The following is a 1,131,261-nucleotide window of genomic DNA, read 5'->3' on the forward strand; positions in this document are numbered from 1 at the left end:
TAAGATTAACTTAATTTTCTGCCTCAAACAAACAGGCTCTTTTCATACAAAAAAAACTGAAGTAATCACCTTCTGAAAATAGCGTTGATCACAACGGCATTTCTCAATTTGCAGATAACACCCACAGCACAAGATAAATCTTACGGTATAGATGCTGATGGGAACATTAATAGATCAAAATCTAGTTCTAAATATGTTTTAATTCAGAATGTCACCTAATGTATTTCAAGTTTGAATGAGGTATTATTCAATACTAGATCTGGTTATTTTCTGCAAAATGCATATTTTGGGTAATGTGGTAAGCCAGATTGTAATAAACCTTAAAAATTCCCTTAAAACATAATAAAACTATTTTTAAAGTTTTTGTGACAAATTATTTTAATGATTCCTGAAAATTAAGTACTCAAACATAAATATAAAATTCATTTCATAATAATACAAAATACATCAGACTTTTACTAGGGCCGGCAGTTTACTGCAAAATATATATTTTAGGTTCTGCGGTGAGGCAGACTTTGAAAATTATCAAAACTGGCTATTTACCAGTGGTCAAATATAAAATTCAATTATTTTTTTAATATGAAAAAAAAAACGAACGTAAGCTTTATTTATCATTTGTCAAAGTAAAAGACTTTCCAACTGTTGTTTAGGTTTGATTATTGAGTATTATCACAAAAGTGCTCAGTTTTATTTTTCTATGGCTGGCTGCTTTCTGCATAACTACATTAAATTTGTCATTGCCGAACCTAGGTAAACTTGACATCTCTGTATAGAAGAAAATAATTTAGAAGTGCTCGTACCTAATGTGTACCGTACCTAATTCATTGGTTTAAAAAAAGGGAAAATAATTCTCTACTGAATGGTGATAAAAACCTTTTAAAATCAATAAATCAAATTGAGATCCACCAGATATGCATTTTTTTTTTCTTTATTTATTTGTTTATTCATTCATTTTATCATTTATACACTTTTTTGTACACTTTGCTCAGCTAACAAGGGTACATATTTCGTTTCAAGCTAGGTATTAGAACATACTTAGGTATGAAAGAGCCACGGATAGTAGCAAGAAGCTCCTTTGGAGAGTGGAAAGTACACAAGATCACAATATTGATTATATGATGGGAATTAACAGCACTTAAAACAAATAAAATAAAAAAATACTTTTAAAAACTGGGTCATGATAAGTTTGAGCAGTAATATTTAGTTGAAATTGTAAAAATATTTTTGATTTTGGCGCAAAGTCAAGCAGATACTAGATCATCTATTTGAAAGTATGAATTTTTTAAACATTCAAGTTTTCGAAATTCTTAGTGAAATTATTTCGTTGTAATGTTCTAGTAAAGAAAGAAATTACAATTCCAAAAACGACTGGTATCTTCATAATAAAAAATAATGCGTTGAATTGAAAATTCAAATTTACAAACCGTAAAGTTTTCTATCTATCTATCTAAAAAAAAAATATTTCAATATTTTATGTGTATACGAGTTAACGTATATTCTTTCAATTAGTGACATTTTTTTTCTCTTGTTTGAGTTATAGTCTTATCACCACGTTTTATTATAAACGAGTACAAATGTATTTACAAATGTTGGTTTATAATAAAACTGTTGATTATTTAAACAAATTTCGATTATGTTTCAGTAACATGTAATCCCACACCAAGTACAAGAGTGTGTCGATTTTTTGTTGTGGTGTTTCGAATGTTTTTTTTTTAATTTGAACTTTTTGCCAAACTAATAGGAATTAGTTCAATTTTTGAAAATATTCCTGCTTATAAAAAATTATCAAGAAAAAAATTAATTAATTAACAGTAAAATTATCAACACGTTAAAATAGGTTAAGATTTTTGATGACAAAGATATAAAAATACAATGAAGATTGTTTTTTTCAACAGTTGATGGGAATTGAGTCATTGGATAGCTAAAATGATTTTTTAAGTCACTGTGTAATATACTCGTATAATTATTAGACAGTTTTCTTCATTATGAAAACATCGATATTTATTTGATTTTTCCGACGTTGATGTAAGAAACTTGTATAATAAGCGCTTTGAAGGTGCGACGTTGGATCTGGCTTGGACACCGAATGCCAATTTTTCAAGAGATCCTTAATCCGAGTTGCCCCGTTTTTACCCCTGCTCCCGCCGCCACCGTCCATCAATAACTAAATAATAACGAATGTGTTTGGCGAAGGAGGCGAGAGTGCTGGCTGATAAAAAGGTCTCCTGAAAGCGTCTGAAGAAGACGTAGAACAGAAAAAGAAAGAATAGGGCTTTGAACAAAAATTTATAATTTCACTACCAAGAAACACGTAGTGTATGACAACTCAACACAGGACTTTGGTTCCATGGAGTTGGGGTCTGCGTTTCAATAAATGTTACATACATATTACAATGTTTAAGTATGTCCAAATGCTTGTATACTAGCTGGATTTCCTCCCTAGGGAGTAATTCATGTTCAAATTTATTTCAATAGAGAGGGAAAACATCTTTGAGAAGGGAATATGGAAGTCTAGGCATTTAATTTACAGGATTTTCAGGCGTTGTCGAGTAGGTGATTTGGTTCAGCTGGATGAATCTCACCCACGTGATAAAAGTTTCACTCTCGAAGCATTGAGGAAATGTGAATGTTCAAACATGGGCGGAATGGTGAAGGTTACACAGTGTGTAAAATTGCCACTTTGAGCAGCCCTGTAAATGCCTAGACTTCCATATTCCCTTTTCAAAAATGTTTTCCCTCCCTGTTGAAATAAAGTTGTATAAATATATTAAAAATAAAATAAACATTAAAAAAAGAGTTTGAAAATAGAGTTTTGATGTAAATTTCAAGAAGGCATTAACTTGAAATTTTCTTTGTTAGAAATTATGCTAACAGTTATCAGTTGTTGCTGGAGGCAAAAATGTGTCTTCAATTTCTAGAATCACGTAAAACTTTATGGCGCCTGTGATGCTAATCAAAGAACATTATTCGCTATACATACATCTAAACGAATGTAATAATTTCATTTTATGTTAATAATCAAAGCTCGTGGGATGACTGGCGCCCACAGACGGTCCGAAGCACAAAATCTTCTTCTCTGTATGAAACATTGCGCGGGATAACTCAACGCGAGGTTTGTTATGGCTTTAACCTCTTAAAACCCAAAACAAACTTCACTAGAGAAAAACATTTGGGTTGTAAGGTAGTAATAAAAAAACAGGGTTTAATGTCCGTGCCAAGTGAAATACAATTCTGCGGGTATGCGAAACAGAAGCTGAACGATAGTCGAGTATTTTTGTATCGATCGCTACTCTTAGGATATAGATATGGGTAGTAGAGATACGGAACGTTTTGTGTACCAATGGGTACCTACGCACTAATGGGTTCGGAAACTGTTGACTACTGCCAACAGACCGGCTTATCCTGAAGAGTTTTAAGTGGTTTTCTCTCCACGTGAGTAAATGCTGAGAAGTTCCTGATTAACTCACATTAGTATATCCCTCCTGATCCCAATATTGTTCTTATTGAACAAACCTTATAAACTTTTTCAAAGATGAGCAGTAATCATATTTAATGTAGTTACTTCATATATGATTTTCTGTTTTTTTTTTTTTTTTTTTATATATATTTTTATTATAAACCTTATTATGTTTAAAATTTGATTTACTTTTTATATTAATTTTTAAAGTTCTCGTATACTTTTTATTTCAAACTTTTGTTTTATTTAAACTTTTTAAATATTATGTTATATAATTTTTAGGCTTGATTATTGTTCCTTAGTTTTGAGTGCAAATATGTAGTTTAAAAAATATCAAACCTTATATGTTTATATTATAAATTTGTAAAAGGAAATTATGCCGTGTATGTTAATAAAATAAATAAAATAAAATAGTTCAGATTAATTTATAAGATTTATGTTTCAGAAAGTTGATTTTTCTGCAATTAATAAGCAAGGTAAATAAAAAAGCAACTCTCTTTTCTTTTTTTTTTTTTTGATGGGTCCGGAAAGGGGCATGATAATGATGATAGTTGATGGGTTAAATATTACCCGACATTGGTGTTAAAGGTGTTTCAGTTCAAGCGGTTGTGGTGTGCGTCCGATTTGTCGGTACGACGTGCGATGCCTGAAGCAGACATCAGCTCTGAATGAGTAATGTACCGAACTTTCTTGTAATTTGCTGGTGAAACCCCGTAATTGATGCTTGAAATACAACGTAATTTGCAAATGTCGGTATATATATTTAAGTGATTAATAACTGTGAATACTTTTTAAAAGTGTTAAAGTAAAAAAAATCAAATCCTAATATCATTTATACCTATACTACCGAAGCAGTCTACTGAATATTAAGTTATTGTTGCATATCATGCGTGTAATTTATCACTTCTGTTTATATTACAATAGTATTTTGATAAATATAATATCGTGGGGTAATTACGACAACAACGTAACTTTGAAATTAGCATTTATGAGTTACCCACTAAATACTTTTTTTTTCAAGCTTCTCCATGAATGCTTCAAATATTCAATTAATGTGTTCAAATCATCATAATAAATAATGATTTAAATTCATTAAAACTTGCCTTTTAATTTATAGCGTTGATGGAGGAATATACATATTTGTGTTTTTAGAGGGTAACTCAAAACTGCTGATTTGAAGTTACCTAGTTGGAGTAATTACCCTACGATATTATTTTATACATGAATATTTTTATAAATGGACAATATTATGCCTGTACTTTTTTATTAGAATCTTTATTAAAACGAATGTCTGACACCCAATGACAAACTGTTATTTAATAGTTTTTCGTTTTAATACCATATGTTTTTCTTTTTGTAATGTATTAATATTGTAAAAGCATGTTTATTTTATTTTAAATAAATGCCTTGACACGGGTTATGCCAAGTGAGGTGTTGATTTAGACATTTTTTTATTATTTTTTATTTATTTATTTGACGGACTTATGCAGTCCATTCTGACAATGGTAAATACAATTTCTTTTAATAAATACGGGCACTAATAAAATAAAATACAATTAAATAAAATTAAAGCTAGGACAAAAAAATAAAAATTACTACCTCAACACAAGATCCGGTCTACCTTAGTAAATTTTTAAATCTATAAAGACTTACACCAAAAAAGTCCAGACCTTGTCTCGAGTTTACAATACGACACAATCGAGACATTGGTGCATTCAAGCCATGGTTTGTGCTGTGTTGATTGAGAAAAGGTATTTTGTAAAATAAAATAATAGTAAGAATAGTAAAAATGACAGGAAATAAGCCGTGTAAATGCTTATACTTCTCAAATCCCTCTCTGTAGTAATAAATTTAGATTTTATCTTAGATGTAGCTTGTTTGGGAATAACGTGTCTATTTACTGTAAATCAGTGTGTAGCAATATATTATTTAAAATAATTTCATTAGTATTTCTGTCATAATAAAATACATTTGTTTGATTGCAAATGTTACAAATATGTACTTTGAAGTTGCAATATTTTGACAGCACAAATGGTCATAAACTAAACATACTCGCGAGATGTATTATTTACAATTTGAAAATTAAATAATATTTTCACTACGGCATATTATATTTTATAACCTAACAAACATTTTAGTTTGCTGCAGTAAAAATTTACTCCGAAACGTATCCATACTCTGGCTGCCAACGCTAATATTAAAGTATCTATTGTATAAAAAGATTATAAATAACATATTTTAATATTATACCCTAAGTTTAACATGTAAAGGAAGCTTGTTCAGTGTTCATAAACTACATTGTTAGACATACAGAACACTACTAAAAATTTCAATATGTTGTTATGTAGTAAAAAATATTAGCCTGCATGCTAAAGCGATTGTTCAAGGTAAGTTGTTTGCAGCATGTCTGGTTTTTAAAACTCCTGCCAATAAGCGGCTTTTTCAAAGGATTTTAAAAGGAAGCTGATGTGCTCACCTCACTGTGCTTTAGAGTATCCTGTTCTTTATCACAGAGAGAGGGCAATGGATTTACCGATGGCTGTCGATACGGTCATAACTACTCAACTTGAATTTCCTTCGAAATGTATTTGAACCAAACCTCTTTTTTCATATAGGTCCAAAGCATAAATTTCCCCCTTTTCTCAATACTATTTAGATAGAGATACCAAAAACGGTCAACCACTACATTAGTTAGACTTATTTCCAATCGATCCTTAATCAGGACTTCAAACTGAGGGTAGCTATCAAGTTGAAAGCACTCGTCTTGGATTCTGTTTTTATTTCATACGCATAACTGTATTCTCAATTTGCCCTAACACAAAGAAAATATTAGTGTTCCAGAACAGTGCTCTTTCCACCGTTGCATTAGCTGAATATATACAGTGATAAGGCCAGTTGCACCAAATAAAGTAAATTTGAATGAAGTTTTAAAATAAATACTTGTAGTGTTTTTGTCAAAACGGAAAAAAAAGAGTTTTCAAGAAAAAGTAAAATAAAACAACTAATAGGTACAACACGTTTTGACAAAAACACAGCAAATATTTAACTTTACACTTTATCTTGAATTTTTTTACGCAACTGGCCTTAACTGATGGTAAATCAGTCCCTTGAAATATGAGCGCCGTTAATTGCACGACTTTTGTATAAATGTGCTTTTGACTTGTATGAATTGCGTCGCGTTGTTAGAAAAATGAATTCCGATATTAATGATAGTAATACAAATCAAATTAACAATTTTTTGAGTGTGTTCAATTGTTTGCAGCTATGATAAAGGTTTCAGCTCTTTTATTTCACAAAAGTCAAACAAATGGAAGAGTCGAAGAAATAAGGATGTTTAAACATGGGCAGAATGGCAGCCAATGACTTTTATATTCCCTACTCAAAAATGTTTTGCTTCTCTGTTGCAACAAATTTAGATCAGAATCAAATTATGTTACATACACGCATATGCTAAATACCTTTTCCGCTTTGGCAGTACATATATATGCTAAAATTGGATAGAAAAAATAAGCATTGCCCCGTTCCGAAACTTCTAGATGTTGATTCTGTAGTGCAAATGATGAAACACCTGTACACATTATATCGCAAAATAAGTCCCATAATTGGGGATCACTAATTAAGCCTGATGATGTTAGAGGGCTCACCTCCTACTCAATTGCTCGAGACGTTAAGGGTTAGGCTTGGAGAGGAATATTTAGCAATATAAGAACACTTGCCCTCCACTCAGTTGCCAGGCTCTTTGAAGGCCTGGGCTTGAAGGGCGAAAACTAATATTCAGTGACCCGTCACAATAGATCTCCATAGGTCGCAGTGACGTCATGATCTTATGGAACACTGACCTCTATTCTTCAGAATATAACTACTAAATACTACAAGGTGCAAAAATATTGTTGTTATTAAAATGTTACACAAGAATCACTATTTTGTTACCAACTGTGTAGCTGAAATTATATTGGTATAGGCACAAAGTTTAAATAACAAAACGTGACACAATATTTTCATAGAAAACGCCAGACTCACAGTAAAATGAACAATGTAAAAATACATCAAACTAAAAATTAATTAAGGACATGAAATCAGATTACCAAACCAGTTTTTGTCAAAAACATATTGGAGAGTATAGAGAAAGCTTTTACTGGAGTACTGGTAATAATAATGTAACCGAAAACTTTTATCGTCTCATTGTTATACAGGTCCAGGTATTTCCATCCGCAAAACCTTAACATACGTAACCCCGTAGGAATTCACGGCTTGAACTTTTGTTCCCTACTCATTTTAATTTCCAGGGTAAAAATCAGTGATACATTTAAAAAACAAATACTGTACGCATAATATACCCGTATTTTGTTTAATTAATAAATATTTCAAAAAACACAAACATAATTTTAAGAAAAGCCATTTTTTTTTTTTAACAAACAACAAACAAACAAAACATTCAATTAATTAACAATACTTTTTTTTAGATGTAACTATATGATTGTAAATAGTCGTGCATAAAAAATTTAAAGTATTTTTTATTTTATTTTATTTATGTAATTCAATATATTATACAAATACATAGTTTGCAAAAAATGCTTATTCAATAGGTTCATTCAATTTAATTTCCTATTTATTTATGGATGTTGCCACTCCACTGGCCCGCAGGCACGTTCCGGAGTGTCAGTGTATTATTGATTTTATACATAATATTACATACTTTCTCATCAATTGTTGTGTAAAAAATTTAAAAAAAAGGAAAAATTCAAAGGAAATATAAAAACAGATTTTAAAACATACCTTCATTAATAAAATAATAATTTTAATTCAAAATTATATTCGGATATATAAAACATATTCCTAAGCTACCTGTCAAGTCATTTTAGTAATCCATTTATGGACTAGGGTTTAGAAAACATTGTTTTTTAATTTGCTTAACATATTTGTTTTGATTGTTATTTTTTTCATCACAAGATATATCAAACAGTGGTAAATAACAGCACATAACACCCAGGCTTTAAAAGCACTCTTTTTTTGAGATCTCACCGGGAATCGAACCCGAAACCCTGCATCCTCGAAGCAAATATCTTAGTCATTACACCAGGGGGGCTACCACTTGTATACATTTTATAATAAAAAATAATAAATGTTTATGAAATTTAATTATTTCCAACATTTTTTTCCACAAGCATTTTCAAAAGAGTTGACTCAAAAGGTATTTTCTAATCAATGTGAACACGGATATGAAACAAGAAATTGAAATGAAGTAAGACTACCATTTTGTAAGAAAACAAATACACAGAACTCGTTGATGCACCGAGCTGTACAGTTATATTATAAGGAAACACCATAAAAAAAAGAGAGCAAAAAAATATTGTTTCATTTAAATGTCAGTTAAAAAAACATGAGTTTAGCAGATAAGTTAGTTTTTAAAAAGTAATCTTATTCGTGTTAGCTTTATACAAGTTTTCTTTTTAAGTGTACGTATATTGTTAAGAAATGTTAATCACTAGTATATGTTTTCATGAAAATTAGATATAAGTTAATTAAGGACATTCATTAATTATGTTTGTACTATTTACAGACTAAATAAAAAAAAAATAAAAAAAAAATAAAAAAAAAAAAAGTATTTTTTTCTAGAAAACTAGATATAAGTTCTCTTAATGCAACAATATTTCGGTAATAACAGTAACATTCAATGCTCTAAGTATTATAACGTTCAAAAACAGGTAAAAATAATAATTTATTAACAAATTACAACAGGGATGGAGAATACTTTAAATAAGGGAATAGGGAAGGGAAGAATTGAAGATATATGGATGTTAAAATATGGGCAAAATGGTGAATGCTAAATAGTGTGTAAAGTGGCTACTTAAACCAGCCAATGACAGGTCATAAGCCCTTTAAATGCCTAGAGTTCCATATTCCCTAATTTAAGGTATTCTCCATCCCCGTTGTAATTTGTTAATCTTAATGACTCCCGAGGGGGTAAAATCCAGTCTTTTGCCTACGAACATTTGGACAAACTCAAATATTGTAATAATTTATTAGGTAATCATCATGTCCGCACTTTATGGTATAGGATACTGCGCTAAACAGCGCATCTCGATCATCAGTTGGTTGATCAACAAAATATCACCAAACAGTACTGGTGATATGTTCTTACAGCAAAGGCATGCATTCAAGAAGCAAGCGGTGTTATCACTTCTGACTTGAGATGAAACATTTTCCATGTCTTCGTAGGTCGAGAGGTGGCCTCCGTGGTGTAGTGGTTAAGACGCTTGACTCACGCACGGAAGGTTCCGGGTTCGATTCCCGGTGAGAACACGAAAAATAAAAATGTGATTTTTCTCAAGCCTGGGTGCTCTGTAATGTAATTCACCACTGTAATTAGGCCTCCTGGCCTGTTGTGGTGCAAAAAAATTTTTTTAAAAAATGTAAGATCATGCCACGACTATACCAATCGTGCATATAAATAAATTTTTAGATTGTTCAGGTTAAGTTCTTCTTTTCTTGGTGCGCTTTCAGGTATCCCCACAACGTTGGCAATCACTCTGGCAAAAGTCTATCTGTCCTGTGCTGCCCGGAAAATCTTCTCCACAGTCCTGAAGCCAGTCCAGTCTCGTATATTACGCAGCCAGGACATTTGTCTTCTTGTAACCTCGGCGACCCTCAATCTTGCCCTTCAAAATTAAATCGAGCAAGTGGTTCTTTTCTACACGCATTTTCTGCCCCAGGTACGGAATTTTAACAATAGGTTAGGTTAATCCATTTTATTGTATATCATCATTGCCAATCTATTCAAGCTCTCATAAACCTGTTGATTGGCTTAGAAAAAAATTTGATTCATAATTGTCATATAAAGTTTTGCAGCGCAATTTCCCTTGTAGACAAATTTATATTTCAAGAAGACTTTTCTAGAAATAATACATGAACGTGTCAGCCACGTTACAATGATGCCGACTAATTTTCCTTCGATTTTTTTAATATACGTAAGTAAGTAATTATACATTTTAAGATAAGCATACTCTTTTTTATATCTCAAGAAGATTATTTTAATAGTCATCTAGATACATCTAGGCAATTGTATGATAAAACAATAATAATTGATCATCATAAAAAAAATGACCACGTATTGACAAAACACAATGTATCAACTCGTAGCGTGACGTCACAGAAACAAATTGTACCGCGGACGAGAACTTCTTTCAGACAATGATCTTTTAGCTTTTATGGCCCTTTATAATTAATAATAAGGTTAAAGAAATTTTATTTATCCAACCCGATGTAATAACTCTACAAAAAATAAAATAACCCAATGGCTTTTCAAGGAAGAAAAAAAACTGAAAGCTTATTAAACTACATTGTAAGGTAAGTAATTTTAATATTTGTACAATCCAGGACAATTTAAATACTTATATTTATGTGTATGTAAGGGTGTGTATGTGTATGTTTGTGTGTGTATATATATGTACGTATGTATATGTGGGTATGTGTATATGTATATGCATCAGGCGCAATCCGTTCAACATTCAAAAATAATATGAATTTTACAAAGAAAACATTATAAATACGAAATAAAACCTTCAAATATGCATTCCTAAAATTCTCACTGAGAACATTCGTGTGCACGCAATTCAAACAATATCTTCAGTATACATACCTACCTACATATGCGTATTTTCTATATCAACGTACGATACGTACTGAATATCAAGGTATATTGTTCTTGATAGTATTTGTTGTATACGTGGGATGCTGCTTGTCGAGTTGCGTCTAGTTCCTATAGCAATTGTCCAATTTTTTCCGCATGCGCTTTGGGTGCATAAGGTTTAAGATTTCTCTTTTGAGACTAAGATAAGAAGCATTCAACTTGTATAATGCAAAGAAAAAACGACTCTTATAACATTCATCATAAAGTTTGAAGTAGCGCATTATTGACACTTAGCCCAAATTTAATAACGATTGTCTCGGGTCTTGTTTTAGATGTTTTGATGTTTATATTGTTAATCTCCTTTTCACACTTACGGAGACTACTGATGGCGATGACAAGACCATTGATGGCGATCTTTCAGCTTTGTCCGGCGGAACTAAGTGACGCGGAATTGACGTTGGAGCGAGAGTACTGGCTAACGATACGGTCTTCCGGAGGCATCTGGTGATGTCCACATACTCCACTTAGAAGTGGAAAAAGAAGAAGAAAATAAAAAAAAATACAGTTTTACCTCTAGACGCGCTTGTGCTCCGTTAATTTATTGATTGTCAACTATTAATTATTAATATATTACAACAGAGATGAAGAACATTTAAGAGAAGGTAATATAGAAGTCTAGGCATCTACAGGGCTTATGACATGTCAATGGCTAGTTTAAGTGGCCACTTTACACACTGTAACATTCACCATTCTGCTTATATTTGAACATCTATATTCCTTCAATTCTTTCATCTGTTGACTTTTGTGAAGTTAAAGAGCTGAAACTTTTATTTATGCGGGTGAGATTAATCTAATTAAATTATTTCACCTACATACTAGGCAACGCCTGAAAATGTTATTTTTTCAATTTCTATATTCTTCATGGACCAGGTAATTTATCAACATTATACTTCTTCATGGACCAGGTAATATATAAACAGCTCCCCAGGGAGTTGAATCCAGTCCTTGTCTACAAAAATTTGGACAAACTCAAAATATTGTTATTAATTATTATTTTTCTAATGTATAACTTATAATACGTTTTAAATAATTCTAAATAAACCTACTAAAAGCAAAAACAGGATGATGTTTTGTCAGCATCCTTACTGATAAAAGTCACCGCACTCGCCCTATATGCATGTTTATATGTATGTATATTTGCATGTACCGATATGTGCATGTATGTGTGTATGTATGTTTATATATGTGTATTTGTGTTGGAGTAAGGGCGCTCACATGTATGGGTATAAATATGGAAATATATAAATAAACTTTAATGATAGTCTGCCTTAGCGCGGGTCATCTCCTACTAGGCATTACTTTAAATATTATATTGAGAAGATGTATGAATGTGAAGGAAGCAAAGGAAGTGTGCCAGGACAGAGTGGTGTGGCGTTCTATCCTCTCTGCCTACCCCTCTGGGGAAATGGCGTGATGGTTAGCTAGTTAGTTAGTTAGATAAATAAAAGAAATAAAAAAAGTTTTTTTTTTTTAAATATGAATGTTTTGCTTTTTTGTCACCATTTTGTCGGCCTCGTAGTGTAGTGGTCAGTGCATTTGCTTACCATGCAAGAGCCTAGAGTTCGAGTCACAAAATGGTTGACTTTAAATATTTATTTAAAAAGCGTGGTTTTACACTAGAATATGTTATGCTCGTTGGACTGGTACGTAAAACGTAAGACTGATCATCTAACCTTTAAGTTACAAAAAAGATCAAGATACGCTGCGAATTGTATACCAGTACAGTGCTCTATGCACCATTAGGTGCAGAAAGGAAATGATGATGTAATTATATTTTCATTGTATTTTTTGTTAAAAAATAAAATAACGTGTTAATTCATTTTTTGTTAAAAAATAAATTAACGTGTTAATTCATAAACAACAAACAAAAAAAGCACTAAAATATCAAATCAAGCAAGTCGGATTATGAATATAAAAAAACGTAAATGTATGTACTCTACATAACAAAAAAATAAATAAAAAATGAAATAATGGCATACGTATTAAATTACTGTGAATATTACATTTAAAAAATATTTTTTATATAATTATCTTGGTGGGAAAATACTCCAAATTAGTCAAAGAACTGTTAATAGCTCGAGGCAGGCTTTTATCTTCAGTGTAAATTAGGAGTAGAAAGGTAATAGCCAAAGGGTATGAAATTTACAAAGAAAATTAAAAGAGAGTTCTTTTTCATGAAAAGCACTTTCATCGAATACTTTTAATGGGAATTAGGCAAATAATAAAACAATATTGTTTTTACACTTTTAACTAAGATGTATCAAAAATTTAACAAACAAGACATAAGTTCAACTAAATTTAATAATGACAATGCTTTTAAAGCGTTTTTTATAACCTTTTAAATTTATTTGTGTCAAATCGTTGTAATTTATAAAATAAATAAAAAATCGTCGTTACGTTGATTCATTAATTGTAATAGAAAATACTAAAAATAACAAACACGCTTGCACTTGTGAGTGTACTCATTAGTAAGCGCATTTTTAGTTTAGTTTAAAAGCAATGTTTGTGATTTTCAGTTATTTTTACTTGAACAATATTTAAAGTATTTCCAAATGTTTGCAAACTGGTTGGATTTTTTTCCTAGGGAGCTAATTAGATCTCAATTTCTTGCATCAGAGAAGGAAAAAAAATAAGAAGAAATCATTTACAGGGCTTATGCCCTGTCATTGGCTGGTTTAAGTGGCTACTTTACACACTGTAAAACATGAACCATTCTGCCTTTGTTTAAACATCTACATTTCCTCAAGTCTTCCATCTGTTAAATTTTGTAAAATAAAAGAGCTGAAACATTTATCATGCGGGTGAGATTCACTCAGCTTTATTCACCTACTAAGGCAACGACTGAAAACAATTGTTCAATTTTTATACTTCTTCTTTTACAAGTTAGTTAATTCAACAATGTTTTGAGTATATCCAAATGTTTGCAGACTGGCTGGATTTCCTTCTTAGTGAGTTATTTAGATCTTAATTTGTTGGAACAGGGAAAAACATTTTTGATAATGATATATAGAAGTCCTGGCATTTACAGGGCTGATGACCTGTCGTTTGCTGATGGAAGTGGCCTCTTTACACACTGTGTAACATTCACATGAATTTAAACGTAGGCAAAATAGTTGATTTTACACAGAACGTAAAATGGCCGTTGAAACCGGCCAATGACAGGTTAGCCCTGTTAATGCCTGGACTTCCATATTCCCTTCTCAAAAAAGTTTTTCCTCTCTGTAGCAACAAATAAGGATATTTTTACTTGTTGAGACATTACAACAGAGATGAATAACATTTTAGAGAACATAATATAGAATTTTAGGCATCTACAAAGCTTTTGACCTGTCATTGGCTGGTTTAAGTGGCCACTTTACACAATGTGTAACATTCACCATTCCGCCCATATTTAAACATCTTTATTCCTTCAAATCTTTGATGTGTTGATGTTTGTGAAGTTAAGGAGCTGAAGCTTTTATTTATTTGGGTGAGATTCGTGTAATTGAATTATTTCACCTACATACTAGGCAAGGCCTGAAAATTTTATTTTTCCAATTTCTATAGTTTTTCATGGACCAGGTGGATCTATCTTACTTACTTTTTATCTATCTATCGATCTAGTTTACCTTCTCTAAAAAGTTTTTCATCTCTCTTGTGATATGTTGATATAAACAGCTTTCCAGTTAGTTGAATTCAGTCCTTGTCTACAGTTATATTTTTACTCGTTTCATACAATTTTTTTTTTCTCTCAACGTTAACTTGATAATAATTATATTATTGACACATTTATGAATAAAATTATGATTGATTTTTGCACGCGACTGTCTTTTTTGCAGTTAAATGAAGCAGATTATTTGTATATACCCACGACAGTGCTTGCAATCTGACTTTTTACATATTTTATTTATAAATTTCAAAAGAGATTGCAAATACTTATTTAAGAAAGGGAAAGTCTAGGCATTTACAGTGTTTAAGACCCTGTGAGGTGATATCCAGTCCTTGTCTACAAACATTTGGAAAAATTCAAATTATTTTTAAAAAAGGCACTGAGTACCTACTTATGTTTGCATTTATTATTTAAATGTTTTAATCACGAGAAAGCTTGCTATAATTGAACTTAAATATTTAATTACGTAATAAGATTTCATGTAATTAATAACTCATGTCTGGTTGCTTTGCTAAGAGAAATAAATAATAAAAAACAAGTTATTTTAAGAAATCTGTTTTAAATAGTCGAAATAAAATGTAAGTCAAATATAAAACATAAATGTATAGAAACCGTTTACATATATAAAAATAAATTTAAAACGAACCCTATCTCTAGACACGAGATTTTAATTCATTCAATTCAATTGAAAATGAAAATGGCCCTCAAAATTAAATATTTGCGTAAATTATAAGAACGCAAATATTTCTTTTTACTAACAAAAAAAAAAAATCAGTTCATTTATTTATTTAAATATAACATATACATTACATACATACATTCAATACGTACATATTAAAAAAATAAAAAATACAAGAAAGAGATTCATGTCAAAACAGTAGGAGAATTCTACTAAAAATTTTGTAATTTTATACTAATTTTGTTATGAATTTTTTTCAATAAATATAAATTTAAAAAAATACTGATTGTGCATGCTCATCAAAATTATGAAATGGTGTTGGTTCAAATTCAATTTAATATTTTATTTGTTTAACCTTTTAGCTTCCTTTATCTAAGAATCATCAAAACCTCATAATACTCTAATTTACAAGCCCAAACATTTGACGGAGTTGATTTTTGTTTGTTTCAACGGACATGTTAATACGTTGGGACGTCATTTTTCATTTGCCCATCCAGTTAGCCCGCGGAGTTGTGTGGGTGGCGTGGTGGCGAAGTGTTAGTTTTTCCTTGTATTATTTGCGGTGCAACAGTAAACCTGTCTGTACATGCACGATACAAACACTGTTACGGCTAATTGGTCAGCCTATAAAGGTGCAACTGGCAGAAAGCTAATAGAAACTAATTTGGTGATCAGAACTGCAGCCCGACAGGGTATTTCTCACTTAGAAATCTAAATTAACTGTTTACACTATCTAACATAGGGAAATATCACTTTTTTTTACATTTTTAAAGTAATAAAAGTCTATGAAATACTGTCCAGTAAAAAGAAATATTTTTTGTTACTTATAATATAAAATATTTTTTTATAGTAGCATAAAAAAATATTTTTAAATTTGTAATTTATATTGTAATTTGACAGGCGCCGTGGCGCAGTTGGTTAAACGGCTATCTGTGAAACTGGCGTCGCGGGTTCGATTCCCGCCAGTTGCAAGAAAAAAATCCAAGAAAGATTTTTTTCTCTATTGGTCTGGGTGTTGTGGTGTATTTTTCATTACCTTCTTCCATATCCCCTCTATCCCACCTGTTGACAAGCCTCAAAATAGAGACTTAGCGGGTTATTCTTAAAAAAAAAAAAAAAATACCCCCAAAAACGGTTATTCCATTGGCCACGCCCCTAATACGTCACGATCCATGTTTATTTTTTCGTAACAATTCAAATTTGTTTAGAACATTGTTACAAACCATGACGTCACACCTATTAAGGCCAAATATCTCGCGTTTTTCCAGTGACGTATTAAAAAAAAAAATAGAATAAATAAGAAATATTGGCGTTCTTATTTACCCAAATATTTAATTTTGAGGGCCATTTTCAACGAGTTGTAAACAACTCACTATTAGAAAATGGGAATCAAGTTACGGTAAAGTGAAATTCGAACCATGGACCTGAGATCCGTGTGTCCGAGACACTAACCACAGAAAAATTGGAGATTTGAAAACATTCCGCAATATCCACATTGATTTTGAAAATACAATTAATTGTTATAAATCCATTTTATATATTTTTATCAGTATTCGTAGTATGTGATATTCTCCTATTGTCGGCAAATAAATTGAAACGGCTTATGAATTAATATATTACAACATAGATGAAGAACATTTAAGAGAAGGTAATATAGAAGTCCAGGCATCTACAGGGCTTATGACCTGTCAATGGCTGGTTTAAGTGGCCACTTTACACACTGTGTAACATTCACCATTCTGTCTATATTTGAACATCTAGATTCTTTCAATTCTTTCATCTGTTGATGTTTGTGAAGTTAAAGAGCTGAAACCTTTATTTGTGCAGGTGAGATTCAACTAATTGAATTATTTCACCTACATACTAGGCAACGCCTGAAAATATTATTTTTTCAATTTCTATACTTCTTCATGGACCAGGTAATTTATCAACAATATTTTGAGTTTGTCCAATTTGGACTTTGGTTTCAGCTCTTTAACTTCACAAACATCAACAGATGAAAGAATTGAAGGAATATAGTTGTTCAAATATAGGCAGAATAGTGAATGTTACACAGTGTGTAAAGTGGCCACTTAAACCAGCCATGGAGAGGTCATAAGCCCTGTAAATGCCTGGACTTCTATATTACCTTCTCTTAAATGTTCTTCATCTCTGTTGGATATGTTAATATAAACAGCTCCCCAGGGATTTGAATCCAATCCTTGTCTACAAAAATTTGGACAAACTCAAAATATTGTTGGCTTATGAATTTATCAACATATTACAACAGACGTGAAGAACATTTTTTGAAAGGAATATGAAGTCCAGGCATTCGCAGGGCTTATGACCTGTCATTGGCTGGTTTAAGTAGCAACTTTACATTTTTTACTTGTGTAACATTCACCATTCTGCCAATATTTCACCATCCATATTCCTTCGGCTCTTCTGTCTGCTGACGTTTGTGAATGTAAATAGCTAAAACCTTTATTTTTGTGGGTTGCTCAGACACAAAAGTTCGGATTTCATCCAATGGAAATTTTTAAGACTAACAAATTATAACTTAAATGGAAATCCAGGCATTTCCAAGGCGAATCATTGGCTGGTTTAAGTGGCCACTTTGAACCCTGCGTAAAATTCACCATTTTGCCTATGTTCAAACATTCAATTGTTTTTAATTTTTCAGTCTCTTGATGAGCTAATTAACAAATTGAAACGAGTATTGTTGTGAAAAGATTCATTTGATTGGATTTCACGTACTGTGCAAGGCTAGAAAATGATTTTCCAATTTTTATACTACTTTTTGAACATGTTGGTTTAATTTTAATTTTTTATTTTATTTATTAATAACAAATTAAAAGACAATATTTCAACTAAGTTCAATTTTTTACATTAATCAAATACATATATTTACATTTACGTTTCCCATTACGTAAAAGAAATAAACAATTCTTGTGTACATAATGGGGAGTGACGTCTAACAATAGATTATTTTATTTTAATCAATAATATTTTAAGAATAACATAAATAAATTACAAAAAAGATATAAACGATGTTTTCAATCAGTGTTACATAAAAAAGAATTATAGGTGTAATTTTTGACTTCTTTCTTTAATATATATTATTCCTGACTGTACTTTTTATTATCTTTGTTCATTTCATTAAAGAAAAATATTCCTCTGTAAGTATAATGATGTTAATATAATTGATTAACTTTTTCGTTGAAATGTTAGAAGTGTACAATATACGTTGAAAATAAGTATTTTTTATTGAAAACTATGTAAATAAATCATTATACAATATTTATCTACTTAGCTTAGCACTTAATCTTCTTAATCTGGCTTTTAGCAAGGCATCGTTTGTACCAAGTGATGCACGATAAACTGGGCCAAAGTACGTTTATACGAGAGTGTTTGGAAACAGCAACCAACACCGGTAGCACGCTCGGTGTAATTATAGTGCCAATCTCAGGCGGCACCTAATTATTAGCTTCCCATAAGAGAGGCGCCGAGTGACCACTCGATCATTACTCGAATGGGATAATAAATTCATTAACTATCCCCACAGAGGAAGAAAGTAGCAAATATGTATTTAATTTAAAACCAGTTTTGTTAATAAACATAACAAGAAAAATGTGTATCTCATAGAAAGTATTATTGTCTCCTTAATTTGAATAACCGCAAGTTTTTATATAATATCTTTATTTTTTATTTTTTTTATTTATTTACAATTTTAAAAAACCCGTTAGGGTTACATTAGAAATTTAATATTGTCTAGTCATTTTATTTCTCGTCTAGTCTAGTTAGTTCAGTCATCATGTGCTTTTTCAGATTGATTTTAAATTTGTCCCCAGTAAAAGTTTTCAAGTAGTTAGGTAAGTTGTTGTAGTGTTTAAGTCCACTATGTAGTATTTTTGACTGTCCTGTGTTTGTCTTTGCTTTTTCAATATGATAGTGTTGTTGTTGTCTGGTGTTATATTTGTGTATGTCAGCATTTTTGACTAATATTATGTCGTCGTCTTGTATGTTTCCCAGTGTTACAAGAGACAATACAAATATACAGAAAGACAATATAATACAATACAAATTCGACCAAATAACCGAAAATCGCACGCAACTACACTGGTTCAGTATCAGGCATAGAAGAAACATTCACATTCTATCACTTCTTCACAATATTTTAAATAATCCCACTTCGCCTGTTTAACTCAGAGAGCTATTCGAATATCTATCACAAAACGGGCTATCTCTTCGTTCTAGTGACGAGATGACAATGTTTCTTTTAGTTCACCCCTGTTTAGCTTAGAAAATATTCTTTTAAAATTACCACCCTTTCGGGGAAAAAATACTGGATTTATTGGCTCCACGTGTAGTATTTAGTAATCATGGAAAAATACAATCGGAAAGAATTCATAAGTTACGTAAACCTTGACGAAGAAGCTCATAAACTCAGTTTATCGTAAAGATGGCATTAGTAGCCGAAACGTCGGAACAAATCCAACATACACGGTATCACCCAAAAAATAAACATATTGATTTCATACTTATTATATGTTATAATATACAAAGAAGACTGTATATTATACAAAGAGAAATTACAAAATGCTATGAAAGTTTTAAACACTACGTATTTAGGTTGATATAAATTTAATTTCTGTATACCTATATTATTTATATTATAAAACGCACAATAAAAGAAAAAAAATATAACACCAACTATACGTTTGTGGAGCAGGTGATTCAATATTGGTTTGGGCGAATGAGACAATCCATTTTACTTCTACCCAGCCCCAACCTCCATTTTTTTATTGCGTTTCTGAATATTTACTGTACTTTTTAGCGCTAGCTTTTCAAGAAAATACATTGCTTATATTCAAAGCAGCGTGTCCCATCCCGTGGACCGGTGAAAATAGGAGGAAAATTTTGCGGACTGGTAACGCAGGTATAGAAACATTTATTTTTGTAGTATTTTGTCTATCGGTTTTCAATATTATATTATAATAGTTTAAAAAGTAACAAATGACGCTTTTTTTAGTTCATAAATTTTAAAATGGGCGACGAGTATTTTTGCGGACCGGCAAAAAATCTCAACGGACCGGTAGCGGTCCGCGGACCGGTGGTTGGGAAACGCTTAACTTAAAGCATTGAATTTGCTGCCAAAGATTCCAATAAATGTTGGTAAATATTTGTAAACTCATATAACCACTTCTTAACTTTCTGTGTTTTCCGGATTTGGAATTAACCTCTTCGTCATGACACTAATAACACTAACACGCGAATCCCATAAGAGAAGTAAAATAAATATTTATTAGATAAACTGTTGATAACCGAAATAGTCATTTTTGTGGCAACATGTTTATTTATTTATTTATTTACACGCCCTACGGGCTTTTACATATATTAGAAATCACATTCAAGTGCAGCAGTGAAACATAAGTATGTAAATTTAGTTAAAATTAAAGAAAACAAAAGAAAAACTAAAAGATACAATAATAAGTAAAAATAAGGAAATGTACCAACATAGGTATATGGGTACATAGAAAAATATTTAATAAATTTACATATGAAAACATACACACATACATAAACATGTATATGCATACATACACACACATATACATACATGCATGTACATATATATACTACACATACACGCACATACATGCACATACATATTAGTTTATACATTATTGTAGAGATACATGAGAAAAAAAATAGTAAATAAAGAACAACCTTAAGAAATTTTATACAAATTATTTTATAACCTTTTGAATACTTAACCTATATTTATATAAAGACAGACAAAATATATCAACTTCGCCATACTCGTTATCTAGCCAGTGTAGTCTAGGTATTGGTGAATTGTAATAATAATTGTGACTGCCAGGAGATTAAAAAAATAACGTTAGCTGCCGAGTATTTCGAACGGGTACTTTTAAGCTGACTAGTTAATTCCGGGACGTCCAATACGCCATTTGCTATTTTATATACATTTAATAAATCATTTATAATTCTTCTTTAACAAAGAGTTGACATATTTAGTGTACGTAATAAATTATCGTTATCAATATTTTCAGTGGGTATATTAAGTTTGTAATTGACGAATCTCATGAATTTACGTTGTACTCTTTCTAACTTTAAAATATGAACATTGTAATAAGGTGACCAAATTGTTGAATTGAATTCTAAATTACTTCTAACCAAGGCAGTAAATATCACTTTGAAAGTAGTGATGGAATTAAAATCCTTTACAGTTCGCTGCAAATATCCAAGACATTTCATCATTTTATTAGTGATGGTATCAATGTGAGGAATAAATGTCAATTTTACGGTAAAGTGGGGCTCGAACCTCAAACCTTCTGATCCAAAGTCCGCGACACTATCTACTGGACTAGAACCATATTTAAACAATGCTGGATATTAAACATGAATTATTGTCTGTTAGAAATCGCAAGACAGTGTTAGCGTATTTCAGAAGGTTGGAAGTAAATATTTGTAGAAACGGATGGAATAATTTCTGTGTAAAGACAAAAAGATGTGTCAATTCGTAGCCAGTGGATTGTTGGTAGAAATGTTTCAAATTATGTCTGTCTATCGTTGTTGTTCTGATAAAAACCGTTTAACTTCATTATTGCCTGCGCTGAGAATAATGTTTTTTTGAAATGTATTTTTTTCATTATTTATTAACGGCCGTAGCCGATTTGTTAACATTATATAACATTATTAAAAAGGCATAAAATGGATGATACATATTAAGTTCAAAAATTTTACATACGTATTATGATGTACTCATAAGCACATTATGTATTTTGTATACGTAAGTATATATATTTGGATTTTATATATTTATAAACAGAATATTTTTTATAATTAAATAAATAAAACAACTTTGTTTTTAACCACTAATTTTTATTTTTCACCGACCGGTTTCAAAGCAAACAAGTTTCTTTGTCAATGTTTATTTGATTTATTGGGTCCACGTGTAGTATTTAGTGAACATTATAGAAATAAAATAAAAAGGAATCAATTCATTAGTTACGTAAACCTTGACAAAGAAGCTTGTTTGCTTTGAAACCGGTCGGTGAAAAATAAAAATTAGTGGTTAAAAACAAAGTCTTTTTATTTATTTTATTATAATGAATAACCACAAAGTTAGCGCTTCAAATATAAACTTTATATTTATAGAATAGTTTTTGGTTCATTGGTTATTGTTGTAATGTCAGCAGAAACTTTTCCCGATATTTAACTAGTAAGTTAAATCAATATAGATATGTTTGTAAATAATGTTTCTCTCTAAACTAATCATATGTATTGTCTCTTTATAAAAAAATAAAAATAATTTATGTTTATCTAAATATGAGTTTACATATAAAACAAAATATTATGCATTAGCCAGAAATATTGCGATTTTAATGTTTTTATATTTGGGATTAAATAATAAAAAAAATATTTAAAAAATTATATTTGTGATCTTATAATTTACCCAAATAAATCAATTTCGTAGGTCATTTTCAACGAGTTGTAAATAACTCATTATAAGAAAACGGGGTGCAAACCTCGGACCTCTGATCTGTGAGTCCGTGACACAAACCACAGGACCACAACCCGGTTTAATAAAACAACTCAATCAAAGTCTTTTCCGGTCTGTCTTATTCATGTTTTGATTACTATACATACTCATTAAACCATCTAGTTCCATTAAATTGTTTCAGTATCTGAAGTAAAAAAAATATATCCGGGAATTGGAGCTGACGACAACCGCCAGAAAACGTTTTTAACTCTTAAAAGACTGTGGTAAATAATTCCCTTGCGTGGTGATGTAACATCGTGTTACCACAAACAATAGACGGAATATTCTTAAGTTCAGATATTTAAAATATATATGGAAACAAACTGTTTAATTTTAAAACTTTTCCATAATTCATAAAATAAAAAAATATTTAGCCCTGTTTTGGAAAAATAAATTTTAAATCATAAATATGCCGTTCATTTTACATGCGTGCGTCCCCCATCACTGCCAATGAATGACTGAATTTGTTTCACACAAACACTGGCCACATAATAACGTCTCTGTCTTCCTTGTTAGGAGTTTAATCTTTTTATTTTCTATTCGTGCTTTCTCCTCTACGGATGCGAATCGTGGCACCTTACTAGGACCCAAAACAGCAAAACTCTGATTTTTGAGAATAGGTTTCTCATAAAAATTTTGGGTGTGCAGTGGTTTAACTTTGTGAGGAATGAAGTAATATGAAAACGGACGCAGCAAACTCCGGTGACAACTGTCATCAAGCGGAGGCGATTCGGTTGGCTAGGCCATATACTGCGGATGCCTCCTGAGAGCCTTTACCACGCTTGCTTACTTTACAAGGCATCAGATTCTCGACGTCCTAGACATCCACTGCTGACTGTTTTTCGGCAGTTCATGTCAGAACTACGAGACGGGAACCTGACTTGTAAGGATGCACAGGGGCTGGCAGCCGTCAGAGATGCTCGGAGGATCTTCGTGGACTCCATATGCTCCAACTAGGGAGCGGACAAGGAATGATGATGATATTCCCTTCTGTAAAATGTTCTTCATGTATGTTGTAATATCTTAATATTAACAGCTCTGCATGAAGTTGAATCCAGTTGCTGTCTACAAAAATTTGGACAAATAAAAAAAAAAAGTATTTTTTTTATTTTCAGTATCAAAATTAATTACTAAATTGAGTTCTACAATTATTTGAGAAAAATAAATAAATTTGAGATACATGATCTTCACTATACGATACTTTATTACAATGGGAAGGTAACAGAGTTATTGTTCGGACCAAATCTATACCTACCTACCCATCCTTCCCATTTCCTAGCGCATTCCATGTAACAATAATAATATGTGTCAGTGCCGGTAGCAACATTAAACATCAGTACAAAATCTAACATTAACGAGTGAAGTGCATAAGTGAAGTACATAAGTGAGCTGTGCCTGCGTCATTTTAGACCACCAGATCCATCCAGACAAGTTGTGCCAGCGTCTTTCGATCGCCAGCTTTACCATCAACAGGTCAGTGGAGTTGTGCAACCTTCCTTCCCTAACAATACAGTTCATTTACTAAATTTTCCTCCTCCTAGGACGAGGTATTCTTCACAACTCGTCTACTCCTCAACAGTTATCTTCGACTGCCCAAAAAGTGAAATCGAAATTTATTTACGAAAATTTGTATATTTGTATGAAAATTTAAACTATCTTCGTTTGTAACCTGTAGTTGAACATGTTGAAAAATTTGTATGCATGCTCTATTTTTTATACACAAAACAATTGGTTTAGAAAAAAAAAAAAAAGAAAATTGTGTCAAATTTTACGTTTTTAAAAAAAAAACCGAAATGTTTTTTATGGAAAGCAGAGTAAATAGTTTTTGAGCAAAAATTTTTTAAAAGTGACACAAAAGTGGTAAACCTGACGCGCGCTCAGGATTGCTAAATTAGACAACTTGGATAATTAAAAAGGCTCTAGGTACATGTAACATAATATCCAATATCCAATATCCAAAACAGCATGACACAAACACTTTTTTTTCAAACTGGTCACTGGGCTATTATCTGACAGTGTGCATTTTAATTACAAGTACAATAATATTTGTAGTCATTAAAATTTAAAGGTCCTGGCACTTCTTATACCTACACAGTACCTAATGAAGTTTTATTACATATGTATACTTACTACCATTTACCCTACAGATAAGGTTACTCGTGCAATATAACCTACACATGTTCACACCAATACAGATATAGATATGGAAATAAATGTTAGTTTATCTCTTTTTAACATATTTGAAAGAAAGAACAGGAGGTTCCTGGCCAAAAACACCGGCAGTCATTTCCTAACATTCCATAATATATTATTACAATTAACTTGAACCGAGAATTTTACGTAGTATAATTTATTAGAGAAAAATAAATATGACTCAGCCAACTTGTAAATTTTACGTTTGACCGAACACTTGGAAGTTTACAAGACAGGGCGCGATTATTAAATTTGGCTGCATATTTGCTCTGAAGTAAAAGTTTTCTCTCAAAACTAGTGCATTCTGTTTTCCACAATGTAAACTAGAAAGTTTAGTGTCGCGGGAGCGGTACTTTGTCGTCTTGGCTCACTTTATTTCAATTTAAAATAATTCCTCGCTATAGCTCCGCCATTTTGAGTCCAGCTCTGTACGGCTCCATTTATTTCCAAAGAACATCAATTCAGGGATTACTTAAACAAAAGTGTGTTGTGCAGTTTCAAATCTGTCATACGATGTTATTAATGTGAGGTATTGTTTTATTAACGTGTGTAGGATGGATGTTCAAGGCGGTTGTGGTTCAGCAAATAACCGCTCATTGAAATCTTTTTAATATTACTCTTTATGCGTTGCATTACAAAAAAATAATGTAAACTAATGAATTTGTTTATTTATTTATTTAATTTTGTTAAAATATGGAAGCGAAAAAACTTTGTCTAATATAAAACAAACCGGCTAATTCTGGTAATTTGAATTTTTTTTTTCTTAGTCTTTTTTCAATAAAATATACAAATTATTACAATATTAATACATTATAAAGAAAACAAAGTATTAAAATATATTTTGTCCCGATAAACTATTAAAAAATAGTTTGTCATCGGGTGCTCAGACATTAGTTTCAATTAATAATCAGATAAAAAAGTACAGACATAATACTGTATACGTGTAAAATAATAAACATAAAAAATATTTTCAAGATTTTTTTTTAAAATTAGAAAATAGAGTAAAATAATACAATTAAAATAAAAGAATAAAAATTTACTTGAATAAATTTTAAATATAAAAAAAAAACTAAACACATATTTAAATAGTGTGTGCTCATAAATGTAATCAACACAAGAAAAAAAATAAAACAAAGTAAATCAAAAATTTCAATTCATATCTACAGAAAAAAAAAATAGTGAAAAAATGAAAAAAAAAAAAAAAAAGTACCTATCAAAATTAAAAACCTAAGACAGTGAATAAAAAAGCGAGACAGCAAAAAAGAAAATTCATAAAATTAACAGACAAGTAGAATAATTAATTAAGGGAATGTATATATTTAATCCACCCGTTCCTGTTATGTAACCGGCGTTGCAAATTGCACGTAATTAATTATTATATCATATTTTAAAAATAATATTACGAATTTTATGTAATTTTCGAGTAAACCTTAACACACAAGAAGAAAAATATATCACGTATTTATTTGTGTATATTTATTATTTTATTTTTATTCTGGAATTAGGGCGTACATAGACATATTCTTATGAGAGCTCTCATTTTTAAATTATTTTATATGTAGGTATTATATCTTAACTTTCAGTTTTAAAACCTATCAAAATGAATTAAAATGTTTTATTTAAATAAATTATTTCCTGCCTTAGAACTGGGAAGCTATTCCTAGTTGGGCAATTAAGATGACTCACAAGCAAAAACAAAAAATATGTATGTATACTTTTTAGTAAAAGTAAAAATTAATATATTGTATAAAAAATTAAATGTAATATAAATAAAATTAAAAAAATAAAATTACATTAAATAATTATAAATAGAATATTTTGTGCATTTGAATCTCCGAAAATGATAAAATATCGAGTCTTCTGAGACTAATAGATAAAATATTAATTTGAGAGAAAGATATGTAGTAAGAGTAAGAAACGTGACCAAGAAGAAAGTATGGGTTGTACGGAGGATGTATGGATCAAATATTTGCATTACGCAATATGACAGAAAAGTTTTTGGCGAAAAACCAGAAGCTTTTTTGCGCTTTTGTTGATTTGCAAAAAGCATTTGATCGAGTTGATAGGAAAAAAATATGGATGGTTCTATCGGAGTATATAGTGAGTGACAACCTTGTCCGCGCTATCGCTTCTTTGTACAAAGATAGTGTAGCGTGTGTAAGGGTAAATGGGTCATTAACTTCCTGGTTTGACATCCCTAAAGGAGTCAAACAGGGATGTGTAATGTCACCGTGGTTATTCAACATATACATGGATAAATGTATGAAAGAATTGAAAAGTATGGATGTGGGAGCAAAAATGAGTAATCTAATTGTCAGTTGCCTTCTGTACGCCAATGACGCAGTCCTCCTAGCTGACAGCGAAGAGGAACTGCAATCCTTGGTTACAAAGGTTTACGAAGTGTGCAAGGAGAGTGATTTGCTAATGAATGTGCAAAAGTCGAACGTCATGGTCTTTGAAAGAAATGTAACTATGACTGAATGTAAGATTGTAGTAAATGGAGATAGTTTGAAACAGGTCGAAGAATTTGTATATCTGGGTAGTATGTTTACTAGAGATGGAAATATGGACAAGGATATTGAAAGGAGGGTTAGTGCCGGTAACAGAGTTAATGGTGCCTTAAAGTCTGTCGTAGCAAATAAGTGTCTATCGCAAGAGGCTAAATTAGCAGTTCATAATGGAGTTCTGGTACCAACCCTAATGTATGGAAGCGAAGCATGGAGTTGGAAAAAAAGGGACGAAAGTAGACTGAATGCTGTTGAAATGCGATCCCTCATGCAAATGTGCGGAAAAACAATGTATGATAGGTGCCCTAATGTCGAAATTAGAGCAGAATGCAAGGCTGAGTTAAGCATTATCGACAAAATTAAGAAAGGTCTCTTGCGATGGTTCGGTCATGTGGAGCGAATGAATGATGAAAGAACGGCTAAAAGGATTTATGATGCGAATGTGTCTGGTTGTAGAAGTCGAGGAAGGCTGAGAAAGACATGGCATGATCAAGTACAAAAAATTCTTGAAAGTGGTCATGTGAAAAGTCGGAATAATCGACGTGCGTGCATGAGAAGATGTATGAATGTGAAGGAAGCAAAGGAAGTGTGCCAGGACAGAGTGGTGTGGCGTTCTATCCTCTCTGCCTACCCCTCCGGGGAAATGGCGTGATGGTTAGTTAGTTAGTTAGTTAGTTATATGTAGTATAGTTAGATCACAAAATATGACAGATAGATAATTATAATAAAATGAAAAGAAATTGTGATTATCAGGCAATTATTTCCGAGCCTCGAGTTACACAGTGACTCGAGGGAGTTTTTTCACACAGTATGTAAAAGGTTGTCCATACGACACTTTTGTGCGTGAAATAGAACAAGAATCTAAAATATATACATCATAAATAAGTGCTTTAGTTTTGATGGTTACTCTCAGGCAAAAATCTTGAATAAGGCAAGCAAGTAAATAAAAGTCCGCCTGGTAGTGTAGTGGTTGTGAGTTTTCCTCTCATTCTTGGGGTTCCGAGTTCGATTCCTAAGAAGGTCGATATGAGGTATAATTAGAATAATGGCTCTACACTGCAATATTTCATGTTCCTTAACTGGCACCTGAAGCGTAAATGTTTTCACTCTTTCATCCCTTAGATGATTGATATACGCTGCATTAAATGCAACAATGCAGTGCCCTTTATGTTTTAATAAGGGTACGATGATGATGTATTTACAGGTACTTCTTTTTTATTTTTTTTATTAAAAAAATAAATATTGGCGTTCTTATGATTTACCCGAATATTTAATTTTGAGGGCTATTTTCAACGAGTTGTTAAGAACCCACTATGAGAAAATGGGAATCAAGTTGGAGTATAGTGGGATTCAAATCACGGATTTTTGAACCGTGAGTCCGAGATACTAGCCACGGGACCACAACTCGATTCAAAACTAAATTTTATTATTTTAAATCTTAGTTTTGACTCTTGACCAAGTTTCAAGGCTTCTCTCAACTCAACCGTAGATAGATACGCGTTAAATAGTATAATTACAAAGTCATTCGTGGCTCATAATTATATATTTATTGGTCATTTTTTATATGCAGTACATATTGTGAGCATACAAGTAAAACTGGCCAAGTCAGAATTCTTGGTTGTAGGCAAATAAAGATTGAAGTTAGTCAGAAACTGTTTTGTTAGATGTTTGACTTTTTTCATTTATTCATTTTTGTTAAATTATAAACAATACTAAAAAGAATGTGTCCTAACTGGGGTTACCCGTGTTGAGGTTTGTATGTGAGAATATACAAAGAAGACTTAATATACTGAGAGAAATTACAAATGTGAAAACAGTCTTAAACACCACGTATGTATATTAATATCAAATTTCTGTAAACCTCTAATATTTGTATTACAAAACGCACAATAACTGAACAAAGACATAAGATAAACTCTACGTTTGTGGAGCAGGTGATTTGAAATTGGTTTAGGCGAATGAGAAAATCCATTTTATTTTTACGCACCCCATTATCCATTTTGAACATTATCTCGTTACTAATTAGTTTAATGGACAGTGGTAGTAGGTCGGTAGCATGAATTCTGTTACTATGGAAGTGTTTTGATTTTGAAAATATTTCCGGTAGCAAATGTTCGTATACTAACTCGATTAATATACAATTATGAATTTTATAAAAAAAACGTTAAAATATAATTGAATTTGGTTTTAGCGAAAGACAATATACTAAGACTTTGTGAAAAAATCTGCAAATTGCAAAAAAATACTTGGCTAGTTTTTCTTATTTGCTCAACAAATATAAACATTAATATGTGTATATATATTTTTTTAAAATAAATAAGCATAGTTTATATAGGTGCCTGACATCTATTAAGGTGTCTCTCATTTTCTTTTTATTTATATTTAACTAACTTCTTTCAATTTTTTATTGATTCTTTTCACAGAGATTAAGATGTTTTATTTCTGTTTTGGCTTACTGATCCACTAATTTATTAAATTACACACTATATTTGTTACTTTTATTGCTTCTTATTATTATTCATTAATTTATAATGTTTAATGCATAAGGGGCATAACTTCTGCTTGTACATTTTACTATATAAATGAATTATTATAAGTAATTTGTGTATTTGTAAAGGACCTCTGCGCGTTGAATGAAAAAAAAAATGAATAAGCGTAATTCACGAGTTTTGTTTTTCGATAACAATGTTTGTTTTTAAGGAATAACCCACTAAATATCTTTTTAATATGATTCTGAGCAGGTTGGAGAAAAAGGATCTCAAAGTTATGAAAATATACACCAAGACACCCAGACTAATTGAGAACAAAAAATATAGTCTATAAAACATTCGTTTACATGTTGAGCATTTTATAAACTAAACTATTAACACATTATTTAAATCGATAAAACGAACCGATTTTGTAATAAAAAAACTCCTTATAGGTACTTGTGAATATTTTGTAGTTAACTAATTTACAAACGTTATTTTTTAAGACACACTTTAACAATTAAATTGCTCGTACATATTCCTGACCTTTGAGAAAATTTGCATTCAGAAATAATAAAAATGTAAATAGAGAATTACAATAGCCTTACCATGCGGTAGGTATAAATTACATAACATTAATGGCGCCAACGATAAATTATCGCTCTTGAGTATTTAAATATCTTACCTTTATTCATTTTTTAAATAAAAAGAATAAGTGACAAATAATGTATTTTTCCCACTCGAATTATGTCACCTTCGTTCTGATGTCATTTTCGCACAATAATATTTGTAATAAATGTGGCGCCGTTTTGATGACTAAGAAATTGGTTTGAATGCTGATTTTTGTTATTCACTAAATTTAAGAGTAATAAAATAAATAATGTCTTGTAATAATTTAACCAAATTAATTTAAATAAAAATACTTCTTATTCGTTAATTTTGATGCTGAATATCATATGAACGTCAATAAGTAGGTATATTAAACGTATTTCCCATCTTCAATTCATTTTTCTAGTCTACTCTTACTCATAAGAGTTCATCCGGCTCGACTATGGAATCATCTCCCGTCTACTTTTAACCCCTTGATCCCGGAACATAGATTAAGTAGACTTATTGAAGTTTTTAATTTTGAATTTTTATGTTATTTATTACAGATTAGGTAATATGAATATATTTTTAAAAAACTCTTTGTAAATAAAAAAATAGTAACACAAATTTAAACCGTCCACGTTTGTCAGAAAATTTCAACGCAAAAGTAATTTTTTTTCCAATAATGTATTAACAAAAATAAATTGAAAACCGCTTTATGATTATACTACAAAAAATTATTGAAATAAATGGAGGCCTAATAAAAGTGATGAATTACAGCACCAAATACCCAGGCTTGCGAAAAATTACACAATTTTTTTGTGTTTTCACTGGGAATCGAACCCGGAACCTTTCTTGCATGAGTCAAGCGTCTTGACTACTATACCATGGAAACCACCAACCTGCCATCATAATTATCAGCAATTTTTTTTTTACCGCATTCGTTCTAAAAAAATAATTATTTATATAAAATCAACGAGTTAACTATAAATTCTTCTACGGAAGTCGGTGACTTTGGTGTTGTACTTGATGGTAAACTTATATTCAACAAACATATAGAAAATACTGTAGAAAAAGCTTACAAAATATTAGGGTTTGTCATACGATCAACCAAACCTTTCACAAGAACTGACGCATTAAGAAAACTTTTTTTTTCACGTGTACGCAGTGTCCTAGAGTTTGGTTCGCCGATTTGGAATGCTTAATACAATACTTACAAAAATCATATTAAACATATTCAAAACTATTTTTTCAGACAATTAGGATTCAAAAATAATGTTTCATTTTCAAGTAGGACTGAGTCCGCTAATTTTCACAAGGTTCAAAATCTCGCAACTCGGCGTACCATGTTGGATATGAGCGTTTTCTACAAAATTGTGAATAACCTAATTGATAGCCCAGAAATTGTTAGAAGCATTTTATAAATAAATTAAAATCTATCCCCTACTTCCACTATCTATTAAAATAATTAGTAATGGGAAAATGTTTAAAAGGGCTATAAAAAATGAACAGCGGAGCAGAAGTAAAATGGATTGTCTCATTCGCCCATACCAATATTGAACCAACTGCTCGACAAGTGTACAGCTTATGTTAGGTTTTTGTTTTTTTCAATTGTGTGTTTTGTAATATAAATAATATAGACGTATATAAATACCTTGTTTTCCAAACTGTCTGAATATTTGTTAATTATTTTCGTTTTTTTAAGTTAGTTTTCTTTGTTTATTCTCAAATGTTATTTAAAAAAAAGTATTTTGTTAGGTGTCCTCGGCACGGGAAACCCCAGTGAGGTCACATTATTTTTATTATTAACAAATAAAAAATATCGAGTCCCTGTCCATAGAACTCATCAATCTGTACTCTTCGACATTCCTAACTCAATGACTAATTAAATGAAAAATAACACTCTTCGAAGAATACAAATTAGGTACCTATAGTGACATTTTTAGTGACATCGACATATTACATTGTAAAAACCATATTTTTGTCAGATCTGTTGAATACATTTTAAATTTATCTCCTGCTTGACTTTTGACTTTTAACTTTTAATTTAACTTTTAATTTGACTTTTAATTTTATTTTTCAATTTTAACTTTTTAATTTGAACTCTTAATTTTAACCTATTCATAGTACATCTACTACATGCATCTAATTATTTTTTGTTGGTTGTGTATTTTTACTAAGAAATATAAATGTTCGTGGAAGCAGAGGGAGGAAAGTAAAGTTGGAGCTATACAATGTGTTATCCCTTTTATTTACTTTTTTTTTTTTTTTTCCTTTTTTAGAATTTAATTATTTTTTTACCTCTCCTCCTGCATTCATAATAAATTAGTGTGAAATCTGTAATTGGTTTAACCTTTTTGAATTGTTCTTTTGTACCATGTATTTATATAAAGACGTATGATATCCTTTATAAATAAAACAAAATATAAAATAAAATTATAATATTGAGGTGTGTGAAGAGCGGTTATTTTACACAACAAAACGGTTGACGGTTTTACGCAAACCTGATCCTCGGGACGAATTAAAAAAATCGATTAATAACGAATGGACAAAAGTACTAAAAAATGACGAATATAGTGAATAGTTACATCACATGCATTTTCATATAAGTTATTTTACAAAAGGACAAATTTGTATCGTCAGGGAGCAAATCGTTGAATATGTTTCTATAGTATCTCTGTTTAAATCGCGCCTGAAGAAGCATTTCTATTCCCTCCCTAATCTCTCTTCTTTTCTTCTTTCTATGTTCCCTTTTCGCATTGAAGACTATTGTTTACATGATTTATTTATACACACATATTGCAAGTGCTATTTTCGTATCTAGATATAATGTTTTATTTTATTCATCGTCGCACAATTTTTAAAACTATGATAAATATGATATAACACTTTTATTGCGGTGAAAGGTTAGAAAAAAATCATTTTGCAAAAAACCTTCTATCGTTTTATGAATCAGTAAAATAATGAAACTTATCACTGGAAAAACCAATCATTTAGTGCCGAGCTAAACATGCATTGAAATAATGAGATTTTTTAAAAATTACTCTATTTTATTTTACATTGGAAGGAAAAAAATTATAAGTTAATTTACAAATTAAATAATCCACAACAATTATAGTTTTGAATTGATATATTTCGTTTGTCTCTTATAGTTGCGCACATAAATTTGAGCCTTATTATTGTAGTATCAACGCTACATCGGAGTCAGTTTCGTCTGGTAAAACTTAATATTTGAGCGGAAGAATATTTATCTCTCTATATTTGTATTAATATTTACCTGAACTTATTATTTAACATAAACCATACGATTTTTTTCCACTGTTATTCTCACAAACCATTTACCTCTATGATTATTTTTTAAAAGCCATGAGAATATTTTTCTTTTCATTTAAATGTATTACGACTAAATTTCAATGAATTGGAGAACATCTATATTATTGATACTCTAGAATTTATTGAACGCGTCTGTCGCAAGTGTAAATTCGCGAACAGAAATTTGAGCCTTATTATCGTGGTATCAACGCCAAATCGGAGTTATTTTCGTCCGCCAAAATTGTATGCAACAATCGGCCACAGCTCTTATTTTTTTTAATTTCTTATCCTTTCCTTCTTAATTTAATAGCTAATTAATTAATATTTTTACGTAGGTATCAAATATTTGTCCAAATTTTATGTGGTTTCCGTGAAATTATTTCAAATAAGATATTATTCTTTATTTTACTACTACTACCATCACGCCATTTTCCCGTAGGGGTAGGCAGAGAATATGAACCGCCACACACGTCTATCCGGGCATACATTCCTAGCTTCTTCCACATTCATACATCTTGTCATACATGCCTTTCGGATGTGTCTACTTTTGACATGACCAGACTTAAGATTTTGGTTTATCTGATCGTGCCACGTCTTTCCTAGTCATCCTCGTCTCACGTTACCTTTCGTTTTCACCATATACACTTGTTTTACCATTCTTTTGTCGTTCATTCGTTCTACGTGACTAAATCATCTCAGAGAACCTTTTTTAATCTTATCAATTATACTTGACTCAGATTTACACTCGCCTGATTTCATCATTCGTAACCCTGTCCTACATTTATTTCCCACACATTCGTCTAAGGGATTGCATTTCAACCACGTTCACTCAGTTTTCATCCTTCCTCTGCCAGTTCCATGTTTTAGTTCCATACATGAGTGTTGGGACTAAAACTCCGTTGTGCACTGCCAGTTTAGCTTCGATTGACATATTCTTGTTAGCAATTACTGTGCTTAATGCTCGGTTCACTTTGTTGCCCGCATTCACTCTCCTTTTAACACTTTTTACTACTATAAATACATTTATATTACTCTGATCAGCAAAAAAAAGTGAGGCCCACAGAGACGATACTTCTAGGTGACCGAATTCCTACTCAACCGAGGCGCGAAGAGTAAAAAAATGAAACCAAAGATTTGATGAGGCCCGAAGGGGCTGAATTCTCTACCATGTAACATTCGGCGATAGGCGACTTTTGCTTGCGAGTTCATAATTAAATGTGTAAAAGTCCAATTACGGACTTTCTCATAATTAATACATTCTAATGATGTCAAATACGAAATCAGTATCATTTAACAAGCCTTAAATAAAGATTTTCAATAGAACAAATTATTGAAGCGTCTTGGATACATACAAATATTTGGATATGAATATTGATGTTTGCGCAGGACTAAGTTGTTCTGTGCAAACATTGACACTAATTTTATACACAAATATGTCAGTACGTTTATACATCATAATCTTAATACAAGTGTTAAGAAAAAAAGGAGCCTATCATTGAAAAAAAAAGCAGAGACCAAATATATTATTTTGAACAAAACAGCAAATGCATTTAGGTACTAAAAAATGTAGCATAGACGGAAGAATATAGTCTAGAGATTTAAAAATTAAGAAATATGGAAAGTCTTTGCATTTAAAGGGCTAACGACCTATTTTTGCCTACTTTACATGCTGCATATTATGTTCTGTCGTTGCTTAAAGATTATTGAATATTGAATTAATTTATCGGTCAATTTTTAATTTCCGCAAATTGATCGTATTCAATCAATTAATTCCAGTCAGTGAAAAATTCGCTATTCTCTTTTCCTCAAGCTAATAAAACACATAAATATACGTTGGAACAATCTTCGTTTTGCACATCTGCCAAGGTACATGACCACAAAGATCTCTCCTGAACGTAATAGGGTTTTGTGCTCAAGCGTTGATTTTTGTGGTTGAAATAAATTTTTTCCTAATATATATACAATGTAAGTCTGGTTAAATCTATAATAAAATAAAAAACCTCTAACAGTTTATTATAAAACGAACCCCTGACTATACTTAAATGATAATTTACAAGGTAGGCGGATTAGGATATATACTTGCGTATTCTTTGGTACCTCATGACTGAGGATCGCGACCGCCATGTCGCATTCTGGAGACTACGGCCCTCCATTTGTCTCAGTTTCCCGCATTTCTAAGAGTTGCCACAAGCAATGTAGGTACCACTTGCAGCTTTTACCTGGTCCGACCAGCGCATGTAAGACCTCCGTCGCTTTCTTCTTTTCCTTACACTTCCAACCACAACAAGAATTTCCAGGCAATCTTTCTTTCTCTTTGCAAGGAAACCAAAATATCGCAAAATTCGTTTGAGGCATATGGTCAGCTTTAGTTCCTGAAGAATTAAGCCGTTAGTGGGTTTGACTGTTCAGGGCAAATATGGCAATTTAAACAGGTATTTTATCTATAAGTTTCAACTGATTTTAATGCGTTTTTAACATCACGTTAACAGTTTCTAGGAAGTTTATGATAACGGAAATACCACAAACTTGAACTCTTTAAAACTTGTGCATTCTTAAACCAACCGAAAAACACACAATAAATTATATTTCGTTACAAAACAAACATTTTTAAGGTTTTTTCGGTATTCAACTCAAATAATAATAAAACCTTCCCATTTATTGTTCCGAAAAATAAATCTTTCAAATATGCCACACACCTTAATTTAAAATAGCCTCAGGTCAGATGAGAAAGGGTGAGATGGTGCATTCTCAGAATCTTTTCAGGATGTTTCGGTATTGTGCAGATTCTAATGTAGGATACCCACATTGTAAAAGAACGTTAAGACTATGTATTCTGTGCTTTTTAACTGTATTAACTCAAAACAAATTATATGATTTTGTAAAAGTGAGTATCATAGAAATTTGATTGGCATAGTAAATTCCGTAAGTTAGCATAGAATTGAATAGTAAAACGCCAATTATCCTGAATAATGAGTAACAGACGCTTTCCGTATTTGCAGAAATCGAGATTATTTATAATTTACGATTTCTCTTTTTTTTAAATTTATTTAATTGTAAAAGTACACATTAATAAAAATTAAGAAGCATAAAAAAGGAGTAGACATAATCAATAAAAAAAACGCCACCAAGTCATTTATATTTTAATAAATATTTGGGACAACTATTAAATCAAGGTAATGTTTTGAAATAAAATGAAAAATTTACTCAAGATCACTTTTTTATCGCTTTTAAAATAATACAGTGAATTAAAATCACTTTGAAAACATACTCAAACATGTCCAACAAAGTTAATTAATAAGACGAAAAAATTCATTTACAATCAGCGAGATCACGATGACGATCCGGACATTTGGCAATCCGGATGACTACAGTTCAGATAAATGGAGTTCTACTGTTTTAGTTTACTAAGTTTATCTTATTGAGTACACATCCGCTCCATAAGCATATGGTTTCTACAAAATCTCAACATCCATGTGTCCTCCCAAGTCAGATATGCGTCTCGTGTTAGCAGTGGACGCTTAAGAACGCGAGAACTCAGGTTTTATTTTTTAAAAAAAGGGTCAGCCCTTTTTTTAAAAAACGAAAATACTTTTGTTTTTTTATTGACTCCAAAATAAAAGTTTAAGGGCATTTTTCTAAAAACTGTTAATAACTATGTGAAAAAATGGGCATAATGTTATGGTAGAGGAGTGTTTGAATCTCAGACTACTGATCCGTGGGTACGCGCCACTTCCACGGGACCACAATTTGGTTTGAAATAGCGACGAATCCGAGATCATTTATAATACACATGAAGATAAAATGATCAGTACTGCGCGTCAGGCGCATGTCAAGGGACTATAAAACATTGGAGTGAAAAACCACCATTTAAATTAATGTTTCACTTTGAACTTACAGGAAATCAAACCTTAGACCTCAAGCACGGTAAACGCGCTATTTTATCTCTAACTTGTTGTTTCGCAGATTTTTTTCTGAGAGTACCCATCTAAGTGAAAATATTTGTCCAGAGTTTTGGTATTCAGTAAGTAAATTGCAGACTCAAAATTTAAATCACTATTCTATTCGGGCACTGTCAAAATGTATTTTTAAGATAATCGAAATTTGAAAAATAGGTTAACAAAGCAAGGATAAAAAAAAAGTGAACGCTTTCAAACCTAAATAAATTTCAAAAAAATATTTTTATACTTCAATTAAAGGAATAATTTAATGTGTTAGTTATAATTTAACATTAATTTTCATCGACCACTGGGTTTCAATCTGACAATCGAACAAATTCCTAAAACACTTACTTTTTTACAATATATAATTAAGGATATGAGTGGATGGCGTGGCGTTATGACGCTTTTCTTTTTAATGTAATTATTTACATAAATAAATATGGTTTGTACAGGCGTTTTACATCAAGCCAACTTCACGATAAAAAGAAATTGAAAATCAATTTTGCGAGCGAATGAAAGTGTTATATGATTTATTTATATATTTGTACAAAACTTCAACCCCAGATATCTCCGTTTTTTGTTTGTGTCACAAAACGCCTTTATCCACTAATGTCTTCAATTGTTCAACTAAGTTATTTTATTTTAGTAAAACATGTTTAAATCGTGCTTAAATTACTATTTGGAAGGACGTCAAGAATTTGCTACAAAATAAACGAACCTGCCAGAAGCCAGGTGTCACAACGAAAAAAAACTAACTTTACTATGTAATGCCGATTACTAACATAAGCATTTATAAAAAATTGAAACGTACATGCATAGGGATATTACTAAAATAAAAATAAACTCACCACTTTTTTTGGTAGGTACGTGAGTTATAAAATTTTATTTTTTTCGTACCATATATTTGAATAAACACCCAAGATAAAAGTGTTAATTGTGATGATAAATGAAAACACTTCGTTGCTAAGAAGGTTATTGATTATGTTTATTTATAAAGCGGGTACGTTCTTTATAAAATTTAATTAATTACTTGATTTTATAATTGTACCTACTTTTTTACAATATTACGTCTTAGAGATGGATTATGATACAATTATATTTTATATTCCACGATCGCGTCTTCGAGACGTTTCCATAGAAATCTATGTGGGCGTCACAAAACAAAGCCGCTTCAGTCGTCTTCTTTGCAAACTGCTTTATCTACATCTCAGTTATTTAATTTGATTATCATTATAAACAGAGAATATGATTTACGAAATGAAAATTACTGCGTATAATGGCGTTTGCAAGAACAAAATATTATGTTCTCATTAAAAATATTACTACCATTACGCCATTCTGCAGTAGGGGTAGACAGGGAGCACTGAACGCCACATGAATGACATATATTTAAATTACGGGTTATAGTCCTTTAACCTTTTCGAATCTTCTAGATGTAAGTTGTGCAGTGCAAATGAAGAGACGCATATACATATTTTATGTGAATGTGATGTTTTATATCATAAAAGGAACCTCATTCTCAGGGTATCACTGGTTATATCTGAGGATGTTAAAGAGCTCGCCCCCTATCTAATAGCCCGATACTTTACGGATTTGGACTTGAAGGAGGAGATTAAGCGGAAATTAAACTCACGCCTTCCACACAGTAGCCAGGATCTTTATTGACCTGGGCTTGAAGAGCGAGAACTATTCACGGGGACCCGTCACAATAGATCTTCACAGGTTCCAGTGATGTCAGGATCTTGCATAATAGCACTGACCCCCATAAATAAGAATAGAGTCCCGTAGTGGAATAATTAATTGAAATAAAAACAATATTTATGAAAAACAAATAACAAATAAGCCAAATACAGCTTTTTGCAAGTGAGATTATAATGTTATCAAGCATCCATACAATATTATAAATGGGAAAGTGTATTTGTTTGTATTTCGACTGATTGACATATTTTTCGAATAGGGTTAGCCGAATAGATGAAAAGTAAAATAAGATACTTATTTTTCATCCCAAATTAAAAAAGTTTAGAGAAAGAAAAAAAACTGTACATCAAAAACGAGCAGGCAGTAGGGTGGGATGTCAAAAATAATCAATCCAAAATGAAATCTTTAAATTTCTATAATTGACATGCTTTATCTATGGTGAGTTGAGTTTGCTTTTCGTTTTGGTTTTGTAGTAGAATTTGGAATTTGTGAACCGAATAATGATGTGATGTCGCCAAAGACTCGATGGTCATATTTTTTTCATGGCGGTAGTTAGATGGCGATATCGATACAAGCTACTTTCTGTCTTGAAAAAATATATCCTTCCATCGGGAAAGTTTTAATTGATAAATGACAAAATCAACTTATAACGTGACTATTTTCTCCAGAATACTACGTAAGCAAAGCTGCGTGTAAAAGCTAGAAAGTAATAAATATAAAATTAATTGTCCATGTTTTTATGAATGTAAGTATGTGTATGCGCATGGGTGTATGTATGTGTGTGTGTTTATATGTGTATGTGTGTATGTATATATATCAAAATGTGTATACAAATAAGTTCATATTTTATTTGTCTGTGCCCTCTATTAATTTGTTAACTATTTTCACATATAAGAATGTAATTGCCTAGCTTGGAACGGGGTATGTACCCTTGTTAACTGAGCAAAATGAACGTTAAGTTGTATTTTGATAAAATGTGTAACTAAATAAATAAAATAAATAAATATCCAAGCAAAATAAGGCATTATTTGGAAAGAAAACGACTCATGGTATTGTTTATTTATTTATTTTATTAACGGCCTCAGCCGATTACAATCGGTACGAGGATTACTAATTCAGTTTTGAGATATGGCAACACCAGTGTAAATATGTCAAATCTTACATTGTCATCTTAAAGTTTGCCGTTTTTAATGGTAAACGTACTCAAAACGTTTTGTCATACGAGTGATATTTTTGTTATTTACAGATACTTGAAAAATTAATTTTGTTAAAAAAATTAAACTAAATCATTTACATTTTTGTGCGATGATATTCTATTACTTTCAACGTGAATTCAACCAACAACAGTATGAAATCAACTCGTTGCGACTTTTGGTGACAAAACGCCATCTCGTACCGGCGTGTTTCACTGGTATTCTGAATTCAATCGTGGTCGCACTTCGTTAAAGGACAAATTTCGTGAAGATCGTCCAAAATCGGCTGTTGTGCCAGAAAAAAATAAATACTTTTCGTGAACTGATATTGCAAGATCGTCATGTGACATACCGTGAGATCGAAGCATGCTTGGACATTAGTTTCACTGGCACACATTCAACATTGCATAAATATTTGGTAGCCAAAAAGATTTTTTCGCGTTGGATACCGCATAATTTGACAATCGCTCAAAAAATGGGTCGTGTCGATTGGTGCTAAAAAATGTTTGAAAAATTCAGCCGCGGACTTCAAAAGTCGTCTTAAATATCATGACAGGCGATTAATCATGGATCTATGCACATGAACCCGAAACTAAAGAACAATCGACTGTATGGGTCTTTCAAGATGAGCCAAATCTAACAACAGTTGTTCGCGCATGAAGCACTTTGAAGCAAATGGTCAACTGTTTTTTCGTAATAACTGGACATGTCGCCACCGTTTCAATGAAACAACGTAGAGCGGTCAATTCTTAATGGTACATTACCATTTGTTTGCCAAAAGTGTTCGAAAAATTAAGGAAAACCGATTGCAGAAGACGAATCATTCTTCACCACGACAATGCAAGCTGTCACACATCAGCTCAAACAAGTGAACTTGTGAGCGTTCAAAACATCGAATTGATGGATCATCCGCCGTACAGTCCTGATTTGGCACCCAATATTTTTTTTTATTCCCGTATATCAAAAATAAATTGCGAGATCAACGTTTTTTGACGCCTAAAGAAGCGGTTGATACGTTCAAATCACAATCTTTTGAGGTATTTTGGAGAGAAAAAGTGGATTTTAAATATATATAAACAAGTACACTGGTTACATTCAACTTACAGTCACAATCGATCTTTAAAGGTAGTAGTGACCTTCCTTTCCAAAGAATATAATACTTTAAGGTTAAAGTTATAGTGTATTTTCTACATAAATAAATTTGTACAAAATATAATATGATTTAGGCCTGTCATAGCAAAATAAATTGAAAATCATAAATACGCCGGACATATAACTAGCGTGCATTCTCTCCTACTGCCAATAACCGACTGATTGAACGAATTTCTTATTTTTTTTGTCTCTTTCACACAAACAGTGAGACGCTGTTCTGTGGTCGTCTGTCTTCTTTATTAAAAGTAAAATTGTCGTGCTCTTTCTCAAAGAGTAAAACATATTTGTTGTGGTATTAGCATCACTTTCATTCAAATAGTTATTTTTCTCATAGAAATAATAAAAACTTTTGTATGGAAATTTAACATGTTATTAAAAATTTGACTTTCTGATTTTGATTTTAAAGTGTCATTGGAAGATCAGAAAAAATACAACTTCATCATTTAAATAAATAGGAGAGGTATATCAAGTCTTGTACCCTATATAGACTCGTGTTACATAGCCACACAAGAGTAATTCCTGGGTTATTTTATTTCCTTACTTGGGTACGACATTTTACCGTAATGTAATAACATTATTCAAAATATGCTAAGTAAAAAGAAAGAGAACTTTGTAATAGGCATTTTTATACAAGGCTTAACATTACATTGAAGTAAATAAGGATTGTTTTGATACTTTTTTCAAGTACCAGGTTCCACTTGGGAGTAATCTAGCTTAGCGTACGTGATACTATAAAATATAAAATATTTTACCTCAAAAAATAATGTTCACGAATTTACACTTAAGATTATTTTACATTTCGTAATTTTAGGGAATTTCTTGTGAAATGTGTACGTTTTGGGATCGTTATATTATTAAGATCAAAGGAGTTAGTTTATGTCAGTTGAGTCAGAGTTCAAACATTAAAGGGTTTAATCCTGATTTAACTATAGGAAGATTTGAGTACGTGGGTGGACGCGTAAATGTGTTTCGGTACTAGCTTTTAACATAGACTTTATAAATATATTGAGATTACTGAGTCCTTTGTTCGAAGTATTCTTCGAACTAAGATTTAACTTTCCATTTAAGAAATGATAAATTTTATTTATCGTACAGGAGGTATGTTATATGTTGAGAATTGTTGTCATTATTTCCAACCGACATATTAATAAAGATCTTCTCGTGTGTCACTGTAGATTTGTTTATTCAATTCAATAAAGACATTGAACAACATATGATTAGTAATTTGACAATATTGCAAAATGTGAAATGAATCATTTAGCAATTAAAATATTTAATAACATATTTATCTACTACTTTAACACTTTACTTTTATGCTTTTAGTAAAACTTTTTTCAAATATATGAAAAATTTCACTTATATTTTTTTTTCGAAGTTTATTATTGACTTAATTAATAATAACATAAGAAAAATACAATAAAATGGATGCCTACAATACTGGCTGAACCTAACCTACTAGTATGAATTTAATTTACGTTAAATATTGAAAGTCAAAAATAATGCTGTGTCGAAACAACCAAAAAGAGAGAAGGCGAAGAGAGTCTAAATTTATAATCGCTTTCCAAGTGTTGGTGAGTGTTGTTCTGCTGCGTTGGCAGGCCTGGCACCTGGTGTTGCAAGTTTCAAGTGCCGATGTTTTAATTTGTTTATTCAATCATACGAGTATACGCATAAAATTACAACCTAAATATCTTATTTCTTCTTCTTCAGCCTTGTTCTCTCCTCTGCTGGATAAAAGCCTCTTTCAAACGTCTCCATTCCTTCATATCACCCGTTTTTATCATCCATGTCATACCGGCTATCGAGACAATGTCATCGATCTGTATTTTTTGTGGCCTTTCAATGCTTTTTTTATTTGCCCATGGTCTCCACTTGATTAATCTGGGTGCCCACTTGCCATCATTTTGCCTTATCAAGTGTCTGACTCATTATATTTATATAAAGTTACTTAAATTTTCTAACTAGGGTAAGTAACCCAGTTCTGAGACACTACAGGATTGGCTAAAAAGACTACAAGATACTCAACAGTCACTAAAACTGCCTAAATTTTGATCGAATGTTCGAGCTTAAACAAAATGCTTGTCTTCGAAGCCAGTGTATCAGGCTGGAAAAATTTCAATTTTAGAGATTCAATTTTAATTCATGGAAGTATTTCTGGAGTAATAGGGTTGTTGATGGTTTGGATAATCTGCCACAAGAGATAATCTCAACGTGCAATTCCACTGGGTTCAAAAATTTAAAAGATTGGTTTCGGAAAAGTCAAAATGCGTCAACAACTAATGGTTGTTAAAATATGATTAAGCATTTCAGTTTTAAGCTGCTCGCTTAGAATTAGCATAATATAAAAAATGTATGATTATACTTGCCAAAAACATAATTTGTAATATGCGTAAAATACGAGTATAAGGAAAAAAATAATAACGACGTTTTCCGAAAAAATTGCGTACATAATAAAAATAATAAAGAACTTGTAGAATCATTAACAAAAAAAATAATGACCCAAAAACTAGCCATCTCTCAGCTATCATCAACCTCCCCACGACCCCACGACCAATATTTCAATAAGGCAAGAAGTCAGTAACTCCTTTACCTCTAACAATATCTCCACGGTTCTGGCATTACATTATTATAATTTTTTTACTATGTAATAGTATTGTCTCTGTCCCAAAGATGTTTTAACTATTTGTAGGGAAATAGGATCGCTATTGGAACTCTGAGTCTCATAATGATGAAAAGCTTAGTGGGTAATTTTTCCTGACCAGCTTAGTATCAAAGATAACCTTTCACCATCATCCATAATGAACATTTATTAAGAATCCTTCTATAAAATTTCATAAATTGAGTTTTTCTTCAGACATTTCTTGATGGAACCTCATTTGATTTATTATAATAAAAATTCGTATTTAGTTTAATTCCACTTGTTTTATATAACTTTCACCGGTGACCGGATTTCAACTCGACTGACACTAGTTTGTTGGCAGTGAGGTCATGACAAAATTCGGTAGTTGGTGAAAATTATAATGCATCTGAATTAATTAACTTATTTTTGCACATATTGATTAAAATGTAAGTTATAACTAGTCGCTTAACTTTTTTAATCTAAGTAAATACATTACATTACAATATGTAAATAAAAGTGAAATTAATCCAAATATGTATAAATATTATTACAATCAGTTGAAATGTATTATTAACATATTCCATCAGTGATGGAGAATATTTTATAGAAGGAAAAATGGAAACTAAGGTAAATGCTTAAGTAAATACATGTATTACGACCTGTCATTAGTTGCTTGAGTGGCCCCACCGTGAATTATTCACGATTCTGCATATATTTGAATATCCACATTTCTTCAATGTCTTTCCAACTGTTGATTTTTGTGTAGTTGAAACAATGAAACCCTCGCTAAGTGCATTCAATTCGCATGCAAAAAATGAGAAATTTAAATAAGCCAACAATGAATATACAGGAGGAATTGCTCCAAACAATTATTCTTATCTAATTGATAAAATCATGAATCAAAAATTGGCTGACGTTCGCAGCGAGAACAGAGACCGCACCTAATAAAAGACCAAAAGCAACTACTCAAAATTGGCGACTGGCTTCCTGTAGCAGTGGTAGTGGTCATTTCGATACTCGCATGATACGTGAATTTGTCTTACTCACTCGCAAATACACCTATAAAGCATCGAAAGTGAGATGTAAATAGTATTTTTTTTGACAACCGTATATTGGGTACTATTATATCGTACACCACATACGTCACATTGGTAAACATTGGATTGCGTTAGTGATTAATCTTTAATTTGATTAGGGTCAAAAAGAAAAAAACATCTACCCATCTCACTTTAAGAGCATGTAGGTATTATCCACCTGATTTTTAAAGTAAGAGATTTTCTTTAATTTGTTTTAAATAAATAACAAATTAGGTTACATAAAATCTAGTGTTATTATTTCTCAATAGAATTTTCATATAAAAAATGTAGATTAATAAGTAGAGAAGTTAAGAAGACTGTTTATTATTGCGTGATGTCAATATTCGCCGTAAGCAGTTACATATTTTAAAGCAGCACTTTAGAGATGCTCAGAAACAGTTTGCTATCCATTGTTGAGGAGAATTCACAGTAACAATTTAAAGTTTAGAAATCAAAGTCTTGATAAGGGCTTGCACAATTGAACGATTATTTGTAAAGAAAAAGCTATCTGTTATTTTATTAAACGTTTTTAAAATGTTATTTTTACTGACGAGACTTATTTAATGTTAACATTTTAGTGTGCTAATTTTGACTCGATAACTGCTCTGGCAGATATCTTAAAATAAGAAATCGATTTGAGGATAAGTCCGTCTTGTAGTGTAGTGTACGTTCGCCTACCATGCATGAGTTTCTAAAGTGGTTTTAAGAAATGTATTGTTGGAGTTTTTTTAAGCGTTGCTAAAGATTTCAGGGTCTTTGGCAAAAAAATTTACCTGTTTAGCTGTAAACATTTAGAAAATATTAGAGTAAAAAAGAAAATCGAAAAAAATATGTATTTTAATACTCTGATTTACATTTTAAACATATTTTTTAGCTTCCTTCCTAGTTCTTTTATCCAAAATTTCGAAAGCATTGTTTTACGCCATAATGTATAATCGACTTTGGACTGGGACTTGAAACGGTAAATTACCTTCATGTCACGCAAGATAGATATACGCGGTATTTGGTTTACTAATTCATCACTATATGCACCATCGGGTGCTGAAAGGAAGAAAATAATTATAATTCTTATTTTTTTAAATATTTTTTTTACTATCATTGTCACTGGGTTCCAAAATTAGCAAATGAATGCCCCTTCTAGGACCCGATTTAACTAAGCAAAAACTAAGTTAGTTTTTTTATTTATTTTTTTTATTGGGTAACTCAACAAAGATACATACTAGGAAACATACAATTTGAAAGCATTTGTCGATACAATTTTACATGCATATATATCTCCAATTATAGAATTACACAAAATAGATTTATGTATTAAGATGTAATATATATTTTTGTTTTTTTTTATAAAGGATAAAATGCAATAAAAAATAAGTTGTACGTGTGTAATTATTAAATAAGATTTATTCCTAAGAGGTTATTCGCAAAAGCTGAGAGAGTATCATAAAAAATGTCCATTATATTGTTTCGGTAGTATATATTATATTCCCGACACATGCGGGCCATAGGTGTATGGTATGTAGCATTATTTGAAAACAAATGCAGTTTAAATATTTCCCGATGTCTGAGTGTTCTCAATCCCGCATTTATTTGTATTTTATTTAAGAGGTTAGTATCTACTTTATAGTAAAATCTTTTATTTACTACACAACACCCTGCAACAAAACCTTCGTAAAATAATAATTCTATACGATTATCATAAGCACGCGAAATAAAATTCCACCACAATGTTAATTATATTTTGGCAAATAAATGCATAAAAATCAACATTTGAAATGTTACACTTTATTCGTGTCACCGGATTGTTAGAATCTTAGATAAAAAATGTATTTAAATGATGCTATCACTGTAGTTGGCTTCTTTTTTTCTAAACAAATGCACAAATTCAAACTTCTTCATTATTTTACATTCGTATTCTCAAATACTCTACTTGATGGTAGCTATTTGTTAGTTCATGTAAAACATATTATGATTGAATAGATTTAATGGATTTAACGGATTTAACATTAAGGAATAAATAAATAAAATAGTTTAAGTTACTAAAAATTTTTGGTTTATTAAACACGACTAACTAACTAACTAACTAACCATCACGCCATTTCCCCAGAGGGGTAGGCAGAGAGGATAGAACGCCACACCACTCTGTCCTGGCACACTTCCTTTGCTTCCTTCACATTCATACATCTTCTCATGCACGCACGTCGATTATTCCGACTTTTCACATGACCACTTTCAAGAATTTGTTGTACTTGATCATGCCATGTCTTTCTCGGCCTTCCTCGACTTCTACAACCAGACACATTCGCATCATAAATCTTTTTAGCCGTTCTTTCATCATTCATTCGCTCCACATGACCGAACCATCGCAAAAGACCTTTCTTAATTTTGTCGATAATGCTTAACTCAGCCTTGCATTCTGCTCTAATTTCGATATTAGGGCACCTATCATACATTGTTTTTCCGCACATTCGCCTGAGGGATCGCATTTCAACAGCATTCAGTCTACTTTCATCCCTTTTTTTCCAACTCCATGCTTCGCTTCCATACATTAGGGTTGGTACCAGAACTCCATTATGAACTGCTAATTTAGCCTCTTGCGATAGACACTTATTTGCTACGACAGACTTTAAGGCACCATTAACTCTGTTACCGGCACTAACCCTCCTTTCAATATCCTTGTCCATATTTCCATCTCTAGTAAACATACTACCCAGATATACAAATTCTTCGACCTGTTTCAAACTATCTCCATTTACTATAATCTTACATTCAGTCATAGTTACATTTCTTTCAAAGACCATGACGTTCGACTTTTGCACATTCATTAGCAAATCACTCTCCTTGCACACTTCGTAAACCTTTGTAACCAAGGATTGCAGTTCCTCTTCGCTGTCAGCTAGGAGGACTGCGTCATCGGCGTACAGAAGGCAACTGACAGTAAGATTACTCATTTTCGCTCCCACATCCATACTTTTCAATTCTCTCATACATTTATCCATGTATATGTTGAATAACCACGGTGACATTACACATCCCTGTTTGACTCCTTTAGGGATGTCAAACCAGGAAGTTAATGACCCATTTACCCTTACACACGCTACACTATCTTTGTACAAGGAAGCAATAGCGCGGACAAGGTTGTCACTCACTCCATACTCCGATAGAACCATCCATAATTTTTTCCTATCAACTCGATCAAATGCTTTTTGCAAATCAACAAAAGCGCAAAAAAGCTTCTGGTTTTTCGCCAAAAACTTTTCTGTCATATTGCGTAATGCAAATATTTGATCCATACATCCTCTTCCATTCATAAATCCACTTTGTACATCCCATACTTTCTCCTTGGTCACGTTTCTTACTCTTTCTATCAGTATTCTTCCATACATTTTGCCGACAGCGCTCAGAAGACTGATAGCTCTGTAATTCCCACACTCCACCTTAGAACCCTTTCCCTTGTATAACGGCATAACAACTGCCCTCCTCCAATCAGGTGGAGTCCTTTCCTCCTTGAGACACAAGTTAAAAAGTTTATGTAGCCATGTGAGAATTAATTTGCCACCCGACTTAATAAACTCTGCTGCAATACAGTCATACCCTTGCGCTTTACCATTCCGCATACATTTGACAACGCTGATAATTTCTTTCATACTAATCTGACTTACCTCATAATTTGCGTTCAGACACACCTCGGATAATGTCGATACATCGGCACCGCCCGAGTTACCAGTGTGCGATTCATAAACTTCCTCAAAGTATTCCTTCCATCTCTCTTTTATTCCACTCTCACTAGTCACCATTTTTCCATCCTTATCTTTAACAACTGTCATGCCTCCGCTTTCACTGCTACTCCTGGAGTTTTTCACAGCTTTCCAGAAAACTTTAATGTTTTCATGGAAATTGTGTGTCATTTTCATTCCTTCTTCATCCTTCAATTTTTTCTTCCGTTCACATACACCCTGCTTAACCTTTTTCTTACTTTCACCATACACGCGTTTAGCCGATTCATATTCAATTGTATTCATTTTTACAGCAAGCAAATTTATCCACGCATCCTTCTTTTCTTTAACGAGTTTTTTGACTTCGTCGTCCCACCACGCATCACCTTTCTTTCTCCCTAGCGTTGTCACACCGCACACTTCTTTCGCCGCCTCGCACATACTTATTTTCAAACACTCCCACATATCGTTTATACCCATACATTCTACATCTTTTTCGTTCAGCCTGTGACTCACAGATCTTTCAAAATTATCTTTTATGTCAGCATTTTGCAGTTTTTCAACTTTGACTCTAGAAGGAGCCTGAACTTTGTTTGTTTGGGACCGCCATCCCTTAAACAGAATCACCCTTGAGACCACTAAAAAATGGTCTGATTCCATCTCGGCCCCTCTGTACACACGTGTGTCGACAGTTACAGGCTTCAATCTAGAGTCAATGATGACATAATCGATAATCGACCTTTCATTTCCTCTCTCCCATGTGTATTGGTGGATTCCTTTATGTTCGAAAAATGTATTGAAAAATGTATACAAAAATTACACACAGAATATTTTAGAGTGAATTTGAATACTGGTGAAGACAGAAAAGGGCGAGTGACGTGTTACGCGCCCTTATATAGATCCATTGGGCACTGTGGCCATAGACAACAACACATCCTCGTCTCTTACTCTCTGGTCCCCACAACAGGTTGGTAAAATTATATATGTAAAAAGACAACAGTGTAATCTTACTCAAACTCAACATAGGTAATTCTTAGTCAAAGAAACCTTAGATGCTAGTTACGGTTCCAACAAGAGTTTCTTAAACGATTATTTTACTCGGGATCGGATATTTTTTCACATCCCTGATGTGTTTGTTTCTCACTTGGAGCCGGCCAAAATGCGTGGGGTGCTATAAAATTGAAGAGATGGCATTACATTGCTATAAAACATTAAGTGGAGTTGATAAAACTAGAATCAACCGTGAAAATAAACAAAACAAAAGGAAATATTTTAATCCAAAGATACCATTATTTGAATCAAATAAAATTCGATTTATTTGCCTTGTCAAGTGACGAAAAATATATTCCAAGATTAAAAAATAAATAAATATATCTATCTTTTTCGTCAACCTGCTAAAATGTTAACCTATTTTTAAGTAAATTATTCGTATAGTTCATATTAACTTCGATTTGAAAATCGGTTCATTTTCTCAACTAAAAAGTCAAGCTTTTGATCATACATCAACATCATACATCAACATCATACATCAACATCATACATCAACATCATACATCAACATTGTACATCATCATCATACATCAACATCTACATCACCATCATACATCAACATCATACATCAACATCATACATCAACATCATACATCAACATCATACATCAACATCATACATCAACATCATACATCACCATCATACATCAACATCATACATCAACATCATACATCAACATCATACATCAACACCATACATCAACATCATACATCAACATCATACATCAACATCATACATCAACACCATACATCAACACCATACATCAACATCATACATCAACATCATACATCAACAATGTTTTAAGTATGTACACTTCAAAAAAGTCAACAAATGGAAGAGTTAAGGAAGTGTGGATGTTCAAGCATAGGCAGAATGGTAAATGTTACAAATGACCGTTCATAAGCCCTGTAAATACCTGAACTTCCATATCCTTACTCAAAAATATTTTCTCTTTGTTTTGCAATAATTGTCGGCCTCGTGGGGTAATGGTCAGCGCGTTAGCCTGCCATGCAAGAGGTCTCGGGTTCGATTCCCGACATGGTTGATGTGAAATATTTATTTGAATGGGTGTTTTCACACAAGAATATTTCATTGTCCCTGGACTGGTAACTGAAGCGTAAGCCTGATCATTTTACCTTCATGTAACAAAAATGATCAATATATGCTGCGATTGGTGTACCAATGCAGTGCCGTATGCATTATTAGGTGCGGAAAATGAAATATGATGATTTTTTGCAATGAATTAAGCAGCATCTCGTACTTTTTTCTTTAATAAAAACAATTAAATTCAATCAAAAATATTCATTTACGTAGTGTTACGCACATGACTAATTACAAAAATATAATTTCAACTACATCAACATCAGTCTAGGCGTAGTTTTTTGAGTAGTTCAATATTAAAATATTGTGGTAAATAATTCCTTTGCGCGCGGAAATATAACATTGTGTTACCACAAGCAAAAGACAGAATATTCTTTCGAAAGTCAGACATTAAAAAAAAAAACATGGAGACAGACAGTTACATAATTCATTTTCCATAATTTATTTTAAAAAAATATTTAGCCCTGTTATAAGAAAATAAATTAATAATCATAAATACGATGGTCATCTTATATGCGTGTGTGCATCCCCCATCATTGTCAATAGCCGACTGAATTTCTATTCTAACAAACACCGGCCACAGAACAGCGTCTCTGACTTTCTTGCTAAGAATTCAATCTTCGTGCTCTCTCTGATAAAAATGTATTGCTTTTTTGGCTTCATATTCATACTTTATGTAGCAAGTATAAATATTTTTTGTATTGAATTCCAGCATAGTTATACAAATTTTACTTTCCGAATTGGATGTGAAAATGTACATTAGAAGATTACAAAAAATATAACTTAATTAATTATTTTTTTTAAAGATATCAAGTCTTGTATCGTATGTAGATATCACAGCCACACAAGAGTTAGTAAAGAATTAACAAATTTTATTTTTATTCTTTTTCAAAATTTTTATATTTCCATTTTAGTGAAGTTTGCCTTAAGAGCAATGTACAATTCCTTTAAAGTGGATATGAATCTAAATTATTATTGTGTAGTAGAATCACTTTTAAAACCATTATTTCACGTTCACCCAGTTAGGATCCTAGGATTTCAAGCGTGTGAGACAAACGTTCCGACCACTACACTACGAGGTGGACTTATTTTTACTTTATTTCCCTTTTCAGGATTAAGTCAGGTCAAAAATACTTATCGAAGGTCTTGAAATAAATTAAGTAAATTATAAACAAGGTAAATATTAATACAACTCCTGTATACATAAAAAACTGTTTCGATTTAAAGTAGTTTGAGAAAAATTAAATTTATGTTTTTGTGATGTCACCAAGAATTTAATCAGAACTTCCGTGTTTGAGGCAAACATCTTAGTCATTTAAATATGCGGGTCACTAATCGACTGTAAATTACCATTTTTTTTGAAGAAATCTAGCGAAAATAAGTTACAAAACTAAATAAATGAAAATGACATAATATATTTTCCCTCAAATGTTTTGGCTACGGAACGCGGTCGCAAGAATCGCTAAGAACCAAATCTTTCCGTATGTTTTGAAATACTTTCAGTTGGGTTTCCCATTAAAAGTTTGGCGTGGTTCCGTCAATGCGCGACCCCTGATATTGACAGTGCATAATAAGGTGCCCATCTCTCGCATTAGCATACTTCCAACTCTCCCTACACCCTCAACACTCCTACTTCACGTACCGGGAAAGTTGGCGTGGGATAAATAACACAAGTTTATGTTGTAGTACTTAACTGACTTCTCTTCTCCACCCTGTTTATATAAACAAATGAATATATTGTGGTGTTGGTAATTTAATATTTAAATATTACTAATGCGTTCAGTCAATTGTTTTACTGTTACCTGCTAAAACATTCGGCCCTTCGGGCCTCACTTTATCGGCCCTGCGGGCCTAAACTGTTCGGCCTTAAAGGCCTCAGTTGATTAATTGAAATCTCGGGCACTGTGGAATTTCACCCTTTTAAGCCTAAATTATTTTGCTGTTAGCAGCAATCTAAATATAATAATGAACCAGGGTGTGGTCCCGTCGCTAGTTTTGCGGACCCAAGGATCAGAGGTCCGAGCTTCGCAACCCACTCTACCACAACCTGGTTCTCATTTTCCATTAAATAAATAGTTTAGGTAAATCATAAGAACACAAATATTTTTTTTTTTTAAATAAATAATCTGTCACTCAAAATAATGCTTCCAAAACCACACAGTTATACCATATTAAATGTCCCGGCGGCCTTTTTAGTGTAGTGGTTAAGACCATTGACTCACGCATGGAAGGTTCCGGGTTTGATTTCTGGTGAGAAAACAAAAATTAAATGTGATTTTTCTCAAAAAACCGAACAATCGGTAGAGTGTCAATCCGATCCTACCAAGATCCACCGATTTTTGGTAAAATTTACTGATCATAAATGAATTAACCAAATACTCACTCTGTTTTCTCAGCAAGCTATTGTTTTTGCCTGTCTGTTTTTTACACCACAACAGGTCAGAAACCCCCATTAGGTACAGTAGAGAATTGTAGCGCAGAACAGTCAGGCTTAAGAAATGTCACATTTTGAATTTTTGTATTCTCACCGGCAATCGAACCCGGTACCTTTCGTTCGTGAGTCATGCGTCTTAACAACTACACAAGGGAAGATGCCTATTATGTTTTATATATTACGCTTATATATATATATATATATATATATATATATATCTGTACCTTAAATAAATAATAATATCAAAACAACTTCAAAGAAAACGCTAAAGCCTTAATTTAGCCTTTGCGAGGCCATGCCGATGTGAGGTTTTTGGTGTTCATAAACAAATAAACTTATAGGTACTTTATGTAATAAAAAAATGCATAAAATAAAACCAAAAAAAATGTTATAAAAATTAATTAATTTGAAATGATAGTTAAAATTTTATCTCGCCGTATTTAAGAAACTTTATATAATTATTACATTTTATTTTTGTTTTATAACGTACCTCAATACATTTAAAAAAATTAAATTATGCTATTTACTTACGATGCTATTTATTTGTGATGCTTATTTGTGATGATCAAAATATATATTTGAAAAGTTATTTACATAATTTGGAATTACAATTTAAGCTTTGTTAATCACTTGTAAACAAATACTTCGCAATGAGAAGTTGCATCATCTTTTTTGCGATGTTTATTTGAACACTTACACGCTTTCACAACACAAGCAGGCATTTTGGTTTCGATTTTAAAAGTCAAGCTCACGTCACACCTAGATGGTGCTCAAAGAATGACTAAATACGCACTTGGCATCACTGAGCGTTTGGGCATCAGTGTCATCATTTTTCAGGGCTCATAAAGCGTCAATGTGTATCAACAGGTTGGTGAAGTATCGTATGTCATATTTTTAAACTTAGTTTATACGTAAATCCCCGTTTTTTGACTAGCATATTTTTGTGTGTGCTTGAACAAATTTGATAAAAACAGTGGTTTTATTATTATTGAAAAACATTTTTCTCAGATTAAATATGGAATTTAGTAAGTTTTGATGGCGAGTAGTAGGCAATCATTAAAACAACATTCGTTTTAATAAATGTTGTAATATTGTTCAATTTATGTGACCCACTGCTAAATGACTTGAAAAAATACCCAAATATCTATTATATTTCAATAAATATATTTTAAAATCATAAATCAGCTAATCGATTTAAATATCCTTTTTCAGTTTGAAGTATCGAACAAGAGTAGAAATATGCAGTTTTATTTATATGAAGCGCCTTAGTTTTATTTTCACTTTGGTTGAAATTAACACTTAAATCGCCATGTAAGATTAAAAAGTAAGGCAGCGCGCAGAAGCGATAAAACCCCCCTCCAATAAATAACACATCTAGAGAAGGATCGATTTAAAATTTGTTTTCGAATCCTTTTGAAGAATAATAGCCTTTCGACGCTTAAAAATGACGTCAGCAGTCGTAAAATAAATTAGTTGTATGCACTCCCTGTCGTTCCTTTATAAATAGTGAACCCTTTAACTGTCATGATGTTAGCGTTGAGTTGATTTTTGCCGCCGAAAGGGTAGAAGCTTCTCAATACATATTAAAAAATTAGGGATTGACTAAAAAAACAAATTTACATACCTGTAGCAAAAATATAACGAATCTTCACATCTCACTCAAGGTCTTCAGTAAAAAATAAATTTATGTCACCTGTTTTTTAATTTTTAATTTTAAATAATTTTGTTTATTCAATACAAAAAAATATACACAAAATTATAAAAAAAAAACATAAAATAAAGCCAAATCAGTTTTCCACATAAATACAATTATAAAAATCCAGTTCGGTTAGATATAATTCATAGAAGTTCATGTGTGCGAGTTTTTTTTTTGTGTAAGGATGCGTGTGTAAAAAAGTGGAGTTTGATTTTGGTAGGTATGTGAATATGTGTGTGATTGTATATGGGTGTGAAGGTAGGTTTAGGGACAGGGTAAGTGTGTGTTTGATATGAGTGAATAGAAACAACTTAAATTTTTAATATAAAAATATATTTTTTTTTATAAAGAAACATTATTTTTTTTAAATAATAGTTTTTTTAATGCATTGTAAATGCATTCCGGCTGACAGACGTCTTACGCTTAGATCAGCAACATCTACGTCGAGAAGAAAAATTATTATACCTTTACGCAAACAGCGCACTAAATTCGGCGAACGCGCATTTGCGGTCGCAGGTCCTACGGCATGGAATGCTCTCCCAGCAGAGGTGCGAAACTGTAAGAGAGAAGTAATGCTTCGGAAAAGACTAACAACCCACTTGCTCTCTAAATCATTTGAATGAATCCTTAGCGTGTGATGACAAAGTACATTGTTTTTCTCAATTTCACCGGGTTGTGGTCCTGTGGCTAGTGTCTCGGACTCAAATCAAATCCCTTATTTAAATTATTTGTACTATTAAACACAAACTATTTATTTTAGGAGCATGTATTTTTTAAAATTCAACAATGTTTGAGTATGTCCAAATGCTTGCAGACTGGCTGAATTTCCTCCCCAGGGAAACATTTCTTCAACTCTTCCATCCGTTGACTTTTGTGAAGTAAAGGAGCTGATATCTTTTTTTATGTGGGTGAGACTCATCCGGCTGAACCAAATCACTTACTAGGCAACGCCTGAAAACAATTTTCCAATTTTTATACTTCTTCTTTTTTTTATAATTCAACAATGTTTCAACGATGTTTAAACTTGGGCAGAATGGTCAATGTTACACGGTGTGTAAAGTGGCGACTTAAACCAGCCAATGATAGATCATAAGTCCGGTAGATGCCTAGACTTCTATACTACCTTCTCTAAAATATTTTTTGAAACATGATTCTGAGCTTGCATATTTTATTTGTTGACAAGTGTTTTTGATAACGAACCAGTAATTAAAAATGTTTTTACTGACCCACACATTTAATGAAACTAGTTCTTAACTAAACCAGCCAATAACAGGTCACAAGCCTTGTAAATGCCTAGACTTCCATATTCCCTTCCCAATAATGTTTTCCCTCTCTGTTGCAATAAACTGAAATATTTAAAAATTGGTTGAGCCGAATTACATAATCTATTATACTTCTACCTACCCGGGCTATTTATTTTTGTATAAGCTTTTTAAACATTTTCTCTTAACTAATTGTGTTAGAATTTATTTAAATAATTTATCTGTGTTTTAAAAAGTGTTAAGCTATAACGCGTTTATACATATGTTGAAGATGTAATGATCGCTTAAATACGTAATACTGATAAAATAATTTCGTATAATAAAATATAACAAATACACTTATTCCACAAAGTTTTTTGTAAACAGATCCTTCCTTTGAAAACGACTCCAGTTTCTTGTCTTTATAATTTACAAATAACCATGTTCAAACCCGTTTTACATATTAATTTTGACATCGTCCACTAAGTGAGAGATATGTAAGAATTTGTGGTGATGTGATTGCTGCTGCTCTGAATGGCCGTCGCACACCCCTACGGGGATTAATTACCTCTAATCGACACTTATGTATATCACTGCGGCGGTGGACGGTAGCTTGTCTACAAAGCTTGGTATTCTATCCTCGGGCGACAGAATTCAAATTAAACGATCATAAATGAACATGAAATCCTGTTTAAAATAATTATTCTGATAACCTTAACATAAGGATTGAAATTAAGAGTTTGAGGATGCGTACAAAGAAACAATCTGATTTTTTAATCGGTTTTTAAATGTTTCTTCTGAATTAAATCTCTAGGCCCGTATAGCAACGAAGATTTAACATAGTTATCTTAGTTGTCTTAAATGTGAAATTTTATTTTATACAAGAAAAATTGAATACTTAAAATAAAATAAATATATTTTTAAGACATGTTCAAATATAGGTTGTGCCTTGAATCCATAGTCGATATACATGAATATGTGCCGTACTGTATGTAGGTAGTACATAATAAAGAGTACACTGTATAGTAAGCTTTATTTGTAATGTTATCTATGGATAATAAGCAATGCTCGTATGTGTGTCCTCGATAGACTAAATAACTACTGAACCGATTTACGTGCGGTTTTCAGCAAAATGATGAGCTTTGTCATTGGCATATTTACAGCTTTTAAAATCTTCGAAAAAAAATTGGGAGCGTAAGTGTTTTATCCATCGTTTACCAGGTCTGCATTCACTGAGAATACATTTACAAAAAAAATTGAAGGATGTTAATTTTTTGTGAATAAAAAAAGTTTGGTTTTGAATGCTTATAAACAACTTTCATTTTTTATGGATTCCAATCAGATTATTTCTTTTGTCTCCTTACAATTTCTACCCATTTAATTGTTTTTACTGGATTTTTGGCAATACTAAAATATTAATTACTCACATTTAATACATTTTTGAAAATCGCATTTCTACATAAAGTGCGCTCCGTCAGTGGAAGAGAAGTTAAAAACGAATTAATTGAAGATATGGAATTCAACCATCAACATGTACTTAAGTACCTTCTAAAATTCAATATTAGAAAGATAGTTATTTTAAGTTCTGGAATTCAATCATAAACAAACATTTAGGTACCTACTTACCAATAAAAAGTTAAACCATATTTTTTACGGTTATTTAAACAGTTTTTACATTATCAATTTAAATTATTATGAAAATAAAACTTTGTTATTAGTGTTACACAATTTGGATTATTTTACAAGAATACTACCAGAGTTTCGGGAGAGCACTCCTCCCATCGACGGGTGATATATATATAGTTCTCAACACAGACACAGAATATAGTTTTCAATGTCATAGAATTTAAACAAAAAATAAACAAATTAGTCAGTGAAACTTAGAGCAGGGGGGTTTTATTCCACTTATCTAAGCAGTTAGTATATAAATGGATCTTTATCTAAAGAACAGATATGAAAATATGATCAATGAGGAAAGGACGTTAAGTAAAATTTATTTATTGAAATTTTGCACATAAGTGGAAGTTATAACGATGAAGTCTAAGATTTAATAGGTGGGATGACATTTAGAACAATATTATGTGTTTACTATATTAGTTTTATATCACCCGTCGATGGGAGGAGTGCTCTCCCGAAACTGTAGTAGTGTTCTTGAAAAATAATTAAAATTGCGTAACACTAATAACAAAGTTTCATTTTCATTATAATTTATAATGAAGTGTTACGAAGTGAATGCCGATTCAATTAACAGTTTTGACATGCTTATTACGACACAAACAAGTATTTTGGTTTCGAATTAAGTGTCAAACTTACGTCAAAACCCGGCTGGCGGTTAGATAACGACTAAATACGCGTAAGGCTGAGCGTTTGGGCAAGAGTTAAGTGTCATTATTTTAGAGGGTTTCGGGTGTGTCTAGGTGTTATTAGGTTAATGATTTTATTAAAAAACACCAGACCTGTTTCTGTGGTTATATAAAAGCACTATGAAGTATATTTTCTAAGTTTGCCTAATATTGTTTGATCTTAAGAAAAAACGCGGTCCGAATTTTCTTAATACAAACGTATTCCCGTATTTTCTTTCTGAATTATAGCATCAGAGCAGTGGTATTTTTACACACGAAAGATATTTACCATTGGCGTGTCACTATTGTTTCGTTGTTATAAAAAAATGTTTATTATGGGACCTCGAACCAACCAAAAACCCGGAAAAAATAACAATTTTATCCGCTGTCTTTGGGCGCACGGTATAAAACTATAGCTGTTTTTGAAAAACGCAAAAAGCACCGATGCAAAAAAAAATATTTTGATAGTCTGTCTAAAAAAAATTACGAAATGGAAAGAAAACGGGACAACGAAAAATTGGTTTTGTCTATTTTAACAAAAGGACTGACTTGCAGTTGTCTTTTTTGGACAGGAAAACAATGTTCCAATACCTATTTATCAAAATTCTCTGTCCTCGATTTTTATGTAAACCGAAACACTAAAATAATCATGCATACCTACATATCCAATTTGGACTAGATACAATAATTTATATCAAACTTTCGATTATTTTCATTTAATCGAAATACGAGTATGTACTCGCATCTAGTAATGGCAAAGCATTGCATGATTTAGCACGTTATTTCATAAATGTTTGTTGGCTTTCCAATAAAACAAAACAAATAAATATATGAAAACAATTAGTAACGAGAAAATGTTTAAAAAAGCTATAAAAAAATGGATAGTGGAGCTGGGTAGAAATAAAATGGATTGTCGCATTTGCCCAAACCAATATTGAATCAAGCGCTTCACAAGTGTATAGCTTATGTCAAGTTTTTGTTATTTTCATTGTGCGTTTTGTAATATAAATAATACAGATGTACATATATCCCTAATTTTTAAAATTGTCAATATTGTGTTAATTGTCTCTGTTTATTAAGTTAGTCTTCTTCGTTTATTCTCTAATGTAAAAACATTTCTAAAAAGTATATTGTTAAGTGTCCTCGGCACGGGTAACCCCAGAGAAGACATATTATTTTTATTATTAATTATAGTTTGTAAGAGAAAAATATGAATAAATAAATAAAATATAACTTAAATAAAATTTATCCTTGAAGTACTTACTTTGTGGTTATTCATTTTGTGGCGCCTCCGTCATAAACAATCCTACAGGACCTACCGAGGAGCGAAACCACGCAAGCGAACCCAGCTCGTTAAGTTACCAGCCTGCGGTTCGATACCCAGCCGGAAGTAGAGGGCGACAAGAACTAAGGCTATAAAAGGCGCGAAGTTCAAGGCCCGTTCTTCTCTCCTTGTCCGAAATTTAACTGCAGTGCTTCCTCACATAAAATTAGTCTTCTATAAAACACGTGTTAGATATAAATTTGAAGTAAGTTAGATTTTATTGAATGTGTAATAAAATATCATTGTTTTACACGCCAGTTTTCTTATAAAATAAATAGTGTTATCCATGTAAGTAAGCCGTTCTTATTTTTTGTGTGATAATATATATGTGAATCCTTTTTCCCGTCACCTTCTGAAAAGAACGTAGTAGGGTGTTGAGCGAGAGGTCATAAGGTACCGACGGGACCGAATCCTACCTCACACACACGCCGTGAGTATAAAAGTTACACACAGCGTGTACAGAGAGACCCCGACAGGTAAGCCAAACGCCACCCACACCCACAATTTTGATAAAATAAATATAAAACAACTTTTTTTAACACTTATTAATTTTCTACCGACCGGTTTTAAAGCTACACAAGCTTCTTTATCAATGTGTACTTTACTTTTGATTTTTTTCCTATCTTATTTTCGCATAAATTACTAGGTTTCGGGTAGTACTTATTTAAAAAGTAGACAATAACAAAAAGTTTAATTGCCAATCTTAATTAACCTAAAAGTTCAGTTTATATGGATTATGTACCTGAGCTAGATTGTTATTTTATTGCCTTTTTTAAAAACTATTTTTAGTGGCAGGCAAACGAACAACCAAAACAACATAATTCCGAATAATTTCCACTCAATATCTGGTATCTGACTAACCATAATTGTATTGTGTTGAGTGGATCTAAGCTTCTTGTTTTACTTTTGCTAGATTAGTTATTTATACATCTATGAAAATGTTTGCGATTTAATCCTCATAATTTTATGTCTGTCGCATGGTGTTTACAAAGTCAGGTTTGCGTCCTGTAGTCCTAAAATAAACTGCTGACGAACAGTCAGCAGTGGACGTAACGGATGTCGAAAACCTGGTTCATTGTAAAGTAGGCAAGCGTTGTTAAGGTTCTCGGGAAGCATCTGCAGTATAGATAATAGCCCAGCAAACAGTATCGCCTCCACTTGATTACAGTTTTCACCGGATGTTGCTGCGTCCTTTCTTTTATTTTATAATTCCTCACAAAGTCAAATTATCTTTCAAATTTAAAAAAAAATCAACAGAAATGGAGAACATTTTACAGAGTTGAATATGGAAATCCAGGCATAACAGGGCTGCCATAGATTGGTCTAAGTGACCATATTACACACTGTGTAACATTTACCATTTTGCTTATGTTTGAAGATATATTTCTTCAATTCTTGCATCTGTTGATTTTAGGGAAATTAAAGAGTTGAAACATTTACTGCTGTGAAGAGATTCATCTGATTGTATTATTTTACATTCTAGGCAATGTCTGAAAACAATTTTCAAACTTCTTCTTCTTCTAGTTGGTTTTATTACAATATTTTGAGTTTGTCCAAATGTTAGTCAAGATTAACTCCCTGGGGGGTTATTACGATTAACAAATTTCAACAGAGATGGAGAACATTTTAGAGAATGAAATATGAATGTCCAGGTAATTAACAGGGCTTACGAGCAATTAACATACTGCGTGATAACATTTAAGTGGCCACATTACATACTGTGTAACATTTACCTTTTTGCTCATTGTTGAATATCCATATTTCTTCATTACAATATTTGAGTTTGTTTAAATGTTCGTAGACAAAAGACTGGATTTCACCCCCTAGGGAGTCATTAAGATTAACAAATTCCATCCATATTTCTTCAATTCTTCAATCCTTTGATTTAAGTGAAGTTAAAGAGGTAAAACCTCATATTCCCTTCTCTCACATGTTCTCCATCTCTTTTGAAATTAGTTGAAATTAATGACTCCATAGGGAGTAGAATCCAGTTTTTTGTTAACAAACATTTGAACAAACTCAATATATTTCTAATCCTCAATTTTATTTAATACTTTACGCTTTTCTACAGAAATATATGTTTATAGCTTCAAACACCTGAAGAACGCTTCGTACATTCATATGAAATAAATATATTCAGTATTACATTTAATATGTTGACTCTGCCTGTTCTCTGAGCATTAGTCTCAAAGTTTCCTTGTAAGAACATTAAGAGGTTAAGAGCCGAGCTTTGTACGTAATTTATCACAAGGCTAGACAAGAATAAGTATAACTATAAGAATATCACGCACTTGTCAGCTTGAAGATGAAGAATTGAAGATCTGAGATAGTAAAAATAATTGTTTGCGTCAGTATCTTAATGTTGGAGAAACAATCCCTATGAAAATATTGAGAATTACCTCATAAATTAATGCCCAAGCCCCCGATTGCAATAGAAAGGTTAAAAAATACCGATACTCGTCGATAAAAACTAAACAGATAGAAAAACTGAGTATGCCTTGTGTTTGCTTTGCAAGTATGGTATACTTTCGACGAATTCAACAGGTTACTAGATTTTTTTTAAAACTCAAAAAGTTAGCATACATAATCAAAGCAGCACTATCATGAAATGTTCATGAATGGTAATTGAGTGAACGCTTTATTTCGTTAGTCTATGGTTTCGTATTTGTTTCATTGTGAACGGTAATTTTAAGTAGAATAAGTCAAGTTTTTTTTAATGAAATACTTACGTTTTTGTGATTCAATATTAATATTTCAATTGAAACATTATTTTATTTTAGAAGTAAAAAACAGGAATATTGTATGGTTTGAACGTCAGACCCTCTAATCCAGAGCTTGACAAAAAGGAATAAAAAGAACTAATAATTACCCATTTTCACGAATACGCGACAATTATTTTACTTTGAACTGATCCTAAGTTTAATTAGAAAAGGTCCCACCAGAAGTTATTTTAAATCACGCAAATTATGCAAGAATATTGTAATTAAAAACATTAAAAAACACAAAATTTACAAAGCAAAATACACTGCATAAAATTTCTTTGGTTACATATTTTGTACTACGTTTATTTTTAGGAAAGCAAAATAAAAAAAATAAATTTGCAACTTTATCGACAAACATGAGTAAATATTTTACCTTCCTATTGTTAACAAAAGCCAGGTGATAAATTGATTACATTTTGAGTCTTCAAATTATAATTTTATTAAATTATTTTTAAATGATAAATTAAATTAAAAACTATGCAGTAGATGGAATAAAAGAAGCGTTAATTTGTTGAAATATTATAAGAGTGTTCTTACTAGTATTTCGTTTATTATTTATTCGATAAAAAACATAGTGTTAAGAATTTATTTCCCATTACATTTGTATACATATTCAAAAACATATTATGGCATTTTATGCTGTGCCCGTATTAAGCCATAATACTTTAAAACTACAAAATATGAACTCAATTTAAATTTTTTGATAGATTAACTGAAACAATAAAGAAATGGAAAAATAACAATCTAAATGCAAGAACCAATATTAATAACTTTGAATAATAATAACATATACCACAATTTTAAATATAGCAATTAATTTATCGTAACAACGCCAACAAAAGAAATAACATTAAATACTTATGAAACTAATACAAAATAAATCATATATATGAAGTTACAAACATCTTTTTCCTTTCCAGCCTTCTGTCTTCCACTGCTGTGTATAGGCCTCTTCCATATTCTTCCATTTTTTCGGTCAGTTGCTACTTGCAGCCAATTTTTACCTCTTACAGCAGCTATGTCGTCGGACCATATTTTTTTGGGTCTTCCGACGCTTCACTTATTTTCCCAAGGTCTCTATTTTTAAATTTTAGGGGTCCATCTTGTGGGGTCTTGTTTCGCAACATGTCCTGCCTATTCCCACTCTAGCACAAATATAAACCTTACAAAATAACAGTATTATCATTGATATATTATTACTCTAGAAATGATTGATTGTTGTCTGTCCTCTGTACGGGCCCATTCTGCCCGCAAAACTCAGGAGCCGGACCCCCGACCTCAGACCATCCGCCTTACCCGACCGCCAAATAGCCGGAATACAGAAGACGCCACGCTTCCAGTCGACGGAGACGAGAAAAATATTGTATTATATGAAACGCCTATCGATCGGATCCTCAAAGGTGTATTTTTTTTTTTTAATGTTTCAAATGGCAGATAAAGTATTTATATAAATTTTGGTAGAAGAGTTTCAATAAATAAAAAAATTTAATATACATAATAAAAACAAAATTTTAGATGATATATTTTATTGTTTCGCAGATCAGCCGCTAGATTGTAAATATGAAACGCCTATCGATCGCCGATTGTTACATGCTAGTTAAAATTAATACAAAAACATAACCGTTAAAATAATTTAAATATGAATCATAAATTGCAAATTAAAGTAATCAATAACTGCATTTAAATTATTTATTGACAATTCTTGATGGAATTCCATTGTAATGATGTAATAACTTATATTTATTATTTATATCACTACAGAGATGGGTAGAATTTTTGTTTCAAGATTGTGGATATTCGAGCGTTTACAGGGCTTATGACCTGTCATAGGTTGGGTTCAAGTGGCCACTTTCATGTAGAATTCTACAACATTCCCCATTCCGCTTATTAGCGAATATCCATATCGGAGACATTTTTGGTTTTTGTATATATGTCATGAAACAAGGAAAGCTTTCGCTAGCGCGTTTGGAGCGCCATCTATGTATTTGTTATTGAGATATACAAAAACCAAAATGTCTCCGATATGGATATTCGCTAATAAGCGGAATGGGGAATGTTGTAGAATTCTACATAAAAGTGGCCACTTGAACCCAACCTATGACAGGTCATAAGCCCTGTAAACGCTCGAATATCCATAATCTTGAAATAAAAATTCTACCCATCTCTGTAGTGATATAAATAATAATATACCTACTTCCCCCTTGGGATAAAACCCAGAATTGTGTGTGTATAAATATGTAAATATATATACACATACCAAAAATAATATTGTGTAAACTTATATTTACATATAAGCTATTAATTTTTAAATAATACTTGGTACACTTCCACTTATTTATTCTGAAGATGCCCATTAAAGGGTGAAAGCGCTAATTGGTCAAAATAAATAAGTGGAAGTGTACCAAGTATTTTTTAAATTAATAACTTATATGTAAATATAAGTTATTACATCGGTAATCAATAATGTTTAAAAAAAAAAATGGTTGTAGTGATGTTAAAACGTTAAACGAGAAATCAAAATATATAAAGCGGAAATAAGGACAAGTATAAGAAAGGAAAGCAAAAAGGGATACAAAGAAGGATAAATATGAAGCACAAAAAGGGATAAAATATTACTCATATTATTTTGTTGTAATAAAACTTTGTGTGAAACCCCATTTTGTGAAAATCTACTCTGTCATTTAAATATATTTCTGAATACTTCCCATCTGATCATATTATACCTACTAATTACATTTGTAAAATAATGTTTTCGATTATGGTAGAATACATCACAAATACTTGTATTTGATTTAGAATTACACAAGTAAAACAAAAGTAGACGCGGTTACCTTATTTTAGTTCCGATATTTTGAGCAAAAATAGCTAAGGTCATGATGAAAATAATAAACCGGCCAAAAAGCCTACAGCCGCGTCTGTTGCTGGGTGGTATTTTTTTTTCTTTCCAAATTCATTAAATGAATATTTAGAGCTCCCAGTATTATTTCTCAACCATCTAAGAGGAAAAAAAACATTACGTAGGAATAAAGTATAAACAAAATGCCGGCAGGTATCTCTCACTTAATTTGCTCTTTTCATTTATGACTAATTCTCCCACGATCAAAACGACTTTAAATGACTTGTAAATAGCTTCCAATTTACAAAAAAGTTAAAATCAATATTACCTCTTAAATACGTATGGCGATTTACTTAAACATCCTTTTGATCAAACTCTTATGCTGTTCCAAAGATTGGATGTTAAAAATTTCAAGCAATATTTTCTACCCACGCGCCTCTTCAAACTGCTTTGCAAGAAATTGTTCCATGGAAAACGCGGTTCGTATCAAGGCACCAAACATTGTTTATAGATCTTCAATTAATATAAGCATCCGTGTAAAAAAGCATAGTTATAATACACTTCAACTAATTCTCAGGTCTGTTTGGTTATAATACATTTTGCCGTGCTAGAAGTTTTGTATTCAAGAACCTTCGAATTTGCAGCCTAGAATTTGACGGGTAAAAATTTCTTTGAGGCCTTTTTTCTTGCATCAATGTTGACATTAATTTAATTTGAAAAATTATGATCTGGTTTTGAAAGACAGTACGAGTACAATTATCTCGGACGTAACCGATCAAGTTAACGGTGTTTTAATAAATTGTCAGCTAAATATTATGGCGCCTTGTTTTTTTCGACAAGTAGCGTTCAGTACTAAGACGGATCGTATGTTCCTGTCGAATAAATTAATTAGCGCAACCTTTTAAGCTGATAAAAAAGATAAATATGATTGCCTAATAAATTTAGAGCAAAATTTAATATAATATTCACAGCAAAAAAACTGTTCGATGAAACAAATATATGTTTTTTAATATACAACTCAACGGTACTTACCTACCTATTTTTTTAAATAGTGTTTCGTATCAATTGATGGCTTTCAAAGATAAGTTTTTCGTTTTATTTATTTATTGTTTATAATTAATTCATATTCAAGACTACTTAGATGACGTTAAAATAAGCTATCTACACAACATATAATTATATTTTATATATAAATACGTAGGCATTTAAAAAAATGATAAGTTTTCCTAAATTTTCAACACAGGCTTGTAATAGTGATAGTTAATCGGTATCACACACATCTCTGCTTGCATCTAATGGTGCATAGGACATTGCATACGTACACCAACCGCAGCGAGTAATTATCACTTTTGTTTTATAAAAGTAAAATGGTCAGTCTTACTCTTCAGCCAGGGTCTATGATATATAATTGTACAAAAACACTTTTGACAAATAAGTATTTCATGTTAACCATGTCGGGAATTAAACTCGAGACCTCTTGAATGGTCGCCAAATACACTTACCGTTAGACTACAAGACAGACAATATGTAGGCATACGTAGAGAAATGAAATATGCATGCATAGTATTTTTTTTAATTATCTCTGTTTATTAAGTCTCCTGTGTATATGTTCACATCTAAATTGTCCTCGTCACAGATAAATCCTCTGAGGATACATTATTTAATATTTTAATTCTACTAGTTTTTATCCGCGACTACGCTCACGTGGTATAAGAGAGAAACAATTGTCATATTTAATTAGTTGTGTTGTTTATCAATAAGAATTTTCTTAATGGAACGATACATTTGATCGGGATTGAAATTAGCATGCTAGAATCAACGATGTTGTCACATACTAGTTTGAGGTTACCACCGGAGTTCATCATGGTTGCATCTTTGCACCGTTTTTTTTATAATTCTCATGGACTCCATCCCAAGAAATTTCCACTATATCAAGAACTATCAATCTTCTCCTCCCAAAAACTCTGCGACCTAGAGTATGACGATGATGCGATTATATTTGACGATTCAGTCACGGGTCTTCAAGCCACTGTAGATAGCCTAAATAGGAACTTCGCGTGCATATGTTTAAAAATCTTAACTGAAAAAACTCATGATCTGTGTAAAATTTCATTCCTTGATGCCAAAAACCCCAAGGAGAAAGGGCCGAGAGTTTTAAATGCCTGGGAGTATATGTTACGGCAAATGGCAGCTTTCAAAAAGAACTAGGAGTGCGGCTAGGAAAAGCGGGCATCACGTTCAACAGTATGAGGCTGTTTAGAGATTGTGAAACTCAGTGAAAACCAAATGCCGCCTATATAAAGCCTGCAGAATCCCTATTTTCTTCTACGGATACGAATCGTGGCACCTCACTTAGGTCCAAAAGAGCGAATTACTGAGTTTTGAAAATAGGTGTCTCAGAAGAATCTTGGGTTCGCGGTGGTTTGAGTTTGTGCCGAATGAAGTAATAAGAGGATGGACGCAGCAGACAACTGTCAAGCAAAGGCGATACGGTTGGCTTAGCCATGTACTGCGGATGCCTCCTGAGAGCCTCAACCACGCTTGCCTACTTTACAAGGCATCAGGTTCTTGACGTCCTAGACGTCCACTGCTGACTACACGTCGGCAGTTCATGTCAGAACTACGGGACGCGAACCTAATTTTAGACGATGCGCGGGAGCTGACAGCCGACAAAAATGCCTAGAGAATCTTCTTGGATACCAAATGCTCCAACTAGAAAGCAGACATGGACATGGATGGAAAAAACAAGCTTAGTTAGTTATTTTGTTTCTGATTTATTTATGTGATTCATTTAGTAAACTTCAAGCCTAGTCGATTTTCTCATACTTTAGCGTTGTAGCCTAGCCGGTGGCAATTTATTTTTTGAATGGAGGGATCATGGGTTTGGAAATATAAATTCGGGTAAGCTTCAGTCTTCAACTAAAATTTTATTCGTCGATCTTCCTCGAACAGATCGTTGCAATCGCTATAAATGAAATACGATGATCCATTAATTAATGGTGACGTAGGACCGTTATTCTGTTCACAAATCTAAAATCTTAACTGCAAAACCCAAACGAAAAGCAAACCATAGTTAAAGCAAGTCAATTTTAGAAATAAAATAAATTAATTTCAAATCGATTATTTTTATTATTATTACAGCCTTCTTACTTTTAAATAATTTGCTCATTGTTGATACAATATTTTTAATTATTTTTTTAGTGCACTTTTTCAATTTACGAAATGAAAATTAAGTAGTTTCATCTTATTAAAGGTCCTTTTTTTTCAACTACGCATGCGTAAAAAATCAAGTCGATTGGTCGCTGCGTTGGCACGTGACACAAAAATCAAATAAGAAAATTTTCGCATGTATAAAATTAGTAATTGACATATGTTTTATATTTTATGCAATACAAAAATAAAAAAAAAAACTAAACATCATCATCATTCCCTTTCCATACCCGATGGTGCATAGCGCACTGCATTGGTACACCAATCGAGGCCAAAAAATAACCAAACACTGATTTATTGACAAAAACAAATAGTTTGACCTCCATCAGTCAATTTTAATGCGCAATATTTTTCATTCATAGTTAAATAAACAAAAACAATCAAATTTGGTTTTTCGGTACTATTCAAAAACTAAAATTAACCAAACATGGAAGCATAATTAAATAATCATTTCAAAACTTCATGTTTTTTCTTTTTAATTGAACTTATATGCTCATTACAAATAACATGTTTTTTTTTACAATATTATATATCAATACCTTAATATACTTGATTCAGTCTTATACGATTCTTGGAAGACAAAGTAATATGTAGGTTTTTCTAAGAATAAATAACTATCAACGTGATTTTATTACTACTCATAATATTATATTCCAAAATCTGATTTAGCAGAACGTTTTAGTTAGAATTTATGTTTCATCATTTCATTATTACAATACGTCTAAAAAATTTCATGTATTTGTGATAAAGCAATATCGTTAACAAACTGATCAGAGAGAAGTCCGAAATTAAATTGATTTTGTTTTTCTCAAAATTTGTTGTATCCAGGCTGGTGAAAAATACACCTATTTGTGTGAAATAGAACCAAAACTCTGAACGAATGTTTTCAAGTAGATGGCTGTTCTCAGTCGAAAACCCAGAATAAGGAAATCGAGATAATATAAGTCCACTTCGTTGTATAGGGTACGCCTAACATTCTTGAAGCCTTGGGTTCGATTCCTGAAATATTCATTTAAATTAAATTCTTTTATTGTTAAGATAAGTGGTTATGTACAAATATTTAGATACTTTAGAATCTTTTACAAAAGATTTTCTTTTCTCTTTATGTTACACAAAAATACAATAACTGTCTATTTATTATAAGAGCAAAAATTCATAAACATTTCTTTTTTACCCACGAACGAGCCATATCTTTGTGGGATTTTTTGTTTACTATTTTTACTGTTAATATGTATTTCATTTTTATGTAATTATCCTTAATTTTTTAAAATTCTTTTTTACCTCTTATAAAAAACACAAAAAAAAAATTGCTAAAATTTATTAGAATATTTGACCACTAAGTAAATATTAACACAATATAATAGAAATGTAAAACATTTTAGAGAAAGGAATATAAAAGTTAAGGCAAAACAAACTGATTATGATTTTCTTACGAATATAATTTCCAATTACAATGGGCACATATATAAACAACAAATTCAACACAAATTAAAAATATTAAGATTTATGCATCTGTACATATACTAGCGCTGTTTAAATACGTAAATTTTCTATTATCTCGGTAAAATGTAAAAATATAGATTACAATTCAAATATTTACTATTCTTCTAACGGTGAGTAGAAACCTACTGTCCCTTTGTAGTACCTACTTTTAAATTTAACATGAACTGGTTTACTTTTATAAATACCACAGGTTGCCAGCCTCTTACTTTGACATTAAATAGTCCAAGCGATTTCACATTGTGTGGGATACTTTAAGGGGTATGCAACCATTGAAAAATGTTACAATTTTTTTTACAAAATAACAGCATAATTTTAATACATTTTGATATTTATTTTAACAGAGAAGCAATGGTAAGTTATTACATCAATTAGCCAATGAAAGCTTCTGCGTTTCTGTTAAGATTTTTTTATTTATTTTTTTATTATATTCACTAGTTTAAATATAAATTAACTTATTAAGGCTTTTAAGGCTATGCCCGTGTCAAGGCACAATAAATAACAATAAAAATACAAAGTAAAATAATTGCATTAAATTATAATGACATGACTGTGATGTAATAGAATAACTATCTAGAAAAAAAGGTAAAAGTAAAAAATAATCAAATTCCAAAGAATAATGCAAAACAGATAATTAGAAATATTAGAAATTGTTAACAAACATTTGAACGTTAAGTATTGTGAATATCAAACAATAAATTTAGAAAACATATTTTTAAATGCAATTTCAACGAAAAATCAACTTGAAGTCAAAAAAATACAGTAGCCAGTTTTTTGGTAATCTTTTTTTAAAATTGGCTCACTCTGCGGCGGCGTTGCCAACCCTACCGATTTCTTCTTCTCTTTTTCGGTAGATCTTATTTTTTTAGGAACAATCTATTGATCTACCGAATTCAATGAAAATTCTCCCAATTTTAAAACATTTTCATACATAACCAAATTTCAATCTTAAAATTGTTTTGCTCATGAAATTTGGAACAATTGGCTTCCCTCCCTCCCCCATTTGCGGGTTATGGGTGACCAACAAAACTAGATAATAAATGTTTAAAACCCTGACTATCAATGACAATCGAGGCGTGAATCGGGTTGTGGTCCCGTGGCTAGCGTCAAAATGAAATATTTGCGTAAATTATAAGAACGCAAATATTTATTTAAAAAAAAAAAAAAGAATCTACCAAAATCTACAAAATTCAAGGGGTCCCTTGTTACTATAGCAATTTAATAATTTTCCAGAAGCCTGGATCTTCTGTGCTATAATTGACTTCGTAATTGAATAGTGATTTTTCTAAGCGTCTTAAATCAATAAAAATCATTCAGAGAAAAACCGTTATTTGTATTTTTTTAGTTTTTATAAGATCAAGTGATTTTTTAATATGACATGTCGAAATGATTTAAGACTTGAGTCCTACAATCAGATCAATTAATACCTTTTTGTAATTTGCCATAATCGAAATTCTGATAAATATTAAAACAGCGGTTTTTGGGGGCATTTTTAATTTTTTTTATTTATTTATTACATTTAGTTCTATGATAAACATAGTTGTCATATCGGATTAAGTGACATTTAGTAAAAGGTTTTGCTTGCTATTTATGCAGATTTTAACTTTGAATGAAATGGAATTCTTTCCTTGAAATTCATAAATATTAACTGAGGACTCAAAAAAGATTCACTGGGGCAAAAAAAATCATAGTGAAAGGAAAAAAACATTTAAAAATGTATGGAAAAATATAAATAATTTCTTCGACTTTTACCGTCGGATAGATGAAAATTGTGTTTTTCTGGGTTATTATACTGTTCGCACCCTTACAACTTTTTATTAGAGTTGACTTCGAATATAACTTAACATCACTTTAATACGCAATCAAAAACCGTCAGCACACTTAAAATAACTTAATTGACATTGATGAAGTTATTTTATTTGCCACATAGTCGTTCCATATTCAAACACTAGAGATCAAACCACAAAAACCTCAATTTCACTATGTTTCCTTCAACTAATCAATCGAAAATATTTAAAGGCAAAGTTCCATGAAAGCATGGTCAAAGTAGGATTTCTTGATATTTATCTTTATTTATTTGACCTCACAAGGCGAATTATATGGTGTCGTCACTCACCACTTCCGCTTGCGCACCTAAACGAATAACGTATTTGTCATAATCTGTTGATTTATGAACATACTATCGTGAATAAACTTAAAACAAACACACACAGTATTTTTGAATAAAATTGGTAAATGTTTCGAGAACCAATCAAAAGAAATATATTCTTTTTATATTTTCATAAATAAAGAGGTTTAATTTGAGAGTTTTTTTTGCTAATTTTGACAAAATAAGCAAAAATAACGACAAAATGCGCCATGTAACTGCTAGCCGCGACGGACATTATTGTAGAATATCATGGCCAAAAAGCAAACGCGAATTTTAATTCTTTCGAACAAAACAAAATAAACTCATTTCTACATATATTTATTAAATTAATTTTTATTCTAATTTAAACTTGTAACACCCTTAAATAAAAGAGATTTTCTCAGTTTTTTATCACCTAAATTTAATGCAAAAGAGGTGGAAAACCTTTTTGATCGAAAAGTATGGAAGTCTAGGCATTTACAGGATTTTTGAACTGTCATTGGCTAGTTTAAGTAGCTACTTTACATACTGTATTATAAGCCTTGTAAATTCCTGAGCTTCTGCATTCCCTTCTTAAAAATGATTTTTCTCTGTGTAGCCTTCAATTTAGAATTAAAAAATTCCCTAGGAAGTGAAACTCAGCTTTTCTACCTACATTTATACATACTCAAAATATGGTAGTTTTTTAAATTTAAGTTTATTTGTTTGAAGAAGCATATTAATAAATTAATTTGGCAATAAAATTTAATAATCCTTGCACCTTGTTCAAACTAAACGTTGTCTTAAAGAGAAACATATTTGCATGCATATTTTTTTTTGGAATAATTATGCCCCTGAGCAGAAGGCTGACGCTGTCTTGTTCAAATTAGTCTAATTAATACAGAAATCAATTCAATAGTGGATACTTTATTTTATCCTTGTATAATATCAACATTTAGTCGTTGTTTAAATATTACCTAAATAAGTCACGTATTTGTTTGGATATAATCGAGTTGACCATTGACTACAAAATACGACAATAGTCATCCACCAAATGTAATAAATTATTATAAAATGTCTCCTTTATATTGTGGGATGTCAGTATACAATACAACATGTATTCTCGTTAATATAAACAAGGACACACTATCAGATATGTCCATACATTATCGATCAAGATTAAGGGCAGTATTAAAGGATCTTGCCTTATAGGAGCTACATAGCTTTGGTATCCAACTCGCATCAATCTGGTATCATGTAATGTAAAATTTAAGACTACTTTACACTAGGGGCGAATCGTCCATAAAATCGATTACACGCACCTTACCATTAAACTATCAATAATAATGTTTTAGAGTAGTTTTCATTATGGGAGAATAAATAAAATAATTTAAATTTATTATAAATTAACGTCATTGTTTATATTTTCCTCAAAAAAAAATAATAAACATCTAAAAGCGCCTTGACTGCGACTGGCTGATTACTGCTGCTTATTTCGCAATACAAAATGTATATTGTGTTTGAATATCCAAAAACCCAGTAGGTATATTTTTAGAAAAGTTTCTCTATTTTGAGAGTAGTATTTCGAACATTATTTCCTAAAGATCATTTTTGTTTGATAGTATTCTATGTCAACACATATGAGGAAAGTTTTTTTGTCCACGCGTCTTAACTAGTGGCGCTGCGTTCGGTCAATTTTTGGCATTATTAATTTTTAGTTCAAAAGGAAATGAAGTTGACGGCTCGGCGGTCACGACGCGAACGCCGACAGTCACGTGACATTTTTGTCACTCGACCGACGTATTAATTGTTGTTTGTTTGTTGGATATTGGTAATAATTATTATCATTAAAAACAACTAGGTATTCCATCTTCTGTTGTCAGCAAGTGAAATTTGAGCTGGAGAGATGAAGTTGTTTTTACACAAAACCATAGAAAAAAAGCCGTGTACATGGGTATACTTTATTACTTATAATTATGTATGTACATGCAGGTACAAATTATTTTTAAAAAATATCGCTTACTTATAAAAAGAGCCATCGTTCGCCTTTTGCCATACACATAATAATACGAGTATAATGCGCATGTGGGTATATAACAAATATTACATGGAATAATTTCATATGCATGTATTATATTTTACATCCCTATGCATCAGTTTAATAAATTATGGCTGTTTTTCACTCAAATCAAACAAATATCCACGAGATGTTCAACAGGTATATTCATTTATAGTCAAATATTAAGCTTTGTTTGAATATTAAAAATGATAGATTAATTCAACATATAACAACAAAGAGAAGATAGTTTATATAAAAGAAACATTTAAAAGCTAGAAAATGTTCACTGTCATACCACAAATTTATAACAGTATTTTACGTCTACCATACCCGTATTGAACCTAGGACCTCAAGCATGGTAGACGAACGGTGTAACCAAAAAAATCCATACTAATATTATAAATGCGAAAGTGTGTTGGTCTGTTTGTTTGTAATTTATTCACGTCGCAATAGAGCAACTGATTGACTTGATTTTTTGCATAGAGATAGTCAAAAAGCTGACAAATGTTAAAAATTACTTTATTTTATTTATTTCTTTTTTATTTTATTTATTTATTAGTTTATACATACATTGTTACAAAAATGGCACAAAAAAACACTCTGGCAAATTCTGCTTGTACTAGGAGTAGGCTCAGTATATGAAGGTTCGGCAAGCCAGAAATATTAGTATGCCTAATGTTGCAATCGGTTCCTATATGGGCAAATGCCTGTTCTAAGAAACCGATTTGTTGCGGCAAATGTGGTTTTCTAATATGTTTCCTTACTTTTTATCTCGAAAAAATATTACTTTCTTTGAAAAATTCTAAGTGGAAAAACGAATTAATATAATAACAGATAACGATCCTACATCGCCAAACATAAACTGATGGTAGTGGTAGTATTCGCATAGCGATAGTTGGAAGACCGGCAATCGATATAGGTTACTTTTTATTCTTAAAAAAAAAACATCTCGAAAAAAAAATTATTTGACGACAAAACCAATTACTTAACTAATTTCTCCATAATTCCAAGCGAGTGAAGCCGCGGGTAAACGCTTCTTAACAAAAAATAAATTAACAAGACCCTTTCCCCCGTGGTGAAATGGATAAGATGCTTGCCTCACACACGGAGGGTTTTGGGTTTGATTCCCCATGAGATCACAAAAAAATCATATAATTTTCTGTGCTGTAATTCACCACTGTTTTTGGTTTCTTCAACCAGTTATGGAGGAAAAAAAACAATATATTTATGAACCACCGTTTTGCTACTTTTTAATAATTTAGTGAATTATTATAAGTTTTTATTGTGAGTTAGTTATAATGTATGCGTGTAGAGAAAGCGAGGTCTATATGCAAATGCAGAGAGAAATGACGTTCTATCTTATCTGCCTATCTCTGTGGGAAAACGGTGTGATGATTTAATTATTTTATTTTGTTTTATCAAAATAACCATTAAATATATTCAGCACATTGTTATAAATACCATATGTTAGTAAGGAACATATTATTTAGTCATAAAATACACATTTACTGAATCAACGGATTTATCATATGATTTTTATGGACTTTGGTTCGTAATAAAATAGGTTGAAATGAAGTAATATATTAGAGAGTATCTCGACACAACCAGAAATGAACATCTGTTTTGTGGAGCCATTGCCATATCGAGTGGGTGCAGTGCAGTTATGTGTTAAAGAGCAGAACTAAATAATTCCGTTGCACCGTACAAGTCTTAAAATGTGCCCCATTCCCCTTGAGAAACAAGTCGTATTCGTAAACTCAAATAACAAAATGCTAAAGAATTGTTATTATACTGCAAGTTGTTTCATTTTGTCCCTTTTATGAAATAATTTATGATATTTATTTTTTAGAATGTTTTCAGAATAAGTTGTATGATAAGCCTACCAAGAGAAAAAAATCTGCTCCGTGCTCGGATTACCAGTTTTAGAATCTACCTCTATAACAATACATAATAATGTGTATTAGTGACTTATTCGTCTATGTTTACGATTGTTTTTATGGGCTATATGTTGGACCATTAAAATCTTTTGTGTTTTTTAAAAATGTTTATGTAATGACCAAATAATATTTGTATACTGTATTAGGGAAATATAACTTTTTTACAAAATACTGTTGGAGTTAAAAAAAAAGTTGCTTCTTTTTAGCATAAGAGATATTTTAAAATTTGTAATTTTGAAATCCCGTGAAGACGGTAATTGATTCAGCCACGCATGTTAATTTTGAACTTTGTTCCCAACTTTTATTTTTGTTTATGGAACGTCGTCAAAAATCTTGTCACAATTATCAATGCCAAACATGTCGCGTTTTTCTAGTGACATATTTTTTTTACAATAATGTATGAGTATGTCCAAATGCTTGTATACTGGCTGGATTTTCTCCCTAGGGAGTTATTCATATTTAAATTGATTTCAACAGAGAGAGAAAACATTTTTGAAATAGGAATATGGAAGTCTAGGCATTTACAGGGCTTATGACCTGTCATTGGCTAGTTTAAAAGGCCGCTTTACACACTGTGTAACATTCACCATTTTGCCCATGTTTGAACATCCTCATTTAATCAACTCTTCCATCTGTTGACTTTTGTGAAGTAAAAGAGCTGAAACCTTTATCACATGGGTGAGATTCATCCGGCTGAACCAAATCACCTACTAGGCAATGCCTGAAAACAATTTTTAAATTTTTATGCTTCTTCTTTTACCAGGTAGTTAATTCAACAATGCTTGAGTATGTCAAAATGCTTGCAGACTGGCTGGATTTCCTCCCTGGGGAGTTATTAATGACAGGTCATAAGCCCTGTAGACTTCCATATTCTCTTCTCAAAAGATTTTTCCCTCTCTGTTGAAATAAATTTAAATATTTTTTTAAAGTTTATTTTTTTAAATTATCTATGAAAACATTTCTCCATAATATCCATATTGATTTTGAAAATACAATTAGTTATTTTAAATCCATTTGAGATATTTTTATTGGTATTCATACTACGAGATATTTCCCTTAAATAAATATACAGAATAATGAATCATTTCCTGTTTTTTCATCCCAGTCAGTGAAAAATTTACTACCCTCTATTCCTCAATCCAATTTTATTCTCTATTATGCACTTCTTTAATTGAATTACTTTCTTTCAGCATAATAAGCGCCAAGTCTACAAGATTACAGAAAGCTCCTTTGAGGAGCTTTTCTCGATCGGCATTTTTTTCCTTAAGAGATTTAAGTCCTCAGATGCGGTGAACAGTATGATGTGGGCTAGCTGTATTTTAAGATTAAGAACTTGGCATTGAGATGTTCTGCGGTTGGAGTAACAACGCCGTGCCCCATAGATTATAAGTATAGATACAGGAATGGTTATATTGTTTAAACTATAACCGTGTTGTTAATGAAAGAAAGTTATTAGCTCTTTAAAAACTGTTATTTTAATTTGATGACATTATTTTTAGAGATTTTAAAAGACTTAAACCATTAAAAAAACCCTATTTAAAATTTTTGTTTTTGTATCACCCAATAAGGCACATAAAATGCTTGTTTTTTTTAAAAATTAATCATAAATCATAACAACGTTTGCGTTTTTATTACAACAATCTGAGCTTCTATGATTGATGGTAGAGCTTACTTACCCCCCAAAAATCATTATAAGAACAAATGTTTAAGGATTATTAATTTTACAAGGGACTTTATCTGTTCGCCCATCGCTGGGTCCTCGAAGACTATTATCAAATGGGTTCAAAACAATAGTTCGGCCGTCATTTTTTACCATCTTACTTTTGTTTTTATCTGACAGTCGTCAGCGGGCAGCGAGCGGTGCCGAAGTGCGTGGGCCGCGCGTGTTCTCTCGTCAGAGACCAATCTACACAGCCTCTGGGTTCCTGTAACACACAACTCAGATGTGTTCTAGAGGCGGGATTGTGCGGTCTGCGCGTGCGCGTTCCTAGTAAACAAAACAATTGAACATCGTCGAAAAAATACTACGCCCGTACGCGGGAAAAGCGCCCGCACGCGATCGGTAGTACTCGTGTATTGTAAATTGTAACTTGTAACCCATAGCAACGTATTGATACAATATAGTTACATTATTGCAATTGTGAAGCTCCCGTATATATTATATATGGATTGAAATTAATTGTGAATACGATATTAATACATTTACGAACGGCTTTTAAAAGCAATTCGAACGAATTCTTTTCCTAACGGTGACGAACTCAAATTTTTCGAAGAAAACTAAGTGACACATTTTTAGTTTCGTGTGACATTTTGTGCGTAGGTACTTTAAAAATGAAATTTTATGTAAAGGATCACTTGTAGGTTTTTTAAATAAATTTACGATTGGTGATGTGTTAGTTCGTGTTCTTGCAACTGACACCTGCGGAATGTCTTATTGACACGTGAGTTTGATTATTTCTTAATATTTAATCAACCTACATAGTGCGTATGACTGTATCGAAAATGTGAACTTTCTTTAGTGTATTTTATATGTTAAGAAATGTAAATTTTGTAAGGTTTTTCAATAACTCACCTTAATGAAAATATTGTGCGTTTGGTTTAAATAAAAAAATAATGAAGTGCCTCGTTTAAATTAACACAGTTTTGTGGAAAGAAGCTATTTAAATCTAATCAAAAATGAGGTTGTCAATTGTTTGGAAGACGTGCTTCGTCTTATTTACAATATTATTTACAGTTGATTCCTATTCAAACGACAGGATGCACATGAAAGGGCGAGTGAGGAAAAGAAATTCCAGAAAATATCCTTCTTTTCGAAGTCACCGAAATACCCGGCCATTTTGCCAATTCAACTCGACAATAATCGACGATTCTGACATACTTCAATCAGCCATCGATAAATCGAAATACATTTTTACTGGAAAGGTTTTGAACATACGCCATGCCCCGAGAGTACCGAACATCGGTAGAAAACAAGACCAGCATGTATACAAGATTTTTATCAGAAGAGTAATCAAAGGCGATCTTAACGATATAAATGATGTTCAGTTTGAAGCCCCTCATAAGAAAAATTTCAATGGGGCAACAGTTTTGGCTACTAGAGATAGAAAACCGGGAGAAAATTGTGAGCCGTCCCCTCGAGTAAGGTTCTCCGCTATTTTCTTGGCTGATAAAGCTAATTATGAAGACGATGAAGACCTGGATAATAGTTATGATGATGAAGTTCTTCCAAGAAGAGAGTTGCGGCTCGTGGTGGATCCTGTACCTCTGTCCTTGTATCATCTGGATAGAATTAATTCGGCAGTTAAAGGTAGAAAAACATATTTTCTTTCGTAACAGTAATTAAGATCAGTAGTTTATCGAATTTAATATACACATATTTTGTTAATCAGCATTTTGTTTACGAAATCTTAATAATTTTTAATAAAAATTAACACCCAAAATGCATTAAGTAAAGGATAAATTTATGTTTAGGAAAGCGTATTAAAAAAGCAAATAAGACTCTTCAGAATTATTAAATTTAAAATATGATGATTAAATGCCACTCGACTCTTTTTCATATCATGCAGATCTTGTTTCTTTTAGATTTGCGCATCTTTTTATGTACGTACGACAATAACTATCTATGTGCCTATGTACGCTCGTAGAAAACATGTTAATTCTAGGTTAGAATCGGGTTGTGGTCCCGTGGCTAGTCACGAATTAGAAGTCCGAGGTTCGAACCCCACTCGGCCTCAACTTGATTTCCGTTTTCTAACCGTGAGTTATTTACAACTCGCTGAAAATGGTCACCAAAATTGAAATATTTGGGTAAATCATTAGAACGCCAATATTTTATTTCTCAAAAAATATACAAAAATATTTATTTAAACTTTGATGTTCAAAAAGGAAAGTCAGAAGGTTTTAAAAGATTTTGCTGAACTTTATCTTGGTAAACCAGTTTTTTATATAAATGAAATTTAGTAGTAAAACATAATTATTTGCATTTTTTTACTAGGGTCAAAGCACCAATGAATGACCGTTTGAGGTTCAGCTCGTAGGGAAATCCACATGAAAGGTATAAATTGTATTATTTAAGCGTACACAATAGAAGAAAACAATAAAAAACACATTAGTTTTTCTAGGTATTTTTACTTTTTTATTGAAATACGAATATCACAATTATAATTAATATTACTCCAAAAAAACAGAAGAATCACCAGTGAATGACCACTACTATTCCAGTAAAAATAATACTCAAATTTAGTTACATTATAACAATTTAAAACACCCTAACATATTAGAAAATGGATGTACTCAAATAATTGGATAAAAAGTAGCATCAAATAAAACACTTACCACACCTTTTCTTATAAAAACACTATCAATCTCAGAACAATAACGGGAAGACACACTATTACCTTTTGAAAACTCACAATTCAAAACTGATAGTTTTGTTTCTTACCAAAAGACGTGTCCGCCTACTGCTTTTGTCATAGTTTCTAGTGTTAAAAGTTTTTTGACTGGACACATGTAGCGATTCTTATTATATTGTGTTATATTAACCAATGGTCATTTACTGGGAGGTGGTTATTTACTGGTGCTTTGACCCTATTCTAGATAAGAATATATCATGGACAAGGTTAGGTTTGACATAATCATGCACTATTACTATGATTTTTAACTATATATTTTTAACCTGTTTTGTACAATATGTAGAATCAAAAAGTATTTTTTTAAATTTTATTAAATCTAATTGAATTTGCTAACAATTTTATACTCAACATATATTTAAGAGCCGGTTAAAAAACTGAATAATTTTAGTACATAAATACAATATGGAGATACTGACCAAAGGAAATATGTCCGATTAGCTGTTGACGTATTTCAAACATGTAATTTAATATTCTGATCATCATTGACAGTATATATTTGCTTACTTTAAGTTTAATTTTACTTGTACATAACATGTTTTGCCGAGGGAGTTTTTTGACCATCTGTTGATTGTTTATATAATAATAAATTATAGTATATAAAACCGTAAAAGAAAGAACACGCCAGCTACTACTGCGGTTTTTTTTCATCTTTCCGCAATGTTTAAATTAACTGCTCATAAAGAGTTGTGTGTACTGGTCTTGAGAGCTTTTTTAACATAAAGTTCACTACACCCGAGCTTACATCAGATAATTTTTCATGGAAATAGAGCTTTTTTCACATGCAAATGTTAAATAAATTATTGACTATTTATCGTGTCAACAACAAGAAATATCAAATATCGGGATATAGATGAATGTTCCTGAAGCCGAAGCGCTAAGGTTCGACCCCACTCGTCTTATGACAAATATGAACCATTCATGTTCGTTTTATTTGCTTAGAACACCTGGCTCTTGGAAGGAGTGTTTGCTCCAAAAGTTCATTCGGATGAAGCCAAAGAACAAAAATAACATATTAATTCATTTAACATTTGAACATCATGATTTTTTGTCATTTTTCCGCTTTATTTTGAAGACAGATTTTATTTCAATTAATGTTATTAAATATTTGAATAAAACCACTAATTTACTTTTCTACGTCTACCGGTTTAGAGACGTACCCGCCTCTTCGTCAGGACACTAATTATACCAACATGCAAAACCCACTTCCATTGTAATGGTCACTCTGAACCTATTACTTACTCACTCACGCTCCTCCCTTCATTTCTTTCCCTTTTTTCGACTATTTTTCAAACAATATAAAATATTTGCATAATCTAATCAGTGCATGTGCTTAATAAAATGCATGTCGTGTCGGTTTTATATTTTTGAGCAACAACTATGGTGAGGGTGTAGTGAGTTTTGCATATTAGTTTAGTTAGTGTCCTGACAAAGAAACGGGTACGTCTCGAAACCGGTAAACATAAATAAGTCAGTATGTGGTTATTTACAAATAAATAATAACATTTCGTAAACTGTTTGACCCCAAAGTTAATGCTTTCAACATTATTGATATGGATATTATTTCAATTATTTATGATGTCGCAACCACTTAAAAACTTTTTTTTTTTTTTTTAATGTATATTATGAAATACCCAAGAGTACATAACACGCATAAAAGTGATTTCGTATACTGGAATATTTGACAAAAATATCTTAATTTTAAGCTTTGTAAAATAAAATTGCGTTCTTATTATTTATTTATTTTTTATTAAAAACAATCTTAAATGTTTATTTTTTGCACCACAACAGGCCAGGAGGTCCAATTTCAGTAGTGATCTACATCACGGAACACCCAAACTTGAGAAAAATCACATTTTAATTATTTTTTTTGTGATCTCACCGGGAATCGAACCCGGAACCTTATATGCGTGAGTCAATCGTCTTGAACACTACACCACGGAGGCCGTTGGATTTACAAAATAAATAATTTTTAGGAGCCGTTTTTAATGAATTTTTAATAACTTACCTACTATTGAAAAATGGAAACATAATTGTGGTAGATTGGGATTCGAACTTGGGACCACTGATATAATAGTCTGCAATACTAGCCACGGCACCGCAACCTGGTTTAGTTTATAAAATGTAAAAAATATGATCCCTGCAAAGATCGCTAAAAATCTCGTGCATAATTAATTCGCTAGCAAAAAGACATTTCTATCGATGTATATTTAAATAAATAAAATCTTACATATAAATTTTGGTAAAATATTCCCCAACTTAAATTTGGTTCACAATAAAAACATGGATTGTATTCAACTTTTATTTTTCTCTCTTGAATAATAAATAAGTGGAAGTGTACCAAGTATTTTTAATTAGTAACTTAGATGTAAATAAAAGTTAAAACATCAATAATGACCACTTTGTCCCTTCCAGCATTTAAGATTTCCACTGAAGATATTTTGTATTCAATTTATTAAAAAAATGTTTTGAGTTTAAAAAAAACTTTTTTTTTGTCGTAAGGTCAAAAAAAAAAAATTAATAAGATTTGGCCAATAATAATAGTAAATAATGATGTTCTTTTTGATAGCAAAAACATGGATGATGAATAAAATGCTACTAACGTCCGATTAAACATATATTTATAATTACACAACGTTTTTTCGTAGGTACATTAAAAACTATAAACGCCACGATCACAATACGTAGCGGATGATCGAGGTGCTTTATTTTTGACGTTGCAATGTAGTGCCCTTTGCAACATTCCGGTTGCGGATAAGAGAACTATATTGGAAATATTATTTATCCCATATTTGTAAAATGATAGAACGAATGTATAATACATGAAGTGATAAAAGTGTACAATACACTTCCATTGTCCGCAAGGACAATTAGTAAATAATTTCACTGTAAAATTTATATCAAGAAGTGGATAATGTAGGTAGTTTACGTATGGATTGATGAGTGGAACAGGCCAAATAGGTAAAAATATTTTTCTTCATAAGTAATTATAGGACGTTAAAAGTAAACTTTTGTTTGATATTCATTAAGGGGAAATTTCAAAATAATTTAAAATGTTTTCTATAGGGCACCCAGGAAAAAATATTTTTAATTTTTTTTAATAAATAAAATCACTATAATAAATATTACTTGATAAATAATATATATATTTTTTCTTTTGATTTTTAAGAGTAGTTTTCTATGAAATTGGGAATTAAACTATTAGTCAGTTTCCTAGATCATCGTGAAATGAGTTACCTATACATTTAAAAACGTCGTTTTAAAATGAGCATCTATTTTATTCATAAATAAACAAAGGCGTTTGATAAATACATCGGTGACAGAAGACGAACTTACTTAAATAGCATATGATTTTATTTTTGATTGCGTAGGCGATTTAAAAATGATACAACAGTATGAGATAATAATAGGCTATGCAATGTACAATACATATATGTATTTTTTGTAATATTTTTTACACTTTTAACAATCAAAGCAATTAAAGGTTTCCTATTTTGGAATCATTATACAATGTTTATTTCTATGTCACACAATAAAATTAAATTTAAAAAACGGAAGATCCGAAATTACCTGCCAACTTTATATTACTATATATTTTACAGGAACATTATTTTAATCTAGGAAATAAGATGATTAAATATTTTTATTATAAAGTAAGTAATCGTATGGTTTTGTTATTGTAACATCAAGGCCAAACACTTGTTCCTTGTTCATCACAGAAACAATTTACCATAGAATTTAGTCATCTTTTCCCAGAATGATCAGGACAGCGAATGCTTTCACCATCTTGATTATTGTGGAAAGTTGTCACATTTTGTAAAATAACTAAGGATAAGTTTAACCAAAAACGGTAAAAAAAGTAAAAATGGTTGAGTTTTGTCAAAATGCATGAAATAGGTTGTTTCATCCTAACAAATTTCGACAAATTTGAAGAAAAAGCAATAAATTTAAAACTATACCAATTTTAATATGGGTGTGGAACAAATATTTGCTTTACAAAACATGACAATAAAATTTCTTGTTAAAAACCAAAATCCTTTCTGCGCATTTGCCGATCTGCAAAATGCGTTTAATAGAGTTGACAGAGAAAAATTATGCAAGGTGTTGCGGAGTATGGAGTGAGCGGAAATCTAATACGGGCTATTGCCTCTCTGTATAAAGGTAGCACAGCATGTGTCAAGGTAAATGAATCATACACATCGTGTTTTGACATTCATAGAGGAGTCAAACGGGGATTTGTGATGTCACCATGGCTGTTCAACTTATATTGATAACCGTATGAAAGAACTGAAAGGCTTAAGAATGGGAGCAAAAATGGGTGATTTAACTGTCAATTGTCTTTTGTATGCTGATAATGCCGTGCTTCTTGCTAACGACAAAGAAAAACTGTAATTCTTGGTGACAAAAGTCTACGATGCAAGCAGGGCAAGCGATTCGCTGATGAATGTCTATAAATCGAACGATGATTTTTTGAAAGAAACGAAAGTATGACTAAATGTAAAATCACCGTGAATAGGGTTATACTAAAACAGGTAGAACCATTTCTGTGTAGTGTATCTGGGAAGTATGTTTGCTAGGAATGGAATGACTGAGAAAGATATTGAAAGGAGGTTGAGTGCCGGGAACAGAGTAAACAGTGCACTTATATTCAACTTTGGCAAATAAATGTTTGTATCAAGAGGCAAAATTAGCAGTTCACAATGGAGTCCTGGTCCGGGCTCTAATGTATGGGAGCGAAGTATGGACTTGAAAAAATAGGGATGGGGTAGGCTGAGTTTCGTCAAAATGCGATATCTCAGGCAAACGTGTGGTAAAAATATGAACGATAGAGTCACAAATGTTGAAATCCGTTCATTATCTAAGGCTAAGAAAAGCATTATCGACAAAATCAAGAGAGGAGCTCTGCGTTGGTTTGAAAAGGTAGATCGAATGGAAAACGAAAGAACGGCTAAATATATTTACAATGAGAATGTTGATGGTGGTAGAAAGAGAGGAAAACCGAGAAAACCATGGTATGATCAAATTCAACAAATACTTGAAGATGAACATGTCAAATGTCGGAATAATCGGCGCGCGTGTATGAGAAGATGTATGAGTGTAGAGAAAGCAAAATCAGTATGCAAAGATAGTGCGACGTGGTGTTCTGTCTTCTTTGCCTACCCTTATGGGGAAACGGCGCGATGGTTTGTTTGCCATTCGTTCCTTGAGTGAAGGGCTTTAATTAGCTCGTTTAATTTAATTAGTTTTATAGGCACCCCAAATACTTCCAGTCAAAGTGTAGGTCTATGCGGACTACCAAACGCTTTTTCCTAATCTACGAAGCACATAGTCAAAAAACTATTAAGTTTTGTAAATTACGCTGTATTGTTTTTGTTTATTATTTCAACTTTTTGTCTTACGTCCATGTCTTTGTTAATTGATTTAATTTAAGTACTTATAATAAATTGTATTTTGAAAAAAAAATATATGAATTGAATTACGTCTGTTATAAAATAAATTAGGTTCATTTTTGAGGCTGCTGTATAAATAATTTACTACAGTATCTTCGTTGGTTTACGAAACAATGAAATTGTATTATCTGCAGAATATAACGTTTAAAATATACATTCATTAAATTAACCGTTAATCAATTGCGTACAATACAAACCGGCCAATTATTTCATGCAATTTGCTAATACGACATGTGCATGCCGATATCCATCGCAGTTCAGTAAATGAAATCAAAATACGCCATGAATCATACGGTCTGTCAGTCCGAGCGCTCTAACGATCCATTAATATGGGTATTGGGAGTCTTAAGCATCATTAGGGCGTAAAATTGTCATAGCGCATTCTGGACAAGCGGCCTACGTGCACCTGACGTGCGTCACCTTGCCAAGATGGCCGCCCGATGCAAATTACAAAATGTCGCCCGGCATGGTGCACCGTCAAAGGGTAAAAGAGATATTATGGTTGCTGTGGCGTGGCGACGTATTTCGAATTCATATTCAGGACATAACACCCCCCTATCATATCATTAAAATACTGTACGTGAAAAAGTAGCTTTGAGCTCTCCTTGCGTAATTAAAACCTCGCATCTCTAATTCTGATGACCTTAATAAAGAATCATAGTTACCATGGCAAAAATCATTAAGTATAATTTTGTAAAAGACATTTGAAATTTGTTATTTATTGATAATAAATTATTGATATGATTTTTCTATTCACTTATTGACGGACTTATATAGCCCATTGCAACAATGGTTAATACATTTTCTCATAATAAATACAGGTACAAATGAAATAATTTACAACTAAATAAAATTAATTCTAAGACAAAAAAAGTATAATTACTAATAATTACTTTTAGTAAGTGTTTAAAAATCATATTTTAATAGTATACTTTATTATTATTAAATGAAATATATAAATGGCCTTTTTCCTCAAGTAGTGCTACATACCACACACCTATGGCCCCGCATGTGTCGGGAATATAATATAAACTGCCGATATAACAAAACTGTCATTTTTCATGATACTCGTCCAACTTTTGCGAAAAATCTATAAGGAATCAATTTAAGTTAATAAGTATACACGTATAAACTTTTTTTACATTAAAAAAAATATATTTATAAGTTTATACATACATTTTTACAAAAATCAGCAAGTTGGCAAGCCAGAAATATGAGTATGCCTAATGTTGAAATCGGTTTCTATATGGGCAAATGCCTGTTCTAAAAAACTGTTTTTTTGCGGCAAATATGGTTTTATTTATTTATTTATTTATTTATTAACGGACATAGTCCATGTATACAATTTATAAGGTTTAAATATTACAATAAAAGAGTAGTTTAAAACATTTAAAGAAAAAAGAAAGAAGCATTGACAAACATAAGGGACATCGAGACAAGATCTGGACTATTTATTTAGTGCTCGTTTAAATCGTTTTAAACTTAAACCAAAAAAGTCCAGATCCTGTCTTTTCGAATATGTTTCCTATGAATAAAAATAATATTGAAGAAATAGAAAAAAGTTATAGCCCAAAAGAGAAGAAAAAAAGTACAGTTTACGTTAAATGTAAAAATAAAATAAAATATATAAATGCATACACATATATACATATATACACATATATATATATATATATATATATACATATATCGGTAGTCAGATGGCAGAAGGGACCATCTGTATTTTTTTCTGTTTTTTAGTTTTCAAAAGTTTTAATCAATATTTCAGTAAATACACATAGAAAAAAAAAACACCATAATTTAGAATGGTAATTCATTATTAAAAAGCAATACTAAAATATTTTAGTCTTGAAATTGAGTCGTATTCCAGCTCTCTTGAACATTTTTGAAAATTACAGATGGTCCCTTCTGCCATCCGACTACCGATATATACACACATACATACATAATATATATGCACTTACAAAAATACAATAAATTTATAAATGATTCAATGTTACAGCATAATATTTAAATTACTATCCTCAATAAATTCTCAAATTCCTTACTTTCAATGTCTGTAAACCAAATTGTTATTCTTTTTTTCAATGCTGATGGTTTATCAGATTTCCAAACATACGGTATCAGGTTGTATAGTTAAGGTCCGTTAAATAGAAATAAAAACTTCAATAATAGAAAATAGGGTCTAGATTTCTAACTGTCCATGCACTCTATAGATGCAGAGTATATCGTAATCAAGAATGTATGTATCTTTTATTTTGTTACAAACCCGCAAGCCACGCTATTCGTAAAATGTAAATAGAGGCTAGATTTCTAACCACCGGTGCGCTCTGTAGCTACAAGACGTGTTGCAATCTAGCTCCCGTATGTTACCGACTAAAATTTTATATAATTGAAAACGGAGAACTGAATCCTTACCACCTATGCGCTCTGTAGCTACAAGACGTGTTAGAAGGTTTATTGTGCAGTGCCCTTAAGGTTATTTTAATGAAAATGGCGCTATAGAATAAATCAATCAAATCTATGAGTTTTAAATTTAAAATACTTGGTAGACTTATTGATTTGACAAATTAGCCCTTTTAGACGAAATATTCTAAAGTACAGACATTTGAAAAAAAAACATGGAGTCATACTGTTTAATACTTCCTTTTTCATAATTTATGCGAATAAACACATAATTTAGCCCGTTAAAGAAAAAAAAAATTAAATCACAAATACGCCGCTCATGTTACGCGCGTGCATCCCCCATCACTGACATCAACCGACTGAAGATTCTGTTTTAGACAACACCCGCCGCAGAACAGCGTCTCTGTCTTCCTTGTTATGACTTCCATATTCGTGCTCTTTCTTATATAAGGTATCTGTATAGATGTGTTGCTGAATAAGCGGACATTCATTCTTCGCGTAGAAAGGATAAATATTTTTTGTATAAGCATTTAGCATAGTTATACAAATTTTACTTTCCAAATAAGGTATGAAAATGTCCATTTGAAGATCACAAATAAAACGATTTCATCATTTAAAAAATAAGAGAAATATATCAAGTATTGTGTCCTATGTCGACTAGTGACATCACTACAGCTAGTAAGCTACATTAAAAAAAAAAAAACGTAACTTATAATCAAATAAACATTGCATGTAATTTAATCACCATCACTTTCCTACTCCGCATCCAGTTGTGCATAGGCCACTGAATTGGCATTACAAATGACTGTGTATCTAGATCATTTTTGCTGCAAGGTTATCCGGCTAACGCTTCTGGTGCCAGTTCAGGAACCATGAAATATTGCAGTGACGAACAAATTAATATTTTACATCCAGGCAGGAATCGAGTCCAATCTCTCATGATTAGCAAACGCGTCCGCCACTACATTTCAAAGTGGAAATATCTTCCCTTGATTACTTTTATTAGGATTTTTGCCTGAGATGGGTCATTGAGTTTTTAAAATCTTTCACACTTTACTCCACGCTCAATATCAAATTAACATTGACCTATTTCTCTTTGTTATTTTAAATAGGTTTCTGTCATTAAATTTTACCTCAAAGTGATTAAGATTTTAAATAAATCACGCCGCAATGATAATGTGCTCGCTGGAACATGATTTTTGTCACCTTAAAACTAGAAGGTACAGGGTCGACAGTGTCTTCGTAATCGCGCGGGATATTTTTTCTTTCACTACAGTATTGTGCGAATTAATGAAATAAAATTCCTTGTAATCAAAAAACACGTTTTTTTATAAATATTTTGAGTCTTAGGTGACGTACAATCATTTTTTATTTGATAAGATTAATGTTCTCTTTTTGCTTTTATAACAGCCTGAACACGTTTTGGCATGGAATCAATTAAACTTCGGCAATTTTATTTTATTCTGTCATCTCTAAACCAAATCTGCATAATTGGGTCTATCATATTTATCTTGGTGGTGCAATCCAATTTTTTTATCCTAGATTTACAAATTGCCCACATATTTTCAATAGGGTAAGGTCAGGTAAATTTTTAGGCCAGTCTAAAAAAGTTATTTTTTTATCATTGAAATTCTTAAGCATAAACTTCGATGCGTGTCAAGGAGCTGAGTCCTGTTGGAATACAGCCCCCCCATTAGGACATTTACTCAGTGCTCTGCTGTACTGTTCCAGTAGAGCTCTATACTTTAGGCTATTTATCATTCTTTCTATTGGTATCAAAGATCCGATCCCTATATACGAAAAGTAGCCACAAAACATCTTCTTTACAGGATATTTCACCGTTTGGTCAATATGAGTCAAGTAAGTTTTTCGTCTCCACTTTTTCTAACAAATTTTTGTGCGACGTTCCTGCACAAGAATGCGGGTCTCATCTAAAAACAGCCCCTTTTTCCAGTCTTTTTCTGTCCATTTAATATATTTTCCATCCCAAATGAGCCTTTGTTTTATCATACTTTCCGTCAGGAGTTGTTTATTCTGTGGACGAATTGCTTTTTTTCCAGATTCAATGAGTCTTTTTCGTACTGTTAAGTCATGTATTATCACCCCAGTGGCTGCAAATCTCGTTGAAGTTTTTAATTGTTTTTCTTTGGGATTAATTTATTATTTCTGATCAAAGATATTTTATCTCGGACACCAGTTTTCCGGTTTCTTCTTCATTTCCCAATTCTCTTTGCTTCAACTGACCTTGTTTCTCTTTTCTGCTTAAGATTCTTGCTAACTGCTCCCTGACTCACAAAACAGTTTTATTTTCATAATAATTTATAATGAATTGTTACGAAGTGAATGCCGGTTCAATTTAAAATATTAAAAATATCACAAAATATTCATTTTCAATCTCTTTCTGAGTCATTGATGTATATTCACTTAAGGTTTTAATTTTTTTCCTTTTCCTTGGCGTGATATCCATGACTTAAACCACCTTAAAAACACTCTTTAATATGCAAGCAACTTATAAAATTAGTATTTTTTTGGAGAAAATGTAACAAAAAACAATAGATCGTCCACCAACAAATACCAATATGAGCTCTTAAAGGATTAATGAACTGTAAGTCATAACTTTTGACGCTAAACAACTGTCAAATTGACGTATGAGTGTAGCTATACGTAAAAAATGACAAGAATTACTCTTATTATTATTATCGCTTTTTTGCACCACAACAGGCCAGGAGGCCCGACTATAGTGGTGAATTACATTACAGAATAACCAGGCTTGAGAAAAATCACATTTTAATTTTTGTGTTCTCACCGGGAAACGAACCCGGAACCTTCCGTGCGCGAGTCAAGCGTCTTGACCACTACACCACGGAGGCCGCCTTATTCCATTAATTCGTACAATTCTGTATACCGTCATAGTGAAGATATGGTTTTCGTATTTTCTCACTGTAATCACCCACGTGATGCCTGTAGGGAACAATGATATTGATTAATTATATTAATATTGTATCTTTCTGTTGATTATAAGTTTAGGGTTTAATAAGATCCTTGAATCATTGTAATTTTGATCGTTAATCGATGCTGTAATGTCTCATTATCTCTTCTTTTGGTTATACCTTGCAACCCACGTATTTATGTCACAACGAATCGTCTTGCATTCATTTGCATTTTGGATTCAATACTCTTTTTATATATATACAGCACTGGCATGAATGACAGCCTCAACGTTACCAAGTATATTATTATCAATCTTGACGTATGGCATATACCGCTTCACGATAAAAGCATTCTGACGTTTGATTGTCAATTAATAATGAAGTGTATATTAAAATACACGTTAAACAAATGCAAATATTAAAATGCATTCACATACCTCTTCAAGGTACATGATCACTTTCTTATTATTTGTTTGTTTTGGTTATTATTCTTCTCGATTCTTTTTTATTTGTTGATGATTTTGATTAAATACCATTGATATTATATGCATACACTAGATGCGGTACTAAGCATCGGCCTTCTGTTCTATTCAACTAAACGTATTAATGCAGAAATCGGCCAGCCATAGAAAAGTGAAACTGAGATACTAGCAATTTTGTGAAAAGAGTGAATAATTAAACCTACACAACAGTTAAAATTATAAATAACGCAAATATTCGTTTTTTTCAACAATAAAAAGAAACATTAAATTGTCTATTTGACCACTGGTTAATGGCCAGTTTTGATGATTTTTAAAGTTTGGCTGACCACGTAACCTAAAATGTGCATTTTGCAAAAAGCCAGCTCTAATGTATTTTGTATCATTATGTAATGAGTTTTATATTAATATTAGGGTATTTTATTGTAAAGAATCAGCTATTTAGTTTGTTATAATAACTGTGAAAATAATTTTATTATGTCTTAAATTAATTTTAGTAATGTTTTAAGGTCTGGCTGACCACACAGCCTAAAAAATGCACTTTGCAGAAAACAGCTGGATCTAATATTGAATAATACATCATTTAAACTTTAAATATATTAGGTTACATTCTTAATTAAAACATATTTAGAACTAAATTTGGATGTATTAATGTTCCCATCAGCATCTGTACCGTAAGAGTTATCTAGTTCTGTAGGTGTTTTCTTCAAATTGAGAAATGCCGTTTTTGTGATACGAAGCACTATTTTCAGAAGGTGATTATTACAGTTTTTTTTACGAAAGTGGCCTGGCTGTTTTAAGCAAAACAAACAATTAACCTTACTGCACCCAAAAACACCAGAATCTTTTTTATTTTTTTTGTGAACTGGCCGTATTCTGCATAACCACGTTGAATTGAGGCTTATATTTTATTCGGTGGGAAATAGTGTTTTACGCGCAGCGGTCAGTAATACCACCCGCTGACTGTGACTTTTTGTCTCTGTCACGTTTTGTCACTGCTGGTGCGCTCACTACTCACTACTGGTGACAAAATGTTTATTTAGCAATGGATTCCGAAGAGGTCGCAGTGATTTGCGCTCTTGAAATACGCAGAAGGAAAATTAAACGAAAGAAACACTACTGGGTACATCCCATATATAACAAACGATTATTAAAAGGATTTTACTCCCTGTATTCTGAATTACGTCAAAATCCTCTCGAGTTTTTTAAATTATTTTTGTATGTCAATAAACAGTTTGAAATAATTGAATAGAAATCTCGTCCCAGAATTTCCTTTTCAAATGAATATCAGAGAATTCCTTAATTTTTTTGCATCTAATTTTGGTCTTTTGTCTATATCTTCTATTAACAATTTGTTGTCAATATCATCTCATTGCAGAGAAGCAGCCATCTTAAATCTCGCCCGCATAAATAAAGATTTTAGCTCTTTGACTTCACAAACATCAACAGATGAAAGGGTTGAAGGAATATAGATGTTCAAATATGGGTAGAATGGTGAATGTTCGACAGTGTGTAAAATGGCGACTTAAACCAGCCAATGACGGGTTATTAGTCCTGTTAATGCCTAGACTTCTATATTATCTTTTCTAAAATGTACTTTATTACTGTTGTAATAATATGTTAATCTTAAATATAACTGGGAAATTCACACCACACGTCCATTTGGTAGGCGTCTGCCGGCAGAGTGACAAAAAGTTTCCAGTGAGCGCACTCCCATAGCAATGTACAGGCCGGGTGACGGGGTGACAGTCACGTCACGCTAATGTCGCCAGCCGCTGGAACTTTTTGTCACCGTACTGGCATGTCGCCACAGTGAGCGCACTCTTGTATATCTCCATTGCACTGCTCTAAATGTAAAGCAGCGTAAAAAGGCGCAAACTACTGATTTGAATTCACAGTAAACTGGCATATACAGTTAGTTTTTTTTACTCTACTACGCGTTTTGCATTGCAATGTATATGCGGCATGACGCGACAAACGCTCATTTTTAGAACATAATTTGAACGCTTCGTTATATGAATAATTTAATTATACCTCAGTGTTAAATATTGGTATTTTTGACTTGCTGACTTACAATTTAAGCCTGGACAAAAGCAATATTTTAGTTGTATTTAAGTATCAGTAGCATAATACAGTCTGGACAAATAGCGAATACAGAGTGTAAAATTTTCAAATCTCTGAACGTTAGAATATTCCGTCTTTTGCTTGTGGTAACACGATGTTACATCAGCACTCGCAAAGGAATTATTTACCACAGTATTTTAAGAGTTTAATAAATCTCAGTCCCACCAAGATATTCCAGTATAAATTTTAATTTTTAAAATATTTTTATTTACCTATTTCTTGTTTTCATTTTTTTTAGATATTTCTTATATTGATTTTAGCCATGCTAAATAATTTTTATTTTTAATGAATTAAAAAAAAAATCTTTATTTTAATTTCATAATGATATGATTACTTATATTTACATATAAGTTATTAATTTTAAAATTACTTGGTACACTTCCACTTATTTATTTTGACCAATTAGCGCTTTTGCCCTCTAATGGGCATCTTCAGACTGGTGAATACTATACAGTGTATGGATAATTTATATCAAACCAAATATTATCTTTAGTGTAGGTACATTTAAAAATAAGTTGAAAAAGATACAATACGCAATATTGCAATGGAACAGAGTGAGACAAATGATTGAAACATGTGTTAGCGGTGTAGGTACTTTAAGAGAATATTCAATTATGTGAAAAATATTTTTTTTTATTACAATGTGCAGGGTCTAACTAAGAGGGCTAATAAGGGTGAGTTTTTAAATTCTATCTGCTGATTTATTAAAATTCTATCGCTATTATTTACTAGGGTGAAAGCGCTAATTGGTCAAAATAAATAAGGGGAAGTAAACCAAGTATTTTTTAAATTAATTACTTATATGTAAATATAAGTTATTACATCATTCTTTCTTTTGTTTTCTATAGTTATGTTAAAGTGTTTTGTTTTAGATAAATTCTGTAAATATGTATTTTTTGTAGAGTATCTTCAACAACAAGCCATTGAAATAAAAGCTTGCTGAGTAACAAATAAAATATTTGTAATTTTGTTCCTTCACTGTTCAACAATATGTTAGTTTTTATTAAATAAAACATACCAATATGACTTTTAAAAATTATTATGTGTCACATAAACTGCATTTTATTCATTTCCTGATATCGTGTGATTTATAATGTACGAAGTAAGTAGTCTGATAAAGCAGTCCGTTTTATAGATGTCTGCAAAGATAATCATAAAGTAATACCACTAATGTTTATTGCTCCAGTGTAGTCATTCTATCGTTTCGTAAATGACTGAATATGGTCGTCAATTTGTAAGTTAGCACAAGGCAAATCAACGACATTTTGAGTTGGTCAAAATTCTTGAATTTAACCACCTAGGGAGTTATCAACATAAACTTGTTGCAACAGAGATGGATTATCTGAGAGAAGGAAACATGGATGTCTAAGAAAGGTGGGTGAGTGTAACACATTGTAGAAAGTGGCCACTTAAACCAACCAATAAAAAAATAAAAAAAGTTTTATGTGAAACAAATAAAATGACAGACCATGACACCTGTAAACATCCAGACTTTCATATTTCCTTTTCAAAGTCATCTGCATCCATTATATTAATATTAATACCTCTATTTACATTGTATATTTTGTAAAAACCTATTTTTGGTTCTGAGCCAATGTATTTTTCATTATTTATTGAACTGGTAATATGCAAAAACGTTGGTTTTCAAAATAAAACAAAATAAAAATAAAATACTAGTTTAATAGTTTCTGGACTGGGATGTTAAGTGTAAGACGTATCTCTATGTCTCTACACAAATAATTATTTAGTGAGATTCAAATCAAGGTGTGTGCCAATACAGTACCCCGTCATCCAATAGATGGGAATAAAGGAATGCTGATTGAATATAATTATGAGGAAAGCAGCCAGTGAACAGTAGACACTCTGTTCGAAATAAATTATATTATACAAATTTATAAAGAAAAGAAAATAAAAGAATTTGAGATAAATAAGTCACTCAGATACCAAAATAATATTAAAATTCTTAAATTCCATACAAGTCATGGTCAAAATAGCTTTTCTTCAAAGGTGTACAAAATTATAATAATCTTCCCAATGAACTAAAAATTATTAAAAATAATATTTCAATAAATAAATTTAAAGTAAATCTGAAGAAATTTTTTGAACACGTGTAAAAACAACATTAAATTTCAAATATAATGAATGTATTATCGTTTTGTGTTTTTTCTTTGAAGTTCCTTTGTTTTTATTTATATATTTTATGCACTTTTTATGCAGTATTTGAAATTTTATAAACTCCTATAAATAAACAACTAAAACAGTGTAAGTCACTCTCCAAGCCCAAGAGTTAGTCTCGTTTTTTGGAGAGTTACAGTGATAACATTTACTAGATGTGTAAAAGTAGATATGTTTAGAATTTTACAAAAACATGTGCTTTTTATAAAATTTATCAATTAAAATATTTTTAAATTGAATGAGGTATTATTCAATATTAGATCAGGCTGATTTATGAAAAATGCATATATTAGGCTGTGTGGTCAGCTAGACTTCAAAAGTCATTAAAATTGGTCAAATACATAATGAATTTCTTTTTTGCAATTTTTTTTTTTTTTATGTGTGCATTATTTGTTGTTTGTCAAATTGAACAAATATTTAAACTGTTGTGTTTATTTGATTATTCAGTATTTTGCAAAAAAACTATCTCAAAAGTGCGATTATCTCAGTTTCACTTTTCTACGGCGGACTGCTTTCTGTATAAATACGTTTAATTATGATTTGAAGTTCGAAGGCGAAAAGTTTAATAAAAGTGCTTTCTATTAAATCACACCTATTTAACTCCCAATAAAAGTAAAATGGCTTCTCTCAATCTCGTTTTTTGAGCCTCGATACAGGTGCTAAGGGAGATAGAGTGCAGTTTGAGATTTATGGGTGTCCGTTGTGATGCTGTCAGGTAATCGCGAACAACCAATCTCAGAAGGTCATGCCCTACCTTTAAGGCTGCTGGATCAGAGTGAAGTCCAACTTATATTATCATTATATTAACGTAATAACCTCGCTAGCCGTAATTTTCAACGAGTTAAAAACTATTAAGTTTTCGTCGCAAACACAAAAAAAAATTAACATCAAACTGTTTTGATGAAAAAGATTTTGCACAATGCTAAAGTAGCATGTAATACAATATTTGAGTTTGTCCAAATGTTCGTACACAAAAGACTGGATTTCCCCCTCGGGAGTCATTAAGATTAACAAATTACAACAGGGATGGAGAATGCCTTAAATACGGGAATATGGAGGTCTAGGCATTTTCAGGGCTTATAACTTATCATTAGCTGGTTTGAGTGGCCACTTTTTACACTGTGTAACATTCACCATTTTGTCTATGTTTGAACATCATCTGGACAAACTCAAATATTGTAATGAAACCAACTGGTCCAAGAAGAAGTTTATAAATTGAAAAAGTATGTGAAATAATTCAGTCAGATGAATCTCTTCACAACAATAAAAGTTTCAGCTATTTAACTTCACTCAAATTAACAAATAGAAGAATTGAAGAAATATGGAAGTTCAAACATAGGCAAAATGGTGAATGTTACACAGTGTGTAAAGTGGCCACTTAAACCAGCCAATGACAGATCATAAGCCCTGTAAATGCCTAGATCTCCATATTCCTTTATTTAAGGTATTCCCCATCGCTGTTGTAATTTGTAAGCATGTAATAATTTTAAGAATATTGTATATTGTTTGAGCATGATTCAAGTATCATTAAAATGAGTTGTTTAACTCTAGTGTGGCTATGGTGTCACACGAGTCTACATAGAATTCAAGTCTTTATAAATATCTCTCATTTAAAAAAAAAATAATGAAATAGTACATGAATGTGTTAATTGTTTGTTTCTGTCAACTCAAATGGACCAATCATTTTAAAATAATAATTAATAACCTAATATATTTAATCTATGTGTTCAAACGACTTAACGAAGTATTTACGCCCAGCTAAATTAAATTATTAACATGGTATATTATGTACTTGTACAGTCATCGCTTTCCTATGGAATAATTGGATCGGGGGGAACTTACAATAACCATATTAAACCATCAGAAACTGTTCAAAAATTTGTATTAAAAATAATGCCGCACAAAAATCGCTCTTTCCCCCTTTTCCAATTGTTCCAAGAAGCTAAACTTTTAGACATTAGACAAATATATTGTTTTCAATGTTTAAAATATAGATTTAAGAACCATAATTTATTTACAAGTAATTCAAAGAAGGGGTCGTTTGTAAGAAATGCCACATTGTAAAACGAGGCTTGCACAGAAACATGCATATTTTATAGGGACAAAAATGTTTAATCTATTTTTACTGATAACATTTTATTGATTCCAAAATTTAAAAATTTTCCTTGTTCCATTGTTGTTAAATTACATTTAATAGTAGAAAAAAAAGTTTCTAAAACAGTTTATCTTTTAGCAAATAGTTGTATAAACTTAGTTCAGAAATCATTTAAGTAACTTCTAGTACACTTTTGTAACATGTGTAATTTGTAGTGTTAAAATTCAATTTAATTCAAAACAAATTTTAACTAACAAATTTCATCACATTATCGCTTAACTCGGCTACCTGCCTTTTAACTGTGCAAATTGTAACACGATAACACAAAATATTCCGTGGCAAAATATAAAGCGCTTATGTGTAGAAATCGTGATCGGTTGCATACGAATACCGCGCGATATAAGTACTCGTATTGTACGAGCCCATGTATAATTTTCTAGTTCGAATGCATTTTATTATATCGCTCAAGATCAGTGCTCGAAGAAAAGAACGTAAAGCGTTAGGTTTTACGAGTAACAAACGATCAGCTCGCCGTTGTAAGAATTTATTCCTACAATACTTTAAGGAATAAATTTGTTTTATATTATACATATGTGCATGTTAATATATGTTTTATTAAAAGCCAATGAAGAGGCTTATGTGATCCATAATGTATTGGCATTAATGGTATATAATATATTTATTAAACTTAAACAATCTAAACTAAGTCTACGAATCGTAGAGATTGTTAAAAAGTACAGTATGTATGGTCATGGGAAGATCTAGATAGACATTGCAAGTGTGTCATCTTTACTAGCTAGGAGTGATAACAACGTTATCATAAAATAGTTATCGTATTTGTATACAGTGCGCTCAAAGACAACAAATAAAATTAGACACTTTTATAAGTTATTGTATGGTTCTAGTTCTCATAATTAACCATTTAAAAAATAATAAAAAACAATACGGTCACTCCAATGGTAGATGTATATAGTATGTAAAAAATCAATGCTTTAGTTCCATAATCCAGGGACAAAATACGGGAATACATTTGTATAAAGAAACGAAATTAAGTATATATACAAAACGGGTTCGGTTTTCTTAAATAAAGCCCATATGATCAGTAATGCCCAAGGCGTATTTAGTTGTTTCGTATCCGCCAACTGGGTTTTTACCTGAGCTTGACGTTTCATTCGTAACCAAAATGCCTGGTTGTTTTTTGAAAGCGTGTAAAAACCGTTCGGATAAACGTGAAAAAGATTTCATTTGTGAGTACCTAGATATTTGTTTATGATTGAATTTCATTACTTAAAATAATAAATATTCAAAAAAAAATTCTATTTGCCAGTGTCAAGCTCTGCTCTTCTTACCAACATGGGTGCACTTTATGTAGGAATACGAGTTTCAAAAATGTGTTAAATGTCAGTTAATATTATAAAGCATTCAACTATAATTATTTTTTTATTTACGAAAAAATAACACCCTGCCAATTTATACTATGTGCATTTTTGTCGAATGCAACCCTGATGGATAATGATTAGATAAAAAAAATAGGAGTTATGAAAATGCCCATCGCAAATCTCAATATTTTGAAAAAATCCGCACGTAAATCGGTCCAGTAGTTATTTTGTCTATCAACGATACACCTTCTTATATTACCTTTTACAAATTTAGATAATAAAGAAGTTCAGTGCTACGGAAAATTGGATATAAAAAATGTGTTGCACGTTGTAAAAATAGAAGCATTTAATTGTTCAATGAAGTATCTCGAAAGCGTATGAAATAAAAAGGTTTTAATATAAATTAACAACGTCACAAGTTCTTCCGAATCAATCAATAATAGCATTGAGATGATACGATATTTGTTTTTTTTTTGCTTACTTTTATAGTCTATTGGAAAAACAAAAAAAAAACTGAACTTTCTCACTAACGTTGTATTAATAAAAAATAACGAGTATAGTGCGTGTGTCTGATATGACAGTGCTTACTTTATTTCATGCGTCACAAAACGTCATCTTAATAAAAAAGTAAATATGAAAATGTCATCAACCCTATGTGACACTCAGACAAAGTCTGCCTTCTGTCCGCCATCCTCCTCGTCAGAATTTCAAGTGTTTAAAGTGACGGACACTTCAAGATTTCTGGAATTTCTCGTCCTGAAGAATAATATATCAGAGTGCATTCCAAGAAGGCATTAAGATATCACACATGCACTATTAATAGGGAGAAGTTATTGTGATCTAAAGACCCATGACGCATTTTAATAAAAAATACATTTTAATTGGAGTTTAAAATATTTTAATGAGCTAATAAATCAATCGAATAGCAAGTAAACAAATATAGTTTTTTATTTATTTCAAATGACACATTTCAGATATAACAATAAAACATGCTATTTTTAATTTATTTATTAATATTTAAAGCATTAACTTTGTGGTCAAACATTTTAATAAATGTTAGTAAATATTTGTATATAACCACTTACCGACTTTTCTATGTCTACCGGTTTCGAGACGTACCCGTCTTTTCGTCAGGACACCAATGAAACCAACATGCAAACCAACATGCAAAGCCCACGATAAACCTTATTTGTTGCAAAAAAATATAAAACCATCATGACATGCATTTTAAAAAGCACATGCACTGATAAGGACAAACATGCACTGATTAAATTATGATAATATTCTGTTGTTTAAGAATTAATCAGTGCATGTGCGTATTAAAATGAATGTTGGTTTAATATTTTTGTGCAACAACTATGGTGAAGGTGTAAAGTGGGTTTTGCATGTTGGTTTGCATGTTGGTTTAATTGGTATCCTGGCAAAGAGACGGGTACGTCTCGAAACCAGTAGATATAAAAAAGTCGGTAAGTGGTTTTATACAAATTTTTAAAAGCATATGTTAAATTTATTTCTTTATTTATTCATTATATTATTATACCTATGTATATGTATCAAAGGAAATATTTGCTTGTGTGTCCTCGATGGGCTGCATAACTACTGGACCGATTTGCGTGCAGTTTTCAGCGAAATGTAGATCTTTGCCACGAGCGTAAATTTTATTTTTGTCCATCACCAGGATTGCATTCAACAAGAATGCATAAAATTAAAAAAATATGAAGATGTTATTTTATGGTGCATATTTTTTTTTTTGTTTTTGAATGTTTCCGAACAACATTAGTTTTTATGGATTTTTATCAGATTATTTCCTTAATTTCCTCATAGTTTCTACCCATTTATTTCTTTTAACTGGATTTTTGGTAATACTATAATTATATTAACTGACATTCAATACATTTTTGAAAATCGCATTCCCGAATAAAGTGGCCCCTGTTGCTGAACAGAGCAGAGTTTGACATTTGCCAAAAGAGTTCTTTATTTGAAAATTAATTATTTTATGTTTTGGGATTCGTACATAGGTTCCTACTTAAATTCAATATTTGAATATTATTTATTTTTAGATTTGGAATTCAATCAAACTTCCTACTTATCAATAAAAAGTTACAACATCTTTTTTACGTTTATCCGGACGGTTTTCAGTAAAGATTTTTAAGTAAAGTTTTGTAAGTATACCTAATAATGTTTAATCTTAAGCGAAAACGTATTCCTGTATTTTCTCTATGGATTATAACACTAGAGCAGTGATTTTTTACAAACTATGGATATTTACTATTGGCGTGTATACTTTGTTGTGTTTTGACAAAAATAGATAATTATGGGAACTAAAACATCCAAACCCGTGATAAAGCACAGCTTTATCTGCTGTTTTCAGGCGTTCGGTAAACATATATATATATTTTTTAATAACGCAAAAAGTTTTTATACAATTTTTTTTTCTCTTACACTCTGTCTAAAAAATAAAGAAATCGGTTCAGTTTTGAGGTGCAGATAACAAGAAAGCGAAGCGTCAATTTTGTATTTTTTAGTTAGGCATAACATTTCCGACATGCAGTTGTCTTTTTTGCACAGCATTGGGGAGGCATCTGCAAGACAGTGACAGGAAAGCAATGTTCAAATAACTATTTATCAAAAGTCCCGGTCACTGCATATCCTCACAATGTATGTAATCCGAAACACAAAAAATATTAGGTATAATGTACATATATAATTTGAATTAATTGGTTATTGATATTAAACTTTCAATTGTGTTCATTTTATAAATACAATTATGTATTTTAATCCAACAATAGCAAAGCTTTGCCGGATTTAAATACATACATGCCTTCACCTTATGGAGCCCATCTGGCTCCATTAAAAAAAAAAATCTGGCTTTCTGCTGATGATAACAAGATACTCAAATTTACTGAATCTACAAATGATTGTCTCCTTTTTAACAAGATATTAATTGTTTTAATGAACGGTGCGACATCAATTGTCTTCAACTTAACATTGACAATTCAATGTAAAAAATTATCTTTTCCGCGAGGAAAAAAACCTATACAATTTAATTACAAACTAAAAAGTACTTCCCTTTCAATCGTTTCGTCAATAAAGGATATTGGCATTACTTTAGAAGGTTAATAATCATATCCTGAACAAATTGATAATATTGAAATCAAATCTCTCAAACATTTTAAATGACATGTCCTAACAAAACGAAATGCGTCACAATACACGCTTTTGTTTATTTTAAAAAATAGGGTAAAATTAAAATCCAATAAACGTGTTTTATTTTGAATACAATACCAACTTTAATATGGAATTCTAACAATTGTTTGCATACACAATTTTTTTTTTCTTACAGTCTAGTAGCAGGCACAACTAGCTATCTTTATTTCTCGTGTTGAACCTATAAAAACTTCATTTCCTCTCAAAATCATGAGCATCTTTATGAACATAGATTAAGTTTTCATAAATATATTGACATGTGACTGTCAATATTTGATTTCCTTAATCTTATCTCTAAATGATTCTCTCGGATTCATATTGTAAATTGCTCAAACAGCTCTCTTCTGCAGCATAAAAACAGAATCAATATCTGCCGAACTTCCTCACAGCAGTATACCGTACGACATAATGCTGTGTAATCGGAACTATCATTGATAAATTGCCTATGGAACTGCATAAAACCGTTCTTAATGGAGGGAGACTGTTCACAGACGAGCCATGCCTGGAGTCGGGCGTGATCACCAGTTAGAAAGTTTTTTTTATTTTTTTTGTATTTTTACAATATACAAAAGAGGTAAAACACAGTATTCAAAAAACCAAGGATAGTTACATAGCAATGAAATACATATTAACAGTAAAAAAAGTAAACAAAAAAATCCCACAAAGGCATGGCCTCTTCGTGGGTATACAATAAATGATCATGAATTTTTGCTCCTATAATAAATAGACAGGTAAAGTATTTTTGTGTAATATAAAAAAGAGAAAATAAAATATTCTCTTAAATATTAAAACGTACTTTTTTATTTTGTAGTTATTAAAAAAGGAAATACAAAAAAAAGTGAAAGTAAATTTAAAAGTATTTTCAGTGTAAATAAAACATTTCCAGTGTTAAAACAAATAGTTATTTCCTAAAATGTGTGCAAGGTCACTTAAACATAAAAATTGTCTCAATAAACCTATGTCTATGTGGTGCATAAGGTATAACAATCAAAGTAAAAAAATAATGTTACTTAATAATATGATATAGCTACCATTTACTTAATACAAGTTTGATTGTATAAATATATAAACCAAAAAACTGGTTATATCTCGCCAGCAATATCTTTATTTAATAACTTATGTTATTTCATATGGTATTTTGTATTAAAATAAAACTGATTTGTTTACATGCTTAACACTGGTAAATAATATTGCGTCTATTATTACTTGTCAATATAAAAACAGGTAAACATAAAAGGCTGTTTTTTTTTAAATATCAAAGCCAACGAATATATTTTTTAAAATGTTAATTAAGGTTATATAATTTATGCAGAAAATATTCATATTAACACGAGCATTTATGAAAAAATTAGGAGCGTTGCAATATGTAAAGGTCGATGTAATTAACACATTCAGTTGTTTAACAAATAAAACATGTTAAAAACTCTCGGTCCAATTAAATTAATTAAGAAGTAGTTGGTAATTAAGTGTTATATTATTTCAAATAAATACTGATTTTATATGCATATTATCAGCATTCCCTTCCCGCACCTGATGGTGCACAGGGCACTGCATCGGCACACCAATAGCAGCATATATGTTTTTTTTTGTAACATTAATATAAGATGGTCAGTCTTACGCTTCAGGTACTAGTCTAGGGACTATGAAATATCCTGGTGTGAAAACGCCCTTTTAAATAAATTTTTCATATAGACCATGTCGGGAATAGAACCCGAGACCTTTTGCTTGGTAGGCAAACGCTCTTACCATTACACAACGAGGCCGACACATATACTTCTGTTTAATTACGGCAGCAAAAATATATTAAAAATAATTTCAATAAAGGTTTTTGTTCTAAAGTGGATATTTAACATTAGTATAATTTATAAATTACAACAGGGATTGAGAATACCTTCAAGAAAGGAATATGGAAGTCTAGGCATTTACAGGGCTAATGACATGCCATTGGCTGGTTTAAGTGCCACTTATCACACTGTGTAACATTCAACATTTTGCCTATGTTTGAGCATCCATATTTCTTCAATTCTTCCATTTATTGATTTTTAAGTGAAGTTAAAGAGCTGAAACCTTTATTGTTGCGAAGAGAAAGATTTATCTGACTGAATAATTTCACATACTAGGTAACGCCTAAAAACAATTTTCTAATTTGTATAATTCATTTTATAATCAGTGCAGGCAAGAGTTGAATAAATATGGTTGTTTAAACATAAGCAGCATGGTGGGAAAATGATTTACAGTTTGTTAAGTGGCCACTTGAGCCAGCTAATGACAGGCCATAAGCCCTGTAAATATCTGCAAATTCCCTTCTCGATTTTTTTTCCCTTACCCTCTCTATTTTAATAGGTTTTAATATTTATGACATGACGATGTTCATATATTTATTCCTGTACTTAATTATTCATTAGATACTTCTTTTGACAAACCAGTTTATTCGAGTAAAAATTTTAATCACCAATTTTTTCTTCCACAAATAATATTAACTGTACTTTTATAGTTCATTATATGACTAGCTAATTAAAAAACTCGAGAAAAATTTACTTATTTTGTATTATTTTTTTATTAATTTTTGTAATAGTTAATATTTTCTGGCGTCTACTGAATATTTGTTTTTGACGTACAACTGACAATCAACTAAATGGAAACGCAAGTAGATATTAATGAAGAGGCAATATTCTCGAACAACTATTGTCACTTTTAACACTTGTGTACACTTACAAACAAAACTAAGAATGCAATTCAATGAACGTCACTGGTGATGCGGATAATCGAATGTGATGATCATTTGATTCGGTTACGAATTTATCGTTAAGGTTATCGATTATAAAATTTTACAAACGTCGCCAATATCTTCATATTATAGAAAAGATGATTATTTTTGACAATCATTTTAAAGGAGAAAGAATAAATTTTTAAGAAAAGAATATGAAAGCGTCGAAACAGAGCTTTTGATCATATATATTATTTATTTGAACATCCATATTACTTTTACTATTCCATCTGTTTACATTTGTAAAGTACGGGAGCTGAAACTTTTATTGATGTCGGTAAGATTCATCTGGGTAAGTTATTTCACCTTCTAGATAACGCCTGTAAATACATTATAACTTTCATACATCTGCTTATATCAGTTATATTAATAAAAACTATTTTGATTATGTCCAGATGATTTTAGAAATGTTTGCATTTCATTTCCTACGTAATTGTTGAGATTGATATTTATTTGAAATATAGAGGTAACGCGTTTCTTAGAAATTCGATTTCTTCAACAGGAAGGATATGCAAATCTGTAAGTTATTTGAACGCAAATATATTTTTTTTGTTTTTTTTTTTATCAATAAATTGAAATGGAATATTAGGCCCTGTAAATGCCTCCACTTCCATATACTCCCTCGAAAATGTTTTTCTCTTTTGTGACAAATTTCAATCTAAATAAATCTTAATCTTGAATTTTTAAATCCAAAAACAAATACGACGTTTGCTCAGAGGAATTTCTCTTTTGTGGCCCCAAGAGTGTTCAATGTCCCGCTTTAACATATTAAGTTCTCCAAAACGAAAGTCATTTTCAGAAAGAGTGTACAAGTCTGAATTTTGTCTAAGGGAATAGACCATTGCAGGAGACTGCTGCGAGATATTGGAGTATACTATCAAGCTAAAATAATATTGAATTTATATTTTTGCTATTATTGAATTGTATACGTGCTTCCATTTTTCACTATGTTGTATCCCGAGTCAACACAGGGCCTTGGCTTCATAGAGTTTAGGATCCATTAGTTTTTTTTTTTTTGTAATATGTATGTATGTGTTTGAATAAATAAAAAAATAATTACTCCATGGATGATAAACATTTTAACATCTCCAAATATTCTCGATTATTATACTGATTTTTTTTTACATAACCCATCATTTGATCTCTATTTCTAAACACACACATACCTTCACACTTACAAACACATATTTATGTCTTGTGACTTACTTTACAATTCTCATTTTTAAGTTTTATTCTGCAGTGGTATTTTTTCAACTGTTTCAGAAATCGGAAAGTGTTGTTTTTATTTCATTTGTGTAGCAAGCCCTGTAATATTCATTAAAATAACATAAAATTACGCGTTTATCGATTATATCCATAAATGTGTTTGGCATGTTTATCACTCATATATAAATCGTACCTACTCAGTAACAAAACACAGTTTACTTCAAACTAACAAAACTGTATTGGCCACTGGAAGAGTTTTAAGGGGAACTTTACATAAATTATAACATCTTGGCATTTTACTTAATTATTTCAGTCATTGACGTTTTTTTATTTTTCTGACACATAACATATTGTTCTAATAAAAATAGTTAAAGAATTATCGGGTTTGACAATAAAAAAAAAAAAAAAATTTCAGAATTCAAACTGATTCCTAAGTACACTTACAAGAAAAATCACAGTTTTGCAATTCACACTTCGGTCATAAAGCTAGGGTTTCCTAGGACAGCGGTGCCCGTATTTTAACGGCCGTAGTGAACGGTGATGCAGTGGACAGCCGTCGTAAAGGTGACTATAGTGTGGTTTTCTAGGAAAACGGTGTTATCAACACCATTTAAGACCGTTTTCCTAGGAAACCACTCTCTAATCACATTTACGACGGCTGCCCACTGCATCACCGTTCACTACGGCCGTTAAAATACGGGCACCGCTGTCCTAGGAAACCCTAGCTTAACAGTGGCAAAACTTAAAATGCGCATTTTTAATTATTGCAATTACAAACACCCGCGCTGAAATAACCTGACATTACATAAAATATATATTATTACATTTAAATTTGAAGCACTGACTTTATGGTTATCCATTGTAATAAAATGAATATAAAACAACTCTAACATATTACAACAGAGATGAAGAACATTTAAAAGAAGGCAATATATGAGTCTAGGCATCTACGGGGCTTATGACCTGTCATTGGCTGGTTTAAGTGGCCACTTTGCACACTGTGTAACATTCACCACTCTGCCCAAATTTGAACATCTATATTACTTAAATTCTTTTATCTGTTGATGTTTGTGAAGTTGAAGGGCTGAAACTTTTATTGTTGTAAAGATATTCATCTGACTGAATTATTTCACATGCTTTTTCAATTTATAAACTTCTTCTTGGACCAGTTGGTTTCATTACAATATTTGAATTTGTCCAAATGATGTTCAAACATAGACAAAATAGTGAATGTTACACAGTGTAAAAAGTGGCCACTCAAACCAGCCAATGATAAGTTATAAGCCCTGTAAATGCCTAGACCTCCATATTCCCGTATTTAAGGCATTCTCCATCCCTGTTGTAATTTGTTAATCTTAATGACTCCCGAGGGGGTGAAATCCAGTCTTTTGTGTTTATTACATGCTACTTTAGCATTGTGCAAAATCTTTTTCATCAAAACAGTTTGACGTTAATTATTTCACATACTTTTTCAATTTATAAACTTCTTCTTGGACCAGTTGGTTTCATTACAATATTTGAGTTTGTTATAAAACCACGAATTAATATTTACTTCTGCTTTGTTTTCATAAAAGGTATATCCAAAATATTTTAATTTATTTATCGACGCGCGATAAAGCATTTTTTCATAAAATACCATCAAAAGTGTGTAGAATTTGTTAACAGTTATTTATATATTTTTTTAAATTTTTTTTTTTTTTATTAAATTCTATCATTGAACCACCAACGTAAAAAAAAAACAATTATTGTGTTCATCGCTTTAATATCAAACAAAGTTAAAATACTTTTAAAATCATATTTTATACTCGGATTCTACATCGTTGAATCTTTTAATATATTTTTTTGTATCGTGAAGATGAGTAAAAGCTGACTATAATTTACAATTAATACATTAAAAAGTTGATATTATCGTTCCCTAATTGTTTTGAGGAAATATTTCAATTAATTAGTTGATCAATCCATTCATATAATTTAACAAGGATTTTAAAAGTATTTAAAATAATTAATTAACAGCATATCAATACAAAACATAAACATCAAGAAAAAAGTTTTTCAAATACGTGATAAGATGCGCGGTTAATTTGTTATAAAATAGTAATAAATTGTTTTGTGTGGTAACTAAAACTAACTGCCCTCTTAAACGCTTTTCAAAAAAGACATCAGAATTTTGTGTGTTTAATACAGAAATACACAACATGTGTTGTGTTTTGATGTGTACCTAAAAACTATTTTAAAGTATTATTATGTTGGAAGGAATATCTGTAGTGAATTCAGCTAAGGGAAACCTCTTTATACGTCTGTTTTATTCAACCTAATGTATCCAATATTTTCTTTGGTGCGTTGGCATACATATTTAATTTTTATTGTACTCAACTGTTGTTTTGTTTCTGATGAGAAAGCATAACAAAAACGAACGTGTTTTTTAAATGTAATATGATTTTTTGTTACTTTAATTCATATATCTGTTATTAACTATGCATAAACACAAACAATTAGGGCAGTTAGAAAGAAAAACTGTTTACTTATCTAAATTATTTATAAAATATGCAATTTACGAAATGTTGGTAGGTGTAGGTCTAAATTAAAATATGTGACTCTAATAATTTAAATATTAATAGAATTTCCAAAACTGGAAGTTTCACTCACAAGCAAACAAAACAAACAAACTGTTACACCGTTTAACTGTAGAGATGGGCAGAGAGGCTAGAAAGCCATATCACTCTGTCTTTGCATGCAGACCTCGCTTCCTCTACATTCAAACATCTTCTCATGCACGCACGCCGATCATTCCTATTCTTGACATGTCCATCTTCGAGTATTTGATGGACTTGATCGTGCCGTGTCTTTCTCGGTCTTTCTCGTTTTCTGCATCCATCATCATTCGCATTGTAGATCCTTTTGGCCGTTCTTTCGCTGTCCACTCGCTCTACATGTCCAAACTAACCCGGCACCCCTTCCTTGATTCTGTCGATAATTCGTGTCTCAGCCTTACACAGTTCACGGATCTCGACATTAGTGCACCTATCATACATCGTTTTTCACCTGATTTCGTCATTTTCATCATTATTTTTCACTTAACTCACTTTGGCACTATACTCCTTTGTGAACTGCTAGTTTTGCCTCCTGTGATATACATTTGTTTGCCTAAGTTGATTCGCTCACGAGTAAAATAAAACATGTGGATTCATAAAACTCCGTTTTTATATTTAAGAGTACCGTGTTTAAACGAATAATTATTCACATGATTTAGGGATAAAATTATTTTTTCAACAAAGTTGTTTTGTATTTATTTTATGGCAATATTTATCCTATTATGAATATTTACAGCATTAATTTTGTGTTCACACATTTTACTAAATGTTATTTAATATTTGTTTATAATATTTTACCGAGACGTATTCGTTTCTTCGTCTATCTTATATATTATTATTCGAAAAATGATTGATTGTGTCTGTCATGTACGGGCCCGTTTCACACGCATCTTGCCAATCCACTCACCGGTGAAATAAGGGTGGGTAGATACTTATTTATTAATTAGCTTTATTTATTTCGTTTCTACTCGCGGGTGAAGATTTTGCAAAAAAAATGGAGTAAGGATTAGTCAGCTTCATGGTGTACTGTTTTGTGGGTTGATGCCTATTGATGAATAAAATAATTAAAAAAAATATTAGTAAATCCATCCTATGTTATTTCATGGTCCGTGCTATATTACACGAACTACTGAATTGGCGGATAGGCATTTGACCTACGTCGTTTATGTAAATTGGACTCATTTTCATATGCTACAATTCATCTTTTAAAGCTTGGGTTAAAACGATCTGAAACTATAGGAATATACATGTTAAGACTACCAGATTACAGAGAGTTCCTTCGGGCAGCTTCTTTTGTTCGGCAATAAGCAATTTTCCCGTGTATATGGGCAGTGCCTATTGAACTTATCTCCTCAGATGTATCGTGCTGTATGCGGTGGGCAAGCTGCGTCAAGTAATGCACACATTGGTTGAAACCTGTGGTTGAACTCAGAAAAAAAATAACGCGTACTATTTTCCAATAAATATTTCAACCAATATCTGCGCGCGCATCTCATACAAGTAATACTGTTAACTGTTGCTTTATTTTAAAAATAAATATTTGCGTTAGTATATTTTACTCAAGTATTAAATCTCTGGTAGCCATTCTTGACGGATTATAGAAAATAGAAATTAATTTCAGGAAGAGTTGAGTTTGAATCTCGGACCTCTAATCCGTGAGTCCACAACACTAGCCACGGGACCACAACCCAATTGCTTATGTCACTTAGTATAGCCTCGGTATTATTTGTTTCTATTTACTCTTGCCTCTCTTTTCTGAAAATATTGATTTTTAATCCAAGGTTCACAATCCATACTTCTTTAGAAACCAAATGTTGGTTGTTGATGGAAGAAAAATGAATTGCCAGTTTTTTGTAGCCGCGTTGTCACAAGATACGTCGTTTTGTCAACTGTAAAATTGCCCGTTATCTGTCATGGCGCCAAAAATATCTACACACTGTGCATGTTTACGAGCAATAATTTTCAATTCCAAAAACTGCCCGGTGTAAAAAAGCAAATAAAATACCCCAAGATTTTTCGCAAGAAACAAAATTCTTTTTCTGACTTATGTAACACGAGTTAAAGACTCATTAGCTTTGTAAAATTTACATATTTTCCTTTCATTTAAAAAAAAATAAATTGTTGAAAAACAAATACTATAAATCACTTATTTTTAAATTGTATCGTCTCTCTAATACAAAACTTTTCAAACTGGCATTACATTGTCTATTTATTTTTAATATTTTTTTTGCAATCAAATTAATGAAATAATGAATTGAAAAAAATATACATAAATACATATACTTTGAAGAGAGGAGACCACTGCATAAGATTGCCCCGGGAAAAAAATTATAGTATCGGTGTCGTCTTTATTATAACCCTTATATATTATGTATAAATAAATATATCGTTTTTTATAAACCTAATAGTGACGCATTGTAATTTGTAAATACTTGTTTTAATTATTGCCGATTAAAACATAAACTATCTTATAATCTGTTTAAAAAATTACTACAATTTATTATATTGTACCTTATTTATAATTATTTTATTAAATTATCATATTAGTATTTTTCGGTCTTTGATACTATATGTATCAAAATTTATTACTAAATTGAATTATGAAATTATTCAAAAAATAAATTAAAATTTCAGATACTTGATCATAACTTTGCTGCACTATTTATTATTAAATAATTTATCTCTATATTAATTATGTTTTGTTACGTATTTTGTACATTGATGTATCAAAATATTTATAAAGTTAAAAACAGTTTGTAACAAGCCGGGAAATGAAAAAATTACATTGCGTTTTGATGAAATTGTGTAAAATAGTTTAAAAAATAAAAATAAAAATATTTAAACAGTAAAAAAAATTGTTTTTTTATATTTTACATAGGTACTTTACGCTGTGACATCTTACATTTTGTGTTAAATCCCCTTATTAAAATTAATATTTCGACCCGACCAGGCACAAAAAATAATTTAAGTTATTAGGACAAAGCGTACGAATATTTTATTTACTTCTTTCAAACATGATTTTTTTATTTTTCGCATACATTTCAAATTTGAAATATGAACTAAAACGTTAAATTATTAAAACAACGAAAATAATATTTTTCCATTGCACGATTTCTGAGAATATTCAAAGCAAACATGAAATATTTTTCTTACTTCATTGACAAATACTTAAAACTAATTTTTCTCTTACTTTTTCATTTTATAAAAACATGTTTTTTCCATTTGTATTTCCATAACAAGCACTTACAAATCAACTGAGCCAGATTGTATAGTAAACCGCCGAAATCTTATTAAATGCATCTATGAACATTTTTATGAGTTGAAATTCACTTAAACTAGTCAAACTGGTGGGTACATGGCTTTAAGTGACTCTTTTAGTTATATCCAAGTGCATGTTTGAACTGTCAATATTGGCTGTCATCATCTCCATCATCATACCCTTATCCGAACCTGGTGGTGCATAGAGCACTGCACCACACAAGTGAATGCGGCATATTTCGATCATCTATCAAGGAATGTAAGGCGATCAGTCTTACGCTTGGTGCCAGTGGGCATTGAAATATTGCAGTGTAATACCACTTTTTTAAAAGATATATATATTTAATGCTTAAAATAAGGCACACATAAACATTTTAAAGTTTGCTCTAATTATAACAATGTGCATATATTTTATTTATAAGTTGTTTAACATTTTTCTTAATCTTCGCTTTAAATTTTGATATTTTTTTTCTTCACGGATGTTTTTTCTCATATCACAATGTTTTTTACTGCATTATAAGCAAATGTTTCATGTTACACCTCCCTGGGATTGAACCCGGGACCTCAAGCCCGGTAAGCAAACGCGTCAATAACAACACTACGAGGCGGACTTTTCTGCCTTATTCTGGATTTATAATTGAGAGTAGCGGTTCAGTTAAAAACACTCGTTTTGGGTTTAGGTTTTATTTAACAATGTAAACAGTATTTTTCATTCTTCTAGATACGGATTTAAAAGCTTTGCGCTTCGCATTTTTGTAAGCTTACTTAATAAAACATGTATTGATAAAATTTAAAAATGGATATGTTACAGAAATAATTCTTAATAATTCTTCTAGTCGAACAATAAGGAGAGGTCTCAGCAAAATGTCCGTACGAGGTTTTTCATGAATTATGTCATACCCAAAACCCGTACGACTTTTGCTCAGAGGCATCTCTCATTTATCGCACCGAGAGTGTTCAATATTTTGGAAGAGCGTATTAAGCTCTCTAGGAAAAAAAATATTTTCAAGCAAGTAGTCAAAGTCTGGATTTCCTCTAAATGGGAGGGATTTGAGTAGAAAACTCCTTCAAGATTTTCCGAATGTTTGAGTTTACTGTTTACCATATTGATGTGCCATATATATGTATATGTATTTTTTTTAAAATTATTTTTTATGTTTCTGATTCTATATTTGTGGTGATATAATACTCATGTGTCTGTGACAACTAATTGCTAGTCCCGTCTCAACACAGGACCTTTAATCCCATGGTGTTGGGACTAGTGTCTCAAATAATGTACAATAAACTGATGTATATAAGTAAATAAATGAAAACAAAAATAAAAATAAATAAACAATTATTAAAAAAGTGCTAATTACAATAAAAAATGGTAAAAAAAGTTTATATTTAACCATTGAATTCTTGGGTTTTCGTTGGAATATTTTGTTTTTTATTACTGTCTTCGTACAATTTTGTCAGCATGATAAAATAAATATGCATGTTTGAACATGCCTATTTATCATAGATAGTGAACCAGGATCAAAGTGTGATCCCATGGCTAGTATCTCGGACTCACGGATCTAAGGTCCGTGGTTCGAATTCCACTCTACCCCAACTTGAGTCCCATTTTCTAATAGTGAGTTATTTACAACTCGTTGAAAATGGCCCTACAAAATTAAATTACTTTCATATTAAAATTAAAAAAACTTGAAACTTTCTTAAAGAAAAAATTATAATTTCATAATTTTTTACATATTTGTCAAAATGGGAACAGCAGGTAGTTTTTTCATGCAACCTTTTTTGCTATTTTTGACGAAAACAAAACCATATATTTCCTTATTTTATTTAACCTTCTTTCTCTCATTGATATGATTTAACAAAATAAAACATAATAATGAAGTGAGTACGTATAAAATAAGTACATATCGCACCTTTACAATGAAAACGAATTAACCAAAAAAAACTTCAAAATGAGTTAAGATCATAAAACGACTTCAATTAACATTATCCATCTTTCTGCACTAAAAAAAATGCAACATTCGTGGGGGAATAGGACAAAACCGTTACATCGGTCTCTTTGTTACTCAGAGAATTTAGATTCCGTGTCGATACGGAAGCGACGCTATTAGTGTTGTGTTTATATTGCTGTGTGAAGGAGGCAACGTAGACAAACATATAGTGACCGAAAGCCGGTTGAGTTGATTTTTTCCGATTCAAATGGCAACTTAACTTCATTTTTTAAAAAATATTAAAACGACTAATAAAATTTTGTGATTGTTTCGTTCGGAATTATCAATAAGCTTAGTGACTTATTTAAGTTTATGTCATTTCGTGAATAAATAAGAACATGTGTTTGGTGATCTGATCTGACCTAATAAAAACTTTGTCATTATTCTATGTATCAAAGTGCATTCGTTTGTTTGTTTTTTTGTTCAATTTTATAATGACCTTAAATTAAATAAATATCTTGTTTAAACATATAATAATTTATTTTTATTACGCTTTTTTATAGATTCAAAGCTGAGTGCCTTTAGCATCAATTTTTATTAAAGTTTCAGTGCTTATTTCGAAAAATACGAAACAATCGACGAAAGAATACGAAAGTGTCACAATTTACATTCTTCTTTTGCAGTTTCCTAAAAAGTTGATTTTTTTAGTCTTTTAGGTCTTAAAGGTGCGATATTATATAAATGGGTCCACAAATTGATGACAACGTTTTCTTTGCTGCTCAGATATTGATTTAAGATAGTTATATACGTCACTTTTCTCTTTACGGTAAGTTACCAGGTTATCACGTACGGTGATAAATAAATAAGACATAAATAAACAAAACACATTGAACAAACGCACTCCGCTTCTTAGGTAAAATAACCGTAACGATCGCCATTCGTTCGTTATCTGTTCGTAACGAAATAAAACACGAGTAGACCGCATAACAACGCCTTTGTAAAGTAATGAACTTAGAACACATTATTTATTCAGTCTATCCCGCATTTTAGAAAGCACGTGCCTTAGCATAATATGATTTGAAAACATTCACACTATCGCGTTTGTAGTCGCACATGTTTGTTCTCATTTGTAATGGTATCCAAATACGATTATTTTAAGTTTTTTAAAAATAAAAATATTAAAATAAATTCCTTGTGATTTTAGCAGAGAAAAGCCAGCTAAAGGCTTGTTTAACATGTATCGTCCACATGAACATAGTACGGTAAAATTGGTGTCGACTGACATTTCTGATCTGATCGTAGAACAACGACAAATAAGATTTTTTTGACTTTACATATATGCAGGTTTTTTTTTTTAGATTTTATTGCATAACTCGATAAATTCAATTTTTGTCCTTTGAAATTTGGGTTAGTTATATGTATATATTATATTTTTTCACAAACCAGAAATATAAGCCCTTAAATATAACTTTTTTAAGATCAAATGTAAAAAAAGTCAATGTTGCGATAATTTTTTATGCTACTGGTTTTAACTCGTGGCTTTTCACGTGTGGTATTACAGAAAAATCAGTAAATCAGTTTTGTCGTTAAGCAGTAAAATATTTTCCGAAGGAGAGTTTAACTTTTTTGGGATAAAAAGTAGCATTTATTCATTTCTGGGCCTCCAACTATTGCTAAATAAAATACGACCACCCATTAGCCAATGGCGAAAGATAATCGTTATTCTGTTTTACTATATTAATTCACTTTACCACTTAGATTTTTCTCGTGGGAGAGACATTTTTTTCTAAATGAAAAGTAGCTCATAATATGAAATCTGTAAGTTTTTCGGCCACCCCTAAGCAAAAACCATGTAGATTTGTCACTCCGTTGCAACGCGAAAAAAACAAAAAACAATTAGAAAAACACTTGCATTTATATTTTTAGTACGGGTTTTGTATTTATTTATTTTCAACTTTAACTGCGAATACTCTCGTGTGGAGATTAGTCGGCCTGATGGTGTACTGGGTATAGTGATTGCCTGGCATTAATATAATTAATAAAAATAACATAATTATAATTCAATCCATCCCGTGTTTTTTTCCGTGCCATGTGGATCTTCACAATGGTGTAAAAAAAGCTCCAAAAACGTTGACGGATATTTAAGATGTCCGCACCATCTCTATCTGTCGACCTAAATGGAGCATTAAGTTGCTCTCGCATCGTTTCGGCCAGTTCAGTATAGTCTATCAAAATGTTAAAATTAGGAGATAAATTTAGGTCGACAGATGCAAGATCAGCACAGATCTCAATATCTATCAAAATCTTTATCTAAAATATCTTAAGTTGATGAATTGTAATAAATTTATTATGGAATAAATTGTTTAACACACTATTTTCCGTCCACTCACAAAACGCTTCATAATTTATTCATATCTTTCACCGAAACAATCTAACGTACTAATAAAAATCAACGAAATGGCAATAAAAATAGTGCATGGTCAATGGTCACCATACTAAATAGTACCCTTTTCGTATCCATATATGCTACAAAGTGTTAATTGGTTAACTGAGAAATAAATGTATAATAAATAAATGTCTTAATCGTTTTTAACCACTTGCTTTACATTGGCACACCAATTGCAGCGTATTTTGATCATTTTTGTTACAGGAAGGGGGGATGATCAGTCTCATGCTTCAGGTACCAGTCCAGGGACTATGAATATTTTTGGTGGTAAAACACATTTTTTTAAATAAATACTTTATTTCAACCATGCTGGGAATCGACCCCCAGACCTCTTGCATGGTAGGCACACGCGCTGAATATTACACCACGAGACTGACTGCGTTTCAGGATGAATATGATTTAAGAGTTATCACAAATGAACTATTTATCATTTTTGTAAAATAAAGAAGTCAAAAGGCTCAAACGCAGTGGCGAACAAAATTACTGCACAAAATACCCAGGCTTGTGAAAAAAAATTTTTTTTTGTAGTCACATTGGAATCGAACCAGGAACTCCCGTACATAAGGCATGTGTAAATTATGGCGGTGTACATAAGTAAAGCGAAACTCAAGTGAAAATTTAAGCTGTTACCTGATTGCAATGTCATTATAATAAATATTTATTCCGAGCCCTGAGGTGGTGAGTGCAGGCCTCTAGCCTCTAGGGTACATGTAAAATAAAAAGGAAATACATAGTATTAAAACAAAAATTTTCAAATAATAGTTAGAAGAAAATAAGACCAAATTAATTATATTGGATTGAGTTGCAATTATAAATATTAGTAATGCTACTTATAAATAATTGTGACAAAATTATTTAAATCGATACGCGTAAGTATTTGATTGAAAAGTCGCATTAAAATAATTCCGTATTTTAGTGGAAATAAAATGGCAAAAACGGTTGATTACATATTTGACACCATTTCCTTATTTCCGACCATACATTTTCTAAATTAAAAACGTTTTTAATAAATCATGAAAAACTAATATTTTAATAAATTATATATGATTCTATTTAAGTAGGATACGTGAATATTGTAAAAATTAAACTAGTTTTCAAATTCTATATTTGTATGATAAACATACATAGGTATAATGTTTAAAGAGTTTTCTCCTATACCTAAGCATAAGAAGCTTTAGCGTGTGTGCAAAATGTGTTTAGTAACACAATACACTCAGAAATCCACTTGTCTTTACTTGTGCCTTAAAAGCCTTTAATGGATTTCTTTGTTTTACAAGTGATGCGTACAATTGAATAATTAATAAATCCGAGTTAACCATTTTCTCCAAATATTACTGAAGACATTTCCCTATGAAACAGGAGTCTTACGCTTACGAGAAAGTGAGAGATCAAGTTGTTACGAATAATTCTATGTTGGTTCTAAATATGTAACGTCTACATTTTTGTATATTATGGATTTGATTTTTTTCGTACTGCGCCATTTTGTAAACATTTGCCATATAAATCTGAAGGTTAGAAGAATCATTTTTCTGAGAAATTATTCAGTCCCAAAAGCATCAGCGTTTATTATTAATTAAATTAGCACGCGTAGTTGGTTCGCATTAATACAAAACGAAATAAACTATATTGCGTGGGATATTTATACAACTAATTAGCAATTATCTTCCCTAACAAGGTATGTCAATGTAATTTTGCCTGCAGTCATTGCCAAATCAAGCATTGTAACATGCTATCATCTTTTTCTTGTACCCTATCATGTGTCCCGACGCCGACGTCAGAAATAACTACTTTATTTAGTTATTTTTATTTTTGTGCACACAGTGCTATTTTGGTAAAACACAATGATGTTATCACAAAAAAAACATAAAACTAACACAGCACCAATTACGTATAAAGCACAATATATAATACAATTTCTGAACAGGGCAAAAAAAAGTGACGAGAATAAGTATAACTCGGGATAACCATTTTTTGTATTGATATCTTCATCATTGTGAATAAAGAGTTTAGTTTATTTATTTATTTTATAAGGTAAACAAACAGTATGTACCCATATTTTGCCAATTTTTTTGTATATTAGTGTAAGACACTCATACACACACCAAAAAAATTTTTTACACATAATACAATAATTTAAATAATGTCGAATATAATAAATGTAAAACAATATTTTGAGTTTGTCCAAATTTTTGTAGACAAGGACTGGATTCAACTCCCTGGGTAGCTGTTTATATTAACATATTACAACAGAGATAAAGATCATTTAAGAAAAGGTAATATGGAAGTCTAGGCATCTACAGGGCTTATGACCTGTCAATGGCTGGTTTAAGTGTCCACTTTACACACTATTTAACATTCACCATTCTGCCTATATTTGAACATCTATATTCCTTCAATTCTTTAATCTGTTCATGTTTGTGAAGTTAAGGAGCTGAAACCTTTATTTATGCGGGTGAGATTCATCTAATTGAATTATTTCACCTACATACTAATGTTAATATAAACAGCTCCCCAGGAATTTGAATCCAGTCCTTGTCTACAAAAATTTGGATAAACTCAAAATATTGTTGATAAATTACCTAGTCCATGAAGAAGTATAGAAATTGAAAAAATAACATTTTCAGGCGTTGCCTAGTATGTAGGTGAAATATTTCAATTAGATGAATCTCACCCGCATAAATAGAGATTTCAGCTCTTTAACTTCACAAACATCAACAGATGAAAGAATTGAAGGAATATAGATGTTCAAATATAGGCAGAATGGTGAATGTTACACAGTGTGTAAAGTGGCCACTTAAACCAGCCAGTGACAGGTCATAAGCCCTGTAGATGCCTAGACATCTATATTACCTACTCTTAAATGTTCTTCATCTCTGTTGTAATATTTTAATATGTAAAATCCTTTTGCCTTTATGGGAATACATTATCGCCATTTCTACGCTAGGGGCTTAAAATTTACTATTCTGAAAGATAAATGCAAACAGTCTAACAATAAATGTTTTTTGTGTTAGTTTGTGAATGAAGAGATTTGAAGCATACAGCCTTTTTTTGTCTAAAGTATTTAAAAAAAACAACTGTTTCAAAGCGAGCAAGCAATACCTATGCAGTGCTTCAAAAATTATATATTTTTATGGGCAATGAGATAGATCGGGTGCAACAACATTAAGAAAAACTAATTATCGTTTACAACAATACAGTAAAACTCCGTTTATCCGAACTCCAGTAAGTGCCAAATATCCGGATCGTTATTGGGGAATAAAAATTAATTGGTTGTTAGAATAACAAATAAAAAAGGGCGCTGGCGACCGGTGGAACAGCCGGTCAAAGCAATTAACATGTTAAAATTAGTTTTTAATGTGATCGCAACTCGCTGTATTATTTCAAAAACAACAAAAAAATTATCTTAAAGTAATTTTGTGTTTGCTTTCAAAAAATTACTTCAATGTCATTCTCCACCCGACTATCTGAATTTCTGCATATCAATGTAACGTCTGGCACTCATTAATCTGGATAATTGCGGTTTTTCTCTACCTTTGTAATTTGTTTACAACCAATAAAAATTAAGTTTAATTCGATCCCAAAAATTTTAGGGATCGAGTTGACTGCAACTATTACTTATTTGTTTGATTATTAAATTCATTTACCAAAATACGTATTTTATTAGTATTTTCCATCAATTGACAGAATATATGAAAAAAAAAACAATTTTAAAAATCTATAAAGAGAATAAAAAAAATTTACATTAAGTTATTCACGTAGACGCTAATATTATATTAATGTGCCAAAATTTAATACCAAACATTTTTAAAAGAATTATGTATATCAGGGAATAAATTTCTAAAACAATTTGCCAAAATGATATAAAAATTATCAATGTCTTTACAAAATTCAAACTAAATGTAAAAATATTTGTTTTTCTGCCGCCTTAATTCAATGTTGCATTTTAACATCTAAATCATTTAAGTTTTTTATTTAAAAATTAAGGAAATAAGTTTTTTTTGTTTTTATTGAATGTATTTTTTGAAATTACTTAAAGTAACTTGAAAGCCTTATTTATAATTTTCTTCACCATGTTATAGTATGTATGAGGGTGAATGTGTATTTGCGTGTAAATGAGTTTGCGTGTGCGTGTATATGTGTGGATGTTTATACATGCGTGCATGTGTATATGCCCTTATTTATAAAAAAATGTTTTATACATCTTTATTTATTTTTTGAAATATATGGATATTTTGTATTTCAATTATTAATATTGCAATCCCACAGCAAGCACAAGAGGTTGCTTCTTTTTTGGTGTGGTATTTCGTTTCGTTTTTTTGTTTCTGTACTTTTGCTTTATGTATTTCTTTTTGTTAACATGTTGTTACATTTTTATTGTATTGAATAAAAAAAAGATTGTGGGGCAATAGATCTTTGCAATATTACAGGTTTATTTTTTGCCCCCACACCTGCGAAAATTTATCTACAAATTATATGTAATATTTGTTGTACTAAAGAATAATAATGATACTAATATGGGGATTCGAATTAAATGACGTCGATCGATTTATGATGGTAATGTGTAATTTATACGTAGAGTGAAATATGCAAAGCTTGCTCTATTGAGCTGGTTCAGCAATATCTGTCATAATGCATATACCTACATATCCAGTGCGTAATTTGGTCATGAATCATGTATTGCTTGTTGTGACGCTCTGGTTAAGTGATGCAATGGTTTTGGATTGGAAAAGGGGACGTATTTAGGGAAAAATAATAATTAATTATATTACTTTACAATATTTAGAACGAAGATATAAATTCTCTTAAAAATTCAAATAGGCAAATAGAAGTCTGTTAATCGGTGGCTTGAATCTATACGAACCAATGTCGTTAACCGCAGTATTACAGGAGAGTATTCTTATTTTTTGGCATTAAAATGAGCTGTTTGATACAATTTTAAAAAAATATTTTAAAAAAACTCAATTTTTCTCTGTATATAACTTAAGATAAATGTTAACTTTCCATTGTAATACGAACTCAAGTTACCTAAGTTTAACCTAAGGTAACCTTAGATTACATTACAGTGACTCAAGGGAGATTTTTACACAGTGTGTTAAAGATTTATATTAAATAATTTCCACAATTTAATTAGATACATATGAGTAACGTTTTAAATTCCTCTTTCTTCTCTTACTCATATATGGTCCATGTGGCTTGACTATGGAATCATCTCCCATCCACCATCAAAGATGTTAGTGCATTATCTCTGTTTAAATCACGTCTGATGAAACCTCTCCTTTCTCTTCCTTAATCTCTCCTCCTTTCCTCTTTCCTCTTTTTTTCCCTTTTTCCATTGAGTAATAGTTTTGATTTAACGTTATTTATAAAAAAATACGTTTATTTAAATTTATCTTCCGCTTTTAAATTTTTATTTTCTATTAATATGTTCTGTTACTTGAATTATAAAAATAAAACTATTATTTTATTGGTTAAAAAGTTAAATTAATAAATACATTTATTTATTTTTTGTAAATTTATGTCGAAACATTATGTTAATTTATATTTATTCTCACCTGTAAAAAAAGAAAAGAAAGAAAAGAAAGAAAAAAAAAACGCAAGAGTTACCCCCGTTAACAACAATCAATCGTATAAAATGCAAGAAAATAATAAATAAATAAAAAAATAAAACTTACATACTTAAATTATTTTTTGATTATAATAATTCTTTTTTTTTTTTTACTTAATTTTATAATACACCCAAAGAGCATTTACAAAAGTTAAGTACAAACGTAGTAATAATTTAAAAAAATAGTATCAAAACTTTTTTTTAAAGACGTGTAGAAACCAAAAAAGCAGACTGAAATGCAAAATCAAAAGCAAAAATTTGCGAATTAAAAAAGAGAAAAATATGACTTTGATAAAAAAATAATAGTTAGGTATAAACACATGCATCCAAAAATTAAAATAATTAAAAACAGCGGGTGTAGGTATATGTAAATAATTTTATTTTTTAATAGAAAAAAAATACGGTTAGTGAATAAGATAATATATTGCACCTATACGTGGTACTCAAATAAACAATATTTGAAAAAATAATAACACAAAGAGTATATTATACAAAAATACACATCAAAAACAGAGAAGAAATTTTAAAAAATTAACAAAAAGGTTCTAAATAGGGGACTGCACTCATTTGAACCGCTACCCTGCTATGGTATAGAAGCGCATATACGTTATACGGATAAAATATGGGATAAACCATGGAAATTCAATGGATATTATCCAAATTGTAATCAATCAGACTGGTTTGTGGTAATCTATTTCGGTTCTAGAATTAAGTAATGTTTTTCAACGTAGCATTGAAATGAAACACAAATATATTTATAGAAAATTTAATGAGCAACATAATTTATTTTTAAGCTCAAAAAAAATCTCAACTCATGGTTACGCGGTAAACATATTTTTACATCAATCATAGAACAGTTTAATAAAACAAATAAAACAACTTTATTTTTTAACCACAATTTTTTTTTATCGACCGGTTTCAACGCGAAAAAAACTTTTTTTTCAAGTTCTTTACAATTTTATCATTTGAAATGTGTCGACATAATTATAACGATTAAAAAGATAAAGATAGGAAAGAAGAAAAAAAAATATTTTCAGGGAGGCGTAGTAGCATAAAAATTGAAAACCGCTGCTCTAAAAAAATGTTTTACACAAATTCGAAAGAAATTGATTTCATTGATAGTTACCATTTAGAAATATTCCATTGTCAGTTACATGTATTGTTGTACTGAGACGTTTATGAGCAACAATGAGTTGGGTCTAATGAGTTCCATCAATATATCCACCAAGTTGGCACCATCGACAACGGTTCTAGTAACACCCGTGGTACTATGGTGGAGTACGGCACCCACGCCACTTTTCCGGCTGCGGTCACATCATCGCGAGAACACATTGTATGTTCGGTGAACACATCCATACCGTGACTTTTGTACTACGGGCTCAGAAGACAATTGAGATACGTCAAAAGAATTATTTATCATATTTAAGAAATTAACTTTGTGGGCAAATTTCTTACTAAATGTTATTAAATGTTTGCATAAAACCAATTATTGACTTTTAAAACGCATGTCGTGTTGGTTTTATATTTTTGTGTTTCATGTTGGTTTAATTGGTATCCTGGCGAAAAGATGGGTACGTCTCAAAACCGGTAGACATAGAAAAGTCAGTAAGTGGTTGTATACAAATATTTAATAACATTAAAGAAAATGTTTGACCAAAAAGTTAATACTTTAAATATTTACAATATTTCAACAGTTTTATTTAAAAAAAAAAACAATACTACCAAAATTTACATCTGTGAAACACTGATCTGTATTATTTTGTAAGTTTTAAAGTAAAAAAAATAATTATTTATAAAGCAAATTAATGTAAATTAAAGTACGTCGGGTACGTCTCGAAACCGATAGACATAGAAACATAAAAAAAGGCGGTAAGTGGTTATCAACGAATATTTAATAACATTTAGTTAAATGTTTGAGTTTTTTTTTTAAATGTACGTACCTACATAAAAAATATTTAAATTATACAGTTCATTAATAATTATTGTTTTTTGTATTAGTTTATGGACAGAGTCTATTTTAAAGTAATATTTATATGATGAAATTTTCACAATATATACGGTAACAAAGCTAGAAACGAAAAAAAAAAGAAAAAAACATAGACACACAGTAGAGTACAGGATATAAAGAATGGAACATACAAATAATACAGGGTTAAAAATAAATAATATGGAAATATTTCACATTAGGAAAGCTTTAAAAAATAATGTTTCTTTGAATAAAAATCAAACTACCTTTCAATATAGTCTATTATACAATGTTCCACTGTAATGGTCGCCTTATTAAACCTATTTAGCTCACCCCCTCCCCCCGACCCCTCTACTTTTTTAAACTATTTCTCAAACAACATAGAATGTTTTCATAATTTAATCAGTGCATATTAATCCTAATCAGTGCATGTGCTTATTGAAATGCATGTCGTGTTGGTTTTATATTTTTGAGCAACAACTATAAAGATATGAACAACTGTGAAGGTGTATAGTGGGTTTTGCGTGTTGGTTTAAATTATGTCCCGACGAAGAGACGGGTTCGTTTCAAAACCGGTAGACATAGAAAAGTCAGTTAGTTGTTTTATACAAATATTAAATAACATTAGTTTAAATGTTTGACCACAAAGTTAATACTTCAAATATTTACAATATTTCAACAATTTTATTTAAAAAAAAAAACAATACAACTAAAACATACAGCTGAGAAACACTTATCTGTTTAATTTAATAAATTTTAAAATAAAATAAGATTTATTTATCTACTAATGTAAATTGATGTATGGTTAAAAATGGGTACGTAGAAAAATGAGATATTCTATATTAAGTAAGTCCTGAATAAATCATTACATTCTTGAATGTTTCTCTGAATGTAATGCTTTGCCGATAACGATTACACTGGTAAACATTATTATTAATATTATGACTATGAAGCACGCTCGCGAGTCACGGAGCACGTTTTATAAAAATAAAAGTGAAAAGTTTGTTATGCTGCTATTCCCCTGAAGTATTAAACCATCACGGGATGACTAACACAGCAACCTACACGCAGATCGTGACATTACTAACTTCTACGAGTAATAACACTAAATGTTTCGATCCTCTATTATTTATCAAATTACGGGATTTTGAATCTATTTATCTTTGATTTACGTCATTGTTTGGTAAAAGTGTTTCCTTGCGTAAATTACATACGAAAATGAAATAAAATTTCAATTACATGGACGTAAATTTTTATAAATGAATTTTTGCATTTTTACGGTTGACAGGTTTACAAGAAAACGGAAATCAAGTTCTCGAAGAACGGGATTCTGGCTTTGATATCTAATTTTTGAGTCCGCGATACAATCACAAGATCAAAACGATTTTTTTATACACAGAAAACAAGTATATGCGTTCTTATGATTTATCTAAACATATAAATTTTTGAGGCTATTTTCTGACTGTGACTCATTTAACTCTTAACTAATTTAATAACTATTGTGTCAATTCTTCCAGACCGGGTGTTCATTCAAGTAAACACAATAAGAGCAGAGTTAATTTTTTTGATACTGGTATTTCTGCGTCTCCGTTTTTTTTTCTTTAGTTGGTGGACAGTTTCGTTTTTAGTTAGGTAGCTAACTTTGGACTGGTTTGTTTGTTTTGAAGAGAAAACTTATTTGATCAAATCTAATCATCCCTTTAAGGTTAGGTTACCCAAAAAAAAAACTTTTATTTTAGGATAATGACACAGATTTTACAAACTTTGTTAATTTACTATCAGTTTATTACTGATTGTTCACTCAAATGTATGTGAAATTCTTTTTTTTTTTTTTAAATATGCAAACAAAATGTTTTTAAAATATGTACATTTTTCTCATAATTTCTTCGCTATGCGTACACAAATTAGTAAAACAATAGTTTATTCTTTATAAACAATATATTTTTTTTAGTTCTGAAATGGTTAATTTTTTTTACCGTCACCCTCATTGACTTTTTTATTTTTAATGTTATTTTTGTTTTATATAATATTACTGTCATATGTTATTCGTTCCACCTCAATACAGAACTTTACCCCCATGGAATGAATATAAATTAAATTGTGAATAAATAAACAAACCGAATGTCCGTCCCCTAGCAGGAACAAATGAATCCTGCGAATTGTACATGTAAATTAGCAGTAGAATCGGGCTGTGGTCCCGTGGCTACTGTTGCGCACTCACGGATCAGAGGTGCGAGGTTCGAACCCCACTCTACCCCTACTTGATTTCCATTTTCTAACAGTGAGTTATTTACGACTCGTTAAAAATGGCCACCAAAATTAAAATATTTGGGTTAATTACAAGAACGCGAATATTTGTTTTTTTTTTCAAAGTTATTTTTGGCTGTGAATTTTGTAGTAATTTAATTGAAAAATTATAAAGAACTTACAAATTTGCTTTAATGATTTAAGTAAATACTTTGTACCTTGGTACTAATTATCGCAGAAAAACAGCGTAACTGGAAAAAATCAAATTTATAATATTCTAAGACCATAAAATTTATAAAACATGAAATAGGTACCTTCCTACCCATTTACAAATTACAAATATAATGGCGCCCACAAACTACATCCAGGCCTCCCTTTTAGCTATCAACTCCTGTGCTTTTTTCCAGGATAGGTTAGTCCACATCCCATTTTTCCAACGTTTGTTTCTTTATAGACTACTTAAATATGAAAACTTTATTATTAAGATAAACCTTCTCAAATAAATACCTTTTGCACTTATGATTTAAATCTCATGATGTCATAAATTATTGTACAGGTATACACAAACTTAGACTTAATTCAATATTATTATGATGCATGTTTAAAATGATATCTCATGCCTAAGTTGGTGTAGGAAGTTTGTAAGTATTCTTGTAATGATGATTCAAATCGATATTTCCTATCAGATCTTAGTAGAGAAGGCGTATCTCATGTAATAACTATTTTAAATGTTCAAATAATGGATTTATGCATGCATTTACAGCTTAATCTAATAATCATTAAATAACAATATTCAATTGTAATCACTTGCATTCGTATCAATCTAATTGATATTTTTTATTTAAATTTGATTACTCAATGTAATTTATTATCCTTAACATTTTTGCATCCTAACGAAAAATGCTTAGTGACATCGCATTGGTACTGCATTGTAACGTATCTTAATCGTTTGATACGCGCCCTTACGGGAACTTTTACGCAAATGGATATATTTAAACTATAATAATTATTATTATTTAGGAAATTGTGCATACTTTTATAAAATCTTCCCAGGGAGTATTGGGAAAAACTCATTTAGGGACAAGTAGAAAGGTAATATATATTTTTTTAGTTTCGGTAGTAGTATTCTATGAATCCGGTATAAATAATAATAATTGTAACAGCGTGCCAAAAAATTGGAAGAATTTTAATGAACATTTCGGGAAAATTATGTTAAACGTATTAGCTAATGGGTTTATGAGATAAATCATCAATCATTCAATTAGATTTAAAGGGGACATACATTTACATACAAAAATTCAGAACTATAAACGAAATAGTGTTAAGGAATACAAATTCTTTTCAGTTAAATTTCACACATGAAAAACTAATTTTAAAATAATGAATGTGAGTGGTGATTATCATGCTTCATATCCAGCCAAGGTATAAAAAACATATTTTTAAATATTTGCACGATAGATATTTATTTAAATTGACAAAAATCTGGAGTAGTGGAGGGGGAGGCCTGCGTTGTGCAGTGGACCAACATTGGCGAATTATAATATTGTGAATATAATGAATGCATGTCGATCCTGCCAGGAATTGAACCCAAAATCTCAGGCCAAGTAATCATGGCACACTCTTACAGCTTTTATTCCACCATTTCACCGCGAGGTGGACTAATCAGCATTCTATTTTGTATTTCTGGATTCTTACTAAGTCAGATTTTTTTACAAATCAACCAATGATAAAGTGTTGTAATAGATTTCTGATTTTCGGGAAGCTCACTTACTAATCAGTAAAGCTCACCGACAAGAACTTATAGCATCACAGACGGAGTAATTTCAAAATAACAAAAGTTCAAAAAATCATTGCGCTGATAACACGAAAAAGAGTAATTTTAGTAAGTATTTACATATTTATAAAACGAATTCTTCATGGCAAAAATTTGTCATCTGCTTTATAAATTAAACTTAAATATCCAAATACATTTAAATATCAAATAAATTCTAATCTGTAATAATATCCAATTTATTATTTTTTATTTTTTTAAGTGAAAAAATAAATATTTGCGTTATTATAATTTACCCAAATATTAAATTTTATGGGCCATTTTAAACAAGTTGTAAATAAACTCGCTATTAGAAAATGGGGATCAAGTTGGAATAGAGTGGGATCCGAACCACGGACCTTTGATCCGTGAGTCCGAGACACTAGTCATGGGACCACAACCCGGTTCCATATTTAATTTCCGTACTTAGTTGTCAAGACTAAGAACTAAAACTTCATTAAAGGAGATAATTTTTTATTAAAAAAATCCGTGTAGGTTTTTCACAGAACCTTTTGATGACGCGCGACTGATAATGAATTGCAAAGCGTGCGTTTAAACAGATGTTTATGACAAGACTTAAGTATTATTTAATGTGTGTGCTCACATTGCTTTATGAATATCAAGAGATTTATGAGGGAGGTCAGCATTTGACCTATTGCCTCATTTTGTAAGGATGTAATACTTCCGGTTGAAAAGTCAACACGAAACTCATTGATGGGCGGAAGTGGAAGTGTATATAGCGATAAAATTTAGACTTTATTACACATGTAATTAATAAACACATAATCAGAATATTTGAAGATAATATTCTAGAATATGGGGTAGAAAAATAACATCTAAAAAAATCAATGTCCCCTAGATTGTCGGGTACTAAATAAGTATCAAAAAATTAGGTTTTCGTCATTAAAACATCTCCATTCAAAAATATTGTATCTATCTATTTAGGCAAACAATATGTACATATAATGCATTCCAGATAAAAAAAATATTAAAAAAAATAAAATATTATAATTTAATTATAATAATGTGGTGACAAAAAAACACTGTTAAACTATTCTCTTTTATAAATCAAGTATGCACTCAGAATAAATTTGAATGTTTTTCATTTATATTTATCAAACTTAAGCTTTTAATTTTTATAAATTGAATTCGTGAGTTCTTCATCACTTTTCCCGTGGTTTTATTTTTTTTGCTATGTATTCTTTTATCATATCTTTTAGGATGTTTTTTTTTCCTATGTATTTTAGTATGTTTTCTAAAAACTTTTTTTTTGTTATTTATATGTCTTTTACTTTGTTTATTTCTAAGTATTTTGTTTATCTAAGTATTTTACTGAGTTCTTAAATATGTTTTTTAAAACGTCTTTTATTACATTTTTTTATGATCTGCTTTGTTTTTCACTCTACTTCCTTGATTTATTTGACTGTCTTAGAACGGCGTAAATAACCCTAGTTAGACAGTCAAAACAACTATTTTTAAATATTTTATTTTTGTAATACGATAATAAATAAATATAAAATAAAAATAAAAAAACCTAGATAAAGTATCACGAAATGATTAAACACATGTTGCAATATGTTTATTACTTTAGAGTCTTTTAAAAAAAAAAAAATATTAAGGCAATCCATCCTAAGAATGATGATTTTTGTAGTCTTGATTAGCTATGTATAAACAATTTATTTAAAAGCGTTAAAGAAAACAAAATAATAACCTCGTTTTTGTTTACAATTATTAAGTTAGGCTTATTAAAAATATTGTGTGTCTTTCGGTCAAATAATATTTGATGCCTGAAACTCTTTAAACAAATTTATTTTTAATGTAAAAAGACCGTTTACACTTGCGCAATACAATATTGTTCTCTCCAAGGACTCGACCATTGTCCACGCGTTAACAACAATTCGAAAGACAGAAATTGTTCCGAGTCATTGTCGTGGGAATATACGGGCAGTTTTAAATCTCCACGGAACAACGATTACTCCCACTGCTACGCGCGACCGCATTGTCCTCCCCGCAGTTTCTGCCGAAAAACGTAGCAGAAAAAAATCAGTTTAGAATTTAGTTTATCTTTAGCAATTACAATACATCCTTAAAAAATTAAATGAATCGTGAACCGCTCGTAATAAACGCCGTCATGTATTCATTTTCACAGCGCTTACAGCTGCCGAATTCTCGTACTGTCTCAGCATTCTGTCCTGCGCGGTCGAGGATGTTCACTGAGCTGGGACAAGACAATATCGTCTTATCTACTGTGTTGTCCACGTTTAAACGGCTTTTAATAACGTAAGCATAAATTTTGTAACCGATCATTATAATAAATGTGAACATATTTGTATATAACTACCTAAAGTCAGTTTTGAGACGTACCCGTCTCATCGACAGGACACTAAATACACTAACCTGCAAATTACACTATACGCCTTCACCATAGTATTTGCACAAAAATATGAAAGCAACGTTCTGATTAGACACATGCTGTTAGAAGCTAATACCAAATTTTGATATTTTTTTTTAAATTTTGAAATATTTTTTACTTTGTGGAATGGTTTTATACCCTTTTTTATTATGAAATATTTATTATAAAGTATGTTTTAACACTTAAATACTTTGTAGTCATTGATCTAGTACCTGAAACGTAAGACTGATTATCTGACCTTCATGTAACAAAGAAGTGAAGTGGCCTATGCACCATTAGGTGTGGAAAGGAAATGATTATGATGATGAAGTTTTGTACACCATTTGTTTAAATTACTTTTTAGTTATGTGTCGTACAGTTTTAAAGTTACTTCCTCTTTGTCAGGACATATAATTACAGTACGTACGAATGTTTAATATGCTCATGTTAATGTGTTAGTGCTTGTCGGTAAAAAAACGAACTACAAATTGCGTTGTGTTTGTAGGTAAACTAGAATATTTTATTCGTAAAGGTACTGTCATTCACACACATGAAAAGTTCATGAAAGATTTGAATTGACTAAATAATTAAAATTACAACGGTATGTTTAACTTTTTGACCAGATCATTAAAGCAATATTCAATGCATCGCTGTATTCTCTACATACTCCACATGACACAAGATCCTTGAATCATTATCAAAGTGATTAATTAATTTACGGCGCCTATTTATTAATCATCCGAAAACATACGATTCTGACATAATTATGAACAAGATATCCCGGCCATTAGCAAGCATTATCATTAAACTATCTCCTGGAATAGAGATAAGTTAGATTCCTATAAGAATATTTGCTAAGCCATCTTCACACCGTTTTAAACGGAGCATAATTTAAATTTCGCGGGATTTACTTGAAGTTATTAAATACATCTTATTTTATTCATTTTATATAAAACTAAAAATCTTTTGGGCAAATATTAATTAATAATAAAGATCAAGATTTTTTTTTTTTAAATGGAATATATGAATTGAAATGCAATTAAAAAATTACAACAGAGAAGGAGAACATTTTAATGAAGGTTATCTGGAAGTCACGGCATTAATAGGGCCAATGACCTGCCAATGGCTGATTGAAGTGGCCACTTTGCACACTATGTAACATTCACCATTTTTGTCTATGTTTGAACATCCATATTTCTTCAATGCTTCAATCTGTTGATTTTAGTGAAGTTAAAGAGCTGAAACCTTTATTAGGTAATTGTCCTTATTCATAATATAGGATAACGCGTTAGAGCAATTTTAGATAGACTGAAAGAATATTTAGATTTACATAGATTAAATAACGATATATCAAACTATGCACGTATCATTTACATGAATTTAAACATAATTTCTATGTATCAAATGACATTTAAATTTTACATATAGAACATAAAGATCCAAAGTCAGATAGTTTATAAATTTTAATTTATAGGATAAAAAGTAATAACGAAGGAATTTCAATAAATCAGCAGATAGAATTTAAAAATTCACCCTTATTAGCCCCCTTAATTTGAGGGAATGATAATGAAACTTAACATTTATGTATCATATCCGTGTATCCGATATGACACACATAAAGAATCCGTGTAGTTATAAAAATCACCCCAATGAACTATAAACAATTAAAAATAATATACTAATAAATAAATTTAAAGTAAATCTAAATATTTTTTTTGAACACGTGTAAAAACTGCATTAAATGGTAATTAGTATGAATGTATTATTATTTTATGTTTTTTTTTTTTTCATATATTCGTTTATTAAAAATCATGTAAACTCTTATAAATAAACAACTAAAACAGTGTAAGTCACTCTCCAAGCACAAGAGCTAGTCTCTTTTTTGGAGTGTTACAGTGATAACATTTACTAGATGTATACAAGTAGATTTGTGTAGAATTAAAATAAAAACATGTAATTTTTATGAAATTTATTAATAAAAAAAAAAGAATAAAAAAATATCCATACTAGACCAAGTTTTTGGTTATGGTTTAAAAACTTAAAATACACCATTTTATGTACTGAATGATTGGAGAATATCCAATAAGAGTTACAAATTCTAAGATGGTAAAAGAAGAGGTCTGTATAGACTAGACTTAATGAAGGGTTAATAATATATATTTGATATACGAGAACATGTTGTAATTAATATGTAGCGGAGTCTATCAGTAGTCTCTCACTGAAGATACTCGAATCAGCGACTAAAGCTTCAGCGGCAAGAACTAAGCGATGCAACTATCACTCAGTGGAATTACTTTGCTACAAGCAACAAGGTCTGCAATCTTCTCCTTGGGACTGGAATAAATTATTTCTGCGTATTTTGCATAATCTAACATACCTTACGTTTTATAACAAAGTTTTTTTATGTTCGTTTTTGTTACTGTACAGCAGTGGGAAAGGGTGATTTTATTTACAGGTAAGCCATAAAAAAAACATTTATTTGTACCTACATAGAAGATACATAATATAATGTTAGTAACACATTAATTAAATTGCTATTTTTTTTTTGGTTCTGTGTGACTCTTATCTGTGAAATAAACTCAAATGATGTATCTTCATGCTGTGTAGCTATCCATTTATTTGACACATAACTTTTACAAAAGTTTATAAAAAATAGCACTATGAATGAATAAATTCAGTCAGTATGAGGTATTCTCAATGAAATTTCAACTGGCCGAATTGTTTTAGAAATTAATAATGCCAAAAACGGCCGCGTCGAGCGCCACAAGTGTTGCGAGTCATATGTCAAAAGTATCATCTCAAAGAAAAATAGCCCTTAAGAAAAAATGTTTGAAACACTGTTTTTCAAATCGAGAATCTTCAAAGAATTTGTGTAATTTGCAAGTTTACTGATTGGGAAAAAACCCGCTACTGGATTTAGCATGTTCAAAATACAGTAAACTTATTTGTATGAAGGAATAAGCTGGAGTAATCGGCTAGTTCCTTGGCTCATTGCTGCCGCCGGGCGCGCTTTGTTAATGGTTTTATACGAACATACGAATAGTAACAATGATTTATAAGAAAGAGTAATTATTTGTTTGTTTTTCTGTAAATAAATTCACCGCAAAACATTATTATGGATAGTCAAATATAATGGTAAGCTGCGCATAATCGCTTCTATACACAATTCTCCCCTGCTGTACAGTATACTGCCTTCATAAGCAAAAAAATCTGTTATTTGCAAGAGGAGTATTTTGAAATATGATACATTATAGTATTTATCAATTTTATGCAGTTAAAAAAAAACCGAAATTAATTGTAAGTAAAAACACAGTATTTCAATTATTTCTGAAGTATGAAACCTGTGTGTCATACCTATAGAAAATTTAGTTTTTGCTTTTTGTGTTATGGCTTTAAAAACTTCAAACAAACAAAAAAAACAAACCGTCACGCCGTTTCGCCGTAAGGGTAGGCAGAGAGGATAGAACGCCACATCACATTACCTTTGCATACATATCTCGCTTTCTCTAGATTCATACATCTTCTCATGCACGCGCGCCGCTTAAAATAATTAATTAATTTGAAAAATAAAATATAAATAATAATAATTTGTCACACCGAAAAGTCTTTGGACTTAGTGGGTAACAATTTGTGATATATTGTATTTTTTTTAAATGTCAAATAAACGCGTTTCTGCAACTCTGAAAACTGATTCCAACTTTTAACATGTCCATCTTCAAGTATTTGTTGGATTTGGCGATGCCATGTCTTTCTCGGTCTTTCTCTATCTCTGCATCTATGAACATTTGCGTTGTTAATATTTTTTGCCATCCTTTCGCTGTCCATTCGATATACCAGTCCAAACAGACGCAGAACTCCTTTCTTGAATTTGTCGATAATGCTTATCTCATCTTTATATAATGCACAGATCTCAACGTTTGTGCCTAATCGCACATAGTTTAACCACACATTCACCCGAGAGATCGCATTTAGACAGCATTCAGCCTACTTATATCTCTGTTTTTCCAAGTCTATACTTCGCTCCCATACATCAGGGTCAGGACCAGGACTCCATTGTAAACTGCTAATTGTGTCTACTATGACTCACTGATTTGTCAAGGTTGATTTAAGTAACCATCAATAATTATACCTAAATAATTAAAATAAAAAAGAAAGAACCAACAATCTTTTCACTGTGACATGATTAAATTGAAGTAGTAAATAAACAAGAAATAATCTGTGTTAATTGCATGGTTAGGAATAATTCCTTTGGTGACTGGTATAAATGGCGTGACAGTCAAGTAATTTGATGAAATTTTGATAATAATGATCTTAATCCATGTTATTAAATTTATAAAAACACAACTTAGTGAAACAGATTTTTGAAACTGAATTTACTATAAGTTAATTTAATAAAAAACTTAAAATATGTTATATCATTTTTTTGTATTAAAATGATGTTTTTACTGCTCATTTCCATATATCAAATGGTTAGGAATTCATTGGAGAATTTACCTAATACCAACCTCATTTAATGATTTTCGACAAAAAGCTGCCTTTTTTACTTAAGTCACGACGGCAGCATAGTCTAAGCCCAGTTTGAGGGTAATATATATATTAATTACACAGGGGCAATGGGTCGTAGTTAATGCTTTTAATGGGTGGATATTTTTACTTGTATTTATTTAATTATATTCCTTAAAATATGTCTTATTCATCATTATTCCATGCTCGCTCCCTAGTTGGAGTATACTGGAGCATATACACATAGAGCCTCTAGGCATCTCTGTCAACTTCCAGCTTATGTGCATCCTCCCAAGCCAAGTTCGTGTTTCGTAGTACTGATACGAACTGCCGACTAACGGTTAGCAGTGGACGTCCAAGACGCCGAGAGCCCGATGCCTTGTAAAGTAGGCAAGCGTAGTTAAGGCTCTCAGGAGGCATCCTCGGTATATGGCACAGCCATCCATATCACCTCCGCTGGGTGACAATTTTTAGTTATTTTATTTCCTTATTCCTTACAAAGCAAACCACAGCACTCTCTCACAGAATTCTTCTAAAACAGGTTTTCTTACTGCGGTTACCAACTATTACAAAGTTATTAGCAAAACCCTAAAATGCTAATTAGTGAAAAAAGTCGTAGGTATATATTTTTCAAAACAATAATCTGAAAATAAAAATAAAAATTGCATTGCCGTGGCGCAGTTGGTTGGACGGCTAATTGTGAGACTGGCGTCGCGGGTTCGATTCCCGCCAGTTGCAAGAAAGACATCCAAGAAAGATTTTTTTCTCAATTAGTCTGGGTGTTGCGGTGTATTTTTCACTGCTTCCATCCATATCCTCTCTTTACTACCTGCTGATAAGCCTTTAAAATAGAAGCTTAGTGGGTTATTCCTTTAAAAAAATTAAATATTTTTAACATTTAACATAAAGATCTTTTGAGAATATACATATACAGCAAAAATATATATATTTTTTTATTTTGCAGTAGGTTTTGTGTTTTAATACATCATCATACATAGTTAAAATGGTATTTTGATAACTATTAAACAACTCAATTATATTATTATTTTTAAAACATGTACCAGCACACTCACCAAAATATTAATCGAAATATTCTAACATGAAAATAGGATATATAAGCAAAGAGTAAACAAATTTTGACCTCTTCTTAAAAAAACAAGCAACAAAACGTAAACAATGTTTTACTCGCAATGTTTTTACTTCAAATCTCGCACCCACTTTCACAATAAGTAAGTCAAAACCCACGCGATAATTTTTCCAAATGACATTCGTATGGCTTGCGGAACAATGCGAAACGAATTTAGATTATAATGCAGTTTATTCCATAGTTGGTCGTCGTGGGCGTCAGATAGAAGCTGCTGGCCATTTTCGTGCAATAGTGTTACTAATTTTAATCAAACGTTCCTTATTCAGCGTTAACTCGCCACAATTCACTCACGTAGATAACTATGCACGAATCTAGGTACCCGAACGAAAGTGTTTGCGATCGCCTATGCAAAATATTATATTTTTGTTGCTAGCATAAATTGTTCAAGTTTTGATTTCATGTAGCAAACAAAATTAAACGTTTTATTAAGGTTAATGAAGATATACTAGTATACACGTCAGCTTCAAATCAAAAACATTAAATTTTCAGTTGGAAAAGGACATGTATTTTACAATATTTCCACGAATATTTTTCTATTTATAATTTTAAATTTTGTCAAACGTGTGAGAAATGGTAATACAATAAAGTGTTAAAACGACGGAATTATTTATTTATTTATAATTCTTTTTGAGTATGTTTACATTTATTATATATTTATAATAATGATAAGTTTATAACACCGAACGCAAGTATATAATTTCCTACAAAATAGAGTCATGACTCAGAAAGCAAAATTCCAAGAGAGCCTAAAAACTCAAATAACGTGCTGTCTTAAAACCATGATTTCTTTATTTAGTTTTTTTTGAGATTCTATTCACCCTTTTAAGGAATGCGGATGTGTCATACATTCGTATATTTGGATTTGTCTCAAATATATTTAAGGCTTTGTTTGAAAATCTCGATTGTCATAATGAAAGTACCTTAACATATTACAACAGAGATGAAGAACATTTAAGAGAAGGTAATTTAGAAGTCTAGACATCTACAGGGCTTATGACCTGTCATTCTGTGGTTTAAATGGCCACTTTACACACTGTATAACATTCATCATTCTGCCCATATTTGAACATCTACATTCCTTCAATCCTTTCATTTGTTGATGTTTGTGAAGTAAAAGAGCTGAAACCTTTATTTAACTTCACAAAAATCAACAGATGAAAGAATTGAAGGAATGTAGATGTTCAAATATGGGCAGAATGGTGAATTTTACACAGTGTGTTAAGTAGTCACTTAAACCAGCCAATGACAGGTCATAAGCCCTGTAGATGCCTAGACTTATATATTTCCCTCTCTAAAATGTTCTTCATCTCTGTTGTAATATGTTAATGTTAACAGCTCCCCAGGGAGTTGAATCCAGTCCTTGTCTACAAAAATTTGGACAAACTCAAAATATTGATGAAAATATCTAATTAAAATATAATAACCGTGTTTGAGATTAGTTGAGCTCAAGTAAATGTAAATGCCCATACTATGTCAAAAGGCAATTAAGTGGTCAATAATTGTAAATGTACAAATAAGCGTATTTTTTAGTTTTTTTTAAAATTCATTTTGTATGTATTTAAATCGAAATCAAATTTGTTTGAGTTATGACTCTTATTTAGCATAGGTACGACATGTAGATGGTGAAAAGTGTTCTAATGAAGATTTCACAATTTGACATGGGCGAAATTTAATTAATTCTTAATTTGGCAGAGTGTTTATGAATAATATTAAATGTTCATTCATGAGGATTTTGCTTTTTTTTTTGTTAAGATTGACTGATTACTTCGACAAATGAAAGCAATGCTTAAATAACTTTATTACGACGCTACTGTCGCTTTTCGAATGGTCAATGGTCAATTTGACCATGCATGTTATGGATTTCAGTACAAATATTGTGAGGAATACGAACGAATTTTCGACCTTGCAGTCCCAACATGCTACGCAATTGACATTTTCATTCGCGCTCGTTTCGACTCTGTACAAATTATTTACGAACGAAAATTCTTGTTGATGCTTGTGCCGAGGCAACTTTTCTGTGCAATGTAACAGGAACAGCCGCGAACGCTCACATCTCACGATTACAAACAGCTAATAACTTAGAATAAATATGGCGGCGCGGCGTCTCGAACAGTTTATTAGTTAGTATAAATATCGCAACCATAAATCAAGTAGCCGTTGGTTAGGTTTTCAATGTCCGGCCACCGCGGCTCGCACGCCCCGCCCATCGCTACCTTATTCTGAACCGCTTTCAATATAACACTAGATTACTGCACTTTATTTAGATTATTTGGCGAGTAACGGTTAATGTGACAGAATAATACTAGGCTTAGATGAGAAAAAAAGTTACTCTTTTCATAGTCAATAACATTTTATTATATAAGATAAAAAAAACAGCATGGACAAAATTAATAAATGACAAATTAAAAATGCAAATTTTGAATTACAAAACAGAATACAGGCAACTCTCGTATAATACGTTCTCCAACACCACGGTTTCACTCTAACACTTTACAAATGTTGTGTAATCCCTCCTACAAAATGGCTTTAGACGTTCAATTTAATTTCGAGAAGATTAACAATTATGAAAATTGTGAAATATAAGAACTGATTTTAGAAAAAATTTCAAGAATGCTTATACCAAGTAAAAAAATACATTTTTTAAGCTGACCTACCCGCCAAAAGAAGACATACATTCAAAAGCGAGATTTAAAATCGCCTGTTTTGGTACCGGATAATCTACAACAAACTTGCAAACCATAGTCGAACTTTAATTGAGGGCGAAAACCTAAAACAACGTTTGGCAGCGATGAGAAAGAAAATCATAGATCAAATCCAAATTTAACAAACTGGAAAATTATACTTATCTGTTCGACAAACAAATACCAAATTGTTAGACTAAATTTTAATTAAAAAAAAAAAAATTTTTTTAACCTCACCCTTCTTTTTGTACTGGCTCTGAGTTTTATATTAAAATAAGGCATTTTATAGAAGCTTATCTGTGTTGTAGGAGGGTGAATTGTACCTTCTTTATTTTCATGACCAGTCGTATAAAAGTTTTATTGATCGACATGGAAAATATCGATCTTATAAAAGCTTACCAATATTAGTCAAGTTAGAACAATGCATTTGAATGTTTTATACGCCTATTTTAATGTATAAGTGCCTGTCACTGAACTAAGTAAACATACAACTTTTGTAGTAGCTCGCTCATTTGAATGATAAATATGAAAACTTATTTATTACTCACATAAGCATAAACATTTGAATGGACTAAACATATTTGTTTTTTTTTATACATATAATGGATACAAAACAGTGCAATTTTCTCTTTTTGTATATTTATTATTTTAACTAGATAGTACTTTAAATGCTTCCAAACTGGTTTGTGTTTTTTTGTTTTTTAGTTTATTTTGCATTCAATGTATTTTATTAAGACATTAGACAGATGTCCACAAAATGTTAGCCATTTATTTTGTTTTCGAGGTAGAGCATTAGATATTTATATGGAAAAATCGGTATTTTTTTAAAAATAAATTTTTTTGACAAATAATATCTCTATTAAATCATCACGCGTCGACGCCACAAAGTTAGTTCTAAGCTCAATAATTAACCTGTTTAGTTACTCACCCTTTACAAATAGGCGTTTCTATTAGAAACAAGACAAGATGATCGACTTACTTCAAAACATGATTGTTACTTGTCTACATAATGATTAATCAAGAGCTCTGGAGGTACCTACCATCCTTGTCAAAAAATGAATTGAATTATTACACCGTAATCTTCTTAAAATTTAGCCTAATATTTGGTATGGTAAACGCCTAATTCTATATTCTATAATGATCTCGAATTGTCCAAAAAATATTTCATTTTGGCTCTGGACCATTCGGCAACTTTACTGAAGCATGATTATTGTTAAAATAAAGCCCTTTAAAATCTTTTTAAATATTTTGAATATTATTTTTATATATTTTTTAACAGTACCTAAACCTATAAGCAATAATTTTATATGATGTATATTTAGTTTTTTTCCTGTATTCTCATACTTTTTTTTTAGATATGATGTGCTTATAAATAATTTATTTTGTCCTTAAACTAGTTAAAGTAGCTCATGGAAATAAGATACACATATTTATACTGATTTGTTCCCTATATTAATAGATAGCAAAAAATGTAATGATAAAGGGTTTTTTTTAAACGTTATATATTTTAATATTTAAAATAAACCACTTTTTATTTTCATAAAAAAAAACCCGTACGTATTCGATATTGCTTTTTAAATGATATTGCATTTTTATTATGTTTTTACTACATTTTTACTATGTTTTTACTACGATTTTACTATGTTTTTATTACATTTTACTATGTTTTTACTACATTTTATACCATGTTTTTACTCCATTTTTTACTTTGTTTTTCACTTTGTCCTGTATCTTTATAACTGTTTCTATAAATTAATTACTGATTTTTATATTTTTTTGACTGTCTTAGAACGGGGTAAATAACCCTAGTTAGACAGTCAAAGCAACTTTACATAAATTATAATTTTGTGTATGTAATATAATGATAATAAATAAATAATAATAAATAAATAAATAAACATTCAATTTTAGTCTTTGTAATTTTATGTTCGAGCAATTTTTTCCACTCAAAAACAACATAGCTTACATAATACAAGTTTTCTATCTACATTAAATTTAACATGACAGATAAACTAATTTTTAAATAATATTTTAGTTGGAAATGCTTTGAAATTTTCCCAGGTGTACGAGCACCTAATTACTATCGTGTAGAAAAATACACGGCTAAAAAAAATAATTTAAAGACGTTTTAAACTTCCCGTGTTAACTTGTATTCACTATATTTAATATCAATAAGAATCAATAATTTAATAATAACGGAGATCTAAAGCGCTTTAAGTGGATCTACTAACTTAGAATAATATGTGTACATATGAAGGCAATCTTTGACTTCAAATAATATCGGCGTTAGAGCATAAATCGACAAGTGAACAGCGATAATAATCTGAGGCAATGTCGCCTCTAGGCAAAAGTGCTCAGTGTTCAACTTTCACAGCATGGCTTCCACTTAGTAGGAAGTGCAAATGTTGCCACTTGTAAATCACAAAAATCAACCTGACTTCAGTACTGTGCAATAGCAAATGTATCAAAAAGGAACCTTTACACACTGAGATATGTCAAAATAATAATTTATGCGAAGTTCAAACACAAATAATCTCATTGACTAAAAAGCATTACGCACAATTCAGCGCTAAAGAGCAAGGTAAAATGAAAATATTCTAAATAGTAAAAAGGTTGTCTCAAATTTACATGATTTACAGGATTTTCGTGGTCTGTTAAGAAAATAAGCACCTAAATAATTAAATTATTTTATTTGATATTGGTTTAAAACGGATTTAATAGGTGTGATGAAAACAATAAAAAAATATACTTTTCCCCGTCGTAACAGCAAAAATAACTTAAATTATGATGTCACTAATAATTACTTTTTTGAATAAAATAAATATGAAACTTTTTAAAAAAAAAATTTTCACCACTTTTTATTATTTTTTTCTACGGACGAAAAAAAGTGGCTAAAACAACATTGTTTTGTTTTCATTTTATTTAAATGAAAAACCACAAAATTAGTGCTTCAAATACACATTTTAAATCAATATTTTTACGAAAATATGATATCGATACGAAAATACGTATGTAGAAAATAAAAAGTATAATGAAATGCTCCTCCCAAGTTAGACATAGAGATTGCAAATGAAGTCATTTTTATCCGGAATAAAAATAATTAATAAATTTATGAAACAGAAATGTACACATATGTGTAATTTTTTTTTAAATTTGTATTTTGTTGTAATATTTTATGCTTTTATTTTGTATATGTTTTTTTTTTAAATATTAAGAATGCTGAATTGAATTGCAGATAACATACATAACTATATTGCACTCGTATATTACAGAAACCATTCAAAGATATACTATTAAGAAAGCTAATTTTATACTTTTTTTATCAGGAAAACTAAATTTTTATGTGATTTCAGCCATTTAATCACGCCTTTTTTCACTATAATTTAATAAGTTTTTCTTGTTTTAGGTATGTCATTCAATTATATCTAATGGAAAAATCTCAACGTGGCACATCAGTGAGTATTAACAAGTATTTTTTGATAAAAACCTACCAAATGGATTGCTTAATTGATGATAAAAAGATCGATTTTTTTAATAATTTATTTTGTAAATTAAATCTAATTTTTCAATGATAGAAAAACACAGTGTTGCTTCTACATTTTTAATGTAATCAAGAAGAAATAATGATATATTCGCTACTATTAATCAGGCATTAGTTGGCACGCCTCCGACAACACAATTCATTGTTATGTATCTTCTACATTGTTGTATTTGTATGGCGAATATTAGCTAGGTGTGTCGTGAATAAATTAGCCCACTGCATACCACAACACGTGTCCAATCTAAGTTGTATCTATTGTTAACTATGATGGCTCTGTTTACCATTCTTGACGTCCTTTAGCTAAATTAACATGTTAATAATTCTACTCGTATTCAAACCTTATTATGCACAGAGACAACTCCCTTATACGTTCAACTGAATAACTGAAACAGATAATTACCTTGATTTTATTATTGTTTGCTTCGTAATGTGCTAGTAAGCTATCATGCATATAGCCTGCAAGATAGCCAAAATAACAAAAGCAAAATGAAGTGGTACGAGTTAAGGGCGTATTTTTCTGAAAATAATCTATCCAATTCAACCTTAGGTTTTTTCAGATTATAAAACTATCTTATATGTTCGTTTATTTGCACTAAATGAAACAAACATATAATTAATTACAATGGTGCGCTAGTACACTAATTTCAGTGTTTTTCGGTAATTCATCAGTTTAAAAAAATTTAAGTTTTTTTTGTATTTTGTTTTGTTTTTATGAATTTGACAAAATGGGAATTTTAAGTTACTAGTTGAGTCTTTTTACTTTTCTTTACACTGCCGTAAAACTTGTATGAAACGAGCTTTTGCTGTTCGAGTGTGAAATAATAATTACATTTTGTTCAAGTGCGGAATGTTTTATGTCGGCAAGGCAAAATTATGAATAACTACAGCCTTCAAAGGACCTTCAAGGTAAGACCCCACATGAAGGTTTACGTACGTCTACTTTAACAATGGAAGTATGTGTAAAAATGAAGATTTCATCACAAGACAAATCACTGCGCGGAACATTTATTTTCTCCTTTTTTTTAAAATGTATTTTTATTTGCAATAATTGAAAAGCAAAGCACCTAAGTTAGTTTTAGTAAATAACAATCGTCATAATAAAAAATGGCTTATACGCAACTAGTAGATCATTGGTAGTCTACTACAATTGCAGCGTATGTTACGTAATCATTTATGTTACGTATAACGTAAAGTGATCAATCTTACGCTTCGTATACCAGTCTAGAAATGATAAAACATTGCAGTGTGAAACCACATTTAAAACAAACATTTAACGTCTACTAGGAATCAAAACTTGGACCCCAAGCAGGGTAGTCAAACACACCAGCCACTACAATACAAGGCGGAATTATCTTCACACAATTTCTAGTTTCACAATTTTTGCCTCATTTTTACCTCAGGGCAGTCGAAAACACCAGTCCTAGGTAGAATTGTATTATTTATTTGTCCGGACACAGACTATCATGGTTAACATATAATAAAACAGAAAAAAACAACTTTACAAAAGAAAATTCAAAAGTTATGTCATTTTCAGAGCTTGTGATTTGTTATTTACTAGTTTAATAAATACTCTACCGCCATACATTTCCCATTTTGCAAATGTTTAAAAAATACACAATTAAAACATTTACATTTAAGTCTATGCATTACCAGGGTTTATTTTACATCAGTTTTTCATTTTGCTTTAAAAAAATCCAATTTAGAGCGAGTGTTTTGTTAAGCCATGCTAATATGTTTACATTGTAAGTATGAAATTATTTGTATAATAGAAGTAACATTAAGAGTAATTCATGTCCGAAATAAAAAAATTCAAAAAGGATCTCTCTTTCACTAAGCGCTAACAGTAAAGTATTGTTTACACGTGGACAATACAATATTGGAGTCCCAGGACTCGACCACGTGTGAACAGGAATTTGTATGATAGGACATTGTTACGGGCAGTCTATCTCTTCGGAAAAATGATTACTGTCATCACCGCGAGCGGCAACATTGTTCTCATGTAGACTCGCTTGGACAAGGCCGTGTTACAATAGCGATTTGCTCGACGCGTACGTGTCGCTCCCATGCATTTTGCCACAATTTTTAACAAAAAAATATTTTTTAAAGTTTAGTTCATAAAATTAAACAAATAGAAGGCGACTTAACTATTCTTAAAGGAGTAGTCTTACGTTTTGACCCATTAGTTTCTTTGTGAACGTCGCTCAGTACGCAACTTCTGATTTTAATTCAACTATGCCGTGTTGTGTCGTTTAAAGTGTAAAAATACTGCTGGGATTTAAAAGAAATAGAACGGGATCACATTTTAGTGTAAATAGCAAATGCATGTGTGAGTAGCTAATGCATTCCTTCAAATTTCAATTATTTTTCCATCTGTCAGATTGTCAAAGAAAACAAAATGGACATTTTGTTGGTGCTACCAGGGTAGTCAAATTTTTAACGATACTTTGCTCATCATATATTATTTAACATTACATAAAAATATCCACTAAATGTAAAAAAAAGTTTGTTAAATTTTTCAAGTTCAAACTTCATTAATTCAATTACTCTCGCTAAATTACCCTTTTTTTATCTACTTTGTTGTGTCAATCAATGTTTCCGCAAGTACAATAAAATTTTAGACAACTTTAAAAAATGTATGTAATCTTACATTTGTGTTATGGTTATATTTTTCGCGATCTGGCAACATTACGCGGCAACTTCACGCATGCGCGTGGCAAAAGTGGGGCAAACTGGGTGGTTTTTCAGACACAGTCCGATGTATTCAAATATGATTCTACGCTCCTTCTGGACTATTCTTCATTCTATGGTTTAGTTTATACTTTAACAATTTCAATATATCTTGGCATAGAATAAATAATGTTTTTCGTGAACTTGCTGGTTATAAACGCCATTGTGGATTCATTTTCGCAGCGGTCTCGTGTGAACTGCGGCCGAGTTTTCGTACTGTCCCAGCGTTCTGTTCTCCGCTGTCGAGGCTGTTCACGGAGCTGTCACAAGACAATATTGTCACATCTATTGTATTGTCTTCGTGTTAACAAAACTTGAAATAAGGCAATTGTGCAATATGCACTGTACGCAGTGCCCAGGTTAGTTAGTTGGGGTTTAAGGAAGAGCACATGCACCTACAGTTAGAAACAGTAGAATAAATCATTTTCACTTGCTTCATTCCAATGATGGCCAGATTTCTCAATTAGAAGTAAACCATGAAGAACTTCAGCCCTACGGGCAATTGTATAAAAGAAATATTTTCTTGCGCGCGGTAAAAATTCGAGCATTAAATTGTAAGGTAAAATTTCTCAAAAATGTACGAAAAATATAATCACAAATATTTTAATAAAAACGCACTAATTTAAATGACGTCACTGGTTTATATGAACCATCCAATGATATAAGAGCATTGAAGGATATCCGATTTGGTCACCGTAAACGAACCAATCGAAAGAACTGTCATAGAATAACCTCTGACGTCACACACGAGTTTTTTCAGAAATACAAAACTTTAAAAAGTCATAACCCTTATAATACGGTATAAAAAAAATATATAAAAATATTTGGCTTAGTTTAATATTCCATTGACAAATAAAAAAGAAAAAAAGACACTGAGCTTCTTCATTATGAAGAATTTAATAAATGTGAACAAAAATTAATTAAAAATATCTTTATTATAAATTATAAGTTTATGGCAAGCTCTCATATAGGCAGGTGTCCGTTCAAGGTAGTTTGTTTCACAAACTTACGAAACGCGTTTAGCTATATAATATTTTAAAAGCTATTATTTTTAACTTAATGCTGAACACTAAGCTCTAAGTGAGAAGCAAGTTTGTAATTTTCTGGGGGTGTTTTTTTTATATTTTACTATGTCTGTAAACAAACTTTCTTTACTCTGTATTTTTTCAACCTCAATTATTGAAATTAGAAATATACCAAAAATTTAATTTTAAGATGATCTAAACCGTTTAACTCATCAAAATTATTTTAATTTTTGTAACATGAAGATAAGATGATTAGTCTTACGCTACAGATGCCAGTCCAGGGACTGCGAACTATCCTTGTGTAAAAACACTTTTTAAATGAAATATTTTTTGTCAACCATGTCGGGAATCAAACCCGAGACCTCTTACGTGCTAGGCAAATGCGCTGAACCACGAGGTCGACGTTTAACTAAGCATCTAATAATTACACATGATCCAAAAGTGGGGACTAAACGAACCCAGCCCTGGTTTGTGTGTGGGTATACCCAATGTTTTTACTCGTCACAGGAGTAAAAACATTGGATTGGAAAAAAGAGTCCGGCGGTTAACCTACCGAATTTTTTTTTTTTATTGCGGATATCCTAACCAATCTTCTGAACACATCCTGTGGTCTTGTGTCTTTCTCCTTCTCTATGATTACTGAATGGAGCTTCTCGCTACTATCCGTGGCCCTGTTATAGGTCCTGTCGGATATACAGATCTGGTGGCTTCGAAAAAGAATATAAAAGATTTTAAAAAGTTTTGTAATAATTTCGGCGAATTGATCATGTCCAATCAATTTAATCCCAGTCAGTGAAGAATTCACTTTCCTCTCTTCTCAATCCAATGCAGTACATATTATGTACTTCTGGATTACTTTCTTTCAGCACAAAGATGCTAAGGCTACCAGATTTCAGAGAGCTCCTTTGGATAGCTTTTCTCGTTTGACAACGAGCAAATTTTCCGTGTATGAGGGCACCGCCAAGGAGACTTATGTCCTCAGATGCGGTGTGCGGTATGTGGTGGGCAAGCTGTTATATTTATGTACATCTTGGTTTTTTCTGCTAATTTTAGTAATTGGCTTAAAAATAGATCTGCTCGGGTTGTAGTGACTTCGGGACCTTATATCTATACTTTGGAACCCTATTTATTGACCCCCATCAACAAAAATACGAAGATAATAACAAGTGGTTAACGAACTTTGTCAATTTATGAGTTTGAGAATCTGTGTAAATTAAAAATGGAAGTTAAATAATTTTAAGAACATTCAAGTTTGTAAGTGTGAAATCTTGATAGAAGTTCATTTTAATTTATTATAGAAATAAAAGACGAGTGATACTTTCATCAACAAATTTAGAAAAACCAGTGATCGGTTTCATCGCTTTCGCGACATCTTCGAGAAACAGTAAAGATACAAAATTTAAAATTGTATAAGTCATTTTAATTCAGCTATTTTTGTGTAAAGAAACTTTTAATAAAGTGTTTCCAGGTAACAAACGAGTTGATATGATGATATTTTAATTAGTTTAAATATTGTTTTATATATTATTAGTGGGGTTACGGCTCTTTATAATGTCCTATCTCAGTAAGGCTGATTACAGTCATTAACGATGTCTGAAAATGATTAAAAAATATCTCTGTCCTTTCTGTTTTGTTCAACACATCGAATTTTACAATAAAGATACCTGTCTCGAATATGTCGCAAAGCAATGAAACCGGGCACAGATTTGTGGTCTAAAGTATTGCTCTTGTTTTATTTCAAAAATAAATTATTTTTAAGTAAAAACGATTGAAAAAAATGTTTTTAAACTTATTCCTTTACTGGGTATTTACGCACAAAATGCGAAGTATTTATATCTACATTAATTCATTAAGGTCTGAAAGGGTTAAACGTCAAGAAACCTGAAGTGAATTTGATCGTAAGTAATTAGTTTGATTGCCGATTATTTGTTTCCTACGGCTATTAATTTAATTGTCGGCCATTACGAGGTTTAACAACTGTCGGAAAGCTTCACAAAGAAAAGTCTGTTGAATACCGAAAGGACTTCACCTGTATCGCGGGTGGAGAGTTGCTTTTACAGCTATGAAAAAAATATTGTAGAAAAATAAAAAAATAAATATTTTTTTTGAAAATTTGTCCAGATCTTGTGGAAAACTATTGAATTAAAAACGACCAATTATTTTTATTTTTTTTAAATAGTGGGCTAACACCAAACAGTAACTCTCCACTTTTGGCAACTCCGCATTTTTAAGTACTGTATCTCATATCATGTAGGCTGTCTCTATACAATTAGGCTCTTAATAATACAAAACATTCTTAAATTCTTACTAATATAGTGTGATACTCTTATATACTTTAAAATACTCCTACGCCAAGGTATAAAACAATAAGGAGTTTATTTACTAAGTATCACAAGTTAAAGATGTATATACATTAAAATCTCTTAAAATCCTGTTTGATGAAAGTCTAACTTTTATTCTTCTTATAAATAAAATTACCAATAAAGTGAAAATATCACTTGATTTAAGATTTGAGAATAGTAAAAGATTTTATTTCGGTAATTTTAAGTTTTTTGCATTTATAAGTTAAAAAATATCTAGAATATACGGTATTTTTATACGGTTTGTTTTCTAAATTTTTTTATTCTTGCCAGCATAAATTAGTTCAGAATATTTTTTAAAATTTATTAACTTTAAATATTATCAAATGAATTATAATTCATTAATGTTGTACTGTGTAAGGAAATTTTGCCATTTTATAATGCCGCGCAGTATTGTTGTGTTAAATATGATAATTATTTTAAAAAAAAACAAATTATATATTACTTAACCAAAACGACATTTAAATTTACGTAAAAGTGTGTGTTTAAAGAGTAAAATGTTTAATTTTTTAGGTTGAATTTATACAAAACGTTATTTTGCACTAGCACAAACTTATCTTGATTCAATAAAGTTGTTAATGTAAAAAAACCCTGCGTGAAAATCGTGTACGTGGTCTCTTAAAAAAAATGATTTTTTAGTTAAGGTTTTAAAAAAGGAAAAAATAAATAAAACTGAAAATTAGTTGCTATTTATTACGTATTAAAAAAAAATATTTTTAAGTTTTTCGAGAAAAACTCTTTAAAAAATTAAAAACAAACAATAATTTATTACAGGTACAGTGCATGTTGTAACTAAGTAAACGCAAATAAGTATAATATGTATTTAGTATGCAATCATTAGTAAACACTTTAATTAGTCAGACCTATTAAACATGCATTTGTCGAGCCGATTATCCTGGAATCCTTTCATAACCTCTTCGTTCAAAAACTCTGAAGCGAATTTATATCTTAATTTTATATTTGAAGCACTAACTTTATGGTTATTCATTATAATAAAATAAATCATATTGAAAATAAAATATTGAAATAAGACAACTTAGAAATTTTAGAAATTAAAAAAGCCATTCATATTAAGAAAAAAAAAAAACATAATGTTGATGTTTTTTGTTGATATTTATTGATAAAACTCCTTAGTTAATGATTATGTTAAAATTATAAATAAACTTATCAATGAAACTTCTTGGTTTAGTTTATCTTTTTATAAGCCAGTTTTTTACCAGTCTTGAAGATGCCCACCAAGGCAAAAGCGCTCGTTGGTCAAAATAATAAAAAGTAAAACAAAACCACGAAGTTTCATTGATAAGTTTATTGGTAATTTTAAGATAATCAATAAATAACCAAATAAACAATATTTCTTTTAGTCGTAGAAATAAAGACTCGATTTATTGGGTCCATGTGTAGTATTTAGTTAACATGATAAAAATAAAAAAGGAATTAATTCATTAGTTACGTAAACCTTGACGAAGAACTTGTTTTCTTTAAAACCGGTTGGTGGAAAAAAAAATAGTGGTTAAAAACATTTTTTTTAAATTTATTTTATTTTATGTTTTTTTTTTTTTTGTTTTAAACGAAGCAGTGTGCGCCGTTCTTTTAAAATCTAGTCATTAAAATAAAAAAAGTACATTCAATATAAACAGTTTCTTAGGTATTTCGGGTAGTTAAGAATATACTTAAAAGTTGTGTTTAAATAAAATAGTACAATTATTTTTCGACCGGCAGGAAATTTAGACTGAACTAAGATACAATGGGACCAACTCATATAATGAGATTATATGAGTACTAATAAGCCTAAGTAAAATATATGATAAATTATAGTCTATTCAGAGAGAACGCGAACTTGGCAATTAATTTTAGCTCTTTTTATTTTTCTGGCTGTTCAATATCAACGTTTTAAGAAGGAATTTCATTAATAGTAGAATAATTTATTCTCTGTAATAATGGACAAAGGATTGAGAAAGTTGACAGCTTTAAATACTTGGGAGTACACATAACTGAGGATGGAAGCATGCATAAAGAGCTCGCAACCCGCCTAGGAATTGCTGGATCAACTTTTAATATGATGCGTGTTGTCTGGAACTCTAGTCTATATTCGGTCAAAACGAAATGCCGATTATTCAACGCTTGTATAATGCCAGTTCTTGTGCAAATCTTGGCATTTCAAGAAGTTGGCGAAACTTCTGAGTTTTGTGAGTAAGTGCTTGAGAAGAATATAAGGTAAAAGGTGGTTCGATTTTATAACGAACATTGAAGTCCGAGAACGGACGCAACCGCCTCCTATAACGAGCGTCTTGAGGATGCGGCGGTGGACCTGGCTTGAACAAGTGCTGCGCATGCCTCAGGAGAACCCAAAGACAATTTGCCTCTTCTTTAAACCTGCGAGATCACGCCGTCTTGGAAGGCCGTCAATGACGATCTTTAGACGGCGGAATTAAGGGGCGCTGGATTGACATGGGAAGAAGCGAGAGTGCTGGCTGGTGATAGGGTCTCTTGGAGGCAACTGGTGATGTTCACATGCTCCACTTAGGAGCGGATGTGGAAAAGAAGAAGAAGAAGGAGAATTTATTTTATCATTTAGCAATTTTGCGTTCGAGTCCTATTATTGTTTTTGTAATTTCATTATATTTGTATTTAATTTATCACATTGCAGTTTAAAAATATATGAACATATGTATTAGTGTTAATATTATATGTTTCAAATGTAAAAGCCCGTGAAAATAATTAAAAATACATTCATTATGATAAAAAAAAAATTGCACTTGTTTAACTTAACAACAGTACATAGATAGCAGAATAAGAAAAAAGATAACTACAAAGCTCCCTAACACATACTCAGAAATTCTGATGGATGTAGGTCTGTTCGTACCTGATCTTCGACAAAGACAGCATCGATTGTTTTACCTACCGCGATGCAGAACCAACCTGCCAATGGTTATGGCGGTTGGTAGAGCAATCTTGCTACTTAATCGCATCGCCTCGGATGTCGACATATTTCACGACAGTGGGCCTTCCCTTAGGAAAGCACTTTCTAACTTTTAATTTATCTTTTTACATTTTGTTATATTATTTTAATAACATAACTATCCACTGTAATTTGTGATCTATTATTGTATTAAGAATGAATCGGGTCTCTTTTCTGAAATGTTATAAATATCTGAATAAATAAAAAACTACATTATAATCGTTTTTCAGAAATGATATAACAAATAAGCATACTTATTTATGCCATAAATTTATAAAATAATAAATAAAATTATAATAAAACGTTGCTGATCTATTTCTTAGCCAGGTAATTATTTAGTTTGTAGGCGATCAATTACAGAAACGTCAAAGTTTTGCATAACTGAGTCCTACTTTAATCTGATACGTTGTTATAAACCATATCTCTACCGTATTATAGGATGACACAATTCAGTGAGCATTATAAAATATTGGCAGAAGTCGGGAATATGAAAAGGCATTTGTATTGGAGCCACCAACTAATCAGGTTCCTTTTGTAAGCAAATAGAATACTAAATTAAACTATTTAACATTATATTAAATGTTATAAAATATTTTTATATAACCACTAACCGACTTTTTTATGTCAACTGGTTTTAAGAAAATGAACGATTCCAAGATGTCCCCGTCTGTTCGTCCGGACACTAATGAAACCAACATGCCAAATCCACAATACACCTTCACCATAGTTGTTGCACTCAAATATAAAACCAACACGACATGCATTTTAATAAACACATAAAATATTTTATATTGTTTGAGAAATTGTTGAAAAAAGGGGGGAAGGAATGAAGGGAGTGGCGTGAGTTTAATAGGTTAAGGGTGTAAAGTAGGTTTACATGTTGGTTTAATTAGTGTCCTGACAAAACGACAGGAATGTCTTGAAACCGGTAGACATAGAAAAGTCGACATGTGGTAATTTATAAATATTTAATAACATTTTGTAAAATGTTTGACCACAAAGTTAATACTTTCAATATTAATAATAATATTTTAAAGATGTAAACCATAATTTTATTGCCCTTGTTCTACAACAGACAGGGAGGTCAAATAAAAGTGCTTAATTATAGCACAGGACACCCTGGTTTCAGAAATATGTAAATTAATTTGTGTGATCTCACCGGGAATATAATCATCTGGGCATGAGGTAAGCGTACGAGTATTAACCATAATACCACGGGACCACCGTGGTTTTGTGTCAGTCAACCTAATTTTCGTAAAAATAATGACTATGACTAAAATCGTAATTATATCTAAACGAAAATATCAGTCGGTCCGGTTTGATCGTTAGTAAGAGTTAAAAAAGAATTATTTTTAATACTCTAAAAATTTCAAACATATTTTTAATGTAATAGATTTAATAATGTCAGGAAAAATTATTAAAAAATTTATGAAATTGTAATACAATATGTATTAATTTTATACAAAGTTTGAAATTCACATGTGACTCAATTTCATTGAATTTTAAAGGGAAGTATTAAACAATTTGGCAGATAATTTTTTAGGCACCCTTGACCAAATGTTGTGTAAAAGGGAAGAACATTGTTAGTTATGTAATTTCTTATACTTGTTACATATTCATGTCCCTAAGCAAAAAGTACAAGTGACTTTTACTTAAATATATTTTTTTAAAATGCTTTTTGAAAATTTCGAATCGATTTTTAACTATTAATGATTATCAAATAACCAGTATTAAGAAACGCGACATTAATTTTTCAATCTGATTTGAGAAAATGCGTTTTAAAACAACATTTTTGTCTTTCAACTCAGACATCGGATTACTTATAAATAACAGTAATTATCGACCTGACAATATACTTTTTGTGATTCGTGAAAGCTTCCAGCTTTTATGTTTGTATATTCAAGGGCACCTTCAACCGGTTTTCCATCATTAAAAAAAGTTCTATATTTAGTTGAAAATGTAGATGATCTGTAGAAAATCGATCCTACAAATATTTTTTTAATGAATCGGTGCTTAATAAAAAGACCTCAAAATAAATATTCGTACGGTAGCATATTTAAAAAATCAAATTATAGCTTTTATTTTTGAAGTTAAGAATAAATATTTTATAATAGTTTTAAAACACTTTTTAAAATAATGTACATATTTCTTGTCATCCTTGCCAGGAATCTAGGGTAAAACTGCAAGTATTATGAGCATACGCACCAACCACTACATATCTCCACTCGATTTCCTATTTTTCTAGGATTTTTATCTGAGGGTAGTCATCGAGCCAAATAATCGTCTAAAACTATGATTCTATTTCACACCCAAAACTGTATTCTTTATCGGCCCGAAGATCAGTATATAATCACAATTAACATTTTTTGCAATATCTGGTATTATTAATAATTAATAAAATATGTACTATTATTAATCGTTTGTCTTGTGGTATAATAATCAACGCATTTGCCTACAATGCAGAAGATCTCAGGTTCGATTCCCGACATAGTTGACATGAAATATTTTAACGTATGTTTTAACACTAAAATATTTCATAGCTCCTAGACTGGCATCTGAAACGTGAGACTCACCATCTTACTTTTATGTAATAAAAATGATCGAGATAAGATGCAGTGCTCTATGCTCCAATGGGTACTGTAAGGAACTTTTTATGAATATAATTAATAATTTTTCAAAATAAAAATACAATTATTGCATTAAAAAATTTCAATTTAATTGATTTACGAGCTTTTAAGATTGGTTCACATGACTTCATAAAAAGCGTACTACTAATTATCTTAATGCCTGTGTTAATTTATTTTATTACCCAGTTCTATTTGTAAAAGACATAAGTAAGATATCACGAGCGCTCCTTAGAATACTTGCTTTTAAAGTCGTCTTTCAATATGTAGTATATAGCACCCTCTGAAGTACACTGTGGTACGTCTAAATTTGTCATTTTGCAGGAAAACAAAAAAAGTTTTTTTGAAATATATTAAAATAATTATTACATTAATAAAATTTGAAAAAAAAAACAAAAATAGCGTATCTGGGTTCACTGAGGTTTTTTGCATAAAAAAAAGAATTTTACATTTTTATTTCAACATAAAAACTAATTTTTACCATAAAAATAGGCTTCGGTGTTTTATCTACGTATGAAATAGCTTAACAAGATAATTTCGGCATTTTAAACTTTAAAACGGCAAAAAGTGTACTCTTGTGTTTTCCTCTAAGGTACAATTTTTGTGTTTTTTTTTTTCGTTGGCCAGCAGAATTTATATTTAAAACTAATATATTGACATTATAATGCCTAGTATTTTTTAAAATGTTTTATTATTTGAATTTTGAAATATATGAAGAACACTGTCGCATAATATTAGCTACAGTTTTTTTTCTAAATATTTTGTTGAATTCATTTCAAAGAATACGAAATTTCGTGATTAAAAAAAAAACGTAAGCAGAAAAATGTGCCTAAATGCACTCATAACAATAAATAGACAAATTTAGACTAACGAGTGTGTTCTTCGGGGAGTGCGACATAGTTGTTAGTAATGCACGTGATATAGGTAATGTGTACACACCGGTGACTAGTGACTGGTGACTGGCGACTCGCTCCGAGTAAAGAATCGTGATTTCCCAATAGCTCCTGATTGCTAGCACGCGGGGTTGTGTTCATCTATTTAACCCTTTGTATCGCACGTAAAGAAAACAATCCACGATAAAAAAAAAACGACAGTTGTCAAGTCAATTTTTTGCAAAATATAATTTTGGTATAAATTTAATAATAGTAAACAGATTGCTCAAAACTGTTTCGTTAATTCGTTTTTCGGACTCATTGGTGCACACTGCATTGGAACTTCAGCTTTTTTTTTCTCACCACAACAGGCCCGGCCCAATTACAGTGCTGAATTATAACACAGAAAATACAGTTATTTGTTTATTAAATATACATTATATGTGTAAACAATGAGAGAAATATCTTATAGGCGTTAGAAAAAAATATATTAAAGCCAATATGTCGAATTACTCAAATTCATAATTGAACTCCGACCTGACTAAAAAATATCAAGGGAAATCAATGCAATCCAATACAATTATTTTTCATATTATATTTGTTTAAATACTTCAGTAAATTAATTGCTAATTAAACAACTAGGTACCTATTGATCAATAAAAAAGATTTTTAATAAAGCGTGTTTTTAACAGCAAAAATTATTGATGGAAATGATGTAAAATAAAATTATATAAATGAAAAAGTCAAATATAACGTGTTTTTCCATGCATACATAGTGGTGCTGTTTTTTAAATAAAAATAGGTGGTTACGCCATATTTACTTTGTTGTATTTATTTGCTACGTACTGGGCCCTGATTAAAATTTTGCGTTTCTTATTGTGGGTAGGTACCACATTTTTGTCTCCGGTTCAACATGTTCAATATTCAAAATTACATAAATGCATTTAAAAAAAGAACAATTGTTAATATAACCTAACTGTCAGGATTCATGTGCTCAGATAACTTTTTCTCTTTTCACCGCGATCGCGAACCAGTTACTATATTCACCGTGTCGTGAAATAATAATAATCAAGAAACCATCTCAAGCGCCCCTCTCTTATGACCCCACAATCTGATCTGATTCTGACTGTCGCAATACAAGTTACAAACAAAAAGGTACCAGAACCCCAGTGTAAGGTAGGAAATGCATTCATTGTATTTAGGGTTTAGTGGCAAAGTAAATAAAGGATAACGCATCCCGCGAACCAGCAACTTCGAGCGTGCATCTGCTAACGGGCAAGTGGCGCAATCAATAGATCTAAAATAATTGTCAAATTTTGTGACAAAAAATCATAATACGCACGGGGGTTTTGAATCTACTTCCATTCAAAAGGTCCTGTAAAATGTCTAAAAACGATATTTTTAACAAGCCTATTTGATATGTAATTCACAACTGGATGGTGTTATGGGAAAATGCGTTAGGCCATACTTACTTCAAACTGAGATAATCGATGTTTAACATCAGGGGCATTTTTGGAAAATATGAATAATAATTTAGCTTGGCTTTTAAGATTAATATATACAAAGTAATCAATAGAACAAACGAGGTGATAAAATATTGACAAAAAAGTGGTTTAACAAATGTTTACAGAGCATCTTAAAAAAGATTAAATTTATGATAACAATAACGCAAAAATGTTTTAAATAATGTAACATCCAAAATAATTATATATGTACGTTTTTTTTAAATGTTGAATTGTTAATAGAATTATATTTTATTGTAATGAAAAATTGTGATTTAAAAATAAAAAAATCGATACAAAAGCTGAATGCTCTATACCAATCGTAAAATACTTTGGGAATCCCCAAAATTACAAATAGTTGGCTGCGCTGCCGTTTGTAAAAGACAATTCTGGCAAAGAAAGCGTCTTTTGTGGGGTTTTAAACATTGTTATCATGTTGGCCACATATTGATCTTAATTCGAAGCAATACCTTAAGAAACTTAAATCAGTGTTACGTTATTTTTAATCCAATTTCCGGTAAACACATCGCGGTATTACAAAAAATTGCGAGTTCAAACTCACCAAACTATTGTTTCCAAGTAAAGAAATTATTTTTAGATAATGATTCTGACACAAATTATTATTTATTTTTTTGGACTTGGCTTGACACATTTTTGCATAACACTTTCCAACTGTAATAAGGCTTCAGACCTCTTGTGGTAAATAAAACGTATCGGTAAAGTCCTGCATGAAAACGCTTCTCGTTTCATACTTCTGTAGGTAATTTTATTTTCTATTACAATTATGTAATGGAGATACATTTCATTGTCAGGCAAAGGGTAAAGCACTTTAGCATGAACTCTGTAACTATGAACCGTAAAGTCGATAATTGTCTCGAATTCTTCCCCCTTATCTGAATCCGTTCCATTTTCTACAGTGACAGTAATCCTTTACTTCGTTGTATACAGATATGCATTCTTGTTCTAAGCAAGAACTAATAGCCACCATAAAAACGGCGCGTTTTTCTTTAAACATGAAATAAACCAATTTGAAGTCGACAATAGTTTTCATTGATGTATAGTTAAAAGTTATGTTATTTTGTTTCTAAAAATACGAACAGAAGAATCGTGCCAAAACGTAACAAACGCCATCCATTTCGCACAAATTATTTAACTTTCACATTTTTTCCTTCCTACAGTAAGTCCGAAAATACAACTTTACGGAAGAGGCAAATTGGTGATTGTTTTTGCTTGAAACATTTTTTAATCAGAGGCCTTAAATTAAATTTGTTTCCAAGTATATGTAAGTTTTTATGTGTTCTCAATGCCATAACATTATTTTAAATTTAAGTTTTTTTTTGTCAAAAATGGAAGTACATTTGTTAACCCCTAAATACATTTATGGTACAAATTAAATGTTGTGTGGGAAATCAACAGTAAACCCAACGGATTTTTTTGCCAGGAAAGAAAAAAATCCTTCCTTTTGTTATTAGAAAAAATAAAGCATTCATTATTAATCTTATAAAATTTTTCGTAAAAATAATATTGTACATTTTAATGAATTTTTAAAGTAATACTATGTTAAAAGGGAGCTCATACATTGACAAATGGTTAAATTAAAGTTTATTGTCGTGCAAAATGAGTGGGAGTTAAACAGATGTATCGTCTCGTGTCTAGCGGCCTCGTGGTGTAATGGTCGGCGCGTTTGCCTACTATGCAAAAGGTATCGGGTTCGATTCCGGACATGGTTGATATGAAATATTTATTTAATGGAAGTTTTTACACAATAATATTTCATTGTAAATATTTATTACACTCAAAAAAAAATATATACAAAATTACACTCGTTTAAATATAAATGAACTTATTAAGGCTTTTAAGGCTGGGCCCGTGTCAAGCCATAATAATTAATAATAAAAAATACATAGTTAAATAAAGTCTTTAAAATTTTAATGACTCTGATGCAATAGAAACACAATCCAGAAAAACAAGGTATGAATAATAATATTCCAAAGAATATAATTTAAAAAAGATAATCAAATATAAATATTAAAACATAAATTATACAAATTTAGATTCTAGCAAAATCAAAGGATAGTATTATTAAAATCAACAAAACCCAACGGATTTTTTCTCCAGGAAAGAAAAAAATCCTTCTTTTGTTATTAGAAAAAATAAAGATCTTATAAAATTTTTCGTAAAAATAATATTGTACATTTTAATGTATTTTTAAAGTAATACTATGTTAATAGGGAGCTCATACATTGACAAATGGTTTAATTAAAGTTTATTGTCGTGCAAAATGAGTGGGAGTTAAACAGATGTATCGTCTCGTGTCTAGCGTCCTCGTGATGTAATGGTCGGCGCGTTTGCCTACTATGCAAGAGGTCTCGGGTTCGATTCCGGACATGGTTGATATGAAATATTTATTTAATGGAAGTTTTTACACAATAATATTTCATTGTAAATATTTATTACACTAAAAAAAAAAATATACAAAATTACACTCGTTTAAATATAAATGAACTTATTAAGGCTTTTAAGGCTGGGCCCGTGTCAAACCATAATAATTAATAATAAAAAATACATAGTTAAATAAAGTCTTTAAAATTTTAATGACTCTGATGCAATAGAATAACAATCCAAAAAAACAAGGTATGAATAATAATATTCCAAAGAATATAATTTAAAAAAGATAATCAGATAAAAAAAATAAAACATAAACTATACAAATTTAGATTCTAGCAAAATCAAAGGATAGTATTATTAAAATCAACATAATATAGTAGTATTGAAAAAAAACAAAATAAAAATCTGTATAAAAATCAAAATAAGAGATATGGTTTCTAGAAACTCACTATATACGGAAGAAAAGCAGATTTGTCAATTTTTGCTAATTGCCAATCTCGATTTAAAAAAAAATTGACAACCTCGTCCCTATCGATGTGATAACATTATATCACTGGACTTGTACCTGAAGCGTAGAACTGATCATCTTACCTTCATGCAACAAAAAATATCAAGAAACGCTACGATTGGTGTTCTAATGTATTGCCCTATGCACCATTAGGTGCGGTAAGGGAATAATATTAATGATGATAAAACAATTGCACAACGGATTTTCGGTTTTTTACATCTAATAAGGCGCGGAGTTACTATAAAAAATATATATATATCTTTTTTTCCAAAGAAATTATGATTTACGACGATTTACTAAGTTATAGAGGATGAAAAGTTTGATTTCGTCATAGAAAAAACACAATTTCATCATTTTTGGAGTCACCGTCGTTTATTTCTGGCAAACAGATTATGTGGTAAGCATTTGCCATATGGAAGAAATTTTACAATTTTGTAATTTATTTGCTGTAGGTATTCGTAACTTTCTTCATTATCGCCTTGCTCAATGCTGAACGTCGTGGTCTTTAATGGCATCAGGCACTAGGAGCATGATATTCTTCCATTTTTCCCTGTCCTTGGCCAATGAGGATCCGGTTTATTTGGTACCTATTCTTGTTTGCTTATCCTAACTGTCTCTGTTGTTACCAGTTTTTTTAAAACTCTTTTTGTCTTTTATTGCAATATGCCCGAAATGGGATAAAACACCTTTGCTGCGTGTCGATTTGGTAGAGAGTTTCAAGGTTATCGATAGTTCTGGAAAACTGGAGCCATTTGTGCGTTTTGCATTCCATAAAATGCCCAGTTATTTAATAGTATTAATTATATATCAATCAAGGGTTTTAATTTTTAAATAAAATCTAATAATCAAGAACCAATCAACGTGGAATTAATATCGTTTAAGAATGACCGCGTTGAATTTAGTTGCCCACACCGAAGAACAAATTTTAAATCAGATAATAAATTATTTAACAAACACCGTATCGATGATCCCGATCACACAAAAAACCGCAGGTAATCTGACGAACTTACATAAAAAAAAACCAACCATTCAGAACAGGTAGAACGCTGTCGACCATTTTTTTCACGTCGGCTCTTCGTTTCGTCGATAGTGTGATTAGTTTTATGTCAATACGAAGCTTATTACGTGATCAGTAAGATATTGTTACGAATTATTTTTTACTTCTAAGCCATTAGTTTGCTTCGGGCTGCTCGCGGTGGCCTCAAGTCTCAAAATGTTATCTCTTAGATGACATTTATTATTTTTCCCACGTGTCGTTTCTTATTTCAGAACTTTTCTAATTCTTTCTTGAAGGTGACATGAATACTGAGATACGCTTCGATATGAAATTTTCGGGTGAAAGTATTATGACGTGGAAAATGGCAATATATGTATTTTATTTATTCGTGACTTCAAAATGGCAACCTTTATTTACATGAAATTTAAAGTACATTTAATATCAGAGCATTCCGACATAATTTAATTAAAAAAACTGAATTTTTTTGGTGAAATTTATTCTTAGTAGTAAATAGTAATTTAATGTAATAATAAAACAAACGATACTTAAATCTGCAAATTCAGAGTCATTTTGAACCGGTTTTATCGTTCTCAAAATAAATTCTGACTGGTATTTATTTATTTAATTATTTAAACACTTTATATACATATACAGTTTGAATACATATTTCGTTAAGGCAGTTTTTTCCTACCTATCCAAATTATTTAATTTGAAAAAACCAGTGGTATATGAACAAATTGTTGGTTTATTAATAATTTTATTATGGATTTAAATATTAATAAACATATTTAATTAATATGAAGAGAGGAGGTGGTAAAGGGGGAAGGAAAAAGGAAAAAGGAAAAAGGGAGGATAAAGAAAAAACTTAAATATTTAGGAAGTGACATTTCATACTTGATTTGAATGTAAATAATGTCTTTGACATAAGCGGGTAGATTATTCCATAATTGAGCAGCTTTAGAGTTGGAATTAAAAATATATTTAAAAAAAAAGGTTTTTCCACGATAATATGTTTTTGTCCCTGGAATGACAATTGAAGCGTTAGACTGATCATTTTACCTTCATATAAGATATACAATAAAAAAACGCTGCGGTTGGTGTACCAGTGCAGTGTTTTGTGCTTCATTAGATACGAAATGAGAATGTTTTTGATGATGACAGTGTAGGATTTTAAGGTATTGATCCCAAAACTAGTTCACAACGGTCTAACACATGTTTGATTTATTTATTATTTTACGTTAAAAATCATGTGCCTCCACTCAGGTGTCCCCTGCCAAAAGTAATATTATACATTCCCTTAATACATATGAAACCAAATTTAACTTTGGACATTGAGAAAATTCAGTGGATTTTAAAAATTGTTAATAGACTATTAAACTGAGCTATAATATATATTTTTTTAAATTTATTGCTATGATTTTTTCAAGTTTTGTATTTCTGAAATAACTATGTGTGTGACGTTAGGGGTTCTCTTCTGCTGATTCTAGATCAGTTTTGCTCATTAGTCCATTGACGGCAAGCAAACCGGGGATCTTCTATAACTCTCTTATCTTTGGTTGATTCATATGAACTAGTGACGTTGTTCAAAGTATTTTGTTCTTAAACATTTTTTTTTGTACATTTTCAGGAAACTAAGCTGAACAATTGAATGCTACAATGTTTACTTCGCGCAAAAAAACATTTATTGAATACAATTTTCCGTAGGGCTGAAGTTCCTTATTATCTTACAAGTAATTCTACAAATAAAAATACCTTTTTACCTATTTGGCCTGATCCATTTATCAGTCCGAAGCGTTGAAGAAATAATAATTTTCAAACATAGGTAAAATTGTGAATGTTACACAGTGCATGAAGTGGTAATACAAATCAATAAATGACAGGTTATAAGGCCAGTAAATGCCTAGACTTCCATATTTTATTCTGTAAAGAATATCTTTACATACAGGATGCGTTTTATTTTCTAGGTCGACGTAGCCTGTACGCCATTTTGGTTTGTCACATATTTGACAGTTGTGGATATTAGTCGATAACATTTTTTTTGTATGGAGCATACAACGCCGCAACCACGCGTAAGAATTATGAAAAAATACATATTCGAATTATATTTTAATTGTGAATACTTTAAGTGTAAAACTTGTGAAAATTGCGCAATTTTTTCGGTTCCAAGAACGTCAGCGTGTTGTTAATATTTTTGAAAATTTTTATGCACTGCAAAATAAAACCAAGTTTGGACGACAACATACGCAATATGTACTGAAAATTGGTGATGCACATTGTTTGTGAACGTCACCTCTCATTGATGCCGTTGTTGAATTAGGATGCTGGAAAACTATCATGACATGTCTAAAATCATTTTTCAACCGAATTGGATCAATTGCGCCGCGTCACACACAGCTCATGCAACGTTGCAAATTTTCGCAGACTTCGGACTTTTCTTGACCGAATGATGTCCAAATATCGACTTGCCCCTAGGATCTTCGGATTCGACCACCCCGCTGCGCATTTGTCGATCTGCAAAAGGCATTTTATAGAGTTGATAGAGAGAAATTGTAGAAGGTTTTATCGGAGTATGCAGTAAATGGTAACCTGACAAGGGCTATTGCGTCACTGTATAAGAACAGCACAGCATGTGTGAAGGTGAATGGGTCATTCACATCGTGGTTTAATATTACGAAAGGAGTCAAACAGGGATGTGTTATGTCACCATGGTTGTTCAACATATACATCGATAACTGTATGAAAGAACTGAAAGATTTAAGAATGGGAGCAAACATGAGTGGTATAACTGTTAACTGTCTTCTGTATGCGGACGATGCCGTGTTTCTTGCTAGCAGCAAAGAAGACCTTCAATTCTTGGTAACAAAAGTCTACGATGTATGCAAGAAAAGCGATTTGCTTATGAATGTTGATAAATCGAAAGTGATGGTTTTTGAAAGGGATGAAAATATAACTAAATGTGAGATCAGCGTGAACGGACATATTCTAAATCAGGTAAAAGAATTTGTGTACCTGGAAAGTATGTTTACTAGGGACGGAAAGGAGAGTGAGTGCTAGGAATAAGATGAACGGTGCAATAAAATCTACTATGGCAAACAAACGTTTATCGCAGGAGGCCAAACTAGCAGTTCACAACGGAGTTCTAGTTCCAAGTCTAATGTATGGGAGCGAAGTATGGAATTGGAAAAATAATGATGAAAGTAGGTTGAATGCTGTCGAAATGCGATCTCTCAGACAAATGTGTGGTAAAACGATGTATGATAGGTGCACAAATGTCGAGATCCGTGAAGTGTATAAGGCTGAGACATGCATTATTGACAGAATCAAGAAAAGGGTGCTGCGTTGGTTTGGACATGTAGAGCGAATGGACAGCGAAAGATCGGCTAAAAGGATCTACGATGCAAGCATTGATGGATGCAAAAAACGAGGAAGACCGAGAAAGACATGGCGCGATCAAGTCCATCAAATACTTGAAATGAGAAGATGTATGAATGTAGAGAAAGCGAGGTCTGTATGCCAAGATAGAGTGTTATGGCGTTCTATCCTCTCTGCCTACCCTTACGGGGAAACGGCGTGATGGTTTGTTGTTGTTGTTGTTGTCTGATCTTTTCTATAATTAATCTTAATAAGAAAGGTAAACACCAGCAAACCAACGACAATTTTGTTGCTTAAAAAAAACATCCAAAAAGAAATTGCCGAAATGTTAACAAAAGTCTGCAAAATTGTTTTAAAAAATGTGCTTTAAAGAGATAGCATTTTAGCAACAAAAAAAAAGCGGCCATCTGACTGATATCATCATATTTGAAACAGATTGTTAAAACCATTCAATCAATCAGTAAAATATACATATTGTAACATAGACAAAGAACATTTTAGAAAGGGTAACCAAAAGTCTAGACATCTACAGGGCTAATGACCTGTCATTGGCTGGTTTAAGTGGCCGTTTTACACACTGTGTAACATTTTTGCCCATATTTGAACATCTGTATTCCTTCAATTCATTCATCTGTTGATGTTTGTGAAGTTAGAGAGCTGAATCCTTTATGCGAGTGAGATTTATCTAATCGAATTATTTCACCTATATACTAGGCAACGCCAGAAAATTTTATTTTTTTCAATTTCCATACTTTTTCATGGCCTAGGTGGATTTTTTCCATTTCCATACTCCTTCATGGACCATCAGTGAAAGTCAAATTATGTCACTGTGTTTTCATAAAAAGGTATTTAAAAAAAAACACCGTTCTAAAACGTAAAACGCAACCTGTTTTAACATTTTTTTTAATCAATTTCAGCAATAATGAAGCTTAATTGCGATGTGGGTCAATTTAAATGACTTTTGATAAATTAAGTAGATAATATTATGTTTATTGTTGAATTTCTTGTAACGACTCAATCAATCTTCTTAATGTATTCAGAATACTGACAAACATCTTACGAGAACTTTTTAATCTCCTCTCAGTTAACGCTACAGGTTAAAGCTTTAGTTAATCTCTCCAAACCGATTTGACTATAAGCAATAAACGTGTCTAATCAATCACCATTTAGTTAATTTTGTTACCGTTAAAAGTGTATGGTCAAAGCGCCGGTTATTAAACACACGTCAAAAAAGACGAGCAACGTTGAATGCAATCGTAAAGTATACAAAAATGTTCGTTATACTGTACGCTTCGGGCTAGAAATGAAAGCTTGCTGATATGTTGGGAAATTAATAATAATCATCGTTTATTATCAAAATAACAATTATTTTTTCTACTACATACACATTTAAGTAATAGATTTCTCTGGATCATTTCTAGTCTGCCTAACTAGGTACAACCTGTTTTAAGACAGACATTTTTATGCAAAAATAAACAAAAGCATTACTACCTGCTAGTTAATTTACTATACAGAAATGCAATATTAATTTCTACCATTTATTATTTAAGAATGTATTTTGAGTAAGTTTTTCCGATTTTTCTAGAACCTTACCCAGTAACATTTTTTTTTTTTATTATTGATTTTCGGTCATGGTTTTACAATGTTTGGGTAACATATTAAATATTTTGGGGCCCAGAAACCTGAAATTTCTTTGCCCGAAGTCAGAGTTTGTAATAGACTCCATGACCCATCCTCTAGATTGACTTCTGGTAGTGTGAGAGTGTATCTTTTGGGATTTGGTAGATTAAAAAATTAAATTAAATGATTGAATTGATTGTTGATTTCAAATTTTTATATAAAAAACACTTAAAATTTGACCTGATTTTTTATTAATTATTTCATATAATATGCATGTTTTTAAATATTTCGTTATACAATAAGAATAATAAGTACGCCATGAAAACGCGGAAACAAGCGTGGCAGCACAGCGGAGCAGAAAATTTCAAATTTAACGCTATCGGTTTTGAAAGGTCAAAACGCACTACGGCGTCGCTGGATTACTTTAGCGGTGCTGCGCGACAAAATTTCGTATGAAGTACTGCGAAGTGTAGCGCAGAAGTTGAATGGTTTGTTCCATCCAAAAAAGTTTAAATAATATTTTATGTTGCCGCGACGCCCAGCGCGGTGCCGCTCTAGTACTTTTTGACCTTAAATGGGTACATGTGGAACCGATCTGATGATGTCGATTTCATATGTTGATTTTTGTAAAATAAATGAGCTGAAACCTTTATTGACGTAGGTAAAATTAATCTGATTTTAATTATTTCACTTACTAGGTAACGCTTGAAATCATTTTACAATTTTCATGCTTCTTTGGCCAGTTGGTTCAATCAACAATATTTTTGGTTTATCAAAATGTTTGTAGAAGGAAGACTAGATTTTACTCCTGAGATTGTTGTCAGATTTATAAAAACCCATTTATGGATGAATTAAAGAAATATGGATGCGAAACATAGTAAAAATAGTGAATGTTACACAGTGTGTAAAGTGGCCTCTTAAATCAGCCAATTGTGAGTTGTAAGCCTTGTAAACGCCTAGACTTACAATTTTCTTTCATTAAAATGTTCTCTTTCTCTGTGTATAATGTGCAGCAAAAATGTTGCAAAAGTCTTTGTTTTTTTTTTTGCAAATTTATATAATTTTCAAAAAATATTTTTTTACTTGTCAGTAGTATTGCGGTTATGCGAAAACTAAGAAATCGCCTTTGGTTCAGGGTAATATTTTTTGCAATATTCCAGATTAAAAAATCACTATGATATTACATTATTTATGCAAAGTAACCGAAAGCCGAACTAGGAATCTATTGCAAGAGGATAAATATGTAATGTCATGAGTACCTCGTAAGAAACTTAAAAATCATCGTCATTGAAATTGGTTCATTAGTATTTATCAACGCATTCTGTTAATAAGATGACAGGTAAATATTTTAAATTTGATGATAATTCTTTGATCTAATTTAATACGCTCCGAGATTTAACTGATGAGATTTCAAAGGTAATACGGTCATTAATGTTTGATTTAATTACTCAAAACGGAAGCCGTCTGATTTCAAATAAAATCGTCTTATCGGGAATCAGAGTCCATTATCAATTTGTACATGGTTCTTCTCTAATACGAAGGATGTAATTAACGCCGTTGGCGGTAAAAAATCAATAAAAATACTTACGAACATCGGTTATTAATAAAGGATGTTTTTTTTGTCCTGATGGAACATTTTGATTGATAAAAGTCTATTTTTAAACTAATGATGTCGTTTTTTTATCATGCATAGGACACAAGACTCTATAATACTATTTTTTCATATTTTTTTTATTATTTATTAATAACAAATTAAAATACAATATTACAACTAAATACAATTTTTAACATCAATCAAATACATATATTTACATTAACGTTTCCCATTAGGTAAAAAAAATAAACAATTCTTGTGTACATAATGGGGAGTGACGTCTTACAATTGATTATTTTATTTTAATCAATAATATTTTTACAATAATATAAATAAATTACGAAAAAGATATTAACGATGTTTTCAATCAGTGTTACATAAAGAAGAATTACAGATGTAATTTTTTACTTTCTTCTTAAATATACTGTATTCCTGACTGTACTTTTTACTATCTTTGTTCATTTAATTTTAGAAAAATATTCCTCTGTAAGTATAATGATGTTGTCCAGTAGTTGTTTTTAATTTAGGAATTAAGATATTACCACATGTTGCAGCATATATCGATCATCTGTTATACGAAGAAAAGCTGATCAGCCTTACGCTTCAGATGCCAGTCCAGAAACATGGAATATTACAATGTAGAAACACCTTTTCAATCAATATTTCATGTCAACCTTCTTTGAATCAAACCCTCTATGCAATACTTAAATGAATAATGGAACGTCTTACGCCACACGTAAATGCTTGTCACAAGCTTCTTGCGCTTTCTTGCCAACTGTTTGCAAGCCAAATGGCAACACCTACAACAGTATTTCTCAAAGCGGGTAATAATACCTTGTGGGCGCTGAAGGCCTTCAGGGGGATGGTGGAAGACCCATAGAAAATTGGAGGGATAGGAATCAAACTACAAAATTGATACAACATAGAAATTCTTAGAGCTTTCATTGTACCCTTCACTGCAGTATTGTCAATTTTTAATCAATCAAATATCCATAGTAACTACCATCACCTTATCCTAATTCCTCAGTATGACAGTGAAGGTATACAGTGTTAGTTTTGAATTAAGACCGCGGTTATACGCTCCAGATCCCGTTTAAAAAAGAAAGAAGAACGTAGTTTTACAAACAAAAGAAACTACGACGTAAAACCCCTAGACATATAGGAAACATTTAAAGAATTCACCCAAAACAACACGCACTCAAACAATAGTAGAAAATAATTTGAATTCTAAAGTACATAAGATAAACGTAGTTGTGCAGAAAATAGCTAGTCCATAATTAAATACATATATATATTTATGTTGACGGATGCGGTAAAGTCGATTGTACGTTCTGTTTAAAACAGCCAGACCGCTTTTATACAAAAACTCTCACATTCTTAAATCTAGTTCCCGTTAAAAATAAATTGGATAAATACATTTTTTAATTATTTGAACACATTAATTTTAAAATACTTAAACCAAAAAATAATAAAAAAGAAAAATGCGTAATCAAAGGGGTAAGGTCAGACAGAGCCGTCACACAAAACAATCCCCAAAACTTCTATAATACATAATTAAATTATTTTCAAATTTGCATAACAAATAAACTATCTGGTCATTTACAAATAAGTACCCCTATATAAATAAAAAAACATACGTTCAATATAAAATAACACAGCATACATCACAGCGTTTAACTAGGGCTGGCTGTTTTTTGCAAAATGCACATCTTAGGTTGTGTGGTCATGCAGACTTTAAAATTAATTTAAATTGGTTAAATACATCATAAAATAAGTTTTGTGTTTTAATGTAAACAAATGTATTCGTTATTTATCATTTGTCAAAGTAAAAAACATCCAACTGTTGTGTAAATTTGATTATTTTATATTTCCACAAAAGTGCTATTATCTTAGTTTCTCTTTTCCATGGCTGGCTGTTTTCGACATAACAATGTTTATAATTATCTTTACCGAATCATCTGTATGAAATAGAACAAGAAACCTGGACGAGTGTTTTGACTCGATGGCTACTGAGTAGAGGCAAGGCGGCCTCTTAGTTTAGTGGTAACCTACCTGCATGAAGTCACTGGTTCGATCCAGGGATCTCCGAAATGAGAAATTCGCTGCTAAAGTGCAATATTGATAACTTTCACTACATGTAAAAGATAAAAATACGCTGCATTTTATGTACCAATGCAGTGCTATACACGCCATCGGGATAATGATGATTTGAGTTTATTTGTATTGAGAAGAAAGTCGTAGGTGTTTGAGAATAACGAAATTACGATTGAAAAAGGTCCCTCACCTCGAACCAATAAAATTAATCGGTGAATACATCATAATAGAGACCACACATATTAACTGATACAATATCTTCATAAGTTTCTCTCATAAACCACTCGTATCACCCTCTTGCCTATAAAAATGACGGTAATAGAAATGACGTTCAGTATATTTGAGGTAATGCATACTCATTCGAAAGTGAAGACTTTTATTTTACAACGCACACTTTATTATTTATTGTAGGTAAGTAGTGAACGGTAAAGTATAATATTGAATAGTATTTTATAAGACCCTGTTTTCTCTTTTTCCTTGAAAAAATATGTATCTGCCCGAGACCAACAAACCGTTTTTTTAATTATTTTTTTTACAAAATAAATTTCTATAGACTCCTTCTCTATTGCGGTAAATTAATATCTAAATTACTCCCTAGGGAAGAAATCTGGCATATTTTCAAACATTTGAACATACTCAAAACGTTTTTGATTAAACTAACTGGTGTAATAACAAGTATAAAAATTGGAAAATTATTTTCAGGCGTTGCCTAGTAGGCGCATTGGTTCAGCCAAATGAATTTCACCCACATGATAAAGGTTTCAGCTCTTTTACTTCACAAAAGTCAACAGATGGAAGAGTTAAGGAAATATAGTATTTATTTATTCCTTAATTTTTTTTTATTCTTCTAGTCAAATATTAAATAGTTTACTTGAAATCCTTTATCCAGAATTGGGCAAAGACACTCATTTTCTATGGCTCCAAAACTGTTCAATGCATTTCATAACGTTGATATGATAGATATTAATTATTTAAATTTGTTTCTATTTAAATTTTCGTTGAAATTATGGAAATACCGTCTTTTTTAAAAGATATCATATACTTTTATTATGATTTATATATGGAAATATTTCAAATAGGTTACCAATTTTTTATTTATACATGAGGTTTTTTTTATAAAATACAAAATCTGCCTAAAAAGTTATACCTTCTAAGCAGTGAAGGTTATTATGCATAGTTGAATAAGACGATTATATTTAAAATGACATATTAATAGTGATTTGAGTATGCAACTTATATTTTAGGTAAATTTTTTTAAAAAATTTCAAAACAGTTTTTTTTTTTTTTTTACATTTTTTTGCACCACAACAGGCCAGGAGGCCTAATTACAGTGGTGAATAACATCACAGAGCACCCAGGCTTGAGAAAAATCACATTTTTAATTTTTGTGTTCTCACCGGGAATCGAACCCGGAACCTTCCGTGCGTGAGTCAAGCGTCTTGACCACTACACCACGGAGGCCGTCATTAGGCCGAGTTATGTCAAGCAAGTCAGTAACAGTGCAAAGCAAATATGTAAGTGAATAGGTGTCTCTGTAACATAACTGTAGGAATTTATAATTTTACGAGTTTGCATATGTATGTTGAGAAGTGGACGAGGTGTGAAGAATACTTTGTCCTAGGAAGAGGAAGATTTACTGAGTGGACTGAATTGTTGGGGAAGGAAGGTTGCGCAACTCCACTAACCTGCTGATGATGAGGCGTGGTGAGTGCTGGAACCTGGCAGGTAAAGCTGGTGGTCGTGAGACGCTGGCACAGCTTGTATGGAGCCGGCGGTCTAAAAGGACGCAGGCACAGCTTGCTCGAGGAAAGATTAGTTGAGCACTTAACTTGTTTGGTGTTAGATAAGTACTGATAATTATACTGTTTATCCGGCACTCACGAGTAGGATTATTGTTACATGGAGTGCGCTAGGTAATTGGAAGGATTGGTAGGTTGATATGGATTAGGTTGAGAATTGGTCCGAACAATGTAAGATAAATTATAGATGAAAAATAAAGTATATGGAAACATATAATAATCGAGCAGTTTAGGAGTGACTAATTAAAACATATTATTTACAGGAAGTATAATTATGATGTAGGTATTTAACGTACCTAATAGTTTAGAAACTTTTAAAATAAAATCAGAAAGCCTGAAAGTGGTCCATATCAACAAGTGTGAAGATACGCATTAGAGTTTAAAAGTTCTAATTGGTCAAATTAAAGGTAAACAAGTGAAGGTGTACCAAAATGAATATTTTGTAAAATTCACATTTGAAGCAGTTGCCTTGTGATTATTAATTTTAATTCAAATAAAAATAAAAGAACTTCATTTATAACCACATTTTTTAGCGTCCGGTTTCGAAGCTATATACGTTTTTTTTAAAATATGCAATGCCAATAGGGTATTTTCATAAACTGGGGATATGATTTTTAATGTATTCAGTATTTAAAGAATATTTTTACGATTCCAACCATATAACTATCAAAATCTGAAACGAATGTTTTCATTTATAATTTCCTATTTAAAGTTTGATAGAAATAAAACGGCCCGTAACTGGCCAAAAGGGTTGATGACGTCACGCGTGACTTGTATATCCTACGTTCACTCAAATCCTATACTGAGATACTCCGACGCGGGCGGCTTGTGGCTTTTTATTTGTTTTTTCTAGTTAAATTTCGTCTTTTCCTTTGTTTTTTTTTTTTGTTTTCATTTATAAACATCCATAGCATTATGACTAAAATTGGTTTTTTACAAGGAAAGTCCGATAACTTGCTCAAAATAGATGTAATCATGATGGGTATTTTTTTCTCATCCAATGCAAACTTTTTAAGTTCGAGTATAGAAATGTAAAGGCCGTAAGGTAAGCAAATATATAATGTTTGCTTCCAGAATATATTCATTCAAATAGTTGTATTATTTGCATGTACTATAAATATATTGTTTAGCGTACATTTAATGCAAAAGGGAAGTAACGTGACTTTGACACAACATAATCCATAAAATACCATTGCTTGTAAGCATCTCTGTTGCTCGAGTGTGTGTTAATGCCTTTTTTTATTAAATGTGATCTACTTAATATATCAGCTATGGTAAATTACGGAGACAGTGCCATAGATTACATTCAAGTAAAAGGGACGGGTGATATTTGAATGGTAAAAGGTCGAGTCACCCCAGCAGAACTTAAAGTTAGAACCAAATCAAAATATGTATCCGAATAAGTTTAATTTTGTTTGTCTGTGTTCTATATTAATTTGTTAAGTATTATAATATATTAAAATGTAATTGCCTAGCTTGGAACGGGGTATGTACCCTTGTTAGCTGGGCAAAGTGAATATGGAATTGTATTTTGATAAAGAGTGTGAATAAATAAATAAAAATAAAAAATCGTACTCGGTGACGTTGATTTGCGATGAAGTCTAGGAAATAATAGATTCCTGCAAGTGTGAAGACTGTCCAGCATCTCAAGGTCAGTTGCCATTTTGTAAATGCAATAAATTTCACAAATAAATAAGGAAGGTTTTCATACAGCAATTTTATTGTAATTTTATTTTTTATTCATATAGAAAACCAACAGTTCCACAAATTAAACTAAGTAGCATAAGTACAGAAATATAATACAAATATAAACGATAACGTTCAAAGAATAAACTGTTTTGGTATTGTAGTACCTGTCAAGCTTTATAAGTGCTAATTTCAGTACCTACTGTTAGTAAATGTTTATAGTCTACAGTCTACATCATAAAATATAGTATTTTGTACTGAACAAGACCTATGGAAAAAAAAAATAGTGGTTTGTTTTTTTTTAAATCTCGTTTCATAACGTTCAAATGCGTTCAACCATTTTGTCTGCATTTTTTCATTGAGTACTAGGAATGGCGAAAAAAGCTTTATTTTGCGTCTTCACCGTAGTGTTTGTGCACATCGGAATTAAACAGTACTTGTATCTTATAACTAAAGACATTTTATGCGCGTTAATTAGTTAAAACAGTGTAAAACAACCGATTACAACAAAAACAACACGTAGGCTATACAAATTCGTATGAATTTGTTTGAACGGTCGGTCAAATTCGTAACGCGTGACGTCACAAGCCCATACGGCATCCGAATGTTCGTTTTGGCGCCAATTCAAAGTATGCGTTTTTAAACCGCTCTGAAAAATTAACGCGTGGACATAAAAAAATAAAAACTGTACAGTTACCATCGTAATTTTTTTTTCAATTTTTTTGCAAAATAAAAAAAAAACGTGAAAATACCCTATTCAAATTACGTTTTTTTTTTTATAACATTGCTTATTACTTGTAAATATTATATCAAGCCAAATGAAGATAATAAGTGAAATCTTTTGGTCATGTAGAGTTCCGTCTTTTTTTTATTCGTTATTTAAAACTATTTTTGTAAAGGAAGGACGTGCGGAATAAGAAAGGTACGAATTTTATGATTAAAACAAGAAAAATACGTATTTTTTAATTTTAGAAGACAGGCTTTTTTAAAGTAAGAGTAAAAACGTTTATCGTAAAATAATTGTGGTTTTCGTCAAAATGGGCTAAACGTGTCTTTTCATAAAACTTATTTTGATTAAAACGGCGCAATTTAATCTAATTTTTTTTAGTGCAATTGGGCCTAACTTTTTTTAGGGTAAAATAAAAAAGTATGCAAGGATCACGAATTCTAAATCATCGTTTGACTGGATTCTATTTTTTTGGACTGGATTCTGGACGAGTCCAGAATTACATGACATAATTTTATTGTTAAAAACTCTTAATTAAAAAAATGTTAAGTAGTAGAAAATGAATTTTTATCTACATTTTTATTTCTGTATTATGATGTGACAAATATTTACAGGGGAGGCTTGTCAATTTTAACCCATTACATTTCACATTTTAGTTAAACATAAAATACATTTTTAGATGCTCAGATAGTCTTGAAAAATGCGTTTAAATAAAAAATAAATAAACCTTCTTTGGCTCGACCAGTACAAAGATTATAATATACTTATAAACCATAATAAAAATAATAGTTCAAAAACACACATAAACAGATACAAACATAAAATTATTTTAGTCCCCGTCAATTTCATTGCACACTTACCTTTGAAAATCCATATAGAGGCATAATTTGCAACAAGTTTGAAATAATATAAACTTTATATCAGTTCTATACTAATAATTGATAACTGTAACTTTAGTACATAGTAATGTGACACCCACATCAAGAGAGATATGAGAATGCGATTCAAATATTGAATACAAATGTATATTTTTATTTATTTTTTAGAACGAGATATTCCGTTAGGAATATCTTAAAAGGAATTTCCAAACGCGGAATTTATATTGTGTTGTTGGTAAAAGAGTACATTTAAAAAAATGTAATTTCTATGAAGGTATGCATATAAATATTAAAGCTCTACAAGAACAACTGATATATTTCAAGGAATGTGTCTTACAACATTCAATATATTGAAAAAACAAAATACTGATGGGGTAGGTGTTCATTTTAGTAAACTTTGCAAATAATTATTAAGACAAATTAATTTCAGATTTTTTTCTTATCTCCTTACATTTATTAAACATTTCAATGGTATTATAAATAAAAAAAGCATGTTTTATAAACGTTAATTTACTGCTAGTGCAAATTTATTTCAGATTTAAAACAAAATAATTTCAGATACAATAATGCATTTTGGGTGCACCTAATACTAACAAGTAAAATTGTTTTTTGATTTTTTCACTTGTTTTTATAAAAAATGTAATGCTTTGATATTATATTACATCAACCTATGTGAATATTTCACATTTTATTATTTTTATTTAGAACTTATCCTTACGCATATACTATTGATTTTTACATGAAAATGTTCTGTTCGGTTTATATTAGTAACATATTATGGTACTAGTTAATTTTTTTTATCATTAAATAAAATTAATAATTAATTATGAGCCGCAATATATTTAATTGCTGAAAAAGATTATGTAATTACATCGTTTTACACTATACTCTTAGTTTTGTTAAAATTTACATTTTGAATATTGCTTCTTTTAAGAATATAACTTTAATCTCTCCATTTTACCGTTTCATAACCTTTAGATTTACAATAAGGGAAATGTTAGATCAAATCTAACGTAGGTGGAAAATCAAATGTTGAATACCAATAAACTTGATTCGACTTAAGACACGTTTCATAAACTGGAGTATATATGAAGATTTACTGAGACATAAAACATAATTTGTAGGTTTACTATCAGATATGTTGAAATATGACTCCCAAAGTAGTTTTTATACCAATAATACGGTGTGTAAATAGCTAAGAGACAAAGATACGTTATACTATACCAAAAATTTATGTTAATATGACAATGATCTTTATTTATTGACATATTTAATACAAATGTTTTTTCTATGTTCATTCAGGCAGGAATTTATGTCCCGCGTTTGTCCAGAACTCTTTTTCTTTGACAAAAGGGACACGTTTAAAAATTAATTTCCCATAAATCTGGACACCGAATAAGGAATAAATGCGGTCCATACAATAATTTGACATAATCTCGTTTCTTGTGACTGTGGCACATAAACATGGTTTTATTGTCATTGGGTTTGATTCAATCTCGCCGATCTACTCTACGTAGGATGTGGGCGCTGAGGAAAAAAAACGAGAAATATCTTAGACCAATCTGAATTTATGGTACCGCACGTGAACACTGAACACCTTTCGATCCAGGAGAAACCAATACTAGTTTTACATATTCTGCCGCCATAAGAAAAAAGGACGTATCTAACATTTTTTTCGAAAATGAGTTAAATACATATTCGGAATCAAAAAAAAAATACGCATCTTCTGATACTTCAATTATCTTCCTAAAATAACCACAACACTATTATTTTCACCAATAAATGTGACTTAACTGCAAAAAGTCTCGAAGATTAGTAACTCTAAAAGGCTGTTCTGACCAATATAATTATAAAAGACTGATTACAATACTTTTTTTTTTCTATTCCGTTTTTAAAAACATCTGAAATGAATGTACCTACTCGTATCTATTTAATTGAATTTAAGATCTGCTGGTAATTTCGAAGTTAATTGATTATAAGGTCGGCGTTACTAGTTTGAAAAGCAGTAAATGGCCAGTAACGTCAATTTTATTTAGTTTAGTAGAATCTATTGGCATATTAACATTAAGAAATAAAGACATTTACTTAGTTACTAAATAAAAAGGGCGTTTCTAGCCACAAACGTCTTTTCATTGCAGTATAACATATTTTCTAGTATTTTTATTTACTTAAAAAAAATTAAAATGATATTTTCATTCACATTTTCATATTTTAATTTAAAAAAAAGAAAACATTATTTTTTAAATATATAGCGTTAAAGTTTTTTAAACTTATATATATATTCCGTTACGGCAAATCATAATTAATACTGTCGCATAATAATATACTTAATTATTAAGGTATTATTCACACAGTGAATTTTTAAACTTCCTAGTTCCAAAATATTTATTTTCTTCGTTTTTTGTTTTATGTAGAAACGTCCTTCGTTCTTATGACTGCAGTATTGTTACCAGTTACCGTTTGGATGAATTAAATATAAAGATGATGTTTTTTTGTTTATCTAATAATTAATAACCATAAATCACCATACGAAATGAACGTATATTGTAGATATATATTTTTTAAATTAATTTATTTTTGTGGCGCTATATTATTGCTATAATACAACATAGCACTAATTAACAACACAACATAATATATAATACAATTTCTGAACATGACAACAAGATATGACGAAAATATGTATGACACGTCACTTAATTTGTGTTGGTATCTCCATTTTGGTGCATAAGGAGTTTGGCTTATGGAGTGATGTGTGTTTGTGAGTTTTTTTTATCATCTTCCGGCAGCCATAAAGAACTCCACAAATGCCAATGTAATTAAGAAAAATGTTTTCAATTGGCTGCTACACATTGATAGGGTTGTCAATCTTTTTAAAGTTCGAGACAAGTAAAAATTTACTAATCTGCTTTCCTTCCATACTTTCAATTGCTTATTATATTATATCTTGACATTTTGATGTTTTTTCACCATTGATTTTTGTATTATTTAATTTCGTACTCTCGTTATTTGGCATATTGTTTAATATTCTAATTTCCTCCTATAGTAAAGAGTGAGTTTATAGAAACAATATCTCAATTATCATTTCAATTACATTTTGGCATTATTTTCTATTGATTTTAATGATACTACTCTATTGCGTATTTGGTTATGTATGTAAGTATATTTGTATAATTTATATTTTAATATTTATACCTAATTACTTTTTTGTTTTATTTTCTTTAGAATTTTATCATTTAGGCTTTGTTTTTCATTGTTAATTATTATGACTTAACACTTATGTCTTAAAAGCCTTAATAAGTTCATGAATATGTAAACAAGTGTTATATTGAATGAATAAATAAATAAACTAAAACTTAAACTTATTTTGAGTGCACAATGTAATTTTATTGCGTGTTTTTGCATATTCAAACAAAAGCTTTAACAATGCACTAGCACTAAATTTCATAAAAGATATATTAAAAAATTGTACAAATAAGTTGTGGAGAAAGGTATATTATGAAAACCTATGATTAGCATATTTAACAGTCATAAAAAAAGATTTTGCAGAGTGCAAAACATTCACCATTTTAACAACAAAAAAAAAACTTTTAATGCATGAATAAACGCCTCATGAAAATTACATAACTAAAATATTTATTTCTTTATTTTATATTAAGTTAACTTTAATATATGGTAACAGTACTCGGATATTAGAAAATAGTGACTATTGACTTATTTCAACTGATTGGTATATTTTATTTGATTGATTTCTGTAGGGTAGCTATTACCCTTATGGGTCTAAAGGAGGTATCTATGGTTCCCTAGGTGACATATTTTTTAATAACTTTTTTTTAATCATCACATTGAATTCATTTTTCGCATAATCCTAACAAACAATGTCAAGAACATTTCAAAATAATTAAAACGTTTTTTTGTTTTATTCTTTCAATAACAATTAACACTTTTCTTTGCTTTCCCCCCTTGCAAACAGCAATCATTACAATTCATATCTTGAGAGTTTAATAATCTTTGATATTTTGGTCAGTTAGCACGTGTTTTTGTGGCAATTTTGGTCCAACTTTCCATCCACAAACACTAAAAAACCGAATTACTTGTTTTACATTTTACATGCATTCTCACTCTCAACTTTCCGCGTACCGCAAAACCAACATGTAGCGAGATTTTGGATCGCTGATGCTCAACATTTAGCAGAAAGAGAAGTGCGATACCATATATCATCCTCTCGCAATAGTACTTTATATAAAAAAATAATAGGAATTTTGCAGAAAACTCGAAATACTATAAAACAGTTTTATAAAGACTACCATGACAATTATATATACATTTTTAAAGTCGTATTTATAACATTTTAGCTGGTATATTTCTGGAAAAGTTTTAATGGTTGCATGGATGAAATAGGGAAATATTGACTTTTTTTTACACTTCAAAAGTGATGTCGGTCTATGAAATAATGTTCAGTAAAAATAAAATTTGCTTATTATTAGTAGCATAAAAAATATTTTTAAATTTGTGATTTTGAATTCTGGCAAAAAAAGGCCATTCCATATGCTACGCAACTAATACTTCACGATTCATGTTTATTTGTTCCTGCCCATTCAAATTTGTTTAGAATATTGTCACAAATCTTGACGCCACAACTACCAAGGCCAAATATGCTGCACTTTTCTAGCAACATATTTTTATTAAATTTATTTTGTACATTTATGTACGAAAACATTTTTAACAAAATCCATTTTGATTTAGAGAAATCCAATTAATTATTCTCAATCCGTTTTATATATTTTTATCGGTATTCGTAGAATGCAAAATTTCCCTATTGTTAAGTAAAACATTTTGGCAATTAAAAGTTACTAAAAAATTCATAAAGACAATCTCTTGAATTTTTCATTATTATATTAACACTTTGAGTACCGGCCGAATACACAAAGAATTTACCCTGTACCCGGCCCATTTTTGTGAAATTTAATGCTTTGGGAAGGGTATTTTAAAAGTGTCATAATTATGAAAATTCTCGATTAAATTAATTGAAACTTCTTATATTTATTTGAAATAACTAAATAAGTAATTTTTGAATGATAGTTTTGCCAACATTGGCCTTTATGGAGAGCCACATTGCGCATTGCAATGTTCGCACAAATACAGGGCCTCACTCCTTTTTCTGTGCTTTGTATCCCGGAGCCGTGTAAACACGTGATTATAATAACCATGCGTTGTGTCCCGTTTCCGTGTTTCTCGTGGTTTACCAGCTGCAAAAAAGTACTAATAAAAGTCACTAAATGTCAATAAAATGCACTTTTTTAGACAGCCGGTGAACCACGTGAAAACACGGGACCGGGACACAACGCATGGTTATATAATCACGTGTTTACACGGCTCCGGGATACAAAGTGTTAATCAGTCAACGAAATAAATAATTGAAAGTTTTTCACTAATTATGTCCACGTAAGAAATTTGTTTTTTAAATATTACACCTTCAATAAGAAATACGCATCTTAACTTTGGTTTTATATCCCTTTTCATCCCATATATATACGGAACACTGGTAAATTATGTTAAATCATTGTCTTGCGTTCAAGTGTCGCCACGTACAAAGATTGTAAAATAAACGTATGGACGCTTGTAAATATGAGGTACCTGTATAACATAGGTATGGTAAAGCGCGGGCGTATAATGGCTACAAATACTCTTTTCCATACAAGAAACAATGAAGACTTAAATGTTAGATATTACAAATGGACCACGTAACATACTATTGTTCACACGTGGAGAGTATTGTTATATTTTGGTCTATAAAATTGGGTGATTCAAAACACTTAGATAATGTTACATACATGCCTGAATAATTACTGTATATCAAAGATTGTTTAGAAAACACTCGCGGGACAAACTTAGTTTGATTTAACAATGTTTTAAGTATGTCCAAATGCTTGACTGGCTGGATTTTCTCCCTAGGGAGTTGTTCATATTTAAATTTGTTGCAACAGCTAAGGAAAACATTTTTGAAAAGATAATATGGAAGTTTAGGCATTTACAGAGCTTATGACCTGTCATTGGACATTCTACACACTGTGTAACATTCACCATTCTGCCGATGTTTGAACATCCACATTTCATCAACTCTTCCATCTGTTGACTTTTGTAAAGTGAAAGAGCTGAAACCATTTTCATGTAGGCGAGATCGACCTCAAGCATAGTAGGCAAACGCGCTAACCACTTCAAAACGAAGCGGGTTTATCTCCATCGATTTCCTTGTTCTGAATTTTTTTCTGAGAGCAGTAGTCCAGAATTTGGTTCTATTTCACAAAAAAACTGTTTTCTTAATCCGCTCGGACACAGTTATAATACCGAGTCAAAGAGCTGGATCTTCTATCGATGCAGGTAAGAGTACTTAGCGAAAAGCTCTATTCAATGTTTCTAAAGAGAGGGAAAGAAATAGGACCACAGGATGTGTTAAAAATATATGATATCTGCAGCAGGATAAAGGATTCACCAATATTACGATGTTTGTTAAATTTAGCATTTTAGTAAAACTCCCAATAATGGAATGAAAATGTGGCGTTCAACAATATGTATTTATGGCCTTGTTTTTTTAATTAAAAGTGACATGTTTCAATTAATTAAGTTCTTGAAATTTGCATTTGTTAGTGACATGTTTGAAAATTTGTTTCATTTTAATGAAATTCTTCCATACCATGTTTTTGTATTACAACGCAATTTTATAAATTGAATTCACTTTAAAGTAAAAGTATACTTACAACAATATGCATTAATTGTACATGTAACTATTTATGTTCAATTTTTATTTAATTTTAAAAAAAATATATGTTAAAATATTCAGTTACATATTTTTATATGACTAGTGACCGACCAAAACTCCGGTTAAGGTTTCGGCCAGTAAAACGAGTTTTGGTTTCGGCTGAAAATCCGTTTTTTTTCTCCTCTTATGGAAATAAAGAATACGATTAAAGATTAAACTAACTTATTGCATATAGGCAAAATTAATTTTTCAAAATCTATGTCTAATCTAATCGTATGTATGCATGTAGATAGTGATATTTTTTTACACAAGTTTATAATAACAAGTTGTTTTTTATAACTTAGGGAACAACTACCGTTAACAGGTTTTGTAAATGTTGATTTAAACAAATTGATATGCGATACCATTGATTTTATTGTAATATTTATTTATTTATTATATATACGGCCTAAGCCAATTACAACACTTACATGAAGAAACATAAATGCAAGAAACTGAACAAAAAGAACATAAAACTATTTAGCAAAGACAAACAAGGGCAAAACAATAATTGTATACAATATATTCCTAAAAACGAAAGACCTCAGACTTCGAGCTAAACCATGCCAATCCAACTTCATCCCATACTGTTTAGTCGCGAAGAGATCTACTAAAAGCCGGAAGATCTATCCCAAAGAATTCCAAGTCGTGTGATGAATTGACTAATCTACACATTCTGGAAATTGGGGCATAAAAACCAAAGTTGCTCTTAGAAGATTTTATAAATAGCAGATTTTGACTTCTGATGACACGGTTGGGAACATAAAAATAAATTGATTGCAACAGAGATGGGACATCACTTAAAGCATTAAGTATTTTGAAAATGCATATAAGGTCCATCTCAGTTCTACTTCTCTCCAATGAAGACAGATTAAGAGATTGCTCTATTTCAAAATAGAAATAATAACTCCTTTGTAATCCGAGCAACCATGCCACTTTTCTTAGAAAATGGTGTTGGACAGATTCGATATGGTCAATATGAGTCCTGTAGAATGGAGACCAAATAGGAGAAGGAATATGTAGTTTAATTTTGTTTCTGTATCATAATGTTATTTTTAAAAAAGCAACAATTTCAGATGATTTGTACAGCGTCATTTCCATGAAAATTACCTCCCAGATGTCCCTGAAATATACATAGTAAATTAAAATATGTGTTACTACTTTTGTAAAAACCAAATTTAAGCCAAATTGCTGTCTCGCGTATATTGTCGCGCCACGGATCAGAGATCCGAGGTCCAAACACCACTCTACCATAACTTGATTATTTTATTAAGTTTTTTACAGCTCTAATAAGCTGCAAAATTTAAAAAAATGGGTAAATTGTAAGAAATTTTTTTTTCTTCTTTTTTTCAAAACGAAAAAAACTTATATACATGCCGTACAAAAAAAAACATTCTTGGACAACGTTGAAATTGTAACATCATGAAAACACATACATATAATGCAAATTTAAGAAAGATTTAAAAAGCTTTATAAGTGTTGAGTTTATGTTTTAATCTTTTAAATACCAGAACTACATTTTAAAATATAAACATGTCGTCAATAAAAACAATCAATAATGAAATTACCGTTGACGTTTGCATGCTACATCGAAGAAAACTTATAGTTTTTGATGAAAATTTTCAGGAAATTTCACACTTCATGAGTAAAATTTTACTGTCAACGGTAGACATATTCATGATCGGTGGCTGGCGTTGGCATGATAAAAAACTTTTATGAGTAGTCATGCTAACTTTGAATAATTTTTGTATTTTTTCAACTCGATAAAATAACTTTCCATTCGTTTCACAATTACACGATATCATTAAGTTATTAAAATATTGTACACCAAAATTTTTAAAAAAGGCAGCAAACTAAAACACATTGAAGTTACGAAAATAAAACAAAGATTTTTTTTATAAAATGAATAATCATCAGTATTATTTTCAAAAATATTATTTTGTTTTTTACAACATTAATCCGTTTGTGGAAATTATATTCGGAAATCATATACTAAAATTATTCTGCTTGACTGCTTTGGAGATGAAAATCGTCATCCCCCTACTCAGTGACATGAATATATAATAAGAACAAGAAATAATATCCCCGTCCTTATTCTTCCCTTTAACACAACATTTATTCAAAGGTTGATTATTATTTATCTGCCAAATTGTTTCATATTTCTCGTAATAAAATAGTACAGATAACGAAAATCGTTTAAAAAAAGGAAATATTTAGCTTTGCATATTGGGATTATTTTTTTTTTCATGTATTTGAGTGACAGTATTAATTAAATTTTAAACCGATTATTATAGTAAGGAAAACTCACAAATTGATTTATACGTGTTTTTAAAATGTGTAGCACCAAAAATAAAAACTGATAACCTTATGATTTTAACTCCGCTAGAGAAGCAAGTGTATTTTTTTTCCTTTATAAATAAATGTTTTGATTGAGTGGACTAGTGAATCCTGTTAACTATTTGCTGAATGTTTGTTCTCTAAGCTATCTAAACAAATCAAGTGTTAGTTTCGCAGTAGCTAAAGAGAAGCGTTGTTAGTCTGAGCTTTTATTTAACGATTGACTTTGTGGCAGTACCAGTTGTTAAGCTCTCAACCCTTTTTTATGCTAGCTGAACTTGAGCAAATATGAAACAGTACGCTTATGTAGATTCTATGTAAAAACTGATTAAAGGTTCCAAAGCGGACAAAATATAATACTTGTATTACCTTGGCAAGGTGGTTTTTAATTTATGTTAAAATATTTTTTTAAGTGGCATTTAAACCAGCCAGTGACAGGTCATAAGTACTGTAACCGCCTACACTTCTATATTTCCTTCTCTCAATTTTTTTTCATCTCTGTTCTAATTTGTTCATTGTAATAGCTCCCTAGGGGTGAAATCCTTAGACATTTATATCTAGAGTATTGTAATTATCTTACCTTATGGAACACAAATAATCCTGATACGCTGCAATTTTAGTACAAATGCAGTACCCTATCCACCACTGGGTGCAAATAGAGAAATTATATCAATTATTAATTTTTACACACTTGACACCAAAATATTTTCAGTGCGATTATCAGGAGTGCCCAATTTTTCAATGTAGATGGGTGCGTTTGTAAAAACTATATTCGAAAGCCATGTGACAGATTTGGATGTTAAAATCATTATCCTACTGCTAAGATACATGAACATATACCAAAGGCAAGAAATTATAGATCATAATCAATATTCCTCCCTTATTTATTTATTTATTTATACAAAAAAATGATATGGTTGAAGCACTGTTAACTGATAAAAACCTTTGTTTTAAAATTAATTTACAAGCGAAGATGTAACACTGTGTTACCTCAAGCAAAAGGTAGAATATTCTGAAGTTCTGGGATTTAAAAAAAAAACAAACAAATATACTTTTAAATTAAAATATAGTATAATGTAGACCTAGCGTGCATTCCCGCTTACTGCTAATAACCGACTGATTGAACGAATTTATTTTTTTGTTTTGTCTCTTTCACACAAACACCGGCCTCAGAACCGCGTCTCTGTTTTCCTCGTTATAAGTTATATTCTCTCGCTCTTGCTTTTACTGTAAAACAGATTTATTACGGAATTGGCATTGCTTTAACTCGTATAATAAATTATTCGTAACTAAGTGAGGATAAATGCTTTTTGTATTTAAAACCAGCATATTTATATAAGTTTTAACATAACCATAAAACACACTTCACGTATAGTGATGGTTTGGTAGTACCAAAGATATGTAATAAGTATGGAAATAGAACTCTCAAATATTTAGTACCTAGCATTTTTAATTTATTGCCGAAAAAATTTAAATTTAACTCACATTGTAAAAAGAGCAAAATAAGAGAGTGGCTACTCGATCAAAATTTTATATTTGAATAGTAGCTTTTGTGTAAATATTTTAATTTTTCATATATTTTCTTGTATTTTAAAAATGAATTTATATATTATAACTGTACTATATACATGTATATTATGATCTTTCCGGATGTTTATTTTTATCTGTTATTCATCGTTTTTATAAATGTAAATAATATTATTAAGTTAGTAGAAATATAATCTTCACCAACAAGCTACAGAAAGTGGCTTGGTGGGATTTTAGGTTTAGTAAAAATATAACAAGTGATTTTTTTATTATTTTTTTTAAATTGTAAAAATTCATAATTATACTATTAAATAAATAAATAAATAAAAAAATACTTTCCAAATCCAATGTAAAAATGTGCACTTGAAGATTTCCAATAAAGTACTGCTTCATCATTTAAATAAATAAGATAGATATATCAAGTCTTGTATCCTACGTAGACTCGTGTTACACCGCAGCCACACGAGGGTTAAAAACATTTGCGTGTTTATATTCATACTAAAAATACATTTGTATTAAGTACAATTTATTAAACGTATATGGGAAACGTTGCAAATAAGGGTAAGTTAAGTTATTAGTGTTATAATAACTTCAGTATTAGCTGCTTGTATCGCGACATAAAAGTGAATGTCCATATTCTCGCGGTACTTTTCACAACACTTCTGCCATATTGCGAACATATTTTTTTGTATTAGCTCTACACTCATCTTCATAGTAAAGTGGTACGAAGTCTTGTAATAACGGAATAAACTGAAATGAGAACGCTCACCAGAAAAAAATATGTACTTCAGACCAACAATATTTTAAGTTTGTTCAAAGTTTTGCAGACAAAGACTGAATTTCACGCCCTAAGAATTTTTTTTTTTTTTAAAGGAATAACCCGCAGAACCTCTGTTTTGAAGCTTGCCAGCAGGCGGGATAGAGGAGATATGGAAGGAGGCAATGAAAAATACACAACAACACCCAGACTAATTAAGAAAAAATCTTTCTTTGATTTTTTTTTGCAGCTAGCGGGAATCTAACCCGCGACGCCAGTTTCACAGATAGCCGTCTAACCAACTGCGCCACGGTGTCTGTTAAACATAAGAGATTGAGAACAATAAAAGATTCACATCTTTAACCGTTAACATACTATGTGAGAAATCTCCCCTGATGTAACCTGATATACTTTTGGTTAACCTTAGATAACCCGAGATTAGGAATCAATCGCCTGATAATCACGTTCTTTTTCCATCTTATAAAAAAAATATATATTTCGATCAGTTATCTGTTAGTTAGTTATCCGTGGCACATCTGGTTAGACGGCCAACTGTGAAACTGGCGTCGCGGGGTTCGATTCTCGTCAGTTGTAAGAAATAAATCAAAGAAATATTTTTTTCTTAATTGGGCTGGGTGTTGTGGTGTATTTTTCATTACCTCCTTCCATATCTCCTCTATCCTGCCTGCCGAAAAGCCTCAAAATAGAGGTTTTGCGGGTTATTTCTTTTAAAAAAAGTGATACTTAGATTACACATCTTTCTCTGAAATAAAAATTTTGTATATACGTTTGTTTCAGGGTACTCGATATTTCATCATTTTCCCCGAGATACTGATGGACTTAATGTTTTATTTAATCTACCTGAATATGTGATGAATATTTTTTTATGCATTAACGTTTACTTGGAGAACACAAAAAGTGATAATATTCAAAGTAATTGCCGAGATATTAATTAAGTGCGATTTTCAACCCCGCGCTGGTTACATCACAGGAAAGGGCGGGTTAACGTCACAAACATTTTCGGAAGCATTGAAGCCTTCCCACCATTAATGATCTATGTCACATTAAGGCTGTATTGAGTTGTGAATGCAGTAACTATCTACACCACGTTATCCATATTTTTAGTTTAAAAAAATATATATTGAGCAGTCCTGAATAATAATAATTTGAATTTTTCTGTTGGCTTCCCTGCATTAGTGATGTTAATTCAAAATAGACGACACTCGAAGTTATTCAAGTCGTGACACAAATCATTAATGCATGGAATTTAAAATTTAAAATTCTTTAAAAATGTTAATGATTGTTCTGTTTTTTTTTTCTACTTTTATTTGATCGGGAGTATTTTTTTTTGTATATTATATCTAAATTTAATAAAGTATATTAAGTCTGAGATAATTTTTTTATTTGCTTATCTCAAAACACCAAATTGCAACATAGATTGCTAATGGCAGAAAGGATTCAATTGTAGAAACATGCATGTTTAAATAAAGGCAGATTGGTGAAAATTATTAATTGTGTAAAATGGTCACCCGAACCAACCAAAGACAGATCGTTAATAAGCCTTGTAAATGCGCAGACTTACAAATGTTCTTCCTCTTTGTTGTAATATGTAAAAGCAACTTTTACATGCTTGTCACAAGCCGCTCCGCGAAAAGCTTGGCGAACGTACGCAAGCCTGGCGTCCACACGCTTCCGCGTTCATTGGTTAAGCTGTGGGGCATCAAGTTTATCCTTTAAAACTATGCTCACGGTCGTCTAACTTACGATCAGAAAATGCAAATTCTCCTCCTATATGGGTGCATAACTTGACATCTTACGAAAGCTCAAAACACAAACTTCTGAGACTTGGGAGTACGTGCTTGAGAAGAATATTAGACATAAGGTGGTTTGATTTTATAACTAACATTAATGTCAGAGAACAGACGCAGCAGTCTCTTATAACAAGCGCCTAAAAATGTGGTGGTGAACCTGGCTTTGACTCGCGCTACGCATGCCTCAGGAGAACCTAAACCCAAGTTGCCTCTTCTTTACATCTACGGGCTCCCGTCGTCATGGAAGGCCGTGGATGACGATCTTTCGGCTTTATTCGGAGGTAATTAGGGAAGAAGGCAAGAGTGCTGGTTGGCGAAAGGATCTCCTGGAGGCGCCTCGTGATGTCCACATGCTCCATTTAGGAACTGATATGAAAAATAAGAAGTTTTTAATAAAAAACATAAAAAATAAGTCATATTTGTATTGTAACCATCTTTAATATTTGATGTTAAATAATAGATAAGTATTATTTTTTATCGTGGACGTAGACTATTCAGGGTCGGCTGTGAATATAATAAAGGCCAAACAACGCACATCATGTTGGTCGGTTTAAGTGAAAAAACTCACACTTCCTAAGGTAACTATTGTCTCTATTAAAGGCATTCTTTATTAAAACGGTTAAATTCCATTCTGGCATTCAGCTTACACTGATATTCATTGTGCTAGGCTTTTAAATATTACAAAACAAAATGAAATATTTCGACTTGTTTTAAATGGTCGTTATTTTATTAGCTTTGTTATTTTGTTTGTTTAAAATCAATGTTCTTTTGTTAACGCAAAATAAAATTTTGTTTTTTACGATAGAAGTTGAAAATTTCAGGTTTTACTTTTGTCAAATTTTAATAACCTAATTATTTTTTAAATAAACAAATCATACGAGATTTTTAATGAAAAGGGTAGCGATTAAAAAGGTATTGAAAAACAACTTATTTACAGGTAACCCTTGCTGATTGCGGGGGATACGTTTTGGACATGGCCGCGAAAAGTAAAATTTCGCTATCAACGGGGGGACTTTTTTTCGCTTGGAAACAGATCTCAAAACGTTATTTTCTTGTGATATACTGTGACAGCCTTTTTCTCAAACCTTTTCATCAATTGAATGTATACCATGTGCTTTTAACAGAGTCTGAATATCATCAACGTCATCACCTACGATGCTTCCTGAATATGCTATAAGACTAACAGTTTTGACGATATTTTGAATCATCATCATCCGATTTCTCTAAACAACCTTTTCCAAACGCCCTTCATACGTGGCTGGGTGACTTCTTTTCACGCTTGGTTGATGTTTTTGATATCTTTCATTAAAATAAATTGTTTCCGGCAAACCCGCATGGCATCTCTATCACCTTCATCAGATTCTTCAATGAGTTGACGGGTCGTATTTATTAAATATTAGGCTTTGAATGCTGCTTTTGAGCCTTGATCTATAGGCCACAAGATGCAAGTGGTATTTGGAGGTAGAATACCACTTCAACGAGAATATCAGTGCACTGAGTTTCAAGCTCCAGAGGAAAAAAATTTCGCGTTACAACGAATCAGCACTTGCCGGATTTGCAATGCATATATTTGCATGAGGTGGTTTACGCATGTACGTATGTTTTGATTTACGCTTTATTTACATAGTTTAACTGTCTATTTGTTTGTACAAAAACAATTGATGATCTGGTGGAGCATTTAATTTTAATTTTATCTTTTTAGTTGATTCAACAAAAATACATACTTAAAAAAAACAGAGGTACAACTTGTTGTACAAATTCTTAGTAACAATTCCACATGTATTTCATATCTTCAATAATAGAACTACACTGAAAAGAAAAAATTACATTTCACATTTATTTATTTATTTATTTTATTTTAACACTTTATATACATATATAGTTTATATACATATAAGGACGGGCATATTGCCTTAAGACAATTTCTTTCTACCTACTTAAACCGTTCAGTTTGAGAAAATTACAAGTACATGGACATATTGAATCTTACAATTTTAGACAAAAATTAAAAACAAAGATTATGTAAATAAAAATACATAAAAAATTAACACTTGATTATAAAGAAAGGAGAGGGGATAGGAAGGAAAAAAGAAGAAGAATGAAGGAATACCTTAAATATTTAGATAGTGACATTTCAATCTTGACTTAAATGTAAATAAAGAAGGGGCGTCTCTGACATTAGTGGGTAGATTATTCCACAATCGAGCAGCTACTACTGTGAAAGAGGAGGCAAGAAAATTACAGCTATGAAAGGGTACTAAAAGAGTTCTCTCGTCACTAGAACGAAGAGATAGTCAGTGTTGTGATAGAGGTTGGAAGAGCTATCTTAGATAAACAGGCGAAGTGGGATAATTTAAATATTGCGAAGAAGTGATTGAATGTGAATGTTTCTTCTATGCCTGATACTGTTAAAATCTTTTTTTATCCACATTTATTTTACTTAACTAGCTCTAAACGTGTACTTAAAGAATATTGTAAATTTTTATTTAAGATTATTGTTATTAATAATTTATAAAATTTCCTAAGAGGTTATTCGCAAAAGTTAAGAAAAGATCATAAAATATGTCTATCTTCAAATTTTACTAGTATTATATTTCCTGACACATTCGCGCCAAAGGTGTATTTTTTGTTACTTTGCTTGTAAATAAAGGTTTTGTTCAAGTTTTAATACTTTTCATTTCGTTAAAACTTCATCATATTATTTATAACTCACCAGTATACCATCGTCATCGAGCCCGTGGTAAAGTTAACTGCATTGGTAAAGTAAATTCATTCGTATTTTATTTATTTCATTTATTTATTCAGATATTTAGAACATTACAGAAAAAAGACCCAATTCATTCTTAATATATTAATAGATCACAAATTACAGTAGATAAATATGTTATTAAAATAATATAACAAAATGTAAAAAGAAAAATTAAAAGTTAGAATGTGCTTTCCTAAGGGAAGGCCCACTGTCGTGAAATATGTCGACATCCGAGGCGATGCGATTAAGTAACAAGATTGCTCTACCAACCGGCATAACCATTGACAGGTTGGTTCTGCATCGTGGTAGGTAAAACAATCGACGCTGTCTTTGTCAAAGATAGTTATCATGTACGAACAGACCTACATCCATCAGAATTTCTGAGTTATTATGAGAAAATAAACCGCATACATAACTCAGTCAAGTAACTCAGTAAATTAAATGTAGTTTATCTAGATCATATGTTATAGGAAGGGTATGTGATCAGTTTTTCGCTTCAAGTGCTAGTCCAGAGCCAAATAAATATTGCAGAATAAAATCACTTCACAAATCATATTTTTATATAGACCCTCGCAGGAATCGAGCCCGGGACCTCTAGTAATATGGGCAAACGTGCTAAATACTACAATACAAGATGGCCTTTCTCTACTCCAATCCATAGCTGTAATTATAATAACCGAATTCCGAATATTTAATTTATTTGTAAATCGTTGGACAGAGTAGATTCAATTAAATATTTGGGAATTCATATAGATAAGAATTTAAGATGGACTTATCAAATTGATCATATTAAAAATAAATTGAAAAAGCAAATTTACTTTATTTAAACTATAAAAAATATAATTAGCCTAAAAGAACTTTCAAAAATATATATCGCAATAACTCAATCATTTTTGGAATATGTGCAAATGACACACCGATCCAGCATTGCACAAAAAACTTTAATAAAAATTACATCAAATAGGTAAAAGGTGCGTACAGTTTGTGAAATTCGTTCTATTGGTCTATATAAATTGGTTATGTATTTTATGATTATTTAAGTTTTTTATTGTTTATTTTGTTAATGATAATTACATTAACTGGATAAATTACGTTTTTTTTATTGTTATTCGTATGTTAACTTTGTTAAATAGCTAATCTTAGGCATGTTTCACATTTTGTAAAATGTTTCCTTCGGCACGGGACACCCCAGTGAGGAAAAATTATGCTGTACAAAAAAAAGGAATACAAACAATGTTAAAGTAAAAATAAATTGAAGTTTTGTACGATTTTTACCTTAGAGTAGACGTCGAGTTGAATGCGCTTATTTAAGGCTCTGGTCTGGTGTTGCACTCACCAGTACAGCAAACATAATATATAATATGTATATTGAGGTTATTTAATGAAGTTGTTATTTAACACCGAGCGGTTTACAATAGCTTGTCTTACTACGCAAGCAAAATTATCGGGTATTTTGTCATAATAAAAATTAATTATTTAATTATACCCTTTGATAGCATAAAACGGTACAATTTTTAATTTTCATATCAATGAGCTTATTGCGCCTACGTACAATTTCTAAATTGCTGAAGGGATTCGCTTTGGCGGCTAATGGCAACGTGTGAGGCCCACGTGACCAGTCGTAGCCAAAGGGCCTTTAACGTACGTTATTAGATGTTATATTGTTATCACTGCTTTAACTCATTCCGCAAGCTGTAAGGCAAGTTAATTAATGCTAGTCTCTTAAATTATGTGAATTTGTTTATTGAATATGCCTCTAAGGCGCCAAAGAATTTGATGCCAGTTTTAAGAACTAGAAACCTAGAGGTAAATTGTTCCCACAATAAAATTTAAAAATAAGCTGAACTCGGTAGTTCTTTGCTATTGCTAGATTTGAGTTCTTGCTAAATTGATCAAATAAACACAATCGAAAGTTTGATATCAATTATTGTATTTAGTCCAAATTAGATAATATGTACGTAAACATTATTATTTTTGTGTTTCGATTTAGATAAATTGTGAGGACAGAGAATTTTGATAAATAGGTGTTCGAACATTGATTTCCTGACACTGTCTTGCAAATGTCTCCCTGATACTGTGCAAAAAAGACAACTGCATATCAGACCTAACGTTATAATAGACAAAATTCACTTTTTGCTCTACCGTTTTCCGCACCTCAAAACTGAATAGTTTTAGTTATTTTTTTAGACAAAGTACCAGAATAAAATTGCGTCGGGCGCCTGAAGACAGCAGATAAAACTGTGTTTTTCAAGTTTGGATGGTTTTAGTTCCCATAGTTAAACAATTTTTTTAAAAAAACGAAACAATACAGAGACACGCCAATTGTAAATATCTATAATGTGTAAAAAAGAGCTCTGCGCTGGTTTGTAGAGCGAATGGACAACGAAAGGACGGCTAAAAATATTAACAAAGCTAATGTTCATGGATGCAGAAATAGAGGAAACCGAGAAAGACATGGCATGACCAAATCCAACAAATACTTAAAGATAGATACTTTTGAATAATTGGCGCGCGTGCATGAGAAGATCTATGAATGTAGAGGAAGCGAGATCGAATTGCAAAGATAGAGTGATGTGACTTTCTATCCCCTCTCCCTACCATTGTGGAGAAACGGCGTGATAGTTTGTTGTTATTGAAAAAAAAAAATCTCTAGTGCCATAATTCAGAGAAAAAATACGTGAATACGTTTGTATGAAGAAAATCGGATCGCGTTTCCTCTTAATATTAAACATAACTAAGTGTACATACAAAACTTTACTTAAAAGTATTTAGTAAAAGCCGTTAGGATAAACGTAAAAAATATGTTTATTTGGTAATTAGGTACCTACGTATTTGTTTATGATTGAATTTTAAATCTAAAAATAGTAGATATTCAAATTAATATTGAATTTAAGTAGGTACCTTAGTACTTGTTTATGTTTGAATTTCAAAAGATATTCATTGTTTTTTTCAAATAAAGAATTCTTTTAGCAAATGTCAAACTCTGCTCAGAGATGCACTTGAGTCAGGAATGCGACTTTCAAAAATGTATAGAATATCAGTTGATATTGTTTTAGTATAACCAAAAGTCCAGTAAAAAGAAATAAATGGGTGGAAATTATTAGAATGAAATAATCTGACTGGGATCCATAAAAAAACGAATGCATTCAAAAGCCAGCTTTTTTATACACAAAAAAATTACCTCCGTCCGTTTTTTTCGTATCCGCATTCTCGGCAAATGCAACCCTGGTGATGGATAAAAAAAACATTTACGCTCCTAACTTTTTTTGTACCGTACTCAATAAATCGATGATTTTATGAGCTTTAAACCTTTCCGTGGCAAAGATGTACATTTATCTGAAAACCGCACTTAAATAACCGGTAGTTATCGAGTCCATCGGGGAGAACCGTTTAAACATTGCGTTTTATATATATATATAGATAAAGTTACATGATATGATACATGGTATTATTTTCGATTAGAATCTACTATTATGTATTAAATTAACCTTCAGAAACTTAAAAAAAATAAAAATATAACTCTTCTTTATTTAGTTTTTTTATGTATTGATTACTGTTTCATATAAATATATGAACATATATATATATATTTGACTTGCTTAGAACGGGGTAAATAACCCTAGTTAGATAGCCAAAGCAACGTTGTATAAATATATAATTTTATGTATATAATATGAAAATAAATAAATAAAATCGGGTTGTGGTCCCGTGGCTGGTATTGAGGACTCACGGGCCAGAGGTTCGAGGTTCGAACCCCACTCTACCCCAACTCGATCCCTATTTTCTAAAAGTGAGTTATTTACAACTCGTTGAAAATGGCCCAAAAATCTAAATATTTTGGTAAATAATAAGAACGAAAATATTTCATTTTTATTTTAATTATTTTCTGGCTTAAGAAACTAGATTTGAACCCAACTTAATTGCAATCTGGATTCTATTTTCTGAAATGATACACGAGTGATTATTTTCGTACCTGAGATTTCCTTCAGAATTGCAATTATTAAGATTATCATTTCGCGAGAGGTCGACCCATTTCTCTGGAGATGTCCTCATTAAAGCCAGGAGGCTTATTGCTTTTCATCCATAAAGATGTTATGTGGCGCCACCTGATGTCACCACTAACCAATTGCCGAGGAGGGAAATAAAAAATACATCTCGAAATACGTTTTTATATACGTGAGAAATATCTCTAATATTAAACGATATCGAATCGAACGACCTTGTTTAATGTTTACGTTTCCATAAAAAAGCGTTGGTTTTCTTAGCGTTATTGAAACAAGAAATATTTTACAAAATAATACCGCTTGTTTCATCAATATTTCAAATTAAATTTCGATATTTATAACTTAGAAAAGAAAATAAATCTTCTCCCCAATTTGTTTCTAATTGCTTGAGAAAAATATTTTGTCGGTAAGTTTCAAGTCTGTTAGCTTTTCAGCATAAAAAAGTCAAGTGAAAAAAATATTTAAAAAACAGTTAGGCGTCTTTTGTAAACTACTATAAGATAAACTGTTATAAGTTTATATTCATTTTTAGACAAAAATATTTTTTTTAAATTTAATTTAAAAATAACCACTACGCAATGTAAATGAAAATGATATATATTTTTATGTAAATAGAAGATTAAAGAATGATTAAATATTTTGTTTTTTTCCAATTGCGCATCCCGTTACGGTCAAAAACCGAAAACTATTGAGTTTTGAGAATGGGTGTCAGAAGAATTTGGTATGTGCGGTGGTTTAATTGTCATCAAGGAGAGGCAATACGGTTCTCTGGGGCATATACCGCGGATGTCTCCTTAGAGCCTTAACCACGCTTGCTTTTTTTACAAGGCACCAGGTTCTCGACGTCTTGAACGTCCACTGCTTACTGTTTGTAGGAACTTTATGTCAGAATTACGAGACAAAAACTTGACTTGGGAGGATGCACAAGAGCTGGTAGCTGACAGAGATGCCTCAAGGCTCATTGTGGACACCATATGCTCCAACCGGAGATTGGACATGAAATGATATTATGATGATGTTTTGAAAAACATTGGTTTTTCATTATTATATTTAAGCATATTTTATTTATTGGTTTGCCAATTCAACCGAAGACGTTAATTGTGATATAAACTTATAACTGTGTTCTGTAAAGAAAAAAATAATTTTATTAATAAATAAATGATTCGGTGACAGAACTATTACTGATTGAATCGGCATTAACTTTGTGGAATGAAATGACAAAATTATAAAAATAATCAATTTAATTAATTATAAGGCAGTACTTGTTTTGAAAAAAAAAGACAGATCCTCCCATCTACAGGTGTTATTATAAACTATTCATAAATACAGAAATTAAAAATCTAAGTTTTGAAAAGGAGTGGAAAGAGCTAATAAAGAAGTGAGAGGTTAACATAACTGGAACATTAGAAGTGAGGATTTTTTAAATATAAAATTATTAATTAATATTTTCAGTTTTTTTTTTATTTCTCGTTTTTCTAAGCTGTTCATTATTTGACCTTTACTCGTCGAAAAATGAAGGAGTTTGATTTCATAAGAATGGTTCGATTTTAACCATTTTCAATAAGAATATTTGTGCTTTCCGAAACTAACAGCGCTTTTAAATTAATTCTATATGGCGTTATACAACAGTTTTAAAATACTATATTTTTAAAATAATAACCTCCATATTAAATATAATAAAGCAGTTCTCCTCTAATATTTAGACGCAATAATTAAAATATTACATTTAAATAATGTATGTTGTTATTTTTGGATCATAAATATTATAGCTCTGATGTGATTTAAAATAAAGTCCATTTAAAATTATCTTTATTAAATCTGCAATGTTCATTACGCATTTTATTAATGACTTAAGATAATGGCTTTATTGATGAAATAATTCAATCAATTTTACGGTGAAATGTTTTATCTCTTTATTACGTCTTAATACTAACTAACAGACTTGATCATAATATTGAAAGTTTATATATTCTTAAATATTACATAATTTAAGAAGTTTATGTACAAATTTATGCAAAATAATCTTCATTAAATTAATAGTGTTATATAAGTATCCTAGAGTGTTATTTAATAAATTACTAATTAATTTGATGGTTCTTAAATGGTTATAAAAAAAAATAAAGAAGTGCTCTTGTCTAAGATAAAAATACATTTTATATTAAAAATGGTGTGTTTATTTTTTTGTTTAGACATTGTTAAAGGTTACAACAGAGAATAAACTAACCAATCTTTGTGGTTTTTTTTATCTGTGACGAACGCATTTACTGATGCGGTTCCTTTCTAAGCTTTCTTGTGTGACAGAAAGTAAATCGAGCAGTTGCGATTGCATGAGCGATCTTCAAAAAAGGGGCAAACTTAAGTTAAGTGCTTAAAATTACTTTTATTTATGCAGATATAGTATCTTTAGACATCGCATTAATCTTTGTTTGAAATTTACACAGTCCCTTTTTTTTTTTTGTCTACAAATAAACTAATTAAAAAACTGCCATGTGGCTGTTTTTTTAGAGCGTTCTGGGGGTGAGGTGATGGCTTCAAACTGGAGCATCAATAACAAGACCTGATGTCAAATGAAACACTTGAGATCATTGTAGACACTGGCTAAAATGTCATTTTTTCAAGACTACGTATTCTATGCTACGCACCATTGTTTATTGATTCCAGATTTCGGTCAAAAGCAACTTTGAATATTTGAACCAATAATAATTTATTATTTATGTTCAAAGCATTAACTTTCAGGTCAAATATTTTGATTTATTTAACCACTTACTGACTTTTTATGTCTACTGGTTTCGAGACATACCCGTGTCTTTGTCAGGACAACAGCTTCACTTACACGCAAATACTCAAATACACTTTCACCTTAAGCATCACATAGTTTTTACAAAAAAATAACATAAATAACATGCAGAGTTAAAGGGGATGCAAACACCACCGTGTCCAAACATGCACTAAAATTAAGTAAATAATTTTCAGCGATATGTTTATTTGGAATCTTGAAATAGGGCACACATCAAAATATTCTTATCAGTGCTCTGATCATTACAATGTACAAAATTTTTTTTTTTATGAGTTATTTAACCTTCTGCTTGAATTTCGTTTTTTATTCTTATTTTTTTTTCCGGTACCTACATAATACTTTTTTAATTTAATTTATTTTTTATTATAAACTCTTTATTTTATTATTATGAGTGCAAAGCCTGAACTCGATAATATTGTCTATGAATAAAAACAATTGTAGTAAACTATTGACAAAACATTGAATATTGCAATATTGAAATTGCTGCATTAAACTTTTAAATAAGTATAAAAATATAAAAAATCGTATTCTTTGACATTATTAAACTCTAAGAACTTATTTTTATGTTAAACAAGAATTCCATTAGAATATTTTAATAAATCTCTCTTTGAAACTTGTGTGGAACTGGATAAAAAGTGCTTACGTAGCTTAATATCATTTATCATGCGTAGGTACAACATAGGGTTCTGTCACCCAAGACGATGTCAAAAACGCCCCTAATGCACACCTGGACTTTAAAAACGAGGTTTACTTTTTGACTTTGCAGAACCTTTGTCAAAAGGACGAATCTATATTTGAATTCAAATACTATAACTATTTATAATCTTTTTAATAGCAGGCAGAAAGGATTGATTATCATATTATTCCGTTTTATTTTTATTTTTTTAAAGTTTACGGTACAAGTTTTTTTTACATTTTACATATTTTATACACGTACAAAGTTTTTTGCACAGAATCTATAGTGAAGTTTTAAACTTTAAAGAATCTTAACAAAATGAACTTAGATTTTAAAAATATAAAATAACCTTAAATTACAAAATATGGCTAACTTTGAGAAAAAAAAAAACAAAACAAAAAAATATGATATAGTTATGAATCAATCTTAAAATATGGTTTTTATATGGTAAAACAAATAATGTACAAAAAATGCATCACAAGTTATGAAGAAAGTCAGTAGAAAAGCAAGTCAAACAAATATCACAGATGCATATTTCTTGATATTCATAAATTCGCTTGTCTCTATAGTTTTGCATTTTTTACAAATAGTTTTTTATGGAAGCTAGGACCATCTGAAAACCCAAAAAACCGCCCAGTTTTTTCTGCCATCTTTGGACGTACAGTAAACAAATATGATAAATAATTTAAAAAAACAGAAAAGACACTGACCAAATTTTATACTAATACTCTTTCTTAAAAAAAAAACATTTAAATTGGTTCATTTTTGTGACGTGGAAAACGGGACAGCGAAACTTCGATTTTATCGATTTCAGTTGGCTAAAGTCAATTCGTCGTGCAGTTGTCATTTTTTGAGAAAATGTTTCCTATTCTTGAAAATTCTTACCTACCTCACTTCCTCTTAAATTATGCAAATAAAAGGTTTTTATTAATTTTATGCTAAGTTTTCTTGTCATCTTCATAATTACTTCCCTATTCTATGATGAAAAAGGCACTGCGTCGTTACAATAATTGCATTGTATCTGGATCGATATCGTCAATTCAAAAGTAAAGTCTTCAGTCTTACGCTTCAGTTACCAGTCCATGGACAGTGAATATTTGCAGTGAATAAATTACCGTGAATAGGTATGATCAATAACATAATATTTTAGACAAAAAAAACTTAGTTTTAACAGCTTTATTTATTAAAAAAACCGACTAGTTTCGGCAACAACACCGTACCCTGTTCAGGTTTATTAAATAACTAAACACGCACAAAATATATAAGAAACAGTGAACAAAATAGTAGGTGTCGATAAGAATTCACCACTAATCTGTTCACTGTTCCTTTAAAATATATCTCATTAGAGGGAATATGAAAGTCTAGACATTTTAAGTAAATCAATAAAGGTTTCAGCTCCTTTACTTCACGAAAATCAACAGATGGAAGAGTTGAGGAAATGTATATGTACAATTATTCATTTCATTATTCCCTTTCCGCACCTAATGGTGCATAGGGCACTTAATTGGTACAAAAATCTCAGCATATCTTGAACATTTTTGTTAGATAAAGGTAAGATGCTCAGTCTTTTGCTTCAGGTACCAGTCTCGGAACTTTAAAATATTCAAGTGTGAAAACACCCTTTTCAATAAATATTTCATGTCAACCATGTCGGGAATCGAACCCGAGACCTCTTGAATGGTAGGCAAACGCGCTGACCATTACATCACGAGGTCGACAAATATCGACGATATGTACAAACATGGGCAGAATGGTGAATGTTACACAGTGTGTAAAGTGGCCACTCAAACCAGCCAACGACAGGTCATAAGCCCTGTAAATGTCTAGACTTCCATATTCCTTTCCCAATTTTTTCTTCCTTTATTGCAACAAATTAAAATGTTTATAGGTCTGATACCTGTATTTGAAAGCTTTATCGATATATTTATCAATATACTTTTTAAAATGGTGACTGTATGTTTTTGTTAAATTAATAGGCCGATCGTTTCGAATTCTGGATGTTTTATTGAAACCTTATGTTATATTTACTGATAACTTCACTAGAATAATTATAATTAAATAAAATTGAAAACATCACGGGAGCCAATAATCAATTAAAATCAAGAAACTTTAAGCTTGAAAAGAGAATCGCAGATAGAGAGCGCGAGTTTTGTTACGCGCTTATTTGTTGACAGCTGATTCGGTCCGACGCGTATTCAGTGTGCTCAACACAAAAAAATATGCCGAATAATAAATACTTTTTTTTTGTTTTTTATTTTGGTGATGTGCCACTTGCTTGGTTCATTATTTGACATTTACAGCTAAACCGGCCATAGAACTTGTCGACAATGCGACCTGCCCTTAATATTAGCATACAATTACAAAGAGATTAGACATACACCCCACTGAAAGTTTTCAATCATAGAAGCAAATATCAAAATGCAAAGGAGACTCCATTTCCAAATGAGGTGCAATCCAAAAGGTTAAGAGCAACACTTCACGTAAAAGCGAATTTGAAAAGTTTGAATCTGCTTGTAGTCCTGTGGATAGTATCGTGAACTCACGGATCAATGGTCCGAGGATGTACCACAACTTGATTCCTATTTTTTTACAGTGAATTATTTACAACTGGTTGAAAATGTCCACCAAAATTGAAATATTTGGGTAAATTGTAATAGCCCAAATGTTTCTTTTTAAAAAAAAATGGTTATCAGAGAACGGCGTATCTATGATAAAAAAAATTATCCAAGGGATTAATCAAACTTCTTTCTTAGCGCTGTCAAGTGGTATAGTTGAAATCTGTTTTTGCAAGATTTAGAGACGGTTCTAAGTTTGCTTCTAAAACCCTCAATTTCAGGTTTAAATTTATGCATTAAAAAAAAAATCTTTCTCAAAAATGTCTTCTTGCCAATAAAATGAATAAAAACGTTTACACGTGGACAATACAATATAGTTTTGTTCTCGGATTTGACCATTGTCCACGCGTAAACAGCTATTTGTAGAAGAAAATATTTTCATGGAGATAGACGGACAGGCTATCGCCGCGTAACAATGATAACCCGTACTAACGCACGCGGCCGCATTGGCTTATTGTGATCGCGCACGGACAGAATCTTATGACAACAGAGATTTGCTAGACGCGTATGCGTCGCTCCCCCGTATTAATGGAAGCTAAAAAAATTGTTTTCATTAATATTTGGTTATGCAAAAATTCTAATATATCTTGGTTAAAATAAATAGTATTTTTCGTGAACTCACTCGTAATAAACATCGTCATGTATTTTTTTTTGCAGCGCGCACGTGTGAACTGTGGCCCAAATTGCGTATTGTCCCAGCGTTTTATCCTGCGCAGTAGTGGCTGTTTGAAACCGGGACAAGACAATATTGTCATGTCTATTTTATTGTCTACGTGTATTAAACCTTTAATTAATTAGTAAAAACATCAATATCACACAAACATACAAACAAACCACCACGCCGTTTCCTCGTAGGGGTAGGGAGAGAGGATAGAATCCCACACTACTCGGTCTCGTGAACGCACACCGATTATTACTAATTTCGACGTCCCCATCATCACGCACTTGTTAAGTTTGGTCTCTCCATACCTTTCCCGGTTTTCTTCGTTTACCATATTCGTAAAAAAAAAATCCACCACGCTGCCCTAGTTCTTGTATTCAATGTTTCGTTTTTTTTTAATTGAGTTATGAATGCCAATTTGTTCATTATTTTATAACGCGTCCATGTCGCTTTATAATTATTATTTTTCCCGTTATTAAATAGTATTTTCAGCATTTTTTAGTGACAATCACCACTTACCGATTAGACAAATTTGACTTTAAAAACTTATAAAATGTATTTTGTACAGTTTGCAAAATGGTCTATTGAACATACAAGGTCTAAGGCAGTGATGAGTCTTTAATAGTCCGTTTGCGCCACTCACCCAAAACAACACAGTACCATTTTTTAAAATTTTGTCGATAAAACTTATCTCGTATATACTTCTATAATATATCTTTATTTTTTGTACTGCATTTAATATTTGCTTACTTAGTGATATCGATTAATACAAATAGTGAATAATCTACTATAAACTGATTATTCCAAAATTGTTCTAGTAGTTAGCGTGTTTGTCTACTACGCAAGAGTTGTCGGAATCGATTTCCGACATGGTTGACATGAAACATTTATTTTAAAATATATTTTTCACTACAATATTCCATAGTCCCTGGACTGCCATAAAAGCATAAAACTGATCATCATACCTACCTGTAACAAAAAAATATTCAAATACGCTGCATCTGGTGTACCATCGTAGTGCCCTAAGCACCAGTACCTATGTTCGGTATGAGAATAATGAAAATGAATTATAATTTTTATTTGTTTGATCCATATTTCAAAAAATAAACCCGCCAATTTAACACCTTTCAACTAATTGTATTTTTGTTTTAAATCATTTGCTTTGCGTTTTCACAGCCATGTTTTATTTCAATGTAGACCCCTGTCTAATATTTAAAACAATAATAATGTTCTGCTGACAATCTGAGGCTCCATTGTTATTTGTTCATTGTTTATCTTCTTATGAATCGTCGCGCATCACAATTAATATGTCAGTCAAAGGGCTGTTGGGAAGTAAAAATGGTTTATATTATGCTTATAAAACACCTCCATGGTTTAGAAGTGACGGATTACTAAGATGATATGTACGAAGGCTTTGTTTTATGGCAGTTGAGAAGCGATAACATTCAAATTATACCCATGTACTGCCAGGATGGGGGAGTCTCAATCTGAGCCTAAAAGGTTTAACTTATAATACACTAATGCATGCATTCATGGACATAGTACTGGTATAAAACGAAAGGCGGTTTCTACTTTGATAATTATTTTTTTCTGTTGCCACATACAAAGACGCCCACTTCCTTTTTTATTTATTTATTCATCATCATAATTTATCTGTCCACACCCAGTTATACATTGGACACTGCTTTGGTGCTGCACCAACATTGCAGTGTAATTAGATCATTTTTGTGATCAGTCGTATTTTTCACTTGCCAAAGCCTTCATACAGTCGATCATGATGTTATATTAAACAAGCTGAGTGAGATCGGTTTCTCGGATGGAATGCTAAAATTAATGGTGAGCTACCTCTGAAACCGAAATCAATACGTTTCACATGGCTTGTTCGCATCAAAATTTCTAAATACTTACTCAGGTGTTCCCCAGGGATCCAACCTGGGTCTATTACTGTTCTCTATTTTTATCAATGATATTAAAAAAGTTGTAGTCAAATCGCGTTTTTTATTATTCGCGAATGACTTGAAGCTATTTTTGAGGGTTAAAACTTTGGATGATTTTCGTTCTCTCCAAACGGATATAATAAACGTATCTGAATGGGGAAGACAAAATAAATTATGGTTCAATATTTCAAATGCTCAGTTATGTCTTTCACTCAGTTATATTTTTCCGCTATAGAATGAATGACCAGAATCTTATGCGGATTGCGAAGGTTAAAGATCTAGGCATCACTTTTGTGAGTTCCCTGACATTTCATGATCAGATCGAAACAGTTTGTATTAGTTTATTAAGGATGTTAGGATTCGTCTTGCGTACTGCTAGGGTTTTTGGTAGTACACGAGTACTGAGAATTCTTTATAGCTCGTTGGTACGAAGTAGACTCGAGAGTGACTCGATGATTTGGGGACCGTGTGAGTTGAAGCACTATCTGATGGTGGAGAGGGTTCAGAAGAAATTTCTTCGGTTTCTCTACATGAGGGAGTGCGGATATTATCCATGGCTTTATCCCAATGAGTTCCTCCAGGGTACGCTTGGTTACAGCAGTTTGAAGACTAGAAGGAATGTATATTTAACAACGCACTTCTTTCGATTGTTGCGCGGTATTATTGACAACCCTGAAATTATGCGGAGCATTAGCTTTTATGTTCCTGATAATTACCTTAGACAGCGTCAACATAGACTGTTTCACATTCCAATATACATGACCAACCTGCCAATAGTTATGCCTGTTGGAAGGGCTATCTCTATGTTGAACAATATCACTTTGGACATTGACATTTTTCACGTCTCTAAGGGAGTTTTTCGTTACAAGATTCTCTTACTTTTTTAACAAATTATACTTTGGATATTATGTATACTAATGTGTTTTTTTATATATACTTAATTTAACCTAATTATTTCTATATGTATGAATTAAGATATTTTATTTTGTAATATACACATATATGAATAAATAAATTATAAATGTGCCAGCCCCAGAACAACTAAATGTTAAAGAGTAGAACCGCACTTAAAACTAATGTTTTACGTCCTTCCTGCAAGGAATAATTGAACACAGAATGTAAAAAATATGACATTAACGCACTAACCACAAAACATCGAGAAAAACTTGTCTCCATTCAACTTGAGTCGAAAACACTCGCCTCATATTTTGTTTTTATTTCACACATATAATATGCTTTTTTATCAATCCGCATTTTCTGAACATCAGAATCTTTTGCTTAAAGTAACACGCTTTTTTTAGCATGGTCTTTTAAGAGTTATGTACGTAAATAACAGATGAAGTCTTTCTATGGTTTTGCCTCTATTTTGGTTTTACCTTGCTATAGCAGGATTCGATCCTTAGCACTGCACAAACAATATTACAATCTCTATTTATACAAGCAAGTTATCAAAATAAATTTCGATTTTTAAAATCAATTAATTTTAAATAAATGAAAATAAGGAATTGAAATGGTTTTTTTTTTTTTTTAATTGGTTAATAGACTATCAAAGTTAGCCAACTTTTTTCAAATATTTCTATGTATCGTATTATCAGTGCCACGATTTTTTAAATTTTTCTAATTTTGAAATTACTCCGTCCGTAACTTTACAAGTTCTCGTCGGTGAGTTCTGCTGATTGGTGAGTTGTCTTCTCGGAAACTGTAAACCTATCACAATACCTTATTATTGGCTGATTCAGAAGAATTCGTAACGTAGTTCTAAGTAGTTCATAATTATTCAAATCCTTTTATTTTTTCATACAATTACGAAAAGTTTCGCTTTACAATGAAATGCTCTATTTTTTACTGCATGTAAAAAAACATTTTTTCTATCATATTTCCCATAGCACTGAATTTCTTCATAACAGGAAAATTACAAAATATATTGATTTTAAACATCTCGCTCAGTTTGAATTTATTATATTTCCATGTATCTATCTTAAAAAACTTTTTTTTTGTATTTGTCTAAATTTACCTAAAAAATATTTACAATACAAACTTTGTGTGCTTTTATGTTTATGTGCATTGAAAAAAAAACTGAACACGAAATTTTATTAAGGGTCAAGAACTGTGTTATTTTAATGCAATAAGTTAAGAGATATTAGAACTGAAAAATAAAACATTCTTATCTTAATTAAATTTCACCCAAAGTTTGATAATGGCGTAAGGGAAGGTGGAAATGACCATAAACCAAGTCGGAATGTTTTCCACCGTTATCAGAGAGCGATGTTATCAAGGTGTAGCTCTATCAAATGGCGATTTGGCAATAAAGCAGCCAAAACACAATGGGGGTCTCACCATAAACAAGTGAGGAGATCCTAAATTACTCACGTGTTTGGCGGTTTAGGCGAAAAATATCCACTTATTTCTTCCTAGCCTCATTTATAAAGCTGGATTCTACCAACTATCTAACTAATTCTAACTAAATCTCTATTTTTCTAACAATTAACTGTTGCTTGCTTAGTCACGGAAACAAAATAACCCTTTAAATGTTTTAAGGGGATATCGGTACAGTATACTCAATATATATATATATTAAAATTGAAATACCTAGAGTACCATCTTTACTGGAACCTGGCAGTCTTGTAAATCGAAATGTAGAAAACACCTTTGATTCAAAATTTTATTATTAATTTCATTATATAAAAGTACAACATTAACAAATAGGGCGTAGAGGTCGACTGCGAAGATAAGACGCATAAAAGTAGAGGAAGCGAGGTCCGTATGCAAAGACAGAGTTATACGGCATTCTATCCTCTCCACGTACCCCCGTAGGGGGAACGGCGCGATTAACACTCTCCTCTGATCTAACGAACTCAACTGTTTGACTGTCTCTTTAATCTTACTGAGATTTCAATGCGTTCCCCTTTTTGTATAGGAGAACAATTAGTTCGTTATAAAGCAAATGGAAAATGACGCGCCAGTTAAAAATTAAATTCGCCTCAACAATGGCATAGTTCCAAAACATGAAACAAGTAACATTTCCTTTATATGAAATATTACTGCGCAGCAGATTTAAATATTTAAGAGCTTTCTTTGTTTAAGAACCGCCTAAATACGAATCATGTTGTTCAAATCAAAAAAAGTTATCGTTATTTTTTTTTCTTAAACGCCCCATGCACTTTCATATTGTTACAAACATATTGTTTCTTATTTATTACACAACAGTCTAAAAATTATAATTAGTCAAAAGTTCATACATACAGCTACAAAACTGAAATACAAGTATAAAGAAAATGTTAGTATTAATTATATAATAGAAAATATATTAATATCCATACGCTATAAGACATAATCAGAATAATATTTTGAGTTTGTCCAAATTTTTGTAGACAAGGACTGGATTCAACTCCCTGGGGAGCTGTTTATATTAAAATATTACAACAGAGATGAAGAACATTTAAGAAAAGGTAATATGGAAGTCTAGGCATCTACAGGGCTTATGACCCATATTACCTTCTCTTAAATGTCCTTCATCTCTGTTGTAATATTTTAAAAAAAAACAGCTCCCCAGGGAGTTGAATCCAGTCCTTGTCTACAAAAATTTGGACAAACTCAAAATATTGTTGATAAATTACCTGGTCCATGAAGAAGTATAGAAATTGAAAACATAATATTTTCAGGCGTTGCCTAGTATGTAGGTGAAATAATTCAATTAGATGAATCTCACCCGCATAAATAAAAGTTTCAGCTCTTTGACTTCACAAACATTAACAGATGAAAGAATTGAAGGAATATGGATGTTCAAATATAGGCAGAATGGTGAATGTTACACTGTGTGTAAAGTGGCCACTTAAACCAGCCATTGACAGGTCATAAGCCCTGTAGATGCCTAGACTTCCATATTACCTTCTCTTAAATGTTCTTCATCTCTGTTGTAATATTTTAATAATCAAAATACTCTAGTAGGCCAAGTACAAAAATATCATATGTCTAGAAATCTACTCATAGATGGTATAAACACCTAGCTTTGTTTAAAATTGTAAACAACTTTGTTTCATTTCAAAGTTAGTTGACGTGCAAAAAAAATTTTTTTTTCTTGTGCCATATCAGGTGTCCTAAACTTAGGAAATCACTTCTAAATAGGCATCTGTCTTGCGCTGCCCGGAACAACTCTTCCACACATCTCAGTCCAGACGTTTGCCTTCTGCCAGATCCACGAAGTCCCTCAAACTAGCGTAAAAGTATAAGCTGGAAGATTTTGGACTCGTCTCCACGCAGGATGTGACCCAGATAGGAGATCTTACGGACCTTTATATATTTTAACAACTGTCTGTTGTAATTAATTCTCCTCGGGACCTCTACATTGCTGACCAAATCTGTCCACGTCATACGAAGCATTCATCTGTGGAGCCACATTTCAAATGCCTCCAACCGGTTCGCAGTGTGTGCTTTCAAAGCCCAGGTTTCTGAGCCATACAACAGAATACCAAACGTAACACTTCACCATTATATTTTAAAGTTTTAAATTGAATTTATCATCACCGAATATAGTTCTCATTTTGTTTAATGTGCTATGGGCCATTTTGATCCTGCATTTCACCTTCACATCTTGGTCTACAGACTTTGTAATAATACTGCCCAGGTATTTTGATTGATTCACAATTTCCAACAGTTCATTTCCTAGCCGTAAAGTAATGCTAGAATAGTCTGCTCTGCCAAATACCATCCACTCAATCATTTTTATGTTTTTTTAAGAAAATATGAATGTTAAATTATAAGTTTTTTTAAATTTTTATAATTATTATTTCCGCCCAACGGGCTTTCTCACACTAGGCAAATATTGTTGATATATATAAAAAAAAGGAAATGCATTGAAATATTAAGATAAATAATATGATCACCGTTGTTCCCTTTCCGGGCTTAATGATGTCTGTCTACAAACATTTAAACTTACTCAAAGCTTTGTTGAACAAATATTGTATTTAATTATTATATTTTATTCAATACGTTTCCTCTCAATACGGATTTCCGAAAGAGCTGAAATGCGTACAACTTAATAAAGTCGTTTTTTTTCAAACAAATTAACCTTAGCAAAAATGATTTCTTAAAAATAAACACTGGTGTAATTAATTTTACATTTATTTATGAAACATTTCAAAATGCAAAGAAAATAGATCTATGCTAATTGAAATTCTTCGAAATAATTTGAATCAGTTCATAATAGATAATATTAATAGTCATCTCTAAAGAACTTACTATCCTCGTTAAATCTTGTTAAGTTTTGAAATGTGTATAACATAAGTATATTATTTTGTGTAACTACGTAATTGGTGCTGTGTTAAAGGCCATTTACACATGGATAATACAGCACTATCCTACCCCAGGAATCGACCATTGTTTAAATGCATTGTCAAACAGCCATTTGTTCGACAAGACAATATCTCAAGACATTGTTCAAATAGACGAGCAGGCTATCTTCGCGGAACATCGAATAACCCCACCTCCGCGCGCGGCCGCATTGTCCTGGTGTGAACGCGCACGGACAGGACCAGCGATTTGCTCGAATTTTCGCATTGTCCGAGCGTTCCGCCCTGCGCGGTCGATGCTGTTCACGGAGCTGGGACAACAAAATATTGTCGGATCTGTTGTAGTTTCCACGTTTAAATGATACGGGTTTTCATTTTAATGTAGTATTTTTTATAAAATATACCAACATTGCAATGTGCACAAACGTTATTATTTTATTAAACTTTTTAAATTATATTTATTTTCTTTAGTATTTACACAATATTTCTCAAATTAAAATCAAAAAGATTTAATTTGTCAGCAGGTTTTGTTTATTTTTTTCAATGTTTTAAACTTAACCTATATAAATACCAATTATATCATATCTATTTAAAAATCAATGCATATTGTATTTATTTAACTTTTTGTACATAATGTTAAGTGTACATTAGCGGGCTTGTTACCAAATGGCAATATCTTCCAACCAACCAATAAAATATCAGTTTCATTTTTGTAATTCAAGTCGCAAAACATATTAAATAGAATATAAAAATGAAAATGCTGAAGTTCAACAAAAAAAGAAATTACTATGTTAATATATAAATTGCCTTAAATTAAAAATATTAATCAATGGGAAAGGAGATGTTTCTTCAGACGTGATTTAAACAGATATATTGTAAATGGATGGGAGATTATTCCACAGTCGAGCAGCATGGGCACTATATGAATTAGAGAAGAGGTATTGCGGATGGATATTAAGAGAGTGCTTTGAGAATTAGAACGAAGAGGTTAATCATGAACTGATAAGCGTTGAAAATTTTCACGAAGGTATAAAGGAGCATTATGACTATAAAGTATAGTAAACAGAAGTAAGAGGGAGTGATAGTGTCTCCGCTGTCTAATTTTGAGGCATTTCAGTTGCCTACGAAAATCAGAAATGTGGTTATATTTCCTAAGACGAAAAATATACCTTAAGCTTGTATTCTGAAGTCATTCAAGTTTATCGAGTTGCTTACAGCTTAAATCAGCCATGGATACATCAGCGTAATCTAAAATGGGCAGTAGTAATGGTAGTATTATACCATTTGTTATTAAAAATAAACACTATTTATTAGTATAAAAACTTTTTTTCATTAGCCGTAATTTGAGCATAAGTCTCAATCCTGTATTAACTTCATTATTCTTAAAATTTTCTGGTAATATGTAACATACTTTGGGTATACTATACTACAGTGTCTTTTGTCATATTTATTACAATATCTAGAAACAGCTAGCCCTTCTTTGTTAGTAAACTAAGGCCTAACTTATATAGTTGCACCTGGTTGATAAAAAGTAGTAGAATAATGATGAGAATATCATTTTCTTTCTACTACTATAATAAGGATGGTATTTCAATCCTTATTCTACTACTATGCCAAAGCGTAACTTTATACTAGGTTTAAAAGTAAGGCCTCAAGTATTTTTAATCATGTACGACGCATGCAGACAAATAAAGTTGTACCAAAGTAGAGCCCTAATTGATAATTAATTTACATGTTTGTACATTAATGATATTAAAATATTGTGTCTAGCGACTTTAAGGCCAAATACAAATTTTCTGACTCCATCAAACAAGATCATTATGTTTGTTTTCATATGAAAACAAAGTCATTTTGATGTTTGTTTGATTCCTAACTACTTGACCTTTTGAAGTAAATCAACGTAGCTTTGAAAATATTTTGTAACTAATCTTTTAAAAACACATTAAACCGTGTATTATTTTTACCCTGATACACCATAACATAATGATTTATATCTGATGATTGATCGCGTGAATACTTAGTGGAACTTTTTCCACCGAAAACTTGAGGTGACCTTTCATTGTAATGAAAATAGTGAGTGGAATAATAGAATCGAAAGCTCAGACCGACCAAACTGTTGAATAGTTCGTGCGAGCAAGACTTATAGGAGAGAACTAATGGGAGCTCTCTGTCAAGCTAGAAGATTTACTACGGCCGAGAGAAAATAGGTAATATTTTACTATTAGAAATGTGAATAGTCCTATATGAATCGAGTATATGTAGCGGGTTGGGATACATTTTAAAATACCTACGTTTTTTCCACAAGTAAAAGTTTAGCAAGAACTTAAAGGGATAATGTAATATTGATTATTAATAAAACTTGCAATTAACGTACAACAACAAGGATGAAGAAAATTTAAGAGAAGGTAGCATGGAAGTCTAGGCATCTACAGGGCTTATGACCTGTCAATGGCTGGTTTAAGTGGCCACTTTACACACAGTGTATCATTCACCATTCTGCCTATATTTGAACATCTATATTCCTTCAACTCTTTCATCTGTTGATGTTTGTGAAATTAAAGAGCTGGTCCACCTGGTCCATGAATAAGTATAAGAATTGAAAAAACAATTTTTTCAGGCGTTGCCTAGTATGTAGGTGAAATAATTCAATTAGATGAATCTCACCCGCATAAAGAAAAGTTTCAGCTCTTTAACTTCACAAACATCAACAGATGAAAAATTGAAGGGATAAATATGTTCAAACATGGGCAGAATGGTGAATGTTGAAATGACAGGTCATAAGCCCTGTAAATGCCTAGACTCACCTTTTTATACAATTTACTTAATTTGTGTTGTTATATATTTAATACATTAATTTCACGGGTATATTCTAAATATGTAAGGAGAAAAGGGTGTGTTGTTAACAAAAGTACAAAGAAAATAATCCAATCCGACTTTGCCTTGAGCTGCGTCTTCTCTCGTTATTCCCACATTATAATGAGACGGTAACACAGTTCTGGCACCAAATAAGAAGAGATTTATAGTACACTTTTACTCATCGCAGCTTATGTAACCCTGATACTGATACATTAAATCTGAATAATTAATCATGAACATTTTAATCACAATTAGAAGACACTTTTTTCTTGTTTCGTGCAACAGCATATTAAAATTTATGATGTGCCTGATTTTTTAGGTAATTATTGTAAAACTGGTTTTATTTCAACCATAAAAAAAGTTAATTATTTAAAAAAAAAATTGTCATTAACTCGTGAAAACATCTAATCATTTATAATATTTTAGCGGTTCTAACCTTAGATTAAAGTTTACTATACAAAAATAATATGAAATATAAACTTTTACCGTGTCCAGGCGGAGGAAGAATACAGTTATACGTGTAAAATAGATCCAAAACCTTAGACGAGTATTTTCGACTCGATAACTTCTCTCAGGTAAAAATCGGGAGAAGTCCGAGTAGTGTAATGGTCCGCGCATTTGCCTATCATGCTTGAGGTTCCAAGTTCGATTCCTGGTAGGGTCAACGTAAAATATAAGTTTTTATGGCGTAATTATACTGCAATATTTTATTGTCCCTGGACTGGCACCGGAAGCGTAAGACTGATCACCTTACATTCATGTTACAAATGTTTGATATACGCTGCATATGATGTTCTAGTGCAATAGCCTTTGCACCTTAGGGTGTGAATAGGGGTTTTTATAAAAAAAAAAAACAAAAAGCAATGACCTGCTAAGCCTTTGTTTTAGAGGCTTGTCAGCAGATGGGAAAGACAAGATATGGATGGAATTTATAAAAAAATACGCCACTACACCCAGACTTATAAATAAAAAAATCTTTCTTAAACTTGATTGATTTTGATGACTGTCAACCTAAAGTAAAACGGCTATTATTAATATTTTTACGTCAAGTGAAATAGAAAAATTTAGGTTACTTACATTAACAATTTATTTCACGCACTAATAATGCGGTGAGTTCACAATAAATTTAAAATAGAGACGCTAACCAGTTGTTGACAGGAATTTTAGTGTACGAAGAATAGGGCGAGTGACGTATTGCGCGCTCTTATATAGGTCCATTGGGTACCGCACCATAGACAATAAATCCCCGTCATCACTCTTCTCTGTGGTCCCCACAATATTGAGGAAAAGTATTATACGGAGGCGGCCTCCGTGGTGTAGTGGTCAAGACGCTTGACTCACACACGGAAGGTTCCGGGTTCGATTCCCGGTGAGAACACAAAAATTAAAATGTGATTTTTCTCAAGCCTGGGTGCTCTGTGATGTAATTCAACACTGTAATTAGGCCTCCTGGCCTGTTGTGGTGCAAAAAAAAAAAAACGTAAAAAAAAATTTTTTATTTAAAAGCTTTATTCAACCCTTTACTGACAATAATACGAAAAATGCTTTACAATAAAACACGTGTTTAAATTAATTAAGTTACATAATTAAAACTCAGTTTCAACCATGTTTTTATTATGTACAAATGCTTGCAGAATGGCTGGATTGCCTCCTTAGGAAGTTATTCATATTAAAATTTGTTGCAGGAAAAAGGGCAATATGTAATATGGAGTATATTTTTGAGAAGGGAATATGGAAGTTTAGGCATTTAAGAGCCTTATGATTTGTCATTGGCTGGTTTAAGTGGCCACTTTACACACTGTGTAACATCCACCATTCTGCCTCGGTTAAACATCCACATTTCCTTAACTCTTCGCTCTGTTGACTTTCGCGAAGTAAAAGAGTTGAAACCTAAATTATAGGGGTGGAATCCGACGGATGAATTTCACCAACATGATAAGGGTTTCAACTCTTTTACTTCACAAATGTCAATAGATGGAAGAGTTGAGAAAATGTGGATGTTTAAACATAGGCACAATGGAAGATGTTACAGTGTGTTAAGTGGCCACTTAAACCAGCCATTGACAGGTCATAAGCCCTGTAGATGCCTAGACTTCCATACTACCTTCTCTTAAATTTTCTTCATACTTATTGTGGTACGTTAATTATAAGTTTTATTAATAATCAATCTTACGTTTTCCCTTTAAGTTCTTGCTAAACTTTTACTCGTGGAAAAAACGTAGGGATTTTAAAATGTATCCCAACCCGCTACATATACTCGATTCATATAGGACTATTCACATTTCTAATAGTAAAATATTACCTATTTTCTCTCGGCCGTAGTAAATCTTCTAGCTTGACAGAGAGCAGAGAACCAGCCAATGACAGATCGTAAGTCTTGTAACTGCCTAGACCTCCATATTCCGTTCTTAAAAATGTATCTGTGTAACAAATTAAGATAAATATTTTGTTTTACTTTAAAACAAATAATTGATAAAAGCTCCATCAATAAGTATCTGCCAGCAATGTGTCTTTGTGAAAATGACGATGAGACATAAGATCATCTGTTTTTTGACTGTCTCCTCTACGAAAGAAGCGAATTCCTTCAAAATATTTGTGAAGAATATAATACGTTCCCTCTTAACGTAAAATTTTTACTAGCCCAGAATGATTTGGATACTTATTTACTTCTGACTAAATTCTTAAGGACAAATAATAAAAATGTTTGAATTTGTTAAATATTATTTGCAAAATTTAAACAATAAGACTAATTGAATGTCCCTCTTTACTTTTGGCCCAAAATTTCATTTTATGTTTACGTTTAATTTATACGGTAATAATATTTTATTGTCACATAACTCTTTCATACTGATTTTAACTACATTATATTATATTTTTTCGTGGGTATGGGTTTTTTTTTGTCGTTCACTGAAGCGTATATTCTTTAAAATTTTTATTCTTGTTTCTAAGAGCCAAAATCACTCGCAAACGAGTGGAGGCGTATAAAAAAAAAATTTAAAAAAGTATTTGCCAGTTAAAATTGGTTAAATTAAAAATATATATTTGAAACCATTTGGTACCTCATATGTGTTTTCTTGCAGTAATATATTCATTACTACAGTCTAATATTTACATACTTTAACACGCGCTTTACAAAAACTTGAAATCTTCCCTTTGTTATGGCACGCGCTTGTAGATGACAAGTCGAGTGTCTTTGCTTAATACTCCAAATTATTATGTTTTCAATGTGTTTTTAACATGTTTAACGCGTGCCTCAGGTAATAAAACACGAAACTTTAACGTCATAGTAATATGTCGCCTGGAGCGAGTTTTACAAGTTCCACTTAAATTTTAACTACAGGTAAACTTGCCAAATTTCTACGTCAGGTTGTTAATGTTTATTTTTTTTAGAATACTCATATATATCTTTACCCCCCAACGCATAATAATGTTCAGAAAAGTGGCTGCGGAATACGTCTTCTCGGTAACTGTTAGTATAAAAAAAGTTTTAAAACAATGCTAAAAATTTAATTAACCTTGAAAATAGCACTGTTAAAATAAAAGTGAAATACAAATAAACAATTTTAAACTTTATGTTGACTTTAATAGGAATTGAACTGGGGCAGGACCCATTTTACAATGGGAAGTTCACTACTGCAATTAGGTCTCCTGGTCTGTTGTAGTGCCAAAAGTACATCATTTTAAATCTTTTATACTTTTGCACATTCGAAAATGTATAGTTTTGTTACCCATTGAATACTTTCACCAATGTTTGATTATGTCCAAATGCTTTCAGACTGGCTGGATTATCATATAATATCACTGACACATTAATGCATAGACCCGCCCTATGAAGTAAAATATTTTTTTAAGTAGTGACACAAAAAGGGACCACTGGTTACTACGCTTGTTTGTTTATACCAGTGATGAATTCAACGATAATGCTCGTACTACAAAAAATGGAAGATACTCATTTTTGGTTTATAAAAAAGTTTGCATTTTAAAGTTAACAATAAACATTCATTTTTGGTTGATCACAATCAGTTTCTTTCCTTAAATTCCTTATAATTTCGACCCACTTCGGGGTATGCAAAAATAATATAAACTCATTTTTATTATATTTTAAAACGTATTCCTATCAGTGCAACCTGTAAGAAAGAAGAGATTCGCAATTGCACCGCTAGGCGTAGTTTAAAGTTTACATAAAATAATATTTATCTTTGAATATGAATTGTTTTAAGCTTTGTTAATCACTCATGAACAAATATTTACCAACGAAAAGATGCACAACCATTTTTAAAATGTTTTTCCGAATGGATTTTTACACGCTTTCATGACGCAATCAGGCATTTTGGTTCCGATTCTAAACTGCATGCCTGGCTGGCGGTCGAAGAACGACTAAATACGCGTTGGACATAACTGGGTTTTTGGGCATGAATTAAGTGTCATTATTTTCGAGGGCTCAGGGCATGTCTATGTGTATGAATATGTCAATGAGTTATATGGAAATGTTTAAATACACAATGACTTTTTACAGAAACTTCCTTCACGGAGTGAAAGTATTATTTGGGATTGTTGGTAAATGTACATATTGCGTGGTTTATATGACGTATGAAATAAATATAAAGTACAGTATTTAGTGTGTACATAAGTGTATGTTTTTATTGATGTTTGTATACACCCACATCGTGGTAAAGTGGTTGGGCCATTACCCTACCATGAAAGATGTCTCGGGTTTGATTTTGACCTGGTTGACATGAAATATTTATTTATCATGCTGTTTTTACACTTGAATATTTCATACTACCTGATCTGGCACCTAAAGCGGGAGACTAATCATCTTACCTTTATGTACCTAATAAACGATATGCTGCAATCGGTGTTTTGATACAGCGCCTTTTACACCATTAATTAATAAAAGGGGATTATGATAAATCATGTAAGTGTGCATATTTTTCTATGCGTTAATATTAGTTGTTATGCACCAAAACAAATCAGTACACCCAATTACAGTAGTGAATTACACCACAAAACTTCCAGGCTTGAGAAAAATCACATATTATTTTTGTTTTGTCACTAGGAAACGAATCTGGAACTTTCCGTGCGTGAGTTAAATGTCTTAACCATAACGCAACGGAGGCTTAATATACAGGGTGGCCGGAGAAGCAACGTCCAAAGAAAAAATGAGGGTGCCCCATATTGAAGAATATTCGAATCACACCCATGTGTGTTTCGCGATTTTGCGCTGTTATTGAGTTATGTTTTTTTTTATGGATCTTTGAAAATTTTTTGACCGGATCGGTTTTTTCAGAATTTGTTTTTTTCTCACTCATTTTTTTCAAATTGTACTTTGACGCATAAAACAATCAGCTTCGTAATATTAATGGAAACTACAGAAGTTTTGACCTAAAAGGGTAATTAAAGTTCGAGTGAGTCAGACTTGATATTCCAACATAAAAATTTACATCTGAAAAGGCAATTACTTGGTTATAAAATAACTTTTAAAACTGCGCTAAAACTAAATTTTCGTAATAATACAAAAAAATAGTACTTAAAAGGTTATTATTAGCTGAAACCAGCCTTCAAAGATACTGATATGAATAATTTATCAGTCGTTCTCACCTTGTGTTTACTGCTACTCGTTTCGCCATTTTATCTCTAAAAAGAGTGAATTATAAAAAAAATCCTGATAAAACCTTCCAGTTTTAAAAATTAGTAAGTTAAAAAGTTGAAAATTGTAAAAAACCCATTAAAAAATCATAACTCAAAAACAACGCAAACTTGCGGAAGTCACATAGGGGTGATTTAAATACCCCTCAATATGAGGCACCTACATTTTACCTTTGTACGTCACTTCTCCGGCCACCTTGTAAATATGTGAACGGAGGACACAGTGTGCATTTGGTTATTTTTAATACCTAGTGAGTGACCTCTTCAGATAGAAAATCGGATAATAAGTTAATATTTGTTTCGCATGTTTATAGTTGTTTTTTTCAATTTATAAAAAGTTAATTGGCTATTTAAAAAAAGTTTTTTTCTGTTTCGACGTATAAATTTTCGTATTGAATATTTTTTTTTATCTGGAAGGAGCATTATTTTTTACCTTGCTTATAATATACAAGTTTTATATTTCAAAAAGAGGATTTTCTTGCTATTGTATTACATTATTTTAGCTAAACTGTTGGAATCAGTAAGGATATTCTAAGTGGGCCCATCAGGTATTTCTCAGCATTTGCTCATGTGGAGAGGAAATCATTTAACACTCTTCAGGAGAAGCCGGCCTAGTGACAGTTGTCAACCGGCCTTCCGTTCCACTAGAAGAGTGTTCAGCATTTTGTTCCCTACTTTGGTTTATTTGACCAATTGCCTGCACTATATTTATCATGTATGATACTACCTCTCGTGTGAGTTCTTTATTACCTATCACCGATGGGATGTCGTAAAGATCTTCACCCAGGCTTCTGCATCGCGCCTCCAGCTGTTGTCTTTAAAATCTGAAAAAGGGGCAATGCATCAACAGGTGAGAAACACCTTGAGGAGTTTCATCGTCGCATGGGCAGCTGTCGATCTCGGAGAGCTTGAAGCGATGCAGGTAGCTCATGAACCCACCGTGACCCGTGAGTATCTGGGTGAGCTCGTAGCCAGCTTTCTGCATTCTCCTGAAATCATAGGCATGGAAAATTGTAGGGAAAAACATTTTAATATTACTTCCAGTAGGTTCACTCAAATAACGATCGTTCCAAAGTTGAATGGTCCTGCTTCTTATTTTCCTTTTGGCAAAGCTGAGCGGGAAATCGGAGAAATCGGGGGCTGTCTTCTTAAATCGGGGGCGGACGTATTAAATATTAATAACTGTATGGTTTTTTTAGTAAACAAAAAAAACTTGTCTATCAAAAATTATAATAACTGACTTATTACTTTCCCGGGTAGTGCTAACATAGCTTATGTAAATAGGTACGTCTAATAATTATGGGATAAATATTATTCAAAGCGATGTCACGAGTACCTTCTTAGCAAAGACGTCATGTATTTAAGTAAGTACTGGTAGAATGTGTACTGGATTATGTCAATCCTACCTGTGTAAGCTTAACCAATTAAGTCGATTGGTTTAACATATATACACATCTCAAAAATATCAACAATCTCTTGTGATACTGTAAGGTGTATTCAGATTATAGATAAAGTTTTACATATAAAATTGTTAGATAAAAGAATTGTTCGCTTCAAATAAATGAAGACTAAATAAATAGAAGTATTTCTAGGTCACAAAACATACGTACGCGACCTAGAACAGGTGGCAATATCTCAATTCCCACGTTAAAAACAACTACAGCATAACATCATTATACTTACAGAGGAATATTTTTCTTGAATGAAATGAACAAATTTAATCAAAAGTACAGTCAGGAATACAATATACTTAAGAAAGAAGTAAAAAGTTATATTTCAAATTATTATTTTTGTAGCACTGATTAAAAACACAGTTTATCTATGTATATTTTTTTTATGTTATCCTAAAAATATTAATAGTTAAAATATTATTAATTAAAATAAAATAAACTATTATAAGACGTCACTCCCTATTATGTACAAAATAATTGTTTATTTCTTTTACGTAATGGGAAACGTTAATGTAAATATATGTATTTGATAAATGTAAAAAATTGTATTTAGTTGTAATATTGTATTTTTATTTGTTATTAATAAATAAAAAAATAAAAAAAAAAAAATAAAAAAACTATGGTAAGGCGTCATTCCCCGTTATATACAAAAAATGTTTTTTTCTTTTACGTAATGGTAAACGTTAATGTAAGAAATTTATGTAAAAAATTGTATTTAGTAGTAATATTGTATTTTTATATGTTTTTTGAATAATAAAAAAAAATATAAACATGGTAATGTATTTTTATTTTAAGTAAAAATCCATTTGCATGATAATCAATTCAGTGAATAAAATATGAACGAGTTTAAACTTCATATTTCTTCTTCTTTTTTATTAAAATTTGCTATTTTAATGTCTGAACGAGTGAAGAACAGAGTTTTGTCTGTGAGAAAAGACGCAGCGCAGGTAGAAGGCGCATCTCTTGGCTAAAGAACTTGCGTGACTGGTTCCATTGCAGCACTCAGTCCTTGTTCAGGGCAGCTACCAACAAAGTGAGAATTGCTACGATGGTATCCAACCTCCATCAACAATTTTCTAATTTTAAAACTTCTTCTTAGACCAGTTGGTTTTATTGAAATATTTTGAGGATGTTCAAAAGTTTGTAGACAAAGAACTGGATTTTGATTAAGATTAACAAATAATACCAGGGATGGAGAGTGGCTACTTTAATCAGCCAATGACAGGTCGTAAGCCTTGTGAATTTCTAGACATCCATATTCCCTTCCCTTAAACGTTCTCCATCGCTGTTGCAATTTGTTAATCTATTTATTAGTGTAACAGACTTTTATTTGTCTGTGTTAATTTATTTGTAAGAAAGTAAAAATAAATAATAAATTCTGTAAACGTACACATGAAATTCATTTCAAACTTCACTTTTCTAGTAAACTTTTTAACTTAACATTTTTTCATTAATACTTAAATTCAGCAAACTAACGCTTTGCTATTCTGTTTGGACGACGGCCAAAGCTTTTAATGAGTTTTCTACCGTGCAGTGGTCATTCAATTTAGATTAAGGACATTTAAAATACCAAGGTTTTAGATTACGTATGAGAGTTTTAACAAAATGTAAAATGCTTTATAAGATTTTCGAAATAAATAACGGCAACGTTAGTAAAAATTTATTTACATTTACCTAGAAAAATATATAATATAAATAGGTACGACATAAAAAGCAAGCGTCCTTCATACCTGTTATATTGTAGCATTCTTATTTTATAATTTATCTTATAAACATTTATGGCCAGTCAAATAATTGTGTTGAAATATATTTGGTGTCGCAGAAAGGGGGCACAAGTCGGGTTATTTGCTATTTTGAGTTTTTACTGCCTTTTAAAAGCCCATTCAATGACACAAGGAAACGGGTACAAGTAAATGTTTTCCTCACTTTGAAAATAAAAAAAGTGATTTTACATTTGGACCTAAGTCGATATTTCTATAACAGTGTAAAAGAAAAAATATCTTTTTCTGGTTGTGCTTTCGAACGACTAATTTTTCATTAAATTTGAAACATGGTAAAGGAGCAAACGTCGACTTGCGCTAGCAATGCCATAGTTTAGCCATAAGGGTGCAATATAATAACATTAATTTCTGATATGGTAAAAGGGCAAATCTTTTGTTGAACTGCATTATTTTTTCACATGTTTTTAAGAAACCTCGCCGTAAAATTAAATGCTCTAATTTTTTGTACCCAATTTTTCGTAGCGCTGAACTTTCTCATTCCAAAGTAACGTAATTTTAAACGATAGTTTTTTGAAACAATGTTATGGAATTTCAAGATTTTTCTTATTTTTATCTGCGTTAACTTAATTTAACTGTTATATAATATTTTTTTCCAAGGGTAAGGAAACCTTTTTTTATTATAAAAAAGACCTTATAACCAACTATTGATCGGTTTTAGTGTCACTTTGTAATACACGATGTAGTAAATATTACTACTATGCGCATGTTTTTATATCCGTATACATTTTAATTTACCGTCTGTCAATTTTTATTATCGTTTGTTTAATTGAAACATGATCAACATGGTCATTCATCAGTAAGAATAACAGTAACCGACAAAAGCTTTTGATACAAAACTCCAAACATACAGCAAAAAAAATAATATTTATTATGGTATTTAATTTAAAAAAAGTTTACGATGTTTCAAGTTTACGATGAGGGATGTTTCACTGTTGTTTTGCGGTCTGGCCCTTAAACACCCTGTATATTAAATTATTTTTCATAGTGTTACAAATCATTTTATTTTAGCTTTCGGTGCATGCATGAAAAACCCTGTGTATTTTTCGGCGTTTATACGGAAATCGATAAATGATAAAAAACATAATTTTATTCTTACCTTGTAACCATAAATACTAATGAAACCGATTACCGTAGATATATACACTTGCTTAAGTGGTTCGATTAAGCAAAGCTTGAGTAAACACTTAAAAATACTATTACGAAGAAAGTAGCGTGCATTCGGAACATTATTAATAGCGCTAAAGCGATCGGAATAGTTAAAATTTTATTAACAAACGTGATCGTTTGAAATCTATTGGGTATAATGAGACAAGCGTAATATTGTGGTAAGAGGGGAGCTGCTAAGCATGCGACCTTTCGTTTGCTTATAATGAAATAAGTATTGTAATAATATGAAGCATTACAAACTCGTTGATTTTTATGTGGCTTACAAGAGTAAATCATAAAGAATACTTTTTGTTGTAAAAATCTAAATATCTAAGTAATTATTTATCATATGACAGGCACTCATAATAATTGACATAGAATAACGTTACCCTAACTTGTAAAACTCGGATATTTTGGCAGTTTCTATTGGGACTTCAAAGAATCTATACGCACTTTGAACTAGTATCTTCGTACAACGTTTATTTTGATTTTTTAAATATCGAAAAAAAACTTTACTTTAATTTGCTACTGAAGTAAGAATTGTTTTTACTCTCACCTGAGCAAAAGAAAGTTTAAGATTTACGAGATTTACAAGTTAGTTTAATGATATTAGTATTTTTATTAGAGGACAAAAACCCTGTTTAACATATAAGAATTGGTGAGGAATACAATATCATACTATTATTTTATTTAAATTATTGTTTCGTTTTTTGTCGGCTGCTTGTTGGCAGAAAATGTCGTCTTGGAACGGCTTCCTTTTCATTTTCTGAGTAACCAACTATTGTGCGTTCTCCTAAGTCAGGTCCTATGGTTCCGCAATCTTGAAATCAGCTGTTAAAAAAATTGTCAGTAAAGAAAGTTCAATACTTAATAAAATATAATTTGTGGTTAAAAACAAAGATTTAAAAAAAAAACATTTATAATGACGAATAATCACAAGTTAAGCGCTTCAAATAACAACTTTTAGTTCAAATTCAATTATAACCTTAAGGTTTTTTTAAATCAACAGCCAGGCCGCCTTCTATCTCTCTAATAACCTTTAATTAAGTTACTTAAAAGGTTTTTTTCTGTTATCAATATTGTAAGCAGAGCTTAGTGCTGTATTTTGCAAATAGAAAATCTACAGACAATCAGTGTTTGAGTCGTATTAAGCTCTGAGAACTTGGAAGTCTGGACTCTCCACTTAACTGGAAATTTCGGATAGATTTACTCAAGATAGTGGTAAGTCACGAACTGGATTCCTTTACTAACTCGAAGTATACTCGAGTTGTATGCAAATATCTAATCAAACTTTAATTGAGTTTACTAGACGATCTTATCCACTCACGACGCTCTCTGACAAATTATCAATGATATAAAAATATAATCGCTGATAGTAAGATCAAACGTACTTAATTATTGGTGTTATAAAACATTATTCAGATTCTGTAATAATTCATTAAAGCTAGCTGAAATATTATTTCTTATTATCATTAAAGTTGGTACCACGGTTAATAACGTAAGAATTATTTCTAAATAATAGATATAGAAGATGTTTTTATTAATTTTTTAAAAAATATGAAAAATCTGTGATTGGCTCTCCTGAAAAGTTGTTACATGTTACTCATTATCTTTTTCTTTTCCACCGTCAATATCATGCCAACAGACTGATTTTTTCTTTTCTTGTTTTTTATTTATTATTATATTTTCATTTTTTTATAACAAACATAGCAAAAAAACATAACATAAAAGAATAAAATAATAAGAAAAAAATCTCACATAGGCATAGCCTGTGATTATATCAGTTTTACGTTACAGCTCGTACACAATAAAAATACACTGTATAAATATTTTAATTTAAGGAACGAAAAATAAACCATAAAAAACAAATAAAAAATCAATGTTTCCCAAAAATCAATATCTCTAATAAATTCTTGTAATTTGTTTATGAAAGCTTAACTATCTAGAAAACAGTGGACGATTTTTATTAAAATTTGTATTTTATTTTACTAAAAATTATATGAACGGCATTAGTACAATAGTAACTTCTGTGTTAAGAAAAATGAGAATCAGTCATGTGAGGTATGTTTGGAAGGTTCTGTATGCATAATTTACCTCGGTAGATAGAAGGGGATGATTTTTTTTCGTTAATCATCTATAAGAACTATAATATTGTCCTGTTGTGTTTTTACTGAACTTAGTATAATACAAAACTCACAAAAAAATTGTTGTTTGTAATACAACTTGAAGTCGAGGCAAATCGTATTTCTTTTCATTTCTATTTGTAACATAACAATCAAATATGAAATATCTAGGGAAGTTTGAGATATAATTGGTGATAGTGATGTAAGTTCAGTTTTTTTTTTATTTCTTTTTTAGGAGCAATTTTTTAAAGTCAATTTATAAAACAAAAAAGTAATCATTTAGTTTTAACTATTTTAGTTTGATTTCGAAAAATTGACATCCACGGAATGCTTCTTAAAACTGTATGTAATATCGAGTCTTTATGTACTACCTACATCAAAAATGTCAAACATATTGTATTTGCAAATTGATAATTTAGATAATAAATAGAGGATATTTATTAAATCTTCTAAGAGAAACTTTTGTTTTTATGCTCCAATGTCCAGAATTTGTAGATTTGTCAATTTATCACACGACTTGGAATTCTTTGGGATAGATCTTCCGGCTTTTTGTAGATCTCTTCGCGACTCAACAGTGTGGGATGAAGTTGGATTGGCATGGTTTAGCTCGAAGTCTTATGTCTTTCGTTTTTATGAAAATGTTGTATACCATTATTTTTTGCCCATTTGTCTTTGCCACAAAGCTTTATGTTATTTTTGTTCAATTTCATGTATTAATGTTTCTTCATGTAACTGTTGTAATTAGTTAAGGTCGCATATATAATAAATAAAAAAAATATGAACTCTCAAAAAACATTATAAAATATCTCACTGTAATCGTTTTCATTTGCACATGATACACATATTTGGAGTTTTTTTATTAATCACTAAAATATTACATATGTTAGCATTATTTTCATTTTTAATGTAAATGTTTTGGAGCTGAAAAAAACACAGTGCGCGCTCACGAAAAGTTATTGTTACATACTGTATTTGTGGAAATTTCAAATAAATACCTCAATAATCAAGAAGATATGCAGTAAAGGGATTTTGAATGAATGAGTATTTTAACATTGTTTCTCTTTTACTCTCTCGCAGGTGCCTCCCCGGTACAATGCGAAAAAGATTGCACGTGAGACTGATTGAGCTAAAATAAAAAAGTCGTTTCGCTATCCCGTTTTCTGCACCTCAAAACTGAACCAATTTATTGTTTTTTTTTCTCAAGAGTATCAACAAAAAAAATCGTGAATGTCAAGAAATTTAGTGTTTTTCAAAAATAGGTATCATAATTGAATACTGTACGTCCAAAGACAGCTGATAAAACTGGACACTTTAAACGTTTTATGGTTCTACTTCCCACAATAAACTATTTATGTATATAAAAAAAACAACAGACACGCTAATGGTAAATGTCTATAGGATGTTACAAAATTTCATTCATCGCTCTTGTGCCATTATTCAGTGAGATACAGGAAAGTAAAACAATACGTAGGTACGTCTGTACAAAAAAAAAATAGACCACGTTTCCTTTTCAAAAGATTTGTTACATACTTTAGTCTAAAAAATCATCGTATTTTAAAGTTAAAATACGTACGTAAATAATTATTATACGGGCGTACTTTTGTCAAAAATAATATTTAATTTAATCACATTAGACAAAACTGTTAAAGAATATCACGTTAATTACGAAGGATAAAAATACAATAGATCTTCTCTAAAAAGTTGATTGATATACTATTACATATATAGTTTATCAATCAACTTTTTGTGATTTGAAAATTGAAGAAAGTACCATAGTTATAGATATCCTATCTTTATTGTGATATTGCTCTTAGATATCCAAATGGCACACACGAAGAAGATAAACAACTAATGCACTTATTGTTAATTTATTTATTTTTCTAAATTGATGTAAAGGGTACAATGAAAATGGATAAAAGGAAAGATAGTAATAAATGGTAATCGACCCGGCAAAATATCGGAAAATGCTATTTTGTACGTAACAATAATCAAATTTAAAGGCGTTCGTTTTGAGATATATTTGCTTATTTTTGATTAATATTTTTTTTATTCGGATATAAACTACTTTAAAGACCTGCATACTGCTCTTCTAGATATTTTTTTTGTTTTTAGGATACTGTACCATGCAAATTCTTCAGTTTTTGTTTCCCGAAACACCTTGGGATAGTAAAATGTTAACAAATAGCCACCCGTGGAGATAAAGGTTGTACGTTTACTACGTTTGTCCATCAAAAACCTTGGACTGTTCATGAATTATGTCACGTCCAAGAATAATGCCCCAACTCAACGCTGGACCAGTAATGATATCATATATAAAAAGAATGAGGGAAAAGTCAACAATGCCATAAATAAACATTCCACAAATTATTCAAAAATAATTTGACTTTTAAAGTTGCCTACTTAATATTTTAACGCATTTTTATTTTATCGCTAGGCAGAAACACAGTGAAAATGAAATGTTTTGTCGTGAATAAAAATATTCGTAAATATTATATGGATGTTCACTGACAAACTCAAAAATCGAAAACCACATTACGTTGGTTATAAATAACCCATCAATTATATTATCGATAACTTGAAACGTTATATAAAATCTGTACCCCAGGAGTCACATTGAACGAAATGTTCAGGAAACAAAATTTTGTTGTTGTGCGATTTTTTAAACATCATAACTTTGGAACCAAATGAGATAATTTCAACCTATAAAGAACTTCCAATGTAAAATGATAGTTTTTCGATAGTAACAGTACATATAAAAAAAAATTAAAAAATAAATAAATAAATCATTTAACATAGATTTATTTGCAAAAAATCTTAATAACGTGCGGCGTTTGCTTTCGAAATAACTCGTAGTATTTTTTTCTTTTCTTTTAAATTTACATTTAATTACTATTCATTTTATGTTCGAGTATCTTTTTTAACTTACTGTGATGCTACTTGTGAAAACCTGTAATTGGCTTATTTGTTATTTGTTTTGTTATATAAATATGAGATAATTATAGCTGTTGGTTATCCAAATAAATAAAATAAAATAAATAAATAAATATAATAATAAAGTGTCGGAAATGACTGATGTTTTAAGCGTTATAAAAAGTGGACTTCAGATTTTTATTTCAACTAAAAAATATTTTTTTATGATGGACATCAATGTTTTATTCACGAATAAATAGCTTATTGCGATAATTTCTGCATTTTTAACTGCAAAAATTAGACTACCGCGTTTTATTTTCTAAGGTACAGAACTTTGATTTATTCTGAATCACGTTTTTAATTACGGATAACCTCGTGGTGTAGTATTTCAAGTACGTAATGATTGAGATCCTGATACGCGTTCCTACATGTTAACACAAAATAATAGTTGGGGGATTAACATCAACCCAGACACCAAACGTCCAAACGCAGCGTTGCTGTTTGAAGCATCGCCCACCGGCGGTGCTAAAACAACACAGCATAGAAACCCAAAATAATACTTTGATTACCTGAAAGGCCAAGAAAATTTAAGAAATTTATTGATATTGGTTCTCTAATCACGGCGTATCTGGATCAAAATTTGTTTCATAAAAACACTCAAGTAAAAATAAAGCATTCAGTTTTTTTTTATTTTAATTTCCCGAACTGCAATTTTATTGAATTTATTTATCTCCACTGTTTCTTTGAATGTTTGTAAAATTATATAAAGAGCTTATGTCGAATTATATTACAATTTTTCCTCATGACTAAATTGCAATCATGGGAAAACAATAAAAAAATGTTAATAATATTTATTTTTTTAAATATTTCTTAAGTTAGCTCATATTATATCGTGTATAAACTAATACTAATTAACACACACTTTAATTATAAATCTATTTACATAATAATCTTACAATATACTTGTTTAATCTAGTTTGTTAGTTTGTCTTCTATAATTTTAGTTGGCTACAACAGTTTAGAGACTAGAAGGAATGTGTATTTGACTACACATTTTTATCGATTGTAGCGCGGTATGATCGATAATTCTGAAATTATGATGAGCATTGGTTTGTATGTTCCTGATAATTACCCAAGACAGCGTCGGCATAGATTGTTTTTTTTATATTCTGATAATCAGGACCAATCTGCCTATGGTTATGCCTGTTGGAAGGGCTACCGCTATGTTGAATAACACCGCTCGGGATATTGATCTGTTCCATGTATCCGAAGGGATTTTCCGGAGCAGGATTCTTCTACTACTTTGACATGAGTCTCTTTCTTGTATTTTTTTATATTTTTAATAATATGTACGTATTGAATATATTTTTGTATTGTATGTGTTATTTTTAAAATAAATAAATTGAATTGAATAATTGAATTGAATTTAAAAAAAAAATCATTCCCATTATGGTATGTATGTTTAAAATAAATTTCAAAAAATGAATATAGATTGTCATCATTACTTTAAAAGATTACTTGACTTGAAGACAATCTTATTCTTCAACTGCAGTTCGAAAACTATGGAATATTAGAATAATATAATAATATCACAATACCAATTCATATAATATTTAATTTTGAACTTGCTTAGAATTGAAACCGGGATATAAAGCATAGTAGGCAAACACGATTGTCACATAAATATGAGACCAAAAAAACTTTCTGTAAGGTCTTTCCACATTGGCTCTGGAAATATAGCGTTGTGATAGTAACGATGACGTCTCGATCATCACCTTTGATCGAAGTAACTCATACATTGTCTGTAGGGGCTGGCGAGGTGACGTTGAGGTTAAATCGTGACGCCGGGTCTCCATTGTTTGAACGGACAAATGAAGATGTCCGAGAGTTATCAAAACCCAAGGTGATGTAAACTCGAAACGATGTTGTAACTTATAAAGTTGTCCATGAGAAATAATAAAAAAACATTTTTGCCTGTGAATATAAGAAACTATATTTTAAACACAAACGCTAACTAAAATACATAGTTTTTTTTCCAACTTTGTAAGTTAGTAAAAAACCGAGGTGACTGTGCGATTCATATGAATAAAGATTTGTAAATTAATTGGTGTTTATTATTGAATTTTTACCATAAAAGAGCTAATTTAATTTTCTAACCACAATTTCAATAAAAACTTCTAGTCATAACTTACATTGAATTTTTGTTCCCAACATTTTTTTCAAATAAACGTTTTTTTTCTGAAATATTCCAATTAATTTTGTTTAAAATTTTTCACTTTGTTGAATTAATTAAGACTTACAAATTTATTAATATCACTACGTATCCCAATTTTTGATACCATTTTTTCATCATATTTGATATCATATCATTTGACTGCACAAAATGTTTAGATAGCTGTTTGACAGGTTTACTTTTAAGCAGATAATTAAAAGTTACGCAATTAATTTTCTAAAAAACACAGCTTGGATTGAATGTGCTATTAAGATAAATGCCTATTTGCATTTTATAAACAAATGCATAGTTTTTATATAACTAAGAAGGTCGTTATTTTTTTTTAAGCTATCGCACTAGTTTTTTACTATTTTACCGTCAAGTTAGTATTTGTATACTGTTATAACAATTTTCTTTCAAACAATTTAATTTCAAGTAAAAAAACAATGTGCAGATTATCAGAAACTCTCGAGCGTACAACTGCTGGGTGACGGGTGACCTGATATAGACTTGATACAAGATACTCACCATAGCTGCCCAAATTTGGATCCCATGATCAAGCTTAAACAAGACGCTCAAATGCAAGGTACAATGATTACAGTGGTGGTTGGAATAAGCTGCCACAAGAGCTGATCTCAACGTGTAGTCGCAAAAACTTTTAAGAAAGACTAGATTTGTTCTGAAAAAGTTTTCGATTTAAAGACTTTCGCTTAAATATATTTTAGCATATAAACTTAAAGCTGCTCGCTTTAAATTAAATAAATAATTACAAAAACAAAAGATAGTAATAACAATGATATTTATATTTTAATCCACAGAATAACTAAAAACATTAATATCGATCAATGTATTGAAAATATTATTTTTGTGTAAATATCACATTTTTATTCATGATTTTAGTGGATTTGTAATTCTTACTCTTAAATTTATTTAAAAATAAGAAAATTTATATAATAGAGCTAATAAATCTGTATTAATAAATGTTATTGAATATTTGTATATAACCACTTACAGACATTTTTATAACTACCGGTTTCGAGACGTACCCGTCTCTTCGTCGGGACACCAATTAAACCAACATGCAAAACCCACTATACGCCCACACCATAGTTGTTGCGCAAAAATATAAAACCAACACGACATGCATTTAAAAAAGCACTTGCACTGATTAGGACAAACATGCACAGATTAAATTATGAAAATATTATTTTGTTTGAGAATTAATTGAGAGTTTGCATGTTGGTTTAATTGGTGTCCCGACGAAGAGACGGGTACGTCTCGAAACCGGTAGACATAGAAAAGTCGGTAAGTGGTTATATACAAATATTTAATAACATTTATTAAAGTGTTTGACCACAGAGCTAATGCTTTAAATATTACAAATATGTATTAAGCTCTTGGTGCAATTCAACACGTTACATCGATATAAAGTTATATACTCCATAAATCAATAATACAATTTTCCTAACTTTATGATTTAATGACTGATTTTGATCTTAAAATCTCAACCCTTGAGTAGGTAAGAGCTTAAAATATTTATTGTTATAATAAACACATATTTAAGACGTATAAACGTAAGATTTCTAAAGGTGCATTGTGATTCTATAGCAACAATGAATCAGTTCAGGTATTTAGTACTTATTTACTGCACGTTCATACAAAATAATACATAATGTAAGCATATTCTTTAGCGCTGCATATTAGCTGATATTCAACGCCTCGGTAACTGGTCATCCGAAACTAACGTCGTAACGACTTGTTATGTCATTCTACTTAGAAAGGCGCCAAACTGCAACAAAAGAGTCCATTATGCTGAATGCGTAATTAATAACATTAAAGAGCAGGGCCTCGATTACGATGGGAAGTTATGGTGGTTTGTTTGTTACCTACTAAACGTCGAGTTGTGTCGACTGCCTAGTTGGTTCCACATAAATCGCTAAATATTTATTCGCGTTGATATCGTTCCGTGAAAATCGTCTCGCGAGAACGATTTTTACTCTACGATCGTTTTGGATAAATCTTCAGACTAACATGAATATATATGTTATGCACGGATAGAGTAAAAGGTTGTACTGACAGTTTTATTATCTTTTATTAATACAAAAGATCCAAAATATAAACTCAACTATACTTTATAAAATAGAAAATGGAAATACTTAAAAATAACTCAAGGAATCTAATTTGTAAAACGTAAAATAACGCAGTTAAGAAAAAGTATGAAATCGTAACGATTAAAATTAAATCAAGTTTTTGTCTAAAGAATGTGTGTCACCGAACACAGCCAAAACGCCTTTTTTGATGTCCGTCGCTCGGACCTGACGTCTATAGAGTTGCCACAAAGTTAACATTTATTTTCAATTTTATCTACAAAGTAAAATTGAGTTTTCTGTATGAAAAGCAGAATAAAAAATCATTTTTTTCTTCTAAACATTTTTAATTACAGGTTATCGACGAAGATACTTTCAATGTTCATGCAACTATACTTATTTTCGTACATAAATATCGATTTTTCTTTATAGACAGTCGAAAATAACTGTTAACTTTCCATTGTAATCGGGGCCCTGGTCACAATAGATCAGGCTTCGAAAATTTTAAATCAACTAAATTATAACGATTGGTTCTGTTGATTTCATAAATAAACGGTGTTTTGGAGAATGAGAGATGTTTAATTGAAAATATACCACATCTGATTGTTTTTATAGCAAAATTATTAATGGTTCCTCTGAGACACCAATTATGTTAAAACAGGACGACATTTTTAAACGAAAACATGCTTCGGAAATATCAGTGGTTGAGCTACTCTTTAAAGAAAGTGGCGTTGCTTTCAGTATGTCAAAATGCTCATAGACAGTCTGAATAACTCCCTCAGGAGACAATAAAGCCTGTCTTCAAGCATTTCGACGTACTCAAAACATTCTTGATGTTGTTAAATTCATAAAATCAGTATGATAGACATTACTGTGATACAAGGAAATATAGTTTTTGCTACTATTCGCGTTTGCAATATGATTATGAAGATAAATGACAGTATCTGAAAAAGGTCTTCTATATAAATTACCAAACACAGTGAAAGTAGTTTATACCAATTATAATCGCGATTCATAAAATTGAAAACTTTAAAAGAGTTACTCATTTATATACAAAAAAAAATGCTTTTTGTATGATTGGAACCGATAAGATGACTCAGGCCTTTAAAATAGTTTTGGGTATGTGAAATAAGTACTTTCACTGCTCTTACTCAAAACTTATTTAATGTGAGAAAAGATTCGCTCTCTTTTTTTAGTTGAACCAAACGCATACTTAAATAGCAAAGCCAATTTTTGTCAATTTGAAATATTTTATTGAAAAAAAAAGTGATTTTATGATGGTATCACTTAATTTACGGAACTTAAGCGGATCAATTAAAATCAAGAAATGGGTTTCTTGGTGACTCGCTCTCTTTTTTTAGTTGAACCAAACGCATACTTAAATAGCAAAGCCAATTTTTGTCAATTTGAAATATTTTATTGAAAAAAAAAGTGATTTTATGATGGTATCACTTAATTTACGGAACTTAAGCGGATCAATTAAAATCAAGAAATGGGTTTCTAGGTGACCCGCGAATCATAGGTTTCCAGCGCCTGCGCTTTAAAATTAGACTATCTTCATGTTTGCAGTTATGTATTATTTTGAATTAAATACGGTTTCAACCAATTTTTAATTTGATGTTGTATATTATGAATGGGAAAGTTAATAATGATTAGAATATTACTCGTATATTAAAATTCATTTAAAAATAAGTTATTGTAATGAATTCGTACCGGTTTTGCAGCACACGTGCCTCATAATAATATGGTTGAGTGATTAAGCCTCATTTGACACTGTAATGCTATCCGAAAAAATCGAAAAATAGTTCGAACGATTGACGACATAACCCTGAATAATTTATCGTGAATGCTAAGTATTATTTTATGTATAACTTATTTATTTATTGAAGGACGTATGCAATCTATTCCAACAATAGTAAATACATTTTTTAAAAGAAATAGAGGTTAAAAACAAGTAAAGTACAATTTTATAAAATTACAGCTAGGACAGAAAAAAATAACCACCTCAAGACAAGATCCGGTCCATCTTAGTGATTTTTTAAATCTAAAAAAACTAACACATTAATAAAGTCCAGATTCCGTCTCAAATTTACAATTCGACACAATCGGGACATTGGTACATGCAAGCCGTAGTTTGTACTGTGTTGATCAAAGAACAGCACATTATTTGGAATCGGGTTGTGGTCCTGTGGCTAGTGTTTCGGATTCACGGACCAATGGTTTGTGGTTCGAATCCCACTCTACTCCAACTTTATTTTCATTTTCTAATAGTGAGTTATTTACAACTCGTTGAAAATGGACCTAAATATTTGGGTAAATCATAGAAACGCAAATATTTCTTTTTTAAAATAAAAAAATATTTCACAAACGGCGGATCGGAACATTTTAACACAATATTACAAAGAATACTTAATATGGCAATATTATAATCATTTTACCGCCATAAGAGTGCACTATTTACATATTTATCCCTTTCTATCAAATATATATTTTAAAGATTAAGCGTGCATAAAAAAATGTATGAAAATAATATTAAAAAAACATGAAATTTGACCACTCTTTGGTTATTTTTATAAGAATGCTTTAAGATACTTAACCAAGGAATTTTGACTTTCATCGCAGTGTAGATGTCTTGCAACAGTAAACATCCCACTCATGAAGCAGTTTGTTGAATTTATGTGTTCCGGGTTCATTTATTAGTTCAAACAGGGGACAGATTTTTTTTTTATAAAAATTTACGATTTTAATTATTGGACCTTTATATTTATTAATGTTTGATTTTTTTAATGTTACGACTGACATAAATTATTTTAACAATACGGTCAAAGCTAATTAAAATCAAATAAAATGTTATATTTAAAACGTAATAAAATTTATATGACGACCATTTTTCAAAAGACAATAAAATCTGACTAACTAATCCGAATTGATTCATTACTAGATATTCAAAATAAACATGACACTAACTTATACGGTATATTAAATGACAGCCATGAACGAATATAATATGTGAAATTATTATTTAGATATTGAGTTATCACCCGAAATACAATCAACTATCTTACCCTTACAATAAAAAAATTCAATGCTACCAGATATTTTATATGAAAAAATGTTTTCTTCAATGCGGTAAAAATTAGGGCGCTTAATTTTAAGTAAAATTTCTTGAAAAATGTGTGAAAAAATGAATAAAAATGGTGTGAATATAAAAAAACTACTTTAAAACGTATTTTGTCCATGTGCACAATTACAAGCCATTACAACGTTAGTATGTGTTGCGATAGATGTCTGGTTTCCGTGTGGCAACTATTTTTAATGTTTAGTGTATTTTAAAAGCTACCGGGTCCTCCTTTTAAATGGCAGTATAAGTCGCCGATGACAACTCGTGACGTCACGAGCGGAGTCATTTTAAAATAAAAGATAATAGCGGTGATAATGCGATACACAAAAATATTTAAAAATAATTTTCGGCTTAGTTTGATTATCAAAAATATATTTTTTAAAAACCACTGAACTTCCTCATTGTGATCTAACAAACATATAATTGAGCACGAACCCGTCGAAGTACTCAGTTGCCATAAAAATATGTTCAACTTTTATTGATACATTTGAACCGTATTAATATCTTATAGGTATTTGGTCGTAAAAATTTAAACAGGCTATTTAAAACTTAATTAGTATGAGTTATAAAGGTGTTTGTTGGTTTTTGCCTTGTGATTGCTTTTGAATATCACAAAACCAGCGCTGGTATTTCCGACCGACTCCAGAATAAGGTAACCACATCGACATAAAATTTGACAGTTCGGATTTTAATGGCTTTGTCCGAAATATTCGGCACTCTGGCGCTGTCTGTCGTGGTATTTTAAATCCCAGTTGACTTTGTAGTGTTAAAATATAATATTATTGATTTGTAGTACTTTTACACTTGAAGATTACGCAGACTTGAAAAGTACACACATACATACATACATCACGCGCACTCAATCACAGGTATAATTGTTTTTTTATGTGTAAAACATAATAATATGCATATTACAACAGAGATGTAGAACATTTAAGAGAAGGTAATATAGGAGTCTGGGCATCTACAAGGCTTATGACCTTTCAATAGCTGGTTTAATATGAAGGTGAAATGATTCAATTAGATGAATCTCACCCTCATAAATAGAGATTTCAGCTCTTTAACTTCACAAACATCAACATATGAAATAATTGAAGGAATATAGATGTTCAAATATGGGCAGAATGTTGAATGTTACACAGTGTGTAAAGTGGCCACTTAAACCAGCCATTGACAGGTCGTAAGCCCTGTAGATGCCTAGACTTATATATTACCTTCTCTTAAATGTTCTTCATCTCTGTTGTAATATGTTAATATAAACAGCTCCCCGGGGAGTTGAATCCAGTTCTTGTCTACGAAAATTCGGACAAACTCAAAATATTGTTGATCTGCGTTTTTGTGATACTGACATTTCAATTTTAGGACCGTTTTTAACAAGCTGTAAATAAATTACTATTATAAAATTGAAAGTAAGTTCCCCCAGTCTACAACACAAGCCAATTGACCACAACTGGGATCATATAACTATAATTGTATAACTAGATATATATATATATAATGAAATATATTTATTTAGAAATTGCACAAAAGTGTGTTTTCAAGGCTCTACTCGGGGTCCCTATCAGGACACCTACAGCTGAGGTGTTTGAACGAGTAGGTGTTGCTGAACGTCAGGCAACTGTATGCTAAGGCACTTGTCGTTCACGCTCATAAACACGGTGGAATTTTTTTTTACAATACAAGCTATGAAACGCGTCTTAAAACCCAACAGCTATATATGGCACCTAAAATGACAACATCATCTGGTCAAAGAAGTCAAATATACCTTGCTCCAATAATATACAATTTGCCACAAAAGAAGATAAAAATCTTAAATAATTTTAATTATTTGTAAAAAAATGGCTACTTGATTTGGGCCTCGAGAACTGTCTCGAGATGGTCACTCCACCAAAGCAGTAGACTTGTTTATATTTTTTTAAAATGCATTTCATGTATCCACACAGTGTCTCGATGAATATATTATGTACTGTCATATACTCATATATTTGCCATTTATACAGATATTGGGCCACCGGGAACTGACAGTAGCTTGTTACTTGACCTCATGTCTGCACAGTAGTTAAGTATGTGAGCTGTACTAGACAAATGTTTTAACACAATGTCTACTCTCAAGTAAAAATGTAATGATTGATTGACACGTTTGCTAACCATGCTTGAGATATCAGGTTCAGTTACTGGAAGATAGAGTCGACACGGAAATGAAATAGGGAAGTCCGATACCAAGTGTTTGCGCATTTGACTACCAACTCGGCAGGGTCAACGTGAAATATTGATTTATAAGGGGGTGTTTCCATCAAAATATTTCAATATCCCTGTACTGGTACCTAAGGTATAAGATTAATCACTTTAACTTCCATTCAAATTAATACGCTATCCCGATACTTTGTACTTGGAGTACCAATGCAATACCCTGCAAATCAGCAAGACAGTCAGTGCTTGTTTTTCCCAGCTAAGGCAAATTAAGTGTATCCGAAAACATTTACTTTATGAGGTGGCCCGTCTTTTAGTGAACGCATTTGTGATATCAAGAGTCAATTATTGCAATGAAATATATGCTGGCCTACCTAAATATAAAATGGAGCGATTGCAGTCCATTCTGAACATTTAAAGTATTTTCTTTTGTAACCTATAATTGCACATTGATAGTAGAAAAAATGTTTGCATGTTCTGTTTTTTATACCGAAAACTTAATTCTACTTTGTAGATTATATTGAAAATAAATGTCAACTTCCCATTGTAATCGGGGCCCTGGGGGCATCTGGTAATGTCCACATGCTCCACCTAGGAGCTTTTGTGGAAAAAGAAGATAAAAAAGTCGAAGTAATTACCTCACGCTATTACAACAGAGATGGAGAACATTTTAGAAAGCAAAAGATGGTCGTGGCATTTATATGGCTGATGATCTGTCATTCGCTGGTTTAAGTGGCCACTTTACATACTGTGTTACATTCGGCATTTGGCATATATATATATATTTTTAATTTCATGTTTAAACTCAATCAAAAAAAAATTGAGCATTGAATTATAAGAAGTAAACTGGGTTTATGTGATTGTGGCAAGGTGAACTCTGTGTGGCGTAGCCGCTTTCTTTCTCACCGGTTTACCGCCCACGCAAAACCTTCGGGACTAACAAACACCTCTCGCGGCTGATATACTCCGAACGTTTTAGGCATACCAAGAGATAGCACGTGGACCAGAGTACCTCTCAATACATCCTACGTGTACTTACATACTTCCTTAAACTCACATTGTGCTCTGACCCTTGTCAAAAATATTGGGCTTGAAAAAAAACCCCAAAAAAAACTACCTAACAGATGAAATTAAATATTTGCATTTATAGATATATACAATACTAGCGGACCTGACAGACGTTGTCCTGTCTGAACGTTGGTTTTCCTGCTATTAGCTTGGAAAAATACTTTGCATTGATAAATAGGCACATCGGTACTTGTTCATGATTGAATTCTAAAATTAAAAATTATAAATATTCAAATATAGAATTTAAGTCGGTACTCGTTTACGGTTGAGTTCCAAATATTAAAAAAAAGATTTTTTTAAATATAGTATTCTTTTTGCAAACGTCAAGCTCGGCTCTTCTCACCAACATTTGCGATTTTCAAAAATGTATTGAATGTCAGTTAATATTATTTGAGTACTACCAAAAATGTATAGGAATAAATGAGAAAAAAATATAATTAATGTAACGGAAAAATCTGATTGGAATCCATAAAAAGCAAATTTTGTGTGTAAACATCAAAAGCAAACTTTTTTTTAACACAACAGTTAAACATCCTTCCATTTTTTATATATTCATTCTTGTCGAATGTAACCCTGGTAGGTCGATAAAAAAAAACATTTATGCTACCAACTTTTTTATAAAAATTAAAATTATTACAAACACGCGCAGCGCAAAGATCTACATTTCGCTGAAAACTTATTTTTGTTATTTTTGATACAAAAATTATTTTATTAAATAAGCAAACCGTACACGTAATAAATTATAAGTAAACAAATAAAACAAAATTCTAATGGACTTGTGAAGCTTTCATGTATTTATTATAATTGACAGGCGCCGTGCCGCAATTGGTTAAGAGGAAATGCAATGGCTGTGAATTTTTAGGAATAAGTGTTTAAACATGGTTTTTCTGTCACTTCCTTGCAAATTCTTCCCCGTTGAACTGATTGTACTTAACTGAACCAAATGACGTGAGAACTCTTTTCATACCCTTTCATCGCTCTAATTTTCTTGCGTTCTCTTTCACAGTAGTAGTCGCTCGATTGTGGAACAAGCTACCCACTAGACATTGAAGTCAGGATCAAAATGTCACCATTTAAATATTTCATTTGTTCGTTTATCATTCTTCTTTCCTTCCTATCCCCTCTCCTCTCTTCATAATATAGTTATTTTTTTTATTTTGGTAATCTTTGGTTTCAATTTAGTATAAAATTGCAAGATTCAATATGTCCATGTACTTGTAATTTTCTCAAACTGAACGGTTTGGGTAGGTAGGAAAAAATTGCTTATAGTGCCCGCCCTTATATGTATATAAAGTGTTAAATAAATAAACTAAAATTGAAGTTCCGTTGTCCCGTTTTTTGAACCTAAAACTGAGCCAATTTGGTTATTTTTTTAAGAAAACTTATATAATAATCTTCTTAAATTAAGGATTAGCGGGTTTTCCATTTTTTTTAAATGTATGGCAAAGTTTAGTTTAATATGTTACAGTTCTAAATAACAAAGTTATCTCTTGTTTGTTTTCGTTTTGTTATTATATTTTTAAATCAATAAAGTTAAAAATTATGACGTTAGCTAGTTTAAGTGACTAATTTACAAACTGTGAAACGTTTGCTGTCATGTTTATTTTTGAATATCTACATTTCTTCAATTCTTCTCAATATTTTTTTGTTTGAATTCACCTTTCTTTAACAATTCTTTTGGTATTGTAAATAGTAATTTTAACCCTTGACTTAGTCCGATCATATTTTTAATCCACCAGGGGTGATACTCCAAACGCTCTTGCGGCCGTATAAAACACTTTTATCTCACGTATTTTGAATAAAAATGTTTGCTACGGCCGTGAGAGCGGTTCAAAATAGCACCGCTGCGCTGGTAGTTGAGTAGTAAATGCGTTTTTTTTTTCATTTAGTCTTAAAATAGTTCAAACATAATACACAAATGTTGTTTTATTAACTTATATCGAACTATTATTAAAATATAGACCATTTTGTTTAAAGAATTATTATTTTGGAAACCCCACAAAAACAACTTAATTCTTCCCAAATACTATTACTATTTAAAACTAACTTGTCTGCTACACACATGTTTTTTTAACTTACTTTTAAATAATTTTTTTTTTGTTTGTTCTCTTATTTCTAATGGTATTTCCCTACCACGCATTAGGTCTCGGGATCATTCTCAAGTAAAATTAACACTATTTTTTTTTTGCAATGCGTTTATTTTCATAGCATTATTTAAAAACTCCTGGACTGGCATCTAAAGAATAAAATTAATGATTTTTCCTTAACTTGACGAATGATCGAAATGCGTTGCGATTGGAGTACCAATACACTGCTCATGTACCTACCATTAAATACCTGCGGATAACGGAATGATGATGATGATAAATATTGACTTTAACCCCAGATAATACTGAAATTTTTATACAGAAAAATGTAACATAATTTTTATTATAAAGAGAAATAATATTTCTTATTAAATTGAAGAAATAACTGAAAACATTTTGGAAACCGCTAGCTAATAAAATATTTTTTAAAAAAACATGGGCATATTGGCCACATTTTTTATACCCATGTAAAATTAATTAAATTTTTTACCCTTTTCTTACTCAGCAACAACCTTTTTTGCAATTCAAACAACCTCAGTACCTCCAACGTAACGCAACGCTTAAAATATTATTGAATAAAAATTGAGCTTTCAAAAGCTTTTGCTGTTCAATTTTTACCGCTCTCTAGTGGATTGCAATGTATTCAGGCAATAGCAATACCTATTTCTAGTCACGGTACACCATGAAAAGGTTTTAAGCTTATTAGACTCCTATTGAATGAGCCATACCAACAAGTGATCCTGATATAACACGTTATTCACATATTTAAAGAGTATTCAATAAACTATTAAATAATATTCATTTAATTTTGTAAACCTCTCCCACGTATTTGTATCCCAGAAGAATCAAACATTTTTTTTAGTGAGGAATATAAAAGCATCGTCATTTAAGGCTGTTGTTTGGTATAATGCACTCAAAATGAGGAAATCATACAATTTTGCAGTTTTAAAACCTTTTTTTAATCGCGCAATAATAAAAGTATTAAAAAACATTAATTAGATAAAAACAATATTTTTTTAAGGTATTTCTACTTCTAAAAAATATACTTAAAAGTTTTATATAACTAAAATGTAATTACTTTTAGACTGGCAGATTACGCCATTTTAAATTGAGACTTAACTTAGGTATCTGGGTTTTCATAAATTTAGAATTTAGAAATTAAAGTTTATTTACATTTCAATGTCGTAATTTCAGTGACATTATTTATTTACCTATACATATTATTATAAATACTATTTTATGATCACTTTGCCTAGCTAACAAGGGTACATACCCCATTCCAAGATAATCTAAGCAACTAAATATTACATAATTATGTAATATTTAGTCGCTTAGATACAGTACTTAAATATAATAGATACACACATACATAATGACAGATATAAATTGTAGTAACTTGTGTTTCTAAGCATCTAGTATTGTTTGCTTTGCCGATTTACGGATGCTATGCGTCATATATTATTTGACATTATAAATTGTTCAAATAAAACTGATTATGTTATGCGACTAGCAAACTTAATATCTTATAAGTAAACGTTTAGTGGATAAGTATGCCATGTTATCATTATCATAACCTGACAACACAATATTGGTTGCATGAAATAAATTACCTTTTGGCTATAAGTCCGCCAATATACAAACATTGATTGCGTCAAAGAAGATGAAAAAATTAAAAAATTCACCATCAATCTGGTCGTTTTTTTACTTATTTGTCCAAATAGAACAAATAAAAGAAAACAAAAAAAATAGCAAAATTTAAAAATATTTTTTTATTATAAATCACTTATTTATTTATAAAATTGTATGAACCAATTCTACTTTTGAGTTAAAAACCGATCGGTTTTGAGGTTACCACCTCATTATCAGGACTCAAACTAACTTTATTAACAACTTTTTTCGTATGTCCAAATGTCTGCAGATCGGCCGGATTTCCTCCCTAGGGAGTTATATAGATCAAGATTTGTTATAACAGGGCGATGAAACATTTTTGACAAGGTAATATGGAAGTTTAGGAATTTACAGGACTAATGATCCGTAATTGGCTGGTTTGAGTGCCAAATCATATGACTTCCGTATTCCCTTCTCAAAAATGTTTTCTCTCTGTTGCTAAAAATTTGGATTTAACTTAGAATTACTCACAAAAAAAAGAAAAAATAACACTTTAAAAAAAAACAAATCAGTCCACGAAAATTCTCTCTCCTCATCTGTTTTGCAACAAAAAAATCTTTATATTTTTCTTCTCTAATATTTTTTCACGAAGCATTATTTCAATATTGCTCATAAAAATAATTATTTTTATCGATATTTTTAATAATGTTAATAAGAAACACCATGTTTACCATAAAACATAATAGCTCATTTAGTATGTAAACCTGACAATGTGTATTTACATGTCATATTCACAGATCTACACCCTACACATAACTTATAAAGGCATCATTACATTGAAAACTGATTGTCCATTCTTTAAACACAATGACGTGACGTTGCAAATTTAGTTCAGGTTGTTTAACTTAATTTACAATCTAACCATAGAGCTCCAATCAATTTATCAACAATAACAGAACAGGCAGCATCTTAATTATTTATAAATTTTTACTTCTACTAATACTTCAAATGCGAAAGTGTGTTTGTTTGTGTCTTTTACGTCTCAACGGATTTTTGCACAGGGATAGCCGAAAAAACAAGAAGTTAAGTAAATTTCTTAATTTTTATCCCGAATATTAAAAAGGTACACTTAAAAAAAAATATCGTAAAAATGAACAACATTACTTAAAATGAGTAGGCAGTTAGGTTAGGATGTCAAAAATAATAATTTGAAATTAATTCAACAAATTTCTATAATTGATTTGCTCTATCTATGGCTCGGATATTCTTGTATTTGTATTTTTGTTGTCTATTGTTTGTGACTATATTGATATTCGTGTTGTTTTTATGCTAATGTAACTTTTTTATGGTAGATGTTATTATGTTTTGGTAGAAGACCCTAAAAAAGGAATAAAAAATCCATGGTTAGTTTGGTTTGATTTTCGTTTTAGTTTCGTTGTAGGATTTTGGATTTGTAAACAGAATAACGATGGTACGTCACCATAGACTAACCGATCATCGTATTTCTTTCATAGCGATAGTTGGAAGACCAAACTTCTTTCAATTTCGATAAAATGTATTTTCGGTACTTGTACCGTTAATTCTTGAATAAAAAAAAACTAAAAAAATGTATCATTCCTTCTGAAAAAATATTATTGACGAAAAAAACTCCTGTTGATGAACGACATAACGAATTAATTACTTACATAAATTTTCCTTAATACCACGTGAGCGTAGCCGCAGATAAAACCTAGTAAGTAAATAAATTAAAATAGTAAATAAATAAAATAAAAACTTCGCGTTGATATCTCTTGATAGCGGATATTTATCCATACCAATGTCAAAGTTATTATATCATTAAAAGTTGAGTACAACTCTCATATGTAAAAAAATATAAATTATAACTTTACAAATTGATAGCGGGCCATACGCATGTATTTTTTTTTCCATTAAGATGCCGATTTAAATTGATTTTCTGTTATCTTTACACCGTCAATTCCATACTAAAGTTCCCATCGCTATAATACCCAACGTGGGCAGTTGATGGCGCCGGTTGACTTTCGGCCAATCTTTAATACGGACGACGCAAAAAGTTAGCTGGTAAAGTAAAGCCTCCACAAAAGGGAAATAATGTTCACTTAAATTCAGATTCTAGAAGTCTGTTTGTTTTATATGTTTTTACTTGTTTTGTTTAGCTTCTACGGGCGTTTGAATGTTTCGAGTCTTACTTTCGCAGGCTTGAGATGTGAGTGGAAAATGTTGCACGCGAAGAAAACTGAAGATGATGTACTGAGAAACCTGCGGACAATACTTTGACTCGAGACTTGTGCGGTTTGGTTGTTATAAAATTACGTGGCTCGAATTGAATCTGTTGCATTATATGCTGTCCCAAAAACTGCATTACAACACTGGCGGCTCCTGACCGAAAACATTGGCAGTGCATTTCTTTACATTTGCAAATGCAACTAAAACACCAGTACAGTATTTTATGTATCACTGGGTGCAGATACTGAAATTATCATTATTATTTTTGTTTTCTTATTTTAAAATAAACTTAAAAATGCTTACTTCTAGCGGGCATCCCTTACTTTAAACTGGGGGGTCATTTATGCTCTTGACCGGCGACGCTGGTGAATGCGTTGATAAAAGTCATCCCTCTTAAACTTGATTAATTTAACAATGTTTGATTATGTCCAAATGCTTGCAGACTGGCTGGATTTCCTCCCTAGGGAGTTGTTCATATTTGAATTTATTTCAACAGAGAGGGAATTTTTTTTTGAGAAGGGAACATGCCACTTAAACCAGCCAATGACAGGTTATAAGCCCTGTAAATGCCTAGACTTCCATATTCCCTTCTCAAAATTTTTTCCCTCTCTGTTGAAATAAATTGGATTAATTTATTTGATTTATTTATCACTTCCAAATTGGTACTTGTATATTTTTTTATTTATTTACCTCTGCATAACTTTTTAGATCTAATAATCTGCTTGTGGACGATTTAAACACCGTCCAGGATTCACGATTATAATTATTTGTTTATTCTATAGTCCTTTTGGCTAGACAACATTTAAATTGTCTGGGACGGGTTTATATTCTATCTTGACCTGTTTGGAAGTGAGCAAAGTTTAAATGGTTGATTTTTGTTCAGTGTTTATCCATACCATGTAGGTGATGGCTTAGCTCAATTGAGCCTTAGATTTTAGTAAAATATTTTTTTAATAAAGTGACAAAAACGTTATCTTTAGCAGCATTATAACAGATATCATTTCTCAAAAATTATGGAAAAAATATAAAATGTAATAATATTAACGAAAAAAAATATCAGTAATCTCAATAAAATTGGCGGTAAAAATAGTTTATTGGATGAAAAATTTTCCGCTATAGCAAATTTTTACTTGCATTTGTTCTCAGTAAATTTCGTTTATTTTTTGCCCAACTTTTCAAGATCTACATAAAGAGGAATTTGAACGGAGCCTAAGGGAATGCTTTTGCAAAGGTATAATCAGATGCCCAGTATGCCTGAATATCTGGAATTAATTTTATTACGTGTATTTATACAACATTTAAAAAGCGGTGAAATAAGATGTATATTAATTACCTAGACCGAATTAAAATTCATAAATTGTAATATTCGCCGATAGGGATTTTTTAAAAATAATTATAAACTAATACGGGTCTATGAAATACTGTCGACTAAAAAAACAATTTTTTTGAACTTACTAGTAGCACATTTTTTTATATTATATTATTTTTAATTCCCGCGAAAACGGTTTTTTGCATTGGCCACGCCTCTTATACGTCACGATTACGTTCAGACCATTTGAATTTAATTAGAACGTCTTGACGTCACAATTTTCAAGGCCAAGGCAATCCAAAGGTTTGGTGGGTACAATTGTGGTCTTGGGATCCAGAGATCTAAGATTTGAACCTTACTCTACCATAACTTGTTCCCCATTTTTAAACATTAAAACATAATTTAAAATATTTAATAAATAAAAATTCATATTTAATAAAAAAAAAAAAGAAAGTTAGTATTTATGTTTTTAAATTGTAAAAAAAATCCATATTGGTATTCCTTTCATAATTCAAAACTCAAATGGATTTTTTATTGCAAACAATACAATCAAGGCACCGTTTTATTTTAATGGTAGTTAAATAGGATAGAACGCCACATCACTGTATTTGCATACATACCTTGCTTCTTCTGCGGTCATACATTTTCTAACGCATGCACACTGATCCCGACTTTTGATATGACCATCTTATATATTAGTTGAATTTCACTATGCCAAGCAATTCTCGGTCTTCAGTGTCCATTTCTAGATTAATTACATGGTGTTTTATTATAAATTATTTTTTATTTTATGTGCTAAAAAAATAAATATATATTTTGTGCTACTATCTAAATTAATACATCATACATGTCCACACCAACGCAGCACCCTTTATTAATTTTGCCGATACCCAATTCTTATCTTAGCCTTGCATAGCTTGACAAAAAATAAATAATTTAAAACACAGTGATCAATAATTTCTTTGCGCGCGGTGATAAAACACCGTGTTACCACGAGCAAAAGACGAAATATTCTACCAAAACCATGGAAACATTTTGAATTATAATTTATTTTTCATAATTTATAAAAATAAACATATTATCTGGCTATGTTACACCAAAATAAATTGAAAATCATTATTACGCCGCTCGTTTTACATGCGTGCGTCCCCCGTCACTGGCAATAACCGACTGAATCTGTAACACAAACACTGGCCACAGAACAGCGTCGCTGTCTCACTTGCTATGAGTTATATCTTCGTGCTCTCTCTTATTCAGATTCTTCTTCTTCTTGCGGTGCCTTGTCAGGTCCCCCTGACGTTGGCAATCATTTCAGCGAAAGCATATCAGTCCTGCGCTACTTTTATGTTCCGCAGCCAGGACAACTGCTTATTAGATGTACTCGCCATAGGGATTCCTGAGAAAAGATAACCAGAATGGTTTCCCGTTGCCTTCTCTGATGGATTTTTTTATTGAGGTTACCTTCCCTTAGCTAGTTGGTTCTGGTTTGGAGGCGCCAGAAACTCGCTTTACATTCTCTCGTTATCTGCTGTGATCCCACCGTTATGAGTGCGATCCCATTGCCCGGGGTTTGCGACGTGGACGATAACGAGTAGAAATATTTAGTGGTGTTGCCGGTGGAATGCAACTGGGCGTTCGCAGCATTTTATAGAATCACACCCTTCAGCAAAATGTGACTCACTGTGACCCTACAGACAGTTTAACCCATTATGCATATTAATATAATAAAAATCAATATTTGCGTAGCAAGTACAAATATTTTTTGAATTAAAATCTAGCATAACTAAACAAATTTTACTTTCCAAATCCGGTGTAAAAATGTAAATTTAAAGATAACAAAATATACAGCTTCATTGTTTGAAAACATTAGTCCTGTATTGTATGTTGACTAGTGTCATCATATCACAGCCACTCAAAAGATAATACACAGATCTTGATATTTTTGTACCCATCTGATCGAATGCAGATTTTGCCACTCATTTGCCCTATAGATCTCATTTCGATAGCATTAAGCTGACTAATATATTTTTTCAATTAATAAATATTACGTACCTACAAAAACCGATTTTTTTAATGGAATTAAAATTATTTGACGCAAAAAAATACATAAATACATATAAAAGCACTTTGAAATAGATTTAAAAATCAATCAAATGCTGAAAATACTGATAATTATAAATGATATTGAAAAATTAACATTTTCACGTAAAAACACCTTCGAAAATTTCGCTTAGAACAGGATAAAATAAATGTTTAACATAGGTGAATTAAATTTTTATCAGCTCTCAACTTTATAATTCCCCCTTTAAATACAAGCACCTACCTTTGCTAGAGATGTAGAAACTTAAAGTACTCACCGCTGTAAATTGCAAAACCTTAACACTTGTAGAGTTTATGTATTTGAAATATATATATGTATATATATATATTTAAGTCTTTTAAAACAGGCACGCTTGTTAAGTACTGATTTTGCATTTTCTATACTGGCAACTCATATAAAACTGAAAATATACCGTTCCTTCCCAAATCCTTCCTATTTTAAAATCTCTTGTTGCTTTTAAGCTTGGGTTTCCTAGGAAAACGGTGCCGATATCTTAACGGCCGTACGAACGGTGATGCGGTGAACGGCCGCCGAAACGGTGACTAGAGAGTGGTTTCCTAGGAAAACGTTGTCATATCTGGCGGCCACGGCAGCTTATCTGTCAAAAATATGCCCTAGAATGCGATCTGTCATATTTGTCGTTATTTATGAATAGTTTGTCACAGTTTTATTTAATTTTAAACATTTTCGAAGGCATGCGACCTTCTCGTGCACGAAAATTGTATTAAAAAAAGAGTCAACTCTTTTTAAGATTTTTAAGACAGTGAATTCAAGGAGAAATACTGTTTTTCGAAGGAAAATATGAGGCGCATAATTACTCTAGTAAAACTCGATTTGGAAGGACACAAACGAGATGAGAAAATACCAGTAGAACTCCAGGGCCTATTTGCTATTCGGTACTGGGGTAGTAATGAGGCATGTAATGAATAATAATTTTGGCAATATGTAAGTATCGTTTCTGTCAATTCATTTGACAATTTTAAATACGTAAATGTTTAATGCCTATAGATATTAACTTTTGATAAATCTTCCAGATTCAAGACGACTCTGCTGATATACACGAATTTAGTCACCAAACTATTTCAACATCAACATCAATTGGCATGAAAAACACCGGACTATATTATAATGAAGCCAGTGTCCAGAACAAATGTAGTTATATCCGGCTTATTTTGTATAAGAGGATTTCTTAAAGTTATAGGTGCAATAGATTTTTTTTTTTAAATTTATTAATAACAAATTTAAATACAATATTAAATACAATTTTTTACATTTTTCAATTACATATATTTACATTAACGTTTCCCATTACGTAAAAGAAATAAACAATTCTTGTGTACATAATGGGGAGTGACGTCTTATAATAGATTATTTTATTTTAATCAATATTATTTTTAGAATAACATAAATAAATTACAAAAAAGATATTAACGATGTTTTCAATCAGTGTTACATAAAGAAGAATTATAGATGTAATTTTTTACTTCTTTCTTAAATATATTGTATTCCTGACTGTACTTTTTATTATCTTTGTTCATTTCATTAAAGAAAAATATTCCTCTGTAAGTATAATGATGTTGTGCAGTAGTTGTTTTTAATTAATTTAATCCATCACAATAGATCTTCACAGGTTGCAGTGACGTCAGGAGTTTGTATACAAGGCCTACTTCACAATATCTTTGATATCCGATAATAATGCTATTAACAAAAAAGGCATTTGAATTGTTTCAAACAGATAAAATATTACTCCCTAGTTTACCTCACCCTTTAGATAAAAGTAGAACTTTATTTTTCAAATTTGATCCTGTACTTACATTTAATTAAGTGTGTTTGCAATAATTGGATCAATTCAAAATAATCATCATTTAAATGATTTCAGTATAATATTAGACGCTCAATTTCAACATTCGAAATTCATTAATGATCTTGAAAAAAAAACCTTGATCAAATTTGGGCACATGATATCATACAAAGTCCTATATCCAAGCAACATTCTAAAACAAAATGTATCCCTAGAGTTAAAAGTTTTTAATGAGAAAACAATTGGTGGGTTTAAAGTGCGTAGCGCTTAAAAATCCAGAACTGTTTGTAGAACCCGAGAGTACTCTAGATTTTAAAAGTATATTTTGTAGATGGTGGAAGATTGTAAATGGGTAAGGTGTATTTGAATTTCAGAGATTCAACAATCTTCACAAGGAACCCATTAGAGAAGATAGTGTAGATAATAACATTTTTCTAAGAAACATGTCCCTTTGGTTAAAAACTTGGAGACTCTCAATACCTGAGAGTTAGTCTCTAGGTGTACAAAAATTTAAATCCCCCATTACTACATTGGATGCGTTTTCAATGTTGATCCTATGTATATGTTCCATGCATAAAGTAGAATATTTACTCTTGAGTAAATTTCAAAACGATAACTTAGAAGCGAGGTTTGGCTGTTATTGTCAAACGAGTGGAGCTTATTATTGTATTATTTATTTGCAAGTCTTAGAGAGTGAGAGAAAGCTTTGATTTAAATGTGATGTAATATTGCTGGAGTGGAGTGAGGTTTTGGTAGGTATGTGAATATGAGAGTTAGTGTATATGAGTGTGAGAGTGGGTTTGTGGAAAGGGTGAGTGTGTGTTTGATACAAGTGGATAGAAACATCTTAAATTTATAACCTAAAAACAAATATATGATTTATAGTTTATATAATATATGTTTAGTCTCTCTGATTTGATGTTATATGTTAAACTTTTAAATAGTATTCCTTGAGTATGTTGGATTTATAAATAAATATTTGCAATTTGTAAAATATCATAATTACTTATAATCACATCTATATAATAACTAATTTTAGTTTATTTAATCCTGTAATTATTGTTATTAATATCATACTAAATGGGATATGATAAGGTTTGCTGACGATATTGCTATGGTTGCTGAAAGTGAAGAAGAACTGCAAGAGCCCTTACAACTATGGAAAGCATTCTTCAAAATAACTACAGTATGAAGATAAATAAAGACAAAACAAAGCTACTGACTGTAGGCCGAATGCAACACCAGATGAGAGTAGTGATGTCGGGAATACCACTAAAGAACACCAAGGAGTTTCTCTACCTCGGGAGCAAAATAACGTGGGACGGTTGGTCTAAGAGCGAGGTCGACAGCCGTATACATCAAGCTAGACTTGCATTTAATAAAAGGTCCAAAATAAAAGAATCAAATAATATAGACCTAAAACTAAGAATACTCCTAATCAAGACCTATTTATGGAGTATCTTGATGTATGGCTGCGAGACATGGTGCCTATCCGAAAGAGATAAACGGAGACTAGAGGCTTTTGAGATGTGGTCCTATAGAAGACTACTAGGAATTTCCTGGAGAGACCACATTACAAATGAGGAGGTTCTCCAAAGAATCGAAGGTGGAAGGCACCTGCTCAAGACCTTGTCCGAAAGGCGAGCGAGATGGATCGGTCATGTAATACGTCAAGAAGGCCTGCATGTGCAATGAAGGGGATGACCGAGGGAACAAATTCTAGGGGATGCCCACGCCGAGAGTACCTGGAGGACCTATTAGAGGACGTGCGCTGCTCATCATATGTTGACTTTAAATGAGCCGCACAAGACAGGGAGGAATGGAGGAGAAGAATGAAAGGAATTGCTGCCAGCCAATCCCAGGATTGAGACCAGAGAAGAAGAAGATCATACTCAAATAATTTTAAAAAATACATTACATAATAATTTATGAAATAAAAGGTGTATATTTTTGATTAAATAAAAATTATATATGCAATAACTACATTTTTATTTGTAACTGATCTTGGTGCGTTCTATTCCTTCACAGGGCCAATTTCTAGTGTTTTGGTGAACAAATCATGATATCCTGTAAACAGAAATAAGAGAAAGAAATATTTTTTTCTTTTATTTAGGAAACATTAAGTACTATTACATAGTTTTATAGTATGCAAAATTTTATGTAAATTATGTTTTTAATACCTCTTATGAATATACACATTATTGTTATTCCATTTTGTATTATAATGTTATATGTATTCTTCTCCTTTTTGTAAATCATGAGAAATGGAGTTTATACTCACATAATATATTCTCTATTTCATAATATTTATGTAAATTTAAGATCATAATGAAAAATTCTCAAACGATAACGATACTAAAACGATTTCTTGTTTAGCATTAGGTCTTATACCCATATATATGTAACTCATATAATATTTGTACTTTTATACAAATATGAACCAAACTTTTCTTCTTTAAATATCTCTTTGTAAAACAAAAGAACCAGAATTCACTTTACTTTATGTTTTCTTTAATATTCATTTATGAACTTGTAAATATTATAGTAACAATTTATACTGGAACATCAGAACTTAATATTGCTTACTTTATATAAACTGTACAGATTTCTTCTGAAAAATTACAATTATTATACACTTCTTACAGACACCATAATATATACTTATAACTTTCATATGTAATAATATACATTACTAATTATTCTTTTCTCACTTAAAATTCTTATCTATTTTTTATTTTTTTGTCACATTTAATGTTTATATCTTTTTAATTTATGAAAACTTAATTGGTCTTTTTATGTTAAAAAATTTTTGTTTTTAATACTTATTATTTATTTTTTTTAAAAAAAGAAATATTTGCCTTCTTATGATTAACCCAAATATTTAATTTTGAGGGCCATTTTCAACAAGTTGTAAATAACTCACTATTAGAAAATGGAATCGAGTTGGGGTAGAGTGGGATTCGAACCACGGACCTTTGGTCCGTGAGTCCAAGACACTAGCCACAGGACCACAACCCGATTTTTTGTATGACTGTATGTTTTCTGAATAAAATAAAATAAAATAAATAAATAAACTACAAACTGTAAGTTCGAAACCAAAATGTCTTCAGCGTTTAACTAATAATTTATGTACCTCACAACACAGTATTGTATAACTTTTAATTATTTAGGAATATCATCTGCTCCATATCATACAAGTATATGTCCAACCTCTTTGAATCATAATTAAATTCATTTTATTAGTCTGTCAAAATATAATATAGTACTTTACATAGTAACAACAAACATAAAGAATACACTTGTCATTACAAAGCAGACATTGTAATCAATTCATTATTACTCTATTATAGCTATGTAAGTACTCACCTAGAATTTGCATCCATAATTTGGAATCCACAATACACTACTTATATTGACAGGCTGGAGAAAGTACAAAATATTTTTTAAAACATTTGAATTTCTGATGCTTTCTTACATTTCGTGAGATTACTTAGCATTAGGTCTTATACGCATGTATTATATGTAACTCATATAATATTTGTACTTTTATACAAATATGAACCAAGCTTTTCTTCTTTAAATATCTCTTTGTAAAACAAAAGAACCAGAATTCACTTTACTTTATGTTTTCTTTAATATACATATATAAACTTGTAATAATTGTAGTAACAATTTATACTGGAACATCAGAACTTAATATTGCTTACTATATATAAACTGTACAGATTTCTTCTGAAAAATTACAATTATTATACACTTACTTCTTACAGACACCATAATATATACTTATAACTTTCATATGTAATAATATACATAACTGCAAACTGTAAGTTCGAAACCAAAATGTCTTCAGCGTTTAACTAATAATTTATGTACCCCACAACACAGTATTGTATAACTTTTAATTATTTAGGAATATCATCTGCTCCATATCATACAAGTATATGTCCAACCTCTTTAAATCATAATTAAATTCATTTTATTAGTCTGTCAAAATATAATATAGTATTTTACATGGTAACAACAAACATAAAGAATACATTTGTCATTACAAAGCAGACATTGTAATCAATTCATTATAACTCTATTATAGCTATGTAAGTACTCACCTAGAATTTGCATCCATAATTTGGAATCCACAATACATTACTTATATTGACAGGCTGGAGAAAGTACATTTTTTTTTTAATACGTTTGAATTTCTGATGCTCTTTTACATTTCACTTGAAAGACTTTTATTCTTTCTTTTTTCACTGCTGGTTTTATATTTTAAAACTTATTTGAATTACTTTTAGAATAGCATTTAAAAATAATATATTGCTTTTTTTACCATAATATGTTATTATTTTTTTAAGATGTTTTTTTAAATTAACTTAAATTTACCGTCTTTTTTTCTTTAAATATCTCTTTTTACAAAGAGATATTTAAAGAAGAAAAGTTTGGTTCATATTTGTATAAAGAACAAATATTATATGAGTTATATGTATATATATGAGTATAAAACCTAATGCTAAACACGAAATCATTTTAGTATAGCATACTTGAGGATTTTTCATTATGATCCTAAATTTACATAAATATTATGTAATAGAAAATATATTATGTGAGTATAAACTACATTTCTCATGATTTACAAAAAGGAGAAGAATACATATAAAATTATAATACAAAATGGAATTACAATAATGTGTGTATTCATAAGAGGTATTAAAAACATAATTTGCATCCAGGTAAAAATAGTTTGCTCATATTTATTAGTACATTTTTGTTTTTATGATCAGTATTATTCTGGGAAGTGTTCATTTCAGGGGAGTGTCTGCCTTCCTGGAGGTGGATCTGGTGAGTCCGATGGTGTCATTGGATTTTTCCATCACAATAGTGAAGGTAGATTTCAGAAAGTCTTGTCTCCCGTCTGTTCTACATTGTATGGCGTTCTGGAATGGTCTTCTGTGGCAGTCAGTACAAATAAATACGTTGCTCGTGTTGAGAAGTTCTTTGTGGATAAAGGTTTTCTTTGGACTGTGGTGGATGCCTGGTGTTTGTCTGATGTCTGCGAGTCTGAGTCGTAGGTCGTTGACGAATGTCCCCTTGTCCTTGCATGTTGAGGCAGTGAAGATATCGCTTGGGAGCCTGGTAATTTCTGCTGGCAAACATTTAAGTTCGACTCGCACAGCAAACCTAGCAGTACTATCGGGAGAGTATCTACCCTCTCACTACTCGTATCTTGATCTGCACTTGGGTGAAAATAATTTTGTAGTATGTACTTATTCTGAAAATAAAATTCACAATGAATATAGAGGAAAGTTATTGCAACCTACCTTATGTATCTAAATAAGAACTTATTACTGGTGTTTATGGAGTTGCTATAAAAGTAGTTTGAACTTGTCTCAAATATAAATGGGAGCACATTTACATACCATATTATTTAATTGAATTCGGCGATAAGAATCCTGGAACAAATGTATTAATAAGTCCCAAGTATGTCTACATTTAATCGTTTTTCTGTGCCATAAGTTTACTCATTAAAAACAATGTTTTGAGTATGTCCAAATGTTTGCAGACGGGCTGGATTTCCTCCCTAGGGAGTTATATAGTTCTAAATTTTATGCAACACAGAGGGAAAACATTTTCGAGAAGGGAATATGGAAGTCTAGGCACTTACAGGGCTTATGCTCTGTCATAGGCTGGTTTAAGTAGGCATTTTACACACTGTAACATTAACCATTCTGCCTATGTTTTAACATCACATTTCCTCAACTCTTCCATCTGTTTTCTTTTGTGAAGTAAAAGAGCTGAAACTTTTATCATTTGGGTGAGATTTATTCGCCTGAACCAATTCACCTACGATGCAAATTCAATATTCCCTTCTCAAAAATGTTTTCCCTCTCAGTTGTAACAAAAATTGTTTATATTGGTGACTACTCTTTGGTGTTTGTAGCTTTCTAGAATAAATAAATGTAATAATTAATGCAGAAAAAATAATATGGTAATGTTTATACAAGAATTACATTGGTATACTTATTTGTATCCATCGACAAATTTGTTGTATTCATTTCATGTTCAGAGGGCATATTTTATTTAAAATTCATCAAACTTACTCTGTTAAGATTATGTTCCAGGTATTTTTCTTGGCTTTTTAATATTCATGGAGAATTCCTTATTTTAAATCACACCCATGTGATTTTTAATCTGAAATGTTGTGTGTTATTTCATAAAATGTCAACTTCAAAATAGGTTAAGATTTGGTAAGGTAACCTAATAAAAAGTTTGATAATGTCCTTACAAGACAAAATGCGTCACATTTTACACCCTTGTAAATAAAAAAAATAAAAGGATAATTGAATCCAATAAAAGCATTTTACTTTGGATACCTTACGAAGTTTTAATATGGAATTCAACCAATTATCTGCAGACACAATAAATAGGTTAGGATTCCTTGGAATCTATTACCTATAAACAATGTTATAATAAATGTTTTAAATTAGAAAAATAATATTATAATAGATGCTTAGCTTTTTTCTTGTAGATTATAAACATTTGCTCTGTTATTTTTACATGATTCTATTGTTATTTACATTTTAGTACATACCTGATATTTCAAGCGTTGTCCCGATATTTCTTCACGAACTTTGTTTCAACTCGACTTTTTAATAGTCTTTGCCCTTCCATTACATAAATCGTCATGATTTTTACAAAATTAATCAATATTTCGTCATTTTCAACATTCCGCACCACGTTTGCACTCATTTTGACAGCTAAACGGTCACCGCTTCGCGACAAAAACCGTTCGAAAACAGTTCGCACCGCTGTGACGGCCGTCCTGCAAATGGCGGCACCGTTGCTTCGACGTTACGTTCACGGTCAACGCTCTCTAGGAAACCAGCGCCATTGATTTACATAGTCAACGTTTTAATAACGTCATCCGCCGTCCCGTGACGGCCGCTCTGTGACGGTACCGCTGTCTTAGGAAACCATAGCTTTACCGTTCTGTGAGAAAGTCACATGTGAAAATTCGCCTCTCTGATAAATCTTTATCATATACTGCGTCAGCATATTTGTACAAAGTGATGTTTAGTGTGTTATAAATATACTAAATTGTACAGTTCATCATCATCTACAACATCTACACGATAGCGGTATACGTGCTGCAGCAATAGTAAAGTGCTTCATATAAGAATCAATCGGAAAACATTTAAAGTGAGTAACAATTCCATACAGTCCACTAAAACTCTAAAATCCCTCGGTTATCAGTTACTCAATGCGTGAGAGAGGCACTGAACTGACCAAACAATGCTAAATAAACCTAAATTAAATTAAATTAAGTGTAGCAGGTGTTAAAAATATGAATTTGTTGCGTTATTGTGAATCAAATATAATTAGTAGTTTGATGTTTTAATTTCTTGTTGAATAGCAATATTTTTATTGAAACTTTTGTCAGTATTTACGCTCAAATTTAAAATCCAATTATCTGCAAAAAATGCATACCGAACTGATAAATAATAAATACTTAATTGAATATCCTTTCGCTTTTAAATGTTAGGTCCGTCTGTCCATAAATAATTATTATTAAGGGCTTCAAAGAACATTTAATAACTTACCTACAGCAAAGATAGCCATCTTCGTTGGTAAATATGCAAATGATGCAGCCATTAAAACAATTCATCATGGAAGTGATTATAACTTGTTTGATTTAACAACCTAGCCCTTAAAAATAATCGTGAATAGATTAAAAACATTTTGTATAAATCATTTTGATTGTCAAAGTCCTTTTGTTAAAAATGATATAAATATTGTTTCTTGGATAAATAATATACAAACTTAGTTCTATGTAAAATGGAACTTGAATCTTTGACAAATGTTTTCGATTCGAAGACTACTCTCAGGTAAAATTCCTATTCGAAGAAATCTAGTGGAAAAAATTACGTCTCTTCGTAAAGCATTTCATTATTTTTAATTTATGTGATTATATGTATATTACGTACATTACAAAACTTTCCATATACATTCAAACATGTAATAAAAATCATCATTATCATTTCATGTCCGCTCCTTAGTTGGAACATTATATAGTGTCCACGAAATTTCTCTAGGCATCTCTGTTGGCTGCTAGTTACTGTGCATCCTCAGAAGTCAGGTTCGCGTCTCGCAAATCTGACATGAACTGCTGACAAGCAGTCAGTGGACGTGCAGGAAGACGAGAATCTGATGAGATTAAGGTTTTCAGGAAGCATCCGCAGTAGATGGCCAAGCCAACCGTATCGCCTCCGCTTGATGACAATTGTTACCGGAGTTTATAGCGTCCGTTCTTTTATTTATTTATTCAGCACAAAATCGAAGTCAAATCACCACACACCCAAGATTTTTCTCAGACACATATTCTCAAACTTCGGTATTTTTTAGTTTTGGGCCCTAGTGAGGTGCCACGATTCGCATCCATAGAGAAGAAAAGGTGTTATGCGGGCTTTATATATGTGTTTTTCAGGCGTTTTAGAGGAGGCATTTGGTTTTTACTGAGTAAATATCTGATTTCAAGACAGCCTTCATACCGTTGAATGTGGCGCCTGAAATTTCTAGCCGCACCCCCACTTCTTTTTTAGGTTGCCATTTTTCGTAACATAGGTATACTCCCGGGTATTTGAAACTCTCGACCTTTTCGATGACTTGATTTGACAGAATCAGGGGGGGGGGGAATTAAAAAAGTCAATTAAATAAAATAAAAAACACAAGAAAATAATATGTTTAGAAAATGTTTAAAAAGCAAAAAATCTAGCAACAAATGTTTCAAAGTAAAATTATTAAAAATAAAGGTAGTCCTTTTAACAAGCATAACTATTGGTAGGTTGGTCTCGTATATTGGAACTTAAAACAGTCTATGTTAACGCTGTTTAAATACTCAAAAAGATAATGCGGAGCCTTATTTCAAGGTTTTTAATAATACCGTACATCAATGGAAAGAAATGCGTGGTCAGATACAAATCCTTTTTGTTGTGTACTGGTTGACGGCTTTAACTACCAAGCCTGAATACCCGGGTTAGATTTTGACGACGTTCAAATAATATATTGATTTGCAACGTGACCATAGCATTGCAATTTTTTGTTATTTCTGAATGGCAACTGAACCACAAAACTTTTATTTAACAGTTAATAAATATAAATAAACGTTTTTGTATCAATTTAGTACCCTAAACACCATCGGGTTTTGGATATGGGTATGATGTAAATATATATTTTTTATATAAAATAGAAACATTTGCGTTCTTATAATTTACGCAAACATTTAATTTTGAGGGCCATTTTCAACGAGTTGTAAATAACTCATCAGGGAATCAGGTTGGAGTAGAGTGGGATTCGAACCACGGACCTTTGATCCGTGAATCCAAAACACTAGCCACGGGACCACAACCCGATTTAAAAATAAAATAAGAACAACACCTAAAAGTTCTATTTTTAACTCTTGTGCGGCTGTGGTGTAACACGAGTCTTCATATAATACAAGGCTTGATATATATCTCTTATGTATTTAATTGATAAAGTTGTATTTCTTGTTGTCTTCAAATGAACATTTCCCCATCAAGTTTGGCAAGTAGATTTCATAAAAATATGCTGGATTTAATACAAAAAACATTGATCCTTGCTGTGCGAAGAATAAATGAAAGTAGTTGTGCAGAGAGCAGTCTGGGTGTTTTAAGCAGATTATAGAATTGACCTTACTGCGCCAGATAACATCAATATGTCATTTTTCAAAATTGTAAACTAGCTACTTTCTGCATAACTAAGTTAAATTTTATAACTTAAAGTGATGCCCATACCCTACAATAAATTTGTTCTACTGTATAAGAAAGAGCACGAGAAAAGAACTTATGACAAGGAAGACAGAGACGTTGTTTTGTGGCCAGTGTGAAAGAGACAAAAATAGAACAATAAATTCGTTCAATCAGTCGGTTATTGGCAGAGAGCAGGAGTGCATGCTAGTTAAATGATCCGTTCATTATTTTATGACAGGTCAAAATTAAATTTGAATTTTTAGATATTAACTCTTTTTTGCTATGATATATTTTGTTGCCCTTTAATAATTAGGAATATTTTCAGGTTTTTTTTTATATTTATATTTTTTTTAATTACTATAAAATATAAAAGTACCTTCTAATAGTTTACGGAATATTTTTTTTATCTTTTTTATATCACACGAAAATATAATACCTGTCTATTTTTTATAGGAGCAAAAAATTCATAAACATTTCTTGTAGACCCACGAACAGGCCATGCCTTTGTTGGATTTTTGTTTACTTTTTTTACTTTTAATATTTATTTTATTGCTACATAATTATTCTTCAATTTTTTTAACTCTGTTTTATCTCTTCTGTATATTGTAAAAAAAAGCAATTATTCAAAAGGACCTATGTTTCTTTTTTGTTTTTTTTTTCAAATCTCTGAACTTCAGAATATATTGTCTTTCGTTTTTGGTAACTTAATTTTACATCACCGCGTGTTATCAGATTATTTAGCGCAGTATTTTAATAGTTACCAAAATCGTTAATTAATAGTTATTAAGTACAGAATTTGGATTTACTACATAGAGACCTCCAGTTTTTAATTTATTCTGATAGAGTTAAGTTGAATAGCCATCCTAGTTTATTGACGTAAATAATCATTAATCTCTATCATTAAAACATGTGTTTTATCTTTCTTGCTCCGTAGGAGGCTTCCTCTAAGAATCGATATGTTTCGATATCATTATAAAGATAAAACTTGCTTCTCCTAAAAGAAAAACACAACCTTCTAATGATCTTAACGTATGTAGACAATTTGTTACGTCAAAAGAAAAAATGGGAAGAATAAATTCTCATTTGAGGAATAAAATTAATCATCAGTTTTAATAATAAAAATTCTGTCTGCTACTTCATAATATATTTTTTTGCAGGAAATTCCATTTTAAAACTATTTCTGAATTAATTTATCGATTTAACATAATTATAATTTAACAATGTTTGATTATGTCCAAATGCTGGCTGGATTTCCTCCCTAGGGAGTTGTTCGTATATAAATTTATTTCAACCGAGAGGGAAAAAAAATTGAGAAGGGAATATGGAAGTCTTGGCATTTACAGGGCTTATGACCTGTCATTGGCTGGTTTAAGCGGCCAATTTACACACTGTGTAACATTCACCATTCGGCCCATGTTTGAACATCCACATTTCCTCAACTCTTCCATCTGATGGAAGAGTTGAGGAAATGTGGATGTTCAAACATGGGCAGAAGGGTGAATGTTACACAGTGTGTAAAGTTGCCACTTAAACCAGCCAATGACAGGTCATAAGCCCTGTAAATGCCTAGACTTCCATATTCCCTTCTCAATTTTTTTTCCCTCTCGGTTGAAATCAATTTAATTATAATTTTCCTATCTGTACCCATTGGTGAATAAAACAGTGCATCAGCATTCTAAAGTAGCGTGTTTTGATCATTCACCACATGAGGATAATATGATCAATCCTACTCTTCAGATGACAATCTTGCGACAGTAAAATATTGTTCCGTAAAAAAATAGATTAGGGAAAAAGTAATTTCGTATTTTTCCCTTTATAAAAAGTATTATAACCATCCAACTTAAATTAATTTACATTACATTTACATTTTTTTTTGCACCACAACAGGCCAGGAGGCCTAATAACAGTGGTGAATTACATCACAGAGCACCCAGGCTTGAGAAAAATCACATTTTAATTTTTGTGTTCTCACCGGGAATTGAACCCGGAACCTTCCGTGCGTGAGTCAAGCGTCTTGACCACTACACCACAGAGGCCGCCGTTCTGTTTGATAACTTGTTGTCTACGAGAATTAGATCATGCTCCTTTCAAAGAAGCTCTTGTCCCTATTGGCAAAAAACTCGGACAACCAAGTTTCACAGGCCTCTATTGAGGCCGAATTTGTACCCCCAATTGCGTTGGCCATAGACAGGAACGGGTAATAGTCACTTGGTGCCAGGTCCGGACTTTAGGGTGAATGCATACGAACTTCCCATCCGAGCTCCCGGAGCTTTTGGCGCGTCATCAAAGATGTGTGCGGCCTGGCGTTGTCTTGATGAAACACGTTTCCTCTCCTATTCACCAATGCTGGCCGCTTCTGTTTGATCGCCAGCTTTAAACGGTCAAATCGTTTACGATAGAGGGCAGAATTAAGCGTTTGGCCAATCCCACCAAGCACACAGAAACACCTTCCTGACCGTCAACCCTGGATTGACCATGGTCTGGGCCGCTTTGTTAGCTTTCGGCCAAGATCACTGTAGCTTGAAATTGTCGTAAATTCACTCATGTTTCATCACCAGTCACCACCCGCTTCAGAAAAAGGTCGATTTTGTTGGAATTCAGCAGCGATTTGCATATGGGAATTCTTTCCATGAGGTTTTTTTGCGTCACTTCATGTGGCACTCAAACATCGAGCTTTTTAAACGTTTGTAGTATACACTCACACCATTACAACGCCGTATTGTATGATCCGATGTGACAAATAATGAATGAGATATACTTAGTTGATAAAAAGGGCGCAAAATACGAAATTATTTTTCCCCCAACCTAATATTATAGGCGGCCTTCGTGATGTAGTGGTCAAGACGCTTGACTCACGCCCGGAAGGTTCCCGATTCGGTTCCCGGAAAAAAAAGTGTTTTTTCTCAAGCTTAGGTGTTTTTTGTTGTGATTCGTCTCCTGGCGGCTTGTTGTTGGGCAAAAAAAAACACTTGTCAAATGAAAAATTTATGTCATCTTTTCCAGGAATCGAACCCAAAACCTAAAATATAGTATTTGATAATAGAGAATCGCTGCATTTAAAAAATAAACAGTGCCATATCTACCAACAGGTGCGGATATGGGTTTGATGACGATGATTTTATTATCAAATGTCAAATTGGTTAACAAATTTACACATATTATTTGTTGGTTTAAAAAAATGCCAATTATTACATAAATTGGATCTCCTTTAATTAAGCTCAATATGCATTTCCTAATTTTGAATTAATGTTTTTAATTCATTCATAGAAGTTCAATTTGCAATTGTATGAAATATGTATGAAATAACCTTTGAATAAATTACTGTAACAAATAAATTCTGTGTTTTTTTTTTGTTTAATTAATTATCCTTTGAATTAGTTTTGAATGTATTTTCTAATGATGATTTATATTTGTTACAGGTAAGAACCCAAATCACCAAATATTAAAGCAGATTTATTAGGTAAGATTATTCTCACTTTAAATTAGAACACATGCGTAATATTTATTTTATTTGTATCCCTTTTTTCATAATTTATAACGCAAAACATTATTTTTTAAATATTCACAAAAATAATTATGAATCGGGTTGTGGTTCCATAACTAGTGTCGCAGACTTGGGGAACAAAGATCGAAGGTAAACACCTAGCTCTACTACAACCTTATTCCCATTTTAGTACTTTAGAGATTTAGAACATGTTAAAAAAAGCTCTCACAATTGAAATATTTGGGTAAATTATAAAAACATAAATAAATGTCTGTGGCTGCCTAACAAGGTCTAATTTTCCCGTTCTATGATATTAAGAAGACAGGCAATAAAAATTACTTGAATATACTTTGATAAACAACACTAAATAAAACCATAAAAAAATATGACAACGTTGTTACTCCATTATCTGGACTGATCTCATTTTTAGTGCGTTGATTTTCTAATATCTATGACTTTTTATAGATAATTTCAACCGTACCGCAGACACCTTTTGCATATCCTCATAAAATAAAAACTTTTACTTTACAAATTTAAACAATAATAAAATAAAAATAAACGGGTAATACTTTTAGTTTTAGTTCTGCAGAACTGCGTTTATTTTGTATTTTTATTTACATTTAAGATTAATTACTACTTGCTAGAGCCATTCACATTTTCGTAGTAAATTTCAATGAACTTCAACCAATGATCTACGTTACCTAATTTAAATTTAACCGTTTAGTTGAAAGAAACCGCAATCTCACAAACAAAATAAAGGTTTATTATCAAATTATACCAACAGATAATAAATTAATACTGTTTTAAAATGACATCATTCTATCATATAATATAAAGTATTTGCCATTAAAAGTTCTCGTGGATAGGATAGGAGCGTTTTTTATTAAATACACAAGATAGTTTAAAAAAAATTAAGTGCTTATGTTATGCAAACATACAATATTGTAAGTATTAACTTTAATTTTGTACGCTGTACCATCTCCGTAGAATAGGTTTTCATAGTGTGTAGTTCAACAATTAAAAAAAATTAAACGTTATTTTTTATAGTTTTTTTTTAAATTAGGTAAAATATTTTTTCCGGTTTCACAACTGTCGGGTTTTAATATTTAAACACCAAAAGTATTCTGATGATCGTAAAAACAGATAAATAAATATGTTAGGTATATTTAGGAGAATTATTCTTAAAACTGATGCAATCCAATGCCGAATGACGCAATCAATTTTATTTAAACCCGCCTGCATTATTAATGTCTTATGCCTTGGAAAATTGTCATTTTCTGTGTCGGTATGTTTCGTTTTTTCTATATTAATTATTTATTTAATCATTTATACGTACATTGTTACAAAAATGGCACAAAAAGCACTCTGGCAAATTTTGCTTCTACTAGGAGTAGGCTCAGTATGAAGGGTCGGCAATCCAGAAATATCAGTATGCCTAATGTTGCAATCGGTTCCTATATGGGCAAATGCCTGTTCTAAGAAACCGATTTGTTGCGGCAAATATGGTTTTCGAATATGTTTCCCATAAATAAAAAGAATACTGAAAAAATAGAAAAACAGTTATAGCTCAAAAGAAAGTACAGTTGACATTAAATGTAAAAATAAAATTAAATATATACACATACACATATAAGAGTCATCATGTTTGTATACTGTTAGTCCGACGATAGCAGATAAAACTATGTGCTACTAAGGGTTTTTGGAATGTCCTAGCTAAATTTAAAAAAAAAAACAACAAACGACAAAATCATTGCTCTAGTGGCATAGTCTTGGGAGAAAATACGGGAATACGTATGTATTATGAATAGTCAGACCACGCATCCTCTAAATGTGCTTTAATTCAGTGCATTGCAGTCATGCAGTCGTATTCGTCAATGCCTTCTTGTCTCACGCCCCGCCCAGTATTAAATGTGTGGCGGACATTGTCCGGAATGTCCAATGTCCAATGTCCAGTCCGTCCATCCAAGAAGGATGTTCTCATTATGCAAACTCCAGGCGTTACGTTCAGGACAATCTGTTTCACAGCTGTCCTACCGTGCCGAGCGTTTGTTATTCATACAGAGAACAAACGGAATACTCGCAAACCCTCACGATTTACGGCAGCGAATCACCACGAGCGTAAAACGATTTTCAGCAAATCCTTAATATTTATTCTTATTTTTTTTATGATTGTACACGACACGAATGCCTTTTAAAAACATTCAACAAAACAGTGTTTTATTCCAAAATTATGAAATAATACAAGAACAATATATTTTTACATATTACACAGTTGTTTTATACATTGTACTGCATATATTTTGACTTTGCAATTTAATAAACTTGAGAATTGTTTTTTAAGTTTAATTTATTATACTAAAAAAATAAAGAAAACGCAGTAAATTAAAAATAGCAAGAATCATTAATTCTTGATTTGTTGGTATAGTTGCGATGTATATTGAATGCCCTTTGTATAATATAAACTGTCTTCTGCTCAGAGCTCAGAAGTTTTCAATAATTTAAAAATAAATGGAAATAAAAAACAAATTAATATATCCTTTTAACAAATTAAGGATAAAAAAATAAAAATTAAAAACCAATGGAAAAATCGAAAAATCTAGTCATACGCATACATAAATTTATATTGAACGTGGATTTTTTGTACATTTCATATTGTTGGCTTCTGACTGCTGTTTAAATATTTATGTCAATTTTCCGAAAACGTAACAGTTGAATTACATGCGAAACAAATTTTTGTGCGTTTTATAATTTTTTCAGTCTTTTTTTACCAAGCTCCGGTATTTAGGAGGCTTTGTAATAGCTAGACTTGATTACGTTAGAGCGGCGCATTGTGTTTTCCCATTGCAATGTCTGGTTGGCTTAGTCATGTGTAGTTTTATGTTGTCTATAGTTCCGAGTACACAGAGACACAAACGATTCGTGTAAACCCAAAGGTACACGTTTACTTTACACCCTACAAAGAACATGCCTTTGTGATAACTTACTTTCATATTGTATAACCATCACTACCACGCTTCTTAATGTACCCAAAGTATAAACATTCAATATCCCGAGTGAAAGTAGTATGTGACCGCTTAATATTTAAGGAGAAATATTTCATTTTCCTTTTGTTTATTGACGAATACTTTTACTTCTACTTTTTATGATCAATATTGAAATAAAGTACTTTAATCATATAAGGCTCGTAGAATAATAAGGCTCGCGCGATAGATTTTCTTTGCACGATCTCTAAACGAAATACCAAAAAAAAAAAACAATATATATATAAACCCGTAACACCGAAATAAAATTTCTACTATATTTATCAATTTGATTTATAATTAATTTTAAAAATAAAATAAAACTGTCCTTGTTCTCGTTTTTAAATTTCTGCAAGAAAATAAATAAACGCTTTATTTGAACAGGGTAAGTAATTTTTTATTTTATTAAAACAAGACACAATATTTAACTTTGTTACTTTACAGTTATTTTATGTTTACGTGCATGGTTTTAGAACCCATATTAAACTTTTTAATTAATTAATTTGTTTAACCGTAAACTGAAGCAGTTTATACAAATTAACAAACAAAAGTATACAATTTAAAACACAGCAATTTTTTATTTTTTAATTTTAGCACTCTTTTCATTAATTTTCTTATTTAGTACATCATTTATTTATTATTTTACCAAGTCCTGTTTGTGAACAAAAATATCTGATTGATTCATTTTTCTAAAAGTTGTAAATAAATATCGTAGAGAATATGCATCAAATTATGGTGGAGAGCGGTGTAAACCTCGGCTTTATGATTTGTGTGTCCTCAATATTTCCACGAGTCTAAACCTGGCTCTGCTTATTTAACCAAATCGATTTTTAATTTTTGGATTAATGAAAACCGCACCATAAGTTTGATTTTAAAATATGATGTGAACGGGTTGCACTATTAAAAAAAAATCCTTTCATATAATTCCTTAAATCTTACAGGTATTTATTCACTTTGTAAAGCGCCCTTGAGGTATTATATTACGAAAATGGCGCTATATAAGTTATCCATAATTATTATTATTATTATAGGTGTATAAATCGAAATATAAAAATACACAGAGACTCATTTTAGGCCACCGTGTTTATCAAATAATGTTACAAATGAAATATTTTAGCAAGGTAATAAAACTCAATTACTTTTCTTACTGTTATTTGTAATTATTTTTAACGTTATTTTTAAAATTAACTTCAATTTCTGTTTTAGGTTTTTTTAATTCCTTATAATATTTATTTTTAAAACATGTTTTTAATCTTTAAATCTTTCAATTATTTTCATTTTTCCTCTTCGCAATATGATTCTTGTACTTGAAATAATAAAAACAGTTCATTGATAATCTTAGCATGTAATATAAAATGGAAATTTCACTGGTCCATTAGCATTAAGTCTAATTTTGTAAACCCTAAAACTATGAAATTGTACTAAATGCTTCCTAAATATATATTTTTTAAATGTTCGTTCTTTTTATATATTTTTGTACAATAATTCTATTAAAATATATATACGTTGGCACTTAGGAAAGATAGAACGGGCGGAGCTCACCACAGAGCCGAATATTTACAATATTTGTGTGTTAACATTACGAGTACATATCGAGCCATGCTCGCCAAAACATCGTAACCGACAGCAGCAATATTTTACGGGGTAATGTTATGTGTTTCTAATTTTTAAAGAATATACTTCGACAGTCAAGTTTTTTTTTGAGCATTAATTTTTTTAATATACTGTAAAACAGAGTTTGATTCTCAAAGTGTATTCCTTCTTAATTAAGAGGAAGAAGTGTTTTCCTGTAAAATTTTGTCCTTGTTGATGAATATGTCTTGGCAATCATGGCTCGATTATGTATATATAAATCAACAAATCTTACATTTTTATAAGTCGTTATTTTATGTTTAATATAAACATAAATAAGCATTTATTATTTTGTTTTGTAATTTCGTCGATTGCGTGACGGAATAATTACTGTCTTCGTGAAATATCTCAATAGTACTATTGTATCGGATATGATGACCATCATTATTTCAGCGTCTCAATTTGGACGAGCCTTTATCGAATCGTGTGCGGGCCACAGAGAGGGAGGGGGCGGGTTGTGATTACAATGCCAAGAAACTAATAGCCATAATTATGATAATGTCTTAATACCCTAAAATCTATTTTCTCACGCCTTACAACGCCTGGTCAATTGGTTGATAAACCCCCCATCAAAGCGAACCCTCGATAAACTAAAATATTTTTGCTAAAATAATTGTTACGTACTGATTTTCTCATTGTTATTTTTTTCTAATAAGGATATATGTAAGAACCTAACACTTAAATGGAAACATTTAAGATAATATATTTATCCAGAGACTGACATACTGCTGTCTAAAAACACATGTTATAAACAATTCATGAACCCCAAACTTTTACTAAGTAAGAAAAAATATTAATATTCATATTGGCTATTTGACGGTTTATTAAAAACATGATGTAGAAATCAAATTTAAAATTATTCTTAATAAATATATATATATAAACCTTATTTCATAAAAGCGGTCTTCAATTCAATCAATTTTGAAAAGATTTTTTTTAAAACGATAAGCATAATTTAATCCGAAGCTTAAGTAAAATACCTTGATGGTTGTGTGCTTATAATGATAATATTTCTAAATTTATTTCAACAGAGAGGGAAAACATTTTTGAGAAGGGAATATGGAAGTCTAGGCATTTACAGGGCTTATGACCTGGCTGGTTTAAGTGGCCATTTTACACACTGTGTAACATTCACCATTCTGCCCATGTTTGAACATCCACATTTCCTCAACTGTTGACTTTTTTATTTCTATTCAATGACCAAAATTTAAGTTTTTTCTTTGATAACTTTTCTGCTCAATTTATTATCTTCAAATCATTGCAGCAAATTTTACTTAAATATTTTGTCTTTATATGAATATCAATGTTCCAAGTATATTAAATATTTCGATGGGCTTAATCTGCTAGTCAAAAAATAATATTAGATGAAATTAAAAAATATATTTGCATTAGAAATACCTTAGATAATAATTATTTTTATTTAATGCTTATTGTTTTGATGGCATCATTTTGAAAGAAACGCGTTTTGAAATGGCAAAATCGTATGACTTCCGTGTTTTTTATTTGAGTATAAAAATAAACCGACTACAATATTAAATTTCTCGTGATTTATGTTTAGAATTTTACTTTCAAGGACAAAGCAAATTTATTTTTTGAAGAAAAAGTTTTTACTCGAAATGGTAAATTACAGACTTTACTTTGGTAGAAAAAAATTCTCGATTACTTTGATGGAACGTATTTGTTTGCTTTTAAATAATTTACCGATGAAAGTTAGATTGTAAACTAATCTTTATATTCCGTGTATGTTCTATTGGCCTAAGGGCGGAGGCAATATAAACTCAACTAGTTTGTCGCACAGGTAAATGAGTCAATACCCGCAAATAATTTACGACCGTTAATAAAAAGCGATTTTTCTACACTCTGTTGCAAAGAAAAAAGTCTTTCCTTATTTTGTAAGTGTGGAGAAGTGCCACGTTATGGAAACGAATTGGTTATTTGTATCTTTATAAAGTCTCTGAACGCTGCAATTATACTATATGAAATTATACAAATTTGGTATAATTAATAGCACCGCTGAACTTCGAAATTACCCCACAATTTGGTTAAGTTTTAAAAGCATGTCAAAGCTCTTTGTAACAAAAACTGTGTGCTTTAAGTGCTTTTATTGTTTTGTACCCTTGAAACTTTATGAGTTTCACTAATCACTGACAAAAAGAGACTTAAATTTCTAGAACGCAATAATTAAACGTGCTAGGTATTTGCCATGAAAAGTGAAAAAAATCATTTGGATCCGAATAGTAATAAAATAAGTTTAGTGGAATTAGTTTTGCGGTTTTGTGAATTAGTATACGAGTACTTGTTTTTTAGTAAAAACTTTAGTTTTCAGTCATTAATTTGTCGCCAACAGAAAACAATCTTAATTTACGAAATTACACAAGATATCAAGCTCGTATGTACAAAAGCCACTTTTAAATACTTTTTCACTAAGACATACATTTTAAACTGTATTTGCTCATTGCCAAACAAGGGAAGTTGCCATAATGATATTTAATTTATTTAAAGGTATTCAAATTGTGATTTGAAAAAAAAAAAGAGTTTTTTCTGAACGCTTGGTGTATATGCTAAAAGGCATTTCCTATACACGGGGATTTTGCAATTTACTAATAATATTTTAAAAAATAACTGCATTTATCTCATGTCTGAGTATTTTGTGCAATGATTTTAAACGTGCAGTTTTTTTTAGATAGACAAGAGCAATTCTTAACTACTATTAGTATTTGTAGTTTTTTCAATAACAAACATACATGTCTGCTCAGATAATGTTACAAATTACACAAGTCGAAATACTTATGTTAAATTGAAAGGTGATATAAGTTGGATATTTTTTTTAAAAGGTTGTTGTTTGCATTGATATATATTATTTAAACGCAACACTCCATATAGCCCCGCCACACTATGCTCCTTGCGCTGCTCATGCTCATGCTTCTTGCGCTGCCGCCCTCTCGCCCGATGATGCCCTCTCCGCCCACACACTGCTCTACTCACGCAATAAATTGCACTTGTCATTTGTCTTTCTATATAATGGACGATGAAACAGTGACACCATGCGCGCTACTCATTTCTAGTACACCTAATTATATCAATGTATATAAGGAATATTTTTGTGTTTTTAAAAAATATTTTTTTTCCTTTTTTATTACTAAAAATAAAAAAGTACCTTTTAATCTTTGACAAAATATTTTCTTTTCTCTTTCTTATAAAACACAAAAATATTATACCTGTCTATTTATTATAGGTGCAAAAATTCATAAACATTTCTTGTTTACCCACGAACAGGCCATGCCTTCGTGGGATTTTTTGTTTACTATTTTTACTGTTAATATATGTATTTCATTGCTATGTAATTATCCTTTATTTTTTTAATGCTCTGTTCTTTTGTATTTTGTAAAAAAACAAACAAATTTAAAAAAAGTCAAGAAATATACATCATTCAAAAATGACGTATGCCTCTTGTGTGCGCGCTTTATGCGTACTGCGAGACTGCCACGCAATTATGTGGCCACTCACTCACGCTCATATTGCCGGTCCTTTGACTCGCGCTCAAAAAACCGACAAAATAGGGAGCGATGAGCCCGGTGAGGAGCATGACGTGCGGCATGACGAGTGATGTTGCCACACTACATCTTTGCCTTATTTCCTTACTACTTCCTATGCCACTCGTCGAGTGTATGGTAGGCCCAATACAAATCCGAGCAAAAAAATCGTCCTCAAATGAAATGGAATGGCCAGCGAGGGATGTAAGTGTCATCACGTCATATCATATTGACGTTGGCAAGCAAAACACGCAGTACAGTAAAAAACACGGACTGTTTATATCAGTCTACTGTGAGTTTTATTAAGTATGTTGCTTCCTTCCGCATACGCGTCACATTTGTTTACCGTTTTACAACGTGTACGGAAAAATACACTTGTGGACAAAAGAGTAGGGTAACTGGCAAAATTATTAGGATATTAGTACTAGTAACATAATTATAAAACATTTTTTAACTTTAAAATATCTATTTTGAACAAATATTGATTAGGATGAAAACATCAATTACCATTGTTTTTTATGGCTTTTCCAGAACGATTTGTGCAGTGTCTTAGCGTACATGTAGGCATTTTAGTAATTTCGAGGAGACACAAAAGTTCAAAAGTATCCGAGGACTGCTCGCAACAGACTAAAGACCGTTCAAACATATGCCATTTGGCCGCAGGTTGAGGGACCATATTTCGAACGCTTATGCTTACTCTAGTTATATACCTCAATGGTTGTTCGTCGGCTTCGTAGTACAGTGATCAACGCGTGTTCTTATCATACAAGGGGTCTCGGGTTCTATTTACGAGATGGTAGACATAAAATAAAATGGTTTGAAGAGTACCTTGGCGATAGATACCAAATAACGAAGGTGAATGATGAAATTTCCGAGCCCCTCAAAATTTCATTGGGAGTACCACAAGGATCGGTTCTCGGACCGGTTTTGTTTATTATATACATAAATGATATTGTCGAAACATTAAAATATTCAAAAATAAGACTCTTTGCAGACGATGCCTTAATATATATATCGGGAGAAAATTATAAAACAATTATGGACAGACTAAATCATGATCCTAATAGTGTATCACTGTGGCTAAAAATTAATAAATTAAAATTAAATGTTAACAAAACTAAATATATGAATATAGGAAACAAAAGAATAGAAATTACACCATCAATTGTAATAGAAAATGAAAAATTTAATGAAGTCACTGAAATTAAATATTTAGGTGTAATGTTGGATTCAAAACTTACATTTCACCAAAACGCTGAGATGGTAATAAATAAGATTGCAAAAAAAATATCAATTTTGGGAAGGATCAGAAGATTTATTGATAAGGACTCCTGCAAAACTATTTACAAAGCAATTATTGAACCACACGTTAACTACTATAGTAGCATTTTATTTTTATCAAACAAAGAAAACATAGATAAACTAACTGTATTACAAAATAAAGCCTTTAGAATCATTTTGAAAAATAACAGATATACGAGGGTAAAGTCGATGGCAAATGAAATGAAATTATTAACATATAAACAAAGAATATTTTACAATACAATGATATTTGTTCATAAAATTATAAACTCTAATAAAAAAACAGAATTTTGGAAAAAAATTGATCGGAACCAGCATGAACACAATCACAATACTAGAGAAAAGAACAAAATTAGACTTCCATTTAGGAAAAAGGCAAAGTCACAAAATTCAATTTTATTTAAAGCAATTAAAAAGTATTACGAAATGGAAAAAAATATTTATGAAGAAAAAAACATATCAAAATTTAAAATAATGGTCAAGACATATGTGATAAACAATTTATAAATTAAATATATTTGCAATGTTATTATTAGAACACACATAACAATATGTAAAATATGTGTGCCCTATTTTAAGATTTAAATATTTAAAAAAATATTTATTTAAAGGGTGTCTTTACACTAGACTATTTCAAACTTGTACCAGTAGCGCAAGATTGATTATCTTAAATACTTTACTTAAGCCAGCGATAAGTGTAACAATGCAGTGTCCTATGCTGTTTTAAGCACGGAAAGAGAATAGAGCATATTTTTTTTTAAATCTAAATATTCTACGAACAAAGCAAAACTTATGCCTTTAAAATACGTAGACAAAAAAATAACAATATTAGATTTTAGGTGATTATATCAATATTTACATTCTAATACATCCTTAGCTTGTAATTTGTAGAAATTTGTCAAGTAAACTAGACGATTGACAACCTCTTGGCCCGTTGAGGTGAAAAACCAAATATTTTTAAAAATGAGGTTATCAAACTGTTGACGAAAAGGTCCAAATAAAATTCATTTAAAATTTACAGGTTTTCGAAAGGTGGTTGTATATTTTTATTTAATTGTCTGCAAGAACAGGTGTACCTGCGTATGTAAGAACACTTAAAAAAAAACTGCCCAGTGCTAATTTGTCATATGTTATGGGATTAAGGATGTATTTTGACTTGCGAAACTTGTACTCTAAAACAAGAGATCGTAAATATACAATCTATGATTTCAAATATTGTCAGGTTGGAATTAATATCATAATTTTGCCCAGAGCTTTGATTCCATAATTTTAATTTTTTAATTTAATGGTTTCCATCTTATGAAAATGAAGTTCATTTTAAAATTATTTTTAACTGCATTTTTTACTGTAAACAGGGTCTAGATTTACAAACGCCCATGTGCTCTTCTATTATTAAAATTTACTATGATTGGAAAGGGAAAATATTATTCCAACCGTCTGTGCGCTCTGTAGCTTCTAGACGTGTAGGGATATTTATTGTACAGCATCCTTGAGATACTTATCACACTATGCAATCGCGCGTTATTAAATATACACGTCACAATCGCGTAAAAATGACATTAAAATTCGTGAGAAGTTAGTTGCCTTCCTCACATCTCTGTCTCACATAAAAATGCGTGTAGGAATTTCTTATATTTTTTTCAAATTAGGAAGTTTAAAAATTTGTTAATGGAATATTGAAATAATCCAATTATTTTAAATAATAATAATAATATGAAATTGTAAACACACTTGTGGTCAAGAATTCTCTTCGGCGAGGTCTGTTGAATAGTGAATTAGCTTCACGTTAACTGGAAATCTGTCACAACACTATTAATAGTTGATTTGAAAGATCTAGTTACATAATTTAATGTACCTGGTTCGATTTTATTAAAATTATTTTAATTTTTTTTTCATTCATTTTCCGCGCATCAAAAAATACTTTTTAATCCAATTTTTCAAGGTATTGAACTTCTTTATTGTTGAAAGCAACACAATATTTGCTGAAACCAATGTGCATTTAGTAGGGAAGTAATATTTTTATTTTAATATAATTATGTTACTTAGTACATATTTCGTTTTTGAAGGGTTAAATCGGACATTATATTTGTATCTACACCGATGTATAAAATATCCACTATTTAGATGACATTGCATTAAAGTATCCGTAAATTTAAAGTTTTGATCAATACCAACAAAAACGAACCATCAAAATGATCGGTTGTGCATTTAGACAGACGAGTGAGAGTACATTTCTTCATATACCCGAAACCGTTTGAAAGACCGAGGGTCTTCCTATCGGTTTCACACATACATAAAAGTGATGTTTTTTGTCATTCAACGAGTTACTCTTTGAAAATGCATAATTTTATCTAATCTAATTTAATTTAATTCTTACTTTCACTGCCCCTTTCACGCCGAGTTTAACAAATTATATGGAGGGCCTTTGTCGGATATTTTCATTTATCCTTATGTTACCAAGAACCATACTATAAACACTTATGGTAGCAAAAACTGTTTTTGCTTGTATCACAAGAGCCTATGTCTGTTATTGAATTTTTTAAATTTAGTAACTTCTGATTAGACTATTATAATCATTGTTTTTAAATTACATAACTCCGACGCCCTTCATATTAATCACCCAATGATAAATCTTACAATAATTCATAAAGCACTGCTTATTTAAAGGTTTTTAACTACTTTAATTTAATCAAGGCACAGTAAAAGAATTGTTTGACAATTTAAATACCAAGGGTTAGCAATTATACTCCTTTTTGATAAGAAAGGACGGCACAAAATATTTGTTCAGTTCGTACCCAGAGACATCGAACTGCTTTGAGAATACATACAATTTAATTTAAGTTTACCAATCAGAAGCAGTTTAAGTCCAAAGACAATGAAAGCACACCCTGTCCTAAAACTGGTAATTATATAACAATTTTGCATATTGATTTTTAACTTTCTAAAAGTAACTAAGTAAACATTTTTTTTAAATGCATTTACTTAACTTATTGTAAATAATGTAAATTGTACATTTGAAGCTGAATAAAAGGGAAAGAGGAAAGGAGGAGAGATTAAGGAAGAGGAAGAAGGGGTTTCTTCAGACGTGATAAACAGAGAAACTGTAGTAGTCTTTGATAGTGGATGGTAGACGATTCCACAGCTAAGCCTCATAAACACTATATGAGTTAGAGAAGAAGGAAAAATTGTGCATGGGTATATGTGAGAGGGTGCTTTGAGAATTTAAGAAGAAGAACGAAGAGGCAAACCATGAACCGGTGGAACATTTCACGGAGGTATTTAGGAGAGTTTGAACTATAAAATATAGTAAACAGAAGTGAGAGGGAATGAAAGTCTCTCCGTTGTTCGATTTCGAGCCATTTTAGTTGTCTACGATAATCGAAAATTTAATATTTCTTTACAAGCAAACCGCAAAATAAATAAACATAGAAACTTCAAAAGCTTTCGTTGTACCCCTCGTTGCAGTATTGTCAATTTGTGATCAATCAAATACATATGGCCCTAGCATGACAGTGAAGAAATACAGTGTTCATTTCAAATTGAGACCGTGGCCATACGCTACAGATCCCGCTTTGGAAAGGAAGAAAAATGTAGTAATACAAACAAAACAAAACGACACAAAATCCATATACACAGAGGAAACATTTTTAAAATTCTCTCAGAAGTCCAGAGACAGAGTAAAACGATAAATTTTGTATTTGAAGCACTAACTTTGTGGTTATTTATTATAATAAAATAAATAAAAACAACTTTGTTTTCAACCATTTTTTTTTTCTACTGATCAGTTTCAAAGCTATAAAAGCTTCTTTATCAAGGCTTACATAACTTATGAATCAATGTTTACGTTTACTTGATATTATGCTGAATAAATATTACTCAATATTATTCTGAATATTTTTTATTTGAAATTTATTTATTAACCCTTACGGATTATTTCATTTAATTTACAAAAATAATGAATATTTTTTTTTTATTACTCTGTTGTTGATTATTATATTTTTTACGCCATTAAAAAAGTTTGTCATATCTTTTGTTTAGTTTTGACTGGTAGTTTATTGTATAATTTCAGTCCCTGTTTTTTTAGTCTCGATTGTCCTTGTCTTGTTTTGGAATGTTGTATCTGGTATTGTTCTGATATTTCTGTATTATGTCCATGTTTATTAAAAAAAAATAAAGTTGGTGTTAGATAAGGGAGGTCATATGCTAGCTTCAATATTTTATTTTGCTGTTCTTGTAGTCTGTTTGTCATATTATGTGAACATAGATAAAATAAAATAAAATTAGTTAAGTATGCCTTGATTCTCTTTCGTTTGTCGAACCTTCTTTTATTCTTTTTTTTTTTTACTGTTTTTATGTTATAATATTCACCTCTATGAATTGTATAAATGGACAATATCCATAAATAAAGAGGCTTGTATAGCTTTGAAACCGGTTGGTAGGAAAAAAACGTGGTTAAAAACAAAATGGTTTTTATTTATTTTAGAGTAAAATATCTCGAAAACAAATATTTTACTTCTACACTGCCAGAAATCAAACCTTAATTAATTTTGTTGTTATTATATTTTTTGACTTTTTATTTATACATGTGTGTATATCTATGCATACATTTATGTGTATGCGCATATATGTATTATTATGGATACCAATTACTTTAACTAGAACATGATATAAAAATATTGTCAATGAATGTCTCGACACAGGTTATGCCCAGAGAGGTGTTGACATAGAAAAGAAAAAATAAAAGGTTTTATGTTTTATAAATAAATTTTAAAAACCTGGGTACATAAACGCACCTATCAATAAACTACAAGGCGGACTTATTCCCAACTGATTTCCTTTTCTAAATTTTTTACGTGAGAGTTGCAATCGAGTAGAATACACTCGTCTAGGGTTCCGGTTTTATTTTTCACAAAAAACTGTATTCTTCATCTACCTATACACGTGCCTATCTATCTAGATATATATTTCTTTCACTCAGTAAAATACGTACTCACCTACCACAAAAACATATTTGTGAAAAAACAGTGTTTTAAGGATTGGTGATATTAAGTGCTGAATAAAGATTTGAAGTAAAAATAATGTAAAACAAGAAATTGTCGTAATCGAGAGAATTATTGTCCGTAGTATATTTATAATATTATGGTTGGCAAATCATTCTCTTCTAAGATACGAGATGGCGCCAAGATTCTGACTTGATTTCATGCCCCCACTCTTCTTCTTGTGTCTACTGTACCTGTACCAATCCGCCCACATGACGCTTAAGGCTGCTAAGTCAGGTCGCTGAAGTACACTCAATCAAAATGAAATATCATAAATAAACGCACAACTATTTGCATTACGTACTATACAATACACATGCAATAAAATATATATTTAGATTAAGATTTGTAGCATGTTTCACATTACATTTATTCGATGTGGATACTAAATATGTAGGATTTATGGTGGTTAAGCATTGGAGTTCCTACACCAAATGGAGATTAACAGAAAACACGATGTTGGTGTATAAAGGTGTCTTTATGACGTGGCAAATTAATGCACGGAAGTTTTACGGAACACTAGAGTAATGGCGATGACGCATTAAACGGGCTGCACCTGCACTACATTCTAGAACTTGGTGACTGCGTTGAGCTGACTTGGTTGAGCTGACTCTTTGAGCTGACTTGTTTAGGCTGACTCTTTGAGCTGACTTGCTTGGGCTGACTGTAAAGGCCGCGTTCCTTTAGTGGCCTTGGCGGTCTTCATGGTGTTGTGGTTAAGACACTTGAGTCACGCATGAAAGGTTCCGGGTTCAATTACCGACGAGAACACAAAAATCAAATTATGATTTTCCCCAAACCTGGGTGTTCTGACCGGTAATTCACCACTACAATTGGGCATCCTGGCCTATTGTGGTACAAAAAAAAACAAAACAAAAACAGAATTTTTAATGATTTATTATTCCTTTGTTCTTAATGTCACCATAAATGTACTGAAGGACGTTGCTTTTATGAAGACGGACTTTTTATGTGCAACACTGTTAGTCTCACAGAATATGTTGTATTGTATTCAATTAAAAATGATGACTTACTTCATCCACTACGTTCACTTTTGACTGTCCAAAAAACCATATCTTAAATTATAGTAAAAAAAGCTTAAAACTCACCTTTCAAATTTAAACTTAAAATCTAGATGTATCCTCAATTGATGACGTTTGTAAAAAAACATCTGCTACACAAACTTAAAAAAAAAAAACCCTTACTTTTTTACAAAATTCTCAAAACCCTAGATTTCCAAATAATTAAACTCTACACAGACGCAATACAACTGCAGCTATAAAGCATTATTTATATTTACAAAATACAACAGAGATGGAGAATACCTAGAATAAAGCAATATGGAAGTCAAGGCATTTACAGGGCTTATGACCTGCCTGTTTAAGTGGCCACTTTACACAATGTGCTACATTCAACGTTTTGCCTATGTTTGAACATCCATATTTTTTGGATTCCTCTATCTATTGGTTTTAGCGAAGTTAAAGAGCTGAAACTTTTATTGTCGCGAAGAGATTCACCTGACTAAATTATTTCACATACTAAGCAACGCCTAAAAACAATTTTTCCTGTTTTTAAACTTCTTCTTGGACCAGTTGGTTTTATTATTTTATTCATATGTTGGAAATGACAGAGGAATGATAAGGAAGGAAAAGGAGAGAAATGAGGAAACATATTGAACCCACCGTATCCTTAAATCCATAGAGTAAAAAAATGTCTATCTTTTAGAATATAATATCTTATTTTAAGAAATCTGTTTGAGATAGTTAAATTGAAATGTAATACGAGGCCGTCAGCGCAAAAGTGGTCTAACCTTCAATTTTTTTTTATCCTGATTACTAAAAATTATTTAAAACGTGCTGAAATTTAATAAAAAATCGGCCTCTCCTTGTTTCATTTTTCTTGTTTAACAAGGATAAACGTACATACAAAAGCACGTATATTTGTAATTTTATGCTTACAATTTTTCAATAACTAAAAAAACTGGTAGTTGCTCTTTATTTCAGGTGAAATAATTTAGAACGTGTATGTTTCATTTATCATAAACTATGACCTTCACACATATACCAAACCATTGATATTGTCTAATATCAGCAACTAATTTTGCATGTGGCTCTGCTTTGATACTTGCTCAACTGTCAGCATATCTATATTAATTGTTGCATTACTAGTCTTACATTTAATATGCCATACTAGAGACTGAAGTGGCAAAACACGGACAAAACTGAACAAGAGCGTAATAATATGAGTCAAAGCTTAAGTCTCGTCAATCAAACAATTTAGCTATTTAAAAACGCGTTTTTTTAAAAATAAATTTGTTATTTAAAAAAATAAAATAAACATGCGTTCACTAAGAACAGTATTTTTTTAGGTATTTCTATTAAACAATGTACTTGAATATTACATAGAACTAAAATAAAATTTCTTTTCGGCCGGCCTGTAACCCTGGTACATTTATTCATTTGTATAGACATAGTATTCAAGTATTTTTTGAGGTTATTTATAGATTAAAAATTGAATAAGAGAACTGATATGGCAAAATCTTTAAATTTATAAAGAAATTTTAATAAGTATATGAATTAAATATTTTTTTGGTATTTTTAATTAATTCTACGTAAAATGATGCTTTCAATAATATATTTACTTATATTAGTTTAAAATTAAGTGTAAAACAAAATACATCTACCTAAAATGTTATGTAAATAATATTTATATTATTCCACATAACTCACAAAAGACGATTGAGAAGGTATTACTGATATAAAATACTTCTCTTTTTTGTCGATTATGAACTCCACATCATTTTAAGATTTCAAAGAAATAAATGTGATCTTTTCTGAAAGAGATCTTTTTTTGAAACCGTAAAATGAACGCAGTTGGATTTTTGTTAAGTAAATTAAAGTGTTTCGTCAGTCATCTCAATAAGACCAATCGAAAAAACTTATCCCATCTATTGAAACCTTTTTCCGAAAAGGTCCTTTGAATGAGGAGCGGATCCAAGGCGAGATATAAAATTGCTAAAGTCTGACAATATTTTAACATTCTCCCAGGATTTCGATTTCAAATATGGAGGCTTTCTTTTAAAAGGAAGGCCGTCTTTAGGCTATTCCGGCATTGGGCAGGTTTAAGCCATCTTTATGGCGTTTTATTGTTATGGCTTCTCTTAAGCAAGGATATTTTTCATTCTTATTCAACGGTTTTTGTATCAATTCGTCGAGTTTTAAGAGGAATTTCCCATTTTGTCCTGCAAAACTTGCGACCGTTAACAGTATTATTTTCTAAATTTGTTACAAAAGGGAAAAAAAACATTTTTGAGAAAGGAATAAGGAATTCAAGGCATTTACAGGGCTTATGACATGTCATTGGCGGCTACCCGTTTTAAAGCAACAATTTACGGACAGTGTACACTTGTAATGCCGTATTAAAGAACAGACTTCATGAATTCGCTAATAGTTATTCCCACGTATTATATATATTTTGTGTAGGGTATTATTCGTACAGAACAAACCTTTTGAACTTTTTCAAGGATAGTGAATAGTAACTAAAACAATTTATTCACTTTGCCCATCTGTATGAAACAGTACTTACGATCTTCTTGATATGTTGCTTTAAAATATTTTATTATTTAATTTGTTTTCTACATTTATTCCTGAATTGTTTAAACTTTCGACTGAATATATTGTTTAATTTTTGGGTTTAATTTTTTTTTATAAATCTTGGGTAAAAGGAAATTTATGTTTTAAAAAAATATATACGAGTATATTAAGCCAAATATGTTAATATTATACATATTTGTAAAAGGCAGATTTGCCGTTTATATTAATAAAATAAAATAAATAAATAAGTTGCCATTTTACACACTATGTAACATTTGACATTCTACTCATGTTTAAACATCTCAGTTTTTTACCTCCAACCATCAACAGATGAAATAATAAAAAGGGATATAGATGTTCAAATATGGGCAAAATGGTAAATGTTATACTGTGTGTTAAGTGGCCATTTAAATCAGCCAATGACAGATTATAAGCCCTATAGATGCCTAGACTTCTATATTACCTTCTTTAAAATGTTCTTTATATATGTTGTAATATACTAATTAAATATTGCTCTAAATGCACATTATATACCTACTTATTTGTTGTTAGAATAAAATAGTTTCAATAATTCAAACAATTAAAAACTCAGCCCGTTTGATTCAATGAATTTCCAAATCATTGGACTCATTAAAATCATTAACAAACTTTTTTTATATAGTTACCCTAACTTGTAAAACTCGTAAATCCACATATTATTAAAAAATATATTTTTGCGTTTTCTGTTAGGACTTTAAATAATCTATATCCTTACAATGTCGCATTTTATTTTTCGAATACATATATGGAAGATAAAAACTGTTTTTACTCTCTCCTGAGAAAAAAAAAGTTTGGGATTTACGAGTTTCAACGATATTGTTCATCAATAAGATGTTTTTTATTTAACGATAATGTATACACCATTTTATAAGGCATAGGGAAAATATAGGTTTGTGTTTTTTTTATTTTTTAGAGTCTTTATTCAATAAAATATACATATTATTACAATATTAATACATTATAAAAAAAAACAAAGTATTAAGATATATTTTGTCCCGATAAACTATTCAATAATAGTTTGTCATCGGGTGCTCAGACATTAGTTTTAATTAATAATCAAATAAGAAGAGTACAGACATAATCCTGTATACGTTTAAAATAATAAACATAAAAATAGTTTAAAGATTTTTTTATTTTTTTTTAAAGTAACAAAATAAAGTAAAATAATACAATTAAAATTAAAGAATTGTAATAAACTTAAATATATTTTAAATATAAGAAAAAAAAATAATAGACATATATATAAATAGTGTGTGCTCATAAATGTAATCAAAACAAGATAAAAAATAAATTAAACAAAGTAAAGTAAATCGAGAATTTCAATTCATATCTACAGAAAAAAAAAATTAATAATAAATTAATTATGTATTTAATAATAAACAAAAAAAAACAGGAATTGTTTTTTGACGAGCACCGATTCTGATATGCTTCATAGTGCAATTGACGCAAAATAATCTGACAGGATTCCTCATTGTTTTCGACTACTCACTCTAAACAAGTGTCAAAAATACGTCAGTTTTATTTATTTGTTTATTTTGTTTATTTGTTTATTTGTTTAAATTTAATGTTGTGCACACAGTGCTATGTTAATATAAATCTAGACAATATTACAAACAAAAACTAAACCTAACACAGCACCAATTACGTACACAACACAATATATGAAATAACTATCTAACAATACAACAAGATGTAAGAAGAATTTGTGTAACTTTAAACATTGAAGTAGGGCACACATAAGCAAATTCCCTTATGTGCTCCAATAATAACAATAATAATATTAGTGATACTATACATTAAAGTCTATAAGACTCAGTTTCCGTTTGTAGCAGAGAGCTGAGTCGTTAAAGATGTCTAAATTGTACATCTTCTCAATTTTAGAAAAATTACAAACTGCTCTTCCTAAGAGCGAATTTTGAGCTGCTCTGGTGTTACATTTGTTGTAGCTCAGTAATACAGTATGTCGAGTGCGACGAATAGGAGTATTAAAGTTTATTTCAGACAGCAAATCGGCACAATCAATCCGATTATTTAGCAAATTATAAATAAATAATTGATCCGCAATCATACGCCGTTTATGAAGACAAGGTAACTTTAAATTACTGACATTAGGGAATTTACATTGGATGTACTTATGAAATTTATTTTGTACTTTGTCTATTAAATTTATATAAATGTTGTATTGGGGATTCCAAATGCAGGAAGCGTATTCTAAGTGACTTCTGACTAATGAGGTGTATAGTACCAAGGTCGTGCTTGGATTTTTGAATGGTTTACAAACTCTCATTAGGAAGCCTAACATTTTATATGATTTAGATAGAATAGCCTCTATATGAGTATTAAAATTAAGTTTTGTGTCCAAAATTACTCCCAAATCCCTGCAGCTGTTTTTTTTTTGGATATTAATATTGTTAAAATTATAGGGAAAAGTTATTGTTTTTTTGTTTCTAGTAAATGTCCTTTTATGGCATTTCGAAACGTTTAAAGCTAGGTCGTTCTCTTGGCAGTAAGTTGAAAACCGGTTTAAATCGTTTTGCATGGCATCACAATCAGAAATAGAATTAATAGAACAGTATATTTTCATATCATCGGCATATACACTAAATTTACAGTGAAGAAAGCATTTGGAAATATCATTGATATAATAAATAAACAGTAAAGGGCCCAGATGGGATCCTTGTGGCACTCCTGAAATTACCTCGACAGGGTTAGACTTAACACCATTTACAATAGTAATTTGGTTGCGGTTACTTATGTAAGATTTTATCCATCTTTTCAAGTCACCGTGTATTCCCAACGAAGAAAGTTTATTGATCAGGATGTTATGATTAACGCGGTCAAATGCTTTTGAATAATCAGTGTAAATTGTGTCGATTTGCTGTCTTTTATCCATATTTTTATGCAGGAAGTCAGTAAATACTGCAAGATTTGATGTTGTTGATCTACAACGAACAAAACCGTGCTGGTAAGGGACAATTAGTGAACTTGTAACTGAGTATAATTGGTCGTAGACGATCCTTTCTAGAACTTTGCTTAATATTGGCAATTTAGCTATCGGTCGATAGTTAGTGACGTCGTGTTTATCTCCACTCTTAAAGATTGGAGAAATAAAGGCTGTCTTCCACCTATCTGGGAAACAACTTTGTTTTATAGATTTTTTAAATATTGCACAAACGGGTGGAGTCAAATTATGAGCACAGTTACGTATGAAAATACCCGGCAGACAATCTATACCAGGTCCCTTTTTTGGGTCTATGCTTAGTAGATATTTAAGCGTGTTATTTTTGTTAATATTGATTGTAGAGATTTCAATAGATGCAGAATCAATAAAATTGTTACGAAAATGTGTTGCCGTTGGATTTGAAAATACCGATCCGAAATAGTCCGAGAAAAGATTCGCTACCCCAGTGTTATCTTGTGCTGTTATAGAATTATATGTCATGTGATCGGGAATTGTTGGGGTTTTTCTTTTTGATTTCACGTAGGACCAGAATTTTTTAATATCCATTTGGATACCGAGTTCAATTGAATCAATATATTTTTTATAATCTGACTTTGATATTTTTTTCTGCCTATTTCGTAACAGAGAAAATGATTGATAATCTAATGGGTTACGGGAAAGCTTCCATTTTCTATGAAACTTTAGCTTTTCTTTTGTGACGTTTTTTAAGGCGGGAGAATACCAATCAGGAAATTTTCCTGTTAATATTTCTTTTGTTGGGATATAATTTTCTATGACATCCTCAATGATTTGGTAAAAATTATCGACAGCTGCGTTAACATTTGGGGCATTTATAACTAGTGACCAATCAGAATCTTTAAGAGACTGATTGATAGCTTGATAGTCTGCTTTGTGGTAAAGTTTTACAATTTTTTTTATTGGTTTTGGTTTGATTAGGTTTGGAAACTCGATGTTTATAAGGATGGCGCTATGATAAGCGTCTTCGGGAACGAGAGGAAAATCCGATGTTTCAATTGAGACAGGAAAGTTACTAATGACGAGATCGAGTATGTTTCCGTGTGAGTTCTTGATATCATGAAACTGTTTGAGGTTAGAGAAGGATAGACAATCAGTCAACGCTCTTGCGCATAGATCATTACGCGCGAGTGGTTGACTGAAAGAGTCGTCGGTATGACATGGGCCATCAGTAATTATATTCCATTGGATATGAGGTACATTATAGTCACCGACTATTAGGAATAAATCGTTTTGGAATTTAGAGGTAAGTTCGCAGATTTGGTTTGTGTGGCTTGAGAATATTGCAAGTCTTTCAGACGCAGTTAGTTTGGGGCCAGTACCCGGTAAGTAAACACAACACAAGTTTAGTCGAAAGTTAGATTGGTTGAGTTTTTTTAAGTTTATAGAAATCCATACATCCTCTGCATCCGAATTCCAGGATGAGTGTGATTGAACATTGAGATTTTTAAGGATCCCAATTAATGCTCCACCTCCTTTTTTTTTACCTTGTTTATTATTAATGTCACGATCAGTTCTATATACATGGTAACGGGAGTCAAATAGCTCTTCGTCGGCTATTCCTTCGACTAACCAAGTTTCTGTTATTAAAATAAAATCAAAGTTGTTGATTAGAACATTGGATAGGAACTCATGCGTTTTAGATCTGAGTCCCCTAGCGTTTTGGTAGTAGACTGTAAGTAACTCAGGCATAAGTAATATTTGGATACAATAAGATAAACAATGTCTGAAGTAAAAATACGAAAATGAGCAGTATTAAAATATTGAAATTCGAATGAGAAGTATTTAACTCAGATTCAAACACACATATAATATTAGAACGTATAACATATGTGTATCTAAATTCTGTAAAATAATGAAAATCAATGATATAAGTGGAATCAGTTGACGATAAAAATATTGGTAAGTAAAATTCCTTATGACTAAAACATATGAGCATGTAATACTGTAATAAAGTACTATAATATAGGCGGTGTATACTTATTAAAAGAAAATAAAAAATAACTAAGACAGGTAATATTATGCCCGTTAGAAAAAATGAGATCGAATTTATAAATCGACAAAGAATAAAGAAAATAAAAAAGAAAATAAAAACCTCAGCCATAAACATATTCAAGTTGGAAGAGTGTTTTATGTTACAGTAGAAAAAGAAATTGGTAGTGTAGTGTATAATAATGTGTATTTGAGTATCAAATGACAGTGAGTTACAATCGGTGACACAAGCGCCGGCTAAAACGCCAATAAGTTTATAAGTAAATTTGAGAAAGTTAAAAATAATTACAACCTTTCGGTGAGGTTTTTTAACACTGTTGTGCAGTAAACGTAAATCGCTTCTGAAGTCTCGTTTTTTCGTAAGTAAATTTTTGAGTTTTTCACCCACAAAAAATTGAATTTATGTTTAATTTTAATTTCTTTAGCGGACCTCAGAAGTGATTTACTTTTCCTTTATTTTTGTTACATACGTGAATTAATTAGGTAAGTACCTAAAATCTTGAGTTTTCACTTCAATATTTAAATAAACGTTTGTTCTATCTATAATAATGAAAATTCTATATTTATTTCAATTAAATTATTCATATTTATTTAAGCTGTTGACAATATCCGGACGGACCTTCTTTGTTAATGAACGTAACAGATTAACTTAATTGGATCCTTAAACCCCATCCAACGGCCAGGTTTGTGATGAAATGAGCCCTTTACGTATTAAAAATAACAACCAACCAGAAAATATAATCAACAGTTTGATATTTTTCCCAAACTTAAACTTCACAATAATTTACAAGTAAATGTTTCATTTATATAAACAATCTAAAAGCAAACAACAATGCTGTTAGTATTTCTAGAAGTACATCTTGATGATTTGTAAGGACTATTGAAAAATGATAATGCATTTTTATTTTATTTTATAAAATAATTTTAAAACTTGTATTTACTATTATTTCAATGTAAGTCCTTCTCCAAACACAGAAGTTTGTCTCTTTTTGGACAGAAATTAAATTATGGTATATTAAATAAAAAACACAAAAAAATATTTAGTTGTTTTTGTAATTTGATGTTTGCACTGTAGACGCTTTTTTATCGTAAACAATTGAAATCATCATTACAAAAACCCATTTATTGTATTAACTTGATATAAAAAAGCCAGTTACTCTGTCCTACTACGTCATCAAAAAGGCCAAAATTTTCAAGCACCTGGAAGAAATTTGTAAACAAAAATAGCAGCTTTTAAAAATATATGGCATTTGTTTTTAATAGCGCCATTCCATAATGATAATAAAAATAGAATACGAAAAAAAAATCAATTAAAAATGAGCACAAATCTATCGTACTGTCAAATATTTTAGTTGCGATTGTTGCTTTAGTAATCCCCTATGGAGGAATTTCATATTTTTAATGCGAGTTTCAGAAAGTTTAATTGTCATTTAATACACAAACAAAAACCATTTTGCTTAAAAATATTTCACATCAATAATTAAAAATTGACGTAGATATATAGTAGAGTTTGCTTTTGCAGGTTTGAGTGAATTTTGCCAGAGACACATTTATACCATATTTAGTAAACTAACGTAATATCGGAACTCATACTTCGCCATACAACATCCAATTATTGTTAACATTGTAATTAGGGTTCCAATTCGAAATTTGAGATGCTCAAAATGTTGGGAGTCTCGAGACATTTTCAATATCGAGACTCTTGAAATTTCGGGAGTCTCGAGATATTTTCAATATCAAGACTCTCGAGATACAAGTATCAAAATTTCAAGACCAGCAGTGCGACTCTGAACGATCTCAAAGGGATAGAGAACGTATCGCTTTCTCTACCCCCTTTAGAGCGTTCTGAGTTTCACTGCTGGTGTTAAAGGGATAGTCTATCATAAGCAAGAGATGTTGTTCGCTGGGTAATCTCATTTAGATACAGGTCGTATTTTGGTTCTTCTTCTTCCTTTCCACATCCGCTCCTAAGTGGAGCATGTAGACATCACCAGTTGTCTCCAGGAGACCCTATCGCCAGCCAGCATTTTTGCTTTTTCCCACGTCAATCCAGCGCCCCTTCATTCCGCCGAATAAAGTCTAAAGGTCGTCATTGATGGCCTACCAGGACGGCGTGAGCCCGCAGGTTTAAATAAGAGGCAACTCGGGTTTAGGTTCTTCTGAGGCATGCGCATAGCGTGCCCAAGCCAGGTCCACCACCGCAGCCTCGAAACGCTCGTTATAGGAGCTGCTGCGTCCGTTCTCGGGCTTCAATGTTAGTTAAACAATCGAACCACCTTATACCTAGTATTCTTCTCAAGCACTTCCTCTCGAAACTCAGAAGTTTGGTGTTTTGAACTTTGGTAAGCTGCCAAGATTCACACCCAAATAGGAGTACTGGCATTTTGCAAGAGTTGAATGATCGGCATTTCGTTTTGACCGAGTATAAACTTGAGTTCCATACAACACGCACCATGTCAAAAGTTTGGTTCCGTTCGAGTAAATAAAATACGTTCCGCGGACGCTTACCTCTGCTTATATAACTGTGTTACTGAATCTAGATTAATGAAATTGTGACTATAAAAATATAATCTTTTATCAATATTAAAAATAAATCTTATATCTATTTTTAATTTAACAGGTTGGTGGCGGACATCGCTATTTGGTAGAGATCGGCCTTTTAGTATTTTTTAAGATTATTTTTAAATGAGTATTAACTATTCTATAAAAACAACTATTTTTTATTCAACCCCTTAAATGTGTTTTTTTTTCTATATATTTAATATTTTTTTAATGAGTTATCGTTGGTATCGAATAGTCTCAAAATCTCGGAAAGTATCGAAATTTGAAGACTTGGTTTCCGAGTCGCGTCTCAGTTCCGAGACTCAAATCAGTGTCGAAACTGGAAGCTCGGATTGTAATGAAATTGATGCAAAATATGTAAAGTGAGCATATAAAAATATTAATTTGATTCGTTAATGAAACATTTTTCGCAATTTTTCAGTTGACAGTGCTTTCAAAAGTTAAATAAGCTCATTTCAATGTGTATGTGCCTGTCGGTGAAAGAAGTAAGCATACTGTTATATACTTGTGTGGTATTGAAGATGTAGAAATAATACTATGTTGCTCAATCACAGATATTTATCGACGTGGTTAAAAAGTCCTCGAACTTTGACCAATTTCGATAGATGATTTAATGAGATTATTCTTTGACACAGAATTTTCCAGTGCAGAAACTATAAATTACATTCATTTGCAAATACTAAATAAAATTTAAATAATTAAATATTTAATACGCGCCAGATGATAGAATTTATTTATGTGTGCGCAGTGCAGGGGCGAACCGTGTACTACCGTGCTTACCATTATATTTGACTAACTATAATAATGTTTTATTGTAACTTTATTTACAGAAAAACAAATAAATAATTAACGTTTATTTGAAATCATATTGTATTTTTATCCGAATATAAATATATATTTTAATAAAGCGCGCCCAGCGCGGTGAGCCAAGAAACTAGCCGATTATTCCAGCTTATTTTTTCATATGTAAAAGTATACCATATTTTGAATGTATTAACCCCAGTGCAGGTTTTTTCTCCTAGATTAAACTTGAAGATTACACAAATTATTTAAAGATTCTTGATTTGGAAATCAGTATTTCAAACAATGTTCCTTAAGGACTATTTTTCTTTAAGATGGTACTTTTGACATAAGACCATAATTACTTTCATGCGTCATATTACAGGACATATAGCGCTCCACGCGGCCATTTTTAGTACTATTCAATACTAGAACAATTAGGCCAGTTGACATTTCAATTGAATACCTAATATCGACTGAATTCATAGTGGTATTTTTTATTATATAATAAATTAATGGAAAAGAGTTTTTGTATCACACAGAACCACAGAAAAATATCCATTGATAGTATATATTAGTTACATTATATTATGTACCTTCTATGTAGGTACAAATACATGATTTTTTTAATAGCTTACCTGTAAATAAAATCACCATTCGCCACTGGCGCACTGTGACTACCTCAAACGAAATTTGTATGTTTACTTGGTTTACTTACAGGCACTAACACATTAACATATGATTACTAAACCTTCAAACTTATGCCCGTGTGCAGAGACAAACCTTAAGGTGAAGAGAGTACAATCTATTGTCTTCATTTTCGGGTTAATCTCTGCATTTGAAATTAGAATGTACTTTCCTCACCTTAAGTTCTGTCTCTGCATTAATGTAATTAATATTGACTGCTTAAAATTTGTGTCTTACGTATTTTTAAATGTTTAAATTTCGCATGTGCATATATATTGTGTATGAATGTGTGTATATATATGTATATGTATGTATATGTGTGTATATATGTATGTATGTGTATATGTAAGTGCGAAGTATGTATGCTCTTTATTTATGTATTTAATTGTATTTTTACATTTAATGTAAACTTTTTTTTTTTTCTTTTCTTCTCTTTTGGGCTAGAACTGTTTTTTTTTTATTTCTTCAATATTGTTTTTTATTTATAGGAAACATATTCGAAAACCATATTTGCCGCAACAAATCGGTTTCTTAGAACAGGCATTTGCCCATATAGGAACCGATTGCAACATTAGGCGTATTCATATTTCTGGCTTGCCGACTCTTCATATACTGAGCCTACTCTTAGTACTAGCAGAATTTTCAGAGTGTTTTTTGTGCCACTTTGTAACATTGTATGTATAAACTAATAAATGAATAAAAATGAATAAAATGAATTATATTTTCATTTACCCAATTATTCAATTGGAAATATAATAAAATTTACATTAGAAAATCAAACATTTCGACTTAACCTAATTTGCAAAAATACTCACCTGTTTTTGTATTTTTTTTCCATACATATATTATTTACATAGAAATATAATAACAAAAATACACTTTAGAAAACTACATCTTAAAATTAAGCTATAACATGAATTGGAAAAAATGCCCACCAAGACTACAGCGTCTGAGCGTCGGCCATTCTTTTTTTAAATGTTAAATAGTTTATAGCACATATATATGGTATGACATGATCATGAAATGATTATTATTATTATTAATTTATTGATGACAATACTGTCAACTTAAAACGAAAATCTTGCGAGTATTGCTCCCGGACATTTTCTAAGGGCCTTTTTTTTTTTTTTTTTTTTTTATTTATATGGGAGTTGCTTTATTATTTACCTTGCTTATAATAAACAAGGTTTATATTTCAAAAAGTGGATTTTTCTGCCAGTAAATATCTTAAAATTTATCTAAACTATTGGGATCAGGAGGGATATATTAATGTGGGCTAATCAGGAACTTCTCAGCATTTGCTCATGTGGAGAGGAAACCACATAAAACTCTTCAGAAGAAGCCGGCCTGTTGGCAGTAGTCAACAGGCCTTCCGTTCCACAAGAGTAGTGTTCGGCATTTTGTTCCCTACTTTGGTTTATTTTACCAATTTCCTGCGCTATATTTATCATGTATGATACTACCTCTCGTGTGAGTTCTTTATTACCTATCACCGACGGGATGTTGCATAGATCTTCACCCGGGCCTCTGCATCGCGCCTCCAGCTGTTGTCTTTGAAAGCTGAAAAAGGGGCAATGCATTAACAGGTGAGGGACATCTTGAGGAGTTTCATCGTCGCATGGGCAGCTGTCGATCTCTGAGAGCTTGAAGCGATGCAGGTAGCTCATGAAGCCACCATGACCCGTAAGCATCTGGGTGAGCTCGTAGCCAGCATTTTGCATTTTTCTGAAATCATAGGCATGAAAAATTGTAGGGAAAAACATTTTAGTTGCACTTCCGGTTGTCTCACTCAAATAGCGATCGTTCCAGAGTTGAAGGGTCCTGCTTCTTATTTTCCTAATAATTTTATATTAAGGCAGTTCAAAAAAAGACATTTCACGGTTTTGGTTTTTATCTTTTATAGTTATTTGTAGTATTACTAGCGTTTTAAAGTCCCTGGTCACGTGGTACTAGCTATCGCGCCAGCAGCGCCTCGAGCGGCGAAGAGAAGAACAACTGGTCACGTGGTAGACGGACTGACCGACAGCATGGTGAATATAGTATCGCGCAAGATCAAAGTAACACCGTTGAAATATTGAAGGTTTCTACTTTAATCAAATACTGAACTATTACTCCAACAGTAGATATGTTTTGATTGAAGTAAAACAATTTATATTTGAAACAGTTTATTCTCATGAAGGCATTCGTAAAAATACGAATGTTTGAAAAGTGTTCATGTTCAGGAAAACGTTCCATTTATCACCATTGTCTATGTTTCTAGACATGACGATTATACTAACTTGTGATAAAATAACAAGAGCAATCGTGTTTGTACTTTAGTTGCGTTATGCAAACGTCTGTCGAACCACAAACCTTGTGTGATTTCGGTTAATGCGCTAAAAAGTCTCAGCTTTTAGTAAATGTTCCTATGTACCTATGATACTGTCATGAAAATGAATTTCTTAACCAAATTCTAGCTGACTTTTTTCAAGGTTTCAGGGCCATAATAGTACGGTGCTCATTAACCCTTATCATTGCAACTAACTAAAAAATTGTAAATTTTTATTTTTTTATCCCTTTCTCTGATCAATGTGCATGACAAAAGATTTTTTTTCTATTTTTAATTTATGATTTTTCGTGGTTCCTTTTAAAAAAACATTGTTCTAAAACATTTTTTATTTAAATAACATAATATTTTATAGGTGTGTAAACAAAAACTATATTATTTGGGACAAATAAAAATATTTGTTTATTCACAGAAATCGGCATCATAAAATTCACATCAAAATGACATCCGATATTTTTTATTCTTATTTTAAGAAAAAAATTATAAACAGATAAAATAAACTACACACATGTAATACAAACTTAACTTTATTTCAAAATAATTTAATTTTATTACTAATTACTAAATTACTTAAGGCGGCTTTAATTTCTTATTTGTTAATATTCAAAATGACAGTCATGTACGGGCTACGCGACATCACTATGTTTTGTGTGTGAGTGAAAATTAGCACTGTCATCAAATCAAATCATGTCCTACTGATGTGTACTTATGTTTTTAAATAGATTTTCATAACATGAACTAAAAACTCTTTTTTTTTAAACTGCGATCATTTAATTTATTGTTACATTTAACGACATTGGTCGTAGGTAGTCAGAAAAGATGCATGCCGCGGATTGGAGATGCTAACTAGATGTCAAAAATAAAATATTTAAAATAAAATAATTTAAAAAAATATGTTTTATGAATTTATGTACAGTTAGCGACAATGAAAAATCCGCACTTAAAATTCAGGTAAAATTCAATAATTATACATTTTCCTGGAATTGACCATTGAACCCCCGGACACTTTCTATTTTTATAACGGTACTTTAGATCTTTGTCTTGCAGTAACATACCTTTTACCCTCAATTTCTTAATTATTTCAAGTTAAAACCTATGTCCGGGCTAAAACATATTTCGGTGGAAATTAAAAACATTATATTGACTCTTGTGAAAGAAAACATTTCTGTGCGCGAAATTGCTAGAAAAGTGGAGTTTAATGAAGCTGCTGCGAGTCGACTTTTAAAAAATATATCGTCAAACTGGTTACCTTACGAGAAAATCAGGCAGCGGAAGGAAGCTCAAGTTGTCTGATAGAGATGAGCGCGTAATAAAACGACTAGTTTTAAAAATCGTTTCGTATCTGCATCAAACATATACGCCAAACTGCAGGAAATAAATTCCACGCAAGTGAGTGTTTGTACAGTTCAAAGAAAAAATAAAGAAATGGAATTTAGTGCGTTAAAACCGGCAAAAAGGCGTCTTTTTAACTAAGAAAATGGAGAAAAACAGACCAGAGTGGCCCCTTAAGAGACGCGACTGGACTGTGAATGATTGGTGTAGGGTCGTATTTTCAGATGAATCTTGATTCAATTTAATCGGGTCGGATGGAAAGACTACAGTACGTCGTAGAAAAGGTAAACGATATAGTGATGAATGCATCCTCCCAACTGTTAAACATTCGTCGTATGTGATGATATGGGGCTGCATCATGGCTCATGGAGTAGGTTCTCTTGAGTTTGTTCAAGGTATGATGAACTCCAAAAAATACAAGGAAACTATAAAAAAAAGTGTTTTCCAACGATGGAGGCTCTAACAGAGCATATTTCAGAAATAAAATTTCAAGACAATTCTGCACCTTGCCATCGAGCGCGTGCTGTGAGTTGTATAATTTTATTCATCATAATAAAATGAATATAAAATAACCTTATTTTCAATCACTTATTTTAAATGTTTTTTACCAACCCGTTTCAAAGATTCTCTATTAAGATATACTTAACTAATAAATTAAATTGCATTTCATTTTTACATTTATAACTTATTGATACATATAATGGAGCTAATAAGTCAAGTGTTCTTTTAATGACGGGAAGTGTGAAGTGAGATGGATACGATCTTAAAAACTATACAGGAGTTGACTTAAGAAAATATTGTTTATTTGTTTTTTTTTTCTTCTTATAATGTATAAAGTTGTTTTAGATATTTGGTTTTGATAAAATGACGATAAATCGTTTTTGATTTTTTATTCAAGAAAACTTTTTACTTTTTTTATAGTTCACTTTTTTTACACGGTACTGCGTGAAATATATCAACCGTGTAAAAAGAGGTTTTGGTTATTTCAATTTTGATGGTAAAAAGTCATACTGTTATCGTTTTTTTAAGTTAAAAATCATGAATACTGTACGTTTTGTTTTTATTTAAGAGAAATAATAAACCTTCGCGAAACCATAATATGTGAATACCAAATACACACAAAAATGTGTTGGCAAATAAATGTTAATTTTTGTTTATATAAAACCAGCGTTGAAAAATTGTTAAAGCGCAAGGTCCATATTTAAAACAGCTGCTTGTCAAAAATTTTAACGCCGGAGGATAGTTTTTAATGCTTGACAATCAAGATAAAATTCTGAATCGTGTGCATATAAACTGTATGGATGAATTTAATTCAAATTGCAGTGCATGTATCATTTCCGAGGTCAGTATTATCACTTTATACCATACATGTGTTTAAAAAAACAATTATTTTAACCATAAGGTTGTTCTGACGTCCATACATTTTGTTTAAGTCAGATTGTGACCCAGGGGTATTATTGTAGGTTTTAAATCCCATCATGGGAAGATCGAGTCCCCACTTTATCGCTTTTAACATAAAAAAATATTTTTCCAAGCAATATTCTCACTATTTCTTAAATTATTTTATCATTTTTTGAATCAGTTATATTTTTGACCATCGACGAATTATATTATCATATTTTTGACGACGCGACGGGACAATACAAAAGTCAACGTAAAAGTTTACATTCGAAAATAACAACAAAAATATTATTTAATTACAATTAACTTATGCAATATCGTAGTCATTTATTGCAATGCAAATATTTGCAACAATTAAAATGCATAACAATAATTAAATTTGCTTGGGACAATAACAATTATTACGCTTACAATTACAATTATATTTACAATTGAATTAACTACTGCATTTTAATTTGTAAGAATTTATTAAAAAAAACTATTCTGTCTCAGGGAAATTCATTTTATTTACTTTTACGGAAAAATTCAATTTTACAATCCCAGTTTCATTTACAATTAAATTACCCCCATTTCCGATAAAAATTATGTTTACGATCATAATAACGATTACGGTAACAATTACAATGAACATTAATTACGTCACTTAATTACTATACCTATGTAATGAAAACAAACAAAAATCTCTTAAATAAATGTGACAAATTAAAAAAAAAAATTAAACCAATACTTACTTTTACGTAGAATTTTGCAATAGATTAAGACAATTATTGTGAAAATTGAAAAATTGTTTTCAGGCGTTGCCTAGTATGTGAAATAATTCAGTCAGATATACATTTCTCTCCTTTTCCTTCCTTGTCATTCCTCTGTCATTTCCAACATATGAATAAAATAATAAAACCAACCGGTCCAAGAAGAAGTTTAAAAACAGGAAAAATTGTTTTCAGGCGTTGTTTAGTATGTGAAATAATTCAGTCAGATAAATCTCTTCACAACAATAAAGGTTTCAGCTAAAGAGCTGAGTTAAGTAAAACTTAAGTTAAAGAACTTCACTAAAATCAACAGATGGAAGAGTTGAAGAAATATGTATATTCAAACAGGGGCAAAATAGTGAATGTTACACAGTGTTTAAAGTGGCCACTTAAACCAGCCAACGATAGGTCATAAGCCCTGTAAATGCCTAGACTTCCATATTCCCTTATTTAAGGTATCCTCCATCCCTCTCGTAATTTGTTTACAATTATTGTGCTTCAGAAATAAATTTAAACATTGTACATAGATAAATAAATTATAGATAACACAGATATAAGAAATCTGTCATTACATTTCTTATGTATTATTTGTAAAAAAAAACAGTTTTACATATTATTATTATTATTTTTTATTATTTTATTTTTGCACCACAACAGGCCAGGAGGCCCAATTACAGTGGTGAATCACATCACAGAACACCCAGGCTTGAGAAAAATCACATTTTAATTTTTGTGTTCTCACCGGGAATCGAACCCGGAACCTTCCGTCTGTGAGTCAAGCGTCTTGACCACTACACCACGGAGGCCGTATGCTCGTATATATATTTATCTACCTACAAAATGTTATATATTACATAACATGTAAACAATATATATTAAAATGAGACGTTTTTAATACCCACATACAATAAACGTTATTTTTTCAATTTTTCAGTGTTTGTGGCAACTCGTTATGGATTCTATGAACATATTTATTGTGAGTGCCTATAAGTTACATATCATTATTTTGGCAGTTTTAAATTATTTTTATTATTATGGATAACTTATATAGCGCCATTTTCGTAATAAAATACCTCAAGGGCGCTTTACATAGTGATTCTATTGTTAAATTAATTTAATTGAAGCTTTTAAATTTGTTATTTAATTAAAACAATTTATTTTGTTGTCACATGCTACGGATTTATTCAAATAAATTACCCCTACTTTTCATCAGGTATGGGTAAAACTATTTAGAGTAGCTACTTTACGTCCCTTGTCGTATCGTGCTTCATATCATGTTAGGCAATGTTGTATTCCTAGAGTTATAGCACACACACACACGCACAAACTCACATATTCGCATGTCTACGCGTTCGTATACAAGTATTCGTACTACATGTACGCACATATGTGACGTTATGATTAGACTTGATGTATTTTTAATAGTCAACATCACGTAAACTATTTATCATGGCACTGTGCAGTGAGAAAAATCCCCCATTCACACGCGTGGTATTATTTTTTTATATACCACCATTTACAGTACTGGACGATTAATTCATAATAGCATCTCAAACCTACGAGGTTTGATAAAAAAAAGTACTCAGAATATACATTTTTTTCAATTGTAAGAGTAAGAGCTCTTTTGTTTTAAATAGGTACATATATCTTTTATAAATCTGTCAATTTTCGACCATTTTTGAAGGGTAGTTGCTTTTTGACAGACAACCCAGTCAGACGCTTTTTGTTGTAATTTAAGAGTTTTAAAGTTTATTTCAGAGCAAAAATGATAGATGTCCGCTCTGCGTCGCGGCTTATTAGTGACTTTTTGACAACCTAAAACCTAATCGGATTAATGGCTATCCACCTTATTCACTGGACTTGGCCCCCTGCGACTATTGCCTGTTCTCTGATATTATGACTATGAAAGGACGATGTTTCGCGACCATAGAAGAGATTAAGAACGAATCAAGGATTGAAAAATACGCCGACATAATAATAAATTATAACCGATCGTGATTGTTTTGAAGGGAACAATATAAATAAAACGGAAAAAATTCATGTAGTTATGCAGAAAGCAGCGAGTCTACAATAAAAAAAAGAGATATTAGTGTAATCGGGTGCAGTTTCAATTTCAAATCAATTCTATGTTCTGCTAAGCAGCCAGGCCACTTTTTTAATTACACATTTTTTTAATAACAATCTCGAGACGATGTCTGTTTTTTTTTTAAAGGAATAACCTGCTAAGTCTCTATTTTTCAGGCTTGTCAATAGGTGAGAAAGAGGAGATATGGAAGAAGGTAATGAAAAATACACCACAAAACCCAGACTAATTGAGAAAAAATCTTTCTCCGTTTTTTTTTCTTGTAACTGGCGGGATTCGAACCCGCGACGCCAGTTTCACAGTTGGCCGTCTAAACAACTGCGCCACGGCACTTGTCTTAAAAAATCTGTAAAAATCACCTTGGGAAAATAGTGTTGCTCACAAAAACGGCTTTCTCAATTTGCAGATAACACCCATATTAGTAGAGAAATCTTAGATGAGCATTTTTATTTAATAAATTCATTAATTAAAAACACCCTTAATTGAAAAAAACATGTTTTAATACAAAATGTCACCTCATACCGTAAGAGTTTAAATAAGATATCATTCAATATAAGATCTGTCTGTTTTCTGCAAAATGCATATTTAAGGTTGTGTGGTCAGTCAAACTTAAAAAAATTACAAAAATCTAAATTCCCCCTTAAATATATATTTTTTTAAACTTACTACTTTCAACAAATGAATTCAGTGATTGATTGATTTGGTGTTTATTTTGTAGAACTCCATATTTAAACTTATAATTAGAAATCAAACACTGATTTGAGTCTACTGAATACTTTATTTTATTTTTACAAATATAAACATATAAAAATAAAACTTCGTGACAATTGTTAAAAATTGTTTAAAATTTAAATGAACAGCAACCTGTTATTATATTATTGATATTTTTTTCGACAACAATTATCTAAATTTACAAAACTATAAGGCTTCTTTAATTATCTCACAATACATACTTGTATGTCAATAAATACTTACTTTGTTATATTTTCCCCGAAATTCAAATATAAATACCTAAATTCCCCATTACCTATTAAACACTTAGCCTCACCCTTAACCATCGGTTTTTCCCTCAATTATGATTAATGTACATGCTATAGTTCATAAGATTATTTTTATTTTCTACTTAAGTACCTTGAATTGTATAACTATATAAGGACATTCAATCCAAACAATCTTCACATTCGTTTGAAAATGCCCTAATAAGGCGAAACAATTGTCACGAAGTTTTATTTTTATATGTTTATATTTGTAAAAATAAAATAAAGTATTCAGTAGACTCAAATCAGTGTTTGATTTCTAATTATAAGAATTCAGTGATTCTTTACAAGTAAGTACCCTAATATAAATGACACAACATAAATCGGAATTTCACTAGGGCTGGCTGTTTTCTGCAAAATGCACATCTTAGGTTGTGTGGTCAGCCAGACTTTAATCGTTAAAATTGGTCAAATGCATAGTAAAATTTTTCGCTGTATTTGAAAAAAAAAACAAATTGGTATATGCATTATTCATCATTTTTCAAAGCAAAAAACCTTCCAACCGTTGAAAAGGTTTGATTATTCATTCTTTCTCCAACACGAAGATAAGATGGCCAGTCTTACGCTTCAGGAACCAGTCCAGGACTGTGAAATATTTTACATTTAATAAATCGTTTAAAATAAGTATTTTATGTCAACCATATCGGGAATCAAACCCGAGGCCACAAGGCTGACTTCGTAATTTTTTTGAGTAATTAAATAAAAAAAAACATATTTGGAATAATTTGTAATTGAGTATAAGGTGAGAATTCAATCACTTAGTAGGTTAAAAATCAAATACATTTTGTAGGAATTTTAATAAAATTTTTAAGTAGTGTTCGTTTTAGGTTATAATTTATAAATTTATAACATTTGATGGGAAGAAAATGAATATTTTATGAATAATCGAATTAAAATTATTTTTGCAAGATAAAGGAACAAAAAATGTTATTTGATATCGCTCGCCAAAAGAGCTTTTTAATTGAAATTATAATTTTCATTAAATTATCTGTCTTATTAAGAGTCCCGACTAAACACGGAATTTTCTAACAAGTATAATTGTGCTCTATGATAAAATTGTGTATTTTGTGCATTAAATAAATTAATTAATTAAGACGTATTAAACTTGAAATTTACAGCAAAAGGAATATGGAAGTTTAGACACTTACAGGGCTTACAACCTGTCATTGGATGATTTAAGTGGTCCGTTTACACACTGTATAACATATATAATGCTGCCTACGTTTAAACATCGACATGTCATCCATTATTTTTTTAAGCAGAAAGATATATGTATGTCAAAAGACATTGTTATCAATATAAAAATCAATGTTAAAACCCTTTCGAATGTGCTCAAAAATCAATCGGTAAAATATTTTTTTTTAAAGCCCTTCAGGTACCCGAGCATCAAGTTTTTTGAGGAATTTGTGATCTTAGATATGAGGCAATTATCTATATTTTTAGAATAATAATGTTTGTGAAAGCAATTTATTCTTCCAAATGCCAAAAAGAACACTCCCACACTACTAAAAGTCAAACTAGAGGATGGGTCATGGGGTGTATCAAAAACTCTGAATTCGGGCAAAGAAATTTCAAGTTTCTGGGCCCCAAAATATTTAATATGATACCCGAACATTGTAAAACCATGGCCCGGATTCAATTTTTCAAAAATGTGAAAAATAGGTTACTCAGTTTCGGTCAAGAAAAATCGGAAAATTTACTGAAAATACATTCTTAAATAATAAATGGTATAAATCAATATTGTTTAATTGTATAGTAAATAAACTAGAAGGTAGAAATGTTATTGTTTATTTTTGTATAAAAATGTCTGCCTTAAAACAAGTTGTACCTAGTTAGGCAGACTAGACATGATTCAGAGATATTTATTACTTAAATGTGCATGTAGTAGATAAAGTAATTGTTATTTTGTTAATAAACTATGATTATTATTATTATTATTTGTATCACAGACAAAAATACGTATTTGAAAAACTGACTCTATATGAGCTGCACAAAGAGGAAAGTTATCAAAAATATACCCTAAGAATATAAACACTATGCAGATAAAAAGAGGGAGGAGGATGTATGGACAGAAGCCACCATGTCATCCTCACCTCTCAAGATACCCTCGATGCCTCGGTTTTTTTATTCACAAAAAAAGTACGTACAAAAAAACAAACAATTCACACAAATAATAGAGTACAAAAATATTGAAAATATTAAAAAGCATCAACACCATTCCCTTTCTGCACCTAATGGTGCATAGGGCACTGCATTGGTACCCCGATCGCAGCGCATCTTCACCATTTTTTTGTTGTATTAAGGTAAGATGATCAATCTTACGCTGCAGGTACTAGTCCAGGTATAATGAAATATTCTGGTGTGAAACACCCTTTTAAACAAATATTTTATATCAACCATCTCGGGAATCGAACTCGAGACCTCTTGAATGGTAGGCAAAGGCGCTGACCATTAATTACACCACGAGGCCGACAATAAAGACTATAGTATAAGACGGTATTTTTTTATTTTTTAAAATTAGGTATTTATATAATAAAACAAATGAGCATAATATACTGCACTGTTAAAAATTACAGAAAATAAAACCAATTTCAGGCTAACAAATAAAAATAACAAATTTTCGAGTACCTATTTACAAATTACAATAAACAAAATTTGAAACACGGTTATTTACAATGTGAGGACGACCTAAAATAAAGAAGAACTTCCTAGGAGAACAGAGACAGAGAATCCGAAGACCACACCCGTAAGCGGAGGACAAAACAAGAGAAAGTATGCGTTCCGTTTGGAAGGTACCACAGCATCTTACTGGAACAGTTGCTGGTTCCGGCATATTTAACCCACCTAGGCGTCCGCGCATCTGAGCTGCTCCCAACGCAATACCCAAGTCCAAACAAACCGACGAGAGTGCGAAATTCGTACTGCTAGTCACATGACCCCTGTCAAACCATTAAGCATCTTATCTCTGACATTGTCCAATAGCACCGATTGATAGTCATTTCCACAAGCACAGCTCGAGACAGACACAAGTCCAATTGATTGAAATATTGCAAGTTAAAACCTACATTTAATCAAATATTTCACATTGACTCTGTCAGGAATCAAACCGAGAACCTTTAGCATGGATGGAAAACTCGCCAAACACTTCACTACGAGGCAGTCTTTTCTCCACTAAATTTATTGTTTTACTCGAGGGTCGACGTCTGACAAGAATTTAGTTATTATTTACTTTATTTTTTCTCATAAAAACAAAATACATTCTAGAATTTATAAAATGGTTTCAATATGTGGGTAGTACTTGTTTTAGTGTATCAATGTTATTATTGTACATGTAAGTGAGGGTGAGTATATATTATGTGAGAGTGTGTGTTATGTATGTATGGAAGTGTGAGAATTGTATGTATTCGACAATGTGTAGTGAATATAAGTAGACTTATTGAACAATGATTATCAAAAATTATCTTTTTATTTTCAAACCTTAATGAGGAAACCTATAAACCCCTTATCAATATTTGTAAAATAATTGAAAAAAATGGTTAGGAAAGCCCCGGCCTAAAATATAAATTTAAAGATAAGTAAAAAAATTCAAAAAAGTAATAAAAAACAATGAAAATATAAGTACTCATGAATACACATACATGTATGTACCTATGTATATTATGTCAATATTCAGGATGATTTTTTTAGAACAAAAATAATGAAGTTATTTGTTGATATAAAAATAAAAAAAGTAAAGTTATATAAAAAATATGTATATAAATTGAAATATGAATAATATAACTGTACTCTTCGTCCGCCCGGATACAGACATTATATTGTTTTAATGCGTGTATCGTAAGGGTTTTTTTTTAAAATAATGTTTGTTACACCATAAATTTATTTATGATAAAGAAAAACATTCATTTTTATAACACATACATTACCTTTCAAGCATCGTCAGAAAATACAATATCAATAAAGTGATGTTAGTATTACGTTTATAACACACTAAAATCCATAATGGGGAATCCTTCCATTGTTGTCCTTAGGAATCAGACTATTCTGTAAAAAGGGTTGTATTTTCTAGGTGAGTCCGGACACGTTGTGGTTCACAATACAACGGGAGGAATGTGAAGGTATACATAATAAAATTACTCACACAGCGAGACCGCCATCTTCCATAACGCACGCGGTGGCGCAAAACTTGTGGGTACAAAAAAGGTTTTTATAAACTTAAATGTTTTTATTTTTATTTTAAGAAATATTTGCGTTCTTATAATTGTTCTCAAAAACTGCATGTTGGGGGCCATTTCAACGAGTTGTAAATAACTCACTATTAAAAAATGGGAATCATGGTGGGACACAGTGGGGTTCAAACCTCGGACGTCTGATCTGTGAGTGAATGACACTAGCGGCGGTACCACAACCTGATTTAATTAAAAAATGTATTTTAACACATTACAACAAAGATCGAGAACATTTTAGAGAAGCGAACATGGCTATCTTAAACATTTACAAAGGTTATGATCTGTCATTGGCTGGTTACGGTGCCAAAATTTCACGCTGTTTAACATTCAAACAACAACTGAATGTTTAGATTAAGCTGTAGTGTATGGAAAGACTTTTTTTGGCTGTTAAATTTAGCTCATTATTTGGTTGTGCTACCTACATTCACTACCGGTTCCTCTGCGGACCGATCTCTCATAAAGAATTCAATTAGAAAATTTAATTTATTTATTTTTATAAATAAGCACATACACACATATCTCAATTGATTTGTCACCGGTGAACTAAAAAAATAGAAATTAACACCGTCTTTAGAAGATTCGTTGGAATCTTACCTACATTTTCATTTTTTTCAAGTTCACGTGGAATAGTATTTGTTGTTTATCATTTTCATCATTCCTTTTCTGCATATTGTGGTGCAAAGGGCATTATTTTGGAACACTACCCGTAGCGTACCTTGATCAATACTTTGTTAGGGATATAAATATAAAATGTTCAGTTTTTCGCTTCAGGTGCTTTTTAAAATAAATATTTTATATCAACTAAGCGGAAGTTTAACCCGAGAGCCTTAAGATGATGGTAAACGCGCTGATAATTTGACCACAAGGCAGACACGGTGTTTTTTTAAGTGAATTTAAAACAGTTCAATATCTCAGTAAACGTCTAGACTTCCAAATTCTCTCATTATTTTTTTCTGTCCGATTAATGCTTTCACTAAAATTATTTTTTTTTTTTATCTATTTTTAAGCTTCACCGTATACTTCAAGTAATATTATGTACAGCCATAATCTACTCACCTACAAATATTTCAGGGACTCTGTGCATGTATTTTTGTATGATTAAAGTGTTATTTTATCGTCCATGTAAATACAGAGAAAAATACTACAAAAGGTAAATGTTCGTTAAATATTTATGTACTTATATTGTAAAAGACTAAGGTACAACAAAACGCCCTACGTAAATGTCCCATAGAAAAAATGTAACATGTGTCAGCTCTTTTGAATCAATAAATATAGTCAATAAAAAGAAATATTTTTATGGATAAATGTTTGTTTTCTGGTTAGAGATGAGCGTTTCAGTCATTTAAAAGGAGTAGCAGTAACTGTTATTGTCTCATTAATTAAACTGTTTTGTGAAATTGTTTCTAAATAATAGAGTAACGTAGGCAAACAATTTAGTACAAGTTATGGTTTTACACCACAAAAATAAGTACAATTCTTCTTGTTACGCCTTACACTGCTCTAAAGCCTGTTATAACCAAAAAAAAAATAGAAACAGTTCCACTTTTTTGTGTTCATGATAGAGGGGGGAAGGAGGGGGGGGAGGTTAACCACGGTTTGGCCATCGCACTTAAAAACGGTTTTTTTTTGGAAACTGATTAATTTAATATTCTGACTAGTTTTTATTTACAGTAACAGTTTAGCTGTTTACAAAGAATAATTGTTTTGAAATAATGTTTTTTTTATATGAAACCGTTTTCGCTGTTTTGGACGAACAAATGTTTTGATTTTGCTTGATTTTTATCATTTAACAATTATTTTCAATTGTTTTTATTCATTCAATGCCAGGCCTACGCAGTTAACTACTAACTAACTACTACTAACCAAACCTAACCTAACCTAACTAACCTCTATTTGATTTCATTTTGCTATATTTTCACCTATATGTAGCTGCTGAACAAATTGTAAATTAATATATTTAATCTCTATTCACTCTCATTTTACCGTACCGTGTGGATTTAGACAATACATGTGAAATGGGCCAACCACGGACCTCTGATCCGTGAGTTCGTGACCTAGCCACGGTACCACAACCCGGTAGATATGTTTTATCATTCTATTTTTTTATGAATAACAGCTACTATTTAAATCAATTCGTGTTCAGAACTTTTTTTTACATATTCAAAAAAGTGTTGCTGTCAACATGAAAATAAATACCTGGCCAAATTACAACCGAAAAAGTTAAACAAAAACATAAATTTGAAAGCTAAATTTTTCATCTAACTCGGTACTTTCATTTTAACGTGTGATTTCTAAAGAACATTAAAACAAATGTAAAAAGGCTGGCAAAAATGACAAATGTAATTACATTTACATTATTCATGTCGTTTCCCAGTAACTCAAGTAGTAATGGAAAACAAGGGCTTAAATCTTATTCTCTTGGAATAATAAACTTATAATTTATATTAGGTAAACATTTAAAGGGGACCGCAGAATTCTACTAGTTAAAAGTCTTACCTTTAGATTATGCGTTATTATTTTCTATAGTACCTTCTTTGTAAGTAAAAATATGATTAATTTCTCTACAGAAATTCATTACCTTTGATCTCATTTGTTGGCCAATTTAAACTTGTTGATTAAACGAGTGAAATAATGTTGAAAATTCTTCATTTCAGCTTTTGACAGACCTGTCAAAAAGTCGGGAATTTCAGTTTAATTAGGTAACCTCCCCGTTGTCAAGTCTGAAATCAAAATTTAGAGTTCAAAATCAATTTAATGAGAGACGGTTTAATTTTACTACTTCCGTTAGAATGAAAAATAGCTACATTGAAATCAAATGCTACTTTATCAAAGTAGCCGTGTGTTACTATGAATTTGAAACTAAAATTCTACCATCGTATGAACCTAGTACAGGTGAAGTACACTAACTGATATTTTGAAGGTGAAGTTAATTCATTTTTTGTATTATATTTTTGTAATCAATACAATCCAAAAACGCTTTTTCTCGGCTATTTACGTACAAATTATCCAAGTAAATTAAATTCATCAATGTAGTTTAGTTAAAAAGATAAGCAAAAAATTGTCAGCGTTGAAACACACTCTTATATATGCTGCTATGTTTTGCGTCCTTTCAAATCAGTTTCTCGTCGCGTAGTTTAAAAAACATTGTACTGATTTGCTCAGTAATCATTCATGTTACCAGCACCCTAATTTTTATAAACGCACCAAACAAGATTCCCTTTTAGGAGCCATTTTAATCGCCCGCGACATATTTAACTAAACTGCGATTGTTTGACGACCGCCATCAATTTTTCCAAAAAACGAAATGATGAGTAAATGAGATAATTTTGAGCTTTGTTAATTTAAATTTTTGTTTCACTTAAATACATGTAATTAACGCCATCTTTAATAACAAAGCAAATTTGTAGAGTTGTTAACACCTGCTTCAGTCTGCCGCCGCCGCGGGGCGTCCTGAGTATAGAAGGCGGTGTACCTTCCCCAGACACCCTGTTTACGTATTCATAAGTATTGTGCTCAAAAATTTATAAAACCTTAAATTAGTTTGACTATATTATAGACTTCCTTTCCGCTGAAAAACTGGTCTAGGGTCTAGGCTGACCGTACCGTAACTGTGTGAACAATGTTATTAAAGTATCATTAACAATACTACAAACGCTTGTTGATGTGATTTATTGATTCCAAAAGGTAAGGTCTTGTATTTGGTTTGTTGTGCTTAAAAAATGATGAAATTTATTAGGTGCTGGTCTATATATCAATCTCTAATTAACTTTGAACTTATTTATTTCAATTTTATGTTAAAATTCGTTCCGGTTTTGTAAAATCAAATAATTAAGATCCAATAGCAATGAGCCACATATTGTTTTCTTATCCCAATATTTTTTTATAATCCTAGATAATACATGTATTATGATAAAATTTTATCTATTTTTTTTACGATCTTTAGATCAATTTAAAAAACCTTCAAAAACAATAAAAGTTATTGACTAGTAACTGCACATAACATTTCATTTGTTTGAAATAAAAATAATTTTGGTTTCCCTAAACATAAATTAATATTTAAAAATTTTAAACGTTGTTACGTTACAAAAGTGTTTACATAACAAAATTAAATTTTCAAAGTAGTGGGAGGTGCTATCAAACAGATTTATTATCATTCGTGGTTCTATGTTTGAAATTAGGAAATTACTTCCCAGTGCGGATTATCCACGATGGACCCGTCAAACAAATTTGTTTAGGAAAGTAGAGAACCGTTATGAGGTTTTAGCCTTTATTAAAGGAATTTATGGGTGTTCCCATAATTAATTTCTTTGTTCATTCGCATAATCAGCTGGTCTGATCACGTAAACACAGAAGGGAGATTAGCGGCATTATAACAATCCTCATAAACAGGAGAAAAGTGACAGTCTCATTTTCATGCCTTTGTGTAACTTGAAAACCACCTGCATTTTGTAAACAGTACTTAAAACGTTCTGTTTTCCTTAGTAACATTTTGTAAATTATATTTTCTACACCTTTTTTCATAATTCAAAGTTTTGGAAACATGTATCCCATCCACATACTATCCTTTATACACAGCTTATGGTGAAAAGGGAAATATACTTATCACGTCACGTATAAAACGAAGCGTTATCTCAAATACGAGAGGTATGAAGTTACGATTGTTTTGTTTTAGGTTTTCGTTGATTTATAAAGAAATTGGTGACTAATCTGTCATTTAAAAATAATGTTCCGTATAAAAATACTACGTTTATTAATTTAACTGATAAATATCAACTATTTTTCTGTAAAATCACTACACATTTAAAAAATCCACATGGTGGTTTTATACAGAGTAAATTTTTGGTTTTTTTTTTTTAAGGAATATCCCGCTAAGCCTCTATTTTGAGGTTTGTCAGCAGGTAGGATAAAAAGGATTTGGAAGAAGGTAATGAAAAATACACCACAACACCCAGACCACTTAAGAAAAAAATCTTTCTTGGATTTTTTTCTTGCAACTGGCTGGAATCGAACCCGCGACGCCAGTTTTACGGTTGGCCGTTAAACCAACTGCGCCACGGCGCCTGTCATTTAACGTGAAAAAATTTACAAAGTTTACACTTCATATAATTTAGAAAATACAATAGTTTAAATTTCCAGAAATTTGGGATTGATTTCAAGATAATTTTATTCTTAAATGAAGTGTAAGTTGAAAATTTCCTTGTCAGACGAATTGTTTATAGTTTCAAAAAGTTCGAATCGTTTTGTGTTTTTTAAATAATATTATAACTATATTTGCACTTCTTTATATTTATTATTTATTATCGAAATTTTTTTTTAAATAACTTTGGATCTGTAAAATTTATATGGCAGAAGAGAAACCGTTCTGTAATTTTTTATTAAAATTCTGTTGTCATTTTTTTAAATATTGTTTTAAATATATTTTTATTTTAATGTACCTTAAAACTCTTTGATGATTTTTAATCAGTTTATTGATTTCTTAAATATGTACATTCTTTTTTAAACTAACAATATATTTAACACAATTCAAGTCATTTTTCCAAACTAATTAACTACTAATATCCCCTTGAAATGTTAAAACACATTACTTGTGTTTTATTCGATAGACATGTGTGATTCAATATTTGGAAAAAACCACATCACTTTTGCTCACACTGCATATCGCGTGCCTGAGCATAATATCAGTAGGGCTTTGTCACCATAGGGAGCAGGGATCCAGAAGAGAGAAGAGATGAGGAGGTAGCGGTTGACAGGGTTAATCTCATCCCCTCCTTTAACTCCTTACACTCTCCCCCTGTACCTACATGTATACGACAAATCGCACAGGGCGTACAGAGTAGTGCATTCAAAATCAAATTACAGAGTAGTACATTTAAAACCAAATTGAATAAAAATTGACATAACTCCCAAACTATAAAATTTTAGCTAAGGAAAAAAAGGTCCAATAGTTATCAAATAACCTCTTCTGTATGCAAATTTGCTAAGGCGGGTTCAATTCCAGTCACCTTGTTTATGTATTTTTATAATAAATAATATATTTATATATAAATAATATATTAATTATAATAAAAAGTGGGTAAAATTAAATTATATCGAAAATACTAGCAATAAAATAAAACAAGTTTTACATAAAAATAATCTTTTAGTTTTATTTTATAATAAAAAATCTTTGGGCCAAACATTAATTAATAGTAAAGATCAGGTCGACAAATTGGAAAATAGAGGAATATACGAACTAACATGTACTTGTCCTGGTTCATATATAGGACAAAGCGGGAGAGCTATTAAATACAGAGTGAAAGAACATTTAGCTTCACATAGATTAAATAACGACTTATCAAACTATGCATCACATTTAAATGAATTCAAACATACTTTTGATAAAACAAAAAACATTTACATGTAGGACATAAAGGTCCAAAATTAGATAGATTGGAAATTTTAGAAATAAATAGGATAAAAAATAAAAGCGATAGAATTTTAATAAATCAGCAGATAGAATTTAAAAACTCACCCTTATTAGCCCCCTTAGTTAGACCCTATACATTGTAATAAAACAGTAAATATATTTCATATAATAGAATATTTTCTTAAAGTATACCGCCACCACCACATGTTTCAATAATTTGTCTCACTCTGTTACCCTTACACTGTATAATATTCACCAGTCTGAAGATGCCCATTAGAGGGTGAAAGCGCTAATTGGTCAAAGTAAAATAAGTGGAAGTGTACCAAGTAGTTTTTAAATTAATAACTTATATGGAAATATAAGTTATTCTATCATTACAATGGAATTCCATCAAGAATTGTCAATAAATAATTTAAATGAAATTATAATATATTCGTCGAAAAACTCAATTTCGTTTCCATCTATTACGACATTACTATCTGACGGAATCTTCGTTTATTGCAAGTTTATATGTTCGGTTTTCTTAGATAGTTCATGTCATTCCTTAAATAAGTTATCTAGTTTATTCATCCCTTTACTTACATTGACTTTGTCATCTGCAAATCTGACATGATTCAATTGGGTGTCATTAATTGTCAATCCATTTTTACTCAGTTTTAACTATGTACATGTTAATAAATACACATCATGATAAACTTTCACCAGTCAGTTTTTGGGTAGCTGAAAACTATTGTTTAGCAATAAAGCAGGTACAAAAGTGGAAAACAAATAACTTTAATATCAATGGTTTATTGCAATCAATATACTTATTAAAATTTTTACTTTTTCTTTCGTTTATCCATGTTCAATTTTTTTCAAATATTTTAGAGTAATGTAAAACGTTTAACATAATTTGTCAGCACCTGGAAACTTGTGTTTATTTTATCTAGTCAACTAGATTAATATGTTATTTACAACGTGCTGTAAAGCGTCATAAATCAACGTCTAATATAACGTGTGCTTTTAAAACATAACACTATTTAACGAAACTTAGAAGGTAGTGGTAACAGAATTACCTGTAATAATTTTGGCTTGCTCTTAATATTCTACAAGTCACCCTTAGTAATTAATCTTTGGTTTTCTCTGGAAGGCGTGAGTGTATTCAGCCGGAAAATTTGACAAACAGCGTGTTATTAATTAAACTTTATATGGCCTCTTATGGCGCTGCTGTCTGTGGATATTTCTGCACTAAAATACTATATTATAATTACCGTAAGGTTTCTGCTAATTGCGCATATAACTACATTTATATTCAACGAGTAATACGTAATAATATAATATAATATAAATGGTTAGTTATAAGGAAGCCTAATTATAAGAACTTCGAATTTTGCTATTTAAAGATAATTTCAGAAAACAGAACGTTTTAAAAATGTTAAACTTTCAAATAGAAAAAAATTTGGTAAGATACAAACAGATTACAAAAACTATAAGTTATGAAGCAATATCCAAACAATTATATTTTTAAAGGAATTTAAAAAAAATCGTTTTCTTTTATCACTTTTTTCACTTTTTTTGAGAATTTTATAAGTTAATATTAATGCATTAATTCTGATTCGTACAATGAATAGTAAAAATTGTTTATTCTCATAAGAACTCGGGCGCTCTCAGAAATCTCTTTTACGATGTTTTAGAAAAAAAAACACCTAAGAGAATCGTATGAAAAACACAAATGCTTAAATAAATTCATTAAAACTGGTGAATGTTCTAGTACGATTATACAATCCTGGCAAAAAAGTAACGTTACAAAATGAGGCTTCTCTCGCGTGAGCCTTCCTAACATATTAAATTTTATTCCTCGATCAAAGAGTATGTTCCGTAGCAACTCGACTCCGAATGTGAGATGTTTAAATAATATACATCGTAATCTTGAAACCTTATATGTGTAGGTCAACGGTACACGCACAATTTGGCGGGAAACATTTCAAGATATATCGAGTAATATCTAAAATAATATTGTTTTCTTTATCTTTTTTCCATAAAAATATACCGAAGAAAGTACGTATATTTATATTGCATGCAAAACGATATGACGCTTTTACCCTCAATGTCAAATTTACTTGAATAAAATGCGGACACATGGGTCCAACCTTCGATTATTTGTTACTTTTAGAATATGCAAAACAGAAACACGAAATATTGTAATTACAAAGTTAAACAAACAGCCATAATTAGTATTTTTACCCGGGGAAAAAAAAAATAGCTTAACTAACGATTACAATTTATTTTACCCACTAAAAATGCAGTGGGTTTACAATAAAATATAAAACAGAAACGCTAATAAGTTGTAAATAATAATGCTTTTTTTATGAATGTGAATTAGCGTTTTTCTTTCCTCTTCCCTCTTTCCTTTCCTCTTTACCCTCTCTCACTTCATAGTATAGTGTAGATTTTTCATTAATATTTTTTCTAAAAATTTACTTTTTTTAGTAAAAAAAAATATTTGCTTTTTTATGATTAACCTAAATATTAAATTTTGAGGGCCGTTTTCAATGAGTTGTAAATAACTAACTATTAGAAAATAGGAATCAAATTGGGGTAGAGTGGGATTCAAAACACGAACCTTTAAACCGTGAGTACAACCCGATTCAAAATTAATTCGATGTTTATCCATATTTTGTTTTATAATGACAATATCACAATATCCCAACAATATGTTCATATACCACTGATTTTATCAAATTGAACGGTTTGGGAAGGTAGAAGGAAATTGCCATAAGCCAATATGCCCGCCCATATGCATATGTATGTAAACTGTATGTATGTATATAAAGTGTTTAAATAAACAAATAAAATGTAAGAGACGTTATACGCGCCCTTATAAAGGTGTATTAGGTACTTCGCGCATATACAATGATTTACTGCAGTCAGTCTTCTCTCTAGTCCTCACACAATCGTACATATATATTATAAAATTATATGTTTTTTCTATTTTTTTTCTACAATTCAAACTTTGTTATAGTACTGAATTTAGTTCCATTATCTCAGAGGTAAATTATTAAAAAACCTTCCTTCCCGTACAAGAGTAATGGTGTTTAGCAGTTATAGTTTTTACTTCCTGTATGGCGAGGCATCCAATTTTATATATTTTTTTGTTAATATAATATCAAGAGTCATAATCAGTATTTTTATCTTAGAGTAATTCAATTTCAAACAAATAGTAAATTGACATATTACTCAGTTCTATATCAGCTTTTTTATGGTATGTATTTTTGACGTGTCAGTATTTTTTTAAATGTACTTCCTAAAAAAATGACAATTAAAAAAAAAATACTTTTACGTTTAATCTAAATATAAAATTAAACTCCAAGCCATGCATGACTATTTAAGACAAAATAACTATCTTTGTCAAATAGATTCGAATATAATTTTCATTTCTTTGTACATCTATAATATGATCAGTTAGAGACCTATCCAGGCCATCTACCGTATCTGTCGCACGCGAATAATGCAAATCATGTTTTTTGTAAGGTTTCATCCAGCACAAACTTTATCTGCTTATACAGGCACAGGCATAATAAAATAAACCTTTCAATTCAACTGTCTTACACTTAAATTCAATATTTTAAATTTAATGCTTACCTTTTGAACTATCTTGCACTCAGTGTAACAATAAAAATGTTTGATATTTAATTCATGTTTATTTTTCGTCCAAAGAGCACTTGTTTTTTAATTTTTTTATAAATACAATGTTTTCAAATTATTTTACACATTACCTTAAAACGAATTTTATTGAAAATATTTTTTTTAACGTTTTGTTTTCGGACAAATTTTATTCGTAAAATAAGATGTTTATTATTTGCCGACAAAATTAGAACGACTAAGAAATATTTTTAGATTACCTTTAATTTAACTATTTATTCCATTATCATAATTTCCTTGCACCTAATGGTGCATAGGTTACTGCATCGATACATCAATCGCAGCGAATCTTATATATTATTTTGTTACATGTAGGTAAGACGATAAAAATAACGCTTAAAGTTCTAATCCAACGACTAAGTAATATTCCAGTGTAAAAATACTGTTTAGATAAATATTTCGTGTTAACTAGGTTAGGAAATGAACTCGAGACCTTTTTCATGGTAAGTAAACGCACTTACCATTACACTAGAAGCCAAATAAACATCTTTTAAATGCTAAAATAATTAAGTTGTATCTTAAAAAAGACAATATCGCCGTATGTGTAAGTGTACTATAAATAAAACATTTCTTTCAATCTATGCATATCCAACAATTTACCTTTGTTAATACACATAAATATTAATGTTGTTTAACTTTTGAGATGAAATTGCTTAATTTAACCTGAAATAAACATTAAAATATTAATATTTGACAAATGAAACAAATAAAGACCTCGCCGGAGGCTTCTCGGAGCTTAAAGGCTGTAATATTTTCACCCTTAGAGGAAGTTGCTCGCAATGTTATTGAATCAACGAACAAAACGCAAAGCCTTTGACTTCTATAAAGCTAAGAATCGCAAACGCGAGAGGATCACGTTTGCCTTTATAATGAGAATTTATCAAATCAACACATAAATTCCTCGGATCTATCGCGGAAATAAATATCATACGATATTCTTGTGACTATATTTACGGTACTTTATATCAGATGTCACAGTGCTCATGCTTGTCGTTTATGACATTTATGTAAGAAATAATTATAAGCTTTTTATCACATATATCGAGACATTACTGACAGAATACATTAAGTCATTTAAACAACCTCTGAGATAATCGCATTAAAAGATTTTTTATTCTTTCAACGCATTATTTCTTCCACAATTTTCTTTTATTTTTTTTAAGCTTTGAAAGTAACCTTTATTATAGACATAGCATAAAATTTGAAATAAACGTTTTGCACCCATATTAAAAAAAAATAAATTTATAAAGACTGTTGACTTAATGCATTATTTTAGTATAGCCTCGATTCTTTAGTTAACCGAGATTAATTTCTTTCTAAAAAAAATAATTCAAGATAGGATTTAATTTATTATGCCATACCATCAAAGTTTTCCATTTTTCTTGAAAATATTTGCAGTGGGTTAATTTTGGTTGCAGTTTGAATGTATTATAATTATTTACTAATAAATTTAAATTAAAATTGGTTTTTATCCACTCATTTCTTTAAATACGTATCGGTTTCTGAGTTACAACGTAGTCTTTTATTAAAGTTTAATCTGAAAATGAATGTTATCCTTTTCCATAATTTTAACAGTGTCTACTCAATACTAAATAAACAAAATGACATATGAAATCCTTGGTATTTGTGGAGGTATGAAGTTAGGGGTCAGGGGGTTGAAATTTGAACATTTAAAAAATATTAATTAATTTAATTTAAATCTTAAAGTAGGGCACACATATCATACATATTGTTATGTGTGTTCTCATAATAACATTGCAAATATATTTAATTTATAAATTGTTTATCACATATGTCTTGACCATTATTTTAAATTTTGATATGTTTTTTTAACAATAGAAAATATTCAAAACAAAATTATAAAGTACTTTAAATACAAAACCGGTATTTCTTATGTATCTACTCTCACTGCCTTCACCTTCCATGGAATCATTTCTCTACAATACCGCAGAGTGTGTGCGGACCAACTACTGATTTACAAAATAATGACAGGAATGGTTGACTGTACAGAGCTGCTTGGTTTAATAACAATACACGTGCCAGCCAGGATTTGTAGACGGTACCACCTATTTCATGTACCGATAAGTAAAACATCGTGTGTTAAAAATGCTTTTTTTCGTAGGACTTTTTCAATGTACAATACAAAATTTAAAAATATAGATTACACAAACATCACTCTGTCAGATTTAAAATTTACACTAAAAATGTATTACGTAACTTAACTTATTATGTAACTTAGTAGACATTATAATAATAAATATGTACATCTCCCCTCCCCTCCTTATCCTCTCTTCAAGCATTTTTGTCCTTTTCCCGCCCAATTTACAGTAACTTAATGTTCATAAAATAAATATTTAAAAAATCTTTGATTATTGAGTACATGAAAATAACATTTTTATATATATAAATTGTATGTATTTATTTGATATGTAATATTTTTTTTACTAACTTTGTATACTATGTGGAAATCTGTTATTAGTTCTGAGTTTATACACTATATCTGTTTGTTTACTAAAAATATGTATGTAGAACTGTTGATTTCCCAAATAAAATAAAATAAAATAAAATTTGCGCTTGTTTTAGCAAAAAAAAGAAGAGCGGACTAAAGAAAATATGATTTTTTTGTTTATTTCTATACTTAAAATGCATTTTTCTAGCAAGTTGGGACACGGAAATAAAATTTTTTTAACGATAAAATTGCATATTGTTATAAAATAATTTAAATACTTTTTTGTTATTATTTATCGCTTTTTCATTTCCAAAAATTTAAAAAGTTGACATTTTTATGTTTTACTCATTTTTTAATCATTTTATAATGAAGAATGACCACAAAGTTACGGCAAAAAAATTAAATTCAATATTGATTGAATGTTTGCATGGAATTAGCAAATATGAAATAAATTAAATTTCGTGTGTATTCCAGTAGAATCCTTTACATTTAAATAGTAGCATTTTAACAAATAAGTTTAATTAAACAACCATGTATTGTAAATAAAAATAAAACACGAATAGATTTTTTTCGTACCAAACATACATTATCACTATTATTGAAAAGTAGTTTTACGCTGTAACATTTCCTGGACTGGCACCTTGAGCGTAAGACCGATCACCTTACCTTCCTCCAACAGATGACTGAGATACGCAGCATTTATGTTATCAATGCAATTTCCTATGCACCATCTGTTGTGGATACGGTTTTGATAATGACGATGATGTATTTTTACAAAAACACGTAATTTTAATATTTCAATTAAGTAACGATAAAACCTTGGCATTTTGTTCTGATTTACACGGGTTTAGTAATAAAAATCGCTAATTTTGATGAGTTTTTTTGGAAAATTATGTGAATTTGAGGTAGGTTAATCCAATCTTGTTTACTTTATTTATTTTTTGGAATAAAGATTTATCTAAGAACTACAAAGATAAATAAGTAAATTGTGTGCACATTATGTCTTTATTTCTTGTCGCAATAGTTTGACAGCGTTGAACAGGCATTCGCCCATTATTAACTAACAGACAATCCATTTACAAATATGATTTATGAACAAATATTTTGTGATAGATAAAAGGTAATAACGTGTGATTTATTTGCGTGGGAGAGTCTTGTATTGTAGTAATAAGATCTATTCGTATAGGTGCGCAGATTTTTACGGTCACTTGTAAAAAAACGAGTGTGAACGGTATGTATGTTGGACTTGTTTCTATGCTGATGTTTCGGCTACTGTTACAGGAGCAGTGATAGAATGAAAACTATAATATAGAAAATAAAATGTTTATATACTTGTAGTTTGTACCGTGTCGCAGTGGGCAGTAGGTAAATTCAATGTTGAGTTATTTTCACCGGAGATTGTACCTAAACAAAAAAACACAGTGCAAAAATAGTAAAAGAGGCGGAAGAAATACGTAAACAGAGAAGACGAGCATAGACGAGTGGCCTTCGTGGTGTGGTGGTCGAGACGCTTGACTCACACACGAAAGGTTCCGGGTTCGATTCCCTCTGAGAACACAAAAATTAAATGTGATTTTTCTCAAGCCAGGGTGTTCTGTGATGTAATTCACCACTGTAATTGGACCTCCTGGCCTGTTGTGGTGCGAAAAAAAACTGTTAACTGTAACTATAAATTATTTAACAATATTTTGAGTTTGTACAAATTTTTGTAGACAAAAACTGGATTCAACTCCCTGGGGAGCTGTTTATATTAACATATTGTTGATAAATTACCTGGTCCATGAAGAAGTATAGAAATTGAAAAAATAACATTTTCAGGCGTTGCCTAGTATGCAGGTGAAATAGTTCAATTAGATGCATCTCACTCGCATAAATAAAGGTTTCAGCTTTTTAACTTCACAAACATCAACAGATGAAAGAATTGAAGGAATATAGATGTTCAAATATAGGCAGAATGGTGAATGTTTCACAGTGTGTAAAGTGGCCACTTAAACCAGCCATTGACAGGTCATAAGCCCTGTAGATGCCTAGACTTAAATATTAATAAAAGATAATATGGTATTTTTTTATGGTAATAAAAAAAGGAAATCAAAAATATTTAAAAAAACACAAAAATATTTCTTTTTATTATAAAGGGCAACAAAATAAATCATAGAAAAAAAGAGTTCATATCTTTAGTTTGAATCCAAGATAGTGCATATTTTTTAAAAGAAGAAAAATTATGAAAGTTTGGAATCGATGAAATATAATCAGTAAAAAGAGAATTGAAAATTTTTGGGCCCATAAAATATGCATGTCTCTGTGCGAGCCTTGTTTTATAAAGTGGTATTTCTAACACACGATTTCTTCTTTGACTTGATCTATTTGAATTACTTAAAATTTTGGTTGTTAAATGTATATTTTAAGCATTGGAAACAATATATTTGTCTTAGATTTAAAAGTTAAGCTTCTTGGAACCATTGGAAAGAGGGAAAAGTGCGATTTTCATGAAGCATTATTTTTAATAAAATTTTTTGAACAGTGTCTAATGGCTTAATTGTAAAGATTGTTGTACGTTCCCCCCCATCCAATTGTTCCATAGGAAAGCGATGACTGTACAAGTGCAAAATATACCATTTTTATCGTATTTAGCTGGGCGTAAATACTTAGTCTTTTGAACACATACGTTAAATATCTTAGTTTATTAACAATTACTTCAAGATGATTAGTTCATTTAAGTTTACAGTCAATGATTACTCCCAGGTATTTTATGCACCTTTCAGATTTCATGTTTTTGCAGTTATTATATATTTGGTCCGTGAGTCCGAGACACTAGCTACAGGACCACAACCCGAAAATAAAATGGTGAATGTTACACAAAGTGTAAGTTAGTTACTTAAACCAGAAAACGCATTTCCTAGACTTTCAAATTCCCGTCTCTAAGATGTTCTCAATCTCTTTTGTAATTTGTTCACCTTAAAAATTACTATTCAATTCAAATAACCATCAATTTTAAATTTCAAATGTTGTTTTGGTGCAACTGGCAATCATCTGCATTATGAATCTTTTAAGTCTACGTCTATAACACACTCGTAGCAAGTTGTCGGATCCTGCACCATTCTGACACTATCTTTATACTTATTTACGATCTTCTCTGCGTGATAAATCTGCCTGAACTAGTCCGTATCGCTCTTACCATATCTAAAGCCCAGGGATTCACTCTTTATACAATGGCATTAATTGCCAGCGACTCTGATGACGCCCACAACTCAATCGTGATGTATGCCCACTGCCTCTTGGGTGCACCAACTCGAGTATTAAGATATTGCTTTTTAATATAAAATTACCGACTTTGTTCTAAACCAATTTTTAACGAGGTGGCAAAAGTTTGATAAAGTCGTCAAAACCTAACTGCACCCTTTAGCCAAAAGGTTAGTACGCCAAATGCACCGTATCTCAACAATTTGTTATGCGATGGTAAGGTGATCAGTCTTGCACTTCATGCGTGATTCTAGTTACAGTGAAATATTGCAAAGTAAAAATATCTAAAACAAAAATTTAAACAAATGCTAGAAATCGAACCCTACATCCCAAGACTGTACATTTGCACTGAACTTATCAATATTTAAGAATAATAAAATCTTACTATTAATACTATTACTATTACCCATTCTAGATTACGCTGATGTTTCCATGACTGATTTAAACCGTGAGCAACTCGATAAACTTGAACGACTTCAGAAAACATGCATAAGGTATATTTTTGGTCTTAGGATATGACCACATTTCTGATTATCGTAGGCAACTGAAATGGCTCAACATTAGACAGCGGAGAGAATATCACTCCCTCACACTTCTGTTCAATGTATTTCATAGTCTTAACGCTCCTATATACCTGAGTGAAAAAATTCAACGCTTAGCAGTTTATGGTTTACCTCTTCGTTCTAATTCTCAAAAAACTCTCTTAATACCTATCCACAATTCCTCTTTCTTCTCTAACTCATGGTTCATGCCGCTCGACTGTGGAATCATCTCCCATCCACCATCAAAGATGTTACTACAGTATCCCTGTTTAAATCACGTCTGAAGAAATATTTCCTTTCTCTTCCTTAATCTCTCCTTTTTTTCTCTTGCCTCTTTTTTTGTTTTTCCCATTAAGTAATGGTATGGATTTTAAGAAATTAATACACAAATACGTTTATTTCTATTTTTGAATATCTTTAGCGTTTATCTTTATTTTCTATTGAATATGTTTTAACTTGAAATATATATATATATATATATTTTAATTGTTTAGTTGGAAGAAATTGCCATTTGGCAATAAGCCTGCCAATGTACAATTAACATTATAGATAAAAAGTGAAATAAAAAGAATAATTTCCACAAGGTTTTAATGATGTTCAAATGTTTGTAGACAGGCTGGATTTCGCTCGCTTTGGCATCCTCAAAACGTTAATGATAAAACTAATGCCGCTGCGCCGGTTAGTTTACTGAGTGCATCTCTGAAAATGGCCTTTGAGTGCGTATTAAAAAGAAACGCAGACAGAATACATCCTTGCTGAACTTGAAGACATACATATTTATGTCGTTATCCGATGTCAATTGATTTTTTACTATCAATTTAACTTTTTGACGCTTGTAGAGGTTACTTATTATTGTTATATTTCTAGAACCCAGGTTGTTTCTTCTTGAATTTCTATTAGTTCTTTGTGCCGTACCTACTTCAGCAAAGTCTATAAAACATGCGTCAACTTCCACATTCATGTAACTGCATTTTACAACAAGAAATTGAATACAACATACTTTTCTAGTACCATATCCATTTCTAAAACCAAACTGAGTTTCGCTAAAATTTTCCTCACATTTTTATACATTCGTCTTTGTATAAAAAATAACATTTTATTACAACAGACATGAATAATATTTATAGAAAGAAATTTAGAAGTCTAAGTCTTTAAGGCTGATGTCCTGTCATTAGCTGCTTTATGTAGCCACTCTAAACATTGTTTAACATTTGCCATTCAGCCTAAATTTAAACGTATATATTCCTTCATCTGTGATCGGTGATAAGCCTTGTAAATGGCTAGACTTTTATATTCCCTTCTGTAAAATATTCTTCATCTCTGTTGTAATATATTAATAATGAGGATGTTATTTCAAGTGCAAAGCAAAGCTGGAGAAATGCAGATGACGTAAGGGTTGTTATATTCTAAGCCTTTTTTCTTTCACCACCCCTAACTATCCTATTCTATGAGACTTTGTAGGCTTAGAAATAATTGTTTCTCTCCATTATAATGTACTCACTTGTCGCAGACAGAAGAGGGGATAAAAAATATTGTTCTGTTGAAAAATTTCCTCACTCACATTCTCCCCCGAAACGTGTAAACATATTTTCTTTTATGATATAAGTAGTACGTACTATTGTCCGCCTTGTGGTCTGATGGTTAGAGCATTTTCCTACCATGGGAAAGATCCGGGGTAAGATCGGCTGGAATTTAATAAATATGAACTGTTAATCTTCATCTTACCGTCGCGTCATGTAAAATAAATATCCAGTTCTACGATCGTAGTACCAATATAGCGCCCTATGCACCATTAGGTGTGGAGAGGAAATGATGATGGCTAGCAATTGTTAAAAATGAAAAAAAATTAAGGCCGATTGATTTAATAAGTTAATTTTGAAATGTCGAACACATTTTTCAATTGATTGAAATTCATGTAAAATATATTTTAAGCATGTCAAAATGGTGGGCAATATTACGCAAGGACTCAAATGTTTACATCACGCTAATTATGGAATCTTGGTGAGATCACTTTAATAATTAAAATTTGTGTTTTTTAGCCTGTGTTCTTTTCCGTAATTTATAAGTTAGGTAGTTTAATTTGTTATTCGAAATTTATAGGAAAATTTCTGTATCTAAAACTACGGGATCGAAATATTCAGGAAACAAGATTTTCGATTTTGTGATGATCAAAACATCATAACTGTTGAACCAAATGAGATTACTTTTTTTTTTTGAAACAGAGAAGGAAAATACTTTGAGAAAAAAATATGGAAGTCTGGGCATTTACAGGGCTCCTGACCTTATGAACTGGTGTAGGACGACGTACAAAAATCAAAAAAATGTTTTCAGGCGTTGCCAAGTACGCGAATTGTTTCAGCCGGATGAATCTCCCCCACATGATAAAGGTTTCAGCTCTTTTACTTCACAAAAGTCAACGCATGGAAGAGTTAAGGAAATATGGATGTTTAAAGATGGACAAAACGGTGAATGTCACACAATTTGTAAAGTGGCCACTTAAACTAGCCAATGACATGTCATAAGTCCTGTTACAACAAACCTAGACTTCCATATTCCCTTCTCAGAATATCTTTTCACTTTGTTACAATTTTTTTAGTTATTAACAACTCTCTAGGGAGAAAATCAAGCCTGTCTACAAACATTTGGACATATTAAAAACATTGTCAAATGAGATAATTTAAATATGTGAAACTTTCAACGTATGTCAATTGTTATTTTGGTAATAATAAACATTAAAATATCGTAGCTGAAAATACTGATGTTTTTGTATATTTTTTTTTTTTTAACTTTTTAAAGCATTTCTATGATGAAAGCGGACTTTGGTATTTTATTTTATTCACCTTCAAAATAGCTGATTGCGATCATATATTTACTTCAAATAGGCAAAAAAAGGACTCCCTTGTTTTGTTCTCTAAAGTTCAGATCTTAAAAACATTTTTTTTATTCCTTTATACACATAATGTTTATTTTGCGAAATATTTTTTTCAAGTTTTTTATCATTAAAAAAAAGCTTTTATATACAAGTAACAGTATTATCATTTTTTCTGTACGACGTCGGATAAATTTTAGAAACGCACTCGATGTGCATGACGTGTGATGTCAAAGTAACATGATGGCAACGGCGAACCGTTTTATACATACTCGTTTTTTATGCATTGATAGCTATAATATCACTAGAATCGTAAAAATCCGCTTAAAATATTTTCAACGTGTTTCTCCATTTATGCTTCAAATATTAAATCTGTTAGTAAATCAATAAGGAAACATTAATATTTGCAAATAAAAAATAATCATAAAGACTTCGAAATTCGATAAACGTGAATGTATTATGATAAAATCACGTTGAAGGTATTTTTTTTACAACCATTATTTTTTTTTTAAATTGTTCAGTTCAATAAATTTAGAATCAAACTCTTTGTTTCTGTTGGGTTCGTTTGATTGATTTAAGAAAAAATGTTTATTGAATAGAGTCCTTATTAAAAAAAAAACATATTTTAACAATATTTACACATTATAAGAATAAAAACATAAACTGTTAAAACATATGTTTTTAATAATTTGTCATAGGGCGCTCAGACATAAGTTTCAATTGAGATTCAAATAAAAAAAATCATATTTTTACTTTTATAAAATAATAAATATATGTTTATTTTGGTTTGGATAATTTAAAAAAATAAAAATACAACATTCAGAAGAAAGAAACAAAAAACTCAGCAAAACCAAATAAAATGGATTTAAATATTTGTTAAAGAGAAGATATGAAAAGTTCATACTTAAGCAAACAAAATTAAAAATAACGATCTAAAATATGTAAATAAAATAAGAAGGGAAAAGGTTCAAAAGAAAAAAATTTAGTTTTCATAAATAATAAATCAGTGTGTATAATAACTTGAACTGGTACCTGAAGCATAATAACTGATCATCTTACCTTCATGTAACAAAATAAAAGATCAAGATACGTGGCGATTGTTGTACCAATGCAGTGTTCTATGCACCATTAGGTTTGGAAATAATATTATGTTGATGTATAGTGGTGAATCAATCGTGAAAGTTACTCGAAAACTGACGTTATTAAGCGTTTTACAATTGTTTTGTTAAAACTGTATTTAAACGTGATGCATTGTGGATATTTACTTTATACTTTGAAATTGCCTCTCAGTTTACTTGAAAAAAAATCAAATCAAATCTTTATTTGTCAAAAAATTTTTGGGAAATAAAATAAATGTACATGAATTTTTATTTTCACATTTGCTACAAAACTACGTATAAGTATTATGTACAACTTAAATTAACTTTTGATTTTCGGATTCGTAAACCACAACCACCGACCCAAGGTAATTTTATCTCGGGAAATAAATAAATGGGAATTTAAGAATTTATAGCAGTGAGCACGAAGGAATTTATCATTATTGTTTTAAACATATTCAATTAACTCTTAAAAGACTGTGGTAAATAATTCCTTTGCGCGCGGTGATGTAACATCGTGTTACCACTAGTAAAAGACGGAATATTCTAAAGTTCAGACATTTGAAAAAAATGTAAAACATTTAGACTACTGTTTGATAATTTCTTTTCCATAATTTATGGGAAAAAACATATAATTTAGCCTTGTTATAGCAAAATAAATTAAAAATCACAAATACGCCGCTCATGTTACGTGCGTGCGTCCCCCATCATTGTCATCAACTGACTTAAGACTAAATCTGTTTTAGACGACACCCACCGCAAAACAGCGTCTCTGTCTTCCTTGTTATGACTTCTATCCTCGTGCTCTGTCTCGTATAAGGTATCTATATATATGTGTTGCTGAATTAGCGGACATTCATTCTTCGCGTAGCAAGGATAAATATTAGTTGTATTTATATATGGCATAGTTGTACTAATTTTACTTTACAAATCAGGTGTGAAAATGTTCATTTGAAGATAACAAAAAATACGAATTCATAATTTTTTTAAATAAGAGAGATATATCAAGTCTTGTGTCGTATGTCGACTAGAGTGACACAAGAGTCAAAAACGAAAAATTTCCCATAAAGTTTTTCCATCTTTGTTGAAATACCTGTCAATCAAGAGTAATAATCAAAATGTAACTTTTTTAACCATTACCATCCAACAAACTGTAAGATGCTTACTTAAACGTGGTTTTATATTTGAATGTTTATTTTAGCCTATTTTAAGGCGTTTTAAGAAAATTTGTATGTTTAAAAATGTCCCCCTTTAAAACTTGATGGTTTGGTATTTGACATCGTAAAGGTTAATGCGCACTTTCTAAGAACGATAAGAAGGAAAAGTTTTCGACGAAATTCTTCTGAATTTCGCTTTTCAGATTCCACATAATTCAGAGCACAAAAGTAATCCGCGGGTATACTAAGACAGCTTTTCAATGTACAGTTGGATGTTGAATACAGTTCTGAGTGTGAATTCAATCGTTTTTGACTCGATGGCCGGCCACCCTGAGATAGAAATCATTACAAATTTTTACTTTTCGTAACTGGTGTTTAACTATTAACAAATCACAACAGGGATAGAGAATACCTTAAATAAGGGCATATGGAAATTTAGGCATTTACAGGGCTTATTAACTTCACTAAAATAAACAAATGGAAGAATTGAAGAAATAAAGATGTTTAAACATAGGCAAAATTGTGAATTTTACACAGTGTGTAAAGTGGCCACTTAAACCAGCCAATGACAGGTCATAAGCCCTGTAAATGCCTCAACTTCCATATTCCCTTATTTAAGGTATTCTCCATCCCTGTTGTAATTTGTTAATCTTAATGACTCCCGAGGGGATGAAATCCAGTCTTTTGTCTATGAACATTTGCACAAACTCAAATATTGTATTGATGTTCAATTTATAAAAAAATGGAACCATTGAACGGCGTGTTTTCAATGATGTTTTCTCAAAACCTCAATGTTGTAAAATTTAAATATTGCTTGAATGAAAAAATATGGGCAGAATGGTGAATGTTACACAGTGTGCAAAGTGGCCACTTTTAAGTTTTTTTGACAGGCCATAAGCCATGTAGATGGCTAGACTTCTATATTACCTTTTGTTAAATGTTCTTTATATCTGTTGTAATATGTTTATATAAACAGCTCCCCAGGGAGTTGAATCCAGTTCTTGTCTACAAAAATTTGGACAAACTCAAAATAATGTTGCTTGAATGAACGTTTGTTCAAAACTGTTACTGGTTTATTCAAATATTCCCAAACAAGTATAGGATTTAACTCACTCTATCAAATAATTCATGTTAAGCTGTGTAAAGTGATCACTTAATCAGGCAAAAATAGGCCAAGAGCTCTGATTTTGCATAAACTTTTACATTTCTACCTCGAAGATGTTCTTCAACTTTTTTGGAATATCTAGTGTAACAAGTAACTTTTTGCAAATGAATAACTTAAATTATAATTTTCTCGACATTTTCTGATATCACTAACGAGTAGTGTCGTCCAGGACGTCGAGAATTCTTTGCCAAGTAAAATAACCAATCGAGGTTCTGACTTTCAGGAGGTATCCGCCGACTATGGCCTAGCCAACCGTATCACCACTGTTTGATAGCAGTTGTCACAGGAAGTTGCTGCGCCTATTATCTTGTATGATATTTCCTTACATAGTCTAACCACCGCAAACCAAAGCTTGATGGAAGTACATTGTATTTTTTTCAAATGTTTTAATTGAAACTAGGTGTCTTTAAATATTACCCGCTCGTCTTCTATTTCTTTGATAAATTTCCTTAACGTTATTACTGTTCTTATTTTCAATCTAAAATTTTGATTCAAATTAGTTGCAAGAGACAATGAAAACATTTTTGAGAAAGAAGTATGGAAGTCTAGGTATTTAGAAAGCTTATGACCTGTCATTGGCCGATTTTTGTCAGTTGCCACTGTCACTCCCTAGAGAGAAAATGCAGCCTGTCTACAAGCATTTTGACGTACTCAAAATATTTAAAAAAAAGCGAAATTCAACCTTCAAGGGATTTCATCGGGAAAGATCGATCTCGAAAATATTTGAAAAATTGTTTTGTTAATGGAAAGTGGAAGTCTAGTCTTTTTTATTGATAAAAATATGTCATTGACTAGTTAAAGTGATTGTTTTGCACAAAATTTCACATTCACCTTTCTTTTTACAATTAACCTTGCTTAGATGAATCTATTTTACGTCCACTACGTGATAAGTGAACTGCGTCTGAGACAATCATAACTAAAAATACATTATTTATTGTTTATGTTTTTATTTCTTGCATATATAAACTGCAAAGTACATTTAATTCCGAGAACGTTTTTTAAAATTTTGTATTTTTTTAAATATTAGATATTAATTAAATAAATAATTAAGCTATGTGAATAAGTAACAACAATTATTTTTCAAAGTAATGGAAAAAATCCAAGTTAACTCAGATTCAACCAAAAACATTGTTTTTCAGAATTGATAATCGAACACAAATAAAGTTAAAAATAAATAAAATATTAGGCTAAGCATAGAAAAAAAGTGCCAACAGATATCTTTCTGTATTATGTGCACGAAAATGTTTTACAAGTTATGAACCTGAGTGAGAGGCATCCGAGCGAACTTTGGAACCAACTTATCTCACGCTCAAGGCACTACTAAATCAAAGTAAGTTATTGATACGTCAGTCTTTTTACTCAGGCTATTGAATGGAAAAAGACGCGATGTTCTCTATTCTATAAGTAGTGATTGTTTTTAAATGTGCTAGATGTGTCACGCCCAAGTTCATTGACGCAGGGTTAAAAATTCACATCTTTTCAATTTGTTTAAATATTTGTGTTGGTAAGTTTGTTTATTTTTTTATTACTCTGAGGACGAGAGATAAACCTTTATGTAAATAATTACAAAATCCGACGCAGACCATTCTTAGCGAAATTCAAGAAAACAAGATATCACTACAACTTCACTCATTCTACGTTCTCTTTCATTTCTCATCTTCCTAAATCTTACTTGTCCAGGCCATTAATTATTTTCAACTGTTTATCTTAAACAAAATTGTATGCATAACTCAAAAACATAACATTTTAATTGATTTCCTACGAAAAATTCCCGAAACTCGTATTACGTAGGTCAAAAATACGGTCGAAGATCTTATGCAGAATATTGGGTGATTTTATTTACTGTTTTACATTGGGAAGTTCTTGAAATTAAATCGCCCGTGACCATGCCCGGTGTGTAGATGTTTACAGCGCCATGACAGATAACAAGCAGTTTCAAGAAAGGCAAGCGTGTAGTGAAAATGTGCAGTGAAACAAATAAGACCTAGCAAATGAGCAACAACAAATACGATTAGACAGTTAATATTATTACAGGCAAGAGATGCGTGCGCAGATCATCGTTTAAATAATTGTTGTAAAATAGAACGTCTCTTAATTTTTCTGAATTTGTCCACAAATTTCACTCAGTTTGTGTGTTACATGACGCAATAATCATTAAGTCAAATTAAGCACAAGATCTTGTACCACTTTTCAACCAAATTAATATGAGCTTTAGTAACCAAAATTTAGAGAAAATGTATCCAATACTTACAAACTTGGGTGGTTTTGAAGAGCGATTGTAAACAAAGCAAAAATTTCTGTGACTTTACAAAATTTCAACATATTTTTTAGACATTTTTTAACAAAACTTCTCAGTTAATAATTCAATAATAATATTGCTGCAATTTCCAAGGTCGGTTAATTTGTTATTTATTTTGTCCGACGAGAGCCTTTAATTAAGTCGTCATTTTCACTTAGTTCAAACATAAACAGAATATTCCACTGTGTTTATTTTAATTGACAAAGATTTTTTTTTTAAATTATGTAATGCTCTGCATTTAAGCAAATTGAATCACAAATTACTTTAAAGAATGAACATTAAATTGCGTTATCTGTTTCAAATTTTTTCGATTATCCCTCGAAATACATTATGTACACAAAAGACCTTTATAAAAAAAAAGAACTGAAAAAATACCTAATTAGCATATAAAAAGAAATGTTTAGTATAACTTGTATAATAATATAATGTAGGTATGCATATAAAACAAACCTGTTTATAAAATTGTGCCAGGTGAAAAAGTCTCTAGACATAATAGGGAGCTTAAATTATAATAACACGCTTTAGATATAATTAACGCTGTTCTGCAACACTTAAAGTAAACCAGCTAATGACAGTTCATATGCTCTTTAAATGCTAGACTTCTATATGACATGTTCTTCATCTCTGCTGTAATATGTTGATAAGTATGTAGGTACAGATAAAAGAAACAGTTTGCGAAGGCAGTTTACAATGCACAGAGATGTATTTTGTTATAATGTAAATACTAAAATATGACAATAAAAGATGTGGTTCGCTAGGCAAAAAATCTTTCAGCTCTAATGGAATTTCATAGAATATTTCTGTAATTCTAAAGCAAACAAATCGTTTTTTGGGCATATTTCAATACCTTGCTTTAAAAAAGTTCTACAAGCACATTCTTTGATTAATACTAAAAAAATATTCTTTAAAATACTGTTCGGAAAACTTAAAGATTATCATTAAGATACAAGGATGTAAAACAATGAGGGAAAAATGCATACCCACATACTTCACTTATACTGTGGTACAAAAACTTATTGTGTTAAATCAATAAAATATTGAGACATGATCGTAAAACACTGTAACCGACCAAAACTGTATTTTACAGAAGAACACTCTTCTCAATTAACAAGGAGTACGTTTTGAAAATCAAACTTTCTTTCAACAATTTATTTTACTTTTATCAATAAAATAAACATGAGAAACAAAACTTTGTTTTAATTAAGGATAACAAATACTTTCTCTCTCTTTCTTTCAATTTTCTGTCTCTTTCATACAATGTTTTATTATATAAATAGCAACGCGTGTAATTATAAGTTAGTTAAATTCCTGACGATGAGGTAGTAACCTCGAAACCGGTCGAAGTGTGATTAAAAAAATTAAGTGGTTTATACAAATTTATAAACAAATAAGTGTAAAATGTCATACCACAAAGTTAAAAATATTTTTGATAACAATAATATTCTTCGACAAAATATTGCTACTGTCGGTTACGATGTATTGGTGATCATGGCTCGATATCAAGGTCTACGAATTTCGAAAGGAAGATTAAACGCTACAGGTGAATTTTTACGCAAAGATGTTATTCAAAGGCGGTTGGGATTTGAGAATCCTTTTATAAAATTAGAATTTTATTTTATTTATTTGATAGTGGACAACTATCACAGATGGAAGGAAGATTACCAAACATCCTGCAACTCAAAGCGAATGAACGAATCAAGTTCTTGTTACAAAAATGATTTCAATAAGTTAACTAAAAATATCAAATTAGAAAGAATAGCAAGTTTACTAAGTTTTGACGTCGAAAATAAAGAAAAAGTAATAACATTAGTCAATATGATGATAATATGCATTTTATTTACCATTGAATGTACCCTGTAAGTATGTTTTAAGCGTACGGGTAAAAGCGGTAAACAAGAAATATAGCTGCAAAAAATATCAGGATTAGAGAACTTGCAGAAGTTTATGATGTAAAATACAGTTTCACTATTCAGGACCTGCCAATTGACAGATATTACCAAAGAACCAAGAACTTTTTCTTTTTACCGCATCCTGCTAAGCGCTACAGAATTGATCTTGGCTAAAATGACGAAATTTTATCGGAAATGGTGCAGAAAGAGTTAAAAATATTTACTGACGACAGTCTCATAAGCGGTAAGGTAGGTGTAGTATTTTTACCCATTGATGATAGAGCTGCCGGCAAGAAAGCTGAAACTTCACGATTTCTGCTCTGTTTTTCAGGCGGAAATATTTTCAATCTGAGTAGCTCAAGTTTAAACCTTAAACAAACCACTAAATCAACAAGGCAAAAAATAAGAATAAAAAAAAGGTACCCTGTACAGAAACGGATGCGAAAAGAGGTACGATGAAGATGATATAAAAATTGAATCATTTTGCGTCAGTGTTAAAAAGATACATGTTTTTTTTCCTACTAAATAGAAGTATCTTTTCGTTTTTATTCTCAAAGCACCCTCTTAATTCACATCCAAAAATTTTCTTTTTTCCTAACTCATAAATTGTCCATGTGGCGCAGCTATGAAATCATCTCTCAAAGACGTTTCTGCAATACCTCTAATTAAATTACGCCTGAAGAAACATCTCTTTTTCCCCCTTTCCCATAGAAAATGAGTATTGATTTTCATTAATTTATTATGTGTTAACATTAATTTTGTTTGTTTTTTTCCAAAATTAGAAAATGAGCACTAGAAAAAAATTTATATTGATAATACGTCATTCGAAAGAAAATTTTTGCTCTACTTCACATTGTGTTAACTTTAACGTTTTACATCGATGACTTAGTACAGATAACTAAAAAAGTTGAATGAATATTATTCATTATATTACATACTAAAAAACAGCCCTTTTTAATGCTTCAAAGGTATTAAATACTTACAAATTGTTGGTTGTCTTTTGTCAGACATTTATTTTCATATGGAAATAAATGAACGTAACAATCTCTCAGCTCTAAATTTAATTTTAATGTTGTGATAATTTTTACAAAAACATTGATCATAAAACAAAAAACTATTGTGTAGATATTTCACATAAATAATATCATGTAGTATAATATAATAGATGATATAATTTAAGTCAAGAATGTCAAGCAGACGTCGTTAAATAATGAACGAAAATACAGTATTGGCTAAATTTTAATAATATTTTCTCGTGTCCTCTTGTTCCTTTAGTTGGAAAAAAAATAACACAACTTTTTTTAACACCAACAAATTAGTACGAAATGTGTTTTCCTTTATTATTTTATAACAAATGAATCAATAATTTATAGTTTGCCCTACACTGCTCAAAACGCGAGAAACGTAGTAAAAGAGGTGTTGTAAGAATAGACATTCCATTGGCTTGTAATCAAATGACATATAATAACAAACAAAACACAGAATCTCGTATTAGAGAAAATATTATCTCGAATGAAGTATAAACATCATTAAAAAAAACAATTTTCGTGCTCATTTTAAATCTGGAAAAAACGAGCACAACGTTTGTTTTCTTTTCTCTCTTTTTTTCTCGCTTACCATTTGAAACTAACATTAAATTAAAACCCATTTTGTCGTATAAGATGATTGGAAAAAATTACTCAAAGCAAAATATCCACCAATGAACAAATACGCAAGTACAGAAAGTTAAAAAATAAATAAATAATCAATTGTTTTTCGTGAAAATCGTTAGAACTATTTCATAATAAGGTAATAGTTATATACGCCGCCCTTATTCTGTTACTACAGCGCCATGGGGAGAAATAAAACGAAACACAAGAAGCTGAGTAGCATCTTCTTGCTTTTCTCATAAATAAGTCAAACTTCCTTATATCCTTTATTTAGAAATCGCTTACTATCTAGAGACTGTGAAAACACCTCAACAAACTACGCACTCTTTGGAAGCCTCTTTGTTGAAGTAATAAAAATATCTTTATTTTTACAGCACTACAGTGCTCTTGAGGTACTAGGTATATCAAAAAAATGGCGTCATTTAAATTTTCCGTAACAATAAAATAAAAAAATCGTACATAGCAATTAGTCCTTTGATATGAGTTTATCCAAAAACGTAACACTTTCTTTATTTTGTTTGCGTACAAAAAAAATCGAATTTTCAATTTTTTTTAAAAACAAAGTTCTAACATTCATAAAACATGCATTTTTAAATAAACACAGTTTTTTTGTAATGACAAAAAATGTGTAAGTAAATCTTTATATTATTACTATAAATATGATTGATTGCATCTGTCCTCTCTCTGTACGGGCCCATTTAACCCGCTGGACGTCCGGTAAACGTGAGCAAATTCAGCCGTAGATCTCCCGACCTCAGACCATCCACCTCTCCCTACCACCTCACCCGACCACAGATTAGCTGGATTACAAAAGACGCTACGCTTTCAGTCAACGAGAACGTAAAAAGATATTCTTTATAACATACACCTAGCGATCGGATCCACACACACGAGTATTTTTTTTATTTTTTTATATTTTAAATGACAGATAAAATATTTATTTAAATTCTGGTAAAACAGTATTTTTTTCAATAAAAAAAAAATAATCACAAAAATCTTAGGTTATATATTTTAACGTTTCACAGATCGGCCGCAAGATGGCCAAAAATTCATCACGTTACTTTCAGTCAACAAGGACGACAAAAATATTATTTATATGACACGCCTAGTGATCGGATCCAAACACGTGATTTTTAAATATTTTTTTGATGTTTTTAATGGCAATAAAATATTTATATAAATTTCACCACACCCCCGGTTCATTACTATATTTAGATTGCTCCTAACATCAAAAAGTAAATTGTTAGGCTCAAAGGGGCAAAATTTCACAGGGCCTGAGATTCGAATAATTCAAATGAGGCCCGAAGGACAGATAAACTGAGACCCGATAAAGCAATTTCCAAAGAGCCGAATTTCCTAGCATGTAACAGGCCTGCTAGTATTTTTTTGAAAGTAATAGAAAGTTGTTTGGTTTTACCTATGAATCAAATTAACAATAAATATAAGTGTTTCATTATTTTTACTATACCTATCCCGATGAAAATGGATAGATGTAGGTTATCGGCTTAAAACTGGTGGATATTATTAAATTATGTTTGATATCAGTTTTCATAACAATATTATTCACAATTTACATAGCAAAAAAAAAAAGTTGCTAGTACCCGCTTCTTTGTAACCCTAATGTTTGTTTAAATGCAACTTAATGTCACTAAAGCCATGCGCAAGCCTTCACGAACAAATATTATTTTACAGAATACGTTTTTGAGTAATCCTGAGAATTTATTTAAGTAATAGAACGGTAGAAATGTAAACAACAAGGTCGTTTATTCAATTAACCCTTCCGGACCTAAGGGATGTATCTAGGGTCCCAAGATAGAATATTTTTCAATAACTTTTTTGTTAATCATAATGTAAATTTTATTTTCCACATAATCCTTCCCCGTGTTTTTAAAAATGTTTCCAAATTATTTAAATATTTTCCCAATGAATTCCTTGAATAATAATTTTGATTTATCTTTGCTTTTCCCCGCGCAAACAGTAAACATTACATTGTGGGGAGACCCTTAAGCCCACCATCCACCCGCAGCTGTTATAGAGTCCTGGAGGACTCTCTGTTTGTATATATATTTATAATAACTTTATAAATATATATACAAACAGAGATAATATTTATAATAATTATAATATTTATAATAATATTTATAATATTATAATATTTATAATAACTTTCCTCTAAGCTGCGCTTAGAGGAAAGTTATTATAAATATTCCTAAGGAATACAAACTCTATGCAGATTAAGGAGGGGGCAGGAGGACGTTTGGACAGAGGCCAACACGTCATCCCCACCCCTCAGGATCCCCTCAATACCTCTGCTTTTTTTTTATTCAAAAAAATATGTTCACATACAATTTACCTAAATAAACGTATCCAAATGTATAAAAACATTTTTTTTAAACTATAATAACATAACAAACATAACTTACACAAAACATAAGTAAAAACACGGATATTTACAATAAGAGAACAAGTTTGGATAAAGAAGGACTCCCTGAGTAGTCAGAGGCAGAGGATCCGAATACTACCCCCGTAAGGGGAGGACAAAACAAAAGAACGTGTGCGTTCCGCTCGGGAGGAAGCACAGTCCCAACTGAATGAGCATCCCACAGGAACAGTTGCTTGTCCCACCATATTTTACACATCTAGGCGTCTGCGCATCTGAGGAGCTCCCAACAGTAAACATTACAATAATTCATCGCCTTACAGTTTAATAATCTTTGATGTGCTGGTCAGTTTGAACGTATTCTATTTGCTATTTGGTCACCTTTGTCCAGCCATTACCATAAAAAATCTGGGTTTTCTGTTTTACATTTTATTTATTTATTTATTGGCGGACATTGTCCAATTATACAATATGTAGGGTATTGAAATTACAATAAAAGAATAGTTTAAAACATTTTTAAAACAGAAAAGAAGCATTGAAAAACATAAAGGACATCAAGACAAGATTAAGACTATTTATTTAGTGCTCGTTTAAATCGTTGTAAACTTCAACCAAAAAAGTCCAGATCTTGTCTTGAGTTAACAATACGGCAAAAATGTGTCATTGGAGAATTCAGGCCATTGTTTGTTCTATGTTGATCTATGAACAGTACTTCATTGTTTCTCAACCTACGAGTCGGAATATGGAACTTTACATGTCCCAGTAATTATGGCACATCAATTTTACCATTTTATATGCCAAACATACATATGAAGTCAATATTAATTCTACGTTTTTGTAGACTAGAAATATTTAACATTGACTCTATAGGAGCATAAAAATTATATCCTCTCTCTAGTCTAGGCATCCACGCTACTTTTTGAAGCAAGCAATGTTGGACTGATTCAACATGATTTAAGCGATTCACATAGAATGGAGACTAGACCACGTAGGCATATTTTAGAAGTGGACGAACGGTTGAGCAATAAAGGGTTTTGATAGTAGGGACATTGGTAAAATCAGAGGATATTCTGTTAATTAAACTAAGTCATTTCTAATTATTTACTATATTATGCTCGTTGTATGTCAGTTTATAATACAAAACAACTCCTTAATCTCTGATGGACTTAACAGCATCAATTTTGGAGTTTTCTATTAGGTATTCGAAGGAAATCGGTTTTGTTCCATGAAATGACATTATTTTGCATTTTTGGTGTTTGTTTTTAACCATGCATAAAGGAAATCACCATCTCACCAAACGATGCGATTGAACCAGCATCCCTAGTCTTTTACTGCAACTTATTCAATATCTTTAGTCCTTTATGGTAAAGATTGTAATGAGCTGCCTTGATTCTTGTTTTTGGGAGTCTGAAACATTTACCTCCTCGCGTAAGATAGCAATTTATTTAGTTACTACGCTGAATATAGCAAAATATGAATTTGGGTAATAATTTACTATTTAATTTGACAACTAACACATTTAAAATTATTTTTTGCTTGAACGAAAGCAAATCATCCCTGTCTGTGTATATTTGTCACATTTCTTTATTGTCATCATGCTTCTGTTTTGTAAAAAAGTTCCTGCCTCGTTAGATAATCCCAAATCCAGATAAAAAAGTATTTTTCTTAATTTAATAATATCCTCCGCCAATTGTTTCAAATGATTCATAATATATTGTTTTTTATTTCTTATATCCCTCAAGTTCTACAGCAAGCTGTTTAAATATTTTTATAAGTAAAACTATTGATATTAATGTGCTGAAAAAATAAAAAAAAAGTGGTTAAATGCATTATGCTTCCATTTACAAAATTGCGCCTAATTACGCAAACAATTGAACTCGTGTATGTTAAAAAATTACAAGAGGGATGGATAATATATTGACGAAGGAAATATGGAAGTCTAGGCATTTACAGGGTTTATGACCTGTAATTGATTGGTTTAAGTAGCCATTTTACCCACTGTGTAACATTTACAATTTTGCCTATGTTTGAACATGCATGTTTTTTCAATTCTTCCATTTGTTGATTTAATTGAAGTTAAAAAGCTGAAACTTTTATTGTTGTGAAGAGATTCATGTGACTGAGTTATTTCACATACTAGGCAACGCCTGAAAACATTTTTCCAATTTTTAAACTTCTTCTTGGATCAGTTGGTTTCATTACATTATTTGAATTAATCCAAATGCTTGCAGACAAAATACTGGATTTGATTTACACAAATATTTAAAATTTGGGTAAATAACGCAAGATTAAAATAGAATAAATATCGTATCTAGATAAGGGTAAGATTCTCGTAAATCTTCCGATTTTACGAGGTACAAAATTGTAATAATTTGCATCTCTTATATCACAATAAATCATTTATACCCAAACAACAAATGGTAAATCTAACTATGGTTATTTGATTACAAATACATCGAACATCGTAAATCACACTGTAACGTATACAATTTCCTCTAAACGAAACCACAGAGTGCGAATATAACCAGCCATTCAATGATATCAGTCGAAACCCTCAATAAATGTTGTTTATGGGATCCACAAACATGTGAGATACATTATTTTAGTAATAAAAATTTATTTGAAAGCACCTGTAAATCGAAAATATATTTCACACTACCAAAATTAGTTAAATTTCAAAGGGGTCTTTCACGTCAAAAAAATAAATGTATTTACTTTTTGTTGTGGGTATACATATATTTAAATATTTGCAAGTGATAATATTTTCATACCAAAAGAAAAGTAATATTCCGTGTACTGGCGTATAAAGAAAATTGTTCTGTCTGTTAAATTAATAATGTTAAAACTACCACCCACCTACCCCTCTCATACTTGATTTGAATCAACTAATTTGCTAACTGTCAGACAGTTTTCTATCAGGGGGGTTTTAACTAACTTTTAGTCTTCAATGAAAACATGAATTCTGGAAAATGTACCAAGTACTCGGGTTTCATTATTGACAGCCGACTCAAATGAGGGAAAAATGTATATAAGCTAAAATACTTAACTTATATATTTAAGAGCTTAAAAAATAAATAGAATAGTTTATTATTCGTTGCCCACTTAACACTTGTCAATTACAGATACACAGTTTAAAGATTACTTTAACATTTATTATTATTAATAAAAAATTCCTACGGTATATACATTTTTAACTTAAAATCAGTTATGAATTTTTAAATTTTGATTTTGTAAAACATTAAATTTGTTAAAACTTAACGATAGAAGAAAAATTATAGACCTTATAAATTGATTCCAAATCGTTAATTCAATATGGGATTGCCCTGAACTATTTTCTCTCATCAACTTCAGGGTGCCTGGAAGAATGACTAGACAGATGCCACCGTTTTGTAGCAACAATTCACGGACAGTGTATACTTGTAATGCCGTATTAAACAGACTTCATGAACTCGGCAATAGTTATTCCCACGTATCCGATATATTAAGTGTAGGGTATTGTTCCTATAGAACAAACCTTTTGAACTTTTTTAAAGATGGTGAATGGTAATTATACGAGTATTTATTTATTCGTGCATTTCATAATATACACAGTTTATTATTCACTTTGACCAGCTGTATGAAACAGTACTTATGATTTTCTTGTTGTATTACTGTAGAATGTTTTATTATTTAAATTTTCTACTGAATATGCTGTATAATTTTTAGGTTTATTTTATAAATATAAATCTTATATTATTTGCAATTTTTTATTTTGTTTCAATAATTGATTTTTTTGGTTTTTCTTTTTTAGCATAAAACATTGCGGAGAAATTGAATCTGCACTCTTCAGACATTTTTCTGGAATAAAAAATATTAGTTATTATTAACTTAATATAATTAATTTTGCTGTGTATTTTTTACTGTTTATCACTATTGCCTGACACGAGCAAAGCCTAAAAAACCTTAATAAGTTCATTAATATTTAAACGAGTGTAATTTTGAATAAATAAATATAAATAAATTAATATTACATATACTGTTGGATGCAAAAAGCCAAATAATTATGTGATGAAATGACATAATTATTTAGCTTTCCAAACCTAGTAGCACACGAAACATCACAAGGTTCTTTCAGAACTTAAAATTACGTCAATATTTTTATTTTATGGTTAATACCGTGGGTGTTGGATTTATTCCAACATTTGGCCTACCATTGCAGGAGTCATTTTCAGGGTAAATTGAGTTTTTTGTAGAAAAAAGTATGTGTTTAAGTACTAGAAATTTGTACCGTGTCGCAGTTGGCAGTAGGCACATTTCTATTCATTTTTGTAGTGTGTAGTTCTGGGAACAATGTTGAGTTTAATTAAAGCCCATCGTCTTTGTTTATGTTATATTTGGGTGTCTGTTTATTTCAATTGCCTCTTTTATTATTAGCGCACTGTAATTACTGGGTTTATGCAAAAATTTTGGTTCAAAGGCAAAAAAACGTCCGGTGTCTATAAAGTCGTAACAAATCTAACACACACGGTATCACCCAAACAATAAACATATCGATAACAGTGACCGTGAAAACCTTCGCATTGAATAAAAATTACATTTGCCGAATTAATTAATTCATTTGAAAATTTAATTTAATCAGATGTCGTTTTATCGCGTTTGAATTGATATATTTAGAAGGGTGAAATAATGCGATGCATAAAAATAAACAATTCGGCATTTGCCCTGATCTATTATTTGCCCCACGCCACCTTCCCGACTTGGCACTATTAATTTCGATAGCACGAGTCACCTCTAGCACGCGATACCGCAGCGGGGAGCGCGGGGTTACTCGGCTATTTTTTAATTTTAATTTGCAAAGCAATCTAAGCGAATATCTGCTAGACATGGCGAGGGAACTAATAAATCAAGGGGGCGCCTTTTGCATGATAAACATCGTAAATTGACGTATTTTCTTTAACCCAGGCATATTTGATTTTGCAGAAAAGTATAATTCCCTTCTTGAGTTGAATTTGAATGTGGATTCTTTGGTACGGAGAGGGTAATGATATTGATGATGTAGTACAAGTACAATGTAAGCAATTGTGATCATTTTAAACAATGAGGAACTTCAGGCCTACGGGAAATTGGATACAAAAAATGATTTTTTTGCGCGCGGTGAAAGTTAGAGCATTAAATTGTAGGGAAAAGTTTTTTGAAAATGTACGAAAAAAAAAATATTCGAATAAAAATGCACTTCTTCGAATGACGTCACTGGTTCATATAAACCAACCAATGGTACGAGAGCTGTAAAGGATATGCGGTTTGCTTACCGTAAACAAACCAATCGGAAGAACTGACAGAAAAGGTCCTCTTATGTCACACGCGGAGTTATTTCAGAAATACAAAACTTAAAAAAATCATAGCGATGATAATACAATATATAAATATTTTATTTTTTTTGTCTTTTTTTAATAGTTTTTTAACCAATATAAAAAGAATAAAAAAAAACATTGAATTTCCTTAATATGGATTCGTTCTTAAACCAATTGTTATTTTTTACTTGGTATATTTTTGTCCAGAATCTTGTGATTTAAAGAAAAATAAGAGTAAAATAATTTTGTGAATATTGTTATTTCTTCCTAACTAATAATATTTTAGTATTCGCATTCTGTTAGATAATTACAGCGTTAATCTTAGATTAATTTCACTTGAATATCTTTGGCAATGTAGCCCATTTAACTTAATTGAAGATTTCTAGAAGGCCTTTAAGAATCTTTGAAAATAAGCGCTTTCGTTTTCGTTTTAGTAGCGCGTTATTCGATTCTTATCAGATTCTGCTGTTGGGAATTCAACGGGCTGGCGTAATATGCCTTTAACGGCGACACAACTTTCTTGTTAAGCATTCAATTTTTTAATTTTTTATTGAAACGTCATTTACAAAAAAAACCTACTTTTGATTAACCGATTTCTTTATTAGTCCTACCGTTATCTAAAATTTTCTCTTGTTCTGGTGGATAAATATATATATTTTTTACAAACAATATTAGAGTTCTTAAAACTAATACAAATATATCAATGTTGTTGGCCATTTCCAACGAGTTGTAAATAACTCACTATAAGTTCTAACCAATCTCTTTTCTGTACACTTTTCAATATAATTACAAGTTTTGAATTATTAATATTTTTATACGTACGCACCCACACACACGCACCCTCTTTCCTTTATTTATTCACACACGCGCATGCACACTCTCCCCCATTCAATCACACACACACACATTCACATACACCCACATGAATACAAACGTCACACATATACAATTACATAAACACTTTCTCTTATATATTATGTTTTATTAGATTGAAAGTGTTTTTTTTTTAATTGGCTCTAGTATTGTTAGTGTATTTCTACTGAAAAAATCCCAAATAAAATAAAATAAATAAAAATAAAATAAAACAAAATAAGTGTGCTTACTTACTCACATGTATTGTGCCGAATTGTTTCACCAATTGCAGTTTTTTTCAAAATTGAATAAAATAATTTCAAGGGCCCTTTAAGACTTTCATATTACCTTCTTATAAAATAAAAAATATTACAGCATGAATTTTGTGGTCAAACATGTTAATAAATGTTATTAAATATTTGTACATAACCACTTTCTGACGTTCCTTTGTCTACCGGTTTCGAGACGTACCTGTCTCTTCGTCAGGACACCAATCAAACCAACATGCAAAATCCACTATACACATTCACCATAGTTGTTGCACTAAAATATAAAACCAACACGACATGCATTTTAATAAGCACATGCACTGATTAAGACAAACATGCACTGATTAAATTATGAAAATATTATTTTGTTTTATTTAAATGCAAGTCGTGTTAGTTTTATATTTTTGTGCAACAACTATGGTGAAGGTGTATAGTGGGTTTTGCATGTTGTTTTGCATGTTGGTTTAATTGGTGTCCTGATGAAGAGACGGGTACGTCTCGAAACCGGTAGACACAGAAAAGTTTGTAAGAGGTTATATTCAAATATTTGATAACATTCATTAGATCATTAATTTTTTTTTAAACTTTTGTGCTACATAAATACTCCTTGGCAGTCGTATACATTTTTTAGGTCAGCCTCCTTTGTTTGAACTCGAAAACTCTTGTTTATATTTCACAGAATTGTGGAAGTAAAGTTTAACTCTTCAAATACTTACCTTTAATGAATTTATAGCAAAAACTTTGCGCCTCTTGTCAACTTGGGACATTTTTACTTATCAACTTTCAGAAGCGACAATCTTGTTTGTTCTGGCCTTTCCAGAATGTTTTAAATAATTTTATTTGAGATGCAGAGTCGCGATTGCAACGCCTCGTCCAAAAGACAAATTATAAAGTAAAAGCAGGTTCGTGTTAGTGGATAAGTAACCAGCCGTGGTTTGGGCTATCTAGGATCTCGCGTTTACCTTAACTTGTACATCTTAACAACGGAAGAATGGTTTCATTCACAGTGCCAGGGACAAATATTAGTTCCCGGGTCTGCGGAAGGCACTTACTTAAGACATAGTGCCTCATATTTTGCCTTTACGCCGATTCTATGCTAATTTCGCTTGGAAGTTTTCTAATGAATCGGTGAAGCAATTTGCTGCGCGTTACACTGGGCTATATTGAGATTTACCATTTTCGGGTGCCACTTTGACTGCTTATTGTCTTTTGCGCGATGGAACGCTCCCCTTTCAGGGAGAGTTTCTTATCTTTTTTTCCTTTAATCCGTCAACGTTTAAAACCTTTTGGGTTATTCCCGATCACAGGATTACGCAGTCTTTGTCAGGTCATAGTAAATTTAAAAACAAATAATTTGTTTTTAAATTTACTATGACCTGACAAATTATTAATTCCCCTTCGTGCTGCCGTGGGTACATCCATGGTCTTGTCCCTTTCCCCCTCTCTATGATTACCAAATAAAGCTTCTCGATACTAATCGTGGCCTTTTTATAGGTCCTGTCGGATATACAGATCTGGTGGTTCCAAAAAGAATTTCAATGCTTTTAAAAAGTTTTGTGATCATTTTGGCGAATCGATCATGAAAATCAATTAAATCCCAGTCAGTAAATAAATCACGTCCCTCTTTTCTCAATCCAATGAAGTGGATATAATGCGTTTCTGGATAACCTTCTTTCAGCACAAAGATGCTAAGGCTACCTGATAACAGAGAGCTTTTTCAGGCAGCTTTTCTCGTTCGTAAGTGGGCACCGCTAAGGAGACTTTTAAATGCGGTGTGCGGTATGTGGTGGGCACACTGCTTATTGTCTTAACTTTAAGGGTTGTTACTTTAATGAAAAAAAAAATAACGGATAAAAAACCGTATTAGTCCAAATAAAACCCAGTGCTTCTAACTGAAAACATTGAAAAAAATATTTGCATTATTTTGTGGTTAAGATAAATAAACTTTTCCTATCGTTCCTGCTTGGTGACGTTTTATTTGAGGCTTCGTTATATTCGGCCTAATACGGAAATTAAAGGCAACGGTAACCTCAATATTCTTAATCCAAATATTTTCAAGAAATTTGTTAGATGTTGGTAGTTGTGGTGCAACAATACATTGTTTAGCGTGTGTTTATTAAAATCGTCCTAAAAATTGGCATTTTTAGAAAATTATTTGATATTGTTCTAATAAATACAAAATCAATATTTGAATGAAGTATAGGTAGACTGATGCTCGAATTTACAATTTAATGAATGCTACACAGTGTGCAAAATTATCACTTAAACCAAACAACGACAGTTCTGGCTAGACTTTTTTACAATAAAAAAAAATATAAAACAACTTTGTATTCAACCATTTTTATTTTTCTATCGACCGGTTTTGAAAATTACAAATATGAAATTTAGGTATATTTATTTAAGAAGTAATTGGTAAAAAATTAATTTTTATGATAATTATTTTATTAAATTGAATATCCACAAAAATAGTTCTTCAAATACTTTTTTTAATAAAGTTTTAAACTTTCTTATTTTATTCTCCAAAAAATTGTCCATCTCTGTTGAAATATATCATCATCCTTATCTTATGTAGTGAAATATGGTATCTTAAAAAAGCTTCCAAGCTGTTGCCTGCCAGCTCACGTGCATCCTCCCAAGACAGATGCGTCCCGTAGTTCTTACATTAAGTACCGACAATCAACAACGGACGTCTTGAGTCGGATTTTGACAGCATTTAGCCTATTTTAATGACATGTCAAACAAAAAAAACCATCACGCTGTTTCCTTTTGGGGTAATCAGAGTGGATGAGAATGCCGTATCACTTTGTTTTTCCATATAGACCAAGCTTCTTGTATGTTCATACATCTTCTCATGCAAGCACGATGATTATTTCGACTCTTTGTCCATCTTCCGATCAATTGTTAAATTTGGTCATTCCATGTCTTTTCGGGTCTTCCTCGTTTTCTGCGTCTATTAATATTTGCAACATCATTTTTTAACTGATCTTTTGCAGTCCATTTGCTATACATGTTCAAACCAATGTGTTTTTTTTTTGATTTTATATTGCCGTCGAAATTGGGAAAATTTTATTGAGGGTGATAGACAAATTGACTGATTATAATTAAGTTGCTCTGACAGCGATAGAAGAATTGAAAGCAGTAAATGAGACATTTTTTTTTAAATACGCAAATCTTTTGTAAACAAAGATTTTTTCAAAAATATAAATTAACTGTTCATCAGAGCTAAAAAAAATATTTTTGCAATGTGCGGATCTGCAAAGAGGCCACAAGACCTTTAAAACAAATCCGGATAAGTGGATCGATAATGCTTGTCAGAGCTTTGTTTTATCACTCATTTTTTAAATTAAAATATGTGTATAAATAAAGACGCAAGTTTAAAATACAAAACATGAATAACACAAAAATTCCGCCAAGACCCTTTTTCTGACTTTGAAATGGAGGTTTACCTACATAAAATTTCATTTAATAACTACAACATACCTTGAATTGGTAAATCGCCTGATAGATCAAATTTTGACCGAATTCAGTCTTCTTTCATGTGTATTGCATGTATTAATCTATATAAAAGGCAATGTTTGCATGTGTGTCCTCGATGGACTGAATAACTACTTGACCGATTTACGTGTGGTTTTCAACAAAATGTAGATCTTTGCCACGAACATATTTATAACTATTAAAATCTTCAAATTATCAAGTGGAAAAAAGTAAGGAGCGTAAATGTTTTTTTCATCCATTACAAGGGTTGTATTTGACGTGAATGCATATCATATAAAAATTGAAAGATGTTACTTTTTAGTGTATATAAAATATTGTTTTTTTATGTTTACAACATTCGTGTTTTATGGATCCCAATCATATAATTTCCTTAAAGTCTTTTCTACCCATTTATTTCATTTTACTAATTTTTTGGTAATATTAAAATAATATCAGCTGACATTTGATACATTTTTGAAAACCGCATTTCTTAATACAGTGCACCTTTGATGTTGAGAAGAGGTTTGACATTTGCAAAAGATTTCCGTATTTGAAAATTAATTATTTAAAGTTTTGGAATTCAACCATAAACAAGTACCTAGGTACCTACTTACCAAAGAAAAGTTATATCTTTTTTACGTTTATCCGAACGGTTTTAACTAATGATTTTTCGGTAACGTTTTGTAAATAGCTTTACTAAATATTGTTTAATCTTAAAAGAAAGCCGGTCCGACTTTACTTCATACAAACCTATACCCGTATTTTATCTCTGGATTATGGCACTAGAATAGTGTGTGGTGACACCATAAGTGGGTGCATGGTAAAAAAAAAACATTTTTAAAAAATCGACCGATACAGAAAATTTTGTTCTGATACTTTGTCTAAAAAAATTTAAAAAACGGTTTAGTTTTGAGGTGCGGAATACGGGACAGCAAAACGTCGACTTTGTCACTTCTAACAAAAGGTCTGACATGCAGCTATTTTTTCCACTCAGTATCGGGGAAGCATCTACAAGACAGAGACAGGAAAACAATGTTCGAATACCTATTTTTCAAAATTCTCTGTCGTTACCATTTATGTAAACCAAAACACAAAAAAAATGTATACCTATATATCTAATTTAGAGTAAATACAGTAATTGAAATCAGACTTTTGATTGTCTTCATTTAATCTCTGTACTATGTATATCTTGCAAAAGCAAAGCATTGCCGGCTTGAGCTCGTATTATATAAATAAAAAAATAATATTTATTTGAAATATCTCGTTAGACGAAAAACCTATAAATCAATCATTTCCGAGATTTATTAAACAATTAATAATGTGAAAAATAATTGATCCACGTGTGTTATGCCTGCCTTTATCCCTGCCCGTATTATTCTGTCAAATTTCTGACACGTTATTGTTCAAGCAACATGACATTATTCATACATTTATACTTTGTGATTTTATGACGTGGGTGGGTTTGCGTTACTTTATGAGGGAAATTTCGATTTTGTAATACAATTTACTAATATAATAATTATGTACCCACTAGACCTCCTGATATCACTCAAATTGGATTTAGTATATTAAATATACACATTTAAGGATATTTTTTATTATCGTATTCTCAAAATAAATATAACCTTGCTGATAAAATTAAATGAACGAGGGTTTTTAAGTGTAAAAATACAGGGAAAAATAATCATTTCAACCTTATTATTAAATGGAAGTCTAAAAATAATATTTAACGCACTTATTTTGTGATACTCCATATTAAATAAAATAACTCCGCATTAACATTGTGTAAAATCATTAAAATAAATTTAATATGCCGACCGGTTTTAAAACATGATTGTTCCTTTATCAAGGTTTAAAAATAAACTTCCATAAATATCTTAATTTTTTTATATGGGGAATAAATTTTCTGCTTATTTACTAAAACTAAAAATTAAATAAAACAACTTTGTTTTTAACCACTTTTTTAATTTTTTATTATTGACCGGTTTCCGTGTCAAAGTATTATTTGGTAACGATTACTAAATTATGCATTGATAAAATATATTAAACCAGCCACTGGTTATTTCAAATTTTTGATTTTATTATTTCTTGTATTTTATTTCTTTAAAAACATTTATTTTTTGTTTTTCTTTAGTAACACATAAAAACATTATTTGCACAAAAATACCCACAAAAACTTAAACATCTGAGCGTGGCCCATATTTTTTTATAGTTTTACGTAAATTTATAGCACATATTATATATTTAAGTATTTATGCGAACCTTTGTAAAAAAAAGCATTTATTTATTTATTTGGTTTATAACAATGAAAAATAATATTCGAAATTCAGAAATATTTCAATGCCAAAAAAATAAAATACTTATTTTTCATCAATTACATGTTAACACTTATGAAATATACAATGTGAAATAAATGAATAAATTAAACCAGATATCATTTATTGTAGTTAATAAACAAAAAAGAAAAAGAATGTAAGATTATAATATGTTTTTTATTTTTTTTTTTTTATTTTTTTTTTTTTTTATTTTCTTTTATTCAGGAAACATACAGTACAGTTACAAAGTTTGATATTTTACACAATTGGACTTAATTCTAATGGACCAGTGAAGTTTCCATATTAAAAAGCAATTAAATCTAATGTTAATTATGAAAGTATAAAAAAGAGAAGGAAAAAGAAAACATAAATGAAAGTTGTTTAAAAATTTAAATTTAAGTGAAAAAAAAAATATATTTTAAGGTTTGTAGTTTGTAGTGAGTATTTACAAATGGAAATAATATTAAAAATGGAGAAAACTTGTAAGAGTAATTAAGAATTAAGAATGGAAATAAAGAATGAAAAACATACTCAGATGTAAAAATAAAATAAAATAGTAATAACATTTTTTTTTAAAAAAGGAAAAACATAAACACATATTTATTTTAAGGGATTCAAAGAAACGATGAGAAGAATCTTTAAGTGAAATATAAGACAATAAATTTAAATTTAGGTCAATTTAAAAAACATCTTCAAAATTAATGACACATTATAGTAAGAGCAGCAATATATTGATTTTATTAACATATATAATATAAGTAATTAAAAGTAGTTTAAAAGTATAACAAGTATAAAAACATGCCAATGGCAGCAGAGAAAAAAGAAAAAATAAAGAAGGAATAACAAGTATGGCAAGTAATCATTTAAAATTTGAAAAAGCAATATAAGGAGAAGATTTTAAACCATAAAGATAAAACCTTAAAGATAGAAACACATGTTTCTTTTTTTTTTACAAAAAGAAAAAAATATTTTATTACGTTGTTATATACAGAAAGAAAAGAAAAACATTTTTTTTTACCAAGATTCTTTTCTATCAATTTTGGTTTTTTAGAATATTTTTTTGAATTGTAGGAAAAACTCTGGCGATTCCTATTTGATAAGTTAAAATAGTATTCTAGATGAAAAAAATATTAAATATCTAAAAAGCTTCTAGTTACCAGTAAAAAAGTTTCTGTGCAATATTCTAAAAAAAATGTTGACTTGCTGCATATTCGATATCACATTAGCCTGGCCTGTTAATATTTCCTTTGTGCTTTAAAATGGGGATCACGTTGAACACCAACCAATAAAACCAGCATGAAATGTCACATTATATGGTAAAAAGGCTCCGAGACTGGGCACAATGAAAAGTTTGCTTTTCATATTAACCCATGTACATACCTACAAGTGCTATGCAAAAATGTGTCAAGCCACAAAATCGAAAAAAAAATTGTTGTTTTATTTTTATTTTATTTTATTTTGGAAAGCCAACAGATTACAATATTTATTAATTACAGTGTAGGTTAAATTATATATTAAGATCCAATTACAGGCCTTCTCGTAAGCTAAAAGATAAATATTACTAATAAAAAGTTAAGAATAGATATTAAATTTAGATATGTATGTACATTTTACAGTGCGGATTACATAATAATAAGTATACATACATATGCAGCGAGTATAACATTTGCGATAATTATTGAGCCTTATAAGAAGAACAACTTAATTGAAGAAAATAATAATTATAAAAATAAAATAAAAAACTCAAAAACTAAAATAAAATAAAGTTTTTATAATAATTAACCAAATATCAAACTCACACATAATCCAAAACGGTATTCTTTCTTACTTTCTTACAGTTTGATTAATTTTAACTTACCAAGTCTCTGTATTTCCCTTTCTGTTGAAACAAGTTTAAAAAAATCATGCAATGAGAAAGTTCAGTGTCTTTTTTAAAAAAAAAATATTTGTTAAAAGACTATTAAAATAAGCCAATTTTTTTTAATTTTATTTATCGTATTATCAGCGCTATGATTTTTTTAAGTTTCGTATTTCTGAAACAACTCCGCGTGAGATGTCAGAAGTTTTTTTTTTTTTCAATTAAAATTTTTCTTTGATAAACCCTGACGGGTTACATACATTTAACAAAATATTTTTTCTTTTAGAATTCACATTTTACTGTTAATAATAGTATTTTAAACATTTTTCGTAAAGGTTGTCTGAGTCTTTTGTTAAGTTTTGTCTGGTAGTTTATTGTATAAGTTCAGTCCATGGTTTATTAGTCTCGATTGTCCTTTTCTCGTTTTAAAAGGTTGTATATGATATTTTTGTAATATTCTCGTATTGTGTTCATGTTTATTACAGGTTTTTTTAGTTTTAATTTTTCGTCTACAATTATATCAGTGGCTAATTTATGAATAAATTTTAAATATTCTTGTTTAAAGAGTTCAGTTACATTTAATTATTTTGTTAGCTTAAAAAGTTTTTAAGTTGCTGTTAGATAAAGTAGGTCATATACTTACTTTGATATTTTATTTTGCTGTCTTTGTAGTCTGTTTATGTCATTTTGATTCCCTGTTCTCCATAGTAGTTGCATATAACATATTTAAGTTTTTTACATGGGCTTCATACATTATTTTTATTTCCTTTTTTGGAACAATGTTTTTGATTTAATAAAAAAGACTCAATAATATCGCCACAATGCTAATTAAATTTTCGAAATGAATTATCCATGTCAATTATCTGTCTATTGTATTTAACATGTTGAATTTCAGCTAGTCGTTCATTTTTTATGTTAGCATCTATTTTATGACCTTTTTTTTCTAGATTTAAAATGTATAACATTGCTTTTTTTTCATTAAGTGTAAGTAAATTTGTGTTTGTCTATAAAGTCAACAGTTAAGGTCTTCGTTTATGTCATTTACAGGCCCTATTATAGTGGTGAATTACAAAGTACACCCAGGTTTGATAAAAATCACATTTAATTTTTGAACGTAAACTTTCCGAGTGTGAGTTGAGTGTCATAACCACTACCTAACGGGGGCCAATTGTTGGAAAATAAGATTAATATGTGGCTTACATGAAAACAATATTGCAAAAATGTGTAAACTCAACAATAGACGATTTCTTTGCTAGAACTACCTACAAGTTTTGTTTATTTTAAACGGCAGCTAACTTTTTTGTGATTTAATAAAAAATAATTAGAAAACAAAGTTTTTATTTAAATTTTATCAATTTTTTTACAAAAAATATTCCATCACGATATAATACATATATTTCATTGATATTTTTTCATTTACCAAAACGAAAAAACTGAGAAAAAAATGAAAGTAAGAATGTTTAAAATATTTTTGCTTGTTGTTAACAAAGGTAATATTTTTTATTGTGTTCTGTAAAAATGTGTTATCCCACTTTCTGTTATTTTTTAATATGAATAAATTATAAATTTAACAATTTTATAAATTTTTTTGTTTCTTTACGTTTATTTTATATATTTGACTAAATAGATAAGCTAATTTATTATGATTTTAAACATCAGTTAATACAGTTTAAGATTGGTGTGGCTTAACACATTTTCAAACAACATCCTCAAAGTTACTTGACAAAGCGCATTGTATAATAGTTGAAAATTTTATCTATTGTTGCATTACTACAAAATATTTTTTTCTATTTATGCAAACTTATTTTTTAAATACGATTTTTTTGACGGCCTCGTCGGCGTGTTTGTCTACCACGTAAGAGGTCTAGGGTTTGATTCTCGACATGGTTGACATGAAAAAAATATTAAAAAGGCTGTTTTTACACTGGAATATTTGTTAGTCCTTAGATTAAAAACCTGAAGCATAAGACTGATTATCTTACTTTCATGTAACAAAAATGATCATTAAAAAAAAAAACTTTATAATCAAATCTCTTACCAAGTTCTCTCCCGTACCATTTTCAATATAAATACACGTTTTATTTTTATTGATTATTTTTTAACTTGCTCACCTAAACATTAGCACCCTCCCTTATTCATTCACACACATGAATACAAACGTCGCACACATACAATTTATAAGTAATTTTCTCATATTTAATGTATCATTAGATAAACAGTTGATTTTTTTAAATTGGCTCTAGTATTGTTAATATATTTTTACTTATTTTTTACCCAACTGAAAATATCAAATAACTCAAATTAAACAAAATATAATAAATGAGAAACATGTGCATTTTGTAAAGCCTTGTATCAGTAGTTGATGTAATTTAAAATCAAGATAACGTTGTAATGTAGCTTTTATAGGACAGAATTAGGACAGGAAAATGACCCTTTTGTGATATTCAGTTTCTAAAAGTCTTTAAGAAAAAGCTTTTCTTCGGGTGAATTCAAATCGCGTAGGCGGGTGGATACGCTTTACAAGGGGGTGTTGTTGATAACAGCCGCACAATTAGCCCCACGAGACTTGTATGCGTAAAGTAAAATATTTCAAATTGCGTTGTCACCCACCCTGTGTTTGCATAAAAGCGGCTCATTAGGTTATGCAAAATCTTTGCGAAAAAACACGTAAAAAAATGTTTAGATTAGAAATAATGTATGCTTTTGTTTACTATGGTGTTTTACTCAAATTTTCATTTAAATTACTAAGAAAATAATATTTAAGCCTACGTGTGGTGCATGAGTATATAAACTAAGCATTAAATGAGAGCCGTTAATGTTTTGATATAGATTTTGCCTAAAATTTAATTTAGTATTTTTCAATTCGAATTTCTTCAGACCTATTTAAAAAAATCGAACAAGTGAAAAACATTTTAAATTATATGACATATGAATATCAAACTGTTATATTCTTTCTCTTTTTTCAAATTGGCTCCTAAGTGAAGCATGTGGACATCACCAGATGCCTCCAGAAGACCCTATCGCCTACCCACACCCACCTCATCCCACGTCAATCCTACGTCCCTAAATTTCACCGCATATAGCCGAAAAGTCGTCATCAAAGGTCTTCCAGCATAGCGAGAGCCCGCAGGTGTGAAAAAGGCAACCAGGTTAAGGGTCTCCCTAGTCATCTGCTGCATGTTACCAAGCCAGGTTCTCGGGCTTTGATGTTGGTTATAAAATCAAAGTACTTTGAATACATGAGGGTATTTGAAGCAAACTTTAAAATTTCCATTGAAGGATAAGACATTTGCGAAAAAAGAATCATAAAATTTCTAATTATGCTTCACCAACTCAATGGAAAATGCTTAGTTTGCGGTGTCAAGCATAACAATTGAAATATTTTGCAAAATTAAGAGATGGTTTTGAATTGGGCTATTATTTAGGTAAATTGGTTTTTATCAATAACTAATTTTCCGTTTTAGGAGAAAGTTTCTAAATTTGTTTCTAATACTCTCATTGTGTCAAATATTCCTCTTATGCCCTTATTTTCAAAACTAGGATATTAAGTGTTTTGAGGATAGAAAACTACGAACTGTTAATTAACATTAAAACTATAGATAACTGATGTCAGTAAGAATGTTTTTAGTTTCAATTGCACTAGTATCAATATTCTGTAGTATCAATATTCTGTTGTATCAATATGTTAAACCGGGTTTTAATACGGAATCAAACTCCGTAGTTAATGATTTTGATAAAAATATCAATAAAATTTCTCGATTCAGTTTTAATTGCAAAATAAAATCACAGATTAGAAAACTAAAATTTTTAAAAGGTTGCGAGATTTTTGACAAAAAACATGTTTTTTGTACGAGTGAAACTGAAAGGAAAACCCTCGATCTTAAACGGTTTTCACGTACATACATTTGTGGAAGGCGTGCTTTCGCTGGTTTAATTGTATTTTATCTTTTGTACAACAAGCACTTTTACATAAACAGTTTTCATTTGAATACCACTTTTTTTTTATTTTCATCTCATCTTCTTAAGTTCGTAAAAAATAAGATTCAGATTTTAAATAATGAAAACAGTTTACTAGTGCTGAAGAAACTTAGATGAAAGCGCTTGTTGTGTACCCAAAAATAACTAAGATTTTTTTGATATATTGTTGGCTTAAATGATCTTTATGCTTTGATGTACGGTTGTGTGACATGGTGCATTACCGAAAGAGATAAAAAAAAGACAATAGGCCTTTGAGATGTGGTGCTACAGAAAAATATTAGGAATTTCTATCAAAGACCACATCACTTAGACCGTGGTGTAGTGGTCAAGACGCTTGACTCACGCACGAAAGACTCCGGGTTCGATTCCCGGTGAGAACACAAAAAAATAAAAATGTGATTTTTCTCAAGTCTGGGTGCTCTGTGATGTAATTCACCACTGTAATTAGGCCTCCTGGCCTGTTGTGGTGCAAAAAAACAAAATGTAAAAAAAAAAAAAGAACTTATGACGAAGTTTTCAACAGAATCGTAGAAGGGAGGCACATAATTAAAGCTATCTCAGAGAGGCAAGCTCAATGGATCAGCCGCATTATACGCCATGAGAGTCTCCTGCATGACATTATAGAGGGATTTGCTGAAGGGGACAAATTACAGAGGGCGCCCCCGCCGGGAGCATTTGGAGCAAGTGTGCTAGGATTTAAACTGCGCCTCATTTACCGAGTTGAAGAGAATTGCAGAGAATTGAGATCAATGGAGGATGAGATGCTGGACTGGATTCAGTAAGGCCAGAAAGTGAAATATCAATAAACATAATAGTCACGTGGGGAAGTTCCATCCGCTAACTTCGATTTTTAGAAAAAAGAGATAAGGTTGATAAATGAAAAGATGCCCCGAATTTCAAACCACTTCAAAGATTTCATCAATACCTTAAATAGATAAATTAAAATGTGGTTGACGGATTGAACTGTATTTCGTTAGACAATTTTCTATTTGTTTATTTTTTTTATGAATTTTAACAAGGATACATAAAATACTTGCAATTTGGTAATAAACATAAGCACAATTCATCATGATAAATCATCATCATTCTATGTCCACTCCCTTGTTGGAGCATATGGTATCCACAAAGAGTCTCCATGAATCTCTATCGGCCATTAGTCACGATAAAGGGATTGATGACGATTAACAGACATATTTATTTTGCGTTGTAAGTAATAAGTGAAATTGTTAAGTAATTCGTAAGAATAAGTTATAATGATAACAAGTTATAATCGATTGTGGAATAATAAACTAACTAATGTTAGAGACGCCCTTTCTTTATTTACATTAAAATCAGGATTGAAATGTCACTATCTAAATGTTCGAGTAGTTTCTTTCTTTTTATTTATTTGAACATACATTTATATTTTAAGAAATAGCACAAAAAACACTCACAAATTTTGCTTGTACTAGGAGTAGGCTCAGTATATAAAGGGTCAGCATACAAGAAAAATTAGTATGCTTAATGTTGCAATCGGTTCCTACATGAGCAAATGAATGTTCTTAAAAACTGATTTGTTGCGGCAAATATGGTTATCGAATATATATTCCATAAATAAAAATAATACTTACTCTCTCCTTCCCATTATCTTGTCTCTCTTTTCTTCGTAGTAAAGTGATAATTATATAGTTAATTTTTGTTTTAAACTTTTGAAAAAAATTATAAAATTCTGGACAATAACCTAGAATATGTCTATGTATTCATGATTTTCTCAAGCTGAAGGATTTGAATAGGCAGGGAGAAATCGCCTTAAGGCAATATGCTCGTCTTTTTATGTAAAAGTGTGTAGTATAAATTATATAATGAATAAAAAACATTTTTAACTACTGAAATTCGAATATGGGATTTTTCTATTATTTTAGATTATTGTGATTAAATAATGGAAACAGTATCTTACAAATAAGTGAATCACATTTTCAAAGCGTGTTACACGGAGCACGGACGAGGAAAATAATTATCCCCATTGTTTGCAAGTTGGAAGTAGAATTAAAGACGGAAAATGCCAACATCCCTCTCTTATTCTCAGTCCTTACCAAAGGCTTCCCGCCAGAATTATTATGCACTTCCTGTCGGAATTACGCTAGTGCAACTCACTCCTTACACAAACTGCAACTAGAATACCCCCCACATACTCGCAGAATGAGTTCCTTTAATTAATATTTACATACAAAATATTATTTATAGTCTAATTAAACACGAATAGTTTATTACTGGCAGTTTAATACAGCTAGAGTATTTAGCCACCCGGGCCTAGATTACACAGTTGTTTATATTTTCATTTTATTTATTGGAGATATCAACAAAAATGTAAAAAAATATAACAAATAAAATATACAGAGAATAAAACCAATGACAGATATTCACAGAAATACATAAAATACTCGTAAAATACATGTTGGTGTGTTAGGGTGAGTGAGGTTTTGTGAGAGGGTGGGTGAATGGGTGTTTTAATGGAATGAGAGTCGACATGTGTGTTAATATTATTACACAAGTGTATAAAGTCCATAGTCTATAGTCGATGACACAAATGTGTTTAATTAGTTCACCTAAAATAGATTAATGACCGGCGATGCAATGTCATCATTTTTAACCGAATCCAATACATACGTATAATACAATCTATGAATATTGCACATGAAATCAGAAGGCATCGTTCTGAAGTACATTTACATCGTCCCTACCATGAAGAAATGAACTACAAAGGAACGTCGTCTATAAAGAGACCACAGGACGCAGCCAACGTCAGTCAGCTCGTTCAGTTGGCCCAACAAGTTCAGTTCAGTCAGTCAGACCAGCTCGACGACGTCACTCAATTCCAGCATGTGGTTTAAGTGAAGTCTCTTCAACCTATCATCGCCGCTACGCTCGTGCTACACAACCAAGTGCAGTATCTTATTTGCCATGTAATAAATACGCATTGAACAGCAATCTCGTGTCTTCTCTCTTAATCTCTAACTGGGGTAGGAGCTCCAACCATCCCCCAAACAACTAAATTTTAAAAGTGTCAAAAATGTATAAAATATGAAGAGTTTGTTATAAAATAAGATTTGATTATAGAAACTCCTAAATTTAAGAAGAAAATGTGTTTTTTTAAAATGCGTACTTCAATTGTTAATTTGTTACAACCAAACGGATCAATAAGAGGAAAGTTCAAATTATACTAACGAGCTAAACGCATAGGTGGAGAGTTCTGGGCATAGTTCGTACGAACTGCTGGCACATGAAATAGAAAGCTCAACGTGTGATGGGTGCGGTAGCCAGGGACATTTAATGATAACTCCGACATAAGAGCTCGGCTATCAAGGCGTCCACTAAGTATGTCACGAAGGACCCCCCCATCTCTAATAGTAGACGACGATCTTCTAAACTAAGCAGGTGGTTCGTTTTGCAGGAAGACATATAATTTAGATCGATTTACCTGCATCTCTAGTTAAGTTAGTCGAAGATATGTCCATTGAATTTTCTTGAACATTTCTTTATGTGTGACCTATTGTGGAGACCAAACAGAAGAAGCACGCTCGAGCAAACTGCGAACATATGCAAAGTAGACCATTTGAATATACGCGATATCTTTAAATACCTTTTATGATAATTATTAGTACATTTTTTTATTTATTATCTTTCGTGTACCTGAATGTTTGCTTTGGAAACAAGTCACTGAGCATGAACGGGGATAAAAACTCCTACCTTATAATATCTGCAGACGCATTTATATTTTCCACTAACCTGTGGTAATATACATAACCATAAAAAAGAAATTATAAAAAATTATGTCACTAAAAACGCGTCATGTTTGGCATAATTATGACGTCAAGATTTGTGACGATGTTCTATAAATTTTTTAACAGTTTCGAACAACGTTGAAAATTGACAAGAATTGTGACGTATTAAAGGCGTTACCAATGCAATGACCGTTTTCGTGGGAATTCAAATAAGTAAAAAATAAATTCGTTTGTAACTCGATATTATTTCATTTCACCCTTGATAATTTAAAATTTAAGAAAATAAATTAATTCCTTTTTTTTAAAATGCATTTTAATCATTTTACTCGACGAAGAAAGATATGCTATGCAACTTTACTTAAATAAATATGAAAATAGATTGTAATTGCAAAGAGAGAAATTTTTATTTTTATTTTAATGTAACTATATTTTTTTTAAATATGTACAAAAAAGGTGAAATCGGGTAAAAAGTTTAGAAAGAGACAGGAATAGTATGCATAAAATAAATTAAATGAAATAATTTTGAAATATTTTTATTTTGCATTTAATTTATGAAAAATATACTTCTTTGTGTGAATATTTATGTCATGAACTAATTTGTGTATATAACCAGTTACCGATTTTTAATGTCTACTGGTTTTGAGACATATCTGTCTCTTAGTCAGGATATTCACTACACTAACATGCAAATACTAAAATACACTTTCATCATCCCATCACCGTAGTGTACATATCATTTACGAAAAAAACACTTAAATTGTGTATGAGTTATAGGGTGGATGAAAAACCACCGCGTCTGAACATGCTTTAATAATTAGGTTATTAATATTGAGTGGTATTTTTTATTTTTTTTATTTTCTTTTATTCAAGAAACATACAGTACAGTTACAAAGTTTAAAATTTTACACAATTAGACTTAATTTTAATGGACCAGTGAAGTTTCCATATCAAAAAACAATTATATGTAAGGTTTATTAGGAAAGTATAAAAAAGAGAAGGAAAAAGAAAAACATAAATGAAAGTTGTTTAAAAATTAAAATTTAAGTGAAAAAAAGATATTTTAAAGTTTGTAGTTTGTAGTAAGTATTTACAAATGGAAATAATATTTAAAATGAAGAAAGTTTGAAGGAGTAATTAAAAATTAAGAATGGAAATAAAGAATGAAAAACATGCTCAGATGTAAAAATAAAATAAAATAGTAATAACATTTTTTTTTTAAAAAGGAAAAACATAAATATACACATATTTATTTATGTTGGAGAATTGGTTGGAAGTTGGGATGGGAGGGTGGTGGCTTGGGAAGGATAGAAATAAGAAGGTTGAATGTTAATCAATTGGATTATTTATAAATAAAAAGGTGAGCTTTATTGAAAACATATTTGATTATTTATAACCAAACCGGTAGACATAAAATTTCGGTATTTAGTTACATACTTATATTACCAATATTATTATTTTATTTATATATTTGGACTCTTGTATTAAATAGCTTTACGTGTCATGTACAAGGCTAAGGAACTCGGAAAAAATCGTTTGTCTTGGAAATGTAATGTTTGATCACTGATTTTGGTTTATTACCCAAATGAGTCCAATCACCATTGTTGCAAAGTTAAAAAACAATGGCGCGTGATAACTACTTTTAATTACCGTGTGGATATATGTTACGGATATTCCATATTTCTTGCATTCTGCTTCAAGATAATGGCATTGTTAACTGAAAAATGGGCACTGAAATAACAGATGTTCGATACTCTGTGAAGAAATATCATCGCATGGACAATAGTCATCATTCCTTAATTTGTACCCATATAGGTAACTTCTCATAGCTTCGTGTCCGGTAAAAATTTTAGTCGTTTCGAAAGTACTTTGGCAATGACGACGGAAGTTTGCTGCATCAGCCAGCGTTGGAAATTTATTTTAGTGATTTTACCTATAGAGGAAGCGCGGTAATGATCCTCCCAACGCTGCTGCGTATTTTGTTTTTTACAGCGTTTAGCAAAGCTAAGGGGAAATTCTGAGAAGAAAAGTGCCGTCCTTTTACAAGTTGCGGCTCTTGCTAATATTATTGCTAACATAGAAATTTGTTTAGTTTCTCACCAGTCTGATAATGTCAGTCACGACAAAACACGGTCACTGGTAAAACTTATAAATAAAAGTAAAATAAAACTACCAATGACAGGTCATAAGCCCAGTAAATGCCTAGACTTCCAGATTCCCTGTTTTAAGATATTCTCCATCTCTGTTGTAATTTGATAATCTTAATGACTCTCGAGGGGGTGAAATCCAGTCTTTTGTCTACGAACATTTGGACAAACTCAAATATTGTAATGAAACCAACTGGTGCTAGAAGAAGTTTAAAAATTGGAAAATTGTTTTCAGACGTTGCCTAGTATGTGAAATAATTCAGTCAGATGAATCTTTTTCCAACAATAAAAGTTTCAGCGCTTTAACTTCAATTAAATCAACAGATGGAAGAATTGAAGAAATATGGATGTTTAAACATAGGCAGAATGGTGAATGTTACACAGTGTGTAAAGTGGCCACTTAAACCAGCTAACATTCCCTTATTTAAGGTATTCTCCATCCCAGTTGTAATTTGATAAAACTACAAACGTATTTTTATTATTGTAATTAAAATAGAGTTCCTCAAAGAAATGTCAGTAGAAAAACTCAATATTTTATTTGTGTATATTTTATGCTCCTTTGATTTTGGAAATAATTTTAATAATAAGTCGTTTCTAACATAGCTGCTATTCAAATATTCAACTCGCCTTTTAGCTGTTGGCGAAATGAGAATCCCGCAAATGAGTGTTGTCTTCGAAAGTGTGAAGTTCAAGTGGGAAGTTTCCACCCATCTTCCCGCGCCGGAGTTTTGTTTGCCGCTGTATTTACTCTGTCACAATGTCCTTATAAAATACGAGGCTGGCTGCGAACTTCCATAATTCCTACACCTGCACTTAAACACGGAGACCGTACATAAATCAACCTGGCGAGATTAGAGTTACTATTAATATACACTGGATTCAAGTATTTTGTAGGGGAAATGAAAATGGAATGATTATCGGGTCGAAAGACATTGAAAAGTTACCTTCTTATGACTTACTAGCAAGCGAAAAACGCCCAATAGGTTAAAGGAAATCATTTTAAAACAATAAGATAAACCTAAGATAATCAAATAATATTTTATTGTTGTCTTTTGTTAATCTTAATGACTCCCGAGGGGGTGAAATACAGTCTTTTGTCTACGAACATTTAGACAAACTCAAATATTGTAATAAAATACTCTTTTTTTTTAAATGTTTTATTTATTTTAACAAATCAGTAACATACATAATTGTTTCGGATTCATTTTCTTTTATTCAAGTGTCAAGCCATTCCTTCCTTTGATTCCGGTGGTCCTTGTTTTGAATCCCAATATACCTACTTCTCCCTGACGGCGAGTCAAGAAAGCAACGCTTGACAACACAATAAAAAAACCGTACCGCGAACAACAACGAAAACCGTACCGCGAGCGTGACAGTGATTTCGAATCACCAACATATAAGAAAACGTGCAAAGTGACCAGTGCAAACGATAACGGTGTCTTTCTGGACCAGTGCCAAAGGGAGGAAACCGTAAGTCCTTACTCCTTTCATTAATTCCAGGATTGACACTCAAAACCATAACGTCAATTAGTTTACCTAAAATCAAACGTTCCCTGTTTTCTTCGAACACGCGTATCGCGAGAGGGCAGGCCTTGTTTTACAGTCCCGAGGTCGAAGGTATCGAGCATCCAACATTTGGTCTATCTTGCGAACCGGATAATTAATATATTCGGACATTTTGCCCTTTCGCGACACGTTGTCGATGAAAATAAACCTGCATTGGTTAACGATTAAATTCTCATCGTATCATAACATATCATTAATTTATATTTATATATAATATATTATTAACCTATAATCATCGTAAAAACATTAACAACATTCATTTACATAAATCTCTGTGAGCCTTTTCGTCATACTCTTTTTTTATTTGCATCAAAACTTTTAAACTACCTTCTTCGCGCGTCAATAATAAGCGCGTGTACTGTCCCGCAAAGCAAACAATAATTTTTAGCAGTAGCATTTAGCATTTAGCATTAGCAACTTATAAATCATTTTCACTTATTTTAACTTAGAATCATGAGTGTTAGCGTAAATGTTTATACAACTAGGCGAAATCACGCGCTAAAAAGATTGAAGGATGCTTTACGATCGGGAAAAAACGCTATGTCCGATCCAGAAAACATTCCACGTTTTTTATCGTGGTGCGAGCGGCTAGATCCTATAATGGATATGTTTAACGAAACGCAAATAAAAATTTTGTCCGAAATTTCTGAAGATGAAGCTGCCGTAAGGGAGAACAATGAGATTCAGGAACAAATGGATGAAATCGTGTGTGAGATTTTCAGCATCAAGCGACTGGTTTTACCGCCATTGAAGAAAGAAGTCCAGTCCGAAACGTGTGAAAAGAAGCACTACGCAAAATTGCCATTAATAAAATTACCTTTATTTACAGGTCAAATAAAAGAGTTTCCTGCGTTTTATGATTTATTTTTAAGTTTAGTGCACAGTAGGAACGACTTATCGAACGTGGAAAAGTTCCAATATTTAATATCGTCACTATCAGGGGAGCCTGTAAACATTATGCGAGCATATCCAATCACGGCTAATAATTATCGTGACGCATTTGATGCGTTAATAGCGCGATATAATAATAAACGACATCTTGCATTTTTATGTTGGGAAGAGATTTTATATCATAAACAAATTACTACTAATACTCCTCAGGCGTTAAGAAAAATTCTAGACATTTTTATGGAAAATATTTCTATCCTAAAGGGATTAGGACTTCCGACATCTGACTGGGATTTTATTCTCTTTCACACTCTTTTGACTAAACTCGATAAAAATTCACGCGAAGCATTTGAATTATCCATTAAAGGGGTAGATTTTCCAGTTTTTTCAACATTACAAGAGTTTCTTGTAGAAAGATGTCAGGCTTTGGAGAGATCACGTCTTTCCAGAGATCGTTCTCCTGACGTCATCGCCAAGAAGACTCCGTTTAACAAACCGAAATCCTCATCAACCTTATTGGCGAATACACAAACGTGTCCTTTGTGTTCGGAAAATCACTTTATATATTCATGCGAACGGTTGAAGGAGAAACCCACGAAAGAACGTTGGAATGTCGTTAAGCAACTAAAACTGTGCGTAAACTGCCTTAGATCAAATCATAACTTATCAAATTGCAAATCAACTTTCAATTGCAAAAAATGCAATTCTCGTCATAATACAAACTTGTGTTCTTCAAACGTCTCTGAAGTTCATAATTCACCAGAAGTTATCGCTTCCACTTCTAAAAATAATTATATCATTCCAGCTACTACTCTTAGCAATATGCATTCGGCATCACGCCCTACACCTTCTTTTGTCCTCTTAGCGACAGCTGAAGTTGAAGTAAGGGATTATTATGGCAACTATCAAGTCGTTCGTATTTTACTCGATCCTGGTAGTCAAATCAACATAATTTCAAATCGCTGCGTAAACAGATTAGGTTTAAAACGGTGTAAGGTAGATACCCCAATGTCAGGCATTGGTCAGGTACCTACTACATCTTCTCATAAAGTAAGCATTGAACTACGTCCAGTAGGTAAACCAGATCCAGTATATTTTACCGAAGCTGTCACACTAGAGCGTATTTGCGGTGACATGCCAACCCACCAAATCACTAGTCAATATCGTCACCTATCAAATATTGTGTTAGCTGATAATCGTTATAACCAACCTCGTCCCATTGATATTTTAATAGGCGGTGAGTTGTTTCCCAAGTTTCTTCTTTCAGGCAAATTAGAAGGAGATGAAGTGGTTCCGACAGCCGTAAATACCGTATTCGGTTGGATTTTAATGGGAAGAGTCTTGTCTGCTAACTCGAGCAATCAAATCAATTTACTGTCACATTCATTGTCTGTAATTGATGACACCCGACTGGATTGTGCTGTGCAACAACTTTGGGAGATTGAAAACATACCTAACATTGAGTCATCAAATTTCTCTGCGGACGATCAACGATGTGAAGAGATGTACCAGAACACTCACTCCAGAGAATCCGATGGGCGTTATGTAGTGAATTTACCTTTCCGTAATTCAGAGATACCATCATTCGTCAATTCTTATTCAATTGCCCTGCGGCGATTCTATCATCTTGAAAAGCGCCTGTTAAAAAATCATATTTTTTATAAGGAATACAATGATCATATCATGGAATATTTATCAAGCAATCATATGGAGCCCATTCCTCCCGGTGAATGTCAATCCTCATCTGCATATTATATTCCTCACCACGCAGTCGTGAAACCCGAAAGTCTTACGACAAAACTTCGCGTCGTTTTTGATGCTTCGGCCAAGGATGAGCGAGGTTCTTCATTAAACAACACCTTGTTGACAGGGTGTAAACTACAAACAGATATCGTAGAAATTCTTTTGAGATTTCGTCTTCATGCAATCGTCTTTACGGCGGACATACGTCAAATGTATCGCCAAATAAAAATGACTAAAGGTCATCAAGATTATCAACGTATTCTATTCCGTTGCTCTTCTAATGAACCCATTCGAGAATATCGACTCAACCGAATTGTTTTTGGAATTTCTTCGGCTCCTTTTCTTGCTATTAGAACTATGCATCAATTAGCACAAGATGAGAGAAATTCGTTTCCCCTTGCATCTAGCGTAATAATGAGAGACCTGTATGTTGATGACGTAGTATCGGGCTGTGATTCGCTAGAATCAGCTCGGAGTCTCCAGACACAATTAAACGGTATCATGTCTTCTGGAGGATTTGAGTTGAGAAAATGGTCAAGTAATGAACCACAGTTTCTGAATGCTATACCCGAAAAACACAGAGCTTCGTCACTACAATTCGATTCTAATCGTGATTTTATCAAAATTTTAGGACTTGAATGGAATTCTGCAGAAGATCAATTTATTTATCACATCAATCCGCTTAACCGATCATGCACAAAAAGAACTATGCTTTCAGAGCTAGCTCGTATATTCGACCCCTTAGGATTTTTATCGCCTCTAACATTCTTGGCCAAGTTATTAATACAACGACTTTGGCTGCTCGGGGTCTCTTGGGATAACCCCGTCCCGAGTGACATACATAACCTATGGGTAAGGTACACTACGCAATTACCTAATCTTACACAAATTAAAGTAAACCGACGTATAACTAACAACGGATCTCATGAATATCAAGTTCATGGATTCTGTGATGCCAGTGAATCTGGTTATGCCGCAGTTGTTTACTTACGCAGTTCGACAGCCAATCATCATCACCAGGTGGCACTTGTATGCGCCAAATCTCGAGTATCACCCGTAAAGCGCATGACGTTACCGCGTTTAGAACTCAGTGCAGCTTCATTATTAGCTGATCTCATGCATTACATTCTTAAAACACATTCAGAAATCAGCAATATAACAAAAGTATATGCATGGTCAGATTCAACTATCGTATTATCTTGGATTCAATCACAATCAACCCGATATAAGATTTTTGTTGGAAATCGAATTTCCAACATTCAACGTAAGCTGCCGTGTGCTGAATGGAGGCACGTGCCTACCAGTCAAAACCCAGCTGATTGTGCTAGTCGAGGCTTGTTGCCCGATGACCTGATACATCATCCACTTTGGTGGATGGGCCCCTCATGGCTGAAATTGGAACTTAACGACTGGCCGAATTTGATAATTGGTAAATCTAATGACGTAGCAAGAAATATTGAATTAGAAAAACGACCTAACGTACTTGTTAACGACTCATGTCAGCGTCCATTAGAAGTACTAATCACACGTTATTCTTCACTTAGAATAATACAACGTATCGTAGTATACATATTACGTTTCATAAATTCTTCTCTTATAAAAGATAAAGCACTTCGTCAACCTACAGATCAGGAAATGCATAAGGCTTTGATGTATCTTGTAAAATCTGTTCAAAACACCGCCTTCATTTGGGAAATTCAGAATCTGAAACTGGGAAAAGATTTACCGAAATCAATGAGAAAATTAAATCCCTTTGTTGACAGTGAAGGTATATTTTGGGTCGGTGGGAGAATAAAATCTTTAGATTTATCATACGACGCAAAACATCCAGCTTTATTGCCTCGAAAACATCTTATCGTATCAGTGCAAACAGCAAGTGGTTTGGTCAAAAGACCACTTGTAAAGTTATGCCCTATTCCGGGTGAATAAGTATCGAGTTCTCATTCATAATCATCCCTCATTAGACATTGTTTATAATCACCCATTATCACTTATTATCCATATTCACGCAGTCACAATCGTATTATTCAAACCTTCATCATATCATACATCACATCGGTCGGCATATTTCTTTAACCGTTAACCAAAACAGAACCATTTACTGGGAATATGCCGTCATATTCCGCAGCGCGGGGGAGTATGTTTCGGATTCATTTTCTTTTATTCAAGTGTCAAGCCATTCCTTCCTTTGATTCCGGTGGTCCTTGTTTTGAATCCCAATATACCTACTTCTCCCTGACGGCGAGTCAAGAAAGCAACGCTTGACAACACAATAAAAAAACCGTACCGCGAACAACAACGAAAACCGTACCGCGAGCGTGACAGTGATTTCGAATCACCAACATATAAGAAAACGTGCAAAGTGACCAGTGCAAACGATAACGGTGTCTTTCTGGACCAGTGTCAAAGGGAGGAAACCGTAAGTCCTTACTCCTTTCATTAATTCCAGGATTGACACTCAAAACCATAACGTCAATTAGTTTACCTAAAATCAAACGTTCCCTGTTTTCTTCGAACACGCGTATCGCGAGAGGGCAGGCCTTGTTTTACAGTCCCGAGGTCGAAGGTATCGAGCATCCAACATAATTGTATTTTTGCTACCACAAGCTTGTCTGCGGGTTACATTACATTATTTAAAAAAAAAAAAAAGTAATTACATAGTTTAATAATAAATGAAGAAAAAAAAAATATTTATTTGAAGTTTCACTTGCTGTTTTTAATAATTTTTTGACTACTTTTTTCCCCACGATTTTCAGCGGGTTTGAAACTATTCAGTTTTGGTATTACACTTCCAATTGTTCTATCTTCATAGTAGTTCTTCTGCCGTGGCACCATCAGCTGCTGTGCCGATACTTGTCGGGTCAAGATCTGGTGGGTAACTTTGGATTTACAATTGCAATCGAGGAAATGATCTGTCACTATCTTATACTGACACTGGTTGTTGATTGGCAAAACGTTAACATAATCAAATAATATTTTATTGTTGTCTTTTGCCTCAATCTTTTTTTAACAGGTATGATAGTTTTTAAAATTTGTACTTGTAAGTTCAAGACTCTGTCAGTACAAAATTTGAAACTTAGTCCCTATATTCTTAATCCAAATTGAATTATTGGGTCAACTATCCCCAAGTAAACTAGTCTCAGCACTGGGTATGGTATGTATGGTTTTAAATGGTACATGTAAAGTGGGCAAACTCTTAGCTTATTGCAAACTGTTTTTACCTGTTCTTCCCAATTAAAAGTGGAATCTATAATAATACCTAAATACTTTTATTTTGATACACGATCAATTTTTGTGCATTTGCAGTCTTGTAGATTTTTATGCAAACATTCGTGAGTGTGTGAATATATTAATAAATTTTCTTTTGGTCTATTACATAGGGACTTTTTCTTCTTTTTCTTATGGTTCCTCTCGCTGATGGAGGTTGGAAATCATCGTTGCGATTCTTACTTTGTTGGCAGCTGCCCTGAACAAGGACTGAGTGCTGCAATGTGCTGCATGAATGAACCAGTTGCGCAAGTTCTTAAGCCAAGAGATGCGCTTTCTACCTGCACTGCGTCTTCCTTCAATCCTTCCCTGTAGAATGACTTGTAAAATTATATATTTTTCGTCTCTCATCACATGCCCAAAGTACTCAAGATTTCTTTTCTTTATGGTCTTCAGTACCTCTTTATCTTTTTCCATCCGTCGAGGAACATTATTGTTTCGGACTCTATCCTCCCAGGAGATTTTTAATCTCCTGTAGCACCATATTTCAAAGGCTTTGATCTTTTTTGGAGTGTTTTGGGTGAGTGTCCACGTTTCGTCGCCGTAAAAAAGTACCGAGAAGACGTTACATCGAGCAATGCGCATTCGGAGGTCTAAATTAAAGTCCCTACTGCAAAGAAGGTTACGCATCCTGTAAAATCAGTCTCGCGCCATCTCTATTCTGACTTTGATCTCTTGTGACTGAACCCATTTATCATTCAGCTAGCATCCTAAATATTTATATTAATGAACTTGCCCAATAACCTGCGCTCCGAGTTTTAAAGTCATTATGAAAGTTTTGTGGCTTTTTCCGAATAACCATACATCCATCGAATAACCATCTTGGAAATATTCATCTCTAGCCCTTTATTCAATCTTGCCGTGTGAACTTTGTCTAATAAAAGTTGCAAGTTTTCCATGTTATCTGCTAGAAGGACAGTATCATCCGCGTATCGGATATTGTTTATAATTTGTCCATTTATGCTAATGCCGTTTGTTAGTTCATTTAGCGCATCTCTAAAAATAGCTTCCGAGTACATATTGAAAAGAAGAGGAGATAGAAAAGCCAATTAACATTGTCTAAAAATAACCGGTACATACTCAAAAAGAGCTTCAAAAATTCAAAAGATCGTAATGTAACGGTAGATTGTTAATTTTTTTTCCTATCTTTAATTAGTTGTATTTTATTTTTTAAACGAAAAAATTTCAGGTTTCGGGATGGTAAACTTTGGGCTTCGTCATTTTTTATCCTGAAAACAAAAAAAAATAAAAATTGGAAAAAAATTAAATTTACAATAGCGACACATGGTGTAAAATGAAATAATTTGATATTTGGCGTCAAAAATGTCACCAACACGAAAATCAGATAAACTAACTGTCGTGTAAAATCATTCGAAGTTTAACTAACGCGTAATGAAACGCAGTGTTAAACCGAAAAATTGAGTGAAAAGAGTTAATAACGCAAGAAAATTATAACAGCACCTCGGCAAACGTCTTGAAAAAAAGAGGTTAGAAGAAAAAACAATGCTGCCACTAAAAAAAATATTATCTAAGTTAACGCCAAAAATTTAAAAAATATATATATGACCAGTTATTACGATCGTTGGGTTGGGTAGCATAAAATAAATTAAACGTTAGTAGAGGCTTTTAGTGGGAAATGTTGAAACGTCTATTTAATCAACAAAAGGTGACAGAAAAATCAAAAGAGTTCAATATTAAGTTTATTTGAAAGTGATTTTTTAGATACCGTGTTTACTTTTTAGTTAATAATTTCAACATAAATTATAACAAAAAACCAATATATACAAAATTATTTATTTAGCTTGTGAGAGCCCCTTGGTAAAAAAAACTACAAAAAAAAGATTTCTATTACAAAATTAAATTATATTAAGCATTTCGGTGCCTCTTATACTATCGGAAATGATCCAAAATCTAACTCAAATTTAATATTATTTCAAAATGATTATCACAAGTTTTCATCTATTGAGTTCCATCTAGATGAGTTATTTAACATATTTACGTTTGTAATCAACTTAGTTCTAAGCTACACAAACGTAATATTGTTAATTTATTTTATTTTAACTAAATACATTTAATGAGACCGCAAATAAATAAATAATAATAAACTTCAAAATTAAACACAGTATGAATTAAATATTAAATTAATATTTGACTTACTATATAGTAATATTTACAAAATGTTTATTTGAAGTACTAACTTTGAGATTATTCATAACAATAAAATAGACTTAAAACAACGTTGTTTTTAAACACTATTTTTTTATTTTTCCATCTGCCGGTTTCAAAACTACAAAAGTTTCATTAACAAGGAAAACTAAAATAATGAATCTGATCTTATTTGACTTAACAGTCATTACTAAATATATAAAGTGAGATTAAGAAATTTAAATCTTGATAGGAGCAGACTAATAGAAATATTGTTAATTTGATTTTCTTTTCTTTTTATGAACTACTTATTTATGTACACTAATTTTCAAGTTGTCTTGTTTTAATATTTAATTTTCAACATGTTATCCAGTATCTTTATTAAAATTATACTTTTTTATGTCAGATGGTTTGCGAATTCAGAAAAAATGTTATTATTTTTGCAACTTAAGTGTTTTTTACAAATTCCACTGTTAAAATAAAATAAAATAAGATTCGTCAGTTAAGTATACTTTGATAAAGAAGCTTGTGTAGCATTTAAACCAGTCGGTATGAAAAAAAATTTAAAAAAAGGTCGCATGTTTATTTTATTTTATGCGTTTTTGATAATTTGATTTATAATATTCCGGTCAATATTTTTACATATTACACTTTGTGACATAGTAACTTACAGGTAGATTTAACAAAAAAACTAATTAGAAAAAAAAATGTTTTGGCTTTTACCTTGAAATGAGATCTTATTTTAATCCAAAAATACATGATTCTCCAGCGTTTCAATTTTCAATCTTTATTGATGTTAATTTTCCATATAATTATTTCATATTGTATCAGCAAACAAAGCTTAATTATAAATGTTAATCACGCGATCAATATCTTCAACGATTCTCATTTTATTCACCCACGTAAAAATGCAAAGTCATTATTTACGAAGCACACGAACGCTTTAAGCTCTGCACCGTGTAAGCTCAGACTGTTTATGTATCTCTCAGGAAAAATACAAAATTATTTACGCATTGTCCCCCGCGCTCTGTCGCAATATTGAATACGTATAAAATAATATAAAGCTCTTGATCTACTTATCACCATAAAACAGCCTTTTCATACCCTCTGCTGGTGTTTAAGCCCTCCCTCTGTTTTTGAGAAGGTACTTCCATTTCTGAGAGGTTACAAAAATGTGAAATATGCCTTAGTCCGTATTTACGAAAGATTTCTCTTTCTGGTGCACGTGTACTTGAGCGTTATTCTTCCACTGATAAGAAAATTATTTCGACGCCATTTCTATGGTAAACGGAAAGAGAAAGTAATCGCGATAATTTATCTCGCAAAATAAAAGTGGTGTATTAAAGTGGGAAAAGGGAAAATAAAATATGCAAAATTGTTTTTAAATGAATGTTTAATATTTTATGAGCTCGAAAATGAACGTATCCGCTCGACTTACTTAGAAAGGCTTAGCAATTAATATTTCAAGAGAGCGAATTTCTTTTATCCGAAATTTTCGCAAGAAAAAAACAAAATTTTGCGAAGATGTGCTTGTAAGAAAATTTTTAATATTTCTTTAAAACAAGGAATTTTGCATCTTATGTTTTAAAATTAATTTTGTGGTTTAAATTAAAAACAAACTTTATTTACGTTGCTTTATTTCATGAACTACCAGTTTTGGGTGAAATAACATATTTTTAGAACGAACGACAGTGACAAAAAAATATGAGAATAATTTCATCATTTTCCACGTCAGTTCACTATTTGGAGCATATGGTGTAAATAATGAGCCTCCAGTCCGTTCAGGTTCAATTGAGGTTTGCATCCTGTTGTTATGACATGAACTGCCAACAAACAGTCAGTAGCAGATGTCCAGGGTGTCGAGGTGGTTCGTCCGTTATTTTATATCTTCATTCCTCACATAAATCAAACCACCGCAGATCAACAACTCTTCTTCGACACATTTGTTCGAACTCATAATTTTGCTGTTTTAGGCCATAGTGAGGTGTTACGATTTGCATCCATAGATAAAAATAGATGCTATGCTCACGTAATAAAGACTGAATTTGTTTTTTACTGAGTAAGTATCTAATTTACAGACAGCTTACATACTGATAAATGCAAATAATTTAATAAAATAAATAAAACAACTTTGTTTTTAACCACTAATTTCCTATTGTGATTTTTTTTCCACCGACTGGTTTCAAAGCAAACAAGCTTCTTCGTCAAGGTTTACGTAACTAATTAATTGATTCCTATTTTATTTTGATCATGTTCACTAAATACTACACCTGGACCCAATAAATCAAGTCTTTTTTCCTTACAAGGGTGGTAATTTGATATCAATATTTTCGAAGCTAGACAGGAGAGGACTAAAAGAAACATTGTTTATTTGGTTATTAATTACTCTTTTCTTATTATGAATCGCTCTTTTAATTTCTTAGATTTCTAAGTTGTGTTATTTAAATATTTTATTTTTAACGTCAAGTACTTTCAATCCAGCGTCTTTATTTAAGTTATGATTATTTTCTATCAGATGATTTGCGTTTTCAGAAAAATTATTATTATCTAGGCATCTTAAGTGTTCTTTTACTCCAATATTAAAGTTTCTTGTAGTTTTTCCAATGTAGATTGAATCGCAATCATTACAATTTAATTGGTATATCCCAGATTTATTATATTATGGACTTTGTCGTTGTGATTTTTTAACAATGTTCCTATATTATTAGTTGTTTAGAAAGCCGGTTTAATGTTTGTTGGTAAGAGAAGGGAATAAGATAATTGTTTTGAAAAGATGTCATTTATAAAAAGAATCCGCCTCTATTGTTAAGGTGGGTTTGTTTTATTTACTGTGGGAGTAGAATATAAATATTTATTTATAAGTTTACGTTTTGGTTTTTGATTTAATATTTTATCAATTAAGTTTTCATTATATCCATTTTTATTAGAAATCTGTTTTATTGTAGTAAGTGTTTTTTTAAATTAGTATCATCTAGTGGAACGTTAATTAACCTATGTATCATTGAATGGAATGCGGAATGTTTATGGGCAATTGGATGATTTAATAATTATAAATAATTGAGTCTGTATATGTTGGTTTACGGTATGTTTCGAAATCATTTTTTTATTGTTAAAGACAAGTCAAGAAAGTTTAATTTTTTTTTTCGTTTTCTCAAGTAAATTTTATTTCTTTACGTAATGAATTTAGGAAATTAAGAAATGTCTGAAATTCTCGATCCGACCCTAAAACTTGTTTGCTTTGAAACCAGTCAGTGGAAAAAAAATAGACATAAAAAAATAGTGGTTAAAAACAAAGTTGTTTTATTTATTATACAATGAATAACCACAGAGTAAGTGCTTCAAATATAAAAAGCAAATAATTTAATTTTAAAAAATCTGTTTATTTTTATATTCACAAAGACCACAAAAACTTTATTTTTATAATCTAGTTAATGCACATACAGAAAATTTATTTAGTATATTGGCATTATATGAATATTTTTTTTAGTTTTTTAAAGCATTTTACATTCCGATTAATAAAGCAGCAGTTATTTGGTATTTTGATTTATCTAATACAATTTTAAATTCATCTGTTATAACAAGAAACTCGTTAAGACTCAATGTAACCTTAAGTCTTTTTTTTTTAAGTCCTTATTATAAAGGAGATCTTTCAACCTACAAGATAAACATTATTGTGTGCAATAGACAGACTATCAAATAGGAGTTCATAGTCCCACAATAGTAAACGTAAAATAAATTCTAACAAATCTCTAACACGCCTTTGTTAACGACGCTCCAGATACAAAATGACAACAAAAGTGATTTGAAAACGTTATCTAGATTACAAACTAACACCAGTACTTCGGACTTGGTTATGAAATGCTATCTGTCCAAAGTGCGTTTTCACGTTCATTCTTCCGCGCCCACCCAAAAGTTATTGGTCCCACACAAAAGAGGGCCGAAACATGTAATTAAGGTTTGTCCTCAGATTGGGCACTATTCTTACACGAGGAGGTGGGTCTACTGAGGCTCTGCTACCCACGTTTTAACCTCTTGCGACCTATAACAAAAAACAGCCGGGATTATTTTTATGTTTTGCTCCTGGGAGGATAACATTTTTCGTCCCTAACTGCCTCAGTAAAAATTAAAAGCTTGATTGGTTTCTTAATTTACCGACTTATTCATAATTTTAATAATTTCACCTTTGAATTCATAGCTAATATAAATTTATAAAATTAAGTGTACTTGCTAATAATCTAACCTTTCAGTTCATATTTTTTTTAAATATTTATATAAACTTTTAAAATATTTTACTTTTGGTTTTATTTTTAGTAATTTAGGATATAAATCTTAATTAAATTTATTGCAAATAAGTCTTGTTAAAATAAAAATTGTTTCCCTTCTTCTTATTCAACGTTTTAAAAACTTAAGAGTCTGTTTTAACAGAGTTATCGTCTTGTGATGCTGAACACTAGCTATCTATCCAAGGTTTTGAGGGTCTCCAGGTGGACGCTGTCTATATGGTATTCCATGCAGAGCTATGTACGAAATTCTAGTGGAAATAATTATCTGTATACCTTGGTACCAATGCCGTCGACGCTGTCACTCTTATCTGTCCACATCTCAAACTTCAAAGGCCCCTTCGATTGTGGAGTTCCTTACACGATCATGCAAAGTCTTCCCAAAAACAGTACGTAGAGTTCTCGTTTCTGTTTTCCTTGGTATACTTTTGGTATTGACAGTGTCCGCCCTTGCTTCAATGCCAAATGCAAGGATAAGTGGCAAAAAGGTCTTATAAGTGCAAATCTTGTTATCTGCTTCCATTTTTTTATGACTTTATATGGCACTTATTAAGCAGCTTGCCACAGCTACAGTTTTATCTGCCTAAAGACTTACTTTTTTGGGAGCACCTCACTGCCAAAATATCTGAACAGGGTTGTTTGTTCATTCCTCTTTGAGAATTATGATTCGATTTTACAATTTTAAAATTATTTTTTTTACATAAAACCTAATTAAAAATGTATCGTTAAAAAACAATTTAACGTTTTATTTCTTTTTTGCTGACATTTTCTTATCTTTTTTCTCCCCAATGGAGGTTAAAAATCATTGCAACAATTTTTACTTTGTTGGCAGCTGCACTAAACAAAGACTGAGCACTGCAATGGAACCAGTCACGCAACTTCTTTAGTCAAAAGATGCGCCTTCTACCTGTACCACGTCTTTCTTCAATCCTTCCTTGTAGAATGACTTCTTCTCATTACATCCCCAAAGTACTCAAGTTATCTTTTCTTTATGGTCTTCTGTGCCTTTTTTTTATCCGTCGGAGAACGTCATCGTTTAGGACTCTATCTACCTAGAGTATTTTCAATATTTTCCTGTAGCACCACATTTCAAATGCATAAAATCTTTTCTTTTTTTTTGCTGACGTCGATAAATAAAATAAACATTTGAAATTATCAAAGTTAATAATATATTTGTTTGATTTTCTCCGATTAGAAAAGAAAATTAAATACACGAAAACATTTTATTTTTAATTCACCAAGAATCGTTCGAAGTAATATTACGTTTGCTTTCTATACCAGCAAATTTAAAATATACAGGAAATAACTTATTTTCATTATATTTTCTTAAACAAGATTTGTTTGTTGTTTATCAAAACGAAAAAAACGCACCTAATGATTTATCCAGAATGTGAGAGTTTATCAATATTTATAATTTGTTTAAAGACTTTCAAACTAAGTCAATTTACAAAAAAAAAAATTGAAATATTGTATTATAAGCGTTATAATTTTTTTAAAGTTTGAAAAATTTGCAATGACTCCCCCTGTAAAGTCACAAGTTTTTTATGGTGAGTTCTGCTGATCAACTAATTTTCTTCCAGTAAACCGGAAATCTATCACAAAACTATATCATTGGTTGATTTACACGAATTCATGACATCAACCGAGATAGTTCATTTTATTACAACCATTTTGATTTTTTTTAAATACATTTTTTAAAGATTTGCCGTGCAATTAAATGTTTGAATTATAACCGCGTGTAAAAAAACTTTTTTTTTATCCTATTTTCCGTAGCACTGAATTTAAAGAACTTACAGAAGACATTATTCAAAACAACTATGTTTCTCTTCGACAAAATCGATACCCAATTTAAATTGTATAATTGGGAAAAAGTGTGATCCTGATGAAGTTTACAAACTTAGATTTCAAGGGGTTTTTTTAGGGTTTAATATTAAATAAACGTCTTTTTAAATTCATTACTCCACGCATTAAATAGAATTATTTTTTCTACACTAATATATATATAAGTAAAAAGGCTTAATTGATTTTGGAACAACAGTTCAAAGTTCATTATTTAGGAGGAATCTTTATAAGCGTTTATCTGTTTATTTATCACACCACGTTTAGTTATTATCAAAAAAATGAATATTGGTTAATAATCCGACAAAGTACAAAAAAAATCAATGTATGTAGGTGTATATTGTGTATTACGCACAATATATATAGGCTAGAGAACATATCAGTCTAGGCATATACAGGGCTTATAAACTGTCATTTGGTTGAAGTAGTCACTTTACACTCTGTGCAACATTCACCATACTGCCAACATTTTAATATCTATACTCTTTCAATTTTGTTTTCTTCAAGTCTGTTGGTGTTTGTAAAGTTAAGGGGTTGAATCGTTTGTTTATTGATGCGTGCAAAATTCATCTAATTGAATTTTTTCACCTTTGTACTAAGCAACTCAGTTGTTGTCGACAAAAATTACGACAAATTTAAAACATCGTTTATAAATCCACTTATTCTAAGAAGAAGTACGAAAATTAAAAAAAAAATACAGGCGTTGCCTGATATGAAGGTAAAATAAATCAATTAAATGAATTTCACCCGCATCAATAAAGGTATTTGCTTTTTAATTTCATAAGATTTGAAAAATTGAGGGAATATAGATGTTTAAATAGAAGCAGAATGGTGAATGTTACGCAGTGTGAAATGTGAACACTTTAACCAGCCAATGATAGATTTTAAGCCCTGTAGATGAAGAGACTTATACATTCCTTTCTCTAATTGTTCTTCTTCTTTGTTTTAATATCTCAATACGAAAAGCTCCCTAGGGAGTTGAATCAACAAACAAAACAAAAAATTGTATTTTAATTACTATGTTGATTTCAGATATAAACGAATATGTATTAACTTTAAATTTTACCGAATTTTAAATTATTTTGAGTTTTTCCAAATGTTTGTAGACAAAACGTTGGATTTTACCCCCTAAGAAAATATTATGATTTAAAAAAAAAGAAGAAAGAGAGAAAATTAGAAAATTATTTTCAGGCGTGCCCTAGTATGTTAAATAATTCAATCAGATGAAATCCTTCACAACAATAAAGGTTTCAGCTCTTATACTCAACTGAAATACACAGATGAAAAAGTTGAAGAAATATGGATCTTCAAACATTTACATTGCTTCAAAACTGTTCAATGCCTTTCATAAGGACAATTTGCAAGAGATTAATTATTTAAATTTGCTTCGATTTAATTTTTTGTTGAAATTATGATTCAAAGCGGCAGATTTAAATAGTTTCTTTTTCAATGAATAGTTTAAACTTTTACGATATTTTTTTTTATTATCATTGAAAAAAAAAATGTGTTCAAAGATGGGCATTTTTTTTTTATATCTATCGTATTCTTCCAGTTGCTTTCATTTAAATTTAAAACAAATGTATACCCACACACGGGCGGAAAGAAAGTGATGATGAAATCGTAACTCAAAAGCTTTTTTCATAAAAAAAAAAACTAGCATATGACAGGTGATAAGTCTTGTTAATGTCTAGACTTCCACATTCCCTTCTCTAAAGTGCAAATCATATCTGTAGTTATTGAGATTTAAAACTTAGATGAAGGTTATTACGTATTTAAAACAAAGCTGATTTAAAATTTAATAGTAAAATACATTGATTTAGGAATTCTGGAAATTTGTATTTTTATAAATACTTACGAGCAAAATATAGTGTGCAGATTTTATTCAAACAGATTTTAAAAATATGAAGTTTACAAATAAATAGATTAGATTAGATAGTCTAGATTTTTATTTTTACTACAAAAAAATAAGATGATTAGTCTTTCGCAGTAGGTACGAGTCAAGGAACTATAAAATATTCCGGTGTAAAATATAATATACGAGTTGTTTATGAGCTATTGCTTGCGGTCTCTAGCCGATTCCTGCTAAGATCGACAAAAAAAGAAATAATGGCTTTAAATTTTAATATTTCCCTCTCCCTGCATTGTCACCTAAAACCTTATACTGATCGCTTTATTTTCACATGGCAAATAATCGAAATATACAGCATTCAGTTTACCAATGTAGTGCCGTATGCACCATATTAATCAAACAGGGTATGACAATTTTGTAATAGCATAAAATATGGAATCATAGCTTTAGGTAATATAAATGTACAAAAAAAAACAAAACCACATTTAAGAATATTTTATAAAACCCAATCAGAAAAACCGGCCCATTTGCGTGGTAAAAGCATGTGGAACCTTTGTCCATATAAATTGAGGGGACGTGTTACAGAACAAATAACCATAAAGTCTAATATTGAAGAAGATAAAGGTCCGTTTCTGACTAAAGCCTCCTTTATACCATGGTAACTTACTGTTATAAACTTACCTCATGTCATGGTAAGGTTAAACAAAAATAAATTAAGGATAACAACAGTGGCCTTTACCGAGCACATTTTTAGTTCTTTTAGTTATTAGCTATCGGGAATAAAAATTAATGGTGTAACGTTAATCAAGGAATTCATTTATTATTTTTAATATTTCCTAAAATGTTTGCATTAGTTGTTAACATATTTAAAATAAAAGTTTTTATATTATATTTGGTCTTCAAAATTAAACATGATGTAATCCATATTAAATTAACATATGTATGTGTATGAGTTTAATATTATAAATACCGATTATAAAAAAACCATGGTTACGTAATGTAACCTAAATCAGTAATAAGTACACGTTAAAAATTATATGTTCACACACAAGTGTTGGTACTATTGGGTGATTTTTTAAGCGTAATTAAACATTTAAATAAAAAAATTAATTTCATGATGAAAGAATGAAAACGCACTTTTTTTAAGTCGCATAAGAAAACTTTTTTCAACTGATCCGACTTATTATACGTGCGTGTTAAATTGACTTTTTAAGCTTAAAGAGTTGTTGGTTTGTTTCTTTAGACGCCAGAGATAAATTGTATGTAGTCGTCAAATCACAGGATCAGGAGGCCAACAAACATGACTATTCCTGCTGACGCCATGTGACCATATGTCACGCATTAAATTCGTGATTTTACGAAGAACCCTATACGTTTGCCTAATTGAACACAGATTTTTAAAGAAATTTTTTAAATTCGCAAGCATCGTTCGATTGTAAAGAATTTCATTATTCATTTGAGTATTGTTACAAAACAGAAATGTAAAAAAAAAAAATTCATGATTTATTATCGTTTGACAAGAGACAGTATTACTAATCAAAAGTTCTATCACGACAAAAAAATACCCGTTATTGTATGGAAGATAAAGTTAACATACAATCATTTTATGTTTGTATTATACGAATAAAGTGATTTATTTATTTAAGTATAATATAATCCTATAAAAATATTATAAGTCTACGTTGAATAAATATTTGTAACGTTATAAGATTTTTGTCGTTTTTTTTGCTGTGAAATTGCGCATTTGCTTTTGTATTTTATATTTATTTAATATTTAATTTAGGCCGTACTTGACAAGAAAGTCTGATCCTGTAATAAATCCTGTTTATCCATTTTAATTAACTTTTTCAGTGTCTCATGCACTATTCATCACAAAGGTATGTACGTTAGTTATCCTTTCTAAATTGACACCTAGGATCATAAGAAATTAGTAGTTAGTTTTGTAATTAATGTGTATACATTATTAATAGTATTATTAATAAGCCTTTTGACCAGTTTTAGCATCAAACAATATTTTTTTATGAGAAAATAATAATCACAACATAAATAAATAATATTTTTCAAAACAAGTACCTGTCTCGATACAAGCTACCTAAAAATTCAAGTATTTAAATAATATTGATTTAAGCATTGAAGAGTATCGACTAAATACGAAATTTTCTAACAAGTTGGGGCATTAAAAAAACATAATTGTGCGTTAGTAAAACTGTGTAAATTAAATAAATAAAATAAAAGTTATAAAGAACATAATATTCAAATCTTAATATTCAACGAAAAATTGCCTTCAAATATTTTTTCTTATAAATTATAATTTGTGTTTTATCATTTTTCCATGTTGCAAAAATGCTGCGTTGTAGTTCCGTCAACTCGACGATATTTTAAAGTGAGCTTAATGGGGCAAACGATAAAAAAGCTTGGTTAACAAACTCGAATCCTTGGAAGAGCTTTCGCTAAATTGATTTTCGATTAACTGTCGAAGAGAGTGATCGTAATGTTACTCGTGTGTCGCTTTCCCCTTGAAAACTTTATTCCAAAAAGGATATTCGAATATTTATTTATTTGGCTCCAAGTCATTCCACTTTCACCGCTGTCAAAACTGACAACAGTAAAATGTCATTAAGTTTGTATGTTTATTTAGGAAAAAAATCAGCCATAAAAACATTGGCATTGAGTTTTTCAATTTTTGTACTCGTAAATTAATTATGGAGTAGGAAGCAATTAAAAGTTGTAGGCATGATGAAATAATTATCTCGTTTAAATGAAAGGTGAAATTAAATACTTTGTGGCAAACAGCTGATGTATTTTTTGGCAAGTGTGCAGATAACATCAATACCGTTATATAATGGGTTAGATGTATAAGAATAGCCTTTGTACGGAGTGTTCCGCATTTGTTAACCCTTAACTAATTCAGCAAAGAAGTGAGATCAATACTCTATTAAGTTTTAGAACACTGTTACATCTTCAGGATTCACGCAAAAGTTGTAAAAGTTGAGGCTTGCTATTTGCATTGGAATTTTAATTAAAAATTCCTTTTATTTAATAAATAATAATGTGATTGCTTATATTGTATATATCTTTCCCGCAGTGCCTTGTCTTGGAAGCATCTCGGTCCTGCGCCACTCTTACATTCCGCAGCCATGACAACTGCTTATTGGAAGAACTCGCCATAGTTATTCCTGGGAAAAGATGACCAGAGTCGTTTCCCGTTACCTTCTCTGGTGGATTTTTCTGTCGGGGTTACCTTTTTTAAGCTGATTGGTTCTAGTTTGGAGGTGCTAGAAACTCGCTTTTCATCCTCTCGTTATCTGCTGTGATCCCACCACTATGAGTGTAATTCCATTTCCCAGGATTCACGACGTGGACGCTAACGAGTGGGACTAGTCAAAAGTATTGTCGGTGGAATGCAACTGGGCGTTCGCAGTATTTTATAGAATCACACCTCACAGCAAGATGTCTCACTGCAACCCTACTGACAGTTCGAACAAATTTTATACATCATAAACTATAAAAATGTACCAGCGAGTATTACTTTCAATACCCTAGACCTTTTTTGCGTCGTCGTTGCATTAAAATTTCACTCACGTAAAAAAATATCATTTCAGAAAGGTTAGTCTCGGTCAGTTCCTTTAAGGTGTTCAACTTACCGCTTCCGAAATTTGTCGTACGATTTCCGTGAAACTATAAAAAAACTTTACGATATTACTGGCGTACGTGATTATCTATTCCTCAGTGATGGGGACGCGTTTCTATTCGAGGGGAGGATCCCATACTGTATCACCCTCTCGTAAAGTCAAAAACAAAATCTTAGCAAGCATTACTCCAAAGGCACTTGAGTTTCTAGATATACGGACTGTAATATTGCTCTTTGTGTATTCAAATACAAAATTTAAATGAATCATGTTTAAGACAAGTCTTCGCAACAAACCTATGTTTTGCATAAAAAATATTGAATTTACTCGTACATTGATAATATTATAAAACTTTGTAACCTTTAGTATCGAGAATATTAAAGAGTTGATCACATAACAATGAATAAATGGATGGTTTTAAAACAAAACGACATTTTAATTATTTATTTATATATACGCCCAATTGGCATTTTTATGGACACATTTATACATTGAAAATTATTATTAAAAAAGTAGAAATACTAAATGGTTTATAGTAGACTTTGTAGTAGTGGAAGCGGGAGATAGGTGTTTATAATTGAATTTGATTCTGTGACCGTTTGAAAAAAGACAACTTATTTTCAAAGAAATCAAGACTGGTACTTGTATGTTTGTTGGCAGACCTAAGAATTTTGGGCATAAGGGAATGAAAAACATAATTAATTCTATGGTTATCGGTAAGAAAGAGTGAGTTTTGTCTGAGGTTTCTAGGTGGGATATTAAATTTTATTAAGCTCAGTAGTTTAGGCGCATCAAAGAGTGAGTTAAAAATTTAAAATTGGACTATAAGGTCGGATATATTTCGACGGTCTTGAAGAAAATATAAATTCAAGGTAGTTTCTAACTCATTATACGTATATAGGTCTTTGGATAAACCCCACTCCAGCCTATCTTTTTCAAAAATCGACGTTGAACTGATTCAATATTCTTGATGTGAACATCATAATAAGGAGACCAGATAACAGAGGAATACTCTAGGTGCGGGCGAACTAGGGAACTGAAGAAAGTTTTAAGGGTATTGATATTTTTGAAGTCAGCTGTGCTTCTGTTAGTAAATCCAAGAAGTTTTAAGGATTTATTGATAACATGTTCAATATGAATTGTAAAAGAAAGTTAGGTGTCAAGTATAATACCTAAATCACGTATACTAGACACATATGATAATATTTCATCGTTCAGTGAGTAGTCGTATATGATTGGATTTTCCAGACGAAAAAATCTTAATTTTATTCATATAAGTATTTTCAAAATTCATGTTTTCATTATCAAAAAGCATTGATGATAAACGTGCTTTGAATATGATTTAATTTTAAGTTTTTTACTATTTTCACTGATTGGTTAAATAATTCATTCCAGTTTTCAATTAAAATCTTTAAAATAAAAGTTACTGGTTGTGATATAAATTATGATAAAACTTAATGAATCGGGCGCTTGTTTTTGTTGTATAATCGTTTATTTTTTTTTCTTAGTTACACATTTAGTATGTGGCCTTATATTATATTTATATTTATGAAAAACTACCGATATTTGTGTACCTACTACATTTTTAACGTATTTATTTATATTATAACTGTTGTTTATCCTATTAAAAATAAATAGTAGTTTAATGAACATTATATCATCTCCACATATCTCTAAAGTAAAAATATGCAAATTTCAATAGATTAAATAAAATTTTCTTTAAAACATTTTGCACATGGAGTATCAATAAAAAAAGAAAGATCTACTCAAGATTTTTTATTTTTTATTATTTCTACATAAAAATGAAAAATTATTATGCGTCTGAGGAAAACCGAACAATTAGGTAGAATTAAGTGCTCCACCGATAACTCGACGTAAAATTGTATGATGAATTGTGTCTACGTTTTTTCGTTTCTTACAACTGTATTATTTCATTGTTACCTTGTTAATATCTATACTGATAATTAAAATAGAGAGATTAATTTAATAAGTACGAGACATGCAAATATGCCGCCAAATTGGGGCTTAAGGCTGTAGTCTGGTAAAACGCACGCAAAATGAGGAAATCATACGATTATCTATTTTTAAACTAATATTTTTTTAATATGCGCTTTAATAAAAAATAAAAAAAACATAAGTTAGATAAAAACAATATTTTTTAAATATATTTCTGTAAAAAAATATACTTAAAAATTTTATGTAACTAAAATCTAATTACTTTTATACCCGTATGCAGAGACAAACCTTAAGGTGAGGAAAGTACAATGTATTGTCTTCACCTTCGGGTTATTTTTTGCATTTGAGATTAGACCGGCAGATTACGCCATTTCAAATTTAGACTAAACTTAGGTATCTAGGATCTCAATAAAGACTAAGTATCAAACTCAAATTTGTTGTAATCATTTGAAGAAAATAAATTGAACATGAAAGTAACCGAAGCAAAATTTTATATATTTTCCTAAAAGTATTTATTACTGAGGGCATAATTTTACGTAAAAATATAAGAAAATGTCACAAAAATGTATGTGATTTCAAATGCTTGTATTTCTTTTCGAAAACAAAAAATTGAAATTTTGCTCCAGCCACTTTCATGTTTGATTTATTATCTTCGAATTGTAACAACTAATTTACATTCAATACTTAGCCTTTATGAGAACCCAGATACCTGAGTTTAGTCTTAATTTAAAATGGCGGAATTTGCCGGTCTAAAAGTAATTGTATTTTAGTTACATAAAACTTTAAAGTATATTTTTTAATGGAAATACCTCAAAAAATATTGTTTTTATTAAATTTATGTTTTTTATTACTGTGCCATCAAAAAAATATGTTTTTAAATGGCAAAATCGTATAATTTCTTCATTTTGCGTGCGTTTTACCAGACTTAAGTTAACAATAAACTCATATAAGATAGGATGCAGTAGACATTTATATGAAAATAAATTTCACATTATGAAAACTGAAGAAGCACGTATTTAACCTACTTCATTATTCTTTTATGAAAGGATTGGCCAACAATCTGATTTTTTTAAAATTCAAAATAAGTTAAGTGGGGTTAAACTCGTATTTACAATATTCTGGTTGGTACCTTTGTCCAAAACCTTCGTACTAAGAAGAACTGGGTTAAACTAACATTCACATAATCAAATAAAATATGTAGCAGCAAATTTATAAGAGATTTATTATTTTTTTGAGAATGAAATATAAAAGTCAATGTATTAAAATGCAAGTTACTAGTAATTTGCTAAAAATACTGTTTATGTACATTTTATATTATGGTCGTTGCACCGGTAATATCTGTTTAGTGATATTAAAAACAATTATTAAGGAGATGATTTAGACAATGTAGTGGATTTTTAAAAAACATGTATTTGCATTGATTACAAAAAAGAAACATGTGTTATTTTATTTTGAAAAAAGATTTTTACAAAATTGTGAAATCTTAATGAGAAGTTAAAAATATTTTAACCTAGACGACCAAAAGGGGAATTCAAATCCCCCATAAATCGATTTTAATACGGTAACTCGAGTATTATTAAAGCTGTTTGCTTTTTTTTTGTAACTCGTTGAAAATGACCTTCAAAATTAAATATTTGATCAAATCATAAAAACGCAGATATTTCGTTTTTTTTTTTTTAATTTTTATTTTTATTACCTTGAAAATAACATAAGGAAGCATTTTTCTGTTTTTTTTCAAGTTTTCAAATTGTTTAGTATTAAAACAAAAAAAAGACGTAAATAATACAAGGGTCAATTTCACTTTATGTACATTGGCATTCGGAAAACTAACAAAAATTAATAAAATACACGAATCAGTAAAATATGAGTACGTGAAAACGTGAATTGCACGATCATTACCACTTGCAACTTTTTACTCTCGCGACACTATATACAGGTAGCCGCTGGGGTTGTTTGGTCCCCCCTTTCGGATCATGGGTAATTTTTGGATACTTAGTGACAAAATGGTTAAGTAAAACGTTTTAAAAAAACAAATATTGCCCGCGCAACGATGACTATGCCAAATCATCATCGTCAATCATAGAGCAATCGCAGCGCATCTTAATAATGTTTGTTTAAAAAGAGTAAGATGATCAATTTTTCGCTTCATGTACCAGCAGAGGGATTTCGAAACATTATAGTGTAAAAACATTAATTTAAAATGAAGATTTTATATAGGCAAAAGAGAGAATGTAATTGAAATCACACTTACATGTATAATAAATAAATAAAACGACGAACATATACGAATTGCATTTTTATTTTTAATATGCATCTTTGTAGAATTATCTTATCACTACACTATAAAATAAATGCATCTAGGTTTTAGCAGAGATTGCGTTGCTTTAAACCAGTTTTTTTTCAACCTGTAGGTCTGAACCCTCATGTTAATCGCAAAAACTTGCTTGGGAGGTCACGGTAAAAGTAAAATGCAAGGGTTTTAAGTATTTTACTACAACAATTTCAGTAAGAAGGCTGTGCCTGTCATTTTTAAAAGATGCAAAAATATATACTATTTTAGAAATGGAGCATATTTTTATTTTTGATTTTTTTCTATTCTCCTATTTACTTTTTCTTTATTTAGAAGATGTTAATATTATGCGAACTAATTTCCATTAGAATTTGGCAGTCCGCAGCAAAATCCATCAAATGAAGGGATCTGCTGATGGAAACGGCTCGTTGCGTTTGCTTTTACCTTCCATTTCATATTATATTTTATAATAAGTAATTTTGTCTCAATAGAAAGAAAACTAAATAAAAAAATATTTGAAATAACTAAAATACGTGCATTACAACAGAACAAGACTGCTGGAGGATGCCAGATTTTTTAAACTCATAAAAGGGTCGCGCATTCAAGAAGGTTGAAAATCACCACCCTAAACAATTTGAAAGAGATAGTAAAATATCATCGAGATCGTAGAACAACGACGCATGTGATTTTTTCAAATTTTCGTGAGAGCGATTAAATTTTTTTTGGTACTTTTTATGTCACTTCTTGATAATTTTAGAAGTACAATATATAGTTTGATACTTGAGTTAGATATAATTTTAATTTTTTTTTTCATAATAGGAATATAAAGCCATTATATAACCTTTTCAAGATCAAATATTATAGAAAGTCAATCCATCGTTGTTCTACGATCACGACGATATAATATATGCACACATTTTACATCAGAAAAAGATGCAAGGAAGATATTTAGATATTTATATTTAAATTCAATGCATTCTGCAAATTAATCATGTTTTCATAATATCAGCATAAATTAATTTAGTTTTTCTTTTCTTTTATTTCATGTTCATGTCATACCATTTATATATGCTCTTAACTTTTTAATACTTAAAAAATGAATGGGCCACGCTCAGACGCTGAAGTCTTTGTGGGTTTTTTTTTTCTAATTCATGTTATAGCTGAATTTTAAGATGTAGTTTTTTAAAGTGTATTTTTGTAATTATATATCTTTGTAAAAAATATGTGTATGGAAAAATAAACAAAAAATAAAAAATATATCCCTGATAAAAGATAACAAGAAATGGCGATGATAAATTATTATTTTTTTTTTCCTAAATAAACACAACTGGGTGTTTCCATGAAAATGCGATATAAATTTGGAAAAAAATATCATTTTATCATTAAAACTTCATGTTTACCGAAAGGTGCTTAAAACATAAAGTTGTATATTTTTTTATTATTTTTATTTTATTTTATTATTTTTTCACGCCCATAAGGCTTTTACATACATGAAAGTTTTACAAAATATAAGTATGTAAACAACATTAAATTTAAAAAATACAATATAAAGCAACAAAAGATAGAACAGTGTTAGGAAGTAAAGTTGGTCTAAAAAAAGAAGATGAGTATATAAACAACATAGATTTTAAAAAAAACACAATATAAAGAAATAAAATATAGGAACAGTGTTAAGAAGTATAGTTAGTATAAAAATAAAAAGATGAGTGTATTAACAACATAAATTTAAAAAAAATAGAATATAAAGTAATAAAATATAGAACTGTGTTTAAAAAATAAGTTGGTTTTAAAAAAAATTAAAGCAATATATATATATATATATATTTATATTTATTTTTTTAATAATGTTTAGTAGTAAAGACGCTTGAATTACGCCCAAAAGGTTCCGGGTTGGATTCCCGGTGAGAGCACACGTAATGAAATGTGATTTTTCTGTAATTGACTACTATAATTGAGCCTCCTAGCCTTGCAAACAAAAAATTATGTTTTTGGTTTTTTGTCTGATGTTTCCAAGAGCAATATTGCATTATTAATTCAAGGCTTAAATAAGTGAATCCCTGCCGTAAATATAATTTTAAAATGATGTAAAGTTAATTATGTTGCTATTTTGTAGCGTCCTTACATAAAATAATGTAACGTGAGTTAAATAATGTAACGTGAGTTAAATAATGTTACGTGAGTCAAATAATGTAACGTGAGTTAACAAAACCATGTAACGGTGTTACTTTTGTTTTATTTTTTTCAAGATATACGTTTCATAAAAACAGAGTTTTAGCATTATATGTATACTGCTGGATAGAACTTTATGTCGCATAATGCAATGTGTAATTAGTGTTTCAATTGAATATTTGTTTTTCTATAAAGGTTTACTTAATATTGAGTTCTAAGTTTCCTCCTAAGTCTCGAACAAGTAGAAGAATTTGGGTTTCTGGGAAACATGTTTTTAAGAGATGGAAGAGTAGAAAAATATGTTGAAAGGGGAGTGAATGCGGGCAATAAAATGAACGCAGCACTGAGAATAGTAATTTCTTATAAAAATATGTCAATCGAAGCGAAACTGGCAGTGCACAACGGAGTTTTAGTCTCAACACATATGTTGGAAGTGAAACATGGAACTGGCAGAGGAAGGATGAAAGCCGAATAAACGCGGTTGAAATGCAATCTCTTAAACAAATGTGTTGTAAATCAATGAACGACATAGTTAGGAATTATGAAATCATGTAGGAGCGTAAATCTGAGTAAAATATAATTTATAAGATTAAAAAAGGGTATCTGAGATGGTTTGGTCACGTAGAACAAATGAACAACGAAAGAATGGTAAAACAAGTATACTCGTTTATGTGAAAATGAACGGTAACGTGAGACGAGGACCACCAAAGAAGACGTGGCATGATCAGAGAAACCAAAATCTTAAGTTTGAACATGTCAAAAGTAGACAGAACCGAAGGGTATGTATGACAAGATGTGTGAATGTGGAAGAAGCTAGGAATATATGCCAGGATAGACGTGTGTGGCGGTCTATTCTCACAGCCTACTCCTACGTAGTAGTTATATTTAATCGGTGTTCAATGTACAGTGATATACCGACGAATAAATATGTTTTACATCATATGGATAACACACATTAAAAGATACTCAATTATGTTACCTTAGAATTACTTAAATTGACTTCGCATCGTTCGAGTATCACTTTCGTCTTGGAAAGATATGAAATCTTAGGTGACCACGCGTTTTCTTTATCCCGGTTCTTGTCAACGCGTATCCGGTGGAAATCAACAAGAAATACTTGTCAAATATTTGGTATTACACGCAACAAGAGTAAGGCCTTCGTAAAAGTAAATGGATACCGTTTAACACTTAAGTGCGTGACATGGCGAGGGAATATTTTCTGCCACCGGGAGAATTCTACTCTAGTTGTGTAACCGTCCAATTAAGACCAAAATAGACCCTGAACATATCAATAAAAACGCAAAAACATTTTTTTACATTTCCCAACACGCATTGTTTATGTTTTTGCTATATTGTAAACAAAAATATTTTAATAATTTTGCTCGAAACAATGTACAACGTGAATAATGTTTGTATTTTTAGCACTTCTGTTCATTCATATTATTTCATTATATTGAGACCTGAACCAAAACTAAAATAAACCAAAGCAATAAAAATGTATACTTTTTTTTATATCGGAACCCTCCGAGCGAGTCAAACGTCTTAACAACTACACTACAAAATTAGTACATACGTTATTTTTTTAATTTAATGTGTATCATATACCAGTAAAGTTAGTGAAATTAGGAACAGAACCATAATAGTGGATATCATGGATCGCGTAGAAAGACTGTTGTGGCAAAGGGCAGGACATGTTTTATTTTTCCCATTAAAACAAACACATTACAGAATGTATACAATGGTTTCAATATGTCTGTAGAAATATATATGTAAAATGTCTCTTAATTATATTATGGGGATAACTTTTATTGTAACATAAGTGCTTGTGTACTTGTGTAAGTGTATCAGTGTTATTATTGTACATGTTAGTGGGGCTGAGTAAATATATATATATTAAGTGAGGGTGTGTGTTATATGTGTATGGGTGTGTGAGTATTGTATGTATGTATGTGGCAATATGTAGTGAATATTAGCGGATTTATGGAACAATAATTATCAATATTATGTTAATAAAATTTGTATAAAACCACTCACCGACTTATCTGTCTACCGGTTTCGAGACGTAACCGTGTAGTGTTGTTGTCCTGACGAAGAGACGGGTTACGAAATCGGTAGATAGATAAGTCGGTGAGTGGTTTTATACAAATTTTATTAACATAACATTAAAATGTTGGACCACAAAGTTAATGCTTTGAATATTAATAATAATTATCAAAATTATTTTTAAAAAATTCAAACCTAAATGAGGAAACCTATTAACCACCTTATCGATCTATTTAAAATTATTTTTTAAAATGCTCAAAATGCTCCGGCTTTCAACCCGAATTGAAAAATATGTGAAAAATTCAAAAAAGTCATAAAAATCAAAAAAAATAAATACACATGAGGTTTAGATCAGAAAGATTCATGTTAAAATTCAATTATGAATAAAGTCCTTCGGGACTAATTCTTTTCCATCAAGTTTTCAAACAGCAAAACGTTGTCGGGTAAATAATTCAGCTTCATTGTGTTCTCTCTGTAGATCATGTACAGTGCTTTGTACGTTATATCCCAGATAATGGAGTAATGTTACATATAATGTATTAAGCATAACGTTGGTATTTCCATGAATACCAGTACTAAAATGATACTCTAATGCCGAGTCAGAGTTCCTACATTAGTGCAACAAGCATCGCGACCGATGCCGACGCCGACGCTCAATCTGTTCGCGAAATACAAGGCTGTAGCAAACAATAATTTCCCAGTAAAACCGCAACCGTTCTCGGGATTATGTAGAGAGGGATGAATTATACAATTCGCTCTCTGCTCCAACCCTTCGGCGCCAGTACGCGGCGAGTGGCACACTTTATGATTTATGCGAAATGTTTAAAACACCAGGATTTTTCGCGTCATTGCAGTATTTATAGTCCATACACACAAACCTGCGGCAAACTTTTTCGTGGAATCAAAAAATATCGCCGGAGATTTCTGTCAGATTTTCACAATTAAATTAAGTGCGACCTCCGTATGTTGACCTTTTGGTGTCGTATTGTAATTTATTCATGGTATTTTAAGTGAATTAGTATCTGGTATTTGTACGCGGAAAAAAAGCATCAACGATTTATATTGAATGACTACGGAATACATTTAGTACGTAATGGTTTTGTTTATTAAACCGTATGACGATTTGATGAGCGAAGCTTAAACGAGTTTTCATAAATGCGTTTATTTGTACATGAAACAACGCTTACAGAATGCTGGATTTTATTTTAAATGAATCCGAGTTCAGTGTTTTAACTAGGTTAATAGAATAATAGTCCACATGACTATCAACAATAATCCCTCGATACTTATCGAAAAACACGAGTATAGTCAAAAATACACAAATGATGCATGAGTTTAACGTTAGAAAATAAAGAAATATATATGTTTATTTAAACTTTAAAATTTATATGAAAAAGTATTGTTGTCCTTTAGAATATATTGAATATAATATTTTCAAATGCTACTTGAATTCTGAAATATCTATTTCATCTTATTATTCACTCAACACCAAATTATCAATAAAAGATCTGTACATAATGAAATAATATAAACTATTCAACTTTGTTCGATTAACACACCAAAACATTTAAGTGATGGAAATGTGGAAATCTAATCATTTACGGGGCTCATAACCTGTCATTTGCTTGCTCGAGTAGCTACTGTAAAACATTCACTATTCTACAATATTTTGAGTACGGCTTTTTTCCATTAAATTCTCTTATCAGTTTAAAGTTTCTTGATTTTAAACGATCATTGACTCACGCAAAGTAAGCCTTTAAATTTTACCAGTAAAGTAATTTAGTAAACCTTTGTTAAATTGCAGGTTGCGAAAAAAGAATTTCAAACACTACGTTCAGACTATTTATTTTAGCAAAATACATTCAGTCCACTTTCCAACAATGTTCAAATGTTCGGTAGGACAAAGCTAGACTTTACTTCCCTAAGGAGTTGTTAAGATTGAAATGTATTGCAACCTGGTGCAATATAACAAATCAGTAATGAAGTTTTTCTACTCTGTTTGGAAAAACTTTGCAAAGGTCAGCAGATGAAAGAGTAAAGAAAAAGCGGATGTTTTAACATTGGCGGAAATAGTAATTGCTACGCAGTGTGTAAAGTGGCCGATTTAATAAGCCAATGACATGTTATAATCTCCGTCGATGCCTAGGCTTTAATACTTCCATTTCTTTTCTGTTGCAATAAATTACGATTCCCCATTCTGCCCATGTTTGAACATTTTTATACCCCCAATTCTTCTCTTCGTTAATTTTTCTTTTGTTTTTTAAATAACTCTGTTTGTATTTTTGTGTGTGCGTATTTTCGTAATATTGCTCGTAGGTTTACTAGACTTTGACTGATAGGTAAGTAATTAAATGGAGAGTTAACAAGGTTAGAAAAATGAAATATTTTAAAACATCTGCAAATATAACATAGAATTTGTTGTTCATATATCAAATTTAATACAAAAAAAAAGAAAAAAAATGAAGACGTTTAACTCACGCACGGAAGTTTCCGGGTTCGATTCCCGGTGAACACAAAAATCAAAATGTTATTATCTCAAGCCTGGATATCATGTGTTCATCCCTGGAATTAGGCCTCTTGGCCTAATGTTGTGCAAAAATAACATAATACACAGTCTTTCAATTATTACAATTAGTCTTATTGTTTTTAGACTCCTTCCACATTTTTAAGGCATTTGCGAGGGCCTCATCTAGTTTCTTGCCTTCCTCTTCTTCTATGTTGTCGGCATCTATACTTTCTGTATCTGTTTCGGGAGCTGCGGATCCGAGAACTTTTTGTACTGCCATTCTCAGTTGATCCGTAACTGTGGTGTTATCATCCACATCTTCACTATCGGAGGACTCATCATCGTCCTCAACGTTACTTTCTTTGTCCTCATCTTCATTTTCATCTTCCTCAGAACCACTTTTATCATCATCTTCATCAGACTCTTCACCGTGATGAGATATTGGGTTAACGTCACAATCCGGGTCGAATACTGAAACTATTTGTCCAATTACAGTACAATTTACTTAAATTTTCAATTATATTATACAATACGTTCATCTACCAGTTTCCAATACCGAGAAAAAATAGAGTGTAAAAACACTCTTTAAATCAAAATTTTATTTTTACCTACCCAGAAATCGAATCCAGGACCACAAACATGGCAGGCAAATGCGCCAACCACTACACTACGAGGACTTGTCTCTTATCTATATCTTTTTTAGGATTTTTGCCCAAGCCGTCAAAAACGCTCGTCCAGGATTCTGGTTCTATTTCACAAGCAGAATTGTTTTCTTCATTCACCCGAACATAAAAATGACAATTTATGTTTACGAAGTAAAAAATACTTTTGATTTTTGTTTATTTATTAACGCCCAAAGTGCTTTTACATACACAGAGGCTGTAAACAATTTACGAATATTAAAAGACAATATTTTTTTCTTAAATCATACATAAAACACAAACAAAATTACAAGAAAGTTAATTATTTTTCAAAAATAATTGGCTCTTGAAGTTTGCAAAAATTATATCAAATACATTTTTGTTTTTACAATATAATTTTTTGATTGATAATATAAATTTGAGATCTTTTGCTTACCTCGATACAAATCCAAGCATTTCCATGCCTTTCTTCAATAATATGTGTATATATTTTTTTTAAATTCATACTGAAAGGCAACTATTTTTTTTTTTAACTTTTCTATTATAAAAAGTAAATAATGGTATAAGAGTGTTAAAAACCTGGCTAGACTATATTTTGGTTACCACGAATGTGGATGAAACCAAATACATTACGTTTAGTATTGGTAACAGATCATCACCTGAATCCCACCTGAAATAAAATCCGATTGTTAATGCCAGATTTTAAAACCAGTTAAGAACATTAAATATCTGGGAATAATTATTGACAATTATCGACGATGGGAGGTTCAGGTCCAATCGCTGGTTTCCAAATCAAGAAAACTGTGTTATATATTCTTCTCACTTAGATCTTGGACATTGGCACTCTCAGAACTGTGTATTTAGCTCTTTTCCAGTCAGTGGCAACCTATGATTTGGTGGGCTGGGGAAGGTGCACTGGAGAATGCTCGTACGAGGTTTTCCTGTAATTCTAATTATTAAATTCTAAAAAAACGTACGACGTTTGCTAAGAGAAATTTCTATTTTGTCTAAGGAAAGAGACTATTGCAGGAGACTGCTGCCATAAATTGCATAGAGTTATATACTATTAAGCGTATTGTCAAGATCACCTTTGAAATATATGTATGTTTATGTTATAATATATATTTTTTTATATTTGCTATTATTTAATTATGTACCTGCTTCCACTTTCGTATACAATAATCGAGCCGGTTTAGTGAAACACGACAAGTATAAATAATTTACGTGACAGAACTCCGTTTGTTTTAGTTTTTCATTCAATGATTTAAAATAACTATATGTTTTCTTGTATTTCACAATAATTAATTTTATTTCACATAATGCTTTCTCTGACTGAGCTGATAAATTGAATATCATTTTATTTATCCTCCTGGCGTATGTCCCATTTCCTTAAGTTCAGTCCCTCTATTCCACAATCTACACGTCGGACTAGGAGATTTGTTATTTGGATTAGTTTTACGGCTGCTTGCCACCTGATGCCAAGACATTTACCCCTCTTACTTTCTGGGGCTTAGGATGCCATCGTTGAATATTGTTTTTCCGCTGCCATCGTCAACACATCATCTTGTCTGACGTTGCTGTCTTCCAACAGCTCATAGCCCAAAGTTTGTTCGGGTGGCCAGAAAAAAAAATGCCCTTTACGCCTATTTTGCCGTAATGATGCAATGCATCTCCGCCATTGCAGCCCTGTGCCAGGAGTCGCGTTCGCAATACGGAATCCTCGTCCAAACTAGCCACCTAAACAAAGTGAAAATTGCCCACCCTCGTGACTTGGACGCGCTGAATAAGAATTACTCCTGTGAGAATTGAGAAGGTGACTCAGACCCCCAGAAACCAGGTTAATCGTCTCGTTTAGGTTTGACAGGCAAATATATTATGCCCACGAACTATCGCCCGAGACAAAGGGTAATTTTAAATCATTTTAAATTCAATAAAAATAGACTAAAAATCTATGCGATATAAACATGATTCATAACTAAATCCTTACTTCTAAATCACATAAAATAAACTTTTAATTCCGAAAGACAATTTATTTTAATTGAGTATTAAGGCTAACATATGAGAACACAAATACAGATTTCCAATAACAATGCGTGTATAGAGAATAAAGCTTTGGTTTGAAGGGTTATCGACTCTGTATATGGCTCACAATACAAATAATATTCCTTCTATGCCTTACTCGTATAAGCCCACAGATGAACCTTAAGTTTTCTCTAAAATATATGAGATCCAAAAGGGTTTTAGTATTGCGGTATGAGATCACTTATGCTTAAAGCATACGTATTTTATATTTCATTGAAAATTCACATTTCTTGGTTCGATAGAACCAAAAACCCCAGAATCGAGACCTCATTTGGTGTATCGGACGACTTATCAATAAATTATTTATTTAGATATAATATTACAACAGATATAAAGAACATTTCATAAAAGAGAATATAGAAGTCAAGGCATTTTCAGGGCCAATGTTCTGTCATTGGCTGGTTTAAGTGGCCACTTTACACTGTTTGACATTTACCATTCTGCCTGTTTAAACATTTTCATTCCTAAAATTAGTCCATCTGCTGATCTTCGTGAAGTCAACTCTTGTGCGGCTATGATATAATACGAGTCTACATATGATACAATATTTGACATATCTCTCTTATTTATTTAAATGATGAATTTGTATTTTTTTTCATCTTCATATGTACATTTTCACATCAGCTTTGGAAAGTAAAATTTACATGAATATGCTGGATTTTAATTATTTTTTTAATTGTCCTTACTTTACGAAGAATAATTATAAGAATGGAAGTGATGCCACTACTTGAACCTTAATGGTGAATGTTACACAATGTATAAAGTAGCCACTCAAACCAGCCAATGACAGATCACAAGCCTAGCCAAGCCCAATAATGCCTAGACTTCTATAATCCCTTATTTATAACATTCTTTATCTCTGTTGTTATGTATTAATATCAATAACTTGTAAAGAGATTGAATCCAGTTCTTGTCAACGAAAAATTGGATAGACTCAAAATATTGTTTTAAAATAACTGGGATAAATGCTTAAATACAGTTTTTCTTAACATTATTTTTTGGTATGTGTATTTTTGTACATACACAAATCTGGATTTCTCCCGAGGGGGAGTAGGTATATATATATTTTTTATCAATATTCTTAACTTCAATATCAATACATAGATGGTGCTCCAACACGCTAGTGAATGATTTCTCATTTAATAAGATATATATACAAGAATCAAAATGGTACCTGTGTCGATATTCGCTAATAAGCGGAATGGAGAATGTTGTAAAACGTAAAGTGGCCACTCAACCCAGCCAATGACAGGTCATAAGCCCTGTAAACGCTCGAATATCGATAATCCTGAATTTGAAAAAATTCTACCTCATCTCTGTAGGAATATTGATAAATAAAAAATAAAAAAAATAACAAAAAAAATATACAGTTTTTCTTTCTAAACACAAAGTTGTGTTTATGTATAAAATATTGACTTAAAATATTTATTGCACCGTGAAATGATAAATTTAATAGCAAATAAAATAGCATTGATTTAATACACACTTCATTCATTTTATAATGTATCGTCAGATTTAATATCTAAATTCTTACTTTTAAAATTTGTTCAAACGTAATTGGTATTTTTCATTTATATTTTAATATTAAGAAAAAATGACGGACGAAGAACACTTAAAAGAAGGTAATATGAAAGTGTGGATATTTACAGGATGTATGGTTTATCATTGTCTGGATTAAGTAGCCACTTTTCACACTGTGTTACATTTACCATTCTGCCTACTTTGAAACTTTAATATTTATTGAAGCTGTTTCCGTGAAACGAATAATTGGTGTTATGGAATTTTGGCTTACGTTTTTCATGATGTATAGGAATAAGCGTGTTTATAAAAAAAATTCGCTTATATATTTATGTTGAGTTTATTATTAACATTATCGACTTAAACAAAGGAAAAATACAAATAAATAGATGCGGACAATTCCAGCTGAACATTACCGTGATAAGTTAATATATTTCACTTTAAATTATGAAAGTCGCAAATAATGTCTTGTCAAAACAACTGATATCAAGGCCGGGCAAAAAGAAACTGAATTTAGTTTTTCCGTTGTTGGTGACGTGTTGCGTTGCTGCATTGACAGACCTGGCACCGGGTGTTGCAAGTGCTCATTCATATTCATATTGTGAAGTTGAAGAGCTTAAGACTTTATTGACGCAGGTGAAATCATCGGACTGAATTATTTCTACTACAAACTAGGTAACTCCTGAAAACATCTTTCAATTTTTACACTTACAGAAGCAGTAGGTAAAATCAACTAACTTTTGAGTTAATGTACTTTACTGTAAACTGTGTAGCATTCTAATTGGCTTTAATTATATTAAATGCGTCGCTTTATTTATCAATATCTATACAAAACTTCCATATTTAAGCATTTTAAAATAAAATTTCACATTTCCCCCCTTTTCTGAAAACGAATCTTTCATAAAGTAAATTGTTAACCCTTTATGCTCCCGCCCAAAGGTCCTCGAGGGTATATGGCCCTGCCCTATTCCATTAGTTATTAACGGTCCTCTATAAAATTTTGGCTAAGCCCCTTGAATATGAAAGGTTAAGCTCACGCGGGTCTACATAAAAATATAATCGTAAATTCCTGGTAGGTACCTACTCAACTTTTTTTGATTCGTTCCGTTTTACTCGGAAACATTCGGTAAAAATTGGTGGAAACTTAGTGGCCGGCATGAAATAAACATTGGCTGTTCTATTAGATTTGTTGAATTTATCATCACAGTTGAGAAATTTTACTTCGATTTTCAGATACTTGCTTTGTTTTTGCTCCCATAAATGACAAAAAAATATTTTGTGATTTAAGCCAAATGTTTGTAGACAAGACATAATTTCACTAATTAGGGAGTTTAGATTGAAATTTATTGCAACAGAGAGAAAAAACATGTTTAAGACAATACTGTCAAAGTTCAATCTTCAGAATTGCCTAAACTTCCATATTCCCTTCTCAAAAATGTTTTCCCTCTCTGTTGCAACAAACTTTGATCTGAATAAACTCCCTTGGGAGAAAATGCAGACTTTCTATACGTATATATATTGATAAATATATTTGTACCTATTTAAAACTTCAACCACAGATATCTCTGCCTTTTATTTTTGACACATAACATTTTTATCCACTCGTGTCTTTAATTCATAAAAGGGTCTAGAATTCCAACTGTTTATGCGCTATGTAGCTGCAAGACATCTTAGGATATTTATTGTACTGCGCTCTTGAGGTAATTTTCATAAATTAGCACTGTCTTAATTATTCACAAATATAATAATAAAAAGGGTGTATTTTTCATAACTTCATTCCATATCATCTCTTCCTACATGCCGACAATTTTCTAAAATTGATGTTTAGCGGTATATTTATTCTTAGTTTTTTTTTTTATATAAATATTCAAGAACGTAATAATATATTTGACTCTTCTTATTATAATTTACTAACTTTTTTTTTCAACATATTGCGTCTTATAAGCAAGGTCTGCGAATTTTCTCGAAGTGTTATTGATCTGAGCGCGGATATGCGTGCACGTGTGCAGCATACAAAATATCCCAATCATCCAAATTCTTTTGTTCCTCTCGCAATCCGCTTCAGGATCTTGTTAGTAATAAGGAAAGCGGGGACTTACATGTTGTTTGTAATTCTGTTTTCCATACAGTAGCATATTTTGCAATTTAAAACCGCAGCAAGAGGCTTTGAGAATGTGAATAATCCTCTCAAAGGGATCGTTAGAATCAGTGAAATATAACTCGATTGTTTTATATCGTTAAAATTTCTAAGAATACGTTTGTTGTTCGAGAAAATCTACTCCATGCGTTTTGTTAAAGAAATGATTTTTTGTGATTTTTTGTGTTTTTTTTGTAAAAAATAAGAAATATTTGCGCTCTTACGAACGTTACCCAAATATTCAATTTCGATGGCCATTTTCAAGGCATTGTAAATAACTCACTACTACAAAATAGGAATCAAGTTGAGGTAGAGTGGGATCCAAACCTTGAACCTTTGAGTCGTGAGTCCGAGACATAAGCCACGGAACCACAACCCGATTCCCCTTTAAACGTTAACTCTTAAAAGGCTGTGCTACTAAATTATTTTACGAGTGGTGATGCAACATCGTGTTACCTCAAGCAAAATGCAGAGTATTCTGAAGTTCTAATATTTAAAAAATAATTTAAAAATTGTAAATATGCCGGTCATATAACTCGTGTTCACTCCCGTTTACTGCCAATAACTGATTGATTGAAAGAAGAGCCACAGAACAGAGTCTCTGTCTTCCTTGTTATAAGTTCTATATTCGTGCTCTTTCTTTTACGGGAAAATTTATGTATTATGGTATAGGTATAACTTTCATTCGTATCATTATTCTTCACAAGTAAGGGTTAATATTTTTTGTATTAATATTCAGAATATAAATATAAATTTTACTTTCCAAATTCAATGTTTAAATCACAGGTTAAAATGCTCATTTGAAGATTACAAGAAATACAACTTCATAATTATAATAAATAAGATAGAAATATAAGGTGTTGTATCTTATGTAGACTCGTCTTGCACCACAGCCACACAAAAGTTTATAAAATATACGACTATGTTTTGTGCTAAATAAATATATCAGAAGGATAAGACGTCACATCAATGTTTAAAACAAGTTAAACTTGTCATCAATCATCAATAGGGAAATTATTTTTGACAAAATTTAATTTATGTTCGCAAAAAATAATAAAACAAACATTGTTTCTGAAGCAATTTCTTCCGTTCAGAAAACATGATTATAGACATATTTATTTATTTATTTAGTTATAAGTAGTTTACACCTTTTTTTCGATATTAGTACTAACCCCATGGGACTAAAAGTCCTGTGTTGAGTTGGGACGAGTAATAAGTTGACACAAACTGACACAAGGTATATCACCACAAATATTTTATTGGATCAGAAACATAATAATAATTTTAAAAAATAAATATGACACATTTATATGGTTAACAACAAACTCAAACATTCAGAATATAATCGTTTTTTTTTTTATTTTTCTAACAATTTTAATTACAAAAATACATCTTGAAATTAAACTATACCATAATTATTCCTTCCATGCTAATCCAAGACCTCAAACCTACTTAAAACGGTATCAGTGATTTAATGTTTTGTAATTGTTTAGGTAGAAGATTGAAAGATCATGGACCAACATGAATCGAGTGCCTCTGTGCGAACTTAGTTCTGCATCCTGGAACTGACAGTACACTATCGAATCTACTGTTTATCCAATTTAAATTGTTACGAAACAATTCCCTATTTAAGTTCACATATTTCAGGCACTGAAATAAGTATAATTTTCTAAAATTAAAGAGTCCACTCTCTACGTTTAGTGCATTACTAAGAAATATTTATGTTTCTTTTTCCACTCAAATACAGTCCTAAACTCCTCTCTTGAAAATAGTTTTTGTCCTTGAGAGCTTAATAATATATAATTTAGGTACACATTTATGAAGAATCTTTTTATTTTATAATAAAATTGAACAAACACATATATATGCACATTTTTAAAAAAAAAACAAAATTTTATTTTATTTTAACAAAGAGAAAAAACATTTTTGAGAGGAGATTATGAAATTTTAGGCCTTAACAGGGCTTATGATCTGTCATTGGCTGGTTTAAGTGAGCACTTTATACACTGTGTAACATTCAAACTGTTTAAATAAATTTAAATATGAATAACTCCCTAGGGAGAAAATCCAGCCAGTCTGCAAGCATTTAGACATACTCAAATATTGTTAAAGCAAAATTTACTAAGAATCTACACTAAACTATAAAGAGAGAAGGAGAATGGGAAGGAAAGAAGGAAGGTAAAGAAAACACTTAAATATTTAGATACTGACATTTAAATCTTGATTTGACTATAAAAAAAGCTACTTCTGTGAAATAGGAGGGAAAAAAAGGTGAATTGGTATTGAAAAGGTTATATCGCTACTTGATTCTGATTATTGATCTCGATTGGAAGTTGTTATTTAAATAACAACAAATATGCTATTTCTAACTGTCGGCCTCGTGGTGTAATAGTCAGCGCGTTTGCCTATCAAAGCAAGAGGTCTCGGGTTCGATTTCTGACAAGATTGATATGAAATATTTATTTTTTAGGCTGTTTTCAAACTAGAATATTTAACAGTCACTGGAATAGTACCTCGAGCGTAAGACTGATCATTTTACGTTCTTGCTACAATTTTTTTTATCAAGATACGCTGCAATCGGTGTATTAGATACGGAAAGTGAATGATGATGATAATATCTACCATTATCTCTCCCTTTCCGCACCTAATAGTAAAAAGGGCACTGCGTTGATGAAATAATCGCACCGTATCTTGATTATTTTTGTAAAATCAAAGTAAAATGATCCGTTTTACGCTTCAAGTTCAAGATCAGGGTTTATAAAATATCGAAGTGTAAAAAAAATTTTTGAATAAATACTTCACGTCAAACATGGCGACTAACGAACCCAAGACTTCTTGCATTGTAGACAAACGCGCTAAATATTACACCACAAAACTGAAAAATTTAAAATTTATGTAATATTAATGCAACGCAATTTTCAAAACGGCGTAAAATTATAGTAAAAATATCCTTATTTACCAAGAAAATACATAAAGAAATTAAACTTTCAAGCATGTTGTAAACATTTTTATTTTTTAATTAATTCCATATTGATCACTAAAGAGGATTGTAGAAACACAAATTCAGTCTTTGTTTTAAAAAAATCATTTGTATTAACATATTATTTAACATTGTAAAATGTGTGATATCAAACAATAAGTGTCCCGATAAACTATAAGATAATAGTTTGACATCCAGTGCCTTATTAAATATAGAAAATTAAAGAAAACATAAACAAAACTCCAGTCTTAAACAAAATAAAATAGTTTAAAACAATAAAAAAGTATAAATGAAAAAAAAAAAACATGGTTTTAAAAAATAAATCATGGTTATTATGCTTTTAGGAAGAAAAAGGGTGGGTGCTCATAAATGCAACAGAAATGAAAATGAAGATTTTGTTATTATTTAATTAGTCATGACTTAAATGTTAAAATTATTAAAGCTAAAGCTAATGTTACTCATTCATCCCATTTTAACGATATGGTAACAATATTACGTATACTAACAAAAATGATTTCTTTTTATAAATCGTCCCAAATTTTTTTTTTATAACTCCGGAGAGTAGAAATCTTATTTATGTAAATTATTTTATGTTTTTTAATAATAATAAAAAAAGGAAAGAAATCTGAAAACTTTATTTTTCATAGATTTTTTTTATTCGATTTTTACGTTGTTCGTTACATTAATGAAAAAAATTAACACGACCGTGTAACATCCTATTTTAAATATCTTAAGACGTAAGACTGTGAGAAATCTCCTCAGTAAATCTATGATTTTCTGGAATATCTTATCTCGAGCGATGTTTCATAACGCTATTACGTTCATAAACTGTCGCCGAGTATGCGCTTTGTTGGAAAATTTTCCCATGTTTCCGGTTCAAGAGAAGACGTTCTATGTAAGGAATGAGCATAAATCACAAATTGCTGTAAGCTATAAATTTATTTGATTGTCTTAATAGAACGCTAGACGCACAGAATAAGAAACTTGCTGCATATTCTAGCATCAGCAGTCTTTCACGATGTTATTTATTATTCATTTTTAAAGATCTCATTACTTTTATACCTATAAAAAGGCAATGTTTCAAATTTCCCTTGCTTACGATGATATAAAATCGTGTTCTTTCAAGCTTCAATTTATAAATATTGTTATCTTATTTAGTTCTGTTGAAGCAAAATAAATTTCAAATAGTAAATACGCCGGTCATACAACTAGCGTGCACTCCCGTTCATTGCCAATAACTGATCGATTGAAAGAATGCCTTCTTTCGTTTTATCTTTCACGCAATACCGGCTATGGAAAAGCGTATCCGTTTTTCTTGTTATTAGTTCGATTCTCGTGCTCTTTCTGATATGGGAAAACATATTTATTGTGATATTGGCATAACTTTCATTCGTATAATTATTCTTCGCATAGTAAGGATAAATGTTTTTTTTTAAATTCAGAATATTTGTACAATTATAATTTTTTTAAAAAAACAAAGAATATTAAGATTACAAAAATACAAATTCATAATTAAAATAAATAAGAGAGATATATCAAGTCTTGTCTTCTATATCATCTGGTGTTACTCAAAAGCCTCACGAGGGTTAACAAAATATAAGACAGTGTTTCGTGCTAAAACATTTAATTTAAAATAAAAACAGGTTTCATTATACTTAATAGAATAATGTTAACGAAACTAAGTTCACTGAATAGACGTGAAAATTTCATAATTATTTTGGATTTTAATTACGCAATATTTTTTCAGATATTTTTGCTTTCAATACGGAGCTTCTTGAAAATGGAACAAGTTAGGCAGTATTTACAGAGCTTATGTTTTCTCATTGGCTAAATAAAGTTCTTTTTAAATCCTTTTATACAACCTCTTTCTCAGGAACATACTCCATTTTAATTGAAAAAGAGGTTGTAATTTATTTATTTTCCAGAGGATTAAATCCGTCAATTTTCTGTCGAGATTGTGACATATTTGAAATAATCATTTTCATTAGACTTATTTATCACGTGTATTTTTTAATTTAATTAAATAATTCATTTTATCGTTTATATTATTATTTTACTTTTACGTTTCAGTGTTCAAGTATAAATTAATTTGAATAATATGTTTGATTTAATTATATTTAAAAAATAAAATTAAATAACCTATCGTTAATACCGTTAGGTTCTAAAAGAAAAACTACCAATTTGAGGTAAAAACAGATTTATACAAATACATTTATTTAATTTATATTTTGGCACATTATTTTATTTTATTTTATTAAAGGTGTTTTTCGAGACATATATATTATTAAAGATATGATACTGTTAAAAATTTCATTTTTCACATTAAAAATAATTGTCAAATTGCATTTGCTTACCCTCGAGACTATTATTTTTATGGAAATCATATAGATTGTTTTTATTTCTTTAGAAACGTACAAACTGTGAGCTTTTTTTTATTAATTAAGGTAAGTCAACCAAAAGTTTAAAAAAAATATTTTTTATTAAACAAAGAAAACAAATTTGTTTTAAAGACTTATTTCCAACAAAAAATTAGTGGTTAAAAAAATGTGTTTTTATTTGATTTATTTTTATAAATAACTACAAAGTTAGTGCTACAAATATAAAGTTTATAAAAAATAAATTTACCATCTATAAGTATTTAAATGGTGTATTTTTACAATTCCCTTTCAAATGACTATTTATTTATTAATATGCTTCATAATTAACTCAAATCAAATTTACAAATCTCAATGTTTGCTCGAATTTTTAAAATTTTATTTTAAGAAAATAACCGGCACTTAGTGCCTTTTACATATTAGTTACAAATTACATTAATACGTTTACATAGGTGAGAAGAGTTAAGTTATGATTAAAAAATAACATTTTATTATAAATTATTTACAAATTATAAAGTATGAAAAGTTAAACAGTTTTTTTTATTTCTATATTTTTATAGAAACAAACAGTCAACAATGATATAATTACATTGAGAGATACAGTTTAAAAATGGACTACTGAAGTGTCTAAATAAAAAAGCGTAAATATTAAATTGTGGTACAACAAAAAAGTGTGTTTGTGTGTATTTGTATGAGAGTAAGTAAGGAGGTGTGTAATTGTGTTCATAAATATATATTAAACATATGTTCATAGTTATAAATATGATAAATATAAATATTTTGATTAATCATATTTGTTATATTAATAAAAACGCTTATTTGATATCAATATTTTTTCAAAAAACTTCCAAATTAAGGAAAATACATTATTTATATTAAACTGAAACAAAATCAACAATAATGCATCACCATAATCAATTCTTTTCCGCGAATAATGGTGTATAGGGCACTTAATTGGCATACTCATCGCAGCGTATCTTGTTTATTTTTGTTACATGAAGGTAATTTGATCAGTTTTACGCTTCAGGTACCAGTCCAGAGACTATGAAATACTCTAGTGTAAGAACGACCTATTAAATAAATATTTCATATCAACCATGTCGGGAATCGAACCTGAGACCACTTGCATGGTAGACAAAAGCGCTGGCCATTATGCCACGAGGCCGACTTAATAATATAATGTATAGATATATCAAATTGTATTCATTAAAAAATATATTATGTATTAAAAAGTATTTTACTAATGATTTTTCTGCGAAAACGTGTTTTTAAAAATTTAATCTAAAGATTATGAATAACACCATTTGTAGATATTTATTAAATAGAAAATATTATTAAATGAAAAATATGAATCATCAACATAATTTCCTTATTTTCTGCTAATGATGTATATGGGACTGCATTAGTATGACAACCGCAGAGTATCTCTATCATTTTTGCTACATGAAGTTAAAATGATCATCCTCAGGCTTCAGGTACCAGTCCTAAGATTTAAACGCGTTTTTAAATAAATATTTTACTCCAGTCATCTAGACTTCTTGCATGGTAGGCAAATGCGCTGACGATTACATCACGGAGTATACTGTAGTAGTATTTTTCCATATTTAACTGCACGTTGAGTTAGTTAAATTCCTCTAGATTAAAAACAATCTCACCATGTTACCATTATAATTAATTTGTTTTGAATCTGTCAGTATAATTTGAGGTATAAAAGTTGGTTGAGCGAAGTTCAGGAAACTTGGGAAGCACCGAGTCTTTAATCACTGCCAGCCCGACAAATTTAAAATGCAAGAATGAGATAAGTCACGTCACCAGGCTGCAGACAAAACTACCCTATAGCTTTATATTTACGTACTTGGGTACACATTGTAAATTTTCAAAGTTAACGCAACCGTAAAAGCTTTTCCCCGAATTCGTTTAGCGTCTTCAAGTCTTAGATTAAATCATCACTTAAATATAGACAAAATTCAACAAAGATACAAAACATTGAGATTGAAAGACTAGGCATTCACAGGGCTTATGATTTGAAATCGGCAATTTTCGATAATTATATTACAATTCTTGTCCTAAGAGACAAAATCTGAATGGCTAAATTAAGCAACAATATTTTGAGTTTGTCAAAATTTTTGTACACAATGACTGGATTCAACTCCCGGGGGAGCTGTTAACAATAATGTGTAACAGGGAGTTGAATCCAGTCCTTGTCTACAAAAATTTGGACAAATTTAAAATATTGTTGATAAATCAACCTGGTCCATGAAGAAGTATAGAAATTGAAAATATAAAAATTTCAGGCGTTGCCTAGTACGTAGGTGAAATAATCCAATTAGATGAATCTCACTCGCATAAAAAAAGGTTTCAGCTCTTTAACTTCACAAACGTAATCAGATAAAAGAATTGAAGTAATATAGATCTTCAAATATGGGCAAAATGGTGAATGTTACTCAGTCTCTAAAGTGGCCACTCAAGCCAGCCGATGACAGGTCTTAAGCCCTGTAAATGCCTAGACTTCTATATTATCTTTTCTTCTATGTTGTAATATGTCAATATATAACCATTTACCGACTTTTTATGTCTACCGGTTTTAAGACGTACCCGTCTCTTCGTCAGGACACTCACGACACCAATATGTCTAAGAGAAAAGACCATTGCAGGAGACTGCTGCGAGATATTGCATAGATTTATATACTATTAAACCCTGTAAATGCCTAGACATCTATATTGCCTTCTTTAAAGTGTTCTTCATCACTGTTGTAATATGTTAAGGCTAAACTACATTTTTAATATGTTTTTACCACAACTTTACTATGTTTTTATTACATTTTACTATGTCTTTACTACATTTTTTACCATGTTTTTACTCCTTTTTTTACTTTGTTTTTCACTTTGTCTTGTATCTTTATAACTGTTATTACTAATTTAATTAGCTTGTTTTACCCTTTAATTAGACGTCATAAATAAAACCAGCGTTTTCTGTGAGTAAAGAAAAAAGCTCGCTTTGACGGTGGAGGTAATAAATTTGATAAGTAAATTACGACGAACCTTTTTATACACTATCAAATTTAAACACAAAGGGTTTTCTGAAAAGATTACTGAAAATCTTGTCGCTCTTGGCGGACCTTTTCATTTTCAGCTGGTTGGACTTCCCGGCTAGGGACGAGATAAAAACCCAATTTCTATGTAAAATAATCTCACCTTCCGTTTTCATGTCTCCGTATCGAAGGCTGCCATCAGACTGCACAAACTAATCGAAAATAGGTTCTATTAATCTAGGATTCTGAAGGCTGAATGAAAGTTGAACTACTAACCGTCTTTAGATGCTGTATCAACTCGTGTAAAAATGGATGATGCTTATCAAAAGCTCACATTTTTTTATTAAGGTGTTATTTAATTTAGATTAATAATACTTTTGAATTTTTCAAATTTTACTTTATTTATGTTTGTTATGTTTTTTGTTGACTTTTTTGAAGTAAAAGAACTGAAACCTTTCATGATAATTTCATTTACTACAACAGAGGAAAAACATTTTTGAGAAGAACATAAGGAAGCCTAGGCATTTACAAGATTTATGACCTGGCATTGGCTGGTTTAAGCGGCCATTTTATGCACTTCGACATTTACACACGGTGGCTATGACATTTTCAAAAATATTTTCCCCCTGTTGCTACAAATTTTAGATTAAAAAAAAAGAAATAATTTCAATTCAATTATGTTTTGTATTTTTGATTAATTGTTTTGTTTTCATTTCTTTTTTCAGGTGAGTTGAATGCGAAAATGAAAAAAAATATTGAATAAGAATACGGTAAGTGAACGCCCATTAAATAAAATAAAATAGTTTACTACGGTATAAACTAAAAAAGAAGTTCCAAAAATATTTAATATGTTGCCACTTGACATGAAAACATGTCATAATAAAAATAAAATAATGTTTTTATTACGTAAGTGGTTAGTAGACAGAACGTTAATTTAGGGATTTATTATTTATGTAAAACATTTTTTTATCTCTCATTGAATACATTTTTGTTATTTTTTTTAGGTTAACTTTTATTTTATTTTGTTCGTATTTTATTTACATTTTTTGGTCTTAATTTTAAGAGGTTCTTTTAATTTTCTTATAATTTTTTCGGTAGATATGAATGGAAATTTTTGATTTTCTTTGTTTTATTTATTATCTTGTTTTGATTACATTTATGAGCACTATTTTATAACTATTTTTAAATGTGTTGATTTTTTTTCCTATATTTAAAATATATTCAAGACAATTGCTTTTCTTTAATTTAAATTGTTTTATTTCACTGTATTTTCTTACTTTTAAAAAAATATGTATTTCTTTAAAACTATTTTTATCTGGTTTTGTTGATTAGTTTTCTTCATAATAATATTTTTCAAAGCATAAAAACAAAATTATGTGTTTTAATTATTTAAAACTTAACAAATATAATAATATAAAAAATTATTTTATTGTATTATGTCTGTACTCTTTTTACTTGATTATTAATTAAAACTTATGTCTGAGCACCCGATGACAAACTATTAATAAATAATTTATCGGGACAAAATATATGTTAATACTTTGTTTTCTTAATAACGTATTAATACTGTGATAATGTGTGGATTTTATTGAAAAAAGACTCTATGAAAAATATATACATATATATATTATTTACTTTACATATTTACTTTACTTTCTAAAACCGATTAGTTGTTTTTTTTATATTTTAAGCATATCTTTTTAGTGCTTCGTGCAATTCGGCATAGTAATCTGCTTACATAAAAATACAGCGTTTTCAATATTTCAATAATATTATCTATTAACCATACATTTTTATTGAATATATTTTGCCTCACGAAAATGTCGAGGCAGCCATTTACGCGTGCTCTTTGCGCAACGGTGTAAAAAGGAATTGATGCGAAAGGCATAAATATGAGACTCGCTAACCCGTAAAACCAATACCTTTGTAACAATGGATCCGGGACAAAAGGGACCGCACTGGCCTATGGCCTATATTGTACAGATTTACCATATAATATACGAGTAATATTATAGTTGGCTTTCAGGGCTTAGAATTTTATCTGTTATATTATTTTTATTGTATTTTACTCAAAACTTCAAAAGTTTTGCAGAAAACTAAGTAATTGCATAACACTAGCCAACGCGATTTTTAACTCACGAGCATCAATAAGTGTACTTAATGCAATTACTTGTCCTTTTTTCAAAAATGTATCCGGAATTTCTTCATCACCCACAGAATTTCATCAAAACCATAAACAAAACCCCCTGTTTCATGTACCTCAAACAGAAGTCTCCTTAAATTAGAACTACTGAATCCCCTGTTCCATTGTTCACAGTTTCTATGTAAGACAAAATGTAAGAATGCATAAAGTAATCAAATGTTTGACATTATTTTGAGTTACCCGTATTTTGAGTTTTTTTTTGTAATGGGAAAAATCTGATATATTTGAATTTCGGAGAAAAGATACTATCAGAATAAAAAAAAAAATTCCGAGAAAAAAACGTTTTTTTTGTTACCCTGTGTAATCAGTAAGAGAACATACAAAAATGAGTCCCAAAGGTAAAGGTATCTTTTTTTTATCAACTCGTTTCTCTCCTCTACTGGATATAGGCTTCTTCCAAATTTTTACATGTTTTTCTGTCCTCGTTTTCCAACCATGTCCCAGAAATTCGACACTGTCGTCATTGAAAGCCCCAACCATTTACCCGGAATCAGTTTTAAAGGTCTTGTGGCCTCTTTTCAGATATAAACAATTAGAACAATTATATTTTTAGCTACAATTAACGGTAAAAATTTTTTTTCGAAAAATTATTTGTTTTCAAAAGATTCAATTTTATGAATTTTATAAAATTTTACACTAAAAAAAACTGAAAATAATATAGATTTTATGGTTAACTAACTTCCTCTGTTTTTATAATTCGTAAAAAAAATCACAGTTATTTCAACACTATGCTTATGTCGTTTCGATTCACAACTAAATTTAAACGTGGGCATACATGTATTGAGACTTGAAATAACGATATATTGTCACAACTCAATATGACGACAACGCTTTTATGAGTTCTATGTGGAACTATGATCATAAATTAATTCAGTCCAAAATACTACCCAAATATGACCACAACTTGTCCCATTATACTTCAATCAAACATCAAAATATTCTTTTGAATAAAATACCACGGTCGAATTTCACTTTTTGATAAGAATATAAACATAAAAAATAACTCAGAAAATGACACGTCAACATTTCATGACGTATATTTAAAAATAACCGGATATTATACATTCTTTAAGGCTTATAACATATTCAAAACCTTTATTTAATTATGTAAATGTGTATTTTAATCCAAGTTTAAAAAAAGCCTTTCATAACTTTTTTCATTTGGAAATTAATACATAATTGATTTGAAATAGTTTTTTTGCCTTGTAATCTAAATGTAATTACACTTTGCTACGATGCGAGATATTACGGATTTAAATTTCAACACTTTTATCAATTAAACAATGTACCACAAAAGAAAAGTTGATTGTTTCCATAGTTTTTCATGTGAAAATGAATATTTATTTATTTACATACATAAGATTATTATATTTTTTTTTTTGACATAAGTCCCAACTCCATGGCACTAAAAGTCTTATGTTGAGATTGGGAATATTAATTGATCAACTTGCGTAAATGTTACAAATAATCGAGATACACTGCAATAACAGACTAACGAAATGTCTTTTGCTCTATTTGTTAGTGATAAGGATTAATAATTTATTTTAGATTTATTTTCAATTACCCTGAAACGTATTGTTTTACTCGTATTTAGATTTTATATAAAGCGTCAACATCAAACCCTTAGCCAAATCCGATGGTACATGGGGCACTATATTGCTAAAGAAAATGCATCAAACTGACAAATCTGCTTTCCTTCCATACTTTTACTTATGTTTGCTTTTTATATATCTTGATATTTTTATGTTTTTTCAATATTTATTTTATATTATTTTATTTGGTACTCAATCTTATTTTACATAATATTTTTCAATTCCCTTTTTTCTTACTTCAGTATTGTGCGAGTTTCTAGAAACCATATCTCAATTATCACTTCAATTATGTTTTCAAATATATATTATTTTTCTATATATATTATATTATATTGTAAAACATTTTTTTTAATACTACTGTATTTTACTATTATTTTGTTGATTTCAATGATACTGTTATTTTGTATATTTGATTATGTATAATTATACAAAATTTATAATTTAAATTTTAATATTTTTGTCTGTTTGTCTTTTTTGGATTTTTTTAAAATTATAACATTTACCTTGTTTTTCTGGATTGTTATTATATTGCATCACACGTCATTATATTTGAATCTAATTAATTTTACTAATTATTTTTTATTTTTAATTATTATGGCTTGACACGGGCACAGCCTCAACAGTCTTAATAGGTTCACTTATATGTAAACGAGTGTAATTTTTAATGAATAAAATAAATTAATCATATATTGGCCGAATGAAGAAAATAGTTATGTGTGTAAAATATAACCCTTACCCTGGAGAATTTTTGTCGACTCGATAGCTTCTCTTGAGTACAAATCATGAAAAGGGAAATCAAATGGGAATAAATTAGCCTCGTAGTATAGTGGATGATGCATTTGCTCACTAGTTTTGAAGTCCCGGTTTTGATTCCTAGTAAAGTCGAGTTTAATTATTCATTTTAATGAATTTACATTTTTTTTTTTACATTCTTTTTTTTTTTGCACCACAACAGGCCAGGAGGCCTAATTACAGTGGTGAATTACATCACAGAGCACCCAGGCTTGAGAAAAATCACATTTTTAATTTTTTGTGTTCTCACCGGGAATCGAACCCGGAACCTTCCGTGCGTGAGTCAAGCGTCTTGACCACTACATGTTTAACAATACAATATTACACAGTCCCTTGACTAATAGTTGATCAAGATGTGCTGCAATTGGATTGCCATTGCAGTGTCCAGTACACCAATATGTGTAGATAGGGAAATAGTTATGATAATGATAGAATACCTTTTTTTTGACGTATTACAAAAAATATAGTCATAGTTAAATTTATAAAGTTGTCCTGGCTTTAATAAATTTAAGAGATTGCCATACATTATGAAGCTGGCCATTTTGCGTATATTTGAGCTTGTGTTCATTTTTAAATTTGTTGCAACAGAGAGAAAAACCTTTTTAGAGAAGGGAATATGGGAGTTTAGGAATTTACATGGCTTATGACCTGTCATTGGCTGGCTTAAGTGGCCACTGTGCACATTATGTAACATTTATCATTTTGCCTGTTTGAACATTCACGTTTCCTCAACTCTTCCATTAGTTGACTTTTGTAAAGTAAAAGAGCTGAAACCTTTATCATGTGGGTGAGATTCATCTGGCTGAACCAATTCACCTACTAGGCATTGCCTGAAAACAATTTTCCAATTTTTTATGTTACTTTTTTTACCGGGTAGTTAATTTAACAATGTGTAAAGTGTGTAAAGTGGCCATTTAAACCAGCCAATGACAGGTCATTAGCCTTGATAATGCCTAAACTCTCATATTTCCTTCTCAAAAATGTTTTTCCTCTCTTTTGTAACAAATGAAAATATGAACAACTCCTTTGGGAGAAAATCCAGCCAGTCAGCAAGCATTTGGACATACTGAAAACATTGGGTTAATTTATTTATTAATTGGTTCTAAATTTTTTTCCTTGTATTACATGTGGTTTGACACCATTGACTTATCTAAATTCAAGAATCTGCAATCCATCACAGGTAATGTTCGTCCACAAGCCTATCATCTCATTACGCACTGAGTAAGTAAGCCTTAATGGGTTGCGTGACCTTGTTGACCCCATTGTGTTTCCATTAGCTCGGTTACCACCATGAGATGACAATCAATGAGATAAGATACCCAAGAGATGTTATCGTGTATTAATTACACTGTTCATTTTTGTTTGTTCCCATAATCTTCAAATCCTAAAAAAATAACTCTTCACTAACATTTAAAAAAAATCAAAAAATTTACTTTACTTAAATAAGACTGGATTGTAATATTGTAGTAGTTAAGCGGACTCATAGATCGGAGTTCCTTGGTTCAAACCCCCCATAACAACACGATTCCCATTTTGAAGCTCAATAAACTTTTCAAACATGTTGCAAATTATCCAAAAATTTCATATAAATAATTATTTGTGTTTGCACATTATTTTCACAATGTCGTATAATATGAAATGAATATAATTTACAGTTCTCATTGAAAAAATAGTCGTTTTAAGAGAGGAATAAAACTTATAATTTAAGCGTGTCAGAGTTCGTCCATAGGCACAGGACTTTTTATGTATACAGTAAACATTGAATTTTCAAAAAGGATATTGAATATTAATTTTTAAAAAATTTAATTTAAAATGACACGAATATTTGAATTTCTATTTTGTAAATAATATCTAGCAAAGTTTTCAATCCCCGTGTTCTAGATACACAGCCCCTTATATTCCACTAAGCCAGGTGACTGCGAATCAAATTGGCCGACATCGGTTGATTAGCGATAGTATCATGAAGCCATGCACATACGAGTATATATATATCTACACGTATAAAGCTGTAACAGAATACAGTGTGCTATACATACAAACGTAGGTAATAATAAACTAGAATCAGATATACAAAATTAACCTGGTTTTGTTTGAAAAGAACAAACAAAAAATACAAATACCTAGGTATACAAAAGAGTTTTTTTTATTGATTGATTTGGTGTTTATTTTGTAGAACAGACATTCGTTTGAAAATGCCCTCACAAGGCGAAACAATTGTCACGAAGTTTTTATTTTTATATTTGTAAAAATAAAATAAAGTGTTCAGTAGACTCAAATCAGTGTTTGATTTCTAATATTATGAGTTTTTTAAATATTTTTTTTAAATATCCCCAACATGATCTTTATTTTTTTGTCTCTTCCTTCTCCTACAACGAAAAAAAATTCAGTTTTTTGATGTGGAAAATAAGAAATCGAGTCCTCGATTCTGACGATTTTGGTTAGAAATAATCAGTCCACTTGCAGTTTAATTTTTTAATTCATAGTATTCGTAAAAGCATTTCCAATTGTCATTTTATGTAACTTATTTCAATAATGCAATCTGAAATTGTGCAATTTATATAAAATGTTTAAAATCCAACAAGACTTTGTTAAATCAACTCAAAGAATGTAATTTGAAAAATGATTTGAGGAGACCTTATATTCAAATTGTTTTCCGTGCACAAATATTTCATGATAATTTCAAACGTCAATTGCATTAAAATCCCGTCTTTGAAGCAAAATGGTAACATGTAATTTGAAAAGAAATGTGAATGTAAATATATTTCCGAACACAAAATCAAATGAATAAATAAATGGCCAATTTAAATCACTTGTAAGAAATCATAGTAAGTCGTGAGCCGTGTTTCTATTTCTCCTTTCAATTTCCTCAAATTATTAAACTTACCAAAATCAACCAAAACCGACATTTAATTTAATACGAATCAAGTTTCGTTTTTCAATCAATGTTTTTTTGAAAATGATAATGAGTATCAAAAAATATTTGTACCTTATTAAGATTTGAAATTAACCGCGTTTATACATTTATGTAAATAAAACTGGAAAATAATAGTTCCTATGCCTATAATGTGTAAAGGTAATATTCTCAGATTTTTTTAAATGGCTGTTTTTAACACCAAAAAAGTTATTTAGCCCTTTTTTTATTACTGTTCTGTTATTTATTAACATACACGGCACGCAGTGCACCTTAAAAAGATTCATATTAAAAATAATTTAAACATTTCAATATAATGGGAAAAACTTAAAAATTAAATATAAAAATATTATTTTACGTAAATACGTAAATAACCCAGCAGTTTTGTATAAAAAACATATTTAGATATAAATAATAATTAAACAATGTGTGCAAATAAAACTTTAAAAGGAAAATTATTTATGTACATGTTTCTTTAAAAAGTACGTAATATAAGTATGTTAAATACAGTAAAATTATTTTGTATCAAAAAAAAAATTCATTCAAACAAATTAAATAATAATGATAATTAAAGTAATTTAAAAAGTAATGTTATGTTGTGTAATTCACCACTGCACCATTATCAGGCCTCACAGGATGTTGTAGTGCAAATAACATAAATTAATAATTCAAGTAAGGATAACCCGTGAGTGCCACATGGATTGAATGATTTAATTTTGTGAGCTTTTAATTGTTTTAAATAGAAGTAAACTATCATCCAAATAGACAGGTTATTGAATAACTCATGTAAATATCTGTTTTAACTAATACTTCTGTCTATTTTAGATTCAAACTATTATCGGATATTCTGTGCTAATAATCAAAACGTTAAATTTAAATTTAAATGTAAAAAGTAAAATTTATTTTAAAAATCTTTTTCTAATATTCTAAGTTTAGAGAGTAAAAAAAAGGGAAACCAAACATTTTAAAACAGGGTTAAAAAAAGTGTTTGTTTTTTATTTTTTTATATTTCGGTACCAAAAAAGACTTGATTTACTTGTATTAAATTTAATTTTACATTTATTTTATTGATATATTTAAGATTTTCTATATTTGTATGAAATCATTATTATATTGTGTTACCAAAATATTTGATAAAAAAAATCCTTGCAAAAAAACTGGTTTTGCAGTTTGGCGGGAATTAAATGATTGTTCAAATGAATGCTTATTTAAAAAAAAAATAATAAAAAAAAAACAGGAATTTTACTATATGGAACGTCACAAAAAAGTGTTAAAAACATTGTTCACATATTTTTATTTTTTTCTTAGTAAAATTTTGAATGCTTAATGCTTATAACATTAGTTAAAGGTACAATATAAAATTTGACATAGTTTTTTTTTGCGGTATCACAATTTCAAATAACGACCCAATCTATTACCCAAAATGACACGCAAATATTTTCGTATTCAAAAACATTGATTTTATCATCGCCGCTCACAAAAAACAGGGTTGGAAAAACATATTAAAATCTCCACTGAAGCGTCGTGTATGACTACGCTCACTAAGTCATATTTAATAACAGCGCTGTGTTGCAAGAATAATTAATAAAAAAATCCTTGATAATTTGTAGAGTGACGTGGTATCGTTTTAGAGAAGGTTCGGTCGGAAAAATGTAAAACCTTGTTTTAAAAGCCAATCTTAAGGGTAGTTTCGGTTTGCGTGACTGAGTAGAGCCTGTTTAACAGCCATTTTATACTTTAACATGCTTATTACTTCAAGTTCTTGCTTCACCTCGCATTTATGCGGAGGTAGAGGACCAAAATGTTTGGAGGTAATTCATTGCCAGGCGACTTAGGCGACGTGAAAAATACTAGAGGGATTAAAATAATACCCCTATGATTGAAACACGAACTCGATTCCAATAATTTTTAATTCAATAACTTGCATAAAGCACGCTGTGGTTGATTCGCATTTCGGTCGTGCATTACAGTTGTTTATCCTTATCTAAAAGCATGAAATACGTCATGCATTAAAAAAATATTATATTGACGAGATGACATCGATAAATTATTTCGTATATTCATTAACATATCAAGTATTGAGATTTAAATAAGTTTAAGTAATAAAGCAGAATTTTTAAATTTATTTTCCACCCAAAATATTTATTATTTGGTATAGCATAATCGTATAACGTTGACAAATAACATGGTTTCATGGTGAAAGTTTTTTTTTTATCTCACAGCATGCTTTTACTGGATTTATCACTGTTTAAATTCATTTAATAGTTTAAATAAGCGTTAGCCTTGTGTCTGTAATACGGATTTTAATACGTTTATAAATCAATGTTGCATATTATTTATGCCGGTAAAGAATTGAAAAAAAAAAAAAAATAGGTGGATAATAAATATCGATAATATAAATCGAATGTGAAAAATTCATGCTGGTATCCAGTAACAAATAAACCACAGAAAACGTTAAATGTGATTTGACGTGATAATGCATATTATATCGATGACTAAAAAACGGTTTAAATTTTTACTATGCAAAGTATACATAATTTTATCAACTCTAATGATATATGTCTGAAACAAGATTTTAAACTTTAAAAAAATGTACGGATGACATACAGTGCTGTACAGTATTCTAGAAAAATATGTTTTTTTTTTCTCTTCGCCTGAAAAAACGTAAGAAGTAAAATAAAACTTATTGCAGTATTGTTACCATGTTTCCTATTAGCAGATTAGTTATTCATGCATTAGAAAAGGGTAAGGATGATAATAACATCAGTGAGTGGTATTTTCATCCCTTTACATCGGCCACAAACCGGGGGGCTCTACCACACCCCCTTTCTTCCGGTAATTAACATCCGCCGGACATGCAGTCGCATATAATCCTGCGAAACCTTCGGGGTAGTTGGCTGTATAGTGTAGTATGCTGTTAGGGTTTCTCCCCGTACAGTAACGTACACGATTTCCGTTCCTACTTACCCAACTCGCAATAACCCAGTTGCGCACAATGAAACCGGTGCGCCCCTGGGGACTATGCAACATGTTAAAAACAATATAATTTACGCAAAGTTAGGAAAAGGGTGAGACTTTTAAAACTTGAGAGACAAATTTTGTATGGTTTATATGGTAAGTAGATGAAAAAATAATACACTTTAGCGCATGCGCTGTAAATTTTTACTAAAACAGCAATAATTCGTTTGAACTAATAATTTCTAATAAATTTAAATCAAGATTCTTTATTTAAGGTCCCGGCTAGCCAGAAAATTCCTGCGTTAGGCCGGACCTAATTAAGTAGTGATCAATAAATATTTTATTTAACATTTTATTTATTTACCATATTTGAGTTTGTCCAAATGTTCGTAGACAAAATACTGGATTTCAACCCCTCGGGAGTCATTAAGATTAACAAATTACAACAGGGATGGAGAATACCTTAAATAAGGGAATATGGAAGTCTAGGCATTTACAGGGCTTATGACCTGTCATTGGCTGGTTGAAGTGGCCACTTTACACACTGTGTAACATTCACAATTTCGCCTATGTTTGAACATCCATCCTTCTTCAGTTCTTCCATTTGTTGATTTAAGTGAAGTTAAAGAGCTGAAATTTGTATTGTTGTGAAGAGATTCATCAGACTGAATTATTTCACATAATAGGCAACGCCTGAAAACAATTTTTCAATTTTTAAACTTCTTATTGGACCAGTTGGTTTCATTACAATATTTGAGTTTGGTAAATGCCTAGACTTCCACATTGCCTTATTTAAGGTATTCTTTATCCCTGTTGTAATTTGTTAATTTTATTTATTTTATGAACCATGTTTAATATATGTTTATCATCGTAATTAATTGATAACAAAGGCGAAAAAACTGAATTATATGAATAAATTAAATGACTAAAATAAGTAAAAATATATAAAAGCTCCATCAGATATTTTCTAGCCGTAAGGCTTAGTTCAGAAACTGCATAAATAGCGATCGCGAGATTTGAATCGGGCAAACAAATACTCTGTTCAGACACGGGGGAACCTAGCGGTAACGACAGCTTGATTCAGTCAGTCGCGCTGAGCGTGGCGAGGTTACAGTTCAAAAGTTAAAAAATATATTTTTAAAAGTACATATTGGAATAATCCCAGCAATGCCAGTTTCCGGCAGTCGAGTGGCGACAGTCACGCGGTTTGACGATTTGCGCGAGCAAGTGTGAACGAATACATTTATAGTCAATAATGTAAATAAAAAACGCGGCGGAATAGCGGCGGTTTCAAACGTTTAATTTTACAAATAAAAAAAAATACATATTCTAACTAGATTTTGCTGTCATCTTTTTCGATTTTTTATATCATTCAAAATATTTTTAAAACTTAGAGTCAAATCGTAGACTTTGGTTCTAGTAAAAGCGTATATAGATTAAACGTTCACTAAACAAAAATATCATAATCTCATTTTTGCTTTTAAGCGTACACTATACTACCCAGTCATATCAGCAATTAAAATATTTATCCAAATTATAATACTTTAATTTATTTTCACATAAACTATTCCGATGCTAAGGGAGTTGAGAATTACTACTCAGAGAGAGGCAATTCCGTAGACGCATTAATTAAACACTTTAACCTCATTGGAAATCATAATATTCTACAAGGGTACATTTTAGTATGGAGTTCCCCGGTTTATTTATTATTTCCTTTTTAACTTCCTTTTTCACATTATAATTCAAGTAGAAGATTCCACAAAATGCACCAGTGGTGGGAGGTAAGTCATTGTAGACTCACATGTTATTGTTTTAAATTATAAACAAATACATTTAATAATTAATTGAAAATGAATACATTCCATATGTCGGTGAAAAGCGCGTTGTTCAACTAATTTTACTAAATACATAATAATAATTTTATATTTACTAAGGTAACGTATCTTTTTACTAGGTATGCTATAAGTAGCTGGTGGGTTTTATGTTTCTTTTTACTTTTTAATAATTTGACAAGTTCAAGTATATTTTTTTTAAGATCCCTATCAGTAAGTTGAAAACAATACTAATTTGCTAATAAAAAATCAATAAATTTTGAAAAACTTCTAAAAAAAGCTTCAGAGAATAAAATTTAGTTTAAATGTTCATTCAAAATTCGATCGAATAAAAAAAATAATCCCACTTTATTTACTCATCCCATAAAAAAAAATCATAAATGATCTGGCAAATCTTTTTGTAGAAAATTCTTTTTTTTTTGTTTATCATGTTTAAAATAATATTTTTTTTTTGTGAAACAATAAATACAATACATCTTAAATCATCATTTATGCAAATGAATTAACCTTTCAAATTTACACATACGTTTTTTACTACCGACAGAAAAGTTTTTTTTTTAATATGATATTTTTGATCAAATATTTTTTTAAATTATTATAAGAACTCAATTGGTTTTCAGACTTATTTTTATTACTTCTAATTGTTTTAAGAGCGTATCCATGCATTTATTAAAGTAAATAAAAATATATGCCTACATCCAGCTTTCTAGCATATGCCTATATACGTTCACTATACACTCTGTGCACACTCCTGTACGGTGTACAATAGCGTACAGTACATACACCGCGCGCGTCGAAAGACATTCCCAGGGGTGTTTGCAAGTAGGCAATTCCATTTCGGACACAGCTAACAGCTATTTCTATAGATATTTCTCGAACGAACCTTTAACGAAAACCAACAACAATACTCACGTATTTTCCAAGTAGTAATCTTCAAGATTACTACTAAACAACGATAGCCATCAAATGTATAATTCAAAAATAAAATAAACTGTTTGCGATAAATTAAAAACTTTTGATATCTTTTTTTTTTTTTTGCTTCAATACAAGATTTTTTTTATTTTTTCATTCGTTTTTTGTGTTTGTAACATTACGATTCTTAACCACATTGACCAAAAATTATTATAAAAATCATGGCGTGGTTATTTTAACTGGTATTTTAATTACGTACCGAAATTAAATATGCCATTGATAAATGTTAAAACACATATATTTTAATTTAATAAATTTAAATATGCATAGTAATAAACCTTTTATGTTAAGCAAAATAAACCAAGGATCAATTTAAAAACAATCGAAGTAAAGTAAATCTGTATGTAATGTAAATTTGATTATTATTTTAAACACTCATAAACGATATTTCACTTTGGAATCTCTAAAAAGACAGACAGCATGTTTTTTATATTGTTTAAATTCGAGATAAATGAAATTCTTTTTACCACTGAAAAATATGACAAATGACAGATTGTAGTCTTATTTTCGCGTTATACCACACAAATAAAAACGTTGAATAGGTTTCCATAGTGGCTATTATAGCTCTATTCCGGTTATCACTTTATACAAAGTTTATAGATAAACAAAATCTTCTATACCGTCCTTATTATATCACTACGCTTAGGCATAATTTTATACCGGGTTTATAAGCAATGCCCTGTAAGACTAATGGGAGACTTAATAATTTTTTTGATGTTATATACAAGTAAACGCCGGTCCTGTCAACCATAATTTAATGTAATTATGGAATAAACGAGTTGAAATATCATGTCATAATAACATTTTTATTATTAGTATAATTTGAATAATTGGAAAAAATACAATTTTATGAAGTTATATAGTACAACGGTATTTTAATTAAATTGACTTCAATTTTATAACGACGACAGTTTCTTCTAATGGGCACTCCAGCCACGTCCAGGGGTAATGTCATGATGAAACCCAATCACTGGTGAAAAATATTAATTAAAGTGAAGATAAAAATTCTCTTTTTGATATAATTAAAATGCAGCTCAAATGAAAAATGTATTTAGAATAAACCTAATCTAAATTCAAAGCTCTTTGGTTGAACGAAAACAAATTGTTGTTAATTTAGCACAAGTATGTTGGTAACCTCAGAGCTGGAGAATCTCCTTTCTTGAATGCTAAGGTGTTGAAAGTTCCTCCCTCCAAACTATTTGTTCAGCAACACCGTGACTTTCATATATTTCATTTAATGAGCCAACCACTTTAAGAGAGGGCTTACAATTTAGAAAATCTAGTTCCTTCGTACTTTGTCTGTTTGGGGCGGACGTATGAGCAAGTACTAGTGATGTGAATAACAGGTTGTATTGATTGAATGATTCAAATGTTTTAATAATCAAATCAACGGTTAAACTTGAACCGTAAATAGTTTTTATAAAAAAAGTATTCAAAATTAGTCATGAAAATTATCGATGTAGAAAAATGATAACTTTTAAAATAATCGTAAAAACAGTTAGTTTATATTGCTAGCCAAATCTCAAAAAATTGGAGTTAACTTACAAAACGCTTGATATTTGAACTAAAATAAATGTCTGTAAATATTTGTTTAAAACCACTTATCTATCTTTACCACTTATTTATCTTATGTAAATCAATACCACCTGATTGAGGTGTAGAAGTGAACTCCCTCCTAAAGTTGTGCGACTTGAAATATGCAGATGATGCAGTCCTTTTTGAAAAGTCTGTTGGTGATTTTCAGGAAATTGTTGACACAATGCAGGAAAACTCAACTTGTCTGGGTTTTAATATTAATACAAAAAATACTCAGATTATGTGCAACAAATCCTGTCCTGACCCTGATCAGCCTCTCCAAAGCTCCAAAGCTCAAAACACCAAACTTCTGAGTTTTGAGAGTAAGTGCTTGAGAAGAATATTAGGTATAAGGTGTTTTGATTTTATAACGAACATTGAAGTCCGAGAACGGACGCAGCAGCCTCCTTTAACGAGTGTCTTAAGGATGCGGCGATGGACCTGGCTTGGACACGTGCTGCGCATGCCTCAGGAGAACCTCAACCCTAATTGCCTCTTCTTTAAACCTGCGGGATCACGCCGTCCTAGAAGGCCGTCAATGACGATCTTAAGACTTTATTCGGGGGAATTAAAGAGCGCTGGATTGACGTGGGAAGAAACGAAAATGCTCGCTGGTGATAGGATCTTCTGGAGGCAACTGGTGATGTCCACATGCCCCACTTAGGAGCGGATGTGGAAAAGAAGACGAATAAGATTTTTATTTGTCTACCAGTTTTGACACGTAATCGTCTCTAGGTTTTAGTCACGACAAAATACTTTATATGAAAATATATCGGAAATTTTGCATGTTAGTGTAATTAGTGACCTGATGAAGAGACGGGTGCGTCCCGAATGCGGTACACATGGAAAAGTCCGTAAGTGGTTATATACAAATATTTACTTACATTTATTGAAAAGTTATATCACAAAGTCGATGCTTTAGATATTAGATAGATAATATTCTGAAGAAAAAGCCTGTAGGATCTTACACATGCTAAAATGGATTTCCAAAAAAATATTATCCAAAGATTGTCAACGATGGGGAAAAAATTTAAAGAATCAGCTTATAGTTTACATTCTTAGCTAAAAACAAACTTATTATTATTCTACGTTAACCTTAAAACTGATCATCTGACCTTCACGTAACAGATGACCGAACTAAGCTGCATTTGGTTTACCAATGCAGAGCTCTATGAACCACTCGGTTTAAAAAAGAGGATGATAATATTTATTATCATTACATATCTTAACATTTTTTTTCTATGACCGATTACTTAGTTCGTACCATTTATATGTCGATGATTTGCAATTGTATATTCATTTCGAGCCCGTCGACATTGTTGAAACACATAGAGTAATGTCACTTGCACTTGACCATATCCCTTCATAGACAAAAAAACATGGACTTCTCATAAATCCAACAAAAACCCAAATTGTACTTGTTGATAGTAAACAAATGTATTCAAAGTGAATTTTTCCACACTTCCTCTTTTCAAAATAGATGGTACAGAAATTCCATTCATGACTTCAGTCAAAAACTTAGGTATTATCATTCATAAGCATTTAGAGTGGCACGATCAGGTTAACGAAGTTAGTCGTAAACTTGATAGCAGTTTGCACTCACTTAAAATATTACAGAATTTTTTGCCAATTAATGTTAAGCAAACATTAGTCCAGAGCTTACTTCTTCCACTCCTTGACTACGCGGATGTATGTTATCCAGATGCTAACTCTGAATTGCTTGATAAGTTAGAACGATTGCAGAATATTTGTATTCGTTATATTTTTAATTTTCGCAAATTTGACCACATAACCGAGTACCGCACGCAACTACACTGGCTCAGTATCAGGCATAGAAGAAACATTCACATTCTATCACTTCTTCATAATATTTTAAATAATCCCACTTCGCCTGTTTATCTGAGAGAGCTCATCCAACCTCTTTCATAACACGGACTATCTATTCGTTCTAGTAACGAGAGAACCCTTTTAATACCCTGTCATCGCTCTAATTTTTTTGCCTCCTCTTTCACAGTAGTAGCCGCTCAATTGTGGAATAATCTACCCACTAATGTTAGAGACGCCCCTTCTTTATTTACATTTAAGTCAAGATTGAAATGTCACTATCTAAATATTTAAATTGTTCCTTTATCCTTTTTATTTCCTTCCCATCCCCTCTCCTCTCTTCATAGTATAGTGTTATTTTTTTAATATTTATTTTTGTTAATTTTTGCTTTTAATTTTTGTATAAAATTGTAAGATTCAATATGTCCATGTATTTATAATTTTCTCAAACTGAACGGTTTGGGTAGGTAGGAAGAAATTGCCTTAAGGCAATATGCCCGCCCTTATATGTATATTTATTGTATATGTATATAAAGTTTCAAATAAATAAGTGTCAAATACTTAGTGAATAACCGATTATCAACAAAATTACCATCGATTATTATTGTTTGTTTGTTCCAAATAGCTATACTAAAGAAAGATCTCATGCACAATTTTACACATCCAGAAGACGTACGAATGCAAGTCAGAATTCACCAATTAATAGGGAAATTTGTTTGGTGAATACGGCATCGGCACATATTTTTCTATACATATCGACAGTTAAGTAACCATCTTTATTCTAGTCATTAACTTTATTATGTTATTATACTTCAACAGTCTACATTGCGTAATGGTTTAAATATTCCGTTAAGTAACGATGACTATAATTGTTAAATAAATTAATCGAATATGTAACTATTAATTCAAAAATACTTATTTATTCCTATCACTCCGTTATTCGCATCACTACCAAGTACAAAGTCTAGTGCTTGAGGTGGATTACCATAACAAAGAAGTTGCGGTACTTTTTGGGTAATAGTGCACCGTCAAACTGGCCATCATTTCCATCAAACAGCGTTTATGCAGTCGGTTCATTTTCAACTTCTCCGAGCTTCCTGGGCGTTATTTATTTTCACTTCACACATACTTATTCACATCACGATGATGGCCATTTCGTTCAATCAACCAATAAAATACAAGTGTTCTTAATATCACTTAAGTTTCAAAACGTTTTCAATAGAAAAAATACATTTAAACAAAAACGCAACAAAAGAATTAACAGTATTTGTTTGTACATTTCCTTAAATCAATACTAGATTTCAATGGGAAAAAGGAATAAAAAAAGAAAAACTAACGGAGGATAGATTAATGAAGAAAAAGGACGTATTTCTTTAGACGTGATTTAAATAGAAATACTGTAGAGACATCTTTGATATTGGATGGGAGATGATTCCACAGTCGAGTCACATGGACTCTATTGAGTTATAGAAGACAGAGGAATTATGGATGGAAATTAAAGGGGCGTTTTGAGAATTAAAACGTAAAGTTAAACCATAAACTGATAAGTATTTCAATGAAAATATTATTTAAAATGTGTTTTGATTTTAGACACAAACATTGAAGTCCCATAACGGACGCAAAAGCTTTCTATAACGAGCGTTTTGAGGGTGTAGCGGCGGACCTAGCTTAACCAAAATTGCCTCTGCACATAAGGGCTCTCGCCACGCCATTCTGAAAAGCCGTTGATGTCGATCTTTCATCTTTGTTTGGTGGAGCTAAGGGACACGGGTTTGCCGTTAAAAGAGATGAAAGTACCGGCTCGCAATAGTGTCTTCTGGAAGCGTCTGATGATGTCCATATTTTCCACTCCAGAATAGATGTAATCAAAGTAGAAAAATAAGACAAGGTTAAATTAAAATATTCATTCAACTCAATATATTTGTATTGTTTGATAATAAGTTTAATTTTCGTTCATTTTCAATAAACGCTTTTTTTATTATTGATACATCACATTATCATAATGTCAATGACTTAATTTGTTTGTTAGTATCGTTCAATGTGATGATATGTTGATGGAGTTCAAATCAAGATTTAAACCGATTTGTTATTCCAGCCCGTATTATTTACGATGTAAAATTCAATAAATTGCTGAATTACGACCATAAAACCATGATTCGCGCAAGGAAGAATGGTGGTTAGGGCAGAATACTTTGTTTGCACGCGACTATGAAGGTACTCTTACTAGAGAACAATATTATTATTTTTCAGCAGATCTTAAAACGGAAACATAATACTTATTTCATAACTTATTTTCAATTTTAAAAATGAAAGTATAAGGGAAAAATTATTAAGTGTATCTTTTTGTTTTGTCGTTTATCAATAAGAGTTTTTGTTTATCTGTAAGAATTTTTCCGGTGAAATGATATATTTGATAGAAAGTAGCTCGGTCTTTCAACTATTTCTATGAAAGAAATACGATGATTTGTTAGCTATGATGACGTAGCGTCGTTATTTTGTTCATAAATCAAAATCATGCTGCAAAAATTAAACCAAACTAACCATAGTCAAAGCAACTCAATTATAAAAATTTAAAGAATTAGTTTTAAATTAATTATTTTTGACATCCCGCATAACCGCTTACTTATTTTCAAATAATGCTGATCTTTTTTTAGTAGCAAATTTTTAAATTTGTGATCATAAACAAGTTTGCTATTTTACTTTTTACGTCTCCGGCTATCCCTATGGATAAAAATAGGTCAATCGGTCGCTTCATTATCACGTCAGATTTTTTTAGTAAAATTTGTATGAATACGTTGAATTTTAATAAAAAATATATTTATCCTTACTGTCCGAAGAATAATTATACGAATGGAAGTGATTCCAATACTACAATAAATCTGTTTGACTGTATGAGAAAGAACACGAGAATAGAACTCATAACAAAGAAGACAGAGACGCTGTTCTGTGGCTGGTGTTTTTGTAAAAAAGAAAAAGAAATTCGTTCTAACAGTCGGGTATTTGAAGTAAACGGGAGTGCACGCTCATTTAGGGCCACTAAATGATATATCTAAGATGTAGCTTGTATAGGAATAACAGGTGTATTTATTATGCGTCACTGCTGTCTACTGTATTTTTGACAAATTAGAAAGTTGCATTGTTTTGTGTAAATATGTTTCTTATTATTGATTAATATACTTCACAAAATTATAAAAATAAATATTTATTTAAAAGAGAACCATTTATAAAAAAATAAGAATACAAAATAACGAGGTTTAATTGAATATTTATCTGTGTTAAACTTTAGCCTCTATCTGACAGCTAAAAGTATGATAAAATCTTAATTTCCTGTTGCTAATTACACTCCCTTCTCACCGATTAGCAGCTTTAATGAAGTACATGGGTAGCTTTTTAACTCAAGGAGCTTTTGTTTCGAGTATACATATAATTTTCTGAACCAAAAAACAGCTCGCAATTATTTTTTTAAAGATCCTCTTAAGTATTGCCATACATTGAAAAAAAGTTTTAAGGGCTTATGACTTGTCGTTTATAGGTTTTGGCAATTTTTTTTACTAACTGTTTATGATTTTTAATTCGGCCATTGTTTCAATTCTTCTATCATTTTTCGTAAACCTACGATAACTGTATTCGATATTTTTTTATTATGAAAAAAATAATATTTCCCTGAAAGAGTGCTTTCGACTCAACAGCTGCTATTAGCTAAAAAACCTGACCAGAAAATCGAGTGAAGATAAGTCTGCCTCGTAGTATAGTGGATGGTCTACTTTGTTTAATGTTCTATAAGTTTTGTAAACTTTGACAAAAAAGCTTGTTTGCTTTGAATCCGGTCGGTGGAAAAAAAATATTTAAAAAAATTAGTGGTTAAAAACAAAGTTATATTTATTTTATTAAAATGAATAACGATAAAGTTAGTGCTTCAAATATAAAATTTATCCCAGTTCTATTTTCTAAAAATAGTATATTTTCCTTTTTTTTACAAAAAAGAGCCAGATAACACTTGTCCTATGTGGAATTTTAGACCATATCCATGAAATTTATGTAATAAATTATTTGACAAATGAAAACATTTACACACGGTAGCCAGATATACAAACTTTTTACAGCTACAAAGCGCGTGAACAAATAGAATTCTAGAAACATAAACAATATTTAAATAAAAAAATATACACTCATTAGTGATAAAAACAAAAACAATAAACAATTGAGTAAAAAAAAAAGGATATTTGAAATTCCTTTTCTAATTTTCTTGAGTCGAAAAATAGTAATATATTCATACTTGAACGGTAGAACTTGTTTGAAAATACTTAGTTTTGTAATCTAAAATTGTTTATTGTTGACAATTTTATTAATCAGTGAACTTTATATTAAATAATAAAATATCAACTGAACGTTTTGTAAACTTAACTAAGCTTCTTGAAAAATTTATTCAATCCTTTGTCTGAAGTACCCATATTGATTTATTCTTTAAATGACAGGTAAAATAACCTGGAGCTGAATCGAAGATAAGTGTTTCAAAATCTAATGAATAATTTCTCAAATCAATGATGACATTATCAGAATAATTCATCGTATCCAGGCAGAAAATTAACTTAGACGTTCCGAGAAAAATACTTAAAAAGGATTACCTAGACCTGAACTGAACGACTAATTATCATCAAAAGAATATTAAGGTAATTACGAAATACTTTCTAAAGCCTCTTCTTACGTACCTTTCGGACCCCCAAGGACCCACCTACCTCTCGTCCTTTGAAAATTCAGGGAATAAAAACAAATCTTTTATAAGACGATTTACATTTTAAAACGTGAAAACTTCAAACTTAATGTTGGATAGAAAAGAAATTAAATTTCAGGATTATTGCCTGGAAAATCAAAAAAGGTAGGTGTTATTTTCTTTGAATCTTGAAATGGTAACGTTTCTTCTCTTTAAATTAAAATCTGAATTTAGTTTTTCAGTTCTTCTTGCCAAGTATGCCTACTACGCTAAATAGGCAGGCGCCGTGGCGCAGTTGGTTAGACGGCTATCTGTGAAACTGGCGTCGCGGGTTCGATTCCCGCCAGTTGCAAGAAAAAAATCCAAGAAAGATTATTTTCTCAATTGGTCTGGGTGTTGTGGTGTATTTTTCATTACCTTCTTCCATATCCCCTCTATCTCACCTGCTGACAAGCCTCAAAAATAGAGGTTTAGCGGGTTATTCCTTTAAAAAAATAAAAAATAAAAAATATTTTTTTGTATTTCATTCAAGAACCTGACTTCAAATTAGGGCTAACAATATTTTTTTAAACTTATACATATTGTAAGTAATATTACGATTATGACTTTTATATTCTTAGATTAGATAGTTAAATAAGTTGCCTTTTTTAGAATATTTTTTTTCTTTTATTCAGGAAACATACAGTACAATACGAGACTTAACTCTAATGGACCAATAAAGTTTTCACGTTATATTAAATGTTGAGTTTATCAATTAACTATTTTCATTATTTCGAGGACTATAATATTATAAGGAAAAATAACTCAAATGAAATTTTAATTTCAATCAAAATAAAAAAGTCATTTTAAAAGTATCCATAATTGGAAATAATATTAAATAGCATGAAAACTTACTAAAAGTAATTGAAAAGTAAGAGTTTAAATAAATAATTTAAAAAAAATTGTTTTGAGTATGTCCAAATGCTTTTAGACTAGCTGTGTTTGAAATAGAAGCAGAACCTTGGACCAGATTATTATATTCCACTGCTCAATGGCATTTATTGATTGAATGACGCTTTTAAAAAAAATATATATTTCATCATTTTTCTCACGAGAGAGCAAAAAAAATAATACCAAAAGAGTTTATTTTCAACAACGTATTAAAGTTTTTGACATGGTGTTATTTTTAAAAACTCCATTTTATAGTTTTAATATGAAAATTATTCAAGTCTGCTTAAAAAGTAAGTAATTCAAAAAGTAATTTTAAGTACACTCAAATAAGTATTTGATTTTAACATTAAAATTATGTTATAATATGCTGTTATGAAATGCTTAATATTTCCCTTTTATAAAGTTGAAAAAGCTAACAAATATTTTTTTTCCAAAGCCCTATTTTCCTTAATTTTCATCACGTAGAAAAACAATATTAAAATAAATACTTTATTTGTGGAGCGCATTTTCATTGTTTTTTCGTGTTTACTCGACGCCGCTAATTAAATTGGCTGGCGGAAAACATCAATTATAATCAAGGGTTTGAATTGAACCTTTCTCTCGTGCAGTATAAAAATAATTAAAATCTTTGAGAAAATATTCAAAAGGAATCACAATTATGATGAAAGGTTTATTTCCCAACGACGCCGATACCGATGCGGACGCCAAAAAAGCATTAAGGCATTGCGTACACAGCGTTTATTCCATTTATTTTAAAACAGAAGATTTTTCCGACGAGATTTGAAGGATTTCTCTCTCACGCACCGTCCATCTCATATCTTTTGATGAAAAGAGTGATTTTTTTTTCATAACATTTTGCTTTAAAAGGAAATAATGCGAAACGATGTTTCATATTTTCTTGTTCACTTAATTCGCTGTTCTGTACTGTTTACCATAAAAAACTAAAACAATAGAAACTAAAAATAAAAAAATTCCAAATTTGATACTTATTTATTTATTTTCATTTACTTATTCATTTAGGTGCAGGTGTCGTAAAGTAACCTGTGTCGAAGAAACTTAACAATATACTTTTTTTACATGTTATAATTTTTTTTTATTTAACTTTTTGTACATAATGTTATTTGTACATTGGCGGGCTTATTGCCAAATGGCAATTTCTTCCAACCAACCAATAAAATAAAAGTTTTATTTTTATAATTCAAGTTACAGAACATATTCAATAGAAAAAAAAAAAGATTAAAAAGTTAAAAATATATAAAAATAGAAATAAACGTATTTGTTTATAAATTACCTTAAATCAAAACTATTACTCAATGGGAAAAAGGAAAAAAGCGGAAAGAGGAAAAGGAAAGGAGGAGAGATTAAGGAAGAGAAAGGAGATGTTTCTTCAGACGTGATTTAAACAGAGATAATGTAGTAACATCTTTGATGGTGGATGGGAGATGATTCCACAGTCGAGCCGCATGGACACTATATGAGTTACAGAAGAAAGAGGAATTGTGTATGGGTATTAAGAGAGTGCCTTGAGAATGAGAACGAAGAGGTAAACCATGAACTGATAAGCGTTGAAATTTTTCACACAGGTATATAGGAGCGTTAGGACTATGAAGTACATTGAACAGAAGTGAGAGGGAGTGATAGTCTCTCCGCTGTCTAATTTTGAGCCATTTCAGTTGCCTACGATAATCAGAAATGTGGTCATATTTCCTAAGACCAAAAATTTACCTTATGCATGTATTCTGAAGTCGTTCAAGTTTATCGAGTTGCTCACAGCTTAAATCAGTCATGGAAACATCAGCGTAATCTAGAATGGGTAGTAGTAATGCTTGTACAAGAGTGCATTTAGTACTAATGGGTAAGAATTTTTGCAACCTTCTAAGTGAGTGTAGACTGAAAAATATTTTGCGGCTTAATTCATTAGTATGAGCTCGCCAGCAGAGATGTTCATCCATTAGTACTCCTAGATTTTTTACGGATTTCCTGTACTGAATATTGGTACCATTGACAATAAGAGGATTAAGTGAAGGTATGTCTAGCTTACTAAGCAATCTTTGACTACCTGCAAACATAATTTGTGTTTTAGACGGATTTATTAGTAAACCATACTCTTTTGTCCATGTACTCATAGAAACCATGATATTATAGAGAGGCAAATTATAAAATTTCAAAACAGTGTTATTTTCAGTTTAAAACTTCATTACTGTTACTTGAAATAACAAAGAAACAATAATCAGTTCATTTGTAAAAATGAATTGAAACCATTTTTTACGATTCGTTCCGATTTATTCTCATTATTATACTCATTTAAATTTTGCGATAAATTAAAAATATTATTCTTTATTTACATATTAATTATTAATGTATTTATTTAACTCGTTTTTACAATGCACGGTGATTTTTTAATTACTGAGCTATTCCACTATGACACAATCTTTTAAAATGTTTATTTAAGTGTTTTTACTAACGTTTTACTTGAATTCTCTCCCTCCTACAACAGATAGCTTTTTTTGTTCTCAGCTCCCATTTGAGATTTTTTATTTTATGTGTGGGCACCGCCAAAGAAAAGAGAATCATGCCATCAGAGTGGTAGACAAGGTATTTTAACATGAAAATAAGATAAGTAGTTCTCATTCGTATTCTGAGAAATGGAAGTCAGTGCTGTATAAGCCGATGGCTTCACTGCTTCCTATGTAGATCTATTGTGACGGGTACCTGTAAATTAGTTCTCAGCTGCCAAGCCCAGGTTTAAAGAGCCTGTATGGAGGGCAAGTGTTCTTTCTTTCCCAGTTTGCAAAATCTCCCCTTCCAAACCCAGATACGTAAAGTATCGGACTATTACGGAGGAGGCAAGTTCTTAAATAACCTCAGGTATAATAAGGTGTGGCTTATTTTATGATATAAAGCATCACGTTCACATAGAATGTTTTTTCTCATCTGCACTGCAGAACCTAGATTTAGAAGTTTCAAAAAACTTCATTCTAGAAAGGTGTTTTTTCAATTTGTAGTGCCCTGTAAGGGTTTTAGTGATATCTCTCACTTGAATTTGTCTGAAATTTATTAGATCAAAAGCAAACCTTTGCCATAACCCTTTTGTTATTTCCTTCGCGTGGTACTGAGCGAGTACTTTTTGCAAGAGTAATATGCTTTGTTTTCAGGCTCACGACCTTAGTTCAATATGAGGATCACATTTGAGCAACCCACAGTAAGGCTCAGTGCTTATTGGGTCTGTTTCATCCCCCATCCTTGTCAATTTATTAACTGCATCGTAACTGTCGATATTTGTATGTCCAGGGCCCGTAAAACAATAAAAAGTTAACAGTTATCTACAAAGTAAAATAAAACTTATTGTATGAAAAACAGAATACGTATTTTTTTCTTTTCCTAGACCTGTTTGATTACAGGTAACCGTCAAAGATAATTCAAATTGTCATACAAACATCCACATTTTGATTAGTAAATTTCGATTTTATTTTATAGATAGTCAAAGATAACTTTGTTACCTTTTTATTGAAATCGGGACCCAAATACCCAGATCAGTGTTAAGTATGCTGTTTACTCACCAACACAATACTTTAAGATTAAAAGTACTTTTTTTCAACATAAAGTTCAAATGAAAACAGTGAAAAGATTTCTGATATTGTAACCAAAAACATTTTAAATCTCCTTTTACCTAAAAAAATTACACCTCCAGCGTTTATCGGTACAAAAGTTGGAAGAATAAAATATTCTTTTACGTTTTGAATAGTGTTCATTGTATAAAATGAAGTTCTATGCTTAAGATATGGAAGTTTTTTCCCGCTGAGCACGTCTGAGTTAAACCCTCCTAGCATTAAGTAGGTTCGGTGTTCCCTTTGACTTGCGTCAGGTAATGAACTCGTGTACCTGTTCATTACATAACCCCCGTCACACATGCCCATTGATTGCCTCCCGTTCCTTTGATATAAAACAAGGCCGCGAATAATGCATGACATGTATTTATATGAAATATAACACGGGTTGTGTTTATGCTTTAACCTCTCAATTCTCGTTATATCGTCCCAATTAAATAAAATATTTATTTCACTCGTCACAATTTCTCCATCCATATTTCATTTTAATAAAAAATAGAATTATAACGCATGTCAACTTTGTTGTTTTTAAAATTAAAGGGCAAATAAGCATTCTTATTGAATTTATCATTTACTTGATTTACCTTAAGTTGTAATTAAATTTAAGCGTAAGCTTTTTTTAAGCATTCCTTCCTTAGAAGAATAATAGTTAAGATACGTTTCTACTTCAGTAAATTTATAAAAAAACCCGTGTTTGTAGTTAACAAATTAATACAAATTTTAGATAAATTTCAGACATACAATAACGTTCATGTTTCCCATTACGTGAAAGACAAATAACAATGCTTGTGTACATAATGGGGATTTACGTCTAACAATATTTTTTTTCATTTGATTTTTAATAAGAAAACGTCTTCTTTTTTTAAACATTTTTAAAGTCATCCGTTTAAATAAAAAACCCCCAAAAATATTATAAATACTACTACGGAAAGCAGACGAAGCAGAGGCAGACCAAAACTATGATGGCTGGATAATGTGGAATTTGACATTAGAGCAATTGACCTGACGAACTGAAAAAGAGCCGCGTGGTGCAGGGAGAAATGGAGACAGATTCTGGAGGAGGCTAGGGCCCACAACGGGCTGTAGTGCTACTGATGATGATAAAGGTAATATATAAGGGTCTATGAAAAACGGTCAAGTAAAAAAAAAACATTTTACGCCATCTTTTAGTAGCTTGAAAAATATTTTTAAATTCGTAATTTTGAATTCACGCTCATTTCCGCTTAAAAACAGTCATTGCGTTGGCCTCTCCCCTAATATGTCACGATTTATGTTAATTTTGAACTTTGTTCTTGATCTTTAAATTTTTTGTAAGAACATCGTGATGAATCTTGACGTCACAATTATCAATTCCAAACATGTCGTGTTTTTCTAGACATATTTTGATTTAATTATTTTTTTTTAAGTTAGCATGAAAACATTTCTCCACAATACCCATTAAGATTTTAAAAATACAATAATATATTCTTTATTCATTTCATATATTTGTATCGGTATTCGTAGCATGTGATTTTTTCCAATTTGTAAATATTTTCAGGATAACCATAAATAATAACAAAAATAATGATGTTTTCAAAAGAATTATGAATATAACTTTTCACTTTTATCTTAAGTATATTGTCTTCCTGCCTGTATTTTATATTTCGTTTGTTCATTTCATCAAAGATCGTCCTGTAGTTGTTTTTATTTTTTAATTTATATAATGTTACCATTGAAAAATTACAACAGGGATGGAGAATACCTTAAATAAGGGAATATGGAAGTCAAGGCATTTACAGGGATTATGACCTGTCATCGGCTGGTTTAAGTGGCCGCTTTACACACTGTGTAACATTCACCATTTTGTCATAAGGTCAGGTGGTCAGGTGGCCACTTTACACACTGAGTAACATTCACCATTTTGTCATAAGGTAGGTCATAAAAATTTTGTCATAGGCCCTGTAAATGCCTTGACTTCCATATTCCCTTATTCAATTTATTCTCCATCCCTGTTGTAATTTGTTAATCTTAATGACTCCCGAGGGGGTTAAATCCAAAATTTTTTTTCTATGAACATTTGGACAAACTCAAATATTGTAATATGTTACCAGTTCTTCTGGTCGCGTACTAACGTTTTGTGACAGAAATACTACTATTTATGTTTTGTGTATGGATTCGAAGTAAACAATTAATTTGAAAAAACAATGTTATATCTTGAACCGCAAACTTCTTTAACAATTGGACATTGAGAAAAGCAGACTTTTTTAAAAATAGAACTTTTATTTTTTGTATTTAAAAAAAAAAATATTTGCGTTCTTACGATTTACCCAAATATTTAATTTTGAGGGCCATTTTCAACGAGTTGTAAATAACTCACTATTAGAAAATGGAATCGATTTGATCTAGAGTGGGATTCGAACCACGGACCTTCGGTTCGTGAGTTCGAGACACTAGTCACAAGACCACTACCCGATCTATTTTATGGATAAATTATTAATTTTTGTAATTTTTTGATCAGTTAAGTATTTGTTTTATAAATAAACATTTGCATTTTATTATTTATTTATTTTATTTCATTTGGGAAATCAACAGCTCTACAAACATATTTTTAGTAAACAAACATATATAGTGTATAGACTCAGAACTAATAACAGATTTCCACATAGTAAACAAAGTTAGTAAAGAAAATATATTACATATCAAATAAATACATACATTTTATACATATAAAAATGTTATTTTCATGTACTCAATAATCATAGATTTTTTAAATATTTATTTTATGAACATTAAGTTACTGTAAATTGGGCGGGATAAGGACAAAAATGCTTGAAGAGAGGATAAGGAGGGGAGGGGAGATGTACATATTTATTATTATAATGTCTACTAAGTTACATAATAAATTATTAGTGTAAATTTTAAATCTGACAGAGTGATGTTTGTGTAATCATTATTTTTAAATTTTGTATTGTACATTGAAAAAGCCCTACGAAAAAAAGCATTTTTAACATCCGATGTTTTACTTATTATTTTTTTTGTTCTTATTATTTTATTTTTTCAAACATGTTTCTGATTTTTGTGTTTGCGTTCTTACCTTGTGTTTTTTAAAAACCAAATAAAATAGTGTTTTTAATTTAAAAAACATTAACATTAAAATAATAACTTCATTCAGTTTTAAGAAACATAAATTAGAAGAATAATTGTTTTTCTTCATAATGTGCGGAAATTCAAAAGTTTGCCATAATAAACCTCTTGTTAAAAATATCCAAGCACGTAAACAGAAATTTTGCTTAATTTATCATTCTTCTAGCGGAACTATGCAAGTGGCGTGGAATATTTCTCCTCCATTTCTGGGAAGAAAAGTCAGTCGGCAATCAACATTCACAGAACTACTAGCGTTTAAACAAATGCAAGAGGAACGTGCCAAGATATTCTTACGATGGAAGAAATTCCAGACTTACACCAATAGTATATTTTCTCTTTTAATATCTCACTTACTTTATTGCCTTCCTTACTTTGGTACCAAACGTATTTGAAGATATTACGATAAACAGAAAATCATTAAATATAAGTATTCTTATATTTTTCAATAAAATACTGCAAAACGTGTGTAGTTATTTAAAGTAAGAGTAAAAAAAAACCTTTCGTCATATAATAGAGTAAAACAACATCATTTAACCTACTATTTTGTAAGGATTTCAATATTTTAATAAGAAAACAAGTAATAATGTTTATACTAACACATAACAACAGAGATAAAGAACATTTAAGAAAAGGTAATATATAAGCCTAGGCATCTACAGGGCTTATGACCTGTCAATGGCTGGTTTAAGTGGCCACTTTACACACTGTGTAACATTCACCATTCTGCCTATATTTGAACATCTATATTCCTTCAATTATTTTATCTGTTGATGTTTGTGAAGTTAAAGAGCTATATTACCTTTTCTTAAATGTTCTTCATCTCTGTTGTAATGTGTTAGTATAAGCAGCTCCCCAGGGAGTTGAATCCAGTCCTTGTCTACAAAAAAATTGGACAAACTCAAAATATTGTTATTAATGTTTAGTAAATATTAGTTCTCGTTAATTATCACTTACTGACATTTTATGTCTAGAAGCGAGACGTACCCGTTTCTTTGTCAGGACACTCACTACACTGACATGCAAACACTAAAATGCATTCTTGCCTTTATCGTCACCGTAATAAACATAGTTTTTACGAAAAAATACATATGTTGCATGCAGAATTAAAGAGAATGCAAACACCACCATGTCCAAACATGCCTCAAAACCGGTATAAACTGACATATTTAATCGGTACGTGTAAGCAAATAAACAAATATTTACTAACATTAGTTAAAATATTTGATCACAAAGTTAATGCTTTGAACAGAAATAAAAATAATAATATAGAATTGTGTTGAATTTCTCGACCCCTGGTGTAGTTTTCATAGAATTTCAATGCATTTAACTCAAATACACAATTATTATAGAACTACAAAAAATTACATTTTTATATTTTTTTATAAACCTTAAAACAATTAATACATTCGTTTAATTATTATTACATTTTACTGAAATTTTTATTTATTTCTTCCCATAATTATATAAAATCATGATTGACAACTTCTGCTTTCATTTGTTTATAACATAATAATTCGTTCAGTCTCTTACCAGTCTGACGATGTAGGTCACTGGTGAAAATTATAAATAAAAGTGGAATGAATCTATTTACGCATTTTTGGTTTAAAATTTCAATGTAGTTTTACAATAAAATGCCTAGAAACTCATTGATTCCAATACTTAAAGTTTTTTTTTAATATACCAGTAAAAAAAAATTACTAGACTTTTGACAATGTCTCGCTCTTTATTTTTTAAATGCATGTTTTGTAAAAAAAAATGGACTTAACGAGTCTGTAAATAAATTTGTAATTGAGTAAAACTATATCAAGAAACTTCTTATCGAAGGTATTAATGACACATTGCACAGATGCTTTTGCCAGATATTTAACTAACAGATAATTTTTAAACAACATTTTGAGTATGCTTAAATTTTTGTACAGATGGCTTGATTTCACTAAGTAGGAAGTTGTTAAAATTTATTGCAACAGAGAAAGAAAACAGTTTTAAGAGGGAAATGTGGAAACCAAGGCACTTACAGGGCTAAAGTAGCAACTTAAACCAGCCAATTACAGGTCATTAGCCCTGTCCCCACTACTAGTGGTCTGCCACAGGATAGCTATCTTAAGCAATAATTTGCAAAGTGCAAAGTACGATATTTTTTATTACAAGCAGGCATACTTGACCATGAGATGGACTTATTGTGTGACAACCATGATTTAATTATTTTATTGTAATTTAACATAACGCAAAATTTACTCAACACCTGTTTTATTTTGTTAATTTTTAACTCAACAAAAGCAGAACCGAATATTCAATATGTATATCCACTGTAATAGTAACTTAAATGCTACCAATTCAATATCCTTCATTGTTGTTCTAATAATATAATGAATTGACATAATATCTCTTCGGTTCTCCCCAAAGATTTGTCGCCCAAAACTAACAATTATAAATATATCTAGAGCTTTCCTACGTGTTAAATAAAACATCCACTACCGAGTCACTGCTCACCTTTCATCCCCAAAACAAACAGAACCCTGACAATCAAAACAATTGGAGGATTTACCAAGTTAATATACACTTTGCGACACAAAAGGATTTTCATGGATTGGTAAATATACTCCCTCTTCATTGTTCACAAAATTGTTTCATCAATCTTTGAAGTGACAACAAGAGACGAAAACAATATCTAGAGAAATTGGTAGGCCTTTGAATTATTTAGAGCTCACGCAACCAAAGTTCGAACAGTTGCTTTTTTGGATTTTCACCATAGAGAGACAAGACAAAGCAATCCTTCGAATGTACCCGTTATGTTTTCCAAACTCCCAGAAGAATTTTCCTTCTTCACACACATACGCGTGTCTAGAAATCTGTTCCTGTCAGAATAGAAAATTTATCTACATCTTTTCTTACTGCAAACGAAGCATGTTCAGCAAAAAACTAACTCGTTATAAGAATTCCATTAAGAAAACGTCTCCAGTTTGATTTTAGAAATAATTAAACATTTCAATTTCAACTGTAAATTTTCAATGTAATGTGAACATTTCAGAAGTAAGGTGACTTAAAAAGTAAAATATAATGTCTATTGTTTCAAACAAATATTTAGTCCTACGCATTCAATTAAAATATTTAAATCGTTTTTATTACATAATCATTTCCAAATTTTTTTTTGAGAAAATGTTTTTAGGAAAATATTTTTATGATTAAATCTATGTCTTTAAATTTGCTATTAAAAAGAATATAACAGTGTGTATTAAACCGTAATGGCCATTTTTTAACCGATTTGTTGATAAAAGGACACTATTTTTAAACATCATAACATATGATTGTCATTATGTATAACTTCCAAAGCGCCATTAACATGAAAATCACCTCAAGGCCGCTGTACAATAAATATCCCATCACGTCTTGCAGCTACAGAACGCATAGGCGGTTTGGATTAAATTCGCCGTTTCCAATTAAATAAAATTTAAGTAAAATTCAAGAGCTTGATTTCAACACGTCTTGTAGCTACAAAGCGCATGAATGATTAGAAATGTAGCTTCCATTTTCGTTTTTACAAAAAAAAATGTGATTAATACGTGTTTTTAACAAAATATAAACGTTCACATATTGATTCTAGATACCAACTTATTTTGCAGCTAAAGAACAGATGGACACTTATAAATCTATCATACCCATTTCAAAACTTGAAGGTGCATAGGGTACTGTTTTGGTATAGAAAATGCAGCGGATAACGTTTAACTGTCACATGAAAGTCAGGTATAGTAGATATATAAGAGGTATAATTACCAGACTAATGTCTTGATCGAAGTTACAGGTTTGATTCTTGGGAAGGTTGCCGTGAAATACTATAATAGTTTACTAGAAATAAAATAATTAGAATATCTACTATAGAATCTGAACACAAAATGCAGCAAATGTTAAATGTATTTTTATTTAACAAATAAATACTGTTATAAATTAGTTTATGCTGTTTCTTGTAATCAAATAAAAGAGTTACACAGAAAAAATGCCTAGACATCCACATTCCCTTATCTAAAATGTTCCCCATTTCTGTTGAAAATGCTTGTCTTAATAACTCCATAAAGGCTGAAATCCAGTCTTTATCTACAAAAAATGTACAAACTCAAAACATTGTTAGAAAAACCAACTAGTCCAAGAAAAATATAATTTAAAAAAATATATTTTCTGGCGTTCTATAGTATGGAGATGAAATAACTTAGTCAGATGAATCTCACCCGCATATACGAAAAATTCAGCTCTTTAAATTTGCAATATTCAACCCATTAAAGAACGGAAGAAATATGGATTTCAAACAATAGCAGAATTGTGAAGGTTTTACAGTGTGTAATTTGCCTACTTAAACCAACCGATAGTAAATGGCTATGTTTCTATTGTATAGAAACGTTCTATTATCTTTGTTTTAATATGTTTATATAAATAAAAAAGTAAGCTTTGATGTATGGGTGAATCTATAAAATGTTGAAATTCAAATTTATCTCGGAAATCGCTCTACAAGCTACCACTAGAAGTACAAATTGGGTTATAAACATTTCAAATGATTCCTTGTTTTTCCGCTAAAAGTTTCATTCCAAATGTATGCCCCAGCAAGTTTGAGATCGGAGAAGGATCGTTTGTTAGCTTTGTGTCGGATTGCCTCTTGTGGAAGTTGTAATTTAACCGGAGCTGGACTGTTTGTCACTTGGGAGCTTACGGCCAATCCTTGGCTTTCTGTTTTCCCTTATTTCGTACCAAGCTCTGCTCTAGAAGTTCGTTACACTTGCAGAAAGCTCGTATTAGAGATGCTTAATGCCCATTGAATTTATTTTAGACATGATATCAATCCATATATTTTTTTAACATTTGTTTTCATTTAAATTCAAATAAAAAACTTCGAGTTTAATCACTGAGTATTTGTTTAGGTACCGACCGGTTTGGAAGCAATTTATTTATTTATTCATTAAATATGGCCAAAGTCAATGACAAAAGTTACATGTAGAAACATATACGTCTATTATCGGACATTTTATCAAGTTATCTTTATATAAATAATTCTAATGCACCTGTGATGTCACTGAACTCCTCTTAAACGGCTTAACCGATTTACGTGCCAAATGTAAATCTTTGCCCTGCGCGTGTTTGTGGATATTAAAATTTTCGATCGAATCAGTAAAAAAACAGTTAGAAGCATTAACCTTTTTTTCATTGACCTACCAGGGTTGCATTCGACGAGAAAGCATAAAAAAACTGAAACGATAATGTTTCTTTGTGTTTAAAAAAAGTTTATTTGTGAATGTTTACAAACAACATTCGCTTTTTAGTGATCCCAATCAGATTATTGCCTTATATCTCTTTTTATTTCTGCTCATTTACTTATTTTTACTGGATTTTTAGTGAACCTAAAAATATATTAAATGATATTCAATACATGTTTGAAAATCACATTCATGAATAAAGTGCACCCCTGTTGGTGAGAAGAACCGATTTCGACATTTGCAAAAATAATCATTTATTTGATAGTAAATTATTTTATGTTTTGGAACTCAACCATAAACAAGTACCTAGGTACCTACTAAAATTCAATATTTGAATATTAATAATTTTTAGTTTTGGAATTCAATAATAAACAAGTACCTAGGTACTAGGTAGTTTATATTGTCAATGAAAAGTTGTTTTCGAGCTAATAGCAGGTAAACCGATGTTCGGGCAGGAAAACGTCTGTCGGGTCTGCTTGTAATTTATAAATGAATAAAATCCTATTTTATAATTTTAAAAGTGTTGATATAAATTTAATATTTGTGGAGATAATAAATCAAAACTTTACGTCAAGGTCTTTATTCATTTCTTAATTGAGGATAATTTTTCAAAAAAATATATTTTATTGTGTACATTGCTCCCTCATTTCTATTTTTATATTGAGTGCTAATGAAATATAAACACAAATTACAGGCTACTTATCCATACTCATTTTATAAAAACAAAAGTGTGTACGTTTGTGTTTCTTTCACGTCTCAACAGACCGACCGATTACATTATTTTAAGCATAGGGATAAATGAGAAGGTGAGAAGTAAAACAGGACACTTACTTTTCATCCAGAATAAAAAAAATACACAAAAAAACCGCATGTCAACAATGAGCAACATTATTTGAAGTGGAATAGGCGGTAAGGTGGAATGTAAAAAGAATCCATTTGAAAAAAAATAAAATAATTTGACTAGCTTTATCTATGGTTATTTCAGTTTGCTTTTTGTTTTAGTTTTGTAATGGGACATTGGATTCGTGAACTGAAAAACGATTACATCACCATAGACTAACGAACCGTAGTTTTTCTTTCAAAGCGATAGTTGGAAGACCACGCTTATTCATATTCATGGAGGGGGGGTCACTGCTATGTAAGCTCTTGGTGTCACTGCAACCTGTAAAGATTCTATTGTGACGGGTCCCCGTGAATAGTTCTCGCCCTTCAAGCCCAGTTCTATAAAGAGACTTTGTGGAAGTCGAGTTTTTAAATTTTATTAAATCTCCCCCTCGAAGCTCAGATCTGTAAAGTATTGGGCTATCAGGTGGAGGGCAGCTCTTTTACATCCTCGGTTAAACCAGTGGTCCCCCGAGGATGAGGCTTTTTTATGATGTAAAACATCACGTTTTACATAAAATGTGTATAGGTGTTTTCTCATCTGCACTGCAAAACCTACATCTAGACGTTTTAAAAAAGTTCATTCAAGAAAGATGTTTGCTCAATCTGCAGTGACCTGTAAGGGTTCTAGTGATAACCCTCACTTGATTTTGGCGGAGCTTTATTTAAGTCGAAAGCAAAACTTTGCAAGTACCAAGCTACTTTCAACCCTGATAAAATACATCATTCCATCAGGATTTTTTTTATTGATAAACAGAAAGTCTTCTTGATTAACTACATAATTAATGAATCATCTCCCATCTATCAAAGATGTTACTAAACTATATCTGTTTAAATCACGTCTGAAGAAACATCTCCTTTCTCTTCTTTAATCTGTCCTATTTTCTTATTTCCTCTTTATTCTTTTTTTCTACCAAGAAAACGTATTGATTTTGGGTTATTAATATACAAATACAGTTTTTACTATTTTGTGAATCATAAGCTTTTTTTGTTATTTTCTATCGAATATGTTTCGTTACTTGAATTATATAAATAAATCCATTATTTGCTTAGTTGGTTGGAAGAAATTGCCATTTGGCAAAAAGCCCGCAGATGTATAATGAACATTATGTACAGAAAGTTAAATTAGTAAAATAAACTATATTATTAGGCGATAACATAAGTTATGTCCTTTTTTTTCCAAATTGAAGAAGAGAACTAATAAAAAAATTCAATGAAAAGGTGTAATGTTATTTGAAAGAAAATTTTCTGCTTTACTTTAAATTCCAAGCCTTCAAAACGCTATGTCAAATACACAAATGTGAGCATTTTCTATACCTTTTTCTGTTCGCGTTCGATCAAGAGAATAAATTTGCCAAAGCTGCTCAAATAATAAAGAAAAATACCACAGATATATAAAATACTAAGATTTGTAAAGTGAGCGTAGTCTCGTGTCAAACATTAGTCAAAATTTGGCTAAAACGAAACTTGATCAAACCCGGCACAACAATCGCTTCGAGCTCGTAACCGTGTGCATAGCTCCTATAAATTTTAGAAATGCCAAGTTGTACAGTGAAACCGTGCACAAATTCAACCCAAAATACAAATATCCCGATATTCGGCATCTCATTCCATCGGTAAGTGCATAGTAACGCTGTGATATATATGTATACTAGTGGACCCGATGAACGTTTGCTTGCCTGCTATTAGGTACTTGTTTATGATTACATTCCGAAACTAAAAATTATAAATATTAAAATATTTAATTTAAAAAGGTACCTAGGTACTTGTTTATGGTTGAATTCCAAAATATAAAACAATCCATTTTCAACAGGGGTGCACTTTATTCGAAAATGTGATTTACAAAAATGTATTGAATGTCTTTTAATATTATTTTAGTTTTACCAAAAATCCATTAAAAATAAATAAATGGGAAGAATTTATTAGGAATGTAAGAACAGAATCAGATTGGGATCCATAAAAATCGAATGACGTTTTTAAACATTCAAAAACAAACTTTTTTAAACACATTAATACAACATCCTTCCATTTTTTTGTAAATGCAGATTTATGCTTCTTACTTCTTTTTTACAGATTCGATTCGGTTAAGCCGTTTGGGAGAAGTTCGGTGACATCACACTTACAGACGAATTATATATATAAATATTGTAATTAAATAAGTCAAATATGTCAAGGAAAGGTCGTCATTGAAACTGACATTAGCATGCGATTGTTTGAAAAAAATAGTGATGTGAACATCAGAACTTCACAATTAGTCAACGTTTGAGGCACATGTCAACTCAATTGTGAAAAAATCATACCAAATGTAAAATTTCCTCTTCCGGATAGGAAGAGAATTGAATCATGCGCGCACTCTTAGAATTCTTTACTTTACATTTGTTTGAAGTCAATTAAAATTCGCATCTCCCGCTTTGAGCCCTCAATACAAAAAGTACATTAACCGAATTGAATCTATACAATCAAAATTTATATTGTATTACAATTTTAGACGGTTGACTCTGAATACAGGTCCGGATGAATCTACAAACTTACCTAAACTCCAAACTCTCCAAACTCGCAGGAACATGGCTGACGCAATTTTTATATGTAAAACTTTAAATAACATGATGGATTACCCCAAAATTCTATCACTTAATAATTTTAGAGTCCCAGTAACGCGAACCAAAAACCAAGATCTATTTAAAATTTCTAAATGTTCCACTAAATCTTTTTAAAGTTCATTTGTAAATAGGACCTGCAGTATGTGTAATCAGAAATTAAATTGTTTTGATATTAATAACAAATCTTGAACTTCCTTCAAAAATGAAATTTCCAAAAATAATTCAAGTTATGATGTTGCGCTTTGAGTCCGCAGCCTATAATATGCAGGTTATGTGCAGTTCTGTATATAGGGACATTATTAATCTACACTGTATGTTCAACTATAGTAGCATTATTTATTATAATGTGCAACTGTGTGACCAATATTCAAAAGTAGATATATTTTTAATAGTATGCATTACATTTAAATTTTTAGTAATATTATAAGTTTTGTATGATTAGTTATTTTATGTTATATATAATTTTGATGTGACAACATTTACAATAACAACATTATTGACGGCCCCCGTGATGTAGTGGTCAAGACGCTTGACTCACACACGGAAGGTTCTGGGTTCAATTCTCGGTGAGAACACAAAAAATAATTTTATTTTTCTCAAGCCTAGGTGTTCTGTGATGTAATTCACCACTGTAATTGAGCCTCCTGGCCTGTTTTTATGCAAAAAAAACCTATCTATGGTTGACCACATAAAAATTATGTGGAAGCCTCTTATTGGACTTTATGATATGTATATGTAGTAAAATTGTAGCTTATAAATTTATAAATGTCTGTTGGCTTTCCAATGAAATAAAATAAGTATTTTAAAATAATTTGATTGATCGATAATGTTTTATTTCCAACTAAATTTGCTATTTTGTTTTAAGCTTGTGTTTTTGAATTGATTGATATAAATAAATGATAAAAATGAGTTTCTTAACCTACTTCTAACATTATTATTCCGTATTTGAAAAATCTGTTTTTTTGCAAAAACTTCTTCAACGAAATCGGGGTTGATATTTTTAGATGCATATCACATGTTAAAACTGATTACAGGCCAATGCATTTTTTAGGGATTGCGAGGGTAGGTCAATTAAGTGAACACATTTAGAAAATCTGAATAAACTACAGGAAAAATAACATCTTCACTTGGCTAACAAACTTTGGCGGGGCCATAATTTTTCAAAAATCAAAAAATTTAAAGTTAAATTGGCATCGCAATTATTCAGTAACAGCGTTGCTGATGCAATAAATTTTTGTTCGAAAGAATTACTTTTACCTGATTTTTTTTATTAAAATGGGGTCGTTGATTTTTTAAAAAACAATGAACAATCTTTTTGACTTGCTTAATTCTAAAAGTACTAACTGATTCAATTTTTAAAAACCCTTTGTGCAAGAAACAAAGAAAATATTTTTTAATATATTGAAAACACACAAAACAAATTGAATTCACTTGAACCTAAAGATGAAACAGAAGTAGTTCGTTGCAGGAGTAAAATGGGGCTTTATTTGTTTTTTATTTTGCATGGAAAGTGTAGAAAAAACTTTATGACACGCTCGAAACAAACGAAAAATAATGCTCTAAATTCCGTTCCACAAGATGAGCCTAGATCATTTTTAGAAGTATTGTTTGATAATATAATTCGTGCACATTTTTGGTGTACTGACAACCCAACTGCAAGACAATTAAAATCTATATATGAAATAAAAAAATTCTGTTCAAAACGACTTCTTTTGACTTCTGATATGTCTATCTTCAAGTATTTGTTGGATTTGGTCATGCCATATCTTTCTCGGTCTTCCTCGATTTCTGCATCTGTGAACATTTGTATGATCATTTTTTAAAGTTATTCAATTACTGTTTATTTGCTTTACTTGTTCAAAGAAACGCAAAACTCTTTTTTTGATTGCGTCAATAGCGCCTTGCTTTAAGTATATATCTCGACATTTGTGTTAAGTATAGATCGCATTTCAACAGCATTTAGCCTGCTTTTATCCTTGTTTTTTCAGTTCTATTCTTTACTCTTATACATCAGGTAAACCAACCTTAGGTCATCTAGGAAGTAAATACATAATAAAATGTAGATACTTATAAATTTATAAATTTAAAATCGTCTTCAGTTTGCTAAAGTACATTGATTTCTTTCTTAATGCAGTGTCTGTATTTTGCAATTACATTGATTTTTTTTTTAATACAATATTTTTTTTTTTTAAATATGTGTTTTGTTTTATGATAAATTTTTTATTTTTTTTTCCCTATAAAAAATAAAATAAACCTTATTAAAAATACTTCTGATTACAAAGCACTCGAAAACTACATAGAAAATAATATATTACTTATTAAATGGTCATTAATCGCAATTTTACAAATAGAAATATCGATTGTTTCGGGACAGCACTATTAGAAAAGGTTATCAATATAATAACCGCAAGTATAAACTAGATAGAAGACTGACTATTTTTATTGGTTACTTACGTTCTTAATCCAAAAGGTCTTTTATAAACTAGCCACATCGGTTCTCATATTAAAACTTATTATTGGCACTTCTATCTATTCAGTGGAGAATACGTTATTGACTAATTTGTTGAAATTTTTCGTTATTGTGTGTCTTGTCCATTCACTTTAAAAAACACGCATATAACTTAAGTTAACATTAAACATATTAACATTCGTTCCATGGGCCGTATTGCAATGGGATGTAAACAGTATCCTCATTTGAAAAAAAATTAAATTGAATTTTCAGTATGAATAATTGAATATATTGTGTTCATCCAAAATAAATAAAAAATGTGTTATTGTTTATTTTTAAAATAATTACTATGTTTGTACTTACCTGTATTATTTTTGTAAATTCCCCATGGGCGTATTGTAAAATTAAATAAAGGAATAAAATAAAAATAATTCTAGTATTTGTTTATACATATTCAATTAGAGTTTCTCAAACATGATCAGATGACTCGGACAAATATTCGCAATTCCGTACAGTACAGAAAATTAGATTTCACTGTGTTAACAATTGAAGATAACTTTGCTAACTTTATATGGTAATCTGGTCCCGTGTCCTGTCGCAGAAACTATTATATTTTAACTCATGCACGCACACACCCTTTTACACACAATCAAACACATATAACTACATAATATGACTATTATATTCATTGAAACCGAGACTGCATAGGTTAGGTAACACTTATGGAACGCCTGCAGACATTCTGTCCAATTCTTTACCATCTTATAAGTCCACAATATCAAGTTTATTTGTAGCTGCTCGTCAAACTATTATTGACAATTCAATTTCACGAATTAAAAAAAAAAACATACTTGTTTATTTTTATTACCTTATACTTGTTTTTTATTTTTTACTATTATATCAAATTGTATTGTAGTATTGGCAAATACGCATTTCATAGATACATATTTTTATTTCTTATTTTTTCGTGATAATATATGCTTGTTTGTTTATTAACTTAACTTAAAAATGTCTTTCTTGCTTACCGTAACACTTTATTTATTGTTTGCTTTACAGAATTTATTTCATAAGCTTATATCTTTGCATTTTTTGTTTATATGCTTACTGTTTTTTCTTGCATACCTTTGTTATTATTGTTTTTTTTTTCTACTTTGTAAAACCTTTTATCATATCCTTTTTAACTAATTTCCCAATTTTTTTCTGTATATTCTGTTTATTATTTAGTATGTTAGCATGTATTTCATTTTTATTTTTTGTAAATGCCTTTTGGGCGTTAATGAACAAAATAAAAAAATAAATAATATATACTCAAATACATATCATCAAATGTACATTTTATAAGTTTATGTAACTTTAAAAAAATTACAATATTGTCAGGATTTTTAATTGGCTGTGTAACTAACCTCATATTGTCATTTTCGTTATTGCGACAAATTCTAAAATTTTGTCTTGATTTAGGTCAATTTTGATATGTGATCACTCCAAAACATGAGGGTAAATTTTTTATTGTTTTTGAATTTTAAGCATAGAAAAAAAGAAGCTTAGATATTTGATCAACTGTCAGCTGAAATTCGATTCGTATTTTTTTAATAGATTGTCTAATTACAGAAGAATACAAACGAGAAATACGCATTTTTATTCATTGTAATAAAAAAGTACCGTTAATTAAAAGAAATAATAATATACCATTCATTAACAATATTAATAAAAATGCAAAAATAACAATAAATACTTGATAGCAATAAAATCTAAAATTAAAAATTGCGAAAAATACATAAACATATTAAAAAGGGAATTATACATATGCAAAAATAACATTGTAACCAGGCGGCTACCTATACTGTTGAATTTTGAAACGTCACGCAATTTCGTATCTTGGGTACATCATAAATTTCCTATCAAATAATTTCATCACGTCACGAAGTCACCCCTGAGTGGCACCTACTAACGTCACTCAACGAAAGCATCCTCGTTTTAATTACAGTATTTCGACTACGCCATGCACTTTTTATAAAAACAATTCGTAAGGCCACAAAGTCACTTCTTGAATATCGTCTACTGACATCATAAACAAAAATATATTTATTTTTACTGTGTTTTTTTCGAATACGAATCAGAATTTAAAAAATACATCCTTTCATATTTTAACTCGACCTAATTCAATAGTTCTTAAATAAACTTTTTTGAATAATTTAATTAAAAATGTTAAAAAAATCAACAATTTGATCTTATTTTTTTAAGGTATTTAAAAATATATAAATACTTAATTTGGGTGTTAACATTAATCAACCAATAGTAAAATGTAAAAAGACTGAGTTTTATTATTTTATTACTGTGCAAATTTTATGATCATTAAATTCAATACCTTCTTGTCTATTGGAAATGTAAACTAGTGTTGTAGTGGTCAAACTGACATTTGGAAAACAATATGACCAATCTATCTTCTATTTATATATCTATATATCTGTCTATCTATCTATCTATCTATCTATCTATCTATCTATCTATCTATTTATCTATTTTTATGTATTAAAATTCATTGCCGTGATGTGTCTCGCAAAAACTTGAAAATGGCTTGACCTATTTACTTGCTGCTTTTTGCAAAATTTTCTAATTCACGTTCCTAAGGTTAACAAATAATAACGTATTTAATACGAGTATGTTGAGTGGAAAAAATTGGAAGCATATATCGCCTGACTAACTTGCAAAACTCCAATCTCCAAAATAAAAATTCAGGAGAATAAATAAACAGTATAATTTCAACAAATTATACTGTTTTTTCTCCTCACTGAATTTTTTTTCTTTTGGAGTTATGCAATTTAGTCAGACGATATGTGTTTTCATCGATTTTCCAGGGTTCCATTCGACTGAAATGCATAAATTGAAAAATTTGGAGGATGTTGTTTTTTTGTTTAAAAAAAAAGTTTGAATTTTAACGTATAAAAACAACAATTATTTTTAATGGAAACTGAATTGATAAATTTCCTTACAATTTCTTAATTTCTCTATATTAACTTATTGTTAATGGATTTTTAGTAATACGTTAATAATTTTAACTGACATTTGAGACATTTTTGATTATTGGACTCTTACACAAAACACACCACTGTCGGTAAGTAGCGCAGAGTTCGACATTTGCACAAAGAATTCTATATTTGAAAATAATTTTATCTTATGGTTTGGAATTCAACCATAAACAAGTTCCTAGATACTAGTTACAAGAACAACAACAACAAACCATCACGCCGTTTCTCCGTAGGGGTAGGCAGAGAGGATATAACGCCATAACACTCTATCTAGGCATACAGACCTCAATTCCTCCACATTCATACATCTTCTCATACACGCACGCCGATTATTCCTACTTTTGACATGTCCATCTTTAAGTATTTGATGGACTTGATCGTGCCATGTCTTTCTCGGTTTTCCTCGTTTTCTGCATCCATCAACATTTGCATCGTAGATCCTTTTAGCCGTTCTTTTGCTGTCCATTCACTCTACATGTCCAAACCAACGCAGCACCCCTTTCTTGATTCTGTCAATAATGCATGTCTCAGCCTTACACACTTCACGGATCTCGACATTTGTGCACCTATCATACATCGTTTTACCACATATTCGCCTGAGGGATCGCATTTAGACAGCATTTAAATTTCTTTCATCATTATTTTTCCAATTCTATACTTCGCTCCCATACATTATAGTTGGAACTAGAACTCCATTGTGAACTGCTAGTTTAGCCTCCTGCGATAAACATGTGATAATAACATAACATAACATAACATAACATTTGATAATGCTTTTCTTGCATACATCGTAGACTTTTGTTACCAATAATTGAAGGTTTTCTTTGCTGCTAGCAAGAAGCACGGCATCACCTGCATACAGAAGACAGTTAACACTTATTGAATGTACACATTTTGAAAATTATTTAACATGGTTTATTACGGTGACTAATTATTTTGTTAAAAAATATATAATGAATTCGTATTTATTTACGATTTGGAAATTAAACGTCAAAATTATTGCTTATGAAAAATTGTAATTGACCCGTGGCTAAATAGAAACGATTATTTAAAAATAACGCCAATAGTAATTAAACTAAGGTGAGCTAAATATTAAAATTACCAAATAATATTATTTATTATTTTTAGAATCATTGACATGTATTTTAACCATTGCTGAATTCACCCTGGTTTATTCCTGAATAGATGCATGAAAGTTCAACTGTTGTGTTTTTATATGGTAATGTCTACTGTCATCTGTTATGTATCAGAATGCTCTTTTTCAACAAGTAATCATCTGAGCTTTTTTAAGTTTAGCCCTTGATTTTGTTTTGTCTGATGCTCTGCAGCTTCGGAAAAAAAACGTTATATTAAAAAAATAATTACATTACTGTTTTCCTTGATTTATGCTAAAACCGAAAAACACCGGTTGTTTTTTCACTCTCCCGTCGGGGTTGAATTTTTTAATATTCCATTGGAAATAAATCCATCACAAGAGAACCTTAAAGTTTCCACTCAAAACTTTGCCAGGATCGGCGCGTCCCGAGTGATTTCGACGCCAAACGACCAAAAGTCATATTTCACACTCATTTCGAAAGCGTTCAACTTCTCGCGTGACATTCTTTATAAATCTGCACGGTGGCACTTATTAAAGGCTGTCGCGCGCACGCCGAGGCCTCCCCGCAAAGTGTTGCGGGGCGGTGCGGGCGAGCGACGCTGACGCTCCGCCAGTTGATCACAAATCGTCGGTTCGCTACGACGCCGCGACGCCTGCTGACTTCTTTGCCGGTCGGAAACTTAGCCATCGGAAACTTCGGAAATCGTGTGTTCGGGAGTGTTACTTGGTGTTTATTTATATTTATTCGTTACCATTTGATGCCAGGATGTGAAAAGGATTGTTGCCTAGACAGTAAAAACTAACACATTATTCTATATTGTTTACCGTTTTGAAGATCATGTTTATTTATTTACCACTTTTTTTAAAAACAAATGCGTATTGGTTATTTTTTTCACATTAATATCTGACTAGTCAAAACCTGTGTTAAGATACCTTTTAATATATTACATTATATTAGTGACTTGAATTAATTCAATGTAGACAGCAGAAAAGTCCACTTGTTTACAAGTGTTATAAAAATGATAAGATCGTTCAATAAAATAAATTAAAGATTGTTTTATTTAACGAAACTATTATTTTTCCTCTCTTTACTATCATATCTTTATTATAAAAAAGTGTGAGTAGTCTATTTTGCAGAGCGTGGATGTATAGAGTACCTTTATTGGTTTTTTACCAAGAATTAAATAATATTTTTGATGCTCTCAATCATTGTAAAAGTTTAATGGCTACACCTTAAAAAAAATTATACGTCAAAATAAAATCTTTGGGATGATTTAATTAAATTTCGACACTTTTTGACAGAAAGCTGTAGGTTAAATTTTAAAAAATTACAAAAAAAACAACTATGTTTTATAATAATTTCTGAATTTGTTTTTGCAAACGAAAAAAAAAAGTTGCCGGTTTTTTGTAAAAAAATACAAATTTACTCACTAAAATTACATTTATTCCACCCGAAAATCCTTTTTTTTAAATCTACCGGCCTTTAAAACATGTTTTTATAGCCCGGAACCAAAAATACCAATCGGAAAAGATGTTTATTTTTAATATTTCTGTTCACTGAGTCGTTAAATTAAATCTTTTGCCACAAAAAACGTAAATATTCAAAAAATACCTTTGATTATTTTGTAGTTTTAAATCCCTCTCCCATGGATCCTCAAAACAGTTTACAAAATCTCCACAGCAATGATAAACCTTTTAAAAAGCAAACTGTGTTAACATTCCTAACCTGAGATGACACACTTGTCATGTCTGCCTAGATCATGCCATGACTATAACTATTGTACATTTAAATTGATTCCAAGATTGTTTAACTCAAGTTTATTAAATGTGTTATATATCATTAATGCTAATCTATAAGGTTTCAATATACCAGTTGATTGGTTTAAAAAAATAGGTATTTATATCTTTAAGAGTTTTTGAAGACATATTAATTTACAGAATTCATATATTTACCGATGTTAACCAATTGGCCAATATATAAACCGAGGTTTCAAATCTGTTGTGTTTTAAATTTCATGATCATCATTCCCTTTCCGCGCTTCATGGTGCATAGGACACTGTACTGATACATGAATGGCAGCGCATCTTGATCATTGTTGTAACATGAAGGTAAGATGATCTGTCTTACACTTCAGGTTTTAGTCCAGGGACTATGAAATATTCCGGTGTGACAACACCCTATTTAATAAATATTTTAAATCAACCATGTCAGGAATTGAACCCGAGACCTTTCGCATAGTAGGCAAACACGCTGACCATAACACCAAAAGGGCGAGTTTCAAATTTATGTTTACGAGTTATTATATTTATAACTAAATATATTATTATTGTTTTACAAAATTGGTTCGCAATTAAGGACAGTTTTTTTTCCAGAACACGATATGCGCTTAAATCGTAATATTTTCAGAGAGGGTTTGTTGTGATTCACTAGAACCTCGCGAATAACATTTGTTAAAAAAAATACGCCTTACAACTTAGTCTTATTGTGAGTTGACAGTTTTTTTTTTAAATTTCATTGGCACCCAATTTAAAATATTGAAATTAAGGGTATTTATGTTTTTTCGGGAATATAATTATATACGATAAAATATAGTGTTTTTTTTAAAACCAGTATAACTTTAAATTTTTTTAAAGACAGTTTTTAGTGTGTTTCGGTGATTGTTTTTCAGGCAGTTCATGCGTTTTAATGTAAGCTTTAAATTTAAATTTAAAAAAAAGAAACGGCTGGCACGTTTTGAAAAAACGATGGTTATTATCTAATCATTAACTATTTACATGAATTTTTTGCTTGAAATAACTATCGTTTAAATTTGTTTACTCAAATTTTGTCATTTAAAGGGTTTTATTTGTAAACCGACAATATTACCAAATAGATAGAGCACAAAAGAGAATACAGAAGTCAAGATGATAACGCGGCTAAGCAATCTGTAATGCATATTATGTCATTTTGTCATAGTTTTTTTATTACCTGTTATAGTTTGCTTTTTCACATTTTTTTTTTTAACGAAATAACCATTTTAAACGTTAAATAATTTAAAACAAAGATGAACAGAAAACGAAACATGTACATTTTCTTAGCACGAATGTAGAAGTTTTACCTGAAAGTTTTTAGCTTTTCGTTCAACACGTCTCTTTCAAACGCTGGTCAGCTTCTATTGACTTTCTACAGTATATTTTTAGTATATTTCTCATACACTGCGTTCATACCACGTCTTCTCGGCAAATATTCTTGTCCCTTACATGCACGTGTAGTGAACCATACTGCATCTCAATTTTTATATCATCTCCTGACTCTTATTTATTCGGATTCATGTAATATTCAAACCGAACTTTTCAAGATGGTTTTTGTTGATTTAAACCGTACGACTGAACCTTCAAACGTATAGTATTATTATTGAAAAACAATTTTGTATCTCTAAAATCTAACATATTATAAATTTATTTTTAGGAATTAATATCTTGTTTTTGTCGGTATGAAAATACTTTTGCATTTTAACTGTAAAATACATTTTTGATGTTTCAATCAAAAGTTTCTAAGTCAAATTAAAAAATATCGAGATTTTTTGTTTAGTTTTAGTACTGGATGGTATCTTTTACCAAAAAACTAAATCTTCTCAAATTTTTTAAGTTATTACAAAAATTAATAATTTATTGCATATTGATCAAGTCAGTCTATAATCACCAGTTACAGAAAATATTGGCAAAACCAACTTTTACAAAACGCCATACTAACACAATACATAGCTGATGCTTTGTTCAATATGAATCAAAAATTAATTTAAATCAAAAGTGAACTACAGATTAAAACTAAGCGTTTTTTTCTATGTAAAAATTTTAATCTTACTTTGCCGACAATCAAAAAAACTTACTTTGCCAGTTATCGTTATATTTATTATTTATTTTTGCTTTATTAAGTTAGTTCATCTAATCTTAAGAACTTATATAAACATTTAATAATATTACATTTTTTTAATTAAAATTTCCGAAGAATTTTCGAAGATTCCGATTCTATTTCACACACAAAACTGCATTCTAAACTCGCATGAATAATTATCGCTGGTATGGTTCTTGTACATATCAGGAATCGAACCCGAGACCTTTTGCATGGTAGGCAAACGCGCCAACGACTACGCCACAAGACCGACAGTTAAGAAATTACTTGTTAAAATAAATATTTTGTACAACAATCGGAATAAACGCATTAAATTTTTAAATTTTATATTTGCAGCATTAAATTTGTGGTTATTTATAATAATAATTTTAATAAAACAACTTTGTTTTTAACCACTAATTTTTATTTTTTTTCCACTGACTTGTTTTAAATCAAACAAGCTTCTTCGTCACAGTTTACGTTACTAATAATTTATATCCTGTTTTATTGTATCCATGTTTTCTAAATACTACACTTGCATCTAAAAAGTAAAGTTTTTTTTTTTCGAAGGGTGGTAATTTGAGATGCGTATTTTCGAAACTAGACAGGAGTGGACTTAAAGCAATATTGTTTATTTGGTTATTATTTTTTTTTCTTATTATGAATCACATGTTGAAAATAAAATAAGACAACTTGAAAATCTTAGAAATCAAAAAAGTGATTCAAAATAAGAAAAAAATAATTTATAACCAAATAAACAATATTTCTTTTCGTCCACTCCTGTCTAGTTTCGAAAATATGCATCTCAAATTACCACCCTCTTAGGAAAAAAATATTTGATTTATTCGCTCCACGTGTAGTATTTACTAAACACGGATAAAATAACACAGGAAACAAATTATTAGTTACGTAAACCGTGACGAAGAAGCTTATTTGCTTTGAAACCGGTCAGTGGGATAATAAAACTAGTTATTAAAAACAAAGTTATTTTATTCATTTTATGCAATAACTTTATATTATTTTGTTAAGTTATTTTATTAATCCGCAAAAAAGGTTAATTTTGTATAGTTATAATTATATTACACAATAACGAAGGTGGAAAAGCAAAAGTTCCTAAACGACATTTAACAGGTTTATAAAAGAGCCAATTCATTTTTCTTTTAAATAATGAACAAATTTCATATATACTTGTGACTTTTATTTTGACGTAATTCCAACATAGTTTTAAATGAATAAAAAAATATTTTTTTACTTATTTAAAAAACTTTAATGGGCTCTTCTGTAAAGTTGGTTTCATAATTATCATTATTATTATTTTAATTATAACTTTTATTATGGATAACGTATAAAGCGCCATTTTCGTAATATAATACTTCAAGGGTGCTTTGCAAAGTACTAATATAAATAAATAAATTTGATTTTAAAATTGTTAATTCGTAATTTTAAAAAAACAATGTACTTTGTCATCAAATGCTAAGGATCTATTCAAATAATTTAGAGAACAAGTAAGTTTTAAGTTTTTTTTCTGAGACATCACTTCACTCTCACAGTTTTGCACCTCTGCTAGGAGAGCATTTCATGCTGTAGGACCCGCGACCGCAAATGCGCGATCGCCGAATTTAGTTCGCTGTTTGCGTAGAGGTTTAATTACTTTTCTTCTCGAAATGTCTATGGGAAACTAATGCCTTTCCACAGTCAATAAATTATATTCAAGTACTCATATGTAGCTTAAGAACAGGTACTTTTGTACCTACTGACGCTGCTATAAATACTTATATTCTTGCGAGTCAAATTATTTTTGCCAACTACAATATTAACACCGTAAGAACAAATTTTTATTTTATATCATTTTTTGGTCGAAAAAATTATCTGTTTTTTTTTTTTCTAAGAAACAGCGTATTATAGTCAACCACTATTTTCTAGAGTTTTCTCAGAGAAAAAATATATTCCATGAATCTAACACACATCAATAAAGTTTTTCTCTTTTTTGCTTTCATCAAAATTAACAGATAGAAAAATGTGCACAGAGAGTATTAGAGTTTATTGAACTAATAACCAACTGTAAACTTGCGTCACGGGTTCGATTTCCGCCAGTTGCAAGAAAAAAATCAAAGATAGATTTTTTTCTCAAGTTGTCTGGGTGTTGTAATGTATTTTTCTTTGCCTCTTTCTAAATCCCCTATAACTCACCTGCCGACAAGCCTTAAAATAGAGGCTTAGCGGGTTATTCCTTTTAGTAAAATAATTTATTTTTCTTAAAATACCAGTAATGAGGAAGTTCAGTGCCATGGGAAATTGAATATTAAAAATGTTTTCATAAACGCGGTAAAAATTAGAGCATTTAATTGCTAGGTTAAGTTTCTCTAAAATGTATGAGAAAATAATAAAAATGAACCACTTTAAATGACATGACGAATTCTTGTGAATTAACCAGTGATGGTGTTGTAATATATTTCCAGTTTACGGGAAGTCAATTCACCAATCTGCAAAACTCACTGTAGAGAACTTGTAATGTCACAGGCGGTAATTTCAAAAGGTCAAAACTTTAATATATGATGTGCGATGATAATACGATATGTAATATAAAATAATGATAAAAACGTCTTTCTAAATGTTATTAAATATTTATATTTAACCACTTACTGACTTTTCTACGTCTACCGGTTTCAAGACGTACTCGTCTTATTATCAAGACACCAATTAAACCAACATGCAAAACCCACTAAACACTTTCACCATAGTTGTTGGACAAAATAGAAAAAAACAACCCAAAATGCATTTTAATAAGCAAACCTTCCATGCACCGATTAGGTTATACTAGTTTTTTTATGTTAGGGGAGAAATAGTTGAAAAAAGTGGCAGGGGGTGAAGTAAGGAAGAGATATGAAGGTGTATGGTGGGTTTTACATGTTATTCAATTGGTGTCCTGGACAAAAAGACGGGTACGTCTCGAAACCGGTAGACATAGAAAAGTCGGTGAGTGGTTATACACAAATATTCAATGACATTTGGTTAAATCTGTGACCACAAAGTTAATGCTTGAAATATTCATTATAAAATGTGCATCATCTGAGAAGACGATTTTTCAATAAAAATCGGTATTCGCATTTAGTAAAATATTTTACCATAAATTTAATGCTTTGAATATTAATAAAAATGTCTCAGCTTCATATTTATATAAATAATTCTTCTATACGTGTGTAATGTCACTGAATTTCTCTTAAACAGCTTAACCGACTTACGTGCGGTTTTTAGCGAAATGTAAATCTTTGCGCTGCGCGTGTTCGTATATATTTAAATTTTCAATCGAATATGTAAAAAAAAGTAAGAAGCATATTTTTTTTAACCACCTACCAGGGTTGCATTCGATGAGAATGCATATACAAAAAAAAATGGAAGGATGTTGTTTTTTTGCGTTTAAAAAAGTTTGTTTTTGAATGTTTACAAACAACATTCGCTTTTATGGATCCCTGTCAGATTATTTCCTTACAACTCTTATAATTTCCTGCCATTCATTTATCTTTACTGGATTTTTGGTAAAACTAAAATAATATTAACTGATATTCAATACATTTTTGGAAATCTCATTAATTAATAAAATGCACCTCAGTTGATGAGAAGAGCCGAGTTTAACATTTGCAAAAAGAATTCTGTGTATATTTGAAAATTAATTATTTCATGTTTTGGAACTCAACCATAAACAAGTACCTAGGTACCTACTAATCAATGAAGAGTCTTTTTTCAAGCTAATAGCAGGCAAGCCAACGTTCGGGCAGGACAATGTCTGTCAAGTCCGCTAGTACTCTTTAAATAACGAATTTGAAAAAACACTGAAATTTTTTATTTAATATTTGGTTATATTATTTTGTAAAGATAATTTTCACATCGTTTAAATATACTCAAATGGCGGCAAGTGAAATTTAAAATTGAGTTGGCATTCGAAACGGTTAACTGTGCAATAAACATGCAGGTTTATTGATCACGTAAAAATGCAGGAGTGGCGCACTACTGACTACTGTTACAGTCCCCGTCCGTAGACAGGTAGACAGGGATGTTCCTCTAATTGACAGCTTAGCGCGACGGAGACATTATTTCGCTCTTGTTATTCGCTTTGCCACCCCATCCTACTAACTCTTCTCCAACACATAGAAAAATTTACGTCACGATCTACGAGTAGCTACTTCGTATACATTTACGGATGTAAGAATTATTCTGTCACATTTGAGCTTTATTACATTACATTTATTTTAAATTTTCTACACTAAAAAAGTCGGTTGAAAGAAGGCAAAATATGATGTATTTTTTTTTAGACGTATTGAGTTCATCAGTGGCTAAGAATGATATGTCACATTTTTAGACATTCTGATTTATATTTATCACCGAATTAGTCTCAATCAGATCTACAATCAGATAAAATATAGTATGCCTTCGTTTGATAAAGTTAGAGAATATAAGCCGTGTCACTTTATAGAAGGAATCGTGTGTTAGAAATACCACATTGTAAAACGAGGCTCGCACAGAGACATGCATATTTTATAGGCCCAAAAATTTTTAATTCTTTTTTTACTGATAATATTTCAACGATTCCAAACTTCAAAAATTTTCCTTCTTTTAAAAAACATGCACTATCCTGGATTCAAACTAAAGATATGAATTCTTTTTTTCTATGATTTATTTTGTTGCCCTTTAATAATAAGGAATATTTTTGTGTTTTTTTTTTTTTAATATTTCCTTTTTTAATTACTAAAAAAAAAACATATTATCTTTTACAGAATATTCTATTTTTTCTTTTTTATGCTTTAAAAAAAAATATAGCTGTTCATTATTTATTATAGGAGCAAAAATTCATGAACATTTTCTTGTATACCCACGAACAGGCCATGCCTTTGTGGGATTTTTTGCTTACTATTTTTCTATTAATATATATTTCATTGATATGTAATTATGCTTAATTTTTTAATACTCTGTTCTATTATTATATTTATTGTAAAAAATCAAAAAATTTAAATAAAAATAAAATATATATATAATATAAGTCTATTTTTCTATTTCCGAAAATGGAAAATTGAGGCATGTCACCCGACTGTATTTCAATGATTATTTTTGAACCAGAAAAAATGTTATTAAATAAACGAAGTTATGTTTTCTTTTATTTTTGAAAACCACAAAGTTGGTGCTTCAAATAATAATCAATACCTGCCTGACGAGATAATATATGGTTTTAATTCGTGTTATGTTTTTAGTATGCAAATAAAGTGAAACTCGGTTCTTATGTTAAGCTAATTTCATTTATAAAGAAATAGTTTTAATGAACGACAAATTGACAAATTAATATATTGAGTTTGGTAGATAGATAGCTGGTTTTAGCGCTCTAGCGATATCCCCAGACCTAATGTTTTGAAAAGTTTAAAAACATGTAGGTTTATTAGGCTGTTAAATAATTCTGTGTGTGGAGGAGGGATCTAAGCGTCTACCTGTATTTGTTTACTGTGCAAATTGTAATAATCTTCCACCCAAAAATCACACTGACTTATTTAAAATTGAAATAAAAGTCATTGTTACATTTTTTTACACTCGGCGTTTTAAAAAAATATAAGATCAAGAGAAGAAAAATGATCTGCCTATGCATATTTTCTTAAAAAACAACTTTTAATATACCATTTTTATTTATTTTTCGGTTGATTAAAGGCCAAATTCAAACGTTTTACATGTCTAAATAATGTTTAATTATGAACTTAAAGTAAAAAACAATCCAATAAAATGCACAGAAGTGCATATGAATATACTTCTCCGTTGAACAATTACTACAACACTAATAGTAGAGGTCCAGAATTAAACCGCCACTATGGTCAAGTAGTTCAAGATTCTTTTCCTCAAGATCCTCGCTACAATCCATCAATATATAATAATACCGCTGCTCAAATCAACCACAGACCTGACTCGTACGAAGGAAGTAACGACAATACTTTACGAGCGGAAGAAAGAAACTGGTACATAGAAAACACCCGGAACACTGATAATTACTTCATAAGAAATCACGAAACTCTTCCGAGAACATCAAAAGATCAGCAAAAAGACAATGACAAAAAGCAAGAATGCGAGAACGAGACTGGAGTCACGCGCAGAATCGGTGCCAACGGAAGAATCAGGCGGAAAGAAGACCGATGTTCGTGCGAGTGCTGGCCAACAATCACTCCAGCAGTACCAGCAAATGAAGATTTGCAGCAAAGTAACAAATCTGTCAATCAATCAGCCGTTGATATGGTAGCTTCTTACGGGGTTTACCAAAACCCCCACGACGATGATGATCAGTCAGGATTCGTGAGGATCACTAATAGGGGGTATCCTTACCAGAACCAGCAACAAGGAGTTGTAGTGAATGAAGCCGGCGACAGTTCAGTGGTTCCCCGTGGGACTGAAGTGGTAGACAATGGTGATGAGAGTAATTCTCTCGACAAGTGCTGTGGATTACTTACCGGAGGGAGCAATGTTCCCGCAGCTAGTGGACAAGAAGTGGATTGTTGGGTCACGTGTTGCAAACCAGCTATTTTCCTGTTTCTTTTGATTCTGATGGTGGTTGTGTTCGCTCTGGTGTCTGGACTATTGGTGTACTATAATTGTAAGTATTGAAATATTATTTTTATCATTTAGCTTAAAGTTGTCTTGTTTGACAATGTAATAATGGTATTTTCACGATTGATAATAATTTTAATAAATTTTATATAGTTTATTCTATATGTTTTTGGCTCTGCACTATTTATCTATTTTACTGGAATAAAAAATGTAATTGTAATCATATTGATCTGAGGTGAATGATTCATTTTCATAGCTAGTAAAAAAAACAAATCATCTTATCTAGATTTTTTATTTCCTTTCACTAATGGTTTGTGAAGCATTAAAGTTTTCAAAACAGTAAAAGTTTTACCCTAAAGGTTAATTACAATTTCGACAAAATATCATCATCATATTCCCTTGCCGCACCTAATGATGCATAGAACACTGCATTGGTACACCAACTGCAGCGTATTTTGATCGTTTTTTTTTTGTAACTTAAAGGTTAGATTATCAGTCTTACGCTTCAGGTATCAGTCCAGGGACTATAAAATATTTAAGTGTAAAAACATCGTTTTAAATATATGTTTCATACCAACCGTTTCGGGAATCAAACCCGAGACATCTTGCTTGGTAGGCAAACGCGCTGACCAAACAAAAAACATCTAAAAAAATAAGCATATTACATTCTAAAACCCTAAAAATGTGTTTCCAATTTCTCAAAACGAAAATATTTTTAAATTCATTGCTTTTTATCTCGTTTCTGATAGATTACAACACGCAATAAATTCAATCATAAACATTAACTGCATGTCGTTCAGGAAGATAAAACCCTACCTTAATTTTATATCTGCGCGTGCTTTACGACCCTTAACCGTAAATTATTTTTACGCCATTGATATTTTATATAATTTTTTTTATTATATGCTTCTGTAAAAAAATTATGCATGACATATTGTGTTTTATCTGGAGCATAAAGGGGATCTTTATGTTTCCAAAACACCACAAGTACCGCTGTAGCAGTTTACTTTCCAAAATCGTAAAACCCTTTCAGCCGATAGGGATGAGTCAGTGGATCCACCCCGCGTAGTAAAGTAATATCTGATGGCAACACCCGCGCTATCTTTACGAAATGGTGTATTAAAATTTATTCCGTAAGGCACGGCACCCTCCCGCTGTGTGGTCCTGTGTAATATATTGCTGGCTGTAAAACTGCTTCGGCGCACATTTCACACTACTGTTTGGACGAGCGACGATGCACCATTTTATACTGCACCGAATAGCTTAATCAAATTACCCGATGCATTGAGCTTCACTTTAATTTGAATTAAAGGTAATTTGGCTTTGTCTCTTTTAACTTTTTTAAAAATGTTACGAAGATATTTTTTTACAAAATTAATCACAATGAGGAAGTTCAGTGGTTTTTTTCAATTTTTTTATTTGTTAATAGACTGTTAAACTAAGTCAATTTTTTTTTTTTTTAATTTTTACATATCGTATTATCGGCGCTACGATTTTTTAAAGTTTTGTATTTCTGAAATAACTCCGCGTGTGACGTCAGAGGTTCACTTCCGCTTATTCTCATTCAGTTCTTCCTATTGGTCCAGAAGCGACAAGCAGACCGGAAATCTTCCATAGCTCTCAGATCATAGGTTGATTCACATGAACCAATGACGTCATTTAAAGTAGTGCGTTTTTATCAAAACATTTTTTATTATTTTTTCTGTACATTTTCAAGAAACTTTGCCGTAAAATTTAATGCTCTAATTTTTACCCCGCGTAAGAAAACATTTTTTGTATCCAATTTCCCGTAGGGCTGAAGTTCCTCATTATTTTAAGCAGGAGTAGAAAATATTATTTTGAGAAGACAGTGTAACGTTTTCAATTAAACCGTGTTCTAACGTCAATATTCTCCAATGTCAAATACATAGGTTATATCATACAAAAAAGGTGTTAATCTAATGTTTAACGATTTTTAAAATAAAATACAGACTAAGCATCTTGTAAAAAGAAAACAGTGGTGATTCAGAAATGAGTCATGTTCTTTTTACCTGTTATTAAATTGAACAGATTTCTTTTTGATTTTATTTAATATTTATTATGTTGTGAAAAAAATCAAATTATTTACTATCACACCTTTAAAATTTATAAATATTTTAAGCATTTTTAATTGAATTTCAGAATATTTTCGTAAAGACGTTTCTAGCGTCCTTAAAACATTTTGGCAACTCATTAAACTCTTTATCCTTTATAAAACTGGTTTTACACAAATCAAGCTTGTAAGAATGCGTTTTTTTTTACTCAAAAAAATAGAAACGAGTTACATTAAATTCTATTCAAAATTCAATAAAATATTCCAATTAGTCTCACCTTAGGAAACATTAAATTACCGTCACTTTTCGTTTAATACTAATTGTAAATATCATTATTGTACTTGGTACTCTTCAATATGTTTCATGGGAGTAATCTGCTATTCCATTTTAAAAATTACCATGATTACCATTTAAGAAAATGTAATCATGCCCATATTAAATACCGTGAGTAAACAAATAAAGTTATGACTTTTTTTTCGTTAACACTTTTGCATTAAAAGTTACCGATTCGGTCATCTGACATGCCTTCAATTTCTCATTTAACGCCCGATGGTAATTTTAATACACTTTTCAATATATAACCCTGAACAAATCGGTCCCCGGAGTTTATTCGAGATGAGTTTTCAATTCAATAATTAATATTGAAAACTAATGCACTAAGGTGCCCGTGGCTCGAATTAGGGTTAAATTTATGTAAAAAGCGTGAAGCAACTTATATGTAATTTTCCAGTTTTCCGCCCGATTGCCAGTTCATTGAATTGCATTTATTTAATGTGATGCATTATATCCGTGGATGCACTCAATGTATGGATTCAATTCATCGCGGTAAAGCACGAGCTCACTTTTTCACTGAATAGGCAATTTGTACAAATGAAACCACCCTGCGGTCTCCCTTACGTCGCAACCCCGCTATTGTATCGGAGAGCGATATTCATGCACGCGATCGCTAGCGGCTATGAAGTTTCTCTAAATTGATTGGATGCGCTGCTGGGCCCTTTATGACATTGTGACAATGTCACTTAGGTGATTAATTTCGCTTCGTTTGCAAAACAAACAACTTTTCGAAAAATGCAAATAATGTTAGACTTCTTGAGGTGCCTTGTCAGATCCCCCGAAGTTGGCGATCATTACAGCGAAAGCATCTCGGTCCTGCGCTACTCCGCAGCCAGGACAATTGCTTATTGTATGTATTCGCCATAGTAATTCCTGGGAAAAGGTGACCAGAGTGGTTTCCCGTTGCCTACTCTGGTGGATTTTTCTGTCGGGGTTACCTTCCCTTAGCTGGTTGGTTCTGGTTTGCAGGCGCCAGAAACTCGCCTTTCATCCTTTCGTTATCTGCTGCGATCACACCGTTATGATTGTGCGTCCATCGTCCGGGGTTTGCGACGTGGACGCAAACGAGTAGGACTAGTCAGTAGTGTTGCCGGTGGAATGCAACTGGGCGTTTGCAGCATTTTATAGAATCACACCCTCCAGCAAGATGTGACTCACTGTGACCCTACTGACAGTTTGAACCTATTACATAAAGTTAGAACCGTTATACATAAAGTTTATATTTGAAGCACTAACTTCTTGGTTATTTATTATAATAAAACAAATAAAACAACTTTGTTTTTAACCACTAATTTTTATTTTCCACCGACCGGTTTCAAAGCAAACAAGCTTCTTCGTCAAGGTTTACGTAACTAATGAATTGATTCTTTTTTTTTTTTTTTATCATGTTCACTAAATTCTGCAGTTAAATATGTTAAGAAAATAACAAGTTTAACGATAAAATATTTCAGGAATTTTTTTTTCATATTTCTTGTATCGTTCTATCGCTTGGAAGTCACAGTCAGTTTTTCGACGATTATAGAACAATATTTTATTATTTTTTAGATCTCAAGAGGAAAAATTGAGAGAAATTTATTGAAGAATTATTACAAAAGCGTCAAGGAAAAAGATACAATTCTTAAAGGTGTAACATAAATCAGCATTAAACTTTGACCACATTAAAAGAATCAGGTTGAGGTCTTGTGGCTAGTGTTGCGGACTTATAGATTAGAGGTCAGGGGTCACTTGACCCTTACTTGATTCCCATTTTCTAATAGCGATTGATTTACAACTCGTTAAAAATGGCCTCAAAATTGGAATATTTGGGCGAACCGTATGGACGTAAATATTTATATGTTTTTCGGTTTTTAAAACTTTTATACGACATTAAATATTTTCAATATCTAAATAAGTGCAACTGTATTTTAGATCAAGTAGGATGCGTTTGGCGTGGCGTGGCGTAATAAATTCAATAAAAACAGTGCAGCTTTTATCGAAGTAAATTAAATGAATAAAAGGTAAGTTACAACATTTAAAAAATGCATTTGAAGCAATATAGGGTTAATTATTCTCTTTAGTGCATTCAACGTAATTGAATATATGTGTGTATGATTATTTAAAACATTAATTTCTATGTCAATTTTTTTAATAAATGATAGTAAATACTTGCATATAACCATCTATCTACTAATTTTTTGATGTCTTTATGTTTCGAGACATACCCATCTCTTTTTCAGGACAATAATAACACTTACATGTAAATTCCACTCATTTTTTCTATTACTTTACTACCCTGGTAAAGCTATATCTTCTGAATTGCAAATTTTACATTGGATTTCTGTTTCATGCTTTGTCGATCTGATATTTTCATGTCTTTTGATTTTATGTTTTATTTATAATATAGCATCTCATATTTAAGAAGTAAAAATGAATTATTATAACAAAGAGAAAAAGGCAAAATGTTTTTCTTTCATTTACGACTTTTATACATAGCAGGGATGTCTGGTGAAGGTGTACAGTGGGATTTATTTTGGTGATGATAAGTTTTGGTATTAGAATTCTTAAGTCATGAAAAAAAATTGGCTGTTCTTTTTGGGTAAAACTTATAAAATAGTTAATGAACTCGTCCTTAAAAATAACAAAAATGCATTTATGTTTTCTAAATATCATTGATAAAGTAGTTCAATGTATAGAATTATTGATTAAAATATAATCAAAAAGATACGTAGACTACACACACAGCTGGATCGGTGATTCATTTCAAATGAATCATGTTTTATAGCCAACCGTTTAGTCGCTCAATTTACAGTGTTCAAGCCTCATGCAAAGAAAAATATTTCCCAATATCGGCTGCAAGAGACGGAAAATTTGCAAACCATGTTTTATTTAAATTTGTTTTCACACCCTGCATGGATTTGGAGTTATTACTGTACGCTGTACGGTCGCGGGGGTATTTATTGCAAATTGAAAACGTGTATTTCCCAGATGCATCCAATAATATCATCGTTAGTCTTTCTGTATGCAATTTCCCGCGCCTTCGTTCTCTTTACCGGGCAAACAAAACGTGTATTCGATTGCTGTTTGAAAAACGTTTCAAAGGAAGAGAAACGGTATTTTGAATTTCACATCTAAAATATTATCGAAATATCCTTGTACGCACTGCACTGGCACTTGAATTTCAGAGTGAAAAGATAATTTTTGTGACATTTTTAATTTTTTGATTATTATCAATAAAATATATATTACATGAAGTAAATGTTTAACTTCCAGGAGTTAAAAAATAACTCATTTGGGAACGTTCATAAAAAAAACGTTTTTGTGACAATACATAATATCAGTAAATACAATCCAAAATAGTAAGAAAATATAATAAAATCCTCATATTATACACTATTAATATAAATTAATAACTCTTCTTCTTGACATGTAATGTTGGGTCCCCCGACGTTGACGACCACTTGGAATAAAGCCTCCCTATCCTGAGCAGTGCGAAACAGCTCCACCACAGTTCTAATCCTGGTCCATGCTCGGATATTTTGAAGCCAGGAAAGCAGTTCTCTTCTGACCCCTCAACGTCCCTTGATCTTTCCATTCATGACAAGCTAAAGTATGGCATATTTATCACCTCTCAACAAATGGTCAAAATATGAAACCTTACGGAGCTGGTTAATAGTTATCTATTAGAATGGTGGTTAATAGTTATCTATTAGTATTGGCTCTACGTAATACTTCATTATTGGTTTATCGGTGCAAAATAGTCTTAATATTTTACGGTGGATCCGCATTTCAAATGCTTCAAGGCGGTTTAAAATATTAACTGTTAGAGTCTACGCCCCTACACCGTACAGTTAAACAGACCATATATATTATTTGATGATTCTTTGTCTCAGCTTAAGGTTTTTATAATCATCACACAGAAGATTTCCCATTTTGCTAAATGGTATTAGGGTTGCTTCTATTCTGTATTTTATCTCAATGTCGAGATTTTAAGCTATGATACTCCCCAAGTACCTAAACTGTTTCACTCTCTCAATATTGACACCTTTAAGTGAAGATTTACATTTGGATGACTCTTTAGGCTAAAAACCATAAGTTAAGTTTTGTTTCTATTAATATTAAAACCAAAACGTTCATTGACGGAGTAAATCTTATCAAGCAGTTCTTGAAGGTCTTGTATATTGTCAGCAATTAGAGTGGTGCTATTTTCATATCTAGCTGATGGCTTCACCGTTTATATTTACACAATATTTTTTAATTGTGACATTTTTGGATTTACTTTTCGTTTTTTAGATCATTGGGCAGTTTATCAAATTGGGAATGGCCAATATTTTCCAGAGACTTTTTGCTGAATTTCGTTGAGTGAAATTTAGATACATTAGGATTTTTCGAGTAACGTAAATTGTGGTCGTGAATATCATGATTAAATGGGTATTTTAAATTTGTGTGAGCAGAAAAGTTTATGATACTTAAAATGTGATGTTATGCAGTAGCATCATCCTGAAAGGAAGTATTTTTGTCTGTCGGTAGATATCCTTGACATGAGAATCTCATTTCAGTTCAAGAATGTTTCTCAGAGTTCTCTTCTGAAGAACTTGTATCTCCGATATCTGATTTTTGCCGGCAAAACCCCATATACATGATAGATTGGATAAGTGGAAATATATCATACCGTTGTAGACAAATATACACAGACGTACATTGAAGGTAACGTTATCAGTCTAACGTTCAGGCGTCAGTCCAGGAACATCGAAGTATTGCTGCTTTAACTATCTTTAAAACAAATAATATTTTTAAGTCTTGACTTATCTTTACGAGTCAAAATGGACCAAGCAATTATTTTTTTACAAATAACGGTTTTAAAAAAATGAGGGATACGTTTTTTTGGTATTTCTTATTTACTTTACATCAAATGTGAGTAACCACCAGCCCTTGGAATATGTTGATCTAACCGTCTGAATTTGGACTTTTGATTATTCTAAAATTTGTTCATAAACTCGAAACATCAATTGTGTGTTCAATTTATTTTAGTTTTTTTTTTTCATACCTAGATAAATAATATTATCTACGAGCTGTGGGTGATTTTTCCTTAAAACGCAAGATATGCAGACTTATGTAAGTAATATTGCTAACGTACGCAAATAATGTTGACACGTATTCAAAAGATCCATTTTCAAATAATTTCTTCCAGTATTAGCTTTTGTGTATTAAAAGTAAAAGTAGAAAAGTTTGAAAATTGTAAATATCCTCTTTTGAGATGGGATGACCCATATTACTAATTCATTATTTTATTTTTTTATGATAAACCTATCAACAAGCTGGTGCTAAATGTCCGAATCCTAATAATAATATTATCTCTAGCGAGATAATAATATTTGCCGACAAAATTGAAAAATTAATAAAAATATTTGTAAAATCACTTCAATTTAATATTCACACCTCCAGTCATGTTTTTTAAAATATTATTTTAACTATGAAAATATGATAATAATAATAATAATAATAATAATAATAATAATAATAATAATAATCTTTATTTTGCATATTAAGAAAAAAGCACATTTACAAAGCTCAATTTTTTTTTAAATCAATGTGTACATTAAAATTAATTTGTATATATAATCTTTAATAGTAGAGAATACTGTGCTTTATATATGTATTACCCATTACTCGTTTATTGTTTTATCTATCTATGTAGGTAAACCCGTACTCAGATAAATTCAAGTTGTATCTGTATGGTATGATATCGGTAGGGTATCGCATCCGCAGACAGCACAACAGGAAGTGACAGCAAGAAGATAGTAAAGGTACAACGTCATATATTATTTAACAGAAACAAGATACAGCTTTTGACTAGGGGCCATACACGACCATTTTTCATCCTTGCAATTTTTATTTGCGGAAAAAAACTGAAACCAGTACAAAAAAAATGAAGAATAGTAATGAAAAACAAGGATGGTCAAGAATCCATACGGTGGTCGCTGAGAACCTTTACATGTTTTGTATTTATAGTGCATTTTTGGTATTCCGGCACGCAAATTGAAGGAAAATTAGCAATCTGGCTCAGACTCGAAAAATGACGCCCATGCCTGCTCTTTATCAATAATCAATGTTACAAAACGGGCTTTAAATTAAATTTATATTTGGATAATACAAACTCACTAAACAGCGTTGAAGTTTATTGTTCAAATTGACTCAAAACTTTTTACGCGATAGTACTAAAGTATAAAGGGGTTAAATCCAACGATATTTCAATAAAAAATCTATTTATTTTGATAATTCAAGTTTTTAGAGCATACATTTCTCTCAGAATATCAAATCGTTTATATTATATTATACTATAAAAGGTTACATACATATGATCAAATTATCTTCTAAGTTATAAAGTAAAAATCTTTTTAAAGCAGTCGATGCGCTCGAGTTACTAAGCGAAAACAAACATCGTCTTCGTGTATCGAATAAGCCACGACCTTATCGGATGGACTTTCTCAAAATGTACTTTGAAAATACTCTTTGCTTAATTTTGTCCCAACATGGTAGCTTGATCAAATATTGATCGGAGTTCTTCTATTTTGACTTGCATGTCTCCAAGATTCTACGCTTTTAGGATGCACTGATAAAATTTGCATAGGAGGTGGATTTGTATGCTCTTTCCAGATGAGAGGATTGATATTCTTTCGTTTAGGAGAATTTTCTAAAGCTTTTATGTCTTTGGAAACCAACTAAACATGACTTTCGATAATTTATTTACTGTCCTCGCATGTTCGGTTGAGATCGTTTAGTTCATATATACTGATATTATTTTCACAACTGTACCGCAATACATTAATTCGATAACTTATTTTAATAAAAATGTATATTTGATCAATCGAAGTGCATTTAGATTGAAGATGTTAATACAAAAAATGTGTATTTTTATTTAAAATATTCTAAAAAATTCTTTTTTTTTGTAAAAGTAATTAATTTGTGATTAATAAAATCAAAAAATAAATTAATGACAGGTGACATATAAATTCACTTAGTTTGATAGACCAACTACTACTGGTTTCATCACTTTTGTGAAATTGTGGCACTCGAATTGTTTTATAAGATGTTCAAACTACAGATTATCGTCTGCAAAATTTTAGTCTGTGTGGGTGTATCTCGTTAACTCTTAAAAGACTGTGGTAAAAAATCCTTTTGCGCGCGGTGATGTAACATCGTATTACCACTGGTAAAAGACGGAATATTCTAAAGTTCAGATATTTGTAAAAAAAAAAACACGGAAACATATTGTTTAATAATTCCTCTTTCATAGTTAATAAATATAAATGTATAGTTTATTCCTGTTATTGCATAATATTTCGAAAATCATAAATACGCCGCTCATACTATGCACGTGCGTCCCCTATCACTGGCATCAACCGACCGAAGACTGAATCTGTTTTATACAACACCCGCCATAGAACAGCGTCTCTGTCTTCCTAGTAATGAGTTCTATCTTAGTGCTTTCTCTTATCTAGTTTATGTATTGCTGAATTAGCGGACATTCATTCTTCGCGTGGCAAGGGTAAATATTTTTTTGTATTAACATCCAGCATAGTGATACAAAATTTAACTTTTGAATCTGGTGTGAAAATTACAATTTAAGATTACAAAAATACGAAATCTTTATTTAAAAAAATAAGAAAGATATATCAAGTCTTGTATCCGATGTCGAATAGTGCGACATCACAGCCACACAAGAGTTAAAGTACCTCTAAACTTTAAAGTCAACTACTTAAAAACCATACAAATCTGACGATTTCGAGAGAGCGATCAAGCCGTTTATTATTATAAAGGTGGTTGGTTTTAAGTGTCAATCTGCCATTTTTTTATATTTTTTATCTAGGTATCTATTCATTTTGAGTTTTGTACATTTCACTTTGCACGCCGCATAATCAAATTGTTAGCGTGTTTTCCATGCAAGAGATTCGTATTCGTTAAGGAAACTGTATAAAAACTAAAAAAAATGAACGTGTATTTGACTATTGCAAGCCAATTAATATGCTCAAAATTCTATAGTAGATACATATCATACTCTTTCACATTTTTTAACTGTATTCCATAGTCTTAACGCTCAGTGGAGCGAGTTTATGAAAGTATAGTGATAACTTCGTGAAAAATTTTAAGACTTATCAGATCATGGCTTACCTCTTCGTTCACATTCTTCAAGCATCGTCTTAATTCCCTTCCATAACTTCTTCTTCTTTTCGAATTCATGTACTGTCCATGCGGGTCGACTGCGGAATAATTTCCCATTCGCTATCAAAGCAGCTACAGAAACTTAAGCTTTATTGATTGATAAATACGTTAATTTCTTTTTCTTTAAATAAATTATAGTGTTGTTTTGACCTCCATTTTTGTTTTTTCTCATCGTGCATCTTGTCCTTCGTCTTTATCAATTTGTTGATTGAACCGTATTATAGTCAGCGAAGTGTGATGTCTGTTCGGGGAATTGGAATCCTGCAAAGGGGAAGGAATTCAAATCGTAACAGAAAAAACAACAAAATTATTCAGTGCAAAATAAATTTTAGATGTTTTACGAATATTAAGGGCTCAATGTTTTTCGGTTATGTCAATTTTGTTTACAATGTATTTGTTTTTGTTTATTTTATTTATTGATTGTTAAAACATTTAAGTAACATTGATTGAGACACAAATTCCAACTCCATAAAAGAAAAGTCGTGTGTAGAGTTGGGACAAATAATACAGACGTTGAGAGTATCAAGAATTGATGGTATTCATATCTGAAATAAAAATATTATCATGTTAAAATTTGTTAATCTTAATGACCCCTGAGGGGGTGAAATCCAGTCTTTTGTCTATGAACATTTGGACAAACTCAAATATTGTAATGAAACCAACTGGTCCAAGAAGAAGTTTAAAAATTGAAAAATTGTTTTCAGGCGTTGCCTAGTATGTGAAATAATTCAGTCAGATGAATCTCTTCACAACAATAAAGGTTTCAGCTCTTCGACTTCACTAAAATCAACAGATGGAAAAATTGAAGAAATATGGATGTTCAAACATAGGCGAAATTGTGAATGTTACACGGTGTGTAAAGTGGCCACTTAAACCAGCCAATGACAGGTCATAAGCATTGTAAATGCCTTGACTTCCATATTCCCTTATTTAAGGTATTCTCCATCGAGTAGGCACCTACATAAATATCATATCGTCATTTTGAAATGCTTTGAACAGAAGTGACAACCGAAGTTTCGGTTTCGTTCTTCGCAAGGTTTAGCCAATAAAACGAGTTTCGGCTGTGGTTCAAGTTTCACGGTATTAATTCTTCATGCCAGTACGATACTCTAAGACACTAAAATTGCATCAGGTCAGATGATGGACTCTTTAAAACTATTAACACACGGCACAACAACCCAAAAAAACATCTCGAGGATCTTAATATCAGCACTATATTCTTTGCCATACCCTAAATATGATATTTTTCAAGGACCTCAGATGTATAAAAGATTATGATAATGTCATTCCTAGTGCTTCATAGAAACCGATGTAAGTCATATTAAATTACGGGTGTGAGGCGGTGATAATATTGGATATTTATGTGAACGGTTGAGGGAAGCTTGAAGAGGTTGGGCAAATAGCAGTTTAGATCCGGTCACCGATCTTTTTCCGTGACATTTTGATCCTGAATAATGATATTGCAAAAGGGTGGAACTAAGGCACAAGCACTCACCAACGGGGTTAGGTAAGGGTAGCTTGCGTGCTAAAACAACACGCAGGAGTTATTAGATTACGTTGACAAGTTGAGCTGAAGAAATCCACGAATATTGATTGGCTAAATCAAAGAATTACACACATTTACAGGTGTTTGAATACACATGGATAAATATTTTAAAAACTATTAAGTATACATCGCCCGAAATTTAGCCTCATAATGATAATTTAACCAACTTCTCCAAGAATTTTGAAAATTGCGAAGTATTTTCAGGCATTGCCTAGTGAGTGAAATAATTCAGCTATTTTACTTTACAAAAGTCACTAAATGAAAAAATAGAAAGACGAATATTTGAACATAATTAGAATGAATTTTTAACAAAATGTTTATAAAAAGTGAAAAAACGGCAAATGTAAAAATGTTGATAAAAATAAGGTTTTTCCCTGTAATATTTCATATTCCTGGAATTGCACTTGACACGTAAGTATGATCTCCTTTCCATTAATATTACAGATGATCGATATGCGCTGCATTTGAAGTGCCGAATCAGTACACTATGCCGTCTGGCGTGGGCAGAATTTATTAAAACGGTAAATAAATGTGATCAAATAAATCATTCAAATCGCGTTGAAACTTTTATTTCACTATTTATTATCGGGTTGTATTCCCGTGGCTAGTGACGCAACCACAACATGATTCCTATTTTCCAGAAATGAGATATTTACAACTCGTTTAACATGCCACCTAAAACTAAAATAATAATAATAAAACTTTTCTACCGACCGGTTTCAAAGATACACAAGCTTCTTTTCCAATGTATTTTTATTTTAAAAAAATAACTGATTTTACCAAATTTTTTTTTTATTTTTTTATTCTAAAGAATCACTACAAAGTTAGTGCTTTTAATATAAATGATATAAAATTGAAATATTTGGGAAAATCGTAAGACCACCAGTATTTTTTTAAATATGTAAACACTTTTAATATTTTATATGTATATCACGCCTAATGAATGATTTTGTATAGGTAGATAATATGATAAAAGTCTGTTTATATATTTATGGTTTTCGTCTAACCACAGTAGTCGATATATTATTTATTCATATAAACTAGACTTCATAGTCTATGTTTTCTTTTTGTGTTCAAAAGCATTTTTCCTAACGACATTGATCATGTATTGCATAGTAGATAAACTGATTTATCAGTATTTATTTTAAAGACAATTTTCGTAGTAGATTGGTTGTAATATATTTTGGTATGTTTTGAAAAAAAATATTTTTACATAAAATCTCATTAAGTTTGTATTACTGTTCAAGGCGCTTTTCCTTGAAATTTCATCATGCTGTTGCATTAATGTAACCTTATTATCTCTTGCAGGTCTTTTAAAATGTTTATTCTGTTTCATAAAGAATAGCTGTACCAATTTTATTTCAAAATAATCAAATTCCAGGTTTTATTATTGCTGCAGTAATTTTCTGAATCCTGAAATGCATATTTTCATACACACAGTTTTCAAGAACGGTTTATTTTATGATATCTAAACAGTCAAAGAATTATTTATTACTCAGCCTATACAGTAATCACTTTATGCATTTGCAGATTTAAATGAAAAATAAAATTAGTACTCGCATATAAATTTATTATGTAATTTTCAACTACTGGTTAATTACCACAGTAAAAAGGGTTTGTGGCGCGGTGTTCTGTTTTCGCGGGATTCTACAACATTATAACTATACTTAAACCAAGATCAAATAAATTCATTCTAGTTATCCGATATGATTTATAATTCATAGTTTAGATAAAAAAATAAAAAAGGTGGGTAAAAGAGCAAGTTCTGATGGGATTTGCTTCTTTAAATATATTTTATTTTTATTAGAATGCATGAGTTTGATTTAATCATGATAACTTCCTATTAGTATTTTTATAGTGACAATAAAATATAAACCAAAAAATACCAAATTAAATCTATCAAACGAATAATTTTGAATCAAAAACACAAATTTTATTAACAAATAAAAAAAAAAAATTCAAATCATAATCAACAAACACGAATCTAATGCCAAGCTGTCTTGTTCTGAAAATAATCTTATAGAAGCTCTATATAGAAGCTCTTTCCAAAAAGCCTGTGCTAAACAAAATCTTTTTTTTTTATTGGCAAAGCCTAAATTTCAAAAGGTACTTAAATGTAAAATCATATGCAGTTTGAGGCAAAATAATTATTGATTTTTTCCAGTTTAGTAGTGTGCACAGCTAACATATCTTTATTTCTTGTTTTGAACCTCTGGAAAACTATGTTTATCCAAAAATCAACAATATATTTGAATACATACATCAAGTTTTAATAAATATATTGACATGTGACTATCAATATATTGTTTTTTTTAAACTTATCTTTAAGCAATTCTCGGGGACTCATGTTGTAAATTGCCAAAACAGATCTCTTCTGCAGCACAAAAACAAAATTAACATCTGCCGCACTTCCCCAACAGCAGTATACCGTAAGACATAACGCTGTGAAAGTAACGGAAGTTTCCCAATCTAGCTGTTTCTACATTTTTAAGATGTCAAATATTTTTAACAACGTAGGCTGCAGAACTAAGTCAGTTCGATAAATTAGCTATATGTGGACCCCATTGAAGCTGAAAATCTAAGTTTTAACCCTGAAATACAGTGGTATCCATAAGACAAGTTCTTTGTCTTTAAGTTTTACACTAAACGTAGTTTGTTTGACATTACGTGTTCCAAATCTAATACATTTAGTATTTTTTAACGTTTAATAATAAATTGTTGAAATTGAACCAATTCAACACCATGGAGAGAGCATCGTTTATGTCGTCAAAAGCCGATTGGTGTCGTTTTACTTTGAAGAGAATCGATATATCTTTTGCAAATAAGATAGAAAATCCACATAAATGTATCTCGGTAAACTCATCTTATTGTTTTTTTTATGTTAGTTGTTCAAAGAGTTTTTTCTTACACATGAGATTTACTTTGAAATGTTTCAAAAATCATATTTACTGTCTATATGAAGCTTAAACTCGGGTACAAGGCTTTTATTTCAGGATATGTAACTTTATACACTTTATTTTTGCTTTTCTGGATTTATCCGTCTGGATACATCCGAGTTCTTCACTAGGCTTCTATACGTATAGATAGCGTCTAGTAAGGGATCCCTTGAGACAATGTTAGGAGTCTTTCTCCACACGCCTCACGAAGATCAATTCGTTCGAATACTCTCAAATATCCTAGACCGACTTTAAGGGGCAATGAAACCAGAATCATATTATTTTATTTTTAAAATGTATTTTCTTTAATTTGAAAATATAATAAATAAAATAATTAGTTTGAGACCCCTGAAACATTGAATACATAAGCAGTCATACTTGCTACCTAAATAGGTTCATGCTCATTCGGTTGTACAAAGAAAGTGGGTGCTACTGACTTTGCAAAAATAACCGATGAACCATAGATTCAGTCTGTGTAATATACTAATATAAAAGTCCGTTTATTTTTATTTTTGCTTAATTTGTGTGCTTTATAATGTGTGCCTATGTAATACTTCATCATCATCATTATCGTTCTTCTCTTTCCGCACCTAATGGTGCATAGGACACTGCATTGTTACACTTTTCACAGCGTATCTTGATCATTATTGTTACATGAAGGTAAGATGATCAGTCTTACGCTTCAGATCCAGGGACTATGAAATATTCTAGTGTGAAAACACGTTTTTTTTTTTCACAATATACATAAGAGGTAATACGGAGTATTAAAAAAATAAAGGACAATTACATAGCAATTAAATACATATTAAAAGATAAATAAATATACTTTTAAATATATATTTTATATCAACCATGCCAAAAATCGAACCCGAGACCTCTTGCATGGCAGGCTAACGCACTGATCATTACACCACGAGGCCGACTAATATTTATAAACCTAAAATACATCTCTTTTTTACTACTTTTCTTAATTACTTCACTGTTCACTGTTTTTCTTTAAATCATTCATTGTTTTTTACTACCTATTCATTACTTTTATAAAGTTTAACTATAACCGTTTTTCATGTTTTTTTTCTATTCTTTACTTTTGTATTTTACTTTAATTTTGTACAAATTGGCTATAGCCGTTAGTTATAATAATACATTATTAAATAACTACTCCTTTTTTTTGTGCATAATCACTAATTAAAAAAATATTCTAGCTTCAAAACACGACTGTTTCTTTATCAAGACATAAACTTTTTTCACATTGACTAATATTTAACACTTAATCACAAGTATGTACATACCTAAAATTTAAATACTAGATTCAGTGTTTCTGGAATAAAGAGTAGATATTAGATTGAAGGATATTTTAATTATTGAACTAATGGACTAGTATTATTTAATAGTTCATTCAGTTGTTAATTCTTATTTTTCCATATCCGCTCCCAAATGGGGCATGTGGACATTACCATACGCTTCCAGGAAACCCTATCGCCAGCCAGCACTTTCATCTTTTCCTGAGTCGAATCCGCGTCCCTTAAATCCGCTGAATAAAGCCGAAATATCATCATCGAGGATTTTCCAAGATGCTCAGAGCCCGCAAGTTTAAAAAAAAGGCAACTTGGGTTCAGGTTCTTGGGTTGAGGCATCCGCAGCACGTGTTTAGGCTAGGTCTACCATCGCACCCTCAAAACACTCGCCATAGGAGGTTGCTACGTCTGTTCTCGGACTTTAATGTTTTAATGAAATCGAACAATCTTATACCTTATGTTCTCCTCAAACACTTTTGTACTCTCTTAACTCAGAAATTTGGGTTTTAAGCTTTGGTAAGGTGCCAGGTTTTGCACCTGCGAGTACTGGCATTATATAAGAGTTAAATGATCGGCATTTTATATTGATCAGTACAGGCTAGAGTTTCAGATAGCGCGCATTGTGTCAAAAGACAGATTGAGAGCTTTTTGTGCATGCCACCATCTTCAATTAAGTATTACTCTCAAGTATTTAAATCCGTAAACTTTCTCAATTATTATAGAGGTGTGATTACCTCTTGTTATTCACGTATTCTTGATAGGAGTGGAATTATTTTCTGTTACGTGGCAAGAAAATAAATAAGCGATTTCTTTAGATATGAATCGTTTAGAATTGCACCAATTTCGTTTTTTTTTACCATCATAAAAGCTTCGCAAAAGCGTGTCATTCATTTTACTAGGAAATTTGTAATTTTAATTAAGCCATAAAAGTACTGTTTAATCGTAAGCTAAGCAGTAATTTGTTAAATGTTTTCATGGCAACATGACGCTTAATTTTCAAAATTTGAGACCTTTCAGACGAAAACACACGCACAACCATAAAACCTACAATAGTGACTTTTAACAAGGCGTTATCATGAACTGTTATTACGTATAATGAAAAGTTACAAATGATTGAAGTAACTGTGTTTTAGGATTTTATAATTGTGTTGAACCTTAGTTCGAGGGTTTTAACATCTAATAAAAACCATTGTTAAATCTCAACCACTATAAACCTTATTAAGCTCACTATAAAAAATAAAAGGTGTACGAGTATTTTACATTTCTTTAAAAACTCATACGTTTTTTATTCATAAAAGAATTCAATGAGCTCATTAGTTTTTTTAATGAATTTTTTTATTTATTTATTTATTAAAACGCCTTGTAGGCTTTTACATGTTTTATATACGTAAAAACAAATAAAGACAAACACGTTTTAAACAAAAAGGAGCAAAAAATAAAAATTAATTAAAAAAAATGGAAAAAAATATATGAAAAAAATAATCTTTGAATTTTAGTATAAAATATATGGGCATACTTAAGATATAGTACGTACATATATTACAGTAGAAAGAACAAAAGTGAATTTTCAAATATGAAGAAAGACATGCATTTTACACAAAAGTAGCAAAACATAAAAATGCATTCAAAAGAGTGTGAAATATAAAAACAAACAATAAAATAATCATCATTACATATTGGTAGAAAATAAATGAGAATACATAATAATAACATTTATTGCAGTGAAGAGAACAGAAGTGCATTTTCTCGTATAAGTTACATTAAAAGAATCTTTAGATTAGAAGAAGTTAGAAAAATACTTATTTAGAATACAGAAGTCAATAAAAAATATCAGTCCGTTGATGCTACCATACCAAAATCCACGCCAGACAGAGAATTTTTCCGGATGAATTAGAGCCTCATCTATCACTTAAGGGTTTGCCTCATACCAATAGCGGCAATCTTGCTTGTTGACTTGGCCGTTATAACAAAAAGATGCCTAAATGTTGTTAAATATTTGTATATAACCACTTACTGACTTTTCTACTTCTACCGGCTTCGAGACGTAGCCGACGTATTTAAATGCATGTCGTGTCTGTTTTGTGTTTTGGTGCAACAACTATGGTGAAGGTGCATAGTGGGTTTCGCTTGTTGGTTTAATGAGTGTCCTGGCGAAGAGACGGGCACGTCTCAAAACCGGTAAACATAGAAAAGTCGGTAAGTGGTTATATAGAAATATAAAATAACATTTAGTAAAATGTGTGACCACAAAGTTTATGCTTTAAATATAATTTTAAAAACGTGCATCATTTGAGAAGACGCTTTTTCTATAAAAATCGACATTTCCTTTGGCAAATCAAATCGGCTCTTTGAGTAGCAACACAGTTTCCTGAATTTCAATTAAATATTTGAACAATTTCCAAATTCTGGGGCAACGTGAAACAATTCATGATGAAACGGCAAACCTAACTGATGACAACTGACAGCAAATGTAAAGTTTATAAATTTTTATATGGCTGCCATGAGCTATTAAAATCCTATCATCCCCATTGGTAAACCTTGCGCATTCATTATTCATTATTTCATTATTCCATGTCCGCTCCCTAGTTGGAGCATATGGCGTCCACAAAGATCCTACAAGCATCTCTGTCTACTGCCAGCTCCTGTGCATCCTCTCAAGTCAGGTTTGGGTCCTGTAGTTCTGACACGAACTGCTGGCGAACAATCAGCAGTGGACGTTCAGGACGTCGAAAACCTGATGCCTTGTAAAGCAGGCAAGCGTGGTTAAGGCTCTCAAAAGGCAAGCCAACCGTATCGCCTCCGCTTGATGACAGTTGTCACCGGACAGTTGTCAACCTTGTGCATACTTTCAGCAATTTTTTTTTTTAATTCTTGATAACAAAAGTCTACGATGTATTCAAGGGGAGCTCTTTGGTGATGAATGTCGACAAATCGAATATGATGGTATTTGGAAGAAATGAAAGTATGACGAAATGTGAGATCACTGTGAATGGGGTTATACTAAAACAGGTAGAGGAATTTTTATATGTAGAAACTATGTTTACTTAAGACGGAATGATTGAGAAAGATATTGAAAGAAGGATGAGTGCCGGGAACAGAGTGAACTGTGCTCTCAAATCAACCTTGACAAATAAATCTTTGTCAGAGGAGGCAAAATTAGCAGTTCACAATAGAGTCCTGGTGCCAACCTATACGTATAGGAGAATACAATTGGAAAAACAAGTATGAAAGTAGGGTGAATGCTGTCAAAATGTTATCTCTTTGACAAATGTGTGGTAAAACTTTCTGTGGCAGGTGCACAAATGTCAAAATTTGTACAGTTTGTGAGGCTGAGATAAGCATTATCGACAAAGGCAAGAAAAGATTTCAGCGCTGGTTTGGACATGTTAAACGAATGGACAGCAAAAGAACGATTAAAGATGTAAAAATAAGAAGTAGACTACAGGAACTCGGCAATAGTTATTTCCACGTATTGGATATATTTAGTGTAGAATATTGTCCTTATAAATCAAACCTATTGAACTTTTCAAAGATGGTGAATGGTAATAACTGTTATATGAAACAGTTCTTTATGATTTTCCCGTTATATTTACCCTTTAAAATATTTTATTCTTCAATTTAAATTTTTAATTCACTTTTAAATGTTTTTAACTTCTACTGAATGTGAAATAGAATTTTTGTTTTTAAATCTTATTAATGTATGTTTTTTTAAAAATAATTAAACCAAATTTATTTATATTATAAGTTTTGTAAAAGACAATTTTGAGGTATAGTTATGTTAATAAAATAAAATATTAATGGATGCAGAAAATGGTAAAGACCGAGAAAGACATGGCATGACCAAACCTAACAAACACTTGAGGACGGACATGTCAAAAGTTGGAATAAATGGCGGACGTGCGTGAGAAGTTATTGTAGGAATGTAGTGGAAGCGAGATCTGTATGCAAAGAAAAAGTGATAATGCGTTTTATCATCTTGGCCTATCCTTTCGGGAAAACAGCGTCATGGTTTATTTGTTAATAGAAGGAAAGATTTTTAAAAGTTTAAATAGTACTTACAAGGCGAAAAGAAAAAATGGAATAAAAAAAAAAGAATTTGAAACACCACACCAAATACAAGACAATCCCTTGGGCTTTTATTAAAACTTTATTGATCACCTTCATATTTGAATATCTTTTTTTTGTTTTTATGAAAGACAATTTTTTCCTGATAAAACAGTTAAATTTAAACAATCAATACCTTATATTTATATAAAGTCTGCTACCATCATTATCACTACCTTTCCGTATCTAATGGTGCATAGGGCACTGCATTGGTACACCAATCGCAGCGTATCTCGATCTTTTTTTTATCAGTCTTACGTTTCAGGTACCAGACCAGGTATTTGAAAATATTCTATAGTAAAAACACATTTTTAAATAATTATTGAATATCGACCATACCGGGGATTAAACCCGAGAACTCTTGATTGGTGCGCTGGCCACTACACCACGAGGCCGACACAGATTTATATACCACTGCTTTTGCCAAGCTTTATTGGATAATAACTAATTACAGATTCATATGCGTGTTAATAATTTTGTAATTTGATTAGCTTTGCTAAGAAGCTAGAGCAGACGAATTTACTACATTTTGAGTCAAAATTGGAGTATACAGCTTAGAACTAAGACAATAGCACTATTCTGTAATTTACGCTTAATTAATTATTGAATTAAGTTGTTACGTAACTGACTTAGAATACGTACTGAAGCATAATAATTACAAAATCAAATTAGTTAACATGAATTTTAGTTAAGTAATTAATCTTTTTCTTTTTTTATGCATAAAACATATCCTTCTTCTAATTTTTCTTCTCCCTGATGGGAGGTTAGAAATCGTTGTGGTAATTTTGTATTCAAGGCTGCACTCCACCAGCTAGGAAGTTATCAAGATTGAAATTTATTGAAAATTAAAGGGAAAACATTTTTGTGGGTAAAATATAAAAGTTCAGGCATTTACAGAACTTATGACCTGTCATTGACAAGCTTACGACAGGTAATCAACTCAAAAATGTCTCATTTAAAAAAAAAATGCCTCTCTGCTGTGATACTTTTCAATGCATTAGTCTATTTAGAAGTGTTTGTAAGTTTTCCTACAGAAAAACATAAATTTTGTTGGCAAATAATCTGATTGTATTTGTACGCTAGGTACATCGCAGCCTCGAGTCAAGAGTGCCATAAGTCTAAAGGCGTTAAACTATGATTCTTTTACCATGGCATTTTTTTCTATGAATCAATTAAAAATAATACTAACATAACAATATTTTAAACTGTTATAAATATTTGATGGCATAAATTTTATTATTCACAGCAAACAAGAGTTGAAAACGCCTTCGTATATGGTTCACTGGTGTTACTCATATAAATCGCATGGAATCAGTTCAGCATAAATTTATAAGAAACATTGCACACAGACTAGAAATCACAAGAGATAACTATAACTATACTGACATTAAATTTTTCCTGAATATATCCAGTCTCTCACAACGTCGATTTAATGCAGATTTAATTTGCATGTTTAAAATACTCAATGGTTTATTTCATGTCCCGACTATTCTCCAACAAATATCTCTTAATGTTCCTTCACGTACTCAGAAATAATGAAATTCTGTTCCTCGGTCATCATAAGACTAATTATGATTTCCATGCGCCTCTACCCAGAATGATTTGATTTGTAAATGAAAATCAAGATTTTGAATATTTTGATTTTAAATTGAGTTTTTTTTACAAATTGACTGAACAAATATTCCCAATAAATTTACCATATATTTGTAGAATTAATCTGAATTCCATTATGCCTGTCCAATGTATAAACTTGTCTTTGATTTTCTTTGTTGTATTGAATTTTTTATTTGTAAATGTTTAATTATTGTTTTTCGTTATATGATTTGTTTAAATTGGACATTGTCCGTAAATTTGTTAAATAATTATAAAAAAAGTTTTTTTGAACACCTTATCATTTGTATCACTATCACACATCTAATGTGACTGTTACCTACGATACATAAGGCACTCCATTAGAAACATCAAATGTAGCGTATTTTGATAATACGTAATACATGCAGGCAAAGTGATCATTCTAACGCTTTAGGCACTAGTATGGGGCCAGTAAAAATATTGCGGTGTAAAACCACCTTTACAAAAAACTTTTTACGTTGATTTGCAGGATTTGTACCCTGGTTCTTAAACGCGGTAAGTCTAGGCATTTACAAGGCATATGAACAGTCATTGGCTAGTTAAAGTGGCCACTTTAAACACTATCTAACATCAACCATTTTGTCTGTGTTTGAACATGCATATTTTATTTTTTTCAAGTTTTTTAAATATTTTATCCAAACAAATGTAAACTACTGTACACTAATACTACTAATTGATTATCGCTGTATTCCAAGGAAAAAACATATTTTTTGAGATACACGTTATTATAAAAATACGTTATAATTATTTTTTTAAAACAATTTCTTTGTTCGAATGAGTGAGATATAAGCTATTTTGTACTGTAAACAATATTAAATCATCTCAATATATTATAAAAAATATTTACGTTGAATTCAAATTTAGACGACGAATTGCATGCAAAATGTATGGAGATTTAATAACACCGTGTACAGCCGCGCTTTATTCCAAATTCGATAAAATGCCGTATGAAGTAAAAACATTATATTTTAACACTGTTTTCAGTATTTCCAAATGTTTGAAGACAGGCTGGAATTCCTCTCTAAAGTGTTATTCTCAAAACATTGTTGAATCGACTGACTGGTAAAAAAAGAAGTATAAATATTGGAAAATTGTTTTTAGGCGTTGTCTAGTATGTAGGTGAAATAATTTAATCATATGAATCTCACCCGCAACAACAAAGGTTTCAGCTCTTTTACTTTGCAAAAATCAACAGGTGGAAGAATTAAGGAAACGTGGATGTGAAAATATATGCAGAATGGTAAATATTAACAAATTGAAATCAGTATAATTTAAACTTAAAGCACTCTTCCCAGGGCGTGCGGTATGTACAATGTACAAATGTTTGATTTATGTTATGTAGCGTAATGATGTAGATAATTCGATAATACGCATAGAATATGTTTCTAAGCACATAACGTAAAGCTTTGTGAATATCTTATTAGAATTACCATTTGTCATATTCTGAGAGTCTTAGTGGTCCCTTGTTGCGTAGAATTAACTTAATATGGTGACCTTAAACAAATTTCAGACGAATTTCTACGCTTTGATTTTGTTAATAAAGGTTGGAGCTAATAAACAGGACAATATTTAAAATTAGTGTAATATAATCACGTATTCAAATATAACGTGTCAAAGGTTAGATAAAATTAAAATATTACAAGACAGATGGAAAACATTTGAGATAAGGAATTATAGAAGCTACACGGCTTTTTACGTGTTTAAGCGACCACTTTATACACTGTGTAAAATTTTCCACGCTGACTATGTTTGTACATCCATATGGCCTCTAATACAACCCTTACACCGTTTACCCGTAAGGGTAGGTAGAGAGGGTATACCGCCAAACACGTATGTCCTGGAAACTTTCCTAGCTTCTTACATATTCATAAATCTTGGATGTCAAACATGCCCTTCGGTCCTGTCTGCTTTTGACATGACCAGATTTAAGATTATCTGATCATGCCACGTCTCCCTTAGTCGTCTTCGTCTCACGTTACCGTTCATTATCACCATTGATATCTGTTTTACCATTATTCTGTCATCCAAATGACCAAACCATCTCAGAGACACCATTCGCAACCTTATATGGTCCATGCGGCTTGACTGTGGAATCATCTTCCATCCACCATCAAAGATGTTACTACATTATCTCTGTTTAAATCACTTCTGAAAAAAACATCTCCTTTCTCTTCTTTAATCTCTCCTCCTTTCCTTTTTCCTCTTTTTTCCTTATTCCCATTGAGTAATAGTTTTGATTTAAGGTAAGGTTTTACGTTTATTTCTATTTTTTTTTATCTTTAGCTTTTTAATTTTTTTTTCTATTGAATATGTTCTGTAACTTAAATAATAAAAATTAAACTTTTATTTTATTGGTTGGCTGGAAGAAATTGCCAATTGGCAATAAGCCCGCCAATGTACAAATAACATAATGTACAAAAAGTTAAATAAAAAATATCATAAATTGATTTTGCATACATTCGTTTAAGCGATCGCATTTCGATCGCGTTCACTCTGGTTTCATCTTTCCTCTGTCACTTCCATGCGTCGCTTCCATACATAAGTGTTGGGCTGAAATTCTAATGTGCACTGAGAGTTTAGCTTGTTTGTTGTCTTTTATGAAGTATAACACCTAAAACCTTTATTGATGTAAGTAAGATTCATCCAGCTGAATTATGCAACCTACGAGGTAATCCTGCTGATTATTATTATATTCAAAATTATTTCAGAGGTCATTGACGATTATCACTTTCCGATGATCCCAGTGCGGTGCGGTTATGGCTTAGGAAATGAGACACCCCGCTGTGGAGCACATACATCTCGATGTCTAACTATCCCGTCGATGATTTTAGACCAGCAAATAGGCATTACCTATATATGTACGAGGGTTGCTACTTAAGTTTTGAGATAGACTAGTAAAAACAAACATTTATAATCGAAAATGGCTTTATTGTTTTTAGAAATATTCTCATATCAATACACTTTTGCATGCGTTTGAACCAATTTGCGGAACACTTTTTCCAGTCCAATTGAGGTACCTCCAAAACATGTAATTTTAACGTATCAACCGCTTCATCAGGCGTCGAAAAACGTTGACCTCGCAATTTATTTTTGATATGCGGGAATAAGAAATAAAATATTGGATGCTTAATTAGGACTGTACGGTGGCCTTCAATTCGATGTTTTGAATGCTCAAAAATTCACTGGTTTGAGCTGATGTGTAACAGCTTAAATTGTCGTGGTGGAAAATGACTCGTCTTTTGGAATTAGTTTCCCTTATTTTTTCAGACACTTCTGGAAAACAAGTGGTGGTGTACCATTCATAATTAACCGTTTAACGTAGTTTTAATGGAACGGTGGCAACATGTCTAGTTATTTCGAAAAATCAGGCGACCATTTGCTTCGAAGTGCTTCGTGCGCGAACAACTTTTGTTGGATAGTCTTGAAAGACCATTACAGTTGATTGTTTAGTTTCGGGTCCATATGTCACAATCTTATAGACGTCTTTTGAAGCACCGCAATTGAATTGGCAAACTTTACGATGATAATGTCAGATTTGACATATTCATACTAGTTTTGCTGTTGTTCTCAAAACTTAAGTAGCAACCCTCGTAATAGTAATGAGCATAATCTGTTGAGGTAATCGAATAATTCGATAATTATCGTAATGGAATTATTATATTGTATCTCTGTTTAACCGAAATCGTTCAAATGCATTGATTTTAAATCAACCATTAGTCAGACAGGCGCCGTAGAGTAGTTAGTTAAATGCTCAACTGTGAAACTAGCATCGCGGGTTTGATTCCCGCCAGCTGCAATAAAAAAATCCAACATACTTTTTTTCTCAATTGGTCTGGGTGTTGTGGTATTCATAACTTACTTCCATATCCTTTTTTTCCACCTGACAATCCTCTAGGGTCGAGGTTTAGTGGGTTATTCCTTTTAAAAAAAACATATACCGTAATAATAACCGTTAAGTAAGACCGATAATTTATTTATTTATTTACAGACTTAACAGACACAAACACGGGTTTCTAGACAAAGTTCCGTTCTCTGCCAGCTGAGTTACTATATCCCGTAGTTGATTAAACAAACACACTTGGCAGCACAAAACGGACACATGATAATAGTAATTGATGACAGGCCTATCACAATGTAAACATGTGATTTAAAATAAAAACATAGCGAAAAAATACATTAAATATAGGACAAACAGGTAACGACTTCGAGACAAATCTGGTCTATTATAGTGATTGTTCAAATCCTAAAAGCCTTTAACAAATAAAATTTAGATCGTTTCGTGTTGACAATACCTTTATTGATTTATTTATTAATTAAGTACGGTCTAAGCCAATTTTAAAGCATTTCAAGGACCCAATCAGCGAAGATACGACATTGCTGGTGATTAAGCGGCTTGAGTTCTTATGTTAACTGAACTTTAAAAGCCTCAAGACCTAAGTCTTTATGCAAAATACAGTGTAATGTCATTTGTAGAATGCCTAATTCCAAAGATCGACGAGGAACCGACAAACGTGAGTTTTCGTCAACACTACGGGCTACAGCAGCAATATTTTTAGCGTTCTTAAGCGACGCACATGGTTTTGATTCTTCACATCACTAACTTGTCCCAACAGCTCAAATTTTTTCATCAGTTTCACTGTTGCCGGCCAAAAAGGTGCTTTACGACGACCCAAAAGTGCTTTAGTTTTGCAAACAGTGACTGCAAAATTTTCACCATTTTTATAGTGAATTTTAACAATTTCAATGCGTTGTTGAAGCGTGTATTGTTCCATTTTTAGTAATGGCGTAGTTTTTACTTGTCAAATAGCATAAGATAACAGCTTCAAAAGTGACAGCTACCCAAATAGCGGGCTATTCAAAATAAAAAGTCTTATTGGAAAACCCTATATGTTGTATGCACTAAAAATCTAAATATTTGGGTAAATAGTAAAAACGCAATTATTTGTTTACGAAATATTTTTTTTTTTTTTAAATAATTTTCAAATATTGAAAATAATACTAAAGCTAAAAACATAAATAAGGACAGTAAATTAGAACAATGGTTTAGAGAATACGTCTCAGAGTAGCTCAATTTAGCCATGGCATCCCCCTCACACCCTTCTTGACATTACCAAGATATCTCCGAAACGCAGAAAGATCCAAAATAAGAAACTCAAGGTCACTGGAAGATTTACTTGTCTACATTTCTTCACGTAATATACAAGGTGGCCGTAGAAGTGACGTCTTAAAGTTAAATGTAGGTGTCTCATATAAAGGGGTATCCGAATTATTTCTATGTCAATTCCGGGATTTTGCGTAGTTTTCGATTTATGATTTTTCTAATGGGTTTTTGAAAATTTTCGACCGGATCTGATTTTATTTTTTTTATTTTAGTTTGTGGCAATTTTTTTGGGTATTTTTATTTGTTACTCTTTTTTCCATAAATTGTACTTTCACGCATAAAATAATCAGCTTTGTAACATTAATGAAAACTACAAAAGTTTCGACCTAAAATGAAGAACTTAAGGTCGAGCAAGTCAGACTTAAACTTTCAACTCAAAATGTTATTTTTTTATGTTTTGAGTAATTTGAATAACTGCGTTAAACTCTAAACTTTCGTAATAATACAAAAAAAAAGCCAATAATTGACTATTTCTTGCTGAAATCAGCCTACAAAGATACTGAGGTGGAAAATTCCTGTCATTTTCACCTTTTGTTTACTGTTACTCGTGTCGCCATTAATTTTATCTCTAACAGTTATCCCCTTAATATAAGGCACCTACATTTTATATTTGGACGTCACTCCACTACCTGTATAATGTTTTTTTGTTTAAGATAATCCGTTAAATAATAATCATAGATTAGACACATATATGCTTTACACGTTTTCTTGAGCTTTATCGGCTATCCATAATCGGTAACTGCTAGTTGTTTTTTTAGCGCAGGGCATTATATAATTTAAATAGATGCTATTATTTAATAGATGGCATAGTAGGATCTAGCATTGAACATTGAATAGCCGGTAAAATGGATTTACAGACTCTAAAAAAGTTTTCAACTTTTCTGGTCTTCCAAGGAAAAAAAATGATGCAAAAAAGATTTTTTGGAGATCGAAAAAAGTTTATAAACGTTTCCGGCCTAGCAAATAGCAAAAATGATGAAAATCGGCCTGTAAGATGTTTATTTAAGCAAATTTCGTTCCCTTCCTAAAATTATATGAATAACAATTTTTGTTTGTTCCAACCGTCTATTTCGGCCATAACCGACTATAAGTTACTCAATTGAATATTTGTTTAACCGGTTATTGATTGTTCTGTTATATTCATCAATCGGTTATTCACACCGCTTTAATGAATATACCTGTGTTATGCATATAGTCTCAATCTAACTGATGCCATAGTCCAATTCACCTATAATCCTTGTTTGATGGTGCCAGAACCTTCCACCACCCACGCTATAGGAGCTGGGTAATCGAGAGAGGTTGATTGTATTATAATCGTATATCCCCAAACATGATGCATAATAGCTACCACGTAGACGTATCAATATATCTAGAATGATATTCACGTTAGAGGCGCCTGTCATTTTGCATAATAGTACTGCGATTAGTCCTAACTAAGCCTGGGATTCATTATTCCAGAGTATGCATGCTATTATTTGGCAGTTCAATAGATAAATGTTGAATATTTCATTATATGATCAAGGATAAACTTTCGATAATCGATTCTCAAAAAAACTAAATTATTTTCAATATTGAACTTTCATCTGAAATTTTTAGATCAACATCTACGGAAAAATTACAATTATTGACAAGACATATTTATCAAAAACTATCAAGTACATATCGATCCTGGAAAAGAAAAGGTTATCAAGCGACATATAGCAACTTCACAAAAAAATCAATAAACGTTATTTTGTAATTATTTTCAAAAATCTCATACAAACTTATTATTTTGGCATGTTTCGTACATACTAGTAATTCAAATAAAAAAAATGAAATACGTAATTCTTTGTAAAAAAAAATAAACTTTTATGACTTTAACGGAAAATTGCTACACATCGCTTGGTAACTTTTTCCTTTCCAGCGTCGATTATAATACAAGAAATAAGAATCAGCTTAAGACCAGACAAACCATTGCCTTCTATGTTAATTTGAACAGTTCTAACTACGCTTAAAAAGTACTTACATTTTTCACGGCTCCACATGTTAGTAAACTAATATTGAAATGATGTTATAACTTATACATAAGTTACAAATTAAAAATACTTGATACACTTCCACTTGTTTATCCAGAAATTAGCGCTTTTACCCTCTCATGGGCATCTTCAGACCGGTAAATAATATACAGAGTAAAGTTAATTTATATAAAACTAAATATTATCTTCAGTGTAGGTACATTTAAACAAATAAGTTAAAAGAGATACAATACGTAGTATTTCAATGAAACAGAATAGGACAAATTATTGAAAACACGTGTTGACGGTGTACTGTGAGAGAGGATTATATTATATGAAAATATGTATTGTTTTAATAATTTTATATGTTATTACTTAGATAAAATATGAGAATAATGAAGATTTATTCAATTTACTCTTTTTTTCCATTCCGAACTGTAATTATTCACTTTGTGTTGTACCTTCACTGCCGCTCATTACCTTAATATAAAAGAATGCATCATGATACATTGCCTATGTCACTCCAAAACCTTTAATTTTTATCATCTGTTAATTTTTGTCTTGTATGCAAGAGTTATGGGTTTTAATGTTCATATTTCCTTTTCTATGTTTGCAACTGAAATTTTGTTTTTACGAATATATTTATTATAAACTGTTCAAGGCATAAGCCGTTGAAAAAAAAGATCCGTACAGTTAATTTATTTTTGTAAACTTTTAGCTAGAAACCAATGACATAGTTTTTATAACCTCAAGCCGTTTAAAGTATAAATTAACGCCTCGTGTTTATCGATCATTTTTTAACAATTAATATGAAAAGGCTTGTGGTCCCGTGGTAGTGTAACGGACTATAGATTAAGAGGTTTGAGGTTCAAACTCACTCTACCATTACTTTTTTTCCATTTTTTGAACAGTTCTTTACAATTATTGAAAATTGCTTTTAAATAAAAATGTTTTAAATTATGAAAACGAAATCATTTGTTTAAAAATATCACACAAAATAGTATAAAAAAATTCTTTTTTTTTTTTAAAAGTTCAATCAAATATAATAGAAAATTAAAAAACATTATTTCAATGTCACTGTGTAAATGTTTTAATACTTTTCTTTGTCATAATAGAAAAATAAATTGCGTTTGAGTCTAGTAAAATATAGCCAATAAAATACTTTGATTTTTAAATACGACCCAGTTTGTGATAATTTCTTTGGTGATCAGTTTTCTTAATAAAACGAAATATCCGTCGTTTCATTTTTCTCGCGACCAACTCGAAGTATGAATGAAGCCTTTTTCTTAGTAACGGGTGAAAAATTACCATAGCATTTTTCTTAAAAGTACCTTTCACGACCCCTTTTATATTGTTCAGCATTTTTGGTTCTAACGGTATATCCAGGCATGCATTCGATTCAAGCTAAACTTTTGTCCGAACACAAAGAATAGCAAGAATTGTATGTGTGTGTAAAAGAAAATGTAAGGAGACCCTTTTGTATTTTTCATTCGTAGTAGGTACTCGGAACTAAGCAAAAATCTCGCAGACTTCAAACGAATATATGAGTATTCAAGCTGGGCACTACGGCAGAAAATTGGATCCGGTTTATGCTTTGTAAAGATTGAAAAATTAATTACATTTTCTAATACCTTTTTAGGCTTAAACTGTCAAAATTTCATATGTATCCTGAACATGAAAGTACAACAATTTGAAAGCATGACTGGCCGTTGTTTCAATTGTAATCGTATTTTTAGAGTTTCTCTGAATCTAGAATGGAACGAATGAAAAATGGCATTGTGTTGGTAATAATCATGAACGTGAAATCGTCTTGGTAAATATCACGTAAATTTTTCATAAAACATCTTTTTTCTTACAAGAAATATTTTGTAAAATGTATAATCTAAAATTTTGTTCTGGATCAGGGTGGCGAAGAAATTCCTACAGTTCTGAGTGTCGAGTCGTGTTTTCGACTCGATTGCTACTCTCAAGTAAAAATTTTGAAAAAAGAATAAGCAATTAGAGAATAGTCAGCCTCGTTATTAAGTGTTTGGTGCAACCGCTAACCATGCACATAGTTTTAGGTTCGATTCCAGGCAGGGTACACGTGAAATATTATTTTTTAAGGTGGTTCAATTATACAGAACGACGTTCTACGTTTTACGACCAGTGCAGGAGACTGTTGCTAAACATTGCATACATTTATTTTATTTTATTTTTATAAACATTATTAAGCGTCTTGTCCAAAAGTGTATTTAAATTTATGAAATAATTTTTATTTATGCAGAGTTCTACTTTCCATTATGTTGTATCCCAACTCAACACAGGGTTCTTGGCCTCATGGAGTAAGGGATGCGTTATTATTATATTAATGTTTCTGGACTAGCACTTGAATTTTAAGACTAATCATCTTATCTTCAATAAAGCTAGAATGGTCGAGCTACGCTTTAATTGATGTTATATTGCTATGCTCTGTGAACTACTAGGTGCAGATTTGTAAATAATGATTTTGATAGCTATTTTTTTTTTTAATTTTAAATTTTCAAATCTCACCACCATTGACTTAGAATAGTTATGATTTAAAACTTTTGTTAAAATTAACAATATATACAACAAAGCTGTGACGCATGTTAGCTTATATGAAATTCTAAAATTGGACTTAACGAAACGGGGAAATTTTATATAAGCTTTGAATACAACAATATTTATAACAAAGTGTCACGCTTTGAAATCTTCTCCTACAATTAAATAAGTTTTTACCAGTTTAAAATCAAAATTTCACTCCAATTTTATAACAAACTAACAAATTACGCATTTTAGATTGACTTGTCTATTTTAGAATCGGTGTTTCGCTGTGTAAATCTTCTTAAATTATCAAAAATCAAATCTCTTTTATTATTATTGTGCCTGTCGTTAATACAAATAATGGCTTCAACAAAGTGCACCGTATGTCCCGAGCCGGTGAGTGTCAGTGACTCATTTACATGTTCGGAATGCAAAGGTGCATTCCATTACAACTGCGGCGGGTTGCCTGCAACGGCCTCTAAACGCCTTACTGCAGACAGGCGTAAAGTGCTGAAATGTACTGCCTGCCTACAATCACCTGTAAACAGTACATCGCCGGCAGGGGTCTCCAACCAAGAGGACTCAAACTTGCTAGTCGCGCTTCTTAAAGAGGTAAAATTAATGAGAAATGAATTCAAAATTCTCAGCACAATAAAAGACGATATGAATGCGTTCCGCGAAGAACTGTGTAGTACCATTGCATCTTTATCTTACAATATGGAAGAAAACAATTCTCAAATTAAGAGGCACGAGACAGAAATCGCAGAACTTAAATTAAAATTAAATAACGTGCTTCGTTTTAATGAGGACCGCGAGCAACGTGCACGAGTTTCAAATATTGAGGTGGTTGGGGTTCCAGAAAAATCTGGAGAAAATACTGCGGAAATTATTATTTCCGTCGCAAAAAAGGCTGGAGTAAATATTGACCGGCAGGATATTGAGTTTTCCTCAAGAACAACTCCTAAAGTTGCTAATCAAAGCAGACCGAAAAACATAGTAGCCAAACTTAAATGTCGACAAACGAGGGACAACATCATCTCTGGCGCGCGTAAATGCAGAGGTATTAGCACACCTGATATTGGGATCCACGGACCGAGTCGATCAATTTACGTGAATGAACATCTGACTCCGTGTAATAAGACTCTGTTACAAAAAACTAAACTACTGGCTAAGGAAAAAGGACATAAATTTACATGGACAAAAAACTGCCGTATATACGTGCGCCGCAACGAAGAATCGCCACCCATACTAATCAGCGAGGAGAACGACTTAAAAAAAATAGTTTAATATTTGTTTACATACTATACTTCACACAAACACACGCATACTCATACACAATATGCTTAATCCTATTTTTGAAAACATTTTATTTCGATTCTCTTACTTTTTCTTTTCCTAGTAGAACCACTTCAATACCTTTTCTTTTTTATACCTCTAATATTTACCAGTGGTCTACCATCCTATATTTTGCCTATGTTACTCTAATGCTTACACTTGGTATATTATTGATATACATGGAATGTTTAATGTGCGACACCTATATAATACTTGTAATTTCTAATTTTATATTTTATGCTGACTTCTGTTTATTTAAACTATTGAGTTACCCATCACCGGCGAGTTAAGCGTATACTATCAAAATGTGCGGGGTTTAAGAACAAAGCTACTGAAATTTTCACAAAGTGTACTTAATAACGACTTTGATATAATTGCTGTCACGGAGAGCTGGCTTACTGATGGTATAGCTGGCCCCGAAATAATAGACGATCGATATGATCTGTTTCGATGTGACCGTGATATATCCAGTACCGGCCGATCTCGCGGAGGTGGTGTCTTTATTGCAGCGCGACGTACACTGCGCGCCCAACACAATATCAACTGGCAGTGCGAGGCTGACTGCACTTGGGTCACCATTCCTTCAGGTAACTTTAACCATAACAATCAACTTCACGTAGCATGTGTATATATACCTGGTGGCCCCAATCACACCTCTCAGTTACAAAATTTCTGTGATTTAGTAGACCAGCTCTCCATCGACAATCCTGACGACCAATTCCTAATAATGGGAGATTTTAATCTACCACACATGACTTGGGAACGAGATCCTGTTTCGCTACCTCTTAAACCTCATATCATAGGTAGTACAGATTATATTTTGAGTGAGTGCATGTCATTTTCTGACTTGCACCAGTATAATGGTACAGTGAACTTAAATGGCAGGTTGCTTGATTTAATGCTTAGTAACGTAGAATTAAGGGTTCAACGTAGTGATATTACATTGGTTAAAGAGGATAGTCATCATCCAGCACTTCTTGTTGAATTGAATATTTTAAACGCCCGGACACTACCTGAAGTGGAGCGTGTTGCGTTTAATTTTAAGCGCGCGGAATTTGAATGTATTAATTCCTTTCTTTCGACTATTGATTGGGAAACAAAATTTTCTAATTGTGATTGTGTGAATTCTGCAACACGGGAATTTTATTTAGAGTTAAAAAATGTTCTCAGTGAGTTTGTACCTCTAAAAACACTGAAAAATAACTCATATCCTCGCTGGTACAGCTCATCTCTCATAAAAATTATTAAGGAGAAATCTAAATATCATAAAAAATGGAAGAAATACAATAATCCACGTGATTATGATACATTTGTTTTGCTCCGGGCCAGGCAAAAAAAAATACAAAAAGAATGTTTTAAAAAATTCATACTCGAAAGTGAGAAAGCTATTGTGAACGATCCTAAATATTTTTGGTCTTTTATTAAAAGTAAACGTAACTCTAATAACATTCCCTTGAATATGCAGTATAAAAACCAAGTGTCTAATAATGCCCAAGAAGTAGTCGACCACTTCTCTAATTATTTTAATTCGGTCTATACTCAAAGCAATTTGATCGATGAAGCCTGCATAACCTCCCCACTCCATCAAAGCACACGCAATGTTGCTACATCTTCAATTAACTTTTCTTACGACGATGTCCGTAAAATTCTTACTAAATTAGATTCTAGCAAAGGTGCTGGAAGCGATGACATTCCTCCATTATTCGCAATCAAATGTGCAAATCAACTTGCCAAACCTCTAACAATTATATTCAATCGCTCATTAAAAGATGGAGTCTTTCCGAGTCACTGGAAAAGAGCACTTATCATTCCCATTCATAAAAGTGGCCTCATAAATAAAGTTGAGAATTATCGACCGGTCTCAATCTTACCAGTGTTTAGCAAAATATTTGAAATTTTAGTTTATAATCACCTTTTATCTGAAGTTGCTTTACACATTCCAAATGAACAGCACGGTTTTATGCGGAAACGATCAGTAGTTTCTAATTTAACGCTCTTCACAACCGATATTGCTGAGTATATGGCCAAGGGATTACAATCTGACGTTATTTACACTGATTATTCAAAGGCGTTTGATCGTGTTGATCATTCAATCCTCTTAAAAAAGTTAATAGCAATCGGAATTAATAGAGATCTCTTATGTTGGCTTGGTTCTTACATCAGTAAAAGGAGTCAGGCAGTCGTCGTTGGCGGGCACTCTTCTGACTTTTCCTTGCTTCCATCTGGTGTCCCTCAAGGTAGCCACTTAGGTCCCCTTTTATTCAATGTATATGTTCATGATATAGGCGATTGTTTTAATAACTCTAAATACATTATGTATGCAGACGACATGAAGGTATACTTAAATATTGAAAATACTAATGACTGTCATAAAATGCAGGAGGACCTCACTAGACTGTCGGTTTATTGTATAAATAATAAACTATCGCTTAACCCTGAAAAATGCCTAAAAATAACATTCAAAAGAAAGACCCGTGCCATCGATTTTAATTACAAATTAAATAATACAAATATTAAATCTGTCGAAACAGTCCGTGATTTAGGTATCCTCTTAGATGAAAAATTAACTTTTGATCGTCACATCGATGGTATTACTGAAAAATCTTTTAGAACACTAGGATTTATACTACGCACAGGCAAACCGTTTCAAAATACCGATACTCTTAAAAAATTATATTTTTCTTATGTTCGTAGTTTACTAGAATTTTCTTCACCTGTCTGGTCTCCTTATTATAAAATTCATTCCTGCAAAATTGAAAGAATTCAAAAAATGTTTATAAAAAATTTAAACCGTAGATTACATCTCAATTTTCCAGATTATCGCCAAGCGTGCGTTTTTCATAATATCCAAACTCTCGCTGATAGACGAACCACAGCTGATATAGTGTTACTCACCAACATAATATCTGATAAAATAGATTCCCCCGAATTGGTTAACCGCATTCATCTTAAGGTACCACAGAGACAAACGCGTTATACACAACTTTTCCACATACCTAAATGCAGAACAAATTCGTCAAAAAACGCTACGATTAACCGTATTATGGATACGTATAACAGGAAATTTAACGAAATAGATATATTTACCAAAGTCCGCATCCTCCTCTCCGTTGCTCTCTATCCCTGAACATACATAAGTTTTATAGTGAGAAGATCTTTTAATATAATTATGTATCCCCGTACTGCGGGCCAACTGTTTGTGACACCTGATTTTTATAATCCGAATCATTTATATTAAACTTATATGTTATTCTTATGTAGGTGCATATAATATGCATTTGTGTGTTCGTTTTGAATCAACGTTCGCGTATTGTCAATCCTTATTTTATTGTTGTCATTATTTCGTATTTACTGCATTTTGTGATTACCTACTGTATTGTATAGGACTCGTCGCGCATTATTCATTCGATGTGTATCAGTTAAATTTAAAAAATAAAATGCTTTTTTTTTCTTCATAATACGGTTTTGAAATTTAACATACTTAAAAAAAAAAAAAAACAATTTATATCATTTCGTCATTTGAATTTTAACAAAAAGGTTTCTAACTTTTTACTAAGCTCTTTATTGTACCATTTTTAATATAATTTACAAGTTTTAAGCAAATATATTATTTTCATACTTACGCACCCATACAAACGCACCCTCTCCCTCTTTCATTCCCACACGCACATGTATCATCTCCCTCATTCATTCACGCATACACACATTCACATACACATGAATACAAACGTCACACAAATAAAATTACTAAACTTCTTTTCTTATATATTATGTGTCATTATATTTACAGTGGATTTTTGTAATTGGCTTTAGTATTGTTAAGATTTTTCTAATTATTTTGTTTATGTAATAGCTGTAAAAATCCCAAATAAAATGAAATAAATAAATAAATAAATAAATAAATAATTATGTATATTAATTCTCTTCTTTAATGACAATTTTTAATTACGAAAGTTAAGGAAATGTTTTAATTAAAGGTATTTTATATCACATTCAATGTTGTGTACAGAAAACAATGGCGAATTTTTTAATGGAACACATATGTATTGACACAATTTTTTTTTTTCAAATTTACGTCCAAATTATTCAAAGTAACAAATTAATTATTGTTCACTTTTCTATGCCTAGAAAATACTTACAAAAGTCCGTGTCGTTAGATCGTAAGAATAGTATAGACGCCAATTATCTTCCCAGTTTACTACAATTCCTAGAATTCAATCTTTTATCAACGATAAAAGGATAGTTGGGACAAAATTCAGGTTATGTTTGAAAGACGACAAAAGGTAAACTGCTATTAGCAAAATGAAAACAGACTTTGACATATCCGATCTATTCTTTCAAATGATTCTTAGTTATGTTAGCAAGTAGAAAGTTTTTTTAGTTAATCTTTAAATAAAAAATCAAGCTAATTAATTAATTAATTTAAATAGGTTTTTGCTATTTTACTGTAACTTAAAAAATAAACTCATGTCACAGGTGTAATAAAAGTCAACATGATTTGTGTGCAATAAATCAATAATATTGCAATGAATCAAAACATCTTCTATCTAACCCCTATCCCCACTCGATTGCAGTTAAGAAGCTGCGTTCGTACACCAGGTATCTGTTTTACGCTTCAAGTACCAATTCAGGAAATAACCAAACCTGGGACCTCAAGCACGCGGATTAATCTCCTCTCAATTTCCTTTTGCGTGATTTTTATATGAGAGAAGTCATCGAATCAAAATAAATGTCCTGGATTCAGGTTCTATTTTACGCACCGAATTTTAATTTTCAAAATATGTAAATACTTTCATACATAATCATTTATTTTTATTTTATTTCATTTTATTTGGGATTTTTACAGCTATTACATAAACAAAATAATTAGAAAAATCTTAAAAATACTAAAGCCAATTAAAAAAATCCACTGTAAATATAATGACACATAATATATAAGAAAAGAAGTTTAGTAATTGTATTTGTGTGACGTTTGTATTCATGTGTATGTGAATGTGTGTATGCGTGAATGAATGAGAATCATAATTCACATTTGTAATTTTACGGACAAAATGAAACTGCCTTTCTTTTGAGTTTATTTATTTATTTAACTTTTTGTACACAATGTTATTTGAACATTGGCGGGATTATTGCCAAATGGTAATTTCTTCCAAGTAACCAATATAATAAAACGTTAATTTTTATCATTCATGTTACAGAACATATTCAATAGAAAAAAAAGATTAAAAAGCTAAAGATATTTAAAAATTGAAAAAAAGTATTTGTTTATAAATAACCTCAAATCAAAACTACTACTCAATGGTAAAAATGAAAACAGAGGAAAAAGGAAAGGAGGAGAGATTAAGAAAGAGAAAGGAAATGTTTCTTCAGACGTGATTTAAACAGAAATTATGTAGTAACATCTTTGATGGTGGATGGGAGATGATTCCACAGTCGAGCCGCATGGACACTATATGAGTTAGAGAAGAAAGAGAAATCGAGGATGGGTATTAAGAGAGTGCCTTGAGAATTAGAACGAAGACGTAAACCATGAACTGATAAGCGGTGATATTTTTAATGCAGGTATATAGGAGCGTTAGGACTATGAAGTACATTGAACAGAAGTGAGAGGGAGTGATAGTCTCTCCGCTGTCTAATTTTGAGCCATTTCAGTTACCCATGATAATCAGAAATGTGGTCATATTTCCTAAGACCAAAAATGTACCTTATTTATAGTTTTTCGTTTCCCTTTTGAATGACTGGCAATTCTAATATTTTAACTGATTGAATTATATTGAGTTTTTCTACTGACATTTCTTGGTGGAACTGCATTTAATTTATAATAATAAAAATACTTTAAAGTTTATTCCAGTTTTATTTTTTAAAAGGATTAAATTTTGTTTTACCAGTCTCCGGGTTTTGTCGCGACCGACATCGTCAGACTGGTCTGACCAGCAAACTATAAAGTATTTTTATTATTATAATGATTGAATTATGTTATAATATAATAAATATGCGTAGTCTATTTGAGTGGGTAGAAAAAAATATATTTGTCATACATAGTAAGTAACGGTAGGGCCACTGCTAGACAAAACATTTAAGTCGATGAAGTCACAAAAAAAAGACATCATAGTATGATTAAGATTGACATCATAATAATGCATAAATAATTCATTAATTGCAAATCACAGAGATTTATTTCTAATATAGTTTTTTGAGTAGTCGGCTAAGTCATTGTAGTATTTGAATCTGCTGCGTCCAACAGTTAACAGATTATTTTTTTAAGTATTTTAAATTTCTGCCAATAATATGGATTGTGTTTCGACCACCAGATCAGGAGGTTCAAGGTTCAAACCTAGTTTAACCACTACACGTTTATCATTTGATAATACGGATATTTATGACCAAAAGAAAATGCCTCCTAAGGTGGAATTTTTTGATAAATAATTAGAACCTAAATGTTATTTATTTAAAAAAGTAGTTGTGAAAAACAGAAAAAATATTTTTAAATCAAAATAAAATGTACAAGAACCAAACATCATTCTCAAATTCAGGCCCATTTTAAGAACAGATGGTTTTTTCATTCTCCGCGGGTTAATTTTCAACTGTTAATTCAATTAAAGCTTCATTTGATATGCCAAAGGTTGGAGAGTACCTGAATTTAATCAAAGGTAGTAGACTCTACACGCGTCATCAGTTTAACATGGTGGACACCTTTGTGTTAGGGGCTTAAGAGAAGCAGTAGTCATTCTGTCATCCCCTGGGTCGTATTTTGTAGGAGTGTAATGAAAGCTACAAGGGGTGATGGCGATAATACCCCAAAGGGTGGAAATACGAGACGGAATATTTTCAATTTACATACGAATGTGTTTTTAAAGTAAATAATGTATTAATAATGTTGAAGGCAGTTTATTATACCCGAAACTAGAAAACTGGAAAATGTAGAAAGAAGTTAAACGAACCGGGTTGTGGTCCCGCGGTAATATGTAGACTCACAAACCAAAGGTCCGAGGTTCTACCACAATTCGATTTCCATTTTTCCAGCTCAAGTAATTTACGACTTTTGGGAAAATTGTCTATATATGTAAATATTTCAGTAAGTAATACGAATTTATGTATTTCTTTTTTTTAAATATATAAAACATAAGTGATATCTTAAGGGGAAATTTGACGTGCTCTTTAAAATATCCCTCAAAAGGTAAATGAATCCAAACGCACATTTACTAGGTTAATGCATTAAATTTATTGCTACTTACTTAACCCTAGGGTAAATGTTGCGATTATGCTACTGTGGGTACAATATTTTTCCCTCCGGCCCAATAACATCTGGGCTGCCATCGAATGCGCATGTGATCTTTGTTATCTTAGCGCGATTACTAACAAGTTAATTAAGTTATCAATAAGTCGTTTCTCCCAATGAGTCATACCATCGCATGCATAAATAATCAAGAAAACGACAAGTGGCTAGTTGACCACCGGACATCAGATACAGCCTACTGCGAGAGAAGTTCAAACATTAAAGTTGTAAGAATACCATTAAAAGGTAGGTTTTTGCATTCATTTGTATTGGAATTCAGTGGCAAAGTACATAAAGATAACGCAATTGCAACTACAAAATCCGCGAACCAGAAAAAACCCTCAAATTTCGACCACCTACCTGCTATCGGGCGAGTGATCAGTCATCATTTTTCTATCCATACCCTGTAGAACATAGAGTTTTGTATTGGTACACCTTACTCAGCGTGCATTGATTATGTGTTACATAGAGGTAATGTGATCAGTCTTAAGCTTCTGGTGTCAGTCCAGGAACAATAAAATATTGCAATTCAAACAACCTTAAAAATCATTATGTTTCTTTTTTGGGTGATACTGTGTGTGTTGAATCTGTTCCTAAATACCAAAATGACACCCAAATAACATAAACAAAGACGACGGGCTTAAATTAAACTCAATATGGTTCACGGCACTTAATATTACAAAAATTAATAGAAATGTGTCTACTGCCGACTGCAGCACGGTAAGAAATTACTAGTACTTAAACACACACTTTTTTCTACAAAACACTTAGTTTACCCTGAAGATGGCTCCTGCAATGGTAGTCGGACCAAATCCAACACACACGGTGTCACCCAAAAAAGAAACATATTGATAACAGTGACCGTGAAAATCTAAGCACCTATTTAACCTTAAAAATAAATATTTTATTTCTACCCTGACAGGAATCGAACCCAATACACCAACCACTACACAAAGTAGTCTTATCTCCACTCAATTTTTCATCTGAGAGTAGCCATCGAGTCAAAAACGCTCGTCCAGGATTTTGGTTCTATTCCTCACACAGACTTGTACTCTTTATCTGCCTAGACCGGATTTTTTTTTCGAAAATAAAATACGAAAATCTACAATTTTACTGTGCCTATAACATTGCTCACCAGATAAAATAGTCATTACTTAAAAAGCAGAATTTTCATGAGAGCCAAAAAACTATAACATATATTAGAAAAATTACTGAGATATTTGCGAAAAACTTTATAAAATGAATTATAAGATTTCTAATTATGCTTCATCAACTCTACGGAGAATGCTTAGTTTGCGGTTTCAAGTTGTATAGTTAAAATCTATTTTTGAAAAATTTAGAGACCATTTTGAATTACGATATTATTAAGGTGGGTGAGTTTTTATATACAGTTTATTTTAGCATTAATAATTATTTTTGAGTTTTTGGTGGGGATTTCTAAGTTTGCTTTTAATTCTCATATATCGAGTCAAAATCTTTTTTTTTCACGGTGTTTTTTTTTAAATTTACTTTTCACCCTTTAAAGCAATACTGACGTATCATGTATATGTAAAACTGTCCTTAAAAATATATAATTAGATGTTAATATAAACTGAGTTTTTTTTTCCAAACGAACTGAACAAGGATATAAAAAAAATAGTCAATCATTCACAGCATCTTCACCATGGTAGCAGGTGGTAAAATATCTTCTTCTTTATTCCCTTTCCGCCCAAAATGGTGCATTGGGAACTGCATTGGTACAACAGTTGCAGTGTAGCTTGATCATTTTTGTTACATAAAGGAAAGATGATCAGTGTTACGCTTCAGGTGCTAGTCCGGGAACTATGAAATATTCTAGAGTTAAAACACTGTTTTGTTTTAAAAAATATCACATCAACCATACCAGGAATCAAACCCGAGACCTTTTACGTTGCAGTCGCTGACCATGAGGCCGACATATTTGGTTGACTAAAAACATTTTTTTTTATGTCATTGATTAACTGTGGCCTGAAGGGCAAATAAAACAAGGCCCGCAGGACCTATTAAGTAAGACCCGACGACCCAAATTTTCTGTAAGCAAACGTTTTTTTTTTTAAAACGATTCATCCAAATAAATTTTCCGACCAGTTTGTAAACACAATACTATTTTTTATCAACAATGTTTTGAGTTTATCTATTTTTTTGTTGACGAAAACTGAATTCAACTAACAACAACAACAACAACAAACCATCACGCCGTTTCCCCGTAGGGGTAGGCAGAGAGGATAGAACGCCATAACACTCTTTCTTGGCATACAGACCTCGCTTCCTCTACATTCATACATCTTCTTATGCACGCACGCCGATTATTCCTACTTTTGACATGTCCATCTTCAAGTATTTGATGGACTTGATCGTGCCATGTCTTTCTCGGTCTTCCTCGTTTTCCGCATCCATCAACATTTGCATCGTAGATCCTTTTAGCCGTTCTTTCGCTGTCCATTCGCTCTACATGTCCAAACCAACGCAGCACCCCTTTCTCGATTCTGTCAATAATGTATGTCTCAGCCTTACACACTTCACGGATCTCGACATTTGTGCACCTATCATACATCGTTTTACCACACATTCGCCTGAAGGATCGCATTTCGACAGCATTCAACCTACTTTCATCATTATTTTTCCAATTCCATACTTCGCTCCCATACATTAGAGTTGGAACTAGAACTCCCTTGTGAACTGCTAGTTTAGCCTCCTGCGATAAACATTTGTTTGCCAAAGTAGATTTTAGTGCACCGTTCACCCTGTTCCCGGCACTCACCCTCCTTTCAATATCAATTAATTCAACTATACGTGAATTAATTAAGTCAGAATCTCATACGCATCAATAAAGTTTTCACCCCTTTAACTTCACAAAGGTCAACATATGGAAGAATTGAAGGAATACAGATGTTCAAACATGGGCACAATAATGAATGTCGCACAGTGAATAAAGTGGCCAGCTAAATCACACAATGACAGGTCATAAATCCTGTAAATGTATAGACTTCTAAACTTAATTATATGAAATGTTCTTCACCTCTGTTGTAATTCACTTCATAATTCCTATAATCCAAGATACCTTTACTTAATTGAGATTTGTTTCACCATGTTCGTATTAAAAATCCATTATTTTTTGTACACCTATGTAAAAAGTCTAAAACAATTCATTATGTAAAAAAATGTATGTGTATACTAAACTAACATTTATTGTAAAATGTCTTCCTCACCATGGGTAATCACAGTTTTACCAACTCAACACAAGATTCCTGGCCTCATAGAGTAAGGGATACGTGATGTATTTTTTTGTAACATGTAACGTATAGTAAAATTCCTAAATATTTTATGAATTCAATTATATAATGTATTTTTGTGAAGTGTTTAATAAATAAACAAAAAATCACTTACAAACAAACTTGGTAAACCAGCCAATGACAGGTCATAAGCCATGTAAATGCCTAGACTTCCATATTCCCTAATTTAAGGTATTCTCCATCCCTGGTGATATTTGTAAATCTTGATAACTCCCGAGGGGATGAAATCCAGTTTTTTGTCTACGAACGTTGGGACAAACTCAAATTTTGTAATAAAACCAACTGGTCCAAGAAGAAGTTAAAAAATTTAAAAAATGTTTTCAGGCGTTGCCTAGTATGTGAAATAATTCAGTCAGATGAATCTCTTCACAACAATAAAGGTTTCAGCATTTAAACTACACTAAAATCAACAAATGGGAAAATTGAAGGAATATGGATGTTCAAACATAGACGCAATGGTGAATGTTACACAGTGTATAAAGTGGTCACTTAAACCAGCCTATGACAGGTCATAAACCCTGGAATGCCTAGATTTCCATATTCCCTTATTAAAGGTATTCTCCATCCCTGTTGTTATTTGTTAATATAAGATTAAATTCTTTTTTATAAACGTTTATATTCATTTCTTCATAAATATTTCCAGCTAAAAATGAAATGTCAGAAAAACTAAAATAGGTATTTTTGGAATATTTATGCGTTCATGGGATAGCAAATGTCAACCCTATACATAATTTATGAATATATTTAAACTTAAGTTAATTATTCAACTTGAATTTTGTAAGCGACGGGGAGGAAACTAAAGTCGGTAGGTATAATATTTACTTATTTCGATGTCGTCGTGCGAAAGGGTTCCTTTTGCTTCATCTATCATGCAGGTATGAAAGGCTGTGTAAACATTGTTTGGGGATGTAAAATTAATTTCCTGAGAAAGACAACCCTTTGCCCGTATATTTGTTTCAAGGTCTTCCAATAACTAATGAGTATTTATTATCTGTGTCCGGGCAGGTGAAGAAAACCGTTCTTAGTGCAAAATAAAAACACTCGTCCAGAACCTTGTATCACCTGTTTTATGAAGGTAAGGTGATCATTTTCACCTGATGCCTTCATTCAGGATTTTTACCCGAGTTGAAAACACTCGTCCAGGATTTTAGTTCTACTTCACATAGACATATGTATTTTTCATCTGCCTGGACACAGAAATCGCAGTTTAAAATATTTATGTATATATTTATTGCGTTGTATTACATAAACGTTTGATATAAAGTTTTTCATTCAAAATATTCTTATAACGCTTCTCAAAATTATGTAAAATTATCAATAATACCCAGAACATATCGGATGTTAACACAAGTTTTGTCTGTTTTTTCCAATTTTAAAAATGAACACCAAATGTGAAGTAATTGTTTTTAATATTTAAAGCATTAACTTTGTGCTCAAAAATTTTCCTAAATATTATTAAATATTTTTACTCATATATAACCACTTACCGACTTTTCTATGGTTTGCATGTTGGTTTTGCATGTTGATTTAATTGGTGTCCTGATGAAGAGACGGGAACGTCTCGAAACCGGTAGACATATAAAAGTCGGTAAGTGGTTATAAACAAATATTTAATAACATTTTGTAAAATAATTGGTTAAAGTTACGTTTTTCCAAAGAAAATTTTCTGCTCCATAATAAATTATGTTTGCTTTTACGTTGTATTTATTTGATTACATGCCTTTAAAAATGGAATGTCATGTAGACAAAAGTGAGCATTTTCGGCACATTTTTCTGCTTGCGTTTAATCAATGAAATAAATCTGCCAAAACTGCTCGCGATATTTGCGAAGTGCAATGTATTCTCCATCATCATTTTACAGCAAATAAGGCAATACTTTATTGCATCCTCACCGTGCACTGTGCAAATATCGCGAGCATCTTTGGCAGTTTCATTCCCTCGATTGAACGCGAACAGAAAGAGATGTCGAAAATGCTCACTTTTGTCTACTTGACATTCCATTTCGAAGACTAGTAATCAAAGAAGATAATATATGTAACGTGAAAACAAGTACATTATCTTGTCGAGCAAAAAGTTTTCTTTCGAATAACTTATAACCTTTACCATTAAGGTTGACTTTCAGTGCTCGCTTTTAAATTTAGAAAAAAAACAAACAAAACGTTTTTAACACTTAATACAAGGTGTACATTTATTATTATTTAATCATTTATTGATGATATTGAATTTTTTTTGATTAGGAACAGAGACACAGTTTATAGCGCCATAATCAAGAATGACCCACTATTTATTATAGCGATAGATTTACTTGAGTCGATATTTCTCATGTCAATTAATTTAAACTTATGTTAAAAGTCAAAGAAATATTAGTAGTAAAAATTAAGTTAATATTTTTATTTTATATTATTTTCTTGTTTTCTGTTTTCGGTTTGTTAAATATGGTTTCTATCACGAATATTATATCTTCGATCTAAACATTTTTGTGCGTATGGACATCTCACATTAATAACGAAATTACTATATTTATATATTTGTCGGCCTCGTGGCGTATTACGCCAGTTGGTCAGTGCGTTTGCCTACCATGCGAGAGGTTTCGGGTTCGATTCCCGAAATGGTTGATGTAATATTTATTTTTATGGGTGTTTTCACACCAGAATATTTTATAGTCCCTGGACTGGTACCTGAAGCGTAAGACTGATCATCTTACCTCCGTGTTACAAAAATGATTAAGAAACGCTGTGATTGGTGTACCAATACAAAGCCCTATGCACCATAAGGTGCGAAAAGGGATTGATAATGAATATATTTGTACTAATTTGCTGTGTGTTTACATTATAAAATTAAATTAAAAAATGAAGCAAATATTTGATTTATTGACTTTCTTGGAATAATTCACCAATTAGAAAACTATTTATTTTTACACAAATATATTTCCTTGAATAATCATTTAAAACAATTTTTTTTTCAAGTATTCAAATTAGTATAAAAAATGACTTCCGGCAGAAAGAAGGACTAAAATTGTAAAAGTTAATCCGATGTTTTATGGGTATAATTAATCTCTATTTTCCTTTGAGGTTAGCCTTAGTAATCTTGTCATTACAAGCCTCTCCTGGACTTGTAGTTCGAATAGTGGAGCACCCTTGTATCTACAAGAACGGGGTGGAATTAACTTTTGACACGTTAAACGACACCCAAGGTGACAATCTTACACGGCCAGGTAGTGATAAATAAAGTTGCAGGTAAATAAAATTATTCATTATGACCCGTTCCAGGAAGGTCCTACATACGAAGGGTTAATCCTGGACGTAGGAAGGGATGATAAGCCACTCTGTGATTTATTCCATTAGAGGGTACGATTCGCCAGGGACCACTCTGTTAAAAATATTTTACTTTCGTGTACTCTGATTAATAAGCAAACATTGTGTGAATTTCCCAGTTTCAAATTCTTATTATTTAAAATTTTGAACATTTATTTTAGCTTTTATGTTAGATTTTGTGTATTTTTTTTTCTTTTCATGTTGCCCACTTTTAAATAAACTTTATTTTTTCAAAAACAACAAACGTCATCGTTACCGCTGCAAGCTTTTTTTTCTATAAGTCCCCGGGTACATGCATAACCAGTGATTTGTGTTAACCGTAACTTTTCTCAGGTAAAAATCTTTAAAAAGAAAATTTAGTTGAAAAAACTCCCCTCGCAGTTAAGTAGTTAACGCATCCGCATACCATGTTTTATGTCGTGGATTTAATTAACGTGAAGATCGGCAAAAAAGGTTTCTTTAAAAGGTAGTTTCACAATGAAATATTTTACTGTCTCTGGATTGGCACCTTAGAAGTGAGACTGATCTTCATCTATTCGTGTTACAGTGTTAAACTGCAGTAATGTAGTACCTTATGCGCATTATTGACGCGAATATGAGGGTTTGATAATGACTACCAGTTTCCCTGATAATATGGTAGTTAAGTTCCAGAATCGTCATGCGTTAGACGGGTCATCTTATTTGCGCGTAACAAAAAACTTATTCAAGCTCTTATGTAGAGCCCTATGCTCCATTTGGTGCAAACAAGGGGATTGACATAATAATTATTTACTTTTTAAAGACTTGGTTAAAAAGGTAATAATGTATTTTTTTTATTACGACTGCCTCGTTTGCGAATTATACAGATAAAGAGAGCGAGATGTTTTAGGATTTGATAATTAAAAAATAAACTTGGTTGTTTGGTTTTTAAATGTAAAATTAGAGTAATGATTTTTTATATTCTGAGCTTCTGGACACTCGTAACACTGTTTCTGCATAGCACGTTTCTTTTAATCGAGATTGTGTTTATCCATTACGGAATTTGATTAATTTTGCAATATCATTTGATTAAATAAAAAAAATATTGTTCACACCCCTTTTAACAAATCACTTCTCTCATCAAACCCACTACCGCACGAGACTGGATATAATTGATATTAAAAAGCGAAAAACGGCAAATTCGAGCAAAATTTCACCTTTTTTATCGGGACGCGCTCTGTTGTTAAAAAAACATTAAGCCTCTGCCGATTTGGAATCTTTTTAGTCGAACAATGGTGTAGGAAAAACGTTGGTCATTATTCATTTTTGGTGTTAATGTCACTTTTCATCGCTCCAGCAGTGATGCATTCCATTTCGCTTTTGGGAGCTTTTTGCTTGGTGAATAAAATTGTCACTGAGATTTTCGACCCAAAATCATTTCTGTGCGACTGTGTAAACACCAGTTGTACCATAAAATGCTATGTTTTGAAATGTTCAAAGTAAAACAATAATATATATATTTTTTTAAATGGGTAGTTTTGTTTTATTTTTCTTCATACAATACATTTTTTTCATTTTTACCAAATCGTCAGAATGATTGAACTTTCAACGTTTGTATCATATTTGTTTTTTTAAAATTATTTGAATTTTTATAACATAATTGTTTAAAAATTAATTTCTGATTATTGAAAGGGATGAGGTGATGCAGGTTACTTGTAAACAATGATAAGAATTCCGTCGCTATCAAACTATTATTTATTTATTTTATTAGATAAATCAACAAACTTACTCGTACATGGATATTAAAAAAAAAACAATTTGTACATATTTGTCGATACAATCCCACATCCCTCGTGTATTTTAATTCAAATTAATTTTATTTAATAACCTTCAATTACAACAAGTTTTTTTGACAAATATTTATCATACAAAATAAATTGTACACGTGTGGTTATATAATATTGTTTATCAAAATTAATTACCAAGATATTTTCCCCGAAAGATGAAAAAGGATAATGCTTTTTATTTCCATTATTAAATGTACGTATGAATGTCAATTTAAATTATAAATATCCACACGTGCGCACTCTTATAGATTGCTGATACTTACAATGCGATACCCTATGTAATTTGCAGTACCGAGACTTTATCTACCTTTCAAATAATATTTGTATACAAGTTTTCACCAAAAACTTTTTTTTTTAATACTCTCATATTTATATCATTTTCTTCTGTTTCAGATATGACCTACAAACCTCGACAACCGTTACCCGAAGGTAATTTTATTTTATCTATTTTAATCAAAGAAAACTGGTCTTTTATATCTCGTTGGCTGGATCATCTGTAATTTATATTTAAAAACATATTTTATCTTCCATCAGTATTGCATTTTGCAAACTCATGGTAAAAGCGGAATTTTCCATATTTTTTGCTGAATCCGTATTTTAAAACTGAAGCTTTAATCAAAATGGTAATTTGATGAGACAAACGCGCCATAATGCAATGTATTTACGCACCAAAATAACAAAATAGTATACTACGTTAAATTGAATTATGGATATGTGTAACAAGAAACTCCTCCATTCAAATACATTAAAATAAATATATGAAGGTAAAAACGTCATTCAAATTAGCAATTTCAATATCCTTGTAAAAATTCTCTGTAATTTAAAAGGGGAGGTGTTTTCCACATACCTAAATTTCATATCCAGAAGTGTGCACTTTTTAATAATCATACCTGTCACGATGTCGTGAGAGTGATGAAACCGATTATTGATCAATCAAAATAAGTTGATCGAAAAAAAGCTTTATTTTTTTAATGTATAAGCTTATTAATTAATACGAAATGGCCAATTTCGATAAATCTTCTTGTATTATTTTTCCAAAAAAAAATATATTACGTAAAACTGTTATAACGACCACAAGAATACAATTTCGTTCGATAGGGTTTAGGTGTTGGAGTTATTAATTGCCTTAAACACTTATTATTTAATTGTTTTATTTATTTATATTTTATCTTATAAATCATCTTATGCAAAAACATATTAAATTATTTAATAACAAAAGGTTTTGCAAAACATGTAGGTATAAAAAATATTTCTTAAGCGTTTTCTGTATTTCATATATTATTTTATATTTCATATTATTTACCATTCAACGTTATGTCTATATTATGCAATTATTACAATTTTTGAGTTTATTGTTTTTTTATCCAAATGTTTGTAGATAAAATACTGAATTTCATCCCCTCAGGAGTCATTAAGATTAATAAATTACAACAGGGATGGAGAATACCTTAAAAGAGGGAAATCCAACTGGTCCAAGAAGAAGTTTAAAAATTGTAAAATTGTTTTCAGGCGTTGTCTAGTATGTGAAATATTTCAGTCAGATGAATCTCTTCACAACAATAAAGGTTTCAGCTCTTTAACTTCAATAAAATCAACAAATGGAAGAACTAAAGAAATATGGAAGTTCAAACATAGGAAATATTGTGAATGTTACACAGTGTGTAAAGTGGCCACTTAAACCAGCCAATGACAAGTCATTAGCCCTGTAAATGCCCAGACTTCCCCATTCCCTTTTTTAAGGTATTCTCGATACCTGTTGTTATTTGTTAGACAATTTTCATTAAAATAAACTTACTTTTAAATTATTAACTAAGTTTAAAATTATCATTAAACATAAACTAATCTCAGTATTTAATGATCATTCAGGGTTTCTTAAACTTTCCATATTTTCTTTTATTATTTGTGTGTCTTTTTCTGTATTTAAAAATGGACATAAAATAGGCGAATCGTCCATAATAATCTATGATGCGCAGCTAACCATTATGTTTGACTAACAATAATAATGTTTTATAGTAGTTTCAAAAATGGGAAAATAAATAAAATAATCTGTTTTTATTAAATAATAACGTCACTGTTTATATCTTCTTAAAAAAAAAAACTTCTAAAAGCGCACTCAGCGCCCAGTATTTCCAGTGGAAAAAAGAAATTGGCCCATTACTGCAGCTTATTTCTCCATCCAAAATGTATTCAGTATTTTAACATCTCAAAACCCAGTAGGTATACTTTCCTTCCTGAGTTCACTCGCAGATTATAGATATTATTTGAAGGCTCTCTATTTGGATAGTAGCATTTCGAACATTATTTCCTAAAGAACATTTTCGTTTGATAGTATTCTGTTGACATATGACGCCAGTCTTTCGTCCACCCGTTTTAGTTAGTGACGCTCCGCTCACTTCAGTGTCAATTTTGGCATTATTCATTTTTATAAGGAAATTTAGCGTACGACGAGAGTCCGGTGACATTTTCATTGCAATACTATTGCTAATATTTTATGTCTGATGTGTTTAAGTTTATTCAGAAAAAAATAAAATATTAATGTTTCCCAATACGTAAAAGAAAAAAAAAGTACTGTAAGAATTGGGAGTGGCGGCATACAATAAAATGTTTATTTTTAATAAGTCAATATTTTCTTTATAAAATGTAAATTCCAAAAAAAAATGTCATTGTTTTAAAAAAAAATAATGCTTACCTATAAAAAAGGTCACCGTTTACCACTGGTACATAAGCAAGCTTATTGCAAAATATTTTTTTTTTTTACTAAACAGTTAAATAAGTGCTTTTATTGTTTCATGTTTTAATATGCATGGAAAAAATTGGATCGGCTTTATGTGTTTAAAAAAAATTTACTTAATACTCAATTTATAATAATCGGAATCTCCATATCTGTTAAGATATTATATATAATATTTAGATTATGTCTATTTAAACAAAATTTAATATTCATTTTAAAATGTGAAACAGCAGCGTTTACACCATAACGTGCAAACTGGTAGAAGAAAAATATATGCTCCATTAATATACCCAAATACCTCGCGCCTAGTTTGAAATAATCAAATTTAATGAATCAACGCGGAACTATAAATTACCAAAGAAAACCTATAGAGCTTTTCGTAAGACTATAAGTATTGCTAGGAAATGGAGGTAAAATATTTCCCCCGTCAAATAAACAGGCAGTGTTCTAAAGTTACGCGTGATTTACGCGTAGGCACTTGTATTCTAAATCTTTTAACTTTACCCCTTCCAAATCCAAGGGATGTTTGAATACAGATTTCTAAGCGACATCTGTACTAAAAATAGTAAGTTAAGTTTTATTTTCTAATCGCGTGATACTTTTGTATTACTCCTATTATCGGCTTTATACACACGAAATATTTGAAATCTAGATAAGATGTATTGTTATATAAATGTTTCGAAAAGCTCGTCATTGATTTTGACAAAGGGACCAATCAAAACTTATCTCTCGAATATCACGAACCCGGGAAATATATTTTTAGGAATAAAATGATAAGTTTAGGCAGATAACATAAATTGGTGAGCTTAAAGAATCGTATCTTTATTAATTCACACACGAATGTAAGATTATTTGTATTGTGCTTAAAATGGCAGTCTAGAAATTAATAATGAAAAAATGTATTTAGACATTTTAAAGATAAATAATTTATGTCCTCTGGAGAAATCAAACACGTGACTAGAGTCCCAAAATGCCCAAATACCCTAAAAAATAAACTTTTACGTCGTTTCGCCATTGGGGTAGACAGAGATAATAAAGTGCCATATCACTGTCATACAGACCGCACTTCCTCTATTTTCATACATTTTCTCATGGAAGTATGCCGATTTTTTCAACAAGTGGCATGTCCATTATGTCTGAGTATTTATTGAATGTATTCATGCCTGTCTTTCTCGGTCTTCCACGTTTTGACCTGCATAAACATTTGCATCGTTAATATTTTTGTACGTTCCTTCATCCTTTCACATAAATATGTATCAAACATTAAAAATAAAATTTAAAAAGCGACACATGGAAATTTATGCTAATAAAAAATGTTAAATAAAGAATTTTCCTAAAGATTCTAATTAAATCCTTTTATTTATTATTTGTAATTTAGTAGTGTAATTCCGTGCTAATAACAGTCATTTTGTTTGGATTTTTACTGATTGAATCCCCAGCTAAATGCGTGCAAGGGGTTTAGTTAAATGATAAGCTACCCCAGGAGAGATTACCGTTAACCAAGAGTGTAGGACCAAGGCTCCAGAAATGCGTGGGAGGTAAGTATAGGGGTAGGCATTAAGCTAAGTGAGATTAAACAGACAGTGACTTTGCTAAATTTGGGTACCGCCATTGTGTTGTGTGATTCATTGAGAAAGCTGATATTATAAATAACCAACATGTTTCTTTGAAGAAGAGTAGGAGGAACGGTCTTGTTACTAAGTTATTCATTCCGACGATGACGTGAAGACATTTTTCCTTGTTTTCTTCTTAAATATATATATGTATGTACATAATATTTTACTCGACCCCATTCTCATTTCCTCATTAATTATACAACTTTGCGAATATTAGATTAAATATAAATAAAAACCTGTAAAGACTTAATGAGTCAAAATTATACTGGTTTTTTTTTTGTGACAAAACGTATATAAAACACAAGTGATTTATTTATTTAATACTTCTGCCTAATGGTCAACACATTTTTTTTATTTCTTTCTTCGAAATAAAAAAAAACAACAATATATCAATAACACTTAAAGATTAACTTGGTGGTCAAATATTTCAATAAACGTTAGTTGATATTTGTAAATAAATGCTTACCAATTTATCTTTGTGTATCAATTTCGAAAACAGTTCCCGCCTTCTCGTCGGGACATTAAAAAAGTAACATGCAAATCCCGCTGTACACTTTCACCATATGTACTGAGAAAAACAAATAACTAACATGCTCATACGATACATGCTATTAGATGCCAACACCAACTTGCACTAATTACAATTTTTAATATATTTAATCTTGCGTGAGCAATGGTTTTAAAAGAAGGAAGTTAAAACAATTATAACCCATAGCCCATTATAAGATGTCTTGTTGTTATGGTTACCCTATACCAAATACACCTCTCCTCTTTTTTTCAAATATTACTCCCCCAAGATAAAAAAAAGTTGTCGTTTCGCATTGATGTTAGCTTCTAATAACACTTGTCCTATTAGCACGTTGGTTTTATATTTGTGTGCTACTTCAACAGTAAAGGTTTACAGTGGGATTTCATGTTAGTGTAATTAGTGTCCTGATGAAGAGACGGATATGTCTCAAAACCGAAAAATATTTTGAAAAAGTGATTACACTTAGCGAACATATATCACATTAAATAAATATAGTCAACTCACAAAATCAACAATTTTAAAAATCCGTCAATAATGTTTAAATGGCAGCGCACCCCAAGTTTGGAATAATTATTCTGGAAAAATTAAGTAACCAAAAGCATTCCGCTTTCTTGAACTTTACTTTAGAACTTAAAAAATAATATAAGTAAATCGGATTCAGTGGCGTTAAAGCTTACGCGTCATTAAATCTTATGTTACTTTTAAATGACGTAGACTTGAACAAACAAAAATTGAATATCTTTAGTTTTATATTCTAGGTTTTAATAATGCATTTTTACGTCAAAAAAATTGACAAATAAAAGCAATACCTTCTACTTTCGCGCATTAATTTTATAAACAATATATTTTTTATTAAAATAAAATATTACAAAATAATATTAAATATCGCTTTTTCATTACAATATTTACGTGTGATATTTATATGTATGTATGACAGATCATAAGCCCTGACTTCTATATTACTTTCTCTAAAATGATCTACATCTCTGTTGTAATATGTTATTATTAACAGCTCCCCGGGGAGTTAAATTCAGTCCTTGTCTACGAAAACTTGGACAAACTCAAAATATTGTTGAAACATACACCTGGTCCAAGGAGAAGTATAGAAATTGGAAAAAATATATATAAATCAGGCGTTGCATAGTATGTAGTTGAAATAATTAAATTAGATGAATCTCACCCGCATAAATAAAAGTTTCAGCTCTTCAACTTCACAAACAGCAACATTTGAAAGAAAAGAAGAAATATGAGGATACTATTTGCAAAGAAGGCAGATACGACAAAATGTAAGCAACATATTCTTATCCCATGCTTCAAAAATATTGACTTATATCATCCTAAAGAGAATCGAACCAAAAGTAGAGAAAATCCTTTCCAAAGACCAGTTTGGCTTCAGAAGAGGTGTAAGAACCAGAGAAGCAATATTGTCTTTACGAATACTACTAGAAAAAAGAATAAAAAAAAACCAAAACACATACATTGCATTCATAGACCTAGAGAAAGCCTTTGACAAAGTAGGATGGAAAAGACTCTTCGAGGTTTTAAAGAAAATTGATATCAAATATAGAGATAGACGAATAATCCAGGCGTTATACAAGAATGAGGCCGCTATAATCAAATGTGACGATGATACAAAAGAAACCAGTATAAGACAAGGGATAAGACAGGAATGCTCACTATAACCTGTTTTTTTAACGCTTATATACAGGGTGCGATTGACGACTTGAGAGAGGCGATGAGTCACAGAGAAGGTGTAAAGATACATGGGCAAAAGGTGGATATGATAAGGTTTCCTGACGATATTGCTTTGGTTGCTGAAAGTGAAGAAGAACAGCAAGAGGCCTTAACAACTATGGAAAGCATTCTTCAAAATAACAACAGTATGAAAATAAACAAAGACAAAACAAAGCTACTGACTGTAGGCCGAATGCAACACCAGATGAGAATAGTGATGTCAGGTATACCACTAAAAAACACCAAGGAGTTTGTTTACCTCAGGAGCAAAATAACGTGAGACGGTCGGTCTAAGAGCGAGGTCGACAGCCGTATACATCAAGCTAGACTTGCATTTAATAAAAGGTCAAAAATAATAGAATCAAATAATATAGACCTAAAACTAAGAATACTCCTAATCAAGACCTTTGTATGGAGTATCTTGATGTATGGCTGCGAGACATGGTACCTATCCGAAAGAGATAAACGGAGACTCGAGACTTTTGAGATGTGGTTCTATAGAAGACTACTAGGAATTTCCTGGAGAGACCACATTACAAATGAGGAGGTTCTCCAAAGAATCGAAGGTGGAAGCCACCTGCTCAGGACCTTGTCTAAAAGGCGAGCGAGATGGATTGGCTATGTAATACGTCAAGAAGGCCTCCTGCATGTCATAATGGAGGGGATGACCGAGGGGACAAATTCTAGGGGACGCCCACGCCGAAAGTACCTGGAGGACCTATTAGAGGACGTGCGCTGCTCATCATATGCTGACTTTAAAAGAGCCGCACAAGACAGGGAGGAATGGAGGAGAAGAATGAAAGTAATTGCTGCCAGCCAATCCCAGGATTGAGACTAGAGAAGAGATTTGCGAACCCGGCAAAATCCATCTTTCTTTATTCTGTGCAAATCACAAAAAAGTCATACAATACTTATCTTCAACTTTATTTTTAAACTTCATTTTTTTATTATGATCAGTAAATATTTTATATGTAAGCAATGACGACATAAGCATGTTTATGTCAAGAAAGAGTAGTGAAATAATAAATTTAATTTTATGCATTCCAACTTTACAATACTTAAGTAGATGTTGCCATGTTTGCCACAAACCCGATAATTTAAAAGTCCAGTTCTTACCAAGAAAGCCGTATTTTTAAATGACAATATTATAATTATTTTTAAAAATTGTATTCTGAAAACTTATAATTAGAAATCAAACACTGATTTGAGTCTAGTGAACACTTAATTGTATTTTTACAAATATAAACATATGCCCTAATAAGGCGAAACAATTGTCACGAAGTTTTTATTTTTATATGTTTATATTTGTAAAAATAAAATAAAGTGTTCAGTAGACTCAAATCAGTGTTTGATTTCTAATTATAAGTTTAAATATGGAGTTCTACAAAATAAACACCGAATCAATCAATAAATTGTATTCTGTATAAGTTTCAATTAATATCTCACATTTTTTAGATTTTGGATTTTGCTGGGTTTGCAAGTAGAACCCTCATATTTGGGTTTAAATAGGGGCAGAACGATGAATGTTACACAGTGTGTAAAATGGTCACTTAAACCAGCCAATGACAGGTCATAAGCCTTGTAGATGCCTTAACTTCTATATTACCTTCTCTAAAATGTTCTTCATCTCTGTTGTAATATGTTAAAGTAATATTGTTTAACATAGAGGTCGCCCTTCCAACATAAGCCAATGACATGCTTTAAGTACCACTGAGTCAATCATGATGATGATAACAGTGAGTCTTACAGCCGTGAGTCGGAATAAAATTTGATAGTTCCTTAACTTTCACTCGTTTATTGTTTTATTTTCTGATTAAAATATTGTTCACCTTTGTTTTATTAGGTATTTGGCAATTACCTGGTTTTTAATCCACCTCTCAACCGATATTCCGCCGTCACGCGGTTGGGTCGAGAATCTTTTCACGGTTCGGTGCCCCCGAGAAGACTTACAGCCCCCGTGGGGCCTCGCCCCCTGTGCACCGTCTACCCCTCCCCCCATTCACCCCACCCCGGGGCCCTGCGACACATTAACATTTAAGTTAATGTGACTTGGGCATAGTTTGTTGAACTGAGCTAGCCTTGCGTACATTAAAATTCCCATCACAGAGCTCTGATATTATGGTAGTTTAAAAAATTTCACAAAAATTTTTCTTTCCAAAATGTTCTTCGTTGGTATATAATATTTTTAATCAAAGTACTCATTTTGAATCCGCAATTTCAGCTTTTGATTAACAAGCCTAAGGCTACGATTGAAATAAAAATTAATAATTATTCTAAGGTATTTCTGTCCTAAGAAAGTTTTATAAAACTAAAATATAATTATTTTTCGATCGACAGATAACGCCTTTTAAAATTACCACCATAGTTGAGTGCGTTGATTCTCACATAAAGACTTTGTATCAACATTAAATATCTTTCAATTATTTCAAGGTAATTAATTATACATCAAAACAATGGAAGTACAATCTTAATTTTTGGTTTTTGAAAAGAAATACAATTTTAATTTACACAAATCATGTGTTTTTTTTCTTTAATACTTTGTCAAAATATGCCTTTAAAAATGGGGGTTTTTTTTAAAAAATTACATTTTTTAAGAAATAAAGATATATAAAATAAGTACTGTCCCGTTAAAAAAATAGTATTTACAAATTACATATTGGTAAGCATACAAATTATTTTTTGATTTGTAATTTTGAATTCCCGCAAAAACGGTCATTCCATTGGCCACGCCAATAATACGTCACGATCGATATTTTTTTGTTCCTGCTTTTGAAATTTATGTAAAACAAATTCACAAATCTTGACGTCACAACAACTAAAGCTAAACACGTCGCGTTTTTTTACGAACGTATGTTTATTGTATTTTTTTATATTTATTTATGAAAACTTTTCTTCACAATACCATATAGATTTTGAAAATACAATTAATTATTTTATGTACATTTCATATATTTTTATCGGTATTTGTAGTATGTAATATTTTCCTAATGTTTGAAAAAAAATAAACAGTCAAAATGTTTTAGTTCATATATGTAATTCTTTAAATATATATATATATATATGTTTTTAAAGAATTACATTTTATTATTTAAGATGCATATTTTTGAAGTAAATATTTCATTTATAAAGTTAATTTTTAGCGAAATTTTAACGCCAATCAATAGCACATAAAAATATAAATGTGTTGCTAAAAACTTAACGTATCAATTAAAAATTTACAATCAAAACATTTTTCTTAATAATAATTAAAATTTTAATATGTAAAAGTTTTATAAAAAGGGTATATATGATGAAGAATAAAGCTCTGTGTAAAAAATAGAACTAGAATTCCGAACGAGTGTTTTCGACTCGATGGCTACTCTCAAATAAAAATCCCGAATAAAAAACACCCACGTTTGCCTACCGTACATCACGTTCCAGGTTAATTTCCTCACCTATCAAAATGAAATATATTTTTAGGTGTTTTTGCACGGCACTGTCCACTTTTAGTCAAATAGCCAGTGGGTTTGCCTTCCATGCAAAAGGTCTCGGGTTCAATTCCTAACACGGTTGACATGAAATATTTATTTCAAAAGGTATTTCTACACTTTCATAGTTCTAGGCCTGGCACCTAAAACATAATCTTACCTTTTTGTAACAAAAATGAAAAGAATTGTGAATATTACAGTGTGTGAATTGGCCTCTAAAATCAGCCAGTGACAGGTCGTAAGCCATGTAAAGGCCTAGACTTTTTTTAAATCTTCTATTAAATGTTTTTCTTAACTTCTAACAGGGTAAATTTTAAGTATGAATTATTTCTATGTTATCTTCCAATAAGTTATTTCTATAAATATTTTTTTTTTTTTTAATATTCGTATTAAAATAACCGCGATATTTTTATTAATTTTACATGCAGCCTTAAAAACAAAGGTTAATGTCATTTCAATTAAATTCTGCCTTATCTACGAACATTTGAACATTTTAAAAATATTATTGATTAAACCAACCGGTATAAAAAAAAGTAAAAATTAAAAAGTATTTTTAGGCTTTGCCCAGGAGGTGAACTCACCCCATCAATACAAATTTCAGCTCTTTGACTTGACAAAAATTTGCAAATGGAAAAATTGAGGAAATGTGGATGTTTAAACATTGGCAGAATGGCAAATGATAAATAAAGAAATAAAAACCCAGACAACCACATTCTCCTCCCAAAAATGTTGCATCAAATTTCAATTTTAATTTTTGCACTTGGATCGACGCATCAGTGTCATTTGTTACACGTTTGTGTACAGTCGCGTTTCATGTCGGTCTCGTGGTGTTATGGTCAACGCGTTTGCCTACCATGCAAGAGGTTTCGGATTCGATTTCTGACATGGTTGATATAAAATAATTATTTTAAAAGGTGTTTTTACACTATAGTATTTCATAGTCCCTGGACTGGCACCTAAATCGTAAGACTGATCATCTTACCTTCATAAAATTTTTTAAAAAGCCTCATGCACCATTAAGGTGTGGAAAAAGAATGATATAGTTATTTATTTAATCTCACGCAGCAAGTCATTACCCCACAACTACAATCCAATAAAGATGTGCACAAGATTAACGTTGTAATGGCTTCGCATTACCTCGGAATAATAAAATAAACTCATCGTATTTCGTGGTCATCAATAATATATGATTTTTCAAAGAAAAACAAACCTTCACGCAATTTAGTAATGATAGGTAAATAAATAAATGCCACATCGTTACATTTTTACATGCAGAAAATGACATTTTCATTTTTTATATCACGCATTTTTTCATGCATGCAGATTGATTATTTCGACATTTTACATAATGTGGGGGGTTTAAAGCCCATAATCGATGACACACATGTGTCAAAACATTACACCTGAAATAGTGCGATGGCCAATGAAGCAATGTTATCGTTTTCTATAGAATCCAATACAACAAATTATGCAAATCTAACACTATTGCACAGAAAGTCGAGAGCATTGTTCTGCAGTACATTAAAATAGCTGGACCAAAGGGGAGATTCGAATCCTTCATATACTGATTTTAATTCGATATCTCAAGTATTATTAAAGCTTTTTGCCCTTAATTTTTTGCATTTTCCTGTTTTTTGTATTTAAATTTTCAAAAAGATGATTTGTTTATTTTTTTAAATTTTATAACAAAAAAAGACCTACATATCACAAGGGTCAATTTCATTTTATGTACATAAGCATTCGGCAAACTAACAAAAATGAATAAAATACGCGAATGAGTTAAATATGTGGACGCAAAAACATGAATAAATATTTGCACGATCATAAACATTTCCAACGTTTTATTCTCCTGGCGCCATATCAAAGTAGGCGCTGGGGTCGTTTGTTCCCCATTTTTGGATCATGGGTAATTTTTGGATGCTTAGTGAGGAAAAAGTTAACACCGTCTCTTCCATCGAGATACCAGCAACAAAGGTACGCGGTCTATAAGGAGTCCACAGGACGCAGCTAACGCCTAGTGGAGTTCAGTTCAGTCGACCAATCAACGTCAGACAGTCCAACCAATTCGAAGACTCTGATCCCCGCAGTCACTCAGCTTCAGCATGTAGTTTAAGTGTAGTCTCTTCAGCCCATCATCGCCGCTATGCTCGCGCTTCACAACCAAGTGATGTGTCTTTATAGCCATGCAATAAATAAACGCATAAAATATCCACATCGTTTCTTCCGTCCATCTTCAATTGTGGGAGAGGATCACCACACTCAGCAACAAGCAAAATCTTACACATGATGTAATGTGTTCATACAAGAAAATAAAGCATCCAAAAAAGTATTGAAATATCATTCACAAGATGACTAGTTTAAGTAATTACTTTCACACTTTATAATATTCCGTACTCTCCATTTATTTTAACATCAACGTTTCCTTTATTGATGATCATTTGTTTGAAACCCCAAATATTGGCTTTTGAAAAATAAAAAGTCAGTATCGAGACGCACCGATTACCTGAAAATAACTCAAAAAATACAAAATACGCTAAAAACCGAATTCAAAAAATATCAAGTCTGATCGTTTTTTCGAAACAGAATATTTCATAATGTATATTGATGCCTAATTTCAGTTATTTATATTGGATCCTGATGAAATACAAAAGAAAATTTCAATTTTAGTTTATTTAGTTAACAAGGTGTAATTTTAAAAACAAAGATTGTGTACGCGATTTGACGCGAATAACAAAAAACTCTTCACTGAAAAAATTACGTTTCAAGCCTATGTCGAGTTTCGAACAACGGTCCTCAATTCGTTTACTGTTTTTCAAACATATAAATAAAGGTTAAAACATTTTCATTATTGACTTCATGCAACCAGCTAAAATCGTCTGACATCATCTAGCTGCATAAAATAATACATTTATCCGTAGACGCACCAAACGTAACAATTCAAATAAAATTTTCAGCTACGAGTAAAGCAACACAACATCACCAACCGTTTTTTCTGCCAATCTTCAAATTAAATATTGATAACCACTCTCTTCTTCCAGGAATCCAACGAACGTTCAGTCATTTATATAAAGTGAACGAGAGATTGGATATCTTTGAGGAATTTAGAGAATCATTGAGAAGTATATTGTAAATGATCATTATAGATTAATTTGTGTTTCTTGCAAATTCTATTGCAAAATGTTTTGTATCAAATATTACATATCAAATAATATGATCCGAAATGCAACTTTTTAGGCCCCTTTTTACTTTGATGTCTAAAAACATAAAAATCTTTATACATCATCGGCCCACTCTAATGTAGATATACTTAAAATACTGTCGATTTTGACTTTCCAGTCCATTTTCTTCCACTTATGGATTTTGTTGGTACCGCGTCTTTATCAATATCCCTTGTTTTTGCATTCATTTATATTTACATCGTAAATCTTTTTAGCTGTCCATTCGTTCTGTTTATGTCCAAACCATCGCAGCATCCTTTTTCAAACTTCGTTGACAATGCTCGTTTCAGCCTTAACCAAATTTTTATTATATCCAAAAATTTAATATAATTATCGAACGGGTTGTGGTTCCGTAGTATGACGGACTCCAGATCAGGAGGTTCAAGGTAAGAATTTTACTTAACTTCTTTCCGTTTTCTAATACGATATAAAGAAAATAGACCCCATTAAAATATTTGGGTAAATCACATAAAAGCTAAAATTTACTTCTTTGATTAATTTTTTATACATGCGTTAATTTGTGTATTTCATAACTCACTAACAAAATAGTCTTTAAACATAAAATATGATCTCAGGGTGCTTAAACACTTTATTCTACATAGGTTAAATAGATTATTTAATTTTACATAAGAAGGTTAGGCAAATATTTTTGTAATTTCCATGAATTACAACTTCCGCCTTATTTATTTTTGATAATAATATGTGCGAGTATATTTGTACCTCAGAGGCAGACGGATGCAAATCCTAACTTCAAATGTTCAAAAAAAGCCTAAAGAATCTACTTTCTCTGTACAAATTCTAAGTACCTAACATAACACATATTTATACATGATAACATCAATCATGGACGCTGTAACGCGATCCGAAACGTTGGTAAAGAGTACGAACGACACACGGCATAATAACCCAGAAAAACTGATTGTGCAGTAAGTATATTGTTTAGAAATGTTAATAATTAGTATATGTTTTAATAATAATTATATTTTAGTTAATATTAGGACATTCAAATATTATGTTTGTACTATTTGAAGACTAAATAAAAATATTTTTAAAATAAAAAAAAGTCAATATTATATATTGTACCTGGCTTGAAATGAAAAAATGAATACTGTAACTGCCTAGAAGGTCTTATACAGATATTGTAAGTTTTTTTATCAAATCTCATAAAATAAGAGTTTTTGCCACAGTGTGTAGATTAGTTAATTCTTTATACAACTCAGAGCTCTTTGAGAATGATTTGATTTTTGTAGACCTCTCTGTAATTTATACGCTGTAAAACGTGAGCATTTGAATATTGACCACATTCATTTTTTTTATTCTTGATTTGTTGCTCATAGTATTTATGTCTTATTTTTACAGTTTCTGTTTATATTTATTTTTCTTCATTAAATTGTAAATGGCTTGGAACGTTTATATTCTAAATACAATTTTAAATGCATAAAAAATAATAATTACCAATTTCTCTGAGTACAAAGTTGTTATCTGCCTCCATTATGAATATTTTGATGGCATTCTAACGTTTCAAGATGTATTCACAAAGTAACGCGGTACGATACCAAGATCTGAAAAGCAAAGTTTTCCAACAAAAGTATGAAGTTGTCACTTTTAGCGTCTGCGAAAAAACTTTTGTAAAGAACAATATTGTCACACAACAAATAGTATTTACGGGGGGAAAATAATTCTGGCAAACTCCAACTTGGTTCAAAAACTCATCGATTTAAGTAGAAAGTAACCTGGTTTCAAATTTGAACTAACGGCTAATGTTTCGTTACCGTAAGAAGTTATTTGACAGCCTTTCTATAATCACCGCATGCGAGCAACCGGATCCGACAAGCGGCAGCGGGACGTTTCAATCCAGCCCGGTAACATGGAGTTTTGATCATACCAAAATTCTAAATCTATCGCATCAGAGACGGAAAATGTTTTCATTGTGAGAATATGGAAGTCTTGGCATTTATAGGGCTTATGATATGTCATGTCATGATATGTAAAGTGGCCACTTAAACCAGCCAATAAGAGGTCATAAGTCCCGTTTCATATTCGTTTCAAATTTTCATATTCGTATCTTAAAAATGTTTTCCCTTTCAATAATCATTTGGCTTAGATCTAAAAGGGCCAATGTAAGATTTATTTATTTTTTCTTGAGTCTGTTAAAAAAACTTTTTTATTGACACAAACGTGTTGGAATTTTTTTTTTTAATATTGGTTGTCAAAGACGTCAAGCAAAGCATTATAACTAATTATAGAAATAATTACTCCTCCTGTAATATTAGCATATTTTTTTTCAATGCAAATTAGCATTTTCATAATTTACAATAAAAATATTTAAATTTTGGTGGCCAGTTTCAACGAGTTATAAATAACTCACCCTTAGAAAATTGAAATCAAGTTCAACCTCTGGCCTCTGCTCCTCGAGTTAGCAACACTAGCCACGGAATTACAACCCGATTTGAATGACATTTTCCCTTATAGATCCATGTCACATAAATATTATACATCCTAATTAATTTTATTTATTTATTTATACTTTTACAATGTTTGTATTATTTTTTTTATCCAGAATAATGTTCGAGGGAAACATTTTACAATAAGTGAAAAATGCTTTTAATTAGTTATTAAACATAGTTAACATAAAAATAAAATAAAAACGTTATTTATCTAACTAACATTTTTATCATTTTGAACATAATAAGCAACATAAACTAAAATAATCATAAAAAAACGTCACAAATTTATATAGGCTGGTAGACGAAATTTCATAAACAAGACACAAATTTATAGCTATTTGGCTTGATCCACTCATCGATCCGTGCGCAACCCACCTCCACTATCCATTTCTTAAGAGCAAATTTATATTGTGAGTACTTACTAATTGTCCATATGGACAATGGAAGTAGATTATACACTTTAACCGATATAGGGTGTGAAATCCAGCACATCTATGAACATTTGGTCATCCTCAAAACATTGTTAATTTCAAAATTTGTTTACAAACTCAAAACATCGACATTTGTGTGATTGATAAAGTTTTTTAATTTATTAAATAAAACGTTGTAGACTAGAAAAAGGTTGCCCATGCCTGGCCTAGATAAATAATATTATCAGCGAGCTTAGGGCTATTTTTTACGAAAATTATTCTTGCTTAATTATCTTTTATTGTTGTCATCAACATATTCGTATACCATATCATAATTAATAGTAACGACAATATTTTGAGTTTGTTCAAATTTTTGTACACAAGAACTGGATTCAACTCCCCGAGGAGCCGTTATTCTCAACATATTACAACAAAGATATAGAAGATTTTAGAGAAGGTAATATAGAAGTCTAGGTATCTACGGGGCTTATAACATGTCAAAAAGAATTGAAGGAATATAGATGTTCAAAAATGGGCAGAATGGTGAATGTTACACAGTGTGTAAAATGGCCACTTAAACCAGCCAATGACAGGTCGCAAGCCCTGTAGATGCCTAGACTTATATTTTACCTTATATTAAATCTTCTTCATATCTATTGTAATATAATAATAGTAACAAGATACAGCTATATATAAAAGCCCTTAAACCCGAGCATTTTTGACCGCCGCGATTTCGGTCTCGGTTTGAAAATGCACAGTTTTTTTTTCACTGCAATTTATTTGTATACGGTGTTCGCTGACTGCTAGAACCTTAACTTTTTTTGTATATTTGTATGGTTACAATGGTATTCCAGGCTGCAATAAGGTAAAACGGTTAGGAAATAAAACGATATTTAACATACAAGGAATTATGGTCACCCGGTTAGTATAAGCTGTAACAATAATGATTTGTCTTTTGGCAACAGCGCAACGTACTGTCCCAAATATAACTTATTCATTTAAGGCATACTTTATTTTTATTTTTATTTTATTAGGGAAATCAACAGTTCTACTTACATATTTTTAGTAAACAAACAGATATAGCGTATAAACTCAGAACTAATAACAGATTTCCACATAGTATACAAAGTTAGTAAAGAAAATATATTACATATCTAAAAAATACATACAATTTATGCATATAAAAATGTTATTTTCATGTACTCAATAATCAAAGATTTTTTAAATATTAATTTTAAGAACATTAAATTACTGTAAATTGGGCGGGATAAGGACAAAAATGCTTGAAGAGAGGATAAGGAGGGGGGGAAGATGTACATATTTATTATTATAATGTCCACTAAGTTACATTATACATTTTTAGTGTAAATTTTAAATCTGACAGAGTGATGTTTGTATATTCTATATTTTTAAATTTTGTATTGTACATTAAAAAAGGCATACGAAAAAAAGCATTTTTAACATACGATGTTTTACTTATTGGTACATGAAACTAGTGGTACCGTCTACAAATCCTGGCTGGCACATGTATTGTTATTAAACCAAGCAGCTCTGTACAGTCAACCATTCCTGTCACAATTTTGTAAAGCAGTAGTTGGTCCGTACACACTCTGCGGTATTGTTGAGAAATGATTCCATGGAAGGTGGAGGCAGTGAGAGTAGATACATAAGAAATACCGGTTTTGTATTTAAGGTATTTTATAAATTTGTTTTGAATATTTTCTATTCTACTTATATATATGGCATACTGGGGATTCCATATCTGAGAGGCGTACATACAACTACATACAACTATACATACAACTAAAAAAAAACTGTTCATTGTCAAAAACAACTTATAAAATATATTCCTTGGCACGGGATTTTCCAGCGCAAAATACATTATTTATCTATTTACATACATCAGTTTATTGCAAATTATTTAAGACATAAGTCCTAACCCCGTGGGACTAAAAGTCCTGTATTGAGATGGGACGAGCAATTAGTTGACACAGACACATACTCGTAAGTATATCACCACAAATATAGAATCAAAAACATAAAAAAAACTTCAAAAAACATATTTATGACACATCAATATAGTAAACAGTAAACTCAAATATTCGGAAAAGCATCAGGGAATTTCCCACTCAAATCCCTCCTACTAAGAAAAATCCAGTCCTTAACTCCTATCTGAAAAAAAGTTTTTATCCTTGAGAGCTTAATACGCTCTTCCGAAATGTTGGACACTCTTGATGCGACAAAAAGAAGATGTCTCTGAGCAAAAGTCGTACGGGTTTTGGGTATGACATAATTTGTGCTCTGGGAAAACTTCGTACGGACATTTTGCTAATTTTTTGACATTTAAACCAAATAATTTATATTGCACTACAATAGGGAAATATCACATTTTTCAAACATTTAAAAAATAATAAAGGCCTACGAAATACTGTCCAGTAAAAAAAGTATTTTTTGTTACTTATTAGTAGTAAACAAATTATATTTTATTTGTAATTTTGAATTCCACCAAAAAACATTCAAGTCATTCCATTGGCCACGCCAATAATACGTTACGCACGATTCATGTTTATTTGTTCCCGACCATTCAAATTTGTCAAAAACATAGTCAAAAATTTTGACGTCACAACTATCAAGGCCAAACATGTCGCGTCTTTCTATTGACGTATTAAATAAATATATTTTGTAAATTTATATATGAAAACATTTATCATCATCACCATTCCCTTTCTGCACCCAATGGCACTGCTTTGGTACACCAATCGCAGCATATCTTGATTTTTTTTTTTGTTATATGAAGATAAGATGATCAGTCTTACGGTTCAGGTACCAGTCCAAGATCTATGAAACGTTTTGGTGTAAAAACACTCTTTTAAATAAATATTTCTCGTCAACCATGTCGGGAATCGAACCCGAGACCTTTTGCTTGGTGGGCAAACGCGCTGACCATTACGCCACAAGGCCGACATTTGTGAATATATAGGTACATACATATGAAAACAATTCTTTACTTTATCCATATTGATTTTGAAAATAAAATAAATTAATATAAACCCACTTTATATATTTTTATCGGTATTCATAGTATGTGATATTTTTTAATTGCATTATTGTTAAAATATAATAAATTGTAAAATCTTAATACCATTTTCCAAACTCAGTTTCAATTAAATTTATTTTACTCATTAGTAGATCCGGTAGACAAGCAAAATAATTAAAAATAATAATGCACCATTATTAATTAATAAATATACGCACTGATCTACCTCATATAGTAATAATTCCAAAATTATCGAAACATTTAGCATATTGCACATGTTAAAGTAGCTATTTAAAAGAAAAAACTATTGTGTGTGTGTAATAAAATGTAGCTGTATGTCAGGCATTAAAGCTTTAATATTAAATAAATCTATTGGATTAATCTGAGAAGGTCAAGTTTGCAAAATTATTTTACCTGGTCGCACATCGTGTTTAGTTTGCGGAACTGGCCGCCGCATATTTCACTGTCTGTTAACTCGGCAGCCACATAACTCACCCCGCGGGAAGGCTTTGGATGAAGGCCACCCTTGTCTTAAGACTTAAGGGATCCAAACGGAACTTAGCCAGATTCATCAGACTTCCGCGTGCAAAAAAGCCATATGGTCTTTATGAAATTTGTTCACCTGTAAAAAAAACATCTTAATTCTTTTTACACGGACACTTAAATTTCTTGGCATGTTCGCTTTACTCGTGGAAACTAGGACTCGCAATACCACCCTTCTCCATTCTACTTTTGAATCAATCGACCAATCACGCCAGCTTAATCTTTCGTAATTCAATCTCCTTTTTTTTTAAATCTCAATAAAATAAATCAATTGATTTTCCTTCACATTATGAGATATTTAATATTTTGCACTATATTGTAAGATTTTTAATTCTTTACTCTTGGCATAACAGTAATTTTGTAAAACAGTGAAATATTAATAAACAGAATCTACAGTTACGGTGCTTGAATTACGGTTTTTTTATTTTTATGCCGAAAATGGAAATATTCTTTCCTCAAAATCAATCTCATTGATATCTTAAAAACCATGTTTTATTCCCATAAATTAGTGAAATTGCGTTATTTAACTTTTTTGTTTAAAAATTTACAAGATTAGTTGACACTTAAATTTAGTTATTTTTATAGAGAAATAACTTTTTTATTTAAAAAAGGAAATATGAACGTTTTGATTATTTATCTTAATATTTCGATTTTGAGGCCATTTTCAACGAGTTGTAAATAACTCAATATAGTAAAATGGAAATCAAGTTGGGCTAGAGTGGGGTTCGAACCTCAGACCTCTGATCCGTGAGTCCGCAACACTAGCCACGGAACCACAACCCTATTTCTTTTACAACTAGTTGCATCACTCTTGCGACATCGTCAGAATGGTACATATGGTTTTCAAGAAGTTTGAACTATAGATACCAGTAGCAAACGGTGATTCTATTTACAGGTAAGCTATAAAAATATCATTTATTTGAACCTTAATAGTAGGTACATAATAAAATGTATACATAACATAAATTGCTATTTTTTCTGTGGTTGTGTGAGATACAACAACTATCAAATATGAAATCAAATCAAACGACGTAATTTTGTGAGATAATATATTAAAAAAAGTTTGTAATTCAGTCAGTACTAGGTATTCTTATTATGATTGGAATATCAACTGGCCGATTTGTTCTAGAAATTAATAACGCCAAAAACGACTGCGCCAAACGCCACATGTGTTGAGAGTCATATGTCAAAAGTATCATCTCAAAGAAAAATAGTCCTTGAGATATAATGTTTGAAATACTGTTTTTCAAATCAAGAAACTTTTAAAAAAATTGTCTAATCTGCAAGTTAACTCTAGGAAAAAAATCCCGCTACTGAATTTAATATGTTCAAAATATAATACACTTATTTGTATGAAGAAATAAACTAGAGTAATCGGCTAGTTCTTGGGCTCACTGCTGGCGCTAGGCGCGTTTTATTAATATTTTTATTTATATTTGGAGAAACATGCAAATCGTGGAAATATTTTATGGGAAATAGTAATAATTTGTTTGTTTTTATGTAAATAAAGTAAACGTAAATCATTATTATGGACAGTTAAATGTAATGGTAAACTGCGCATAATCGCTTCTTTACACGATTCGCCCCTGACAGATACACATATACACAAATGTAAAATAAAAGCATGTGTAAGGGGGGGGGGGGGGGGGGCGATTGTCTATTGTATTACTATAACTTTTTTATTAAATTTATTTTAATGTTTTCTTAAATTTCGTCGTAAAAGCAATGAAACTGGTTATGGCATATCACACATACCTACGTATTGTGGGCTCCATGCTGCTTTCCAACTTTTACCTCCTAACACCTAACGTCCACCTAACAGTGTAGACGCAGAACCCTTTTTCGTAAATATAATGTTGTCGTTACAGATTGAAGGACGATTCTAAATGAGTCCAATGTTGAAATTACAACAATATAAGCTTTTAGTTAACTTTAAATTTCAAGTGCATAAAAAAGTTGCATTATTTCATACATGTATTTACGAATTTAAGCGAAATTCATTTTTTTTGCAAAAATACTTTATCATAAAAACACTATGTTCAAATGAAGTAATCGGTTAACATAAGCCTTTTTTATTTACGTAGCATGTTGCAGCGTAATAACTAGTAGAACACACCCTCTTCTACAAAACGAACTACACGTTAATATCGCGGTGAAAATTAAAAAAAAAAAATCATAATATCACAAATATGATGCGTATGCAGAAAAGTTTACTTTGCTACGTAATCGTAAAATTAATATTTTAAATACAATCAAGTGCATATGAAGTTGTAAGATTTAAGAATATTTTTTTGCTCCTGTAAAAAGCCTTACTGTTGCATTGAGTACAGATTGAAGTTCAGTTTGGTATTTTGAGGAATTTGGGTATATTCCATTTCAGTAGTCTAAACGCAAAACGACACGAATATTCCCAAGAGCGTTGGTGGCGGCTATTATTATATCTTTCCGTACGAATTTGATTTGTCGGAGATGGAAAGACCAGCACTTGTTGTTTTATTCACTTGAAAATTAAGTGACAGATCTTATAGGCAAAACAAAATTTGTGTATAATTAATTGATCATTATATAATGGGACACAGTGTACCAAGGGGAACCGTGTATAGAAGCAATTATGCGCAGCTTACCATTATATTCGACAATCCATGAAAATGCTTTACAGTTACTTTATTTACAGAAACAAACAAATTATTACTATTTCTTATAAATCATTGCCACCATTTGTAATTTTCTATTAATACAAATAAAATAATAAATAAATTGCGCCCATCGCCAGCAATGAGCCAAGAAACTAGCCGATTACTCCAGTTTATTCCTCCATACAAATAAGTGTGCAATATTTTGAATTTTATTTCTTGAGGACTATTTTTTTGAGATGATGCTTTTGCTATATGACTCTCTGTTGAAATAAATTAAAATATAAACAACTCCCTAGGGAGAGAATCCAGCCAGTCTGCAAGCATTTGGACATACTCAAACTGCTGAATTTATTTTGCTTATTTTTAATAAACTTTTAAATAAGTTATGTGTTAAATTGATTAATAATATAGCCAAACAATATAATATATCACAAAATTACGTCGTTTGATTTGATTTCATAGATTATAGTTCTTGTATCACACAGAAATACAGAAAAAATAGCAATTTATGGCATATATAACAAACATTATATTATGCACCTATTATGTAGGTACAAATAAATTATATTTTTAATAGCTTACCTGTAAATAAAATTACCGTTTACCACTGCAGCGTCCTCTAAAGACAAAAAATTCTATTCGCTGCCTTGATTGATTATTTAATTTTAATGCCATCGATTTTCAAAATAGTTTTTAAACCATTTAAAACTGATTCCTCATATTTCAATGTTATATTATAATTATAATTTATGTTGGCTTTTTGTCTAATAAAACATTCATTGGGCATTTAAAACGTGCCTAGTTTGACATTGAATAATGCTGCATATTGAAAGGAAATGAAAATTCGAAAAAATCATTTTCTAAAGCTTCAAAAGCTCTCTTTTTAATATCCTACCATAAAACTTCGGTAACATTGGCTGTCACCCCTAAATTAGGGAGGTGAAAACAAGTCGATTCATAATTTTTCTGTAAGAAAAAACCATTTATCCCACAAAACTGGCAAGATTCCACTCTGAGATTGGAATCCCTTATCATTGTCGGAGTAAGACGTAGGATTCCTACTTACTCCCCTCTCTAAACCATCACGACCCTTAAAAAAACTGTAAAACGTTGAATACTACCTTTAAGCTTTATTCACGGTGATGCTATAGTAGGACAACGCTGTTTGTTTTATTTAATAGAAAGTTTATCCTTTTATAAATTAAATATTGTTTTAAATACGAAAATACCTATTTTTACAATTATCAATTGATAACAGCTGATAAAAAAAAATATATTTTTTATAGTTAGAAGCATAAAAATACCTTTTAAAATTATGATTTTAATTTCCCACGAAAACGCTTCAATGCATTTCTGCGCCTTTAATACGGCACGATTTCTTAATTTTACTATGGTTTATGATATTTTAAATAGACCGTCTTTTTCAAGCCAATTGTTGCCGACGCAACGCCGCGTATGATAACTTAGCGGTCCTTACTAGAATCTCTTTATATGTGCACAGAATATGGACTTCGGCATGTGTATTCGAGGTACTACCCCACAATAAAGACAAGCATTTGTCACTTTCGGGGGTGGTCATTGCCATATTGAAGCATATAGAATAGGGAATTATTAAAAATATCAAATTAAATAATATTGTTGCCTAAAATACCATGTCGTTTCTATCTGCAACTGTCGCGAGGTTGGCGCCAAAATGTGACTGAGTAGCGAGGGGGGTGTCCTTATACGTGGCACGAGAGGGGCAGATAGAATGGGCAAATGCGCTCACTCTCCCTCTTGCGGCGTGGTTGGCCGGTCTAGTCCCGCTCGCTATTGGTCAATCAGAGCCACTGCGCGGCAAAATATCTTGTTTATATAGGACCGATAGCCAAATAATAAATTAGTCATTTTTCAGCCTCACTACTCTACGTTTTGTCTTTCTGCTTCCCAACGTTGCTTCAACCTGGACCTCTCCGCCACTTGGAACATTTGACCGCCTCTACCCTCTTGGACTGGAAATACGCATTTTTATTTAAATGGATCTTGGACCCCGGATAAATATACCTTGGCTACTCCCCCAAAACACACGCTGTTTCCGCCGACGCGACACAACCGATACCGGCCTCAAAACCCAGTAGCCTGCTCCAGGTTGCAGCCGCCAGTAATACCTACTAGTGAACATGCAAGGGGTATCTAGGCATTGGTAATCTCCCTTGGAGCTTACCGTATGCCGGCCGCGGCTGCCTAACGCCCAGTCATTTTGCGGTGACACCTGTATCTATAAATTACAGTTTCTTGTGACGGGCGCCATCGCTAAGAGAGAGAAAGTGACCCGCCACATCTGTTACACCAACCATGTTACGTTTTTGTGGAGGCGTATTGTTTAATTATTGTTTTTTTAATTATAAATTAAAACATTTTTCTATAATATCCATATTGATTCTGAAAATACTATTAATTTTAATAAATCTATTTTACATATTTTAATCAGTATTAGTTGAATGTAATATTTCCCCATTACATCAATTTGTAAATCGAGCACTTGAACGGTTAAGTACATCATTTTTGAAACTGGCGTTATTACTATCGACAGAAATTTAATTAAAATAATTGTTTTTAAAAATGAATTTGTAGTAATATTTTTCATGTAAAATAGTCACGAAAATAAATCAGTAATAATGATATCATCTATGAAATAATATTGTGGCAGTTATTTCATAACCTTAACTTACCACCAATTTTTCTAAATTCTACAACTAGAACTAAAAATGCCATGTGCGAACAAAGATGTTTTTTCGTTTGAATTTGTCGCTTGTCAGTATTTGTAACAAGTGTTAACATATTTTTCTTTTTTTTAACCACAAAAGACCAGGAGGCCCAATTTTAGTGGTGAATTACATCACAAAACACTCAGGCTTGAGAAAAATCACATTTAATTTTTGTGTTCTCACCGGGAATCGAACCCGGAACCTTTCGTGAGTGAGTCGAGCGTCTTGACCACTACACCACGAAGGACGCCAATATATATGATATAAATGCAATTTGATTTAAACGTTACATGTTAAAACAAAATATATTTATATGAACAACGTTGAAATTTTTCTCGGTTTAAACGTCATTAAAATTAAAAGTTTAACCTTGTTGGGTTACCGTTATATTCGCTAAGTTTTAAGAATTTTTTATTGTTCAGAAATGCGCGGTTTCAACGAAAGAAATATAACCCACCAAGGTACGAGACGTGGAGATTTCCAGCTAATTTCTTGCTTCAACAAGAAGAGGGCATAAAATTTCAAAGTTTTCACACGACGCTAAGTATTTCATTGTGTAAGAATTCCAAAAAATAAAGGAATGGTACGTGATCAGCGTTGAGATAGCCAGGATTAATCCTTAGTAGAGGGATGTTTTTCTTGTCATACAACTTACAAAAAAACTTTGATTTACACCGAAACATTGACTCCAACACCATTTTTATTACTTACTTTTACGATACAAAATAAATGTTTTCTTTCTTGTTACAATTTTTATAAATTTGACACATTACGTCTGTGTCCACGCGGATGAAAAGTAAAGTTCTGATTGTGAAATAGAACCAGAACCCTGGACGAGTGTTATTGACTCAGTTACTAGTCTCGGGTAAAAATCCTGAAAAAGGTAATAAAGGTGAGATAAGTTCGCCTTGTAGTTCAGTAGTTGGGAGGTTCACCTATCATACTTGAAGTCCTAGGTTCTATTCCTGGGAGAGTCAAAGTAAAATGTTTTTTTTTCGGGTAGTTTAAACATCATAATATATCGTCATCACCTTTACCATTCCACACCTAATGGTACATAAGGCACTGCATTGGTACACCAATCGCAGAGTATCTTAATATATTTTTTTACATGAATGTAAGAAGATCAGTCTAACGCATCAGGGACCAGTCCAGAGACTATGAAATATTATTTTAGATTGCTATAGATAGGCGCCGTAACGCAGTTGGTTAGACCAGTTTTTTTCTCCATTAGTCTGGGTGTTGTGGTGTATTTTTATTTGCTTTCTTCTATATCCTCTCTTTCCTACCTGCTGACAAGCCATTACAATATAGGTTTACCGAGTTATTCCTTTAAAAAAAAAAACCATTTGAAAACATCCTTTTAAATAAATATTTCATGTCAACCATGTCGGGAATCGAACCCGAGACCTAGAGACCGAGAATGGTAAGTAAACGCGCTGACCATTTCACCACGAGGCCAACAATTACGATATTTTACCGTCGCTAAAATGGTAACTGAAGTGTAAGACTTATCACCTTCCAGTCATGTAACATATGGTCAAGGAACGAATACGCTTCGTTTGGTGTTCCAATGTACTGTCCTATCCTACCTACCACAAACTCAGAATTCGGTTAAAGAAATTTCAGGTTTCTGGGCCCCAAAATATTATATTTGCTACCCGTTTATTGCAAAACCATGAGCCGGATTCAATTAAATAAATAAGTAAAAAATTAGTTACTGGGTAAGGTAGAATAAAAATTTGAAAATATATTTTAAAACATTCTTAAATAATAAATGGTTCATATTAATAATGTATAATTGTTGAATAAATTAACTAGTAGGTGGTATTGTTATTTTTTATTTTGCATAAAAACGTCTGCCTTTAAACAGGTTGTACCTAGTTAGGCAGACTAGACATAATCCAGAGATGCTTGTATCTATTAGGCACCCAAAACATGTAGTAGATAGAGAAATTGTAATTTGTGTTAGTAAACCGTGGTTTTTGTTATTAATTTAATTATTATGCGTCATCGAGTTTGGATGGAGGAGATGATGATAATAATGAAAATAATTATATATTGCTTTTTAAAAAAGTGATTGAGATATGTTAATCAATAAACAAAAAATGTATGAACATCTATTTTTTAAATCTAAAAATCTATGTAATTTGAAGTTTATTTATTTTATTTATTTACCTGCGGCAAGCAGAAGATAAATATTATTTTTCAAAAATAAATTCTTTGAACTGCTCATAAAATGCCAGAAGCAGAAAAACGAACGTAAGGGTGGATGAAAATATTTATTGTCATTATTAGGGGCTGGGCGGTACCATTGCATGTTTTTGACAGGAAAAAATCGTCTCAGAAGCTCTTAAACCTTTTTTTTCAATTTTCTCGTTTTATACATGTTCTTTTGAGAATTCTCAGAAGTAACAAAATAAATACACACGTGATGGAAAATACATTGTCATTATGTCTGGAAAATAAACTTAGTCATAAATAAAACATGATGACATATTTCAATCAATTTTTCAAATACCATCGTGTTTACGAAGAGAGCCCTGATACATTTTGTTTTTTCCTTGAAATTTACAAGAGTTATCGAAAAAATTCAACCCCAATCTTACGTTTGTATTACCTTTATTTTTTTATTTTAAAACGTATTTTTAACGTTTTGTGGAAGTAAAATTGAAGTTACTGGTAAAAAAAAATCGTACCCGTAAGTATTTAAAAAAATATATTTTTGTATATTTTATTTGAACATTTAAATGATTATATTTCTTATTTTAAGAAGGATTATTTTTAACTCATCGTTATAATTTAACTGTTAACACCTAGTGGTGCATAAGACACTCTATTTGCACTCTAATTGCAGCATATCTAGATCATTTTAATTCTATTGAAAGTAAGGTTATTATTCTTAAGCTTCACGAGCCACTCGAAAAACATCGATATACTGAAGAGTAAAACCACTCTTAAAACCAATATATCACGTCCATTTTGTCGGAAATAGAACTATAGAACTCAATAATGGTGGGTAAACGTGCTTACCACTACACGAGGTGGGCGTACGTTTTCTCTATTTTTACCTGAGCTAGCCATTTCGTCAAAAACGCTTGTCTACGTTCTGGTCCTTTTTCGGACACGGAATAAAATATCAATCAGTCCCAAATACTGTGCCGGGAAAATCAATAGACCACAACATTCTATCTTTGCATACAGATCTCGCTTCCTCTACATTCATACATCTGCTCATGAACGCGCTCCGATTTCTCCGACTTTTTACATGTCCATATTTAAGTATTTGTTGGATTTGGTCATGCCATATCTTTCTCGGTCTTCCTCTGTTTCTGCATCCATCAACATTCGCATTGTTAATATTCTTAGCCGTTCTTTTGCTGTCCATTCGTTCTTCATGTCCAAACGAGCGCAGAGCTCCTTTTTTCGTTTTTGATATGACTATTCTGCCAGTGTCAATTTAGTTTATGACAAGAAATCATTTTAAATATAGTTTAGTGTGATAAAAGAAACCTATAATGTGTCCTTCATAAATTCAATTTACCAGGAGTACATGGTAAAGGAGTTGGTGCCATTTTTGCCAACAGAGAAATAACATTCCTTCTACAGATAAAGCTCGGGTGATTACCATAATGTAGAAATATATCGCAAGCCGTCTCTTTTCCATCGCGCATATGAGTTTTTGTCATCATCTCGCGCTACCCCTACACGGTTGTAGATTTTTTCTCTACCTTTGGCCATTATACAACCCCTCCGAAATGTTTTTCCTAAATCTACTTCAGTCCGCTCCTTTACACAGGTTTTCTCTTCTGAGCTGTGCATTACTTTACAAGCTCAATTTTACAATATAGGTTAGTATTAGCAAGATAATATTTGTTTTTATCATTTTTCTAAATATCCAGCATTTTAAGTTTTCTAAAAAAATTTTGTTTGTTTATCAATAATTACAACATATTTTTACTCTTTTTTCCATTATCGTAGAATGGGGAAACCAATATAGATAGATGCAATAAAAATAAATAGTGAAAAATATGCATTGTACTTAAATTTTTTAAAAAGATAATTCTTTTTCTTTATGAATACATCGTGTTTTATTTAATGTACTATAGAAATATAATTTTATAAATGCCAAATAAATAAATAAGAAAAACCCGTTTTTCTTTTTATTATGAATTATTTTACTACAAATTTATTTAAATAAAGCACAAGTGCGCTTTACAACAAAAAAATAAAATAAAAATAAATAAAATAGGCAAATATCACTTTTTAAAAAGAAAATAAAATAATAAGTGTCTATAAAATACAGTTCACACGAAAAATTCTACTTATTAGTGGCATAAAAAATATTTTTTTTAAATTTGTAATTTTAAAATCCCGCAAAAACGGTCATTGCATTGGCCACGCCCCTAATACGTTACGATTCATGTTCATTTTTAGCTTTGTTCCGAACCATTCAAATTTTTATGGAACATCCGTCACAAATTTTGACGTCACAGCTATCAATACCAAACATGTCGCAATTTTCTACTGGCCCATTTTTTTTCTACTGGCACATTTTTTTTATCTTCACCTCTCCACAATGTCTAAATTGATATTTAAAATACAATTAATTATTATAAATCCATTTCATATATTTTTATTGGTATTCGTAGTACGTGATGTTTGCCTATTAAAAACAGTACGTAAATATTTTAAAACAGAGAAAAAGAGGGGAAATAAACTTATGATACAAACATAATATTAAGTCATAACAAATAGTTAAGGGTTGGATCATACAATAAATTTAAAAACAAAAATATTTTACAAAAAATAAAAAATGTGTCAAGGTCAAATATAAAACTAGCAGGCAATAGTCGGCTATTGGCCTTTGTCGACTGTTACACGCTAGGAAATTTGGCCCCTCGGGCCTCGCTTCATCGGCCTTATGGGCCTCAGTTGATCGACCCTTCGGGCCTCAGTTGATTAATTATGATATCGGGGACGGTGAAATTTCACCCCTTTAAAACACATTTTTTTTTTTGCAGTTCGATGCAATAAAAATGTAATTTAAACTGGATTATGGTCCCGTGTCTAGTGTCGTGGACTAACGGATCAGAGGTTCGAGGTTCACACCCCGCTTTACCACAACTTGGTTCCAATTTTCTAATAGTGAGTTATTTACAACTCGTTGAAAAATGCCCCCCTAAAATTTAAATATTTGGGTAAATCATCATCATTATTTCATTTCCGCATCTAATGGTGCATATGACACTCCAATTTATACGAATCGTAGTGAATCTAGATCATTTGTTTACATGAAGGTAATATAATCATTATTACGCTTCAGATACTAGTACAGGGGCTTTGAAATATTCTTGTATGAAAATACATTTCAAAATAAATACTCCATGTCAACCATGTTGGGAATCGATATATAGACCCGGGTAAATTTCGGATTAATCATTAAAACACAAGCATTCCTTTTTTTTTAAAATAAATAATAATTTGTCACTCAGAATAATGCCACCAAAACCAAAAAAAATACCGATATTATAGTATGTTTAACATTCCAGCAGCTTTTGTGGTGTAGTGTTTTGGACGCTTGACTCACGAACGGAAGGTTCCAGGTTCGATTTCTGGTGAAAACACAAAAATATCCACTTACAACACTATCAATTGTTTGGTAGATCTACCGATTTTAGACGAAATCTACCGATCTACAGAATTTGATCGAAATTCTACCAATTTAAAAACATTTCTATTTTTTCGTCCCCAAAATAGGCAATTCTAATAAACCAAAATTAATTCTAATAAAGCAAAATTAATAAACCAAATACTCACTTTTTTCTGTTTGCTCATAAAGCTACTTTTTCTGCCATTTTTTTGTTATTAAACTTTTAATTTTATTTTTATTATAACAACACAGACCAGAAGACCCAATAACATTAGTGAATTGCAGCACAGAATACCCAGGCTTAAGAAAAATCACATTTTGAATTTTTCAATTTTCACTGGGAATCGAACCCGGAACCTTCCTTGCGTGAGTCAAGCGTTTTAACCACAACACCCCCAGGCCGCCTTTTATGTTATTTTTAATAACCCTCAATATATATATATATATATATCAACAATGTTTTGAGTTTGTCCAAATTTTTGTGAACAACCCCTTAGGGATTAACCCCCTAGGGAGCTGTTAAAATTAACATAAACAACAGAGATGAAAAACATTTTAGAAAAGGGAATATAGAAGTCTAGACATCTACTGGACTTATGACCTGTCATTGGCTAAGTGTATAAAGTGACCACTTAAATAAACCAATGACAGGACATCAGCTCTGTAAATGCCTAGACTTCCATATTTTCATCACAAAAGTATTTCTCTCACTGTTGCAACTATTTTATATCTAAATAACTCCTTTGGGATTTAATCTAGCCTGTCTGCAAACATTTGGACATTCTCTAAACATTTTTGAATAAACTAACTGGTAAATGAAGTAGTATAAAAATTGGAAATTAAAATTTAATTGTTTTTAAAATTTTCAAATTTTAATGTATCATACAAAATATGAGTCTACATCGAACCTTATTTCCCCAATACGACAAACTGTAAAGCCTATGGGCCTTTCTTAAAAATCGGGTAAAAAGTTAAACTTAAGAATAGTGGTAGAATAACGATGGCATAGCAAAAACTATTACCTATAAACCTCACATAGAGTTAAACTTGGTTTAAATTTGGAATAGCGACCATAGAAACTTATAACCTACTTACATATGTGGTATAACGCTGAAATAAACACGCAATGTGTCAAAAGTCATATTTTTCAGTAATCAAAAAGGATAGTTTATCAGCTTTTTTTTTCAATTTTAAACAATTTCAAAGTCCTGCGACCTTCTCGTGCACAAAAAGTATTTTTAAAAATAGCCGACCCTTTTAAGGATTATTCGGAGAGAGAATTTAAAATAAAATATCGTTTTTCTAAAGAAAATATGAGGCATGTTATTTCTTTAGTAAGATCGATATCTTTTTCTAACGGTTTTCTCCATGTCCTCCATTACGCTGACATTAGTCTCGATTTGACTTTGACGTTTTTCTGTAGTTGTTATAAAAGTTACTGCGCACGCGCACACATCAGTGTTGGCTGTTAAAAAAAAATGAAGCATGAAATAACCTGTGAATTATTATTATTATTGTTAAATAGGGTATATTTATTTTTTAATGTAAACCTGGTAAAAATAAATCTATTTAGTAAGGCCCTAGATATATAATTATGAATACTACTTATCCCTTGGTCGTAAATTATACTCGTACATACGTTAATCAATTAGTATTGGTAAATAGTGATTACCGGTTATTTTTGAAGTTGATGAATTTAAATTATGTCGTTTCATTTCAATGTCAGCAGATCACCTATTTATAAAGAAAACTCTTTTTACGTAAGTATTTTCTGCTTAAATTTAGTATCTTATTTCGACCGTTAGTAATTATTATTTTATCATCAAGCTTAAACTACGATAAACGTAAAAAAAATACTTAAATATTATTCTGATCTTACTGGAAATCGAATCTAAAAATTTTCGTGTTGTCATTAAAGTTAAGTATGAAAAATAAAGAGAAAAATTTAAGATTTTGGAGCAGAATTCAACCGTTTATGGAACAAATAATGAAAATATAGACTACGAGTACCTATGTAACAAACATGGCTTGTAAAATTTATTTCTTTGATTTCAGCACTTAAAAAACTCGAAGGCTATTTATGTTTAAATATGACCACAGTACACTATATTCCACAGAAAACAAAAGTTATAAACAAACTTTTACAAATTGAACAATATAATAATTAATAGCGTGTTTGCGGATCTTTTGATTTCATAACATTAAAAAACCAACGTACAAAAAAAAAATCTCCGTTATTTTCGTCCTTAAAAATATCACCTAAAAATATTTGACAAGGCGTTTTTTTTTTATATACGCGTTGACAGTAATTTAATTACATAAGTAACGAAGGAGACTGCCAATTTTGTAGAACGTTGTCTCTGCCGCACCAGTCCGATTATAATCATTTAGGTAACACTGAGAGAGACAGCGTTTTACATAATGATTGAAGACGCATGCGTATTTCTATAGTTTTGGATCATTTAAACCCAATCTTTAAATGACGAATTGTAACATATGAGTCCAATTTACTTAGAGATTGAGGTCAACATAGAACGAAACCATAAAAAAACATACAGTGAATTTATGAATAATTATTTATTAAATTGTTTTATTTTATTTATCAATGAGCAGGCAAACATACTGAATAGTACACCATGCAGCTGACTAATCTCCACGCGATTTCTTTTTGCAAAATATTTACCGACAAGTAAAAAAAAATAAAAAAATGTGTCCATCCACCCTTATTTTACCGGACAAAGTGGATTGGCGCGATACGTGTGAAACGGGCCCATACATGACAGACACAATCAATCATTTTTTGAATAATAATAAACAAGATATTAGTATACAATACGGAAAAAAGCCTTTTTAAAATTGTTAGTATTTTTGATTAGAGATAATTTGAATTCATAACGGCAGAATCGAGCTTTGTTAACAAACATTTTGAAATGCTCAAAATATTTTTGATATATGTACAAGTACATGTTTTTATACTTCGATTCGAACTGAGGACTCAGTCAATCAGGTTTATAAAATAGCGACGAATGAATTTTACATAAAAAATTATTAAAAAAGATGTAGATATTTGAATCTAATTTATATTTTCATAAATTCATTCATTCATAATATTGTATACAGAAAAGGCCGGTTGATAAATAATATTTCAAATTATTTCATTTTCTTTAAATATTAAGAGAATATTTAAGCAAGTCTTTGGTTCTAAATATAATTTCATTCGTTTTCTCCGCAGCATTTTTATGAATGGCACAAAACGTCAAAATATTATTAGTGGTTACACAAGTTCCTGAAAAGCTCACAAGCAATTAGGAACTTTTTGCCTAAAAGTATTTCTCCGGATCAGAGTATTCTATCAATAGAGCTTTCCTTGTATGTCTGAATGGATGGATTATCCCATCAAAACGGTACTTAAGCCCCAGAAAGATACTTCCTGGCAAAATGAAACAAGTTTTCTTCTTTCCCTAGCCAAAGTTTGCGTAATTGTATTTTTGTGTACGGGTAACTCTTTAAGATTTAGGAATCTGTCTCGTTAAAGCACAATTTTGAATATAAGGTAGGCTCATGTAATGTTTGTGGATTACTGAATGGCTAGAAGTATTCTCAGTCCTTTGGCCTATTTCCTAAACGAAACCAAAGATAAGTTCATTTTTGTGCGTTTCTTTTGTGTCGAATGGCCGGTTTAGGTCGACTTTGAAGTAAAGAAGCTTTTGTATCCTCCGTCTACAGCTGTAACAAACTTAAATGCTAGCGTATTTCGCGCCTTTACGAAGAATTAAAATTAAAATAAATAAATTCAGCATATGTTTGCTGACAAAACTATTTCATTTTACTTTATAGAAAAACAGTAGTTAGGATCTTTCTATTTTTTACATTAAAATAAATATGAAATTATATATTCTATTTAATTAGGTCAAATAAAATATGCAAAAAAGAATACAATAAATTGCAAAGCGTGGCTTTCAAGGCCTTCTACCTAAACCTTTTCTTGGAAGATCTGATTGAAAATTATTTCTGAAAGCTTCTTCTTCTTCTTTTTCTCGGTTAAGAGTGATGATTCTGATATCAGCTAGAAGCTAAATCCTGAAACTTTGAGTTCTATCGGTTCTTCCTTCTCCTTGGTGGTCTTCCGGGCAGACGGCAAACGGCTGGGATTTTGTGGGCCATGATATAGAAGATTTTGGACCTGTCCAATTAATAGAATTATTGACTTGATCTATCCATAATCTATTTACAATGTCCTGAGTATCACAATTCACATATATAATATACATTTATTCTGCTTGTGTAAGAAAAGGTTTTTGGCGAATATATTGTTTTGTCATATTTAGTTATAAAGGTGCTAAACTTGCTTTGTTTCTTTGTTGTTCTCAATATGTGTTTTTTTAATGTTATTATTATTTATGTCCCGAATAAAGTTGTTGTTACTCTTAAGAATATGATTCATATGTATTTTACTTGTAAAATACTTTGTGTTATATTTTTAAACAAAAATAAAAAAAATCCGGGTTTTTATAGGTATGAGCTAGAAAAAACCGTCTAAATAGCAAAAAGCAAACTTGCAAACTGACTTACAAAATTATTGATATGTTGGACAGAAAATACTTTAATAATTTTGAAATATTCATAGGATTGTGGAGTAGGATTCCACAAAAAAATAAATTATATCATGATTTTTAAAAATGTTATTAAAAAATGGGGGATCTTTAATACACCCTTTAGGCCCGGAAGGGTTATTCAAAACGGATACATCCAAATTATATATTATGAAATGTTATTTATTTAGGTATTCGTTAATTAGATTTTTTCCATTATTTTCAATATTTTCGCTGTGATTACTATCAATTTGTTTTCTTATGGATGTTATAAAGTACCTATATTTTTTAATTTTTTTTTAAGAATAAAAATTTCAAAGTCTAAGCTCTGATTTTTTATAAAACTTGATTTAAAATTAAATTAATATTTTAATTTTTATCAAATGTCTACATTTAGTGCTTGGTTGAACCAGAATGAAAATTTTATACAGCATAAAATTACATTTTCATTTAAACCAACCAATAATAGGTTTCAAACCCTGTAAATGCAAAAAAAAATATTAAACCTTTTGGAAATAGTTTGTTTATTTTATTAATAACCAGCTTAACCCAGCAATTCTTTTCTATTGCTAGATTTTAGAATATATGCTCGTTTATATATTAAATTAACAAAACGCAAAGTTTGATACTAATTTTTGTATTTAGTTAAAATTAGAAATTCGCATATACTCGTATATTATTATTTATATGTTTTGGATGGCAAAAATTATGATGATATGCGGTGACAGTGAATTTTTATATACAGGTATGTTTTTCTGTCACTGTCTTGCATGTGCTTCCCCGATACTGTGCGAAAAAGAGAGACTGCATCTCATACCTTACAAGGTTCCTAACGAAAATACACAAATTTGACGTTTCGCTGTCCCGTTTCACGCACCGCAAAACTGAACCGATTTTGTTTTTTTTTTTAATTCTTTTTTGCTTTATTAACAAAAAGGTGTCATATTTTTATACGTGCGCTCGAAAACATCAGATAAAACTAGGCGCTTTTAGATGGTTCTAGTTCCCAGACTAAACAATTCATCAAAAAAAATAAAATAGGGACACATCAATAAATATCTATAGTGTGTAAAATAAATCATTTTATTGTGCCAGAATCCAGGGAAAAAGTACGGTAATAAATGTTTATGAAAAAATGTTACTATTTTAGTCGTGTTTAATAAGTTAAAAATAAGAATGTTACCTATTTTATTAATCAAATATACTTTTGAGCATTTTGAAGCTGTTTAGTGTAAGCTTTTTCATTACAGTTGTTTGAAAAAGATTCGTTTCAAAAGTTTTAAGCTAATACAAGCAGTTAGTAAATGGTCGCATATTTAAAATAGGGATGATGGATCACGGCTAACGGTTCATGAATTTTAATTAACATTGTATTATGTAACTTAGCGTGATCAAAATACTTTTGTAGGGTTAAAAAACAAGCACGTACATAAAAAAAACATGTTTTTAACATTGTACAACTTCTTGTGTCGAAAAAAATCAATAAAATGAGCAGAAACTGATGAAAATAAGGAAATTTGTTTCATTTAATTAAAAATTGACATTCACTACATGAAATTTAAGGAAGTAGTCTTGAGCTTAAGATGCATATCCAAGTCCAGGAACAGTAAAATATTTAGTGCTTTATAAAATCAAATTGGAAAAAATATTTTATGTTATTTTACTGACCCAAAGAAAAAGTATAAAAATTGGAGAATTGTTTTCATGCGCTGCCTAGTAGGTGATTCGGTTCAGCCGGGTGAATCTCACCCACGTAATAAAGGTTTCAGCTCTTTTGCTCCACAAAAGTCAACAGATGGAAGAGTTGAAGAAATGTGGATGTTCAAACATGGACAGAATAGTGAATGTTACACAGTGTGTAAAGTGGCCACTTAAACCAGCCAACGACATGTCATAAGCCCTGTAAATGCCTAGACTTCCATATTTCCTTCTCAAAAATATTTTTCCTCTCTGTTGAAATAAATTTAAATATGAATAACTCTCTAGGGAGGAAATCCAGCCAGTCTGCAAGCATTTGAACAGGCACAAACATTGTTAAATTAATCTGACGTTGTTAAATTTTTGAAATTACTGCAATGGACACAAATTATTGTGATACCTTCAAGTATAAGTTCATACAGTTGGTAACGCAAGAGAGAGGCGGTTGTTTCCTCGATAGCTAGAGAGCGCATGAACTAATCCAAGATGGTCCAACAAAGTCAGCCGACACAAACGTTACTAAAGACGATTACTGCCACTTAATATACAATGGAAATCGACTCACCTGTTTGAAGTATTCCCCTTGCTCCACCAAATAATAATTGCGGAAAATGATGCGGTTGTTTACTTCATTCTTAATTCGGCTTTGTGTATCAGGATTGGATATTGGATGTAGTGATAAAAATGCCATTGACGCTTATTAAGCGATGACTATACTGCCGTCATGAGAAAGATGGACGTTTCTACATAAAACAAAAAAAATAGAAAATAAATATTTTGTAACTCGAAGATTGGAAAATTCGCCCTGTGAAAAACACTTAAAATTAAGTATATTATTATGCGACAGTATATAATATGATTTGCCCTAACGGAATGCATATATAATTTTAAAACAATGTACGTTATATATTTAAAAATATACATTTTTGTCTTTTTTTTAGAAAAAAAATAAATATATATGTTATATTGCAATGAAAAGACGTTTTTTGCTAGAAATGCCCTTTTTATTTAGTAATTAAGTAAATATTTTTATTTTTTAGTGTTAATATGCCAATTGATTCAACTCAACTAAATAAAATAGCCGTTACTGGCCATTTACTGCTTTTCAAAATAGTAACGCCACCTTATAATTAATTTGCTTTGAAATTACTAGCAGATCTTAAATTTAATTAAAAACGAGTATGTACATTCATTTTAGTTGTTTTCAAAAACGGAATGGAAGAAAAAATAAGTATTTTAATCAGTCTTTTATAATTATATAAGTCAGAAGAGCCTTTTATATTTAGTTATCTTCAAATTTTTATGCAGTTTAGTGTCATTTATTAGTGAACATAATAGGGTTGTAGTTATTTTAGGAAGAGAGATGTATTTTTAGTGGATGCGTATTTTTTTCCTGATTCCGAATATGTATTTAACTAATTTTCAAAAAAATGTTAGATGCGTCCTTCTTTTTCATGACGGCAGTGTATGAAAACAGCAGTCAGCATATTATTTTACATTTTTTAGTAAAATAAAAAAGCTCAAGTCAGTATTATTTTTGAATAAGGAATTTTTTAAACTACTACGTTGCAGTAGGTACTGCAGGCTGTTAAGGACTACAACCCGATTCATTTTATTAAATTTTGTCCTGCCGCGCAGTATTGATTTTTACTATTGTCCGAATGAGCCTTTGAATAATAAATAATTTGGTTCTAGTTCACACACAAAGCTGTATTTTTCACAAATAGGGACAAAGATAAAGTTTTGCGGGCGTTTATAAATAATTTAAAATAAAACAAAAACTGTACTTTTAAAAAAACAATTTATTGTTCGATTCATTCAGAAAGCCTGGTATTTTATAAATGAAAGCACACATTGAAATACCTTAATTTGACCGTTTTTCATAACAAGAACAACAATTTTGAATGTAGAATGGCCTTATTCAAGAGATGAGCTTATTTCTGTTGGTTCTTTCATCTCCGCAATCGTCAACAAAGAGCTTTTACTTTTTTTCTCGGCGTGTTTATTCAGAATGTCATCTCACTAGCTCGACAAGAAAGCTCTTGTGATTTTTCCAACGCTCATTTATTTCAAAATCATACTGCATTCTTAAATAAATACTAGTCTTTATTAAATTTTAAAAGGATAAAAAACACAAGTTACAAATGTGAAAAAATCGCTTGTTTATTTAAGATCTTGTTGTTATTCTAATATGAAATTATTTTTTTTTAGCAAAATAAAACACCAGAAATTGAACCCAGAAACGCCTTAGTCATTACACTACGGGGGCCTTCAAAAATACATAATTATTTTAACATCATGCGTATAAAAACATGAAAACAAAATATTTTCCTTAAAAATTGGAATATTTCATGAGACAAGCCACGTATATGTGGACGGAAAACTTTTTTTATGGAAATTTCTGTTGGATAACAGATCTTTGTCAAGACTTTTGTTCTTTTTTTACTTCATTTTTCATCATTCTGGCCTTTTTGAAATTAAGAAGACAATATAAATTTTCTTGTGACTAAAACTTGTTCTGTGGCTTCTAAATAAATGTGTCGACTGACATGAATAAGTAACTAATTTTAACAAACGATTATTACGAATAAAAGTTGAAAAAAAACTGGATTCAGAGTTGAACAATTTTCCCGTAACTGTACTGATACAACTTTTCTAAAATCCTGGTCAAATGTTTTTGATTCAAAAACTACTATCATCTAAAAAAAATTTTAAAAACAAGTTTGGTGCCTTGTGGTTTATTAAATGGAAGTTTGCCTACTATGTTATTCGGATTTATTTCCTAAGGTCAACGTGAAATTTTTAGCAAATATATTTTACTGCAATACTTTATTTTAAAAACGATTTGTTTTTAATATTTCTGATTCATCTTCGTGCTGCAGTAGATAAATTCGTCCCTTTTTCTCTCTCAATGAAAAACGGATTAAGTCTCTCTCTACTATCCGTGGCCTTTTTATAGGTCTTGTCAGATCTACAGATCTAGTAATCATTTCAGGGAATTAAACATATCCAAATTATTTAATCCCAGTCAGGGAGAAATTCACCTCCCTCTTTTTCTCAAGTCTTTAAAGAACATGTTACGTACTTTTGGAAAACCTTCTTTTGGCACGAGAATACCAAGGCTATCAGATTATAGAGAGCTTCTTACGGCAGTTTTCTTGTATGTGAACACTGCCAAGGAGATTAAGGTCTTCAGATACATTGTGCGGTATGTGGTGGGCGAGCTAAAATGTTTTATTGTCCTTGGATTACGCCTAAGACCTGCAACTTTTTATGTTGACCTATTGAAAAAATGTATTTGACAATGCGACATGAATGAAACAGGTGGCCGTGGAGTGTCCCCTGCACTTTGAAAAGGCTTATAAAATAACAATGATTTAAAAAATAAATTATTTTAAGTGGTGGGCGAGCTAAAATGTTTTATTGTCCTTGGATTACGCCTAAGACCTGCAACTTTTCATGTTGACCTATTGAAAAAATGTATTTGACAATGCGACATGAATGAAATAGGTGGCCGTGCAGTGTCCCCTGCACTTTGAAAAGGCTTATAAAATGACAATGATTTAAAAAATAAATTATTTTAAGTTATTTTAAAGTTCTTGATATGTAATTATTTAAATCCATCCCTTTTTTAATTTAAAAACACCAAAACATCCCTGAGTAAAAAATAATTACCAGTTTTGTCACGAATTTTCCTTGGAAAATTGGGGGTTGAACAGGAGTACCCGAGGAGCTGAAGGCGATTATTTTAAAGATTACCCTTCCTAAGTTTTTATCTCCAGGGGAAGGTGGCGCGTGTCAGGGGGAAGAAGGCGGGTGGCTTCTCGTATTATGAATGGCAGTCTAAGATAAGTAGGCTAACCATTATACCATGAGGCAAGAAGCGGAATAGGGGAGGTTTTATGAATATTATCTTATGTTTTATTAACCTTGCGTAAGCTACCACAACAGTGTTGTCCAAGTAGTATGTTTGCTTTAGTACATTTTACCGTACGGGTGTGTTTTTACTCTGGGATGAAATCAACTTTGAATTCCGAATAATGTACAAGAAAATACATTTAAGAATAACAAGCCACCGTTTATTGCTGTTTTGATATTAGATAGCAATATTTTTACTCGCATGTAGTTGGATTTAAAAATACAGAATTTAAATATCAAAAGAAAAGTCGTTTTTCCGCTATTTTTTTACCGTACCTTTAGTAAAAAGGGGATTGTGGTCTCGTGGTTGTGATCTAATATTGTTGACTCATGGATCAGAGGGACTTAGGCTTTTATTCCGCTCTATCACAACTTTATTCCTTTGTTCTGATAGTGAAATATTTACAGCTTGCTGAAAATTGTCCCAAAAATTGAAATATCCTGGTAAATCATAAAAACGCAAATACTCACTGAAACAAAAGGGACGATATTTCAGTGCTTTTTAATATATAGTTTTATTAAAGTCACCTAGTAAAAATCATGTTAAAAAAATTTAAGATTTTTAAATATTAGTGTATGGTAAAGTAACCAAATTCGACTAAAGAGAGACAATCTTTATTTTTGTGTATGTAAATCATGTTCTTTTAGATTATTTTATGACTTCTATCTTTTTATTTTCTCTAATTTAAAAAAATATATATATTAATCTTATCTTTGAAGAAATACTTATTACGATTTTATTTTGTTTGATTAAGCTTCATATTTATTGGGCCTTACTTATTAGATTTCCGTAAACCAGGTTTATATAAGGAATATCTATAACCAGTTTAACTATTTATAACTGATATAAAAAATCTTACTTATAAAAATATGTATAACATAGAATAACGATTCACAGGTTATTTCGTGCTTCATTTTTTAAAACAGTCACTACTGATATGTGCGCATGCGCAGTAACAACACAAACAAACGTCAATATCAAATCGAAACTACTGCCAGTGTAATTGAGAAAATGGAGAAAACCGTTAGAAAAAGATATCAAAATTAGGAAGAAGAGGAGAAGTTAAAAACGAATTATTTATTTATTAATTTATTTAATGCACAAAATACACAATTTTACATAGACACAATTATATGTTTTTTATGTCCCGACTTGTTAGAAAATTCCTTGTTAAGTCGGGACTCTTTATTTATTTACATATTAAAACAATATACAGGTAATTAAAACAATATGCAAAATAATCAAAACAATATACAAAATAATAATAGAAAAATAAAAATAATAAAAATTTATAATACATGTCGAAAATGGAATCAAAAGTTATATATTAATACGTATGACTGTGATGACATACACATATACGATATACGTATATGGATAATAATGAAAACAGCAGCAATGTTATGCATTTATTCCCGAAGCAATCTCATACAGTGGTCTCTACCCCTCGATACAATCCAATTATGGATCTTCATATTAAATATAGACGTTGTTTTGGAGAACTTAATTTGTTCATCTAAGACGTTGAACACTCTTGGAGCCATATATGAATTATGTAGTTTATTTGTGTTTCTTTTTTATCACAATTAATTAAAACATTTACAAACATTTTAGATATTATGGAAACAAATAATTAAAAATCGCATTGAGAAGGTCGCAGGACTTCGAAAATGTTTCAAATTTAAAAAAATCTTACAAACTATCCATTTTAATTACCGCGAAATATGACTTTTGACAGGTCGCGTGCTTATTCCAGCGTTATACCACATAAAGTGCAGGTATAAGTTTCTATGGTCGCTATCCCAGATCTAAACCGAGTTAAACTCTATGCGAGGTTTACAATGAATACTTTTTGGTATTACCGTCAGAATTCGCATATCTGGGCCATATCATGCGCGGAAGCAAATGTACGCTTCTACAGCTTATTATGATGGGAAAGATCGAGGGACAGCGTGGGGTTGGAAGGCGACAGATGTCCTGGCTGAGAAACATCCGCGACTGGACGGGAGTGCGTGGGGTTGAGGCGCTGTTCCAGTTGGCGCAGGACCGGAATGCCTACTCTAGAGTGATCGCCAACGTCGGGGAGACCTGATATGGCACAGAAAGAAGAAGATACCGTCATTATTCTACCACTATCCTCAAGTTTAAATTTATACCCGAATAATAAGTAAGGCCCGAAATGTATAACTTGAAAAATGGCGGAGTTCTATAGTTGAGGATATTTATGTAGAATGATACCAACGCTTACTTACAAACTGAATGTATTTTATGTATTATTGTTGAAGTTCCAAAAATGTTTTTTTTAAAACCGAATTCGAAAATACGCTTACACATTATACCTACTCGTAAGAACGTCAAAAATTGGAAATATCACATATGACGAGTACTGATAAAGCATGTAAAATGGATTGAGAATAAATAATTGCATTTTGTAAATCAATAAGGATATTGTAGAAAAATATTTCATTCATTTTTTAATTGAATTCATAATTTTGATATTATACGAGTATGTTTATAATAATTTAGACATAAATAATGGTTTATAAAATTAAAACAAATATTACTGTCTATTTTTTTTTTGCAACAGAGAAGCTTTATATTTCTGAGAAGGGAATATGAAAATCTAGGCATGTACAGGGCAAATGGTTTGCATACCGCATTTTGAGGATATTCATTTATTTCATTCAATTTAAAATACAGTCCATTTCACTTAATAATATCGTAGAAGCCCTAGGGCTTCGTCTCCGCTATTTTTCGCCCGCACCCTCGTGGAAATTTTTTTTCCTACCAAAATTCTTACACATATACAGACAAACCCTCACACATATATATTTATACAAAAACATATGTTTATATATATTCAAAATATATAAACTCTGATAAAAAGTGGGAGATACAATATTACAAAAAGAAATAGTGAACTAAGAAAATGCTAAGGTAACGCGAATAAAAATGAATTAGTTAAAGTTTAAATTGAACAAAGTTATGCAGAAAGCAGCCAGTCCACAATTAAAAAAAAGAGATATTCGTGTTTTCGGGTACAATAGGGTCAATTCTATGTTTCGCTAAAAACAGTTAGACCACTTTAAAAAAAAAAAACTGTAATAATCACCTTCTGAAAATAGTGTCGATTACAAAAACGGCATTTCTCAATTTGCTTAAAACACCCACAGCACTAGAAAAATCTAACGGTACTTTAAAAATTATTTAAACTGGTCAAACCCATAATGGTATTTTTTTGGTGATGTAAAAAAAACTGATGTATGCATTGTTTATCATTTGTTAAAGTCAAAAACATTCTAACTGATCTGTAGATTTAATTATTTACGCCTTCATAAAGGTGCTATTATCTCAGTTTTACTTTTCTATGGCTGGCTGCTTTCTGCATAACTACGTTCAATTAATCAATGGTTTGTTATTTGAAAATTGCTAATAAAACCGTTTTATGATATAAAAAATATATTTCTACTTGGCATATAGAATAGCTGCTTAAAAAAATGCAAAATAAAGCGAGAAAAGTCAAACACAGAATGAAAATAATTATGGCATTTAAAGATTTATGGCGAATTTTTTTTTACTGAAAACCGAAACAAATGTTAATATTACGTAGGCAAAGTAACACGTGTCAAAAAATCCTAGCTGCAAAACTGTGTTGTCCCGTTTAAAATATGTGTGTAGTACGAATGGTCCGCCTAAAGATAATCTTTCCTCCCCCGTGTAGCCCGCGCACGTAATACGCACGCAGGTCTGTTGTGAGATAACGGAGGTCACACAGCCTTAATGCCAAACAAGCCTCCGTACAAACACGACCCAGTCGCAAAAACGCGAATTATTTTGTTACAAAACGAATGTTTGTTTTTAATAACGTTAAAATAACGTATGGTTTATGTTATTTTAGAAAATATCCCCGGGCATTTGTGTTACAAATTGTTAATTATACATAAAATAATTCATCGGTTGTGTATTGCTCACTGAAAAGAACAGTACAATAACTCTTAATTTTTTTTCCGATAAAGTTTTACTTTTGAAAGGGTTTTTTTTCTTTGAAGAAGTCGATAATTTTGAGTATTAAATTTTTATCATCATCATTCTCTTTCTGCGCCAAATAGTGCACGGGACACTGCTTTGGTAAAACAATCGCAGTGTATCTTGATTATTTTTGTTACGTGAAGGTAAAATGATCAGTCTTAGGCTTCAGGGACTATGAAATATTCGAACAAAAACACTCTTTTAAATAAATATTTCATCGCGACCATGTCAGGAATCGAACCCGAGACCTCTTGCATGGTAGGAAAACGCGCTGACCACCACACCACGAAGCTGACGTATTCGACGTATCCGCGTATTCAACTGTAAACAAATTTTATTACAATAATATATATTTGCATTATTTTGTTATTTGATCGTTTAGATTTGGTGCTCCTCTGTAGATTTCAATGCATTCGATGATTATATACATGAAGTCATCCATAAAGGCTATAAATCGTCGTAAAATAATTTCTCTCTCGTGTTATTCTTCCTCTTTCCTGCTCCAGGGCTGGTATTCTAAACGCTCTAATGGCCGTATTATCTCGTGTATTTACGTACCAAAAACACGAGAAAAACTATTTTCTTGTGCCACGAGAGTGGTTCAGAATAGCACCCCTACCTTGCCAACTAGCTTTTGAAAGTCGTGTTTGTCGGGTTCTTATTTTTGCGGTACCAAAGCCTTTCTGAGTTAATTTCAATTTTCAAAAATCTCTACAGAAAAAAAATATTCGCCGACTGAAAAGGCAAATATTTTTTTAAAAATCATTGTTATATAATTCGGAAACCTAAAACATTCATTTTCGTAAAATATTATTCTTGGCGGTAGGATTCAGTGCTATGCAAGCTCCTAACGTCACTGCGACCCATGAAGATCTATTGTGACGGGTCCCCGTGAACAGTTCTTGGCCTCCAAGCCCAGGTCTATTTTCAATTTCAATTCAATTCAATTTATTTATTTTAGATATAACATATACATTACAAAAATATATTCAATACGTTCATATTATAAAAAAAGAAGAAAAAAATACACGAAAGAGACTCATGTCAAAGTAGTAGAAGAATCCTGCTCCGGAAAACCCCTTCGGATACATGGAACAGATCAATATCCAGAGCGATTTGGTTCAGCATAGCGGTAGCCCTTCCAACCGGCATAACCATAGGCAGATTGGTCCTCAATATCGGAATGTGAAACAATCTATGTTGACGCTGTCTTAGATAATAATCAGGAACATACAAACCAATGCTCATCATAATTTCAGAATTATCGATCATACCGCGCAACAATCGATAAAAATGTGTAGTCAAATACACATTCCTTCTAGTCTCTGAGCTGTTGTAGCCAAGCATACCCTGGAGAAACTCGGTCGGGTAGAGCCAAGGATAATACCCGCACTCTCCCATGTAGAGATAACTCAGAAACTTCTTTTGGATTTTCTCTATCATAAGAGAGTACTTCAGTTCATGTGGCCCCCAAATCATCGAGCCACCCTCGAGTCTACTTCGCACCAAGGAGTTGAAAAGAGTTCTCAGTACGCGAGTATTTTCGAAAACTCTGGCAGTACGCAGAACAAATCCTAACATCTTTAATGCATAACCACTGATTGTCTCTATGTGTTCATGAAATGTCATAGTGCTCACAAATCTAACGCCCAAATCCTTAACATTCGATGTTCGTATCAGATTCTGCTCATTCATTTTGTAGCGAAAAAAAAAGAGTTTTTTGGGCCCTAGTGAAGGACGTTACCGAACACTTGGAAACATTGAACCCAAGTTGGTTTCGCCTTCCTCGTTCAGATATATTAGATATATCCGCTTGGAGAAGACGAAAATCGTCAGAAGTTGTCACCTTTAAGAACAGTTTTAAGTCATCCGCAAACAACAGAAAACGCGAGTTCAAACTTACATTTTTAATATTATTAATGAGAATTGAGAACAACAATGGACCCAGGTTAGATCTATTAAGAACCTGGCTACTGTGTTGAAAGAGAGAGTTTATATTTTGCTAAATCTCCCCCTTCAAGTCCAGATCCTTAAAGTAGCGAGCTATAAGGTAAAGGACGATATTTTTAACAATATTATATTTTGTTAATTGGACATCCTCAGGTTTAACAAAATTATACTTGGTTATTTAAGTTACGTCGCTTTTTATTTGCGAATACGATTACAAAATGATTTTTTATTATTATTTTAAAACCGTTGTACAAAAATAATTACTAAAAGTGAATTCATTCTAATTGAGATAAATTATACATAAAAGTTTAATTTCAAAATGCCATATATTTTATATTGCAAAAAATGTTTGCCGAAAACAATAAGGACATTTTAAAAATATTAAAGGACAAATATTTAATCATTTATTTAGCAGATAAACAATTTGAAGTATTTTGACGTGTGACATGGCCCTGTTCCAGTCCGTTACTGGTTGCGACTCAACTCTTCACATAACTGACGTAAAAGATAAGGTTCTTTTCATACTTGTTTTGAACAAAGTAAAAACATAAATTAGTTTATTTAAAAATCGTAAAAGCATCACTTAATAGAAAACGGGTTAGCTAATATTCCTAATAATAAGAAATTATAATTAATTATGTCACAGTATTGTAGTTAATGATGAAAACAAACGTGTAAGCCGTCTCGTTTTAATTGTCAAAGTAAAATTATCAACCATTTTTTTATTTATTTGACTAAAAAATTTTTAATTTTAAGAATATTATTTGATATACTTCAATTGACGGTTAAAATATTTTTTAAGAAAAAAATTGTTAGAGCACTACATATAAGCCCTACTTATTAACTTGGCATAAAGTTACACCTAGTCATAGTGGTAGAATACGGATAGAAATACCATCCTCATTTCATTGGTTAGAATAAAAATAGTATTTTTGTCATTATGTTCCCACTTTGCTTAGGCGTAACATTATACCACATTTATAAGTAAGGCTCATAATCTAATAAATATAATTTAATATAGTACATTAGTAATTAAGTGTTACAGATGGATCTTTTAAAATTACAAAAAAAATACAGCAGTTGAAACAAATATTCAAAAAAACTTTTTATACTTTGTTTTGAGGATTTGACTTTCGTGTCAGGGGCCATATCCTAGAATTAGCCCCTAGAAACTGAGTCAACAGAGCTTCACCTAATAAACACAATTTTAATTAAATTGTTTTCAGCAAGACAACGTCTGGTGATTAAAAACAGGAAACATTTTGTAGCGGAGTAGAGCTATGATTCCATAATTGTTCTCGATTTATTTTTACGATGATTTATTAATTTCAAAATAAAATTTTAATATCAAAACTCCACTTTCATACCTTTGACAACATATTTTGAGATTATTTAGACAAAAAAAAGGGTAACGTATTCGTTTTTGTTTAATTTTGTTTATTTCAAAATATTTTGACTGGCTATTTATAGTCAGTAATATATTTCATGAAATGTATGAATGTCATTTAGCCCATGAAAAAAATTATTTTTAATATTATTTTAAAGAAAATTATTATGATAAATAAGAGAAACAGTATTGAACGAAATAATATATTCATAAGAAAAGTTGTTTAGGGTTGGTTGGAGCTTCTACCCCAGTTAGAGATTGACAGAGAAAACACGAGATTGCTGTTTAATGTTTATTTATTACATGGCGAGTAAATAATGAATAATGTCACACAAGTGTTACGGCAATAAGGAGTTGAAGTAACTGCACTTGAACTATATGCTGGAGTTGAGCGACGTCGTCGAGCTGGTCTGACATGAACTGAACTTGTTGGGCTGACTAACTGAACGAGCTGACTGATGTTGGCTGCGTCCTGTGGTCTCTTTATAGACGACGTTTCTTTGTAATTCATTTCTTTATGGTAGGGAAGATGTGAATATACTGCAGAACAATGCTTCCGGTTTAACGTGCAATTTCATAAGAGTTGCATTTTACGAATGTATTGGATTCGATGGAAAATGATGACATTATATCGTCGGTCATTAGTCTACTTTGTGTGAATTAATTTAATGCGTGTGTGTCATCGACTATGGACTATGGATCCTACATATTCAAAAGTTTAACTTTTGTTTTGTTAATATAATTCAAACTACAAAGGATGTAAAAGTCTTCATGCTTAACCTTATTTTGAGAAAATAGATTTTTTTGGAAAATTGAATGACAGAAATGAAAACCTTTATTCAATCTTAATTAGACGGCAAAAAATAATCAAACGTCTAGAAGATAAATGATTCACAAAATTAAGTACTTCGCTTCCCACGATTTGTATTCATAAGCGCCATATTCTGCGTTGGCAACTTGTTTGTTAGGAATCTGTGTTGACGCCCGATTTATAAATATTTATTTCTTCATGGGGAGTGTTTTGATTAAGAATATAAAAAATGAGAGACTCGTGGCATACTTATGTTATTTTGATAAAGCTCGCTTTTTGTTATATCGTGTTTTGGCGAATTTTATGTTGACACTCATTTATTGATGTGTTGTGTGAGTCAACTTTATTATGTATTAATTATTATCTAATTGGTGCTTGTGGGGAGCTACCAAAAATAAAATCTCATATTTGATAACTTAAAAATACTTACAATTATTTTTTTCATCCAAAAAATGTACATTCACACAAAAAAAAAACGCATAAAACATGAATAATATCAATCCCTTGAACCCTAATTTTCTAACAGTTTTTACCTTTCTTGATTTTCCTATATCACCTTGCAAACTTTGTTCTTCACTCCATAATATGGAAAATGGTCCAGAAACTATTTTATACAAGTCTTTTAAGTACAACTTTGCACTAAAATAAGCGTAAAAAAGTATATAGTACAAGTCTTGACTTACTTATACTGTTTTTGGTCAGCTATGTGATATTACATATTCCCAGTCATTGTACATACTCATTTGTTTTACAAAGTTTGTAAATAAATGGTTTTTTTTTAAATACCCTCCCTTAACTAGCTAACATAACTCATTAAGGTAAACATCGAGATTTTTCGTTATATCGAATTACATATGTAGGTATTATTATATTTCATTGTACCATCGCGCATTGCTAATGCAAAATACGAGTTTGTAATTACAATAACATTTTAACATTTATTATGCACGGAAACACAATTTTTATTGACACTACCAGGAACAAACCGTGTCTGTTTACTTGCCTCGACTCCCTAGAAAGTCGAGGCACTTAAAATGCATTCATTACAATACGTATACAATAAACATACATTTACATATACACACGCACATAATTAAATATATATCATCATATACAAAAATGCATATTTATCATCATCATCATGATTCCTTTTCCACACCTAATAGTGAATAGACCACTGCATCGGTACACCAATCGCAGCGTATCTTGATATTTTTTGTTACGTTAAGGTAATGCAATAAGTTTTACGCTTCAGTTACCAGTCTAGGAACTACGAAATATTCTAGCGTAAAAACAGTTTTTTAAATAATATTTCATACCAACCATGTCGGGAATCGAACTCGAGACCTCTTGCATGGTGGGCAAATGCGCTGACCATTTACACCATGAGGCCGACTAATTAGTATATATTATATTTATATGGTATAATCCTTTCATCGTTATTTGATTTTTCTGTGATGTAGGTATGTGTTAAAAACATGTATTAATATTGATGATATTTTAATAATTTTAGAAAATTTATTTACTTAAGTATTTAAAATAAATAAAAATGAATTCACATGAAAATAAACAAGAGTCTCAAGTTTTACCACTGGGCTTTTAATTATATAATTTAAATAGGCAAATTTCGCATAACTCCACGAAAACGGAGTTTTATATGTTTTGTTTTTTTAAATTTTTTATTTTAAAGAAACAAACAGTCGACAATGATATAGTAACATAAAAAAAAATACAGTTTTAAGACAGACCAGCAAAGTTTCATAATAAGAATCAAACATATTATTCAATTGTGTTTCAACAAAATGGTGTGTTTATGTATATTTGTATGAGAGTAAGTGTAGATGTGTGTTTATGTGTATTAGTGTAGGAGTAAGTGTTCAGGTGTGTGTAAGTGTGAGCATCATTAAATAGTAAGTGGAATCATATCGCAGCCATAATAAGGAGTCTTTATTTATTTTTAAATAAATAAAGGGGCATGTAAAATTTATCTATTGATGAAAAAAAAGCATTATACTTAGAGCAAGAACGATAGAAGGAAGATTGTTGTGCAAAGTTAGTGCTACAGACTGGCAGATGAAACAAATACTTATTTCTTGCCACGCGAAAGGGGATATTGAGATTAATTTTGGAGAGTAGTTAAAAGAGTCTGCTTTATTATTTAATAATTTATGTAAATAGCATAATTCAGATAGAGTGCGTCTATTTTCAAGGGTAAAAATAATGTTTTTTAAATTATCTTAAAAACCGTTTGCTTATTATATTTACCTTATAAACCATTTGTATTTAAATCCCCCCTAAGAAAGCAACCTAAAACATTGTGTGAGCTGGAAACATTAAATTTATTTATTTTTTTCTAATCACACCCACAATACATACAATTAATACTATTAAAACAACTATCTATTATATGCCTGCCTTAATTTTACCTTAGATGATATCATCTTTGAATATATTGAAATATCAACTTTAAGTCGGGTGTGCTCTTGTGGCTAGTCTCCTGGACTCACGGATCAAAGGTCCAAAATTTGCACCCCCAACAACAACTTGATTCCTATATTTTATAAAAGTGAGTTATTTGCGACTCAATAATATTTAGAGTTAGTTCTATTTATTTTAGACAAATATTGGATTCCCCCTGGACTTGGAAGCCCCCTAGAGAGTTATTTACATTAACACATTTAAACAAAGATGGAGAACATTTGCGTTCTTAGGATTAACTTAAATATTTCAATTTTCGTGGCCATTTTCAGTGAGTTGTAAATATTAACATATTACAGCTCGTTAAGAACTAAAACCTTTAACTTAATATAAATGTTTAAACACATGCAAAATAGTGAATGTTCCACATTCTGTAAAGTGATTACTTAACCAGCCTGTGTCAGGCAATAAGTTATTTAAATTCCTAGAGTTCAATATTCTCCCTTTTAATATGTTCTGAATCTCTGCAACTACTCTGACAAAGGTGTACGATATAGTGGGATTAGCATGTTATTGTAATTAGTGTCCTGATGAGAAGACGGGTATGTCTCAAAACCAGTACACAGAAAAAACTGTAAAAATTGTTATATACAAATATAAAACTAAAAAAATGAAAAACGTTTGTTTGTGTTTTTATAATTTAGGAAAATAGTTTAATTTTGTCGGCCGTTTTCAACAAGTTGTATAAATCTCACTATTAGAAAATGATAATCGAGTTTAGACGTGTTTGGAAATTTGTTCGACAACATTTGTTCGCAAGACATTTGTTCCCGGACATTTTGTCGCAGGGACAATTCACCGCCGAGCGAGATGTTCGCCAGAGCACTTCATCGCCGAACATTTATTTGCGACATTTATTCGCGACATCCGTGACATGCGTACGTTAAATATTTAATTTCCAATACACTTGCTCCACAAATATTTAATCAACTGTTTATTTTTAAGCAAAAACGAAGAACTCAAGTATTGCTTAAATATTTTGGATAGAATAAGGATCGAAGTTCGAATCTGCAATCCGTGAGTCCGCAACACGGGACCACAACCCGATTCTAATACTAATTATAAAATATTGCTGATATTGTTCGACTCGGTAGTACGTTTCTTCAATTTTGTATCATTTGATTTGTATTTTTAGATCGTTTTCTAGACGTACTTGTTTATTTTTACATTTCCTGGTGCTCGGTGTAGGGCGAAAATAGTCTTTCTTTACGGTTTGCACGGCCAAGTGTTTTTAAAATACAAGGTCGGAGTGTTTACGAGAAGTAATATCGACGGGCGCTCACAAAGGGCTTTCAACAATCAGCCAACCCACTCAGCAAACACCAAAAATCATACACGTAGCGATGTGTATGGAGCTCCTAGAAAACTCAGGATATAATTAAAATTTCCGCTTTACACTTATCGCGCTCGGCTTTAACAACTTTTTTATATCCTTTTCGCTCTGAAAGAAAGAAACAAAAAATGACAATTAATTACAAGAGCTTCTGAAAGCTCTGGGCTTTTGTAATGAATTTCGTAATTTTTCGTCTTCTTTTTAATTAAAATATTATTTGACTCTTTTTTACGCTGCTCTGTGTCCAAAATCAAAAGTATTGCTATGTTTTTTCATCATGTTTTGATGAAAAACGTCGATTCGTCCTTTTAATTTAATTATGATCGATCGAATCCTATTTTTTCTTGTTGTTTTTTTTAAATACAGTAGAACTCCGTTTATCCAAATCTATCATCTGAATGGGAAAACACCTAACTGATATTAACAATAAAGAAGATACTTTTAATTTTTATTAAATTTTGCAATTAAAGTTTTTAATGTGATTCCAATTTTATGTATTATTTAAAAATCCACAAAAAGTTATCTTATAGTAAATTTTGCGTTCTCTGTCATAAGATTGCTTTAATATTATTGTTAATCCAACATATTTCAACATATCCGGATAACGTCTGGTGCTCATTAATCCGGATAGTTTGAGTTTTACTTATTCTATTATAAACAATTTTTTTTGTTATTTTTTTTAGACAAAGCCGTATTTCACTCCCTGGGAGATTATTAAGTTTCACATATTACATCAGAGATGGAGAACATTTAAGAGAAGGTAGTATGAAAGTTTAGACATTTTACAGGGATCACGATTTTTCATTGGCCGGTTTTAGTGGCCACTTTAAACACAGTAACATTTACCATTCTCCCAATGTTTGAAAAGTTTTTTTTTTAATTCGTCTATTTGTTGATTTTCGTGAAATTATGAGCAATTTATTAATACGAGTGAGATAAATCTGATGGAAGTTCTAGTTGTAAAAGGAATAAAAGAATTGAAACAATACAAATGTTTAAATAAAGGCAGAATTGTTAATTTTACACAATGTTTAAAGCAATTATATAAGTCCAAGATTTTTACATTTTGTTTTACCAAAATTATCTCCACCATTATAGTCGCATCTATCAATACCAACCTTTTATAAATTAATACTTCACATTTTATTTTTTATAAATTAATGAATTATTGAGGCATTGACTTTAAATCAATAAATTTGGCTCAAATTTAACTTTTTAATTGATTATAGAGGTTTTTGTCTTAGCCGGGATATAAAAAGTGGTTAATTAGATTTATTTTTGAGAGTTTATACATAACAAAAAAATAGCTTACCATAATTTACCTGTTATTATTTCAATTTCGTAATCTTAAACAACAGTCAAAAATTAATTTAGAAGTATTGTTTTTTTTGTACATTTTTACGTCCTCTGTTTCGAACAAAATATTTTTCAGGAAGAAGGGCATTCATCCCCTTTTATGGAGTAACGAAATTAATTACTATTTGTTCGCAGACCTACTCGCTCTAAATTACGTTTCCTTTGAATGGGAATTTGATTTGATTTCAATCTATTTTATGAGGATATTTAATTGTTCGTCCCTGACCTTAATTTCTGAAATATAAATATCACCTTATTTTAAAACAATTTTAAGACAAACTTTTACAAGTCAAATAAGTGTATCTAAAACCAGATGAGTTTTTTTTATTATTAAAAAATTGTATATTTTACGTACCTGCTGAAAAATATTTTTAATCGGAGCAAATATTGACATGAAAATAATAAATAAAAACTTTTAATACATACGCATCCTAAAAATCAAAACAAAAGTGAACTATTATGCATTTACTTAGATCTATTGTATTTTAATATGCTTGTCAAATAAACTAATCAAAAATACTCAAAACATAAACAATATTTTTAGCATACTTTTAGCCGAGCATATTGATGATAGAAATAGAAACATTAAATTCAGCTACAAATAATGAACGATTGTTATTCAATAAGCATATAAGAGATTTTTGTTGGATTTATGAGCAAAAAATAAATAAGGCGGGCTGTGGTTCCGCGGTAGTGTTTCAGACTCACGGACTTAAGGGCCAAGGCTCCAACGTCATTCTACTTAAAAATATTTTCCAATGATATTTTTATTATTTTTTTTACAATGTTTTTAATGTGTATGCTACCTCTTTCCATAATGTTCTTAATTGAAAAGTCACTATCCAAATATTATAATTTTTCCGTTTCTTTTCTTCTTTTCTTTTCTCTTTTACTTTTCTTCTCTTTTGTCTTCTTAATGTTTGTTTCATTAAAAAAATCTACTTTAATAAAATTAAATGATTCTTATATTTCTACCACATGTTAATATACTACTTATTTTCTCAAATTGAATGGTTTCGGTGGGTAGGAATAAATTGCCTGAAGGCAATATGCCCGCCTTTTTATGTTTATAAACGGTATCTGTACATAAAGTGTTATATCCCAACTCAACAAAATAATGTTGTATCTCAACTCAACAAAAGGTTTTTGGTCTCATGGAGTTAAGATGTGTTGTTTGTTACTACTACTACTATCATTACGCCATTTCTTTGTAGACGTAGGAAGAGAGGATGGATCACCACACATGTCTATCCTGACATACATTTCTAGCTTCTTCCAAATTCATTTCGCCTGATAGCAGATGAACGCTTAAATGTTGCGTGGAATTTGGCTTTGGTATGCGTTATCTTTTGTTACTTTTACACTGAATCCCAATAAAAATTCAAACGAATTCTTTACTTGTACTGGAATTCTTCCAGCATTAATGCTCGAACTTTTCTCTGGCGGCCAACTCATCTGATCCTCTGGTCAGCACTTGTCGGTTTCTTGACTATTGATTCATACGCTTTCACGGCACAGTGAATTGGAATAAATTATTGTTAGCTTAAATAATTTGTTAGCGATTGCGCTGAGCCTATCAAAATCACATGTACATTCAGTGACAGTTTGGTTGTTATTGAGCTGGAGAGAAAAATATTGTACCCACAGTAGTTTCAGAACCTCAAGCATGGTAGGAAAATTCGCCTTTCACTATTCTTCGAAGCGTTTATATCTTCACTAGGTTTCCTTTTTTAGAATAATTTACCGAATGTGAACATTAAATCAATAACACCCGTCCAGGATTCCTGTTGTATTTCAGATGAAACTATATTTTTCATCCGCCCGAACACGGAAATAGTAAAATTAAGCCAGTCATTTTGACAAAAACGTTACGTATAATAGAATTATTTAAGTTTCATTATTTCCACTTAACTTTTTAGTGCAACTGAACTTTTATAATATTTCCAAAAGAATGGAGTAATCCAGTTACGTATTTTACTTAGATTTATTGTCACTCAGAAACAGTCTTCAGTAAATACGAGAGCAATTATGAGACCTTGTTTGGCAATAGAGTTTTCGCAACGATAAGTTAATTGAAACCACCAGATAATTTAAAAGTTCATCTTGATATTGCTAGCAAATAATGATATTTTTGGAGACTTTAATAAACTCCTCTGGAATTTGCCGAGGAAATTTTTGCGGAATTCTAACTTCTGAGAAAACGTAATTAGTTCTCTCAAACAATTTTTGTAAAAACAAATAAACTTATTCAAAAATGTTTTGATACGCTTACTCAATTAAGCGCGTTAGCATGTTTTCTATAAAAACGCATGTTTACAATCGAACTGATTAAATTAAGTAGCCTTATATATTTTGGTGACTAATAAACAAAGTTACTGATGCATGGGAGGTATTTATTTTTAATTGTTTGTATCCGTTAAAATCTTGTAAATTAGCATTACAGGCGTCCAAAAATATAGTAAAATTGACGACAAATTAAAAATAATAAAGAATTTTGCACTTCATCAATATCATAAAACCGTTATTTGCACCTGATGTTGCATAGGATACTGCATTAATAAAAGAAGCCAAATTTATTAGGCTTGCGCTTTAGGTAATTGTCCAGAGACCAAACCAATATTCCACGTCCACTCTGCTAGGAATCGGACCCAGGACCTTGAACATGGTAGGCGAATGCTCCAGCCACTACGATAAAAGGCAGACTTGTTCTTGTTTTTTTTTTATTAGTGATTTATATCTAAGAGCAGTGTCGAGTCGAAAATACTCGTAAAGGGTTTTGGTTATATTTCAAGCGTAGAACTTTATTCTTCATTTGCTTGGACACAAAAACAATATATATAAATATTTAGGGTGTACTTTTTTATGAAAACCTATTTTCAAAATATTGTTTATATCTAAAAAATTATCTTGAAATTCGAACATTATAATTTATAAAGGACTAATGTTGTATTAATTTTCTTTTTTTATTATTACCGAGTTGAATACTAACCACTTTGTTTTTATCTTAAATTATTCTCAACTTTACGTTGGTATATTTATATTTAAAACACAAAATTTTCTCATGTTAATTGTAATCTTTTAATAAGAGATGTTACGTTATTTTTTTTACTTTTTTTTATATTTTAAAATTTTATGTTCACTAAATTGTTAGGTTTTAATTATTTTATTATATTTCATATTTTGTATTACATAATTATTGTTCACTGCCGTGATATTTTTTTTAAATATGTTTTTTGTAAAAGGTTCTTTAAACCGTTGATATATATATAAAAAAATAAATTACTTAACTTAAACTAGATATTTTAATTACAAAAGCCAAATATTCTAATTATTATAACCGATTTAAAGCCTAATTTCGCGGTAAAATACTTTAAAAAATGTTTGTAAATATTTCTGCACAACCACTTGCCAACCGTTTTTTGTCTACTGGTTTTGAGACATATCTATTTCTTCGTCAGGACACTTATGACACTAACCTGCAAATCCCACTATCCACAAATTTTATAAATATTAAAAGAAAACAATCATCTAATAGAAAACATGATATAAGAATGTAACAGATACTGAATTATCATTAGCATGGTGATGAACATATTGATATGTCTCAAAAGCGGAAGACATAAAAAAGTCGCAGAGTATTTGTACATCAAAATTTATATATTTACTAATATGTAAATACTAATTACAAACTTTTAAATTACTTTTTTTACTTTAATTTAAATTTTTAAACAACTTCTACTCGTTATGTTTTTTTATGTTTTTTCTAAATGTTTTTTTTCCTTTTCTTTTTTGTACTTTAATTGATAACCTTAAATATAATTATTATACAATATGGAAACTCCACTGGTCTATTAGAGTTTAGTCTAACTGTGTAAAATATTAAACTATGTAACTGTACTGTATGTTTCCTGAATAAAAAGTTTTTTTTTTTTTTTTAATTTACTCATATTGAGTGGCAAGTTTTTTCTTTTACATTTATCAGAAGACTTATCTTTCTTTCAATTCTAAGTTTAAATCTTACATTACTACCGAAACACTTTTCGGACATCCAAGTAGGCATAAATTTCTTTATTTATCGATATAAAAATTAAAATTGTACTTTTCTTTTAAATTACAGTTTCATCATTTTTTATCTTCTCGTGACTTCAGATTTATGATAATTTACAATTTAAAATATTTTTTTATTTTTCATGCGAATAACTTTGAAAGCAAATCTTATTTAAATATTTATAAGTCGTTTGACTTAAAGCGTTATCTTAGCGGCCCATAAATTGAATTTTTAAAAAATACTCGTCTCTAAATTGAAAATCAAGATTCAAAGAGAAAGACGTCTATTTTTGTGACGGAGTTTTTTGTCATGCCAAGATTGATATCTAACGAACCTAAGTAACGAAGTAAGCACAAGGCGTTTTGAAAAGCGGATATCGGTGGCTTATGTGCAACGGACTGAATGGAATAAATTTAAAAGGAAGAAGAAACAGACGAAGCTATGAGTCAGACGCAGAAAACGACAGGTCTGCATCATTCATGACCCAGCTGGACGATTTATGGGATTTAGTCAAATTTAGTTAGGAGCTTTCCTTGGGAATCGTTAAACTTTTTCATTTAGTTCTTTTATTTTTAAGTATTCCCGTTTCTCATCGGTCGTTTTATTTTGTTGCATTATAAAACGGTTAAATACGCAGGTTAAACGTCTAACGATAAAATATAGTTCCGATAAAATTAAAATTAAAATTAGATACCCTTTTTTGGTGTTAGTGATAAATAAATCGATTTTTAATTAAAAGATAAAATTAAATCAAAATAAAACAACTTTTTTTAACTACTTATCTCATTTTTTATAAGTGACCGGTTTAATTTACCTTGAAAAGAAAGCTTGTGTAGCTTTGAAACCGGTCGATAATAATACATAAAATAAGTTGTGAGAAACAAAGTTGTTTTTTATTATTTTTTATTATAATGGATAACCACAAAGTTAGAGCTTCAAATAAGAGTTGTATAAAATGTTCGTAATCGCAAAAAAAATGTTGTAAATCGTAAATCTAGTTGTTATGACAGACTGAACACGTTTTTATGGTCAATTTTCAAAAATTATGCCATTCATCATGAGAAAAAATATCATTGAGACTGAAATCTATTGCAACAAATCGGTAATACATTTTTGAGAATAGGAGTTTATAGATTTAAATCTTGATACCATACAAATTTATATAAATATAAACATTAAAAAAAAATAAAAAATATTAGTGCTTTTATAATTTGCCCAAATATTTCAATTTTGGTGGGTATTTTCAACAAGTTGTAAATAACTCACTATTAGAAAATGGAAATCAAGTTGGGGTAGAGTGGGGCTCGAACGTGTAAAAATAAACCTTATGAGTATCCGAAAATCTAAAATGTAAATGATTTTTTTATAAATGCACATAGATAGAGTAATATGTTACTTAGTTTCTTAGCTTACCTAAGAAAATGGTATAATTTCATAATTTGTAACAAAAGTTACTATGGCTGCTTTCGTTACAATTTTAGCCATTATGCAGTATTTAGAATCCGCTCACGTCATATTCCAAAAGACTTCCTGCAACTAACCTCAGTCTGGTATCATAAGATGGGAGCAGGAAATCACCCAAAATGTACGTGAGGAGCATTTTAGACCCGCTGTGGTAACAAATCCCATTAATATCATTATTCGTGCAAAACGACCAACCATATTTAATTTTTGTATAGTTTTTTTTCGTAAGTTATTTGATGTGCTTAGATGACGCAACAATTTTATTTTAGGTCTGTAATAAGTACAAATAACTTCTCATAATTATCTTGAAAAACACGAATTATTTATAAAAATACGTCAAATCTTATATGCATAAAATATTATTTAATTACAATCCAATCAACTATTTACAAACTTGTATTACAAAAGTTAATAACAAAAATGTACAACATTACTTATCAAATTACCTACGTTATGAAATACAAAAAAAAACTTAGAATTAAAAGTAAGAATAACAAAAATGCATTCCACCGGCAACACTACGGACTAGTCTAACTCCTTAGCGTCCACGTCGCAAACCCTGGGCGATGGGATTACACTCATAATAGTGTGATCACAGCAGATGAATGGCGAGTTTCTGGTGCCTTAAAACTAAAATCAACCAGCTTAAGGAAGGTAACGTCAATAGAAAAATATATCAGAGAAGGCAACGGAAAACCACTCTGGTCATCTTTTCTCGGGAATTACTTCGGCGAGTACGTCTATAAGCTGTCGTCCTGGCTGCGAAATATAAAAGTAGCGCAGGGCAGATACATATGCTTTCGCTGTAGTAATCGCTTACGTCGGGGGGACCCAACAAGGCCCTATAAAAAGAAGATATGGATAAGATGTAATAAAATATAAATTTAACAATCAAAACTAAAAAACAATCATATTTTTTAAAGAAAATATATTTTTACAACAAAACAAGGTTTATGATTTTGGGCAACTATAAGTTAGTATCATCATAGAAATTTATTTTAATATATAGTCATTGCAAGGAGAGAAATTAAGTTATTATGAGTAATTTAGCAGTGGATGCTCTATTCAAGTCGATCGATCAAGATAAAAACAGTTTTATCAAAGCATCTACGTGGTATCTACCAATTGATTGATTGAAAATAGCATCATCTTGGTAGATAGCACTTTTTCCGCAAATTACCTAATAATATGTCATTTTTCCTAACGAACCACTGACTAGCGAAAATATAATGCCTCATCGGCTCCTTGTTGTACAAGAATAATAATTTTCCAAAAAAAAATTAGGTGTTTTTCACCTAAATATCTTTAATCAGAACATTCTGACATTAAAAAAACATTGAGCTAGTGGATGTGATATTTGATGCAAAAAAATGTAAAATTACTTAGGTATAATTCTATGCTATTCAAATTTAGTATAGGGTAGAATTGAAAATTGCATTTTTTACCTATACTCGTGGACGTAAAATCATGGACATTTTCTACAAAAACCCAATTCAAACAAAAAAAATAGCTTTAAAATCTTAGTATTTACATTAATATTATATAAATTGAGTTTTTCCCCTTACATTTCACGGTGGAACTGCATTTTAATTATAATAAGAAAAACACGTTTATAGTTTTATTTCAAATGCTTACCGGTGACCGGTTTTCGTCGTGACTGACATTGTCAGACTGGTGGGAGACTAAGCAAATTTCTATGATTTTTTTACTGCTTTTTTCCGATTTTATGGTTTTAGTTTTTTCTATCATAAACTAAGATTAATAATAAAATGATGTGACCTAACTTAGAGTTACCCGTGCCGAGGACACTTAACGATATACTTTTTTAAAAAATATTTTTACATGTGAGAATAAACAAAGAAGACTTATATACAGAGATACTTAACAAAATGTTCAGAAAGTTTTAGGCACTAAGTATTTAACATTAAATTTAATTTATGTACACCTACATTACTTGCATTATAAAACGTACAATAAAATAACAAAAACGTAAAATGAACAATACATTTGTAGAGCAATTTATTCAATATTGGGTTGGGCGAATGAGAAAATTCATTTTACTTCTACCCAGTTCCACTGTCCATTTTTTATGGCCTTTTTGAACATTTTCTCATTTCTTATTGTTTTAATAGACAGTGGAAGTAGGTTATAGATTTTTATTACATAGTACTTAAATAATCACTAATTCTTATAATTACTTGTATAATCCATAATTTGTAATATACAAGTGCATGCAGTATGTTTCTTTATTGAGTGATACCGTGTGTGTTCGATTTGTTCCGACGTTTCGGCTACCATTGCAGGAGCCATCTTCAAGGTAAACTTAGTGAGAGACTCAGTTTACCCTGAAGATGGCTCTTGCAATGGTAGCCGAAACGTCGGAACAAATCCAACACGCACGGTATCACCCAAAATAGAAACAAATTGATAACAGTGACCGCGAAAACCTATTTAAGTGCATGCAGGATTGTAAAATTAAATATTTTACATCGGTTTTCAATACATGCATTCAATTAAATATTAAATTTATAAAATTGTTGGTATTTTTTGCTTTTATCATTTTAATTCAAACTCTTTTATTCCGATAAATACATAAAATCACGATTGCTTGCAGTTGTGTATAACATAAACATTTGCTTAAGCTAGGGTTTCCTAGAACAGCGGTGCCCGTATCTTAACGACCGTAGTGAACGGTGATGCGGTGGACAGCCGTCGTAACGGTGACTAGAGAGTGGTTTCCTAGGAAAACGGTGTTGATAACACCGTTCAAAAATAAAACCAATTTCTAGTCACCTCTACGACGGCTGTCCACCGCATCACCGTTCACTACGGCCGTTAAGATACGGGCACCGCTGTCCTAGGAAACCCCAGCTTTAGTCTCCCACCAATCCTACGATGTCGGTCACGACGAAACCCGGTCACTGGTAAAAAATTTTAATAAAAGTCTAATAGAACTTTACACTTATTTTTATTATTATATTTATCCTATTTTGTCTGTTCTTTTTTAACAGTCCACTTTTGTTTAATGTAAGCGCGGTCTATACATTTTTGCTATACTATATAAAAAATGAGTCCTTGCTAGGCCAACCAGTTCTCTTTTAATCTCCTGTATTCACACGTCACTCACATGCTTTTTTTGATTTCTTTTATGGATTATGCTTTTAGCTAGATTTCATTATTTTAACGATTTAACTTTGTACAAAAGGATGAAACGATGCATAATATTTCACGTAAAAGAAAGACGTGAAAAGATGGAGAAATATATATTTTCTTAATCAAGCCATTATGATATCTCGTGTTTCTTAGATCTTATAAGAAAAATAAAAACCTTTTTATCCCCAACGTCAAAACGATTCCGTTTACTTATCGAGATCTCAAATATGAAGGTGGGGAATAAATAATAACATTTACAAATAACTCTTTGAAGGGTAGTCTCCAGGAAAAATTTCGCCTCTCCTCATCCTCGCTGGATTCCCGGCAAAAAGTAAGTAAAAGAGAGGTCCTTCACGGGTCATAATCTCTTTTGATGGGGCCATTCCTGTGGTTAATAATGTAGGGGCGCGGTACTGGGAGGGTTTAGTAGTTTTACAGCTGACTTTAGCTTCCCTACCGGTACTTAGAGATTATGTAGGCTTGAAAATGTATGCAGCACGGATAATTAAATAACTTTCATTTTATTTTTATCATGCTCCATTCCCACTCGGGTGTTATGAATATAATTTATATTTATTTCAACGCAATTATTACTTCCCTTATACGACTTAAATTCAAATAAGTAAAAAAAAGTTTGACGAAATCCACTGTGTTGAAGTAGAAGCGTACACACGCATATTTTCACAGTTTAAACTCTACTTTGAAATGCGCTATAATTTAGTTTTTTTTAACACCTTGATAAAAAAACATTGTCTTTTCAGTTAAAAACATAGGGTCAATGGTTGTTGTTAAGTACTGAATTTCCATTTTTGAAACTGGCAACTCATGTAAAACTGTGAATGTCCCGTTCCTACCCAAATCCTTCCCTTTTCAAAATTCTTGTGCTTCTATCGTCCTGTGAGCAAGTCACATGTGAAAAGTTGTCTCTCTAAAAAATCTTTATCATATACTGCGTCAGCATATTTCGTACAAAGTGAAGTTTAGTGTTATATAAACAACCTAAATTATACAGTTAAATATCATCTGCGCGATACCGGTATCCATGCTACAGCAATGGTAAAGTGCTTCATATAAGAAACAATTGGAAGAACTTTAAAAGCGAGTAACAATTTCCATACAGTCCTTTTAATTCTTATTCTCGCTGTTTTCAGTGTACAGTGCCTGAAAAGCATTGAGCTGACCAAACATTTCTTTTTGTGGTTCATTTCTTTTTTTTAATAATGAGGCGGATAAAGAAAACAGTTGTATGAGAAACAAAATCAGATAGCTGGACGAGTGTTTTTGACTCGATCGATGGTTGCTATCATAGAAAAACCTAAATAAACCAATCAAATGGAGATAAGTCCGCCTTATTTTGGAGGAATTGACGCATCTTTCTACCATTCTAGAGGTAATGGACTGGATTTCTCGTAGAGTGAACATGAAATATTGATTTTTTGGGATGTTTGAACTGGAATATTTCATTGTTCTTGGACTGGAACCTGAAGCGTTAGACTTATTACCTTACATTCATCTAACAGATATTCGAAACACGCTACATTTGATTTACCAATGCAGTACCCTATGCACTACTGAGTGCGGAAAAGGGAATCATGATGATGATAAACAAGTGAAAAGTCAGTTACATTTTTTTTGTTTTTTTTTTATACAAAAACTATTATAAGGAACAAGAATTCATTTGTAAACAAAACAATCTTTTAGAAGCACAAAGAACCTACGTATTACACAACATTGTCACTGTTGTTAGAGAAGTGAATTTAAGAGTGAATAAGTATTCTTTGGAATTCGACCATCTTTTTTGGAAATATTATATAAATCGTTTGTATTATTTTATAATTAAAAGTGATTTTAACTCAATATTATCAATTCCCTATACACACCTATTTGTGCATATGACACACCATTAGCATTACAAATTCAGCATATCTGTATTATTTTTGTTATCGTGTATTATAAAGCCACGTGAATTTATATTTCGAATATTATTAAGAATGTGCACACCAATTGCAGCATATTTTTATCATTTTTGTTACATAAATGTAAGATGTCCAGTAACAATGAAATATTCTAGTGTAAAAACACATAATCAAATGAACATTCTATGCCAACCATTCTAGGAATCGAATCCGAGACATATTACGTGCTACGCAAACGCATTTGACCACTAGGCGGACGAATCAACCAAAAGGTATAGGTGTGCGAGATTTTTTTATCAAATAAAAAAAACTTTAATTGGCTTATTTTTTATTTTGCCTTTCGGCCGCCGATATACGTACAAATTCAAACCGTGTTATTCTATTTTAGAAAATGTAATGGGATTTATTTACACGTCAATAATAAATGTTCTAACCACTGACTACGGTTCAAACTCTATAAAATTGTACGTATACAACTATGGGGGATATCAATCATAGTAATGGTGTTTTAATGTTTGTTTAAACACAATCCCATCAAATGAATGGGTCTTAGTTATTTAATGTGTTCATTAAAAGCAAAATGTTCAAAGTGCTAATACGTGTTAATGTCTAATCGTGGGAATCGATCGAGTCTATCATTAAACCAATTCGCTACTAGTGACTTAATATCAGCCACGCCAGGCTACGAATAAGCGTTAGATTACTGGGGAAATTCCTTTTGGCGTAATAATTAATCTAACGACTTTGAAAGTGTTATATAACAGATACAACAAATAGTACCAAAAGTATGTAATAAATATGGAAATAGAACTCTCAAATATTTGGTACCTAGAATTTTTAATTTATTACCAAAAGAACTTAAATTTAACTCACACTGTAACAAGAGCAAAATAAGAGAGTGGCTACTCGATCAAGAGTTTATACATGAATAGTAACTTAGGTGTAAATATTTTAATTTTTCATATATTTTCTTGTATTTAAAAGATAAATTTATATATTATTATTTTTTCCGTATATACTTTCCGGCTGTTAATTTTTATCTGTTATTCATTGTAATTATAAATGTAAATAATATTATTAAGTCAGTGTAAATATAATCTTCACCAACAAGCTACAAAAAGTGGCTTGGTGGGATTTTAGTTTTAGTAAAAATATAACAAGTGAATTTTGTTTTAAATTGTAAAAATGTATAATTAAGCTATTAAATAAAAAAAAATAAAAAAAATACAACGACTGTATGGAAGGATATACAATTTGTAAAGTATTTTCATACTTTACTTTGTCAATTGTTATTTGTGAATTATAACGATAGAACGCCATATCACTCAATATTTGCATACAGACCTCGCTTCCTCTACATTCATACATCTTCTCATGTACGTACGCCGATTATTCCTACTTTTGACATGTCCAGCTTCAAGTATTTGATGGACTTGGTCGTGCCATGTCTTCCTCGGCCTTCCTCGTTTTCTGCATCCATCAACATTCGCATCGTAGATCCTTTTAGCCGTTTTCTCGCTGTCCATTCAGTCTACATGTCCAAACCAACGCAGCACCCCTTTCTTGATTCTGTCGATAATGCATATCTCAACCTTACACAGTTCACGGATCTCGACATTTGTGCAGCTATCATACATCGTTTAACCACACGTTTGCCTGAGGGATCGCATTTCGACAGCATTTAACCTACTTTCATCATCATTTTTCCAATTCTATACTTCGCTCCCATACATTAGAGTTGGCACTAGAACTCCATTGTGAAGTGCTAGTTTAGCCTCCTGCAATAAACATTTGTTTGCCAAAGTAGATTTGTTAGAAATATACTAAAATTCAAACAAACATATCTAAAACATATATTTTATTAATGACCAATATTCAAGTGTATATTTTTAACTATTAATGTTTATTTTTAAAAATATAAATAACATTTATATATTCATCATATGACAAGTTAGGTACCATTGCACAAAAAGTTTTTCTGGGTTATTATGCCGTGTGTCGTTTGTACTATTTACCGACGTTGCGGATCGCATTACAGTGTCCATCATAAGGGTTTATTTTGCTGTTGATGGACGATGTAATGTGATTTATAACGTCTATAAATATGACAAACGACACACGGCATAATTACCCAGAAAAACTTATTGGGCATCTAAACGGCCATGAATTTAAAAAAAATTGTTTACCCTTACTTACGCACTTTTTTGTATTGCCTTTAATTCCGTCAGCATCTCAATCTTTTTATCCGCACGGATAGAGTTCCGGGTTCGATTCCCGCTATGATCACTTCAATAAATAAAGGTTCTCATAAACCTAGGTCTTCTGTTCTGCAATTAATAACTTTATTTAGGCCTTTTTCTTATTGTGGTTAAAAGTCAAGTAAGCGGAAAATTCAAGAAATATGGATGTTCAAACATTGGCAAAACAGTGCATATCACACAATGCTCCTACGGATGATAATATTTATCTCAGGATTTGTTACTTAATCAACGTATTTTATGTGGATATAAAAACAGTTATTAATAAAATACCAGAATGTTTTGAGTTTGTCTAAATGTTTGTAGACTAACTGGATTTCCCTACTTAGGAAGTTATTAAGATCTGAATTGCCACAGATGGAGAAAACATTTTCGAGAAAGAATAATTTAAGTCTAGGCATTAACGGGGCTTATGAGTTGACATTGGCAGGTTTAAGTGGCCACTTTACACACTGTGTAACATTCGCTTTTTTGCCTGTCAAACATCCACAACTCTTCCATTATAGAATTTTACTTCTAAACCTAGACTTTTTATTCCCTTCTCAAAATTGTTATTTCTGTCTGTTTCAATAAAGTAAGATAGTTAAATTCTAACTATAAAAGAGACAACAATTTTCGTAAAGGGTGTAACAAAAATCTTTCTAGCAAATCGTTTCAACTCGTTATGCAAAATACCCAGCTAACTAATCTTTTTTTTACTCTTCACTACGGAATTATTTGAAAAGTAATTAACATTTGTAAATCAAATACCTCTTAACGTTAATTCTACGTTTTCCTAAATGTTATCTTTCCCAGTGTTCAAAAACAAGCTTAACAAAGTACCAAACTCTTGATTACAAAAAGAGGAGAAGAGATTTACCGATGTTTGTCGATATAATCCTCCCGATTTTCTAACTCAAAATTCGAGTATTTGTAAAAAAGTTTCAGTCGACAACCGTGGTACGAATGATGATTTAAACAGATGTTTGTAAAAAAAATAGTGAACATCTCGAGATCCAATTTAGGTTACAAAATTTAAATCTAATACTGTTTGACTTTCCTTACTTTTTTTAATCGACATTAATATATATTGAATGGCATTAAAAAAAAATTATTTTAAGAGTCCCAATCAGAACTAGCTCTGTTGGTATATTCGTAAATTTTAATGTAACATCTGTAAAACAACTTTGTGCAAATGCTCTATCTTCTATCTACCTTTCATAACTCTTTCCACAGATACAATAGTTACTAGATACTCCACCCTGATGCTATAAAAACAATTAAAAATGAATACAACTTTCGGTCAAAGAGGATTGGCCTACTACTCGGTTAAAGAGTACAATCTACTTCTATTATCCACAAAGGCAATTAGTAAGTACTCACAGTATAAAATTGCTATTAATAAATGGATAGTGGAGGTGGGTTGCGTACGGATCGATGAGTGAATCAAGCCAAATGGGTAAAATTGTGGGTACTGTTTATGAAATTTGGTCTTCAAATTGGTTTTGTTTTCATGATTATTTTAGTTTATATTGCTTATTATGTTAATGATAATTAGGTTAATTAGCTTTTTTTTTTAATTTTATTATTATTACGTTAACTTTGTAAAATAACTAATTTTAGGCATGTTTTACGTATTGTAAAATGATTCCTTCGGCACGGGACACCCCACTGAGGGTACATTATTCTGTATAAAAAAAAGATTTCAAACATTGTAAAAGTATATATAAATAAATTAATATAAATAAAGATAAAATACTGCATAAAAGACGGTAAGAACATAATTATATTTGATTACAGAAAATATTACAATTTTCGGCCAAAAAAACCAGTTCACATTAGGTATTATTTAAGTTTCAGTATTCAGAAAAAAAAGTCAAGAGTTATTGTAACAGCATTTCAATAACGTAAGTTAATACAAGATAGTAGTAGTAATAGTTGCATGTTGGTTTAATTGGTGTCCCGACGAAGAGACGGGTACGTCTCGAAACCGGTAGACAAAGAAAAGTCGATGAGTGGTTATATACAAATTATCTGTTATTTTGACATTATTACCGTAAAAATTTTTACTCTAATATCTGACAATGGAAAACAAAACATATCAATTTATCCTTACTCGTTTCCGAACCGGTGTAGTTGACGATTGGAGAATTTAAAAAATAATTATGTTTACCAGACGCCACAACAAAAACAGACTCTTAATCTTGGATGTGTGTTTGGTACTTTTACATTCATATTACTAGTAAGTTGTTCACAACTATTTTAAATCAAACAATCAAGTTGTAGGATGGGGAACAAACCCTTTATCGACCAAACCGATATGTTTCAAACCGTCTAATTGTAATGTCGGTTCAGAAGTCGGAATAAAAATGGCTGCCATTATCCCTAAAGCTTGGACCAGACTAGCATTAGGTTCATCCCTTGACCGTCCTTAGGGGACTAATTTCCTAGCATCCCCAACAAATGTGAGGTAATATAGCTTGATAATCTTAATGCCGACCCCAATACCTAATACTGATCGTTCCATACGTATCCGCCGAAGTAGACGTAACAAGTAATGTATTCACTCTGATTTTATTACTCTTTACGCCTTACTTATAAACCTGGCATAAAGTTACGCCTAGGCATAGTGCTAGAATATGAATAAGAATACCATCCCAATTTTAGTGATAGAATAAGGATGATGCTTAGGAGATTAATAATTTTATCTTCTTAAATGTTATTTAATGGTTGTGTATAACCACTTACTGACATACCCATCTCTTCGTCAGGACATCAATTAAACTAGCTTGCAAATCCCACTATACGCCTTCACCAAAGTTGTTGAACAAACATATAAAACCAACTTGCTGATACGACATATGCTTTTACTAGCTAACACTTAAGTATTGAGAAGACGTACAATGTTAGTTTTATTTGTGTACTGACAAAAAGACTGGTAAATCTTGAAACCGGTAGGCATATAAAAGTCTGTCAAAAGTTTTATATAACTATTTAGTAACATTTAATAAAATGTTTGACTTTAGTCTGTCGAGGTTTATTTAGAGAGGTATTACATAAAACTAAACTTTTCTTGCAACGCGCACTAAAATTTAAATATTACCTGTTAAATACATAAAAAATAACGAGACATCTAATATTTATTTTATTTAATTATGGGAAAATAAAAATGTATGAGTTTACTCACCCTAACACAGAATATTATATCTAGAATATCTCTACAATCGATAAATATTTTAAATAAAATAAGACCATCTTTTTAATTGGTATAGTATTTTTGCTATCAACATAAACAGAAAAATAAAGCATACCAAAGCAAAATTATAAAATATCTTCCAAGTCTTTCGATAATAATTTTGCGATCTGAATTTCAAATAAAATAAAACGCATCATTAGACCTTTTAAGCAGCAGTTAACCAGAGATAAAATTGGATTTAGTAACCTGAATTCCTTCCTCACTAAGCATTCCAGCGTAATTAGCAATAACGAGTAATATTCGTGAAGGGAGCCTTCTGCTATAAAGAACGCCATTCACCGCAAAATATTTACAATATTCTAGTTCATTAGTCCGGACGGTTAGTAGGGACTAGGTACTGTAATTAGGTTGTCCTGGGGGTAAGATGAGAAGAAAATTCGTGTGCGGAAAATTAAGCCTTATTGTCTATATTACGGAGGGTGTAATCTGGGTGACGCGATTCGATTGGAAGTTGTATTACTACATAGCTTAACCGACATTTGATACTTCTTGAATAAAGATCTTGATTCGTATTACAAATTATGCTATGCTTCAACTACTGGGTAAAAATACTATTAGTTTTATTAACATTTTATTTGTCGTGTATTTTTTCGCCTTGAATAAAAAAAATATTCCCAAACAATGATAAAAAAAATATTCTTTTCGTGAGTGACAAATTTTAAACATTTATTATAATCGCAATTCGCAAAATTGCAATCGCAAAATTGCAATTTATTATGTAAATATAACAATCACTTTGTGATTTGAATTAATTAATGTTTATAAAACAAACTAGGTTCATAATTCATTATCATTCTCCTAACTCCCATCCCGTTCACAAATGAACGTAGTAATGCAGAAAGAAGTCAGCTATAGAAAAGTGAAACTGATATAATTGCACCTTTGTGAAAAGAGTAAATAATCAAATTAACACAACAGTTGGAATGATTTTGACTTTGACAAATGATAAACTATGAATACATAAGGTTTTTTTTTATAGTAAAACAAGAATATAATTTTGTATTTGACCAGTTTTCGTGATTTTGAGAGTATCTTAAATTTTTTCTTGTGCTGTGGGTGTTTTCTGCAAATTGAGAAATACCGTTATTGCGATCGATACTATTTTCAGAAGGTGATTATTATAGTTTTTTGTATGAAAGCCGTCTTGCGATTTTTAGCAGAACATAGAATTGAATTTACTTCACCCGATAACATCAATTTTTCATTTTTCCAAAATTGTCGACTGGCTGCTTTCTGCATAACTACATTAAATTATCCCTCCTTTTTTAGCTCGTATTACTGTTTGACTGCAGTTCGAATAGAGAATCATCTCTTATCCACTATCAAAAATGTATCTACAGCAACATTATTTTAATCGTTTCTAGAAAAACATTTTACTTCTCATTAACAATAACTCTTGTATTTATAAGGTTGCTAGCTTTTTTCAAACATTAATTTATGTACATTTTAATTTTACCTAAATTTTTTTTTCATTTGGTCGCCTCACTAGCACACATTTTTTTTTTTTTCACAGTCTTTATTCAATAAAATATACACATTATTACAATATTAATACATTATAAAGAAAACAAAGTATTAAGACATATTTTGTCCCGATAAACTATTCAATAATAGTTTGTCAACGGGTGCTCAGACATTAGTTTTAATTAATAATCAAATAAAAAGAGTACTGACATAATACTGTATACGTATAAAATAAAAAGAATAAAAAATAGTTTAAAGAATTTTTAATTTTTTTAAGTAAGAAAATAGAGTATAATGATACAATTTAATTAAAGAATACTGATTTACTTGAATATATTTTAAATATAAGAAAAAAAAATAACAAACACATATCTAAATAGTGTGTGCTCATAAATGTAATCAAAACAAGATACAAAATAAATTAAACAAAGGAAAGTAAATCGAGAATTTAAATTCATATCTACAGAAAAAAATTAAAATAATAAGAAAATTAAAAATACATATTAAAATTAAGATCTAAAAAATGTAAATGAAATAAGAAAATCATAAAAGTCAATTCAGGATTTAAACCATTTAGAGAACGTCGTTTTTTCTCTTGGTTGAAATTTGTGTCATAAAAAATTACTTCATCTCTGTTGAGATTTCCGTCTGTTTCAAAGTTAACTGTTTTTGTTTTTTCCAGGAATAGAACAATAATCCAGTTTGGATTATTGGTGCAGAGCAAGTAAGAATGTAATTTCTCAGCTGGTGTAAACTCGTGCCAATCCGCAAGGCACTTAAACATATCAGCTCTTCCCAACGCTATTTCAATTTAAAGAAAACTCGCGATAATGTTGAAGTGGAAATCCACGTCCCACGTTATGTACGAACTGGATTGTGCACTGTCTTCAAACACGCGATTCCATTTCCATCACCGCATTAGGGCTGGCACTTGCCAATCACTTAATAACATAAATATATTAAAGAAATTATTTTATTTATTTATTATTACAATTAACGGCCGTAGCCAATTTGTACAAAGTGTTCTGGTTAAACTCAGAAAAACTAATGTTTGGTAAAAAAAAAGTATAAAAGATTTAGGTATAGTAAAAGACTGAAGTATGGAAGAAAAATAGTAAAAAAGAGATGCATTTTAGGTTTGTAAATATTACATAGGCACACATTGTTAGGCACACAAATTCAACAAAAATTAACAGACATTTATATGAGTATATTATACAAACAGACTGAATCTCCAGTTCATCGGTTATTGTTACGAAGTCAGTGGTACTTACTTCCTATGTACAACCGAATGAGCATGAACCCATCTGCTTGTATATATAATTTTTCAGGGGTCTCAAACGAATTATTTTTTTTATTTATACGCCAATTAAATTGCTTAAAAGTGAAAAGAAAACTTTTCTGTATAATAGAAAGATGTATGTCTTTTGATTTTAAATGCTCCTATAAAAGTTTTTTTAACAATAAATAGAGATTTATAGATTGAGTTTTTTTACGGACATTTCTTGGTGGAACTGCATTTTATTTATTACTAGGGGACCTGACTGACGCTGTCCTGCCTAAACGTTGGCTTGCCAGCTATTAGCTGGTTAAACGAACGTTTTTTCGTAAATAAGGACACATGTTATTTATTTAGGACTTTTTTAAGCTATTTATTTATTCGGAAAAGGGATTGGTTTTTGTTTTATCTCGTCATGTGATTGGTTAAGAGTTCTCGTTGTGCTTGAATCAAAATTGAGCAAAAACCACTGTTTTAGTGCCATAAACCAGGAAAAAAATACGGAAATACGTGTAAAGAAAATTTAGACCGAGTCTTCTAAAATTATGACACTCAACTCATGTCTAACGCGAATTTAGTCATTTTTTAATCGCTAGTCGGGTTTTGACGTGACCATGACATTAAATTCAAAACAAATAGAAGAGAAAAATTACCGTGTTGTGAAAAAAACTGTGGAAAAGGACTTTTCACTAATAAGTAAGTACCTAGGTACTTACTTTATGATTGAATTTCAAAACTAAAAATTATTCAAATATTGAATTTAATTAGGTACCTAGGTACTTGTTTATGGTTCAACTGTGGGATATAACGAGATACTTTGCCCGGGGCAACGGGTGAAGACCTCATCGGCTGTGATGGCAGAGATGAAGTGCATCAGTACGGCGAAACGGCGGCAGGGGCACAAATCTTCTCTCAGGCCACCTGGACATACTTCCGGCCATGTATTATTGGAAGACAGCGACGTCGGGCAGCACGTTGTGTTGCGGGTGAACACTAGTCAACGGTGGCATCCCAATCCCCAGTTAGCAAGAGGGGTTACAGTCTTGGCGTTAGGTGGCAACCGAACGTACAAACAAACCAAACAAATCTTCTGGTCCGACGTGGAGACTGAGGACTAGGAGGGCTGACACCAAGTAAATGGGACATGCAGCCAAGAGGAGGAAGAAAAAGAAATACATCCGTAAATTTAAATACGTGTAATTCAAATTATTTTTTTTCAAAGATTTCACAAAAATATATATCTGTTTTTATATTATTCATACATCCAAATAATACTTAAGTTTATACAATTGTTATTGCTTTATACTTGAATTATTTTTATTTATTTATTTATGACAAAATACAAGGTTTTAAAACTTTACATTTTACATTAGATTACATATTTTAAATAAAATATTACAACAAAAAAATATTACAATAAAATAGTACAAATGTACGAAATATTCCCAATCAGCAAAAGTGCTGGTATGATGGGATATAATATAATAACACAATAGTTTAAATAAAAAAATCGATAAAAAAATATCACATTGCACTCGTCACACGGGATGAAAGAACTGTTTTATTAAGGTGTTTTTTAAGTACGTACATGTTTTGTATATTTTTTCAATCATTAGAAAGTGAATTGTAAAAATTGATTGCTGTATACAAAAAACAGTTTTTTTTTCTGTTGGTCCTAGGTTGTTCGCAAGTTAAATTATTTGATGCTCTTGTATTTCAACTCTTTTATTATCATAATTATATAAAATCACGATGTACAACCTGATAACATAGGAATTTGATTGGTCTTCCACTAGTCTGACGATGTCGGTCAGGACAAAACCCGTTTACTTGTAAATTTAAAAAAAAATAGAATAGAACCATGTATATTTTTGTTATGTTTTGTTAAAAATCAAACTTATTTAAGCACTGTTTGGTTGGACGTGCAAACTATGATCCATAATAATATTACAATATTTGTATTGTTATTTAAACATTTACATATATATTGTTTGTGATTTCAATATTTATGTTTATTTTTTTCTATTCAGGGCTTTTTTTTAATGAACATTTTTTTTTTGATAACCCTACATCATTCTTTTTGAAAATGCAATCGCACGTCAAACTTTACTCGCGGTATATTATTAAAATCGTTCTCTTCCTCCGATTATATTATTGGAGCCCTGAGCTATGCAAGCGGAAAACTATTTCAAGATTTGTCTCAGAATATAACAAACTTAGAGGAGAAACTGCAGAGTTCTCTCAGGGTGTTCCAGAAGAAACTAACCCATAAACTTATCTATCATAGAAACTAACTACTGACCTTCATAGAGTTAGGGAGAGTTAGTCATTGCAATAAAACTTACCTAAATATAATAAAAAATAAATAATACTTCCCTTTCCGCGCCCAATAGTGCATTTGGCACTGCATTGGTTCACCAACCGCAGCGTAATTTTATCATTTTGATAACATGCAGATTGGATGATCAGGTGTACGCTTCAGGTGCCATTCCAAGAACTATTTATTTACTCATAAAAATTCATATATATTGCCAATAATAATAACGTATCCATGATTCTATGAGACCAAGAGCCCTGTATTGAGTAGGGATACAGAATATTGAAATTGGAAGTATGGTCATTATTAAACAATAGCAAAAATTAAAATAAAAAATTACAAAATAAACATATATTTCAATAAACATAAAGACAACATATGCTTAATAGTATATTATTTATGAAATATTATAGTGTAAAAATATCTTAGTATATAAATATTTCGTGTCTACAATGTCAGGAATCAAAACCAATTTAAAAACTATGTTATGTTCTGGATAATATTCGCAAATTATTTTTTAAGAACATTTATTGTTGTTTGAGGTGTCTGTTTATTTAATAAAAGTGAAAAAAAATGGTATATTTATATTTTCATGGGATTTTTTCGTTTCATTTATCCACATCTACTGGATTACTGGATACCTACTGGAGTGCACAGGTTACGGCATCTAAACTCCAATTGTATATTTGATCTTCTGTTATCTGATTATGAACTAAGACAAGCGCCGTAGCGCAGTTGGTTAGACGGCAAACTGAGAAAATGGTGTCGCGGGTTCGATTCCCGCCAGTTGCAATAAAAAAAATTATAGGATGTTTTTTTCAATTGGTTTGAGTGCTGTGGTGTATTTAGCATTGCCTTTTTCCATATTCTTTCTATCCCACCCGCTGATAGCCTCTAAGTGGAAGCTTAGCGGGTTATTCCTTTCAAAAAAATATTAAAAACTACAAAAGTTAACCACTAAATTTTTGTAGAGTTTATGGTATACCCAGTTTTGCCCCCCGCTCTGTCCACATTTGTCTCTTCTAATGGAGCAAAACTGTAAATTGATTCATGATTTTCTTTTGTTTTTTTTTCAAGTTTAAAAACTTTTACATTTTGCAACAGGGATGAGCAATACCTTAAAAGACGGGTGAACTCTAATATTTTGTCTACAAACATTTGGACAAACTCAAATACATTTTGCTTTTTTTATTTAACGAATACAAAGAAAACATTGTGTTTAATCAACAGAGATTTGAGTACGTCCCAATCTTTATAGACTGGCTAGATTTCCTCCCAGGAGAGTTTATTAGATGATGGCAGAATGGTGGAAAACAGCCAATGACAGGTTATTTGCCCTGTAAATGCATAGTTTTCCATATTCCCTTCACAAAAACATTTTCCCTCTCTATTGCAACAAAATTAGATTTAAAAACTTCCTAGGGAAGAAATCCAGCAAATCTACAAATATTTTGACATACTTAAAACGTTGTTGATTAGACTAAATTTTATAAAAAGTATAAAAATTGAAAATTTGTTTTCAGGCGTTGCCTAGTAGGTAAAATTGTTCAGTCGGATAAATCTCACCAGCATAAATAAGGTTTTAGCTCTTTTACACTACCAAGATGGGAGAGTTGATCAAATGTGCATATATAAACATAGGCAGAATAGTTAATATTACACAGTGTGTAAAATAGGCCACTCAAACCAGCCAATGATAGGTCTTAAGCTTTGTGGATGCCTAGACTTCTATATTCCCTTCTTTAAATAGTTATTTATCTTTGATGTAATATGTTAATTATAATTAATGTTTTCCGTTTATTTTATGGATAAATTGTAAATTTTTCTTACAAAACTATTTTATTCATAAATATACTGTTCTGCTTACCTCTTTTTACTTCAAAGATTTTTATAAAATTTGTAAAAAAAATGAAAAAAAGTCGTTTAAAATAAAAGCTTTTAAAACCATTTCCTGAGCATCCTATACAAGTACACCTCTAGTTTGTTCTAGAACACTGAGCCCCAAAAGTACTTTACTGTAAAATATCACCATATTGTGACTTTACAAGATCCAGAAATATTATCGTACAGAGAATTGGTACTGTACACCTAAGACCCTAGGGCTTAAAAATATCTGGATTTGTTTAATGAAAATCTAGTACATATTTTTTTGACTTTGTGAAAATCGTTCTGTTTATTGCATTTAACATTTAAGAGAATCTATCAAGGTTTGAAACAAATGTTATTTTTTTTACTATTAACTAACATATTTTCATTTTGGTGCCATTTTTATTTGTCGCCTACAAGTTCAAAATGCACTAGGGCGGTCACTGCGCGGCGCGTCGCGGCAACACGAAATGTAATTTTCACTGTTTTGAACGAAACAAATTTCACTATTGCTGCATTACAATACGCGACACTCCATACAAAATAAATTCCGCGCCGCAGTGCAGTTTGACTTTTAGTTTTCTGAGCAATTCAATTCAATTTATTTATTTAAAACAATACATACATTACAAATTAAGATTTGATACGTACATATTATAAAAATACAAAAAAAACATAAAGAGACTTGTCAAAATAGTAAAAGAATCCTGCTTCGGAAAACCCCTTTGGATACATTGAACAGATCAACATTCAGAGTGATAGTTCTGCATAGCGGTAGCCCTTTCAACAGACATAACCATCGGCAGGTTGGTCCTGTATATCGGAATATGAAACAATCTATGCTGACGCTATCTGCAATAACTAACTACTACCGGCAATCACATAGACTCATACAAAATAAAATAGAACTAGGCTAGCTAGTCCACAATATGCAAGTTACAAAAATTATAAAGAATTTAAAAAACTAAGCAAAAAACTTCATTTGACACAAAATAACATATTAAGGAAGAAATTTATGAAATACCCACAAAATCAAAACAAAAGAATGTTGTACATAAAAATTGTTTCAGAGCACAATAATAAAGACGTGCAGTTGTTGTTTTTTTTTTTTTTTTTTTAATTTATAGATTATGAAACAAAGCCAGAAAAAAATCATTTATATGTATCGAATACACAATTATTATCATCGCCAGTTCTTTGGGCATATTTCCAGGGGAGATTCTAATAGTTTGGAGAAAACTATTCTCCTGGGAAGTGTCGAAGGGACAAGGTCGCGTGGACGTCAACCGACAAGATGGAGCGGTACAGTCACTGAGTTATCAGAATCATCACTGACGAATGCCTATAGAAGAACAAAACCGTTCCAGATGGAGGGAGACTGTCCACAGACGAACCATGCCTGGAGTCAGGCGTAATCACCATCCCCAGTCATGAGGCACGGATTGAAAAAAGATCATCGCCATGATTCTGTAAAGTTTATTAAAACGCGCTTAACGTTGAAAAACGTGGCTACTCGTAAACCGGATATCTGACACAACAGATAACAGTGCTCTAATAATTTATTAATTGTTTACCTGTACTTATGGAGTTTCAAAGTAGTTAATTTTTATTGTAACTTGTGCGTTCTCGAGAAAATTTCACTGTTTAACTTATTGTTGAATTTTAGGTGAAAGGTTGAACAGGTTCCATATGAAAAACTTCTCCAGAATATTTGATTGGCAATTCTAATAAATTAACATAAGACGAATAGGAAATTATGCTTACATAGAAGAAGTTTATTCTTAAAGTATTTAAAGATAAAAGATCTAACAACCCAACTTATAATGATGAGGACTTGTATGGACTACCAATATTGAGATCGTAAATTCTTCATGCAATAAACACTTCAGGAAATAGAAAAGCTTGCGGACCAGATAATATTTCAGTTGAGGTATTGAAACTCATCAGTGACGATAATATTGACTCTCTGCCAAGGTTATTTAACGCAATTTATGACACAGGGGTTATCCCCAAGACTGGTTGAGATCTACTTTTGTGACACTGCCCAAAAAGCAACACTCAAAAAAATGCATTGACTGCAAATTAATAAGTCTGATGAGTTATTTACTTAAATTGTTACTTGAAATTATACATGCGAGGATTCGGAATAAATGCGAACAGAACCTAAATGATACGCAGTTTGGCTTTAGAAATGCCCCCAGAACAAGAGATGCTTTATTAGCTGTTTGGCTGCAGAAGTGCCGCGATCAGAGAAAAGAGATTTTTGCATGTTTCATAGATTATGAGAAAGTATTTGACAGGATAAAACATTCTTATTTTACGAAAATGTAGAGGGAGTGTAATAAAAAAACCAAAGATTAAATGTTTATCCAAACCTTATACTGGTGCAAAATAGCTGAAATCAGATGCGTTAACGAAATATCAGATGCAATACCTATTCAGCGGTGAGTGGAACAAGGTTGTATCCTGTTCCCGCTGCTTTTCAACTTGTATTCTGACTATGTTTTTAAGAAAGCGCTGGACAACCATTAAAAAGGGCTGAAGATCAATGGAGTTGTAAATAACAATATCAGGTACGCCAATGACACTTCTTTGCTGGTGAATACTATTACCGATCTTCGAGAGCTGTTAAATAGTGTCTGTCCATTTGGCAAACAACTGGGTTTAACAATTAATGTTGGTAAAACGAAATGGATAACATTTGGCCGACCTAACTAATCCGCATTTTTTCTTTAATTAAAGAGTAGCGACATTAAAAAGGTGGACAAGTTTAAGTACCTCGGCAGCATTCTAACAGAGACCCTTGACCCATAAATAGAAATGAAATGTATAATTGAGATAGCAAGAGCTGTTTTCAATAAAATGAAATCTCTTTTCTGCAATGCTAATCTAAACTTGAAAAAAATGCATTATTGTATGGCTGTGAGACTTGGACTCTAAAGGTGAACTCTATGAACAGGCTGGAGGAATTTGAGATGTGGTTGCATGGCAAAATGCTTAAGATATCTTGGACAATATAACAAACTCAGAAGTCTTAAGTTGATCAAGAACGAACCGAGAACTCTTAACTACGTCTACGGCGAGAGGAAAAGTTATTATACCTCTACGCAAACAGCGCACTAAATTTGGTGAACGCGCATTTGCGGTCGCAGGCCCTATGGCATGGAATGCTCTCCCAGCAGAGGTGCGAGGCTGTGAAAGTGAAGTGATGTTTCGGAAAAAACTTAAAACCCACTTGTTCTCTAAATCATTTGAATAAATCCGTAGCACGTGACAACAAAATAAATTATTTTAATTAAATTACAAATTTAAAAGCTTCAATTAAATTAACTTAACAATAGAATCACCATGTAAAGCGTCCTTGAGGTATTTTATTACGAAAATGGCGCTATATAAGTTATCCATAATTATTTTTATTATTATTATTATAAAAGTTTGTAAAATATCGTATCTGGGGCATATAATGCGTGGAAAAAAGTACCATTCGCTTCATTTAATTTTGAAAGGCAAGATTGAGGGTCACTGCTGGAAGAAAACAGATGTCCTGGCTGCAAAATATACGAGACTAGACTGGCTTCAGGGCTGTGTAGCAGATTTTCTGGGCAGCACAGGACAGAAAGACTTTTGTCAGAGTGATTGCCAACGTTGGAGATACCTGACAAGGTTCTAAAAGAAGAAGAAGATAAAAATTGAAGTATTTTGTTAAATGATAAGTACTTTTTTTATTTAAATTAAAAGTACCTAAATATTTACAAACTAACCATACTGAAAAAATCAGAATGAATTTTTTTTTTTATAAAAAACTGAGGAGTGTGTCTTTTTTTTACAAACTGCATAGTTGGTAGCGTGATGGATTTTATTACTTAAATGTTTTGAACATTATTTATGCCTTTTATATTCTTGTCTTTTTAAATTCATAAATATCTCTTGATACCCTTCTTATATAGGTGGATTTTAAGGCGCTGTATATTAAGTCAGTCTCGCAAAGGCTGTATTTTTTAGTTAACACAGCCCCGCTCGCCTTTTATTACTCAAAGTTTTTTGTATATACGTAACGTTAAAACTTTTTATTATCTCGTCCTTATACACGACTTGCCTCTAACTCAACAGTTTTTGATGTATTGTAACAAGAGAAAATAAATTGGGGAGTAAAAATATGTAATAAAGTTGCTTAATTCTCACCCAAAAAAATGCTTTTATTTGTTAATTGCGTGCCTGAGAAATACTAAAAAGTTCAAGTGTATATGACTGATTACTTAAGGGTTTTTTCATCCCTCTAAATCCAACAGTCAATAGGGTACTGCACTAGTTTCCAAAGCATTTCGTATCTCCATCTTTTGTTTCACTGCCCAAAGATAAGATGATAATTTTAACACAAGTGCCAGTCCAGGACAGAATATAATTACTTTGAATATATAAAAATCAAAACTTAGATCTTTTGGATTGTAGGCAAATATATTGATTGCTTAACCACCAGGTGGATAAAAATAAGGGTGTGAATTCAGATAAGTCACAAAATAGTAAAAATGAGATTAAAATGCCTGAAGATTTTTTTATCTTTCGATGTGAGTGGTCGGTTAAGTCCAGAGGTTATTCTTTAATGGAAACGCGATTTTTGGGTGAATCCGTGTAGGTAGGATTTGTTTCGACTACTGTTTCAGGAAACATCTTCAGGGTTTATTCATGGCTACTCGGGATTACCTTAAAAAGATTATACATATTGCCGCTGAGGGGGAATTACGATTGAAAGCTAATAGAGTTATGATGAAAATAGAGCTAAAATGTTCTTCATCTCTGTTGCTATATGTTAATGTTAACATCTCCCCAGGGAGTCGAATCTAGTTGCGGTCTACAAAAATTTGGACAAATTAAAAATATTGTTGATAAATCCACCTGGTCCATGAAGAAGTATAGAAATTGAAAAAAAAAAAAAACATTTCAGGCGTTGCCTAGTACTCGTATGTAGGTGAAATAATTAAATTAGATAAATCTCACCCTTATAAATAAAGGTTTCAGCTCTTTAACTTCACAAACATCAACAGATGAAAGAATCGAAGGAATATAAATGATCAAATATGGGCAGAATGGTGAATGTTACACATAGTGTAAAGTGGCCACTTAAACCAGCTAATGACAGGTTATAAGCCCTGTAGATGCCTAAACTTTATTACCTTCTCTTAAATGTTCTTCATCTCTGTTGTAATATGTTGATAGACTTATCTTCGATTTTCTATTAAGTAAAATCAATATTTATTTACAAAAATTTAAATTCAAATCTTTGTTGGTAACTTTTATTGACATGTTAAGAAAAAAAATATATGCATTTAAGAAGAAAAATGTTAATTTTCCATTGTAATGGGCCTGGTTTCTGTTTAAATTTAATCTTCGCTATTATTTTTTTGTGAAAATTTGATGTCAGTAATAATTTTAAAATTTCGTTAATTTGTTTCGGAACGAACTTACAGCTGTAAATTAATAGTTTTATTTGTTTACATATGTACATAAATTTTGGATCTTATAAGTAAATATTTTACCGACAAAATACAAACAGAATTTCAATTTTTTCATCAAATCTGTTTTTTTTGTTGTCTTATTTTTTGGTTCAAATTAAAACAATTATTAATAATGATTTATTGTGAAAGCTTTAATACTTATTTTTTAAGCAACGAATTCCGGTTTTTTACTTATGTTTTACAAATTTTTTTTGGCCAATAATTTTCGTGGTTAATTACAGCCCAAAACACCCATTCATAAAAAAATACATTATGTTTTGTGATTTCTATAGGAATTGAACCTAAAATTCTACGTGCAAAGGTTAAACATCTTAGCCATTATACAAGTTTGATGATAATGTTTCAATTAAAAATAAATATTTTTAAAATTTGTGTAATATTTAAAAAGTTTTACTTTGAGGAGTCTCAACCACCCCTTCAGAATATTAAAAAAGTAACCACGGTATAAAATTATACCAGATTCTAGTCGTTTCATCATTTTGAGATACAAAAAATGTTTAACTGAATAATTTTATTGAAGATTTGCATATTAATAGTGTTCCGTAATCAATTTCCCTTTTATGATTAAAGTTTCTTTAGAAAATTTTGCACAATAAGTTCCGCGATTGGTGCGCCCCAACAACGAGCTTTCTTCAACTTGCATGCTCCAACATAATCAATCAATCGAAAACTTTTCATCGTTCCATATCGACACAATGTATGAAACGCCCACAAGAAATGATTTCTGAGTTTCTGCGAGTGGAATGTTTGTTTCCTTAGGCTTTGAAAAGGTCCTATTGAATAGAGCCTCAGATGTTTGACGCAGTTAATTACACTAACAGGGAGAAATGTGAAGGGCGCTCCGCCCCCGTGATCGTCAGGAGGTCTTTAGTCAAGACAAATTTTCAGATTTACTCACGCCATCAACGTATTAGCGATTGTAAAGCCCACACCTTTGCCTTTATAAAACTTTTAAAGTATAATAGTGTAAATTGTATAAAGGGAAATAGCTCTATCATTTGAACTTTTATTTATGATTTTCAATTCTTTCCAAAAAGCAAATAGGTTCCAAATTTAGTGTGATTAAATTTTATTGTCATTTATACAAAGTGTTTGGTAATAATTTTAGCTTTTATTTTAGTTGTGCGAGCTCAAAATGCTTATTTGCTTCACTGTGCGACAATTATGAAAAGGGTATTGGTTTTGTATCAAGTACATTTCTGGATCCGGCCGGATGAAAAGAACAGTTCTGTTCGGATAGAAATGGAACAAGATTTCTGGACGGGTGTTTTTGACTTTTAAGTAAATATCCTGAAGTGAAATCTAATGGAGATAAGTTTGCCTCGGGGTGAAATGGTTGACGTATTTTCCTACCATGTTTAAGATACTGGGTTCGATACCCGGTTTAATTGAACGTAGTTATTCAAAAAGCAGCTAGCCATAGACAAGTGAAACTGAGATAATAGCACTTTTGTCAAAAGCGTGACTAATCAAATCTACACAATAGTTGGAATGTTTTTGACTTTACCAAATAATAAACAATGAATAAATAAGTTGTGTGTTTTTGTTAAAAATAAGAATCTTATTATGTATTCGTCCAGTTTAAATGATTTTTAAAATACCGTCAGATTTTACTAGTGCTGTGGGTGTTTTATGCAAATTGGGAAATTCTTTTTTTGTGATCGACACTATTTTCAGAAAGTGATTGTTACAGTTTTTTGTATGAAACCGGTCTGGCTGTTTTTGGCAGAACACAGAATTAACCTTACTGCACCTGATACCCCAATACCTCTTTTTTTTTAAATTATGGACTGGCTGCTTTCTGCATAACTACGTTCAATTTACGTATGTTCAAAAGGTTTTTTTACTGCAATATTTCACTGTCCCTGGACTAAATAATAATACTATACAAATGCAGTTCCTTTTGCACCAATGGGCTCAAGCGGGGAAAGGATGATAAAATAACAGATAGTTTTGTTCTTTGTTAACCGAAAATGGTACTTGAATCATAAGACTGATCACCTTCCCGTCATGTTTTGGACGTTTCAAACGCGATCCAGTGGTTGCTGCCAAGTTAACGACACTGGAAGCGCTCGGATTTCAGCACTACCAACCTGACTGTCTGAACCTAACTTCAACTGCATAACGCGAGCTCTTTAACAGTTCGTGGATTTTTTTACGATCGGACTTCTCCGTCTACACGGCTTTCTCTCAGTATAATTATAGCAGAATCATTTTGATTATTTGGTGGTGTGATTTGTGTATAGTCTCTGTTATAAATACTTTCAACGTAATTTGAATTTATCTCTGTAATCTCAAGTCAGTTTACACCAGACACAGACCCAACAGTGTAACATATTATCGAGATACCCTTCATTTGAGGAACTAATTCATTGCATTATCAGGTACTGATAAGAAAATGGTGAGAATTTATGGACGTTGTAATGAAAAAATTAAGAGTTTGTAACTGAAGGTAAAACATTTAAGAAATCAGAAAACGAAAGTCTGCATTTATAAGGATAATGATCTGTTATTAGGTGATTTAAGTGACCAGTGTAAACACTGCGTAAAATTTACAATTCTGCCCGTCAAACAGCTTGCCCACCACCTACCGCATCTGAAGACATAAGTATCTTTGGCGCTACTCGCATACACTGAAAAACTGCTTGTTGCCGAAAAAACTATTTTTTTGCTCGAGAGGCTCTCTGTAATCCGGTAGTCTTGGCATATTTGTGCTAAAAGAAAGTAACCCAGAATTCCAAAATGTGTAGTTCATTGGATTGTGGAAAATAGGGAAGTGAATTCTTAACTGACGGGAATTTAATTGATTGGACTTGTTCAATAAGCCAAAATTATTACCAAATATTTAAAAAGTCTTGAAACAATTTGTGGAAGCTACCAAATCTGTTTATCTGACAGGGCCGGGCCACAGATCTACTAAAAAATCTTTAAAAATTCACACTCACATATCTATCGTTTATACTTTTTGAAAATAATTTCCTCTGTTGCAATAAATTTCAGTAACCTTTCCGGAGAGTGAAATCCACTCTTGTCTTCAAACATTTGGATATATACTTAAAATACTTATATTTGGAAAACTTATTTCCACTCGAACTTTCTAGAAGCCATTTTGTTGACACAGTTTCGCAAGAAGATGATATTTATTTAAGCAGAGTATATGGCGTAGGTGTCCCCAGGGAACTCGTAATACGGTAGGAGTACTAGGGTACCGTAGCGACCGACAATGTTATTTGCATCCTGCATACATCAACATACGGCGAACATCGCCTAAGGCCAGTGCAGGTAATTTTCGCGAGCTTCTACCAAGAGTCAAGGCCCTTATATTTCATCGGAAAAATTATCACTTTTAGTGACGTCACTACACCTAGGATCTTTTCGATTTTACTTTTATCAATTTACAATACACAACTACGATTAATTGATTTGACAAAAACTAGGAAATAAATACGATTGAGATGAAAATAATTTTATTGATTATTTTAAAATACAATTTTTTTTACTATGACAAAGTGGCTTTCTCATCCTAACACCATTTCTATTTTTTAACTTAAATAAGCTAGACAAATACATCATTTTGATCAACTTTCAAGACTGAAAACTTTTTAGTGATTAATTTTTACTTGCGAGTTTTAAATGAATTATTAAAAAGCTTTTTAATGATCATTCTCTTTAAATTATAAAACTTTTATTAAAATAAATAAAACAACTATGTTTTTAGCCACTAATTTTTATTTTGAAAATAATTTATTTCAAAGCGTATGATATTTGTTTGTTTTAATAAATTCACATGAAAACCGGTACATTGATTGTTCAAACAAATAATCATTATTTTTATCTTCAGAATATAACTCGTGAAAGATATAAGCAACAAGTTATCCCTTGGTGGAAAAAATACACAAAAAACGGAGTCAAAAACGAAAAATAAGTTTACGGCTACAAACACAACGCTCGTATTAAGACGCGTGATAAGAAAGAAAGGGGAGAAAGAAGAAAAAGTGTACATCTAACGTTAGCAGGAAACAATATTTTATGTCGCAGACCATTAAGTTAGTGGCCTATAACCAACTACCCCTAGATAATACAAATAGGACACTCGGTCTAACCCTCCCGCCTTTTTCCTCGCCGATCCCATGAGGTCTGCTCTGTCCGAGACTTTAAGGCTGGTCAAAGGATAGTGTTTGTGGTAAATATTATATAAATGAGATGCGGAAGTACTTTGATAATACAGATTACTACAAAATCTGTTTAATTCACAAAGGAATAAACCTACCCTTTACATATTTTATTTATGCCCAGCCGTTTTATTTAACCATGTCTGCGTGGATGATGGATGGAGTTATGTTTGTGAAATAGAACCAGATTTCTGAACCTGTGTTTTCGACTCAGTTAGAACGCTCAGGTGAAATTTCTAAAATAGGAAATCGAAAGGATGGAAGGAAGGGGAGGAAACAATGTCTCAAAACGCACTGTCTAGGCTTTTAACTGTTCGATAAGTCACCCAAAGAAATAAATTAAATTGAATGAATGAAGAAATATATATTTAAAATCAACATTATTATGACGTTTTGGTATAAAATGTCATGTTATCAAATGTTCGTTTCTGTTATTGATCATATGATTCAACTTGAATCATAAATAATTATTCCACCTAATGTAGCAGTCAGCGCGTTTGCTTCCCGTGCTTAAGATTCCTGGTTCGATTCCTGCAAAGGATTAGTCAATATATATTTAAAGATGACAACTATGAAGTTTTGCATAAATAGATTGTCTATGTTTTTATAAATGTATGTATGTGTATGCGCATGGATGTATGTACATGTGTATATATGTGTGTATGTTCATGTGTATATATATATATATGTGTGTGTATAAATGTGTATGTTTGTATGTATATGTATCAAAATGAGTATACGAATAAGTTTATATCTTTCTTGTCTGTGCTCTATATTAATTTGTAAACTATTATAATATATTAAAATGTTATTGCCTTGCTTGTAACGGGGTATGTACCCTTGTTAGCTGGGCAAAGTGAAAATGGAATTGTATTTTGATAAAGAGTGTAAATAAATAAATATGAAACAAATGTTTTAAAGATAGTTTTGCACTGCAATATTTCAGTTTCCCTGGCCTGGTACCTGAAGCGTCCTTTCCACACATTCATTTAATACTTAAATTTACATAATTATCAAATTACACAATTCTTCATTTCGTTTCAGCCCATAATCATATAAAAGCATAATTGACAACTCCCACTTTCCCTTGTATATTATAACATAAGAATTTGTTTAGTCTTCCACCGGTCTCACAATGTTTGTCAACGACAAAACTTGGTCGCTGATGAAGCTTTTTAAAATATAAGTTTAAAAAAAACTACATTAAGTAATATTACTAATATACAACAATACTTTACTCGCTTAATTTTATTTTGTATCTATAGTACATTCAACATCAATAATATTATCCTCAACGTTAGATATTGTCTTAGTTAGTTTTTTTTCTCAAAAAAGCTGCGAGTTCAGACCATGTTCATACCATATTTATGTTTTGAGAATTCCAGGTAAGAACTTAAGTGTCACAAACCAATTTTCTATGCTTTGTCAGCTGTAAATGAGAAAATACGAGTGTTAGCTTTAAAACACACAAAAGTGAAGTAGAAATGATAATTTAATTTTGTACGGTTGTTTGTGTAGACTATAAAGGTTGAATATTTTACAGCACCAAGTTTATGGTGGCATTAGTGACTTTTTACGAAACGGGCAATGGGAGTTTTTGTTACCCCGAAACCCTGAGCTTTGTGAATTAAAACATTACTGGAACTAGACGTAATGTTCCCTTATTAATCTGGGGTCATTTCGTTCTGCCAGAGTGGGAAACTGTGTGACATTAACAACCTTTTCATGGACCGGCAATGATAAAGGGGTACGATTTTATTTGAACTTTTAGCCATTTTTTTAGGCAGATCAAACGAGCAAAGAATCGGAATAAATCCGATTCAAACACGGACAAGTATGCGCAGTTTTTTTTTTTACTTGTTTATGTCGCAGGATCAAAATTATCAGTTCACAATGGAGTCCTGTTGCAGACCTTTATGTATGGGAGCGTAGTATGGAATAAAAAAAAGAAGGATGAATTTCTTTCATGGAAATTTGTGATACAATTTTAAATGATTGGTGTATAAATATAGAGATCTGTGCATTATGTTAAGCTTAGATAAGCATTTTCGACAAAACCATGAAAGACGTGCTGCATTGGGTTGGACATGTCAAGCGAATAGACAACAAAATAGTGGCTTGGAGGATTTATAATCCTAGTTTCGATGAATGCAGAAGACGAGGTAGACCGAGAAAGACATAGCTTTACCAAATTTAACAAAAACTTGAAGATGGTCATGTCAAAAATCAGAATAATGATCGTGCGTCTATAAGAAAATGCATGAATATAGAGAAAGCGAGGTATGTCTGTAATGACAGACTGAAGTGGCGTTTTATTCACTTTGTCTAACCATGAAAAATTGGCGTTTCGGCTTGTTTGTTTGTTGAAAAACTGTTTATTTTTTAAGGATGACTACAGTCTGAATAGCCTATCTCAGTCCTGATCTTTTCAATCTACCTCGTTGGTGATCTTCCTCTCTTTATTTGTCTTTCCAGCACCAGTCTCCCCATTTTCCAATTCTCTCGAAGAGAAGTGTCCAGAGAACTGAAATATAAACATTTAGTAGTGGAGTCTGTCCTTTTTCTTTTAACCAAATAATAAGGAAATTTTACAAAGATTTCGTTCTTTGTAAATTTCTATGGTAATACTTTAATATTCCAAAGACAAACGCTCACTACTATACGGAAAGTTCAAAGTGTAATCTTTGAACTTTCTTTCTGCTAGAAGTTGTCCGTAATCTAATTCGGCCCAAGTTAACCGTATTCAAATAAAAGTGCAATAAATCCTTCAGTGCGGCAGTATAACGGGTCTTAAATTATTCTTTACAGTGTAATAAATAAGGGCAGAGATGGTAAAGGCCCAATTTACTCCCAAACTTGAGATCGCTGTTTTATAACACGAGATAACTAACGAAATTTCCTTTAACATATATTTCAAGTATTTAAAAGTGTTAAGTTAATGAAAGCGGCTAATTCTAGCCATTAAAAAGACGACCAAAAGATAAGCCAAATTATTTTCTTGTGTTTTTTTAAGTACGTAATTAAAAATAATTTACAAAAACAGTTCTTATTTGTATTTGTTATGCTCGATTTAATGTAATTGCCTAAATTATTATGCATTATTTTAAATAATTTTGTAATTTTTGCTTAAAGGTAGATAAAATACGACCTTTTTTTTTTATTGAAAATCTTTACAAAAGTTTCTTTTGAACAATTATTTAATTACCACCAAATTTCAAATGAAGTTTTCTGGCACGGGTTTCTCTCTTTAAATATTTTGATAACACAATATAAAAAATCTAAAATTTATAAATAAAATAAAAGTAAAATAAAATAAAATACAAGTAAATCAAGTCTTTTTTGGTACTAAAATATATAAATATAATAAACAAACACTTTTTTAAAACTGTTTCAAATTGTTTGGTTTCCCTTTTTTTTTACTCACTAAAGATTTTTAAAACAAATTTTAGTTTTATTTTGATTTATATCACTATTTTGTCCAGGAGTCTATTTACTATGTGTGGGGGTGTATACGCCCTGACCCTCTCTCCATACGCATTTAGAGCTCTTTTTTTAAATAATATTTCCTTTCAATTTTTGGCGCGTTTCAGACTTATGTGATATCGGCGTTTTATAGAAATCCATGACGTCCTCTGTTACCAGGCGATAGTATATCATACTCTGTACCGTCAAAACTTTACACATCGGGAACAGATTACAACAGACCTATTTATATCTTCAATACAACACTTTGTAGACATAGACGACACACGAATTTCATATGACAACAAAACTAGTGTTAAGTATTCTGACTAGCCATCATCAGGTGTAACTATTAATTTACACCAGTCCACAGTTAAATCCGATAATCTGAGTCAGATTACCAGAAACTATTTGTGTTATAATATTAAACTTGTTTGCGGTCTATAACAAAGTATTTTATTTTTAATGAATGTAAAATATTCCATAAAGAAAATGCTAAAACATTAAAAAGTATAAAATACATCCAAATAAAATTATTAGATTATATAATATATAGGTGTGCACATAATTTTATTTATTTTTGTTTCATTACTGCATCCTAGTTTTTATTATTCTCGAATGTTGTGTAGGTCCCTAGTTCTCGTAATCTGTTGAATTCACCATACATTTCTGCATCATTAAAAATGTGTTTATATTTTTCTTTGGGTATGCTGACTGTTAAAAAAGTATGTATAAAAAGCTAAATGACAATAGTTGACCACCACTCGAAAGACCTTTAAAACATGATGATCAGTATCGATAAAACTAACTAAGCTAGGTTTATGAAATAGCCATTCGTGAGTAATCCCATACTCCATCTTCATATCCTGCACTCAAGTTGAAAAGCTAGCCGCAGTTTGGTTCAAATAAAATGTGAAACTCCGTTAAACGTGTTAAGGAGATAATGCCAAACCGATTATCCTCAATATAGGTATAACGTTACTTCTTAGCTGTAAGGAATAGCCTCCAAACCTCTTTGCTAACGACCCAAGTGCTAATTCTATATCTTACTATAATATTTCAGGGAAAGAAAGAATTAAAGACTTTTAAATAGTTCAACTGTATCCGAGGTACTTTTAAAGGGATAATTTTCTTTTAAAAAACAGTCGAGTTAATGTTTCTTTAGTAGAAAAAAGATTTGTTAATGAGAATTTCTGTTCAGTTTACCGACGCGTGTTGTGAAGATCATTAGCCTTCTTTCCCTTTGGCTTTCTGAACTGATTATAAAAAATTCTTCGTTCTTACTTTCCAGACGAACTCTGGTAATTGATAATGAGGATCTGGAAATAATATCAAAATGAATGGAAACCCGTTTTCGAAAAGTAGGAAAAAACACAATTTATCTTGTTTTTTTCTGAATGTAACCAATTTCCAAGTCGTAGCATTGCAAAGGAAAATATGTTTAAGAAAAACGGAGATAATCAATCAATATTTCACTCAGTTGAAATAAAACTCGCATTTCTTTATGGTTTTTCTTTTAAGTTTCATCAACTTAAATAAGAAACACTTTTGCACAACAATGCTGTATATTTTTTTCTTTTAAGCATACAAAATATGATGATTTTAAAAAGCAATATAAACTCATGTTAATATGAATCAATTACATATTTATAAAACTGTATTTTAAAAACTTTATATGTTTGATAAGTTTACCGTCAGCAAATGCTATTTCATATTGATTTTAAAGTTTTAATGGTCGCAATATGTCTATTAGATACTAAGCATAATTTTTTAGATCTCGTTCATTCATCTTTCACGTGGCAATATTGTCCTTCCATACATATGTACCTTAGTTTAGTAATGCTACTGTTAGTCAGAAATCGTAGAGTGAGCACTCGACGATTTTTTTATTGCTAAATTCTGTAAAACACATTCCGACTATTGCTGTTGTATTTTGTGAAGTAAGTTTTTGATATTTTTCAAATAAATAATGTTTTTCATGGACTGCATATATGTGTTTTTAAGATATTTTTTTTAATAAAAAAAAGAAAGATGTATTCAAGTTTTTTCTGTGAAATAAATTGTGACCGTTCAGGTCATATTATAAGTATGTCAGAATAAAATTTAATTTTAGTTTTTTTTAAATATATATTTATAGGTTGCTTTTGCTAGCTTATCTTTTATATTTTTTTAGGATAGCCAACAAAAATTCCAAGGTTAGACAAAAAAATTGAAGATTTTCGCTGGAGGCGTCCATTCCGTCAGTATACCATCTAAACCCAATAAATATGGCATTAACATAATACGCCCTAGTCGATACCAAAACCAAACTATTTTTTTATTTATTTATGACAAAATACATGGTTTTTAACTTTACGTATTACATTACATTACATATTTTATTTGTACAAAATATTCCTAATCAGCAAAAATGCTGGTATGGGGGAATATAGTATTATATTAGGACACAATAGTTTTAGTAAAAAATCGATAAAATAACATCACATATCACTCGTCACACGGGCTGTAAGAACTGTTTCATTTAACACCTATAATTTGGAGACATATCTGGGAACTCAACCTAACTGGTTTTATTATTTGAGTAATAAACTTATACAGGTAGTAAGGAGACTATTCATAATGAGAAAGATATTAGCTTAAAATACTTGGGAGCTCACATAACTAAGGAAGGAAGCATGCACAAAGAGATTGCAACCCGCCTAGGTATTGCCGGAGCAAACATGATGCGTGTTGTCTGGAACTCTAGTTTATACTCGGTCAAAACAACATGCTGATTATTTAACTTTTGTAAAATGCCAGTACTCTTATATAGGTGCGAATCTTAGCACCTTACTGATATTCAAAGCCTGAACCTAGTTTGGACACGTGTTGCGCATGCTTCAGGAAAACCTAAACCATTGTTCTCTTTTTTTAAACCTGCGGGCTCATGCCGTCCTGGTAGGCCGTCGATGGCGATCTTTCGACTTTATTCGGCAGAACTAAGGGGCGCTGGATTGGTGTAGGAAGAGGCTAAAATGCTGGCTGGCGGTAGGATCTCCTGGAGGCAACTGCTAATGTCCACATTCTCCACCTAGGAGCGGATGTGGAAAAGAAAAAAGAAAGAAACTGGAAAAAGAAAGAATCGATTCAAATAACAGAGTAAAATAGCACAGCATAAAATTAAATAAAATAAAAAGCTGGGTAATTTTATAAAAAAACTTCTAAAAAAAAACTTTGTATATTTATCAAGGCACAAAAAAAACAATATCTCTCCCAATACATTCAAAAGAAGAGGCTCGCAGAGATTTCAAATTTATTCAGCTACAAAAAAAAGAGTACCGTAGTATCCTATTTACCGAAAAAAAACCTTACCTATTAATGGTGTGAATTTTGATGACACCATAGATGCAAATGTTGGTGATAAATGCAAGCAAGAAATCATAAGCTTCTACAATATTACAAAATCTGGTGTGGACGTAGAAGATAAAATGTGTGCTGCACATAATGCTGTTCAAAATAGCGGGCGTTGGTCAATGGTGATTTTATTTTCGATATCAAAATATCAGCGCTATAAACACTAAAATTATTTATATCGGAAAAAATAATTAAACAAAAAGCAGGAGACAGGTTTTGAGAATTCTGTCAGATGAATTAGTGCTTGAAAATTTACAACGGAGAAGCATTCTAACAAGAGGAATTCCAAAGAGGCATAAAAAATGGCATAACTTTTTGTGTTTTGAACACTTTATATTTGTTTGCAAAAAGCATTATGATGGTTACGAGGCAGAAGATGAAAGTAATATCGTCGACATAATATAACTTTATTTTGCCTTTTTTCCTTGAATTACTTTACTTTAGACAATGTTATTTTACTTTAGACAGCGATAATATGAAAGTAAACTAAAATTTATTAAAAATCGTAAAATTTTCTGTTTTTTCTTAAATATATTTTACTTTCTGAAATTATATATTTGACAATAAGAAACTTTAATTTATTGTGTTTTTATTTCAAATATATATTTTGAGTAAGATGAAAACGGAAATAAAGAGTGTATCTCCCAGATACATTGCGACCGTTCTTGTCTCATTGGATATTGCGACCATCGCAGGGTTAATGGTGTAAATTTAACACATAATAAAGCGAAGAAAGTTTAATTAATTTTGTTTCTTCCTTAAGTAGGTTTGGTTCAAATTGTTGGATTCTTTATTAAGTTCACATGAAGCAAGTTAATTATAAACGTAGCCCGCTTCGGCAGGGCGAAGTATTCGCTTATTAAGGAAAACTTTGCTTCAATAAATTATATCAAGGTTTCTTACACACCTTATTCGCTTTTCTACTCAAAACACTACACAATGTTCACGTTTGCGACACAAAGCATGTGTTTACGTCTAGCGACACCGATTTTAGAATGTACAACATGTATCGTAAGATGTATATTGTATAATAGCGAACTTGCTGTGTTCGTGGAAGTATAATCATAAATAAATGAGACTATGTACAATGTTCGGGTTGAACATTAGCGGCTTAGTAACACGAACATCTATTGTTTTAAGCGACGCCTTTCTCAAAATTTATTTCTCAAGTATTTCGTAATAAATTATCGTAAATTCCGATTGAAAGAGGAATAGGTGTTCATCCCTTTGATTTACTATTAAATTGGTTATTTATGTTGGAAAGTTTGTTATATATTTGTAACTTTGTGTGATAAATACGAGACTAAACTAAATAATTTAGTCTATATTTTTATAAAAAACGTGATTGCGTTTAAAATAGTGTAATGACTGGCAGAACAGCTGGCAATCGCCGTTACATTATAGAAAATTTGGGCTCTCGGGCCTCATGTGACTGGCCGTCTGGGGCTCGTTTTGTCTACCCTGCGAGCCTCAATTAATCGGCTCTTCAGGTTTCAGTTGTTTATGATCACAAACTTTTCGAAATATCACCCCTTTGGCCTCAATTTTTTTTCGTCTGAGCAATTTTAAATGAATTGAAGAAAAAATTATCACTCAAAATAATGCTACCAAAACTATAATAAACAAATATTTTAAATGAATATCTACGCAAAAAGTTCGTCTACTAAGTGATTTAAATAAAATGGTGAAGAATCTGCACATATTTAAAGTAATAAAAGTTAGCTGTTGATAACTGTTGCATGCTTATGATAGTTAATTTGACCCTTCAAGCCTCATTTAATCGGAATGACGGGCCTTACTTAATCCTTTATCTTAGCCTTATTTGATTGGCCCTAGGGGCTTTAGTTGATCGGTTCTTCGGGCTTCGGTAAGTTAGAATTTCGAGTGTGCTATAAAAGTTATCCATGTAAAACGCCCTGGAGGGTTTATATAGTATTACAAAAATAGTGATGTTTAAATAAATGGTAACCATATTAACAATAAAAGACAATAATTTATTATTGGATACTAATTTCGCAGCGTAAATAATATTTTTTTAATAAACGTATTCTCTAAGTCTGGCGCTATGTATGTTACCCTATAAAACTTTGATCAAACCAATCTGACATATGCCTCCGAAACCTGGGTCATGACAATGAATATTGAGAGAACCATTGCAGGTTTCGAAAGAAAAATTCTCATAGTTGTCTTTGGCCCTGTTAAAGAAAACAACCGTTGGCGTCGCCGCTACGATAGGGAGTTATATGAAATCTACGGAGCGCCCGATGTAATCAACTCTAGCTGGTCATATAATAAAAAAGGACGACGAAACCCCCATAAAACGCCTAACTTTATATATGCCACAAGAATGACGAAGACTGGGAAGGCCCAAAATGCTATGAATGGACTGCATCAGTGGGAATGCGATAACGTTGGAAGTGAAAAACTGGATAGGAAGGGCAGCAGACCGAAAAGACTGAAGGAGGCATTTGGATACATCTAAAGCCCATCCAAAGCTGTCAAACCTAAAATAATAATACTCATAATGACATATTATATTATTAAGGATACTTTACTATTTTTGCGCTGTAAAAAAATATATATCAACAATTTCAATAAGTTACATATTAAAAACTGATCGAAAATGTGAATAACTAATTTAAAGAAATGAAAGACTATAATTTTTACTATTTTTTTTATTTTGTCAGAAACCAAAAATATTATCTCGCGAGAGATGATCATTATTATTGCACTGAACGTTGTAGATACCTGCAAAAAATGGGTTGTTAGTAAAAAAAGGTCAACCCATCTTTCGAACCTTTGAATTAAAGTTTTAAACTTTTCCACTTAAATTTCTATTTTACCATTGTTTCTTCCAGTTAAGGTTTAGGGAGTGAAATTATCACAAAAGCAGGAGGCCCGAATCACTCAATGAAATCATAGATAAAATGGACCTTTTGCATTATTTGTGTAAAGCAACAACACCAGATGGGCCTCTGAGTTAGAAGAACAATAATATTGATATAACGATGGGAAAATCGAAAACAATCAAATTTTGAATAAGGCAATGAGGGTAGAACACTTGACCAATATAATAATTAATAATAACCAAATAAAGAAAGAAGGCATAAAAAGTCGTATTTTTTACCATAACAAATACACTATTATAATATTTTGATTTTCATTTATACAATAATTCAGAGTTGAAATAAAAAATAATATAACCAACAACCAAATAAAACTGTTTATACAAATATAAAATTACCAATAAGTTACTTGAATAAAGTCTTAAAATATTAAAAATATTTTCATGAATATAATTCCGATAAATTTTTTAGTAAAATGTGGTGTCATTAAATTCAAAATATAAATAATAAGCTCTCTTTGTTCAAGGGTGAAAAGGTTCAAAAAAATATTTGTATAATGTCTTAATATTTCTTCTTAGATCTCGTACTTACTAGCTAAGTACGCCAACGTCTACACCGCGATTAAATAAAATAATACTCACTTACTCAGCCTTCTTCTCAAGTCCAGTTTAAAACAGGGGCCTTCCGTTTGGACCTCCACGATTCCCTGTTAGCCGCCAACTTTTTTATTTCAACTCTTCTCATGTCGTTGAACCATTTGGTCTGGGGCCTACCTTGTCCTATTTCTTGTCTAAATCTATGTCCTATTCTCAGCCTGCTGTCTATCACTTTTTTATCAATCTGCCGTCCAACTTCCGAGAAAAATGACCCGCCCAATCCCACTTCAGCTCCGCAATTATTTTTTCCACATCCGTAATGTTGGTACCTTATCTGATGCACTGATTCGTCTTGCAATTCCTGAGCGAGATGTTTAACATTATTTTTTCCATCGTTCTTTGCGCCAAAGTGCGAAAAAAATATAACATTATGTCAGTACACTGTTTTGCAACTAAATTAAGCACAACTTATGAATGTTACCACTATCAACCCAGGTAGAGTTCATTGTAAATAAAAATATTGTTTAAATTTATTTGTTTGAAAAAAATAGGTTGATGTTAATTAAAGAATAATAAAAAACCAATTAAACAGCTAAACTGGCTAGTCAGCAGGTTTTTATTTCCTTTTTAGAAATAAAATTTAAAGGCAGTTTTAAAATTATTGAAAACAATGAAAACATTATTTAAAACAAAAAGATACGTATTTTTGAAATTATGAGAAACCACAAATTACAACAAGGATGAAAAATATTTGAGAGAAAAGAAAATAGAAGTCTAAGCATTTACAGGGGTTATGACTTGTCATTGACTGGTTAAAGTGACCGCTTTACACACTGTGTAAAATTTACCATTTCACCTGTGTCTGACAATCCAGATATCTTCAAGTTTTCTTATTGAGTTTAAAAATTGGGAAATTGATTCCAAACTTTGCCTAGTATGTTAAATATTTTATCAAATAAACCTCTTCATAACGATAAAGATTTCAGCTAAACTTAACTAAATTTACTCAAATCAACAGGTGGAAGAATTGAAAAAATATGTATTTTCAAACATAGGCAAAATAATGAATGTTTCATTGTATAAAGAGGCCCCTTAAACCATTTAATGACAAGTCATAAGCCCTGTAAATTCCTAGACTTTCATATTCCCTTCTCTTAAATGTTCTCCATCCCTGTTGTTGTTTGTTTTTTTTTAAATTTTTTTTTGTTGTTTTTTTACAATGTTCATAAGAAGTAAAACAAAGTTTTAAACAAATAAAGTATAAAAAAATAAAGGATAATTACAAAACAATGAAATACATATTAACAGTAAAAATAGTAAACAAAAAATCCTACAAAGGTATGACCTGTTCGTGAGTATACAAGAAATGTTTATGAATTTTTGCTCTCATAGTAAATATAAAGTTGTTATATTTTTGTGTTACAAAAGAAAGAGAAAATAAAATATTCTGTAAAAGATGATAAAGTATTTTTTGTAAATAAAAAATGAAATAAAACATGAAAATATTTCTTTTTATTAAAAGGCAACAAAACGTATCATAGAAAAAAAGAGTTCATATCTTTAGTTTGAATCCAGTTTATCTTAATGACTCCCCGGGGGTTGAAATCCAGTATTTTCTCATAAGAAACCGTTTGAAAATAATATTAAAATATACATGGAAATTTAACCACTAAGTGCAAACAAGAATAAGTATATATACGCGTAATGCTAAAGAGTGATCCCAATCGCACCATTAAAATTTTTTAAATATACCTTACAGTGATGAACAAGGCAACCCCCGGCTGGAGGGTATCGTGTCGGAAAATTGGGTAGGGATCAAACAGCTTAAAACCAATTTACCGTTTTTATACCCAAACAAATTTAAACGCGCGTCTAAACCTATCTAACCTGCATTTAGTTAGCGACTCACTAAACTTTTAATTTGATTTCACATTCAATGTGAAATCGACATTAATTTATCTAAAATTGACTGATTTACAGTTAACATATTACAACAGAGATGAAGAACATTTTAGAGAGGGTAATATAGAATTCTAGACATCAACAGGGCTTATGATCTGTCATTGGCTGGTTTAAGTGGCCATTTTACTCACTTTGTAACATTCACCACTCTTTGGGAGTTGAATCCAGTCCTTGTCTACAAAAATTTGGACAAACTCAAATATTGTAGATAAATCCACCTGGTCCATGAAGAAGTATAAAAATTGAAAAATAAAAATTTCAGGCGTTGCCTAGTATGTAGATGATATAATTCGATCAGGTAAATCTCACCCGCATAAATAAATGTTTCAGCTTTTCAACTTCAAAAACATCAACAGATGAAGAATTGGAGGAATATAGATGTTGAAATAGGGACAGAATGGTGAATGTTACAGTGTGTAAAGTGACCACTTAAACCAGCCAATGACAAGTCATAAGCCCTGTAGATGTCTAGAATTCTATATTACCTTCTCTAAAATGTTCTTCATCTCTGTTGTAATTTTTTAATATTAACAGCTCCCCAGGGAGTTGAATCTTGTCCTAGTCAACAAAAATTTGGACAAACTCAAAATATTGTTGATTTAAAATTCACTTCAACTAACAAAACACATTTTTACTGGGCTAAATACAATTGGTAAAATCCGTGTCATCTAAACCCAGTGGTGCATAGGGCACTGCGTTGCAACACAAAATGCAAATGAGTATCCAAATAGTGTAGCTTTTTGCTGTTTCACAAAAAATATTTTTAAAATAAGAAAAAAGATAATATTTTGTTTGAGTTTTTCAAAGTTGAATGAGTTGTTGAAATATTATTTATTTATAACCTACGAGATGTTCTTCAAAAATAGCGCAAAAAAGATAAAATAATATGCCAATGCAACAAAATACAAAACACAAAAAATAATAAAATATTCTGATGAACTATTTAGAATAACTATGTTTGACGGATCCTCAGTTTCATTTTTATATTATTTTTTTTTGGCAGCAGGTCTATAATACTGATTATATTTTTACTTTTATAAGGTTCTACGACTGTTCTTGTTATTTCTGAATGCAATTTAAAATAGGTCTGTTCAATAAAATAGAATGCACTATTTATAAACAGGTTCAAGATAAAATGGCAAATATTCGCTCGCCTTTCTAGCTACGGAAATCAACAATTCCGAGTTTCTTGACATTACGTATTTGTTTGCACTGCCAATAAATAAACGAGCAAATCAATGTTTATTCTAAAGAATTTTATTTTATTTAAACAAATAGCTTTTAAATTATTAAATGTTTCTGTTCGCTTCTTTTTATAGGGAATTTGAATATAGATGAGAAGGGATATCTAAGTCTAAGCATTTACAGAACTATCGACCGGTCATTGGCTGGTTTTTGCTTCGCCGGCACCACTTTACACATGGAGTAACATTTTTTACTTTCTGTGCAGCAGAAAAATATTTAAACCAGCCATTGACAGGTCATAAGCCCTGTAGATGCCTAGACTTCTAAATTACCTTCTCTAAAATGTTCTTCAACTCTGTTTGCAATATGTTAATATAAACAGCTCCCCGGGGAGTTAAATCCAGTCCTTGTCTACGAAAATTTGGACAAACTAAATATATTTTTGCTAAATATTTATTCATTTTTTTAGCAATTTTTTTATACAGGTTTGTTAACTTGTTTACTCACATATATTTTTATAAAAATAAACATTTACTGTAAGGTATTTTCTAGTTATATATATATATTTTTTTAAATTTAATATCTCCTATTTTAATATCTTGTCGGCCTCGTGGTGTAATGATCAGCGCGTTTGCCTACCGTGCGAGAGGTTTTATGTTCGATTCCCGACTTGGTTGATATGAAATATGAAATTTTTATTTAAAAGAGTCTTTTTACACCAAAATATTTCATAGTCCCTGTATTGGTACCTGAAGCGTAAGATTGATCATCTTACCTTCATGTAACAAAAAAATATCAAGATATGGTGCGATTGGTGTAACAATGCAGTGCACCATTAGATGCGGAAAGGGAATAATGGTGATGATGATTTTAATATCAGTTTTTGGGAGATTATCGAACAATCTTTGAATAATTACGTAATGTATTGATTTTCTCCTAAGTAATTTACAATTCAGGGAACGATCGGGGAACCCTAAGATTAAAATCCAATATTGTGAATGTGGGAAACTCTCTTTTTTATTTCGGATCAGTAAAGTGATCTACAATCAATTTGAATTCATAAATTTTGTGGGAAAAATAAATGAAAGACATATAAAACATTTAAGTTTGCAAGTGAAAATTCTTGATGGAAGTTCCTTGTAATTTATTATATAAACAAAAGACGAGTGTTACTATAATCCACAAATTTCGGTCGGAAACCGGTCACTGGATATTCCAAATTTGTGAATTAAAGTATCACTCGGCTTTTATTTATATAATAAAAGACATATTCGATATTTTACAATCGAAACTACAATGATAAAGTACTGCAAGTAAAATAAAACCATTGGGATTTTACAAGACTGGATTAATCGGGTTGTGGTCCTGTGGCTAGTGTCTCCGATTCACGGACCGAAGGTCCGCGTTTCGAATCCCTCTCTACCCCAACTCGATTCCATTTTCTAATAGTGAGTTATTTACAACTCGTTGAAAATTAAATATTTGGGTAAATCATAAGAACGCAAATATTTCTTTTTATTTAAAAAAATATATATATATTTTTAAGTATTAAAAAAACTAATCAAAACCTTTTTACTTTGTTATAAAAGTCCTTCGCCTTTAAGAATCGTTGATTTAGTACCTATTTAGAGGAGGTACTTAACTTTTAAATATTGGGGGAGAATCGCGATAGCAAAATGAAAATAAATCTTTATTTGTTTGAAGTAAACACGTGTTCAACAACTTCGCGATTTATTCAAAAAACTTTTCCACCCATTTTTGAGTTACGTCATTAAAAATTAAATTAATGCTCCAACCAATTTAAAGTTTACCGACAGCACTTTGAGTGTGTCCAAATGTTTGTACATTAGGACTGGACTTCAGTATAAGTAGAAGTAGGAGTTTAGTATATTAGGCATAGAAGATAAGGACCCCTTGGGAGTTATCAAGATTAACATATTATTACAGCTTGCCTACCACATCAGCACACTGCATCTGAGGACGTAAGTCTCCTTGGCGGTGCTCAAATACACGGAAAATTTGCTCGTTGCCGAAGGAGAAAAGCTGCCCGAAGAATCTCTCTGTAATCTAATAGCCTTAGTATCTTTGAGCTAAAAGAAAGTAATCCAGAACTTCATAATATGTATTTTATTAGATTGAGAAAAGAAGGAAGTGAATTCTTGACTGACAGGGATTAAATCGATTAGACATGATCAGTTCGCCAAAACGATTACAAAACTTTTTAAAAGCATTTTTTTTTTTGAAGGCACCAGATCTTTATATCTGACAGGATCTATAACAGGGCCACGGATAGTAGTGAGAAGCTCCATTCGGTAATCGTAGAGAGGGGAAAATGAATAAGACCACAGGATGTGTTCAGATGACTGATTAGGATACCCGCAGCAGCACGAAGGAGAATCAGCAATATTATAAACAAATCATTTTTGATTAAATTTACCGTGACCTGATAAAAACTGCGTAGTCCAGTGATCGAACATATTATTACAACCAAAGTGGAAAAAAATTTAAGTTAAGAATATGGAAGTATAGGCATTTTACAAGGCTTAATACCTGTCAATGGCTGGTTTTTGTGGCCATTTACACACTTTATAACATTCGCCATTTTGTCCCCTTAACATTCATATTTAATATCAACATATTTTTGTTAAGTTATTGGTCAGAAATATTCATATCGTAAATAAAACTAAAAAATTTATTTCTTTTCTTTCTCCAAATGGATATAGAAGTGGGGGCATTTACCTACAGGTTTATTTATTTTTTAACTTGTTATTTAAAAATCATGTTTCTTTACTGGGACTAGCGATTGGATGGTAAAGTTAATGGTTTTACCAGTGTTAACTTTCGTTATTTCGGTTTTAATTCAATGATTATTTTATGTGTATTTTGTAGATACTGATCAGTTAAAGTATTTTTCATTTTATTTTATTTAACTGGCCTTTAAAATGATTTCGAAAAAAATCGAAATGTTTCCAAGTCGAAAAGCTCTCCCTTATATTTTATGTCCTTCACCCTTTGCTCCTCTACGTCAAATATACACTTCTCTTCGGCCCTTTACTGTCACATGTAGACTTTCTTCCCCCCCCTCACTGTCACGTGTACCTTCCGATTTCATACAAATCTAGACGAAGAACGGAAACTAAATCGATAGCATTCCGCTCGATCGGCATTTTACTGATTGCGGTTTCGTTCCCCATGTTCATTCACCGGCTCCCGAATTAAGATTGAAAATAGTCCTTAACTCCCCACGTACCGTATTCCCGGTACACGGGGAAGGACTCGATATCCCGGTATCAGACGATTGGACCATATTTCAGTAATTGACTCGGTACACTCCATCCAAAGTCACGTATCAAACTAATTGAACCCTTCCTTGGCCGGGAAATAAAGTTCAGATTGGAATCATTGACAACTGTAGCGGACATATGAAGTTAGACCGCGAACACGTAAAGCAAGATCAAATTCGTTTTTTTCTGTCTTGCAAAGAAAAATGTTTTATTTATAGTCTTATTAATTAAACTCTCAAATCTCATTACCTTCTATTAAACTAAGGAGAAAATGTTTAAATACAAAAAGTATTGAAAGGGATTTTTTGAACATGCGCGATGCAGGAAAAAAATACAAAACTCTGTCTGTACATATTTTTTTACATACGTTAGTAGGCATGAAATACTTGTAATGGGCAATTATCATGGATTTTTTATTAGCTAATAAATTAATAAAAAAATCACAAGCCGATCAATACTATCCTTATTAAAATCTGTTAAGAAATAAGGGAGATATAATGGTAAATGTTTCATTACATCCTTCCATTCCCCCTCTTTCCCACCTGCTGACAAGCCTCTAAAATTGAGACTTAGCGGGTTTTTCCTTGAAATAAAAAAAAAGGATTAAATTCTAGTTATTTGAATGGTGCCAACAACAAACAATTCGTGACATCCTTACATCATCAAGTATGATGTCTTCGGATGGTTTGTGAAGTCATCAGATTTTTTTTTCATCAATGTCTATGGATTTTATAAAGTATTATAGATAGTTTCTTTTTTCTATGTGTTAACATTTACGGCGTCCTGTCACTTATCAAACGCTACGAGTTGTGAATATAATTTTCATGATAAATTGATGATTTAATTTATCAATATCATAATAAATTTATATTTAGAAGAGGTTGAAAACCATAAAATAATAAAATAAATTCGAGATGAAAGATGTTATCCGTTTTCACTTTCATCTGTCAGTGCCTGGAACTGGAGTGGGTAAGGGGGGGGGGGGGGCTTAAGATAATATGCACAGACAGCTCTACTTATATTTTTATCTGTGGCCTGTGGCATTACCAACATTAAAATAAATGCATTACTCGTGAACTTCTGTGACAAAATTTATTACCAACTTACGAAACGATCGTTTTCGAAAGACTTTATTTTCGAAACGAAAATAATGAATGAAAATATTCATTATAAGAGTTTATTTAAACACTGGGAGAATCTTTAAAAAGTATTTAATTTGTAGAGTAGGTAAAATCCGATATTCCTCCCAAGTGATAATACCACATCGTAATTATTGTATTAAAAAACATAGTTTTATTTATTACGAGTATACATTATATTCTCAATCGTTGTAAATCTTTATTTTAATTTTATTTAACTCATCGTCATCATCATTATTTCGTTTTTCGCACCCAGTGGTGCATAACACACTGCATTGACACGCAATTGCAGCATTTCTTGGTCGATTTTTTTGAACTGAAGATGTTTTTTACACATAATATAGAGTAGTCGGCCTTACCCTTTTTAACCACCTGTAAACCAAGAATATTTCACGTCTACTCTGCCAGGAATCGAACTTTGGACCTCAAGCATGATAAGCTAGCGCTCCAACCACCACTCTAAAAGGTGAACATATCTTCACTCGGTTACTTTTATCAGGATTTTTATCTGAGAGTATCCATCGAGTCGAAAACCATCGAGTGTTGCACAAATATCTTAATTAAGAAAAAAAAAATATAGTGTGCAATATGCTAAAAAACATTTTTATCACACTTAACACATATTTTTAACATATCTGCATTACTGAGAAAGCATTATATTTTCTGACTGTTTTTCTTGACTTAAATATTCACGTAAAAACTAAACTTTTTTCATCATCATTATCATCATTCCTTTTCCGCACCTAATGGTGCATAGAGCACTGCATTGGTACACCAATCGTAGCGTATCTTGATAATTTTGAAATTACATGAAGATAAGATGATCAGTCTTACTCTTACCAGGTACTATGAAATATTCTGGTGTGAAAACAGCCTTTTAAATAAATATTTCATGTCAACCATATCGGGAATCGAAACCTAGACCTCTTGCTTGCTAGGCAAACGCGCTGACCATTACACAGCGTGGTCGAAGCTTTTTTACTTTATTTTAATACATACAAAAAAGTTTTGCTACATTTTTTCGTTATCTACGTTTTGCGTTTTATTTCAACACGTAAAAAAATATTTGTGAACTATTTATTTCAAGTCACCAACCAAAAAACGTTATTTTCAAAATAATATCACTAATGCTGAATGAAAAATGTAGCAACATAATAATAGTAGAGAAAGCGCGTGCAAGGAAATATTACGGAACACAACTTACAGAGCTGCTCCGGCGTACGAGTTATCCTTCCCCGTCTGTATGCTTATATGATACGCCATCTATAGATACATACAAACGTGACAAGAAAATATTTGACAACGCCCTTGACAGATGGCACTGCCTTGCTGACTGCGATCGTGACTGGCCTGAGCTCTGAACACACTAAAGTATAATGTTGCTAAAGCTAGAATTCTTTTTTTCGCGACGTCTCCCGAAATGAGCCATAGGTGTGGAATATGCGAGCAGCATTTCTAAGGAGGTGTCGATTACTTTCTTACTCTCTTAACATTAATTGCAGACATTTCCCTAATTGGATGATATATTAGCGGTAAAAAAAAGGGTTTGAGACAATTTTATTATTACTTGAAGTTTATACGCAAGACTCCATGGCTAATATTACGATTCATCTCGGAAACATATAGCTGGAAAGTCATTCCTTTGAAAACATTGAAAGAGAACCCTTATAAATTTTTGATGGCTTATTTTGTCGCTAGAACGAATAAACACGCATTAAAATCGTGCTGTTAATCTTATTTTCAAATTAATTTTAATAACGAAGCTAGACTTGAAGAGTATTTCACATTCCTTTAATGTGTGAATTACTCACTTTGATAAGGCTGCTGCCGTTTCTTCAAGTTTCATATTAGAAATTTCTATTCCCATGGCGACTGTCATTTCTCTCGGCTCATTTTCATTTCATAATCTCTTGTTTTACGTAAGGTTGCTCTTATTTAGTTCCGAGAGAAATTCGTTGACTTCTAACATTTAATAATTAAAGTTATCTAAAGTTTCCATAATTACACCAGTTATGAAGAGATTATAAAGTAAGTCACTTCTACGGTAATAATGATACTCATTTACGAAGAAATATCATAATAAGATAAATATTATGCTCGATTCTCGATTGTGTTTTCAAAAATCTGTGTGTAGGATCTTTAAGGGCCAATGTCGTTAATATTTTTTAAGTTATTTTGTGGCGTTTTAATTTCTATTTCAATATTTTTTTATACGTTTATGTGCATGACAAAAATATATTCAATGCATACATAACACGAGAAAAGAATAGTTATATAATTTAAATGTGATAAAATGGTCAAATAAATATACTCAGTAATTAAAGAAAAAGAAAGTTATCCTCTCTCAGTAAAACGAAAGATGTCTATATCCGAAGAAGCAGGGTTAAGTAAAGACATTGCTCTTCCTACTGGCATTATCATTGGCTGGCTGGTTCTGAAAGTGGGAAAAATTACATAAGCACAACTCCTGAAAATATTAGAAAAAGTTAAAAAGAAAAAGTCCATTTGTGACTAATCGACTCCTGATTTTTAGAATTATTTATATTTTTTTTTAGTAATTTATTGCTTAAACCAATTTGATTTTATTTACTTAGCAACACATCATGATTCACCCTGTCAAAAACTTTAGCAAAATCAGTTTCAAATCAAATTATTTAACGGTTTTACGTGTTCGATAACAAATATTAATAAAAAACATGATCATATATGTACTTTTTTTATAAAATACTTAACTTAATTGTTCATTCCATTTGTGAGCATTTTTTCCAAATGACGGTATAGCTTTATTTTAAGATGTATTTTTAAAGTGTTTTTTTTTAGTGAAATTTCTAAGTGAATAAATGTATGGAAAAATAATCAAATAAAAAAATTTAAAAAAAATACATAGACCATTTACAAAATGTTGAAAAGAAAACAATGTAATCTGACATTGGACGTTTAAGATCCAAGCCACAGATATATTTCATTATGAAATATGGGAGCGAAAATCTTTTATAAATTGACGTTATATTTTTTTTACAAAACGTTCATATTTCATTCTTTCATTTTCCAGCGAAAAGTTTTCCGTGATTATATTACTATTCAAGGACTCGAAGACTTTAACCGGTTTCAGGAATCTCGCCTTTTTATACAAATCGCTAGTCGGCCTTAAGTTGCTCGCTACATGCCCTGAATTCAAAAGCATCCCCCTCTAGGATACAGGGGTATGCGTAAAATCCGTCCACACAATATTAGCTCAGTATACGCAAGAGGGATCTTTTGCAGTTCAGGCACGAAGCACTTTGCAATCAAAAAGGTAGAGTTTTACCAGAGGGCAGGCAATTTGAAAAGTGTTTTTGGACTTTTAAAATCATAAAATTGATTCCATTACTGAATTGACCCAAGAGATTATAATATGTTGAAGACATTTTTATATCTACATTTTAATAAAATATCAGAAACGTAAAAATTTTACCAAAGTGATTATGAAAATAATTTATTTTTATACAATACGCGTTGCCTGTAAAAAGTAGTTAGCAAAACACTAACCAAATAAAATAAAAAAATATCTTATTATGCAGTGATGAGGGCGCTGAGTTACAACGAGTAATGTCTAGACTAGATTTCCTTAAATGCTGTAGTAAATATTTATTTGTATTTTATTTTCCCGTTGCACTACATATTTCGTAGTCTAGCTTCTGGAACGTAAGACTTGTTGGGCATTGTCCATTGATCGATGACACACACACAATCAATGATTTCACCTAAACTATTGATCAACGACCGAGAAAGCAAGTCGTCATATTATATTGAACACAATACATTATTAAAATTTTTTTTCAGCAGAGAGGGAAAACATTTTTGAAGTGGAATATGCAAGTCTAGGCATTTACGGGGCTTATAACTTGTCATTGGCTGGTTTAAGCGGCCACTTTACACACTGTGTAACATTCACCATTCTGCTCATGTTTGAACATCCACATTTCCTTAACTTTACAATATGTTGACAACGTCCTGCAGTACATTTACGGCATCGAGACATGAAAAACAAAGGAACATGGCCTATATAGAGACCACAGAGCGTGGTAACGCCTAGTCAGCCAAAGAGTCACCCCAACCAAGTCAGCCTAATCGGTCAGCACAAGCAAGTCAGTTCAACACATCACCGTAACACTCACGTAACTTAATAAAAAACATTATTTATTTGGCATGTAATAAATAAACATTAATCATCAACATCTTTTTTTTTCCATCGTCAACTGGGGTAGGAGCTCTCAATCGAGCAACAAGCTAAATTCTACAGACTAATTAATCCCCTTGCATTTTCATAACAAAGTATTGAACGGCCTCCATGGTGTAGTGGTAAAGACGCTCGACTTACAAACGGAGGGTTCCAGGTTCGAATCCCGGTGAAAACACTAAAATTTAATCTGATTTTTCTCAAACTTATGTGTTGTGGTTTGATTCACCACTGTAATTAAAAATCAAAAGAATACGTCGCAATTGGTTTACTAATTCGTGAACGCACTACTTTATGCATCATTGAGAATGCATAAATGTATTTATAATTTAATGCCTCGTATAGTATGATAAAACAGATAGCTCAAACTGACCTTGAAAATTCTAATAAAAAGACACATTATTACTTTGAAATAGCGTTTTCGATCCTTTTTCAGATATACGTTTTTCTAAAATGCTTAAGCTTATATGGGCAATATTATTCAAACGACAAAAATTCATGTTTGCTATTTGCCGCTAAGAAATAAACAAAACGTGACCTTTTTTTAAATCGCTCCATTAATTTCCAAGAACGTTTGGCAAAACTTAACGTTCTACGTTTCGCTTTTGCGAATACAACAGCGTGGACATTACCGTTAAAATGAATCACCGTACTTTTAAGCGTCATATACTTTGAATAGACACCATAACTGTAAACATCGATTAGACATCGCCAACTATGACCGAACACGATTTCAGCAGCCACAAAATGCCACATTGAGCCAAAAGTCACATCCCATCGATCTATTTTACTTTGTTGTCGAAACAACAGGCATTAGTACTACGACCCTGTGGCATTTAAGCAGACATGAAGAGGATTCTTGATGGTTTTGGGCCTAGATTTCTTTAAACAAATTACTAGTTCAACTTCTAAACAGGAATAAAACACACGTTGTCTTGTGTAACAAAAAGAAATGTATTGTATCTTACAATTATAGAGCTTTTAGATTGATTAAAATGAGCCACACAGTTTTTGGTTTTAACTCAATTTATTTTTACAATACTACACGGTTTTTAATTATTAAAAATAATTTTATTAATATCATTTATTTATTTATGCAGCAATTGAATTGAATGCAACATCTCTGAAATGACTATTTTAAAGCTTGACGTAATTCAATAATTCAGCCATGTGAACAGAGTTTTTTTTTTTAATTAAAAAAAAATCTTCTTTAATCAATAATTTATAATAACGTTTCTACATCTTTAAATAGAGTGAAAACTCGTGTTTAGAAAGGGAGTTCGTTTTACATTTATTTTTATTCATATTTAGTATCTATACACACGTATTATTTACATTTTTTTTTACTATCTAAAACAGATTCCTTAAAATTAGATATTTATTCTAAAATATACACAATTTTCCACTGTATGGAGTTCAGGCTAAAGTGAGTCTCACGTGTTTTTTTCATTTTGTATTGATTTTAAGATTTTTGTAAAGTTATTAAAGTATTCTGTAATCTAACAATCGGTGAGTTATATTGAGCTACCGTTCGAGAATTTTGATAATAAAATATTGTAGATGTTCTGCTTAATCTAGGTGGTACATAGAATGAAATCAATTTCAGTAGATCGGTGGTATCAAATATTGGTTTTATTATTTTATATAAAGTCGTAAGATCGGTCGATGTTCTTCGTTCATGCAATTTAGTTAATTTAAGAGAGTCTAAAATGTTGTTATAATTTAATTGATTAGTAGAAAACCCCATCTGAAAATTAATATATCTAAGAAATTTATTCTGAATGAGAATTAGTAGAATCTGAGAAAGTGATTTGATAAGGTGACCATATTGGAGAATTATAATCTAGTTAGCTTCTAACTAGAGATGTGTAAAGATATTTTAATGTGTTTATATTATCAAAATCTTATATTATTATTTTTATTATTAAAAATTATATTCAGTTCATTTCAATTCAGATCAGTCTGCATTACGTAATGGGCCAAACAGCCCATAAAGTAATGCAGACAACAATTTTTCAAATAAATAAAATAATTAATAACAATGCATTTTTCGCTTGAAAAATATTTTTTTTATAATACGAGAAAATCAAATGAAGTTTTTAGTCACACCATTGGGTATTCTAAAAACTGACTAAACTTAATTTTCATTGACTTTCCAAATGTCAGTTTCATGACGAGGCTAGAGGTGAAATCTAAAAGCTTCACAATAAGTTTGCCTTACACGTTTGAATAATGGCTACGCCTACCATTTGAATATATGTATACAAAGCCTTTGCGGCAAAGATGGCGAATTCGCACCATTCATTTCATTGTGTTTCGCCATTTGCGAGATTTTAACAGACGGAATTGCCAACATAACCGTATCCCCTCACTTAAGCACAACAAGGTATAGGGACGTGCCCGGAATGAAAGGATTTTTTGTTCTCCCAAGAATTTTCGGAAAAGTTAGAGTAAATCTAAATTATGCCTTGTAAGTTCCCCTCGTTGATCTTGGTAATAAGATATAAATTCTATTGGAAAAGAAACATTTGTGATTCTGTATCGAACAAAATAATATAACGTTAATCTACTTAAGTGTTTTTATTTTTTCAAATAACGACTTTATGCTTCGTAATGGTGTGTAAATAATAAATGGTTATTCTTTCTATTGATTTGTGATCCACCCCTACCCGTTGCTTAGTGCTTTTTTTGTTACCATGAATGATATTTCAAGTTTAATTCTTCAAAAAGAGGATGAACAGCTATTTCCTTACTGAAGGTAAATTGATCAGCTATTTGCTTAAAATAATAGTCCATAAAAACTAAAAAATATTGCAATGAAAATAACAATTTTTAAATAAATATTAAATGTCTATCTAACTAACTTAATTCAATTGTACTGTAAAATAAAAATGCATGCCTGACTCCAGTTTCAATCCTCTGTGTTGGATATGTTTGGAGCATCGCTCTGCATCTCCTCTGCCACTCTGGTCTGATCTGTGTGGTCCTTTTTAGGTCTTCATATGACTTGCATCATATATATTTAGCATAAATCCTTGACGTGTTCTTGCATGTGACATCATTGAGTGGATTCAAAAGCCCACCATCCACCCAAAGTCATCATAGAGAGTCATATAGTCTCAAAAACCTCACTTTGTATGCATAAAAAGGGAAGTTATTGAAAACATTTCTAAGGAATACAAGCTCTATGCAGATTAATGAGGAAGTAGGAGGATGTATGGACAGAGCCCAACAAGTCGTCATCCCCCCCACGGATATCCTGAAATGCCTCTGTATTTTTATTCATTAATAAAATACATACACAAGTTACAAACAATCGATTCAACAAAAATAGACATCAAAATCAAGTTTACACAAACAATAACTAAAGACTATAGTTACACTGAGTTTATTTTTTAAAAAACATCTCTCATTGAATGCATTTTTTTTATTTTCTTAGGTTAACCTTTTCTTTTATTTTTTTCTTATTTTATTTACATTTTTTTTATATTAATTTAAATATGTTCTTTTTATTTTCTTATTATTTTTTTTTTCTGTAGATATGAACTGAAATTTTCGATTTACTTTGTTTTATTTTTTATTTTGTTTTGATTACATTTATGTTGTTATTTTTTTTTTCTTTTATTTAAAATATATTCTAGTAAATTGTTTTATTTTAATTGCCATATTTTGCTCTATTTTCTTAACTAAAAAAATAAATACATTTCTGTAAATTATTTTAATCTGTTAATTATTTTATTTTATTTTATGTTTATTATTTTATACGTACACAGTATTATATATGTACTCTTTTTATTTGATTTTTGTTTAAAACTAATGTCTGAGCACCCGATGACAAACTATTATTGAATAGTTTATCGGGATAAAATATATTTTAATACTTTGTTTTCTTTATAATGTATTCATATTGTATTAATGTGTGTTTTTTATTGAATAAAGACTTTGAAAAAAAAACGAAAATAATAAATAAATACATATAAACAAAATAACCATAATACATGCATAACTGCCAGAAAAATAATTGTATGAAACGTTGAAACTTCGGTCAAATTTCTTTTGTTTTAATAAAACTTATCAAAGGTTTTTTTTTTTCAGAACCTTGCGAGAAAACGTTCTGCCGCTTTGGCGCCACTTGCGTTGTTGGATCAGATCTACGCGCGCACTGCCAATGTCCCGCGCGGTGCCCAACCAAGAGGGAACCGGTATGCTCTACAGACGGAAGAACATTCCAGAACCAATGTGAACTAAGCAAGGAAAGTTGCGAGCGGAGACTCAATATAAGGAAACAACATGAAGGGGAATGCAGTGAGTATCGAAATATTTCGTTTTAAACAAAAATAACAGATCACCGGTCAAATAACGTATTTACGAATTATAAAAAATAGACTAGGTCCCAGCAAAAATCCCTGGGAAACACCGCTTTTTGTTTCGTTATCTATAAGAAACTAATCCCTCGATTCTCGTCACATTCATTTGAAATAGAGGGCAAATTTATAATTTACGTAGATATCGAGATCCTTCATGAACTACTCTTCGCTTGTAAACAGCTGATCAATGTTTTTCATAAAATAGCGTCTATAAATCACATTATTATAAGTTCAGTACCCAAATGTGTCAATTAAAGCTAAACTGGCAGTGCACAACGGAGTTTAAGTCCCAACACTTACGTATGAAAGTGAATCATGGAACTGGCAGAGGAAGGATGAAAACCGACTGAACGCGGTTGAAATGCAATCTCTTAGACGAATGTGTAGAAAATCAATGTATGACAGGGTTACAAATGATGAAATCAGGCGAGAGTGTAAATCTGAGTCAAGTATCTTTGATAAGATTAAGAAATGGTCTCTGAGATGGTTTGGTCATGTAGAACGAACGGACGACGAATGAATGGAAAAACAAGTATATATGGCGAAAATGAAATGAAACAAGGAAAACGTGGCATGATCAGACTAACCAAAATCTTAAGTCTGGTCATGTCAAAAGCAAACAGAACCGAAGAACATATACGAGACAAGATGTATGAATGTAGAAGAAGCTGTGAATATATGCCAGGATAGACGTGTGTGGCAGTCCATTCTCTCAGCCTACCCTGACGGGGAAATGACGTGATGGTAGTAGTAATAGTAGTTGCAGTAACTAAATGCTCAAAACCTTTAACTGCCTATCATGCATAAAGTCTCGAAGTCAATTTTAAAGTCAATGTTGGATAATTATTTTTGAAAAAGATTTCTCAATAATATTTAAGTCTACATAAAATGTTATCAGTGTCAATTGTCTATCGTATGCTGATGATGGCGTGCTTCTTGCTAACAACAAAGAGAAGCTGCAATTCTTCATAACAAAGGTCTACAATGATTTCATATTCAGTCATACATTCATTTCTTTAAAAAATCATTACATTCGATTTATCGACATTCATCAGCAAATATCTTCCCTTTCATACATAGTAGACCTTTGTTACCAAGAATTGCAGTTCACATTTATTTGCCAAGCTTGATTGAAGTGCAGCGTTCACTCCTGCACACTCCCTACTTTTTATATATTTTTCAGTCATTTTATCCGTAGTGAACATACTTCCTAGATACACAAATTCCTCTACCTGTTTTAGTATCTGAACAGTTTGTTATGGAAAGAGACTAAAACAGGTAAAGGAATTTGTGTATCTGGGAAGTATGTTTACTAAGGATGGAATGACTGAAAAAGATATTGAAAGGAGAGTGTGTGCCGGGAACAAAGTGGACGGTGCACTTAAATCAACCTTGGCAAAAAAATGCTCGTCGTAAGAGGCAAAATTAGCAGTTCATAATGGAGTCCTGGTCCCGACCCTGATGTATGGGACTGATGTATAGACTTGAAAAAACAGGAATTGAAGTAGGCTGAATTTCAAAATTCGATCTCTCAGGCAAATGTGTGGTAAAACTATGTACGATAAGTGCACAAATGTAGAAACTCGTACATGATGTAAAGCTAAGATTATAATCAAAATAATTATCTATTATAATGTAGAAAGAATGCACAAAGAAATTGGCTTGCTCACAGTAAAGCAGCAAATTAAATAAAATGAAGCAATTTTTATTTTGTCATACAAATAAAACAAGGAATAAAAAAAGGATAAGATTACCAATGAGGAGAAAAACAGAATCTCAAAAATCATTGTACAAGGGATAAAAGCTGTACAATAAGTTACTTGAAGAAATAAAGGAGATAGAAAAAATTGAAATATTTCAAATTAATTTGAAAAAATTTGTTGGAAATTTTTAATAAAAAAATTGCAATTTTATCAAAAATTTTAATTATTTCTTTAGATGTTATGAACTAACTTAATAAAGCATAAACAGATAAAAAAAAATAAGAAAAGCATTATCGACAAAATCGAGAAAGAAGCGCTGCGCTGGTTTGGACATGTAGAGCGAATGGACAGCAAAAGAACGGCTCAGAATATAAACATTGCAAATATTGATGAATGCAGAAATAAAAAAGACCGAAAAAGACATCGCACGACCAAATCTAACAAATACTTGAAGATGGACATGTCAAAAGTCGGAATAATCGGCGCGCGTGAATGTAGAGAAAGCGAGATCTGTAAACAAAGAGAGAGTGATGTGGCGAGGCAGAAAGCTGCCAACCCTTACGAGGAAACTGCTTGATGGTTTGTTTTGTTTCGTGTTTTAAATTTTATCTTACACGCAAGACTATTCATGTTCTCAATATGTAAAAAAACTATTAATACCGCAATGCTCAGGCAGGTTTGAATATCAAACTTAGAATACGATGTTCTTATCCTAGAATACATTGTAACACCACAATGCTTGCGATAGTTTCTAATTGCAACAGATTCAATGCGGATATTGCATGCTTCAAGGGATCATAGAGTTTGATTCAGATCAGTTTACAAACTCTGGAACATAATATCTACGTGTCCCAAACATACTTTGTATCGTACTTTTAGTTAAAGCAAATTTTCAAATTCAAATTTCAAATTCAAATTTTCAAATTCAAATTATTTATTCACAAACAAACATAACAAATAAAAAAGGATTTAAGACGTTAAATTGGAACTTTATATTAAACCAAGAACTCTTGAGCAATGGTTCGACATTATTAAGGTATAATACTTTTTTATTTTTTTTAAAGAAATATTTGTGTTTTTATAATTTACCCAAATATTTTAAGTTTGGTTACCATTTTCAACGATTTGTAAATAACTCACCATTAGAAAATGGAAATCAAGTTGGGGTAGAATGGTCACTTCAAAGTCACTTCACTTTCACAGCCTCGCACCTCTGATGGGAGAGCATTCCATGCCATAGTGCCTGCGACCGCAAATGCGTGTTTACTAAATTTAGTGCGCTGTTTGCGTAGAGGTATAATAACTTTTCCTCTCGCCGTGGACGTAGCTATCAGTTAGTTCATCTGGAATGCATAGTTCCCTTAAATATACCGGAGCAGAGTTGTGCAGTGACTTATACATAAGCCAACAGAGTTTGTATTCGACCCTATGTGGAAAGTGTAGTTCCCGAAGTAGTGGAGTGATATGACTGAACTTAGAGATTCCGAAAATAAGTCTCGCTGCAGCATTCGATACAGATTGTAGGTGAGTCATTTTGTTCCTCCTTAATAGGCAACGCCTGAAAATCTTATTTTTTCTATTTCTATACTTCTTCATAGACCAGGTAGATTTATAAACAATATTTTGAGTTTGCCCAAATTTTTGTAGACAAAAACTGGATTCAACTCCCTAGGGAGCTGTCTATATTAACATATTACAACAGAGATGAAGATTATTTAGGATAAGGTGATATAAAAGTCTAGGCATCTACAGGGCTTATGACTTTTCAATAAACCAGCCATTAAAAGGCCACTTAAACCAGCCATTGACAGATCATAAGTCTTGTAGATGCCCAGACTTCTATATTACCTTCTCTTAAATGTTCTTCATCTCTGTTGTAATATGTTAATAAGAAACCGAGGTTGTGCATGTCAGCTAAAATCTTTTACAATGACGTTAAGTGTTAGATTTGAAAACAATCGTTTGTTTTCTTGCAGAAATAAAAAGAGCAACTTTTTGCAAAGAAAATATTATTTTGGTTGTTTACATAAGTTTTGTCCATTTTGTTATAAATAAAAAAATGCTCACCAATAATAAAACAAATGGTTAAAGCTTTACGCTATTCTGTGGAAAAATTTCTGCACTACAAGATATTATGTTTGCTTTAACATTACATATATATACAAAGCTGTCGCCATGCCTGAAACGGCTTCCACGTGTGGAGAGACTGGAAGCTCTCGGTCTCATAACGCTAACGCGAGAAGATGGTGACCTGATAGAGGCTTACCAGATACTCAACAGCTACTTTAGCTGCCCAAATTTGGATCTCATGTTCATGCTTTAACAAGATGCTCGTTTTCGAGGCCACAGTCTCAGGCTGGAAAAACCAGATTCAATCTAAATCCACATCAGCATTTTCCGAGCAATAAGGGTTTTGATGATTGGAATAAGATACCACAAGAGCTGATCTCAACGTGTTGTCTCAATGGATTAAAAAATGGACTAGATTTGTTTCGGAAAAATTAAAGTGCGCCGACAACAAACTTTCGTTTAAATAAATTTAAGCATATCTGCTTTAAGCTGCTCGTTTAAAGTAAATATTAAAAAAAAATATATTTTATTTAATTATAATCCTTTAAAATGGATTATCAGGAGGACGAAAGTGAACATTTCCGACAAGTACTTCTGTTTGTGTTTGATCAAAGGAATAAACGAGAAAACAAATACGGAGAATACATTATAGATACTTATTTGTTGTAAAATAATTAAGGAAATTACATTATTTATTTATTTGTTGTGATTTGTTCACTTGCTCTCGATAACTAATATTTGTAGGTGCTTAAAACAAAGTTGAACATAAATTAATATTTCTTGCTCTTTAATTTAAAATTTACAATACCCCTGTTATTTATATAAATATGAGTACTATCTTAATTTTATCAAATTAAGTTATTTAAAACGCGATATTTTATGAAAAAAATGTGCTAAAAACTAGCTCATTGTTAAAAATCGATAAGCGTCATTAGTCTCATAAAACATATTTAAATGTAGGTTTTCAACATATTACAACAGAGGTGAAGAACATTTTAGATAAAATAATATAGAAGTCTGGGCATCTACAGAATTTGTGACCTGTCATTGGCTGGTTTGAGTGGCCATTCACCACTCTGTTTATATTTGAACATTTTAGAGAATGTAATATGAATAAAATGTTCTTCACCTCTGTTGTAATATTTATATGAACAGCTCTCCTGGGAGTTGAATCTAACTCTTGTCTACAAAAATTTAGACAAATTTAAAACATTGTGGGTTTTCAAGCCAAACGCCTCACCTCTTATTGATTTCTATTTTATTTTTGTCAAAATAAAAACTAAATTGATGGGTGTGATACTGAATTATTTGTTCTTTTCCTTTTCTATAATAATTAAATATCACGTGTTTTTCCTGTCTGGTTTTTGTTACCTATTTTTCTATTTACATTGCTTATCAATAATACATTAAGTGTGATATCCTACCCGATTTAGTTAATTGTAGGGAATCGATAGTTGCGGAACGAAAGCTTTCTGTGTATCGGCACGCCACGTCATTTAACTGAAACGTTTTTCGTGCATTATACTAATACATACAATTTTCTACTAGCCCCAATGATATTTTACATTGTAAATATTGTATTTATAATAACCACAAACTTCTATCATTTAATATATGGTTACGCGATGATTCTTTTATAGTATTTCTAATATTTTTTTAATGTTGGTAAACATGTGTTTTATTTTTAGTATGTCAGTAAATCTTCGACAGAATTTAAATAATTTATGTATGGTAGAAATAGACAAACCGATTGAAAGAACACACAAAAATTAAAAAAAAAAACGATTCGCTGTTAAGCTAGAGTTTCCTGGGACAGCGGTGCCCGTATCTTAACGGCCGTAGTGAACGGTGATGCGGTGGACAGCCGTCGTAGTGGTGACTAGAGACTAGACTAGTGACTAGAGAGTGGTTTTATTTTTTAACGGTGTTATCAACACCATTTTTATAGGAAACCACTCTCTAGTCACCGTTACGACGGCTGTCAACCGCATTAATGTTCACTACGGCCGTTAAAATACGGGCACCGCTGTCCTAGGAAACCCGAGCTTTACGAAGAATTAAAAGACAATAAACCCAAAATCATCTTACAATATTTATAAATATAACATGTTGATGCGTGAACCAGCAAAAAAGTGCATATTTAATCGATGAACATGTTGTACTTAAATTATTTAGGTCTTCATAATTATATTTTGATCCGGGTGGAGGTCCCGTTGATAGCGTTGTAGATTAATCGATCAAAGGTCTAAAGTTCAAATTCCTGTATATCACAACTCGATTCTAATTTTTAGAGCTAGTAATTTACAATTTTTAGGGAATGATCTGAAAATTGTAATGTTTTGGTAAATAAGAACCCGAGTGTCTCTATATTTATTTTTCAAAAATGCAAATGTATTCAAATATAACTTTTTTTTATAAAAAAAAATAGTATGTATGTACACATGTATGTATTTATTTATATTATTGATAAATTTTGATAGTATGTGGAATGAAAATGAAATATTTTCAATATCCTTATGAACAAACTTAATGACGTATACATAAAACAATTATGGATATAGTTAACAAGTAATATAAGAAAATGAACATGCCTTGAAATTTTCAATAAGTGATTCATGTAAGTGTATTAATAATTTATTTATTTAAAACTCATTAAGTTAGGTGCATTTTTTTTTTCATTTTTATCATTTTACTATTTTTATTAACTTATCAGCGTCATAATACATTTAACTATTAATTAAAACAGCACTTTAATGATCATGTCTGCCACACCATTGTCCACTCAGTTAATTATTAATTTATTTTACAGAAACAAACCGTGAGCAATTGGATAATAACATAAAAAGATACGGACCAAAGACAGACCAGCGAAGATTCCATTTATAAATCATACATATTAAATTGAGGTACAACAAAAGAGTGTGTTTGTGTGTATTTGTGTTGAAGTAAGTGTTTAGGTCAGTGTGAGCGTAAGCATCATTAAATAGCAAGTGAAAGCGTATCGCAGCCAGAAAGAATAATTCTTCATTTATTTTTAAATAAATTAAGGAGTATGTTTAATATAACATACCGATAGATCTTTACCATTTATTATGTTTATAAAGAATTTTTTTATATGCTCACAAATGGAGCCTTAAGACATTAAATATTTAATATGAATATCCTTGATGCTATAAATTTGTTTCAATATTGCGTATCGAATATTTTTTTATTTACATATGCATAATATATTTCTTATATTACATTAGTAAATATTTTTTTTTTTTAAATCACACTTATCACTCGAAGAAGAGGGTTTTTCCATAAATAATACATAAATTTTCGAACATTCCAATTACTCTAAAAAATACTTTCCTCTGATTTTTCTTTTCTCGTTTCATATAGCTTACACTGTTCTTAATTTTTACAACTATGGGTTTCAAATATCTAGGTTTGAAAGAACTTGTGATTCTCGTTCAAACAGGAACTTAAATTCACAGAGATCTACACTCAAGATTAACGAAGTTTGCAAAGAAAATACTGAAAATTCAATTTCGTCAATCGTAATTTCTCTCAAAACTACGATTGTCCAATTAAAATGTTCCCCGTCAAATAGACATGGAGTGAATAGGTAAGAGGTTTCAAACGAATTAAGATATTTTAAAGTTACAAAGGATTTATCAACCTCTTTTGAGACTTACAAACTTAAATTTTTCAAGCAAGTTAATTATTAAATTTTTTGTTACTTTATCCTTATTTATAAAAAAAATAGGAAAATGTTACAAATAATTCAAAGGCAGAATCTAAAAATTTTGTTACTTTTAATAAAAAAAAAATTCTCATTACAAATAAACGATTATTTAGTGATGGATATTTAAATAGCAAATCCAAGGACCAATGCCTTGAGTGCTTTCAAATAATTAATGTGACGGGCTTGTAAACAAACAGGAAAGCTGTCTCAAGGAGTTTTGAAACTAAATTTCTATGATTTTTAAACTTGGGTTTCAGTTAACGGAATTTATTCACAGCATTTACTAATTTTATATTCAATGTTTTCACGCAGCAAATTTTCAACAGAAAAATTTTGTCTTGCCTTTTTTAGTAAATCTAAGTTTAACAAACCATGTTCTTTTTTAGATATTTTCAACGCGAAATTTTATGAGTTCCGAAAAATCTTTCTGAAATACCTGCTTTTAAATTATATTTATCAGTTCGTTATGACTTGATGCAATGTAAAATTACCTAACTGCGATAAATTTTTTATTTTTAAAATTGTTTGAACACAGATGTTAAGAAAAAATATAAAAAACCGAATCTATTACCCATACCTTTGAAATTTTCTGTTAACTGAGCGAACTTTGTGACTGGAGCTAACCCCATGACACGCTAATGGCAACTTCGTTATAAAGTCTCAGAAAGAAAATACGTATGTTATTCACTGAAAAAAATCGATTCAGTGAGAGATTAAGTTAAGTCGAACTCTTCATAGTAGCCGCACATAAAATATTTGGGGTTCAAATCATTTTGACGCTTCACCTAATCCCTAAATCCCCATAGTCCTATTTTTTTCTTGACGTCGTTCTTAAATCCACAACCACATGTTTTGCAGTTGTTCAGAGATTTATTTTGAGAAGTAGTCTTGGTGTTTGATGGCCCTAGATGGGGACCTGCTCATGGCAACAAAACTATTGCTGGGTTTACGGCACTTATGTTTTTCTTCCCTGCTTTCAGATGTGGGATTTTTTTAGTATTTTCTCGTCAGTATCTGTCACAGCTGCAAAAACTCATTTAGATGGTTTCATTACGGGTTCCGGTACAACTGCTTTAAAAAAGGGTTGATGTCACATCTAGCAAATGCCGTTGGCATATTGTTGACTGGAATTCGACTTTATAAGGTTCTGTTAAAAACGTGCTAAAATCACCCCTATCTGGCTTTTCACCAAAATGCAAATTCATGTAATTATTCAGTTCGTCTTTCAATAGTTTTCTGCATTGACCTTACGTCTTTCAATAGTTTTCTGCATTGAAGTAATATGGGCAACTAACTTTATCTCTAAATAGGCTGAAAGATCAAATACCTTAAAAAATTTTAAGGGTTGTTACGGAAGGCTCTACCTTATATATTTTTAAGAAATTCTTCAGTGTACTTATCATTAACAACCATATAAAAAGCAAGTCGCATGTCCCGAGAGAAATATTTTGAGGTATTTTACTTTATTAACTCAATTTTTTTACGTATTACTAGTTTTCTTGGGCTTTTCTATTCTAAAAATAAATATAATTTGAGTAAAAACAAAACTATAGTAACAAGTGTGCTTTCCTCCAATATTTTTTTTTTATCTCTATTTTAAATTTTTTCATGTCAAATTTGACATTATCCTAAAAAATCTATAGGCAAGGCCTCAACAAATTGATTTTGAAATAAAAATTTTAATTAAAAGGGGTTAACAGTGGGTGAGAATATTTTACCTTTTATTATATGGCATGAAATTTTATAATTCTATTTCGATTATCAAATAAATCGATTGTAACTACGTTTAAAGACATATTGCAACATAGAGGAAATATTTTTGAGAAGGGAATATGGAATATGAACAACTCCCTAGGGAGAAAATCCAGCAAGTCTGCAAGCATTTAGACATACTCAAATCATATCTGGTTTGTTAGCGAACGCGCAGCTGTTAAATTTTCAAGTTGATATGTACTGGATTTAAACTGCACGGCCTTTAAAATATATAAATGGCCATAACCATCCAACAAAGGTAAGAATAAATATCACAGATAGAAAATATCCCGAGTTGAGCTCAGTTTACTGTCATTTTTATATATTTATTTTATTTAGCTAATGAAAAAAGTTTACAAATATTATTTTTTTAATAAACGATATTTCTTCATTTGAATACTCAACATTTCATTTTTTGTTTTGACTCTAATGGAGCAAAACTCTTTTAAAATAGTGAAATATCACTTTTTTACAAGTTAAAAATGTCTTTAAAATACTGTCAAGTAAAAAAAATAAAAATCTAATTATTAGTAGTATAAACAATATTTTTTAATTTGTAATTTTGAATTCCCTCAAAAACTATTATTCCGTTGGCCACGCCCCTAATACATCACGATTCATGTTTATTTGTTCCTGGCCATTGAAATTTGTTTAAAACATTATCACAAATCTTGACATCGCAACAACCAAGGCCAAACATGTTGCATTTTTAAAGCAACATATTGTTATTAAATTTATTTTTTACAATTATGTATGAAAATATTTCTCTTCAATATCCATATTAATTTTGAAAATAAAATTATTATTCCAAATACATTTCATTTATTTTTATCGGTATTCGTGGTATGTGATATTTCTTTATTTCATTATAAATTAAAGTTTTTTCTTGTGTTTCATTATATATTAGAGATTTTTCGTGTAATATTGATAATTTAAAAACATTTATTTTAATTTGAGAGAATTCTGAATCGGTTAATTATGTTGTAAAAATCGCTATCCTTTTCTTTGTCTTCTCATTCTCTAAAAACTTACACAAAATATTTGTTTCGTTTTTTTAAAGAACAACCCACTTACCTTTTATTTTAAAGGCTTGTCCGCGTGTGGAATTATTTAATATATACATTTTTTTTTTTAATTTCCGTTATTTTCCCGTGTATAAAAGTTAAGTCTTAATTTTAAGAGTCGTATTCTGATTGAAGAAATTTTTTCAGCAAGCATAATATTTTTAATAGAAAAACCATGTAAAATTATCCTTTTTTTTAAACGATCGTTTATTTTTAAAAAAAATTTCGTCGTTTGGTAAAAAAGTCGTTTTAAAATGATAAAATCGTATATTTCTTTACACTTTATCAAACTATAGCCTTAATCCAAATAGTTTATTCGAGTGCAATTTTCTTCAAGTTGTAAAAAACAAAATTATGGAAAATAAGTGATATTAGAACGGGGATTAAACTCTGACCTGATCCGAGGTCCGCGACGCCACACGTATCATTAAAAATCAATTAGTATTCTGAAAACAGTATTAAAAAATAATAACAATTTAGCAACTAGAATTTTCTACCTCACATATAGAAGCTTATTTGTAAATTTCAAACTTGAAATGCCTCTCAGGTCTTGATTCACCAGTCTCAGTTTATAATCAGGTACATGAAATTATTCCTGAGCTTTTAATTACACTTTCAAAGTCTGTTGAGCTTTCCCGGGTCAACTTAGTGCAGTGGAGGACTGAAGTGGGCCAATGCTTCACCAAGAAGGCCCTTGAAAACCCTTCAAAACTTATCCAGCATCCCTCGCCATCTGCCATAAGGTACTACCCTTCACTTTCAAGGGAAGGTTACTAGGAACACAAACATTTTATAATTAATTTCTGCCACAATTGATAACAATTTATTTTCTTTCTGTGGAAGTATAACATTTTTACGAGTAACTTACAACCGTGATTTTTTTTAAATCAGTTAAGCATATGTGATTTGTGATTTTTCATATTATCAGGTACAGATATTTTAATTTTTTCGCAACCGGACATAATGACTTCTGAATTCTGTGAACCCAATAGAATCAGAATCCTAAGCGAGTGATTTTTATTCCATGACTACTTTCAGGCAAAAATCCTAAAAAAAATCCGTAGTTTAGTTTAGTGGTTGGCTTGTTTGCCTACCGTGTTTAAGGTTCCGAGATCTATACATTCCAAGTTCAACTAAAATATTGAGTAAAACGATTGATATATATTCCTACATTTGCTTCTCGTTGTCCATCTCTTTTGTTATTTGTTAACTCACTATACATATTTAAATATGGAGTTCTAGACATTTACAGAGTTAATGATTTTTTTATGTGTACTTTTTTATAAAGCTTCAATAATCACACCCAATCAATTAACAAAGACAAAGTAAACTTAACAAAGCAGAGCAAATAATATTAAAATGATGTTAAGTTGGTAGAGCAGCTTAAGACTAAAGAAACATCACAAGGACAAGGAAAAAATTCACTTAAAAATAATTCTAACATTTTGGTCTGTTGGTTTTTAAAATAATATATTTGATGACTTCATACTTTATTTATAATGAAGTATTTCATCACTATTACAATTTCATTATCCGCGCCCAGTTGTGCTAAAGGCGCGGCGTCGCTACAACAATTGCCGCGTAAGTCGATTTTTTATTACCTAGTAGATAAGGCGATCAGGCTTACGCTTCAGGTGGTAGTCCAGGAACAATGAAATAAAAGAATGAACAATTAATGAAAAGTTAAAGAGCTGAAACCTTTATTGTTGTGAAGAGATCCATCTGACTTCACTAAAATCAACAAATCGAAGAAATATGGATTTTCAAACATAGGCAAAATGATGAATCAACAATATTTTCAGTTTGTCCAAATTTTTGTAGACAAGGACTGGATTCAACTCCCTGGGAAGCTGTTTATATTAACATATTACAACAGAGATGAAGAACATTCAAGAGAATCTCACCCGCATTAATAAAGGTTTCAGCTCTTTAACTTCACAAACATCAACAGATGAAAGAATTGAAGGAATATAGATGTTCAAATATAGGCGGAATGGTGAATGTTACACAGTGTGTAAAGTGTCCACTTAAACCAGCCATTGACAGGTCATAAGCCCGTTAGATGCCTAGACTTCCATATTGCCTTCTCTTGAATGTTCTTCATCTCTGTTGTAATATGTTAAAATGGTGAATGTTAAATAGTGTGTAAAGTGGCCACTTAAATCAGCCAATGACAGTTCATAAGCCCTGTAAATGCCTAGACTTCTTTATCCGTTTTCTAAGGTATTTTCCATCCCTGTTGTAATTTGTTAATAATTTTAATTGAAAATTAAATGTAAATTCTCTGAATTCTGTACAAATGGCGCCATGTCTAATTTACATTTCTTAAAATGCGATAATTTCTAATATTTATTATTATTATCTTAATTACCAATTGAATTTAAAGAAACTTTTGGTTAAGAACAGTACCCATTGACCTAATATGCAAATACAGTTTTCTCATTTCGCGAAATTCTTTGATCTTTTAATTGAAAATTAATATTCCGTTCGCTTTATTAACAAAACTTGAAATTGTCAGTTTTTATTTATTTTTTATTGTTCATTTTTTTGTTAATCTTTATTTCTTATTGATTACAAACAAAACCATTATTTTGTTAGAATGTTTACAGTTTTTACCTGTAAAATTATTAGCTGTTGATTTTATCCAAATGAAAACCAACTTTACTTTCGTATTTTAATATCATTCAGTCTCTAAAAAAAAAACATTTACTTTTTTGGTTATAATAATTCATTAAATTTATTATGGAGGCCTTAAATAAGATAAATTTAAAAAAATAGAAATTTAAAAAGCTACTGTTATTTTTTTCATAATTAATAACTTTATTTAGGATTTTAATCAAAGTTCTGTTCTAAAAATGTGTCATGATCGAAATATTTTTCAAAAATAATCAGTCGCACTTATCAGGCGCCTGACCACGGACTATGAAATACTACATTTTAAATAAAAACACACATTTCAATAAATATTTCTTGTTAACTATCTCGTCAATCGAATTCAAGACCTTTAGTATAATATTCAAACGCCTCTACTTCTTAACCATAAGGCAGATAATTTTACGGTTATTTAATTCTACATAGTAGGTATGTTTGTATGTTGCAAATTGCATGACTGAGCTTTCTTAAGTTGACTAAAGTTTTACCCTATGCTTTTTGTCGCGCTAAGTGTGTCAAAGTAATTATTTTGAAGAGTTCCGTATGATTTTGTCTCTCCGTCATATAATTTTCGTAAAAGTATAATGAAGAAAAGTTTAAAGTCACTCTCGCTAAAAGCTTTACAATTTCTTGATGGCGTCTAATTGCCGAGTTCATTTTAAATGTGTTCTAAATGATAATCGCGTTGTTTAATGTATAGAAAGAGCGCTTTCATTATTCCGTCTAATGAAAACTTAATTCAATTTGAATATTTGACTCAAAAAGTTAACCCATAAAAACTAATAAAACGATCATTACATTCATCATTATAATAAAAATATTACGAGTATCTTTGAGGCATTATTAATCTTTTTTTTTCCCATCAACACTAAAATATCCTATTTTATTAATTTTATGCTACTTACACCTTTTTTATCATTGCGTAACGCAGTTAATGCGCTATTTTACACTATCGTCATTCTGACAAAGGACATTAGGTACTTCACATATATTCCTATAATAGCATAACAATTATCTAGAATATTCGTTATTGATTTAAATATCATAACAAAAATATGAGTAAGGCAGTTTCAAAGGTTATTATTTCATATGTTGTAATAATAATTAATCATTAGAAATAAAAAATAATGACGTGTCATATATCATTAAATCACGATAAATATATATTTATTGTAATAAAAAAGTATCATTTCTTTTTCGATTGAATTTCATAACATCGAGCTTGTGATACAATATTAACTGGCGTCACTAATTGGCTTTTCAATGTCTACCGGTTTCAAGACAAATCATACCCATCTCTTCATCAGGACACCAAATATACTAACATGCTAATCCCGCTATACACTTTTTGTGCAATTAATATGGTAAGTTGTTTTTTTTTTTTTTAAATAACCAGCCTAGTCTTTATTTAAGAGGCCTGTCAGTGGTTGGGAAAGAGAAGATATGGAATCAGAAATATTGAAAATTTAAATCCATCTTAGATATTTTCGAACCCTCGACGCTGGAAATTGGCTGTTTAATCAACTACGTAGTCTTCGAAAATCCGATAAACGCTTTATCATTTTTAATTTTACCAAAGTAAAAAAAACATATTTATTGCTAATGAACGGGAAAACATTTTGCGAAGGGAATATTGAAGTCTAGGCGTTTACAGGACTTACGCCCTGTCATTGGCTGGTATAAGTAGTTACTTTACACATTGTATAACATTTACCATTCTGCCTGTGTTAAAAAATCCAAATTTCCTCAACTCTTCCATCTGTAGACTTTTGTGAAGTAAAAGAGCTGAAACCTTTATTTATTTATTTTGTTTATTAACGCACAAAGGGTATTTACAAATAATAAAAATGAAATACATGCTAACATACTAAATAATAAACACATAATATACAGAAAAATATGTAAAATTAGTTTAAAAGGATATAATAAAAAGTTTTACAAAGTAAAAAAAAAAACAATAATAACAAAGGTATGCAAGAAAAAACAGTAAGCATGTAAACAAAAAAAGCAAAGATATAAGCTTATGAAATAAATTCTGTAAAGCAAACAATAAATAAAGTGTTACGGTAAGCAAGAAATACATTTTTAAGTTAAATTAATAAACAAGCAAGCATATATCATAACAAAAAAATTAGAAATAAAAATAAGTATCTATGAAATGCGTATTTGCCAATACTACAATGCAATTTGATATAATAGTAAAAAATAAAAAACAAGTATATGGTAATAAAAATAAACAAGTAAGTATTTTTTGATTTATGGAATTGAATTGTCAATAATAGTTTGACGAGCAGCTACAAATAAACTTGACAGTGTGGACTTATAAGATAGTAAAGAATTGGACACAATGTCTGCAGGCGTTCCATAAGTGTTACCTAACCTGTGCAGTCTCGGTATCATGTGAATGAGATTCATCCGGCTGAACCAATTCACCTACTTGGCAACGCCTGTTGGAAATGTGGATGTTTAAAAATAAGCAGAATGGTTAATGTTACAAAGTGTGTAAAGTGGCTACTTGAACCAGCCAATGACAGGTCATTGACCCTGTAAATGGATAGATTTCCATATTCCCTCCTCAAAAATAATTTTCCTCTCTTTTGAAATAAATTTAGATCTAAATTACTCCCTAGGGAGGAAACCAAGCATATCTACAAACATTTGAACATACTCAAAACAAAGTTTTTCAAAAGATAGTTTAAATGTGCGCGATCGATATTTTTGCCTTCCCTTCCTTTTACCAATTATATTAATATTTTGAAACGCTAGTATTTTCTTACATAAAATTTAGAAAAATTATCCACCTACAAAGGGGTGGTTACAGACAAGATGGATAAGTGGTGGGAAAAAGGTACGTGGAGAAATTTAATATGCCAGCCTGAAAATATGCTGAAAGAAATAAAACGATTTTAGGTATTCTCAAAGAGAGTATCTCGTATCAACCGAATCTTTTTGTGAAAACAATACCTTACTGAAATGTTAGGTTGAGATTTACCTTTACTCTCTTTTTTCTCTCGTTGTATTTAACATTTAAAATAATATATATGTTGTGTTTCATATATATATTCCGTTAGAATACGTATAATCAATACGTACTAGACGGGCTTCTAAAAACGAATTCGAACGCTCATAGGGTGGATATATTAAAAAAAACATTCTTTAAATTTTTAATATCACTATATTTATAACGATGATTTGCTCATACTAGGATAATAAACTGACAAAAAATAAATTTAATATAGATTAGAAATGTGATGACTTTAGTATATGAATACTTAAAGCTTTAAGTATGAAGCCTATGTAAAAAATAAAATATAGTATATAAAACTAATATGGGTGACAGAAAATCAAAATGACATAAACAGACTATAAAGACATCAAAATAAAATATGAAAGTAAGTATCTGACCTCTTTTATCTACTACTTCTACTACGACTACCATCATGCCATTTCTCCATAGGTGTAGGCAGAGAGATTGGACCGCCACACACGTCCATCCTGGCATACATTCCTAGCTTCTTCCACATTCATACATCTTGTCATACATGCCCTTCGGTTCTGTCTGCTTTTGACATGACCAGACTTAAGATTTGGTTTATCCGATCATGCCACGTCTTCTTTGGTCATCCTTGTCATACGTTGCCGCCATATATACTTGTTTTACCATTCTTTCGTCGTCCATTCATTCTGCGTGGCCAAACCATCTCATCTTTTAATCTAACTGCAACTAAAGAACTCTTTAAACAAACTAAACAGTTAAATGTAACCAAACTCTTTCAACTAGAATGCTAAGAATTTATCAATAAATTAGCCACTGATGTTAAAAAAATAGTAAACATGCACACAATACGGAAATATCAAAACAATATCACATACAACCTTCTAAAACTTGTTTTGACAAGGACTGAAATCATACACTTAACTACCAAACGAAACTAAACGAAAGACTCAGACAACGTTTACGAAAGATGTTAAAAATAATATTATTCACTGAAAAATATGAATTTAAAAAAGCAAAAATATTTTATTAAATGTATGTTTTCCGAAACACTTTTCCGAAATAATTATCCGAAGTATTTTTTTTTTTTTAATTAATTGAAATAAATATTTGCGTTCTGATGATTTACTCAAATATTTGATTTTGAAAGCCATTTTCAATGAGTTGTAAATAACTCACTATTAGAAAATGGAATCGAGTTGGAGTAGAGTGGGATTCAAACCATGAACCTTTGGTCCGTGAGTCCAAGATACTAGCTACAGGACTACAACCCGATTAAACCCGATGTCAAAGCTGTTTATATTATGGTTTTTATTCCGCTTTTGTAAATAATGTGTAAATACGTCATTAAACTATGTTATATAATGATCGTCGTTAAACGAGTTTTTTTCTTAAAATTCTTTGGGAATATTATGTGTGTATCTTGTATGTTTTTAAAAATAAATAAATAAAAAGTTTAAATTTAATCAATTCTAATACTGAAAACTAATAAATAAATAACTCTGGATAGAATTTGCCGTTTTTTTTGTATATTAATTACACGTAGGTACATGTGAAAAAAAAATCGCTTTATTTGCTCTAATTTGAAAAAAATAACTAAATGTAAAAAACATTTCTGTAATTCTAAATAATTATTTGCGTTTTTCTGTATTATATTCGAAACCTTAATATATTTTTGAAATTATTTGTGTTTGCGTGCGCATTCTTATACATATATATGAAAGCCAATCTACTCTTTATTTTGTTTTAGCTTTTACCCACGGCCTTGCTCACGCGGTATTAGGGAGAAATTATTTAGGTAATTAATTATTTCTGTTGTTTATAAATAAGAGTTTTTCGTTTATCTGTAAGAATATTCCCGATGGAATGATATATTTAATCGGAAAAGAAAGTAGCTCGGTCTTCCTACTCTTTCTATGGAAGAAATACAATGAACCGTTGGTCTATTACGCGACGTTGCATCATCATTATGTTAACAAATCCAAATTACTACTGCAAAACTAAAACGAAATGCAAACCAAACTAACCATAGATGAAGCTACTCAATAATTGAAATTCAAAGAACTAATTACAAATTTAATATTTTAACATCCAATCGTCCTCGTTTTTAAACAATGTTGCGCATTATTGATATATTATATATTTTTTTCATTCGGGATGAAAAATAAGTATTCTATTTTACTCTTTGTCGGCCTCGTGGTGTAGTGGAAAGCGCATTCACCCACCATGCAAGAGGTCTCGGGTTTAATTCCTGATACGATTGGTTTGAAATATTTATTCAAATTATGCTTTTACACAAGAATATTTCATAGTCCCTGCACTGACACATGAAACGTAAGACTGGTCATATTAACATATTACAACAGAGATGAAGAACATTTAAGAGAAGGGAATATAGAAGTCTAGGCATCTACAGGGCTTCTGACCTGTCAATGGCTGGTTTAAGTGGCCACTTTACACACTGTGTAACATTGACCAATCTGCCTATATTTGAACATCTATATTCCTTCAATTCTTTCATCTGTTGATGTTTGTGAAGTTGAAGAGCTGAAACCTTTACTTATGCTTTATGTAGATGCCTAGACTTCTATATTACCTTCTCTTAAATGTTCTTCATCTCTGTTGTAATATGTTAATATAAACAGCTCCCCAGGGAGTTAAATTCAGTGCTTGTCTACAAAAATTTGGACAAACTCAAAATATTACTGGTCATATTGCCTTTACGCAACAAAAAATTATCAAGATACGCAGCTATTTGGATACCAAAGCAGTGCCCTATGCGCCAGTAGGTGCGGAAAAGAAATGATTATGATAATGATTTTTCTTTTCACCTCTCCAGCTACTCCTATGCAAAAAGTTTTGTCAATTAGTTGCTCCGTTGAGACGTGAAAGAAACGTAAACTAACAAACAATCACACATCCGCATTTGTAATTTTTCCTTCCAAGTTATTTTTGATGCCTCACAATTATATATTCATTAATTAATTTTGGTGAATATTAGTATAAAACCACTGACCGATTTTTAATGTCTATCGGTTTTGAGATATGGCCGTCTCTTTGTCAGGACACTCACATCACCAACATGCAAATATCAAAATACCCTTTTATCTTTACTGTGCACCTTTATCTGCGTGTAATTTATTTTTTCGTAAATACTAAATATACTATGGTTTTAAAAACATTATTTTGTTTACAGCTCATTTAAACTTAAAGAATTGATATAGTTAATAATATACATCAACTGTTGACCTTCATGTTAAAACAATAATACACGACAAGTTATAAAATTATTTTTTCTGAAGATTAACATTTTTTCATTCTCATTTCGTACTTAGCGTAAAACCTACCCTTTAGTAACTCAGTAGTTTTCGTGATATATATTACGATATATGAGCTGCGTAAAAATACGCTTTAGTAATTTGACTTCTGAAGTCTGACAAAATGAATAACTGCGAAATGTGGCTTCGGTATGATGAATGATTCTATGAATGAATAATGGCAACTTCTTGCCGTGACAACTATTTATCATCGGGAACTGTTTCCTTGTTCCTTTAAATAAAACATACATAGTCAACTTACCACTAACATTTCATATGCTTGAAATACTAACTTATGCAATATTAAACGAAATTCATTTTTATTATTGGCTGGAAGATAATTTGAGAAAATTACGATACTTTCAATACATATTGATATTTTTTACTTTAATATTACTCATGTGAGAAGCTGATATTTAATAAACTTTTTTGATGGCATTAACACTTGTCATATGTTTATATAAGCGTACAAATAAGAACATACATTTTCTACATTTATCTTTAAGGGGTAATTTAGTTTTCTGTGGTGATATAACTTTTGATAAGTGATACTGTTTTTTGTCAAACTAATGACAGTTTATTTTTTCATTCATGCTCTGTGTTAATACTTGAATTCATTTTAAAACGCCTAACACTCGAAAAACGTTTGCAAACTGTAGAAATTCACTTTAAAATTTGATTGATCACTCGATATTATACGTCTTTTATTTCTATAATAAATTGCAATGAACTTCCATCAAGAATTTTCACTTACAAACTTAAATGTTTAAAAAATTAGTGTGCTGTTTGCTAAACGCATAGGACCTTTCGCTTTACCATGAATTTACTTCGTGACAAGTTTGGCGAAAACACTGTTTTCAGAAATAGTTCTGTTAACTGTCCTCTACGATTCAGTAATTTGATGGCATTGGATTATTTCCTCTGAGACGACAGTACTCTTCCTTGCGATTTTACTAGTCCTTATTTTTTTCATTACCCCACTGTTTTTGGCAAATCATATCATCATTCCATGTCCGCTCCCTAGTTGGAGCCTATGGTGTCCACAAAGAACCTCCAGGCATCTCTATCGTCTCCAGTTTCTGTGCATCCTCTCAAGTCAGGTTTGCGTCCCGTAGTTCTGCGGCATTTGGTTTTCATTGAGTAAATTTCCAATCTTCAGACAGCCTTCATACTGTTAAATGTGACGCCTGCCATTCCGAGCTGCTCTCCCAGTTCTTTTTGAAAGCTACCATTTTTCGTAACATATACTCCCAAGTATTTAAAACGCTCGAACCCTTTCGGTAGCTCGTTTTGAAAGAGTCAGGGGATTTTGGTCATCAATGCATAAAGTGTTACACTGTACATAAGTTTTTGCTATATTCATTTTAACAAATTGTATAGATGGTTAATATCGGATTTTGTCATTCCACCTCTTGACTTTATAACAATTACATGTATGCATAGCAGCAACTGTGAATATTACTTCCAAAAATTATTTTTTTTAAATATGTATTTAGTTATGTTTTTTTATTGTTTTAAGACAGTATGATGCCTATTTATTCCATAAAATATTTTTTTTTTTTTTTAAATATTCATTAATCAATTTTGAAATTTAAAAAAAATAACCTTGGAGGAAAAAGTCTTTTATGAAATTAAAAATGAAGAAGTTATCGCAATAAACTATTTTACACGTGAATATAACACCAAAGTCCACTTTCGCTGTAAAAATGTTTAAAAATAAAAATCGGAAGTCCACTTTGCTTTTTTTAACCATTAGTTTTTCTTACTTTCGATTGAATAAATAATTTATCTGGCTGTAGCCCCGCTCATAAAAGAACCGGGTTGTGGTCCTGTGGCTAGTGTCGCGGACTCACAAATTCGAAGTCTGAGGTTTGAGCTCCACTCTACCACAATATTTTGAGACTAATGTTTCCGTAGATAAGGACAGGAAATCACCCCTTCGAGAGTTATAAAGATTAACAAATAAGATTTTTCGCAATGTTAATGTTTTTTTATTATTTCCTTCTTTTAAATGCTCTCCATCTCTATTGTTATATGTTTATTTTACTTAAGTTTATTTTCTGAGCTTATTTCATTTATTTTATTTAAAAAAACGCCTCCTTTTTTAGGTGTGCAGATTCCAAATTGGCTTAAAATCCAGGTTTTTGTGAAATTTTCATTATATTTAAACAAAAATGTTATTTTTTCAATGGAGAAGATTTTCAAACGGGCGTTCACAAAAAGAAAATGACAAAAGCAGTTTCAACTAGGCAAACTGGAAAAGATAACGGTAACTCGTTGAACACGACGCCGACGGACGCCCCGCGATATCGCTCTCCACTCGCATCGGGACGCCAAATATTATACATACATGTTGGCGTCCCGACGCGCGACGTTGCGTCACATTGCGGAAGCCTTATCTATCGGATTGTTGCCGGAAGACTGAACCGGAAAACATTACGTTTTATCTATTTTTTTACAATACCATTCTGAATTTGCTTCAAAAGAATTTAACATTATTTTGATTTGTTTGAATAATTGAATTTCATAAAACTTTTTATTTAAAAAACCAGCAAGTAAAAACATTTCAATAAATAATGAAAGTGAATTATAATTTTTAAAATAAAATTTTTAACAAATGACAGGATAATTAATTATTGTTGTTAATCCATTCAGTTTTATAGACCAAAAATGATTTCGTCATTCTCGTGATATCGTCAATAATTCGGAGTTTCACCCACAAAACTATTTTTTATTCATATTTTTATAATACTAAAGTAAAATTGGCAAAACCCATAAATCGTAATATTAAATATCAAAATACGCTTCAACCAGTTTTTAAAATTACTCCTCGCCGATTCATAATTAAATTTTACAGCTTATATAAAATTACCTGCGTCCAGGCGGATGAAGAATACAGTTGTGTGTATGAAATAGAACCAGAACCCTAGACGAGTGTTTTCGACTCGACGGCTGGTCTCAGATAAACTCCTAAATATATAAATCAAGAAGAGATAAGTCCGCCTCTTTAACCAGCAGCTGGTGCGTTTGCCTACCACTCTTAAGTTCCTGGGTTCAGGGTAGAGTGGGCGTGAAATTTTGATTGTAAACGTTGTTTAAACAGCAATACTTCATTGTTCTTGGACTGGTACCTAAAACGTGGGACTGATTACCTGACCTCCATGTAACAAACGATTGAAACAAGCAACATTTGGTTTACAAATGAAGCGTAGAAAAGCGTAAAAAGGGGAATATTAATGAAAAACAGTTTTTAAATTTTTAAAACCTTCACCAGTTTGAAAATGTTGTGATAGAAATAAATCCGGTTATTGGCCTATAAAACTAGGAGGATTAATTTGACAAGCTGTAATTCATCAACATTTTATTTTTTAAAATTATTTTTGTTATTAATACAATTCCACAACATAAACTGTTATTTTTTTTACAACTGCGAAAGTAATATTTCCTTACTTAATAAAAACATTCCGCTTTTTTGAAGATTGACAAAAAAATGTTTCTTTGATATTTGTGTGATTTCTTAAAATTTTATGTGTGTATGAGGTGCACATTTTTTTTGTTCAAGTCTTTATTCTTAAAATTACATATTTGCAAGTAAAAAAAAAAAAAAAAACAACTTAATCCCGATAAACCGCGTTTTAAGCAATAATTTATCATAGAGTGCTCAAATAAAGGTTATTTTGCTTAAAAAACTATAAAAAATGGATTCAAAAAGTTGAAAAGCAAGATATTTAATTTAATTATATGTAAAATCAAATAAATAATTACTTAAGTTTCTACCGTGAGCAATCTGGGTGTTTTGTTCGATTCGAAATTATTATTTAAATAGCACATTATTATGATATCTATCAAATCTTTAAAATTATAAGGATTTATACTTAAAACCGGAAAAGATTTTAACAATATAAATACATCAAAATATCTTTACACATCTCTAATTAGAAGCCAACTGGATTATAATTCTCCAATATGGTCACCTTATCAAATCAATTTCTCAGTTTCTATTGAGAGAATTCAGAATAAATTTCTTAGATGTATTAATTTTAAGATGGATTTTTTTGGTAATTAATTAAATTATAACAAAATCTAGATTCCCTAAAATTACTAAATTGCAAGAACGAAGAACATCGACCGATCTTACGACTTTATATGAAATGATAAAACCAACGTTTAATAACCCTGATCTACTGAAGTCGATTTCATTATATGTACCACCTAGGTTTAGCAGAACATTTACAATATTTTATTGTAAAAATTCTTGAACAGTAGCTCAATATAACTCACCAATTTTTAGATTACAAAATACCGAAAATGAATATGCATCATATTTTGATGTATATAATTTATCTCTGCCTAACTTAAAAAATAAAGTGACCAACTTTTTTTTATCGAAAACAGCAAATCAACTTCAGGAGATTGGGTTAAAATAGTTTTAATTTTATTGATTCTTGTATTTTGTTATTGTATAATTACTTTAAAACATGTATGTATTTCAAGTTATTTGTAATATCTGTAGTTCGAGTATATAAATATATCATTCTCGATTTTTTTAAATTTTTATTTTTAAGCACTCTTTAAACCACATATATGTAAATGATAGAAATGCCGTATATAAATAAATAAATATACAGTAACTTTAATAAAGCTTTACTATAAAAAAGTTCTTAAAACTCAATAGGTAAAAAAATATGCATATATTCGATGCTAATCACAGAACAAAATAAATAAAATTATTATTTCTAATCAAAAGTTTAAAGGTAAGATAGATCTACATAAATGCGTTCTGTAATTATATAGGTACAACTGGCAAAATAAATCATTTATATGTATGAATACATAAAATATCTCTTATCTAACCAAATGCGCAACACATACAAGATTTTGTTTACTCCGAACAACGTTTTAGATCATTTGGCACCACACTGAAAAAAAAATTAATCGGGTATTCTGATTTTCTTTGACGATATTTATTTTTAAATTTAGATGTTACTTAACCGTCACTAGAAGTAAATCTTGTTAAATGGTTATTTTTCAGTATAATATTATAATAATAGTAATATAATAGTTCTTTTCCTTGAGATACCATAAAATTTATAAAACATTCATTTTTAGCATTACACATAATGATAAAATAAGAATTTCATTATTCAAGTAAGTGCTTTCAAATCAAATGGAATATCTCTGTAACGTGCATTTATTCGATTGCTTTGTGACGTTCACTGAATAATAATGAGCGGCTATTCATGACGTAATGACTCACCATGAATGCATTTCTATCGCCGTTTGTCTTTGATCAGACCCCTCTAGTCAGTAAAGGACAGTCATCAGTGAAAGCTCTCGAGATGTACAGAAAGCTCGCCAAGAAACATACAAAGCTCTGATGCCAGTAAAAACCTACCCGGGTCCTTAGGCCTATTGTCAAGTGGAAGGGTTCAGTTTTTGCAGGTCCTGTTTGCAACGCTAACGATATTCATGGCTTTGTTGGGTAGTAAGTAAATCTTTTGTGACGTCATCTTCATTCATCTTGTCTGGTTTTACTCAAGGATCGGAACTATGGAGAGAAAAATGAACACTAGTTTAAATAAAGTAGAAATTTTTCGGTTTTAATTAAATACTATAAACTTGGACTTATCGATGTTGATGTAATTGATTTAAATTAATGTTATATATTTTTTTCATTGGCATACCAATTCGTTTTTTTATTTAAACCATTTCTTTATTTTTTATATTTGGTCATTTATATAATTTTTTCTTTTAATTTCCATCAATGATTTTGACACCCAATAAAATAAAAAAAAGGCCATGTCTGAACACAGGAAACTGCTTGCAAGTCGAGAATCGAGAGTCGACACCTAAAAAAAAACAATTTGATATTGCAAAAAAAGTTAAATGAAAATAAAAATAAACATTTATTTGCAAATGTATACATGAAAACATATGTGAAAGTAATATGTTACGTTTTTTTCATTTCCACGACAAAGATTTTTTCCCTTTTTTGAGAGCGGTACCTAAGTAGCTGCTAATAAAAGTTTTGAAAGTAACTTAAAGTATTGAGTATAAAAATGTGTCAATTTGTAAAATTTTTTTTTTATATTCAAAGTTCAAAAATTCCGTGTTTCCTCTATTTATTATTTACGTAAAGTCAAATCCGTTTTAATTATTACGAAAGTTATACCTCCTATCAAAATGTTTCATTTAAACTACATTTACAATAAAAAATAAGTTAAATGTAGGTACTCTCTTTCTCTTTAATTAATTTTCGTTAATTATAAGACAGGGTTTTCCGACATTGAACATCATCGAAGGTTGAATATATTAATTAATTTGATGGCAAACCCTTATCAAATGGACACAAAACGGACTAGATTGAATTCCACTAGATACTAATATTATTTTCCTTATCCTCGTGATCTTCCAGAACGTTCTGGGCTTGACAGAATGAGGAAGATATGAAGTTTTCATTTAAGTCATGTTTACGAGAACACGTGATCTTGTTTTAAAATCTTTTAGATTTGTAGATAATTAAAAAATACGATTTAATTACGAAACCTCTCCCATAACATGCAATGCAAGAGTTTTACATACTGTACCGGATTCACAATATTTTAAATATTATTCTTATTCATAAACTTTCATATCAATAAATAATAATTGTATTCGCATCTAAGGGATGTTATTGATTTTATTGAATGGGTGGAAAACAAACTTTAAATCAATAATGGCTATGAACTTAATTTAATTGACAATATTTTGAATAAAAAACTTTAATTAAACTATAGGAAAAAATACTTATAGAATTTTGTACATTAATTTATTTTCTAATAATATAGCACAAATTTAACCTAACAATATTAGGCCAGCTTTTTATACTAATAATAACATAGGTAAAATATTAACAAAACGTAAAGATAAGGATGATAAATTAAATCATTCGGGAATTTATAAATTAAATTGTTTAAATTGCCCAAATTTCTATATTGGAAAAACTTCACGTAAATTTAAAGTTAGAATCAAAGAACATATAAGATGTCTGAGTAATAATAATTTTTCATAATTCGCCAATCATCTTATATCCGAAAAACATGAATTTAATCAAGAAACACGTGTAGAAATTTTGCATGTCAATAAAAATGTTTTCGTTTAGATAATTTAGAACGATTAGAAATTAGTAAAGCCATTAATCAAAAACTTCAAATAATAAATAATCAAATAAATTTAACTTTGAGTCCTCTTTTAAAACTATTCCCGTTATGATTTATTTTATCTTCTTTCTCTCTATTTCTTTCAATTTTCTGTCTTTCTCATACAATATTTTATTATATAAATAGCAACGCGTGTAATTATAAGTTAGTTAAATTCCTGACGACGAGGTAGTAACCTCGAAACCGGTCGAAGTGTAATTTAAAAAAATGAATTAAGTGGTTTATACAAATTTATAAACAAATAAGTGTAAAATGTCATACCACAAAGTGAAAAATGTTTTTGATAACAATAATTTCAAATAAATTATTTGAACAATGTTTAAAAAATTATCCACTGCAGCCTTCCGACATTAAACGACAATTTTATATTTGATCATCTGATGTATAATATTTTTAAATAATTTAACTGTCATTTAGTAATGATGTTTGTTTTGGAAGTTTTACTTGGTAAAATCACATCATTGGTGAAATAATTGCCTAATTTATCTTATTATATCCATGTGTATTTTGAATTTAGAAAAAATTGATTTCTGACTAAAAATATTTTTTTGTTCGAAAATCATTCAATGATTTAGGCGTAAGTATCAAAAACATGACTATGCTATATACAGTTTTAAGCGTATCGATCTCAAATTACGCTTTCTACCTTTAGAAGACAAAAATTCTTGATCTATTAGTTTCATACAAACTAAACATAGGTTCCAAAATAGGATTAAATTCATTTGTAAAGGTAAACCTTGATAAAAAGCAACTATAACTTTGAAACCGGTCTGTAGAAAAAATAAAAAATAAGTGGTTAAACCGATATCTAGACTGCTTAACATGACTTCCGTTCATAGATTTTAAATTATTAATTCATTTTTTTAAAGTTTATATTACGTTCCATATATTGTGGGCACGAGTGCACTTTCGTCTGCTTACAAAACTGCATTTGGCCGCATCAAATATGCACAACTTAAGTGGCTTTTAACCTACGGAATTGCTTCGAAGCTTCCACTTTTCTTTCATTTTATTTAACATCGAATTGTATAACTGAATAGTTTATCGTGGATTTCATCGGCAATGTTATATTGGTCTTTTTAGCATAGTGCTTTTCTAAGAGTTTAAATTCTTATTGAAGATGATTATTTTCTACCTAAATAACCAACATTATTGATTTACGAGTACTGCGTTGCTTATAAATGAGGTTATCGAATGAATTAATTGACATTATAAAGGAATTCAATTTATTTTATTTTTATTTGGGAAATCAAAAGTTCTACATGCATATTTTTAGTACACAAACAGATATAGTGTTTAAACTCAGAACTAATAACATATTTCCACATAGTATACAAAGTTAGTAAAGAAAATATATAACATATCAAATAAATACATACAATTTATACGTATAAAAATGTTATTTTCATGTACTCAATAATAAAAAAAATAATATTTATTTTAAGAAAATTAAGTTACTGTAAATTGGGCGGGATAAGGACAAGAATGCTTGAAGAGAGGATAAGGAGGGGAGGGGAGATGTACATATTTATTATTATAATGTCTACTAAGTTACATAATACATTTTTAGTGTAAATTTTAAATCTGACAGAGTGATGTTTGTGTAATCTATATTTTTAAATTTTGTATTGTACATTGAAAAAGTCCTACGAAAAAAAGCATTTTTAACATACGATGTTTTACTTATTGGTACATGAAACAGGTGGTACCGTCTACAAATCCTGGCTGGCACATGTATTGTTATTAAACTAAGCAGCTCTGTTCAGTCAACCATTTCTGTCATAATTTTGTAAAGCAGTAGTTGGTCCGCACACACTCAGCAGGATTGTAGAGAAATGATTCCATGGAAGGTGGAGGCAGTGAGAGTAGATACATAAGAAATACCGGTTTTTTATTTAAGGTACTTAATAAATTTGTTTTGAATATTTTCTATTCTACTTATATATATGGCATACTGGGGATTCCATATCTGAGAGGCGTATTCCAAATGGCTTCTGACAAATGTATAATATAATGAAATTAGGGCCTTTGGATTATCAAAGTGTTTACTCATTCGAATTATGAAACCTAACATGCTCAATGCTATATAAAATTATTTTCCTAAAAAAAATACCAGTTGAGTTAAATTCTTCCAATGAAATAGTCGATTTTTATTGCATTGTTTTTAGTTATTTATTGGCTACTCTAAAGTTAAGAAAAAAACGTTCAAATATAAATCAAGTGGAGATTGGTTGACTTCATGGAGTACGGCTCAGTTGCTAAAGACTGACCCCAGTCTTGACCGTCTTATCGCTGCATGTTTGGTCTATATCTTCGTCAAGGAATAAAAACATTACGCATCAAGCAAATGTCTCTCGTTGTCAGGGACTGGTTTCCTGCCGCATTTATTTGTTTTGCTCGCTGCTTTTTTGATTTAATAATGGTATAGATCCACATAATTAGATAACACTAGAAGAAATTGTAATTCAGAAGTAGTACTGAATGGCCACGTTCATATCCACCTGTAAACCCAAACTTACCAATAAACAAGACATTACTTTTATCTTCGCCTGACTGTATTTTTCTTCATCGTTCGTCGGCGATTCTGTTACAAAGTGTGTTTATACCATTAAATTATTTAAAAAGAATCAGTCAACAATTATACGATTAAAGTCAATTCGCTCTTGGTAAATTTACTGAGCCTTGTGAATTTTACGATTTGTTTGAAATGAACAAAAGGCTTTTATCGCTGGAATAGATAAAAGTGTATCATAAACCAAAGGTTTCTTCTTCTAATGTATTTTAAAATACTTGTTTTAACTCAAAGACAACAAGAATCTTATTTCGTTTAATAAACCCCATGGCCATCACAGGAGATAGCGGGTCATGGAAATAAACGACTAAAATGTTGTGTAGATAAATTAGCCTGTTCAAACAGCTGTTATTATTTAAAACGTAGGTTTGTTGATACATTCACAGTTGTTCTTGAAGAGTATAATTTTTTCGTAGCGTTTTAAAATCTTATTTACTTGTGAATTTTATTTATTTTTCCTAAAACACTAATAATAATTTGTCTTCACTGGGGTAACCCATTCTGAGAACACTTTCCCATATATTTTTTTCCTGTATCATTTATGTTACAGAACATAATTTTTCAAATAACTATACACTTATGCGACATCAGGTACTATATACTATACTTAATACATAGTACGGTGGAGCAGAACATGGAGAAGATTCTGAAGAGATCACATCGATGTAATGGAAAGTTCTAGAATCTCCGAACCGTGGCCCACAATAAATCTCAGCTTATCATCGTTTGCCCGGAAGACTACCAAAGATATGGAAGGACAGCTGAAACTCAGCGTCTCAGAAGTCACTCTCTAGCTGATAGCAGATCAACTAATCTAAACCAAGAAAGGGAGAGACAGAGCGAAAGTTGGAATTATTTTTAGTATTTTGATCAAGAGCAGATTCGAATAAATAATGTATTATCACTTCAATCTATTGCATCTTTGATATCATCTTTGGTCTGAATAAAGTAACGTATATATATTATATTTGTGCATACAAGCAAAAGTTTCACTCTTGTGTAAGTTGTATCAGAGAGCGCCAATCGCTATGTGTCCATTGGGACCAAATCATTCATTGACAATGGCGTATTGTTCGAGTCATACTATTACTGAGCACAGCGAACGTATTACTTCGCTGATGGATGAGTATTATTGTTTCACGATACGAGCGTGAATATTGTGATAGAAGGGGGATAAACGCAAAAAAAAAAAACAATGCAGATATGAAACAAAGAACTCAAAACAATTACTTTTGAAAATCATTTAAATTCATAATTCTGTTACGTTCTTCAACAGTATATTTTCAACACAATTTCTAAATACAGTATTTTGAGTTTGTCCAAATGTCTGTTGACAAAAGACTAGATTTCACCCCTTAGGGAGTCATTAAGATTGACAAATTACAGCAGAGGTATTTACAGGGCTTATGACCTGACGTTGGTTAGTTTAAGTGGCCACTTAACACACTGTGTAACATTCACCATTCGCCTATGTTTGAACATCCACATTTCTTCAATTCTTCCATCTGTTGATTTGAGTGAAGTAAAGAGCTGAAACCTTTATTGTTGTGAAGAGATTCATTCGATCGAATTGTTTCACCTACTAGGAAACGCCCGAAAACAATTTTCAAATTGTTAAACTTCTTCTTGGACCAGTTGGTTTTATTACAATATTTTGAGTTTGTTTAAATATTTGTTGACAAAAAACTGGATTCCACTCCCTAGGAATCATCATTGTAAATGCCTAGACTTCCATATTCTCTTCTCTAAAATATTCTCCATCTCTGTTGTAATTAATTAACATATTCTAAAGCAGATACATTTAAGAAAACTCATTACCACTTATAATTTAAGAATTCGTCGATAGGTTTCAAATTATCATCACTCGCTTTCCGCACCTATTGGTGCATAGGGCACTGCATTTATAAATCAACCGTATTATTTATACTATTTATCATTTTCGTGGTTGTTAGATGATGTTACATGATGGTTAGATGATTCTTGCCTTCCTTCATGAGCTATGAACTATTAGTGTAAAAAACCCTCTTTAACTTTGTATTTTATGTCCATGCCGGGAATCAAACCCGAGAAATTTCGCGCGGTACCCAAACACGCTGACCATTTGACCACGATTCGGACAATTTTAAAACCACACTGTTATTCAGTCAGGACTTTTTAAACTACTACATATAATTTAAGTACTTCCAAAAATATTTGAAAGGCACAATTTTACAAAAAAAATATCACTTAGACTTGAATCGTTTACATTCAATTGTAATTTTCTGATAATACATTTGTACTTTTTAAATCGACCTTTTTTATCAACATGTATTTTTTAATATTATTAAAGAGAATTTCTGTATAGTGGTGGGGTAACTCCTATTTGGGTCGCGTAAACTACAGGGTTAACTGGCTCCTTGGGGTTTGATGCTCGTGCCAAAATCGTTGACCGTTGTTTATACCTAGCTATGTATATATTATATGGACATTTATTATACAATAAACACAAATGCACTATATATATAAACACTCACATTAATTTATACTGGGTGTAACATGAGCCAACGGCAAAACCCTAAAAAGCGATGGACTAATCCGAAACTAGCTAAAATTAACCATAATTAATGAGATATTAGATTATTTTTCTTGAAAACTGACCTCAGCTCAATGTCTTTGGTTCCACAGATATTGCTTAATTGTAGAGCTTTAAAATTGAATAATGTTTTTTCTTGCAACCGTTATAATGTCTTCATAAAAAAAAATCGTGATTAAGATATTTCATTGATTGATATCTTGAATGACTTGTTAGACTGGATATTATATTTTTAACTGAATATTTTGGAATTATTGTTCCGTTTGATAATTTATTTAAACGTTTATAAAATTACGAAGCAATTCTTATTGTATATCAACTAATCAACTTAAGTAGAAAAATATCGACCATTTCATCCTTGAAATTTCAGGGCTCTCGGGCCTCATGTGATCAGCCCTCCGAGCCTCATTTGATCAGCCCTACGGACCGACGTTGATTAAGTTCTCGGAGACCTAGGCCCTCACATTTCTTTTCTGAAGGATTGAACACATATGACGATCCGTTAATTTATGGTGACGTAGCCTTTTTCTGTTTTAATATTTTAAGTGAGATGTTTTTTCTTGCCAGCTCTTCGGCTTTCCTTCTGTAAAATCATTTCAATTAATCCTTCTGCTGTGACGTAGAAGAAACACAAACAAATTGACAGATACTTTTTTGCATTTATAGTATAAGTATGGATAAAGCATGCACATAAATATATTTAAAATATTCTTTCACGAGTTAATAATAAAAACCTTCCTCTATCGTTAATATTATTAATATTTTACGTTTGCTTTTATCAATAAAATTATAATTATATTTTTTTTTTTAATATATTTTTTTCTCTACGTGTGATGTCACTGATCTCCTACTAAACGGTTTAACTAATTTACTTGTAGTTTTCAGCGAAATGTAGATCTTTGCGCTGCGCGTGTTCGTAGATATTAAAATCTTAAATCGAATCTTTAATAAAAAAGTTAGAATCATAAATCTTTTTTTCATCGACCTACTAGGATTACATTCGACGAAAATGCATGTACCAAAAAAATGAAAGGATGTTGTTTTGTGTTTCAAAACGTTTGTTTTTGAATCTTTACAAACAACATAATCTTTTTATGGATCCCAATCAGATTATTACCTTACATTCCCTATTCATAGTTTCTTCCCATTTATTTCTTTTTACTGGATTTTTGGTCATACTAAAATAATATTAACTGACATTCAATACATTTTTGAAAATCGTATTCATGAATAAAGTGCACCACCGTTGATGAAAAAAGCTGATAATTCTATATTTGAAAATGAATTACTTTTTTATGTTTTTGAATTCAACCATAAACAAGTACCTAGGTACCTACTTATCAATGAAAAGTCTTATTCCAAGGTAATAGCAGGCAAACCAACGTTTGGGCAGGACAACGTCTGTCAATTTTTTGCTTATTAAAAAAAATAAATTCATTTTAACTCACCTGCTGTAGGCAGTTATATAAAAATACTACAAAGTTTTATTCGGTTTTGTGTGGGTCCGTGTGAGTAGTTTATTATTGTTCCAAAAATAACTAAATAAAATTGAACAGTCAACCGAGTTATAATAACCTTTATAATTCACTGACCAATTTATTTCTTGTTTTCTTTTTATTTTTGAACAAATTTTTCTCAAGTACATATTTTTTATTTGTCAAACATATCACCAAATATTTTTCATGAATGTTTTGAAATGAAGTGAGGCATAAAATAGTATTGATATAGCACTTTTCCTATTTGTGCCATCCATTTACCAAATTATTCGCTGTGATTACGATAACATCCGTATAAATGTTTCGTATCACATTAACCCAAATAAACGTGACATGCTTTTTGTTAATAATAATAATGACTCTGTGATAACACCGGTATTCCGTGCACAGGCGTACTTAATTAGCCGGATAGAGAAGGCAATCAATAGTAGTAGACACCAGTACACTTGATTATTTTACGCCACTAAGGGTTGGTGCAACCCTAACTAGGCCCTTGATTAAAAAGTGGCGATAAGAGTTCAACCAACTTTTGTCGATATCAAGGATTGAGTAGTTCAAAAATTTTTAATTGATATATCAGTTTTTTTGAGCACCGTAATAAACTTAACAAATTACAACAGGGATGGAGAATACCTTCAAGAAGGGAATATGGAAGTCATTATGGCCTGTCATTGGCTGGTTTAAGTTGCCACTTTACACACTGTGTAACATTCACCATTTTATCTATGTTTAAACATACATTTTTCTTAAATTCTTTCATTTGTTGATTTAAGTTAGGTCAAAGAGCTGAAACCTTTATTTTTGTGATGAAATTTATCTAACTGAATTATTTCACATACTAAGAACGTCTTAAAACAATTTTTCAATTTTCTTCACAACAATCAAGGTTATAGCTCTTTAACTGCACCAAAGTCAACAAATGGAAGAATTGAAGAAATTTGGATATATTCAAGCACAGGCAAAATGGTGAATGTTACACAGATTGTTAAGTGGCCCCTTAAACCAGCCAAATTAGTTTTTTAATTTTATTTTTTATTCTATAAATGTCTATGTACATTACAAAATATTTCAATGCATACATAACACGAAAAAATTTATACTAAAATTTAAATATAAAAAGATGGTAAAATAAAAATAGAAGAGAAAGAATGCTATCCTCTTTGAACTTTTTTTCGCTAATATGAAAGTCCTGTCCAGGTCATAAGCCCTGTAATTGCCTAGATTTCTATATTCCTTTCTCAAAGGTATTCTCCATCCCTGTTGTAATTTGTTAATCCTAATGACTTCCAAGGGAGTGAAATCCAGTATTTTATTTATAAACATTTGGACAAACTCAAATATTGGAGTAATAAATTGCTAATATCGGTGGTGGATTGCGGCAAAAAACATAATAAATAAAACTAATATTATTTCAGTTGACGATTAAAATGGCCAAGAACGAGGTTACGTCATTGGATTAACCACAATATAGAATCTGGTTATGATAAAAGTAAACGCAATAAAACGGCATGTTTAACAACATACATTACTCGTATTACTAACTATATTATGAAATATTGAAAGAAAACTATGTAACTGTAATGTTAACGATCATTTTTACCGTAGTTCTAAACTTGCACATTTCTCCATTCTTGAGAGCGTTTTTACTTATTAATTCTGTGTGTGAAGGAAACTGTTTTTGTAATTTTTGGTTGTATATTTTGTTTTGATGCAATAAGTTTTTTTTCTTTTATTGAGGATACATATAATGCAATTTAATTTTTTTGGAGTATACAAAATAAATTTTGGACCAGGAAAGTTTCTTTATTATATAACATGCTTAGATTATCATATTTTTAATAAAGATAGATTTTTTTAAGGCGTTAAATTTATTTGATTCTTTTTTGCTCTAAAAATGTACTTTAAAAATATTGTTTGCAACTCAAAAGATAAATAAAATATCCAAGTTGGGTAATTTGGTTTTATTTTATCGACAAATATTGATAAATATCTTAATGTCACATTGTATTTTAAGTCCAGCTTCCCGAGCCGGCTATAAGGGGCGTCCTTAGGGAACAATGAGACCCGCCTAAATTTACGACCATACCCACGTAACACTCTATTGACTTCGCTCATTATTGGTCCTGGATCTAGATGGGTAGATTTTATCATCATCATTAATTTCCCCAAATGTTTCGAGTAGTGCATAGTACTGCATCAGTACGCGATGCTCATTTCGTACATGAAAGCAAGATGATCAGTCATGCGCTTCAGATCCAGTTCAGGAATATGATGCGATGAAAATCGCATTTAAAAATATACCCAGGAATTCAAATACTTACAGGATTTAGTTTTTCAGGATTTTAACCTAAGAGTAACCATCGAGTCAGAAACAGTCGTAGAGTGCTTTGGTTGTACTGACGCACAGAACTGTATTTTTATTTGGGAGACACAGAAAAAACGTATGTTCAATGTACGGTGATACACTGTAATATATAAATTTTATTAAGCCATTCATGTGTATTTACAAACATTTAGTTTGTAATTTTATGAATATTTGAAACTTTTAATTTAAAAATTAAGTTGTTGTTTAGTGTGATTCAAACCCTTAATCTTTGATTCGTGAGTCTGAAACATTATCTACCACGCAAACGTTCCATGCTTATATTTTTCCTTCACGTTACGTTGTCTAATGATATATCTGTTTTGGACATTTGTAGCACTAACTTTGTAAATCGTTGTTATATTTTTGAAATATAAATATAATAACTTTGTTTCATGAATCACTTCATGAAACAAAGTTAAATAACCCTGAAGAGGGCAACGAATAGTTGCCAAAACTAGTTGGTTGTGTCAATAAAAAGTGGTTCATAAAACAAAAAAAATAAAAGTTTCTCACAATAACGATTGTTTTAATACATACATTGAACATTTTTGAGCTGGAAATAAGAAATTCAATGCATCTACATCGCTTATGACCTGTTATTATTTTTTTATCATAAAAATAACTTCATTCGAATATTTCGTTTATCGATTTTTTGTTGAATCAAACCCATATCATCAAGCTTGGAATTTTATTTTTAATAATGATTCCTTTATAAAAATAACAATATTTTGCACATCAACTATCGTCAAGATACAACAAACTTTAGAAAAATATAACTGAATATTATTTCACTAGTTTTCTTTGAAAATTTTAAACTATGAGGTTTTTCATATACTTGATTTCTATCTCATGCTTTTAAGACGGTAAATTTCTCAGATATGTTTGATTCAATGCCTCACGTGCGTACATACAAAAAGCAATACCCTTATTTAAAAATATTAAGTATCTGCCTTGATTTATGAACATACGAGCCTCCCACCCCCTGCCCATTAGAATATGAAGATGAAGGAATGTAAATGTGTATTCAGACACCATTTTTCCTAAGGGGAGTAGTCAAGGTGTTCCAGGAGGGAAATGGTAAATGTCCTTTGCTTGTTGAAAATAAATCTTAAAGTTCTTCGCGAGAAGAAAAATTTACGTGATAGAAATACAAAAGCATGAACAAGATGTTACCAGAGTAATGCGCAAAAACATTTTAAGTATATTGTAACACCACTTGTTATTCTGCAAAAGTACACGTTTTAATATTTCTAAAAGGAAACCAAGATATTTTTTGGGAATAAAACGCACCTTTCGGATATAGTATGATGGTTTTAGCATTTATCTGACATTATGATATATAAGTTATATTAATCTCTCCTCAATGGAACTAAAAAAGCCTGTTCCTATCCAAACTCTCATTTATACATCTATATAGAAATACTACTTCAATTTTTTAGTAAAAAGAAAACTTCGTCAAAAATAGCTATGTATATTTCATTATTATTTTTAAAATACTTTTTTTTTTTTTATTTGAAAATTTATTTATAAACCCTTACGGATTATAACATTCATTTTACATAAAATAATACATACATTTTTCATTTATACTCTGTTGTTTAAAATAATATTTTTTACATCTTTAGTAAAGTTTGTCTGAGTCTTTTGTTTAGTTTTGTCTGGTAGTTTATTGTATAATTTCAGTCCCTGGTTCATTAGTCTTGATTGTCCTTGTCTTGTTTTAGAAAGTTGTATTTTAAATTGTTAAATCAGATAGTATTTTAAAACAGGGCTAACTGATGTTTAATCAATAATATTTATGATGAATACAGAAAGAAATGGTAACAAAATAATTCTACAAAAAAAATAGCATTAAAAATTTAAAGATTTCCTTCGAAATAGGTACAGCACTTTCTGCATACAATAAAGTGTAGATTAGTTCACATAAAATATGGAGGTCTATCTATCTGTTTCTATGTACATTTACAGTTTTATTTTACAATTAAAAAAAATTAAACAGATAAAAGAAATTTAATTAGATTTGATACGGGTTTTATAGAAAATTATACTTAAACCAGCCATTGACAAGTCATAAGTCCCAGTATGCCAAGACGTACACGTTCTTACCGTAGATACATTTAAACAACCACTCTCTACTCTTGGAAATACATTTTTTTTTATGAATGACAAATTATTTTCAAAACCCAAAAAGTTTTCATGGACATTTTGCCTTTAGATGAAAACAGTTTGTTTTCCTTACGAAGTGTTAATAAAAACCTAAAAATTATTGGGTATTGATTGGAAGGGAATATTAAAGTTAGCGTCTTTAAAATCTGAAATCCGATCAGTAGGTTTTCCAATTACCAGGCAGAACAAATCCAAGCTTTAATTTCAAAGAGGAGATGGTATCGTAATGGAGCGAACAATGAAGACTCGATTGACTTTATGATCATCAAGCGACCATCAACCCTTGCCGATCACTAAGATAACGTAATCGAATACGCGCCCCTAATCTAATAAACCCAAGCGTTGAATATTTCTGAGCCTAAAATTTAAAATTTGTTCTTGCGTAACAACCTTTAAAATGTAAAATGTTAAATGTATTTCCTTTAGATAGACACCTCGACAAAATCGAAGAAATTCGTCAAGAAAAAAATGCTTAATTTAGTCTTATAAACTGCATTGGTTGGTTTAAGTGATTACTTTACACACGTGTAACATTCACCATTTTGTAATTTTTTGAACATCTTTTCTTTAAATGTTTTGGCCTTGATATGAATTAAACATATGACACAAACTAAAAATCTACAGCATCTGCAAATGTGGTGTTTTTTTTTATGACTTAACTGATAGATGAGTGGGCCACTGATAATATGTTGCCAATTGATAAGCATCAGTCAATACTTTGTAGATAAATGATGGGCTATATTTTATATTTTCTTGATAAAATTCATAATTTTGCAATTCAGGATTATTCTCCAATTTGCCTTGCTTTTGAAATGGTTAATTGGACTTTTCTAAAGGAAAGCAGTATAAATAAAATTACTTTGCTTTAAATGTTTGTAGTGGCCTATGGGCGTAAATAAATATATGTGAACTCCAATTGTTGCATTCATCAAAATTTATTTTAAGCCACGTTATGCATTCATTTGACTTTTCAATAAGTTTGTTTTGTCTCTGCAAGCTAGTTGCCCTTTTTTTTCAAAGAATCCACAAAAAGGAAATATAACGTTATTTTTATATTTTTAAAGTTATAAAGGTCCATATAATACTGTCCAGTAAAAAAAAAAAATCCTCATAATCATTCTATTGGCCACGCCGCTCATACGTCACGATTCGTGTTTATTTGTTCCTGCCATTGAAATTTGTGTACAACAATTTCATGAATCTTGACGTCACAACGTATGAAAACATTTCTCCACAATATTCATATTGACTTTAAAAATACAATTAATTATTTAAAATCCATTTCATATATTTTTATCGGTTTTCGCAATATGTGATATTTCCCTATTTACTGTATTTGGCGATCTCTGTTAATTTACTTAAAATTTGACAAATCTTTGCTCTAAATGATATGAAAAGTAAGCCATTATTATTATTTTTTTTTAATATTATTTATTAATAACAAATAAAAATACAATATTACAACTAAATAGAACTTTTTACATTTATCATATACATATATTTACATTAACGTTTCCCATTACGTAAAAGAAATAAACAATTCTTGTGTACATAATGGGGAGTGACGTCTTACAATAGTTTATTTTATTTTAATTAATAAAATTTTTAGGATAATATAAATAAATTACAAAAAAGATATAAACGATGTTTTCAACCAGTGTTACATAAAAAAATTATAGATGTAATTTTTCACTTCTTTCATAAATATATTGTATTCCTGAATATACTTTTTATTATCTTTGTTCATTTTATTAAAGAAAAATATTCCTCTGTAATTATTATGATGTGTAAATGTTCCATTTTACTTATTGAAATTATCTAATTTTTTTTATTGTGTATAAATTATTACCACGTATGTTTTTGATAGAACACATTTAAAATTGTACTATTTACTTTATATTTTTAGACTTCGAAAAAAATATTAGGTACCAAATTTATTATTAATGAAACGCTTATCGTAAGTATATCTAATTTATTAATCTTGTCTTGATCAAATTTACAAACAGAAAATGTGTTTTATACCCAAAATTATGTTTTGGATTTTTAAATGAACCTATCCTTTCTTTGTATGATACATATTATATATTTTTTATTTATCAGTAAAATTAATTTACTTTGATAAATCTACATACTGTAAAAACACGAATAAACATCGCTTCACAAGAGTGAGTCTTTTTTTCCACCGTCTTCTAATCACATTAATTATTTTTGTCGTCTTTTCTATTAACCATTCCCCACTGATTTAATTTGGCATGTAAAAGATTGGTATGTCACTAAGATGTCTGAATAAAATACAACTCTGAATAAGTTACCAAATAAAGTAAAAACTTCCTTATTTTACAATCGAATTTGTAAATTGGTATATTTATCTAAGAATAAAGAACTACCGCTCACAGTCACAGGTCAAGCCTTTTGTAAGTTTATTTCCTCTTAGTGAAAATACTCAAACGAAAATTTTATCGAAAGATCGGTTTCATTCGAAATTTATAAGTCCCGCCTTCTGTTTCCTGGGTCCGTAGAAAATTATTATTCGGCTTCCTAATTAATAATTAAGAGAGCCATTGTTTGGATCGTTGTAGCAAGCGCTTGCAAAATAATTAAGTAAAACTTTATTTGTAGTTACATTTAGTTTACGGTAAAAGCATTTCTGAATAACTAAAACATTCAAATGGCTTGTGAAACTCTTTTTGTTTATTGAACGAACGATAGTGCGCCAATATTTTTTATTGGCCATCAAACTATATGTATTCAAAGTTATTATTAATTTTTAAATAGATTACCATATTACAACAAAGATCAATAAATACTAAATATTTATATTTAATAACTTATAATCAAGTAAAAACTTCACAAGCGCGAATTGATATTTCGATTCGGAGGTATTTATTTAACACTTTATTTACATAATATGTATATATTTATGTATGCTTTATATGTGCATTCATATGTGTACGTGGATGGCTCGGAGTGTGCATTTGGTATTTTTATTTATTATCAACTATAACCTCCGTGGAAAACGCAATTATTAACAATTATTATTTTCTCACTTGAATTTCTTATATATTTATTTTTTATGTCCCATTTAATATTTACATCGTTTGCATAATTTATAAAAACTTAATTGGTATTTTTATTCTATTTTTTTTATTTTTAACACTTATTATGTATGACTGCATGTTTTCTGAATAAAATAAAATAAAAAAACTTCTTTTTTTAAATATACTATTTATATTCATATTAGGGCGGGTATATTGCCTTAAGACAACTTCTTCTTACCTACTCAAACCATTTAGTCTGAGAAAATTACAAGTACATACATGGACATATTGAATCTTACGATTTTACACAAAATTAAAAACAAAGATAAACTAAAAAATATATGTTTATAAAAAATTAACACTATACTACGAAGAGGGGAGGGTTAATGGGATGAAAAGAAGAAGGATAAAGAAACAATTTAATATTTAGATAGTGACATTTCATAAATGTAAATAAAGATGTGGCGTCTCTAACATAGGTGTGTAGATTATTCCACAATCGAGCAGCTACTACTATGAAAAAGGAGGCAAGAAAATTAAATGCGATGCAAGCAATGAAAGGGTATTAAAAGGGTTCTCTCGTTACTAGAACAAGAGGTAGTCCGTGTTGTGATAGAGGCGAAGTGGAATTTTTCAAAATATTATGTAGAGAAGTGATATAATATAAATGTTTCTTCTATGCCTAATACTGAATCAGTGTCGTTGCGTGCGATATTCGGTTATGTGGTCGAATTTGCGAAGGTCAAAGATATAACGTTTACAAACATTCTGCAATCGTTCCGACTTATCAAGTAATTGAGAGTTAGCATCTGGATTACATACATCTGCATCAAGGAGTGGAAGAAGTAAGCTCTGAACCAATGTTTGCTTAACATTAATCAGCAAGAAATTCTGTAATATTTCATATTCAAGCTGCTATAAAGTTTACGACTAACTTCGTTCACCTGATCGTGTCACCCTAAATGCTTATGAATGATAATACCTAACTTTTTGACTGAAGTCATGAATGGAATTTTGGCACCATCTATTTTGAAAAGAGGAAGTGTGGAAAAATTTACTGTTGAATACAGTTTTCTAACCACCAACAAGTACAATTAAGTTTTTTGTTAGATTTATGAGAAGTCCATGTTTTTTTGTCCATGAAAAAAATAAGCTCGAGCGCCATTACTGACATTACTTTATGTGTTTCACCAATGTCAACGAGTTCGAAATGAATAGACAATTGCAAATCTTCGGCATATAAATGGTATGAACAGGGGGGTAGTTGCCTTCCTTACTTTCATTCCTCAACCGACCTTCATCGTGACAAGACGTGATGCTACTCGGAAAAACCTCATCGTGTGTGATGACAAAATGCTTTAGTAGAACAGATATCATTTAAAAAACAATCAAATATTAAAATATTATATAAATTAGATAAAAAAATAAATTATAATTTTTAAATACGTAAATAAGACACTAACAGCCAGTGTTATTGCTATGATAATGGGTTACGTAAAAAAATAACCTTTTTTTCTTTCTTACATGATTTTTTTCAAATAATTAAAATTGTGTAGACAATTGCCCCTTCAAACTGTATGTTTTCTAGTACGCTTCATTGTTGAATTACCTAAAAAAATAAACAAAATAAAAAAAAATATTTATCATAATTTTCAGTCCTTTATTTCGAATTGTTGGTGCACCGCATTTGATAAATATGAGATGCGGTTGATAATGCAAAAATGTGTCAATTTGTTATATGAGTACGTCAGGATTTGCGTTCTAAATGCTATCGCTGATATTTAAGTATCTTTTATTTACTCAGGGGTATTTATTTAAGGGGTGAACAACTGTGCTAGTGAATAAGCATGTATTTGTCGTTTTACCAGGTCCGGGTGGAATAATACAGTTATGTGTGCAAAACAAATCCTGAATTCTGAACGAGTGTTTTATACTTTATGGTGGCTACTCAGGAAATCAAGTAGGGATATGTCTGCCTCGTGGTGTGCTGGTTATTCAGTCATACCTAGAACTGTGATGGACCTTATATGCATTTTCAAAATACTTAATGCTTTAAGTGATGTCCCATCTCTGTTGCAATCAATTTCTTTTCATGTTCCCAACCGTGTCACCAGAAGTCAAAACCTGTTATTTATAAAATCTTCTAAGAGCAACTTTGGTTTTTATGCTCCAATGTCCAGAATGTGTAGATTAGTCAATTCATCACACGACTTGGAATTCTTCGGGATAGATCTTCCGGCTTTTCGTAGATCTCTTCGCGACTAAACAGTGTGGGATGAAGTTGGATCGGCATGGTTTAGCTTGAAATCTTAGGTCTTTTGTTTTTATGAATATATTGTTTATAATTATGGTTTTGCCCTTGTTTGTCTTTGCCAAATAGTTTAATGTTCTTTTTGTTCAGTTTCTTGCATTTATGTTTCTTCATGTAACTGTTGTAATTGGCTTAGTCCGTATATATAATAAATAAATAAATAAATAAATACCTAAAAGTTTTGTTTTCGATTTTCAAATATTTATTTTATATTTAAAAATTACATTACGAATGCAGTACCTTATGCAAACTTAGTGCGGGTAAGCACAAATATCATTACAAATAGGTTTTGAACCTCCAATTTTTATTCGAACTATTTACGGTTTTTGTTTACTTAGTCATCCGTAGGTTTATTCAATGTCGAAGTGACGAAATATTTTTTTAAAAACCTTAAAAAAAATAATAAAACCAAAACTATTTAAACGGATTTTTAACAAAGCAGCAAAAAAAAATACTAATATGCTTATATAACTGCATATAACTTTCATATAAATTTCAATAAAATAAAATAGAAAACGCGGAAAAAATTGAAGGTGATTGTACAGAATAGCGTAATCCATAAGGCGAAGCATATGTTCTAGGCATATATTTTTATTCTGTAATGTCATAGATCACTCTGTTAATCTGGAATATAAATCTGGAGTTTTGCGCACTCATAACACTAGATTTAAAATTGCGAGTTCCCGGCTGTTCCCCAAATTACAAATTAATAACTTCGGGAAACGAACATTACATTCTATTTTTTTCAAAGAAGAAAAACTAAAACATTAAAAAACCTTTTTTTTCCTTATACTTACCAGAATCCTTATATTTATAATTCAATGCATTGTGTACAAAAACAGAAGAAAAAAAAAGATATTTATAATGCTAATTTAATCATGAACTTTTTATTTCTCTATTTATTACGAAAATTGTCAATGCGGGAGTTTACCTGCGCACTATTTACTTATCAAAATATTTACATTTCTAGTTTCGTCAATTAAAAATGAACGCATTTGTTTTATAATATTGTACGGCTTCCCTTATGCTGGAATAAATATGTAATATTCTCGGAATATGTGTCCGTTGTACATTGTGTGTTCTCCCCTTTTCTTCCCCTAAGCGTTCCTGTCTTCCCAACTTAATGGCTTTCATTATCTTTCATCTCGTCTCTTGTTTGTTCCTCGCACTGGTGTTATCAGGAACACTATCCGCTTTTTAGGGCCGGTTTGCGTTTAAAGAAACGGTCGAAACCCAAAACGAAACCAGAACGATGTAATAAGAGGCTCAGCCATCAATTCGAGCTTTCTAAAATGAAAGATTTAAAAGAAAAACAATTGTGGTATGTATGCATTAATGTATATCACGCACCTCCGAAATATTGTGTTTTGGTCTACAAGTGTAGCGTAAAACTGATCATCTTAAATTTGTGTAGCAAGTGATTGAGTAACACTGCGTTTGAAGTAGATGTATTGATCCGTTTCCGTGTCCAGAGGTAATGAGAAATAAAGTTCTGTGCGTTAACTTTTTTTCTATTTTTTTTTAACCCTTACGGATTATTACATTCATTTTATCAAAAAAATATATTATTTTTCATTCATACTCTGCTGTTGATAATAATATTTTTTACATTTTTTGAAAAGTATGTCTGAGTCTTTTGTTTTGTTTTGTCTGGTAGTTTATTATATAATTTCAGTGTTTCGGTCCCTAATTTATTAGTCTTGATTGTCCTTGTCTCGTTTTGGAATGTTGCAGGTGTGTGATATTGTTATGATATTCTTGTATTATGTCCATGTGGTTACGCCACATTTACTTTTGTGTATTACTTATTTGCTGCTTACTGGGCCCTGATTAAAATGTTACGTTTTTTACCGTGGGTAGATACCACATTTTTGTCTCCGGCCCAACATGTTTAATATTTAAAATTACACAAATCCATTAAACAAAAGAACAACTGTTAAAAAATAACTGAACTGTCAGTATGCATGTGCTCAGATAATTTTTCTTTTCTCACCGCGATTGCAAACTAGTTACTTTATCCACTGTATCGTGAAATAATTATAATCAAGAAACCATTTCAAGTGCCTCTCCTTCATGACTCCACGATCTGATCTGATTCTGACTGCCGCGAGACAAGTTACAAACAATAAGGTACCAGAAACCCAGTGCAAGGTAGGAATTGCATTTATTGTATTTAGGGTTCAGTGGAGAAGTAAATAAAGGATAACGCATCCCGCGTACCAGCAACTTCGAGCGTGCATCTGCTAACGGGCAAGTGGCACGATCATCATGTATATGACATATTTTTTCAAGTTTTAGTTCTGTGTTTTCAAATGATATCAGACGCTAACTTATGAATAAATTGTGAAGATTGTAGTTGAAAAATTTCATAAACATTTCATTGTTAAGTTTTTTAAGTTTCTTTCTTCTTGAGTTCTTTAATTGGTGTTAGATACGGGATGGGATACGGGGATTTAAATCTAAATTGATTCATGTAGATATTTATAAAAATGTATTTGTTTTGTTTCTACAAACCACAGAAATTTTTTGAATATTTTGTGGTATTTATTATTTTTAAAATTTTATTCATCTAATTTTTTAGCGTCCATTTTATTTAAACTCTGAGTTTTGAACTAACAACAAATGGACAAAATTTATGTAATACGTGTTATTATCTTACAAAATACGTTTATTCAATATTTTTTTTTATTAAATGAAGGTTACACTTAAAAATTGAATATCATTTAGAAGGATGCCAAGAATTCGATCAAAATCAAACAAACCAGCCAGAAACTTGATGTCAAATTATCAAACGACCTTTTTTGTGTAATTCTGACTTACAATATAAGTTTTTAAAAAGATAAATGTAGATGCTTACGGATTTCTTTTTTCAATAAATATTTACGTTTTTATGAATTACTCAAATATTTCAATTTTGGACCAATTTCATTTAGTCATAAATAACCGCGTTAGAAAATGGGAAACAAGTTGAGGTAGAGCGGGGTTCGAGCTTCGAACCTTGGATCCGGAGTCTGTGACATTACCCATGGGACCACTACCCTTTTCGAAAAAAAACTCGCCGCCTTGTAATGTCGGAATGTCCGAGAGTAAATAAATCTTTAAAATCGTGTATAATTCAATTAACACCCGGGCTGAATGCGCTAAATAGGACCAGGGCCGCGATTACGAACGCTGCGCTATCTTCATCGGTACATATCCAGACAATAAAAAGTAGAATCGATATTTATATACGAAAATTTGTATATTGGTATGAAAATTTAAAGTATATTCGTCGGTAACCTGTAATAGGGAAATACCACATTTTTAAAAACATTTTAAAGTAATAAGGGTCTATGAAATATTGTATAGTAGAGAATTTATTTTTTTTCTTCATTTTTTCATTCATTTTTTTTTTGCACCACAACAGGCCAGGAGGCCCAATTACAGTGGTGAATTACATCACAGAACAACCAGGCTTGAGAAAAATCACATTTTTAATTTTTGTGTTCTCACCGGGAATCGAACCCGGAACCTTCCGTCCGCGAGTCAAGCGTCTTGACCACTACACCACGGAGGCCGCCGATCTTGTTAGCATAAAAAATATTTTTTAATTTATAATTTTGAATTCTTACGAAAACGGTCATTGCATCGGCCACACCCCTAATACGACACGATTCATATTAATTTTGAACTTTGTAACCGTTTAAATTTTCATAGAACATCGTCACGAATCTCGACGTCGCAATTATCAACGCCAAACATGTCGCGTTTTTCTAGTGACATATTTTTTTATAATTTATTTTTCAAACTTATCAATGAAAAAATTATCGTTACTGATTTTAAAAATACGATCAACTTTTCTAAATCCATTTCATATATTTTTATCGGTATTCGTAGTATGTAATATTTCCGTATTAGAACTTGTACAGATTTCATATTTTTACAACAGAAAACTTAATTTTACCATGTAGTTAAACTTTAAGATATAAGTTAACTTCCCATTGGAATATGGGCCCTAAGTTCTGGATGAGTTTTTTCGATTCAACGATTACTATTTCAAAAATATAAAAAATTGAAATTGATTTAATTAGTTCGTCTTAGAGATCTCGGTTTTGTGTCTTAGTAAGGTTGACGTAAAATACTTCTTTAATGGATTTTTCAATGCAACTGGTTTCCCATACCGGTCATTTTGTCATTATCGCTGATAGACTAGCATAGCAGATAAAGGATTGATGATTGTGATCATTGCAATTCCATGTGCACATCAACAGCATTCCTTTTCCGTGCCGAATGGTGCCTATCATTGCATGCATTGATCGTTTCTGTCACATAAAGGTATGATGATCAGTCTTTGGCTTCAGGTGCCAGTCTAAGGAATATGAGATATTCTTGTGTAAAAACACTCTTTTAAACAAATATTTCATAGCAACCATATCTGGAATCGAAACCGAAAACTCTTGCATGGTAGGCAAACGCCTTGACCAATTCTCTGCGAGGCCGACCAAGGGCACTTTAACTTAATAAATAAATATATAATTGTAATAGTCACGAGTAAGTAATACCTATCGGCCCCCACGACAAACTAATAATGCTATTGACATTTTTCTGAAGATATTTATTAGAAACTTCACAACTACCAATAATGTTGATATTAAGTATCAATCAACTTCCTTGGCTATTTTAGATCTTCGAACTTGCATTTAAGCAGTATCTTTAAGAACACTTAACCTTTTGCTTCTTGACTGTACAAACTCGCCCGCGTGTAAAATAAAAAATACGTTTTTTGTATGAGAATGAATTTAATGTAACTAATCACTGTCGGCACATAACTGGAATTTTTGTTTTGGTAATTTTGAAGTCATTAGTTTAAAAAAAATATTCCTGGAGATCAGTTTTGCATAGAACTGTCACCTGTTTGGATGTGTAAAATTATTAATCATTTACAAACCTCAATATTATAATTATGATGGCCAGAAAGTTTTTTTCTTCAGATATTTTTGTAGTTTAAATATTTTGCGGGTTTTTAATTCTTTTTTTAAATATATTACATTGGAAAAATAAAAACTTTTTTATACTGCAATTTTCTGGCGGTATAAATTTTTACCACTATTTTTTTCGTATGTAGAAAGATTTAGTGGAATTTTTAGAAATTTTAAATTATAACAATATCACAAATTTTGACGACACTGTCGCGTTTTTCTTGAAACGTATTTTTATTAAATTATTTTTTTACATTTATGTATGGAAACATTCCTCCCTAATTACTCATTTTGATTTTGAAAATACGATCAACTTTTTTTAATTCATTTCATATATTTTTATCGGTATTCGTAGTATGTGATATTTCCCTATTACTTCGTCCAACTCCTATTGATCTTCGTAAGTTTAAAATAAACATTACAAAAATCCATGTTAGTGAATTATTGTGTATAACGGATTACCGACTTCTCTGTGCCTACCGGTGTACAAACGCGCCAGTCAATTTGTCAGAACACTAATTACGCAAACACGTAAATCCTATTATACACCTTAATCATAAAAGTAATTATACAAAAATAAACCTAAAATAAAATAATGTAAAATCATATTTTTAAACAAATATTTTATGTCAACCTTGTCGGGAATCAAACGGGATAGGTTAACGCGCTGACACTACACAGCGAGGCCGGCAAAATTGGATTTACCTAGCTTTATTTCCAAACCGACATCTCATAAGAGTTTCATTTTCTTGTAATGGATAATGGTTAGCGTCTTTTTCTTGATAGCTTAATTAGGCTCTTATGGTAAAGTGCTGAGCTGTCTTTTCGTACTTAAATAAAAATAAACGTAATGAGCGGCCGAAGTCGATACCCTGTGGACTGCCAATTCTCGGCTTTGGATTGTATTCGTAAATTAATGAAATAATTCATGGACTGCTCGTACTCCTTAAGTCCAATCAGACCTTTTTCATTAAAACTTTGTCTTAGTTATTAGAAACTTATTGTACATTTAGTAATAAAAAAACAAGCTTCAGAATGATAGAATCGTATGCACTGTACATTCCTAGAGGATTATAGTAGAAGTGTATTTTCATCGTATATATGTACATATGTCGCCGCCAAACAGTTAAATCAGTCAACAATATTTTGAGTTTGTCCAAATTTTTATAGACAAGGACTGGATTCAACTCTCTGGGAAGCTGTTAATATTAACATATTACAACAGAGATAAAGAACGTTTTAGATAAAGTAATATAAAAGTCTAGGCATCTACAGGGCTTATGACTTGTCATTGGCTGGCTTTAGTGGCCACTCTACACAATGTGTAACACTTACCATTGTGTCCATATTTGAACATCTATATCCCTTCAATGATAGGTCATAAGCCCTGTAGATGCCTAGACTTCTATATTACCCGAAAAGGTAAGGTGATCCGTCTTACGTTTCAGGTACCAGTCTAGGGATTATGAAATATTACAATGTAAAAACACCCTTTTAAATAATATTTCATATCAATCATGTCGGAAATTGAACCCGAGACCTCTTTCATGGTAGACAAATGCGCTGACCATTACACCACGAAGCCGACAATAATACAAATAAATAAAACAAATATATAATTGATAAAATAAAGCTTTGAAATATAACATTATGAAAATAGTGTCAAACGTTTGACAAAAATCATCTTCATCACATATACATTTTTTTGTCTATACTATCTTTTCATTATTTTCTTACGAATCAAATAGCTTAGTCGCTTTACTTCTTGAATTTCAATACAACAATAAAAATCGTTTTATTTTGTAATTCTAATGTGAAGTAAGGTTAAATTAGGATAGGTTGGGTTAAGTGTAATAATTTAAAAAAATATATTTTTAACTAAACTCAATAATAATTTGACTTAATAAAAAAAATGTAATTAAAAAAAAATACGTCACTCAACCTAACCTATCCTAACTTAACCCGGTGGTTTTTGGTTTAGCTGTTTCTGAGACCTAGTTGACAATCAGCCAACCCGTTGAACGTTTACTTATCTTAATTCATTCAACCAATGACCTAACCATTTAGGTGAATGCCGGAACTTAACGAACAGCCTAGCCGCTCTGTTGCGTGGCTGATTTAACTATTTGTAAGATAAGCTTTTTGTTAATCAGTTTCCTAGTAAGAAACAAGTGTTTTTAACAACGAAAGAAAGTTGTAACCACAGTTTTAACTTGCAAGAATGAAATAATAATTACAATTATTAAACTTCTTAGATTTGCACGGCCGTTTAGATGCGCAATAGATTTTTTTGTATTATTATGCGGTGTGTTGTTCGTCCTTATTTCCGACGTTTCGGTTTGCATTACAGCGTCCATTTCCAAATTTAGAGGTTAATTTACTATGGCAATAATAACACATTATCTCATAAAAATATTAAACATTTTTCTTATTACACTAAACGCCGCATCAGTCGTAGATCACACACTTGCAGGAAAGAATAATAAATTTAAAAAGTCAGCTCATCATTTTAAAAACATATTTAAAGTATTAGACTTTTTGCTTTAAACGTTTATTTGAGTATCCGTTTTTACGGTTTGAGCTTATGGGGATTAAATTACTGGGATAGCAATTCACTCCGTATAAACATATAAAGTTTTGATTGGAAGAAATCGTTAAAAAAACTGGACTTTTTGTATTATTCGTGTGCGATAGATACGACAAGCCCTAGATGGTATCTAAAATTCTAAATGTCTTTTTGCTTTGTAGCTGCAGGACGTAATGTAATCTCGCTTCTTTGTTTGCAAACAACTTTTTTTTATAATAACGCTCTACAGAAAACTATAATAGCGCTTAAAAGAAAAAAAAATGGCGGAGGCTACATTTCTTGCCGTCCATGCGCTCTGTAGCTACAAGACGGGCTGTAACCTAACTAATATCTGTTTTTTTTAATCAATTTTAATTATTGTAAACGAGGGACTAGAATCTCAACCATGGTTGCGCTTTGTAACTGCAAAACGGATTGGTATATTTATTGTCCAATGCTCCTTAAGCAATTTTCAAAAAAAATGTAGCTACATAATTTTTTTAATATATTGATAAAAGAAAAGGTTAAATTAAACAAATATAATTGTATACTATTACTTTTTTGCCCCCTGTGTCTTTGCTACATAGTTTTATGTTCTTTTTTGGAACATTAAATTGGAAAGTATATGTTATAAATAAAAAATGATAATTGTTTTGAAAAATTAATCTAACGTAAATCATTATAACAAATATGATAATATTTATTTATTTTTCTATTAAACTTTTTTCTGTAAATGCTCATTTGGAAAATTGACCAACGTGGAACAAAATACATGTGTGAGCAACACTTTGTGACTATTTCATTATTATTTCTCTACTAAACTTGTTCCCAAAGGACCTGAGCAAAACGTGCTTACCGTTTTCTTGATCTTAATAGACGATTATTCTCGTAATCAAACTAAATTATACATTTGTATCTTGGATCAATTACAATTCGATAGGTTTTACCTTGGAGATTGGTTGTTTGTTTCTTTTTTTTGTAAGACCTTTCACATTTTATTTTTAAGTCAAGAATGAAACCCTATTTTAACTGTCCATATTCATGATTAGTTTTTTTGCGAACTATGGAGCATTTGATCTGATTTTTTTAGGACAGTAGGTTTATTAGCTACAGTTTAATAAAAGAAAATTTGTTAACATAAGATAATTCAGTTGAAGTTATGAGGGTAACAAAAGCTAAATGATCAATACACCTATTGTTTTTTTGTTTAAATTATTTTGTGCGGGGTTAAAATAGTGAGAAATAAAAAATTTCATGAAAAAAAATAATCTTGTATATTTAATTAAATAATAATTTAAATCATTTGAATTGTATAAATCTAAGTACTTTTGGTACTGAAAACTTGACAGTTGCATCTCGAGAATATAACTTTTTGTCCAGTACTTTCAAAATAGCTGTACCCATATTTTGTGAATCATATTGCTGATATAGTCGTGCTTTAACCATCCGTTTGTATGTTCGCGGCATGTCCACTTCACCTCGCAAAATACGACATTTTAATATTTATTTTGTATTCATTTAACGAATAAAAGTCTAAATCAAACCATTAATAAAAAAATATAATTTTATTTGACTGATCTGGACACGAGTTTGTTAAACACTTTACGAATTTTCAAGATTGGCTGAGACACAGTAGTACCGCTATTATCAAAATGAATCTCAAGACTACCCACAAAAAACAAAACATGCCGTTCCGAGCATACTGACGCAAGGGGAGTGTGATTTGCGATACCCCCTCCCTTTAGATTACCTTGAAGCTAAACTATGTTCCATTGTCCGATTTCCCTTGCCATGTCCGAAACCACCCCGTTCCCCGGTATATTGGTAAAGAATCTTATAATTTTATGCAAAAATTTTAACCAAAAATAAATTAAAATTATACACTATACCATGCAGTGAGTAGGGGAAATGGGAGGGAAAGAAGAAAGAAAAAGAAAAAACTCAAATATTTAGATAGTGACATTTTAATCTTATCTTACCTTAATCAATTTAAATGTAAAAAAAGAAGATGTCTCTGACATTGGTGAGTTAACTATGCTATCGAAGGTTGACGACCATAACATATAACCTCTCTCGATCCTGGGCCGTTCTGATGAGCACTGCTGTATTTATTATTTCAAACCACTGCTAAAAACAACTAAACCAATGTGTTATTTACGTCCCATACCTCGTCTACTCTCTGTTTTGCCTTTGATTATAATCTGTAGAAGGGCATACTTTTCTCCACGGAATATGTGCCCAAAGTATGCAGCCTTTCATGTTTTGACGGTGGTTAATATTATCTTTCTTTTGCAATTATATTCAACACCCTTTCGTTGGACACTTGATCAGCCTATAAGATACGCAGTATTTTTCTGTACTACCACATTTAAAATACCTCAATTTTGTTTATCACGAAGATTTTAGGAATCCATCATTCCACTCCATACACCAGCACGGATAACACGTATGCTTTTATAGTTTTCCATATTGTGTTGTCGTGTTATGTAGCAGTTAGTTTCCATTTTACCATACCCTGTCATAACTGGATGCACAAATTCATAATAAACAAGACAATGGAAGGTCCAAAATAATTTTGAAATTTATAATTAAACTAGCGGACTCTGATAGACGTTGTCCTGCCTGAACGTTGGCTTGCCTGCTATAAGCTGGTTCCGCAAAAGTTTTTTCGATATTCGAATCTTCCACCTATCGGGTCCAATTGTGAACTTATGTCCAACGCGAATTTAGTCATTCTTTAACCGCCAACTGGGGTTTGCGTAGGCTTGACATTTAAAACCTACCAAAAAAAAATGTATCGTTAAAGCGTGAAAAAACTGTTCGGATAAAAGGAAAAAGCCTATTTATTGATAAATGGGTACTTGTTAACGAATTAATTTTAATTATAAATATTATAAATATTTAAATATTTAAATATTAAATTTAAGTCGGTACCTATTTATTTTCAGATAAAGAATTATTTTTGCAAATGTCAAACTCCGTTTTTCTACCATAAGAAGTGTACTTTAGGTAGAAATGCGATTTTCAAAAATGTATAAAATGATACTCTATATTTTTTTATCAATACTTAAAATCTATTAAAAATAAATAAATGGGTAAAAACCATTAGAAGTATAAGGAAAGAATCTGATTTGAATCCAGAAAAGCAAATGCTGTTTGTAAACATTCAAAAACAAACTTATTTTACACACAAAAAAAATATCCTTCCATTTTTTGTGTATGCATTCTCATTGAATGCAACCCTGGTAGGTCGATAAATAAAACATTTATGCTCCTATTTTTTTTTACACATTCGATTGAAGATTTTAATATCTACGAACACGTGCAGCGTAAAGGTTTTATTTTTGCTGAAAACCGCACGTAAATCGCTTATACCGTTTATGAGGAGTTTACTGATATCACATGCACAGAAGAATTATATATACATATAACTAGCGGACCCGGCAGATGTTGTTCTACCCAAACGTTGGCAAAAGACTTTTCATCAATAAGTAGGTACCTAGATACTTGTTTGTGATTAAATTCCATAACTCAAAAACAATTTTTTTTTCAAATGTGTCATTCTTTTTGCAAACGTCAAACTCCGGTCTTCTCACCAACAGAGGGGTGTACTTATGAAGAAAAACGATTTTTGTAAATGTTTTGAATTTAATATTATTTTAGTATTACCAATAATCCAGCATTAATGGGTAGAAATTATAAGGAATTTTAAGGAAAAATCTAATTGAGATACACAAAAAACAAATGTTGTTTGTAAACATTCAAAAACAAACTTTTTTATACACAAAAAACCCACATGTTTTAATTTTTTTGTAAATGCATTCTCCTCAAATTCAACCCTGGTAGATCGATGAATAAAGCATTTATGCTACTTACATCTTTTTTACATATTAGATTGAAGATTTAAATATCTACGAACATTCAGAGTGCAAAGATCTATGTTTCCCTGAAAACCGCACGTAAATCGGTTAAGCCGTTAAAAAAGTTCAGTGACATCTCACGTACAGAAGAATTATATAAATAAAGATAATTATTTTTTGCTACTTTGTATTTTAATAATTGGTCGATTTTGTGAGCTTTCAAGTTTTAACTTATTACTAACATTTTAGCGCTCAGTGTTAATCTATGTAAATTCTCCTTCATACTTTTCCCTTATCATTACTAAGAATACTTTCAACTATGCAAATTCTCAAACCGAGACCATTTACTCATACACGCTGGAGATACCTTCGTTAGCTTTAACTACAGCAGTGGTTCTCAGCATAAAAATGTTTCATCCCTCTGTTCGTTGCTGTGCTCCTAATACTACCTAGAGATATAATCTTAAGGGTAGCGGTTAGGAGACGGATAATGACGCATTTTCCCTCTTATTCATAATCGCAATCCAAAATTTAAATTGGGGTTGGATTGACACCTGAAATAAAAATTGGAAAAGAAACTTGTAGAAACAATTTATCAAATCCTTATTTTTTGTGCTCATCAACACTTTTGCTATTGGTTGTTGTAAACATTGAGTATAATTTATAACGCCATTATCAATAATTTGTTTTGTTTTGTCAATAATAATTTGTTGATAAAATTTTAAATTATAGTGGTTTGGTATACTGGTATATCGCTATTTATATTAATCCTTCTAAATGCATTATCGACTATTTTGAGAAAAATCAGTTTAAATGTTTGACTCAAATACAAATCTCTTCCGATTTTAATTATTCATATATTGGATATTATGGCCCGTGTTATGTTTTATATTTTTAGTTTATAAAACCCTTTTCAGTTTTCAACATTTTAAATAACTTCACTTTAAAGTTTAGTTTACCGGTGTAAAAAAAAAAAAAAAATATATTTAATTATGTTTTATTTGAATTCTGTTATGCCTTATATTATAAACATAATATAATGTATGTATTATGTCTTAATAGTGTATTATGTTAACTATGTAACTTTATTTTTAAATTTTAATAATATATTTTTTTTAATTTTTATATTTGAAAAAATGTTAATTATGTTTAGTGTGTAACTTTTTCTTATTATATAGTATGTATAATGTAAAAGCCCCATGGGCGTCAACAGAAAGAAAAATAAATAAAAATAAAAAAATTAAAAAAAATAAAACTACCCTCCCAAGTTCATTTGAATTATTTTAAAATGTGATATTTTGAAAAAAAGAACTAGGGAATGGAATTGATAGTTATCACCGGAATACATAAAAAAAAGTACTTGTAGTGGGTTTTAATACATGCGCACATTTTGAAACTAAACCTCGTTGGTTTTAAAGAGTTTTAACAGTTGACAAAACTTGGAAAATGACATAACTGTGTTTTTTATTTGTTTTCTTAAAAACTAAAAATTTAGACAGTTTTTAAAGTATGCCGACGACAAAATGCCCTTGAGGTTACTATATTACGAAAATGGCGCTTTAAGTTATCTATAATAATTATTAAAATATCACTTTTTGGCCATTTTAACAACATTCTTATCTATTCACACACTACATGTGTTTATTGCTACATTTAGAAACTATTTTAAATAGCATATCTTTTATTCTTGAAAAAAAAAAAAAATATATTTTTTGATGTATTTAAATGCATTTAAAGTTATTTTTTATTAATATAGTTTGCATGTTTTTCTCTATGACATTATTTTTTTTTTTATATATATATTTTTTTTATATCGGAGTTGCTTTATTATTTACCTTGTTTATAATATACAAGGTTTATTTATAAAAAGGTGGATTTTCCTGCTATTAAATTTCTTTAAATTTATCTAAACTGTTAGGATCAGGAGGGATATACTTATGTGGACCAATCGGGAACTTCTCAGCATTTGGACATTATATATTATAATCCTTATAAAAGACCTTCCTCCGGGCGTTTATGTGAATTAAATCAATAAAATAAAAATTAACACAGGTGTGTCGTGAAAAACAACATTTTTAATAACATCGTATTTCAACAATGTTTTAAATATGCCCAAATGCATGCAGACAGGCTGGATTTTTTCCTTAGGGAGTTATTTAGATTTAAATTTATTGAATATTCAAATATAGGCAAAATGATTAATGTTACACCTTGTGTAAAATAGCCACTTAAACCAGCCAATGACAGGTCTTAAGCCCTGTAAATAATTAGACTTCCATATTCCCTTCTCAAAAATATTTTCCCTCTCTGTAGCAACAAATTTAAATATCCTATTTCTTCAAACTAGCTTAAGTTTGTTTGTGTGCACCATACTATAGCCATTTTAAACTACTAATATACGGAGAATAATCCAAATATTTGTGAATACGAAGATTTTATTATCATCTTGAGGTCTAATCCTTCCTACATTGAATGACCCTACCCACATTTGACTTTCACCACTCGGGTTGTGGCCATGTAGCTCAATGTTCGTCATTTAATACAAGTTTGCTAGTTAACGGCTAGAACAGAAACATAATATTGTTATGAATACCTTCTCTAATAACTCAACACATCAGGGTGTAAAATATAACCATGATTGCAAAGGTTTTATAACGTAAATTATAAACGAAAAAACTTTTATTTTTTACCCTGAAAAAACATGCACATTTTTTTACCGAAAATACAATACGTTTTCTTACAATATCCATTAAATTTAAATTGCTGCTAAAATATAATTCAAAATTTTATATTTGTCAGAAAATTTATATTTGAAGCATTAACATTATGTTTATTCACTAAAATATAATAAAAATTAAAACTTTGAGTTTTTCTTCATCTTTTAAAAAAAAATCATGAGAAAATTTGTATTCGAGTATTCAATTAGAATCAAAACACTTGTTCGGTGGGTGAGTTAATTTAACCTTGCAAAAATTAATGCTGTTTTGAATTATAGATATGTTGTATGCACCTTAGGGTCTTATTAAAAATCTAAGTTCGAGCACAAATATGACCATTTTTGTGTTGTTTTTATTTAGATATTTGTTCAACAACTTCTACACTCGTAATTTCTACAAAAAGTGTTTCGAGTAATCTGAAAAATTGACATAAAAGTGGTCATACTGACGCACGCACAGGCTTGCCAAATTAAAAAACTTGGGGTTTTAATTAGGCCCTAATTACGTACAAAATATCTCCAATCCAAAATAGTATACCATCTTTTTTACGACCTTGCCACTGGGCTACGCTTCTTAAACATAATTTTATTTCTACGCAAAGTGCTGAACCCTTTGTTCTCTGAACAAAGATTTAGTAGAGTTTTGAACTTTTTCTTTTTGAATTATGATATTTATTGCTTGAAAACGATGAAATTTTTTTCTCGTTTTTTTTAAAACCTTTTTTTATAAAAAAAAATGTTGTTCAAATTTATACCGTCATGTCAGCAAGTTGCAATATTTATATTTATTTTTTTCTAATACGAAATATTTGCAAAAATAAATGAAAAATCTGCATTATAATATATTTTTAGTTTTATTTTGCTTTCGATTTTCTTTTTTTATACTTTTTGTATATTTTTGTGAAAACCTTGGTATATGTAATTCTTCTGTACGTGTGATGTCACTGAACTCCTCCTAAACGGTTTGACCGATCTACGTGTGGTTTTCAGAGAAACGTAGATCTTTGCACTGCGCGTATTCGTATATATTAAAATTATTAATCTAGTATGTAAAAAAGAAGTAAGAAGTACAAAGCTTTTTTTTTCGATCTACCGGGGGTGGCATTCGAAAAGAATGCATACCCAAATAAATGTAAGGATGTTTTTTTTTTGTATGTAAAAAAAATTTTTTTTGAATGTTTACAAACTTTCAAAAAAAAAAATTTGAAAAAATTTGAATCAAGGAATTTTTTTAGCATTCAATACATTTTTAAAAATTTTATTTCTACATAAGTGCACCCTTGTTAATCAGAATCAGAATTTGACATTTGCTAAAAAAATTCCATCTTCGAAAAATATTTTTTTTTATGCTTTGGAATTCAACCATAAACAAGTACTTAGGTACCTACTTGAATTCAATATTTAAATATTAATAATTCTGTATACGGCTAGTAGCATTGAACTTTTTTTTATTTTGCTTTGCAAAACAGCAAATCACCTAATGACAAAACGAAAGGATTGAAATTTCGAACTCAATGTCAAATAAATATATACTCGTATATACGTAGTTTATCGAAAATTCGAAAATCAAAAATACGTTTCGTGAACCAGCTCACAGCAAGCAAGCCAACGTTTTAGCAAGACAACGGCTGTCAGGTTCACTATTGTATTGTTTATTTTTTGGATTGATATTTTTAAGTGAAAAAATATATATATGTATATATTCTCTTTAACGTTTTAAGTTGAGTTAATTTTTTGTGCAATTATGATTATAGACATACCTACTTGTCCTTTCTTTAAAAAACATTTTCCTAACTTTTTAGATGCCTTTTAATGATTTATTTTTTGCGCAATATGTTAGCATATTCATTGTATGAAACGACTGTGTTATAATATATATATATATAAATATAAACTTTTTATGTTTTTTTTTTCCTTCAATTATCTATTATTATTTAAAGTGTTTATTTCTACACACTATTTAATTTGTTTATGGTAAAAGGCACGACGTGCTCTGTTTATTTAATAAAATAAAAATATAATTAAGTCACAAAAATACTTAAATAAAATGAAGAGGTTTGTAAGAAAGTACTTATTTTACACAACCAAACAAATGACAGCTGCGCACGCACAATTGATTTCCAAGAATTATTTTGTTGAAAATAATTACTTTAAAATATCTAAATATGTAATGACGTTGATAAGTTACATCAAATGCATTCTCGTATTAGAGATACAAGTTGTTTTACACAAGGGCTAGAATTTATTTTATTTTTTATTTATTTATTATCATATTCCATAAATTTATAAAAATATACATGATTACAGAATTGCTTTGACTTTCTTACTAGGATTATTTTCCCCGTTCTCAGCTAGTCAAAAAATATATATAAAAAACAGTAATCAATAAACAAATAGAATAAATAATAGTCAAAAGCGTTGAGAAAAACATAGTCAAATATTTGGCAGAAAAAAATGGTCAAAAATGTACTAAAAACATTGTAAAAAACATATTTTTTAAAAACCCAGTAAAATTCGTAGTAAAAATAAACTACATAGTACACACATTTTTAAAACCCAATAAAATCTGGAGTACTTGATTTACTCTCGTGGTTGTATCATCTCAGGCATTTACGTAAAAAATAAACAAAAAAAACTGTTTTCTCGTGCCGCAAGAGTGGTTCAGAATAGCACCTCGGGAAAAATAGTGTAAACATTTTTAATAATAGAGTTTGATTAAGAAATATCTGTGTACAGACGGATAAAAATACGGATCCTTGTGTGAAATTGAAGCAAAACCCTAGACCAGTGTTTTCGACTCGATGAGAAAAGTCCACCTAGTAGTGTAGTAGTTAGCGCGTTGAACTTAAAATATTGGTTTAAAGAGAGGTTCTCTACTGCAAAACTTTACTGTTTGTAAACCGGTACCTGAAACGTAAGACTGATCACTTTATCGTCTATCTAGCAAAAGTGATCCGTATATACGTGTATTGGAGTATTAATACTGTGCCTCATGCTAAACTTGGTGTGGATGGGGAGAAGCGATGGGAAAAAATAGCTACAGAATTCATAAAACCAGCAACTCAACGGATGTAATTAAAGACACTTTCAAAGGTTTTTTCGGAATAAATAAAAGGTATGAAATACTAATTTTTTAACACTTAAAAAAAATTTAATTGGAGTTGGTACTTTTAGCTTTACTAACGGAAATTTTATTTCTGACAATAAATGATATTACAAAACCAGATTTAAATAAACTTGTAGCACAAAATAAATCCCAGATATATTTACTGCGATACGAGAGTTTATTGGTTAACGAAACCACATCTGGAAAAGGGATGTTACGAAAAACTTCCCCTACCAAATCATTTGTTCCTCCTACAGCGTATTGTTATCAAAATTAGCCCTGGCGGCTCTTGTTCGCGGAAAAGAGAAAAATATGTATCCAACCCCCCTGGTGACAATTCTGTAATTGATGGCTTTTTTATCTTTTTAATGGGTTTCCAGATTACTCTATCCAATAAGCGTTTAAAGGCCATAACTGGCCACGGGGTTTGGTTTGTATGTGGCAAACAGATTAATCTATTTGCGCTAAAAGCTTTGCCCGCCAATATTGTATAATTGATTTCAAGCTGTTAAATTGAAAATCATTTATGAGATACCAACACATCTACATTCGTTACATTACAGGTGTTTATAAAATAAGTAATATTTGAGACTTTCTGTTTAGAATGCATATTACTCTAAAAACGTCTACATTTAAAAAAAAATTGATTAGAGACGTTGTCCTGCCCGAACGTTAGCTTACCTTATATTACCTGGTTTTTCAACATTTTTTTTAAAAATAAGGACACGTTCAAATTGTGCAAAAATCACAGCTGTAGTGTCATAATCCAGGGAAAAAATACGGGAGTACGTATTAATGAAAAAAAGTCAGACCACGATTTTACCAGAGCCCTCTAAAAATTATGACACCCAACCCATTCCAAACGTGAATTTAGTCATTCTTTAATCGCCAGCCGTGTTCTGACGTGAGCTTGACGTTTAATTCGAAACAAAAATAAATTAAAACTAAAATGCATGATTGTGTCGTGAAAGTATTCAAAAACTGTTCGTATAAAATGAAAATGGCTTTTTATTGATAAGTAGGTACCTGAGTATTTGTTTATAATTGTATTCCAAAAGTTAAAATAATTCATTTCAAATATTGAATTTAAGTAGATACCTAGATACTTGTTAATGGTTGAATTCAAATACTGTAAATAATTCATTTTTAAATGCACATTTTTTTTGCAAATTTCAAACTCTGCTCTACTTACCAACAGTGGTGCATTTTGTGTAAGAATCCGTTTTCTTAAAATGTGTCGAATGTCAATTAAAATTATTTACTTATTACTTAAAATCCATTAAAAATTAGTTGATATGTAGAAATTAAGATTTTGTAAGAAAATCGATCAATTGAGTATCCATTAAAAATAATTGTTGTTTGTTAGCGTAAAAATACCAACTTTTTTAATATTTAAAAAACAACGTCCTACGATTTTTTTTGATATATGCATTTTACTCGAATGCAACCTTGGAAATTTTATGAAAAACACATATATGCTTCTAATTTTTTTTCCACGCAACTTATATTATTAAAGATGTTATTATTTATATACCTTAAAGACGTAAACTAGAACATTTTGCAATAAACCTCACGTAAATCTGTCAAGCGATGTTTGATTTTTTGCAAGACTAATAACGGCCATTAATTTTTATAAATTTGTTTTACAAAACAAAATTGGTATTATACTTTCGTAATATGTGAGACCGAATTATTTTATTTTTTTCAAACAGACAGTTTGATTAAATTTGTTCAATTTCGTGTAAATGCTCATTCAATGTTTTGTAAAATAATTAATAAATTATTTTAACTACTTTCATGTGTACGATTTAAGATTTAAAAAAAAAACCTAAATCAAATAATAATGTCAAATTTCATAGGTACATAAATTTTGCAATCTTCTATTCCAATACCAATAAATACGAGTATATTTTACAAAACATTTTTTTGAATTCAAAATTGATTTAAGTAAAACCACGCGTATCGTATTCATTAATTTAATTAAAAGGCAAACAGATATTTGTTTTGCCGGATAAATACAGGTCAAATGCTTTGAATTACAATACTATCGCTTGATGCAATATAATACGAAGGGTCACAAAATGTTTTTCCAGTGTAATAAAAACAAAAAATCTATCACGCCACTAGCACATAATGTTTGTTTACTTATTTTGTATATTTTACTGAATAAAATACACAAGTTTTGGGTGTATTTACCTTTTAATTGTGATATTGTTTTATAGACTGTTATACTTTCTGTATTAAAATCTCACCATATTAAAAACTCATATTTATATAAAAATAAAAAAACATTATAAAATCACAATTTCTGGTCTGTTCAACAGAAAAATATGACTTTTTTTTACATTTTCAAAGTAATACAAGTCTATGAAATACTGTCCAGTAAAAAACCTTTTTTTGGCTTATTATTAGCAGCATAAAAAATGCTTTTAAATTTGTAATTTTGAATTCCCGCAAAAACGGCACGCTCTTAATACTCCTCGATTTATGTTGATTTTTTCCTGCCATTGAAATTTGTTTAGAACAATTTCACGAATCTTGACGTCACAACAACCAATGCCAAACTCGTCGCGTTTTTCTACGGACGCATTTTTATTAAATTTATTTTTTTACATTCATGTATGAAAACATTTCTCCGCAATATTTTTATTGATTTCATAATACAATTATTTATTCTTAATTCATTTGATATATTTTTAAATGTATTCATCGAATGTGATATTTCCCTATTCTCTACCAATAGATTCATTTGCTTGATTGTAATGTATACATTTCGGCAGCTTATTGTGTTTACTTAGCAATTTCATAAAAAGCATCACTCAGTTTTTGTTTGTGGTTCTTATTTTACCAAAGTACACATGAAACTTTCTACGGGATTGTAATATTATATTTATTTTCAACGCTTCAAACCTTATAAAGCCTTTGAAAATATGTTTTCCAATGAGCACTTTTTTATTCTTTGTAATACACGTAAAAATACTTAATAAATGTTGGGGTAAAAGGCTTCTGACACAACTTTCGAGTATTTTATGACAGTCGAGTCGTAAAAATGATCAGAAACAGTGACTTGAAGTACGATTATTTTATTGGACATAATATTATAATATAATATTATTACGTTTTTATTTCTGGAATTGAAGTAAACAAATAAAAATATATCGTTTCATTTGTTGTGCGTTTATTAGACATCGGATATTTATTTATCAAATAAAAAAAGAGAATATATCTCTAAAATTTACTTTAAGCGTTTTTTTTATACAGCAATATTTTTAGCTTGTAAATTTTTTTTGTCGACACAAACCGGATATCATCGCCTAGAAAGGTATTAAAATGAACATATTTCAACAAAGATATAAAATATTTTAGAGAAGGAAATATGGAAGTCTAGTCATCTACAGGGCTTATGAACTGTCATTGGCTGATTAAAGTTACACCTTGTGTAATATTCACCATTCTGTATATGTATGAACATTCGTATTTCTTCAGTTCTCCCAACTCCTGATTTTTTTAAGTTAAAGAACTGAAACCTTTATTGATGCTGAACTACATTTAACATATTAATCTGAATTAATTATTTAAGGCACCTTTTCTATTTTTTTAATTTTACGTAAAATAAAATACGTAAATTTAAATTTTATAATATCGTAGACGATAAAAAATATAAATTTCAATTTGTAGAATCTAGGCAACGCCTGAAAACCTTTTTAAATGTTTATGCTTCTTTCATTTTTTGTTCACGAGAATTTTAATCGTTTACGATGTACTATGCTAACATTTTTGCTTGATGCCTCCATAGTGTAGTGGTTACGTCGCTTGACTCACGCACGGAAGGTTCCGGGTTTGACTCCCGGTGAGAACACAAAAAATAAATGAGATTTTTTTTAAGCCTGAGTGTTTTGTATTGTAATTCACCAATTTAATAGGGCCTCTTTGCCTATTGTGGTGAAAAAAAACTGTTTTTTGTCATAATTGTGTTCCTATCACAAGAATGCACGCGCCATTTTGTCACGAAACGGTAGTTTCTTGAAATATTAATCAGCAATTATTATCCACTCAATATTATTTCTACTTTGACTTTTAAGGACTTGTTGTCTTAAATTAATATAAAACGAGTAATATTTCAAAATACATTTTGAATTATGAGTGATTTTGCGGCAAAATATTTCCACTCGAATTTCATGGGATTTCTCGCATTATGGCGTCAATTAATTGCTGTCAAATCACCATCATAATTATTATTTATAATCCAATTTTCTGGAAGAGGGCAGGTTTTGCCTCACGTAATTGACAGGTCTGGCATTTTTCCTACGGGAATCGCGTGCTGGGGAGTTTACCTATCTCTTAAGGTAAAAACAGTTTTTCCCAAAAAAAGTATTTGGGAATTCATGATCGTCACTCATGAAGTGTGTATATACATTATCATATACCTACTACATGTAAAGCGTGTGAGCAATACTCTGAGAAAAATAGTATAAAACACGATCCTTCTTAGTTTATTTCACTGTTATTGGTTGAAAAATGGCTGGCCTTTTACTTTCCTCGACTTCAAACCACTATTCTCCTTAACGTTTGAGCTTGAAAAATAATTGGCTTTTTGTTTCGTTTAGCTGAAAATACTAGGCATTTTAGTCTTCTTGGAAGTAATTGATTAAAAAGTGCTTGGTTTTAGCCTTTCATTATATCGTTGAAAAATAATTGACCTTTAAGATCTCTTGCATTACGTTGCAAGCGACTTTTACATGTCTCAGTGTCCTCAGGGCCTTTTATGTTTATATTCCATAAACTTAAGTTAGTAGATTTGTAAGTTAGACTAGTTAAGACTTGTAAGCATAGAATTAAGAATAGTCCAGAAGAAGCCTAGAATCACATTTGAATACATCAAACTGTGTCCAATAATTTCCCCATTATGCCTCACTTTCACCGCGCGCATTCGTGATGCCGCCATAAAATAATGCACAATGAGAAAAAAATATAATTATAACACAAATGTAAGGTTAAAAAAAAGCAATCTGTTAATTTCTCTAAAATTTCATTGTGCACGCGGAAATATTGATTTACACAACAGAGTTGATAAGTTAAGGGTCATTTAATAAGAGTAATTGAATTAATGAACTTTAAACTTAAAATATAAAACAAATTTTATTTTCCATAAAACAGATATTTTTATATCATGTAACATAATATTTGATGTTTTAAAAATAATGTCGGTCAAATGTCCACGATAGAGTTGTTTAATCCGAGATCCAATTTTCATTAGTTTTCTCATCAGATAAGCAAAGTAGAGTAAAAAAAATTACTAACCTGGCAACACTAACGAAATGTTAATTTTGTTTCTTCGACTATCTGATAGACTGAAAAATAATTCAATTTTTAAGTAATGCATTTGTTACATACACATTCATTTGCTAATTACACATAAAATGTGATTGCATCCTGTTTTTTTAAGATCCTAGCAGTATTTTCATACTTTAAAAGAACACAACACAGCATAGTTGAATTCAAATAAGGAGTTGCGTACTGAGCGACGTCTACAAAGAAACTAATGGGTCAAAACGTAAGCGTTTGATGTGCGTATGCGGTTTCTGGACTATTCTTAATTCTATGCTTATAAGACTTGTTTTTCATGATGTATTTTTGTATCATTAAATTTAGTCCTCTGTTTTTTGGCATATTATTTATAATTCTCTCTTCTTTCTATAGTATAGAGTGAGTTTATAGAAACCATATCTCAATTATCATTTCAATTATGGTTTTGTATTTTTTTTCTATTAATTTCAATGAAATTATTATTTTGTATATTAATTTTAGTATACATGAACCTTAATTTGTAAAATTTATATTTTCTTTTTTTTTGATTGTCTTTGGAATTTCATTATTTAATATATATCTTGTTTTTCTAAATTGTTATTCTATTACATCATAATATGTCATTATAATTTAATTTTATTGAAAATTTTTAATGTTAATTATTATGGCTTAACACGGCCACAGCCTAAAAAGCCTTAATAAGTTCATTAATATTTAAACGAGTGTAATTTTGAATGTTTAAAAAAAAGTTTTTTTTTTTAAAGTAAACATAAGTATATTTTTATTTAGCTCTGTTAGTCTTTTAGTTTTTTCGGCCTTTATTGATTGAAAAGATAATGGTCTCTAAGTTTCTTTTTTAAAAGGTTTAAGTACGCTTACTGGTACATTGCGTCAGGCATATGATGATTGTCAACTTTTTTGTTCGAAAAATGCAAATGTTTCGTTGGGGTAAATTAAGCTTACTACCTACTGTGTGTAAAGCCAGCATTAGGTATACAAGTAAATATAATCGTACGGACTATACGTCTATCGGCAAAATTTCTCAACAAAAGAAAGATGAGTATTGTTTTTAATGATATTTTTGCGAGTCCGCCATAGGTACTATGACGCCGGTGCATCAGCGTCCATTGTTTTCCTTTTCGTTCATTACCGCCGCCGTTAAAATGACCCCAAATGGGGCGTTCTTTACGAGCGCGCTTTTTTCCAAATTTAAAATCTGAAACAATGGAATTCGCCAACAGTTTAAACTAACGAACGCAATCGCGGCGTGGCGTGGCACGGCGCGGCGTTGGCACATTTTACCCGAATTAATTACAATACGTCCGTCGGCCACTAGGCGGCTCTGGGAGCGGTTTGGATGCAGATTTACAAAATGGCGACCAGCGAGGCAGTTTTAAAATTACTCTAATTTTATTTAACTCATGCATTGTGCTCCAAATCCTTCACGAAAATCTCATATTGCTACAGCAAAACGAATATATTATATTTGAAACTCGGTTACGTGTTTCAAAAGGCAATGGAAGTCATTAAGAACATTTCATTTTATATCGACTAGGTAAGAAAAATTTTCGACGTTGACCTTGTTTATTTTTGAATTTTTAAACACAGAATAAGTTTTTGTTATTCAAAGCCTAAGGAAGTAAACGATTAATTATTTTCAATGAAAAAAAACTAGCATAAAATAATTAGTTTTTACAAGCTGACATATTCTGCTAACAAACTGGTCTCGCAGTTAAGAGGGTTTTTATTTTTTTATTGGCTTTTTGCATTTATAATTTTTCGATGAATTTAATAAAACAACTAAAAAGTACGCTCACAAACTCACCTAAAAGTAGCAATCCTCTTCATTTTTCACCGATTTACTAGAATTTATTGTATTGATCAATGTTTTCAAATACTAAAATCAATACACTAAAATTAAATATATTTATGTTCAAAACATTTATTTCGTAGTAGAACATTTCAATTAATATAAGTACTCAGCCACTTACTGACTTTTTTTGTCTACCGGTTTTGAGACGCACCAGTCTCTTCATCAGGTCTATGAACAATACGGTGATGGTAAAGGTGAAAGTGTATTTTTTTGTTTGCATATTGGTGTAGTGAGTGTTCTGATAAAGAGACGGGTACGTCTTAAAACCGGGAGCCATAAAAAGTCGGTATTTCGTTAAATAATCATATTAACTGACGTTAGCTAAATTTTATATCCTACGAAATTGCTGTAGATCTGAAATATTAGCTAACGAACCAAAAACCATCTGACAATTTGAACGGCTAATGTTTTAAAGTAAATTTAAAGGTACGTGACCTAATCTTTTAGAGTTTATTTGGTGTTTCATAAATTTGACGGTTATTTTCGTCGTATAAAAAAAATATTGTTCAAATAGGAATTAAAAAATTCCTATATATTCAACTTCTGTCAGTAAATACCGTTCCTGGATTTATACAAGTATAAAATCAAATTTATCTCATCAACCAAAAAGAATATATTAGGTTTTTGCTCTTTCAAAACGGTTGTTTGATTTTTTTGAATTCAAAAGAATGTGTTATTACCTACTTCATTAACCACACTTGATTATAATATGGAATATTTATATGTAAGATTGGTTGTTTGAAATTTATTTTTATAATATTTATTTATTTGGATTATTTGTGTAAATACGAGATGTTTACGTATGATTGTAACGAGCTGTTTTTCGCAAATTGCTAGAAAATGAATATCGAATCTGAAATAAATTAAATTATAAAGGAGATTTCATCCGCGTTTTGCATAATTGCTTTTCAATCTAGAATCGAGATACTCCACTATAATTATGTTCTCGTTTCTCATCCTGTGGGGAAACCTAATTCCGTCTTTCTAAATATGTTTAAGGAGAGCTAACTTTGAATGCCGAATATCTATCCTCCCCGAAGTCTTACTTCAATTTGCTCTGATAATAACTTCATCTCAGCACTTCTCATTACACAGACAGATTTAGTATTTAAAACGGGGATTTAATACCTACATAGTCCCGGTGAAACATCCCGACTTCTAGCGCCATCTCTGCCGCTGAAGAATTAAGATAATAATTAAGGAAGAGGACCCTTCGTTCTTATGGAGACGTCTACTTTACTACCTACAATAATATGCATGAGTGCCAGGGCCTGTTATGTAAGACGGGGTTATTATTTTCTCGGAGACAAGCGGTTAAAATAAAATTAAGGCCAAGATAATTTTACGTAACTACTCGTGCATTAAAACTACGGTTTTATACAATGCTTGATGTAAAATTTTCCTTGGAAGAGTGAGGAAATTTTCCCTTACTTCTTGTTTTGAAAAGACTAATAGTGGAGATACGTAACTACTTTCGTAAGATACAAACTCAAATTCAACTTGAACAAGCAGCATAAAAACGCATTTTAAAAATATCCGTAGGTTTCACTTATTGTCAAAGTTTTGACATTTATTAATATTAAAAATATTATTTTTTTTTGCCGTTCAGTGTCACATAGCGGCGTTTTTTTTAAAACAATTTTGACAAAATCATAAGCCTCCGTGGTCTAATGGCTAATACGGTTGACTCACGCACGTAAGATTCCGGGTTTGAATCCCGGTGAGAACTCAAAAAATGTATTTTTTCTCAAGCCTCGAGTATTCAGTGCTGCAATTGAACGTAGGTATGCAGAAAGCAGCTGGCCATAAAAAATGAAATTTAGATCATAGCACTTTTGTGAGAATAGTGAATAATCAAATTTACACAAAAGTTGGAATTTTTTTGACTTTGACAAATGACAGTGAATATTTTATTTTTTTATATTACATACAAGAATCAAAAAACGTATTTGACCTGTTTTAATGATTCTTAAAGTACCGTAAGATTTTTTTAGAGCTGTGGGTGTTTTCTGCAATTTGAGAAATGCCGTTTTTGTGATTGATACAGCCAATCTGCCATACAAAATGGATTTTATACCCTTGAAAATAGACGCACTGTACCTGAATTATTGTTATTTTTACATAAATTATTAAGTTTACTCTTTTAATCTACTCGCTAAAATTAATCTTAATGTCCCCTTTCGCTTGACAAGAAATATGTATTTATTCCATCTGCCAGTCTGTAACACTAACTATGCACAACACTCTTTCCTCTATCGTTCTTGCTGTAACAATAATGTTTTTTTTTCATCTATTGATATATTTTCCATACCCCTTAATTCATTTAAAAATAAATAAGGACTTATTATTTCTGGCTGCGATACGATCCCACTTACAATTTAATGATGCTCACACTTACACACACCTGAACATTTACTCCCATACTAATACACATAAACACACATCTTCACTTACTCTCATACAAAAACACATAAACACATCCTTTTGTTGTAACGCAATTTCATAATATGCATGATTTTTATTTAGAAACTTCGCTAGTCTGTCTTTGAACCGTATTTTAAAAAAAATGTTATTTTATCATTGTCGACTGTTTGTTTCTTTAATATAAATAAATAATTCTACAGAAAGATATTAAATATATAAATATACACACAAGCATTCGCACCCTTATACATACATACATACACACCTACAAATATGTATGTATATACACATTAAAACTTTATATATTATTATAGAGATACATACAAATAAATTAAGAAACATTTAGTCAAATTTAGTTAATAAAGAATAATATTTAAAAAATTCATACAGATTAATTTATAGCCTGGTTTCGACAAGTTTTGACAGAGAAACACTGTTGTTGCTATTAATACTAATTGACAGTTTATAGTGTTGACCTATTGAAACTAATTTTGTGATAATTTCCTTGTTCCAGAAAACACGGACCCGTGCCACGATGTAGAGTGCCCGTGGGGCGCGTCGTGCTCGGCGCTCAGCGGGCGCGCGGCGTGCCGGTGCCCGTCGTGCCCGGCACGTGCCGGCACTCCCGCGTGCGGCTCGGACGGACGGGAGTACGCGGGCGCGTGCGAGCTTGCACGATACGCATGCAACGAACAGGTCAACGTGACGCTTGTGTACCACGGAAAATGCGGTAAGTCAAAAAAAGTTTTTGTTCCGATATACACAATAGTTTGAGTATCTCCGATATCTAAAGTTTTACCGTGACTCTTACGCCTAAGAGATTTATCAAAACTGATAGATATTATAACAGAGATGGATAAATATTTTGATGAATGTTACAGTTCCAATGTGATCACATTAAACATTCAATGACAGACAGGTCATTAGTCCTGTAATTGCCTATATTTTCATATTTTTTTTATTTAAATCATCGTTATGGTGGTAAAATAAACAGTTATTAATATTATAGTTTTTGATAAAATACTTCGAAGTAGAATAATTGACCAAAAAAATATTTTTCATCAATGAGCAATAAACTTGTATTAATCACAAACGTGTTAATAAATATTAGTATATAACCACTTTTCTGATTTTTTCTGTCCACCAATTTCGAGACGCATCCGTCTCTTTGTCAGGACACTCACTATACCACCTTGCATACTTTTTGTTTATTTTATTTTTTTGCACTACAACAGGCCAGGAGGTTCAATTACAGTGATGAATTACATCACATAACACCCAGGCTTGAGAAAAATCAGATTTAATTTTTGTGTTCTCACCGAGAATCGAACCCGGAACCTTCCGTATGTGAATCAAGCGTCTTGACCACTGAACCACGTACAAAAATACACATTCACCTTTACCATCACCGCAATATACGAGTACATAGTATTTATGAAAAATTGCAAATAGAAGCGAATGCAAACACCACCGTGTCCGAACATGCACTTAAACATAAATAATGTGTATTTACAAATTTATTTACTATTACAACTTTTCGAATAAAATATTACTTTCATAATATGCACCGTAATGCATTTTCAGTCTCATAAGTACTCTCTACGTTCATAAATTCAAATCTTTGGATCGCATTAGCGAACTATCATTATTCATTTTCTTATCCTACAAAGACAATTCTAGGTGCTTCCCGCCCGCGCCTGGTTCTAGCAATTGCACCGCCTTCCTGTTTCCTTTTCTCTTTTCCGCTCTCGTGGGATCCTTTTTCCAACTTGTAACAATCTCTAGCGAATCTGAAGTCATTATTCAACTACGCTTCTGTAATCCATGTCAAAGACAAATCAATTCCTACGACTAAACTCGATCGAGGAAATATAATAAATTTTCATTATTCTTGTACGATTTCGACTTCTTCACTTTGTCATTTTTAAATCAAATGGTCACCCATCGATGTTTCCTCTTATCTATTTATTACGTTTTTTGGCTTTGCCCTAAGAAGTAGAAACATGAACAGTACTTATCGCGTAATAATATTTTATATTATACATACATTATTTCCTTTCACGGGGCAATCCATCCAGTTGAATAATTTTTTATTTAAGTTAACGTTGTCAATCACTTTCATGTAAAGAATTCAATTAATCACTTAAAAATTTATCTAGTGTTCCCAAGGCACGCATCTTGGACCCTCGTTTTTCATTATAAAATCAGTGACATTAATTCGAGTGTTAAAAAATTACGTTGACGTTTGCTTTTTGAGTTTTTACTACTATTTAATCTGGCAACCGTGACCAAGTCTTAATCAGTGTTTTGTGAACAAATTCCGTTCTAAATATACAAAAATTATCGCATCTTATTAAGAAAAACCATAGAACTAACTATGGTTTTTATTTCTATATGCCCAGAATTCTTAGGTCTGGCAAAAAAAAAACCAGTCTTGATTTCTTTGATAACAAGTTCTCTTCTTTCAAACGATTACTGAATCAAATTCAATTACAAACACCTCTCTCCCGCTTCCACTCCCACCAAGTCTATTATATACCATTGTATCTTTCTATTTTTCTTTATAATAATTTTCTATTTGTAAATATGTCCTTAAAAACGCCCATTGGACAAATATATATAAATAATAAATAAAAACAATTTATCTGTTTCCAATTATATTTTTTGATCAAGAATGAACATTTAACGTAAGAGAGTCAATAACCATGTATTTTAGTGACTGTTCACGTCCAAAACAACCAATGTACACTCTTTAAGCTATCGGAAATCACATAATATAATGTTATCATTGTTTTGAATCAGATTATGGTCTCGTGGCTAGTGTCACGGACTTGCGCATCAGAAGTCCAAGGCTCAAACTCTACACTTGATTCCTATATCTTAAGTGTGAGTTATTTACAACTCGTTGAAAATGGACAGCAAAATTTAAATATTCAGGTAAATTATAAAAACCCAAACGCTATTTTCAAAAAATACATGTTTCGCGCTTTTCTAGTGTCACCAATAAATTTAAAGTTAAATATTCTCAATTAGTACTAATCTGCAAACATATAATCATTCAAAATGTACTGCTTAAATGTTTTTTTCTAATCCTAATAGATAATTTCACTACAATACATATATTTATCAGTTTTTGTACTATCGGTAGATTTCCATAATGTCATTTCTCGTACAAAGTGTAGCCTTCCTTTTCGCATTGAGCCCTTTTAGATTGAAGTTAAAAGGACGCTATAATCTGGTTTCCTTCGTTAACCCATATCGAAAGACAGTGCCGCGTTAAAACACAGCCTATTTTTAAAAACTTTTGACCTAATAGTCAAAGTAAAACTATTCTAGAAAATAAAGGCCTGATGCACGAAATTTAATACCACATAAATAACCTTAAATATCTGTCTGTTTTGTAGAGATGAAAATAACAACTTTATAGCAATTATTGCTGTTTTTTTTTACAAATAACTTTTTTTTAAATCATTAAAAAACGTTTTTCGTACTTTTTAATTTTTATATTCCGTTTAATGATATTTTTTTTTCCTTACAATGACTTTTTATTTTTTTACACAATATGTTAGCGTGTTCATTGAATGAAACCATTGTGATATAATATGTACATATAAACTTTCTGCTTTTTTTTCTCTTTTATTTACTGTACTGAAGTGTTTATTTCTACACAATATCTATTTTTTATAAAGTAAAAGGCACTACGTGCCGTGTATATTAATAAATTAAGTGAAATTAAATTACTTAACCATATATAATAATCACAATTTTTACCTGTGATAAAATTTTATTTTCATATTTTTTAATTTAAAATTGTGATTATTGTTATGTAAGCTTACCGGGAATCAAACAGGAACCCTATATGTGAAACAGTCGTCTCAGCCTTTTTAGCAAAAGAACTACTTATTTTATAATTATTATGGATATTGAAAATACTTTTTGCTAAAGAATTGCCTGCCTCACTGAGTAACCCTGTGACGATATAAGAATGATTATTTTTTACTTGAGTTTATGGGTATTCAATAAACTGTTTTATAAATAAAATTTCCCATTCACTACTCTGATAAGTCCAAAATCCATCTTTTAATTTTATTTTTTTATTCCCTGAGCTTCTGCAACAAGCCGTTAAATACTCTTAGCCCAATGAACAGGTTACCTTGCTGTCTTAGACCGCACTGTTAGGAATTTAAATTAAAACTATTTTTTTATTCCCTGAGCTTCTGCAACAAGCCGTTAAATAGTCTTAGTCCTATAAACAGATAACCTCGCTGTCGTAGACCGCACTGTTAGGAATTTAAATTAAAACTATTTTTTTATTCCCTGAGCTTCTGCAACAAGCCGTTAAATACTCTTAGCCCAATGAACAGGTTACCTTGCTGTCTTAGACCGCACTGTTAGGAATTTAAATTAAAACTATTTTTTTATTCCCTGAGCTTCTGCAACAAGCCGTTAAATAGTCTTAGTCCTATAAACAGATAACCTCGCTGTCGTAGACCGCACTGTTAGGAATTTAAATTAAAACTATTTTTTTTATTCATATACAATAATTTCTGTAATTTTGTAATAAAAATGAAGTGTAGTTAGTTGGTAGATTTAAGAAACATTACAACGTATTTTGGTATGGTTCATTATGGTTATATTATGACTGAGAATAAAATTATTTTTTTCGATTTTTTACTGCATTAAAAATAACAAACAAAATTGAAATCGAAAGTGACGATATTCCAGAATGTTTTTTTGTTTTTTTATAAAAAATATCAAATATGAAATAGAAATAATACATGGCTCACTTTTATATGAATATTTGACTTTCCGTGTTTCAATTTTTTAAATGTATACCTACATACAACGTAGCCAAACGTATAAAAGTTGCTCTTCAAAAATTGTAAAAAATCTTACCTTTATTTGTTCCCGCGAGGGACAGAGACAAAGAACACGTCACTTGTCCCGACATATATTATGTATACTGTTAGAAGCAAAAACAATATTTTTGTCAACTTCCCCGACATTCGCTGTCGACGAAAGTCGTGAAATAACCCTCTCTACTGAAGTATCTCGTATACTGAGGTAGGTAATTAGGTAGAGTGTTCACCATATCGTCACCCTTCTGACACAACCCGGTAAGTCCATTTCCGAAAATAAACGACTACTACTACCATCACGTTATGGTAGCCAGAGGATAGACCGCCTCGCGTGTCTATCCTGACATACATTTCTAGCTTCTTTCTTGCCATAAATGCCCTTCGGTTGTGTCCGCTTTTGACCTGACCAGACTCGAGATTTGGGTTTATCTGATCTTGTCACGTCTTTCTTGTCGTCTTATGTTTTTAATTTTTTTATAATTTTTTGATAAGTTTATAATTCTTACCCATTAATACTAAATGCACCCTTGTACAAGCATAACTACTACCCATTCTAGATTGCGCTGATGTTTTAATGACTGATTTAAGCTGTGAGCAACTCGATAAACTTGAACGACTTCTGAATACATGCATAAATAACATTTTTGGTCTTAGGAAATATGACCACATTTCTGATTATCGTAGGCAACTGAAATGGCTCAAAATTAGACAGCGGAGAGACTATCACTCCCTCTCACTTCTGTTCAATGTACTTTATAGTCCTAACGCTCCTATATACCTGCGTGAAAAATTTCAACACTTATCAATTCATGGTTTACCTCTTCGTTCTAATTCTCAAGGCACTCTCTTAATACCCATTCACAATTCCTTTTTCTTCTCTAACTCATATAGTGTCCATGCGGCTCGACTGTGGAATCATCTCCCATCTACCATCAAGGACGTTACTACATTATCTCTTTTTAAATCACGTCTGAAGAAACATCTCCTTTCTCTTCCTTAATCTCTTCTCCTTTCCTTTTTTCTCTTTCCTCTTTTTTCCTTTTTTCCCATTGAGTAATTGTTTTGATTTAAGGTAATTTATAAACAAATACGTTTATTTCTATTTTTATATATTTTTAACTTTTTAATCTTTTTTTTTCTATTGAATATGTTCTGTAACTTGAATTATAAAAATAAAACTTATATTTTATTGGTTGGTTGGAAGAAATTGCCATTTGACAATAAACCCGCCAACGTACAAATAACATTATGTACAAAAAGTTAAATAAAATTAAAATTAAATTATGTTACCGTTATAAACCGTTATATATATCTTTATTACCATTCATTTGCTCTACATGACCAAATCTCCACAATGACCCTTTCTTAATCTTAACAATTACACCTGTCTCAGATTTGCACTCTCGCCCGATCACATCTTTCGTAACCCTGTCAAACACTGATTTTTTCATTCGTCCAAGAGATCGCATTTCGACCACGTTCACTATAGATATAAACTACTATTAAAAATTTGATCTGTATGTGGTCCCGTGGTAGTATCGCGGATCAACAGATCAGAAGTCTAAAGTTCAAGCCCAGCTCTACCACATATTGATTCCCATATTCAAGCACAGTTATTTTTGACTAGTTGAAAATTTTCTAAAAAGATACGATTTTTTCGGTAATTCATAAGAATGCAATTATTTTTTTTAAAACAAAAAACCTTACATTGGTGTACATTTTTGTCTAGCTCGTATCTTTTTTTTATTTTGGATCTTGAAGTAGGGCATACATAAACATATTATGTGTGCTATAATAATTATAGTGTAAATACAGGGTGTTTATTAAACCCTGTCACATCCGAAACCACGATGATCAGTATGAGCAAGAAGACATATTGGCACATTAAAATAATTTTTTGGAACGAAAAAAAAATTTTAAAATAAAATATCAAAAAAAGCAAATGGTCGCTCACTTCTGCAGGGAGTATACAAGGGGGGGGGAAGGGAGTCTGATATACTGACAACCGAGCTCTCCTCACTTCTCTCCTGCTGAAGTAAGCAACCATTTGTTTTATCAAATTTTTTTTTTTTAATTCTTTGTTCTAAATAATTTTTTTTTAAATTATAATATGTCTTCTTGTCCATACTGATCATCGTGGTTTCGGATGTGACAGGGTTTAAAAAACACCCTGTATATTAAATTTAAACTTTGTTAACAACATATTTCTTTACCATGTTTCTATCACTTTTATTTTAATAAATCTGAACCAATTACTTTTATAATTTTTCTCCCTTTTTATCTATTTTATTATGTGATCTATTTTATGAAGTAAATGAATAACAATAAAAATGTGAATGCAATAGAAACACAAACATGTCATTATGATACGGTTGATGGCATTCCGTTTTAGGCAATTTTTTTCACTTTTTTTCCGACGTTTTGGATCGCGGTAAACCGTCTATTATCGGGATTAATGTTTTGCGGAGTACAATAAATTTAATTATAATACAAACTAAAAGAACTTTCTAAAATTGGTTTTATAGGTATACTGATAAGTCACTAAAATAATGCCAAATAAATTATAGACTTCCCATTGTGACTAGACTTACTTATTGTTTAACATTTATTAACTTTAAATTATAACTGGGAAGGATAACGTTTTAGAATAGGGAATATAGAAGGCTTGGCATTAACCTGATTTTTGCTCGTGGTGGACTTGTTGGATCCAACTTGATACGTGTGAGTGGCACTAACACAATGGCAGGGCCCGATCTGGAGCTCAACACTGATGATAAGTGGAAAAAATGTTTCATAATGCGGCATATATTCAACAAAATAAATGCGCGATGTACAACACGAGGTCTTAATGTGGCGGGCGATCAAAGGATACTGAGGTGGGAAGTGAACAGTGGTTGTGAGTCAAAAGGATGTTCAAATTATGATAATACTTGATCAATGCATACCCGCATAATTCGCAACCAACTATAGTAACACATCAAACATAATTAAAAACACGAATATTTACAATGAGAGAACGGGTTTGAATAGAGAAGGACTCCTTGAGTGATCAGAGGCAGAGGATCCGAATAATATTCCCGTAAATGGAGAACAAAACAAAGAACGTGTGCGTCACGCTCGGCAGGAAGCACAGTCCCGACTGTATCAGAATCCCACAGGCACAGTTACCTGTCACACCATATTTTACCAACTTAGGCGTCCGCGCATCTGAGGAGCTCCCAACGTGATACCCAAGTCCGGACAAACCGACGGTTCTGTTAAATTCTTGCTGTTGAATTTAGTAAAGTTAAAGAGCTAAAACCTTTATTGTTGTTAAAAGATTATCTGACTGAATTATTTCACATACTAGAAAACTCAAACGTCCTCCATATTTGTTGTTATTTATTTATCTCAATGACTCCTTAGAGGGTAAAATCCAGTATTTTGTCTACAAACATTTGGACAATCGAAAAACATTGTAACATATAAATTTATTTTTTTACTGTTACATTACATTTTTACAATGAATCTTCTTATTTATTTTTAATGTTTCAATTGTGCTTAAAAAGGAACATGCATCTTTATTTTTCTTATAGTAAAAAAAGAATTAAATTATCATGTAAAAGAAATTGCGACAACACGTTTTATTTTATCATATTCAAATAATTGATTTACTGGGTTTTGGCAGAACAAGGACAATTTGACATGTAATACTCACGTGGGAGTGGGGTAGCTTTCCCCTCCACAAGGGTGTGATGTTTACCTTGCACTCACCAGCACCCAGAAAAGAGTTTTCATTACACATTCTAAAGTAAATTAATTCATTTATATATACCCCTTAACCGCAGTATTTTTTATGACTAATTGCCTTTTTTATTTAAAATATGTACTTGAATCCGAGCTCGAGCTAACAAATAATAGAGTTATACGCGAAATAGAGCCCAAATCCTAGACGAGTGTTTTTGACTTGATTATTCTCTGGTGGAAATCCTGAAAAGGGGAATTAAATGGAGATAAGTCCCTGAGGTCCCGAGTCCGATTCCTAGCAAGGTTGATATGAAGTATTGGTTAACATGGTGGTTTTATTCCGCTTTATTTCACATTTTTTTGATATGGCACCTGAATCGTAAAACTGATTACCTTATCTTCAAAGTGACAAATTATCGAGATATGATGCATTTGGTGAACTAATTTGGTGCTTTAAGCATTAAGTGCAGATAGGGGGACAATTGTGGTACTCGAAAGTAGTACTCATAAATAAATTTAAAAATTTTTTTTTTAGTAATTTGGGTAAGTAGCAGGGGCAAGCGGTGAGGTTTTCGGTGAGGGATGCAGTCACTCGGTACTAAGTGCAAAGGTAAAATTTTTAATTATGAACAACAATTATATTTATACAATAAAAATTAATTTTATGCCAAAATTTTGACATAAAAGAGTAAAATTTTATAATTTAACATTATATTACTATCGTATTAACCGATTTAAGTACTTAATTTTTTTACATGAATAAAAACATGGATTTTTATTAAGGTTTATATAGGTAGAACGTCGTTGTAAGCTGTAATATTTACAGTAAAAAACACATGGCGATGATGAAATAATAATATTATTTTATCAACAGTTGGCCAATTATCTCATAAATTCAAATCACGATTTGATTAAAGATTCAAGTACAATTTAAGATTATAATAATGAATAAAAGACTTTAATTAAACAACACGGAGGTGTTTATGATTTTAAAAAACCTTTAAAAAATAATATTAACCTAGTAAATAGTCAAATATCTTTTCAATATAGCCCAGTATTTGATTTAAAAATAAACTAATCGTGTAACGTTCATTTGAGTTTTGAGAATAAGTGCTTGAGAAGAATATCATTTGTAAAGTGGTTTGATTGTATAACTAACATTGAAGTCTAAAAATGGACGCAGCAGTCTTCTACAACGAACGTCTTGAGGATGTGGCGGTGGTCCTGGCTTAGACACGTGCTGCGCATGCCTCAGGAGAACCTAAATTCGAGTTAAAAAGTTAAATTTAGTCTTTAAACCTGCGGGCTCGCGCCATCCTGGAAGGCCGTTGATGACGATCTTTCGACTTTATTCAGCGGAACTAAGGGCCGCTGGATTGACGTGGGAAAAGGCAAGAGTGCTGGCTGACGATAGGGTCTCCTGGAGGCAATTGGTGATGTCCACATGCTCCACTTAGGAGAGGATGTGGAAAAAAATTAAAAGAAGAAGTAACGTTCAAACACTTAGGTCCCTCCATTCCTAATCCTCACCCCTACACATTCATTGGCCTAATTTTAGTGCATATTCGGATATGTTGGTGTTTGCATTCCCTTTACTCTGCATGTAACTTGTGGTCGTAATGTATACTACAGGGGTCGTAAAAGTGAAAATGTCTTTTAGTATTTGCATATTGGTGTAATGGCGAAGAGTCACGACAAAGAGACGGGTACGTCTCGAAACTGGTAAAAATAAAAAGTCAGTAAGTAGTTCAATACTTACATTGACTAACATGAATTAAAATGGTATATCTTATCATTTATTTGAATCGGTTTGCTGTCCCTTGGTAGCATCGAGAACTCACAGATCAGAGGTCCGAAGTTTGAAACTCGCTCTACCACAAATAGATTTCTAATAATTAGTACTTTTGAAGAATGTTTGTAGCGGGCTGGATTTTTTCCCTAGGGCGTTATTTTGGTCTGTTTTTTTGCAACGGAGAGGAAAAACATTTTCAAGAAGAAAATATTGAAGTCCAGGCATTTACAGAACTTATGATCTGTCGTTGATGGTTTGAGTGGCCACTTTACACTCTGCGTAACTTTCGCCATTCTTTTTATACATATTTTATTTTACAATAGTCAACAGACGGAAGAGTTGTGGAAATGTGGATGTTAAAATAAAGATAGAATAGTGAATGTTACGCAGTGTGTCACGTGGTCACTCAAACTAGTCAACGACAGGTCATAAGCCCTGTGAGAATGCCTGAACTTCTGTATTCCCTACTCAAAAATGTTTTTGATCTCTTTTCAAAAAAAAAATATCTAATTTATTTTCAACTCATTAAAAATGTTGGGCAAGCCATAAGAACACAAATAATAATTTTAAAAAATCCAGACGAAACTTTATCTCAGCGGAAAAACACATTTTTAGTATTTCCTATAAACCATGTTTGTAAGCCAGACGCGCTTACCATTTTACCACAATGCGGACAGAAATGAAAATGAAATAATACAATATAAAGGACGCTTATCGTGACGCTTGTAAAATACCCATCACTTAACAAATAAAACCCTAAAAGGTCACTGTAGCTACACGCGTAAAGCTGAATTTATTATTTTTCCAATTTACATAATAAAATTGGGTGTGTTATGAACGGCAAAGATTTATGCGTTACCACAGTTTTCAAAGAAAATTGGATTTCCTTCTATTTACCACCTACGTATATTAAACCATAGGGTTGTTATTATTCCCGGAATATGCAACAGATACTCTCACAATGAAACTAAATAAATCAAACTGAAATTAAAAATTGTACCTTATCAAATAATAAATGAATTTAAATAAAATAAGTTATACGACAAAGGAAATACCAATTAAAATATGATTTTACAGTTTTAATTTATAAAACGACAGATAATTTTTTTAACTACTTTTAAAATATACAAAGACTGGAGAAATAGATAAAAACAGTATGGCACAAGGGTTTAAATTTGTACAATGAGTTACCTAAGAAATAACATAAATCCAAAGACTTCGAATATTTCTTGTCAATTTAAAAATATTTTATTTATAAATGATGATATGAAATGTAATGTTATTAAAAGATAATTTGTTCTATTTAAAACAGTATTAATAAAGTTTTAACATATGTTTGCAACGACGTTTACCCTATGCGGCTGAAATAAAACATTACCCCCAAATCCAAATAACTGATCAGTAAGCGATTGTCGTGAAAACAACAAATTTAAGGCGATCAATTCCTGTACATACCTAGGTTCCACAGCCACCAGTGACAACAGTACACATAAATAAATCAGGAGGAGAATAATGGCTGTCAACCGTTGCTCCTACGCGCTTCAGAAACAATTACGGTCCCAACTAGTACGTAAAAACACTAAAATAATACTGCACAAAACTCTGATCAAACCAATCCTGACATATGCCTCTAAAACCTCGGTTATGACAAGGAATATTGAAGGAATCATTGAAGCTTTAGAAAGAAGAATCCTTAAAGTTATCTATGGCCTTGTGAGAGAAAACAACCGTTGGCGTCGTCGCTACAGTAAACAGCCATACAAAATCTACCGAGCGCCCGATGTAATCAACTCCATCAAGGTAAGACGCCTAAAGTGAGTTGGCCATATAATTAGAAGGAACGACAAAAACCCCATAAAACGCTGAACTATATCTGTGCCACAAGGACAAATAAGACCAGGAAGGTCCAAAATACGATAGATGAACTGCATCAGCGCAGATTTTACAATGTTGAATGTGAGGAACTGGCTAGGAAGGGCAGCAGACCAGCAAGAGTGGAGGAGACTCCTAGATTCAGCCAGGGCCCACCCACGGCTGTCGAGCATATAATATTGATGAAGCGATTGTCGTAATAACGTAATTGTATTAAGGTAGGCTTCATTTTTTTTAGTTTTTGTCTTTATTTTGTTTGTACTTAAATCATGAGTTTAAAACGTAGTATATATTTTAAGTAAAGGATTTAATTGAAAAATTATAATACATACATTTATAGATATTATATTTTTTGTATGTGAGTATGTTTACTAAGTAATAAAGTTTTTTTTCAACTCTTAGTCACGAAATAGCGTTTTTTCACTAAGAAATCAAACAAAAATTTGTTTACTAATACTTATATGTTACACAGGGATCATTTTAGATGAATTAAGACAAAAGAAAAAAAATAATGAGACTTACTAACAATTAAAAATAAACATTTTAGTACATTTTTATAAAAAACAAAATTTAATAATTCAGGGTAAAAATAATTATTTATGTATTTATTCATTTAAATTAGGTTACATTTCATAATATATATTCGAGGTCTTAATATTCAAAAGCGTCACTAGGTATTTGATTAAACCTTAAATAGAATCTCTCTTAAGATATTTTCAATAAGGCTTTATTACTTATAATATGCTAATTATCTCCTTGGGAAAATGAAATATTCTGGGAAAAAACAACTGGCAATTATCGTATGTCGTGGTAATAATTAAATACATAAATGTATGTGGTTTTATTACTTAATCACTAATTTTAAAAAAATAAATTAATAACAATATATTTTTGACGTTCTTAAAATTAAAAAGAATTTTTATTAAATTCAAGTATTAGGTCTGCGTCCGGGCGAATAAAGAATACGGTTCTGTGTGTTAACAAAATAACTAGAATCCTGGACGAGTGTTTGTGACTCGATGGCTGCTCTCACGTGAAAATCACAAAAAAGGAAAATCTAGTGAAGAAAATTCCGACGTTAAGTGTTTGGTGCAATCGCCTACCACACTTGAGTTCTCGGGTTTGATTACCGAGAAGGTTGACATATTTTTTTTGTTTATAAAGACAATCATTCATTTTATTGTCCAAGATTAACCTTACCTTTATGCAAACGATGATCGAGAACGCCGCATTTGGTGTATTTATGCAGTTCGTTTATTTATTATTTATTTATGCTTCATTAAATAAGTTAATAATATCTTTATAACTAATATAAACTTTTATTAACATCACAATTTTTATCAAATTTTCTTAAGAACACATTTTTTCAAAAAATTTGAAATATTTCAATGTTTACTATTTCTTCAGGTAACTTATTGTACAGCTTCAATCCCTTGTGCAATGAGTTTTTAAACTCTGTTTTTCTCTTCATTGGTAATCATATCCTTTTTATATCCCCAGTTTCATAGGTATGACATTGTGAGCTAAATTTTATTAGATTTACTATACCTAATGGTTTTTACCTGTATCATAAAATCGAGATAATTTAGATTTAATTTAACGATGCAGTGCCCTATACACCACCAATTGCGTATAAGGGTTTGTTTATGATGGTTAGGCAACAAAATAGGCTCTTTTATTTTTTTGTGAATACATGCTATCAAAAATACAAAATAATTACGAGTAAAAAAACAGTAAAAAAAACCCTAAAGAAATTAAACAATTGGCCACTGTGATATTAATTAATAATTATTATTATTAAGAATAACTTAAACGGCACCATTTTCTCAATTTTATACTCAAAGGGCGCTTTACAAAGGGATTATTTAAATGTAAATTTAATTTTTAACTTAAAATTTATAATTTAAGAAAATAAATTTATTTTGTCCTCATACGCTGCAGATTTTTTTTAATGATTAAGAAAACGAATGGGTTTTAAGTTTCTTTCGAAAAACCATTTCACTCTCATAGTTTCGCACCTCTGCTGGAAGAGCATCCATGCCATAAGGCCTGCTACCGCAAATACGCGTTCACCGAATTTAGTGCGCTGGTTGCGAACAAGGATAATAACTTTTCCTATCACCGTAGATATATCTGATTTAAACGTTAGACGCCAGTCAGCTTGTTCATCTGGAATGTATAATTCTTATAGATTTAATTTTTTTTTTCAAAGGGAATAATCCGCTAAGCCTCTATTTCGAGGCTCAGCGAGTGGGAAAGAGGGGATATGAAAATAGGTAATGAAAAATACACCACAACACCCTGACCAATTGAGAAAAAAATCTTTCTTGAATTTTTTTCTGGCAACTTTTTTTTTTTTCTGGAATCGAACCCGCAACGTTAGTTTCACAGTTGGCCGTCTAACCAACTGCGCCACGGCACCTGTTCCGAAGCAGAGTTGTGCAGTGACTTATACATGAACCAGCTGAGTTTGAAATCTACTCTCTGTGGAAAGCGTAGCCAGTTTAATTCCAAAAACAATGGAGGAATATAATATGTATAAAAATAATGTGATTCAACTCAAATACAACTCAAAATATTTCAATATTTAAACAAAATTAACATAAAAGTGTGCATAATACGTTTGGCCAAATTTGTTTTTAGTCATTGTTTTAATAAAATATATTGGTTGGATAATTGAAAAACTCAGCGAGCGTTTTCTAATGAATTCGACTTAGAAGTAATAAACAGTTATAAATTTAATATTCATTCGAGTGGGAACATTAACTCATATTTAATGTTTCTTCATTGAGAAAGTAATTACTTCCTTTTGGCTTAAGAACGCTTACAAATTCTCATTCTATTTTATTCCGCTCTGGGGGTAGCTGATTCTTGTAATACTCTGAAAACGTTTTGTCGTCAGCGTCAGCGTCGCGTCACCATCAGCGTCACCCCTGAATTCCATTTTCTATTTTTCATCATCGATACATTCGCATAAAACTCTCAATAGAACCTTCTAGTACTCACACCCCCGTGACCCGAGAAATTTTCAAGGCTCGTCTTAGGGTGTTCGATCAACCTTTTAATATTTGACCGGTTTGTTTTTTTTTATCTGTAATGGCTTTTTTTAAAATTTTTAACAATGTGTTCTCAAAATGATGTAAAGTTAGCTTACATGTATTTGAAAAAATATTATGTACTTGTTTAATTTTTCAAAAAAACATGAAATGATAGGTTTTTTATCTTTATATGTACGAGTATATTTTCAATATTCTGACTCAGTTTAAATTTTGACAAAAAACAGTAAATTAATTTTTATTCCGACATTTAATCTTAGAGTATATATATATATATGTGAGTATGAACTCTTAACATTAAAAAATGAACGCTTACGAGGGCAGATAGTAAAAAGGGTCAACACAAATCGCAATTTTTTTTTTAGCGAGTTTCAAACTTTTCGACTTGTTTTGTTGCATTACAGTGTTAAATTATGAAAATAGCAATAGTCCCGAATAAGCGTATAGATGCTTGTACTGCAAAATAGTGAAAGAAATCAAAGAAAAAATGACAACACCGGATGGGTCTCTTATTACCAAGAATAAAAATAAAGATTTTATGTACACACATACTGCACCCTCATACATATATACACAGGTAAAAGATATGCGCGCCTAGAAGATGTGTATCGAATATGGAATAACTCATGGAAATAAAACCATTGTCAAAGATAACCTAATTGTTTACTAAGAAAAAGTTAAGAATATGGTTAAACAGGGTGTTCATTAAACCCTGTCACATCCAAAACCACGATGATCAGTAAGAGATACATACGAGTATATTATAAACATGTTTTGAATGTTTCAACAATGTTTTGAATAAGTCCAAATTCTTGTAGACAGGCTGGATTTCTTCTCAGGGTAGTTATTGAGATCTTAATTTGTTGGAACAGAGAAAAAAAAACATTTTTGAGAAGGGAATATGGAAGTCTAGCAATTACAGGATTTATGATATATCATTGGCTGGCTTAAATAGCCACTTCACGCACTGGTTATTTTGTTTATGTTTGAACATTCAGATTCCCTTCTCAATTTTTTTTTTCTGTTTAAAAATGTTTTACTGTATGTGAGCAAATACTCTAAATTATTCATTTTTAATTATTATTTTAGTATGAAGATGGACATACAATAAGTTTTTATTTGTTTTTTTTTAATTCTGAACATTACTTTCATAAAACATTTTCAAAGTAACGATTTTAAAAATTATCAAAAAAATTACAAGAACCAAATATGTATAACTTTAATTGTTCTTAATAAGCACACACGAGTAATAAGCAGCGTCCAAAATAAAAAATCGCAAAAGAGATTATAGGTAAAATGATCCTTGCAATTTTTTTTTTAAAACTTTTTTCTGACAACCGATCGCGGTTCAAACCGTTTTGGAAGCCCTATAAAAGGGGTTGAACTTAAAAATTGTCGGAATAATGAAATTCTACCCGAGCTGGCTCAAGGAAGGCGGAGGGAGTCAATCGGGGAACATTCCCCTCGGGGACTATAAATTTGATGGAGGTTCCTTTTAAGAAAATCCCTTTCTGATACCTCCACGTGGAAACTGGACAATCCATCTACCTGGGGCTAAGTCGTGTGTGAACACGCAGAATAGCTGACGAAATCCCCGTCTTGGCTTCAGGTTAGACCTCTGGAAGGAGAAGATTGTTTTATTCCTTAACGCGCTAGTGAGTTGACCTTTTATCTTTCCACAAAACATTTGTTTACACAGCATTTAAAAGATTTATGAAAAAAAAAAACCTTAGTCAAACTTTAAAAAAAAAAAAATTTGGTTTTCTTTAACTCTTGTGTGGCTGCGATGTCGCACTAGTTGACATAAGACACAAGACTTGATATTTCTTTCTTATTTTTTAAATGATGAACTCATGTTTTTTGTAATCTTTAAATGAACATTTTCACACCTGATTTGGAAAGTAAAATTTGTATCACTATGCTAAATGTTAATACTAAAAATATTTATCCTTGCCATGCGAAGAATGAATGTTCGCTAATTCAGCAACACATCTATACATATACCTTATACAAGAGAGAGCAAGAAGATAAAAGTCATAACAAGGAAGACAGAGACGCTGTTCTGCGGTGGGTGTTGTCTAAAACAGATTCAGTCTTTAGTCGGTTGATCATAGTGATGGGGGACGCACGCGCATAACGTGAGCTGCATATTTGTGATTTTTAATTCATTTTGCAATAACAAGGCTTAATTTTATGTTTATTTGCATAAATTATGGGAAAAAAATTTATTAAACAGTATTTCTCCGTGTTTTTTTTTTCTCAAATGTCTGAACTTTAGAATATTCCGTCTTTTACTAGTGGTAACAGGATGTTACATCACCGCGCGCAAATGGATTATTTACCACAGTCTTTTAAGAGTTAATAGGTCGGATTGGCTGACATATTTCAATTTAAAGACCAGTCAAATGATGCATAACGGTAATTCTTAAGAATTAAAAGTTTTTCAAATATTTTTTGATTATTTTCTTTTCAATAATTTTGGAACTCATATCTTATGAAAGTTTGGTAAATTATTTACTTACGTTACACTTAAATTTTTACTAAATTGCAAAACATTATTGAATTGTCAAACAAAAAACAACACATTTTCTAGTGACCATCGATATCAAAAAGTGGTCAAAGATAAATAGACACGCGTTATATTTTAAACAAATGATAGTAAATAATAATTATATGCTACTTACCAATTTTTTATTTTCACTTTTGAGTCGTACCAATCTCTTCGTCAAGACACTAATTACACTTACGTGCAAGTCCCATTATACACCTTCACTTTGCACGCACACTCAAAAAAAACATGCACACACCAAAAAAATTGTTTACACTCAATACACTAATTTAAATTATGTCCAATATAATAAATGTCAAAGAAACTAAATGTCAAAATATGTATATAATAATAAAGTAAAATATCTGCTTCCCTCAAAATTTATATAATTTTTTACCTAAATTTACATACAATGTCACAAAAAATATCAGCCTTGGTAAATCTATTGTTATATTGGTCGGATATTCTAGGTATTGTAGATTGTTTAATATAGTTTGTTGACGCGGTTTCTGTGTAAAATAGAAGATATTGTTTTTTACCATAAATTATTAAAATATTCGACCACAAAGAATTTTTTTTTAATGTTAATAATATTATATTTATCAGTTACAGGACATTTCTAGGATACCTGCATATTTTTAATTAGTTGAAAAATTTAATAAATTTTAATAGTACCGTGATTAACATTGTAAAACTTGTGATGACCTTCTTTTCATCAAATTGTCAACAAATAAAAATGTTAAAAATGTATTTTTTTAAATTATAATATTTTAATTAATTTTCGATAATTTGAGTTGACCTAAAACTCTATTTTTGAATAAAAAAAATGGTTTTCTATTTCATTAAAAAAAAACAGAGGTTTCGTTTATAATTTAAAACCTTTTAAAGCCTCAAAAGTATTTTCATTTTATGAAGAAAAAAGTTTCAGATTTGTAATGCTTCTCGGGTTCTTAAATAGGTAAGGCGAAATAATTGTTTTTATTTTCGCTGTTTTTGCCTTGTACTAACTCATAGAAACCCTATAAAAACCCTCGTGATTTGTTTTCCATTATATCGTGAACTAATTGAAGTAGCTTAAACTTTTTTTAAAATAGAAAAACTTGTATCAATTATCTATTTGTATCAATAAGCTCTATTTTGTCTAGAAATTACTATGTTTAAAACCAAAATTTTTTCAACATAATAAAAAAATAGTATCGCTAGGAACTCACACGTGCATCGGTAATATTATTTCTTATATAAAAAAAAATTATGTTTTGCCACAACTTTGCGGTGTTCAAACTCATTAAAAGACCCGTTCAATTAATTATCACAGATTATGTAAATTTGTAAATTTAGGGATTTACAGGGCTTATGACCTGTCATTGGCTGAATTAAGTAGCCACTTTACACACTGTGTAACATTTACCATACTACCCATGTTTAAGCATCCACAGTTCCTTAACTCTTCCACCTGTCAACTTTTTAAAATAACAATAATCTCCCCAATGAACTAAAAACTATTAAAACTTAAATATCAATAAATAAGTTCAAAGTAAATCTAAAACATTTTTTTGAACAAGTGTAAAAACTGCATTCAATTTTAAATTTTACGAATGTATTTTTCTGCTTTTCTTTCTGTATCCTAAAAGTGTTTTTTCTCGTATACTCGTATATTCAAAATTATATCAATTCTAATAAATAAACAACTATAACAGTGTAAGTCACTCTCTAAGCACAAGAGTTAGTCTCTTTTTTTGGAGAGTTACAGTTATAACATTTACTAGAAGTATTTAAGTAGATTTGTATAAAATAATAGAAAAAGGTACCATTTATGAAATATGTAAATAAAAAAGGAAAAAAAGGAGCTGAAACCATTATTTAGTAACCGGCCACTTGAACCAGCCAATGACAGGTCATAAGCCCTGTAAATGTCTAGACTTCCATATTTTTTTCTCAAATATGTTTTCCCTCTCTGTGGCAACAAATTTAGATTGGAATAAATCCCTAAAATCGAGGAAATTCAGCTTGTCTGCAAACATTTGAACATAATAAAAACATTGTTGACACTGCTTATGTACTTATTTATATTGCTTGAAAGGTAGCAAGTTTTTTTAATGGAAATTGAGAATTTCTTCGAGAGTTTTGTATTTTTATTCGAATTTTGCAAATTTAAATGCAAATACTCATGTACTTGTATATAACACAACTTACACTGAATAGATTTTTTGGTTTATTTTGTTATTTTAATGTTTCTTCTTTGTTTTGTTTTTTCTTTTCGTTTGTGTTGTTTCGTTTTTTTTGCATTTTGCATTTCGTTTTTGTTGCATTTTTAACTCTTGTATGGCTGTGATGTCACATTTGTCTACACACAATGCATGACTTGATACATCTATCTTTTTTTCAAATTATGAAGTTGTACTTTTGTCATTTTCAAAAAAACATTTTTACTCCGTATTTGGAAAGTAAAATTTGTATAAATATGCAGGATTTAAAAAAATGTTTATCCTTGCTATACGAAGAATGAATGAGACGCCGATACAGCAATAAAACTCTTTATGAGAGAGCACGAAGATATAATTCATAACAAGGAAGACAAATACGTTATTTTGTGTCCGGTGTTTGCGCGGAAGAGATTCAGTCGGTTATTGGTAGTAAGCGGGAGTGCACGCTAGTTTTATGACCGGCGTATTTATGATTTTTGATTTAAATCATGGAAAATGAACGATTTTTTTTTAAATGTCTGAATTTCAGAATATTCCGTGTTTGCTTAAGGTTACACGATGTTACATCAACGCTCGAAAAAGTTTTTTTTTAACAGCTTTTTATGAGTAAAGTAAAATGACTATCAAAATTTTAAACCTCATTTTAAATTAAAAGTAGTTACATAAAAAAAACATGCACAGATTTTTTTTACCACAAAGTTATGTTTTGTAACGCAAAGTAAATAATTAAATATAAAAAATACCTATCCGCTAATATATTATATGTAATTTCGATAACCTAAATACAATTTCAATTGTATCCAATATTAGGTTTAATATTTGTCCATACGTTTTTATTTTATCATATTTAATCAAATACGAGTATCTAAGCACTTGATGACAAACTGTTAGTAGTTTATTGATTGATTGAATTTGAAACGATTTTCGTAAAAAAAAATTATTTATTTTCAAATTCCTTGGTTTAATCAAATCTTAATAAATTATTTTTCAATTAATAGTATAAACACAAGACTTTTGTTCCATGGAGTTCAGATTTGCTTCTTCGTAAACTTAACAATCTAAGAATTTTCATATTGATAAATTGAATAAATAAAAAAGTCAGAAATCCATCATTAGCTGCAACGTGTCAACTTTAAATAATGTGTTAGATTCACAATTCTAGCTTTATCTGAACATGTACATTTTTTTAAATCCATTTTTATTTTGTGAACTTCTTATTCAAGAATGTTTGATTATGTCCAAATGCTTGCAGACTGGCTGGATTTCCTCCCTAGGGAGTTGTTCGTATTTAAATTTATTTCAACAGAACTCTTTTACTTCACAAAAGTCAACAGATGGAAGAGTTGAGGTAATGTGGATGTTCAAACATGGGCAGACTGGTGAATGTTACACAGTGTGTAAAGTGGCCACTTAAACTAGCCAATGACAGGTCATAAGCCCTGTAAATGCTTAGACTTCCATATTACCTTCTCGAAAACTTTTTCCCTCTCTGTTGAAATAAATTCTTATTCAAGCATTATTCTTTGCCATTGCCTCGTTCGTTAAATTGAATATCATATTTTTATTAGGGTTATCAAAATAATTTGCAAATTACATTTAAGTTCGATAATCTTAGGAGTAGTTAACCCTTTTTAAGAGGGATGCTGTGATTAGGGTTATAAATTTATAGAATACCACCCTGGCAGGTGTCACTTGTAAAAGCTGAGGATTACTTGGAATCGAGAGACGTTCATGGAATTGTCACTCAAATGAAAGCTTCAAGCTTTATTGCTGTTAATTTTTTAAAGATAATTACTACTAAGTCTCGTCAATGACAACTCTTGAAGGACATTTTCCACAGTGAAATTTTTAATTTATTAAAGATTTTCATTTCAACCGAGAAGGAGAATTAATATCTTCACCGTCATTTCTCGGTCTGCGGTGACTGAATTGGTACTCTAATTGGAGCGTATCTTGATCTTGTTAAATAGAAGGTAAGATTATCAATCTTACACTTCGGGTGCCAGTCCAGAAATTATCAAATATTGTGTAGATGTAGATCAATAAAACGTAGTAGTTTAAACTGCCTATATTCATTAATAATGTTTTATTTGTTTAACATATTTTGTTTAGATTTTAAAAATGGTCGAATGAAACAAGATTTTTAGTAGAAATTGAAACATAATTCCGTCGTTGTTCAAGTTTCGGCCGAAGCCAAAGCTTATTTAAATTAGTTAAAAGTCACTTTAAAATACGCAAAATTAGGCGTTTTATTGTTTAACCTAACGAGTTAAATAACATTCACAAAAAAATGAACGGCACAATTGAATTTGTAATATTGTTTATTTTCAGCACTTTTAGGTTCCTTGTTTTATACATTTAACTTTGGTATAACAGTTTTTTACTAAACGCTATATGAGCTTCAACGTATTAACAAAAAAAAAATACACAAATATAAATACGAAAGATCTTAGAACTACTTAACTGTCGTAGATAAATCTCAAGATTAGTCTAGTTTTTATTTTTAACGCTAAACAATGGCAATATGCTTTCGCTGTAGTGATTGCCAACGTTGGGGGGACCCGGCAAGGCACTAGAAGAAGAAAAATTTCTAGTATCAAGGAAATTTATAGTTTCCAAAATTTTTGGAAATAATTTTCTACGGTGCACAAAAGTATTTTGATATTGATATTAATTTACATCAAGAAATTGTATTACTAGAAATTGTATTATTAGAAATTGTTTTATATGTAAATACAAAATCTTATTACAAACATATTATTTCTATAGTAGAATGAATACTTCAAACTACGAGAACAATACGTAATTTATTTCACTCATATAGTTTATATCACTTAACTCCCACGCGGGTCATAATGAATCATAATTATTATTATATAATAATGATAAACATATCTTGATGATATCGTAATTCTTTTGTTCTTCCTTCTTATTAATTCCAATCCGACGATGATGAATCTCGTAAAAAAATATATGTTAAGTCCATTAACTCTTTCAGGTCTAAGGAGGATCTAGGGTCCCCCAGGTACCATTTTTTTCCATTACTTTTTCGTATATAATCATATAAAATTATTTTTTTCCATAATACTACCAAATAAAACCATTCAAAATTTTTCAAAATTATCAAAATATTTTTCTACCAATTTTTTTCAATATTTTTTTTAAATTAATTATTTCAAACTATTTATTTGCCCTGTTATTAAATAATATTTGTTATCACGTTGGTCAGTTCGCAAGTGCACTTCTTATAATTTGTTCGGTTATTTCCAGCAATAACCACAAAAATCCGAATTCCGTTCGTTAGATTTTTCATGCATTCCTCCTCCCTCTTACCTATCCGTTGGTGGATTAAGTGGCTTTAAATTAGTGTAATTCAACGTGTAACCGCAAGAGAATGTATGAATTTCGCAGAAAAATCTTAATATTATGAAATCGTTTTATAAACACGATCATGACTATCGAAATGACGTTTTTTCATTAAGTCGTGTTAATAATATTTAAGCTGGGTAATTTTTTAATACCCCCTTTAGCACTCAGGGCTTGAAAAGGTTAAAACTAGTAAATGTATGCACTAAAATCTTTCGTCCACAAAAAGGTTAGTTATATTTTATTCGCTCTTGAGATTTCGTTAAATATTTTGACTATTTACTAACATTTTTTTAATGGTTTGAACCCCGCTCTACCACAATTTATAGCCCTCAAAATTGAAATACTTCTAAAAAACACAAAATCTTTTTCTTTCATAGTTTTATTTGACAAAACAAAAAAGCATTGGTACAGCTGTTTATTTTCATTTTCAGGTGAAAATTCTTCCTCGTTTACGCAAACAAAGACATTTTTACTGCCATTGGAAATGGCGGTCGGAATATTATTGAATTAGTCCCTCGCACACATTCTCTTTCATTACATTTCGCAATTCAATTTCTACACTTAACTATGTATGTTCCCCCTTTTTATTCCGAACACGGGGCTTAAAACATTGTCCATTATAATGTACGTTGTATATTCTGTAAAACACTCCATGATAAACCCTTAAAACAATATGAACAAAATAAAATCAAAGGGTAAGATTCTGCAATAAAATATCTAGAGCAACAATAATTGCGAAACCCTCCTCTTGAAAATATTGAACAGAGCGAACATACTAATATCAACAATATCGATGTGCATACCAATAATAAAAATCTAAACTACTATTTTCATTTATTTATTTATGCTTTATAAAGTTAGTTCATAACATTTTAAGAACTAATATAAACCTTTAATAATATTACTTTTTTTTTATCAAAATTTCTAAATTATATATTTTTTCAAATTAATTTAAATATTTCAATTTTTTTCTATTTCTTCAGGTAACTCATTGTACAGCTTCAATCCCTTGTACAATGAGTTTTGAGATTCTGTTTTTTTCCTCATTAGTAATCTTATATTTTTTCTACCCCTTGCTTCATATGTATGACATTGTTGGTTAAATTTTTTTATTGTTTTTATTTTATTCATCCCCTTAATTATTTTATGCATAAAAATTGCCACATTTTATTTCATTTGTTGCTTTACTGTGAGCAAGCCAATTTCTTTGTGCATTCTTTCTACATTATAATATATATATTTTTTTAGTATAATCCTCATCGCCTTATTTCGAAGAATTTGTATATTTTGAATTTCTCCTTCATTACATAAAAAAAGAACGGAAGAACAGTTATTTATTTGTGGACATATTATTGTTTTATATATAAGAATACTACTTTTTAAATCTATTACATTTCGTAATCTTCCCATCAATGAAAATTTTTTTGATTTTTTTTTTGTTACATATTGAGTATGTTTTTTAAAATTTAAATATCTATCCAAGTAGACCCCGAGATACTTTATTTCGTCCACATAATTTATATTCATATAATCAATATTAATTTTGTAACCCTGGGGTATTATTTTTTTCCCAATATTCATATATTTTGTTTTTGATATATTCAATTTCAATTTATTTACTTTTAACCATTTTGATATATTTCCTAAATCGTAATTAATTTTTTTTATCATTGTGTCATAATTATCTCCTGATATGTAAACTAGCGCGTCATCTGCAAAAAGTTGGATTTTACAATATTTTAGAGATTTACCGATGTCATTTATGTATATGATAAACAATATATATATACTATAGTTACCATTACATTCCTAAAATTCATCAATATAACTTAGCAATAATCAACAGTTGGAAGAATTGAAAAATTATGTTTGTTAAAGCCTAGGTAAAATGAAACCCAGAGACTTTTTATATTTTTTTCTTTAAGAGGTACAAAATATAAGTTTATTAAATACAATAAAATTCTTTAATGTCTCAAAAAAAAATCGAAAAAATTGTAATAATAATAAAAATCGAAGAAATTAAAAAAATAAGTGAACACGTAAATATGGTACACAATAGTAATCATACAAAAGTAAACATAGAAAGCACTGTTATCTAAAAAATGTAAATTACCGTTCACTTTTTTTGAAATGATTCAATAGAGTTGATTTGTATAAACTTTACTTTATTTTTAAAATCAGCAACGTCGAAATAGCTATTGCCAATAAATGGAGTTGATTCAGAATAGCATTATATGAGTATACTGTTCACGAATTGTCGCAACTAAACGTAGGTGCTTGACGAGTCTTTCGTCCAGGTACCTTGAATTTTATGAGTGCTAATAGATTTAGGCAGTTCCATGTAAAGTTAACAATCTTAAATAAATTCAGTAAATCTATTATTTTTCTTCTCTCAGTTAGTTTCAACAAGTTCTTTGCTACGTTGGGGAAAATATTATACATAAACGATGTAGCATAACAATAATTATGGATTTGTATTTTAAACAAGAAAATCATTAAAAAATAACACATCGCACATCAATGTAAATAAAAAAACAAAGAAAGAAAAACATTTTTTTAACATAAAACAATCAATTCAAAAAACGAAAAAGTCATCAAGAAATTTCCAACTCAAATCCCTTCCTTCGAGGAAAATTTAGTTCTGACTAAGACATTGCAGTGTAAAAACACATATTTAAGTATTAATAATTCATCTCGACCATATCGGAAATATAATTAATCTTAGAGCGCTTAACACAAATCGGACATGGATTTGGTTAATTTTTCTCTCTCAATTTACAGAGCCTTTGCGGAGATCGAGTAAAAAGTTTTCCTAAAAATAAGTTCTAGTCTAACAAATTTAGTGGCAATTTCCTACAAAACAAAAATGCATCTTTTGCTGTATCCAATATATAACGTGAATTTTCTTTAATTCACTGAGTTTTCTCTCTTTTTGTTAGCTGGCAGTAAACCCGACTATTTTGCAGTGCACTATACAAGTTTTCTAGACAATTTAACGCTTTCGGAGTCACCTTATGGACTTCTGTAATATCTCCAAGGCATCCGTGTATTGAGAATGTCCACAATATTTCCTTTTGTTTGTTTCGGTGCAGTTTGTTGCTATTCGTTTCTTTTTATGTTCAAACTTTGCTGATTAAAGAAGCAATTACGGGTGGAAACCGAAGTTAATAAAACAATCGTATCTTGTGCCAGAGTGTTGTTTTTTTTCTTGCATTGATAACTGTTTTTTTTTCGCGATTAGGTTATAAAAAATTATTGACACCAAACATTAATTTATCATTAAAATCCCCCCGGTTTTTTTCCCACTGTTAAATTATGTACTGTCCTTATTTAATTCAGTTTCAGTGCTGCATAACACCGTTTATTTAATGTTTTAAAATACATGTTACAATATGTTACCCACTAAGTCTAAAGACTTTTTGGTGAGACACATTTTTTATTTTTTATTTTGAATATTTTACAGGTTTTGACAGGTTTATTTTACATAATTTTATTTAGACTATACAAAATTATTTATTAACAGGCACTATAAAGTATTTATTAGATTTTTCTTCAGTTCTTATTTTTCATTTGAAGATCCTTCGTGTTATTGGTGGTTTGTGGGAGTTAATTGAACAACTTTGGAATAAGGCAATTTAATATTCATTTCCCGAAGTAATTTGCAATTCGAGGAGCGACGAGGGAGCCTGTAGTTTTTAATCTAGTATTGTGAGTGTGGGAAACTCTTCTACTCTTCTTTTATATTCTGGATCAACAAAGTAATCTTCAATCAATTTGTAGTCACAAAGTTGTTTTACCGGCAGGACATTACAGAATTTAATATATACACCTTCGCCCATATGATTCGCCACACGGATTACGCTATCCGGTACAATCCCTTTTGACAGTCTCGAATATCATAAATTTTACCCAGATAAGTCTGGAAGGTGAGACGCCAGACACACACTCCGTAAGATATAATAGATTCAATGAGCGAGGTATATATGTATTGTAACGTTTTGAAAGGTAGTATGCTTTTGGTTTCATAAATGACTTTAAGCCAGTGCCTTAATCTGTCGCAGATTTTATCAATATGAACACCCAAACTATATTTAGAATCAATAATTAATCCTAAATATTTATAATTATTTATTTTATTTACAATTGGACAAATACATTTGCATTACATTAATTACTCGTATTAAAACTTAATTTATCATTTCTGTAACATTTATATAACAAAACAAAACTGAAAGTTAATTGAATCTTTATTTCGATAGCATTGCTTCTTTGTTTTTTCCTAACTTTTCTATTTTATGATAATTTTTGTTAAATTTTCTGATTTCTAAACTTAGTTTCTACGCATTTTACATTATATTCTATGGTGAAAAAAATATATGTCAACAGGTGTCTACAACGATAATGGTGTTGTAAAAATAAGGTGGATCAAATATTATTTCAAGAACCACATTTCTAAAATGTTTTCACGCTTTTTAAATAACAATTGTATTCCATTAAAAACAAGTTAAAACCGATTAAACAATGCAACAAAAAAACTAATGCTTTGAGAATGTTTTGAATGCTGTTGAAACTGTAATATATACGGATATGTAGTTAAATAACACAATATTTTTACTGAAAACTTTTGGAAGTTCATTATAATGTATTACAAAAATTTGTGGTACTAAAAAAATACGAGCAAATCCGAGAATTTAGAAAAAATCAATATTTAACTGGTTTCAACACATTCCCAATATCTTCTTATTGGTTTTTAACTGTTTATTCCAAATTTGTGGCTTTAATAACCATTCGTCTTTTCTTTCTACATAATATAGTATATTATTTACCTACATACATATTTTACTTAAAATTTGCTAAAAATAATGTAACAGATAAATAATGTATACATTTCATTAATTAATAATATGAATGTAGCCCGCCAGTATTTCCGCACCGTAATTCCCAACTAACCTTATAAGTATAATTAAATTTATTAGTTTCACCGATTGAGACAAAAGTTGCTAATTAAATTAGCCCAGTTCAAGATAAATTTATTTGTAGCTTTTGGACATATTTGTGTAATGGCCCGAACTGGGGCGTGCGGAACTTTTGAGCTTCAGACTTAAATTAAAGGTGTATCGCAATAATTTAAGGTTACGACCTAACTCGGGGTGTGAATTCGCTGTAAACTTTATACTCCCAATAAACTTTGTATTGCCTCGTTTGTTAGGCATTCTCCTTATTCAACATGTCTTGCCATAGGTCAAATTGTTTGGGGCCTAACAACACTTCGCAGGAATTTGCGTGCCACCGTAAACGTATGTACCTACATTATCATTATTTCATGAACAAAGTTTCACGTACCGAAGACGCGTTTTGTTATAATGTGACATCTCTGTTTATATATTTACTTTGGTACCTGACTTTATTTTAAAAATAAGTTTATGCTTATTTTTTTCAAGCTATTAACTCATCGTATGCGATATTTCAAACAGCAAAATAATTCTTTTTATTCATTTGCGTAGTATTTATTCTCCGACAAATGTTTTAAATGACTTTCTACGCTTTTCAAAAAACTTATATACGTAGGTAAGCCTGTGTACTTGGCGCGTTCCTGTACAGTGGAGAAACCTGGCCAACTTACAGACACCGAGAAATGAAAATCAACGCTTTTCATTTACGAGGTTTGAGGCGTGTTCTTAACATGACGTGGCAGAGTAAAGTTGCGAATGCAGATGTACTAACCCGTACTCAGATGTCTTCGGCGGTGGTGATCTTAGAAGTAAGACGCCTGCAATGGCAAATAGAAGATGGACGAATACCAAAGTTATTACGAACGGAAAACTCTGTGATGCCAAAAGATCTCACGGTGGTCAGCGATTGCGATTTAAAGATGTCTGTAAACATGAAGACTTTTTTCATTGACGCTGATCATTGGAAAGATCTCGCCACGGATAGAGATGTGTGCAGAGAAACCATAAAGGAGGGCAAAGCGGCGCACGACGACCTCTGGCTGGAAAGTCAGAGGCTTAAAAGACTATGAGGAAGGCAGGTACCTACAGGAGCGCTCCTACAACCTGAAGTCAAAGAGATGTAGCCAACTGCGCTGGTCCCGTATAGGATACGTAGGTACAGATTTTTTTTTAATTTTATTTATTCCAGTTAAATGGCTACATAGTGTAGATCCAATTCTACCGTATAAAACATAATTATATATTTGAAGTACTTATAGTGGTCTTAACATATCCCGCCATCGGCATCGCTCGAACAAGATTTTCTGGCGTTCTCTTAGGCTCCAGGCTCTTTGAAAATATTTACCCGTCCAGCTGTAAACATTTCGGAGTCACTACAGTACCTAGGCAGTCCAAATAATTGCCTGTATGAATTATTATACGTGCCCTTTAATTTAATCCATGCTGTTTGCGTATAATCGTTCCATAGTTCCGCTGTATACATGGACGTCAAATATGATTTAAAGATGATTTTTTCCACTGCGATACTGCACTGAAAGAAGGGTCTTGCTAGCATAGAGGCCCTGACATTGATGGTTCTTCTCGGTCTCTCTATGTCCTGATTATTTTTACAATCGTCAGTATGTGCCCTAGATACTTGATTTTTGAAGTTATCGTTAAACTGTTGATGTCCAAGAATACAGGTGGTGATGGGTGCACGAATTTATAAAATGGCCGCTTGTCTTTGAATTTGAGTACAGAAGATATTTTGGCATTGTGGCATATTGTGATAATTTGCATATTTTTCGCAAATATTGAGCAACATTCTCATACTCTTAATAGATGGGGTCAATAATACCATATCATCTGTATAACTAATATTGTTAGCTATGTTTAGTTTTATTTGGTGAGGATTATTTTTTAGTGAAATTTAATTATGATTGTTTTATTTCAAAGATGTTTTCTAGTTAAATAACACTTTTTTGGTGATTGAAATCATCCGAATCTTAAAAGTCAATATCCGTTTTTTTTCATTCTTTGTTGCATCCCTTCGTCTTTCTTTTTCCACATCTCCCCCCAAGTGTAGCGTGGGAACTTCATCAGACGCCTATCGCCAGCCAGCATTCTCACTTCCTACCACGTCAATTCTACGCCCCTTAGTATTACCGAATAACACCAAAAGGTCGTCATCAACGGCTTTCTGGGACGGTGGGAGCCCGCAGGTGTGAAGAAAAGGCATCCTGGGTTAAGGCTCTCCTGAGCCATTCACTGCACGAGTCCACCCAATTATTTAATTACAAAAAATAAAATCATGACAATATTTACTACACAATTGCAAAGCATTGACAATTTCATAAAAAAATAGGTTAATTAAATACAAATTCATCGATATTTTTAACCCTGCACAAGAAAATTTTTGGAATTCTGCCTTTATCTATCATGTAACGTGAGTCTATATAGGATACAATCCTTAATAAACCTATTTCTCTATTTTTTTGAAATGATTAAAATGTATTTTTTGTCATCTTCGAATGTTCATTTTCACACTGGATTTGGAATGTAAAATTTGTAAAAATATGCTGGATATTAATGATAAAAAATATTTACCCTCGCCATGCAAAGAATAATTAAATGAATTGAAATGATACCAATACAACAATAAATCTGTTTAACTGTATAAGAAAAAGCAGGAAAATAGAACTTGTAACAAGGAAAACAGAGCTTTTTGTGGCCGGTGATTGTGTGAAAGAGACAACAGCATCCAGATAGCAAGATAGGTACATAATATAACATGCTTGAGACAACGGAAAAAAAAAGTCGTGTATGTTTTTCTCATACGTTCAAGTCAGTCTGTTTTTGGCAGCGAGTGGGAGCGTCAGCTTGTAAAATGACTCGCGTAATTATTATAAAGTAAGCTTGTCATATCATTGTTGTTACATTGAACCAGTTTCATATGCATAAAAGCAAACGACATATGTCTAACACATAAGCTGTTCGCTGTTTTAATAAAGTGAAGCGTTTTGAAAGGTGTCTGGAATTCGAATCACTTTATTTAGTTATTGTGAAATTAACATTAATTTTATAGAATTAACATATTGAAATTAATATTTTACAAAAGAAGTGACTCGAGTTTACTTCGTAATTCATACAACGCATCGGAGTACATTTGGTTACTTTATCTCTGAGTTTGGATTGATATTTAAATATTACATTTCTATCAAATGATCAAATCAACTCGAAGTTCTTTGGAATCGATTATGTATTTTTGATACTTAACCAATATATTAAAAATCTCTTCGCCACGTAAGATACATACATATTATATTTCATATATTCCGCGCCGTGAAGAATCACACAATCTTTAATTTGATTTGAACAGATCTTCAATTTCCCCTCGATATTTCTTTCTCCGCCTCGGGAGAATGGAATATATTTACTCCTGGCAATGAGCGTAAAATAATATTCCTTTGTCTGAGGAAAGTGTTCTTAAGATTTCCATATGAAATTTTATCATATGAGCGGGGCTACAAATCAGGAAAGACGGTTGTGTAGTATAATGTGACTCCGAGCCATGATCGCCAAAACATCGTAACCGACAAAAACTGTGTTTTACGGACGAAGATTTATTATTCTTAATTATTAAGGAATGTGGTTTGAGAATCAAATTTTGTTTTAAATATTTATTTCATTGACATCTATAAAAGAAATATTCGAAAGGAAATTTGGATTTCAAAGTATTAAGTGTTAACGCAGGTTGTGTTTGTTTTTTTTCTATTTTAAAAATGAGCACCAAAACTAAATAAAATGGTAAAGTTCATTCGTAATAAAATTTTGTATCTGTATGTGTTGCTGAATTAGCGGACATTCATTCTTATCGTAGCAAGGATAAATATTTTTTTGTACTAACATTTAGCATAGTTATAAAAGTTTTATTTTCCAAACCGGGTGTGAAAATGGCCGTTTGAAGATTACAAAAAATATAAATTCATATTTTTTTTAAATAAGAGAGATATATCAAGTCTTGTGTCCTATGTCAACTAGTGTGACATCGCAGCCACACAAGAGTTAAGTGAAACATTTATTCTGGTAAATTTGTGGTAGCTGAGTTCTACCGTCCAAGTGTGATGCAACCAGTGCGTCACTGCTGTGCCCTACTGTTTTGAGTTCAATTAACAATTGCTTTTACACTTTTCAATAGTTATTCTCTATTTTATTCACCGACCAATCCTTTGTAATGTTGTATCGCCATTTTCCCGTGGAGATAGTATTTGGACACTGATCTCGTTTTCTCTACATTTACACATTTTTTCATGCACACACGCTGATTATTCAGTATTTTTCACCTTCAAGTATTCGTTTGTTTTGGTCATGCCGTATCTTTTTCGATTTTCTTCGTTTTGACGATTTTTCACTATCCATTTGCCTACACGTTCAAACCAAAGCAGCAACCATTCAGTTATTTCGCCGATCGATGCTTGTCGCAGCCTTGCATAGTTGTACTACATATTTGCCTGAAAGATGGGATTTTACCAGCATTCAGCATAAAATATATTGATTCTTCCGATTCAATGCGTTGCTTCAGTACGTTTAGGTCGGTATTAGGACTCAAATATAAACTGCTAATTTTGCCTTCTACAGCAAGCATTATTTGTTTGCAACGGTTATGTTTTCTAATATAAATTATAATAATTAGTGTGATAATCTGAGATTAATTTCGTTGTAAACGAATGTTTGCAGACAGGCTGGATTTTCTCACTAAGGAAATATTTAGGTCTAAATTTCCCTTTTTAAATCCCTTAATTCGTGTAGATCTAAAGATCTCTGTGAATACTTAGAATTCCATTTTTCCTTCTCAAAAATATATTCCTTCTCTGTTGCAGTAAATTTAGAAAAAAAAACACTTAAAGATATTTTTTATAATACGTTTAATTATTGAAAATATAAAAATACACGGAATCTTAGAATTTCGAATTTAAATGCGTTATTGTAACAGCCAATTTTTCCCCTAAATCGGTACATGTGTTTATTATTTTAAAATTGGTAATTTTGGCCAATTCGAAAGGGTTGTTAGTTTTCAACAAACCAATTAGTAGACGCGTTTTGTTGTGATCACACACCTCGGCTTTTTGACAAAAAATCATTCCGCATTGATACCACAGACACCGTTTTCGCCGGAGTTGTCCCCCTGCGACTTTTATTTTTCTTAAACTGAAAAGAACGATGTTTCGTGACCATAGAGGAGATCAAAACCAAATCGCTGACAGAACTGAAGGCCATATCAAAAATGTTTGGAGAATTGTAAAAAACGCTCGTCTGGGTGAATATAATATAAATATATTAAATACACCCAGATAGATATAATATGATAGTGATTATTTAGAAGGAAACAATATTAATAATAAGAATTGAAGAAAGTTTTTTTAAACAGACAAATTCCGTGTATTTCTTTATGAAACTGCGTATATTCGTCATTTAGTTAGCATGTGTTTTTTAAAAGATAAAAAGCTTTTTCATTATAACAAAGCGTCGCTTTTTAGATTCCAGTGTAAATTACTAACAGAAAACACTTCAGTGAGGTTTTTCTCTCATTTGTATGGTGGTCACCTCTAGACCAACTCAAAAACACATTAGACCCCGCTAAATAAACTTTTGGTTTGTTATTGTGGGGCGAAATACCTTCTCGTGGTTTAGAAGACAAACCAGAGGCAGAGTAAACGAAATTAAGGCAATACGTTGAAAATGCACTTTACTTCTTTTAAACAATTTTTTTTTTAACCAGCCTGTTCCTGTGATGTAGTTAGCGTTGCGAATTGCACTCAATCAATTTATATCTCTGTGACAACTAAGAATATTACCATGAAACATTTTTGTAATCTTCAAGGAATCCTTAATACATAAGAAAAATCTTATCATTTATTTGGGTATAACTGAAGAACTGCAAAAACGACAAAATATCGAGCGCCCCTAGATAAATATATAAAACATTCATTTGAGAGAAAGAGGCATAATCTAATTAGATCACTAAACAAGACCAATATATAATTTCAATAATATAAAGAGAGACAGTGATTATCAGGTGGTCATTTCCTAACCTCAGGTTACCCAAGGTAATGTCAACTTCGCGGTGTAATGGTCAGCGCGTTTGCCTACCATGCACAAGGTCTCGCGTTCGATTCCTGACATGAATGAAATGAAATATTAATTTAAAGGGTGTTTTCACACTAAAATATTTCAAAGCCCCTTTGCTATACCTGAAGCGTAAGACTGATCATCTTACCTTCGTAAAACAAAAATGATCAAGATACGCTGCGATCGGTGTACCAATGCAGTGCCCTACGCACCATTAGGTGCGGAGGGGAAAAATGATGATGATGAAAATGAGACCAAACCGTGACTTAAGGAAGTTTTTTCTCACAGTATTTTAAAGGTTAAAAAAACTTTTTTTTTTTAGTACGTCTAAATGTTAGTACACAAGTCTTAGATTTCAACCCAAGTAGTTTATCGAAATTGATTTATTCTAAAATGAAAAAATGAAAATATGGAAGTCTGAACATTTTTAGAAGTGATAAATATAGGCAGCATGTTTAACTTCTGTAAAGTGATCATTAAAATTGTTGCTATTTTTTTAATTTTTTTATTACACATATATATAGTATATTGATTTCTAATTTATCTAAGTATATTAATTGTTATTTGCTTAAGTATATTGATTTCTAATTACCTAAAATTTTCAAATCATCAATTAGATCATACTGTTAATAAATCTTGCTGTCAAAAATATCCCATCTGTTTTTTATATATGTACAATGATAATGTGACAGGAAAGGCCCTAACTCGTAATTCGAAATTAAGTCATTGATTTGTTAGTAGTTGTATAATAAAAGTATTAAATAAGTATTTATTTGAACAAATCGTTTTTTTTTTCTATGCATGCTTCCAACACCGTCATTAATATTTTATCAATTTAATTTACACGTACAACATATTTTTAAATAATCATTAAAAACAATACCGAAATATAAATAATATTCGGGAACAACACGAATTTTTCCAATTTATTTATTTTTTGTGCAAAATGTAAATTGGCAGACTTATTGCCAAATGGCAATTTATTCCGACCGATCAATAAAATTTCAAATTAAAAAAGCTTAAGATATACAAAATTATAAATAACAGTATTTGCATATAAATTGCCTTTATTTATTTTTATTTTTTATATTTATTTATTTGCTTTTTACATATTTATTACAGCAATTTACATTATTTTTTTTATACAATAGATTAGTTGAATTGCAAAAGTATACATATGTATTTTTTTATTTTGCTTGTCAGTCATCTAACTTGCCTAACTAGGGATAGTTTCCCCGTTCTAAGGCAGGAAATAATGTATTTTATAATATAATATAAAAAATAATTACAATTACTATCAGTATAAGAGCACACACAATAATATGGACAACGCAAGAATGGTAAAACAATTGTATATGGCAAAAATGAACGGTACCGTGAGACGAGGACAATTAAGGAAGACGGGACATGATCAGATAAACCAAAATCTTAAATCTGGTCATGTCAAAAGCAGACAGAACCGAAGGGCATGTATGACAAGATGAATGAATGTGGAAGAAGCTATGAATGTATGCCAGGATAGACGTGTGTGGCAGTCCATTCTCTCTGCCTACCCCTACGGGAAAATGGTAGTAGTAGTAGTAGTAGTAGTGGTAATAATATGCCTATATGTTTGCCCTACTTCCAGATTTAAACATAAATAATATATATATACCATGAACACCTAAATAATACCTACATCTCCTAAATCTTAAAAATTAACACTATACTCAGGAATATAAAAAAAAGGAAAGGAGGAGAAGAATAAGGAAGAGAAATGAGATGTTTCTTTAGGTGTGATTTAAACTGATAAACTATAACAACATCTATGATTATGAATAAAAGACGATTTCACAGTCGAGCCGCATGGACACTATAGGAGTTTGAGAAGAAAGAGGTATTGCGGAGGGTGCTTTGAGAATTAAAACGAAGAGGTAAATATTGAATGATTTGATTCAACACTGCATGGATCTGACATGCATAATTTTAGTATTTTTCGTATTTATTATACATAAGTCCCATATCATTCGACTATTTCAACAAGAAGTTATTAACTTCTTGCCATTTACTCTCCGTGATATATGGATGTTTATACGAAATTACTCATTTATAAATATTAATTCTTTTTGACATGATTAACAATTTTAGACATTGATATGACATAAGAAGAAGACAATACTAGACCCAAAGTTGAACCCTCAGGTACCTCGGCCTTCGTTTTTTTAAATTTTGGTAAGAGTTTTACTAACATTTTAGCATTTATCAGATAGTTTTTCAAAACATCAATCAAGTTGCCATCTTTGCAAGAGCCTCTTAAGATATAACCCAGTGTTTAGAATTTGAAAATTTAATCAGAAAATCCGTATTCTTTAAAATGTTGAGGTAATTCAATTAACCGATTTAATTCTCACAATATGATATTTATTGCGAGTATAAATCTTATGAAATGTTCCTATTTCATGGACACTGGATTTCATTGACCGTTTATACTAAGTACAGTAATGAAGACATGTTTAAAACGGTTTAATAAATTTTAAGGCTTCATTTCAAATACCTTTCAGGAACAGAGATAAAACTTTTAAGTACACCGTTCTGCTTTTAATTAAACACCGAGTAGATAAGTATCAAGTTATTGAAATCAGTTATCATTTATGTAAGTGGAAACTCGTTATCCAAAGGAGTTCCTTTGTCAACTTTTAGGTTACTTAACATAAATATTTCACACGTATAGTCACTACCAGTTACTTGTTTTCTGTTTTTGTTGTTTCGTAGTTTCTGACTGGCAAACATAAATGATCTAGTTACCCTACGATTGAAGAGCAAATCCAGTAGGTACCCAATACATTATTTTGCACTTGGTGCGGATAGAAAAATAGTGATGCTAATGTGTAAAATTACAATTTATATTTGATAAATGTACACAATGTAATTACTTGTAAATTTCTTAACTAATTGAATCGAAATTCATTTCGTTACACTTCATTATAAATTATTATGAAAATAAAACTTTGTTTCTAGAGTAACACAATTTTATTATTTAACAAAACACTACTACAGTTTTGGGAGAGCACTCGGGTGATATATAGCAGTTTTATATCACCCGTCGGCGTCGATAGGATTTATTTTCCTAATAACTTATAAATCTTTTTTATTTTTAGCTTGGCTGTTGAACATAAGCTTTACTCAACTTGCCAAAATAAAACATTGCCTTTTAGAGTGATAACTCAAAAAAAAGATTATCGCATACCATCACAATTACTATGTTTTTAATATAATTTATTTTTATTCATACTGCTAAAAATACTGTCGTATATGTGCCAAAAATAACCACCTTTTTATACAAATTCTAGTAAGAATAATATACTTTTAAACCATATCAGGTATCATTTAATAAACGGAGAACAAAAAAAAAACATTCTACGTCTGTATTAGATTTTAGGATGTATAATAAATTTCATGTCCCTCAGCCTTGTTCACAATCAAATATTTTCTGGATTATAACTTAATCTTAAATATCAGAAGCGTACTACGGAATTAAGGGCATGATATTTTTTCGGTTGACCCGAGTGCCATATAAATAGCCGCCTTGTTAAATGTTTATCTCTCTCGATCTACAATACCATTTTTCGTTTCACGCCTCCGTGTCTTGAAGGCTTATTCCGCCGATTGTTATCCTCCGATGGTAACGACTTTATAAAGCGTTCATAAAATGGCGGCAGCAATTTACGGCCACAAATAACTTCCCGCGTAAGTACTCAGAATTGAATTTCATTAACATCGATACAATGGCGTTTGGAGCATTTGCATAACACAAGTCTCCTACATAGTTGTATAGCAGAAAGGGGGTTAATAACCAGGATGCAGCGGACTGCGGGAAACCCACCCTTCACGTTCTAGAATCGCCCCTCTCTTCCCCTCGCTGGACGTTCTAAGGAGCGTGACATTTTCCTGGTCTTTGCTAATTATTACTGCCACATTAAGTGTTCTTCGGTCACATTTTAGTGAAATTGCTTTTTTTAATGGAGTGTGCTATTTTTTGTACGTTTAATTTTAAAACCTTTAAAAGTTAAACGTTCTAGTGGTAAATTCGTATGAATATAATGACGCTTTCAGATAACATAACATTTTACGACGTAATGTAACAATATTTAATATAACTTAATGTTATTAAATATTTATAAATACATAATAATTTACCGACTTTTCTATGCCTACCGGTTTCCAAACGTACCCGTCTCTTCGTCAGGACACCAACTAAACCAACATGCGAAACCCACTTTACACCTTCACCATAGTTGTTGCACTAAAATATAAAACCAACACATGCATGTAAATAAGCGCATGCACTGATTAAGACAAACATGCACTGATTAGATTACGAAAATATTTTATGTTTTTTGAGAAATAATTGAAAAAAAGGAGAGGGGATGGAAGGAGTAGCCACCTACTTAAAAAAAAATTAGAATCACTTACCAAAAGTAGAAAACTATTTATGGGATTTTTTTTTAAATTTCAATTTTTTTTTAACAAAGTATATTGTGTTGCCTATAAAAAAAAGAACATTTAAAATTGAGTAAAATGACACCATTTTTATCTCTTAAACTTAATTAAAAGAAAAGCTATAGTGATTTCAAAATATGTCCTTTCCGTTTTTTAGCGGAATAGGGAAAAAATTTAAAAATGCACCTCTGTTCTTTCCACTTTTATACTTATATGTAAATATTATATTTTTGATATTTTTCTTTTTCTTCTAAAAATTATTTATATATTTTTTTGCTACTTCTGTGTAAAATAAATGTATTTCTTTATTTGTATATATATATGTTAAACATGTCAAAGCCTCAAAGGCGTTTAAATAAATAAATAAATAATGACCTGTAAGAGGAAGTGGAAATGTTCATGTAAAAACTTAGACTGAATGGTGAATGTCACAATTATTCTTGATTATAAGAAATTATCTATAATTATTGACATTTGATTAAATATTTTTTGCACTCATTTTGATAAAATTATAATAACGATAGGAATGATTAACATCCAGAAAATGTCCGGAGTAACTAACTGGAATAAATTATTTTATTAAAGAGCTTTTGAATAATTTTCCTTTTCCCAAACAAAACTCGTACTTCGTCGGTGAAATCTGAGAATACAAATTAACATTTTGAATTAATCAAATTTATGGGAGTTAATTTACTAGGAATTTATGATTAAATTTTCTGATGTTTTGAGTAAAATGTTAGCATTTATGATTGCAAACATTTATGATATCCCATCACAATGTCTTATACATTATAATTATGTCAATCCTCTTTCCTATACCCGTAATTTTAAAAAAGCTGAAAACTCGTCACTTGGATAATTTAACTGCATCAATAGAGAAATGTCAAATACTACAAATTCCAGTGAAATAGATTAAGAAAAAATAATTGTGTTTTCAAAATCAATATGGATATTGTAGAGCAATGTTTTCATACATGATTTTTAAGATGTTATTGTTAAAAATACGGTTTTGCAAAAACGAAACATGTTTGGACTTGACAATTTCAACGTAAGATTCGTGATGATGCTCTATTTAAATTTAAACGGTCACAAACAAAGCTCAAAATTCAATCGAATCATGACGTATTAGGGGCGTGGCTAATGCAAGGAACCGTTTGCAGTAATTTAAAATTACAAATTTTAATCATTATTTTACGCTTTTAATAGGTACAAAAAAAATTTTTTTTAGCTCGTCAGTATTTCATAGACCCTTACTAATTTTGAATTGTAAAAAAAAAAATTGTACCTCTATTACTATTATTACCGTTTTATCTTTTTGACCTTATGTATCAGGAGATGATACGCTGCAAATGGAATATTAACATATTCCGTCTTATCATGTATCAGAAGGTGATACGTTGTAATTGGAATAACAAAACAGTATTCTATGTATCACTGTGTGCGGAGAGGAAAGAGATGATGATACTAAAATACTCGTTGAAACATATGTTGTTTTTTTAACACAACATTATAGTATTTTTTTTATGTATTGTCTCTAATATTTGAAAAATGAAAGAGTAAACATGAATGCAAATATCAACATATTATTGTAGAATTACCTTTGTATGTAGGTACACAAACATACACTTCTGCTCACGCATACGTCTCCACTCACAGATTGCACCCGCCGTCTAGAGTGTCACAAGTCTAAATGCGTCAAGATGAGAAAAACTACTTTGAAGATTTTAATATTCACAACTTTTGACCATAAATCAATATAAAATAATGAAGTGAACAGAATTATATTGTTTTATGTATTTATCAATAACAATTATTTACTGAAAAATATTCTTAGTTTAGTCAACACTTTTTGTACATAGTATAAATTCTACATTATGCCAAATAGCAATTCCTTCCAGCCAACCAATAAAATAAATGATTTATTTTTATAATTCATGTCACAAAACATATTCAAAAGAAAATAAAAATAAAAAGTCCAAACATTTACAAAAATATAAATAACTGTATTTGTAAAAAAAAATCAATATTGTCATAAAATAGATGCTCACATAAATAATGAACGACTAACTGAAATTGAACATGTTAAATACTTAGGACTAACAATAGGCAGACAATTGACATGGACAATTTATATCAGCAATTTAATTATCAAAGTTAAAACATTATCGAGTCTTTTTTTTTAAATCAAAAATTTTATTCCAAAAACGGAAAAAATTCTAATGCATAAAGTCTAATTAAAAACGCAAATTTGTTATATGCAACTACTATGGGGAACAGGATATCAAAATGACATAAACTACAAAGACAACAAAATAAAATATTAAAGTTAGTATATACCTTCCATATCTAACAGCAACTAGAGAACTTTTTAAACAAATTAAGCAAGTAAATACAACTGAACTCTTTCAACTTGAATCCTTAAAATTTATCCAGAAATAAGTCACTTATGAAATTGTAGACGGCGTATTATTTTTTTTTATTATAGTAAACATGGACATAATACAAGAATATCAAAAAAATATCATGTACAAATTTCTAAAACAAAACAAGAACAGGCGAGACAAATAAATCAGGGACTTAAATTATACAATTAACAACCAGATAAAACTAAGCAAAAGACTCTGGCAAACTTTTCAAAAGATGTAAAAAATATTATTTTGAACAACAGAGTATAAATAAAAAATTAATATATAATTTTTGTAAAATGAATGTTATAATCCGTAAGGGTAAATAAATATTTTTTTTTTTTTAAGTATAGAAATTACCTTAAAAAAATACTATTAATCGATGGGAAAAAAGCATAAAGAGGCAAAAGGAAAGAAGGAGAGATTAAGGAAGAGAAAGAAGGTGTTTCTTCAGACGTGATTTAAACAAAGATACTGTAGTAACATTTTTGATAGGGGATGGGAGATGATTCGACAGTTGAGCCGCATGGACAATATATATATTTTTTTTTCTTTCTATTGACGCCCATGGGGCTTTTACATTATACATACTATATAATAAGAAAAAGTTACACATTAAACATAATTAATATTTTATCAAATATAAAAAATTACAAAAAATATTTTTTTAATTTAAAAATAAAGTTACATAGTTAACATAATACACTATTAAGACATAATAAAACATACATTATATTATGTTTATAATATAAGGCATAGTAGGATTAAAATAAAACATTATTATTATTATTATTATTTTTAATTTTTTTACACCGGTAAACTAAACTTTAAAGTGACGTTATCCAAAATGTTGAAAACTGAAAAGGGTTTTATAAACTAAAAATATAAAACATAACACTAGCTAACTTTTAAGCATACATAAATACGATCGAAGATTTATTGACTAGACTCTAGATTTATTGACTAGATATGAGTTATAGAAGGAAAAGAATTTGTGGATGGATATTAAGAGGGTGTTTTAAGAATTAAAACGAAGAGGTAAACTATCAACTGATTAGGGTTGAAATTTTCATGGAGGTATGTAAGTGTAGCACTATGAAGTACAGTGAATAGAAGTGAGAAATATGTTATGACTATAAATAATTATCGTGTTAGAGGAGTGTTTCCCACGGTGGAACGTACGCCCCACCGATGGGGCATTACGCCTCAGAGGTAGGGTACCACGCTTCAGAGATAAGACACGTTGGCATTATACATATGGATGGGAATACTCATCGGTCATACTAAAAAATGTCTGAGATGTACAAAATTGAAATATACGCCAACTTGTACTTAAAATAATGAATGAAGAAAGAAACCCGTTACAATTTCAATAATTATCAGAAAACACAGAAACTGTGCAGGATGTAGGAATAATGGCATGGATTTGCGAAAAAACTAACGCAAAATATCCTAATATTACTTTGCATGCCAGAAAATTATTATTACCTATTTCCTCATCTTATTTACTCATTAAAAAACGAAATCCATTTAGTATAACTAATAGAGGTATAGAAATAACATAAGACTGAAATTAACTGAGTTAGATCCGTACATCAAATTTCTTTGTAGCGAGCGTTAATTTAATAATGAATTAGGCGTCAAGATATGTGTGTGTTTGTATTATATTTCAATTTTCACTTGCGTTTTATTATTGTTTTGATTTTTATTTTGTTCTACTTAATTACATTTTCAATGTGTGTTTTGCAATAATTTCAGTTATAATATATGTATTAGAATAGGTTTTATTTAATTTCATTATGGGTTTATATGTTTACAAACATATTTTACCCGTTTAAATAAAAAAGATGCCGGCCGGGCATCTGACTTTTGAAATGACTACGGTGGGGCATGGCATCAAGAAGGCTGGGAAACACTGTTAGAATGTCATTATGCGCTCGTATGCGCTTTTATTGACAACTTTATCTTACTAAAAATGAAACTGATGCATCGACTTGTTTCTCTTTTCAAGAATTTTAAATTAATATTTAATTGTTGACCGAATTATAAAGTTTCTTTTTTTACTGATACAAAAATAAATGTTTCTTTGTTGATTCCGTATAAGTTTCTTTACCATTAATCTGATTTCGATAAATTTTTGACGAGTTGTTGTGCGCGCGCCCGCAAAGGTTTTTGAATAGAAAAAAAAAGAAATTTGGAAAATCCATGCTTCTCACATGGCCAGTTGTATGTGGTCCACTCGCGCGTCAGAAAATTTTCAAATTTATTCCTGTTCACACCAGACGGAAAAACAAAAAAAAAATATTCACAAAAGCACTTTCAAACAGGATTAAAACACGAACACTTAATTTCTTTGAGTGGCAGTGCAACGCATGCCGGGTACTAGCTGTACTCAATAAAAAATACAATTGAATACCAAAAGAACGTTTCATCACTTATAAGAATGTACAAATTTCCAATTCCTTGCTACAATATTTATTTTGCACAAAATGCTTCCGTTTCCTAAACTTCATACATATATTCAAACAACAAATACCGTATTTTATCTCACTTATTTGAAGTGCAAGTTGTGGCTGTTTAACCCTTACGGTACCGCATAGTGTTTCCTGGGTAGTACGATATTTCAGTATTATAGTTCCTATTTATGAGGCCTAACTGCTCCGATAGTCGGCCGCCTACTCGTACCGTAATTCCATTTAAGCCTTTCCTGGGTACTCAGGGGGTTAAATCGAAAGGGAATCATTTTTCAAAATGACTAATTGAAATAATTTTCTTTGAAACTAATAGATATTTTGAATTACGGAAAAATATTTTGTAAAAATATTTAAAGAGTTTTTAATTCATTTAGGTGGTGTATCAGATTTGGAAGAAATGTCTAAAGTTTAACGTCCGCTCTACTAAAACTTAATTCCTCTTTTCTGTCGCGGTTATTAACAGCTAATTAAAAACTACCACAAAATTTTAATATTTGGGAGAATCATACAAATCATTAAAAACATTTTAGTTAATAAATACGTCTGAGATAATACATACAACGTTTATATGTACATATATTCGATTCGCCATCGATCATTGTATTACGCGCTCTCATAATATCAAAAAAAATGGGAAAAATATTTATTTCAATATCAAGCTCAATTTACAATGTTTAAAAAAAAAAATACACAAAAATAAGAACTTGCATATTAAAAATAAGATAAAACTCTATTTATGCAGGCATCATAGAATTAAGAATAGTCCAGAAACCGCATACGCACATCAAACAGAAGGCGAGTCAACTAATCATAAATAAGTAGGTTTACGTTTTGACCCATTAGTTTCTTTGTAGACGTCGCTCAGTATGCAACTCCTGATTCGAATTGAACCATATTGTGTTGTGTCCTTTTAAAGTGTAGAAATACTGCTAGGATCTTAAAGAAACAGGATGCAATCACATTTCATGTGTAATTATCAAATGAATGTGTTTGTCACAAATGCATTACTTAAAAATTGAATTATTTTTCCATCCGTCAGATTGTTGAAGAAACAAAATGGAAGTTTCGTTAGTGTTGCCAGGGTAGTAAAAACTTTTACCCTACTTGACTCATATAATAAGAGAAATAATGAAAATTGAACCTCGGATTAAACAACGCCGTGGTAGACATTTGGCCGACATTATCTTTAAAACAGTTCGTTAATTCAATTACTCTTGTTAAATGACCCTTTACTTATCTACTCAGTTGTGTCAATCAATGTTTCCGAGGGCACAATAAAATATTAGAAAAATTAACAAATTGTTTTTTTTTTGCGTTACATTTGTGTTGTGGTTATATTTTTCTCGATCTGGCAATATTACTCGGTGACTTCAAGTATACGCGCGGCGAAAGTGTGTCTAAGTGGGGGAATTATTGGACACAGTCCGATGTATTCAAATATGATTCTACGCTCTTTCTGGACTATTTTTAATTCTATGGCAGGCATATTCGATTACGTACATTTATTCGATTACGTACAATAATCTTTAATCGGGTTGTGGTCCCGTGGCTAGTGTCGCGAACTCACGGCTCAAAGGTCCGTGGTTCGAATCCCACTCTACCCTAACATGATTCCCATTTTCTGATAGTGAATTATTTACAACTCGTTGAAAATGGCCCTCAAAATTAAATATTTGGATCAATGATAAAAACGCTAATATTTCTTTAATTTTTTTTTTAAATCTAACAACGAAGAAATACACCAAATATTTTTACTTAACCACCTATCAACTTTTGTATTTCTACCGGTATTAAAACGTACCCGTATCTTCGTCAAGACACCAATTAAATCATGCAAATCCCACTATACACATTCACCATAGTGGTTGCATGAAAACGTAAAACTGACGTGCTGATATGACACATGCTATTTTTTTTTTTTTTTTTTTGTGGATATAACCCCTCCACCTCCCTCCCTCCCTCCACCTCCCTCCCCCTCCCCTACATCACAATCGAACAGCCGTTTAAACCGCCTCAACTTTATGCCGCTCTCGCAAAAAACCGTTCTCTAATTTTCTATAGTGCTAATTTTAAACAATTATCCTCACTACCCGGTCCAGTTTTTTCTGCCGCGCACGCTGGTGTTATTTGTTTTGTGTTTTAGTGTAATCTTTTAGTGTTTTTAGTTATTTTAGTGTTATCATAAAACTTATTATCTTGCTCTCGCAAAAAAACCGTTCTCTAATTTTCAATAGTGCTAGTTTTAAACAATTATCCCCACTACCTGGTCCAGTTATTTCTGCTGTGCACGCTCGGGTTATTAGTTTTGTGTTTTAGGCTATTCTCTTAGTGTTTTTAGTGATTTTAGTGTCTTCATAAAACTTATTATCGAGTGGGTACACACCTCCGACAGCAAACTTAGACTCGCCCAGTACCTTGTGCCGAGTTAAGCCGAGGGAACACGAGCTAAGCCGAGCGTATTGTGTAAATGTGGGTACACCCCTACATGATACTTACTTCGACTCGCCCGATTCTCGTTACGAAGAAAGCCGAGTTACTACGTGACGCGTTCAGTAGCATTTTATGAATATCTGTTTATTATTCGTAAAATAGTAAATAGTAAATAGTTTTAAGTTAGATGCTTATTTAAAGATATTGCATTATTAGAGTACATATCTAAACAGCAGTTTTACAGTAAATATTATATATATATTTTTATTTTTATTATTATTTTTTTTTTAAATTTATTTATTTATTTATTTATTTATTTTTGAGCCATTCAAAATCATTAAAAATCTCGTAAAATAATTTTCATATTCGTTAAGCTTCTTTTTCATTTGTTATTTTTTTTTTATTATATTTTTTTTTTATATTTTTTTTTTATTTTTTTTTTTTTTATTATTTAATATCAATCAACATACCCTTCTTATTAGACTTACTCCCGAACAGGAAGCAGTGGTAAGTACTTACAAATTATAATTATAAATATTTTAGCTGAACTAATCATATCTAACATCACAATAAACTGTACCTACATGTAAGTATTATCTTTAATTTTAAAATATTTATATTTTTATTTATGCATCTTTGATTACGTTTATTATTATTTATTGTTAAACAAAACTACATATATATAAGGAATTGGTACCGAGAATAAAGTTATTAAACTTACTCGTATTAATGAGTACATATTTAAACAAGTGGCAAGTGGCTTGAACAAATTTTGACAAATTAGAAAAAAAAAAAAAAAAAAAAAACATAATAAATAAATATAATAAAGGTTCTAAAAATAGAAATTGAAAAAGTGTATAAAAATAACATAATTCGGCTCTTTATTTATAAATCTCATTTCAAAAGTAGGCGTGCCTGGGACGTCGGACGTCGCATCATAAACGTTTCCGTCTGGTAGCAGATATCAGAACAGTTCTGATAACGTACCTACTTCAACACATTCGCTCCCTACCTATCCACAGAACATATTATGTTTCATTGTTCCGTTTTATAACAAATCCTGTATTAAGGGAAAAGTAATTTTAATTTCCGGCTGTGCTCTGGCCGTCGGTTAAAGGGTAACCAACCACCTTGACCTTCGAGCTGAAGTATTGGTAAGTGGTTACGGGCACGGACGTTAGGGGTAGCCAGCCCTCTGACCCGCTGCCACGTTCCATCGGGTTAGAGCGTACATCATCCGGTCTATGTGTCTGGCTGGGAGACGGGCGTCGAAAACGTTCTGTCTGCTATGCTAGAATATAGATAAACAGTGTCGGACTTGAAGGTTGAGAGGATACTTCTTTCAACTAACTCTGGTCGCGATCTGCGGATTAGGTTTTAGATTTATCCGACTGTGCATCTAGCCGGCAATCGAAGGGTAACCAACCTCCTTGATAGTCGAGTTGGTGTATTGGTATTTGGAGAAGTGCACAGGTGCTAGGGGTAACCAACCCTCCGGTTCTGTTGCTCTATCACCAACGGGATAGGACATAGTTTTATAGGTTCCCTGACATACAATAATCCACTCCAAGCCTGCTTACCTCGGGTCGTCAAATACGACTTTTGGTACAGTATAGGGTTCTGGTGAAATTGACAAAGAGAATCACATTTACCCCGTTTATTCGGGGTAAATTGTCGGTCACCTCTCAGCTGTGGCCTTACGGTCAACAGTGTGAGAGGATCTTTGTCTCCTTTCCAACCCTGTCCCCAAAACGTCATTGACGAGATGTCTGGCGTCCCGAAAACGCCTCCTGGAAATGGAGATCCTTTTAAAAAGTCTTCAACAACACCTAGATCACCTATCAAACGAATCAACAGTAGTCCTGAACTGACAAAAACTGTCCAAGTCCAACCACAAACGAGAGCAGCAGCAAAAAAACCTGCTTCTTCGTCCTCCGTTATGTCACAAAATAAGGGGAAAAATGCCTCACAAGCTAAGCCCAATAAAATTCCATTGGTTTTAAGCCAACTCAATCCTGTAGTTGCAACTGAAATATCAACAATTAATAATAATAAAAACACTGAACTGACGCCACCGTTACCATTTAATTGTGCAAAAGATTCTCCCATTTCCGTTTCGCACTCACCCAGTAAAATTTCCGAATCTTTTTCAGATTCTCCTCTCCGAATCGTTATGGTTGCTTCCGAAGCACTCAAAATGGCCGAACCTCTTAAAGGAACAATAACCAAAGAGATAAAAGATAATATCATAAGCAAGTTAATATCAATAGTACAAGAAGGAACGGCTGTAGTCCAGAAATTCCATCAACTGGAAAAAAAGGTTTTGGAAATGGAACTGGCTTATACAACAGATTTACTCAAAAAAGAAGAAGAACATTCAAACACTTTAAAAGATCTCATAAAAAATGAAGTAAATAGCAGTATTAATAAAAATCCATATAACCAAAAATTAATGAGCTATGCGTCGATCACTGCGAATAGGCAACAAGAACCAAGGCACGCAGTGATCGTTTCATCGAAGGATAAAGACGCTACTCACGAGAGTATCACCAACTCGCTTAAGGAACTAGTAAACCCCTCAGAGCTAAAAATAGGAGTTAGCAGTTTGACTCGAGCGAAAAATAATAAAATTATTATAACGTGCCCGAAAAAAACAGATGCCATCAAGATAGTCGCCGAAATCCCGAAAGTTTCCAAAGGAATACTTTGCGCTGAAGAAGGAAAACTTAAAAAACCAATACTTGTACTGAAAGGAATAGGAAAAGAATATAAAGATGAAGAAATTCCTGAAATGATAATTCAGCAAAATGACACAATATTTGAAGCCATTAATAAAAAAAAACCGGAAGAATGCTTAAAAATAATAAGAACCGCCAAAAATAAGAACGAAAACTTAAGAAACGTCTTTATTATGGTTGATGCAAACATAAGAAAGGAACTGTTGGCAATCGAAAGAGTTAATATTGGCTACATGAGAATACATGTCGAAGACTCTTCCGCTCTTCCCCAGTGCTATAAATGCATGAACTTTGGGCATTCAACATCTAAGTGTCTCGAAAAGAAGGACAGATGCCTACACTGCGCAGGTGAACATAAATCAATGGATTGCTCACATAAAGATGATAAATCTATGACTAAGTGTTGGAACTGCTTTAAATCTTCGCGTGGCAACGAACATGTTACAAAACATAAGGCCAACAGCAGGACCTGTCCTTTTTTACTCAAAATGGAAGAAAGAGCCCAGCAAAGAATTGACTATGGCTTATAAGCTCCATACTCGTCCTCTTAAGATACTTCAATGGAACCTTCAACGCTGCAGAGCAGCTACTGATGAATTGTATGCTAATCGTAATCGCGTAGATATTGCATTAGTACAGGAGCCATACGTAGGCGCTTTTAACAACATGAAAGCACCACCAGGCATTGTAGTATTTCAAGCGCCTCAAGTCAGCACACGAGTAAAGGCTGCAATAATAGTATTCAAAACTGATCTTTCCATTATGATGCTAAGTCATTACTCAGGAACTAATGATGTTTACGCTGAACTAACGCTACCAAACGAAATCCTGGTGATTGGATCAATTTATATTGAACCGGATCGAGATCCTATTCCGTCACTAAATATATTGCGAAATGTGGTAAGAATTAATAATAAAACTGTACTTGCTGGCGGAGACTTAAATGCCAAAAGCTTGTGGTGGGGTAGCAATAAAACAGATAGAAGAGGAGAGGCTGTAGCAGATTGTCTTTCCGAATTGGATTTCTACATTCTTAACTCTGGCCACAAACCTACATTTGAAACGTTTCGTGGCACTCTTCACATAAAAAGCATTATTGACGTAACCTTTTGCTCGACTTACTTCTTAAAAAGTGTTACAAATTGGGAAGTTGCTGATAAATTGAATTCTCTTAGCGATCACAATCCCATTACTTTCACAATAAATACCAGCACTAAAATACCTCACAAACAGTCTAAAATCTTCAAATATCCAACTAAAAATGTGGACTGGAATTTGTTTAAACAAATAGTACAAAAAGAACTATCTGACAGAAAAGTCTCAAAAACAAGTTTCAGTAGTGCATCTAACTCTCGAGATTTAGAAAATCAAATTAACAATCTTAATCAAGCACTAACCGAGGGATGCAATTCAACAATGATACTAAAAAACAGTACAAAATATAGAGAACCCTGCCCCTGGTGGTCTAATGAACTAACTGCACTGAAAAAGAATGTGATAAAAGCTAAGCACAAACTACGGAATTCTGGAATAACTAGACGCGAAACCATTACGCTTCCCGCATATTTAAAAGCAAAAGAAAATTATAAGAAAGCTATTGCTGATGCCAAGATAGAATCGTGGAAAAAATATTGCTCAATACAAAACAAGGAAACAGCTTGGTCTGCTATATACAGGGTCCTAGCAAAGAATGACAACAAGAATCCTCCAATGTCTCTTAAAAATGGAGACACAGTTTTCAAAACTGCTGAAGACTCTGTGCAGGGTCTTTTGGAACACTTTTTTCCAGACGATGACGCCACCTCAGAATTAATGCTGCACTCTGAAATAAGAAACGAAGCTCAACTTTCATCTATTGAACCAGACGACCCACTATTTACCAAACAAGAAATAGTTAATATACTACGGAATATGAGCCCCAAAAAAGCACCGGGCAATGACTACTTTACATTAGATATATGCACTAAGGTCACAGAACTATTTGAAAATGAAGTTTTAGAAATGTACAACGCATGTTTACGACTTCATTGCTTTCCTATCTGTTGGAAGTGCTCTAATGTTATTGCTATACCAAAACCTGGCAAAGTCGAGAAAAACGATGTTAAATCATATAGACCTATTGGGCTCATTCCAGTTTTTGGAAAGGTTTTGGAGAAACTTATGATTGAAAGAATTTCTTGGCATCTTAATAAAAAGCTAAGCCCAAAACAATTTGGCTTCACACCCCAGAAGTCTACCGAAGACGCCTTAAATGCAGCCATCAGCTCTATAAATGAAGGAAAAAATAGCCGCCAAATCGTCATAGCTGTCTCGTTGGACATCCGTGGAGCCTTTGATCATGCTTGGTGGCCATTCCTAATATGTCAACTACGTCGAAAAAACTGCCCTAAAAATATTTTGGAACTAGTTATCGACTATCTTGAAAACAGAGAGGTCAAAATAACACACGCAGATATAACTAAACACAAAAAGACTTCACAAGGATGTATTCAAGGTTCAGTTTGTGGTCCAAGCTTTTGGAATATAATTTTGGATGATCTTTTACAAATAGATTTTGGAAATGGAATTAACATACAAGCGTTTGCTGATGATGTTTTTCTGACAGTCAGAGCTCAACTTATGTCTGAAGCCGAAGAAAGAACAAACTGTGCCCTTTCGACAATAGCTGATTGGGGAAAAAAGGTTAAACTTAACTTCTCAGAGGAAAAAACGAAAGCGATGTTAGTAACCAAAAGAAAAGAAACTCTTCCTAATTTATTCATGAACGGTGTAAAGCTAGCTCTTGCTGACTCTATTAGGGTATTAGGTGTAACTGTAGACAAGCATCTCAACTGGTCACTACATGTGGATAACGTCTGCAAGAAGGCTGCCAATCTTTCTGGAATGCTTGTGAGAGCGGCAAAACCAACATGGGGGTGCTCTCCTGCGGTAATGCAGCAAATATATTATGGTGCAATTGAACCTCTTGTTACATATGCGGCCAGCTTATGGGGTGAAGCGGTAAAAAAGAAATGCAATAAGAAAAAACTTGACAGCTTACAAAGACAATTTGCCATAAGATCTTGTAGAGGATACAGAACCATTTCACTCATCTCTGCTCAAGCTCTAACAGGATTTACACCGTTAGACCTTAAAATTCAAGAAAGGAAGGACATTTATAATGTTAAGAAATTTGGTAAGCTGTATTCCATTCCAGATGATCGCAAGTATCAAGGAACTGCAAACTATTTCGATTTACCTCACCCGTGCGAAAGGATTCCCGAAAATATTCTTTTACTTGACAAAGATATACCTCCTTATGCTCCCAACGAAATTAGAATCTTTACGGATGGTAGCCTGCTCGACGGAAAAGTGGGAGCGGCATTCGTTCCTTTTGAGAGTGATAAAGAATTACCAGGCAGAACATTTAAATTAGATAATTTCTGCTCAGTTTTCCAGGCTGAACTACTCGCAATACGAGAAGCTCTCGAATGGTTATTAAAGAAACCACCAGAGAGATGGGTTATTGCAAAAATATTATCAGATTGTCGTTCGGGCGTTCAAGCTATAACAGATACTCGGTCGGTAAATCCATTCATTGTAGATATTCAGAGTAAAATTAAGCATCTAAAAATAAGAGGGATGAACATTCAAATATGCTGGATAAGAGGACATGCTGGTATCGTAGGAAATGAGAGAGCGGATGAACGAGCAAGATCCGCAACTTGTAAAAGAACGGCACCTTTCTTCTCAGAATTTCCCCTTAGCTTTGCCAAACGCTGTATAAAACAAAATACGCAGCAGCGTTGGGAGGATCATTACCGCGCTTCTTCTGCAGGTAAAATCACTAAAATGTTTTTCCCAACGCTGGCTGATGCAGCAAACTTCCGTCATCATCACCAAAGTACTTTCGAAACGACTCAAATTTTTACCGGACACGGAGCTATGAGAAGTTATCTATATAGGTTTAAATTAAGGAATGATGACTATTGTCCATGCGATGATATTTCTTCACAGAGTATAGAACATCTGTTATTTCAGTGCCCATTTTTCAGTTTGCAACGCCATAATCTTGAAGCAGAATGCAGGAAAGATGGAATATCCTTAACAGATATCCACACTGTAGTAAAAAGTAGTTATCATGCGCCATTGTTCTTAAACTTTGCAACAATGGTGATTGGACTCATAAAGGTAATAAACCAAAATCAGTGATCGAACATCCCATTTCCAAGACAAACAAAAACTTTTTTTTTCCGAGTACCTTAGCCTTGTACATGACACGTAAGGCTACTAAATACAGGAGTCCAAATATATAAAAAAAAAAAAAAAAAAAACCCCTCCACCTGGAATATAAATGACCGTACGGTCACTTATATCCCAGAATAGTATTAAATATAATTAAGTTCTTCAATATCATCAAAACACCCTTATCCGCACCCGGTGTGCATTGGGCACTGCATTGGTTAAGTAAATGCAGTGTTTTTGTTACAGAAAAACCAGCCTTACCTTTCAGGTACCAGTCCAGGGACTTTGAAATATTGAAATGTAAAACCACCTTATTGTTGACCCTTTCGGGATCGTAAGAATGGTAGGCAAACTCGCAAACCACTACACAACTAAGCAAACTTTCTCCACCTTATTTCCTATTTCAGGATTTTTACCTGTGTATAGCCATCGAGTGAAAAGCACTTGTCCAGGGGTGCTATTCTAAACTACTCTCTTTGCACGAGAAAACAGATTTTCTCGTGTATTTTGTATGTAAATACACGAGATAATACGGCCACGAGAGCGTTCGGAATACCAGCCCTGGATTTTGATTCTGTTTTACAATATGGATGCTACATTTATTTATGTACAAATAATATTAAAGAAGGCAACGTGAGTTGCCGAAACTAGTCGGTTGTGATAATAAATAAGTGGTTCATGAAACAGAGTAATTTTTAAATTCATTTCAACAGAGAGGGAAAACACCTTTGAGAAGGCAATGTGAAAGTCTAGGCATTTACAAGGCTTATAACCTGTCCTGTAATAACTCCCTAGGCAGGAAATCCAACCAGTCTACAGGCATTTGGACATACTCAAACATTGTCAAAGTAATTTTATTTATTCCTTTGAAATATAACAATGAACTACAAAGTTAGTGCTACAAACATCCAAAATATATAATATTGACTTTTATGTATTCACTAATGTGGACACAAGTCTCCGAAGTAACTGGGTTAACGATTTTTCTAAATAAAAAAAACTGGTATCGAAAAAACTGCAATCCATTTCCAAGTTCTATTTAAATTCTAGTGATGAATTCTCCGTCTACAGATACCGAAGTATTGGCTTTTAAATTGAAAAATGTAATAATGTTGACTGCAGAGAATTTTAATTATTTTTCCGGTACTGCTGCAAAGTAACGTAATATATTCCTACATTATTCTGATGGAAAAACGTTTTGTTCGAAGTGTTTGTGTGAAGTTCGGCGATTGGCCGAGGAGCCGGGTAGATCGGTCACGTGACGCAAAATGGCGGGGAAGGAAGTCGGCGGGGGAAGGAAACGGATATTTGTGTTGAACGGAAAATGGCCTCAGAGGGCGCGAAAACCATTTCGTTCATGTCGGCGCGTGCTTCCTGAATTATGTATGTTCCCACATTTTTTATTTCATTTTTGAAAGCAGCAGGAAACGCGATAAATCAGGAACATGTTTTTGATATTCAAAACGAGACGGTGACTTATGACATGTTTATACGCGCCGGTTGCGGCAATCAAAGGATTCCTATGTCAGGACATGTAGAACCCCAACCCTTTATATTGCAACGAGAAATATAACCGCCGTTAAATGATTAATGACGCCTCTATTTGTCGTTTAAGACCCGGAGGGTTTCTTTGATCGAGAACGGTTGCAAATGGTTACTGAATATGCTAGAAAAAAAACTACAGGATTTCAGGAATGATTTGTGATATCCGCTTGTAAAAACGATCCTTAAATATATTGCCTTTCAAATATCATTCAAACAATCTTTATTCATTTATATGAATAAGTTTCGGGGGCGCTCAACAGATGATGCTAGCGAAATTTTCATTTGGGTGATTTATGCATGAAAGCCTATTCATAACAAGCTCATATTCTTGTGAAATTTTCAGCTCCTTTGGATATGAAAATAAAATATTATTCTTTACCCGATTCCTACATAAAAATTCAAGCAAAACGTTGTGAAAAAATAAATTTAGCGCAATAAAAGCATACCTGAGCATATATGTTCCAAAACTTAACAATTCTTCGAACTATTGTGAGTATAAAATGCAAAAAGTTTTAATCTAAACTTCGACGATCTAAATTCTAATTTTGATTTTAGTTTTCCCATCTTTAGCATCGCAAATACGCGTGATATGATAGTGATTGTTAATATGTTTTATGAAAGCATTGTCTTAAAAAAATATTTGTCTAACTTAATTTTATTATCAGCAATCCAAATCTGAATATGGTGCCATAAGACATTTCATTTTCTTTACTTTAAGCATAAAAAATACACATTTGACTGAAATATGTTTATCAATATTATGCATCAATTTAACTATCAAGTAAATCGTTTTTTTTCATTATGTATTTTTGTATTATTTAAGTTAGCAATCAATCTTAGTTAGCATATTATTTATTATTCTTATTTCTTACTGCAGTGTATTGTGAGTTTATGGAAACCATATCTCAATTATAATTATAATTTCAATTATGGTTTTATATATATTTTTTTTTCTACTGATTTCAATGATACTATTTTTTTTTGTTTTTCAATACTACTGTATTTTACTATTATATTTTTATTTAGTTGATTTCAATGATACTGTTATGTTGTAAATTTGATTTTGTATGAATCTAAATTTGTATAATTTACATTTTAATATTTATGAATGATTATCTTTTTTAAATTGTATTCTTTGGAATTTTATTATTAATTACTCATACCTTTTTTTCTGGATTATTATTATGTTGCACCAAGTGATTATTATATTTGAATCTTTATCATTTTACTATGTATTTTTTATTGTTATTTATTATGTTTCGACACGGGCACAGCCTAAAATGTCTTAATAAGTTCACTTTTGTTGGAATGAGTATAATTATGAATAAATAAATATAACATATAAATATTCATAAATCATATAGATCACAAGTTATCTGTTTAAAAGTAACGTCTCATCAACAAATTGACTAAAATAAAACATGAAATATCATTCAGTTGGGTTGGTATAAAATACCTGTTTTATTCAAATAAACCAGAAAACGCAACGACGCCGACGCTTATATTTTTTTATTGTTTGTATATAGCTTAGCTTTTAAGAAGAATTTAATTTGTACTTCTACTTAGTCTTGCGTATTACTATTTTTATAATTATTGATGATTTTTTTTATTTTACGTCGTATTCAATAAAGAAGGAAGCGTGGGTTTCAAATGAGAATGGGAAATACATGAAACCTTTTGTTTTTGTGGTCCAACCTTCGTTAAGTTTGCCGAGAGATCGGCCTTGTAAAGACGCCCCCTGTACAAAACATTTCAAATCTAAGATTATTTTTAGTAAAAAAAAATATACGGAAATCATAGTTCTAGTTAGTTGCCTTACATTTTCTGTGATTCGATCAGTTTATTAATGTAGAAATCTGTTTGTTTTAACACTTAAAAATTTCATTGTTCCTGGTCTGGTTGGTACCTCGAGCGTAAAACTGATCATCGTATGAACTGCAATTGAACGTAGTTATGCAAAAAGCAGGCAGTCCACAATTTTGAAAAAACGAGACACTGATATTATCTGGTGCAGTAAGGTCAAATTTATGCTCTGCTAAAAACAGCCAGACCGTTTTCATACAGAAAACTGTATTAATCTCCTTCTGAAAATGGTGTCGATCACAAAAACGGCATTTTTTGATTTGCAAAAAACACCCACAGCACAAGAAAAATCTTACGGTACTAAAAAAATACATTAAAACAGGTTAAGTAGGTACATAAAAAGATTCTTGTTTGTTAAATAAATAAAATAAAATTATTCATTGTTTATCATTTGTTAGAGTCAAAACGATTATGTTATGTAGATTTGTATATTCACTCACTTCACAAAAGTACTATTATCACAGTTTCACTTTTCTATGGCTGGCAGCTTTCTGCATAACGACGTTTAATTGGTTTACTAACGCAGTACCATATATATTATTCATTGAAAAAAATAACAATCATTATGATGAAGTAAACGAAGTTATTTTAAAATTAAATCATTTTTGATAAACAATTAAATGAAAAAACGTACCCACTGAATCTATAAAGATTTCTTAAATACGGTCTTTTGAATATTCCAGATTCTTATACAACATTCAAAATATATCAAATAACTCAAATACTTGAGAATTTAATTTAAATTCTAACCGGTTTTATTTCGCTTCACCATAAATAAACTTGCGCCTCTTTAAGTCTATTGAGATTCACCGACCCAAAAACAATTGCCGTTACAACTGGCTTACCGAAAGAATTCATGATGAATCCTAACTTAAATTAGGCAGGAATTTTCATATCCGCATAACGCACCCCCTATTCAAACCTATCCGCCCCTGTTAGGGGAAGCCCGGGTCGGTTCATCACTTTATTAAATTTTCAGATTTCGGGTGCCTAGGACAAAGGCCGATGTAATATCTAAATGTTTAATGTGTACAGAGCTTCCACGGGTATGTCTGTTAGACTTTTTCCTCTTTTATCGTACGCGACCCGATTACTCACTGCAGTATTGAAAAATAAAGTTTTGAGTATACGAAACGGAGCAAAATTTTTAATATAAATCTTGATATTCTGAAACAGAATCGTAAAGTTGAGATTTAATAATGCTTTTAATGTTTTATTTTGTGGAGTTTCATATACATAATACTACTATCTACAAGTTGCAATAAAAAACATTAATTTACATCGTTATTTTGCGCAGATTGTTATCTTAATGAACATTTTCACGTTCACAGTTTCATCTATCAAGGTATTTAAATTTCTGCCAATCTGCAAACACAGTTTTTTGCTTCTGCTTTATGAGGCCCAAAAAAAATTTTTTTCTTCCTTAATCGATAGACAAACATTCTAAAAAAAATCAAAAAAGCTCTAGAGGCGTTTTCAACGTATTTTAGAGAGCAGGTAAGCGTCAAGCATTTGCACACTATATTTTCTCATACCAAAAACTTTAAAGCGTGTTTTTCCAGTTTTAATTTTTATGATTTTTTAAATTGGCAAGCGTGATAGCATAATAACTATTTGATCTATTGAACCAAACTGAAGCTTATTGCGTAAATGCTAAGTAAACTCATAAAATTGTTAAAAAACTATTCGTAATTTATCTTTATTCACCTTTAAAGTATTTCATTTTTTAAGACAAATTTAGCGCTTTTTTCTGATTTTTCTTAGTTCACTCAAAAGCAAAATATATGATGAAAAAAAAAAATTAAAATATTTCTGACAAGAATTACGAGCTAAATGTTTTCCGCAAATTAGATACCACAGTGGCAAGGTGCTCCAGGAATCGGCGGTTAAATCTGCCATATTATATAATTTTATGAGGAAAAAAAATTGTTCCACTCAGAAGCGTGTTTTAATTTGCCCACCAATTTAGGAATCTCAGTTGTTTCTTTCCCTTGCAAAAAATGGCAACTCCTGTTATACAGCTAGCAACTCCCCTAAACCCTATCAACACAAATAATACCAAATTTTAGAAACAAAATAAATTCCTTTTTTTTCAAGGCGTTCTTTTTAGGAAGCAAAATATTAAAATATCAATCAAATAACACTATTTTTAGAAACAAAAAAAAATATATAGATTAAAGGTTTTCGATATAATTTTTGCTTTCTTTTCATTTTTTTTCACTTTCAGTACTTTTATTTGAAATTTTTGTGTCCCGTAAGATTGAAGATTTAGAAGACTAGTCATGATTTTTTTACTCAATTACTCTCTGGAAAATAATTATTTAAAAGAAAATTTAGTGGAAATAAATCCACTTTAATTGTAGTATTAGCAGTTTGCCCACCATAATTAAGGTCCGAAGACCGACTCCTGGAAGGGAAAACGTAAAATTTGATTTCAAACTGCTTTTTTTTTGTTTCTTTAACAAACACCTGAAGAGTAAGATTGGTCATATTACTTTCCATGTAAAAAAAATCAGATTCGCTAGATTTAGTGTGCAAGCACAGTGCCCTATGCACCATTGAGTGCTGATAGGGAAACGATGATGATGATACTGAAAATGTCCCATTCTTATCATTAGAATTGTTAAGCTTAGACAATACTCTTTGCGTAATCAATCAATATAATTTTATTACGTGTGCATTTTATGTCGTTTTTTTTTTAAATTTCTGTATATAATGGTGAACTATAGATAAAAAAAACATATGATAACCTATGAGGAGAAAAACATAGTCTCATAACACATTATAAAAGGGATGAAAATTGTACTATGAATTGAATAAAATAAAAAAAATGAAAGTTTTTAAACATTTTTAAACCAATATTAAGAAAAAATGTAGTTGATCAATTTCGATACAAAATGTAAAATGAATAAATATTTGTATTAGTTCTTGAGATGTTACAAACTTAATTAATAAAGCAGAGAGCAAAATATTTTGTGTAAATTCAAGTAAATTGGCAATTGACTAAAATATTATTAGCTTAAATAATTAGTTTCGTTTTCCACCATCACTTAAATGCTATTTAAATTATTTATGCTTAACATATTTCCTGTAGCTTATGCAAATACAAATGCTGATAACAATAAAAAAATCTACTTATAATTAAGTAAAATAAAATTAAGTAAATTAAAACTAAATCAACTAATGTTGATTTAGCAACCAATCAATGGGATTCATTATTTAATAACATTGTGTTTATTACCACACATTCGTTAGTTAAGAATAATTTGAAAAGGCTTTTTGTATAATTTTTATGTACCTACACTCATATTAACCTATTTTTTATTCATTGTTTTTGATAAATTTTGTCACAAAACAGTTTTATTTTTTTACTACGCATACAAAAAATTTTGATCCTCAAAAAAATTATGTCATGAAAAATGTTTTCTACGTACGTTAAAAGTGAAAACAATTACTTTACTTGTTCATTATTTTTATGAATTACCTTTGAATTTGATAATTTATTTATTTATTTTACTAGACTAGTAATTATTGGCTAGCATTTAATAAATATATTTTATTGACTATATTTCATTGTTATAATCTTTGTTATATCTTTGTTATAATCCCGTCGCGTTCGTCAGCGTTGGCGTCGTCTCGAAACCATAATTTTAGTATGGAAAATATTTATTTACATAAAATTAAACAGTGCAAATGGTTAAATACCATTATGTTTTATAAAATGCGAATGTTGATTCCATAAATCGATTGATTAACAATGTCAATGAAGAAAAATATTATTTTGTATTTCATTTGACGTTAAAGGATTCTGCGAATCTAACGCGACATAAAAATAAACGCTTAGCACTTAAATAAAAACATTTGCTTTAATAAACATTTGTAACAAAATTATCATATCTACAGATTGAAACTACATTTAGAACCCCATCAGTGAAATAAGAGAAAAGTACCTTTGAGAAAGGGGAAAATGGAACAAACTTATTTTTATGAAAAGTGATTAGGAATCAACAAAGGGGAAACAAATTTTCTGACATTGATGTTAATATTATATGGTATGAAAATTCGCGGAAAAATATTGAAATTATCTACATACGAAGATGTAACATAAAACATGATTTATGTAACTTTTTTTTTGAGAACTTTGCTTTTTTTGTTTAAGTTTACGTTGTTTTTATTTTCTGGAGATAAAAAATCATTATTATACATAAAAACAAGGCATTTACCAAGCGTATTTTTTTGTTTGAATGATTTTTACATTCTACGTTACATATTTGTTTTTTTTTTCAAATAATTCAATTGAATTCAGTCAATATAAATAAAAGTTTCATCTATTTCACAAATTTTCTCCAAGGTTTTTTATTCGATTCCTTCTTGAAATACAGAACCCGAACGTTTTAAGCAAGAGTCAGATTAATAAAGACTTTCTGATTTTTGCAGTTCAACTATGGCCAAATTCGCTACTACTCGAAAAATATTTGGGATTGCTCAGCCCTTTCCTGTGATGTAATCGGCACGGCGTTGCAGGTTGCACTTAATCAATTTGATTTAATCAACTTGATGAACTAAATAAAAAATATCACACCCTTGTTCTATTTATCGACAATTCAAAGGCATTTGATACAATTAACCATTCAAAATTAATAGACACATTAAATGACATTGGAATCAGAGGAAACCTTTTAAAACTTTTTAAAAATTATTTAACTAATAGAAAAATATGTGTCAAAGTATTAGATGAAAATAGTAAAACAGAACACGTTTCTTCGGGGGTGCCACAAGGATCAATATTGGGCCCTACCTTGTATATAATATATGTGACAGTCATGTATAATCTATTTAATAATGTCAAACACTATGTATACGCCGATGATACTGCTTTAGTTGTGTCTCACAAGGACCTCAAAACTGCAGATAAATTATTGCAAGAAGACTTTTTAAACCTGCAAAAATGGTCCCATGATGCAGGTTTAATAATTAATTCAAAGAAAACCAAACTTATGCACATAAGATCACCGAACTATAAAACTCACACAACACCGTCAATTTTATCACATAACTATACGTGTATCCATAGTGATATTATGCAACCGTGCATGTGTGAAAATATTGAAAATATTGAGCAGTATGTTTATTTAGGTTTAACTATAGATTATAATTTTAAATGGGATGTACATATTAGAAAATTGTGTAAGCGATTAAGAGCAATAAGTAATAGAATGATCATATTAAAATATTATGTCCCTGTTAATACTTTACGAATTATTTATTTTTCTCTCTCTGAATCAATTATACGATACGCCATAACTTCCTGGGGGTTTTCAAGTGAAATTAATATTAATTTTATTCAAACCTTGCAAAATTCTATGATCAAATTGCTACTACATAAAAATGTATACCGCCAGAGACACAATATTTCAATATCATTAATGTATAAATCTGTAAATAAATTATCTGTTAGGGCTCTAATTTGGTACAAATTAATTTGTCAGCATGCGTTGCACTCCGAGTATAAACTCAAGTTGGTACATGATTACAACACCAGGTTTACTAGTATGGAAGGGCTAGCTGTTCCTAGATACTGCAATAAATATGGCAAAAAGACACTGCAATACAGTAAACCTAAAATATTTAATATGTTACCAAACAATATTAAAAATACTGAGTTAAATACAGGAGTTCGACGTTTGCTCAAATTATGGTTATCAGAAAAAAGGTTTTTGTATTAGTGATAGTTTTTAATTTTTCAAAATGTAATCTGTAATTGTTTTTCAAGTATAATTATTGTTAATGTAGGCTAAGTGTAAATAATTAATGTTATTTATAAGAACCTGCTGACGAGTTGTATGTATGCAACTCAGCAGGACTTTAATTTAAGAATATTTTGTAAATATTTTTGAGAAATAAAATTTAAAAAAAATAAAAATAAAAATTTAAAAAATATCTCGACAGCAGCAATAAATATTACCACGGATTTTGTGTATCTTCAAATAAACCTGAACATATGAGAAAAAAAAATTTGGTGATTATATCACATTTTTAGGCATATTGGATAATTTAAAATTAAATATTTTTCCATCACGATCTCCGAAAATGACAAAAACTCGTGTACTCTGAGACAAATATTCATTTGAGAGACGAAAATATTATTAAATTAGGTTACAAAGTAAGACAGATATAATTTTAACTGGATTAAAAGAGACGGTGATTATCAGGCGATCATTTCCTAACCTCAGGTTACCGCACAGTAGCTCGAAGGAGTTTTTTCACACTGTATCTCAAAGGTTAAAAGATTTCTGGTACACAACACATAAAATATTTATTATAATCTTTATTAGGTGCGAGGGTTTTCACGGTCACTGTTATCAATTTGTTTCTTTTTTGGGTGATACCGTGTGCGTTAGATTTGTTCTGACATTTCGGCTACCATTGCAGGAGCCATCTTCAGGGTAAGCTGATTGTATCAATCAGCTTACCGTTACAGTAGCTGAAACGTCAGAACAAATCCAACACACACGGTATCACCCAAAAAAAAAACATGTTGATTATAATCTTTGTTAGGTTTACTTACTTGTAAAAGTCAGATCGATAGTCAGCCATGCAAAAGATCTTGGGTTTGATTGCTAACATGGTTGATACGGAATTTTTATTTGAAAATGTGTTTTTACACTAGAATATTTCCCCGGACTTGTACCTTAAACGTAAGACTTATTATCGTATCTTAATGTAACAAAAATGATAAAGGTACACTGCGACAGGTGTACCAATGCAGTGCCCTGTGCACCATTAGGAGCTGAAAGAGAATGAAAATGATGATGACTTGTATAAGTTTATGAGAAAAATATAATTTGCGCTTTCCTACTTTCCTTTTGAAATAAGACTACTTTTTTAAAGTTTTTTTTTAAAAGTTTTTTTATTCTTTTCAAATGTATATACTATGCAATATTTTTTTAATAATGTTTTCTATTTCTCATTACTTTCGAGCATCTCGCCATGAACTATTTTTGCATTTACCTGTTATGTAAATTTCGGCGAATTTCTTATCGTGGCTTAATCAAAATCGAATAAATTCTTAGAAAGAAAAATAATATCATAGTAATGAGGGTATCGCGATCGAGGGTTCTTATTTTGGAGTAAACCTATATCCAGAGGACAGAATAATTCTCAAAGCTCATCAATATTCATAATTCCCCAGAAAATGGAAACCATCGTCCAATTTTTATCCAAACATTTGATGGGTAGGGTTCTGGTCTCTCGTGGCTTCAAGCTTAGTAACGCGGTCAGGATCAAAACGAGTAAATATGTTTATCATCGATTAAATAATACACTTTCTTCTCGATGAAAGAATATATTTATGTTTATTTAATACACATATATATATATATATATATACATCTATGCGGTACAGTGTACTAACGGTTTAAGTCAGATTGACTAATAATGAACATGAAATAAAGTACACTTTTTTAAGCCTTTTTTGACGATTTATTGGACTTCTTACTGTAAACATTGGCTTAATAATGGCACAAACTGTAGAAAATGACCCTGTCGAGAGTATTGGTTTATTAACTAGAGCTGGTGCGACCACTAAACTTACACAAACGCATCTAAAAACGACTGAATGTTGATTTTAAAAAGATTTTATTAAATTTGAACCAAAAGTGCCATTTTTTTTAATTCGTGTTGGATTAGAGGGATGTGAATATGATTTAAAAAATGCAATGGATTAAGAAAATGTAATATATTAATTTATTTTTACACAAGTATTTTTTTTAATTTTCATTTTGTGTTCGTCATTTTCAACGAAATAAATAATAAAAAGGCTAGTTTTCTGCCGTTATTTTTAGCAAAAAGATTATTTAGGGAGCAACACAATATTTAAAAAATGTACGAAATTTTCTTAACTGCGTGTTTTTATTTGCTTTATTACAAAACATGGCACATTTGACTTAAATTGAACATAAAAGTTTTTTAAATTCATATTTTGTACATTAAAAATGTGTTTGTTTGAGTTTTGCGAACGCGCCAGCACTAGATAATTGACTTATAAATGATTAGATTAAATGAAAAAATAATATTTATAAACCGGTGTTTTAATTCATAGCTAAACATTGATAATGCATTATTATATTTTTACTATTCAGAATTAAAACAAACGCAAAAATATCCGGTGTGTAGTTTATTACCATATCATTAGCAACTAACAAAGCAATAGTAGTCGATGTCACGCTCATAAGCGCGTCTGAGCGCGAGAGAGACAGGGATTATTCTCATAATGCGCATGCCGTTCGATGTCATACTCGTACCATACGCTTATTCACAGTTACTACACAATGCGTTTGTGTAAGTTTTGCGAACGCGCCAGCTTTAAATATTTGACCTGTACCTTGAACACATAAAAAAGGACTACACATCATATGGCTAGTTAAAACGAGCCAATGAGGCCCGGATTTAATTACTATGTACCAGAATGATTTTAATACCAAGTAGTAAAAATATTCAATAAAAACGTACACTGTTAAACGACACATATTTCAGATTAATAAGCTGCTTATAGCAACGACGTTTTTTATTACATAACGTAACATATATATCTTTTCAGATAACATCAGCCCTGATGTAATCCAATCAGAAACGTTAAAAAAGAGTGTGAAAAACGCAAGGCATATTAACTCGGAAAATTTCATTGTGCATCTAAGTGGCCGTGAAAATCTAAAAAATTTACTACGAGCTAGACATCATATTACAAAAATAGAGGAAAAGGAGACGCGAGTGTTTATCAATGTTTAGATGTCTATTTAAACTTTACAAGTAAGTTCTCCTTGGCTGAAATATTTATAATTTTTAGTTAAATTATGTGACCGTAAAATTTATTTTCTAGGTAGATTTTGGTTCACCATTTACTCTTTTTGCGACACCCTTCTAATACATTTTTAGAATTCCATGTCTAGTAACCACACAAAACTGTGTCAATGCTTAGACCTGCATTTTCTCTCTTGGGATGTTTTTGATATTTTTTTAAGTAATAATTTGAAACTATCAACAAAGATATTAAAGTCAGTGGCAAGGTAGACACATACACCCCATTTGTCGATCGTCACATTAGTCTAATACTCTGGCCAATAGGAAATCGTGTAAGCATAGTTTAGCTTAGGATCTACTTTATTCAATAAATGTACTATCAAATTTCACTGTTTTCATTATTTTGTAATTTTTATTTGTTATTATTTTATCCATTTGTAATGCAGTGTTGGGTCAATCCCAATTTCAATAAAAAAGCTATCATGCCAGCAGTATTTAAATACTGATACACGGCTAGGTTTTGACCTCCATGCAGCCTATTACGAGTATATTATACAACTTACAACATTTTTAAACACGCTTTTATTTATAATAAGAGCACATTTTTATATCGCAGCAGTATTTTATCTATGTAGTATCATACATGGTCAATATAGTGCAGGGAATTGGTAAAATAAACCAAAGCAGGGAGCAAAATATCGAACACTCCTTTAGTGGAACGGAAGGCCTGTTGACTACTGCCAACAGGCCGGCTTTTCCTGAAGAGTTTAAAGTGGTTTTTTCTCCACATGAGCAAATGTTGAAAAGTTCCTAATTGGCCCACATAAGTATATCCCTCCTGATCCCAACAGTTTAGTCAAATTTAAAGAAATTTAATTGCAGAAAATCCACGTTTTAAAATATAAACCTTGTTTATCATAAGCACGGCAAATAATAAAGCAACTCCCATATAAAATTTTAAAAAAGCTTTTATTTGTGTCCGGGCGAATGAATAATACAGTTCTGTTAGAAATAGAACCAGAATCTTGTACAAATGATTAAGCAGTATATTGGTTGGAATTTTAACTTACCATAAGAGAGGTTCTGAGTTTGATTCCTAGGACGGTCAACACGAAACATATGTTTAAAAGGTAGACCACGGACTGGCACCTGAAGCATAAGATATATCACCGTACCTTCCTAAAACACGTGATTGACATACATCGCATGTGATTTTTCAATACAGTGCCCTATATCCTTATAAGCTATCAGGTGCTAATTATGGTTTAATAATTTATGAACAGTATTTTTTCTTAAAAAGCGATTACACCTGCAACTTTTGTTTTATTTATTTACAATCTCAGTTTAACTTTTGAATTGATAATTTTGTACTTAGACTGTTAGCACTCTAAGCTATAAAAACCGAATAATCACTACAAACACAAAGTTTTTAAGTTGATAGATACAAATTTAATAGATCAATTTGTTATTTACTTGCTTCCCTAGAAAAATATCACCTCAATTTGTTAAAAAGAAGACTCAACCTGATCTATGGATTTTCTATACAAGGGTTTCATCGCAAAACGATTTCAGTGTAGGAAAATAAAGGGTAAATTTTATTACGGCAGAAATGTTGATTTTTTAATATTTGACGGGGACCTTTAAAAATCTGTAGCGCCTTTGTTCAGCTATTCTCAGAAAGGATCTGATAAAACAAATATTAAAAAAACAGAAGTAAATAAAGGTTACTTAGATTTACGCGTTGGCGTTGCGTCATGACGGTTAGGATAGATAAAAAGTATTTACCTGATATTACTTTTTCACAGGTTATCATTCATTTTTTTATATTTTTCTTAATATTCTGTCTGCGTTCAGGCCGATAAAGAATACAGTCATGTGTGTGCAACAGAAATTGTTATCGAATCGATGGCACCTCTCAGATAAAATCCTGAAAAAGGTAATCAAGTAGAGAAAAGTCAGTCTCTTCGTTGGCGTGTTCGCCTGCCATGCCTGTTGTCATGGGTTCTATTAGGAGGGTGAATGTACAAATTAGTTGTTTTTTAGGTTATTTAACATGTAAATATTTGAAAAATAATGTTACTCTATTTTCGACAACGAAAAACATCTTTTTTTAGTATAAATGATACCGATAGTAAAGACACTTGGTTTTTAAAATGGTTTTCAAATATGTTGAAGGAGAGTTTTCTCTGATATTTTTTATTATATTTGGACGACAAATCGTTCATTTGGAAATCTAATATGAAATATGTACTTTTACGCGCTGTATAAATTATAGCAATAAATTCTTTAAAATGCATGAAAAAAATAAGAATGTCATGTTAATAAAACTAACTCTTGTTTACGATAATTCAACTGACCACTTTGTTGAACTTACCAAAAAGAAGTGGAAGAGACGTCACACGCGAAGTAATTTCAAAAATACAAAACTTTAAAAAATCATAGCACTGATTATTTCAATATCGCAATAACTTTAATACACAATACAAAAAATAATAAAAAAATTGGCTCAGTTTAATTGTTTATTGAAAAATTTTAAAAATTAAAAAAAAATGACTTTCTCATTGTTTTTTATCATTTTGAAATCTATATAAATTCAAATTATTTATGAAAATTATATTTAAAAAATACTTAGAAACACAAAGTAATATTTTTATCCACTTAAAAATATACTTTATGGATTAAAGTACCACCATATCGTTCATTAAAAAAAATATTTTTAAAATCCTAAAGTATTATTTTTTTAAAGGAACATTGATTCACTTTTTAAACATATTTTTTTTGTCAATAAATAAGAAATTAAATTGCGGTTTTATGTGATAAGCGAGAACTTATTTTACTTCGAACCCACAGTCTGAGGCTAGAGAAAACCAGATTCAACCTAAACTAACGGAAGCATTTCAGGAACAATAGGGTCGTCGATGGTTGCAATAAGCCCCTACAAGAGCTGGTCTTATCGTTTAGTCTCAATAACTTCAAAAGTGGGCTTGATTGGTTTTGGAAAAGTTGAAATACGCCAACAACTAACTTTTGTTTAAATGGATTTAAGCATATCAGCTTAAGGCTTCACGCTTAAAGTTATAACAATGTACGAAGCTTATGTTAAAAGCAAATTGAACTACATGGTCTCCTTCTAGGTATCCAGTAATAAGACAGACATAACAAGGAGACAAAGACAACAAAATAAAAGAATTGAACTTACATACAGCTTACTCTACCTGATCCCTAAAACTGAACTGTACGAAAAAACACTCCAGATGACATAAAAAGTTTGACGAAAATTAAGACGGTAAAAGTTCTACACAAAATTGCGTTGGGAAACAAATGAGGCGATGATATAACATTAACCATAAATGCTGACATACACATATACCCGTATAATACCAGACAAGTACAACATTAACACATTTAAAAAAGCAAAGATAAACGTAGGGCAGGCAAAAATACTATACATTGGACTTAAACACTACAATGACTTACCTTACCACTTGAAAAAATACATTCAGACAAATTTAAAATTAACTTTAAAAATCACTCGATGGCTACACTGACCAGACGAGACATAACATGACTAAACTTTATGATATTTACAATATTTGAGTTTGTCCAAATGTTTGCAGACAAAATACTGGATTTCCCCCCCTCGGGAGTCATTCACTAAAATCAACAAATGGAAAAATTGAAGAAATATGGATGTTCAAACATAGGCAAAATGGTGAATGTTAGTGTGTAAAGTGGCCACTTAAACCAGCCAATAACAGGTCATAAGCCCTGTAAATGCCTAGACTACCATATTCCCTTATTTAAGGTATTCTCCATCCCTGTTGTTTATGATATTTCTTCTATAACCCTAACGGGTTATTTTAAATAATAAATGTATTTAAAAAATACTTTGTTTTTTTTCTCAGTATTTTTTATTTCCATTCTCAAACCAGATACCAGTTTATAATACCATTGAAATCAAACCTCTGGCTTTCTAATAGCACTGTTGCATATTTTGAATAAAAATTCCAAATATGCAACGGTGCTATTAGATTCAAATAAAAGAAATTTTTCAAAGAAAACAAAGAAAAATTAAAAATATATCGAATCATTTTATCTATGCTGCAATACATTATTTTTATTTTTATTTACTTTTACAATTCATTGATACACCATATTGTCCTTTTGTTAAATAAGTGCCTTTTCGATTTAATATTTTAAAGCCTTTTGAAATATTTTACTTTTTTATGCTTGGGTTTGAGTTTTATGAGACGCACAGATTCACTAACGACTTCCTCTGAGGAAACAAGACTTTATCTTAGGCGGGAAATTTTTCTCAAGTGAATTTGTCCAACCGAATAAAAACCTACCACCCGGGTAGACCATGAAATGGCTCGTATGAATATCGCACAAAAATGAATTTTACATTGAGAGAACTCAAGATCATAAATTTCATTTTTCATTTGCTACTAATAGCTTATTAAATAACGCAGAAACCATATCCGAGAATACATTTCGTACTCATTCAGTCGGAATTTATGAATTTAATATCTTTTGTTTATATTTATTGTAATTGTTAAATGGTAATTGTTCGTAATAATTCGAAACATGAACTTTAGAATACTAAGTTTGTGGTTATTCATTATAATAAAATAAATATAAAAAAACTTCGTTTTTAACCACTTATTTATATTTCTACTGACCAGTTTTAAAGCTACACGAGCTTCATTATTAAGGTATAATTAACAACTTTATCTTATCTTTTTTATTTTTTCTTATAAACAAACAATAATTATAAATTGCCAAAAAACTCAATTTTCTTTAGTCCACTCGCGTCTAGTTTTAAATGGCGTATTCATCTCACTCCACACCTCCCATCATTACAACGATAACAACATCTCAAAAATACTTTGCTCTTTATGTTTCGACTTTAAATTTAGTATACACTGTTAATGTTAAATAAAATAACATGAATCAGTTAATTATACTTTGATAAAGAAACTCGTGTAGCTTTGAAACCGGTCGGTAGAAAAAAAAAGTGGTTAAAAAGAAAGTTATTTTCTATTTGGTTAATTTTAATTAGAAATTTATCAATCAATTATAACTCTATATTATTTAACATTGATATTTTGTATGTTTCACTAAAAACTAATAAAAAAAACATTTAAAGTTCTACTACCACCATCACGCCATTTCCTCGTAGGGGTAGGCACAGACATAGTAGAAACGTGTCCAAAATGATCCCTCGAGGTTAAACGATCCCTAGAGATTTTGCCAAAACTACTAATGCCATATTTTGTTTAATTATATAAACATATACATGACAACATTTTAAGCATTCAACAGTAATGGCGAAGAGACGAGTGCAATGAGAACGAGTGTACGTAAAAAAATATAATTTTCACCTATCTTATTTAAGGTAAATCATTTTTAAACATACCATAAAGTTGAAATACAGCACATTCTTTATACTGCACAAACAATATTATAAAATTAAATCTATCCTTTATTATTTATGTCAGGTAATGAATATTTTAGTTGTTTTATTAGTAACAATAACTCCTGAATGATCCTGTGAAATGATACTCTTATTTGGTTGGTTTTTGTTTAAATCGGTATAGAAATAGCATGTTGAATAAAAACATAATTTGATGAATTGCGGTCGATAGGAAAATGATTACACGCTTCAAAACTAGTCGAATTATTGAAAAAATGACAGTTTTTATAAATTAAATATCAATTCTCCCTTAGAATGATCATTTTGAACACGTTTGCACTACAGTCCTAGCTTCTTTTTAAGTTTATTGTATATATTTAACTTCTTGTACATTGGCTAATTGTCAAACGGAAATTTCTTCTAACTCACCAATAATAAGAGTTTTATGAAATATAATTCAAGTTACAAAACATATCAATAGAAAATATAAATAAAAAAATCTAGTGATTTACAAAAATATTAATAACTGTATTTGTATAAAAATTACCTTAAATCACCACTTTTACTCAATAGAAAAGGGGACAGAGGAAAAGAAAACATATTTAGGAAGAGAACGAGGAGGTTTCGTCAGACGTAATTTAAATGGAGATACTGTAGTAACATCTTTGATAGTGGGTGGGAGATTAGTCAACAGTTAAGTCGTATGGATGTCCTACGATTGCGTCTGCTTTTGACATGACCAGAATTTAGGTTTTGGTTAATCTGATCATGCCACGTCTTTTATAGTCATCTTTGTCCTAAGTTACTATTCATTCTCGCCACATATATTCTGTTTTACCATTCTTTTGTCATCCATTCCACGAAAACGATTTTTTACATAAAAAATATTGTCCAAGAATCAAACTTAAAAAAATATGTTCTTGGCTTTTTTTTTAATAACCGTTGTAATAAAATACTGTCATTCTCTTTCCGCACCTAATGATACATAAGTCACTGCATTGGTACACCAATCACAGCGTATCTTGTATCAATTTTTTCATGGACGTAAAATGATCAGTCTTACGCTACAGGAGCCAGTCTAGAGACTGAAATATTCTAGTGTAAAAACACATTTTCGAATAAATATTTTATGTCTAACACGTCGGGAATCGAACCCGTTGTCAGCCTTGTGGTGCGATGGTGGATTAGCGCGTTATGATACCTACCATACAAAAAAAACTAGCATAAAGAAAACTTTTGTTTTTTGAACCACAACAGGCCCTGGAGCGCAACGATAGTGGTGAATTACAGCACAGTACACTCAGAAAAAATAACATTTTACTTTTTTTTTCTCACCGGAAATCGAACCCAGAACTTTCCGTGTGTGAGTCAAGTTTCTAACCACTTCACCACAGAAGCCGCCTGAGGAGAGTCTTATCTGTAAATGTAAAATAAATTTACCACTCAACACCTTCAAATTCCAGATTATTTTTGTTAAATGGAAGGTAAAGTGATCAGTTTTACTCTTGATGTTCTAGTCCAGGAAAAATAAAATATTGCTGGGTAGAATCACATTCGAAACTAATAAATTTTACGTCCGTCGTACTAGGAATCAAACCCAGAAACATAAGCAAGGTAGGCAAACGCGGTTACAACTACTTTACGAGGCGGGCTACTCTTCACTCGATATCCCTTTTCAGAATTTTAACCTGAGGGTAGCTACCGAGTCAAAAACACTCGTCCAGGATTCTATTACTATTACTCTCTCAGATCTATATTCTTAATCCGCCTGGAGGCAGAAAAAAACCACAGATTAAAAAAAACGTTATTCTAACTAACATATTAAATAATTACATTTAATATGATAACATATTCAACAATGAGAAAGTTCAGTGTTTTTTAATTATTCTATTTAAATTATAATAATAAAAATACTTTTATAAGTTTTATTCCACTTTCATTTTTTAAAATTTCATATTTTTTTACCAATTGCTAGATTTCGTCGTGACCGACATCGTCAGACTGGTGATGTCTGACCAGTCTGATGTTTCAACAGTCTAACGATGTCGGTCACGACGAAACCCGGTCAGCAGTCAAAAATTTATAAGAAAAATTATAAACAAAAGTGGAATAAAACTATAAAAGTATTTTTATTATTATAATTAAAATGCAGTTCCACCAAAAAATGGCAGTAGAAAAGCTCAATAAATTGTTCTATTTGTTCAAAAACTATCAAATTAAGCCTAAAAAATATTTTATTTTTATGCATCGTATTATCATCACTACTATTGGTTGAAGTTCTGTAATTTTTTAATTATTCCGCGCGTGACGTTCTTTTTATTGGTAAGTTGGTTACTTAGAAACCGGAAACCTATCACAACACTCTTATCATTGGTCGATTTGTGACGTCATTTGAATTAGTTCATTTTAATTTTATTTTTTTTCCATTTATGTTAGAGAAACTTTGCCGCACAATTAAATGCTTTAATTTTTACCGCGGTTTAGAAATCATTTTTCCATCCAATTTCCCGTATTACTGAACTTCTTTACTCAACTATACGACCTTTCTTATTATGTAACATACAATGGAAAAACATTACAATAACCTTTGAAAGAAATTGACAATAAAATGTAAACACAAGTATGTAAGTTGGTAAGAAAGGTAATAAATCTCTTAGAAAGATAGTAATTCTATTAGGAGTATCCCCTTGTCACTAACGCCCCGACGCACTATAGGGTGAAATTCCCGAATTCAACGAGTCGTCACTTTTTATTTTATTTTATTACCGCAAATAATGTGAACGTCCTGCCATCGGAAGAAAATGACTTCGTGGGAAGCGCCAGGTGAGAGGGAAACTCCGCAGCTAAATCAATATACGCCAAACCAAATTATTTTTCGATAAGAGGTTTGTCCCTAAGGCGAAGTATTTCTGATTATATGTTTGAACAAATGTTTTCGTGGATTTTCCAAGAAGCAACTTGAGGGTCGTGAAAATCTCGGTGAAGATTTCACTCGTAAACATAATTTTCCGTCAAAATAATGTAAATTTCACATTTACCGGTAAAATATAAATCACAAATTACAGATAGTAAGCTTCTTCGCGCAAGTAATAAGAAATTATACGTAAATGGTTAATTTTTAAGCTCTGAAAATTATGCCGCTGTTTGTTAAGCGACGACTTTTTCACGAGGATAATTCACTTAGTCCGTCACGTCATACAATATTCATGGATCAAAAATATGATATTAATATAAAAATAAAAACATTGTATTTGTATATTATATCAACGCTATACTGACAGAATGTATTCAGTCAACAGTCTTTATGTATTTCAAATATTTTTTAATTCAGGTGCAAAATGTTGATTTCAAATTTTATGCTTTAACTAGATAAAATATAATAGTTTATTTTCAATAGAAGAATTCTTACAGACCAAATATTACTTGATTTAGTGATCAATTCATTCATTGACTGTCCAGATTTGCTGTAGTTGGTGTGTTTCCGTGTACCCGGTTGACATACCCGCCACAGATTTCCTTTTTGTTATGCAAGTTTTAGGACCAACTATCACATGCACTTGCCTATCCTAGGCTCCACACATTTGGTTATCAGTATGAAAATAAGGCCGATATATTTGGTTCTGAACTTGATAGTTATAAAACGAATCAATTTTTTTTCCTCTCGCCGTATAATTCTTAAACTTTTTTATGTTTAAAGATGTTTTTTTTTGCTTTTTACATTTATGTTTATATTTTGTTAGTATTTTTGGTTGCTTGTGTGTATTCACCCACTTATTACTATTGTTAAAGTTATGCAATTTTATCATTTTTTGCTGTGTACATATGTAATTTTTAAATATTTAAGTTAAATATATGTTAAAGGCAATTTATGCCCTTTATGTAAAATAAATAAGTTAAATTTTGATGAAAGAAAATCGTGAGAGAAATAATGCGTTGAAAGAATAAAAAAGCTTAAAATGCGATTATTTCAGAATTTGTTTTAATGACTTAATGCATTTTGTCAGTAAAATCTCAATATAAACGTATCGATAAATATTTAAAAAATATTTTGTATTAATATTACTAAAGAGAAAAAGACGTAAAAAAATCCGTTTAATCGGGTAGTTTAATCGGTAGATGTTCTTGAATAATATGAAATATTTATTAAATAATAAAAATTACAACGAAGAAGTCAATATCTTATCAATTTAATTCTGGAATATCATCACACGAAGGGGAACGTTCATTAGCATTTGTGACCAATGCCTCACAAACCCAATTAAAATCAGCATATCTGACTTCAGGATGTTGGTTGAAATATGTAAAGATCAATACCAGGTTTGCGGCCATTTCATAACCCAGCCTATTTCTAAGTTTGGACTGAACCAAACCAAAGGATGAAAATATATCTCTACAGCTGTTATTGCTGTCTATTATAACCCTGCTTCTGGTAAATCTCTGTTCTGATCCACAACACGAAACAAATGCGACTTAATGGTGCCCCGGGAATATAAGTAAAGTTAAACACAGAGAAGCGCAGTAATGCTTCGTAAAAACAAAGAAAAGTACTCAATGTTATACACATCATTGATATCCATCAGCAATAAATATAACGATATGTATCCTTTGAACTTTGACAATAACACGTTTCTGTATTTGACATAACTCTGCAGCTTATATCAGAACAAAATATTGCTCAGATGGAGCGTACATGTTTAATCAATCGATATTTCGTCCTAAAAAATCTACATTTCTTTCAAACAATTTTCAAAAGTTATAAATCAATTTTCGTATGTATCCAATTTATTATTTTATTTATTCAGCTGCTAGGTAATCATAAATTGAATTCGTTTATTGGTAGTGCTATTTGTGGGTCATTACCTAAAATTATTTTCGTTTCCATTCAATTTCCGCATTCAGAATATAACTCAATAGTATTTACTCGAAACACACAGATTACATTTTATTTATGAACGCGTGCACTTTATCAGAATTCAAAAGAAATATTGAATCGAGAACAATATACGTATTTTAATGGTGCTTTCAACGTTATTTTTGTTATTTTTTTGACGAAATACGAACAACCAAGTTGAAGGGATGAAATACAAAATATTTACGTAAAAGATCAACTTCATTCCTGATAAATTTACATGGCATGTTTACTGTTTACTCAATTCAGTTCAATAAAATGTTTAAAAAAATAACCTAATGTTTTGCGTCTATAGTTTCATTAAACTAGGCGGTGGTCAGCCAATAAAATAATACACCGCATATGTGTTTAACATAATAACTAAATAACCATATATAATTATGCATAATATGAACACAATACAATTTTTAAAACATCTAAATTAAAATACCTAATTACGTTATTATGATCAGACATCTCAATTGGCCGTGGTTCATACATAATCGCCGACAAACTGTCAGCAGTGGACGTTTAGGATTAGAGAATCTGGTGTAAAAAACATTGTTCAGGCTCTCAAAATATATCTTATGACTTTCGTTTGTTGACAACTATTGATAGTCATTGATATTTGAATATTACTGGTCAACATAAACATCATACCTCAGTTATTTCAAACGCAATATTAAGTTCTTTTTTTTTCTTTTTTTAGATCCTTGCGAGGGACACCAGTGTCCAGAACATCAAGTTTGCCAACTAGATGGAGTACGAGCCCCTTCCTGCCGTTGTGGAGAGATGTGTCCACTGGGGTTAGACCCCGTATGCGCTTCGGACGGCAGAACCTACGCTAACGAGTGTGAACTGAGACAAGAAGCATGTAGAAGCAGACGACAAATGAGAATTATCTACAGAGGAAAATGCAGCTCAGGTAAGAACAAGATTTCAGATATAATAATTTAATCCTATTAGCCATGTATCCAAGAAGAAGAAGAATTTTGAGCAATAATAAAAAATATTTCATTAAACTCTTAAAAAACTGTCGTAAATAATTATTTTGCGTGCAGTCATATAACGTATTGTTACCACAAGCAAAAATCGGAATATTCTTGAGTTTAGACATTTGAAAAAAAAACATGGAGACGCACTGATTAATAATTCCTTTTCCATCATTTATAAAAATAAACATATAATTTAGCCCTGCTAAAGAAAAATAAATTAAAAGTCATAACCACTCATGTTACATGCGTGCGTCTCCCATCACTGATAATAACTGACTGAATTTATTTTACACAACACCGGCCACATAAAAGCGTCTCTATCTTCCTTGTTATGAGTTATATCTGCATGCTCTCTTTTATATGGATGCATATTAGCAAACATGCATTTTTCGCGTAGCAAGGTTAAATATTTTTTGTATCAAAATCCAGCGTAATTATACAAATTTTACTTTCCAAATCCGGTGCAAAAACGTCCATTTGAAGATTACCAAAAACACGAATTCATCATTTTAAAAAATAATATAAATATATCAAGTCTTGTATCGTATGTAGACAAGTGTGACATCACAGCCACACAAGAGTTAAAAGATGGTAGTGAGTTTCTTCCGGGTTTAATCATTGGGATTGGTTTGCGACAAACACTCACATCTCCTGAATTTTTTCCAGTCCTTGGCGACCCTTTTCAGCTGGCTGTAATCTGCTTTTTTACTTTACAACATCTTTAATTTGAATGAGACACTCTTCTGGGTCTTCCTTCTTCTGCGTTTTTTGTATTTACCCGTTCCTTCCAAAATAATTTGTAGGCTGCCGTCTTAGCGCAAAATATAGACAATCTCTTTGAGACGTATTTTTAATATGGCATTTAGCAAGTATCATTCTTCACTAATTTTGTTTGGTACTTTATTATTTTTACTATGTTTTTTCCATGCAATTCTCTCCATTATTCTGTCGGACCACATCCGAAGGCTTCTGGACTATGTTTCTATCGTTCATTAATGCACCGTAATTATACAACGCGATGCTGTTAATGACCATATATTGCGTTATAATATTGCAATGACTAAAAGTATTTGCAATATTATAATTCGCTGTCAAAAACTTGTTTATAAAAATGCATGAGCGGTGTCTATAAATTAAATACAACCAATATTTATTTTAAAATTCACTTCTAAGCAATCAGTTTTTTTTTAAATATATATAACTTAGCATTTTAGTAACTATAGCAAATATATTTTAATATTAGTTAATCGTAGAGATCTAAGATGGATTCAATGTTCATTGATTAATAACTTGAAAATTGCGACAAGCCAACATACAACCTTCCGCCTACGCATTTATGCGCCAACTGAAGTAAAGTAAAATCCACACCGCTCGCGCTCTATCTAAAATATGGAACTGCATAAGTCTGTTACATCTAATAAAGCGATCTCCCAGTACTGAATTATTAAGTCCGCACACGCGCCAATTGTGATTTTACTAGCTATGTTTATTTTACTAGCTATATCGCCGGCCTCGTGGTGTAATAGTCAACGCGTTAGCCTGCCATGCTAGAAATCTCGGGTTTGATTCCCGACATGGTTGATATGAAATATTTATTTAAAAGGGTGTTTTCACACTAGAATATTTCATAGTTCCTGGACTGGTATCTGAAGCGTAAGACTGATCATCTTAACTTTATGTAACAAAAAATATTAAGATACGCTGTGATAAGATATGTTTTTTTGTTTTGTTTTATTTATTTTAACAAATCAGTAACATACATAATTGTATTTTTGCTCCCGCAGAGCTGAAGCTTGTCTGCAGGTTAAATTACTTTTTTTTTTAAAATCTATAAGTAAGTAAATAGTTTAATAATAAATGAAGAACAAAATATATTTATATGCACACTCAAGTTTCACTTGCTGTTTTTATTAATTTTTTGACAATTCTTTTTAATGAATTTAGGTTTTTTTCCTCGAGATTTTTAACTAATATTAAATTATACAGTTTTGGTACAACACTCCCCATTATTCTATCTCCATAGTAGTTTTTCTGTCGTGGCACCGTCAGCTGCTGTGCCGATACTTGTCGGGTCACGATCTGGTGGGTTACTTTGGATTTAAAACTGCAATCGAGGAAATGATCTGTCATGATCTTATACTGACACTGTTTGTTAATCGGCAAAACGTCAACATAATCAAATAATAATTTTTATTTTTACAGGTACGATAGTTTTTAAAATTTATACTTGTAGGTTCAACACTCTGACGGTATAAGATTTAAAACTTAGTCCCCATATTCTTAATCCATTTTGAATTATTGGGTCAACTAGCCCCAAGTAAACTAGTCTCAGCACTGGGTGTGGTATGTATGGTTTTAAATAGTACATGTAAAGTAGGCAAACTCTTAGCTTATTGCAAACTGTTTTTACCTGTACTTCCCAATAAAGTGGAATCTATAATAATACCTAAATACTTACATTTTGATACATGATCTATTTTTGTGCATTTGCAGTCTTGTAGATTTTTATGCAAACTTTCGTAAGTGTGTGCATATATAAATAAATCTTCTTTTGGTCTATTATCCATATAATGTCCCCATGGACGTAATGTGTAACGCTTTCGTTTTTTTGTATTTATTGCTAGGCTATAATCATGTGACCACCTTGTACCAATGCAGTGCCCTATGCACCATTGGGTCCAGAAAGGGAATGATGAAGATGTGGAAGCAATTCTAACAAACCAATCCATGTTTATTTTTAGTATATTGTGATGGTTTTATAACCAATTTAGCACTTAAATCGGTTAACACGATGCTAGTCTAAAATTAAACTATGAAATTCAACTCGTTTATTCTGAAATTTAGTCATAAAATTGCTTTTCTATTTCAAAGCATTTCTTTCAAATTACTATGTTGGTAAAAGGTAAATATTTTATTTATGTTCCTAGTATCAAGTGACTGGTTCCCTAATTGAAAACCTCACCGCACGTCCCTAATGCGTAGGTACCTTAGTGAATCAACAATACTTTGAGTGTGTCCATATTTTTGTAGACGAGGAATGGATTCAACTCTCTGGGGAGTTGTTAATATTAACATATTACAACAGAGATGAAGAACATGTTATAGATGGTAATATAGAAGTCTGATAGTCTCTGTAGATGCCTAGATTTCTATATAACCTTTTTAAATGTTCTTCATCTTTCTTGTAATACGTTAACCATGGTGAATTTTAGACTGTGTGAAATGACCACTTCAAACAGTCATTTATAGGAAATTAACTTTGTCATAATCTCTTTTCATTTTATTTTTTCTGTTACTGTTATAATCAAACTACATAGTTTCTTATGATTGTTTCTTGTATTGCCCCACTCTACCCTAACTTGATTTCCATTTTCTAATAGTGAGTTATTTACAACTCGTTGAAAATGATCACTAAAATGAAAATATTTGGGTAAATTATAAAAACGCTTGTATTTCTTTTTTTCTAAAAATAAATAAATAAAAATAAAATCAAAAAAGTGTGACAGAATCGATTTATAATTTCTACACAATTATGTCAAGTTAAAGCTAATAACAGTATCTACCTACCGAATTTCGAAATAATTCGATCATCACAAGAACTATACAAGTAGATGTCACTAACCTGATAAGGGTCAAATAATCGAAATCGCTCAGACAGAACATCATGTCATTTTAGATATCTAATTGACCACTCAAAATAATATAAAAAACTTATTTAATAATAAATAAATAAACCTATTATACTTACCTCGTATCCCAGGGTAAAAATCTATTTTAAGACTCTATTTAAGGATGTTTTTACTCCCAGTCAGATACGACTAACACTGTATAGGCTGAGCTACGTTTAAATAGTCAACGTTCACATTTATTTTTACATAAACTGAACATAAATATGAAAAAAAATACATAAATAAATACATGACAAAAAATTAAAAAATTGCATAACTATAACAATAGTAACAAGTAGGTTAATACACATAAGTAACCAAAAATATTAACGAAATAAGTACATAAATATGAAAAAACAAAAAAAAGAAAAACATTTTTAAATATAAAGAAAAGTTTAAGAATTATATTGCCAGAGAAAAAAAAATCAGACTCGTTTTATAACTATCAAGTCCAGAACTAAATATATCAGCCTTGTCCTCATACTGATTGCCATATCTATGGAGCCTAGGGATAGGCGAGTGTATGTGATAGTTGGTCCTAGAACTTGCAGAACAAAAAGGTGATATGTGGCGGTACACGGAAACACACCAACTCCAGCAAATCAGGACAGTCAATTAATATATTGATCACTTTATGAAGTAATATTATGTCAGTTAGGATTCTTCTATCAGAAAGTCTTAAAAGATTTGCTGAAGACAACAATTGATTATAATTAAATAAAGCAGCTGAAATATGAAGTTTAAAATGAATATATTTTAGAAATTTATTCTGGACGCGCTAGAGTGAATCAGAATGTACACGATAATGGGACGGCCAGCGACCAGACTGGAGAAATATATTCTAAACGACTTCTAACCAGAGAGCAATAAAGTGACTTGATTGGTGCGATACTTTCAAATTTATTAGTAACCCTACAAATAAATCCTAACATAGTCAGGAAATAACCTGGTGGCATTTATCTATATTAGGAAAAAGATTATTTTTATTGCACCACTCGTGAATTTTGTTGAGATTCATCTGCAGGGTATTGCAATCATCAGTATTATATACAACTCTATAAAGTTTGAGGTCGTCAGCAAAAAGGAAATATTTTACATCGCTAAAAATTTCAACAATATCATTTATACATTGAATATATACTGATGGTGTATCTGAAATCATTTGTACTTTTTCATATTTTATATAACCTAGTCATACATGTTTATTAAGTACATATAAAAAATTTAAAAAGTACTTTTCCACCGTATCTATTCAGTGTTTACTACTGTACCTTAGAACAGCGCGCCACGCCGGTTCGTTGAAATTTTATACCTGTCCGCAGAAATACCTGCCGCTCATTTTAAATTTCCTGAGCTGATAAAGAATTATTTATTATTTCTATACTTGTTATAATATGATATTAAAAACCAATACACAAAATACTACATAAATAAAATATTTTATACGTGCGTTAGCGGTCCAAATGTCCGAAAATACGTGAATCAACTTTTTGCAGTTTTCAAGTTAAAAATGCAAAAATTATCGCAATAAGCTATTGTGTACGTAAAAATATTTTTTTACGCTAAAATAAAAAACTGAAGTCCATTTGTTTTAATCCAAAAAACATCAGTAGCCCTAGGTGCACTATTTCAACATGTAATAGTTTTCTTTTTTTTTAATAACGTTATTTAAAATTCTTTATATGTCGAAATTATCTCTTTTGTTTCAACAGTTATTGGAAATCGGACAATCATAAAATCTTGTTTACTGAACATTTCGTTCCACGTGACTCTTGTTGTTTTTTATTCTTTGAGATACATCATCATCATTACCTTTTCGTACCTAATGATGCATAGGGCACTGCATTGATACACCAATCGCAGAGTGTCTTGATTATTTCTATTACATGAAGGTAAGATTATCAGTCTTAGGCTTAAGGTACCACTTAAGGGACTATAAAATATGCTAGTGTAAAAACACCTTTTCAAATTAATATTTCATGTAAATCATGTCAGGAATCGTACTCAAGACCTCTTGCATGGTAGGCAAACGTGTTGACCAATTCACCTCTAGGCTAAAAAAATATTTATTATTTACAAGAAAGCTATTTTATAGGTGAATAAAACACCAAAATCAAATTTCGCTGTAAAAATGTTTTATGAGCAGAAATAAAAAAACAGAAGTTTCTTTGTTTTAACGCAAAAAACATTAGTAGTCCTCTTTTAACTGTTTTTATACGTACTAATATTTTTTTTAAATATTATTATTTGAACATTATTTTACATTTAAAGTTCTTTAAATGTTAAAATTATCTCCTTTGAAAACAAAGCTGTTAAAAAACAGTTTTGTTGTTTTAGAAATAACACAACCACTAAATCTTGGTTCTTGAACATTTCGTTAAATTATTCCCGTTGTTTATCCTTTTTCATATTAGATATAATATATTTAATAAAAAATTTACTTTCCTCTGCTTAAAAAGTAGTTTTTGTAATGTAGGATGTAGGTAAATAACATGCTTTAATTAAAAATCAAATCCTGCACAATTGTATTCTAAAATTTAAATATCTTTATCTAAATTAAAAAAGTTCGATTATAATACACGTTCAAAAAATTCAATTTTTCGTTATAATTTTTTTAATTGCTTGAATTATGAAAAACTAAAGCTGAAATTACTGTTTCAGGTCAACTTGTGATTATTTTGTCTTTGATTAAGTGCGTATTTCCATAAACCATTCATTCAAGTTGTTCTCTTTGAAATGCTCATTTATGGGTCTAAAATAATAGCCTAGTTTAATGATACGAATACTATTATCATACTACGCTATACAATATCAGCAGAAATCCAATCACGGCCTATCATGGAATCACATTATGGAGTGTACTAGTAAGTAATGAGAGAACGCGATCAGTATAATACACTTTGATAATTAGAAACAGATTTATGAAAACAAACGATTCTCCATGTTTGTTAAGCGCTAAATTTTCATTTTTGTATACTTGCAATTCTTATAAGACCGTAAATATTCCGATCTTACCGACATCTTTTCTTATTCAAATTGTTGTTGTCTTACCATCCTTTGAGCCAGTCACATTGTGAAAAGTTTTACTCTTATAAATCCTTATCATATACCTGCATCTGCATACTCCTGACAAAGTACAATTAGTGTTACATAACAGCCTAAAATATACATTTCATCATCATCTACTTGATCCATGCAATAGTTAAAGTGAAGGGGTTCCTTGTCATATCCTTGGCTCTACCCGACCGAGTTTATTCAGGATATGCATGGCTACAACAGTTTGGCGACTATAAGGAATGTGTATTTGACTACACATTTTTATCGATTGTTGCGCGGTATGATCAATAATTCTGAGATTATGATGAACATTGGTTTTTATGATCCTGATTATTACCTAAGACAGCGTCAGCATAGATTGTTTCATATTTCGATATACTGGACCAACCTGCTGATGGTTATGACTGTTGGAACGGATACCGCTATACTGAACAACGTCGCTCTGGATGTTGATCTGTACCATGTATCCGAAGTGGTTTTCCGGAGCAAGTTCTCTTAATATTTTGACAAGAGTCTCTTGATGTATTTTTTGTCTTTTTATAATATGTACGTCTAAAATTTTTAGTTTGTAATGTATGTAATATTATATATATGAATTGAATTAACTTGAATAAAAAAAACTTAAAAGTGAGTGCAATTTCTATACAGTCCATCAATTCCTTCGGCGTAAGTATAGCCTGTGAGCTCGCCAATACATGACAGATGACATTAACATAACCATAGAAAAACATAGCAGTTGAGCTCTCAGAAGTAAAGCAACGTGAATGCAGCAATGCTTGAACTACATGTCAATAATATTCTAATAATAAATAATATTATTTGGCCATACGGAACTTTAAAGCACACCTTGGTTTAATTACTAATAGTATTTTATCGGTTAGGTAGGTGTATTTAAAAAAAAATGTTGCGTACCTGAAAAAAGCACAAACAATTATGTTTTTGTAAATGATGTCAGTAGCGACACTCAGAGAGTGGCTTTGTGACGTTTTGACATTTTTTATAAGAAATTCATGGCGTAGCCGAAATACTGTTATAAAAACGAGGATGTTTTTGTTGATTGACGTTAGCAGGCGCTACCCAGGGGCGACTTTGTGACGTGAGAAATTATTTAAAAAAAGAGATTCATGGCGTAGCCGAAATATTGTAATTAAAACGAGGATGTTTTTGTTGATTGACGTTAGCAGGCGCTACCCAGGGGCGACTTCATGACGTGATGAAATTATTAATTTAAATATTTTTTTTCATTTTACATAGCGTAGCCGAGATAAGAAATTGCGTGGTGTTTCGAAATTTAACCGTGTAGGTAGCCGCCTAGTTACAATATTATTTTTGTATTTGTATAACTCCTGTTTTATAATGTTAATGTATTTATCGCTATAATAATTAAACTAAAGATAGTTTTTACTTTTAATCGCTATCCGCTTTTTAAATTATGTTTGTAACACTCAGTAATATTTATTTTTCAAGTATTCAATGTTATTTTTGCATTTTAATATAATATTGTTAATATAAAGCGTATTTTAATTTATTCGAATTTACTAGACTGTTTTTATTACAAAAAATAAAAATGCATATTTCTCTATGTATTTTTCTGTTATAAACAATCTATTAAAATAATACACATCAAATTTCCATTGTCTGTTGATTTTATTTGCAATCTTCTTTTTTTTCGATGGTTAAAACTCTAGGAAATTCAAAGACAATAAAATTTTTACTGACATATTGGCGAGCTCACACGCTATACATAGCCCATTCCTTCTGTTATCAGGGTACAAAGCCTGCTGCGCTAATCAAACAATAATAGTTGTTTTATTGTCATCAGCTATCACGGTTTGTGTGTTCTTTGATTGATATTTTCAAAGCTTTGTTTTATTCATGGTTATAGAGTGGCAATAGGCTAGCGAGCACCCGTGATTTAGTTATAAGTAGATTTCTATAATTGTTGTAACTACAATAATTGTTAATATATGCGAAGAAAGATATTATGATAACAATGTTTTGAGTATATCCAAATGTTTGTAGAAAGGCTGGATTTCCTCTCTATGGAGTTATTTAATATAAACATTTGAACATACTCAAAACACTGTTAATTAAACTAACTGGTATTAGAAGAAACATTTAAAAAATCAATTATTTTCTGGCGTTGCCTAGTAGGTGGATTGGTTCAGCCGGATGAATCTCACCAACATGACAAAAATTGTCAGTTCTTTTATTTCACCAAAAATCAACAGATATAAAAATTTAAGAAATATGGATGTTCAAATATAGATTATCTGAGGAGTGTTACAAAGCGTGTAAAGTGGCCACTTAAACGATTTATAATATAAATAATATAGGTTTACACGAATGAAATAGAAACATAAATACGTAGTGTTTAAAACTCTCGGAAAATTTCGTTATTTCTCTGTATATAGTATAGCCAGTGACATTTAGTAAGCCATTTGATTTAAGGTAATTTATAAACAAATACGTTTATTTCTATTTTTATATATCTTTAGCTTTTTAATCTTTATTTTCCATCGAATATGTTTTGTAACTTGAATTATAAAAATAAAACTTTTATTTTATTGGTTGGTTGAAAGAAATTGCCATTTGGCAATTAGCCTACCAATGTACAAATAACTTTATGTAAAAAAAATAAAAATAATAATTATAAAAATAAATGACTAGACTTCCATGTTTCCTTTTCTCAAATGTTCTACATCTCCGATGTTTTCTATTTATCATAATAACTCTCTAGGGGGTAAAATCAAGTCTTTTGTCTACAAAAATTTGGACAAACTCAAAATATTGTAAATAAAAATACTATTTACATGGCACACCGTTTTTTTTTTTAATCTATAGTATTATTTTTCTTTGTTTATTTAATATTTAAAAGTAAAATAAGAATCATTTTAAAAAAATCATACTAGTCTGAAGATGCCCAAGTTTTTTAAAATAACTTGTTTGTAAGTATAAGTTATTACATCAATAAATTAGTGGTTAAAAACAAAGTTGTTTTATTTATTTTATTATAATGAATAACCACAAAGTTAGTGCTTCAAATATAAAGTTTATTATAAAAATCCTTCATTTTATTGTGAGAAAAACAAAAAACCGTTTAGTTTAAGAACTTATAAGGGAATTTACATACCTATTTGGTTATTACATTTTCACTAATAAAAACATGGTCATTTTTAACCCGTCCATCAAACTCGACGGTATTGTTTCTTATCACACAGTTTACAAACGCGAATGTTTACATTTTGGCAAAGAAATTTCCTTAAGTGGGTTGGCCGTGCAAACATTTCACAAAGATGAATACCTAAACAGCACCGCCCAGGGAAACTAATTTTAATAAATTCACTCCGACGCTGGGGTATATTGTATTACAAATGAGAGTAAATTTCACAATTACTCCGGCATTTTGTGAGTAAACCGAGGGTGGAATAGGCGTTATCGGAAGAATAAATTTCTTCGCACGCTTTGTGGCAACCCTGCATCTAGTTTCAGGGACGTCTCATCATTCTTCTTTTATTTATTTATTCAAAACATTTTTTGTACAAGCTCCTTTCGCAGTTAACGCACTTATTTTTTTATTAATGAAAAGCAACATTTTCTAACTTACCAATGAACAATATTTGAGAATGTGGTCAAGATTTGTACCTCAACAATTGTTTCATAGGGGTAGATATAAATAACGTTTTATTTATTTCTTTTCCGAGAATCTGTTTTCTAATCTATTCAACACATGTGGACAGATGTAATTTACGTAAAGTTTTGATAATATTAAAAACATTTCATTTTAACTCATTTACACCTTGACAAAAGAACGGCCGTGTTCCCAAACGTGGAAGTATATTAATTTTAATCAATGAATATAATCCAAAAATACAGATAATTCTCCAAATAAAAAAAATCGCAAAGTCAGTGAGTAAAGTATTAATTAAATGTACTTTACTTGTACTTTGATTTACTGTCTTATGGCATAGCAGTTTAGTGAATAATATTGTTTTTTTTGTTCGAATACCTCCACACTTTTTAAATATTACAATGAAAAGTTAACATTTATCTTTAATTTTTGCAAAGTAAAATTAAGTTTTCCAAGTGAAAAAAATTAATACATGCATTTATTTTTTGAAACATGTTCAATTATAAAATATAGCAAATTATAAATACTTATAAAAACATGCAAAACGGATTTTGAAGAAATAATTGTATTTTCAAAATCAAGATGGAGGAGAAATGTTTTCACACATCACTTTTAAAATGTTACATAAACGTGACATGATTAACCTTCACAATTGTAACGTCAGAGTTCTCTTTAAATTTTAACGGTCTCAAACAAAGTTCAAAATTTAACCGAATCGTATCGTATTAGGAGCGTGGTCAATGCGATGGACCGTTTTCGCGGGAATCTAAAATTATATTTTTTATAATGTTTTTTATGCTACCAATGTTTATAATTTTTTTTTTAATCCCGACGGTATTTCATAACCCTTTTTTATTTTTAAAATGTAAAAAAAAGGTGATACTTTCCCATTACAGGTAACCGTTAAAAATACTTTATTTTTATTTTCACATAAATGTACACGGTTTTGCACAGAAAATTCGATTATTTTTTTATGTTACCTTCCCATTGTAATACGGTCCCTGGTCTCACCGAGCAAACTTATAAGGAAGAAGAGAATTCGACTATTTTTGCCAACTAGTTTTAAAATGCTGCCTATTTCAAACACTTTAAGATTTGATTATGCTCTATTTGTTTTGAAGATTTTATGTTTTTTCTTCTGCTCCATAATCAACTACACGTTCTGATAAAATGGTTGTTATTTTCATTATTAGTCATGAAAGGAAAATTAAGAGAAATTTGAGGATCCAAAAAGAGAAGATAAATCTGTGAATGGTTTGCGGATAGATAGAAATGTATCTTTAGGTATTTTAGACACAAAAAATATTTCTTTAGGTCAATTATTTACCAAAATAATTCTTAACGAAACCATTAAAATCCTTTCTGGGTGTGACGATATATTTTTTTTATCAGAAAAAAAATAAAGTTCACTCAATTTTAAAATTAGTTATTCACTCAATGGTAAGTATTTCTGAAAAGTCGTAGTAAAATTAGGATGGTGACATGATAATTTGACAATCAATAGCATTTAGACACTTGATTTGATTTCTTATATGGCAGTATTTTATTTTGATATTTTTTTTTTAAACTATGAGTTTCAAATATATAACTTTTCATTAATTTGAAAAAACAAACTTGATTTTTGTGTCTACGGAAAAGGTTTTTATTATGAAATATGACAATTTCATCGCCTTAAAACACATCCTTAAATAACTGTCTTACTGAATTTATAGCTGTATCTATCTCAAACAGTACAGTATATTATTTATAACGAATCTATAGATCGCAAATAAATAATGGTAAAACTTTCTAGGAAACTGAACAATAATACAAAGCCTACTTCAAAGTATCGCCTACTGTAATACGTCTAGACAAAAAAAAACCTGAGAAAACTGTAATTTTTCCACAAAATCTAACAAGGTCACATCAAGGATAAAAAATATGTGAAAAATGTTTCATTATGTATTTAAAATTTCAATATTGGGCATTACTATGTAAAATAAATGACCCACCAGAAATTGAGCTGGGCTGTTCATATGACTCGAACCACAGACTCTAGATGGACCAAAAAAGCCCTGGAATGGCGACCCAGAATGGATAGAAGAAGAGTCAGCAGGCCTCAGATAAGGTGGTCTGATAACATAAGACGAGTTTTTTGATTATTTTTTTTTATATAGGAGTTGCTTTATTATTTACCTTGCTTATAATATACAAGGTTAATATTTCAAAAGTGGATTATTCTGCAATTAAATTTCTTTAAATTTATCTAAACTATTGGGATCAGGAGGGATATACTAGTGTGGGCCAATCAAGAACTTCTTAGCATTTGCTTATGTGGAGAGAAAACCACTCAAAACTCTTCAGGAGAAGCCGGCCTGTTAGCAGTAGTCAACAGGCCTTCCGTTCCACTAGAGAAGTGTTCGGCATTTTCTTCCCTACTTTGGTTTATTTTACCAATTGCCAGCACTTTATTGATCATGTATAATACTACCTCTCGTGTGAGTTCTTTATTACCTATCACCGATGGTATGTCGCATAGATCTTCACCCAAGCTTCTGCATCGCGCCTCCAGCGTCTTTGAAAGCTGAAAAGGGGGCAATGCATCAACAGGTGAGGGACATCTTGAGGAGTTCCATCGTCGCATGGGCAGCTGTCAATCTCGGAGAGCTTGAAGCGATGCAGGTAGCTCATAAACCCACCATGACCTGTAAGCATCTGGGTGAGCTCGTAGCCAGCACACTGCATTCTCCTGAAATCATAGGCATGGAAAATGGTAGGGAAAAACATTTTAGTTATACGACGAGTTGCAGGAAGTGGTTAAATTCGGTTGGCTCAGGATAGGGAGATATGAAAATTAAAGGGGGAGGCTTATGTTTACAAGAAACAGGTGATGATGTAAAATAAAATACATAAAATAAAAAATAAATATAAACAATAAAATTTCTAAAATTTCTAAATTCAGAGGCCAAGAGTGTTGAGAAAACACTAAGCTGTTATTATTTTATCAACATCATCATCATTCCCTATCCACACCAAATAGTGCATAGGGCACTGCATTAGTACACCAATCTCAGCCCATCTTGATCATTTTTGTTACGTGAAGGTAAAATGATCAGTCTTACGCTTCAGGTACCAGTCCAGGGACTATGAATCATTTTAGTGTGAAAACACCCTATTAAATAAATATTTCATATTAAACCTGTCGGAAATCAAACCCGAGATCTCTTGCATGGTAGACAAATGCCCTGACCACTGCGCCACGAGGCCGGCCGTTATTATTTCACTAGGAATTAACGCGGAACGGTTACAAACAGAATATCATTTGAGACGTGATGTGATCCTGTGATTGTTTTACGGACTTGTAGAACAAAATATTTATTTCATACGTATTTTCCCAACCCATGCGACCCAGTAGAATTAGGGTGGGTGGATATTTATCTATTATTTTGGTTTTATTTCTCTAGTTTTTACTCGTGGATTAAAATTTCGTTAAAGGGAATCGAGTGGAGATTTTTCTGCCTCATGGTATACTCCTTCGTGCATTTATCTGCTAATAATAAATAAAATATCAAAAAAATAACTCTTCTATTTAAATCAATCCACCCTATGTTATTTTATTTCGCTGGTGAATTTTTGTTGTGATGTAAAAACGGCCAAAATCTGATGTTCGAACCTCGCTGTATCTTAATTTGTTTCCATCTACGACTTACGAAAAACAACCCTGAAATTGAAATATTAAATTTAATCAAAGAATGGAGTTTTTTTTATATTTTTGTCAAATAATACACTTTTCTAAGAAGCCAATTTGCTCCTTTATAAATTAATTTAAAATGGTGTAAAATTGAATTTTCTTGGAATACGCAACAAGAATATAATTGCAGTTGATTCATAATAATTATTTCTGTCATTGATTTTTTTTTTAATATTACGTAAATAACAATTTTAAAAATACTATATTATGTGTATAACATCTACATTTTAGCTCTCCACTGATTTTTTACCTAAAGATCTGAAAGGCGTGTAAACAATGTATTTTTATATTATTATTTTTATTAAAGTAAATAAATTTTAAAGAAAACTCTGAATTTTAGCCCAAAATCTCCCTAGTTTGAGAAAAACCACACTGATTTTATTTTGAGCAAGTTGAGACTTTTTTTTTTTTTTTACTTATTTACAATTTTAAAAAACCCGTCAGGGTTACATTAGAAATTTAATATTGTCTAGTCATTTTATGTCTCGTCTAGTCTAGTTAGTTCAGTCATCATGTGCTTTTTCAGATTGATTTTAAATTTGTCTCCATTAAAAGTTTTCAAGTAGTAAGGTAGGTCGTTGTAGTGTTTAAGTCCATTATGTAGTATTTTTGACTGTCCTGTGTTTGTCTTTGCTTTTTCAATATGATAGTGTTTTTGTTGTCTGGTGTTATATTTATGTATGTCAGCATTTTTGACTAATATTATGTCGTCGTCTTGTATGTTTTCCAGTGTTATTTTGTGCACAATTTTTAAGGTCTCAATTTTAGTCAAGTAGTTTATGTCAAACTGGTGTGTTTTTTTGTACAGTTCAGTCGTAGAGGTCAGGTAGGGTAGGTTGTATGTTAGTTTAAGAATTTTATTTTGTTGTCTTTGTATTCTTGTTATGTCTGTCTTGTTACCAGTTCCCCAGAAGGCGATCATGTAACTCAATTTACTTTTGACATAGGCTTCGTACGGCTATGTAGTGATGCCATTACTTTAGTGAGTCAGTCTATGTGTTTTGTCCATTTTAATTGTCTGTCCATTGTGAATCCTAGGTAAGTCACATGTTCTAGTTCTTTAAGAGTTTCGTTGTTTATTTTTATGTTCATGTTATGGTTCTTCTTTTGTGTTTCGAAATGTATTATATATAAATATGAAAACAGAGTTGTCAACTGATGTATAAGTACTCGTATATAATCATAGTAAAAAAATGTTTAAGCACTTCTCTCACATACCCGAAAACCGTTTAAAAGACAAAGAGTCTTCCTATCTGTTTCACTCGTACTAAAAAAACTTCTTTTTTTCCATTTTGTAAACTGCGGTTTTAATTGAATTTCACTTCACTGCTTTCAGTGCCTTTTTCACTGAGTGATCGGTAAATTATACAAAGGGCTTATGTTGGTTATTGTCTTAATTCTTCATTACTAAATATTAATTACACGAACATTGGCAAAAACATTTAATTCACTTGTATAATCTAGTTACATTAAACCCTTTACCATCATGGTGTTCAATTTAAATTTACCATCAATTTAGATGATTATTATCATTCTTTTAAAAGATTACTTAACTCTACCGACGCCTTTCATACAAGTCACCAAAACACTAATTCCATAATCATGCCACTCACTAAGCTTGTTTCAAAGTTATTAACCACTCCTTATTTATTTATTGCAAATACGGCCGTTAAATGGAGAAACATATGTACAAGATACTGAAACAAAAGAACATCTTACTATGTAGAGAAGACTAAGGCAATAAAATAATGGTGTAAAATATATTATATTATTATAAAATACTGTTTCATAATTTGGAATCCTTCTGAATAAACCACATCCAAACTCAAATAGAGAAGGTTCTAAAACAACTTTTGCGATACTTATTTATTAAAGAAAATAGTAATTATCCATTCTTGTATCCGTCATTGTCGTCATCGTGGTTTAATAGTCAGTGAGTTTGCCTACAATGCAAAAGGTCTCGGGTTCGATTCCCTACATTGCTTTTTTTTTAAATTATTAATAAATTTTATAAAAGGTACGTGTTTTTTTTTTAAATTCTATACAGATCTAATTTAATACATCTAGTAAATGTTATCACTGTAACACTACAGACTACGACTAAAAGAGACTAACTCTTGTGCTTGGTGAGTAACTTACACTGTTATTTATATGAGTTTATATAATTTTGAATATACGAGTATATGAGAAAAAAAACATAGAATATATAAAGAAAAAAACATAAAATAATAATACATTCATACTAATTAACATTTGATGCAGTTTTTACACGTGTTCAAAAAATTTCTTTAGATTTACTTTAAATTTATTCAGTGATATATTATTTTAATTGTTTTTAGTTCATTGGGGAGATTATTTTATTTTTTTACACCTTTGAAGACAAAGCTATTATGACCATGACTTGTGTAGAATTTAGGAATTTTAATATTATTTTGGTATCTGGGTGACTGATTCTTCTCTAATTCTTTAATTTTTTCTTTTTTATAAATTTGTATTATGTAATTTATTTTATAAAGAGTGTCTACTGTATGAACCTTAAATATGTTATATGGACTTTCCGTATTAAATGATGAGGGTTTCTTCAAAATTACTTTAATAATTAATCGTTGTACTATTTTAAGAGGGTTTAATATATTGGCATATGCACCACCCCATCCTATAATACTATATTGTTGATATAAAATATTTATTTAAAAGGGTGTTTTACACTTTAAATATTTTATAGTTCCTGGACTGGTACCTTAAGCGTGAGACTGATCATCTTACCTTGATGTAAAAGAAATGATCAAGATTCGCAGTGATTGGTGTGGACCATTAGGTACAGAAAGAGAATGATAATGGTGGTGATGTATCTATCATTATTTCTAGCAGGGATGCTGGATTACAACACCCTTGAATTTCATCGTCAAATTTTTCTTGGAAAACATTTCTATAAGCTTATTTCTGGAAGTATACATAATCCAAATAGCTAAAAGAAATCAGTTTGTATTTTCCCAATAGTTATACTAGAGCGAGATCTCATGCACTGTTTTACACACTCAGAAGCCGGAAAAATGCAAGTCAGAATTTACCTATCAACATGCCAATTCGCTTGCTGAATACAACTTCTGCGGATAATATGGATCTAATTTTCTGATTTATATTCTTCAATAACTTCTGATTTATATTTAAAGTCTGCATTAAGTGATGAGCTTAACAGCCCGTAAAGTAATGCAGACTACAATTATCAAATTAATATATTATATAAATAAAAGACGAGTAATACTGTAATCCACAAATTTGATCACTCGTACAAAGTATCACTCGTCTTTTATTTATATAATAAATTACAATGAATTTCCATCAATAATTTTCACTTACAAACTTAAATGTTTTATCAAATTAATACTTTCATAAACTAGTACCAATCTATCTTCATCCCATACTGTGTTAATGGCAAAGAAATAGGAAGATCTATCCCAAAGAATTCCAAGTTGTGTGACGAATTGACTAATGTACACATTCTGGATATTGGGGCATTAACATAAAAGTTGCTTTTACAAGATTTAATAAATATCAGATTTTGACTTCTGGTGACGAAAATAAATTGATTGCAACAGAGATTTATTTATTTATTTATTTATTAACGGACATTGTCCATGTATACAATTTATAAGGTTTAAATATTACAATAAAAGAATAGTTTAAAACATTTAAAAAAAAGAAAGAAGCATTGACAAACATAAGGGACATCGAGATAAGATCTGGACTATTTATTAAGTGCTCGTTTAAATCGTTGTAAACTTTAACCAAAAAAGTCCAGATCTTGTCTTGAGTTAACAATACGACAAAGACGGGTCATTGGAGAATTTAGGCCGTTTGTTCTATGCTGATCGATGAACAGTACTTCATTGTTTCTCAATCTACGAGTCGGAATATTGAATTTTACTTGTTCCAGTAATGATGGAACATCGATTATACCATTTAGTATGCCGAACATATATATTAGTTCTACGTTTTTGTAGACTAGAAATATTTAACATTGACTCTATTTCAGCATAAGAATAATTATTTATCTCTAGTCTGAGCATCTAGACTGGATATAACTTATGTTATCATTAAAATAATTAATTATTTTTGGTTTCGTGAATCTAACCCGGAACCTCTGTGTGCGAGGCAAGCTTTATAGCTTCTAACGTCATTATATCACAGTAGCCGTAGATTTTTTTAAAACTCAATATATATGGTTTTCCCAGACACGAATTATGTCAAACCTAAAACCTGTACGACTTTTGCTCAGAGACATCTCTCATTTATCGCATCGAGAGTGTTCAATATTTTAGAAGAGCGTATTAAGCTCTCTAGATATTAAGCTATTAATAACTAAAACTATTTTCAAGAAAGTAGTTAAGGACTGGATTTTCCTTAGTGGGAGGGATTTGAGTAGGAAACTACTTGATGATTTTCCGAATGTTTGAGTTAACTGTTTACCAAATTGATGTGCCATATATATGCTTCTTCTTCTTATGGTTCCTCTCTCCGATAGAGGTTGAAAATCATCGTTGCTATTCTTACTTTGTTGGCAGCTGCCCTGAACAAGGACTGAGTGCTGCAATGGAACCAGTCGCGCAAGTTCTTAAGCTAAGATATGCACTTTCTACCTGCACTGCGTCTTGCTTCAATCCTTCCCTGTAGAATGAATTGTAAAATTTTATATTTTTTGCCTCCTATCACATGCCCAAAATACTCGAGTTTTCTTTTCTTTATAGTCTTCAGTACCTCTTTATCTTTTTCCAACAGTCGGAGAACATCATCGTTTCAGACTCTATCCACCTAGGAGATTTTTAATATCCTCCTGTAGCACCTCATTTCAAAGGCTTCGATCTTTTTTGAAGTGTTATAGATGAATGTCTACGTTTTGACACCTTAAAAAAGTACTGAGAAGACGTAACATCGAGCAATGCGTAAATACATATTTTTGCATTTTAAAAAAAATATTTTTGTTTCTGATTCTATATTTGTGGTGATACTAGAGAGAATACAAAAAATTAAATGTGATTTTTCTCGAGCCTGGGTGTTTTGTGATTTAATTCACCACTGTAATTGGGCCTCTTAGCCTGTTTTCGTGCAAAAAAAATTTTTTTTTTAAATGTAAAAATACTCATGTGTCTGTGTCAACTAACTGCTAGTCCAATCTCAACACAGGATTTTTAGTCCCATGGAGTTGGGAATTATGTCTAAAATAATGTACAATAAACTTTTGTATGTAAATAAATAAAAAACGTTTGCTATCTGAGAAATAAAATGTTTTTTTCGTGTGTTTTTGTTCATCCCTACTTTTCAGACGTACCTAGTAAATGACTAAGGCCAGGACTCGAAACAATAAAGTCCCAACCGTTGATGATAACGGGCCCTTGTTTTCCTCATATATCTTCGTTACTAGTATTTTACTAATATTAATAGTGTGTTTGGTGTTCCCAAGATTGTTAGATAGCCGCTTCCCTTTGTTCCTGCCATGTATCGCTTTTATGGCCACTCCGAGTACACGAATTTGATTCACAAGAACAATAATTATTATTACAATTCGAAATTAAGATTGGGTATTCGATTCACTGTAATAAATTACGATTCGCGATAACTATTAGATATGGCAGAATATGTGAAAGATATTATTTTATTAATGTTATTATCTATTTGAAAATTGTGTTTCTGAAGTTAAGTGTGCATTAAAGTACGAGTATTTTCGTATTTTCGGTAACAAAAGAATGAATAAGCCCATCAAAATGATCATTACAATATAAAATTTAAACAGAATAGGGTCTAAATTTGTTGCAACAGAGAAGAAAAACATTTTTGAGAAGAGAATATGGAAGTCTAGGCATTTACAGGGCTTACGACCTGTCATTGGCTGGTTTAAGTGGCCACTTTACTCAATAGGGGCTTTTCACGTTATTTTTATTTACTATCATTTTTAAATAAACGCAAAATTATAATGGCGACGGTATATATTTTTTTCCTGCGACGTCGGATATATATTTTTTACAATTGTTTTAAAAGCCCATATCCTGAATTACCTGGAAACTACACGTTTCGCGCTCTATGTAACAAACGGCACGTATCAAGTTACCGTGCCATATTTGTATTTAACGTTTGTTAGAAGTGCACTTGGAGGGCATGACGTGTGACGTGGTGGCGACGTGACGTCAATGGCGAGCCTTTTTGTATGTATTCGTTTTTAAATCCAAAAATTAAAACAAAAGCTTTTTTTATTCATTGATTGCCGTATTAAAAGAATCGTAAAAATCCCCTTTGAATATTCAACATTCTTTTAACGTTATTCCCGATTTGTTAAAACACCCGTATTTTCCAAATTATTTTTTTTCCATTATGGAAAAATATTAATTCAATTGTTTGTGTTCGTTGAGTCATTGAAGTTGTAGTTTTGTTTGCATTATATTAAAAAATGTGCAATTTCAATCACCGTTACGTGATTTAACCCTTTTCACATTAGGATATTTTCGTCAGTGTCAAAAAATCTCTCCATCTAAAAAAATTCTTATTATGAACCATTTATGATTATCACTTTTTACGCACCAAATGATAAAAAGAAGACTGAATTGGTACTCCAAATGCAGCGTATTTTTATCATCTGCAACATGACGGTTAGGTGATTAGTTTTTCGTAAATGTGTAGCGTGCATGTCATAATTACATGTGAATAATGAACTGGTATTATTATTTTTTAATTGAATCGTACAATTCATGAAAATCTAATTCAATTTTAATTTTATATTTAATCTTTTTTTCGTTTTCCAAAATACGCATTTTTAGAATATTTATTTGATTTATTTCACTGTTTTGCAATGAACAAAGGTTCTTTGTTTTGATCCTGACTAGTTAAGAATTTCCTGTGTTCAGGCAGGACCTTATTTGTTACACGTGTTTTATTATAAAATGATGCTTATACAGTTAAAATCAATAAAAAATACCATTAAAAAATTAAACAAAAATAAAAATTAGAAAACATACCAAAATTATTAAAATTAAAATAGAAATATAAATTACCAAATAAATGATAATAAAAATGATAAATATAAATATAAACAATCATGTTTTTGAGTATGTCCAAATGTTTGTAAATAGGCTGGATTTCACTCCCTAGGAAGTGATTAAGATCCAAATTGCAGCAGATGGGGAAAATATTTTTGATGACGGAATATGGAAGTCTAAACTTAGCAACTTAGGCAATTAAACTAACTGGTATTAGAAGAAGTACAAAATTGATTAAGGCATTGCCTAGTAGGGGAAAGATTTAAGCAAGATGAATCTCACCCACATCAATAAAGGTTTTAGCTGTTTTAGCTCACAAACATTAACATATAAAATAGTTAAGAAAATATGGATTTTTCGGCATATGACAGGCAGAATGGTAAATATTATCTAGTGTGTAAAGTGGCTACTTAAACCAGCCAATAAAAAGTTCATTAGCCATATCAATGCTTAGACTTCTGAAAAATATTTTCCTCTCTGTTGCAATAAATTTAGATGATAAATTTAAACAATAATATAAGTTTTATAAGTTTACATCAGTTATCCATGATAATAATAACTGTACGTTGAGGGTTAACACCCTTTCAGCGCAGGTAGCTCGTTATCGTTATGCGAAGCTCGTGAAAAGGAGACTACTTGTCGAGCTCCGATAGCACGCAATTCAGATATGAACTCGTAACAAGTGCCTTGTGTTGACTCGTTTCATTGGACTTGTCCTACGAACAGTGAAGAGTAATATATCCACGTAATATTTTCGTGTTTTATGTAATGAAGGTGAAATTTAAAACAGTCAAATTCTGCTAAATGAGGCGTGAGGATAATACTCTAGTGTAAAATGAATGCATAAAACAATTCGCTTTCTTACAGTTAAGCAACAAATAAAATCTGTATGCGAGAGGTTATTTATTTAAACACATGTAAAGTTTACATATTTATGCTTAAGAGCGGGCAAACAGCCTTAAAGCGATTTCTTCCTACCAACATATTGTAAATTAACTAAATATCTGAATTATACCATGATGACAAGAGGGGGTAGAGGTGGACAGGAAAGGAGACATTTTAGTCATGATTTAAATCTGATTCAAGAAGGTCACACAGCAGCACTCTTAAAGATTTAAAAATGTGTATCAATATATTTAATAAAACAAACAATTTCTACTTCATACTGAGAACTGTATTTCTCATTCACCTAGAGACAAAATTATTCTCTACTATTGACTATAATATATTTAAACATAAATAACACAATGTGGTATTTAAAAGAGTGCCCATGCGTCACTTGTATTTTTTTCTAAATCATTGACTTGTGTTTTCTTAAGCTTTATTAGATTTGAATGCCAATATTTATATACGTTAAATTAATATACTTTAAAATACAGTGATGCTTGTAATACAATATTTCGTTTGGTTTTCAGTACATAAATTAAGTCTTCATTTGATAATAGTTTTTTTAATTGCATAAATTTTATACAACTATGCTACATTTTCGGTTCAGAAGTTTAGTACCCATATTATGTTTATTGCATTTGATAATACAAAGTCCATTTTGTTTTCCCACCCTTCTTGCAATTTTTAAATGCCTTAAGCTAAAACAATATGGGTTATAGCTTTTTCTCTCAAAAATGTATTTAGATTCCCTCGTATGATATGTAAAATGGTACCACGTTCTAAGAGAGATAGAGAGAGAATATTGTTTCCTGGAACCACATGGTTTTCTCTTTTTCATTCCTTATAACTAATTCCACTTCATATACGTTTATCATATTATCAATCAGCAAATAAATTACTTAAATATTTTTAATTAATGAGGTAACTAAATGTTTTTTAAGTAAAATTGGTAATGGAGAGTCTGAGGGGTGGATGATAACTAATAAATGGTCAAAACATGTTTTCGTAGAAATTGGTTATTTTTTTGTTAGATTTTTATTATTTATATAATGTAACCATTTAAAAAAAAACTTATACACATGTTTTACATATTGTGGTTTTGGTAAGTAAAATACTCAATTATCTACTGAATTGAGGGTTGCTTATCTTAGTCAGACAGTCAAAGAAACTTTCGATTTTATATTACTTTGATGTGTTTATTATACAAGAAATAAATAATCATTCACCTCTTTTATTAGCATAATAATAACAAATAGGAATAAAATCATCATAAACCTTGACCAACCCATACTTGTCTGTTTTCAGGTTTCATTGATTTATAACAAATATTTTAATACAGAAGGTAATCAAATTATGATATGGAAGTTTTTAGGGGTTTATTATTTGTTAGTTACTGGCTCACAAAGATGCCACAAAGCAACTCAATTGCAAAAAGCAATTTTTACTTGTACGTAGGCACTGCCATGGAGACAGGCCAGGATAGGTGTGGCAAGCTGTCACATACTAGTGTTCACATTTTTACTGAGTTACATGAAACCGGCTTATGTTTGAACGTCTACACATCTTTGAGTTTTAAGAATTGCAATAACCAAAAGTTAAATAAAGAATTTTAATGCTACGGAAAATTGGATATAAAAAGTATTTTCTTAAGCGCGGTAAAAATAAGAACATCAAATTGTACATTGCATGAAAATGTATGAAAAAAATAATAAAAAAGACTTTTGATAAAAACAAACTACTTTGAATGCCGTCATTAGTTTTTCCGAATCATTCAATGCTAAGGGTTATAATAGATTTTTGGTTTACGGGAAGCCAACTCATCAATCAGCAGAACTCACCGAAGAGAACTTGCGTCGTAACACGGGTAGTAATTGCTAAACTGAATCGCAAAATTACAAAAAAATTCTAACGCTGATAATACGGTACATAAAACATTTTTTTTTTGGCTTGGTTTGAAAAATATTTGAATAATAAATCGAAAAAATTAAATAAAAAAACCACTAGGCTTCCTCATTGTTTGCTTAATTTGTTTTTCTCCCGATTATATTTTACCTTTTATTAAAGTTTATTTATTATGAAAATGTACTCATATAGTGTGTATATATTTGTATGAGTTTATATAAAAATGTATTATCTAACATTTGTATTTATAGGTCGCTGCCCTGATTTTTTTGGTTCAATAGACCATTTTGAAAATTTGACCGAGACTTTTTTTTTAAAGTAAAATCAGTAAGTCTCCACTACTAATCTCCATTTTCACTCAAAAATGTTGAAAACACTATTTAATAACGGAAAAAAAATAATTTTTTAGCTACATAGACGCGCAATAAGATAATGAACATATTGGCATTCATAACTCAATTTCTCTAAAAATGGTCTATTGAACATACAAGAACTAGGACATCGTGGTGTGTATGTGTATATTTCACGTGCGCATTTAATATGTAAGAGTGTATGAGTAGTCTCCGAGTATACTTGTATTTGAATGTATTTCTGTGAAATTAATGTACAAATTCACAGTGTTTGTTTTGTATTTTGCAATGTTTATTTAAATTACATACAGTTGCATGGTTATGATGATTTTAAATAAGTGTTTTGTTAAGGAAACTCATTTAAAATATCTAAAATTCCTATTTTTTTTACTGAAATCGTTAAATTGAATTATTAAAAAGAATGACTTGATTTAAAATCTCTGAAAAAAAAGTGTTTGTGAGAGTTTTTTCCGCTTCTAGTTATTAAGATGCAAAGTTATTTTTCACTTTTTTGTAGAAAAACTGCCATTAAGGATTTGCAAATGAATCAAAAAACTTCATCTGCGCTTTGGAATATTCTGAGAAAGCAAAAAGCGGGAACGGTCCGCGCATTAAAAAGTTATCATCTTGTGTGACGATAAAAGCAACAGTTAATTAGAAATATCAACGCTAGGTACCTACTCTATTCGTAAAGAGTTTTAAAAGTAGACTGATATTTTAGAAATAAAATGCACGATATTGACTTTTTTTACAATTGATTTCCATTTTCATCCTTCAGTAAAAAAATGTACTTGAAAAGTTTTATATATTTCTCACATTTAAAATCCAGTCCACCTCGCGGTTTATGCGTTCGACCACCATCAGTAAAGTTTTTGGTTCGATTCTAAAAAAAAAAACAGCTTTTAACATTCATTTTTATTTTAATGCCACACTAGCATCTTCAACTCAATTAGTCCTCTCAGGTAAATATACTGAAAAAGGGAATAGTACGGTCCCAGGAACGATACCAGAGATGCTATTCCAAACCACTCTCGGGCCCGTGGAAAACACTTTTATATCGTGTATTAACATACAAAATACGCGAGGTAAAAGCGTTTTCTACGGCCCTGAGAGCGTTTGGAATATCACTCCTGGTGAATTTGACGTAAAATATTGGATTTGGTAATGTATCCAAAATAAAACAAGTTTATTGGATTATAATTCTACTTTATTTTTTATAAAATATACAAAGGGTATATTGTGAAGCGTTTCGTCTTGTTAGGACATTTTCAAACAAACTAACTTAAATATTTACAAAGTTTCCTAACTAACTAACTAACTAACCATCACGCCATTTCCCCGGAGGGGTAGGCAGAGAGGATAGAACGCCACACCACTCTGTCCTGGCACACTTCCTTTGCTTCCTTCACATTCATACATCTTCTCATGCACGCACGTCGATTATTCCGACTTTTCACATGACCACTTTCAAGAATTTGTTGTACTTGATCATGCCATGTCTTTCTCGGCCTTCCTCGACTTCTACAACCAGACACATTCGCATCATAAATCTTTTTAGCCGTTCTTTCATCATTCATAATAATTAAAATAATTGCTTTTTTACGTTTGTGGATTTCTATACAAGCCAAAATAAGTAGAGTAATTTAAATTCAATTAGGGTATACTGAGTATATTAGAAGAATATTTTGATTATATTGGAGAAAAACCTTCCATTATTTAAAAGCATTCGTAAGGGTATGACTTAAAAATTAATATAATAATTTTAAAAATATTGATTTCATTTATACAGGTTTATTTTGAAAATTATTGTTGAAACTCTACATTGGTGTTTTACACAGGTTTCATTCATGTTTAATGTAAACTAAAGTAAAATACATTCAGATTTTATAATACTATTTCATTTTAATTTAATTTATTGGGAACATGACAAGTTTTTATATATGTAGTAGGTATATAATAAAAAATAAAAAAAATATTTTGGATACATTACCAAATTAAATTTGGAATTCTACTAATTGTCTGCATACACAATAAATAAGTCAAATATTGGCTTTAAATGTGGTTTTATATTGCAATATTTTATTTTGAAAACGAAAGCACTAGAGGTTCATTCAATCAATTTGCGGTTTCTGAAGTTGATATTTTAAAAAGTTTAAAAAAAAAATATTTTTATTATGAGCCAAACCATTAGAAAGTCCCTCGGTCTGTTATGTGATTAACGGGTGTGCGGTGCGCGTGCTTCCACTGCAATACTTTATTGTCTCAAGACTGGCACTTGAAACGTAAGACTGATCACTTTATCTACCATTTTCTTTAAAATATGCCGTGCTCTATGCACCATTTGGTGTGAATAAAGAAATTATGATAATGATTTAATAATGGTGATGTCTCTGTAAAAATATGTAACAACTATGAAAATCTACGGATGATACATTTTTTCCTCTACTAAAATATGATAATACCGGCCGGAAACATCTTAGCGACGTAAAATTTCAAAAAAAATTATCAGTATTTTAAGATGAAATAACAAAACGAGGTAAAAAAAAAACAAATAACATGACAATATTTTTTTATATCTAAAAGAAATTCAGTTTTAATGGATGTCCAAAAAAACTAATTCATTTCTTGTAATATGTAAAATACGGAATTGTTAAAAAATGGTAAAAAAAAAAACAGAGCATAGGCACTGGGCATTTTGATTCAGTTTCAGTGCTGCAGAGCAGCGTTCATTTTATAATTTTAAAAAAATGTACAAGAATTTGTTACCCACTAAATTTAAAGACTTTTTGGTGGGAAACATTTTTTATTTTATGACAGGTTTATATTACATTTATTTTTTTTGTATTTTACAGATTTATTTATAAACAGGCACTATAAAGTATCTAGAAGATATTTTTTCAGTTCTTTTTTTTTCATTTGAAGATTTTTCATGTTAATGATGGTTTGTGGGAGATCATTGAACAATCTAATCATTCGTATATTAACTTATCAAATAATAGTTAGTTAAAAATTAGGATCTCACTATTAATCATATTCAGGTAATACAAACAAAAAGTGAACTAATAAATAATCTGTAACTGAATTGACGTAACTTAATTTGGGATTCATAATCAGGTTCCAACATTTCTCGGCCCCAAATGATATCGAGTTATGTTCGATAACTGTATGGACAAACAGTAAAGTGCTTCGGGCCAATGGGAGCTTTTTCTAAGATACATCAAGCTTTCAGAAATTTCTCCTCGGGCTATTCGACCTTCTGAATTATTGTGAAACGCACAAATATGGAGAACTCGACCATAACTTAAATCGAGAAAGTTTCGTCCCTCTGACTTCTATAAATCGGTTTGTTCTACAAATCACAACTTAATGTTACTTGTTAAGTTGGAACTGTAATATTTTAATCAATTCATTTCTGAGAATCAAATTTGGTTTGTTGTTTGACCTGAGATAAATTTTGCTCTCATAAAACAGAAATAATTTAAGAGCTTGACAAATCCAACTGTTTTTCTATTACTTTGGCTAAGAGCTTAATTTAAATTTTGATAAGAATTTATTTTTCCATTTATTTTGTTAAATAATAATTTATTTTTTAAACATTTAACACTCACCTTACAATAGCCAAATAAACTTTTAAGCATCTAACTTAGGGATTCCGAGTTCGATTCTTGAAGAATTCAAAACACTGTTATAAGATTTTAAAACATTGACTCCATAGATTTAAGAATAGTCAAGAAACCGCATACGCACATCAAACAGAAGGCGACTTATAAATAAGTAAGTTTACGTTTTGACCCATTAGTTTCTTTGTAGACGTCGCCCAGTACGCAACTCTTGATTTGAATTCAACTATGCCGTGTTGTGTCCTTTTAGTGTGTAGAAATACTGCTCGGATCTTTAAGAAACGGGATGCAATCGCATTTCATGTGTAATTAGCGAATGAATAAGTATATAACTAATGCATTACTTAAAAATTGAATCATTTTTCCATCTGTCTTATTGTCGAAGAAACAAAATAGAAATGTTATTCGTGTTGCCAGGGCAGTAAATTTTTTTACCCTACTTTGCTCATATAAGAAGAGAAATAATAAAAATTGAACCTCGCATTAAACAACGCCGTGGTGGATATTTGACCGACATTATCTTTAAAACATCAAATATTATTTAACATAATATAAAAATATCCGTTTTATATAAAATAAAATTTGTTTTATATTTTAAGTTTAAGGTTTAATCATTCAATTACTTTAATTAAATGACCCTTTACTTATCTACTCTGCTGTGTCAATCAATGTTTCCGAGGGCACAGTAAATTTTTAGAAAAATTAACAAATAGTTTTTTTTTTACTTTGCATTTGTGTAATGGTTATAATCTTTGCAATCTGGCAATATTACGCGGTGACTTCAAGTATGCGCGCGGTGAAAGTGTGTCTAAGGGGGGGAATTATTGAACACAGTCCGATGTATTCAAATATGACTCTACGCTCTTTCTGGACTATTCTTATTTCTATGATTGGCTCTAAATTTGATCTATAATTTGATATTTAAATGTGTTTAAAAATTAAATATGATCATCGGAATAATCGAAGCGCGTGCACGAGAAGATGTAAGAATATAGAGGAAGCGAGATATGTATGCCAAGATATAGTGATGTGGCGTTCTATTCTCTCTGTCTACCCTTACGGGGAAACGCCGTGATGATTTGTTTGTTTTTTCTTTAATTTAATTATAATGTACTTCGAATTCATACATTTTTCGAAGACTAAATTAGAGTTATTTATGTATGTTATTTTGCTTGTAAAACTGTTATAACCTTTGAATGATCATATTTAGTGAAACTAAAACGTAAATAACAATTTAATGCCAAGTAATTTCTACACGAACATGATTTTGTATGTTATTAAATGAACTAATCTGACAATCGTCTTAACTTAGTAGATTGTGTGTATGAATAATTTAAGTCTAGCTCGGTGTCAGATATTCCAAGAGCTTTCAGTATTTTAGACACCGCACTCATGGAAGCTCAATGCTGTGGAGCAACTTACTAAGCACACATTTAAACATGTCCTGAGGCGCGCGTGTGCTTTTAAAGTCCATTACCCATGAAAATGGACTAATTTCAGGCAGATGCACTTGGAAACATGTACTCGAAACTGTAATGCTCAGACAAATTCTGTTAAGAGCAACGTTAAACTACTGCCTTGAATATTTATTAAGAAATTCATTTGTTCAATTTCGTTTTCTCCTAATGTTTACAGTAATTTTGAACACGTTTAGCTTTATTGATGATAGAGATATTTGCATCGAGTAATTATTTTATATTCATTCGTATATTTAATTCAAAACAACCATCACGTAATAGAACGCCATACCTATTGGTCTTGCCTAGACCTAGCTTCATACATTTTCTCATTCACTCACCTTGATATTCTGACATTTTACGTTTCAAAATTCATTAGTTTTGGTAATGCCAAATCTTTCTCGGTCTTTTTCGTTTTCCAGATAATTGTCTTTCTTTATTTAAGATGAATTGATTTTCAAATTTCAATCTCAAGTTTTTGTAAAGTTAACAAAATTATTTTTAAGGGACTTTTACACAAAAAAAAAAACTATTTTATCTTCAAAAACAAATAATGAACTTTAGCTGGATTATTCCTTAAAAAAAAATTCCAGCTTACCTTTTCGGATTTTACCGACATTTTTTTCAGTCAAAAGGTGTTAAATAATATATACTTATTTATATTTAGTGAGAATATAATCCCACACCAAGTAAAAGAGGTTGTTTCTTTTTTGGTGTAGTATTTAGTTTCATTTGTATTATTTATATATAAAAAAGTATTTATTTAGAAAACAACTTTAATGATAAGTAAAAAAAATAATAAATATAGCAAAAATATGCATATAAATACAAAAAATACTTTCAAATTATAGCTATCTTTTAGTAAGTTGATTTGGATTTCATATGTGGTATTAGGTAATGAGTTTGGAAGAAGAGTGAAAAAAAGTTTTAAAAATCATAGTTGTTAGGGTTTAAAGTTTTTGTTAACGGTGGCCAAAGAAGGTGCATTTTTTAAATTCGAGGTAGCTCATTCAAAGTCTAGCACCTGAACAGAAAAAGAATGATGTGGTATGGCGAGGAATGGAAAGTATCATATAATATACGGTTTATCACTTAACACTTTTCCTGAGAATAAGAAATAAGTTAGAGAGATTAAAAATTTTTGGGCTGATTTAAATTAAATTATTCACAAAGCAACTTCGAATAAAAAGATCCTTTTAAAAATATATTTAAGAAATTGACGTTATTTTGATTTATTAAAATTTTTCAATTTTGAGGGTCATTTTGAACGAGTCATAAGTAACTCACTATTAGAATATTGAAATCAAGTTTTTGTAGCGTGGAGTGCGAACCTCAAACACTTGATCCGTAAGTTTACGATACAAGCCACTGGACCACAATCTTATTAAGTCAATATTTTTTTTGTAATGAAAGCACTAACCCTAATCTTGATAATTTTTAAAGCAAAAAATTTAATACCTTTGCAGGTAGTCCGTTCGAAACGGATATTAAAATACTTTAATAAATATTCTTGATACCAGTTCAATATGTTGTTGTCATAAAAATTCAATTTCGTTTAAAATTAATATTTTAGCATTTTGCTTAAACGATTTTCTTTCATGTTAAAATTCTCATCAATGCTTTATATTAAAATCTGAAAAACCTTTATTGTATATAAAACATAGGCGATTTTATTTATTCTAAAATAGGATTCATCAGAAAGATCCGAAAATAGGCTTTTTCTAAATAGACATCTTTTCAGAGTAAATTTTCATTTATTTCGCATTTTATCTTGAGTTTTAATAAAATTCTTATTTGTTATACACTTTTTAATATTATTTTTTTGTAAGCATTGTAAAGTTTGTTTATTTGTTTACGGGTAGCATTTTTTTGTATAACTAAGCCAATATGTATTACTCTACTGCATATACCGTACCCATCTTACGTAGAACTCTCTTTTTTATGTGCCAGCTGTTCGTACGAACTATGCTTAAAACTATTCACTCATACGTTTAGTTCGTGAGTAATTATCAAACTTTCTCTTCATTGACCCTTTTAATTGCAACAAATTAGCATTTGAAGTGCGAATTTTAAAAAAAAACACAAAATTAAGTAGTAGTTTCTCAATTTCATATGAATGAAATTGTATTTTATACATTTTTGACGCTCTTTCAAAAATGCAGTCGATATATTGATAAAACTCTCCAAACGTATAAATTTGAGAAAACTGTTTTAAAATATTAAAAAAACCATCGAATTGTTTTTAATGCAGTCATTTGTCTAGCTTTAACGACTGATTAAATCCGTTAAATTCTCTTTGGTTTAGTTTCTAAGTTATCATGTGTAAAAACTCACTAAAAGTACTTTTTTTACTAAACGTTTACTAATGAAATCTACTAATTCCATTTACTAGATATTTTCGGAATCTCGTCTATTTAAAAATTTAAATGAATATAAATCAATTTATTTATTTATTTACTTATAAGTAGTTTAATACACATTTTATGAGACATAAGTCTCCACTCCGTGGGACTTAAAGTCTTGTGTTGAGTTCGGACGAGTAATTCAAATAGATTTTTATCAGTACAGGCAATAATAGGTTTATTTACTAACGCTCAAAAAGATTTTACATAAAATACAAAATTTAAAAACAATTTAAATGTACAAAAATACAATTTAAAACGAAAAATACCAGAAACTCAACGATTTTTCAAAAAACTTGAAAAAAATTGGATCTTGAAATTTGATAAAGTTATGTCAAATAAAACTTATTTTTGTTAATTTGTGTATTTGTTCCCGAGAGAGTATGTTCACTGAAACAGATAAATATTGTGCGAATTTGACTTGGATATGTTAGAATTATCTTAAATAAATATGATACTTCATTATTCATGCTATTAGGCACATTAAAATATATACATTTGACCAAATTAGGAATATCAAAAGGATTATTTACAACTTTATACGAAAATAACTTCGTTTATAATGTATTTACCAGGTTAATATTTAACAGGTGGATTGTTTTCTGATTATCTACGTATATCTGAATACTATTAGGAACGGAAGGGGATGTCGACAGCGGACCTTTATTGAAAAAATATGAAAACGAAAAAACATTGTAATAAAATCAAACGCGCAATTAAAATTCCACGGGTTTTCTATACTTATCAATTAGGTGAACAAGCTGACGAACGGTGAGGACACTGTAATGTAAAAATAAAAATAAAAGATTTCAAAAATCCGAATACTCGGTACCTTCAAAATAACGGAATTCGTTAAAAAAATAACTCGGTTGTATGGTTTTTTTTACACACTAATTCCATTAGCGAGGATGTGTTAAAGTCTATTTGTTCTCTTCTAATAAAAAATTAGATCATTGAATCCCACAAAACGGACTCATCGAATAATGCAATTAACGAGGTCTTCATTGAACGCTGCCCTCAACTTGACATAGGACCTGAAGGAATGGAGGTGTATCATACTCCTAGTGTCTGATATTTCTGAAGATAACGATGCCCAGCATAAAGCAAGACGTTAAAAAAAGAATTAAAAAGCTTTACCTTACGTAAGCCATATATATAATTTTATATGCTCCATAAGGTTTCTAAGAGTACCTACATTCTTTAATGTTTTTGGGTTACGAATGCCAAGAAAGGGGATGGAATTCGACCCTTACTACTAATTGTGTAAGCAATAGACTAAAACGGTTTATGAAGTGCCTTTTAAAATGCTTCCGGTCATTTAGGAATGGAACATTCTTGAAATAATTGTTTGTTGATACCTAATTAATTTTAAATACACTTTTAAATGTCTTCTTATTATAAATTTAATGTTTATAATAAATGTGTAAGTACAATATTTCTTTTTTTCTCTCATGAAATTTATTATTAACTCTAAAAAGGCTCTGCTTAAAAATCCTTGAACACAGTGCTGGAATATTGTTTTACCTCAAACAAAATACAGATTATTCTAAAATTTAGAAATTTGAAGAAAAAAAAACATAATCATATAACGTCGGCCATTTAGCACTACCAATAACCGACTTATTGAACGAATTTCTTTTTTTTGTATTTTTCACACAAAACCGGTCAAAGATCAGTGGTTCTGTCTTTTTTGTTATTAGTTCTATTCTCGTGTTCTTTTTTATACAGTTAAACAGATTTATTTTGGTATTGGCGTCACTTTCACTCATATGGCAAGAATAATAATAATAATAAATATTTTTTTTTCTGCGTATTCAATTTTACTTTCCAAATCTGGTGTGAAAATGTCTATTTGAAGATTTAAAAAATAAAACTTCATCATTTACATAATATAGACCCATAGACTTATATTACACTACAGCCACAGAAGAGTTAAATAAAAAAACAAATCAAATAAGTAAGCGTGACAAATTTTCAATAAAAATAAAAACGAAATCATTGTGGACAAGTCCTGAATTTTACTACAGAATATAGCATTATGCGATCATTCTGTTGAGTTGTGAATAAGTTTCCTTTTGTTTACGCAAATTTGAAGCAAATACTCGTTAAAATCACGAAAGTTCGGAAGACACCACGTGCAAGGGTTGAATATACCCTCTTAATGGACTACACGGGGTAGTTTGAACCGAAAGGTCATCCATATATCAGCATCGGAAGTGTGCATCCCAAATTAGGGTCCAAAGTTAGTCCTAACTAGACCTTTGGTATGCCTTATACACAGTTAGCTATTCTGCAAAATAGCTTTCCTAAGAGACTCCATACGGTATCTACATGACGTTTTAAGAGCAAAACAATATGATTTATTACAAGAAAAATTAATTTTGTTTTATAAGTGTCTTTCTCGGTCTTTTGATTAAAACATATATTTCTTTTATTTAAATATTTAAATTGTACATTTTGTTTTCAAACATATTTAAGGCGTCTTGCATTTGGATGTATATATCATCAATACAAGATGCTGTTAGGACACACGTTTTGTAGACATTTACCTTCACATAGTTTCTTGAATTTAAAAGTTTGTTTACAAAACTAGGAAAGCTACCAATTAAATTCGAAGTAAACCGCTGTTTCTGACCTGCTCAAATCAATTCAAGTGTAAAAATACTCTCGTAAAATCAAATTCACGCAAGCAAACAAATAAATTACTGATAACCACCTCGTAAATATTAAAATTATTTGTTTATCCATAAATTTAATCTTATAATTTATCGTAGAAAATCAGTAACTGCTTTATATTTATTTTAAACAGAGGGATGAAAAATTCGAATTTTAATGATAGAGTATTTGAAAACGTTGAATTTTGTTTTCAAGAAAATGGCTTATATAGGTAGAAATCATTTTAAAAAAGTCCTAAAAATCTTGCATTCCAAAATAGAACACCTTTTACTACGGACATAAGATTCTGTTTTGGTAATTAAAAGTATAGAAAAATAATTTATTATTTATATACTACGTATAACAAAGTAAAATGCGTTAAAAATAAAAGTATTTTTATTAATCAGATATAATATCTTTATTTAAAAGGATAAACCAAGAGAATCACATAACAAAATGTTCAGGAAACGAGATTTTGCGATTGTTTGATTTCTAAAACATCATAACTTTTAAACCAAATAAAATTATTTATTTATTCATGATAAACGCCCGAAGGGCTTTTACATGACAGGTATAAGGTTAAAATTCAAGCATTATACAGAACAACAAGTTAATATGTAGGTACTCAAAGTTTAATGTGTTTAAAAAATTATAACAGGCTAAGGCAACAAAAATCAGTTTGCAGTAGGTACTGTAGATAAGCAAAATAGAAATTCAAATAATGTAAGTAAATTTTATTTTATCACCGTAAGAATTTTAAATCTAAAAACTGACGATGAAAAACGAAACATTTTAATCTATAAAGAACTTTCAATCTAAAATTATTATGATTTTGATTATAAAAGTATATATTACAATAGTGTATCTGGAACTACTACTATTTTTTGCATTAAAACAAAGTGAACTTCAGATCTTCATTTCAACTTAAAAAATCATTTTTATGACAAAAGTGGACTTTTTTGGAAATTCACGTATAAAATTGCTCATTGTGATAATTTTTGAATTTCTACTTTTAATTTAAATTATAATACATATATGTATAATAATAAGTAACTTGATTCATTACAATGAAACGATGAATTTCTAGGCATTTACAAGGCTTATAAGCTGTTATTAACTGGTTTAAGTGGCCACTTGAAAAAAATTCAGCCAGATTAATTTCCCTCCCATCAATAAAGATTCCACCCACGTCAATAACATGGAATTTTAAAAAAAAAATTGATGTTCAAACATAGTTATAATGGTGAATGGTTATACAGTATGTAATGTGGTCACTTAAACCAACCAATGACAGGTTATAAGCCTTATAAATGCTTAGATTTCCATATTCCCTTTCTCAAAAATGTTTTTCCTCTCCATTACAATAAATTTAAAGAGTTATTATTTATAATGTTATTTAGAAAAAAAAATCACGTTGTCTATAGTGTAACACGACAGCTTGGTCGAATACAAACGCCATGCCAGAACTCAACTTTCTTCCCTAGAGGCGAGGTTCTTCGGGCCTCTAACGACCAACCCTCGCTGCTGACCTCTCCACCACCACACCCCCTGGAGATTTACCTGCGGCCGCCGACAGATTTAGGCGGGTGTTTGTTGGTTTCTCATTACGAGGGATGTTTATTTAATATAACCTAAACGTTCCTCCCACCGCATCAGCTTCAATTCAAAGCACTTGTGGGCCAGCTTGTCTTACCTAATGGGATTTTTATGTACTGCATTAAATTTGCCGTTATACGCCAAAGATTGGAACATACCTGCAGAGACTACCCTTTTATTTTATTTTTTATTTATTTATTTATACAAACATTTATATTTAACAAAATGGCACAAACAACACTCTGCGAATTTTTTGTTGTACTGGGAGTAGGCTCAGTATATGAAGGGTTGGCAAGCAAGAAATATTAGTATGCCTAATGTTGCAATTGGTTCCTAATAAGAGCAAATGCCTGTTCCATGAAACTGATTTGTTGCGGCAAGTATGATTATTTAATATGTTTCCCATTAATAAAAATAATTTTGAAGGAATAGAAAAACAATTATAGCTAAGGATATTAACAGAAATACAGAGAATATAAATAGTATACAGGAAAAAAAATAGTAGACAGAAAAATATTAACAAGTATAGGGTGAGTGAGAGGGTGTGTATGTGGGGGTGGACTGTTTGTTTGAACAAACTCTTTTATAATTAGTGATATAGTTTTAGGTAATCACATGATAGTTTTAGCATCTAATGATCCGAAGTGAATGGAGGAAAGAGATCATTTAAATTTATCTGTATAGTAAAACTCAAATTATTCGGATTAATGAGTGCCAGACGTTATCGGATTTTCAGAAATCCGGATAGTTGGATTAACCATTAAATTAAGACAACCAAAAACTTACTTTAACATGTCCAGCAAAGTAAATTGCTTTGACGAAAAAATGTGTTTGCGAGCAACGAGAAAGTTTTTATTTCCCAATATTTGACCATCCGGATGACTGGAGTTCGGATAAATAGAGTTTTCCTATATTTTTAATTAAAACAATCAATTTAATTGTCTCATATAAAAACTAGAATTATACTTAAAGGTTTTTAGTTATTTTTGTTAGTTGTTTATATAAAATATATTTTATACAAAATCAAAATATTTTACCAAAAAACTCGAGTGTCGGAATTCAAGTTTGTAAATTTACTTTTACAAAAATTGGTAGACATGTACTTACATATAAGCCCTGTAAATACTTAGACTTAGATATTTCCTTCTCAGAGTGGTTTTTAAACACTCTTGAAACATGTTTAAACCTTGAAAAACCACCTGAAATATTTAAAACCAGTACATGTTTTCAAACACATGTACTTACTTAAAATATTGTTTATTAAACCACTGCAAGTGTGGACTCTTAGAGCGGATTAGGTTCGAGAGTTGAATTCCACCCCACTGAAATTTGATTATCTTTGCAACCACATTTATATTCGACTATTTGAATAAATATGAACAATTATATTTGAACAATTATGTAAACAGGCAGCAGTGACGAGCCGTGATTTATTTTATCGGTAATCTACGAAAAAAAAAAATCTATTTGTACGTACATATAAGTACATAATATACCAGTAGTATAATTGTTAATTACTTTTTTCCTGTGGCTCTGTGAAAATCAACTCAAACAACAATTATTATTTACGACGCGATATACGTAGCGTTATTCCATACTATTTTGATTCAATACTTGTACAAAAGTTTTTTTTTTAAATACCACAATGACATCTAGTACATATTTCAATGTCAACACCAAGCACTGGCCGGTACCATTTAAAATAAATAATAATGCCAAAAACGGCCACTTCGAACGCCACAGTGTGATACATAATATGTCAACGGTATCCTGTCAAAGAAAAATAGACCTTCGGAAATAATGTTCAAAATACTAGTTTCCAAATGGAGAATCTAAAAATAATATTTGTAATCTGCATGCTTGTTTTAGTACTAAAAAACCTGACTAGGTCAAAGATGTGAAATATAGTGTACTTTTTTGTATGGAGGAATAAGCTGATGCAATCGGGTAGTTTCATCGTTTTCTGAAAACAGCTGGGCGGTGGGCGCACTTGATAGATATTTTTTTGTGGGAAAATATACATTTATAAACGTGGTGGTGATTTACAATTATTTTAATTACTTTCCGATAAACTTCGTTTCTATAAAACATTATTATCGAAAGTCAAATTAAATGGTGAGCTGTGCATAATCGCTTATTTAAACGATTCGCCCCTGACAGGCAGGTGCCGTGGAGCAATTGATTAGACGGCCAACTATGACCCTGACGTTTCCGCCAGTTAAAATGAAAAATCCAACAAAGATTTTTGCCCAATTGGTCAGGTATTGTGGAGTATTATTAATAATTGGCTTCCAAATCCTTTTATTCCTACCCGCTGATAAGCCTCTACGATAGAGGCTCAACAGGTAATTTCTTTTTTAATAAACGAAAAAACTAAGTTTTTATAGATTCATAGTCAAAAATTTTGATAAAAATATAAATTGATCAAATTTTACTTTGTTGTATTTAGCCAACTTTTATTCATATTTTTCTAATAACCATGAATAATTTTAACATTTTTATGTGCATATTATAAAAGAAAGGTAAAAATGATTCTCAACTGAAAAAAATGTAATAATATGTTTATACTCTTTGTAAATAGATATTTGCATTATTATAATATTTGTTACAATATTTGAGTTTGTCCAAATGTTCGTAGACAAAAGACTGGTATGTGAAATAATTCAGTCATGTGGTGCAGTCAATCATTCAGGCCTAGTATGTGAAATAATTCAGTGAAATAAATCTCTTCACAACAAAAAAGGGTTTCGGCTCTTTAACTTCACTAAAATCAACAAATGGAAGAATTGAAGAAAAATAGATTTTTAAACCTAGGCAAAATAGTGAATGTTACACAGTGTGTAAAGTGGCCACTTAAACCAGCCAATGACAGGTCATTAGCCCTGTAAATGCCTAGACTTCCATATTCCCTTATTTAAGGTATTCTCCATTCCTGTTGTAATTTGTTATAATATTTGTGTTGTAAGTAACTGACTACTAAAAAAATAAAATTAAGTCGTGGCAGAGCAGAGTTCAAAGTCGGACTTTTGATCCGCGAGTCCGCGACACTAGCCACGCTCATAATATAGGTTTGAGACATTTTGTAGAAATTATTTTAGATGTTTTAATTTTTACCAAACAGAGTAATTTTCGGTTGATGAAAGCGCAAAGCTCCAACGAAGGTCAGCCATTTGTGATTTTTATAAAATAAGCGTTACGTAATAAGATTTCCGCAAATTTTCTTTTATTATTCTAAATTATTCTCCGATTTCGCGAGCCTCTCGCTTTTAAGGGCGCCCGATATTTTTCGGAATATTTTATGTTTATATCCCGAAGTTTCGCGAATATCATTTATAAACATTTCTAATTTTGTTTTCTTTCTCTTCTTACATTTCGTTCCGCGAAACTCATCTTAAACGAGGCACGGAGTTCTTATAAAGTTTTTAATCTAATGTATTCTATTCAAGGAACGCCGCGTGTTTCTTTTCCTTTTTATCGGGAAACACTCGGGAATACTCCAGAGTAAACAGATGTATGCACGATAAAAAAACTTTTCCGTTTAATCTGTGGAAACTGTTTACTTTTCCGTACCGATACACTGACAAATTGAAAAATTCTCTTCGCCATATTTCCTCCTTGTGCAAATGCGATGCAGCTAGTGCATCCCCCTTTCCCGACTGCACTTTACAATGCCTTCTTTATTAAACAACCGTCCTCCTATGTCTCCGCGTCTTGGTAAAAGAGTTTCGACATTTTGTCACAATTAAAAACAACGGTTTATGTGCAACTGAAGCAATAATGTTTTCGTTTCCCCATCGCCAACGATATTATCATTATTGAAATATAAGGTGGAGTGAGATAAAATTCTCAACAAAGGGTTTATTCTTTTGAGTAATTCTTTACATCGTCTCTAGGGATTTCTCTTATGGTCTAGAAACATGAACGGATGTATGTTTAAGCATTTATGTTTACTTTTTTACCTACGTAAATTATTAAGGGGAAAAATAAATCTCTTAATAAGGGTTTCGAATTTAAAATGCCATTACAAACATGTTTTATTCTATAAATTAAATGTTATCTTTCTTACTGTAAAAATAAAAGGACCCGCTCCAACCTAATCAATGTTAGAAAAAACAGAAAACATAAAATGAAAACAAAACGACAAAGAAAACACGTGACAAAGAAGTTCGACTTACATTAATATGTTTTTGTGACAGTAATAATGAACGTTATAATATCATTTGTAATAAAACAGGTAACTATCACTAGACATTTTTTTAAATTATAAAAATGATAAATGCCACAATTATGCTTTTTCTTCTTCTTTCTTGCTGTAAAACTGTGTAGTCTGTTCTCCAGGGGGTTGCTCTTTTGTGATATTGATTTCCAGATGTCTTCCATCTTTTAGGAGGTATTCCACAAAAACGAGTCACTGTGCCCTCCTCACCACAAGAAGATATAATAAGTGAACAACTTTTGATGGTTTGGGCTTTTTGTTTTATTTTTTTGCAATATACGAATTCGTCCATTTCACAATTTCTTCGCATGTCTGATAAGTCATGAATTCTTCAAATAATACGAATGAATTTTTATATTTTTTTACAGCACAAGCTGGTCTTCTGGTAACTGTTACAATATTTATTGCAGTTGCTCTGTTTGGAGTATGTTCTGTTGCCCAAACATGACGGTTCCGACTGCGGAAATTACTTTGTGATGAAATCAATATAATTTCATAACTTCACATCTTCTTTAACTTCACAAACATCAACAGATGAAAGAATTGAAGGAATATAGATGTTCAAATATAGGCAGAATGGTGAATGTTACACAGTGTGTAGAGTGGCCACTTAAACCAGCCATTGACGGGTCATGGGCCCTGTGGATGCCTGGACTTCTATATTACCTTTTCTTAAATGTTCTTCATCTCTGTTTTAATATGTTAGAAATCAATATAGTTGAATTACCGGGGATATCTTTAGATAGAATAGGCTGTTGTGATAGAGAAACTCCGGGGGGCGAAGCACCAACCTGAACTTTCTTATCCACTGACCAGATAAGCCAAGTAAAACATGAGACCAAAAAACCTTTTACCAAAACAAATCATATTCATCCCATGTGACCTATGCACCCTACGAATCCTCAAATGAAACACATTTTTCTTAATCAAGATTGATTTATTTTAATCATTTTGAAAATCAAGCTTCTACTGAGATAAAAAACGGTAGAGACAATATATAAAAATGGTAAAAACATGGTATGTTTTCCACGTTGATCGAAATACACTATTTATACACAATTTACAACATTAAAAATGTTAAAACCTGCTATGATAAACATAGTTGCACAAAAATATGACATTACCCACTGTTGTCAAAGGAATTTGATAAAATGATTACGCGAATTGCATCATTACACAAGGAATTTACATCAAGCTAAAAGTTGAAATTATATTCCCTACAAAATAAATTTGTTACATATAGGATTTGTATCCCATGTCAGACTATTGTTTATCCAAACTGCCCGATAACGAATTTACTAATTTACACAATTCAATATATATAATGACTGAATATTTCGTTTGTACAAAATAATATCTTTCTCCAAAATTTTACTTTAGATATTAAATTAAAGAAAGCCTTGACTGATCACCGTGGATTAATCTTAATTTTATGTTAATATTACGAAATTTTTGCATCTTCCCAAATGTGTCTGGTCAATTCCTGAAATGTTCGCGCATAGCAGACCCAGTCTTCGACATCACGCCAGATGTAAAAAAATATTGAATATTTATGAAGAATCTTATTTTATCCTCCTTTAGTTTGCTTGAATGACTGACGTCCAGCCACGTTTGTCTGGACGTTATTATACCGTCTTCAACCACTCTTCACAGAAACACGTGGTTGAAATGACGGCATAAAAAAAAGACAGTTTCTAGGTGTGAGATCATTATCAAAACTAGCGGTTAGATAGGCGGGTTAATACCGTCAGCACCATGTTCATATCTCATCAGGGTAATATATCAAAAATAAAAATATGATAGACGGCATGACGCTTCCCTTCTTCTCCCGTGTCAGAACATATCAGATGAATATATCATCACATATACAGATAAAAGGGACCCTGTCTAATTCAAGCAATTGGTATTTGAGCACAAGAATAGTCTTCATGGTTGAGAATAATGTTATTATTAGGTACTCACCGGAATTTTTTCGGGATCCCTTAATGTGGAATCTGGCCAAACCGGCCGCCTTCCTACCTTGGTACCATAAAATAGAACCAAAAAGAAACACGCACGGTTTCGCGTGGCATGGACGACGGGGTGGCTCGCGTAAAAAATGTGTGACGAAGTACCTGTCTAGATTTATTCGTCACACTGTAATTGTGGTTCTAGCAAATGATTCAGTGAACCAGATGTAAATCATCTTTTAGCATTCAGTTAGTTATCTTCATTATCGGACGGGTTGCGGTCGTCTTGAATATCGTTTTCCATATCATCAATATCCACATTGTATTCTCGTTTGCTGTCTGATGATTCGTCTAATGCGCTAAATTCATCTTGTTTTAATAATAAACGCGCGTTTAATAATAAATCTTCATGAGACATCAATCGTTTTGAAGTCATAGCAAAAAACTCCAAAATAAGTAAGAATTGTTATCAAAAAGCATACACAAACCGTAATCATTCGTCGTAACGACGCGATGAGTAGATTCGCAATGCGACGAAACATTGTGTTCTTACTCGTTGGACATAATTGCCACCCGAAAGACATTGGCAAGGCGCCGGCGTGTTGGGGAAAAAAGATACAGCGTATTTGCGACGAAGGTTAGGTTACTAGGATTAAACCAATCGACAGGTCATAAAATAAACCCTTATTGTTTGGTAAATAAATGGTTTATTAATTTAAGATGTAAAAAGTATTTCCAAAACAACATTGAGATGGATATTGTAAACTTTACAAAATAACAACAAAATATACAAAGAAACGTTTTACCTCAGAGAGACGTTTAAACATAGCAAATGCTTAAAATTCCCTTCTCCAAAATGATCGATATCTCTGTTGTAACAAATTAATCTTAATAACTCCCTAGGGGGTTGAATTCAGCTCTTGTTTATGCAAATTTGGACAAACTCAAAATATTGTTAATAAATACATTATGTCAGTAGTTATTCTAAGGTGGTGTTTTTTCCACAGGTGTCAACCCATGCTCCAGCGTGCAATGCGGGCCCGGCGAGCAGTGCTGGATCGGGCGCACGGGGGCCGCGTCGTGCTCGTGCGGGCCGGACTGCGAGCCCGTGCTGCGGCCCGTGTGCGCGCGCGACGGCACGACGCACCACAGCGCGTGCCACTTGCGGCGTGCCGCGTGCCAGCTGGGCCGCGTCGTGCATGTCGCGCACGACGGTGCTTGCGGTAAGTGGAACTGTCTAGAATTTAAAAAACCTGGCGACTTACTAAAACTCAAAACGCCAAACTTTTCCGAGTTTTGAAAGTAAGCGCTTGAGAATAATATAAGGTGGTCCGATTTTATAAATAACATTCTAGTGCGAGAACGGACGCAGCAGCCCCCTATAACGAGCGTTACGAGGGCGCGGCGGCGGACCTGGCTTGGACCAATTTCCTCTTTTTCACACCTGCGAGCTCCCACCATCCTGGAAGACCGTCGATGGCGATCTTTCAGCTTTATTCATTTAAACACTTTATAAACACATACAGTTTATATACATTTGCATAAGGGTGGGCATCTTGCCTTTTTTCAATTTTTTTCAATTTCTCCCTAACTACCCAACCAGTTGAATTTGAAAAAATCAATGGCATATAAACATATTGTGGTTAATTTAACATTTATACTTCTTCTTTTACCAGTTGGTTAATTCAACATTAAAGTCTATCCTTAAGCCCACCATCCACCCGCAGCTGTTATCGAATCCTGGGGGGCTCTCTGTCAGCTGCGCATATGGAAAAATTATTATAAATATGTTTAAGGAATACAAACTATGCAGATTTTGGGAAGAATGTATGGACAAAGATTAATACGTTGTCTCCGACCCCCCCAGGATTCCGTCAATGCGTCTGTTTTTTTTTTTTTTTTAAATATATATTTCTACAAACAATCCACACAAATAAACGTAAACAAATATAGAAATATATATATGTATAGAAATAATATATATATATATCTGCACCCTAAAAGATAAACCACAGGAGGTCACATTGAGCAAAATGTTCAGGCAACAAGATTTTGTCATTGTGCGATTTCCAAAATTTCATAACTTTTCAACCAAATGAGATAATTTCAATCTATAAAGAACTTCGGATTTTTATTTCAACTCAAAAGAATTCATCGCAGAAGAGTTCAACTCAGAAGAACTCAGAAAAGACCTTTAGATTTTTATTTCAACTTAAAAAAGCATTTTTCTGACTAAAGTCAACTTCGGTATTTTATTCACATACAAAATAGCTTATCGCGATAATAGGGAAATATCACATAGGTACTACGATTACCGATAAAAATATATAAAATGAATTTAGAATAATTAATTGTATTTTAAAAATTAATATGGATATTGAAGAGAAATGTTTTCATGTATAAATGTAAAAACGAAATTCAATAAAAATATTTTAGTAGAAAAACGCGACGTGTTTGGCCTTGGTTGTTGTGACGTCAAGATTCATGAAATTGTTCAACACAAATTTCAATGGCAGGAACAAATAAACATGAATCGTGACGTATGAGGGGCGTGGCCAATGAAATTACCGTTCTTGCGGGAATTCAAAATTACAAATTTAAAAGTATTACAAATTTTGTTTATACTGTACAATATTTCATAGACCTTTATTACTTTAAAAATGTTTAAAAAGTTAGATTTCCTTATTTCTATATTTTTTACTTCAAAACGGCTAAATGTGGACTCCCGTGTTTCATTCTCTAAGGCACAGATATTTGTTTTTAGAAAAAAAAAATAACAAAATATATATACTACACAATAAATAGAGGTGGTAAAGAGGGTAGGAGATAGGAGGGAGAAAGGGAAAACTCAAATATTATGACATTTTATCCATGATTTGAATGTTAATAAAGAAGGGGCGTTTTCGAAGTTAGTGGGCAGATTATTTCAAATTCGAGCAGCTGCTACTGTGAAAGAAAATGCAAAAAATGAGAGCGGTAAATGGCTATTGAAAGAGTTTATTCTGTGATACTAAGGGACGCGGGATTGCATTAATAGATTTAATGTAGTTTAATTTATTTATGCATTTCTGTTAAACAATATTTAGATATTGCAGTGCGATTGTGGGGTAGATAAAGCGTTGCTAGCAGGTAATTATATCGGAATATGAAGTCAAACAATTTTGTAAATTTATATACATACATGTTTGTGTTTTAAAAAAAAAAACATACAATCAAGCGTCTCTACCCCCACTACTTTAAAAAATACTAGCCCCGGTATTTCCTTTTTTTAAAAGACAAAAAATTGTAAATCATTACGCCTTTCTTAAAGATATTTAAAAATGTGTCGTATAAAATACGAACAATAAATTTATCGTTTAAAAACACAATTAATCAACTTTAAAGGCAGCTATTTAAAAATGACGTTAACACGATTTAAAAATCAAATAAAAAGATTAAATTTGGCAAAAGTCGGAGTATTTTACACTCCCGAGTGTCAATTTATAGCACAATGTACGAGAAGAAATGAAAAACAAAGTTACCTTTGATCGTTAAAAAATTTAATGCGTCGCCGTCGCCTGGTAACTCTTGTATTGAATTCCTTCAAAGTAAAAGTGTTCCCCCGAACGTAAGTGATATCTCAACAACAACGTCAGAATTTTCAGCGAAAACCGATCACTTTACAGTATCGAACCCCTACTCTAGACGATTGTCTCCATTTTGTTTTCACGCTCGTGTATTCCGGTATATTGCCTAGATTTATCGACGAAGGCTCTACCGAACCCAGATTTGTTTGCGTGAAGACTCTTCGCTAAATAGATTTAGTCTCGTTCCTCAGAATTGCAAACAAAAATTCGCTATTTTCCATCGTTTCGCAATTTTGGATCCGAAATCCAAACACGTTTTTTTCTTTTTATTTTGTACGCTCCGGATCAGAACGGGTGTAATGGAAAATGTTCAGATATTGTTTTTTCCCAAACTTACTTGGAGGCTTTTATAGGAAGTGGAGGCTGAAAGAATTCGCGTTTATCGTTACATATCCGCCGGTAAAAAAGCTTCGTAAAATCTTGACTGAATAATTAAATAGATGAGTTTTTAGAAAACCTGTTAGACAAATCGGTCTTTTAAAGTTTATACTTTTATATAAATATTTTATAAAATAACTTACATATTTAATCATAGGTATCGATTATAAAATAGATGGATTATGGTTTCTGTCGGCAGCGGAGATCTTTTCGAAATACTGTATGTGAATGCGAGCGAATCAATTTGAGAAAAAAAATCTTATAAATGATGCTTATAGGTACATCATTTTATATTTTGAAACAACAAATTAAAAAATCAGCTTCCACCTTCTTCTTCCCTTAATGTTATGTTTCATAATAAATATTGTAATCTTGACATATGTAATAACTGCGAAAAAATTAAGTCTGAAAGATGCATAAAATACCTGGGAGAAATCATTGACTGTCAATTTAATGGACTAATCATTTTGAAATAATTGTTAATAAACTGAAATATTTAAGCTATGTGTTCAAACGGTTAAGTATTTACGCCCAGCTAAATACTATTAAAATAGTATATTATGCACTTGTACAGTCATCGCTTTTCTATGGAATAGTTGGATGACGGGGAGCTTAAAACAACTATATTTAACCATTAGAAACTGTTCAAAAGTTTATCTTAAAAATAATGCTTCACAAAAATCACACTTTTCCCTCGTTCCAATTGTTCCAAGAAGATAAACTTTTAGAAATAAGACAAAAATATTGTTTTTAATGTGTAAAATATATGTTTAAGAACCAAAATGTATTTACAAGTAATTCAAATAGATCAAATCAAAGAAGGAATGGTCTGCTAGAAATACCACATTGTAAATCGAGACTAGCACAGAGAAATGCATATTTTATAGACCCAAAAATGTTTCTTTCTTCTTTTACTAATAATATTTTATTGATCATAAACGTTTAAAATTTTCTTTCTTTTAAAAAACACGCACTATCCTGGATACAAACTAAAGATATGAACTGTCTATTTATTATGGGAGCAAAAATTCACAAACATTTCTTGTATACCCACGAGCACGCCATGCCTTAGTGGGGTTTTTTGTTTTCTATTTTTACTGTCCATATGTATTTCATTATTTTGTAATTATCCTTTATTTTTTGTATACTTTTGTATTGTAAAAAATCAAAAAAATTAAAAAAACTTTTAAAAACGCATCAATAAATCACTTTAAAAGACGTAAGTATTTCTAAAACATTACTGTTCCTTTTTTTTCTGATTACAAACTTATCGGTTTAATTTTTTACAAATTATTCATGTAAATGAGTTGTTGTAATCCAGTTATTTACCCTCAAAACAAGCTTTATTTTAGTATAAAAAATAAAAACGGTTGGAAACATGAATTAAATTTTCCTTTCGAGAAAAAAATCTTCATTTTTACACCTCTTTCTCAATTCCATGAACGTAACAGACATAAAAATAAACTTTTGGAAATTTTCAAGCATAAAGATTTGGAATTTCGCGTTCCATTTTCATTCTTTTACTTTCCCTTGTCCCTAACGAGTTTGATATTTTTGGATGTAAAATAGCGGGCTAGATAATCTTGAGCAAATCCTCTTTCAAAATTATCTTTCGCCCACAATAACAATTTTTCCTTGAATAATCTACTATTTTTTTGTAACGTAAGTTGTTTGTAATCAACCGTTGGAGAGTGAATTGATTTATTTATGATAATATCAGTAGATGCCGATTACAATGACGAACTATAGCCCTACAGGAAATGGGATACAAAAAATGTGTAACATATGTATAATTATACTATTAAAAACAATGCGCAAGATTGTAATGAAAATGATAACAAATATTAATGGTATTGTATTTTAAAAGAACAATTTAAAGTTTTTATTAATTTTTGTTAAAAGAATTGAAAAATTACGTATTTTTATGAAATAAAACAAAACCATACGAAACCCAGATATACATATTTTGATTTGTTTATGTCTATGCGAGTGTTAGTAATTATTTACTGTCCTAAAAGTAATCCAGTAGACCATTTTTATTGAAAAACGAAACAGTAAATTCTCAGTGTCCAGGCGGGTGAGAAATAACGGTAAGTGTGTGAAATAGAACTCGGTTCTATTTCACAAACAAGGTTCTGACCCTGGACGAGCGCTTTAGTCTCACCTCGATTTGTAGTGGTTGGCGTGTTCATCTACCATTATTGAGGTCCAGGGTTCAATTCCTCATTGGGTGGATGAGAAATATTGATTTCAAAGGTTTTCCGTACTAGGTACAATATTTAAATAGGTGCGAAAGTTTTCACGGTGACTGTTATCAATATGTTTCTTTATTGGGTGATACCGTGTATGTTAGATTCGTTCCCACGTTTCGGCTACCATTGCAAGAGCCATCTTCACAGTTTACCTTGAAGATGGCTCCTTCAATGGTAGCCAAAACGTCAGAACAAATCCAACACACACGGTATCACGCAAAAAAGAAACATACGGGTACAATATTTCATTGTTCCTGAACTGACACCTGAAACGTAATACTGATCGCTTTACCTTTACGTAACAGATGATCAGCATTTGATTTACCAATGCAATGCCTTATGCACCACTGGATGCACAAAGGTTATGATAATGAAAACAATAAATATGAATAAAATCAAAGAGTTACAAAAAACTCATGAAATAGTCATATCAGAAAAGAAAAATGCACACAGCATGTTGAACTGTATATAAAATATAATCGAAAAATAATACCCGTATTCAGAGACAATACTTAAGGTGAGGAAAGTACATTCTAATCTCATATGCAGAGAATAACCCGAAGGTAAAGACAATATAATGTACATTCCTCACCTTAAGTATTGTGTCTGAATACGGGTATAAGTCTCTAGAAGTTTTCTTTTCGTATTTTGTCATACTCAAAATATATTTTTGAACATTTCAGGTAAGGCGGGGCCGTGCGCCAACACGACGTGCCCGTTCGGAGGCGCGTGCTCCGCGCGCTCGGGGCGCGCGTCGTGCTCGTGCCCGGCGTGCGGCGCGCAGCTGGAGCCCGTGTGCGGCAGCGACGGGCGCACGTACGCCAACGAGTGCAAGCTGCGCGAGCGCGCGTGCTCGATGCCAGGCGACCACGAGCTGAGAGATTCTCTCGTGCTGCTGTACAACGGAACTTGCGGTAAGAATCGAATGTATGATATGTAGTACAGACCAACTCCAGACCAACTTGATTGCCTGCTCTTTTTTATATTCCTAACATTAAAACTGATAATTGGAAATTTTCTACCATCCCTTGTATTCTAGAAATATTTAACAATGATTTTATCAACAAAATTTTGAGTTTGTCCAAATTTTTGTAGACAAGGACCGAATTCAGAAAAAACAGAGATAAAGAACATTTTAGACAAGTTACTATAGAAGTCTAGGCATCTACATGGCTTATGACCTGTCATTGGCTGGTTTAAATGGCCACTTTACACAATGTGTAAGTTCACCATTTTACCCATATTTGAACATCAGTATTCCTTCAATTCGTTCAACTGTTGATGTCTGTGAAGTTAAAGAGCTGAATTTCCTCATGGAGCAGGTGAATTTATCCATGAATGAGTATAGAAATTAAAAAAATATATATATTTTTAGGCGTTGCTTAGTAGGTGAAATAAATAAAGGTGTCAGCTCTTTAACTTCACAGACATCAACAGATGAAAGAATTGAAGGAATTTATATGTTCAAATATGGGTAGGATGGTGAACGTTAAACAGTGTGTAAAGTGGCCACTTAAACCAGCCAATGACAGGTCATAAGCCCTGTAGATGCCTAGACTTATTTAGTATCTTGTCTAAAATGTTCTTCCTCTCTGTTGTAATATGTTAATAATGTTATAAGTATAGATTTAACACTCCATTATGAGGAAATTCCGCTCTACAGGAAAATGTAACCAAAAAACGTTTTCTACCGCTCGGTAAAATTTAGAGCATTACATTATAGGCAAAGTTTCTTAAAAATGTGCGAAAAAATATTGAAGTACTTTGAACGACGTCACTAATTTGTATGAACCAACCAATAATACGAGAGTTGTGGGAGATTTCCGGTTTAGTTAGCGTTAACAGACTAATCAGTAGAACTGACAGAACAGATATTTTCTTTTAAAAATAAGGTAGGGAGTTGGGCGGAGTCTCATTGTGACCGGTACGCTCTACCGATTTCAGTACGCATCATGTTTTAAACCGGAGAGCCGGCGCAACTTTTTTACAAAATGGCCGTTCTGTCGTTGCGACGCAGAAAGCCATGCGCTTGCGTTTCAACATTCCACGCAACGTTTCGGTTCCTGGTGGAAAGACAATCAGACGTTGAGTTTGGGCTTAGGAAGAAACTGGATCCACAGCAATGGCTCGTGTAGTTGGAAGACTCACTGCAACAACACCCGAAAATGTGGCCTTGGTGAGGACAGCAGTCGAAAAGTCACCCAGGTGCTCGGTTCGGAGGTACGCAGTTGCATTAAAAATGTCTAATCGTTCTGTAAGGACGATTTTGCATGATGATTTGTCGTTTCACCTCTACAAGATTATGCTCGCTTAGGAAATTACACCCCTTGATTATGTAAACCACCTTAGTCTTTGTCAAGAAATGCTCAATCGAATCCCTGAAACGTCAACATTTTAGAGAACTGACGAGGCCCGTTTCTACCTTTCTGGTGCTGGTTACAAACAAAATTTTCGGTACTGGGTCGACACCAACCCACGGGAACTTTATAAGAGGCATTTTCACTCACCAAAAGTCACTGCTTGGTCCACCATATCCAAATATGGGATCATTGGGTCTTTCTTTTTTGAGTAAAATGACCGGACTGTGATAGTTACAGGACAACGCTGTTTTCATGCTGGAATGTTTTCTTGCCTCGATTACAGCAGTTGAGGGACGAAATCAATTTAGGGTACATTCGGTTGCAGCAAGACGGCGCTACAGCGCGTACATCTCTGAGGGGTGACGTGGGGTGTCCCGCACGCTCGCCTGATTTGAGCACATGTGACTTTTTCATGTGGGGATACCTCAAGGAAAAAGTTTTCAAGCACCACCCCTATACCATATAAGAACTGAAGATCTAAATTATCGAGGAGGTGATCGCCGTTCCACTTGAAGTGTGCCAAAATACCGCCAGAAGCTTCAGAAATCGACTGCAACATTGTATCACTACTGAAGACCGCCATCTTGCAGAAATCATTTTCAAAACCACGTGGAAAAAAATGTTTGAACTAACAAATGTAACTTTAAAAAATCATGTCTATACTGTCAGTAGTTTTTTTGTATTGCTCCCCAAAACGCAAGCATACCTTTTGCCCCACCTTGTATATTCGAAATTATATAACTTCAAACGACTAAAAAAATAAAATAGTGTTAGTCACTCTTTAATCTGAAGAGCTAGTCTTTTTTAGGACAGTTTTAACATTAAAAAACTATAATAAGTAGATTGTATTCATTATATACGAGTAGTAAAAAAAACATTGACCAATTATGTTATTATTGCCGTTGCGCCGGCAATATCTGTTAAGAGATTTTTTTTTTTTTAAGTTTTTATTATTTCTCATTAAGATTAAACAATTTTGTTTCAGCAAAATAAAGTTAAATATTTTGTCAAATTAAATGACGTATTATTTTTGTCGCCAATAAAAATGTATTTAAAAAGAATATCCATTATTAAAAGATACAATGTTTAAATTATCTCCTTAAAAAACTCAAAATGTCACTTAAATATTACCGGCCCAGCAACGTTATATTAATCGTGTGTTTTGTAATATAAATAATATAGATGTACATAAATACCTTGTTTTTAAAACTGTCTGAATATTTGTTAATTATGTTTGTTTTTTAAGTTAGTCTTCTTTGTTTATTCTCAAATGTAATTTAAAAAAACTAAATTGTTAAGTGTCCTCGGCACGGGAAATCCCAGTGAGGTCACATTATTTTTATTATTAATTATAGTTTGTAAGCGGAAAATATGAATAAATAAATAAATCAATCAATAAAAATAATAAAAAATATCTTATTAAAAAAACAGGGTAAATAATTAAAATAAACTGGTGTATTAAATCGATCAATTATTTCCACTTATATAATTTAGCGAAAAGGTTTAATGAAAACATCGATTAGAAAAGTAATGCATGGAGATCACCACACCTATTTCATATTCCGACCCTTTGAAAATGCCCCTATAATAACAGGCCGGTATTTCGGGGTATTCCGTATCCTTTCCTCCACCCTTTATGGAAGAATTAACCTTTCAGATTCAATATTAGTGTAAAAGGTTTTTAATAGATTAATAAATTGACTAAAGTACCTACACACATATGCTAAGGTAGCGAATTCGGAGGTTCCCTAATTACTGCCCTAATTAGATTCATTTTACTTTCACGTTTTTACACCTGATCATTACTTTTAAACCCTCGCTGGAAAAATAACGAGAAAGTGAGTGAAGTCATTATTTAATGACGATTTCATTTCTCGGTACATGGAACATAATTAACGCGATGTAATTATACATTCTACGAAAAGATTTGATTAAATCTTGGAACAAAGTCTAGGTTCTAGATATATTAATTTATTAAAAATGTTCTTGATATTTTTTTTATATTAAATGTGACGTAATTAAATGTTTGTATTAAGATGTTACGAACAAACTAAAGCATAAAGAAGTATTAGATCTTGGATAAGCGATACAATTGGTTTCGTGATTTCTTTAAAAAATAAGTTCTACCTACCAACATTCTAGGTAAGATTTTTTTAAGGTATTATTAACTCAATTATGGAAAATAATAAAAATATAATAATTAATGTGTTTTTAATTTTAAAATACACAAATAACTCTAGATTCTCGACACACTACAACATATATTAAGAACATTTTAGAGAAAGAAACATAGAAGTTTAGGCATATACATAGCTGTCAGTAGCTGATTTAAGTGGCCACTTTACACACTGTACATTCACCATTCTGCTTAAATTTGAACATTCATATTCATTCAATTCATCTATCTGTTGGTGTTTGTGGAATAAAAAGCTGAGATCTTTATTGATGTAGGAGAGTTTCGTCTGATTGAATTATTTCACCTATATACTAGGCAACGCCTGAAAATATTTTTTTATTTCTTCTTGGACCAGTAGGTTTTATCAACAATATTTTGAGTATGCTTAAATTTTTGTTGACAAAAATTGAATTGAACCCCCTTGGGTGTGGTTAATATAAATGTATTACAACAGAGATGAAGAACATTTAATAGAAGGGAATATAGAATTCGAGGCATTTAAGCAGTTAATTAAGTAAAAAAAATATATGTGTGTATATATTTATGCTGATAGGATTATGTGTACATAATGTACATAATGGGTTGACATTGTATGTTGTAAACCACTAACACACCACATATTATAATGTTTTTGACTTCTAAGTGTTCTGTAAATAATTATGTTACTTGTGCTTAATTTGTAGTACAATATATAATGTCAACGATTGTGGTCCTTGTGGTTTGCATGTCATGTTACTAAATATACAAAAACATGTTTTAAAATTTTTAAATTCTCAAACTACTCTAGATTCGTTTAAATCCAAATTAATGGTTTTTAATACGTACTCTTTACTAAATTTCTAAAAATGTGTTCCTTCAATAGCTTAGAACTAAAAAAATAAGACGATTAATTAAAATAGTTTTTATATTTGTATTTAATTTTGTTCACAATTTCATCTTAATTTTAATAGTGATGTTTTTGCAAAAATAATTTTGACTGTAGATAACTATTTCTTATCCGGAGTAATTGCTACCATGTGGATGCAATATTTAAATGGGGTGCTTTATTATTTAAATAATTATAATTTTCCATCAAAATGTTATTTAATTTAATTTTATTTTATTTTATTTGGTAATTCAACAAAGATATGTACATTCCTCAAAAAAATACACTTTATAGATATTTGTCGATTCAACTCCAAATGCATTTAATATATATTATCTCCATTTACATAATTACACAGAACAAAAGTAATTAGATTTGATATATGGATTTATATATCTTGTACAATTTAAAAATAAAAAAAAATAACACACCCAGACAGTGAAATGAAGTTCATCTCTCCAATTTTAGCTTAAAATTCAAAAGTTTAAATATGATTGTTAAAAACATTGAGTTTATATTTATAAGTCGCTAATGTATGGATATAATATAAACAAGAAGTGAAAAGAAAAAAAAAATTTGAAGGCATTGTTTTATACAAATTATTATACAGCGTGCTTTGTTCTAACCAAAATATATTTAAACACCACAAACTATCGTGATTTTATAACTGTTCTTCTGTTTAGACTGTTTAAAAATGTGTTTATTTATAAAGTGCCGAAATTGAACTATCTATTTAATAACAATTTCCATATAATATAATTCTACGTATCAATAATAGTTTAAAAATACAATTGACACTTTTTTCTTGTATCACGTAAAATGACTTAAATATCAAAAGTAATACACAAGTTAATCTTAAATCTAAATCAATCTAAAATAATAATAATTACAAATTTAAGGCGGGAAACGTTCGTCTCATAATAACAAACAAAATTAATATGAATCCTACACAACTAAAACACATGTGCAACGACTATCTTCCAGAAAGCGAGCCACTGTGAACTAAATGTTTTTTCAGTTATCTACTAAGAAAATGATAATGGACCCTGTATGCCTAAAACCACGACCCTTCGATTATCGGTCACCGCTTTCGTTATCTTGTTAACCATAAGGGATGCTACCTTTGTTTAGTTTTTTATCGTTTACTTTTTGTACTGTTGCATATTCACTAAACTTGCCCAACTCTCTAGTTCTTTGCTCGATATATTATTATTTTATTTGTTTTGTTGTAAACTTTTAAAATCATATTAATGTTGCTGGAATTCTACTTGTTAATGCGCTTTGTAGCTGTAAGACTTTTTGTGATGCTGGCTTTCTTATAATATCTAAACTAAACTTCAACTGCAAACAGGGTCAAGATTTCTAATCGCCCATGCGCTCTGTAGCTGCAGGGCATGTACTCTATACCCTTTTGACTATTTATAAATTAAAAACACATCTTTTTCATTTTTTGTGGAGTGTAAATTCGGGCTAGATTTCTAAACGTCCGTGCGCTATGTAGTTACAAGACGTGTTGTAATCTTGCTCTTAAATAATTATTAAAATTGAACCTTAATGGAAATGGGGAACTAGAATCCCAACCGCTATGCGCTCTGTAGCTGCAAGGCGTGTTGGGATGCTTATTGTACAGCGCTGTGAAGGTGATATTTACAAAAAGGGTGCTATATAAATTATCGATAGTGACCAACTCACACACGAAAGATTCCGTATTCGATTCCCGGTGAATACACAAATCAACATGTGATTTTTCTCAAGCCTGGGTGTTTTGTGCCGTTATTCACCGCCGTATAATTAGGCCTCCCGGCCTGCTGTGGGTGGCGCATATATATATTTTTTTTAATTAGTTGCACACGTGCCCTAATAATGTTTTTCTTATGAGATGATTCATAAAATTTAGGAAAGGATCAGGAAATATCTCTATCAATGATCTGCAATCAAACCAATAAAGAAATAAAATATACCACTTGTGCGTCAAACAAAGATATTTCAATGAAATTATCAGCTCAATTATTCGAATGAAATTGTTAATCAAAGTAAACCCAAGTCACTTTGTCGCACTCGGGAACTCTAATAATATTACCTTAGCTTTGTTTCCTTTTGCAATTCCACCGTTGAGGAGCGTAGAAAGCACAAATCATTTATATTCTATTTCAAATGGCTTATGTTTTCTCGTTGCATGGATCTCATGCAGGCGACATCATAAAGCTGCATAAACAACTTCTAGACTCTAACAAATGAACTTTCAGTGTGAAAAGCATGACATTCAGTGCCCCTTCACTCTTCCTTAGTCTTACCTACAAAGGATAAAGGTATACACCGGGATTATCCCATGAGACGGAGAAATATCCTATGTCCACATATAGTGTAGGTTTATCATATTCTCTACCTCTGCAATATACAGCCTCATTCATTTTAGCTACCAACAAGGGAAACATTCCGAGCACGCGTCAAAATCAAATCTTCTACGGAAACTATGAAGTGTCACAAATTTAATCTAGGTGTTGTCTATGTATCATCCATGTATTTTTGAATACTTGCATCAACACATTTTATTAAAATTAATTACATGCTAAGGTATGTCGGCCTCGTGGTGGTCAGCGTGTTCGCCTACCATGGAAGAGGTATCGGGTTCTATTCCTGACATGGTTGACATGAAATATTTATTTTTTTATTTTTTCAAACAAAAATTCCACATAGGCATAGCCTGTGCTTGGGTATACTTGATCTCGAATACGTAAATCTATGGTGTAGATGCATAATATATAAATATAAAAAATATATTTTTAAAAAATCATCAAAAATAGAATGTCACATTCAGGTTGTTTTTTAAAAAATCTGAGTAAAAGTTAAGAATCTGAATATGAAAAATAGAAAAGATAAAGAACACATGTAGAACAGAAAAATATTAAATTAAAGTTGATAGTTAAATACGAGAGCAAATTACAAATTTATCAGGAAAAGAAAATATTGACATTAATATTTTTGACCCAGTTTATTAATACATAATTACTTAAAGAGAGACTTATATTATCATTTCCTTTGTGTCTATAAAATGGGATTTTATTTAGAAAGGTGTTTTTAAAACTATCATATTTAATAATCCCCAGTCCAGACTGGCACCGGAACTGTAAGACTGATCATTTTACCTTCATTTAACAAAAATGATTGAGATATGCTGCTATTGGTGTACCAATGCAGTTTCCTATGCACTATTGGTTGCGGAAAGGGAATGACGATGATAATGGTATGTAAACTTTTTCGAAAATTGTATTTTTTAGATTTCGACTTTAGGAAAATCTAAATCATACCGCTGACAGAAGTTTGAAATGCCACAAAGGATAAACTGTGTATTATTCAAAGGCAGGAAAGGAAAATTACAAGCAAGCATAATGATTTTTATTTTTTAAGATACATACCAATTATTTTTGGTCCTCTTGATTTTGTACAAAGTATGATGAACACCAAAAAGCATAAGGACGCACTTAAATAAATAGTGTTTTGCCAACGATCGAGACTCTAACAGAGCACCTTGCCATTGAGCGCCCGCGTGATTTGTATTTCTTAGCTCAAATGTCATTTCGTTTACTGATTTTAACGGTGTTAGATTTTTATAGGAACAATTTATTCAAATCAATAATTATAAAACATCTTTGGGGATTAAGTCTCTAGCATGGCCTGGGAAAAGTCCCGATTTAAATATAATATAAAATTTATGGGCTATTATGAAAAGGAAAATTAAGGAAAAAACCAACTTTCATTACAAACAAAACATGGACATTTAAATACCATTAAATTTATTGAAAGAGTTATTTTCGTCGAAGCCCAAAAGAATTTCAGTTGTTATACATATAAACAAAAGGCGGAAAAACTAAATATGGCTTTTTCGTTTTGTATGTTTGACAAAGTATTTAAGTCAATCTGAAGCTTTTTATTAATTGAATAATTTGCCGAAAATAATGCGTTATTTTAATAACTTTTCTTGGGAAAAATCGAATCGAATATTTAGTAAAATTGTCAAATTCTCTTTGATCATCAAATAGTGTCAAATTTATTAATTAATATATTATTATTTTGATTTTTTTGTGCAACATACGCCTTGCTATTTATTTTATTTTTTAAATGAACGGTGCGTTGTAGCCAAAAAATCCATTTTTATAAGGTTTCATAGGTTTGATCTTTTTTATTTATATCACTTTATTAATTTTTTCAAACTTCTGATATTTAAAAATATTTTTTTAAATAAAAATCTTTTATGAGTATTAAAAGATCGAACGTCGCATGTCCATCTTCAAGTTTTTGTCCGATATTGTTATGCCATGTTTTTTTCGGTCTTTCTCGTTTTCTGCATCCATCATCATTCGTTTTGCAAATATTTTTAGCTCTTCTTTTGCCGACCGTTTACGTTACATGTCTTAACTAACGCAAAACTCATTTCTTGACTTTGTCGACAATGCTTATCTCAGCCATACAAAATACAAGGATCTTGACATTGGTGCACCTATCATACATAGTAATAGTATAGTGTTTTTATGTTAATGTTTCAAATTTATTTAAACGTTTTTTATGTGGTTATTGTGGACCTAAGTATGACCCTTGTGGTACACCGTTTACTGGTTCAAGCATGTCTTGAAAATAAGTATGAAAAACCAGCTATTTTATAAAATCTGATAAATAATACATACATTATTTTATAAAGGTAGTTTAACTTTCTTATAAATAGGTTGTTTTCAGCCGCTCTGACGTAACATAACTAACGACTGTTAACAAAGTCATTTAGTACTCTATGGAGCTTTTAAGTACCAGTATATTTTTACTTACGATCGTAAAGATACGTTTCAAAAGGAAATATTATATGAGTGTATACGTTATAAGTTATTAATGCTGTTAACAGGTTTGCGTTGTTTTCGGAAAAGAACCCCAAATCGATTTTTAATTGACCCATTGAAGAAGCTGTTAAATAAAGCAGAAAATAATATTGTTTTACTCCCGTATAAAATGTCGCATTTTGCGCCAATGGTGATGTAATCTGCGGCAATATTTTTATGTGCGATTTACTTTGAATAAAGAGGCGAAATCCAAAATATCACTTAAAGCCGGTGCTCGGCTATAAATCGGTTGTAATCACACTGTACATTTAATGCTGTTTGTTGGGGGGCTATTATTAATATTCCAGTAATTTACGGTTTCATATAAAATACAACGTCGGACTTAGGGCCGAATTAAGAAAGGGGAACAGAACAATATGGGCACCATGTGTGGACACCCAATTAAACTGCACGCTATATTAGAATTGAATGTAGTTATGCAGAAAGCAGTCAGTCCACAATTTCGAAAAAAAAAAAATTAGTTTTATCCAATTCACGAAGGTCAATTTTATGTGCTGCTTAAAACCGTCAGGCCGCTTTCATGCAAAAAACTGTAATAAACACATTCTGAAATTTTTATAATGTAAAAATGTCATAAAAATTCATAGCACCTCATACAGAGTTTGTACAAGGTTTCATTTAATATAAGATCTGTCTGCCATTAAAATCACAATATATATATATATATATATATATATTATATATATATATATATATATATATATATATATTATATTGTAATATTATGTGATATATTTATATTTAGAACATAAGATTTTCTCATGTTAACTGTTTTTTTTTGTCATCTTAGATATGTTATGTTTCTTTTTAACTTTTTTGTTGTTTTTTTATTTTTATTTTCCCTGAATCATTAATTTTTAAATATTCTTTTATATTTTATAGTACTCGAATGTATTATATAATGAATTGTTCACTGCTGTGATTATTTTTATAAAACTTTTTGCTGTGAAAGATTCTTTGAACCGTTGATGTATAAATAAATCAATCTGATCATAAACACGATTAAATTATTTTTTGTATAATTAATAAAACAAATTCATGCATTATTTATCATTTGCAAAAAACATACCAACTGTTGTGTAGATTTGATTATTCACTCTTTTCACAAAAGTGCTACTATCTCAGTTTCACTTTTCTATGGCTGGCTGCTTTCTGCATAGCTACGTTCAATTACTTACCGGAAACGTTTATAACAAGATTTATTTATTCACCTACAAGCTACAGAAAGTGGCTGGGTGGGATTTTAGTTTTAGTAAAAAAAAGATAATTAAAATGTTAAAAGTGAAAAATGATATATAGCGGGTGCTCATATCTTCTTCTTCTTGTGGGGCCTTGTCAGGTTCCCCCGATGGCGATCACTACAGCAAAAGCATCTCGGTTCTGCGCTACTCCTATAATCCGCAGCCAGGATAACTGCTTATTGGATGTACTCGCCATATTTATTCCTGGGAAAATATGACCTGAGTGGTTTCCCGTTGCTTTTTCTGATCTATTTTTCTGTCGGGGTTATATTCCCTTAATTGGTTGGTTCTGGTTTGGAGGCGCCAAAAACTCGCCTTTCATCCTCTCGTTATCTTCTGTGATCACACCGTTATGAGTATTATACCATTGCACAAGGTTCGCGACGTGGACGCTAACGAGTAGGACTAGTCAGTAGTGTTGCCGGTGGAATGCAACTGGGCGTTCGCAGCATTTTATAGAATCACACCCTCCAGCAAGATGTGACTCACTGCGACCCTACTGAGAGTTTGAACCACGGTAATATCTAATCTACACACAAATTCAAATGTTTAATTCAAAGTATATACTTTACATATTGTAGTTCGGTAATTTAAGAAAATTGGAATATTTAACAAAGGTGATCTCTCCAGTATTTTCAACGGGATCTGCACCACTGCACTATTTCATCAATTTCGCACGTTTCCCGCATTAAATAAATTTAGATCTTAATTACTCCCTAGGGAGTGAAATCCAACATGTTTACAAATATTTGGACATACGCAAAACATTGTGAAAAAATTGTAAAAGTATTTTCAGGCATTGCCTAGTAGGTGACAATTCAGCCAGATGAATCTCGCCCTTTTATTTCTCAAAAGTTAACATTTGGAAGATTTAAGGAAATATGGATATTTAAACACAGGTTCAACAGTGAATATTACACAGTATATAAAATTATCACTTAAACCAGTCAATGACAGATCACAAGCCCTGTAAATGCCTAAATGTCCATATCCCTTCTTAAAAAAAAATATTTCTTTGTTGCAATAATTTGGTTATTTTTATATAATTTTCACTGTTTTAACTTAATATTAAATACGAAGGCACAAAAATAAACAATTTGACATTTGATATGTCTAATCAGTTTAAATAAATATATATTAAACCTTTTGATGATTTAAATAAAGATTGATGTGAAGACAGATGGAGAAAAAAACACAATGGGAATATGGAAGTCATTTGTCATTTAATCGCAAAAAAATTTCATATTGTTTTTAAAATGCAAAAACTCGTTTATTTTGCTAATATTCGATTAACAAAAAAAACATTTTTAGTATAAACACGTTATTTCAAATCAAAAGTCACAATTTTGTTCGTTAAATTTTTGGTTATCTGTTAACCACCGTGCAACTGATATTTTCGTTTTATCGCCAAACCAAACGTGAGGAAAATAGGTGTTGTGTAATGAATGGAACGGTCCTGTTATTATTTTTTTTATAATATTTTATCGGCCATAAATTATTTTTATATTAACACTGATGGTAAATTTATTGTTTCAGAAACATGTGATGACCGGAAATGCGAATTCTACGGAGTTTGCGAGATGGAAAGCGTCGCCAAAACGAAATGTGTTTGTCCAGGAAATTGCTCAGAAGTTGATACTGTGAGTATAATGAACATATTTATACCGTTTATTTTTTTGTAGAACATTATAATCTTTGCCATTATTTTGTGCTTGTTTTGAATACCATTACGGCGTCCATTATCAGGGTAAATGTGTGTGATACTCGTACATTACGTCGCATCGGCAAAGAGTGCGAACGACACAAGGCATAATAATCGAGAAAAATTCAATATGCCTCTGAGCCGCAATGAAAACATATTTTTAAATATATTTTATAATGTACTATTCTAAAAATCAAATAAAATCTTTTTTTACATAAAATTGTTCCAGTATTTATTTGTTCAATTGACAAATTGTAGTCCGCATCACTTTACGGGCTGTTTAACCCTTTATGTAATGCAGACTGAATATATAAGTTAGAAGTTGATGAATAGAAAACAGATAGCTGCTAAACTGTCAATATGTACAAAAAAATAGATTTGTATCATCCGCAAAAGCCATATTCGGCAAGAAAATTGTCGTATTAATGGGTGAATTTTGAATTGCATTTGTACGGCTTCTGGGTATGTAAAACAGTGCATGAGATCTCGCTCTAGTATAATTATTGGGAAAATACGAACTACCTTTCGGTAAATATGAATTATATGTACTTCCAGAAATCAGCGAATAGAAATATTTCCCAAGAAAAATTTGACGACGAGATTTTAGGGTTCGTAATCCAGCATCCTTGATAGAAATAATAATGGATACAAGAACGGATAATCATTATTTTCTTTAATCGCTAAAATTGTTTTTGAACCTTTTTCGATTTCGATTTCGATTCGAAAATCGATTTCAAGGATGTGGTTCAATACAGAAGGGCCCCAAATTATGGAACAGTATTCTAGTATGCTGAGGAACAGTATATCATACAATGTGTGAATTGCGTTAGTATAATTGAAATATTTAAAGTTATACGGGGATTTGTGTAGTTAAATCGTTTGTATGTCTAAGTTCTTCCTTTCAAAGAAGGATCTGGGAAGCATGACCACGGTCCCAATTTGGAACTAACACTGTATTCCTTCACTGTCATACAGGGAAACTAGATTAAGCTGAATGTACAATTTGTATTTGATTGATCACAAATTGACATTACTGCGATGAGGAGTACAATTAAAGCTTTTAAAGTTTCTATGTTTTGTTATTTTTTCGGTTTGATGGCAAAAAATATTCAATTTTCACTAAAATAGTTTTTTTTTAAATACAATAAATATTCAATGTGGTGAAAGATACTCTTGTTTTTATGAACAGTTTTAAAAAAGGGGTGGACGTTTTTATTGTTTTACTAGATATGTACATATAAATATGCGTCAAAGGTATATAAATCAGCGGGTTAAAGCTTCTCGTGCCAAAAGTTTTTTTTTATCTTTGTTTAATTTCACCATTTCAAGCGTTTTACAAGTCATCCCTTTAGTTCATAATTCTTGACATGTCATAATATGAAAACATAAAATATGTTTTGAACATTTAGCTTTTGTAGAATTCTAATGTTGTTTTATCCTCGAATATTTTCTTTAGGATAATCTAATTTCAGTGAAATTCAAACGGAATAATAGTCCTCAAACCACATTTTACCTACCACACTCCACACACCACGCACTATACTCCAAACATACAAATCAATAACAACACAAACATAAATACTACCATTAGTATTAGTAATAGTAAAATAATCTCACTACGTCAATTTTCATTGTTGAAAAATGTATTTTGTTGTTTGCGTTATTGGTGCTGTGTTTTTGTTTTTGTAATATTTTTTTATATGTGTATATTATGTCAGCATAAAGCTGTGTGCACAAAATTTACTATAAATAAAATATAGAAATAACCTATCGCTGTAGGAGCAAGTGGTGTACTTTTGGTAATTTTTTTGTATTTGTTATTGTTTTTTCGCGTATGTTAAGAGTGATAGATTTATTTTTCCATTTCAAATTCTCAATTTTATTGCTTTTAGCTAGCTTATTTTTAAAATGCTAGAAACGATACCCATTTTATTTTAAATTGGTTCTTTTTTTCCATATAAAGCAAATGTATGGACAAAATACACTCCTATATAAATATGTAGGTGTTGATGTATTTATTTATATAGGATATTAGTTGGAAATAGATATTTTCCGAGATTTGTCTCATTTGACCATTTGATTTCACGAACATTTCCTGTAAGGTGATGCTACCTGATGTGGTGTATATTTACGCATTGACCTTTATTTCAGGTGTCCGAACCTGGCGACATACTGGAGTCCGGTCAGCTCTGTGGGACGGACGGACGCACATACGCGACAGAGTGTCACCTGCGCAGCGCGGCGTGCCAAGCGCAACTGAACATTTCTGTGGCTTACAACGGCGACTGTTGTGAGTAAAATTTTATTTTAATTCTTCTTCTTCGTTTTTTATGGCCTTTTCACCTCTTCACAAAACCACAGATTTACTTTTATTCAGAATTTGAAAATTACAAAATAATTTATTTTTTTAATACCTAGGTATGTATATGACAATGCTGTATAATATGAAGGTACGATGTCTTGCATGAAACACGTTGGCTCAGCGCGTGTTTATACAACTCGGTTAAGCTTAGACAATACCCTGTCTGCGTAATCTATAAGTGTGAAAGCACTACAATTCATTTTATGAATCATAAACTTATAAAACACAATTCTGAATTACATTATATTATTTTAACGCGTGAAAATACATAATATCGCCACAATACCGCACCCTGAGTGTAAAACCAAAGCATATGCAAATATTGTAGTTTAGAGATATGGGCGTTTAAAAATTTTACTTTGCTTGAAAAACTGAGTTTTTTTTTTTTTTTAAATGTATCCCTTAATATTTTATTTAAAAAAAACTGCTCTTTTCAAAATGTTAATATTTTGAAAATTGTGACAAATATCAGAAATTAGAAATTTGCACTTTGGTTGCGACATACTTAGTTTATGTATAATATGTATAAAAAAAAAATAGAAAATGGCAAAAATCAAACATATGATCATCATTTTATAAGTGAACAAAATTAGGACTGTACTCATTTACTTTTATTTTAATCTTAATTAAAACTAATGTCTGAGCACCCTATGATAAACTATGATTTAATAGTTCATTTAGTTTAATAGTTCATTTATGTTATGCATAAAATTTCAAGTACTATCCTTAACAAATTTTCTGATCTCTTACTTTTAATGTCTGTCAACCAAATCGTAATTCCATTTTTAAATACTGTTAGTTTATCAGTTAATGTGTGGTTCAATCATTGTGTTGTAAGCTTTTTAACTACAATCTTAGCGTTTCAATGAAACGAATTTTTTTATCATGGCCATATATTTCAATTATACAAATGGTAAGAAAAACTGCGTTTCCTGTTGTATAATCCCTCTTTCCTCCTTTGCGTGCTCTATCTACCCTTACGTGTGCATTCAACAAATGTGCACTCAAAGATAATCCCGTTACAAAACGGGTGGAAGAATTAAAGACACATACATGTATAAACATAAGCAGTAGTTCTGTCCTCACCCGGGAGAAAGAAAAATACAGTTCTGTATGTAAAATAGAACCACAACCCTGAACGAGTATTTTCATTCCATTCAATTTATTTAACAATTTAAAATTAATGTACATAGTTAAAATCTTGAGTAAATCAAGAGTGGAGACAAGTCCGCCTCGTTGTGTAATTGTATAGTGGTTGGCGCGATCGATTTCCATTCTTGAGGTCCATGGTTTGATTTCTGGCAGAATATACTTTCAATATTTGTTTTAAATAGTCAGTTAATAATTCATTAATTGGTAAGTCAATTCGTCACAAAACTTGGAATTCTTTGGAACAGATCTTCTGGCTTTTCGTAGATCTCTTCGCCACTAAAACAGTGTGGAATGAAGATGGATCGTCATAGTTTAGCTATAAGTCGTATGTGTTTATCGTGTTTACAAATATATTGTAAACCATTATTTTACTGCCCTTGTCCGTCTTTGCTACATAGTTTTATGTTCTTTTTGTTCAGTTTTTTGTACATATGTATCTATATATGTAAAAGAAACTGTTGTAGTTAGGCCGTATATATAATAAATAAATAAAGGTCATTCTACACTTAAATATAACATTGTTCTGTGTAAGTAAAATCATCGAAATACACGGCAATTGCAGTATTAATGCAGTGCTTTATCTACCACTGGGTGCAGTAGAAGAAATGATTATGAAAAAAAAAGAATTGTGAATATTTCACAAAGAGTAAAAGAGAGAGAAAACGGATGAAGAAGGAGTAGGTAAATTTAATAAAACATTGAAAAAAAAAATTAAACATTTATAAATATTCACATATAATATTCATACATACATATATATGTACATATACATACACACACGCATCCATGTATATATGTTTATTTATAAACACACATACATTAATACGAGTATACAAACATTAAGATGTATGCATACACAAATACACATACATGTATGAATCTCGTAAATATACATAGTTAATAATCGCAATTTAAGAGGTTTTAAAAAAAAATATTTTTGTACTTAATGTTATTAATGCTATCAAATGGATCAATACGGGGAAAGTTCAAATTATATTCACGAGCAAAACGTATAAGTAGAGAGTTCAGGGCATAGTTCGTACGAACTGCTGGCACATGAAATAGAGAGCTCAACGTGTGACGGGTGCGGTAGCCGGGGATATTCAATGATAACTCCGACAAAAGAGTTGGACTATTAAGGCGTCCATTAAGTATGTCATGGAGCACCCCCCCATGTCTAATAGTAGACGGCGATCTTCTAAAATAAGCAAGTGGTGCTTTTTGCAGGAAGACATATAATCTTGAGTGGTTTATGCTATGTATATGTGCCGCATGTAATGTATATGTTTGTGCATGTTTTATATGTGCGTTCATGTGTGTGCATGGATGGCTCGGAGTGTACATTCGGTACTTTTATTTATTTTAATTTATAACCTCCATGGAAAACGCAATGTCAACAATTATTCTTTTCTCACTTGAAATTCTTATTTATTTATTTTTTGTCACATTTAATGTTAATTTCGTTTGCATAATTTACGAACACTTATTTGGTCTTTTTAATTTAATTGGTTTATGCTATGTATATGTGCCGCATGTAATGTATATGTTTGTGCATGTTTTATATGTGCGTTCATGTGTGTGCGTGGATGGCTCGGAGTGTACATTCGGTACTTTTATTTATTTTAATTTATAACCTCCATGGAAAACGCAATGTCAACAATTATTCTTTTCTCACTTGAAATTCTTATTTATTTATTTTTTGTCACATTTAATGTTAATATCTTTTGCATAATTTACGAACACTTAATTGGTATTTTTAATTTAATTGGTTTATGCTATGCATATGTGCCGCATATAATGTAAATGTTTGTGTATGTTTTATATGTGCGTTCATGTGTGTGCGTGGATGGCTCGGAGTGTACATTCGGTATTTTTATTTATTACCTCCATAGAAAACGCAAACGTCAACAATTATTATTTTCTCACTTGAAATTCTTATTTATTTATTTTTTGTCACATTTAATGTTAATATCTTTTGCATAATTTATGAAAACTTAATTGGTCTTTTTATGTTAAAAAATTGTTGTTTTTAATACTTGTTATGTATGACTGTATGTTTTCTGAATAAAATAAAATAAATAAATAAATAAAAAAGTGTGCTATAAAGCACCGTGGAAATAACGTATACATACATAAAACACACCGGAGGTTGGTATATTTATTTATATTGGATATTAGTTTGGTATGGATATTTCCCGGGGGTAGTTTCTTCCAAACGTGAAGGAGTGAAGAGGCTTAAATATTAACGGCGCAAAGGAAAACGGTAACAATGAATATTGGATTTCTGTTTCGGTTTTGTTCCAGGCCAGGTTAGGAACTATTCCAACTGCCGTGATGCTCATTATTGTACAAAAGGAAACGTTTATTGTACTATCGACTCGATCTGCACATTAATATAGGCGTGCTGAAGCTTCCGTTATTACGAGTGGGAATTCGTAAATGGAAACGGGAAACTCGGGGAAGTCCGCTAATAACTGATAAATTCAACAAAAGAGATAGGTCACATTTTCGATATTGTAATATGGAAGTGTAGGTATTTACAGGATTTATGACCTGTCGCTGGCTGGTTTACACTGTTAAGAACGTTTTCCCTATCTGTTACAACAAATTTAGATCAAAATAACTCCCTAGAGAGAAAATCTAGCCTGTCTGCAAACATTTAGAAATACTCAGAACATTGTTGATTCTACTAACTGGAAAAAGAAGAAGTATGAAAATTGGATAAATGTTTTCAGGCGTTGCCCAGTAGGTGATTTGGTTCAGCCGGATGAATCTTATCATCATCATCATCATCATCATCATCATTCCCTTTCCGCACCCAATGGTGCATAGGGCACTGCATTGGTACACCAATCGCAGCGTATCTTGATCATTTTAGTTACATGAAGGTGAAAGGTTCTTCATCCCTGTTGTAATATGTTCAGCTCCCTAGAGAGTTCAATCCATTCCTCGTCTACAAAAATTTGGACAAACTCAAAGTATTGTTGATTCACCTACACATCTGGGGCGTGCGGTGAGGTTTTCGATTAGGGAACCAGTCACTTGATACTAGGAACATAAATAAAGTATTTACCTTTTACCAAGACAGTAATTTGAATGTAATGCTTTGAAATAGACTGAAAAGCATTTTTATGTCATACTTTTAGAATAAACAAGTTCAATTTTATAGTTTAATTTTAGAATAGCATCGTGTTAACCGATTTAAGTGCTAAGTTGGTTATACAACCGTCACAATGTACTAAAAATAAACATGGATTGGTTTGTTAGAATTGTTTCCACATCTTTATCATTCCTTTTCTGCACCGAATGGTGCATAGGGCACTGCATTAGTACACTAATCGCAGCGTATCTAATAATTTTTGTCACATAAAGGTAAGATGATCAGTCTTACGCTTCAGGTACCAGTCTAGGGACTATGAAATATTCTAGTGTGAAACCACCCTTTTAAATAAATATTTCATATCAACCATGTCGTAAATCGAACCCGAAACCTCTTGCATGGCAGGCTAACGCGCTGACCATTACACCACGAGGCCGACTCACCCACATGATAAAGGTTTCAGCTTCAAAAGTCGACACATGAAAGAGTTAAGAAACTGTGGATGTTTAAACATGGGCAGAATGGTAAATGTTACACAGTGTGTAAAGCGCACAAGCCCATGACAGGTGATAAGCCCTATAAATGCCTAGACTTCCATATTCCTTTCTCAAAAATGTTTTTCCTCTCTGTTGCAACAAATTTAGGTTTACACCGTGTTTAAACGTCCATATTGCTAAATTTTTTAGCTAAAACTACACAATTTTTTTTTACTCACTATGAAATATTTTCACTCGAATAAAGCAAAACCAAGACAAGCTATTATCCCGTTTCCAGGGGTAGGCAGAAAGGATAGATCGTCAAACCACTCTATCTTTAAATAGAGAAGGTTTCAGTTCTTTAACTTCGCAAACATCAACAGATGGAAGAATTGAAGGAATATAGATGTTCAAATATAGGCAGAATGGTGAATGTTACACAGTGTGTAAAGTGGCCACTTAAACCAGCCATTGACAGGTCATAAGCCCTGTAGATGCCTAGATTTCTATATTACCTTCTATTAAATGTTCTTGATCTCTGTTGTAATATGTTAACATAACATAAATGTTAGGTAAAAAAAAAACAATTTGTTAATTTTTCTAAAATTTTACTGTGCACTCGGAAACATTGATTGACACAACAGAGTAGATAAGTAAAGGATCATTTAATGATTAGTAATTGAATTAATGAACTTTGAACTGAAAATATAAAAAAAATATATTTTACATAAAACGGATATTTTTGTATTATTTTAAATAATATTTGATTTTTTAAAGATAATATCGGCCAAATGTCTACTACGGCGTTGTTTAATCCGAGGTTCAATTTTCATTATTTCTCTTATTATATGAGCAAAGTAGGGTAAAAATTTTTACTACTCTGGCAACACTAACGAAATTTCCATTTTATTTCTTCGACAATCTGACGGATGAAAAAATAATTCAATTTTTAAGTAACGCATTTGTTACAAACACATTCATTTGATAATTACACATGAAATGTAATTGCATCCTATTTCTTTAAGATCCTAGCAGTATTTCTGCACTTTAAAGGGACACAACACGGCAGGGTTAAATTCGAATCAGGAGTTGCGTACTGAGCGAAGTCTACAAAGAAACTAATAGGTCAAAACGTAACCCTACTCATTTATGAGTAGTTGAGTCGCCTACTGTTTGATGTGCGTATGTGGTTTCTGGACTATTCTAGATTCTATGATTACCATTTTAAAAATGTTTTTTTATTATACGGCATAAGTAAAAACGTACCTGCACAAGTGTAAATAGAAACAAATGCTGATATTTTAAATGAGAATAGTAAAATTATTTATATTTTTTTTAATATTTAAAGTCATACGTTCTGGCAGTATTAAAAATAATTCGGATTTGCTGTACGTTCTTGTTCTAGTATAAGAAATGCTTTTCGTTTACATGCCAAGCTTCCTCTAATCGGAAAAAACCTTCATTACCCCGTCAATCTGCGTTATTATCCCCAAACTTTTAATAATTAAGATAACTTTTTTTTATATTTGAACAATTTTCTTGGTGTGATCGCTTCAGCCAGTCGAAAAATTACAAAGTTTACCTTAGTTAGTGTTTTAGCTTAAAATAATCATAAATTTAATGTAGCTTTTACTTCAAATATTCGTGCTTTGACTTGAGTTACTATTTTTGTAATTTCGAAATTCTCATAAAATTTCACGAGCGCTCATTTAATTACATGTAGAATTGCTCTAATAAGAACATGATTAGAAAATTTTACCGTAGTTCATACAATATGTTCCCGGAAAAACGTGTATTTAGATACACGTTTTTCACAGGCTGTTAGCAGCCTATCCCAAATAACGCATTCTTGTTATGCTGATGTTGGCATCTAATTTAACAAATAAGGACTTGCTTGTCTCGACAACTCTATTTTTATAAAACAACGTAAAAACTATTGTGTTAACTAATATTAGTAAATATTAGTGTAAAACAACTTACCAACTTTTTTAGTCTACCGGTTTCAAGACGAACCCATCTATTTGTCAGGACACTCACTACGGCAACATGCAAATACTTAAATACACCTCCACCTTCACCATCACCGTAGTATATATATATATATATATATATATATATATATATAGTAATTCTAAAAATACATAAATCACATGCAGATTTATAAAGATGCGCACACCGCCATGTCTTAACATGCACTAAGCTCAATAAAAAAATATTAAAAACTTACTTTGATAAAATTAATTGTATCGTTATTGTTTTACTTTGATAAAATGAAACCGATTGAAAATTCTATCTGAATATCATATAAATTACTACTCATGGTAAATTGTAATATTAAATATCTTTCTGACGTTATTTTCTTATTTGAACGAGGGAATCCCTTCTTAATTTTTTGTATTTTCTTTCTCTACATAAAACCTGCTTGACTTCATAATATTGGGGAAAAGAAGTGATTATCTTGTGAATTCCTTTTCACTAGGGAATTGTAGGAAATGAAATCGCCGAAACGGCAAAAATGACCAAGACTTTCGGAAGCCCAGCAGTAAATTACTAACCCTTGACCAAATAAAGAAAATTAAGACTTTCATATACACTTTTCAGGGCAGCAAATTTTAACGTCGTTTTATAGAAAATGTGGCGTTCTTAAATGAATCATAAATTGATCCCATTCAAAATGTTTGTTTATTTATTTGTTCATACAAGGATACATGATACAAAATAAAATAATAACGTATCCCTAACTCTATGAGGCCAAGAGACCTGTGCTGATTTGGGATTTGACATTATGGAAAGTGGAAGGATGAATTTTATTAAAAATCATAAATTATTACGTAAACATAAATTTTAATAAACATCAGGACAACACAGTTAATGGTATATGAATCTTTGCAATAAGTTGACTATTATTCACAACACAAGTTTTCTTCTTCTTGTGAGTGTGAATTTAGTACGGGGTGGATATTCCATTCTTACTGATTTTCCTTCACTCGGAACCAAGGAACAATTTACTTTTAATTATTTACCTGTCTCATGTTTTTTTTAAAAATAAATCTAAGAGAGTGAAAAAAACATTGTTTTTTTACACTAAAGTGAATTTGAAACAAGTGATGTTCGTATTGGGTTACTTTTTTAAAGATAAAGATCTTTCAAAGTGGGGTTTATACGAATCATTCCTTATTTTTTTGCATAACTTGAGCTAACTCTGAGTGAATACACTTGTGAAATGGCTTTTTTAGATCTAACTATATTACTTGTCTCATATAATTAACATTTTCTCTACATCTGTTGATAGCAGAACCTAGGTTTTACCTTCCATTTTATTCCACTCTGCTCTACTTTTCAGAAGTTTATCTATCTATTTGACTCTTACAATACATCTTACCTCATTATAACCAATCGCCTAATTTGCACTTGAACATAATTTGGCTTATTATTGAATATCTACTTCAAAATGCATGGAACAATCAGTTCACTCTCTTGTTTATCTCCGAATTAATTTATTCGGTCTTCACTAAAGCAAGATATGAAGCATGATTCTTTAAATTTCTTTAAATGTATTTTTGATAAACGAAAAATTATGTGGTTGTCTGTTTTGTGATTGTGATTTTATAAGCTTATACTTTGATTACGTCATTTATAGATTTCAATAGTACAATAATAGCTCATCGAATACAGTTCAGTTTCTAAAACTCAAAAATAACTTATATTATTGCGATGTCAATGGAATAAGTTGTCGTTATAAAACGTATTTGCGTTTTCGTAAATAGTATCGTGTTTGATGATAAGTCGGTTCAAGTTATCATCATAACACATCCTTATAATATCTATAAGGATATGGAAAAATATGGAAAAAACAACCCACTCCAAGCAACAAAATATGAGCATATAGCTCTGAAATTTCCAATCGTTTATCATTTTATTAGTCTGAAGTGAAAGTCGCATAGTCATTTTATTTTTAGTGATTCGTTAGACGCCGTCTTGATTTCTCAATAAAATGATCACGGACATTTCTTGTCATATCTTAATCCTATCAGGACAAATGGGACCGTTCAAGAATTAATTTCCATTACGTGGCTAGTACAGGAAGTAGAGCTACCGAGTAGCACCTACATTGGGGACATTTAAGCCCCTTGAGCTATAAATCAGACGTCCCGGTTGCGCACATACGTTGCCCCTAATTCTCTAAATTATTGCTAGGAATATATTCCTTAAATTATTACATAGAGTGGCAAATACCGGACGACATATTGCCATAAAAAATCATCTAAAAAACTCTTCGTATATATATACATTATGGGCCTTGCTTATAAACCCGGTATAAAGTTACCCATAGGCATAATGGTAGAATAAGGATGGTATTCCCATCCTTGCCTAGGCGTAACTTAATACCAAATTTATAAGTATGGCCCATAATAATATAATACATAAACCGCTACATCATCAGAGCAAAATCCATTAAAAAATAGAATTTCTAAAATAACATAATTTTTTGACGTGCTACGAGTATATGCTCTGGTCAAACGTGAAAATGATTAATTATATTTGGAGCATTAAAATTGCTAACAAAAATTAGATTAAATGTTAGCTAATAATTGTATATAACCTCGTATCGACTTTTCGATGTCAACCGGTTTCGAGACGCACCCGTCTCTTCGTCAGGACACTAATTACATTAAGATGCAAACGCACTATACGCCTTAACCATAGTAGTTGCACAAAAATACAAAACCAACGTGCTGATAGGACACCTGCTTTAATGACTAACACTGACATACACTGATATTTTTTTATTTTTTTTATATTCGTGTAAGCAATAGTTGAAAAGAGGAAGGAACGAAAGGAGATGTATGTATTTGTTAGGTTTAGGGTAACCATTACAATGGAACATCGAATAATGGGATATTGAAAGATAATTTTATTATTTTAAAAGCCTTCCAAATGCAAAACATGTTCGTATTATTTACTTTTACACCCGATGGGTAATAAAGTCATGGTATCGTATTTTCAAACTTGATGCAGAGTATCTCGATCATCTGTTTGATTAATGTAAATTGATCTTTCTTATGTTTCGAGTACGGGAATAATAATGAAATTACAGTTTAAAATCTCCCATTAACCCTTTATAACTGAACTTCTTTTGAATACAAAGATACTGGTTGTTTTTATTGCTTTTTGCAAATAATATAACACGAATTTTCAAGTTTTTCAAAATTTTAATAATAAAATGAAAAAAACGGATGAAAATTGAAGAGATATTTATGTCACATTATTTTTAAATGCCTAAAAGTATAGTGTTATGAAAGTATGAAATATGTTGAAGCTATTGTTTTACTTATTTTAACAAAGCGCAAAATGTGGAGCACGTGTATGTTACTAATACAAAAAAAACTATTATATTAACACAAAAAATAACCCACCAAGGCATGGCAACATTTTATTTTAAATTGAAATAAAGTCTACTGGAAGAATACGATAGATATTAAAAAGTTGAAAAATTAGTGCTAACATTAGAGTACAATTTTTTTGTCGCTAAAAGTGAGAAAATTATAATCAAAGTATATTATTTCTATTCATTCAAAAAAGAATCTATTTAAACAGAAATTAAATAAATTTATCTCATTAATTCATTAAGTTATTAAATTAATAAATTTTGAAGAACTTTTGAAAGAACATGATCCTATAAAAGGTTAAATCAGTATTTCTTCTTGATAGAAATCGGACCTTCGTCTTTGAGAATTAAAAATAATTGCACCAATCATCCCCCTTTTGCACCCAATTGTCCATAGGATACTACATTAGTATGCCAAATACAGTGTAAGTCTATCGTATGTATGTTACATAAAGGAGAGGTAATAAGTCTTATGCTTCAGGTGCCTGTCCAGAACAATGATATACTGCAGTTAAAGCAACCCTTGAAATAAATGTTTTACGTTCACTTTGCTCAATAATCGAACGCAGGATGCTAGGAATAGTATGCGAATACGCTAACCACTACATAACTCAGCAAACTTATCTGCACTTGGTTTTTTTATTCGGGGTTTTTACCTAGGAGCAGCTATCGAGACGAAAACAGTCGTCCAGAGTTCTTCATCCGCCCGGACGCAGATATATCAATCCGATGAAATGATAGGAATTTAGAAAACTATAAACACAAAAAAAGCAAGCAGATTTTAGTAAATATAAATTTATTACAAACACGACTTGGCGCACGAAAAATATTAGGTTAGCACTGAAAAGTGTTGAAATGTGCCGGCTTAAAATTTTCGCCTGTAATTTGACAAGGAGAAAAATGCGGACAATTTGTTAATGTCGCATTCAAATTTCTTATTCCTTCAAAGCAAGCATTGCGCTGTGTATACAAGACTATCTAGTATTTAGGGTCTACGGAACGCTTCTGTTTACAGCACGGGTCGGCAACCTTTTGCTGTCGGAGAGCTAAATATTTTACGTGGGGATTAGTGCGGGCGGCACTCGGGGCATATGTTATAACAGTATACCTACAATATTTCTGTAGGAATAATTTTGTTTTAAAAATACAACACTCATTGCATATCTTTATCTTTAAGGATAAACCCCGGGAGTCACATTGAATGAAATGTTCAGGAAACAAGATTTTGTGATTGAGCTATTTCCAAAACATGATAACTTATGAACCAAATGAGATCATTTTAATCTTTAAAGAACTGTCAATGGCATGACAGACGCCGTGGCGCAGTTGGTTAGACGGCTATCTGTGAAACTGGCGTCGCGGGTTCGATTCCCGCCAGTTACAAGAAAAAAATCCAAGAAAGATTTTTTCTCAATTGGTCTGGGTGTTGTGGTGTATTTTTCATCACCTCCTTCTATATCCCTTCTATCCCACCTGCTGACAAGCCTCAAAATAGAGGTTTAGCGAGTTACTCCTTTAAAAAAAAATTTCTTTTAATATTGTGCATATGAAAATAGCATATCTGGGCTTAGTGATGTTTTTTTCATTAATATAAAGTGGACTTCGTATTTTTATTTCTTATGACAAAAGTCGACTTTGGTGTTTTATTCACGAATAAAATATCTTATTTTTATATTTTTTGCATTTTCAACCTCAAAACGGCAAAAAGTGGACTCCCGTGTTTTATCTTCTAAGGTACAGATATTTTATTGACATCGAACGTAGTTAATAACATTAATGAGATTTTTCAACTGCATTTAACTTGCATATTTATTTTATCTTCGGTGTTGTAGGGCCAGACCACAAAACTTTATAGGAACATTCCTTATGGTAAACTTTAAAAAAAAATCATAGTAACTATTTTCAATTAACTCTTTTTTTTATGTTAATTTTTATGCAATCTGAAAATGGAGTAAATCTTTGATTTCTCAGACAAACTTCCCTTCCACAAAACCTTAACACAGCCGCTTTAGTCCGCGTCCAGCGCGTGTCGTTTCGTTGGTCAAATAAGTTTTTTTTCTTACTTCTTTTGTAGGGGAGGGGTAGGGGTTTGCGGAAGAGATGCTTCTCCGAGAAATCAACGATATACCCTTTTTTCAAAATATTTAAAAAAAACATTAAAAAAAGAGTTTGTGGAAAAAATCAAAAGAATTTTTGTTGAAGTTTGCCATGAGGAATGTCCCTCTTGCGGTCTGACCCTGAAACACTGTGTCTAAGCTTACATTTTTTTAGGTAAAGACGCGTAGTATTGGGCCTGCTGTGTGTTTGATAACCGAGAAAAGTGTTTTTTTTCGGTTATTTAGAATCGAAAAGTTTTCTCACAGATATGTTTACTAATAAACACGCAAATTACTTACCTATAAAACCTTTTTAGCTCTGTAGATTTCAGAAGGCAAATATCCATAAAAATCTACTAAGTACACAATATTGGTATCCATTGCAAAGAGATTTTCCAAAATCCACATTTTACATTAGATATTTTTGGAATCACAAAACTGATTTTATATTTCAGTTTGAAGTTTTAAAAATGCATTTTTCATTTTAGTATTTTGCTAAATGAAATGCACCCCAGCTTCTTTTACTGCTTTTTTGCAATCCGGATAGTGATAAAGTTTTCTTTCATTGGTTTTCTTCCGTCTCACGTGTAACTCCGTTGTGTATGATATCGTTCGTCGAATGCGTTGCAGCAAAAACCTTGCGGGCAGTATTAAGAAGCTTCGTAGCCCACTGGTTACCGACCGCTGGTTTACAGGGAAAAAGGCAAAAAAAAAAAAACAATAATTTTAACATTAACATTATTCTCAACAAAAGCATAAACTTATTGGAGCAAATAAAAACCTAAAGAAATTCGGAATACTCGATACAGCGATGAGAATAATTGTCACCGTCATTATCTTTCCCTAATTTGCTTCTATTGATGCAAAAAACACTGCATCTTACATCAAACACAGTAAATCTCGATCATTATTTTGTTACACGAAAGATGGTTGATTAGTGATCAGTCCTTCGCTTCAGGCGCCAGTCCAAGGACTATTAAATATTGCAATGTATACACGTATTAGGTCGATATTGTCTGTAACCGAACTCAGGACCTCGGGGTGGTCGGGCATGGTTAGCAAATGCATTAATCGGTACCCCACGAGACAGAGCCAACTTCACTTTATATTATTTTAAGGGTGTTAAATATTTACCTAGCTATCGAGTCGAAAACACTCGTCTCGAGTTTTGATTCTATATTACACATATTAATTTTTTTATACAAAGCATAAAAAAATGTTAATCAATTTTACAAACGTAATTCAAATCTACATATTGCTTAAGTTAGTCTACATAAGTCTTGCAGAATCAATATTATCTTACGGGATTCTGTCTTTGGGAGGACAAGACATACATGAATCGAATTCACGCTCTCCAGAAAGACGAAAGATAATTACCGTAAATAAAGAGGTTCTAAAAAAATAGCGAGGATGACACAATCCTTTTTAAGCATTGTGGGATACTTCGGGGGACATAGCTGTAGTTCTTTAAGTTGATAATGCAGTTCTTTGATAAGGATGAAAACCTTGCTCAATTACCAACATAGAACTGAGTCAAATTTCATTCATGAAACTTGTGAAATTCAGAGCACAGAATTTGTATGGATGCAAAACAGCTGAATATGAGCGATCTAGATTTTACACTTATATGCTTATAAATTTGTATAAACCACTTTAATTTAATTGATTATTTATTATTTGAAGTATTTGATAAATGGCTTTACTTATTTCTAATCGTTTTAAATTGTCTAAACCATGTTTATTGACATGCAAAATTTCTACACTCGTTTCTTGATTAAAATCATGGTTTTCGTTTTTTTTTTAATATTCCCGTTATGATTCGTTTTATCTTCTTTCTTTCTCTTTCTTCCATTTTTCTGTCTCTTTCATACAATATTTTACAATATAAATAGCAACGCGAGTGATTATACGTTAGTTTAATTCCTGACGATGAGGTAGTAACCTCAAAACCGGTAAGTATAACTCTAAATAAAAGTGGTTTTTACAAATTTATAAACCCATAAGTGTAAAATGTCATACCACAAAGTGAAAAATGTTTTTGATAACAATAATGATGTAGATTTTGTATAAATTTCTTAAGTAGTAAAAAAATAATAGGTATCAAGTTAGCAAAAATATATAATGAACGATAAGATGAAACTGCATTGAGAAACAATCTATGCGTGTGTGCAATATATCCAATATATCTACTCAATTTATGTACAATGCATACACTGATTATACTCAAATGAATTTTCATATTTAAGTTTTCTTTCATATTAATTTTACTAATTTGTATTATCGCATTTAAATGGTTACCTTCAGCATATCAAAGCTCCATATATTATACAACTTCGTTAGATACCCAGATTCACAGATAATCGATGGTTTAGTTAGTCAGACTAGATCGGGCTGCCATTCAATGACAGGTTAAATCACTGACAAAGGCTCGACTGAAGCTAGTCCGTTAATCCTCGAGAACTCGATACATTTATTATACCGTGATGGGGGATTAGAAGCGAGGAACAAGGGTGTTCAGGGTGGAATCGAATTCTTGAGAGCCATTAGCGAATTCGGAAAATTTTACGAAACCGATATGATCTCTTTCATTAAATACCCACGCAATAGGGATAGTATTAAGATAAAGTGTTTACCTATGTTCGATTTGGTGTGGAATGTTTCAGAGTTATCGATTTCCTACACACCGCTCTGAAAATATTTTTAATTAATTCGACTCCTTTGAAAAGCGTAATACTCATTATTTTGTAATAAATTATGATCATTTATTTTTATGTGACTGGGCATAATAAGATGAAGGGTTCGTGGGACGGGTCATATTGTTTATTGAATGGACATCAACACTGTTAAATAACATGATTGAATGTACTAAATGAATAACTTAGTTTTTAAAGACTCACTTTTTATTTAATTACCGACCAGTTTCGAGGCTTCACGTGCTCCTTTATCGAGGTATGATTGAGAATTAAAAAACCGGAAATCTATCGCAACACATTGTCATTATTGATTGGCTATTCCAAAAACATGTCCATCTAAACCTACGAAGTTTCAAAGAGATTCATTTTTATATTTTCATATATTTTCGAGAAATCACTTTTTTTTTTTTTTTTTTTTTTTTTTTTTTTTTTTTTTTTTTTTTATTTTTTTTTTTATTATTTTTTCACGCCCATAAGGCTTTTACATACATGAAAATTTTACAAAATATAAGTATATAAACAACATTAAATTTAAAAAATACAATATAAAGCAACAAAAGATAGAACGGTGTTAAGAAGTAAAGTTGGTATAAAAAAAGAAGATGAGTATATAAACAGCATAGATTTAAAAAAAAAAAAAAAAAAAAAAAAAAAAAAAAAAAAAAAAAAAAAAAAAAAAAACACAATATAAAGAAATAAAATAAAGGAACAAAATAAAGGAACAGTGTTAAGAAGTATAGTTGGTATAAAAATAAAAAGATGAGTGTATTAACAACATAAATTTAAAAAATAAAAAAAACAATATACTGTAATAAAATATAGAACTGTGTTTTAAAGTTAAGTTGGTGTTAAAAAAATTAAAGCAATATATATATATTTCTATTTTTTTAATAAGCTAAAGAAATACAATTAAAGGTTTAAAGCAGCTAGGTACATAATGTTATAAAATACAATATGAACAGAATATTAAGTTCTATTTGATAAGGAACATATACATTGATATTTAAAATTTACAAGACTCACGCTAAAGACATCGATGTTGTTAGCATATTGGTTCGCGAGTACATGCATCCGCATTACTGGCGAATTCGCGCTGTAATTGGTCGATGATGGACCGCAGTAGAACAAAGTATTACATCGGGTAACTCGACCAGGCACTCGCACATTAATCAAATTGATAAGTTCACAACAATCGAACATCGACATTATTATTTTAAACAAAAAAAGCAAGTCATTTAATTTTCGTCTGTTTTCTAATGTTTGGATGTTTAAATAATCATTTAAGTATGAGTAATTTATGTATTCAATCGGTATACTTAATTTAAAATTGATAAAACGCAAAAATTTATGCTGAACTCTTTCGATGTCCTTAACATGAACCCTGTAATGCGGTGACCATATAACTGAGTTATACTCGAGTTGACTTCGCACTAGGGCAATATACAATGTTTTCATTATGTTTATAGACTCAAAATCCCGTATCGTTCGCAGCAAAAATCCCAAGGTTCTCATGCTCTTATTTGTAATGTTTTGTATATGTTTAATAAAACTCAGTTTTTCGTCAAAAAGAATACCTAAGTCTGTCATCTCTGTAACTTTTTCTAAAGGTGAAGAATTTATTTTATACGTGAAAACGATGGGATTCCTGTTGCGGCAGAATGTCATAATTTTGCATTTTTGAATATTAAGAAATAAATTATTTTTTTTACACCAATTATACAAATTATTAATATTTGATTGCAGAGTTTCACAATGATTAATGTCCGATATTTTTTTAAATATTTTAATATCGTCCGCAAAAAGCAAAACTTCGACATCATGGAAACAGGATGTAATGTCATTTACGAACATTAGAAAAAGAACAGGCCCTAGGTGACTGCCTTGTGGAAGACCACTAGAGGCAGAAAAACAGTCTGATTTTACATTTCTGATTTTTACATATAGATACCTGTCAGATAGATAGGCTCGAAACCAATCAAGGATAGCTCCACGAAAACCCAAACCATACAGCTTACTTAGTAATATTTTGTGAGAGACTTTGTCAAACGCCTTAGTAAAATCGGTGTATATACTATCAACTTGATTTTTATCATTAAAGGCTTCCGATATGTAATTATGGTAAAGCATTAGGTTTGTGGCAGTTGACCGCGCCTTTATAAAACCGTGTTGTTTAGTGTCTATTATATTTGAGACATCATGTTGAATTTGGTCAAGTATGAGTGACTCAAAAAGTTTGGGTATGACTGATTGGATGCATATAGGACGGTAGTTTTTAATATCTGAGTCGTCCCCCTTTTTAAAAATTGGAGTTATATAGCTAGATTTCCATTTGGAGGGAAAACATCCCATTGACAATAGTTTATTGAAAAACGTGGTGAGAGGTTCAGCTATAACTGAGGCACATTTTTTGAGAAAAATAGGCGGAACATTATCAGGACCTGCTGATTTATTTTCATCTAAAGAGAGTAGTCTCTTCTTACAAGACAACATATTAATTTGACAGTTTGAAAGCGTAATTGTTTTATCAAAAGTAAAGGTTGGAATCTTATCATCTGGAATAGGTTCATCATACACTTCCTTAAAGAAATTTGCAAAAAGGTTTACAATATTTTCAGTGCCATTCACTAATTTTCCATCTAGATGCATAGCACTTGGATATTCGAAATGAGAATTGTTTAATTTTTTTATGTAGTTCCAAAGATTGTTTGAGTTTAACGCCGAATTTTCCATACTTTTTACATACGATTTAAAGCATATCTTGGAAAGCGTTTTACATTCGTTTCTTGTTTTGGAAAATTCCTGATAATCATGAATACTCCGACTTTGCTTAAATTTTTTGTGTAGTACTTTTTTTGAATTTAGTAAAATTTTAAGTTCAGCGGTAAACCACTTTGGATAGTTTATTTTAAGTTGATACTTGGGGACAAATTTATCTATAGAATTAAAAATTATGTCATACATATGGCAAATAGATATTTCTGTATTATCATTATTTAAAAAAGTCCAGTCAGTTTTAGAAAGTTGATTAATAATTGAATCAAAATCAGCCTTTTTGTAATTTAAAGAAATATCAGTGTGTTTTGAACAGGTTTCGTGTAAATATAATGTTAATTCAAGAGGAGGGTGGTAATCATCAATTGGCAAGATCGGATCAACGCTCTTTTCAACATTAAGGTTAGCATAATTTGACAAAACTAAATCTAGCAACTTATTTTTCACGTTATAAATAAAATTATGTTGATAAAAATTTAAAAAGTTAATCATGTCCAGTATTGGTCGCGCCCGATCGTTCTCACTTTCACTATGAATATAGCCACTCTCACTATTTCCCCACGACAAGTTGGGAAGGTTGTAGTCACCAAATATAATTAGTTTGTTGTTAGGGTATTTTGAACACAAAAACTCGATGTCTTCACAATGCCTCTGATAATTTTCTGAATCAGTAAGTGGTGGAAAATAGACACATCCAATTATGAATTTTTCAAAAGCTGTGCTCACTTGAACGAATATTTGTTCCGAGATGAGATTATTATTTTTAAGGTGTTTTGATGAATATTTCTTATTAATCGCCAGCAATACTCCCCCACCTCTTGATTTAGTACTTGTAGAAGGTGAGCGATCACACCTATAAATTTTATGGTTAGGGAAACCTAGTTCTGAAGATTTAATACTTGGATCCAACCATGTTTCGGTGAGTACAAACATATCGTAATGAAGTGTTGGTAAAATTAGTCTTAAATCATTTAATTTTGTACGAACGCCCCGGATATTTTGATAATAAAAGTGTAGTGGTACCCTTCTTAGTTTTTTGGTAGAGTTTGAGTTATTCTCGGAGTCGAGTTTATGTATTTGATTGTGATATTTTCTTCACCGTTTATCTTACGTAATTCCAATTCCTCTCGCAATTCTTGCAATTCTTTCTGTTGAAGAGGGCTCAAGTCTGAGTAGATTCTTATATTATTTTTTAATAATCTGCGCTTGCTTAATATACTCCTGGATAGTGAAGGATTCGATAGTTCTATTTTAATTGGTCTGGGTACTCCATCCCTGGGTTTCCCAAGCCGATATATTTTATTAATATTATTTGTTACCGAAGCATCTAAATCCAGGAGAATTGATTCAATGGCATTTTCATCTTCTGTAAGTCGTATAAGTTGAGTTGGTGCAGTACTTTCTGGTAAGTTACGAATAATTAAATTACTTGATCTCACTTAATATGATCTAATTGAAACTGCGTGTAAGAAACCATTTTTCATTTCCAATTTCTCGTAGCACTGAACTTTATTATTAGGTATTTGATTCAATAATTTCAATTGGAGATGCGATTATTTCCCGTAAATCAATCTTTGATTCTTATTTTTATTTTAAAATATTATTAACATATTACAACAGAGATGAAGAACATTAAAGAGAAGGTAATAATGTTGTCTAGGCAACTACAGGGCTTATGACCTGTCAATGGCTGGTTTAAGTGGCCACTTTACACACTGTGTAACATTCACCATTCTGCCCATATTTGAACATCTACATTCCTTCAATTATTCCAATGGGCAGAATGGTGAATGTTACACAGTGTGTAAAGTGGCCACTTAAACCAGGCAATGACAGGTCATAAGCCCTGTAGATGCCTAGACTTTTATATTACCTTCTCTAAAACGTTCTTCATCTCTATTGTAATATTTTAATATGAACAGCTCCCCGGGGAGTTGAATCCAGTCCTTGTCTACAAAAATTTGGACAAACTCAAAATATTGTTAAAATGTTATGACTATTGTATTAACTTTTCAATGATGACATATGACACATTTTTAATGTTTCATATCGATGTACCTACCCAAAACTTAAATGTGAGGGGTCGGTAGTGTATCTTCGTAATTGCTCAAGACAATTTATCTTCAACAATACCGTCATGGCAAAGGTATTTAAAGGCCCAGGTTTCTATTTGAGTTTGTTCTCGACGATTTGCTAGTATATTAGCATATCATACGTTCTTTCTCATTTTCTTTCGTCTAGTTTTAAGGTACCGTCAAACCTATAGGTTAATAGAAAGATGATATTCTTTTTCGTTTTTTTGGCAGGTACATCGCGGAGAATTGCAATTCGTACAAAACTTGCATTCCCATCAGGTCCGTCGCGTGATTTTTTTTGTCTGAAAAAAATGCCATGATTTTCCAGGCCTTTCGCGTACGAAATTACTTGTTTCAGGTTAAGACTCGTCTTCCACAGTAGAAACAGTGATAACAAAGTGATATCTCGATGTATCCATCCAATATTCCGCGAGATGAACTTTTTTTGAGTACGCGTACATTTCTGCCACTTTTTACTTATGTTAACAAAAAAAAAACAACTAAATTGTAAAAAGCTGATTGTTCACTTTTACAATCTGATTGACTATATTTTAGCACATGGTGCTCATCTACTAATCTACATCTCAATTTAAGTAAGTGCAAGGTAATGAGATTTTTTCATCTGGAAAATCCAAACATATACGACTACTCACTGAACGAAGAAATATTATCATCTGTGTCTAGTATACAAGATTTAAATATTATGCTTGACACTAAACTTTCTTTTACAATTCACATTGAACATGTTATCAATTAATCCTTAAAACTCCTTGGATTTATAAACAGAAGCACAACTGACTTTAAAATATCAATACCGTTAAAACTCTCTCCTGTTCCATAGTTCGCCCGCACCTAGAGTATTCCTCTGTTATCTGGTCTCCATATTATGATATTCACATCAAAAACATTGAATCAGTTCAATATAGATTTTTGAGGAAAATAGGCTAGTGGTTGGGCTTATCCAGAGACCAATATACGTACAATGAGTTAAAAACTAAATTAAATATATCTTTTTTTTAAGACCCTCGAAATAAATCCGACATTATGGTCCTATTTAAAATTCTCAACTTACTCTTTAATGCGCCTGAACTATTGAGCTGAATACAATTAAATATCCCAACTTACTCTTTCAAAACTTACTCTTTCATATAACCATAGAACTAACTATGGTTTTCATCCCCTATGTCCAGAATTCTTAGGTCTGCAAACAAACATACCAGTCTTGATTTCTTTGATAACAAGTTGTGTTCTTTCAAACGATCACTGAATCAAATTCAATTATAAACACCTCTCTCCCGCTTCCACTCCCACCAAGTCTACTTTAAAACATTGTGTCTTTCTACTTTCCTTTATAATAATTTTCAATGTTTAAATATGTCCTTAAAAATGCCCATTGGGCGTATATATAAATAAATAAAATTTTCTTAGTAATATTTATTAGAGTCTGCTAGATTAAATTCATAAAAGATCTTGTTGTAAATAAGCTCTGCAGGTTTATTTTTATCGCTATCCATCCAAACATGCTCGAGGTCGATATTTTTATAAGAGCAATACCTTATCCTAGAAAAAAAACATAACTCGTCAAGAGGCATGGTCAGATAAACTAAATTTAATCACAAACGACTATATGAATAAAATCACTACAGAAAAGAATATTCAGTTAGTTTTATAAAAGCTTATTCAAAGTTTTAATTAAATAAAATCAACTGGCGTTTGTTATATCATATTTTAAAACCTGTTTTGGTCAAATTTTCTGTCTGTCATAATTTTATAAATGCAATAATATTACTTACAATACAAACGACAAAATACAAGCGGAGTGCTCTGATAATTTTTCAGTTATTAATATCCATTATAAATAAAAACTATTTCATTTTAGTGAAAATTCATTTATCTGCTATACAAAAAAAAAATATCGTATTTTTAATAAAAATCATTTCATTTTTTTAATTATGATAAGGAGCCGGTTCACAGTGCGTCTGGGCAATTATTTGATTCAATAAAAGTTGTCCTTTCGTACCTTGGCGGTATTCCAATCTCAGTCGTGTTAATGAATTAAATAGGGTAGAAGGTTGACTTTCGACATGGGGTGAAAATAAGGACGGGTCAGACCGCAGGGGTGTGTTTTGTATATTTCTACCTTCGTATGTTCGCGGTCTAGGGAAATGGCAGAAAGCAGTAAAGAAAATTTTAATAGTCAAACCAATGCGTGCCAAATTAATAAACCGTTAACTGTTACCGTTACTATTGTTAAACAATTATTCCATCTACAATAACAAAGCTAGCTTTTAAAAAATTAAGAAAAGCTCATTACGTTAAATGATTAAACCATCCGATGTCCCAGTTTTTAAGATGATCAGTGTTGTTTTTTTTTTTTTACCTGATAACCTTACTTCACATATTAACATATGAACACATTTTAGGACGCTAAAAATGTTCACACTGGAGATGTAAAAATATTAAAACAAGGAAAATAATAATTACAGAAATAACTCGATATTTCCGCAAACCGTAATTTAAATTTTCAATTGTTGTATTTTTTAAATAATCACTTAATCACCAGGGCCTCGATTACAATGGGAAGTTAACAGAGTTATCTTCGACTGTCTGATATTTGTGTTCGAAAATGAGTATATTTACATGAAGATTTACAGTATCTTTGTTGGTAACCTATATTTGAACATGTTTATAAGTAAAAAATGTATGCATATTCTGCTTCTCATGCAGAAAACTTTATTTTACTTTATAGATAAAATTAAAGATAAACGTTAACCTCCCATTGTAATCAGGGCCCAGGACAAATAATTTAAACCGACCTTGAGATTTTCCGTGAATTTATCTACCTCAGTTGTTGGATAATAGACAATAGCAGCTGCGAGTCTGAAATCGAAAAATGAGCTGAAATAACAAAAAGTGCAATGGCAAGTTTGGAAAAGATATTAAAGGACGGAGGAAGGATATCGAAAGCCACAACGATGAGATTGGTCAAGATTTCAATGTTTTTTTTTTGTATGGGGCTGAAACATTGACAAAAGGAGCAAAAGGACGCAACATTATAGATGTGTTTGAGATGTGGTGCTGGAATCGTATGCTAAAAATACCGTGGACCATAAGACGCATCTACGCCTCCATTTTTTAGCAACTGACGGACAGACTCTTGACCGTATGTCTCAGACGGGTTCTCCGATATTTCGGTCACCTCGCAAGGCAGGAGGAAAATTTCATGGAGATGCTTTTTGTGGTCGGCAGTTTTATTTATTTATTTCAAGAAAACCATTACAACAAAAATACAACGTTTAAAAATTAACCAAAATTACCGGCCAATTATAGTTTTCTGTGTATTGCTAAATACAAAGTTTAAAAAAAGACATACTTTAAGTAAAAATAATAAATTGCAAGAGTAATAAAATAACTAATCTAATCTATTGAAACTTCTCATATATATTTGAAACAATTCAATAAATATTTTTTGTGTGATAATTTTGCCAACATTGGCCTTTATGGAGAGCCACATTGCAACGGTTGCACATATACAGGGTCTTACTCCGTTTTTGTGCATTGTATCCCGGAGCCGTATAAACACGTAATTATAATAACCACGCGCTGCGTCCCAGGCCCGTGTTTTCACGTACCTATTGTTATGGTTAGATAATTTATCTGGTGCCATTTTTGTGAAAATCACCTCAAGGTAGTTTACCAACAGCGAAAAAGTACTAATAAAAGTCACTAAATGTCAATAAAATGCACTTTTTTGGACAGCTGGTAAACCACGTGAAAACACGGGACCGGGACACAACGCGTGGTTATGTAATAACGTGTTTACACGGCTCCGGGATACAAAGTGTTAAGGCTCTAGCATTTTCTTTATATGATATTTGTTTAGAATGAGAAAAAATATATCGATTTCACAAAAAAAATTGTTATATAATTTAGGATTCGGTGAAAAGATTCTTATTTACATTCTTATTATTTTTTGTGCTTGATATTCAAACATGAAACAACTGTCACAGCCTAGTTGTACATTGGGGGATGCAAAGTTGTTACTGACTGTTTTGTTAAGAGTGTCAGTGATGGTTCTTCTAGATTTCAAAGTATGGATTTTGTGATCTAATACAGGTTCTCCATGGTTATTAAAATGCACATTTTGTCGATAGTTTAATTATATTTAAAAAAAAAATCCTTTCAATTATTAAAATGTATTTGGAGTGATAAGGAGACCATACTGTGGAGCGATATTCAATTCACGAGTATACGAGTATTAAAACTTATTTTTATATAAAAGGGTAGGTATGTAAATAAAAAGTAAAGAGCAATATAAAACATTGTCTATCGTCGTAAAATGCGTTCGTATCGCTTTTCTATTCAAGTCTTAGTCTGCAAAATAAAGACATAACGAAGCCAAATCGCTTCGAAAAGCACATTAATGCAGTAAATTTTAAAGTGGTTTGCATTTTCTAGCTGCACACAATAAGGATAAGTGCATTCACTTTCAGATTCGAGGGGTCCTGTAAGTCGACATTCGTCGCTACAGAGTATAGCGCGGTAGAGTAACTTTTAAGGAGCCAGGACTATCCGGGACTACTTCGCCATCTAAAGTTTCGAGTTGTGAATATCAAAGTGGCTCTATGGCTCCATTTCAGACGTCCCTTGAAAGGAAAACTGAAGAGAAAGAGATCGGAACCGAAATGCCAAAGAAGATATTTATGTATAATTTCTTTTTTTTATTCAGAATGTTTTTACCTGTTAAATTACTTTTTTTTCCAAACACACAGTTAAAGGGGCAGTGAAAGTAGTAAAATTAACTAGTTAAATTCAATAAACATCTTGGTACGTGAAAGTGATTTTTTTTTTCAGTAGGTAGCTCGTTTATTGACAAAAAAAACATTTCTTATTTACCTAAGATAAAACAATAGGAAGATTCACGGTGTGGGAAAGTACCTTATTTTATATCTAAACCTTCCATCTCTCAAAAAGCATCCAGATACGCGTATTTGAAGTATCAATACAGTGCAGTATGTATCACTGATTAGTTGCATTTCATTTAGTGGAGACCTATATTTAATTATTTTCTTGTATAATCATTTCGTAAATTAAAATTTAAACTGATTTAACAGCGCAACAAACATCGCGGGCTATGTATAGCGTGTGAGCTCGCCAATATATGACAGTAAAAATTTTATTGTCTTTGAATTTCCTAGAGTTTTAATCATCGAAAAAAAAAGAAGATTGCAAATCAAATCAACAGACAATGGAAATTTGATGTGTATTATTTTAATAGATTGTTTATAACAGAAAAATACATAGAGAAATATGCATTTTCATTTTTTGTAATAAAAACAGTCTAGTAAATTCGAATAAATAAAAATACGCTTTATATTAACAATATTAATTAAAATGCAAAAATAACATTGAATACTTGAAAAATAAATATTATTGAGTGTTACAAACATAATTTAAAAAACGGATAGCGATTAAAAGTAAAAACTATCTTTAGTTTAATTCTTATAGCGATAAATACATAAATATTATAATACAGGAGTTATACAAATACAAAAATAATATTGTAACTAGGCGGCTACCTACACGGTTAAATTTCGAAACACCACGCAATTTCTTATCTCGGCTACGCTATGTAAAATGAACAAAAATATTTAAATTAATAATTTCATCACGTCATGAAGTCGCCCCTGGGTAGCGCCTGCTAACGTCAATCAACAAAAACATCCTCGTTTTAATTACAATATTTCGGCTACGCCATGAATCTCTTTTTTAAATAATTTCTCACGTCACAAAGTCGCCCCTGGGTAGCGCCTGCTAACGTCAATCAACAAAAACATCCTCGTTTTAATTAGAATATTTCGGCTACGCCATGAATCTCTTTTTTTAAATAATTTCTCACGTCACAAAGTCGCCCCTGGGTAGCGCCTCCTAACGTCAATCAACAAAAACATCCTCGTTTTTATAACAGTATTTCGGCTACGCCATGAATTTCTTATAAAAAATGTCAAAACGTCACAAAGCCACTCTCTGAGTGTCGCTACTGACATCATTTACAAAAACATAATTATTTGTGCTTTTTTCAGGTACTCAACATTTTTTTTTAAATACACCTACCTAACCGATAAAATACTATTAGTAATCAAACCAAGGTGTGCTTTAAAGTTCCGTATGGCCAAATAATTTTTTTTATTATTAGAATATTATTGACATGTAGTTCAAGCATTGCTGCATTCACGTTGCTTTACTTCTGAGAGCTCAACTGCTATGTTTTTCTATGGTTATGTTTACTGTCATCTGTCAAATATTGGCGAGCTCACAGGCTATACTTACGCCAACATCGCACCTTTTCCCTATAAGGTAAAGCAGAGAGAACAGAATGCCAAATCATTATTTCTTTTGCGTACACACCTTGATTTTCTATGTTCATACATTCTCATGCACGCACGCCGATTATTACGACTTTAACTCATTTTTATGTCCCGCTATCACTAATTTCAGTACAATGTCGGGACATGAATATTAAAACAAAATTACGCATTTCATATTTATTATCTACAGAAAAGAGGCAAATGAATATCTAGAATCAATTATGGTGTAGTTTGCTAACAAATTTTATATTAATTATTGATGAAATTTCCTATTTTCATTTTCAAATAATATATTGTAAAAAAATGTTTATTTACGCTCAAGGGTTATTTATTTCAAAGCGAGAATACAAGGCACTTAAATTTTTTTTTAATATGGAAACGAATTTTTACACCACAATTGATCAAATAGCCAAATATTTGGTGAAGAAAATTAACCATTATTTGGTCGTACTCCACCCACCATAAAATCACTTCTCTACAATACCGCAGTGTGTGCGGACCAACTACTGATACACAAAATTATGGCAGGATTAGTTGACTGCGCAGAATGAATTAGTTTAATAGCCATCCATGATGATGCTCCAGCCAGGAATAGTAGACGATGCCACCTGTTTCATGAACCAATAAGTCAAGCATCGTATGTTAAAAATACTTTTTTCTCTAGGTATTGTTCAATTTGTAATACCAAATTTAAAATATCGACTATTCAAATATTACTTAAGTCATCATTAAAATTAACACTTGGATTGCATTATGTAGCTTTATGATTTCATGCATCCCTGTCTTAAGCCCGCCCCATTAACAACAAGCATATTTCTGTCCTATTTTTAAAAAAAAAAATTTCCTCCCTTTCTTTATGTTATAATTTTTGTATGCATTGTATTATTATTATTATTCTAAACTTACTTTGTACATTTTGTAGAAACCTGTTATTGGTTCTGAGTTTATGCAATATCATTGTTGTTTACCATAAACATGTATGTAAAACTGATGGTTACCTTAGGGTAATAAAATAAAATAAAACACTCAAAATATTATTGAATAAACTAGTACAAAAAATATCAAAACTGAAAAGCACTTTCAAGCGTTTTCTAGTAAATTCAGCCAGATTAATATCAGTCACCTCAATAAAGGTTTCAGCTCTTTTACTTCACAAACGTCAGAGGATGCAAGAGTTGAAGGAATGTGGATGTTTAGACACATGCGAAATTGTGAAACACGGTGTGTAAAATAGCCAATTACGGGGTTCAAACCAGCCAATGACAAATCATAAGCCCTGTAAATGCTTAGACTTCCATATATCTTTATCTGAAATATTTCGCGTCTCTGTTGTAATGTGTTAATAAAGTATCATAGATTTATTAAATTAGTCAATTATATGGGTGGTCAAAGCGTCGACCGGTCGAATGCGTATCCATTCCTTGTCGCTTGTCACTTTGCTTTACGAATCTACATTTTCTTTAATAAATGCAACTAAAAAAAAACATCGCTCCCGTTTGACAGATGACAATTTGGCAGCATGTTTATGAATAGCTTTAAAAGCTATGAACCGAATTAAAATAAGCCTGCTGAAAATATGCAATGTCGTGTTTCCAGCGCGTCCTCCGATATTCATCATCATTATCCCCTTTCCGCACCTAATGGTGCATAGGGCACTGCATGGTACACCAATTGCAGCGTATCTTGATCATTTTTTTTGTTTCATGAAGGTAAGATAATCAGCGTAGTGATTGACGCATTCATCTATCATTCTCGAGGTCCTGGGTTCGATCCCTGGGATAGTGAACGGGAAATATACATTTTTAAGTGTTTTTTTAACTGCAGTATTTCATTGTCCCTGGACTGGCACCTGAAGCGTAAGACTGATCACTTTACATTCATGTAACAGATTATTAAATTACCCTGCATTTCATTTACAAGTGCGGTTCCTTATGCACCACTGGTTGCGGAAAAGGGGACAGATGGTGATTTTGATTGAAGTTTCGTGGTATGGCCCTGAAAAACAAAATATTTCACACACAGATCTGTATTTTTAAAGCCTACAAACTTACTTATTTCGCAACGAATAAAGTCGTCTACAGATAAGAATGTCTGCTCTTACCGTGACCGCAGCGTAAAATATGTGTTGGCGTAGGCATTCTTATCTGGCGACTACTTTACCTACTATTGCATGAAAACTCCCAAGTGTCAGTTTGTGAAAACTGATTCTATCAGTTACTTTTTTATGCTGATGCAAGGGTACTCGTATTAACGTAATGAGACCCTTATAAACAAGGCAAAAATTCGCCTCATGCGGAGAACATTAACCGATTTATTCGTGGACTAAAAATATGATTTTCCAAAAAATGAGTTAGGATATTTTCAAAACTACAGTATAAAAAATGTCCTCTGACGCTTAGCGGTATGGCCCTAGGAAACCGCGTTTTTCACACACAGAACTGTATTTTTAAACCACAAACTTACTTATTTCGCAATGAGTACTTTACTATTGCATGAAAACCCCCAAGTGTGGGTTCGTAAAAACTTATATTCTATAAGTGACTTTTTATGCTGATGCGAAGGTACTCGGATAAAGGTAATGAGACCCTTAGAACAAGGTACAAACTCGCCACATGCGGAGAACATTAACCGTTTTATTCGTGGGCAAGTAAAGTGAAAGATAAACTTCGGATATTTAACAACTCATGTTATTCGGAAGTTATGTTTATGTCATGTCTTTTATATCTTCACTCATTTTCTTAATAAACTTCAGCTGGTGTATTTTACATCACTTTATCGGAAGTTTTTCCAAAGTGTAATAACTTTTCCATTAGCATACGACTTCCTAATGACTTTTCACTTGATTAGATTTCTTTCGCGTTTTAATAAATACGGTGTTATACGCTTAGAGAATATTACGCCACATCACTATGTATTTGCTAACAAAGTCCGCTTCCTTTACATTTGTAGGATTTATGCTTGATACAGCAAGCCCCTATACCAGTTGGAGATGACAGAAGAAAGTTTTGTTGATCCTTTCATGTGTATTTATGACATATTCGATAAAATACGGAACACGATTATGAGCCACGAGGGTTACGGCTATAACTGAATTGAACTTATCTAAACTGCTTCATGTCTGAATATTCTACTTACTTCACTGATATACTATTAACTACTTGTAGAAGTCGTTGTATGACTTTTATAGTAGACGTTCCTGTTGTTTTTTTCTTTTTCCGAGTGGGAAGTTGAGGTCATCTTCTATTTCCCTGACTGTCAGCAATTTGACTTCCGTGCTACGTAACCAGTATTTTGTTTTTTTTTAAATTATTTATTGTTTACTTACTGGAAATGTATGATTCACTCATAATAGAATTCTCTGGCAATAGTATTTTCTGAAAAAAATTATGAATTTTGCAGAAAACTGGAAATGTTACGAACCAGTTTTATAAACAGTGCTATGACAATCAAAATGACTTTTTTTTCCAAAGTCCTATTTGTAGCATTTTAACTGGAGTATTCATAGTACCCTCTTGAGGGACTCACGGATTTTTTTCTCCTTCGGACTCGGAAAGGTTAATAATGTGTCTGGTTCATGGTTATACTTTTCCGGCTAGAGAAAACCAGGCGGGGAGTTTGAACCCTGAAATATTAAATACGAACCTACGTACTGCCCACAAACCCTGTTTGGTTAATCATATCTCAATTATTAATTCACATCCCAACACTAGCGTACACTGATTAGGGTGGCCAACTTCTAAAGCTTTGCATACTAAATCGTTAGCAATGCTTTCACACAAACAAAGTTGCCCTTACAAAAATAGCTTGGTCAATTAAGATTCTATTCGAATCACAACATGGCCGTTGTAGCGGCATTGAATATGCAAAACTTTGTTGTATAATCCATTTAGGTAATTAAAGACGATTAGCAATCGGGTGTGTTTTATTTTCGTATTGAGTGACGTTCATTAAAGACGAGGAAAAAATTCCTACATAATATTCTAGATTACAGAACGATTATTTCAGTATATTTTGATCCATTCTCATTTGATACGTACTGTTGGATTATTGGATGAGGTGGTTGTGCATAGTTCATATATAGTAAAGCTGAAGTTTTATAAAAAGTTGGAAAATCACACATTTTGCCATTTAAAAAAGCCGTTCTTTCTGCAAAATTGTAATAAATTAAAATACCACAAAATTTGAGTGATTTAAAATACTTTTTATTTATTTTGAAAAGCCGATTTTTTTTTCTATAAAAACTTGTTCAATTTATTATGTTTATATTGTTAGATTTTTTTAAAAGGGTCCACTTTGTATGAGTACTAAGTACAAATGTATCCAAGTTTAGTCAACAGTTCTAGAGGCTTAATCTGCCGGTCGAAAAGTAAATACATTTTTACATTTAATATAATTTTCATTTTAGCATCTTCAAACAAATGCCCTAACCAGGCAAAATAATTGTCACAGAAATGTTTGTTTTAATATTGTAAAAATAAGAGAAAGTGTTCAGGAAACTCAAATCAGTGTTTAATTTTTATATAAAAAGTATAAATATGGAGTTTTACAAATTAAACGCCAAATAAATTAATAATTATATATTAGTCAAATTAAGTTTTATTTAGCATATATATGGCAAAAATACCTTGGAAAACATACATTTATGTCTATCTGAAGTTAATTTTATTTTTTTAATTGCGCATTTTTTTCAGACCACAGCCTTAATTCCTTTTATTGTTTTTAAATTAAACTTTTTTAAGTAATATTAAATCTACACTCTACTACTACTCAGATGCACGTAAAAGTAAAAAAAAAACCTACATTAAAAACATTTTTATGTAAGGAGGTTCTTACCTCAGGGTCTCATTAAAGGAAATAACAACACTAATAATTTAAATACCCTGTGCCGCTTATACGGATCGTAGAGTACCAAAAAGTAGAACTTCGTTTTTTTTTATACATTGTACAGTCTTGGGTTTGAAAATTTTCTGCATTTAAGAATTCGTTCTATCAGAAGTTGTACCTTCAAGATACTGGTGACTAAGTGGATAATGAGTAAACATTTAATTTCATGCCATTGTTTTAAAACTCAGAATGGTTATGATGATCTAGAATCTACATTAGTACTTATATTGATAATACGCGTAACTATGTAACAAAAATGTTCCTACGAGTAGCGTAACACGAATAATTCCTAGCTGCACCTTTATGCGTATATTTCCGAAGTGTTAAATGAAAGTAATATTAGAATGACGTAAAATATAAAAAACTAATATACATAAAATCATGAATAGTCTTCCTCAGAACAGGTTTACCTAGTGAGATGGACCTTTAAACTACTTTTGGATATAAAATATTGTATATATTAAGTAAAAAAATAAAACAATCAATTTAATAAATATAAATAAATATGCTTTAGCGCACAAGTTTTTTTTACCATATTACGAAACCAAAGTGGAATATGTCGACACATAACGTTTAATACTTTTACCGCTTTCAGGAATCAACTTTTCGTAAAAACGTGTTGATGTCATAGATTGAAATCTACATTGATGGAAAATTGCTGACATTTGGGAGAAATATTTACGGAAAATTTGCTGATATCATGAACCAAAGGCTAAATGAATGCCATGCATAAATTGTATGAAAGAAACGTAGGAACGTTATTTTGCTGATGTAATAAAAAATCGCAAAAAAATCGTCAAACGGTTTTAAATTTATTAAAATTACGAACTGAAATTGGAACGTATGGAAAATTACCGAATCCGTAATAAATACCCGATAATAAAGACGCTTTAAGTGTTCTGATAAGATGGACTAAAAATCAACTCAAGCCAATTGTCTTAACGTTAATTGTTCAAGATTGTATCTCACCCCTAAAAGTACACTGTGGTATATCCAAATCGGACATTTTGCACGAGAGAAAAAACAAACTTTTTAAAATTTATAAATGTTCGTAACTTAACATTATGACGCTGATTTTTTTTTTGCATTTGCCCATTTGACTGTTAAAGTATGATAAAAACACTTTCGCATTATTATTTCTGCAGTATTACACTCGATATTTTACTCAATTGATTTTAAAACCCTGAAGTTTGTTATATATCCCGCTTAAAAAAAAGTAGAGATATGTACGTAGAGTTTTCCTGAGAAAGAGAAAAAAATGATTATTTGCATTCACAACTCAAAACAGGAAAATTTCGACTTATTTTAGTGTCCTTCTGGGGGTGCAATAATAATCTTATGCAAACACTTTTAGTGTAAATTCATAGCGTTAATGTGAAAATTGCAAAAATATGTTCGGTTGTAAGTTTACAGATGCATGCGGTTCACAAATATTCATACGGATGTAAATTTAGTGCAAGGTGTATGTACTTTAGTTGCATTCAAGAAGTGGTGTATGTTTATGCAGAATAGGTGGGCGATGGTGGCCGTTTGCAGTTAAGGGGGAAACTAGGAACCAAGCCACAACCCTCTACGTCTCCGGCATCTAGCGGTCAACCACAACTAGATACTCGCGCTATATCCACACACGACATACCTTAGCGAGATACCACATTCGGTTTGGGTGTCATTCGTTGGTGCATTCGAAGCAATGTTTTTGCATTTAAATATACATATATCATTTCCCTGAGAAATTCCAGTTTAAGTTTGTTGAACCAGTTAAGTTGTGAACATTCTTTTACCAAATTATTATTTTTATCACTTTGAACACGACTAAATTTGTTAATGTCTACTCTGTTAAACTATTTAAACAACCCATGTTTGTATTAATGTTCATATCAATATATCTGTGTTGATAAAGTAAAGAGAGTTAAGGCAACGAATATATTTGTGTAGTTTTTAAGTTACTTTTTTTTTATAAATCTTGGGTATAAGAAAATTTATGTTTAAAAAAAATATATATTAAGCCAAATATGTTAGTACTATAAATTTTTGTAAAAGGCAGATTTGCCGTTTATGTCAATAAAATATATATTTTTTAAATATTCGTTGACTTAACTCCCTTTACCTTATCAACGGGGAAATTTAAACCAATAAAAATTTTTGTTCACTAAATACAGCATTAAAAATTTACTTATGATCTTAAAAAATACATCAGAATTAGAAGTAACTAAAAAACGAAAAGAGTAAAATAAGAATGCTTTTACCAATTAAAAGATTGTAAAATTGAAAAGTTAAACACAAGTATTTAATATTTATTAAAATATTTTATTGTTAAATAAAATGGCTAAAATTACATTTATTTATTTATTCATTTATTTACGGACTTATTCAGTCCGTTCCATTTGAAATACGCAGGTTGACTGACATACTGATTTTTTTCAATTTAATGATAATTCGGACAAATTTGAGTTTTTGAGTCCTAATATTAATGTAGTCCTTCTAGACCCCGATAACAATGGGAAGTAATCTTTGATTTTCTATAAAGTAAAATAAAAATTTACATACAAAAATATGTATATTTGAATAATAATTTAAAGTACATTCGTTGGTAACCCATAATTGAACATGTTTTTTTTTATCATGCAAATATACACATCTTCGTAAAAAAATATCGATTTTAATTTATAGACAATTGAGGATAACTCTGCTAACTTCCCATTGTAATCGAGGCCCTAAATATGTATGAACATAGCCTGCCGATGCGATGCTCCAATGTTGTAAAAAAAATCATTCTTCGTTTGTTCCTTCTTCGATTGCTGGTGTCACCAAAAACTACGGTTGTGGGCACCTATTTTGAAATCTTCTTACGTGTTATACTGTTTATATTATTGAATGAATTTAAGTTGAAGATGAGTTATACCAAAGTACTAACAATGTATTGTTGTTTGTTTTAGCCCTTTGCGAGAATATCGTATGCAAGTATGGCGCGCGCTGCTCAGCGGGGGAGTGCATCTGCCCCACGGATTGCCAAGGTTCCGATGATGAGCCAGTCTGCTCCAATACGATGGTGACATATGGCAGCGAGTGTGAGCTCCAGAAAGCCGCTTGTCTTCTACCACGTCACAAACAACTCCACGTCATTTTCTACGGAGACTGTAAAGACAGATTCGCTGTTGCTGGGCCACCGATTGCTCTGAGTAAGTCCGAGCTGCAAGGCTCCAAATAATTTATTCTTCATTCGTATTCGTCCAATTATTATTATCTGTAATTCAGTCGGCTCCGAAACATAATTTTGAATACAGAGTAATTTTAAATGAAGTAAATTGTTTAACATAGAAAGTCACAGTTCACAAGCTCGTGTGTCTACTATACAAAAAGTATACTCGAAATTCGTGTTTAATTATTTAAACTTTCAATTTGTTGAGATCATATTTCAGTATTACTTAATTCTGAGATTATAACAGTTAAAATATACAAGTAGGTTTAGGAAAAACTATTTATTTTTTTAAATTTTACATAATTTTTTTCGCCATCATATTTCTTAAGACCATAAGCGTAAAATTATCGTAAACCGTATTATATTTTGCCCAATTGGTTTAATAAACATTCAACCAATTATTGTTTTTAATTTAACCCAAAATGCAAAACATAATCAAGAGAAGACTTTAATGTAATAATCTCTTTTTTATGTATATAATGGCATGTTTCTGTTTCTATCTACTTAGATAGGAGTGTTTGTACGTACATTGTACATACGAGTATGTTATAAACTAACCCGCTTCTAAAGGTGTCTAACTTTAGTCATTAATGTTGGATGTTATTCTAATGGTAGATATTCTACTACATTATGATTATACACACAATCTGTCCTGTGAATATATTAAATAGATATAATTCAAAGTTTATGGTATTTTACCGATCGAGTAACTTCTAAAGATTTGAGAACTATCTTGAGAGAGCGTAGTATGTGCTTCTATGAATTCAGCAATTATTTTATATGAGTATAATTAGTTATTACTGTACTGGTTACTTGTATATTGGACACAAAATACGTGACTGTAATTTATTCCAAACGTTATTTTAAAATTTTGAAACAGTAATAAAGAGAATCGCTCTAATACAAACCATCAGATAGTAATTATCTTAAAAAAGTAAGTCCTACTGTTGAATTGCATGCTTTCGCTCTAACATTACTAACAAATTAACATTTTTTTCTGCAGCTACTGCATTGCCTATACCTTTCCCCCCAACTCTCTCCGAGCAAGACCTGGAGAACTCCACATCTTTACCCGGGTTGACAGACTACCCAGAGCAGTCCTTAAGCACCCTGGAACAACTGGCCTGCAAGGATATTCACTGTGACTACGACGCATCCTGCGAACTAGGATCGGACAACTTCCCTCGGTGCTCCTGTCTATTTGAGTGTCCTTTGGATGAGACCAGCGAGGATTACTTTCCCGTCTGCGCATCAGATCTAAAGCTGTACACCTCCATATGCGCCATGAGGATGGAAGGATGTCACAAACAGATCGAACTCAGACTGCGACCTCTGGATCTTTGCAAAGGTGGCGGGTTACTAACATTTCTCTAATAAACAATAACTTTAATTTGAAAAAAATCCAATTCAATCATTTGGTAAATTCTTGACTCAATCATGTAATTTATCTTAGACCTTCATGTTTCATTCTCTGTAATCGAGACTTGGTCTGCTGAGGTTCAAATGTTTTTTTTAATGTTTCAACTATTTTGGGAATATTTACAGAAATGTAGGCATTATCTATATTTCTGAATACAGTATAGTAAAAAAGGTACCAAAACTATTCGTTATAATTTTATAGGTAAGGTTTACCCCAAAACACCTACATTAGCAAAATGCTAACCTGTTATAAGTTGACACAGTTTGTATCTTGCCTACATGAAAATCAACGCATTATTTCAATTGAACCCGAGACGTAACGTATAAGAGCCAAACGAGCTATCTACTACACAAAAACCGGGTCCTTATAATTACCCCCTACGAAAATTCATTGTTGTCCTTAAAATTATTATGTTGTTGTTTGCAATATTATTGTGACCAGCCAAAATAATAGAATAAACTGAACTTTAAAATATAGCGTATTTACGTTCTTAAATATTTAATAATGTTAAATTGAAGGGTGAAATTGGTTTAGATAACTAACTACTAAGCACTTTATTTACCTGGCGACAAGTATTTTAGTAAGCAGTTTTGTTTGATTAATCCAGTTCAGTCACAAGAAGGAGAATGAATGTATAATATATATGTACGTGTGTATACGCACTTCCGGCTTGAAAATCAGTAAATAGTTCTGAATTCACAACTCCTAATTGATCTAATATATCAAGTAATTATCGAATAGGAATAATAATTGCCTCACCGCCATCACCAAGTGCGCTGTGGTAATACAACAGAAGTCAAATGAGAGATTGGTATATCACACTACATCGCTATTTACTATTCATGGGTGTTTTAATACAATTCAGTATAATTATCATGCAAATTGCTATCGCTTCTGTAGACTGTGTTGTATACTACGAGTATACATGTTTACCAAGAAGTCAGTTTACATGGGCTCAATTTGCTTGATGTACAAACTCTGACAGCCATTAGATCCAGGATAGTCTCGAATCCTCAGATTGTGCGAGTACCGATCTTGTTATTATTTATTCAGGATTCGACTTTAACAAGGATTTATTGAGTGTATTTGAAGTTGGTTCTCTGTCCCTGCTTTATTCGGTTATCCCTTTTCCACGAATATATAAAAGGTTCCCTTACTGGAAAAACTAAGGTTTTCCACAAAAACAGATGTTGGACTATTGCTGCCCGCTTTAATGAATAATGTACCTGCTTTCTTCTGAGATTTCTACTAACATACCTATTTTGTTTATATCTAAAATTCTAACACAGTGCCAACGAATGTTTTAACTGCTATCAACGAACAATTACAAAATACAATAAAACAAAATAATGGGCATTTTTAAGGACATATTTATACATAGAAAATTATTATAAAGGAAAGTAGAAAGAAAAAATGGTATATAGTAGACTTAGGCGGGAGTGGAAGCGGGAGAGAGGTGTTTATAATTGAATTTGATTCAGTGATCGTATGAAAGAAGACAACATGTTATCAAAGAAATCAAGACTGGTGTTTGTTGGCAGACCTAAAAATTCTGGGCATAGGGGAATGAAAACCATAGCTAGTTCTATGGTTATCGATATGAAAGAGTAAATTTTGTCTGAGGTTTCTAGTTGGGATATTTAATTTTATTGACCTCAGTAGTTCAGGCGCATCAAAGAATGAGTTAAAATAAAAACATTTCTTTTTTTACTTATACCAACCGGAAATGGGTTCGATTAGACCCAGTAGTATTGTAATTCATCGATTACGTGAAAATTACTTTTCATGCGTCATATTTCCTTAACTAAATCACAAAAACTTTTACCGCCCTTCTTTTCATGATAAGCAGCATATTTTGATTAAAGAATAATATTAAATAACCCACAAAAATGCTAAAAGACGATATTCAAAACTGGGTTTAATTGAACCCAGCACCTCCATGCACGTGTTTTTTTGAGCCAGTGGGCCTTAAGAGTTAACCACTTATTGTTTATTTAATTACCGGCTGGTTTCAGAGCTACTACGAGTATATGTATATATTAAGGTATGATTTAGAAATGAATATTATCCAATTTCATAAATTTAAGTGTCTACAAATGTCTTATACATATGGAGGTAATAATAAATAGTATTTAATATTTTGGAGGTATGGAGTGAGGGATGAGAGGGGATGAAATTCGAACATTTTTACATATTCTTAAATAAGACAAGAGTGGACCATAAGAAAAAAATATTAACTGTATTATTCATTATTTTTTGTAATTATTTATCGCTTTTTTTAATTCCTAAGATTTCTAAGTTGTCAGATTTTAATGTTTTATTTTCAGCATGTAGAACCTTTAACTTAGAATATTGATTAACATTGATTTTTTGTAAAAAGAAATATTTGCGTTCTTATGATTTACCCAAATAATTAAATTTTTGGGCTATTTTTAACGAGTTTTAAATAACTCACTATAAGGAAATGGGAATCGAGTTGGGGTAGAGTGGGGTCGAAACTCGGACCTATGATATGTGAGTCCGCAACACTAGCCACGGGACCACAACCCGATTCGATTTTGTGTATTAATTTTTATTATGTTATAATAAATAACCACAAACTTCAAACAAATTCAAAATTACATACGAGATGTTTAATATAATATTTTAATTACAATATAATATTTTTAAAGTTTAGTAACTAACGAATTTCGATAGTTTTACTGAGTAGATACCAAATTGTTGTTTTGTTTTACAAACCTGTTTATATTTTTTTTAATCGCTTACTGTCTTTGTTTCTAAAATAAATAAAAAAATTGGAACACTTTTTTTATTATGTACGTCACTATCGTCTACAGCAAACCGAGGTTCGAACCCCAATCTATATTTCCATTTTCTAATAACGAGTTATTTACAACTCCTTGAAAATGACCACCAAAATTTTAATATTTGGGTAAATTTTATGAGCGCTAGTATTTATTTTTCTTAATAACAATTATGTTACACATTGTGTAAAGTGGCCACTAAAATCAATTAATGATAGGACATAAGCCCTGTAGGTGCCTAGACTTCTATATTACCTTCTCTAAAATGTTCTTCATCACTGTTGTAACACGTTAATATAAACAGCTCCCCAGGGAGTTAAATCCAGTCCTTGTCTACAAAAATTTGGACAAACTCAAAATGTTGTTGATAAATCTACCTGGTCCATGAAGAAGTATAAAAATTGAAAAATAAGATTTTCAGGCGTTGCCAAGTACGTGGGTGAAAAAATTCAATTAGATGTATCTCACCCGCATAAATAAAGGTTTTAGCGCTTTAATTTTACAAACATCAACAGATGAAAGAATTGAAGGAAAATAGATGTTTACATATTGGCAAAATGGTGAATGTTACACAGTGTGTTAAGTTGCCACTAAAACCAGCCAATGACAGGTCATACGCCCTGTAGATGCCTAGGCTTCTATATTACCTTCTCTAAAATGTTCTTCATCTGTGTTGTAATATATTAAAATTAATAACCATACTTTAACTCTTGTGTGGCTGTGATGTCACACTAGTCCACATACGATACAAGGCTTGATATATTATTTCTCTTTTATTTCAATGATGAAATGGTATTTTTTGTATTCTTTAAAATGGTCATTTTCTAATTAACTATAATTGGCCTATAATTTTGGTTTATTCGTAAATATAGTTTTTTTGTTGTTGTTACGATGGCTGTTGTTTTCTTTTTTATTTTTATAAATAAATTCTTTTCTTTATGGCAATCGAGATTTTCTTTGAAAGATCTGAATATTTAAGATACATCGGCAACGCTTATAGTTTTTGAAAAGAGTGAAAATAAAACTTTTAAAGCTCGTCAATAAACCACAGCCAAACATTTTTCCTTCTTCTTAATCGTTTGCTCTTGGCAGAACAGTAGTGGTCACGTCGGTAAGGGGAAGTACGTCATTAGGATCCGCCTCCATCCGCTTCTGTCCTCAGCGTTTCTGGAGGCCTCCTGAAGAGAGACACCAGCTGCTTCGGTCATCAAGTATGTCCATCTTGAAGGTCTTCTTCCGCGAGATCGAGTTCTCTCTACTCATCCTTGCACCACTATTTTTTTCATGTCATCTCTTCGCCTTGTAACATGACCGAAGTACCTGAGAACGCGGATTTGCACAGTGGAAGAAAGACGCTCTTCAATACCCAATTCTCGGAGTAAAGAAACGTATTAAAAATGTTTGTGTGGTTTCCTGAAAATGTAACTTTTTAGCATTGAGATATAATGTATGGAGATAACACTTCATACAAATCCGAGCTAAAAGTCGTCCCCAAAAGAAAGGAATGACCAGCGGAGGGAACAAGTATTATCACGTTATATCACGTTGACTTTGACAACCAAAACAAGTAGTACAGTAAAAAGCACGGATTGTTTACATTGGTATACTGTAAGTTATATTCAGTATATCGCTCCCTTTCGCATACGCGTCACCTTTGTTTATCTTTCACTATACGCCCGATTTACTGAGCAGGACAGATACTGGAGATTTATTTATTTATACATACGCCCAATGGGCATTTTTAAGGACATATCTTTTTTTTTTTCAAAAAAAAAAGAAATATTTGAGTTCTTATGATTTACCTAATTATTTAATTTTTTGAGGGCCATTTTCAACGAGTTGTAAATAACTCACTATCAGAAAATGGGAATCGAGTTGGGGTAGAGTGGGATTCTAACCACGGACCTTTGGTCCGTGAGTCGGAGACACAGCCACAGGACCACAACCCGATTTATCCATAGAAAATTATTATAAAGGAAAGTAGAAAGACACAATGGTATAAAGTAGACTTGGTGGGAGTGGAAGCGGGAGAGACGTGTTTATAATTTAATTTGATTAAGTGATCGTTTGAAAGAAGACAACTTGTTATCAAAGAAATCAAGACTGGTATGTTTGTTGGCAGACCTAAGAATTCTGAGCATAAGAAAATGAAAATCATAGTTAGTTCTATGGTTATATGAAAGAGTAAGTTTTGTCTAAGGTTTCTAGTTGGGATATTTAATTGTATTCAGCTCAGTAGTTCAGGTTATCAAAGAAATCAAGACTGGTACATATGTATGAGATAGCTGGTAACATATTAATAAAACGTTTTTAAACATTAAAACAGCTATTTTATTGATTAAGGTAAAAACATTACTTACCGGTAAAAGGTTATACCATCGCATTTCTAGATCGATTTGCGTAGTATCTTAGCGTATATATAGGCATTTTAGTAATTGCGAGGAGAAAAGTAGCCGGGGAACGCTCGCAACAGACTAAAGTCCGTTTTATCAAGCATTTGCCAATTTGCTGCGGGTTAAGGGAACACATTATTTCGAACGCTCATGTTTACTCTAGTTATATACCTCAATGCTTTTTAGTAATATGATTACTCTATTTTCTATTTTCTCGATTTGCAATATGTAGTCAGTTTATTAAATTTTAATGTCTTTAATAATCTGTTTCTATAGAGGCGTACCTTATTGTTTAATTAACATGTTTTATTTAGGCCTCGAATCTCGCACTTGCGCTGGGGGGTCTCCGGTGCGGGACGCGGCGGGAAAGGAAGTGGATTGTGGAGGAGGGCCATCTCGCCAAGACTGCCCCGCAGGAAGTTACTGTCACCACACTGCTACCGCCGCTAGATGCTGTTTCAAGAGTAAGTGCCTTCATGAAACGTATACTGCCCTGCTAAGCCTAAAAATTCTACCTAAAAAAATCGTTTTGCATTTTTTGTCGTAGATATTCAATCGCGCCACGTATTTATTAAACAATGAAATCATTTTTGCTTCTGAGAGATTCTCTTGTAAAAAAAATACGTCAAAATAAAAAAAAAGAAATCAGATCGGCAAAGCATAAAACAATAATATTAAGTAAAATCGGTAATTCATCAGATACGACTTTTGGGATTAGCAGGGCAGTATAGACAAAAGTTTCTAGGCGTGAAAATTACCATATGAAGATGACAAAAAACACAACTTCATAATTTAAAAAAATAAAAGAGATATATCAAGTCTTGTATCGTATGTAGACTAGTGTGACATCACTGCCACGCAAGAGTTGATCTTCTTCTTGCGGTGCCTTGTCAGGTCCCTCCGACGTTGGCGATGACTACAGCGAAAGCATCTCGGTCCTGCGCTTCTTCTATATTCCGCAGCCAGGATAACTTCTTATTGGATGTACTCGCCATAGTGATTCCTGGGAAAAGATGACCAGAGTGGATTCCCGTTGCCATCTCTGGTGGATTTTTCTGTCGGGGTTACCTTCCCTTAGATGGTTGGTTCTCGTTTGGAGGCGCCAGAAACTCGCCTTTTATCCTCTCGTTATCTGCTGCGATCACACCGTTATGAGTGTGATCCCATTGCGGGTTCGCGACGTGGACGCTAACGAGTAGGACTAGTCAGGAGTGTTGCCGGTGGAATGCAACTGAGCGTTCGCAGCATTTTAAAGAATCACACCCTTCAGCAAGATGAGACTCACTGTGTCTCTACTTAGATACCAGCATGTTATTCTCCTCTCCCTTGTAAGACAGTGCCTGGTTCTTTGTGCCAACTGAACCAACGGTCCAGCTCTGCCAATTCAGTGCCACTGTGATACGATGATTACGTCATGACAAGGTTTTGAAAGACCTTGCGTCACACGGATTTAATTGTATTTCCAGATGAGACGTTGCAGCGCAAGCAGTGCGAGGAATCCGTGCACGGCTGCTGCCCGGACATGCGCACGCCGGCGGGCGGGCCCGCGCACGCCGGCTGCCCCAGCACGTGCGCGTGCCACCGGCTGGGCGCGCTGGGCGGCACGTGCGAGCCCGTGGGCGGCCAGTGTGCTTGCCGGCCGGGCGTGGGCGGCACGCGCTGCGACCGCTGCGAACCCGGCTACTGGGGCCTACCGAGAATCGGGGCTGGGCACAAGGGATGCATACGTAAGAACATTGTATGGATTTAATTTTTAAATTGGATTTTTATGTGCTCTGTAGTAGTGTGCACGCATCGCCACTAACATTACAATAAGGTGTCCGTCAACAAATCGGGTACCGTAAAAGCATACAACATGAGACTTGAATATAATTTATTTATTTATTCATTAACGAACATTGTCCTTTTATACAATTTATATGGTTTCAATATTACAATAAAAGAATAATTGAAAACATTTTTCTTAAAAGAAAAGAAGGCGATTTGAGACGAAACTTCCGCAGCATATCATATTACATGTGTTATCATTGCTACTCTGGCAGCACTGGCAGTGCCCTTCCAAAGTTTTTGCTTGTGAACGTATAATTGCTGTCATGAGGAAATTAAGACAAAGTATATAGAGTTGATTGAAAAATTTACATTAATTTTTAATTCAAAACTCTATTATTATTTTAAAAAACTGTAGTGATCTAAATCAATTTAATAATACGATCTCGTGAGGCACTTTTCCGTAAGCAAGTCTACGCCATGTTTGACACTTTTGGCGCAGGTTGGTAGAGTTAAACTAAAAATTCCCAGAAATTAGAGCATTTTTTTACGGGTAAATTGAAACTTTGTCTCAAATTAGGTGCATAAGTCTCAATTATTATGTCACAAATTGTCTTAAAATTCTACTGATAGTTATGTTTAATAATTAGGAGAAAAATCAATTATTTTATAATTAGACATGACTACAGTAGTTATTTTATTACAGAAAAGCACTAACTGTGAAGATAGTGTATGCATTTTAATATTTGTTTATTGTTCTAGCATTATTCATGTCTCAAATTATACACCGTCTCAATTTTGAGTATTAAATTTGATTTTTTTAAAGATTTTTGAAAGAGGTTTAATTTTGTTATTGATTGGATTTTTCCTCGGCACGGGTTTTTCCAATAAGGAATACATTGTCAATAAAATTTTCATACATGATTTTTTCGGTGAAATATTAAATAAAGTCGGCCTCGTAGTGTAGTGGTCAGCGCGTTTACCTACCATGAAGGAGGTCTCGGGTTCGATTCGCGACATTGTTGAAATGAAATATTTATTTTAAAAGGTGTTTTTACACTAGAATATTTCATAGTCCCTGGACTGGTACCTAAAGCGTAAGACTGATCAGCTTACCTTCATGTAACATAAATGATCAAGATACACTTCGATTGGTGATGCAGTGCCTATGCACCATTAGGTGCGGAAAGCGAATGATATGATGATGATGATGATGATGATGATGATGATGATGATTAAATAAATAATAATAATAACCCATGTTCTCATGCACGCATACCGATTATTCCGTCATTCGACATGTCTATTTTTAAGCATCTGTTGGATTTGGTCATGCCATGTCTTTCTCGGTAAAGAAAAAAATGGATAAATTACCTTATTCATAGTAGAGCAGGAGGAACGCCAAGTAAGGCAATTTTCCCAAACCTGAAAATAAAAATATATTACAATATGTAAATGTATAAACACACTCAATATTGGTCGTCAGCACGTGATGATGATCAAATGTCGTGTGGCCAAGCGCCAACGACAGTTGATGATCGTCAAAAATCAAGCGTAACAATTTGCGAAATTTTACAATCGACGTTCATTGTATGCAGCTTGATGATGTCGTTGACACCGTTGTATTGGTCATTACCTAATTATCTCTTCGACCAGCTTATTGAAAAAGCGCTGCTAATATATAATTACTTTTTCCAGCTTGCGGTTGTTCCATGTTTGGTTCAGTTCGTGAAGACTGTGAACAGATGACAGGACGCTGTGTCTGTAAACCTGGAATTCAAGGACAAAAATGTACACTCTGTATGAATCACGAGGAAACGCTTGGACCAAATGGATGCTATAATGGTAATCAAACTAAATATTATTTATTTTTTGCAATACAACAATCCAAATGCCTCAAACGCTCAAAACATCCAGGGTGATAAAAAAAATCATTTCATAATTGAGATATCATCCTCGGTAATCAAACTCAGAATCCCATAAGACCATTAAATAAAATGAAGCCAACAAAAACCTAAATTGTACTTGCTGGTGGTAAAAAAATGTATTCAAAGGTGAATTTTTCCACACCTCCTCTTTTCAAAATAGATGGTAGGTACAGAAATTCCATTCATGACTTCAGCCAAAAACTTAGGTATTATCATTCATAAGCATTTAAGGTGGCACGATCAGGTTAATGAGGTTAGTCGTAAACTTTATAGAAGTTTGCAGTCACTTAAAAGATTACAGAATTTCTTGCCAATTAATGTTAAGCAAGCATTAGTCCAGAGCTTACTTTTCAACTCCTTGACTATGCAGATGTATGTTATCCAGATGCTTACTCTGAATTACTTGATAAGTTGGAACAATTGAAGAATGTTTGTAAACCTTATATCTTTAATCTTCGCAAATTCGACCACATAACCGAATATCGCAAGCAACTACACTGGCTCAGTATCAGGCATAGAAGAAACATTCACATTCTATCACTTCTTCACAATATTTTAAATAATCCCACTTCACCTGTTTATCTGAGAGCACTCTTCCAACCTCTATCACAACACGGACTATCTCTTTGTTCTAGTAATGAGAGAACCCTTTTAATACCCTTTCATCGCTCTAATTTTCTTGCCTCCTCTTTCACAGTAGTAGCTGCTCGATTGTGGAATAATCTACCCACTAATGTTAGAGACACCCCTTCTTTATTAACATTATTGAAATGTCACTATCTAAATATTTAAGTTGTTCCTTTATCCTTCTTCTTTCCTTCCCACTCCCTCTCCTCTCTTCATTGTATAGTGTTAATTTTTTATATTTTTATTTCGTTAATCTTTAATTTTGTATAAAATTGTAAGATTCAATATGTCCATGTACATGTAATTTTCTCAAACTGAACGGTTTGGGTAGGTAGGAAGAAATTGCCTTAAGGCAATATGCCCGCCCTTATATGTTTATAAATTGTTTATGTATCTAACTTAAATAAATAAATCAATTAATTAAAAATTCTTTGGGATAGATCTTCCGGCTTTTCGCAGATCTCTTCGCGACTAAACAGTGTGGGGTGAAGTTGGATTGGCATGGTTTAGCTCAAAGTTTTAGGTCTTTCGTTTTTTTTAATATATTGTATACAATTATTGTTTTGCCCTTGTTTGTCTTTGCTAAATAGTTTTATGTTCTTTTTGTTCAGTTTCTTGCATTTATGTTTCTTCATGTAACTGTTGTAATTGGCTTAGGCCGTATATATAATAAATAAATCAGCGGCAAGAAAAAAATATTTTAATTTTGGCAATATGCCCGCCCTTATATGTATAAATATTGTATATGTATATAAAGTGTCAAATAAATAACAGCTCCAACAAAAGAATTCACCAGTTTATTTTGTACTATGAATGGTTTTCAATTCGATATATCAGTAAGACAAAAAATAAGACACTTATGAAATTCTTTAGTGAAAAAGGCTCTTTGAAGTTAGTATCTTGGTCAGTTTTGTAACAGCATTTAAGTTGGAGGGAGAGAGCCAACTTACGGGAACCCGTCACAATAGATCTACTCAGGTCGCAGAGACGTCAGAAACGTATTTAGCAGTGACCCCATTTAGATAATCACAATAATAATTAGTTAAATAACATTTATTTTCAGCTGAAACTGGTGCAATGGCTCCCAAATCTTGCAGTGATATAGTTTGCTACTTCGGAGCTGTCTGTGTGGAGTCTGATGGTAGAGCAGCTTGTCAGTGTCCCGCGGCAAGCTGTCCTACTGACTCTACTGATCCAACAATGCTGGTAAGAAACATAAAATTTTGTATTTTCTCTATTATTTCACACCATCGTTTAAAAAAATAATATATATCATTAAAAACAGACAGTCATACAATCACAGTAAAAAGAATTTAAAAATAGGAATATGGTTAATTTATTGTAATCGTCTGAATCTGAAATTTCTTCAGATTCAGTATCAACTCATTGTCTTCACTTTCCCTCAAAATATCATCATCTGCGCCATTAAGAGCATTAATGCTGCAGTATTTCTTGTAAGAAAATTCCACTACTGTCTCCAGGATTTTCTTACAAGCAACTGACACCCCTTCTGCAATTTTTGAGAATTTATAATGATTTATCACAAATGCAGAATTTTACAGTGATTGTAAAACGCCATTGACTATAAGGCACAGTTCGAATACATTGTTGTGTTCCCATTGGAAATCAAACTTGGAACTTTCCTTAGCCATTACACCACAGAAGCCACCATATTATGTAGTTGTTTAATTATCAAACAAAATATTTTTATTTTTTTTATTTGAAAATTTATTTATAAACCCTTACGGATTATTACATTCATTTTACATAAGATAATATATACATTTTTCATTCATACTCTGTTGTTCAAAATAATATTTTTTACATGTTTTGAAAAGTTTGTCTGAGTCTTTTGTTTAGTTTTGTCTGGTAGTTTATTGTATAATTTCAGTCCCTGGTTCATTAGTTTTGATTGTCCTCGTCTTGTTTTAGAAAGTTGTATATGGTATTTGTCTGATATTCTCGCATTATGTCCATGTTGACTACAATTTTTTACAAGTTTTAGTTCTTCGTCTACAATTACATAAGTGGCTAATTTATGGATAAATTTTAATGATTCTAGTTGAAAGAGTTCAGTTATATTTCATTGCTTAGTTTGTTTAAAAATTCTCTAGTTGCAGTTAAATAGGGAAAGTCATATACTAACTTTAATATTTTATTTTGTTGTCTTTGTAGTCTGTTTATGTCATTTTGATATCCTGCTCCCCATAGTAGTTGCGTATAACATATTTTAGTTTTTACATAGGCTTCATACATTAGAATTTTTTCCATTTTTGGAATAAAATTTTTGATTTTTAAAAAAAGACTCGATAATGTCGCCACTTTGCTTATTAAATTGTTGATATTAATTGTCCATGTTAATTGTCAGTCTATTGTTAGTCCTAAGTATTTAACATGTTCAATTTCAGTAAGTCGTTCATTATTTATGTAAGCATCTACTGATTTTACTATTGGCTTCAATTTAATTTTCATCTCCTGTCTTTACATTGAAGTAATAGAAAACCATAATCATTTATATTTTTTTTAGGTTTGTGGGAGCGACGGTCAAACATACCCATCAGAGTGTCATCTCAAACTTCAAGCGTGTCGCACACAAGAAGATGTCGTTGTGCAAGCCTTCGGTATATGCAAAGGAACTGAAGACATAACTGGCACAGCTCTGCCATCGAAACACTACTCCCCATTGCAGTTCACGCAACAAGATGACAATAATTTTCCCTCAAAGTCTACGAGACATCTCCTGGTACCGGACCCACGGAACTATTACAATAACTATGGACGGGGATATGATTCAGCGAGAGATAAAGATTCAACGAGTAGTCTTGATGGTGACAAACCGCATAGAGGTAAATTTACCGATTTGTATATCACAAATAACATATCGTGGATATACAAGGAAAACCGGCTAACTGAAAAAAGCCAGTTTTGCATAAATTGAATTTTAAAGTTTGGTTGTTCGTTAAAAATCAAGTTTTGTTTTTTTTTTTTAAACTTATTGTTAATTGTTCATGAAACATATTTTTGTACATTACAGAATTTATATGAAATAAAAAGCAACAGAATTTTGAGAAAAAAAATAATTAAGTAAGATAAGACAAAATAAAATCCGCATTTAGCTGATTTTCCTTTTGAAGAAATTTGTGCTGGTTTAGTTAGCCAGCAACATTGTCTAACTGAATTTAAATTGTATCAAATTCAACACTGTTTTTATCTTCAGATAAAGCATCTATCACGTTAGCGGAAGTGGAAAGACTCTTTTACCAATGATGGAATTCTTCGGGAATGACTCCTGTTTTGCAAAACTTTAACATGTCTTTTTTAACAAAGTTTTTTGCTGTAGTAAGGTTTCATTAAAGCAGATATTTTTACTTCAAAGAAAACTAGCTAAACTCACATAGTAGTTGTTTTTACTTGTAATAAAAACATTGGATGTGATATTGTTTTAGTAACGAAAACCAGACAAAGACACTTCACCTTTTTTCCTTGTACATATATTCATTATTAAAAACATAAACTTCAATTAAAAAATAATCACTTAAAATCATTTGAGTGATTTTCCTTCTAAAGATTTGAGAAGAAATGCTATATTTACGTTTTCACTCGCTCTACAATTGTCTGAAACTCAGGTAGAGGATAAAAATTTGAAGTTAATGGTATTCATAACTCAAATATGCCAAAAACGTAGTTAACCGTTTTTCCTTGTATATCCACGATATTATATATTCAGTGCCATAGATAAATTTGTACAAAATTGCATAAAAGAAAACACGACATTTGAATTCATAATGTGAAGTATAAATGGCAAATATGTCATTTTGCAAATCTACCAAACAAGAACCAATATTAGCTGAAATATATCGAGATCTAATCATTGCCCATTTTCAGTACAGTAAATACTTACTCAGTTAAATGGTGAACTCTGCACTGGATTCGTTTTACATTTATTAATTTGCCTTGTACGGCTTAGTGGTATGTTTAAATTTACTAGGAAATGTAAATCAGTGCAGTCAATTTAGTCATCGATGATGTTGTGCAGAATTGTAAAATCTGATCAATTTCATCTTTGCTGAAATTTAAGAGTATTATCGAAACGTTACCATATTTGTATTGGAGTCTTTTTTTAAAGTTATTTTTTATGCTCTCCACGCTATTTATGTATATATTTACTGTATTCTGCACTCCATATAGGTGGTGCATACTCTAGCGTACTTTAACATAATGAATTATACAGTGTTAGGATTGTGTTTGTGTTTTTAAATGATTTACTTATCCTAAAAAATCCAGGAATTTTGAACGATTCGTTCACAATAAATTCTATAAGTTTATCAAATAGCAGTTTAGAGTCAAGAATTACACCACGATCCCAATACTGAGTTTTAGAACTAATGTTTTCATTAGGTTATATATAAGAGTGAGATATTTTATTGGATTTTCCAGTAAATCTTAATGAGAAGGATTTGGATGTATTTCATTTTAAACATTGTCCATTGTCATAGAAAAGATGTTTCAAAATTGTATTATTTTATCAGCATTCGCTCTAAAAACTTTAATTGAGCATTACTTCAGTACTTTAAATAGTGCAAGAAAGAATCCATTAAGATATCTCTTATATTATTATATTATTTTATGTTTTATCCTGTCATTTATGATTTCTCCAAGTGTGCCCTTTATTATTATGTGGTTGTTACAAAACTATTCTGTTTGGTGGACTTGTAAAATTTCAAGCTAAATATTTTTGTTTTTCACTAGTGACTGCATGAGAATACCTCATGTTTTTTTTTTCTATCTTTTCAACATCACCTACCTAAAACATTTTATATTCCTTTGACGAAAACAAATAAATGCTTCAAGAGTGGGTTTTCCTATTTAAAGGAACAAATATAAATCGAAAATACTTTTAATATTCAAAAAAGTCTCATTTAAAAAAATTATAATTCCTTGTGAAACGTTCTAAAAGTGCCACTAATTTATGTGAAAAAATAACAGAAATTTCAAAATACTATGCAAATATTGGCTCCATGTATGAGATAACATTACCAGGTGGATTCGGCCCAGGGTACCGACCTACACCAGCCACAGTGCGCGCCCCTCCCGCTCTGGTTGGGGACTTGTGTAACGATCATGCTGACTGCCTCGGCGTACCCAACAGTCGCTGTGACAGAGCCGCGTGTGTCTGCCAGTCGGGACACAGACCGGCAGCAGATCGAAGGGAATGCGCTCGTAAGTTCATTAAATTTATTCATTTCATATTTTATAATACAAACTATGGAAATTTATAGGAACTATGTAATGTGGTAAAGTAACATACTGAATGTTCAAAATAATCATAGGTACACATACAGTGCTTTAAAATGTTTAATAAACCTATGTTTATGTGTTAGTGCCTGTCGGTGAACCAAGTAAATATAGATTTTTTGCATTACAAACATTCACATTTATTTATAAAAATATTTCATTTAAATCATTTGATTTATATGAAATATTTTTGCCACACAGACATTAGCAAAGTTTATTAATGGACCGTACCTATATGTAAAACAGTAATTCATAAATCAGTTCAGACTCATTTAAAATAAAGACGAATAACAATAACTTGGAAATAAATTTAAAAGATAAATAAATAAATGATATGAACATATTTATTATAAGAGCAAGAATATAAATTTGTGATTGATGACACAAAAAAGTAAATATGTACATCTTATTGTATTTATCTATTTTCTAAGATAAAAACAAACAAATTTTATAATCTATTTATTTCCATTCTTAGGTAAATGTTCAATTACCTAAAATAGGCATGTTGTAAAGTATTATTCAGAACAAATAATATACTATAGAATTTGAGATTGTCTTTGTTTTTCAATTTACTTACAAACTTTAAACAAAATGTTGATGTGTTTTCAAAATGATTTTGTTTGTAAAAAAGTCTTTATTAATTTATTGTTTCAGCTACTAATGATGAAATCGCCACAACCGAAGAACCAAGAGCTTGTTATTCTGAGCCATGTATGAATTTCGGCACATGTATTGATCTCCCTGAGGCAACATTCACTTGTATATGTGATGCTCAATTCACCGGTGAACTGTGCCAAGAAAAAATACCATCCCCTGACCATGTTAATTATATCGATACACCATCCTTTGACGGCAGGTCCTACATAAGACTTAAGCCACTTAAGGCTTACCATAAACTAAACATAGATGTTGAGTTTAAAACCTTCTCTGAGAATGGAGTAATCTTATATGATCAACAAAAATATGATGGAACTGGTGACTTTGTTTCATTAGCAATTGTAAATGGATTTGTCGAGTTTAGGTATGTTTTTTACTTAACCATGTTTATCAAAATTACTAACAAAAAAAATCCAAATAAAGTATACCTTTCACTCATGTATGTATATTTCTTTTAGGTATAATTTAGGAGATGGTGTTGTTATTTTAACATCAGTTGAAAAGATACAGTTGAATGAGTATCATAAAGTATCGGCTAAGCGATACCATCGTGATGGAATACTGAGTGTTAACGATCATGAGGATGTTGTTGGACAGTCTTCTGGAAGCCTTAAAGCTTTAGATTTATCAGAAGATACATTTGTTGGAAGCGTTCCAACTAACTTTTCAAAGTAAGTAATGAGGTGTGAAGCAAGTAAATTAAAATTTATATTTTCCATTAGTTTGAATGTGTTTCTGATATCACTGTTTCTTTATTTCACAGAGTGTTTGATAATATTGGTTCAAAACATGGCTTTACTGGTTGTATAAAACATTTAAGAATCATTCGACATCAAGTGACAAAGAAACTAGGTAAAGAAGACTCAGCCATTTTGTCAATGCAAAATATTAGAGAATGCACAGCTAATCCTTGCGTCAGTGTGCCTTGTTTAAACGGAGCAACCTGCCAATCTAACGATAGTGAAGAATTTCAGTACACATGCATTTGTTCAGGTAGCTATACAGGACAGCAATGCGAAGAAAAAATTGATCCTTGCGGGTCCAACCCGTGTGGATCCCAAGAAGGAATATTTTGTGATTCTAACACGGGTGGTGAATTTGTCTGCAAATGTCTATTTGGAGGAAAACTTGTGACATTAGATGGAATTAACTCTTGTTCATATGGTAATTATACAAAATGTATTAGTTATTTATATAGTAGTACGGAAATAATCAATTAAATGTAATATTTGTAGGTGATAAAATTCTCAGCCTTGCAATGTTTTTCATGTTTTTTAGAAATGTCAAATCTTCATGAAACGTTTGTACCAGAGTTTAACGGAAGCAGCTATCTTCAACTCCCTAAGCTAGATGGGCTGAGTGATGCATTCCGAATCGAAATTTGGTTCCTTACAAAAAAGCTTTCTGGAATGCTATTCTACAATAGCCAATCCAGCAAAGCCAAAGGAGATTTCATTTCACTTAATCTTGTCAATGGCTATTTGCAATTCCGATTCAATTTAGGGAGTGGCATAGCAAATATCTCGTAAGTTTAATTTCTTTTTATATGAGAATATGAATAATTTACAGTTGGGAGTAAAAAACATCAGCATTATCAACAGTACTTATATCAAATTCTTTTATAATCTGTATTCTATTTGATACATTTTTTTCTTAAAGCTGTCCTGAAAAAGTGACAAAAGACAGGTGGCACAAGGTTAGAGCATACAGATCTGGCAGAGAAGGAACTTTACGATTAGACGACTGGCCAGCTGTGAAGGGCTTTTCTGCTCCCTCCCTTACAGAACTAAATTTGGGTCAACCTGTGTTTCTGGGATCACTGCCGTAAGAATTGATGTATTTTATAACATTGTTATTTTTAAAATGTCAGGTGAAAATCTTTAATGTGTTTTTAAAAATTACAGATTGCATACAAAGCCGCACCGTCTTTCTGGAATAACAAGTAGTTTTATCGGGGCCATGCAACAGGTTTTCGTTAACTCCGTACCACTCATTTTGTATAATGATGACACTCCAAGATGCTCAATGGCGCTAGTCGAGGAAATATTACCGTGCGCCACAGTCGGCACAACGAGATATTCGGGATATCCTTGTTCCCACACTGCTAGCCCTTGCCAACATAATGGCGCATGTGTTCCAATGCTCAATGAATATAAATGTGTTTGCAAAGACGGTTTTGAAGGCAGAAATTGCGAGACAATGCTTCATCCAGAAATAACTGACAACAACACTCCTGTCAAATTTGACGGAGAAACGTACATGGCCTACAGAAGTAGAGGGGGCAGAAGGTAGGTCCATACAAATGTATTTTCTATTTTAACATTGTTTAGGTAATTGGTTTACTAACTAACATTACTTTTAAATTATTTCAGTACTAACAACATGATGATGGATACATTGAATTTCAACAGCTAACAACAAGCCATTTTACATAGAGTTTAAAAAAAAAAATCCTTTTATCTTCAAAGTTTTATAATTTGGTTTCATTATAAGTTAATAATACTAACTGTTTACACTTCTTCCACTAAAATTTAATGTAAGTGTACTATTGTTACTAATACATATTATTTGGAGTTAACTTTTGACACGTGATTATCATTTTAATGTTTGGGTGGATTATTACAGAAAACTTCCGGAGAGAGGAATGCGCTTAGATATAAAATTTCGCACAACTGAGAGCTCAGGACTGCTTATGTGGAGGAAGAAAGGTGGAGTTGGCCATGGAGATTTTCTAGCTCTGGGTATAAGCGATGGTCACGCAGAACTAATATACAGCGATTACAGTTCTCGAAACGTTACTTCCAACCGTAAAGACCGATGGTACAGCACAATCAGATCAAGGATGAGAGTTGACGATGGACTTTGGCATACAGTTGTTATTAGACGCAGAAAGAAGATGTCTCTCATACAAACTGATGACCAACCATCTATAAGGGGTTATACTCAGTTGCCAATTTTGACAACAAAAGCTAATCCAAAACTATGGATCGGTAAGTGTCAACCTTAAACTCTTCACAATCAAACTAGTTTAAATTTTCAATTTACATTAAAAAACATTATCATATCTAGTTTTACAATCCTAAATCCTTTATGAAAGATATCATTTATGCTAAAAAAGCAAAAAGGTAAAAAATCTTAATAATCTTAAATTAATTTGGCTTCTTGTCTCAGTTTTAAGTTGTAATTCACTTATTGCTTATTTTAATATCTACTACTGCTCACTACCATCATGCAATTTCCCCTTAGGGGTAGACAGAGAGGATGGACTGCCACACACGTCTATCCTGACATACATTTTTAGCTTCTTCCACTTTCATACATCTTGTCATGCATGCCCTTCGGTTGTGTCTGCTTTTGACATGATCCGACTTAAAATTTTGGTTTATCTGAACATGTCACATCTTTCTTGGTCATCCTTGTCCTACATTACCATTCATTCTCGTCATATCTACTGTTTTACCATTCTTTCGTCGTCCATTTTTATGGTTTACAGATTTAAACAAATGAAGAAACAATTTATTTAGCCTACTTTGAACTATTAAATGAGTCGTCGTAACTTATTTAGTTAAAACAAAAAATATAACAAAAAAATAAACCTTTCATTTAAAACAAAACTGAGCATGACTGAAATGGGAACAGAATATGATAATATAAGTAAAAATATTTTCTGATATTCATACAAATGAAAGTACATTATTCAACAATGTTTTGTAATTTTTGACTACAGGTGGTGCACCTTCCCTCCCACACGGACTACCCCTTCAACTGTACCAGGGTCTGAAGGGATGTGTCGCCAGTCTCAAATCTAACGGCCGACAAATAGATTTACATCGACCAATTGGTTCAGTGAAACCGATTGAAATGTGTTAGTTAACTAATGTAAATATTAATTGTTATCACGTGTATTTTCAACAATAAAAGCAAACAGAAAAATAAAATATTAAACCTGTACATATCTACGTCTATAATAAATATCTAAGTAGACATAAGATAATATAAATTTATTAATAGCGTCAGCGTATAAAATACATTTTCTATCAAATGTAAATATTCAGTGAAGTATATTTTATTTATTGTGTATTTTAAATTATTTGTGAAATTCACAGAGTGGTACATAAAATGAACATAGTACAATTATAATCATGCAAACAATTTAACAATGGACATAACCCCCCCAAATAATAATTTGAACAAATAACAAATTTGTGCATTGAAACAACTTCTAATTCTATACATATTATCACTAAATAAATTAAATTCAAAATATCCATCATTGAATAAGACATATTCCATTTGAACTACACCTAGTCAATTTGAATAAATGGTAATGTCTTTGAGGGCGAGACATTGAAATCGGTTTTTTACAAACATCTACTTGAGTCGAATTGGCGGGTTACAATTTTATATGACAAAATCCAGTATTTTTTTTGTGATTTAAAAGATTGTAAATTAGAGTAATTGCACCGAATATAATTATCATTGCAAGTCCTCAAAACATCTATTAAGCCATATCTATAAGACAGAATTCTAAGAAACCTTTTTACTTATTCGTCATTGGTGCTTAGTGAGGAAGTTCAGTGCAATGAGAAGTTGGATATAAAAAAATGTTTTCTTAAAAATTAAAGCATTTAATTATACGACTAAGTTTCTCATAAATGTATAAAAAAATATAAAAAGGATCTGCTTGAATTACATCACTAGTTCTTTTGAATCAGCCAATAATAGAGTGTTATATTTTCAAAATTACAAAACTTAAAAAATCATAGCGCTGATAATACAAAACATAATTTATTTATTTTTTTAATTAGTTTGATAATCATTTGAAAAAACCAATGAACTTCCTCATTCAATTTATAAGTTCACTATTTGAACTTCAATTTAAAGCAAACAAATATAATGTGCAAACATTTTACGGCTCTTTAAATAATTTGAGCGTTATTTATGTTATTCCGAGCACATCAGAAAAATACGGAAACTGCATAATTTGTAAATCAAAATAAAGTCGTAACTGTGACATTCTAATGTATGGCCTTTTTAATAATTTAATAAAATAATTCATTAAACTTTAAAAATCGCTTTTATCATTTATGTATACATATCAGTTTAGAATGTTGCGCTTTAAATATGAATAAAATAAATTTTTGGGCTTGTGTTAGTAAGAGAATATTTGTAAATAGTGTATATTTAAAAAAAATATTTAATACATCTAACTGAGAACTAACTATTGTATGGTATAAAGTATTATAGCATTTCCCAAATTTCCTGTTCACCAATATTATATTAACAAAAAACATGAGCATTTAAATTTACAGTAAGTTCTATATTCTACAATTACAATTTCTATAAAAAAATTGAAGACATGTTGTTTCCAACTGTATGTGTTATTTATTTTGGTTCCTCCAGAAACCAGGATACATGAAATATTATGCTTAAAACTATGTGGCGAGATTAACTTTCTTCTAAATACAAATAACCTGCGCCTTTCATTACTAAAAATATCCAAATAACAATAGTCTTGATTCAAAGTTTGTTTCTGCTTCCAATCTTTACATTCATTTGAACTAATTTATTCATAGTTAAAATCTCTTCAAAATGTAAATAATATAAACTTATAAGAATTCTTGTAGTCATTCTCTATTTCAACGTGACATTTTATTAGTACTCTTCTCTTTCATGCAAATAAATTATTTGTATCTTTGAGATTTTTTTAAAGACTATGTGGAATTTTGTATCTTGGATAAAGTTCTTCAGCTGTTTTACTGGCTTTCATTAGTGTTACTTTTTTTTAATTTACTAACCAACTACTAATTATTAGCAATATTTCCATTGAGGTAGATACTCTCCGGTAAAATATAGCTTTAAGTAAGATAAGCATCAGTTTGATTTATGCATATTTTCTATGCTTCAAAAAAGAGCTAATGTATCCATTTGTATTTTAAAAAGACTGATGTGATTATTGTACTTACATACATGTCTTATTTGTATTTAGCATTTCGTTTTAATTTTAGCTTTAGGCAAACAGTCGTATCTATTGTTAAAACTTTAAATACTTAAATGAGGAGCAAATATTTAAAAAGTGATGTCACAGAAATAAAAAGTTTGAAAAATAAAGAAAAACTTGTTTTTAGCAACACTTCGTTTAAATATATGAACTTTGTTTTTAAAACATGTTTTTAATTGATGGTGTGGTTTTTTCTCATAGATTTAGATAAAAACTATAAAACTTCTTATAAACCTATTTACCTAAGACCAAGAAAGATATGGCACCATCAAGTCCATCAAATACTTGAAGATGGACTTGTCAAGAATAGGAATAATCGGCATGCGTACATGAGAAGATGTACGAATGTAGAGGAAGCGAGGTATGTATGCAAAGACAGAGTGATGTGGCATTCTATCCTCTCTGCCTACCCCTATAGAAAAACAGCGTGATGGTTTGCTTGTTTTTTTAAACCTATTTGTTTTTTTCAATTTTGGACAAATAAATTTTTGAATTTTTGCTCCTCAAATATATATAACAAATTACGCTGACAATAATTCCTTAATAATATGTACCTACTTTATTACTATTTTTATAGATTTCTAAGTATTTTTGTTAAAGTCCTTTTTTCCATTACAGAACCTTCAATTTTCAATATCTTCTTATCAACACATAATAAAATTTTATCAATTCATCTTTGAAATTATTAAATTATTTTCAACATACTTATTTTTCAACAAAAGTTTTATTAATTTTAATATTGACATGCAATTGACAAAAAAATCAAATAGATGCATTTTTATAGTTAAGCAAAATGTATGTGCAATTGCATCTTGTTCAGCTAGCTTATTAAACATCTTTGGAAATCACAATATTTATAATAGATGCAAAAGCTGGCAATAAATAAAGAATTTATACATAATCATTCGCACCCAAACCATTTACAAAATGACTGATTCTTCTAAAGCATTCCATAAACATGCGGGTTTTTAAAAATTATGTAAGGTTCTTAATAAATTTTATACATTATTATAAGTTTTCTGATACCTATCATTACAGTTGTGAAACACTACTTTCAGCATAAATAGAAGTAATTTTTATACCACTATCATACTATCTTACTAAATATAGATTGGGTATGTTAAATTGTATTGGTTTAATTTACTTTTTACATTCAAACATCAATACTGCTATAGTAAAAGATTTCAAATTAATAAGGTTTATATTCTAAGTTCAAAACAAGTTTTATTCTGATCCATACCTTTTTTCATTTAGCAGATGTACTACCTACCAACATTTTGTCACAAACTAAACAAAAAAATATTTAAAATCTTTGCCTACTGAAAAGTCAGTTTGAAGAGATTATTTTGCATGTAAAAAAATCGATGTTAAAGTAGTTTTAATGGATATACTGGTTTAAAAACGTTTTTATGTTGTGTATTTAGTTGTTCTTTATGTGTAAAAATAATATTGATCATGGGTGGTGAATTTACTTAAACATAATCAAATCATATCATGAAAACTGTCTCACTTAGCAATTCTTGATTACATACACTTATGTAATTAATATCAATCTGTCAACATATCTCATGAAAATAAGATAAATTATTTAAATACCTAAATGTATAAATGATGCGTTTGCAAAACAAAATTAAGTTTATATGATTAAGAATACATTGTATATTGAGCATTTGAAATAAAGTAATATTGTAATGTTATATGGTTTTTTTCTCATTCCCTAAATCCTTATTACTCATATGAAATTATTTTTCATTTTATAATAATTTACTAGGCTCGAAAGTTATCTAAGACGGTTGAAAAAACTTCAGAACTAATTATAATATTCTAAGCATTTGGATACAGGGCTTTATGGATCCATTATTGACTAATAAAAATGATCATATGATATATAGTCTACAAAAACGTAGAAATAACATTGACTCCATATTTATGTTGAATTTGCTGAATGGCTTAATTGATGTACCATCGTTACTGGAACAAGTGGCATTCAATGTTCCAATCCGCTGGTTACAAAATAATAATGTGCTGTTCCTCGATTAATACAGCACAAACTATGGCTTGCATGCACCAATGTCCCGATTGTGTAGTATTGTAAACTCGAGACAAGATCTGGACTTTTTGGTGTAAGTCTTTATAGATTAGCAGCGTTGGGAGGATCATTACCGCGCTTCTTCTGCAGGTAAAATCACTAAAATGTTTTTCCCAACGCTGGCTGATGCAGCAAACTTCCGTCATCATCACCAAAGTACTTTCGAAACGACCCAAATTTTTACCGGACACGGAGCTATGAGAAGTTATCTATATAGGTTTAAATTAAGGAATGATGACTATTGTCCATGCGATGATATTTCTTCACAGAGTATAGAACATCTGTTATTTCAGTGCCCATTTTTCAGTTTGCAACGCCATAATCTTGAAGCAGAATGCAGGAAAGATGGAATATCCTTAACAGATATCCACACTGTAGTAAAAAGTAGTTATCATGCGCCATTGTTCTTGAACTTTGCAACAATGGTGATTGGACTCATAAAGGTAATAAACCAAAATCAGTGATCGAACATCCCATTTCCAAGACAAACAAAAACTTTTTTTTTCCGAGTACCTTAGCCTTGTACATGACACGTAAGGCTACTAAATACAGGGGTCCAAATATATATATAGATTTAAAAAATCACTAAGATAAACTGGATCTTGTCTCAAGACCTACCTCAAGGTAGTAATTGTTTTTATTAACCTAGCTTTAAATTTATTTAATTGTATTTTATTTTATTAGTACTTATTATAAGAAATTATATTTACCATCTTTAGCATGGACTGCATAAGGCCGTCAAATAAATTGCTAGCTATCTCATAATCTCAACATATAATTGTATATGAGACAGCTAGCAACCATACGCACAATGAATAAATGTACCTCAACATATATATAATCAAATAGAAATTTTACAAGCGTATAGCATTTCAAGTTGCCTTTTTGCCTTCATACCCTATCAGATCTTCGTCGTGATTAGACGAGAGGCTACGAAGAATAATGCGGCTTTGCGGGATGATAAATTGCAAAATCATGCCATAACTTGAAGTTATCCCAAGTGAACATGGAATTGTATTTTGATAAAGAGTGTAAATAAATAAATAAACTTACTGTGAAAAACAATTCATATATTTTGTTTCGTTTGTAAATAAAGGCAATAAAATACACAAAGTTGCATACATATGTTTTCTAGACTTGACTAGGGCGTTTGACAAGGTGTTGCTAAAAGACATTATAAGAATACTCTACTAGAGAGGGAAATATCCAACACAATAGTTAAGACTATTCAAGATCTCTACACCAAATGCTAAACAAAAATTTATGTTGATAATTAATTAAAAGGAAATTCCAGCAGGAAATGGTATTAGACAGGAGCACTTTTCTGTTTAATCTCATGAATAATGAAATTATAGAAGAGGTTACAAAATGGGCAATAAAACCATTTATAATATATGCTATGCAGATGACGCAGCTATAATAGCTGAATCTGGGGCTGACTACGCATAATGCTGTGTAAATTCCACTCAGTATCACAAACGCTAAACATGTCAGTATCAGTCAACAAAACAACAATTCTTACAATATCGAGACAACTTATAAGGTGTAAGCTGACTATTGACAATAAGCCAGTGGTACAGGTACAGTTTCAGATACCTGGGAATAGAAATCTCAAGTCATAGTGATTTGTACGCTGAGAACAGGTCAACAAAACATCAACCGTGTCGGTGTGTCTAAGGAATGTAATATGGAGAAGTAAGGATACGCTTTTCGATAGCAAGGTCACATTATACAAGGCATGTGTGATATCTATCATGATAAATGATTTGAAAGAGCGGGCTGACACTGTTCGTACTAAACGAATACTCAGAACTGCTGAAATGAAGATCTTAACATTCATTGCTGGAAACATGCTATTAGATTGAGATTGAGAATCCATAATACTATAATTAGAGATACATGCGATGGAGCAGATCCCGACAAAGATACTGCTCCAGTATCTTTGTCTGGATCTCAGCATACAAGATGAGCAGTGACAGACTCGTGTTCGCTGCAGCCAAAGAAATCCCATGTGGACAACGTCCGCCTAGAAGACCGCCCAAGAAATTAAGAAACAGTTGGACCTCATTACTTTAGGAGAACATCAAGTATATTTTATGACCTCTTAAAAGATGAAAAAGAAGAAGGGAAATGCAATCCAATTTATGGAAAAAGTAAATAATTAGTTATATTTTACGTACATTTTATTTTTTTACTAAGACTCATTATCACCATCATCATCATCATTCCCTTTCCGCAACCTAATTGTGCATAGGGCACTGCATTAGTACACCAATCGCAGCATATCTTGATCTTTTTTTGATACATGAAGATAGGATGATCAGTCTTACACTTAAGGTACCAGTTCATAGACTATGAAATATTCTAGGGTGAAACACCCTTTTAAATAAATATTTCATATCAAGCATGTTGGGAATCTAACCCGAGACCTCTTGCATGGTAGGCAAACGTGCTGACCATTTCACCATGAGGCCGACATAGGTACACATAAAGAATAATACTAACAGTAACTGTTGCCAATTAATGTTGTATCTTTGGTAGTTAGTAAGTTATACAGAAATGAGAAATAAATAATATGAACAAAAGATATATCTGTATCTTGTTGATTTGCTCTATCTTTTTGTTCAAATTGTTGAGAACAACACAATATTTGCTCCAGCTTAGACATAGCAAGTAGTTACCGTACATTCACGGAGACTGGATGGCTGGGCATGTGAAAACCACGAGCCCACTGCATGATTTCGCATCATCGGCCCATTTCACATTACGGCAAAAATCTACATGGCATGATAAAATACAATACAATGGAGTGATATTTATTGCTTTAGAATTATTTACTTATTTAATGCTTGGCAAATGTAATAACCAGCACACCATGAGACCGACTAATCTCCAGTCGATTTCATTTTGCAAGATTTTTACCTGAGAGTACTCGCTAAATTTAAATAATTATAAAATTACCATTTATTATCATCTCATATGTTAAGTATTACTATATTATTTTAATCAGGTTGTGGTTCCATGGCTAGTGTTACAGACTCATAGATCAGAGGTCCGGGGTTTGAACCCCACTCTATCCTCTCTATTTTTAATAATGAGTTATTTACAACTCGTTGAAAATGGTCCCCAAAATTGAAATATTTGGGTAAATCATAAGAACGCTAATATTTCTTTTTTTAAAGTAATATATTAACTAAGGCATTTTTATTAAAGTCATTAACCATGGGGTTTTGAAAAAAACGAAAAATACAAATATTATCAAATTTAAATAGGTACCAAGGAATATAATAAATGTCAATCCACTTCAATTTTACTGTCATTTAGATTTATTTATTTTTTCCAATTTTTTTTTTACACTTTTTATTACATAATATATATCACGATTAAGATAATATATGTGGAATAGACTATTCTTCGTTGGGTATCACACTGCCAGTTTTTTATTTGGAAATTCTTGTAATAATGAACAGACTTTAATATCGAAGTAACTTATGTTTATTATGCATTGTTTAAATTCTATAATGTGTTTTGTTTTTATGAGAAAAATAAAAATAAGAATACATATGTCAATTGACGCACCTGCACTTCTATAATATTTGCCATTTTGTCCATGTTTGAGCTTCTTGAGTTGCGTTTTGATGCGAAGATTTAATTAGTTTTGAATATAAAATATTATTTTATACTTCTACAATCTCTCTTATAAACAGCAAAAGAACATGTTAAGATAAAAAAAATTCAACCCACTAGTGTTTACATCTTAAGTTATTGTAGAATTCTCTATTGCACTAATAGGCAGTTTTGTTTCGATTCTAAATGTCACGCCTAGCTGGCGGTCGAAGAACGACTAAATACGCATTGGGCATGACTGAGCGTTTAAACATGAGTAAAGTGTCATAATTTTTGAGGGCTCAGAGCCTGTCTATTTATTGATATGTCAATGATTATGATTATATTATTTTATAATATATTATTTTGGTTCAATATATTTTGAGACATCTAACGTTAATAATACAAACTAATATAACCCTGACATATTTAATTTTCAATTTGTGCGCTTTTAAAAAGGTTTGAGTCTATGGTTCAATATGGTTTTGTGTTTCTGTAATTTATTTTTTTATTGCATATGACAGTGATGGCGAACCTATGACCCGCGGGTCAGACACTGAAAGAAAAGATAATCAAAAACATTGGAAAAAATGTAATTTATAGTCGAATTTATAAAAAATATATATCCAAGTGGACATTGGCTAGCTGATTTTTTATTGTATCACTGCACCTGTGAACTAGCGACCCGTCACAATAGATCTTCACAGGTCTCAGTGACGTCAGGAGCTTGAAAAGCACTGACCCCCACCTCTAAAAATAAGCACCGGTGTACCAATTTTTTAAGTCGGCCTTTATTTTTTGCTCTTACGTGCAAAAGTAAAAGTTGTAGGGCAAAAAGAAAATTTAAACTTTTCAGATGATTTTTAAAGTGAGAACCATAACAGTCGTTTTTAACTCTTAAAAGACTGTGGTAAATAATCCATTTGCGTGCGGTGATGTAACATCATGTTACCACTAGTAAACGACGGAATATTCTAAAATTCATACATTTGAATAAAAATACATTGAGACACACTGTTTAATAATTCATTTTCCATAATTTATGCAAATAATCATATATTCTAGCCCTGTTATAGCATAATAAATTGAAAACCATAAATACGCCGCTCATATTACGTACGCGGTTTTACATAACACCCTCCACAAAACAGCGTCTCTGTCTTCCTTGTTATAAGTTCCATCTTCGTGCTCTCTCTTATACAGATGTCTCACTGAATTAGCGAACATTTATTCTTCGCGTAGCACGGATAAATATTTTTTGTATTAACATCCAGCATAGTTTTACAAATTTCACTTTCCAAAACCGGTATGAAAATGTCAATTTAAATATTAAAAGAAATACGACTTCATCATTTAAAAAATACGAGAGATTTATCAAGTCTTGTGTCCTATGTCGACTAGTATGACATCACAGCCACACAAGAGTTAACCATCCACCCCCCTTTCCGACTTACGCGAAGAAATAACACAATTGATTTATATTTAATGTGGATATCTGTTATTGGTTTTATTCTCTATACAGAGAGGTACCTGTATAGGTACCTATTATGTTTATTATATATTTAATATCTTTTATTGTTAATTCCTTAAACAAAATAATTATAAACCTCGGAGAAATAACGTGGTTCCGCTGTAGAGCTGCGTATGTGAACAAAAATATCTCAAGGATTATCAATCTGGATGTTAGATTACAGCAAAACAATGGGCCATAGGTACTCAGGTTGAGAATCGCAAGCACACCGACACGTTCGTTGTTTTACCATAAACCGAACCGAATTTGCAACACTTTTTATTTATGCAATAGAGAAAAAATAAATGTTACATTTTTTACTATGTTTTTTTTACAATGCATATTTCTGTATGTTTACTTTGTTTACTACCTTTTTCTTAAAATATTGTTTTTAATTTATTTTATAAATTTATTTTTCGTATATTTTTACTGTATTACGACCTCAGAGTAATAATGCGCCAAGCTATAGAGGACCCCAAACGTAGGAAAACCATTCTATGACTATTGGGTATTAAGTTAGCTACAGTTCGCAGCAAAACGATGGGCCGTACTCAGGTCGAGAATGGCCAAATGGCTGTTAATTTGCATTGTTAATACTTTTAAATATGTGCCTGTGTATTTATTATTGCAGGGTTATTCCAATTAATTTTTCCATAATTCGCCTATATTTATTTTATAAAACCTAAAATACACGTGTGTGATTATTATTTTATTTTTTTTCATTTTATTCACAATATACTTTTGTTACATTTATTGAGACATAAATCCCAACTCAATGGAACCAAAGTCCTGTGTTGAGTTTGTTTGTTTGTCCGTCACATCTCCGAAACGGCGAGTCGTAGCGGCCTGAAATTTCAACACGTCATTTTAGATGCGATTTCAAGGTTAACGTTGCTATTTTCGAGTAAAATTTGAATCGACCTCTACTCGATAAAAACTCAAACTTTATATGGATGCCTAGTGCGGCCTCGACATATTGCCCGTAATCAACTCTCATTATCAACAGTTAACATACTTTAGTTCACAAATGTATCCCCTAAATTGAGAAAAAATAGTATCTGAAGTAAATATGTTGATATAAGGAAAGTTTTTAAGCAACATAATCCACGTGTCGGGACAATAAATGCCAAAAATCAAAGTAAATCATGGGAAGATATTCGAAATCAATTACCTGTGAAAACTGACTCCTTTAACACCTTTGACGCTCTTACTGCTGCAACCAAACATACTGCAATTCACCATAGTCGATTTGTGTGTATTATAACGTAAATATCCAAGTTATTCACAAACAATGCCCAGCACAGCGACAAAAGCATCCGATAGAACCGTTACGCGTATGTTGTCAAACAAAACAAAATGGCCGCCAGTTTGTTGCTAACCAACATCGCTTGTTTTCTATGAAACATGGTGATAGGGTTTCTCTATAGGTACTCTAATTACTCTGAGATTACGACGGATTAAATAATCCTAGTAAGATAGTCAATGTAACTTTGTATAAGGGCCTTTCTTATAAACTTGGTATAAAGTTACGCCCAGGCATAATGGTGGATTATGAATTTGAATATCATCCTTATTATATACATATACAATAAAAATGATGATTCCCATACTATGTCTAGGCGTAACTTTATACAGGTTAATAAAAGGGACGAGGTTGTCATTTTTTTAAAGCTCGAGATTAGCAATTGGCAAAAATTTACAAATCTGCGGTCCTTCCAGACTTTTACTTTTATTTGCTTTTTATATAGGATAACGTAATACATACTGGTGGTTTAACTTAAGCTGGCGCGTTCAAATAACTCACACTAACGCATTTAAAAACTACAGGAATTTGATTTTAAAAAACGTTGTATTAAATTTTAACCAAATTTGCTATCTTTTTTCAAAATTCGGTGATGGATTAGAAGGTTGTGTATATGAAAAAAAAATACAATGGTTTAAGAAAATGTAAAATTAATTAACTAAAATACTTTTTTTCATTATTTCATATTTTTCAAATAATTTTTTTAAAATGTTGCATTTTACTAATTATAGTCCTTTCAAGAACAAAGGGCAATTTAACTTTGAAAAAATGTTTTTTTTTGTATAGTCAATTACTCTAGAACTAAAATGCAAAGTTATGTAGATTGTTTTAAGTATATACATAACAAGATTTATTGTTTATCTATATATAATAAGTGTGAATACATATTTTTTCCGATATAATTTGTACTGTGCATTTTGATTACACTCTATTAATTATTGTGATGAACACAAAATATTTAATATAAAAAAAAAGCTTGTTTAAAAATAAATACTCGTAAATATATGACATCTTCTCAAGTAATTGTTTTTTTTGCTCTTATCCAAGAGAGATGTTTAAAAACATTTATTTATAACAATTTATAACATCAAGATTTTTTAAACCAGTATTCTGTACATTAAAAATGTTTTTGTGTAAGTTTTGTGAAAGCGCCATGACTTCATAATCAATCGACCTATGCATGATTTGATTAAATGAAAATACCAACATATTTATAAAAATCCATATCGTAATACTCGTACATATTATTATATTTTTACTATTAACAGTCGCAGCGAAATTCAGACGAACGCAGAAGCATCCTGTGTATATTGTATTACCATATCATAAGCGACTAATAAAGCAATAGTTGTCTATGTCACGCTCATAAGCGCGTCTGAGCGCGAGAGAGACAGATATTATTTTCATAATGTGTATGCCGTTCGATGACATACCATGGGCTTATTCACGGATACTACACAATGAGTATGTGTAAGTATAGCGCACGCGCCAGCTTATAAAAATACACCAGTAGTTCTATAACTGCCATATTTTCAAAAGTGATACAAAAATGACAATTAAATAAATAAAAAATATCATTTTAAATCCACGTCCGTTCCCTAGTTGAGGCATATGGTGTCTACAAACAGATTCTACATCTCTCTGTCTGGTGCCAGCTCTTGAGCATACTCCCAAGTCAAATATTTCGGCAGTTGCCGACAAACAGTTGACTTAACTCTACAAGCAAACCATAAAATTACTCACCTAAATTCATTGTAATTTAAGAGAGAATTTAATTAATGGAAAAAATAACTAACTTTTGTCTATAATTAATCTACTGATGACCAAATAAATAACCAGGTGATTAGATCGCTGACATTTAAAGTTTACTAATCAACAGATGCGTCAAAAGAGCAATCGTAAGTTAGATTATATTGGCCGTTTTAAAGAGCTTCATTTCTTTTTTGAAACGTTGTAAATGCTACTTTTTAATCATTATGATAATTAAACAATGATGAGGCTATCGTCCATCATAGTTGTACGTAAAATTATAATACGTTTATATTTGTAGCAACGAAAACATAACATAAATATTTTGGTAATTCGAGAAACATTTTCTTTTACGGGTTATTTCTCATATATCAGAATTACATTGTATTGTTTTATTTTTTATTTAATACAATAAAAACAAACCTACCGAACTTGGCAAAACACGTTTAAGGTGACATGCTATTATTATTTTTTTTTAAAACTACCTAACTCCTTATTAATTTTATCGTTTCTTTTTTTCTTCAATAATGTGTGTTAATTCATTTATATAATGACGGAGTAAAAAAATGTACTCGTAGATGGAAATGTGTTATAAAAGGTTTGATTGTCTTTGTTTTTATTAGTTTTTCAGTTATTATTTATTTGTATTCCTTTTTTGTATTTCTTTTTTATTGTTTATCTTATAATTGCGATAATGTGTGTTTTTTTTTAAATTTAACAGTATTCTTAAAAAATAATCTCGTTCTTCAAAACAACACATTCTTGCGCGTTATAGTATATACAAATAGTGTGGGGGGAGGTCGGGCAAGGTTGTTACGGTGGGCAAAACGGGTACTTTTCATAAGTGACTGATGTCGCAAAAACGAGAGAAAATATTTGCATGCATTGTTAGCTTACTCCCCCTGTAGGCAAATAATTTCACCTTGGCGTGCTTAGATAGTAATGTATGTGCACGGGAGCGTCTACAGTTTTTTCCAGCCCAAAATTAAAAACAGAAAAAAAGATAAATAGGCTGTGTTGTTATGATTTGTGTAATACTTGTGCAACAATGAATATAAAAATGATGCTTGGTTTGTGTGTTAACTTTAACAATTTACGGAGAAACGGTTACGATTTGTGAAATTTTTGTTCAATGAATTCGGGTCTTGTTTTATGGTACCCGTTTTGCCTGTCTTCAACGGGCAAAACGGGTTTTTCCCAAAGTTCACAAAAAAATGTATTACTTTAATATTATTATTCCTAGTTTTCTTAATCATATAGATTTTGTAAACTAAAGAAGCATTTTTAATTTGCGTTTGTTTTATTTCATATTTTTTAAAACTTTCCATGCGTTTTTAATTGATCATCGTTAAAGGACCCGTCTTGCCCTACCTTCCCCTAAGCATATATTTTAATGTGAAGGATATTTAGCGACAAGCCATATAAATTAGCTCGGTGAGTCCTGTAATAAAAAGTAAATATTTTTAAAAAATAAATCAATTAAAATAAATAAATAAAATAATCCAAATAAATAAAACTGTATTTTTATTCATATTTACCAAGTGGTAATAATTGAAAAGATGGCCATATACTGATATTTTTCAATATGACAAAAATAAAGGATTGAAAATAAACACGGCTAGCGCCGTCATGATTCACGATTATTATAAGTGCAGATTATTTTAATAATGTCTAAGCTGATTAGCTGCATTATTATGACTAAAAGAGATCATTTTTAACATTCGTGAGTAACACTTTAATGAAAATATTAATTATTAATTCCAACTAGTAATATTATAATTATTGCTTTATAATAATTAATTATCTGTTTTATTCCAAAATATTACCTATTTACTTTGTAAAAAATATCAACAGTAATATGTTTTGTTTTAATTTAATTTTTATAACATAACAACTTATGAAAAGAAAATATTAAAAATAAATTACTAAAAATGTTGGCACATATATTTTATGAGTCGGCAACTACACTATACGTGTATTCCGTGTTATGTAATCAAAATAATTGCGGTATATTACTTATTAAAGTTATTATGTGTAAAATTCAAAGACATAACACACAGACGGAAATAGTTGAATCTAAAAAAAATATCATCCAAAGCAAGAATTTCAAAATCTATATAGGTTACGTAGATAAATACATAATACAGTACTTACAACAGTGGCGGCTGAAAGGGTTCAAAAAGGGGGTCGTTTTTTATTTACTAAATAGGTACCTACATATGCATTTCTCAATAATTTTCGCACTATTTTTTTGTAAAAATACATTTATGTACTTACCTATGCCTATGTCTATATAGATGTTTTCAATATGATAAACAAATTCACATACCATTTAACGATTTTTTTGGTCTTACTCACTATATACTCACTTAATAAATAATAACGAATTCGTCCTTCTTTAGTGTAGGTATGTAAAATACATTAGAATTAATTTTTCATCTTATCTCTTCCAGTCTAGACCAATGCCAATATTATAATTATTATTATCAATCTTATTCTAATATTCCTTTTTTCATATTGTTATCTCTACCGGGACAATACTCGCGTTCCAAATAATTTTGGGCAAAATGTTTCGATATTCATGTACGTACGATATGTTTCATCTCTTTCTTTCTCATGCGAAAATGTAGGGAAAAAACATTAGCTTCGGGACAGTTACAGAAATGACCCACGCGTGCGATGATTTTTCTTAATAGCGTTCTACAAAATATGAATAAAAATATGAAGATTAATCGGCACTAATATATTAATGATTTAAAAATATATATAATACAACCTTATTACATTATATCATATAGTAACTTTCTTTATAATGTATTTTCGGTACTTTTAAAAAAAAATTGGGGGGTTATTGACCCAATGGACATAAGGAAAAGCCGTTGCTGAGTTACAAGACTAAAGTAATTATCTAAATTTGTAAATTAGTTTTGAATAAAACTGAAAAATCTATGTATAATTTGTACCTTAAACTAAACGAGCAACGAACACTTTTCTAAAGTATTTCTTGAATGGTTTTAATTATTTTATATAGAATCATGGGGTTCTGTCTGGCGTCTATCCGTAGTCTTAAGTCCTATGTACAAAATGATCCTAAATAACTATGGGCAACATAAATTATGAACATATTATTTTTGTAATGGGTGTAGATAAATACTTGACAATACCGGCTGGGTCCAGGATTTTCTGCAATAAAGCAGAACTTTCAGTTCTTATACCAGCTAGAAAAGAGATTAGGACTAGGTGAAAATTATGGGCACACAATATAATGAAGAAGGTAAGCAGGTTTTGGAAAAGCTATGGTTCCTTTATTCAATCCATTTCAAACTAAATCATTCAAGTGATTCCATAAACTCTGAGATGAGGGAGTAACTTTAAAATCGGTCGACGCGACGAATAACAGAAAATCATAGTGGTTTGTGCAAATTTGTAAACAAACAAGTGCCTAACTATCAGGGGCGAACCGTGTATAGAAGCGATTATGCGCAGCTTACCATTATATTTGACCAACCATAGTAATATTTTACCGTAACTTTATTTACAAAAAACAAATAAATAATTACTATTTATTTTAAATCATTTCCTCCGATTGTATTTTTATCCTAATATAAATACTAGTGTTAATAAAGCGCGTCCAGCGCCTGCGGTGAGCCAAAAAACTAGCTGATTATTCCAGATTATTTTTTCATACGAATAAGTAAACTATATTTTGAATGTCTTAACCCCATTGCGGGTTTTTTCTCCTAGATTAAACTTGCAGATTCTGTGGATATCTGTCATTGGTTTTATTCTCTGTATATTTTATTTGTTATATTTTTGTTACATGTATTACTGTTGATATCCCCAAAAAATAAAAAAATATTTTAAAAAGTACTCAAATGAGTAGTTATACGTTTTGGCCATTAGTTACTCTGTAGACTTCGCTAAGTATGAAATTGCCAATTTAAATTCAATTATTCCCTATTGTGTCGTTTTTAAGTGTCAAAATACTGCTGGGATTAAATGGAAATAAGGTGTGATCAGATGTCACGGGTAAGCGGCGAATTCACAAATAATAATATTTTGGAATTCAATTGTTTTACGTCGGTCAGATTGTGAAGCAAAACAAGACGGACATTTGGTTAGTATTGTCAGCGTTGTCGAATTTTTTACCAAGCTTTCTTGTAATAAGCCTTAGTATAATATTAAACGGTATTAATTTGCATAGTTACTAAATGAATAATGAATGTTTTTTCTTACGTTTACCTGATTTATTATTGTTGTCCAGTGAGTAAAATGTTTTTTGTGTTTACTACAACACCAAATTAACTTATATTTGTGTTATGATAGTAATTTTTCACGGTCTGGCAACATTACGCAGCCACTTCACGCACACGCTCAAGCGGGATGTCGTGCAGGGAGGGGGGTGGGGGGTAAATGGGAAAATTTTGGACACAGTGCGATATATTCAAACTTGGTTCTACGCGCCTTCTGGTGTATTATATTTATATGCCGGCTAGTTCAATCTGACAGACGTAAAATAATTGAATTCTAAAATATTATTATTTGTGAGTTCGCTGCTTACCCGTGACATCTGATCACACCTTATTTCCATGTAATCCCAGCAGTATTTTGACACTTAAAAACGACACTACAGGGAAGAACTGAATTTAAATTGGCAATTTCACACTTAGCGAAGTCTACAGAGTAACTAATGGCCAAAACGTAAAACTACTCATTTGAGTACTTTTTAAAATATTTTTTTATTTTTTGGGGATATCAACAGTAATACATGTAACAAAAATATAACAAATAAAATATACAGGGAATAAAACCAAGGACAGATATCCACAAAAATACATAAAATACACGTCCAATACATACTAGTGTGTTTGTGTGAGTGTAAGTGAGTGAGAGGGTGGGTGAGTGGGTGTTATTTTGGAATGAGGGTGGACATGTGTGTAAATATTGCACAAGTGTCAAGTGTCCAAAATATAAATATATCTAAAATATTAAGAATTATAGATAAAATAAAATAAGATCAAATAAGACTTTATTATTGAAACCAAGTATAAGACAAAAAGGTATGTTTTAAGACGCGCATTTTAAATGTTATTTTTTTACAATTAAATGGATCAATAAGGGGAAAGTTCAAATTATATTCACTAGCAAAACGTATAAGTGGAGAGTTCTGGGCATAGTTCGTACGAACTGTTGGCAGATGAAATAGAGAGCTCGACGTGTGACGGGTGCGGTAGCCGGGGACATTTAATGATAACTCCGACAAAAGAGCCGGATTGAAGCACCCCCATGTCTAATAGTAGACGGCGATTTTCTAAAGTGAGCATGTGGTGATTTTTGCCCTATAGTCGGCTCGCAATCCAGTCCAGGACCTCAAGCAGGCTAACCTCCACTCGACTTATCAGGAGTATCTGAGAGTAGCCGTCGCGTCAAAAACGTCCTGGGTTCTGGGTCTATTCTACACACAGAACTCTGATCCTTCATCTGTTCGGACTTACAAAGCAACAGTACACTAAAACATCTATAAATAAGACAAAAAATAAACCACTGCATAATCAATTATTTTAGATTGTAATTCAATATATTTTTATGTAAATCGCATTGGTAATTTTTTAAAATTTAAAGATGAAGATTGTATAATATTATGTACCTACATGATTTTATCAAATTTAACTGCACTGCATTCATGCGGTTCATAGCACCTGAGATTCGTTTCATCCTAGAATGCGCCCGTCAAAGAGCATAAAACGCGAGACAAAAATGTCACAAATTCACTTACTTAAATTCACTACAACGTGAAAATACTTTGCACACTTTTATGCGCACTCACCAACCGAATCCTCGCTACGACACTTACTCGAGCGCGCCGGCCCAGCCGCAATCCACAAAACGAACCGGTATAAAATAAAATTCAGTAAGCGCCCAGCAGTTGCGCCGCGAGGTTGTGTCAGTTTGTTTTGCCAACTTTTCAACATTGCCGCGTGTACCTTAGCAACTACAAACAAACAAAGCTTGAAAAGGTTTTATATAAAAAACTTCGACAAAAACTCATTCCGATTGTGTTTATAAAAAGTGTTAGAATTAGAGAATATTCATTTTAACTGTAAAAAGTGAACTTTGAAGCGGTTTTGCATTATTATTTTTGTTTCAGTGTTGTGATTTGAAATATTCGAAAACAAACATTCTTCTTGGATTTTTGTGACTAATTTCCTTGGAATTTTGTCCCCTGTGCTTGTTGATTTGTGAATGAGACGAGACACCTTGCTGTGACATCATCATACATTGGGAAGTTTTCATTGATAGGATCCGTGCCAAAATTTTGGGTCAACCAAGTGTCTCAGGTGTTTTTATTGGTAAGTGAATCAAATGCCATTTTTCTTTGAAAATGAGTAGTGAAGACAAAAAAAAAATGTATTTAGGTATCACGTATTCAAAAGTTCAATCGATATTTAAACCGATGGCTCAAACGCATGTTATAGACAAAACAAATACATAAATTAAACATATTTGCTGTTTTTATTAATGTTGTCTGATTTGATTAATTTGTCTACCCGTCTTTGTCAAATATCTACGAAACTTGCTGCATCGACTTCAAATCATCATACACATACCACCCTCACACAACTGATGGTGCATAGGGCACTACTTTGGAAATTACACTGGCTACGTTTTCCACAGAGGGTGGAGTACAAACTCTAAATCACTGCTCAACTCTGCTCCGGAATATCTAAGGGCGTCTTACCTTAGATCAGCTACGTCTACGGCGAGAGAAAAAGTTATTATACCTCTACGCAAACAGTGCACTAAATTTAGTGAACCCGCATTTGCGGCCGCAGTCCCTATGGCATGGAATGCTCTCCCAGCAGAGGTGCGAAACTGTGATAGTAAAGTGATGTTTCGGAAAAACTTAAAACCCACTTGTTCTCTAATTCATTTGAATTAATCCGTAGCATGTGATAAGGAAATTACGAAAATGACTATGTATAAGTTATCCATAATAATAATGTTAGGTCCAAGAAGGTTAGGTGATCAGCTTTAATCTTCAGAGGCTCGTCCGGAACGTGAAATATTAAAGTGTAAAACCACCTTTTTAATCAAGATTTCATGTTGACCTTTCCAGGAATTAAACCCGAAGCCTCAAGCATGATAGGTGAATGCTCCAACCACTACACTACGTTGTAGAGTTATCCCCAGTCTAATTCTTTACTAGGGATTTTTAACTGGTTGTGTGCCATTGAGTCGAAAGTACTCTTTTTTTTTTTTTTTTTCTGTTTTTTTTTTTTTTTTTTTTGGTTCAATTTCACTAACAGCATTATGTTCTTAATCCGCCCGGACACATTAATTTATTTATCTAATACGTGTACATACATGAATCCTATAAAAGGAAGCATATATTTGTAGCCTAAATATTCAGGATTACTTATTAAAGTAGGTAAAACGCAAATTATTATTCATTCATTTTGAAACCTTATGTACCAAAATATATGGACTTTGGCGGACCTATTTCCAAAAGTCTCATGCAGCTTCCAGCCAGCCAATCATATTATTAATTTTTAAAAAGTGTCCTCAAGCCCTTATCTGCGCTTAGGAACTACATTTTTTGTTAAATTACTGCGAGTGTACAGAAAGAACATCGTAATAAAAATATTGTGTCAATACGATTAGACTGTTTTCCTGTTCGGGCGGATAAAGAAAACAGTTCTGTGTGAAATAGAACCAGAACTCTGGACACGCGTTTTCGACTCGATGGCAACTCTTAAGTAAAAATCCTGAAAAAGGAAATCGAGTATGGATAAGTACGCCTTGTGGGCGCATTCGTCTACCATGCTTGAAGTCCCGGGTTCGATTTCTGGCAGGGTCAACGAAAACAATTGTTCTAAAGATGGCTAGCTGCAGTGTTTCTCTGTCCCTGGACTTGCACCTGAAGCGTAAGACTGATCACTGTGCCTTCTTATAATAGATGATAGAAATACAAAAACTTTGATGTATCAATGCGGTACCCTATGCACCACTGGTTGCAGGGGTAATCAGTCTTAGGCTCAGGTGCCAGTCCAGGGACAAGGAAATCTTGCAGTGAATCACCTAAGCATTGTAGGCAAACGCGCCAGCCTCTTAGCTACAAAGTGGACTTTTCTCCACTTGTTTTTTTTTTTCAGAATTTTTACTGATAATGAATGCAGCCATCGAGTCAAAAAACACTCGTCCAAGGTTCCTGGGTTACTCATATATGTAACTGTGTTCTTCATCCCCCTGGACACAGGCAATATACTTTTTTTAAATATATTTTTTGCTTGCTCGCTTCACCGTTTTACCCTCTTTATGTTTTCTAAGGGAGTGACAAAGTACTTAGGTAGGTTCTTAAGTTGGTTTTCCGAATTCAACCCTGAGTTTACTTTAACCCTTAGGAATTCCCGACCCGAAGTAAGGGTTTTGAAATTAATCCTTCCGGATTATTTGTAATAACTCTGGCAAATAGCTTTTATTACCTAAGTACCCTTTATTTTTATAAAATGCAAGCCCTTGTAAAAAATGGCTGTTATGATAAACATTTTTCTATAATACCCTGTCTACACCTCAGTTTTTCAAAAGTGCTTTGAGGGATCGTTAAAATAGTTTTGCCTTTATACCTAGGTAACTTTTATAACAAAACCCAAACCATAAATGTTAACATTTTCCTTTAATCGCTTTTTAATTTAATATATTTTTTTTTATTATGAAGTAGGCTGTAAAATATACCTGGTTGAATAGTTTCATTTTTAAAGTTTTCTTCGATTATTATTTGTTTCTTTTTAGTGAAAAAGAAATATTTGCTTTCTTCCGATTTACCCAAACATTTCATTTTATGGGGCCATTTTCAGCAAGTTATAAATAACCTACTTTACGAAAATGGAAATCAGCGGGCTTCGAAGTTCGAACCTCGGACCTTTGATCCGTGAGTCTGCGACGCTAGCCACGGAACCACAACCCTGTTTTTAATGGTACCTAACTGGAAGACAGTTGTAAATAAAGATTGAAGTCGGTGTAGTACAATTAAGTATTTTTATTAGGTACATGTAAGTAATAAGTAGGTATACCAAAAGGTACGCCTCATAATGTCGTGGTTAAAACGGTTATACTTAAGGTATATTATTGGCAAGATTGACACAAATGAAAAGGCTGAAATGTGTTTTTTTTTTCAAATATCCTGTGCCTACTTACCATTGGACTAGCTTCTATAGAAGAAGACTGACCATTTTGGCTTCAATTTATGAACGTTGAAGCTACGCTGACAAAAAACCATTCGTTTTTTTGAAATTATTAATCAAATCACCTAAATATTTATCTGCTACAAAAACCAATTTTTAAATTAGTAGATGTTCTTATTTGCGTATCGCTTTGTTAAAGGAATTTATAAAATAGCTTATATCTTATAAGATGCTAATAATGTACAAGGTTTAAGTATATTTCACAAGTAGGGATTGTTTCCTGGGTATCTTTATTTGAGCAGTGTCTGGAAAGGCAGCTAATTTCAGCTGTAGACCTTTTAAAGGTACCATAATAAAATAGGTAGTACTTCCCAGGTACGTCATTTATATTTCCATAAAGGGTTAGGCCTAAAGTTTATACCAACTTGTTTACTTGGCCAATTAGCGCTTTCGTTCTCTAACATGCATCCTCTGACACGTTGACTTCTATGTTTTATTTCGTCTGAGGATGTTGATAATCACCATGTCCCTTTGACCAGACGAAGACAGATGCCTTCCAATTAGGGATGTCGCGGAAGTGCCGGCTATGGTGTACCTTTTATCTTTCTCCATCCTTATCATCACATACTTGACCTGGTAGTTCTCTCATTTCCTCATTGTTTTTCTAGGAAATGCGAAGTTAAAACCTCGCAGTTTGCCGTGTTATGAAAATATACTATTTTTCTATCTGGATGTGATTTGACTAATGCAATTGAAAATTAGAACCTTATATTAACTAATATAATATGTGTTACCTTAGTAACTTACCAAAAACTAACGTGAAAAATTGATCAAAATATTTGATCAAATCAATCAAAAATAATAATTAAAAATTAACTTATGTAGTACTTACTTAGAAACAAAAAACGAGCACTAGTGTATTTACTTTATTTGTTTGCGTAAGTATGCTAGTCTTATTTTCTTGCATAGTGTAAGATATTTTTACCTTTTTACTGACAGTATAATAGTCTTATTTTCTTGCGTAGTGTAAGATATTTTTACCTTTTTACTGACAGTATAATAGTCTTATTTTCTTGCGTAGTGTAAGATATTTTTACCTTTTTACTGACAGTATAATAGTCTTATTTTCTTGCGTAGTGTAAGATATTTTTTCATTTTTACTGACATGTTTTTATTGGCTGTCATAAAATATTTTTTGCATTTCGTCAAAATCAATCAAATGCGGTACATTAAAAAGTAATATTGTAACATCCTATTTTTACTAAAACGTAACAATTAAACTAGTTTTAAAATTAATCCTTTGTAACGGCTACTTTATTTTAATAATTGATGTTTCTCATTGCAAGTATTGAAATAATAATAATATTATACTATTAACAGAATAGATGTACATATAAAAACGTGTACGTATTGTTATCACGGTCGATAACAAGAACCTATCTCATTAGTCACCAGGTAAAATGACCTGTTCTAAGGCTAGTAAAATGATTCTATGAATTGTACATAATTTAGAAATAAATCATCAAAATAATATAGCATCAATCTTATTAAGGTTTCTTTTTTCTTTAATATCTTGTGATAAAAAGCAATTTGGCTATCAAACTGAAAATAATTAGGTATTTCACTTTCTTCTACCAAGGTTGGTGTTAAGTCATTAAAATTATATTAATTTCAGCTCAAAACTGAACTATGGTAAAAACGTTTGAATGCTATTTTGTCCTTACTGCATAAATTTAAAAAAAAATATTCATCAGTATAACGCATTGATTTCTAATAATACAAAATCCAACTGCAACAAGCTTGTTTGCATTTTTATTGTTTCATGCCTGAGGCTTTGGGGCTCGTGTTAAGGGTTAAGGGGTAGGCAATGATGAGAGATACGGTCATCTATTAACATTGTATATTCCCACATAATCCCTGGCGAACAGCCTTTGTCGTGGGAAATTAGAACATCACTCAGATAAGATAAAAGATATGTAGATAGGCACTTACCCATTGGCTTTGTAGGGATTTTGAATCTATGACACGTAATTATTCATACTAAACTATCGATCCTTTACCACACCATGTTGCGTTTTATCTGATTTTCCTCTCGTGAAGACCTGATTCATCGTGATTCGAAATATGTATTGAATGTAAGTAGTAGTTCATCATGTATATATTTCTGATCAAGTGTGTATCTGTGTATTTGAAGTACTTCTAATAGATTCTGCGTAAGTTGATAAATTGTATGTACATGAGTGTGGCCGTCGTTGTTTTCGTTTATTGAGTCATCGGATTTATAAGGTATCCTAATTCCTGATTGATGTACAAATTACCCAAATACCTGTAAAGCACGTTTTAAACTAGGAACCAGAAGAAATCTAACTATGTACGCATGTGCTATGTCAATATTTGGCGTTTTTTTTCTTTAACGAATAGTGCTGAATCAAGTAAGTAAAATAGTAAAATAATCGCAATAATAGTGCTGAGTGAACATTTCCATAACAAAAAGAACAGTGGCTAATAAAATTTTATAATTTTCTCCGGTTGCAATTAAAGTTTTGAAATTTATTTAAACCTACACTGAACTTGAAAAACTTCTTGGTTTGCCAAACTCTTTTTTAGAGTTTAAACCCTTGTCGTTTCAATGACAATGTCCTGTAAGAATTTTAAACTAGTGGCTCTATGCTAAATTTACACATTTTATATTGTGTCGCTATTCTTGGTGCCCGAGCGTAGGCATGCTTATCTGTCGACGACTTAACATTTTGGGTGTTAAGTTATGTAAGTTGTGTCCATTTTTTTCAAAATTAAAAATGTGCACCAAATGTTAAAAAAAAAGTAAAGGTTTATATATCGTTCGAAAGAAAAGTTTTTCTGCTCTACAAAATATTGAGATTGTTTTTTTATTTATTCATATAAAGACACATATTAAAAAAAAAAAAACGTATCCCTATCTCTAAGAGGCCAAGAACCCTGTGTTGAGTTGGGATACAACAAAATAGAAAGATCAAGGATGTATATTATTAAAGAATACAACAAATAAAAAATAGTACATAAATTTCAATAAACATATTTTACGTTACATGTATTATTTTATTTGATTGCTAGACTTCAAAATGGCATGTCATATAGAAGAAAGTGAGCATTTTCGACACCTCCTTCTGTTTGCGTTAAATTGAGAAAATAAAAATTAGTACTTAGTTTAATTTTTCACTATTCACTAATGTGAAATCATCACCAATAATGAAATGCAGCGTATTTCGATTATGTCTTACATAAAGGTAAGGTCATCAATCTTACGCTTCAGGTCCCAGTTCAGAAACAATTATCTTAACAAAAACCTTTAAAATCTGTATTTAACGTCCACCCTACTAGGAATCGAACACGGGACATCAAGAATGGTAGGCGAACGCGTCAACCACCACACAACGAAGCGGACTTATCTCCATTCGATTTCCTTATTCAGAATTTTTGCCTGAGCGCAGTCAAAAACATTCATCAAGTCGAAAACGTTCGTCTATGGTTCGGGTTCTATTTCACACACAGAACTGTATTTTCCATCCGTCCGAATACATAGAAGAATAGCTAGAGTGTAACTCATAACTATATTGCACATATGCCTTGCATGTGTATATCGCCAGAAAGCGTTCATATGCGGTGGCCGTGTTGTTTGAAACAAATGCTTTTTTTTTAATTCTTTGGAATTTGAAATTCGGGCTTGCTATAATAATTCAATCTCCTTAATAATATGATGCCGAGGGAAACAAAAAACCAAAACACCAATAAGTCTGGCAGGCCTTCAAACTCCGTACCCTGTGCATGCGAGCAAGACCTGGTAACCACTACCCTACGTGTGCGGTTGATTTTTCTCTACGTGTGCGGCGATATAAAAAAACTTTGGCAAAGGTGATCTTCACTGTAATGATTCATGGTCCGTGAACTGGATCTGAAGCGAGAGACTGATCACCTTACGTTCCTGTATTATATAATAGAATTTTGCAGCAATCATAGTACGAATGTAGAGCCCTAGGCCCACTGGGTGCAGATAGAGAAATGTGAACGATACCATCAAGTTTTTTTTTCTTTTTCTGTTAATACGATGTTTCAATTTTAAAGAAAATATTGCCCTGGACCATAGCTACTAAGTATGTTATTTATGTATAAATATGTTTTTTTTTTTGTTGTGAATCTAATTTATTTGGCCGCGGTTCCGATTTCAGCCAAAAATTGCCCGAAACTTCGGCTCAGCCGAAACTTGCGGTCGGGATGTGTCGGATAACGTTCGGCTTTTCTCGGGTGGAAAATGAGCACAATTAATATTGAATTGTAGTTCATTAACTCGTGTAGGTCAAGACGCTTGACTCACGCACGGAAGGTTCCGGGTTCGATTCCCGGTGAGAACACAAAAATTAAAATGTGATTTTTCTCAAGCCTGGTTGTTCTGTAATGTAATTCACCACTGTAATTGGGCCTCCTGGCCTGTTGTGGTGCAAAAAAAAAAATGATAAAAAAAGATAAAAAAATAATTAGTTATTTCACTGCCATTGTCTAACATAAAATATATAAAATAGACTGATTTTGAGATTTGTTAACTATAGTTAGTAGTTCAAAGATATTTCATATTTATATTTTTGTAATTCCTTTTTAGTAAATAAGTTTTAGTTCCTATAGCGTGCATTAAATAACTGTTACATATAAGTTGGTCGGCCTCGTGGTGTAGTGGTTAGCGCGTTTGCCTACCACGGGTTCGATTCCCGCCATGGTTGAAATGAAATTTTAATTTTAAAAGGTGTTTTTACACTATAATATTTCATAGTCCCGTTAGACTGATCATCTTATCTTCATGTAACAAAAAATGATCAAGATAAGCTGCGATTGATGTACCAACGCAGTGGCATATGCACCATTATGGTGAAAACGGAAATGATGATGATAACATAAATACCAACCGAAAAGCGCTAAAAATAAATGAATTTACGCCGTTTATTTCATTGTGTCTTTTATTTAACACTTTTTCTAATGAACTCCTAAAGCTAGGGTTTCTTAGGACAGCGGTGCCCGTATCTTAACGGCCGTAGTGAACGATATTGCGGTAGACAGCCGTCGTAACGATGATTAGAGAGCGGTTTCCTAAGAAAACAGTGTTATCAACAACGTTTTTCTAGGAAACCACTCTCTAATCACCGTTACGACGGCTGTCCAGCGCATCACCGTTCACCACGGCCGTTAAGATACGGGCACCGCTGTCCTAGGAAACCCTAGCTTTAGGGTTCATTCAAACGCCTAGTTTTGGGCGTTTTAAAGTGAATTTCAACTTATTTCAATAAGTTTCGGTTTCAGCCTAAACTATAACAGAAGCCGACACTGAGTTTCGGCTGAAAATCTTGTTTCAGTCGGTTACTATTAGTACGTAAGTAAATGTGTTTTTACGAAAACTGTCAATGTCCCCTTTCGCGTGACAAGAAATAAGTATTTATTCTATGCATAACTCTACCGTTCTTGCTCTAACTATAGTGATTTTTTCCTCTATTGATATATTTAACACGCCCCTTAATTCATTTAAAATTCTTTATTTAAAAATAAATTAAGACTCATTCTTTCTGGCTGCGATATGATCCCATTTGCTATTTAATGATGCTCACACTAAAGCTATGGTTTCCTAGGACAGCGGTGCCCGTATTTTAACGGCCGTAGTGAACGGTGATGCGGTAGACAGCCGTCGTAACGTCGACTAGAGAGTGGTTTCCTAGGGAAACGGTGTTAAATGGTGTTGATAACACCGTTTTCCTAGGAAACCACACTCTAGTCACCGTTACGACGGTTATCCACCGCGTCACCGTTCACTACGGCCGTTAAAATACGGACACCGCTGTCCTAGGAAACCCTAGCTTTACACACACGTAAACACTTACTCCCTCACAAATACACACAAACACACCTCTACACTTACTCTCATACAAATACACATAAACACACCCTTTTGTTGTACCACAATTTAATATGTATTATTTTTATTTGGAAACTTCGCTGGTCTTTTTTAAACCGTATCTTTTTTATGTTATTATATCATTGTCGACTGTTTGTTTCTGTAAAATAAAATTACTAAATACTCGTTCTGGCTATTAATTTATTGGCCATAATAATTACAAATAAAGCAGCAGACATCAATTTAAATGTTCATAATATTTTATAATAGAACTAAAAATATTTTGCGCAGAACACACCAACCTTGAGAAATATTGTATTAGATGATTCGTGAAAAGTTTAAGGTCAACATTTCTGCCGCATAGTCTGCCGTACCTAGGGTAACCAGGGCCCCGATTACAATGGGAAGTTATCATTTATCTTTAATTTTAAATACGAATTTAAATTAAGTTTTCTGTATGAAAATCAGAATATGCATACATTTTTTTCTTCTAAACGAGTGAATTATAGGTTAGAAGCTTAGCGGGTTAATCCTTTTTTAAATTAAATTTAAAAAACAAATTCACCGTATTTCGAGTTTTTGGTGAGAGTCCAGGAACAATAAAAGATTGCAGATTAAACAACCTTTTAAATCAATATTTCTCGTCCACCATGCCTGGCTTCGAAACTTTGATCTCAAGAATGGTAGGCGATTCGATTTTCTTATTCAGGATCGTTACCTGAGAGCAGCCATCGAGTTGGAAACACTTGTCCAGGGTGTTGGTTCCATTTCACAAACAACGTATTCTTTGTCTACCTGAAAACAGATAAAATATGCATCCCTTTACTATAAATTCTATAAGCAGAACACTCTGAATGGCTTTCAAATTTGTTACATACGTAATATGTTAATATTTTCTGTAATGCTGTTGTTTTTTCTCAAAATAATAAATATATATCTATATTAAATAATACAGTTATAATTTATAGTTGGCGTCGTAAATCACAATAGTTTAAATCGACATTTTACTAGTAAATTAAATTAATAATCTTTTCGCATTTTTAAAAAATTCAACTATCAAAATTCCTCATTTAATTATTATAGTTCCCCATAGTATTAATGTTTTTTGCCGACAAAATATTATTTTTGTTTATATTCTGCACATAAATATATGTTTTTATTGATCCATTGATAAAATTGGTGGATTAAGTCGTGTTTCGAACGAATCGAGTCATAATTTTAAAGACCATAGATCACAACAACATGTACCAAATTCAGCATCCACTTTACCATACCTTGATTCCTATTTTTATTTCAGTTCTTTTATGACTAACTAGTCGGAGGCTGTCTTAAGTTATAAAACCTTTTTTTAAAAACGCTGTAATTTATCAAAATGTAGTTTTTTGTAAGTCATCCATAACCGTTAAACCTTTTTGTTAGTTAGAAAATTGGAAACAAGCTATGCTTAAGCATCATCAAACTTCAAAACAAATTTCAGATTTCGAGTACGCAACACTACAACAAGACTATATTTAATCGCTTTTATCAAAGGGGAATTCAAGTCATAAAATTTTACATCCTTAATTCTGCGCAGACTCTGTCGATCCCCTATTGCCAAAATATCTGCTTTCAGCCCTCTGGCAACCATAAGATACATTTTCTAACTCCCCACCGAGGTATTCCATTTACCTACAATAGAAATTGCAGTACCTACCTAGCCTCAAAAGTAACAGTGTAGACGGCTTGCAGGTTGGTAATTTAAGTACAGTATTTGTATATAATTCGGGATTGCATAATAAACCCACCCTAGCTGTATACTATGCACCCCTGTGGAATTGAAACACAGAAACGCTATAAAGCTTAGACTGCGAAAACTGCAATTTACGTAAAGGGCTCAAGTATTCCCCCCGCTTTCGGGTTAAAACATCTAAAAAATATTCTTGCCATGAAAAATGGAAAGTCTGTGAATAGGGAAATATCACATACTACGAATACCAATAAAAACATATGAAATGGATTTGGAATAGTCAATTGTATTTTCAAAGTCAATATGGATATTGCGGAGAAATGTTTTCATATATAAATTTATAAATGAAATTTTGAAAAACATGTCACTAGAAAAATGCGACAAATTTGGCCTTGATAGTTGTGACGTCAGGATTTGTGACAATATTCTCAAAAAATTTGAATAGTCGGGAACAAGAATTGTTACGTATTAGGGGCGTGGCCAATGGAATGACCGCTTTTGCTGGAATTAAAAAATTAAAACTATTTTTTATGCTTAATTAATTTTACTGTACAGTATTTCATATACCTTTACTACTTTAAAAATGTTTTTAAAAAACTTGAGATCTCTTGTTTTGATTTGAATTTGACAGAAAACATTTTTAACCACAAAATACCTACATATTTCAAGTTTAAAGGATGGTGTGTTCCATGTTGTAAATTTTCGTCCAATTTTACATTGTATTTGTTAACTCAATCAATGCATCAATGTAATATCATATTTCTCTGACACCGCGCGTACTCTTAATGGATTTGAAATACCGGAATACGTAGTTTCGGAAAATACTTGTTTTAAGACGATGAAAATTTGCTTTGAAATAAATTATATGGTGTTAAAGTAGCAATAATGAACTCTATTACCCGTATGCAGAGACAAACCTTAAGGTGAGGAAAGTACATTATATTGTCTTCACCTTCGGGTTATTCTCTGCATTTGAAATTAGAATGTACTTTCCTCACCTTAAGTTTTGTCTCTGCATACGGGTATATATCTGTAAAATAGAATACGGTGATCCATTTAATGAATTCAAACTTTCCATGTTATTTTTCGGATGAACAAAGTAGAACAAACAGTGAATTACATTCTGCAGATAAAAAGTATTTACTGCTTAAATAAATTAACGTCGTTTTAAGTTTTTAAAACACGTCACGTTTTACCTGACACTGTGCACAAGTAACTGACAAAAGAACGCTGCTCTTTCTGTTAATGGTGCTTTACTGTTATGTTTTTAAGAAATGTATTGTATTAAATATATTATGTAGCATAGTGTCGCTTCCATAACTGGTAACTTCACACTCAAGTGTTAAAATTATACCACTGCTAACAGTGAAGTGTTCCCCAGGGTGGCAGACTAATTACGGACACATGCGTCGTTTAGGCTCAACCACAGTATATATCGTACATCCGATAAAATAAAGTCTAAACTCAAAAACGCAGAATTACCAGGAGAGCCAAAAACCTAAATAAACTCATAATCTTATTAGCGTGTATTTTTCACGGTGTTTTTTTTTCACTCTTAAACGCGATGCTGATATGTCACATATATTTAGATTTGTCCGAAAAAACGCTTCAACGCGTTTTAAATATAATCTCGAATGTCTTAAGACATATAAGCATATTAAAAAAAATATTTAAAACCAAGAATTTATTTTAAATAAAATATTTAAAAAAACAAATGGTTGATTACTTCTGCAGGGAAGAAATGAGGGGAGCGCGGCGCAGTTTCAGACTCTTCCCTCCCCCCTCGTTTCGCCCCTGCAGAAGTAAGCAATCATTTGCTTTTTTTGATATTTTATTTTTTGAAATTATATTCGTTCTAAAAAAATTATTTAATGTGCCAATATGTCTTCTTGCTCATACTGATCATCGTGGTTTCGGATGTGACAGGGTTTAATGAACACCCTGTATAATTTTTAATTGAGAACGGCGGCGTTGAAATGAATATTCGTGCATAGCCCATTTCACGTGTATCGTGTCAATCCACCCGGTTTCGTAAAATTAGGGCGGGAGTATACTTATTTATTGTTTATTTTTTCATTTTATTTTTTTATTTTCTGAAGGTTTTGCTTGAGAAAATGGAGTGGGGATTAGTCGGCCCCATGGTGTACTGGTTATTAGTGCGTTTATCTCCCAATTAATAAATAAAATCATTTAAAAACCTGATACACATATATACGATAAAATACTACCCACATAAAAGACTATCCACCCTACTTTTTTTTCGGGCCGGGTGAATTTTTTTATGTGTTGTAAAAAAGGCCTTAGTGTGTTTGTTATACAGGCATCAAGCGGGTAAAGCAAAAAGTTATATTTATTTAAATTTTTTGGCGTATGATGGTTTTTTTACAATTTATTCTGAACTTATAGAAATCAGTTTTTTTTTAAGTTACGACTCTTTTTATCGTATGTGCGCTATGTATAATCGTGACGAAACACTTTTAACCGCGCATCGCTCCTAGTAATTATTACGTCACATGTTAGTGCCAATCTAGTATCATACCAAACAAGTAAGACAGTAAAATTGTGTATGCAAGAGTATGAAATGGCGAAAGCATACTACAGCTTGTTTGCATTCCGACGCCTTTTCTAGATCGTTCTTCGCAACGTTTTCTATGTCATATTAGGATTAGGTAAATTGAAGAGTGATTTTAAAAGTGGCCTGAGTCAAAAAATATCGTTTAGAGAAAAACAGTTATTTGTGCTTTGTTCGTTTTTATCAGATCAGTAAAAGTGTTTTCTCCGCATACCCTAAACCGTTTTAAAGACCGTGGGTCTCCCAATCGGTCTCACTCATCAACATGCATAGGGCACTGCATTGGTACACCAATCGCATATATTTAGAATGGGGTATTGTTCCTATAGAACAAACCTTTTGAACTTTTTCAAAGATGTATATTGATTTATTTATACATTTCATCATGTATACAATTTTTTGTTGACTTTGTTCAGCTATATGAAACAGTACATTACGATTTTCTTGTTATATTAGTTAAAAATATTTTATTATTTTAATTGATTTTCACATTTATTCTAAAATTGCTTAACTGCTACTAAATATATTGTATATTTTTTAAGTTTTATTTTTGTTGATAATAATACTTGGGTAACAGGTAATTTATGTTTTTTTAAAAGTAATTAAACCATATATGTTAATTTTATAAATTTTTGTAAAAATCAGATTTGCCGTACTTATATGTTAATAAAAAAATATTTTGATCATTTTTGTTACATGAAGCTAAGATGATCTGTCTTACGCTTCGGGTACCAGGTATCCAGGGACTATGAAATATTTTTGTGTGAAAACACTTCTTTTCAAATGTTTTTTTTATTTCAACCATGCCGGGAATCGAACCCGAGACCTATTGCATGGTAAGCAAACGCACTGATCATTACACCACGAGGCCGACACGAGGTTTCACTCATACAAAGCAAAGTGTTTTTGTCAGTAAACAAGTTATTATTTTTAAATTTTCAATTTCATATATCGCGACTTAAATTTAATTCAACTGAACTACTTTCACCGTCCCTTTTACTGTGTTTCGGACATCGGATTAGGTATCGGTACAGCGAAGAAAATCGAATTAGATTATTATTGTCATTATTTTTAAAGAAATTAATTCTGATGCCGCGCCGCTTATTTAGTAGAAAGTATTATCAGATCAAGTGATTTTTTTTAATATGACATTTCAAAGTGATTTTAGACTCCAGTCATGCAGTTAAATCAATTAAATACACCTTGATAATTAACCATCTTAAAATGCCTATTAAAATAAGCGTTTTGAGGGCATTTTGATGAAAAATATGAAATATTAATTTTAGAACTTTATAGTACCAGACTTGTGACAGTTAGTAAACAAATCTACTTGCCGGTTATGCAGCTCATAGTTGTGATTACAGTACCAGTGAAATTCATAAATTTTGCTGCGAACTGTTAAAAAAATCACTCTTTAATTAGACATGATACCGCAAATCTTGAAAGACTATAGATATATTAGAGAACTTACGAGTAAACTTACTTAGCCTGTTTTGCGAGTAATAAATTTATTTAAGTTAGAATAAGTTGATGATTTTACCAGCTGAGACCGATTAAATGCATTCGCAAAAATTTGCCAGTTGATTCCGCCCGTTCATTAATAAATGCGTTTGAAGTGTCTAGCGTCGATTATTGTAATGGTATCTACGCAGGTCTACCAATGAATAAAATGACTCGCCTACAGTCTGTATTGAATGCCGCAGCGAGAATTATTTTTGGAATTTCTAAGTTCAGTCATATCACTCCACTACTTCGGGAATTACACTGGCTACGTTTTCTACAGAGGGTGGAATACAAACTCTGTTGGCTTATGTGTAAGTCACTGCACAACTCTACTCCAGAATATCTAAGGGAACTCTGCATTCCAGATCAATTAGCTGACAGACGTCTTACGCGTAAATCAGATACATCTACGTCGAAAGGAAAAGTTATTGTACCTCTACGCAAACAGCGCACTAAATTCGGCGAGCGCGCATTTGCGGTCGCAGGCCCTACGGCATGTCATGCTCTCCCAGCAGAGGTCCGAATCCGTGAGAGTGGAGTGATGTTTCGGAAGAAAATTAAAACCCACTTGTTCTTTAAATTATTTGAATAAATACTTAGCATGTGGTGACAAAGTACATTATTTTCCTTAAATTAAAAAGTAAAAAGTAAATAAATATCTTTATATAATCGCTTTGTAAAGCGCCCTTGAAGTATTATATTACGAAAATGGGACTGTATAAGTTATCCATAATAATAATAATAATAGTAAATAATTTATTATGATGCTTGGAGCGAATTTTCTTTGCTTATACAGTTCACCGAGATAAAAGAATCATGCATAAAATTTTCTCGCAAACGCATGTCCTCTAAACATTTGTTTTTTTAATGTCGGCTATAATAATGACCACCTAAGTAATTACACCTTGTGTCTATATTATGATTGTATATTTGCACGAACACAAATGACCCGAAAACTCGCATTCCCTTTATGTAATGTGGGAACATCTGTGTGTAATTGCTGTGCAGTGTGTAAATATGGCGTTTTACGCTTAAATGTTACCGCAGGTGTTTATTTTGAAAATACGGAGGGGGAGCATGTTTGTTTATATTTTATATAAAAGATACTGTCAAATTCACCCATAGCAATGCACATTAAGAAATCTACGTAAGTGAGAACTTTTAACATTTTTTGTATTGATTTGCATGAAAATGTTTAAAAAATACGATCATCTGTTTTTTACAGAATGAGGTACTTTAACCCCGCGGGAAATTGGATACAAAAAATATTTTCTTGCGCGCGGTAAAAATTGGAGCATTAAATTGTACGGCAAAGTTTTTTGAAAATGTACCTTTTTTTAAATTTATTTATTTAATTGTAAAAGTACACAGTAATAAAAATTAAGACACATAAAAAAGAAAAAATAAACCTAATAAATTCTAAAACCTCACCAAGCCACTTTTTGTGGCTTGTTGGTGAAGTTTACTTAAATAAATATTAATCCTACTTAAAAATAAAAATCTTAAAATAAACAATTACAGTCAAAATAAGGGCAGTAGTTAGACTGTATTCGCTCAGCTGTTTCTTGAATATGGACGAAATTTTTTTATTTATAAAAACGCACTACTTTGAACGACGTCATTTGTTCATATGAACCAACCAATGATATGAGAGCTGTGAAGGATATCCGGTTTGCTTACCGTAAACGAACCAATCCGAAGAACTGACAGAGAAAAATCTCTGACGTCAAAAATCATAGCGTTAATAATACGATACACAAAAACATTTTTTTTTTAATTGGCTTAATGGTCTATCAACAAATTTTAAAATTTAAAAAAGACATTGAACTTCTTTAGTGTAATTATTTAGTAAATACCATCATTTTTAATTAATCTTAACATATTTGAATAATCTTAAAATGCCTGTCAGGGTATGAAATCACTCCGAAATTCGTTAATGTTTTTGGTGTAGTGGAAATGAAACATGATGCTGTTACTAAGTTTTTGTTAATGCAACTTATTAATTTTGTGTAAAATCACTCAAATATATTCGATTTGCCGACCGGTTATAGAACACAACAGCTGTTCCTTAGAAAAAGCTTACAAATAGACTAACACCAAGTCATTTAAATGTTACCAAAGATAATTGATATATAAATAAATAGTAAAATTGATTCTCCAAACCTACTTGAAAGACTTCCATTCCGTGTGCCATCTAGACCGACAAGACGAAATCTTCTGTTTTACACCGAAAACGCGTCAACAAACTATTTCAAACAAATTTCAATACCTAGAATATGCGACCAATATAACAATATATTTACCGAGGCTGATATTTTTTGTGACAATGTATGTAAATTTAGGTAAAAAATCATAGAAATTTTGAGAGAAGCAGATATTTAACTTTATTATTATTATTATATGCATATTTTTTCATTTCGTTTATTTTACATTTATTATATTGAACATAATTTAAATTATTGTATTAAGTGTAAACAATTTTTTTGGTGTGTGCATGAGTTTCATACACTAATTGGCAATATACATATGTGTACATACTGTTTGTTTACCTAATAAAATAAATAAATAATTGCTACTAATTTTGTATCTTCCATTACATGATGATTTTTTGTGTTTTATTTTGTCGAACTCACAATCATAAATAAACGGATATTAGTATTATTTATTCTTTTAAAGCTCATCTTTTCAGTACATTTCGCTTTTTTCAAAACGTTTAACAATAAAACGAAGGAAGGCAAAATTGACGAAAACATTATATTTTGTTTTTAACAATGGAAATTATATATTGAAATGCTTATGTATTGCCAGTTAATTTGCGTGCCTACGTATTGTCTTAAAAATTTAACATTCCTATCAGATTCCGATTATAATCGTTCACGGCAAATGGAACCGAAAGATAATCGATTCGAATCTGCGATTGTATTTTTTTACAATTCATTATTTGCAAATTAGTAATGACTCAGAGGTGAAGTATTCGACATGCATTATGCTAACAATATCGATGATCATATTTTTTAATGTACTGAGAGAAACAATAAAACATTACCAAATTCTGTCCATGATTTAGTTAAAATTAAGAATATAGATAGGCACTTACGTTTATTTATTTGTTCGACGCCTAAATACTAAATTTTGTCTTATCTTTTTCTTTCCCTTAATGGCGTATATTTGTATCATAACGATGATCTCTTCGCCACCAAAACAGTGTAGGATGAAGATGGATTGGCATTGTTTAGCTCGAAGTCTTATATGTTTATCGTGTTTATGAATATATTGTATACCATTTTTTTGCCCATGTTTGTCTTTGCTACATAGTTTCATATTCTTTTTGTTCGGTTTCTTGAATACATATTTATTCGTGTATCTGTTGTAATTGGTTTAGACCGTACAAACTCATCTTTAAACTCGTATAATAAATAAATAACTCGATCGCTTTTTACATTATGGTATTTTATTAGTTATATGCAGGGACTGTAAAATATTATAATCAAAAAACACATTTTTAATATTTCATGTCGACGTTGTTAAAAATAGCTTAAACCCTGAAACTTACATAATATGATAGCTATATAAACCTACCGCTGAATAATGCCCTTTTTTCGCTTTAAAATGGTCTTATTATTTATATATTTACTAAGTTTGTTAACCCGCTAAAATTTAAATGTCAATTCAGTAATGTTTATTCTCATACGCAGGTACTCGCTTTTTAGATGATGCATCTTTATTATAGGAAGATAATAGTCGAGTAGGTATCGCGAACAGGTTTTCATATGGTCTCATCAATATTATTTGTTATTACCAGCTAACGATAGTGTCTTAGATAATATTCAATTCAGTTCTGAAATTAAGTAAGGAAATAATTAAAATTCTTTAACTTTTATCATAATGGGACAAGGTAACTCTCATAGAATGTATCGAAACTGAACCCTAAAAAGACGATATACGACTCGGTCGATAAAAAGGGCGAAGTTTAATCACGCTTTTTCGATTTCACTTTTATGGACCACTTTCAAGAAAACACTTTGATTTTATTCGTCAATGAAATGTCACGTTTTTTCTAGTAAGGCTTTTTTTAGTAAATATGCGTTAGAATTCCAATTTGCTGCACTCTTCAGATGAAAGACGTATTCGGAAATATTTTGTGCTTCGTAACATAAGTTTAATTAAGCTCGTATCTGCAATTTTAACTAACCAATAAAACATTAAAATTAGTTAGTGAATCAAGTTCACTGTAATTTATTATAGAAATAAAAGACGAGTGATACTTAAATCCACTAACATTACATCAACTCTTGTATTTGCCCCGCACCACTTTATTTAAAGGTACTTCAGAAAAAAATAATTAATTTCAATTACTATTATATAATTTTGAATTTTATATCCTTACTGTTTTTGCATAAATGCATTGAATTTATAATATTTACAAACCGGTCACAATTATTCCAAATTTGTGGATTTCAATATCACTGGTCTTTTATTTCTTGAATAAATAAAAATAAAACGTTTTAATAAATAGTTTTAACTGGTTAACATGGGAACAGGCGTGTTCTGGAATATTTTTTATGCATCTCGCCCATGGGGTTATTTTTACAAAAATGGCAGTTAAGAAATTATTTTAATAATAATAATAAAAACTGACCTTAAAATATTAAATTTTTAATACGCATTTATGCAATTGTTAAATGATCAAAATCTGCCTGCCCTTTTCCTAAGTTAATATAACTCAATAGGTGCGAAGGTTTTCACGGTCACTGTTATCAATATTATGTATCTTTTTTGGGTGATACCGTGTATGTTGGATTTGATCCGACGTTTCGGCTACCATTGCAGGAGCCATCTTCAGGGAAAACTGTGTGTTTTATAAATAAATGTATGTGTTTATGTACTAGTAATTTGTACAGTGTCACAGTCAGCAGTAGGCACATTTCTAGTTTTGTAGGAAAGAATAATTATGTTTATGTACTAGTAATTTGTACTGTGTCGCAGCCGGCAGTAGGCACATATCTATTCGTTTTTGTCATATGTAGTGCTGGGAACCATGTTGAATTTAATTTAAGCCCTTCGTCATTGTTTATATTATCTGGATGTCTGTGTATTTCAATTGCCTCTTTTATTATTCGTGCACTATAATTACTAGGTTTATGTAGAATTTTTGGTTCAAAGGCGAAAAAATGTCCTGTGTCTATAAAGTGTTCCGCTATTGCGGATTTGTCTGGATGCCCAAGTTTACAAGCTCTTTTGTGTTCGTCAATTCTCTTCTTTGCTGTGCGCCCTGTTTATCCAATATACACTTTATCACATCCTTGGCAACTTAGTTTGTACACGGCTTCAGTTTCTAGAGGATTTTTATTTTTTGGGTTTACTAAATGGTCTTTTATTTTTCCCACAGTCCCAAACGTTGTTGCAATAAACACATACATTTATTTATAAAACACACAGTTTTCCCTGAAGATGGCTCCTGCAATGGTAGCCGAAACGTCGGATCAAATCCAACATACACGGTATCACCCAAAAAAGATACATAATATTAATATAACTCGTTCGACATTTGGAAAACCCGAGAATATTTTTTTACCTGCACCTTTTCAAACAAATGTTAATTCTAAAAAGACAGCATTTGTCTGTTAATCTGTGCCCACAGATGAGGGTTAAAGTTATTCGTCGTTTGAATGAAAATATGATGTACTTGATGAAAGAATGTATATCACGTAATGGTCTCTTAATGGTTATTGTATTTTAGTCCTGTCACGTATTTTTCATACCTTCGAGTTTCATTATGACGACTTTGGTTCATTAGCATTGAAATGTATCGCACTTGGAAATCCAAAAATTTCCTACGGAATTAATTCTTCACTTGAAATCAATACTGCTTTTGTGAAAACTAGCGACTTTTTAATTGCTACATTGAAAGAGATGAGTGAAAGTACCCATAAAATTAATCAATTGAATACGTTTTAACTAAGTCAATAAGTAAATTAGTTTATTCAATAAAAAGGACCTTAGCATTACTTTAGATAGCAAACTCTCCTATCGTGACCACATTGAAAATATTGTAAACAAATATCTCAAACTTTTTGGAATGACGACGGACTTCAAAAATATTAATACCATCAAAATTCTTTACTGCTCACAAGTTCGACCCCATCTAGAAGATGCCTCTCTAATTTTGTCTCCATTCTAGAGGACTCATATTGACCATATCGTGTCTGTCCAACACCGTTTTCAAAGAAAAGTGGCACGGTTGCTCGGATTGCAAAGGGGGCAATTATTCTTATTTCGAAAAAGAGCAATCTCTCAATTTGACATCATTGGAGAAACGTAGAACGGAGGTGGACCTTTTGTGCATTTTTAAAATACCTAATGCTATAAGTGATGCCCCATATATGTTGCTATCAATTTCTTTTCATGTTCCCAAGCATGTCACCAGAAGTCAACATCAGCTATTTATCAAATCTTCCAAGAGTAACTTTTGTTTTAATGCCCCAATGTCCAGAATGCGTGGATTAGTCGATTCATCACAGAACCCAGAATTCTCCCGGCTTTTCGTAGATGTCTTCGCCATTAACACAGTGTGGGATGAAGATGGATTGGCGTGGGTTAGCTCGAAGTCTCATATGTTGGTCGTGTTTTTAAATATTTGTTGAATACCATTATTTTATTGCCCTTGTTTGTACTTGCTACTTATGTTCTTTTTGTTAAGTTTCTTGTACATGCGTTTACGTTTAACTGTTGTATTTGGATTAGGCCGTATACAGGGTGTTCTTTAAACCCTGTCGTATCCGAAACCACGATGATCAGTATGAGCAAGAAGACATATTGGCACATTAAAATAAATATTTATAACGAATAAAATTTACAAAAATAAAATATTAAAAAAAACAAATTGTTGCTTACTTCTGCAAGGGAGAAACGAGGAGAGGGGAGGGGGGAGTCTTATACACCGTCAACCACATGACCACGCCCCCTCGCTTCTCCCCTGCAGAAGTAAACAACCATTTGTTTTTTTTAATATATTTTTTTTTTTTAATTTCTGCTTTCTAAATATTTTTTTAATATGCTAATATGTCTTCTTGCCCATACTGATCATCGTGGTTTCGGGTGTGACAATAATAAATAAATCAAATTAATAAAAACTCAAGACTGCACACTTCTTTACCCGGTGTCAAATTACATTGGAACAAATCAAACGTGCAATATAATATATCGTTAGTTTGTTTTTGAAAATCGCTTTTGACTTTAACTATTTTTTGCAGACTAATTATTCATGTCAATGACTGGCATGTTCATGCATTCGACCAAATAAGAAATGACAAATAAAACGACCAAGTTCTACCTACCATAAGTTTTTCTACGCTGTCCATCTTTTATCGTTCCTTTTTAGTGTCAGTTGTATAATAAATAGCTCTAAGAACGTCACCTGAATCAATGAATATAAATAAGCTCTTTGCTCTGTGATTGTCAAGCGTTGTAAAATAAACCACGCTCGTTCTACAACGATAGACAGCTATACAAGCTGGCCTTCTTTCATCTTATTCTGTGTATTAGTATTTGAGGAACACGAACGAGAATATGTACTAATGATCCTAATTTGGCTCCAGGAACTACGAGAAGACTTCTGTTTTGTCTTGACAGAAAAGCCATAACGATAAATTAATGGTAATTATATTAAAGCGCTTTTCATTATCCTACATATCTTTTGACGAAATTGTTAAATAAACAAACATTACAATACTTTTATGTTCTTATAAGAGAAGATACATTACCATAGGTCCTAACTTTTAAGTGAAAACATTCAAATCAATTTCTTTTTATAATTATTTACGTATTAAATATTTTTTTTTTACACAATAGCCCAAAAGACCCAATAAAAGTGGTCAAATACTGCACAGAATACCCAGGCTTAAGAAAATTCACAATTATATTTTGGGTTTTCACCAGGAATTGAACCTGGAGACTTCCGTGCGTGAAGCAAACGGAATTACACCATGGAGGCCGCCAAGAGATTGTGTAGAAGACAATTTTAGTCCTTCTCTCGTAATTTAATTTTTCTATAGGTTTCGTCATCATCATTCCCATTCCGCACCTAATGGTGCATAAGAAACTGATTTTGCTACACCGACAGTAGCGTCTCCGCGGCGTCTCTATAGCGGCCTCCGTGGTGTAGTGGTGAAGACGCTTGACTCTCGCAGAAAGGTTCTGGGTTCGATTCCTGGTAAGAACATCAAAATCGATTGCGATTGTTCTCAAGCCTGGGTTTTCTGTGCTGTATTGGGCTTCCTGGCCGGTTGTGGTGCAATATAAATAAATATATCTTAATATTTTTTGTTCTATGAAGGTAAGATGATCAGTTGTTACATATACCATTCCAAACTCTAGAAAATATTATAGTGTAAAATCACCCTTTTAAATAAATATTTCATGTCAACCATATTGGGAATTAAAACCGAGACCACTTGCATGGTAGGGAAACGTGCTGACTATTTGATCACGAGTCGTAAAATAAGTTCGAATAATTTTATTTAAAAACAATCAGAAGTTGCGTTTTAACTCCAGAGTACCTAATAATTCTCTAGAGAAGCTTTTAAGCTCTATTGCATAGAATGAAAGCGTTCCAAATTTTTGGTTTGGTTTTAGTTTAACAACAAACGCGTAATGGACTGTTTCGTTTTGCGTTTGCAAATCTCAACCCAAGTACCTACAGCCCGTTGTATTGCTGTAATTTATAGCTAACTTCGCAGTCAATAATCATAGAAGTGTTTCTCTGTATGGGCCACTCTATAAAGTTATTACTCTAAGGTTTTAACGCAGTTAAGTTCACTTCGAGAAAGGAAACACTTTAAATTTTCACCGAACTTTTGTAAATTATAAACCGAATCGAATCTCCTTTTATGCGCGTGTCATCGGTTGAAAGTTTCTCAAATTTTAAAACAAGTACACGCTATTTATTCAAAGCCCATTCACTATTTAACTTCCTAATTTATTTTCACTTTTATTGTCCCAATCTACTAAATTAAAGCGATCTAAATGGTTCTTACGAGAAAGTGTTTTGTTTCTACGAGTATTTCGACCATTATAAAAGAACGCCTCCTTGCGTGGCGTGACATACCAAACTCCATTATTGTTCTGAAAATTAATGATCAGTTTCGATGTCGGCACCTGCGCCTGTGTCGGAGTATCTCATCCTTGTTTTCACTAAGCCTATTGTTATGTTGTTATTTTTCTCCAATCTAACATGCATCCCACGAAGCGGTCGGTGAACAATCTGGCGGTCTTCAATGCAATCAGATTGCCAGTTTACAATCAACGCAATCTTGATAACATTGCCCCCGCCAAATCTTATATATTCGTGTCTATTTTCTTATTCACAAACAAGTGTAAGTAAGTACCCACATCCTACATCGCGCAATTACTTAAAAGCTGTTATTTACTGCGCGCGTCTTTACAACATGACAATGTGTAAAAAATTCAATATATAAATAAAATAAGAATGCATTCTTGCGTCATCAAAATATTATCCGAAACCATCGAAAATATACAGATAACTTCTCAGTTGTGCTTTTAGTTCAAAATACATTTAATAAAAGATAAATGAATCATCATTTTCACAGGGTTGCCAACTCAATCCACCGAAAATCTGGGAGGTAAATATAAACAAATACCTAATGAGCGAGAACGAGAATCAATAAATCGACAAAAAACTGGACTCTGGACTGGACTAAAAATAGAAAAATTACATGTCAAATGCGTTAGATTGAATTTTGAACACTGTACAGTCCTACTTAGAACTGGTCTCCTTAATGAGGAGGACTCTTAAATTAATGTAAAAAAACTATGTAACTAGTTTCAGTATTAAAAAATATAAAATGTTTATTTGTACAAAATAACATAGAATGTATTTAATAAAACCTTCTTTATTAGTGAAAAACGAAGTCTAAACTAGGTGTCTTTACCTGAAACATTAACTTTTTAATCCGATCGGTCACAATGACATCATCAAACTCTTTATAAGTCTTATTATTATTTATTTATTTAAACGCCTTGTAGGCTTTTACACGTTTTACATACATTTATATATAAAGAACAGACATATATTTAACACAAAAGTAGCAAAATATTGAAAATGAAGTAATAAGAAAAAGAAAAGAAAAATATATAAAAACTAATCTTACATATAGTACATACATACATACATACATATATTCCAGTAGAGAGAACAGAAGTTCATTTTCTCCCATCGGTTATATTAAAAGAATCTTAAAATTAGAAGAATGTAGATAATTAATCATTCAGCATAGAAATAAGTTAATAAAAGGTATACAAAATAAAACAACATAGTATTATTTAAGTATTTAAATTTGGAGATAATAAATTAATACACTGCCTTTTGAAATAATTATTATTTAAAACAAGTGCATGTCTGTCTTTCAAATTTTCTAATTTTTGACATAAGTTTATTTACCATGTTAAAAACACGCTTAGCCGCGGCATTTGCGATTGGGATTGATTAATAAAAAAACTATTTGTCAAAATTGCTTTTCCACATTCATGTTCACGTTTTTTTTTAATTTACCCAGGATCTAGGCCATTTATTTCGCTCACCTCAACTTCTCGCAACAAATAATAACCATCACACAGCACTCGATTCCGGCAGATTTTGGCTGCATCTCAGCAGTCGGGAGATTAAGGAAAATGATAGCATATTTCCGGGAGAATTCCGGAAATCAGGGAGGGTTAGCGACCCTCCTCAGTACGCGCGCGAAGAACCCGTCATATTTTAGTGGTGTTCTAATGTACGTATTCTACGATTGCATATTTTCCCGTCGTTCTAAAAAGGAAAAGAATGACGTCACAAGTTTACGTGGATTTAGACGTGATGAAAGATTGTGACAAAGCTTGTCAATTTTCGGCTCGTGAATAATGAAATCGTCAACATGTACCTGTCTATAGTCTATATGGATACTGAACGTGATCCACGAATTACATACTAAGGTGTAACGTCCACTCGTATTTCAGCGCGAGTTTTTCTGCGCACGCTTCAATAAATAGAACGCACATTACTTTGAAAATATCTACATATATTCACGATTCGAGATATAATGTCTTATCTTCTTTGTTTATTTCAAACAATGACGAATTATTACACACCGTCCTTAATTCATTTGGGGGAAAACGTACATTTGTAATAAAATTCCTTTATTAATTAAAATAATGAAATATGAATGTATTACAAATACTTATTTTTTACATTGAAATACCGCTGCGTTTCTTTGGCCGTAAAAAACATGAATATAAATTTATCAACAATTCGTCGTAATCGTAGAACAATGACAGATGTACGAAAAATGTGACATTGACTTTCTTTTATATTTGATCTTAAAAATGAATTACAAAGTTATTTCCGGTTCGGAAAAAATTTAATATACATAATCAATTTGTGTTTATCAAGTTGTGAGATAAAGCGTCAAAAAAAATCGTTAAACCGTTCTCATGTAAAGTTGAAGAAAATCACAACTCTTTTAACGCCCGTAGGTTTTACATGTATAAATATAAAGTCAGAAATACATTTTATAAAAAGTAGCAAATAAGAGGGAATTTAGAAAAAAAACATGTTTACATATTAGTAAAAAATATATGAGTATATATATAATACATACATATATTGCAGTGGAGAGAACCAAAGTGCATTTTTTCCCATCGGTTATATTAAAAGAAACTTAAATTTAGCAAAAGTTTGAAAAATAATAATAAACATGCCTCGTTGTTTTACAATCGTGAAAATAGACCCAGGCGAAGGACATAGGAAAACACTTGGATTTCAACCATTTAAAACCATCAAAAGCTGATTATTTAAAAATGGTTTTCAACCAAATAATAGAAGTACAATACATTTAATCGGCTTTGCATCTATAGCTACATGTATTATTTAAAAACAGATATATGTAGTTTTCTAGCAATAATTACAGAAGACATTGAGTGTAGTATGTTGTGTAAGATAATGTTCTTAAATTAAAAATAAAATGGACGATCACCTCATCAACACTGACCCAGTTGATTATATTGTATTGCTTCTAATTTACTCCTACTGCGAAAGATTTTGTAAAGATTGTAAAATGATATTATTCACCTTCGTTATTCAACACGATGACAACTTAACGCTCTCATAGTGACTCAGTACCTATTACCTAGATAGTTGGTGACTGGTGACTCACCGCTATTGACATCATTTTGACGGGTGATCAGCCTAACGAGGTAATCCTCCATAATGAAAAGCTGAAATTATTGTATTTACACATCTCTCCATTGTTTCTCGTTTCCTTTTTTCTATTCGACTAGCGTGATTAAAAATTCAAGGGCAGACTCCACATACATAAATTTTCTGGTTAATAAACAATCCCACCATTAATTTCGCCGGTTTCGTGCGGCAATTTGTCGACCCGGCCGCCCAATTTGCTCAGATCTTCTGAATAATTATCAACAGTTGATGGGAAGATCACTATTTGTATAGGAAATTTATTTCCACAATCACTTTCCCATAATCCCGTGAGAGAAACTCTAATACCATCAATCCTCCACTAGGCTAAGGTCAGGAGCATTATGAAAGTGAGAACGCCATTCCATTAGTTTTGGCATTGTTTCTACTCGGCTCAACAATGGAGGTAATCTTCCAAATTTCAAAGTAATTGGAAATAATGAAATTTATTTATAATGGTCTTTTTACAAAAATAACGCCATTTATGAGACCGCTTGGCGTTTCAACAATAACACTGTTTATTAATATGGAATAACGCTCTTTTTATCGCATTCTCTGCGTCCAAGCGGATGAAGAATACAGTTCTGTGTGTGAAACAAAACCAGAACCCTGGACAAGTGTTTTCGAGTCGAAGACTGCTCTTAGGTAAACATTCTGAAAAAGGAAATCGAGTGAAGATAAGTCCGCTTCATAAGTGTTGTGGCTGGTGCATTCGCTTACCATGCTTGAGGTCTCAGGTTCGATTTTTAGCGGGGTCGACGAAAAATATCTGTTTTCAAGATGGTTTTACACTGCAATATTTCATTTTGGTTTTCGTTATGAATACGAAATGCGTTTTCTATATTACCAATGTCTTCGTTTTTTTCTTCTTCTTTATTATCGATAAAAATATAAAAGTGCATATGTTTATGCACTTATTTATTTAAAAAAATTACATACCTTCATTTCTATGACTGTCAAAAAACTCCGAAAACTGATACATGTGTTCTACTCATTGAGAGGTGTTTTAGACTACGGAGCAGTTAAATCGGTATATTTTGCACTGTTCCAGTCGGTTGCGTCATATGGAATAATTGGATGGGGTGGTTGTTCGGAGGTCATACTAAATCCATTGGTCATTCTCCAAAAAACAATATTGAAAATAATGCTAAAACTGCCATCTACTTACCCCTCTCATACTCTATTTGAAACAACAAATTTACTAACTATCAGACAACTTTATGTTAGAGAAGTCCTTACAAATTTCTGGTCTTCAATAAAAAATAGAACACAACAAAATATTAAAACAAGATATGCAATGAGCATAAACTTTGGGGTACCTCTAAGTAGAACTGCCTTTTTTCAGAGGCATTTTGCAGTATTGGGCCCTAGGTTTTTTAATATGTTGGACCCTGACATAAAGACGTCTGTCAGTTACAATGTTTATAAGAAAAAGGTGAGCAAGTGGATTAGGGGTAGACCTTTTTATATCCTGTAATTATTTTCATGACTAAAAATTGTGTTGCTTTTAATTGAAAAAAATCTCTTATTGTTTTTATGTAAATTTCATTTTTACTTTTTATGTTTATTCATTTACATATGTTTTTTTTTTTCTTTTTAAAACTAGTATTTTAACCGTATCTTATTTTTAAAAAAAAATTTAAATGGTATATTCTGTAATTTATTTTTGTTCTTCAATTTTTATTATTATCGGTATGTTTTCCAATTTATATTTTTGTTTAATTTCTTAATTACTCATTTTATATATTATAATGTGTATTTGTGGTTCAATTTTTATTATTATCGGTGTGTTTTATAATTTATATTAATTGTGTCTCATTTATTTACTATTAATGGCATATTTTCTAATCTATTTTTATGATTCAATTTTTATTATTATTACTTGCATGTTTTCTAATTTAAATTTATATTGATTTTTTATATTGTTATTATTATTCTTTGAATTTATTAAGCATCATTTAATGAAATTAAAAATAAAAAAAACACATGAATAAAATAAGGTCCTTCCTAAACACAGGAATTTCCTAGCTAGTCGGGACCTGAAACAAATAAACTCTGTACATTTTAAAACTGTGAAATACTAAATAAATAAATAAAAATAAAAAAATATAAAAAAAATATTTTTAAGAAATATATGTGTATTTTGTACTTAAATTAATAATATTGTAATCCCACAGCAAGCACAAGAGGTTGCTTATTTTTTGATGTGGTATTCCGTTTAGTTTTTTGGTTCTGTACTTTTGCTTTATTTTGTATTTCTTTTTGTTAACGTGTTGTTACTTTATATTATATTAAATAAAATATTTTTTTTATTTTATTATAATTAAAATTCAATTCCCTATGCACCACTGGGTGCGAATGGAGAAATGACGGTGGTGAATGCGGCTTTATTATACGGTCCAATGATGTTCTGCTAAATTAATTGTGTTTTCCCCAGGGCGAACACGCGCTGCTAAAGGGACTCTGTTTACTGTTCCTAAACCTTTAGCGGACCTTCTCAAATTACAGGGAAGCTTCTGTTGTTAGGCATCGCAGGAATGTTCAATATAAAGACCACAGCCCGTTCACGTGGTCCTTATATGCTAATGATCCTGGCTGATAAACCAAACGAGAATTCCAACACCCATTGGCCGATTTCACACCGGTCGCGGTCGTACAAATCTACACGGTACGATAAAATTATTGATTTATATTTCTTATAATTTTTTTTTTTTCTTCTTGACACGATACTTTCATTTTTTTCTTTTATATATGTACACCTCTCTGGTCGCAACCCGTGTCACAACTGTACAAATTCTAAAATGTGATATTTAATGTATTTATTTTTTATATTTGTACAATGAGGAAGTTCAATGTCTTTTTTAATTTTTTTTTTATTGTTAATAGACTAAGCCAAATTTTTTTATTTTATTTTTACATATCGTATTATTAGCGCTATGATTTTTTTAATGTTTTGTGTATCTGAAATAACTCAGCGTGTGACGTCAGAGGTTCTTATCTGTCAGTTCTTCCGATTGGTTCGTTTACGGTAAGCAAACCGGATATCCTTAACAACTCTCATATCATTGGTTGGTTCATATGAACCAGTGACGTCGTATAAAATAGTGCGTTTTTATATTAAAAAAAATTTTTTTTCGTAAATTTTCAAGAAACAGCTGTCCGGACACAGTCTTTCTACTGCCCCTTATTTTGACTGTAATTGTTTATGCTAAGATTTTAATTTTTAAGTAGGATTTATATTTATGTAGGTGAACTTCACCAACAAGCCACGAAAAGTGGCTTGGTGAGGTTTTTGTATTTATTTTTTATGTTTCTTAATGTTTATTACTGTGTACTTTTACAAATAAATAAATAAAATTAAAATAAGTACATTTTCAAGAAACTTTGCCGTACAATTTAATGCTATAATTTTTACCGCGCGCAAGAAAACATTTTTTGTATCTAATTTCCCGTAGGGCTGAAGTTCCTCATTAAAATTTTAACACCTTGTTAAACCTTAACTAATAAACAGTATATATACAAAACTAATTTCAAAAACAAAAATTATCATAAAATCCAGACACTTTCCGATGACACTCTGTCTACCTATATAATATTATAAATATGTTTGTTTTTAACAAAAACCATCGCCATCCCACAAAAGATGCGTTAGACCCAGCACCCAGCACCCCTATCTCTTTTGGCAACTCATTAAATATCTTACGTTATTTATATGACAATGGTAAAGATAATTTATTAATCAAAATTACTATGTGAATATTGACGTAAATGATAAGTATTAAATCATCAAGCGGAAGTAAACCTTAACACATAAGAAAAAAAATCAATACCACACATTCTTAGATAATATTAAAATTAAATATTTTTTCCATCAGGGTCTCCAAAAATGACAAAATATCGAGTACCCCGAGACAAATAAACAAATATTCATTTGAGATAAAAAGATGTTATATTGTTGCAACAGAGAGGGAAAACATTTATGAGAAAGGAATATGGAAGTCTATAGTCTAATAATAGATTGATGGGCAGAATAGTGAATGTTAAACAGTGTGTACAGTGGACACTTAAACCAGCCAATGACAGGTCATAAGCCCTGTAAATGCCTAGACTTACATATTCCCTTCTCAAAAATTATTTCTCGTTAACCACTCCTGCCAATACAAAAATAACGGGTAATAGATCGGGTTGTGGTCCTGTGGCTAGTGTCTCGGACTCACGGACCAAAGGTCTGTGGTTCGAATCCCACTCCACCCCAACTTGATTCCATTTTCTAATAGTGAGTTATTTACAACTCGTTGAAAATGGCCCTCAAAATTAAATATTTGGGTAAATAATAAGAACGCAAATATTTCTTTTAACTAAAAATAATAATAAAAAAAAAAAACGTCAATTTTGTTTTATTAGTTTTGTAATTAATTGTTTAAATGTGTTTTCATGTTTAATTGTGTTTTTTTTTATGAACGTTTAAAAATTTGGCTGTTTTGAGTCTTTGAGTAGCGCATTCTAAATTTCTAACTAATAATTTTCAGTTTTTTGTTTTACAAAGTTGAATCATATTCTACTATTTGTAATTATTTACGTAATGTACCTACTACCTTCTTAAAATGTTTTTGTAATATTTATATATAAAGTGATATTTAAAAGTGCAGCTATTTGAGGGGTGTTCAAACGATCTCTCCATCATATAAATCTACATGTAAAATACAGAGAAGCAATTTCCGTCATCAGCTGAGCGTGCGAAAATGTAATTTCCGAATGTTTCCGCCAAATAACACATTCCCTCCTATCGTATAAGCCGAATCCGAATATATTATTACTGAGATCACTTTATTTTTAAGTAAAGGTATTTACATATTGACATTCAAATCGATTAAGATTCAAGAAAACACATAAAGTCATTGATTTAGAATGAATGCAAGTGACGCATAGACACTCCTTTAAATACCACATTATATTATTCGTTTTAAAACATATTTTAGCCAATTGAAGAGAAGAATTCAGTGTCCAGTCGAATGAAGAATACAGTAGTTTGTGTGAAATAGAACTGGAACGCTTAGCGAGTGTTTTCGACTCGATGGCTATGCCTGGGTAAAAATCCTGAAGATCCCAAAGGTAAATCAACCCTGTCAGGCCGGGTGTTCATTGAAATGTGAACGAATTTTAAGATTTTTTTACTCTCATACCTCCGCAATTCATAAGCGGCGAGTTTTTCTTTGAAATAACTAGAACCCCTTAGTGCGTCTCTATTTTTATTTTTTATATTTATTTATTTTACAGAAACATACAGTCAACAGTGATTAAATAACATAATCAAGATAAGGTTGAATGACAGACCAGCGAAGTTTCTAATAAAAATCATGCATATTAAATTATGATATATTTCTTACATATTATGCGTCGGCAATCAGCATTACACATAAAAATTTGTTTTTAGCTTTAACAGCTGGTTTCTGGCTGGTTTGTTTGTTTTGGAGCTAATTCCTGTAAGGCACGTTTGAAACCTAGTTCAGTAAAATTTAATTTCTTGATACAATAAACAAATATTGTTAAAATGTAACATATTTTTTTTACTAATTTTATCGTTTGTTTATCAGTTAGAGACCCACTGTTTATAAAAAATTAACGTTAAATAATTTCATAAATATAAAAGACAAAATTTTAAAACATTAAAAACACCAAAAAGTTTCAAATAATTCTTACAGTACACACAGAACAAAAATATTTTTTATATCCATAGGAATTAATTCAGGACTGAAAGGGTTACGATAATTTAATGTTTAGTATTACTTATGTTATTATTGTTATTATTGGAGCACATAGGGGAATTTGCTTATGTGTGCCCTACTTCAAAGTTTAAAGTTACTGTAATATTAGTATCATTTAGCCTCTTTGAAAATAAACAGAAACAATTAATACTAAACTAGGTACTACCAGAATACACACTACATAAACACCACATCTTATACACATCACTCCATACACCTCACTCCACGCACTACATTTCATACTCACAACAATAAAAACACAATCACTAGTAAATTCACACAAAGCACAAATTCTTCTTACATCTTGTTGTACTGTTAGATAGTTGTTTCATATATTGTGTTGTGTACGTAATTGGTCGTGTTAGGTTTATTTTTTGTTCGTAATATTGTCTAGATTTATATTAACATAGCACTGTGTGCACAACATTAAATTTAAACAAATAAACAAAAATAAACAAATAAGATATGCCTCGTAATGTAGTGGTTCGAAACTCAGAATCCGGCTTGAATTTGGACTTTTCCTTACTAATTTACGGTAGATACGCTTTGAAGCAAAAAAAAAATGTTCCAAGAATCCTTTCTTTAAAAACTGTACCTGGGTAACTACAAGAAACCTACATTCACTATAGTTCATCTAGTTAATTTCTAAGTTTTGAGGTTTGCCTTGATGTTAAAATTCAAAATTTATAATCTCGTAAATACTTTTACTATCCTATAAGACATACTCGTATGTGTCGCGGTGGTCTCCTTGTGATATCTGACCGTAGGGAAACTACCGATATAAATTTAATTAGGTATTTCCTTCGGTAAAATGCTAGAAAGAAACCCCCGAGAATCATTTATAACGACCATTAGCTCGCTTTTCAAGATCTAGTCCATTTAATGGCCAAGACCTTAAGGTTTTAGTTTAAATCCCTCGTTTCAATACTGTCCTTTTTATCAGGTACCTAGATAATTAATGTATTCCACCCGCCGAAGCTTAAGTGCCTTAAACTGGATGCATGTATTAAAGAACCTTTTAGATAATATAATGAGAGAAACCGAACCACTTTGAAATGTGTAAGTATCGTTTGATAGTCACATTTTGAAATATCTGATTTCGATTCGTTAATTTATTTAAAATTTAAAGCCACATGTTTGTTTATGTTGATTTAAATCAACTGTCATTTATTTTGATTAGAAATTCTATCAAAGTACCTTCTTTTACGGATTTTTAATAATTAAGAATTCGTACACATCCTATTGATTTCTTTTTTGGATAAGCGTAATTGAAATCTACGGTAATTTATGGTTCTGCAAAGCCTTAAATGTTATTAAAACGACAATGTAGGCAGTTCTACATTATACATCCGAGAAGCTTTTCTGAACGTTTGCGTAGGAGTATCATAGCACACTTCCAAAACATTCGGTAAAACGACTTGGGATTAAACATCTAATTGAAAATATCAAAGCGTATTTTTGTTTATCAAATTTTGGTCACGATAATTGGTGTGTGACCCGAATTATAAACTTTTTTTATCATTATTTGAATATCGAATCAATTCTCCACTTTTACTTTGTACCAGCTCGTTTTATAATTAGATGATGCGGATGTTCGATATGCTTAGATAAAGATCTTTTGTATGGCGTGCTATTTAAATACATAGTTGACAAATTACAAGATGGTACTCATTAACTCGAAACTCAAGTACGTTCAATAAATTTCACATTTATTGTATAGGTACGCATCATAAATATAATATAAATGTTCCTTATGTTTGTAGCCGCAAATCTTGGAAAGCAATCGATGGATTGACTAATTTTTAACAAAATACTGGATTATAGTAGGAAAGTGTTTCAACACAAACGGAACATTCTATACGTTTTAAATTGACTCATAATTTGTCATTGTTAACAAGTTTAGTGACAGTTCTGCCATTTTTTCAATTTTCAATTCAATTGGACCTCGCGGATTAACCAACGCCATGGTGTACATTTGACCGACATTATCTGTACAACATAATGGCACTAAATATTATTTAAGACATAAAAATATCCCCCATATATAAAATAAAGTCTGTTTTATTTTTTAAGTTCAATGTTAAATTACTCTTATTAAATGACCCTTTACATATCTACTATGTTGGGTCAATCAATTTTCCCGCGAGTACAATAAAATTTTAGATAATTTAACAAATTTCTTTAAAAAAAAATGTAATCTTGCATTTGTGTTATGATAATATTGTTCGCGATCTGGCAAAATTACACGGTGACCTCACGCATGCGCGCGCTCAGTGGAGCAAAGTGTGTTTTTTTCGACACAGTCCGATGTATTCAATTACGATTCTACGCTCCTTCAGGACTATTTTGAATTCTATGAATCTACCTATCAAACTGCTCTTGTACTCTTAATCCCGAGGGTATAATGTTAAATGTATACATTATTTAAAACACGTCAATGTATGTACAGTGTTGGTTTATTAGGACTTTCACAGCCAGGCAAAATTATCACGTTTGACGGTAGAGACCAAGAAATTCACGTCCCGAAGTCAACCTTTTCTAACAAAACTTTGGGTTTTTCTGTGATCCATTCATTATTATTCTTTCCTTTGGCATTAAGACCATCCGCGTCTTACTCTTTTTTCACTGAATGTTTTCCATTTGGATTAGACTTAATTTATATTCCACACACTCTCTCTGTGTGACACGATTTCGACCTGACTGACCCAGACGTTTTCTCATTTGTTATGGATAGTTATTTAAACCCAAGTGAACTGTATCGCCGATCGCCTCTCAACTCTTGTCCTTAGTATATTTATAAAGGCGATATCACATATCGAGCATATAAATATCACTTTTCTCAACACAAGAAGCGTGCTTTTATGCGACATTACTCCAAAGAAAATAAACGCAATATTGGATTATATAATTATTACGTTTCCAAATAGCTTTCAATTAGGGTGTTAACATAAAAAAACCTAACACAAACTTTATTGAGCTTTTTGAGAATTATCTCTGTGACAAATGTGTTGTCAAATGATGTTAAATTTTCGATACTTTTTAATGCACGTCTTTTTTAATTTTAACCGAATTAAAAATGCCTATTTTGAAAAACTGAATTACGTAGTCCAATTTTTCCCTTTTATCATACTTGTCATCTCGATGAATATATTTGTTTTTAAATTTATTTCAACTTAGAGGGAAAACATTTTTGAGAAGGGAATATGGAAGTCTAGGTATTTACTCTTTTACTTCACAAAAGTCAACAGATGGAAGGGTTGAGGAAATATGGATGTTCAAACATGGGCAGAATGGTGAATGTTACACAGTGTGTAAAGTGGCCACTTAAACCAGCCAATGACATAGGCCCTGTAAATGCCTAGACTTCCATATTCCCTTCTCGAAAATGTTTTCCCTCTCTGTTGAAATTGATTAAAATATGAATAGCTCCCTAGGGAAGAAATCCAGCCAGTCTGCAAGCATTTGGACATACTCAAACATTGTTGATATTTGTTTTATTTTAATTTACAAACCGTGTGTTTTTTTAAGTGTATTACAATAGAAATGAAAATAACACATATTTGCTGCAATTAGTTTGTTATTATTGTGTTCTTAAGAATGAAAAGAAAATATATTTTCGGAAAAAAATACAACAGAGATATATAACTTTTACAGAACGAAGTATTGAAGTTTAGACATTTACATGGCTTATGACCTGTCATTGGCTGGTTTAAGTGGCCACTTTACACAATGTGTAACATTCACCATTTTGCCTAGGTATAGACATTCACATTTCCAAATGAGGTTTAAAAATAAAAATACCCAACTTTAGTGTTTTGAAGTGACTTTGGTGAATGTTATACAATGTGTAATGTGGCAAATTAAACCAGTCGATGACAGGTCATACGCCCTGTAAATGCCTAGACTTGCAACAAATTCAGATCTATATAACACCCTATGGAGGAAATCCAGCGTGTCTACAAACATTGGACATACTCAAATCATTGCTAAATAATTTTACTTTAACATTGAAGTTAAAAAAAATATAATAATTTTAATCCCACGTGAAGGCGGTTGCTGCCTCGAAAATGACATTTTTAGTCTTTCTCTGAGGTTTTATTTCACTACGAGTGGCATTTGCAAAAAAATACCGCCCAATCTCGAAATCTATTTACGTCGCGTCGGTTAAAACGAGATTACAAATTAAGGGTGGGGGGGTGTAATTTGTAATGGAGAATTCTTATTTTTCTTTATAATTGTGCGTGTTTAAGCTACGGAGGCGTAATAAAAACAAACACCCCCGCGGGCCTCGGTCGGTATTCCGGGAATGTGGGTAAATTACTGTGGGCGAATGTTTTATTCGAATACCGCCCTGGCCCGTAGGCAATGATTGCCCATCAGAACTACATACACCTTTATAATTTTTAATCAGAGCCGGATTGAGTGACAACTACAAAAATAATAATGAAGATTATTTACCATCGTGTCTTATTTTTAAAACTGAAATTTACCTATTATACGTCTAAAGCATCACCTAAGAGAAAATGTGAATGTTTCAGACTTCCAAAAACAAGAATCCAGGCAATTTATAACAAAATAAATAAAATCGTTTTCAATTATTCAATCTACAACACAATGTTAATGAACGTCGAGACGATTCGAGATCTTGGAATACTTTTTGATAACAAACTTAAATTCAATCACATTGATCATATTTCCAAGAAAGCGTCCAAAATCTGTGGATATATTTTGCTAATATCTAAGCCATTCAAAAGCCCAAAAATTGCTATAACATTGTATAAATCATTTGTTCGTAGCCTGCTCGAGTTTCATTCTATAAAATGATCTCCTAATATATGCTTGCATATAATATTCATATGACGCGGATTGAATCGCTGCAACGTGAATTTTTAAAATCGTTAATATTTAGAACCGGATCAAATACTTTCATAATTAACTATTATGATCATCTTGAGTACTTTCATATCTTCAGTTTGGAATTCAGAAGGATTTTCGCTGGTTTGACATTCTTGCACAAATTAATATCTAACTGTATGGATGCCCATGATATTCTTGCTAAGATTAACCTTAATGTACCTCACCGTAAATTGCGTACCAATGCTGTCTTTACTATGGGAAATTATAAAACCAATATCGGATTATTTTCACCTCTGCCAAGGATCCTAAGAACAATGAACAAAATCTCATTAAACAAAGGCGAGCATTCAAGAAGCAAGCGGTGTTGTCACTCCTGACTCGCGATTATGCCATAATTATACCTTTGTCAATTTAAATAAACTTTAAGATTGTTTAGATTAAGTGTTATTATATAATACACGTATATAGTCAATAATGCCAATCGGTATGGGCTTTCATAAGCCTGTCGGGATGCTGATTAGGGATGCTGGGTCCATCGCATCGTTTCGTGGGATGGCGATAGTTTTTGTTAAAAACACACATCCTCATAAGTGGAGCGTAATCAGAAAGTGCCTGGACTTAATAACTATGTTTTGTTTTTAAAAAAAATGGAAATGTTGTTTATTAGTTAAGGTATAACTAGTCGTTTAAATGTATATTTAGTACAGCTATCTAAATAAATACATTACATTTTAAAACATAAATAAAAATGCCAAAAATAAATCATCAAAGTTACAAGCTAAAAAATACAAAAATGTTTTTGTTTTTTCATTCTTACCATTTGTAGCGCTATACATAATTATAATTATGTCTAATGCATGTATTGTCTTTGTATATTTTAATAAGGCCTCTTTTCTCATACAAGTCGTTTTAGAGATATCCCACCCGAAAAGGAAAAGGAAAATGATTCTATACTCACAAATCAGGAGGGTATGATTTACATTTACGGTTGGAAATTACCCTAAAATACTTGCGTATTCATTAGAACAAAACTATTTATTTTTCATAAAAAGAATACGGAATACTGGACATATACAGGGTTTTGACCTGTCATGGTCTTTTTTTTATTTTTATTTATTTACAATTTTAAAAAACCCGTTAGGGTTACATTAGAAATTTAATATTGTCTAGTCATTTTATGTCTCGTCTAGTCTAGTTAGTTCAGTCATCATGTGCTTTTTCAGATTGATTTTAAATTTGTCTCCAGTAAAAGTTTTCAAGTAGTAAGGTAAGTCGTTGTAGTGTTTAAGTCCATTATGTAGTATTTTTGACTGTCCTGTTTGTCTTTGCTTTTTCAATATGATAGTGTTGTTGTTATCTCGTGTTATATTTGTGTATGTCAGCATTTTTGACTAATATTATGTCGTCGTCTTGTATGTTTCCCAGTGTTATTTTGTGCAAAATTTTTAAGGTCTCAATTTTAGTCAAGTAGTTTATGTCAAACTGGTGTGTTTTTTCGTACAGTTCAGTCGTAGAGGTCAGGTAGGGTAGGTTGTATGTTAGTTTAAGAATTTTATTTTGTTGTCTTTGTATTCTTGTTATGTCTGTCTTGTTACCAATTCCCCAGAAGGCGATCACGTAACTGACTTCTTATATTGCTTCAGTTTTTGAATCTGTTCCTACAGAGAAGTATATATTAAAGTAAGTACTCAAAAAGCAAGCGATGTTATCACTCCTGACTTAAAGATGACACACTTGCCATGTCTGCCTAGATCTCGCCATGACCACGCCTACTGTACATTTAAATAGTTTCTTAGATTTTAAGACCGTAAAGATTTTTTAGGTTAAGATTGTTGAGGTTACGTTAAAGAAATATATTGAGTATGTATCATTAATGTCAATACACTAAGAATTTCATAAGCCTGTTGGTTGACCTAAAATAAAATTACGTTGCGCCACATACAATACCTGAGCCTGCTTTCCGGATTCAATTCCTGATTTGGTAAAAACTTTAAATACGTTGTTCACATTACGTACGTTAAAATGTATTATATATTTATTTTTAAAAAATACGGCATTTCAAAATTTCTCTGGCATTAGCATTATGTTTCATACTTAAAATTTTAGTGCCCATATATATCTACTTCCATTTTAAACTATAACTGTACCTATTCAAATATTAATCAGTAACCTAATTGAAAGTATATTTTTTAACACAAATAGTAATGAAAATATGCGGATAATAACGTTTCAAAGTCTTTGGAATGTGGTTCAAGATATTTCATAGGTAGATTTATTAACCACTGGGTGTCTCGAAACTTTGCCTTGCTTTTATATTATAAATTAAATTACATGTTTTCATTTTTCCCTCTTATAAAATTAATTATTTTATAAATTTTATGTTTGAAGCACTAACTTTGTTGTTATTCGTTATGATAAAATAAATAAAACAACTTTGTTTTTACCACTCATTTTATATTTTTTTCTACCGACCGGTTTCAAAGCTATACAAGCTTCTTTATTAAGGTATCCCTATTTTATTCTATCAATATTGTACTGCATATGGAACTAATAAATGAAGTATATTAAAAAGGAAAGGAAAGGAAAAGGAAAGGAAACTAAGGGACCAAGTCCACTTCTGCCTAGTTTTAAGCATATCCATATCAAATTACGCTTCCCATCTTTAAAAGACAAAGAGACTTGATTTATTAGTTTCATATGCAGCACAATATTGATAGAATAAAATAGGATAGAATTCATTAGTTAAGTATACCTTGATAAATAAACTTGTAAAACTTAGAAACCGGTTGGTAGTAAAAATAAAATATAAGGGTTAAAAGTTGTTTTATTTATTTTATTAACTATTTTCAAGTTCTGACTTACGATTTATCTTTCATAGGTTTTTACAGTGGCAGTTATATTGATAATAATAAAATAAACATAAAATATAGTATTTCAATAATAAAAATCAAATAATAGTTTCTTAAACTGTCATGTAAAAATCAAAGCAATACAAAGTACGAGTACCAGTTGAATTCCGTGGTATGGGTAACGATTTGACAATAAACAAATACTTATCTTTTTTTTCTCCAGGAATGCCCGGATCGAGTGTCGACACAATAACGTCATATTTTATATTGAGCAATAAATTCAGATAAAAATTCTGTGACAGAAATATTGGTCCATAATTTATAATCATGGTATCGCAGCCCAAACTAGATTTATTGGGCTCATAATATTTCAACGTAAAGTTTTTTCTCATACTAACATGCGTGCTTATTTGGAAAAGGTGGACTAAAACGGTAAAATAACTTTTGTGTGGCGGCGTTAGGGTGATTCTAAGCGAAAATATGAAACTAATTATTCATAGATGGCGCTTTTATAATTTTTTATTGAAATATGACAATTTTACGTTTATTTTCTATGAAAATTTTACAAAACCTGGTTTGTAACAAATACCATAACAATAAAATTTAGGCCCTTTATACAAAATGGTGTACAAAACAAAAAATAAGATAAGTTATTTTTGGTTTTATGGTATTTGTTACAATCAATATAGTGTAAAGTTTCCGCACCCCAAGTTTTGTGAAATTTACATAGAAAATTAACGTTAAAATGGCATTTTTTAATTTGAAAAAAGAAAAAAAAGAGCCGTCTATGAATAATTATTATTTTTAATTATATCCCTACAGAGATGAGGTAGAATTTTTTCAAATTCAGGATTATGGATATTCGAGCATTTACAGGGCTTATGACCTGTCATTGGCTGGGTTAAGTGGCCACTTTAAGTAGGTACTACAAAATTCCCCATTCCGCTTATTAGCGAATATCCACACAGGTAACATTTTTGATTTTTGTATATATGTTACGAATTGAGAAACCATCCACAAGCGAGTTGGAGCGCCATCTATGTATTGATATTGAAGTTAAGTATTTTACTCAATTATCATCATTTGCTTTTTTGGCCGATACGGAAATATATTTGACCTAAGATTTATTGATTAAAACTTGCAAAACTTGAAGGGTTTGTCGAAAGTTTTAATTTTTATTTCATAAAAAAATGCTAGTTATATCATTAGCGTTCTTTTTTGAAATTCTCAAATTGCCGCCATTACACTGGCGCTGTCATGTCGGCCACGCATGCGCGGGACGCCGCCGCCGCCCATTATTACAGGGCGGGCTCGCCGCTCATCTCGTTTGGCGGCCCTTTGCCCGGGGCTAGTTGTTACTTGTCGGTTGATAGTGGTCCCACGTCGTAAATATTACGCGATCAATCCCCTACACACTCAAAATAGGTCTTAATTACATACACGATACACCTTAAAGCCGTTTTCCAATTCTTATCTTTGATCACATAATTTATTTGTTTTATTATAAATCTAAACTATTCGTGAACATATTATGTGCGCGGAGTGTTAAGCATTAACGTTGGTAATAATTTCTTTTTTTAAGACTTTGATGTGCCAGGGATACGCCTAATGTGCTTACGCTAAGATTATCCAATAATAATTATCCATATTAATAATTCTAACGTTTAGATTCCATTTGGTTAAAGATGTGAAGATTTTTTTTTTGGGAATTGTCCAGAAGGAGCGTAGAATCATATTTGAATACATCGGACTGTGTCCAATAATTTCTCCACTTAGACACAATTTCGCCGCGCGCATACTTGAAGTCACCGAGTAATATTGACCGATCGCGAAGAATATAACCATAACACAAATGTAAGGTAAAAAAAGACGATTTGTTAATTTTTCTAAAATTTTATTGTGCACTCGGAAACATTGATTGACACAACAGAGTAGATAAGTAAAGGGTCATTTAATAAGAGTAATTGCATGAATGAACTTTGAACTTAAAATATAAAATATATTTTATTTTACATAAAACGGATATTTTTATATCATGTTAAATAATATTTTATTTTTTGAAGATAAGGTCGGCCAAATTTCCACTACGGCGTTGTTTAAATCCGATTTCAATTTTTATTATTTCTCTTATTATATGAGCAAAGTAGGTTAAAAAATTTACTACCATGGCAACACTTACGAAATTTCCATTTTGATTCATCGACAATCTGACAGATTGAAAAATAATTCAATTTTGAAGTAATGCAATTGTGACAAACACATTTATTTGATAATTACACATGAAATGTGAATGCATCCTGTTTCTTTAAGATGCTAGCAGTATTTCTACACTTTAAAAGGACACAAGACGGCATGGTGAAATTCGAATCAGGAGTTGCGTACTGAGCGACGTCTACAAAGAAACTAATGGGTCAAAACGTAAACCTACTAATTTATGAGTAGTTGAGTCGCCTTCTATTTGATGTGCGTATGCGGTTTCTGAACTATTCTTAATTCTATGGGTATCCAATATATTTTATTAAAAAACACGATCAACGTATTATACGACTTCGAGCTAACCCATGCCAATACATCTTCATCCTATAATGTATAAATGGCAAAGATATCTACGAAAAGCCGGAAGATTTATCCGAAAGAATTCCAAGTTGTGTGACGAATTGACTAATCTACACATCCTGGGCATTGCGGTATAAAAACAAAAGTTGCTCTTAGAAGATTTGATAAATAGCTGATTTTGACTTCTAGTGACACGGTTGGGAACATGAAAATAAATTGATTGCAACAGAGATGGGACATTAAGTATTTTTTTAAAATCATGTAAGGTTTATCTCAGTTCTACGTTTCTCCAATGAAGACAGATTGAGAGATTGCTGTATTTCAAAATAGGAATAATGACCCCTTTGCAATCCGAGCAACCATGCCACTTTTCTGAAAAAACGGTTTTGGACATGCTTGATATGGTCAATATGAGTCCTACAGAATGGAGACGTAATTGGAGAAGCATCTTCTAGCTATGAAATTACATCATATTAAAATGTGTTTAAATCATTTAATAATTCAAATTACCGTTATTGACAGCAAAAGCAGAATGTAAGTGCTTTTTTATAGTAAAAATAATTTTTACACATTTACATGCATGCAAATTTAAATAATTGCAATTGAGATATAAATTTGTTTGTAGATTTGTTCACAAAAATCTGGATCTGAATTATTTTGATTCTAATTTAAATACTAATAAACTAAAAATATATTGATTTGTTGCAACAGACAAGGAAAACATTTTTGAGAAGGAAACGTGGAAGTCTAGCAATTTACAGGGCTTATGACCTGATTCCCTATCCGCAACTAACGGTGCATAGGACACTGCATTAGTTCACCAATTGCAGCGTATCTTAATAATTTTTGTTACATGAAGGTAAGATAATCAGCCTCACACTTCAGGTACCAACCAGTCCAAGGACTATAAAATATTCTAGTGTGAGAACTCCCCTTTAAATAAATATTTCAAATCAACTATGTCGGGAATCGAACCCGAGACTTCTTGCATGGTAGGCAAACGCGCTGACCATTACAGTACGAGGCCCGCTCTCATATGCTTATACCAAAATAAATACGGAAATCGGACTCCTTAGTAATCCCAATGAACCGTTTAGATAAGATTTGGCGAGATCGAGGAATATCAATAAACACAAAAAAGCGGCTGATGGAAGCCCTGGTATTCTCAGATTTCCTATATGGGGCTGAAACGTGGACAATGCATGCCTACGAGAGGAAAAGGATCGATGCATTCGAGATGTGGTGTTGGAGAAGGCTGCTGCGTGTGCCTTGGACAGCCAGAAGGACAAATGCATCGATACTGGAAGAGCTCCATATTACAACTCGTCTATCAGTGGTGTGTTTGAGAAGGATACTGTCTTTCTTTGGACATATTGCTAGACGTGAGCCAGACAATCTAGCAAAGGCAATAATGTGTGGCCGAGTTGAAGGTAGGAGAAGCCGAGGTAGAATCCGATATAGATGGACTGACCAAATAAAGGTGGCTACGGGGCTAAAATTTGATGAGTCAGTTCGTCGGGCTGAGGACAGACTGGAGTGGAACAGACTAATCAGAAGTGTTCATGGTGATCACGATCCTCAGCATTGAGGGACCGACTTGGAAGAAGAAGTAATCATGTGTACTTGATTTGTATAAAATGTGTAAAATATAATTTATATTTTAAAGCGTTCTAACCATCTGAGAACCCCACTTTTTCCAATGGAAAATGCTACCCACCTGCAAGAGTCTCTTTCATCGACCTCATAAAAATATTGAGCCATTATTATCTAAGAACGATTAACTTATTATATTATATATAGTCCAAGTATTAAGATTTTATGAGACTGTCTGAATAAATGTATTACTGAATTAATAAATTAAAAGGTTACCTAAACATTTTATCGTTCGTAAATTCGCTAAATATCTCACACTAAAGACTAATTTAATTATGCTTTGAGCTATAAAGATATGTTACTTCCTACGTTTCGGTCTATATTCAGTAAATTACCTCCCTCTAGCGTAATTTAATTTATTCCTATCTCATTCAAACTAATCAAAATATATGTGTGCTTAAGATTAACGTATCAAAAATAGTTTGGCAAATTTCGTCTGAAAAAATAGGTGTTAGTACGCAACTTAGACGTTGAACGGTCAGATTTTTTATCGGTGTAATAATTTAATCGTGTGTCCTCTAAATGGTTCGATTTGAATTCTGTTGTACAAAAAGCTCCGATCAATAGTGATGAAATTTGGCAATAGGCGTGACGATAAGAAACCTTGTTTTATATTAATGTGCCAGGTGCCCAAAATGGCCATTCTCCTTTATGCGAATATAGCCAGTCATGATGAAAAAAGGGGTGGTTATCTTTCATAATCGATGATTTATTGTAGAAAATATCAAATACTAGAGTGTGATTCATGCGGTTTTGAATTGAAAATCAGTAAGTATTTCATTATTTTTTCTGCTCCGAACTGTATTTTATTATATTTTTCATTGAAAAACACACTGTTTTAATGAATTCAGTCAATTCAATCCAATAAATTATGGTAAAATTGCATTTTCGCATTGTTCATTAGTACCTATTGCTTGGATTATTGGAAGTCAATTGAATAAAAAAATGAGGAACTTCAGCCCTACGGGAAATTAGATACAAAAAATGTTTTCTTGCGCGGGGTAAAAGTTAGAGCATTAAATTGTATCGCAAAGTTTCTTGAAAATGTACGGATAAAATAATAAAAAAACATTTTGATAAAAACGCACTACTTTGAATGACGTCACTGGTTCATGTGAATCAACCTATGATCTGAGAGCTATGGAAGATTTCCGGTCTGCTTGTTGCTTCTGGACCAATGGGAAGAACTGAATGAGAATAAGCGGACATGAACCTCTGACGTTACACGCGGAGTTATTTCAGAAATACAAAACTTTACAAAACGAAACGCTGATAATACGATATAATTTATTTTTTTAATTGACTTAGTTTAATAGTAAAAATTTTTTTGTTAAACCACTGAACTTCCCCATTAAAAATAATAACAATTACTAGTCTAAAATCTGATTTTGAAAATATTGTATTTTGTTTAAAAAATAATCATCATCGTCATTCCCCTTTCCGCACCGACCACATGACCGCAAGCTCTTCTTCAGAGCTTACTATTGCAAATTCCTTCTGTACGAAATATAGGATGTAACCAGTTTCTAACTTTACTTAATAAACAACTGCAATGTAATCCGTGGATATCTTTCTCATTTTAACTTCAAATCAGCTCACGCACACCCATCACATAAATGGTGACCCGGACGTGATCTGAACACGCAACCTCCTGTTTATCAACCCATCCTATAGTATAAACAGTTTCGAAGTCTATTTCGAGACTTGGTCTTCGAGTCTCGTCTCAGTCTCGAGACTGGAAGCCCCAGTTTTAACCTGAGAGCAGCCATCACAGCAAAAACACTCGTTCTGGTTCTGGTCCTATTTCATCACAGACTTGTGTTCTTTATTTGCCTGGACGCAGAGAAATATGAATTAATTATGTTTCCGGAAAAACTTCAATTGTTTCAAAGATTATTTTTCTGACAATACTTGATTGTTTGGCCACTTTTATTATAGGTACAAGTATCTTTTTTCATAGCCGTTATCATTAGTAACTTGAACATGTGAAAACATATTCTGAAACTGATTTGCATAGTGCAGACGATTATTGCTTACAATTAATTCCAACGAGCTTCCTTATTACTAGAAAGTGAAAATTTATCTTCCCACTGCTATGACTTGTCACTGACTGTAGATTACTGTGTTCTTCCTCTACCTTACTTCACACATTTATTAGGAGAAATCAAACAAACTAATCATAAAATTTCTCTTATTTATCACATCACGTTCATTGCGATTGCTAGAATAAACATTTCATTAACAATACTCTTCTCGATAATTACGTACTAATGCGATTATTTATGTATAAAAATACTCATAACACGTATGTTGTTTTATTTGATTTATTTTTTATTTTAATTGATTTACGGACAAAACCCATTTAAACATATGCTGTAATGAAAATAATTATAAAAAACACAACAATAAAAAGAAAAAGCTAAGACAAATTTAGTATACTGAACAAAACATTATGGGATCCTGGTTGATTATTGATACAAGAAATTTATAAGTATTTTTATTGAGTATCTAATATTTTTTTAACAATACGTAGAATATGTTCCAAATGTTTGTATGCAGGCTCGGTTTCCTCCCTAGGGAGACATTTACATATAAATTATAAGTATAAAATTAGTAAATGTTTTCAGGCATTACCTAGTAGGTATTGGTTCGATGGATGAATCTCACCCACGCCCACGTGATGAAGGTTTCAGCACTTTTAATTCACAAAAGTCAACACATGGAAAAGTTGAGGAAATGTGGATGTTTAAACATAGACAGAATGGTGAATATTACACAGTGTGTAAAGTGGCCACTTAAACCAGCCAATGACAAGTCATAAGCCCTGTAAATGCCTCGACTTCTATTTTTCCTTCTCAAAATGTTTTCCTTTTTTGTTGCTACAAATTAATATTTTTTTTAGTAAAGTTGATTAATTTAAAATCAAAATAATTTAGATCCTGATTTTTGTAAACTAATCTGATCATTCTGGGCTGAGTGGGCTTCGTAGAAAACGTTTTATCTCGCGTATTTTGTATGTAAAAAAGATTTTTCTATGGCAGAGAGAACGTTTGGAATACTACCCCTGGTCTCTGGAAACCATAGTTAGTTATATAATGACCGAGTAACAGAATTTCATTATTTCTGAGTCAACGTGAAGGAATATTAAAAGGTATTTGTTCAAGAATAGTTTGGACATATCATACAAACCATCGAGTATTTTACAGATCCAAATTAATTTTGCATTAAATTGACGTTTTGAAAGACTCGATAGATTGAAAGGGGGTTTTATGTCAGTTTATTTATAATTTATTAATGGCCTAAGCTAATTTGTACAAATTGTATAAAGTAATTTTAAAAGCAATGATATTTAAAATATGTCCGTATTAATTTCATAAATCTTACGTACATTTTATGATGTACACATTATGTATGTTATGCACGTTAGTATGAATAAATTGAATTTTACATATTTATAAACAGATTAGTTTTTGGTTCATTATTAAGTTTTGTAATGTCAGTAGTACCTATTTCCTATGTATAAATAAATGTGTATGTTGAATCAATGTAGACGGTAAGTTTGATTGTTTGTAAATAATGTTTCAGGGGTCTCAAACCAATTATAGTTGTCTCTTGTGATTCCTAGTTTGTAAGCAAATGTTTTACTACATTTCGAACTTGATTGATTTTATGAAACACTTTTTTAAATACTTTTTGCAATCTTAAAAATAATGCGAAAATTCGGGTAGTTTAAGTTTTTCTTTATTTGACATTTAAAAAACTGCCAACTTGATTTGATTTTCAATATCTTCAAAAATTTGACCTACACTAGAACTCCAGTCATCCGTATTGCCAAATATCTGGACTGTTATCAAGAAATTTTAAAAAAAAGTTATAATAACAAATAAAAAAGCGCGCTGGCGGCCGGCGCGTTTCTTCCTCAAAGCAATTTACTTGGCTAGACATGTTTAAGTAAGTTTTATGTAATAACGTCTGGCCCCCATTGATCCGGATAGTTGGAGTTTTACCGGTCTTGCTTTTATTTTTTAATTTCTCAAAAACATATACCCATTCCCTCTTCTTTTCAAAACCCATGTACTTTTTAAATATATTTTTTGGGCTGGTTTATTCTATGTCCAAAAATATTTTTGTATTCGTTAATATTAAACATGGTTTTAAGTAGACTCCGAATGATTTAATAAAATCTAATCGATTTTTGTTTATTTTTCAGATAACACGGATATTCCTTGGAGTCTTCTAAAGGGTATGTTTTTTTTCACAGTGGATTTTTTATGTTAAAACTTTGGTTTTGAAATAAACTAATAAATAATATATATATATAAATGGATACAATTATTTTCCACCACAATACAGTTATTTTTCTATTTAATTGTCGAAAATAAGGAAAGTTGAATCTATTTAATTTTAACGTTATGAAATATTCCTGAAACGTATGAAAAGCGTATAAGCTGTTTTCTTCCTTTTTCATGTGATGCTTGAAAAGGTATACCTACGTGCCTACTTTATCATTATAATTTAATAATATGGTGCTTAATTACGTTGAACCTGGAAACAAAACAAGGATTTAAAATTTGAAAAGATAACGACCCTACTTCACTAGGCCGGCAATTTAACTTATATATGAAACAGACATCCGGTAACTATCCGGTATCCGGCCTATCCCACCTAATTTTAGTATCCGGCTGTATACCAGATAGTAGCTTAATATCCGGCGAATACCCAATATTTATTTAACTGCGAAAAATTCATGAAATCAACGCCACTAAATTGATTTATTTATTTCGACCGTCTTTGAGATAAAGGAATTAACTTGAAAGTAAACTGAAAAGGTGACTTTTTTATATAAAAATGTTCGTCAGTGTTGAGTGTCTCCTAGAAAAAGAATTTAACCCGCAAATAAAAAATTTAAATTCAAAATTTTTTTTTCAATGATAAATATATTTGCGTGAAAATAATAAAGCGCAAAAGGCAAAACTACACAAAATCATTTATTGAATCAACTTATAAATCATATTGAAATTTAACTTATTGATCGATAAGTGATCATTAAAAATGTGAAAATATTTTAACCGCTTTTTATTTTGTGAACATTTTTTTTTGTTTTTCACTATGAGAGAAATTCAAGTACTGGGTGTTTTTTATTGTATCATTAGACATGAGCCGGATATCCGACTATCCGGCTGAACGTACTTGCCGGATATCCGGTATGCGGCCAAACCACTATCCGTTTCATCACCAATTTAAATACCTATCTACAAAAATAATATTCCAATAATATTAAGTAAAACAAAGTTTTAATCCATTTTGCGTTCTTAATAAAACTGTATTAAATGTGTGCGCAATACCAAACGTTAAACATTCTTGTTTAACAATAATGTAATTAATTATCATTGGGAATACTCTTCAGATTCTTAATAGAAAACAAGCATTATTATTAAATTTTGTTTTATTCATTCGCAAGCATAATACATAATAACATTAACGTCTTCAACATTTTTGCGTCCATGACCTTTAGAAATATCAAAAATCAATTACAAGTCATTATCAAACAGAATTATGCTTTTAACCGCAGGCCCAAGCTAATTAATGGCATACGATAGTCTAGAAAAGTAACTGAGGACCTTCGTTAATTAACTACGTATTTTTAAAATAATATTTTTATAAAAATACACACAAGTAAATTTCCATTTTTATTTATCTGCCTTATTTTAATAAAATGCGTGCCTTAAAAAAATAAAACCTTAGGTATTAAAAAATATAAAAATTTTCATGTGTCTAGCGGTTGAAATGATTCGGTATAATCTCACCTATATCGTTAAAGGTTTCAGTTGCTTACTTCACAAAAATCAACACGCGGAAGAATTGATGTTTAAACATAAGCAGAATGCTGAATATTACACAGTTTGTAAAGGGATCACGCCAATGACAGATTATAATCCCTGCTATGTAAATCAAAATCTTTCTATACCGCCGGTGAATTTTATTTATCTATGTGAAAGCTTATTTTATTTGATTTTATTGGAAAGCCAACAGACAATAGAATCAGGTTGTGGTCCAACAACAAACGTGTAATGGACGGTTTTGGTTTCCGCTTGCAATTCTCAACCCAATTACCTACGACCCGTTGTATCGCTGTAATATGCAGCTAACTTCGTGGTAAATAATCATAGAATGGTTTTCCTCCGTATAGACGACTCTATTGGGTTATTACTCTAAGATTATAACATAAGTAAAATGTGTGCTTCGATTCCTAGCTCTCTATCTTCCCACTGGCTATTACATTTTAGCGATCATTTTCTTCAGAGCTTAATTCCTAGCTAGGTCAAAATAATAACTGAACACACCTTAAGTAAATCATCATCGTCATTATCATTCCCTTATACACACCTAATGGTGCATAGGGTTGGTTAATGTCCCGCTCAATTGATATACCGTTTCGCGATCTTGTTTCTCGACCTGAAGAATATTCAGAAGAAAATTTGTTTTTTTTTCTCTTCGAATCGTACCGTATTTATCATCCGCCTGGGCACACATATATTTATTTGTTTATTAATATACACGGCGCGCAGTGCCTCTTAACTCACAAAAATCATTGTGTGTAGAAATAATTACTTCAAATAAAGCAAACGAAAAAAAAAAAGTTTATGTGCGTTACAGCGGTTATACAAAAAAATAAATCAATCTGTGCATAAAAAAATTGAAAAGGTAGAGAGATTTTTTCTCCAATATTCGAAGATACTAGTGTATATGAAACATATGAACGAGTTTCATGTTATATGGCTATTAAATTTTCTTTTCAAGTATTTTTTTAACACACCTAATGACCGCAGTTTCTCATTAAATTTACAATGACCTGATAAAAACTGCGTAGTCCAGTGATCAGGGATAACCCAATAAGATTTTAAGCGCTGGCGGATTGAAGGAAAAAAAAAGGTTACCGTTTCTTGAAGGGGAAGATTCCCATCGGCTTGCCAAGCATGGTAAATGTTGCACAGATATAAAGTGGTCACATAAACCAGCCAATGACCCTTCTATAATATGTTTTTGACCTGTGATGTAATATCTCGTTTATTAATATGAATAACTCCCAGGGCGGATTAATCTAATCCTTGTTCAAAAAAATTTAACAAACTCAAAATATTGTTGAAAAATACATTAAAATAATTCATTCAAAGTTATGCTATTTAAATAGATTCGGTTGGTCAGGTGTTAACATTTTGTCTTTTACATTCGCCACACGTGTTGAATGTAAATCTAGGGCCAGAGCAAACAATGAATACAGATTTAGTTGACACCCTTTCCCAGTATAAATGCGGATACACTTATGTTCATTTCCCTGGTGACAAATTTAAGTTTTCAATTTCATCAGAATGGTGTTTCGCAAGCGGATCCACATTTAGAAAATACCCCGTCCTCGAAAAGAGTGTTTTTCATCCAAATAGTAATTATTAGTGACCGACTGAAACAAGAGTTTCAACCGAAATCGAAACATATTTAAATGAGTTAAGTCACTGTTACGTACCGAAAATTTACTTTCTATACTGACAACTAACAAAAGACTGTAAATATCCCGTTCCTTCCCAAATCCTTCCTATTTCAAAACTTGTGCTTCTACCGTCCTGCGAGCAAGTCACATGTGGAAAGTTGTCTCTCAGATAAATCTTTATCATATACTGCGTCAGCATATTTCGAACAAAGTGAAGTTCAGTATTACCGGTATCCGTGCTGCACCAATAGTGAAGTGCTCCATATAAGAAACAATCGGAAAAACTTTAAAATAAAGTGAGTAACAATCTCCATACAGTCCACTAAACTCTAATTCCCTCTGTTATCAGAGGACGCGAGCTGAACATACATACAGTCACTTCGGAATGCCCGAAATAAGCATTTTTATTGGTAAACATTGTGAGTTCGTGAAAATACGTTCAATTTTTTTTTTTTTTAGTAAATTTGTTTATTTTACGCGATTTTCGGTTTGTTGTACCGTTACACATAACTTATATGTAACAGTTCTTCAATGTACGCTAAAAAAATAACTTTAAATTTTAAAAGTTTCGGCTATTTTTTAGCCGAAACCTCGGCTCGGCCGAAACTTGTTTTACTGTCCGAAACCGAAACTTTGGTCGGTCGCTAGTTATTATGTATATATAAAAACAGGTTTTTGCTACATAATCTATGATATTGCTGTAATTTAATTAAAACTACGGTTACATTCGTTCGTTCTTTGATTAATCACAGTTCATAATTCTACGTCATTGACAAAGCTATATATTTATATCGAGGCTACGTCAATAAAACACATATTTAAAAGTTCATGTTGAGAAATCAACAACAATTTAATGCTTTTTTTGTATTATGAAACTTACTAAGTTACGTATTTGGTACAATTATTTGTTTATTATGTTTTTTTTATTAATTTACGGGCTTTTTCAGTCGATTCAACAATGGCAAACTCAATTTCTTTATAATGCATACAGGTACAATTGAAATAAAATACTACTAAAGAAAATTAAAAGCTAGGATTAAAATATAAAATAATAATCACTACCTCAAGACAAGATCTGGTCTATCTTAGTGATTGTTTAAATCTAGAATGACTAACACCAAAAAAGATCAGATCTTGTCTCGAGTTTACAATGCGCACAATCGGGACATTGGTGCATGCAAGTCATAGTTTGTGCAGTGGCAATCAAGGAACTGCACTTTTTTATTTTGCTAGCGGATCGGAACATTATGAAGGCGGTCTTATCTCTACTCGGTTTTCTTATAAAGGATATTTACCCGAAAACAGCTATCGAGTCGACAACACTCATCCTGGATTCTGGTTCTATTTCACACACATAACTGTTTTCTTCATCCGACTGTACACTGGGTAAATAATGAATTAATACAAAAATCAATAAAGGCTAAAGAAACATTAGAAAATATAGTTTGAAAAAAACATAAGAAAACGTTCAAATTCGCAAGTTATAATTCTTGGTAAAAGTATATTGTAATTTTATAGAATAAAATAAAAATATTGATGAGTTATTGGTGCACTTTGTTTTTATTGAAATCGTTAATTATCGTATACGATTAAATAACTCGTCGAATTGTATAGTTTAAAATTAATTATAATTCACTCGATACCCTTTTTTTTGTGTACATTTTTATATAACATCCATAATATGACAAGTTACTGTTTGATGAAAAAGCTCAGGAGTCTTCTTGAAATCGTAATGCAAAGGATTTGGTCATTTTGGACAGATGTTCTTGAAAAAAGGTCTCTATACAGGTATCAAAGAAAGGATATTTGATTCTCAAACCAGTTTTCATTCAAGTAATAAACCTGTCGCCTCAGCATCATTTTATTATTTTTATTTAGTGATTCAAACATTATGTTTTCCAAGCTTTTTAAGTGCAGTCGTTACAATGTATCCCCGATTTATTATCAAAGACATTGTAAAATATACACAAAAATATAACTGCTTAAAAAATACATGTAAACACCCTCGAACCAGTTAATGAACTGCTTTGAATATTAATTATCAATATAGCGAACGTAATTCAATGCAATATCTCACTATCCCTGGACTGGCGCCTAAAACGTAAGACTGATCACCTCACCTTCCATGCAACAAAAATAATCTATGTACACTGCATTTGGAGTGGCAATGCAGTGCCATATGCACCACTGGGTGCGGATAGGGAAATGACGAATATGGCGACAGGTTTTGGAACACAACTGTTCCCTTTTCAAGGCGTTAAAACAAACAGTTTGGAACGGAAAATCACAATGTTTTGAGTCTACTAGTTTTAAGACGTGCCCGTCTCTCTGCGAGGGCACTAATTACACTAACATGAAAATCCCACTATACACCATCACAGTAGTTGCACATAATATAAAACCAACGTGCTGATAGGACATGCTACTCGAACCTAACGTCAATGTGCACTAATTTTAGTAAAAAAAATGTTTCAAAACAACTACATAACGGCAAGTTCTCCTAATTCACAAATCACTTTTAATCACGACTCTAACAAAGATACGGCATTTAAAATCTTACGAACCCATAATTAAGGGTTAAGAGTAAATAGTATGGAAATATTTCTCATTAGGAAGGCTTTAAAAAATATGTAATATCCCCTTTTTTATATACCAACTTGTAAAAACAATTATACCACGAATCCATTCATTATAGACCTTTTAAATTTATTCAAAATTGTAAATTCTTAGTTTTAAAAATGTTTGTAAAAGGCAGATTTGCCGTTTATGATAATAAAATAAAATTAGACGTACCTGTAGAAATTATAATGGACTTAGTATTGATGTAGACATTTTTAACTGCACGTTGCATTTGTACAGAAAATTTCCTTATGGAGTTGATGATTTGGGATAGTTGCTAAAATGTACATTTTGAGTGGTTTGTGCTATGTATATGTGGTTTGTACTATGTATATGTGCCTCACGTAATGTATATGTTTGTGTATGTTTTATATGTGCGTTTATGTGTGTATGCGTGGATGACTCGGGGTGTGCATTCGGTATTTTTATTTATTACCAACGATAACCTCCATGAAAATCGCATTTTTTTTAAAATTATTATTTTTTCACTTGAATTTCTTATTTATTTATTTTTTTGTCACATTTAGTGTTTAAATCTTTTGCATAATTTATTAAAACTTAATTGGTCTTTTTATGTTACAAAATCGTTGATTTTAATACTTTTTATGTATGACTGTATGTTTTCTGAATAAAATAAAATAAAAATAAAATTCAAAATAATAGTTTTAATAAATTTTGGATTTGACTATTTATATATTTGACTATTTTTATAACCAGAGATATTTTCGTAGTGTAAAATATTCCCCTTATGATACACCGTAATCATTAAGGCAAAACAGCTTATTTAATATGAACTTTTGTGCTTTGAATTATCGAATAAACTTTCTCTAATAAAATAGTTAGCTTTGCCTTATAGAAATACCAGTTATTGCCAATATTTTCTATGACTAAATAATGTTTTGAACTGAGTGGACACTTTCACTGCTCTTTTATTTGTAAAGGTCGGATCCACTCGTGTCTCTGCAATCAATTTATCGAAACATTTAATAAAATATATATCGCAAAAATACTTTTAAATTTTTTTAGGGCATCTATTTGTCTCATCTTACGCTTTTTAATGTCAAGACTTACGCGTGCCTAACTTTGTCACAATAGGGAAATATCACGTTCTACGAAAACCGATAAAAACATGTGAAATGGATTTAAAAAAATTATTGTATTTTCAAAGAAATATGGATATTGTGGAGAAATAATTTTGTAAATGAAATCGTTTAAAAATATGTTTTTACGAAAACTCGCCATGTTTGGGCCTTGACGATTGTGGCGTCAAGATTCGTGTCGACGCGACGTTCTATTTAAATTTAAACAATCGCAAACAAAGTTCAAAATTTAACAGAATCGTGACGTATTAGGGGCGTGGTCAATGCAATGAACTGTGTTCGCGGAAATTAAAAACTATAAATTATGAATTAAACTATGCTACTACTACAAAAAGTACAAAAAAACATTTTTTTTTCGACATTATTCCATAGAACCTTATCAATTTAAAATTGTTAAAAATTGATACTTACCTATCTGTAATTTTTTTTAAATACTACAAAAAAATATTTTTTTTTTTTTTTTTACACTGTATCATATCCAACTGAACAGCACGACTGCATGAATTTTGTATGAATTTTGGAAATCACCTAGACGGTACGCTTAACGATCGTCTGTATGTATCTACCGATCGACTACAAAGCCGGCTCCTTTAACGTCTCGATACAAACACTCCGAAATATAGTAAAACAGATGGAAAAAATAAAATAACTAAATGATTTTTTTAGAATGGTAACTTTTTGACTCCTAGATACTCTTATTTGTTTATAGAACAGAATCTAGCGACATTATTTTCACATCTAGGCGTTCGTTTTATTAAAGTGACAGTTATGTCAGAATTTAATTCGACTTCAAAATTTACTTATTTTTCTCTCATATTTTTAATAGGCTTTAAAATTTTTGATAAATCATAATTAAAGGAAAAATTACTCGGTGGAACAACATTTTGACACTTTCAATGCGTAGATAAATGTATCGAGGGGTTCTAGACCTGTCGGTATAAACCGATGTACTTACATCAAAACTTGATGATGGGGCTATCGGTAGTGTACCTTTATAGTCGTTCGGGAGACTTTTATCTTCAACTATGACCTCATACGAGAGTAACATACTTTAAGAGCGTAGATATGTGAACCGTGACGCACGCTTCCCCTTGTTTCATATCGATGTACCTACCCAAATCTTGAAGGTGGGGTTGGTAGTTTATCTTTATAATCGCCAGAGGGAATTTATCTTCAACTATACAGTCAAGGTGAAGGTATGACGTCTTTATCTTCCCATAATAATCGAGGCACTGGACTTGGAGAAAGAAATGCAGACCTAGTGTTAGGGAGGCGAGAATTTATTTACGGGGACCCTTTACATTATATTCACACTGGTCTCAGTGATGTCAGGATCTTATGTAACTCTCACCTCTATCTTCTTGATAATAATTGATGATTTAAGAAAATGCTCAACTTCTTTACAATGCCCATATTGCAGTTTATACTTATAATTTGTCTCTTGAATGCAATATGATCATTTATGATCAGTCTTCTTCAGGTCGCAGTCCAGAAAACGAATAACCAGTTAATATCGTGAAGAAAAACAGTATTCAATATATTTCAAGTTTCTGTCGAAAAATTAATCCGTAATCTCATACACAACAGTTAAATCCGCCAACCACTACACTACGAGGCGGACATTTAATGATTTCTCAACAGAGTGAATTAATTTGATATCAATAATGAAATCAATTAATAACACCGAATATTATGTAGGTAACGCCTTTCACGTTTCAAAATTGACGTCTCGCCGGCATCATAAAAAATATCGAGTAAAACGATTAGGTTCTTTGGAGAGCCAAAAAAACAATCACCTGGGCCCGTCCAGGGTCCAATTAGTCCTTGTAAGACCCTCCCCGCGTAACCTGGTTTGTATGGACCCGCCCTTCGTGTTTTTTTTTCAAAATTATTTTTGATACGCGGTTGAACACGCCGCTTCCTGTGTTTTGTTTTACGGCTTTATTTCATCGCCTGTTATAAGGGGTGTTAATCACAAAACTGGTTGCATACATTATTCACAATGGATTTAAAATAGCGGTACAATCATTTTTAGAATTTGTTTTCTGTTGTTTCACAATTGTTTTTGTATTTTTTTAAGTGTCATTTATATTTGTGTAGTTTATACCTAGACGACTAATACATTTTGCGCTTACGCTTGCGGGTTTATGCATTCTTTTATTTTTTAGCAAATTACTAAAAAGCATTTGCAATGCAGCTTAAACCTAATTTACTCCTTAATAGAGCAGGCACTTCACCTTGCCTAATTAACTAGTTATTATACTACCTTGGTAATCAATTATTGGAAGAATAAAATGATTTTTTGATGACTCCAAGTTGAACTTTTTTGTTAAAAAAACTCTAAAAAATAATATTTCTAACAATTGTCTTACTTACTCGCGCTATTATTGATTTTAAGTCTGCAAATTAAATATATTCTGAGTGAATTGGGTACGACAATATTTATTTTAAACAAAAGATTATCGAAATTTAATGACTAAAACATAAAATATACGTTGTATTTGTCATTTATGTCATGACCACGCTAGTATAAAGGCTAGTTAATACTGTCTGCTTCTTAATGTCTTGTTAGCCAAGCTTGCTGCTGGACAAGAGACGCATAAATTTTCGTCTTCTAATCGTACAAGGTAATCTATCGATATACTTGATAAACAAGAATTTATATGCAAGTTGGTATTTAACTGCAATAAAGCTTCCTAAAATTGTTGAAATATGTGACACGAAGTTATGAACATTTTTATTATTTGCTTACGAATAACCGTCTTCGCCGAGCAGTGGAGAACATTTACATAAACTAATGAATTTACAACATGTTTTATGAAAACCCATTCCTACAATAAAGAACTTGATTCTTTAACAAACTGGTAATAATTTTATTTATTACTTAAATGTTATGTAAATATGCACAAAATGTGCATAAGTGAAGAGATTTGTGGAATGCAAGGTTGAGACAAGCATTATCGAGGATATAAAGTAAAGGGTATTGTGATGATTTGGGCATATAGAGCAGAGAAAGATCGGCTAAAAACATGTTAAATGTATTTTTTGATGAACGCAGAAAACGAGGAGTCCGGAAATAAATATGACGTTTTCAAATTCAACAGATTGATAGTTAAAATGGAAAAGTAAATCATTTAAGTTTGTAAGTGAAAATTCTTGATGGAAGTTCATTGTAATTTATTATATAAATAAAACACGAGTGATCTCACCAGTCTCGAAGATGTCGCGAAAGCGATGAAACCGGTCACTGGATATTCCAAATTTGTGGATTAAAGTATCACTCGTGTTTTATTTATATAATAAATGGAAAAGTAAAAGTCGAAATAATCGGCTCGCGTGCAAGGATACGTGATTTAAAAAAAAACTAGAATTTCCAAAAGCTTTAACTTCTCTGCCTTATCCTACAGAAAATTTGTATATTTTTTTTATTTTTGTCTGTTATTAAAATTAACAAGAATTGTAGATTTATTATCAACATCTATAAAGGTAATGAATTAGTAAATATTAGAAAAATAAATGTAGGATACTCGTATCTCTCTTAATAAGTCCGCACCGTTTGACCCATTTAATGTGGGTGTACCCGTGTGATAAAATAACATAAGCTGGATAGATTTTTATTATAAAATATTGCAATTATTCCGTTTTTATACTATTTATTCAATGGTAGGCACACGCACTTACCAGTACACCATGGGGCCGACTAATCTCCACTTGATTTCGAGAAACAACTTAATAAATGTAACAAAAAAATATTCAATATTCACCCAACCCTATTTAACCCTTAGACTGCTAAACAACGATATATCGTTGTTGTTAATCCCTATCATAAAGTTCTAACTAGACTGATGCTGACGTCATAATCCCCAAAAGGGTAAATGAATTCGGGAACTGCTTGTTGCACTTAACCGTCAGTGGTATAAAACATTTTCAAAACATAAAAATTACTTATTCGACGGGTTATTATTCAGTTTCGTACCTATTTCAGCCCTACGAAAAATTCACTACAAAAAATGTTTTCTTAAGCGCGGTTAAAATTTGAACATTAAATTGTGTACAGCAAAGTTTCTTGAAAAATAATAAAAAATAATATAAAATATTTTAATAAAAACGAACTACTTTGAACGACATCACTTGTTCATATGAATCATCCAAGGTATATTTTACTCAAAGTTTGTTAAGCATGCATTGATGGAAGTGGTAGGTTTGATAATAAGGGCACTTTGCCCCGCAATCAACAAAAAAACCATCATAATACTGTCGTTTCAATAATAACTATTAAAACAATGCGCCCTGAGATTGCTGTGCGAGATCATTTTTGTTTGTTTTTATTTTCGATTAAGAAAGGGTTTACAACCGCTGTACGAGAATGTGTTGCGGGCGGCACGAGTTGTCTATCTTGCTCACTCTACTGGGCTTGAATTAGATAATTATGAAATGGAAGATTTTTCTTGGAATTGCTATTAATTTTTAAAACCGTAGTGTGTTTGGAAAACAACGTATTCGATAAAATATTTTTTTAAATGTATTAATAATAAGATTTCTGATTAGATTCTTGAAAAACTGCGTAGCAGCGTAAGGGTTAATATTAATGTGTGGATTTGGACAATGTGAATAAAATTGCCATTTTTACGCAATGTTTTTATATGTTTTAAATTAGTCTTTTGAACAAGGGATGGGTGATCAACTGTGTTGGGAAAATAACGGGATTTCATCACGCGTCAGATGTCAATAATATTCGAAATTTTATGTTTTTTTGTAAAAGTTATAAATATCTAAACGGTAAAAAAATATAAGATGATTATTTTCAGAGCACAACAGATACTTTAAGAACACGCTGATGGGCGGTAGACGTGCATTACCTTCGATAGTAAATTCCAGTTGCCTAACTGTACATGCATCTAGTTACCTTCAACTTTTCTCTCCGCTTCATCTCACCGTCGGGATTAATGCACTTTTGTACATCAATTTACCTTTTGATTGCCCTTTGGATATCATTTTTAGGCTGACACAATTCAATCATCGTGAGGCGTAATGAGGAATTCCAATTAGAATCTAGTTTCTTTACCAATCTTTAGGACTTCTTTTCACGAGGGCAACATACCCAAATAGGACATAAACCAAGCAATATAGTTAATTCCAGAATTATGAAATATTCAGCAAGTGCCGAACTTATCGAAGCAACTGTCGACTGAATTCGGTCATAAAATTGGTCACAAGCAGTCTGGGAGATTGATTATAACAGAATGTGGCCAACAAATCTTCTTTTATCATAATATAAACAATATATACTTTTAAAAAAATGAAATGTAATTTATCAAATTACAAATTATATGCATGACAAGGTTTTTCACTGTCCCTAGAATAGGATATTCATTTTTAACCCTAGTTTAGCAGTATAAGTATGAAAAATGTTAAAGTGGTTTTAACACAAACTGTATCAAATGTCATACCACAAAATTAAAATATAAAAAATATTTTCTTAACTCAAAATGTATAATATAAAAAGCATATTTCAAATGCTTTCAATTATTTTTTATATTTGACTCGCGGACCCGACAGACGTTGTCCTGTCCGAACGTTGGCAAAAGACTTTTAATCGATAAGTAGGTACCTAGATACTTGTTTGTGATTAAATTCCAAAACTATTTTTTTTTATATTCAAATATTGAATTCAAGTAAGCACCTAAGTACTTGTTTATGGTTGAATTCCAAAACATAAAATAAATATTTTTTCAAATATGGCATTCTTTTTGCAAACGTCAAAGTCCGGTCTTCTCACCAACAGAGTGGTGTGCTAATGTAGGAATACGATTTTAAAAAATGTATTGAATTTAATATTATTTGAGTGTTATCAAAAATCCAGTATAAAGAAATAAATGGGTAGAAATTATAAGGAATTTAAGGAAAGAATCTGATTGAGATCCACAAAAAACAAATGCTGTTTGTAAACATTCAAAAACAAACTTTTTTATACACAAAAAACCAACAACTTTCCATTTTTTTGTAAATGCATTCTCCTCGAATGCAACCCTGATGGATCGACGAATAAAACATTCATGATCCTTACATCTCTTTTAGATATTAGATTGAAGATTTTAATATCTACGAATACGCACATCGCAAAGATCTATGTTTCTCTGAAAACCGCCCGTAAATCGGTTAAAGAAGGAGTTCAGCGACATCACACGTATATAGGAATTATATATATAAAGATTTGCACTATAATTATATACGTATTATAAGTTTTATGACAATCCTGCAATAGCCAGTGCATTCTACGTCTAGATTGTTGTTATCGGCATAGTATGACATAATATTCCGCAGTTCAGCGTCAGCTAGATGTGTGTTGCTTCTTGCTTCACGATATCACTCACATATTGTCTTGCCGGAACAAAATAAATGTGTGGTTAGTCATGAATTTCCTTATTCGGAATTAGCGCTGTCTTGTATTCGTTTTGGTCGTAAACTTTGATGTTTTTATTGGAGAGTAACAAATCACTAAACTTATTCATTTCTTGAGTACGTTTTCATCAAAATACTGCAGTAAACGACATAAAAATATATTGGCTTAGGCCGTATATATAATAAATACAATAAAAACGTTTGTAACAGCACATAACTTTTTACAATATAAAAAATAAAAATTACCTTCTTAAATAAAAAATAAATAAAAAAAATATGTAATAGAAAAAAAACACGTATCATTTAACTGTATTCATTAATATTATAGTAAAATATATATTTTAATACAGCAAAAAGACTAATAGTGCAGAATTATTTAAAAAAAATGGTAACGAAAAAAGTTTTTACAGGAAAGAAATAAAATGAATTCAATATGTCTTTATGGCGGTTTTACCATTTGTAGCCATTGCTTGAACGGTGGTGAGTGGATCCACCCAGCAGTGGCTTGGAGAATCGTATTGTAGCTTTTTAGGCGTTTCCATAAGCTACAGGCTCTTTGGCGAACCACGGGTAGTATTCTGAATCTTCTCTACCCCCTAGAGAGTGGTTAATTTAGTGATTTTTTAATTTTTTTTAATACGACACTTTTCTTCATATAAGGGACCACACTGATAATTAAACGTTAAACGATGTATGAAACTGTTTAAAAAAACGGAAAAAACTAATATAGTTTGGCAATTAAACCTAACCTACTGTTTTGAGTAATGTTTAAGGTCGCAATAATGGTCTTAATGAAATTCATGATGTTTGATTTCGCGTGACTATATTTTTTTGACATTTAATCATTAGTGTGGCCAGATATGAAGCAAAATGTAAATGCATGCAAAAAATAAAAATCACCAAATTAATCACTCTCGGGGGGTAGAGAATTTTCAGAATACCACCAAGGAATTAGCCCGTCCAGCCGTAAACATTTCGGGGACACTGCAGTACCTAGGTCCTAGGCAGTCCAAATAATTGGATAGGTAACCCTCAACTTTTTCCACGCTGCTTGCGTGTAATTACATAAATTATAAAAAATCTGAGCAGTTCTTTTAAAGTTCGAACAGAATGCCTCGTGTTTTGTTAATATTTACTTTTTGTAGCTTCAAAATGTGTTTTTCTTCCTAGACTTAATTCACTTGTTTTACTTTATCCACAATTTATTGACTTCGTCTTAAAAGTTATTTTTAGTAATAAAAACGTGGCTATCATTTTGCGTTTTTACAACAGTTATTTACGTTTTATATTCGTTTAATTGTGTTTGATCGTGCATGAGCTATGGAGGTACTCGCTTTATTGATGCGTAATAGTATGTTAGATGAAAGAGTTTAATGCAATAACGTCCATTAGTAAGTTTAACTTTATATAATTAAAATAATCGCTTTTGTCAATTGTGACCGGCTCGTTCAGGTGCAAAAATTGAACAGAATCATATCTCGCCAGGCATATCTATAATAATTCATGTATTTTCTCTGTTAATCTTTAGTCATTTCTTGTTTTAACAAAACAATGTACGTGGGTGTTGAAGTCCTAGAATAATATCGAGCATAAATCAATGTGCCGCTAGTTATTCGAATCGCGTTCAGGGAATTTATCATTTGTTATTGCTCGTAATCGTGATATTTAAAAATAATTATCTGTATTCATTCAAATAATTAATTTATGATTATATTTATAAGGTTTACAAAATATGAAGAAACTTTTAATATTAAATAAAAGTACAGTAGACGCTCTCTTAACCGGCGCCGCTTTAATCGTCCCGCCGCTTTAACCGGCCTCTTTTGGGTGATGTGTGGCTTTTTCCTCTACGCATTTTTTACAGTTTGTGAAATGTTAATTTTTAATGTGTAAGTTTCTAATACAGAATAAAAGTTCTGTTTTCTTAGTGTTTTGAAAAAATTGGGTTTTTTTTCTTCCTTGCGAAACCGTTTTTTGTGTTTTTGTGTGTTTTTTTAAATGTGTTTTTCACTACCTTTTCTTTAACCGGCTTTTTCATTATCCAGCCCTGGGTCGGTCCCCTCAAGGCCGGTTAAGAGAGCGTGTACTGTATTGCTAAAAAATCTTATTTATAATTATTTCACAGCCTAGCAATGCATACATAAGTCGCGCTATATTTTCTTATCAATAAAAGCAGTTTATCGTTTGCTACTTTAAGGTATTTTTGGTTTGATGTAATAACTTATATTTACATATAAGTTACTAATTAAAAATACTTGGTACACTCTCACTTATTTGTTTGGCCAATTAGCGCTTTTACCCTCTAATGGGCATCTTCAGACTGGTGAATATTATACATTGTGAAGATAATTTATATAAAACTAAATATTATCTTAAGTGAAGGTACATTTAAAAATAAGTTGAAAGAGAAACAATACGCAATATTTTAATTGAACAGAGTGGGACAAATTATTGAAACATGTGTTGGCGATGTACTGTAAGAGAGGATTCTATTCTATGAAAACATTATTTTTTTATTACAATGTACAGGGTCCAACTAAGGGGACTAATAAGGGCAAGTTTTTGAATTCAATCTGCTAATTTATTAAAATTATATCGCAATTATTTTTTATCCTATTTATTTCTTATCTATCTAACTTTGGACCTTTATGTCCTACATGTAAAAAAATTATTTCTTTTGATTCGTCAGAATTGTGTTATAACTCATTTAAATGTGATCCATAGTTTAATATATCGTTATTTAATCTATGTAAAGCCAAATATTCTTTCAATCTATATTTAATTGCTCTCCCGCTTCGTTCTATATATGAACCAGGACAAGTACATGTCAATTAATATATTCCACTTTTTTCAAATTAGTTGACCTGCTCGTTACTATAAATTAATGTTTGGCCGGAATATTTTTCATTATAAAACGAAACTGAATGATTATTTTTTGTAACACTTCTTTGATTTTATTGCTAGTATTTCCAATATAATTTAATTTTACCCACTTTTTATTGTTTGTTGCAAATAGGCTGAATGCTGTCGAAGTGCGATCTATCAGGCGAATGTGTGGTGAAACTATGTACGATAAGTGCACCTACGGTGTGATTCATGGATGATGTTAAGCTGATCATTATCGACGAAATCAAGAAAGGTTGTTGCGTTGATTTTGACATGTAGAGGTAATGGACAGTGAAAGAACGGCTGAAAGGATTGTACCGCTAAGCTGCATAAATGTAGAGGAAGCAAAGTCTTTATGAAAATACAGAGTAAAGTAACGTTCTTTATTATCTGCCTAACTCTATATGAAACGGCGTGATTGTTTGTTTGGTTACCTTTTTATATGATCTGAATCCTATTTTCAGTATCTAAAGTTTTGATCAGCAGGATTAAACACTAGTAAGAATATTAACATATCACAACACAGATTAAGAACACCCAAGAGAAGGTAATATAGATGTCTAGGCATCTGTCAATGGCTGGTTTAAGTGCCCAATTTACACACTGTATAACATTCACCATTCTGCCCATATTTGAATATCTATATTCCTTGTTAAATAGTTACAAAGTGGCCACTTAAACCAGCCATTGACATGTCATAAGCCCTGTAGACGCTTAGACTTCTATATTACCTTCTCTTAAATTTTCTTCATCTCTGCTGTAATATGTTAATATAAACAGCTCCCCAGGGACTTGAATCCCGTTCTTGTCTAAAAGAGTTTGGACAAACTTAAAATATTGTTGATAAATCCACCTGGTCCATAAAGAAGTATAGAAATTGAAAAAATAACATTTTCAGGCGTTGCCTAGTATGTAGGTGAAATAATTCAATTATATGAATCTCACCCGCATAAATAAAGGTTTCAGCTCTTTAACTTCACAAACATCAACAGATGAAAGAATTGAAGGAATATAGATGTTCAAATATGGGCAGAATGGTGAATGTTATAGTGTGTAAAGTGGCCACTTAAACCAGCCATTGACAGGTCATAAGCCCTGTAGACGCTTAGACTTCTATATTACCTTCTCTTAAATGTTCTTCATCTTTGTCGTAATATATTAATATAAACAGTTCCCCAGGGAGTTGAATCCAGTTGTCTACAAAAATTTGGACAAACTCAAAATATTGTTGACTAGTAAGAATACTCTTCGGGAGTAAATGAAGCTATTTAACATGAAAAAGACTAATGATAATCATTCTAGAACTTGTCATATAAAATTTTAGTAATGCTTTAACACGTTTATATCAAAATTAATCGTGGATTTTTGTGCTCGCATATTTATCATTGGGTTCTTTTTTAATTCAAAAGTTTTTTGCGATATTCAAACTTGATTTCTCTTTCTTGATTACTTTTCAAAACCTCGCAGCACTATTTGTACGAGAGTAATCAGAGAATTCTTTTTACAAGACATTATCAAACATTACGTGTGAAAACACGAGTCGTGATCCACAATAATGGACGAGATATATGTCACAGATAATCTGTTATATAAAAAGTATTGGCATATTTTGACAGGTAATACTATTATTATGTAAAAAACTTATGTTTACATATAAGTTATTAATTTAAAAATACTTGGTACATTTCCACTTAATTATTTGACCAATTAGCGCTTTCACCCACTAATGGGCATCTTCAGACTGGTGAATATTATACAGTGTAAGGATAATTTATATAAAACTATTTGCGTATTGTATCTTTTTCAACTTATTTTTAAATTAACCCACACTTAAGATAATTTTTAATTTGATATAAATTATCCTTCCACTGTATAATATTCACCGGTCTGAAGATGCCCATTAGTGGGTGAAAGCGCTAATTGGTCAAATAAATATGTGGAAGTGTACCAAGTATTTTTAAATTAATAACTTATATGATGTACTCGTAATAACTTATATGATGTAATAACTTATATGTTAATATAAGTTATTACATCATTACAATGGAATTCCATCAAGAATTGTCAATAAATTATTTAAATAAAATAATAATATTATGTATTATTTAGTAGTTTTCGACCTCGTGGTGTCATGGTTAGCACGCTTGCCTACCATGCAAGCGGTCTCGAGTTCGTTTTCCGACATGATTGATGTGAAATATTTATTGAAAAGGGTGTTTGCACACCATAACATTTCATAGTCCATGGACCTGATCATCTTACCTTCTTTTATTATTATTAAACTATGTACTTACTTATAAATTTAAAAAAAAAAAAATGTAAATCAACCCGCAGACAAGCTTCGGCTTTGCGGGAACAAAAATACAATTTTGTATGTTATTTACTTGTTAAAATGAATAAAACTTAATAAAAAAAAAAATGTAACAAAAAAAGGTCAAAATATGCTGCGATTGGTGTACTTATGCAGTGTGCTATGCACCATTAGGTGCGGAAAGCTAATTATAATAATGATTAAGGCTGTAGTCTGATAGAAAATGAGAAAAAAAATAGATTTTGCCATTTTATAACGTCGCAAAGATTGCATTTCGACAGCATTCAGCCTACTTTCATCCCGGTTTTTCTAAGTCCATACTTCGCTCCCATACATCAGAGTCAGGACTCGGGACCAGGACTTCATTATGAACTGCTAAGTTTGCCTCTTGCGAAAAACATTTATTTGCCAAGGTTGACTTCAGTGCACGGTTCACTCTGTTCCCGGCACTCACCCTCCTTTCAATATGTTTCTCAGTCATTCTATCCCTAGTAAACACACTTTCCAAAAACACAAATTCCTTTACCTGCTTTAGTAAAACCCCATTCACAGTGATTTTACATTTATTCAACCCCATTTACAAAATTTAGGTATTTTATGATTGATAACATTTAATATTCAGCGCGTTAGCTACCATGCAAGAGGTCTCGGGTTCGATTCTCGACGCGGTTGATATGAAATATTTATTTAAAAGGGTGATTTGAGACTAGAATATTTCATAGTCCCTGGACTGGTACCTGAAGCGTAAGACTGATCATCTTACCTTCATGTAACAAAAATGATCAAGATACGCTGCGATTGGTGTACTGATGCAGTGCCCTATACACCATTAGGTGCGAAAAGGGAATGATGACGATGAAACAAATGTAATTTTTCAAACATCTCTGATTTCGTTTCTAAAGATCTGCTAAAGAAACGAAGGCGCTGAGTACGAAACACAGAATAAAGGGTACTTCATTCAGATTGACCTTCGTTATCATTGCCATTCTCAAATTTTTAAAGAAAAAACTCAAACAAAATATTGAAATAACTAAAAAAAAGTATTATAATTGAATGAAGTTATGCAGAAAACAGCCAGCCATAGAAAAGTGATACTGAGATAATAGCACCTTGGTGAAAAGAGTTAATTTTTAAATCTACTTACTAGCTGGAATGTTTTTGACTATAAAAAATGATAAACAATGAATACATTAGTTTTATTTATATATTTTTTTATTTTATTTTATTTTATTTGGGAAATCAACAGTTCTACATACATATTTATAGTAAACAAACAGATATAGTGTATAAACTCAGAACTAATAACAGATTTCCACATAGTATACAAAGTTAGTGAAGAAAATATATTACATATCAAATAAATACATATAATTTATACAAATAAAATGTTATTTTCATGTACTCAATAATCAAAGTTTTTTTTAATATTTATTTTAAAAACATTAAGTTACTGTAAATTGGGCGGGATTAGGACAAGAATGCTTGAAGAGAGGATAAGGAGGGGAAGGAAGATGTACATGTTTATTATTATAATCCAACATTACTTTTGGTACGTGTACTTGTACACACACTAATCTGGATTTTCTCCCAAGGGGGAGTAGGTATATATTTTTATTTATATCCCTACAGAGATGAGGTAGAATTTTTTCAAATTCAGGATTATGGATATTCGAGCGTTTACAGGGCTTATGACCTGTCATTGGCTGGGTTAAGTGGCCACTTTTAGTAGGTACTACAACATTCCCCATTCCGCTTATTAGCGAATATCCACACCAGGTAACATTTTTGATTTTTGTATTTATGTTACGAATCGAGAAACTATCCACAAGCGAGTTGGAGCGCCATCTATGTATTGAAATTGAAGTTTTGAAATGGTTTCATTTGAAAAAATTCTACCTCATCTCTGTAGGGATATAAATAAAAATATTATTATAATGTCTACTAAGTTACATAATGCATTTTTAGTGTTAATTTTAAATCTGACTAAGTTGTTGCTGACGGTGATGTTTGTGTAATCTATATTTTTAATTTTGTATTGTACACTAAAAAAGTCCTACGGAAAAAAGCATTTTTAAAATACGATGTTTTACTAATTGGTACATGAAACAGGTGGTACCGTCTACAAATCCTGGCTGGCACATGTATTGTTATTAAACCAAGCAGCTCTGTACAGTCAACCATTCCTGTCATAATTTTGTAAAGTAGTAGTTGGTCCGCACACACTCTATATTACAAACAAGAACCTTATTATGCAATTGACCAGTTTTAATGATTTTTTAATTACAGTGTGATTTTTCTAGTACTGTGGGTGTTTTTTGCAAATTGAGAAATGCCGTTTTTGTGATCGACACCATTTTCAGAAGGCAATTAATACAGTTTTATGTATGAGTGCGGTCTGGCTGCTTTTGGCAGAACATAGAATTGACCTTACTGCACCCGAAACCATCAAAATTTCATTTTTTCTAAATTGTGGACTGGCTGCTTTCTGCATAACTGCGTTCAATTCTGTGATTGAGTATCATACTTCACTCCTGTGATTTAAATGCTCTCATTCCACGGATATTTGCATCACTTTAGATTTAGATTAAAGCTTAGTATTTCGATCTTATTATATGGGAAAACTCATCTTCGAAACATTATTTGAAGCAACTATAAAGCGTGGGATTATTCTTACTCACTCGTTGCGACGTCTCCGCATTATGATTCAATTATTATCACCGTTTTCACAATGAAGATGATTTCTTGATTAATTACGTGTAATATTATTCAATCCCCAGCACTCATCACGAAACTTGAGTCATGCCATGTTATCATACAAAACTAATCAGCCTTTTTTCAAAACAGATGTATTGTAATTACACGTATCTACGTAAAATGGAAACATTTTGTTTAGATTAATCAAAATAATGTGAATGTAATATTTCTGGTCTAAATTGGAATGCAGTTTTCAAAACTAGAAGCGAAATTAATATTCTAGCGTCACGTGGGGTACCCCATGGATCCATTCTGGGTCCATTATTGTATATTACTTACGTCTTATCGATGTCAATTTTTTAAAGTATGCCTAACATTATGTTTACGCCGATTACACGGCAATTGTAATTTCTCACAGACATTCATCTATTGCGGAAAGTCAATTACAAGAAGACTACAATTTCTTGCTGAAATGGTCGCATGATATGGGTCTTATAATAAATGCAAAAAATACTCAAATTATGCATGTCAGATCCCCTCATATACCAGCACTAAATCAAATTAATATAATATCTCATAGTTTCAACTGCCTTCATAATGGTATTGTCATATTATGTAACCGTGAACAAAATTGTGTTGTTAATGAATATGTGTATTTGGGCATTATTACCATTGATTTTTTTAAAATGGGATAAACATATTACCAAATTATGTAAAAGATTAAGGACAGTTTTAGGCAGCATGTTAAGAATACAATATTTTGTACCAATAAAAACATTACGACTTATTTATCAATCATTAGAGGAATCAATTATTAGGTATGGTATTACCAGTTGGGGCCTTTCTTGTAAAACCATCATAAAAAATCAATCTTTACAAAACTCGGTTCTTAAATTAATTAACAGATCGGCTAGAATCGATAAGGAAGAGGTACCCGAACTTTTTAAAATGCCAGGGTGCCTGTCCGTAAATGCTATTCTATGGCTTTTATAGTAACTACCAGAAAAGGTATATACACACACATAATACAAGGCCAGCTCAACGTAAAGTCTTGTCAGTACAAGGGTTTGTAAACAAGTATGGCCAAAGAACACCTTATTATACAATTTCTAAAATTTTCAATAAGATTCCTAAGCAGATCTCATAAGGAAATGTTAGCGAAACTTTAAAGAAAAAAATAACTAAATGGCTAATATGTAACAAGGCTTTATGTTGATTATTATTTTATGCAGTCACCTATTTGTAAATAAATTTTGTGTAAAAAATACACTAGCCTTTAGTTCTTAATAATGTTTATATTACTTTTTAAATGTATATAATTTCTCTAACGTTTTTCTTTGTAAAGGAAAAATAAGAAACCTGCGGACAAGCCGGTTTCGCGGTTTAGTGGGTTTCATTATTTTTCCTTTTATGTTTTCTGTTCATGTTTACCTTCATAAATAAAAATAAATGCAAAAAAAATGATTTTTCTACCAAATCCTTTGAATGGTTTACCTAATTATAAAAAATATCATTTTTATGAGAATCATTATTACTAGTATGTTAATCGTAATAATATTTATTTATTAATTAATATACACGGCACGCAGTGCCTTTTACCTTAAAAAGATAAATATTAAAAATAATATAAACATTTCAATATAATGTCAAAAACTTAAAATTAAATACAGAAGTATTATTTTACATAAATACTATATATATAACACAGCAGTTTTGTATAAAGAACATACGAGATTTAGATATAAAAAAATAATTAAACAATGTGTGCAGATAAAATTTTAAAAGGAAAAGAATTTATGTATATTTTTCTTTAAAAGGTACAAAATATAAGTATATTGAATAGAATAAAATTCTTTTCTCTCAAAAAAAAAAAAATTGATGTAATAATGACAATTTCAGTCATTTAAAAAATAAGGAGACGCGTAAATATGGTACACAATAATACCCATAGTACACCCAAGTAAACATAGAAAGCACTGGCATAATTCAGTTTAGTTGTAAAACAATAAACTTTGTTATCAGTATAACTATTTTTTTATATTTAAAAAACAAGATTGTAGTTTTGAGTTTCGACTTTTCTTCCTATCGGTGGCTTTATAATTTATTTATTTTTTATACGATCGGGAATATAAGCCACATTCCCAAGTTCCCAATACGAAAGCCACAAAACATGTAAACATTGAGCAACAAACGTGATTTAACTCATAATGACCTTTAACGAAGAATACAGTTTTGTGTATGAAATGGAAAAAAACTTTTGTAAAAATCCTGGAAAATTCAATCGAGTGGAGAAAAGTGACGCATTAGCCAATCGTGCTCGTCCCGCCTTCAACTCTTGGCAGTGCCACGTGAAATATTTATTTGTAAGGTTTGGTTGAATGCAGCACTGTCCCTGGACTGGCACCTGAAGCGTAGGACTGATGAGTGAAATACGGTACACTCGATGTACCAATTCAGTGCTCTGTGTTCCATGAAGTGTGGAAAGGGGAATGATGCTGATGTATTAATATTGTTGAAAGATACTAAGTAGATCAACAATGTTTGAGTATGTCCAAAGTGGCCACTTAAACCAGCCAATGACAGGTCACAAGCCCTGTAAATGCCTAGACTTCCATATTCACTTCTCAAAAATGATTTTCCTCTCTGTTGAAATAAATTTAAATACTATGCAGATACATATATTGGTGTTCGAAATATTTAAATTTTTGAATGTGATGATTATAAAAGTCTGTTATTAGACTTTTGTGTATTTATGTATTATTTGACTTATAAATTACTATTGTCTGTTAGCCTTCCTAAATAAATAAAATAAAATACCTATCATAATCAAAAATGATTTTTCTAAACGCTTGGATTATGTCTATATACAGTTTTCATTTGAGTAAAGGACGCTCTGGCTCGAGATTTTAAAACCTAATTTAAAAAAAATATTTATAGTCTTTGTTTTTTTTCAGACTGACTGAGATAGATGTGTTCTAATTATCAATAATTGTCACTGCCACTATGGTTGCATCGTCTTCGTAGCATGTTTACGACCTTATCTCCCTCAGTGCTAGATTTACCACTTCCTCTTTTCTTGAAAGAGTTTTTATATATATTTTTTGCTTGTGTAAGAAAAGTTGTTTGGCTCATATATTGTGGTAATATATTTAGTTTTAAAGATTTTAAACTTACTTTGTTTCTTTGTTGTTCTGAATATGTGCTTTTACAAAAATATATAATATTATTTAAGTCCCGAATTGAGTTTGAATAGCTCCTGGAAATGTAATTCGTATGTTTAAATACTTTTTATGCTATGATTTATAAATAAATAATAAAATATTTTCCACTATTACATTTCTTCAGCCGCATCGTGGTAAAAGTGTAACTGCATATCCAGTTACTTCTTCCTTAATACTGAGGTAAATAGCGTGACATGGCTAGAGGAAGTAACGTCTCCTGTTACATCATCATGTTATTCCTCCCGGTGCTCCTGACTACTGGCGTCTTCCATCACACGCTCGGTATCAGATATCCAGCATACTGAGCCATTACCGAAGTGCAATGAACGAAACCGCATCACAGTTATGCGTGTAATGCATTTATTTTTTAATCGTCGACCGCAACCACAAAAATGCCTTTTTTTTTTTTCGTATCGTCACCTCATCACAAAACTGCGCATTCCTGTTTATAGACTCACCGTTTGATTTTCATCAAATACTTGATTTTAATAATTTATTAATATAATTTTTAAGAAGAATTATATTTATTATTTTGATTCAGCCGACAATTAATTGTCAGTATCGAAAAGTCTTTTGTAAAAGTCTGTAATTTAAAAAAAAAACTAGTTTTTAGATTGATAATAATGAAAGTTTTCAACAAAATTGCGTAAAATGGACACGAATAATTATGCATTTTGAATTTTATTTCTCTCTATGCACGATATTTAAATTTAAAAAAACAATAATACATTTGAGTTACAAATAAAGTACGAATTTTGAAAAATGTCAAAGGGTTAGTCGATTTTTATTGATATATCATTTTTTTAATAAGAAAACTTCTCTTATGTGAATGAAAAATTCGAGTTATCGACAAAATAGATTTAAAAAAAGAAAATCGTGAAGAAGGAATATTGTAGAAAATTAAATGTTTTACTAATATTTTTCGCCTACTTTAGTATAATATTATGACGCGATTTCAGCTAAAAAGTCGAAAACCTGGATTTGAGGGAATTAGAAGCAAACTTAGGAATCTCCATTAAAGGAGTTAATGAGACATTTGCGAAAAACATTGAAAAAAGAATTGTGAGATTTCTAATTATGCTTCACCAACTCAACGGAGAATGCTTAGTTTGCGGTGTCTAGTAGTTTTATTGAAATCCTTTTTTGCAAGATTTAGAGACAGTTTCAAATTACGCTATTATTTAGGTAGGTAGGTTTTTATGTACAGTTTATTTTAGCATCAATAACTAATTTTCTGTTTTTAATGAAGATTTCTAAGATTACAATAGGAAGTTAACAGAGTTATCTTCAAAAAATTGTCTATGAATTAAAAACACATTTTCTGTACGAAAATATTTCAAAATAGATCTTGTTTGAACATTAATTATTTTTGATTTAAAAAATTCGATTTAATTTTTTAGACAATTAATGAAGATAACTCTGTTACGTTCTCATTGTAATACGGATCCAGTTTATACAATAAATGTGAAAACATAACAGTCCCCGATCACTAAATATATAAATCGACAAACCTGTTATCCGAGACTTTCAGTGTTAAGCCTACTCTATATTTTATTAACCCTATATCTGACATGCGGTTTCCTCGTTAATATAACAAATTTGGTATGAATATTCTCGCCACCTTTGGACGTCCATTTTTTGTTCCTCCCAACTCTGGCGTGTGGCATTAGCGTTTGTCAGTCGTACCTATAATGGATACAGCAATCCGTTAGACTTGTATATTGAGTATTGATGTCAGATCTGCTGGTAAAGATGTTTGCCTGGTATCGCAGAATAGTATAACCAGCCCCAGAGAGACGACAGATCGATGACCCGAGAAATATGTAATTAAAGCATACCTAAAGTTTGCCACACGCCTAGAGAAATTCTCGCGTCTAGCGGATTCTGCGTTTTAATCTTAGAGAATATGTCATATTAATCTCCGGGGTTTTAAGTTACATGCAGAATACGCTGTTAATTTAAGTTACATTTTTTTTAATTACGAAGATTTTTGATATTTAAAAAATTACATGTCATTGTAAAAGATACCCAACAACACTACCAAATACTGAGACAAGCCACGAGAAGAACTATGTTTTTTTAGTTTTATATTATATTTTTTAAGTAAGTGTACCAAATTCAAGCTAAATTAAAAAATATTTATGTATCAACCACCTTTAGTGAACTGTTTCTTTTTAACGTAATAATTACAATATTTTATTTATATTCCATTTTAAAACATCATTATTATCATATTAAATGAGTGTATATTTACAAAAGAAGGTTTTATATACCTTTATTTATCTAAAAACACTTACATTGTTCTTTAGTTTTTAATATATTTTATAATCCCACACAAACACGAGAAGCTTTCTTATTTTGGTGTAGTATTCCGTTTTTTATTTGCACTTTTGTCTAAACGTGTATTTCTTATAAAACATATTAAATAAACAAAATCAAAAGTATACTGCGTACTCAAAAGATATATTATGTTACATTATATGTATTCATTTTATAATTGTCGGCAATTTAATATTTTTTTCGGTATAACGCTAAATTTACAAAAGTATTACATTTTAAGAACAAATAAGAATCTAATTTTAAAATACATATATCTAGGTGATAAACATATTTGGAGCAATAACTTTGTAGTTATTCATTATTTAATTTAATTTATTTTTTTAAAACGTTTGTCTTTAACCTCTTTTTATGGATTCAATTACCAACCGTTGTTTAAATTATAGGATGAATTTACGAGTATTTTAAGTAAATACCTAATGTTGTGAAAATCACTGCCTTTTTAAATTTTACTTATTACTTACCGACTCATAAATTTAATATTACCTATTGTTTACTTTTTTTTGTTGCCTGAAACTGTTATTATTTTTTTAAATATTTAATAATGTACCTACCTATTTTTATGTAAATTTATAAAGCATGAAAAAAACTCTTTATTATACCTGCATATTTACCTTAGTGAAAAAACTCTTAAATTGTAATTTTGTACTCTTCATGTAAAGGTCCTCTAGGCATGCATAATTATATACAGGATGTTCTTTAAACCCTGTCACATCCGAAACCGCGATGATCAGTATGGGCAAGAAAATATATAAGCAAATTAAAAAAAAAATTTAAAACGAAGAAATTTTTTCGATAGAAAATATTTAAAAAATCAAATGGTTGCTTACTCCTGCAGGGGAGAAGTGAGGGGGGCGCCGCCGCGCGGTTGACGGTATATCAGACTCCCCCTCTCCCCTCCTCGTTACTCTCCTGTAGTAGTAGGCAACCATTTGTTTTTTAAATATTTTGTTTTTATACATTTTATTCGTTCTAAAAAGTCGTTCGTCTTCTTGCTCATACTGATCATCGTGGTTTCGGATGTGACAGGGTTTGAAGAACATCCTGTATAAAAGAAAATATATAAATAAGTCAAAAATGGTCACAAACAAACTGTTTTTATTTTAATTTGAAATGTTACTTAATGTTTTTTTACTGATAGCGCAAATACATTAAGGAGCTATTAATCTAATCTTTACCTAAAAAACTGCTTAATGCATTTAATTTTTCTCCGCAATCTCACCGGTCAATCTTCAAATGGCTTTCGTCCATTTCTGGGCTCGAATTCCCGGTCATAAAAAGAAAAATAAAGATAGTCGGTACATCACGTGATCAAATCGAATCGAATCCCTGTCGATATTAACTCCCCGTTCCAAAGCTGTCGAGTCAATCTTTCCACTCCGTTAGTTTCCAATCTCATCAGCCTAGCTAGTTAATTGGATCGGCGATGTCATCAAAAACTGAATCCAATAAATTTTATTTTAAAACCTTCACTCCGCGTCAACGCCACCGTGTGAAGTGATCGCTGAAGGAATAATAGTTGTAATTGGAATGAAAATAGTAATTAACTAACCGAGAAATCCTAAACACTAAAAAATAGTTGAAATGTAATTATAATTTCACCCTTGTCGCATATAAAGTAAAAATCTCACAAATTAAGAACTCGTATTGAAGGATTCCGAACTGCAAGTCTTGGCAATAAAAGTCTTCCATGTATGCCGATTTGCTGATGAATGTCGATAAATGGAATGTTATGTTTTTTTGAAAGAAATGAAAGTTTGGCTAAATGTGAAATCACTGTAAATGGGGTTATACTAAAACAGGTAGATTTGTATATCTGGGAAGTATGGTTACTAGGGATGGAATAACCGAGAAAGATTTTGAAAGGAGGGTGAGTGCCGGGAGCAGTGAACGGTGCACTTAAATCAACCTTGGCAAATAAATGTTTGTCGCAAGAGGCAAAATTAGCCGTTCACAATGGAGTCCTGGTCCCGACTCTGATGTATGAGAGCGAAGTATGGACTCGGAAAAATAGGAATGAAAGTAGGCTGAATGCTGTTGAAATGCGATCTCTTAGGCGAATGTGTGGTAAAACTTAGTACGATAGATGCACAAATGTCGAGTTCCGTACATTATGTAAGTCTGAGATAGGCATTATCGATAAAATCAAGAAAGGAGCTCTGCGTTGGTTTGGACTTGTAGAGCGAATGGACAGCGAAAGAACGGCTAAAAATATTTACACTCCGAATGTTGATGGATGCAGAAATGGAGGAACACCGAGAAAGATACGGCACCCTTCGTGGTGTAGTGGTCAAGACGCTTGACTCACACACGGAAGGTTCCGGGTTTGATTCCCGGTGAGAACACAAAAATTAAAAATGTGATTTTTCTCAAGCCTGGGTGTTCTGTGATGTAATTCACCACTGTAATTGAGCTTCCTGGTCTGTTATGGTGCAAAAAAAACTGTAAAAAAACAATAAAAAAATGGCATGACCAAATCCAACAAATACTTGAAGACGGAAATGTCAAAAGTCGTAATAATCGGCGCGCGTGCATGAGAAGATGTATGAATGTAGAGAAAGCGAGATATGTATGCAAATATAGAGTGACGTGGCGTTCTATCCTCTCTGCCTACCCTTAGGGGGAAACGGCGTGATGGTTTGTTGTTGTTGTCTGTTCTCGAATTAGAATTTCATCTCATTTATGTAAATGATGATGCATTGAATTAACTAAAAATATAACAATATAATGTGCAATAGTACAATACGATGATTTCTCTTATACTGAAAACAAACAATGCTCTTAACATATTTTTACCTCGTCCGAAGTTGTTTAACGCATCGACGATCTTGGTAAACAAAAGAAAAATATTACGTCACAACCAGAATGCAATTAGCTGGATAAAAACCTATTACGACTTTCGTGTCTCACGTTATATATACCCACATAATGGATTGGTAAGGTAAGCATCCATTTTACTGTATATTGCTGCACTGGAGTTTCCGATTCAGTAACCTCTTTCTATCACAGAAATTTCTCATGATCCAAAATTATCAGATGAACCATTCGTTGACTTGTGTGACGAAAATCATCTGCGTTTGGAACGCGTAATTTTATTTAAAAAACAATTACAAATAACTGAAAAAACATCAATAAAACAAAACATTGCTCGGTCAGTAATCCAGTCTGGACCCTCCATTGCATGCTAATTTCGAAATGTATTTAAAACATAATCAATAACATAAAATTAAGAATGGTCCAGAAACTGCATACGCACATCTAACATAAGGCGACTCAACTATTCATAAATGAGTAGATTTACGTTTTGACCTATTAGTTTCTTTGTAGACGTCGCTCAGTACGCAACTCCTGATTCGGATTTAACCATGCCGTGTTGTGTTCTTTTAAAGTGTAGAAATACTGCTAGGATCTTAAAGAAACAGGATGCAATCACATTTCATGTGACATTATCAAATGAATGTGTTTGTCACAAATGCATTACTTAAAAATTGAATTATTTTTCCATACGTCAGATTGTCGAAGAAACAAAATGGAAATTTCGTAAGTGTTGCCAGGGTAGTAAAAAATTTTACCCTACTTTGCTCATATAATAAGAGAAATAATTAAAATTGAACCTCGGATTAAACAAAGCCGTGGTGGACATTTGGCCGACATTATCTTTAAAACAGTTCATTAATTCAATTACTCTTATCAAATGACCCTTTACTTATGTGTTGTGTCAATCAATGTTTCCGAGTGCAAGAATAAAATTTTAGAAAAATTAACAAATTGTTTTTTTTTTTACTTTACATTTGTGTTATTGTTATACTCTTCGGAATCTGGCAATATTACTCGGTGACTTCATGTATGCGCGCGGCGAAATTGTGTCCAAGTGGGGGAATTATTGGACACAGTCCGAAGTATTCAAATATGATTCTACGCTCCTTCTGGACTATTCTTAATTCTATGATCAATAATAAAACAATTTCTTCCCTTTCGAAGAGCAAGAAATAATAAAACTCTATTCCGGATTTTTTATATTAAAAGTATGGCTTTTGGGGCCGCCGTTGCAAACGGAAGTTAAGGACGTCATACCTTCACCATGACGGTATAGTTGAAGATAAATTCTCCCGAGCGATGAAGAAGATATACTACCGAACCTCCTCATCATATCACTTCTTCCCACTGTTTTGAATAATCCCACTTCGCATGTTTATCTGAGAGAGTTCTTCCAACTTTCATTACAACATGGTATATCTCTTCGCTCTAGTAACGAGAGAACCATTTTAATAAATACTCCTTTATCGCTCTATTTTTTTTGCCTCCTCTTTCCTGTTACTACTGTTAGTAGCTGCTCGATTGTGGAATAATCTACCCACTCATGTTAGAGACACCCCTTCTTTATTTACATTTAAATCAAGTTTGAAATATCACTACCTAAAAGTTTGAGTTGTTCCTCTCTCTTTTTTCTTTCCTTCCTATCACCTCTCCTCTCCTCTCTTCATGGTATAGTGTAATTTTTTGAGTTAATTTTTGTATAAAATATTAAGTGTACATTTTTTAGTTAATTTTTGTTTTTAATTGTTATATAAAATTATAAGATCCTGTTAAAATATGTCCATGTACTTGTAATTTGAACGGTTTGGGTTGGTAAGAAGAAATTGCCAAAAGGCAATATGCAATTATATGTATATAAATTGTATATGTATGTAAAGTGTAATTTAAATAAATATCTTCAAGTTTTGAGGTAGGTACATCGGTATGGACCGAGGGCTTAACTACCCCACAGTACACATATTTGCTCATAAAAGTGACAAAAATGTCAAAAAAAAATAGTTAAAAAACACTTTTTGTTTGTCCGACTACCGGGTTTTCATATATATTTAAATTACAAATAAGTGACGTATTAAGGCGGTAGTGTAATAATTAATAATTCGTATGACCAAGTAAGGTCTATGGTGTTTCATCTCTTTGTAAGATACATAAGTTTAGTCTAAATTTGAAATGGCGTAATCTGCCGGTCCAAAAGTAATTATATTTTAGTTACCTAAAACTTTTAAGTAAAAAAATTTAACAGAAATACCGTTAAAAAATATTGTTTTAATCGAATTTATGTTTTTTATTTTTTTTATTATGGCGCGATTAAAAAAAACATTCGTTTTAAAATGCCCGAATCGTATGATTTCATCATTTTGCGTGCGTTTTACCAGGCTACAGCCTTAATAAGTTAATGACTCTTCGGTGTCCCTAAGATTATCGACTTAAAGGAAAACTTATGCCCCGTTCCTTTGTTGTGGTGTGCAGTGCGTGCACTCATGTGCTTCTTTGCCCTCGTAATTTTTCTGGCAGTCTACCAGAAGATGTAAACCTTAGGACATTTTTTTTACAATTAAATTCGTATGTACGTGGCTGGAGTCTTTAATTATATAGGAAATCGACATTCAGAATGTTGAATTTTAAAAATTGTGTTTGTCTATTTAAATTAAGTCCATAAAGGTTATCGCACACATTAAATGCATTCGTGTTTTGCGTACCACGACCAGTAAATTACCTTATTAAGTCAACGCTTTTCAGTGGCCTTATTTCAAGATCATTTCCGAGTTCTACTATGATACTGATTATTGGCAACGTAAAGCTTAATAGGGAAATATCACATACTACGAATACCGATAAAAATATATGAAATGGATTTAGAAAAGTTAATTGTATTTTCAAAATGAATATGGACATTGTAGAGAAATATTTTCATGTCTACAAAAAAAATAATCAAAATTTACACGAAACGTGGCGTATTAAAGGCGTGGCCGATGCAATGGACTGTTTCCGTGGGAATTCTAAATTACTCATTTTAACATATTTTTTACGCTTCTAATAAGTGAAAATATTTTTTTTCCTCGACAGTATTTTATAGACCCTTATTATTATTATTTATTTTTTTTAAGTGATGTTTTTTTATTCTAGTGTTAACAAATACATCAGACATTTCGTCACGTCTATTATATAGTGACAGTAAATCTCCTCAAAGGATTTGAGGTGCCATGCAATAATTCTGTGCCATCAAAATTATTTTGATGTCTAGGTATTTGAACATTGTTTTTCTGTCACTCTCTCGCAAATGCTTCCCCAATTTTGTGCGAAAAAGACAACTGCACTATGCATAACTAAAATTGACGTTTCGTTGTTCCGTTTTCTGCACCTCGAAACTGAACAGATTGTGTTATTTTTTTTTTAAAAGAATATCAATATGAACATTTCTGTGTCAGTACTTTTGCATTTTTCAAAAATAGTTAAATATATTTGGATACCATAAATTCGAAGATATTTATGGTTCTAGTTCCCATAATAAACAAACTAAAAAAAGAGATATGGACACGACAAAGGTAAATATCTATAGAGTGCAAATAAATCGTAACTTAAGTGACATAATCCAGGGAAAAAATACGGAAATACGTTTGAATGAAGAAAAGTAAGACTGCGTTTCCTCTCAAGGTGAGCAATTCAACATTCTTACTTTTCTATTGATTGGATTTTGAAATTGGCAGAATGGTGAATATTACACAGTGTAAAGAGTTATCAATTTAACGAGTCAGTGACAGTCAAATCTTTTCTTAAAAAAGTGCTTAATTTCGTTTAAAAAATGTTCGTCAAGAATTTTTTGATAACCACATATTGACTTTTTTATGACTACCTGTTTCTAGACGTACTCGTCTCTTCGTTAGGACACTAATTACACTAACATGCAAATCCCACCATATACAGACCTGCTGAGGCTAAAAGTCGTATCTGCTAAATTGCAAATTTTACAGGAGATTAGTGTTTTTTCCTTGCTGATCTGATTTCTGTTTTTTCTTATTTTTTTCTTTACAAGAGTACATACCTCTCTCCCGCTCCCACTCCCACCAAGTCTACTATATACCGCTGTGTTTTTCTACTTTCCTTTTTAATAATTTTCTATGTATAAATATGTCCTTAAAAATGCCCATTGGGCGTATATATAAATAAATAAATAAACATATTATATTTGAGGAACAGAACTTGTTGGCTTAAAAAAAACAAATCGATTTTATTTTTTACTTAGCTGGGCATAGTATAAACAAAAATATAAAACCGACGTCATTAATTATAATCATTTCTTTTCCCATCTAATGGTGCATAGGGTTCTGCATTCGTATACCAATCGCAGCGTAGCTTGACCGTTTTTGTTACATGAAAGTAAGATGATCAGTCTAACGCTTCCGGTGCCTGTCCAGGGCCTGTAAAATTTTCTTGTTTCACAACGTATTTTTTAAAATAAATATTTCATGTCAACTATGCTGGGAATCGAACCCGAGACCGATTTAAAGCATTTACTTTGTGGTTGACATTAACGAACATCAATAATCAAATAGAATTTAACATTTTCCGAAAACCAACTTACACGGATACCGTCATTGATAACTCATCCAACCACCCTACTTCCCAAAAACATTCCGCATCTATTCAATGTTACATCGTTTAATAAATGTTTCTCTTTCTAAACTTAACTTCGAAAATGAATTAAATTTAATAAAAAAATGCTCTTAAAAATAAATATACAATTTATTTGATAAATACCGTTTTAAATAGAAAACCAAAGAAAAGAATCAATCAAACATTTTTTTTATCTTGTCAGCAGTAATTATAATAATACTAAAAATGATAATAAATGGAAAAGAATTCTTTATGTAAATACTATATCCACAAATGTATCAAAATTTTTACCAAATAATATCAAACCTGTTTTTTATACAAATAACAATATTGGTAAATTATTGCTTAAAAATAAAGATAAAAATACTTTATTAAATATTTCATGTGTTTACCAATAAAAATGCAATTCTTGTCATTAAGTTTACGTTGGAAGAACATCAAGAAATTTTAATATTTGTGTTAAAAAACATATGAGGTGTCTTCACAATAATAATTGCTCTGAATTCGCAAATCACCTAATCAATTTAAATCATGACTTTTGTAAAAATTCATGAGTTAAAATCTTACATACAAATAATAAAGGGTTAAAAGTAAATAAAATGAAAATATTTCACATTAGAAAAAAAAATGTTCCTATGATCAATAACACAGGCCAACACACATTTTGGTGCCTGCGATTTTTTAACTGTTCCTGAGTAATTTTTGGATGCAGAATGTAAAAAAGTTCTCAGATTTTGTCTATCAGATCTAGTTTTTGAGATTTTTTAAAAAATTGTGTATATAATTTACTTTATAACTGTTATAATATATAATATTACTATTGACAGTTGAAAAAAACAAAGACACATGGATTTAAGTATTTATTGCAAAAACTTAATTAACATAATTACATTTGTCACTAATCACATAAAAAATTTCTTTTATACGATTTTCTAGAGTGGAGTTTACTAGGGCAGTCTCGCTGAAGGCTCCAGCAGTAGTCCGCCATCATGTGGCTATCCCATCGTCCTTGATAACGATCTTCCATAGTTTTAATATCCTGGTGGAATGTTTCCCCCTGTTCTTCACTACAATCACCTAAGTTTTCTGGAAAACGATCTAGGTGGCTGTTGAGGTAGTGAACTTTTATACTCATGTTACAGCCGAGAATATTAAAATTTGAAAGCATAGTTTCCACTAATTCTACGTAATTCTCTGCTTTATGATTGCCAAGAAAATTTTGTACTACTTGAACAAATGAACTCCAAGCGTTAGATTCAGTCTCGTTCATTGATGTGGTGAATTGTGGATCTTTAACAAGTTGCCTTATTTGAGGACCATCAAATATACCAGCATTTAGTTTTTCCGTGCTAATGCCAGGAAATTTACGTGACAAATACCCAAAACAATTTCCATCTCGATTTAAGGCCTTCACAAATTGCTTTATTAGGCCTAGCTTGATATGCAAGGGCGGAAGTAAGATTTTTTCTCTTGAAACCAAAGGTTCGTTGATCACGTTTTGTATTCCTTGAATCATGACATCTCTTGAAGGCCAATTTTTGTTAACCCAGTGCTTATTTTTAGCTCTGCTGTCCCAAAGGCACAAAAAACAAGGATATTTTGTATAACCACTCTGCTGTCCAAGGAGGAAGTTAATCATTTTCAAATCAACACAAATTGACCACTGATGTTCTTCGTATTTAATTTTTCTCAAAACTAATGCTATTGTTTCATATTCTTCCTTCATGGTAGTAGAATGACCAATAGGAATTGAGCCATATTTGTTACCGTTATGTAAAAGAACACATTTTAAACTACGTTTTGAACTGTCAATAAAAAGGCGCCAATCATCTGGAGTGTATTCAGGCAAACCCATTTTTTCTAAGAGCCCTTTTATATTGTTACAGAATACCAAGTCATTTTCCTGAGTGAAAAAAGGCAGCAGATCCTTATCTCTTTTACGATAAAATGTAATATTAGTACCTCGACAAAGTAGATTTTTTTCTTTTAATCTGGATGCAAGTAATTCAGCGGATTCCTTTGAGAGATTCAGGTCTCTTATAAGATCGTTTAGTTCTTCTTGATTGAAACACTGCGGAGTTGCTAAATCTGCTTCAAAATCGCTGTCGTTTTCTGATTGAATTCTTATAACTTCGTCAGACGTTGATGTTTCTGTATCATCTTCTGTCAGTTCGGGTAGACTGCTGAATGATGGAACGGGTATTTCTTCCGAATGCACTACAGGCCTTCTTGCAGAATCTAGATCAGGATATGTCCATTTGTGTCTATTGTTTCTATTTATGCCTTTAATATTAACGAGACAAAAATAGCAGTCGTCATGATGGTTCCGCGGTTCTCTCCAAACCATTGGTACACCAAACTTTAGGCACTTCCTCTTTCCAGTTGTCCACTGTCGCAAATGTTCAACACATGTTTTACATATGAAATGTGGGGCCCAAGATTTATCTTGATCTCCTAAATGAACGCCAAAATAGGCAAGATAAGCTCTTTTCACAAAGTCAGAAATCGTTTTTCTGCTCTCTTTCAAAGTGTATTCACCACACACATAACAAAAAACATCGGGATGATTTACACAGGTACGTCTGCTTGTGGATGCCATTGTTTCAGTTTAGTGTCTTGATACTACAAAATGACCAAAATTTACACAAAATGATAGCACAACTTTACTTGGGAAAACTCAGTAATATACTAAATCAAGTACAGCCAAGCAGGTATAGAAGGATCGGGTCATAGGCAATTACAGGTATAAAAGTAATTAAGAGCATTGTATTGAGTAGTTCCTAGTATAGGAACATTGGGTCAGGGACAATTCCAGGTATCCATTTGGCTAATTAGATTCTGGGAAATTTCTATTTTGACGATTAAGTACATATTTATCTCTTTATTTGTTGTCCTTTATCAGAAAAAACTATATCATTTTACCTGTAACGTGTATCTCAAAAACTAGAGCTGATAGAAAAAATCTGGTGGCATTTTTGGAATCAACACATTAAAAACATCTAAAATCAGATGTTAGATTTCTGGCACCAAATTTTTTTTTTCATTTTGTTGGCCTGTGTAATCAAACAAACTTTGAATATAGTCCTTTATACGATGTTCCACTGTAATGGTCACCTTATTAAACCTATTAAGCTTACCCCCCCTCTCCATCCCCTCTACTTTTTTCATTAATTCTCGAATAACATAATATTTTCATAATTTAATCGGTGCATGTTTGTCCTTATCGGTGCATGTGCTTATTAAAATGCATGTTGTGTTGGTTTTATATTTTTGTGCAACAACTATGGTGAAGGAGTATAGTCGGCTTTGCGTGTTGGTTTAATTGGTGTCCTGACGAAGAGACGGGTACGTCTCGAAACCGGTAGACATAGAAAAGTCTATTAATTGTTATTTACAAATATTGATTAACATTTAGTTATATTGATCGATTCTCTAAGACTCATCTCACACCATGGGAAATATTTATTGTATGATATTTTTTTTTCTCTCTTTTATCGATTTTATTTTTTATTTATTTTTTTTATTTTATTTATTTTTGCACCACAACAGGCCAGGAGGCCCAATTACAACGGTGAATTACATCACAGAACACCCAGGCTTGAGAAAAATCACATTTTTAATTTTTGTTTTCTCACCGGGAATCGAACCCGGAACCTTCCGTCTGTGAGTCAAGCGTCTTGACCACTACACCACGGAGGCCGCCAGGCAAACGCAATATCCAGTACACCATAAGACCGACTAGTCTCTACTCGATTACATTTTTTTGTTACCTGGGAGTAGCCGTTTAATAAATTTTTAATTAATGTAGAAAAATACAAAATAAATGTCAATCCACCCTAATTTTACAGTGCCGCGTGGATTTGGACGGTGCGTTTGAAATGGGTCTAAAAATCGTCACGAGGCCGTTAAATTACTGTGGATTTATTTTTGTTTTGGAGAAAATATACAGTTGTCGGCACTTTAAGATTCGATATATTATTTAAGTACGTATTCAATTAGATACGTTAATGATATTCTAATGAAAATAACGTTTTTATATCTATTTTTAATGCTCGGATTACAATTTCTATAAAAAAATATCGCCACCCAATACCGTTGAACGCTCTGCGTTATTTTGTTAACATATATTCAGTACCAAGCCCAAATGTGGGTTAAACAAAAGTGGTTAAATAGTTTAATTTTCTACAATTGACAAAAATAAATTGAAATAAATACGAACAACATGATGCTCAGTTCTGATTTAGATCATGATAGAAAGTTTTATCTCGTTCCTTACGAAAAACACAACCATCATCATCATCATCGGATTCAAAATCAGCACTGCAGCAGGCAATAAAACTATCTATAGTACGATTATGCTGCACTCTGGTGGTAGACTACATGCATTATATTTATCACAAAAAGTGTACTTGAGTTATAAATAACTCCACAAAACTGATGTCAAACAATTTGATCTTTTACACTCAAATTAAAAGGTTCCGAAAAACTAAATGCCGATGATTGTATAATTTATCCTATTGTAATAGTTTTTTTATTCTGTTTTTTTTATTGAGAGTCAGGCAAACGTACTTACCAGTACACTATAATTTTCAGGAGTTTTGACTGTGAGTATCCACTAAACAAATGAATAAAAGAAATGTTCAATTAAAATCAATCCACCGTAATTTTACAGTGTTGTGTGGATTTGGACCGACCTTTGGGATATCGGCTTAACTGTTCATGTTGTGTTATTATTTATATTTGAATTCAAGCGGCAAATGATGAAATAAATTTGATATTAAAATTAGTGCCTACATAAATCCCGCTATCCGTAACGCTGCACTTGAGTAATTATTATTGTAAATACACAAGTGAATAAAACTCATACATGTCTACTTGTTTACGCATATTTTATGGTCACCGAGTGTAGCAATCAATACTGAAAAAACAATAATTAAATTATTATCATTTGTATTATGGTAATGCAAATATTTCGATGGATTCGCATGATCACGGTTGCCAAAGGGCGCGTCCATAGTGCGGGCCTAATGCGGTGGCGACAGCGGGCGCGTTAATTTCAAACATACGAAAACGTATGAAAAACGCCACACATGGCCATAGTACGAGGCCTGTGGCGGGCGCGACAAATTAATGTTCGAGGCCTAACAGTATACATAGAGAAGATATTATGCGGTTTTTACCGTTTCTCATGAGGTAATTACATCGAACTAAATCTTTTGAATATTAATATGCCTAAATCGCTTTGGGCATTTTTCACATAAAATAATTATTATTTCGTCACTGCATTTACAAATACATGCATACAGTAATACGCGTAATGCAACAGTTTTAACCTTTTGTTAGAAGATTCGGCCCTTCAGGCCTCATGTTATCGCCTTCCAGGCATCGTTTTATCTGCCCTATTGGCCTCAGTTGATTGACCCTATAGGCCTCGGTTGATTTGGATATCGGGCATCTATAAATATCGCCTCTTTGAGCCTTACGATTTTTTTTGCTATTCGGAGCAATAAAAATATAATATAGAAGAATCTGTTACTCAAAATAATGCTACGAAAACCATCTTATATTTACAGATATATAAAATATCTACGCGAAAATTTATATTAGTAGGCGATTGAAATTGAATAGTGAAGAATCTGTCTTTAAAAATAATAACAGTCAGCTGTCGCCGACTGTTACATGTCATTGTTAATTAGTATGCAATGTTTTATTTATTTTAATTTTGATTTTTTTCTCCACTAGCTTCAGGGAGCGTAAAAAAATTCCCGGACCCACAACAGGGACTTTTTACATCATAAATCGTATACATTTATATCGGAATAGTACATCCGCCCTTGAGGTATTTTATTACGAAAATGGCGCTATAGAAGTTAAACATAGTAATAAAAAAAAATACCAATAACGTTACGTGAAAATGTTTAGTAAGAAAGTTCTGTGCTACAAAAATGTTTTTCTTACACACAATAAAAATTCGAGAATTTAAGTTTGAAGTTTATCGAAAATATATGAAAAAATCAATAAAAATAAACTACTTTAAAACGTCAAAGGTTTGTGTGAATAGGGTTGTTATTTTGTTGCGGAAACCGGCAACACAATTCCGATTTTCGGAAAAAAAATTGTACTGGGCTTTTCTTTTAAATGTCAGAAGAACTCACCGATTTGAAATTTTGGAGTTTCGGTGGGGATTTTCAAAATCACAAAACGTATGGTTTAATGGATAAGCAAATACATTTTTATAAAAACCATTAATTTTCCCCGTTCAATGGCTCAAATAATATTTTTATTTCGCTGCTTATGTCGCCCTATTATGGTGCCGTTCATAGCACGACCCTGTATGGTGCATTTTTTGTAAATAATAAAAACATTAAATTTTTTTTTTTCTTTTTATTTATTTATTTTTACATAAACGGCATAAATTGCCTTTAACATATATTGAACATAAATATGAAAAAAAAAATACATATATAAATACATTAATTATAATTATAAAATTTCATAACAATAACAATAGTAACAAGTAGGTAAATACACAAAGGCAACCAAAAATATTAACGAAATAAATACATAAATATGAAAAAACAAAAAAGGAAAAACATTTTTAAATATAAAGAAAAGTTTACAAATAATATTGCGAGAGAAAAAATAAATCAGACTCGTCTTATAACTATCAAGTCCAGAAACAAATATATGAGCCTTGTCCTCACACTGATTGCCATATCTATGGAGCCTAGGGATAGGCGAGTGCATGCGATAGTTGGTCCTAGAACTTGCAGAACAAACATTCACTTTTATACTAAACATCAGTTTTTTTTACAGGTGACATCAACATCACAGAATGTGGACAACGAATGAAGCACCTGTATCTTAGATCATAACAGGTAGATATTAAAATTATTTCCTCAAATATTTTAAATAAATTATAAGATGTTTCAGTCATAAATTTAATCATCATTTATAAAAATGAGCGAATCATTAATTAATGTGGTATATTACGATTCAGGTTTTTTTGTTTATTGACCTGGCAATTCTTTTGTTTAATGTCACATGTTTGACCTTCAAAGTTTATGAATATAATTAAAAGATAACATCAAAGTCAAATTCTTCTGTGTGATACGTAATGAATTGTTGACATAAAAGTTCTAATTTCCTTAATTTCGTTTAAATAATAAGATATTATAAACAGGACATTTGATTAAAAAAACAACATTCAAGTTTTCCCCAGTCTATCCGGATAGATCATGTTTTTTACGGATTCAAGAGTTACTAGAAAAACATTTTTTTATAGAATTGCTGTACTATTTTTTTTTTTTTGACAGTTATAAATAAAACTTCGTTAAAAAAAATTACGTGATACAACGAACCTTCTAGAATAATGAAAAAATTTAGGATTCAAAAAATAGAAGACTTGTTTTATTGATTTTTCAAAATATCAATAACTTCTTATAACATGCTTCTGCAATTCCGTCACATTTCTAATATTTTATAATTCACCTTTTCAAAACCCTTAAAATATGCATAGGAAATATAACCATATGAAATATATGTAAATAAAAATATTTAAATTTATTTCAACAGAGAGGTAAAACATTTTTGAGAAGGGAATATGGAAGTAGAATAACTCCCTAGGGAGGAAATTTAGCCAGTCTGCAAGCATTTGGACAAACTCGACAACATTGTTGAAAAATATTTAATCAAATATTACTTTCTGCATAAAAATAACCGCCCTCCCCAAACACACTTAATTTTTAATGTCTGACGATGTTGCAGGATCGCCGAAACCACCGATTTATCTAACAAACGAATTGACTTAAAGTGTCACCAACCCTGACATAATTTTTTTTGCACTATAAAATTCCGATTTACTCATACAATATATAACGAGCTGTTGAAAGTTTCAACACAACTCATTTTAAATATAGGTTCAAACTTTCCTCTTTTTCTAATGACATAAATAATAAATAAATCTGAAACTATTTTATCAGTATTTTAACATTTTTTGTTAAATCCGTACATGTGTATCTACTTTTAATATTTTTTACGGACAAGGTCTATTCGTCTCTTGGCTGACGGTCGTGACCAAATTTATTTTGCTAAATTTCTATTGTGTTTATTGTTTTCTATTGTATTTATTTCTTCAAACCATGTTTTTGTTTTAAAACATTTTTATTATTCGTGAAATAGTATTCGCATTTAAAAATTGTATGCTGATGACCTAGGCGTGATTTGCCATGAAGTCGTTTTCTTCGTTTGCGCAAAATGTTCTCATTATTCAATATTTTAATTACATTGAAAGATAACAAAAATTGAATTAGTTTGCATTATAAACATATTACATGAATTATTCACAAGTCAAATAATTTTTTGCCTTTTTTGTTACACATGATGTGTATGCAACCGACGATAAAGAAAGCATATTTACATTGGATATATTCGTACATAATTTTCATAACTTGAGACAAATGTCATCAAATGCATATTATTATTATTTATTTTTTATTTCGATTTGTTTATATTTTAATTCAGCACAGGACAGACAAGGATCTCTGGAATTAAAACATATTTAATTCAACATAGTTAGCTAAAAATCACAAAACTTGTGGAAATATCATTCCTCATCGAAGAATTTTATCCTCAAGGTACAATCAGAACGGTAAAAGGAGGGGGTTGTTATGGTGTGGGGCAGTATGTCGTGACATGAAGTAGGACCAATCCACCAAATAAGCGAGACCAGCATTTTGAAAAGAGTTGTTACCATTTTGCTAAAAAAAAATTACCAGTAATTTGGATATTTCGTCAAGGCAATGGCCCGAAACATGCGTCACGATCAACAAACTATTGGTTCAAGGATAATTCAGTCACAGTGGTCGATTGGCCATCGTGCAATCCAGATCTCAACCCCAATGAGAATTTATGGAATGATGTGAAATAAGAATAACGAAAAAAATGCACTTATTCAAGTGAATTACTTTTTTTTATTTTTTTTTTATTATATTGAAAACATATTATACATAATTATATACAATATTCCCAAGGAGTTTTTTAAAAAAAAACTCATTTAGGGACATACAGATAATAATTTTTTTAGAGACGTTTTTAAATTTTAAACTATAATATTATTTAACAAAAGCAGAAAAATTAAAATTATGATATATTACAAATTAAAAAGGGTATGAAAAATACTTGAAAATAACAGAATAAACAGAATACTAGGCATGGAAATAAATTCAAAATAATGTTTACATTATGCAATCTGGGAAAGAAAATTGAAAAAGTTTAAAAATTACATGGATGTACATATATATACATACTGAACTAGTACAAAATAAAATCATTTTTTTTAATTAACAAAATATGCGCACACCCAATACAGGTTAATTTTTTTATCAAAAAACGTTGAAAAAATTGAAATTATGTATACAAGCCAAAAAAAGTATATAAAAAGAAAAAAACACAAATAACATTTAAATAGTATTAAAAATTACATATACAAGCAAAAACGGTGAAATATTAAAAGGTATATGTTCAAGATGCGCATTCTCTATAAACTAACATTATTTATTCAAAGTACTTCTGGAAAAAATAATTCTTCAATTCGCACGTCCTACAGAATATAAAAAATAAATGCAACAAGAAACCAGTAAAAATACGACAGAAGCTAATTAAATTAACGCCCAGAAGATATGCATAAGTTAAGGGTAAAGTTGCACCTCACTAATGTTACTGAAAACAGTGGAATAAGCCTTATTTTGAATCAGCTATCAAATCCAAAAATATTACATACATTTCGACCGGCATGAAAATCAAGTATTTTCTTCCTAAATGTGTTTTCCTCGATGAAAGGAAAGATAGAAGGCGGATTTTCTCGACGAAAGAAAAGCTTTTCAAGACAGCTTGCCTCGCGTCTTTCATGGAACTTTATTCATGAGAGCTTTTCATGTACTCGAGGAAAGGATTTTCTCACTCTTTGTACAAGCTAAAAGCTCACTCGAGAGATATCATAAATACCAAAGCGGGGGATAAACGTATAATCGAAACCTCGAGTGAGTACCGGAGGTTATTTTTTATATAAATATTTAGTCCTAGAAAACATCAATTCGAAGATATTTTCATAATATTCTCAAACATTCAAAACAAATTCAATTTGATTCGCACTTTAATATGAATCCTAGTCGGAAATAAACTATTGCCAATCCGAATAGGTAAAATTATTATGTGAAAAAAAAAAAAAAGAGTTTATATTTGGCGGTAAAAGATAATTCTTCCCTCGTGATTCTTATTATATTATTTAATCTATGGATTATATTTTTATAATTTTCGTAACGAAATTCCTGGTTAGTTTTTTAATTATGTTTTGCCGCCGTGGAAAACTTGTTTTTTTTACATAATATCATCTGTTATTCCATCCCTTATTTCTCTCCAAGTGAATAAAATTTTATTTATTTGTTTTATCAAGTAATGTAAAATTAAATTTACCATCATAAAATATAAATAATTGTGAAGCTCATTTTATTATTCTATAATAATTTGCAAATATTATATAAAGATCCGAAATAAATTTGTGGGTCGCTTAGAAAAAAATAATCATGATCTCTATCGTTCATTTTATTTGGCCTGTAGGTACAATCTATTGGCATTCTGATGATGCTATTTGTAAAATTAATATAACAATTATGATTAATTTTCGACCATAAACCATTCCTTATTGCCTTGGGATAAATTTCATAAATATATATTTAATTGTACCGTAATTACGATGTAGGAAGCAACAAGGTTCAAAAATGTTCTTCAATATCCACTAACATCGGTGATTTGTCCATATACATACTACAATTACTGCATACATAATTACTTATTGTGCAATGGACCTCTGGGCTGTTGAAAACATATTATTATGAGTTAAGTCATTCATACTTTGACAATCACGATACCGGGAAAAACTACAATTTATGCTAATTTTTGACTGACATCGAACTAGAATTTTTTAGTAGAAAGTAGAAAAATCACAATTTAGTAGAAAGAGTTTTATCAATATTAACAGAGAATAGTACCATTTTTATTAAGAAGGGTTTATAATGGATGTCTAAGCTTAGTAAAACTCTTAACAATGACTTTTTATTTAAAAAAAATTATGATCTGTACTTTTACATGGCTTTCTAAAATATAAATGATTATATTTGTGACGCCACTCCTCGGCGGAGGTTAGATATCATCATTGCATTTTTCATTTTCGAGTTACTGAAACCACTGGCACTGTCTTAAGTTTCCTGATAAACATATCAACATGTTACAAAATGATCGCTCCACAAATTACCTATTATTATTAAATTTATGGAGTACCAAAACGGAATATAAAATTACCGTTTTGGATATCAAGCGTTGTTGTACTTATTTCGATACAGTTTTCGATCACAAAGGAGGCAATCGTAATTTAATACAATGATTTATTGTTTGGTCCCGTTGGTATTGTTTATTTTGGCATATCATTGTGTGGTGTAATTGGCCGTTGATCTAAATTAATCTCTTTTTATAGCGATTGCATATTTTTCTCCCTACTTCAAACAAATCCATGATTTATACATTTCTTTGAGTACTGAAAAGAATCTTTAATTTTAATATTTTCTATTTGACAGATGATTGCCAAATCTGTCTTTTACTCTTTTTAAAGCACTGGTTAATATATTTTTCCTAAAATTACACGATATTAAAAATAAAGTAATTAAATCAAACCGGGGTGATATTTGATTGGGATACTTTTTTTAGCTTGACGATACTATTACAATGCAAAACAGACGTCACAAAAAATGTGATCACAGATAATTACAATTTGATTTCTTTATCATCTCGATTGAATAAGTAGGTAGTCGGTAGTAACCAAATCGTTTTTCTTAACAATTTAATTACGTGCATTATGTTCAACCGCCTAAACACAATTTGCGTCGCCTTGGACTATTTTTCAAAATCCATATTGATAGGCACAAGCAGATGTCAGGAAACTCGCTTCCGATCCGAACGAACCGTGTAGGCCACCCGCCCATAGTACGCCTCGCTCGGAACTCTCAACCAGAAGACAAAACACTTCATGCCGTGTGCCGCGTACCAAAAGACAATACAGCACCGAGTACATATTTACTCCTGAGAATATTATGTCAGTCGCAAAGCATATAAATCCCGTCAGCGCATTGTTTGTTCGGAGCCCACGCCCATCGACTAAATGAAATATCGAATTGACACTTCAGTCAGTTTCTACGGTTCTTCTATTTAACAGTCAACGGCCATTGAACTATGACCATGTCAATATTTAGCCTTGCATTTTTTTTTACCAAACATTTCTCCCTGGTAAGATGTTACCGTCAACATTTGTAATTAGACGTAGATACAGAAACTGACTCGCGGGTGTTCACGAACCTAAAATGATTTATTCATCATCTATCCACGATCAGTCCGCTTGCGATGCTAAGTCTTGTCTCAATAGTATCGAATTGGTGAAATTAATCATTGTTTCAAAAACCCAAAAACTGCTTTATTTACCTTGACAGAATTTAAAATGACTTTATTAGACAGATTATTTAAATACCTATCTGTTGTAGAGTTATTTTTATTGCGAAGCGATCTTCTAATCTAAAAAATGCAACAACCCGAAATAATCGATTTTCCTTATTCCGTTCAATGAACTTTTGCAAATTGATTTTATTTCTTAGAATCGAACATCCGCTTCTCCAGATATCGATATTTTACTGTATTACCATTGCATTGGATTCATAAGAATTTTTAGAATATTGAATATAATATGAAATATTATTTACTGACCACTGCAAATTTATTTTATTAAAAAAAAAAATGTATTATTACGGAGTGTTGAAAAAATGTGGTTCCATTCGATACTTAACTTGAGCTTCCAGTGGACTTTCTTCTAAATAACGATTGGCAATATTTTCCTACGTCCTATAAATTTAATTCTTCTATAGATTCAAGTATAAATTCAACTTTAATTTTTTCCTACACCCGGGTATATCCATCATTCAACTGTCAACATATCAATTACGCTGCAAATATTGCCGTGATCTGGAAAGCCCGAGGTGTCATGACACTGCATCAATCTGCACGACTGATGATGAAGACTATATTTAGTTTCCTTTTCGTTTTCGTTATTGTATTTAGGCGTGTAACCTTGCCTGATTTTATGTCACGTTTTATCTGGGTGCATATTTATCTACTGACTCACACAATATTCATTGATTTAAATTACACCGTTACCAAATAAATTTTATTAACTGCTTTTAAAAAAGTTGTTATTGCAATAATTTAGATTCCGTCCATAATAAATTACCTATTAATTAAACAAAAACAGATGTCTTTGATCTGCGTAAATTGACTTTGGCCATATTTGTCTGCATCGTGAAGATCAACAACTTCTTTATTTGATTATTTTTTTAGAACTTGTAAACGTGACATTCAACAAAATGTTTAGTTATTATAACATAAATCTGTTTAAAATTAAATTAACGCGATGTAGGTATTACGTCTGTTGAAAAGCGAGCATTATGCTAAACAAAACACTTCAGTCGGAAATACTTTGTCCATACTTGTACCTTGTACGTACGTTGAAGTCCATTTGTATGAGCATCGGTATTACATAGCGATACATGGTTGTGGGTTGTGGGCGATTACCATTATTTATTTTGTTATGTTATTCTCGTATTATGTTGTAAAGAGACCGAAGACAATCTTGACCCTCGATAAATAATTATCAAATACGTTTTCTTACTTACGTAACTATCCGTTATTAATTACCTTATCGGCTTATTATTTATTATCCCTATTTGATGTTTGCTGCATTTCTTTATATCTAACATTAAAATGCATAGATATGTAGTTATGTAAAGTTTTAAATAGTGACCGACCGAAGTTTCGGCCAGTAAAACGACTCGGGTGGAAAATTATCAGAGATACGGATATTAGATTGTTGTCAATTCAAATAATTAGTTAATGTATTGCCACAGTCTAACGTAAAAAATAAAAACTAGACTGATTTTGCGATTTGTTGACTATATAAATAGTAGTTCTAAGATCTTTAAGCGCGAATTAACCAGTAATGCGGATGCATGTACTTACGAACCAATATGCTAACAACATCGATGTCTTTAACGTGAGTCTTGTAAATTTTAAATATCAATGTGTGTGTTCCAAATCAAATAGAACTTAATATTCTGTTTATATTGTATTTTATAACATTATGTACCTAACTGCTTTAAACCTTTTACTGCATTTCTTTAGCTTAATTTTAACTTTTTTAATTTATTATTATTTTTTTATTATTATTTTTAGTTTTTTAAAAACCAACTTAACTTCTAAACACAGTTATATATTTTATTTTTATACCAACTATACTTCTTAACACTGGTCCTATCTTTAATTTCTTTACATGGTATTTTTTTTAAAATTTATGTTGTTTATATACTTATATTCTTTTTTATACCAACTTAACGTCTAAACACTGTTCTATTTTTCATTGTTTTATATTGTATTTTTTTAAATTTTATGTTGTTTATATACTCATATTTTATAAAACTTCCATGTATGTAAAAGCCTTATGGGCGTGAAAAATTAATAAATTTTTTATTTTTATTTTTGTATTAAGATTCCTTTATAGTAAATAAGTTAAAGTTCGTATAGCGTACATCGAAGAACTGTTACATAAAAGTTATATGTATAACATGACATGAACCAAAAACCGCTGAAAATTAACAATTTTACTCAATAAATGCATGCCTTTTATTTTATTGTGTATTTTATTTAGCAGTCATTTTAATGAACTCGTATGGTTTAACAATAAAAACGCCTAATTTTGGGGCCTTTTTTAGCGACTTTTAACTTATTTCAATAAGTTGCGGTTTCGGCTGGATATCTTGTTTCGGTCGGTCACTAGTTTTATAGTGAAATTCATCCGATTTATTTAATTACGTTTTAATGAATGTAGTGGAAATGTGCAATCGCCGCGTCGTCACTGAATGTATTTACACAACAACGCCCGCCGCTCTCACAAACGATTTTAATGTTTCCTAGCAGATACGTGAGCCAATGCTGAACTCAAACCTTATTAAACAATAAGAGCGATCTTTTTAGTGGCATTTCTCGGAGAAAGGAACTCGTCAAAGGTCGGGAATATCTCTCGACGCGTTTTATTATGAGATCTCCCGCTCGGCATTCTATACCTTCACACCGCATACCGTCCGTCGACTAGGCGGCTTTGAAAAAAAACAGCCCTTGAATTCCTCCGTCTTGTCTGTATACATAATAAAGCTTTTATGTGAATTTGAAAAGCTCTTTTTGTTAATTCCCACTAGCCTCCGTGCCCAGGGTCGTGTGAGTCAAGGACGACCTCTTCGTTAGTATGGTTGAACCGCATCTTCGCGTTTCTTCTTACCCACAGGTGGTAATTAATTGTAATTATTTATGTACACTGCGGACTTGGATATCTATAAGATAAATCTATTTCCAAGTATATCTTGGTGTTACTAAGTGCTTCTCCTTTAAAGTTAAATGGCATGTTATCTTTCTCACTTATATGTGTGGCGTTTGCTTAAAATATTAGCATACTCCGTATTGTTTTAATAACGAATCCGTGATTTGATTATAATAATTGTAATAATCAGCGTTTCAATTATTATTGTTTTCTTTTAAGATTCCAACATCTTTCATCATCATTACATGTTCACTTCCAAGTTGGAGCATCTCTGTCGGCTGCCAGATCCTTCGCATCCTCCCATGTCAGGTCTGCGTCCCGTAGTTCTGACACGAACTGCCGACGAACAGTCAGCATTAAAAGCCCCACCCACGCACCCTAATCTGTTTTAAAGGTCTTGTGGCCTCTTTTTAGGTCCGCACATTCCAAAAACATTTTTTTTAGCTGTAATGAAAGGTAAATTTATTTATGTTTTCAAAAAATGATTTATTTTTAAAAGATTCGCGTATTTTTATTTTTAAAATTTACATTTACATTTACTGCTTTCAATGCCCCGATTGCCGTCAGAGCAACCTATGTATATTAATATACAGTCAATTTGTCTGTCACCCTCAATCAAATTTTTCCAATTCTGACGGCGATGGGGTATGTTAGTTCATTAGCTTGTTAGTAAACCGAAAGAAACAAGTCCGATCGGGAGAACCAGAACCGTTACCACCCCTCCACGAGCCAAATAATTCAAACAGTTTAAGCCCAAAAAAATAAAATCATTGTTCGTAAATTCGCTCTATTCCTAGTACCACCGAACAGTCAGCAGTGGACGTCCAGGACGTGGAGAACCTGATTCCTTGTAAAGTAGCCAAGCGTGGTCAAGGTTCTCAGAAGACATCTGCCGCACATTGCCAAGCCTACCGTATCGCCTCCGCTCGATGACAGTTGTCACCGGAGTTTGCTGCGTCCGTTTTCTTGTTACTTCATGCCTTACAAAGTCAAAACATGATTAATGAAAATTAAAACAGTATTTATGTTCATCTTTATAATTGTCAACCGGCCATGGATATTTTTCTCATCGGCTCCTCGGGTCAAGTTACTCGACTTGTTTATGCTTATTGCATGTATCATTATAAATGAGCTATCATTTCTACACGGAGACCTTCTTTTTTTAAATGTAATAAGCGATTATTTTAAACGTCAACTGATCAAGAACCAACTCACGTCGCGTTCAGCAAAATCACGAAGGTATCAACCAGTTTACCCAACTTGCTTATGGGCCGGTCTGGGCGTAGTGATTTGCGGTTATCTTTTATGTCGAGTAAAAACGCGAAGAAACGCGGATACTGATCGGTGTGATGTGGCGTTTTCAGTGGTATCTTTTTTACTAGAGGTCTGCATATTGCATGAATTTCAGCCGGGCTTTCACTATCGCGGGTCCCGTATTCCCAAGTTAGTTGATCGCGTAATGCCGGTTCTTCCACTTGTACTTTCGATGCGAATTCCGAAGTAAAAATCCATCCATAGACCAGATATTGCGATTTAGTATTGCGTATACTGGGAGCATTCTTTAATATTTATGGGCGTATTTTTAAAACCCAGCGCAAAGTAGGCACCTTGAGACTGACGCAAATTTATGTGTTTAATCAGCTTCTGTAAGTAAATAATATTGTTTTAGTAGCTAGTAGTTATCCTCATTAACGGCTCTTAATAAATAAGAACTTTTTAATGTTTATTAAATATTTCTTATAAAAAAAACTAACTTACTGGTAAACGAAGAAGTATAAAATTTGGAAAATTGTGTTCAGGCGTTGTCTATCAGGTAAATTGGTTCAGCCGGATGAATCTCACCCACATGATAAAGGTTTTAGCTCTTTTACACACAGGCCATGCCTTCGTGGGGTTTTTATGGTGTTAATATAATAGTTTTTTTTTGTATTTGTAACTCATATATACTTATTGTAAAATGCGAAGAAAAAAATATAATAAATATGAAAAAAAAACGTAGGCAGAATGTTACACAGGGTGCAAAGACAAGTCGAAATTCCTGTTAATGCCTAGACTTCCACATTCCCTTCTCAAAAATGTTTTCTCTCTCTGTTGCAACAAATTTAGATCTCAAAAAATTCATTAAATTAAACCTTTTTTTATCCTTGATTGGTATGGCACGCAAAAAGTTGCAATAGATGAAAAAAATCATTAGGTACTCAAATCGAACAATATATATCGGACTATAAAAAAATCGTGAATACACGTTTTCTACAAAATAATACACACGAAAACGAGGTTTTTTAATTTATGTTGATTTATTTTAAGTCACGACATTTAATAGAGGATACATTATAAATATCACTGCGTACTTTTAAATTAGTGTATAACGTGCTCATTTTGTGTGTTTACATTTAAATCCATCCTAAAGTATAATATTATTCGGACATTAATTTGAAGGTGATCAAGAACTGGACACGATCTTTCAACTACCAATTGTTCTTGACATAATATAAAACAAAACCTAACTATGAACATTGTTTTCGTCACCCTTTGGACGTTGTCAATTGCGACAAGAAAAATATGTCTTCAATCCACCCAGTACAACTCAATTTGGTTGATTTTGCGTATAGTGTATAACAGTGGTGGCCAGCATTTTGTATACCATGCGCCAATTTTTTCACATACAAGGCCAGGTGCGCCATACAACTCAAACTTTTTTTACCTTATTACGTTCACGTTTGGGGTTGTAAAATCAAAATAGGAATAGGAACTGCTTCGCTTATGAGAGGAAAATGAATACTTCACGTAATTCAACTAATTAATTTACGTCATAGCGCTTATTTTTAAATAATGGCCACAAGAATGCAATGCGTTAACTGTGATTGTTCAATGCGCCACGTTTGGCGCATGCGCCACGGTTTGGCCACCACTAGTGTATAACGTTTTAAATGAAAACTCCGGAACTCCACGGATCCGTAAAATAGCTCTCACACGAGGACAGGACAATATTGTCCTTTCCCAGCATCGGACCTGTTGTCCTCGTGTGAACAGAAATTTGGAGAACAGGAGTATGGACTGATACATTGTCCTAGAGATATAGGCTATCTCCCCACGACAATGGATTACGCCCTCTTCTAAAAGCGCGATGGCAATAGAATCAAGTTGGGGTAGAGTGGGATTCGAACCACGGACCTTCGGTCCGGAAGTCCGAGACACTAGCCACGGGACCACAACCCGATCTAATTTTTGTTTTAAAACTTTAATTTTTTGTGAACGCTCACGGACAAGACAGTAGCACAATAGTCACTTGCTTTGCGCGTGCGTGTCGCTCCCGAGCGTTTTCTGCCGATAATGTTGGCTGAATAAATTCATTCTTATTACTTAATTGGACATTTTCAATACATCTTGGTATAAAATAAAAAGTATTTTTGGCACTCACTCGTAACGCACGAATGTTTATATTCATTTTTGCAGCGTTTCGCGTGTGAACTATGGCCGCATTTTCGGGGTCTTGTTCTGCGCGGTCGAAGCTGTACACGGTGTTGGGACAGGACAATATATTGTATTGTCCTCGTGTGAACACAGCTTTAATTATTTCATCGGATCTTTAACCGTTTAAACGCCAGACAAATTTAACAGATTTTGGAATGCTTGTGGGAAACTAAAATACTGTCGATAGATATCAGTTTTGCCATAGAATATCATGCGGAATCAAGAGTGGAATGGTTTTTAATTGGTGGTAAAACGTAATTTAGATATGTTAAACTGTACCAGTGCCTCGATTATGAACGCCATCTTCATCTGTATATATCGAGACGGTATACTTAACTTCTGTGCTATCTATATCTTACCTCGGTATGTTCTACCTACTTGTCAAATCGACATCATTTGATCGAAACAAGCCAACGAATGACCGCAAACAATTTATCCGCGTTCCTTACGTCATTAACATTAAAAATAGCTCTTATTTATGTTTTGAATAGGCTTATGTTATAGAAAGTGCCCACTTCAAAGCGATTATAAACTCCAATTAATCCCAATTCAAGCAAAACAAGCTTGCTTAAATATGATTTTCACATGACTTTTAACCATTGCCAAAACGATATGATTAACGATCGTCTGCATTTATCTACTGAGGTAGATCTGAGTGATTACAAGGCCGAATCTCGATACGTTCTCTCAGGAAAAATTATAATAACTAAATGATTTTTTTACAGTGGTAACTTTCTAACGCCTAGATACTCTTATATGTTAATAGAACAGAACCCAACAATATTATTTTCGCATCTGGGCGTTCGTTTTATTAAACTGACAGTTATGTGGGAATTTAATTCGACTTCAAAATTTACTATATCTCTCTCATATTTTTAATAGGCTTTTAAGAAAAAAAAGGCCAACCTCAAAACGATTAAAAAATTTAATAAATCATAATTAAAGAAAAAAATGCTAGTTGGAACAAAATTTTTGACACTTTTAATGCGTAGATAAACGTATCAAGGGGTTCTAGACCCGTTGGCATAAACCGATGTACTTACATAAAAACTTGATGGTGGGGGTATCGGTAGTTTATCTTTGTAGTCGGTCAGGAGACTTTTATCTTCAACTACGACGTCATACTGAAGCCATGTCATTTTAGAGCGTAGTGATGTGTACCGTGACGGACACTTTCCTTTTTTTCATATCGATTTACCTACCCAAAACTTGAAGGTGGGGGGTCGGTAGTATATCTTTGTAATCGCTAGAGGGAATTTATCTTCAACTATACCGTCAAGGTGAAGATATGACGTCTTTATCTTCCCATCATAATCGAGGCCCAGGCGTGAAATATCTCGCTTGTGGTACCTAAAGGGTTAATAATAATATTCATGTATGCGTTAAAAAAATACTTAGTATTTTTTTCTGTCCGCTCGTGCTCCAAATTTATTTCCTCGAAATATTTGTGACGCAACTATCTAATATATTAAAACACCGCCTGGAGCTGGATTTGATAGCTGATATTTCTTACTAATTTACATATCTAATACAATGTATTGCGACAATGACTTAGCCTCAACGAACAATCAATGTAGAAAAAGGTTGATCTAGCTTATTATTAATTTAAAACATTGACATTAGGTATAATTCTTATGACATGTACAAACACGTCACGATAATTTTAAAGGTAGCATATTAAATCTTCTTTTGTATTTTGTACGACCACAAATGGTAAAAATATAATATACATATAGTCAATTGGAGACTTGCGATTTTGGGATACCTCAGGGTACGGTGATAGGTCCACTTCTATTTATTCTCTATGTCAATGACATATTTTGTCAAAATTTAAATTAAAAATTAATATCATATGCCGATGATACGGTTATTTTAGTTGAGGGAGTTAACTGGAACTCAGTAAATTTAGTAGCTAATGACGTTAGAAATAAATTGAAATTATGGTTTGACAAAAATATATTATCTTTAAATACGAAAAAGACAAAAATCATCCCATTTTTAATAACAAAACAAATTTAGATTTAGTAGTAAAAATGATTATTTACCAAAGCAATTGGAACAAAACTAATAGCGATCTAACATGTTCAGTACTTGATAAAATGAAATATCTTGGTGTATACATAGACCAAAACTTAAAATGGAAAGACCATATTAGTGAACTAGTTAAACGAATTAGAAAATGTATATACATATTTATTTTATTAAGGAATATTTTAAAAATCAATAATTTCAAAAGGGCTTATTACTCAATTTTACAATCTTTATTACAATATGGTATTATAGGATGGGGCGGTACATATGGCAATATAATAAACCCTCTTAAAATAGTACAAATATTAATTTTTAAAGTAATAAAGAAACTCTCAACATTCAACACGGAAAGTCTTTTTAAAATATTTAAGGTTCATACAGTAGACACTCTTTATAAAATAAATTCTATTATACAAATATATAAAAAAGAAAAAAATAAAAGAATTTGAGATGAATAAGTCACACAGATACCAACATAATATTAAAATTTCTAAATTCCACACAAGTCATGGTCAAAATAACTTTGTCTTCAAAGGTGTGAAAAATTATAATAATCTTCCCAATGAACTAGAATCTATTTAAAATAATAAATCAATAAATCAATTTAAAGTAAACCATTTTTTGAACAGGTGTAAAAACTACATTAAATTTTAATTAGTAAGAATGTATTATTGTTTTATGTTATTTTCTTCATGTATCCTATGTTTTTATTTTTTTCTCGTGTTCTCGTATATTTAAAATTATAAATAAACAACTACAACAGTGTAAGTCACTCTCCAAGCACAACAGTTTCTCTGTCTCTTTTTTTGGAGAGTTACAGTGATAACATTTACTAGATGTATTAAAGTAGATCTTATAGAATTTTTTAAAAACATGTACCTTTTATGAAATGTATCAATAAAAAAAAAAAAATTACATATAGCAAAAGTTTTTTATCTAGCAGCATCTTTAATGAAAACTAAATTATGGTTTTCTGTTTCATAAAATAACATAAAAACTCGTTTATTTTTTGGAATGTTTTCATCGAAATAAGCGGCGGACCGAGAGTTTACTCCTGTGGATAACCACACATGATATAATCTGCAAGATAATAAAATGTTCTTATAGATAGGTGCTTTATTTGTTTCTTTTTTGTTTTATTTACTTTAGTGTTGTCTTAACGTTGCAGATGTTGTAAACAAGACACGCTCACCAGTAGATCATTATGTGAACCAAGGCGATAAAAATTGTACACAAAATTGCATCGGGGAACATACTAGACGATGATATAACAGAAACCTAAAATGCTGACATAAAAAAATATAACACGGTTCAGAATAGCACCGTAGGCAACAACAACACTACTACATTAAAAGGACAAATCCAAGACAGGCAAAAATACTGAACAACGTACTTAAACTCTACAATGACTTACCTGGCTATCTGAAAAATTACACCGAAGATAAATTTAAAATCAACATAAAGAAGTTCGTGAAAACTTCACCAACTAGACGAGACATACGAGTGCGAGTAACATGACTTGACATATGATGTGATTATATAATATTATACATAAATAACCACGAAGGGTTTTTTTAAATTACGAATAATTTAAATTTTACATCAAGTGTTTACAAAAACTAATGTAAGTGAATATTAGTATAGAACCACTTATCGGCTTTTTATGTCTACCGGTTCCGAGACGCACCCGTCTCTTAGTCAGGCCATTCACTAATCTAACATGCAAATACTTAGATATAAATTGACCTTCATCATCACCGTAGTAGACATTTTATTTATGGAAAAATACAAAAATTACATGCTGAGTTATAGGGCGGGATGCAAAACACCACCGCGTCCGAACATGCACTAAAAATTCGGCTTGGAGTATTTAGTGGCAGGTTGGAGAATCGGTACGGGGTTTTGATGGGAAGGGGTAGAGGTTTGGGAAGGGGAGGGGGTCGGAGGTTGAAATTTACCCGATGGGTTAAATTTTTTAATGAATAGGAAATACATTTGATACTTTATTAGGGAATATTATTTTATTTTGGTGGAGGTGAAAGAGCATTTTTGTGTTAAAGTAGTGAGTATTCTGACGAAAAGACGGGGACGACCCGAAATTGTTAGATATAAAATTCCATAATTAGTTATAACTCACATTAGTTAAAATGTTTGACTACACAGTTAAGGCTTTAAACATAAATATCAAGTTCACAACATTATATCTTTAATGACGATGCGACGGTACTGTTATGTTTTACTTGTGTACTATCTATGTTGTCTTGTTTGTTTTAAATACATAAATACTATAAAACTCATACATCACTTCAGATCAGTTTTTAGTAATGCGTATAGTTGGATTTGCTAATATCTTGCTAATGATAGCAATTAGCAAAAGCGTAGCAGTGGTATGCATTGTTCTATGATAAATTGGCCATTTTCCAGTTCACCGTGTTTTACTTCCTGAACACACCCCTACACACCCGAACCATTATTCTCATTCCTTAGTCCTACCCTGTCCATGCTAATTTCACACCAATAAATTTTGCTATCATCATTTTAGGCTTTTGCGTAGTTTCGTAACACAAAATGCTCACGCATACCTTTCAAATTAAAAATTAATTTGCATTATTATACCTTGTTAATATATTCAGGGGAATAAAAAACCATTTTACACAACGAAACTAATTTTATGGGTATCACATAGGTTTAATAGTATTCACAAAACTTGTATCGTCTAACACTTAAGTTATTTAAATAATTTAATATAATTATATGCATGAAGTATGAACATAGATATACCGGTATTTTGATACGCTTCAATTATCTGTGTAGAATATGTTTAATTTACTATTTTTGCAGTTCTTTGTTTTAAATCCTGACTAGCTAGGAATGTTCTGTGTTAAGACAGAAACTTTTCTCTTGCATGTGTTTTTTTCTTTAGGTAATGATAAAATAATTCAAATCAATACTAAAAAATTAAACATCAATTACAAAATATAAATAAATAAAATAAACAATATAAAATAACTAGGTTTAATTAAAACAAACAAAACATTATGTCGATGAAGCAATTCATATTAATTTTAATATGATATGATACTTCAGCAAAACAATGAAATTGAATCTGTGGGTATTTGAAACGTATGGCATAAATTTTGCCCGCTGTTTGTTACAAAGACTAATGGCTACGACTTATTTTAAAAATAATGAAAAGTCATCAAAATTTTTACGCTTCAGATTTTTATTTTTAATATTTGAATTTGTTAAATCCCAGAAATAATTTAATACAAACGTATGTATTCAAACTTTTTTTTCTGAATTATGTAAAATTGAAGATGATGTATAAATATAAATAAATAATAATTTAATCATATTATTTATTGTTTCAGCATTTACTTTGTGGAAAAACATTTTGAATTTATTAAAAATAAAACACTGTAAATTTACCACACAAAAGTTTAATATATTATAACACGACTAGTTTCGGGTAATCAGTATTACCCATCCTCAGGTGTAAATATAAACTAAACTAAAATACATACACGGATTAATACTTAGGTACTGATAGGGTCGGTGGAAGGGGGAAGGTAATGTGAGGTGGAGGGGGTGGGGTTTTCCAAATTAGGGGGATTTTGATAGCAGGTGTGATGCATTTTGAAATATAATATTATTAATTAAAGTTTTCTCTGAATTTTATTTTTTTTGTATTTCAATATTTTCTAAGTTGTTCATTATGATACCTTTATTTATGACCGTATGCAAAAGTTTAATTTTATGTGAATGAAACGAATGGTTTGTATCCATAATATGGTTAGGGAATTCAGAAAAACTATTACTAGGAAGTCCACGGCGGTGTTCGTTAATTCTAAATTTTAAATTTCTCTCAGTTTGGCCGATATATTTGCTGTTACAATCTCCACCCGACCCTATCAGTACCTAAGTATTAATCTGTGCATGTATTTTAGTTTAGTTTATATTTACACCTGAGGATGGGTAATACTGATTACCCGAAACTAGTCGTGTTACAATATATTAAACTCTTGTGTGGTAAATTTACAAAGTGTTTTATTTTAAATAAGTTCAATAATTTAATCTATTCAATTTAATTCACGTTATTAAATTGAAAAGTTGCATGAGTTTTTTTTAGGCGTAATTTTAAATTTATATTATTACAAAAAAATTTATATATATTTCTGTGTTTTTAGCGCATCATTAGTTTTATTGTAATATTATGCATATTAATTGCCTTATTTTCATGAAGTAAATGGACATGGTTTTTTTACACGCAATATTTAAATTCAAAACCAAGGGCAGCTTTTGGCACTCCTTTCCAGAAAATTCGTCAAATTGCCATATCAAGTCTTGAAACTGTATTTTTATTGCATATTTTCAACTAGGTACCCAAACGTGATTTTTACAGTTTGAACTGTGCGTAGGGGAGGGTGGGGCATGATGGGGCCTTTAAGGTTATACGTCAATAAAACGCGTTTCTTTTTTTAAATCCTTTAAAAAAAGAATTTTTATAAACTTTGATCTTTAATCTAACAAACGTGTTACAAAAAAACTAAAAATAAGATAAAAAAAACTACTGAAATAAATCAATTCAAAACAGTCGTAATTATCCCGTCTTGCCCCACTGGTGGGGAAAGATGGGGTACCGCCTACTGCGGTTCGCAACTAGGACAGACAAGAATGGCGTCTTGGTTTTTTTCGTCTACTCCAGCGCATGAACAGTGTGCCCAGCTCTGGCACATTTGACACGCTATCCAGCCTTTATTTGACTCAACGTATGACCCTCTACAAAACAGGCACTGTGTATCATCTTCATCATTTATGGAAGAAGAGTTACGTCTTGATCGTTTCGATGGCTACTTCATTTTCATTAAAAACTGTATGTTTAGGACCCAAAAGAACCTTCACGTTATCTATCTTGTTATTATTTTGCCTGGCCAACATAACTTTTCGCTCCAAAGTAGTTTGAGGAATTGAATAAAATCTTGCAGCTAGTTTATATCCTTTTCTCCCTTCTAAAATGTCTTCTTTATCTCGATTCGTGCATTCCTTTGACCGACTCCCCCTCTTGATCTTTTAAACGTAGTTTCGGACCACATTCTGCTTAACAAAGAAAATAAAAACTGTTGCTACATTGTATTCAAGCAATGAGGTAAGATGGGGTACCGATACCCTGTCTTACCCCTTTTACTATGCTTGTTAACAACGCTTATTGTTTACGAAATACAATTTCTCTGGAAATAATTGATGAACTTACTGTAAATTACAATACTTTGAGCTTGTAAAGCGACCATCAGCCAGTTAAAATCACGATAGGCTTCCTTTAATGTCACAAGCAGCAAAACTCGATAAAATAACATAAAATTAGCGAAAAACACGTTTAGTATCGCTGCGTATCGGAGCGTGCACATATGTCCGCTGCAATTTCATCATTGGTGGGGGGTCTAAGAAGAGCATCAAATGGTGTAATGTGCTCGGAGCTACTCGGCAGATTTCGGCTTTTATCGCAGGGCCCCATCTTGCCCCACTACCCCATCATGCCCCACCTTCCCCTATTCGTTTGTCTTCTTTTCAAATGTTCCTGTTATGTTTTAATATCACGTTCTGTTAATAAAAACATTCTTATCAGCACTTATTTTACTGTTTCGCATCAGTTGTGTTTAAAATGTTTTGTGTAGGAAGGTGTGCGTGAAATACTGACCCACAAACAAATCATGTGCCTACACATTACCTTGTTGACTTTACTATGGATACATTTCTCATTTATTTTATTCCGCAAATCGATCATGAATGATCGCTAAATTTGATCATTTAATTCAAACATTCGACTTTGAGACTGGCACTGTTAGTTGACTATATGTTAACACTATAATCTAAATACTTAATAATTCACAAATATCTACAAATAATATTTAACATATTACAACAGAGATGAAGAACATTTAAGAGAAGGTAATATAGAAGTCCAGGCATCTACAGGGCTTATGACCTGTCAATGGCTGGTTTAAGTGGCCACTTTACACACTGTGTAACATTCACCATTCTGCCTATATTTGAACATCTATATTCCTTCAATTCTTTCATCTGTTGATGTTTGTGAAGTTAAAGAGCTGAAACCTTTATTTATGCGGGTGAGATTCATCTAATTGAATTATTTCACATACATACTAGGCAACGCCCGAAAATATCATTTTTTCAATTTCTATACCTACTTCTTCATGGACCAGGTAATTTATCAACAATATTTTGAGTTTGTCGTCCTTGTCTACGAAAATTTGGACAAACTCAAAATATTGTAAATAATATTTAATAAAAAGCACCTATGCAAATAAAAATTAATTTATCTTCCAATAAACAAAAACAAAAAGTTAATAAGACGCACGGGTATAATTATTTTTTCCTATGACATTAAGTCAGCCATATTTTGCATACAATTTCAGTTTTTTTTTTAAAGTATTTTATTGGCCAACACGCGTAATACTTTGGTCACATTACGTGACAAAACATGTTAATAATTTATTGGTATAAATATTAAATAATTTTCTTGACGCAAATTAGTTTACTTGAAATATTTCCAGTACTAAATTTACCATAATTAATTGTCCCCAATAAACAACTTACCATTTCTTAAAATTGACGCATTATCATAATGATTTTTTCGAATACCTATCAGTAAACAGCGAGCATAATTTTATTATAAAAATGCAGTGTTTAAGTCATTCAAGCCAACCGGTTATATAAAAAACTTGTTATTTCGTAGTGTGATTATACCTACTGAAGCAAAATGTCGCAAAGCCTCTCCGCCAGTTTTGGCATTCAACAACCAGAGGCGATATTAATTATACAACATTAGCCCCTTCCACCCTTAACCTACATTTATTTATAGTTTCATATTATCTTGCAGAATGTTGCCATTCGTTCTCTGAATTCTCTTGAGCCATTTTCTCGCTCTTCCAGACTCAAATTTGAATCCCCCCCAGATTAAAATTTCCCGCCATTTTATTCTGTAAGTACTGTAAGATTTTCAAACTTTTTTTTTTTTTATGCCGTACTGTGTATACTATTGTTGTATTTAAAAAAATATATATTAATCCACATTATAAATGCACTACAGTTTTTTGTAGGTCAGTCAGTTGGTACATTTATGATGTTCGTTTAATTAACATTTTAACCTTTTATTTTAATTGTATCCTACAACAATACAATAATATTCTATAGTATTAAAATCTATAAGTAATATTATATTTTTTACGTTTCGAATTACTATACCTACTGTATCTCTTAATTTATATATTATTTTAAACAATATTCTAATTCTGTTTCTTAAAATATTATGCGATCTTCTTGTTGTGTTTCTTCAAAAGTATTTTGTTTGTAAAAATTTAAAAACCCTATAGGCGTGAAAAAATATTCATATTACAAAAAAAATAAATAGATGTATAAAAACTTCGCTCCCATACATTAGAGTTGGCACTAAAACTTGCCTCCTGCGATAAGTCGTTTGCCAAAGTAGATTTCAGTGCATTGTTCACCCTGTTCCCGGCACTCACCCTCCTTTCAAAATCTTTCTCACTCTTTTCATCCCGAGTAAACATACTTACCAGATACACTGATTCTTCTACCTGATTCAGAATATCTCCGTTCACACTGATCTCACATTTAGTTACATTTTCATCCCTTTCAAAAACCATCTCTTTCGATTTATCAACATTCATGAGCAGATCGTTTTTCTTGCATACATCGTAGATTTTTGTTACCAAGAATCGCGGTTTTCTTTGCTGCTAGCAAGAAGCACGGCATCATCAGCATACAGATAACAGTTAACAGTTATACTTCTCATTTTTGCTCTGATTCTTAAATCTTTCAGTTCTTTCATACAGTTATCAATGTACATGTTGAACAACCACGGTGACATTACACATACCTGTTTGACTCCTTTTGGAAAGTTAAACCACGATTCGAATGACTCATTCACCCATTAAAAAACTTAAAAATCGTTTTTCGATTTTTTTTCCACCGCTCTTTTTACAATTATTGAAGTTTGTATATGTTTTAATTGATTTCATCCGTCGATCTGCATTGTAAGAAATGTTTTTTTCTCCAAGTTAAATAAAATCCCGATTAGCTGGTTTTTTTTCTTCCTAGTAAAAAATCTTTTCATTTGTGTGTTTCTAGTTTCCGTCGACACCAACAGGTGTAATTTCTAAATTAATAAGTTTACTTGTTCCATTCGATATCGTTTTCTGTAAAGAAAGGGTTGTTTAATCGGCATTGTCCGGTCGTTTTTTTTAATTTTTTTTATTGTAAGCGAAGAAAAAAAAATTGTGTTTAGTTTTGTTTGTACTTTTCGGAATGAATTACCATATTTAGTTTTAATTTAAATTGTTAATATATACTTTTAGTTTTTTACTGATTTAATTTTTAAGATCCTCATGACTTTTTAACTGGTTTTAACTATGTATTTATTTTTTAAATTTTTATTACATCTTTTACTTTATTTTTTAATATGCTGTTTTTTTTTTTCTTTCTTTAAATATGCTTTTTGCTATACAACATACATTCATTTTTTTATTATGACTTTAAATATGTTTCTTACTATGTATTCTGTTTTTATTTCGCATTTTACTGAGTTTCAAAATATTTTTATAGACATATTTATATATTTTCATGGTTTTTTTTACTATGTTTTCACTGCATTTATTACTTTGTTTTTATAATTTATTTTTTTGCTACGTTTTTTTTACTACATTTTTACTATGTTTTTACTACATTTTTACTATGTTTTTACTACAATTTTACTATGTTTTTATTACATTTTACTATGTTTTTACTACATTTTTTACCATGTTTTTACTCCATTTTTTACTTCGTTTTTCACTTTGTCCTGTATCTTTATAACTGTTTCTATAAATTGATTACTGTTTTTTATATTTTTTGACTGTTTTAGAACGGGGTAAAATAACCTTAGTTAGACAGTCAAAGCAACTTTACATAAATTATAATTTTGTGTATGTAATATAATGATAATAAATAAATAAATAAATAAATATACTCTATTTAAACGGAGCCATTCCTAGAATTTATCTTTCAATTTGTTGGATTTTTATCCTATGTATGTAATATTATTCGACACTACGCACTTCTTACAAATGGGTTGGCATTATTCGTCTCAGTAGGAACAGAACCAATAAAGAACACGGCCAGCTTTAAGGCTTAGCAACACTTAGCTTTATGTCTAGTACCTGTTTTGAAAACAAATTTTTATAATGTCAACACATTATTAGTTAAACTTCTAGAGCCTTCGGAGTGGGTGGAACATGTAACATGAAGACTCATAACGAGCACTTAGCGCTTTACATTTCTGCTAAATGTTTTGTATACTCCGATACATTCCAATGAATATAACACGGTGATTATCAATATTTTTCAATTAGTTTAAATCAGGTATTATCATCATGATTTCCTTATCCGCACCCAGTGGCGCGCATTTTTACTCCAATGCAGCGTATCTAGTGCAGAGCGGCTTTCCCATCTAGCAAAATAAAATAAAAAGTGTAACTATAATAACCAAATACAAAATACTTGTGTATACAAGAAACATAAAACAAAATATTTCAAACATGGAAAAAAATCATCATAAACACTTGCACCTTTAAGGTCCAAGCATTTGAGTAAATACTACATTATGTAATAGAACAAATAATTTTGTATCTCTATTAAAATATACAATTACACGGTTAATTATTATTAATTCATGATGTTTATCAATAACTAAGCGTTACTAATTGCGTGGTCAAATTAGTATCTGCCTTCACTAATTATAGTTTTTATGAGGACAACTATACATCGTGTGTTTGCATATAACCTTGTCATATTTTGACTGTTTCTATATTCCTTACGCGATAATTAAAAATTCAAATATTCGTTTAGTGCGTTTATTATGATTAATGGTTTTATTAACATAATTTTGTGACTTTGTATGTTATTCATATTTTTTTTTACTTAAAATAATCAAAACATTTTGCGTTTTTTTCAAAGCCCATTGTCTATATTGATTATTTATCAAGGACAACTTACTGATCGATATGGTTTACATCCACACGAGTAAAAGCAAGTCGATAATAAATTTGTTTCACATAGAAAACTGTCTAATTAATTTTCGTATTTTTCTCAAAGTGGACAAATCGGATTGCAGTAAAAAAGTTATACCTATAGAAGCAACCCCCTATTACATTTTAACGAAAACAGTGAAAACAGTGTGTACTTATACTTGTTTAAGTACTATCGGCCTTAATGTTTTATTTTCAGAATGTTATGACCAAAACAAATCGTTTGAAAAAGTAGTAATAAAATAATTGATTATTTTACAGTTGATAAAATAAATATTCCGAACAATAAATATTTAAATCCACCGTTGAATAATCACATAAAGAGAATAACATGAGGATTGCATGTCAATATCCTTTAATTTTTTAAATAAGTATTATCTTATGCAACATTTTACATAATATTTCCAAGGAGTTTTTGACAAAATCGTTTAGGGATGGACGAATCACAATTTATTTGAAGACGTATTCAATGTTGTGTATACTGGACATATGTATGTATAAGAACATAAACACTTTTTATTGTAATTTGTGTTGTGATATTTTTTTTCCATTTGTTTAAAAAAAAATACAGTTAAAACCTGAATTCCGTTGAGAGTTGAGAGGCCGAGAGCTGAATGTTAATTTTCATTATTGGACGTTATGGTTTAAGCTTTAAGCTCTACCGTTTTTGGCAGATTCAGTTTTATTTGTTTACCAATAAATTGAATGATAATTATAAGTAATTATTTTACCATAAAAATGTATAAGTAAAACATTTTAAAAAGATATGAAACATGTAAGCGCAATTTGGATGGTTAATAATACAAAAATAAAACGTTATTGTACCATAAAACCGTAAAAGTTTATTATTTTTTGTAACCGTACAAGTCACAGTTTATTATTTGTAACCTTACAAGTCACACATTTGTAATACCTGCCCATATTCTTCGTAAGCTTAAAGCTCCCACGCGCTTTATATAGCTGGGCTTGAGTCGTATAAAACATTAATTATTCTATTACAACTCATTACCGCGGTAGCTTGTCTAAGCTTTTATGGATTGAACATTCTTTTTATATGGTCACTAGTAAATTTATAAAACGTTTCTTATGGATTTAAAAGTGAAAACCTTATTGAATAGGTACTTACGTATGTGGTAGACAACTCCTGTTTAATTTTTGCCTGATTTATAAAACCTGACACTCGATTTTGAATATGATTGTTATCGATAAAACTGGCTGTTTGGATACATATTATTTTAACAAATAATTTACGTACTAGAAAATTCCTACTCGAAACTGGTATCGTTTGTACAGTATTTTTTAATCTAGGCTCTCGAAGTCAAAATGATATGGAGTTTATAATAACATAAATAAAATTACTTTGTTTTTAACCAGTTTTTTTTTTCTACTGACCGGTTTTAAAGCTTTACAAGTTTATTTTATAGTAACCGGTCGATAGAAAAAATAAGAAATAAGTGGTTAAAAACAAATGTCTTCTATTTATTTTATTATAATGAACAACCACAAAGTTAGAGCCACAAATATAAAATTTATATAGATATGAGTTTAATTTTGTTATATAAGTATTATACAATGGTCTTTTTTTATTTTTTTCGAAATGTTTGTCTAGGGGTTAACATTAGAAGTGCTACTTTAGATTATGGTTAAAATGAATAATGCATATGCATCGGAAAGTACTGCTAAATAACCACTACATGCAATTTATGGCAACGAATGTCTATGTTGACATCTGTTATAAAAGTATTGAGATATTTCGTTTAAAAGGTGCGTAACATCATAAAGGTAATAGTGTATTTTATACAAATAATGTTAGTGACACCGACATTATCACATTATACATTCCACAGTTTTATTAAGTCCGTCGAATACATCCTAAATATAACTTGTACTTTACTTAAACACGTGATTTCAACTTCTGATGAATTGTTGTGATTTTCTTATTATAAATACAAATGTTACTTTGTTGACCTCAACATGTTTGTTCCAATCGTTCCAATTAACTAACATCGCGTGCGTAAACAAAAAAGGCTTGGAACGCGCCTTGCGAATTTATTAGTTAGTGTTTTTACAAGACAAGCGTTGCGTTGTTCCAATAAACGACAGTATAAGACCATGAACCAATGTGCTAAGCCTAAGTTGCATAAGTCCTGAAATAGCAACTGCAGCAAAGCCAGGGTTAACTTTTGGCATTGCACGAAAATATATTAGTTGTTAGTAATCATATAAAATGTAGAATAAATATATTTGATATATTTTATTCAAAACTTTGTCATTTATTTCCTTTTTTGAACTACTTTTTTTATGTTTTTGTTTATTTGTTTATTTTTCCATACATATATTATTTACATAGAAATATAATTACAAAAATACAATTTAGAGAAATACATCTTAAAATTTAGCTATAACATAGATGGGAAAAAATGCTCACAAAGACTTCAGCGTCTGAGCGTGGGCCATTCCTTTTTTTAATTATTAAAAAGTTTTTAACATAAAAATATGGTATGACATAACCATGAGAAGAAAAGAAAATAAAAACCAAATTAACATATGCTGATATTACGAAAACATGATTTATTTGTAGTATGCATTTAAAAAAAAAATAATGTGTCCTATCTGTTTCTTCCATGCTAACCCAAGACCTAAAACCTACTTTAAACTGTACCAGTGATTTCATGTTTTGTAGTTCCTTAGCTAGAAGATTGAAGAATCTTGGACCAACATGTAAGGAGCGCCTCTGTGCAAACTTAGTTTTGCATCCTGGAACCGACAGTACACTATCAGATCTATTACTAATACGATTAAAATTATTACCAAACAATTCCCTTTTCAAGTAAACATATTTCAGGCACTGACATAAATATAATTTTCTAAAACTAAGTAGTCCACTCTCTACGTATAATTTATTACTAGGAAATAGTCTATGTTTTTTGTAAATCATCTTAATTATATTTTTTAATTAAACATGTATCACTACCACGTTATTCTCCTGTCTCTATTCTTTATAGGCATTTTAAGGGTAATCTCGTCAACAGAATCCACCCTTTTTCCTTTTTTATCCTAATCTTTTATCCCAATATTTTCTTATCCTTTTAATCCCTCTTAACGCTTTGGGAACGAAATCATTATTATATAATTTAACTCTGTCGTATGATTTTTTAAAAATATTTTTTTATACTCATACATATTTTTATTCTGTTCATTAGTATTTCTACAAAAAGTATTATATGGTCGTTAAAAACTTTAATTGGACTCATACATTATACTATAATATGAATTGTTAATAATAATAATAAAAATAACTCGATAAAAATCCGGCGATTACTTTTTCGTCAAAATAAAAATAAAAGCACTTTTTTTAATCATTTATATTTTATTTCATCACCGCCGGATTTCCAAGGTAGGTACTTCGTGCTCCCCGGGGTATAATTTACATAGAAATTAATAAAATCTTATTTTATAATTTAAACAAAAACAAAAACAAACCATCACGCTGTTTCTCCGTAAGGGTAGGCAGAAAGGATAGAACGCCACATCACTCTATCTTTGCATGCAAATCTCATTTCCTCTTCATTCATGCATCTTCTCATGCACGCGCGCCGATTACTCCGACTTTTAGCGTGTCCATCTTCAAGTATTTGTTGGATTTGGTCAATTCATGTCTTTCTCGGTCCTCCTCTATTTCGGCATCCATCAACATTCGCACTGTAAATATTTTAGCCGTTCTTTCGCTGTCTATTCGCTCCACACGTCCACACCAAAGCAGAGCTCCTTTCTTGCTTTAATGTTAACAAAGTCTACCGAAATCTAATTCAGATGGAGATTATAAATCAAATCTTTAATTCAAGTGTTGTTTTGTGATTGAGGAGGTAGGTAGTGAGTGGTGAGGGGGGTTGAAGTTCCATCATTTGCGCTTGTTTTCAGCAAATTAGACAGCTGTGGTCCATAGGAAATATGTTTTTAAGTGTAACTGGTTAAATACAACAATTCATATAATGTTGTTTTAATGAGTTTAAATACCTACGTATTTTCTTTTGTGGCTTTTCTTTTATCAAGTTCTTGGCTATCTTATCCCGGTGAACCCAATGATTGTCAATTAGGATGTCTAAAAAATAAAGTATTCAAAAATAATAAGTAAATTTATCATACTGGGTAGAGCAATTGGGAATAATTATGTGATCATTACTTTAGACAAAAACAATTCACTTCAATCACAATATCAAGTTTTTTTTCACATTTTTAAAGTAATAAAGCTCTATGAAATACTGTACAGTAAGAAAAAAAAATTGTTAATTATTAGGAGCATTTGTAATTTTGAAATCCCGCAAAAACGGTATTTTCATTGGCCGCGCCCCTAAAACGTCACGATTCATGTTTATTTGCCCATTCAAATTTGTTTAGAACATTGTCGCGAATCTTGACGTCACAACTACCAAGGCCAAACATGTTGCGTTTTTCTAACTACGTATTTTTATTAAATTTCTTTTTTATATTCATGTATGAAAACATTTCTCCACAATATCCATATTGATTTCGAAAATAAAATTAATTATTCTAAATCCATTTCATGTATTTTTTATATGTATTCGTGGAATGTGATATTTCCCTATTACATACTTTTATAGTTTTGAATTATTTACTCTTACTGTTTTTTTATTAATACATTTTATTTACCAGTCTTTATTATGTCGCGAAAACGTTGAAACCGGGCACTGTTTTTTTTTAAGTTTGTGTATTTAAGTATCGTGTGGAGTTCCATCGTCTCTGCCTACCACTAAGATGAAATATCATGATGATTTCTTTATTTGTACTTACTTTAAATTAAAATTTCCGTTATCGAAGATTTACGCTTTATCATATTTTTAAAAATATGTACACATAATATGAATGCATGCTTTTAAAAGCTTTAGTGTGGAACGTCTTGATTAAGCAAGATTCTCCAAAAAGCTTTGATAGTTACACTGTTAGAATTTTAAATGTTTCATTAATAGATACTAGTCACGTCAGACAGAAGTTGTATGTGGACTAAATTTATTTCGAAGATTCATTTCGTCTGCCTACCACCTATCATGATTTGAATATACAATTCTTATTATACTACGTGTTTTTTTAATGCGCTCCAAATGAAATGCAGAAATGGGTCTAATCCATACAATCGAAAAAATCGATATTTATTTTATTTTAATTTATTACATAATAAAGTATTTAATGGCAGGTAAACGGACTAACCAGTACGCCACGAGGCCTACTATTCTTCACTCAATTTGCTTTTTCAGAATTTTTAAGTACCTGAATGTACCCACTAAATTCACCCTATTTTACCATGTCATGTGGATTTACACGATGCGTTTGAAACGGGCCGCGGGCAATTAACGACAAAATGTATTTTAGTGCTGTAACAATATATTGTAGATGAGTTTTTTTTATACGCAAAACCCATACTTACAAGTCAAGTGTTCTATAGAACAAGAAAAATAATCCCTTGCCCGATGTGAGATATTTGTTGGGTGTTTTTACTTTTTACCTCGGTATTTTACAGTCCCTGAGCCGCGATTATGAGCACTATTTTCATCCGTTCATATCGAGACGGTATAAACAAACATCGATATTTATGTACGAAAATGTGTATATTTGTATGAAAATTCAAAGTATCTTCTTCGGTAACCTGTAATTGAACATGCTTAGAAAAAAAAAACATTATATTTTTCTGGCCTGAATCTAAAGCACAAGACTGTTCATATTGCTTTTATGTACCAAAATCAGTGCCCTATGTACCACTGGATCCGGATAGATACATTTTATAATTAGGATACCAGAGCTATGAAGTTTGATCAAAATGTCGAGTATAATACGTATCCTACATAATAAAGTAGACTCTTTTAACCTACTCTCCAAAATTAATCTTAATGTCCCTTTTCGTGTGGCAAGAAATAAGTATTTATTCCATCTGCCAGTCTGTAGCACTAACTATGCACAACACTCTTTCCTCTATCGTTCTTGCTCTAACTATAATGTTTTTTTTCATCAATTGACATATTTTACAAACCCCTTAATTTATTTAAAAATAAATAAAGACTTATTATTTCTGGCTGCGATACGATCGCACTTACTATTTAATGATGCACCCTCCTGAACACATACACATAAACACACATCTACACTTACTCTCATAAAAATACACATAAACACATCCTTTTGTTGTAACACAATTTAATAATATGTATGATTTTTATTTAGAAACTTTGCTGGTATGTCTTTAAACTGTATTTTTTAAATAAATGTTATTATATCATTGTCGACTGTTTGTTTCTTTAAAATAAATAAATATGATGGAGAGATATGCACTAAAAAATTACTAGCTATGTCGAGTTTTCTTTGCCTTTAATATTATACGTATTTTGCTTATATACCGGAAGATTAAGAAAAAGTCAATATACGCAAACGACTCTTAAACTATCTTATCGGCCTTCTTGTCAATAAATTATACAAACACTATCCTTCCTTAGTCGCTATCTCGGAAAATTTCCGTATTCTGTTCTTGTTTTTCTAGTAAACTGTTTCATAGCCTTAATATCTATTCAAGTGCATCCTATCACGTAGACTGCTTGTCAATTTCATTTGCGAGGCAATCAATCTTCGCGGCGCTTATATTGTCCTTTTCTATTCTGCTTAGAAGCTTAGGTACATCAGCGGAGTGATATATGCGTATTATGATATGATCATTTGTAATTTTATTGTTTTTTATACGAGCCCACATGTCCTCCCACTGCGGAGTAAATTGCGGAACATCACATCTGCTATTTTGCACTTGTTCCTCGACATGTTCGTATTTTGACTCACTCGACTTCACGTTCTCTGACAGCAATTAATGAGTTGTTTTATACATCTAGTCAACTGCAAATTGACTGTCCGTACAAGTGTGCCACTGATGGCTACTTCATCAGCCTATTTCATACTAAAGCTAGATTCAATATTTTTTGGTGTTTTAATCAATCATTTATTATTTTACGTATATTTTTACATAAATACTATTCTGTATATCCGTCCACCTACAAGCAAAATACAATGTTTTTTTTCTTACCATTAACTTGTTTTTAAAACAGTCACCTCAACTATCTTTAGAGTATCTAACATGGCATACATCACGAGCTTTATATATGATAAATTACGTCTGGATTTTTCAGCACGTCTTTATTTAATAGACGGATTTGAAGAACTCAGTGTATAAGCGAGTTGATTACGAAACTCAGATTTCAAAGGCTTTTGAACTTGAGACATTGATTGTTTTGTTTTATATGACTAAATATTTTAATCGAACCAGCTGCCTGATCAGGCTTGACATAAATTAAAGGTAGGCAGTTACTTACCATTAGCATGAGAATCATTTTACGGCGTAATCTAAAGCAGTTAATCGTTTTGGATTATTTCCACTGTTGTATCGGACAAAGGCATCAAGAAAATTGGCAGGTAGTTTGTCTTTATTGACACCGAATCACGTTCGTCCATTCGCTACACTGGGAATAGAGAATATAAAAAAAAACATCCACGCTAACTGAGTCATTTAAATATAAATAAATATTTATGTGTTTTGTAAGGTTATGACTTCCTACAATATTGTTCAACTAATACGCCAATACAGCAAAAAGCAGTCTAATTCATTAAAATATATATTATTGAAATGCTACAGGCATGACTGTGTCACTATGTTACGAAAGCAATTTTTTTAATGTTTTATTCGGTGAGTTTTATATATTCAAATGTATTTAGTCTTTAAGTGTAAATAATTAACAGGCTATTTATATAACTCTTTCTTAGCGCTTCTATTTATCTCCCGACTCCCAACTGTCCATTAAGAACTATTAACAGTCAGGTCAATAAATCAGGCGCAACTTTCGTCTCATATTCGTTAGCTGCATCTTATCCTCCCTGGATCTGGTGTGATGGTATTCCTTTGTTGTAATATATTACAGTCCGCTTAACCGCTTAACCCAGCCGGGCGAGAGAAGTGTCAAACCTTATTAAATAACATAATCTGACAGCGAACTGGTCCCAGTCTTAGTATCTTGGATCAGAACCTTCGAATTCAGGAATCTGTCACTCTGAACTGTGAAACACGTAACTAATAAACCAACAGGTTTAATTGTATCGACGCGACGCTACAACGCGAATTTATCTAAGTTGCAAAAGCTTGATACGCAATAATCAAATAATTATACATACTAACTTCTTCAACCAAATCATACATTATATATCATTTCCTCTTCTGCAGACGTAAAAACCTGCGCGATTCATATTCTACCATCAAGTTTTCAAATATTTATTACTTGACGAGATTCCTTTTCTTCGAATTGAACTTAATATTAATATGATGAATACGTAATTATTCGTTATGAAACCAAATCATTTAACTGACTCACGATGACACCGGCTGAAAAGAAAAAATATAAAAATACCAGAATCGTGATCCGTTCCACCTCCACCCAAAGGGTAAACTTATATTACCGATGATTTTTACATCCAACCGATGGTGTTCCTCGATATGTGATGCAACGCGATTGGCATTTCGTCTATAGTCTATACAGACAGGTCATTTATTAAAACCGAGGTTTGGTTTTCGTTTTCATAAATCATTTTCTGTTACTTCGTAGAATTTTCGATTTTTTTCAACCAAATTGAATTGATTTGAGAGTGTCCGCTTTCTGTTTATCTGTTTCGAACTCAGCTCAATATGTGCGTGTCAAAACTATCGAGTATCAAACGTTGAAAAATATGATTTACCGCTAGGTAATTTATTTATGGGTGTCATATTTCAAATTTAAACCCGACCTTTTGTTTGGCCACGAATGATATCATAATTTACGCCCAATGTGTACTCGTATTTGTATTCCCATACAATAACCTCGATACAGTAAATTATGGATAGCTTACGGAAAAATCTAGTCGCCTAGTTGATGTCGTAGTTAATACGGATCCAACAATATGTTAATGCTAAGCAGAAGCAGAGGTTCAAGCACCTCTCTTAACAATGATCTGTAATAAATTATGCTGGTAAATATTTGATAAAGGATTAGACGTCTTGTACGCCCTGCTAGAGGATAAACATGATATTACCTCGTATTGTTGAACTGAGTAAACTCTACCGACACATAAATACGTCACATAAGGAACGCAACACGTTGCGGGTTCAGATTTATTCAGTAAACACAACGCGTACATAAGACTATCTAATCTCGCTCTTATTACGATGAAAACTTCGTTCGAAACGTTTATCATTCTTATAATATTTTGTCTATTGCATCTTCTTAATTTAGTTCTTTGTCCTTCAAGTTGTATGCGGTAAGATGTCTTGTTTATTTTTAATGTTTTATAGTCTTAGTCAGTGAGACATTACTACACAAGCGACTCCATTTTGATGTAATTCATAAATATTGTCTAGCATAAATATATGAATATTGGGAAAAAAATAATACCCCGAGGTTACAATATTAATATTGATAATTTAAATATAAATTCTGTGGACGAAATAAAGTATCTCGAGTCTAAATAATTAGTACCATGATGATGACTGTAAAACAAAAAATTAAGTCTTGTTGGTCTATGTGGAATACGAAAGTTTATTAAAGTTAACAGTTCGGGGCAATCTATTTTATTATTTAATAATTTACAAATAAACAAGTGGTCATTTATTGTCCTCCTGCTTGACAGTAATGGTAAATCTAAAGCAGTCATCGGGGATTTATAATTTATTAATATATAATAAACAGGACACCAAAGTCTTTAATATAACGGACTTGTTCAATGGCTACATTATTAATGATAATGACTGTTGTTTTTTTAAAGATATATATTTGAATTTTTTAATTTGAACGAAACAGATTTGTTGGTTTTCGGTCGGTACTAGATAGCAGTTTCATGAATTGCCACAAAGATTTAGAGTACCAATTTCGACAATTCGACTGCCTCTATACAATACAGAGAGCGTTGAGAATAATTTGATAAAAGTAATACAAAGTTACAAAGAAACTTGTTAGTACATACTACCAATGTAGCAATGATCCCGCCTGGCTCAGCTACACACGATAGCCAGCGAGTTATCTTGATATCAAGGCGTGTTTTATAATAATTTACGTAACTCAGTAGTGATTCAAGCCCCAGGTTTGTTTTCTTTCTTTGTTGTAGAACATTCTTTGTACGGGGCTCCACACGGTACACAATATCCCCAGACAAAAGGCTCGGAACATTCCAAAACAGTCACGACTCTAGGGTTCGCTGTGAATCCAAACTACATACCTACTCCTTATAAGAAAGTTTTTTTCGATGGATACCTGCGCCTGAGCCTCGCAGGGCTAACGATACTCTATCGAGTAACAGTTGATTGCTACCTGTTTTTTACTTTAGTTAATGTTATTATCCTTTTGGGTTTATTCCCTAGCGTCCCTGGGTACACATTAGTTTGTTTTTAACACTATTAATGTTTTTTTCACTGTGGCAATACTTTTGAACAACTTTCTAGTGTTCTTTAATCGTAAAAGCAGCACATGGCTTTATTTCTGTAGATTTTAATGACTATTGTTCCTGTCAAAAATCCCCGAGTGCGAATTATTTAAAATGGCGTCTGATCCTTCTACATTTTCATATTATTTAGTCTAGGGATTTTTTTATTTATTTTAAAAATGTTTAAATACGACTATTTATGTAAATATAAACATTTGAAAGATAAGTCTAAAATAATATTAAATTATTTTGCAACAATTACATGGTTGAAACAAAAAAAAAATGACAATAAATTTTCATGCTTCACAAGTTTAAAGTGATGATAATCCCCCAATGATAATGTAAATGGCTTGACTTCAATATTCCATTTCCTAAAAATTGCTTCGTCTCTATTGAGATAGTCACAATCAAGGCTGTTTGTAGTTCCGTAGCGACGTAACTAATGATGAACTATTATTTTTCCTAGTGTTTTTAAACAAAAGACATTATCTAAAAACAGTTTACCGGTATTAAATATGTATGTAGCATGAATCATGGAGCGAATTCCATAAATATCACTAATGTAAATGCTGGCCACTGACCATTCAGAGTATAAGAAAAGATGGCTACATTCTGGCACGTATTTGGTGACGTGATGATGGATCATAAGGTCCGCCGGTATTTTTGGTCTTCATTGATGTCCAATGTCCATTCATATTATAACAAAATACCCTTTACTCCAATACAGCAAAGAAATAAATCACATTTCTTTTCACAGTTGAGTAATAAATAACACAATACGACTCTTTTTGTAGTATTTATTTTAATTTATTTTGTCATTCCCTTTCCACATCCAATGGTGCAGAAGGGCACTGCATCGGCATACCTACCTAACATTTAATCGAATTTACTAGATCTTATCGATTTTACCAGATTTTATCGATTTTACTCTTTGTCAATTTATATACTTTCGTTACCCTTATAAGTTGTTGTTTTATCGCGAACTTTAACCCATTTTTTTCTCATATTTTTATCGTTGCTTATGAAAGTAACACCAAATATATAATGACATTTCTGTATCTTCTAACTTCAAAACACGTTTTCCAAAAAATATATTTAAAAAATTAATATTTCATTGTTTTTGCTGTTTGCAAATTTTATTTTTGTGACTGTTCCAATGTGCTAATTTTAGAGCAGAAGTAAATATTAATATGATTTTTTGGAAAATTCTATCGTTTTTTTTAACATTCTTTTTTGTTTTACATAGTTATAAAAAAGCTTATTTCGTGAGATTCAAATAGTCATACTAAACTTGAGGTTTCTAAAGAAAATGCCAAACGCGTGACTAACAAAAAGTTATAACTGTCACTCGACGAGGACGTAAAATAATATTTCGGTATTGTAAAAAATCGGAGATTGATTCCATAATAAATAGTTGTAAGTCCCAAACGGGAACATTTGGGACACAACAAACGGGTTAATCAAGACTGATGGGTCTGCTAAAATAATATTAAAAAATCAGTTATTTGCAGCACAAGGTCCTAGGTTCGCAGCCTTGTGGAACTCAGAGAACGATGGTGCAGTATAGGAATTTATAGAGCATGAACCTCTAAGGTCAAAACGTACATGCCTACAAAAACCAGTATCGAAATTTATTGGTGAGTTATGCGTACAAATTGTCAAAAGAAGTGTGATCTAGGGACCGTTTTTTGTGATACGCGTCAAATTTCGTGAACAATCATTGGTTTAAAAATTACACCTTACAACTTAACCTGAAGGTAATCTTGTTGTGAGTTTACAATTTGACGATAAAGTATCGTTATATTTCGAATATTTCCGACTTTGTTAAATGTCCTCGCCTTTAAAATGATTTACTTGTTGCTATTATATTATGTTTTTTACTCCCAAAAAAAAATATGATGCTCTGATCTCCTTAAACTTGTAAACAAGTATAAGTGTTAGTTCAAAATGTTGTAAGCGATTAACCAGTCCTAAAGATGCATATTTGGCGAAAGCGCTCGATGGTCTTATAAAACAAAATAATTGAACAAAACTAAAGAATTATGTTTTTAACAAAATCACTAACAAAAACAATTAATAGAAAAATTTGTTGCATTTTCATAAAGGTAGGCAAAATGAGGAACTTTAGCCCTACGAAAATTGGATAAAAAAAGTTTTCTTACGCGCGGTAAAAATTGAAGCATTAAATTATCTATTCGACAAAGTTTTTTGAAAACGTACGAAAAAAATATTTTTAAAAATACGAACTACTTTGAACGTCACTAGTTCATATAAATCAACCAATGATAAGAGAACTGTGGTAGATTTCCGGTTTATTTATCGTAAACGGACTGATCGGCAAAACTAATCGAAAAGAAGCGGATGAGAACTTAAGATGTCACATGCGGATTAATTTCAGAAATAAAAAACTTTAAAAAAATCATCGCGCTGATAATATGATACATATTTTTTTTCAAACGGCGTAGTTTAATAGTCTATTAACTATTTAAAAAAAAATAAAAAAACGTTTAACTTCCTCATTGGTTGCTTTATCTTTCTTTTTTCATACAACCCAACCCGTTTTGTCCATTTTGAAAAGGACGCAATAGTTATTTTTCAATCATTTTTATCTCAACTTTTTTAGCGTGAATGGCCTTTTTTAGTCGTTTTTTTATTCTTGAAAAGTTAGTTCTATTATTTAATGCAACAGTTATATTTTATCTACATATACTAAGCACAGTTCAAAGAGTTTCAGAGTTTCAATGTTAATACTAAGTTAGTTCAAAGTAATAATTTATCTCGACCTATGATATTAATGTACGTATAAGTTATTCTACAACGTTTGATTAGTAGAAAACCTCTCAGTGCTGCATTTCTGTGGGGTTTTTTAAACCATAAAATTCTTCATGGTATTACCGTCTTCTCGTAAAAAATTGAAAAGAATGTCTCCCGGAGAGAATTAGTACAAGGACTTCCGGTCAAAATATCTACATTCTTACAGGTATCGTAAACCGGACAATTTTAAAGTAATCGCTAAAACGGCCTTATGCAAAAATCGCACAGACTCGAGCGATTTTAGAATTACGTATTTAAAAAAAACATTTGTCCCATATTAAATGTATTTTAAAAAAAATACTTTGTCCGAAAAATATATTCACTAAGGGCCTTATTTATAAAGCTGGTATAAAGTTACGTTAAGGCATAGTGTCAAAATAAGGATTGAAATACCATCCTTATTGCAGTGGTAGATAAGATCTAGTCTATTTTTGTGATTGTTTAAATCTAGAAATAAATCAAATAAAATAAAATCAAATGAAATAATAGACAGGTGATTCTGAAGTTTACTTCAGGATTTAAATCCACAAATTTTAAATAATATAAACTAACAGAAATAAAAGACGCGTGAAGCTTAAATTTAAAAAAATAATACAGGGATTATTCTTTTTACTCCCGCCGGATCATTTCGTGAATGCAAAATTACATATGTCACGTCAAATTTAGACCCCCACGCTCAGCGCTGTGGCGCCACCTCGCAACCCCACTTCCGCTCGCGACAACCTATTTCCGGTAGTCGACGAAACAGGCTATCTAGCCATAGTTTCAGATATTCTGTAATCCTTATACTTTTTGCACACGAGCCCCCTGAAAGTGCTCAAATATTGGTCGCGGCAAAACCTCACATGACCCCGAGAACGTACCATAAGATGTTAAATCGTACTAAAAAAAAACAAAAAACAGTGTCACACTTCTTTTATTCCTACAATAAATTGCATTGAATTTTAGACAAAAATTTATTTTCACTGACAAATAATCAATGACAAACTGAATCTTTAATAATATGGTGATTTTTTTTATCGAACCGTTTAAACGTGGCACCGTGACGTAATGATTATTGAAAAGTGAAACGGAATGCCGTACATCCTTTTACGATGACCAAATAATTGTATATTTCAGCTTCACTCTTTAATTTGTATACAAAATATCAATCAAACTTCTTGGTTTAGTTTTATGTACAATATTGTACTCGTATTAATTATTGACCAGAGGCGCTTCGCCTAAGTCGACATTCAAATTTAAAACTAGTAATCCATTTATAACATTTCCAACTTAAATATGTCTTATTTTATACAAATTTCAAAATTATTAATTACTGAGTTTTATTGAGAGTGGTCATCTAGGACACAAAGTCAAACTTGGTAAAGATAACCAGATAGCGGAGTTACCAAGAAGAATAGGGCTAAGTTGGGCTGCTTTCGGCAAACTTAAATATATTTTTGAAAATAAACAAGTCCCTATATGCTTGAAAAGACAAGTATATGAATCGTGCATATTGCCGGTGACAACATACGGACTAGAAACCATGTCTATAACACAAAAAAGTAGCCGGAAATTAAAATGCACGCAACGATCCATGGAAAGACAGATGCTCGGTGTATGTCTAAGAGACAAAATAAGAAATGAAGAAATAAGGCGCCGAACCGGAGTCGTGGATATCATGGATCGTGCTGCGAAATTGAAATGGCAGTGGGCAGGACACTTGGCGAGGCAAAATGATGGCAGGTGGACACCCAGAATAATAAATTGGAGACCGTGGGCAAACAAAAGAAGTGCTGGAAGGCCACAGAAAAGATGGGTCGACTCGGATTATGATATTAGAGCGGTGATTATTTTACACACCATTAATTGTTTCTCATGGGAGCTAGGACCATCCAAAAACTATTAAAAGCGTCCAGTTTTATCGCCGTCTTCGGACGCACGATACACAAATATGATAAGTTACTTTGAAAAACGGTAAACGTACCGTCACAAAAAAATTTATTCTGATAACTTTGAAAAAAAAAAACAATAACACAATTGGTCCAGTTTTGGGTTGCGGAAAACGGACAACGAAACCACGATTTTATCGATTTTAGCTAGGCAAAATCAGTCCGAGGCGTCTGCGAGAGAGTGACAGAAAAATTGTGTTAAAATACCTATTCATCAAATGTCTCTGCCTCAGCCATTCCTCTTGAGGGTACTTTACGAAGTGATTTTATTAAAATCTATTTCTACTTTTATAATGTCAATTGCTTGGAATAAGTCTTTTTTTAAGTGCCTATCTATTTATTGTGTCTTATGAGTGTAATTTGAATAAATTATGATTGTGATGTAGTAATTATGATCCTGTCTTTTCATCCTAGCAAAACTGGTTGGCGTCCACAATATTTAATATGTTCACATGCTTCATTTAATTTGGTACCTATCCAAGAATTGTTGGTCGACCTTGCCACTGCATTCCTATGGGTGTATTGGCATTTACCGCCACCAACCTACCACCTTTCCTGGACCGATTATATACGTGGCATTAATAATTATACACGCATCAATAATAAAATAAATTAATCGCTCAGTAAGGGAAGCTGCATAAAAAAAGTTGACCAACAATATTTTGAGTTGGTCCAAATGACTGGGACAAGGACTGGATTTTACGATCTATTCGAGACATTTTCAATATCGAGACTCTCGAGATGCTAGTGTCGAAATTTTGAGACCAGCAGTGCGACTCTGAACGCCCTCTAGGGGGTAGAAAAAGCGTTGCTAGCGCATAATTTACCTACTGATTACGTACTAGCAACGCTTCCTGTGATTTTAGTGCTCGCCGGATAATTATTGAAATTAAAAGTATTTCGGTTCTATTTGAGTAAGACAGATTTGTTCCTCGGACGCTTACCTTTGCTTATAACTTTGTCAATAGCGCAACTGGATTAATTAAATGTTAAATGTAATATGTTAAATACATGTCTAGCTCATATAATATCAGAAAACGTTTATCAATAAAAATTGTTTAACTTATATCTACTTTTAAGTTGACACGGATGTGGCGGACACCACGATTTGGTTGATTATTCGGACTTATTTTTTATAGTGTTTTCAAATAAGTAAACAGCAGCTATTCTTTATGCAACATTATGTTTATGGCACATACTTTGACATAATATATGTTCAAAACTCTGAAGTTACTACTCAATATATATTTTCACTTGCGGACGCGCCAAAATCACAAAAATTGGAAATGACCCATATAATGTTTTATTTACTTAATTCACTATTTTTAATACGAATTATCATCCTGTGCATATTTTGCATGGAAAAAGTTGTCGTCAAAATAGAAAAAATTCTAGCATAAAAAAGATGTTAAAACAACTTGTTTTCACAAAATGACGAAAACTTAAAAATAACATCATTTTTTTGGTGCATCCGACTCTTTGGTCTGTCTTGAAAAAGAAAATTTTAGTATTGATAATTACACAGCTTTATAGCAGGATGGATTTGAAAACGTTTTTCCTGTATTCTGGTTCTATTTCACATGCAAAATTGTAGTCTTCATTGCCACCGAACATGGAACCATTATTTTTTTTACTTATTACATCAGAGATGGAGAATATTTTAGAGAAGGTAATAATAGAAGTCTAGGAATCTACAGGGTTTATGATCTGTCATTGGCTGGTTTCGGTGACCACTTTACGCACTGTGTAACATTTACAATTCTGCCTTTATTTTAACAAAAAAAATTCAAACTCATAACAATGTTCTTTATTTTTTAACTTTAAATAATACAAACATAACTCTCGCTGTTCTGCAAGTTGTGTGAGCAATATACTAGCACTTAGGACATCGGTAAATTTTGAATGTGAAATCGTGCCTCGTTTACGGGGTGCATCTATTATTATGGGAGATTCCCACGGCATTCACCATAGGGATTTTCGGTTGGAAATAAACGCATCTTATCACCAACCTAGCGTGGTATTCCCACGCGAAACTGCGAGAAATTTCAAACCAATTGATCAACAATCCACATTCATCCCGCTATTAAACATTGTATCTGGATAGTATCCAGATGAAAACCGTGGGAGACTTAAAAAATATTTTGTACCAAAATAATATAGATTCATAAAGGCAGAATGATCAGTCTAACGCTTCAGATCTAATCCAGGGACCGAGTAAAAGATACCTATAACAACGTTAAGGAAATAAGTTAATCCTAAGGAATACAAACTGTATGAATTATAATAAGTGGGGGGAACTTGCAAAATGCCATCTATTGACAGAACGTTTCCTCCGCTCGCGCACCTAAAGTCCTTAAAATATAGCTTGATTAGAATGACAGCTGTCAAACTAATTTCATTAGTGATGGGAAATTACTGATCACTGATCGAATCGATTTTATCAGTTATTTCATGCAATCCTAAAACTCTGTTTCCGAAAATTGATATAAAAAACAAAAAAACAAGCCTATTATAGTGTGTTTAACACAATTATTCACTAAAAAATGAGACATTTATACTTTTTCCATGAACAACATCAAATGAACTATTTTTTTATTCGATCAATTTACATTGATCGATTTGTCCCATCTCTATAACGGTTTTGCAAAATGATGTAACCTTGTAAGAACGTCGTTAATAATTAGGCTTATTTTAGTTTTTTTTTAGTTTTAAAGCTGATTTCATATATTAATGTTTCAAGCATTGCATAAAAAAAATTTACACGCCAGATACAAATGATTTTTCGTGTGTCAATATAAATAACTCCTTTGACGTTACTACAAAGTTATGTCGTAACTTTTTCTGACAACTGTCATTCTAACCATGTTACATTGTAAGGACTATAGCCAGCTTCATGTTACTAGATGCCGATGGACGGTACACACTATTAGGCGCGTATGAACATGAGGTGGAAAAGCTATACAATAATGCAAAAATGACAAAAGTTTATCTTGTCCTTGACCGCCAATCATCACCTCGCAGTATCTGCACTATACGCACTCGCATGCCGGAAGTTCGCGGTTACCCAGCATATTTTAATCGAATAATTAAAGTAATTATAACAGTGGATTATAAACCGAATCACTGACTCGATTGCGCTTACAACCAGATAACTGTATATTGAATAACATTGAATAGCATTTTCGTAGCGGCCGATCAGTACCTATGATATAACTGATAACGCAGCGTGGAACATTGAGGTGATTACGATAAAAGGTAAATATAATATATAATGACTGTGCAGAACATTACGCAAGAAAGTATAAAGCTAGTTTATATGAATCAGAAATCTAGCCAGAAAAATAAAGGAATATGATGATAGGTAGATTTATTTCATTTCTTAAAAATAGTATACTTTTGTCTATCAGTCTTTAAGGCGAAAATAATGATTGTTTTACTTTTCTTTAGTTATTTTAAAACAATAGAACAGAAACCAGAAATAGACTACAATTACTCAGATTTAAATTCAGCCTATACAGGTGTTCATTAAACCCTGTCACATCCGAAACCACGTTGATCAGTGTGAGCAAGAAGACATATTGGCTCATTAAAATATTTTTTTAGTACGAATAAAATTTAAAAGAATAAAATATTTTTAAAAAACCAACGGTTGCTTACTTCTGCAGGGGAGAAACGAGGAGAGGGGAGTCTGATACTGCGCCGCGCTTCCGTCGCTTCTCCCCTGCAGAAGTAAGCAACCATTTGTTTGTTTTTCAATATTTCATTTTTTTATTTTTCTTCTGTTGTAAATATTTTTTAAAATTTGTTAATATGTCTTCTTGCCCGTACTGATCGTCGTGGTTTCGGATGTGACAGGGTTTTAAGGACACCCTGCATAACACTTATTCTCCTCTATTAATGCGAATCGTGGCACCTCACTAGGGCCCGAAACAGCAAAATACTGAGTTTTGAGAATATGTGTCTCAGAAGAATCTTGGGTGAGCGGTGGTTGAACTTTGTACGGAATGAAGTAATAAGATAACGGACACAACAAACTCCTGTGACAACTGTCGTAAAGCGGAGGCGATACGGTTGGCTTGGCTATGTGCGGTGGATGCCTCATGAGAACCTTAACCACGCTTACCTACTTTACAAGGCATCAGGTTCTCTATGTCCTGAACGTCCACTGGTGACTATTCGTCGGCAGTTCGTGTCCGAACTATGGGACGCAGACCTGATTTGGTAGGATGCACAGGAGCTGACAGCCGATAGAGATGCTTGGAGGATCTTTGTAGACACCATATGCTCCAACTGGGGAGTGGGCATGGAATAATGATGATGATGATGATGATTTAAAAAGTCAAAAGTAAATTTCACCAATTTTTAATTTTATTTTTTTATTAATTTTTTTAGTTTTATAGTTAAAATAGACAGGATCTTTTTGAGTTGGGGAGTTCTTTACTGTAAGTTTTTCTAAATTAAAACGATCATTTCAATAGAGAATTTCCTGTCTCGGGGTCGTCATTTTTTCAATATTTAATATTTTTTTATGTATTTTTTCAATCACGCTAGAATACGTTCAACATTTTATTTAAGTCTTCACTCAGATCTTGTGTACGCAATTTTTTGAATATACATAAAACACGAAAAACCTTCCGCCATGACTATGGGACGGTGGGACCTCATGAGATTTCATTCAATTTCCAACTTAAGAATTTAATCATTGCGTGCATTCTGTGGGCATAACGCTTATTTATTGCATATATTGCGAGTGCTCACACTGCTCACTAATTCAGATCATAAAATTTCATCGTGTAATACAGCATGTATTTTTAAAAAAAATGACCTATAACATTTCTAGTTCAGAATTCTGTTCAGGTTTCTGTCAGTTTTTTGCGTTTAGTTTTCTGATCCGTATCAAACGGGTTTCTTTACTGAATACAATATGATTATTATGATACCGGTGTACGGTACGTTGCATTGGGTCGACCCAAATACTCACAAAAACCGACATTACCACAAGGCCGCGACGCCGGCACTGGTATTAATGATGATTATGAGTGCTTTTTTAAATACTTTTGTCATATTGTTTGACAGAAAGAATAAAAATAGCATTTTTTTTTTGGCTTTCTTTCCATTTCAGAATTAGCACTCTGCTTTAATCCGTTTAGCGGTAAACAAAAGAATTATTGTAATAAATTTCCCGGGCCAACAATGTTTTACTAATTTTCGGTTGAGAAAAAAGAAAATGCAGGAAAAGGTGTAAATGTTTCATTTTAAGAGATTAAAAGAAAAACATACATCTGAATTACATATTATTATGCCAACAACACTTAATGTCCATTTGTTTTTTTTTTACATGTCAGTCAAACGCGATAACTACTACGCCACGAGACGGATCAATACATGAATTTGGGTATAATTTTGTCGGCCTCGTGGTGCAGTGGTCAGCGCGTTTGCCTACCATTCAAGAGGTTTCGAGTTCGATTCCCAACACGGGTGACATGAAATATTTCGTTTCAAAGTTGTTTTTACACTAAAATAGTTCACTGTCCCCTGGACTGGCACCCGAAACGTAAGACAGATCATCTTACCTTCATGTTACAAAAATGATCTAGGTACGCTGCAATTGGTGTACCAATGCATTACCCTATGCACCATTTGGTGTGGAAAGGCGGATGAAGAACACATTTCTGTTTGTGAAATACAACCAGAACACTGGATGGTATGTTTCTGACAACTTCAGTGGCTTCAACAAGGCCAAAATCCTGGAAAAGGAAATTGAGTGGAGATAAGTCCACCACGAAGTTTAGTGGTAGGCTTTTTCGTTTACCATTCTTAGGTTCTGGGTTCGATTCCTCTAAAGGTGGACGTGGAGTATTTATTTTAACGGTTTTTTAAACTGCAACATTTCATTTTTCCTGTACTGGCGCCTTTAGCGTGGGATGGATCTTTTTTACGTGCATGTATAAAAAATGAAAATAGTTTAAATGCATTTTTAAAAAAATATTTTTTATGTTCAATAAGCTAACTTGAGAAATATTTTTTTTAAATGTGACAGGTTACCGAAATACGCTGAAATTGGTTTGCCAATGCAGTGCTCTATGCACCAATGGGTGTGGGAAGGGGAATGATAATGAGTAGTTGTAACTAGTTGGTGGTTAATATCTACATTTATGTTCTTATCTTTCATTTCAGGCTTCAAAATGTCGTAATCCTCTTGTAGAGAAAGGCGATGCGCTGGTTCAAGAGGAACGGTGAGGCTCCCCGCCTCATCAGCCTGTCCCCGCTGAGGGGCGATGCCCCCCGGGGGCTTCCCCCTCCTCCGCCTCCGCCCCCGGAGCCGCCGTGCCCCGAAGCCCCCCTGTCGCCGCCCCCGAGAACCGTCAGACGATCTAGAATAGGTAAGATGTGACATCCAATAGGGAAAAATCATTAACTACGAATACCGATAAAAATATATGGTAAAATATGCATAAATGCAATAAAATATAAAAAAATACATTATTACACAAAAACGCTACATGTTCGGCATTCATTTGAGGCGTCAAATTTCGTAACGATGTTAAATTTAAACAGCCACAAAGTTCAAAATGTATGCGAATCGTGACGTATTAGGGGCGTGGCCATTGCAATGGTCCTTTTTCGTTTGAATTCAAAATTATAAACTTTAAAATATTTTTTATGCTTCTAATATGTAGTAAAATTATTTTTTTTTACTCGACAGTATTCGAGAGACCTTTATAAATTTAACATAAAAAAACGATCACCCGGTTAACATTCAATCCGAGACTTTCTTCACACACCTTAATGATTTTCTGAGAATCTGTAGCCCGGACGAACAACAGAGAGCACACGTGTACTACACGGTGTACCTATCTAATTGTTATTTGGCAAGAATTACCTTTTTTCAAGCATTTTCAAAGGAAAGGCCATGTCATGAAACCGGTCGGCATGTTAAATTCGTTTGAGTATTTCACAAAATAAATAAATAGTTATATTATTTAATATGGACAGTTCCAAAGTTAGTGCTGCAAATATTAATTACAACAACAAACCATCACGCCGTTTTCCCGTAAAGGTAGGCAGAGAGGATAGAACACCACATCATTCTATCGGTGCATACAGATCTCGCTTCTTCTACATTCATACATCTTCTCATGCACGCGCGCCGATTATTCCGACTTTCGACATGTCCATCTTCAAATATTTTGTTGGATTTGGTCATGCCATGTCTTTCTCGGTCTACCTCTATTTCTGCATCCATCAACATTCGCATTGTAAATAATTTCCGCATTCCACCCTTTCCCCTGTATAGAGGCATAACAACAGCCCTTCTCCAGTCTGGAGGAGTGTATTCCTTCTCTTAACATCGGTTAAAAAGCTTGTGCAGCCATACAAAAATTATTTCACCACCCGCCTTTATAAACTCTGCTGCATTAATTACATTCGTGTATTTCACAAAAACCCATTTTTAATACTTTTATTGTTAGATCTTTAAACTTATAATAACCATTGACGAGTATCGTGGCAAACCTGCCAATGGTTATACCTGTTGGAAGGGCTATCTCTATGTTAAACAATAATTTATTTTTTTATATACATTTTTTTTTTCTGTTGGTTCATCTAAACTGCCTAACTAGGGATAGCTTCCCCGTTCTAAGGCAGTAAATTATGTATTTTATAATAATATTAAAAAGTAATTACAGTTTTATCATAATGTGTGCTTTTTCAGTCTTAAAAGTAAACAATGAATATCCAGAGAAAACATAAGTCCTAAGTCATTACTAGTATAACAAGAAATATTACTTTGGACATGGACATTTTTCACGTCTCTGAGGGAGTTTTTCGTTACAATATTCTCTTACTTTTTTAACATATTATTCTCTGGATATTATGTACGCATATGTGTTTTTTATATATACCTAATTTTACCTAAATATTTTAACTATTTCTATCTGTATGATTTAAGATATTCCATTTTGTAATGTAAATATATATGAATAAATAAAATTCAAATTGAAATCGTGGTACAGAATATTCAAGCCTAGAGAAAAATCAGTATACAAGGGTAGGTTCGAAAATTCGCCAAACGGAAGGCTTGCCAGGGGGGGTAGGGGGGTTTTAATATACATTAAAAAAATAGTGTGACTCATCACTACCGTGCTCAAGGGCAATGGCAACTGCTGTTCATAAATGTCGTGTCTAAGTATTAAACCATTTCCCTACAGTCCAGACCTGGCCCCATTTGATAAATATTTATTATTATATTTTTATTAAATCATCGAGAAAAGCATTTTACTAATGATGAAAACTATTTTTTAAACAATAGGTAAATATCACGTTTTTTCAAAACATTCTTAAAGTAATAAAGGTCTATGAAATACTGTCCAGCAAAATTTTTTTTTTGCTAAATATTAGTAGCATAAAAAATGATTTTGAATTTGAGTTAATTTTTTTTTATCAGTAGCATAAAAAGCATTTTTAGCCACGCCCCTTGTACGTCCCGATTCGGTTAAATTTGGAACTTTGTTACCGCTTAAATTGAAATAAAACATCGTCACGAATCTTGACGTCACAAGTGTCAACTCCAAACATTGTAGCGTTTTTGTGCCGACATATATTTTAACAATTTTATTTCGAAAGTTATGTATGAAAACATTTCTCGACAACATCCATATTGATTTTGAAAATACAATAGATTTTTTCACATATTTTTATCGGTATTCGTAGCATGTGATATTTCCCTATTATTAAACATTTTTGGTAAAGGACTGTTATTTAAATCTTTATTTTGGTTATTACCTATCAAAGATCAATAGATTTTGAATTTCTGATTTTATTACAAATATGCGAGAAATGGATTACATCATTTTTATCACAAGAGAAGGTAGAAGTCAAATTAAAAACAATGTCCTTCGTTACCACCAGACCACACTTAAACAATAAACAATAAATCATTATTTTTGTACCTACCTATCTGTAATTTAATGCTTTTAGAATCAATGTCATTCTTATTAATTTGTGGTAACAATTCGGTAAAAACCTTGAGATATATTGAGGCAAATTATAGGTACATAAAAATAACAATAAATATTGTTTTCCTTCTCATTTTCCTTCTTTATGTTATTAATTTTTACTAGTGCGACAATATCGAGACTGTTCAACATTGTTTTCCAAGAAAAATAGCATGGTTGCTCGGATTGCAAAAAGGGGTAATCATCCCTATGTCGAAACAGAGCAATCTCTTAATCCGTCTTCATTGGCGAAACGTAGAACGGAAATGGGCGTGCTGTAGCAATCAATTTCTTTTCATGTTCCCAACCGTGTTACCAGAAGTCAAAATTTGCTATTATTTATCAAATCTTCTTAGGGTGACTTCTATTTTTATGCCCCAATGTCGAGAATGTGTAGATTAGTCAATTCTTCACACGACTTGGAATTCTTTGAGATAGATCTTCCCGCTTTTCGTAGATCTCTTTGCCATTAACACAGTTAGAGATGAAGATGGATTGGCATAGCTTATCTCGTAATTTTGAATGTTGATCATGTTTTTGAACATATGTGCCATATTTTATTGCCCTTGTCTGTCTTTGCTACACAGTTTTGTGTTATTTGTATTTAGTTTTTTGTACATGTGTTTCTTCATATAACTGTTATTATTGGCTAAGGCCGCATATATAATAAATAAATTAATTAATTGATATAGCGTACTTATTTTAACGAAAAGATTCTTTAAAAAATGGACAAAAAAACAAAAGATAAAAGAATATAACATATTTGTTTTTTTTTTAAGATTCTTGAAATGTTAGATTTGAATTACATCACGATAATAGGCTGCTGTCTTCTTCTCTGTCGTTCCTCAGTTCTAAGGGGCGTTCCTCAGTTCTGCACCCTATCCACAGCTCCATATAGAGTCGCTTGTGACGTTGTTTCCACCTGGTCGATCCATCGAGCTGCAGCTCTGCCTCTGCTTCTTCGTCCTGGCACACTGTCCGTGATTATTACAGCTGTACCACTCATCAAAACAAGTCACTTTATTTGCTAATGACAGGTTGACACTTCAATCCACTTAGTTTGATAGACCAATGACCGGTTTCATCGCTTTCTAGGTGTCGTCAGACTAACTTCAACCAGAAAATTCAACTAATTAATGTTTAGGTCATTTTTTGTAAAAAAAAAAACGTTTTCATGAAAATGTAACAACTCGTAAATCAATAAAAATTGTTTGCAACGTTTTATGACGTCAAAGGTCGCACGATTACAAAATTTCACACGGTATGTAGTCCGCTTAATGAAATGTTTTATTAATTATTACCACGCGACCGTTCCGACGTCATGTTTTTTTTATTTTTTTTAACGAGTTTGATTGGGAACTAAAGGAAAAAACTATTTTTATCCGCCGCTGAATTTTTACGCTAATTAGCACAAGTTGTTTTTTATTATTACAATTTTTCATAATATAAGTGTATACGTGTACAGTTTCCTCCAAATAGGTACCTATTTTTCACGTAAACATATAAAGGTCAAAATGCGCTAGAACGACACTGCGAGTATTTTTCTCTCTTTTGAATTAAACAAAACGCACTACAGATCCACTACACTGTGTGGTACTCCATACAAAATTATGTCGCGCAGCGCAGCCAAAGAGTAGCGACCCTGTAATGCGGTTTGACTTTAAACCTTAATAGGTCATCCGGAACAAAATGGTACATAAATATACCACAGAATTGAGGTATTTATTTTATAATGTTTTTAAAAAAATAATAAGAAATTAAGTCCGTATTTCGATTAAAAACTAAATTACCTACCGCACAAGGAAAAATTGTATTTGAAAACAAGAAAAAATTTGTATTTTTGATTGATAATTTGCTCAACAATATTTCGAGTTTGTCTAAATTTTTGTATCCAAGACTATATTGAAAGGCGCTGTCTAGTGCGCGGATGAAGTAATTCTTCCCGCATCAATAAAAAATCCGTTTCTACTCTACAAAAATCAAGATAAGAATTGCAGGAATATAAATGTTCAAACATAGGCAGAATGATAAGTGTTACACAGTGTGTAAAGTGGCCTTCTAAACCAGCCAATAACAGGTCATAAGCCCTGTAAATGCCTAGACTTTTATATGCCCTTCTCTTAAATGTTTTTTATCCCTTTTTTAATGTATTGAGATAATTTTCTGGCGATTACGTCTCATTTTATTCTACATTACGTTTTACAAGAAATGTATTGAAAATAAGAATTGGATCAGTGACGTAGTATTACTGTACGAGCTACATCTAAGATAAAGCAAATATTAGGATTGCCCCTAGGGTTTCTGAATACCCGGAAAAATAATTGATCCCGATCCCGGGAAATTTTAGTCGGGAATTCCCGAACTTCGGGAAAAAAACTTTAACGCATAAAAAACTGCTATAGTCAGCCAAGCATAGTCACTATTTCGAAGGTTATTTCCGTTGCAGACAAAATGCAATTCTGACAGTTCCGAAAAAGAGCTTAATTTAGTGGAATTTGCAGAAATGTCGAGAAAAAAACACGAGAACATGAAGCAAAGGGAGCTTTCAATAAAGCTCATTAGGAAGTTACAAAAACCCGATAGCGTTTATTATAATTAAACAAGGATTAGTGTTAGTTAATATTACCACTCACTGACAATTTATGTCTACCGGTTTCGAGACGTACCCGTCTCTTCGTCAGGACAAAAACTAAAATCCACTTTCACCTTTTGTCCTTTGTATAGCGCCGTTTCGATATCCGTTGCTAGATTTTCTAAATCTGGCTTTACGGTTACAAAACTGTAATTGGTATTGTAATCGGTAAGTGGTTAAATACTAATATTTACATTTATTAAAATGTTTGGCCACAAAGTAAATGCTTTAAACATAAATGATATTAAATAACGGTTTTTAATTATCTGACCTCAAGAAAACGAACTCCGAATTTATTTGATTTTTTTTTTCAAAGCTTTATTATCTGTGAAAACAACTTCCACAGAGAGTGAAAGTGCAGGCCATGTCGCTACGAAAATTGAAGTTGGCTTTCAGATTCACGTTTAATGCCTTAACATGTCTAAAGGTTTATTTTGTTCAATAATAACCAAACGATTTCGTTGACTTTTATTTGAGTCTTTGTATATATCTTAAGTGATCAAAAAATATACGTGTTGTTTTTTTTTTGTTCATCCGTTCGACCTTTTATTTCTGTGTAACTCGTTACCATAGAAACGATACTAGCTGGCAGCTGTCAATTTTTTTTTAAAATGAGCCTAAAAATAAACTAATTTTTTAGTCGTTTGTAATACCTAAAGGCGGCTCTACACGCTGGCCAAAACGTCGGCTAGTACGCTGGCACGCGTATTGACAACGAAATCACTAAACTGTCCACACGTTGGCGAGTCGTTCACTATCTGTCCGTGCAAACCAATGTGCGGGCATCAAAAGCGCACAAAAAAGCACGTGCTCCGCAAAAAAAACTCTGGTATTCGTAGCATTCTATACTCTAATTCTCCCAATATAGCGGCTGACAACCCTTTACTAATTACAGTGCTTCCTGGAACTTCCTTAAATTTAAAAAGGTCATTTGAGAAACCCCACAAGTCGGGGTTTTGGCGGACGTAACTTTGGCTCTAAACGCACTTCTTTTCTTTAAGAAACCAATATTTAATCAACTAACTAATGAGGTTTCTCAAATGATCGATTCAATTATATAGTTTGACTATATGCTTGACTACTGGCTTAAAAGGACAATTAAGCATTTTTAATTCTCAGAATCAGACGACTATGGTTGCGATTTCTACTATAAAAGCTGGGCCAATGTGTGCACGCGTCGACAAGCGTACAGCCAGCGCCAGCGCTCTTCGATCCGTATTAAAAACCCGACAATTGGTGTATCGCGCGCCGGCGCATGTGCCAGCGTACGGGCGAACGTATTGGCCCCTAAAAGGCCATGAAGTAATTTGTCTTAAAATAGTGACGTAAATCTTTGAGTATGCAGTATTACGTCTTTGCTTTAAAAGTCTATCGACATTGTTCATTGAAGCGTTTACAATTCTTATTTATTTTAGCACATTTGTTTAACTTTCATTTTGTTTGTGCGTAGTTCCTTTTCACATAGTATTGTGTACTTACTGCTCTTGCGACATACGTAAGTAATTTACTTATTGTGTTTTTTTCTTCGCTCATCACGCGTGACTTCAAATTGTTTTATAAGCTAAGTTATTTTGCGTAGGCCTACCAAAATCTAAGAAATTTACCGAAAAAGATTTCATCAACTTGTTTGTACATAAAATTATACATCAGAAACCGCATTAAAAAAGATAAATTAAACATTACCATGAAATTTTTTGTTTGTTTATTTGTTTTTTTGTCTGGTATGCTAAAGTTATGGTTTTATTTTTTTATGATTTTTATTTTCTATGTTTGCCTTTGAAACTTTTTGTTCATTTTCTTTATATATGTCGCCGCAAAATATTTAAATCAGCCACTAAGTTGAGCGGCTAGGCTGTTCATTAAATTCCTTAATTTTACTCAATGGCTAGGCCGTTCGTTGAATGAACGTTTCACGAAGGGTTGAACGTCGGTTTGCCTCATTAATTTTAATACAGCCTTAACTAACTTAAAAAAGCTATGTAGAAAAACTTTTTTTACTATTATTAAACTTCACCTAACCTATCATAACCTAACCCAGCGGCATTTTGTTCAGCCGTTTCCAAAGGGCTAGCTTACAATCAGAAAATACGTTGAACGCTGAGTGATTTTAATTCATCCAACGAACGGCCTAACCATTCGGGTGAATGCCGGGATTTAATGAACCGCCTGTTGAGTGGCTGATTTTACTATTTGGCGGCAACATATACACAAGTCTTTGTATTTAGTTTTTATGTATGGAAGTTGAAATACTTGTCTTTGAACGTGTATTTTTACTGTAGACATAAATCCAGGTTTTAAACTCGTAAGTCCTTAAGGATGTGCTTTTTTTCTTAGCTTTTACTTATTTATTTCACGTAAACATATTTACAAAAACAATTTTACATTGATCGATAAGGTGGTTGATCCTCATTAAGGTTTTTGAAAAAAAAAACAACAGTTATTTTTTCAAAAATAATCATTGATCAATAAGTCCACTTATATTCACTACACACTCTCGCATACACACAATACTCACACATCCATATACATATACACATACCCTCACGCACCCTAAATATATATACTCACCCTAACTAATATGTACAGTAATAAAACGGATACACTAAATAAGAGTACGCATTGTTTTTTTATTTATTTTATTTTATTGTGACTATTATTACTAAAATTATTGAAATAAATTTTTAAAAACTTATTACTACTACGAGGCCTTATTAATGATCCAGTAAACTTATATTCGATTGTATAAATTGCATTTATCTTAAATAAAATTTGACTAAAATTAATCTTATTTAAATTCTCATTAACTGCTTTAATAACATATAATGAAAACTAAATGTTGGTCTATATAAATTTTTTAATTTTTCTTTTGTGACTATTGGTGTTCACATATAATTAGTGAAAGATGTTAGGTGTTATTATTTTTTATTTTATAAAAATTGTATTTATATTGTGATATCTTTTACTATTTGTGAACTGAAAAATAAATAAAAGAAAGTTTTAACATTGACCGCTTAATTTAAATTCGTGATTAATATTAACGCGCGTCATACCGGCGTAGTTTATTCCATAACCGAACGTGATTCTCATTTTCATTAGCAGTTACTCATGTCAATACAATCAGTATGCAAAACATGCCGCTAACCACCCTGCAGCCAGTCAGCCACCGCCCTATGTGCCACCAACACCAGGGCCCCGATTATAATAGGAAGTTGACAGAGTTGTCTTAGACTGCCCATAAAGAAAAACCGATATTTGTGTTCGAACATGAGTATATTTTAATGAAAATTTAAAGTATCTTCGTCAGTAACCTATAATTAAACATGTTTAGAAGAAAACATTGTGAAAAATTTTCTGCTTTTCATGCAGAAAACTTAATTTTACTTTGTGGATAAAATTGAAGATAAATGTTAACTTCTCATTGTAATCGGGACCCTGGGCCCCGGGCGTTAACAGAGTTATCTTCAATTTTCTATTAAGTAAATTTGAGCTACCCGAATGAAAAATTGTGAATTTAAATTATTATTTCTTTAGATATTTTCGATTATGCATTTCCGGTCCATGATACTTTTTTTGTATTTTCTTAATAAATAATTTAAGTTAACAGAAATGTTATCTTCGATAGTTTATGAAGTAAAAATTTTTTTTCTGTAAATTTTTTTTCTGTAAAGAAGTAAAATTTTTTTTTCTGTGTTTCTGTTTTATTTTTGTATGAAAATTTGAAGTATCGTAGAAAACGTAATTTTACTATAAAGTTGAAGATAACTGTGAACTTCCTATTTTAATCCGGGCCCTAGTTTAATGTGAAAATTTTTATTATTTTCATGCACGATGCAAGTCGTTTTGTTAAAAAAATCTCTCATCAAACTGGCAAAGAGTAATTTTGTTTACATGACTAAAATGAGAAAATTTCATTTATGGGACGAAAATCACGATGACAACATACATTAATTGTTGAAGAAATTCCGAAATTATAATTTTCTGCAATTTGTCACGATTATTTATTCAAATTATTACAAGTGCCCAATTTTGGAACATAAATCTGAGTTTTATTACGCGTTTCATGATGTTACGCTGTAACATTTTTTGCCGATGGTAATTATTTGATATTTCTCATCTATAATGTTACATTGTCTGACGCAAATACCAAAAACCTTTTATTCAAATTGAACTTTGTTCTTTCCACATTTTATCGTGGACCTGTACATGTTTATGTTTTCGTGCATGCGGTGAAAGAGCAAAGATTAATAGGTAATGCGCGTTATTTAAATATTATGCAAATGTCTTTATTAAATTCTTGCATCTCATAAACGTAATAAACTGAACAGCATTTTAATCCGATCCAACGGGGTGTGGCGCTTCAGCCGTTTGTTTTAATTCCTTACAATACTATATAAAATCCTTTGTATTCATTTTTTGAATCTAACAAAAAAATCTCTGCTTTACTCAAATCTCTTGTACTTATAAAAATACGAAATCACAAGTTAGGTGTCGTGAATTCACCTACGAGTTTTGTTTGAATAATTTCGGTAACTATATTGACGGTAAATAGCTAATTGAATGATGTGCATAAAATGAATTTTGCAGGAGATTCATTGAATATTTTTAATCAATCGGGTCGTGGTCCTGTGTCTAGTGCCTCGGACTCACGGATCGAAGGTCCGTGGTTCGAATACTTCTCTACCCCAACTTGATTCCCATTTTCTAATAGTGAGTTATTTACAACTCGTTGAAAATGGCCCTTAAAATGAAATATTTGGGTAAATCATGAGAACGCAAATATTTCTTTTTTACTATGAAAAAATATTAAAAATGAGCGTTATTTTTTTTTTAAATTTTGTATTAATTCTAAACAATGTAGATAAGACAGGTTTTATGTAGCACTATAAGGGCCATGTAGGATAATCACCAAAAACAGATTTTCATGTAAACCTTAACGACAATTTGTAAAAAAAAGGTCAAATTTACTTCCGGTATCCATGGGTATCGGCTCATATGATGCATCCTAAAATTCTGTGAAAAGTGGCATACATAACTCCATTTCGGCTTCAGTGGCGCATCAGTCGTTTAGCCTTTTTACAGTCGATATGCTGTTATTCTTACGATTTACCCAAGTGTTACAGTTTTTGGGTGCATTTTCAACGAGTGGTAGTTGTGAATAATTTACTCACGCTTTGTCAAGCTTTGTTAAGTTTGCTCTAAAATTTACAAAGCTCCAAATTTGGTCTAAACACAGCAAATCACACTAACATTTTAATACTGGTTGAACAGTAAGAACGTTGTTTTCGGAGTAGTTGTCTAAGACATGGACGTCTTGAAAATGATCGAGTCTTTTAAAACTTATTTTTGCCGATTTTTTAAGCGAAAATCGCGTTTTTTTTTATTTTTCAAGAGAAAAATCTTGAAAATATGGTTTTATTTCACCAAATCAACCTTACTCCCCCCCAAAAATAAATTAAAATCAAAGTAAACATAGGTATTCAGTTTAAACACTCTCCTGAAAAATAGTTGGTTTGTGAAATTTTAAGTTTTTACAACGAGGTCTTCAATTGTTTAATAAGTAGTACGAGTATCTTCCATACGCGTAAGGTAAAAGTGACTAGCTGTAATTTCACTTTCCTCCATATTACTCATACATTTCGCCTTGGGTAGGCCATTACCCGACGGTATTTATACCGCGATAGACCGTAGGCAAGCTCGTAAAGCTCGTAGATTGCAATACTGTTCTTTGCCTCAGTTATTTACAACGCATAAGCCAAAGAACATTCCCACAAGACCTTCTAGTGTAATATTGCGTCGTTTGTTTTCATATTTTCAGCGCCTTGACTCTTGTTAGACTGTCAATAAATCGCTTTTTATCAATATGTTTTTTTTATCAACTATGTTTCGGTATGTCCAAATGATTTTAGACAGGCTGGATCTCCTCCCTAGGAAGTTATTTAGATCTACATTAGTTTTTTTTAATATGGGAGTTGCTTTATTATTTACCTTGCTTTTAATGAACAAGGTTTATATTTCAAAAAGTGGATTTTTCTGCAATCAAATATCTTTAAATTTATCTAAACTATTGGGATCAGGAGGGATATACTAAAGTAGGCTAATCAGGAACTTCTCAGCATTTGCTCACGTGGAGAGGAAACCACTTAAAACTCTTCAGAAGAAGCCGGCCTGTTGGCAGTAGTCAACAGGCCTTCCGTTCCACTAGAGGAGTACTTTGCATTTTGTTCCTACATTTGTTGCAACAGAGAGAAAAAATATTTTTTAGAAGGGAATATGGAAGTCTAGGCCTTTACAGGGCTTATGAATTGATATTAGCTGGTTTAAGTAGCCACTTTACACACCATGTAACATTCACCATTCTGCTTTAACCATGTTTTAACGTCCACATTTCCTCAACTCTTCCATCTGTTGACTTTTGAGAACTTTAAGAACTGAAATCTTTATTTTGTGGGTGAGATTCATCCGGCTGAACCAATTCATCTACTAAGCAACGCCTGAAAACAATTTTCCAATTATTTATACCGGTTAGTTTAATCAACGAAGTTTTGATTATGATGTACAACAGGCTGGATTTTCTCCCTAGGGATTTTTTTAGATCTAAATTTGTTGTAAGAAAGAGGGAAATCATTTTTGAGAAGGAAACATCATAAAAACGTTTACTTTAAATCCCATATTCCGACAAGACCTTTAACCTTTTATAAAACAGACACCTAAAATAAAGTGATACATAAATATACCACCAAAATTGAAGTATAGTAGAACTTCGTTTATCCGAACTTCAGTCATCCGGATTGCAATATGCAGATCGTTATCAGGAAAAAAAAATGAACGAGAAGTTTTCAGTTTTAAGTCAATTGTACAATTAAATTTGCTAATTTAAATTTTGAGTATGTTTTTTATGTGATTCGAGTTCGTTGTATTGTTTCAAAAGCAATAAAATCTGTCACTAAAGTCCATATAATTAGAATATTATTGTTTTTATTTTCTAATATTTAAAAAAAAAAAAAATCATTAGTCTTATGTCACGTCAGCGCATTTGCCTACCTTGCAAGAGGTCATGGGTTCGATTCCTGACATGGTTGACATGAAATATTTATTTAATGGGTTGTTTTTACATTCGAATATACTAAGACCGGCACCTGAAGCGTAAGACTGATCACCTTATCGAGGAAACGAGTCATCGGATGATACACGAATCAATAAGGCAACGCCATAAACACTGTCATCAACCCACTGAAGACTGAATCTGTTTTACACAACACCCGCCCTAAAACAGCGTCTCTGTCTTCCTTGTTATGAGTTCCATCTTCGTGCTCTGTCTTATGAGAGTATGTTGCTGAATCAGCGAACATTCATTCTTCGCGTAGCAAGGATAATTTTTTTTTTTTTTAACATCCAGCATAGTTATACAAATTTTACTTTCCAAATTCGGTGTGAAAATGTCCATTTGAAGATTACAAAAAATACGAGTTCATCATTTAAAAAAATAAGAGAGTTATCGTACTACATGATTTCGACAATCCGTGAACAGATGGATGAATAAAAGAAAAGTGCCTAAAATGGACACACGAACCAACCTTTAAGCCAATGACAGGTCACAAGCTCTGTAAATGCCTTAACTTTAACATTTCCTTTTCTCAAATGTTCTCCCTCTCTTTTTTAATATACTTATGTTATAAAATCGTTTCTCTGCCATCTTTATCTACTTACGCAATCTCGTTATTTCAAAATTACCACCCGTTGAGTCTTATTACAAAATACGAGAAAACGCATGAATTTCACATAAATAATAATGTGTAGCGTTTGTTTTCAAACATCTTACTAACAAGAACCCCGCCGTGTTAAAATGGTAGTTTCCCTTCAGTGTGGAAGGTTTATTGGAAAATCAAATTAATTAATAAATTACTTAATACTTAATTAATTAATAAATTACTTAATAACTTAAACTTCACTTTCTTTTCATTATTTTTAGATTAAAATAATATAAGATAACGCCATTTGTTAAATCTCTTTGATATTATTTTACTTGGATTTGATCTCGTCTTGAATGGGGAAATATCACAGGATACGAATCCCGATAAAAATGTATCGAATGAATTTAGAAAAATGGATGTTGTTTTCAAACATCTTACTAACAAGAACCCCGCCGTGTTAAAATGGAAGTTTCCCTTCAGTGTGGAAGGATTATTGGAAAATCAAATTAATTAATAAATTACTTAATACTTAATTAATTAATAAATTACTTAATAACTTAAACTTCACTTTCTTTTCATTATTTTTAGATTAAAATAATACAAGATAACGCCATTTGTTTAATCTCTTTGATATTGTTTTACATGGATTTGATCTCGTCTTGAATGGGGAAATATCACAGGATACGAATCCCGATAAAAATGTATCGAATGAATTTAGAAAAATGGATGTTGTGGAGAAATGTTACAAAAAGTACAAAAAAAATATGTCTACGAAAACGCGACATGTTTGGCCTTGATAATTGTGACACCAAGATTCGTGACGGTGTTCTATCTAAATTTAAACGATCACAAACTAAGTTCAAAATTTACATGAATGGAGACGTATTAGGGGCGCGGCCAATGCAATGACTGTTTTCGCGGAAATTTTAATATTTTTTTATGTTACTTATATAAGTTTAAAAAACATTTTTTTTTACTCCACAGTATTTCATAGATCCGTATTAATTTCAAATTGTAAACAATAATAAAGTGATAGTATCTTATTCCTCGTCGTACATTTTAATTCGTCTTTACGATTTGAGAACATAAAGATTCAACGCATTTGCCACCTAAAGCATACTTTTATGTCAATAATTTGGCAGAAAATGGTGTCAAATTATACCACTCTATTTACTTTCAATAAAACAATTGTGTTGTGTTTATCATAACATAAGACGCTGTATTACATTGTTAAATGAAAATATGTTAATTATTCTAAATATAGACGAGTACAGTACATTCATATCTTTAATAACCCTTGATTTACTTGAGCGTCGCAATAAGTTTTCATATAAATCATTCCGCTGTGCCTACCAATACAAACAAAAAGTGTTTACTTGATTCACCGACAGGCATTAACACATTTACAAAGGGTAATCAAACAATTGAACGCATTTTATATATTTATTAAATTATGCGCAGAATGAATAATGTTATAAAAAAAAATATCCGCATTAACAATCTATGTATTTATTATTTGACATTTAAAACTATTAAGCGGGTACGTACTGATCCTAATATAAAATTTACAATTGTATTTTTCACATCTTTACGATTAGAAACTCTCTAATATAGTTACCTTGATCAATAAAAAAACATCTGTTTTCAAATATTCACGCTATTCAAATATTTATGAAAATTGTTTTCATTAATGATAACAGGGGTTTTTTTTACCATTGAAGTTTTTAATTATTTGATTAATCAAATGTTGATTCTACCCCAACTTGATTCCCATTTTCTAATAGTGAGTTATTTACAACTCGTTGAAAATGGCCCTCAAAATTAAAATATTAGGGTTATTCATAAAAACGCAAATATTTTCTTTTTATTAAAAATGTTATTACACACAATGCATATGACAATAGCTTTCTGATTCAGAATTCAATCTCAGTACGAGTATTTCTGGTATAACAAAGAGGTATACTTTAAAGCAGTGGTCAAACAATTAAGATTTCCTTTGAGAGACAAATTCCTCAATGTTTTAAACTGTTTTTTCTGTAATGGCAACGTACCTTAATAATAAAGAAAATATGCGTATTTGCTCTCCATTTTAACTAGAAATTCTTTAAATTGGCGACGATAAAAAGCTTTAGTTAAAATTGTAATGACAATGTTGATCATTGAAACATTTCTTCTGGAAATATCTGCGCACAAAGCGGTTCTTGTTGAATGATGTAATGGGTAAAGAAATATCTCGTGATTAATTTTTTACTTTAAAATATTTTTAAAAAATCATTTTTCCCCATCAGCATCATAGAAACAATTTTATCGAGTTTAGTATGATGTTTTTCCATGCATTTTATGACAGCATTTGCAATATTCTCGCCACCTGTTGGAACTTCAGTGGCAATAATCCCTAAAATTTTTCTTAGAACCGGTAGACGAAATAAATCGAATGAAGGTGAAACTTGCGCTGTGTGAGCCACGGTCAAGTGGCTAAAAAGCCGCATGTGGCTCGCGAGCCGCAGTTTGCCGACTTCTGCTTTAGACCATAATTAATAGCTTTAAGTAAAATACAAATTGTATCAGTCCTACAGTTCTGCTACTGTGTGCGTCTAAGTGTATATCCCTTCGCTTCACCGGTCTCAAGTAATGCAAGTCATTAATGATGGCGGAGTCTCCTACTACCAACCTTTGTAGGTTTGGATACCATCACCATAATCATCATTGTACTTTTAGTCTTCCGACGTTCTTCGCTTCCTCAATTTTAACTGAAATTTCTTTATCGAGCATCGAATGAATGTTTATCGTCACCCCATCCAATGATTTTTTTATTTGGACTCTAATCTAAAAAAAATGTGTTTTGAGTATGTCCAAATGCTTGCAGACTGGCTGGATTTTCTCCCAGGGGAGTTGTTCATATTTAAATTTGGGAGAAAATCCTGCCAGTCCTCAAGCATTTGGACATACTCAAAACATTGTTAAATCAACTACCTGGTAAAAGAAGAAGTATAAAAAATTGGAAAATGTTCAGCCGGGTGAATCTTGCCCACATTATAAAGGTTTCAGCTCTTTTACTTCACAAAAGTCAACAGATAGAAGAGTTATGGAAATGTGGAAGTTCAAACATAGGCAGAATTGTGAATGTCACACAGTGTGTAAAGTGGCCACTTAAACCAGCCAATGACAGGTCATAAGCCATGTAAATGCCTAGACTCCCATATTCCCTTCTCAAAAATATTTTCCCTCTCTGTTGCAAAAAAATTAAATTAAAAAAAATGTATTTGTACAACTTTTTTGTACTATTTCCATTTAGTTCATTTAAAATTTTGCCACACACATTTGGATATTGTTTTCACATTGCGTCTTACAGAGGGACAAAGCTTTAATATCATAAATGATAGAGTAAACAAGCATGCATAGACCACTGAAATCAATTTCATATCCTTGAATTATTTTCCATTTACCATAGAGAATATTGGCATTTTTAAAAATTTATCTTAAAACAGCTAATTGCTAAATAAATATATGTATATATATATATTTAATTTAAAAATTCCAGCTATCTAAAGAACAGCGTTGTTTTTTTCCCGAAATTGATAAGACAGTTAAACAAAATAATGTCCTGTGGTTAAAATTAAAGTAATCATCGGTGAATAATATTTATTATTTTACCAAAGTCAACCAAAAAGTAGATAATTTATATGACAAACAAAAATACTGAACAACAGATTGTAAAATAATTTAATTAATTAAAAAAATCCAACAAAAAACTTTTACTCATTCATATGAGTAATGTAAAACAGAGAGAAGATTAAATATATATATTATTGTTAAATTAAATATATATATTATTAGAAAATAAATAATTATATTATTAATATAGATATAGATAATAAATAATAAATATAGATAATAAATAATAGATAATAAAATAGATAAAAAAAGACAAAAAAGATAAAAAAAATAATAAAATATAGATAATAAATAATTAAATATATATATTATTAGATTAAATATATATATAGAGAGGATTAAATATATATAATAAAAGAAAAAGAGAAGATTAAATAAAACAGAGAGAAGATAAGTATGTGAGGGTGTGTGTATATGTGTATGGGTGTGTGAGTATTGTATGTATGCGAGAGTGTGTAGTGAATATAAGTGGACTTATTGAACAATGATTGTCAAAAAATATCTGTTTTTTTAAAACCTTAATGAGGAAACCTATCCACCGCCTTATCGATCGATGCAAAATTGTAGAAATTGTTAAGAACGCTCCGGCCTAAAATCCAAATTTAAAAATAAAAAAATAAATAAAAAGTAATAAAAAACAATCCATATATATACATACACACATACATCTTGTTATTACCACAACATAAACTAAAATAAATTAAAATGATAAAGTCAATAAATATTTATAGAGATTTTGATCTTATATTTTCTTCATATTACCTATTTGAAGCGGCGACGGTTTTAGGATTTCACACCGTCATTTCATTGATGGGAAATTAAATTGAAAGAAGATTTAACTTATACCATTTTGATATTTTTTTTAGTTTTATTTTTAACCCAATTGGCGGTTTTACGGATCAATGACGCGGCAGTAATTAGTGGTGCATTAACCCTGACTTCTAGCATGTTCTGGGAGAAAATTGGTGGGAAAATTATAGGTCTCGAGCTCTTTGTTAACTTATAATTGCGGTGGTTAAAAACTTCCGAGGACTAGATAATATAGCAATTTGTTTATGTACGTTTTCAGTTGATGGACACTTTCATATTACTTTTTTGGCTATCTGATTTATGCCACGGGTGTACGTATTATTTCTATATAAATTTCCTTTATTCCATCCATTTGCATTAAGCGGTTTATGCTAATAATCTCCAAATTATTACCATTTACTTTTCAGCGAGGTCCACTTTTTGTTAAATTACTCGTATGTGTTCTATTATATGGTACAAATATTGAACTCAAAATTTTATATAAAATTATTGCAACAGAGAGGGAAATATTTTTGAGACGGGAATATAAAACTCTAGACATTTACATTCACCATTCTGCCTATGTTTAAACATCCACATTTCCTCAACTATTCCATCTGCTGACTTTTACACAGTGTGTTAAAGTCTTCAGAATCTGCATATACAGTGTGTAATGTGGTCGCTTAAATCAACCGATGACAGGTCATAAGCTCTAGACTTCCATATTTCCTTCTTAATTATTTTTCCTCTCTGTTATAATAAAGTTCAATCTATCTGACTCCCTATGGAGCCTTGTCTACAAAAATTTAGACATCCTCAAAGTATTGTTCACAAAATCATAGAACATATAACAAGGTGCTACGTTTTAAAAAAATGTTAAATACTTTTTAACTCTCCGTTTACTAATCGATTAAGGCCTTTTGAGTGATTTTAACTTATAAAGTCATTAATTAATTTTATGTTTAAAATTAAGAGACTACTGAGAACAAACTGCCGTACGAAAATTGATACAAAGTAGGGCCTCGCTAATCCGGACCCCCGCCCATCCGGTGATTGCGGAAATCCGGACGGATGGGGCGGCGGCGTTTGCGGGGGAGGCGGGCTGCATTTCACCTCCGTCGAGTGCCGCGCTTCTGTTTTTATTTTATTTACTTTGTTTTAAACGTGCAGCCTGCCTACATGTTTATTGAAGGTACGTTATCGTCAATATTGTCGAGGTCGTCTTTTGATAATTAAAGATATTTCTAAAGTGCTTTATAACCATTAGAGTATTGCAGACAACAAGCAGCTACACGTATTTTCTCTTGGCTCTATCTTTGAAGCTGATTTACCCTTATCTAGTTGTTGATTTCGAAAAAAAAATCTGTTATTTTATTTTAGTTAGGCTATTGTGATCTATGTTTGGTGATATGGGGATAGTTGTTTGGTATGTTTTGTTTTCATTTGAATAAAAAGCTTTGTTGAAAGTACGCGTGATTTATTTACGAAATCTATTTTTTTATACGAATTATAGTTAGTATCGAATAGTCTCGAAGTCTCGAAAAGTCTCAAAATTACGAGACTTGGTCTCCGAGTCTCGTCTTAGCCTCGAGAATCAAATTTGTGTCGAGACTGGAAATGCAAGGCGGTAAAATTACCGCGGTTTTTTACGGGAATTATACCAGATTTTGGTAAAATACGGTATTTTTCGGTATGAAACGAATTTGACGAACTAATTTTTATTTTTCAAAGATATTACAAATACGAGTAGCTTTAATAAAAATAAAAATTAATACGTCAAATTCGATTCTTACCGAAAATTACCGTAAAATACCGTAAATTACTGTATTTTACCGCGCCTTTTGGTAAAATTACGTAATTTTACATCCATGGTCCAGGCTAGAAGACCTAATCTACCCAGAAAAACGTATCTGAAGGCCGTGAAAATGTAATATTTTATAATTATTTTGAAACATTTTAACGAAGGGGTTTTATTTTTACTTTGCTTCATATATTTATATATTGTGATTAATATAAATAATTTTATGAATAATGATAATTAATCACAGTTTTAGAAAATGTATGTTTCTTCCGTTTGCGGTTAAACATGGCGCCAGCAACAAGCCTAGGGTCAATACATATCTATGAACTACGACGATGTATCATTAGTTCCATACTTAGCTCAATCTTATTATATTTATTACTAAGAATTACAACAATCAATTAAATATACAAAGTTTAAACTAAATAAAATCCATCAAAAATACATGTAAACCTCAAATCACAGTTACGTAAAAGGGTTACCTGTTGCTACAAAATGCAATTTTGTCTGTGTCCGGGCGGATGAAGAATACATTTCGTCATGTGAAATAGAAACATAGTTCCGGAAGAGTGTTTTAGGCTCGATGGCTACTCTCGAGTTAAACTCCTGAAAAAATAAATCTAGTAAAGAAAAGTCTGCCTTTTAGTGAAGTAGTTTTCGCGTTCGCTTACCGTGCTCGAAGTCCTGGATTGCAAGGCAGAATGGTGAATATTAGACAATGTGTAAAGTGATCACTAAACCCAGCTAATGACAGATCATAAACATTCCCAACGGCTTCATCCCTGTTGAAAATTTCTAAACATCATATTTTACAGGCCCAAAAAATTTTAATTAGTTTTTTACTGATACTATTTCATTGATCCCAAACATTCAAAAATTTAATTTAAAAAAACACGCACTATCCTGGATTTAAACTTAAGATATTAACTCTTTTTTCTATGATATATTTTGTTGGCCTTTAATAATAAGGAATATTTTATGTTTTTTTTAAAATATTTTTTATTCCCTTTTTAATTACTATAAAATAAAAAAAGTACCTTACAATCTTTTACAGAATATTTTTTTTTATCTTTCTTATATAAAAAAAAAAAATATATATATATATACCTTTCTTTTTATTATTGGAGCAAAAATTCATAAACATTTCTTGTATCACGAACAGGCCATGCCTTTGTGGGATTTTTTTGTCCACTATTTTTACTGTTAATATGTATTTCATTGCTATGTAATAATCCTTTTTTTTAATACTCTGTTTTACCTCTTACGTATATTGTAAAACAAACTTTTAAAAAATAAATTAATCATCTTTTAAAAATCCTGTCTGGGAAAAATCCAGAATTTATATGCACAGATTTAAACAATCTCAAAATATTAAAACTAACGCGTGGACTAGTTTTAAGTTTATTTTTATCAATCTCAAATGTTATTCTCTTCTCATTTATGTGGGTACTACGTAGGTACATGTTACATATATTTATGTAATATAGTGTCATATAACAATAAGGAACTACAAATCTGAATTGTTATTTAATAATAGGTCCGTGCATTGTTATGATTGAGTGCTGTATGTGAAGACATATGTATATGTGTTCATTTTATTATCGTGTCAATCTTCGATGAATCATTGTTCACCAAAGAAGATGACCGCAAAGCACATCCTGCGATCACGTAGGTTTATTCATACTTCCTGTCTAGCACTTTGGTTTATGAACAAATTAACAGACGATTGTGGATCTTACGATTACTTAATCTAAGTTCCACTATTGTACCGGTTGCCTGTCACTCGTCCGCCATTCCATCACCTCGGAAATCAATTGTCAGCATTCGAAGAACTTAATTATATTTATAGTAAAGCCTGCAATTATTCCTTCAGTCGATATCTAAACGTGATCATAAGAAGGTGCTCAAAAGGTACTCAGACGTGCTTTTATGTTGGAGATCATTATGAAGTGGGCGTATTGTGAGTGTCAATGATTTTTATTCAAATCTTAATAATGTTACATTCCCGGTGATTACTTATGGCTCTTAAACTATGTTTATACACAAAATAAAAATATGCTCTGTTATTGTTGATCAATTTTGTTCATCTGTCGTTATTGAGTAGGAGTTTTCAAGTATATATTTTTTTTCAGATATGTCGCCGGTAAGATGGACGCACAGAAAGAGCAGCAGCAGTCCGCAAGAGACAAATTTGTATAATTTGTCCGAACAGTTAATCATAATTGAAAAGCCTTCTCAAAGGCGACCGCGCTATTTATCTCCCCATGGGAGGAAAATATCTCTCCATACTCCGGGAAATTCCCCTCCGAGACATTTGACTCCAACATTCCACCGAGATCGCTGCGGCTCCTTAGAAAAAGAACATATTTACTCTAGAGAAAAACGAAATCCTTTATTGGATAAAGTGAAACATACCAGACTCTCTTGTTTCAAAGCATCTCCCTCTATCTCCCAAGAAGATTCTACCTCAACGTCCGGAAGTGAGTGCAGTTCTTTCGGCCTTAACACCACCCATTTAGATGACCCAGAAAATTTCCACTTCAGCAGAGATCCTTATAATTACAACAAATATCTGAGACATAGTCTTTGGAATAAAAAACTTTCGGATGCGAAGGGCGACGATAACGACGATGTTTTCACTACCTTCGAACCTAGTGAAACTATTTGTTCCGGCGTCAAAAGAAGATCACCCAAAACGCACGAGCGAAGAGGATCTGACATGAGATGTTACAGCGCCAGCTCGGAACACGCTCCGGAAGATCACTTAATACCGAAAGTGAAAACTGCTTTGTCGAAATCCAGCGATCAAATTTACGACGATGATCATGAAACGATGCCAAAAATAGGTGATATTAGACTAATTGATTCAAAATTAAGACGACGAGGAGAGAGAGTTAGAGTTAAACTAGACAAAGACACGATCGGCCCGAGTTCTTGTCTAGCCGCTAAAATAAGAGCCATGTCTGACAGATACCTGAAATCTTCAACTAACAGATTTATTGCGAAATTATACAAAAATAGTCCTCCGAGTGAAATTTCCGTAAACGAGCCGGCAAACACACCCGGTGTTGAAAAGCGCAAGAGGAATCGTAACGGTGTGAAGGCGAAATTACGCAGTTTTTCTTACGGTGCGCTTCCGGGATTAGATGATTTTCAAAAAAGCCATAACCCCATTTATCAAGATGAAATTCTCAACAATTCTTACGGAGACGAAGAAGCGCTTATAAAAGATTCCGAGGACGCTGATTCGGGAATATTAGTAAATGAATCTGCAACTTCCTCAATATTTGACAGTGAACGAAATCCATCGCGATGTGAAAGTTCCACTTCTCAATTTTGTACACCGTCTCATAATCGCAGTGTCTCCGGGGATCAAAGCAATCCTTCTAAATCTCTCGGATCAAAGAACCGTCTGGAAGAATACGAGCCGTTTGAACGGAAACCAAACATGACAAGACACGCGCAGAGAGCATTATCTCTGGATAGAAAGGAAATTCTCCGTCGAATACCCCGATCTGCCGGCGATGCGGAGAAAACATTGGCGCTGACAGATCAGCAAAAAAGGCGACAAAGGATGCCAGATATGGTGGATTGCGGAATACCTCCGATACCGCCGTGTAGAAAAACGACCGGGAAAGGAGTTAAAGGGGACAGGTTGCAATCTGAGTTTAAAGTGGTTAGAATAGTGAAAAACGATTTGTCGGATGAACTTGGAATTTTCATTGCGAAAACAAAATTGGCCGACCAAGGTAGCGTGGGATACCTAGTAGCTCATGTTGTGCCGTCTGGACTTGCAGAAAAGTAAGTTTTTATGATTATATTTATATTTATTCGTACATTCATTATGATGATTTATAACTATATTTTTTTAATTCAATTTGGTTATGGGTGAAAATAATGATTACCGTTTGTTTTAATGTTTACCTTTTTTAGAAAGAATTGCAAACATTTTAATTTGTTTAAAAAATGACACCGTTTTTTTTCCTAGGGAAGGAACATTAAAAATAGGAGACGAGATACTCAATGTCAACGGACGGAGATTGCGCGGTCTTACAATGGCAGAAGCGAGAGAAACACTCCGCGGGGGAACTTCCGAAATAGACTTGGTTATTTGCAGATATCACGAAAAAACGAGTCCTACAGCGAGCAGAAAAGTTTCGATGAAATCAAAGAACAAAAACAGTTTTAAAATGAAAGAAAGCCCTGTTGACTACGAAAATACATTCATAAGCGGACAACACGAGAATGTTTGCGCGAGCAGAAACGACATAATGATTCAGCCGCACAGTACTCCGAAACTGAACAGATTGTCGATGCCGCCGAGCATATGTCCGGCATTCAGTCGGTTGGATTCAAAGTCTGACGACATATACATAGACGACAAATCAAACTGCGGTGAGTCAGCTTCGGTCACGGCATTAAAAAGCGCGCCTTTATCGGCGGACGATTCGTCCGAATGCAGCCCGAGTCCCTTATCTAAAAAGCGTAATCACTTCCAGAAGAACAACAATAGTAACTACAGCAGTATGAATAACAAAATGTTGCGCAGGCAAGTCGTCAGTTATGGCGGAGCCGCGCGAGGAACTGTGGTGAATGAAGGACTCAGTCTGAGTTGCGCCTCCGACACCGTGGACATCGACGCGCCGGACACGCCGGGGAGGGCGTTCAGGAAGATAGTCGCTAAGGAGGAACCGGTCAAAGAAGAGAAGTCCATGTCAGCTGCCAACTTCTGCACTCTCCCGCGGCGGCCGCGGTCGGCGGTCTGCACCTTCCACACGGTCATCTTCGAAAAGGGGTCGGGGAAGAAGTCCCTGGGGTTCACCATCGTGGGCGGAAGGGACTCACCCAGAGGAGCTCTCGGCATATTCATAAAGAGTATCCTCCCTAACGGACAGGCTGCAGATGACGGGCGCCTGAGAGCAGGTAAACACAACTAACCTTTGTTTTTTTTAAATAATTTATTCGAGGTTGTACTTTTACTATACTTAATGTTTCGCTTTGCGGAATTTTTTGCCTCTATAATACGGCTAATGTAAATATTCAATGTGTATATTTGTTTTATTTATTTAGTTTGTAAATTTACAATATTACATAAATTTACTGTCTAGTATAAAATCTAACTTAAATTTATCAGTAATCCTACATTTATTATTGATCTCTAATGTACACAAAGCATTTTGATCGAAAAGTGGAGACGCTTCTAACTTCCCTGTGATTTTTACTGTCAAAAAAAATATATTTATTAAAAAAGTTTATTAACGTAGTTTTCAACGATTTGTTCTGAGATACTAAATGTATGTCGCGTGTATAAAATAAAGTTTAAAATTATTTTTTCAATTACGCTAGTTTTATTGGAAAAATCGTTTTTCTAAGAAAAGTGAATTTTGGATGATCTATAAAATTGTATTCTTTTTCAGGTGATGAAGTGTTAGCTGTCAATGGAATTGTTTGTCACGATCTCGCCCACAGTGAAGCTGTAGCCCTTTTCAAAAAAATAAGATCCGGATCTGTTGCCCTTCACGTGTGTAGAAGAAGTAAACCCAAGGAAACGTAAGGACCTTTATATTTTGTCGCCTCTAAAACGAACAAATCCTAACTTTTTAAACGTAAGAGATACCTCATGTAATTAATCAATGAAATATATCATTATATTTGTTAACCTTTCTATTTAAAAAAAAAACAGTGCTTGTTTATTATTATTCATTTATTTAACTTTTGTACATAATGTTATATGTACATTGGCGGGCTTATTGCCAAATGGCAATTTCTTCCAACCAACCAATAAAATAAAAGTTTTATTTTTATAATTCAAATTACAGAACGTATTCAATAGAAGAAAAAAAAGATTAAAAAGCTAAAGATATATAAAAATAGAAATAAACGTATTTGTTTATAAATTAACTTAAATCAAAACTATTACTCAATGGGAAAAAGGAAAAAAAGGGGAAAAAGGAAAGGAGGAAAGATTAAAGAAGAGAAAGGAGATGTTTCTTCAGATGTGATTTAAACAGAGATAATGTAGTAACATCTTTGATGGTGGATGGGAGATGATTCCACAGTTGAGCCGCATGGACACTAAATGAGTTAGAGAAGAAAGAGGAATTGTTGAAGAGAATTGAAGGAATATAGATGTTCAAATATAGGCAGAATGGTAAATGTTACACAGTGTGTAAAGTGGCCACTTAAACCAGCCATTGACAGGTCATAAGCCCTGTAGATGCCTAGACTTCTATATTACCTTTTCTTAAATGTTCTTCATCTCTGTTGTAATATGTTAGTAGCTTTTATAATTAAGATCCAAAATATATAAATAAAAAAATAGATTATACGAACAAAAGATAAAAATACTTCATTTTTAATATTAAAGTTATACATAAATAATATAAGTATTTATTCCATCTGCCAGTCTGTAGCACTAACTATGCACAACACTCTTTCCTCCATCGTTCTTGCTCTAACCATAATGTTTTTTTTTTCATCTTTTGATATATATCACATACCCCTTAATTTATTTCAAAATAAATTAAGACTTATTATTTCTGGCTGCGATACAATTCCACTTACTATTTAATGATGTACACTCCTGAACACTTACTCCCACACTAATATACATAAACACACATCTACACTTACTCTCATACAAATATACATAAACAGATCCTTTTGTTGTAACACAATTTAATAATATGTATGATTTTTATTTAGAAACTTTGCTGGTCTGTCTTTAAACTGTATTGAAAAAAATGTTATTATATCATTTTCAACTGTTTTTTTCTTTAAAATAAATAAAAAAAAAAAAATAATAAATATCAGTAGGTATTGCAATAGTCTCAGCCAGTTAGTTCTTACCACTTTCATAATAAAATTATTAGTATTCCTTATACATTTTTTAAAAATATTTTTTGAACCACGACTAGCATGATCATCATCATTTCCCTGTCCGCACCTAAGGGTGCATAGGGCACTGCATTGTTACACCAACCACAGTGTATCTCAATCATTTTTATTACATAAAGGTAAACATGAAAAGACCGACCATACTCTGAAATCAGAGTATAGTCGGTAAATACGAAATCTGGCGGCGTTCTTCCAGAAATAAGTTCTTCCAGAAATTGGATAAAAATTTAATAGGTCATTTGAGAAACTCCATAAGTCAGGTTTTTGGTGGATGTGACTTTGACTTGAAACGCACTTCATTCCGTTAATAAACCAATGTTCTAAAATTAAAATAAAGGTTATAAATGACTGAATACGCTATTAGCAACCTTTTTTTATCTATGTTAGATATAGATATTTCATAAAAAAACAGTTTTTCAGATATTTATTTATTTTGCACTACAATAAATACACATACAATTTATAAACATATAAGGGTGGGCATATTGCCTTAAGGCAATTTCTTCCTATCTACCTAAACCATAAAGTTTGAGAAAATTACAAGTACATATTTTAAAATAATACAATTTTATATAACAATTTAAAACAAAAATGAACTAAAAAATTTACGCTTATAATTTTATACATTTTTTTTTAATACACTATACTATGAAGAGAGGAGAGGAGAGGTGATATGATGGAAAGAAGAAGGAGAAAGGAACAACTCAAACGTTTAGATAGTCACATTTCAATCTTGATCTAAATGTAGATAAATAAAGAAAGTGGATAGATTATTCCACAATCGAGCAGCTACTACTGTGAAAGAGGAGACAAAAAAATTAGAGCGGTGAAGGGGTATTAAAAGGGTTCTCTCGTTACTAGAGCGAAGAGATAGTCCATGTTGTTATAGAGGTTGAAAAAGCTCTCTCAGGTAAACAGGCAAAGTAGGATTATTCAAAATATTGTGAAGAAAGGATTGAAAATCAAAATTGGAAATGATAAAAATTTTCCTACTAATGGTATCAATTTATTCCCCCTTATTATTAACTGTATATCTTAATTATCTTCCTGCACATAAAACCAAAAGTATTAATTAATAGGTGAAAAGGGGTTTAAACTTATAGGGTTTCTGGAATGACTGATTCAATTAGGTAGCTTGACTATATTCTTCAGGCTTAAAAGAATGATAAACCATTTGTGATTCTCAATAAACCATTCGTAATTCTCAGAACCAGACAATTCTGGTCGTGGTTTCTACTATGATCATCACTTGATTTTCTTTGATGGGATTTTTAATGGAATTATATCAATCAACCCTAATTTTGGATTTGATTAAATAATGTTTTTTCTAATCAATTTTTAATTTATGTTTCAGAGCGACGAAGGCAAAATCGTGCACAGATCTTATCCAGTCGGGAGACTAAATTATTCTCAAAGTGTTTAGAAAGTCATAAATCTTTTATTAACTAATTGTACAAAATAATTTGATTAATATTATTCAATTGTATCCCTATTATGTGCTATCTTATCAACTTTTAATTATTCGAATTTTTCATATAAATTTTTTTGTAAATGTGTAGATTTTTGTATATTTTGTTTTGTATAATTTCTACTTTAATTGTAAAGCGCGTGTACCTTAAATTTATTTATGTATTGTTTAAATTAATCCATATAATTGAATTAAATGTGTATTTATGTGCATGAAATGTATGTGTTAAAATAAAGAATTAGAAGAATATAAAAATTTATTTTTTTAAAAAAACCTCATTATAAGATTATTAGGTAGGTAATAATACAATTCAAAACAAGTTTGCAAATGATCGTTTATTTATTTATTCAATATATCACCAGAATTCAATATTATTTGGTTGAATTAACAATTTGTTCCTGATTGGTAATTCCATGCCCAAAAATGCATTCTTCAAGTTTAGATTGGTTTGATTTATTAAATGATTCATTTTACAAATGCACTTACTGCTGATTATGAATATTTTGACAGAAGAATATGATTAATAATTTAGCGTATATGTTCTGATAATATTGCAGATTAGCAATGGATGTTTAGGTTATTTAAAAGTGACTGTTACTGTTTTACTAATTAAATTGTTTTGTGAAACTGTTCACAAAACAGTTTAATTAAAAGTAATCTAAGTAAAAGTTTAGATCGGCGGGGGCAAAAGATCTAGTAAAAGCAACTGCTGGACCAGTTTCACAAAAATTAATTAAATTTTACTTGTTACTAGCCACGCTCCTCTAAACTGTTATTTATGAAACAGTTTCTCTTACCCTGACTAGTTTTTCATTTTTGTGGGGGGAGCACGTTGTTGCCACACTGCTGTAAAACCTGTTTTTTTTTATCAAAACTGTTTTACATATCCGGAGTCAGTTTTCGGTTCCAGCTATTTCCAAAATTTTTTATATAATTTATATATTCTAATGACAGTTAATTGGACTTAGAAAAACAGGGATGAAAGTAGGCTGAATGCTGTCGAAATGCGATCTCTCGGTGAATGTGTGGTAAAACTATGTACGATAGATACACAAATGTTGAGATCCATACATTATGTTAGGCCGAGATAAGCATTATTGACAACATCAAGAAAAAAGCTCTACGTTGGTTTGGACATGTAGAGCGAATGGACAGCGAAAGAACGGCTAATAATATTTAAAATGCAAATGTTGATGGATGCAGAAATACAGGATGACGGAGAAAGACATAGTATGACCAAATCCAACAAATACTTGAAGATGGACTTGTTACGTATGAATAATCGGCGCGCATGCATGAGAAGATGTGTGAATGTAGATGAAGCGAGATCTGTATGCAAGGATAGAGTGATGTTGCGTTCTATCCTCTCTGCCTACCCTTACGGGGAAACGGCGTAATGGTTCGTTTGTATGTTTGTTTGACAGTTTATTTTTTGTGAAACTGTTTTAACTTTTTCAGAACAAAAAATGTAATTTATTTTCCATATCATTCAACTATTTGTTTTTGTAACTATTATTTACAATAAATACGTTACTTTTTCGTTTTTAGAATTAAAATCATGTTTAGTCCGTACTCATACAGATGATGTGTTAAAAAGGTAAATAATTGACATGCAAATTAATTAATTACTTAATTCATTCCATTTTTGAGAATAAAAAAAACCCCCTTTTAAAGAGCATTTATTAATTTTGAATAAATTCATTCACATGGTAAAATTTTATCTCTTAAGGTAGTTTACTAATTAAATTTTCAATTCTTTTACACTTAGAAGATATAAGGCAAAGTGACTCAGTTGTAAAAACAGGCTACGAAAAAAAAAGATCATTCTGGTTTTTTGTTTTTTATATTTTATTTATTATATTGGGTAAACAAACAGTATGAACAGAAATATTGTCGATTTCTTTGAGTATAATTGTAGGACACTCATACACACACCAAAAAATTTTTTTCACTAACGATAATTTAAAATATGTTCAATATAACGAATGTAAAAGATAATAAATGAAAAATATGTATATAATAATAAAATTCTGAGAGAAATTGAGATTTTTCTTTGATTTTCAACTTAAATTTACATACATTGTCCTACAAAATATCAGCCTCCGTAAATCTATTGTTATATTGCTTGCATATTCCAGAATAATATAGGTTGTTTCAAAAGTTTATTGGCGCGATTTTATAGTTGGCTCACAGGATTAAAGTATTTCAAGTAGATTCGAGGATATCAATTTCATTTTTTTATTAATTTGTATAAATATAACTGGTCCAACATTATTCTTCGATTTTTAAGAGAGTTTATTCGACGGTACTGCATACTTTCAGCATCATAAGAGAAGTTAAGGTAAAATTACATTATAAATCATAATATCAAACCTGGATCATATGTGTATCAAATTAAATCAATTTAATCTTGATTTTGTTTTTTTAAACCGCCAGCGCCATCTGTTATAAATATTGTGCGGCTTATGCATCATTGACATCTATGCAAAAATGAACAAATAAAAATACTTTGTAAACGAGCTTCAATTTTCTACCCATAGAGTGCTCTAAAAGTGAGGCCGTTTACGATCAGTGTGTACACAGATGTGTAGTAAATACTCCAAAACTTTTTGCAAAATATTATCGCAATCATATTATTATGGCGAAGGTATTTTTAATTTGTGAACCTACAGATTATGTAAATATTATAAGATGGCAATATTATTTTAATAAACCCAGTATTATGATAAATAAATCTACTGAATAAAGATATTAAATTGCGGCACCAATGCCATCTAGCGGTTGTGTAGTAAAAAATCGAGCTGTCCAGTGCCTAGATTATTATGGGAAGATAAAAACATCATACCTTCACCGTATAGTTGAAGATAAATTCTCTCTAGCGATTATAAAGATATATTACCGACCCCTCACCTTCAAGTTTTGTGTAGGTACATATATATGTAACAAGGGGAAGAGTACGTCACGGTACACATATCTACGCTCTAAAATGACATAGCTTCAGTATGACGTCATAGTTGAAGATAAAAGTCGCCCTACCGACTATAAAGGTACACTACCGACAGCCCTATCATCAAGTGTTGATGTAAGTACATCGGTTTATACCGACAGGTCTAGAACCCCTCAATACATTGATCTACGCATTAAAAGTATCAAAAATTTTGTTCCGCCGGGCAATTTTTCCCTTAATTATGATTTATCAAAAATTTAAAAGCCTATTAAAAATATGAGAGAGAAATGAGTAAATTTTGAAGTCGAATTAAATTCCGACATAACTGTCACTTTAATAAAACGAACGCCTAGATGTGAAAATAATGTAGCTAGATTATCCGCCTATTAGCAAATAAGAGTTACGACTCTAAAAAAATAATTTAGTTATTATATTTTTTCCATCTGTTTTACTATCTTTCCGAGTGTATGTATTGAAACGTTAAAGGAGCCGGCTTTGTAGTCGATCGGTAGATATATACAGACGATCGTTAAGCGTACCGTCCAGGTGATTTCCAAAAGTCATGCAAAATTCATGTTCAAGTGAATTTTTTTTGCTTGAATTGGGATTTATTGGAGTTTATAATAGCTTTGAAGTGAGCTCTTTTTATTACAGAAGCCTATTAAAAATAATAATGAGAACTATTTTAAATGTTAATGACGTAAGGAACGCGGACTAATTATTTGCGGTCATTCCATTGGCTTGTTTCCATCATATGATGTCGGTATGACAAGTAGGTAGAACATAACGAGGTAAGATACAGATAGTACAGAAGTTAAGTATACCGTCTCGATATATACAGATGAAGATAGCGTTGATAATCGAGGCACTGGGCTTCGATTATGATAGGAAGATGAAGACGTCATACCTTCACTTTGACGGTATAGTTGAAGATAAATTCGCTCTCGCTAGAGCGAATTTATCTTCAACTAAATCGCTAAATATAATCGCTATTGCAAAGATATACTACCGACCCCCACTTTTAAGTTTCGGTAGGTACATCGATATGAAACAAGAGGAAGCGTACGTCACGGCAAACATTTCTACGCTCTAAAATGACATAGCTTCAATATTACGTCATAGTTGAAGATACAATTCTCCCGACCGACTACAAAGACATACTATCGATACCCCCTTGGTGTAAGTACATCGGTTTATACCGACGGGTCTAGAACCCCTCGATACGTTTATCTACGCATTAAAAGTAACAAAAATTTTGTTTCACCTAGCAATTTTTTCTTTAATTACGATTTATTTAAATTTTTAATCGTTTTGAGGTTGGCACTTTTTTATTAAAAGCCTATTAAACATATGAGAGAAATAAGTAAATTTTGAAGTCGAATTGTATTCCAACATAACTGTCAGATTATGAGAAACGAGCGACTTGATGCAAAAATAATCTCGTTAGATCCTATAGTTAGAAAGTTACCACTGTAAAAAATCAATTTAGTTATTATATTTTTTCCACCTGTTTTACTATCTCTCCGAGAGAACGTATCGAGATTCGAGAGCCGGCTTTGTTATCGCTACGTACTACCTTAGTAGATAAATGCCAAAAAAATCATGTTCAAGTGAGCATTTTTTGCTTGAATCAGGATTCATTGGAGTTTATAATCGCTTTGAAGTAGGCACTTTCTATCAAAGTCGCCTATTTAAAATATAAATGAGAACTATTTTAAATGTCAATGACGTAAGGAACGCGGACTAATTTTTAGCGGTCATTCATTAGCTTATTTCGATCATATGGGGTCGATATAGCAAGCAGGTAAAACTTACCTAGGTAAGATACAGATAGTACAGAAGTTAAGTATACCGTTTCGATATATACAGATGAAGATAGCGTTCATAATCGAGGCACTGGGCTGGTATTCCAAACGCTCTCGTGGCCGTATTATCTCGTGAGTTTACATACAAAATACACGAGAAAAAGTGTTTTCTCGTGCCACGAGAGTGGTTCAGGATAGCAGCCTAGGGCCCGAGATTACAATCAATGGGAAATCAACTCCATCGTCCATAAAGTATTCTGGAATTTTATATAAAAAATATGTTGAAGTATCTTCGTCGTACCTGTAATTGAACACTTTTTTTAACATGCAGATTTTATTTTCCTTTACAGGCAATTACAGATAACTGTTTTAACTTCTCATTTTATTTATTTAACTTCTTATACATGCCCGTCGGCGGACTTTTAGCCAAATGGCAATTTCTTCCAACCAATCAATAAAATAAATGGTTGTAATAATAAAAATACGTATATAGTTTTATTCCACTTTTATTTATAATTTTTACTTGTGATACTTGTTTCGTCGTGACCGACATCGTCAGACTGGTGGCAGACGAAACAAATGTTACATACAAGTGCAAGCAGCAGTTGTGTAATTTTATATCATTATGAGAATAAAAGAGTTTTAATTAAAATAAATAAATTAATCAATGAAAATTGTATGAATTTAAGTTTTGTTTGAATGTAAATAATAAAAACATATGTAGGTACAATATGTTTTTATTTTTTACAACCTTTTGATGAAGTTTTATAGTAAAAATTTATTAAAACTATAGCAGGGGCCAGGCCGCTGGTTGGTAGTTCTTTCGAAAGGCATGTTCCCCGGGCCCGGAGTAATAAATAAAAGTGGAATTAAACTTACTAATCTGTATTACAACAACAACAACAACAAACCATCACGCCGTTTCCCCGTAAGGGTAGGCAAAGAGGATAGAACGCCACATCGCTATATTTGCATACAGATCTCGCTTCTTCTACATGCATACATCTTCTCATGCACGCGCGCCGATTATTCATACTTTTGGCATGTCCATCTTCAAGTATTTGTTGGATTTGGTCATGCCATGTCTTTCTCGGTCTACCTCTATTTCTGCATCCATCAACATTTGCATTTTAAATATTATTAGCCGTTCTTTCGCTGTCCATTCGTTCTACATGTCCAAACCAGCGCAGAGCTCCTTTCTTGATTTTGTCGATAATGCTTGTCTCAACCTTACATAAGGTACGGATCTCAACATTTGTGCATCTATCGTACATAGTTTTACCACACATTCGCCTGAGAGATCGCATTTCGACAGCATTCAGCCTACTTTCATCCCTGTTTTTCCAAGTCCATACTTCGCTCCCATACACCAGGGTCGGGACCAGGACTCCGTTGTGAACTGCCAATTTTGCCTCTTGAGACAAACATTTATTTGCCAAGGTTGATTTAAGTGCTCCGTTCACTCTGTTCCCAGCACTCGCCCTCCTTTCAATATCTTTTAAAGTCATTCCATCCCTAGTAAACATACTTCCCAGATACACAAATTCCTCTACTTGTATTATTATAATTAAAATGCTGTTCCACCAAGAAATGTCGGTAAAAAAACTCAATCTATTAAGGTAAAAGCTTACATTAATAATTTATGTTTAAAAACCTACGCGAGAAAAAATAAAGTACATACACAATAAAACACAATATACACAATAGAAAATATACATTGTACATTGTACTCTCCTCCTTCTTCTCTTAGTGCCCTGTCAGGTATCCCCAACGTTGGCAATCACTCTGGCAAGGGTCTCTGTCCTGTGCTGCCCGGAAAATCTGCTCCACAGACCTGAAGTTAGTCCAGTCTCGTATAATTCGCAGCCAGGACATCTGTCTTCTTCCAGCCCCTCTGTGACTCTCAATCTTGCCTTTTAAAATTAAATTAAGCAAGTGGTACTTTTCTCCACGCATTATATGCCCCAGATACGAAATTTTACGAACTTTTATGGTGGTAGAGAGTTATCTGTTCGTTCTAGCTCGACTTAGGACTTCTGAATTTGTTATCAGGTTCAAGATATTTTAAGCGTTCTGCGATGCAACCACATCTCAAAAGCCTCCAGGCTGTTCATAGTGTTCACCTTCAGAGTCCAAGTCTCATCGGTCTTGCTCAAACTATAGTGCTTTTTTTTCATCTATTGATATATTTAAAAATTAATTAAGACTTATTCTTTCTGGCTGCGATACGCTCGCACTTGCTATTTTATTATGCTCACGCTTACACACACCTGAACATCTACTCTCATATAAATACACACAAACACACCTATACACTTACTCTCATACAAATACACACAAACACGCCCTTTTGTTGTACCACAATTTAATATGTATGATTTTTATTTAGAATCTTTGCTGTTCTGTTCTTAAACTGTATCTTTTTTATATAATTATATCATTGTCGACTGTTTGTTTCTGTAAATTATATAAATGATATTTAGAAATACATGTTTAGGTAATAATTATTCAACTTTTATTTTTTATTTTATTTAATAATGTATTTGCTTTCACTTTCCATTATGTTGTATCCCAACAACTCATCATAGTCCTCTTGGCCTCATAGAGTTAAGGATAACTAGATATTTATATATTATTTGTAATATATAAATATGTATTTGAATGAATAAATAAATAAATAAAAATTCAAAAGTCAACAGACATAATAGAAGAAATGGATGTTTAAACAAAGGCAAAATGGTGAATGTTATAGTGTGTAAAGTGGCCACTCAAACCGGCCAACGACAGGTCATTAGTCCTGTAAATGTCTTGACTTCCAAATGGCGCTCTCTAAAATGTTCTTCACTTCTGTGTTTTTTTGTTAATCTTCATAGTTTCTTATGGGGTGAAATACAGTTTTTTGTCTTCAAACATTTGGCCAAGCTCACAATATTGTAAATATCAGATAATGTTGTAATCTGCATAATTAATTATTTCTTAATTTTCTAGCCGCTTAATTTAATAGTTTTATCTCAAAGTGCATTTTTAAAGATTAAAACGATGCGGTAACGCATAATATTGTGGGTAAAATAATATTTAGATTATAAATTTTAAATGCCCGGAAAAAGATACGCCATTACAGAATAGCCAAGAACATTCTATTTAAAGAGATAAATGGCGCCGCGTTGTGTAACTGTATTATAAATCTTTTTCGCGATCTTTTGATATTCTTCACTTTAATGGGACTGTGACAAATTATAAATTACAAAACAAAACAACAAGAAACAAGATACAGTCGTGGACAAAATGTTCCTGGCTGCCTTTCTTACCATTTTAATGCTGACAGCAGCTGACAGGCACTTGTCAAAAGAAAATACTCGATTCTCGGTTCGCCTTGAAAACTCCATTTCATGGGTATAGTTCATAATCATATGATGCTGTCTTGCATTTTAATTTATTGGACTACGTACCACACCATCTATAATATAATATACGAGCTAAACCCGGCAATTATTTGCTATTGCTAGATTTGAGTATATACTCGCGTATATATTAAATGAGCACAATCGAAAGTTTGATATCAATTACTGTAATTCGTTCAAATTTAATATGCACATATTATGCATTATTACTTTTTTGTTTCGGATTACATAAATTGTGAGGATTTGCGGAGACGGAGAATTTTGATAAATAGGTATTTTAACATTGTTCTGTCACTGTCTTGCAGATGCCTCCCCGATACTGTGCGAAAAACGACCCTGTTCGACCTTTTATGCCTAACTAAAATAGACCAAATCGACGTTTCGCTGTCCCGTTTTCCGCACCACAAAACTAAATCGATTATGTTATTTTATTAAACACAGTATCACAATAAAATTGTATTTTACGTTGCTATTTGCGTTTTTTAAAAATAGTTATCATATTTGTGTACTGTGTTCCCGAAGACATTAGATAAAATTGGGTGCTTTTATGGGGTTTTGGATGGTTCTCGTTCCTAGTAACTACAACAAAACAGTATTAAAAAGTGCAAAAAAAATACAGCTCTAGTGTCATAATCCAGGGAGAAGGTACGGGAATACGTTTTGTATGAAGAAAAATCAGACCGCGTTTCCCCTTAAAATAAAAAAATATTACGTGTACCTACTTACAAACCTTTGCTTTATAATGCTTTTACGTAACCATCTGTGGTTCATTTTTCTTAAATTGAATCTTTGACACATATATGCAACTTGAACCTTATACTTATGACACTTACTCGTGCCCAAACGATCAGTCAAGCTAAACGCGTATATTGTCGTTCTTAAACCGTCAGTCCGGTTTTGACGTGATCTTGACATTTAATTATTTTTTTAATATATTTAATTAAAAAGTACACATAGATTAAAATGAAGATACACGAATACATATAATAAAAACAAAAACCTTACCAAGCAACTTTTGGTGGCTTGTTGGTGAAGTTTACCTACATAGATACACTACTACACTACTACAGCGACAAAAAAGCGGCAACACCCTTTAAACCGATCTCCAATTTCAATCACAGGTTGTGATCTTACCCCTAGTATAAATGTTAAACTACTAGGTGTTCATTTAGATTCATTCAGCAGCAAGACATGATGTCATCTAGCTCCTATCTGTTATTTAATTAAATTATAATTTCAAACGAGGAACTTGAATCCCAACCGTCAATGCGCTATGTAGCTGCAAGACGTGTTGGGATATTGTAAAGCGCCCATGAGGTAATTTTCACAAAAAAGGCACTATTAACATTATCCACAATAATAGTAGCTGCTTCAATAGATAAATGTTATCAACTATTAAATATCTAAATTTGATAAATGGGGTCTAGAATTCCAACTGTCCATGCGCTCAGTAGCTGCAAGACTTGTTGTAATCTAACTTCTATTTTAATAAAATAGTTTTTTATTTATTTTTTTAAAATATCACTTAAACTCTAAACTTTATTGTCACATAAAATAAATAAAAAAATGCAAATAGGGGCTAGATTACTTAATGTCCATGCGCTCTGTAGCTGCAAGACGTGCTGGGATATTTATTCATTGTGCAGTGCCCTTGAGGTGGTTTTCACAAAAATGGCGCTATATAAATAATTCAAATATATAACTAAATTTTTACTCATATTAATGTCAGTATTAGTAGAATAATTTTGTAAAGCTCCCTTGATGAATGAAATACTTTATGAAAACGCCGCACAATACGACTTAAAACCTGAGTACGTTTTATTCCCAAGCTGCCTATGCAGCGTGTTTATATGTTCATACAGCTAACTCGAGTTAGTGACTAGTTACTCCATTGATCGACGTTCCTCAACTGTGTCAAAGAGTCAATGGTTTTTTAACAGCTCAATAGACTTTTGTGTGTCGTCAAAACGCCCATGTATTTATATTCCAATGGGATTTGTTGAAGCGGAGACCACAAACTCGTGCGAGTGACACTTTACAGTGTACCGGATTGAACAAATCCTTAGCAAATTATTGTGTGCAGAATGCAGAAGTCTTAAAACAGTTCCGATGACCTAATGACATTGTTTATATTTTTTACATACAAAGCGAATTACAGCATACACGTTGTGGCCCGGGCCCGTGTTTTTACGTGGTTTACCAGCTATCTAAACAAGTGCATTTTATTGACATCTAGTGACTTTTTCGCTGCTGGTAAACCACGTGAAAACACGGGACCGGGACACAACGCATGCTTATTATAATCACGGCTCCGGGATTTCTCTATCCTGATTTCCCTCAATGCCTCCGTCACAATACCACCCCTTGGAGTATATGTTACGGAAAAATGGCAGCTTTAAAAAAGAACTCGGAGTACGGCTAGGAATAGCAGGCGCCACATTTAACAGAATGAAGGCCGTCTGGAGATCCGATATTTACTCAGTGAAAACCGAATGCCGTCTATATAAGGCTTGCATAACACCTATTCTCCTGTACGGATGCGAGTCGGGGCACCTCACCAGGGCCCATAATTCTGCGATTCGAGAAAAGATGTCTCAGAAAATCTTGGGTGTGCGGTGGATTGACTTTGTAAGTAATAAGAGAATGTACGCAGCAAATTCCGGTGACAACTGTCATCAAGCGGAGGCATACGGTTGGCTTGTCCATGAGCTGCGGATGCCTCCTGAAAGCCGTGACCACGCTTGCCTACTTTACAAGGCATCAGGTTCTCGACGTCCTGGACGTCCACTGCTGACTGTGCGTCGGCAGTTCGTGTCAGAACTACGGGACGCGAACCTGTCATGAGAGTATGCGCAGGAGATGGCAGCCGACAGAGTTGCTTGGAGGATCTTCGTGGACGCCATATGCTCCAACTAGTGAGCGGACATAGAATTATGATGATGATGTATCGAAATTTATCTTAAATTTTATCTACGAAGTAAAATTAAGTTTTCATTATGAAAAATTTAATATGTTTACAATTTTTTTTCCAAACATATTTAAATACAAGTTATCTTCGAAAAAATCTTGAATTTTTGTACAAATATGCACATTTTCGTGCTAGTTTTTATCGTCTCGATATGTACTGACGAAGATAGCGTTCATATTCACGACGCTGCTCACTTACATCCATCTTTAAGAATACAGAATATATATCTGAAAGTATTACATTTTTGAAATTATATGCAGGAGTTTATAATTTGATATCGTGTTGAATATAACAGTGAAAACATATTTTTTTAAACTTTATATATTTATTTATTTATTTGACACTTTATATACATATACAATATATATAAATATAAGGGCGGGCATATTGCCTTAAGGCAATTTCTTCCTACCTACCCAAACCGTTCAGTTTGAGAAAATTGTAAATACATGAACATATTGAATCTTACAATTTTATACAAAAATTAAAAGCAAAGATTAACAAAAATAAATATAAATATTTAAAAAAATAACACTATACTATGAAGAGAGGAGGGGAGATGGGAAGGAAAAAAGAAGGATAAAGGAACAATTTAAATATTTAGATAGTGACATTTCAATCTTGCCTTAAATGTAAATAAAGAAGGGGCGTCTCTAACACTAGTGGGTAGATTATTCCACAATCGAGCGGCTTCTACTGTAAAAGAGGGGGCATGAAAATTAGAGCAATGACAGGGTATTATATCTACGTAATAATATGTAGATGTATGAATTAAAAAGTAATTTAAATTTTAAAAATGGAATTTAGCAATAATTGTAATAATAAATTACTGCGCTTCATACCTACATCGGAACCTGTTCAAACGTAAATAGTAAACAATTGTGCATAATACACATATGTACATTGTACATCACGTACATATATGTATGATAGTTGTTACGTATATATATGTACTTCTAATCAGTTCCACGACACCAAACCAGAACTCACACACAAAGATCATATAATTAAAAAGGGTCGGCTTCAGATATTTCCATATTTTTTATTACTTTTAATAGTCTTTACTTCTACAATTCGATTGCGCCACAAATAGTTATGTTAAAAACAGATAAAAATAATTCATTGTGGCGATTTACTTAAAATGGACAATATTTATCTATGGTGTAGGACTTATCAATGTAAAAGCCGTATGAGCGTTTATAAATTAATAAATAAAATGCATCGTTTTATCTTATTGTTTTAAAGCAACCAGTTTCGACTTAGCTTTTATAATTGTTTTTTTAAGTACAATTGACCCTAAATTATTGATATACTAACGCCCAAAGGGCTTTTACATTTACGTATGTGTTATTAAATATTTGTATATAACCACTTACCGGCTTTTCTATGTCTACCGGTTTCGAGACGTATCCGTCTCTTCGTCAGGACAACAATTTAACCCACATGCAAAACCCACTATACACCTTCACATAGTTGTTGCACGAAAATATAAAGCCAACACGATATGCATTTTAATAAACACATGCGCTGATTAGAACAAACATGCACTGATTAGATTATGAAAATATTTTATGCTGTTTGAGAAATAGTTGGAAAAAAAGGGGGAGGGGATGGAGGGAGAAGCTTGAGTTCAACAGGTTTAGGGTGAACATTGCAATGGAACATCTTATAACGGGCCATATTTTTTTGAAAAACATAAAATATTTCCATAATCTAATCAGTGCATGTGCTTATTGAAATGAATGTCGTGTTGGTTTTATATTTTTGTGCAACAACTATGGTAAAGGTGTATAGTGGGTTTTGCATGTTGGTTAAATCGGTGTCCTGACGAAGAGACGGGTAAGTTTCGAAACTGAAAGACATAGAAAAGTCGGTAAGTGGTTATATACAAATATTTAATAACATGAAAAAAAAAAAAATATTAGCGTTCTTATAATTTAGCCAAATATTACAATTTTGGTTGCCATTTTCAACGAGTTGTAAATAACTCACTATTAGAAAATGTAAATCAAGATAGGGTAGAGTGGGGTTCGAACCTCAGACCTCTGATCCGAGAGTCCGCAACACTAGCCACTGGCCACGGGACCACAACCCGATTAAAATAATTATAAGTATTTTAAGCTTTTATTTTATTTTAAATTTAAAAAAATATTTAATAAGTCCGATACTGAAAATCACTGCAATTGATTGCAACTCGCTGCAAACATGCTGCTCAAAAATTGCAAAAACTTGCATTTCTATAAAGAGAGATGCGTTCTGTATTCTCCGGTTTTTTACTGACATACCACTGCACTGCGCTGGTCAGAGATGCTTAGGAGCCTCTCAATACGAGAGCAGTACAATATAAGTAGTATCTGCTTACTTTGAAAAACTCGTAAATCTGTAAGAGTTAAATGGTGTCTCTGGGTGTGCTTTAATTCTAAGTAATTCTATATACGTTTTAATGAAGCCCACTTTTTCCATACATGTTTTTTCAATCATAAGTTCTTCAAATATAATAAGCTAACAAATTAAAAATAAAATACTATTTTTAATATAAATAATGATTATCAGCATTCCCTTATTCGCACCCAATAGATGAATACAGATGTTTATTTGTACGTACATATTACACATGAGTATATATATGTCACAAAATTATACGTTATAAATAGGTTTGATATTCTCTAATCAAAAAACCTTCCTCCGTTTGTTTTTAGATATTTTACAACAGTAGCTGGGCCCCGATTACAATTTGAAGTTATCATTTATCTTCAATTTTAAAGTAAAATTAAGTTTTTGTATAAAAAGCAGAATATGCATACATTTTTTTCTTTTAAAGATGTTCAATTGTAGATTACCGACGAAGATAATTTTAATGTTCACGCAAATATACTCATTTTCGTACACAAATATCGGTTTTTCTTTATAGAGAGTCAAAGATAACTCTGTTAACTTTCCATTGTAATCGGGGCCCTGGACGTTAGCTGAGAGATTATCATGGACAGGATGTTCCCAGGATAATCTCATTTCGATATTAGGTCCTATTTTGGTTTGGATCTAGCAAATTATGTTTCGCGGACGCGGAATTTTTACTAATATTTTTTTTATTTATTAGTTTACACACGGCACGCAGTGCCTTTTACCTTAAAAAGACACATATTAAAAATAATATTAACACTTCAATATAATGTGAAAAACTTCAAAATTAAATTGAAAAGTATTATGTTACATAAATACTATATATAACACAGCAGTATTGTATAAAGAACATATTTAGATTTAAAAAAATAAAAAAACAATGTGTGCAGCTAAAATTTTAAAAGGAAAAGAATTCATATGTTTTTTTTATTTAAGAGGTACAAAATATATGTATATTTCATACAATAAATTTTTTTTTTCTAAAAAAAATAATCAAATATAGTCATAATAATAACAATTAAAACATAAGTATATGGTACTAATGCCTGTAAAGTTCATAGAAAATAAGAAATTTTTTATCAATAAAACATTGTTTAACTTATATCTTCTTTAAGTTGACTCGGAGATTGCTCACACCGCGGCTTGTTAAATTATTCGGACTTTCGGTATTATGTTACACTGTTCCATGCGCGAGACATCTCGCTTGTGACACCTGAAGGGTTAAAAATAATTACGTAATACTTAAAATATCCACAAAAAATATATATGTAACTGTGATTTGAGACTTGATTTGATCCGCGGTAGTAGGATAGTAGGTTCCGTGGGTGCATAGTTACCCCAAAATCGAAACATTTGAGAAAATAAAGAAAGTAAACGTTACTAATATAAAAATATGAACACAAAATACTCGACTCTTGTCGTAAGTCTTTAGTCATATATTTGTAACTATACATGACATGTAAGGTTCGTTTTTTGCTGCTCTCGTCTCGGCAAGATGGATATGTCCATACATGACATCATTTGACAAACATCCATCACGTGACGTCATGTCATGCTGCAGAAAGCTCATGTAGGGTGCATGAGATAATTTGGAAACCTTTACAAGGATCACAACTCATTTACATATGCAAAAATCAAAGGAGAATGCTAATATCGAGCCTTTTCGAGATGATTTTCTTTTAGGTTAACTTTTATTAACTGTACTTCCGTACTTTTTAGATTTATAGCTAAATAGGTATTTCTCTAACTAACTTAAGTATCAATGAATAAGAAAAAAACATTTATAAATTATATAAAATAAATTCAATCATTAGTGACATATTACAAGTATCAAACACATTTTTAAAAATAATGTTCACGACAATGCGTTGCGGAAATGTGGAATACGAGTACGGGAAGGGGGTTGTAGGGAGACAATAAATAAATTACAAGAAAAGGAAGGGATGGGGGTAGAGATGACTGAAAAATGTTTGAAGAAAGGTTCTGTTATTTTGTATGTTTCTTGAAAATACAATGAATGATGCATCTTTCACGTTTCGTGGTAAATCGTTGCATAGTCCCATTTTGATAGCATTCCGTTTACTTTTATAATTGTTTTTCTAAGTCATTTCTTCCATATGTCGATTACTTAAACCAACAAATTTTATTTTTTGTGTAATAGTATTACATTGCGTATTATTGTTGTTATTTTAATAGTACTATTATATTGTTGAACTCGTGGGACGTGGATGGAAACAGTTTACCCAGGACAGAAAAACATGGAAAAATTTGGAAGAGGCCAATATACAGCAGTGGGGTGAAACGGGCTGACAAGAAGAAGAAGAAGAAGCAATACGTACCTTCATTTTTTGTAGCCCTCAATAATCGTAAGTTTGTAATGATTCGGTAATAATCTATGTAGAATATTAAAATAAAAATCATAATTAATTATAATAATAAAAATACGTATATAGTTTTATTCCACTTTTATTTATAAATGTTTACCAGTGACCGGGTTTCGTCGACTCTTTTTCAACTGGTCCAGTCTGACGATGTCGGTCACGACGAAACCCGGTCACTGGTATATATATATATATATATATAAATAAAAGTGGAATAAAACTTTATACGTATTTTTATTATTATAATTAAAATGCAGTTCCACCAAGAAATGTCAGTAAAAAAACTCAATATATCAAATCATTATTAATATTAACTCACCAGTTGGTAGTCATGTTTTTGTTTATGTTGCTGTACACATACAAACGTCTGCTTTAAAAAGGTCTGTACTACTACCAGGTAATCTTTTACCAAAAAATGCACTAGATAAAGAAATTCTGTTAATTTTTTTTTTTAAATCTAGGTGATGAAATTCTATCCCACGACTTTTTATTATCTTTTTTTCGTTGTTTTACATTTGTATTTTTAGACGCTCAAAATAATTTGTAAAATTTTATTCAATTGTGAAAATAAAATAAATTATCAGTGTTGAATTTTCCTACAACTTCGGATTTAAAATAGAGGCTTTAATCAGTTTCGGAATTGAAAGGATTTGGGGATAATCAAGTACCGCGGAAGGAGGGTTCCTAATTATTATTCTCATTGAATTCTTCTGTTAGGCCGGGAAAATAATTATTTCTGAATTTTTAATCTCCTTCAAAACACTTTCATCGACACTCGTTATTATCGAACTGATTATTTTGGTATTTTTAATTTTGCGTGTTATTTAATTGTATATTAGCGGGCTTACTGTTAATCGGATTTTTTTTAACCAACTAATAAAATGACTCGTTTCATTCAAAACGTATCCGAGAAAAATTAGATAGATACAAAAACAGAACCACATTATGTGTATATACATTAATTTAATTTAAATCGATACTGTCCTTCAATGAGAAAAGGGAATAAAGAGATACATAAAAAGGGGAGATTAAGGAAGAAAAGGAAATATTTCTTTGACAGCGATACCGTAGAAACGTCGTTGATAGTTGATGGGAGATGAATCCACAGTCGGGCCTCATGGGCACTATATGAGTTATGGAAGGAAGAATTGTGATTGAGAATAAAGAGTCTACTTTAAGGATAGGAACGAAAAAGTAAACAATGATCTAAAAACCGTTTGAATTTTTCGCTGAAGAATATAGAAGCGTTTGGACTATAAAGTACAATGAATAGAAGTGAGAGGGTGTGATAGCCTCCACGCTGGCTAATTTTGAGCCATTTACGTTTAAGTGGACAGGGCCGTTTTATTGAATAAAGTTAAATAATTAATTCCCTATCCATATATATACAAACAAAGTAATTTTAAAGAAACTCTCAAAATTCAACACTTTGAGCACCGGCCGAATACACATAGAATTTACCCTGTGCCCGGCGCATTTTTGTAAAATTTCATGCTTTGTGAAGGGTTTCTTAAAAGTGTCATAATTATGAAAATACTGAGTCAAATCAATTGAAACTTCTCATATTTATTTGAAATAATAAAATCAGTAATTTTTGTATGATCATTTTTCCAGAATTGGCGTCTATGGAAAGCTACATTGCGCATTGAGCTACATTCGCACATATACAGGGTCTCACTCCTTTTTTGTGCTTTGTATCCCGGAGCTGTGTAAACACGTGATTATAATAACCATGCGTTGTGTCCCGGTCCCGTGTTTTCACGTGGTTTACCAGCAGCGAAAAAGTACTAATAAAAGTCACTAGATGTCAATAAAAGGCACTTTTTTAGACAGCTGGTAAACCACGTGAAAACACGGGACCGGGACACAACGCATGGTTATATAATCACGTGTTTACACGGCTCCGGGATACAATATGTAAAGATGGAAAATCAATAGAAATTATTTAAAGTAAATACAGTACACTATTTACAAAATAAATTATATTATACAAATTTACAAAGATGAAAAATAAACGAATATGAGAAAAATAAGTCACATATACTAAAATAATATGAAAAATCCTAAATTCCACCACATGTAACGGTCAAAACAGTATCGCGAATATCTCGAATCTCAGTCATCTATTACATGAAAACAACCAAATATTGCATTGATTACTGGAAAGGTTGATATGAAATGTTTGTTTTTAAATGGTTTATCATACCCCTGTACAGTTTTATTTTTCATGTGGTATAATTGGACGGCGATCCTCACCTATAATAATCATATTATATTTAGCCGTAGTTACCGTATAAAATTATTTTTTTAAATTAAACGACATAAAAATTTTAATTTTAACACCAACTAATACTTTCAGGAAATTGAATTTTTAAGCTGCTCGAGAATTTCTCGAAATATTTTACCGATAGTGTGAAAAATATATTTTTATACACCAACATTTATTTCCTAAAAATTTAAATAGATCTAGCCAAATATTGAATAGTGCATTTTTTTTCATGAACAGCATACGGGTACTTATTTATTTTTATTAATAAACATTTCGCTACCCTAGTTTTTGTATGTTCAATAGACCATATTGAGCAAAATTGAGTTATGAATGCCAATATGTTCATTATCTTGTAGCTAAATGTAGCATAAAAAATTATTCTTTTCTTCTGTTATTAAATAGTATTTTCAGTATTTTTTGAGTGCTAATCTCCACTTACTTATTTTACATATTTAACTTTAGTAACAAAAAAATGCCTCTTGTAAAATGTGCAACATAGTCTATTGGAAATTCAAGAACTAGAGTAGGTAGCGATTTGTGTTATACTTTAAGTAATATTTTTTTATATCTTACGAATTCATCCAGTAGCCTTTATTAAAACTTAAAATAAAAATACCCGGCCATAGTATTGTAGGATTTTTTTGTGTTTATGTAATAGTGTGTATTGTAAAATGTAAAAAAAAAATAACAAATAAAAAATTTTAAAATGGTTGTTTTCGCTGATTTTTTTTTTCGCTGGACTGGAATCTAAAGCGTGAGACTGGTCACCTTCCTTTCATTAGACAGATGATCAAGATACGCTGCACTTGGCTTTCCAGTGTATTGCCGTAAGCACTATCTGGTGCGGATAGGAGTATAAAGACGGTGGTGATCTTAATATTTTAATATCTTCAAAGTTGTGATTTAAAGATATTAAATGATGTACGAACTTTGAAAAAATATTTTTTCAAACATCTCATATGCTCATATGCTTAAAATGTTGGTAAAATTTTATCGTCAATGCTAGATAAAGTCATGATCGGTTTCCTGACAGCTGAATACCAATGATGTATTGTTTCCGTCAGATGTCTAATATTAATTTAGCCTAAGACATCCTATGTAGATTGATAACTCAAACAAGACGTAAACATTTCGTCGAGCGAATAGCAGGGCTCGAAGGATATATCTCACGACATAGAATATATCATGATTTTAATATTTAATTAAGTAGGTGTGTTTTACGAGACGTTCCCGCGTTTCTCCGTGTTTAAGTATACTGAGATTTTTCGGGCACCAGAATGTCGCGTTTGTTGCGTTTTGTGAACCGGAATGGGTATTCACTCGGAGCAGATGAAATAATATGCAGCAACATAGATATTTTTCATCCTTTGTGGTTGCGCTACATGTAGAGTGTTTATTGTGTATTGCACATTTACTAAATTGATCTGTTAAATTTATTGCTACCTAACTGAGCCCTAGTGAAAATGTTGTAGTTATTCTATTTTTCTCTCCAGCTCATTAACAACTTAACTGTCACCGAATGTACATGTGATTTTATATTCTCAGCGCGATCCTAACAAGTTACCTCAGCTATCAATAAGTCATTCCAATTCACTGTGTCGTATTATCGTATGAGTTTATAATCAAGAACCGACAAGTGCCGATCTGACCACGGGATCTGGTAGAACCTGCCGCGAGAGAGAAGTCCGAACATAAATGTTGGGAGAATCCCAGTACAAGGTAGGCAAGTGCATTCCTCATTTGTGTTGGGGTTCGGTGGCAAAGTAAATAAAAATTACGCATAGTAACGCCGCAAATTCCGGGAACCTGCAAAAACGCAAATTCGAGCATCTTTCTGCTGTCTGGCAATTTTGGTTTGGTTAAGTCTAAAATTAGAAATATGCCGGAATAGTAAAAAGGTCGCAAAACTGATATTCCTCTTTGAGTATTTCAACCAAAACCCTGAAGCCATACATACTGATTTGAATTGGATTGATTTGGGGTGGGTTAAAATAGGTTAAATTGGGTTGAATTGGGTTTGGATTGGGTTTGCATTGGGTTTGCATTGGGTTTGGGAGATTAACATATGCTAGTGAAGATTCCCCGTCATATTAAGTACTTCTAATACTTAAGTTGATAAAATATTGTATGTAATTGACCTTGTTTAACTCTTGTGTGGCTGTGATGTCACACTAGTCTACATACGAAAAACTTCATTTATCTCTCAGATTTTTAAATAAAGAAGTTATTTTTTTTATAATCTTCAAATATACAATTTTACACCGGCTTTAGAAAGTAAAATTTGTATAAATATGAAGTATTTAAAAAAAATATATAGAATTAAGCAACTCGATTTAAAAAAATCTATTTAAAATCTGTTAACAACTTTTTTCTTCTTTATTTGTGTATGCTGTGTTCACATTTAATTGATGAACAAGATCTAAAATAACAATTTGTGATTATTATACCAATGTCATTTGTATTTTTTGTGAACCATAATAAATAAAATAAAATAAAATATCTGCACCATATGAAAATAATGGAGAATATACATATTTTAGTTATTAATTGGCGTTTAAGTTGGTGGGTTATTCTTCTTCTTCTAGTGCCTTGCCGGGTCCCCCCGACGTTGGCGATCACTACAGCGATAGCATATGTATCTGTCCTACGCTAATTTTACATTTAGCAGCCAGGATGACTGCTTATTGATGTACTCGCCGTGGTGATTCCTGGGAAAAGATGACCAGAGTGGTTACCCTTTGCCTTCTCTGTCGGGGTTACCTTCCCTTGGCTGGTTGGTTTTGGTTTTGAGGCGCCAAAAACTCGCCTTTCATCCTCTCTTTATCTGCTGTGATCACACCGTTATGGGTGTGATCTCATTGCCCGGGGTTCGCGACGCGGACGCTAACGAGTAGGACTAGTCAGTAGTGTTGCTGGTGGAACGCAACTGGGCGTTCGCAGCATTTTATGGAATCACATCCTCATAATTATTTAAATAAAAAATTAGAAGGTATTCCGTCTTTTGTTGTCAGCAGCTGAAACGGAGAGATGATGTTACGTTTACACAAAACTTACTTTATTACTTATCTTTATGTACGCGCAGGTACAAATTATAAAAAGAATATAGCTTACCCATAAAAAAAGTCACCGTTCGCCACTGTAGTCTACCTAGGTACTCGTACGTATATAACTTATTCTGTGCGAAGTAGATTATAATTTTGTACTGGGTACTTCCTATGCTAGATATTCTCTGGTTGACTACATTCGTGAAGGAATTCGTTCTCTTGTCAGAATTATTATCGTATGCGCGTGCCGTTAGCAATGCCGAGTAACACAAATCGCAATGAAATCATATATTTTTTGGCATATTTGGAAGTAAAGCAATTATTTTTAAAAATCAAGATTGTACTAAGTAACTAAGACGAATCTATTCGATTTATTATGGTTCATAAAAAAATAACAATAAATACGACATTGGTATGATAATCACAATTTATTGCTATGAAAATGAATTGATTGAATTTATTTTTATTGAAAATTTGAAATATCATCGGCATCTTTGGGGGTAGCAAAAACTATTTTTTTAAGACCTGCTATCCTCTGTAATGTTGGGGGATAGTACTCCACGCTAACCGGAACGCCCATACGATTATTTATGGAATACCGAAAATCAATGAATTCATTCGATTGTTCAATTCATTTAAATTAATTAATTTAATACAAGAGTTACTAGATACTCCACGCTGATGCTGCAAATTGAAATTTAAAAAAATACAACCTTCGGTCAAAGAGGATTGGCCTACTATTCGGTTAAAGGGTACAATCTTCTTCCATTATCCATAAAAAGGACAACTCGGCAAACCTACCAATACTGTGGCAACAATACTTCGACATCATATGGTAAAAATGCAGTCATCAATAGACTTCACGCTCTAGGCAATGAGTACCAGAATGTGGGTGACTCATTTCACATGAAATTTAGTACATATAGAACGGCTCTTCTCCTGTATTTCATTGGTAATAGTTCTAGGTAACTATTTGTTACTATTGTCAAGAATTGTTTAAACTTCTTTATTAGTGTTTTTTTTTTTTCTTTTTTCGTTTCTTTTCATGAATTAATTTATAAGTACAAAATATTTCTATTCATAATTTTTTTTACATCATTATATATTTTTATGCATAAATCTATACTATTTACCTTAGTATTAGTTTTAAATAATAATACATATATTTTTTCATTTTTTCAAAATTTATTTATTCACACTCTTTATCAAAATACAATTCCATGTTCACTTTGCCCAGCTAATAAGGGTACATACCCCGTTTCAAGCTAGGCAATAACATTTTAATATATTATAATAGTTAACAAATTAATATAGAGCACAGACAAACAAAATATAAACTTATTCGGATACACATTTTGATTCATATACATACAGACATACACATATATACACACATATATACACACATATATATATACACATGTACATACACACACACGTACATACACCCATGCGCATACACATACATACATTCATAAAAACATAGACAAATTATTTATGCGAAACTTCATGGTTGTCATCTATAAATATTTTTTTTTTTACTTATTCCTTATTTTTTATATTTTATTTTTGACATCCAGTAAGGTTCTCCAATCCGTGGCATGCATCAACTTTTCTGACTCCCTAAGACCAATGTCATGAAAGAGCAAGTTCCACACCTTCCGTAACTTGACAACACTCCCGTCTTTCCACGATTCTGGCAAAAGGTTATGGACCTTTTTGCCTACGTAATAGTGTTGTCTCGATGCCAGAACAGTGTTGATCCCTTCACTTAGTATCAGATCCCTATTAGAGTATCTTGTATTATGGTTGTGGTTGACGCTTGGGTAAATGTCTCTATTTATGTGTGTAACCACTACCGTTCTCAATATAAATTGTTTTCTTAGTTTTTTTTTTAACTCGTTCAAAATATTTCTAATACCAAATGATCTTTTTTTTATCGATAATTCTATAACTGGTAATATTTTATTATTTTATATAGTTTATCTTTTTTAGACTTTCTTAATTTGTTAATTAATAATATTGTTTTAAATGCTCTGTATTGCTTATGCTTACATGTATGTATACTTAATTGTATTTGTAACTAATATGTAAAAGGCACGAAGTGCCGTTTATTTCAATAGAATAAAATTAAATAAAATAAAAATAAAATAAGGACAATTATTAAGTACTCACAGTATGAAATTGCTATTAAGAAATGGATAGTGGAGGTGAGTTGCGCACGGATCGATAAGTGGATCAAGCTAAATAGGTAAAATGTGTGTACTGTTTATGAAATTTGATCTTTGTAAATTGGTTTTGTTTTTTTATGATTATTTTAGTTTATATTGTTTATTATGTAAATGATAATTAGGTTAATTAGATTAATTACGTTTTTTAAAATTATTATTTTGTTAACATTGTTAAACAAGTAATTTAAGGCATGTTTCACATTTTGTAAAATGTTTCCCTCGGCACATGTGGATGTTTAAATATAGGCAGAATGGTGATTGTTACACAGTGCGTAAAGTGGCCACTTAAACCAGCCAATGACAGGTCGTAAGCCCTGTAAATGCCTAGATTTTCATTTTCCCTTCTCAAAATATGTTCCCTCTCTATTGCAACAAATTAGGATATAAATAACTCCCTTAGGAGGAAATCCAGCCTGTCTGAAAACATTTGGACATACTAAAAATATTGTTTAAAAAAATTAGTTAATTTCCGTTTGTTTTTGAACAATTAACGTATCTACGATTTAACAGATACTTTAACAAATTTATTTTGATTTTATATTTGATTTACAAATTGGTAAATCTATTTATTAAAAACGTACAAAAGTTATTTAATATTACGAAATATACCTCATGACCATTGTATTTATCAATAATAAATGTTGCGTTATATTTAAAAAATAAATAAATGAATGAAATTATACATATCTGATTTACATTACGGAGCGTTTCTAACGAATCGAAAATAACGTATTATCAGAAAACGGAAATCAAGTTGTGCATAGTGGGGTTCGCACCTTGGGCCTCTGATCAGTGAGTTCGCGACTCTAGCCACAACCACAACCCGGTTATTGACCCAAATATTTCAATATCGGAGACATTTTCAACTAGTTGTACAAACCACTAAAAATGTAATCCAAGTTGTGGTAGTCTGATTAATCCTTGAATCTCTCGTCTACCACGAGTCCAAATAATGAGATATGTAAAAGTTTTTTTTTAACAGACTATCAAACTAAGGGAAAAAAATAAAAACAATTTATATCGTATTATCACAGCAACGATTTTTTTATGTTTTTTTTGTTATTACTTCTAGCGTGACATCACTAGTTCTCATCGGTGGGTTGTCCTGATTGGTGGGTTGGTTTAGTGGAAACCGGAAATCTATCACATCACTCTATCGTTAGTTGATTTAGAAGAACTTACGACGTCATTTAAAAAAATTCATTTATCAAATTTTTTTTAATGAATTTTTTCATACACTTCAGAGAAACTTCGCCGAATAATAAAGTGCTATATTTTTTACCGCGTGTAAGGAAAAAAAAATCGAATTTCCCGTAGCACTGAACTTCCTCATTGCATGTTCAAACACTAAACAAACAGTAGTTTAATGCCAAAAAAACCCTTTTGACGTTTCAGTATTAAAAAGGGTTAACTGATAAGGCTTATTTTAATTTCAAGGAAAAATTTTCTTCACAAGTATTTTCTGCAGGAGGAAGCTTCAAGTGCCTCGTTCTGTTTTACCTGGGCTAATGTTCTTAGTTCATCCTAAAAGTAACAAATAGATACTTGAAGCTAGTACTTGTGTGCAATCAGTTTAATCATCTTGTAACACGCGACTATTACGCTACTTAGAATAATCACAGAGAATCGTCTTTACTCCAAGTGTTTAACCGCAGTTATCTTGGGCTCAGTAAATTGATTCTACTTATTCCAGCTAGTTATATCAGTGGCGTACAAAGTTGCAATGCTGAATGTGACAAAGTGAGCGAGTAATAAAATATTACTTATCAACAAGCTTCAATTGGTACATGATTACAACACCAGGGCCTCGAATATGATGGGAAAATAAAGACGTTATACCTTCACCTTGACGGTATAGTTGAAAACAAATTCCCTCTAGCGATTATTAGATATACTACCGACCCCCCACCTTCAAATTTTGGGTCGGTACATCGATACGAATCAAGGGGAAGCGTACGTCACGGTACACATATCTACGCTCTAAAATGACATAGCTTCAGTATGACGTCATAGTTAAAGATAAAAGTCTCCCGACCAACTACAAAGGTAAACTATCGATACCCCCACCATCAGATTTTGATGTAAGTACATCATTTTATACCGACGGGTCTAGAACCCCTCCATACGTTTATCTACGCATTAAAAGTGTCAAAAATTTTGTTCCAAAGAGCAATTTTTCCTTTATTAATGATTTATTAAAAATTTTAATCGTTTTGAGGTTGGCACATTTTTTTCTTAAAAGCCTATTAAAAATATGAGAGAAAAAAGCAAGTTTTGAAGTCGAATGAAATTTCGACATAACTGTCACTTTAATAAAATGAACGCCTAGACGTGAAAGTAATGTCGCTAGGTTCTCTCCTATTAACATATAAGAGTATCTAGGCGTTAGACACAGATTATATGCGTCAAAAAGTTACCACTCTAAAAAAATAATTTAGTATTATACTTTTTTCCATCTGTTTTACTATCTTTCCGAGTGTATGTATCGAGACGTTATAGGAGCCGGCTTTGTAGTCGATCGGTACAGATCGGTACAGATCGGTACAGATCGGTAGATACATACAGACGATCGCTAAGCGTACCGATTTCCAAAAGTCATGCAAAATTCATGTTCAAGCGAGCATTTTTTGTTTGAATTGGGATTTATTGGAGTTTATAATCGCTTTGAAGTGAACACTTTTTATTACAGAAGCCTATTTAAAATATAAATAAGAACTACTTTAAATGTTAATGGCGTACGGAACGCGGATTAATTGTTTGCGGTCATTCTATTGCCTTTTTTCGATTATATAATGTCGATATGACAAGTAGGTAGAACATACCGAGGTAAGATACAGATAGTACAGAAGTTAAGTATACCGTCTCGATATATACAGATGAAGAAAGCTTTCATAATCGAGGAACAGGGGTTAAAATTCCGCTCTCGCGGCCGTAAAAAAAGCTTCAGCCTCGCGTATTTACATACAAAATACGCGAGATAAAAGTGTTTTCTACGGCCGCGAGAGTGGTTTATAATAACACCTACGGTTTACTAGTGTAGAAGGGCTAGCTCTTCTTAGATATTGTAATAAATATGGCAAAAGGACCCTGCAATACAGTATTCCTAAAACATGTAACATGTTACCAAACAATATTAAGAATGTGAGACGTGTGATACTTTAATCCACACATTTTGGAATATCCAGTGACCGGTTTCATCGCTTTCGCGACATCTTGCTTTTGCAGTTAATAATAATGTAATGAGTGTAAAAATACTCGTACATGCTACGTAGGCCAAACGAGTAGGGCCTTTAAATCACGCATAAAAGAGCATATACAATAATGGTCTAATAATAAAGATAATTCAAATCTTGGCAATTATTTAATAGAAAATGAACATTCCTTTGATTCAAAACATAATGTAAAAATAATTTATATTGCACCTCATAAAACTTGTCAAACTAGAAATTTTTGAAATTAATAGATTTAAAAATAATCCCGACGTAGAATTAATTAATGAACAGATAACACACGTGCATTCTCCATTACTATACCCATAAAATATTTTTACTAATATCTTTTTACCCTTTGTTTTTTAAAAATCATAATTGACAAAAATTACACTCACGAAGGATGGGATACTAAAAATAATTTATAAACAATACTTAAACTCATTAAAATAGCATTATATCAACTCACTAGGAAACCCGAAAAAAAAACATTTTTTTCAATGATCCTTAAGATAAAAATAATTTTAATGGATTTACTGTAATTTAATTTTGAATTTTCTATCCTACCTCTGTTTTGTATAAATACACTGAACTCTTTAATAAAGATACTAGTCTCGAAGATGTCGCGAAAGCGATGAAACCGGTCACTGGATATTCCAAATTTGTGGGTTAAAGTATCACTTGTCTTTTATTTCTATAATAAATTAAGAATAGTGAGTTAAATACAGGAGTGAGACGTATGCTCAAATCAAGGCCTATGGAAATTTTTTTTAAATGTTTTTATTGATATTTCTTGATAAAACTCTATAGATGAAATTATAAATAAAATTATCAATAAAACTTCTTGGTTTAGTTTCACTTTTATTTAATTTTGACCAACGAGCGCTTTCGCCCAAGAAGGCATCTTCAGGACTGGTAAATTGTTTACAAAATTTTGAACTTTTATAATATTTGTTACAAGGTCTGGGTACAGGAAATCAAAATGACATAAACAGACTACGAAGACAGCAAAATAAAATATTAAAGTAAGTATATGACTTACCTTATCTAACAGCAACTAAGGAACTTTTTAAACAAACTAAACAATTAAATTCGGCAAAAGGTCTCTGGAATACATTGGTCGTATACAATTTAATAAACTGCCTGATGACCTTAAAAATGAAATGTCGAGTGGTAAATCTCAAAGACCAGAAATGAAGACCTATTTCTTGAATCTTTTTGAAAGTGATAGTTTTTAGCTCAGTTTCTGTGAATAGTCTATATATTGTGTTTTAGGTTTAAATGTTTTTCTTTTCTTTTTTTAATATTAAGTTCACAGAATGTTTAAATGTTTTTATTTTCTTTTTTAATATTAATTTCACAGAATGTTTAAATGTTTTTCTTTTCTTTTTTAATATTAAGTTCACAGATTGTTTGAATGTTTTTATTTTCTTCTTTAATATTAAGTTCACAGATTGTTTAAATGTTTTCTTTCCTTTTTTAATATTAAGTTCATAGATTGTTAAAATTTGTTTAAATTTTTATTGTTTAATTGTATACTATGTATTGTTACAAGAAATGTACTATTTTTTTTATGTACCGTCCCAAATGAGTTTTTTCGTACAACTCCTGGGTATATAATATCATGATATTCATGTCTTATATGTTTTATTAATAAATAAAAAAATAAAATAAAAAAAATAAAAATAAAATGTATCTGATCTCTTTAAACTAGAATCCTTAAAATTTATTAATAAATTAGCCACTGATGTAATTGTAGACAAAGAATTAAAACTTGAAAAAAACTGTACTAAACATGAACACGATACGAGAATATCATATACAACCTTCTAAAACGAGAAAAGGACAATCGAGACTAAAAAACCATGAACTTAAATTATACAATAAACTACCAGACAAAACTAAACAAAAGACAACCTTTACAAAAAATGTTTAAAATATTATTATTAATGTAGAATGTGAATTTTAAAAGTAAAAATATTTTGTTAAATGTATGTAGCCCGTAAGGGTTTATCAGTGAAAAATTAAATTAAAATTTAAAAAAATAAAAAAATAATAATAATTCAAAATGTTGTAAACAATTTATGAGTCCTGAAAATGCCTTCTTAGGCGAAAGCGCTCGTTGGTCAAAATCAAATAAATGTGAAACTAAACCAAGAAATCTAATTTATTATTTTATCTAAATAATTTTAGTAACTAAGAATTTTATACAGAAAAAAGTCATTTCTTTTAATAACAGTTAGTTTTAATTTTTAATAATATAAAAATATACGAAATATCTTATAATATGTAATGTCTTTGAAATAAAATTATTATTAATGTGGGTTAAGTATGAAACAATCGAAGCAATATATTGTAAGAACCTGCTGACGAGTTGTTTGCTTATAATTCAGCAGCACTTTAACTTAAAGACTGTTGTCTAAATGTTTTCGAAAAATAAATAAATAAATAAACTAAAGGCGACCGTAAAATAATAATGATGAGACTCTGCAATCGCGCATAAATAATGATTAAAATGTATATTTTAGTTCACCATTATTTGATAATATCGTATCTGTGGGACAATATAAAAATAGTTCATTAAATCTTGTGTGGCTGTGGTGTCACACTAGTCAACATAGGACACAAGACTTGATACATCTCTCTTATTTTTTTAAATGATAAATTCGTATTTTTTGTAATCTTCAAATGGACATTTTTACACCCGATTTGGAAAGTAAAATTTGTCAAACTATGCGAAATGTTAATGTAAAAAATATTTATCCTTGTTACGCTAAGAATAAATGTCCGCTAATTAAGCAACACGTCTATACCTTATACAAGAGAGAGCACAAATATAGAAGTCATAACAAGGAAAACAGAGACGCTGTTCTGCGGCGGCTGTGTCTAAAACAGATTCCGCCTTCAGTCGGTTGATGACAGTAATGGGGGATACACGCGCGTAACGTGAGCGGCGTATTTGCAATTTGAAATTTATTATGCTATAACAGGGCTAAATTATATGTTTATTCGCACAAGTTATGGAAAAGGAATTATTAAACAAATCTCATTGTTTTTTTTTAATGTCTAAACTTGAGAATATTCCGTCTTTTACTAGTGGTAACACAATGTTTCATCACTGAGCGCAAAGGAATGATTTAACACAGTCTTTTAAGAGCTCAACAATCTATTATATTGATATATTTTACATGCCCCTTAATTTGTAAAAAATAAATGAATACTCATTCTTTCTGGTTGAGAAACTATCTTACTTGCTTTTTAATTATACTCACACTTACACACACCTGAACACTTACTCCCACACAAATACACATAAACACACCTCTATGTTTACTCTCATACAAAAACACATAAATACACCCTTTTGTTGTACCACAATTTAATATGTATGATTCTTATTTAGAAACTTCGCTGGTCTGTCGTTAAACCGTATCTTTTTTATGTTAATATATCAATTGTCGACTGTTTTTTTTTCAATAAAATAAAAAGTAAATGAAAAATAAATAAATAAATAAACATGCGCGTTGTGAAAGATTTGGAGTATAATAGTTTAGTGCATAACGAAATTCCATTTCGAATTTCCTGAAGACTAAAATATTTGAGCAATTTGTCCTACCCGTCCTAACATACAACTCAGAGACTACTTTGATCAAGGGTGATATACTAAACGCTCTCGCGGCCGTAGAAAACACCTTTATCTCGCTAATTCTCATTACTTGTAAGTTTCACAAAGAATTATAGAAACGTGTTATATATGGAATAACATTGAGGGACAGAAATGAAACGATTAGACCCACAATCAAACTAATGTATGTGATGTAATGAAAAGGATTACATCACCAGAGTTACACATCCTTAATCAATTTTCTTCTTCAAGATTTTTACCTCAGAGCAGTCATCGAGTCAAATACATTCGTGCAGGTTTCTGATTCTATTTCACAAACAAAACTGTATTCCTTATCAGCCTGGACCTGTGTCAATATGAATAAAAACAGACTTTTACCCAAACATGCAACCAAAAAAAATGTTTTTTTTTATTTTTGTTATTTTATATATTTATTCATATTTTTTGCTCACAAACTATAATTAACTATAAACATAATGTAACCTCACTGGGGTTGAAGCTCTGTTTGCTTTTATTTTTTTTGTATTTTTTCTACTGATCGAATTTAAAGCTATACTTAACTATTAAGTATACCTTGATAAAGAAGCTTGTGTATACTTAATAGTTAAATGTGTATGTGTATATGGTATAATGTAGTCTCCTTACTTGTTTTCTCCTTTATTCCGTCGATTGAACGCGAACAGAAGGCGGTTTCAAAAATGCTCACATTCGTCAATATGACATTCCATTTTGAAGGTTGGTAATCAACAAAAATAATACATATAACGTAAAAGCAAACACGATATCGTGTAGAGCAAAAAATTTTCTTTCGAATGACGTATAGCCGTTATCATTTTGTAAACTTTTGGTGCTCATTTTTCAACTAAAAAAAACACTTAATAATTATTGATAAAATCATATGAATCTAGGGAGTCCAATTTTTATTTTTGGTTGTGCATATTTGATCCAGAGTTGCAGATCATTGACCTCTGTAAAAATGCATTCATAAATCCACTGTCCAATTAACACGACTTGAATAAATGGGATTTTTATTCAACGCGATAAACGTAGATTAGAGGGAAAACAAGTCTACGCCACTGCATTGGTGGTTGATGAACTCTGCCTTGATCCGATCTCAGGATGGCAGTGACATCTCGTGGACGTACAGGAACGCAAAGGTTTTTTTGCTGCTTTGAAATGACAACCCTCTGAGGGTATTAAGTTCCAATACGTACGCACACATAAACACACGTACAAGCATGTTATTGTATGCATTAGGTACATCAGTACCTATAAAGTACACGGACACAATAACAAACGTTGTATTTTTGGAGTGAATACCCCTTAGGCGCACTACGTACACACGTTTTACTGGGCAGTGAGTGAGTCTGACCCATCATGCTAGAGGTGAAACGCTTATCCTGGTAAATTCGCGGGACATCTTTGCGTCACTGCTGTGTCCTGTTGTGTTTAGTTTAGTCACTAGAACGTTTTAACATTTTGATCCGAACACTTGCACGTTTGTTTTTACTCCGGTTGTCCGATCTTAACCATACCTACTGACACAATAATATTATTTGTTCAAAACAGAGAACTTCTTTAAAAAAGAAGCATGGGAGTATTTTAAATCTGTTTTGCTTTAAAAGGTGCAGAGGAGTGGATTGGTACGTAATTACAGCGTGTCTGAGCAAAATGATCAGACGCCTGTTCGTGGAATACGAAAACTTTATAGTAAATAAATAGTATTCAAAAAAATATTTTATGTCAAATTTGTCTGGATTCGATTCCGAAAATGCGTATGCTACGCAATCAGAAATACTCATTTTAAGTAAAAAAAAACTTGCGAGCCCATTGAGGCAATCAATCGATTCTGGCGACATTAAACAAATATATTTAATACATATTTTTTCCAGTGTTTTTCCTATGTCCAAATTATATTAATCCATTGTATTTATAAACTTATGGTTGTTACTTATTTTTTATTGATAAATAAATAGTTTCCTTCATTTTCAACGAGTTGTTAATAACTCACTATTAGAAAATGGGGTTCATGTTGGGGTAAAGCAGGGTTCGAACCTCGGACCTTTGATCCGCTAGTTCACGCCAATAGCCACGGGACCACAACCCGGTTCATAAATGTTGATGCCATGCAATGCCATGGTAAGCATGCCTCTCTTTCTAGATACAAACACAAATTGGATAAAACCTTTAAGTCCACCAACAAAAAATATGGAAAAAATTTAGATTATTATGTTACAAAATTTTTTACGTGCTTCCAATGGCAATTTAAAACTGTAATACATTGAAACGTGCAAAAAGACGCATGCTGAGGATCTGGCTTATACATAGAACGTAGATTTTTTTATTAGGTAATATTAGCTATATTTTCCCTGTTTTAAGAATATGGTTAATTGAAATATTACGTGGGTTTTTTGTCACTTTTTAGTTTGTCGAACGTATAATGCTCTTTGTGAAATCATCAAAATCAATTTACTGCTCAGCAAGTTTGGGCACAATTTTTTTTCAAGAAAGGAGTTGTTAATTGGCCTCCATGATCTTGCGATTTGATGCCATTGGATTATTTACTATGGAGTTACGTTAGGTCTAGGGTCTACAAATCAACAGGTCTTGAATCAAGGGAAACCAATATAACGCACACCGAATGCGCAAAGTAACAGCTTGTCCCGCAGGAGACATGTTGGATACCTTTTTTAAAAAACAAGTTTGTAGTATCATTCTTTTAAACATAATAAAAAAAATTACATTCCATAAGATATATGCTTCTTTTATTTCAATTTACGTTTATATCACCCTTTAAAAACATCCGAAATACTTCAACAAATATACAGGTAAACGTCGTTTTGCGCCGGGGTTCCGTTCCGAGAGACACGGCTGTAAAAAAAATCGGCGTAAAACGAACACACATATAATGGAAGATATAAGATATAAGGTTAAGTTCCTTGTCAAAATTCTAAGAACAATCTAACACGTTTATTTAATACATATCGAATATAATAAATAAATAAATTATAAAAGTTTTTAATATATACAGTTTAAATTTGTTAACAAAGGAAGTAATAATGAAAATGATTTTTCTATACTAAATACTAACTCACCAGTTTACCTGTACTAAATTCAATTCTCCCACTTTTTTTAAAAAACATCCAATTTACTTCGATTGTTGCTTCCTTTCTTGCAGAATCATAGAATAAACTACAAATCTTTTTTAATTCTTTTAATTTTAATGAAAAAAAAATTTATAATCATACCTTTTTATTTTTCTTAAAAACAAAACGAAAACTAACTCGGAAACAATTTCACACAGACAAAAAGGCTGCTCGCGTACACGGTAATAGAATAAAACAACGTGTAAAAGTGTGTCTGCTATTAGAATCGCGGGGCCTACTGTCGTCTGGTGTCGGCCGAACCGGGGAATCCCACGCCAGCACCAACCGGCGTAATTGTAAGTCGGTGTAAATGGAACCGGCGCAAAACGACATTTACCTGTATTAAGAACATTACAAAGGCAGGATCAATAAATTATACAATTTAATAATATTTTACATTTAGGGTTGACTTTTATATATTTATATAATAGAAGTGAATTCCAAGTTGAGTCGTTTGGACAGACCTTACCTCTGGTTTGCGATACATGTTCCTTGGGCAATAATGAAAGGATCATGATACCTTTTCAGTAATTTCCGCGGAATTTCTCCACTCCGCATACTTCGCGGAGAATTATGGTTTTCAGATGTGCGTTTTTACGCGTCCGATTTCATTTGAAAAGAATCTTAATTCAAGTATCGCTGCGCCGATCGCAATGTCGATGCGATGGCGGTGGTTGGAATGTCAGATACGATTTCTTTCCTGTTAGTAGAGAAGGAACTGCTCACAAACCTACGCATGTTATTCCGAACGATAAAAAACGGAATATTTAACGTAAATGTTGTTTTTTTTTACAAACTAGGTTAATCACATTACGAATCACTTCTCACGGAATCGGAACCATGATCGAATAAATTAAATTATACGAGAAAATATATTTTGCTCTATATGTTGTATTACTCAATAGGGTATTTTCATAAACTGGGATATGATTTTAAATGTATTCAGAATTTAAATAATATTTTTACGATTGCGAACATTTTACTATAAAAATCTGAAAGGAATTTTACTATTTAAAGTTTGATAGAAATTAAACGGCCCGTAACTGGCCAAAAGGGTTGATGACGTCACGCGTGACTTATATATCCTACGTTCACACAAATCCTATACTGAGATACTCCGACGCGGGTGGCTTGTGGCTTTTTATTTGTTTTTTATAGTTAAATTTCGTCTTTTCCTTTGCTTTTTGTTTGTTTTTATTTATAAACATCCATAGCATTATGAGTGACATTGGTTTTTTACAAGAAAAATCCGATAACTTGCCCAAAATAGATATAATCATGATGGGTATTTTTTTCTCATCCAATACAAACTTTTCAAGTTCCGAGTATAGAAATGTAAAGGCCGCAAGGTAAGGAAATATATAATGTTTGCATCCAGAATGTTTTCATTTAAATAGTTGTATTATTTGCATGTACTATAAATATATTGTTTCGCGTACATTTAATGCAAAAGGGAAGTAACGTGACTTTGACACAACATAATCCATAAAATACCATTGCTTGTAAACATCTCTGTCGCTCGAGTGCGTGTTAATGCCTTTTTTTATTAAATGTGATTTACTTACCTATTAATATATCAAGCTAGGGAAAATTACGGAGACAATGCCATAGTTTACATTCAAGTAAAACGGACGGGTGATATTTGAATGATAAAAGGTCGAGTCACCCCAGTACATAAAGTTAGAACCAAAGCGTACTCGGTGACGTTGATTTGCGATGAAGGCTAGGAAATAATAGATTCCTCCAAGTGTGAGGACTGTCCAGCACCTCCAGGTCGGTTGCCATTTTGTAAATGCAATAAATTTCACAAATAATTTCACAAGTAATTTTATTTTTTATTTATTTAGAAAACCAGCAGTTCTACAAATTAAACTTAGTAACATAAGTACAGAAATATAATACAAATAAAAACAATAACGTTCAAAGAATAAACTATTTTAGTATTGTAGTACCTGTCAAGCTTTATAAGTGCTAATTTCAGAACCTACTGTTAGTCATTTTTTATAGTCACATCATTAAATTTAGTATTTTGTACTGAACAAGACCTACGGAAAAAAGTATAGTGGTTTGTTTTTTTTACATATCGTTTCATAACGTTCAAATGCGTTCAACCATTTTTTCCGCATTTTTTCATTAGATACTAGGAATGGCCAAAAAAGCTTTATTTGGCGTCTTCACCGTAGTGTTTGTGCACATCGGAACTAAACAGTACTTGTATCTTATAACTAAAGACATTTTATGCGCGTTAATTAGTTAAAACAGTGTAAAACAACCGATTACAACAAAAACAACACGTAGGCTATACAAATTCGTATGAATTTGTTTGAACGGTCAGTCAGATTCGTAACGCGTGACGTCACAAGCCCATTCGGCATCCGAATAGTCGTTTTGGCGCCAATTCAAAGTATACGTTTTTAAACCGCTCTGAAAAATTAACGCGTGGACTTAAAAAAATAAAAACTATACAGTTACAATCGTAATTTTTTTTTTCAATTTTTTTGCAAAATAAAAAAAAAACGTGATAATACCCTATTGTCTCGGATAAAAAAGGAGTTCACTGTTCAGGTACTTGTTAAAAAAATATACAGTTGGAGAAAAAGTTGAAATTAAGTTATTTTGGCAAATAACATCTTCTCTTGACGAGAACTTGTGACATCACAGGTGGAGTAATTTCAAAATTACAAAACTGTAAAAAATCATAGTGCTGATAATACGATACACATTTTTAAAATTTTGGCTTAGTTTGACAGCCTATTAACAAATAATAAATTTAAAAAAAAAACACCAATGAACTTCATATTTTAATGAGGAATGAGCTCTCTTCGGTGACTTATCCTGATTCACCAATTTATCCGAACCGCAAATCTATCACAACACCCAATTTTTTAAATTTATTATTATTTTTTTCTTTGCATTTTACAATAAGTATAACTACATTATTTACAAAAATAAAAAAAACTTTTACATTTACACAAAAAAAAATCAACAAAAGCATGGCCTGTGTGTGGGTATAGATTTGATTTAAAATTTGAATAAAGTCTACTGGAAGAATACGATAGATTTCAAACAGTTTTATAATGACTATTAATATAAGAACACATTTTTTTTGTCGCTAAAAATGAGGAAAATCGTTGATTTAGAAGAACTTGTGAAGTAATATATAAAGTAGTTCATTTTTATTGATTTTTTCAGACATTTTAGAAAAACTTTAATTTTACTTTACTCTAATTTTTACCGCGTTAAAAAAAACATTTTGGCGTCCAATTTCTTATCACTGACATTTCTTAAATTTTAGGAACAAGCCAATTAATGAATTAAAACTAACATATTACAACAGAGATAAAGAACATTTTAGAGACGGTAATATAGTAGTGTAGGCATCTACAGGGCTTATAACCTGTCATTGGCTGGTTTGAGTGGCCACTTTACACACCATGTAACACTCACCATTCTGCCCATACTTGAACATTACTACTACTACTACCATCACGCCATTTCCCCGTAGGGGTAGGCAGAGAGTATGGACCGCCACACACGTCTATCCTGGCATAAAATCCTAGCCTCTTCCACATTCACACATCTTGTCATACATGCCCTTCGGTTCTGTCTGCTTTTGACATGACCAGACTTAAGATTTTGGTTTATCTGATCATGCCACGTCTTCCTTGGTCGTCCTCGTCTCACGTTGCCGTTTATTTTTGCCATATATACTTGTTTTACCATTCTTTTGAACATCATATTCCTTAAATTATTTCATCTGTTGATGTTTGTGAAGTTAAAGACCTGAAACCTTTATTTATGCAGGTGAGACTACTATATTACCTTCTCTAAAATTTTCTTCATTTCTGTTGTAATTTATAAATATTTACAGCTCACCGAAGGGAGTTGAATCCAGTCCAAGTCTACAAAAATTTAGACAAATTATTAATATTTTTAATTAATGAAAGTTTTTTAATACAGTAAATATTTATTAATTATACATTAGGTTTCTTGGATATTTGAAAAGATGGTCACCCACAACTTGACACTTTAACCACAACAACATCTGTCGAGTGCTGTTATATCAGTTAATTTAAATAGCTTCAGAAGTACTAAAACGATGGACAAGGGGTATGATGCGTATCGGCGGTAATAAACTTATCGATGCATCAAATTTAATAGAAATCAATACCAACAAGGCCGTAAATTACTTGTGGTCTGTAAAGAGCACTAAATTATTATTAGTCTTGATCAAATTACCGATTTAATTTAAATAAAAAAGTAGGTGTCGCCCTCTTAAAGCTTATTTAAGATCAAAACTCACTTAAAGCTTGCATAAGCTTAAGGCCACTTAAACCAGCCCGGTAAATGTCAAAACATCCATATTTCCTTCTCTAATATGTTCTCCATCTCTGTTGTAATATAAATTAACATGAATAACTCTCTGGGGGTTTAAATCCAGTCCACGTCTACACAAAATTTGACAAACACAAAATATTGTTGATTAAACCAACTGTTCAAAGAAGTCCCATATTTTTTTGACCTTAAGACGCACCTTTTTACTGTAAAAATTCAACAAAAAATTCGGGTGCGTCTTATGGTCCTATGCGTCTTATCGTCCCCAAAATACGGTATTTACAATTTTTTTTTTATTTTGGCGCCGCCTGGTATGTAGATGAAATAATTTAGTCAGATGAAACCAACCCGCATCAATGAAGGTTTCAACTATTTAACATCACAAAAATCAACAGGAGAATTTAAGAAATACGAATGTTCAAACATAGGCAGAAAGGTGAACATTAAATAGTGTGTAATGTGGCCTCTTAAACTATTCAATGACAGGTCTTTGGCTCTGTAAATGACTAGGATTACATATTTCCTTCTCTAATATTGTGTATAATAATTGAAAAATCTAATATATAATAATCTTTCTGTGTTGTAAAATATAAAGCTAAAGATTTTGTCAATTCATGTGTTTGTTTTTTAATATAGGACGTACCGAAGTATTGAACTTGCTTATAATATATACATTTTATATTTTACAAGTCGATTTTGTTTATTGGCTGTCTACTCTGAATAAAAAATTGTAATATTGTCTAAGTACAGATAGGAAGAGAAAGGAATTCGATTGTGGACCTGTAAAACCTCTAAAACTTATTAAAAGTAAAACTTATTCAAAACAAGGTAGACAGCTTTTTTAGACGGTGCAGCTTTTACCATCTTGTGATAGTAAACCAGAAATAAAAAACATTATATTATTAAAATAAACATTAGGCAAAGCAATGTTACAAAAAACAAAACGAATGGAACGGAATACCATGATAAAATGACATACAAAATTTAAGTACAAAGTATTAGATTTTAAAACGAAAATAAATGTAATTTTATTAAAAATAACCTTTCAATTGACGTATGTATTAAAATTGATATGTGCATTAGGGAAGGAATTTTGCAATGAAAGTGGTCTAAAAAGTTGCCTTTTGGATTACTCGAAATGCAAAAAATATGGAAAAAAATATTTGATACTACTTTGGCCCTCAACCAGAGCTTGAAGTTTTCGAAAAAGTCACATTTTTGCGCTAAATCGGTCATTTCGTATTTAAGTAAGAAAATCAGTCCAATTAAATTTTAAAATGTGCATTAAACTTTATGAAATAGGTATCTTAGGGCGTGAGTTGCACTTTATTTTATAATAAATGGATAGCATTGTTTTAATGAGCCATTGTTTTCGTCAATATTAGCCAGGCGCTCAACGGAATCAGTTCGGCGGAGTGTAAACTTTTTACATTTCGGTAGTTTTAAAACGTGTTCTGATTTAAAATGTTATTAAGTTATATATTTACTAACAAAAAAATAATTTTATCAATACAGATAATTAACAAAATGTTAAAACTCAGACAGTTATAAACTCCAAACCTCGATTGAGGGCCAAAAATAGTATGCAGTATTTAAAAAAATAATTTTTACGTTCAATGTGCTCCGAAATCCAACTTTTTAGACCCCTTTCACTTTGGTGTTAAAAAAATAAAATACCTTCATTGAATTATAAAATTACTATAAATTATTTATATATAGAATAGTCCCGACTTAATACGGAATTTTTCGGAACAAGTCGGGACATAAAAAATATAATTGTGCTCTCTGATAAAATTGTGTATTTTGTGCATTAAATAAATAAACAAATAAAAATTCATCATCGGCTCACTCTAATGTGCATATTTGTAGGTATAAAAAAATATAAACAATATACCACTTTAGATTTATGAAACAATGTCATTAAATAACAGTATTTTGGAAATAAGATTTTAAGAAGGGTGTTTTTTTTAATAAACAAATTAAGTCACAAATATATTTCAATTACATGACATATTAACTAAAACGATGCTTTATAAATTAACCAATTATTTGTTCTTGATAACGAAACCAATGGACTTAGATAAGTACCTACTTGATGTTTTAATAATATGAGCACAATATATTTTTTTTAAAGTGCGTAAATAAAATTAATACATTTATTTTAATAGTATTTTCTTAGCAGACATGAATGAGACACAAGAGTAGAATAAGGTGTATAATAAATTCATTAAATTGCATAATATGTAGGTCCTTCACCCTCCTTGAACGAAGTGCCTTTCCACAGACAAATTATTTCCACCCATCGATTCTAGTCGTCTGCTTTGATTAAACTCAACAACACATACAGATGCGAAGAACATAAATACGTATATATTATATTACATAATATTATCAATTTACAATCGGGCTATTTGATATGTTCGTATTTTATTCATAGACTTTAAAGCGTCTTATTTAAATTACGCAATTGATCAATATTTTTTCTATGCTTTGTCTGATATTACGATAAAATTGCACTACTGTAAAATATTATTATTTTTTTGTATATTTCATAAACAATTGACAATTGGTTTATTTTTAAAAAAGAGAGGTAGTTACAAATAATACGATCAATTACTACACCAAAAATATAATCAGTCACCTTCAAGACTTTTCAAATAAATACTATTATCGATTTTTTACAATTTTAAGTTAATGAGAATTTGAAGCTTTAATTTTAGTATAGACACATACGATAAAATCAACCTTTTTAGTATTATGTATATGTATTTATATATACGAGTAGTTCGTGTCATTGAAGTAAATTAAATCGATGTTTCTAATTTTGTACATTTTTCTGCTTGGTTATTTATAATATAACATTTCTTCATGGTTATTTTTTTTTAAATCAAATAATATTTTTTGGTCCAAAATTGATATTCTTATTGAATTGTTCTAACCTTATATTTATATATTTTTTGAAAGAGCCTTTTAGGTGTTTAAAATTATTGAAAATAAAATATAAATAAAAGCTACTGAATACAATTCAACTATTAATAAAAAAGACGCGTGTTGTTTTAACACACAAATTATTAAAGTATTACACGTCTTATTTTTCTATTATTATTTGTAATGTACGTCCGCATAGAATTTTCTTGAACGATCTTAAAAAAAAATCACAGCATTATTATTTAAAAAATGAGAAAAAATGTGTTTCTGTCGAAATGCTTTGATCTATGTTTTAATTACTTTACGCAAATTAATATATGACCATTTTTGATAACTCAAACGTAAAACGTTTTTTCATAAATGTCCTACATTGTTAGGTACAAGAAAAGATCATTCTCAAATGATTCAATCATAATTTCACCTCGAATAACAATTACATTCATTCTACAGAAGTGGTGATCAATCTTTGTATGTAAAGTCATCTTTCTTCGTCTTCCCGGTTCGCACAAGTGTCATCTCGATCTTATTAAAAATCAATTTCATGCATTGAAGAAATATGTTCACACATCACTCGAGCCGTTCTTATTTCATCATTTCTACACAGCCTGACTTTTCTACGCATAAGAAATAAAGTTGGCTTATTACGATCATACAATAAAACCTACATAGTTTAAGATTTAAGATACTGAAAAATATTATTTTGAATTACTGCTTCTTATTTAAAGATTTTTTACTTACAAGAGTTATGACTAAGAACAGAACAATAATTTAGAAATGTCATTACCGATATATATTATATGTGTGCATTGGACAATCTTATTCAGAACTTTATGAAACCAATGAAAAAATTGTATGAATATAATATAATAAGCCTTATCTTTTTATCGCCTTCCGTAAAAAAATATGCTGCACAAAATGAATGCATAATTTATATTCTAGTCAGACCTATAAATTAACATCGTTGATTTTACTTTAAAAATTGTAAGGGACTCAATATTTGAAAATAAATATATGGTACAAGCCATTTTCAACGAGTTGTAAATAACTCAGTATCAGAAAATAGATATCAAGTTGGGGCAGAGTGGGGTTTGAACCTCGGACCTCTGGCCCGTGAGTCCGCAACACTAGCCACGGGACCACAACCCGAATGGGGTTGGGTTAGTCATAAGACGGAAAAATCTTCTTTTAATTTGAGTTTTTTTCTAAAAAAAAATTATTTTGTTTGGGACGTGTACAAAAGTTTACATAAATATAATGTTGAATCATGGCTGAACCATTTAGAAAATCTGTTTTTCCGGCGATTATAGATTTCACCAAAATATGCAATATCCTATTAGATGTCGAAATGTGAACTTTTTTGTACATTTTACCGAATCCTTTAGCATTGTTATAAAACTGTTTACGTAATTCCATTACAATATCACAGGATATAAACAATGTCGTTAACAAAACCGCATTCTGTCTCGGATAAATTTTGTAATTTAGTTTTTGTTCCATTTTATTCTGCATTAATAAAAATATAATAGAACATTGTTTTGGGGTAAATACCATGAACAAAATAAAGTATTTTAATACACATTACGCAATATTTATTTTATTTGGAATAACATAAGCGTCTATGTAATTTATTTATTTATATTTTTTACACATAATTGTATATTAACGGGCTCATTGCCAAATGGCATTTTTTTCCAACCGACCGATAAAATTCAAGTTTAAATTTTTATAATTACAGTTACAAAATATATTAAATAAAAAACAAATATAAAACAGCTAAATATATATAAAATATAAATAACTGGATTTCTATATGAATTACCTCAAAATCAATACTATTACTCGATGGGAAAAAGGAATAAAGAGGAAAGAGGAATGGGGGAGAGATTAAGGAAGATAAAGGAGATGTTTCTTTAGACGTGATTTAAACAGAGATAATGTAGTAATATCTTTGATGGTGGGTGAGAGACGATTCCACAGTCGGGCCGTTTGAACACTATTTGAGTTAGAGAAAAAAGAGGAATTGTGGATGGGTATTAAGAGAGTGCTTCGATAATTAGAACGAAGAGGTAAACCATGAACTGATAAGGGTTGAAATTTTTCACGGAGGTATATTTTAGAGGCTTGTCAGCAGGCGAGAAGGAGAGGATACGAAAAGAAGTTATGAAAACACACCACAACACCCAGACCAATTGAAAAAAATATATTTTTAAGATTTTTTTTTGGACTGCCGGGAATCGAATTCGCGACGCCAGTTTCACAGTTGGCCATCTAACCAACTGCACCACGACACCTGTCATGTATTTTTTTTCATTGTGTAGTTAATTTAAGTATTTTAACGACATGGTTATCCACACCTCATGGTGCTTAGTGTTCTTCTTCAGTAATCCAATAACAGCGTTTCTTTAATATTTGAATAATATTATGAAGGAAACACGATCTGACTTATGTTTCAGGTGATTTTTCAGTGGCCTCTGTGGAGAAGTGGTTAAGACGCTTGACTCACGCACGCAAGGTTCCGGGTTCGATTCCCGGTCATGACACAACAATTTATTCGCCCTAACTGGGCCTATTGGCCTATTGCGCTGCATTTGCAACAAGAAGGGAAAACATTTTTTAAAAGGAAATGTTGAAGTTTGGGAATTTACAGGACTGTCATTGGCTGCAATTTATTAGTCGTACGCTGGTTTCGGTGGTCATTTTACACACTGTGTAATATCCAACATTCTTCTTATGTTTAAACATTTCCAGAAGACCAACATTATCTGCAAACATTTGGTCAACCTTAAAATATTGTTTGAATATTAAATCGTAGGCAAATATTTTATTATCAGGCAATCGAAAGCATTGAAAAAAAAACTGCTCTGCAAAACAGGCATCCAGGTGTTGCCCATTTTATATACGGACACGGGGTTCTATTATTGTTGAGGTAAAAGTTTGATTAACTCTACACTGCACAAAAAAAATACAGTTACGTGAAATAAAACTTATTTTTCAAGAAAAAACAAGCTTATTATGACATAATTTAAAAAATATTTTTTTAACAATTTTTTTTTTTTTTCAAAAAACGATCAATATGTCATAGCTATTACAAAGCGCAGTATGAGTATAATCTGGGAAGAGTTACACAAATAAAGGATTTGGGGATAGTTTTTGACGAAAAATTGTCATTTATCCCTCACATTGATACCATCACTAATAAGGCAATAAAACGTCTTGGATATTTGCAGCGAACTGTAAAGGATTTTAATTCCATCACTACCCTGAAAGTTCTATTTACTGCCTTGGTTAGAAGTAATTTAGAGTTTAATTCAACAATTTGGTCACCCTATTACAATGTTCATATTTTAAAGTTAGAAAGAGTACAACGTAAATTCCTTAGATTCATCAATTACAAACTTAATATACCCACTGAAAATATTGATTACGATAATTTATTATGTACACTAAATATGTCAACTCTTAGTAAAAGAAGAATTATAAATGATTTATTAAATTTATATAAAATAGCAAATGGCGTATTGGACGTCCCGGAATTAACTAGTGTTATCAGCTTAAAAGTACCTGTTCGAAATACTCGGCAGCTAACGTTATTTTTTTAATCTCCTACAATTCACCAATACCTAGACTACACCGGCTAGGTAACGAGTATGGTGAAGTTGATATATTTTGTCTGTCTTTATATAAATATAGGTTAAGTATTCAAAAGTTTATAAATTAATTTGTATAAAATTTCTTAATATTGTTCTTTATTTACTATTTTTTTTCTCATGTATCTCTATAATAATGTATAAACTTATATGTATGTATATGTATGTGCATGTATGTGCATATATGTGTATGTATATATATATGTACATGCATGTATGTATATGTGTGTGTATGTATGCATATGCATGTTTATGTATGTGTGTATGTTTTCATATGTAAATTTATTGAATATTTTTATATGTACCCATATACCTATGTTGGTACATTTCCTTATTTTTACTTATTTGTGTATCTTTAAGTTTTTCTTTAATTTAAACTAAATTTACATACTTATGTTTCTCTGCTGCACTTAAATTAATAAATAAATAAAAATAATGTTAGTAGTATTCAAAAACTCATTAAATATCAAAATGATTATTTGGTGATTCACATAAATGTTGATTTCAATTTGAGAGAAAAAAAGGATTTTTATTTCAACAAAACAATAAAATGTTTATGCTTTGAAGCAAATTTCCAAAACACAATTCTTCTTGCAAAATGGCCGGCTGTCAAACATCGATGCATCGTCACTGATATTGTAGTAAATTGTAACTTAATAAACGTGTTAGTTTAGAAAACTGAATTATGATAACATTTCAGATTCTGAATCACTTTCGCACATTCACTCAAATAATTAGGTAATTTCACGAAACCAAATAAATATTTGTTGTAATTCATATGAAATTAGTTATTATATTAATTTAATAATAATTCCCCTTTCCTTAATTTTACGGTCCAAATATTCTTAAATGTACGAAATGATCTTATTTTCTCTTACAATTTGTGTTCAAGAAGACGTGAAGAATAAAGAAAGAGAAGATTGTGCGAACACTGACAGCTCGAACGAAATTACAAGTCCACTAGATGATTTTTTTCCAATTCGTGTTATAGCTTAATTTTAAGATGTATTTTTCTAAAGTGTATTTTGTAATTATATCTCTTTGTAAATAATATGTGTATGGAAAAATAAAAAAAATAAAAAAATCTAAATTATAAAGATGCATTAAAGATGTGCAATAAGCATGAAGATGCATTGATGCATGACGAAAAATTTAGCTGGTTTTTACTGTCAAATATCTCCTCAACAAAATTTTGAATTTGTCCATTTTTTTTTGGACAAGGACTGGATTCAACTCCCTTCAACTCCCTCTACAAAAATTTGGACAGACTCAAAAATTTGGTGATAAATCCACCTGGTCCATGAAGAAGTATAGAAATTGAAAAAATAACATTTTCAGGCGTTGCCTAGTATGTAGGTGAAATAATTCAATTAGATGAATATCACCCGCATAAACAAAGGTTTCACCTCTTTAACTTCACAAACATCAACAGATGAAAGAATTGAAGGAATATGGATGTTCAAATATGGGCAGAATGGTGAATGTTACACATTGTGTAAAGTGGCCACTTAAACCAGCCATTGACAGGTCATTAGCCCTGTAGATGCCTAGACTTCTATATTACCTTCTCTTAAATGTTCTTCATCTCTGTTGAAAAAATATAGATGTCAAAAGTTGGAATTAACGGTGTGCGTGCATAAGAAGATCCACAATGTAATAATAATCATGGTTTATTAACAAAAATAACAATTACTTTATCAACTACATACACACTTAGGTAATAGATTTCTCTGGATCATGTTCAGTCTGCCTAATTAGGTACAACCTGTTATAAGGCAGACATTTTTATGCAAAATTAACAATTACATTACTACCTACTAGTTAATTTACTTTACAGTTACACAATATGAATTTATACCATTTATTATTTAAAAATGTATTTAGAATAATTTTTCTGATTTTACCGATCGAATGTAGGCGGTAAAGTGGTATATAAAAAATAATCCATTTGAAATGAATTCTTTAAATTTCAATAACTGACTTACTTTATCTATGGTCAGATTGGTTTGCTTTTCGTTTTGGATTTGTGAACTGAATAACGATGTGACGTCACCATAGACCAACGGTTCATCGATAGTTGGAAGATGAAACCAATTTCAATCCCAATAAACTATATAATTCCACCGGGAAAATTCTTATTAAGAAATGAAAACTCTTACATATAAATAAATATTCATGTATATAGTTGGATAATTTATAAAGCCTTATTTTCGTGAAAATCACCTCAAAGGCGTTGTCCAATAAGTATATGTCCCAGCACGTCTTGCAGCCACAGAGCGCATGGACGGTTGGGATTCTAGTTTCTCGTTTTCCATTAAGATCATTTTAAATTATAACAGATAGGAGCTTGATTACATCACGTTCTGCAGCTACAAAGTGCATGGACGGAAAGAAATCTAGCCCCCATTCACACATTTTTTAAATTGAACAAGAAAGTCACTGTATCAATGAAATTTAAAAAAATATAATAGTTATTATAAAAAAGAATAAGATTACTACACGTCTTGTAGCTACTAAGCGCATAGACGGTTGGAATTCTAGACTCCATTCTCGGTATTTTATAGTATTTAAATTTACTCATGGAAGCTAGATTACCAATCGTCTTGCAGCTACAAAGCCCATGGACAAGTGGAATTCTAGCAAGTTAAAATGATATCAATAAATTTATAAAAAATACACATAAACATAGAGCATATTAGTAAATATACCAAGTGTTCATGCTAAGAAGTAAGCATTAAAAAACTAAACAAATAAATTACTGTTTCAACATTATGGATAGCAAAATAAAGACAGATGTCCGAAGAGCAGCATTTGTAGATAGTAGGTAGATACCGCCGTCATGTGGCCTACTGGTTGCTTGATAATTCTTAGAAGATGGTTGATGCACACGTATAGTTACAAATGCCTATTGTTATAACGATATGGTGTTTATTTTGGTTGGTGTTATTTTATTTTTATGAGACGCAACATTCCTGTTCAATTCACTTTTTTACATTAATATTAGACAAACGCGTGTATGAGTGGTTCGATTTATCATTTTGTATGTTATTAGAAGGTAGGTTTATAAAATATTATATATTTATTAATAAACACTTTTAGTAGCACTGTTGTAATTTACTAATTATGGCGAGTAGGGTACTTTCTCGTCAAAAGTTGATGCATTCTTAAACTGTATTAATGGATTTATATAAAATTTTATTGTTTTAAGGTTACAGGTGCACTATTGTTTGTCACATATTTTGGAGAAAAAGAATAAAGTGTAAAACAATGCTATCAATAAATAGCCTTCTTTTTCCCACTGTTTGTCTAAAACATGACTCCACGTTAACGACTTATAAACCCTAACTCAATGTTTTCTAACAGTTATCAACTTATTTTTTAAACAGCTAATCGATAAACGACAAATTTAATTAATGACCTAAATAATTTCTCCCTAATACCGCGTGTATTAGAGAAAAATTATTAAGGTCTCCCTAATAGCAAAGCCGCGGGTAAAAGCCAGTAAAGATATAAATACAAAAAAAAAAATAAACAAAAATACATAACGTGTACAAACATTTGTTTTAAAAAAAATTGATATCGTATTGTACAACATTACTGCTTACTTAGATACGGTTAAAATTATGTAGATGTAAACAAAGTTATTAATTAATTAGTTTATTTTACACGTTTTATACATATGGATACAGAAGCGAGTATATTGCCTTGCGGCAATAATTTATTAGCACCTACCACCGATTAATATCATGAAAATAATAATTGCATTAAATAAAAGAAATAAGTAAATTTTTAAATAAATTGACGTAAAAAACTAAACTCATACTGTACTATGATTAGAAAAGGAAGGGGAAGGAAACATAAACATTCCAGAAATATTAGAAAGGTTACTCAGTTATAGATAAAAGGGACGTTATTTTTCAAAATAAACCGTTTTATTTTCTGCTTTATTTACTTTATATCCTTTGTAATTATTGCGTGTAATATTTTAACTCCTGTACCTGTAGTTAAGTAATCCTAATATTTTATAAGGTGATTTGCGAATTCGGAAAAGGTGTTATTGTGAAGACACCTCATGTGTTCTTGTTTTTCGTCCAACGTTAACTGAGGGGCATTAATTGCATTTTAATTGGTAAATACAGTTTATGATTTCAAATATTATAAAGATTAAATAAAGAAATCGCATCGTGCAAATTCATTTTATACAATACGCGCCGAATCACAAAATAAATTAAAGACGCGTGTTACAAAATTATTTGTAACTATAACATACTATCTCGAACCTGCCTGTTTTAAAAGTAACGTATTTTCTGAACCATCTTAGTATGGCTTAAATCCGTTAGAAAATAGTACAAGTGTACGATAACTTTTCGTTGTGCATTAAAATTTCTGCACAAACAACATTTTAGATTACAGTCGCCAGTTGCAAGTCCTTTATTACACGTGCTAATGACTATCGAATTTAACTAAAATATTTTTCTCATATCTATCCCTTCAATTTGCTAATAACAACGACTTTGTCTTGTTCACACAATAACGAATATTTTTTTACAGCCTGACTTCATATTATCCTTCAGGAGCCAGCGCTCACACACTTCTCGGTGGCCTTTCACGTGAGTAACACTGTGTGAACGTCCGAATATGTCCGACAAAATTGGCAACAAACTAATGGACATTAAGTTTATGGAGTATGTTGCCAACCCATATTTATTTTCTCAAAAAAACTGAGTCAGCCATCTTTGATTTTGAAATATACATCAGATTTGATATTAGAATCCCTTGAAAATGACGTATATCTTTATTTTACCAAAAAAGTCGCGTCCACCAATCTAGAATTTAAAAAAAAGTTCTTTTTAAAATTACATAAAACCCCGTAACACTTTTTGCATACAATTATTATAATGTAAATAATACTTACTTTTGTGCCACCAACGTTGTCTATGTCTTTGATTACAGATCGTAAAATTTTCGAAGTCAAAAAACGCGACCTCACGGCTTCAAAATCAACTCGCAACTGAATCAACTGAATCGAACTGAATAAAAAATGTCGCTGAGGCAACGAATAAACAAATTTTCTTCCCATAGTAATTTGTATGAGAAAATATTGTAAAAAAACTACCAATGTTTGATAACGCATTGCAAAAAAATACAAATTATTTCGAAAAACTGTTGACTTAATCGTATTTTCTGATGTTTTGTTACTGTTTTAAAATATTTTTGGTTATTGTAATGCACCTAATTAAGCCACAACATTCGATACGCGGCAATGCTATTCCAGTGTTTTTCATAAAATTCCTGATTTTTTTGCCAGGTAATTATAGGATTAAACGGCAATTGATTTTCATGATCAGATACATTATTTTATGTTATAGCGAGGAGTATTTATTTTATTTAGAAATATAAATATTTACTATCTATTAGAGTGGGAATGCCGAACCCTGTTTGGTCTGATTTAGGTGTTCCGACCCTTAAAGAAACATTACAAATAATTTCATAACACGCGGCGTACCAATATTCTTGTCAAATAAACTCAGTAAAAATACGTAATTAGACCAAAATAGTAAGATACGTAATAAGACTAACAAAGATGAGATCTAATTTGAATAAAATGTCAGTTAATCTTCAAATTTGTTCGACTTTACGAGGCATTGAAGAACAAACTTTGGTGAGAAATATTGCTGGCCAAGAGACATTAAATTTATAGAGATGAGAGAAACTTTTATTGTTATGACGTGAGACACCTGTTATCTGATATGGCACCTGTGATTATCACATCTGGGAGTCGAACCCGAGCCATTGTTGGCCTTCGTAATAATACTAACTCGAACATTGTTTGTTCTCTCCTAATCAAGATGGAAAGATTGGCATACTGTTTTCTTTTATCCAAATTATAGACGAAAGGTGATAAATAAAACTCTGCGAATATGGGAACTAGTCTGAATTGCACACGCAAAACAGAGTGGGTTTTACAAACAAACAAAACCGTCATGTCGTTTTCCCGTAGAGAAAGGCAGAGAGGATAGAACGACACACCACTCTATCTATTGCATTCAAACTTCGCTTTCTCACACACACACTCTTATTATTCCATCTTTTGACTTGTCCATTATCAAATATTTGTTGGATTTGAACATGCCATGTCTTTCTCGGTTTAGTTGCTCTTTCATTCGCTCTACGCATCTAAAACAAATATGGAATAATTGAAGAAATATGGATTTTTATACATAGGCAGAATTGCAAATATTACACAATGTGTGAAGTGGCCACATAAACATGGATATTGTGGAGAAATTTTTTCATACACAAATTTTAGATTATTTTTTAATACGTCACTAGAAAAACGCGACATGTTTGGCCTTGATAGTTGTGACTTTAAGATTCGTGACAATATTCTAAGCAAATTTGAATGGTCTGGAACAAATAATCAGAAATCGTGACGTATTAGGGGCGTGGCCAATGGAATGGCCGTTTTTGCGGGAATTCATAATTACAAATTAAAAAATATTTTTTATGCTACTCATAAGTAACCAAAAAAAATTTTTTTACTGCACAGTATTTCATAGATCGTTATTGCTTTAAAGATCTTAAAAAAAGTTATGTTCCCCTATTGTTAGTTTTTTTTGTCAAAATTCAATGATTTGTATTATGCAAAACGTACATGTAAGTGTGTGTTGTTCAATGTGCATACAGGAATAAGCATTTGTTTTGTATCACAAATTACTACTAAAAAAACATGATACTGTATTCCATCAATGAATGAATAATGAATAGTCCTATATTTGCCGGGTTCGTAGAACGCTCTTTTTGCTCGCCCAAGCTTAATGAACGTAGATTTCCACTCATTGTCAATTGTCATTACATTCACATACATATTGTATTTGAAACAAAGCATTTTTTAAAGTCATTTCACCTCAGCGTATTCCGTGTTCACTAAGAAGAAAAAGTGAAACAGATAGAAGTACTTATATGAGTCAATTTGACAAAATTCATCGACACTCACTTTCTTTAATTTCGAAGCCATTATTTCAAATTTCACTCGATTTATTCCCGATTAAGAAAAGTCGTTAACTTTCTTTTTTTTCAATAAATAATTTTATTTAACCGCTATTTCTTACATTATTTTTTAATGTATCTTTCAACGGATTCAAACAATAGAATAAAATCATTTATTTTATAAATAACAGCACTACTAATAGTTTTACTCGTCTTATCTTAAAATTACAACAATAAAATAAAACATAAATAAATATTGGCGGGAAAGCGAATTCCCACGTGGATGCGGGGCGAGAAATAGCGGGGGGCGAAGCCCTGGGGCTTCTCCGAAATAGTTTAGCGGAGTGGACTGTATTTTAATTTGAATGAAATAAGTTAATATCCTCGATATGCGGTATGCAGTATCAATTGGTCACAACCCCAACGAATAAGATAAATTAGGAATGGATGCCACTAACCTAGTTCGTTCTTGATGGAGTTGCGGTGGTCTGAATTGTTTCTTTGAGATAGATCTTCCGGCTTTTCGTTCGCCTTCAACGTATGGGATTATGATGTATTGGCATGAGTTAGCGTTGATGTTGATCGTGTTTTAAATATATATTGTGTACCATTATTTTATTGCCCTGTTTAAAAATTTATTCTAATTTTTTTCACGTTGTGAACAATGATTAATAATAAAATTAATGTCTCCTCACTAGGGTTACCCGTTCCGAGGACATTTAACGATGTACTTTTTTTTACATGCGAGAATATACAAAGAAGACATAATATATTTAACTTTATGTATAACTTAATTATTTATATTATAAAACGCACAATAAAAGAACAAAAACATAACATAAACTATACGTTTGTGGATCATGTGATTTAATATTGTCTTTTATTTATTTATTTTTTTATTTAAATCTTAAAGTACATACATACATATTGTTATGTGTGTTCTAATAATAACATTGCAAATATATTTAATTTATAAATTGTTTATCACAAATGTCTTGACCATTATTTTAAATTTTGATATGTTTTTTTCTTCATAAATATTTTTTTCCATTTCGTAATACTTTTTAATTGCTTTAAATAAAATTGAATTTTGTGACTTTGCCTTTTTCCTAAATGGAAGTCTAATTTTGTTCTTTTCTCTAGTATTGTGATTGTGTTCATGCTGGTTCCGATCAATTTTTTTCAAAAATTCTGTTTTTTTCTTAGAGTTTATAATTTTATGAACAAATATCATTGCTACACAGTTTTATGTTCTTTTTGTTCAGTTGCTTATTCGTACATATTTTACTTCATATAACTGTTGTAATAGGCTTAGGCCGCTTAATGTAGCATAAAAAATGATTTAAACAAATTTCGTGTATTTTTTATCAAACTGAGTATGTAACTCAATGTATATTTTTCTTAAATTTTCTGATTAATTTATTTTTTATCTTGGTTATTTTCTTTATGATTTGGTTATCGCTAAAGCGTTGTATAACTTTTGGAAAAAAATTCTTTCATTTAACATTTAGAATTGCATATTATCCCTTTGTCTTACGGTCATAGACCGGTCATTGTTACCGATTAACCAAATCGAGGCGATCTAAAATCATTATAATTGAAGTCGATACACTTGAGAAGCTGGCAGGATTTATGTAAACCTAACGGAAGCTAAACTTTAGTATGGCCTGGCCAAGCGTGAATATTCAACATACCAGTTCTCAGGAGATACGCCAGATTTATCAGCAATTCTTAAGAAACCATAATAATTTTGAACGAATTCAACACAGTATTTTGAAATCATCATCGTCATCATCCCCTACCCACTCCCGATGGGCATAGGGCACTACATTGAAACATTACATGCAACATACCTTGATCATCTGTACATAAAGGAAAGGTGATCATTCTTGCGCGTGGTACACCATTACAGCGTACCAGTACCATTTAATACACAACGAAAATTGATCAGGCTTAGGCGTTTTCAAGGAAAAAATTGAACATTATCGACAAAAAGCGTGCTAACTGATGCAATACGAAATTAATTTATTCTAAATTATCAGTAAAAACCTCAAATTATTTCGTTTGCTATTACATTACACGCCATAAATATTTCCTGCCAAAACACCATAAATTGGATATTAATGTCTGAATTCCGACATGCTTATTTTATGTTTAAAAACTTGTGTATCCAATCAGCAAGGTTAGCTTTCGCCATATCGCGAACACGAAGACTTACCATCGTGAAATAGTCTGAATTATGATTCGCTATTTACATACAAACAATAATAATTGGTATATGTACGAGTATGTCCCAACAAGAAGTGGTAGAAAAATGTAACTGCCGTTTTAAAACAGTTACCCTCCCGAAGCACCTAAAACAGTTTCACTAAAATAAATTTATACGTTAAAAAAAAACAAAAACTAAATGACCAGGCGCAGAAGTAAATAAAAAAAAACATTTCGCCTCGCGCGAAAAATTCAACACTCGCCGCACTCCGTACCGCGCTTCGCCCATCAAACACAAACTTCTAATGTTTATCCATAATATTTACTTACTCGTATTATAATCTCCCAGGGAAGAAGTATACACACATAACGCATGATATCTCCCCGGTCCGTCTCTACTCCATCCAACTGTTTCTTGAAAACGAAATTTTAAAAATCCCGAAGTCGTTATCGTTATAAAAAAACAGCAAAAACTGAAGGTGTTTTCTCAACGGAGTAGCAAATTAAACTGAAACAGTGTCATAACTAGTTGTAACCTTTAAGGCATTAAAAAATAAATGAAAACTACACTGTATCTAAAAGAATGTGAGCCTACACTGTTTTAAAAAAAACTGCGTTTCAAAGAAACCCTGTTTAAATTTTACTGGGTAATATTTTTTACGTTTTTAACCCATCCATCCATATAATTTCATCAAAGTTTTCATATGGTAATGAGGCAATTAATTGCTTCACAATTATTTATTTTAAATGCCGGCGCTGCCGTTAGATCCTTTTTGTAAATAATTAATAAATAGCACGTCATAAACACATATTCCCTGAATGATGAATAGCAAATTTTAAAAAGGGTTTTATATTTAACATAACACATTGATAAAGTAATATAAAAGGAATGCCAAGTTTACAAATCAATTTTACGAGTAGTTGAAGCTCCCATGAATAATGTATGTAAAAAAGCCGGCCCAGTTTAACTATGAGCTATTTTTTGTTTTCTTGAAACGTCGTGTATCAAATTCACATGTTTGCGATCACAATTTTGTAAATGCATGATTATTTGCAGCCCATAAACGCAATAGATGAAAATAGTTAAATTTTTTTGTTTATTAAAAACAATATTGATAATAAGTATCGGTAATTTATTATAAATGGCAAATTAATATTTATGATATTCTTTAAACGTCTTCAGAAAACAGCTCAATTTGTGAAACAATAACTGTTACTGTTTTTTTTAAAACCGAAATGCCCGCCCATCTCTAGTCCCAACACACCAAATCCGTAACGCAACACACATTTAAAACAACTGTTTACAAAAACTAAACAATTAATATTTTTCCAACAATACAATCTTTACATTTATGAAATAGCTAGTTCACAAAGATTTATTAAGACACATTCAATTATACTAAAAAAGGTGTAATCGAATGTGTCGTAAGGATACTGAATTACAATTGAAGAACTCGTTCTTAAATCATAAAATGTCCAAAATTTACTAAAATATACATTTTCAGGAAAATTTTCCGGCTTACCACGCGCCAGAAAACATGTATTGTATCAAATTTTCAGTTGGGCTGAAGCTTCTCATTGTCTAGATCAATTTGTTTGAATGAACAGAAAATATAATTAAATTAAAATTTCTACCACGATGAAGCGCGACCATCACTCATTATTTGACAGTTCAAAAGTATTCTGGATAGTTCTGAATAGTCTGTTGTATATAGGTAGGTACACGCTTTTAGCAGTGTTTACTGAATATTTTGACGAACCAAAATATGGATAGTTCACTTCTACATTTTTTTTAAACCAATGTTTTTATTTGAACCATTCATACTAATTTCTTTATAGTTTGAACTCAAAACCATTCTTTCGATAATCTTACAATGTTGTCTTAAAACAGCAAATGTCACATACACATTTAATTTAATATTTAAGTATACATTCAATATTTACAAAATTTTTGGTTTCTATATAGCTTGCCCACCACATACCGCTCACCACATTTGAGGACATAAGTCTTCTTGAAATTTTCTATACAGTGCACTTAAAGTATATCTGTTCTTTTATTTCATTAAAAGACTTTTTTTTTTAAATTTTGTTTTTTAATTAATTTTTTTTTTGCACCACAACAGGCCAGGAGGCCCAATTACAGTGGTGAATAACATTACAGAACAACCAGGCTTGAGAAAAATCACATTTTTTAATTTTTGTGTTCTCACCGGGAATCGAACCCGGAACCTTCCGTGCGTGAGTCAAGCGTTTTGACCACTACCCCACGGAGGCCGGCATAAACACTATAGTAAAACCGTGGAATTCATTGTATACACTTCTGAAAAAATGTTGTGTTGGATGCTCGATACCTTCGACCTCGGGACTGTAAACAAGGCCCGCCCTCTCGCGATACGCGTGTTCGGAGAAAACAGGGAACATTCGATTTTAGGTAAACTAATTGACGTTATGATTTTGAGTGTCAATCCTGAAATTAATGAAAGGAGTAAGGACTTACGATTTCCTCCCTTTGGCACTGGTCCAGAAAAACACCGTTATCGTTTGCACTGGTCACTTTTAACGTTTTCTTGTATGTTGGTGATTCGAAATCACTGTCACGCTCGCGGTACGGTTTTCGCTGTTGTTCTTTATTGTTGTGTTGTCACGCGTTGCTTTCTTGACTCGCCGTCAGGGAGGAGTAGGTACATTAGGATTCAAAACAAGGACCACCGGAATCAAAGGAAGGAATGGCTTGACACTTGAATAAAGATAATGAATCCGAAACATGCTGGTTTGTGACATTTTAGGTTTTTAAAAGAAGTTCAAAACAATTAAATCTCGTGGTCATATTTTTCTTCATCTAAATACGCTAAAAGAAATGAATTTGTATGTTCTATATCTAAATAAGTATATCAGGATGAGATCACGTGTACTATTCTTTGCGCCCTGGGCCCCGATTACAGTGGGAAGTTAACAGAGTTATCTTCCATCAAAAAACCGATATTTGTGTACGAAAATGAGTATATTTGCATGAAAAGGATTTGTAGATGGTACCACCTGTTTCATGTACCAATAAGTAAAACATCGTATGTTAAAAATGCTTTTTTTCGTAGGACTTTTTCAATGTACAATACAAAATTTAAAAATATAGATTACACAAACATCACTCTGTCAGATTTAAAATTTACACTAAAAATGTATTATGTAACTTATTAGACATTATAATAATAAATATGTACATCTCCCCTCCCCTCCTTATCCTCTCTTCAAGCATTTTTGTCCTTATCGCGCCCAATTTACAGTAACTTAATGTTCTTAAAATAAATATTTAAAAAATCTTTGATTATTGAGTACATGAAAATAACATTTTTAAATGTATAAATTGTATGTATTTATTTGATATGTAATATATTTTCTTAACTAACTTTGTATACTATGTGGAAATCTGTTATTAGTTCTGAGTTTATACACTATATCTGTTTGTTTACTAAAAATATGTATGTAGAACTGTTGATTTCCCAAATAAAATAAAATAAAATAAATAATATAACAAAATTTAAAGTATATTCGCCGGTAACCTATAATTGAACATGTTTAGAAGAACAAAATGTATGCATATTATGCTATTCATACAGAAAACTTCATTTTACTTTGTGAATAAAATTAAAGATAATGTTAACTTTCTATGGTAATCGGTGCCCTGAAGCAGTAAAAATGCAACTTAGAACCTACCGATTGATTGGGTAATTTGAAACAGAAAAACGGCTTCTTCACTGAATGTAGACATATTTTTGTGTATTTAACTTATGAATGAGATTAGTACAGTAGTTAATGCGTTTGTTTATATTACAGGGGTTCGATTCACGACGAGATCGACATAGAATAAATACTCGTACATATGTAAAAGTTAGCGACTAAACTCACCTTGTTTCAAGACATAAATAATAGAGGATTACAATCCGTTTACCCATGTAGTGCCTTATGCGCCATACAGTAAAACAGAAATGAGATGAGAGAATTCATCGAAGAATCCAATGCAATGATTCGATAAATGTTTTTTAAACCATTACTCTCTTAATGCGTATATTGGATCGCATGGAAACACGTAAATCAAGAGTGGGTGTCCTGCGTTCAATTTTCTCGTCCTCAGATAAATATTAATTTGTGTATTGAGGGCATTCATTGGCGATGATTTAGTGTCGTGGCGAAGCTCAAAGGGTAAATGCCGTTTGTCGGTTATTATTTATTATGTTCTCAGCAGGAACTGTCGCGCTGTGAGTTCAAAAGTACCATTAATTTATTGCTGTTATTTCGCCCATTGGCTTATTTAACACGTGTTTTAAAAATCCACACGACACGATAAAATTAGTGAAGGGGTTTTTATTGCATTAAAAAAATGTATATAGGGACGCGAAATAGGCAAATAAGGTATAGGGAGAAGGGAGCTAGCATGGACATATTTTTATGAAGCCTTAAATTCATGCTAAAAAACATTCAAATACCGACGAATTTTTTTTTTTCTTAACTTATGTATTTTTTTTTTAAATCAAGCAATTGCATTTTTTCAAATCCCAAAATAAAATTGAAAACAAACACAAATTGTCCACTTTAACTCCATGAGGCCTATTGTAGGCGCAGTCAATATTTTAAAGGGGCCCGTGTGGACACAGCATAATTTATTTGAAAGAAAACATTCTTTATGATTCTTAAAAAAAAACACTGAATGAAAAATAAACTAATAACTTCATTAACAATATTTTGAGTTTTTTCAAAATTTTGTAGACTTGGACTGGATTCAACTCCCTGGGGAGCTGTTAACATTAACATATTTTAGCAGAAATGAGGAACATTTAAGAGACGGTAATATTGAAGTCTAGACATATTTAGCGCATATGACCTATCATTGACTGGTTTAAGTGGCCATTTTACACACAGTGTAACATTCACCATTCTGCCCATATTTGAACATCTTTATTTCTTCAATTCTTTCATCAGTTGATGTTGGTAAAGTTGAAGAGCTGAAACCTTTATTTATGAGGGTGAGATTCATTTAATTAAATCATTTCACCTACATAGTGGTCCATGAAAAAGTTTAGAAATTAAAAATTTATAGAAATAATTCCACTACACGAATCTCACCCGCATAATTAAAGGTTTCGGCTCTTTAACTTCACAACAGATGAAAGAATTGAAGGAGTATAGATGTTTAAAAATGGGCAGAATGGTGAATGTTACACAGTACGTATAGTGGCCACTTAAACCAGCCAATGACAAGTCATAAACCTGCCTGTTCTTCTTCTCTGTTGTAATACGTTAATAACTTCATTGTTAATAAAAAAATGACTTACGGACAAATGCGTTTACCCAAGTTTTTAAAAAAGATATGAAAAAAGACAAAAAGTAAATATAAAACCATTAGCCCATAATACTTTGACCTGATCTTGTATCGAGATAGTTATTTTTTAAATTTTATTCTAATTTTATCTTTATACGGAGATAAAATAAGTGGATTTTACTGTACCTAAATGGGCTGAATAAACAAATAATACACTGTACAGTGCGTACTTAAAGCGCTATATAAATTATACATATTAACAATTACCTTCGAACTTCCTACTACAATTATTGTATTTTTATTGAGGTCCACTTACTTCTTCTCATGAACTTCCGAAATAAGAATGTGTTGAGATGAAGATTGTATCCATAATCTTCTTCCCTTTTTTATGCAGCATAGATTGAGTTAGGTTATGTTTTAGTGCACTCTCTCTTATAAGTTTTTTTTATGTCAAAACGTATTTCTTCACATCTTCTGATATATTGCATCTATCGGTTCTTCGTTCGTAGGAGAGAACCATCTTAAAATATTGATTAAGATTAATACAGATGTTAATATATACATTTTATCAAAAAATAGAGCTACAGTGGACATGTCCACACGAGCCCCCTTCTTTCCGTCCACACTAGCCCCTTCATGGCGTCATGCACATAAGTAAGGTTTGGTACAAGGGTATTTTGTTTTTCCCAATATTATAGTAACAAATAAGGGCATAAATAACGTACGTTTTTATATCCTGACACTCACAATCGAAATACTAAAGACAGACAATTTCAATTAATTTATTTATTTTATTTACGTTTATGTACATTACAAAAATATTGTAATGTATAGCATTTGCGGCTCCTAACCGAAAACATTGGCAGCGCATTTCTTTACATTTTTTTAACATATATATTAATATTATAATAATATGAAAGGTCTGACGTAATAAACGAGCAATAGTATGATAGCCCGCGCATCGGAACCAGAAACGCTAAATGCGCCCAACATAATACGCACGTTAAAGGTAACTAAATTCGTACTTATATCATGTCACTACGCATGTTCAAAGTGACATTACAAACGAACTTCAAAATTCAAAACTGCACGTGCGTTGGCAATGCCCGGAATATGTACATTATCTTCTCCCTTTAACGCACAATTCATCGGTATGAAGCGTTGTCTGTCTCGCTCAAATGACAATTTTGGGAGGTTTGGTATATTTCATATAAATTCAGGGTAAAGGATTGTGCAAAACAAAATATGCACTGGGACGATTGCGCATGCGTAGACAAAATGAGAAAACCGCCCGCCAGAGTCGATTTCGCTAGATATTTTTGCGCTAGGATTGAATATTATGATGTTTACGAGTATAATATTGCAACGAATCCCGGTTTTTTTTGTACCTATAACATACTCGTTGTTTTACTTTCAATAAAATTACTAATTTATTTACACAAACTTTTACTTGGCAGTACACTGTACTTATGCACATACTAAGAAACCGCCTCTGATGCATACATAACACGAAAAAAATAATACTCAAATTGAAATATACAAAAATGGTAAAATAAAAACACCCAGCAATTATAGAAAAAGGATGCTCTCCTCTCTGAACTTTGTTCACTTATATGAAATATGTCGTTATCCGAAGAGATACGGTTGAGTAAAGACATTGCTCTTCCTACTGGCATTGCCATCGGCAGGTTGGTTCGGCAAGCAGGAAGGTAAAACAGCTTAAGCTGCCTATATCTAAGGTAGTCATTAGAAACATTAAAAAAATACTCTCCATTACACCTTTGTTGATCGTAATACCACAGATTGATCGGAAAAAATACATAAGCAAGTATGCAAGTCTTCTTTTCTCCAAACTATTGTAGCAAAGCATTCCCAGTATGAAGTCAGACGGGTACAACCACGGATAGTATTCACACTCCCTTAAGTAAAGATACCTCAGAAATTACTTCTGAACCATCTTCAGCATAAGAGAGTTCTTCAATTTGTGGGGCGCTCAGATCAGAGATCCACACTCAAGTCTGCTTCGCGCCAATGAGTCATAAAGAAGCCTAAGAACACGAGTATTCAAGAACACCTTAGCTGTTCGGAGAACAAATTCCAACAGTTCGCACGCACTATGAACGTCCAAGTATGTTCACTCAATAAAAAAACAATTTTGGGTGGCGTAAACAAAAATGCTTGGTTGCCGCTCAAAATACGAGAGTTGGCTGAACAGAATTTTAGTTAGGTTATCGTATTAGTATGACAGTGTGTGTGTATTAAAAAAAAATTCCTTTCGAATTCCTTTCGAATTCACGCTTGGAATTTAAACTGTTTACTCGAGCCCCGTGTTCACACTAGTCCCCACCTCCCCTACTGCTAGCGTAACTACTAACATATCATCATCATCGTTCTCATCTTCCGCACCCTGTGGTGCATACTGATCAGCATTTGTAAACCAAATGGCGCGTATTTCGACTGTCTGTTACATGAAGGTAAGGTGATGTGTCCTACGCTTCAGGTGCCGGTCCAGGAATAATTTAATATTGCAGTACAAACAATCTTTGAAATAAATATTTCACATCCTCCATGCCAAAAATCGAACCCAGGACTTCAAAAATGTTAGGCGAACGTACCAACGACACGTCGAACCAGACTAATATTTTCTAGATTTCCTCATTCAGAATTTTTATCTAAGAGCAGCCACGGTGTCAAAAATACTCGTCCAGTGTTCTAGTACTATTTCACACTCATAACTGCATTCTAAATTAAAAATCAAGAAATCAGTTTATGTTTGTTCCGGCCCTGATCAATCTGCTTTTAGAATCGGTTGGATTAAATATAAGTGCTCATTTAATAGTTTAAATCTACCGTTTCTTTGAGAAAGGGAAAAGTAAACGAGACCGATTCATTTTAATGCGATTTTTTAAAATCACTCGTGGTTAAAGATAAAATCTCACATGAGATTTAGTTTTAATGGGAAACATATCTTCATATAGATGCTATGTACGCGTAGCCACAGAGGCGGTGTTTTTTTGTTTTTTAGTATCTAGGTCAAATAAAAAAACACTTACAAAAGTGATAAATGGAAAGACAATGAAAATACCATTTAAAAAAATCTACTTCTAGCAAATTTGAAGACATACATGGTGTTTCAGGGCCAGACCGCAAAACTCTAGAGGAACATTCCTCATGGTAAGCTTTAAAAAAATCCCAATATTTTTTTTGAAAACCGGTTTTTATTTTTTTTAATAATCTCAAAATGGAGTGAATCCTAAATTTATCGGACTAGCAGTCCCTCCACAAGCCCCTACCCCTCTCCTACCGACCCGCTTCC

The 1,131,261-nt window shown here is 31.3% G+C and overlaps 3 protein-coding genes, 2 long non-coding RNA genes and 1 other non-coding gene across 9 annotated transcripts; 2 read left to right on the plus strand and 4 right to left on the minus strand.

Annotated features, from left to right (window-relative positions):
• The first annotated feature begins 79,185 nt into the window (after positions 1-79,185).
• Positions 79,186-887,951, plus strand: LOC148281485 (agrin-like). The gene is made up of 24 exons (XM_088226633.1): positions 79,186-80,385; positions 508,564-508,599; positions 621,358-621,567; positions 691,956-692,171; positions 767,898-768,113; positions 811,340-811,555; positions 817,272-817,502; positions 829,653-829,756; positions 831,970-832,108; positions 866,122-866,364; positions 873,316-873,465; positions 874,468-874,728; positions 876,467-876,613; positions 878,387-878,529; positions 879,851-880,169; positions 882,364-882,543; positions 883,273-883,639; positions 883,734-883,946; positions 884,039-884,439; positions 884,554-884,800; positions 884,935-885,099; positions 885,180-885,563; positions 885,901-886,265; positions 887,003-887,951. Exons 1-24 carry the CDS (start codon positions 79,755-79,757, stop codon positions 887,143-887,145), a joined length of 5,727 nt encoding a protein of 1,908 aa, XP_088082759.1. The 5' UTR covers positions 79,186-79,754; the 3' UTR covers positions 887,146-887,951.
• Positions 296,975-578,155, minus strand: LOC148281486 (uncharacterized). The gene is made up of 3 exons (XR_015822343.1): positions 578,066-578,155; positions 455,313-455,416; positions 296,975-298,023 (listed from the first exon to the last, which is right to left on the minus strand). It is a non-coding gene; the product is annotated as an uncharacterized LOC148281486 (long non-coding RNA).
• On the minus strand, positions 527,211-527,283 carry TRNAG-ACC (transfer RNA glycine (anticodon ACC)). The gene has a single exon. It is a non-coding gene; the product is annotated as a tRNA-Gly (tRNA).
• On the minus strand, positions 808,645-810,768 carry LOC148281488 (uncharacterized). Its single transcript, XM_088226644.1, has 2 exons — positions 810,605-810,768; positions 808,645-808,765 (listed from the first exon to the last, which is right to left on the minus strand). The coding sequence occupies exons 1-2, from the start codon at positions 810,766-810,768 to the stop codon at positions 808,645-808,647; spliced, it is 285 nt and encodes a 94-aa protein (XP_088082770.1).
• Positions 887,952-905,443: 17,492 nt separating the features above from the next.
• LOC148281489 (uncharacterized) lies at positions 905,444-1,069,352 on the plus strand. 4 transcript variants are annotated; one of them, XM_088226635.1, is made up of 9 exons: positions 905,444-905,550; positions 905,682-905,883; positions 954,568-954,600; positions 995,658-995,719; positions 1,041,326-1,041,531; positions 1,062,865-1,064,533; positions 1,064,721-1,065,655; positions 1,066,150-1,066,282; positions 1,068,984-1,069,352. In XM_088226635.1, the coding sequence occupies exons 5-9, from the start codon at positions 1,041,363-1,041,365 to the stop codon at positions 1,069,030-1,069,032; spliced, it is 2,955 nt and encodes a 984-aa protein (XP_088082761.1). In that variant the 5' UTR covers positions 905,444-905,550; positions 905,682-905,883; positions 954,568-954,600; positions 995,658-995,719; positions 1,041,326-1,041,362; the 3' UTR covers positions 1,069,033-1,069,352. The 4 variants fall into 4 exon arrangements, with proteins under 4 accessions (XP_088082761.1, XP_088082760.1, XP_088082762.1 ...); XM_088226634.1 differs by having other exon boundaries at positions 905,444-905,883; XM_088226636.1 differs by lacking the exon at positions 995,658-995,719 and having other exon boundaries at positions 905,444-905,883.
• On the minus strand, positions 1,018,823-1,026,264 carry LOC148281490 (uncharacterized). Its single transcript, XR_015822344.1, has 2 exons — positions 1,026,075-1,026,264; positions 1,018,823-1,019,335 (listed from the first exon to the last, which is right to left on the minus strand). It is a non-coding gene; the product is annotated as an uncharacterized LOC148281490 (long non-coding RNA).
• Positions 1,069,353-1,131,261: the final 61,909 nt, after the last annotated feature.

The sequence above is a fragment of the Micrasema longulum genome, unplaced genomic scaffold (assembly GCF_059751315.1).
Source record: "Micrasema longulum isolate JH-2025_06_02 unplaced genomic scaffold, ASM5975131v1 h1tg000453l, whole genome shotgun sequence".
In the NCBI taxonomy this organism is placed as follows: Eukaryota; Metazoa; Arthropoda; class Insecta; order Trichoptera; family Brachycentridae; genus Micrasema; species Micrasema longulum.

Excerpts from the sequence above, each read along its gene's own strand:
- LOC148281488 (XM_088226644.1), bottom strand. The coding sequence starts at position 810,768 with ATGACTTCAAAACGATTGATGTCTCATGAAGATTTATTATTAAACGCG. Across the intron at positions 808,766-810,604 it reads ATTCAAGACGACCGCAACCC|AAGACCAGCTTGTGCTGTAA; the intron begins GTCCGATAATGA and ends AACAGTTACCAG.
- LOC148281489 (XM_088226634.1), top strand. The coding sequence starts at position 1,041,363 with ATGCGCTGGTTCAAGAGGAACGGTGAGGCTCCCCGCCTCATCAGCCTG. Across the intron at positions 1,041,532-1,062,864 it reads CGTCAGACGATCTAGAATAG|ATATGTCGCCGGTAAGATGG; the intron begins GTAAGATGTGAC and ends ATTTTTTTTCAG. Across the intron at positions 1,066,283-1,068,983 it reads AGAAGTAAACCCAAGGAAAC|AGCGACGAAGGCAAAATCGT; the intron begins GTAAGGACCTTT and ends TTTATGTTTCAG.
- LOC148281485 (XM_088226633.1), top strand. The coding sequence starts at position 79,755 with ATGAGGTTGTCAATTGTTTGGAAGACGTGCTTCGTCTTATTTACAATA. Across the intron at positions 508,600-621,357 it reads TCGACAACCGTTACCCGAAG|AACCTTGCGAGAAAACGTTC; the intron begins GTAATTTTATTT and ends TTTTTTTTTCAG. Across the intron at positions 883,947-884,038 it reads GTTCCAACTAACTTTTCAAA|AGTGTTTGATAATATTGGTT; the intron begins GTAAGTAATGAG and ends TTTATTTCACAG.